We start from the raw sequence: 1,079,557 nt of genomic DNA on the forward strand, positions 1-1,079,557 counted from the left end.
AGATGCCTCTTGGTCTCTCACACATACATAAACCTACCCATACTCTTGAGCTATACACTGATTAGAGAGAATCAGAGTCGACAACCTCTGACCAATGGTCTATCCCTAAGAGAAAGCACACACGGCAAAAGCAAGGCAGTTTCTCAAGAAGTAGTGTTTTGGGGGCCCAGGGAAGGCTACGCATCACACTAACCCGTAGAACCTAGGAATGAAGTCTGAAAGGAGCCATGGAAACGAAGCTCAGCCCCACATCTCTGGAGGACTGCTTTCTTCTCTACTAAGAAACACGACCATTTGCACTTTAACTTTTGAACTGACATTCAAAGTAAAAATATGCCTGACTGTCCCCAGTTTTTCCGTTGAGGAAAGAGGATGAAACTCATGAAGAGTAATTTCTGTATTACTTTCATTTTAAAACTACTTTTTCCCTGCTTTTTCTTCTGGAGTCCCTAACAATGAAAAGATTGAGGGTCAAAAGACTGCAAATAAAGACAGAGGAGTCAAGTGAAAGCTTCATTTTCAGGGGCAAACAGTAGTGGGGAAAGTATGAACAGCAGGCCCTGAGAACAGTACAGTGACCCATGGTCTCAGGGGTGGTGACACCAGCCAGAGGTGCTTGTAGAAAGAACAGGAACGGCAAGACAGAGAAATAGCTTTGGCAAGAATGCCTTGTCCGCCTTTGGAGGTGGCAAAGGTCCTATTTGGTTCCCACTCCTGTGCACCTATATTCATGTAACTAACTCACATGAGAAATCAATACACTGACTTCTGACCGGTCACAGGTAGCCACATACAGTGACTAGATGTGATACTTTCTGTGAAGTCTCTCTGACACACTCCTTTTTACTATACACAGAAACCTCTCTGTATCTTTTTTACATTCATTATAAACATAAATCACTATGAAAAGCTGGGCACGGCAAGACTCTCAGCATGTTGAAAACTCATCTAACAGTACTCTAGGATTCCTCAGTCCCTTGTTCTTGAAGTGCCAGGCCAGTTTAGAAACTTGATGGCTTACTACTCAAAAAAGGGAGAACCAGACAGGAAAAGCAACCAACACTCTACTGCTGAGATCTCAGCCTCATGAATGGTACCTGCTGTGGCTCATGCTATTTAGGGTAGCAGATGGAGCAGGGGTTGCTATGTTTTTTGTTTTTTTTTTTAATTCTAACAGCAAAGTGCCCTCTTAAATTAACACTTTAAAGGGCAACTGCTGCTATTGAGAAGGTTGTGGATGATACAAGGGTAATACACGCAAATTCTTTTTTTCATTTCTGGGGCCTATGGCCTAGCAAAAGTATATTTGTCTTAGGTCAAGAATAGTAGCAGTTGACGTGAAGTACCTTGGAAAATGTTGGTCTCTTTAAAGATAAATATCCAAAAGAAAAATTAAATTACTACTATAGGGGTGAATCCATAATTATTCTTTAAAAGACACATATGCACACATGCACGCGCACGCACACACATATCAAACAAGACAACATCTGTTTATATGAAAACCCAAGAATGTTTTTAGAACTTTAAAGAAAATGAAAACCAAGACCGCCTGGGTATGGGAAATACTTGGCTGCCCTGATCAGACAAGCACAAGCAGCTGAGACAGTTGGATCTCTCATCTATGCAAAAGAGGGAGTACTGCTCTATTCCCAGGAGACTTGGTAAGCTGTGAAACTATTAAAAATTAGATGGCTACGGTTCTATCTTTTTCTGTGTCAGACCCTACTGATGTGGTACTTGGAGAGCTTCTTGAAGAAAAAACTGGAAGGGTTATGCATCATCAGCTCTAAAGTGTTACTTGGCTATAAAATGAAGAACCAATCATCTGCCTTCTGAGAGCTGCCAACAGTTTACAATGACATATAGTTCTTACAACCCCAAATGTAAAGGCAGGTAACTCTGAAAAGGTCACTGATACTGGTTCCTGATACAGAAGGAAGGGAAATACTGATGGCTGTTTGACCTACCAAGCTAAGCATACCAGAAAAATCTGGATTTGAGAAGTGTAACATAATAGGGCTTCAAATTAAGTCTCTTACAAACTGGCTTACTGTGGGGTAGATACATGCTTCTAGAAGAAAAGAAAGACTAGTCTATGTTTTACAACTTTTCAAGTTAAGTATCACAAGCACACAAAGGTTGCGATTCTTCAGTTATTATGGAATATAATTTTATTAAAAAATAAAAAGTCAAAACAAGACAAAAAAACCCTATCATATGGCAACTTTGAGATGACAGTGAGTATGGCAAAAACAAAAGTCCACCAGTTTCAGAAAGTCTGAGATTTAGTTTGGGGACAGAAGGAACAGCCAAAGAGCAAGACAAACTTCAACGAAGACCCCCTTCTGTTTTTTAACCCCTCGTAGTTTAGAGAATGCATTTCAAATTAAGCTACAGGCAAACAGAGACCTTCACTGATCTGGGTACCATTTTCTTTCCTGTACCTGATAAAGTGACTGGAACATAAGAAATGTAACTCTATTAAGGAGCTGAAGAAAAATGGAGGGAATAGTTGTTCTTTCTCAAGTTTCCCTTCCTCCCCCATCAACTCTTGTTCTATATTCATTTCTACGTAGTTTAGAAAATATAGATGACTTTGCGGTCACTCTCTCATATGACAATCACAACTACTTCATTAAAGTCATATAAATGTAAGAGTTATCATAATATGCTTAGTTAAACACTCATCACAGCTGGATAGCAGAGCATGGCTATGATAACTGAGAAGCTTTAAGTAATGGTAAAGAGAATGGTCTACTTTTGGCTTAAGAGGGACAGTTTCAAATTTTCATTTTAAACTATAAAGTATCCTTGGCAAGTTTCCCCAAACTTCTAAAACTTACACAGTACCAAAAGTGTAGATCCTGGGATTCTGCATCTATGTCATTATATGTCTCACTTCTCTTTTTCTGTGATATGAATCTAAGGACTTTCATAGCAGGCATTTAATTTTAAACAATGCATGACATTTATCTTCCTTGGGGAAGGTGCTGGGACAGCTATATGCAGTTCCTTCCTATCAATCTCATCTTTTGTAAACTTGAATGTCCAATATGCCTGAAACATGACAGCAGAGAGGCACCATGAAAATTATTTATGAAACTCTTTCAGGGGGAACTTATCTCTTAAGGAAGGTTATGAATGAGAGCCAGAGGAGAAAGAGCTCAGGCCTACTCTACTCCTTCCTCTTTTTTTTTTTTTGGCCTCACTACGCAGGATATGAGAGCTTAGTTTCCTGACCAGGGACTGAACCCATGCCTCCTGCACAGAGTCTTAACTGCTGGACCACCAGGGCAGTTCCAGTCCACACTACTCCTGTGTTACCACTCCATCTGCAGAAAGAACTCAAGCCAGATTAGGATGACGCCGAAGAACCAGCTCACGTGCCTGCCTTCCTTGTATCTCTAATAACATATCTGTCACGTAACTATGGCAGGCCAGTTTCTTCTTAATCAAATGGAAAGCATTTAGTCTACAAACAAAACTATTTTACAATTGGTATAACAACTTCCAGAAGAAGACAAAACCTATTTGTTCGAAGTACCTTTCTAGCAACTGTTGCCCAATTTTTCAAGAGGTGTACAGGAACAAAAATGTCCTTTATAGGAAGAAAGGCTGTAGACCCAGAGACTGTTTTAAATTGCACTTATTATGCAAAAAGTAGGAGGAAAAAGAGCCAGTTCCACCAAAACAAGTTTTGCTTCAAGTCAAGGTGAAAGTCTCTTTGGGGTTCTGATTTGACATTCTAGCCATTTTATATCAATCCCTTCCAACCTCCCATTAACCCAAGGAACTGTCTAGTGAGTGAGAAGATATTTCAAAGAGGCTTTCTGAAATATAAAATGGTATTCTGCAACAAAATGGTATTTAAAACATTTAACAGTACTCTGACAACTTTCAGTATTGAAGAATACTATAAAGAACCCATGGAAAGCCAGACCATTTCCAGTGTTTTCACTATTAAGTAAACAAGGTCTTGGATTAATTATTTTAAATAAACAAAACTTTTAATAAGTTATACTTTCTAAACAAACATCACTCATTTAAAAAATTCATGGCTAGGTTTCAAAAGCATTTTTGATCAGCAACACAGATTTTAGTGAGTCAGAGAAGAAACATGATGAATAAAAGCTGACGTGAAGAAATTGTTTTAACGTTTTTAAAAGCAGGCAACATTAAGAAGGTGAGACAAATTAGGAACATAAAACAATCAAACTTGTAACAAGAATTTCAATAAAAATAGAAAACATGGCTATTTTCCTGTATTACCATGTGCCTCTCAAACTGACAATGCACCACACTGTTACAACCAAAGGGGAAAAGAAGCTAATGAAAATTTTATAAAGTCACTGATGTCCAGTCACCTGTAACAATGGGTCAATCCAGATTATGTGTTTTTGCTCCAACACACACCAAACCTTCATCCAAGCTAAAGTTATTTCCAAATAAGCCAGACAAACTAATAATAAGTTTGGTATACTAATTATGATATAAAAGGCTAGCTTAGCCAGTCTCTCCCCATCATAAAAAACTGAAGTATAAAGAACTGAGAAGTAAACAGCGTCCAACAAAAGGTTTGAGTCCTCAGAGTTTTCTATGATTTCACATCAGATTACCATTACTATTACCATGCTAGACAGGGATCCCCCACACCAAGAAATTTTAGCTAAATACTCCTTTTGTACTTTTAGAAAACTTTCCATCTCTCAGAATTTCTTTTGTAAACACTCAATAATAAGGAAGTTAAAGCATCCTCACCTAGTCAGCATAAATTGTTACTGGATGGAATTAGACATGCTAATAAACTCATTCAAATTTTAAAAGTCATTTGAAAAGAATGTAACAAGTTATCAGACATTATTTTCAAAGAACCATAATTAATTTATGCTGAATTTTTCTTAAGTCAGCAGTAAGTCAAAACAATCAATAATTCTTTAAAAAAGCAACTTCTCAATCTTTCCATCTTTTCTATTCTGAGCAAATTGGTACACTTCTTACCCTATTTTTCAAAGTGATGATAACAGCTCAGATAGATAGCTCGATGAAAATTTCAGACAGAATAATCCTTGTGGTTGCAAAGAAATGAGCTTTCAAAAGAGCAGATGCTCACAACTCTAGCTACCTTGTTCTTTTCAAGGATGTACCTTCTCTAGCATGCTGGAAATAACTGGAAGATTAATTAGAGCAGAAATAAAACGATGGAGTAGAGCTATACTTGTGGAGACAATACCACAACCAACACATGCCTAGCTCCTGGTATCAAAAGAATATTGAATTGTGTTTAAATGTCAAGACCGAAATTCTTCCTAATCTACGGAATATTTTATTGGTGTTTGGGTCATCATACCAGTACAAGAAAATGCTACATCATGTATAAGGAAAAAAAGAGTTACACAATCACGTAATTTAAGCTAAAACATTTCCTTGTTTCTTTTAACTGCTAAGAAAAGAAAACTGGGCAAGGGAAGATTGCTCTTTATACATTTACCAGAATTTTGGATCCGCCACGTTTTTATAAACTGAGTATCAGGAGGTATCGACTCCCCTTCTCCTATGGTGACATCTTCAACAAAGGACATGGAGGGTACACTGATGTTTGGGCTCTCAAAGTCATAATATGCGCCAATTGCTGCTTGTAGGTTCCTACAAATAAAAAGAAAAGGCAAACGACTTCAGTCCTCTCCAGAGCATATAATCTAATTGTCAAACAAAAGAAAACTAGGCCTGTTTTCTTAGGCCATGTTATAGAACCTGTATAAAGAAGGTATACAGATGGCTCCTAGTATGTTAATCTTCAGAGTCGTTGATTCTGGCTTAGGAACAACAGGAAAAAACACAAGGACCAACAAACTTGTGCAATACTTTCTTCACAAGGTACCCACATAGAAAGTAAGCATTATTAGCACCATCAGCAACAATGTGAGGAAGTTCCCCTTTTACCCATAAGGACAGCAAGTATGGCTAAGAAAGTCAATTAAAAGAGTCCTCCATAGATGTGACTAAACTTCAAGGAAGCTCCATTAAAGAAAATTCTCATTTTTTAAAAAGGCAATACTTGGTTCACAAAGTTTAATACAATGGGGATTTCCACGGTGGTCCAGTGGTTAAGAATCTGCCTGTCAATGCAAGGGACGTGGGTTACATCCAGGAAGATCCCACATGCCGCAGGGCGCCTGTGTTGCACAAGTTTTGATCCCACACTCTAGGGCCTGTGCTCTGCAACAACATAGGCCACTGAAATGAGAAGCCCACACACCACAGCTCAAGAGTGGCCCCCATTCTCTGCAACTGGAGAAAAGCTGGAACAGCAACAAAGACCTGGCACAACCAAAAATAACAAACTTTTAAAAAAGCTTCATACGATGAAAAATACCTATCTCATCTCTTCTTTTCCATACACACACACACACACAGGTATTATTTGTGGCTTTAATAGATATATCTAAACTTCCTTCAATAAAAAGTTATACACTTAGTGAATGCTCTCACCATGAACGTATGGAATGTCTATTTCCCCATTCATTCATTAACAATACTTCTCTAACATTTTGTATTTCTGTCAATCTGATGGGTGAAAAACAAGATCTTGGTGAGGTCTGAAAATGGTTTTCTCTTTTCATGAGAGGTTAAATATCTTTTGGGGCTTTCCAGGTGGCGCAGTGATGTGCAAGAGATGCAGGTTCAATTCCTGGGTCAGGAAGATCCCCTGGGGCAGGAAACAGCAACTCGCTCTAGTATTCTTGTCTGGAAAATTTCATGGACAGAGAAGCCTGGCTACAGTCCATGGGGTTGCAAAGAGTCAGACACAACTGAGTAACTGAGCACATAAGTATCTTTTACACTTTCACGAGCCATGTGCAGCTTCTTTTTAGAAGCACAATTTTGTAAATGTTGGTGTTTTTTTTAATTACTTATAAACTTCCTAATGAGAAGGAACTACCAAGCATACAAACCAGTCCCTAACTGAACAGAATCATACAGCTGACAGCTTGGCTCATCAGTGGCAGAAACCAAAGGCCACTAAGTTAAGTAAGCTGTGTTCATTAAAGAAATTGTTGGTAATTACATTAACTGCTTCTCTTATGGTCCTCCTCAAACTAGTGACATCATCCCCAGTCCCCAAGGAAAAACACAAAGAGCATTTTTCCAAATATAACCCGAGCATAAGCCAACGGACCCAGTGGGTTGTTTTTAATTATGCATAAACATAGCATGATGTAAGGCCTGACGGTACACAACTGCCCAACACACATGCTGTTAACAGCAAATGCTTTCTGCTGAGGGCCTGCCTACTCTTCCAGGTGTTTGCAGCTGCCAGAAAGGAGGGCTATATTTAGAGCAGCTACCTCAGGTCAAGCCCCATGCAACGGTGGCCTGCAGTATTAGTGAGTAATGACCGGAATTACATTACCACCAAATGCTGGCCTGTCACGTGTGTGCCAGATAAAATTTACATGGAGCAGAGCTGGGTGAGGGTCCAAACTGTGCCTGTTTATTTGACCATTCAATAGGAAAGCTTGGGCTTCAGTCTTTCCAGCAACTTCCTTATCTAGTTGGTACTTATCTAAAGTGAAGAATATGTGACTGGTCGAACTTAGGGAGTCCCAGATCCTACCACTCACCAACAGACTCAGGAGTCTGTCTGGAATCAGCCTTACGTTTAGAGATCAGACATAAAATGAGGGAAAGAAAAAGAGGCCGAATTTGTATTTTGTTCTTCTGAAAACTTTTTAACTGTCCACCTTTTCATAAAGATAATTTTTTTTTGCCAAAGGTCTCAGGCAGACAGCCTGAATTGTTTTCTGTTCACTTCGCTGTAAAATATGCTTGGGAGCGAAGAAACTATTTGTGCACTCAGGACAACTGCCAATTCTCATATTCAGCCTGTGTCATATTTCACCACTTGGCTGTGCCTGCTATCAGACAGGACTTTGAGACCAGCATAGCAGAAACACGAACAAGTGGAAAAGTCCAGTTACTCTACTTAGGCGGATCCACCCCACTCCTCAAACCTTTTTTCATACATTCCTACTTAACCCACAGCCAAGCCAACAAAACTGCTTACTTGTACCTATATTATCCAGAGAACTCAGCCAGAGAAAGATTAAGAAACATTTTTAAACCCCAAAGTGAAACTGAAAGTAGAGAACTAGTCTCCTGGCAGGAAAGAGTGAAGGATGACAAAGCATAATCATTTCCCAAGTACAAGGCAGAAAGAGAGGACATTAGCCTGGCAGTTCCCTAACCCACAGGGCAGGTACACAGCCCCCATCAGCGCTTAGACCATTTAGATCACTGCCTCCCTGGGCCAAGGAACAGGAGGAACAGACTTAAACAGCTCCAATTCAGTGTGAGAATAAGCAAACATGATAGCATGCACTCCTGCTTAAAACAACATGCTCAACTACTATTAGGCAACAAGAAACTCCACGTGCAACACAGATGGTTGAAGACATGGGAAAGAAACCCGGACACCATGCAGTGTTCAGCCCAGCCTGAAAGTTTAAATCTCCGGGCTCCTTCAGTGTCTTCGCTCAAGAAAAGTTTTTACTCTGATCTCAAAGTTAAAGGTGCCTAAAGAACGAAGGGGAGCAGTGTAACAAGCGGAAAAAAGGCACAGGCGAAGAAGATGGGTGATGGTGATGATTACATAACATCGTGAATATACTTTATGCCACAGAACTATGCACTTTAAAATGGTTAAAATGCTCAATTTTTATTTTACTTTATTTTTATTGATATGTCCAACTAGACAGCATATTAAAAAGCAGAAACATTACTTGGCTGACAAAGGTCCATCTAGTCAAAGTTACGGTTTTTCCAGGAGTCATGTATGGATATGAGAGTTGGACCATAAAGAAAGCAGAGTGCTGAAGAATTGATGCTTTTGAACTGTGGTGTTGGAGAAGACTCTTCAGAGTCCCTTGGACTGCAAGGAGATCAAACCAGTCAATCCTAAAGGAAATCAATCCTGAATATTCATTGGAAGGACTGATGCGAAGCTCCAATACTTTGGCCACCTGATGTGAAGAACTGACTCATCAGAAAAGACCCTGATGCTGGGAAAGATTAAAGGCAGAAGAAGGGGAGGACAGAGGATGAGATGGCTGAATGGCATCACTGACTCTATGGACATGAGTTTGAGTGAACTCTGGGAGCTGGTGGCAAGAAGCCTGGCGTGCTGCAGTCCATGGGGTTGCAAAGAGTCAGACACAACTGAGCTGAAGTTGATTTACAATGTTGTGTTGGTTTCTGATGTGCGGCAAAGTGATCCAAATATATTCTTTATTATATTCTTTTCTATTATGGTTTATCACAGGATATTGAATATAGCTCCCTGTGCTCTACAGTGGGGCCTTGCTGTTCATCTGGTAGTGTGTATCTGCTAATCCCAAACTCCTAAATTTATATCCTCTGCACCCCCTTTTCTCCTTTGGTAACAATAAGTTTGCTTTCTATGTCTGTGAGCCTGTTTTGTAAATAAATTCATTTGGATCATGTTTCAGGTGTTTCAGGTTCCACATGTAGGTAATATCACTTGTTATTTGCCTTTCTGACTTACTTTGATCAGTATGATAATCTCCAGGTGCATCCATGTTGCTGAACGTGGCATTATTACATTCTTTTTATGGTTGAGTGATATTCCATTATATATATTCACCACATCTTTGTTATCCATTCATCTGTTGATGGATAATTAGGCTGCTTCCATATTTTGGCTATTGTGAACAGTGCTGCGATGAACATGGGGGTGCACGTATCTTACTAGTTTTCTCCCGATACAGGCATGGAAATGGAATTGTTGGATCATGTGGCAACTCTATTTTTAGTTTTTTAAGGAATCTCCAATTGTCTCTATGGAAGAGCTTACACTAATTTATATTCACAGCAGCAGTGCAGAAGGATTCGCTTTTTTCCACACCCTCAACAGCACTTGTTATTTGTAGACTTTTTAATGATGGCCTTTCTGACTGGTGTGAGGTGATTCCTCACTGTGGTTTTGATTTGCATTTCTCTAATAATTAGCAATACTGAGCATCTTTTCATGTGCTTACTGGCCATCCGTTTGTCTTCTTTGAAGAAATGTCTATTTAGATAGTCTGCTCATTTTTCCATTGGGTTTGGTTTTTTTTATTATTGAGTTGTATGCACTCTGTGTGTATTTTGGAAATTAAGCCTTTGTCAGTACATTGTTTGCAAATATTTTCTCCCAGTCCATCAGCTGTTTTTTCAATTTATTTATGGCTTCCTTCCTGTGGAAAAGTTTTAAGTTTTTTATTAGATCCCATTTCATTATAAAAAGGTAAAATTTTAAATGGCTTTATTTAGAGGAAGCTCCTAATCCCTGGTTGTGGGGCTTTGAACAAGTGGCTAATCATCTGTGTCAGTTTACTCATGTACAAAACTGAGTTTTTTATGGTAAGTTTGGCTTATATTTTATATTACAAAGTTGGGCTGTGAAGACTGCATGAGGCAATGTGTGTAAATGCCAATGCCTTAGGTTGGCAGACATTTAATTAACGAACATTTATCCATGTGCAAGGCACTCAGCCTTGGACAGAAAAGAAACCCATTACAGGCAAGGGTCCTCTCCATTATAAAGCCCAGCAGTCTGCAGCAAACCAGGGACTCAAACAAGGGTAACTGCAACTATCTCTCACACTGATGCTTATCAGCCCAAGGCAGCTTTTCCATCTGGGGATAACAAAAAATGGGCTTGGTGCACAACACAGTTTCAACCACACTGATAATCAAGTTAACCTGATTGGAGTAGATGAATCTGGTAGTGCTGATATGTGTTTTCTGATGAAACACAATTCTGTAACTCAGAAGTGATACTGTCCAACCTTCATTTTATAGATGAGGCCACAGACACACCGACAGGTAAATAACTTGCACACGTCTATCTATATCTTTTAACTTATCCAGAATGTTCCAATTATCTACCAATGCTCTGAACATCTTATTTTCTTAAGAACATACTAAGTACCATCATGAATTCTATAAATCAGCTAATTATAACATCTCATTAAGCCAAATTTTTGAAAGTGGTCAAATGTCTAATTGTGTATATATTCACAAACACAGAAGATTTATTTTTGTACTATTTATACAAACATAAGTCAGATTAACAGTCTTATGAAGAAAAATCATCAATATACTGAATATACATCAGGAACATCATCCCAAAAATACAGGAGTAAAAGAAAACAGTTAAAAAAACTAGGAAATCAGAATTTAAGAAGGAATGCCAGAAGTCCAAGTATTAGCTCAGATTTTCAGCAAAATAAAATTAGATATCTTTCCTTTTCCTCTCTGAACAAGAAACTGAAAAGGATTCAAATTACTTGTAAGAAAAAAAAAAAAGAAAACTATCCATACAATCTGGACATAAATTGGGAAATCAGAATAATGAATCAATCCAGTTAAACATGAACAGCAGCATCTTCAGGCTTCAGGCAATACTTACTCAGAACTTCAAGAAGTCTCTCTCACCTATAGAGTGTCAACGACCCTGCTCTCAAGGCACAGGCCTAGCAGGAACCAGAAGACCTCACTATCCTGAATGACTGAGAAAACCTGACTAGAAAAAGGGTCAGCAAAACAGGTGGCAGTTCTTACCAGGGCTTTCCAACATCAACTCAACAAGCCTCTTGTGTGGAAGACCAAAATGAGGGGCAAAAAATGTGACTCTCAATAATGTTAAGGCCTCGAAGAAACTGAGAATTTTATTAAAACAAAGATGAATGCAGGTAGGGAACAGAAGCTGAACTAAAGAAGGCTCAAATATTTTCAAACCTAAAAGTTAACTAACAGATGACACTATTTAATATGTGAAGACAGGAAGAAAGAACTAGGGAAAGATTTTATTAAGAGGAGCAGCAAAGGTCACACCACTGTTTACCCACTTCTTAGAGCCCTCGCCAAGTCCAAGATTGTTTCTTCATCCTTCTTTTCCTGGCTATTTACTGGCCCATTAATTCTTAAACTTTTTAGAACTGGTCCTTCTAACAGCAGCAGCTATACCGCTTCCAAAGAGAAAGTAAAAAACTAGCATTCTGCATGAAAACCCAAGGCAGTGGCACTGTTTCAGATTATAAGTATGCAGTTTCAGGCTACGTACTTTAAAGGATAAGATATAATTCAATGGTATTTATTTTATTCACAGGGATTTGCAACTACCTCTACTTTCAAACTTTTAAATCATTTGAGATAAACACCACATACCCATTAAGTAATCATTTCTCATTATTCCTTCCTCTCCATCCCCTGACAACTACAAATCTGTTTTGTCTCTATGAATTTGTCTATTTTGGATAATTTATATAAATAAAAGGAATGACACAATATGTGCAACCTTCTATGTCTGGCTTCTTCCACTTAGCATAATATTTTTGAGATTTATCCCAAATGGTAGCATGTTGATCAGTATTTATTCCTTTTTATGGCCTAACAATATTCCATTATATGTATATACTACATTTTGACTATCCATTCATTTGTTGATGGGCATTTGGATTGTGTCTACCTTTTGATTATTACTGCTATAAACATTCATACACAAATGTCTGGGTGGGCATATGTGTTCATTTCTTCAGATATATACCCAAGAGTAGAACTTCTGGGTCACGTGTAATTCTTCTGTTTAACTTTTTTGAAAAACCACCATACTGTTTTTCACATCAGCTGAACCGTTTTGCATTTTTATCAACAATGTATAAGTGTTTCTATTTTTCTACATCCTCACAATACTTCTTTTTTCTATTATTAGAGCCATTCTAGGGTGACTCCCTGGTGACTCAGACGGTAAAGAATCTGCCTACAATGTAGGAGACTCGGGTTCAGTCCCTGGGTTAGGAAGATTTCCCTGGAGAAGGGAATGGCTACTCACTCCAGAATTCATGACTGGAGAATCCCATGGACAGAGGGGCCCGGTGGGCTACAGTCCATAGGGTCACAGTCGGAGATGACTAAGCGACTACCACTAGTGGGTGTGAAGTGGTGTCTGACTGTGGTTCTGATTTTCATTTTCTTAATGAGCAATAAACAACTTTTCGTGTACTTGTTGGCTATTTGTATATCCTCTTTGGAAATAACATCTATTCAAATCCTTTGTTCATTTTTGTGACTGGGCTGCTTGTCTTTCTATTGTGCAGTTGAAAGAGTTCTTTACATATTCTGGATACTAGAACCTTATTAGATATAAGATTTACAAATATTTTCTCCCATTATGCTGACTGTCTTCACTTTCTTGATAAAGTCTTCTGATGCAACACGAAGTTTGTTTTTGTTATTGCAGTCTAATTTATCCAGTTTTTCTTTTATTGCACGTGACTCTGATGTCAAATCTAAGAATCAGTAGCCAAATTCAAGGTCATGAAGACTTATCCCTATGTTTCTTCTAATAGTTTTATTATTTTACTTTTATTTAGGTCACTGATTCATTTTTTATTTAATTTTTGTATAAAGAGTGAGGCAGAGGGTCTAACTTCATTCTTTTGTCTGTGGTTATCCAGTTGCACCAGCCCCATGTGTTAAAGAAGATCAAATATTTTTAATAGAACAAAAAGCTGGACAGCCTCTTGGGTGTGAGTGGGATTCCGCCCTCTGTGTGATCCTAGCTAGCCAGTGGTGACACTTCGGTTGCAAGGGCAATAAACGGAAAAGCTCAGCCCTCGGAAACCGAGCGGGGACAAGCTGCGACGCACGATGCACCTCGCCGTGACTCGAGCGCAGTGCGCTTCTGCTCTGAGCAACTGAGAGACACATCCCACTCCCAAACACAGTTTCCAGGGCTGAAAGAACCAACAACAGTTATGTTCAGAATCAAACTAAATTAGCAGCATAAAAACCCTTCCCTAACTGCCAATCAATAACTATAGATAGTATTTACTTCTCCTGTATTTCTTTTCGTTAAATTTTCACTCATTCATGACTCTAGGTACTAGAACAGTAGATAAATAAGACAAAGTCTTTGCTACCAAGGAACACAAAGTCTGTTAAGAAAGATTTGGGGGACTTCCCTGGAGGTCCAGTGGTTGAGAATCCATTTTCCAAAGCAGGGGACACAGGTTCAATTCCTGGCTGGGGAACTAAGATACCAAGCACCACAACTAGAGAGCCAGCATGCCACAACTGAGTGCATGCACCCTAGAGCCCGTGCATCACAAGAGAAGTCTGCGAGCTGCACGCAGAGAAGCCTGAGCGTGCCGCAGCTAGAGAAGACCCCGCACCAAAGAACCTGCGTGCCACAAGAAGACAGCGCCAAGTTTAAAGAAAAAAAAGGTTAATATCAAAAAAGAAAAAGATGTGGAAACATGATCACTATTCAATGAAGTAAATTTCAGAGAGGAAACCTAACCAAGAACTACAAAAGTACAGAGAATACCCTTCTCCAACTTAGGACGTTAGGGAAAGCATCATCAGCTAGGTAACATCAAAACAGTACCCCCAATGAACTGTTTAACCATCTAAAGAAAGGGGGTGAAGGGGCATTTCAGATACAGGGAGAGAATCTCCAAAGGCACACAGAACACCACACACTCACAAACAGCCAGAAAAAGAGGTCTAATAACATTCAAGTCTCTGGTTCTGGTTGTTTCTGAAGCCTAAAAGAATTGCTAAGTTAGGTTCTAAGATACTTTTGTATCGTTATTAATTCTCATTTTTATTCAGACTAGTTTAAGACAGAGTTCCATTCTCTCCAATAAAGTCCTAACTGAGACAAGACTAAAGTATTACAAAAGTTAGAAATCCACAATATATAACAAAGTCATGGTGAGGTAGGAAGAAATGGGCTCCCTCTGTCTTGGCTTAGCAAGACGGCAGTCCTGTTATGTCGCAAAGTGACTGGTTACACTCCATACATACTCCAAAGCTAGATGAAGTCTTAGGAGCTTGGACAATAAAAGGAAACTGCCCACAGAACACTGGGCAAACTTGAGTAAAGTTCTTCAAGACAATCCAGTCTGGCTTTCCAAAGGCAAGTATGACATACAAGATAAGAATATAACTTTCTGCCTAAAGTCAGAGACCTGAAACTACTAATGGTCAGGTAAAAGGTAATTAAGAGATTTATGCTGAATTTCAGGGCAAGAATTCTCTGTATCAAGAAAACTGTGAGACCCTAATGAATACAATATAGACAGCCCCTTTCGAAACTTCTCCCAGGGTCCCCCAACCTGCCATCTCCTCCCTTCATTATGAAACATATCTGAAAGAAACATAGCTGGGGAGAGGGGAAATTTTAAAGGGAGTGACATTCCACAGATTTGAGAAAGCTCAAAATCCAGAATTATGCATCCATGCCCTGAATAGAAACCTTTAACCTGAAGTGGTAAGGAGAGCTAAGGGACTTAACCCAATGCTAGCAATTCTCTTTAGCAATCTCAGGAGACTCAAATCTGATTATATTATTACTGGAGTTGGTCATTTATCAAAGGGGATGTTTGAATATGAAATGGATAAGCAATGAATTTAAGTTTTTAAAAGAGCTCTATAATTATAGAGGTGCCTATAATTACTATACTCCTCATCAAGCCCTAGGCCCCCAAAGTAGCAGCTCACTGGAAGGGGAAAGCTAAGCAGCATGGCCTCATAAAGGACCTCTCTCCCACCCTGTCCCTGTATCTCCTGTGCTCCTCTCAAGGATGCAAGAAAAATATCAGACATGTGGAGTCTTTCTGGGAGAAGGCAGGCCAAGGCTTTTAGTTCTCTGCCAATGAAATGAGTCAACAGGTGACCGCAAGACTTACTGACTGTATTTTACTGCTCCTGCCCTACAGAAGATGGTACACACTTCTTCCTGCTCCTGCCCTACAGAAGATGGTGCACACTTCTTCCTGCTCCTGCCCTACAGAAGATGGTGCACACTTCTTCCTGCTTGTATCCCCCAGATTGAGAACACTGCCTGGCATATAGAAGGTGCTCAATAAATCTTTGTTTGAACAGAATACACTAGTGACCAAATATAGTACTGTTGACCCTTGAACAACATGAGGTAAATTGAGTATGTTCACTATAATTAGATTTTTTTTCAATAGTAAATAGTACATGATCTGAGACTGGTAGAATCCACAGCTTGGGAAAAGCAGATATGGAGAGTCAAATTATATAAGTTATACATAGATTTTCCACTGCAAGACAGGTCTGCACCCCAACCCCTGCATTATTAAAAAGTCAACTGTATTTTTCCTTTCCTTTTACTACATTTTCCTCACAACTGTATACTCGAAGTATTGGCATATCTTCATTTATTGTGCTTTACAGATATAATTGCTTTTTCTTTTTGAAGACTGTGACTTAATTTATATATTTATGGCTGCGCTGGGTCTTTGTCCCTGCTTTCTCTAGCTGCCGTGCCCAGGCTCCTCTTGTGGTACCTGGGCTCTACAATGTGCGGGTTTCAGGAGTTGTGGCTTGCAGGCTTTAGAGCACAGGCTCAGCAGTTGTGGCACATGGACTTGGTTAACCCAAAGCCTGTGGAATCTGCCTGGACCAGGGACCAAACCCATGTCTCCTGCATTGGCAGGCATACTCTTAACCACTGGACCACCAGGCAAGTCCCTAGAGTTGCCTTTTTACAAACTGCAAGTTTGTGGCGGCTATTCTCACCTTCTGAGATGGCCTACCCTCTTTCTGTGGAGTGTGTTTCTCTCTAAATAAATCCACTTCTTACCTATCACTTTGCCTCTCACTGAATTCTTTCTGCCACCAGACATCAAGAACCTAAGCTTCATTAAGTCCTACAGCAGGACTAAAACCACAGACGAATGGATGATGTCAGCGATGTCAGTATTCTTCACACCAGAGAAGACCACCTGAGGCCAGGAACAGAGAAGCTCTTGAAAAAGACTATCTGAGGCCAGCTTAGGAACCACAGAAACCCATCAGACTACCTGAGGCCAGACTGGAGTGCAGGCCCTGTGCACACCTGATCTTTGATCTTATCAGCAACCCCACCCCTGAACAGTGGCTATAAAACTGCTCATCAAATTCTCTACCACTGGGACCCACAGTTTTCAAGGCAGGATCCCTTTGCCTGGCAAAGCAATAAAGCTATTCTTTTCTATTTCATACCCCTCAAAAAATGTCTGTGGCAAGCAAGTCTATCAGTACATGTTTCCAGCAGCATTTGCTCACTTGGTCTCTGTATCCCATTTGTAAGTCTTACAAATATTTCGAACTCTTCCATTGCTATACTTGGTATGGTCATCTGAGATCAGTGATCTATGATATCTCTATTGTAACATGAACTGTGCCCACATAAGACTGTAAAGTTAATCGGTAAGTGTGTGTGTTCTGACCACTCCACCAACCAGTCATTCTCCCTTCTCCTTGGATCTCCTTATTCTGAGATAACACTGTTGAAATTAGATTGTGGCCTCTAAGTGTTCAAGTGAAAGGAAGAGTCACAAATCTCTCACTTTAAAAGCTAGAAATGATTAAGCTCAGTAAGGAAAGCATGTCAAAATACAAGAGCGCCAGAAGCCAGGCTTCTTGCACCAAACAGCCATGCTGTGAAAGCAAAGGGAAAGTTCTTCAACAAAATGAAAAAGAGCACACCAGTGAACGCACAAATCATAAGAAAGTGACACAGCCTTATTGCTGATGTGGAGAAAGTTAGAGTGGTGTAGACAGAAGATGAAATCAGCCACAGCATTTTCTAAAGCCAAAACATAACCCAGAGCAAGACCCTAACTCTCTTCAGCTCCATGAAGACTGACAGAGGTAAGGAAGCTGCAGAAAAGTGCTAAAGCTAGCAGAGGTTGGTTTTGAAGTTTAAGAAAAGATGTGATCTCCATTTAATATAAAAGTGCAAGGTCCTGGAGGGAGCAAGTGCTAATGCAGAAGCTGCAGCAAGTTATCCACAAGATCTAGATAAGAAAATTCATGAAAGTGGCTAGATTTTCAATGCAAATGAAACAGCCTTATAATGGAAGCAGATGCCACCTAGGACTTTAGTGGCTAGAGAGAAGTCAATGCCTGGCTTCAAAGCTTCAAAATGAGAAGCTGACTCTCGCAGGGGCCAATGCAGCTGGTGGCTTTAAGTGGAGGTTGATGTTTCTGTACCACTCCAAATACCCTAGGGCCCTTAAGAACTTTGCTAAACCTACTCTGCCTGTGTTCTGTAAAGCAACAACAAAGCCTGGATGGCTGAACATCTGTTTACAATATGGTTTACTGTTGAGATCTGCTCAAAAAAGATTCCTTTCAAAACATTACTGCTCATTGACAATGCTCCTGGTCACCCAAGAGCTCTGATGGAGACGTGCAATGAGATTAACGTCGTTTTCATGCCTTCTAACACAACATCCCTCTGTAGCCATAGATCAAGGAGTCATTTCCATTTTCAAGTCTTATTCTCTAAGAAATACATTTTTGAGGCTACAGCTGCTACAGATAGTGATTCCTCTGGTGAATATAGTCAAAGGCAATTGAAAACATTTTGGAAAGGCTTCACCGTTCTAGATGCCATTAAGAACATTTGTGATTCATGGGAGGAAGTCAAACTACCATCATTTACAAGAGTTTGGAAGAAGCTGATTGCAACCCTCATGGATGACTGTGGAGGGGTTCAGTGAAGGAAGTAACTGCAGGTGTGGTGGATGTACCAAGAGAACGAGAAACGGAGCCTTAAGATGTGACTCAACTGCTGCAATTTCAGGATAAAACTTGGACCAATGAGGTTCTTAGGGATGAGCAAAGAAAGTGGCTCCTGAAATGGAATCTACTCCAAGTGAAGATGCTGCAGAGATTGCTGAAATGACAACAAAGGACTTAGATTATTACATAAACTTCCTTGATAAAGCAATGGCAGGGTTGAGAGGACTCACTCCCAATTGTGAAAGAAGTTCTACTGTGGGTACAATACTGTCAAACAGCACTGCATGCTACAGACAAATCATTCATGAAAGGAAGACGCATTCAATTTGGCAAACTTCATTGTTCTCTTACTTTAAGCTGCCCCAGCCTGAAAGCAGAGAAGGCAATGGCACCCCATTCCAGTACTCTTGCCTGGAAAATCCCATGGACGGAGGAGCCTGGTAGGCTGCAGTCCATGGGGCTGCAAAGAGTCGGACACAACTGAGCGACTTCACTTTCACTTTTCACTTTCATGCATTGTAGAAGGCAATGGCAACCCACTCCAGTGTTCTTGCCTGGAGAATCCCAGGGACGGGGGAGCCTGGTGGGCTGCCGTCTATGGGGTTGCACAGAGTCGGACGCGACTGAAGCGACTTAGCAGCAGCAGCAGCCTGAAAGCAGTCACAAAAAGAAATGTGCACATCCATGTTCACAGCAGCATTATTTACAATAGCCAAAAGGCGGAAACACATGTCTATCAACATGTGGTATATACATACAGTGGAATATTACTCGACCTTCAAAAGGAAAAACTGTACCATGCTGAAACATGGGTAAACATTGAGGATATTATGCTTAGAGATAAGCTGTCACCAAAAAAGACAAATACAATATTAATGGTAGTCATAAGTATCTAGAGTAGTCATTAACAGAAACGGGAAGTAGAATGCTGACTGACAGGGGCAAAAGGAAGGGGGAAATGAGGAGTTATTGTTTAATGGGTACAGAGTTTCCATTTTGCAAGATAAAAAGGTTCTGGAGATTAACTGTACAACATGCTTAACACTACTGAACTATACACTTAAAAACCATTAAGATAATAAATTCTATGTTACATGTATTTTACCACAATTTTTTAAATTATTAGGATGAAACCAATGTGTTTCATTAAGAAATTTGGACTTATTCCTATAAGGAACGGAGAGCACAGAAAGGTTATAAAAACAACTCTTTTGAAGTACAACTTAGGCAGCATAAAATACTCATTTCAGCGGCACAATTGAATGATTTTCAGTAAAGTTACTGAACTATAAAACAATCGTCATGTTTCAGAACATTTTCATCACCCCAATAAAGTCCGAATGCCTGCAATGTATACATATGTTAATGGCACAGCAGAATTAAGAATGCTAATCAGGTGACCTGGACATAGGAACATTATCCTGGATTATCCAGGTGAACTCAATGTAATCACTTCCTTAAGCACAGAAGAGGGAACTGACAGAGAGAAGCAGAGAGAAAGCAGTGTGAGAAGGAGCCACCTGACATGCTGGCTTTGAAAATGGAGAAATGAGGCCATAGGCCATGGGGCAGTATGTGGCCCCTGAAGTGGTAAAAGGCAAAGACATGAATTTGAATTCTCCAGCAAGGTTAGCAGCAGCAGCAGCAGCAGCAAGAACACAGCCCTGATACACCTTAATTGTAACCCAGTGAGACTCATTTTGCATTTCTGAACTCCATAACTGTGAAATTATAAATTGGTGTTTTTTAAAACCACTAAATTTGTGGTAATTCATTAACAAAAAACAGGAAAAAATACAATGGTTATTTGCTGTATTAGTTTTGCTAATTTACTGTTAACATGTGTTTGAAAATGTATATCATACAAGGAAACTATGAATGTAAAAAAAAATAAAGAAATGTTACAAATAAAAAGCTGCTATTTTCTGCTGAGTCATTTCCTTCATCATAGCTGTGCTCTCAAGAACTCAATTACCCATTAAAGATGCACATTTAGAAATAACTCCCATCTTTCTTGCTTCTGTCCCCCACCCTCTGCTATGTAACTGTCGTGGATACTTCCTAAAAAGGTCAACAATCGCTAGGTTCAGTGCTAACTGCAATTCTGAAGATACTGGAGTCAAGCCCAAAGTAGACGTGAAAGTGTATGACACCCAAAAAGTCCCAGAATGACGAACACAAAACACGATTCAGACAAAACTATTTTCATAAACAAAGCATTTGTGGCTTATTGTTGTTCATGAAACTTTCTTTGGCACATAATTTAAGGCAGCAGTTACAGAATGATCAGGTAAATCTGTAATTAAGTATGGTTTTCAGAAGTGTTTACCTCACAAGGAACTTAGAATAGGCCAGTAATGGTTAAAATGTGTCTTACCCTACAACCTAGTCAGAAATGTGTCTAAAAGGTACTACTTTTATTATTTTTTTAAAAGTGCCACAAAGCCAAATTTTAAACCAACATTCCACTCTCAAATCTAGCTGTTGTTGCTGCATATAGAGCAAAGGAATGAAGGGCCTTCAAAAAGAAATCACACATCTTTTACGTGTGTGTGTGTGTGTGTGTGTGTATACGCACACTTAGTTGCTCAGCTGTGCCCAACTCTTTGAGACCCCATGGGCTGTAACCCCCCAGGCTCCACTGTCCATGGCATTCTCCAAGTGAGAATACAGGAGTGGGTTGCCATTACCTTCTCCAGTCCTGACCCAGGGATTGAACCCAGGTAGGTCTCCTGATTGCAGGCAGGTTCTTTACCGTATGAGCTACAGGGAAGTCTTCTATCTATACTTTTGACTAAAAGGCTCCACACCAATCTTATATGTCCTGCCTAGAGATTTCCTGATGGTGTGCTACAAGAACTACATTGACCAAACCATCTTTGGAGAACACAACAGTAAGCCTCAGCCTATTCACCTCCAAAAATGACCGTACCTTATGAATCTTAATAAAACTTGACCAAGTCCTATGTAATATGATGAACAATGCCAATGCAACGTTATCACTACCAAATAACGTCTCGTGGTCTTAATGTCTACTCTGCTCATTCTGCAGCCAACACATCTCCAAATACTCTGGCTATATTTGGCTGTTCTCTGGTACATGTGGGATAGGTACCTTAAAAAGCTACATACTTAGAGCTGGAAGACTAAATTAAATTGGACAGAACTTGGGAAAAGGCAGATTTTGTCACAACTCACAAACCTGACAGGACCAGGCCCCTTTTTCTTTTATGAACAAATAAAACAAAACTATAAAGTGTCACAAATTGGTGCCATCTTTAGTAACAACCCACTGAGAACAAACAAGGAAGACAACATGGAGAGAATATTTCCTGTAAAAGTCCTTACAACAGTCTCAAGTATTCTTAATGTTCTCACGTCTGGGCAACCATCTGCACAGGAGAACAGTCAGGTTTGGGCGGCTCATCCAACTATGGCATTTCTTCTACGTTACAGAAGAAAAGGATTTTTAAAAATAGCTACTTTGCATGATACTACATAATTACCACCAGTTAAATTACTACCAAAAAAAAAAACAAAACAAACAAAAAAAAAATCACAAAACTATTCAAAGAAACATGGGGTGGGGAGGGGGAACTAATTTGGTTCACAAAGAAAAACTAACAAAAACTCAGGAAAAAACTTTCTGTAACTTGTTCTGATTTTTCCCTAAAAAGAGTGGTCTCTCAAAGACAGAAAAGCAAACATCTCCAATCAATGCAAACACAATGAAAAAGTATATGTTTCTCAAGCTTCACAAAGGTCAAGCAGATCTCTCTCTCCGGTACTGCTTCTTTGGATCCTCTATAGCTGAGGTCAAGGTAAATATGTTCAGCTCCACACTATTAAGACAAGTAACCAAAATCTGCTTCATTCATCATAAAATCCTTTATAACTCTGGTTAAGTCCCATTTAAAAATTAGCAGTATCCATATTCCTGGGGAGAAAGAATCAATACTGTGAAAATGACTATACTACCAAATGCAATCTACAGATTCAATGTGATCCTATCAAATTACCAATGGCATTTTTTCACATAAGTAGAACAAAAAATTTCACAATTCATATGGAAACACAAAAGACCCCAAATAGCCAAAGCAATCTTGAGAAAGAAGAATGGAGCTGGAAAGAAGAATCAACCTCCCTGGCTTCAGATTATACTACAAAGCTATAGTCATCAAGACAGTATGGTACTGACATAAAAACAGAGATATAAACCAATGGAACAAGAAAGAAAGCCCAGAAATAAACCCATGCAAAAAAAAAAAAAAAAAAGAAATAAACCCATGCACCTATGGGTGCCTTATTTTTGACAAAGGAGGCAAAAATATACACTGGGACAAAGACAGTCTCTTCAATAAACGGTGCTGGGAAAACTGGAGAGCTACATGTAAAAGAATGAGATGAGAACACTTCCTAACACCACACACAAAGATAAACCCAAAATGGATTAAAGACCGAAATGTAAGACCAGAAACTATAAAACTCTTGGAGGAAAACACAGGCAGAACACTCAATGACATAAATCAAAGCAAGGTTCTCTATGATTCACCTCCTAAAGTAATGGAAATAAAAACAAAGGTAAACAAGTGGGACCTGATTAAACTGAAAACCTTTTGCACAGCAAAGGAAACTATAAGCAAGGTGAAAAGACAACCCTCAGCATGGGAGAAAATAATAACAAATGAAACAACTGACAAAGGATTAATTTCCAAAATATATAAGCAGCTCATACAACTCAATGCCAGAAAAACAAACAATCCAATCAAAAGGTGGGAAAAAGACCTAAACAGACACTTCTCCAAAGAAGACATATACATGGCTAACAAACACAAGAAAAGATGCTCAACATCACTCATTATTAGAGAAACGCAAATCAAAACTACAGTGAGATGTCACCTCACACCGGCCAGAATGCCCATTCATCAAAAAGTCTAAAAGCAATAAATGCTGGAGAGGGTGTAGAGAAAAAAGGAAATGCTATTGCACTGTTGGTGGGAATGTAAATTGATATAGCCACTATGGAAAACAGTATGGAGATTCCTTAAAAAACTAGGAATAAAACCACCATATGACCCAGCAATCCCACTCCTAGGCATATACCCTGAGGAAACTAAAATTGAAAAAGACACATGTATCCCATTGTTCTTCGCAGCACTATTTACAATAGCTGGAACATTGGAAGCAACCTAGATGCCCATCGACAGATGAGTGGATAAAAAAGCTGTGGTATATACACACAATGGAATATTACTCAGCCATAAAAAGGGACGCATCTGAGTCAGTTCTAATGAGGTGGATGAACCTAGAACCTATTATACAGAGTGAAGTGAGTCAGAAAGAGAAAGATAAATATCATATTCTAACGCACATTTAACGGAATCTAGAAAAATGGTACTGAAGAATTTATTTACAGGGCAACAATGGAGGAAACAGACATGGAGAATAGACTTACGGACATGGGGAGAGGGGAGGAGAGGGTGAGATGTATGGAAAGAGTAACATGGAAACTTACATTACCATATGTAAAATAGATAGTCAACAGGAATTTGCTGCATGGCTCAGGAAACTCAAACCAGGGCTCTGTATCAACCTAGAGGGGTGGGACTGGGAGGGAGGTTCAAAAGGGAGGGGAAATATGTATACCTATGGCTGATTCATGTTGAGGTTTCACAGAAAAAAACAAAATTCTGTAAAGCAATTGTCCTTCAATAAAAATAAGTTAGTTTTTTTAAAAAAGCAATCTTTTCCTTCAAACCTCTGAAACAAGGTTTAGACTGCATTTCCCACTAAATTTCTGAAAGGCCTCATTGACCACGTTAAAAAAAAAAAAAAAAAAGCTGTATCTTCAGAAAAGACTGCCAACCAATATACACAGAAGGAACAACAGAATTGAAAATGCAGAAAATTTATCTTATTGCAATCACCTGGCAGTAAACAACCCAAGCAAGGATCATCAATGGATACTAAAACATCAATGGATACTAAAGATTGCTGGGAAAAGGGATATTCTTACAGTCTCTCACAGATTACTTATTAATTACAAAGGACAGTTAACAGATACACACTGTCTTAAACAACTAAATACTCAAATTTAGCCCAATAATGGAACAAACAGTAGATGTAACAGAAGACACAGAATCATCTGTTATTATTTCTAACAACAGAATGCTTATTAACCTTAATCTGGCCATGAGGAAACACATTAGTCAACAATATGGGACACTCAAGAGGACAACTGACCCGAACTCTTAAAAAATGTCAATGTTGGACTTCCTTGGTGGTGCAGTAGATATGAAACTGCCTGTCGATGAAGAGGACATGGGTTTGATCCCTGGTCCGGGAAGACTCCACTTGCTGGGGAGTAACTAAGCCCCTGCATCATAACTACTGAGCCGCACTCTAGAGCCTGCGCTCTGCAACAGAAGTGGCTAACGCTAGAAGCCTGAGCACCACAACAGAGAGTAGCCCCTGCTCAGCGCAACGAGAGAAAGCCCAGACAAGCAACACAGACCCAGCGCAGCACGCCCCGAGAAAACACCACCAAAAACCCAAGGTCATAAAACATGCAAATGGTAAAGGTGAGGGGCTGTTCCAGATTAAAGACATGACAACCTAACATAACACGAGGTGCTTGAGAAGATTCTGGATTGTTTCAAAGGGCATTTGGGGAAAAAATAGGAAAATCTAGATATGAACTGTATTTGAAAAACACTAGTATTTCCAGGCTAAATTCTTTGGCAGTGACAATGACATTGCAGATATGCAGCATGATGCCCTCGTTCTTAGAAAATACCTACTGAAGGACTAAGGGGTGAAATGTGGCGATGACTGCAATTTATCGCAGATGGTTCAAGGGGGCAAAGTAGTATGAAATCCAGAGAAAGAACTCCCATACATTGCGGGCGGGAATGTAAAATGATAGTTGCTTTGGAAAAAGATACTTGGGAATTTCTTAAAAAGTTAAACATAGCTTTACAATAAAAAATGGCAGTTAATTCCTAGGTATCTACCCAGAAGAAATTAAAACACACATAAAAAGGTCTTGCAAATCAATGTTCATAGCAGTTTTATTCATAATAGCCAAGAAGCAAGAAAAGATCCAAAGGTCCATCAACTGGTAAATGGATAATCAAAATGTGGTATGTATCAATACAATGGAAAATTACAACATAATAAAATGGAAAATAAATAAAAATACTGATACGCGCTAAAACATGGATAAACACCACACAACACTAAGTGAAAGAAGCCACATACAAAAGAGCACTTATTATATGCTTCCGTTCATATGAAAAGTAAAGAAAAAGCAACAATTCAGAGACAGAAAAAAAAGTAGTGTTTGCCTGAGGCTAGGAGTAGGAATGGGGATGAATTATAAACATGTAGACGAATGTTACGGAAATGATGAAAATATCACACAAGTGGACTGCAGTGATGGTGGCTCAGTTCTGTAGACTTACCAAAAACCATTCAGTTATTATTTTAAGTGGGTTAACTTATGATATGTAAGTTATATTCAATAAAGATACTGTAAAAATAAAGCAGACATGGTAAAATGGCCATTACACAGGTATTCATTGTGCTAGTTTTTCTGTAGTTCTGAAAGTCTTCAAAATAAAAAGCTGGGGGATAGACCAGAATGAACTCTGCAAAGCACACAGTTACCCAAAATCAGTTTTTAACTGCAGATTTCCCAAAGGAAGTAAAAGGACAGAGCACAACTCTGAAAAGATTAGGATTAAATAAAAGAAGAACACAGTAGAGGGATTCCCAGTGGTTAAGAATCCGCCTGCCAGGGCAGGAGTTCAATCCCCAGTCCGGAAAATCCTATATCCCACGGGGCAACTAAGCCTGGGGCCCACAGCTACTAAGCCCACTCACCCTGCGGCCCACAATCCACAGCAAGAGAAGACCTCGCGCGCGACGAGGGAAAGCCCTCATGCAGTGACGAAGCCCCAGCCCAGCCAAAAATAAAAACTAATATGGAAACCACTGTTTATAAATAAATTCAAAATAGTGGTTAGCTTAAAAGAAAAAACAGTGGACCAAGGTCCAGTTTTTATCTGAGACTGTGATTAAAAATTTTTCTCTACTTTTAGGTATTATTTTTCCTAATTACACAATACATTTTCTTTACAGAAAATCTGTAAATTAATGTGAGAAAGAATTAAAGTATAAAAAAGAAAATAAACAACTATATAATCTCACAGTCAGTGATAACCATTTGTAGTTTGTTCTTTATCCTTCAGGTAAAAGCAGACCCATTTTAGTGAATGAACGCTATCTAAATACACATCATTACCTGATCGGTTATTCAACTTGTATACTGAAACTTTATATCATATCCAATCACATGAATCATAAGAATAAAAAAACAAAATAAAAAATTTTTAGATGCAAATCCAATACTTCTTTTCAACTTCCAATTAAAAATTTCATACTTTAGCCTCTGCTCTCTCCTGAAAGCCTCCTAAAATTTAAGTACTGTGCTATAGACTGAATGAATGCTTGTGCCCTTGCCCCCGCCCCAATTCACTGTGAAACCCTAACTCCCAATGCGATGGTAATAGGAGGTGGAGCCTTTGCGAGGTGATTCAGTCATGAGGGTAAAGCCCTCTCAGAGGATGGAATCAGTGTCCTTATAAAAGACATCCTAGAGAGTCTGCCCCTTCCATCACATGAGGTTACAATGAAAAGCCATCTGTAAGCCAGGACCCTCACCAGACATGCAATCTTCTGGCACCCTGATCTTGGACTTCCCAGCTCACAGTCTATATTTTTGTTATAGCAGCCTGAATGAAGAAAAATTGGAGGGAAAAGTCAGAAAAATCACAAGGACAAAATAAACAAGTGCGGAGGCAACACATGGGTCGCTAGAAAGCAGGGAGCAAAGTGGTCAATGACTTAGCTGACCTGCAACAGATGACTCCTCCTGGGTCAGCAGTGACAACAAGCAGAAAAGCAATCCAACTTAAGATCAGGATTCCCAAAAGGTTGAGAAACTAAGAGCACCAAGTACCCTACACATGAAGGTGAAGACATGGATAAAAACAGAAGTAATGCATTTATTTGCCCAAACTATGCATTAGAACGCAGATCCCCAATACAGTCTAAGCACTGTAGAGCTGGTGAGTGCTCCACCCTGGAGGAAATGGGTGGAGCTGTTAAGCCCTCAGTTAACAAACCCTACAGTCTGGCCCACAACTTCCAATTTACTTTTGTGTCCTACTCTTAAATAAAAGTAGATAGCTAAGAAACAAGTACTTAAGGTAAAACGTAATATAAAAAACTAAAACAAGTCAACACAAAAGGCAACTTGAAGAAAACAACTCTCAGAAGATCTCAGAAAGCAGAGCAAAAATTTTGTCAAAAGTTCATTAAAAGAGAAAAGAAAAAAAAAAAAAAAAGACAGAAGACCAGACCAAAAAATCCAGTATCTGAAAAATAGGCATTCTAAAGAAAGAGAACAGAGAAAATAAAGAGGAGGAAATCAAAGAATTAATTCAAGAAAATTTCTAAGATCTAAGAAAAACAAATGGACAAACAGAACAAAATACAGAAATACAGAGAGAACAAACAGGTGGTTGCAAGAGAGAAGCAGCTAAGCGGAGGGAAGAAATACGTGAGGGAGATTAAGAGGAACTTTCAGGTGCAAAAAAAATGAGTCACAGTTATGGAAATGTACAGCGTGAGGAGCATCGAGAGTAGCCATCTTTGTACAGTGACATACCATAACTACACTTACCAGACTTACTGTGCTGATCATTTTAAAATATTCTGAAATATCAAATCACTATGTTGCATGACAGGAACTAACATAGTGTTGCTGTAGGTCAATCATACTTCAAAAACATAACTCCTTAAAAAGATCAGATTTTTGGTTACCAGAGGCAGAGGCGGGAATTGCAGGAAGGCAGTCAAAAGCTACATACTTCCAGATACATGATAAATAAGTACCAGGGATGTAATGTACAACATGATAAATATAATCAACACTGCCACATGTTATACATGAGAGCAAATTCTAAGAGCTATCTCACATGAAAAAATGTTTTTTTCTATTTCAATTTTGTATCTATATGAGATGATGGATGTTTATTAAACTTACTGTGATAATCATTTTATGATGTATGTAGTGAAGTCATTATGCTGTAAACCTTAAATTTATACAGTGCTGTATGTCAGCCAGGGGCTTTCCAGGTGGCTCAGTGGTAAAAGAATCTGCCTGCCAATGCAGGAGACACGAGTTTAATCCACTGGGTCAGGAAGAGCCCCTGGAGAAGGAAATGGCAACCCACTCCAGTACTCTTCCATGAGAAATCCCATGGATGGAGGAGCCTGGTAGGCTCCAGTCCATGGGATCCAACAGAGTCAGATACGACTGATCGACTAAACAACAACATGTTAACCGAATCTCAATAAAACTGGAAGAAGAAAAAATAAGAGATATTCCAAGAGAGAATAGTTTCCACACTAAAAGGGCTCCCCAAAACTAAGCCCGGTGTACAAGAACACAGGCTGAAATGCATCACTGTCAAGTTTCGGGACACTGGGGACACAGCTAAGTTACCAAAAGCTTCCAAAGAGGGAAAACGCAGAATTCGAAGAACAAAGCACCAGGTCAGCATCACATTTCAACATTTTCACTGAAAAACACAAGATAAAGGCACAATGCTTTCAAAAGTCTGAGAAAAATATTTCTAATCTTCAAGTTGCTACCTAAACAATCCTGGGGTATAAACTAAACATCAGGGTAAAATAGTTTTCAGAATATGAAAGTCAAATTTTATCTCCTCTACATTCTCTATTGGAAAAGGAAATGGCAACCCACTCCAGTATTCTTGCCTAGAGAATCCCGTGGACAGAGGAGCCTGGTGGGCTGCTGTCCATAGGGGCGCATAGAGTTGGACACGACTGAAGTGACTTAGCATGCATGCATGCATTGGAGAAGGAAATGGCAACCCACTCCAGTGCTCTTGCCTGGAGACTCCCAGGGACAGAGGAGCCTGGTGGGCTTCCGTCTGTGGGGTCGCAGAGAGTCGGACACGACTGAAGCGACTTAGCAGCAGCAGCAGCACTCTCTATAGGAAGTTTACAAATAGGGTCCGGGAAACTGAGGTTCTGACAAAGTAGGGGAGAATACGCAGCAGATCAAGAGTTCTGCAGTGCAGTAGGCCAACACTCTGCAAGAGACTTCTTCACAAAGATAAAACTGAGAGCGGACACCTGAAGCGTCTCAACCTACTGAGAAGATGTTTGTAATTGGTAGACTTTGAGTGACTGAACGGAAAGAGTTTGAGGATAACTCAGTTTTAAAATCTGACTCCTATACAGAAAAAAATATAATTTTCTGTATATCCTGTATATAGACGTTGTATAGATGTTGAACTGAGCTGTACACCTGAACTTAATAAATAAAGCATATTAAAACTAAGACGGAGCAAACCAAAAAATTAAGACAATTATCCCCCTTATGGCAGCAAAGGATTGTGCAGGAGAGGAAAAGGAATCCCAACACACTAATGGCTCAAGTGTCAATGAGGATTTTAAATAGTTAAAAAAACAAACAAACACTGAAAACTGACTTAGATAATTAAAATGGGAGCATCAGAGAGGATTAATGTAACTAAAAATAACCATGTGCTGCGTACAGCTCTAAATCTTTACACATATTTATCCAATCCTCAGATATAAACTGATATTATCCTTTACATATAAGGAACCAAGGCACAGAGAGAATAAAATAACTTGCCAAAGGTCACACAGATAGTAAACAGTAGAAGCTTTGAACTTTGCTCTTCACCACATTGGCTCTCACAAAGTAACATTCTCATCTCCCTATAAAAGTCAACAGATAATGGTCAAAACAAAAAAATCAATAGAGTGGTAAAAACCCAAAATTCGGTTTAAAGAATTTAAAAAGATTGCCTTTGGGGAATGAGACATACACACCAATACAACAGAAGCAGCAGCTCAAAACCAAGCCCAAATATACATATAAGCACAGCACTTCAAATCATTCAGGCAAGATGTGAATTTCACAATGAATGAGAAAACTGACTAATCATCTGAAAAACATGTTAGATACCAACCCCAGCACACTGTCCAATAAATTTCAGCTGTATAGAAGATTTATAAGTAAATTATGCAATCATAAAGAAAACAGATGTGAATAATTATATAACAATTAGGTAAGGGGTTGGATTTTTAAGCAGAAATCTTAGGAAAAGACTGCTGGATTCAACATCATAAAAATTCACCAAAAAAACCTGTACATGGTTTTTAAAAATTATAAACAATGTTAAAAGACAAACTGGAGGAAAGGCAAGCATTTAATAAGCTATTTTCCTGAATATGCAAATGGCTCACACAAATTAATAAAAAAAAACACAAACAGTAACAACTGTTTGAGGTGGAAAACACACACGAGCCACAGAACAATATAAATGGCTCCAGTCAAGCTGGGGGGAATACAAATGGCCAATAAGGATAAAGGAAGATGTCCCACCTCACTCAGAATTACAGCAATACAAGTTAACCAGAATACATATTTATCCTATCAGACCAGCAACAGTAAAACACTACTCTTCCATTGCTAAGAGGGTGGCAAAACAGGCACTCCTTGTACGTAGTAAAAATAAATATTGATACAATACTCTTGAAGTGAATTTGATACTACCCATCAAAATTTAAACTGCCCACACACCTAGCCCCAGCAATCCCACTTCAAGGACTGCATCCGCAAGTTTGTATTAAGACACCTAATACCAAAGTAACTTTACAAAACCAAGTACCTGTCCATCAATAAGAAAGTAGCTAAACAAAATGTGGTCAGCCACAACTGAATACCATGCATCCATTAAAAAAAAAAAAGATGGTACACATTGTGAAGTTAAGCTAACTTAAGAACAGTTATGCACAGTGTGATTCCCTGTGTGTGTGTGTATTTTAAAGCGTGACAGGGATAAGACCTCTATATATGAAATGGTACACCAATACATCCTGCTCTCCCAGTAGAGTCTTGACAACCAAGGTGAATGATGGACCTAAAACGGCTTGGCCTAAAGTCCACACTAATAACATGTCAACGTTTCTTTTAAAGCATTGAGCAGGGGCAAGTTTCTATATACAGGTAAAGGAATATTGTGAAGCCTTTAAAAATAAAAGTATAAGGGCTTCTCTGGCAGTTCAATGGCTAAGACTTTGTCTTCCAAAGCAGGGGTGTGGGTTCAATCCCCGGTGGAGAGCTAAGATTCCACATGCCTCGGGGCCAAAAGCCCAAAACAGAAGCAATATCGAGACAAATTCAATAAAGACGTTGAAAATGATCCCATAAAAAAAACTATTTAAAAAAATGTAGAATCTTATTAAGAATGAAGAAATGGTCACAAGACGTTGTTGTTGTTGCTGTTGTCTGACTGTTTTGTTTATTTATTTGGCTGTGCTGTGTCTTAGTTGCAGTATGCAGGCTCAGTAGCTGGGCAAATGGGCTTAGCTGCCCTGTGGCACGGGGGATCTTAGTTCCCTGACCACAGATTGAACCCCCATATCCTGTATTGCAAGGCAGATTCTTAGCCACTGGACCACGAGGGAAGTCCCATAATAAGAGAGTTTTTAAGTGAAAACAGATTACAAATAGTGTGTATATGGGTTGAAGGGTATCCCCCTGAATTCATGTCCTCCCAGACTCTCAGAACCATAATCTTTGTAGATGTAGTCATAATAGATTTTCTTGTTTAGTTGCCAAGTTGTGTCTGACTCTTCTGTGACCCCATGGACTGTACCCCACCAGGCTCTTCTGTCCATGGGATTTCCCAGGTAAGAATACCGGTGTGGGTTACCATGTACAGAAAAAGGTCATAAGACTACTGAGAAAGAAACGGGACTGAGGCAACTACCAGCCAAGGAATACCAAGAAATGCCAGGAGCTATCAGAAGCTAAGAAGAGGTAAGGAAGAATTCTTCCCTAAGAACCTTTCAAGGGGGCATGACCCTGGGGATGCCCTAAATTCAGACTTCCAGCCTCCAGAGTAAGAGAATAAATTTGTTTTAAGCCACCTAGTTTCCGGTAATTTGTTATGGCAGTCCCAGAAACCTGTATAGTGTGTAAAACACAACAATCAGGAGCACAGAAGTCTGGTCCCAGCTGCTTATATTTTAATCCCACTATTTATTACCCACACAACTTTAGGTAACCTCTTTAACCTTACTCAGTCTCTTATTTTCTGTAAAATAAGGGTAATAGTATTTACCTCTTAGAATTTTTATGAACATTAAATTATATATTAAGCTTAATCACTTAAAACGATACCCAGAATATAGCAAATACTCCACTTCTGTAATGCAAACACAGGCACAAACACAGTAGTATTAGAAGGATATATATCAAAAGGTTAAAACTGTTTATTTCTGAGTCCTATGAGTATGGCTTATTTTTTTCTTTTTGGTACTTCCTAGCTTATATGTAACAAGATTTATGCCACAATAAAATTATTATTATTAAATTTTAAAATAAAAAGGCAGCAGTTCCCAGTTACAGTTGTATGCAAACTGCATCCATCAGCTAATGATCTCCACTACTCAAAGCCAGTTGTCAAAGTATTTTTTTTTTAATTAAAAAGCAAAATTTACTTTAGAAGATAAAACACTGAAAAGCATTTAGAAGCACATGATTGTACCATTCAATCAATCATTAGTAAGCTGTTGCTGCACAATAGGCTATGAATCACTGACCTCAAGCACAGTAAGTCAAGTTCCAACTCCTGGAAACACACTGAAGACTCCAGGCTCACACATTTTAAGAAAACACAACTGTTCATTTTTAAAGTGAGTCTTTTCAAACCCAGTACACAGTAAATTCAATGGGGTTGAGTTTCATATTTAGAATAAACTGCTACTCCTCTCACACATTAACAAATCATTAGAAAATCACTTACAAAATCAGTTACCCTTCCACCAAGCAAAAAATGTATTAGTGTCATTTGCACAAGGTGGCTTAATAACAAGTTAAGTCTCAGACTTCCCTGGTGGTCCAGTGGTTGAGAATCCACCCGCCAGGCGCCAGGCGGTTTGATCCTGCTCTGGGAAGATTACACGTGCTGCAGAACAACAAAGCCCACGCGCCCCAGCTGCTGAGTTTGTGCCCTAGAGCCTGCGAGTTAAAACTCCTGAGGCCCTCACGCCCTGGAGCCCAGGCTCCGCAACAAGAGAAGCCACCCCAAGAAGCCCGCACACCCAGACTAGAGAAAGCCCGGGCGCAGCCAAAGGTAAAACAAATAATACAAATTTTAAAAAAGAGCTAAACCTCTTCGGTGAGTTTTGGGTCCCTAAAAAGTTCAAATTATGAAGTGTGTTCTCTGACAATACCTCATGAGTAAATTCAGTCAAGCACACTACTAGATGTTTGACTTACATATTTTGCTCTTAATACACCAAAACAAAGGTTTAACATGGAATCACTAGATGAGAATCTGTTAATACAGTGAAGGAATTCTACTATATTTGAAGAGACCAAATCCACCAATGCATGGGGTTTTTTTGTTGCTGCTGCTTTCTGTTGGTTTTTACTGTGTGTTTTTTCTTACTGAAGTATAGTTGATTTACAATGTATTAATTTCACTATTGCCCTGTCAATTTAAAAAGAGTATCTATTTGATCAGCCTATCCAAGTACTTTGACAGCTAATTCAGTACCCACTGAAGCTAAAGAGGTGCAAGAGATATGGTACTCACTACTCTGGATAGGAAGAATTATTATTCAAATAGCAATACCACTACGAAAAATTTTTATACACATTTAACTTTTTATATGTATATACAAATATATGAACTTCCCTGGTGGACCAGTGGTAAAGAATCCACCTGCCAATGCAGGAGACACAGTTTGATCCCTGGGTGAAGAAGATCCCCTGGAGAAGGAAATGGCGACCCACTCCAGTATTCTTGCCTGGGAAATCCATGGACAGAGAAGCCTGGCGGGCTACAGTCCATGGGGTCGCAAGAGTCAGACACGACTGAGCGACTAAACCATCACCAGCACCACCCTGCTTGCTACCTGCTTATAATGCTTTTTAAGTTTTTCCTCAATAAAACATAATGGAAGGGCTTCCCTGATGGCTCAGTGGTGAACTGCCTGTGAATGCAGGAGCCATGGGTTCGATCCCTGGTCCAGGAAGATCCCACATGCGTGAAGCAACTAGACCCGTGTGCCTCTAAGTACTGAGCCTGTGCTCTAGAACCCAGGAACTGCAACTCCTGAAACCCACGCTCTAGAGCCCTCAGGCTGCAACGAGAAGCCACTACAACGAGACGCTCTGTGCACACTGCAACGAAGAGCACAGCTAAAAATAAAAGCTTTGAAAATATACATATAATGGCACAGATCCAAGAGAACTTTAGAAAGTTTACAGAATACTTTCCCCATTCATATCTACATAACTACAAATGTTACCTAGTTTTGAATAACACATTCTCTCATAAACTGATTACAAAGGATATTTAGTACAAGCAGACAGGCCTGGAAAGGCAGATATATAATATGGTGGAACCAACCTGTAGAGGGTTCAAATTTCTTCCAGAAATGATATTTTTGTTGGCTACTTAAATTTTAATTTGCTTTCATGTCATGTACACCCAAATTAAACCTACAAACAAAAAAGCCTGAAAGGAAGCTTAGTTTATAGAACTTGTTTCTTCTAACAGCACTAGACTTCAAGACTTCCATACAAATGAAATATTTACTCTCATCTACCTTCAGGCAGGTATTTATTAGTACTTTAACAAGTATTTATTGAGCACCTACACATACACAGCATTGCATTGGCTGCTTAGGGAGAAACAAAGGCTGTTAGGGGACATGTTTATCTCCAGGGTGTGTACTATATATGATATCTGTGTGTTGCAAAGAATCGTACATGATGTTAGTAAAAAGGCAAGAGTGGAGTTCAGAGAAGACAGCACTACCAAGAATTAATGTCCCAATTAAAAAAAAAAAAGGATTTCATGAGGTATAAAGAGGAAATAATAGCATTCTAGGTAGAAGAAAAAAGTCAAAAGTTGGAAAAGCCAAAGCATGTGTGGCAAATCAGCAGGCGGCCAGCTTGAAAGGGGCAGCTGCTGTTGCTGCTGCTAAGTCGCTCCAGTCGTGTCCGAGTCTATGCGAACCCAAAGACAGCAGCCCACCAGGAGAGGAGCACAATATCCATCACAAAAGACATGCCCGCTGGATCACTCTAAGGAGAGTCCTAAAAGTCAAGCTAAAAGCTCTCTTCTCTCTACCTGGCCGGCAACCAAGCCCAAAGGTTTCTGAAAAAGGAAGGGCCCTGATCAAAGCTGTGATTCAGAAAGACTGACCTAGTACTGGGATATCCACAAAACGGACTGGAGGAGGAGAGCCTGGTGCAAAACACCAGTTTGGAGACTATTCCAATGTTACCCTGTTAAAGTGGTAATATAATCTATCAACTAAAGTGATGCCAAGGAGAATGGAAAAAAGACAGTTGGGACGTGCACTGCAGAGTGGAAATGAACTGGATTTGGCAAATGATCTGGGGTGTTCAGGAAGGAGAGGGCACAGGAAATAAGTCAGTTTGAGGCTTCTGTCTGCAAGACCACTGGGGCTGTTAACAGAACAGAGAAAAGTCAGAAAAAGTGGAAAGACTGGGGTGGGCTAGAAGGGACTGATCTTTTCAACACACATTTAGTTTGGGTGCCGATAGAACATGCATACATTTTTTCCCCAAACAGAAAACCGTGCACACTTTTCTTGACCAATTTTCAGGGGCGGGCAAAGATAGTAAATGAATGAATGTGCATGAATGTGAAGTCACTCAGTCGTGTCCGACTCTCTGCGACTCCATGGACTGTAGCCTACCAGGGTCCTCTGTCCATGGGATTTTCCAGGCAATGGTACTGGAGTGGATTGCCATTTCCTTCTCCAAGGGATCTTCCCAACCCAGGGATCGAACCCCGGTCTCCCGCATTGTAGACAGACGCTTTACCGTCTGAGCCACCAGGGAAGTCTAAAGATAGTAAAGTACATACTAAATAAAAGTAAAGGGTATATTTAGTGCAGAGTCAATGAGAAGCCAGTTCCAGAGCATATGATATGACAAAATTAAACTACAGAATAAAGATGGACTCCTACCTCAACAAAATGCAAAAATTAACTAAAAATAGATCAGTGACCTAAATATAAGAACTGAAACCGTAAGATTCTTAGGAAAAAAACAGAGGTAAATCTTCAAGATCTTGGATAAGCAATGAATTATTAGCTGTAACACCAAAAGCGCAAGCAGCAACAAAAAATTAAACTTGACCTCATTAAAATTAAAAACATTTATGCACCAAAGGACATTAACAAGAAAATTTAAAAGACAATCCACAGAACTGGAGAAAATATTTGTAAATCATATCTGATAAGGGTCTATAAGAACTCTTACAACCGAACAATAAAACGACAGTCCAGTTAGAAAACCAGCAAAGGACCTGAACAGATGTTTCACCAATAAAGATATAAATGGCCAACAAACATATAAAAAGACATTCAATATGATGAGTAATCAGAGAAATGCAAATCAATCTCACAATGAGGCACCTCTTTAGACTCACTTTAATATAAAAATGGCATACAAGTGTTAGCAAGTTTGTACAAAAATTGGAACAGACCCTCAACCTTGCTAGGGGAATGTATCAGATTGCTGCAAAAGTAACTGCGGTTTTGCTCTGTTGAATTTTGATGTTTGATATTGGAATACATTCTTAAATAAATGTGGTTATGTTTAATGCACATTTCTCGCTTCACTTTTCTTGCTAATGACTTGCTGTTTATTTTACATTTATTTTAGACTACGGAAATGATGTTAGACAAAAAGCAAAGTCAAGTGATTTTCTTATTCAAGTTCAATATGGGTCATAAAACAGTGGAGACAACTCTCAACATCAACAGTGCACGTGGCCCAGGAACTGCGAACAAACACACAGTGCAGTGGCGGTTCAAGAAGTAGCGCAAAGGCAGCAGGAGAGCCTTGAAGACGAGGGGCACAGCAGCCAGCCATCAGAAGATGACAGTGACAACTCAGAGACCAAAGCTGATTCTCTTACAACTACAGGAGAAGTTGCTGTCGAACACTCCATGGTCGTTTGACATTTGAAGCAAACTGAAAAGGTGAAAAAGCTGGGTAAATGAGTGCCCCTTGAGCTGCCCCAAGATTGCCGGGAGAAATCTCAATAACCTCAGATATGCAGATGACACCACCCTTATGGCAGAAAGTGAAGAGGAACTCAAAAGCCTCTTGATGAAAGTGAAAGTGGAGAGTGAAAAAGTTGGCTTAAAGCTCAACATTCAGAAAACAAAGATCATGGCATCTGGTCCCATCACTTCGTGGGGAAAAGATGGGGAAACAGTGGAAACAGTGTCAGACTTTAGTTTTTTGGGCTCCAAAATCACTGCAGATGGTGACTGCAGCCATGAAATTAAAAGATGCTTTACTCCTTGGAAGGAAAGTTATGACCAACCTAGAGAGCATATTCAAAAGCAGAGACATTACTTGGCCAACAAAGGTCCGTCTAGTCAAGGCTATGGTTTTTCCAGTGGTCATGTATGGATGTGAGAGTTGGACTGTGAAGAAGAAGGCTGAGCGCCGAAGCACTGATGCTTTTGAACTGTGGTGTTGGAGAAGACTCTTGAGAGTCCCTTGGACTGCAAGGAGATCCAACCAGGCCATTCTGAAGGAGATCAGCCCTGGGATTTCTTTGGAGGGAATGATGCTGAAGCTGAAACTCCAGTACTTTGGCCACCTCATGCAAAGAGTTGACTCATTGGAAAAGACTCTGATGCTGGGAGGGATTGGGGGCAGGAGGAGAAGGGGACGACAGAGGATGAGATGGCTGGATGGCAACACTGACTCGATGGACGTGAGTCTGAGTGAACTCTGGGAGTTGGTGATGGACAAGGAGGCCTGGCCTGCTGCGATTCACAGGGTCGCGAGGAGTCAGACACAACTGAGCGACTGAACTGAAACTGAACTGAGCTGCCCCAAATAAAAAATTCAGTGTTTTGAAGTGTCTTCTCTTATTCTATGCAACAATGAACCATTTCTCAGATTGTGACATGCGATGAAAAGTGAATTCTAGGGCTTCCCTGGTGGCTCAGTGGTAAAGAATCCATCTGCAAAAGCAGGAAACACAGGTTCGATCCCTGGTCCAGGAAGATCCCACACATGTTGGGGAGCAACTAAGCCTATGCACCACAACCATTGAGCCCGTGCTCTAGAGCCTGGGAGCCCCAACTACTGAACCCACGTGCTGCAACCACTGAAGCCCGTGCACACTAGAGTCCATGCTCCCCAACTAAAGAAGCCACTGCAATGAGAAGCCCTTGCACCACAAGTAGAGAGAAGCCCCCGCTTGCCACAACGAAAGAAGAGCCAACACAGCAATGAAGACCCAGCACAGGCAAAAAAATACATAAATAAAAATTTTTTTAAAGTGGATTGTATACAACTGTTGATGATCGGCTCATGCTTGGGAGACAGAAGCAGCTCCAACGCCAAACTTGCACCAAAAAAAGGTCATGGTCACTGCTTGGTGGTCTGCTGCCAGTCTGATCCACTACAGCTTTCTGAATCCTGGCAAAACCATTACATTTGAGAAGTAGAGACGTATGCTCAGCAAATGGATGAGATGTACTGAAAACTGCAACACCTACAGCCAGTCTTAGGTCAACAGAAAGGGCCCAATTCTTCATGACAACGCCTGACCACAGGTCACACAACCAACACTTCAAAAGTTGAATGAACTGGGCCACGAAGTTCTGCCTCATCCGTCATCTGACCTCTCACCAACCTCTCACCAAGGGACTACCACTTCAAGCATCTCAACAACTTGTTACAGGGAAAATGTAACAACCAGCAGGAGGCAGAAAATGCTTTCCAAGAGTTCATTGAATCCTGAAGCTCAGATGGTTACAAACTTAAAAACAAACTTGTTTCTCATTGGCAACAATGTGTTGATTGTAGTGGTTCCTATTTTGATTAATAAAGATGTGTTTGAGTCTAGACAGTCTGAAACTCCAATTACTTTTTCACCAACCTAATAAATGACTCAGCCACTGTGGAAAATAATTTGGTGGCTCCTCAGAAAGTTAAACATAGAATTACCATATCACCCAGCAATTCAACTATGTATATACCCAAAGAACTGAAAACAAGTACTCAAACAAATACATCAAAACTCATACTCATAGCACATATTCACATATTCACAATAGCCAAAAGGTGGAAATGGCTCAAAATGTCCACCAACAGATGAACAGACAAACTGCATTTATATACATACAATGGAATATTACACAGCCATTTAGTGGTTTGGTTACTAAGTTGTGTCTGACTCTTGCAACCCCATGGACTGTAGCCTGCCAGGCTCCTCTGTCCATGGGATTCTCCAGACAAGAGTACTGGAGTGGGTTGCCATTTCCTTCTCCAGGGGATCTTCCCAACCCAGGAATCAAACCCAAGTCTCTTGTATTCAGGCAGATTCTTTACCAACTGAGCTACAAGGGAAGCCACATAGCCATTAGAAGGAATGAAGTACTGATGGATATTAGACACAACACAGATGAAGTCTGAAAGAAGTCACACACAAAAAGGAAAAATATTTTGATTCCATTTATATGAAATATCCAGAATAGGTACATCCATAGAGAAAGAATTCAGACTGCCAGAGGCTGGGTGGAGAAAGGAATAGGAAGCAACTTCTTAGTGGGTGTGGGGTTTCCTTCTGGAGTGATGGAAATGTTTCAGCTAGATAAAGGTATGGTTGCACATTATGAAGACACTAATTGCCACTCAAATTGTTCACTTTACCATGGTTCGATTTTAAGTCAATTTCACCGCAATTTTTAAAAAATCAACAATATTCCAAAGCAAAAATAAAAACAAGCTCCAGCTCTTGTTCACTTCTGATCCCATTAACCACATTCTTGCCAAGCCAATCATCCAGACAGCTCCGTTCCACTTGCTCCTTCCTGGTTTCATTCAGGAAACCTAACATGACACAACTTTTCCATCAGTTCAAATCCCCCAGCCATGTCAAACCTTCTAAGAAATCTGCCCATAGTGAGCAGTCAATATTTGTGAATCGCTGGTTCTGTCTGATTCAGTCCATCCCTACCAGTTCTGAAGCTTTCCTCTGTTAATTCAGCATCAATATATAAATGTTTCTTCCTTACTGTCCCCAAGCTTTTTCTCTCTTAGTTTCAGGCATGTTCTTTCTCTACTAGAGAGCAAATGATAATAGAGGCTGTCTCCTGCTTTGTATTACACCATCTACCAGGGGTCCATCCAAAATACATTTGTTTAAATACTGTCTGGTTGAGGGAATTCTTTGGTAGTCCAGTGGTCAGGACTCGGCGCCCAGATTCAGTCCCTGGTCAGGGCACTAAGATCCCACAAGTCATGTGGCCAATAAATAAATAAATACTGTCAGGTTGAGTTTTTGCTGTTATATGCTAAACAAATTGGAGTGGGGAATCGGAAGATAAGAGGTGGTAAAGAAACACCTCTACCCACCCTAGCTATAATGGAGACTAGTTCTGACTTGATATATAATCAGAAATGCAAGTCTCACAGCAACTGAACAGTACAGGACAACAAGGTAGCTTTTACCATCCTCCTTTTAAAACTAAAAGGAGCCTGGATGTACCATTTGCAAACTATTTTATACTATACCCAGAGTCCCAACCTTTTAGTGGGGAAGAAAGCCCAAAGCAAGAACTCCCAATCTTCTTAAAAATGCAAGAGCGTGGACAACACTCTATCACGTTATGCAACCTTTCCTACTGATCCTAAAGCTGCTGCTTGGCACACATTTTTAAAGGAAACCATCATTAACAAGTTTTAATCCGTCATAAAGGGACGTCTAGATTCATACGTATACACCAGCAAGTGCATCAGAAACTCATTTAGCATACATGTGACTGAGAAACGGATCTCGATCAGGCAGGGGAGGCATGGTGAGACCAGAGTACACCTGATTTTCACCTCTAGCTTCTGATTCCACTTCATTGCACAGCGGTTATACCTTCCTGTTACCCAGAACGGTACCTCTGACAAAGCTGAAAGTCTACAGGACATTATTTAACAAAAATGTTTTTCCCTGAGTTATTTTTCTTAAAAAACATCTGTTCCATCCATAATGGGTGCATGCAGTCTTCCAAAAAATAAACACTGCTTCCTGAAGATACCTGTAGGTAACCTAGGATGTTGCAACACCCAAACTGCAAAGCACTAGCCTAATGAATGCTGTTATTTAGTTGCTAGGTCATGTCCTGATCTTGTGAGACCCTACAGACTGTAGTCTGCCAGGCTTCTCTAGGTCCATGGGATTTTCCAGGCAAGAATACTGGAGCAGGTTGCCATTTCCTTCTCCAGGGGATCCTCCTGACCCAGGCATGAAACCCACGTCTCCTGCATTGGCAGGTGGAGTCTACCACTGGCCACCAGGGAAGGCTAGCCAAATGAACAGGAGGGACAGAACAACCAACACTGTGTACATGCTCGTCAAAGATAATTAACTTATCTCTATAATGAGAAATAGGGCTTTCTCAGGTGGCCCTAATGGTAAAGAACCTACCTCCTAACGCAGGAGACACGAGAGACGCATGTTTGATCTCAGCGTCCGGAAGATACCCTGGAGTAGAAATGGCAACCCACTCCAGGATTCTTGCCTGGAGAATCCTATGGACGGAGGAGCCCAGTGGTCTACCCATGGGGTCGCAAAAAGTTGAAAACAACTGAAGCGACTTAGCATGCACACATAATGAGAAATAACTTTCACGTTAATGTCCTCTTTTAACCTAGAAGTGTTATTCGCCTCTTGTCACAAATGCTAAAGAATAACTCACCTTGAAAACACAACAGAGACAAATGACTTAGAGGGAACACAACTGAATTTAAAATCTTACGCTGCACTAAACTGTACATTTAAAACTGATTAAAAATGGTAAATTTTATATTATGTATATCACACCACAATTAAACTCCGCTCTCAATCCTGTTGGTTTTTGTTGGGGAAAAAATAAATCTATCAGATTACATTAAAGGATGAGAAACCATTAAATTGAATATTTTTAAATTATGTATGGTTGAAAACTTCTAGTGATTTGTATTAATAGAGGCTTTCTGATCTTTTAAGGAAGGTGTTTATTAGATATTCATCTCCAAGGAGGACACAAACAAATGAAAAAAGCTTAAATTACAGTAAGAAAGATTTAGTTTTGACATAATTCTAACTAGCAAGGTAATTAAACACTATAATAAGGTACCATGCAAATCTCTGCCCTTGAGGATTCAAGAATAAGCTACCTGGAAGAGTTAAATGCAATCTTACAGGAAAAACTGGAATGAACCAGAGAATCTTAAGCCAGCTTCCAGTTTCAGAATTCCAAGTTCTATACTCACAGCCTAATACTGTCTTTAGAAGACATTCACCTATACAATGTTATTCTAATATACAAATCATCTCAGTTTTGCTGCAGATACTGGGTTCCTTCACAATACCATTTATGTACTTTAGATACTCAGGAACTGAAAATTGACTACTTTTGTTAAGAGGCAGTTCCACCAATCTCTGGCAACATGGCTGCCAGCTCAGGTATAAACAGTACAAAACTGAAATAATACTGGGTTCTAAATTAAGAAGAAATACCTACATAGTACACATCCAACCTAAGACTAAAAAAAATCTGTGTGCAGGGTAGGTAATTTATAAGGCCAAAACATTCAATTTTGTCAGTTTTCAACAGTTTCTTAAAAAGTTGCTGGTTAACAACAGAAAATAAATTCTTACTTTTGAAAACAAATACATTGTCTTTCCAAATAGGGTTTCATTTTAGAAGACTCATTTTAAGCCTTCATTTTAAAACTTTTATTTTTATTTTACCACATTTTTTTAAACCATCACTAGACAACTGAATGGCGGTTATTTATTACAACCCAAAACAGGCACTTAGGAAGTCAGAGGTTATTCATCTCAAACTCAACAGGTTAACCACAGCAATTTGAGAGAAGTTTTGGCAACCTGTATCAGGACTATCTCAGAAGTTTTCAAAGTCAGACACTAAATGACGCTTAAAAACAATACATTTCTAGACTTTAGATATTTAACACACAAATATTTTGACTAAGTATGCATTCATGTATTTTATTTTAGCTAGAATTTATTAATTATAATTAGTATTTGTTTAAAATAAAAATCTAACAAGGCAAATTTAGCCAGGTCAACACTGGAATCAAAACACAATACTGGATTATGACGCTAACTGCTTTCATTGGAAAAAGAATAACAACCCTTACTTCCTTTCGTTCACAGATTTTTCACTTTATAATCAAAGAAAATAAATAACATATGACTTCCACAGTCAAAAAAATAGGTAATGTACTTACAGCTGAGTTATCACTTCACAGTCTGGATTCTTAAGAAGCTACTGACTTCTAACTGCTTTAGAACCAGAATACATTTTTAATGGCTCACTCCTTCGCTCAGAAATGTATCACACCTTGTTTTACACAGAGATAACATCTTCTCAGAACACATGCTACTCTGTCACTAAGCTTAATAATTTTTAGATAAAATTCAAATAAAATTTTTATAATGCAACCATAATTTTTTTTTCTTATCCGCACTGAGCCTCACCTTTCACACCACTTAAAAACAATCTTAGACGTTAAACACATATACCTCAAGCATATAAAATTCATTACACTGTCTTTGTAGCCATAATAATTGGACTAATAAATACTGACTCTAAAAAACTAAAAACTTATTAGGGCAGGATTTAAATGGTACAACTCACAAGAGGGTAGGGAGAAATAATGATTTCTACCAAACTGGCAGCAACAATATGCCAAGTTTCCTATGCTGAACTAGTGTAAACAGGAAGAAAAGGACCTGGGGGTGGGAAGCAGGCAGGCAAGGGCACAACCCTCCTCAAGACATAGCTTTACTTCCAAATTTCACCAGGGTAATACCTCTGCTCAATGTTTCCAATAACCCATGCCACTCTCTATTAAACACACAGGCTGGTGCTCAGAAAACGACTGGAAGCTGTAGTCCCTGTTGGACATAAAAGTGGGGATCAGAAATACTTCTAAAAAAAAAAAAAAAAGAAATACTTCTAAACATCTAGGAAGTCAACCCCACTCTTACTATATCAACTTTAATGATAAAACAACAGGAACCACCAATGATGTTACACACAAAAATATTCACACATCACCTTTGGAGCCACCACAGCTACAAAACTCTCATTTATACGATGAGCACCACTCAGGATAGGGTTGCATGAGAAAGGCGATAAAGACAAAGCTTACAAACTCTTTTTCTGGCATTGCTTGAGGCATCAAGTAGACACGGAATAAAGGGGAGCCTGGCTCTGTAAGTCATGCCAAAAGAAACAAGATTCCACATGCCAGGGGACTGAGTGCCCAACACAGAGAGCAAAGGGCAATCATCTTATGGCTTTCTGACCAAAGAAAGATGAGCTACTTCACCTGAAATCCTTTCAAAGGAAGTCTACTGGTCTCCACTTCATCACTCACCTAGAGTGAACTCGACAAGCCCTCCTCAGAGAACAAGGGGGAAACCTTGCTTACCAGAAACAGCAAGTGCTCCACCCAAAACCAAGAAACACCTCTGCAGTCGAAGTTATCACGGCCCTCTGTCCCAAATCAGTCTTCTACAAGAAGACTCCAGGCCAAAAAGTCAAGTTCTCCATTTTCCCAAACGGCTAACAACCCAGCATTTTTTTTCCCGTAAGTGCCTCTGAGAGAAGCCCCTCTCCCTTCCCGCACTCTGGAGCCCAGAGCTCCAGTCCCGTCAGAAAAGTTCCCTCCCGCAGGATAACCTCCTCTCCTCCACTTTTCCCCCCAGACCCTGCCCCCCGGGTCTAGCACGCCCGGTCCTCCATTAGTAGATTCCACCCCTTCCCTGGCACAGCTCTTCGGAAAGTCCTCTTTCTTACCCTACTCACTTGTCCTTCCCTGTAAAGTTTTCCCCTTTTTCCTGTCTGTTCTCGAATGGAAACATACACTTTAAGAGAGACGCACACAAATGTTCTTAACTCCCAAGTCTCACCCGTGCGCCAGGTTCTGCCCATAGCACCCAATTCTCTCCCAGAGTTTCCCCTCAACCCCCGTCATCTTCAGCCTCTAACTCCATACCCCAAGCTTTTTTTCCACTCCGCAAGTTCGGATTTTCCGCTTTACTTTTAGCCAACACCACGGCCCCCTTCTTCCCAGGTGGACCCCGTTCCTCGATGCTAAAGCCCTTTTCCTCCTCTTCCCACGGTCCTCGGCGGCTAAGAACACTCCTCGGAACCTCAGCCCCAGCTCCCCCCCCGCCACCTCCCTTCCGCCTCTCCAGCCCTCCGTGGCCCCCCAACTCTCCTCCTATGTCCCCCTCTAGCCCTGCTCGGGCCCCTAATTCCTCCCAGGCCCCGAGGGCTCCCCACACGCCCTCCCCGCCCCTGGAGAGAGGGGTGTCCCTCAGAGCCCGCCCGGCCCGCCCTGCCGCCGAGCTCGGGTGTCCCTTCCCTTCCCCTCGGGGCCCCGAGGCCGCTGCCAGGGGCTGGCGCGGCGGCGGAGCCGGCTCACCAGTTGGTCATGTCCAGGAAGAAGGCGCAGCCGGCCGGGTTGAGCTGGAAGCCGAGCAACCGCTGAAACTCGGAGATGAGCACGTCCTTGTCCGTGGTGCCCAGGCAGCTGAACTTCTGCATCAGCTCGGGGTCCAGGTCCACGTCCATACCCTCCATGGCTGGGGCCGGACACTCGCTTCCCCGCCTCCTCACAACCAAGCAGCCGCCGCGCCGCCGGGCCCGGGGACCGGGAGGGGGCCCGCTGCTAGCTGGCGCCGCGAGCCCGCTCCGCTGAGGTAGGCCCCGGGCCTCTCACCGCCTCATCGGGGTAAACTCTCTCAGCCGCTCACTCGCTCTCGCGCTCCCCCCCCTCCCACCCCCCCGGCGCCGCCGCCTCCGCCGCCGCCGCCTCTAGCTGCGCCGCCGCCTCCGCCTCCTCCCGCGCCGCGCCCACTGCGCAAGCGTCGCCTGCCTAGACCCCGCCCCTTCCTCTCTCAGAGGCCCGCCCTCAGTGGCGTCACAACCCCGTGACGTCCCCCGCGTGACCTCACCACGGTGGGGCGAGGGGGCGGGCGGAAGGAAGGAGGAAGGGGAAGGCCAGGAGGCGCGGGGAGGTGACTCCCTGACTGACCTTTTTCTCGGCCCGCCCCTACCCTGAGGAGGAGGAGTTAAGCCCTCGGGCTGGAGCAGGGGGAAAGCTGGGGGGTCTTGGTCTACGACCGTGTGAGCATTTTGGAGGTGAGGAAACTGAAGTCGGGAAAGAAACTAGAGACCAGGACGAGATCCAAGTACCAGATTGCACGCAGGACCCATTCTTCTTCGCAGCCAGGGCTTTGCCCCTCCCGCTGGAAGCGCTTGTTTGCTTAAGTTTCTAGAGCTGCTTTCGCAGAGGGATAATGCCCTGAATAGTTGGTTGCCGGCCACACACTTGGTGGCACCGGTGCTGTTTTGTTATGCAACGGTAGTCTCCAGTCTCCGGAAAGTAAAGGAGGCCTCGGTGCAAACGGCAATCACGGGTCCGTGCCAACACCGCATGTAATCTTCCACCCACTCGTCAACACCAAGCCTCTCAAAATAAAGTTTAAGTCATGAGAATGTGACCTGCCTTGTTTCGTTTTTAGAAAGCAAAGTGTTACTGTGCATATAGTACATATAGTACCTGATCAAGGCCCCATTTCAAAACTAAAGAATAAGAAAGGAAGCATAGGGACTACCTTCTTTCACCTTCTTCACCGTCTTCATTCCTTCTTTCACCACGTTTGCCCGACACTCCTACATCCCCATGGGGGAAGGATGAATAAGAAATGGTCTCCTGCCTTTAAGTGGCTCTCTGTCTTAAGGAAAGTAAGAACCAGAAAGTTTGTATGCCTTGTCCAAAAATACAGAGCCGCAAAACTAGAAACTATCTTTCATTCCTATGTTTTCCATAACAATTTCAACAAGTAGACAGCTAGAATAAGAGACCAGTAGCATCTGGGGTGATGCTTTTGAACTGTGGTGTTGGAGAAGACTCTTGAGAGTCCCTTGGACTGCAAGGAGATCCAACCAGTCCATTCTGAAGGAGATCAGCCCTGGGTGTTCTTTAGAAGGACTGATGCTAAAGCTGAAACTCCAGTACTTTGGCCACCTCATGAGAAGAGTTGACTCATTGGAAAAGTCTCTGATGCTGGGAGGGATTAGGGGCAGGAGGAGAAGGGGACGACAGAGGATGAGATGGCTGGATGGCATCACTGACTCAATGGACGTGAGTCTGAGTGAACTCCGGGAGTTGGTGATGGACTGGGAAGCCTGGCGTGCTGCAATTCATGGGGTCGCAAAGAATCGGACACAACTGAGCAACTGAACTGAACTGAGCATCTAGGGTGCCATGAGATTTTGGAACAGCAGAAAGATTCTACTTCCTTCTGTCCTACTACCAAATGAGACTAAAAGGTTTTAAAAGTTTCTGAGGTCCCACACCTTTGGGAAAAATTCTCATTCTGCCAGTTATCGGTAATCATGGTGCTTGTCCAGAGTGGTTTATTGTAAGGATTAAAGAGTTAACAATATATAAACTTAGTACCCTGCCTGCTCCCTAAGAAGCACTCAAGAAATGGTAACTAATATTGTGACCATAATCTTGAGGAGATGAAGAGATAGGGATTACTCCTTCACCTGGTCCCTCTTCTACTTCACTTCTCTTACTTGTCCTCTGTTACAATATGAAGTATGTGTCCTTTCTCTTTTCTTAATAAGGGACCACCCTTTCTCCAATGATTTTTTTTCTCCTACTGTCTGAATCTTATGGATGATGGAATGAGAACGCAGAAAGATTATAAAAATCCCAACTTTAGAGCTGAAAGGAAGTGAGACTGTCTACAAACAAAGGAAATGAAACTGAGAGAAGAGAATTGATTAATCTGAAATGACACAGCTAGTAATTACACAAATTCTCAGTCTAGCACTCTATCCACTATATCCTGCTTCAGTTCCCTTTTGACTTCAATGTGGCCTTAAATTACAAAATAATTCTTTTCCAGGAGCCTGGCCGGTTACAGTCCACGGAGTCACAAAGAGTCAGACATGACAGGGGCTATGCTTAAATATGTCACTGCCTGGAATATGCCCAAGACCTGCCACTTTCTAAATCTCTTCGGCTGGTGATCTTATGTAAAAAATTTAGACTAATCCCAGATCCCACACCAGATAAATTTCAGGGTTTCTTTTTTTTTTTTTCCAATATTTATTTATTTTTGGCTGCGTTGGGTCTTTGTTGCTGTCCATGCGCTTTCTATAGCTGTGGCGAGTGGGAGCTACTCTTCGTTGTGGTGCGCAGGCTTTTCATTGTGATGGTTTCTGCTGTTGCAGAGCATAGGTTCTAGGCTTACAGGCTCAGTAATTGTGGCACATGGGCTTAGTTGCCCTTCGGCATGCGGGACTAGGGATCGAACCCGTGTCCCCTGCGTTGGCAGGCAGACTCTTAACCACTGGACCACCAGGGAACTCCTAGTTTCAGGATTTCTTGTCTAATACTTGAAAATAAATTGTTCAAAGAGACATGTGCTGTGCTGTGCTTAGTCACTTGGTCATGTCTGACTCTTTGTGACCACGTGGACTGTAACCGGCCAGGCTCCTCAGTCCATGGAGAATCCCCAGGCAAGAATACTGGAGTGAATTGCCATGCCCTCCTCCAGGGGATCTTCCCAACCCAAGGATCAAACCCAGGTTTCCCACATTGCAGGTGGATTCTTTACCAACTGAGCCACCAGGGAAGGAGACATAGATACTGACAAAGCAAAAGACTTTATTGGGAAGGGGCTATTGGGCGGACAATAGGAGGGTTAGAAAACTCAGGAGAACTGCTCTGTAGCAGTCTCAGGCTTTTGGTAATAGAGTTTGTTTTTGAGTTGTCTCTAGCCAATCATTCTGACTCAGGATCCTACCTGGTGACTTGAGCATCTTTCAGCCAAGATGGATTCCAACAAGAAGAATTATTGGATGTTGGTAGAAATATGGACTGGTATATTTTTCACCTTTTGACTTTTCCTGAATTCATTCAGTTGGTGGTAGCTTGTAAGTTCTGCATTCCTTACCAGGACCTCCTATTGTATCAGTCAGTGATTCCCCTAACAATTTCACCAGAGCATCTTAGATTGCCTCCAGGTATCCAAGTTCTTGAGATTCAGAATTGCCAGGGCCAGCAAGTGACAAGATTATGCCACAACATAAGAAACCAAGCAGGGTCCCCCCCCAGGACCCTCCACTCTGTCCTCCACTCCTTGTAGTCAAGACTTTAGCCTCCATGACCTTCCCTGAATTCCAAAGAGTAGATTCAAGGGAGGAGCTGGTCAAGGGAGGGGCAGCCAAGAAACCACCTGAGGCAAGATTAAAGTGATTAGAGAGGCTCATCAAGATTAGGAGCCCCCCCCCCCCCCCCCCCCCCCCCCCCGCCGAGACAAGATTAGTGAATCGAAGTGACTTAGTCCTGTCTGACTCTTTTCGACCCCATGGACTATAGCCTGCCAGGCTCCTCCATCCATGGGATTTTCCAGGCAAGAATACTGGAGTGGGTTGCCATTTCCTTCTCCAGGGTGCAAACCCTGCTCACACCTTAATCTTGTCAGAAAACCCTTCAACAGATTCTCCCAGGTTGGTATACATAGTTTTTCAAGGCAGAATCCTGGGGTGTCTCCTTTTGCCAGACCCAATAATAAAGCTATCCTTTTCTACTTCACCCAAAACTATCTCCAAGATTCAGCCCTGGTGTACAGAGAGGCTGAGCTTTTGGTAACATAACCAATTCAGAGAATAAACAAGAGTCCAAATTGATATTCAGTTCAGTTCAGTCGCTCAGTCGTGTCCCACTCTTTGCGACCCCATGAATCACAGCACGCCAGGCCTCCCTGTCCATCACCAACTCCCGGAGTTCACCCAGACTCACGTCCATCGAGTCAGTGATGCCATCCAGCCATCTCATCCTCTGTCGTCCCCTTCCCCTCCTGCCCCCAATCCCTCCCAGCATCAGAGTCTTTTCCAATGAGTCAACTCTTCGCATGAGGTGGCCAAAGTACTGGAGTTTCAGCTTCAGCATCATTCCTTCCAAAGACATCCCAGGGCTGATCTCCTTCAGAATGGACTGGTTGGATCTCCTTGCAGTCCAAGGGACTCTCAAGAGTCTTCTCCAACACCACAGTTCAAAAGCATCAACTCTTCGGTGCTCAGCTTTCTTCACAGCCCAACTTTCACATCCATACATGACCACTGGAAAAACCATAGCCTTGACTAGACGGACCTTTGTTGGCAAAGTAAAGTCTCTGCTTTTGAATATGCTATCTAGGTTGGTCATAACTTTCCTTCCAAGGAGTAAGCGTCTTTTAATTTCATGGCTGCAGTCACCATCTGCAGTGATTTTGGAGCCCAAAAAACTAAAGTCTGACACTGTTTCCCCATCTATTTCCCACGAAGTGATGGGACAAGATGCCATGATCTTTGTTTTCTGAATGTTGAGCTTTAAGCCAACATTTTCACTCTCCACTTTCACTTTCATCAAGAGGCCCTTTAGTTCCTCTTCACTTTCTGCCATAAGGGTGGTGTCATCTGCATATCTGAGGTTATTGATATTTCACCCAGCAATCTTGATTGCAGCTTGTGCTTCTTCCAGCCCAGTGTTTCTCATGGTGTACTCTGCGTATAAGTTAAATAAGCAGGGTGACAATATACAGCCTTGACATACTCCTTTTCCTATTTGGAACCAGTCTGTTGTTCCATGTCCTGTTCTAACTGTTGCTTCCTGACCTGCATACAGATTTCTCAAGAGGTCAGGTGGTCTGGTATTCCCATCTCTTTCAGAGTTTTCCACAGTTTATTGTGATCCACACAGTCAAAGACTTTGGCGTAGTCAATAAAGCAGAAATAGATGTTTTTCTGGAACTCTGTTGCTTTTTTGATGATCCAGCGGATGTTGGCAATTTGATCTCTGGCTCCTCTGCCTTTTCTAAAACCAGCTTGAACATCTGGAAGTTCACGGTTCACATAATGCTGAAGCCTGGCTTGGAGAATTTTGAGCGTTACTTCACTAGCGTGTGAGATGAGTGCAATTGTGTGGTAGTTTGAGCATTCTTTGGCATTGCCTTTCTTTGGGATCAGAATGAAAACTGACCTTTTCCAGTCCTGTGGCCACTGCTGAGTTTTCTAAATTGACATTAGATTCTAAATTGCTATTAGAATACATTATATGACAGTAGCAACTTGTAGTAGAAAGCTATTGGGTGTGCATGCAAACTGTGATGACCTCCTTTCTCTGCAAACCTTTAGCAACATTCTAGCTGGCCCCCAGCAGCCGTTTCTTCCCCAGATAACCATGTCCCTTAGCCCTCACATCTCATTGATGGGACAAGAGGGAGACACTGGACCAGGATCAGCCAATCAGATTCTCTCTATCAGGAATTTGAAATTGGAACTCGGCGAGTTGGTGAAAAGGGCTCACCAGGTGGCTCAGTGGTAAAAAAAAAAATTCCACCTGCCAATGCAGGGAATGCAGGAGACTTGGGTTTGATTCCTAGGTCAGGAAGATTCCCCTGGAGGAGGCAATGGCAACCCACTCCAGTATTCTTGCCTGGGAAATCCCATGAACAGAGGAGTCTGGTGGACTACAGTTCATAGGGTCACAAAGAGTAGGACACAACTGAGCTGACACAGTTGAGCAGGCACAACTGATGCATGAGCTGGTGGAATAGGCTGCCAACTGCAAAGTGGCACTTGCCATCTACCTCTATAAGGGTTAGATCAGCAGCTGCTGAGCATCAACACCTGCTGATAGTTCAGTGGGGAGATCAGGAATGAGGCACCCTGTCCTCTGGGGAAAACTGGCGGAACTGATCTTTAGATTGTTAGACCTTCTCAAGAGAAGATTTATGAGCCCAAGTCTTGCATTCCCTCATGTCTAGGAAAGCACTAAAATCATTACGGTGACATCTGCTCCTCATGACTAGCAGCAAGCCTCTGCCAAAAATGTGTGCTTAACTTTATGCACCCCCCTTCACTAAAATCATATGTAACACTCGCCTTCCCTCTACCTCTTTGGAGCAGTTTCTCAGAGCTATCTGAAATGCTGTCTCCTGGGCCAAATAAAACTTAACTCACAACTCTCACCTTGTGCTTTTTTTTTCACTTGACAAGACCTAAGCTGTGTGCTTGAAAGTGAATAATAGAAATACACAAAAAGAGACGACCTTTGTGGGGCACTCATGAAAAAGAGATGATGCCCATCTGTAATAAGTGGACCATAAGGCAGAGAGAGGCAAAGATAAGAGGCCTGAAGGCATGGGAGAAAGTGGTTTCTGTCCTCCTGAGTCATCCTAGTTGTTCAGCTTTCCTTAGATTCCTGGAATTCTCCAAGCTCCATTCAAAATACATTATCTCAGGACTTACCTGGAGGTTGAGTGGTTGAGACTTTGCCTTCCAGTGCAGGGCATGCTGGTTTGATCCCTGGTCAGGGAGCTAAGATTCCACATGCCTCAGGGCCAGGAAACCCAAAACATAAAACAGAAGCGATTGTGTGACAAATTCAATAAAGACTTTAAAAAATATATGCTCCCCTTTAAAAGACAAAAATACATTATCTCCAGGATGAAGTCAAAGAAACGATCAAGTCATTTCAAAAAGACGGAGGAGAAAAAGTAGGATAAAGTGAATATTTGATTTATAGATAGAAATGGACATCCTACTCTTAAATATAATGGAAACACCACAGGGGGAAAAAAAAAGAAAAATGAGGACACAAACGGATAGTTCACAAAAGAAGGAATATTGAGTTAGCCAACAAGCACTCAAAGATGTATACCACTCATAGATAAGGAAATGGGCTAAAACAACAATAAGGCATCACATTTGCCTAATCAGAGTGGCAAAGCTTTGAAAAATATGTAATAGCTTTTGTTGGCAAGATTGTAGGGAAATGGGTACTTTCAAATATCACTGCTTCTGGGAATGGAAATTGATATATTTTTCCCTAAAGGTGAGTAGATGTGAATTTAGATAAACTGGTATGAAGAACCTTTGAAATATTCGTACATTCCGACCCCCAAATCCTAGGTTTATAAATGAACTTTTCATAGAGGCATTATAATACATATAATAATGAAAAGTTAAAAGGCTGAAAATAGCCCCAGTGTCCACCAGTAAGAAAACTGTTCCAAAAGAAACATGTGGGCAGGGATGGACAGAGTCCTTACTCTGTTTTTTCACGACTATATTTCAACTAAGCTTGTGGGCCACAACTACTGGGCACCAGGCCTAAATCTCCTGCTCAGCAAGAGAAGCTGCTGCAGTGAAAGGCCGCAGCACTGCAGCTAGAGAGTAGCCTCCACTCCCTGCTACTAGAGAAAACCTGTGTGCTGCAACGAAGACCCAGCGCAGCCAAAAATGAATTTAACTAAGATAAATGACGGAGAAGGCGATGGCACCCCACTCCAGTCCTCTTGCCTGGAAAATCCCACGGACGGAGGAGCCTGGTGGGCTGCCGTCTATGGGGTTGCTAGGAGTCGGACGTGACTGAGTGACTTCACTTTCACTTTTCACTTTCATGCACTGGAGAAATAAATGGCAACCCACTCCAGTGCTCTTGCCTGGAGAATCCCAGGGACGGGGGAGCCTGGTGGGCTGCCGTCTATGGGGTCGCACAGAGTCGGACACGACTGAAGCGACTTAGCAGCAGTAGCAGCACGACTGAAGCGACTTAGCAGCAGCAGCAGCAGCAACAAGATAAATGAATAAAAGATAGTTTGCAGCAAAAAATTAAAAAAAATAATTTCACCAACAGTGCACAGGTGTTCCAGTTTCTCCATATCCTTGCTAACACTGGTTATTTTCTGTTTTTTGATAGTAGCCATCTTATGGGTGTGAGGCGATACCTGATTTCTGTTTTGATTTGCACTTCTGTGTGTCCTGGAGGGAGCATTCTTTCTGGGAAGTGAAGAGGTGAGGTTGAAGAGCAGCCTACTGTGGTGAGCAGTAACTCTGCTTTCAACATCCATCCAGAGCATGATGGGAAAGGACCAGATCCCCCACATTTGGAGGTTTTCCAGTTCCTCTACCCTATTATGCTCCTACTCAAGAGCTACAAAAACAGAAGGAACCAACCCGTTATGCTATTTTTTTTCCTGGACAAAGCATCTGATGCCCTGGGTCTTTTTTTTTTTTTCCCTAATGTAGTGAATGGGACAATGGAAAAGAAAACCTGTCTTTATTTCATGTCCCTTGGTCCTTTGACCTAGATACATCCAGAAATAGTACATTCTTTTCTTCTTTCTTCTTCTTCTTTTCTTGGCCCCTCTAGTTTATCAGAGCCAAAGCATCTTCCAAGAACATACCAATTTCTTACCTCTCCCCCTTGTTAAAAAAAAACCCTCACAACTCCTCTTGTTCATTATTATCATTCTTTTCACTCTTCTCCAACTGGGTCACAATATGTAAAGGATCTTGCTATCTGCCCCTATGCAGAGGTAAGACAGAAAAGGAGGAAAAGGGGAACAAATACATAATGAACCCCTACAAGGTGCCAAATGTCCATCACTTTAAATGCTTTGACATTTAGTTCTCAGGACAAAATGAGATCTGTACTATTGTTATTACCATTTTGCAGATAAGGAAATGGAGAGAGAGGGTTTAAATAACTTGTTCAAGGAGACATGGATATTGAGAAAGCCAGAATTTAAGCCCAAAGCTCAGAATAAAACTGGCTCTTTAGTCATTCCAGATTTCTTTCATTTCTACGGAGTTTAACCTCTTCCTCATGTTCAAATTTGACAGTTTCTATGGAGCTGTCATTCCTTTTTCTTATTTCTCTTACTTTGATAATTTGATTAAGAAAGAAAGCTGAGCACCCAAGAATTGATGCTTTTGAACTGTGGTGTTGGAGAAGACTCTTGAGAGTCCCTTGGACTGCAAGGAGATCCAACCAGTCATCCTAAAGGAAATCAGTCCTGAATATTCATTGGAAGGACTGATGCTGAAACTCTAATACTTTGGCCACCTGATGTGAAAAACCAACTCATTGGAAAAGACCCTGATGCTAGGAAAGATTGAAGGTGGGAGAAGCAGATAACAGAGGATGAGATGGTTGCATGGCATCACCGACACAATGGACATGAGTTTGAGTAAGCTCCAGGAGTTGGTGATGGACAGGGAAGCCTGGCGTGCTGCAGTCCATGGGGTCGCAAAGAGTCGGACATGACAGCAACTGAACTAAACTGATCAATATTAATACAATATCTTACATTTATATAATAAAACCTTATAGCTTTTCAACACATTCCCTCATTTCATTCTCAGAAATAGCACAGGCATTAGGTTATATGGTTAATATTGATGTATTTAGCTGCACCAGTTCCCAGTTGCAGCATGTGGACTCTAGTCCCCTGTCCAGGAATCAATCCCGGGTTCCGTGCATTGGGAGCTTAGAGTCTTGAACACAGGTTAAATCCCTGATCCAGGAAGATTCCGCACACCACAGGGCAACTAAGCCTGTGTGCCACTAATACTGAGCCCACGTGCTGCAACTACTGAAGCCTGTGTGCCTAGAGCCTGTGCTCGGAAACGAGAGAAACCACTACACTGAGAATTCCACACACTGCAACAAAGACTAGTCCCTGCTCACCGCAACTAGAGAAAACCTGTACACAGCAGTGAAGACCCAGCACAACCATAAATATATATATATATATATACACCAGTTTGCATCTGCTCATCCCAAACTCCCCCACCCCGCTGGCTATATAGTATTCTGTTAGGTAGGTAGAATAGGGAAAAGGAGTCCAAAATGGCGGTGGCTAAAAGACAAGGAAGGTCAAAAGAAGATCCGAGGACCAGAGTGAAGACTTCAGGCAGAACAAACAGCACTCCTGGCTAAGCCCAATTTGCATAGGGCAGGCCGAGGTGGAGGAAAAAACATATAAAAGGAGGAGCCAAAGCGCTTTCTCAGGGACTCTCTCTCCCGCTTGCGTGCACTCTTTTCTTTCTTTCTCTCTCTCTCTCACTCTCTCTCTCTCCTGCTATCTTCTAAATAAAATAGAGCTGTAACACTGATTTGCCTAAGAGCTGTAGCACGGTTTGTCTAATTTAGGAATTTATTTTACTTGACCCGTTTCCTGTTGATGGATTCTGAAACTACTTCCAATTTTTTCATTGTTATAGAAATTATTGGGAATTTCCTGGTGGTCCAGTGATTAGGACTCTGTGGTCTCATTGTGGAAGGCCCAGGGTTTAATCCCTAGTCAGGGAACTAAAATCCCATAAGCCTCACAATGCAGTAAAAAAAAAAAAAAGGGAAAAATTAACTCCAATTTAAAGATTAGGGAACTGAAGCTCCAAGAAGCTAAAAGATCCCTTTTTTCACAATCCAAGTCTAGAACTAAGCTGCTCAGGCCAAACCCCAGACTTCTGACTCTTAAAACAATATTCTTTCCAACTAGATAGACCACAGGAACAAGAAGCTGGAATTACTAACATAGGATATGCACTTGACAACTAAAAGTGAGAATTTCTTTTTTAACTGCCCCATTTCTTAAAAAGTTAAGCATGAGGGCTTCCCTGGCTATCTAGTGGTTAAGACTCTATGCTTCCACTGCAGGGGACATGGGTTCGATCCCTGGTCAGGGAACTAAGATCCCGCAAGCCATGAAGTGTGGCCAAAGGGAAAAAAAGAGAAATTAAGCATATACTTGCCACAAAACCCAGCCATCCCACTCCGATGTACTTACTCCAAAGCAATGAAAGTTTACTTCCATACAAATACTTGTACATGAATGTTCATAGCAGGTTGTTTTTTTTTTAAGATTTATTTATTTTATTTTATTGGCTGTGGTGTGTCTTAGTTGCTGTAAGCAAGCTTTCTCTAGATGCAGTGAGTGAGGGCTGCTCTGCATTGCGGTGTTCAGGCTTCTCATTGCAGGGGCTTCTCGTGTTGTGGAGTACAGGCTGTAGTGAGCAGGCTTCCGTAGTTGTGGCACGAGGACCCAGTAGTTGTGGTCTGCAAGTGCTAGAGCCCTGGCTCAGCTCTGGTGCACGGGCTTAGTTGCTCAACAGCATGTGGGATCTTCCCAGACCAGGGATCAAACCGGTATCCCTTGCATTGCAAGGAGGATTCTTAGCCTCTGGACCACCAGGGAGGCCCTCATTGTAGCTTTATTTGTAGTATTCAAATAATGGAAACAAGCTAGATGTTCATCAACAGGAAGAAGGATAAAGTGTGATATAGCCATTCAGTGGACTACTACTCAGCAACCAAAAGGAATGAACCACTGATACACACACTGAGAAGGCAATGGCACCCCACTCCAGCACTCTTGCCTGGAAAAATCCCATGCACAGGGGGAGCCTGGTGGGCTGCCGTCTATGGAGTCGCTGGGAGTCGGACATGACTGAGTGACTTCCCTTTCACTTTTCATTTTCATGCATTGGAGAAGGAAATGGCAACCCACTCCAGTGTTCTTGCTTGGAGAATCCCAGGGACGGGGGAGCCTGGTGGGCTGCCGTCTATGGGGTCGCACAGAGTCAGACACGACTGAAGTGACTGAGCAGCAGCAGCAGCGTTGATACGTACAACAACACGGATGAGTCTTGAAAATATATTGAGCAAAACCAGCCACATCCAAAGGAATATGTACTGCACAATGACACTCATATGAAGTTTAACAGGCACACTAAAGGTACTGTTGGAAAGAGACCAGTGAGGCCCTGCTCTCCTCACACGTTTCTCACAAGCAGATCAGTCTGCGCGGGCCGCGTGTCTGAAGGCCTCGCCCAGCCACCACATGTGTGAAAGCTGAACGGTTCCATGAGAAAGGAGACTTTGTGGCAAAGTCAGACTTTCAAGGAGAAAAATAAAGGCTGTTTCCTGAATGAGGCAGTGGGGAGCCATTCTTGGAACGGTAGATACTGGAAAACCTAGTTTGGATTTAAAAAGGCCGAGAAGGACTCCAGAGCTCCCTGCCTCAGAGGTGCAATGGAATTTGACTGCCTCTTCACCTTCAGTCTGTCTTCCTACCACAGAGCCTCTGAGACCACTTTAAAAACCATCTCAGCTTCTTCAGAAAAGTGACTCAGATGCTCAGCTTATTAGGAATGTCAGAGGCGGCTGCTTGCAAAACAGGACAACGTGAAACAAAACTGAAAGCCCTGTAGAGGAGCCTGAACACATCAAATACTTGTCTGTAACCACTTATGGCAGCCTATAATAAAGGCATCTCCAAAAATCCAAAATATTTGTTTTTTTTCCTACAGAAATGTGCCTGCGTGTGACAGAGGAAGAGATAGAGGCTGAGTGAATGATACGGATGAGGCCAAGAGAAGAAAGAGCAAGTGAATATTTCATTTCTTACCAGACTTGACATCCCCAAAAGGTAGTAGGGCCCATAAGCAGCAAACCCTCAATCTACACCTGTGTATATTCTTAAACCAGTGTTTCTCTAATTCCCTAGACCTACATGAGGGGCACCTGAGGGACGGGAGTTCATGTTAAAAACGTCGGTTGCTACGTTCTGTTGTTCAGTCGCTAAGTTGTGTCCGACTCTTGGCAACCCTATTGACTGCAGCACACCAGGCTTCCCTGTCCTTCACAATCTCCCAGAGTTTGCTCATATTCATGCCCATTGAGTCAGTGATGCTATCTAACCATCTCCTCTCCTGCCCTCTTCTTCTTTTGCCTTCAATCTTTCCAGACCTCTGGAATTTAAGTCATTATGTGGGATGGAGCCCAGGCATTACCAGGTGATTCTTATGTACTAAAGCTTGACGATTATTTAAACAAACACAGTGAGTTGTTTATTAATGGTTTGCTCAATAGTTTAACTTGATTATAGGTTAACAAATTAGCCTCTACATTTTCACTGGTATATCTGAATTACATCTATGTCAAGAAAAACAATTATAAATTAATGAAGAAGCAAACAAACAAAAACGCTGGATGACTGAGAATGTAAATCCATACAACCTTTCTGAAATTGTCAGGCACGTACGTAAAAATCTTTCTAAATGCTTTGATGCCTATTTTCCAATTCTAGTCATGTATCTAAAGGAAATAGTTTAAAGAGTAAGCCGAGAACTATGTAAAGAATGTTTATTTTGCCATTGTTCATAACAACAGAAAATTGAAACCATTTAAATGTCCCACAACAGGAGATTGTTAAATAAGTTACCATAGTGCCATGTGATAAATGCAGATCAATACTTACTGAGAAACATGTTTATAGCATATCATTGTTTGAGAAAGATTATGAAACATTTTATCATTTTTGCAAACAAAAAATTTGGAAGGATAAAATTTTTAAAATGTTAAGAGAAATGTTCTTTGGTAATGGTTACAGGTCACATACTTTTTTCTTCTTTGTAATGTTTCTACATTGTTTTAAAATAATACACATTATTTTTATAATCAGAAAAAAGCAATAAGTATGTATTTCTTTTGTTATTTATTTATAATATTGTATTAGTATAATATAGTGATTCAATAATTTTCTAGATTATGCTACATTTAAAGTTATATAAAATAATGGTTATATTTCCATGTGCTATACAATGTATCTTTGTTGCTTATTTATTTTATACATAATGTTTTGTATCCCTTAGTCCCCTACCCCTAAGGCTGTATTCATTTTGAATAAAAGTGGGGAGGCCACTGAATTCCATGTCTGAGGAATGGGGTGAAGTCCCAGATCTACTGTTTTCTCTATTATAGGGATGGTTAGGGGAATTTCCTGGAAGTCCAGCGGTTAGGACTCCATGCTGAGGGCCTGGGTCTGGTCTCTGGTCAAAGAATTAACATTCTTCAAAATCCTTGAGGTCAAAAAATAAATAAATAAAGTAAAATGGAGATGGCAATACCTTCTCTGTCTACCTCAGAGGGTAGTTGTGAGATAAAATGTGGAGGTGTTTTGTAAACTATACAATGTTTTATAAAGTAGTTTATTACTAAATCTTGAGTTGCACATAAGAGACACAAATTCAGGTATGCAAAGATTGGTTATTAAAGCAGAAAGGTAGACTTTTTTTAACTGCTTTTTACTTTTTATTATGGAAGTTATGAAACATATAACAAAAGAAGGCAGAATAATATAATGACCTACCATGTATACATCACCCAGCTTCAGTATTATCAACTTAAGAGGCAATTTGTTTTAGCTATACCTGCCTACCCACTCTTAATATTAACATAGTACTGGACATTGAACTGGCATTGGGCCTCTATAATTTTCATAGACATAAAAGAATATTTCAGTTCTTAAGCCCTCATCTGAAAAGAAAGAACTGTAGACTTTAAAAGACATTTAATTTTATGGTGTTTGAAATGCATTTCCATTTTTTAAAAAGACAGGAATTAACTTATACACGACACTTAGCATAAATGGCATTTATTATTTTTTTATTTTTTATTTTTTTTTATTTTATTTTTTAAAAAAAAAAATCACATGCTCCCCATCCTGAACCCTCCTCCCTCCCAACCTCCCCATACCATCCCCCTGGGCCTTCCCAGCGCACCAGCCCCAAGCATCCAGCATCGTGCACTGAACCAGGACTGGCATCTCGTTTCATACATGACATTTCACATGTTTCAATGACATTCTCCCAAATCTTCCCACCCTCTCCCACAGAGTCCATAAGACTGTTCTATACATCAGTGTCTCTTTTGCTGTCTCGTACACAGGGTTATCGTTACCATCTTTCTAAATTCCATATACATGCGTTAGTATACTGTATTTATGTTTTTCCTTCTGGCTTACTTCACTCTGTATAATAGTCTCCAGTTTCATCCACCTCATTAGAACTGATTCAAATGTATTCTTTTTAATGGCTGAGTAATACTCCATTGTGTATATGTACCACAGCTTTCTTATCCATTCATCTGCTGATGGACATCTAGGTTGCTTCCATGTCCTGGCTATTATAAACAGTGCTGCGATGAACATTGGGGTACACGTGTCTCTTTCCCTTCTGGTTTCCTCAGTGTGTATGCCCAGCAGTGGGATTGCTGGATCATAAGGCAGTTCTATTTCCAGTTTTTTAAGGAATCTCCACACTGTTCTCCATAGTGGCTGTACTAATTTGCATTCCCACCAACAGTGTAAGAGGGTTCCCTTTTCTCCACACCCTCTCCAGCATTTATTATTTGTAGACTTTTGGATCGCAGCCATTCTGACTGGTGTGAAATGGTACCTCATAGTGGTTTTGATTTGCATTTCTCTGATAAAGAGTGATGTTGAACATCTTTTCAAGTGTTTGTTAGCCATCTGTATGTCTTCTTTGGAGAAATGTCTATTTAGATCTTTGGCCCATTTTTTGATTGGGTCATTTATTTTTCTGGAGTTGAGCTGTAGGAGTTGCTTGTATATTTTTGAGATTAGTTGTTTGTCGGTTGCTTCATTTGCTATTATTTTCTCCCATTCTGAAGGCTGTCTTTTCACCTTGCTAATAGTTTCCTTTGATGTGCAGAAGCTTTTAAGTTTAATTAGGTCCCATTTGTTTATTTTTGCTTTTATTTCCAATATTCTGGGAGGTGGGTCATAGAGGATCCTGCTGTGATGTATGTCAGAGAGTGTTTTGCCTATGTTCTCCTCTAGGAGTTTTATAGTTTCTGGTCTTATGTTGAGATCTTTAATCCATTTTGAGTTTATTTTTGTATATGGTGTTAGAAAGTGTTCTAGTTTCATTCTTTTACAAGTGGTTGACCAGATTTCCCAGCACCACTTGTTAAAGAGATTGTCTTTAATCCACTGTATATTCTTGCCTCCTTTGTCAAAGATAAGGTGTCCATATGTGCGTGGATTTATCTCTGGGCTTTCTATTTTGTTCCATTGATCTATATTTCTGTCTTTGTGCCAGTACCATACTGTCTTGATAACTGTGGCTTTGTAGTAGAGCCTGAAGTCAGGTAGGTTGATTCCTCCAGTTCCATTTTTCTTTCTCAAGATCGCTTTGGCTATTCGAGGTTTTTTGTATTTCCATACAAATTGTGAAATTATTTGTTCTAGCTCTGTGAAGAATACTGTTGGTAGCTTGATAGGGATTGCATTGAATCTATAAATTGCTTTGGGTAGTATACTCATTTTCACTATATTGATTCTTCCAATCCATGAACATGGTATATTTCTCCATCTATTAGTGTCCTCTTTGATTTCTTTCACCAGTGTTTTATAGTTTTCTATATATAGGTCTTTAGTTTCTTTAGGTAGATATATTCCTAAGTATTTTATTCTCTTCGTTGCAATGGTGAATGGAATTGTTTCCTTAATTTCTCTTTCTGTTTTCTCATTATTAGTGTATAGGAATGCAAGGGATTTCTGTGTGTTGATTTTATATCCTGCAACTTTACTATAATCATTGATTAGTTCTAGTAATTTTCTGGTGGAGTCTTTAGGGTTTTCTATGTAGAGGATCATGTCATCTGCAAATAGTGAGATAGATCACATCCTGGGCCATAAAGCTAGCCTTGGTAAATTCAAAAAAATAGAAAATCATTCCAAGCATCTTTTCTGACCACAATGCAGTAAGATTAGATCTCAATTACAGGAGAAAAACTATTAAAAATTCCAACATATGGAGGCTGAACAACACGCTGCTGAATAACAAACAAATCACAGAAGAAATAAAAAAAGAAATCAAAATTTGCATAGAAACGAATGAAAATGAAAACACAACAACCCAAAACCTGTGGGACACAGTAAAAGCAGTCCTAAGGGGAAAGTTCATAGCAATACAGGCACACCTCAAGAAACAAGAAAAAAGTCAAATAAATAACCTAACTCTACACCTCAAACAACTAGAAAAGGAAGAAATGAAGAACCCCAGGGTTAGTAGAAGGAAAGAAATCTTAAAAATTAGAGCAGAAATAAATGCAAAAGAAACAAAAGAGACCATAGCAAAAATCAACAAAGCCAAAAGCTGGTTCTTTGAAAGGATAAATAAAATTGACAAACCATTAGCCAGACTCATCAAGAAACAAAGGGAGAAAAATCAAATCAATAAAATTAGAAATGACAGTGGAGAGATCACAACAGACAACATAGAAATACAAAGGATCATAAGAGACTATTATCAACAATTATATGCCAATAAAATGGACAACGAGGAAGAAATGGACAAATTCTTAGAAAAGTACAACTTTCCAAAACTCGACCAGGAAGAAATAGAAAACCTTAACAGACCCATCACAAGCATGGAAATTGAAACTGTAATCAAAAATCTTCCAGCAAACAAAAGCCCAGGTCCAGACGGCTTCACAGCTGAATTCTACCAAAAATTTAGAGAAGAGCTAACACCTATCCTGCTCAAACTCTTCCAGAAAATTGCAGAGGAAGGTAAACTTCCAAACTCATTCTATGAGGCCACCATCACCCTAATACCAAAACCTGACAAAGATGCCACAAAAAAAGAAAACTATAGGCCAATATCACTGATGAACATAGATGCAAAAATCCTAAACAAAATTCTAGCAATCAGAATCCAACAACACATTAAAAAGATCATACACCATGACCAAGTGGGCTTTATCCCAGGGATGCAAGGATTCTTCAATATCCGCAAATCAATCAATGTAATACACCACATTAACAAATTGAAAAACAAAAACCATATGATTATCTCAATAGATGCAGAGAAAGCCTTTGACAAAATTCAACACCCATTTATGATAAAAACTCTCCAGAAAGCAGGAATAGAAGGAACATACCTCAACATAATAAAAGCTATATATGACAAACCCACAGCAAACATTATCCTCAATGGTGAAAAATTGAAAGCATTTCCTCTAAAGTCAGGAACAAAACAAGGGTGCCCACTTTCACCATTACTATTCAACATAGTTTTGGAAGTTTTGGCTACAGCAATCAGAGCAGAAAAAGAAATAAAAGGAATCCAAATTGGAAAAGAAGAAGTAAATGGCATTTAGAAATTGCACTACGGGTAAGTTCTCATCCATGTTGTTGCCATGACTCCAAGCTCTAAAGTGGCTACAAACTCTCCTTAAAACAATACAAAGCACTCATGGGGAAAAAACTGGACGGTTAACAGTGACAGTAGTGTGTGTAGTCATTGGAACGTGGGTGACATTTTCCCCCTCAATTTACATGAAAACCTTACATCATTCTTTACATTAAAAATTCACATGAAAATCTTCTATGATTCATAATATATACCACTAATTTTAGAAAAAACAAAACAAAACAAAACAGTGTTCAGACACATTATTTCTCCAGACTGTTCACGCCTAGAATGCAGTCCATGGGGTCGCCAAGGGTCGGACACGACTGAGAGACTTCACTTTCACTTTTCACTTTCATGCATTGGAGAAGGAAATGGCAACCCACTCCAGTGTTCTTACCTGGAGAATCCCAGGGACGGGGGAGCCTGGTGGGCTGTCGTCTATGGGGTCGCACAGGGTCGGACATGACTGACACGACTTAGCAGCAGCAGCAGAAGGCATTCTACCAGAAATTCAACACCACAACCAAGAGTTGATTTCATGCTGTTCCTAAATAAATGCACCTTGTACTCTAAGCACCTCCTCCATAGTCAGTAACAGACCTAAACAAGACAAGGTAAATGAGGCGCTTGGCATGATGTCCAGCACATAGTGGGCTATCAGTAACATCTCACAAGGTGTCTCTGGACTTACAGAAGACCTTGTGGATGCATTACCATAGGCATGGTTTTCCCCCTGATGGATGAAGAAACTGACAGGCTTAATGAGTACTGCTGAGGGCGTAGAACCAGAGGACTGCGCATTCTGTCCTGGAAAAGTGAAACTGGGACAACCACTTGGCACCACCAAGAGCTGTGTCTAGGAAAGTTGAAGAGGTGATTTCCCCTATGTTCCAGCAGGTCCATTTCGAGGTATGTGCCCTAGAAAATTCTTGCATGTGTGGTACAAAGACACAATAATACTCTTGGCAACAGCGCTTGTGACAGCAAAAATCCGGAAGCAATCTCAGGAAAATGGATTGATCAGTCATGATACAGTCATAAAATCAAACACCTACAGCAATTAAGTTGACTGAACTAGCCATATGTAGCAACACAGGTAAGTCTCAAAACCATGAAGCCGAATGGAAAAAGTAGTGGCAGAATGATTCATACAGTATAATATCATTTTTATAAGGTTTACAAACATGTGAAACAATAGTGTATACTTTTTTTCGGATTCATATATATCAACTTTAAAAAGTAACAAGTAGTAAATTTAGGATAATAGTTATCTCAAGAAAGAAATATAAATAGGGGAGGGATACCCAGGTGTCTCTGTGTGTAATTGTTTCTGTAATATTTTACTTCTTTAAAAATATCTAAAGCAAGTATGGTATATTGTTAGGATTTTGGGGTAAGGACTTGGATGTTCATTATATTTTTCTTTATACTTGTATGTACATATGTATACAAGCAGAAAACATTGGTATAATGCTTTACTATGTCACAGGCAGTGATCCTGTTAGGTTCTTTAACTGTAGTAGCTAACTTAAGCATTTCAATACCCCTACGAGGTAATTATTGGGTTGACCAAAAAGAAAAACCCAAACGAACTTTTTTGGCCAATCTATAGTATGATTACCCCCATTTTATAGAGGAGAAAACTAAGGCACAGAGATCAGAAACTTGCCAGATGCTACATATTTGGTGACAATATGGTGATCCTGGGATTTGAAGGGAGTCTGGTTTCAGAGTCTCATCTCTTAGCAACCAAACCCTACTGCCTCTTGAAACACTTTTTTTTTTTAATAAAAGGGAGGTGGGACCAAGCATAGAGGTAAATCCATGTCACAGAGGTCAGTGAAAAAGCAGTTCAACACTCTTTCCTGACCTTCTTTTGCTACTGAGAGGAAATGCTTAGATTTCCCACCAGGTCACATGGCAAAAGCCAGAGAGTCCTGCCCAGACCTAGAAGCCACACACCATCACTACACAGTGGTAACACTACAGTACAGGCCACGTTATCTGGGTGGGATGAAGAAGATAAATCAGACAGCAAATTCTTAGATGATTCCTTTTTTTTAAGGTCATTGACATTTAAAACATTATTTATTGTATTTGGGGGTGTGCTGTGTGTGCTGCGTCTTTTGCTGTGCCTTTGCACAGGCTCTGCACACACTGTGCACACACTTTTCTCTAGTTGCAGCAAGCAGGCCTACTCTCTAGGTGCGTGTGGGCTTCTCATTGCGGCGGCTTCTCTTGCTGAGGAGCACAGGCTCTAGGGCGCATGGGATTCAGAAGTTGGAGCTGAGTAGCTGCAGTCGCCCGGCCTTCGCTGCCCCTGCGGCATGTGGGATCTTAGCTCATGGACCAGGGACTGAACCTGTGTTCCCTGCGTTGCGAGGCAGATTCTTAACCAGTGGACCACCAGGGAAGTCCCTGAGAAGATTCTTCTGAGGCCTCAAGTCTCCAAGAAATTCTCCAGAAGCCAACACAAAACAGAATAATTAGTTCTATGAGTGAAGAGGGCTTTTCATTAGAGTCTAGCTAATAATCCCATGAATTCTGATTGTTGATAAATTATTATTTGCATTTGAGCAGGCCCATTTGAATGGGGAAATTCCCAAATGAGTCATCATCTCACATAATTGAAATAAAAAATTACTCCCAATTCTCTTGTGTTACACAAGATCAATGTTAAGAGTAGATAGAAATCAGGCATATTGTTTGCCTCCAGACCTGTTGACAGCCCCCAACACCTCTCTGGGGTTGGTCAAAGGCTATGGTTCAGAGCTGGGTTTGTGAGTGATCGCTGATGCCGCCTCCTGAGGTCCTCTGCAGCCCTGCCTACATGTTCTGCATTCAGGCAGAGCATGGCTCGAAGGGTTGGGGAAACTGACAAGCTGAATGAGTGGTAGCAAGCTTTGCTTAACTGAGAAAGCAAAAAAACTTTAGGAGAAAAGCCCACTGAACATTTTTCAAGTGGGTAATGTATTTTTGAATAATAGAGGATGTTTTCAGTCCTATCACGTTTCTGAATTCTACAATTTTGTTTCCTTCTAGCAAGTTCTTGTGGGTAGCTCACCGTCCCCATGAAAGAGTGGACACCTCAAGGCATAAAACCATTTTTGCATTTCCAGAGCAATTTCTTCTTCACAAAGAGGTTCCATGTCCAATATGTCATTCATTCTCCTGCTATTTGAGTCATCAGAGATAGGAACAATGGTAATAACAATAACATATTTTATATTGTTGAATGAAAGAACCCAGTCACAAAAGACCACATAGTGTAGATTACATTTATATGAAATATCCAGCATAGGCAAATCTGTGGCAGGGGGACTGTGCTGTGAAAATCCATAGGAATATAAAGTAGGTTAGGGAGTCCCTGCTGGTCCAGTGGTTAGGACTCCACAGGGCCACTGCAGGGCGTACCGGTTTGATTCCTGGTCAGGGAACTAAGATCCCATGGTTTGGCCAAAAAATATGAATAAATAAAATGAAAATAAAGTAGATTAGAGGTTGCCAGAGGTTGGGAGGAAGAGGTAATGGAGAGTGAGGGCTAATGTGTACAGGGTTCCTTTTGGGGTGATGGAAAAGTTCTAGTTGCACAGTCTTGTGAATACATGAAAAAGCCACTGAATTGTACACTTTAAAATGGTAAACTTTATGGAATGTGATTTTTCTCTTGATTTTTCTAAATCACAAAAGTGCTTACCACAGCTAAGTCAGGCCAAGAGCTTTGCCTAATCATCTCTCCTAATCATCTCCACAGGCTTACAAGATTCTCATTTTATAGATGAGGGCAGAGGCTTGGAGAGAGCATTAGTTTACAATAATGTGGCAAACACATAAAAACCGACCAAAATTCAGATTTCTGACCCTCACTTTCCAAATCAGACCTTTAACTGTCACTCAGAAATTCATGAAGATATCTCTGAATGTAACTCAACTGATAGTATTTCCTCTGTGCCACTCTCTCAGTGACAGAGCTTTGCAGTGCTTTTTGCGTTTACCTCTTAGGGTGCTTTTTTAAAATTTGCAGTTCGTTCTCCCAAGTTTTCGAGAATTAAACACAGCATTGATTTCCCCCTGAAAGTCCTTAACTCTCTAAACCACCTTCCTTCTGATAAAAAGCAGTTTCATTTCTTAGCTCCTCTCCAGGGAAGTCCCTTAGGGTCACACAACCACAGTCGATTTTAAGCAAAGCTGTGATGTCTCTCCCCTCTACACTCATTCTGCTTCAAGGACATGGTTACCCTTCCATGGGACAGCTCCCCAAGGGTTTTTGTTTACTCTGACCTAAGAGGTCAGTTGGATGACAAGTGAGTCAGTCAAAACTGACCGACTCACTTTCCTTCCTTTTGAGAAGGAAAAGACACATAGCAACAGTCTCTCTTATCCTCAGACATTCAAAATTCAAGAGCAGAAAGAGTTGAAGTGACTTTCCTATGGCCATGGAGCTCGGAGCAGACTGGAGCCTAAAATCCTAAAACTATGGCAGATTTCTCAAAAGAGTCTCAATCAAAAGAAACTGATATTTATATAAAATATAAATTTAAGGCTTCCCTGGTGGCTCAGTGATAAAGAATCTGTCTGCTAATGCAGGACACAGGTTTCATCCCTGATCCAGGAAGGTCCCACATGCCACCCAGCAGCTAAGCCCAGGTGCCATAAGTGCAGAAGCCCACTTGCCCTAGAGCCTGTGCTCTGCAACAAGAGTCCGCCAAGCTCCTCTGTTCATGGGATTCTTCAGGCAAGAATACCAGAGTGAGTTGCCATGCCTTCCTCTAGAAGATCTTCCCAACCCAGGGATCAAACCCACATCTCCTGTGACTCCTGAGTTGCAGGAGGATTCTTTACAACTGAGCCAGCTCCTGCAATGCAGGAGACACAGGTTTGATTTCTGGGTTGGGAAGATCCCCTAGAGAAGAAATGGTAGTCCAGTATTCTTGCTTGGGAAGTCCCATGGACAGAGGACCCTGGTGGGCTACAGTCCCTGGGGTCGCAAAAGAGTCAAACATGACTTAACAACTAAACGACAACAACATATGTATATATATGACACTTTATACATATATACATGCATATATATGTATGTATAAAGTGTCATGGGACTTCCCTGGCGGTGCAGTGGTTAGGACTCCATGCTTTCACTGCAGGGGCATGGGTTCAGTCTCTGGTCAGGGAACTGAGGTTTGGTGAGTGGCATGATGGAGCCATGAATAAATGCCTTCAAACTGTGGTGCTGGAGAACACTCTTGAGACTCCCTTGGACAGCAAGGAGATCAAACCAATTGATCCTAAAGGAAATCAACCCTGAATATTCAGTGGAAGGACTGATGCTGAAGCCGAAGCTCTAATATTTTGGTCACCTAACGCAAAGAACCGACTCACTGGAAAAGATCCTGATGCTGGGAAAGATTGAAGGCAGGAGGAGAAGGGGACGGATGACAGAAGACAAGATGGTTGGATGGCATCACTGACTCAATGGACATGAGCTTGAGCAAATTCCGGGAGATGGTGAAGGACAGGGAAGCCTGGCGTGCTGCAGTCCATGGGGGGGTCGCAAAGAGTCAGACACGACTGAGCGACTGAACAACAACTTGCACAGCCAAAAAAACCCCGCCAAATTATCAGAGCAACAAGAAGAAAGCGATCCATCCAGTGTTTAGATGGCAAATATTAAGAACTGGAAAAATCAGTCCATAAAAGATGACTAGGGGCTTCCCTGGTGGTCCAGCAGTTAAGACTCTATCCTTCCACTGCACGGGGGCACAGATTCCATCTCTTGTCAGAGAACTAAGATTCTGCATGTTGCAAGTGAAAGTGAAAGTGAAGTCGCTCAGTCGTGTCCGACTCTTTGCGACCCCATGGACTGTAGCCTACCAAGCTCCTCTGTCCATGGGATTCTCCAGGCCAGAATACTGGAGTGGGTTGCCATTTCCTTCTCCATGTTGCAAGAGGCGTGTTGCAAAAGGCGTGGCCAAAAAAAAAGCCAGACTTACTCTCCAGCAGAGAAGGACAATGAAGGAGAATTCTGAACTTTTCTCTTGAAAACATTCAGTATTTTCCTTGTCCTTTCATATTTTATTTCTCATAACTGAACTAGGGGCTAACATAGCACTAACCGCCACTCCCCTCCTTGGCAAACCTCAGATTCCAACTCCAATCTAGCCATCTGTGGTTTGTCCTTTAAGGGACTGGACTAAATATAATTTATACATGTACATTTACAAATAGAGACATATTACAGAGAGAAAAATAAATGATTTCAACCCTTTCGATAGGAATCAGCACATTTAACAAAATTGTTGAAGGATGGCCAGCCCTGCACCTCATCTGCTGTCAGATCTCTGAACCTCTAAGTGGTCCTGCCTTCCTTCTAGGGAAACATACCACATCTCAATCCTGCGCTGAGCTGAAGCATTTATGGACAATTGGGCTTCCCTGATGGCTCAGACGGTAAAGAATCTGCCTGCCATGCAGGAGACCCAAATTTGATCCCTGGGTTAGGAAGATCCCTGGGAGAACGGAATGGCTACCCACTCCAGTATTCTTGCCTAGAGAATCCCATGACAGAGGAGCCTGGCGGAGTACCGCCTGTGGGGTTGCAAAGAGTCAGACATGACTGAGCGACTAATAACTTTGTTTTCTCTTCAAAGTGCTACCTGGAAATACCCACCAAGGGTTATTTGCATTATAAAGGGGGACTTAAAGGTCATTCTGGACACAGCTATATCTGGGAAGAAGGGGGAGTTTACAAAAACAATTTGTATTTGAAATGATTGTCAGGTTCCCTAAACTTTCTAAAGGAAATTCCGAGAAGCTTAGAAGTTTTTAGGTAAACTGAAACTTACAATATGAAGCAAACCAAACCCTTCACTATACTCTCACACCGCTATCTTACCTGAGCTTTAAGCTTCACAACAACCTGTGAGGTGGGCTGGTCACTGATCCTCTTCTCCAGACCAGGAGACCCCTGGGAAAGGGAAGTAGTTCCCACAGGGTTCAGTAACTGGAAGTTGGAGGATTTAGAAGTTCGAGTCACCTGACTCATGGTCCCATGACGCCTTCTTCTTCCAGAAAAACCTTTTAACTGACAGACATTCAGGAGCCATCCTCCTAATCAACAGCAAGGATTAAGAGTCTTTACAGGTAGGTTTGCTTCTGGCAAATTCTTTCCCTCTTTTTTCTTCTTCTTTTTTTTTCCCCCAAGCTGCACAACTCATGGGATTTTAGTTCCCCAACCAGGGACTGAACCCCTGGCCCTCGGCGTGAAACGAGTTCTAACTGCTGGACCACCACCAGGGAACTCCCTTCTTACCATTTCTGTTTTCACTTAAGTCTCACTTCTGCAAGGGTCACTTTATGACCCTTCTGAAAGTGTTGGTGGTAATGCAAACTTCTACCACAACCTTTGATTTCAAATTTTCTTCCCACATTTATTTTCCTATCTGGTCATGGGTGGTAGTGGCAGCACAAAGAGGTGACTTGGAGAGAATTTTAGCCTCCCCACCCATCAACCTCTCCAGATAAACACACAGTTTAGGCTACCCCAGTGGCTCAGCGGTAAAGAATCCGCCTGCAGTGCAGGAGCTGCAGGAGACGTGGGGTTCAATCCCTGGATCAGGAAGATCCCTTGGAAGGGGGCAACCCACCTCAGTATTCTTGCCTGGAGAATCCCATAGACAGAGGAGCCTGATGGGCTACAGTCCGTAAGGTGGTAAAGAGTTGGGTGCAATTGAAGCAACTTAGCACACACACATAAGAAGAAAGAGTTCTAGGGAAATGCAACTTCACAGCAATTTCCTGAGTCCTCGAGTTTCATCTCTCTGAAGAAATATCATTTATGTGAAATATAGAGTAAGGGATGCCCCTAGAATTGTACAAGAACGGAGACATGCCTAACCACCTTTGAAAGAGACTGCTACTTCTAAGAACTCCTATTACAGAAATTCTGGGGCCACTGAAGGATGATAAGTGGTAAGAAAATAGGACATCCCAAGATCTAACAGTTATCAGCAGGAAGGAGCCAAGTCATAGAGATGACTAACGTAATGGGGAAATGGACCCGGACTGTAGATTGAGACAGGTAAAGTTCAGAGTTCGGGAGTTAGTCAGCAAACAGCACAATTATGCAGGGCCTAATGCTGATCCTAGGAGCAGGCTGATTGGACTTTGGTCTGACATGGAGAAGAGAGGAGCTCTGAATCCCCTCACCACGAGCTGAGCCACAGAGAAGTCCAGGGCTTTTGCATCACCACCAGAAATATTGGGATGACTTCTCACAAGAAGGAACAAAAGTTGCAAGGTGAACTGAAGGCTTCAGTAAAAGTTGCCATCTGTTTCAAGTGGGTTCAAATTTTGATCTGGAGTCTCCAGTTTTTACTGTGTTTCAAATCTACTAGTTTGTAAAAACCAAGAGAATTTAGACATCTACTAACCCAAAACAAGATCAATTTCCCTACACCATCATGAGTTACATTGTTAACTAAACTTGCTAAATTTCCTGACTCTGGTCACAGACTGGAAGATGAAACCACCCTCTTGCTGTTGGGACAAAGGATGATTTGGTTGCGTGTAGGAAATGGAGTAAGGTCTATGCAAGCAGCAGGTCCAAAATTTGGGGGCCAGATGTCCACTTCCAGACTGTTTGTTTTGAGCAGAAAAGAAATGGTCATGTGTGATTCTGTGGAGGAGTCCATCCTACAGCTGTTCATAGTCCCAGTGTTCTGTTTTCCAGTTCACCAGGAGGCCCAGAGCGTCCCCTAGCTGGCCTTTTTGACAGGCTTTAGTTGGACCACCTTAAAGTACCGTGGCCTTGAGTGTGGCAACAGTTGTGAGCTCTGGACAGCTGTTATATCTGACCTTCCCTGGACACCACTTCTTCTCCCTCTAAATTCCTGAGTAGAGAATAGACTTCTTAGCTTTGTTGGAAATGTACCAGCACCTGTTGTTAGGAGAGGGCCATCTCTGGGGGGCTCAGGGCAACCCCGGGGGCTCAGGGTGCCAGCACTGCCCCAGATCTCTGCCTTGAGGTATATTTTGCAAAACACTTTGTAACCCATTGCTCTTCATGTTACATCCTGCCTTCTGGGCCCAGCTCCAAGGCCTTGATCTTCCTGACAAAACAAATCTGCATTACACTTAGGGCAGAGAGCAAAGGGCAAATGGGCAGCACGTGGAAAGGTTTGGCATGAATAATCCCCACCACTAGCCAGGGAATTAATAGAACTAGCACGATAAGAGACATGGGAAGTTAACTGCTATGAAGAATAAGCATTTATGGTTTACTACGAACTGGGCACTATGCTGCACATGTCATGTACATTGTGGGCTTCGTTTACTACAAGAGCCCTGGGTGGTATGGCTGTCTCTTTTTGATGAATGAGGAAACCTAGGATTTTAAATAAACTGCTCAAGTTTACATAGTCAGTATGGCAGAGCCAGAGCTGGGTGCACTTGTGGCTCGAGGGTTTAATTGCTCCATGGCGTGTGAGATCTTTGCTCCCTGATCAGGGATCAAACCACCATCCCCTGCATTGGGAGGTGGATTCTTAACCACTGGTGGTGGTTTAGTCGCTAAGTCATGTCCGACTCTTGTGACCCCATGGACTGTAGCTTGCCAGGCTCCTCTATCCATGGGATTTTCCAGGCAAGAATACTGGAATGGGTTCCCATTCTCTTCTCCAGAGGATCTTCCTGACCCAGGGACCGAACCACACCAGGGAAGTCCCTTAAAGTAATAATAATAAATGAGAGAGTTCTGATGCTCAGATTGTTCTCAATTTGGCCAGTGGGAGGTCTTGAAGGTTGGCTTCTGTGTTCTTTCGATAAATTTGATAAAATCAGATAGATTTGATAAGTTTTTGGTAAATTTGATAGATTTGATACAATCTTTTGATAAATTCCCAATGTTCTTTGAACGCTTTCTCACTTTCTGGCACAAGAAGATATTTTAGGCTTATCTTATACATTCTTTGCAGAAGTCTGTTAGCCAAGAAATCCTGGTGCCCCTTGTTGGAGAATGGTATTTGGAACCAAAGGTCTGGTTGCTATGTGTGCTTGTAACAACTGGTATGTCATTCCTTCTCTAGGCTTTCTCAGTGGACAAAGTCAGGATGTTTATTTGAAACTGTGAGTTCATACTGATATCTCCAAATCGAATCGACCTTCACACGGAATGTTCTCCCTCTCCATTTTTGTAACTCCCTTTGGCCAACCGTGATATAAATGGCTCCCACTACCTTCATATAGTATGTATAGCATATTATACGTATATATAGTGCTGTGTTGTGCTTAGTCACTCAGTCATGTCTGACTCTTTGTGACCCCATGGACTGTAGCCCGTCAGGCTCCCCCATCGTGTGTTTTTTTCCAGGCAAGAATACTGGAGTGGGTAGCCATTCCCTTCTCTAGGGTATCTTCCCAACCCAGGGATCGAACCCAGGTCTCCTGCATTGCAGGCAGATTCTTTACCATCTAAGCCACCAGGGAAGCCCATATATTTATGTTACTGGAGCCTAATCTACCAAGTATAGGTCAATATTTATTTATAAGGTTTTTTTGGAGGGGGGAGGGCGGGACAATGAGACAGAAATCTGAAGTGCAAAATTTGATGAAATTTGACAAATACGTACATTTATGTAACTTTCACTCCTATCAAAATATAGAACATTTCCGCTGCCTTAGCAATCTGACATCTCGAGACACAACCACACTTCTCATTTTAACCACCATTAATTAGTTTTGCCTGTTCTAGATCTTCCTATAATTGAAACAAACTGCACACACTCTGTTGGGTCTGGTTTCTTTTGTTCAACATAAAGTTTGTATCCGTGAAGTTCGTTTACATTATTGTGCATTTCAGTAGTTAGTTTCTTATTATTATTGACTAACTTTCCACTGTATGAATTTAACTACTCTACTGGGACGGATATTTGGGTTGTTTTCAACTCGAGGTTATTATGAATTAAAATGTCTTTGAATACTCTTGGTCAAGTCTTTGTATGGACATAGGTTTCATTTCTCTTGAGTGATTGCTTAGGATTGGAATTCTTGGGTCATAGAGTAGATGTACGTTTATAAGAAACCACTGAATATTTTTCCAGAGTGGTTGTACCATTTCTCACTCCTGCCATCAGTATATAAGAGTTCTAGTCACTCCATCCTAGCCAACACTTGATATTCTCAGTTTTTTAAATTTTAACCATTATAGTGGGGTTTTGATGGTATCTCATAGTTTTAAATTGCATTTCTCTAATGGGTAAAATTTTGAGCACTTTTTAATGAGATTATCAGCATTTTGTATATTTTCTTTTGTGAGTGTCCAAGTTTTTCGCTCATTAAAATTTTTTTGGTCTTTTTCTTATTGATTTGTAAGAGTTTTTTTTTATTTCTTAAGTAAAGGATAATTGCTTTACAGAATTTTGTTTTCTGTCAAACCTCCACATGAATCAGCCATAGGTATACATATATTCCCTCCTTCTGGAACTTCCCTCCCATCTCCCTCCTCATCCCAGCCCTCTAGGTTGATACAGAGCCCCTGTTTGAGTTCCCTGAGACATACAGCAAATTCCCATTGGCTATCTATTCTACAAATGGTAATGTAAAGTTTCCATGTTACTCTCTCCATTCATGTAAGAGTTTTAAAATACGTTCTTGATACTAGCCATTTGTGAAATAAACATTTTATGAATATATCCTCCTAGTCTATGGATTTCCTATTCATTTTCTTAACTATGTCTTATCAAGAGCAGAAGTTTCAAATTCTGATGAAGTCTATTCATTTTGTGGCCACACCCCAAGGCGTGTGGGAGTTTAGTTTTCCAGTCGGGGATTGAACCCAGGCCCTTGGCAGGGAGAGCAAAGTCTCCACTGGACCTCCAGGGAATTTCCTATCCAGTTTTTAAATGGATATTTGTTTTCTTCTCTTTAATTAATTAATTAATTTGCTTTTAGTTGCACTGGATCTTCACTACTGTGCGAGGGCTTTCTCTAGCTGCGGCAAGCAGGGGCTGTTCTTCACCGAGGTGCCCAGGCTTCTCATTGCAGTGGCTTCTCTTGTTGCAGAGCGCTGGCTCTTGGCGAAAGGGCTTCAGTCATTGGAGCGCTCAGGCGCAGTAGCTGGGTGTGCAGGCTGTAGAACGTGGGCTCAGAAGTTGTGGCACAGGGGGCTGGTTGCCCCATGGGATGTGGAATCTTCCTAGACCACAGCTCAAATCCGTGCCCCCTGCATTGGTAGGCTGATTCTTACCCACTGTGCCACCAAGGAAGTCCCGGGCTATTTGATTTTTGTGCCTGAAGAAATCTCTGCCTATTTCCAGGTTGTGAATCTCAGGTACTTTAAATTAGTGCTGGAATCAAATGAATACATTTTTTTTCCCTTCTTTAAACTCACAAGGTCAGTTGCCAAACCGATTTCTTTGGTGAGCAAATGAAGGATTTTAAAGGACTTCCAAGGGGTAAGGAAGAAGAGGATTTCTTAGAACTAAAATCTCAGGACTAAAAGTTCTTTTCTCAAGTTGAATGAGCTTCACGTGTAGGTTACGGAGTTTAGGTTAGAGGATGGAGCCTAGGTTAGAGTCAACCAGACTGAATCACTTTGCGATCTCAGCAGATCCACCCCTTCTTACAACTGCAAGTCTTTAGGGGAGTGAGTTCATTGGTGAGCCAGTTCTGGAGGCTTCGTGTTATGAGTCACTTCTTCAGGTGAAGAGTGCTGAAGGGAGCAGTTCCAAGGGTGTGGTTCTGGAGGCGGTCCCACAGGCAGCCTGTACATGCGGCGCAGTTCTCCCACTACATTGGTTTCTTTTCTTTTTAAAAATCGTATTTAATTTTAAAAATTCATTAAGTTTCAAACTTCAAAATTTTGAAAAAGTATAGTGAAATTATCTTTCCCACCTTTACCTTTTACAACAGATAACCACTCTTACTAGCTTCTTGCGCCTCCCTTAAGAGATTTTTTAAACGCATTTACAAGATAATATAAATACATAGGATCTCTCTCCTTTTTTATAGAAATGCTACCTACTATAAACACGGTTCAGTATCTTGCTTTTTTTTCAAATAATATGTCTTGGAGATTTTTCCATATCACTTCTTTTCATATCACACACAGATACTTCATATTCTTTTCTATAGCTGCATAGTATTCCACTATGATGCCCAACGATTTATCTAACCAGAGCCTGGTTGATGGACATTTAACTTTTCAGATTTTTGCTCTTTCTTTCAAATACTGCTTCAGTGAAAAACCTTGTATATACATCTTTTTCACACCTGTAGCTATAACTGTTGGATAAATTCCTATGCTGTATGTAAGAGTATATACATATGGGATTATGGTAGACACTGCCAAATTGCCCTCAGTAGCTATTGTTCCAATTTATATATATTGGTTGGGAAGATCCCCTTCAGGAGGGCATGGGAACCCAGTCCAGTATTCTTATCTGATCCCAAGGGACAGAGGAGCCTGGCGGGCTACAGTCCTTTGAGTCACAAATAGTCTGATACAACTGTGTGACTAAGCACAGCATAAGGTATGATGGTTCCTATTTATCCATATTTATGCCTAAGCTAAGAGTTTTCCATCACTTGGGTTTTTACAAGTCAACAAGTAATAAAAGGTATCAGAGTGACACTTGATTTGAATTAATTAAAAAAATTTTTATATAATTTTGTTGTTGGTGTTCAGTTGCTCAGTCATGTCCGACTCTGCAACCCCATGGATTGCAGGACTCCAGGCTTCACTGTCCTTCACCATCTCCCGAAGTTTGCCCAAGTTCATGTCCATTGCTTTGGTGACACCTTCTCATCTTCTGACGCCCTCTTCTTCTTCTGCCCTCGATCTTTCCCAGCATCAGGGACTTTACCAGTGAGTCAGCTATTCGCATCAGATTACCAAAATACTGGAGTTTCAACTTCAGCATCAATCCTTCCAATGAGTATTCAGGCTTGATTTCCCTTAAAATTGACTGGTTTGATCTCCTTGCTGTCCAAGGGACTCTCAGGAGTCTTCTCCAGCACCGTAGTTCGAAGGCATCAATTCTTCAAGACCGCCTTCTTTATGGACCATCTCTCACAACCGTTTATGTGACCACTGGGAAAATCATAGCCTTTATTATATGGACACTTGTTAGCAGAGTAATATCTCAGCTTTTCATCACACTGTCTAGGTTTGTTAAAGCTTTCCTGCCCAGAAGCAAATGTCTTCTGATTTCATGGCTGCAGTCACCATCCACAGTGATTTCAAAGCCCAAGAACAGGAAATCTGTCACTACTTCCACCTTTTCCCCCTCTATTTGCCATGAAGTAATGGGACGGGATGCCATGATCTTAGTTTTTTTAATATTCAATTTTAAGCTGGCTCTTTCACTCTCTTTCTTCACCCTTGTCAAGAGGCTCTTTAGTTTCTCTTTGCTTTCTGCCATTAGAGTGGTATCATCTGCATATCTAAGGTTGTTGATGTTTCTCCCACTTATCTTGATTCCAACTTGTAACTCATCCAGCCCAGCATTTCGCATGATGTGCTCAGCGTGCAGATTAAACAAACAGGGTGACAGCAGACAGCCCTGCTGTACTCCTCTCTCAATCTTGAACCAGTCAGCTGTTCATGCAGGGTTCTCACTGTTGCTTCTTGACCCACATACAGATTCCTCAGATAAGATGGTCTTGTATCCCCATCTCTTTAAGCTCTTTCCACAGTTTATGATGTTCCACAAAGTCAAAGGCTTTGGTGTAGTCAATGAAACAGAGGTAGACGCTTTTCCGTAGGTTTCTCTATGATCCAGTGAACATTGGCAGTTTGATCTCCAATTCCTCTTCCTTTTCTAATTCCAGCTTGGACATTTGGAAGTTCTTGGTTCGCATAATGCTGAAGCCTAGCATGCAAGTTTTTAAGCACGACCTTAACTAGCACGGGACATGAGTCCAATTGTCTGACGGTTAGCACATTCTTTAGTACTACCCTTCTGGGAAATTAGGATGAAGATTGACCTTTTCCAGTCCTGTGGCCACTGCTGGGTCTTGTAGATTTGCTGACATATTGAATGTAACACCTTGATGGCATCATCCTTTAGGGTTTTGAATAGTTCTACTGGAATTCCATCACATCCACTAACTTTATTAACAGCAGTGCTTCCTAAGGCCCATTTGACTTTGTTCTCCCCAAAATCTGGTTCTGGGTGGCTGACCACACCACTGGAGTCATACAGTTCATCTGGATCTGTTTTGTACAGTTCTTCCATGTATTCTTTCCATCTCTTCCTGATCGCTCCAGTATCTCCTAAGTCTCTACCATTTATGTCCTTTATTGTGCCCATCTTTAGGCAAAATGTTCCCTTGATATCTCCCATTTTCCTGAAGAGATCTTCTGTTGTTTTCTTCTACTATCATCCACTGTGAATTGAAGACCTTTTTGTCTCTCCATGCTGTTTTTTGGAAATCTGCTTTTAGTTAGATACACTTTTCCCTTTCTCCTTTGCTTTTCACTTCTTTCTTTAATTTGTAAGGTCTCCTCAGATAACCACTTGGCCTTCTTGCTTTTCTTTTTCTTTGGGATGGTTTTGTTCGCTGCTTCCTTTACAATATTATGGACCTCCATCCATAGTTCTTCAGGCACACTGTTTACAAGTTTTGGTCCCTTGAATGTATTCATTACCTGCACTGAATATTCATAGAGGATTTGATTTAAGTCATACCTGACTGGCCTAGTCGTTTTCCCTGCTTTCTTTAGCTTAATTATGAATTTTGTTATGAGAAACTGATGATCTGAGTCACAGTTAGCTCCAGGTCTTGTTTTTCCTGACTGTATAGAGCTTCTCCATCTTCGGCTACAAAGAATGTAATCAATTTGGTTTCAGTATTCGCCATTTAGTAATGTCCATGTATAAAGTCGTCTTGCGTTGTTGAAAAAGTGTATTTGCTATGACCAGTGCATTCTCTTGGCAGAATTCAGTTAGCCTTTTCCCTGCTTCATTTTGTTTGCCAAACTTAGCCTGTTCCTCCAGGTATCTCTTGACTTCCTACTTTTGCATTTCAATCCCCAACGATGAATAGAACATCCTTTTTTGGTGTTAGTTCTAGGAGGTCTTCTAGGTCTTCATAGAACTGATCAACTTGACTTTCTTCAGCATCAGTGGTAGGGGATAGACTTGGATTACTGTGATGTTGAATGGCTTGCTTTGGAAACGAACCAAGATCATTGTGTCATTTCTGAGGCTGCACCCAAGTATTGCATTTCAGACTCTTGTTGATTATCAGGGTTACTCCATTTCTTCTATGGGATTCTTGCCCACAGTCATAGATACTAAATATATTTAATAGTAGAATTAAATTCGCCCATTCCCATCCATTTTAATTCACTGATTCCTAAGATGTCAATGTTTATTCTTACCATCTCCTGTTTGACCATGTCCAGTTTACCTTGATTCACGGACCTAGCATTCCAGGTTCCTATGCAATACTGCTCTTTGCAGAATCGGATTTTACTTTCATCACTCGACACATCCACAACTGAGAGTCATTTCCACTTTGACCAGCCGCTTCATTCTTTCTGGGACTATTGGTAGTTCTCTGCTCTTCCCTAGTAGCTTATTGGACACCTTCAGACCCGAGGGGCTCATTTTTTGGTGTCGTATCTTTTTATCCTTTTAAACAGTTCATGAGGTTCTCATGGCAAGTGTACTGGGGCGGTTTGCCATTCCTTCCTCCGGTGGATTATGTTTCTATAACTTTGTCTTTCTTTCTTTATTTTGGGCTGTGCTCGGTCTTCATTGCTGCTCGGTCTTCATGGGCTTTTCTCTACCTGCAGTGAGCAGGGGCTACTCTCTAGTTGCGGTGCACTGGCTTCTCACTGCCGTGGCTTCTCTTGTTGTGGAGCACAGGCTCTAGGGCGCCCGGGCTTCAGCAGCTGTGGCTCCCAGGCTCTACAGCACTGGCTCAGAAGTGACGGCACATGGGCTTAGTTGCTCCGCAGCATGTGGGATCTTCCCAGAGATATTGAACCCATGGCTCCTGCACTGGCAGGCGAATACTTTACCACTGAGCCACCAGGGAAGCTCTGAATTCATTTTATTATGAATGAGGATGAGTATTTTTTCTTATGTTTAAAGGATATTTATATTTAGTTTCTATTTGTACTTTCCTATTGAGTTGATGGTCATTTAATTATTGTTCTGTAGGAGCTTTTTATATATTATACTCAACACCTTTTTAAAAATCAGGCTTACTGAAGTATAAATTACACCTTTTAGTGGAGCTGTCCCTTTTATGTGGAAGGCCTTCTAGCTGGGGGTTTGACATACTTGGTGCTTTGAAGCACTTATTTGAATAAATCAGCACACACAAGCAGTGTGCTCAATGGAAAGAGAGGAAGCAGTGGACTCTGACTATCAGGGTACAAACCCTGTCTTTGCCATGTATTAAGTAGGTGTTTTGTTTGGAAAACATCACCTCTTTGGGTATCAGTTTCCTTAATACCCCATATCTTCAAAATCAGATCCCATCTGATAATATAATGGAAGCACATTGCTTAGTGGTGACACAGTCTAAGTGCTTAGTAAATATTAGCTTCCCCTTTCTCCAGTAAAAGCCAAGTCTCTAAAAACAACATGCCTGGGGTGGCAGAATGGAATGTGTGTGTGTCTATGTGTGAGACTCTGAACCATGACCTTAGGTTCTGCTGGGGTATTAAGCCACAAAGAGGCCACTTATGTTTCTGTTTCCAGTTTTCCAGTTTGGGACCCTGAGAGTCACAGTGAAGGCTTCCTGTGCTAATAAAATGGGCTCGCAGGGGAAACATCGTATTTGTCTGAGGGAGGACATTCCATGAGTGAGTAATAACCCCATTTTAATGAGGAGCTACTCAGAACGACCCAGCCAAACCCGTTCTTCTGCCTTCGTGGTTAGAGCTTGACCCAGCTTCCTCCTGATACCACGGCTCGTTGATCCGACAGCCTTCAATTAATGAAGAGGTTCAAAAAAATAATATGTCTCTTGGGCCCTAGGACTTTGGGCTTTTCTAGTCCCAGAAATGACCGCCTTGTTTACCGTGAGGGAAACAAGACAATCACGGAAGAATTAGTAAGTAATTATTTCTATCTCACTCCCAGATGACGATGGGTGGGTGGGGTCTGCTGCCATCCCGTGGCTGGCGGGTGGGCACCCTCACTGTCCTAGTGTTGGTCTCACTTGCCCAGGAGAGGTGGCAAAGACCTTGTCTCCACTAACCAGCCTTGGAAAGCAGGATTGCTTTCCAAGGCTTTGCTCACCTCCAGTTGATTTTGTTAGGGGGAACACATGGACTAAAAGTGCCCACCGTGCCCAGGTACCATAGTAACCATTTGTGTTAGTTATTTTATGATAGAAGGTCCTGGTAAGGAACATGGAACTAACAAGCCACCACCAACCAAAATAATTTGGGAAAGGTCAAAAGGAGATGCCACGTGTCCTACCACCTCCCAGAATCCTTCTTGTTGGCATCCACCCTGGCTAAGCAATGTGTGCACCACCCGGAAGGACCCTGAGTCAGAGTGACTGGCCAGAAAAGACCTGGAAACTAATCCAATCACCATAAAACCCAGGACTGCGAGCCACGTGGCAGGGCAGTCCTCTGGGTTCCCATACCCTCCTGCTCTCCGCTTGGGCACCCCTTTCCAATAAAGTCTCTTGCTTTGTCAGTATGTATGTCCCCTTGGACAATTCATTTCTGAGTGTTAGACAAGAGCTCCCTTTTGGGCCCTGGAAAGGGTCTCCCTTCCTGCAACAATTTCATTTTCAGAGCAGAGTGGGCTAAAGATAGGGTGAGAGCCTCAGAAACTGCCCCTCCCAACCCTTGTATTTACACCTGTCTAGGGAGCCTGCTGTGAACTCCTGTAACTGGGGCCCTATGTTCTGCTGTTGTTTCCAAATAAAAGATCAAGTTTTATTGCAGCCAATGAAGCTGACTGTGCTCCTTTCTCCATGGGGTCCTGGTGTGCAATGGCTGCAAACAGCAGCCTCTTTGGTAGTGTTTGTGGTCTGTTGCCTGTATGGGTTGCCATTCATGATTAGCTACTGTCTGTAATCAGGCTCCAGGCAGGTAAGTGTGGTGCCTTTGGAAAGCTTAGGGCACAGTAGCCAGGGTCCACATTGGCCAAATCATAATGTCCATCCCCACCAAGCTGCAGAACAAACAGCATGTGACTGACGCCGTCCACAGTCAGTTCAGTTGCTCAGTCATGTCTCTTTGCTACCCCATGGACTGCAGCATGCCAGGCTTCCCTGTCCATCACCAACTCCCAGAGCTTGCTCAGACTCACGTCCATCGAGTCAGTGATGCCATCCAACCATCTCGTCCTCTGTCGTCCCCTTCTCCTCCTGCCTTCAATCTTTCCCAGCATCAGGGTCTTTTCCAAAGAGTCAGTTCTTTGCAGCAGGTATTGGAGTTTCAGCTTCAGCATCAGTCCTTCCAATGAATATTCAGGACTGATTTCCTTTAGGATTGACTGGTTTGATCTCCACAGGCCACATTCAAATTCCCTGACTGCCAGAAGACCCGAATCTCTAAGTGGGGACTCAGTAAATTCAATGGGGATGAATTTGAAAACACGGCAGAAAAGTGGCTCATCCCAGAGGCTGTGGGGCCAAATACACCCCCAATCATGGCCCCCTGGAAGGATGGGGGCCCCGCACTCCTGATAACCTTGGTGCTATCCCCTCCTTACTCGTGCCCACCAATAAATCCTACTTTCCTGTCCAAAAAAAGAAATCAAATTGTAGCTTTCTGAGTCCACTTAACCGTAATGACGTTTCAGTTCAAAGAGAAGTTAAGGGGCAAGGCCACAAGGGTAGACCTTCCCCAGCGAGGCATCTATGAATGCACAGCGCAAAGTGCACAGGCAAGTCCACCTCCCGGGTTCAGTCTTTCCCCTGCACTTTGGGGCCCTGAGGTCTGGCGGTGGAACAAAGAATTGCAGGTTGTAAAGAGCGCCTAGTAGGAGACTCAGCATCCAGTGAGGGTTGCAAGATAAGGTTGAGATCTCTTACTGGAGGGAGAGGGAAAATGCCTATGAGCTCCACAGGTCATCTCTTATGTGGCTCAGAAGTGGCCTGGAAGGATTTCTGGATGTGGAATTCATGAGCTCTGGAGTTTTAGTACCTTTCTTATTACTGACAGCGCCAACACTATCCATCAATTGCTGTAGGCTTACCATGTATTCAATGCTTTACAAAAATGATCTCATTCACTCCTCACAGCCACAACCCTATGAAGTAGGTACTATTACTGTCCCCATTTTACAGATGAGGAAGTGGAGACAAAGAAATGTCAAGCAACTTCCCCAAAGTCAAAGCAATAAGCAATTTGGATTTAGAAGCTGTGTTCATTACCACTACACCACACTACTTCTTCATGAATATTCATATACCATATAATGCTTTAATTATCTGTTGGAAGTCTTATCTCCTACTTTAAACTTGATGGTGGTACAGTGTGTTATTTATTTTCTTATTGATAGTGGACAATACAGACCTGAACACCAAGTGAATGCTCACTAAATGTTTCTTGAATAAATACTGAATAACTGAATATTACCTTCTGTGCCTTAGCATGGGGAGTGGGAGAGTGGGGAGGGGAGGAATAGGTTGCTAAGGTACATGGCTCTAGTCCTCTGGTAGTGAAAGTGGAAATTACCACCTTAAACTGGCATTTTCTTTGATACGGCTTTGCAAACTGGCCTAGATATGACTAACAGTGGCAGCTGTACATACCATTCTTGGCCCAGAATGCTTCCTCGTACTTCTTTGAAAACAGTATTTCCCCAACTCTTGAATCTTTCTCACTCCTTGAAGTTTGAGTGGCACTGTTACTCATTTATTCATGGCTGTGCTGGGTCTTGGATGCTGCATAAGGGCTTTCTCTAGTTGTGGCGAGTGGGGGCTACCCTTTGTTATGGTCTGTAGGCATCTCATCATGGTGGCTACTCTTGTTGCAGAGCACAGACTCTAGAGCATGTGGGCTTTAGTAGTTCAAACTTATAAAAGCAAAGCTCCTTAACTCAGTAATTCCAGTTAGAGAAATTTATCCTACAAATATATTTGGATATGTGGCATTTAACCATGTATGGCAGCATCCGGTAATAGCCAGACAGGAAACAATTTATGTTCATCAATTTATTGTCGTTGTTCAGTCACGAAGTTATATCTGGCTCTTTGTGACCTCATGGACTGCAGTATGCCAGGTTCCTCTGTCCTTCACCATCTCCTGGAGTTTGCTCAAATTCATGTCCATTGAGTCAGTGACGCTATTTAACCATCTCATCCTCTGCCACCCCCCTTCACCCATTGCCTACAATCTCTCCCAGCATCAGGGTTGTTTCCAGTGAGACAGCTCTTTGCATCAGGTGGCCAAAGTATTGGAGCTTCAGCTTCAGCATCAATCTTTCCAATGCATATTCAGGGTTGATTTCCTTTAGGATTGACTGGTTTGATCTCCCTGCAGTCCAAGGGACTCTCAAGAGTCTTCTCCTGCACTGCAATTTGGAAGCATCCATTCTTCAGGGCTCAGCCTTCTTTATGGTCCAGCTCTCACATCCGTACATAACCACTGGAGAAACTATAGCTTTGACGATATGGATTTTGTTGGCAAAGTGATGTCTGCTTTTTAATATGCTGTCTAGGTTTGTCACACCTTTCCTTCCAAGGAGGAAGCGTCTTTTAATTTCATGGCTGCAGTCACTGTCTGCAGTGATTTTGGAGCCCAAGAAAATAAAATGTTCATCAATAGAGGATTTAATAAATTGAGGTACATTCACGCAATGAAATACTACGTCTGTGCTCAGTCAGTTCATTAGTGTTCAATGAACTCTTTGCAGCGCCATGGGCTGTATAGCCCACCAGGCTCCTCTGTCCATGTGATTCTCCAGGTAAGAATACCGGAGTGGATGCCATGTCCTCTTCACAGTGAAATATTGTGCATTTAAAAAATAGGAACAGGAAACATCCTTTATGTTTGCACATGCATAGTCTATCTCTGGAAGGACACGCAAGAAACTGGTAAGAGGGGTGTGCCTGGGGCGGATACTCTTCTGTGGTTTTCTAATTTTGCACCATATGGTGGCTCAAATGGTAAAGAATTTGCCTGCCATGCAGGAGACCCAGGTTCAATCCCTGGGTTGGGAAGATCCCTTGGAGAAGGAAATGAGAACCCACTCCAGGACTCTTGCTTGGAGAATTCCATGGACAGAGGAGCGTGGCAGGCTACAGTCCATGGCATTGCAAAGAGTCAAACACAAATGAGTGACTAACTTTAACTTTCATATTATTACCCATTCAAAATTAAATAAGTAAAATTCATTTTAAGTGTGAAATAACCTTAAGAAAAATTAAAAAACATGGATGCATTATAAAGTAGATTGCAAACATTGTAAGTTTTTAGAATATCCCACAAAGTGTTGTAAGGCATTTCAACCTCACTTGGGATTTTCACCAAAGATCTAGGGGAAAGAGGGTAACAAACAAGCTCTCTTAGTTGCCTGTGACACACAGAGGAAAAGTGAGAAAAGCAATCCTTTACAAGATGACAGGGCCATAGGCAAGCTGTGAGGAGATAACCCCTTGGAACTAAGAGTTGCTAGTTGGAAAAGAATTTCCAGACACAGAGTATTTCAGAAAGGAGCGAGCTTATTGAGAGCAAAGAGTGGAGATTAACATGGGTACTTTGAGCACAGCGGGCTGACCTCCTGACAGACCAGGGAGAGTCGAAGGGACACTGTTAGAACAGTGGGCCGGCTCAAGGGAGAGTCGACGCTTTTCTTGGGTTGGTAGCCCATTTTTCTAGTCTCAAGACAAAGAAAATTCCGACTGCAAGGGTGGCATTAGGTTAGGGTGCCATAGGGTGAGTACTGGGATAGGCATTTTTGCCTAATATGGGGTCAAGGAGCTGGCCATTAAGGATCGGGGCACTTTTGGCAATGGTTACAGTGGGGTTCAGTCAGTTCCGTAAATGACCTTGGAGATGGGGTCCAGATCTGTGGCCTTGGTACAAGGCCTTGACCTGTGATCTTGGGATAGGACTCCACAGTAAGGTCATCCTCTGGGTTCTGGAAGAGATCACTCTTAAGTATTTATCTTTTGGATATTGATTTGTTTGCTGTGTCGGGTCTTAGTTTCGGTGTGTGAGTTCTAGAGCACAGGGGCTCAGTAGCTGTGGCACTTGAGCTCTCTAGTTGTGGCATGCAGGCTTCACTGCAAGTGGAATCTTAGTTCCCCAACCAGGGATAGAACCCATGCCTTCTGCATTGGAAGGTGGATTATTAACCACTGGAACATCAGGGAAGTTAAAACTGAGAATTAGTTTATGTAGGTGTTGGCAGGGATAAAAAGTGAAACACAGAACAGTGAAGTAACTCAAAGATGAGCAATAGCAAGAAGTTACTGCCTCCCTTAAACTGAGAGGCAGAAGAAGGTCATGGTGTCACCATGGGGCTGGGATCATCTGCTTAAAGTTGGAGCCAGAGAGAGAGGAGGAGAGAGCTTGAGGTTTGGGGGTGGGGATGGATCCTTTGTTTGGGGACAGGATGAGGGTGGGGATACTCTGGCTTCTTCCTTGATCCGTCTAATCTCCAGAAGTGTCTACCATTAATGGGGCCCAGCAACTCAGAGTGGTGCCCAGTCAGCCCAGGAGTCCAGGACATGTAGCCTTTCCTTATGTGGACGGCTCCCTGCTGCCATACTGAAAAGAGCTGAGGAAGATGAGGAATGGCTTTGAGGTTAAAACAGGCTCACGATCAGGACAAAGAGGGAGGAGGAAAAAAATCCAAACATAACTCACGAACCTTCCCCTTCAAGAAGAGTCAACTCAGGCTGTCTGGACGAAGGTGGGTTAGCAGCACTGTAACATTAACGCCCAGTTTCCCCAAAATGTTCTTCATAGCTGGTTTGTCCAAACTAAGATCTAACCCTGGACCACACACTACATCTGGTTGCTATGTCTCTCAAAAATATTTTAATGTAGAAAGACACATTTTTTTTAATTTAAAAAGGCCAGTTGTTTTATACAATGTACCACCTTCTCAATTTGTTCACTGCCTTTTGCTTTCCTTTAGATCCTCTTGCCTATCCTACTACATGCTTTGTTAGATCCAGGTTAAGTATTTTTGGTAACAATATATCATAGCTGATGGTGTCTATTAATGTTAGCCTCCGATCAGGAAACACATAATAGTTGATTGTTCCACACCAATGACGGTAAAATGAAGCACTGTACTAGGGGCGGTGAAAGCCTGACAACTTCATTGAGCAGTTAACTTCTAAGACCAGAAAATAAATTTTGTGGTGTATTTAACCTTGTTAAAGCTCAGTTTCCTCGTCTGAAATATGAATAACAGTGTTGTTGAATAGATTAAATAAGTAGTGCATTTAAACTGTGAATGGAAAATGTTGCTTGCCATATCAACAAACAAAAGATGTTGTGCCATCAAGCCAGCAGCCACTGTAGGCACTCTCAGTGTGCACACTGAGTGGATTCAGGGTGGAGAAAGGCAGGCTACTGGCCCTAGATAGTGAAGATGCATGTCAGAGGAATAATTTCAATATGTCCAGACTCTTGCCTCTTCCCATACATAGAAAAGTGATGAATTCATTAACTTGAGATGTCTGGTTTTCTTTAATTACTTTTTTTTTTTCTTTGCAAAACTCCTATATATTCTGGATTCTCTCTTACCTCTTTCAAGCAGTCCCTCAGAGGCTGTCTTCTGGGTTTAAGCTCTCAGTTTTATCCAATAAATAAAACATAACTCTCAACTTTAAGGCTGTGCTTTTTTTTTTTTTTTTTCCAGTCAACACAAGCACCTAGGACATAGTCAACTGTCAAATAAAGCACCAATTATTATTATTTTGGTTGCAACTGCACCATTGATAAATATGGAACAAAAGAAGCAAGAGCTCCTTCCAGTTCCTAACACTATTTCCTTTTTCTGAAAGAAGGGTCGGGCCATTTCGGAGTCTGATACACCAGGCAGAAAGTTTTGCCTTGTTACTAGAACAGGTTATACCTATGGACAAGCTTTTTTTTTTTTTTCTTGCCAGATACTTGGCTCAGTTCTCCTACCAGGAATTGAACCTGGGCCATGGCAATGAAAGCCCAGAATCCTAACCACTAGGCCACCAGGGAATTCCCTGGACAAGGCACTTTTTTTTGTTTTGTTTTCCAGTGCGTACCAGAAAAACCTGCTAGACAATTTCTAAAAGAGTTGCAACACTGGACAAATGACGTCTAATAGTTTCCTCCTATGTAAAGATAACTTTCATTTGTGGAGGGCTTAGTATGCGCATTGTAGTGAATTCTGTACAAACATTTCCACATCTAATTCATCCTGACTCCACAAGTAAGAACTATTATCCATATTTTGCAGACGAGGAAACTGAGGTTCAGAAAGTATAATAAGTATACTTATATGCTACTCCATTATAAGTAGCCTATGTAGCATAGCTAAGAAGCAGCGACCGGATTTGAAACTGGGGATTCTGCCTCCTCCAGGGGTTAAAGAGCTCACAAAGAGACGGTACGTAAACCGGCTTCCGCCTGGGTTTCTTGTTTTAAGAAACCTGTCATTTCTCAGTTGTCACTTTGTCAGGAAGCTTTCTCTGTCTTATTCCAAATTGGACTCTTTCATGCTTCATTCCCTCCCTCCCTTACTGTATTGCAACTTGGCCCCATCTAACCCACTACCTACTAACTTTATGGTCCTCCCCAACTCGAATATCAACTCCACGAGGGCAAGGATGTTTGCCTGTTTTGTTCACTGTTGTCTTCTCAGCATTTATACCAGGGTGAACATACTTCCGGGAGGATAGAGAATGTCGGCTTCGAGACCGACTACTGAACCTCGCCGCGACTCTCGGTACCCCCTCTTCCCGCCTTCATCTAGGTGAAGAGACGAGCAGGACAAGCCCCACCCCCTCGCCCCGCCCACGACGCGGTTACCGCCTGCGCAACGCAGCTGGAGGATTGGATGACTGGGATTGGATTTCTGAAGTCGCGTTGGGCTCGTCACTTCCGCTGCGTCGGCGCTGACTGAGCGCGTCACTTCCAGGCGGCGCGGAACGGAGTTGCTAACGGCCTGTGGAGCAACATGCCTAAGTGAGTGGGGGCCTGTATTTGCGTGTTCGCGGCCACGGTTACTAATTGTCTCCCTGCGGGAGAACGCAGAGCGGGTTCTGGCTCCGGTAGCCTCTGGGGGAGCGAGCGGGTCAGGGGAAGGAAGGATGACCCGGATTTCTCGTTACTCCTTTTCGAGTGCGGAGGTGGAATCCGCAGAGGTAGCCAAAAAGCTTGACTTGTGTCAGGACGTTTTGTTTGATATCTTCATATCGTAAATACGTCTTTTATTTTATATTTCAGCTTCAGTGACTAGCAGCTCTGATGGGCATCTATTAACTGGTTGTCATCTCTTTTTTTCTCTATCCCCCTCCTTTTTCCAGATTTTATTGTGACTACTGCGACACATACCTCACCCATGATTCTGTAAGTAGTGGTTCTTTTCAGTTTCAAAAAACCGTGTGCCTGCCATTTGCAACAACGTGGATGGACTTAGAGAGTCTTATGCTTAGTGAAATAAGGTTGTCAAAGAAACATATTCTCTGTTCTCATTTATACGTGGAACCAAAAAAATAAAGCAAAACGGATGTATATAACAAAACAAACAGACTCACTGATACAGAGAAAAACTAGTGGTTACCAGTAAGGAGAGAGAAGTGGGGAGAGGCAAGATAAGGATAAGGGATTAAGAGTTTTAAACTACTACGTATAAAATAGATAATTGTACAACTTAAGGGAAATATCAAAGCCATTATTTTGTAACTTTAAATTTATTTGTAAATTGTATGGCCTGTGAATTATAGCTCAATAAAACTGTTACTTTTTTTTTTTTTTAATAAAAGAAAACCTAAGCAAAGCCTTGTATGTAATAAATAAGATTTTTTAAGAATTTTGTAATTTCTGCTTTTCATCTCGCTTTGGTTTGAGGGCTACTGCTTGAAGAAACTACTTGGGGTGTTTATTTTTCCACCCTTCCTGTAACTGTATTTATAATTCAAAGTTAATCTTCCATCAGTCAGTGTTTTCAGTGGAGACCCAAAATAATAAAAGCTTTAGCAAGTTTAAAGATGAAGAAAAAAGTTTGTGACAAGTAAAAACTCTAGGAAAATGTCCTGAGGTTCTAATATTTGTTTGTGTCAAGGGTCTCAATGTTTGACTAAATTGGAAAGAAATGCGTACATTTTGAGGAGAATTTTTTGATTAAAAAATAATTAATAGATAACAACAACAACTACTAAGATTGAATATTGTGTGTCAGGCAGTGTTCCAAATGCTTTACAGTATCATTTTGTTTAATGCTCATGATAATCCTATGAAGTTAGTATTATCTCCCATTTTACAGAGAGGGAAACTGAGGTAGCATGGATAAATAACTGGATGTTACAAAACCATTAAGTTGTGTAGAGGTGGAAGATGAGCCAAGCAGTCTAACTCCAAAGCTTCTATGCCAGCAGCTCTCAAATTTTTTGTTTCACGGTCCCTTTACATGCTTAGAAATTACTGGATGGTAGGTTAAATGATTTTTCTCCATTAAAATTTTCTGTATTTGAAGTTACTTAAAAATATTAATTCATTTAAGGTAAAGATAACAGAAATAACACTTTAAAAGTGAAAAATAGCTATTTTCCAAAACAAAAAATTTAGTGTGAAAAATGGCATGAACTTTTTGGACTCTTCTGTAACATCTGACTTAATTGTCTTCTACTTTAAATCTAAATCTGTCACACCTTGTTTTGGTTGAAGTATATGAAGAATCCAACCTCATGTATGTAGGAGCTAGAAGTACTTTAATATCGTTTTGAAACATTTGTGGATATTCTTTAATATTCTTGTATTACTGCACCAAAACTCAATGCATAGTTGCAGTGTAGAATCTAAACCGTGTCAAGTGGTCTTAACATTAAAACTCACTGGTCTGTCTTGCACTTTGAATGGTGTCTGTGAGCCACACCTTGAGAACTGCAGCTCTCAACTTTTTTAATCAGAGACCTGATTAAACCAGAATTCAGTCATGATGTCATCATGAATAGTAGCTGCAAGAAGTTAACTGATTATTTCTCTGTTGTCACTTCGTTTGGAATTCTAACATATGGTCAGCTATAATTCAGCGTTAGTAGATTTCTGGAATATGTATTTCTTCCTCCTAAAGAAATAATAGTTGTAAATATTATATTATTACACCTTGGAGGAGACCTCTCAGTCATTTGGTATTAGTAGTAGCTTGCCTACAGAGCTCTGCCTTTTTTGTTTTGTCTTTGTGTCCCTAACCCCCTCTCTAGGTCAAACCCTTCATCATAATTTTCTGAAGTTTGTTTGGGAGGCTATGCCTTTCTACCCTTTTCCAGTGCTATTTTGTCGTATACTCACTCTGCTTGCTAATGCTAGAATTCAGAGAGTGGAAAAGTCTCTCTTTATAATAAATATCTCTTTATAAGACATGTCAGGAATCCCTATAATACTGTTTTTCTAACAAGATACCTTGTGAAAGTAAGTTTCCATGGTGACTGAAGCAGTCTCTGTGGTGGACTTTGAAATGTATAGAAGATTCAGTGCTCTAACTTTTTGCTGGTTCTTAGGCATGATTTTGTTATTAAGCTTAAGGCATCATTGTGGTATTAGTGTAAGCAGTGACTGGGAGACAGGGAATGGTATTAATATTTTGAGATGTACACCAGTTTCTGAGATACACAGCTTCTGCTCCTGTGATAGTGGTCATATCTGCTATGGCTGAAGCAGTCATGTGGAGAGAGGTAAGAGGGAGGAAGGCAGTCATGAGGTGCATCTGAATGCGATCTGGATTCCAGGCCTTGGTTTGCTACTTAACATGTGTTTTGAGACACATCTTTAGGCATAAATAAAAGATGATAACCTTGTGATTTTTAAAATCAATTTTATTGAATTACATATATTTAGTTAAATGCATGTATTTTGAGTGTACAGTTTGATGATACGTCAGATGATTACAGCTTGCTCTATGCGTCAAGACTTAGAACATTTCTGTCACTCCAGAAGGTTCTCCTGTGCTCTTTTGTAGTGAGTCCCTGTGCACCCCGACCCTGACTGATCTGGCTTTTATGACTAAAGATCATTATTACTGATTTTAAACTTTATATGAATGGAGGCTTATATACTCTGTATGTTTGATTTCTTTTGCTCAGCATGGTTTGAGATTTGTCTGTATTGCATATATCAGCAATTCATTCTTTCTGATTAGTATTTCGCTGTATTGTGCACATGTGGTCTTAGGGAGATTGAGGCACTACTTGTAAAGTACGTAGCATGGTGTCTGGCATGTAGTAAAAGTTAAATAAATGTTAACTTAAGACAAAAGGTTAAGTGTGTGAAGTTTATCTTATGTCAGTTTTATCTCAATAAAACTGTTAGATGAGCTACAGTTCTGAGGGATTCACATAGAATCTATGTTCTAGACCTATGGTCCTTTAAAAGACCATATTTCCGTAAACTGTTATTTAAATGTATGTAAGCTATATTGTTTTTCCATAGAGTAACCTAAGAAAGTAACCTAAAACACATAATATTGTGTTTTAGATCAGTGGATTGCAAACTTTTTCTTCACATGCCAGATTGTAATTATTTTAGGTTTGTGGGCCATACAGTCTTTGTTGCAGTTACTCAACTCTGCTGTTGTGGAGAGAAGACGTAGACGATCCATAAAGAAACGAATACCGCTGTGTTTCAGTATTTCTTTTCCACAAAATCAGGTGGCTGGCCCATGGGCCATAGTTTTCTGACCCCAGGTTTAGATAATAAATACAGAAGGTAAATTACCACAGTACATTGCTGGAAAATGTTTTTAGTGATGCTTTGGCACCCAGCTAAAGCTGCTAAATTTAGCAAGGCTACCTACAAAAAGGTAAGGCTTCAGAAAATTTCTGGTTTGGGATTGTTTGTTTCTTTGACTGATCACTACCTTTTTGTTTTCCAGCCATCTGTGAGGAAGACACACTGCAGTGGTAGGAAGCACAAGGAGAATGTGAAAGACTACTATCAGAAGTGGATGGAAGAGCAGGCTCAGAGCCTGATTGACAAAACAAGTGCGTTGCGGCCTCCTGCTCTGGTGGGGTAGATGGCCCCATTCTTCCTCGTCTCTGTGTCTCTCGTTTTTTCAGAGAAGCAGCTCATTCTGAATGATAAATAGGATCATGCTGATGTGCTGAATGAAAGAAGTGGAAAGTCATTGGTTTCTTGGGGATATAGGAAAACACTAATTTTTGAGGGTAGAGCAATCAAATACTGGTTAGACTAGGAAGTTCGGTAGAGAAGAATGAGTTGTCTAATGTTTCTGTTGATGTGGACCAGATTTTGTAGCAAATTTATAACCTCCTTTATTGTGATTCGTAATTTTTAGATTGGTTTTCCTGTTACAGTAGGAAAAGGTAGAGGTGAGTTTGTAGATCTCTTTGAAGAGTTTGAGAGACTTATTCTTCCCGTCCTGACAAAGATAACTGGTCACAAAGGGCGTAACTGATATGACAGAATAGTCTGGATATGTTTTGGACTCTTGCCATACATGCTATACTTGTTTAATTAGGAACATTTTTGTTGTTTGGGGTGGTAAGGTACAAAGCACTGCCAGAAAGAGATACTGTATTTTTATGCTTGATCGTCCTAACGTATCTGAAACATGGCCTTTTCCAGTTGTTCATTGTACCCACTGCTGGCAGCCAAATGTGGACTTTGATCATGGTGTTTGCTTTTTTTTTTTAAGCAAGACTGTCATGAAAAATTTTAAGCTCAGAAGAAGGAGAACTTGAAAGAAAGAACCTCCTGTGGCTGCCACGCGTGTATCTTTCAGCTGCAGCATTGTCTTGTTTATACCAAAGTTCTCTAACTTAGCGCTGTTGATATTTGGGGCCTGATAATTCTTTGTCGGGGGCTGTTCATGCGCTACAGGCTGTTGAGCAGCAACTCTGACCTATACCCACTAGATGCCTGTAGCTCCTAGTATCTCCATGCACTGCCTGATGTCCCTACAGGGGCAAAATTGCCTCTTGTTGAGAGCCACCAGATACCTTCATCTACTTCCTTCCCCTTCCTAGATTATTAAGGGGCAAATCTCAGAAATTATCTCATCTGGGAAAAAAAATGTAAGGAGTAAATGTTTTTTTGAAAAACTTTGAGAGGAGAAGAAGTGAGCCCTTGGGGACGGACTTGATGATGTTCATGGCTGTGTTGAGTCCGCTACTGAGCCAGTGGCATTGCCACTCCCTCTTCAGTCTTTGCAAGCTGTCCTGCGCAGGATGTGGGAGGTCTCCTGACTGGAAAAGCCTTTGTTGGGAGATATGAACCCTTCGAGAGAATAGGCTCTTAGGGGGCTTGTGAATAGCTATTCATAAATCTCTACTCTGGGTCATTTTTTGCATCTGATCTTCATGAATTATCAGTGATCTCCTTGAGTGATTTGACTTCCTTTGCACTGTGAGGGTAGAGTGGAATGGGGGAGTGTCTGGGGTGCAGACTGCACTGACTTGAGAAAGGCATATTCAGGAATTGACTTTATGCATGTGTATTTTAGTGTTTATTTATGACTGTTTTCCCAAGACAAATACAAACAGTCTTCAGTTTCTTTTGTTTGCATTTGTGCCTCATGTTATCTGAAAGAAAAACTGTAATTGTATTGGACATTTTTTAAAAATCATAATCTCCTTCAGAGCAGGCTCTTGGCTTTGAATTTGAAATCTTTTTTCTTTAACATCTCTTAGCTCAGTGCATTAATTTCAAAACTGGTAAACCAAAATGGTGTATTGTTTTGATGCAGGAAAGCATATATAGGAAGGACTGAAATTTTACAAAGCCTGGCCTCTGGGCACTTAGCACACATTTTTCAAATAAAACTGAGCAGCTTAAGTTGAGTATAAACTACATCTGCAGATTAAAGATGACTGCTTCTCTTTGGTAAAACATTTATAGGTGGGAGGTCACTTACAGTTAACTAGTCTCTCATAGTTATTTAGCCATAGGAATGGTGATGAAATAAAACTTGGTTAAAAAACCCAGATCAGTAAACCAGTTAATTGCAGTTTTAGCTGGTGAGTACTTAAAGTTGATTTTGACCATGGTGTTGTAATGTTGGATGAAAGATTTTTAGAGTGAAATAATGGGATCATTAAAGATTGAAAAGAAAGTGGTTATTTTAGTAATTAAATGGGTTGTTGAATTCTTATTCACTGTTGTTTTTGCTTACTCTCTCCAAAGCTGCTGCATTTCAACAAGGAAAGATACCTCCTACTCCATTCTCTGCTCCTCCTCCTGCAGGGGCAATGATCCCACCTCCCCCCAGTCTCCGTAAGTATAAAGTTTTTACCTTAGTAGGTGTAACTGGGAAGATTATCCTTGATTTTGTTAGATTATCTCACAGTAGGCTTTCAAATGCTCATTAGATGAATGTTGTTGTTCAGTCATCCAGTCGTGTCCGACCCTTTGTGACCCTGTGGACTGCAGCAAGCCAGGCTTCCCTGTCCCTCACCATCTTCCGGAGTTTGCCCAAGTTCATGTCCGTTGCATTGGTGGATATATAGACAGTAATAGATGACAGCTTCAGTGGTATAATTTGTGAATTATCTTTAGAGTTACATTCTTATTGCACTATTACTAGGTCTCAAGTGGGTCTGTGACAGATACAATGGATAGCTCTGAATGTACCTGTGATAATGAGCTGATGTATAAAGAGGTGTTGCTAAGGTATTAAATTGTTTACTGCTATGAATGCCAACACTGGAGGACCGAAACAGCTGATAAACTCCTCAGTCTCTCTCCCAAATTTGTAACCCATCTAACACCAATATACATATACCTTGAGAAAGACAAAAATTGCATAGTTAGGAGTGGGTCAAAGGACTCTTCTGTTTGGGGAGGTTTGTTGTTTCTGCAGAACAGACAGGTGGAGATAGAATAATTAGGCCTAAGTTCTTTGTCCCTCCTATAAGGGTTCAGATAGAAATTGAACTCAGAGACCTAAATTCAGTCCTGTAAGTAATCATGGATATAAACACAGAGAAGTAGGCTAGACCACTAGTGACCCACCAGTCCCTTCTTGGAATCTTGCCATCCTGGGATCTGATCAGGCTCACAGCAGCTTGAGGTCATCTCTCTCCCCTAGTCTGTCCCGACTGGCTGGCACTCAACTCCATTATTTTTAATAGTAGAATAGGCAGTGGTATGAATGTACATGATTAACCTCACCATTTTCTTACTGTTGGATATGTAAGTTGTTTCAGATTGTTGCTGTTGTAAAAGATACTGTCAGGAATATCTCTGCATGTACATTATCATATTTCCAAAGACTCTCTTAAACCTAGGTTTTGATTAAAAAAAAAAAAGACCTGAAATTGAAATTAGATACTTGTAGCTTAAGATCATCAGTTTTTTGTTGTTTTGTTTTTTTTTTAACAGAGGATAGAGTTTGAAATTTAAAACTTGGAATTTAACTTGGGGAACTTATCTTCACTTTACACTTCTGTCTGGGCAGGCTTGTTTTTAGTCATAAAGTAATTAAAGTTCTGTAGCCAGCTGATTTTTGTCGATCTACTGTTATAAAACAAATCATAAAAAGTTACAGAATTATTGCAGAATTTGGGCCAGGTCATGAAGCCCTGTTTCATTAAAAAGAAATTGTTAATATACAAGAATATCTCAGTCTGAGGCCCATTTCTTATTTCAGCGGGTCCTCCTCGCCCTGGGATGATGCCTGCACCTCACATGGGGGGCCCTCCCATGATGCCGATGATGGGTCCCCCTCCTCCTGGGATGATGCCAGTGGGACCTGGTAAGTTTGGGTCTCTTTCCTTCTTGGATGCTCCATTGTGTTCTAGCTTTTGATTTAAATAGAATTCTTAATTAGCTGTCTAAATGTACTGCAACAAATTACATTTGGTGAATCTATAATAGTAAAAAGAAGTACTTGGTTTATCAGTGTAATTGGATGGTATCCAAAGACCCTGTGCAACTGAAAGGAAGATAAGACTACCTCTTTTTTTCTTCTCCTCTGACCCTCCTGTTTCCTTGCCCCTCCTGACTTTTGGCTGTTTGTAATGAGGAGAAGGGTAGATACATCCTTAGGCTGCTGCTTTCCTCAGTTTTGGTTTGGAGCAGAACTGCCCCCCTACTGCTAATTTAATCTTTCAGGTTAACTTGGTTAATTAGTATTTATGAAAAAGATCTTAGGCCTAGTAGTTTTTTATTCAGAAGGGGAAAAAACTTGTACCTCAAACATTTGATTTTAACATAAACATAAATATACATTGGTTTGTAGTTTTCTGATACGCAGTCAGGGCCTTTGCTTTGAGAATGAATATACTGACTGGAACACCATATGTTTCTTGCATAAACCAGTAAGCCACACTCATAATGCATCCTTTACCAACTTTAGTTTCATTTTTCTTTGAAGTGGTTAGAGACCTTGTGAGGCAGTTTAGTTCCTATTTTTTATGATCTTCTCGCCTACCAAATTTGTGAGTACACTGGGGGGATGATTTGGTTGAGTCTTTCTTAGTAATCAGCGTAGTTTTTATAGAAACAGTTCTTGTTCTGTATTCATATTTCATTGGTTTGCAGAATAAATAATTAGAGTACATACAAGTGACATAAGAAGCCTACACCCCAACTGATAAGACAGTATAGTAGCCTCCTGGTCAGAAGCGATCAGTATGCTTGATGTGGGTGTCATTTAGAGGGGGAAAGTTTAGATAAGGAAAAGTCCTGCCTTACTGGTTTGTAAATCCAGAACACAGTCTAAGTGATTCAGATGTCTTTTACATTCTTAAATTGGGGTCACAAGTTCAGATGCCTAGAGGGGTTAGGGATGTGAATTGGGAAGTGCTTTGACTCATGTAAAGAAAGCTTCTAGAACTCAGTGTCAGTGTGTGCTTGACATTTGAGAATACAGGCTTGGTGATGCCAGTTTGCCTGAGTATTTTGTTGTTATTTTTAGCCAGGTTAAAATAATAAAGTTATGGGATTTCATTAAAAATAATTGAGTAGTTGGGGAGTGGGCAGGGGTAAGAATGGGTGGGGATAAGATAAAACAAAGTTGACCACGGGTGGATAATTGTTGAAGCTGGTTGATGGGTACATGGATGTTCATTATATTCTTTTTACTCTGCTTGTGTATGGTTGCACATTTCCATAATAAAAAGATGTAAAAAGGAATACTTATTAGTTATTAGACATATTAGTTGTCAGTGCTGACAACCAATTAAAGTTTAATGCACTATGGAGACCAAAGAAAACAAGTTTTCAGGGGCCTAATTTTTAGTCTTTGGTCTGGATCAGTTTCTTGTAAGAAAATGCTGAATACAGGTTATGTTATGGAGGGAGTTTTAATAAGATATTTAGAATTTTAATATTTTCTGTTTCTGCTGAAATTTATCTTAAATTTTGTACCTGTTGGATCTTGTGTTTTTGCATATATTTGTGTTTTGCTTTTTGTGGTAAGGCTATATTCAACTTTAAATATAGTTTTCTCTTGAATCATTATAATCAAAATGATTTATTGAAAAATGATTAGGTAAAATCTGATATTTAAAAAGAAGCTATATAACATGAAAATTATGAGGCATAGTAATATAATTAATATCATGAACCCAACACCCAGCTGAGAAAGTGGAACATTACCAGTCCCATGAAGCTGCCTGTATTCCTCCCCAACCCTCACCTGTCTGCTTGCCCTCCCTTCCCTGGCTCATTTATTTGGCTGGTATTATATTGATGGGACACATTAAAAAAAAATTCATTTTTAGTTTTTGAAATGCATTAGAAAAATCAGATTTGTGTGTGTGTGCTAATTGTTATAAATCACATTATTGCCTATTATTTTTCTTGACTTGAGCTAAGTATGGTTACTAACAGGTTCTCAGCATGGGCCTCCTGCTCACCTTTCCTACAACTCCGAACAAACGCTTAGTGGTAAGATTGTCCTCTGTGCCTGTGTACATTCATGAACTAGCTCCTGGTTATATGGTGCATAGAAGTGATTAAAAGAGCTGACTGAGTAACATGTGACTTAGCTGTGAATTTCCCTGAGTGAGAAAAAAGGTCAATTTAGGGAACTGGTCCCTGGTGATTTCTGGAAAACAATCTATTAATAGTTTCCCCCTTACTATCATTAAATGATCATGATTCCCATATGGTTCTTGTGTTGACCTTTTTGTTTTTTGTTTGAGAATGTCTAAGTAATTTACAGATGTGATGGATTTGTTGCATTTCTTCTGTCAAGTATGTCTTTTTTCCAGCATTTTGCAGGGGGGGCTCTTTTTTTGTCTTTAAATGAAGTCCCATCAAGCTCTCCTAAGTAGTATTTTTGACTCTCTTTTTTTCTTTTTTGTTTTGCCTGCAGCTCCTGGAATGAGGCCGCCTATGGGAGGCCACATGCCAATGATGCCCGGGCCCCCAATGATGAGACCTCCTGCCCGTCCCATGATGGTGCCCACCCGGCCAGGAATGACCCGACCAGACAGATAAGGAGATTGGGGAGCCTCTTTGTATCAGTTTTGTATTACTTGTACTTAACCAGGAGATCATGGTGCTGTGACTCGGGGTGTTTTCTAAGAGCATGATAAGGAAAACTTGTTCCCCCTTCCTATCAGAGAGAGTAGTTTTGGAAGGAAGTAGTGGGACAGAAAAAACAGTTTTCATTTGTATTGTGAAATGTGAAAATAAAATTGTCAATTCTTTTAGTTAAAAATGTGTTCCCTTTTTTCCTCCCTTCTGTGTTCTTTTTGTATTATAACAGAGATTCCTGTTGTCTTTCTGTAGCTCATTCTCCCTTCAGCATGCCCTCTGCCTGACGTTGTTTTCCCTTAGCTGTAGAGTGGGTCCCTGTGGGTGCCTTGTCTTTATTTAGTAAAGTTTACTTGTGCAAAAACTGGTAAATCCAACACTTCTAGAGCTTTTGTCAATTAAAATAATAAAGAGCACCTGGTTAATTTTTCACATTAATAATACTTTGTGTAGTAAGTGGACAATTTTAATTTAAAAGAAGCATAAACTTCTTTTATGCTGAAGTAGGGAAAATAGCTTCACAGAGAGTGCGTGTCAGCTTGGCAAGAATTGCCTTAACCTCAACTTCTCCTTTCACTCAGCTCTTTTTCTTGAGCTTCATATAGAAAATTCTGTACTAGTAATAGAAGAATTAGGCAGATTTTCATGGTGAAGAAGGTATCTTGAGAACATCATTTGTTATGTCACCAGGCTATAAAAGGATAATGTTTTCAGGGAGGCATCTAGAAGCAAGCCATTGCCACTGTTCAGCTTAGTGTAAAATCTAAACTCCTGTTTCATATTACAAGTGGCAGTAAACATTGCTATAACCTCTGGGGAGGGCAGTTTGGCAGTATCACTCAGAATTAGAGTGCTTGTGTCCTTTGACTTAGCATTTCCAAGTCCAGGGAACAGATTTAGCCTATAGACAGACGTGTATGATATGACATATGTACAAGATTATAGCAAAAAACTGGAAATCACATAGGTGTCTGATGAAAGGGGACTGAGCAAAGACATTACACCCACACTGTGGCACATCCCATGCATGCTGAAACAGAATAAGGAAGTTCTGAACTGACGGGGAGATTTCCAAGATACACATTGTCCCGAATCTTGGTTTGTTCACATAACAATGTCTTGTTTGCTGCTGTCCTTTTGTAAAGGAAATACCTATATATGCCTGTGTGTGCTTAAAGGATCCCTCAAAGGACAGTTGAGCAACTGGAAATACTGGTTGACCGTAAAAAGTAAAAGAATGGCTAGGGGACAGGGAGGAATGAGAGAGGTTTGCCGCTTTTTTGTATCTGTTGGATTTTGAATCATTCTCTATTGAAAAAACAAAACAATCCACCTTTGCCATCTGAGGTTATTGTTAAATGTGATGCTATGGCAGAGGGCGCCCTAAACCAACAGTTCACAAACTGGCTGGTGATCAGAGTTATGGAAGACCTTTCCCAAAGTAAAGAGTCCAGACTTGGGGACTTCCCTGGTGGCCCAGTGGACTTCCCCTTCCAGTGCAGGGGCGCAGGTTGAATCCCTGGTCAGGGAGCTAAGATCCACATGCCTTGCGGACAAAAAGTCAAAACATAAGACAAATATTGTAACAAATTCAATAGGGATTAAAATAAAGACCCCAGATTTTGATTCTACATATCTGGTTTGGGCTTTGGAAATTTGTGTTTTGAGAAAGCTCCCTAAGAAATTTTGATTATTCAGTGGGTTTGGCAAGCTCTGTCTTAGGATCTATTATACTCAAGAATACAACTATATATATGCATGTGTGTTTATAATTTTTAAAAGATTTGTAGCTAGAAATTTAAATGACGATAGGTTGTTTGTTTTTTTTCCTAGAAACTTGTGACTATTTTGAAGAAAAGCTAATTTAGGCAAATAAACCATATCTAGGTAAACAAGAGATTAGAAAGAGATTAGATTCTTACAGCGAGATGATCTTTATGCTCAGCCTCCATAGAAGCTAAGTCAGCTTCTTAGTCTGAGCCTTTGCCAGGACTACTTGTTGCTTTTTAGTTTTTTTATTGTCACATCTTTTTAAGGAGGACTTAAGTCTTAGAAATTGATAATTTGTGTGTCTTTTATAGCTTACATTTGTTTTTAAAATCTTCTGTAGACTTTAGGATTTGTTAGGGAAAACCATGCCAGTGGAGCTTATATGTGACTCAGCAAGTTTCTGGTTTGGATGGCTCTGTTAGGTGCAGGGTAAAGAGCCTGTGGATACACAGGAAGCCCACAGGTGTCTATTTAGGTTTTAAAAATAGCCTCAGATACTAGGAACAACCTAGGTTTTCCTAAAATAAAGATTTTTCCACAGTATGTTTTTAGGGTTGAATATCTACTCTAGAAACATTTCTGTGGTCTTTGAAAAAAAGTGTTTTACAAAGTTTCAGGAAAATAATATGTTGACTTAGAAGTTTTAACAGTGAACAAAAGTGGGAATAAATAATTCTAAAGAAGGTTTTTTTAAATTTTATTAACTCCTAGGGCAAACTATTATTATAATGAATGATTATCAGATGTTTCCTTTGTAAGAGGCTTAAACTTGGTGCTATTGCTTTATGCCTTTAGACATCTGGTTTTAATTCTAAAATATGAGTCAGCTGTAATATGAGCATCTGTATAAGTACAAACCAGAATCTACTAGATATCAAGAACTGAAGAAATTAGGGTCAGTGTGGGATAACATACTTGCTTCCTTCTCTGTGGGCAGATCCAAAGCTATGAGGGCAGTTAAAGTCCAAGCTGTCATCATGTCTGCTGTCTGGCGTTAATGGTTTGTCAAAATGCCAGGCCCCTTAATTTCAGGCTGCATGAGAAATGGGATCCTTGCATAGAGCTGCAGGCTAACTTGGTCATCCTGTATGGAAAAAGTCCAGTGGTGATTAAGTGTGTGTCCCATTTACATAACTTCAGTCACATGGTTTCTTTCATCAGGTGAACAGAAGGAAAAAGCCTGGCTGACCTTAGGTTGCCATGAGAGAAGTGTCCCAGAGACTTGCCCAGTGTATTGTTTACATGAAGACCTTAATAAACATTAACTAATTGAAGACGTTTCTTTCTCTCCTAATTAAAAGCATAAAGGTTAGTCTTTCTGGCCCAGGATCAAATACAGCATCTAGAATAGTTCATCAGACAAGTGCAGGAATAAAATAAACTGTATGTTGTTTATTGTTCTTGCCCTTTAAGGGTCAGGGTGTGTGCTCAGTTATCAGTCATGTCCCACTCTTCGCGACCCCATAGACTGTAACCCACTAGGCTCCTCTGTGCATGGGATTCTCCAGGCAAGAACAGTGGAGTGGGTTGCCATTTCTTCCTCCAGGGGATCCTCCAGACCCAGGGATCGAATCCTTGTCTCCTGCAGATTCTTTACCGCTGATTCACTTGGGAAATCCTTAAGGGTCAGGGTGGTAGATTTCACACTTAAAGAAAAGTTGAACTACACAAGCAACATTAATATACCCTTTGACAGCATCACCCATCACCTTTTGTTAGCTGTTAGCATTTCACCTCATTCACTTTATTATTTGCCCTCTGCTCTCTCTCTCTCTCTTTTATTTGGAACCATTGGAGAGTAAATTGTTTATCTCATGCCCTTTACCATAAATACTTAAGTGTGTATTTCCTAAGAATAAATATATTCTCTTACACACTGTGGTTTTAATTATCGACCTCGATTCAATAATTTAATCTACCAACCATGTTTCATATTTGTCCTTGTATTTTTTTCCCCTTTCCTGTACAGAATCCTTTCTGGAATCATGTACTTTTTTGGGGCCACATCTCTTTAGTCTCCTTTTAATGTAGAACAGTTCCTCAGCCTCTCTTTGTCTTTTATGACCATCTTTTGTTTATCTCACCATCTTTTGTTGAATATTCCTCACGCCTCACTTTGGGTTTGCCTGATGTTTCCTTATGATTGCATTTGGGTACACGTCCTCAGTTGCATCCCTGGGATATCATATCTGTAGGCAGGCACACAGGCATCCCCCCTTGTTGATGATAGTAATTTTGATCACCTAGCAGGTGATTGTCCAGCTTCTCCATACTCGTTCCTTTTGAGTAAGTATCTTTCCCTGGCTGTCAATTAAGAAAAGCCCATAAGATGACTTACATCCTTATCTAATGATGAGACTTTGAAATCAGCACAGAACGCCAAGATCTCAAAGCCCTTTATAAGTACTTAGCTTTCACAGTGACCCTAAGAAACAAGTCTCTTAATCCTGCCCTCCTCCTCTTTGCCTATACATCACATCCACTTTTAGGGGATGGTTGTTGAACGAATATAGAAGTAAAAGGTGGGACAAAGAATTTAAGTCTCAGGCCTCTGCTGGAGAGAGAAGCATGTAAAGAGGTCAAAAAGAAGAAAAACAGTAGAGCCTAGGGTGGCAGTTAGACATTACTGATTGCTCACCCTGGTACCTCCTACTTTCCTTAACAAGAGAACATCGAGTTTTTACCTGGATGCATGGCCATCTGCAATGAGTAGCACATTCCCCATAGCTTGTAACTAGGTGAGGCCATGTGGCAAGAGAGAACGTGCCTTTTTTTCTGTCCTTTTCTGCTGACAGGAATGTGGATATGATGTTTGCTTGAAATGCAGGCAATGTCTTGGACCATGAATTGGCTACTAAAGATGGTATTAGCAAGGTAAAAGGAGCTGCTGCTGCTGCTGCTGCTGCTGCTAGGTCACTTCAGTTGTGTCTGACTCATAGACGGCAGCCCATCAGGCTCCCCCGTCCATGGGATTCTCCAGGCAAGAACACTGGAGTAGGTTGCCATTTCCTTCTCCAATGCATGAAAGTGAAAAGTGAAAGTGAAGTCGCTCAGTTTTGTACGACCTTCAGCGACCCCATGGACTGCAGCCTACCAGGCTCCTCTGTCCATGGGATTTTCCAGGCAAGATTACTGGAGTGGGGTGCCATTGCCTTCTCTGGGTAAAAGGAGCATAGGTCCCTAAATGATTGAAGAGCTGCCATGTTCTGCCTACCTTTGACTTCTTTTATGTCAAAGAGAAGTAAATATTGAAGTCACACATTATCTTGAGTTTTCTGTCACATGCAGCTGAACCTACCTGGCTGATAAAAAGAGACTCTCAGAGGAAAGTAGTATCGATGGGCTTAGGCGACTTCCTAGCAGTCCAGTGGTTAAGACTCTGTGCTTTGAGTACAAGGGGTGCAGGTTTGATCCCTGGTCAGGAAGCTAAGATCCCACACGTCACACTTTGCCGCACAGTCTCCCTCCCCGCCCCCTACAAAAATTGCACTCCTGCTAGAGAAGCCTGCCTAGGGTGTGCCACTCTATTGCTCTGAGTTTGGACACTGTTCTCAGTGGTGGGAACACGATGGTAAAAGAAAGTTCTTCCTCTTTTGGAGCTTATGTTCTAAAGGGGGAGTCAGACAATAAACAAAAATACCAATGTTAGGTGGTATGTGCCATGAAGAAAAAGGGGCGTCGGTAAGGGGCATAGGGAATGGCAGGCAAGGGATAGGTCTGTGGGAAAGACCTTCTACTAACTAGAAGTGGTTAGTAGAAGGCTGTGCAGATGTTTAGGGCACAGGCTTTCCGATAAATACCAAGACCCTGAAGCAGAGTCTGCTTATTCTTTTGGAGGAACAGCAGCAAACAGCTAAAACTGTTGACAGTGATGGACATTGTGGTAATGACTTTACAGGTGTATAGTGAAAGTCACTCAGTCGTGTCCGACTCTTGGTGACCCCATGGACTTCTCCAGTCCAGAATACTGGAGTGGGTAGCCTTTTCCTTCTCCAGGGGATCTTCCCAACCCAGGGATCCAACCCAGGACTCCTGCATTGCAGGTGGATTCTTTACCAGCTGAGTCACAAGGGAAGCCCAATAATGTATTAAGTATGCTATTTATGGCCATTAAATTTTAATAAAGTAGAATTAACCCACTGAAATCATGTTCTAATGTCACAGTAAGTTGGGAATTGCTGAGGCAAGCCACAAATATCAGGAAGCAAACTAAAGACAGGTGGGCATGAAAGAATTCTGATGGTCATAAGGCAACCAAGTATTTTAAGTAAGTCTATGTAGATGCTGACCATAAAAGTTAATATTTGGGAACTCTGGGGTTTTCATGTTGTTTATTAGTCACTAAGTCATGTCTGACTCACGTGAATCCTTGGACTGTAGTCGGAGAGGCTCCTCCGTCCATGGGATTTCCCAGGCAAGCCTACTGGAGTGGGTTGCTATTTCCTTCTCCAGTTACAGGTGTATATGCATGTCAAAACTTTTAAAAATTATATAATTTGAATAATATGTGTTCTATGTCAGTCACACCTCAACTTGTTTTTAAAAGATATAACTACCACAAACTAGAAACTACTCTCAAGAATCTTTATAGACAATAATATCTGCTCTTTGCTATTCAACCCTTTTGTTCTTGAGTTTTCCATAAAACTACTTTTCCTTGTCTGTATAGTGTTATTTTTGGCCACTGTGTATGTCCTTTTTTGTCCCATACAAAGCACACTATGTACAAATGCATGATTTTTTTTTTTTTTTACTGCGCTGCATGGCTTATGAGATCTCAGTTTCCTGAACAAGGAATGAACCCAAGCCACAGCAGTGAAAGAGCTAATCCTACTACTAGACCACCAGGGAACTCGCTAATCATGAATTAATTTTTTAAAAATATTTTAATTTATTTGTTTATTTGGCTGCATGAGGTCTTGGCTGCAGCATGTGGGATCTTTCATGTGGTGCACATACTCAAGCGCACAGGCTTGGTAGTTGTGCTGCACAGGCTCCAGACCACATAGGCTTAGGCATGTGGGATGTTAGTTCCCTGACCAGGGATCGACCCTGTGTTCTTTCCATTGCAAGACAGATTCTTAGCCACTGGACCACCACCAGGGAAGATCCCCAATCATGAATTTAGAGATGTGGCTATCCTGCCAGGCAGGTGAGGAAAGCTACTGTCTCTGAAATACAGTGATTACCTAGGTGGTTTTAAAATGTATGGGTTGTAGAATATGGCTCAGCAATAAAAATGAAGGAACTTTGATAGAACAGTTTGGATGTATCTCAAGGACAGTATGCTGAGTGAAAAAAGCCAGTCTCAAAGGGGCATCTGCTGCATGATTCCATCTGTATAAATAACAAAAATTATTGAAATGAAGAACAAATCGGTAGTTGCAAAGGGTTAGGGACGGTGTTGGGAGTGGAGATGGGGCAGCCGGGAATGACTGTAAAGGGTATCACGAGGGAGAGCTTTGTGGTGAAATAATCCTGTATCTTTATTGTGGTAGTGGTTACACAGGCTGCACATCATGAGTGACAGTTATACACATGCATCCCCAGGATCAGTTTCCTGGGGTTTATATTGAACTGTAGTTGTGTAAGATATAACCATTGTAGGAAAGTGGGTGAAGGGTACATGGGGCTTCTCTGTATTAATGACTTCCTGTAAATCTATAATTATTTCAAAATAAAAAGTTAAAAAAATATATGGACTTCTGCTTCCAGAAATATAGAATAGGTGTATATTTCTCTATTCCCAGTGAGTACAACTAAAACCCTGCACATTATATACATAAAAAGCAAGCATAAGAGGGACTTCCCTGGTGGTCCAGTGGTTAAGAATCTGCCTTCCAATGTAGGGGATGTGGGTTCGATGGCTGTTTAGCAAACTAAAATCCCACATGCTGCAGAACATCTAGCCCACGCACCCTAACTAGTGAGCCGTTGTGCTACAGCTACTCAGCCTGCATACTCTAGAGCCTGTACTCAGAACTGGAGAAGCCCCCACACACCATAGCTAGGAAAAGCCTGTTTGCTGCAGTGAAGAGCCCGTGTGCTACAACAAAGACCCAGTGCAGCCAAAAAATTAAAACAACAACAACAGACAAGCATAGGAAACTCTGAAAGGCGGAGAGAAGAAGGCTGACCTGCTAGGGCATTGTGACCCAAAGAACAACATAATGAGCTCTCCGGATTTTCTGTTTGCCTCAAAGGTGCCAGACTTGGAGCTGAAGAAGTTGGAACCAGGAATCTCCAATGGGCAACAGACAAAAATACACTCCATGAAAAGTCTGCTTCCTGTATCCAAACAAACAGAAAAGAGGTAGCTTAGTAAGTCAGAAAACTTTTAGACAATAACCACTCTATTCCAGCCAAACCCCACAGAAACTCACCCTACCCCAATCCATGCCACAAAGACCAAGTGGGGAGTTAGATTTCCACCCTTGTGAGGTTACAATGAAGTGCCCCAAACCCCTGCCAGGATGGTGAGAAAAGAGCTTGGATTATCATTCCCATCTGGCAGTAACAGGGCATTGCCCCCTCTTGAGATGTCAGAAGACGCTGAGTCAGAACTTTTAAGGACTTTTATCAATGTCCAATGGTGATGAGGCTGTGGGGAGCAATAACAAGGCACTCTGCCACTTCCCAGCTAGAGAAGTATTAGCTGAAGCTTGCTGAAGAGCCAGAACTTTCACATTAGCCCAGCAGTAATGAGGAACTCTTTCCTTGAGTATCCAAGGAGGCTAATTGGGCAACCTGGACTTCTGTTTCTACCTGATAGTAACAAGAAAGTACCTCCCCATTTCTGCATTGCAAGGATAAGTTAGCAGAACAGAGCATTTAAATAAGATCCAGAATCTCGGAACATAATATGAAACTATCCAGATTTCTATCTAAGATCACTCATTGGACCAAGATCAAGGAAGATCTCAAACTACATTTCAAATGCAATTGATACCTGTCAACAGTAAGCTGATAGTGCTCCTGGAGTAATTAGACAAAAGATTTTAGAGCAGGCATCATGAAAAGGCTCTAGTGAGCAAAAAGATATAAAGAACCAAATGGAAATTCTGGAACCGCCAAATAAGTAAAAAAAATTCATGAATAGTCTCAACAAGAAACAGTAATCAGAAATAATCAGAACTTGAAGATAGAACAATAAAAAATACCCAATCTGAACAACAGGAAATAGACTTAAAAAAATGAACTGAATTTTAAGGACCTGTGGGTCCCTGAAAATCTAATATTCATGTTATCAGACTTCCAGGAGGGGAAAAAAGGAGAGAGCCAAAAAAGGTACTGCAACAAATAATGGTTGAAAACTTCCCAAGGGCTTGCAAGAGACATAAACACACATTTTCAAGAAGCTGAATAACAATCAGGATAACTCAAAGAAATCTACATAGTTATGAAAACTGAAAACAAAAAGTTTGAAAACAGCCAGAGAAAATGACACCCTACTTTTGAGGGGAAACAATTTGAAGGACAGCAGATTTATCATCAAAAACCATGGATGCCAGAAGGAAGTGGCAAACAGATTTCAAGTGCTGAAAGAAAAGAATTATCAGTCCAGAATTCTATACCCTGTGAAAATAATGTTTCAGGGGCAAATGGGAAATAAAGATGTTCTCCAGTGAGAGAAAATGAAGAGAATTTGTTGCCAGCAGATATACTGTAAAAGAATGACTAGAAGTTCTCCAAACAGAAAAACAATAAATGAATGAATAAATGAATGAATCTCATCAGGATTGATGAGAATATGGTAAGCAAAAATACAGGTAAGTAAGTACAAGAGATTTTCCTTTTCCTGAATTTTCTAAATTATGTTTGATGGTTGATGCAAAAATCATAATACTGATTAATGCAGCTATAAATGTACATAGAGGAAATATTTAAGACAACTAGATCTCCCAGAGAAAAAAAGAATATAAAAGGTAAGCTTTTTATACTTCACTAGACTGGTAAATGGCAATACCAGTAGATTGTGATAAGGTATGCATAAGTAATATAATAACTAGAGGAACAATTAAAAAACATACAACTAAAATTTATAAAAGCTATATACTCAAAACCACTATAGATGTCTTACTTCAAAACTTACTACAGAACTACACTAATCAAGACACTGTTACTGGCTTAAGATTAGATATATAGATGAATGAAATAGAATTAAGATTTCAAAAATAGATCTATACTTTCATTGGCAACTAATTTTCTTTTATTATTTTACTTCCAGTTTTGTGATATAATTGACATACAGCACTGTGTAAGTTTACAGTATGAAGTATAATGATTTGACTTACATTTTGAAATCATGACCGTAGTAAGTTTAGTGAACATCCATCATCTCATACAGATACAAAATTGAAGAAACAGAAAAAATTTGGGGGGGAATTCCCTGGTTAAAAATCCACCTTCCAATGCAGGGGGCATAGATTCGATCCCTGGTTGGGGAACTAAGATCCCACATGCCGCAGGGCAACTAAGCCTGTGTTCCGCAACTAGAGAAAGCCCGAGCGCTGCAGTGATGACCACCCCAGCCCAAAAAAAAAGAAAAAAAATTTTTTCTTGTGATGAGAACACAGGATTTACTGTTACCTTTTATATAAAACTTACAGTAATGTTAATGATTTTAATCATATTGTACATTTCACCCCAGTACTTATCTTGTAACTGGAAGTTTGTACCTTTGACTGCCTTCATGCAATTCCCCACACCCTCTCCTCCCTACCTCTGGTAACCACAAATCAGATTTCTTTTTCTTTTAGTTTGTTTTTGAAGTATAACTGACATACAACCGATATTAGTTCCTGGTGCATGGCAGTTTATTTTCACCAAGATAACTCAATGGGGAAAGAATATTCATTTCAATAATGAAATTTATTGAAAAATTTCTTTTCAATAAATGATGCTAAGACAACTAGATGTTCACATGCAAAATAATGCAGTTGGTCCCCATATACAAAAATTATCTTGAAATGGGTCATTTCAAGTAAATGTAAGAGCTAAAACTATACACATTTTATATGAAAACAAACATGTAAATCTTCATGACCTTGGATTATGCAGTGATTTCTTAGATACAACACCAAAAACACAGCAATAAGTGAATAAAAAAGATAAATGATAACCAAAATTAAAAATTTTGTTTCAAAGATTGTAATCAGGAAAATGAAAAGACAGTAGGAAAAAGTTTTGCAAATAATATATCTGATAATGACTTGTAATCTAGAATATAAAAATGATTGCATTTGATAATAAAAAGACAAATAACCCAATTAAAAAATGGACAAGGTATCTGGATAGACATTTCTCGAAAAAGTTACACAAATGACCTGTAAGCACATAAGAAGATGCTCAATCATTAGCCATCAAGAAAATATACACAAATTCTTAAGCAAATAAACACAGATTCTTAAGCAAATATTAGCAAAGAGAGTGCAGCAATATATAAAAGTACTTATACACCATGTCCAAATGAAGTTTACTCTAGGGATGCAGGCTGGTTCAGTATTTGAAAAATCAGTCAGGGTAACGCATCATGTTAACAGCCTAAAAAAAAAAAAATCACATAGCATTTAAGCAGAAAAAGCCTTTGAAAAAAGCATTTATTCTTGGTAAAGACTCTCAGTAAAAATAGAAATAGAGGAGAACTTCATTAAATTGGGAAGAGCACCTACAAAAAATCTACAGTTAATATTATACTTACTGGTAAAAGACTTAATCAGAGAAGGTGATGGCATCCCACTCCAGTACTCTTGCCTGGCAAATCCCATGGACGGAGGAGCCTGGTAGGCTGCAGTCCATGGGGTCGTGAAGAGTCAGACACGACTGAGCGACTTCCCTTTCAGTTTTCACTTTCATGCATTGGAGAAGGAAATGGCAACCCACTCCAGTGTTCTTGCCTGGAGAATCCCAGGGACGGGGGAGCCTGGTGGGCTGCCATCCATGGGGTCACACAGAGTGGGACACGACTGATGTGACTTAGTCACTTAGCCAAAAGACTTAATGAATGCTTTAGGAACAAAGAAAGGATGCTTGCCCTCACCAGTCTTATTAAACAAAGTGCCAGGATTGGTAGCCCACACTATAAGGCAAGAAAAGGAAATAAAAGGCATTCATATCAGGAAGAAATGTTTTGTTCATTGAACATATCAATGTCAACATCATGGTTGTGATATGGTACTAAAGTTTTACAAGATGTTGCCACTGGGGCAAGGAACAAGAAGACTGGTTCAAAATTGGGAAAGAAGTACGTCAAGGCTGTATGCTGTCACCCTGCTTATTTAACTTATATGCAGAGTACACCATGAGAAATGCTGGGCTGGATGAAGCACAAGCTGGAATCAAGATTGCCAGGAGAAATATCAATAACCTCAGATAAGCAGATGACACCACCCTTATGGCAGAAAGTGAAGAACTAAAGAGCCTCTTGATGAAGTTAAAAGAGAGTGAAAAGCTGGTTTAAAACTCAGCAGTGAAAAAACTAAGATCATGGTATCCAGTCCCATCACTTCATGGCAAATAGACAGGGAAATAATGGAAACAGTGGCAGACTTTATTTGCTTGGGCTCCAAAATCACTGTAGATGGTGACTGCAGCCATGAAATTAAAAGACACTTGCTCCTTGGAAGGGAAGCTATGACCAAACTATACAGAGTATTAAAAAGCAGAGACATTACTTTGCCAGCAAAGGTCCATCTAGTCAAAGCTATGGTTTTTCCAGTAGTCATGTATGGTTATGAGAGTTGGAGCATAAAGAAGGCTGAGCACGGAAGAACTGATGCTTTTGAACTGTGGTGTTGGAGAAGACTCTTGAGAGTCCCATGGACTGGAAGGAGATCAAACCAGTCAATCCTAAAGGAGATCAGTCCTGAATATTCATTGGAAGGACTGATGCTGAAGCTCCAGTGATTTGGCCACCTGATGCAAAGAGCTGACTCATTGGAAAAGACCCTGATGTTGGGAAAGATTGAAGGCAAGGGGACAAGAGAGGATGAGCTGGTTGGATGGCATCACTGACTCGATGGACATGAATTTTAGCAAGCTCCAGAAGATGGTGAAGGACAAGGAAGCCTGGAGTGCTGCAGTGTATGGGGTTGCAAAGAGTGGGACACGGCTGAGCGACTGAACAACAACAAAAAGCCATTGGGGGGAACTGTGAAATGTATACAGGGATCGCTATAATTTCTTACAACTGAATGTTAATCTACAATAATCTTGAAAGGATTAACCTTAAAGAAAAAATATGAATTGGCCCCAAATCTCTTTTGCCTTTATATGCTTTGCATTCTTAGCATTGCAGGGAAAGTGTGCTATTGGTGAGAGTAGGAATGCTTCTGTTCCATGTGTTTCTTTTAGAGCATAAGTTTTTGCTTTCAGTGAAAAAATAACTCATTCATCAGGCATGGTGAATCATCCAGCAAGGATGATGAGTCTTTGACCTTGAGGAGAGTTTTATTTTATATCGCTGATGTCAGATATCCAGTCAGCTGCTAGATTCTCTAGGAAAAGGAACATGAAATGCAAAAAATGACCCAGAGGCCCCTGCATCTGACAGCCAAATTAGAAGGAGGGATTATGATCAATATCCCTGGCAAGAAATCTCTTCTGTGGGATCTATTGGTCCCTAGGATGTATTCTGGTGAGAGGAGGGCAGATGGAGAAATTATAGATTATGCAGTTCTGATGGAAAGAAATGCATAGTAGAGAACCCAGTGGCGGGGGCGGTGGGGGGGAGCTTCTGGGAAATATGAATTTACTATGACTAAGAGGCATAGGAATCCATTTGTCTATATTAAAACCCTAACATTTATATGTTTCACCATATACTCAGACTATCTCTGGAATCAGGTAACAGTTGTTAGGGGAAGAGAATTGAATGGCTGAGGAACAAGGGAGGAGACATCTTGACTTTTGCTATGTTCATCTACTGTGTGTCTACAAGAACGAATAAACTTAACTGGTGGCCAGATTTCCTATAAGCCTGTCTCGGAGAGTAGTTTGTTCAGAGTTTTGCTTGAAGGTGTGAGTCCTGAAGACTGCCACCTTCTCACCTTTGCCAGAATCTAGGTGTATGGGTGGACTAGGGTGGAGGTGGCACTGGACTGAGAACACTTGGGCTCCAGCCTCTTGTCTCTCACTAGGTAGCTGTGACCTTAAATAAGCTCTTTCAGCTATTTCCCTGGGCTTCAGTTTCCTTCTTTGTAAAAAAGGCGACCTCTGAAGTCCTTGGTCATTTAAAGTTACCGCCTCCTTTTCTGCTGCCCCCAGCATTTGGGAATGGGGGCCTCTGCAGTGCACCTCGTACGGGCTGAGTCAACATTTATCCGCTGGTTAACTGGATGGAGGCTAAGAGGGGCACAAAGACGATGACGAGGTGTCCCCCTGTCACTCTTCACAAAGCAGCAGAGTGTCGTGGTACTATGGGCCTGCGAGGTCCTTGAACCTACTCTTCACTCCCCGGCTCGATTCCTGGAGTACAGTTAGCTGGTGCTCAACTAATGAGTGAATGTGTGAGCGAAATGAATGAGAGAGGTGGACCGCGAAATGTGCAATTATCTAGTGAGTTCCTGCAAAAAAAAAAAAAAATTAGAGAACGCCGCCTTTCCCCGATTCTTCAAGGCGACAGCCGAGGTGTGAAACTCCGGCAGCTGACAGGCGAAGGCTTTCAGATCTCGCTTGGCTGAGAGGCGGCAGGCGGGGCTTAGCGAGAGAGCGAGCCTGGAGCCCGCCCGCCCCGCCTCCCGCCGCGCGCGCCCCCGCAGCCGCGCGCGTCCCTCCTCCCGCCGCGCGCGCCCCCGCCGCCGAGCGCACCCCGGACCGCGGCGGAGCCGGGCTGGCGGCGCGCGATCTCCGCCTCGCCGCGCGGGTGGGTGGGATCGCGGCGGAGCTCCGGGTGCCGGGGCAGGGGCTGGAGAGCGCCATGGCGGCGGCAGCGGCGGCATCCGGTCCCCGCGCCGCGGCGAGGTGAGGGGTCGCGCGTCTCCCTCGCCGCTGAGGAGGCCACAGCCGCCCGCCCACCTTCCGCGCGGGCCGCGGCTCCGGCATGGCCGGGCTCATTAAGAAGCAGATCCTGAAGCACCTGTCCCGGTGAGAGCGCCAGCGCCGGCCCCGGCCGTCCCGGGCCCGTCCTCGTCCCCTTCGACCCTCCTCCCTAAAAGCCGTATTCCGGGCCGGCCTCCCTCTCTTCAGCCCCGGGGCCGGGACTCGGCGGCGATCCCCGCCTCAGCTCGAGCCGGACAGCCCGCTCCGGGGGCCGCGACCGTTGTCACCGCGCTGCTCTGCCCTGGCCCTGGGCCCTGGGGGCCCGGCGCCCCTGCCCCGGCGCGGGTGCCCAGGCCCTCCCGACCGCAAGGATCTCCTGAGCGGCCGCGCGCACCTCAGTTCCCACACCGCCGGGCAGGTCACCCCGCTCCCCCTTGCATGGCCCCCGCCCCGGGCCCTCTGCCCGGCCCCCGGTGGCCCCCGTGGTTCCCACTCTTTCCTTCTCCGCGCTGCTGCCCCTCCCTCGGGGCCGTCTGCCCGCCTTTTTACCCGCCTACCTGCCCGCTCCTCGGTCTTCGTCTTCCTCCTTCTGCTCCGGACTAGATCCCTCAACCTGGGCCACTCACTTAAAAATGACCCCGTTCCCCAGTCCTTCAAAACCCATCCCCCGCTCAGATTCCCACCCGCGATACTGATTTTTCTCCCTCCCAGAAGCTCCCAGCTCCTTGTCTTCGTCGTCAGGCTGACCCTGTTGCATCACTCGAAAAAGATCTAATCCTTGCACCCAGGCCTTTGCTCGAGTCTCCTTTTCCCCTCTCGGGGCTTCTCTTCTCATTTAACACAGACTAAATGGAGAAAGGGCGTGAGAGTTGGGCATAAAGTTTCAACAGCCTTCTCTTTAAGATATGGAGGATATTTGGACAGCTTGTGAAAAGAACTAACGACTCCCACTTCTGCTTTGCAACCATCAAAGCAATGTTATGTCCAAGTCATTTGGACCCGAGCTGGGTGGCACGCAAAACTGTTCGCTTGTAATTGGGTGACTGCTGACCCCTGAGTTAGGATTGCAGCTTGTCAGAACTGGTATCCAGAAAAATCAGAAGCTGACCTTTCACTTCGTTTTCACTCCTTATTCTGGGCAGGGCTTAGCGATACCTTTAGACAGCCGTTGTCTCTCACGTGGAGCGTGATCCAGTCCTTGGCTCCACAGTGGTCAGTGGTTTTGAGGAGGAGGGAGCAGGGGGAGGAGCCAGTCTCCACGGACCCCAGGCCTTGCTCTCCTTTCTTTTCTGGTCTTCTCATTGCCTTGGTGAGTGCTGTGTGAGACACTGTCGCTGGCACTGCATCCTCTCTTCTGGCAGACACTTTGGCCAATTTACTGTTATTTTGATTTTAGACTTTAATTAGTAATTAGATTCAGATTCATCTCTTGGCTAATCACCACACCATGTTTTAAAGTAAAAGCGGATTAGAGGCTGGAGTTGGAAAGTGCCTTTGGATCCTCTCCTTGGGTTAATTCCCTACTATATTCTTTCTCAGGTGACATTCATTTAGGTGTGCCATGAATTTGCTTGCTCTGTGTAAAGACATGTGTATGACTAATGATTGTGAATGAGGCGGAAAATTTAACTGAAGGGAAACCATTAATTTGAATGAACACAGAAACAGACAATTTTTGGGTTTAGAGATGATCTTACCTAACATAGCATTGTGTTTAAGAGGTCAGGGTGATTTTGGTTTACTTTCTTTAACTATAAAATGAGGATAATAGTAGTATCTAACTCAAAGGGCTGTTGTGAGGATTACATGAGTTAATACACAAGGGCTTAGTGCAGTGCCTAGTGCATAGTAAGTGTTCAATAAAGCATGCGATGTGGTTATTTGGGAGGCCACAACTTGTGTGATGGTTTGATATAAGCCATAGACTTTTCCAGAAAAATCCACATGTGCAAACAGATAATTTTTTATGTAAGTTCCCATGGTGGGGAAGGTTAAGAATCGCTTAAACACATGCCTTAACCTCTTAAGGCATCTTGAACGAATGCCCTGAATAACCCCTGACTAGTTCAGCCTCTCATTTTATGACGGAGGAAGCTAAAGCCTAGACGGATAAGTGACTTGCTTAAGTTACAGTGGAAGGTACAGTAGAGAAATAGAGGGAGTTCCCTGGCGATCCAGTGGTTAGGACTCTGCTTTCACTGCCAAGGGCGTGGGTTCAACCCCCAGTCAGGGAATTAGGACCCTGCAAGCCCCATGGAGTGGCCCAAAAATGGGTAGAGAAATAGAACCTGGCTTCCTAATTCTGGTACAGTTCTGGTACAATTCTGCTTCCTGATTCTGGTACACTTCTGCTGTAATGTGATACACTCATATTCTGTGCTGTCTCTAAGAAGATAGAATTTTTAAAGAAAAATTTTAATAGTATATGCTGACATATTCAGTGACTCCTTAGTGAACAAAGTTCTCTTTTAGATGAAGTAGGAATAGGTGTTAGACGTTGGTAGAAGTTTCTTGTTTCCTCAGGGTTGTGTGGTTGACTGAGGAGTAGGGTGGAAGGTTATTCAGGGCTGCCTTTTTTGCTAGCATGTAGGTCTGACTTGGGGAAAGGTCAAACTCCTGAGGCCTTCCTGTTGATTTAACTTGGAAAAGCTTCCTTAATCACATGTGATATTTGTGTCTCTGTATGGTCTCTACTACACATCCAGAGGCTGGCATGCTTGGAGGGGAACTATAATTTCTGTGGCTTGCCAAACTTGATGAGGAAAGAGCGGAGAGTTGGGATACTGGGGTACTAAATTAAATAAATATTTGCAGGTGTTTAACAATTACTTGTTGCTGATGCTGACAGTGCTGCTTGACCTGGAGGAGTATCCTGCAGCAGGAAGGATATCCCAGTGACTCCTACATTATGTTTCATTTTGCGCAGGAAGTTTTGCATATTAAAGTGTCTTGTTGGAATGCATCCTACTTATCAGTAGACTATTGGTAAACAAGATTTGAAGGAGATGATTTTCCAGATCCTACTCTAGGCCAGGCACTGAGCTGGGTGCTGGGGATTCAGCAGGGAAGAAGTACAATTCTCTTTTAAGGGCTTTAACCTATGATTTGGATGACCGCTGTATAATACAAATAGCTTTTATGTTCATTGTTTATTTAAATAAACCCAGGAGGAGATTTTTACTTGGAACAAAAACATTAATTTAAAAAATACCCCAAATTGATTTTTCACTGAATTAGATTATTCTTATTTTAGATCCCCTTAGCTAATGACCTTTTGTTGTACAAATAGGAAGAAATATGATGGATTGTAAAGTAAGTGGAAGGACTGTTGGTCATGGAAAGGGAGTTTTCTCTGGGGCCAGACAAGCTTGATTCACCTTTCTTCTCTGTCACTTAATAATACAGGGAAGCGTTTCTGAGCCTTAGTTTTCTTATCTGTAAAAGATGAGAATAAGAGAGAATACTACATGCTTAGCAGAATTTTTTGAGAAATTGGGGATAAAGTATTTATTATAGTACCTGGCATGAAGGTAGAGTTTAATGAAGAGTAGCTGTCATAACATGGCCAGAGAAGTTAGGGACACGTCCATGGTATAGGTGACTGCAACTCACTCAACTGGCTCTTTTAGAAATTCAGCAGAAATCTTAATTATTTACTCTAAATGGCTGCAGGAAATGTGACTCCAAGAGACAGAGACAAGGCTGATAACATGATAGGTAGTTTAAAAAACATAAGCGTTAGGTGAAATCAGAGACTTACTGAGTTCAGAGTCCTTTTGGAGAATAAGAGAACCTGACCGTGAGCTCAGCTTTCTTAGATCCTGATCAGTGCCCCCTCATCCTGGAGAGACCCCATGGCCCGGTGGACTGCTGGAGTTGCCCACTCAGAGGCTGACTGCCTGCCCAGGGTCTATTTAGGTAAAGGTTTGTGTGGGTAGGGCTTGTCTCGGCTTCCAAGTCACACTCCTTTGGATTAGGCCTTACTTATTATCATCTTCATTTCCTGAATAATTATTTTGTACATTTTCTGGTAATAGTGCAATCATATACATCTTTTGTTTTCTTCCTCATCTTGTCTTGCTTTTGAAGAAGCACTTTTATTGACTTAGCAAATATTTAATAGTAATAGCCAGTTGTAAGAATAAGCACTTTATATGTCTTATGATGATTTAATCCTCAGCCTAACCTTGTGAAGGAAACATTAGGCCCATTTTATAGATGAAGAAATAAATGAGACACAGAAGTTAAATAACTTGCCCTATATCAGTAAGTCGTGAGACTGAGATCCTAACACAGTCACTGCCATTCCAGAGCCAGGCTCCTTCATCTCTCTGCTGCTCTAATGCATCTCATCTACTAAGTATTTCAGATTGAACAACCAGCACCATGTGAAGGAGAATATTAACCAGCACCGGGGAGCTCCCTGAGTGTCCCCCATCATTGCCTCTACCAAGGGCTAGCCACTGTCCTGACTTCTAACAGCAAAGATTAGTTTTCTCTTTATTTGTACTTTATATCAATGGAATCACAGAATGTATACTTTCATGACTGGCTTCTTTAGCTCAACATTGTTTATGTGAGGTTAATCTCTGTTGTATCAATTTGTAGATTTTCTGTTTTCATTGCTATTATTCTATTCTATTGATATACTTAAATTTATTTGTACATTTTTCTGTTGATGGACATTTGTGTAGTTTCTCAGTTCAGAGCTGCGCTGAGTAGTGCTATTAGGAAGAGTCTGGTACATATCCTTTGGTGAATAAGTGTGTCTGTTGTGGATATACCTAAGAGTGGAATTTCTGGGTGACGGGATATGTGTATGTTAAATTTTAATAGATATTGCTAAACAGTTTTCCTAACTGGGTGTAGCAGTTTGCATTTCCCCTGAAAGTTTATAAGAATTCTGGTTGTTTTCCATCCATGCTAACACTTGGTATTTTTCATCTTTTTCATTTTAGCCATTCTGGTGGGTATATTTTGAAATATTTTTACTTCATCTGTGATAAACCAGATGGCCCCTTTATTTTTGCCTTTGTTTAATTTTCAAATTCTGATTTGTTTGTGGATTTTAGTCACAAGCAAATGTCAGAACCTTGGAAACATAAGAAATTTTTGAAGAAATGTTCCAATTGGGCAGGTTCAGTGGAAATAATTAGGGTAATGTGTAACCATTAACCCATAACATTTCTTACTTGGAATGGATGTGATGCTTTGTTCCCTGTCAGAGTAATAGTCATTTACCTTAAGAGAAAGGAGGGATTGTTCTTTAGGTGTTTGAGTTTTTGTTAAATATTTGGCGTTCAGACTACCCCGGATATTAAATAATTTCTTTCTGTTTTATAAGTTTAGTACCCTTTTGGCATGGCTTTTGTTTTTTTAAAGATGTGCCACATGGCTTGTGGGATCTCGGGTCCCTGACCAGCTGTTAAACTCAGGCCCCAGCAGTGAAAGCCCTGGCATAGATTTTTATCTTTACTAAAGAAACTAAAAGTAAATAAATTAATAAAATTTTTTTAAAAAGAAACTAAAAGTAAATTAAAAAAAAAAAAAAAAGAACCAAGGGTGATTCTCTTTTACCCTAAAGTGGTTGTCTTGTGTCTTAAAAAAAAGCAGCGTTTATAAGCAATACAAATTTCAAAGCACTGTGGTCATATGTATCTGACATAAAAAGCTTAAGGTATGGTTCACAAATAATGAAATCAGCTGCTTTGAAAAGCTGACTGAGCAGCATGTTATTGTAGTAGAAAGAACCAGGACTTAACTCTAAAAGGTGGCTGTGCATTCTGACTCTGCTACTTGTAAGCTGGTGTTCAGCAAGTCTTTTAGTTTCTTGAAGCTTCGGTTTCCTTATCTGTTAAATAGGGGATAGTAATCCACACTTGTCTTGAGGATTAGAAATCATGTATAAAAGTGCCTGGTACTGAAAAAGTATTCAGTGAACAGTGACGATTACTACTTATTAAAGTTGTTCGAGAGAGATCATCCAAATGAATAATTCTTTTGACATGTAAGAATGATGTTTCTTAACATTTTAATGCAGAGAAGTAGAGATGAATGCTCTGTATCATTGCTTAAGGAGAGAAGAAAACTAGGGCTGGTCCTGTTTGACTTTTTTCTCGCCGAGGCATGCTGCAAGGTAAACTTGGGCCTCAGAATAGGTGAAGTACCTGATATGTATTGACTGGGTTGGATCCTTAGAGGGTTTACTTATCTGGAGTTTAAGAATATAGCACAATTATATACTTTATTTTCAGAGTGAAAAAAAAACAGAGGCCATTTAGTTTTCTGCACCTAATATAAAACCTGGTTGGAAAATAATCTGTAAGTATGACATGAATCACTGGGGGGGAAAAAACAGCTTAATTCTCTATGATTATTTGGGTGTGACATTCATGTGGCAGGGCTTATGACCGTTGACTGCTTTGAAAACCAGAGGGTCTGAGGATGTTTTGAGTGTGTGAAGTGGGTGCAGGAGAAGGTATGTGGAGTGAGAACACATGGTTGTAACTCAGGGAACCTCAGACTGGGGCAGGGTGAGGGTAGGGGAGCAGGAGACAAGGGAATCCGATTCACCCAGTATCACTAAGGGACCTTCATCTTTGTGTGATGAAGAAAGTGCTACTGGTGCTGATTATGGATGCTAAGGAACATTTCCCGATATGTATAAGCAGTGGAATCAACCAATCAGTATCTATAGTAAAGGGAAAAACTAAAGTGCAAAAATAATACACGTTAGCAGTCTAGGTAAAGGATAGGTAGTTTGTACCTTCTTGCCACAAAATAAAGACTAGATGTATCATAAATGATGTGTTGGATTGATGTTGTTTTATTTGCCAACAGCATTGATCATTTTACATGGATACTGAGTCTTTTTAGTGCCTTGGAGATATATAGCTTAGATGTCAACCCATCATTTAAAGAATGAGAACTTTGATGGTGAGAGGTCAGTGTATTTAAGTCTCTGACTTATGGAAGTGTTATATTCTCAAAATTGATTTCTAAGTTTGAAATTTGGAGTTTGTGGTTCAGTAGTAGAAATAGTGTTAGAACTGTTGAATAGGTTCTTATCCCACAAAAGCCACAGTATGTTAATTGTATATAATATAAGCTCACTAGATGGAGATCTGGGTCTTGGTTGGTTGGCAACCACGTGAAGCGGGAGGAGAGAAGAAGGAGAAGAAAAAGTTTGGATTAAGATCTTTTAGATCATTGAGATCATTGTTTCTCAGCAAGGCCTAAGGCCATTTTTTCCAGTTCTGATTGAGGGATATGACCAGCATTCAATGAGTGGGCTGGAGATGCTGATGTCATGCAGTATGTGGAATCATTTCACACAAAGAAGGATTATCCTTTGTCTTTTTATTTATTTACTCGATCTCAGTTCCCTGACCAGGGATTGAACCCCGGCCACAGCAATGAAAGCCCAGAATTCTAACCACTAGGCCACCAGGGCACTCCTTGTCTTTTGTCCTTTTTGGCTTCTGAATGTTTGGTAGATGCTTACAGAGGTGAATTGCTTGTTTAGATTATATGAGCCTACTTACACGTAAACACAAAGTACTGCATAATTTTTTTTTTTTGGCTGCTCCATGCAGTTTGTGGGAACTTAGTTCCTCCATCATCAAAAGTCAAATCCATGATCTCTGCAGTGGAAGGAAGCATGGAGTCCTGACCTAACCAGTGGAAGGAAGGGACCACCAGGGAATTCCCTGCACAGCTTTAAACTACAGTGAGTTCCAGGACTGCAACTACGCTTGGGAAAGATTGTTTTGAACATTATTTTAGAGAAGGTTGTCACTCTTGGCAAGACCGCTCGTAGAGTTGAGTCTATCAGGGCTGAGAACCACCAACTTAGGCCAAAATCTGAAACAGCCGGTTTGCTCTTGACCCACCCTCTCTTCTCTCCTTTATGTCTCTTTCCACCTCCTGAGGCCCCTCTGTCATGCACCCATTGCCCCGATTCTTCCCTCAGGCCTCTGCTGCCTCACCCTGCTACCCCCAGGCCTGTATTCTCAGCTCCCCTTACTCTCCCACCAAAATTCCCTGTTCTTTAGGGTATATGATTTCAGCTAAGTCAGGGGGAGGAATAGAGAACATATTTGGGAGCAGGAATGCTATTCTAGCTAGCTCAGCGCCAATTCACGGTACGTCCTGCAGGGTCAGCTCCCCTAAGCCACTCTTTCTTTCATAGCTCCTCAGTCCGCAGACACTCCGGAAACTCCAAGTGTGTTTTTTATTTTCTGAAACCGGTTTCTGTTGCCATGGCAGTGAGGATGGGGCAGGGGTCAGGGCAGCGGTTTATGAGTCATTTGAAAGTCAAGATGTTCTAAAATGTGGACATTCCAGCTAGGGATGGCTCAGTTCATTCTAGCTGAACTTCCTCCTGCCATCTGGTGGAGTGCTTTCCCAGGCAGAGCTGAAAATACACGTTTCCCTTTTCCAAGAGAAATCCGATTTTCTTTCTTTCTCTTTCTTTCTTCTCATTCTCTCTCTCTCTTTTTTTTTTGTTTTTTGAAATCTGTTTTTTTTTTTTTCAAACCTGTGTGAAAGAAGGGGCTGCAGTGTTCAGGAGCTCATTTCATTTGAGGAAATGTTTCGACAGAGGTTGATATGACAGGAGAGGCTTGGCAGTGTATTGAAGGATATCCCTTGCTTGCAGGTGGAGCTGGCTGTGGCTCCTAAGTCCTCAGAACCCTCAAGAGAGGTTCCTCTGCCTCTGTGAGGAAGGTTTCTTGCAGGAGAGTTGGCTATTCAGATGCAGGTGGAGCCTCAGCTACTCTCAGATATAGAGCCTGGTCTCCCCTTCCGCTAGCCCCAGACCCTGGGCTGTCTTTGAGGACTCTGATTCTGAAACCATTTATTCATTAATTCTTTCCAGAAGCACTCAGAGACAAATGAGACAAGATTCCTGCTCAGAGTCTTACCTGCCTATAGAAACAAATAGGCCTGTAAACCCTGGGCCCAGTAAAGCCTTCAGAAGTATCCGTGGAGCCAGCAGGGCACAGACAGGGGCAGAAGGGTGATGCCAGGCAGAGGCTGAGAAGCAACAGGTGGTTTTAGGAGACTATATGTCATTCTGCATCGTGCAGTGTGGGTTAAAGGAATACAGCTAGAAGGATATTGGCTAAGTCATAGAGGCCTGAATACTATGCCAAAGCATCTGGACGGGGCTCATCGTCTTCTCTGTTGCCGTTGACCTGGGTTTGAGGGACCTAGAGTTTCTCTTCTCCACACTTCTCTAACTCTTGACTTTGTTTAAAGTCACAGAGATGGTTTAGTGTAGGCAAGACTGCACGTATTTGAGCCAGACTGCTCTGTGACCGTGGACAAATTATTTAACCTTTCCACACTTAGGTTTCCTTATGTATAAATTGGAGACAGTGGCTGTCTTTTATGTCATGAAGTCATTGAGAGAAATTAATTAAAAATGTATAAGATAGTGCTTAGGACAGTGCCTGGAATAGAGTAAGAAATTAAATGTTAGCTATTACTTTAAAAATAATTTTTGTTCTCAGAGAAATATCTTTTTTATTTTCTCATACCATATTTTATTATAACAGCTTTTAGACAGAGCTTTCAGAATATACTTAATCTCTTTCGTTCCCTCTCTCCTTTTAAAAAACCTGGCACTTACTAATTATTGCAGATGGGAAGTGTGTACCTTCTAACCTCAGCTTCACAGCTTACATTTATTTTTGTGTTTACAGATGACACTCTTAAACCTGGTTTAACATGTTTGGATAATCAGACACATAACTGATTTGCAATGTGTGAAAGAATATGGATAGATTGTTGGATATACCCCTTAGTTCATGTCACTTATTTGGCAATTGTCATTTATTTGCTTCTTGTTAATATCAGTAGACATTAATTGAACATTCTTATCCTGGGTTTTGAGTTAGACAGAGATCTAAATGATACAGTTCCAGCTCTTGAGGAGCTCATAGTCCTCCCTAGAGACCTTTGTTTGTATTTTAAGCTCTTCATTGTGTCTTCCACAGTTACTTTATTTGGTTTGAACCTACTAACCCATAGTTGAATGTACTGCTTATCTTAGGTGTGGTGATGTGTTGTGCGTGTGCGTGCGTGCACTCAGTTGTGTCCGACTCTTTGTGACTCCTGGATTGTAGCCCAACAGGCTCCTCCATCCATGGGATTTTCCAAGCAAGAATACTACAGTGAGCTTCCATTTCCTACTCCAGGGGATCTTCCCGACCCAGGGATCGAACCCACGTCTCTTGCATCTCCTGCATTGGCAGGCGGATTCTTTACCACTCGCGCCGCCTGGGAAGCTATCTTAGGGTGTTTATTAAATGATCTCTGTAGGGGAAACTACTCAAAGGTTTTGACAGGGCTTTTCTTCCACCATCAGATGTGAAAGAAATCACTTTGAACAGTCTATGCCTGTTAAAATAAGCATATATTTTGGTCAAAATTAGGGCCAGTTGTGCTTAAAAAGTAAGGACACCCTCAGTGTATGGTGTGGTTTTCCTTTTTCCTTAGTTTCTCCTTGGGCAGTTTTAAAAACTTAGATAATCTGCCTGCTATACTTCTCTAAATAGCTGTTTAAGGCTTTACCACAAAGAAATAACTGTTCTCATTCAATAGTGAATAATCAACAATGCCCGTTAGTGGAATAGGCCTTCCTTTTCTGATCGTTAGCAAGTACACTTTCACTTTGGTTAAACCAAGAGCCTGTGTAGGTTTTGAAATTAGAAATACAATATTCATTAATTCCTACTCTTGATTTAAGTTTGAAAATTGTCATGACATGGAAGTAAAGGAAATTAAGGGGAGTATGTTAGGATGACAAAGGTTTCTAACAAAGTGAGACACGCCAAGACTTAAGTCACGAGGTGTATTATCTTCAAGACCAGTGTAGGGGAAAGAACCTGGGACCCAGTCTCTATGGGGACTAAGTGGTTGAAGAACTAATTGAGAGGGCAGAGGGCACTATCTCTGAGTTACAGTTGGTGAAGATCCCCCCATCTCAGTCCTAATTCTAGAATGATCAGTTAGAGTATGTTGGGACTTCCATGATGGTCCAGTGGTTAAGACTGCATGCTTTCAATGCAGGGGGTGTGAGTTTGATCCCTCATCAGGGAACTGTGATCCTGCATGCACATAACATGGCCTAAAAAAAAGCATTTTTTAAAAAAAGGTATGTAGAAAAGATGATGAATAAGAAATTGCAGCTGTATTCTAGGTGGTGGTCAATCTGTTAACAGGCAGTTAGATGAGGAATCGACAGGTAGCATGTCTTACTTTGCTAGTGGGCCCGTTTGCTGTTGTGTTAGTCACTCAGTCGTATCTGACTCTTGCGACCCCGTGGACTGAAGCCCACTAGACACGTCTCTCCATGGGATTCTCCAGGCAAGAATACTGAAGGGGGTTACCACTCCCTTCTGCAGGGGATCTTCCCAACCCAGAAGCCGAACCCAGGTTTTCTGCATTGCCGGCGGATTCTTTACCGGCTGAGACTCTAGGGAAGCCCCAGTAGGCCAATTTACAAATATTCAATTCTAGAAGAAAAGTGGATCAAACCAGATCCAGTTATTAGTGTTTCAGCTAAACAAGACTAGCAAGGCTTCAGGCTTAGAGTAGGGAATTAGAATGTTCATCAGGACTGTTGTTAGGAATTAAGGAAGGAGAGCCTCTCCAGAATGTCCAGAATTCTGGGATGGGAATTAGGGTACATAGGAGTGCTTCAAATGACCAAGCTACCCTTGGTATGGGGAGATTTGGACTATTGGTTATAACTGTTGAGAGTATGAATCAGTATCATGTCTGTGATAGGAAATTTGGCAATATCTGTCAAAATGTAGACTCTGCAGTTTCACGTCTATGAATTCATCCTACAGAAGGAATCAAACAAGTGAAAAAGGCTATTTAATGAAATGAATATAAATCAGTAGGAATTTTATTAAATAAATTATAGTGTATCTATACAGAGGCATCGTTTATAGATTAACTCTAATTATTAAAAAATTTTTTAAAAATCTGACATTATAAAATGCCCAAGGCATTCACTGAAGAAAGAAGCAATTTTAGTAGAATATATATATATATAGTAATTGTCTATCTGCATATATAACTACTATCTATTGTTTAGTCTCTAAGAAAGCCCAGCTGCCATTCTATAGTGGAAACTGTTATTTTTTCTTATAGTTTTTTTATATTGCTTTACAATTTTATGACAAGCATTTCACCAGCAGACCAAGAAGATAACTTATCTATTACTCTTTGCTGCCCTGCTCTGAGAGGGTGTGTTTGTGCACATCCAGTCATATGTGTTTTTGGTGACTCACATCATGGTTGCCTCTTGGGGAGAACATAATGAGAGCTAGCAGAAGAGCTACTTCTAACAATATAGGAGTATCTTATATCGACCAAAGCCTCCCTCTTGTAACAATTATGAACTCAAGGTAGTATATAAAAAGCAACTACTCGAAGACCTTGGAGACTGACAAAATGAGGCAGAAACTGACAGGAAACTTGAAAGATATGGATTGTACTAGGTAAGATTCTCATTTCTATAGCTTTTTTGCCTGAGGACACTCTGGTGGGTGATGGTTAGCACCCACTCAAGCAAAAGTCTGCAGTCATACAGTCTTACTTGGGGAGTCAGAGGATGAAATTCAGGGCTATAAGAGAGACTGGAAAATGAAAGGATACATCTTAGAAAGAAGTGAACAAGGAAGGAGAAGCCCTAAAATCTGCTTTAATCCTTGACATGCATGGGGGAAGAGACTCCATGGAGCTTGGAAAAGGCGATGGTTGAAAGCTGAAAAAATTGAGCTGAAATTCAGCTTCATCCACTACAGAAAGGACAGAGTTTGGAGTATGAATCTAGCCCAAATTGATTGACCAACAAAACAAAATTCTTCGGAGGGAAATTGGCAGAATCCAGAATCTCCATAATGTCTAGTATACAATAATAACTGAATGGCTCTGTGACTCATTGTCCAGAGAAGGCAGTCAGTAGAAATTACCCCAAGATGACTCAGATGTTGAAATTACCACATAGGACTTTAAAGGAAACTTGGTAGTAATAAATGAACAAATGGAGACTCTCCCCAGAGAAATGGATTATATATATATATACACACAAATATAAAATCTAGGACTTAAAAGTACAATATCTGAAATAAAAAGCTTATTCTCAGCAGCAGGTTGGAGGTGGCTAAAGAAATGGTCAGTGAACTTGAAAACAGAGGAATAGAAATTATCTACTCTGAAGAACAGAAAAGATTGAAAAACAAAAACAGAGCGTCGGTGACTATGGAACAATATTAAAATATATGTACTTGGAGTCCAGGGGCTCCCCAGTTGTTCTGATACGTGAATCAGAGAAAAGCAATCCCAGTTATTTCATGAATAGATTTCTAGTGTGCAGAATATGTGAACTTAATAAAATGCTTTCTGTTTTATAACACTAAGAGTGATTTATTATGCTGCAGTAGATAACTAAAACAAGACAAGTTTTCTTTGAAGAAATAATGACTGACAACTAAATAAAAGAACAAGTAACCAAGTTAAAAATGGGCAAAGTGTCTGAATAGATATTTCTTTAAGATACGCAAATGGCCACAAACACACGAAAAGATATTCAACATCATGAGACCATCAAGGAAATGGAAATCAGAACTGCAATGGCTTCTAGGATGGCTATAATAAAAAAAAGATAATAACAAGTGATGATGAGGATATGGGGAAGTTAGAACTCTCAAATACTGCTGATAGGATTGCAAAATTGTGAAGCCACTTTGAAAAACAATGTAGCAGTTACTTAAAAAGTAAAGCAGTTACCATTTGAACCAGCATTTCTCCTAAGTGTATATATAAAAGAAATAAAGTTGTTAAGTCCACACAAAAACTTGTACTTGCATTTTCATAGTAGCATTATTCATAGTACTCCATAAGTGGAAATAACCCACATGTCTGTCAACTGATAATGGAGAAACAAAATGTGATATATTCAAAAATGGAATATTCTTGGCTATATTAAAAAATAAAGGACAAAGTGCTGATTCATGTTACAACATGGATGAACTTTGATAACAATACACTAAGTGAAAGAAGCTAGTCACAAGAGACCACATATTTTACGATTCCATTAATATTAAGTGTCCAGAATAAGCAAATTTATAGAGACAGAAAGTAGAATGACAGTTGTCTAGCTTTGGGAGGCAAGGGGAGATTAGGAATGATAGCTGCAGTCTATGTTTTTGTTTTCATTTTTCTTTGGGGGGTAGTGAAAATGTTCTAAAATTGATTAAGCTTATGGTTTTGCATCTATGTGAATATACTTAAAAACAGTACATTTTAAATAGATACTGCAGGTTTTTGTTTTTTTTTTCCACTTGCAAATTATAGGCTTGGACTAAGAGAGTATTTAAGATGCCTTTCTAGTTCTGAAATTCTGTGACTCTCCAAATCTAAGAATTGTCACTTCCCAACATTGTGGTCCATTTTCATAAAGATGTCTGGGAGCCTTTGTCTGCTGTCTCTTCAGCAAATTGCAGTGCTCTGGGAGAAATGAAACTTGATCCAAGTCTGTTTTTCCATCTTGATTTCATCTTAGCCTCTATGCTTTGTAACAGTAACAGATGGCCAGAAAATGTTTTCCCACATTCTTGAAGTACAATAAATAGCAGGCTTCCATTAGCCTTTTCAGCCACCCTTGGACTCAGTGATATCATTGTGGATAAGGAGCACAATACTGAATGAAATTTGTGCCAGGGATTGTTGGATACTTTGAGATTAGATCTCAGGTCAGTGGTTTCCTTGGTTGAGCAGACCTCCACAAACCTCCCTGACAATGACTGGACCCATGGATCATCTTTTTACCTATTCTTTGTTATTATGATAAAATACAGGCAAAATCAGTTGAGAAATTCTTACTGCATTTTTAAGAAGCAGTTAGGTAATATCTGTTTTTTTGTTGTTTCCTTAAAGTTAATTGATAAAAAACAAAACAAATGTGTGTCATTATCACTATTACGGGAGAACAGCCCATGCTGGTCCAGCAAACCTGCCTGCACTGTCAGCAGTCCTTAGAGCATAATTAAAGAACTCGTGGTCGTTTTGTTTGTTCAGTTTTTGATGATTACTGACTGACTTGCATATTTGATCACAGAGCTGATAGCACAGGAACCTCTGTGGTCCCTTGTCTGTGTCTTGGTAGAGACAGGGCGTTACTGCTAGAATGCTGGTGACTTAGCTCTGGGCATACCTAAGGAAGAATTTATTAATCTGACTGAGTTGGTGAAGTGCAGAAACGTCTTTGATGGAGGTACACTGTAACTTTATCCCCTTCTCCCCCCACAAAAAATTTTTTTTTCTTCTTATACAGGTTAAGCAGCTAAACAGCCGTGGTAGTTTGTAAAAAGGGAAAGGATGTCCTCTTACCATTTCTGAGATACCTTATAAATTTATTTTGTGCCAGATGTGTTTTGAAGGAATATATTACTAAGCCAAGATGTTAGTAGAAGAAAGTCCAGTGAGCAGAGCTGGGTTCATGCTCTGCCTCTTCCTGCCCTGTTTACCTTGGGCAAATGACTTTATATCTGAACCTCATGTTCTTTTTCTTTAAAATGGGGATAATGATGCATATTTCATATGGGGTATTGGGAAGACTAATTGAGATAATGTTCCTTTTCAGAGTGCTTGGTACAAAGTAAACTGTACTTAAGAAAATGTTTTAAGGCTTGAAAAAAAATGAAAAATGACATTTATTTTTTATAGAGCTGTAGATAAGGTTGAACTTCCCAGGTGCTTTGGTGGTAAAGAATCTGCTTACCAGTGCAGAAACACTAGAGACATGGGTTCTATCCCTGGGTCGGGAAGAGCCTCGACAGTAGGAAATGGCAACCCAGTCCAGTATTCTTGCCTGGGAAATTCCGTGGACACAGGAGCCTGGCAGGCTACAGTCAGGGAGTTACAAAGAGTCAAACATGACTGAGCAGCTGAGCACACAAATAAGATTAGGTTTTGCATAGATACATGGTACCTGTTTAGTATAGGCACCCTGAGAATGTCAGTGCTAACAAGCAGTGTAACTTATTCTTGTCTGTGTTTGTTTCATTTTATTTGAAGTATGTTCCTCTTTTCAGAGAGAAACATACTTGAAAAAGTTTCTGTCACTTTTCTTGAAAATAGCTTTTTATCAGATGCAAAATTAGCTTATCGTAGTGATTCTCAGCCTTTCCTCCCTGCTCCTGTGTATTAAAGGGATCCTTACCCTGTCTCGCTCCTGCCATGATTCTTAGCTGAGGTGGGGAGGTGGGGGTCTTATCAGAGTCTGTGCAGACGAGAGAGGAGACATACAGCCCTCAAAATTAATTTTATATCTTCAAAAATTATCTTGAGGATTAATTCTTCTGAAGGGTGCCCGCCCCCATTTAAGCTGAGGTGGCTTCCCTGAATACTTGGAGTAGAGGAAGGGTGCTGGAAGGAAATGACTGTAATACCTTATTTAACACAAAAGGGGCTTGAAAAAGAAAGCCACCTGGTACTTCGGGGTTCTAGGTAAATAACGTTGAGTTCTGTTTTCTGCTTTTCCTCCCGTCTTTCTGGGTTGTGGGTTTGTGCTGTGTCTTTACTTTTAGTTGTTTTACGTCGTGAAAGTACTTTGAGTTGTTCTCTTTTTCTCTTTCACAGCCAGTCCTGTTTCCTCGTAGGTGGCCATGCTTTATAGGAAAAGAGGAATTCTCTTTCCCTCTGTGGCAAGTTAGTGTTCAGAGAACAGGAGTCATTATAGAAAACTTATTTTTTTAGTTCAGAGAATAATATAGATTCATACTCAGTAACTGTTGATTAATTTTTTTTTTTTTTTACGAATTAAAATCAGTAAAAGTATGTGTAAAGGTCTAGGATTTTATTTCACCCTGTTTAGATGCTAATAGCCCACTGCAGTTCGTGGTTGCTGGCAGAGCACAAGACTCCTGGGTCAGAGAGAAAGGACTTTATTAGTCATGGCCCTGCAAGCAGTGTAAAGATAGGTTTGCGCTGGTTCCCCTTGTGCCCCGCAGGTCCCACGGGAGGGGTATGAGCGGGCCCAGACGGAGGCCTGTGCATGTGCTATGGCAGTGGGACCCTGAGTTTGGGGAATCCATTGCTTTCGTAGTACATAGTAAGCAAGCCCGTTCTTCGTACTGGAGAGGAACACTGCATCATCCCTCAAAGCTGCTCTTTCTAACACAGCCCTGAGAAGTGGCTTGGGTAAGGAGTGGTCAGGGTCATGTGTTTTGTGTTTTTCTTACCCAGCAAGACGTAGGAATGTGAGAGACCCATGGAGGAGTAGCTCTCCCAACAGTACGTATGTACAGTATATCACTGATAGAAATCTTAGGTAGATTTATTGTCAAATATTTGCCATACAGAAAGGTATAGAGAGTAATATAATGAAGCGCCATGCAGTTACCTCCCAACTGGAGAAATAAGCGTTGACCATACAGGTGGCACTTCCTGTGGACCCCTCCCCATGTCCCACAGGCAAGCACTTTCCAGAATTTGCTGTTGTCATGCCAGTGCATTTCTCTATGTCTCTTAATATCATACAGTACTGTGTGTTTTTAAACTTCTAATTTTTTTTACTATCATTTAAAAAACTGTTACGGAGCCCTTTTACATAGTACCATGTTAGTCACCGTAGAAGAAAAGTGTAGAGATAAAACTCTTGCCAGTCATGATTTTAGGGTTCAAGGGAAACCAGAAACACTGAAACACAGCTTAGTAAAACGGAAAGAATATGTGTGGGAAAAAAGTTGGTAAATAACATATAACTCAATAAATTCAACTATTAGCATCTGATATGTGCAAGGGCTAAGTATAGTTACAGATGGAGGGAGAAGTGAAATTCATTATTGGTGAGAAAAGAGTGACTGTGAGAGGCAACAGCAGTGAGAACTTACACCGGTGAGATTCATCAGGCAGGTTGTCGTACAGGAGCCGGGGTTGTGCTGTGAGGAACCGGCCTGAAGCCGATCCAGCCAACAGATGAGAGAAGGGAGCTAGGAGTAGTCAGTCAGCGGGGCAGTTGGCTACAAGGTAGCCGGCATTCTGTCAGGTGACCATGTTATCAGGAGGGGCGGCTAACACTCCGCCCCTGGCCTCACTGGGCTTAACACGGAATTGCACAGCAGTGGTTACATACGGGAAAATTAGAGAATGCCCAAGACCCTCTCTGATGGTGACCTAAATGCGTGTTACAGATTCTAGGGACGTAGAAGGTAGGACTTTAACATGAGGTTTAAACATTGAAGTAGTTAAGGAAAGAAGGTCTCAGTGAGAAGTCAGGGTTGAGTCTTTGAATTTAACATGAAGTTTAACATTGAAGCAGTTAAGGAAAGAAGGTCTCAGTGAGAAGTCAGAGTTGAGTCTTCAATGACAAATCATGATGAAGGTGCTCCAGGAAGAGGGGTGAGTGGCAAGAGCATAGGCGCAAGGGCTGGAGACAGCGTGTGTGGGGAAATTAACAGGATGGCACTGGTCAGGCTCTTGGCCTAGGCTCTCACCCTCTCTCACCCCACGCTCTCACCCCAGGCTCTCACCCCCCTCACCCCTCTCACCCCAGGCTCTCACCCCCCTCACCCCTCTCACCCCAGGCTCTCACCCCCCTCACTCCTCTCACCCCAGGCTCTCACCCCCCTCACCCCTCTCACCCCAGGCTCTCACCCCCCTCACCCCTCTCACCCCAGGCTCTCACCCCCCTCACCCCTCTCACCCCAGGCTCTCACCCCCCTCACCCCTCTCACCCCAGGCTCTCACCCCCCTCACTCCTCTCACCCCAGGCTCTCACCCCCCTCACCCCTCTCACCCCAGGCTCTCGCCCCCTCACCGCACGCTCTCACCCCTCTCACCCCATGTGCTGTCAACAGTGACTCCGCAGGGCTGTGTAACAGCTGAGGTCACTTACGGTGCTGCGCATGCATGTCTCGAGGTGCTCGCTTGGTCACGGGCTACTTGATGCAGTAGCCTGTATGAGCCTCACCGTGAAAGCCCTGACTGCCGCTGCATTGGTTCTACATTGGAGTGGCATCATAGTTACGTTATATGAAGTTATGGCTACGTTACGGTTATGTTATGGCTGCTGCTGCGTCAGCCAGGAGAGAGGCTGCATTATGGCTGCCATGCCAGTCAGGAGAGGATAAACGTGTCTGCAGTTCCTACAGCTCCTTGAGTCTTCTTCCAGCCTCTTAGCTTGTGCCTTGCCTGCCCTGGGTTCAGCGAACAGTGTGAACAGCAAGACAGTTGGCATCCGGAATAGGATTGGCAATACAGTTGGTGTCGTTGGCAGGATGTTGAAGGGATTCAATGTGTGACAGTGAGAGGACAGGCCTGTGTGAATTGTTTATGTCCAGCCCCTTGACGTGTAGTTTCCCATGGCCTGGATTCTGCTGATTGCACACTTAGGGTACAGTTCAGCAGTTTTCCTTTGTATTTCCTGCAAATGAGCAACAGGACCCAGTGGTGCGATGACATTCAGGTTCAGTCCCTTCGGCAAGGCCCTAAGTGGTAGTGTTCTTTTTCCACATCAGTAAAGGTATATGGGGTAAGGATTGGGGTTTTGCTTTACCCTACTTAACAAGCCAGTAATTAATCTGTTACTGTTTTATATCCTAACCTCATAGAATTCCCTCTTCTGTTGTTTCAAATAGAGTTTAAAAATATAATGGCTTGCTTTCTGATACCTCCTGGTCTGTTACCCCCCCTAACTCACCGCCCCCCTGCCCAACTTTTATTTGGACTATCTGTTTTTTTCATTTCTGTCTTGCTCAGTTTGGATTCCTCTCCCAAAAGTTTTTCTCAGTGTGGGGACCCATCTTAGAAAGGAGCCTTGGTGAATTCCATGAGTTTATAGGGTTAGATTGCTTCGTCTCATTTGGACCTTTGGCCCAAAACCCCTTCAGCTTCCACTGCTTTTCTCAAATTGGCCCACGTTGCTCTTCACGGAGTACTTGGTCATCTTGGGGTGCTTCTGTTCTCTGATTTCTCTGATGTCCTGTTGTTTTCCTCTTTGATGATCTGCACAACTGCTTATAGCACTCATGTCTTGTGGCTGTTAATGTTTTTTCCCCTCCTGCTTGTATATGGGGTTTATGAGGATGCTTTATCTTATAGTTTTGTTTTTAATGTTATTCAAGGGCTTCCTTGGTGGCTCAGTTGGTAAAGAATGCTTGCAATCCTGGAGGCCCAGGTTTGATCCCTGGGTTAGGAAGATCCCCTGGAGAAGGAAATGGCAACCCACTCCAGTATTCTAGCCTGGGAAGTTCTATGGACAGAGGAGCCTGGCAGGCGGCAGTCCATGGGGTTGCAAGAAGAGTCAGATACAACTTACCAACTAAACCATGAGCTGTTAAGTTGCTATCTGGATGTTCTGGTTTTATATGGGAATTATGCTGCTGCTGCTGCTAAGTCGCTTCAGTCGTGTCCGACTCTGCGACCCCATAGACGGCAGCCCACCAGGCTCCCCTGTCCCTGGGATTCTCCAGGCAAGAACGCTGGAGTGGGTTGCCATTTCCTTCTCCAATGCATGAAAGTGAAAAGTCAAAGTGAAGTCGCTCAGTCATGTCCAACTCTTAGCAACCCCATGAACTGCAGCCTACCAGGCTCCTCCGTCCATGGGATTTTCCAGGCAAGAGTACTGGAGTGGGGTGCAATTGCCTTCTCCAATGGGAATTATATCAAAGTCTATATTGCTGATGCTATAACAGTTTCTCCAGAATTGTTATCGTAGGTTCTTGAGTAGAAAGACGATGCGATTGTGACAGAATATGTCTCACCTAACACCTTACGCTGTCTGGAGTTAGTGTGGTTGTTAGTCCACATTTGTTCTTTAACTTTCTCATTTCTCCATATCGAGACGTGTTATTTGGTTATATTGCTCATTTGCAGGTTTCCATGGAAATAATAGCTGCTTACCATCACTCTTTTCAGGTTCACTAAAAATCTTTCCCCGGACAAAATCAATTTGAGCACCCTGAAAGGGGAGGGTCAGCTGACCAACCTGGAGCTGGATGAAGAGGTTCTACAGAATGTGCTGGAGCTCCCCACCTGGCTAGCCATCACTCGGGTCTACTGCAACAGGGCCTCGATCCGGGTGAGAATGTGGTCAGAGGGCTGCTGCTCTCTTTGGCCAGCAGGCCTGCCCCCGTGAGGGCTGCCTCCCATAGCCCTGAGTCTTTGCTTTCCTCTTTCAGATCCAGTGGACAAAGCTGAAGACACACCCAATTTGCTTGGTAATGGCCTTTCTTGATTGCAAGTAATCAAATGGGGGAGGTAGGGGGTAAGGTTTTAAAGGAGCTGAGAGAAGATGGGGAGGAGTTTGATAGGCTGTCCTTTCTGGGAGTGTGGGTGCTTCCATCTGGCTTGTGAGCTCCTCCGTGAGATGGGGTGACTGTTGTCTGGGTTTTTTCTAGAACTGCTGTGCAGTAGAGCAAGTAGCTCTGAGACACAAGTCCTGAGTTGGTTTTGCTTTGAATTTTGTTTTTTTATAACAAGTTTTGCTGTCCAGCTTCTATCTTTACATTTCCTTTGGATTCCTGTTGGAGGAATTATTAGAAATTTATTCACATTGACTGTTGGGTGATTCTCAGCTAAAAGCCCTTCAGGAACTGATATCTATCTATCTATCTATCTATCTATATCTATATCTATATATATCTCAAGGACTGGAATCCCCAGGAATAGTAATATCTCTGTAACTTGGACTTATGTTTTCATTTTCTGCTGTGAGCTAATCCCATGCTTGTCATGGAGTTCTGCTGTTAATAGAAATGGAAGGGGGAAGATGAGGCCTCTCTTTGTATTTTAGTTTGTTTGTTCATTCGTTTGACTAACATTTATTGTTGGTCCACCGTGGACACGGCACTCAACTGGGTGCTGAAGCCCAGAGATGGATAAGACAGTCTGTGCTGTGTGCGGCTTTGTGCAGATGCTTAGGTCTCCATGGCTTTTATTTCAGTGTCTGGATAAGGTAGAGGTGGAGATGAAGACCTGTGAGGAGCCTCGGCCGCCCAATGGACAGTCTCCTATTGCCCTCGCTTCAGGACAGAGGTTAGTTGCTTTGGGTCCTATTATTTCCAATGTATCAATGGGTCCAGATCACCTTTTAATTAAAAATTAGAAACTTTTCATGATGGAAATTTTCAGACATACACTAAATAGTGTAATGAGAGAATAGTGTAATGAGCCCCCATCCACCCAAGATCTAACTTTCACAATTATCAACAATTCACTGTTCTTTTTCTACCTTTCTTCTGCCACTTTGTGAGTGTGTGTGTGTATGCACACGCTGTAATACTTGAAAGCAAATCGCAGATACCATATGATTCCATCTGTAAATACTTCTGTATTATGTGTCATTAATGAAGATTGAGAAGAAAGGAAAAGACTCCACAGTACTATTATCACAATTAATGGAATTCATAGGGATTCCTTAATATCATCTAACACTTATTTCATAGTTAATTTTCCCGAGTTGTCTCTAAAATATTTTTTTTGACAGTTCAGTTTGGCTGCAAAGAGCTCCACACTTTATATTTGGGGATATTGCCTTTTAAAACTCTTTAAGGGTTTCCCTGGTGGTCTGGTGGTTAAGAATCTACCTGCCAATGCAGTGGACACAGGTTTGATCCCTGGTCCAGGAAGATTCCACACGACACGGGGCAGCTTAGCCTGTGCACCATCACTACTGAAGCCCATGAGCCTAGAGCCCTTGCTGTGCAGTAATAGAAGCCACAGCATGAGAAGCCTGTGCACTGCAACTGGAGAGTGCTCCTGCTCACTGCAGCTAGAGCAAGTCCACACACAGCAGCAGAGGCCCAGCATAGCCAAAAAAACCCCCAATAAATAGCGTTTTGTTTTTTTTTTTTAAAGAAAAACTTTAAAAAATAAGGCTCTCTAATTTTAAACAATCCCCAATCCCACACTCTTTTATAGGTAATTTATTCTTTGTAGAAACTGGATTATTTCTTCTAAAGAATTTCCCATATTTTGTATTTTGGCTGATTGGATCCTCGAGGTATTATTTAAGATGTTTCATTTAATTTGGTAGTTAAAGACTTGATTTGATTCATTTGTTCGTTTTCTTGGTAAGAATACTTCATGAATAGTAATAATAGGAGGCGCATAAGATTCCTTTGGTTGAGATTACCCAGTGGATTCAGATGATGTTGGCCTGACTTGTTAGTTGTGATAAGTTCCTCATCTACCTCTCACCTCGTGGTTTAGGAACCGTTGATGATAGTTGTCTGTAGATCTATTATTTCAGTGTAAGATGGAAAATAGAGATTTTATAGCTCTTTTTTCCTGTTGCATTTATTAGTTGTGATTTTCTATAGAGAAAACTTTACAGAGAACTTTCTTTCACTAACTATTAATATTTGATTACTTTGAAAAACAGTGTGTACAGGAATGTCAGGATATACTGAATTCTTTACCTTTATTTAGCAAATTTAAGATTTATAAATTGACACCCTAATAATCTCTGAAGAGATTTCTTTTGGGTGGGGAAAAGTGAAGGCAGTTTATCGTTTCAAATCCATGTACTTTTTACATCATTATTAAGGTGTAATTGAGGGAGAATAGACTGTACATATATAAAATCTACAGTTTGGTAAGTTTGGGTATATGTGTATGTCCATGCAACCATCAGCACAGTCAAGATAATAACCTATCCATTCCCTCAAACCTATTGTTGATCTCCCTGCCCTTTCCCCTTCCATCCCCAGGAAGTGATGTTCTGTCAGTATAGATCGGTTTGCATTTTCTATGTTTTCTAAGTGAAATCGTGAAGTATGTACTAGTTTTTAGTGGCTTCTTTTGTTCAGCATAATTATTTTGAGATTCATCCATGCTGTTGAGTTTGTCGATAGTTCATTCCTTTTATTTATTCTATTTAGTTTATTTATTTAGTATTTATAGCCGTGCTGGGTCTTTATTGCTGTGCTCTGTGGCATGTGGGATCTTCCCAGATCAGGGATCAAACCCTTGTCTCCTTCACTGATAGGCAGATTCCTTACCACTGAGCCACCAGGGAAGCCCAGTTCATTCTTTTGATTATTGAGTAACATTCCATGTGTAAGTAGATCACAACTTGTTATCTACTCACTTGTTAATGTTCATTTTATTTCCAGTTTTTGGCTATTGCAAGTAATGCTGCTATAAAAATTCATATACAAGTTACTGTGAGGTCATGTGCTTTTATCTCTCTTGGCTAGGAACGGAATAGTTGGATGGAATGGTAGGTGAGGATTTAACTTTTTAACAAACCATTGAACATTTCCTGGTTGATTTACTATTTTACATTCATTGTTCATTTTTCATGTGCTTTTACGTTCTTTACGTCCAATGTTGATGTGTTCTTATAAGATGTATTTGTTGTGTAGTGTCAAGTACACGACACCATTGCAGTCATTATTCTTTCTGACGTTCAGTTGTCCCCATCTTTGGCCAGTGAGAGCCTTTCAATATCACCTGTGTCCTTTAGACAAGATCCCAGTAATCTTTCTGTTTTTGTACAGAACAAATCAGGCTTCTCTTACTCTCTTCTTTTTTATCCTTACCTCATACCTGGAATCAGACATTCCTCCAAGGAACCTGATTCTTTTTAGTGAGAAATGTTATGAATATTTAGTTAGAGACAATAGTCTGGGAAGAATTGTATTCATTGGGTCGTCACTGCTTTAAAGCCTTTTCAGTTCTAGGGAAAAAGTATTTTTTAAGAAAGATAAAAATAATTCATGATAACATCTTGAATTTCTCAAATTGAAAAAAAGGATTTTGAGTAACTTTTTAGATTTACAATTTGCATTTTTAAAATTAATTTATTTTTAAGTGAAACAAAGATGAATATTTTTAATGACAAAGAAGATAGACATCATAAACCATTAGACACCTAACAACAAAGAAACAAAGCAAAAATCAGAAGAAATATAAGGGAAAGAAAAAATACATAATCATAGTGAGACGTGTTAACATTTTTCTGAGAATATTTTATCAAGTGCATAAAAAATAAGAATAGGAGCATCTTGAATGATGTCATTAATAATTTAAATATAATAGATTTCTATTTCTATTAATTTCTATTATTTTTATATCACATACAAATATATTTAAAATTTTATATCTCATATTTCATTATTAGATGTCCATAGGACATTTAGAAAAGCTGGCAAAAAGATAAACGTTGCTAAATTTCAAAAAGTAGTAGATAGCTCATTACACACGAATGTCAGTCTAGCTATTCATGAGCAGGCTAAAATCTCTCTTTGCTTTCAGTTATCTCTATAACTTTACCATTATAATTAAAAAAATGTAAAACACCATTACAAAAGATATGACAAAACAAAAGAAAATCATCAAAAGTGCATACCAAAGGTGTTCAATAAAGTATATGCACAAATTTTTCTAACAATAAATTAAATTCTTAAAAATTTCTAGCTTACTTAGAAACTATAATGGCTGCCATGTAATAACCTCAGATTTAACAAATACTTAGAATTTTCCACATTACACTAAAAGTGTATATATATATATATATATACACACACACACATACACACACACACACATATAAAAGCCATGAACTTAAAAATAAGTTATGAATGCTAAGGGTGAAATACAAATTTGTTCTTGTCACTCCAATCAGTGTTATTTCATACATTCAATAATCTATAATAAAGCATTCTTGTTATAGTCAAAAAAAAAAAAAAAAGTAGAATTCCTTTTTTGGTGTGTGATTCGGTTACACATATACACGTATGTTATTTTGGAAATTATTTTCCATTATAGATTATCACAAGATACTGACGGTAGTTCCCTGTGCTACCTTTGTTGCTTGTTGCATATCTATTTTTTTAGATGAGAAAAATAACATTCTATTCATACTAAGTCAAACAAGTGGAATCAAAATGTCTTAAATTTTTTAGTTAGGCAAAAATTTACAAGTTTTCTAAAATATATATGTTATACGTATTATATATATAAAGGTATACAAGAACTTTTCTACTATGCTTGATAAAGGCTTGAGAAAGAATATAAAAAAAAATAAAAGAGATGAAGAAACTGGAAAACAAGCTAAATGAAATGGGAGCACTGAGTATGAAGTAGAGAAGTGAAGCAAACTAGGTAAAAGTAAAAGCCCCGCATATAGTCCAGTTGTTTAAACGTGGCTGCTCATTAGAGACATATCTGGAACTCTGGTGAAAAAAAGCAACACCTGGACATTGGTATTTTTCAAAAAATTCCAAGATAATTCTGGTATGCGTATGAATTTTAAAAAGTATTCCAGGATCTTCTATTAAATGATAGTTTTGGTGATATAGAATTCTATTATTTTTCTGTTGACCGATCACGATACAATGGTATTGTGAGTAATCACAGTAGTGAAAGATGTTTATCAATATTCATAATCAATAGCCAGACAAAAAATAAAAGACAATTACAATTGCAAGCCATAATGGCAACATTGTTAACCTAACAATATAAAATAACTACATACAATTTGGGGGGTCAAGCAGAGTGATGTGGTAAGTGAAAATGCATACACCCACCTGTTTTCATCTGCTCAGCTGGTCTATGTCTTTTGATTAGGGCATTTAATCCATTTACATTTAAGGTAATTATCCATATATATGATCCTTTTACCATTTCCTTAATTGTTTTGGGTTTATTTTCTCTTGTTTCCTGCCTAGAGAAGTTCCTTTAGCATTTGTTGTAAAGCTGGTTTGATGGTGCTAAATTCTCTTAACTTTTGCTTGTCTGGAAGGCTTTTGATTTCTCCATCAAATCTAAAGGGGATTCTTGCTTCATAAAGTATTCTTGGTTTAGGTTCTTCCCTTTCATCATTTTTAATGTATCATGCCATTCTCTTGCTTGTAGAGTTTCTGTTCAGAATATAGCCTGATGGGAGTTCCCTTCTTTTTCCCTTGTTGCTTTTAATATTTTTTAGGGCTTCCCTGGTGGCTCAGATGTAAAGAATCCGCCTGCAATGTGGGATACCAGGGTTCTATCCCTGGGTTGGGAAGATTCCCTTGGAGGAGGGTGTGGCAACCCACTCCAGTATTCTTGCCTGGAGAATCCCCTTGGTCAGAGGAGCCTCATGGGGTAGCAAAGAGTTGCACACGACTGAGCGACTAAGCACAGCTCTGTCTTTAATTTTTCTAAGTTTGATTATTATGTGTCTCAGTGTGTTCCTTCTTGGGTTTACCCTGCCTGAGACTGTCTGTGCTTCCTGGACTTGCTTGACTGTTTCCTTTATCATGTTAGGGAAGTTTGCAGCTATTATCTCTTCAAATATTTTCTCAGGTCCTTTCTCTTTTCTCCTTCTGGGACCCCTACAATGCAGATGTTAGTGTGTTTATTGTTGTCGCAGAGGTCTCTTAGGCTGTCTTCATTTCTTTTCATTCTTTTTTCTTTTTTTTTTTTATTTATTTATTTTTTTTCTTTTTTCTATATTCTGTTCTGTAGCAGTGATTTTCACCATTCTATCCCCCAGGTCATTTATCCGTTCTTGAAAGGGAAAGTTAAAATCATCCAGTCTGTGTCTAACTCTTTGCGACCCAATGGACTTTACAGTCAATAGAATTCTCCAGGCCAGAATACTGGAGTGGGTAGCATTTCCCATCTCCAGGGGATCTTCCTAACCTAGGGATTGAACCCAGGTCTCCCGCATTGCAGGCAGATTCTTTACCAGCTGAGCCATAAGGGAAGCCCAAGAATACTGGAGTGGGTAGCCTATCCCTTCTCCAGCAGATCTTCCCGACCGAGGAATCGAACTGGGATCTCCTGCATTGAAGGCGGATTCTTTATCAGCTGAGCTATCAGGGAAGCCCTATCCATTCTTCTGTCCCAGTTATTCTGCTATGGATTCCTTCTAGTATCTTATTCATCTCTGTTTGTTTGTTCTTTAGTTCTGAGTCTTTGGTAAACATTTCTTGCATCTTCTCAATCTTTGCCTCCATTCTTTTTCTGAGATCTTGAGTGATCTTCACTATCATTTTTCTGAATTCTTTTTCTGGAAGGTTGCCTGTCTTCACTTCATTCAGTTGTTTTTCTAGGGTTTTATCTTGTCCCTTCATTTGGGACATAACTTTCTGCTTTTTCATGGTGGTTAAGTTTCTGTAATGTGGTTTTTTGTTTTAGTCTCTGTGGGACTGTGGTTCTTCTTGCTTCTATCTGGCTTCTGATGGAGGAGGCTAAGAGGCTTGTGTAAGCTTCCTCGGGGGAGGGATTGGTGGTGGAGAAACTGGGTCTTGCTATGGTGTGCAGGGCCTTGCTCAGTAAAGCTTTAATCCAGTTATCTGCTGGTGGGTGGGATTTTGCTCCCTCCTTAGTATTTTTTTGGCCTAAGGTGACCCAACCCTCTAGGTCTATGGTTGGGTGCTGGCAACCTCCAAGAGGGTATACCCCAAGGAGGACCTTCCAGGCTGGGTGCCCCCATGCCTGTGGTGAGCCCCTCCTGACCCACACCTCCTCCACAGGAGACCCTCCAACACTAGCTCCTTTCCTCTAAGTCTTGGTATGTGGAAAATTTTGTTTGTGCCCTCCAAGACTGGAGTCTCATGTTTCCCCCAGTCTTGGGAAGTCTTGTAATCCAATCCTGCTGGCCTTCAAGATCAGATTCCCTGGGGAATCTGGGAATTGGCAGTCCCTTTAGGAATTGGCTGGGAAGCCCAACGGGTTCACAGCAGTGGGAGAGCTTCTTTGGTGTTATTGTTCTCTAGTTTGTGGGTCATCCACCCAGAGGGTATGGGATATGATTTCATCATGATTGTGCCCCTCCTACCATCTCGCTGTGGCTTCTTATCTTTGAATGTAGGGTATCTTTTTTGATAGTTTCCAGTGTCCTGTTGATAGTTACTCAACAGCTGGTTGTGATTTGGGTGCCCTCACAAGAGGAGATGAGCACATATCCTTCTACTCTGCCATCTTGAACCAGAAATATTTGCATTTTTGTTCATATGCTAAATTTTGGTTCCTAACAACATTTTATAATAAATAATTCACTTTTTAATAGTTTCAAAAATAACAAAAACTAATATAACTACCAATAAGACTACTGAATGCAGTAGCTTTTTGTGTGTGTGTATATATGTTTTTTATTTTTGGCCACACTGCATGGCTTACGGGATCTCAGTTCCCCAACCAAGGATTGAACTCAGGCCTTTGGCATTAAGAGTGCAGAATCCTAACCACTGGATCACCAGGGAATTCCCATGTATTTGCTTTAACCTTATGATATATTCCATTAGATATATATAGTCAAAATACTGTGTTTTAAAATTACTTGAGGGTCTTCCCTGGTGGTGCTTCCAGTGCAGGGGGCGTGGGTGTGACCCCTGGTGGGGGAGCTAAGATCCCTCATGCCTCACAGCCAAAAAAACAATATAAAACAGAAGCAATATTGTAACAAATTCAATAAAGACTTAAAAAATGATCCACATTAAAAAAATCTTAAAAAAATAAATAAAATTACTTGAAATCATTCTTTGTATGGTTGGGTACCAACTTGACATACATAGGAATTCATTTTTTAGGACAGATTTTTTAGAGCAGTTTTAGGTATAAATAGTAGTACTAAGAGGAAGGAGCAGAGATTTCCCAAATACCCCCTGCTCTCAACACACGCGGAGCCTCCCCCATTATGGACCTCCACCAACCAGAGTGGCATATTTATTATGACAGATGAACTTACACTGACACCTCATAATCAGACAAAGTTCATACTTCACCTTGAGGTTCACCCTTGGTGGGACATTCTATAGGCTTGGACACGTGTATAGTGACATGCATGCACTATTACAGTATCGTACAGTGTATTTTCACTGCCCTAAAAATCCTCTGTGCTCCACTTAGTCATCCTTCTCCCTGCTCCAACCCCTGGCAACCACTGGTCTTTTCACTATTCCATAGTTTTTCCTTTTCCATGATGATTCCATCTCTTTAGATTGCCTTCTTTCACTTAATAATATGCATTTAAGTTTCCTCCATGTCTTTTTATGACTCTGTGGCTCATTTCTTTTTAGTGCTGAAAAATATTTCATTGTCTGGATGTACCACAGTTTATCCATTTAATAGTTACAGCATCTTGGTTGTTTGTTTCCAAATTTTGGCAATTATGAATAAAACTGCTATAAATGTCCATGTGTGGACTTTAACTTTTAAATTCCTTTGAGTGTATATAAAGGAGCATGATTGCTGGATCATATGGTAAGAGTATGGTTCAGTTTTGGAAGAAACCACAGAACTGTCTTCCCAAAGTGACTTACCATTTTACATTATTACTAGCAGCGAATGAGAGTTCCTGCTGTTCCATGTCCTTGTCAGCATTTGGATTAGTAATTAATGAAAGTCGCTCAGTCGTGTCTGACTCTTTGCGACCCCATGGACGCATGGGGTAGCTTGCTAGGCTTCTCTGTCCATGGAATTCTCCGCATTTAGTGTTGTCAGCAGTTTGGGTTTTGGTCATTCTAATAGGTGTGTAGTGGAATCTCACTGTTGTTCTCATTTCCGTTTCCCTAATAACATATGATGTAGAGCTTATAAGACATATGCTTCTTTGCCATCTGTACGTCTTTCATAAGGTATCTATGAAGGTCTTTGGCCCATGTTTTAATTGGGTTGTCTTTTTATTGTTGACTTTTAACAGTTCTTTGTGTATTTCAGATAACAGTCTTTTATCAGATGTGTCTTTTTGCAGATATATTCCAGTCTATGAGTGGTCTTATTCTCTTGACATTGTCTTTCACAGAGCAGATTTTGAAACTTTAATGAAGTCCAGTGTAGCTGTTATTTCTTTCATGAATTGTGCCTTTGGTGTTGTATCTAAAATGTAATTGCTATACCCAGTATCATCTAGGTTTTCTCTTATGCTATCTTCTAAGAGTTTTATATCAGTTTGTTTTAAATTTGTAAAATGTTTTTAATTTACTTTTTAAACTATGTAAAATTACACAGTTTCAAAGTTAAAACTATAAAAAAGGTATGTTATATGTACGTATGTTGTCCCTACTCCATTTTTTACACAAAATGTAACATACCATAAACACTTGACACATTGCCTTTTTCTTTTAAAAGTATATCCTGGAGATCACTTCATAGATGTATATAAGGAGATGCTTCTTATTCCTTTTTGTACCTGCAAAATACTCAGTATATTTTATAGAGGCATCATAGTTTATGTAGCAAGTTCTCTATTAATTAGTTCAGTTCAGTCACTCGGTCGTGTCTGACTCTTTGCGATCCCATGGACTGAAGCACGCCAGGCCTCCCTGTCCATCACCAACTCCTAGAGTTTACTCAAATTCATGTCCATTGAGTTGGTGATGCCATCCAACCATCTCATTCTCTGTCATCCTCTTCTCCTGTCTTCAGTCTTTCCCAAAATCAGGGTCTTTCCCAGTGAGTCAGTTCTTTGTATCAGGTGGCCAAAGTATTGGAGTTTTAGCTTCAACATCAGTCCTTCCAATGAACACTCAGGACTGATCTCCTTTAGGATGGACTGGTTGGTCTCCTTGCAGTCCAAGGGACTCTCAAGAGTCTTCTCCAACACCACAGTTCAAAAGAATCAATTCTTTGACACTCAGCTTTCTTTATAGTCCAACTCTCACATTCATACATGATTATTGGAAAAACCATAGCCTTGACTAGACAGACCTTTGTTGGCAAAGTAATGTCTCTGCTTTTTAATATGGTGTCTAGGTTGGTCATAACTTTCCTTCCAAGGAGTAAGCATCTTTTAATTTCATGGCTGCAATCACCATCTGCAGTGATTTTGGAGCCCCCAAAACTAAAATCAGCCACTGTTTCCACTGTTTCCCCATCTATTTGCCATGTGGTGATGGACTGGATGCCATGATCTTAGTTTTCTGAATGTTGAGCTTTAAGCCAACTTTTTCACTCTCCTCTTTCACTTTCATCAAGAGGCTCTTTAGTTCTTCTTCACTTTCTGCCATAAGGGTGGTGTCATCTGCATATCTGAGGTTATTGATACTTCTCCCAGCAATCTTGATTCCAGCTTGTGCTTCATCCAGTCGAGTGTTTCTCATGATGTACTCTGCATATAAGTTAAATAAGCAGGGTGACAATATACAGCCTTGACGTTCTCCTTTTCCTATTTGGAACCAGTCTGTTGTTCCATGTCCAGTTCTAACTGTTGCTTCCTTACTTGCATACAGGTTTCTCAAGAGGCAGGTCAGGTGGTCTGGTATTCCCATCTCTTTCAGAATTTTGAACAGTTTGTGGTGATCCACACAGTCAAAGGCTTTGGCATAGTCAATAAAGCAGAAATAGATGTTTTTCTGGAACTCTCTTGCTTTTTCAATGATCCAGTGGATGTTGGCAATTTGATCTCTGGTTCCTCTGCCTTTTTTATAACCAGCTTGAACATCTGGAAGCTCACGGTTCATGTATTGCTGAAGCCTGGCTTGGAGAATTTTGAGCATGACTTTACTAGCGTGTGAGATGAGTGCAATTATGCAGTAGTTTGAGCACTCTTTGGCATTGCCTTTCTTTGGGATTGGAATGAAAACTGCCCTTTTCCAGTCCTGTGGCCACTGCTGAGTTTTCCAAATTTGCTGGCATATTGAGTGCAGCACTTTCACAGCATCACCTTTTAGGATTTGAAATAGCTCAGCTGAAATTCCATCACCTCCACTAGCTTTGTTTGTAGTGATACTTCCTAAGGACCACTTGACTTCACAATCCAGGATGTCTGGCTGTAGGGGAATGATCATACCATCATGATTATCTGTGCCATTAAGATCTTTTTTATACAGTTCTTCTGTGTATTCTTGCCACCTCTTCTTAATATCTTCTGCTTCTGTTAGGTCCATACTGTTTCTGTCTTTTATTGAGCCCATCTTTGCATGAAATGTTCCTTGGTATCTCTAATTTTCTTGAAGAGATCTCTGGTATTTCCAATTCTCTTGTTTTCCTCTATTTCTTTGCATTGATCACTGAAGAAGGCTTTCTTATCTCTCCTTGCTATTCTTTGGAATTCTGCATTCAAGTGGATATATCTTTCCTTTTCTCCTTTGCTTTTTGCTTCTCTCCTTTTCACAGTTATTTGAAAGGCCTCCTGAGACAGCCATTTTGCTTTTTTGCATTTCTTTTTTTTGGGGGATTGTCTTGATCCCTGTCTCCTGTACAGTGTCACGAACCTCCATCCATAGTTCATCAGGCACTCTGTCTATCAGATCTAGCTCCTTAAATCTATTTCTCACTTCCACTGTATAATCATAAGGGATTTGATTTAGGTCATACCTGAATGGTCTAGTGGTTTTCCCTACTTTCTTCAATTTCAGTCTGAATTTGGCAATAAGGAGTTCGTGATCTGAGCCACAGTCAGCTTCCGGTCTTGTTTTTGCTAACTGTATAGAGCTTCTCCGTCTTTGGCTGCAAAGAATATAATCAGTCTGATTTCAGTGTTGGCCATCTGGTGATGTCCATGTATAGATTCTTCTCTCGTGTTGTTGGAAGAAGGAGTTTGCTATGACCAGTGCATTCTCTTGGCAAAACTCTATTAGCCTTTGCCCTGCTTCATTCTGTACTCCAAGGCCAAATTTGCGTGTTACTCCAGGTGTTTCTTGACTTCCTACTTTTGCATTCCAGTCCCCTATAATGAAAGGGACATCTTTTTTGGGTGTTAGTTCTAGAAGGTCTTGTGGGTCTTCATAGAACCATTTAACTTCAGCTTCTTCAGTGTTCCTGATTGGGGCATAGACTTGGATTACTGCGATATTGAACGGTTTGCCTTGAAAACAAACAGAGATCATTCTGTTGTTTTTGAGATTGCATCCAAGTACTGCATTTCAAACTCTTGTTGACTATAATGACTACTCCATTTCGTCTAAGGGGTTCTTGCCCAGAGTAGTAGATATAATGGTCATGTGAATTAAATTCACCCATTCCCATCCATTTTAGTTCACTGATTCCTAAAATGTCAATGTTTACTCTTGCCGTCTCCTGTTTGACCACTTCCAATTTGCCTTGATTCATAGACCTAACATTCCAGGTTCCTATGCAGTATTGCTCTTTACAGCATCAGACCTTCCTTCTATCACCAGTCACGTCCACAGCTGAGTGTTGTTTTTGCTTTGGCTCTGTCTCTTCATTCTTTCTGGAGTTATTTCTCCACTGATCTCCAGTAGCATACTGGACACCCACCAACCTGGGGAGTTCATCTTTCAGTGTTCTATCTTTTTGCCTTTTCATACTGTTTTAAGCCTTAGGCAACCATAAATGTACTTTCTGTATTTATTCTGATCATTTTGTATAGATGGAATAGTACATTATGTGGTCATTTGAAATTGGTGTCTTTCTCTTAACATAATGTTTTCAAGGTTCAGCTATGTTGTAGCATATATGAGTACTTTATTCCTTTTATGGCTGAACAACATTCTATTGTATGGATATACCACATTTTACTTATCCATTCATCAGTTGGTAGACATTTGATTTGTTTCCACTCTTTCTGCTAGCATATTTTAGAATATACTCCTGGGAGAGGGACTGCTAGGTCAAAGGGAAAATGCATTTGATAGACATTGCTAAATTTCCCTTTGTAAGGATTTTATAGTTTTGTGTTACCGCCAGCAATGTTTTGAGTTCTTGTTTTCTGGAAAACTTTGTTGTTATTGTTCAGTCACTCAGTCATGTCCGACTCTTTTTGACCCCGTGGACCGCAGCACGCCAGGCTTTCCTGTCCTTCACTATCTCCTGGAGTTTGCTCAAACTCATGTCCATTGAGTTGGTGATGCCATCCAACCATCTCATCCTCTGTCGTCCCCTTCTCCTCCTGTCCTCAATCTTTCCCAGCATCAGGGTCTTTTCCAATGAGTTGGCTCTTCCCATCATGTGGCCAAAGTTTTGGAGCTTCAGCTTCAGCATCATTCCTTTCAATGAATATTCAAGGTTGATTTCCTTTAGGATTGATTGGTTTGATCTCCTTGAAAGGTCCAGGAACCTTGCCAACGGACAGTAATGTCAAACTTTAGGATTTTTGCCTAATCTAAAGATGACACATGGTATTTCTGTGTGGTTTCTTGGTCAAGTATATTGAGGTACATGGACAGGGAGGCCTGGCATGCTGCAGACCAAGAATTGGACACGACTGAGTGACTGAACTGAAGTGATTGAGGTACATAAATCATAAATGTGCAGCTTAGTGATTCTTTACAGTTAACACATCAAAAGTAGACCACTTCCAGAATCCCAAAAGCCTCCTGGGCCCTTCCTAGTCATACCCACCTCAAGGATAACTTTATCCTCATTTTTAATACCATACGTTCAGTTCAGTTCAGTTGCTCAGTCGTGTCCGACTCCTTGCGACCCCATGAATTGCAGCACGCCAGGCCTCCCTGTCTATCACCAACTCCTGGAGTTCACCCAAACTCATGTGCATCGAGTCAGTGATGCCATCCAGCCATCTCATCCTCTGTCGTCCCCTTTTCCTCCTGCCCCCAATCCCTCCCAGCATCAGTCTTTTCCAATGAGTCAACTCTTTGCATGAGGTGGCCAAAGTACTGGAGTTTCAGCTTTAGCATCATTCCTTCCAAAGAACACCCAGGGCTGATCTCCTTTAGAATGGACTGGTTGGATCTCCTTGCAGTCCAAGGGACTCTCAAGAGTCTTCTCCAACACCACAGTTCAAAAGCATCAATTCTTCGGCACTCAGCTTTCTTCACAGTCCAACTCTCACATCTGTACATGACCACTGGAAAAGCCATAGCCTTGACTAGATGGACCTTGTTGGCAAATTAATGTCTCTGCTTTTGAGTATGCTATCTAGGTTGGTCATAACTTTCCTTCCAAGGAGTAAGCATCTTTTAATTTCATGGCTGCAATCACTATCTGCAGTGATTTTGGATCCCAGAAAAATAAAGTCTGACAGTGTTTCCACTGTTTCCCCATCTATTTCCCATGAAGTGATGGGACCAGATGCCATGATCTTAGTTTTCTGAATGTTGAGCTTTAAGCCAACTTTTTCGCCATCCTCTTTCACTTTCTTCAAGAGGCTTTTTAGTTCCTCTTCACTTTCTGCCATAAGGGTGGTGTCATCTGCATATCTGACGTTATTAATATTTCTCCTAGAAATCTTGATTCCAGCTTGTGCATCTTCCAGCCCGGCGTTTCTCATGATGTGAACTGCATATAAGTTAAATAAGCAGGGTGACAATATACAGCCTTGACGTACTCCTTTTCCTATTTGGAACCAGTCTGTTGTTCCATGTCCAGTTCTAACTGTTGCTTCCTGACCTGCATACAGGTTTCTCAAGAGGCACGTCAGGTGGTCTGGTATTCCCATCTCTTTCAGAATTTTGAGCAGTTTGTGGTGATCCACACAGTCAAAGCCTTTGGCATAGTCAGTAAAGCAGAAATAGATGTTTTTCTGGAACTCTCTTGCTTTTTCAATGATCCAGTGGATGTTGGCAATTTGATCTCTGGTTCCTCTGCCTTTTCTAAAACCAGCTTGAAATCTGGAAGTTCACTCATTAGTTTCCCTATTTTTAAATTTATATAAATGTAATAATATAATACGTTGTCATTTGTATCTACATACTTTTAGCTCAGCATGATGTTTTTAAAAATCATCCATGTGGTTACATGTAGTTATTTTTCATTAATCCTCATTACTATATGATATTCCATTACATGCCACAATTATCTATTATGTTGTAGATGGACATTTCATTTGTTTCTACTTTGTGGCTATTTAGCATACTGTTGCTACATAGGACTGTCCTTTTTCATGAGTGTGGTAGTTAATACATGACTTTATGCATTTGTCACAACCTTGTATGTGTATCCTGCAAAGAATGATCTTTTCTATATGTAAGTTAAAAATTTAACTTTTAACTAAAGAAAAAAGAATAGTAATGCTATCAACATTCTTATGCATGCTTCTTAGTGAACATATGTACACATTTCTAATTTGTATGTATCTACAGTAAGTTGACTCATTGGAAAAGACTCTGATGCTGGGAGGGATTGGGGGCAGGAGGAGAAGGGGACGACAGAAGATGAGATGGCTGGATGGCATCACTGACTCGATGGACGTGAGTCTGAGTGAACTCTGGGAGTTGGTGATGGACAGGGAGGCCTGACATGCTGCGATTCATGGGGTCGCAAAGAGTCGGACACCACTGAGCGACTGAACTGACCTGAACTGAACTGACAGTAGAGTTGCAGGGTCGTAGGCTATGCATATGTTCTGTTTTAGTTCATACTGCTGAACAGTTTTCCAAAGCACTTACACCAGTTTCGCCCCAGCAGTACATAAGCGTTCCATCTGTTAGCACTTAGTCTTGTCTCTCTTTTTATTCTAACCACCTAATAGTTGTGTCAAATTTTATTTTTAGTTTACATATTTTGATGAGTTATTAGACTTTCAAATATCCTCTTTCATAAAGCATTGATGTTTTCTCCCATTTATTTTGGGGGTTATTTATATTTTTCTCTTTAATTTGTAGAAGTTCTTTTTATATTCTGGAAACAAGTCCTTGGTTACGTACATGTATTACACATATCTTCTCTTACTGTGTAGGTGTCTTATCACTCCTAATGTTATTTTTTTATTGATCAGACATTATTCTACTGTGGTCCTATATACCTTATTTCCCTTTATGGTTGGTGCTTTTTGTGTTTTATTTAAGGAATCTTTTCCTATCTCAAGGCGTGAAGATATTCTCCTATGTTTTCTTCTAGCTTTATTATTTGACCTTTCACATTTAGATCTACAGTCAATCTTGAAACTGGTTTTTTGTTCATTTGATGCAAGATGAAGGTCAACATTATTTTTTCTTTTTACGTTTAGCCTCAAACTGACCACGCACCGTTATTGAATTTTCCCTACTTCACTGTCATTTTTGTCCTGAATCAAATGACTCTCAGTGTAGTTTTGATACATGAGTGAGGTGGAACATCTTTTTATCTTTAATATCTATTTGCATTTATTTTTCTGTGAACTGTCCCTACTTTGTCCCATTTGTATTGGGCTATTGGTCTTTTTCTTTTCAGTTTTGTGAAACTCTTTCTATATTAGAGATATTAGCGCTTTGTGATATAAATTGCAGAGAGATATGTGTGTGTGTGTGTGTGTGTGTGTGTATTCAGTTTATAATTCCCAGACCTTTTTATCTGTTATAATGAAAACTGTGTCACTGGCATGTCAAGAATGTCTGTGTTTTCCATGTCTAGAAGGACTTTAAGGATGGCCTTCATTTCTCTACCTGCTGTTTTGGCCTCTGTGACGTACAGCTGTGCTCTCTGGGGTGGGTTTGACAGGCAGAGGTGGGTCTGTTCTTGACTTGATTTCACAGGGTTAAACCTCACGCTCATCTGGCTGTACCTCTTTCCTCTTTCACCGCTTTCACAGAGCATGTTCTGTCTTTGAAGACATTATTGAAACCGACTGTTTCCTTTCTGTAGTAATAATATCTCTCCTCACAGACAATAGTCAAATATTTATTCAGGTAGTTTGTGGACTTGGAAAATATTTTTTTCAACTTATTCTAACCAGAAGGAGATTGTTTCCAGGTCAACTCTTTCTTTTATTCCATTCTTAAAAAAGAAAAAGCTCATCAGAAAGAGTACTGCATCATCATAAAAATTTTAGAAATTTAAAAAATATAAAGCAGAAGTGGGAGGAGAGAACTTTGAAAAAACCGTCCACAGTTCTAGCATCTAAAGACAGGCATTATTAAAAGTCTTAAGTCTTCCATTATAAAGAGTATGTAGAGGGAATTCTCTGTTGTCCAGTGGTTAGGACTCAGCATTTTAACTGCCTGGGCCTGGGTTCAAACCCCCTGTTAGGAAACTAGGATCCTGCAAGGCATGGGACAACCAGAAAAGGAAAAAGGTGTGCTAATGCCAAAGTCTCACATGGTCCTGAATATTGATCCTGCCTTGTTTGTCCTAGTGAGTATGGCTTTGCTGAGAAGGTGGTGGAGGGGATGTTCATCATGGTCAACTCCATCACCATCAAGATTCACTCCAAGGCCTTCCACGCTTCTTTTGAATTGTGGCAGCTCCAGGGCTATAGTGTCAACCCCAATTGGCAGCAGAGTGACCTCCGCTTCACCCGCATCACTGACCCACACCGAGGAGAGGTGACAGCCCTGCCATTGCAAGGGGGGAGAACGGGAGGGTTCAAAGGATTCATTAAAAAAAATTTTTATTTTAATTGGGGAATAATTGTTCTACAGTATTGTGTTGGTTTCTGCCATGCATCAATGTGAATCAGTCTTAGGTATACACATGTCCCCTCCTTTGACCTCCCTCCCACCTTCCACTCCATCCCAGCCTTCTAGCTCCCTGTGTCATATAGCAAATTCCCAATGACTGTACTCCTGTCTTGGGTCAAAGGCTTCCCCATTCTTGGGAGCCCAAGAAGCCCTTTTCCTCATCTAAGAATTTGTGATGCACTGCCTTCTGTGAGCAGGGTCCCAGCTAAGAATGGTGGGGTCTCTGCCTCGATAGTCTTGTCCCCTTGGACTTCCTGCCTCTTGATTAATTTCATCCACAACGTTAAGGGATTTTACTTTTTTTCCTTCTAGGTTTTAACATTTAAGGAAATAACTTGGCAAACACTTCGAATTGAGGCAGATGCTACAGACAATGGTGATCAGGACCCAGTCAGCACTCCGTTGAGGCTGATTACCAACCAAGGAAGGATCCAGATAGCCCTCAAGAGAAGAGTGAGTGTGTTCTCTGTCCTCACGAAAACGTCCATCTTTTGTTCTCCCAGACAGTGCTGGAGTTGGTGTTTCCTCCTCTTTGTGTGTTATTGGCCCCTGAAATGACATTTGAAAGGGGAGGACCTGCAGTTCAGTGTTGCACAAAATCTACTATTGAGGGAACGTGTCTATTTCCATCATTTTAATTTTGGAAATAGCAATTTTTACCTGTATATGGGGACATAGGCAGTTGATTATTACTGCTTTTTGTTAATCACAGAAAACTTTTGTAGTTTGGTAAGAAATTAACTCTCCAAAGTACTTGATATTTTCTTGTATTGAGGATTGAAAAACCATCTCTGAAATTTGTTGGGCAGTACTCACTTTAAGGAGTTGGGATGGTACCAGATGTGGAAGCCTGTGTTCTCTGTGACCCCTCCAGACCAAAGATTGCAATGTGATAGCCTCCAAGCTGATGTTCCTGTTGGATGACCTGCTCTGGGTGCTAACGGACTCGCAGCTCAAGGCTATGATGAAATATGCAGAGTCACTGAGTGAGGCCATGGAGAAGGCTGCCCAGCAGAGAAAGACCCTGGCCCCTGAACCTATACAGGTTAGAGGTGAAACAGAGACCCTTGGTGGTGGTGGGGAGATGGCAGGCCAGACCTAATTCACACCAGCATAGGTGGAGCCTGGATTTTGTTCCGCTTATTTGGGAGAATGTGTCATTCACTTCTATGTGTGCATAGGCTCTGCCTGTGCCTTTATCCAGTATTCTCTTCATTTGGTGCCTCTAGTGTGTTAGGTGTACAGTGCTGGCCACTGGAAAGCCTCTTGTTCCTGACCCTGGAGCTCTTGCTGTCTTAAAATATGGACCATAAACAAGTAATTACAATATGATGTGACAAGTGCTATAATAGAGGTAAATAGTGTGCCAAACACAAAGCAGAGGGATCCTGGGCTGAGAGAGGGTACTTAGGGAAGACTTTTTGGAGGAGGTGTTTTAGCATCAGTCAGGTAAGTTCTGGGTGGGAGGGAAGTTTAGAAAGCAGTTCAAATGTCAAAACAGGACTCTGACAGTTACTAGATTAATTATAATTTGGCTTCTTTGGATTCTTTGGGTTGTTTAGATGGGACAGACCTATGTGAGCTACCAGGCGTACCGTTATGAGGGGCATCACTGTACCTTAGGAAAGACTTAATGGGCTAGAAGTAAAAAGATGTGTGTTTATTTATATGAATGTAATACCATATATAATTGTTATCATTATCACATAGAAAAGCAAATGAAGTTCCACCATATAAAGAAACAAGTGTAAAATTCTTCAAGGCTATAAAAGTGAAAACTTAGGAGATATTACTATTCAGTGTATAATAAAGTATATGTGATTAAAAAGAATGATTATGAGAGGGAAGGGACATCTTATCAAATTGTGATTTTCTTCAGGCTGAACTAAAGCTTAAAGAAGGCCAGCAAGGACGCTGTCCGGGTCTGGACGTCTTGCTTTTCTCTGTCACACATAGATCACCCCACCTGCCCCCAGCGCCCAACAGTCCTGGGCCCAGGCGTTTGGTGGCAGCCAGGGCAGCAGCAGCAGCAGCCGCCTCGGCCAGTACTTTGAGAAATTTGACGTGAAAGAGTCCTCCTACCATCTGCTCATCTCGCGCCTGGACCTGCACGTCGTGTGTGATGACAGCCAGTCCCGAGAGCCAGGTATCCTGCGAGGCCGACCTGGGTGGGCGGCCCATCACTGCCTGCAGCTCTGGGGGATGGAAGGCTCTTTCCAGACTCTGTTGGGGTATTTTGTTGGCTTCCCATATCACAGCCCTCCTCAGGTCTCAGCGCTCCTGGGGCAGCTCTCTGTTACTGCTTGTCAGCCTTTAGGGTCCAACAGAACCGCCTGAGAGGCAGTAAAATACAGGGGCTGGGCCTCTCCCAGACCTCACCAAATCGGAATCCTCTGGGATAGAGCCCAAGCAGTGTATCCTTTTTTTTTCCCTCCCTAGTGGGCATTGCTGACCACTGTTATAAGCTTTCCAGAGGGTAAATTCAACTATTGGAAACCTCAGAATTTTCAGATCTTTGAGTCAGTTTATATATAAATGTGTTCTTCCCAAGCAGAGAGGTTACAGTGTGTTCTTGTCATACTTTTTCATCCATTAGAGCAATTGTTATTAAACACACATACACGTTTATTCAGAATGAAAAGTAATTGACTCATTGCTTTCCTTTATAAGTCTTAGGAAAATCCCTTCACCTCTCTGAGTTTCTTCATTTGTGAACTTGAATTAAATCATTTCTTACTCACAGGTTGTATCAGGCTCAAATGAGTTAATATACTGAACTTGGAGGGCCTTAATCATAGGCCAGTGTTTGGATTATTAGTTCTCTGCTGCTGGTTCCGTCAGTTCTCCTTGCTCCCCCTTGGCTCCCCTTTGCTGCCAGCTCTGGGTTTAGATGCTGTCGTGTGGTAGCTGGTTCTCTGGCTGCCTTATCGTCTCTGGAGGTTGTGTTTGCCTCTTCATTGCCTCTTCATGAGACTTAGACTCACCTTCCTTGGAGGAACCTACCTTTTATTCCTGGGTCACCAAGCTGCATTGCCGCTTGCTCTGCTCTGCCTTGGTGTTGAAAGGACTTAGCCTCTCTGCACTCCCACGATGAAAGAGCTGAAGGAGCAGTGACAGGGTAAAGATGGCTTCTGCCACTCACTGGTTTGCTACCCACTCATTTTGAAGGTTCTTTGCTAAACCAATTATTATTTTGTTTGGTTATTTCTTCCAAGTATTACTATGAAGACTTTGGAGTTTTGTTTTGTTATGATTCCTTTCAGAAATCTTTATTAAAAATACATTTGGAGAGTTTCATCCTCTTGCTAGATGAGGGTGTAGAGCCCTGTCTTCTTCCTGTAGCAGGGTTCTGTAATCCACACTAAGATGTGAATGGCTAGCCCTCCCTGAAGCCCCCATTTATTTATGAAGCTGAATTAATCTACTCGGTGGATTTTAGGGACATTTTCCATGAGACAGAGGGAGAACGCCCAGCCAACCATACCCAGGCGTGGCATATGACTGTGTGAAAGGCCAAGGAACATGAGGAGTTCTTGTGACTTTGATTCTTCCCCTTGGATTTGGGAAGAAAGGAGAAGGAAGAACCGTGTTATAGGAAGGGCTCCAAGGTTGTCTGGAGTTGTCCTGGTCAGTATGGCAGCCACTAGCCACTAATGGACACTTGAAATATGGGCTGATCCAAATTGAGTGAAGTTTTGTTTTGCCGTGCCATACAGCGTGTGGCATCTTAGTTCTCCAACCAGGGATCAAACCCATGCCCCCTGCGCTGGAAACATGGAGTCTTAACCACTGGACCACCAGGCAAGTCCTGTTGATCCAAACCCCACAAGTGTAACATACATGTGGGATTTCAAAGGTATAGTACAAAAAAAGACGCAGAATACCTTGATAATTATTTTCATATTGATTGCATGTTAAGTTATAATATTTGGAGTATGTTGGTTTAAAGTGTAATAATAAAATTATTTTTACTTTTTGAAAGAAAACCTTTTTAATGTAGCTACTAGAAAATTTTTAATTATGTGGCTTATGTTACATTTCTATTGGATAACATTGCTGTAAGAGCTCCAGGAGTTGGTGATGGACAGGGGGGCCTGGCGTGCTGTGATTCATGGGGTCGCAAAGAGTCGGACGTGACTGAGCGACTGAACTAAACTGAATTGAGAACTCTCTGTCCAATATGGTAGCAAATAGAGAGAGACGTGTGGCTATTTAAATTAAAATCAAAATTAAATAAAGTTAAAAATTCAGTTCCTCATTTGCGGCAGTCACATTACAAGTAATCTGTGGACCCTAGGTGGCGTGACAAAGAGTCGGACACGACTGAGTGCCTGAACTGACTGATGAACCCTAGAAGATGTCCATCATCACAGAAAGTTCTTTTGGACAGTGCTGCTCTAGGGATCGGCTATATCTGTCAGCTTTTTCTTTAAGGACACTATAGCCTGGATGTTGGGGCCTCTGACTAACACACTTATCTATCCCTTGGTACTGGAGGTGATGTTGTTGGAAACTTTGTAGGTCATTGAGGACAGGGTGGCTTGGGGTGGGGCAGCACTGTCTCTTAAAATCAAACTGGAGCAGCTTCCAGGAGGAGGTGAGTTGTTGATGAGGAAAAGAGTGTCATTTGCCTCTTTAATTATTTCCCTCAGGTTAGGGGCTGTGAGCCAAAGCTTTCTTTATCTCTCTTCAGGGTAGGCTATCCTCTTCCCACCATCTCACTAGAGAATTTTAGTCATTTATATACACTATTTACTATTTGTCACCTATGATTATGTGTTTATAATTATATATGTTGATAGTTGGTAATTTGATTTCAATTCTTTGATTCTAGATCATATTTTAATATGTTCAGTGTGTGTAGTCGATTGTTCTTTTAGTTCCAAATAAATCCAATAGGAGCATGGCTGTGGAATGCTCTCCCTCCAGCAGCCGAGGTCATACATTTTCAACTGGGATGCTGTCACCCTCAGTAGTAAAAATTCACTCTTTTCTTTTAAACAGATATTTATTTATTGATGGGCTTCCCCAGTGGCTCAATAGCAAAAAATCTGCGTGCAGTGCAGGAGATGCAGGAGACACACATGGGAAGATACCTTGGAGAAGGAAGTGGCAACTCACTGCAATATTCTTGCTGGGAACATTCAATGGACAGAAGGGCCTGCAGTACTATAGTCCATAGGGTTGCAAAGAGTCAAAAATGACTGAGCATGCACATAATATTTATGGATGTAGAATTCACATAGCATACCATTCACCCATTTAGAATATACAACTCAGTGTTTTAAAGTGTAGTCATAGGGTTGTGTGATCATCACTGCAATCTAATTTGAGAACATTTTTGTCATCCCTAAGAGAAACTCTGTACCCACTAGCTGCCAGTCCCCATTTTGCAGCTCTGAACAACCACTGAGCTTTCTGTCTTGATGCATGCCTGTTCTGGACATTGAAAATTGGTTTTTTGGTGAGGATCAGGGATGAAAAAAATCTTAGCTATAACAGTGCTTAACTCTATTTCACAAAATTTTATTCCTTAGTATTTAATTTCTCTTATTGAGTTTTCTTGGGTATCATATGAGCAACGTTGATATTGAGTTCATGGAAGATTAGGGCTATAAACTATGGCAAATAGGTGGCTGTGATTAGCGGACTTTGAGTCTTGAAAGTCCTTGATCTCAAAGTCAGATGGTGAGAGGTGGCTTGTATATACTTCTTGGCTGCCACTGGTTGCCTCATCAGTGTTGTTTATATTTAATCCTTTGGGTATTTTTTTTTTTTTTTTGGCCATGCCATGTGGTATGCAAGATCTTAGTTCCCTGTCTAGGAATTGAACATGTACCCCCTGCAATGGAAATGCAGAGTCTTAACCATTGGACTGCCAGGGAATTCCCATTAATGCTTAGTACTTTTGTAATTTGAACTTTGAGAATTAAATAAAAATAGTTTATATTTTATTATTTAATTCCACAAATTGTTCAACAAGTCAGTAATTTAATTGTGTTGAGAAAATATTGACACCATCTGAATGAATATCTAGCACCTAGTTAAGCGAAGAGTCGGACACAACTTAGTGACTCAATAACAGCAAAGTTAAGCCAAAAGTTATTTTCTCATATTAAGTGAAAGTTAAAGGTTAATGAAAAATAATTGTAAGAAATTAATTAAAATTTTTTGTTTATTTCAAAAATAATTTTGAATAACTAATAATCTGATTATATCACTTATGTATTTATATAAATTGCTAAAATGCATACATGGTTCTACACATTATAATTTATATCAGAAATAAATTACATTAAAAGTTACTCAGTAAATACAAAATTAAATTCAATATTAATAGCTTTAAATCTTTAATTTTACTTTAAAAAATTATTTATTTATTTATTTGTCCACATGGCATGCAGGATCTTCCCCAACCAGGGACTGAGCCCATGCCCCCTGCACTGGTAGTGTGGAGCCTTAACCACTGGACCACCAGGGAAGTCCCAAATCTTTTAACTTAAAAAAATTATTCAGTCTTTCTTAACCTTGCATTGAATAAAAGGAATAAGCTTTAGTACGTATGATATACAGTGTATCTGTAGTATTAAATTTCATAGGGAAGGGGCAGTTAGGTAAAAAACATCTAAACAGGCTCCTGCTGCTGCTAAGTCACTTCAGTTGTGTCCGACTCTGTGTGACCCCAGAGACGAAAGCCCACCAGGCTCCCCCATCCCTGGGATTCTCCAGGCAAGAACACTGGAGTGGCTTGCCATTTCCTTCTCCAATGCATGAAAGTGAAAAGTGAAAATGAAGTCGCTCAGTCGTGTCCGACTCTTAGCGACCCCACGGACTACAGCCTACCAGGCTCCTCCGCAACAGGCTCCTAAGAGGTACTAATTATGACAAAAAGGTTGAGCAGCAGTAACATTGGTGTAGGTTTACCTCTTGGTAGGATGGTAAATAGTCCAGAACTTGGGGTAGTAGTACCTAGATTGGGTGGAAATGACTCCCTGATTGTAGGTGCACCAGCTGACAGCTAGATGGTCCCACAGTATTTCCCTTTCCTGGAAATCGGGAGGAAGGGATAGGATGGAAGTGCAGAACAGGACAAGTGTTCTTCATCACACATATGGAGAAGAAATAGTCCCTGTTCTTACTGTGCTTAGAGTCCAGTTGGAGAGATAAGATAGAAACACAGAAAGTTCATTCATTTAGTCAGAATTGAATTCAGGATCTACAATAGAATATTTGACCAATTGCAGACAAACTTCAATTTGTGTACACTCTTCTGTCTGTTTATAATGTCCTTGTTAGTGCAGTGGTTTTGTGTTCCATCATTCTTTGTATGTACAGTGTGTAATAATGACTGTCCGATATCACAGTTTTAGCTAAGATATGGAAGGAAATAACATTGGTCCCTGTTTGTTGGAGAGTTTGGCTTATGCCTCTCCAGGAGTTGTATTGAGAGGCAGCGGTACTGGTATTGCCGGGTTTGGGGGAACCAGTCAGTCAATGTTGTCAGGTGTGCCTGTGGGAGACCTAAGATTGGAATTCTGGAATCCTGAGCTTTGCTGCTGCTTTTGCCTCTCTGGATATCGGGCAGCCATTTACAGAGACAATGGAATATGCTTTTCTAAAACAAACAAATTTTAGAGTATATACTTTGCAGTTCAAAAGAGGATAGCTCAGCCTTGCAAATCACCTACCATCATAGCCTGTTGGCTGCACTTATGAATCAGCCAGGCCTGGGAGCTGACCCTCAGGAGGACTTTTCAGTGCTTCAAGTGGTGTTTAGGCCTCTTTGTTTCTTATGCTACTTTTCACCATTATTTGTCTTTGTAGGTGTCTCTGCAAACAGACTCATGGGTGGTGCAATGCAGCTAACCTTTCGCAAGATGGCATTCGACTATTACCCCTTCCACTGGGCAGGTAGGAGAAGGCTGAATGCGTGCAGTTTTAGTGTGGCTGAGGTGTTGAAGACTGATGCCTGAGTTCACCCCTGATTGTCCAGCAGAAGGTTGCCTGGGATTGCAGCACAGGCTCAGAGAGGTGTTGGCTGTAGTCTTTTTTCAAGAGGACATCTCTGGAAACTTGTGGGGTCTGCTGTTGATGACTCTTTATCATTGATGAGAAGCAGGAGGGGAGGCAGTGCCTGAGATGTGGCATTTGATTCTGTGCTCTGCCCCTCACTTCCACTAATTTTAGAGCCTTTCCAGTGGTCCACGGTCAAAGATGCAGCAGTCAGCAGCTGGCCTTTAGGGAGCCTTAGGAAAAATCACATACAGAATCCAGAAGAACTTGAGTGCTCTCACTGGATAATTTTTTCTTATCTTAGAGAATTTTGGATTGGTGGTAAGGGATCAGATTCTGAACTATGGAAAGCTATACCAATGGAAAAGAATAATTAAGACATTGGATCATGATCTTAGGCTGAAATCTTTTTGCCTTGTTGCACAGGTGATAGCTGCAAACACTGGGTGCGTCACTGTGAGGCCATGGAGACCCGAGGCCAGTGGGCCCAGAGGCTGGTGACAGAATTTCAGAGTAAGATGGAGAAGTGGCACCAGGAGACAGATCTGAAACCACCCTGGCACCTGGGGGCAGACTCTTCCTTCCGGAGGAAAGCAGGTGGGTTATGAGGAGCTGGAGGAATCCCGTAACTTTGTCACTTGACATTTGCCTTTTGAGTATCCAGTGGCAATAAAGCACTGGCCTGGCTAATTATGCTAACTTTATTGCACCAAGAGACATTCATGACTTTTTTTCTTTATGGGTCCTGTTTGTCTCCAGGCAGAGCTGCAATGTGGAAGAGCAGCTGTTAACATATCTATTCCGTGTTCATCTCTGTTGCCTTGGTCTGAAGGAGAAGATGATTTTTGAGTTCCCTCCAGAAGCTTGCCAGTGTTGACAAGCTCTTTTCTACACGTACCATTAATGATCTTAAGAGTTTTTACTTTCTGAGTTCTGTTAATGAGAACTGAGTGTATCTGAATCTCTTTCCCACCTTCTTATTTTTACTTAGATTCTTTCTCCAGTCCTCGAAAGAGCCCCCTAGAAAGAAGCCCTTCTCAGGGCCGGCAGACAGTCTTTCGGCCTCCAGCATGGAACCGCCTGCGCTCTAGCTGTTTGGTCATAAGGGTGGATGACTTGGACATCCACCAGGTAAGGAGCCCATGATATGGGGAAACAGGGCTGCAAAGGCGGGGAAGCAGTTCATTCATTCATGTCTCTGCTTTTTAATATGCTGTGTAGGTTTGTCATAGCTTTTCTTCCAAGGAGCAAGCATCTTTTAATTTCATGGCTGCAGTCACCATCTGCAGTGACTTTGGAGCCCAAGAAAATAGTCTGTCACTGTTTCCTTTTTTTCCCCATCTCTTTGTCATGAAGTGAGAAGTGATGGGACCAGATGCCATGATCTTTTTTTTTTTTTTTTGATTTTTCTTTTTGTTTTTTAATTTTTTTTTCTTTTTGTTTTTTTCATTTTTTTCTTTTTGTTTTGATCTTAGTTTTTCAAATGTTGAGTTTTAAGCCAGCTTTTTCACTCTCTTCTTTCACTTTCATCAAGAGGCTCTTTAGTTTCTCTTTGCTTTCTGCCTTAAGGCTGGTATCATCTATGTATCTGAGGTATTGATATTTCTCATGGCAATCTTGATTCCAGCTTGTGCTTCATCTAGTCCAGTATTTTGCATGATGTACTCTACATATAAGTTAAATAAGCCAAGTGACAATATACAACCTTGACGTACTCCTTTCCCAATTAGGAACCAGTCCATTGTTCATATCTGCTTTTAACTATTGCTTCTTGACCCGCATACAGATTTCTCAGGAGGCAGGTAAGGTGGTCTGGTATTCCCATCTCTTTCAGAATTTTCCACAGTTTGTTGTGATCCACACGGTCAAAAGCTTTAGCACAGTCAATAAAGCAGAGGTAGATGTTTTTCTGGAATTCTCTTGCTTTTTCTATGATCCAACGGATGTTAGCAATTTGATCTCTGGTTCCTCTGCATTATCTAAATCCAGCTTGAATGTCTGAAAGTTCTCGGTTCACATACTGTTGAAGCCCAGCTTGGAGAATTTTGAGCATTACTTTGCTAGCATGTGAGATGAGTACAGTTGTGTGGTAGTTTGAACACTCTTTGGCATTGCCTTTCTTTGGGATTGGAATGAAAACTGACTTTTTCCAGTCCCGTAGCCACTGCTGAGTTTTCCAAATTTGCTGGCATATTGAGTGGAGCACTTTCACAGTATCATCTTTTTAGGATTTGAAATAGATCAGTTGGAATTCTATCACCTCCACTAGCTTTGTTCATCGTGATGCTTCCTAAGGCCCACTTGACTTCACATTCCAGGATGTCTGGCTCTACGTGAGTGATCACACCATCATGGTTATCTGGGTCATTGAGATATTTTTTTGTATAGTTTTTCTGTGTATTCTTGCCACCTCTTCTTAGTATCTTCTGCTTCTGTTAGGTCCATACCATTTCTGTCCTTTATTGAGCCCATCTTTGCAGGAAATGTTCCCTTGGTATCTCTGATTTTCTTGAAGAGATCTGTAGTCTTTCCCATTCTATTGTTTTGCTCTATTTCTTTGCAGTGATCACTGAGGAAGGTTTTCTTATCTCTCCTTGCTATTCTTTGGAACTCTGCATTCAGATGGATGTATCTTTCCTTTTCTTATTTGCCTTTCACTTCTCTTCTTTTCTCAGCTATTTGTAAGGCCTCCTCAGACAACTGTTTTGCCTTTTTGAATTTCTTCTTCTTGGGGATGGTTTTGATCACTGCCTCCTGTACAGTTTTATGAACCTCCGTCCATAGTTCTTCAGGCATTCTATCTATCAGATCTAATCCCTTGAATCTATTTGTCACTTCCTCTGTATAATTGTAGAGGATTTGATTTAAGTCATACCTGAATGGTCTAGTGGTTTTCCCTACTTTCTTCAATTTAAGTCTGAATTTGGCAATAAGGAGTTCATGATCTGAGCCACAGTTAGCTCCTGGTCTTGTTTCTGCTGACTGTGTATAGAGCTTCTTCATCTTTGGCTGCAAAGACTATAATCAATCTGATTTTGGTATTGACCATCTGGTGATGTCCATGTGTAGAGTCTTCTCTTGTGTTGTTGGAAGAGGGTGTTTGCTATGACCAGTGTATGCTCTTGGAAAAACTCTCTTAGCCTTTGCACTGCTTCATTCTGTACTCCAGGCTCAAACTTGCCTGTTATGATGAAAAGGCTCAAACTTGCCTGTTATTCCAAGTATTGACTTCCTACTTTTGTATTCTAGTCCTCTTATGATGAAAAGGACATCTATTTTTGGTGTTAGTTCTAGAATGTCTTGTAGGTCTTCATAGAACCATTCAACTTCAGCTTCTTTGGCATAGACTTAAATTACTGTGATATTGAATGGTTTGCCTTGGAAATGAACAGAGATCATTCTGTTGTTTTTGAGATTGTACCTACTTACTGCATTTCGGACTCTTGTTAACTATGAAGGCTACTCCATTTCTTTTAAGGGATTCTTGCCCACAGTAGATACAATGGTCTGATATAATTCCTTTGAATACCCCACTACAAACCTTTCATGAGAAAGATGAACTCACAGATCGTGTTTGTCAGGTGTGAGAATGCCTGGCATCCATGTGAAAATCACTCTATTCCCCGTGACAGACACTGGAAGAATTAATTATAGAAGCTTTATCCTACCTCAGAGGAAGCTGGAAATTCTGTTTGGGGTGTGGTACGGATGCTAACAGCCACTTGTGGTTGCCTAGGTTTCAACAGCTGGACAGCCAAGTAAGAAGCCTTCGACACTCCTGTCCTGCAGTCGGAATCTTCACAACCTCCCTACTCAGGTCTCTGCCATTCATATTGAGTTCACAGAGTATTACTTCCCTGATAATCAGGAGCTGCCAGGTAAGCATCTGCCGTGGTCATTTCCTCCCGTCTAACTCATCGTGTTCACAGTAGTCAGCCTTGGAGTCTCCGTTCCTATTCTGTTAGGAGTTTTAGGTGTTTGAGTTAGTGTGGCACACTTTTGTTGAAAACTCTGCCCAGAAGATTCCTTGGCTCTCTCTTTTTTTAAATGTATGTATTTTTGGCTGTGCTGGGCTCTGTGGCGGTGTGTGGGCTTCCTCTAGGCGAGCAGAGGCTGCTGTCTGCTTCAGTGCAGGGACTTCTCGTCGTTGCTTCTCTCGTTGCGGAGCACAGGTTCTGGGTGCGCGGCTCAGTAGTTGTGGCACATGGGCTTAGTTGCCCTCTGGCGTGTGGGACCTTCTGGCACTGGGGATCAAACCTGAGTCCCCTACATTGGCAGGTGGACTCTTAACCACTGGACCACCAGCGAAGTCCGATACCTTTGCTCTCTTGATAATAAAATGAATATTAGCTGGTAAGTAAGAGTCAAGCAGTTACTTCATTTGCGGCAATTCTTTTTCTCTGCTTTCCAGTTCCCTGTCCCAATCTTTACATTCAGGTGAATGGTCTGACATTTACTATGGATCCTGCCAGCTTACTCTGGGGAAACCTCTTCTGCCTGGATTTGTACCGCAGCTTGGAGCAGTTCAAAGCTATCTACAAGCTGGAAGGTTCCAGCCAGAAAGATGAACATCTGGACATCCGCCTGGATGCCTTCTGGTTGAAGGTAAGGTAGAGAGTGGGATTTCTGTTCCCTTTTGGCAGCCACAGTTGCATTTTTACCATGACTGTAATTCAAGGTTCTGCTTTGCCCATTGGATAGAAAGAAGAAAAGCAGTTTTACAACCCAAATGGTCCGACATGCGTGTGTTAATGGTGGGTTGCAGAGATGCTCAGCTGGCCGTTCTGAACTGGGTTTCATTTTCTCTCTGAAGGTGAGCTTCCCGCTGGAGAAGAGAGAGCGGGCTGTGTTGCATCGTCCCCAGTCCCTTGTCCTCTGTGCATCAGGCATGACTGCCACCAATACACGTCACGCTCCATACTGTAGCTGTCCAGACCTCCAGAGTCTCTTCCGGGGTTTTGCTGCTACTGAGTTCTTTCATTCCAGTTATGTTCAGTTTCCCAAGGTACCAGGCGGCTTCAGCTTTCTGCACATGTTTTTTATGGATCACGCCTTCCAGATGGATTCCTGCCTCCCTCAGTCTAGTGTTCTCCCTCCTCAGAGGCTTAAAGCTTCCCAGGACCTCTGGTCCATCCACTTCACCCAGATCTCCTTGGACTTTGAGGGAACAGAGAACTTCAAAGGCCACACCTTGAATTTTGTGGCTGCCTTCCCCTTGTCCATTTGGGCCTGCCTGCCCCTCCGCTGGCAACAAGCACAGGCACGAAAGCTGCGTATGGCCACAGAAGGGAGAATGAAACCGTCCGCCAGCTTTGGCAGTCCTGTCCATTCTGAGGCCCTGGCCCCTGACACTGTGTCCCATCAGAGGTCAAAGACTGAGCATGATTTGAAAAGCCTGTCAGGCCTTCCGGAAGTCATGGAGATCCCAAAAGAAGGCAGCGGCGCTGTGGACAGCAATGGGCCTCTGATGGAGCTGGAGGACACAGCGGGCGTGCACATGCTCGTGCACTCCCCTGCGCACATCTGCCTGCGGCTCGACCACTACCAGTACCTGGCCCTCCTTCGCCTGAAGGAGGTGCTTCAGGGTCTTCAGGAGCAGCTGACTAAGGATACAGAGGCCATGACTGGGGCTCCCCTGCAGGACCAGACAGCCTGCATTGGTGTCCTCTTTCCTAGCGCGGAGGTGGTTCTGCTCATGCATCCTCCCCCTGGGGCTGATGAGGCTGACTCTGAGGGTTCAGATACTACCAGCCTGATAGATTCAGAGCTGTCTCCTTCAGAGGACCGGGAGCTGAAGTCTGACGCCTCCTCAGAACAGGGCCCAGCAAGCCCCGAGAAGGTTCCGGAAGACAGTGGCATTGAACATCTGGATGCATCCCAGGACAGGCCATTGCCTCTCCACAGCAACGGAGAAGTACAGGGTGCAGGTTCTCTTGCCCAGCAGGAGGCAGGGAAGGGCCACAAGGCAGTTGATTCCTTACAGGCCAAGAGACCGAGCAGAGCCCAAGCATCTGACTCACCAGCTGCGTTGAAGCCCCCAGGGAGCAGGGATTCTGGTCTGAATGGACAGGGTGAGCTCATCCCCTTGAAGAACAAAGAAGGAGAATTATCAAGTGCTATTCACATGACCAAGGATGCCACCAAGGAGGCACTGCATGCCACCATGGACTTCACCAAGGAAGCTATGTCACTGACCAAGGATGCCTTCAGTCTGGGCAGAGACCGAATGACCTCCACCATGCACAAGATGCTGTCTCTGCCCCCAGCCAAGTGAGTGGTTCTCTGCCTCCCTCAGTCACTTCATCTTTTCCTTCTAGCTTTGGCTACGGGGCTCAGGCCTCCTGCCATGCACACTTGTAGACTGGGAAGCGCCTGTAGTCCAGGAGTGTGTGTAAAATGGGCTAGTTAATGTGGCAAAGGCTTTAGTTTTCAGAGTTGCCTGGAGAGCAGCAGAGGAACTTTCAGGTATTTAGAGGATAATAGGTATTTCAGTAAGAGAGATTTTATTTTCAGGACTACATCTAATCCTGTGATGGGGAAGAACCCAGAATTATAATAAAATAACATAATCCCATGAATTTTCACATGCCTCCATGTATCTTAGTCTGGTCTTGGGCAATTTTCAAGTCAACATTTATTGTTTCATAGCATCAAGTTATCTCTTTCACTGATTCCCTGTTGTTGATACAGATATACTGTATCAGAATAATAATGCCAGTATGATATTTTATTCTTTTCTGTGGGCCCTTGGGTAATATTTTGTTTGATGTAATCCCACAATAGTCTGTGGAGTTCGCTGCAGATGTTTATAGCCCAATTTATAGCTGAGGAAATGGAGGCTTCAGAGACCAGAGCCCTGTCTTTTATACATTGAAAAGCTGGATCCTGTCTTTTATACATTGAAAAGCTGGAGCTTTGGATTTGCTCTTTCTGGTACACCTATCAATATCTGCCAGGGTAATAAAGAGGGGAGAATTTCATCCATTCATGTCACAAATATTTTCTGAGCCCTTACTGTGCACGAGGCCCTGCATTAGGCATTGGGGCTACAGTAGGGAGTGAGCAGAAAACACAGAAATGTGCAGTCGGAAGGGAGGGAAGGCATAGATTTTTTCCACGAGTGTCTGTGCTTTCAGAAAGGATGATGAGAACTATGGAAAATCTTTGCCGAGAAGATCAATGGCTTTAGAGCTTTTGTTTAAGAGGATTTTCTTAAACTGGTCTCAAAGCAAAGCCTGCAAGTGGGCTTCTTCCTGCTTGACCAAGATAGCCTAGGAGGAAAGAGAAGGAAAGCTTAAAAGATAAATTATATAATAATACTAGGCAAGATTTATTGACTGCTTTCTATGTGTCAGAAACTGTCCTAAATATTACAATATTAACCCAATGAATTATAAGAACCCTATAAGCAAGGAACTAATATCACTCCCCATTTTACAGATGAGGAAACTGAGGCTCAGAGAGGTAACAAACTTACTCAAGATCACACAGCTTGTGAGTGTTGGGGTGAGGATTGAGAGCCTGAACTCCCAGTCACCAAAGGTGCTGCCTTTACCAAATGCAGATGGGCGAGGGCTGGGGACAGAGGGAGGTGAAAGGAGAAAAGAAAGGTGTGTGTGACACGGGCTCGTTCAAACACCAGCACCGACTTCCCCACTGCCCAGGCTGGCGGCCTTTTCTCAGTCCTCTTTCTCCAGGACTCCAGCCCTTCCAGTCAGTCCATCCTGAGTGTTTGTAACCCTGCGCAGTTACTCACACTTCTCTGAAGTAGTCATCTTTTTCCTTGGCTGCTCTCTTCTTCCTTTTATCCTATAAATGTAACTGTTCCAAGGCACTAGGCTATCCATATTCTGATCACTTTTATCATCGTTTTATTTTTTAAATTATAAAAATGGGGTCTTCTTTGGTGGTCCAGTGATTAAGACTCCATGTTTCCACCATAAAGAGCCCGGGTTCAGTCTGTGGTTGGGGAACTAAGATCCTACATGCCACATGGCATGGCGCCCACCCCACTGAAAAATTATCAAAATAATTTGTGTTCATTTTGTCGATATGTAGAAAATAAAAGAATGAAGAAGCAAACATAAAAGTCACTGTAATGACACTATCCAGTGCGTGCGTGACGTGCTCAGTTGCTGCAGTCGTGTCGACTCTGCGACCTGCAAAGGCTCCTCTGTCCGTGGGATTCTCCGGGCAACAATACTGGAGTGGGTTGCCATGCCCTCCTTCAGGGGATCTTCCCGACCCAGGGATTGAACCTGTGTCTCTTATGTCTTCTGCACTGGCGGGCAGGTTCTTCACCACTAGCTGGACCTGGAAAGCCCGACACTATCCAGAGCTAGCCCTCATTGACTTTCGAATCTTCCAGATTTTATACATGTATTTATGTGTCCATGTGAATGCTTGTACATGTTTGCACAATTTTTTTAATAGGATTATGTTATTTCTATAGAATATAGAAAATTCCCACTTTTATTCACTTTGTTTAAGATTCCCATTCATGAAGTACTTGAATATATAATTTTTAATTGCCCTATTTTTGTTGTTGCTCAGTTGTGTCTGACTCCTTGTGACCCCATGGACTGTAGCACGCCAGGCTTTCCTGTCTTTCACCAACTCCTGGAGCTTGCTCAAACTCATGTCCATCAAGTCGGTGATGCCATCCAACCATCTCATCCTCTGTCGTCCCCTTCTCCTCCTGCCTTCAGTCTTTCCCGGCATCAGGTTCTTTTCCAATGAGTCAGTTCTTCTCATCAGGTGACCAAAGTATTGGAACTTCAGCTTCAACATTAGTACTTCCAATGTATTTTCAGGACTGATCTCCTTTAGGATTGACTGGTTTGATCTCCTTGCAGTCCAAGGGACTCTCAAGAGTCTTCTCCAACACCACAGTTCAAAAGCATCAATTCTTTGGTGAATTGGTTTATTATATTCTTGCAAATAGATACATCATAATTTATTCATCCAGTTCACAATCTAGGCTTGCGGGGTTATTTAGTCTGGTTCTACTTTTTTCTCTGGTGAAACCAATGCTGTGTTAAGTGTTCTTATTTTTGTGAACATGACTCTTTATTCATATCTCAATCTTTTATTTTAGAACACAATAAAATCTTTAGAATAAAGATTTTATTAGAATAAAACCTAGGAAGTGGAATTATCGGGTCACACACTACGAACGTTTTAAGGTTCTTTTAAGTTGTTTAAAGGTTCTTTTAAACCTTAAACAATTTAAGGTTCTTCATTCATTTAAGATGAATTTGCCAAACGTTCAGATTTAGATCACTTTGCATTTTTGAATACATTTTGTTAACTCTTGAACAATATGGGAGTTAGGGGCACTGAATCTCTGTGCAGTTGAAAATCTGCATGTAACTTGTAGTTGGCCTTACCTGTAGAATGGTTCCTGCATATCTGTGGTTTCAGCGCATCCATAGATTCAGGTAACTGTAGACCATGTAGTCCTGTGTGTGCATGCTCAGTCACTGAGGCATGCCCAGCTCTTTGCGACCCCATGGACTGTAGCCCACCAGGCGCCTCTGTCCATGGGATTTCCCAGGCAAGAATGCTGGAGTGGGTTGCGATTTCCTTCTCCAGGGGATCTTCCTGACTCAGGGACTGAACCTGCATCTCTTACATTGCAGGTGGATTCTTTACCACTGAGCCACCTGGGAAGCCCTGTAGTACTAAAATCTGTACTGTTGAGAAAAGAATACATATAAGTGGACCTGTGCAGTTCAAACCTGTGATGTTCAAGGGTCAGCTGTACTTTCTCTCTTGGTTATTTTGTCCATTGACTCACTTCTGCAAGAGTCCTTATTTTCAGTCCTGATTTCCTTCCCTCCCCTGCTGTTCCTTTAAAACTATCTACTGCACATAGTTCCACATGGCTCTCCAGGGGTGCCTTGAACCTCACATGTGTAAAACTAAATTCCTTATCCCAGACCAGCTCTTTTTTTCTTTATTTTTTGGGTGGCCTCATTCTCCTGCTCATTCAAGCTCTGCCTTTTCCAGGCATTTGTCAGGTTCTGACCATACTTTTAAATTTAGTCATACTTCAGAATCATCTGGAGGCTTGTTAAAACACAGAGTGCTGAGCCCTACCCTCAGAGTTCCTCTTCCAGGAGGTCTGAGATGAAGCCTGAGAAGTTACTTTTTAATAAATTCTCCTTTAGATACTAATGCTCCTAGGAGGGTGACTCTGAGTATAGGGCTCTAGGGAGTCTCACATCAGTTTTTCCTGTCTGCTCCCACAGGTGGAGTATTTTAGTAAACTGTTGGTTGATTTTCTTGTTGGATGTCTTTCCATCTCTAGCTTATTTGAAAAAGGCAGGTCAGACTTCCTAAAACACAGGTGTAATCCTATTATTTCCCTATTCTAAACCCTTCTGGCCTTTTCTTTTTTCTGAGTTGAGTTTGAACTTCTTAGTGTGGTATTATCAATTATTGTGATATATCCATATGGCACATTATATTTTTTTAAAAATAGACTATTTTCTAGAGCAGTTTTAGCGACATAGCAATATTGAGTGGACAGTACAGAGATTTCTCATCTCTCTCCTACACGTCATAGTTTTCAGAGCACTTTCATGCATTGTCTTCTATCCAGGGTTTCCTATGATCTGGCTGCAACTCATGTGGTTAAGTGAAAAGAGCACTTAGCAAGAAGTTAGGAGACTTGGGTTCTTCTTAATTCTACCTTTAGCTGAAACTGAGTCAGTTTCTTCACCTGTATCATAGGAGGGTGGACTCAAAAGGTCTTTACAAGTTTCTTTAAAGAAACCTTCTAACTTTGACTTCTGTTGCTCTTCCCCAGCAAAGCCTGTGCTCTAGCTGAGCTACGCTGCTTGCTAGTCTGCAAGGTACCTTTTGTTTTCTGGTGCAACAACTTTGTTCAGGCTGATTCTTCCCCACGGAAGGCCCTCTGTGCTGTCTCCTTCACAGTCTTTCAAGGACCACCTCACACATCATCTCTTTCCTCAGAGCCATTCCTGATCCCCTTCTTTTCATCGTTTCCCTTTTTTTGGCATTGGCTAGCCTTTGGCTTGTATCCCTGTCCCTCTTACAGTGTGTGACTTATTACCGTGTAATGTTATTTGTGTATAGTCCCCTGTCTCCTGATAGAATACACATTTTTTGAGGACAGGGAGGGTGTCTTATTTGTCACTGGCCACCACTGCCCTGTGTCTTGTGTGGTGCTTTGTATGCAGAAGTTACTCAGTAAATGCTTGAGGAATGGCTTTGGGTACAACTCATAAGCACCAGGGCTGTAGGTAGTAGGTCTCTGCTATAGATAGGATAATCCTGAATAACCTTGACATTTGACATGGGAGAACTGCCTGTGCAGTTTGAAATGCTGGAATAGGAGGGTTCAGAAAGGCCCAGCAGTTGAAAAATGGTGTGACCCCCTTCTACAGAAGGTAATAGTTGACCTCAAAGTTTATGCTTACAGTAGTTGTCTGGGCTGAAAAGGGTGGGTTTTGCAAGGGAATGAAACAACGTGCCTCCTAAGCCACATTCGTGGTTTCTGTTTTTGTTTTTCAAACAGGGAGCCTGTGGCCAAGGTAGACGAAGGGGCGGCAGCCCCCGTAAGTGGAGGTGCTGCCCGACTCCGATTTTTCTCCATGAAGAGGACAGTATCCCAGCAGTCATTTGATGGCATCTCGTTGGATAACAGTGGCCCTGAAGACCGGATTTCAGTGGACAGTGACGGCAGTGAGAGCTTCGTGATGCTCTTGGAGTCTGGTAAGTGGACGCAGAGCCAGGCAGAGTCGTAGAGCCTCAAGAGGGCTCTTCTGGTGCCTGTATTCAGACCAGCAGGACGCAGAAGGGGCTGAGCTATGAGGAAGCAGACATTTTCTTAATCAAAGCCAAAGAAGAGTGAAGTTTTCGTGGATTTGTGAGTCTGAATTTATCCTCACATCTTCTAGGTTATTGATAGGTATTTGACCCTTATCACAGAACAACACTCAAAGAAGAGAGCGCTAGTCTTAGAGCCGTGGAGCGATGGCAGTAGGTTAACTTTGTGGCTGTGTCAATGCTGTGTGTGTGTGTTTCCTCTTTTGCTTAACTATGTGTTTCATTGTTGGAAAATAACCAGGAGCTTTTTGTCTATAGTACAATGAGTAACTTTCAGGAGTTAGATTAAACCCCACTAGGAGTTAGACTAATTCTTTCAGCTTATCGAAATGAAAACTTTTAAAATCGGCCCTTGTGTGCATGCTAAGTCGCTTCAGTTGTGCCCAGCTCTTTGCAACCCTATGGACTGTAGCCCACCAGGCTCTCTGTCCATGGGATTCTCTAGGCAAGAATACTGGAGTGGGTTGCCATGCCCTCCTCCAGGGGATCTTCCCTACTCAAGGATCGAACTCGCGTCTCTTGTGGCTCCTGCATTGCAGATGGATTCTTTACCGCTGAGCAACCAGGGAAGCGTAAAATCGTCACTTAAGAGTATCTAAATGAAAATAAAAAGAGAATATACTGTTTCTTAAACTGGATGGCATATCCATGTTTGTTTTATTATTAATTTCTTGTGGAAAAATCCAAATATTTAAAAATAGAATCAAATAATGAACCTCATATACCCATTACCTAGCTTGGGATATTAAGAACTCATGGCAGTTTTTTTAAAAATTATTTTTATTTGGAAAGGTTTCCATTTCCAAATATGATCACAACTGCCATATGACAGATTTTCGACAAAATCTTTATTATTACTGTCCCAGTTCATTTCAGTTTAGTCGCCCAGTCATGTCTGACTCTTTGCAACCCCATGGACTGCAGCACACCAGGCCTCCTTGTCCATCACCAATTCCCAGAGTTTACTCAAACCCATGTCCATTGAGTCAGTGATGCCATCCAACCAGCTCATCCTTTGTCGTCCCCTTCTCCTCCTGCCTTCAATCTTTCCCAGTATCAGGGTCTTTTCCAGTGAGTCAGTTCTTTGCATTGGGTGGCCACAGTATTGGAGTTTCAGCTTCAGCATCAGTCCTTCCAGTGAATATTCAGGACTGATCTCCTTTAGGATGGACTGGTTGGATCTCCTTGCAGTCCAAGGGACTCTCGAGTCTTCTCTAACACCACAGTTCAAAAGCATCAATTCTTCGGCATTCAGCTTTCTTTGTAGTCCAACTCTCACATCTATACATGACTACTGGAAAAACCATGGCTTTGACTAGACGGACCTTTGTTGGCAGAGTAATGTCTCTGCTTTTTAATATGCTGTCCAGGTTGATCATAACTTTCCTTCCAAGGAGCCAGCGTCTTTTAATTTCATGGCTGCAATCACCATCTGCAGTGATTTTGGAGCCCAAAAAAGTAAAGTCTCTCACAGTTTCCACTGTTTCCCCATCTATTTGCCATAAAGCGATGGGACCAGATGTCATGGCAATTCTTATTTCATTTATTCTTCTGCCCTCTTCCCTTCTTTCCATATTACTTTGAAGCAAATCCCAACCATATCATTTTATCCATAAATATATAAATATGTTCATTACACATCTCTAGAAAATACAGATTTTTAACCAAATTAAAAGTTTTTAAAATTATGGTAAAATGTACATAACATAAAATTTACCATCGTAATTATTTTTAACTATAATTTAGTAGCATCAAGTACCTTCAGATCATTGTACAACCATCACCCACTATCTATCTCTAGAGCCTTTTCATCTTGCAAAACTGAAAGTCTATACACATTAAAAAATAACTGCTCATTCCCTCTTCCACCAGCCGCTAGCAACCACCATTCTACTTTCTGTCTCCATGAATTTGACCACTTTAGGTACCTCACGTAAATGGAATTGTACATGACTGGCTTATTTCATTTAACATGATGTCTCTGTGGTTCATTTATGTTGTATGTAGCATGTGTCAGAATTTCCTTCCTTTTTAAAGCTAGTATTTATTTTCCATTTGTACCACATTTTGTTTAACCGTTTTTCGGTCCATAGACACTTGGGTTGCTTCCATTTACAGGCTTTTTTCAACATGAACAAATACCATTGTCACACTTTAAAAAATTAACAATAATTCCCTAAATTCATTAAATATCCAGTTAGTCTTGAAATTTCCAGTTTTCTCATGAATGTCATAAGTTTTTTGTTTTTACAGTTGTCACTAGAGATTGGATTTGAGTAAAATTTTTTGACTCTCCAACTCTTGTTATCTTTCTTTTGCAGAGTCTGGTCCAGAATCTCTTCCACCGGGATCTCTTCCCAATGCTGTGGACAGTGCTGGTGTTCAAGAGAACCCTGTTGTGGATAGTTATGGCCAGGGGTCGCCAGAGGCCAACAGTTCGGTCTCACCCAGTGGGGAAGACCTCAGTCTTCACCTGGTCAGCTGTTCTACTTTCTTCTCTGCAGAGGGTGGGCTCTCAGCTGGCAGCTTGGGACTCAGCTAAGCGTGTCTCCCGTTACAGGTCTCAGTTCTGGTCCTGAAGGTGCATGAGGTGTCTCTGGGGATTGAGGTACGTGGTGAGGACCTGACTGTGGCCCTGCAAGCAGAGAAGCTGACCCTCCAGCAGCCGGGCACCGTGGGACTCTGGCAGTTCCTGCACGGACAGTGCCCAGGTAAGGATGGTGGGATTCCAGGAGAGCTAGTGGGATTTGAGCTGGGGTAGGGAGGAGGACAGTCAGAGCTTAAGCTGCTCCTGTCCTGTGCTCCAGGGGCAGCCAGCTGAGTGCCAAGTCCTTGGCGCTTCTCTCCAGCAGCCGTTAGGGGGAGGAAGAAGTCTAACGAAGCCTCCTCCTCACAAGGAGCTGCCCAGAGCTCTCGCTGAGGCTTTGTGCCCGGCAGGCTGGTCTCCATCCTCACCTCCCCAGTGCCCCTTACCCTCATATGTGAGCACAGTGTCCTCTTGTTTGTTTGTGGGGCTGCTAACATCAAGCTGTATCTGATCAGGGAGCTTCTGATTCAGTCCTTTGATGTAAATTATCATTTATACTTTAAAAGATGGCAGGGAAAATCTGGACTTAAACTACATGCTTCGTTTTTTAAATATTTTATTTTTAAATATTGAGTAGATATGCTTGTAAAGTAGAATGCTTATAAAAAATATAGATAAGGTATAAAATAATCACAAAACAATGAATGCATGTACCTACTACCTAGTTTAATAAATAGAACAGTACCATTAAGTTTGAGCCCCGGGAGCCCCTCTCCAGAACCTTCCTCTTGCCTCTCACCTATCATAGGGGATCACTATCCTGAATTTGTATTTTTCATTTTCTTGCTTTACAATTCTTCCACATGTTTTTTTTTTATCAGTGTATTTAGCTGTGTAGGCTTTTGAGTTTTTCTAAGTGGAATTATTGTTTATATTCTTTTGTGATTTTCTCCTTTCAAGTACTATGATTTCACATCCTTCTAGGTTGTTGAGTTAGCTGTAATTCATTCATTTTCACTACTTTATAATATTCTATTGGAGAAATGTATGACTTTTTAAACAACTGCTTTAATGAGGTATAATATGCGTACTATGAAATTCACTCTTTGTGTGTACTTTGATAAATATTAGTAAGCTTCCAGAGTTCTGCAACCATCACCATCACCCCCAAAATCTCTCTTGTACTCATTACTCTGTTCACGTCTTCATTCTATTCTGAACAGACATGTGGTTTGTTTCCACTTTTTTTTGCTGTTTCAAATAGGGTTCTTTTGACATGCCCATCCTTGTATATGTCTCCTGTTACGTATGTTGGAGAGTTTCTCCAGGTTTATGTTCCTGAGGAAATAGTTGCTAGGTCATTAGGGTAGGTATAGCTTTCATTTTGCTAGATAATGCCCATTTTTTCCCCAGAACGGTTGTACCAATTACAGGTATATAGGTATGTAAGTTGCTTCATAGCCTTGGCTGCACCTGAGCTTATTCTTCATGCAGTTTTGAGTAAATTAACATAGATCCTGCTTGGCTTCCTGAGAGAAAGATGAGAAGATCAAGACTTGGAGAAAGGAAGAGATGATCAAATTTAGCAGAGTTGAGGGTCCACTGTTTGTTTATTCATTTTTGGCTGTGCTGTATGGCTTGTAAGATCTCAGTTCCTCAGCCAGGGGATGAACCTGGGTCCTAGCAGTGAAAGAGTTGAGATCTAACTACTAGACCATCAGGGAACTCCCGAGGGTCCTCTGTTTCAGCTTCACCTTGGCTATTAGCCCACTGCCTCTGATTCTAAGCAAGACCAGCTTTTTAATTGGTCCTTAATGTCCCTCCTACCATGAGAGGCATTAAAGCAGACTGGCCAAGCCCATGGTCTTTGCAGTCAGGCAGCTTGCATGCAGCTCCTACCTTGCTACTTGCAAACTGTGTTACTTTGTTGGTTTTAAAAAAAGTGTTTATTTATTTTTGGCTACACTGGGTCTTTGTTGCTGTGTGTGGGCTTTCTCTAGTTGCAGTGAGTGGGGAGTACTCTGGAGTTGCAGCATGTGGGCTTCTTACTGCAGTGGGTTCTGTTGTTGCAGAGCACAGGCTCTAGAACATGGGCTGCAATAGTTGTGGTGCAAGGGCTTTGTTGCCCTGTGGTATGTGGGATCTGCCCAGAACAGGGACCAGACCCTGTCCCCTTCCTTGGCAGGCAGGCTGAACCACTGGACCACCAGGGAAGTCCACAACCTTTGCTGCTTTGGCAGGTTACTCTCTGTGCCTCAGTTCTCTCATCTGTAAAATGGGAAGATAATAACACTTCTGGTACAGGGCTCTTATGAATATTCAGTTCAGTTCAGTCACTCAGTCGTGTCCGACTCTTTGCGACCCATGGACTGCAGCACGCCAGGCCTCCCTGTCCATCACCAACTCCCGGAGTTTACTCAAACTCATGTCCATTGAGTCAGTGATGCCATCCAACCATCGCATCCTCTGTCGTCCCCTTCTCCTCCTGCCCTCAATCTTTCCCAGCATCAGGGTCTTTTCAAATGAGTCCACTCTTTGCATCAGGTGGCCAAAGAATTGGAGTTTCAGCTTCAACATCAGTCCTTCCAATGAATATTCAGGACTGATCTCCTTTAGGATGGACTGGTTGGATCTGCTTGCAGTCCAAGGGACTCTCAAGAGTCTTCTCCAACACCACAGTTCAAAAGCATCAATTCTTTGACGCTCAGCTTTCTTTATAATCCAACTCTCACATCTATACATGCTACTGGAAAAACCATAGCCTTGACTAGATGGACCTTTGTTGGCAAAGTAATGTTTCTGCTTTTTAATATGCTGTCTAGGTTGGTAATAACTTTTCTTCCAAGGAGTAAGTGTCTTTTAATTTTATGGCTGTAGTCACCATCTGCGGTGATTTTGAAGCCCCCCCAAATAAAGTCTGACACTGTTTCCACTGTTTCCCCATCTATTTGTCATGAAGTGATGGGACTGGATGCCATGATCTTAGTTTTCTGAATGTTGAGCTTTAAGCCAACTTTTTCACTCTCCTCTTTCACTTTCATCAAGAGGCTCTTTAGTTCTTCTTCACTTTCTGCCATAAGGGTCATCTGCATATCTGAGGTTATTGATATTTCTCCTGGCAATCTTGATTCCAGCTTGTGCTTCCTCCAGCCCAGGGTCTCTCATGATGTACTCTGCATATAAGTTAAATAAGCAGGGTGACAATATACAGCCTTGACGTACTCCTTTCACTATTTGGAACCAGTCTGTTGTTCCATGTCCAGTTCTAACTGTTGCTTCCTGACTTGCATACAGGTTTCTCAAGAGGCAGGTTTGGTGGTCTGGTATTCCCATCTCTTTCAAAATTTTCCACAGTTTATTGTGATCCACACAGTCAAAGGCTTTGGCATAGTCAATAAAGCAGAAATAGATGTTTTTCTGGAACTCCCTTGCTTTTTCAGTGATCCAGTGGATGTTGGCAATTTGATCTCTGGTTCCTCTGCCTTTTCTAAAACCAGCCAACATCAGGAAGTTCATGGTTCATGTATTACTGAAGCCTGGCTTGGAGAATTTTGAGCATTACTTTACTAGTGTGTGAGATGAGTGCGATTGTGCAGTAGTTTGAGCCTTCTTTGGCATTGCCTTTCTTAGGGATTGGAATGAAAACTGACTTTTTCCAGTCCTGTGGCCACTGCTGAGTTTTCCAAATTTGCTGGCATATTGAGTGCAGCACTTTCACAGCATCATGTTTTAGGGTTTGAAATAGCTCAACTGGAATTCCATCACCTCCACTAGCTTTGTTCGTAGTGATGCTTCCTAAGGCCCACCTGACTTCACATTCCAGGATGCCTGGCTCTAGGTCAGTGATCACACCATCATGAAAAAAGATGTCCTTTTCATTATAGGGGACTGGAATGCAAAAATAGGAAGTCAAGAAACACCTGGAGTAACAGGCAAAGTTGGCTATGGAGTACAGAATGAAGCAGGCCAAAGGCTAATAGTTTCGCCAAGAGAATGCACTGGTCATAGCAAACACCCTCTTCCAGCAACACAAGAGAAGACTCTACACATGGACATCACCAGATGGCCAACACCAAAATTAGATTGATTACATTATTTGCAGCCGAAGATGGAAAAGCTCTATACAGTCAGCAAAAACAAGACCAGGAGCTGACTGTGGCTCAGATCATGACCTCCTTATTGCCAAATTCAGACTTAAATTGAAGAAAATAGGGAAAACCACTAGACCATTCAAGTATGACCTAAATCACATCCTGAACGATTATACCGTGGAAGTGAGAAATAGATTGAAGGGACTAGATCTGATAGACAGAGTGCTTGCAGAACTATGGACGGAGGTTAGTTACTTGTACAGGAGACAGAGATCAAGACCATCCCCAAGAAAAAGGAATGCAAAAAGGCAAAATGGCTGTCTGAGGAGGCCTTACAAAGAGCTGTGAAAAGAAGAGAAGCAAAAAGCAAAGGCAAAAAGGAAAGATATACCCATTTGAATGCAGAGTTCCAAAGAATAGCGAGGAGAGATAAGAAAGTCTTCCTCAGTGAACAGTGCAAAGAAATAGAGGAAAACAATAGAATGGGAAAGACTAGAGATCTCTTCAAGAAAATTAGAGATACCAAGGGAACTTTTCATGCAAAGATGAGCTCAATAAAGGACAGAAATGGTATGGACCTAACAGTAGCAGAAGATACTAAGGAGAGGTGGCAAGAATACACAGAAGAACTGTACAAGAAAGATCTTTACGACTGAGATAATCACAATGGTTGTGAATATTAACTATATATTAAAGTGCTTTGAGCAATCACTGGCTGGTAATTAATTAATGTATTTTCCTTCTGTCTTGCTTCACAAAGGCACAAGCTTTCAGGACTCCTCCACTTCGAAGACTGGCCACATCAGGCCAGCTGTGGGCCTTCGCTTTGAGGTGGGGCCTGGTGCAGCTGTTCATTCCCCTCTGGCTACACAGAACGGCTTCCTGCATTTGTTGCTTCAGGGCTGTGACCTTGAGCTGCTCACTTCGGTGCTCAGTGGCCTGGGGCCCTTCTTGGAGGATGAGGAGATACCAGTGGTGGTTCCCATGCAGATTGAGCTCCTGAACTCCAGGGTCACTCTAAAGGTGAGAGGAACTTTGGGGTTTACCCTAGACTTGGTCAAGCAACGGATTCTTGACCCTTGACCCTGTTAACAGTGACAGCTGTTAACTTCTTCTCATGTCCCTGTGAAATGTGGGGAGGACCAAGTGAGGAAAGGCATGTTAGTATTCACTACTACAGTAGTACCTAAGTATGTAGTAGCAGCAAAAAGTTCTAGGTTCAAGTGAGGGGGGCCTTGTCTCTAGCCCTGCCCTTTGGCATGCAGCATGACTGTGCAAGCCCACAGGTTAGCAGATCCTCAGGCTCACTGTGTCTAGAATGGGAGAGACTCATTATGCGTCTCATGCCTCGCTAGAGTGTATGGATACACAGTGCTTCCAGCTCCACAGTTGGAAGCATGGCTTGTTACCTAAGCTGCACTGAGTTGGTTGGGGGCCTCATGTGGCTTCTCTCTTTCCTGCAGGATGATGTCCCCCCCATCTACCCCACCTCACCAGGCCCCATACCCATCACTCTGTCCGTGGAGCACACTGTCCTGAGTCGGAGTGACGACGGTGTGTTCCACATAGGCGGTGAGTAGGGCTTGTCAGCCTCCCGGCTTCTCTACCTTTCTGCTCCTGTAAGGAAATAGACGACAAGTAGGAACAGTCCGCTTGTTGCTGGCAGTTGTCATTCAGAGCCTTTACTTTTTTCCAGCTGCTGCTCAAGACAGACCATCAGCCAAAGCACCTAAGAGTGAGAAGAGGCAGCCCCCCAAAGAACAGGTGTTTTTGGTGTCCACCGGGGAGGCTTTTGGTCCACAGGTGAGGCCCTAACTGAACAGTACCTTTCCTGTAAACCCTTTGGGGTTGTAATCATAGAAGTGGGTAAAATCCAGAGGGCTGACAAGGTTGCTTGTGCTGGTACAGCTGGGCGGTCTGGGCTTTTGTCACCTAGCAGTAGCTTCTGGAAGTGCTGAACAGAGGCTGGAGGTCAGGAGCTAGAGATGAATGCCTGCTGATGACATCTTCCACCTGCTGTTGTCCCTGCAGCTGATGAGCTCTGAAGAGGGGATTAGCCTCTGAGAAGAGACCTTGCTGGTTCTCTTGATCTTTGACCAAACTTGCGGATTGTGCTGCTTGAATTCTCCCTCCGTGTTCCCTTACTGGATGTCTTTGCAAGGTGTGTTACCTTATTGATTGATCATGACTTCTTTGTTGTTCCTCAGGTGAATGAACTGCCTACCCTACGAAAGGAACTTATAGAAACTAAACAAGCATTGGCTCAAGCCAACCAGGATAAAGAAAAACTTCTTGAAGAGATTAGGAAATATAACCCCCTCTTTGAGCTCTGACAGCAGTGGCTCAGCGATCTTTGCCAAGGAGAGAGGAGGAGATCACCAGCAGTCACACCACCTGTGACAGACTCCGTCCAGTGCTGGACAAGCCGGCGGAGGACGCACAGCTCACTCCTGGTGGTGTCCTTTGTACTAGCGGTTCTGACTTGGATGGAAGACAGGGCAAAGCATGACCACGTTCCAGAAAGTTGGGGCCCACTTTGTGTGTGGCTCAGGCATCACGTCTCGCCTGTCCTTTTGGCCCTCAGCACACTAGGTGGAATCTTCTCAACACTGTAGGGTCATTTCACCACCTGGTTTCATGGCAGAGACCTTTGCTTGCTCCACAACCTGTGTGAACAGCGCAGAGTTCCCATCTCCTTGTTCGGTCACCCACAGAGTCACCAAAGGTTCTGTGTCTCAGAGCTTGCTTTCTGTAGTGGACCTGGGAAGTGCTGCGGCGGTAGAATGGAACAGGAAGTAGCCAGCAAGGCGGGAGCCAGGGGAGGCACAGGAGTAAGTGAGACATGGATTCTGCCTTGTTTGGAAAGGAAACTAAGCCCCTGTCATCTTGGCTGATGTTACAATCAGATCGTTCAGGGTTAAGCTTCCTCTGTGTGACGCCTGTCATCGCTGTGATGCTGTGGTAGGAAGTAAACAGCAGTAGCGGCTCCCTTGTATCACCTCTCCCTTCTGTAACACAGTGTGTTTGAAATTTAAATCAAGAAACGATTCACTCTGGGCTAGGTTGAGGTCAAGGCTTGGTGGGGATCGTAGGAGAGCTTGGTTCCTACTGAACCCACTATTGCCAGCCGTGTCCTGTCTGTCTTCCACAGCTGCCCCTCACAGGTTTTTTCCTGTCTCCCGGGGGTCCCTGGCACATCAGCTTTCCCAGCGCTGTGACTTCCTACCAGCAATCTCCTTAGTCCTTGGTGGTGTCGGAACTGAAATTGTGTTTTATACGGTAACATAAACATCTCAGCAGTTGCCTCTCACCTGCCTCTATCACTGTGGCTTTTTAAAATCATGTTATTTTGACTTGAGTTAAAAAAAATCTTCAGCATAGCTAGGTTTTGCCCTAACTGCTGAAAGAGCTATTTCCCCCTCTTTCTTCCCTAATTCCTCTCCAACATTCTATCTTGATCCATACTGCTCTGTGCTGTACTTCAAGCTCTGTTGATTGGACAGAACTGTTCATCAGCGAACTCACCTTGAATTGGCGAGATGGTAAAATAATGATTTAGTAGTGTCACTAAAGTCTTAATCACACATGACCTACTAGGGGAAAGATAAATGGTTTCCTTTATGGGGAATCATGCCTGACTTGTATATTCTAGTATTTTGACGATAAAAAGAAATATACATTCAAGAAGGAACAAGATCTAATTTGCTCAGACTTTTAAAGGCTTTTTGTTGTGATTTAAAACTAAGACAGTTTTAAAAACAGCAATTGCTATGAGTTTATGGGGATATCCTCTCATGCTTAGGAAACAGCTGAGAGACTTAAGAATAAACATCTTTCTGAGAGAATGTCAACAGTGGAAGTTCCCTATCGGTTGATGCTTGGTTTAACCTTATTTAAGAATTTTATAAATAACCTGAAAGTAGGATATTATAATGCAATCAAATGTCACTACTTCCAGGCAGTGAAGATAAACCAGAGGCGATTAAAAAAAAATTATTTGGCAAAACTAATACAATTATGAAAAGTTTAAAAATAAAATAAAATTTAAAAAAAAGTTTGCAGAAGATTCAAAGACTGGGCTGTGAATACTCAGGAAAGTGTCAGGTGAGATTCTCTATAGGTTAGTGTGAAGCAGTGCCCTTAGGGGAGAATAAGCAACCACTGAGACAGTGAGCCCTGGAAAGAGCTCAGGAAAGAAACCTAAGCGTTGCCATAAGGGAAGAGGGGTCAGAGTGCTGCTGTAGGGCGTGTGGAGCCAACACAGAAAACAGCATCTCAGAAAAGACCATGGTAACGCCTTAAATGATCTGTGCACTTCTAGGGGCCTTACTTACAGAGTATGTGGTGAAAGGTGAAAAGGTCTAGAGAACAGCAAAAATCATCAGGGGTGGAGGTACACGTCTTTAAAATGTGAGCTCCAGTTCTGAAAAGGATGAAAGCTGAGGGTAGTGTTAGGTCAGATATTCAGTCAAGATCCAGGGCATGTGCTTCGGGTCCCACAATACTAGGGCTGGCCCTTGTAGCCTTAGCACCTACAAGCACTTCTTGTAGCAAATCAGAAACTCCTAGGGCTCTCTGTTTAAGAAGTGGTGCTGTAAGAAACTATATTGGTGCAGAAGGTTTACGAGGAATCCTTGCATGATGACTTTCCAAAAGGAATTATAGGAAACTGGGGTTATTTGGTGATATACAATGGAGTTACCCACTGCATCCCTCCACAGACTCCCCTTTAAGTGCTTCTGTCAAAGGCAGAATGATCAACAAAAAGGATCACTGGTCCTCTCCAGCGTGGCATGTCTAATGTTCTTAGAGGGGACAGAGGAAGAGCCAGTAGCCAGAAGACAGAATTATCCAACCTCAGGCTCACCTGCATTGGTCTCAAATCACATTCTGGTTCTCTTCCCTTCCCCTGCTTTCCTGCCCTCCCTGTCCCTCCATGCGAAGAGTTGCCTGGTACACTTTCTCTTTAAGTGTCCGCTTGGTAGGAGGCAATAGAAACAAATCTGGCCAGCGCCGAGGCTCACCCCTTTAATGACCAGAGCTCGCTCAGGTTTCTGGGCTCTGTGGCGCTCTTGTCCATGTGACAAATGTAGCCCTAGAATTTGAATTTGCTTATGTGATAGCTTTGGCCATTGTCTTGAAGTTCCTCACTCAGGAAATGCGGTAGAGGGTCAGCATCCCATGGAATTTTAGTAAAAGTCATCTTGTATAACTTCATACTCCTATTCACTGGGGGGAGAAAAACTTTCATAGTGAAGAAATGTGACCTTGTTGGTAGTCCTCAGAATAAATGAAAAGGATGGAAGGAAAAAAATAGTAGTATCAGCTCCTTCGGCCTGCTGACGATTTCTGCCTTGGAGCTTTAAGACTGTGAACACGAAATAATAATACCTCAAGAAAATGTCTGGAGTGAAACACCCCTATCCAAGAGACTTCTGCCACTGCAGTCACCGTGTCAGCTGTGAAGCGTTTACACCTGGTATTACCTGTGACTGTCTAGATTTCCTGTTTATATGGAGGTACTGGAGATATGCTTTAGTGCAAATGGACTGGTTTAAATCTCTCTTAGCTAAGCTGCAGGGGTGCTTAGCAATCTCAAATCCTGTTTTTAACTCACTGGAATCATTAAGCTAGTTTATTAGACCTAAGACAGAAGGAATGGGTTCTAGTCTAACCATGGCTGCTTTTTGCTGTGTATTTAATCTGACCCTCATTTTGCCATGGGCCTCAACCTTTATGTACACTTTTTCATGGTTCTGAAAGGAATGGTTCCTGTATTTGGAATATACAAGGCTTAAGGCAGCCCTCACATACCGCATAACTGAAATTCTTCCATTTCATCCACTTACGTCAGTTTTCCCATAGGCTAGTTTAGGGGGTGGTGGAAAGGTGGTGTAGTTTGAACATACCGATACAGGAACTTTGCATTCCAAACCTTTAAACTAAGGTTGGTTCATTTTTTCCCTCCCTTATATGTTTACCTTAACTTCAAAAACAGTTAATAGTAATATCACAAAATGATGGAAACAGCATTGCTGCGCAAGCTAGTGGGATGACATCTGGCTATTTGAGAACTCCAAGAGCTGTCATTGCTCTGTGATTGACCATAGTCATTATTGTGCTTCAAGAGATTCTGCTGTGATTGAGGTCCTCTCCTTTCAGGGACTATAACCTTCCCTGGAATCTTCCCCTACCTCCTGCTGGAGGAGGAATATTCCCATTCACCTCTGGGTAGGTACATATAGTTGCTGTTGTTGAATGGGGATTATTTTTTCCATCTCTTACAACAGATACAAGGGGGAATACTCTTAGATAACCTTAAACTGTGAGGCTTTGCTAAGTGGCTGTACTTGGGATGTGAACTTTCTTCCTTATTATCTGTAAATTTCAGCCTTATCCAGTATCTCATATTGCAATAGGTATAGCTCCTATGACCACTTAAAAAGCTTCCCCTGGAGCTGAGATATGTATTTTTGTTTATTTGGTTTTCCCTGCAGTTTTTGGTCAAGATTTAGCCTGAGTCTTACAGCGTTTCTTTGTGAAATGCACCACTGAAGTGTCTTCTCCACTAGCTAAGTACATGTTTAAAGCCACAAGTTTTAATGCTAGACACTAAAAGCCAGATTTGCCCAACTTTGTGTCTAAGCTATTTCCCCTGCTCAGGGTGCTAACCAGAATTGGAATCTTTACTGACATGCTCAGGAAAGCTTCAAAAGCAAAAAGCTTCAGAACCCCTCTCCTTATGGTACTGAATGATAGAGAAGAAAGAACTCTTGGAGATTGCCCATTGCCAATTATACTACAGTAGCCTTATTACTGCTAATCACTGTCAATAAAAAGTCCCTCCATTCCCCTCTTCTTGAGGAAAACAATGAGAATGTATCCAATGAACTGGAATATTGGTCAGTATTGAGAAATTTTAATGTTGCAATATCTAATCAAACCTTGAGTGTACTGGTTCTGTGAACCACCTGAAAAAAGCAAATTAAACTTATTAAACAGTATTGGTTCTGGTATATCTGTTTATAGGAATTGAAACACATAGGCATTTACATTGTTTTTAAGTGCTTTAAGTATTCTTTATGAGATACAATCTTAATGGTTCTAGTAGGGATGGGGAGGGCTCCAGCTTTCACAAAAAATCCCAGACAAGTTTTATTTGGACACCAGCAAACTTCTCCCCATCCCAACCAGCTAGACAGAAAAAATACACACACGGCAGGTTGGAAAACAGCTTTATTAATCATTCACCATAGAAGAATCTCAAATGTTTACAGGGACAAACTGTTCCACTGCTTCTGCTGTCACCATGTCCTTCATGGTGGAGTATCACAGGTCAAGTTTCTGATTGTTTCATTTACTTAAAACCAGATGTAAAGAAACAACCTAATTCACAGCAACTTCAGGCTTCAACGTGAAACCATCAAACTGTCTTGAACAGGTTTTCTTTCTGAAAGCAGCATTCCTGTCCAGAAGATGCTTAAGGCACACCAACCTTTCTTCTTCCAACTAGCCAGTAATAGTTAAATGCCTCAGATGCCCTCAGAGGTCCCAATATTTAGTCAATATTTAGTCAAGGCAAGTATGAAACAGGGTGCATGCCTTCTTTTAGGTGCAATGAATTATCAGTTTTGAGAAAGACATTAAAATCATCATGGAATCCTTGGAGGACTGAGATACCAAAGCACCAGTGCAGAGAATCTCATGCAATAGGAAGTCCGGAAGCAGGGCTTCGTTCTTCTAGACTTTGGTCTAGAAGAAGATGATTTTTTTGTGCTTTGAGTTGGGAATTTGCCCCTTCGACTTTAACCTCCGAACAGCCTCCCTCATGTGTTTGGGTTGCAGTGGTGGCATTTCTCCCCACTTCTCACACACATCCAGTGCTAAACAGAGGACAAGGAGAAGAGTTTCATTATCACACAAGAGCTTATCACAATCCTTTCGAGTCCTATAATGCTCATTAATTCCTCTTAAAGGTGCTAAAGAAATAAACCAAGATATTTTCCCTTCTTCAGAGAATGCTATAAAATGTATCATTTAGCTTTAGCATGATATCCCACATCAGGCTTTATCACAGGCAACAGTTTAAAACACAGCTTCTCCTTGAAAGAATAAATATTTCACCAGCTAGAAATTAGCAGAGAGTAGCAGCCAGGTTCTTTACTTGATGGACAGGAGCTCCCAGGGGATCATAACATCAGGGACAACTACTCACCATACCACACTGGTCAGCCCCAGGGATGACTTTCTTTGTATCTCTACTTTGGGGAGCAGAAATGAACAAAGTCCATTGGAGAAAAATACCGTCTACTTCTGTCACCCTGGGCTGAGGACAAGAATCAGGAAGGGAGACTTCCAAGGTGTTTCCAGACCTCCTAGTATTGAAACTTTCAAGGAATAATGCATTCAATACATGCTCTCCTGAATATAAGGCTCTTGCCTTGGTCAACTTCTAGTGTAAATGGAAACTACCACTGGGACCTCATAAGTCCCTCAGTATATATATCCTTGGAAATAAGACCACCACAGGCTCAATCCAGTATTTAGACCAATACCACTTACCTTCTTCTACCACCTCCCCGACGAAAACTTTGGAAATACCAGACATAGCAATAACAACATTCTGAGACACAGAGGTGCCTGTGATGGACTGGATCAGCTTGAAAGAAGGACAAAAGACTGTGATTAAGGTAGTCAAGGACTGGCTTTGGAACATAACACCCACAAGAGCTCTGAACTAAGAGTTCACTAAAGGCTTGATGCTGAAACTGACACCAGTAATACAAGCTTTCAGGTGTATAATGGCCTATTTGTCAAGAATATAAAACTACAACTGGTCAGACTATTGAGGGGCATGTATTTTTATTTTCCTGCCTAAATGTTCCACCAACTTGCCTAACACTTCACTGCAAAATGTCAGTGGATACAGCCCTTGAGCCCTGTTCAATTCTCATGGCTCATGGAAATGAGTGTGACAGTCCGTCCTTACCCTTTTAATGGCTGCCTTAGGGAAAGCTGACCGGCGGTACATTTCATAACGGTTCAGCTGCTCCTCAGAAAAAGAAGAAACCAGGATTCTAGACAAAGATTCAGGTAATTAAGTTCACTTATAACAACAAATACTTAAGATATACACATTATTATGTCAATAAAACCAAGTCTCAGACATTAAAAAAATTAATTTTTCAAGGGACCAATAGTATTCGGCTTAGTATTTATGAGGAATGAAGAGAAAGTATTTCTATTACTCGACAACAGGTGAAACATAAGTTCCTTTCTTACTTCACTAAGAACAAAAACAATGTTGGGTTACTGAATCACAGTAGATAGATTATGTTTTCAGCAGTAGGCTCTCTCTTCCCATAATGCTATCTCACTACATTTCACATGATAAACATTTTTCAAAAAACAGATAAAGAAGTATTAAAAAGCATGGTGCTAGTGAGGGTGGGAAGACACAAATTCATACATGCTGGTAGAGTGTGGGTGGAACACCTTTTTGGGGATTCTGAAAATACAAATGAAAATCCTTTGAAAATGTTCATATTGTTTAAACTACCAATTACACTTCCAGGGGTTTATTTTAGGAAGTATATGGACAGGTATGCAAAGACATGCTCAAAGATGTTGATCATAATGTCAAAAGAAAAAACAACTGCAGAGGTAGATTACATTATATTATAGTTCATCCACATAATAGAATACAATGCGGCTGTTAAAAATGACAATTTACGGGCATATTTACTGACATGAAAATATGTATATATATCAAACATTAAACTATATCTGAAAAGGTATATACACAAATATATGCCCTGGGTAAACTCTGGGTTGTGGGGTTATAAGTAATTGTTTTTTCTATTTTTCTGTATTTTCTGAATTATTTGCAACAAATTCATACTATTTTTACAATCAGAAAACATAATGAAAACAGGTTATCAACAGTATTTAACATCTTTGAAATTAATTTTATTTACAGATAAATATAGGTAAAGAAAATATCTTGGTGAATATATGTCAAAATGTTAACTGTGATACTTTCAAATCCTAAAAGATGATGCTGTGAAAGTGCTGCACTCAATATGCCAGCAAATTTGGAAAACTCAGCAGTGGCCACAGGACTGGAAAAGGTCAGTTTTCATTCCAATCCCAAAGAAAGGCAATGCCAAAGAATGCTCAAACTACTGCACAATTGCACTCATCTCACATGCTAGTAAAGTAATGCTCAAAATTCTCCAAGCCAGGCTTCAACAGTACTGTGAACTTCCAGATGTTCAAGCTGGTTTTAGAAAAGGCAGAAAAACCAGAGATCAAATTGCCAACATCCGCTGGATTATTGAAAAAGCAAGAGAGTTCCAGGAAAACATCTATTTCTGCTTTATTGACTATGCCAAAGCCTTTGACTGTGTGGATCACCACAAACTGCAAAATTCGTAATGAGATGGGAATACCAGACCACCTGACCTGCCTCTTGAGATATCTCTATGCAGGTCAGGAAGCAACAGTTAGAACTTGACATGGAACAACAGACTCGTTCCAAATAGGGAAAGGAGTACGTCAAGGCTGTTTATTGTAACCCTGCTTATTTAACTTATATGCAGAGTACATCATGAGAAATGCTGGGCTGGATGAAGCACAAGCTGAAATCAAGATTGACGGGAGAAACATCAATAACCTCAGATATGCAGATATCATCACCCTTATGGCAAAAAGCAAAGAAGAACTAAAGAGCCTCTTGATGAAAGTGGAAGAGAGTGAAAAAGTTGGCTTAAAGCTCAACATTCAGAAAACTAACATCATGGCATCTGGTCCCATCACTTCATGGCAAATAGATGGGGAAACAGTGGAAATAGTGACAGACTTTTATTTTTGGGGGCTCCAAAATCACTGCAGATGGTGATTGCAGCCATGAAATTAAAAGACACTTACTCCTTAGAAGAAAAGTTATGACCAACCTAGACAGCATATTAAAAAGCAGAGACATTACTTTGCCAAGAAAGGTCTGTCTAATCAAGGCTACGGTTTTTCCAGTAGTCATGTATGGATGTGAGAGTTGGACTATAGGGAAAGCTGAGTGCCGAAGAATTGATGCTTTTGAACTATGGTGTTGGAGAAGACTCGAGAGTACCTTGGACTGCAAGGAGAACCAACCAGTCCATCCTAAAGGAGATCAGTCCTGAATATTCATTGGAAGGACTGATGCTGAAGCTGAAACTCCAATACTTTGGCCACCTGATGTGAAGAACTGTCTCATTTGAAAAGACCCTGATTCTGGGAAAGATTGAAGGCAGGAGGAGAAGGGAATGACAGAGGCTGAGATGGTTGGATAGCATCACTGACTCAATGGACATGAGTTTGAGTAAACTCCAGGAGTTAGTGATGGACAGGAAGGCCTGGCATGCTGCAGTCCTTGGGGTCGCAAAGAATCGGACATGACTGAGCGACTGAACTGAACTGAAAGTGATATTTTTCTTTTAACTTAACCATAATATTGATGTATTAATTATCTTAGTTTGAGTTTAAAAAAGTAAATTTTAAGGCCAAGAAAAATGTATTAACTATGTGGTCAGTTTAGAGACTTGAAAAGGGAGTGATCAGAAAACTGACTTACTGCATCTTTTGAATCTCATCTTCATCCACTTTCTGCTTCTTCTCTTTCTTCTCTTTGGTATCTATTTTCAGTTTTTTGGCTGCAGGAGTAAGTAATGAGTCTTCCCTTTCAACTGCTGTTAAATCTGCAATATCCTGACTCTTGAGCTAAGAAGACAAAAGATACCCTTTATATATACGGCCTACTTTACAGACTTGAGTAAGGCAAAAAGACATTGTTCTCATACAACACAACGAATTCTCTTATTTCTGTAGTTTTTTGGTTCCAGGCATTGGCTGTACATCAAAGATAAGATATCCTATCTCTACTAAAGGAGTTTACAGCCCAACCGGGGAAAGAAAAGCTGCTACATAATCCAGTTGTCCAGGTAACCTATGATCCTAGTTTCAGTATCTGTTTACACAGGCATGGTAATGCCAAGGATCATGAAAGCCACACTCCCCTTGAGCCCACCCTTCTGACCTCATTCTTTATTTATTTGGCTGCCTTGGGTCGTAGTTGTGGCTTGTGGCATCTTTCACATGCTGCGGACTCCCTAGTTGTGGCGCAAGGGCTCCAGGGCACACGGGCTTCAGGAGTTGTGGCACGCGGGCTTGGTTGCTCCCACACATGTGGGATCTTAATTCCCCAACCAGGATGGAACCCACATTCCCTGGGTTAGCAAGGCAGATTTTCAACCACCGGACTACCAGAGAAGTCAGTGACTTCAATCTTTAGAGGGGATATAAGAAAACTTCTCTCCATACAGCCAGCTCTTCTTCGTCTAAACCTATGGATTTCTTTACCAATGATGAGTCCATGTGGAAAGAATATTTTAAAAAGGGCACCTTCTTATCAAAGCAGTGTTTCTTTGAATTTGGAACTTTTAAGTGAGCTTCTCACACATGTAGTGCTCTTTTCTTCTTTCCAATTCTACTGTATCAAGCAAATATTTATTTCCCATTGCTGGACTGAGAACTTGAACTTTTTTTTTTGGCCTTGCTGTGTGGCTTGTGGGATCTTAGTTCCCTGACCTGGGATTGAACCTGGGACCCTTGCAGTGAGTGTAGAGTCTTAACCATTGGAATTCCCTAGACTGAACATTTTTTGAAGGTTTGTCTCTTATTATTTATCCCTCTTTGCATAAACATTTAACATTGTTTTATTCACAATATGTTTAATAAAGACAGCAAAAACCCCTCAAAATCCAAACTTCATCCCCTCCAACTTAACATAGAATCTAAGGATACGACAAACCTCATTAATGAGATTTAACTTCTGTTTTCCTTACAGAGGAACTCACATTTAAATTCATATGGGAATATGAGAGGTAGGTGAGAGTGAAGGCAGTAAATCTTTTAACAACTTTTTCAACTTCTTCTCTGGTTACTGATACATATGAATTTTCTAACCTTTTTGTGCTTCAATTTTGATGATTTACATTATCCTTAAAAATGAGCCATTTGTCTTGAATTTTCAAAATTAGTCTAAACTTGAACATTAGATTTTCTTAAAGCTTAAAGATCTCCAAATCAGTGCCTATAAACACTGCAAATAAGCAGGTCTTAATTTTATTGTTTCTTACAGTTTTTAAAGCACTAACTCATTAATGTCTATTTTTAATCCCTATTAACTCCTTGCTTTTACATTCTTCTGGTTTATCTTGTTCTTTTTTTGGTTTCTTGAGGTGGGTGCTTATTTTCAGTATCTCTGTAAAAATATGTAAGACAATGACTTTTTCTTTAAATAAAAATTTGGTCAAATCCAATAGGATTTGATGTTAATTTCTTTAATCCAAAGCTATTTAGAAATTGGTTTAAAATGTCCAGGTGTTAGTTTTTTTGAGGGAGTGGGAGAAACTCTGTGTTGTTAATTTCAGGTTCTATTGCACTGTACTGACAGAATATGATGTTATGATTTTTACTTTTAAGAATTTATGCTTTTCTTTGTGGTCTGGTATATGATCCATTTAAAAAAGTGTTTCAGAAGCATCAAAAGTTTTTTATCTTCTAGGTGCACAGCTCTTTACTGAACTAAGATAATTATTACTCAAATCCTTTCTGTCCTTGAGATCTGTTTTTTAAGTTCCTTCTTAAAGTAGTTTTGTCACATTTTTCTTAAAGTTCTTAATTTTATATATTTTGATGCAACTTTATGTTCTGAAAGGCAGCTTCCATTTAATCCAATGTCTTCTCCCATGAGCTCACACTTAAATTCAAACAGGAATTACAGTTCCAAGACCTCAAGACTCTATTTTTAGAAATGGAACCTACCTAAGGCTCTAAGATTCTGGTCTTCTGACTGATACTCAGAAGCAACACTGCTGAACACTTGGGATAGCAGTTTGGTGCTATAGAAACTCTTGGACATTAGCACCTAGGTCACTGGTAGCAGTTAAATGTCCCAAGAGGAGGAGAACATGACTAAATTACTACCTCAAAGTCTCCCATTAACGACTCAGCCTACAGTGACGAAGTTATGCTTAAGCAATATCTCAGAAATCATATTGAGGTGAAAGGGGTACCAGGAATCCTGGGTTCTAGCTTTTACCCTCCGTTTCAATGTCGATTGGCATCGACCCCAATTTCCTCACCAGGAAAACCAAGAAGCTATTTGAAATTCCCTTGGCAGTGGCTTTTTAAAGTCTTCATTGAATTTGTTACATTATTGTTTCTGTTTAATGTTTTGGTTTTTTGGCTGCGAGGCATATGGGATCTTCGCTCCCCAAACAGGGATGAAACCCGCACAGGCTGCATTGGAAGGTGAAGTCTTGACCACTGGACCGCTAGGGAAGTCCCCTCTTTGAAGCACCTTTAACGCCCAAGGGCAGTGATTAAAAATACTGACCTAATGGTTGAGTTACTGGAACTCAGACGGCTCTAAGGTTTCCTCCCCTTTTATACCCCAACTCTGCGACTGCAGATCTAAAGGGTTATGGTGACCTCGACTGTTTTAGCTTGGGAGGGACCAAACAGGAGGCCTGTCGGGCGAGAAGTGACACAAGCTACGCCGGCCTCATGGACACATCTCTCCCTACCTCGCCTTCTTCAGCGGCGGCCTCTTTCAATTCCCCGTCTCCGTCACCGTCTGTTTCCTCCGGGATTCCGTCCGTATCTGTAACCCTGGGGCCCCCAGGAGCCGCCGTCGTCTCGTCTGATTCCCCGGTCTCTCCACCTTTTTCCTTGGGCGATTCGCAGGCATTATCCATCGCGGCTAGAACCCGGGAGAGGAGAACGCGCCGCTGTCAGACTCCGGAGCTTAGGACGCAGCTTACTTCCGGTCGTCGCGCTCCGATGACATCACCAAGACCGCTGCTCCAAGGGGTCATTTAGAGACGCGCCCAGAGGGTTGCAGGGCTTCGGTTTACTCATTTGGTGGCGGTGCGGAGAGGGAAAGTTGAGGGTACGGAAATCAGTTTGTGGATTTTCCACCTTGAGAAGCCAGCATTTGTAAAGGAGGGTTTTGTTGTTTACTGAAGGGCTCCTTTTTCCTTTCCGTCCTTCTCAAATCACAACCTGTTAACGCCTTCCTAATCTGCTTTCCTCAGAGGAAAGTTTGCGGACAGGAGAAAACTCCATCCGTTGTTCGCCCTTGTGGAAAGCAGCTCCCGGGCAAACGCAGACAGGAACTCAACCTTTTACGCGTTCAGTTGGACCTCAGAGGCTTGTGTTAACATGGAATTGTCAGCATCTCTCTTTTGTTCCTCAAGCACCTAAAAAAATAGTCGTACAGCTTGAACTGAATTTATCCAAATTGATTAGTAACTCCACAACTACTGAGCGCCTTCTTCGAGCCAGAAATAGCCCTAGTACCAGAAGCAAAACAGGTAGTTTCTACCGAATTGCATATTTCCCAATTCACCAGTACTCAAGATCAGAGTCGGTTTTACAAATCTGACCTTTAATGTCAGTTTGGTTAATATCCGTCAAAAGTAAGAGGAAACGGGGCTCCCTGGCAGTTCAATTGTTAGAACTCTGCGTTTCCATTGCAAGGGGCGGTGGTTCGATTGGGGAGCTAAGGTCCTCCATGGTGGGGCGAGAGGGAGGGCGGTAAAAAAAAAAAAAAGAAACTAAGAGGAAACAAATCCTAAAGGGAGGGAAGTCTTTCCTTTGAATGTTTCGCTTTAACGAGGCATTTCAAGGATTGGGAGCATAAAGTGGGGTTATTTCCCTTTTAAGAATCTCCTCTCTTTCCTCATGAGGTGAGGAGGAGGTCACATTATTCACATATTTTATCACTAGGTTCCCAAACCCATGACATATTTATGGTGCAGAGGGAATGGGCTTGCAAATGTTGGTGCGCGTTACCACACTTCTCTCTTTGTTTCTACACTGCCTGGATGAATTACCGTATTTCCTGTCTTGCGAGTTCCCAAAACCTCTGGAGAAGGAGGGCACTTCAGGGGGCGCGGACAGGTGGACCGCGCTCGTCACCTTCCACTTGTACAGCGGGTGACCCCACGACGCAGCCTTCTTGGCAGGGAAGGCTTATCAGGGCGCGGCCGGGTCCACTCGACTCAGACGGCAGCCACCTGCGCCGGCCCGCGCGGCCCCGCCCAGCTAGGTGGGCATGGGGGCGGGGCGCGGGGGCGCGGTGACGCGTGACGCCGGATCCCGGAAGTGACGCGCCCCTGAGGGACAAGGCGTGGGGAGGGGGGGGTGGTGTCCCCGGCCGGCTCCGGGGGTGCGTTGCCCGGAGACAGAAAGTTTGGGAGCCAGAACGGGTTCGGCGGCGGCCCAGGGAACGGGGTCCAGGGCGCGGCGGCCCTGGGGATGGGGAAGGAGCAGGAGCTGCTGGAGGCGGCCCGCACCGGACACCTCCCGGCCGTGGAGAAGCTGCTGTCCGGGAAGCGGCTCTCCTCAGGCTTCGGGGGCGGCGGCGGCGGCGGCGGCTCTGGAGGCGGTAGCGGCGGCGGCAGCGGCTCTGGAGGTGGCGGCGGCGGTCTTGGCTCCTCGAGCCATGCCCTGTCCAGTCTGCTCAGGTAGGTAACGCTCCGGGTCCGGGTAGCTCTTGGAGACCCCCCTTCCTCCGTCCGTCGCCTGGGTCCCCGGAGAGATGGGGGCTCCGGAGACCCTGGCGGGCTGGGTTTGCTAGGTTTCCTGGGGCGAGGGGCGCAGGTGCGGGTCCGCGCGGCGTCGGGCTGTCTTCGTCTCCTGTCCTGACCGGGCTGCGAAGAATGGTGGGAGTGCCCAGGTGGCAGCCTCCGCCGCATGGCATAGCCCGGGCTTCACCGTCGGGTGCCAGCTGCTGTATCTCACAAGCCACTTTATGGGGGAAAATATGTGTATTTTAAATCTCCCTCATCTCCTGCAGAAACTCCCACGCCTTGCAGAATCTCGCGGTTCCCCTGAAGAAATGCTCTCGATTCCATTCTTTGGGGAACTTGGAACCTTCCACCAGGCTCTGCAGGACATGGCTTTTGTTGTTTATATTAAAATCGTCTCTAGGTTTATTACGTTCAAAGTGTTCTTCTTTGAGCCCCTCTTGTGCTTGAAGCTTAAATTCCAGTTTATTGTAGTGAACCTCACTGGATTAGTTTGGTAAGTGGCAGATGCAGGGTTCATCAATCAGGGGGTTTATTCATCAAAAAATGAAGCGTTAGACTTGTCTAGGACACTGAGGAGTGCTTTAAACTTTTCCAAGGTCTGTTAAAACAAACACTTGAATCTGGAGCTGTAAGGATTGAGAGGAAAAAGGTCGTGTTTTGTGTGGCTTGGAGGGGCGATTGGAGGTGCTTTGTCAGTGTGAGTAAAATGTGATGTTTCAGCAGCACTTTCATAGCCGGTTTTCTTTTCCTTCCTTGTTCTTTTGAGGTTTTTAAGAAGTGGAAGTTCACTTAGAAATGGCTTCGTTTGCTTTTGTTCCCCATTAGTTTATGTAACTTCAGTTTGAGTGAGCTTGGACCAAAGAAGCCTAAGGCTCTATTAAATTATTAGGTATTAAGCACTGAGTACAAAGCCAGGCCTATACAGGAAGATACTAAAAAGCAGTCTAAGAGAAGAATGCTCCCAGGGAGTTCTTTAGGGGAGGCAAAAATCAGTACCATTTGCAGCAATTTCTACAGCTCCCTAGGACAGTGCTGTCACATGATTAGTACTCAAGATTTGTTGAATAAACACAGGTATTAATTAGGGAATGACACATTTCTACATAAACTGATGGTGGTACTCACTGTTAGTAGTTCAAAAAAATGAGAGGTTACTTTGGGATGGGATGAGGTGGAGATGAGGAGGGGGACGTCAGCTGATGTGAGGATTTGGGTAGGTGACGCACTATGAGAGCATTCCAGGTGGGCCACCATTGTCAGGGGCACAGAGGTCTCCTTTGTGCTAGTGGGCCACTAGAAGAGCTTTCTATCCAGAGCTTTAAGTGGTTGGGTATGATAAAAGGAAATAATGGACAGCTGTACTTCCATCTTTCAGAGTGATTTAGTCTTTCTTTATTTTTCTGATTCTTGTATCAGTGCCTGACACAGGTGTTCAATAAATGTACTTTGAATGCATAATTTGGGTTTGAAATTTTACCTGGATTACTTAGATATTTCTGCACTTCTGATGTCTGTGAGATGAGAGAAAGGCCATACCGGTTTGGAGGTGCCTGTCTCTTATGCATTGAAGGCTACAGCATTTGTGTGCCAGAGATACCTTATTCCCCAGTATCCTGCTGAATATCCTGCTGAGGTGAGAAACTTTCACATATCTCCTGCCTTCAAGTACAGGTCGGGTTACTCTTAGTTCTCTCACTCAGGGACTGTTGACATTTTGCTGAAAATTTAGCGCCCTGTAGTTAAGCAAGACTAGAAAATCTTTGTTGATTTTTTTTTTTTACTTTGGGCTTCATGCTCATATGTCCAGTTTCTATAGTAAAGGGTGGATGGCTTGTGTAAGAGAGCTTGCTCCTTCTGACCTACTCCTGTATCTGTTATCCAGGTGATAGATAGCCTCAGAGCTGCCCTGGCGTCTCATCCCTGTGACTCCCACGGGCAGGGAGGACCTGCAGGCACTGGTTACACTAGGTGTGTCATTAATTAGATGGGACTCTGGTTCAGCCTAGTGAAGGATTTCTGAGAAATTGAAACCGTGCATTTAGATAATCCCTAGGTCAGCACGTCCTCCCTTTTTAGGTTTTGAAATAGTAGAGGGCAGATCTCCTGTGCCTACACACCCACCTCAAGGACCCTGGGTTATTAATGAGAGCCGTGGTGCCGTGGCTGCAGATCTGGCCCTTGTGTTAGCTGCCGTATCCTGCCCCACCAGTGCTGTCAGTTGCAGCCTGCCCTTGTCCAGCTGTTTTGAGTGACCAAGGGAAGCTCGCGGGAGCGGGAGCATACAGCTGCAGTGCATAGAAAGGTTCCAGATCACATGTAAGTTTGTCTCATCTGTTTGTGATGCAGTCCTATCCCCAGCCCCTTCCACAAAGGCTCTGTGCTTGTTCTTAAGCTACAGAATGCCTCTTCTCTTACCCCATCCCTATTCTGTTACACTGCTTTGGCTTAGGTCTTAACTTCTCAAAGCCCTCCCTAATGACCCTAAGACACACGGATCTCTCAGACTTCCACTTTGGAACCCCTTATCTGCAGTGACTCGTAGTGCATGCACTCATACTTTGCTTGTCTGGATTTCACAGTTTATTGCTTTATGTATTGTAACCCTCGGGCTTCCCTGGTGGCTCAGCAGTTAAGAATCTGCCTGCCAAGCAGGAGAGGCAGGTTCGATCCCTGGGTCAGGAAGATCCCCCGGAGAAGGAAATGGCAACCCACTCCAGTATTCTTGCCTGGGATTTGGTTCTCCCCAAATGTCAGAAGATATGACAGAGTTATTGCTTTTAAGAAAGGATTCTTGATATTTATTTAAGGAATTCATACTGCAAAAAAAGAGTGGCTACCCTAACTGTTCTATTGAAATGGCCCTTTCAACCAGAAAATGGATCTGTAGCTTGGAAATTGCAGTGACATGACAATTTTCTTCATGCTGACCCTTTTACTTTTGCCCTCCTCTGTGCCAGATTGCTTTTGAATATGCCTATTTTGAGCTAGATGATTTTAACATCCTGAGGAGGAGAGCAATGCTGACCATGTAAGGATGTCAAAAGGGCGGGCTTAGAAGCAGGAACTCATGGATGTGTGTGATCTAAGTTCCTGCTCTTCTAAGAGAATGCAAAAACAAAATAACAGAAACCCCACAACTGTTTACTGCTATAGCAGTTTTCTGGATATTCTACTAAACCTCTTAATTAAAAAATGGTTTTTACACAGTGGGGACTTTCCAGGTGCCTCAGCCAGTAAAGAATCCACCTGTCAATGGAGGAGACACAGGAAACATAGGTTCCATCCCTGGGTCAGGAATATCCCCTGGAGAAGGAAATGGCAACCTGCTCCAGTATTCTTGCCTGGGAAATCCTGTGGACAGAGGAGCCTGGTGGGCTGCAGTCCATGGGGTTGCAGAGTCAGACATGACTTAGCAACTGAGCATGTACTTTTTACACAGGGAGCTCAATCCAGTACTCTGTGACCACCTTGAGGGGCAGGATGGGAGTAGGTAGGAGCAGGGTTCAAGAGGGAGGGGACATGTGTATACTTACGGCGGATTCACATTGTCATGCGGCAGAGACCGATACAACAGTGTAAAGCAGTTATCCTCCGATTAAACAAATGGGAAAAAAATGGTTTTGAAGGAACTTCTTAAAATACTTATTTAAGTATAATTTTATTCACATGGCAGCCCTTTTTCCTTTCCTTTGAAGTTGCTGTACATTTTTGCTTTCTCTAAAGCAGAATGTGGTTCCCCTGTTAAAAAACAAAACAAAAAAGGTGGCATGCCTGGGAGTGACTGTAGTGTGGTTGCAAACATCTGAGCATGCCTAATTCTTAAACCGGGTAAGGCGTCTCCTGGTAGTAAAAAAGGATTTAACACAAGTTTAGTAAGTCGGAGATCTCCCTTTTCTTACTTCTCTGGTTGAAATTCAGTTTTGAGTGTCTTAGTTATAAAAATTAGAGACTGGAAACAGGTCAAACAGTCTTGTGAAGAATTTGGTTTGTATTCAGTCAGCTTCAGCATATTCACTTGTCCTGGGAGGTTATGGTCCTGGTGAAAGTTGTGTCTGGCCAGAAAAATCCCTTCAGAAGATTCTTTCCTGGACCCCACCCTCCTTGGTTTGTCCACTCAAACAGCTGTGACTTTTGGTTTTTCAAAAGGAAGTTAAGCTACTTCTACCCTAGTCTTCAGTAGGGAGAGTAAATTACTAGGTTTTATAGCCCAGAGACACCAAGGAAACCCCAAAAGTAGATGGTGGAGAGTTTGTTCTTGGAAATGTCAGGCTCTCCTGTGGGCAGGAACTGGGTCTGTGTTGGAGAGCCCTCAGAAAATGTTCCCCACACTGATTTCCAAAGGATTACTGGGAGATTTTTTGTGGTATAGAAAATTATATTGTTGTATTCATAGAACATCTTCACATAACTTTGGTGAGGTTAGAGTTAGTGGTAGTAATACTAGAAATTATATGGTATGGCTTCATATTTATCCTTTCTCAGTAATTTGTAGATCAGGTTTGTTTAGTTTACAAATCAAAAAAGTTTTTAAAACAGTTGTCTCTGCTTTACTTGTGATGTTATTACCACTATTAAAAACAGTGAAGATGTTCCAAGAAGTAGAGCTGCCTTCTGACTTACTTAACTGGTGAGAGTTTCAGCATGGTAGCTATGGGGTCAGGCTCAGACCCAGCTCTGCCTTGTGAGGTAGGCAAATTACTTCACCTCTCTGAGCATCTGTGTCTCCATGTTTATTGAGTTGGCCAAAAGATTCCTTTGGGTTTTTCTGTAAGATGTTACTGAAACACTTAAATGAGCCTTTTGGCCAACCTAATACAATGTGCCCAGGATAGTACCTACTTTCTGAAGCAGCATCTCATGAGCTAAGATATTAAGACACATAATGCCTGGCTCTTGCCAAGGGCTTGGTAAACCTGGGCTGCTACAGTCATTTGATGGGAGCCCAATGCTTGCCACCTTTGAGAGATCTGGAATGATAATCCTGTTTTTTTTTTTTTTTTAATGTTTCCATGTAAAGATTTATAGTAATTTATAGCTGGAGAAGGCAATGGCACCCCACTCCAGTACTCTTGCCTGGAAAATCCCATGGACGGAGGAGCCTGGTAGGCTGCAGACCATGGGGTCACGAAGAGTTGGACACGACTGAGCGACTTCACTTTCACTTTTCCCTTTCATGCATTGGAGAAGGAAATGGCAACCCACTCCAGTGTTCTTGCCTGGAGAATCCCAGAGACGGGGGAGCCTGGTGGGCCGCCATCTGTGGGGTCACACAGAGTCGGACATGACTGAAGCGACTTAGCAGTAATTGATAGCAGAGGCTCCCAGCATTTTCAAATATGAGATAATGGTGGCAAAGTTACAAACTGATATAGACTCACAATCACTTGTCTGAAATCTTGGGGCTTAGAATCCAGAATTTGGGGGTTGTGGAAGATACTGACCCCCTACTGGAATCTGGGGCAGCACTCTGAAACATTATATTTTTGCAGTGAAACTTGTTAATATTCACACTAAATGGGATAACTGTGAAGCTGCTCCATGTCAGTTTTGTATCTAAACAAATTTGCCACTAACTTTTGAAAGTGCGTTTTCAGAACTTTTTGGTTTTCTGAACTGTAGATGAGGAATTATGGATCTCTGCCTTTATTGCAGAAAAATTGCTAGCCACAGTAAAAGCACAAAGAAGAAAATCCTCTATAGTTCTACTACCTAGAGAAATTAGCTTTTATAATTTTGATGAACATACTTTGGTCTTTTTTCTATACACCCTTTTTTTTTTCCCCCTGAAACAGACCATTGTGCTGTATGTACCTTGTCTCAGATTTCTCCTTAATATATTGTGAGCATTTTACCATCATTTTCTAGTCCCCTCAACCTCATTTGAAATGGGTAAGTCGTATTCCATAGTGTGTATGAACTGTAATTTATTTAATCCCTTCCCCGCCATTAGGTATGAGTTTGCTATTAGTTTTCTGCTGTTGGAATAACACTGTGATGTACATCCTTGCAGATAAGTTTTTGTGCATGCTCGTGATTACGACATTTTATATTCTCAGTAGGATAGTAGATGTAATTTGAGTATTTAACCACTGCAAAAATCACATATGTGCAGTTGAATTTGAGGATTCATAATAATTCTTAGGCTCCTTACATCTCCTGGGTCCTTCTGATTGGAAAGTAATGTCCTGATCTATGGCTCCTAAATGCTGCTTATGTTTAGAAAGTTACCTTTGTGAAGACAGAGAATTTTTAATAGTCAGGTTGGGGCCTCTTGGGTCCTTTCTCAGAGGCAAAATGTTTAGAAGAGGGCCAGTAGTACGCTCCAAGCAGAATGAGACAAAATCCATTTTGTTTCTGCCATTTGTTGTTCTAGCCTTTATTGTGGGACATTTCAGACATACAGAAGTCCAGAGACTTACTTATTTATTTTGACTTGAAGCTTATGGCATCTTAGTTCCCCAACCATGGAGTGAACCTAGGCCCTTGGCAGTGAGTGCAAAGTGCTAACTAGTGGACTGCCAGGGAATTCCTGAAAATATTTTATTTTATATTGTTGGTTTGTTGAAATCTGCGTTCAAACAAGATCTATGCATGGCATTTGGTTGGAATGTCTCATTACTGTCTTTAAACCTTTGGGTTTCATCTCTGTCACTTTTTTCATTCCAGTTTACTTGTTGAAGAAAAAAATTGTTTTTGTCAGTTTTTGACAAAAAATTCATTTGTCTGTTTACCAGAGCCTGGGTTTTGCCGATTGCATCTCTGAGGTATCGTTCAGTGTGTTCATCTGTTCCCTGTGTTTGCTATGAGCTGGAAACCAGATCCTGGTTTAGTCTGATTCAGGTTCAGATTTTCTGGCAGGATTTCTTCCTAGTGGGTTTCATGTATGTCCCCCTGTTTAGGCTTCTTTTTTTGTGACGTTGGCAGCCATTGGCACTCATGATCTATAGCCCTGATTTAGAATTTGCAAAGTGGTGGTGTTTTCATTTTTATGTTACCATCTTCATTTATTGACTGAAATACTTTCTGGAGAGAAACTTTATAGAGAAACCTCATGTTATTAACTGCTTTGTTACCCTGAGGTACAGTTTGTGCAGGAAAGAGGGATTAAATGCTTGATTCTTCCCCCTTATTTACCTGTTTTCAAATCAGGTTGCATTCCAAGTGGTCTTCAGAGGTGTCCAATGAGTTTCTTGTGAATAATCATTATGAATGCACAGACTTAAGCATATTCGTGCTTCAGTAATAACCTTTCTAAAATGTGCTCTGAGACATTTAGATTTTGACAATTTTACCAAGTAAAGCCCTTGAATTGGTTTGTAATGAAGTGGTGTGTTTGTTGTGTGTGTTGGTATATTTTAGTTGAATGCTGTGTCTACTCAGAGTCCCCCAGTTGTGCTGGTTCTTCTGGTCACTTGCAAATCAAGCATTAAGATCTTTGAATCTGGAGTAGTTCATCTGACTTTTAATTTTTTTTAAGTTTTCCACTGGCCATACTTGGCCCTATAAGTTAGAAAGCCTTAAAAAGATACTCTAGGGACTTGAATAACCAAATTTCTTTACATTGTAATTATGGAAGACCCACTAAGAGTGGTGTTTTCCCACCAGCTTTATGGTGTGACTCTAGATAAGAGTCTGTGTCAAGGTGAGTTGTTACTTATTCAGTCTCATGTTACTCTGAATATATTTCATGGTGTCACACTTTTTTAGTATAAGCATTGAATAATCAGGTCTTGTCATTGATTTCTTAATTGTTGCATTTAGAGCTCCCACTCAGGTCTGATTTCGAGTTCCTGTACTGCTATCTGTATATATTCTTTTTCTTTTTGATTTGGAGCTCAGCTGTATATGCAAGCCTTTCTTTGTTTTATTTTATCCCTTGGTTTTGTGTTTGGAGTGGGGGTGGGAGGTCTGGGTCAGGATCTTTCTGCTTTGGCGCAGATTCCCCCTTTGACCAGCCATGCAAATGTTACATGTGTAGCCTCAATTTAAAAGTGATAAAAGCAGCACATAGAACGACTTATTTGTTTCTCTTTTTGACAGTTGTTGGGACAATCAGGGTTCTACTTCAAAGAGGTCGTGGCCTCTATTAGGCAGTGACAGCATCCAGCTCCTTCGTACTGGCTTCACAGCACTTTCATGTTGGGCTCTCAGATTCTTTAAAGAGCATTGTCATGAGTTAAGATGAAAAATGAAAACAGAAGTAAGAGAAGAAATATATTGGACTTCATTTACTGAGAAAGGAAAATCTATCTTAAGTCACCTGAGCTTCACAGCGCCAAGGAGTTTAACACTTGAGTCGGGCAGTGTGTAATTCTCCCAGGACTGAAGCTGTGGCTCTGCCTCCATGGATGGGGTCCGTCCTCTGTTGGGGCTGAGGGAGGACTTGATGTGGTGTCTGCAGAACAGTCTTTTCCTTTACTATGCCTGGAAAAGCAGCTCCAAGGGTATGTCCCGTGAATAATAATACCAGTATCAGCACTGATTGAACATTCACTGATACTGGATTAGTAACAGTAATTTGGAGGACATTAGTAAGTGCTTGTCCTTACTAAGGTTAAGAAAGCAAAATTTTTTATTATTGTCCCTCCTTCTGTTCATCTTGTACCTTTCAGCTTTGCATGTGTGAAGTCAGATCTTCTAATTGGGATTCTTTTCAGCCACAGAAAAAGCTTAAAAATCTCAGAAGTTTAAATATTATTAATTAAAAAAAAATTGAAAACTCGCTCTTCTCAGCTGTGAAAAAATAGAAACAGTGGTGCTTTTACTTAAGATATCAGATCTTTAGAAAACAGAAGTGAGTTTATTTGGAGATGGTGCTTTATGTAACCTTGGGAGGATGCTGCTTTTTTGGCCGCTCCTCACAGCTTACATAGACTCTTAATTCCTTGCCCGGGGATTGAACCCAGGCCCCAGCAGTGAAACTGCCAAGTCCTAACCGTTGACCATCAGGGAGTTTCCAGAAAGACCCACCTTAAAGGGAGTTTCTGTCTGTATCCCAGCTCTTCTTGTCTGAGTGAACCAACTTGTTGACTTTGTTTTCCTTTCACCTGAAATAAGCCTTCATTCTGATTTCTTTTCAGTCTCCTTTAAACAGTCCATTTCTCAAGTTATTTTTCCTTTTGAGTTATAGACCTGCTTCTGAGGAGTCCGATGGCCAATGGCCAGAAGAGGTTTCAAAACAGATCATTTTAGGACTGTTGGCCTGGAAGATTCCTAGACTTGGTGGGTTTGTCTTTAGCTCTTTGCTGGAGCCCCGCCCTGGCTTTGTTGATTCCTCTTAGTATCATGTTCCCTACTTGTCTTCTGATCCAGCTTGATTTTGGACCCTGGTTCCATCCAGTGGTCTGATTCTTGCTTCTTCAGGTTGCCCCACAGCCCTGATAAAACTCCAGTGAAAGCCCAGTCCAGATTGTAGAATTTGAGGTAGTTCACTCACAGGTTAATTCAGAGCTGTAGCTCAGAACTGTAGCTGTAGACTCTGGGCTGGGGGGTTGTACATGATGTGGGGAGAGAGTTTCGTTTCTTGAGCCCTTAATACTTTGCTTGGCCTGTGCCTGGAACTTCACACCCTATTTTCTCAGTCTATCTTCACAATGTATCTGCTGGATAATTGTCATTACCCACCTGTTACAGATGAAGTAGCGGAGATTCAGGGAGAAGTTAAAGTGACCCGCTCAGGGCCACACGGAGGAGGGCAGAGCCAGGAGTCTGACTCCCCAGACTGTTGCTGATAAAGCACTGAGTTTGACCCCTTGGAGAATTTGAGTGTCTTTGGATATGATTCACACCACCCATTACTCTCTTTAGGTAAAGTTTTACTAAAGAAGATTAATTAAGGATTTATTTATTTTAATTTAGTAGTTGCTTTGATAACCCTTTTTATCATCTGCAGTTCTTAAGCACTTTACAAATATTAGCTCATTTTGTCCTCATAACAACACTTTGGGGAAGGCACTAGAAATATTGCCAGCTTACTGATGAGGAAACCGAAGTACGGAGCCGTCAAGTACCTTGCCCACGATAGTGACTGGGAGGTGCTGAGGCTTGGTTCCCAGCCCGGGCAGACTGGCTGCGGAGTCCTTAGTTTTAGCCTTCATGCAACTGGGGCAATTTCTTCCTTTTAGTAAGCATGTAACACAAAATCCTTTAAACACTGACTACATAAAGTGAGATGGTTATTATAAAGTCATTGGCAGTTTCCTTGGATGTAAGAAAGTTAGATGAAGGGAATGTCTTCAGACTTACACCAAATAATATATTAGTACAGAATACAGAGGGGAAGCCCTGCAACTCATGAAGAAGACAAAACCTCCTATATTGCTTTCCTCAGACTTTCCTTCTAGAAAATTCTCATCTTCCTCTCAAGCAGGTTAATGCATTCCTGAATTTCACCTCTGAGAAAATTCACGCCCCTCCCTTTCCCCACCAAATTTTAAAGTGATAAAGAATTGTTTTGGACACATCAGTACCGCTGAGTGTCTGATGTACCACTGAGTCCACGGTGTATGCAAGAGAAGTAAATCTAAACAATTGGCAAGAAACTAGAGGCCTGTGTGTTTGAAATTATTTTTAACTATGCTTACCTGTTCTGCTTTTTTATTTTTTTAAACAATTCTTTACCTTTCCCCTCCCTCATTAGTGGTTGATGACCAGATTTTACATTCCCAAACAATAATTAGTTTGTCCATAAAATGATTTTCAGAGACTGTTATCTGGCTGGGTCAAATGATTTTTGATAGTAGCTTGAAGCCTGGGGTTATGGAATAGGTAATATTACTTCCATAATCCTTGGTGCTTTAATCTTCACAATCCTGTGATATTGGTATCAGTGGTGATTTTTCTGATAAGAAAGTTTTAAGTGACTTGCCTAAGGCCAAGACTTTCCATTTTCAAGGCCTGTAGAGTCTATTTTACGTGGAGATGATGGCTGCCAAGTGCAGGTCTGCGCCTCCAGGTTGTGGAGGTAGAAGGAAAAGGTAGTGCTTCTAGCTAGTGGTCCTGAAAGCACCTATGGTCCCTGCGGCTTAGCAGTCAATGAAATACTCCATAGCTTTTTATCTGTTACAAGTGAAAATGCCTCAGGTGTTGAAATTGGCAGAGACTCCAGATTTGTTACTTTTTAATCTCTTGCTCTCTCCATAATTATGTTTAAGACCTGGCTGGAGAATAGTTTTCTTGCTAGTCACTTTTTTTTTTTGTCTTGCTAGTCACTCTTAGCAGCAGCCCTTACATCATCTTTAGCAGACCCATAGCAGACTTTCAGAAAGGTTTTAAAGTGAATGATCAAGGGTTTAGTGTTTCCTTTTCAAATTTAACAGTTTTTTCTTTCTTGAAGAAACAGTGTATACAAAATCAGGACCCAGTACTTTTAGTTAAGTTTTTTCAGACAGCGCTTTTTTCAGATGTCTTTTCTTTAACCATCATGATCTGTTAGACTCATTGTCTTTAGTGACCATGATTTCTGTTTACCTCTCTTTAATATTTATTCTTTAGTCAACTATATACCCGAAAAAATGTGAATATTGTATAATAATGTAATAACCACCATTATTGACATATATATGTGTGTGTGTATTTTTTTTAAAACACTTCCTATGCCCAGAGTATTATCTCATTTCTTTCTGGTGATAAAATAATGAACTCAGTGTCTTGACTTCGCATGCATCTGGCTGGCATCAGGTTTCCTTATTATCAGGTACTGGAACTTGTAAGATTTTGACACCCATGGGCTTAACCTACTGCTTTTTAATGTTATTTTGATTGCAATTCATATTAGTTTTAATGTGTTTAATTTGTTTTTCATTGCTCACTTTGTATTTATACTAATAAACTAGGATTGGTCTTTGGGTTCAGTGTGGCCATCTGGGTTTGAGTGGAACAAAATCTAAGCCTTGTCTTTCCCTCCTGCGCTGATTTTGATGTTAGCCTTGTATTTGATCTGTAGATAACCAGACAAAATCTTTACATTAAGCCTTATGTTCTTGTCTAGGTCTTTCTAGCATCCCGGGGTCTGGAAAGCACAGAACTCTCTTAGTTTTATCCTTTAGTCAGTCTCTCCGTGCTTGAACTCTGAAGGGAAGGGGACGACACAGTTTAGACAGAGAAATCAGCCTTCAGGGAATGTCGGCGCCGGGAGCCCTCCTCCTTCAGAGTGCACTCTGCCTCTGGGGAGGGGCACAGGAGAGCAGGCCCCTTGGGGCCTTCTGCCTGGAGTCGCCTCAGCCTCAGCCGTTCTCTTGCTGTGCGCTCTTGGGAACGTTTTTTACTCCTCTTACACCTCAGTTTCCTATCCATGGGGTGGGGGGAGAAGGCAGTGTTTGTGGTGCTTCCTGGCAGAGGTCCCAAGGAAGGTGCATCAGCACATCTTACAGCAGCTGCAGAGACAGACTGTGCGCGAGGAACTGGGCAGCCTTTTTTTTGTTTTCAATTTTTAAACTTTTTATTTTGCATTGAAGTATAGCTGATTAACAAACAATGTTTTGATAGTTTCAGGTGAACAGCAAAGGGACTTAGCCATACATATATACACGTGTCCGTCGTCCTCCAAACTCCCCTCCCGTCCAGAGTTCCGTGTGCTATATGGCAGGTCCTTGTTGGTTGTCCATTGCAAAATGGCAACGTGCGCATGTCCTTAGCAAGCTCCCCAGCTACCCCTTCCCCCATCCTTCCCCCTTGGCAGCCATAAACTTGTTCTCTCAGGCTGTGAGTCTGTTTCTGTTGTGTAGATAAAGTTCGTTTGTATAATTTCTTTTTTAGATTTGGCAGCCTTTTCTGTACCACGCCCCACGGGGGAGTCAGGAGAGGAGGAAGCCCGTCGCCTATCTGTGTGAATGTGCCAGTGGGCCACTGCTCTTTCTGTCCTTGAAGCTTTCATAAACAGATTCATTCCTGTATGTCAGGCATGCTGCTGTAGGAGATATTTAGAAATACAAAATTTGTCAAATTCTCCTAAGAAATTGACTTGATTAGAGTGATGACAAAATGGTCCTGTGATCTCCTTGGAGAAATGGTTGATTCCAGGACTGGGGCGGGGAAAATAAAAAAGATTGGTATGTCAAGAGAACACAGAGGCCAACCTGAAAGAGCTCTCAATGACCAAAGCTGGAACAATTTGAACAAAGTCAAAAGCCGTAGTAATAGATTATGAGCCGAAGAATAAAATAGACATCCATGAGTTATGATACAAATGATTGAATAAATAAATAAAGGGGACAGAGAGTTCTTCTTTTCAGAAGAATTCCAGTTAATAAATGTAGAAGTAGTGAAAGGAGTAGAAGATCACCATTAGCACACCACAGTAGTAATTGCTGTAGGCAAGATCCACCAGTGAAGTTAACATGAATGGGTGAAAGTTTAGGGAGAAACAGAATATTTGCATGACCCTAAAGCATCTTCCAAAATATTTATTAATTACTGTGATGATTTCAATCCACGTCCACATATTCTTTGAAAGTCTTGTTTCCTGAGGAGGGAGTTTAATTCCGCTCCTCTTGGATTTGGGCTGGACTTAGAGACTGGTTTCCAAATAATAGAGTGTGGAGAGAGGAAACAGTGATTTCACAGTGGAAGAACTTGGGATATACCACCTTAACCAAGAGGCCAGTGTTAAAATTATCAGTCACGTTGATATCATTTGCCCCCTGATAGGATGGGATGAGAAGGGCACTTCACCTCTTGTGTTCTTGCCCCCAAATCCATCACTCCGCGTAATCATGGGAAAACAAGACAAATTTAAACCGAAGAACAGTCAGAAGATACCTGACTAGTATTTTTTAAGAATGACAGGGTTGTGAAAGATAAGGAAAGACCGAGGAACCGTCATAGACCGGAGACTAAGGAATTATGTCCACTAAATGTAAAGTGGGCCAGGAAATGGCCACAAGTGTAAAAACATTGTAAATCAACTATATTTCAACTAAAAAGAAAAAAATCTGGGGAGATCTGAGTAAAGTCTGTAGTTTAGTTTCATTTATTTATTGGCTGTGCTGGGTCTTTGCTGTTGGGCTTTGTCTGGTTTGGGGGCTTCTCTGTAGCTGTGGTGTGGGGGCTTCTCACTGCAGCAGCTCTCTTGTTGTGGAGCACCGCGTCTAGGTGCCCAGGCTTCAGTAGTTGTGGCTTATGGACTTCCCGGACCAGGGGTCGAACCTGTGTCCCCTGGATTGGCAGGTGGATTCTTATCCACTGTGCCACCAGGGAAGTCTTGTAGTTTAGTTAATAGTATTATACCAGTGTTACTTAAGTTTGGATCAATGTACCAGGGTTATATAAGATGATAACGTAAAGGGAAGCGGGGTGAAAGATACACATGAGCTCTGTACTATCTTTGAAGCCCTTCTGTGAGCCTGAAATTATTTCAAAATAAAAAGGAAACACACAAGCACTATATTAGATAGTGGCTCTGGAGTCAAGTTCTCTGGGTTCAAGTCTTGCCTTTGCCACCTACCTATTGAGAGATAATAGACAACTTTAACTTCTTTGCCTCAGTTTCCTCATCTGTAATAATAGTATCTTCCATATAGTAAGACTGAAGATTAAACGAAGTCATGCATGTAAAGTACTTAGAACAGTGGCTGGAACATAGTAATGGCAGCTGCCAATAGTAATATTTGTACAAAGGAAGTCCAGCCACCTTTTAGGTGCTTGGACCTTTAGCCATGGATGTGGACAGTCTGAGCTAAAGGAGGTTGCGAGAAGATGGTAATGGACTAGGGTGTTCTGAAGACCCTTCTCCCAACCGTGTATACCTCTAGGGAGTGGGGCACGAGCTCTGCCCTTGAAGAAAGCCGCTAGGAGACGGGTGTAGGGAGGAGAGGGATCAGCCAGGGGCAAAGGTGGAGAAGCTGCAGTGGGAAGACCTGCTTGCTGAGCTGTCCAGGTGGAGTGGGGGCTGCATGTGGAGTCAGTGAAGAGGCTCATCAGGTGGGTGGGCAGCAGCCTGGATGCTGGCTTGATGAACTTTAGACTTGAGACCTGAAAGGACGAGAGACCGAGGAAGTGCGAGTGAGAGAGAATACTTCAAAAAATTGTTTTAGCTCCAGCTGGATTGTGGCTGTACTTTGAGTATTTGTTGATTGAGAAACTGTTATAACAGAGTGACTCTGAAGTTCGTATCATTCTGAAATAAATGTTTTTATAAAGTAGGATAGCTTCTCTGTACCTTTGGGACATCATGATGCGTGCGCGTGAGACGTGTATCCTGCCTGCTGCCCATGCCTGGTGTACAGATGCATTTGCTGACCGTTTATGATAATGTTGCAGCCTGGGGCTAAGAATAAGCTGTGGTTGACCAGGAGCTTTCAGTGTACAAAATGCTTTGACGTCAAACCTCACCGCTAGGGCTGCGTTCCTTCATAGGGGAGAGTGTTCTTCCTTTATTAGCTTCCAAAATCTTTTGAAGTATGATTTACATCCAGTGAATACACGAATATTAAGTGTAAAGAGCAAAGTGTTTTCTTCATGTACACATCTATGTAGTCATCACCAAGATCAAGACATAGACCATTTCCAGCACTCCAGAAGGTTCTCGTGTTCCCGCCCAGCCAAAAATGCCCCTCCTTGAGATAACCACTGTTTTGACCTTTATCACCATAGGTTTTTGCTGGGAATGTGTTTCTTTTTCTCCACCATACACACCCGGGCCCATGAAGTACAGTGAGTTGGGAGCAGGGATACGTCTTCATGTGCCAAACACTGCACTCGACGCATTCCCAGACTTCCCTAAATTCTCCTGTGAAACCGCAGACCTGGGCTTCTGGTGCCTCTGGTATAAGTTCAGCCTCGTGCCTCACTGGCTGCCCGGTGTTTTTCCCATCGCACCACACTCTGTGCCTTCAGCTGGCATTTACTGTAATAACTGCTGTTGTTGTTTAGTCACCAGCTTGTGCCCGACTCTTTGCAACCCCATGGACTGTAGCCTGCCAGGCCCCTCTGTCATTGGAATTTTCCAGACAAGAATATTGGGGTGGGTTGCCATTACTTTCTCCAGGGGATCTTCCTGACCCAGGGATCAAACCCACGTCTCCTGCATTGGCAGGCAGATTTTTTACCCCCAGGGAAGCCCACCATAATAATTATCTCCATCATTAACGAAAAGTCACCTTAGTAGATTTTTCCCAGTAGATTACATGCATAACTCTCTAGTAGAGGAAGTTGTATTGATTTGAAATCAAAGGACGAGGGAGTTTCTTCATTTGATGAGTACTAGGCCTCGTGTAAGCCAGTGGAGTTAGAGAGAAAGGCAGTCTCCATCCCAGCCTCCTAATCTTCTAAAGAGCGAGACAGGGTGTGATGAGTGCTCTGAAGCAGGGGTGCTGGAGGGTCATGAAGAACCAAGGGACGGGTAGGGGGAGGGGTGCTCCTCCTTGACGTGATGTCTGAGTGGGTGTATTAGAGGGTAGGAGTTGTGCAGGTGAAGAATGGGAAAGTGAGGGCTCATCTAAGCTGGAGAAGTAGAGAGCACCGTGTGTGCAAAGGCTGGAGAAAACTACCAACAGTCACCCGGTGGAAAGGAGGTGTTGGTAGTGGGAGAGAGGGGCTGGAGTGGCAGGCAGAGGCCAGGCCGTCAGGCCCACAGTCAGGACTTGGATTTCACACAGAAAGTAAAGATGGGTTTACATTTTTGAAAGATCACTTCAGATTTTGGGGAAGTGGCTCAGAGGGTTAGAAATTTACTAGGCGTTTAAAGCTATGCCCTGATGGCTCAGACGGGAAAGAATCCATTTGTAATGTAGGAGACCCGGGTTGGATCCCTAGGTTGGGAAGATCCCCTGGAGGAGGGCATGGCAACCCACCCCAGTATTCTGGCCTGGAGAATTCCATGGACAGAGGAGCCTGACGGGCTACAGCCCATGGGGTCACAAAGAGAACAACATGACTGAAAGACTGCTACTACTCACTATAAAGCTTATTAGAACTTGTATGGAAAGGGGCCAGATTGGAAAGACATTCAGGAGGTGCGATGGCTTGGTTGATTTATAAGCAAGAGGTTGAAATTTCTTGTGACTGAATAGGATTTTCACAATGGAAAGTGAGAGTGAGATTTTTGAGAAGAACTGGATGTCCTGAGTCATAACCGAAGTGGAATACTTTTTTCCTTTCAGCAGAAGGGGAATGTTAGCTTTAGAACGGCCCCGTTACTTGTTTCTGTGTGCACAGGCATTTGTAGATGAAGGCTTTGTATTAAAAGTTTTTAAAACTCCGCAGATAAATCAGCCCTTTGGTTTGTTTTAATCACCCTTTGTTGTGGTAGAAGCTAAAGCTCCACGGAGAAGGCCCAAGAACCTTGAACTGAGGGGAAGCTAGTGATACGAAAGGCAGAAAAAGACTTCTTACTCCTTTCAGGCGTGTATTTACCGAGGTGTGTACAGAAAGCCCCACCATGTGTGCTGCGGAGTGCTGTGTTGATTTGACTTCTTACTCCTTTCACGGCGTGTATTTACCGAGATGTGTACAGAAAGCCCCACCCATGTATGCTGCAGAATGCTGTGTTGGTTTGATTCTGGGGTTTTTTTAAAGGTGCAAGTTAACCACTATCTTTGCTTTGACCTGCGAGGTTCTGAAATAAGCTCCTTCAGTGTGCACAGGATACCAACGAGGATGCTTAGCCCTCAGGGCTATTATCTAGGGCCCAGCCCTTCCTCACTCACAGTCCTGGTCCTTAGCTGTGAGAGTGCATCTTGTGAAGTTCGAGGACCTATGCACAGACCTGGAAACTTCCAGAAGTGGCCAAACACGCTCCTTGGGCTTTGTGATTGGCGGTGTCTGGAGTCCTAACCCTGGGTGGTCACTAAGAAACCCACACCCTTCACACGCAGAGGAAGCTTTTCTCCCCAGTCAGCCAAAATTCAGTCAGCTGTCAGGCCCCAGCTCCACATTTCCTGTTACTGCTGTAATGACCCTTGACAGTTTGGAATGAAGGATGGTGGTATGTGGAATGAAGACCTTCATTCAAGTGAGTAGAAGAGAAGTGGCAGTTTGGCTGCAGAGTCATATATAATAAAAAACGCAGGATCTGTTTCTCGCCCCTGGAATCTTTGTGTAGTGCTCTGAGTCACCACAGAGTCTCTGCTCTTCCAGTTTCCAGGTTGTGCCCAGGGCCTGGTAATGCTTTTATAGCAATGCAAGTTCTTGTTCACCCAAGGATGTTCAATTCAGCTTTGATTTGTGAGTAAAAAAGCACGCCGCCTGAGGAACAGTTTCTGAAAGTCAGCCAGGTGTGACCTCACTTCAGTGTCCTGATGAAGTCACACATTCGGGCTAATCTGACACCTTTATTGATGTGCGTGATCAGTATTGTGCTGCATGGTAATTAGGTAAGCTGTTCATGTTAAGTGACTATAATTAGCATTAATTTTTACATGGCCAAATCAGATTTTCAGTTTCTTGCTTATTAATTTGTGGTTCCCCAGCATCTGTAATCAGCATCAGTGTCAGTTTTTTCCGGTGGTGCTCGTGTAGTCTGGCGTGCTCTGGTTCCCTGTGTGTAAACACAGAGCCCCTTGGAGGAAGACGGTGGGCCTCAGCCTTATTTTCTCCCGCCAGCCAATCTCAACCTCAGAGCGGCTCCTGTGGTTTCTCCCTGATCGCAGGTGTTCTGGGAGTCTGGGGTCTTCAGGGAGGTGGGGCTCCAGACCCTGAAACTGGGTATTTGCCCAGGGCTAGGGGAGCCCCCTTCACCTCTGAGAGAAGTTGGCAACACATTTTATTAAAGAGTAGGAATTGAAATAACTGAGAATCTCTGACCTGACACATGGTAAGGATTTAATAGACATTTGAACAATTAATACCTAATTCTACTACAAAGTTGATTAGGTTAGAAAGAGGTATACTAGTAAGAATACTTTGATATCTTGGTTAGAGGATCATTGAAAAGAATACATTTTTGGATGGATTGAGAAAGAGATTCGCTCTGAGTAACTTGTTTGACCTGCTTTTGTCACGTAGGGGTAGCTGGTTCCGTTTTTGACGATGAGATGCAGAACCTTATTGTGGTCCTGCTGGCTGGGACTGTATTGCCTATTTTTGTTGTGGTTAACCTGGCCCACTGTTTGTTCCCTAAGGTTAGGTTTCCTTTCCTGTACTCGATGAATGCTGTCAGCTTCTGCAGAAGTGAACTTTGTTCTTTCCTCAATTTCCTGAGTTTCTGCTCTGGGTAGGCCCGGCACTAGGAGCCAGGTACAGAAAGACAATCAGGTGTCTCAACTTTAAATAGTACCTTTTGCATTTACCTGTTTCATTTCATTTGGCCTCAACACCCCTGTAAAATGAGAAGGACTGTTCATATACTAACAGTACAGTAAGTAGCCATAGAAAGAGGAGCTGTCGAAATAGAGGCTGAACTGAGCCTTGGTCTCTGAGCCTCTAGCTATTCACTAGTTAGTTAGGAAAGGCTACATAAAATAGTCTTTGAATCTAAAACTCATCAATCAGGAAGGATGGCATCTTCTCAAAGAAATTTAAATGGACACTTACAAAGTTCGTACAACTGTCTCTGAGACTGTGCTACTTTATGAAAATCTGGTAATTAAAAACATCAGAGTTTAAACAGGATTAATTAAGGACTCATAGTTTGCTCACCAAAAGTATTCTGTCACTTAGTAAATCGCTGTAGTGGGTCCAGAATGATTTAGTCATCACCATTTGATTTATACAGTGTTTTCAGGAAAACACTGTTCAAGATGTATTTAAGTCAGTATGGGAGGTAGTAAGATTTTTCTAAGATTGGGGAGGAAATGGTTATGACAGTTCTGTGACAAAATATTGAGTTGGCCAGGACGGGAAGCAGAGTCCAGGTTATGTGCTGGCCCACTTTCTTGGGCAGCCAGAAGTCTTCCGGGGCCCGTAGTCATTTTAGGTTTATTCTGTGAAAAAGGCCTTTGGGCTTCCTGTGTTATTGACTCTTCCATTTCTGAAGAAAGAAGATTTCCCCATGAGTGAAGTCAGGAGAGCACTGAAATACTGCACCACGGGCCCCAAACAGTGTTGTTGAACACAGGACTTTCCAAGGGCTCTGAGTGTGGGAGCAGGACGGCTTGTAGAGTTGTTTCTCCCTGGGGGTCTTACTGGGGGCTTCTGGAAGCGGCAGGAAGAGGGCAGAGGTGACCTGGTGTGATAGGCCGTGGACCCGAGGCCTCACCAAACTGAGGTTGTAGGTTGTATGATCTTGGGCACGTGGTTTCCTCATTTTTATCAGCTGTTAAATGGAGTGATGTTTTACTCTAGAAGGGAATTTGGGGCTCTCGTGTTGTGTAGTGGGAGACATTCACGAGCTCTTTAGGTGGTGGTGGTTGTTCAGTCGTCCAGTCGTGTCCAACTCTTTGCGACCCCATGGGCTGCAGCATGCCAGGCCTCTCTGTCCCTCAGCATCTCCTGAGGTTTGCCCAAGTTCATGTCCATTGCATCGGTGATGCCGTCTTTAGGTACATTTGTGTAGAAATGACTTCTGGGATCATCAAGGTCTGTCTCACCTACCGTGAAGCCAAGGCCATGTCTGTCTTTCTGCTCACATGTGTCCCCTGCCCTTATGGCAGTGCTGAAGCTTACTAGATACTCAGACACCTGATGACTGACGGGGTCTCCATAGTTAGTGCTGTAGGCAGCGGGGAAAATGCAGACACCCTTCCTATAAGCATAGATCTGGTATTGGTTAGCATCTTGGAACTTCAGGCCTGGGCATGTTTTTTTTGGTTGTTGTTAATAAAGTGCAGTTTGGGTTTTTATATTCCCAAGATTTCCTTCCAGAGGGTTTCCTTTTTATTTCAGCTTGATTGATGAGAATGTAATAATGAAGTGAAAGGAAAGGCTGGCTGGTTTTTGCTCTGTGGTGGGCTGACACGTTCCTGAAGCCCTGAGGCTCCAAGCCACTGTTCTGTTCTGGGGTCTGCTCCTTGCTTATGGCAGAGCTAGTTTTTTTTATTCCCATCTTCTCAGAGAAGGTATTGGGTTCCAGGTCAACGCTGTTTTCCTTGCAGCCAGTATACAGCCTTTGAGAGCATCGTGTCTGCTTCTTACCAGTTAACACATTGAGGAAAATCTGCATGTGGAGCTTCACGAAAGGATGAGACCAGCATCTCCGCCACAGTTCACTTTTCAACAGATATTACCGAATGGAGTAAAATGTTAATTAATATGAAAATGCAGTTCCTGTGGATTGAGGTTGCTGCTTCCTCTGTGTGCTCAGTGGAGCCTGCTATGGAAGAAAAATCAGACAAAATGCTCTCTATTAAAGCCTCTATTTTAAGAAGAATGATTCAGAGAGGAACACAGGTCCAAGAAATTTTCATCAACAAATAAAAACTGAATTGCCAGGTTTGCCAGATGTCTCATTTTAAAGAAAATTTTCCTCATTTGGTCTCTTGTAAAAGTCTCCCTTCTGACTCTGAAAATATGGTCTGCCCTCAAGTAACTTAAAAATAAAAAAGTTTCAGTGTGTTCCACACATTTCCTCTGTGTAGGGCTTGTAATTCTGCATGGTTCAGCTGGGAATTCACTGCATAAAAATAAAGGCAGTAACCCCCTGATATTATTGGACTGCAGCTTTTGGGAAAACATTTGTAAGTTATCTAGTATACTCCATCTTGGTCTTTGACTCAGCATTTATTAAGCACTTGCTGTAAACAAGCGCTGCTCCCTGTCAGGCAGGGGCACCCTCCCTGGTGCCTGCAACATGCCCGTCCCTCATTAGAGGTGTGCCCCCTGCCCTCCTTCGCCATCGCAGTAACAGGTCAGATGGCTGATAATTACAGTCAGACACGCAGGTCCCTCTCGTGGGTGTCTTTTGGTGGGGGCAGGGCAGCATAAAGCCCTCCTTTATTTGGCCCCAGCGGGCCCTCCAGGGTCCTGTGTGCCCTGGCAGAGGGGGAGCAGGGGGAGATGTGGCGGGGGCGGCACGTACGGGGCCGTGGGCACCTGCTGCCCTGCCAGCCGCCTTCCCGCTGCCCGGCTGCTGGCCAGAGCCGCTGGGGACGGAGGACTGGGAGCTGGCAGGGCTGAAAGGCGCTTCCTGTCTGGTTTGTGGAGAGGAGGGTTTCCTTTGAGGCACACTGAGATGTCAGTGATGGTCTTTTTTTGCACCTTTTCAGTTTCGTGACTTCTCTTCACATCCAACCAAGCTCCCTGTCTTCCCCTCCCACCCCCGCACCCCCCGTTTTCCATAGTGTCTACCAGAAATCCCGTAACCACTGTGTAGCTAGTTTCAGCCTGGTGTTAGAAAGTCGGTTTTTGTAAGAAATGCAAATGAAGTGGCCTTCTGTCTTGGCTCACTCCTATCTCTTCAACCACCAAATACGATGGTATCTTCTTGTAGGTAAAGATCTTTTTCTGAGTCGAGGGTCTGTCTCCTCCCAGCTTGCTAGAGCCTGGGCCCTTGTGTCCCTGCAGAAGCCACCGCTGACTGCTCTATCCTCCCCCTTCTCCACACCTCAGGAGGCCCCAGGCCCAGATGGGCCCCACCTCCCCACTCCATGGCCGCCCTGCTTAGGGAATTCCAGGTGTTTCTGCTCTGGCCAGGCTCACAGCAGCTCATGAGGGGGCAGCTGTGGGTGGGCGCTGATAAGCAGCTTCCAGAACTCCCAGACGGGACAGTCCCAGGGGAGAGGAAGAGGCTGTCTTCTTGCTGTCAACTCCCTCCCCCAGCATAGTTCCCCGACCCCCCCCCCCCCCCGCCCCACAACCTGCCTTGGTTTTGCTGCCTCAGGCTCACACCAGAAAGGTTTTTCCTGTTTTTCATTCCACCCTCTGCCCTGTCCCTAGAACCTGCCCCACTTGTTCCTTCCAGAGCCTGAGTTTAGCCATCCTTGAAATCAGAGCCTTGAGTTTGTGGGTGTGGGAACACCTTCTGGTTGAGAGTCAAAGGGTATTGAATTCTGTGCCTGTGTGGGCCAGGTTTGGTGATACCATTTGAAGGCAGGAGGGACTTGGGGGAAGCAGGGTGCACGGTGCTTAGGAACATAGATTTTGGAGCCAGTTGGGCCAAGTCCAAATGCCAGCTTTCACCTTAGCAGTGTGTGCTTAGTCGCTGAATCATGTCTGACTCTTTGCGAGTCTTTGGACTCTAGCCCACCAGGCTCCTCTGTCCATGGGATTCTCCAGGCAGAATACTGGAGTGGGTTGCCATGCCCTCCTCCAGGGGACCTTCCCGACCCAGGGATTGAACTCACATCTCCTGTGTCTACTGCACTGCGGGCGGATTCTTTACTTGCTGGGCCATAATTTATTTAAACTCTCTGTGCCTCCATGTTCTTAATTCCAAAATGGGAATAATAACAATAGTACCTCATAGCTCAGGGACCTTTGTGAGGATAACTTGTTTCGCACAGCACCCGGCACATGGTACTGCTTATGAAACAAGAGCTTTGTGTCTGTCGTACCAGACGGAGCTGCGGGGCTGATAACAAGTTCCTCCTTAGTGCACCTCTGTGCTTCTGTGTGGGAACCACAGTGAGGAGAAGAGCGACAAAGGTAGCTCTGGGTCAGTTTTACAAAAAGCCGTCACATTATTAGCTCATCGTCTCAAGGTCTCCTTAAAGTGGGCCACTAAATCTGTTGACTGAATTTTATAGTGTCATTAAAAGTATTCTGTTGCCTTCGAATTTGTTGAAGGAAAAAGTTGACTGCAAGCATGAAAAAGCACCTTTTTTTTTTTTTTTTTTAATAGAACAGAGTATAACATTGAATGTGAACTGGACAAGTTACTATTACATTTTGAACTTTATATGCTCCTTAAAAACCTTAATCATGAATGAGTATCAGTTATGATTAGTGAACTAAAATGTTCCCGGTTCTTTATGGGAAAAGTTGGAACCCTCTTGGGAGGGTTCCCCCAGGAAACTGCTCTTTCTAAGAGAAAACTGAATATGGCTTGGAGCACCTTGGTAGGATCATGGTTTGTCCTTGGGCCCAGACTCACTGATGTGTGTTTGAAGCTTTGCAGGCTGGCTTATTCCTCTTTCCTCATTGCTCACCACTGTTCGCTTTGCACGGGAAGCTTCAGAAGTACTTAATTTAACAAGTATGAAGTGCCCATTCGCAACTCCCTGGAGCCTGGGCCCTGCTCTAACTTGCATCTGGAGCTACACCACACACCTCCGCACCTACAGAACTTGCCAGGCTCTGACATTGGACAGCCCCTGGCCTCATCTTAGAAGAGGCAGGCTGTGGTGGGAAAGCGCCTGGGCTCTGGGTGCAGGCGCAGGGGGTCCAGATCCCAGCTCTTCCACGTGCCAGTGGTATGTCTTTGGGGAAGTTTCTCAGCCTCTCTGTTTCACCTTTAAAATGACAATAATAATAGTAGCTGTCTTGCAGTTTTGTTCTGAGAATTATGGGAGATAATCCCCTAGTGCACTTAGCATGTTCTCGTAGGCTTCTCGTTGGTGCTCGGGGGCTCCAGGGCGCACGGGCTTCAGTAGTTGTGGCGCATGGCTTAACTGGCCTGAGACATGCGGGCTCTTAGTTCCTGGACCAGGCAATCAAACCCATGCCCCCTGCATTGGCAGGTGAATTCTTAACCACTGGACCACGAGCAAAGTCCCTGCTGTTGATTTTTTTGATAAATGGGTCTACTTGCCTGTTTTGTCATGAGCCAAGAGTTTCAAATGTTTCCCTTTCCCCTGACTAGGACAGTTTTTATAAATGCACTATCATTTAGAGATGAAAAAAGACATTCTTTAAGTCTCCTTGTGCCAGGCACTGCAGTTGGCTCTTTAGATATGTTCTGGCTGAATTCACCCTCAGCTCTGAGTTGGGTGGCAAACAGACCCATTTAAGAATTGTGTAAGGTGTTCAGAGTCATTCAGCGTAGTAGATGTCAGCGCGGGGCTCTCAGCCTGGCCTGCCTGGCTTCGTGGCACCTACTGTTTTTGTCCTGTGTTCACGGCCTTGCTGGGGACTTGTTGGCTGGTTTCCTGCCCACGTCTACCGTCCCAGGGCCATACTGCATTGTTTTCTGGGGAGTAGTACAATTAGGCCTCAAAAGTGGTCATTAAAGGGGTTGATTCTTTCTGTTGGGAAGATGCTGCATTGGATGTGATCTCATATTGTGCAACTATATGTAATATTTTAATGGCACAAAACAATAAGACTGTCATGCAGGCAGATAAGGATTAGGGACAAAAACAAGCTTGGAAACACTGGGGAGGAGAGAGCAGGGAAACATCTGTTTTTATAGTTTTATTTCTGAGTTTGTCCTGAAGTTAAAAATAGAACTAGTCATGACCTCTAGGCCACCTGGATCTGTGATTGATACAAAAAACTTAACACAGCATATCTAAAGGATACTCTATGTAGAGACTATCAAAACTGTTTGTCAAAGAATAGGTTCCACCTCTCTTATAAATATGGCTTTTTAAACAATAAGACACAGGTGGGCTTAGAAACTAAGTTTTATTGGGACTAGAACTAGCCTTGAAGTAGTAAGAAAAGCTAGTGAATCAAAATAATAAAACATCTGCTTTTCACTCTGAGAATCATTAGAGTGTACAACCTTTTGTAACGTCATCACATTTAACTGTTCTTTTTGTGTATTTTAAAAAAACAGCCAGCCAAGGATTGGCATGTTCTCATATGATTAATTATCACCCACCCGCTGAGCTGCTTCCAGTGCAACTGGCCTGGCGCACTTGCATGGCCCCAGAGGAGCCTCCTCTTCTGGTTTGTCATCAGCACCTCACCCAAGCTGAGGATTCAGAGGAGTTTCCAAACCTAGCTGCCGATGAAAGCCTTGGCTTCAAAAATATCACAGGCTCCTTCCAGCTCTGAAATTCTATAAAAACTGTGAAGAAACAGAAGAAGGGAGAGAGACTCTTTCAGAAATGCTAACATTAAAAAAAAAATGTTACTAAAAATTTTTTTCTAATGTAGGCACCAGTTTGATGACTTATATTCAAAGAAAGTATAACTTGAAGCTTTCTGATCAGAAGATGGTGTAGGTAATGACTTCTTTATTGAAACAGCGGATGTTTGGAGTTCACAGTAACCTGAGCCACAAAGAACTGAAGTTCTTTTTGGCAGTGGGTCTGTCCGGTCAAACTTGCGGACTCAGTGTTGTTAACAGCTGGTGGCTAGCGGAGACTTTATTTTGTTAAACAAATGTTAAGAACATTAGAGCTTTTGGGGGAGACTCTAAATAAATTGATACCCCCTTGGGTTATTATATGCAGATAATCCAGAGCATGTTCCGCACTCTGTTTCCTGTGTGGATTGTTCCCCCTTGTCAGTGATGGAACAGCCATCTTTTTTTGGCAAGTGGGAACGTTGTTCCCTGTCCTTGGATTGAACCTGTGCCCCCCTGCACTGAAAGTGTGGATTCCTAACCGCTGGGCTGCCAGGAAAGTCCCAGGACATCCTGACTGACATTTTTTTAGACTGAGATGGAACAGAGAAAGTAGAGGGCAATATCAGCTAAAATTTCGCATGAACTTACTATATTCTAAATGCTGTGCTAATGCTTTACATTGAATCCTCACAAAGCCATGTGAACAGATATTGTTATCCCCATTTTACAGATGAGAAAACTGACATACAGAGAGACTATAACATGACCAAGGTTAGAGAGCTGGTTGGTGGACGAGTCAGGATTTGGTGTGCTTCCAGAGCCCGCATTCCTAACCACCGCACTATACCTGTCAGGGCTGAAGGTGTCATGAGACATGTAGACATTTGGTCAGCCTGTGAATTCAAGCTGTTTTTTTCACACATTATTTTGGCCACAAACATTGCCTTCCCACCTTGATCAGCACTCCTAGCTTTGTGTTTCAGCATATCGCGTGGATCAAATCTGTCCTGGCAAGATTTCCTTCACATCCTTGCAAGACTCTGCCTAGGCTCCCTGGGAACCCTGGGCTTCTTCCTGATAGAAGGTGATGAGGCCAAGCACGTGCAGAGATGGGGAGCACAGAGCCCTGAGCCTCCAGGGTTTCCACACCCAGGACCAAGGGGAGGAGCCAGAGAAGCCAGCAAGAGCTGAAGGAAAGTTTGGAAAGCCTGATATGATGATCAAGGGAACAGAAAATGTAAGGGAGAGTTTGATCAACTGTCGAGTGTTTCAGAGATCACAGAAAATGAAAACAGAAATTGGATTTGGGGACTGTGGGCGTTGCTGCTCCATTAAGGAGGTGAAAAGCTGATGGCTGCCTTGAGCAGCTGTGCAGTGAATGAGTCGGGAATCTGTAGTGAGGCAGGTGGGTGTAGATCACTGACTTTTCAGAGTTTGGCAAGGCCAGGAAGAGCTGAAATCGGATGGCTTTGGGAGAAATGGGACCCACTGAAGCCTTTTTCTTGTGTTCTGACTGTATCTGAAGGCCGTGGAAGAACCTGATAGAAAGGAAGCAACCAAAGATACTGGCGTGTTGTTAACAGCACAGGTTGAATGCTGCCTGTGTCCAGGTACTGGGGGAAGCACAGTTCTTGTTACGTCTTATTCACACAGCAACCCTGAGAGATAGAGTCAGTTCCTCTTCTGTAGATGAGGAAATAAGAGTTTAAGCCACTTGGCCAAGCTCAGACAGCTGCTAAGTTACATACTTTTAAACTGTCAAGCTACATCGTGGGTACAATGGAGTGAACAGATTATAGGGGAGACAAAGTCTGAGGAGAGGTGCCTTTCTTCCTCTGAGACCTTAGGAAAGGATTCTTGAATTCACATGGGGAGGAAGATGGATCAGCTCTTTGACCCTATTTAAGTGCCTGTGTTGTGCCCAGTGTCGGACTCCATACCGCTCCTTACGACTCCGTCAGGCTCTTTGAAGGATGCTGTTTGTTTGTCTTTGAATTTGTGTGTGTTTAAACTTTTTTTTTTTTTTAACTCCTAAGTTCCTTTGCAGAGGCAGGGGCTTCTTCTGGAGGAAATTTTTTAAAAAGGCAACTCAGTGGACAGTGAATGCACTGGGAATGTTGGCCCAGCCCCACAGCCTCCAAGGATCTGTTTGTACTTGGCATTGAACGGAGGGGGTTTTGGTGTGTATATTTTTCTTTTCTCCTATATTTATGGTTGTTAATATGAACCATTCAGCCAGGTCTATAAAGTCTGATAGAAGCTGGTCGGGTTTAGTTTTTAGATACGCTTTTCTCCCACTTTCCTTTCCTCAAGCTTCAGGTTCCTGTTCTTGTTTATGGTCCCGGAGACCTGTGCTCCCAGTCCTCTCTGCAGTCCTCAAAGAAGCGTTTTAAGGTTTGTACACATTTTGTACTCCAAAAAGCTTCTACAATGGTGAGCAGAGTTACCTTCCAAAAAAACTTCAAGTGCAGTTTCCTATTTTTCTCAGCCTTTAGCCCTTTCTAAAAGGAGATAACCTTTGGGGATAATTTGTTAAGTTTCATGTTTCTCTGCAGCACTGCTGTTTCTGTATGTGGTTTGGCAGCCATTGGCACTGTCTGTGACTTTTGAATTTCCAAATGGGTGGTTCCTGCCATTTCAAGAAAATCTGTCTAAAATGATGAAGGAGGTGGAGGAGGCAAAATGTTTAGAGAGACAAAAGCATATGAATCTGTTAGTACATTTATTAATATTATTTGATCTTAGAAGTCTTAATTGCCTCTACTATCATTTTTATTTTTTCTACCCAATTATATATTTTGCCTTTTTGTTGCTGAAGACATTTTTTAAATTGGCAACTCAATAGTTCCTATATTACGTTTATTTCTTTTGGACTTTCAGGTGTCCTCATGTTTTTCTCTTAGATGTATTTGCAAGGAAACTTAACTCTTTGGCTCTTTCTGGTGTATATATTTGTCTCTCTTTTTTTTTTTTGGGAAGGTGGAGTCTGTATTAGCAATAGTTTCACCTTATCCTTTTCTTTTTCTCAGAAGCCTTGACTATCTTAGCAGATTCTTGATTTCTTTCCTGTCTTCTGTAAATGATTATTTTTTAATAGAACCCATTTGTTTGAGGCCTTTCACAAACCCTCTTTTAGTACATTTTTCTCCGTCTAGTTTCTGCTCACAGAATGGCTTCCCTGAAGTCCTGTATGACAAATGACTTTGAGGGTGCCAAGAAAGAGGCTTGTTTGCCTCTGGCTGCGACCGGATAATGAGCGTGTAATTGGGCCTTGGGGCAAAAGCCTTCACACGCTCCGTGACAGAAGGGTAAGCTGGTGGGCCCATGGGTGACTGAGTAGGAACCTTACAGCCTTTCAAGAGAAACACTAATAGCTGAGAAACCAGGAAGGAGGCTTAAGTGACAGACAGGGAGAAAGATCCTTCTTGCAAAGAGTTGAAGAATCTTATTCAGGGTTACTTTCATCAGTAGAATTCCGGGGAGCAGTATCTGGGGTTTGGGCAACTGGGGGAAAAGTAATTTCAACTTGAAACTGGGTGGGTAGGAGTGCTGTCTGAGATTCAGACCAAATTGGGTTTCTTTAGAGCAGTGATTACCAGCCACGGGCCATCCTCCTGGCTCCCTCGTGTCGGCAAGTCTTGTCACAGCCTGACGGGGGTCGTGCTGCCAGCCTCAGCCCAGAGAGGCTGTAAACCTCATCCAGGGCATGAGACGGCCACCCCAAGCCTGGGATCGTCTGGCCCCAGATGTCAGTAGTGCTGTGAGAGGCCCTGCTTTAGGGAGAACCTTGTGGGATTTTCACCAGGAGTGGATTAGAATTAGAAAGTGAAACTAGAGGAGGCTGTGAGAAGGTACAGATCTGCAGGTTCCGCATCTGTTGATTCAACCAACCGCAATATTGAAATATTTGAACTGGAAATATTTGGGAGAAGAAATTCCAGAATGGTCTTAAAAAGCAAAACAGGAATTTGCTGCACTCCAGCAACTATTCACATAGTATTTACATTGTATTTACCATTATTTTCATAGCATTTACATTGTATTAGGTATTATAAGTGGAGAAGGCAATGACACCCCACTCCAGTACTTTTGCCTGGAAAATTCCATGGACAGAGGAGCCTGGTAGGCTGCAGTCCATGGGGTCACTCACTTTCACTTTTCACTTTCATGCGTTGGAGAAGAAAATGGCAACCCACTCCAGTGTTCTTGCCTGGAGAATACCAGGGATGGAGAAGCCTGGTGGGCTGCCGTCTGTGGGGTCGCACAGAGTCGGACACGACTGAAGTGACTTAGCAGTAGCAGCAGCAGCAGGTATTATAAGTAATCTAGAGATGATTTAAGTCTATAGGAGGATTTCCTTAGGCTGTGTAAGCACATCACCATTTTATAAAGGACTTGAGCATCCATGGATTTTGCTATCCAGGGGTCCTGGAACCAGTCCCTTGTGGATACTGGCAGATAATTTTATTAACATGCCCTCCCACTCCAGTACTCTTGCCTGGAAAATCCCATGGACGGAGGAGCCTGGTAGGCTGCGGTCCATGGGGTCGCGAAAAGTTGGACATGACTGAGCGACTTCACTTTCACTTTTCACTTTCATGCATTGGAGAAAGAAATGGCAACCCACTCCAGTGTTCTTGCCTGGAGAATCCCAGGGACGGGGGAGCCTGGTGGGCTGCCGTCTATGGGGTCGCACAGAGTCGGACACGACTGAAGTGACTTAGTAGCAGCAGCAGCCCTAGACTAACGTGAAGAAGTAAGCTAAGGTTGTGTTTATGTAGTTTATATAGTGTATATGTGTGTGTGTGTGTATATATACTGATGATCACGCACGTCAGTAAAGAAGCTTTGACATTCCCAGTCACTGGTGTGCTACCCTGCAGGGGACACAGGTGAGGGAGTCTCTGGCTTTCTGGGGCAAATCCTTCTTCCTTAGGTGCTGGCAGCATCGGAAACTTACCTGTGGTACTTGGGAAATTTCTTTGAGCACTACCCATGGCCTCCCTTGACCAGCCATGCCTTTCAGTAAAAAGAATCTGCCTACAATGCAAGAGACCTAGGTTCGATGCCTGGATTGGGAAGATCCCCTGGAGAAGGGAATGGCTACCCACTCCAGTATTCTTGCTTGGAGAGTTCCACAGACAGATGAGCTTGGTGGGCTGCGGTGCATGGGGTCGCAAAGAATTGGACACAACTGAGCAACTAACAATCTGGGAGAAAGACAATGAGAACCTTCTAGAGCCCTCTGAAAACATGATATTCCCAGCCTCTTGGAGTCATTTCTCTGGGAGCCAATAATACTTGAGAGAAATGATCTCTGTCTCTGGATGTGCTGAGTAGGGGGATGGAGGGGTGTTGATGAATTCGAAGACCCTTTCGCTAAGGAAACATCATCATTTTGTTCATAGTTTCCAAAATGGAACCTTCTGAATTGTTCTGTGACCCCTTCTAATTTGCGTCATGTCACTTAACTTGAATTCCTTAAAGTAGATGTTGCTCACTGTGGAGTCCTGGACCCCAGAGATGGAGACGTTGAGGTGCAGTGTGCAGAGGCAGGCAGAGCGCGTCCCATCTCGGCACTCAGGGTGAACTCTGTGCTGAAGCGCTGCTCTGGTGAATATCGGGTGGTGGTTTAAAGACACTCAGGCTCCCTCGCCACCTCCTTACCCAGGTGCCCCCAGCCTCGCAGGACAATACGTCCCTCTTAAGGTCCTGCGAGGCACCAGAACTGGTCCCTGCTCAGGGCTCAGCCTTGTTGCCTGTCCTCAGTCACGTGGCGTGAGCTCAAGTGCAGCTCTGAGGGCGCGCTGGGGGCAGAGGTGTGGCTCCGCGCTGCTGAGTGACCATCGCCACGGCGCTCTGCGAGGCACTCTCTGATGATTATATGTGGTGAGGGGGTCGGGATTTAGCTCCAGGTTGAATCCTCACTGTAGGACTTGTGCTGTCGGCCCTGGGCCCACATTATGTGCCTCAGTTTGTCCATTTGTAAAATGAGATTGACTCCATCGAGGAGTTGTGAAGATGAAGTGAACGTAGAACGTTTGGAAGGGTGCCTGGCACACACTAAGTGTCCAGCGTTGGTGTGCATGTGATGATGTGGTGCAGAACATCTGGGCTGGAGACATTCAGGGAAGGAGGGGGCGAGTCAGGGGAGGTGTGGTCGGGAGAGGCGTCCTTGGTGGGGCTTGAAACGGGCTGACAGCTTGAGTCAGGGAAAAAAGATGTGTGTGACAGTACAGAAGTAGGAAGGGACTTGATGTGTTCTGGAAGCTGTAAGGAAACTAGTTAGGGTGAGGGGAAGTCAGCTGGGCTGTGTGATTTGGGGCATGGGACGTGGGAGTGATCACTAAGTTTGACATAGATCTAAGGGCTGGTTTTTGTAGAGGGGCACCAGGGTCATTTTGTAGAGGGGCACCATCCCACAGAACTGTGGGATGACCTGACTGGGAACTCAGGCCAGTGAGTCAGCGGGGGCTGGACAGCATGGGTTGCGGTCAGGAGAGTGACAGGAGGCGGAGGGCCTGCTGGGAAGCTGCTCTGATGGGCCCCGCTTTAGGTGGGGGCTGAGTGCTGGCCGTGGGAATGGAGGAGGGGGTGGCGCTCAGTGAGTGAGCGCTCACTGCGACACTCAGGATTCGACGGCTGCTGGAGACACAGCAGAGGCAGCGCAAGGTGGCCTGTCCGTTCAGTCCTGTTTGAACAGCTCTGCAAAAAGTGGTGGGAGAGGGGAGAGTGGAGAGGAGGAGCAGGTTAGAGGGCGGTTTGGTGACAAGCAAGAAAGTAATGACCCCTTCCACCCAAGAGGAGCTTCAAGAGCAGCCTGTCCCCAGGCTGAGATGGCTTCCCTTGGGCTGCAGTTTGAATGCAGGAGCCAGAGGGGAGGCTGCCGTGTTCCCCATTCACTGTCTGAGCATCCAGCTCCACTCTGGCAGTGTGCAGGCAGGGCCCGGACTGCACGCTTCTTAGAGACTCCTGCTCAACTGTACTGCCAGTTTCCCTGGACCCTCTTGAGTCACAGGCTTCTCAGAGCATCAGGTGGTGTTTTCCTTTAACAACCCTCTGAACTTGGAAGAAGGTTGGGGATATTGTCTTCCCATTCACAAACCACATATTTCTGATATTTCGAATCCCTGTAAAGTTTTCAGCTACCACGGTTAGGCACTGCCAGTGATGTGATTGCTTTCGAGACTGCAAAGGAAGCGGCACCATGGAAGAAGAGAGTAGCGTTTTAGGGCCCCAGGTGTCCCGGAATCATCTGAAAGGTCTCAGGTTTTCATGCTTGGAATCACTGTCAGAAGTGCTGCGTCGCAGGCAGCTGCAGTGTTAACGGTAAGGAGGAGCCCTGGCTTCCCCTTGGCCACGTGTTAATCCAAAAGCTCAAGTGGAAGCATTATCACAGCAGGCGGGTTGGGCTGGGGCTCTTACCCACGTCTGCTTTCTTTCTGTTGTTCTGAGCAGGTTTTTTTTTTCCTCCTTCTTTCCTTCTCCCCTGCCACCCTTCCCGACCTCCCCCCACTGCTTTGTGTCAGACACTGTTGAATATTTTACAGGTTTCCAAATACTGGCTCATTTAATCTTCACAACAACCCCTCTGAGGAGATGCAGTTGTTAACCTTATGTTGTAGGTGAGGAAGCCAAGGGACAGCAGGGTGAGGCTGCTTGCCCAGAGTTGCGCACCGAGCTTTGCAGCTGGAGCTTGAGTCCCGGCAGGCTAGCTCTAGGCCCCTGGTCCTAATCACCTTGTTTCACTGTCTCCCTTTGTTTGGCTGGAGCCACCATTTTGAAGACGGCATTTTCTGTTCTCTTTTTTTAGTTCAAGAATTTGTTTTAGGAATGTCACATGGTACCATCAGAGTGAACAGATGCTTTTTTGAATCTTACAGACCTGGTCTGAACACTGGCTATACCCACTTATTAGCTATGTAACCTGGGGCGAGTCACTTAACCTCTTTGAGCCTCAGTTTCTGAATGTGTGTAATGAAGATTAGACTCATCATGAAGAAGTGAGACAGATTTTGTAAAGTGCCCAGAATTTAGTAGCTGTTGGGTCTGGGACTAGTTATTAAGCCTCCTCTGTAAAATGAAGATAATAATTCCCTTCTCTGTAAAGATTCTACAGTTAATCACTTAAAATAATACCTGGAGTATAGTACTCAATACCATTAGTGCTATCCAGCTTTCGATATTTTTTATGCCTCAGTGCATTTTGTAACACCCGTGCATAGCCAGCACTCTTTCTGTTGTTCCGGTGGTGGTGTGAGTCTCATTAGGCCTCTTTGGCCTAGTTTCGTGTACTTCTGACTCTCCCAAGCAAAAGAACCTTGTATGGTGGGGATTTGATAGTATTATAATAGATGAATAAATGTATTCTGCACGTGTTTGATTTTCTTGTGTAACAGCTGTCTGGGAAAAGGTCCCGTTTTTCTCCGGTTTTTGTTCATACATGTATATATTTGTGAGTGACTTGCCTTGCCATGTTGTTCAGTCACTCAGTCGTGTCTGACTCTTTGCAGCCCCATGGACTGCAGCACGCCAGGCTTCCCTGTCCTTCACCATCTCCTGGAGTTTGCTCAAACTCATGTCCATTGAGTTGGTGATGCTATCCAACCATCTCATCCTCTGTGGTCCCCTTCTCCTCCTGCCTTCAATCTTTCCTAGCACTAGGATCTTTTAAAATGAGTTGGCTCTTCACATCAGGTGGCCAAAGTATTGGAGCTTCAGCTTCAGCATCAGTCCTTCCAATGAATATTCAAGGTTGATTTCCTTTAGGATTGATTGGTTTGATCTCCTTGCAGTCCAAGGGGCTCTCAAGAGTCTTCTCCAACACCACAGTTGGAAAGTGTCAATTCTTCAGCACTCAGCCTTCGGCATACACATCCATACAAGACTGCTGAAACAACCATAGCTCTGATTATATGGACCTTTGTTGGCGAAGTAATGTCTTTGCTTTTTAATACTCTGTCTGGGTTTGTCACAGCTTTTCTTCCAAGGAACAAGCGTCTTTTATTTTCACGGCTGCAGTCACTGTCCACAGTGGTTGTGGATTGCCTTACCATGCAGATGATCTGTCCTGGTGGGGCAGTTCTGCTTTCAGCCTGGTCATTAGGCAGTCTTTCATCGTTGTGTTTGCCATCTGCTTTGCTTTAGGGCATCCCTAGTGGCTCAGCGATAAAGAATTTGCCTGTAATGGAGGATTCGATCCCTGGGTGGGAAACATTCCCTGGAGGAGGACATGGCAACCCACTCCAGTGTTCTTGCCTGGAGAATCCCTTGGACAGAGGAGCCTGGCAGGCTACAGTCCATGGGGTCACAAAGAGTCAGTCACGATTGAGTGACTGAGCATGCACGCTTTGATTTAAATTTTTTGTCTTATTTCTTTATCTTTTTGGAATATTTAATCTTTTTATTGTAAAGATCATGGTGGTTAGCCATTCCTTTTAGTTATGAGACCTAAACCCTAAATCTGCTTTGTCTTTTTTATTCTGTTACTTCCCCTGCAGTTCTGGCTTAATCTCCATGTTCCTGCTGTATGACTTCTTGAAGTTCATGAATGAGATGTTTCTTTTTAGTTATCTTTCATCGATAGCTGTCTCCCCAACCCTCCTTCCCCACTTTGGATTTCAGAGGACTAATTTTAACTAAATAAAAGGTTTTGGTCTTCTTATCATGCCTATCAGTGGGTAGTTTCCAGCACAGGAAGTTGGTTTGCACATCTGAAAGGATCGTTTCCCAAGGATCTTGAACTCTCCCAGTCTGTTGGAATATTCATAATATTGATCTTTGCACAGACTGCTGCATTCTTCTAAATCCCAGACTCCTTTTGTAAAATAGGGATGCTGACTTTTACGTACCTAATTGCCTAGGGATTGTTAGAGATGATGGGGATTGGGTGAGAGCTGTAACTTGTTTCTCCCACTTCCTTTGGTTTTCTTCCCTGCTCTGCTAGTCTCTGAGGAAGGCAGTTTCTCTACCTTTGCGCCGTTTCCTCTTTTGGAAATTAGCCACAAATTTGCAAATTAAGAACTGTTGTATCTCCTGCAAAGTATCATTTTGCCTCATTCCCCTGATCATGGTCCCAGATGTAGCTGAGTCCCCTTCCTAGTTCATCAGTTGCCGATCAGTAGTGACCCTTTTTCCTTATTACTTTGATTGAGGGAAGGGTTTTATGATAATCTCAAAGACTATTTTCAGTCTCAGACCATCACGCCTAGTTTTGAGGGCTCTCAGAAGGAAGTTTTATCTTGGTATAGAAGGGCTCCCCTTCTACTTTTTAAGCTCCCCACAAGTGGCATCATTTCAAGGAGCCACCAAGTCTTAAAGGACATTTAAATCTTATAAAAACCTGAGTGACTCAGAATGGTTAGAGGAGGAAAGTGCTGTACCTTTTCTTTCTTTCTTTCTTTTTTTGCCACAGGGCATGTGGGATCTTAGTTCCCCGATCAGGGAGCAGAACTGTGCCCCCTACAGTGGAAGCATGGAGCCCTAACACTGAGCCACCAAGAGTCCTGGCTGTGCCTTTTCTTGTAGGGCAAAGGATGAAGCCAGCTTGCTAAATCCCCTTTCTTTCTTCCAAGACCATCCCCTGTAATCTGTGCTGAAGCCTGGGAAAAGTCCACACTCAGGTGGCTTAATAAATAACATCTCTTTCTGTTATGAACACTTCCAGAGAGATACAGAACAGGAAAATAAGTAAGAAGCACAAAATAGTAAAAGATTGTTAAGTATGTATCTGGCCTTTTCCATATACAAAGTTTAATGAAAATATTTTGCAGATACAAAGGAGGGTTACCTTAAAACAAAGCAGTTACTAGACTCTGCAAAAAGGCTGGGCTACTGTAGAGGCGGGGCCTCCAGAAGCCAGCTGGGTGGCCTTGGGGGTTGTTCTGACAAACTTTACAATACAGAGACTGGAGGGTCTGGCACCCGTAAGGCCTTGCCTTCAGTTCTAACCTCAAGTCTGCCTTAAAGAGAGTCATTTCCACCCTTTTGACCTTAGTTTTTTTTCCACAGATAAGATGAGGCTGTCTCAGATCTCTTCTAGCTCCAGAGATTCTGACTCCTGATTCCTGGCATTCTGCTGATTTATCAGACAAGTCAGAGATTCATAAGCCGTGATGTGTGTGTGTTTTCTTCTTGTCTTTAACCTGATCAAAATTACCAGTTAAATAATAGGTTCTTTTTTTTCTTTTTAAATTTTTTGAGATATATTTCAAATGCTATAAAATTCACCTATTTAGAGTGTATAGTTTAGTAGTTCGTACAAACATCACTGCAGTCTAATTTCAGAACATTTTCATCACTGCAAAAAGAAACCCCATATACATGAGAATTCATTTCTCACTTTCCTTTGATCTCCCCAGGTAAGCTAAACTAATCTCCTTTCTGTCTCTATGGATTTGCCTAGTACGGACATTTCACCTAAGTGGAATGATGCATTATGTGGCCGTTTGTGACTGGGTTCTTTTACTTAGTGTAATGTTTTCAAGGTTCACCTATTGTAGCAACCGTCAGTACTTCCTTCTTTTTTATTGCTAAATAATATTCCACTGCATGGTATGACACATTTTATTCATTCATTCCTCAGTTGGTGAAAAGTTAGATTGTTATCATGTTTTGGCTATTATGAATAGTGATACATTGAACATTTGCATACGAGTTTTTTTGTGTGGAGATATACCTTCATTTCTCTTGGAGTGAATTGCTAAGTTATGTGCTAACTCAATTTAACTTTTTGAGGGCCTGCCAAATTATTTAACATGGCTGAACCATTGTGCAATCCCACCAGCAATGGATGAGGGTGCCCATTTTTCCACATCCTTGCTAACACTCGTTCTTGTCTGTTTTATTTTAGCCATCGTACTGAGTATAAAGTGATTTTTTTATTTGCGTTTTCCTCATGACTAATGTTTGGAGAAGGCAGTGGCACCCAACTCCAGTACTCTTGCCTGGAAAATCCCATGGACAGAGGAGCCTGGTGGACTGCAGTCCATGGGGTCGCTGAGGGTTGGACACGACTGAGTGACTTCACTTTCACTTTTCACTTTCATGCATTGGAGAAGGAAATGGCAACCCACTCCAGTGTTCTTGCCTGGAGAATCCCAGGGACGGGGGAGCTTGGTTGGCTGCCATCTATGGGGTCGCACAGAGTCGGACATGAATGAAGCGACTTAGCAGCAGCAGCAGCATGACTAATGTTATTGACTAAATTTTCATGTTACTTGTTAGCCATTTGTATATCTTTTTGGAGAGCTATCTTCCCAGGTCCTTTGGCCATATTTCAGTTGCATTGTTTATCTTTTTTATTATTGAGTTAAAAGAGTGGCTCCTGTTTGAAAATTTTGTTTGACTGTCTGGAATTTAAATTTATGTCACTGATCATTCCATCACTGCTTTTGCAGGCTAAAGGTCATTGGTTAAATGGATTTTTTTGAAGTCAGCTATTGAAAATGGAGGCTTAAAAAGATTTTAGATGCAAAAGTTGGCAGAGGGGTCATGCATAGAGTGATGGGAAGAAAGCTATTTTACATTCATACACGGGAAACAGTATAAGTGTTCTGGAAACAGCTGCCCCTCCTTCACACACTTGACTTCCTTTGGTGTCATACCAATGTCTTGTTTCTTCCTTCTCATTTGTGGCTTTGACTGACATCTTCCAAAAGAGCTTTCATGGCTAATGCTTTTTAAAAACACTAACACATTATTAATAGATGGAAATTAATGCAATTAAACGTCAGTTTCACTTGAGGAGATTGTTTTTTTAAGGCACCCAATAGCTGATGTTTTATCACTGTTATTCCAGAAATTGTGGTCTTAGACTAGATACCATGGTGCTCAGGGAACTGACTTGAAGAAAGGGAAAAGAGTGGAAGAACCTCCCTAACTAATTATGTTAGAGGTTGAAAACTTTGGTTTTTCTTTTACTCTCCTTACAAATTGAAGCATTTTTCAGAGTTGATGAGGAAAGAAGCCCTCATTTTAGCTCCCAGGATACTTATAACACTGAGTGAAATTGTCCCCCCCCCCTTTTTTTTTTTTAAGTTCACTGAAGTCTTTGGAGCTTGCCTAGAGCTGGGCTAGCTGTACATTATTTTGGCCTTACTCAAGGGCTCTGTCTAGTTATTGTTCGTTTTCTCATTTGCATTTACATGTAGCTTAAGGGGCTTCCCTACATCCCTTCCCCTGGAACCTCATGCAAGAAAAAACATCCTTGTGATTTAGCCTCTTAATAAGTGTTGGAAACTGGGCTTCATGACAAGTTGGCTCTGAACCAAGCTTCCCTTGCTGTTACACATGTGAAACCTGTTTCTCTTGGCTAAGTCATTTAAAGAAAATACTGTTCACTTCTCGGCTAAAACAGTCTTCTTCCCCTCTCTTCTCCCAGCCTCATCACCTCTTCTTTCTCCCCATCTTATTTGATAAGACTTCTGTGAATCAGTATTTTTCTAGATATTTCAAACATCAGGCTGCTCATATTTCTTCTTTTATCTATTTTCCTTCTTAGAAGATTGGCCATGTGAGGCTGTTCCCATTTGCTCTAATGTAAAAAAAGCTTTGGGGTTCTGTCCTTTGGTCATGACTCCAGTTTTATGCTTCTCTGCATAGGGATCGGCTGGTTTACATTTTTTAATGCCCCATCTTCTGAATCAGAAGCAAGACTACCTTCGTGTTACTTTGTATTAAAAACTGTGAATATTAGAGGTAGAACCAGCACCTGCTGACATTGTTGGGCCTTGTCATTTGTACCAGAATGTGAGAAAGAGAACTCTTTATTATTTGGGCTCCTCTTTCCTGTGGCTTTAGTCGTCAGCTATCTTTAAAGTAAATCCTGAAAACATTTAAATTAATGTATGTTGTTAAAAGCCCTGCTGGGTTAAATACACACCAGCATTTCAATATTAACAGCATCATTGATACTTCTTAAATGTCTCTGGCCACCAGGGGCATATGGGGAAACTTGAAAGAAAGAAGGTGCAAGGTGTTTATTTAAAATGCACCCTGGTGAAGTGGTGATGGGATTAGCATGTCCCTAAGCAACTGGTGAGGGGGCTTCAGGAGCTTACTTTAGAGTGCTCAGCACCCGTGACCTGTAGGGTGCATTGAAAGAGCACACGTCATGCTGGTGAGCCCTTATCTCCAGGGGGAGAATTCAGGCCAGGGCGTCTGCAGGCTGCCATCGAGGCAGAGATCCTGAAGAGTATGACACTGGCTGTGCCTTTCCTCTGAAGAGCCCCTGTTGCTTCTGCAGCAGATGGGAGCACACAGGTCTGTGATTGTCGGTGGAGGCTGGTGAAGGGCCTCCAGCTGTTGATGGTTTGGTATATAGTAATTGAGGTCATTACCTTGACACCCAGTTCTCTATAGTCTTTCCAGGCCAAGGAGAACAAAAATTCAAATCCGCCTTAAACTCTTCATTTGCTTCCATTGTCAGACTGTCCCAGTGCCAAGAATATGTTTCCTTCCTGATCAAAGCACTATCGTAATTTCAAACCAACTTAGGTTTTCTAATTCCTATGAGAGGTCTCTAATATATTTTAATAGAGGTGATAGCTCTTAAGGAGATTTAGTTTCTTCCTTATTCATTCACCCCATCCCCAACTTGTATAGGACTAATGGGCTCGTTGCTATCAATTGATGTGAAATATATCCCTCCCTCCTCCACGGGATCCTGGAGAAGGGAATGCCAACCCACTCCAGTATTCTTGCTTGGAGAATCCCACAGACAGAGGAGCCTGGTGGGCTACAGTCCATGGGGTCGCACAGTCAGACACAACTGAACACAGCACAGCACACATATCCCTCCCAACAGCTAGATGAATAAATTCCTTGGAAGCCAAACTTTTAAGAAACTACTCATTTGGAAAACAAAGCATAGGACTGATGATGTAGCTTCATTTATTCATCATTGTATCCAGTACCTACCAGTATGAACAGGGCACTCTTCTGGATGCCAGGCAGATACGAAAATGGATCTCACACAGATGGACCTTGATCTCATGTGCCTTAAAGTCTCGAAAGATATGTATATACTACATGTTATGCACATATGTGTGCAAAGTGCATATGATATAATATCACATCACTTTTTTACTCTCTTGTCATTAACTCATATAAACAGATAAAGTACGATGGAAGTTGAGAGGAGAAAAGAGAGTCCTTCCGGATATGTAGTGCTGAAAGGCACAGTGGTTATGGCTTTGGGCTCTGGAGTCAGAGTGCCTGATTTCAGCTCCTGGTTTAGTGCTTATTATTATAGGAGCCCTGGACAAGTTATGTGGTCCCCCTTAATCTGCGGATGAGCTGTCTATGATTTTAGTTACCCACGGTTATCTGCTGTCCAAAAATGTTAAATAGAAAATTCTAGAAGTAAATAATTCCCAAGTTTTAAGTAGCAAACTATTCTGGGTAGTGTGAGGAGATCTTGCCCCGTCCTGCTCCGTCCTGCCTGGAATGTGAACTGCCTCTTTGTCAGCGTGTCCACGCTGTGTACGCTTCCTGCCTGTTAGTCACTTAGAAGCCGTCTGGTTTATCAGATCGAGTGTTGCAGCATCACACTGCTTGCGCAGTAAACCCTTATTTACTTAATGATGGCCCCAAAGTGCAGTAGTGATGCTATCAGTTCGGCTGTTCTCTTACCGTGCCTGATTTGTAAATGAATCCCTACCATAGGTATGTGCATATAGGAACTAACACAGTACTCGTGAGGTTCGGTACTGTCTGAGGTTTCAGGAAGCGTTCACTGGGGGTCTTCGAAAGAATCCCTCATAACTAAGGGGAGACTGCAATGCTTCGTTTCACTAAGACTCAGTTTCTTCTTCTGCTATTTAGGGGTAGTAAGTACCTACAGTTCTTCACAGGGTATTTGTGAAGATTGAACAGTATAGTTTGTGGGTGAAGGATGAGAGAAGCTAGAGTTGGGGCTGTAGGCTTCGTAGGAGAACTGAGGCACAGGGCAGGCTGGGAGAGAGGTGGAGAGGGAAGCATTGAAGTGGAAGAGACTGTGCGTATTTGGAGAAAAGCTAAGTTTTGCTGAAGTAATGGGGTATAATGTAGTGAAGAAGAAAATAAGATTGGAAAAGTATTAATAAGTAGTGGCTGGATCACACAAGCCATCAATCCTTCACTCAATCATTTTGACCTCAGTTTGAAGGATGAGGGTTCCTATTGAAGGTTCTGGAGTGGACTAGGCATGATCAGACTCCAGCTTTAGGGAAATTAATCTGGTGACAGTCTTTATGATGTCCATTGTGGGGAAACAGGACAAAGTCCTAGGGCTTAGACTAAATCAGTTACCTTAGAGCCTTTCCTGTTCTATGACTTGATCCAGTATATGTCACGGACACTTGCCTCTCTTGTTGAATTTTCTAACACATTATTGTTTTAAATAATGGTTCTATGTCCTTCTTTCCCACCAACCTGCACCTCCCTCTGCAGTGACCTCTCTCTCATTAAAGGCGCCTGTTGACCTTGTGTTCTCTTCTCCTTCCCTCCATCTAAGTCAGGAAGGCTCTGATGTCATTTATTCATAATTAGACAAAATATAGTCATAGCAAATGCATTACTTGTCAACCATTTTAAAGCACATTTTAAGCCATTTATTTCTAATTGCAGTTTAAAAAGCTTTTCTTTTTCTTGGAAGGATTTTAGGCATCAAGCAGTTTGGGAACAATGCTTTTAGGCCTGTTCAACTGAGCCTTGGGAAAAAAAAATCAGTGGTGTTCGGCTTTTTTAGAGTTGGGGGCAGGGGAGGTCTCTAGGATCTTCCCCAAAGAGAGCTGTCCTCTCCCTTGAGGAATGGTGTGATATAGTTCTGTGGTGAAGGCCTGCTCTGACACCAATTGTCTTGTTCCACCTGTGCACAGACACCTGTCCTTCAGTGGACAGATGTTTATCATATTTGAATTTTAATTTTTACTCAGTTTTATTTGTTTTCTGACTTATTCCTGTATTGCTTTTTTTTTTTTCCCTCTGAATTTTTAAGAGCCTGACAAACCAGTGTGTCTTTGAAACTCATCTCATAACTGGTTCTCCTAAGAGTTATTGTTCTGTAAACATTTGATCGTGGACTACATAAGGGCTAGGAGCGCTGATTTTAGTTTCTTTTGGAGGTAGGTCTTATGAGGTATGCGTGTGTGCTCAGTCGTGTCTGACTCTGTGTGACCCTGTGGACTGTATGTAGCCAGGGTCCTCTGTCCATGGGATTCTCCAGGCAAGAGTACTGGAGACGGTTGCCATTTCTTCCTTCAGGGGATCTTCCTAACCCAGGGATTGAACCTATGTCTCCTGCATTGCAGGCGAATTCTTTACCACTGAGCCATCGGGGAAGCCCAATGAGGTATAATGGAGCCAATTAAAAAATACCTCTCCACAACATTGTAAATCAACTATACTTCAATAAAATTTGAAAAAATTCTAATGTCTGTGAAGCATAATACAGCAAAGTACAATGTAGTTGTTTCTGAAACAACTGAAAAAAGAGTGACATTCACAGTCAGATAGGTGGATAGGAATATCACTTTTATTGGTGCTTGAGGATTGTGGCCTTGATCTGCAGCCAAGTTAGCCCCCAAACTTTGGCATCTGGAGCAGACAGGTTCAGAGGCTGCTCAGGAGGAGTGGTCACAGGAGCCTCTTCCTGCAGGGCAGGCCCTTTGCTTCTTGGGGTGGATCAGAGCAGAATGCATGATGCCTTCTGCAGGCAAGGGAACAGATGTCTCTTCATCAGCTTTGTGGAGTGATTTCACACATCTGCTCCACAAACTTAATTTAATCCTGGTATCTATTTCATTATGTTTGTGGAATTTGCTTGCCAGTCTTGTTGGTTCAATGGACCTGTAGGTTGCATTTGATAAATATTTTCATCAAGGATTAGTCCAGCAACCTAGAGGGGTGGGATGGAGTGGGAGGGAGGTTCAAGAGGGAGGGGACATGTGTATACGTATGGCTTATTCATGTTGATATATGGAAGAACAATATTGTAAAGCAATTATTCTCTAATTAAAATTAAAATTAAATGATTAAAAAAAAAGAATTAGTCCAGTTTGCAGAGGAAAAAAATCAATGAATTTCCCAGAGCCATTTAGTAAATCATTTGAGCTAAACTTAAGATACCCTTGTTTCCACTACATACTTTTTAGAAGGCAGAGTAGTTTTGTTATTAAATTTGGGGGGAAATCTAAAGTTTTAATTTAAACTTAAATTTCTCCTCTGACTTTTGTTTCACTAATAAAGGTAAAGACAATTTAAAAAAAGAATTAGTCCATTTTGTCTCAACAGTATTATACACTATGGTGAAATATTTAGTTGCCTGCTTCTATTTGCTTTCAAGTAATCAGAAATAAAAGATTGGGGAGTATGCTAAGAATACTGAACGCTTTTCATTTCGTGTGCTTATTACTGGTTTCCCGGGTCTGCTTAGAAGTCTTTGCAAAGTAGATGATAGTGCAGCAAGCTTGAAGAGTCAGGAGGCGCAGCAAGCTTGAAGAGTCCAGGAGCATTTTCTGTTTCTGTGGTCTTGTCACATCTTGCTCGTCTAAGATACATGACTGCTACTCCCAGCTCTTGTGGGCAGTGGCTGAGGCCACTTGAACAGGCTGTGGAGGAAATTCAGTGGTGCAGCTTCATGAGTTTTAGTCATCTGGGTCCTGGTTAGATGGCCACTGATGCTCTCATTTCCAGATTTGACTTCTCAGGCACTTTCCACCGGTCTTTTGAGCCAGGAATAGTCGTAAGATAAGCAGTTATGTGGTTTTTAAGGACAGGGTGTGTTTTACACAGTCTGATGAGTACGTTGTGTCTCTCAAGTTGCAATTCTACATAGCGAGTTCTGGAAAACAATGCCCATAAATTTGGAAGATAATGGAAAGATTAATTACATATTCCTAACCTCACTGAGCGCTCTGAGTTGTCCAGTATAGTTCACAGATCTGAACACAGATCCAAGAAGTCTGGAATGTGCTGTTTCACTTGAAACATGTATTGAATCAGTCTGCACAGTGTTCAGGGCAATGTACTTGGTATGGTTGACTTTTGTCCTTGAGTCACCTGAGGGGTCTGCATGTGACACACATGACGAGGATTTGGAGGAAAAATGGAAATGAGAGAGAATTTAATTTACACTGATCCGTATAACGGAGAAATACTTTTTTTCCTGATGAGTCTTAATAGATGACCTTTTTTGTATGTGTGATATAAAGTTAAATGGGCCACGATTAGGAGTGCTGTTGATTCTAACTTTTCTAAAATAAAAATACCATTTTAAATTTGTTAGACTAATACATCCTTATGACAGAAAAAGTCAAACAATATAACAATCCATTGTTTCTCTTCCTTCAATCCTTCCAGCAGTTTTATGTATATTTTTTCAGATTTTTTTAACATGCTTAGATAAATTGATTCCATTTTGTTTTAATGGTGATACGTAATCTGCAACTTCTTTTTTTCCATTTAATATATTACTGACATTAGTTAATTTGAAGTTTTTTTCTTATCATTAATGAGGGTTGAATTGTAAAATATTTTTAATCTAGTGAGAGGAACGAATGTATGATTTTTCTTCTTTAATCTGTTAAGGCTACATCAGATTCTCTGATGTTCAATACTCCTGACATTCCTAGTACAACTTTAGTCAGTCTTTAAAATTGGCAGCTCCTCATTCTTTAAAGACATTTCAGAGATGTCATGGAGCTGCAGAGAGTGTCGCCTGCGCTGGGACAGCTCAGGGGGCTGAGGCCAGCTTGTGCTGAGAGTGGACTGACAGCGCACTGTCCAGAGTCGGCCCCAGGAGCTGGCTCTGCCAGGAGCTGTGCTCCGTGTGGCTGCTGTGGCTGTTAAAAAAGATACAGCACCTCAGAGCTTCCTAATGTCCTTAGCCTACAAAGTATTATATTAGATTCTAAGTAACATTGTCCTAGTTGTAACCTTGAGGAATTTGCATTCAGAGGGCTTTTAAGCACTTTGGTTGCCTTCAGTTTTTGGAACTTGTTATGTTTCATTTCCCTTCATAGTCCTTTGGCAGTAGCTTAGTAGTCAGGTGGAATTCTTCACCTCATCCTCCAGTGGAAATATTTTGGTGTCTTCTGAGCACTAGGCCACACTTGGCCATCTTTCATTACTTTGAGGAACTAAATTCCAAAGGAGATTTTTTTTTTTCTCTACCAGCTTTGTCTAGAACCACTTGTGACTTAGCAGCACGTGACACAATAATTGGAGATTTGCTGTGAACAGTCGTTGGAAGTGGCCAGAGTTCACATACTCTTCCTGGGTTTATGGTCTAGATTTGTGGTTAGACACTTAACAGAGATGAGATCTGATGGCTTCTGGGGGCTAAGACAGGAACTTAAACATTTAGGTTTCATGCTCTCAAATCTAAAAATGAGTGAGTCGGGTAGGTGAGGTCTATGGTTTCTCTGTAATATTTTGATTTTGTGTAATTTCATCTATGTTTTTTAGACTGATCCCTCAGTTAACTGAAACCTGCAGGCAGCTGAAGGAAAGTTAGGACCCTGATTTGCTTTTGAATTGTGCCACCCTTGTTGATTCAGCCTGATACTGATTCTTTTCTTCCCGTGTTTTGGATTATACATTGTACATCATTACTTCTGACATGAGTGTTCATTTTTAGAGAGTGGGGGATATTTTAATAAACTTCATTTTTTTAGAGCAGGTTTAGGTTTATAGGAAAAAAAATGCTCAGAAGATACAGACAGTTCTATGCTCCTTCTCTGTCTCACCCCACCCGCCCAGTTTCCCCAGTTACTGTGTGTGTGCGTGTGGTATTAACATCTTTACTGTGTGGTACATTTGTTGTAATGGAACCAATGCGTGTGTGTGTGCTAAGTCGCTTCAGTCGTGTCTGACTCTTTGTGAACCTGCGGACCGTAGCCCACTAGGCTCCTCTGTCCATGGGAGTCTCTAGGCAAGATTATTGGAATGGGTTGTTGTGCCCTCCTCCAGGAGGTCTTCCCAACCCAGGGATCAAACCGTGTCCCTTACGTCTACCTGCACTGGCAGGTGGGGTCTTTACCATTAGAGCCACCTGGGAAGCCCCAGTGGAACCAATATTGATATGTTATTGTTAACTAAAATCTGTTAAAACTAAGATCGTGGCATCTGGTCCCATCACTTCATGGCTAATAGATGGGGAAACAGTGACAGACTTTATTTTCCTGGGCTCCAAAATCACTGCAGATGGTGACTGCAGCCATGAAATTAAAAGACACTTGCTCCTTGGAACAAAAGTTATGACCAACCTAGACAGCATATTAAAAAACAGAGATATTACTTTGCCAGCAAAGGTACATCTAGTCAAAGCTTTGTTCTTTCCAGTAGTCTTGTAAGGATGTGAGAGTTGGACTATAAAGAAAGCTGAGCGCCGACAAATTGATGCTTTTGAACTGTGGTGTTGGAGAAGGCTCTTGAGAGTCCCTTGGGCAGCAAGGAGATCTAACCAGTCCATCCTAAAGGAAATCAGTCTTGAATATTCACTGGAAGGACTGATGCTGAAGCTGAAACTCCAATACTGTGGCCACCTGTTGCGAAGAACTGACTCATTTGAAAAGACACTGATGCTGGGAACGATTGAAGGCAAGAGGAAAAGGGGACGACAGAGGATGAGATGGTTGGGTGGCATCACTAACTCAATGGACCTGAGTTTGAGTAAGCTCTGGGAGTTGGTGATGGACAGGGAGGCCTGGCGTGCTGCGGTTCATGGGGTCGCAAAGAGTTGGACACGACTGAGTGACTGAACTGAACTGAACTGAAAATCTGTTAAGGTTCACTCTTTGTATTGTACAATTCTGTGAGTTTTGACAAATACATAGTGTTATGCATCCACCATTACAGTATCATAGTTTCACTGACCTAAAAATGGTCTATATTTCCTCCATTCATCCTTTCTGGAAACCTCCTAAACCCCTGGCAACTGCTCTTTCTACTGTCTCTAGTTTAATGGAACATCATATAGTTGGAGTCATACAGTATGTAGACTTTTCAGATAGTTTTCTTTCATTTGGTAATACATGTTTAAGGTTCCTCCATGTCTTTTTTTGTCTTGTTAGCTCATTTCCTCTTGTTGCAGAATAATATTTTATCTGGATATACCACAGTTCATTCATTCACCTACTAAAGGTTATCTTGATTGGTTCCAAGTTTTGGCAGTTATGAGTAAAGCTGCTATAGACATTCACATGCAGGTGTTGTGTGGACATCAGTTTTCAGCTCATGAGTAAATTCCTAGGACTGTTTACTGGATCATGTGGTAAATTACCTATAGTCAGCTTCGAAGGAAGCTGCCAAGTGAGATTTCAAACTGGCTGTTTTCACTTTGTGTGTCCACCAACAGTGAGTCTCATTGCTCCATGTGCTTGCCAGCACTTGGTGTTGTGTTTTGGATTTTAGCCATTCTAATATGTCCATACTTGTGTTTCATTGTTGTTTATTTTATTATTTTATTTTATTTACTTAGAACAGAGAAAGGTTTATTCCACGGGCCTCTCGAGGAAAATGGGCCGATCGTGCATGAAACACATGAACTCCTCGTTGTAGTTTTAATATGCACTTCCCTAATGACATATGATGTCGAGCAACTTTTCATATGCTTCTTTGTTGTCTGTAAATCTTTGGTAAGGTGTCTGTTCAGATCTTTTGCTGGTTTGTAAATTGTTGACTTTTTGTTTTGTTTCGTTTTTAATGTTACTTATTTGGCCGCACCGATCTTAGTTGCAGCACTCAGTCTCTTCCCTGGTCTTTAGTTGCAACATGTGGGATCCAGTTCCCTGACTAGGGATTGAACTCTAGCCCCCTGCATTGGGAGTGTGGAATCTTAGCCAATATTCCAGCAGAAAAGTCCATCTTTCTTTGTTTTTAAATTGAGATATAATTGATATTCAATACTGTATTCGTTTTATATGTACACACGATAATTCAATGTTTGTATACATTGTGAAATGATCACTGCAGTGAGTTTTGAGGAACCTCTGTGCTGTTTTCCATGTGGCTGCATCAGTCTCCATTCTCACCAGCAGTACACAAGGGTTCCCTTTTCACTACATCCTTGCCAGCGTTTGATTTTTTGTCTTGTTGGTAATAACCATTCTGACAGATATGAGGTGGTATCTCATTGTGGTTTTGATTTGCATTTCCCTCATGATTCGTAATTTGAGCATCTTTCCATTTGTCTGTTGGCGTGTATGTCTTCTTTGGAAAAAATGTCTGTTCAGAGCAAATGTCTCTTTTTTTGGTCTACGGCACCCCTCGGCACCCCCTACACCCCCCCACCCCAGCCCCCCAGTGAAAGTGCATCGTCTTAGCCCCTGGACCACCAGGAAAGTCTGTTTATTTTTAAATTGGATTGCTTGGGGTTTTTTGCTATTGAGTTTTAGAATAGCTTTCAGTGTACGGGATCTTTCACTTCCTTGGTTAAATTTATTCCTAGATATTTTATTCTTTTTGATGGAATTATAAATGGGATTGTTTTCTTAATTTCTCTTTCTGATAGTTTGTTATTAGTGTATAGTATTAATTTTGGCCTCATGGGATGAATTAGGAAGTGTTCCTACTGGTTCTGTTTTCTGAAGTAGATTGCAGAGAATTGGTTTCTTTTCTTCAGTGTGTGCTAGAGTTCACCATTGTGACCATTTGGGCTGGGTGCTTTGTGTTTTGTACGGTTATTAATTATTGATTCAGTTTCTTTAATAAACATGGGCCCATTCAGATGCACTATTTCTTCCTGTGTGAATTTTGGTAGAAATTAGTTCATGTAATTTTCCAAATTTGTGGGCATAAAGTTGTTCATAATATTGTTTTATCCTTTTAAAGTCCATGGGATTTGTAGTGATGGCCCCTCTTTCATTTTTAGTAGTAGTAATTTGTATCTTCTCTTTCTCTTTTTCTTGGTTAGCTCAGCTAGACATTTATTAATTGTGTTGATGTTTCCAAAGAACCAGCTTAGAGTGTGGTATTTTTAGTTCGTATTACAGTTTAGAGCCATATTAGTCTTGGCTTTGAGTCAGTAATTGCTAAGCATGTGTGTGCACAAAGGCATACGTATTAGGACTGTCAACACAGAGATAGTGTCAGAAATTTTTGGAGTCCATAGACTTTCTAAGGCTTTCATTATTAACAGAGTGGTTATATGAAATGTTTAAATCTATCAAACTGTTGATTTTGGTAGGTAGTAAATAGCCTTCTTTCATTTCACTTTCTTTGGTATGGTTTTGGTCACTACCTCTGGTACACTGTTATGAGCCTCCGTCTATAGTTCTTCAGGTACTCTGTCTACCAGATTTAGCCCTTGAATCTATTCGTTACCTCCACTATATAATCATAAAGGATTTGAATGACCTAGTGGTTTTCCCTACTTTCTTCTCTTTAAACCTAAAGTTTGCAATACGAAGCTAATGATCAGAGCCACAGTCTTCTCTGGTCTTGTTGTTGCTGACTGTGTTGAACTTCTCCATCTTCAGCTGCAAAGAATATAATCAGTCTGATTTCATTATTGACCATATGGTGATGTCCATGTGTAGAGTCATCTCTTGTGTTGTTGGAAGAGGGTGTTTGCCATGACCAGTGTGTTCTCTTGACAAAACTCTGTTAGCCTTTGCTTCATTTTGTGCACCAAGGTCAAACTTGACTATTACTCCAGGTATCTCTTGACTTTTTACTTTTGCATTCCAGTCCCCTATGATGAAAAGGACATCTTTTTTGGGTGTCAGTTCTAGAAAGTTCTTGTAGATCTTCATAGAATTGGTCAACTTCAGCTTCAAGGAAATTTGAGAGATCAAGGGAACATTTCATGCAAGAATGGGCACAATAAAGGACAGAAATGGTAAGGACCTTACAGAGGCAGAAGAGGTTAAGAGGTGGCAAGAACACACAGAAGAACTATACAAAAAAGGTCTTAATGACCCGAATAACCACGATAGTGTGGCCACTCACCTAGAGCCAGACATCCTGGAGTATGAAGTCAGGTGGGCCTTAGGAAGAAGCATTGCTATGAACAAAGCTACTGAAGGTGATGGAGTTCCAGCTGAACTATTTAAAATCCTAAAAGATGATGCTGTAAAGGTGCTACACTCAGTGTATTAGCAAATTTGGAAAGCTCAGCAGTGCTTTCAACAGGACTGAAAAAGGTCTGTTTTCATTCCAATTTCAAAGAAGGGCAATGCCAAAGAATGTTCAAACTAGCATACAGTTGCCCTCATCTCACATACTAGTTAGGTTATGTTCATCCTTTAAGCTAGGCTTTAGCAGTACATGAACAGAGAACTTCCAGATGTAAAAGCTGGGTTTAGACAAAGCAGAGGAACCAGAGATCAAATTGCCAACATCTGCTAGATCATAGAGAAAGCAAGAGAAGTCCAGAAAAACATCTTTCTGCTTCATTGACTACACTAAAGTCTTTGTGTGGATCACAGCAAATTGTGGAAAATTCTTAAAGAAATGGAAATATCAGACCACCTTACATATCTCCTGAAAAATCTGTGTATAAGTCAAGAAGCAACAGAACTGGACATGAAACAACAGACTGGTTCAAAATTGGAAATGCGGTACGTCAAGGCTGTATATTGTCACCCTGCTTGTTTAACTTATATGCAGAGTACATCATGAGAAATGCCAAGCTGGATGAATCACAAACTGAAATCCATTTTGCTGGGAGAAATATCAGCAACCTCAGATATGCAGATGACACCACTCTAATGGCAGAAAGTGAAGAGGAACTAAAGAACTTCTTGATGAAGGTGAAAGAGGAGACTGAAAAAACCGGATTAAAACTCAGCATTCAAAAAATGAAGATCATGGTATCCAGTCCCATCACATCATGACAAATAGATGGGGGAAAAGTGGGAGCAGTGACACTTTATTTCTTGGGCTCCAAAATCACCATCAATGGTGACTGCAGCCATAAAATTAAAAGACACTCCTTGGAAGGAAAGCTATGACAGCATATTAAACCTAGACATATAAAACCTAGACAGCATATTAATAAGTAGAGACATCACTTTGCTGACAAAGGTCGGTGTAGTCAAAGCCATGGTTTTTCCAGTAGTCATGTATGGATGTGACAGTTGGAGCATAAGGAAGGCCAAGCACCCAAGAATTAATGCTTTTGAACTGTGGTTTTGGAGAAGACTGTTGAGAGTCCCTTGAACAGCAAGATCAAACCAGTCAATACTAAAGGAAATCAGTCCTGAATATTCATTGAAAGGACTGATGTTGAAGCTGAAGCTCCAATACTTTGGCCACCTGATGCGAAGAGCGGGGTAGAAAAGACCCAGATGCAGGGAACGATTGAAGGCAAAAGGACAAGAGGGTGGCAGAGGATGAGATGGCTGGATGGCATCACTGACTCAATGGTCATGAGTTTGAGCAAGCTCCGGGAGATGGTGAAGGACAGGGAAGCCTGGTGTGTTGCAGTCCATGGGGTCACAAGGAGTTGGACACAACAACTCAACAACAACAGCAAAATAGAGTGACATGGATTTAAGGGTCAGGCAGAACGAGGCCACATGCTGGCTGCTCGTGCTCCCTGAGTGTCCTTGGGCAAGTGGCTTCACCTCTCTCTTCAGCTTCATCTCTCTGAGCATGTGAAAGTTCTTATTTTACTATTTAGTATGAAAAGTAGAGCGGATACATTTTAGGTGTCTAGCACAATAGTTCGTTCATAGCAGACTCTCTGTGTAGCTGCTGTACTAAAAGACAACACCTGTTAGACTCAGTGAAGACTTCTTGGACTTCTTCACTTTCTTGGCCATCAGCAGATGATATGACTTTCCTCTTGTTCTTTGATATATGAAGCTGCATTTCTTCCCATATGGAGGTTTGGTTGTTGTAATTGGCTGCCTCTTGACTTAGGTACATTTAAAATTCGAGAAGCAAAAAGCTATTCGTGGGAAAGCCTTCCAGTCTCAGAAAATGTTTTCTTTGTAACCTTCATGCTCAAGTCTCATATTCCTCAGTTGGTAAATGCTACACGTAGCATGGCTTTGCTTTTTTAGCCAGGTGTTTGCCAACATTTTTAGTCATCCAAAATGAGTGCTTATTTTTGGATTGACTCCAAGGACAGGATACTGAGTGCCTTTTGGGAATGCTAGAAAAGGAATTTGGCAAATAGAGCAGATTTGGGAGGCTGATTAAAATACAGACCTCAGTAGAGTCCCTGGGACAGGCTCTGGAATTAAACATTACAAATAGGGACAAAGAAAGGGAGAAAACCTGGACTTAGTAAACCAACTTCCTGTTGTTGTGTGTGTTTTTAATTTTCCAAAGTAATATGCCTTGTTCATCTATTTTCACTAACGGAAGTGGTTATAATGCTACTAAATTATGGAAAAATAACTTTAAAATTTAGTTTAAGCAAAAAAGCTTAAGGCAGCAAACTGTATTATTTTCAGAAATAAATGCCATATCTCTTTCAAAAACAGGATGTAATTGTTATAAAGGAAATAATCAGCTTACAGAAGTCACCTTGGCTACACAGAACTAAAGCAAAGAAGAGATTCTTAATACAGTGATTCTGAGAGGGGGGTGGTAGATTGTATCATAGCTCTCTTGGTTCAGAGTAAATGATGATATTTGACTCAGAAGTCTGTTGCTGTAGACTCACTCCTGAACAGGTTGGGATGCTGCATTTTGGAAAGAGTATGTTTGATTTTGTCAATAGAGAGACGTAAGGCAGTGAAGATCTTTTGGGAGGTTATTTCGGGCATAAGGCAGTGACTTTGGAAATGAAGAAAGTGAAAGTGTTAGTCTCAGTTGTGTCCTACCCTTTGCGACCCGCTGGCCCTCCTCCAGGCTCCTCTGTCCGTGGAATTCTCCAGGGAACCATTCCCTTTTCCAGGGCATCTTCCTGATCCAGGATCAAATCTGGGTCTCCTGCATTGTAGGTGGATTCTTTACCATCTGAGCCGTCAGGGAATTCCTTGGAAATGGGGAGATGGGGATGAATTGGTAAGCTGGTTTAGAAGGTAGGCTCTCTGGGATTTGGTAACCCTCTGTTGGCTCTTTCATCTCCCTCATCTCAGCATCACCTAAACCAGCAGCACGTTACCGTTTTGTACATTTCCAATAATGTCTTCTAAAGTCCCCCAGCCTTTGAAATCACTGACCTATTTGGTACCCTCCCCTGGGGACTGGTACTGCAGTTGTTTGGCAAGCTTATTCATAGCCTCTGTGATTGAAGAGCTCCATTCAGAAGCAAATGGGAATAATTGATTTTCATCCTCCAGAGACTGGAAAAATCAAAGACCACAGGAGGTTTTTTAAAAAGGAGGCCAAACCCAGAAATAAATTTACTCCAGAACCCCGTCTTAAAAGAACTCTCTTAAGTAAGAATCTTATAACTGGAAGCCCATCTCTCCGGAATAGATCTGGCTTCACTTAAAAAAGAAAAAGTGGTGTATGTGTGTGTGTGTGTTTTTTTTTTGGTATGTGTGTTGTTAAAGAAAAAGTTGTTCTTACACTTGTAAAGCAGTAAGGAAAACTTTGAGACTACTGTAGTAGGAGTATTGCCTTAGGGGAGAGAGGCTCGTCTTCAGATACAGCAAGGAGCATTTTTGGCAAAAAGGATGAATGAGTCAGTGGATGGAAAATTATTCAGAGGAGACATCAAGGGTAGGGGGATTCTTGCTAAACTGACCCAACAGGATTCTTGCTAAAGGCAGGTGAAGGACTTCTTAGACATCAAAGAGGAGGGATGGGGAACTTCATCAGGTATCAAAGGTGGGAGAACTCTTGATAAACTTACTTAACAGAATTCTTGCTAAAACTGGGCTGGGTAAGTCAAAGATAGGATGGGAACCAAAATCAAGGCCTAGTTGAAAAGAATGTTCAGAGGAACCATAATAAAGTTTGGTCAAGGAGAGAGTCTGTGTGTGTGTGTGTGTGTGTGTGTGTGTGTGTGATTACAAAAGTAGTTCAGGCCTCACCCCTAGAACCAATCAGTCTTAACACTTTGGTAGATAGCCTTCCATATGGTAGTGCAGGTGTAGAAAAATGCACTGTTCTTACTGCAGTGACATCATACGCCGCATACTGTTATGCAGGTGCGTTTCCCACTTCATATATCTTACAGATTTTTTCACGTCAGCACATATACACTGGTCTCATTCTTTAGAATGTTTTGCTTCACTTTAGATATTGATGCCAAACTATATTTTAGATTCCGGTGTACAATTTTTTTTTCACATGCATTATCCTGTGTATTCCATAAGATAGTTCTCTCAGGGTAGGGGTGGGACAAGTGACATCTCTGTTTTACATAAAGTTTAGATGATCTTCAGCTGATCCAACATGTCAGGTCCAGGATTCACTCATATGGGTAAGTTGCTTGTGTGAAAAAGAATTTAGACCTTTGACATTCAGCCTACAAATTAGGAACATTCAGAACACTGTTTCGGTTGTGGTGCTTGGTACATTTAGGAAATATTTGTGGTGTATGTAGGACCTAGAATCTGCTAATAAATTTCATTTGAGGTATACATTAGATGTACACTTTTGCATTATTTCTATATTGAAATTTTTTGGTCATTTTAATTTCCTCGAAACAACAAAATAATCATCTTGAATATTTTAATATTAAATGAATTCAGTCAGCTTGTAGCTGACGATGCTTTTAATAGTTACCTCTAAGTAACAAGGTTTGTCAGCTAATTGGATTTCTGGAAATGTTAATGGGAGTCTTTTGGTTAACTACCTCTAATCATTTCCCTCTGGGATCTGGTTCCTATCTAGGATATAGTGCCTCTCTCAAGACTCTTTATTGGTTTCCTATACCCCCAGAGAGAAAAAAACGAGTAAGGCAGAATGAATGAGGATCAGGCAACGTAAAGCTGGGCGGAAATGAAAGTGTATGAACTGTGGGGAGTTTGTCTTACTCAGGAATGAGAAAAACAGCCAAGAGAGTGGTTTTCAAGAGGTTGTATATAGCACAGTGTTACAATTTTAGGGGAAAACCCAGTGTCACCCCTTCCAGGTCTGGGGCAGTGGGTAAATGACTCACCCCATACTGCCAGTTTCCTCGGGTTCGTTTATATGGTTCTGATAGGGAGTAAATAGTGAGTTATTTAATTCACTGAAAGTATACTTGGCTCATAGTGAACATTTAATACTGCCTGTTACTTTCAGGCCTTTTATACTCAAAATTTCAAGAGAAGGGTCTCAAAATCTGAATGGAGTAAAGCGACCGTATAATTTATTGTCCAGGCCAGGATGCTGTTAATTATTATGCTGGGACAACAGATATAAGCCAGAATTTATGACTTGCCTGAGTTGGAGAAATCTTTGCTCCCAAAAGTGACGGACAAAGGCATCTTGCCTTCCTACCCAGCTCAGTTCAGCCTGTGGACTTTGACAAGCCAAGGAACAAACCGTTTTTAAAAGTTTTTCTGTGTACACACGCACACATTCTCCTCCCCTCACCCCCCATACTCACACTAAACAATAGAAGGAACATTGCTTTTTCTTCCTGAGTAGCATGTTACCTTACAGTAATATGAACTGCACATATTTAGAGGTATTTGTGTAGTATTTTTTACTCAAGAAATAACTAGGTAGAGGATATGAGTTCTTGGAAATAGTTTCCTTGATCTAAAGTAATTTACCATCTCTGTCTTGGAAGAGGTGGGCCCCTCCTGCCTTTATGTGTAGATTTCTCTTACGCCTGGAGCTCCCCATGTGCCTGGTTCGGGGCTTTCTTGGCAGTGAGGATACGGTGGTAAACATAACATACTCCGATCTGCCCAGAAGTTGCTTGGGGTCTAGTAAGAAAGGCAGTCAGATAGGGACAAGCATAGAGCTCTGAACTGAGCTCACTGTCATCAAGGCAGAGTACAAGGAGCTCTCTAAGTAGCTCATGAAGAATCCTGCCTGGCTGAGGGAAAAAAGGAGGAGTTCCTGAGAGCTTTGCTCGGTGCTGCAGAGGTGCTGAAGAGGCAGGATGGACTGGGGGCTTGGGGAGGAAGGAGGTGGGGGCATGGCCTTCTGAGAAGCGTTTGCCCTTAAGGGGTCACCTTGGCTGCAGTGTGATCACGTACCTGTCTCCCTGGTTGCAAAGCCTTTTCATCCTTTTTTCTTGAGAACTGATGCCATTCATCCTGGTGGTCCCTGTGTTCCCTTAGCATCTGCACAGTTCTTTTATAGCATGAACTACATTGCATTATGGGCTTCCGTCATAGCTCAGTTGGTAAAGAATCCGCCTGCAATGCAGGAGACCCTGGTTCAATTCCTGGGTCAGGAAGATCTGCTGGAGAAGGGCTAGGCTACCCACTCCAGTATTCTTAGGCTTCCCTCGTGGCTCAGCTGGTAAAGAATCTTCCTGCAATGCGGGAGACCTGGATTTGATCCCTGGGTTGTGAAGATCCCCTGGAGAAGGGAAAGGCTTACCCACTTCAGTATTCTGGCCTGGAGAATTCCATGGACTGTATAGTCCATGGAGTTGCAAAGAGTTGGAGACGACTGAGTGACTTTCACTTTCGCTTTAACATTGCATTATAATTTTTTGTTTCTGTGCCTTTGAGGCTCTTTAGGGCAGTGGCTTGGTCTTGTTTATTATAAGGAACCTAGAATAGCACAGCAGCTTTCCCCTTCTTTCCCCCTCCCCACAAATATTTGCATATTTCCTGTGTGCTTGTTGCTTGGGAATGGGGCACAGTCTCTACTGTCATAGAGGATGCAGTGTGGCAGGAATCAGGATTTTGAACTCCGGAGACCATTCTCATGCAGTTCAGCGCTTCTGTGCCTTTCTTGCAATTGTGAAACAGAAATGGAATGCTTAAGTGTTAAGAAGCCAGGCTAAAGTAAACTGAATCAAATAAAAATTAAGGGCCCCCAAAGTAATTACATAAACGGTAAGGGAAATATGGCTTGTAAAAAAGTGATTATACTTGCATTATTCCTCATGACTTCCTCGTGGTCAGAGCGGAACGCTCCCACAGTGATGCTCACGTCCACAGCCATGCAGAGACTCTGTGCTTCCTCCTGCCTCCATTCCCATTCCCTCTTCTGGGTACAGTGACTGAACCTCGCAGTTACTGGAGTGAATGTATAAGGTTTCTCACAGCCCTTGCTCTCCGGAAACTTGCCCGTGTGTGTGTGGTGGGGTGTGGCTTATGCGCAGTTAACTCACTAGAAACAGATTGTTGTCCTTGGCAGGAGAGGGGAGAGCTCCTTGCTGGCGTTGTGGAACAAGAAGAACATCCTTCTTGTGATGTTTGTGAGTTGTATCACCTGGAAGTTTAAAATGGGGCATTGCCTTTCCTCTGTGTTTGTCTCTCGAAAGGGAATAAACCCTTCAAAGTCACTGCCTTTCATCACACATTTGAAACACCAAACCCATGGCCACAAAAGCCAAGGTGACCAGAAATACACATTTCACAGCTGACAAGGACTTGTTCACCCTGGCATGTGGTGTCAGAATCGTTTCTGTACCAACCTCAACAGGGGGCCATTTCTGCCCACTTGAGTTCTTTTTTGGGAAAGCAGCCACTTCCAGCTCTTGGCTCTGAATTTCAGGTGTTTCCTCTGTATTTTTGATTACTATGCTTTTGCTGCTTTCTTGATTTTAAAATTTTAGAATTTTTATCTGTTCTCTGTTAAGGAAGAGCAGGGTTTAGCTTTCTTTCACTTGCTAGGTCCGCTGCCTCCCCCTTCATCCTTCAGATATACAACAATTTTTAGTTAATCAGTATCTAATGTTTATATTATTACGGCTATTAGTATTATTCACCTGCCAAACCAATTAGTATACTACAATCCTCTCTCTCTCTCCTTTTTCTTGTATTACCTGTCTTGGTGGTTTTCTGAGTTTCCTATATCTAGCTCAGTTTTTTTTGTTTTTTTTTAGTAAGATCTAGTAGGCATTTATAAAACATTCCATATAACTCTGGCAGAATACATATTATTTTTTACAGTTGCCTGTAGAACATATACCAAGATAGACCATATGCTAAGCTACATAAGACAAAAGTTGGTATCTGTTTTCTGATCACAGTGGAATCAAACTAGAAATCAGTAACATTAGACAACAGGAAAATCTCCAAATGCTTAGAATCTAAACAACACACTTCTAAATAATCCATGAGTTAAGAAGTCTCAGGGAAATTAAAAAAATAACTGAACTAAATGAAAATGCTATCAAACTGTGTGGGATGCAGCCAAGGCAGGGCTGAGAGGGAATTTTTTTAAAACTTCTTATTTTTATATTGGGGTATAGCCGCTTAACACTGTTTTGATGATTTCCGGTGAATAGCGAAGGCATTCAGCCATACTTATCCAGCTCACTCTTTTTTTTTTTTTGGCCGGGAGAAATATCAACAACTTTATTTATTTATTTATTTATCTTTTTTTTTTTAATTTAATTTTATTTAACTTTACAATATTGTATTGGTTTTGCCATATATCAAAATGAATCTGCTACAGGTATACATGTGTTCCCCATCCTGAACCCTCCTTCCTCCTCCCTCCCCAGCTCACTCTTAACTCCTAAACTAGAGCCGTAGATTTTGAATCCCTGAATACTCTTTTCCAAGTCCCAGGCAGACACGTCAGTTGATCTCGTCAGTTTCGTGTTCTCCTGCATCCCCAAAGCCCCGCGTCCGCCAGGGCGGCTGGGTGTTCTCGAGGCTCACTCCACTCCGTGCTTTATTCCCTTTGCCTTTTTTTTGTTGTTGTTCGGTTTCCTGGATGCCTGTCTTCCTCTTTTTTGACTTGCTCATTTATTTGGTAGAGCACATCCTCCAGTCACTTCCTGATAAAAGGGTGTGTGGGACGTAAAATTTAAGACTCTGCATGTCTAAAAATATCTTTATTCTCTTTTTATACTTGACTGATTTTTGGTCTGCTATAGAATTCTAGGTTGGAAATCATTTCACTTTTGAATTTTGAAAGTACTGCTTTTTTGTCTTATAGCTTCCAGAAATGAAAGCCGTAAGACTTTGTGAAAATCTTGAAATAATTGAAAATTTGATGCACTCAATCCTTTGTATGCAAACTATTTTTTCTCTCTGGAAAATATATTGTCTTTATCCCATGTGTTTAGAAATTTCATTGTGCCATGAGGGGAATGGGTCTTTCTAAAAATTATTCTTTGTACTGAATTTAGGATGGACTATTTAAACTGGAAGTTCACATTCTTCAGTTCTAGGAAAATTTCTTAAGTTATTTCTTTGATAATTTTCTCCTCTTTCTTTTCTCTGGAACTTTTGGTTCTCTAATTTTCTTATCTTTTCTCTGGAATTTCCCCATCTCTTCTTTTGGTTCCACGTTCTGCAAGGTTTACACAGCTTTATCATCAAGCTCTTTGTTTATATTTATATTTCTACCATCATATGTTTAATTTCCAAAAGCTTTACACTGATGTAGTTTTTTCTAATCCTGTTCTTGTGTGATAATAGGTTTCTTCGGTTGAGGTTTTATTTGGTTTCTTATTTGTGCTCCTTTGAGTCACTTTATTTTGTTCTGTATTCTCTCTTTTCGTGTTTGCTTTCCTCAGATGTATCAGGATCCTTGGTTGTCATTTTTGTTTAAGCTTCCTCGCGGCTCAGATGGTAAAGAATCTGCCTGCGATGAAGGAGACTTGGGTTTGATCCCTGGGTTGGGAAGGTCCCCTGGAGAAGGGCACGGCAACCCACTCCAGTGTTCTTGCCTGGAGAATCCCATGGACAGAGGAGCCTGGTGGGCTACAGTCCATGCATCACAAAGAGTTGGACACGACTGAGCATCCGAGCACTCCTGCCTGGGTGCAGGAATGAGAGTCTTCTGGCTGCCCTGGATGTGACTGGGGACTTGGTGGCCTGTCGCTGCCTTGTATAGAATTCGTATTGGGTCCTCGTTTCCAGCTCCTCCTCATGCCTGGGCTCCTGTGCCACCAGGGGCCTCTAATCCCCGAGCCTTCCCTGATCAGTTGGCCTCTTCTTCTCTGGCTGCAGGGATTCTTTCTTTCAGCTTTGCTAATTTCTCTACTTTTCATCGTCTAAAAACACCGCCATTTTATGTTCACTGTTATTTTTCTCCTATTCTTTTTGTTTTTACCCTCATTTTAATGAGGATTGAGCAGAAATAAAAATACACATTCAGTGTTTCCCAGTTAACTAAAATTGTTTTGGGATTTTTTGTATGATTGTTTCATGTCTGCGAGTTTTGTCTTTCTCCAGAGATCACCGGCTTCTCTTACAATGAAAGTGGCTTCCCTTTTCTCTCTCCTTTCAACAGTTCAGTATGTGAAAAGCATTTTAGTAAGGATGTGTCAAATTCATTTGAGTGAGATGAAGTTTTTGTAAAATTAGATGGACTTTGGACAGTGTTTCCTTGTGTTGGAAAACTACCAGTCCTTTCTGAGGTTTAGAGATAAGTTTGCCTCTGTAAGGATGACCAAAAGAGGGAAACATCGAACGCCTTTGGCAGAAAAAGGCTGATGAGACAAACTCCTGTTTAGACCATGATTTAATGAGGACCTGATGGAGAGCTGCCGAGAGCCTCTCTTCCCCCCTCAAGTTCATTGCCATTGCTTCCTCTTCAAAGAACCGGTGATGGAGCAGGCCCTGTCCTGCCTTTGTGCTCAGAGTCTGACTTCCTGAGAACTAATGCAGGAGGAGACGCATCATGGTCCAAGTTGTTTTGTCTCAACAGTCAAGGTCGAGAGCCTGAATAAACTGGAAGGAACACGCATTTGAAGTCAGACATGGGATTTTCTTTCCATTCCACATTAATTAGCTGTATGACAATCAGTAAGGCATTTGGATTTCAGTTTTCTTACCTATAAGATGGAAATAATGTGCTGATACTTTGCTACACCATAATGTGGTTGTAAGGGTTGAACAAGGGCATGTCAGCATTTGAGTGTTGTCATTTAAACTAGTCATGTAACCACAGCATTTCACACCATCATGTGCTGTGCTGTGCCTGGTCTCTCAGTCGTGTCTGGCTCTTTGCGATCCCATGAACTGTAGCCCACCAGGCTGCTCTGTCCATGGGGATTCTCCAGGCAAGAACACTGGAGTAGGTTGCTGTGCCCTCCTGCAGAGGATCTTCCCAACCCAGGGATCGAACCCAGGTCTCCCACACTGCGCACAGATTCTTTTCATCTGAGCCACTAGGTAAGCCCAAGAATAGTGGAGTGGGTAGCCTAGACCATCATGTCTACCTACTGACTGACTAGACATCTACACGTGGGAGTCAAATTCATTTCAGCCTCAACTAAACCCAAAACAAAACTCCCTGTGCCTGCCCCCCAGCACACACTGTCACAGTCACAAAGCAAATCAACACTACTTTTCCTCCTTAATTTACTGTCTCATTAGCCACCCCTCTCCCCATTTAGTCACCAGATCCTGTCTTTTCTACTGAATCTTCTTTTTTCTCCATCTGCCCTGCCACACCCTTTGTTCAGGTCCTCACTTCATGCCCAAATCACTAACTTGGAAGTTAGTCTGGTCTCCATCATTTCTGTAAATGCTTAGCATAATGATTTTTCCCCAATTGAGATGTATTTCAGACCATCACAACAGTATGGTAAATAACAGATTTATTAGGTTCCCATCTAGGTTACTTCCCAGCTGTCAACAGAAAGATTTTTCTAAAATACACATCTAATCATTCCCTGCTTGAAACTTTGCAGTGGCACATAGGAGCCTTCATGGCTTGGCTCTGCCTACCTGTCCATCCATGCATTCACTATCATGCTCCAGCCACTCAAAATAATTGGTAATTACATTTGCCCCAGTTTGCTGGGACTACTAAGGAGACCTTGAATTTGAGTTTCCTCTTTTTTTTTTTTTTACTATAGTTGCTTTAAAATTCTGTGTTAGTTTCTACTGTACAGCAAAGTGAATCAGGTGTGTGTGTGTGTGTGTGTCCCCTCTTTTGGACTTCCTTTCCATTTAGATCACCACAGAGCATTGAATAGAGTACCTGATGGCTGTTTCCTCTTTGCTGCTCTGCCTGGCTGATTGTCTAAGCTTTAAAGGCTCAGCTCAAATGTCTTCCTTTTCTGCAGGGCCTCCCTTATTCCCATTTCCCCATCAGCTACACTTTGCATACTTTCCAGAATGTCACGCACTGTGTTGTCATTTGTTTACTTGTGTGACTTCCTCACTCTCCTCTAGGGTGGAGACTGTGTAGCACTCTGGCCTGTGCCAGATGGGGCCTGAACATATATGCAGTTGAACTGGATTGGACCCTGCCTGCCCATTGAGATACCATTACTTGTCTCTGTAAAGTAAGCAGTTAGGTGACTGGACCACATGAAGCAGGCTTGCTGCCAGCTAAGAGCCACTGAACGGGGGACCATTTGATCCTGATCCCACAGAGCAGTCACAGGTGAAGGTGGTCTGGCCACTTTGGTTTCAACTTACAGTTTTTCTATCTCTGTTTTATGTAAAAACGTCTCAAATGCAGTATTTTTACATGTCCCATCAAGAGATTGTGGCCATTTTTAATGGATATGAGGTAGCAGGTTTGTCATGTTGCATGGAGATCATGTCACACTGGGGTCGCAGGTTCCGTTCAGTTCAGTCGCTCAGTCGTGTCCGACTCTTTGCGACCCCATGAATCGCAGCACGCCAGGCCTCCCTGTCCATCACCAACTCCCGGAGTTCACTCAGATTCACGTCCATCGAGTCAGTGATGCCATCCAGCCATCTCATCCTCTGTCGTCCCCTTCTCCTCCTGCCCCCAATCCCTCCCAGCATCAGAGTCTTTTCCAATGAGTCAACTCTTCGCATGAGGTGGCCAAAGTACTGGAGTTTCAGCTTTAGCATCAGTCCTTCCAAAGAAATCCCAGGGCTGATCTCCTTCAGAATGGACTGATTGGATCTCCTTGCAGTCCAAGGGACTCTCAAGAGTCTTCTCCGACACCACAGTTCAAAAGCATCAATTCTTCGGCGCTCAGCTTTCTTCATAGTCCAACTCTCACATCCATACATGACTACTGGAAAAACCATAGCCTTGACTAGACGAACCTTTGTTGGCAAAGTAATGTCTCTGCTTTTGAATATGCTATCTAGGTTGGTCATAACTTTTCTTCCAAGGAGTAAGCGTCTTAATTTCATGGCTGCAGTCACCATCTGCAGTGATTTTTGAGCCCAAAAAAATAAAGTCTGACACTGTTTCCACTGTTTCCCCATCTATTTCCCATGAAGTGATGGGACCAGATGCCATGATCTTCGTTTTCTGAATGTTGAGCTTTAAGCCAACTTTTTCACTCTCCACTTTCACTTTCATCAAGAGGCTTTTTAGTTCCTCTTCACTTTCTGCCGTAATGGTCGCAGGTTAGGAAAAACCAAATGTTAGAAGTTGCAAACTGGTGGCCCTTGGGCAGTTCTTGTACACTGCTGTGCTCTCAGAAACATGAAGGATTCACTTAAAGGGCTTAAAATATGTAGCATGGAAGCACAGCATAAAGGGTTTTCCCTGTGGTTTAAGGTCAAGTCTGATGAATGCTGTGGTGAGAGTGCACTGGGTGTTTAGGACTCTCCTGCACCGTTTTTAGGTTTTGTTCTTGTTTTTCCCTTGGTTCTCATAGTGCACTGTGTCCTGCTCTTGTCTGTTAGTGAGTGGCCCTTTGGTACTGCTTTAGAAAAACCTCATAGAACAGCTGCGGTAGAGAGGAAGACCTAGATTGTAAATAGCTCTTTTCTTGGGCTTCCAAAAAGGAAGAAACTTGGGTGGAGGGGGATGTTACTACCATCCTGTCTGAAGCTAAGACTCCAAACAGAGAGCTGACAGTTCTCCATTTTCATTTAGGTTTTATTTAATATATTCCCCATTCCTTCAAATTTCTAGATAGGCATTTAGAGGAAATGCTTAGAGAAAAAGGAGGGGTAAAGGTCTTACCAAGTTGGGAAAGCTGCAGCTTCTTGCAGGAAATTCCTTATCTCTCTGCCTTGTCTTTTCTCATTGTTTTGAGATAGTTTTACTGCTGGAATGGGCTATCCAGACTTAACCACCTCTAAACCAGAGACGTGGAGGGAAAAGTTAGAAAATGACAGAGGAATTGCTCAGTTCTGCCTTGTCATTAAAAGCAAGGGCCATTTAAGTGTCAGGGGTTTTTGTTTTGTTTTTCGGGTTTTTTTGGCTGCACTGGGTCTTTGTTTCAGGGTGTGGACGGTGCATGGGCTTAGTTGCCCCCGTGGCATGTGGAATCTTAGTTCCCTGACCAGGGATTGAACCCACATCCCCTGTGTTGGAAGGCGGATTCTTAACCATTGGACCACCAGGGAGGTCCCTAAACATTAGTGTTAAGGTTACTTTGGGACCTGAATTGAGAAAGTTGAAAAGGTAGCAGCTTGCTAATCTGATACTAGGAGCCAACAGATCTGATGTCCCAGCTGCTCTAACCTGTGTGAGGATTTCCTCTTTCCCAGCTCCTCTTATTTATTCCAGTCGCCTTGCTATTGTGTGCAGCGTTGTGTGACTACATCTTCACTTCATCTTGCCGTCCGCTTAGAACACAAGTCCCTGTTGGCCAAAGACCAAGAATGCCTTAAAGGAGAGTTTTGGATCAGCCACTGATTTGGCTTATAATTTGGGGCAAATAATTTGTTTCTGGATTTCAGTGTCACCTATTTTGTAATAGAAAAATGATGATGTTTTGTTTTGTGGGGCAAATTGACTCTAAATATGAAAAGTCTACCTCCTAAATTTTCTAGATCTGTTTCACTTTCCAACATTCTATTCATTGTCAGGCATCGGTTTATAATTTTTGGTTTAGGAAATGAGTTGTAAATGTGACATAGATAATTGCTTTTAGCTCTGTTTGAAAGATGCTACAGGAATCCAAGCTTAATGGAGGATGAGGACCCCAGGAAGTCCCTCAAGTTCCTGACCTTGTCACGAGTTTCCTTAACTGACAATGAACAAATAACTTAGCTATCAGAGTACACATGTCCTCTCTTTTCACTTAAAAGTTATCTTGAGCTTTTAAGCCAAATACCTATATACTTATAAAAGTGACTCATTTACATATACAACCATTTATTGTTACTATTTTGATTTTTTGCTCTTCTTTTCTCTGTACGTGGCTTCCTTCCCATCATTTAAAAAATATTATAAAAACACCACTACGTGAATGCCTTCTCATCACTGTGTTCTGAATAGTGTGGCAGAATGTAGGGAAGAACCTGGAAGTCCTCCTCACACGCTACAGTGCCTCCCCACCCTGCCTCCTCTCCCAGAGGCAGACGGCCGCGCTTGGCGAGCGCTCTCTGCATTGCCATCCGTGGCGGGGGGGGTGGGGGGGGGGTGGGGCGGGGGCGCGGGGGTGTGTGTGTGTGTCTCTCTCTCTGTCTGTGTAAAATGAGGCCTCGTCTTTTATATATTATACAATGACTTGGCAAGCGCTCTCTGCATTGCCATCCGTGGAGGGGTGTGTGTGCGTGTCTCTCTCTGTCTGTGTAAAATGAGGCCTCGTCTTTTATATATTATACAATGACTTGGTGAGCACTCTCTGCATTGCCATCTGTGGGTGTGTGTGTGTGTGTCTCTCTCTCTGTCTGTGTAAAATGAGGCCTTGTCTTTTATATATTATATAATGATTTGGTGAGCACTCTCTGCATTGCCATCCGTGGGTGGGTGGGTGGGTGTGTGTCTGTGTCTGTGTAAAATGAGGCCTTGTCTTTTATATATTATGCAATGACTTGGCGAGCACTCTCTGCATTGCCATCCATGGTGGGGTGTGTGTGTGTCTGTGTCTGTATAAAATGAGGCCTCGTCTTTTATATATTATACAGTGACTTGGTGAGCACTCTCTGCATTGCCATCCGTGGGTGTGTGTGCGTGTGTGTCTGTGTCTGTGTAAAATGAGGCCTCCTCTTTTATATATTATACAGTGACTTTTTTTTCCACTTCACAGTAACACAGTGCATCTTACAAAATCTTTCCTTGTCAGGACACATAGTCCAACTTGTTTTCTTGTCTTTCCTTTGTTGTTGTTAACTGTTAAGTAATAATTTATTTTGTGGGTGTACCTGGTGTTTAACTGCCCATCCATAGGTGGTCATTAAGTGTGTAGTTCTTACTCTGCAGTGAAGCATCCTGTACAAGGATGTGTGTCTGTGCACGTGTACGAGTGTTTCTGTTGGATAGCTGCCTGGAAGTGGAGATGCGGGCCCAGAGTGAATGCCTATTTTTGGTTTTGGTGGATGCTGCCAAATTGTATTCCCGGAGGAATTCACCAGTTTAAACTCATACCAGTTGAATTTAAGACTTTGTTTCCCTGATCTTCACAAGCATTTTATAATGTCATTATTTTTGTCAGGCTGATAGGCAAAAAGAAGTATGTGATTATTTTAGTTTGCATTCTTCTACATTGCGTTTCTGTAGATCTAGGCTTTCTGATTTCTGCCTTTTAGGAATCCCTCAGTGTTGCCAGTTGCTTGATAACATTTTTTTTTTCCCCCTTGGGTTGAATCTATCAGTTATCTGTGGTATAGGGTAGAAATTGTTTCACTTCACACAACTTTAGATAGGAGATGGAGTGAGCTTGTGTACCCAATCCACTATCCTGATAAATCTCTCATATATATTTTTCCTCTATAGTATTTACAGTGTTGTTTCTTCTTTTCTCCTTAGCATTATATTGTATTCTCTGTTCTTACTAGATAGCAGTATAAATGGTACTTAATTCTATATGTCTACACCTTAATTATTATTTCTCTATTGATGGACTTTTGGACTGTTTCTAATATTTTATTGTTATAAATAATGCTGCTTCCAACATCTGCGTGTCAAGTCTCTGTGCCCAGATGGTTTTACTGGTGATTCTTTATCATTTTAGTGCTCTATGTCAGTGATTCCTGGATATAGAAATAGGTAGATAGCTGCCCAGGTGATCTGTGACTTAAATCTAACACTGATGTACCCAATAATGAGAGCACAAAAATCAAAAACTTTAGACCAGCCTCACTTAGGAATGCAGATGTGAAAATCCTAATCCTGAGTAAAATGCTCTCAAGTAAAATTCATTGACATGACCCTAATGGATAAGTGGCAAATAAGGTTTATTTCAGGAATGAAAGAATGACTCAGTATTAAGGAAGCTATTGATAATATTTTAGTTGGTTCATTGTGAAAAACTATGATTTTATCCATAGAGGTAAAAGCATTTAAACAGTATTTCTAATACATTTTTAAAAGGAAGAAAAAAAATAAGATACTTCCTTTACATGTTATGGAGTGTCTACCTCAGGTCAACTGTCAACAGCATTAGAGGCGTTCTCATCAAAAGCAAGGACAAAACAAGGCTGCCCTCTGCTACTTAATGTTAGAAGTTCTGGCCAGTGTAGCAAGGTATGAAACGGGTCATAATTAAGACTTCAGGGATTAAATGAGGTGACATTTCAACCTTCTTAGTGTGGTATTTTTGATTCAAATAAGGTGCTCATTCCAGTACTCTTGCCTGGAAAATCCCATGGACGGAGGAGCCTGGTAGGCTGCAGTCCATGGGGGTCGCCAAGAGTCAGACACAACTGAGCGACGTCAATTTCACTTTTCACTTTCATGCATTGGAAAAGGAATTGGCAACCCACTCCAGTGTTCTTGCCTGGAGAATCTCAGGGTCGGGGGAGCCTGGTGGGCTGCCGTCTATGGGGTCGCACAGAGTCAGACACGACTGAAGCGACTTAGCAGTAGCAGCAAGGTGCTCATTGTAGATTCTGTTTTTATTCTTTTTATTACCAATAAGACATATTCACAAAGGAAAGGCAAAATTGTCCCTTGCATCTTAACACATGTATCTGGGTGCTTTTATGAACATGGGTTCTTTGATTTTGGTCCTTGTGGTCGAATGATCCTGATAATCTGTCTGGTCTATGCTGAGGTCTCTCCAGCCTTCAGTCACCAGCCTTAGAGGTGAGTGCCCATACCTATAACTGACAAGTGGTTTCATTCAGTGTTATTTTTGATGACCTTTCAAAGAGCATTTCTTACAAGCCTGACAGTTTTCAGAGGCACAAGTCCCAGACTGAGTGAATAAAGAAGTTACCAGTGAGGAGAAGGACACAGGAAAACAAGCTCTGAAATGATGACAGTGCTGTCCTGGCACTTGACCCCTTACAGGAAGCTGCTGGTGTGCCCTCAGCGCCGTTTGCTCCTGCAGTGGGGCACATGCCACGTGCTCCTGCAGCGGGGCACACGCCGTGTGTTTCTGCAGCAGGGCATGCACCACGTGCTCCTGCAGTGGGGAACACGCCGTGTGTTTCTGCAGTGGGGCATACGCTGTGTGTTTCTGTGGGCATGGCTGCCGTCCTGTATCAGGAGTCATATGAAAGTGACCTGTTGGGTTAAACACCACACTGGATTTTTCCCAAAGATTTGGTTTGTGACTTCAGTCTTTCTTTTTCCTTGTAGCATTTGGAGAGGGCCAAATGTGAACTGTGTTGACAGCACTGGGTACACACCTCTGCACCATGCTGCTTTGAATGGCCATAAGTAAGTATTAATGTGCTATGTTCCTGCCCCACTCTTCACAACTCAGGCCTCAGGTTGTCTTTTTTTCTTTTTTTCCTTCCTTTAAAGATGTACTAAGCAGGGATGCTGAAAAACAGAGAAAAACTAAATTTAGTCTGTCCAGAATTCTTGAGTTTCTGTTTAGTGTATACTTTAAACCTCGTTTCCTAACCCTTGCTCCAAAATAACGTTAAAAGCTTCTTTTCCCCTCTGAAATGGATCAGCGCCACACAGTGATCTGAATATGACGCTCACATTCGGGGATGCTAGATCGTAATGCGGCTGGATAATCTACCAGGTGACCAGCCTCTTTATAAGCTGAAAAGAAATCAAGTGGTCGGGAGAATCTTTCTGTTTACTTTATCTTTCTGCTTGCCACTCTTTCCTCATAAAAGTAGCCTTGTACACAACAAGAACCATTCTTGAGGGGAAAATACACCAATAATATGGCCTATTTAATTCTCTTAAGTACAGAGAAGTTCTTCGGATTTGTTATGTGGGATTTGTGTGGAAGCTTTTCTGGAGGTGTGCTCTGGCGGCCTGAGGCAGGCCCTGCCCTTCAGTGAAGGGGACCGGGCAGGCCCAGGGCAGGGGCAGGCCCCGCAGGGGAGTGCAGGCGCAGTGGGTAGATTTGCTGGAAGATGGAAACCGAAAACCGGAGTGTAGCAAAAGAGAGGGCGCCGGCGAGAGTTTGAGGCCTAATATGAGAGAAGATAAGCTGTAGCAGTTTAGTTTTTAGAAAAAACAGTTTATTGGGACCGTTTAGACTTTTCTGAGCAGGGAGCCGAGCCTTGCCACCTTGTGGTATTCTCTATCACTTTGGCAGTACTTGGCCCAGCCTAAGTGTCCACTGGGCTTCCCTGGTGGCTCAGTAGTAAAGATTCCTCCTGCCAATGCAGGAGACTTGGATTCGATCCCGGAATCGGAAACATCCCCTAGAGGAGGAAATGGCAACCCACTCCACTATTCTTGCCTGGGAAATCCCCTGGACAGAGAAGCCTCAGTGGCTACAGTCCATAGAGTCACAAAAGAGTCAGACATTACTTAGTGACTAAACAATGACAACAACAAAATGACTCCAGTATGCTTTTCTAAAGTGAAGTAAAAGTCGCTCAGTTCTGACCAGCTCTTTGCGACCCCATGGACTATACAGTATATGAAATTCTCCAGGTCAGAATACTGGAGTGGGTAGCCATGCCCTTCTCCAGGGGATCTTCCCAACCCAGGAATCAAACCGGGGTCTCCTGCATTGCAGGTGGATCTTTATCAGCTGAGCTATCAGGGAAGGCCCTAAGATATGTTGAATGTGATTATTTTCTGTAGTGCGGTCTTTTCTGTAACCATCTTAAACAAAGCTAACAGATAATCTGTAGAGACTTCCTCCCCCTTAAATAGTGGGGTGAAAGTGAAAGTGAAGTCGCTCACTCGTGTCCAACTCTTTGGGACCCCATGGACTGTAGCCTATCAGGCTCCTCCATCCATGGGATTTTCCAGGCAAGAGTGCTGGAGTGGATTGCCATTCCCTTCTCAAGGGGACCTTCCCGACCCAGGAATCGAACCCGGGTCTCCCGCATTGTAGACAGACGCTTTACCGTCTGAGCCACCAGGGAAGCCAAATAGTGGGGTAGCCAGAGTTAAAGTGGATCTTGGACTTAAATGACTGTAGCTTGTTAGCCAAGTTCACCTCCATATTCTGTGTTTATTTACAGTGGGGATTTTCTTGGACCTCATGTGCATGGGGATAATTATACATTTTTATCTGCTTAATTAGTGGTGTCACCAAGAAGGAAGCCAAGTCCTCCTTCCTGGATGTACCAAGTGACGCCATGCGTGTCTTCTGCTTGCAGAAGTGTCTGTTTACGTTTGCAACCACTCTGAGTCGCTCTGCCCGTCTTATTTCCAGCTCCCACTTCACCAAATGCTTTGAATAATGTGGTGAATCATGATATTTGTTTTGTGTACTACTTTTATGTAAGTTCTGTCCCTGAATGCTGTTTCAACATCACAAACAAGGAAACCAGACTTTTTCAAGATAATGGAAAATAAATGGATTATCTAGAAAATAGCTAAACCAGGAGGTGAAGAGACAGTTGGGGTGTGGTTCAAGATGACTCAGCCGCTTGTCAACAGCTGTTCAAGTAGTCAGGGAATTAAAAGGAAGAATCAGGTGATAAGCTCAGGTAGAGATGGGAGCCAGGTGAGCTCCTCTCTGTGAATGGGCTTCCTGCTACACAGACATGCAGAGCTGCTGGTAGGAAAGACTTGTGGGTTCTGCAACTCACAGTCGATTTTTGCCTTTTAGGGATGTGGTCGAGGTTCTTCTGAGGAACGACGCGCTGACCAACGTGGCTGACTCTAAAGGCTGTTATCCGCTGCACTTGGCAGCCTGGAAAGGAGACGCCCAGATAGTGCGATTGCTCATCCATCAAGGGCCCTCACACACCAAAGTCAATGAACAGGTTGGAAGGAAGGGACGCTTTCTCCACACAGCTCCACCCAGACCTTGGCAGCCACCTCAGGCCCACAGCTCAGATCTAAGGGAACCAGCTCTTCCCTGGCCTAAGAGTAATTCCCCTCTTCCCAATGCCACTCTTTTTAGTGAATCAGAGAGACCTTGTACCATGAAGGGTGTATTTCGTATGCAGATTTGGAATAGTACTGTAACAGCACAAGGCTGGAAATAATGCACATCCTGCACACTTGCCCAGGGCTCATTTTAAACTGGGTTCCTGCCATCAACATGGCAGTGCAGCTTGAGCTGCTAAACAAAACACTCCAGCACGTGTCAGGACTGTGGAGACCATGTTGTTTTGTGTGTATCAGAACTCTCAGAAGTGGAGGCATGCATGCTGTTAGCTGAAAAACGAAGACATTTAAGTGGAGGCCAGAGGTGACACAGCGGAATGAAGATCATTTCAGTGATGTCCTGTAATGTTCACTTAAGACTGACCATTCTTAAATTAACATGTGATGCAGTATTATTAACCAAAGTACAGATTTTGTTCATTTTCACAAAGTTTTATGCTAGTGTCCATTATTTGTCTTCATACCTTATTCAAGAGTCCATAGTGTATTTCGTTACATGAAGTAGCTTCGGCTGCTGGCAACAAATGCTGGTAGATTTTCTTTTCATTCTTATTCTGTTAAAAATATTTTCTAATTTTCCTTGTTATGGCATCTTAGATAAACCCATCATTTAAAAGTGGACATTTAATTTCCAAATACATGGGGGTTTTTAAGTAAAAAAAAACAACAACAAAAAAAACACATTCTTTGACAAAGCAGAGTATTCTTAAAAAATAAAAAAGGCAGCTTTTGAGCAGAAATCCCATACACTGGCCATGGATTCAGGTGCCCTTAGACTGTACCTCCTCTTCTTTATATGTAGTCCTTTGGGAAAGTTATATTTGAATTATGAAGTTCTAGACCAGCCTTTCATGAAGTGTAACTCCCTACAGTTTGGGTCTGAGATGGTGTCGATTTGCGAGGAGATGGGCCCTCTCTCTATGACGAGCCATTCTCCTCTTTCTCTCTCTGCTCTGAGCTGAAGTAGGTGCTTGAATGAGAGAGATCCTGCCCGTTCTCAATAAATTTAGGATTCTTTTCCTAATGACATTGATGAGAGGAGGTTGTTCAGTGGCCTCTGGGATTAGATCAGGCTTATTCCTCAAAAAAACCAGGAAACCATTCTTGAAGTCCCTCCGGCAGCAGGACCATGTGCATTCTCAGTGAGCTGTTCAGAGCAGAGCGGGCTCTGGAGTCACCGAGAGGTTCGAGAAGACTGCTGTGGTGCTCCCAGCCCTCTCCATTTGGAGAAAGAGAGTGTGTGTAGCTGTTCATCAGCTTCCCTTCCCCCTGCAGGCTGTATTTTCTGGATAGGTGAGCAACAGACATTCCAGATTGTGGATGAGGATGTTTGCTTTATAACATTAGGAAGGAAAATCATCTCTTTAAGCCTGCCTCTTACCTAAATGCAGTTTTACTCCTCCTAGCTAACATGGTGGTGATTGCTCTTACCTGGGGGAAATATTTTAAAGAGGTTTGCTATTAACCAATATCCCTCAAAGTTGAAAAATCACACACTAAAGTCCTCTTAAATGAAGAAATTTTCAGCCACCATTCCTAATCCTGTCTCTGCTCACTTTTGCCTTGGAGCACAGCTGCTTGGGTTTTTGAGCCTCTGGAGTGTGCTAGCTTGTCCTGCTCACAGCCACCTCCCGCCTGGAGTGTCTGTTGATAGGTGGCACCCCGGCCCCATGCTTTGCATATCTGGCAGGCAGGTGGGTGGGGCAGGGGCTGGGCACAACCTCTGCAAGAGCTGGAAGAAACTAATGTACCTAGGCAGTGGTTACAAGTACTTCACTGGTTTATTAAAAACCATTAATGTTGCTCCAGTTGGAAGCTTGGTCAAGAGGGGTGATGACAGATGACCTGGAGGTTGTCTTCTTCCGTTAACTTCCTTTTGAGGCGCCCAGAGGACAGATCCGAGTTGGTGTAGTGTTGGGGCCCCTCAGGGCTGTGCATTGCATTGATATATTTCATCCATTTTATCATCACATTTTCTTTTCCTCTCCTTTTTATAGAATGCTCTTGAGATCAAAGAACTCAAAAAGTACGGCCCCTTTGACCCTTATATCAATGCCAAGGTGTGTACTTTGCTGCCAGGATTTCTCTGCATCATTTCTCCAAGCTGCACTTTCTGTTTTGTCCTCTCTAGCTTCCACTCTTGTCCGCTCAGACTCTTCTTCATCATCCTGACGTTTGTCCGCTTCTGTCCATCTGCTTCTGGCTTGCCTGGGAATGGGAAAACACAGCTTCAGTGGGTTTTGGTTTTGTTTTGAAAACCCATACCAGTTCTGGAAAGGTTGGGTGTTTTTTCTGGAATGTCTGAAAAGCTTCAAAGTGGCAGAAATGGGGAAAGAGAAGGGACCATGTACAGCCATAATTTACTACCATGATTTCTAAAATCATTTAAATTCAAAAAAGAAAAATGCAATTAAAAGATGTCAGAAAATGATTTAATTGTACTTTCTAGATTAATTTTTTTAAGTTTGCTTTTTATATTTCTTTTGAGATGGAACCTGATTTTCTGTAGCTCGTGGTGAAGATGTGGCCGAGGGGCATGGGTGACTCTGTTTCACCCGTAAAAGCTGCTGGTGTGGTTTCCCTCTCTTTCTTTGAGTTTGCACCTGAATCTTTATTTAAAGCCTGAGTCTCTTCTCCCTAGCCATAGCTTCTCTCTCTGCTTGGACACTCTTGGCTCTTAGAACAGCTCAGAAGTAGGAAATGAAGTTGCAAGGCCAAGCAGGGCACTGGCCTTGAGTCTCCCTCCCTGAGGCTGGGATAGATAACGGGCTGGTGTAGTGATGAACATCCAGCCGCGGGCCTCTACTGCCTCTGGAGGCAGAGCTTGTGGGTTGGGTGATGATGTTAGCCTCTCTTCTCTGCACTCTCACCTGCTGTTTTTGACTCAAGTTTTTGTTCAGATGAGGTTTTTCATTTTGGCAACAATCTGGAGTCTGGTTGAGTCACTGCATTGTTCATATCAGCTCCCTTTCACTTGCTCTGAGTTCAGCAGCTGCTGGGAAGGGATGCGTGAGGTCCTTCTGTGTGTTTCCAAATGCAAGACAGATATTTCATGGTTTTCACTAAGAGACACTGATTTAGCAAATGAGCTCCCTATGGGCTGGACCTCAGCAGGCTCTATGGGAGATTGCCCTCAGCTCTTGGGCCCTAATGGTGGAGAAGCAGTTTGATCTGGGGTGGTGAAACATGGTAGCTTTTGTTCTTGCCCACTCTTTCAATTCTGTTTCTAATCTTCCAGAGGGGAGGGTACTCTGTCTTCTTTTTATTGGAAGTAGTGTGGCATAGTGGAAAACCCTCATTGATCAAGGTCTTTCAAGTCAGATCCAAGTTTGAATTCTGTGGTGCCACTTACTGGTGTTGACTTGAACAAGTTACTTTATTTCTCTGAGCTTTAGTTTCTTCTTCTGTAAAATGGGGTTTACCATCTAATTGGCTGTGTTATTGGAGTTCAAATAAGATCATGTACATGAAGTAAAAATATCTGATCAGTAGTAGTATTTGAGATTCTGATTTTAAGAGGTAGACATCATGTGGCATTTCTGAAAGGCCATTTTGGAATTTGTTCTTTGTTACTAGTTGGGGGGCACTTATTGCAACATTGCTCCATTGGTCCGGTCAAGGTTTTGTTTTGCGGGGAGGCACCTTGAAGTGATTGTTTCCCACTTGGTGGTTGGTTAGTTAGCTTATAAAGCTCTGATTAAAGGGTAAGACTTTGGTTCTTAAAAGCAGATTTTCCTATCCCTTGATTTTACACACGTAAAAGAAACTTAGTCTAAATGGAATAAGAACTTCTCTCTTTGGAAATAGTCTTCCCTCAGTATTCATGAGGATATTGGTTCTAGGACCCGTGAGGATACTGTACTCAAGTTCTTATAATAAAATGGTGTAGTGTTTGCATGTAACCTACTTCTGTCCTGTACACCGTAAATCCTCTCTAGATTACTTATAATACCTAACAGTACAACGTAATACAATAATAATGCTGTATAAATAGTTGCCGCATGGGGACTTTGCTAGCAATCCAGTGGCTAAGACTCTGCCTTTCCAATGCAAGGGGTGTGGGACAGTCCCTAGTTGGGGAGCAAGGATCCCATGTGCTGTGGGGTGTAGCTGAAAAAAGACTAGTTGCTATGTGGAAAATTAAAGTTTCGCTTTTTGGAACTTTCTGGACTCCCTCCCTGCCCTGAATATTTTTGACCCATGGTTGGTTGACTCCTCCGATGAAGAACTCGTGGATGGGAGGGCCAACTGTGTTACCCTTTGCCTCTGCCCCACCCACCAACCCCTCAAAGGCCAAACGATGTAAACTCCATTAAAGGATAAAGCTGTTTGGGTTGTGCTAGAATGCAGACTCTTCTCGGGCTGATAAGATTCTAACCTCCCTAGGTTTTATTCCTGACTCAGTGGGTTTTTATTGACCTGGTGTGTCTAAGAATTGTTTTTGCTAAAGTACATTTGTATGCTGAGTCCTGTCAGGCACCGGTAGACACAGGAAGTTGTAGATGCCCTTCCTGGGAGCAGAGGGAGTTTTCATGAGCTTTTATTTTCCTCTTCACTCTACAGAGCCTTTCCTGTTTTGGCAAGTCAACATAAACCAGTCCAAATGTATGTCATCCTTAGCGAAGGTGAAACTATTACAATTGTTTACTTACTCCCTTTTAAGACAATTTTGACTTAGTCTAAATAGCATAAGATGAGCAGTAGTCAAATTAATTTTATGGAAGATCTGTTTTTTTCCAGACACTTAAAAGTAATCCACAGTTTTAGAGCTGGAAGAGATCTGGACGTTCTCTAGACCAATTGTCTCCAGCAGTTCATCAGCTTGTCTGGGTGCATCAGAATCACCAGCAAGCTCTTATAACATTTTTTTATTTTGAAAAAATTTCTAGTGTACAAAAAGTCACAAGAATAATGCAGTGAGCTGCGTTACACTCTTCTGCTAGATTCACCAGTTGTTGACACTCTGTGGCATTGTGCGTGCTTACACCGTCTTTCATCTCGTGTGCACACTCTTGTGCTCTCATGTGTATGTGTGTGTACATATATATATATATATGTAATATATGTGATTGTTGTAGTTGATGATGAATTATTTGAGATTCCCTGGATTGGGAAGATCTCCTGGAGAAGGAAGTGGCAACCCGCTCCAGTATTCTTGCCTGGAAAATCCCATGGATGGAGGAGCCTGGTAGGCTACAATCTGTGGGGTCACAAAGAGTCGGACACGACTGAGCGACTTCACTTCCAGCTTCCATTTGAGATTAAGTCATAAATTTCATGACCCTTTAATCCCAAATTCTTCAGCATATATCTCCTCTAAGAATAAGGACAAGTGTTCTTGCCTGGAGAATCCCAGGGATGGGGGAGCCTGGTGGGCTGCCGTCTATGGGGTCGCACAGAGCCGGACATGACTGAAGTGATTTAGCAGCAGCAGCAGCAGCACTTGGTATAACCAGAATACAAATATCAAATTCAGAAAATTTAGCATTGATACAATACCATTATCTAATATGAAATCAATGCTTAGATTTCACCAAGTGTCTCAATAATGTCCTTTAGAGCGATTTCTTTTTCTGGTCCAAGATACAGTCCAGGATCATACATAATCTGGAACAGTTATCCTCAGCCTTTCTAGTCCTTCATGAGATTGACATTTTTGAAGAGCATAGGCCAGTAGTTTTGTAGACTGTCCCTCACTTGGCGTTTGGCTGTAGTTCCTTGTGCTTGGGTTCAGGGTGTACATTCTTGGCAGTAACACCACAAGACTGGTGTTCTGTCCTTCCTTTTCAGTGCATCACATCACAGGGTACATGATGGCAGTTTGTTTTGTTCTTGATCGTGATGAATGATTGCCTGGTTAATTTGGTGTCTGCTAGGTTGGTAACCTGTTTAATAATAGTTTTCCTGGGCTTCACCTTCAGGGTGCTACCTTGTCAGTCCTGGGATGGGGCTCAGTATTAGTTCCCTTTAAGCTTTCATGTAATTCTAAAACAAAGCTTATTTAAGAACCACTGATATAGGCTGACTTCCCACCAGAGCAGGATTTCTCTTTTCTCATCTAAAAAGTGGGCCTTATTTGTTTCTCTTCATAGTAAACAGAATCACTCTCGGCAGCCCCCTTTTGGATTCCATTGATTTGGGGTTTTTGTGCTTGTTGATGTATGTTTTCCTAAACCTTCCATCTGTTGGACAGAGTAGTGCCTTAAGAGCTTTGCAGAATAAGTCTGACTCCTCTTCCACATGGTCCACATGGTGGACTTTGTCCTCATACTTTCCCCCTGTCTTCTAAACCTCTGTAGACTCACTTCATCCTTTTGTTACAACGTGGCTATGTTTCCAGGGCCTGTACCATCGTGAGACCTGGGAGCTGTAGCCCCAGTGTCTCTAACTTAGATCTGTCATCAGTGGGCAAGAGTGCGGTTGGACTGTGATCCAAGCACTGAGAGGTGATGGTTTTGAATAGTTCCCAGAGAGAAAAGGCCATGGAAATGTTTCTAGATGGTTTTCTGCTGGTTGTATTGTGTGTGTGTGTGTGTGTGTGTGTGTATAAAACACATAAGTAATGGATTTATGCATTGAGTGGGGTCTCCAAGTGTAAAGGGTACTGGGATTTTTTAAAGTAATGACCTAGCAAAAAAAATGAAAGTGGACCTCAAGATAAACAGGAATGGAGAGTTTGTGCCAAGTCTTTGAGGAGAATTTGGGTATTTCATCTCAGTCCCCTTGCTTAGTCCAGATTTCCTGGGGTGCCCCCCCAAGGTGTGGCTTGAAAGGTGTGAAAAAGAAAGATTCCAGGTGGTTGGGAGTCTGTACCCTCCTTGGAGTCCCCCCCGCCCCTTTTTGTGGTCCATGAATCCAAAACTTAGTGACTTCTTGCCCTGAAAATTGTCAGGCTCCAAGGGGAAGTGGTATGGCCTGTGTTCAATAGTCAAGATATGTGGTCACCACAGACATAAACTCAAGAGTACTGTTGTTACCAGACCATTTCTGGTAAGACTGAAACATAAACAAGATGCTTCCTACACTCAAAATAAACTGCAGAGTGGTGGTTAGGCCATTTTTAACGTAGACAGGCAAGACAGTTTGCCTGGTGGGGATCGAGACTGTACCTTTAGTGAGACAGCTGTGTGGTAGCTGCTTTAGTTCTGCAGAAACCCAGAGAAGGCTTTTTTCCCCCTCTGCTAGGTAGTTCAGAGTTTTATGGTTCTTCAGGCCCTAATGACATGCTTTTTACATATTATTCTGGTTGTTGAGAGACAACTTGGATATAAAAGAGACAGCAGTGTCTATTTAGAGTAAATGAGTTTTTCTGGACTGGAGTTTTAATAAAAATAAGCTGAGTTTCTTGGCCCTTGCTGTCATGCTAATCTTGAGATATAAAATGCAGAGAGTCTTCTTAAACTTCCTGGGGTTGCAGCTCTGCCCCAGGATCCCTGTACAGGAAGCTCCTGTGAGTTTTCATTGCTGTAGTGGTCCTTGCTTCTTCTTAGCAAGTGAAGTGACAGCTCTAAGTTTTATTCATGCCATAGCCTAATAGGAAATAGGCGCCTGGGTGGCCTGAATGGTGTGTTTGACACAGGAGCCCCAAGGATTTACCTCTGGCCCAGCATTTCTCCTGCTCTCTAGACTTCCGGGTTGACATGGAATTGGCCCCTTGGACGCAATTGTATCACAGGAGACCATTGCTAACTGGCTATGTTCTGTGGCCAGGGAAGTCTTGTTTGTACCTTCTCAGCAGCCGCTCTCCTAGAGCTGTGTTGGAGCTCAGTGCTGCTCCCTGTGTTTATCTGTGTGCATTTATCTTTGCATGTGGCTCCTGCTACCACCCTTTCTGTCCTTGTTTCATTTTTAAAAAATTCTTTGCTGTCATTCTGGCCTTTGGGGGCCCTGCTCCTAGTAGCTCTGGATCTTTCTGATACACTTGGAGTAGCTGGAAAAAATGATGCAGTCAAATGCCAGATCAAAAACAGATGGATTTGCATGCATGTTTGGGTAACTCCTAGTTTATTACTTTGAATATATTAATAGATTTAAATCTTTTGTGGAAACATTTAATTTTTACCTTTTGACCACTGAAAGGTGCATAATATTGATCTGAAGGACACACACCCCTGGAAGCTTTGTTTCCCCCAAATGGCAGAAGTCTCCTGGATAAATTCAGGAATCTCAAAATCCTGTGAGAGAATTATCATTTTTGTTCATGCCTCTAAAAAAGGAGAGGTCATGGAAATTTCTCTCTGTCTACTCTAGTTATACATTGTTAATAGTAGTAAAAGAAAGAGCAATGATTAACATTTTGCTTCTGGTGATTGATAAAGCACAAACTTGTCCTGTTTTATCTCAGGTTCTGCCTTTAGTCTGAAACAAAATTGGCATGTGGCTGTGAATTTGAATTAATGGCAGTGTTCCAATCTTGAATATTTTGCACCTCTCACACAAAATATTCCAGTGTCTGATTGTGTCTTTCTTACCTAAGAAATCCTTCCCTGCACAGCTGCAGATCCTGCATGCAGTGGTTGGGGCAGAATTCTGGAGCAGGCTCAGGGCAGCCTTTGGGTCCTATATTTCTCTGAGACTGCGCTCAGGCACCTCCATCCCTTGGCAGTGGCTGTTGGCTGATATGTTGAAAGTGATTTGGGTGCTCTGCTCTGCTACTTTCATTGTTGGCCGATTGATTTGCATGTAAGAAGCTACGCAGATGACAAGCTCATTCCAAAAAGCTTGTGTGCGAGGCAATGGATGGTCAGTAGATCCAAAATCAGGACCACGGGTTGGCGCAATAGCAATTGTAAAACCAGTCGAAGTTTAAAATGAGTCAATGGCAGTGATATCACGGGCGTTCATCTGTGCCAGGGCTGCTCCCCACTGCGTGCCGTGTTCCCAAGGTGGCTCTCTGTGCCGTCTGGAGACATGTTCACATGGCATAGAGGAGACTGCCAAGGCTAAGGAGCCGACTGCTCCCCTCTGGCGGTAACTGAGGCTGATCAGAGCAGTTGGCCTTGCTGGCAGCAGAGTCTGTCTGGATTCTGACGTAGTTCTACTAGTCCCCGAGTATTGCTGCTGTTTTTCTCATTTAAATTTCAGTGGTTTTGCATGTGATTATCCCAGTGTGTGCCCGTCTGCCTGCTGGCCACCTTTCTGATGGTCATCTGCCTGTTAACTCTTTAGAACAATGACAACGAGACGGCCCTGCACTGCGCAGCGCAGTACGGCCACACCGAGGTGGTGAAGGTCCTCTTAGAGGAGCTGACTGACCCCACCATGCGCAACAACAAGTTCGAGACGCCTCTGGACCTGGCCGCACTCTACGGGAGGCTGGAGGTGGTGAAGATGCTCCTCAACGCCCACCCTAACCTCCTGAGCTGCAACACTAAGAAGCACACCCCTCTGCACCTGGCAGCGAGGAATGGCCACAAAGCCGTGGTACAGGTCCTCCTGGACGCCGGCATGGATAGCAGCTACCAGGTAGCACGGCGGGTGGCCCTCCCAGGCCCGGGGACCTAGTCCTGTTGGAGAAGGCACGAGCTCCGTGCTGCTGGGCTGTGTTCCTGTTTAGCACGGTTCACATCACCTTGTCAGATGCTTCCAGCTGCTGACTCATTGTAACACGAAACTTTAGAGACAAACTCCTCCAGTGAGTCTGTTATTTTTCGTTTCTTTTCAGGGGTAATGCTACTGCTGAGTCACTTCAGTCGTGTCCGACTCTGTGCGACCCCATAGACGGCAGCCCACCAGGCTCCCCCGTCCCTAATACATGGTGTTATACCCTGAAAAGATGTGCTTACAGACGCCCTCTTGAAATTAGAAAGCTTTCATTATCTTCCTCTACCTGTCCTCCCGCTGCCACCATTCGCACCTCCACAGTCCCATCATCTTGGTGTTGCCGGCAGGACACAGCCTCCCCTTTGCTGGTAGCTTTCTCCCTCAGGACGGCCATACCTTAGGCTTGGCAGCCACCAGAACACAATGGAAGTTACCGCGCTTCCACCCCCTTGTCCTTTTCTTCTCATCATTCGTTCCTCCCAGGAAGGTGGGGTTTTGGGGAGTGTCACTGGTGGGTGGCTCCGAGGGTGACTCTGCAGTTATTCGTGTGTGGCCTCCTGGTGGCGCATCAAACACCCTCTACCAAGTGTGGGCCACGATTGTGGTTTTGGAATCCAGACCCGAAAAGTGGGAAAGATAATGACAGAGAACTTCGTGTGGTTTATTTTATTTTCCGTCCCTTCTCGTCTGTGTCCCGTTTGTCATGTGAAGCCATGCCAAACCTGAGTCACTGTCTGATGACATCCTGCTCTGCGCTCTCGTTTGCTTTCCAGACGGAGAAGGGCAGTGCTTTGCATGAGGCTGCTTTGTTTGGCAAGACCGATGTGGTGCAAATCCTGCTGGCTGCAGGTGAGAGGTCGGCAGTGCTCTTGTCTGTACAGCATGCCGGGGTGGAGATCGCTCCCCTCTAGGATCTCGAGGGGGATTTTTGCCAGCTGCCTTTGAACTCAATGTGTATATCTCCACTAGTTGATTGCAAATGTATGAATTGTTTTTGAATAGCTGGATAAAATGGCTTTGGATGAAAATGTTGGTTGTGCCTCTTGGGAGCATTAGGTGTCCTGGAGTTTGACCCTCGCTTGAAAATCCTCACTCCCCGGGTCCACCTGGTGTGCCTTTCTAGGAATTGATGTCAACATAAAGGATAACCGAGGATTGACCGCACTGGACACCGTCCGGGAGCTGCCGTCTCAGAAGAGCCAGCAGATAGCAGCACTTATTGAAGGTATGGGTCCATCTTCGGCCAGAGGACCAGCTGGATGAACCAAGACATTGGTATTTGGTACAGCTTTATTTTTGTTTCTGTTTTTCGATGTAGATCACATGACTGGAAAAAGAAGTGCAAAAGAGGTAGACAAAACCCTTACACCCCAGCCACCTCTCATCTCCAACCTGGACTCTATATCCCAGAAGTCTCAAGGTGAGTCAGCCCTTCTTTGCCTATAGAGGGGTCTCAGCTTGAAAAAGGTTGAATATTGAATGTTCTGTAGCAGAATGGAAAAACTTTGATCTTTGATTTAAATTATAATTTGGAGGATTGGGAGTACTTAATAAGTTCATATTCAAATTCATTTTTTCCCAGCTACTGTATGAAGCTTTCTTGGACAAAGCTTAGGCCATAACTGTGGGATGTCTTCTTTCATACTTTATTCTCTGCTTTTAGAGTTGGCTCCGTGAGAGCTGTCCTGGGATGTGTGATGGATAGGATGATCTCAGGATGAACTCAAATCTCAGTGAAACCTTTTTTTTCCCCCAACATACACTGTAGTGCCTGGCCCACAGTAAATATATAATGAGTGTCATCTGGTTGGTAGCTATATATATGGCAGGTTTTAGTAATGTATCATTTGTCCAACAAATGCCGTCTGGGTGCTAGCGTGGGCAGTCCAGTGTCTCAGTCATTAGCTAGGATCCACCTCTTCAGGTTGATTGAGCAGCCCTTTTGGATCCTAGATCCGATGGATGAGAAAGACAGAACACGGGCTGACACCTCCCCCAGATGCGGATCACAGCCACATACTAAAAAAGGAAAGAGATTTTTCAGAGGACTGCAGAGATACAAGGGTCCAGGGCTCCCCAGCCTGTCTTTACTGTGGAGTCCCTGTTCCCCTCCCCAGTCACATTTCTTTTCTTGACCTCATAATCTGCTGGTAATGGGATTAGTAGTTCACTAAGCTCTTAGCTTTCAAGGATTTTACAGTTACAGTTTTGACTCTGCAAGTGACCCAGAGATCCCCAGTCTATAACCAGATCCCTGGTTACTTTGCAGACAGAGTCACACATTTGGATCCCAGGCACCCTGAGGTTTGTAGTTACCTAGCAAGTGAGTCTCAACAGCCACACAGCATCCCCATCTCAGAGAGACTTCACCATCCTCTGTTTTGCTTGAGCACATGTTCTTGTTACTGAAGTTTTTTCAGTTGTCTTTTGCTATATTTTCTGGTTTACGTTCATGCTGTCATGATATTGAGGTATTTTGGAATTTGTAACAGTCTTAGGAGATGTCCTTCATTGATGTCAAATGTTCCATCTTGAACTAGAGAAAATTTTGTTCAGTTCTCAGAGTATATAGTGCAGATGAAACTCTGTATTTAGTCTTGTCCATGGAGAGAGCCGTGATTTATTTTCCTGCTCTGGGTTAACACTGGTCAAGTTCAGGTGACCGGAGGGACTTTGGCTTGTTGCCGTGGTGGGAAGTCCGAGACTGTGTCCTCCTCTCACCGATTCTTGCCTTCCCACCCCTCTTTAGGTGACCTGGAGAAAGCAGTGACTGAACTGATCATCGATTTTAACACCAGCACAGAAGAGGAGGGTCCCTATGAGGCGCTGTACAATGCTGTCTCCTGCCAGTCCCTGGACAGCACGGCCAGTGGACGCTCGTCCGACCGGGACTCTGTGAGCAGGGAGGCTGAGGCGGCCGGAGGGAAAGCTGCTGGAGGGAGGCCTGTATGTGGCCGGGGTTCCGCTGTCACCTCTGCTCTGCTGGGGAACGGGGGAGGGGAAGCGTGGCCCCCTGTGCCAGCTGCGTCTCGGAGGCCTAGGCTGCCTCCACCTGCTCTCCTGGGGGCTCCCCCTCTGCCTTTCTCCCTCTTGCTTAGTGTGGTCTAACTATGCAGGTCATGTTGAGGTATAATTTTAGTTTCTCAGTTTCAGTATAACCCGTTGGCATCTTTCTGTTACTCGGTTGTCCTTAGAGCAAATTGAAGCATTTTATTTGGGTTAGGCTCAGCACTGCTTCTGTGTTTGGTGTCTTTGCTATGTATTGTTGGTTTCTTTCCAGAGAGCAGGTCCATTGATGGAAGAGCTCACCAAGTAACTTCCTGTCTGCCCTGAGTACGTGTTGATCTTCCATCTGCCCTTGAAAAGTTACCCCCTGGATTTGGACAGAGTCTGTATTCAGCAGGGTTGTAGCAAGGCTTAAGCAGATGCGGATATGTTAGCATATACCTTCCCGTTTTTCCCATAGTCATAACCCTTCAGGCTTTGAAATGGTGGAAGGAGGACAACTCTGAATTTTTCCCTCAAAAGGTCAACCTTCCCATCTGACTGGTTCTTTCTATAGTACTTGCTTCTTCTAGCCTTGAACACTGTTCTCCAGACTCCTTACCCCCACTGTCTCCTCTGGGGCTTTGCTGTGAGCCTAGCCCCGAGTCAGTGGTCCCATGGCCCTTCCTCCCTGCTCTGGCAGCGCCGCAGTTTGAGGCTTTGAGCACTGTGCTCCTCATAAACAGGTGCTGCTCTAATGGGATTCCAGTGATAGTCCCACCTCGGGGCATATTTTCAGGTGTATATTACATCTTCCTGTTGGAGAGACTGGCCCTTCCCTTTGGTGGGAATCTGGCTTATGACCATTTTAATGATCCTTTGGCTGCCTGGTGATCCTTGGACTTTTCATTGGTGCTCTGGGCATGGCCAGATGGTTTTGGTGTTCTCTTTTGTTAGACTTCTGGCCCTGCCCTGTCCCAGCATTTCCGTATGGATTTTGGAAAGGCCTGCTGACCTTGTGGCAGCACCCCTAGAGTGGGTGTTATCAGGGAGTGTGATGAACTCCTTGTCGGTGGTGAAAGCAAGCTTGTGTGCCAGGCACCACTCACAGAGCGCTTCTGCAGACAGAGCTAGTTTGTTTTTGTCTGTTTTCTCACTTCTTTCACTGTTAGGTACAAATAGGCCAATCCAACCTGTGGAGGAAGACACTGCCGTCTGTGGCGCTTACCAGTGATGCCCATTAGAGGGAGCTGGAGGCTTTGCAAGAAGAACACAGGGTTGCTGAAGTCAGCTTTGAATGACCAAGTTCCTGTGGGCCTAGCCACTGACTTACATGGGCTCTTTGTTCATCCCACTCTAGGAATCTAGCCTCCTGTGGTCCTGCTAAGTAGAAACTGATGCATCTTGGGATGCCTCTTTGCCAGTTTTTACTTGAGGATGTTGTGGCTGTGCTGCCTTCCTGGCCCTTGATAATTACCTGTGGCCAAGGGACTGTTCCCTATCTTGTAAACACAGCGAATAGTTATGTACGAGTCAGCTTTGTAGCCCTTGGCCAAAGTTTTCATGGTAGGAAAGAGAGACTCATGCTTTTCTTTCCTTCCAGGGTCCCTGGTGATCACCACTTCCATAGAAACCTTTCATACTGTTCTTTCTAGGCGTCTCTCGCCTTGAAAGGGCATCTAGGCTGAGTCATTTTTATTATGCTTCATTCTGGTTTTCCTCAGTTATTGTGTCCTTTGGTTGGATAACTAGTGAGATTATGGGCCTGCTCCATTTGCCGTTCGCCTCCTTACAAGGTGTCACTGGGACCAGGTTTGTCCCTGTGCTTCTGGAGCAAGGAGGGTGGGGAAAGTGGACTTTGTGGGAAATTCGACCTAAATAGCTTTACTTGGCTTGACCTCATTGGAGTTGTTGCACCCATCTGGTGGCAGGGACTATGGGAATGACCAGATTATCAAGATATAATACCAGCCAGTAAAGTGTGTTTAACAGAGGGATCACGGATGCCGAGTGCTAACGCACGCGGCGGCTCCTAAAATGGGAGAAGTGTCTTTCCTTACAGGTTTCTTGGAGGCTGTCACTTAATTCAACATTCACCTCCACCCAGATATTTAGAAATACTCTTGTTCTAGCAACACAGTGAGCTAACCTACAAGCCAAGGAAGGGGCCTGCAGGCCAGCTCCCTTCCCTGTAGGAACATGAGCTCTCAGGCATGAATAGGACTTTGGGATATGAAGACGCTGAGAGTCCAGCAGGGACAATGGCAGAACTCTCTTCGACTTTGTTTCGCCAAAGATCATTCTGTGTGTTCCTGAAACTGTCTACTGTGATCTTGATAATCCCTTCTTCAGTGAGTTTCTTGCTTAAGGGTAGAAACTGGTGAACTGAGGCCCACAAACAGCTGCCTGTTTTTGTGAATAAAGTTGTATTTGGAACATAACCACACCCACTCATTTACATATCCTCTATGGCTGCTTAGATGTCCCCCTGGCAGAGCTGACCGAAAAGCCTAAAATATTTACTGTGTAGCCCTTTAAGAAAAAGCTGGCCAACCCCTGTGAGGGCAGATAACTGACAACTCTTCCTTTTTTGAAATGGGCTGAGATGAAATAGGATTTTCATATGCTAATGATACATAATAGTACTCACTGAAGAAAGTGACCAAGGATAAGAGACCAGTTCTGAGCTCTGCTAATAAATAAGAATAGCATTAAGTTTGGTGGCTCAGATGGTGAAGAATCTGCCTATAATGCAGGAGACCTGGGTTTGAACCTGGAGTAGGAAGATCCCCTGGAGAAAGGAATGGCGACCCTCTCCAGTGTTCTTGCCTGGAGAATTCCATGGACAGAGGAGCCTGGCGGGCTGCCGTCCACGTGGCTGCAGAAAGTCAGACACAACCGAACGACTGGCACTTTCACTTTGAGCAGGAATTGATGTTTTGTCCTAGATTCCTCTCATTATTTCCTTAATAACTCTGGTTTGTTAGAGCTCTTACAAGTTGGTTTTTTTGATTTACTGTTTCCTCTTCTCCGGTAGATTGGAAGTTGAGCCACCGGTTTTCCTACACTGGAGTTTGTGTATTGCTATCATGAAGGACATTTTCTGATGAGGCAGTTGTGTTTTTAGTGCTGATATTTCTCAGTGTGGCCAAGGATATGACAGACATGTTTGTAATCTCTGCTATAAAGATCAAAAAACAAAGCAACGGTATTTGAATTGTGTGTGTGTATAGAGTTTTCCATCTATTCAGATACTAAACCTTGAGTTTAGTCTGTCAGGGGAATTCTGTACATTATTCTTTTTTATTCCCAAAGGCAAAGATAAGAGTAAACCAAAAAAGTTAGGTTCTCGAAAGAAGAGATAGTAAAATACTTATTTTTCTTTTCTACAGAGGGAACGTCCTCCGCCTCCAGCAAAACCACCACCTGACGAAGAGGAAGAAGACCACATAGATAAGAAGTATTTTCCCTTGACAGCTTCTGAGGTAGAGAGTTGAGGATTTATTCCCATCACTGAAATATAATTTTTTGCTAAGTGCATCTGGTGTGTGCTTAAAGAAGACTTTGCTATCTCATTTTCTTTTCACCTCTTTGGATTAGTAAATTTCTGTTGTGTGTATCAGTAATCCAGAACAAGACCTTTCAAACTCACCCAAAAGTACTAAGCAAGGAATTTTACCAGGGCTGTCTAGCAGGCAGGCCAATTATTGATCTACCCTGCCACATGGAAAGCCAAACATCCACATTTTTTCCTGGCTCCATTAGGCTAAAGGGTCTCTCTTTTGGCTTTTGTAACTGTGTTGTCTTTTCATACAAAGTGTAGCATACCCCCCCACCCCCACCCCCGCCCAATCACTGTTCTCTACACTGGATCAGATTAGCAACCTTTAAAAAAAAAAAATGATTTATTTGTGACTGCACTGGGTCTTCATTGCTGTGCACAGGCCTGCTGCAGCTGCAGCAAGCAGGGACTGCTCTGTAGTTGCAGTGGGCATGCTTCTCTTTGTAGTGATTCTCTTGTTTCAGAGCATGGACTCTAGGCGCCTGGGCTTCAGTAGTAGTGGCTCATGGCTCTAGAGCGCAGGCTTAGTTCCCCTGTGGCGTGTGGGATCGTCCCAGACCAGGGATTGAACCCATGTCCCATGCTTTGGCAGGCGGATTCTTTACCACTGAGCCACCAAGGAAGGCCCAGATTAGCAAGCTTTGCTTCTGAGTCAAAGGTCTTGTTTCCATTTTTTGCATTTTCCCTTTTCATTTCCCATGAAGAATCTTGCACCAGGGCAAACATGGAAAATGTCATGAAAATTCAACTAGAGGAGAAATAGGAGTCAGGGAAGAGGTAGGGGACATCAAAGGAGGCTATTTGAAAAGAATAGTTCACTTTTTAAACCAAGAAATGTTGTCATGGGCAAATAGTTCAATCTTCTAACTTAGGTATATGAAGAAAATCATATTTTCCTTAATCTTGCATCTTCCTAATGCTCCTTTAACACTTCCCACCATTCAGAGAATACATTTATTGTTTATTCAAAATATTTTATAATTTCAATAGTCTTTTGTAGCTCATTCAGTGCCCTATTATTCTTTAACTTAAAAATCAGCTAACACACATTAATCAATTAAATCTCATTACTTAGTCGCCAGAAGTCACAGTTAACTTTTTTTTTTTTTACTGCTGTGGACCATCCAGTGAGACAGGTTCTTTTATTTAATATAAACAGCTGCAGCCATAAGGATGACTTCAGTTTAACAATGTGTATAAATACAAGGAAATCCTTTTAAGAATGTAAAAGTCAGTGTTGAAGGTAGGGGCTGATTTTCATGCTAGGTACAAATTCTGTCCTTATTTTTTTCTATCCCTTAATTACAAAATACTTATTATTATGTCTTGATTAAGGTGTCTCTAGAATTACAGGCTCTAGGATAATAATACATTGCCAGCAGATACACGTGCATGTAGTAAATCCCTACATGTTTTTATGTAGAGGTTCACTCTATTACTCCCTTTTTACAAGGAGAAGCCTAGCAATAACAGAGCATCTTCAGTCAGGGCTGGGTCTCTGTAAATGCCTCATGCCGCCTCTTTAACAAGGACTTGGAGTAAAATTGCTGAAGTCCAGGGGTAAGGGGAAGACTCATAAAGAAATACTGGATGACCAGCACTTTCTCTTCTCCCAGAACTCTCTAGGGCATACAGTTTGGCAGTAATACTGTATCAAGAAGTAGTAGGAGGAGAAATCTCCCTACAACTTTTCTGGATTGGAGACTGTCTGAGATACATATTCCAATAGCCTGGAATTCTGGATCAGTTGGACCACCATAGTCAACATTTGGAAGACCCTGAGAACCCTGGCTTTGCTTCCGAAGCAATGATTATACGTACATGAATACAGAGATGATGTGGTCTGGGTCATTATCCTTTTAATGATCCAGACAGATTCTGTTCACTGTAGTTTGACTGGATAGATCTTCTCCAAAAGTGGACTTAAAAAAAAAGAATTTGGACTCTAGCCTTCACCATTTTCATTTCTTATACACTCAAAGCTTTAATACACCAAACCTCATATCGTAGGAGGCACACACTCTGCCCTCTTGTTTGTTTCCCATTCCTGAGGCGTCAGATCATCCACAGAAGCCTTTAAGAGAAACTGAGTGTGCCCGGGTCCAGGAAAGCTAATCAGCGCAACGGCCAGATCATGAAACTGCCTTTAAAAAAATCAAACATACACACACATATATTCAGCTATTCAGATGTTTTCACCACACCAAATGGGCTGCCAACTGCATCGGACTTACGAGTGTTTTCTCTCTGCTTAGATGTGCTGAATGTTCATGGGAAGCTGCAGCTGTTGTGATATCTCTTCCCAGAAAGCTGTCCACAGCCGGGTGGGCCATCCCATGGTCACAGTTAGGTGGCAACTGGTAGTTGCTTTTCTCTGCAGCTAAAATGTCACTCTCCATAGAGCAGAGAATACATTTTTGTTTCTTGTGGGGTTTTTTTGGTTGTTTTTGATTTATTGCAAGCCCTGGAAGAAAGGGGAAAAAAATATTAAAGAGTAATTTAGTAAAAAGCAGAATCCTTTCTGTTGAAAATCAGTTACTGCCTTATTCTCTGTGACACAAGCCTTCTTGAGTGGGAACTGGAAAGACTTGCAGAAAAGCAGTTTATTGCTTTTTCATGAGATTTTAATCCATAGCTGGCCTAGGCCAGGACCAAGAGGAAAAGATCACCCTACAATTGTGTGGGTCTGAGCAGGGGACCCTCATTAGACATCTGAGGTGGGGAAAGGGTTCCGAGTTGAGTGGAGAAACCATACTTCCCAGAAAAAAATAGAGGCCAACTCAGTCTAGAATCTGGAGGAGAGGTGAATTTTTTGGCCCTGGTTCTGCTGGAAGCTTTCTGTGTAACCTTGAGCAAGTCCTGGGACCTCTCTGGGAACTGGGTTTTGTCATTCACTGAAGGAATGAGCTGGAACCAGGTGCTCCCGAGCTGTGGCCGTAATGGTTCGGGCCCCTCCAGCTCTGTCATTGCTGGTTCTCTGCTTCCGGTTGTCTTGCACAGGAGCCAGGCAGGGAGTGAATGCAGGTCCAGTGGCCTGATTTTCCAGATGGAAGTCATCAGCCCTGTCCTGCTTGGGAAGAAAGGATATTATAGGCTGGGCACCCAGGCTGTCAAGTACCTCGCAGAGAAGACTGCCTGGGGCTATGTGAGAGCTTTGACTGCATGCAGAACACTCACAGAATCAGATTTCCAGGGCTCTGCCTAAGTGATGGCCCTGGGTGTGTAAAGTTGCAGAACACACATTCCTGTCTGTGAAGCCTGTGGTGTTAAGTTGATGCTGTCTGAACTGCTTCATGGCCCCTCTTTGTTCCCTTAATTGTGTTCCTATGATGAGGCGAAAGGAATAAAGTAATACAGGCAAATGGCTCCCTGTGATGAAATAGTTTTTAGCTGTCAGGTGGCCCTCAGTAAGTGGAGGTGCCTGCTGCGCTCAGCAGGATTTTGGAGAGACTGTCACTGTCTTTGGAGTGGCAGACTTGTTAGCAGACAGGAGCTACAGTCTCTCGTTGGATCTGAGGCTGCTAGAATCTGTTATCTCATTAGGCTGTAACGCTGTGAGCTATGCCTCCAAGAAGCCAAATCCTGATGAATCACAAACCTGATTTGTTTCCAGTGAGCCATGGGACATGTCAATAAAAGAGGAGGTTTCTAGGTGCACCAGAAAGCCTGACGTGTAGGGTCCCCTTGTTTGTGAGATGGACTCGTGAATCCCTCTCACCCTGTCTTTCGTAATATATCCCTTGTTCCAGCCAAACTCCTCAATCAGAGATTTTGTGCTTTGGTTTGCTTTCATAATAGCCAGTATTATATTTAATTTGCCTGTGAAACACATTGGATTCTTAGCACCGATGAGCCAGAATTGTCCTCTGTAGCAAGTATCTCCATTCTCTCTCTCAGTGTGCCTGTAGCATGAACCGTCGTGTTTCTGGCTTGTGTTGAGACACTTGGCTTCTCTGGTACCGTGACTGGCTGTGGCTACAGGCCTCCAGCTGACTCAAGCCAATTGGCAGATGTCGGGGCCAGCTCCGGCCAGTCATTTCATCAGAGACACTTGGCTGCCTGGATTAGGGGTTTCTCAGGAGACAGAGCTGCTTTTTCTCCACTGAAATTCATCCTTGCCTCTCTTCAGAACAGAGATTGGTAGAATTGATTTAAGATTGTGTTCTCCTAAGTGTGGTAGGAAGCCAGCTTTGGGAAAATCCTCATCTGTAACCCTGGGGCCTATGAAGAAGGGCTCACAGAAATAGAGGATTTGCAGAAAGCTTTGTTCCTAGTAAGTGTATGTCAGTCAGGGTTAGTTAGACATCATTCTGATCCCCTCTTAAGAAGAGGGGAGGGATTCCAGCCTTTGGGGTACTGTGTGAATGTATGAAATATTAGAAAAGAAACATGGAAAGAGAAGGTCTTATGATGCCTGGTGACTAAAAACCACTCGGGAGGTGTTATCCACAGAAAAGAGATCACACAGAGAGGGGCGAGGCAGGGGAGGGGAGGATCTTGGATTTTATTTATGGCATTTTGAAGGATGAAATGAGGGAAGGAAAGGGAAGTGTTTTAATCAAAGGCCATTGAGATTTGAGGCCCAGATGTGTAGCCAGGAGAGTGGTTGTAATTCCCTGTGACACTTATTTACCTTCTCTTCCCCTCCTCTCTTCCTCTCTGAAGAAAAAGGAGCTGATAATCTCAAATTTGTTTGACATAACCTGTCTGGGTGTTAGCCTCCTGCCTGAGAAGTACGTGCTTTCTCTCTCAGGTCTTGGCCATGAGACCCTGGGTTCAGGGGAGCCCAGCCAAGGAGGAGGATGAGCACCCTTATGAGCTGCTGCTGACAGCAGAGACGAAGAAGCTGGTGTCTGTGGATGGAAAGACAAAAGGTAGAGCCCCCCACCCCCGCCTCTTGGCAGAAACAGCTCCAGAAGAGCTGAAGGAGATGATGGTGTTTCTTGGGCTGGGCGAGTTGGGTTTCAGGGCATTCTGGGTGGTGGGTGTATTATGGCCTTTCATTTTCAATACCCTGAGCTGGAGTGGGACTTGTCACCTTTGAGCATGTGAAGCAAGGAAAAGGTCAGGTCAGACTAGGTGAGTGCCGAGGGAGGGGAGGCTGGCAGTCTTGTGGCCGAGATTTGGGGCCTCAAATCACAAATCCTCAAGTTCCTGAGGTGGAAAAACAAGCCCAACAAGTCATTCCCCTTGGGTTCAGGCTGCCGGCACAGACTCCGCTTTGAGGCCTGACCTCAGAGCGAGCCACTCCTGGGGAGGGGCCCCTGATTGGCTGCCACCCGGTAACTGGAGTGCTCAGTTGCCTTGGCCTACTTTCATCGCCTCTGCGAAATCCAGCTTCCTCTGTGAGGGGTGAGGGCTGCAGGACTGAGAAGCAGCCAGGCGGTGCGCTTGTGGTCCCCACCAGAGTGAGTGGGCCCCACTGGAGCGTTTGTGACGACCTCTGTCTCCTAAGGAAGGACAAGAAGGGTGGTGCGATTCCCACTGCTGTGAAGGAGCCCCCACGGCCTCTCGCAGCTCCCTGTAGCCTGCCGGCCTGGGGCCCTTCGCAGGCGCTGTTAGCGCCTCCTTCCACCCTCTGACAGCCTGGGGCGCAGGTAAGAGCGGGGGATGCAGTGCGTCTTTGACGGTACCCTCTACGAGGGTTGTCAGGGTAGCGGTGGCTAAGAGAACGTGTGTGGATGTGTCTGATACTGCAGACCTTATTTTTAACAGTCCTGTGTAAAAGGTTTCTCCTTAAGTGCATAAAGTTTGTAGTTATTTTCATAGTAGTTTTGATTTGTTTTTATGGTTTCCATTTGGAGCTTTTTTTTTTAAAAAAAGTTATTCAGAAACAGTAAAATTCAGCCTTTTTGTAGACAGTTTTGTGAGTTTTGGCAAATACAGTTGTTTGCCTGCTGCCACCACAATTAAGATAAAGCATGGTTTCCTCACCAGAAGGTTCTTCTGCGTCCCTTTGTTGTCAGTCCTGCCCCTCCCTTACAGTCTCGGCTCCAATGTCTATTCCTATGATTTTTGCCTTTTCCAGAACATTGTATAAATGGAGTCTTGTAGTACATACCTACAAAAGGTTCCCAGACCCAGTTCCTGTGTGTGTGTATGTGTGTGTGTGTGTGTGTGTGTGTGTGTGTAGGTGTGTGTGTGTAGGTGTGTAGGCTTCCCCACACCAAGAAGCAATTCTCTGATGTCATTGGGGTCTCTGAGACTATAACCTCAGAGGCTCAGTCCCATGAGACCGCCCTCCACTTCAGATGCCACTCATAAGCCCAGGTCTGTGCATCTGACCAACCGGCTACACACTGGAGGCTCCAGTGACCCCCTCCAGCTCAGGATGCCAGTTCAAGTCCAGGTTGTTACCTGGACTTCTGACTGACTGGCTATAAATCAAAGATTAAATGCCGCATGCCTCATAGAACTGAGGGAAACCCATATACTCACCAGATTACCAATTTATCATAAAAGGATATTAAAGGATACAAAGCAACAGCCACATGAAGGGATACATAGGGCAAGGTCCCGGTGAACAGAGCTTCTGTCCTCCTCGAGCTTGGGGCCTGGCCTCCTGGCATGCAGAAGAGTTCTGGTTTCCCTAGCATGGAAGCTGTTGGAAAAAGTGGAAACGACAGAAAAGCTGTCTTTTTTGGTTTTAATGGAGGCTTCATTGCCCAGTCATGATTAACTGAATCATCCTCCAATGGCATTGATTGAACCTCAGACTCCTTCTCCCTTCCTCAGGAAATCAGGGGATGGGACCAAACATTCAGCCCTCTAATCACATGACTGGTTCCCCTGGCAACCATCCCCCACCCTGGGGTAGGATCCAGAAGTCACCTTCATTAATATCTTAATCAGAAAATTTCTTTTGTTTTGGGAGTTATGAGCCAGGAACTGTGAATAAAGGCCCAATATAGCTGAGAAATATATTTTGGTCATCTGAAGGACCAAGTATATATTTCCTATAAATCACAATATTCCAGTACCCTTTTGAGTCTGGCCCTTTCACTTACCATAATTCACTGGGACTCAACCTTGTTGCATGTATTAGTAATCTGTTCCTTTTCATTTTTGAATAGTATTCCATTGAATGGATGTACCACAGTTTATCCATTCTCTAGTTGCGGGCCATTTGGGCCATTTTCAGTTTTTGGCAGTTGCAAATAAAGTTACTGTAAACATTTGCATACAGGCACTTCTGTGAACATACTTTTCATTTCTCTGAGGTAAAGACTAGAAATGAAACTGCTGGGTGCTTCATAAATATATGCTTAGGTTTATAAGGAAATGCCAAACCATTTTCCAGAATGGTTCTATCATTTTACATCCCATCAGAGTTACAATTGCTATGTATGTTCCCTGGCATTTAATATTGTCAGTTTTTTTTTAATTTTAGCCATTCAAATAGGTATGTAGTGATATGTCACTCTGGTTTTTATTTACATTTCCCTAATGACTAATGGTATTGAACATCTATTAATGAGATTATTTGGCATCCTTGTGTCTAATGAATGGTCTGTTTGGATCTTCTGCTCATTAAAAAAAGTTAGATTGTTTCTTCTTATTGAGTTGTAAGGATTTTTTTATATATTTTGGATTTAAGTTCTTTATCAGATATCTTATTTTCTCCCAGTCTGTAATTTGTCTTTTTATCCCCTTAACAGTGTCTTTTGAAGAACAAAAGTTTCTTGATTTTGATAAAATTCAGTGTACCCTTTTTTTTTTAATGGATAAGGTCACTAATGTTTTTTTCCCTGTATTTTCTTCTAGAAATGTTACAGCTTTTGTATATATTTAGACCTAGGATTTATATTTTTTCTTCACATTTTTTGATTGAAGTATAGTTGATTTACAATGTTGTGTCAATCTTTGCTGTAAGCAAAGTGACTCAGTTATACATATATATGCATTCTTTTTTAATGTAAGACTATTATAATTTATCACAGGATGTTGAGTATAGTTCCCTGAGGTGTGCATTAGGACCTTGTTGTTTATCCATTCTAATAGTAATAGTTTGCATCTATCTAAGCAGAGACATTACTTTGCCAACAAAGGTCCAACTAGTCAAGGCTATGGTTTTTCCAGTGGTCATGTATGGATGTGAGAGTTGGACTGTGAAGAAAGCTGAGTGCTGAAGAATTGATGCTTTTGAACTGTGGTGTTGGAGAAGACTCTTGAGAGTCCCTTGGACTGCAAGGAGATCCAACCAGTCCATTCTAAAGGAGATCAGTCCTGGGTGTTCATTGGAAGGACTGATGCTAAAGCTGAAACTCCAATACTTTGGCCACCTCATGCGAAGAGTTGACACATTGGAAAAAACTCTGATGCTGGGAGGGATTGGGGGCAGGAGGAGAAGGGGACGACAGAGGATGAGATGGCTGGATGGCATCACTGACTCGATGGACGTGAGTCTGAGTGAACTCCGGGAGTTGGTGATGGACAGGGAGGCCTGGCGTGCTGCGATTCATGGGGTCGAAAAGAGTCAGACACGACTGAGTGACTGAACCGAACTGAACCCCAAACTCCCAGTTGATCCCTTGCCTCCCCTGCTCCCTCTTGGCAACTACAAGTCTGTTCTGTATGTCCATGAGTCTCTTTCTGTTTCATAGGTTTGTTTGTGCCATATTTTAGATTCCATGTGTAAGTAATGTGGGCTTCTCTTGATGGCTCAGTGATTGAATCCTCCTGCCAGTGCAGAGACTAAGGTTCAATCCAGGGTCGGGAAGATTCCCTAGAGAAGGAAATGGCAACCCGCTCCAGGATTCTTGCCTAGAAAGTCCCATGGACAGGGGAGACTGGCAGGCTATAGCCCGTGGGGTCACAAAAGAGTTGGACACGACTTAGTGACTAAACAACAACCACCTAAGTGATGTATGGTATTTGTCTTTCTCTTTCTGACTTATTTCACTTAGTATGAGCATCTTTAGTTGTACCCATGTTGCTGCAGATGATATTATTTTCTTCTTTTTCATGGCTGATTAGTATTCCATTGTATATACGTACCACATCTTCTTTATCCATTCATCTGGCAATAGACATTTAGGTTATTTCCATGTCTTGGCTCTTGTGAATAGTGCTGCAGAGTGGGTGGAGCTCTGATACCTGCTCCAGGTGTTTAGTAATAAATCATACTGAAATTTAACCCTTAAAGAGTTTAATGTTCTGTTTGAAAAGGGTGTTTTTTTTTTTAATTTTTCAAATTTATTTTTTAAGTTTTTGGCTGCAAGGCATGTAGAATCTTAGTTCCCTGATCAGGGATTAAACTGGAACCCTCTGCATTGGAAACAGAAAATCTTAACCACTGGGGACCACCAGAAAATTCCCTTGAAAGGAGTTCTTAGTGAGGAAAGAATCTTTAGCATCATGGAGGAATGAGATTCTAATTCTTTCTTTCAAAGATCTGCTCTGGAACCACTATAAGGTCAGCTGACTCAGCCTTTGAAAGGAAGGAAAGGGGAAAGTCAGATGAACTTCGTAAATGGGGCCAAGTGACCTTGGTAGGAAATTTCTGCCCTCGGGTTAAGAAATCTCTAGGTCTAGGGGAGAGCTGCCCAGGAGGACTTCTGACCTCACGTCTCATGATCCTTTGCTTTGGTTTCTTCCAGCTCTGCAGTATTGGGCTAACTGTTGAGAGTGGGTGGTGCTGGACGCAGATTTAATTGAACCACAGCATGAGAAGTGTGCCTGCCTCCAGGCAAGCTGCTTAGATCACTCAAAGGGCTTTCAAACAAAGGAGTGGCGACATTAAGTAAGAAAATAGGCTCTGCCAATTTCTTAGTAACCTGGAAGAAACGCCTGCTAGGATTGGTCAGAGTGAGGCAAGTCAGCAGATGATGTCGTGCGTTGGTACATATTAAATTTTGCCTGCTTTTCCATTTGTGTCATCATCTTAGGCAGCTTTTATGAATTAATTCATCAGTTTTCAAAAAGGCCGTGTTAATGAGACTACCAGAGCTTTCAGCTCCTCCTTTATAATACTAGAAACTACAATGTGAGGGGTGGGGTAGGAGTTATTTTTAATTACATTTTAAAATTACATTCATTTTAGCTCACTGGAAGGAAAAATTTCAAACAATACAAAAGTGAATACAAATAAAATGCTCAGATTTTTCTCACCTCTCTGCTACTCAGTTACCAGAGATGACGGTAGTTTGAAAGTATGTTATGTTTTACTTCGGGCCATGTGCTATCTTTATATAAAAGTGATCATATGAAATTGTTTTGTTTGTTTTTAACTTAAAATAGGATCATATTTTACAAACTATTTTGTAAACTTTTTTTTAAGTTGTTCATAGATCATAAATAAATTTTGTCACAGTTCTAAAAGTCTACCTTATTATTTTAAAATTGTTGTTAAACAGCCCATAACTCATTTTAAAAAATGTTTTGTTTTATTTAGAAGTTCATCATATGTATATATTTGGCTGTACCGAGTCTTAGTTGCAACATGGGACTAATTGCAGTGTGTGGGATCCAGTTCGCCAACCAGGGACTCAGCCTGGGCCCCCCACGTTAGGAGCACAGAGTCCCAGACACTGGACCACCGGAGAAGTCCTTCCATAACTCATTTTTCTATTCACTAACTGATGGATGTTTAAGTTCTCTTCAGTATGACTTCTCTGTTATAAATTATGCTGCTGTGAACATTCCATGCAGACATTCTTACATGCTTAAGAGTGTTTCTCTAAAAGACATTGACAGAAGGTAGAATTATCAGGTCAGAATGTAGATGCATGTCTAGATCTGTTGGTGGAGCCACTGGGCCCCACTTGACGGGGAATGAGTGTGTTCTTTGCCCTATACCTTTACTAACACAGAATATTATCACTTTTTAATGTTTTTCCCCGTAGTAAGCAAAGAAAGTGACTTTTGAATTTGGCATTTCCCTGATCCAGTGAAACTGAGCATCTTATCTTATTGATTAGTATTATATATTTAGTCTATGAGTTGCCTATCTTTTTTCTTTTCTATCATTTTCCAACTTAGAAATTAATGGTAGTAGAAATATTTTGTTTAAGCACTGATAATATTTGGCCAAAGTGGTGCTCAGCATAAAGTTTTTCTTCTTAAATTCATTTTTTAAAAACAAGAAAGACTAAAACTTAAGCAGGAGAAAGTTTCAGAGAGCAATTAATAAAGATAAAGGCAGATACAACAGGTCACCTACTTTATGGTATGCATTTACACTTCAGTTAAACACAGAAAGAAAAAAAGAAAGCAGAAATGAAAATTTAAAAACAAAGCAAAAAGCAATAGGTTTGATAACTAGAATGAAAACTTGTCTGTTTTTTAAAATATCTCAACATTTCTGATCAAGAAAAGGGGAGCACAGCATTTAGGAATAATATAAGAAATATATGTAACCACAAATTCAGAGATTTTAAAAATTAATAGAGAATTAATAAGAATAAATTTTATTTGGCTAGAGTTGCTCCCGTCCTCTTGGAAGGAGTTGTCTGGGTGAGTTACTGAATTAATCACGATGACTAGTTGAGGAGGGGATCATACTGGCATTTGGTGCCCAGTGACCAGGAATGCTAAGCATGCAGGACAGACCTTCACAGTGAAGACATCCAGAAATGCCGGTAGTGTCTGTGGAAAAGACAAAAACCGACCGGAGAAAACTTTAATAGATCCATGAAGTGGAAAGCCCGCCCTCCCTCCCCAGTAAAGGCACTAGACTCAGATGGTTTTATGAACAGTGTTATCCAACTAGATATTCCTCTATTATTTCAGTTGTTTCAAATATAGAAAAAGTCTTCTGAAATCTTTATCTGGACTGGCATAGCAGAACAATGCTTCCTGTTTCGTGTAGCACAGTCACTTACTTCTCTCAAGTGTTTAGCTCTTTGCCCCCTGAACACTGGGGGCATGCTCCTGCTCAGAGAAACGGTGGACAAGTTTGTTAGCAAATGGGAAGGTAGCCAGGACCTCTGAAAGTCACTGTTCTCTGTGGCGCTTTTCTGCAGCATCCACTAATAGTGTTTCGGGCCAGGTGGAGGGGTTGCTTAGCTTAGGACAGTGATGCACGATTATCGGAAGACAGCGCTACGTGGGGAGTCTTTGGCACATGCTACACCTCTGAGGTCTTAAGAAGCAATTAAGTCGTCACTCCTGAGAGCTGTGCATTTTGGTCTGTGTGAAGTTCGTGAAGACCTTAATCTTTTTGAAGGGGAGGAAAAATGTTATTTTAGCTTCTCTCTCTACTCCCACATCCAAAGTGCTGCCAGTTTCCGAGCCTTTGGGGAATTCCATAGTGTGAAGTCTGGCTTTTCCTTTCGGCAGCTTGGGATCGAGTTTTGTCAGGTCTGCTTTCATTGCACACCTTTTAGCAGAAGGCCCACTTGTAGTTTAGTGAGACTGTGGGGAGAAGATTTAAGTAAGCACCTGTATTCAGTCAGCCGTCTTAACATGGAAGTCCAGGCCAGCTTTTCTTGGTAGATTACAAGGAGTAAATTTGGGTGCTTTTCCCAAAGGCAAAAACTGTAAATGAGAGAATGTAATAGTTCAGCCTCACCTTCAGAAGCTTCCTCTTCTCTCACCCCTTATATCAGAGGAGCCCTATTGTATCTTTTCAATTTGTATTTCTGAGTTGGAGCAGTTTACTTTTCTTTCCATTATGGAATAAGTTCGAGCTTTGTAAGCTATGCATCCAGGAGCTAAGCTATTTTCTTCCACCGAATGTATCGACAGCCATTTATATACATGTGTATACATGAGACATATGTAAAATAATCATAAAAGGTCAAAATATGTTAAAGTGGTATAAAAGTAGTTTTAGAGTTCAAAAAGGGATAAATTATGTCAGTGTAAGAGATCAGAGATGGCTTTATGAAGGAAGTGCGTTTGAGCTGAAACCCAAAATAGAGAATTCTACTTGATGAGCAGAAGTGAGGAAGAAGAGGGCCTTTCCAAGCAGAGGATGTGGCATCAGCAACAGTAAGATGGTGGGAGACGATAGCATATTTGGAGACCGGTAAATAATCCAGTGTGGTTGGATCAAAGGACTGGTCGTAGAATATTGGATCTCAGATGGCGGTCTGTATTCCTCAGACAGTGGAGTGTTGTTGAAGCTTTTTGAATGAGGTAACAGGATAGAAGCCACACTTCAAGAACAGTCATCACTCGGTGTCCTCAGAGGATTTGTTCCTGGACACCCTCCCCCTCCTCCCCCACTCATAGCAAAATCCCTGGACGCTCAAGTCCCTTATATAAAATGGCATAGTTTTTTGTATATAAGCTCCATGTAGCTTCCCAGATACTTTAAATCATCTGAATTACTTCTGATTCCTGATACAATGTAAATACTGACAAGTAGTTGCTGGCCCATAGTAAATTGAAATTTTGCTTGTTGGAACTTTCTGGGATTTTTTTTTTTTTTTTCTTTCTGAGTATTTTAGATCTGTGACTGGTTGAATCCACCAATGCAGAACCCATGGATATGGAGGGCTGAGTGTATGTGTAATTGTAGAATCTTAGATTGCGGTTGGGAGAGACTGGAGTTAGGAATACCTTGAAGTTGAGAGATCTCAAGGAATCTCTTAAAGGAAATTAGAGCTCAGACTAGAGGGATGATAGGAAGTGACTGGAAGGAGAACATGGATAGCAGAGGTTTTAAATAGGTAGCATTAACAGGATCTTACATTCATCCAAATATGGGTGAATGAGGAGGAGAAGGCATTAAGGATGAGTCTGAGGTTTTGATCCTGGTTAATTGGGGAAGTATTGTGCAACTAATAGAAACAGGGGATTGAAGGAGGGGCACATTTGAGGAAATAAGTCCAATTCTGGATTATGTTAAGTTTGAGGTGTTTCAGTTACCAAAATATCCAGCTAGAAGTATTCCATAGACTCTTAGAAATGTGGGTCTGATGTTCAAGAAAGATGTAATGATTAAAATACAGATTCATGAATCATCCACGTTGAAGTGATGGATAACGTGGATGAGAAAATCAGTTGCTGAGGGAAAGATTAGAGAGATTGAAGATGTCAAGAATAGAACTTAAATTTAGTGGCAGAGAGGAAAAACATGGGAAGATAGCCAGGATCATGCAGTGTCTTAGAAGCCAGGCTGAACTTCCAAAACCCCCCAAATAACTGTCTGTCTTAAATCAGATAGTCCAGAAGTAAGAAGTCTAGAGTGAGGATGGCAGTTCACGGTGGCCAAGGACCCGGTTTCCTTCTGCCATCTTACAGTTCAAGACAACTGTTGAAGTTTAAGCTATCAGCACAGGCCAGAAGGAAGAGAAGAAGAGCACTTTGAAGACAGTTCTCAGAAGTTGCACAAACCACTCTCACTAATAGCCCATGGGCCAGAGCTTGGCCATGTGGCTACACCTAGCCACCAAGACATGTAGGCTTTATTCTAGGTGGCTGTGAGCCAGTCTAACAAAGCTCCATGACCAAGGGAGGAGGAGAGAATGGGGACAACTAGTAAACAGTGTCAATACAGTAAGAGCTAGAAGGATAAAGACTAGAAAAAGCACTGGGCAATGAGACGGCCTTTGGTAAATCCTGGATGAGAAATACTTCTCAAGTGGGAAGAGATGAAATTATCCCCAGATTTTGACATGATGTTGAAGATAGTTAAGGAGGTTTGGTCTAAATCATCTAAGTAAATTGGTGCAATTATCTTCCCAAGAGTACACCAAGGGAAGAGGTAAGGAATTGATCTTACGGCGAAATCATAGTTTTCACGAGGTGAATAAAAGCGTGACTGAGCCTGGTAGTGAGGCTTGCATTTGGATTCCTTCTCTCCCACTTCTTGGTTGGCAGCTTTGAGAAAGCCGTGTAACCTCTTTAAGCCTCAGTTTCTACGGGTAAAGTAGGGATACAGATTCTTCCCTCATGGTTGTTGTGAATATTAAAAGAGAACATGCTTAGCACAATGTCTGGCACAGAGGAGCCAGTACCTAACGCTTGGTAGCTGTTGGAAGACAGCTGAGTTAAATTGGTAGAGGACTCAGTCAGTTGTTTCTTGAGTATTCATCAGGGCTCAACATTCCAGCAACTGGAGAAGAGAAAGCAAATGGTTGTGAATAACCAGTACTGGAACTGGCAGAAGATCAAGGGAAACAGAGATGGCAAGTGTTCTATTAAATCAGGCCTGGTTAAATATCATGGCCGAGTGGAAGCTGATCCAGGCAGAGCTGGTGATGCTGAACAGGGAAGTGTGAGGGGCCAGAGGTCCAACAACAGCCCGTGAACACTTAGGGAAGAGCTTAGGGAAACGGGGAGGTGTCGGTAATCAGGACCAAGCCTGGTAGAACGGTCCTGAGTCTCATAGCCGCGCTGTGCCCGTGGGCGCTGTCTTGGGAGGACGTGGTTCCTGACCTGAGTGTTCTCCACTGTGCTGTCACACACAGCTCTGCACTAAACTTGCAAGACAGCTAGACCTGCCCTGGCATTTGAATTTTATTCTGCCTGGTTCACAGGGCCACTTAGAAGAAACCAGTCTTCTCTGTTGAGCTGGGGTAAAGGAAACCAGACTCGGCGCCGTGTTAGCATGAAGAACAGTTTGGAAACTGTTATAAATGAAAAATGCTAATGATGGCAGCTTCCATTAACTGAAGGCCTCTAACGGGCCAGCCGTGCGCTGGGTTCATTTACACTGATTAGGTCATTGCATATCTCCAGACAAATCTTCCGAGTAGAGGCTATTTTTATCCCTGTTTAATAGATGAGGAAGAAAAAGTTAGGTGTTAGAGCTGGCCCTTAAGCCCTAACGTGGCCATATCCAAAGCCTGTTTAACTATGAGGTTAAATCATTTCCCCTGAAGCCCTGCTACTATTCATGTTTTAATGTCATAGAGCTGGAAGGGAACTTAGGTCATCTAATCACAGATTCAAACCATACTAAATCTCAAAGCCTTGGAGAATGCATCCCAGCCATTAATTTTTGAGAGAGACCCAGAGAGGGAAAGTCACGGGGCTGCAGCTCCAGCTTGGGCCTCCTGAATCCCAGTCCAGCTCTTGTTCTGTTTCTCGGGTTGTCATGGAACAGTGTGGACTCTGTCTATTTGTCTTGTCAGATCATGGTCTCCAGCAAGTGTCTGGATAACCTACTCAGTACCTTCTTTCTGAGGGAAGCACAGTGACCCTCCAATAGCATCGCCGTACTTGGGAGTTCCCTGGACACACACAGTTTCTGGCGCTCACCACTGTGACTAAGTGTTTGGAAGGTTCTAATCCTAAGGGCACAAAGAAAGTAGAACAGCCCAGGAAACCGGAGTACCCCAGCCGTCTCCTCTGAGCCTGAGGATTGTTTTAACGTAGCAAGTCCTCTCACACGCTGCGTTTTTCAGCCCTCATTTAAACTGGCAGGAAATGTGTAAATGTTAAAATGTTATTATTCAAAAACCCTTGAGAATCCCCATGGATCATCATAGTAATTAAAATGCAGCAGAGAAGACCCCTTGCTTCAGCAGCTCACAGGGCAAAAGGAAAGTGCACACCCAGAATGAATAAAAATGGAAAGTTGAAGGGACTGGGAATTAGCATGCTGGTGTGCCCTGCTGTTCAGTGGAGCAGCGGGCCTCGGTGTATGGGGAAAGTGAGGACACAGCCCTCCCCGTGTCGTGTCCCCCTGTTCCTCTCCTGGAAGGGCAGGTGGGAGGAGTGCCGTGGGCAGTGGAGGACGAGCGTTTGAGGAGCTATGGAGCTCCCAGGGCGGGAGCACAGTGATTCTCAGTCGAAGGAAGGCCTTGGACCGAGGGTCCTCTTATGGAGTCCATGAGCCCTGGGCACAAGGGTCCTGTCTCTGCTTTTTCTAATGTATTTCCACTTTTTCTGAGGCCTGTCAAGGCCTTTCTTCTCCTTCAGTGTCCAACTCAAAATCTACCTCCTCTGAGAAGCCTCTTGTTTCAAAGTTATCACACGCTCATTGCTACTCACTGTACTGTGCATTTGGTTTATACTTTTCTTTAATCTTTGCTTTGAATTCTAGTTATTTCTTTATATGCTGGTCTCTTCCAATAGCTGGTAGGCTGCTGGAGCAGAGGTCGTGTCTCCGTCTTTGTATCTTCGGGTGCTCCCTGAAGATGGATATTTCGCACACGTGTATTGATGGAAGGAGGGCTCACAGTGATGGTGCTGGGCCCTGCTTCTCACTTCAGCCTTCTCACTGTCTTACCTTTGGTCACCTCCTCCTGTGTCGAGACTTATAAGGACGATGTTAGTACTTGGCATGTGCAGTGTTGTTGACAATCCTTGTGACAACCTGTGAGGAACAGAGAAGTAGTAGGTCTCATCTGTGAACAAAATATGAATAAGAGCAGGTGTTAACATCTGTTCGGAGCTGGCATGTGCCAGGCATGGTCTAAATGCTTCGCACATAAAATTCCCATAACAATCCTATGAAATAAGTACTGTTAAGATCCCAGAATTATAGATGAGATTGCCAGGCACAAAGAAGTTCAGTAATTTGCTTAAGAGCTGGCTTTGGTGTTGGGGCTTGGGGGAGATCTGGCTTTTGATCGGTGTATTATATTGTTAACACCTTGTCCCTAAGAGACCTAATATTATCCTGACTTTACTGAAGGAAAGGACCGTTGAGTAGGTCTTTTCCCACTCATTGATTTGCCAGGAAATCTAGCTTAGTCTTGGATATAGTATTTTATGGGAAGGAGTGCCAGCTTGTTGAGATCCTCAGGTTCTTAGATCTTGACCAGCTTTTCAAATGCCAAGGTGTCTTTTCTTGGAAATTGCTGGGTGAGCCATGTCAAATAAGAATCCCTTCCCATGATTTCCTCTACTCTGGTGGACTGTGGTTTCTCTACTGGGATTATGACCCTCAGAAATTCTTACTCTTCGCATATTTCCTCCTGCCATAAGGTTCCATTCCTTTTTCCACCCACTTCCTTCCTCCAGCATCTGTCTGTTAGGGAGCTCTTGGCATCTGTCTCTCTTTCTGCATTGATAGCCGACATGAGTGCATGGCTGTTGGACAGGGCCTTCATTGTTGGCGATGCCAGCAGCAGTCAGAACATGCTCTGTGGCCTGGGTTCCAAGGTCCACCCAGGCAGTGTGAGCCTGGCTGGCTCCCAGTTCTGGACTGGTGTTTTTCTTTTGTTGTTGGACTCCCATCTCCTCAAAAAAGTTGTTAAGTAAGGAGGTAGAAGCTGGTGCCAAGGAAGAGAAGCCTGTTACCAGCACCCTCTTTCACATTCAGATGTGGTCAGAGAGATACTGCCCCCTGGGTCAGAACCTAGAGGAAGCTGGCCATTAGGGTATGGTCCTGGAGATGGCCGGTTTTCCACTCCGGTTGACTCCCACTTCCCTAGGAAGTCCCATTGGCCCGAGTCACCATTAGATGCTTATGCGGCCCCACCGTCAGCCTCATGGGCAGCTTCAGGCACACTGGCAGCTGACTTACGTGGTGTTCATACCCCAAAAGTCAGGGCTTCCTGAGGCCTGAGTGAAGCCATGCAGAACTCCATGTACGCAGCACTTTTTCCCTGGAGATACGATCCAGGCTGTCAGGGCTTATTCAGTGCTCTGGACTTGACCTTTGGGGTTTGGGGTGTGAAAGTCCCAAAGCAGTCAAGAATAGAGGAAGGAGAGGCCAGAGTTCATGCTTCTGGGCTCCTGTGGGTGAGTCATCAGATCCACGAGGTGGAGCTCCTTGGCCACCCCTCCACGGCCTCTGCAGACCTGCCAAAAGCCAAGCCAGCTGTAGAGACCAAACTGTCCTTTGGGTGGGGTGGGGTGCATGGAGCCATATCCCTGCTCAGACCTCAGGGTGACAGGCTCAACGTTTGGAGAGCTGGTTACCGGGGTCCTTCCTGAAATGCGGACCTAGCACTGTGGGACCCTGGCGTCGGGCTTGGGTGGTGCAGGGTTGTGTGTGTGAAGTGTGGCCCTCCTCACCTGACAGCCTTGGGACTGCGGGCCTGCTGATGGGGGTGGCGTGCTGTGCAGGCAGGCCCAGGAGAGGCCTCCTCATGGGGCTCTGCCAACCTCGAGGGGAAGTGTGCTGTCGCAGTGTGGTGAAGACGTGCCTTCTCATCACTATCAGAACATAAAAGGGATTTTTAAGGACCACGCAGGCAACCTGCTTATTTTAGATCTTGAAGCCCAGCAAGATGAGATCACTGCCAAGGCCACCCAGCGAGAGAGCAGATAGCAGGACCAGAGCCAGGTGTGCCGACGCCTGGGTCTCCCCCACCTCTCCAGACCAACCACTGGAGGCCTGAGGGCCTTAGATTTCTCATCTGTAAAAATAGTTGAGCTTGACCCTTTGGGTTCCAAGATCCTCTGATCTCATGAACAGTTTGGAGAGCTTTGTGCAGACTAGAGAATCGTTTGGTGCCGGTACCGTACATTTCCACTTACAGAGAAAGTCAGGTTGGACATTAGCCATGGAGTGTGAACTAGTGCTCAGCACAGGGTTGTCATCTGCCCTGCTGATGTGGGTTAAAATCGCTAATAGGTCTGAGTTCGTGCAGGGAGAGCCTGTTCGGTGTCCTGGCATGATACTGATGTTGGACTCTGATTTGGTCGATTATTTATGCTACCTCAGGGCAGAGGTATTTGGTCCCTCGGGGAAGCATACAGTAGTGGCTGGCCTCACGAGCTGGCAGTGTCGGGTTTCCGGGATGTTGGGGCCGTCTCAGGAGCACGGCACACGTCTCGGCACTGACAAATCAGACCCTTTTAATTTCAGTGGACCAGCTAAGGTTAAACTTAAACAAATAGGAGCAGCTGGGAGGCTTTGCAAAGAGTGAGATGTGCACATTCTCAAAAAAAAAAACCTGTGTTCCCTGAGGAAGGAAGGAAGGAAGAGGGGTGGAACTCTGAATCGCCACCCGCCCCCCCTCCAAACCTGAGGAAGGAAGCGGTTATTTCTCTCCTGGTTTGTTTTGCACTTTCAGTTAAGGAATTCCAGAAGTCGCAGGTTGTGGATCATGACTTCCATCACCCCCCCACCCCCCCACTGTTGCTGCTTGCCAGAGGAAGGGAGGGCGGGTGGCTCTAAATAACACTTTGGCCTTTATGGAAATGTATCAGATGTTCCAGGAGTGAGTCTCGCTTGCTCGTGCTTGCTTGTTGGCGGCTCGCTCTCTCCCTCCCTCTCACTTTTACTCCGCATTCACTCTCCTCACTTGTGTCCTTTCTGTGGGATATAGTTAGCACCTCCTGTCGCCTTATATAGCCAGGTCTGGTCGTTAATGTTAACAGAAATCTAACAACAAGGAAGGCTGCCAGATAGCATTAATCAGGCCAGTGTTTGGAATTTCATAAATGCTCTGACTTTGGGTACAAATTGGACATTAAGAACAATACGAAACTGTTTGCTGACTTCCTCTCTCCTCTTCTCTCCCTCTGCCTGCTCCCCAGCCATCCAGCTTCTCTTCCTTTTCCCCTGCTTCTGAATTCCTCTGCTCGGCCGTGCGCTCGCTGCATTGGAACTTTGTTGGTTTTTGCCGTGTTTAATTTTGTTATTTCTCTGTCTCTCCGTCCACTCCAAGACCACAGGCAGAGCAGCGGTGGCCGGAGCCAGGACTCTGCGGAGGGGCAGGACGGGCAGGTCCCGGAGCAGTTCTCAGGTCTCCTCCACGGCTCCTCCCCGGTGTGTGAGGCGGGGCAGGACCCTCTCCAGCTGCTCCCTGCCCCTGGCCAGAACCATCGAGAAGGGTCCCCCGCGCAGGGCGCCTGCCCCGAGGAGATGCAGCTGGAGCAGACAGGCAGGCGTGCGTCCGGAGCCTCCCCGCCCCGTGTGCTGGACCAGAGTAGGAGAGTGGGCCACCCGGCAAGCCTGCCCCCCGCCCACAGCCAGACGCACCCCAAAACTTCAATGCGCACAGCCTTTCCACGCCCTGGGGGCACCGAGGAGGAAGGTGACCTGAGCGGGGCCAGGAGCCGAGCCCCTCCCACCAGCAGACCCAAGGCTGAGCTCAAACTCAGCCGCAGCTTGTCCAAGTCTGACTCTGATCTCCTGACCTGCTCCCCAACGGAGGACGCCACGATGGGGAGCCGGAGTGAGTCCCTCTCCAACTGCAGCATTGGGAAGAAGAGGCTGGAGAAGTCGCCCTCCTTCGCCTCTGAGTGGGATGAGGTAAGGCTGCGTGTTGTCTCAGGGAGGAGAGCCAGGCTGGCCGAGCCCCTGCGCTCACCCGGGTGCCGATGCCCAGGACCAGCACAGGGGCCGCGGCTGCCGGCTTCCTTCACACTTCCACCAGAGTGTTTCCGACAGCTGGGAGGGGGCAGGTGCCCTGGAGCCAGGACAGGGGTCTTCGTGCCTGCGTGGCAGAGGACAGGTCCACTTACGGTTCATCTGCAGGGCGGAGGCCCAGCAGAGCAGGACTGAGGAAGAAGCAGTTCCTAGAAGTGACATGCTGTTTGGAAATATTTGGATCCCATCGGCCTAACTGAGGGAGCCAGACTCGCCCTGAAGATGCTGCGGAAGAAGTAGAGGACTTCCTGTGAGCCTTCAGGAGGAAGAGGGGAGATGCAGGGCTGGGGGATGGGGCTTTGGGAGAAGCTGCTGAAAGGGAACCAGAGGGGGATTTTCTGTTTCCCGCTGCGTGTGATTCTCCTGTTTTTCCCAGGAAGACCACATGCTCTCCCGGCAGAAGCTTCTGCCCATCCCACATTCCTGGGTTGGTGGGGCAGAGGGCTAGGTGGTTCAGGAAACAGAGTGATTAGTGAGGAGAACACATTTGGAATCTGAGGCCCAGGTTCCTTTCAGAGCCATTGTTAAAGAATAGAAATATGTGCCCAAGTATTTTGCAGTGACCTGTGACATGTCTTCCTGGGCAGAAGAATGTGTTTCTCAAAGCTTGGTAAACATGCAGGGAATGTTCAAGTACTACCCTCGCAGGCTTCTAGCTGAAAGGAAGCTGACTTTGAAGCGGACTGGATCTGTCTCCCCGGAACATTTTCACAAGATGAATTTAGCTCTCAAAGAGGAGGGGACCACTGCAGCTGGCACGTCCATTTGAACATTCTGTAGACTAAATGCCCTACCCAGCCCATCCGGGTTGCAGCTGTAAAAGTTATGTAAACCAAAGCTAATCCCATTCCCAGTATGGGAACAGGGCGGGGCCAATTCCTCCAGCACTCATCTCCAGATAAGATGAGGTTTAGGACTCTGTTTAGTCAGGGACAGGAAGATCCTGTGCCAGAGGAAATCTTCGCTGTTTGGCAAACCAGGATTTGGTGGTGAGCCTGTGGCTGATGCCAGGCCACTTAAGGAAATGTAGCTAGTGTTCGAGAGCGTCTGTGCCTGAGAAATGGCACACGGGAGAGCAGGGGTCTGTAGGGACGTGTGCTCTACCTTTGTTTTCAAAACAGAGTTTTTCTAACTTACAGTCCAGTATAGGATAAGGCAGTTTAAGAGTAAGAGGCAATATTCTCTGAAGTGGCAGGAGAAATCAACAGAGAAAAACATCAGTGGGAGTGGAGTGGGCAGAGATGAGGCGTATGAGAGGGCAGAAAGGGGGCTTCAGGAAAGATCACAGAGAAGTAGAGTTGGATATGGAATTCAAGAGCCAGGTGTTCTGGTTAGAACCAGATTGGAGCCATGGGATGGCGAAAGGACATCGAGGCAGAGATAGCAGGTGAGCGAGCGAGAGGGTCTGGGGGAGCTTTGGTCACGTGGCTCCTGTCATGTGCAGAGAGTGTACAGGGAGAGGAAGAAGTAAGGGCGGAAGGTGAGACTGGGAGAAGAGAGTGTGAGGACTTGGCCATGAGGCTGAGAAGTGAGGGGGTGCTTTGCTATCACGGCAATGGCTCAGAGCTCTTCACACAGGCTGCTGGACCAGCCTGATGAATCACCCCTTCTTTATGTCTCACCCTGAGTACATCCTCCACCCCAAGCGGTCAGCCGTGCTGGACGATTCTTCACAGACTGTCCAGGCCCTGTTGCAGCACTGCCAGGCAGTGTTATGGGTTCCACCATTTCCTCTTGGAAAAGAAACATAAAATCACCGAGGCACGCCAGGCTTAATTGAAGTTGCCTGTTGAGTCTCCTTATATCCTAATGAAAGGAGGTGCATACGCTGGTACTGTCTTGGTGGGTAGAGATTGCTGGTGGATACAGGGAACCCAGGGACTCCTGGGCCAGGCTGTGGTGAGGCTAACCACCAGAAGGACTGTTACATTTTAAGTTTGAAAAAACTAAAGGCAATTGAGGTCTTGTTGGAAAGCATTCAGAAGATGAAGCTGTGCTTGCATAGTAAACATTAACAGAGTGCTTTACGTTTAACCCTTCAGTATTGTTTTGAGCCGTATTATACTTGGTTTGGGGGGATAGCTCTATCTAAAGAGAAACTTGAGGAGTGTTTCCCACCCTGTTTGGCCCTAAACGCAGGACTTGGCAGACTTCCCTAGAGCAGGGCATTAAGTAATGGCTGCTCGCCACCCACCCTGACCCCTGCCTGAAGGCTGCTTTGCCTGTATCCTGTGCTTGACAGTTTTATTTTCTTTGTCGTCATTAGCTCTAAGGGGTCGGTAAGGCTGCCCTAAAGGAGCTTGGGCCCAGCTCAGCTCTTCCCCAGGGGTCCAGGAGGAAGAGGGAGGCTCTGGGGCAGGGCGGCTGCGACCCCAGTGCAGACGGGGTTGCCCGTGGGTTGGCCGGGCTGATCCTAGAAGGCAGCGCAGGGCGGCCCAGGGGCCCTGCTCCGGAGTCAGTAGACCTGGCTCCATCAACTTCACCTCCGTGTGGGAGGCTCCAGGAAGCCTCGGAGTGGTTACCCTCATTTGTGAAACAGGCGTCAAATCTGTGTTTCAGAGGTGTTTTTACCAATTAGATACGTTTCAGCACTCAGTACAGTTCCAGTAGGCATAAAGTGTTGCGCGAATGGTAGATATTAATACTATTATTGTGTCTGCAGCTTTGGAGGGAGAGAACTGGGCCCTGGAGCATCTTCAAAACTTGAGAAAGGCAGAGCTCTGGGGGAAGGTTTGGTGGAGACTAGGAAGTTCAAGTGCTTCAGCCTCCTGCCTGACTCTGCCTTACCCAAGACGGAAGAGCCCGCCCCGCCTGGGAGAGGAGGGCAGGTGCCGCACATTGTTCTTCGAGAAATTAATGAGCTTTTCTGCCTGATTCCCTGGGAGGGAAGAGGTTAGAGAGCAGTCCGCAGCCTCTCCCCTTTATTGTTCCAGTGTAGGCCCGCCTGATGGGCCGGGTGTGGGGTGATGCATGTTGGGCACATGCGCAGTGGACCATCCCTGTTCTCACACGCAGCCTGTTCCTCACAAGTGTTACTGTGGGCCCTACTGATTGCCCTGGACCGAGGATTCTGGAAGTTAGCCTGGTTAAGGGCAACCTCTGAGACAGTGGGCACTAGGGATGCTTGTATTCTCCCTATTTTCTGTTGTGTTTCTGGTAACAAAGAACTAATGAGAGTTTGCTTTGAAGAGTGCTCAGGCTAAGAGGTGCTCTAAATCCCAGCTTCAATAGACACTTTCTGTGTTCTCCAGTCAAATCAGCACCTTCTTTGTCTTAATGATCCCTTGCGGCATCATAGAAGGTAAACTGAGAGCCTGAAGATAAATAAAACTGTAAAATATATAGATAAGGAGTGGGAAAATCACCTTCAGCTCTCTACATAGTTAGTCTCTGTTAATGTTTGATATATATCCAAATTTGAGATCTTAGTACATTTGCTAGTTTATAATTTGCTTTTCTTACCTAATTGCTGCATATCGGGGATGGCTTGCTGTGGCCGTGCCAGTAAGATCTGGACTCAGGTCCTCATTCTGAAAAGCACAGTATCCTGTCTCTGCTTATATCATCGGGTTAGTTAGCTTGTTCTTCTAGCTGTTCTCTGGTTGTTAGACGCGGTGCATGGCACCTTCCATCTGCCCTTCGGTGTGTTCCCCACCCTCCCTACCTGCCTGTGCGCCCCCAGAGGCCCACCCTTGTGAACTGCATCACTCGGCCAAGGAAATCTTGGATTGGCTGGGTTGCTCTACTGAAGCCCCCAGCCCTGTGAGAGACCCTGGCTCCGTAGCTGTTCTCTGTGCATTTTGGTAACATTCCTCCCCCAGACCCTCTAGGTCTGGGGCTCCACCCTTGTTCCTCTCTCTGTCCCCAACACAAACCTGTGCCAGTAATCCCTTTATTTAGCTCCTTCAGTTCCCCAGTTTGAGTGTGCCTTCTTTTTCCTGCAGGGACCATCAGTGATACAGACGTTTCTAGCACGGTTTCTGTCAAGTCTAAACAACCACAGATGGCTGTGTGCTGGGGCAGTCAACACGGCTCTTGCATGTAAACTGTACATTAATCTTCATTTGCAGATGATCCAGAAGGCCTGGGTATTCAGGGTGCTGGGAAGCAGGAAAAATTCATCATTTAACTGGAAGCCTTTCCCGCTTCCAACTCTAGGGAAGAAACCTGTTCTCCTTCCACGCGGTTGGCAGTGTCGACAGCATCTCAGCTCCCTACATGTATTTTAATCCTCTGTCACTGCGCTGCACGCTGCACCCATAGGCACGCGCGCACACACACACGCACATACATACACGGCAGTAGCAGTTGGTGTCTGGTCAGATAGTAGTTTGAATGTATAAAAAGTCCTAAGGGATCAGATAGGTCTCTCTCACACCTGCCTTTGAATGGGATTGAAGCTCTGGAAAGGAAAAGCCACAGAAGGCCACTTGGCTACTTAGCATAAACATTTGAGTCATTTAGAACTTAGCTAAAGGCTTAAGTGATGAATCTGTGTTTTATAATCAGCTTTCATCAATATTAAACTAGTGAGAGATGGGTGAAGAACAGGGACATGCTTTGCATACATTTTGTGCAAACAGAGTAATCTCTGGCCAGGGGTTTGGGGAGTGTCCTGGTTTTGACTGAAATGGTAGCTGCAGGGATCTTGAGTCCCTCCACGTGGAGTGAAGGGGCAGCAGCCAGGAAAACAAAAACACCCTCCCAGGCCAGGTCCCAGAAGCTTTTCCAGCAGGCTGTCCAGTTGGAGGCATGATGTCATCGAGAGAAATGCTGATTGGTTCAACTCCACAGAGGCTGTGCTTGCTTTTAACCCTTGAGGGTCAGGTGTGCAAGAAAATACCTTAGATCTTAAACCCAGAGATTTGGGCTTGAGTTCCCACTGATCATGGCTGAACTTCCCATAACATTGTTCTGCAGTGTGTATTGTTCTTTATTATGTAAACAAGTCCTTTCTGCTGAGCACAGCCCTCCCACTCGAAAGAAGAATGTGACCCTCCTACCTCTTGGGACAGATTGGAGCCTGGAGTGACTATTTACGTTGCTTCTAGGTTTATTCAGGAGTCACTTTTATCCTAGAACCTCTACATCCCCTTTTGGTTTTAAGTGGTCTCATAGGATGGAGGGTGTTTTTGTTTTCCTATTTTAAAAATAAGCTCATTTATTGAATAGTAGTATTAGTGTTAGTCGCTCAGTCTGACTCTTTGTGATCCCATGGACTGTGGCCCACCAAGCTCCTTTTTCCATGGGAATTCTCCAGGCAAGAATACTGGAGTGGATTGCCATTCCCTTCTCCAGAGGATCTTTCCGACCCAGGAATCGAACCTGGGTCTCCTGCATTGCAGGCAGATTCTTTACCATCTGAGCTACAGGGTATAGAGTCCTATGTAAACAGTTTTGGCCTTTTTGTCTGACAAATCCACATGATTTTCTCAGTCTAGATTAAATATATATGTAAATATGGGCATCTCCATGGCCTGGTGCATTGTAAATAAGCCAGAGCTGGTCCTGGCTCTGCAGTAGGCCAGGGATGAGAAGATCAGTGTGGCCACCCCTGCCTGCATCTCCGGATTTCCTCATTGCTATTTTTCCTATCTTTTTACTTATTCTGCCTCTTTCTTTTCTTTTATTTATTTACGTACTTACTTTGGCTTCCCTGGGTCTTAGTTGCTGTGAGAGGGCGTTCTTAAGTTACAGTGAGCAGGGGCTGCTCCCTACCTGCAGTGCATGGGCTTCTTACTCTTGTGGCTCCTCTTTCTCATTGCCGAGCACGTACTCTGGTGTGAGGGCTCAGGAGTTGTGGCTCAAGGGCTTAGTTACCCCGCAACACGTGGGATCTTAGTTTCCCAGCGAGGGATCAAACCCGTGTCCCCTGCACTGGCAGGTAGATTCTTAGCCACTGGACCACCAGGGAAGTTCCGCTTCTTTATTTTTCTCTCTTTTTTTTTTTCACCCCTTTGCTCTTTCTCTCATTTTCATCTATGCTCTTTCCTGTCTTTTTTACTTTCTTCCTCTTTTTTTTTTTTTCCTCTTCATTCTTATTTTTACTGGTAGAATCAAGGAGAGGCTTTGCAAACAGCCTTTCATTCTCAGCCTTCTCCTCCAGCGGTTTTCTATTTTTTGTTAAATACTTTTATATTCTACAGAACATCTTACTACTTGTGGTATAGGCTTTTTATTTATATAGACGCTGGGAAAACAGTGTGGACTGCACGTGGACCTCCTTTGAAATCTGTGACCCTCAGCAATGACACAGAGCTCTTTTCTGGATGCCAGTGTTGTGCTCTCGCCCTCAAAGATGTGATCCTGTCTCTGCTCTGTGTTTTCATGGAACACTGCCCAACCCGCCTGGGGCTCCTTTACTTTCCTTTGTCCTGCTTTCTTCCCCAGGGTTCCCCCAGGGGAGTAGCCAGTGGCCTGTGCTTGTGGCCTGAAGATCCTGGGCAGGGCCACGATGCTAAGGACTCTACCCCAGCATGCTGTTCTGTCCTGCTCAGGAGCTCGAATGAGCCAGTCTTCGCGCCATGGGGCCCCCCTGTCCATAACTCAGAGCGGCCTGTTTCTCTCTCTGGACAGGTGGAAAACTGCCGGAGCTCGCTAGGAGCCTACAAATGACAATTTGTCTGACAGTCTGTTCTTGCCTGCCCTGATTTAAACAACCAGGAAGCCATTGTAAACTCAGTGGAAGTAGTGTGGTTTGTATAAATGTTCCAGTTCCTTTCTGCTTTGGAGCTATTTTCAGCAGACCCTCCAGAGAAAACCAGGGCGGTGCCTTGTATCTGCTGTGCGTTTGGGCATGCCGTCCTGGGGTCTGCTGTTGGGCGAATAGCTCTGTGCTGGCTTGTAGGACTGGAGAGACCAGCCGTTCTGACAGGTGTGAGGTGACAGTGCATTATGGTTTTGATTTGCATTTCCAAGTTGCTTAATGATGTTGAGCATCTTTTCATGTACCTGTTGGCCACTTGTTTATCTTTATTTATTTTTGCCCTTGCTGGGTCTTTGTTGCTGCACACGGGCTTTTTCTAGTTGCAGTGAGCAGGGGCTACCCTCTCGTTGCAGTGTGTGGTTTCTCATGGCAGTAGCTTCTCTTGTCGTGCAGCCGGACTCTAGGCACGCAGGCTGCAGTAGTTGCAGCACTTAGTTCAGTGGTTGTGGCGCTCGGGCTTAGTTGTCCCATGGCATGTGGAATCTTGGACCAGGGGTGGAACTGGTGTTCCCTGCATTGCGAGGTGGATTCTAAACCACTGGACCACCAGGGAAGCCCTGATTGTCTAATTTAGAAAAATGTCTATTTAGGTCCTTTGCCCATTTTAAAATTATTTTATATATATATATATATTTTTTTTTTTTACTACTGAGTTGAATTCCTTGTATGTTTCGGATATTAACTCCTTGTTTGGATACGTGGTTCACCAGTGTTTTCCCCCATTCCCTTGGTCGCCTTTTAGTTTGTCACTGATTCACTCTGCTTGTGCAGATGCTTTTTAGTTTGATGCAGTCCTACTTGTTTATTTTTGCTTCTGTTGCCTTTTGCTTTTAGTGTCAAATCCAAAAAATGGCTGCCAAGACCAAGCATCCTGGTGATTTTTTAGAGCAACTGTTTGATCCTGTCCACTATTTGATTCAGTTTTCCAAATGAGGAAACTAAAGTTTGCAAGCTGAAATGACTTGCCTGAGATGTTGGTGCTGTTAAATGAGGGAGACCAGTTGGAGCTTCTAAGTCTTAATGAGATTGTAGTTATTAATAGCATATAGGTGAGTTGAATTTTCATTTTGGTATTAATTAGCAGTTACTTTTCAGTTCTTATTTAACCCCAATTTATTGCAGCCCTATTTTACTTTTCTCCCCAACTCCAGAAAAAGAAATTTTTTTTTGTTCTAGATATATAAAGGAAAGTAATTTGAAAGAGGGAATCCTGGGAAATGCATGAGTTTTTCTTTTCACTATTAAAGCTCAAAGCGCCTCCTCCCTCTACTGACGTCGCAAACAGAAGACTGTTAGGTGTTTTCTTCTGTGACTCACAGACTGATAAGATGATTTTTAAGCAAATTTTTAAATCAAGAGATCAGAGGAATCTGAACAAAGTCACTTGCACGTTTCCTGAGGTGGTGATCGAGCTTTTGCTTGGAAACCCGAAGTGGCCCCCCTCTACCGTCCGCCGTTACCTGTGTGAGATTGCGAATGCTCCTTCATTTCTGGTTAGGGTCTGTGACTTCCACCCCATCACTTCTGGATCCGCACACTGTCCTGCCTAGCAGTTGTGCAGGTATTTGACACTGTGATTCTGTCCTCCCACCCTCAGACCTTCTCATTTCCTTACCAGGAAATCCAGCTCCTTCTCCCTCAGCTTGGGTGGTGGTTCTCTCACCGCTTCCGCCCCAGCTTATCTCTGGCTGTCTTCAGGTCTTCAGGTCCTCTCAGAGTCATAGGACGTCACCACAGATTGCATTATATATTCTGATGGAGTTTTACTTGTCACATACCACCCGGTAACACCTCATCAAGGAGTTTGATGAACCTCCTACTCTGCTGAAAAATCACAGGAACCCATTGTCAGTGAACCCAAATCCAGGGCCGTGTATGAGAGCCCCTTTTTCCGCCTTAGGGAGCCGTACAGATTGCTGCTCTGTGAAGTGACTGACGGCTCCAGGTTGCCTTATGAAGCTTCTGCCTGCGCTCCCCGCCTGAGGCAGGGTTCAGCCTCTCTCCTGTTGTGCTTTTTGACAAAATCAGTGTAGGTCTTCCCTCTGGCTCGGAGGTGTGACTGTACCTGCTCTCCTCCTGACAGGCCGAGGGGCTGCCTGGCCCCCGAGTCCTTCTCAGGCAGTGTGTAGCATCTGTAGGACTCTCACTGTGGCCTTATTTAGAGGCAGAGATGATTTTGTAGCAGTTTTTTTTTTTTTTTTTTTAAAGCAATAGGATGGATGAGATTTGGGGAAGCCTGTGTGGTATAAATGACCCCATGCCTGGCTCTGTAAAGGGTGTCTCAAGCCCTCATGTGCCGTTGACTCCGAGTGCTTCCTCTCCTCCCCACCCTGTGTCAGTCACCAGGGTTTTCTCTCAGAATCTCCCCCTTCCTCTCCATCCCCACCTGCCTTCCTGGTGTCGGCTCGACAGCCACCACCTCGGTGTTCTGCTTTGCCCTGGGCTTCTCCTCTAGTTCATGTTACTTGTCACTGCCTTGACATAGTCCTAAATATTTTGTATCATCTCCCCTGACTGAGAACCTCCCCCGTGCCTTATTGCTATAGCACAAACTTGAAATTTCTCGGCCTGGATTCATGGTTCTGCAGAAAATAACCCAATTCCAGCTTCTGCACATGGCTTTCTGTCTCATCTTGCACTCCATTTTTCTGGTTCCCGTCAATTCCTTTACCCACTGTTTTCCTCAACACTTTGGTTTATACCTTTGTCCCTGTTGGAATGCCTTTCTCCGTTTCTTCCTGTTGAAATGCCAAAAGCTTGCTCATTCATTCACAGTTATTGAGAACCTGATGTGTGCTCATTGTTCTAGGCGCTGGGCATAGTAGAGAAGTGAAATAGTAAACAAAATAGATACACCCAGCTTTTGAGAGATTACAGTCAAAAGGGAGAGATTATATTAAACAAGTACAAACAAAAAATCGTCACAAACAAAGATAAGTGCTCTTGAAGAAAGTACTGTGAGAGGTGGAAGGTGGGGAGTGGGGCTCAGTTTAGATCAGTGAGGAAAGGAGCCCAGTCAAGAAGAGGAGGGCAAACCTCTGTCGGTTCCAGAACCTGCCTCCTCGCAGCCTGGGAGTGCAGAGGCCTCTCACTGGACACTCTCTCCTCAGGCACTAATTTGGCACGCTGGTCATTGCTGATCTTGTCTTTTTTGTGCATGGCCTGTTTCCCTAACCAGATTAGAGACATTTCAAGGATAGTAATCACAGTTCATTTTACAAAAGGGACACTTCGAAATGTGTCAGTGGTTAAGGACCTTGGAAGGAGGTCGGAGGTCCTGAGTCTAAGGACTCAAGGTTTGGATGGCTGAGGACCTTGCCAGGCTTGAGCGGAGAGAGCTTTCTTTTTGTTCCTGAGGGAGATAGAATAATTAAGTCCTTCTCCAGCTCACCCTTCAATCTTGAATTTTATTTTCTTACTCATTCTCTAGTAATAAGTAATAGCTCTTTTATATCACAACAAAGAATTCTAGAGAATACGCAGAATAATTTGCTTCACAGATGGGAGCATAGAAATTTATGGATTTCAGAAGAGGTTTATTGCCAGTGTTTTATGGATTTCTCACTTAATTTGATAGATTAGCTCCCCTCCCTCCATTTTCTTTTAAAGCCAAAAATGCTTTATGAAAACATTCTAATTTGGAGAGGGAGCATTAAATTTTACATTTAAATGCCAATATCAGTTTTAAGCTAACTCCATTTACTGCTTGCCCTTCCCCCTTACATAAAATAGTTAACAGTTATAAAGGATTTGAAAATAAAAGTCCCCCCTTGCAAATGTCACAGTAGGCGTTATAACTCTTTCTGCTTTAATGGCAGCCCACTCCAGTATTCTTGCCTGGAGAATCCCACGGACAGAGGAATCTGGCAGGTTATCGTCCATAGGGTTTCAGAGTCGGACATGATTGAATCAAATTAGCACATCATATATTGAAGTAAAGACTAGAAATAGCTTTGGCCAGTTCTTGGCCCCTACTCTTTTCAATTAGATTGAGAGGAGAAAAGAACCAAACCAGATATGGTATGTTTCAGGTCCATTTCAGTTAAAATATCAGCTCCTGCCCAGGTAGCTCCATCCATCCCTGTAGGTGTCCAGAAGGACTTGCAGTGGAGTGAACGCAGAACCAAAGAAATCCTCAGCTGCGTCCATGTGTTTAAGGGCTTCACAGGTACTTACTTGATAGAGTGGAAGCGTTAGCATCTCTGACATCTGTGGTGCAGGTAGAATTGATTTGTCAGAAAAGGGAATTTTCCAAAGCCCATTTTAAAAAAATCAACAATATTGCCACTGATCCAGAATGAAGGTCCTGGATGAGTTTCCCCTGTTGGGTTAACACAGAGGCCTGGCCATGCTGTAGCTCAGATAATGCTCTTTCTCTAGTCTGAACTTCTTCTGAAGGTTCAATTAGGTTTGGCCTGTTTTCACCCTGGGCAGCCACTTGAGAACTGCCAGCTTCTAAGGCCAGAGCCCAGTGATGGGTGCGTTTGTTTCACTGCTGGCAGGGACTGCAGTGCCACATCTCCTGGACCCTTGAGGAGGGCACCAGAGACTGATCTCAGTGAAGAGCTCGTCTGTTGGTCCTCACGTGGAGATGCAGGCATGCCTCAGAAGGGTTTCAGCTGCCCAGATGGACCCGAGCAGGCTGGATGATGCAGCCTCTTCGGGCCCCGTTCCTGGACAAGAGCTCCATCCTGTGTCACTAAGAACTTTGTGTGACATCATCACTGGTGGTCACACCCAAGTCATTCCACAGAGCAGCATTTGTTGGGTTTCAGCCTGGCTTGTGGAAAATGAGGTGCACCTGCCCCGTAACATTTCCAACAACGGGAAGAGGGAATTTCATTTGAGAGTCCCTGAATATCTTCTGTAGGTGTACCACTCAAGAGCTGCTTTGGGGAGCGTTTGTGTACCTCTCCCACGTTTGCCACTGTGCCCTTTCCTTGATTTAGTTTAGACAAATGCTTCCTACTGGTATTAAAATACATTTCCAAGCCTTTGTATGCTTAGCATTATTCAGGCCGGTATCATTGCATTGTTTGCTCAATTCTATGTAATGTGGTCATTATGTCTATGTTTTCTCAGTTTTGAGCTACAAAAGGAAATACAGCATCATAAATCCAAAGCCACCTTGGTTAGAGGCAGTCAGCTGTCCAAGGGTGAGGGTTCCGTGTCCAAAGAAACAAAGCTGGAGCCAAGAATATGATTGACACCTGGGAAATCTGCAGGACTAAATAGGCTGAGCACAGCCTTGCCCTGAAATCCCAGCGTAACAAGATGAAACGAAGATACAGACACTTAAGGGTGGTGTACTAGAACAGATCAAGGAAGCAGCTCAGTTCACACGGTGATTGTACGCCCGTGGGGCTCTTTGTCCTGTGAGTCGGTGGCAGACATTGGCTCAGGAACCGTCTCGCATGAGTAGCGGGTGCAGAGGCGCTGGCTGGCCTCCCTGGAGCCTGCTCTCAGCCCACTGTCAGTGGCTGTCCGGGCGGCTGACACCGTCCACCGGACCAGCAGGTACTTACTCAGCGCCAGCTCTGAGTGCAGGGCGCACAGCTAAAGGACCTCGCTCCTTGTCTTAGGGAGCTTTTCTGAAGGGAGTCTGGCTCCTGGATTTTGTGTGAGGAAGAGTTTCAGGGCAGTGGTCTCGCTGAAAGTAGGGGCTAGGGGCTGGTCTTAATGATGCACTTTAGTATTTTTACTTGTTTATGTGTTCAACAAAAACAGCTTCCTAAATATGCTCTGGTTTATACCTTACGTGAGACTAAGAAAACGTTAATTGTTTGTCTGTAAACGAACTGTGTGTTTTCTGGGTTGGCTTGGCGGGAGTAAGTGTGCCCCAGCCCGTGGTGCCCCTCCTTGATCCTGCCGTGGCTGGATTCTTTTTCCACTTCTTTAACCTTAACGCCACTTTGTCATATGGGTCTTAGGGCTGGTGTTTAACTGAGTTCCTTTCACCCTCGTGCCTCACCTCGTGCTGATTGGATGTTGCCAGCCTGTGTTGGGCAGAAATCGGACAGCCTCACTCCTCTCCTCAGTTCCACGGTTGGTTCCTTGGTGATTTCTAGCAAATTGTGGTCATCTCTGGGTATGAGTTTCTCTATCTGTAAAGGAGCATAAAACAAGAATGTTTCCTACAGGTTCCTTGTGGAATCTGGAAGGTCAGTCCCTCGCCTGGGACACATCAGGAGATGATCTGGAAGCCAGGCCTCTCAGAAGCACAGAGCGGTGTCACCAGCGGCTGCCCTTCACAGGTGGCCACCCCGCCTCTCTGCGCGGTGTCCTGCTTTGCATTCAGAGCAGGAAAGCTGTTAGCACGAGGCTCATTTAAAATCCCAGTTGAGGAGGTTAGCATAGCATCCTTAATTCTAGCGAATGGCTCCAGCTTTCTCTTGAGCAGTTGGAGTGATTAAATGTCATAATATATCAGGGGAGTGCCAGTTATGAACATGCATTTCATGCTGGGTGCGTTTACATTCTTTGATTGGTATTGGGCGTAGCACTGACCTACCTTGGCAGCACCTTTAACTGGGGGCCTTCGTTGACTCAGATTGGACTGAGCAGGGCCAGGACTGCTGCCAGGGCGTCAGCTGCTCTTTCACAGTCACCCTGTTGGAACAGCTAGGATCTTACCCACGTTTCTCATCACGCTGCCCACACAGCCAGGCAGGATATTTTTGCTCTGAGCCGCAATACTACTTAGATTCATCGTAAAATGTCAGAGCTGGAAGGTTCCGTAAATTTGAGTTATCTTCTTTACAGGTTAGTAGACTTCGGCCCATAGAGAATGTGACCTACCCAGTGTCTCACGAGACCTTTGACAGTACCCAAGCCTCTGTTGCTTAGCAACATCTTTGGCACAGAGGGGGCACTCCCACTGGTTGAACAAAGGAGCAAACCCAGATCTCCTGGGACTTGTTTGAGCAAGAGAGTTAATTTTACCCTTTTTGGTAATGGTACCAGCATACCAAATCTGATTTTGGTTGAGTGACTGATTCCATTTGTTTTCTTGAAAGAGACTACCAGTCTTTCGTGTTGCAGATGCCACCTGAAAAGTTTGACCTTCTAGTTCGCTGTTTCCCTTATTGCACTTTAAGGCAGTGAGTCTCAAAGTATGATTACAGAGCAGCAGCAGCAGCAGCTTCACCTGGGAACCTGCTAGAATGCAAATTCTTAGCTCCTTCCCAGACCTGGTTAATTAGCTGCTCTGCGGGAAGCCCAGCAACCAAGGTTGTCACAGGCTCTGCTCTCCCGGTGATCCACGCAGGCCGAAGTCTGACAGCCTCTGTTGTAGGAGGTAAGTCTCGGGTGTGTTTCCTCCGGTGAACAGACAGTGAAAGGAGCACGCAGTTATGAACATAAGGAACTAAATGTAGGGATGCATAACACCAGAAAGCAAGTAAAACTTAATGCCAGTTTTATCGGGCACATTTAATATATCCGTGATAATTATCGTGCTAGTGGTAATTAGGCAAATGAAAAGCGGTTTATATAAATGGCTGTAATGAGTATTACCGAGGCAAATCAAGTTTTTATCGTTTTTTCCCCCTTATTAGCTTTCTCATATCTGATAGTGGCCACGCTGTTGGCAGTTTCCCTCCTTACGCCAATTACATGCTTCAGACACCCACAGAGATACGCTCATTCATGGCGGGAATTCGGCTCTCATCTCTCCACTGTTGGTCTTCCCTGTGATTATCTGTCTTAGGTAGATTTCCCCCACAGCAGTATCTAGATGCAAATAATTTATCTGGGAGGGGATCCTAGGAAGCCCTCCTTGGGGAGCAAGAGTGTGAGAAAGATAGGGAACTACTAAGGGGCTTGTTGCCTGGGCCTGGGCTCAGACCCGCCAGGGAACCTGGGTGGAAGGAGCCCCTCAGTCTGAGTGCATGCTGCTCTCTGAGCGGGAGCAGGGACAGGACATTGACTTCCAGCCCACTTCCAGTCCAGCCAGGGTCCAGGCCAAGGGCCCTGGCAGCCAGAAAGAACCCGCAGAGAGCTGCAGGTGTCTGTAGTTGGAAATTGTAGGCTTGTCGGGCACAGATGTGATAAATGCTGATGCCACCCTGTCAGTAGCCCAGGGCTAAGGTTTCCCAAGCTCTCTTGGCTACACCCCTCCCCCAGCCTGGAAGTCTGTGGGGACCCCCACCATGGTGCTCGGACAGACCCGATCCTGGGGTCTGGGGAATGTGGCAGACAAGTCCTCAGGGCTCTGAGAGCAGCTGCCAAGGGTGGCGGCAGGAGGACAGGAGCATGTGCTGTGAGAATGGACCCTGGATCTCAGAGTCTGAGCCAGTGAGGAGCAGGTGGTGCAAATGATGAAATCCCGGATTGTAAATGGCAGACGGTGAGTCTGCTCTGGTAGAGGAGAAGAGGGAAGGCAGAAGGTTCTGGGTGCTGGTCAGAAGAGCAGAAGGCAGAAGAGAAGCTTCAGTTTGTTGCCAGAACCCCACCTGCCCCCTGGTGCCCTTTGCTCTCAGCCTCAGCCCACACCCTATCCTGTCCTGCTTCTGTGTTCCCGTCTCTCGTGGCTGCAGAGAACGGTCTGGAGCCGACCGGGCTGGGAACGCCAGGCCTCCCTTCAAGTGGGTCTGTTGGCACAGTGAGTTTGCTTGCTGGGCTGGCGAGGATGGAGGACTGGAATCTTGCCTTCTTCCTAAGATAGTCCTCAGCACAATTTTGACTGGTCCATGATAAAGGAAATGGGGACAGTGAGGAGTGTTGTGGTGGTGCTGATGGCAGTTTTTCTGCCAACTGCCTTTATTTTAAATATGTTCATCCTTTGTACTTCACGTGTCCTTTTATAAGACAAGGAAATTTTCATGTTAAGATTTTTTTCCTTTATTCATATTTTTTGTTTTGAAATAATTATAGATTCACAGTTGCAAAAATAGTACAGAGAGGTCCTTTATTTGGGACTCGTCACCCAGTTTCTGCCAATAGTATAATACATTACATAACTCTTGCACAATGTCAGAGTCAGGAAATTGACTTTGATACAATCCACAGACCCCGTTCTCATTTCACCGGTTTGGGGTGGGGGGTTGTGATTCTATGCAGTTTTTTTATGGGTAGGTTCGTATAGCCATCACTACAGTCAAGATGCAGAATTGTTCTGTCATCACTAAGATCTCCTTCATACTTTCATCCTGCTCGTTTCTAAAGTCCTTATATGTCATGATGAAAAGGCAACCTTGTAATATTCCCATTATCCCAGTTTAGGGGAAAATGGCCCACACATTTGCTGAGTTGAAGCACCACTGCCCCGTGTCTCCCTGTTGAAGCAAGACAACACCGTGCTCTGCACAGAAGCCATTTTCTAAAAAGAGGCAAGTGTCCCAGGATGTAGAGAAGCTTATTTTTGCATCAGATCTTTTTCTTTCAGGACTTAGCCCTCTGGAGGCTAAAGTGTATTCACCAAGGGTTACTCCATATTCTGCCACCTGCTCAATTGCCAGGTCAGTGGGGCATCTCAACAGAGGCAGAAAGCAAGGGTCAGCCTTGTGTGGCCTCTCTCATGGCCTTGGTGAAGTCAGTGGATGACTCTGAGCCTCAGTTTCCTTACCTGCAAAGTGGCTCATCTGGATCCTCTCTGAGGCCCCCGCTGGCCAAATCTGTGGCTTCCCGCCTCACTTGGTCCAGCCTTCCTCCACTGCCATCGACACAGTGGTGAGGCCCCAAGGGCTGAGTTTGTTAATCTGTAAACCAGCTGTACTTACTTATTCTCACTTCTGGAAGCAAAGTATAAAAAGAAAAAAGGGAAGTTAGAGGTTTTGCACTTCACAGTTTTGACTAAAGCTGTCCTGTTTATTTTCAGCAGAGTAAGAGCATGTTTGAGATTCTGGTGTGTGTGTGTACAACCACACACACACACACGGCCTGAGCTCAAAGATACTTGAGAAAAACAAATCTTGTTGATCTCGGTTGCTGTGAGTACTAAACTCCTGCAGTCTGAACTTGCACTGTCTCTCTTTCTGAGTCCCTCTGTCACTCAAGCACTGGATTCTGTAAGAGGCAGAATCTTAGACAAGGTTCTGTAACTCATTAACAGTGGAGCTGGGAAGCCCAGCTCGGGACCCCTGAGCTTGGATCCGGGACCCTTGGGGGCATCGGCGAGCCTTCCCTCCGCCCTTTCTCCTCTCCGAGGACCCCTGGGGCCAGCACACCTGCTCGGAATGCTTCCCCACTGTCTTCTCCCTCTTTCCTCTTATTCCAGACTCTGCGAAGGGACGAAGCTGGAAGTTGTCTCCCCAGTTTTGCTGCCTCTGAAATAAGCACATAGCCCCCTTTTAAATTGTTATTGCTTATCGAACAAGACAAGAATGGGAAACAGACTGGCAGAAAGAACCAACAGTAGAGATGGTAGAGTAATATTTTTAAGTAATGGCTGCCCTGGGTCTCACACTAGCAGGAATACACTTGGTGTTTCTTTGGCTCCTCTGATAACCTCTCCCTCGTGGTGTTGTCTTGAGGCTGTAGCTCCCACTGCTTTTCCAAAGGCCCTCCCTCCTAGACGCACACCCCAGCCCCTGGGGAACAGTCTTGGCCTTGATAAATACTTGCGGAACAGTTGGGACTGGTGGGTTGTGTTCGCTCTGGAATCTTGGTGCAAGCCAAGGTGAGAGATGGCCTCTGCAGGGTGGGGGTCCAGGGTCTTGCAGCGCCTCACAGGGTGGAGAAGGCAGCGTGACTGTCTCTTCTGCCTTTCCTCTCCCAAGTGCAGCCTTTCATGTTCTTCCTGAGAAAGTCCAGTACTCTGTCATCGCAACGCACCAGACTCCCTTGCCAACAGGCCCAAGAGTACAGGTCCCCAGGGCTTTCCCAGGGCGGGCGGTCTCCACTGAGACTGCTTGGGAAAGGCTGTGTTCTTTCTGGTTGGCCCATGTGATTGTGTACTTGAACATGGCATTTAATCCACAGTCGTTTCATGCTGCTGCCCATGTAGGGAGTGGGTTTTCCCAGGAGTCCCAGAAGGTACGTGACCTCACCCTGCCAGCCTGATGAGAAGCAGGGGCGTGTTGGTGTGTCTTCACATGCTGGGCCTTTCCATGGCCCCCCATTTCCTCACCAGCCAGAGGAAGCCCTGTGCCTGAGCTCTGGTCCCAGAACCTGAAGTGTTCCTTTGGGGACATCAAGTTGTGCTCCTGTCCACGTGGTCAGGAAAGAGCGACAGGAACCCATGTTCCTTAGGAGCACAGACATGGACGCCCAACAGAAAGGAAAAGCAGGAAGATGACCGCACTCACTGCAGGAGGCTAGTGGCCTCAGGGGCAGGGAAGGGCGGCCAGGACCCGGGAAGGGCGGTGTTGTATTGGCTGTATTCTGTTTCCTGAACCAGGTGGGGAGGTTGTGGATGGGTCATTTATTATTAGTGTTGAAATTACAGTGTTATAAAATATACTGTCTGGAATTTAAGAAGTATTTCAGTTTTGGGGTTTTTTTTAAGAGGATCAGTCACATTTCCTTGTGGTTGAGGTCAGCACGGGGCTGAGATGCAAGAGGAAGTCGGCAGGAACCTGCAGTGAGGATGCAGTGGAGGGATCAGGAGGCAAGATGCCGCATAGCTGTGAGGAAAGTCGTCACTTTCCCCTTTCATTTCCTCTTCAGGAAAAGTCTCAGATGGAATAAAGATGTATGTCCTGAACAAATTCCTAAGAACCTGTTAAGGTGCAACCACTTTAAAACTCCTTGTGTGTTTTCCACGGGGTATTGACTCAGCCCGGCCAGCGCTCAGTACTTGCTAGGAGCACCCATGGGAAATACAAGAGAAGCGGAAGAGGTGTGGTAGGCTTATGTCAAAGGACCAGGAACCTCCCTGGACCATATTTACATGGACACGTTTGCGTTAGGATGGCCAGGCTACCTCTGCCGCGAGGATCTGAAGACAGAAACCTCGGATGCGTTCAGTCCCCAAAGGGTGCTGGCAGAGCACCAAAGCTCTCAGATGCCCACTGTGTGCTGGGCACCCACCCTCTGTTATCACGTCCGGTCCCCATCTAGAACCTCGAAGCAGGTGTTTCTCCATTTACAGACAAGACTAAGGTAGGTTCGTGTGTTTTGCCAAAGTCACAGACTAAGGATAAAGCCTTGTTCTGATTCGGAATGCTTTGCTCTATTAGCCCGTACGGCAGGAAGAGCCCAGGCGACTCGAGCTGGACCTGAAGGGAGTAGTAGGGTGAAGATTCAGGGGCAGCAGCGGGGGCAGAGGCCGGGCCCCGCAGTGGGGATCTTGAGCAGGACGCGGGTTGGTGAGAACAGTGGGCTGAGAGGTGGGCCCCACGTCAGCCCCAGCCAGGGTCAGGCACCTCAGGCTCACCGTTGTCTGCACCGCTGAGCGCTGCTTCCCACCCGTACGAGAGTTATCCTCCATGTACCTGTCACTCCCACGGAGGGTTTCCATGTGTCTTATCTTCCCTGATTATATTTAGGAGATATAAGGATGATATTTTCCTGATTTTTTTTGCACTGCCTTTTGGGATTGGGGTTGGGGCAGAGCACAGACTAGTTCCTAGCTCAGTTTTTTTGCTTAGGATGACCTTGGATGCCCTTGAAGTTTAGAACACGTCTCTGAGACTTAGAGGACTCTAGTTGCTTTGCCTCCATGTCCTGTGGTCTGCCGGGGGAAGGGAAGGGGAGCAGGTGGACATAAGGGGACCCATCTCAGTTAAAGTGCCCTGCTGTCCCTGTGCTCCTGGCTGGAGATCCAGGTGGGCCTAGGGCTGTTCCCATTCATCACGTGCCTGATGCCATGAGTAGAAGCTGGAAGCTTGACTTGTGTGAGGTGGGCTCTGAGTTGGTAGTATGTAAGAAGCCAGGACTTTGCTTTGTAACCAGAAGCAGTCATACAGCCCAGGCTGCTTGGCCCTGGACCACGGCGGTGGGTAAGGCGCTGCTCAAACAGGAACCTCAGTGCGGAAAAAGGAAGGGCTGGAAGTATGCTGCAGTCACCTGGAACTGTTTCCTAGCCTTTTGGAGGAGGCAGCCAGAGAAGGGTTCTGTGTGGGAGTCTAGGCTTACTTGATGACAGTGGTCTGAGAATTCCTATGTGCAGAGCTCAGGGTATTGATAGCAGAGGCTAGAGTCTATCAGACAGTGCTGCCAGCTCCACCCAGGAGGGTGGCTGTGTGGCCAGTCAGGACGAGGGTTGTTTGGTTAATCACAGAACTCTGTTAAAGAAGGAAGTCATCTTAAAAAGAGTACAAACGCTGTAATTTAACCCCAACGCATAGATATGTAGGCTAGTCTTTGTGAAGCTGGGGCTTTTTCTTTCTGTGTGGACCTGCTAATTTGGAATTCTCTGTCCTCTTTATTACATGGATCACATCTACAATAGAGGATTGATTCAGACTTTTAGACTGAGTTTCTCAAAAGTGAGGCAAGCATTTAGCCACTTGTGAAGCCCTCTGAGTACACAGAATCCTTTTAGAAATTTTTACAGTTTATTTCTCCAACAACACAATTCAAGAACACATTTAAAAAAATGAGTCTCTTGGAAACATCTACCTGGTCATCACTGAAACAGCTTTTTGCACTTGTTTCATTTCTGTAGCATTTAATTTAATTGCATATTTCTGTCCACACATATAACCATTTTAAACATTTTTGGAAATGATCCCAGCTGGTTCTTAGTGAGCAGAACCCTCAGCCAGTGGAAGCAGAAGACTCCGGGTGTGCCTGAGAGGCTCCTGCCCCTGTGGGTGTGGGCAGCATTGGTCGATTAACGAGAGGCTAATTTGTTGCTCAGTTGTGTGTGTGTTCAGTCGCTAAGTCGTGTCTGAGTCTTGGCGACCCCATGGACTGCAGCAAACCAGGCTCCTCTGTCCTCCACTGTCTCCCAGAGTTTGCTCAAATTCATGTCCGTTTTGTTGGTGATGTTATCCAACCCTCTCATCCTCAGTTGCCCCCTTCTCCTCCTGCTCTCAATCTTTCCCAGCATCAGGGTCTTATCCAGTGAGTCGGCTCTTCACGTCAGGTGGCCAGAGTATTGGAGCTTCCGCTTCAGTATCAGTCCTTCCAGTTCGTATTCAACGTTGATTTCCTTTAGGATTGACTGGTTTGATCTCCTTGCAGTCCAGGGGACTCTCAAGAGTCTTGTCTAGCACCACAGTTTGAAAGTATGAATTCTTTAGCACTCAGTCTTCTTTATGATCCAGCTCTCATATCCATACATGACTACTGGAAAAACCATAGTTAAGCAAAATCATTAACAGACTTGCAGGGTAGGTGTCACCTCATCACAGGTGACCATGTGATTTTCCCTCGTCCACCTATTTCCCCAGATTTCTCTGAGGTGAGGGGTTGGTGCCTCTAGGCCTTCTCCCTCTTCTCCCTCTCCTCGCTCTCCTCTGCTGAGTACTGTCCCTGGTCCTCTGTCTCTTGCCTGGTAGAAAGGCGTCACCTCCCTCACATGAAACATTTTGTCCTGAATGGAGAAGCAGCCTCCAGCTGAGTGTCCAGGATGTGAGCTATTGTTCACACAGCATGTTCCAACAGTTTCTGCCAGAAGAAAGAACCCCTTTCCCGCTGGTCAGTCGTTTTTTTTTTTTAAACAAAGGAATCTGGGTTTTGATTAACTTGTTTTTAGGTGGAATTCTGTTTCCTCTGGAACCAGATGACTGTGACTCACATGTGCACACACCATCTAAGCTCTGTAAGCTGAAGCGGGTGAGGAAGGGCCCGCATGGACACTCCACCAGCCTCTGTGGTTTCACAAGGACTGCAGATGTTTCTCTGCGTGAGGGAGGCTGACATCTGCTCAAGTGGGTTACAGAGCGAAAGCTAAATGGCTCTTAGGCTCAACCCTATTTTTCCAAGGACTTAATTTAAGAAGGCACTTTAGTACCTCCTGCCGGGGCCCCAGGACATGGCAGGCCCCGAGTCTCCCCGGAGCCGGGGTAGACAAACACTGCCTCTGGAGAAGGAGCAGGTCTCTCCCCCTGTGCTTGCAGCCGAGAGAACCTTGTCTTTCCTCCCAGGGTGATGTCATCCAGGGAAGCCCACGTCTTTCAGGCGGTGCAGAGCTTGCTCAGACTCGTGTCTCAGTAAGTTAACTCCGCATTGCAGCTCTGTTTGGGAACCAAACACTTCTCTAAGACTCCTCATGTGCTGTCTCAGATCTTGACAGCAGCCTTATGTTGAGGTCTCCATCTTGCCTTTGTGAAAACTGAGGCTTAAGAATGAGAAAGTGAAAGAAAGTGAAAGTGAAAGGCGCTCAGTCGTGTCTGACTCTTTGCAGCCCCATGGACTGAACAGTCCACAGAATTCTCCAGGCCAGAATACTGGAGTGGGTAGCCGTTCCCTTTTCCAGGGGATCTTTCCAACACAGAGATCGAACCCAGGTCTCCCGCCTTACAGGCGGATTCTTTGCCAGCTGAGCCACAAGGGTAAGGATGAGAAGTCAAGTAATTTGCCTGTAACGGTGATTGCCTGAATGATGAATTTTTTTGTTCACATTTTATAGAAAGAGAAATTGAAAGAAATGTTAAATGACTTATCCAAGATTCCACAACTAAATAAGTGGATTTTTTGGGGGGCTTCACTGCGCAGCATAGGGGATCCTAGATCCCTGACCAGGGATTGAACCCATACTGTTTGCAGCGGGGGCACAGAATCTTAACCACTGGACCAGGGAAATCCCTTAAGTGGATTTTGAACTCAGGTTTCTTGTTCCAGTGTCCTCAGTCCCACGTATTTAAAATTGTACTCTTGAGTTTTCCTAGAGTAGAAGTTAGGCCCTAAATAAGTTGAATTAGAAAGATAATCAGGCACTGGCCACATATTTCTAGCTCTGTGATCATGTTCTTTAAGCTAAAAGTTATTTAACTTTTCTGATGTTTGGTTTCCTCATCATTAAATTGGGAGGGGACTTCCCTGGTGGGCCAGTGGTGAAGACTGTGCCTTACAAGACAGGGGACGCTCTTGGCATGGTCCACACTTCTTGCCTGTGCAGTATTCTGAGGATGGCTTTGATCCCATTTGATTGATTTCGGGCAGTAGAGGATACTAGCCAAGTATCCTAACGTGCTGCTTATCGTGCTAAAGCAGCCCACCAAAGGAGGGATCAGTGTCTTTTGAGTCTGATTAATAAGAACCAGTTTCCCAGGGCCTGTTCATCCCTGGGAACACTGATAATTGAGTTTTCAGTCCGGCAAGTCTGGGGTTAGCCTGAGTTCCAGAAGAGAGAACGCCACCCTGAAGCTTTGTGACTCAGAATAATGGTGAAGTCAGTCGGAGTTCCCACATTCCTTTCTCTTTGTTTCCTTTGCCTGTTGGGCATGTTTCTGCTCATTAGCATGTTGAGCAGAGCTCATTACAAATGAGGAAACTCAGACCAGCGTTGGTCTTACCATTTTTTATTCTCTAAAAGATTTGATCCTGAAAGAGATCTTTATCCCAGTATTTTATTCTGAAAAACTTCTAACATACAAAAAACTTGAAAGAGACTTTTGAACAGTGAGTGAATGCCTGTATATTCACCACCTACAGCCTAGATTGCAATTAGATTTTGCTGTTCTTGCTTTATCTCATATCTGTTAAGCCCTCAGACCACTGAAAAATAGATGTTACATTGTGATGCATTTCAAAATAACTTGCAGACATCAGTACATGTCATCACTAAACATTTTAACAGGTATGTCATTATGTAGAGTTTGGTACTTGTTTATCAATTTGAGGGGAGGTTACTGCAAATGAAAGACTTAAACCATGAGTCCACCTTTCCCTGAATTTTGATAAATACATACATTTGTATGACCCAAATTCTATCAAGATATGGGATATTACCATCACCCCAGGAAGTTCCCCATGTCCCTGCCCAGTCAATCTTTACCCTTTCCTACCCCACCAGCAACTATTCTTCCTAATGTTGGATGTTCGTCTGCCTTTTCTGGAACATTATATAAATGGAATCAGTGCAATGTGTGTTCTTTTGTATAAGGCTTATCTGAAAGATTTTACCTAGTGATTTAAAATGAATTTGGGGGACTCTATCAGCTTCATCCAACTTCTGTTTCACAGAGATGACTGGGAGTGGCAGACTGTAGGAAGCCTCAGGGCATCTGATGGATGTTGGTAGTGTATTTGTGTTAAGTATATGTAATTTTTTCTTTTTTTAACTTCTTCAGTGTATATAATTTGGTGCTCAAAATTCCACATTCGTCTCCTTTGATATTACACGGCAAGTGTTCCCCTGCAGAGTCTGAGGAGCTGATGGATATAGAAGAACCCCTTTCTCTCCCTGGCCACAGTGCTGAGGAAATCAATCCTGAGTGGGCGCCTGGGGTGTTTGCTTTGGGCCACTTTAGTCCGTAGCCAGACACACAGTGCAGCGCACTGCAGTGGAATTCAAGCTCTGGAAGAGCAGGACCAACAAGGGAAGGTTGCTGGTGGTAAAAGAAAAACCAAAGAAGGACCAAGAGACAGATTTCCCAGTGTTTGAGAGAACTGCACCTCTCTGAGCGGCTTCCTCCTCCCCCAAACCAGCCTACTCCTGATAGAAAGTAGATTGCATAAATTGGACAGGAACCCAAATACATAATCCTCATTAATCTTTTAGAGTCTTGTCCCACTTATTAAAGCCCGTACTTGGCACATAACCCAGAGTTCTGTGGTAGCAATAATAAAGTTAATTGGAGTCTAGGTCTCCCACCTTTTTTCTTCTTTCAGCAGTTTCTTGGGGCTTTTAGGTAAAAGAGTCCTTGTAGAGGAGGCTGTCCTAGCACGAGAAGGTCACTTGGCAAGTCTCCTTTACTTTCCGCCAAGTGGCCAGTCTGGGGCATGGGCGTTGGTCAAGGAAAGGGCCAGCTGGTAGTTGTGGGGTGCACGATACTTTGGGGAGCACGGTGGGTATCAGCCTCCCAAGAGGTGTGTAAAGGATAAAAATGAGGAGGGGAAAGGGAATTGGAGACTTAGACGGGGGTCAGGAAGTGTAGCCTGGGGCAGACACACACAGGCTTTCATCTGAGCCTGTGTCCCAGACCAAAGGACAGGGACTTCAGAGACGTAACAGCTCTGTGGTCTCTCAGCCTCATAGGAAAAGTGAGATTGAGAAGGAAGGTGACAATGTAAAAGGGATTCAGATGGGAATACTATAAATATGGCAAAGGTCTAAAGCCCCCCACCATGAGCTGGAGACTGGCTGTGCTCCGTGGAGAAGAAGTGACTCATTGTTCGTGGAGCTGCCTGGGGAGGGACAACCCCCCCACCCACCCACCCACCGCTGCAGATACGTATTCATCCCCTGCTGGCCACTGCTCCCCTCCCCCTCCAGTCCTGTCTCCCTCCACTAAACACAGTTGGCAAGGTTAGAAAATCAGGACAAATAATTTACTTCAATCCATCCTTGTCTTTCCAAGGCCTGGTGTGATTCAGTCTGGGGGGAGAGGGGAAAAAATAACTCAGACCCTGGCCGGTGACCTTTTATCAAATGAGGGGAATCAAAGCCTGCTCTAGGCGGAGGAGCCCTATCTGCTGCTGAGGGCGGAAAACAAAGAGATGGCGATGAATTCTTATGTGCTCTCTGGGCTGGGAGGCGGTGGCGGCGGCATCAGGGAACCTCGCACCGTGGAACAGCCAGTCTGGCATCGTCGGTCACTTGGTGGCAGGGGCTTGGGCCTCCAGGGAGGCGAGGACTCCGCCTGTGCGCCTGGGAATGGGGGGCGCTGTCTGAGCAGGGCCGTCTGGCCTGAGGAGGGCGTCTGGCCCTGGTTCCTCACACACAGAGCAGCATCGGCCCCTCAGAGTGGTGCCATCAGTGGGGGATGGGGTAGGCGCCGGCAGAGCTGCAGCGTTCTCACCTGAGAAATGGGGTGGCAAGTCCGCTTGGCAGTGAGCTAGGCTGGGCAGGACTGTTGAGGGAAGGGGCCGGCTGGTAGTCGTGGGGTGTGAGGTCCCTGTGCCAGAGACCCAGGGAGGTGGGAGAAAGATAAAAATGCGGAGGGGAGTTAGAGAATCCAGACTGAGGTCCAGAAGTGTCACGTGCCCTTCCCCTCCTACCGTGTTGGTGAGGCGACGAGGCTGGCCCGGGCGTTTAACAAGTGGTAACTCGTTTGTCACCTTCATGTACCAGCTCTGGGCAGGCGCCGTGCGGCCTCTAGAAGAAACAGCTTGAGCCAGGGTCCTCACCTTTACTGGGTCTCTCGGGTCCCCGGGACACACCGTAAAACAGCTAGTGGGGAAGTTACAGTGCAAGCGTGGGGTGTCTCCAGGCCAATAAAGGAGTCGGTCTCCGGGGCAGCAAAAGGGAGACAGCGTCCCCAGTCCTGGTGGTACAGGCCCAGCGGGACTGTGTTTTCCATCTCATGGGAGGGCCCTGAGGAGCTGTCACTCGTGAGAGGGTCCTCAGGAGCTGACAGCTCACTGGGCAACAGACGGGGGTGGGGGTTGGGGGGACATGTCTGACATGAGGAGCCAAATTCAGTTCCAGAAACACCTCCCTTTATGTTCCTGTTTGCCGCAAAAGGTAGAAGCAAGGTGATCCCTTTGCCTTCCTGCTCTCAGTGAGGCTCATCTTATGACCGGACTGATTCCTGGTCCCCCGACGTTTTTGCACTTGGAGCCCAGGCACATCGCCCTTGGTTCTCACCTGTGCCACCTCCTAGGAGGGAGCCTCGCTGTCCCAAGGCTGTGGTCCTCCTTGGACTGCCTGTACCCAACTCACCTCTGGGGCACAGAAGACCCAGCAAAGCCCAGGAAGTACTTTTCCCCAAGGCTTTGTCTTCTCCCTCCCCTCACTCCCAGTGTCCATGGAAAAGCCTGATGTGATCTGAGTTGCTCCCGGCAGCCAGGTGATGGTGACGGGAGAGTGAACCTGTCTGTATATAGAGTGTCTCTTCCTGTTGCCAGCCTTTGGGCACCAGGGTCCTGTGTTCTGAACCAGCAGATGAGAGAGGGCCTTGGCAGCAGGGTCCCTAGTGTGTGGTTTTGGTTGTTTTCAGCCATACAGAGAACATATTTTTATACAGCCCAGGTAGGAGGAAAAAAAAGAAAGCCTGAATACTTGCTGAAAATGGAGTATTTGCAAGCATTTTATAAAATAGATGAGTCCATTATGGTGATAACTTTCAGGCTTTACTAAACACAAATACAAGCTCTTTATAGAGTTGACATGAAGTGCACTATTAAAGTGTGGCCATTTCCCACCTCTCTCCAAAAACGTCACGGATCCTAAGCAATAAAAAAAACCAGAGAATGTTGAACTGTTCCGTTCTGTTCTGCCAGCCTCTTCCCCCGACATTCCCCCGAGGTGCAGAATGTTTCTGGGAAAACAGCCTAATCAGATTGTTTAACTCAAGCCTAAATAGTTAAACTACCCCCAGGTGTGAGGATCAGAGCAGTGTCTGTCTTCTGTGGCTGCTCCTCTTTGTCCAGAAATGACCACATTCCCCCTTCGCTGGTCCTGGGGCCCTGGGGCTGTGGCAGGGGGAGGTGATGAGATCCGGCTCCTCCAGCCTCCACAGCCCGGGATGAGGGCCTGGGCAGAGCTGTGCCAGTCTCTGCCCGCACGGACGTCATGGCCACTTCCCTCCTCGCCCTGCGCTCCCACCAAGGCTGGAAGGGCTCCTGGGCTGCAAGTTGTTGGGAGAACTCTCAGATCCTCTGTAAACTAGAATCTTCGCAGCTGGCCTCAGCCGCCACAGTTCACAGAAAACAAAGCGCACTTTCTAGGTTGGATGGCATGGCCCTGAGAGCGCCCTGTGCACCTGCTGCGGACCGAAGCACCCAGCAGCTGGGAAGGCCGGACTCTTCCTGGCCACTTACAGGTTGCCTGAGGGCAACCCCTGGGGCCTGCAGGAGGAAGCCGAGCAGAGAGGTGTCCAGCTCTGCTCTTCCTGACTTCAAAAGGGACTTTGGCAGAATGTCATGAACTGGGCAACCAGGAGACACTGACTCTACAGGCCAGTCGGGGCTTTGGTGTTAGGTGATTGATTATATGATAATCATGAAATATATAATGTAGGTGACTTGACTTTATTTCAAAAGACACTTTGGAATCACCTTCCACTTGAGCTTTTCCCACCCTGACTGTGTGGCCTTGGGAAAATAGCTTTTCATTGTTGGCATTAACTAAGTGGACACTGGGCTTTTTTCATCAGTCAGTTGCCCCTCTCACCATGAGCCGGGCCTGGTGGGTAGAAGGGCAGATAGAACACTCTGGATTCCATCCCTCCTGGTGTTTGCTGTGGTGGTCCTCCCACACTCACCCCCTCAGGGATCCCGGCTGGTAGGCCCATTCCAGAGATAAGGACCCAACACCCAACAAGTAAATGCACTTACTTGTAAGGAAGTTTCCTCACTTTAGCAGCCTACTTTTCTCCTATAAATGCAGAAAAGGAAACAGAAGCCACCTCAGCGGATCTATGTTGAGTGCCTGCTCTTTGCTCAGGTGTGAGGCTTCTGCCCTGTAATGACCGGTGTGTCATTAAACGCCAGGTCAGGCCTTGTGGCCTGGGAATTGGAGAGCGGTTTATCTGGAAGGCAAGAGCTGTCTCCACATATCCCAAAGCGTTTTCTATGGAAGAGCAGGTGACATCAGGGAAAAAGTTTAAATATGTAGAAAGACAAATGTTCTATAACTTGGTGCTTTCTGTAAATGGGGCAAACTGACTGGGAGAGTTAGCCAGGGCCCCCTCCCTGGGACGTCTTCAGTCCCGTTAGACTAAAGTGGTGTGGGAGCCGGGATTGTATGACCTGTGAGCTCCCTGCTGCTAACTCCAGATTCTGTGTCTGGAAGAAGTCTCAGGAAATACCTAGGAACTACTTTACGGACGTACTTGGGTTCAAAGGTGTATGTGGAGCAGTATTCATTGTAGTACTGTTTAGAAAGAGAGACAATCGAGAATGCCACACGCATGCCCCCTCTTCAAAGACAGGTGAACACTGGCTGACTATATCGCCTCCGTTTAAAAAACAAAAAAAGTGTTCTTTGTGAGCTGTGGCAAGAATTCCAAAATGTGGAATTATTATTATTAAGTGGAAAAACCGAGATCCAGAGAAGCGCACTTGGAACAGCTCTGTCAGAGTTGGGGGGTGGTGTGGAGTACATCCACATAATTGCTTACTTGCGAATAGACCTAAGAGATGCTTGAGAAGCAGGTTATCTGGTTGCCTCCAGGGAGAAGAACTATAGGCAGCTCGGAGACAGCGGTCAGAAAGAGGCCTTTCTCTGAATAACCTTTTGCATCTTTTGAATTTTGAATCATGCAAAGTATTACCTGTACAAAAATAAGTAAAAATATGTTTTAAAACTTTACTAGATCAGAGCGCTGTGGACAACAGAAGGGGAATGGGGAGCAAGCTAACTTTTTATTGAGCATCTACCGAGAGCCAGGTCTTAAGCCAAATGCACTTGAAATGGGCAGGGCCAGAGAAGGGGGTGCTCTGGGGAGGGCTGAGTGGGAGAGGCCTTCTCTTGGAGGGGCACAGCAGACCTGCTTCCCATGCCAGCCTCTGGGCTGCCCAGTCGATGAGGTTTGCCGCCCCAGCGAGAAGTGTTTCCTCTGCTTTTGCAGAGCTGGGGGCTGGAGTTAATGTGTACATTAACAAACAGTCAGGGGACTGCATGCCTGCCTGAGCCAGCAGGCATTTCTGTGGTGGAGGAGAAGACCTTCCTGTGCCCTGGCTGCCGGGTAGAGGAGGTGTTTATCCCATGTTGTTCAGCCAGGCTCAAATGTACTGCCTTTGTGTGCCAGCTGGAGGCTGGCTGGAGAGTTGTTATTTTTCTGACTGTCAGACCTAAGGCTCCTTACTTGCACTTAGAGGAAAAAGCATCCACGTCCTGGTACAGGAGGTCTTTTTTTCCTTTCTTTAGAAAAAGAGCAGTGAATGAGCTCATTATCACACTACGCTGGGGGCGGGGGCGGGGGGATGGGGGTGGGGGGGGCTCCTCCTCCTGCCCCCGCCTGGTCCTGCCCCTGGCCAGGTTTCCCGGAGCAGGGGGCTTGGCTCTAGCTCCGGGTGACCAAAGCCAGATGGCTGGGACAGGTGGTCCACATGGCGGGGAGGGGCGATGCTGGAGACATCTGGCTACTCAGAGACCAGCTCTGTGTGCTGTGGTCCAGGGGAAGGACAAGCGTCTGCCCTCTTCTCCCCCAGTGTGGAGCTGTGTGCAGGACTGCCCACCTCCAGGGAGCAAAAGCTCCTCCGTTTAGGGTTACATGCCCCTTCCAGGGCTCTGCTGGTCTGAGCTCTAGAAAATGTCCCCACACCTCAGAGCTGGTGGTCACGCAGTACCAATTATCTATGAGGTGCTTACGAATTGCCAGGCCCTGCTCCAGGTGCGGTGGGTACAGCCCGGAACAGAGCTGGCGCAGCCTCTGTCCTCATGAAATTTAGATTCTAGCAGGAGCAGTGGAGGGCGCCTGCCCTGGCCCTCTCTCACACCCTCCACGCGGTCTCCACTGGGTCTGGAAAGGCTGGAGGGTGGGGGAAGTGATGTATAAATTGCCTCAGAAGGGAGGCATTTGGGCGTTTCCAGCAGCTGAGCCCCGATTGTTACCCACTCACTCCCTTCAGAGCACGTCTTTAGACCCTCGGGGGCAGGGGCCAGAGAAGAGCCTTTCTTGACCTGTGTGAGCTCTGAAACCTCGCAGGTCAGTGCTGGACCTTGGCGTCATCTGGAAAAGTCCTGGAGGCCTGTCCCTGCACGCGCTGCTGGTGAGCTGGCAGTGTCTGACTTGAGCCTCACAGCCTGTCTTGTTCCTTTCTCTTCTGTCTCAGATTGAGAAGATCATGAGCTCTATTGGAGAAGGGATCGACTTTTCTCAGGAACAGCAGAGGATCTCAGGTACCGTACCACACAGCCATTTCCCCCTCTGGACGCAGCCCTCTTGCTCCCTTCTGGCTCAGACATTTCTCTGACCCAGAGGACAGACGTTTAGGGGTGAGAGAGGTCAGCCCAGACCACGTCACGCTCGCGTCTACACCGCCCACCCAGCTGTGATTTTAGGAGCCATGACTCCTTTGGCATAGAGGAGAGGAAAGTGGACAGAGGCATCTTAGGCTGTCTGTGAGGAAGCTCCGTTTTAAAAAGGGAACGACTGTCACTGTTATTTTCCTGAACGTGGGCTTTCTCTGGTTGGCTCACGGGGGCTGCTCCTTGAGTTGGCCCCAGCCTCCCGGGCGGCTCTGCGTCTCCCCGGGAACGTGGCTTGGGCCCTCCTGACCCATGACGGTGGCAGTGCCCTGGCGTGGGCTCTTCACCTGATCGCCTGGAAGGGCTAGATTTGCTGTTCCCTCCTCGTGTCCGTTTCTCCATTTTTCCATTTATTCACCATGTTCACTTCAGAGCACTGTTACTTGGGTTATTCTTTTCATTTCAAAGCCCTGCAGGTGAGCTCTGCCTGCCTTTGTTTGAAACAAAGGCACTAGGGAGGCCCTACCTGAGCTGTTTTCCTTGGTGATAGAACTATGGTTACGCAGCTTGCTCATGAGGTGACATTCTTACGGTGCCTCTCAGAGCACCTCTCACACCCTCCCCTTAAGCCTCTGAAGGCACTCTTGCCACCAGGGCACCTGGGCGGACAGAAGCTGAGGAGCTGGCCTCTTCCCGTCATCAGGGAAGGCTCCCTCTGCACTTAAGGGGCGGCTTCCTTGTTCAGTCGGGAGGCTGTTTCCAAGACTGCCCTGTGAGCCCAGAGTGGAATGGGCCGTTCCCGCATGAGCCCCTGGCCTTGGCAGGAAGTCCGGTGGACGACGGGGCAAGCATGAACCTCAGCGAGGAAGCTGCTGCTGAGGCCACGGGCCTTGTGGGGAGCCTCGGCCCTGTCTCAAAGCCTGATTCTACATGTGCGTGTGTCCAGGGCAAGGTGCTCACTCCCTGTGAGCCCACGGTTTCCTATCGACGACATTTGGATAATCATACTTACCTCTTTTCACTTGTTAAAGTTAAGTAATACATACAAATACTTGAGGTGAAGCGGTGCTTGTTTCTGTCCATGAAACAATTACTTCCTCATACTGAGAAACCCACTGGGTTCCTCGAGCCACCTTCTGTTCAGCAGCCCTGTTTCCCTGGACTCTAGCAGAGAAGGCCCGATTGGGTTGGGTCCATCTTTACCAGTCATGGATTATGCGAGAGGTCTGCACATGTGGCTCTTCTGGCTAAGAGTTTGTGGCTCTGTTTCATGGCACTTTAATAGATACAGTCCAGGGAGCTTAATTGTGGTTTGCAGGCTTTGCCAGGAGCAAGTGTTTATTGGGGATAATGTTTAGGACCGAGACAGACTGTGGCCATTTTCAAAACTGTTCTCTAGGGGCAGCGGGGATGGGTTGGCTGCAGTCAGTTCAGTTGAGGCTGGTCTCCGCTTCCCTGTGCCTCTCTGCGTCTGAGGAGCTTACATCAGTTGTGTATGCTCGAGAGGTTGGCGCAGAAGCAGGCCGTTACCTCTTGGCTTTGGTTAATCGGGAGACGCGACAGCCCTTCTGGAAAACACTCGTTTGGAAGAGTCCTTCTTCTTAGACTTGGTGACAGTGAGCCCTTTCCTTGCCCTGTGTGCCCCACCCTCCAAATCTCACGCCCCATGAACCCACGTGAATGGCGAGAGATGGTCCGGCTACCCACCTAGGTTTCTGGCTCCCAGCACACAGTGTTTTTAGTAGCACTGAGTAGCATCCTCCAGACCCCAGCTTAGGAAAGTTGAGGGTGAGTACACAAAGGTGGCTACCTGAGCAGAGGGTGCGTCCACCCGCACTGCAGAGTCCCAGCCTGCAGTGTCTGTGGGGTGGCCGGACTGTGAAGGGTGGAGTGGGGCTCTGGTCTGCCCGTAACCTCTGTCTGATGTGTCAGAGGGGACTTTCCCCAGGACCTCAGAGAGCACCAGCCTTCAGCTAAGCCCTAACCAGATTTATTCTTCATTTTGAATGATCAGTGTCAGATTCCAAACCATCCTTGGTTTCTGGATCTAGGAGAGGAGACCAGGGCTCAGGGGTCGCCGTCCCAGGAGGAAGAGCAGACTCGCAGGCAGGCAGCCCTTAGCTAAGCAGGGCGTTGCCCGCTGTGACTGGTTTTGCAGGGGATCGTGTCCTGAAAGCCGAGACCCCAAGATGGTGCTTGAATCTAACTCTTATTTTGGGCTGTGGGCCCCTGAGTGTCTGGCACTAGAGCTGGTGACCTGTATCCCGACGGGCCTGTTTGCCAGCTTGTCCCGCTGTCAGGAATCCAGGGAGGGCAGGCCTTCCCCGGCCCAGGCCACTCTGGCAGCTTTCACCAAGGGCCTGTGCTGTTCAGCCAGTGAAAGAAAACGCTTGACTTTGTTTTGCTGCCATCAGCTGTTTCAGTGGTTGAGTAGGTGTTGAACGTGGGCTGCTCCAGGAGCCCTGTGTCCCGGGAGAGCAGCGGGCCAGCCTGCTGGGGGCAGGTATCTCGCAGCACGTTTAGAGGGTGGCGTGTGGTCCCCGGGTTTGGTCTCCGCAGCTGGACTGGAGGTTTGGTCCCAGTTTCCACTTGTCCTTGGAGTCCCTGGCCGTGTCCTCCTCCCCTGATTTTCACCAGCCTGCTGGGGGCCTGGCACTTCCCTGCTGGGTTCTCACAGCCTGGAGAGAAGTCACTTCCTAAGTTGATTGGTGCACTCACCCGAGAACTCTGTTGTCCTGTCCTTATTGTGTCACCTGTTTTTGTGATACCTCGTGGCTTATCTTCTTGGCAGAGAGGCACAGTCATTCCTGAAATGATGGGGTCGGGGGGTGACTTCACCTATAGGCTGTGCCCTCAGGAGAGTGTCACTCCTCTGTCCCCTGTCTGGCTGTCCTAGAAACTATCGGCCAAAACTGTAGGACGTTCCTTCTCTGTTCTCCCTGATCACCTGTCTGCAGCCCCTGGAGCTGGAGGTAAAGTTCGGCCGTCTCTGGCTTTCGTACATGTACACATTGGCCAACAGCTGATCCTGGAGGATCTGTTGGGAGAATCCGTCCTTTTGCTCCCGTGCTGGTTGCTGCTGTCTCCTTCTCCCTTGGTGGCAGCAGCAGCAGCAGCTTCTGCTGAGATGTCCGATCCCTGATGTATTTTCCTGAGCGTGGAAGGGTGGGGGAGGGGAGGGGAGGAGGGGGAGGGCCAGACGTAACGAGAGTGAGCAAGGACTGTAGAGCTGACAGCAGGCAGTGTGGAGCCCAGGAGCCTTTAGACAAAGCATTCTGCTGCGGTTCTGGACACGCGCACAGCCACCAGCAGCAGGCGGGACTACGGCTGCCTGGCCAGGGGATTACGAGCAGGAATGAATCAGCGGCCGGGGGACACTTGATTTCACAGGCACTCAGAGGCCCTCTGCCGAGGTTCCTGGAGCAGATGGCCCCGCTCCGGGGCAGGGGGGCCCAGGCCGCCCCCAGACTCAGCATCTCGCAGAGCTGCTACCGTGCATCGGGAGGCCGGCTGCCAGGGCCCTGACCACCATCTGTTCTGCAGAGGACAGAGGAGGGGGAGCCTGGGACGGTGGGTCACCAGGGTCTCCTACCTAAACCAAGCCACTTGGCCTGCCCACAGGGCAGAAGGTGCTGGGAACACCAGAATGACTTTCACCGCGTCAAGACTTCTCCGGAGGTGATGTTTTTGTAGTTGGTTCTCCTTTTTCCTTCTTTCATCTCTTCTTGCCCACGAGAACCGGAGAAGTAGATGGGGTTAAGGTGATCAGCTCAGAGCATCCAAGGTCTTCCAGGAAGGGCTGAACTTTTTTCCCCCTGCACTGGCAGGCTCCCAGTCCTACCGAGGAGCAGAGCAAATGAGGTCCTCCCTTTCATATTCATCCTCAGAGGAGGGAGGCAAGCCCCGGAGACGCTGGGAAGACAGCTGCTGCCTTTATCACTCGGCCAGAGACAGAGCAGCGCCGACCGGGAAATAGGCTCGCGCCACTCAGATGACAGAGGACCGCTGCGTTTCTCTGTTCTGTTGAGCTGGGTTTTGTCTTCTTTAGCTGAGAACTGGATCTGCCCGCCTGCTTTCCACCCGAGCAGGCTAGTCACGGGAACAGCCACCGTCGGAAGAGGAAGATGAACGCCCAACCCCCGCCGCCCAGCCCCGCCCGGGAAGGCAGCCCCGCGGACAGCGACCTGCCCCGGGAGACGGCCCGCTTCCCGGCGGCCGGAGTGTAGTGGGGTCCCGGCCCCCAGCCCTCGCCCATGTGCCCGCCCGGCCCGCGCCGCCCTGAGCCTCTGCGCACGAAAGCCTGGTGGCCATGGTTTGCTTGTTCCGGGACTGCTGGGGGAAGACAAGTAAAAGTCTCCTTTCTCCGCGGGCCGGGGTCCTGCTGCTTGGGCTGCATGCGCTGGCTGCCCGGGGCCGGGCGCGGAGCCCTCGCTGTGCCTGTGTCCCTCCGCTGCATGAAGAGGCGCGCTCGCCCCTGACTGGCCTGGGCTGCAAGGTCGTGGGACTGGTCCCTCGTCCCCCGCCCCTTCTGGGGCCCGTGGGGACGGACTTTGTGAAATTCCTGCGTGCAGGCGGACGAGCGCCGACCCGGAGAGCCTAGGGGGTCAGCTCCCCCGGCCCCCCGGGCCGCCAGACCCCGGGGGGCGTGGGAGTGGGCGGCGGCCACCCGGTGCCCTTGCGCCACCCGCGGAGGAGGGCCCGGCGCTCGCCTGCCTCCGGTCCCGAGTGTGGCTGCTCCGTGGTAATGACGATGGTGTGGCAGTGCCATCTGTCTTCCTCCGAGTGCCGCTGCTACCGCCTCAATGGTTTCTCCCTTTTCAAGCGTCTGCCGATTCCTCTCTCGTCAGGTGCGCGGCCGCTGGAACAGAGCGTCGGGGAGTGGCTGGAGGCCGTGGGGCTGCAGCAGTATGAGAGCAGGCTGCTTCTCAACGGCTTTGACGATGTCCGCTTCCTGGTGAGTGCCCAGCCCTGGGGGAGGCCGCTCCCGCACCCCAGGCCCCGCTGGAGGTGGAAACTGTACGTAGACCTGTGTCCCAGGAAGAGGGGCCGCGCGGCTGGACGCGGCGGTGGCGCTGCTTTGTCAGCACTGCTCTGGGCACACCCTGTCGGGAGGACTCTTTGCAAGTTCACATCGGAGAAGCAGTGTCCCTGACACATCCCTTGGTCCACTCCTGTCTCCCTCTCAGATCCCGGGTCTCAGATCCCAGCCAGATGCCAGAAGCTCCCTTTGTTCCCCAAAACTTTACTGTCAAGCCTGTGGTCACTGAAGTCAGAAGGTCTCTGGCACGAAGGCCTGGTAGTGGGCTGGTGGCCTCATGGGTGGCGCAGATGGGAGGCTGAGTGGGGGTGGGAAGGATCGGCTGCTTTACTGAGGTGTAACTTTGCATTCTCTTCTTGCAAAGCACAACAGCTCAGAAAGAAAGAAAAACCCAAGTATCCTCTCTGTGGAGCAGGGGCCCACCCGGACCCTGGGTCCAGACCCAGTGCTCCCTGTATAGGTCCAAGAAGCAGCTGTGGGCGGGGTGCCCATGCCTGAATCTCCTCGGGAAGCCCTCCCCTAGGTTGAGCGCAGTGGTGGGGACAGAGCTGACGCGTCCTGTTAGCACTCTGGGTGCGGGGAGGTGCTCACTGACTCTCCCAGCAGCCCTGAGATGTGCACTCACATCTCCATCTTCATTTTCCAGACCTAGAGCAGTGGACTGTCTTACTCACGCTCACGTCTCTGGGAACTGGGGAGGGTAGGACACGAGCCTGGCACTCCGGGTCTGAGGGTCCTGCTTCGCTGCCACGCACACGGCCTGTTTCTCACTGGTGGCTAAGGGGAGTGGGAGTGGTGCCTTTTAGATGCTTGAAGTCGCCTTCTTGCCCGTGCTGTGTTGGGAGCTGGTTTGAGGTTCCTTCCTTCCTGGTGGGCCTGTCCCGCCTCTCACGATTTCCAGGGTGCAGTCCCGAGTGGACACTGAGGTGCCTCCGCTCCCTGAAGCAGATCCCTGACCACGCAGCCCCCCTCGGCCGCTGTGATTGAGGGTGGTGGTCAGTGGACCCAGGGCTCCCCCTGCCCTTTACTGTCCAGAGTGGGTCTCTGTGGGGCTCTCACTGACGGGGTGGCATTGGGCACCTCCCAAGTAGTGGGCCACCCAGGGAGCTGGCCCAAGGCACCGCGGGGGACCCTGACTGGGACAGCTCACCCCACCAGGTTGTCTGTGTCCCAGGGCAGACAGCGAAGGCTGCTGCAAGCCACCCTTCCCAAGCCAACTTGAGGCCAGTTATTTTTCAGCTTTTAAAAATACTAGGTTTTAAATAGCTTTTTTTTTTTTTTAACTTGAACTGAGTATATTTATGGTTCTTATAACCTAATCCCTGACTTACCAGGTTCCTTGGGGAAGGCCAGCAAACCCAAAACGGAGGTGAGTGTTCAGCCAGTGAGTGAGTGCACCGCGCCCTTGGTGCCGGCCGGTGAGGGGCCTTGTGCCTCTGAGCACAGCCCTTCCTCAGACTGGCCATCAGGTGGGCGAGGAAGGGTGGCTGTGGGTGTCCCCTGCCTGTGCTGGGGGATCTGAGAGGCTGAGCTCCTGACTTCTCACCCCTCCTCCTACTGGTCTGGAAAGGCTAAGGTGCCCATTTCTTGAGTATAAAAACCCCTTTAAAACTGCTTCTCTGCCCCTCCTTGTACTCTGACCAGAAAGGAGCTGGGCAGGCACCTGGGGAAGAAGTCTGGCCCTGGCCCAGGCATCCACGCACGATGCGGGGCCTCTGTCGGAACACACCTGTTCCCTTTGGGGAGGGGCTCATTGAGGGAGGCCCGCAGCTCAGTTCTTCCAGGGCCTTCCAGGCTCCTCCTGCTGCCCTGGGTGCGAGCCGTTCCCCTCTGTCCTCTCAGTTCCGGAGGGGCGGCTGGCAGGCAGGAAGGCTGATTGCGCCTCAGTCTAGCGCATGGCTTCTCAGGCCTTCAGTGGCCTGAGTGGCCATGCACAGCATCCTGGGTAATTGCATGTAAGTTGCCAGATGGGCTGCAAGGCTAATTAAGTTTTCGTAACCAGAAAAGGGAGGAAGAGAACACGTAAGAAGGGAGTGTTTTGTTTAGAAACATTCCCTCGTTGCATATGGTATAACTTACACTGCGTTAGCTGGTGGCGTTATCCCTGTGTGATTTGGTTTTCAGTAGGTTGTAAATGTTTCTCTTCATTGTGAAATGCTCTGGAGACTCTTCTGCAAGATTCACAAGTGGCTCCCAGGAAGCCAGCCAGGCTCTAGATGTAGTAGGAACGTCTGAGACCAAGGGCTGCTATGGAATCTCCCTGTGACGGGGTCCTCTGAGTTGTGGGAGGAGTCTAGGGCATTTGTGAGAGTCACCTGGCTCCCTCTCAGGGTAGAGGGGACCTTAACACCACGTGGTCTTATCGTCCCCTCTGTGCCCGAGGTCCTTCCAGATGACCTCTGCCCTGTTCCCAGTGACGGGCCCTCCCCCTTGCAAAGGCACAGCCCCTTCATGCTCTACGTCGCTCAGGCTGGTTTAGACCCTTCTTCATATTGAGCCAAACCTGTCTCCTTGTGGCTTCTGTCCCTGGGCCCAAGCTTACTTTTGGGGGCCATGCAGAGCACACTTAGGCCGTGAGCAAATGGAAGACCTCCGTCACGGCCTCCTGGGTCCTGTCTTGTCCAAGCTTCTCTTGGCTTCTCCTCCTGTGATGTGAGACCTGAGCCGGACAAGTGAGTGCTGCAGTTTGAACTTGATTCACACTTTCTTGCCCGCAGGGGGCAGGGGCAGGGGCTGCCAGGCACCCCCAGGGTGACAGGGCTGACCCCGACCCGGGAGCCAGGGCGGGAAGTCCGGCTCACACGTCTGCCAGCCCGCCCACCGCGCTGGCTCGTGCATCGTAGCCAGTTCCATTTGTCTCACCACAAATCTTGTCCACAGGAAATGGGCTTTTTTAGAGAAGGGAGGAAATGTGTTTAATCAGCACGGAAAGAAGGTAATCGGTGGTTGGCGAGTGTGCAGCTCAAGCGGGCTGGTGCAGGTCCGGTATCTGGAACTCGGCCTCACGTCCCCTCACTGGAGTGTCATGGAGTCAGTGGTGGCGCTCCTCCTGCGGGGTCGGGTGGACATTTAGAAAGGTTCTCAGGACTCTGACGTGCAGGAACATTCACCTTGGAGTGCTGAGTGAAGAAGCTGAGACACAAAAATCCGTGTGCAACATGATCTTAATTTTCAAAATAGAAAGCATATCGAAGTGCAGCGAGTAAGCCAAAAATGTATTCTACTGTTCGTTATCTCAGGGGGATTATGGCTTTGTTTCCTTTTTGAGAGTGAAATAGATTTTCTGTGTTTCCTACAAGGAACGGCTTTGAAATCAGCTAAGCAGATGCTGTAGGCATCGTAACAAATTTGAGTCTAGCTGGGAGAACGCGCGCACACAGCACTGGTAACAGCGACGAGTGCTAAGTACCGGGCACGGAGGAGATGCCTCGCTCACCCAGGGTTCACTGCCTGCCGGGCACCGAGCTGGCGCCCAGCCCTGAGGCGGGTGTGCATCAAATCGCAAACAGGGCCCTGGGCCCAGAGGGTGGAGACACTGCCAGGAAGTGGCAGAGCCGGGACACTCGCCCAGAGCTATCTGACTTTGAACCCCTACATTCCCCGTGCCATCCTGGGGGTTTTGTAGAGGCTGCAAGAGCTGGAAAGACTCTAGGGAGAGGCCCCCACTGTCTGTGGTGAGGCTGGCTTGAGGGCAGAAACGGGCAGGACCCAGAGAGGGCAGCAAGGGGGGCTGGGCCTGATGTTGAGGGGCCTCAAAAGCCACTCTCTGGGGGGCCCCCACGATCTCTGAGTTCTGGGTATAGGGGGCAGGATCCTGTGGTTATGGCTTTGCCAGGCAGGGCACCGGGGAGTCAAGATGCCCACTGGACAGCATGGTGGAGTGCTGATCCACCATGGCACGTGGCAACTGATCGAGGCTGGGAGTTTAGACAAGGGGAAAACGGGAAGGAGTCAGCAGCAGCTCAGGCTGGGCTGGAAACAGAGGCTGAGAGGCAGGCCTGTGCCTCTCCGGGGCAGTGCTGGGGCAGCCTCGTGCGCCTCCCGTCGGTTTATTTCTCCCCTCTGCCCATGTTTTCCTGAGGTGCCAGCTGGTGCCACATGTAGGGGAGAGATGGCAGGTGAGCAGGACCAGCCCCTGTGAGTGCTCAAGGCACGAACTTGGCCAGGGGCTCCTTCTGTACTGGCTTCTGTGAAGCTTCCCAGCCAGGTTCCCAGACCCTTGAGCCCCCCTTCTTGCTGTACCCCTGGATCAGCCTCACTGTTCACCCCGGAAGCCAGGCTGTGCCCTTGGGTTTCCGCCCAGGCTCCTGCCGTGGCTCCTCATCCCCTCTGACATCCCTGCCTTTGCCTCTCCCTGCCCTGCTGTCAGGCTGCCTCCCCGCCTCGCCATCTCTCCAGCCAGCGCTTGGGGAGCTGACGGCTCTGGGGCGGGGCCGTTGCTGTGCCCCCGTGTGTAGCAGGGCCCGAGAGGGAGAGTTTCCTCACCTGGGTCATTGGAGGGGTGTGGAGCTAAGGCTTTGGAAGGAATGCGTTCAGTTCAGTTCAGTTGCTCAGTCCTGTCCGACTCTGCGACGCCATGGACTGCAGCACGCCAGGCCTCCCTGTCCATCACCAACTCCCGGAGCTTACTCCTTTGGAAGGAATATTCTTAGACAAGTGTGGATCCTGCCTCCTGTGCTAACTCAGTTCTGTGGTCACTTAAGAACTTAGCTCCTCGTTATCCCAGGGGCTGTTGCTTCCTTGTCTTGGCAGAGCCCTTGAGTCTTGAGACCAGAGCCAGGTTCCCTTTGGGCCCCTTCCCAGCGCTTGCGCTCTCTTGCTCCCCCAGAATTACCCAGAGGGCCAGCAGTTGGAGTCACTTAGCGTCCAGCTCCGCGTGCCCCCGTGTGGCACTGGCCTCTCCCATCCCCTTCATAGTGGCGTTTGAGAGCTGTCTTCACGTCTGTTAATTTAACCAAGTGCCCTGAGGATGGAGTTGGAGTGGTGAACACATTCTGTCCTGTAGCTTCCGGGTCTGGGGTCTCGGGGTGAGCAGCTGCTGGGGGCTGTGTCTGGTATCTCAGCACGTCTCTGTGTTCGGTTAGTCGACCCCCAGGGTGCATGTGCAGGAGTGCAGCGGGCAGAGCAGTAGGGCCCGTGTGTCCCTGGCAGACATCAGCTATGACTCAGGTGTCCCTGAGGCCCGTCTCGACTCCCAGCCTCCGTGGACAGCACACCCAGGACCCCAGGAGTGTCACTTGCTCAAGGCTGCTCCTCAAGCAGAAGCCAGGTCTCCTGGGCCCAGAGCAATACCCTCGCCTCGCACTCTGGTGCCCTGTAGCCCCCTCTCCCAGGTAGATGCCATGGCTGGAGACCATTCTGTCCGCACTCTGTCAGGGCCAGTCTACAAGAGGCTGGGGTAGGAGCTGGTGGGGCTCAGGCCCTGGGGACTTCCACCCTCAGGGAAGCTCCAGGGCCTCGGGCAGCTGGCTGAGGCCACAGTTGAGGAAACTGGACAGGGAAAAGCTTAGGAGAAAACATGGGCAGGGCCTAATCACCTGCCCTGAGAAGCAGCTGGGAGTCAGGAGATCTGGGTTTCGTCCAGGTCCCTTGCATGATTTCAGGCAGGTTACTCTGTACCCCCGCCCCATCCCTGTCCCACAGGATCTCACTTGACTGCTTCCTTCTTCTTTCTGCACGTAAGCTCTGAAGACAGCACAGCATTAGCTGTGGTCACCCAGAGCAGCCACTGAGACTTTCCATGGCCGAGTGTGAGAACTTGAGGTGGGAAGGTGGCAGAAGCAGAGATCAGCTTTATCCTCAGACATGCGAGGTGAAGCCTGCTTTGGGTGGTCTTGGATCCAGGCCCCTTGACTCACTGACCTGGGTCTGCACTGGTGACTTGAAGTGCTTATGGCATCTTGACGTCAGATAAGGCCTTGGCAAGGCAGACATTCAGGGGCGATAGGCAGCAGATGGGCAGGAGGAGACTGCGCCTGGATCAGAGAGAAGGGGGGCCCCGGGGCCTTCCTGGGAGAACAGGGCCATCAGGGGTGTGGCTTCCCTCCACCAGGGAGGAGAGCCATCCCTGACAGCCCTCCGCCGAGACTGACCGGGGAGACGGCCTCTGGCCTGCGGATGTAGGAGCCGGTAGCTTCTGCGCTTCATCCTCATCTGAGAACTAGTTGCTTCTGGTCACCCTTGGTGTTCTGTGCCTCCAGCTGAGGACAGGGCTGGGCAGGGTGGGATGGAGGTCAAGGCTGAGCTGCTCCTGCTGCCGAGGATGGCGAGCTTTTTGTAGGGCACCCATGAGCTGGGGACGGCGTCAGTCTGGGAAGTCTTGTGACCACGCCCCAGGAAGGCAGGGGTCGGCGAGGCCAGGCAGCGGCGAACAGGTGCACACAGGAAGTGCTGCGGAGTGCTGGTTCCTGCCAGCAGGTCAGCGCTCAGCGCCAGGAATTCGTTACTTAACCTGCATGGACTGGTGGCTTTGTTCCTGTTTATAAAGTTCTGACTTTGTAAGGGACTTGAACCCAGTTCTTCTTTGGCTGCACTGGGTCTTGTTGCTCCGTGCGGGCTTCTTCTAGTAGCAGTGAGAGGGGGCTCCTCTCGAGTTGCGGTGTGTGGGCCTCTCGTTGCAGTGGCTTCTCTTGTGGAGCTTGGCCTCTAGGGCGTGGGCTTCAGGAGTTGTGGCGCACAGGTTTAGTTTGTCTGCGGCACGTGAGATCTTCATTCCTGGACCAGGGATCGCGCTGCACGGTAGATTCCCAACTACTTGGACCACCAGGGAAGCCCAGAACCCAGGTCTTACTCTTTTACACCACAGCTGCCTTGCCCAGTGGGTAGAGCACAGGAAGCCCTCGACCCCTGGATGAGTGGACACATGATGCTTCAGGGAGCATGGCTTCTATTTTCCATCATTATTCATACCCATAGGCCACAGAGGTGAGCAGCAGAGCCCTGCCATCTTCGCTTCCTCTTCCTTCTCCCAGTGGTCCTCCCCACTCTCCCTGGGCCAGCCCCCTGCTCCCCGAGCTCCCTGGGTCTGGGGCTGTGGTTTGGGGAAGACGTGTGCTCTCCTCGCTCTCCCTCGTAGCCCACCCACCACCACGTGTCTGTGGCCACTCAGCCTGGGAAGGTGGTCCTGGCTCAGACCAGGGTCCTGTCCTGTTCCGTGCTCAGCGACCCGCGCCCAGATGACTGTGCCCCCAACAGCCCTGCTGCTGTAGCCAGTAACGCCGTGGGTGACGTTACAGGACGCACGCGCCCTGGAGAGCGTGCGGTCGTTGGGGGTCCATGGCAGACGGTTCAGTGCGCAAGCGTGTCAGCATGTGAAAAGGCAGGTTAAGTAAATAACATATAGACCACAGTCCCAATTCTGCCAAAATATTGTCACTGAAAAGACTTCTCCCAAATGGTAAGCTCGGTCCCCCACCCCCACCAGAGGCAATGGATTTGTAAGTGGCTTTACATTTTTCTTTATACTTTTTTATTTTCAGAATTTTCAAAAATAAACTTACAACTTTTCTACTTAGAAAAAAATTTTTTCTCTTTTAATATGAGGGAGAGATTGAAGCAGGGCCCAGTGGAAATCTGCAAAGTCCTGGAAGGCAGACAAAGCATAAGTATCACATTGAACCAGCCAGGGCCCAAGGAAGCACTTAGCTACCCCCTTGGTGCCCAGCAGCTCTGGAGGCGGCCAGGGGCCCCGATGATGTGGTCACTGACCTAGCTGCTCAGGTGTTAAGGAGCCTTCTTAGGGGCTCAGGCAGGCCCCACAGATCAGTACAGCCAGGGGTGTGGTGACTGTCAGCCGCTCAGCACACTCAGCTGGCTCTTCCCTCATCCTCCCATCTTCCCCTCCCCTAATTTGAGAAATCTGCTCCTGAGGTCTTCATCTGCATTCTGTGTGCATCAAGGCAAGCCCCTGACCCCTCACCCCAGCACACTTATCCTTCTGGAACAGCTCTTCCTACCATCCCTGTTCCTCGAGGCCCAAGAAAGACTTGGGTGGGGCGGGGAGGGGGAGGAGCATCATTGCGGGGCTTTTCCCCGGAGGCCCAGTCAGGCTGGGGACAGTAGCTCGGTCTCATTCTTTCTCCCCCAAGAGAGGAGGTTTCAGCCTTTGTTTTTTTTTTAATGACTCCTGGCAGGAGAAATGGCTGAATGGTTGTCTGAGAAGAGAGAGAGGCCATACAGAATATGGAAATTAGGCTGGGGGGGGCGGGCCAAGTGGCGGGTCTGGAACTACTGCTGAGGGACAAAACCCCTCCCGAGGAATCCAGTCTCTGCCCAGCGGGCCCTCTTCGTCAGAGCTCATGGGCCTTTGTTGGAGCAGAGGTCAAGTCCTGCCAGGGCTGACACTGGCCGTGGTGGGGCAGGGGGACAGAGCCCAGGTGTGCCGTCTCCCAGCCTGCCTTTCCACAGGCTGGCACGCTGCACGCACACGCCTCTCCAGGAGGATGCGCCAGGACGCTGCTCACGCCTGTCCCCTCCCCCTTAGGGATGGAACCTAACCAAGCCAAGCGTCAGCAGTTCTGCTTCAGATTTCACTTAGACTTGGAAACTAATAAAATCTCAGGAAATCTCTGTTCACTGAAATGCTTATTAGGCCAGTGAGCCGTTCTGCTCGGTTAGCTCCCTAACTGTTCGCTCACTGGGAACTTGGAACGCGGACTGGCATATAGTCAGCTCTTGGTCAGCATTAGTGTGGCAGGAGGTGAACAAAGTAGGAGGTCCCCTTTCCCCATAAACCTCCTTGTGAAAAGGTTTCTTCCTCAGCCAGGAGAGTGGAGTAACTTCCAGAATGTTTCCTGTCTTTGAGGATTTGGGGGCCTGATAGCCACCACACAAACTAATCCCACAGAATGTAGACATGGCAGGTTTAGGAACTCAGGACCCTGCGCTGTGCCCAGGGCATACTCCGGCAGCTGTTTGCTCTGATTTTCCGTCACATCCTTTGTTTGGGACATCTGCCTCTTTCTCCTCAAAGCTGCATACGCCCCCATTCTCTTGCCTGGAGGTCTGGTTCATGATGGCCTTGTCTCCACTTGGATCTAGTTTCCTGGTGGTCAGGCTTCAGTTCAGTATTAGCGGTACCCTAAATGTTTGTGAAGGCTTCTGAGGGAACGTCAGGGTTGCAGTGGGTTTTCAGAGCGTCGCTGCAGTGCCGCCCTCTCAGAGGCTCACTCTCGGGTCCTCGCTGAGGGGTCCTCATCGTCACCAGAAAGCCTGCCCCCTCTTCCCCCACCGCTTTTCCCCACCAGCATACCCTAGACCTGGGCCCAGAGTAACGACAGGAACTCGGCGTGGCGACTCTTGGATTCAGGGGTGACTTGGAAGCTGGTCAGACTTGAGAGTGGTGCCAGGGCCCAGAGGACACTCTGCAGGCCCAGGGATCTCTAGGGTCCCAGCAGAGGGGTGTGCCCTGCAGCCTGAGCAGAGTAGTCCGGCTTTAGAGCTGTCTTGCTTACGGCCTGTCCTCTGTGAGGCCAGATTTCTGTCACCAGGCACAGGCTTTCGGGAGGCTCCCACACCAGCAGTCACTGCAGCTTGGGCACAGAGGTGAAGCCACCAGGTAATGGTCTGCATGAGCTGGCCCCACTTACTAACCTTCTCTGTAAAGCGGGCATAAATAATATCCACCTCAACAGAATACAAAGTCCGGAAAAAATCCTGGAAACAGGAATTTAGGACACATCAGAAGTCATTTCAGATTGGTGGAGAAAAGATAGCTCATTCAAGAAATAGACCATCTGCTGCCTGGAAAAAAATATTAAGTGGACCCTTAAACCTTATGTCAAAATAAATTTGAGGTAGATTAAAGATTGGATTGTAAAAAATGAAACTGAAGTTACGGGGGAAAAACTGTGGAAGAATTGTTTTAAAAATCCCAGAAAGGATTTTCTAAGCCTGATGAAACTTTAGAGAAGCTCCATGAGAAAAGTGGGAGTTCCAGTGCAAGCAGACAGCTGCCTGAACAAAGCCAGCGTAACAGTTCAGGGACAAAGACAAACAGCAAAGACACACGCCCAGCTCTTCATAGTAAAGCGTTGATTTCCTCACTGTGTAAAGAGTTCCTGCAGATCAAGTGCAGGATAAAGTAATTCCTGAAGCAGCAGCTGTGGCTGCTCACAGCACCCACCCCAGAGCTGCATGGACACGAATGTTGGGCTGAACTCGGCCCCACAGGTCACTGGTTCTCTCCGGGCCTCAGCTCCCTGAGCTGTAAAATGGGGTAACAGTAGTCCCCATTATTCAGTAGTTCAGCAAGTGCAAAGCATGTCGCACATGGAGGGGGGCAGTAAGTGCTGTGTATGTACTTGACAGATAAAACATGAAAGGATGCTTGAGCTCACCTACGAGTGGGCTGATCTTGTGTTAAGACATGCAGTGAGAAGCCATTTCTAAACAGCTGCACTGACAAGAGTAAGACGTCTGTCAGCCTTCTGAACACACATACCCTTGCCCAAGCAACTTCTTTTATACCCTTTTTTGAAAATTTAAAATCGAAATATAGTTGACATGTGATATTAGTTTCAGGTGTACTACATAATGATTTGACATCTGGCACGTTATGAAATGATCACAGTGAGTCTAGTAACCGTCTGTCACCATGTGAAGTTATTACGACATTACTGACCATATTCCTTAGGCTGTACGTTATATCCCCATGGCTTATTTATTTTGTAACTGAAGTCTGTACCTCTTAATCCCCTTTACCCGTTCCCCTCCATCTCACCTGATTCCCCTCTGGCAACCACCTGTTCGTCCGCTTTATGAGTCTCTCTCCATTTTGGTTTGCTCGTTCATTTTTTAGATTCCACGTATAAGTGAGATCATACCGTATTTGTCTGTTTCAGCATAATGCACTCTGGACCCCATCCACGCTGTCCCAAGTGCCAAGATGTCGTTCTTTTTTTAAAGCATGGTTTCATTTATTTGGCTGTGCTGGTTGGTGGTTGTGGTGCACAGGCTTTCTCCAGCTATGGAAAGGGGGCTACCCTCTCCACGTGGGGTACGGCCTGTGGGGCACCCCGGCTGCAGTAGTCACGGTTCAAGGCCCCCAGAGCACAGGCTCGGCAGTTGTGGCGCACAGGCTTGCTTGCCCTGCGGCGTGTGGCATCTTCCCAGACCAGGAATCAACCCTGCATGCATTTGCAGGCAAATTCTTTTAACCGCTGAACCACCAGGGAAGTCCCCTTCCTGTTTTTTTGGCTGAGTAGTATTCCTGTGTGTGTACACCACACTACTCATCTGTCAGTGCTCCGATTTACAGTCTCACCAGCAGTGCATGAGATTCCCCTTTTGTCCACATCCTTGCCAGTACTTCTTTGTTGTCTTTTTGATAATAGCCATTCTGACAGGTGTAAAGTGATATGTCTCCTTGTGGTTTTAATTTGCATTTTCCTAACAATTAGTGATGTTGAGCATCTTTTCATGTGTCTCTTGGTCATCTGTATGTCGTTAAAAAATGAGTAGAGAGCTATGGTACATATACACAATGGAGTATTACTCAGCCATTAAAAAGAAAACATTTGAATCAGTTCTAATGAGGTGGATGAAACTGGAGCCTATTATACAGAGTGAAGTAAGCCAGAAGGAAAAACACCAATACAGTATAGTAACGCATATATATGGAATTTAGAAAGATGGTAACAATAACCCTGTGTACGAGACAGCAAAAGAGACACTGATGTATAGAACAGTCTTATGGACTCTATGGGAGAGGGAGAGGGTGGGAAGATTTGGGAGAATGGCATTGAAACATGTAAAATATCATGTATGAAACAAGATGCCAGTCCAGGTTCGATGCACGATACTGGATGCTTGGGGCTAGTGCACTGGGATGACCCAGAGGGATGGTATGGGGAGGGAGGAGGGAGGAGGGTTCAGGATGGGGAACACATGTATACCTGTGGCGGATTCATTTTGATATTTGGCAAAACTAATACAATTATGTAAAGTTTAAAAATAAAATAAAAAAAAATGAGTAGAGGATCTGAATAGAAAAATTTCCAATCAGGTTATTTGGTTTTTTAAATATTGATTATGAGTTCTTTGTATATTTTGGATATTGACAACCTATCTGATACGTTGTTTGCAAATATCTTCTCCCATTCAGTAGATTGCCCTTTCATTTTGTTGATAGTTTCTTTCTGTCTGAAAGTTTTTTAGTTTGATATAGTACAATTTGTTTATTTTTGCTTTTGTTTCCTTTGAGAAGACAGATCTAAAAAATAGGGCTAAGTCTGATGTCAGAGTGTACTCCCTATGTTTTCCTCTGGGAGTTTTATGGTTTCAGGTCTTATATTTGAATCGTTAATCCATTCACATTTCATTTTTGTATATGGTAGGAGAAAGTGGAACAACAGTTTTGATTATTTTGCAGGTAGCTGTCCAGTTTTCTGGACCATTTATTGAAGAGGCTGTCTTTTCCCACTGTATATTTTTTGCCTCCTTTGCCTAAGATTACATGACCATGTAAGTGTGGCTTTATTTCTGGGTGCTGTGTTCTGTCCCGTCGATCTATGCGTCTGTTTTTGTGCCACTGCCATACTGTTTTGATTACTGCAGTTTTGTCGTGTGGTCTGAAGACAGGGAGTGATACCTCCAGCTTTGTTCTTCTTTCTCGAGAATGGTTTGGCAGCAGTCTCTCTTCTTGATAACCACCACAGAACGATGCACATAGAGGGGGTTTGTGCAGCGCCAGCTGTAAAAGCAGAAATTGGAAGCAGTCATCCTTCAACACAGAACTGGTGTAAAAATGTATAATATTCAGTTTCATACATTTATAATCATCCATGACCCTGGATGATTATGCAGCTTTAAAAGAAAGGACAGGTCTCCATACACTGATGCAAAGTGATCTCCTATATATACTAAGTGGTTGTGAACAGTGTGTCAAAAATCGTATTTATGCAGGAATAAAGTGTGCATGTGTGTAGGTGCCCAGCTGGGGTCTGGAGGGATATCCAGGAAAGTGGGAACCATTGCTCTTGGGGGCTGGGGCTCTGTAGCTGAGAGACAGGCAGAACGCATGACTTTTCGTGTATCATAATCTGAAAAAAACCCTATCTTGTGACACCACTGTGAGTAACTAAAGACAGCACGATAGGGGTTAGGAGTGGTGAGTGCAGTCAGACCCTCTCAGATCCTAGCTCCACCACGAGATGTGTGACTTCGGATGTGTTTCTGACCTCTGTGTGCCTCAGTTTCCTTCTCTGTAAAATGAGGATGCAAACAGAACCTAACACAAGGTTGTGAGCCTGAAGTGGGCGAGTGCACGTGAAAGCTCCTCGTCCCTGTCACGCAGCAGGGACGCGACAAACGCCAGCCACCCTCCGTTTCGCCCTCCACTGCCCCTCCCTCCTCTCCCAGGCAGGTCTCCGCTTTGAGACTCCTGTCCTCCTTGAGACTCCTCTCCTCCTTGGGTGCCTGCCCCTGCCACCGACCCAGGGTGGCTGTTTTAACCTAAAATCACAAAATCGTATCTGTAAGGAACCTGGAAATTAATCCTGTTCTTCACCTTGGGGGGAGGGCCTCCCTTGGGGCCCAGCTGGTAAAGAATCCGCCTGCAGTGTGGGAGACCTGGGTCGATGGGGTTGCAAAGAGTCGGATACGATCACCTTGGGGAGTTGTCAGATCTGCCCCCCAGGTAAATGCACATGGGCTCAGGTGGGCGAGGGCCTGTGCGCTGCCTGCTGTGGCCCAGGTCCGCGCCCTGGAGCCGCTCAGGACAGGTGGGCAGCCGGGCAGGTTTGTCTCCCTGCTATATGAGGCCCTGTGTAGCCCATCCTGGCCTCGCAGGGTGCCCCAGGGCTCACACCCTCATGGTGCTGGTGGCGAAGAAGAACTTGGCAAGGGGCCATAACAGGCTGGCCTCACGGCCTCATGCAGGAGGCCCTCACGTTCTCCTTTCTCCTCTCAGGGGCCTAACGTGATGGAAGATCAGGACCTGCGGGAAATCGGCATCAGTGATGCGCAGCACAGGCGGAAGCTGCTCCAGGCCGCAAGGTCCCTGCCCAAGGTGCTACCCGCAGCGCCTCAGCCTCAGCAAGGGGCAGGGCAGGCTTTGGGGCTTGGGGGCCACCAAGGGGGGTCTGCCCCGTCCTGGGAGCCCCACAGGAAGCACAGTGTCCTGTTCACCTCTTTGCCACGTTCCAAGGGCAGCAGAGCCCCAGGCACAGTGCACATGTAGTCCAGCCTCAGGAACATGTCATCTGGCGTGGAGCCTGGTGCCCGCAGGTGTAGCCCATCACCTGGAGGCCAGGCCTTCCCCGAGGCCTGAGGCCCGGGGTGTGGGGCAGCACAGGAAGCGGTCTTTGCCTGGGGGGCTGTGGGCGGTAGGCCTGAGCCTCTCTTCAGCTCTGCTGGCACAGAGTCCCCTGGTCCCTTCTACTGCCAAGGTCTGAGGGCGCACAGACGAGTCCCCACGGATGCGCACCATCTCCTTGTCCCGCCAGGTCCATGACCATGTCGGGCATAGAAGGGGCCTCACAGACCCTCCTCCCCATCTAGCCTCACCTGACAGGGCACCTGCCTTTCTCACTGATTTCCCGCCTCAGCTGGGCCCTGATTCGGCAGACCTGGGGTGCCCGGGTGGTCCCAGGTGAGGCAGAGACAGCTGTGTGAGCCGAGGGACTCGGGTGCTGAGCTCATAGGCCCCTGTGGGTCCTCAGGCACTGTCCCACTCCTACCCCAGCCTCCAGTTTGGTCTCCCGCATCCCTGGGGTCCTTGTCAGCCCTGCCTCCTGTCCTCGCTGCACAGGTGAAGGCGCTGGGCTACGACGGCAACAGCCCCCCGTCAGTGCCCTCCTGGCTGGACTCACTGGGGCTTCAGGACTATGTCCATTCCTTCCTGTCGAGTGGCTACAGCTCCATTGACACTGTGAAGAACCTCTGGGAGCTGGAGCTTGTCAACGTGAGTACAGCTCTGCGCAGGCCTGGCTGGTCAGTCCTGAGCATGAGTGTCCCTGGATGCCCAGTCGTCCCCTGACTGCTCCCCACCACCCCCCAGGTCCTGAAGGTGCACCTGCTCGGCCATCGCAAGCGCATCATCGCCTCCCTGGCGGACAGGCCCTACGAGGAGCCGCCCCAGAAGCCCCCGCGGTTCTCCCAGCTGAGAGTGAGTGGGGCGGGCAGAGAGGGAGGCGCGTGTGCTTTGTGCTGTCAGGAACTGAAAAGAATCCTTTAGGAGCTTCTCAGAGACAGTGTCACCTCTATAGGAAAGGAGCAGCTGAGCCGATCCCTCTCCTCCTAGTGTTGGGGTCAAGTGTTGGGGAAGTTAGGAAAACAAATACCCGAATCCCAAACGGCTAGGGCCATGTCTGAATGTCCCGTTCAGCTGTCTGGGGATTGGAGTCCCCTCGGGCGGTCTGACATGAGCCAGAGACAAAGCCTAGAACACGGCAGGGCTGGGCCTTCCTGAGCTTCTGAAGGAAATCCCTGTGATTTTTAAAATCTCACAGATGTTTTGTTGCTCAATGCTCCTCATTTCTGACTGAAAAGTAGGTTAGACTGTGAGCCTGTGGTTCAGGATGACTCTCCCCAGACCTGCAAGGCTGCTGGTGGGCAGTGGGTGGGCCGGAGCTAGAGTCTCAGCCTCAAAGTGGGCACGGTTTCACCCTTTCACACGTGAGGAAGCCCGGGCCCAGGCTGGTTCCGAGACCATACACTCCGCTGACATTCAGACATGGAAGCCAAGGAGACAGGGTGTCATCGGGAGCACAATGTCTCCTCAGGAGGGACCCTGAGATTGAGTCACGCATCCCCAGGGCCCGATCAGCTGTGGCAGACAGTTTTCTCTTTGAGAAGGTGGAGCGCGCTTCCCCGCCCTACAACCACCCCTCCTCCCTGCACGCTCCGGGCTGCCCACCTGCAGGGCCCAGTTGTCAGGGCTTTCTGGCTGGAGGAGTCTGGCCCGACGCCCAGCTCCTGCCCTTTCTCACCGACTCTCCCCTGGAGCTGGGCCCCGATACCAGTTTCTCACTGATCCCCACCCCGGGGCTGGGCCCTGATACCGGCAGCCTGAGGCCCAGCCAGGCGGCCCCCAGACTCACAGCTCTCCCCGCCGCAGTGCCAGGACCTGTTCTCGCAGACGTCGTCCCCGCTGAGCCAGAACGACTCCTGTGCCGGGCGGTCAGCTGACCTGCTGCTGCCTCCTGGGGACGCGGGCAGGAGGCCGCACGACAGCCTGCACGAGCCTGCGGCGCCCTCTCGGGCAGAGCGCTTCAGAACCCAGGTGGGCGGGCGGGGGGCCCAGACGGGGTCCCTGCACCCCTCCCGGCAGGACAGGGCTCCCCCTGCCTGGCACAGGCCGCAGGCTTCATCCCGCCCCCCAGGTGTGGCCTGGCCCGCATCCCCCACAGGGCGAGCCTTCGCTCCATGTCTTTCACCCGCTTCTTCTCTTACGACTCACTCATCTCAGTTCCGGCCTCTGAGGAGTCCCCGCACCTTTGCACCAGCACAACTGTGAATTTTACAGGATTCAGAAAGCACGCTGTCTGGCAGTCTTGGTGACTCTCTATCAAGACTTTCCACCTTGCTGGGAGTCCTGAATTTCCCTTCGTCCCCATGCCTTCCACCCATACCCTAGTTGAGGACCCCGTCACCCCCACACCCCGACTCCTGTCACGAGGACCCCTATAAAGCACATCCGTGACCACGGAGACATCCTCGCCGCTCCACTACCCCAGGATCAGATCGTCTCCGACACCACGGAGCCTTCCACGTGGAGCTGCTCACGGATGGGCGGCTGAGTTCCCGGCTTCCCTACCTGTTCTCAGCCTGGACAGGCCTCACCTCTGCCCCAGCCCATCTGAACAGCTGGTCTGCCTCTGCCCTGGAGCTCCTGGAGGTGGCTGGCAGGCCAGAGCCAGGCGGGGCGCTCAGGAGCCCCTTGAGCAGCAGGCTGACCTGGGGCCCCATATGTTCTGCAGGAGGAGCACCGAGAGGCCAAGCTGACCCTCCGGCCCCCCAGCCTGGCTGCCCCCTACGCCCCTGTGCAGAGCTGGCAACACCAGCCGGAGAAACTCATCTTCGAGTCCTGCGGTTACGAAGCCAACGTGAGTAACCCCTACCTCCAGCCCAGGGCCCCCATGCTATTCTCAGCTCTTCAGCCGTCCCGGCATTGCGGGGAGGGGAGTCACGGGAGAGGGTCCAGATCGGCTGGGCAGTCCCCGCATGGTGACACAGGACACCTGAACGCACCTACTGCTCGCTCCCACAGTATCTGGGCTCCATGTTGATCAAAGATCTGCGAGGGACAGAATCCACACAAGACGCCTGTGCCAAGATGCGGGTAGGCTGTCACGGGCAGTGGTGTATTGGGCACGGCTAGGATGGCAGGCAGCAAACGGTGGCACCAGCTGCAGCTGCGGGGTCCTGCCCTGAGGAGCGGCGTTGACGGGCCTCCCGTTTGCTGTAGAAATCCACAGAGCACATGAGGAAGATCCCCACCATCATCCTGTCCATCACGTACAAAGGGGTCAAGTTCATCGATGCCTCCAACAAGGTGTGTCCCCTCCCCGCCCTCACCCCTGCCAGCGGGGCGCCTTCCTCAGAGTCCCCGCCTGGTCCCACCTCCACCTCAGCCCGGTGTCAGTCTCTCGTGCACCCCCTCACCTGGGTCCCAGGGGACAGCTTATCTTCCTCAGCGTCCCCGTCTGGTCCCACCTCCACCCTGGCCCGGTGTCGGTCTCTCGTGCACCCCCTTACCTGGGTCCCAGGTGACAGCTTGTCTTCCTCAGCGTGGGCTCCACTGGCCACTTCACTGCTCACAGGCCTTTAATGCTGTGATGCACTTACTGAGCCCGGACACCCCCAGGCCCCACGTTCGGGCCCTGAAGGGCAGAGGGGGCTGGATGTGAACATTTACTCCCTCGGCTGCTGTGGTCAGGGGTGGAGACCCCAAACCTAAATCAGAGGAGATTAGGCGCCACCCTCAACCCCCACCCCGCCAGAGAGCAGATGAGGAAGTGGCGTTTGGCCGACGCCCTGGGCTGGTGACGGGCACTGCAGAGCTGCTTTTCCCGCAGAATGTCATCGCAGAGCACGAGATCCGGAACATTTCCTGCGCGGCCCAGGACCCAGAGGACCTGTGCGCCTTTGCCTACGTCACCAAGGACCTGCAGACTGGCCACCATTACTGCCACGTCTTCAGCACGGTGGATGTGGTAGGTGGAGGCCACGCGGCCCGCGCACTGGGTGCTGGCACCTGGCGGGCACCGAGCCGCGCCTGTCAGGAGCGAACGCCCGGCGCACAGAGCAGCAGTGGCTCGACCAGGGTTCTAGCGACAGCAGTTGCCCTGCTTCTGGCCGCGTGTGTGTTCCCGGGCCAGGGCTGCACCTCCCCAGGCTGTGGCTTGACCCTCCCATGGGGCCGTCTCCCTGAAGAGCCCTCCACCTCCCTGTTGGGGACAGGGAGTCTCCTTCCCCCAGAGCCCAGCTTGGGCTGCACCCTGGCGCCGCTGGGCTGACGGGAGGTGTTCATGTGGCGGCCCTGAGACGGGGCCTGTGCCAGGGCTGCTGCCCCCAGGTCTTCAGGGCCCCACTGGGGACCTCCGTCGGTGCTCTGGGCCCGGCCACGGCCTCTGGGCTTTGACATGCGCTGGCTTGTGAACTAGGAACTCCCCTCCCTGCTCCTCACCTGCACAGCGGGACAGAATAACTATTTCAGGGCTTGTTCTAAAGAGGAAATCCCCCAGAAGGTGCCCGTCCCAGTTCCTACAGCTCACCTTCTCTGTCATTTCTGGGCACTAGGACCTGAAGCCACAGGGACCCCCAGGGCTCGTCTCTCCAGTAGAATCACCCACAAGGAAACAAAATGTGCGCTTTGTTCAGACTGTCCTCGGGACACACTTCGTTTTCAGGGCAGCCCTTGCCTGCATTGCTGCTGCCCAGCCTGTGTGGGGTCCTGGGGGGTGGGGGGGCGCCAGGGCGGTGCTTCCTGCTCCCTCCTCTCACCCTGTGCCCTGCCTCCTCCCAGAACCTGACCTATGAGATCATCCTGACGCTGGGCCAGGCGTTCGAGGTGGCCTACCAGCTGGCCCTGCAGGCCCAGAAGTCCAGGCCGGTGGGGGCCTCTGCCGCTGAGGTGATCGAGACCAGATCTTCCAAGCCCGTGCCGAAGCCCCGGGTGGGCGTGCGGAAGTCAGCGGTAGGTGGGGCGCCGGGGCCCGGGGCGCCGGGGCCCAGGGCTCGGGGAGGAGCGGGCGTGGAAGGTCTCGTGCGGCCGTGACCCCGGCCTGTCTGTCTGCTTTGCTCGCGCCCCAGGTGCCGCCGCCCCCCGGTAGTCGCTGTTGTCACTGTCACACCCGCCCCGCCCACCGTCCTTCCTACCTCCCGCTGCCGTCTGTTAGTCCTGGAGCCAAGGTCTCTGTACCCGCTGTGTGTCAGTCTCCCCGCGTGCCCGTGAGCTCCTGGAGACGCTGGCGCCCCCGACCCCGCGTGCCCGTCTTCCCTGAGCTGCCCCCGCACCGTCCCCCCTGTGCTGTGGCCTGTCTCTCTGCTGTGTGTCCTCCTCTCCAGAGGTCAGGGTGCCTGCCGTGGTCTTGCCCGGGGGAGCTCTCTGGCCCCACGGTTTGGGTTTTCCAAACCCCTTCCCTGCTTCCTGCGCCATGGAACCGCCCAGGGACCCCAGCCGTTCCACGCGCCCGGGAGACAGCCTTCCGGGACGCTCCCGCGAGGTGCCCCTCCTGCTCCCCACCCCGGGAGCTGGCTCTCTGGCGGAGAATAGGGCACCCCCGGGGACACGGATGCCAGTGCGGCCCCTCTGACCTTGCCCCCTCCTCCTTGGCAGCTGGAACCACCTGACACGGACCCCGACGCCCAGTCCCACGCCAGCGTCTCCTGGGTCGTGGACCCCAAGCCAGACTCTAAGCGGAGCCTCAGCACCAAGTACGAGACCACTATCTTCTAAGCCCCGCCTCCGCTAGTCTCTCGTGCCTTCCGGTGCCTCTCTGCTCTTCTCAGCGCTCCTTCCTCCCGCTGAGGCCAAGGCCCACCCCCGCCCCGGGCCTCCCCTCCCGCGCCAGCTCTCCCAGCCACCGGACACTGTGAATCCCGCCTTGGTCGAGGACGGCTTGGCGGGGGGGCGAGTTGCCTTTGAGGTGGGGCAGCGGGAGGGCGTCGGCCGGCAGGCTCGCTGGACCCGGAGGGAGGCCGGCTCCAAGCAGCGGCCCCCCCCCCCCCCAATGGGGCGGGGCTCCCTGCCGCTCCTCCCGCAGCTTGAGTCCCGCGCTGCCGAGAGCTCGCCACGCCTCTCCCGACACAACCAACCACTGTGACCGCCTGGGGCCAGATCCCCTGCACGCAGCTCACGCTGGCCCGTGGCCTGTCTTCCTGCCATGAGACCTCAGCTGGGCCGGGGTCAGCCCGCTGTGAGGCCCCTGGGGCACATGCCTGGCTCCAAAGCCTGCGGCTCTGAGCGCCTAGACACCCACAGGCTGGCTCCACGCGCCTGGAGTCTCTGTCTCGGGGGTCTTGAGCTGCATGGAGTGGGATTGGCTCCTCACGCCCTGGCCAGGGAGTGACAGGCGGGCGGAAGAGGAAGGCCGCCCTGTGGGACCCGCAGGAGGGGGGTCGGTGCCCTGCACCTCCTCCCCTCGGGATGCCGCCGCCTGAGGGCGGGGACCTGGGCTGGGCAGTGCTTGCTGGCCCTTCTCCGTGGTGTGGGGTCAGGGCTCAGCAGCGGGGAAGGCGGCGCAGAGGCTGTGGAGGCCCCGCGCCCTTGGGTGGGGAGCCGCGGTTCTGTGGGGGGAAGCATAGCACGGAGCGCGACTCGGGGGGCACCGCCGCTCAGTGGCGGCGGTTCCTTTAGAGCCGAAACCCGGTGGACAAGCCGAGGTGGGTCTCCTGCCTCCTGCCCTCGTGCCTTCCGAGCAGATGCCTGAGCCACGGAGGGTGCTCGGGGAGGCCGCGAGGGACCTTCTGCTCTGCCTCCCTGTTTCCTCTCCGTCTCCTCCACTGTGCAGCCCCTTTGGTTAACCTTTTCCTCCCCCCGTTGTGTTTGCTTCTGCCAAGCTGAGCCACCGAGGAACCGACTGTGCTGCAGAAACAGCCGTGCGGAGCGCAGGCTCCCGCCACCGCCGCTGCCACCGCCGCCTCACCTGCATTGGAGACCCAGGCCCACCTCTGCCCGCAGGACTCCTCCCGGCTGTGGGCCCGGGCCCGCCGCCAGGCCTCGTGGAGGGAGCCCTGCCCCGGTGCCGAGCAGCCCTCCAGCCTCTAGCAGATGAGACTAGGGACTCCAGAGGCCCTAGAAGTGACTTGTCCAGAAAACGTTTTTTAATAGAAAAAAAATTTTTTTTATAAAATTAACACTTGGCTCAAACCTCTAGGTTAAACTGCCAATCTTTAGACCAGTGGCCATACGGTCCGAGGGTCTGTCCTCAGGCCAGGGCATGGACGCGCTTGGGCAGCTCCGAGAGGAGGCGCTGGGTGAACCGAGTGGCCCGACAGGCGCCCCCTTCAGCCGCTGCTCCTTTCTGAGCCGCACACGGTTTCTCGTCCCTGCCCGGAGCCGAGCGCGGCTGTGGCGGCTTCCACTCCGTCCCCGGCGGGCAGAGCGTAGAGGTCGAGCCAGGCAGAGGACGAGCAGGTCCCGGGCCGCCGTGGTCCGAACACCGCCCTGGGCTGCAGGCCACGGGCCCTCCAGTGACCTCAGGCCGGCCGAGTCGGATCAGAAAGGAGAGGAAGCAGCTGTTTGTCTTGGGCATTAACGGGTAGGTCAGCTGAGGTGGCTGCCTGCAGGTGTGTGATTTATCTAATCAGGTGTGTATGATTAGGACTCACTTTGGTCTGACTGTTGTCCTTTCAGCTCTGGGCTCACCCCAGGCTCTGAGGGCGGAGAAGGCTGGGCGCAGAGGCCGTTTGCTCCCCCAGCGTGGCCTCCAGGGCCTGCAGTGCCGCTGCCCGAGCCATCCTGCTGGCTGGCTTTGCTTTGCGCCTTTGGTTGCGTCGCTCCTCCTGGAGGCAGTAGAATGGGAGGATCTTGTTCACTGGGGCTGGACCAGGTCAGCTGTGTGTCTAGCAGCTCGCAGAGCAGAGCCTTTCCTCCCCAAGCAGGCCCTTTGCTGGCGCGGTGCAGTCGGTCCTGGGGTCAGTAGGTCCAAGGCCTTGGCAGCACCCCACCCCCCGGCCAGGAGCTCCGGGGGCAGGCCCCCTGCACCGTCCGCACCAGGGGTGTGGGGTCGCAGGCCCAGGGGGTCGCCCTTACTCTGGGATGGGGACAGGTGGTCCTGCCCTTTCGGTACTAAACAAGGACTTCAACACCGAAAGTCTGACTTCATGTCCTGCCGCTCCCAGGGCCTGACGGTTCTACTGTGCAGTATTCAGCCCATCCTTCTTCCAGGGATGGACAAGGAGCCCAAGCTAGGTGGGGAGGCTGCTGGTCCGGCCACAGCACACGTGCTGTGCCCTCTTCCTCCTGAGGAAGGCCGGTCTCCTCTAAGTAGGCCCCTCGTGGTGGGTGGTGGATCCATAAAGAAAACTGTAGACACTACGATGAGTTCTTCAAGCTGTTTTTTGTTTTTATGTCCTAGGTAGGTGTCTCCTCCTCTTGAAGCTGCTATATCTTATTTATTCAGGGTGTTTTCATATTGGAAAGCCTTGGCTAATCTGCTCTGGATTTTGAGATTGGTTTATTTCTCAGTAGTCAAAAAGGGAGGGGCTAGATCTTTTTTTACTCCTCCTCTGGGACAGGTACTCTCCCTTCCCTAGAAAGAAATATTATAACATTGAGGACAGGCTTCACATGGAGAAGCCTCGCTTCTGCACACGAGCGCAGCCCCGTTCTGAAGTGTGCAGGCCCTTCAGGCAGGACTCGAGATGGAGGCGCTCTCTGGTCCACCCTCTTCCTCGCAGCTGCTCCGAGTGAGCGGGGCTTCCTTCCAGACAGGCTCTGCCTCTGCGATGCTCACACCCCTCCAGGGCCTCCAGTGCTCTGGGGAGTCCCTCGAGAAGCCTGGGGCTGAGCAGGCCGGTCTGCCCTCAGCCTGTGTAGGGGGGCCCAGGCCTGCAGGACGACTGTCAGACGCAGTTCACAAAGTGTTGTTGCTAACGGTGTGGCAATGGGACTGAATTGTAATAAAATGTTATTTAATCTTTGTCTGTATTTTGATACTTGAATGACTTCCCCTTCTATTTTACTGTACATATAATTGTTAATCTGTCCGATTTTGTCTAAATTACGAACATCTTGTGGTACCAAGCGTAACCGACCCTGTGCGACAGCATAGACTGACCTCACTACATGAGAGAGTGTAAATATTCCTGGGCTTTTGGCTTTGGTTTTGTTATTTTCGTAACTGTACAACTTAGAACAGACTGAATTAATAAATGAGAAGTGACATGAAACCAGCCTTACGTTGTGGAGTCTGAGTTGGAACATTTCCTGACGGTTTTCCAGCAGAAGCGTGGGCACAGGCCAGCTGCTGGCTCTGGGTGCTAATGAGGATCCACTCTGCTTGGCTGGCACCAGTCTGGGGAACTGGCTCCACCCGGCACTCTCCAACAGGAAGGGCTGCTGGTCAGCGTTGACCCTGCTCTGGTGTGAGGGCCCTGCGGTCACCTTCCCCTCCCCAGGTTTGGCTGGTCTGAATGCCGAGCAGGGCCTGGGCTGGTCAGCCACAGACTTGACTGAATGCCGGGGTTATCAGGCCGATGGAAGTCGAGAGCTCTGGAAGGAGAGTCTCCTTCAGGAATGCATTCAATTGTGGAGGCAAAGTTTTATACAGACAACTAGCTACCAGCCCAAGGCCACATAGCGAGGCTCTCCAGACATCCTGAGCTGTGGGGATGGGAGGGATGTTGTGCTCACCAAGCCGGCTGGCTCCTAGGCTGCTGGTCAACAGAGCGTTGGAAAGACAGGCAACACTGACGACCCCAACAACCGCCCCATCAGCCCTCACCCCTGCCTGGGTAATGCCTTCTCTGCAGAGGAGAAACTGAGGCTCAGAGAGGTTAAAATGCCCACCCAGGGCTAGCCAGAGAGGCGCCTGCTCCTGCTGCTAAATCACTTCAGTCGTGTCCGACTCTGTGCGACCCCATAGACAACAGCCCACCAGGCTCCTCTGTCCCTGGGATTCTCCAGGCAAGAACACTGGAGTGGGTTGCCATTTCCTTCTCCAATGCATGAAAGTGAAAAGTGAAAGTGAAGTTGCTCATTCGTGCCTGACTTAGTGACCCCATGGACTGCAGCCTACCAGGCTCCTCCGTCCATGGGATTTTCCAGGCAAGAGTACTGGAGTGGGGTGCCATTGTCTTCTCCAGAGAGGCACCTAGAAACCCTCTAGTCCAGTGATGTCCAGCTGTCCTAGTTCGTGTTGGGCACCCCGGCCTGCCAGGCCATAGACCACACTGCACTTGACCGAGGAGGAGCCAGAGCTGGACTGCAGGGAGAGGCACGAGGGTGGTGGGGCGGCCTCACAGCGGGGGTGGAGGGACACATCCCACAATGAGTCGGTCCACGCTCCTATCTCTACCCCCTGCTCCTCAAGACCTGGAAGCAGAAGCAGGGGCCAGGAATTGGGCACTGCCTCCAATGCCCATGCTTGCACTGTGGACCCCAAACCAGGCCTCCACATGCCCCGCTCCCCATTCTCACTGGTCCCCCTCTCACAGATGTGGCGTGGACCGTCACCCAGGCTGCAGGGCTGTCAGGACGGAAGGTGCAGTGACCAGGGGGCTGGTCTAGACACCCTCTTGTTGGCCTCGGTGCCTCTGGCCTCCAACCTCGCAAGGGTCCAGGTCCCCCAAAACCCAGTGGGCGGGCCAGCAGGCCTTCTCAGCTCACAGCACTGGCCGTCACCAGCAGCAGCCGAGGGGGTCTCAGCTCCACCGCCCGGCACAGCCCCTGCAGCTCTGTGACTGCTCTCCTCAGGACTGGCTATTACAGTTACAAACAAGCATGTACCAAATTAAAGAATTTCCTCAACACCATAAAATATTTATTATTTAGTAAATAGAGCTGGGAAAAGCGGGTAGCCGTGGGGGTGGTGGGAATGGTGCAGGGAGATTTATATTGCTACTTATACCAAAATTAATTCCAGATGGTTCACAAAACAAGACCAGAAAAAAACCAACAAAGCCAGAAGAGAGAGTTTTTCATGAGAAAGGTCTTTCCAAACATGTTACATAACTGAGTTCACTTTCTTAAGGATTTATATATTCAACTATATAAAAATCAAACATTTCTGCAAAGCAAAATGCATCATTATAAAAACAACTGAGAACAGTCTTTGCACCACATGTATGTAACTAAGGACAACTTGACAACAGCTATCAAAAGTAAATCAACTTCCACTTCCAGGAAGATTGAGTAGACAGACTTTCCCCTATTCTTCTTGCAAGTATAATTAAAACCCTGGCAGACATACCAGTGGGTACAAAGCCCAAACAAAAGCCTGCTCTCAGAGGACAAGGAAGAAGGCAGCCTGGCAAGACAGCTTTTAGACACGAACTGCTCTAATTCATCCAAGCATCACGGAAGAAAAACTGGCCCCTCCTTCCACAGGCCAGCAAAGGCCAAGTGGTAAGCCTAGACGTCCCTCCTCACCAGACATCAAGGTGCCCTAACACCCTCTGGGGTGGCATTAGAGGAGGCCTAACTGGGAACTTGCAATCACCCAGCAATTAGGTGGCTGCTCTTAACAACAGGAACCAAAATAAAGATCTCAGTGGATGGGCTCAAGAGCAGAATAAACAAGAGAAGAATCCACAAACTAGAGAATAGAACAATAGAAATTACGCAGTTAGAAGAACAGAGAAACTAGACTTAAAAAAAACAAGGAGTCTCAGGGACCTAACAAAAGATCAAACACATATGTCAGCAGAGTCCCAGGAGAGAAAGTGGGTGGGGCTGAAAGAGACCTCCATGCAATAATGGCTCAAGACTTCTCATTGACCTACAGAATCAAGAAGCTGAGCACACCCCAAACCAGATAAAAAGAAATCCATGCCATCACAATTAATTTTCTGAATATAAAAGACAAAAGAAAAATTCTTGAAAGCAGCAAAAGAAAAATGACATCTTACCTGTCGGGGAAAAATAATTTGAATGACAGACAGTTGACTTGTCAGCAGGACCGTGGAGCCCAGGAGGAAGTGGTATATTTTTCCAGTGCTGAAAGGAACTGTGAACCCAGACTTCTATACCCTGCAGAAATATCCTTCAGGAGTGAAGAAAAAATCAAGACATTCTCAGATGAAGGAAAACTGAGGAACTTATTCACCAGCAGACCTACCCTAAAAGAATGGTGACACTTGTCTAAATAGAAAGGAAATGAAAAAGGAAAAGAAAAAAATGAACCTTGAAACATCAGGAAGGATAAACATTAAGCAAAAATATGGGTAAATACAACGGACTTTCCCTCTCCCACTGAGTTTTCTAAATTATGTTTGATGGTTGAAGCAAAATCCTAGCACTGTTTAATGTTCTAAATGCAAGTAGAGGAAGTGTTTAAAACAATTTTATAAATGAGGAAGGTGAGGAGATATAAAACAAGATTTCTACACTTTAGTTGAACTGGTGAACAATGACACCAGTAGACTATGGACAGGTCAGGTCAGGTCAGGTCAGGTCAGGTCAGTCGCTCAGTCCTGTTCGACTCTCTGCGACCCCGTGAACTGTAGCCTATCATGCTCTTCCATCCGTGGGATTCTCCAGGCAAGACTACTGGAGTGGGGTGCCACTGCCTTCTGCACGGGATCTTCCTGATGCAGGGATCGAACCCGGGTCTCCCACGTTGTAGGCAGACACTTTACCATCTGAGCCACCAGGGAAGTCCCCTGGATTGAATTCCTCTCCCCCGGAGGCCAAGGATCCCAGCATTTTTCACAGCTCAGCAACAAACTTTCAAGAGCAAAGACAATCATAAGAGAGAAGAGGGTACTATATAATCATAAAAGGTCAGTGCACCAAGAAGACATATCAATCCTAAATGTACGTGTACCAAACAACACAGCAGTAAAACATGTGAAGCAAAAACTGAGTTGAAAAGGGAAACAAATTCATGAATGCTCTGGGCTGAACTGTGTCCCTCCAAACTTTGTATGTTGAAGCCTTAACTCCCAGTTTACTGTATTTGGAGACAGGGCTTTTAGGAGGTAATTAAAGTTAAGTTAGGTCATAAAGGTGGGATCTTAATTCAGTAGGGTTACTGGCCTTACAAGAAGAGGAAGACAGAGAAAGAAAGAGAAACAGAGATGGAATTTTTAAATGTTTTCAAGAAACTCACAGGGAGATAGGAAAAAGAACAGAAAAATGAAAACAGAATAACTAGAAAATAAAAAATTAATTGGCAGACGTAAGCCCTAACATAGCGTGAAGATACACACAGGCACCAAAGAAAGGCCATGTGAAAACAGGCAAGAAGGTGACTGTCTACAAATCAGGAAGAGAGTCCTCACCAGAAAATGACCCTGCCCGACCTTGATCTGGGACTTTGTAGCCTTCAGAACTGTGAGAAATAAATTTCTATGGTTCATTGTTACAGCAGCTTGAGCAGACTGATACAACAAATACAGAGCTGAAGAGTCAGCTCAGCTGGAAACTGTCAACCATGGTAGAACAACTAGAGAAACCAGCAACGACACAGAGCACAGGGCCGCCAGCCAGCAGGGTCCCGCTGACCGCGCTGTTACCAGCCCAGCAACAGCAGGATGGGCTTTTTTCAAGTGCTCTTGGAACATATTCCAAGACAGACCATTTCCTGGGCCATAAAATAAAGCTCAACATATTTTAAAAAACTAAAATAATAAAGAGTGTGTTCCTGAAACACAACAGAATCAAAATAGAAAATCAGTAACAGAAAGATTACAGAAAATTCTCTAAAACACTTGGAAATAACACAATTTAAGTAATCTAAGAGTCAAAGAGAAATCTCCAGGGAAATCAAAATAAACATTTAAATTGAATGAATATGAACATACAACATATCCAAATTTGTGGGGAAGGGTAATGAAGTGCTGAAAAGGACATTCACAGCAGTAAATGCATACACTGGGAAAAAGGAAAAGGCTTAAATTCATAATCTATGCTTCTACCCTCAAGAACCTCAAAAACAAAAAGAGCAACATAAACCCAAAGCAAGAAGGAAATAATAAATGAAAACAGAAAATAGGGAAGTTTCAATGAAACATAGAATTTGTTTTATGAAATGATCAATAAAATGGACAAATCTGTAGTTTTGTAGCAGAAACTAACAGAGGAGAAAAAGAAAAAAAAAAAAAAAAAAGGCCACCAACATCAGGGACGAAACAATGGCTGTTGCTACAGACCCTGCAGGCATCAGAGGAAACAGCAACCGAAACTACCACAAGTCTAAGCAACATGTTTAACCACCCAGAGCTGCAGGCCAATTTCTCAAAAAATCCACAACTCACCATGTGAAACAAATCATTTTAATCCAACATTAAAAACTGAATCCATAATTTAAAAAAAAACCTAAGCCCAGATGATTTTACTGAAGAATTCTACCAAATGTTTAAAGAATTAATACCAATTCTACACAATTTGTTTCAGAAAACAGAAGAGGAGGAATGGCTCCTAATTAATTCATTCCAAGAGCTAACATTATCCTGATGCCAAAACCAACAAAAGAGATACAAAAAAAGAGAACTATACACTAATACCACTCTCATGAATAAAGGCATAAAAAATCGGTAACAAATTATTAGCCAATAGAATTCAGATACATATAAAAAGAATTTTACATAACCAAATGATGTTCATTCCAGGGGTGCAAGGCTGATCAACATTTGAAGATCAAGCAATGTAATAAGGCATATTAATGAGCTAAAGAAGAAAAATCACATCAATTGTTGCAGAAAAATACTTAACAAAATTCAATACTCATTCATGAATTTTAAAAGGTTATAAAAATGGAAATAGAGGGTGAACAAGAGATCCCTAAAGATGTCCCCAGGCTTCTCTGGTTGTTCAGTGGAAGAATCCTCCTGCCAGTGCAGGAGACTCTGGTTCAATCTCTCAGTCAGGAATATCTCCTGGAGAAGGAAATGGCAACTCACTCCAGTATTCTTATCTAGGAAACTCCATGGACAGAGAAGACTGGTAGACTACAGTCCATGGAGTCACAAGAGAGCTGGATAAGACTGAGTGGCTCAGCAACAACAAAGATGCCCACATCCTAATTAATCAATAGAACTTGTGAATACGTTACCTTATGTGGCAGAAGACACTTCGCTAATGTGATCAAGATCAAGGGTCTTGAGATGGGGAGGTTATCCTGGATTATCTAGAACAGGCCAGTGTAATCACCAGGACTATTAAAAAAGAGGGGAGGAGGGTCAAAGTGAGAGAGGAAGTGACAGTTTAGCAACTGCTTAGAAGCTGGAGGAAGTGGCTACCAGCCAAGGAATGTGCAGTGTCTCTAGAACCAGAAAAAGCCAAGGAAATAAGTTCTTCCTTGGTGAGAGACCAAATAATGGCCACCCAAAGATAGCAGGTCCTGATTATTAATACTGGAACCTATCACTGTTCCTGTATCAGTTTCCCAGGGCTGCCAGAACAGAGCCCCACACACTGGGGCCTAAATAGACAGGACATTTGTTTTACCTGAAGTCTCTAAGTCTGGAATCAAGGGGCAGCCAAGTTGGTTTCCTCTAAGGGCTGGGAGAAATATCAATAACCTCAGATATGCAGTTGACACCACCCTTATGGCAGAAAGTGAAGAGGAACTAAAAAGCCTCTTGATGAAAGTGAAAGTGGAGAGTGAAAAAGTTGGCTTAAAGCTCAACATTCAGAAAACGAAGATCATGGCATCTGGTCCCATCACTTCATGGGAAACAGATGGGGAAACAGTGTCAGACTTTATTTTTCTGGGCTCCAAAATCACTGCAGATGGTGACTGCAGCCATGAAATTAAAATACACTTACTCCTTGGAAGGAAAGTTATGACCAACCTAGATAGCATATTCAAAAGCAGAGACATTACTTTGCCAACAAAGGTCCGTCTAGTCAAGGCTATGGTTTTTCCAGTGGTCATGTATGGATGTGAGAGTTGGGCTGTGAAGAAGGCTGAGCGCCGAAGAATTGATGCTTTTGAACTGTGGTGTCGGAGAAGACTCTTGAGAGTCCCTTGGACTGCAAGGAGATCCAACCAGTCCATTCTGAAGGAGATCAGCCCTGGGATTTCTTTGGAGGGAATGATGCTAAAGCTGAAACTCCAGTACTTTGGCCACCTCATGTGAAGAGTTGACTCACTGGAAAAAGACTCTGATGCTGGGAGGGATTGGGGGCAGGAGGAGAAGGGGACGACAGAGGATGAGATGGCTGGATGGCATCACTGACTCGATGGACGTGAGTCTGAGTGAACTCCGGGAGTTGGTGATGGACAGGGAGGCCTGGCGTGCTGCGATTCATGGGGTCGCAAAGAGTTGGACACGACTGAGCGACTGAACTAAACTGAACTGACTGAAGGGCTGTGAAGGAGAATCTGTCCCAGGCCTCTTTTCCAGCTTCTGGTAGCCTGAAGCAGATGACATTCTCCCTGATTCTTTACACTGCTGTACTTCTGTATGTGTCTCTTCATGTGACACGTCTTTTCATAAGGTCACCAGACAGATTGGATCAAAGGTCCACACAACTCCAGTCTAACCTCATATTAAATAAGTACACCCGCAGTGACCCTGTTTACAAATGAGGTATGGGGGCGATTAGGACTCAACGTAGGGACTTAGGGGTGGTGTGAGGGAGACGCGATCCATAACAATTACCTATGTGATTAAGTTAATGATCTTAAAATGGGAGATTATCCTGGATTATGTTAGTGGGCCCTAAATCTAGTGACAAATACCCTTATAAGAGAGAGGCAGAGGGAGATTAGATACACACAGAAGATGACCACGTGACCCTGAGGTGACCATGGAGCCACAGGCTAAGGAATCTAGCAGCCGCTAGGGGCTGAAAGGGACAAGGCACGCATCCTCCCCTAGAGCCTCCAAGGGAACGCAGCCCTGCCAGCATGCTTCTTTCAGCAAGACAGACTGATCTCTGGTTTTTGGCCTCCAGAACTGTGAGAGTCTTTGTTTCTGCTTTTGTTAAGCCACTCCGTTTGCAGTCATCTGCTGTGGCAGCCATAGGAGATTAATACATCCCTAAGCCTCCTGCAGCTCTGCCCGCACCTTCATTTTAGTCCATAACACCCACTATGAACCTCTCACAGTCAGAACTGTAGGATAATAGATGTGCATTGTCTCAAGGCACTAAACTTGTAGTACTTTGTTACAGTAGCAACAGAAAACTAATACAGAGGAGAACTTTTTCAACCTGATAAAGAGCATCCACAAAAATCTACAACACTGGGGATTTCCCTTGTGCTCCAGAGGCTAAGACTCAATATGTCCAATGCAGGGGACCTGGGTTCAACCCCTGGTCATGGAACCAGATCCCACATGCCACAACTAAAGAGCCTGCATGCCTCAACCAAGACCCAGCAGAGCCAAATAAATAAAATTTTTTTAAACCTACAACATTGTGTTTAACAGTGAAATACAATGTTTTCCCCCTAAGACTGGGAACAAGGAAAGGACTCCACTATTACCAGTCTTAAAATAAGAGTTTGAACCAGTGCAATAAGATAATAAGAAAATAAAAAGCATTCATAACAGAAAGGAAGAAATAAAACTGTGCCTATTTCCAGATCACATGATTATCTATGAAGAAAATTCCAAGGAACCTACCCAAAAAAATGTTGGAATAAGTGAGTTAAGGGAACACTCTGGCAGTCCAGTGATTAGGACTTCACACTGAGAGCCTGGGTTCAAAATTCAGTCCTTGGTCAGGGAACTAAGATCCCACAAGCCATAGATGGTGCAGCCAAAACAAACAAAAAAATCAGTTGTATTTCTGTATACTAGAAATGAACATGGGGATACCACAGTTAAAAATAAGATACCACTTATAATAACTCAACAAAATAAAATGATTAGGCATAAATCTAGTAACACACGTTCAGGACTTGTGTGATCAAACTACACAATGCTAATGAAAGAACTCAAGATTAAGGAGCTAGAGAGACAGATACTATTCCTGAATTGGAGTATTCAACAGAGCAAAGATGTCAATTCTTTGGAAACTGATACATAGGTTAACATAATACCTATCAAAATCCCAGCATGGTTTTTTTATAGACATAGGCAAGATTAGTCCATAGAAGGCAAAGGAATTAGAAGAGCCAAAATAACTTTGAAAAATAATAAAGTCTGAGGAATCAGGCTACCCAATTTTCAAGACTCACTATACAGCTATAGCAATCAACATTGTGTGGTATGGCAGAAAGAAAAATAACACAGATTAGTGGAACAGGAGACAGACCCATGCAAAAATGCCTAATTCTTTTTTAACAAAGGTACAAAAGAAACTCAATGTAGGAAAAGATTGCCTTGTCAACAAATGACGCTGGAGCAACTGGATATCCACAGTTAAAAGAAAACAATAGCATCCTAACCTAAGTCTCACGTCTAACATAAAAATTAACTTCAAACATAAAACTATAACGCTTTTAGCAGAAAAACACAGGAGAAAATCTTTGGGACCTAGGCCTGAACAAACAGTTCTTAGACTTGACACCCAAAGCACAATTCATAAAAAGAAAACCTGGCAAACCAGACTTCATCAAAATTGAAACTGGTGGCCCAGTGGCTAAGACTCTATACTCCCAATGCGGGGGGCCCAAGGTTCAATCCCTGGGCAGGGACAGAGGTCCCACATGCTGCACCTAAAACCTGCAAAGGACATGATGAAGGAAGAGAAAAGACTACGTGCAGAATCAAAGAAAATATTTTCAAATTACGTATCTGACAAGGGTCTAGTATCCGAAATATATAAAGAATTCTTACAACTCAACAATAACAAAACAACCCAATTCAAACATGGGCAAATGACTAAAATGGGTATTTCTCCAAGGCTATACAAACCCCAATTATCATATGAAAAAATGATCGACATCACTAGCTGTTAGGGAAGTGCAAGTCAAAGCCACAGTGAGGTTCTACTTCACACCCACTAAGACACCTATAAGTTAAAAAAAGAAAGAAAAAAGAAAACAAGTGTTGGTGAAAATGTGGAGAAAGCAGAACCCTCACACATTGCTCACGGGAATATAAAGTGGCACAGCCGCTGTGGGAGACAGTTCAGTAGTTTCTAAATAATTGCCTATAGAATTACCATGTGACCCACCAGCGCTACTCTTGGATATATGGGTATATCCTCAGAGCACGGAAGACAAGTGTCCAAACAAAAACGTGCACACAAGCACTCACAGCAGCACTGCTCACAGAAGTCAGAAGGTGAAACAATCCAAATGTCCATCGAACAGATAAACATTTGAAATATCTATACAGTGTTAGTCGCTCAGTCATGTCCAACTCTTTGCGACCCCACAGACCGTAGCCCACCAGGCTCCTCTGTCCATGGAATTCTCCAGGCAAGAGTACTGGAGTGGGTTGCATTTCCTTCTCCAGGGGACCTACCCAACCCAGGGGTTGAACCCAGCTCTCCTGCATTGCAGGCAGATTCTATACCATCTGAGCCACCAGGGAAGCCCCCATTGTATCTGTATAATGGGATATTATTTAGCCATTAAAAGAATTAAGTTCTGAAATGCACTACAATATGATGAATCTTAAAAACACACCAAGTGAAAGAAGTCAGTCACAAAAGACTTCATATTATGATTTACATTTATCTGGAGTCAGAAAAGCCACTGAAATAGAAAGCAGATTAGTGGCCACCAGGGACTGGGGCAGGGGAAATGAGAAATTGAAGTCTGTGTCCTTCAAACTGTGGGCAGGACTGAATGGAGCTATCTTTCCTTGAGGTCAGGATCCCTGTCTCCTCCACATGGAAACACAGGGAAATAAACGCAACATTTCTAAGAAATCGCTCACTCTAGACCTTAATAATGAAGCACAAAGCAGTTCCACGTCAGCCCAGCCTCCGCACCCACCAACTGGGCAGTCCTCCTCTCAGAAGCCCCTTCAGAGCACTTCAGCCTCTAAGATGATGAGGCTTCCAAAATACGGATTTTTAACAAATTCAGACAGTTGCAAATCAGAGAAGCTGTCTAGGCAAGCCTGGCTGTTTATTTAAACACACCCCCAAGCCTGGGCGTCCCCATCCTGAGGCTGTCTAGCTATAAGACTGGAAACTGAACGACCCAGGACCTCCAGCTTTTCTGGTCACAGCAAAGGTCCGCTGGTGGCCTGGCTCTGTCCCTAACTAGGCTCTACTCTAAAACGGCAATCAGGGACTTCTGGGTGGTCCAGGGGCCAACGTTCCCAACACAGGGGTCCCAGTTCGAGCCGTGATCAGGAAATTAGATCCTCCATGCCCAAACTAAGAGATCACACACTACAACTAAAGATCCTGAGTGCCACAACTAAGACCCGGCTCAGTCAAATAAGTAAATTTTTTTAAGAAGTCAATCAGGAGAAACCCTGGGCTAATGGAACTCAAATCCCCCTTTGGATGTTCTTCTAAGAGCAAGTGTGCTATACTTAGCTCCCTCTGTCTCCTGAAACGGTGAGAATGTTGGCTGTCGTCACAGTACCTTGAGAGCACATAGGTGAATCCCCATTTTCTCTCTTGTCCTCTGCCAAAAAAAGGGCCAGATATGAAGGGAACACTTCCTATTTCAGCATCCTAGGTCAGAGCTGACCAGCCACAGTCAGCCCGGGAATGAGGGGCTGGATCTCAGCAAGCCCAAGTCCTTCCTAGAACAGCCCTCGCTTGTGATGCCAACAGCAGAGCTGCCAGGGAAGAGTCCCAGCCTGGAAGTGGGGAGAAGGGAGGAGGTTCATCCACCCAGGATGCCCATGTGGCCTCTGCAGGGAAGATCAGGGGGCTTCTAAGCTTAGAGAGGAGGGGACAGGAGACTCACTCTGCCCCTCAGCTAGAGAACAGGACCAAGAATAAACCTGACCAAACCAGTGATCACCCCAACTGGCCAAGCTGGACTCTGGACACCGGGCAGGGAGATCCCATGATCAGACGTGTGCTCAGCAGGAAGCCGCAAGCAGTCAACACCCACTCTCACATGGCCCCAGCTGGCACCCTGCTTCAGAAGCTGGCACCCTGCTTCAGGACCTGCCCCAGCAGAGGGAGCTGAGCCGCTTACTCCTCCGGACCCCTTATTGCGTCATTTGAAACCTTCAGCAGGGGAACGTTCCTGGTGCTCTGGCGGCTAAGACTCCCAGCTCCCAAAGCAGGGGGCCTAGGTTTGATCTCTGGTCAGGGAACTAGATCCCACATGCCGCAGCTGGGAGTCAGTCTGCCACAACTAAAGATCCCACAGCTAAGACCCAGCATAGCCAAATAAAACTTTAAAAAAAAAAAAAAAAAGAATGAAACCTTTAGGGGAATTTGGTCCTGGAAATGAGGTTTCCAATAATTTTTTTCAATCATGCCCAAATCTGAACTCAATTAGACAAAACAAACTCCTAAATTCCAGAAATACACTCACACTTTAAGTAATTCCACAGAGTTTTCAGAGCCCTTAGAGAAATACCTTTACCCTCAGAGAACAGTGTTAGTACCGGGTGTCTTAGCTTCTCTGCTCCGTGTGCTGAAGGCGGCACCTGGAGGAAAAACCGGGGCCTGCTGGCTGCTCGGCTAGTGGGCGGCTGAGCATGCAGGGCCTGGCCACGGCTGCGGCACACGAAGCGGGGGCTTGCTTGCAGTTCAGAAGTTTATTGGTGGACGCATTTGGGCCAGCTGGAGCTCACACACGAGGTCACTACAGCGTGGCGCGCTGGCTGCAGGCGGGGAGAGGGTGTGCTGCTTGGTGACGTCACCCCAGGAAGATAGCGGGCTTCGCTGCTGGGTCCAAGGAGCCAGAGCCCGAGCCAGCGCCATCAGAGAGATGCCACTTCTGTCTCCAGCACCTGAGCTGGGGGGAGGAGGCTCTTTAAGATCTCCGTGTAGTAGGGGCCGAACACCTGCTGATTGTGGTGTGTGAGGCTGACGAACTTCTGGCCCAGTTCTGCCAGCTCTGCCTCGATGAGGGTGAGGCCTCCAGGGAGGTCCAGCAGAGACCGCTGCACACCAAGAACCAAACAGCATTTGAGGAACAAGTGGATCCGCTGATCTGTGAGTAGGGAAAGATAGTGAGAAGGCAAATAATCTTCAGGGGGAAACACTGCCCACCACACTCCTAACTTCAAAGTTAAATGAGATACACACTGACCCACCCACTCACCTAGAGAGAAGGACATCTGTTTTGTTTGGAAAGGGACCCAGCTCCTAAGGACAGAGCAAAGATCCAAAACTACTAGGCTAGTACATTTCTATTCAAAAGATTCCTGAAGTATCCGTCAGATAGATCCTATTGTCTGATGCAACAGGAGGATCTTCGACTGACCCTTCAGATGGCTGAGGTTAAGAGCTAAGTCAAGTTCACAGCTGCCAATTCAACGTGGGAGAGGGGAAATCCCTGCTTTGGGGACATGTCCCCCAACCTAATTCAGCATCAATTTCTTGTTGGCAGGGGGTGGGTGTCACATGTCTTGGACTGTAGCCAGAAATGACCCAGAAAGTCAAGGATGACTTAGCCAAGTTGGACAGTATGCCAAATCTTTGTGACCCCATGAACTGTAGCCTGGCAGGCTCCTCTGTCCATGGGATTATCCTGGCAAGAATACTAGAGTGGATTGCCATTCCTCCTCCAGGGGATTTTCCTGACCCAGGGATCGAACCCACAGCTCCTGTGGCTCTTGCTTTGGTGGGCAGATTCTTTACCACTGAGCTACCTGGGAAGCCATCAGAAATGACCCAGAAAGCCAAGGATGACTTAACCAAGTTGGACAGTATGCCACACCGAGAAGCCATGAATTGCTGGTGCAAATCTCCCTTAGAACCAACAGAGTCAGTCTTTTTTATCTTCTTAAAAAATTTTTGGTTGCACCTCACAGCATGCAGAACTTCCCTGACCAAGGATCAAACCCGAGCCCCCCTGCAGTGGAAGCGTGGGGTCTTAACCACTGGACAACCAGGGAAACCTCATAGAGGCAGTCTTTAAACTAAAAGGCATGTATTTTCAACCCAGCATTTTGCAAAAACTAAAGCCTACCCAGTGACCTGTCCAGTTATCACACTTTTTATTGTTAAATGGCTCGGTGAGCAATGTCCAGGGGTCGGGATCGGCCTCTCCCTTCACCATTCTCGCCCCGACGGGCACACTCACCAATGACGCTGCGGACACAGTTCTCCTTCCTGGCGACGTCCTGGAGCTGCCCTATCAGAGAGGCCGTGTTGTCGCTGCTCAGAGCAGCCAGGCCCATGTTCTTGAGGCTCTGGTGGATCTCCTGAGCCACCTGTTCGCTCACAGTCAGCATAGCCTCCTCCTCAGGCCTAGACCATGGAGGAGAGCGAGCTGGGACCCAGGGGTGGCCACGAGCCCCGATGCTCCACACCGTAAGTCAGGCCCACACCAGGGAGACGCCCGGCCACCCTGCCGCCCTCACCCCAGACCCTGGGAGCTTGAGCCCGGTGGGCAGGGCAGGGTTTCCACCGTTACCCTCCAGACAGTATTCTCTGTGTGATACCACGTTCTTCTTAGAAAACGAGATAAACTATAAAATCAGCTCTGGACAGGGGTTGCATATCCACTCAGAACGTTCCAACTCCATGTAATATATATATGTGCACTTTTAAGACTTTCTTGGACATTTTCCACGGTCATCTGTCCTGCTCTCACAATTACAATAACAAACCTGGCCTTCGGATTCCACTGTTTCCTCTCCCAGGGTGTGTCACCCTGCACGCAGTAGGCGCTCAGCCAACACTGCTGACTGGCTCCTGGAGTTAGGTAAGACCAGCCCACACAACTAGAGAAAGGCTCCTCTGTAGCAACAACATGGAATCATTTTACAGTAAACAATCCTCCTTACTGCCCTGTTGGAAGAAAGTTTTATTTTTCTTTGTCAGAAGTCTCAAGGGAGATAAATTGGAAGATTGAGATTGATGCATATATTCACTACTACATATAAAACATATCACTAATAAGGACCTGCTATGTAGCACAGGGAGCTCTACTCAATACTCTGTAACGCCCGTGCGGGAAAAGAATCTTAAAAAGAGCGGATAAATGTGTGACCGATTTACGTTGCTGTGCACCTGAAACTAACAGGACACTGTAAATCAATTACACCTCGATAAAAATTTTAAAAAAGCAGCCTCAAGAGCACTTAAGGAAAGACACCCCGCATCTCTGTGGCTGAGTCCACAGGGCCTTTCTGCGGTTCATGGGAACGCGAGGCATCCTGCCTCAGCGGCCGTGTCCTCACCCCACTTTGGTCTAAAACAGACCTCTGCAGCTCACCTGGACTTGAACTCCTCCAACAGGGCTCTGGTTACGCGTTTCAGCTTATCCACAAACTGAGGTGAGCCAAACAGGACGCTGCCAGAGAAGCTGCTGGAAACCAGCAAGACGGAGGCCAGGATGGTTAGCTGGCGCAGCTGTGCCTCCAGCTCCTGCAGCCGCGCTCGGTCCGTCAGCAGGGTCTGGGGGTCAGGCGGGGCGGGCCGTTAGGGGGCGGCCCCGGGCAGGCCCTGCGCCCGCACCACAGGGCCGGGCGCCCCGTCCTACCTCAGGGAACTCGTCGTCTTCAGGGTCCCAGAGGAGGAGGTTCAGGAAGCCCTGGGACAGCACCATGGTGGGGCTGAGGGGCTCCGGGCTGCTGGCCGCCTCGCCGGGGGAGGAGCAGGGCGAGCTGGCAGCGTCGGCGGCGTCGGGGCCGCTGGGCGGTGGCGCGGACAGCTGTGCGGCCGCGCGGGTCAGCCAGCGTGCGGTGTGATCCAGGAGGCCTGCGCAGAGCGGAGGCCCCCTCAGCACCGCCCTGCGGCCTGGGGACCGCGGGTGAGGTCTCCTCCCCTCAGCAGGGAAACGCTTTGGTCGGGCCAGCAGCCTTCTGCCGCCCCTAGTCTGAGCGAGAAACTCTGTTCTTAAACAGAGGCAGAGTTCCCTCCCACATCATAAAGCCAGAACCCAAGGTCATACTCCCCACCCCCACCCCCGCTCTCCCTCAAGTTTATATACATACTGGGCTGCTTGTTGAGAAGGTCCTGAAATTTCGCTCGTTCGTACTGGATGGAATGTTCCTGCAGCTGGGGCTGAAGGCTCTGGATAGTGTAGTTCACCATGTCCATTTTCATCAGGCCCAGAACCTGGAAGATCCCTCTGACACAGGAGAAAATGGAATATTTATACTATGAAAGGATGTTTCCCTACTTTCTCCAGTGGGGGCGGGGCGGGGAACCTACACAAGGTATCATTAAATCACTGTATTCTAGAGGTGGGAGGGGCTTTAGGTCTCGCCTCTGAAATTTACAAAAGATGGCACTGTGGCCCAGGACCCAAGGCCCAGAGTGAATGACTGGCAGCACTAGCAGCAAGTAAGTCTCTGGATGTTGCAGCCTTTGGACTTTTTCACACCAGCCATTCTATGTCTCTTTAAAAAAAAAAAGTAGTCAGTAGAAGGAAATACATCAGCATGACAACAAATCTCTCTGAACAGTAAGATTACATCTGATGTTATTTCTGATGCTATTTCTGGACAATTCACTTTTTTTTTAAACTTTCTGGGTCTTGGTTTCTATAACTCTGAAAAAGGGATCGTCTCCAATCTCTATCTTCACATTGTGTGAACTGCAATAAGAAAGCCTGGCATAGGGGTGTCTGAGTTCCTTGGAAGAAAGGATTACATACTCCAGTGACCTACGGTAGGATGGTACACAGGGAGCCAAATCAATCTAAGGCCATCTTCAGAAAAGAAAAGCGAATGGACCACGGAAAAGAGGAGTCCAGTCAGGTCTTCAGTGGGGAAGAGACAGCAGCTGTGAGTCAGTGTCCCGCCCAGCTGTGCCCGGCCCAGTGGTCAAGCTTCACACCTCAGTAACCAAACAGGGTCTGAGATGTTCTCCAGTTTCTGCACTGCCTCATCACGAACCGGTGCACACAGCAGAGTCATCATGTTGAGAATGTACTTGGAGAGATGAGGGACATTCAGGGCCCCGTGTTCTGCTTCCTGCGTAAGGAGGTCCATGTCCAGGGCTTCTTCAATCTCACTTCTTAGGCGGTTCTGGCGTGGTAATAGCAGCGACAGCAGGATCTGCCCAGGAAAGAAAGTCAGAGGATGAGATGCTTTCTGTTCAGAGCCCCCAACTCTCTCTAATGGACAATCCCCCTTCAGCCAGAGACATCCCAGCCTATGTCTTTTAAGGATCAAGAAGTTAGGTCCCTTACAAAAAGCACATGAAAAGATGCTCAACATCACTCATTATTAGAGAAATACAAATCAGAACTATAGTGAGGTATCACCTCACACTGGTCAGAATGGCCATCAAACATCTATAAACAATAAAAGCTGGAGAAGGTGTGGAGAAAAGTAAACCCTCTATATACGGTTGGTGGGCATATAAACTGGTACATTCAATGTGGAGAACAGTGTGGAAGTTCCTTAAAAAACTAAAAATAGGGCTATGATACGTCCCTGCACTCCCATTCCTGGGCATATATCCAGAGAATACCATAATTTGAAATAATACATGCACTCCAATGTTCACGGCAACACTACTTACAATAGCAGGACTACTGGAAACAGCCTGAAGTTCATCATCAGGGATGGATAAAGATGACGTCATACATATATACAATGGAACATTAGTCATAAAAAAGAAAGAAAGAATGCCATTTGCATAGACGGACCTAGAGACTGTCATACTGAGTGAAATCAGACAGAGAAAGACAAATATATGATATCACTTACATATGGAAACTCCAGAAAGAATGAAGAGATGGAGCCAAAGCAAAAACAGTACCCAGTTGTGGATGTGACTGGTGATGGAAGTAAAGTCCAATGCTGTAAAGAAAATATTGCATAGGAACCTGGAATGTTAGGTCCATGAATCAAGGCAAATTGGAAGTGGTCAAACAGGAGATGGCAAGAGTGAATGTTGACATTCTAGGAATCAGCGAACTAAAATGGACTGGAATGGGTGAATTTAACTCAGATGACCATCATATCCACTACTGCGGGCAGGAATCCCTTAGAAGAAATGGAGTAGCCATCATAGTCAACAAAAGAGTTTGAAATGCAGTACTTGGATGCAATCTCAAAAATGATAGAATGATCTCTGTTCATTTCCAAGGCAAAACATTCAACATCACAGTAATCTAAGTCTATGCCCTAACCAGTAATGCTGAAGAAGCTGAAGATGAACGGTTCTATGAAGACCTACGAGGCCTTCTAGAACTAACACCCAAAAAAGATGTCCTTTTCATTATAGGGGACTGGAATGCAAAACTAGGAAGTCAAGAAACACCTGGAGTAACAGGCAAATTTGGCCTTGGAGTACAGAATGAAGCACGGCAAAGGCTAATAGAGTTCTGCCAAGAGAACGCACTGGTCATAGCAAACACCTTCTTCCAACAACACAAGAGAAGACTCTACACATGGACATCACCAGATGGTCAACACCAAAATCAGACTGATTATATTCTTTGCAGCCAAAGATGGACAAGCTCTATACAGTCAGCAAAAACCAGACCAGGAGCTGACTATGGCTCAGATCATGAACTCCATATTGCAAAGTTCAGACTTAAATTGAAGGAAGTGGGGAAAACTACCAGACCATTCAGGTATGACCTAAGTAAATCCCTTACAATTATACAGTGGAAGTGACATATAGATTCAAGGGATTAGATCTGATCAGAGTGCCTGAAGAACTATGGACGGAGGTCTGTGACATTGTACAGTGATCAAAACCACCCTCAAGAAAAAGAAATGCAAAAAGGCAAAGTGGTTGTCTGAGGAGGGCTTACAAATAGCTGTGAAAATAAGAGAAGTGAAAGGCAAAGGAGAAAAGGAAAGATATACCCATTTGGAATGCAGAGATCCAAAGAATAGCAAGGAGAGATAAGAAAGCCTGCCTTAGCGATGAATGCAAAGAAATAGAGGAAAACAATAGAATGGGAAAGACTAGAGATCTCTTCAAGAAAATTAGAGATACCAAGGGAACTTTTCATGCAAAGATGGGCACAATAAAGGACAGAAATGGTATGGACCTAACAGAAGCAGAAGATATTAAGAAGAGATGTCAAGAATACACAGAAGAACTGTACAAAAAAGATCTTCATGACCCAGATAACCATGATGGTGTGATCACTCACCTAGAGGCAGACATCCTGGAATGCAAAGTCAAGAGGGCCTTAGAAAGCATCACTACAAACAAAGCTAGTGGAGATGATGAAATTCCAGTTGAGCTATTTCAAATCCTAAAAGATGATGCTGTGAAAGTGCTACACTCAATATGCCTGCAAATTTGGAAAAATCACCAGTGGCCACAGGACTGGAAAAGGTCAGTTTTCATTCCGATCCCAAAGAAAAGCAATGCCAAAGAAGGTTCAAGCTACTGCACATTTGCATTCATCTCACAAGCTAGTAAAGTAATGCTCAAAATTCTCCACGCCAGGCTTCAACAGTACATGAACCGTGAACTTCCAGATGTTCAAGCTGGATTTAGAAAAAGGCAGAGGAACCAGAGATCAAATTGCCAACATCTGCCAGATCATCGAAAAAGCAAGAGAGTTCCAAAAAAAATCTACTTCTGCTTTACTGACTTCTGCTAAAGCCTTTGACTGTATGGATCACAACAAACTGTGGAAAATTCTTCAAGAGATGGGAATATCAGACACCTTACCTGCCTCCTGAGAAATCTGTATGCAGGTCAAGAAGCAATAGTTAGAACCGGATATGGAACAACAGACTGGTTCCAAATTGGGAAAGAAGTACATCAAGGCTGTAGATTGTCACCCTGCTTATTTAACTTATATGCAGAGTACTTAATGAGAAATGCTGGGCTGGATGAAGTACAAGCTGGAATCAAGATTGCCAGGAGAAATATCAATAACCTCAGATATGCAGATGACACCACCCTTATGGCAGAAAGCGAAGAGGAACTAAAGAGCCTCTTGATGAAAGTGAAAGAGAAGAGTGAAAAAGTTGGCTTAAAATTCAACATTCAGAAAACTAAGATCATGGCATCTGGTCCCATCACTTCATGGCAAATAGATGAGGAAACAGTGGAAACAGTGACAGACTTTATTTTCTTGGGCTCCAAAATCACTGCAGATGGTGACTGCAGCCATGAATTAAAAGACTCTTGCCCCTTGAAAGAAAAGTTATGACCAACCTAGACAGCATATTTAAAAGCGAAGACATTACTTTGCCAATAAAGGTCCATCTAGTCAAGGCTATGGTTTTTCCAGTAGTCATGTATGGTTGTGAGAGTTGGACTATAAAGAAAGCTGAGCGCCGAAGAATGATGCTTTTGAACTGTGGTGTTGGAGGTGACTCTTGAGAGTCCCTTGGACTGCAAGGAGATCCAACCAGTCCATCCTAAAGGAAATCAGTCCTGAATATTCACTGGAAGGACTGATGCTGAAGCTTAAACTCCAATATTTTGGCCACCTGTTGCAAAGAACTGACTCATTAAAAAAGATCCTGATGCTGGGAAAGACTGAAGGTGGGAGGAGAAGGGGACGACAGAGGATGAGATGGTTGGATGGCATCACTGACTCCATGAACACAAGTTTGAGTAAACTCTGGGAGTTGGTGATGGACAGGGAGGCCTGGTGTGCTGCAGTCTATGGGGTCGCAGAGAGTCGGACATGACTGAGTGACTGAACTGAAATGACATATGGAATCTAAAACAATGGTACAAATGAATTTATTTACAAAACAGAAATAGAGCCACAGACGTAGAAAACAAACTCATGGTTACCAGGGTGGAAAGCAGTGGGGGAGAGGAAAGGTATAAATTGGGAGACTGGAAAAGACAATATGCACTATTATATATAAAATAGTAACTAATAAGGACCTACTTTATAGCACAGGGAACTCTTCTCAATACTCTATGACCTATATGGAAAAATAATCTAAAAAAGAGTGGTTATATGTATAACTGAATATTTTGTTGTACAGCAGAAATTAACACAATATTATAAATCAACTATAATCCAAAAAAATTTTTTTTAAAAAAAGAAGTGAGGCCCGTCAATTTCTTAAAGAATATTATTTATCTTTGTTTAGGGACCAGTGAAAGTTCAAGGGTTTAGGGGATCAATGATAGCAGCAGTAAGTATATCATTTTCTACACAGATTGAGATAAAGAGATAAGTAAAATCAAGGGGTATCGTAAAAAAGAAATGCAAGGTACACAGATATAAAACATACAGCATCACATGGTGCTAAAGTACTCTTTAAAAATCTTCTTAAATTTTTATTTTATTTACTTATTTTTGGCTGCACCGAGTCTTTGTTGCTTTTGCATAGGCTTTCTCTGGTTGCATGAAGCGGCAGCTACTCCCCGCTGCGGTGGCTTCTGCTGCAGAGCACAGGCGCTAGGTGCACAGGCTCCAGTAGTTGCAGCACACGGGCTGCAGAGCGTGGGCTCTGTTGCCGCACACGGGCTTAGCTGCTCTGCACCATGTGGGATCTTTCTGGACCAGGGATTGAACCTGTGTCCCCTGCACTGGCGGGCGGACTCCTATCCACTGCGCCACCAGGGAAATCTGAGGAGGTACTCTTAATTTACCAAAGCAAGCATTTTTGAGGTTTAAATTTTACTTCAAAGAATGAAATAGGCAAAGGAACTGTTAAAAGTCCCTTGAAAATAACTTATTAACAGAAAAATATATAAGTTCCCTGTGGACAGAGACTGTCTTATTCGCATCTGTGCCTCGGTAATATACAGATATTGGTGATGGTGAGGAATAGTGTTAGTTATTAATAATTGAATGGAATACTGTATCGTCACAGCAAGGTCCCAACTATTTAGCTTCATCTTGAACAAGTAAAACCTGCTCCGCACTGTCCATTTAAATGATAAACTATGCCAATTATGCATCCAGAGCCTCAGTTCCGAATCGGCCCGTCAGTGCCTACTCTGGGAAAATGCGCTGGGCCCTTTCGTTTTCCTCTGCGGGCTGGCACAGTGTTATGTTCTGCCGGCAGAGGGTGCTAAAGAGACACAGCAAGAGGAAGAGGCTCTTTCCAGGCTCCAGGGTGCTCTTGCCAGCAAGTTCCCACAGCACAGCAGCGTTTCCTTGTTCAAATCACCCTGTAGTTTCTTCTGCCTGACTGGACCCTGACTGATACAAAATCTGCACAGTGAGTGAGGTTTGAACTCAAATGGCCACACGTCCAGTGGACCTGATGAGCAGAAAGTAGCAAGTACTTAAAATGTCTCAAAAAAACATGCAAACTAGAGCCTGGCAGATAATCCCTGTAAGAATGGGCAGCCCATGACCTCAGGGAAGTGATTTAAGAGTTTCAGTGATCTGAGCCTGTCAAGCCATCCACTCCAAGATGAAAGATAAGCTGCTGCACATCAAACAACCCATCATGAAAAAAGGCAAAACACTTGTCCATCTTTGTAGATTTTCAAGGTAACATACACCACATTTGAGACTGCTACTGTGACATTCATTTAGAGTCACTCACAAGGCTGCCAGTTTCAAGAGGAACCAAGCAAAACTTAGGCTCTGCAGCAAGCCCAGCCCGAGCCAGGAGACTTGATGATACCTGAAGTGTCCCTGGCGAGTTGTGGATGCTGTACACACCCTCTGAGCAAGTACCGACAGGAGCAGCACAGCACAGACTTCTAGGATTTGGGAGCAAACCTATGCCCTCTTCTGGGGATAACTATTTGCCTTTGGAGAAATCATTCTGGCTTGCTCTTGACCCTTGGGAGAAAGCAAACACCTTAACACGGACAATGGGTAAGATGTGGCCTGAGCGTCCCGTCAGGCGTTGTCTGACCGACCTAGGCACCAGACTGGACATGCACACAGCCACCTATCATCAGATGAAAGTGGCCCATAAGACACCTATATACTGGCGTAAGGAGACACACAAAGCACGCTAGAATACAGAGCCCAGAAATAAAACCTGGACGTATGGTCACATGGTTTTTGAAAACAATGCCGAGGCCATTCAATGGGGAAAGGACAGTCTTTTCAACAAATGGTATTGGGGAAAACTGGATATCCACATGCAGAAAAGTTAAGTTGAACCATACCTACACCAAATAAAATATAACTCAAATTGGGTAGAAGACCTAAACATAAGAGCTTAAGTTCTGAAATTCTCAGAAGAAAACAGGAGCAAATCTTCACAATTTTGGATTTCACAAGATATGACACCAAAAACAGAAGTTATCACAGACTAGATGAATTGGGCTTCGTTAAAATTAAAACATTTGTGCATCAAGGGACACATCAAGCAAAGTAGGGGGGGAGCTACCCACAGAACTGAAGAAGATATCTGCAAATCATTTATCTAACAAGGGTCAAGGATGCAGAATGTTTAAGGAACTTTTACAACTCAACAACAAAAAGACAACTCAATTTTAAAATGGGCAAAGGACTTGAGTAAACATTTCTCCAAAGACAATGCAGAAGACAGCGCCAAGCACAGGGAGATACTCATCACCACGGGCCACAAGGGAAATGCAAGTCAAAACCACAACAAGACTCCGCGTCAGACGTGGCTGCACCAGGGGAAGATGTCTAATGTTTTTAAAAAAGGAAAAATACATGCTGAAAAGTCAGTGAAAATGTTGAGAAATAGGCACATTTCTGGTGGGAATGTAAATGCTAAGACACCGTGGAAAACGCTCCAGTGGTTTCTCAGTAAATTAAATATCATCACATGATGCTGCAGTTCCACTCCTGGGCGTATATCCCAAAGACGGGAAAAGAGATGCCCAAACAAAGCCTTGGACACAAATGTCCCCCCAGCAGCACTATTCACAACAGCAAAAATGGGAAAACAACACCAACGCCCAACAGCAGATGCATGGATTAACAAGATGTAGGATTATCCATACAATGGAGTATTTTCAGCCACAGAAAGAGATGACGCTCTGATCCATGCTACAATGAGGACCAACCTTGAAAACATTATGCTAAGTAAAATTTGCCATATGCATAAGGACAAATGTTGTATGATCCACTTATGTGAGGTACTTACAGCAGTCAAATTCACAGAGACCGAAGATAAAACAGAAGCTACCAGGCACTGAGGAAGAGGTATATGAGGAGTTACTGTTTAATTTTGTTTGCGAAGATGAAAACATTTTGGAAATGGATAATGGTGATGGGTGCATAACACTGTAAATGCCACTGAATTGTAACCCTTAACATTATTGTAACCATTAACATTATTAAAATGGCAAAAAGTTTATGCTTACCATAATAAAAAAAAATCCCCCAAAACACAAACAACTAAGTCTGTAATGTGGCACTGCTCCCCCAGGGAGGATCAGCCAGCCATCTGGTAGCAGACGATTTGTTTAGGACCTTTCTGGACCTCTTCCTTCACTGAGGGGGCAAAGACTCACCTTCAATGGAACAAACACATTCTGAATATAAAGCTGTCTTCTCTACCTCTGTTAGGCACCAAAACCCATGTACTCACAGAATCTCACAGAAGGCCTTATCCACTGTCTGGGTTCTGGCATGCCCCACAGCATTGCATCTGATCAAGGAACTCATTTTACAGCCAAGAAAGTACAGCAATGGGTTCATACCCACATGCCCCCTCACAGAAAGTTGACTGATCTTAACTGAAAAGTGGAATGGCTTATTGAAGACTCAGTTATAGCATTAGCTGAGAGATAATATCCTGAACTGAAGAAGTTCTGTCTTGCAAGATGCAATATATGCTTTGAATCAAAACTATTATGCAGTGCTGTTCCCTAAAGAGAGAAGACTTGGTCCCAGAATCAGGGGTGGAAGTAGGGCTGGCTGCTCTCTCTATTAAATCTAAAAACCCACTTGCAGAACTTTTGTTTCCCATCCTGCCAACTTCGGGCCCTGCTGATTTGGGAGGAATGCTTGCACTGGTTCCACAGAATTAGAAGGTAAGACAGCCCCCTAGACAGTGTATTAGAAAGCAGAGACATCACTTTGCTGACAAAGGTCCATCTAGTCAAGGCTATGGTTTTTCCTGTGGTCATGTATGGATGTGAGAGTTGGACTATAAAGAAGGCTGAGCACTGAAGAATTGATGCTTTCCAACTGTGGTGTTAGAGAAGACTCTTGAGAGTCCCTTGGACTGCAAGGAGATCAAACCAGTCAATCCTAAAGGAAATCAACCCTGAATATTCATTGGAAGGACTGATGCGGAAGCTCCAATGCTTTGGCCACCTGATGCAAAGAGCTGACTCATTGGAAAAGACTCTGATGCTGGCAAAGACTGAAGACAAAAGGAGAAAGGGCGGCAGAGGATGAGATGGCTAGATAGCATCACCAACTCAATGGACATGAATTTGAACAAATTCCAGGAGACAGTGAAGGACAGAGGAGCCTGGTGTGCTACAGTCCATGGGGTCGCAAAGAGTTGGACACAACTTAGCAACTGAACAACAACATCACTGAGCCAACAAGGCAAAAAAGGAGTTCCTCTCTGGACTAGAATACCTGACCCTGAGCACCAAGAGAAAGCTGGGCTGCTGCTGCACACTGGGGGCAAGAAGGACTGTGTCTGGAATCTGGAAGATTCTGAGGTACTTCTTGGTATTTCCATACCCAATAATAAAGGTCAAGGGGAAACCACAGCATACAAACAGCAAAAGAAAAATGCCTGAGCACTCAGACTCTTTGGCAATGAAGGTTTGGGTCACTCTGTCAGATAAAAAACCCCAACACCGGAAGACAAGGAAAATATGGCATGAATCATAAAATGAAACCACAGATACCAAACACAGCCCTGTGACCATTACAGAAACAAAGACCATACATTTTCTCTCTGCTTCTTATAAGCATGGGTTTATTTGTATATGCTAACCATTTTCTTCTCTCTCCCATGACTGTTTTTAATTTTTATTTCATATTGGAGTATAATTGATTTACAATGTCATGCTAGTTTCAGGGGTACAGCAAAGTGATTTCAGTTATCTTTTTCAGACTCTTTTCCCATATAGGTTATTACAGAATATCAAGGAGTCTATTGTGCTTTACAGTAAGTCCTTACTAGATTATCTACTTTTTCACATTTATTAATTTATTTATTTTTCTGTGCCAGGTCTTAGTTGCATGCTGAGGCTCGATCCTGCCTTTGCATATGCCAAGCCTCCTTTCTCAGAGGAGCTCCGCCTGCATGCAGCATGTGGGACCTAGTTCCCTGATCAGGAATCGAACCCAGGTCTCCTGCATTGGGAGCATGGTGTCAGCCTCTGGACCACCAGGGAACGCCCAGATTATACACACCGTAGTGTGTATATATTGCTGCAAATGGCATCACTTCATTCTTTTTATGGCTGAGTAATATCCCATTGTGCATATGTACCATATCTTCTCTATCCATTCATCTGTCTAAGGACATTTAGGGTGCTTCCATGTCTTAGCTACAGTAAGCAGTGCTGCAATGAATACTGGGGCACATGTATCTTTTGAATTATGGTTTTCTCTGGATTTGGAGAAGGAAATGGCAACCCACTCCAGTGTTCTTGCTTGGAGAATCCCAGGGATGGGGGAGCCTGGTGGGCTGCTGTCTATGGGGTTGCACAGAGTCGGACACGACTGAGCGACTTCATTTTCACTTTTCTCTGGATACATGCCCAGGAGTGGGATTGCTGGATCATACGGTAGCTCTGTTTTAGTTTTTTAAGGAACCTCATTATTATTTTATACATAGGTTGTTGGAAGTTAAATTTTACAGTTTAGCCTACAGGTAACAATATTCTCAATATGCCAGCATAACAATATGCCAAAATAACTCAATATGTCAGCAAATTTGGAAAACTCAGCAGTGGCCACAGGACTGGAAAAGGTCAGCCTTCACTACAATCCCAAAGAAAGGCAATGCCAAAAAATGTTCCAACTACTGCACAATTGCACTCATCTCACTCGCTAGCAAAGTAATGCTCAAAATTCTCCAAGCGAGGCTTCAACAGTACATGAACCGAGAACTTCCAGATGTTTAAGCTGGATTTAGAAAAGGCAGAGGAACCAGAGATCAAACTGCCAACAGCCACTGGATCATCGAAAAAGCAAGAGAGTTCCAGAAAAACATCTACTTCTGCTTTATTGACTAAAGTAAAGCCTTTGAGTGTGTGGATCACAACAAACTGCACAAAATTCTTAGAGATGGGAATACCAGACACCTGACCTGCCTCCTGAGAAATCTGTATGCAGGTCAAGAAGCAACAGTTAGAACCAGACATGGAACAACGGACTGGTTCCAAATTGGGAAAGGAGTACGTCAAGGCTGTATATCGTCATCCTGCTTATTTCACTGTATATGCAGAGTACGTTATGAGAAATGCCAGGCTGGATGAAGCACAAGCTGGAATCAAGATTGCTGGGAGAAATATCAACCTCAGATATGCAGATGACACCACCCTTATGGCAGAAAGCAAAGAGGAACTGAAGAGCCTCTTGATGCAAGTGACAGAGGAGAGTGAAAAGCTGGCTTAAAACTCAACATTTAAAAAACGAAGATCACAGCATCCGGTCCCGTCACTTTATCCCATCACTTCATGGCAAAGAGATGGGGAAACAATGGAAACAGTGACAGACTTTATTTTCTTGGGCTCCAAAATCACTGCAGATGGTGACTGCAGCCATGAAATTAAAAGGCGCTTGCTCCTTGGAAGATAAACTATGACCAACCTAGACATATTAAAAAGCAGGGACACTACTCTGCCAACAAAGGTCCATCTAGTCAAAGCTATGGTTTTTCCAGTGGTCATGTATGGATGTGAGAGCTGGACCATAAAGAAGGCTGAGTGCTAAAGAATTGATGCTTTTGAACTGTGGTGTTGGAGAAGACTCTTGAGAGTCCCTTGGACTGCAAGGAGATCCAACCAGTCCATCCTAAAGGAAATCAGTCCTGAACATTCATTGGAAGAACTGATGCTGAAGCTCCAATACTGTGGCCACCTGATGTGAAGAACTGACTCATTTGAAAAGACCCTGATGTTGGGAAAGATTGAAAGCAGGAGGAGAAGGGGACAACAGAGGATGAGATGGTTGGATGGCATCACCTACTCGATAGACATGAGTTTGAGCAAGCTCCGGGAGTTGGTGTTGGACAGGGAGGCCTGGCGTACTTCAGTCCATGGGATCACAAACAGCTGGACATGACTGAGCGACTGAACTGAACAGAATATTCAGTGGGACAGTGACTGAAGATATCTACAGCAATAGATATAACAACCATTGGGACTGTAAGTTTCTTCACTTGGGGAAAAAGATAAGAACTTGTAAGAGACACAGCTATGTCTTTTGTCTCTTTTTTTGGCCGTGCCTCGCAACTTGTGGAATCTTAGTTACCCAATCAGAAATTGAACCTGGGCCCTTGGCAGTGAAAATGAGAAGTCCTAACCACTGGACCACCAGGGAACTCCCTGGATAGCTATGTCTTATTAGGTAAAAACAGAATTGTTTTCAGGAATTTGAATGTGAGTAGAAGGGTATGGAGAAGGCAATGGCACCCCACTCCAGCACTCTTGTCTGGAAAATCCCATGGATGGAGGAGCCTGGTAGGCTGCAGTCCATGGGGTCACTAAGAGTCGGACACAACTGAGTGACTTCACTTTCACTTTTCACTTTCATGCATTGAAGGAGGAAATGGCAACCCACTCCAGTGTTCTTGCCTGGAGAATCCCAGGGATGCGGGAGCCTGGTGGGCTGCTGTCTGTGGGGTTGCGCAGAGTCGGACACAACTGAAGCAACTTAGCAGAAGGGTATATATGGAAGCTGAGTAACCAAAGGAATGGAATGTGACATTTATCAATTTATTGCCACTCAAATCCTCTCCAAATCCACCCTTCCCTTCTCTGCTCTGAGAAAATGAAGTCCTTTAAATATTTTTCCTTTACCAGATGGAACAATTGTGTTTCATCTGTAAACTGCACTTTTTTTTTCTGGATTTACAATGTTGTGTTACAATATTGTGTTAATTCTCATTGTACAGCAAAGTGATTCAGACTACAGATACACATATAATAAAATTCTTTTTCATATTCTTCTCCATTATTTGGGCTTCCCAGATGGTGCTAGTGGTAAAGAACCTGCCTGCCAATGCAAGAAGAGATGTAAGACACATGGGTTCGATCCCTGGGTCAGGAAGATCCCCTGGAGGAAGGCACGGCATCCCACTCCAGTACTCTTGCCTGGGAAATCCCATGGCCAGAGGAGCCTGGCGGGCTACAGTCCATGGGGTTGCAAAGAGTTGGACACGACTGAAGTGACTTAGCACACAAGCATACACATGATTTATAACAGGATATTGAATATAGTTCATGTGCAATACAATAGGACCTTGTTATCTGTTTTATACAGAGCAGTTTGTATCTGCTAATCCCAAACTCCTAATTTATCCCCTTCCCCTTTCCCCTTGGAGAAGGCAATGGCACCCCACTCCAGTACTCTTGCCTGGAAAATCCCATGGACGGAGGAGCCTGGTAGGCTGCAGTCCATGGGGTCGCTAAGAGTCGGACATGACTGAGCGACTTCACTTTCACTTTTCACTTTCCTGCACTGGAGAAGGAAATGGCAACACACTCCACTGTTCTTGCCTGGAGAATCGCAGGGACGGTGGGGCCTGGTGGGCTGCCGTTTATGGGGTCGCACAGAGTCAGACACGACTGAAGTGACTTAGCAGCAGCAGCCTTTCCCCTTTAGTAATTGTAAGTTTGTCTGTTGAATAAATTCATTGGTAGCATATTTTAGATTCCACATATACGTGATATCATATTTGTCTTTCTGACTTACTTCGCTTAGTATGATAACCTCTAGGTCCCCCTATGTTGTGGCAAATAGCATTATTTCATTCTTTTTATGGCTGAATAATATTTCACTATGTATATGTACTCCCTATCTCCTTTACCCATTCCTCTGCTGATGGACATGTAGGTTGTTTGCATGTTTTGGCTCCTGTAAACAGTGCTGCTGTGAACACTGGGTAAGTGTCAGAAGGTACTATTAATTAGTTTTCCTGGTTCTGGAAGCTCTCACAGCAGGCTCCTGTAGTCCATGTGGCTCTACAGGCAGCTGGCTCCCACAGCTGAGAGGTTTCTCGAGTACTGGACTCCTGCAGAGCAAGCGGCTGCTTCTCCAGGGCTAGGCTCCTGGGGCACAGGCGACTACTCTGGCAACCAGCTCCTGCCATGCATGGTGGTCAACAGCACACACAGGCCAGAGAGCTCCCCTGGCACAGCCGTGCCCTCAAATGAGTAACTGAGTCCTTGGGTGTTCCCCCTACCCTAGGGCTGAAACAGGACTCTCCTTTATCTTATATTCCAGCAGAGTTTTCTCTGCTTCTTACTAGCCCAAAGCCTTCATTTCTCCAATTCCCTGTTATAATAATTTTTATATTAAAACTTCTTTGTTGAAATTACTGAGTGATTTCTGTCTATTGATCATAGACTCTGACTGATTCATGGACCATGTTCAGTTGGGATTTGCTGGCCACTGACATTCCAGTGAGCAGGAGCTGTCCAGAAACTTTATATCTGCAAAGGTAAGGTTTGTCACTCACCTCTTTAATTTCCTTTAGAAGTTCAAGAGCACAGCTGAAGTCTGGCGGAGTAGCTGATAGTCGCTCTTTCAGATGATCCCAAAAGGCATCGTGCATGGTCTCTCTGATCCTGCCTTCCAGACTGTAAGAGGGTTAAATGAAGAAAATTATTTTCTCCACTCAAAAACTGCCATAAGGTCACTATCTACTAAGACCCAAACGATATTTGATTTAAAAAAAGAGTATACAGACAAGGGAAGGTAAGTATGGAGGGCAGCAGAGCTGAACTAGCTGGGGTTTTAGACTTGGATACTAAGGGCACCGGCACAACCTCTCAGAAGGGCTCCTCACGGTCTGGTGCAGCCACTCTCTGCAGTAAGAAGAACCCTGAACAGAGGTCAGGCTGAACGTTAACACTGATTCTGCATTTAGTGCAGAAAAGATGTGACTTAGTTTCCCTTTACGTACACATACAGCAAAGAACTAAGTGATCTTTCATTTTCTTATAGACTTAAATCTAGAAAAGGATTTTCCTTCTTTGACAACATCTATCTATTGCCGGGAGAAATATCAATAACCTCAGATATGCAGATGACACCACCCTTATGGCAGAAAGTGAAGAGGAACTAAAAAGCCTCTTGATGAGAGTGAAAGAGGAGAGTGAAAAAGTTGGCTTAAAGCTCAACATTCAGAAGACTAAGATCATGGCATCTAGTCCCATCACTTCATGGGAAATAGATGGGGAAGCAGTGGAAACAGTGTCAGACTTTATTTTGGGGGGTTCCAAAATCACTGCAGATTGTGATTGCAGCCATGAAATTAAAAGACGCTTACTCCTTGGAAGGAAAGTTATGACCAACCTAGACAGCATTTTAAAAAGCAGAGACATTACTCTTGCCAACAAAGGTCCGTGTAGTCAAGGCTATGGTTTTTCCAGTGGTCATGTATGGATGTGAGAGTTGGACTGTGAAGAAAGCTGAGCACCGAAGAATTGATGGTTTTGAACTGTGGTGTTGGAGAACTCTTGAGAGTCCCTTGGACTGCAAGGAGATCCAACCCTGGGCGTTCATTGGAAGGACTGATGCTGAAGCTGAAACTCCAGTACTTTGGCCACCTCATGCGAAGAGTTGACTCATTGGAAAGGGCTCTGATGCTGGGAGGGATTGGGGGCAGGAGGAGAAGGGAACGGCAGAGGATGAGATGGCTGGATGGCATCACCGACTCGATGGACATGAGTTTGGGTAAACTCCGGGAGTTGGTGACGGACAGGGAGGCCTGGCATGCTGTGGTTCATGGGGTCGAAGAGAGTTGGACACGACTGAGCGACTGAACTGAACTGAACTATCTACAGATACTTCCAAATCAGCACATCTAAAACTGAATTCACTATCTTTCCCATACAAACCTGTTCCTCCTGTATTCCTAATCTCAATGGCACTACCATGTAACCAGTCATGGAAGCCAGAATATTGGTCTTTTTTCCCCTTCCAGAAAAGAGCAGCAGCAAAGGCAATTCAGTTAAAAAGGATAATCTTTTCAACAAACAGTGCTAGAACAACTGGACATCCACATGGGAGAAAATGAACCTAGACACAGACTTTTAATCACTACCTTCCACAAATAAGAGCGTAGACCTCAATGCAAAAAACAAACTCTAAAACTTCTAGAACAGAAGAAATCTATGTGACCTTGGGTTTGGCAATGACCTTTTAGATATACCAAAAACAAGATCCATGGAAGAAAAAAACTGGTAAATTGGACTTCTTTAAAATTAAAAACTGCTCTGTGAAAGTCACTGTTAAGAGAAGGAAAAGACAAGCTCCAATCTTTGCAAAGCACATATCTGATAAAGAACTAGTATCCAAAACATACAAAGAACTCTTAAAATTCAAGAATAAGAAAATAACCCAATTTTATTTTTTTCAAGTTAATCTACTGGAGTATAGGCGGTTTATAACATTGTGTTAGTTTCTTTTTTACAGCAGTGAGTCAGTTATACATTTACATATATCCACTCTTTTTAAAAATTCTTTTCCCATGTAGGTCATTACAGAACAACCCAATTTTAAAACGGGAAAAGGTCTGAACAGACACCTCGCCAAAGTATATATAGAGATGGCAAACAAGCACATGCTGCACCTCGTGTCTCATTGCTGTTGTTCGGTCCCCAAGTTGTGTCTGATTGAGACCCCATGGACTGCAGCACGCCAGGCCTCCCTGTCCCTCACCATCTCTCAGAGTTTGCCCAAGTTCATGTCCATTGAATCAGTGATACCATTCGATCATCTCATCTTCTGTCACCTTCTTCTCATTCTGCCTTTGGTTTTTCCCAGCATCAGGGTCTCTTCTAGTGAGTCGGCTCTTCACATCAGGTGGCCAAAGTATTGGAGCTTCAGCATCAAGTCCTTCCAATGAGTATTCAGGGCTGATTTCCTTTAGGATTGACTGGTTTGATCTCCTTACTGTCCAAGGGACTCTCAAGAGTCTTCTCCAGTCCCTCACTTCAAATGAGTCAATTCTTCAATGCTCTGCCTTCTTTATGGTCCAACTCTCACATCCATACATGACTACTGGAAGGACCAAAACCTTGACTATACAAACCTTTGTAGGCAAATGATGTCTTTGCTTTTTAATACACTGTCTAGGTTTGTCATAGCTTTCCTGCCAAGAAGTAATCATCTTCTAATTTCATGGCTGAAGTCACCATTAGGGAATTGTATATTAAAGTAACAATGAGATACCACTGCACACCTATTAGAATGGCCAAAATCCAGAACACCGACAACACCAAATGCTGACCAGGGCAGGGAGCAACAGGAACCCTCACTCACTGCTCGTAGGAGTGCAGAGTGGAAGACCATCACTCTGGAGGATGGTTCCACAGTTTCTTACAAAACGAAACATTCTCTTTCATACAGTCCAACCACTGTGCTCCCTGGGACCTACTCAAAGGAGTTGAAAGCTTATATCCACACAAAAACCTAAACGTGGACATTTATAGTAGCTTTATTTTTTTGCCAAAGCTTGGAAGCAACCAAGATGTCATTCTGTACGTGATGGATAAATAAACTGTGGCATATCCAGACAATGGAGTATTTGTTTTTATTTAGTTGCTAAGTAGAGTCTGACTCTCTTGTGGCCCCATGGACTGTAGCCTGCCATGCTCCTCTGTCTATGGGCTTTCCCAGGCAAGAATACTGGAGTGGGTTGCCATTTCCTTCTCCAGGGGATTTTCCTGACCCAGGGATCAAACCCGCATCTCCTGCATAGGCAGGAGGATTCTTCCACCAGGGAAGCCAATAGAATATTATTCAACACTAAAAAGAAATGCACTATCAAGCCCTCAAAAGACATGGAGGAAACTTAAATTTTTTTTTTTTGGCCATACCATGTAGGATCTTAGTTCCCCAATCAAGGATCAAACCCATGCCCCCTGCACTGGAAGCACAGAGCCTTAACAGCTGGGCCACCAGGGAAGTTCTTTAAATGTATATTGCTAGTTGAAACAATACAATCTGTCTTTTTTTTTTTTTTTTGAAAGAATACAATCTGAAAAGGCTACATACTGTATGACTCCAACTGTATGAAATTCAGAAAACCTACAGAGATTGTGAAAAGATCAGTGTTTGCAAAAGTTTCAGGGGGAGGGAGGGAAGGATGAATAGATAGAACATAGGGAATTTTAGGGCAGTGAAATTACTCTGTATGATATGGAAATGATGAATACAGAAATGGTGAATAAATGTCATTATACATTTTCCAAAACCCATAGAATATACGTCACAGAAAGTGAATACCCCTGTAAACTTGAGTTAATAATAATGTATTAATACTGGATCATAAATTATAACAAATAAACCACACTAATACAAGATGTAAACAGAGGAAACTGTATGTAGGAGAAAGGAGGGAATGTGAGAGCTATTTTCAATAAAATTAAACTATGCTAAAAATTGTCTATTACTTTTTTAAAGGAATTCACTTTCCTATGAATGCTTATTTAAATGACTTCTCTGACCAATACACTTAGGCTAATAAGAAGAAAAAGAACCACTTGAAAATTCTGAGGCTGCACCTAGTTATTGCCAATAGTGATTGGTTTTCTGGAATCGAACATCCCCTCTTAGTAATGGATGCTCCTTGTAAAACAAAAAAGAAACAATACAAAGATGAGTTAAACAAAAATCAAAATTCCTCTCCCAACACTGCAATCTCAATCAGCAACGGTAACCAACTATAATCTAACAGTCGATTGCGCACTAGAATTGGTTGTAAAGCTTTTCTCCTCATCCCATTCATCCACTCCATCTTCCAAGTTTCATAAATTGTTTTTGAAATGTCTCTAAAATCATCTGCTCCTACCATTATCTCTTACCTAGACTACTACAAAGGGCCATTAACTGGTCCCTCTCCCTTCAGTCTTGCCCCTTTTAATCTGTTCCCCACAAATTCATTCTAAATTCAATGACTTTTCTAAGATGCAATCCTGATTATGAAGTCATGCTCAGAGTCCATTAGGGGCTTCTTGGCATCAGCAGCACAAACAGCTCATATGACCCTCCTGATACTGCTCTGCCTCCCTGTCTAACTTCTCTCCTCCTACTTCATAACACTTCATGCTCAACCACACCAAGACACTTATTCAGTTCACACCACTGTGCCTCCAACCCGTGTCCTCTGCCAGGAGCACCCCTTCCCACCCAGACCACCTCTAAGACTCAAGTCATCATAGGCAAACCTGTTTCTTAGGCAGCCGAGAACTTTAATTAAACTCTATACACAGCTCTAAGTTAACTTAGCAGTCACTAATTCAACTATCTCTCCTACAAGTGTCTTGACAGCAAAGACAGTGCCTTATTTGTCATAGCTATAGTTACCTCTAAGTCAGCAATTTTCCCTGTCACATAATGACTCAACAAATGCCTGATGAATGAATGGCCCAAATAAGGGATTTCCCAGTTAATACAACTGTAGGTAACATTCTACTTTTGCTTTATTGACTATGCCAAAGCCTTTGACTGTGTGGATCACAACAAACTGTGGAAAATTCTTAGAGATGGGAATACCATACCACCTGACCTGCTTCCTGAGAAATCTGTGTGCAGGTCAAGAAGCAACAGTTAGAACTGGACATGGAACAAAAGACTGGTTCCAAATAGGAAAAGGAGTACATCAAAGCTGTATATTGTCACCCTGCTCATTTAACTTATATGCAGAGTACATCATGACAAATGCTGGACTGGATAAAGCACAAGCTGGAATCAAGATTGCTGGGAGAAATATCAATAACCTCAGATATGCAGATGACAAAAGTGAAGAGGAACTAAAGAGCCTCTTGATGAGAGTGAAAGAGGAGAGTGAAAAAGTTGGCTTAAAACTCAACATTTAGAAAACTAAGATCATGGCAACTGGTCCCATCACTTCATGCAAATAGATGGGGAAACAGTGGAAACAGTGACAGACTTTATTTTGGGGGGCCCCAAAATCACTGCAGATGGTGACTGCAGCCATGAAATTAAAAGACGCTTGCTCCTTGGAAGAAAAGTTATGACCAACCTAGACAGAATATTAAAAAGCAGAGACATTACTTGGCCAACAAAGGTCCATCTAGTCAAAGCTATGGTTTTTCCAGTAGTCATGTATGAACATGAGAATTGGACTATAAAGAAAGCTGAGTGCCGAAGAATTGAAACTCTTCAGAGTCCCTTGGACTGTAAGGAGATCCAACCAGTCCATCCTAAAGGAAATCAGTCCTAAATATTCACTGGAAGGACTGATGCTGAAGCTGAAACTCCAATACTGTGGCCACCTGATGCAAAGAACTGACTCATCAGAAAAGACCCTGATGCTGGGAAAGACTGAAGATGGGAGGAGAAGGGGATGACAGATGAGATGGTTGGATGGTATCACCAACTCAATGGACATGAGTTTGAGTATATCCCAGGAGTTGGTGATAGACAGGGAAACCTGGCATGCTGCAGTACATGGGGTCTCAAAGAGTAGGACACGACTGAGCAATGAACTGAACTGAGGTAACATCATCCTATTAGACCAAAGTAAAGTCAACTGCGAATAAGGAGTGACTTCAAACTTCACTTATTCAGGTTTATGCATTATATCTATTGCCACTGGCCACTTCAAAGTGATTTTGTGTTTCCTCTAATAGTTTGCCAGAGCCTTTATTTTGAATATGCTTTTTCTTTTTTTCGGGTGCTGTTGGTTGTGGAGACCTCTTTCTAGAGGCCTAATAAAAATGCATTTGTATGAAGCCTGTGCACTTAGGTAGGTTTGAAGCTAGGAAGATTTTGTTTAGAATACTCTTTTGCATGTAAAGCACACTTCTTCCCTGAAATTTTTATTGGAGAGATAAAGTGAGCCAAACACATTCTGTTGAAGGGAAATCTAGTCAGTTGCTTGAAAGAACACAGCCCAAATAAAATAAGGACTGACTAGGTTGAAAAGAAATGAACTTGTGATTTAAGAGTTGCTGCTTTTACAGTGCTTAAAGATAAGTACTGCAGGGAGAGTTTCAGTTTCTGCTATGTTCACCATCTCTCCTGAGATCTGACATATGCTTTTATGTTGTATGTTGTATGTTATAGATGTATGCTATATGACATCTGATCGTATGTTTGCATTTGACACACGGCATGTTCAATGACGGGTGCTCACCTAGCACAAGACACGATGGAGAAACCTTCGGACACAGAGCAGACGACCTCTTTCTGTTCTGCAGTGTATCCCCGTGTCATTTTTTATGAATGTGGTCAGGTAGAGTTGGTTTTGCTGTTGAGTTCTGAGTTTTTTTTTCTGGTCTCTTTTGGTGGGGTAGGGATGGGCTAAAGCCACAGGAAGAAAAATGTGATATATGTCTCCAGTATTTTGCTTTCATTTTGTAAGAAGAGTTGAACTAGTTTTGATACCAAGAATAAATGGTGGAAAATGAAGAAAAAAAACCATCTGTACTGCCTTACTTGAGAACCCAGCTCTGAACAGTACTATTTCCCTGTTTCGTTTCTCCCTCTTTCATCTCCTCTACTCATTTTTTCCTCCTCTCCTGACAGCAACAAACACATCTAAGCAGTGAGAGAGATGCGAGAAGATCTGGGCTTTGGTGAAAACCTGTTCCCAGAGAAGCTGTGCTTGGCGAGGCCATTTGTTGGTGAGAGCAGATCAGAGCATGAAAACCAGGGCAGCAACTTGGGGTGTAGAACATCTCCTGAAGCTGACAAATAACAAACGCATTTAAGGAAACTGAAGAATCACAAGCTGCCACTGTGTATCTGTCCACTGGTGGGAAATCAGAACTGTTTTAAAATGTAAAAATCTGACACTGAATTTACCCACTGAACTGCCAATAAACCAGCAAGTCATATTAATACTTACAATGGTTCTTATTTATTTATTGCAATGTCAATATAACTAAGGAGAATGAAAAATAAGGCTTGATGGGGATGCGGGAGCATTGTTTATCAACAGCATTCTGATCCTGATTCACAAATTAAGCTGATTTATGAAGCAGGGTGGGAGTGAGGGGACAGTTGAAAACACCACCATTATAAAAATTAATCTTTTCATCTTTGCCTGTTAAAATCTGCGACCACATAAGAGTAGTAGGAGTCATGTGGTGGCAACCAATATCCAAAAAAGACTCCAGAGATCTAGATCCCCAGTGTTCACACTCTGGTGTGACCCTGTACCCTCAAGTGTTGCCTGGATTTGAGGGTTCCTCTTTAGCAAACAAAATGTAGCAGAGGCCATGGACATCTCTGCTGAGATTAGGTAGCAGAAAGACTGGTTTCTGTCGTGGGTGCCGTCTCTCACCCACCTACCCACTTTCTCGTGCTGGGTGAGGGAAGGCAGCTGCCATGTTGGGAGCTGCTCCATGGACGAGCCCAGGAGGCAAGGAGCTGAGGGTGGTTCAGGCCAACCTCAACAGCCTGACAGAGGTTGTGTCAGTGAAGCCACGCCCAGATTCCCACCCACAGAAACTGGGAGAGAACACTGTTTTAGCTGCTAAGCTTTGGGGTAATTTATCATGCAGCAATAGACAGCTACTATAGGCTAATTCCTCCACATCTGTCAGAGAAGATCTGAAATGCACCTCAACTCTTAGTATTAACTGAGGTCCTAAAAGGAGATCAGTCCTGAGTGTTCTTTGGAAGGAAAAACGCTAAAAGCTGAAACTCCAGTACTTTGGCCACCCCATGCGAAGAGTTGACTCATTGGAAAAGACTCTGATGCTAGGAGAGATTGGGGGCAGGAGGAAAAGGGGACAACAGAGGATGAGATGGCTGGATGGCATCACAGACTCGATGGACTTGAGTTTGAGTGAACTCCGGGAGTTGGTGATGGACAGGGAGGCCCGGCGTGCTGTGATTCATGGGGTAGCAAAGAGTCGGACACGACTGAGCGACTGAACTGAACTAAACTGAAAGTCCCCTGGTGGCACAGAGGGTAAGTGTCTGCCTGCAATGTGGGAGACCTGAGTTAGATCTCTGGGTCGGGAAGATCCCCTGGAGAAGGAAATGACAACCCACTCTTGGAATTTTCCAGTACTCTTGTTGGAAAATTCCACGGATGGAGGAGCCTGGTAGGCTATAGTCCATGGGATCACAAAGAGTCACACACAACTAAGCAACTTCACTTCAAAAGTCCCCTCCAGTATTCTTGCCTGGAGAATCCCATGGACAGAGGAGGCTGGTGGAGTACAGTCCACAGGGTCACAAGGAGTCAGATATGACTGAAGCTCGACTTAGCATGCACGCAAAGTGAACATCCCAATAACTGCTTGGGTTTAGTCCCTGGTTAAATAACATTTGCTTCATGACCCTCTGGTACTAGTAATTATAATTTATTACTCTTCTGTTCAAGTTGTTGAGACCTCTTATGGCTTAGATTCAAACACTGATTGTATTCTTAAACAAAAATGCTTCAAGTCTAGTCAGAAGGCATTTGCGCTAAATACCCATAGGAGGATGAATAAAATGAGAAAATCAGAAGAACCTGTACCTGCCAGGAGGCAAAACCTTCTCTTCCATGCGGAAATCACGATTCATCCCAATCTCGCTGCTTAGCTTGGAAGCGTCATTAACTGTATTTCTCAGGCCTGTGACAGAAAGAAGGTATGATGTACACCCGAAACTAATGTTCTATGTTAATTATATCTCAACTGAAAAAAAAGAATGTAAAGTGGACACCAGTGAACTCACACAAGTCTGAACTGTGATTTTCTTCAGAGACTCACTGTGAGCGGCTCCAAACTGAGGCTCGTCCTAGTGACCTCACACACACTCCTCCAACCATTCCAACCAATTGTGTTTTCTGAACTCAAGGCCGCATGACAGATTCTCTTAGTAGCCCAGTGTGGGGATAAGGGAGGACAAAGAAACTATTTTATTATAAAAATAAAAAACAGAAAATGAAACTGATTAAAAACCTTTCTCCTGGGATTTCCCTGGTGGTCCAAGTGGCTAAGACTTCATGCTGCCAAAGTAGGCAGCCCAGGTTCCATCCCTGGTCAGGGACAGATGCCACACGCCGCAACTAAGAGCCCACACGTGGCAATGAAGATGCCTTTTGCACAGCATAGCCAAAAAAATTTAAAAATTAAATTAAAAAGAAACTCTTACAAAGTAAAATAATAAAGCAGCAAAAAAGTAATTTGCAAAAATAAACATTTATCTAAGGGTATTATGACTACACTCTCCTCTTCCTGTCTTTGATGGACATTAAATTCTCCACACAGAGGTACTGAATTGTGTCAATTTCACTTGGTCTTCTTAAAGTAGTTTCTAGAATTTAGGATTTCACAGACTAGTAAATTTCCAAAATGATTTTGAGCAAGGGACAATAACTTGCCAACTTTTTGTTTTGTCAAGTATGGACAGTATGAAAATAGCAAATAAACCACTCTACCACCACCAAAACCATCATTTCATAAAAGAAAAATAGTTTAACCTCCAAAAAAGCAGGAAGGGTCAGAATAAAGATTAGTCCTTAAAATGAATCAACTTTAGGTTTAGGAAAAACTCATTGCAGTATCTTTAATTCATTCCACTAAATCTTGCTAGGAATTTTGTCACAAAAGGAAGCATTACTACAAACAAAGCCAGTGGAGGTGATGGAATTCCAGTTGAGCTATTTCAAATCCTGAAAGATGATGCTGTGAAAGTGCTGCACTCAATATGCCAGCAAATTTGGAACACTCAGCAGTGGCCAGAGGACTAGAAAAGGTCAGTTTTTATTCCAATCCCAAAGAAAGGCAATGCCAAAGAATGCTCAAACTACTGCACAATTGCACTCATCTCACACACTAGCAAAGTAATGCTCAAAATTCTCCAAGCCAGGCTTTAGCAATATATGAACCGTGAACTTCCAGATGTTCCAGCTGGTTCTAGAAAAGGCAGAGGAACCAGAGATCAAATTGCCAACATCCGCTGGATCATCGAAAAACCAAGAAAGTTCCAGAAAAACATCTATTTCTGCTTTATTGACTATGCCAAAGCCTTTGACTGTGTGGATCACAATAAACTGTGGAAAATTATTCGAGAGATGGAAATTCCAGACCACCTGACCTGCCTCTTGAGAAATCTGTATGCAGGTCAGGAAGCAACAGTTAGAACTGGACATGGAACAACATACTGGTTCCAAATAGGGAGAAGGAGTACATCAAGGCTGTATATTGTCACCCTGCTTATTTAACTTATATGCAGAGTACATGATGAGAAACGCTGGGCTGGAGGAAGCACAAGCTGGAATCAAGATTGCCGGGAGAAATATCAATAACCTCAGATATGCAGATGACACCACCCTTATGGCAGAAAGTGAACAAGAAATAAAGAGCCTCTTGATGAAAGTGAAAGAGGAGAGTGAAAAAGTTGGCTTAAAGCTCAATATTCAGAAAACTAAGATCATGGCATTCAGCCCCATCTCTTCATGGCAAATAGATGGGGAAACAGTGGAAACGGTGACTGACTTTATTTTTAGGGGCTCCGAAATCACTGCAGATGATGCCTGCAGCCATGAAATTAAAAGACACTTACTCCTTGGAAGAAAAGTCATGACCAACCTGCTGCTGCTACTGCTGCTGCTAAGCCGCTTCAGTCGTGTCTGACTCTGTGTGACCCCAAAGATGGCAGCCCACCAGGCTCCACTGTCCCTGGGATTCTCCAGGCAAGAACACTGGAGTGGGTTGCCATTTCCTTCTCCAATGCTAGACAGCACATTATTTTGCCAACAAAGGTCCATCTAGTCAAGGCTATGGTTTTTCCAGTAGTCATGTATGAATGTGAGAGTTGGACTATAAAGAAAGCTGAGCGCTAAAGAATTGATGCTTTTGAACTGTGGTGTTGGAGAAGACTCTTGAGAGTCCCTCGGACTGCAAGGAGATCCAACCAGTCCATCCTAAAGGAAATCAGTCCTGGGTGTTCCTTGGAAGGACTGATGTTGAAGCTGAAACTCCAATACTTTGGTCACCTGATGCGAAGAGCTGACTCATTTGAAAAGACTCTGATGCTGGGAAAGATTGAAAGCAGGAGGAGAAGGGGATGACAGAGGATGAGATGGTTGGACGGCGTCACCAACTCAGTGGACGTGAGTTTGGGTAAACTCCAGCAGTTGGTGATGGACAGGGAGGCCTGGCGTGCTGAAGTCCATGGGGTCATAAAGAGTTGGGACACGACTAAGCAATTCAACTGAACTGAGCACTAGAATTTGGGAACCACTGTTCTTAGTACAGACCTAGTTGACAGCATTCTCATATAACAGGCATACATGGTAGTTATGATTACTTGGTATCAAGAGTGTCATATACAGTAAATCATCTCCTCACGATCTTTCAATAAAGCTTCATAATTTGTTCACAAAAAAGTATTTGGCTCCAAGATGTAGAGGGGATATAAAAGCACTAAGATTAACATTAGTTGATAATTGTTGAAATTGGGCAGTGACTAAACGGGGGTTCATCATTCCAGTCTCTGTATTTCTGTGTATGTTTGATTTCTATATGTAAAAAAGTTTAAAAATATAAAAAGGAAAAATAAAATTATCTCAGAAAAAAGGTTTCATAGGAGAATGCCTTTGTTCTTAGAAGATACATGAAGTATTTAAAGTCATGACCCTATAACTTCAAGAAAAAATGCCTATGTATAATAAGAGAAAAAAACAATGAGGCAGAATATTAACAATGTGGGCATTCATTATTTTTTCAACAGAGTTGAAATATTTCAAAATAAAAAGGATAAAAGATGACTGTAAAATTTATCAAAAAGCCACAGATGGCATTTCTGTTTAGGCAAACACAAAGGTTGAATGTAACCTTGGGTGACAGGAAGCTCGCTATTTCATCAGCCTCTTTAAAGTCTTTAGTTTCAGGCAAGATGGCAAAATACAGTCAAATATGCAAACAGACTTGCCGCTAATTCACCAAACACAAAATCAGAACTAAGAAAATCTTCAGAGGGAGATTGAGCTGCTTCTAGCAGTTTATTGAAGGACTGAGGAATTCATACACAGAAACACTTCCCAACTTTTAACAGATCAGAGCTCAGAACCTGCTTTGACAACACTGGTCTGTTGTCCAAAGTACCACAGTGCTATGCAACTGCCACAGCTGCAAAATTCAGGAACGGGGAGGGCTCGAAGAGAAATCAGACATAAAAAGTAACTAAACAGATTTTTTAAAATCCAGATCCCAAGGACAAAGACATTTTCAAAATAACTTGTAAGTAACTTAACCAAGTCACCCTGGTATAAAAAATTTTGAAATTTTTTAAAAAGAGGAATTTGGTTATTCAGGTTAGAGCTGTCTTGTCTATGGATTCATTTAAATAACATCCTCAAGAACTTAAACTGTTTCTACCAAAAAAGTGATTTGCCACCCCACATCATGTTTGACATCTACTGAAAAGTACCTATGCCAAGGGAGGATTCCAAAACACCCAATTTGCTACTTTTCCTTAACCAGCAGCGACCCCGTGTGGCTACAAGAGAAAGAAATGGGACTGAATTTGAAGAATTTAACTCAGGTGGTTAAGGCTCGTGGGGCAGGCCTTCCGATTGAGGACTACTTAAATTATCTGGTGATTATTATAAAAGAAATGCTGGATGAACCCCAGTGAGATCAGACCTAAAGAGTGGAAGAGACTTTGTGTCCCAACAGGAACAAAAAAGAACACTGTACTACTGTTGCTGTTCAGTGTGGAGTCAGACTCTTTGCGACCCCAAGGACACCAGGCTTCCCCGTCCTTCACTATCTCCTGGAGTTTGCTCAGACTCATGTTCATTGAGTCGGTGATGCTATCCAACCGTCTCGTCCTCATGCCCTCTACAAGAGTGAGGCCTGAGCAGCATTGCTAATGCAGTCCACCAAGCACAGAGAGAACACTGGGCCCCTCTGGGATCATTTCGGGTCTTTAAACTCTACCCCAGGTGTCTGCCATGTTCCACCTACGAATTAAAAACAACAGAACACAAACAGGGCTCTGAACTGAGCCTCAATCTTGTCAGATTCAAGAAATCGCTCCTGGGTCTCGTCTTTTCTCCAGGACCCCAAACTCTCTGCAGATCTTCGGTTGAATAGGGTGCCTCTGGCCTGAAAGGAAGAGGCTGGGGTTGGAGGAGGTAAGGAAGGAGGGGGCGAGAGGAGGGTGGCGCTTCCCACCCGACCCTCACTGAGCACACCCCGAGGGCCGAGGCCGGGGTGGGGGGGCGGCTGGACCTACGGGAAGGGTGGTCCCTGAGGCTGCTTTTGTCTTCCCGGGTCGGTCCTGAGCTTTCGGGCTTACAGGGTCTGCTCTCTGCGTCGCCAGGGTCCTTCACGGGCACGTTTTCCTCCACGTCAGTCATCCTGCTGATGGAATCTGGGTGGGGGAGGTAAACGGGGGCGCTGTGGGTGGCGGGGAAGAGGGCGCTTCAACTACCGCAGGGGTGGCGGGTGTGGGGCCCGGCCCGTCGCGCCCGACGTGGACCCCACTAAGGCAGCTGGGCAGGCAGCTTCAGGAAGGGAAGCGGGCAGAAGGGCCCGGAGGAAGGGGAACCCGAGAAGTGAGCGCTGCCTCCACAAGCGGGACACTGCGGCCAGAGCAGAGCGGCCTTCCCCGCCCGAAGCGCCGGCCCCGGGGCCCCGCCAGGTCTCGGGCAGCTCCCCGGCCCTCACCTCTCCCTCGAGGCCCGCAGCTACTCGTGCGTCGGCGGGGCGGAGGCCCTCCGCTAAGCGTGGGCCGTACCACCGCGGAGGGGCGGCGGGGGCGGCGGCCGGCAGGGCCCGAGAGGTGGCGTGCAGGCAGGAGGGCCAAGCCCGGGCTCACCCCCCGCGCCCGCGTCAGGGTGGCACAGGCCGGGCTTTGAGCACAAACCCCCGCCCGTCTCCGGGGCAACGGGGCGAGGCACGTGCCGCCGCCGGCGGGTGGAAGCCGCGGGCCGAGGGCCTCTGTCCTCGAGGGCTCGAGGCCTCCGGTGACCTGAGGGCTCGAGGCCTCCGGTGACCTGAGGGCTCGAGGCCTCCGGTGACCTGAGGGCTCGAGGCCTCCGGTGACCTGAGGGCTCGAGGCCTCCGGTGACCTGAGGGCTCGAGGCCTCCGGTGACCTGAGGGCTCGAGGCCTCCGGTGACCTGAGGGCTCGAGGCCTCCGGTGACCTGAGGGCTCGAGGCCTCCGGTGACCTGAGGGCTCGAGGCCTCCGGTGACCTGAGGGCTCGAGGCCTCCGGTGACCTGAGGGCTCGAGGCCTCCGGTGACCTGAGGGCTCGAGGCCTCCGGTGACCTGAGGGCTCGAGGCCTCCGGTGACCTGGCCCGTCCCTGCCGGGCATTTCCCGCCCTCCGCGAAAAAGATCACCTGAAACGAGCGAGGAAGGGAAGGCGCACTGTTGTGTTTCTTCAGCCTGTTCAGAAAGCTTGAGAAACACAGGTCCACAGCCAGGCAGGTGGTTTCCTTAGCCCTGGGCTCATTGCAGGAGGAGCGCCCTTCTCCCATTCTCCAGGTGTGGAAGCCGAGAACCCTGCCGGGTGCTGGTCGGAGCAGGCGTGGGGACTGGGAGGGCGGTGTCCTGGGGCTCATGTGGGTGTTGAGGTCGGATCCCTGAGCTCCAGGGAGCACATCGCCGGCCTTTCTGGGTTCCTGCTGCCCCTGAAGTTATGTGAGGACCCGAGGTGACCCCTCCCCCTCTTCTCCAGTTCCGTGTACTTTGGGGAGGGGGGGGGGCGGTGGCGAAAAGGAAATTTTCCACTCCACATGCTCCCATCGTTCTTTATTACTCTGACTTGATTTCTTACCACAAAAGCTTACTTTGAAAATAAATAAATAAAACAAAAGATGAAAGTATTGCCTCGTAAGAAACCAAGTTCTCATTATAACCCTTGCCTTGTTAGTGTGGAATGTGGATTTTTCTTGCACAACTCCTACATTTTGAAGGGGAAAATTATGAAGAGATCCAAGAACATTTCTGCTTAAGAAAAACCACTTCACTCTGAGGCCCAGGTAGAAAGGAGGGGAATGGCCTGGCAAAGTTACTGTTTAGCCAGAGTATCTCAAACCAGTACATACTAAACCTGCCCTTTCCTCCTCATCACCTTTTCCTGGTATTTCCCTCAGGGATGTCAACTGTGAAGCAGGCTGGCCTACTCCCCAAAGCCTGGAGAAGTGGGAGGAAGTTGCATGATTTGAGCCAAGTTCAATGAAAATATTTTTCATTATTACAGGGAGATATGTAGGTTAGGTTATTGATTTCTCTTTAAAAATTTTTTTTTCCCAGAATTCTGTTTGTGCATTTTTATTTCTGGGAGAAAGTTTTCAGAATGACACCAGTTTGTTTTCCCACAACAATGGTATTGCTGTGACTCTCCCTAGTGATGCCTGAAATTACTGTACTTGAGCAGTTCATCTATATATATCACACAGCCCCTTTAGGTATCCTCCTCTTATCCAAGCTATGGGGAAGGGGCAGCAGGAGGAAATAGCAGTGCTTGAGCGCATGGATGGGGGGCGGGGGGGAGACCGGCCAGAAGAGAAGGGAAGGAAGGAGGCAGGAGAGAATGCCAGAATTGGAGTTCCTCAGGGTCAGCGTGGGGACAGCATTTCATGATCTTATCTCGAATAGTTATCAGAACCAACTAGGCAAAAGTTAGAAGTTGAGGAGAACAGAAAGATGATGTAAGAGATAAACTCTCCTTCCCTTTGGGATCTTAGTTAATAATAACTGATTTTTGTTTAATGATCTACAAAACGCTTTTACATTGCAAATCCATACGCTCTGCACACAATTCTATCTTTTCAGTAGGCAAGGCAGGTGTTATATTGGACCATTTAATAGATGAGCAAACTGCGGGTCAGAGAGATTTCAGGGCGTTTCCCAAAGTCACATGGCAAGCAAAGTCTTGACTCTTGATCATATATTTTTTAATAATTCACGCCACCTGACTGGCTGAAGAGCTGTATAAACAAGAAAATACAACTAACATGTATGTATGGTAAGTCCCAGAATGGAGTACATGGAAGATTTGTTACTGGAGGTCAGAAAAAGGGTGAGAGAGCTTCCAGATGTTGGGATCAGTTCAAACCCAGCCGTGAGCCAGAATCCTAAGCAAGATTGTGTAACCAATTTGGTCTTTAGAAATGGGTTTCTTGTTCAGCCTGGCTCCCCCTCAACCTCAGGACCCCTCTTTAAACTCTCATAATGGGTGAAAATGGATTTTCCATATATGTCCGTCCTTTGGTGGGAGTGCCCCTCCCGAGTAACTCAGCACCTTTACCCTATTAAAGTGCACATATTTCAAAAGACCCATAAGGCAAGTATTTCTCACACAGCCCAAGGACAGAGCAGAAGCCCTGTTTCCTCTCACACTGCAGTGTGCCCAGAGCTGTCCACCCCAGGGGGGCCGTTTTAAACTAAGATGTCATATGTTTAACACTATTTGCTCTATTTGCTTCTGGCAAATCTTTGAGTAGCATTCTTGTTCAAAGAGGAAGGGCTTCCTATACTTACTGGCACACCTTTGTACCCCTATGGGTGCAGATACCCCAGTTTGAAAAGTAGCCTAAGGGAATTTCAGGCCAGCAGCTAGAATCTTCCTACTTCTCAACCACTTCCCCACATATGTGTGCTTTAACACAAGCCCAAGAGTATGACCTATCCTCATTCATTAAATACGATCCTGGGTACACTTTCCCACAAGAGCAATCTATACAGAAAGTTGATCCTACCACAAAGACATTCTGAAAGAGGGGTGGTATAGAGAAGGATGTCCGTAAGAGGACCACAGAATTTAAGAGGAATCCTGAGTATTGGATCTGCTAGCTAAAACAAAATAACAAAAACAAAACACCCCTCATTTTACAAAGAAGCGTCTTAGGTTCAGTGAGGTTAAATGACTCGTCTAAGGTCACCACCAGTTTACAGAAAATTTAGGACTAGAACCCATATCACAGTCTGTTTATTCCATAATATATAGAGCTAAGTAAGAGTAAAAGCTAATATGGTAAATAAATATTTACATTTCCTAAAGAAAAATGTAAATGATAGGCCATGGAATGGAAATAGTAAGGGATGATGTTAACTAAAGGCCCAGACTGCAAGTAGCGTGGAGTACAGTGGAAGATAAACAGCCAACTGAAGTGGTAGGGACACGTAAATACAGGGTGGGACGTTTAAATGGAACCATTTGGAGTCATGTAAACTGGGATCGACTTCATTATAGCCTCCCTTATGGTACAGAACCGCACGTCAAAAACTATTTGCTTTAGTCTCTTGACAAATGTGTTTTCTTCACAGAACCCAGGAGGAGTGTGAGAAGGGTCGAGGTGATCTGGGGCGAGTCTGGACGAGGCCCTTCGAAGCTCACCTGGACGTGTGATGGATGGGAACTCATCACAGATCTTTTCAGGGAAGGGGTTCCAAGAGAAGACAAAGCAGCCATGCTGGGGACCTCCTTCTCCAGTCCTGCTCCTCCCTGCACCAGGGTCTTTGCACACACCGCCCCTTCCTCTGACCCCTGTTCACCCTGCCCGCTCCCTCTCATTCTTCAGGTCTAGCTCACAAGGCATAACTCCCTCAGAGAACCTCCCATGGCCCTCCGTTAGTTTCTTCTTTTTTTAATGTGGTAAAAGTCACATAATAGAAAACACATGTAACCATATTTATGTGTATAGTACAGAGGTACTAAGCACATTCGCACTGTCGTGCAGCCCTCACCATCATCCATCTCCCGTATTTTTCACCTTCCTAACTCTGTCACCATTAAATACTAAGTCCCCGTTCCCCCTCCCCACCCCCTAGCCCCTGGCATCTATGTATGGACCTTCTGCCTCTGTGAATTTGACTATTCTAAGTATCTCGTATAAGTGGAATCAAACAGCATTTGTCTGCATCTACTGTATGCTGGGATGCATTTTTAAGGTTAACTTAATAATTCTCTTGCAAAGAGACATTTGTATATATGTCAATATATATGTGTATATATGTCTCCAAACTGGAGAAGGCAATGGCAACCCGCTCTTGCCTGGAAAATCCCATGGGCAGAGGAGCCTGGTAGGCTGAAATCCATAGGGTTAGGAAAAGTAGGACACAACTGAGCGACTTCACTTTCACACATTGGAGAAGGCAATTGCAACCCACTCCAGTGTTCTTGCCTGGAGAATCCCAGGGACGGGGGAGCCTGGTGGGCTGCCGTCTATGGGGTTGCACAGAGTCGGACACGACTGAAGCGACTTAGCAGCAGCAGCAGCATGTCTCCAGACAGACATGTGTATATATGTCAAACTCTGTTAGCTTCTGTCAACACCTATTCCTTTTTCTGCACAGCAGTCACTGCAGTTTGTCCTTACTCGGTTGTGTGTGATGAACCCCGATGGACTGTCTAACTCCACCGGGAGACTTTGAGTTCTCTGAGAGCAGGAACTGTATGCACTTCACTCACATAGTCGGCATCCCGCCAGTAATTGTCAAATGAACACACAGGCACAAGCAGGGGAGGCAGCGGTGCTGGGGGGTCAGGCAGAGTGTCTCTCTGGGCCCAGTGGGTTCGTTAACGGGGCCCATCTTTCTCTTTTTGTCTCGCAGACATGTTTCCTCTTTTTCTGTGTCTCCTCTGTCTTTAGGGCCCTGTGAATCTTTTAAACCAGCAAAGGCAACATCAGAGAGAAGAGGGAGGACATTTAGGGTCCTGTGACAGGGGGTGGGGGTGTCCCCCTGAACTGGGAGGTGGCAGCAGGGGGCAGTGGTACCTTGGGAGTAACTTCCAGGGGCAGGCTGCTTCTCTCTCTCTCTAGAGTAAGCCAGGGTCAGCAGCAGCCCAAAGCCACAAACACTGACTTTGAAAGCCCTCCTAAGAGCTGCATCTCTCGACTCCCCCAACAATCGCGCCTTGTGCCCGGGACACGGCGCGAGTCACACACTTAGAGCAGTTTCCACTGAACCGCATTCAGTGGGTTTTAAACTCTGGGGAAAGCTGGCAGCCTTTTTGTGGGTTTTTTTTAAAAACTAGTTAGAGGGACAATTAAACCTTTATGGGCCCCAGAATGTACCTATGCAGACATAAATAAGGATCATTCTTCGTCACCGGAGAGAATCCACTTTCTGGCAACAGATATATTTTTCTGCCATCGCAGGACAGAGTTGAGCTCACGTCTGAGGGCCTTTGTGATTGGGGCAGGTGATGGGGGTCAGCTTGAGCAGAGTTAGAACGTGGACCCTAAGTTCTTAAAATGGACACATCGTGGGCCTCGGGCTTAGCTGGTCTGAAATAAATCACAAACTCCCAAAGCCTTCCCAGAAAGCTGCCAGGATTTTAGGCCAAGAACACTCATCTTGCTTCCTCCTTGTGTTACTTTGGGCCAAAAAACGGTCCATTTGTCAAAGAGTCCTGACTTCTTTATTTCCACTCTTACAACACAACACAATGCATTCACATGTTTACAGTGCAATGTCCTTGAACGGTCGGGATGATTTTTTTTTTTTAATCTAATAATATCATTAAATGCACCAGGGGGCTCTCTCCTTAAAGGAACCTTTGAGGAAAACTCTTTTGTTAAGTGAATCAGTCTTTTGTAAAGCAAATCATCAGCCACCAATTTGTTCTCCAAATCTGAGATTTCACATAAGAGATTTTCTTAAACCAGGCCGTCTTTAAATGGTGGCCTGTGCATTTTCTTTTATTTTTCTGACTTTGCTAAAGACAAGCTCTTCCTGAATAGACATTATTGGACCAGGATGAAGGAATCTCAAACACTTGAGAAATAAATCAGTTTCAATCATTCCCGTCATCCATAATTCTTTAGAACCGCCAGCCTAAAGCAAAGTATAATGATCTCCTGACAAAGAATCCAGCAGCAGATTTGAAGGCCAGTCTATTTGAAGTCAGTTTCAAAAGAAATGTAGAAAACAAGGTTTTGCTTTTTTTTTTAAGTTATTGTCGTGGGGGTTTGTGTGTGTGTGTGTGTGTGGTAGAGTTCATAGCATAATATTTATTATTTTAAACATTTGTTTATGTGTACAATTCAGTGGCATCAAATAAATTAGATCCACAATGTTGTATAACCTTCACCATTACCTCCCCAAACTTTCATCATCCCCAACACAAACTACGCACTAAACAGTCCCTTCTCCTCTCCTCCAAAACCCCCTCCCTCAGGTCATGGTCGTCTATATCGTATTTTTTGCCTCTAGGAACAGGGAACAGTTTAAACTTCAGTTTACTTCAGGACGTGTGTTCTTCGCATGGCCGGCGGGGAGGATGGGGCGACCGTGGCCATCCTCTTTCTCACCCTGGGGACTCTTCCCAGCACCGCCTCCCCCCGCCCTGGTCCTCCACCGACGGTGTCTACTAGATGAAGCCGGAGCGCATCTGAACGGTTTAAACTTGCAAAGGGGCTGCAGCCCCCTGTGGGAACAAAAAGAGGTCACTGGGTCTGAGTCTCTGTTACAAGCTCAGGAATGGCAAGAATTTTCTGACTTCAATAGTCTGAGGAAGTAGACGGCTGTTGTGGTGTCTGAAGCCTGCTTGGAGCCTGCATGCGGCCCACTTTCAGTGCCTGTCAGCTACAGAGTGAGTACCTGAGACCCCTCAGAGCTCAGGCTCAGAGAGATGGAAGTGCAAGAAGGACCACGGAGGGCTCCTCGGACACCCTCAAATTCTATGCCATGAAATTTCTCAAATTGAAAAACACTGGTTAAACCACTCATAACCCTTGCAGACCCTGCATCTCTTGTACCCATCTGTGACTGACAGAGGCACACTCAGAATGACTCACATCTGTCAGTTTGGGTGCTCCCTTGCTCACGAGGCTTGGAAACTCTCAAAGGAGTGAGCCTCCTTACTTCTGCGCTCCGGCCCCCACCTCCCGCCCTTTCCCAGCGCACAGCTCAGGATAACAGGAGACTTGGTTTATGAAATCTGATTTTAATTGTTTCAAGAACTACACAGAGCCTTGCCTCACCAAGCCTGGGACTGTGAGCCTGCCAGAGGTCCTTGGGACAACTGGGGAGAAGTGGTTCCATGGCCACAGAGAACAGTGAGCCACCGGGAGGTGGAAGGGGAATCCCCACAAAAGCAGGCAGACTTCGGCCGCCCACATGCTGGTGACCCTGGGCAGGTCACTTCACAGCTCTGGCCTCATTTCTTGGAAGCTGGGTGGAAGTGCCCCCCAGTTATGAGAATCTGTGGCAAGTGGAGGAGAAGCAAGGCTTTCTGATAGCTTGGATTCTTGAAACAGGAAATAAGACTCTTTGTTTCCCATAGGTGCTGATATTAATGAAAAGAAGGGCTGCAGAGAGGCAGAGGAGGAAATCTGGGGAAAGGAGGAGGAAGTCGATGGTATATTTTAGATTTAGGGACAGATTGAGAATGAAGTTTTGGTTGGATCTTGGTAAGAAAATATTCAGCAGGCAGGTGGAAATAAGCAGGCAGAACTAAGGAGAGAGATTGAGACTAACTGATAACAAGAATGGTGTCAGAGGGCTTCCCCTGGTGGCTCAGTGGTGGAGAATCTGCCTGCCAATGCAGGAGGCAAGGGTTCAATCCCTGATCTGGGAAGATCCCACCTGCCGAGGAACACCTAAGCCCTCGGGGCTTTACTATTGAGCCCAGGCTCTAGACCCTGTGCTCTGCAACAAGAGCCCATACACCACAACGAGAAAGTAGCCATCATTCACTGCAACTAGAAAAAAGCTCACGCAGCAACAAATATCCTGCACAGCCATAAAAAAAATTTTTTTTTAAAAATGGTGTCAGGACTCATCGTTGCTAGATGAAACAGTAATAATAATGAGGCAACACATATCAAGTTCTTACGATGCGTCAGGCCCTCAGGGAGCCCTTCACACAGATGCACAGCCATCACTCTCACAACAGCCTCATGACAAAGATGCTGCTTTTACACCCACTTAATAGATGAGAATTTAAGTATCTTGCACAGGGTCACACAGTGAGTAGTAAGGCAGGGACTTGAACCCAGGGAGTCGGACCTCAGAACCCTTGATCAGTCTTTTTATCACCTCCGGAAAAGTGGAGGTATTGGAGCACACAAGAAAAGCCGTGCAGATGGAGGATAGAACCTTGACAAATGCCTGTAAGTGGTACTCCAATTCTTCAGCTGGGACCTAAAGTCAGATTCTGAGAAGATGAAGGTGTGGGTCAAAAACAACCCAAGTGGGACTTCCCTGGTGGTCCAGTGGTTAAGACTCTGCTCCAATGCAGGGAGCCCCAGTTCAAGGCCTGGTCAAGGAACTAGACCCGCATGCCTTGACTAAGAGTTCTCAGGCTGCAACTAAAGATCCCACATGCAGCAACAAAGACCTGGTGCAGCAAAAAACAAACCCAGGTGTACCTAGTAATGTGGTGGATTAGACTGTCTCTGCACATGTAAATAATAACACTAATAATAAATAATAATAAATAAAAACTATGTGCCAGGCACTGTTCTAATGGGCATCACATACATTCTCACTTAGTCCTCTCACAAATCCTACAAAGAAGGTGCCCATTCTACAGGAATGGAAACTGAGGCTCCAACAGCTTAAGGGACTTATCCAGCTAGTAAATACCAGAGACAGAAACTCAAAGCCAAGCTGTGTGCACAGGCAGCTGGCTCTAGAGTTGCCTCCCCAAAGCAGTCTTTCCCAACTGCCCTTCAACAGTCACGCAGTGAAAGTATAAGGTGACTCCCTTGAAACAGTTCATAGTTGAAACCAGTATTTGAAGTCAATGCTTCTAGAAGTCACCAAAGGGCTATCAGCTGCCTTGAACCAATGTTGAGATTTACTAAGTGAATATTCTAGTTAATACAACCCAACTAGAATGAAGCATTGCCTCTTATTTCTGGTCTCTGAAACACACCCAGCTCATTCCTAGGCTTCTCTGGTGGCCCTGACAGTAAAGAATCTGCCTGCAATGCAGGAAACCCCAGTTAGATCCCTGGGTAAGGAAGATCTCCTGGAGACAGGAATGGCAATCCACTCCAGTATTCTTGCCTGGAGAATTTCATGGACAGAGGAGCCTGGTATGCTACAGTGGATGGGGTCGCAAAGAGTCAAACAGGACTGAGTGACTAACACTTTCATTTTCATTCCCATCGCATCCAATTCCATGGAGAAGCCTGATTGGTCTAGTGGGAAATCCACCTCCATTAAAGTGATTGGTTCAGAGGGAGCACGTGACACGAATCAGATTAACTAAGGCGCAAGGAGACATTGGCTAGAGGTTTCTCGCCGAGTTTCCCACCAGTCTGTTTCATCACACTCCCTTTGGGAAGAGAGCATGTCTCTCCTGGGTTTTGACTTTGTCTTCCCAGGGTAGGAGAGTGGGAACTGTCCCTGATGGCCATCTTAATGACAGCCTCACTGCACAGACAGTCTCGAGGTACCCCTGTAACCCAGTCTGCTGCCTGATTCCCAAGCATCAGGTCAGTACATTCCTTACCCTTTATGCCCGTTCAACTTGAGTGCTTGCAGCCCTGAACTCCCACTGGAATACAAGCAGCGTGAAGGCACAACCCATGTCTGTCTGCTTCTCTGCTGTGTCCCAAGCCCTGACTATATAGAATTAAGCACGGAGAGAGAACTCATTATAGTTGAGTGAGAGAAACATGGACCTAATAAAGACTCAGAGGATAATATAGCTGGCAAGCACTTCTAAAAGCATCTAATCCAGTTCTTCTCTCTTTTCTTCTCTATAGTGAGGAAGGCAAGAGTTGCTGTGTTAGGAAGGTTAATAGTTGTCCCTCTAATTAAGACAGGCACACTCTAGCACCCATAGCGAGGATCTTCAGTCTCTGTGAGGCAAGCACACTGGAGGGGCTTTGATGTTTCACTCAGTCCAATTTGGAGAACAAGACCAGGAAGAGATAGGCCCCCAGGCTAAGCAAAACCTCATCATCAGTTGAGGATAGAAATGGGGACTTGGTAGGGAAAAAACAAAACAAAAAAGCCCCAAACAAATGAAAACAAAAGCTCACAAATTTTTATATTAAGAATTTTTCAAGTACAAATACCTTTGAGTGTAATAGTTGGTTGATGTTTAATGCTGGCTGTTTTTCATGAATAAATTAAAGGAAATGTCTGGTTATAACTCTACAGGACTTCAACATGGAGCACTCTGTCTGCATCCCTCTTTGTATGTAGGGCTGAATCTACCCACAGCTTCCTTTGCTGGGGGGACAACTCTAAAAATCCAAAATAACAAAATGAAAGCCATGAAGCATTAGTGGACTTCATAACTCCCTTCCATTGCATTCCAGAATTCTTGTCTATACTTTTTACATAATATTTTGTTTCTTTTAAAATCAACTTTACTGAGGTATCATTTCCGTGAATGAAATTCACCAAATTTAAGCATGCATTTTGATAAGCTTTGATATATATGCCAGGGAACCACCACCACAGTTAAATAGAATATTTCCCTCACATCCAAAAGTTTATTTGTTCAACTCTGTAGTCAATACCCATCTCCTTATCCCAGGACAGGCCCCAGGCAACCATGGATCTGCTTTCTGTCACTATAGCTTAATTTTACTTGTTCTAAAACTTCATATAAATGGAGTTATACAATATACAGTTGTATTAGTTGTCCAAGGCTGCCATAAAATACTGCATACTGGGAGGCTATTAAAACAACAGAAATTTATTTTCTCATAGTTCTACAGGCTGGAAGACCAAGATCAAGGTGTTGACAGGCTTGGTTTCTCCTAAACCCTCTCTGACATTCAGATAACCTCCTTCTCTCTGTGTCTGGACGTGGCCTTTCTCTCTGTGGATGCATCTCTTGTGTCTCCTCTTCTTTTTCCAAGGACACCAGTCCTATTGGATTAGGGCCCCACCACCATTATGACCTCATTTAACCTTACTTGCCTCTTTAAAGGCCCAGTCTCCAAATAAAGTCACATTGGTTAGGGCTTCAACACATGAATTTGGGGACACAATTCAGTCTGTAATAGTGGTCTTTTGTATTTAACTTCTATGACTCAGCACGATGCCAGTGTGAGTCATCTACTTCTGTGGCATTTATCAGTAGTTTTTTTCCTTTTTATTGCAGAGTATTAGTCCATTCTATGAATATACTACAGTTTGTTTATCCATGTATCTGTTGGTGGATATTTGGGTTATTTCTAGCTTTTGACTTTATGAACAAAACTCCTGTAAATAGTCTAGTGTGTCTTTTTGTGGACATATGTTTTAACTTCTCTTGGGTAAATACCTAGGAATGAATTGCTGGACAATATGGTATGTTTAATTTTATAAAAAGCTGTCAAATATTTCTCTAAAGTGGTTGTCTGATTTTACGTTTTCACCAACAGTTTATGAGTTTCAGTTGTTCCACATACTCACCAACACTTGGTATTGTCAGTCTTTTTCCTCTTTCTATAAGCCATTCCAGTAACGGTGTAGTGGTTTCTCACTGTGGTTTTAATTTGCATCTCCTTGATGACTAATCACACTAACCATCTTTTCTTGTGCTATTTGTCGTTCAGATGCCTCCTCTGGTGAAGTGTCAATTCAAATCTCTTGCTAATTTTAAAAACGGGGTTGTTTTCTTACTGCTGAGTTGTAAGAGTTCTTTACATACTCTGAATACAACCCCTTTATCAGTTATATGCTTTGCAAATATTTTTCTCCCACTCTGTGACTTTCATTCTCCTAAGAGTGTCTTTCATACAGTGGAAATTTTTCCTTTTCCTCAAGTCTAGTCTCGGATTATTTCTTCCTGGGTCATGCTTTTGCTATTGTGTTACCTTTTTCAATACGTTCTCTATTTTTGGTTGCACTGGGTCTTTGCTGTTGCACACAGGCTTTCTCTAGTTGCAGCAAGCAGGGGCTGCTCTTCACTGAGTGCACCAGCTTCTCATTGCAGGGGCTTCTCTTGTTGCAGAGCACAGGCTCTGGGCAGACAGGCTCAGGGGCTGTGGCACATGAGCTTAGTTGCTCCACAGAATGTGGACTCTTCCCAGACCAAGGATCAAACCTGTATCCCCTGCATTGGCAGGAGGATTCTTAACCACTGTACCACCAAGAAGTCCCTCTCATGTTGTCTTGAATAAAGAGTCCTACTTCTTCCTTTCCAACATGGATGCCTATTTTTTTTCTTGCCTTATTGCATTGGCTAAAACCTTTAGTACAGTGTTGACTAGAAGTGGTGAGCAGAAGTATCCCTGGTTTTGCTCATCTAAGAGTGAACGCAGAAATACTTCTGCTTTATTGACTATACCAAAGTCTTTGACTGTGTGGATCACAACAAACTGTGGAAAATTCTTAAAGAGATGGAAATACCAGAACACCTTACCTGCCTCCTGAGAAATCTGTATGCAGGTCAAGAAGCAACAGTTAGAACCTGACATGGAACAACGGACTGGTTCCAAATTAGGAAAGAAGTACATCAAGGCTGTATGTTGTCATCCTGCTTATTTAACTTATATGCAGAGTACATCATGCAAAATGCCAGGCTAGATGAAGCGTAAGCTGGAATCAAGATTTCTGGGAGAAATATCAATAACCTCAGATATGCAGATGACACCATCCTTATGGCAGAAAGCAAAGAAGAACTAAAGAGCCTCTTGATGCAAGTAAAAGAGGAGAGTGAAAAAATTGGCTTAAAACTCAACATTCAGAAAATGAAGATCATGGCATCCAGTCCCATCTCTTCATGGCAAAGAGATGGAAAACAGTGACAGAATTTATTTTCTTGGACTCCCAAATCACTGCAGATGGTGACTGCAGCCATGAAATTAAAAGACACTTGCTCCTTGGAAGAAAAGCTAGGACCAACTTAGACAACATATTCAAAAGCAGAGACAATCCTTTGCCAACAAAGGTCTGTCTTGTCAGAGGTATGGTTTTTCCAGGAGTTATGTATGGATGTGAGAGTTGGACTATAAAGAAAGCTGAGCACTGAAGAATTGATGCTTTTGAACTGTGGTGTTGGAGAAGACTCTCGAGAGTCCCTTGGACTGCAAGGAGATCAAACCAGTCAATCCTAAAGGAAATTGGTCCTGCATATTCATTGGAAGGACTGATGCTGAAGCTGAAGTTCCAATACTTTGGCCACCTGATGGGAAGAACTGACTCTTTGGAAAAGACTCTTATGCTGGGAAAGATTGAAAGCAGGAGGAGAAGGGGACGACAGAGGATGAGATGGTTAGATGGCATCACCGACTCCATGAACATGAGTTTGAGCAAGCTCCGGGAGATGGACAAGGAAGCCTGGCCGTCCATGGGGTCCATGGGGTTGCAAAGAGTCGGACACTACTGAGCAACTGAACTGAGAGGGAAAGCATTCAGTTTCACCATTAAGTATGATGTTAGCTGTAGGTTTTTCACAGATGTTCTTTATCTGGTTGAGGAATCTCCTTTCTACTACTAGTTTGCTTAGAGTTTTTAACGAGGAATAGATGTATTTTTGTCAAAATTGTTCACTGCATCCATTAAGATGATCCTATGGCTTTTCTTTCTTTCTTAATAACATGAATTATATTGATTTTCTAATATTAAGTCAATCTTGTCTTCCTGGAGTAAATCTCACTTGGTCATGATGCGTTTTCTCTACATGTTGGTTTTATTTACTAAAATTTTGTTTGGAAGTTTTGCATCTACATTCATAAGGAATATTAGTCTGTAGTTTTATTTTCTTATAAATTTTTGTCTGGTTTTAGTATCAGGATAATACTGGCCTCAGAATGAGTTGTAAAATTTTTCTCCTCTTCAGTTTTATGAGTTTGTATATAATTGGTATTTATTTTCTCCTTTAAATATTTGCAGAATTGTCCAGTGAAGCTAGTTAGGCTTGGAGATTTCTTTGGGGGGAGGTTTTAAGCTACAAACCCAATTTCTTTAATAGATACTGGGTTTTTCAGGTTACTTATTCTTACTGAGTTTTGATAGTTCGTCTGATGATTTCTTTCTGTTACATATAAGTTGTCTAGTTTATATTGTTGCCATTGGCAAAATTGTTCGTAATATTCTCTTATTGTCTTTTTTTACCTGTAGTAAAAATCTGTAGTGAGATCACCACTGTCATTACTGATAGCAATAATTTGTATCCCCTCTCTTTTTTCCAGATCGACATTGTTAAAGGTCTATCAAGATTATTGATCTTCCTTTTGCCTTTATTGATTTTCTTCATTATTTTGCTGTGTTGTTTCATTTATTTCTGCTCTGATCTTCATTACTTCCTTTCTTCTGCTTATTATGAGTTTCAATTGCTCTTCTTTTTCTAGGTCCTCAAGGTGGAAGCTGAGACTTTTGATTTGAGACCTTTCAAGTACTGAATTAGTAGCAGCCAACAAATTTTGATATGTTGAGTTTCTTTCATTCCATTCAAAATACATTCTAGTTTCTCTTTTGTATTTTTTATTTGACCCATGGTGATTTAGTAGTGTGTTATCTAGTTTCCAAATATCTGGAGATTTTCCAAGAGTCTTTCTGTTATTTACTTCTAATTGCATTGTGATGAGAGGACATATTTTATTATGACTTGAATCTTTTCAGATATATTGAGACTTACATAGTCCAGAATATGGCCTATTTTGGTAAATGTTCTGTGTACATTTGGAAAGAATGTAAACATTCTGCTGTTGTTGGATGAAATATTCTATAAATGTCAATTAGATCAAGTTGATTGATGGTGTTAGTCTTCTGTACCCTTGATTATTTTCTACTTACTTGTATATCAATTAATGAGAGAACATTGAAGTCTCCTTTTGTAATTATGACTTGTCTATTTCTCCTTGCAGTCCTATTGTTTTTTGAGTCATATATTTTGAAGCTCTGTTCTTAGGTACATAAACTTGACTTCATTTATTTATTCTTCCATTTATTTATGTATTTGGCTGCTTCAGGTCTTAGTTGTGGCATGCAGAATCTAGTTCCCCGACCAAGAATCGAACGTGGTCCCCCTGCACTGGGAGTGTGGAGTCTTAGCCACTGGACCACCAGGGAAGCCCCTAGGTGAATAGCCTTTTAGAATTAAGTCATCTTGATGAATTGGCCACTTTATGATTATAAAATGATTTTCTTTATTCCTGACAACGTTCTTTGCCCTGAAATTTACTTTGACATTAATACAGCTACTACATGTTTCTTTGTTTGTTTCATAACTATTTTTAATCTAATAATATATACATCTTTCCAAAACATAGACATTTTAAAGATGTAATTGACATATAACATTATATTAGTTTCAGGCATACAACATTTTAATTTAATATATGGCAGTAGTAGCAAAGAATGTACCTGCCAGTGTAGGAGACGTAAGAGATGCCAGTTCAACCCCTGGATCGGGAAGATTCCCTGGAGGAGGGCACGGCAATCCACTTCAGTATTCTTGCCTGGAAAATCCCATGGACAGAGGAACCTGGTGGGCTATGGTCTATAGCATCACAAATAGTTGGACATGACTGAAGTGACTTAGCATGCACATGCATTTATGGCAGAATTATCACCACAATAAGTCTAGTTAACATCCATTACCACACATAGTTATAAATTTTCTTTCTTGTGATGATAACTTTTAAGATCTACTCTCTTATCAACTTTCAAATATACAATGCAGTATTATTATTTTTTAATTAAATTTATTTATTTTAATTAGAGGCTAATTACTTTACAATATTGTATTGGTTTTGCCATACATCAACATGAATCCACCATGGGTGTACACATGTTCCCAATCCTGAACCCCCCTCCCACCTCCCTCCCCATACCATCCCTCTGGGTCATCCCAGTGCACCAGCCCCAAGTTTCCTGTATCCTGCATCAAACCTGGACTGGCGATTCGTTTCTTATATGATATTATACATGTTTCAATGCCATTCTCCCAAATCATGCCCCCCGTCCCTCTCCCACAGAGTCCAAAAGACTGTTCTATACATCAGTGTCTCTTTTGCTGTCTCCTATACAGGGTTATTGTTACCATCTTTCTAAATTCCATATATATGCGTTAGTATACTGTATTGGCGTTTTTCTTTCTGGCTTACTTCACTCTGTATAATGGGCTCCAGTTTCATCCACCTCATTAGAACTGATTCAAATGTATTATTTTTAATGGCTGAGTAATATTCCATTGTATATATGTACCACAGCTTTCTTATCCATTCATCTGCTGATGGACATCTAGGTTGCTTCCATGTCCTGGCTATTATAAACAGTGCTGCGATGAACACTGGGGTACACGTGTCTCTTTCAATTCTGGTTTCCTCAGTGTGTATGCCCAGCAGTGGGATTGCTGGGTTGTATGGCAGTTCTATTTCTAGTTTTTTAAGGAATCTCCACACTGTTCTCCATAGTGGCTGTACTAGTTTGTATTCCCACCAACAGTGTAAGAGGGTTCCCTTTCTCCACATCCTCTCCAGCATTTATTGCTTGTAGACTTTTGGATCTCAGCCATTCTGACTGGCGTGAAATGGTACCTCATTGTGGTTTTGATTTGCATTTCTCTGATAATGAGTGATGTTGAGCATCTTTTCACGTGTTTGTTAGCCATTTGTATGTCTTCTTTGGAGAAATGTCTCTTTAGTTCTTTGGCCCATTTTTTGATTGGTTCGTTTATTTTTCTGGAATTGAGCTGCAGGAGTTGCTTGTATATTTTTGAGATTAGTTGTTTGTCAGTTGCTTCATTTGCTATTATTTCCTCCCATTCTGAAGGCTGTATTTTCACCTTGCTTATAGTTTCTTTTGTTGTGCAGAAGCTTTTAATTTTAATTAGATCCCATTTGTTTATTTTTGGTTTTATTTCCAATATTCTGGGAGGTGGGTCATAGAGGATCCTACAATGCAGTATTATTGATTATGCACATCACATCCCCACATTCATCTTTCTTTTGACTAGTGTTAACATGATATAGGAGAAGGCAATGGCACCCCACTCCATTACTCTTGCCAGGAAAATCCCATGGACGGAGGAGCCTGGTAGGCTGCAGTCCATGGGGTCGCTAGGAGTCGGACACGACTGAGCGACTTCACTTTCACTTTTCACTTTCATGCATTGGAGAAGGAAATGGCAACCCACTCCAGTGTTCTTGCCTGGAGAATCCCAGGGACAGGGGAGCCTGGTGGGCTGCCGTCTCTGGGGTCGCACAGAGTCGGACACGACTGAAGCGACTTAGCAGCAGCAGCAGCAGCAACATGATATATCTTTTTGAACTTTTTTTATTGTGACATATCTGTGTTTTTATATTTAAAATGCATTTCTTATGATGTGGAGGATAGGGAACACTTCTACACTGTTGGTGAGAATGTAAGTTGGTACAGCCACTGTGGGAAACAGTGTGGAGGTTCCTCAAAAAACTAAAAATTGAATTACCATCCAATCGAGCAATCCCACTCCTGGGTGTATATCCAGACAAAACTATTATTCAAAAAGATACAGGTACCTCTATGTTCATAGCAGCATTTATTCATAATAGCCAAGACATGAAAGCAACCTAAATGTCCACTGACAGATGAGTGGATAAAGAAGATGTAGTACACATATGCAATGGAATACTATTCAGCCATAAAAAGAATGAAACAGTGCCATTTGCAGCAACATGAATGCAACTAGAGATGATAATACTAAGTGAAGTAAGTCAGAAAGAGAAAGACAAATACCATATGCTGTCACTTATATGTGGAATCTAAAATATGATGCAAACAAACCTCTCTATGAAACAGAAACAGAGTCATGGATACAGAGAACAGACTGGTGGTAGGGTGTTGAGGGAAGGATGGAGTGGGAGTCTGGGGTTAGCAGATGTAAGCTTTTATATAGAGAGTGGATAACAAGGTGCTACTGTACAGCACAGAGAACTATATTCAATATCCTATGATAAACCATAATAGAAAAGAATATAAAAAATAAAAAATGTATATATGTATAACTGAAAAAATAACTGGTGTATTTCTTATGCGCACCATATAATTTGGTCTTGCTTTTTTATCCAGCCTAACAATCTCTGCCTTCTAACTAGAGCATTTAGACCGTTTACTTTTTTTCATTTTTAACCTCAAAGAAATATGTGAATATTTTTGTTTGGTTTGGTTTTAATTGTGATAAAATATACACAACATAAAAATCACCATCTTAACCATTTTAAGTATACAGTTTAGTAGTGCTAAGCATATTCACATTGTTGTACAAACAGTCTTTGGGATTTTTTTCATCTTGCAAAACTGAAGCCCTATTCCTATAAACAGTAACTCCTTGTCTCCCTCCCCAGTCCCTGGTAACAATCATTCTACTTTCTGTTTCGAGGAGTTTGGCTATTCTAGTTACCTCGTGTAAATGAAATTATGCAGCACAGACCATTCACTTTTAATGGGACTGTTGATATTGTTAAGTGTGCGCCCACCATTTTGCTATGTGTTTTACAGTTGTTCCATTTCTTTTTTGTTCCTTTTTTCTCTTTTTGAAAAAAATTTTTAAAGTTTTTATTGAATTTGTTACAATAAATTGCTTCTGTTGGTTCTGAGACATGTGGGATCTCAGCTCCCTGATCAGGGATCAAACCTGCACCCCTTATATTGGAAAGCGAAGTCATAACCACTGGACCACCAGGGAAATCCCATGGATTAAGTATTCTTTATGACTCCATTTTATTTCCTTTGTTGGCTTAGTAGCTGTGCATATTGTTTTATTTTAGTGGTTGCTTTGAGGTTTATGGTGTATATATCTTAACACAATCTACCTTTAATTGATATTATACCACTTCACATGTAGTACAAGAAACCTACTATTGAATATGTCCATTTCTCCCTTCTTGGCCTTCGGGCTTTTGCTGTCTCACTTTTTACTTATACATGTGAAATAAACCACACAATACATAATTGTTGTTGCTGTCGTTTAAGCAGTTATCTTTGAAAGATATATACTTGCTTAAAAAACAAACAAACATGTATTTAGGACTTCCCTAGTGGTGCAGTGGTAAAGAGTCCACTTGTCAATACTGGGGACATGGGTTCAACTCTTTTTCCAGGAAGATTCTCTATACTCCGAGGCAACTAAGCCCATGCAGCACAAGTACTGAGGCCATGTGCCACAACTACCGAAACCCGCACATCCTGGAGCCCGTGTTCATCAACAAAAGGAGCCACTGCAGTGAGAAGCCTGCACGCAGCATCTAGAGAGCGGCCCCCACTCGCCACAATTAGAGAAACCCCGCGGGTAGCGACAAAGACCCAGTGCAGCCAAAAATAGTGACTGAATAAAAAAACTGTTTTTAAAGGCTGGGCTTCTCCAAGGGCTTCAAGTGCTGTGTGACCTCCCCACCCTCCCACCCCCCCAAGAAAAAAACATGTATTCACCCCTATGGTTACCTTTTCCAGTGCTCTTCATTCCTTTGGGTAGATCTGTATTTCCACCTGGTATCATTTCCTTCAGCCTGAAGGACTTCCTTTAACATTTCTGAGTTCTTTTCTGCTGGGGATAAATTCTTTCAGTTTTTATATGTCTGAAAAGATCTGTATAGTATCTTCATTTCTGAAGATATTTTCCCTGGGTATAGGATTTAGATTGACAGTTTTGTTTTCTTTCAGGACTTAAAATATTTTGCTCCACTGTCTTCTCACTTGCAGTGTATCCAGTGAGAAATCTGCAGCTATCCTTATATTTGTTTTTCTCTATATAATGTGTGGTTTTTTTTTTCCCTCCAGCTGCTTCAAAGATGTCCTCTTTAACACAGGTTTTGAGCATTTGGGTCGTACACTCATTGGTGTAGTTCTCTTTCAGGTTTCTTATACGTGGGGCTCATTGAGCTTCTTGGATCTGTAAGTTTACAGTTTTCATCAAATTTAGAAAAATTTTGGCCATCACTTTTTCAAGTAAATTTTCTGTCCTCCTAACTCTTTTTCAAGGACTCCAATTGTGTATAATAGGCTGCTTGATGTTGTCTAATAGTTCATGGACACTCTTTGCAGTTTATAAACTTTTTTTCTTTATGCTTAACTTTGAATAGTTTCTATTGTTATGTCTTCCTGTTCCTAAAATTTTCTTCTGCAATGTCTAATTTGCTATTAATCTTAGCCAGGGTGGTTTTCATCTCACTCACTTGGTTTTCACCTCTAAGAGTTTGGTTTAAATCTTTTTTATAACATACATATTTTGAACAAATGAAATACAGTCATAATAGCTGGTTTAACATCCTTGGCTGCTAGTTACAGTATCTTTTAGTTCTGGGTCAATTTTGATAGATTTATTTTCCTTCTCATTATGGGTCACATTTTACATGTCTGATAATCTTTGTTTGCATGCCAGACATTGTGAATTTTACCTCACTGGGTGCTGGATATTTTGGTATTTCTACAAATATTCTTGAGATTTGTATGGGAGCTAGATTACTTGGACACAGTTCAATCCTTTTGGTCTTGCTGTTAAGAATTGTTAGGTAGGAACAGAACCATGTTTAATATAGGGTTAATTATCCCCCATTACTGAGACAATACCCTTTTGAGTATTCTACCCAAAGCCCCAAGACTTACAAAGTTTTCCAGTCTGGTTGGTGGTGATAGACATTGTTCCCAGCTCTGAGTGAACACCTATTATCTCCTCTAATCTTTCCAGATGTTTATTTCCCTGGCCTTGGTTAGTTTCCTCACACTCGGGGGTCAGTTATGCTGCATACTTGAGGGAGACCTTCTGCAGAGCTCTAGATCCGGTGTGTAGCCTCTCTCCCCTTTGGGACTCTCTCCTGCAAATTCTGGCCACCTTGGTCTCCCCAAATTTCTAACTCTGTCCTCAGGCAGAGAATTCTCCACTCAGAGAATTGGCTGAGCTCTGCCTGGGTTTTCTCTTCCTGTGTTACAGCCTGGAAACCCTTGTGTGGCAGAAAGTTAGGGAAATGGAAGAATTTGTGTGTTTTCCTTGCTCTCAGTAACTGTCTTTCATTGCCTGAAATGGTTTGAAAACCACTGTTTCATATATTTTGTCTGTCTGTCTGTCATTTTGGTTGTTTCATGGAAGAAAGTATAACCAGTTCCTATTGCTCCTTAGCTCGAAGTGAAAATCCTTCTTTCCCTTCAAATCCTTTCTTATCCTTTGTTGCAGGTAGAACGATGTTAGGCACATGGTTGGTTCATTCACTAAATTCTTCTTAAATTAATTCATCTTTGTAAGTAGTGACATCCAAGCAAAAGTTTTTCAGAAATTCAACTGTCAATGATTGGGTTAATTTTTTAAATGTTCAATAATAAATTATTATAATTCTTACTCAAATGAAGACCAAATTCATTTAAGTAACTGCATGGAGGCAGATCAGAAATTTTTTAGAAACACACTATATAGAAATGTTTTTTAGATGCTTGTTTTCTGTGTACCTGCTTTTACTTATTTATTTGAAAGTATTCTATAACTTATAGAAAATGACAAATATGAGATCAATACATATGGATCTCAGAAATCATATTTATTTTCACTACCAGAGTTTCCCTGAATGTGTGGCACATAGTAAACACTCAATATTGAAAGAATGATTGAGTGAATAGAACATTGTTTTGTGTAGAATACTTTCTACTTCACCAAACAATATTATTTTACTTCAATAACAACTCTATCAATATGTCTATCCCCTCATTTAAAAAATTTAGGCTCTATTTATCCATGCCTCTTCTGGTCTCTTCACAACACACTCTGTTGCCCAACTTCATAACATTGTTTTGTCCGATGAAGTTAACACAAATCAATATATCTTTCTCTACAGGAGAGGCTTTGGATCTGGATTCCAAATTTGGATTTGGAAATCTTAATTGAATAGGTTTGGCTTAAACTCCTAGAAGCATCAAACTTGCATAACACTCTGACTACTAGTTTAATTCTTGTGGATTCTTGGGGCTCCGTCACCCCACTGTGCTTTGAGCTCTCCCCACATCTGTCATGCACTTCTGTGGCTCGGCCAAATCTTGCCCAGTTTTAGGCTTCCTTCTTCCATGAAGCCTTCTCCTGTCACAGCGATCTTATCCTTCAGCCTGCTCCCTAGAACTTAATTGTCTTTTCCATCCACTTGGTACCTAATCAACCATACTGCCTTGTCATACCCTTTGTGTTTATGTGGGAATTCTGTCTCAACCAGCTTGTAACCACTTTCAGAAAAGAGGCCCACATGTGCTTAGCAGAGTCATAATAATAATAATACTAGCAATAACCAACAGACTATGTGCCAGACCTTGTTCTAAGATGTCTTTATGAATGACTTAGTTAATCCTCACCTGATTCTTAGGGTGTGGTGCTATCATTATGTCATTTTCTAGATAAAGAAGCTGAGGCCAGAAGGGTTAGGTCACTTGCCCAGGATGGCTGGCAAAGCCAGGATTCAAATCTAGCATTGTGACTCCGAGCCAGAGCCCCTCACCACTGCACAGTGCATGGGCCTGGGGGTGCAGTAGGTGCTGAATGAATGAAAACACAGAGGTCTGCCTGTGCAGGAGGGAAATCTCCAGCAGGAGCCCTGTTGCATTACTGTCATCGCTTTAATGTTTCCCATCGCTACTCCTGCATCACTGCTGTTGTTTCAGGAATGAGATCCTGTGTGGTCCAGGAGGAAACAGAGAGGAGAGAAGTGAGATGCCTACACCCCTCTCCTGCCTTCCTCCCTTGCAGGTTGGGCAAAAGAGCAAGTCGGGACAGTTCTTTCTGCCACCCTCTAGCTCTCAGAGCCAGTCAGCAAAGTTGAGCAGGGAGAAGCAGAAAAGGGAGGTTTGGGGGACGAGGTTGGGGGGAGTGACATCCTCAGGATCACTGATTTCTGGGGCCTCTGCCTCCCAAGGTTCAGTCAACCGGATGTGCCTGTATCTTGCCGGAATTTGGCCGGATTTAGAGAGATAAGATCAATCTGACCCTTAATTCCCCAAATGTAATTTATGGGCTTGTCTTCTGTGTGCTGCAACACGTCTGGCTATCCGAAATCTGGTAATTATTTATGTAAACACAGCATCCTGCCTTTGTGGATTATAATTGGACTTGAATGGCAAGAAGCGGGGACTTACACAGTTGGGATGGTGCTGAAACCTCCTTTTGAAAACACTTACCTGAGCCTTTGAAATCTTCCCTGTGGTTCATGGATAGCTTTAGCCAGTCACCACCACCACCACTACTCCCTCCCCAAGATTTTTTTTTTTTTTTTTTTTGGCTTCTTCCTTCAGCAGGCCTGGGCAAATGTATTCCCAAATATTAACAGGTTTTGTAGTTCTTCTCAGAGAATGGGGTAAAGACACCTCAACCATCTTGGCTGGACCCAAGCTGAGAGGACATGAGCCCTGGGGTGGAGGCCTCCACAGATCTCCTCATTGTCTGTTGGAACATGAATTTTATACCCCCACTAAGAATAAACAGGATTAGGAATTTAATGCTGTTTGGAAAAGAGGAGAGGTGGCTGGTGAAAGAGAAAGGTCTTTGCTTTTTATTCATGCTGCGAGTTCCCCAGGAACCTTCGCTGTACATACACACAGGAGAGCCAGGAGGATTAGGGGGAAAGAAAATGAGCTGATTGAACAGATGGTTCAGCAAGCACTCCCAGGAGGCCCCTGGGGTGGATGAATCTGCATCTTTAAATAACATTAATTTCTGAAAGGCCCAAATTGTTTCCTAAATTGCTGCACTGAACTCTTAGCTTTCATCTATTTTTATGGCACCTCTCCTGGTGGAAGGCAGGGGCTGCTGCTTTCTGACAAGCCAGCTTTGGAGAAATTCCTCATCATCAGTCCAGCCAGTGAGGAATCAGTTTCATGAAAGAGAAAGAAATCTTTAAGAATCAAGGTGCTTTGAAAAACAGATTTTGGCAGAAGCAACGCCCCCTGAGTAATCCAAACAAACCACCCAGTTCTAAAGCCAGCTGAGACCCTCATTTCCTCAGTAGCCCGAGGCAAACCAATTAACCTCAGTTTCCCCATCTGTAAAATGGGGTTAATAATGCTTACCTGCTGCAGGAGGGCTGTGAGGTTTTAATAGGGTAATGGTTGTAGAGCCCTTTGATGTAGTAAGTTTTATTAACTTCCAAGGGATTCCCTGAAGTCAGAAAAAGCAGTTAAAACCCAAGAGAGAAGAAAAGCATTGAAAGGCAAAGCTCAGCAAAGCATTTCACTTTCAGCTCTAATTTCAGAAGCCCAGAGTCCACCGCTCCAGCGTGAGTGGGAAGCAGTGTCCTGGGCTGGGGGCGTGTGACTGGCATTTGGGAAGGGAGAGCCTTAATACTGTCTCAGAAGGCACTCGGCTTTCAGTGGAGGTAAAGGTAAACAAATAGCCTTGCTTGATCAAACCAAGACCGTTCTTTGGCCCCCATTAAGGTTCTTTTCTAATAGCAAGTCTCCAGTAAGGGAATTATTTTGGTGTTAATCCAAGGTCCTTGGAATTGAATTTAGAAACCTCTAGTTTCTGGCTTCCTGCTTCCCAACAATTAAATAAAGAGAGAACTCAAGATCTGGCCTCCAGCCAGGGTTCCAGACCAGAGAGGGGGCGGTGAGGAACATCGGCCAAGGGTCAGAGAACGGGGGCTTTTTGAGTTCCATCACTCACAGCTAGGTGTGCTGGCCTAGGTTGCTGGGCCAGCTTAGTCTCCTACTTCATAAAAATGATTTTAATCAGACAGCCTTGCCTGAAGGGCCCAAATAATTAAGATTTGGAATGTGAAAGTGCATTAAAGTTATAAAGCATGCTCAAAGTGTTAGCTACTATAATTCAGGACAAACCTCCACATTTCCTTCAGTAACTTTAAAAAAATCTCAGTGATTTGGATAATTGTACCCCAAGTCAACTCATTCAGTGTAAGAAACCCCATCCTCCTCTCTAAGTTTTGATTTGCCCCCACGGCTGAGTGCCCACTGGCTAGTCAAGGTGATTGGGCGTCGGTGACATGGACACAGCCTGGGTGTCCAGCTGGCCCGGTGTGCCTGGGACTGTCCCGGGTTCAGCACTGGGACTCTTGCCCCCAACCCTGGGCAAACCAGGATGGTCAGTCATCCGACTGGGAACTCGGGCTGGTTAGAAAGTGCTGGTTACCAGTTCCTGGCAATTGATTCACTATGGCGTGCTAACCAGGCTATTGACTCACCAGGGAGGCCTGGCATGCTGCAGTCCATGGGGTCGCAAAGAGCTGGACACGACTGGGCGACTGAACAACACCACCACCGTGGCGTATCATGGAAAACGAGGCACAGCCACGCGGGGCAGAAGCGCCCTGGGATCTTACCACCCGGCCCTACTACCATCGACCTCAGATCAGAACTATGGCCTCAGTTTCCTCATCTGTAAAGGGAGGGGACATGATGCAATTCCTTCTCACCTTTTCCTCCAGGAGAAGAGGACACAGACACCTGCCCACGAACTAGCCCAGCCCCACAGGGGATGCTGTGTGGTTTTCAACAAGAGAGGCGGGCGGTGGGGATGTGCCAGGGGCCCATGTCCACTTCTGCTGTGGCTTTCAGCTCCTGATGTTCACTAGGAGTCCTTTAATACCCTTTCTCTGAGCAGCAAGCACATGGCTGGGAATGTGGCGGCCCTAAACTAACAGCTGAGAGCTCTACATAGCTCTTTAGGTCACTTTAGCACATTATACCCCTGAGATTCAAACTTTCTCCAAGGTCACGTTAAGATTCAAGTTTGGCGAAATGGAGCGCTGAGTCCAAAAACGAAAACAATCTAAAAGACCAGGGCTGTTTCCTTTACCCCGGTTTACTGAGCGACACCTTTTCTTGCTGTGGTTTCTATAATGGTATTTTATTTTACAATATAAAGGTAAAGAAAAATACTCTCTGCTAACAGAGTAAAGCCACATTAATTACACATAGGTTTTATCTTTGTTGCATAGATTTTCCAGCCAAACCACTGCTTGGATTCCCCCTTTGTCTGACCCAGGTAGACAGGCGAGAGGATCAGAGCTGGGATTTTTCTGGTTGGGGGCACCTTGCAGGGGTCAGCTGATTCTTTTAAAGTGCCCTTAACAGGAGCCTATGTTAATGCAGTTTTCTCATGACAGATCAGAACCTGGCCTTTATAGCATTAAAAAAATTTTTTTTTTACATCGAGAAGAAACGGTGAACAATGATTGAATCAAAGCCGCCCTCAGCAGCCTCCCCCAACTCCACCCCATCTGAGAACAGCCCTGTTTCAATTTCACCACTGAGTTCAGCCTGCCTGCTCCAGACGTCCAGACCTCGCACTCTATAAATCGTCTCTGCCCTTGCCCTGGAGTTGCTGACTATATGTATTTTTGGGCCCAGCATTAATTCCCTCATCCTTGGCTGGTGACACTAAGATTTGTAACTGATAGAATGTGTTTTTAATGTATTTCCTGCAGGTTACTATTAAAGAAATCTAATTCTTCTGAACTTGCAAAAGGTTCTGCTTCCATTTAAAAAAAAAAAAAAAAAGGCATTACGGGAAGAATTTCCCTGCAGCCTTCAGAAGGACCGGGCAGCCAGCAGGGTCTGGGGCTCCGGAATTCTCTGCTTAGCTCTGCCACTCATTCTTCCTCCTCCCGCCCAGTCTGTACTCCTCTCCGGGCCTTCATTTTCCTGGGTATGAAGTGAGGATAAATATTTGTCCATGAGATGAGGGTGTTGTAAGGATTAATTGGTTGGTGCTTCGGGAAACCTTTGAAGATGAAAGACGCTCTCTGCAGATGCTAAGTAAACTCGTAACGTGTCTGGTTTTAATGAGCCAGGTGAAGCCAGAGGGGATGGCTGGAGATTAACTGTGCCTAGTCCAGAGCTGGCCTGCTCAGGCTGGGCTGAAAACAGGGTGGAGCTCCCTGCTGGCTTCCTGGCTCCTGGCACAGGGCCTGGCACGTTGGTGTCTATAAATGTATGCAAAAGCAACTGAACTGGGATTTAACCCAGATTCTCACGTCGCAGAGAGCAGGGCCCCAGACTTCGCAAAGCATGCTTACTGCCTGTCTTTCTAGCACATGGCTTGGGCAGTTACTTAACCTTTCCAAATCTCAGTTCCTCGTTTGCCCATGGGGATAATGAGAGTCCCCCTTCTCACAGGACGGTGGTGAGGGTTTATCATAAACATAGCCAGCAGCAATGGATCACTGGCTACATGTCAGCCAGGCTCTGAGCACTTTATACTCTTGAGCTTCCTGAATTTGCACACCAACCCATGAGGGAGGAGCTACTGTTATCATCCCCATTCTAAAGGTGACAAAACTGGGGCACAATTCCAAACACGGGCTAAAGCACTGATCACGAAGTGAAATACTGCATGTTACCCTTAGCAGAGTGCTGGACACATGTTAAGTCCACAACCAACAGGTTGAGGAGCTCTCAGACTCTGCCTAATTTGCCAAACCAGCAGAGAGCTCCATGGGGTTGTGACTCAGCCATGTCCTGGGAATGTAGGAGCCAGGAAGGAGGGGATCAGAGTAGATGACCCTGATGGGGGCCCAGGGCTATGGGGAGATGCTAGATGTGTGTGCACCCATCAATCTGCAGGTTTGGTAAGGTGTGTGTCTGAGCCTGCTCAAGGTGGTCACATCTGGGACCCATGAATCTCTGTCAAAAGCATTTCACACCAAATCCTGGTACGTCAAAGGCAGCCTGAGCTATGAGCTTCGAATGCTAAAATGTTGGGAACCCCTGGGATTGTGCCGGTGCTTAAGGAGGAGGTTCCTTGGAAGGTGTGGGCTGGATTGCGGCTAGTCCAGGCAATAATAAAGCAAAGAATCAGAAGGAAGCAAAATAAGATTCTGGCCCAAGCAGTCCGAGTCCACGTGAAGAGTCAGAAGAGAAAACCGAGGCCCAAGTAAGAAATGATTTCGCAGCCCCAGCAAGTGACATCATAGCCTGGGCTCTGACATAGTCAGAGAAGCAGCTAAGACGTGGGCTGGGGAAGCCTCTGGGTGGAACAGAAATATCTTCAGCAACTGCTCCTGGTGATGGAAAGATGGAAATGGAATTTTATTTAAACATTATGTTGTTTTGAAAAGTCTGACTAATGTGAAAGTCCCTATTTAAAAAGGAGTTGACTCTGCTTTGCAATTGGTTGGTGTTTCCACACCCACATGTTGACTAAGGCCTTGGAAAACAAACTTCCTGGTAGATCCTGATTCAAATCACTTGGGAGCGAACGCTTCAAGGTACAATCCCTGAGCTGTGAGCAGAGGGGCCTGGCCAAGAAAAACCCTGTGTCTGTGTTTATGAAAAGGCAAACAGATCCCAAAGGGAGGCCCACGTTCTAGCTGGCGTTGGGCACAGGCCCTCCAGGAAAGCACACACAGATTCGAAGGAGGCCCTGGCACAGCTTCTCCGGGACCCCAGTGAGCCCCGTTTCAGAGCCCTCTTTAGACACACAGAATGCGAGGAGAGGGAAAGGGCAGCGTGGAGCCTTCTCTTCCTGAGTGCCCAGTAAACGCTGTGTCTGCTCACCGCCGCTTCAGTCCAGCCACGTGAAGCACGTGCACGTAAGTAGCATGTGGCCATGTTCTCAGTGTGGAAATGGGCCTGGGCAAGTCAGGAAGGGTGTCCTGGTTTTGCTCCAAACAGTCTCGGTTTATGCAGTTGAACCAGCACAATTAATAACAGCTTTCCCCTCCATTCTCAAAGATGCCTCCATTTGGATAACAAGTCATACATGGACACCCTAGGTTAAATGAATTGCTTCCAAATCACCCAGCTAGTGAGCGGCAGAGTTGGGATTTGAACCTAGGTTTTTCTAAGTTCAAAAAGCAGACACTGGGGGAGTTCCCCCTCAATTCACAATAACAAAGACGGTCGGGGCGTCGACTGCAGAGCACAGACAGCCTTTTGGGGCTGCCTGCCTGCACCCGCTCCTCTCGCTCACTCAGGGCCTCCCCGAGCCTGTCTGATGGGCCTCTGGGCAGGAAAGTGCCCAGCAGACAAAACATACACCTTCACCAACAACCCCCCTCGCTGTGTTTGTTTTGTCTGCTGAGTGCGTTTCTCCCACCTCCTCCATGATAAAAATGCAAGGGCTGACTTCAAGTTTGGGCCACCAGCCCAGCTCCCGCGTCCTGACCTCCACGGGAGGACTGCCTAGCCCAGCCCACGGGGCCATCCTCGGCCTGCCTCCCACTGCTGTTTCTCCAGCCCTTACCTCTCAGACGCAGAGGGTTTGTGTCATTCCAGGTTCACAGGTAATATCTGTTTATGTTTCAGGACCTCAGAACTGATCCAATCCAAGCTCCTTTGTACCAGTGGGGAAACCAAGGGCCAGAGAAGTCAAGTGACTTGCCCGAAGGCACAGAGCTAAAAACTGAAGTCAGGAGACCGGGTCTCCTCACCCTGAGGTCAGGGTTCTTTCAAGCCAGATTCTTTCTCAGTTTAGCCTGAGGCTGCCTGCTGCAAGGTACTTCCGTAATACCTGGATAAATCCTTCACATGATAAGACTTGTTGGACTCCAGAGACCAAGGTGTATCTGCTTGACCCGGCCCCTCCACTCCTGAACCTGCCAAAACTCAAGGTTAGTAGCAGGGTCTTCATTCAACCACCTACTGAATCCACTTGCTCGCCTTCCTGCCCGGTGGTTATAAACATCCCCAATATCAAAGAAATCACCACTCCTGACATTGCCTGCTGTCTCCAGACAGCTGGCTGCTGAAAACATCTTCTTTGCACCGAGTGGGAGATGGTTTCTGTTCACCCTTCAGTCTTAGTTCCTCCCAACGACCCACTGCAGGGCACGTTTGACGCCCCCTTCTCCCACACATTCTCAAAATAGTTGAAGACTCAACAACTGCTGCTCTTTGGATTGTTTACTCTCACGATGTTGTTTTGGTGGAAAAATAGGTGGAGAGTCCTACCACTGAAGCCCACCTCTGCCTTTTATCTGCTGTTGACCACGGGCAAGTCACTTAACCGCTCTGAACTTCAGTTTGCTTACTGGAAACACAGAGAGATCATGGTAGTATTTACTTCTTTGGGAGCTGTGAGGATCAGGTGAGATAATCCGTGTAACTGACGAGGGCCAGTGTCCAGCACAGCCAGCCCTTATAAACGATAACAATATTCTTGTTTTTCTCCAACTTCTTACTGTATTTCTCTAAACGCAAGCAGCAAGGCTTTAGTTCCTTTGGAAGCTACATCGCACGACCTTCATCATCAATTAACACCCATGTGCCCTTTTCACACACAAAACTGCTAACACGTTTTGACCATGAACTGTCACTCACAAATTTGCTTTGTTCCCTTCCTCCAAGCATGAGGCTTGCGGTTCCTCAGATTATATTTCATCCTATTAGAGGCCGCCTATCTTTCTGGCCATCAGGACTCTCTCTGGATCTGAGATTTGGAGACTGGGGAAGACGATAACCATGTGAAAACCACAAAGGCTCAACCACGTGAGGCTCCAGCCCACCCCGTTTTTCTTTCTCCCATCAAGGGTCCATAAAAGCCTGCCCAGCTGCCCAGCGAGGTGACCCCTTCAAGCCTGACCGACCGTGTTGACGTTCTGCCGGCAATTGTCTGCAGAGGAGCCCTTGTGCCCCTTTTGAAGTTCAGTGGAGTGAAGTGTAATCTAAGTGAGCTGGAACACGTTTTGATAAAGCAGCTTCCATGGCCAGGGGCCTCCTTTTGGCAAAGCCATTAACATGGGAAGCTGAGCCGGGGCTGAGCTTTTCGTCTGGGCCTGCCAGCCCGTCCCCTGGCCTTTGATCACAGGACATTAAGATACTTGCGCACAGAGCAGTAGTTCAGTTCTGACCTCCTTGTTTTCCAGATGGGGAAACTGAGGCCCAGAGAGGAGGAGCAACTTGCCTGAGGTCACACAGCTGGTGAGGGGCAGGGTCAGTGCTGGGACCCTTGTCCACACCAGCCAGGCCTTCCTCGGGCTGTACAAAATGGTGGGTGGTCAGTGACAAAAAAGAGAATGCAGAGGACGACGCAATAGGGAAGAATCAGGCTCCCTCCCTGGGGAAGGCTGGCAGACCCTGGCATCTGCACGCCAGCCAGGTGGGCCGAGATAGGAAGGAATCACAGCTAAGCCTGGTTAACACCCACAGCCTCATCAAAGCACGGCTGCATTGTTGGTCTCATACGCTCGTCTCGTCAGGGTTGGCGTCTTGCTGACGGGTGAAATGGACCTGCTCAAGGCCGCACAGGGCAGGCACTGCTGAGGGGACATATTGCCCTGGAAAAGGGCTTTAAAGGTCACTTGGATGATGAACAGGGGCAGAGCTAGGAGACTCAGATCTCATGAGGCGGTTATGAGGATGAAATGGGTGCTTAGAAGAGCACCCGGCCGGTACGCGCTCACCGAGCTCACCACCACCATCAGGACATCTGTCACTCCCATCCACCCTCAGGGCTGATTCTCCCAGTGGGGTCGGGTCCCTCTTCCCTCACCCGGAGAGAAAAGGAGGGCTCCTGTGGCGAAGGCTGGACTCGTAGCTGGGCTTCTGGCCCACGCTTCCAAACCCACTGACTGGAGGCCACTGGAACGTCCCATGGGAGCTCTGAGCGGGTGAGTGGCCCCCACGATGGCGGAAGCCTGGCCACATGCTCTGAGGGGTCCAGCCTGTCCTCCGGCTCTCCAGCTGCCTCAAATCCCCCAGCTTTCAGAGCATCTGAGGAAGGGATCCGGTCCTACGAATCCCCACTTCCTGGTCTCTGGGGAGGCTTCTCAGGAGCCGAGGGCTGGAGAAGGGCTCCCCCAGCCCTCACTGCCAGCCATGCTCCCAGAACAGGACAACAGGGTATGATTCCCACGAGCTGGGTGAGTCAGGACAGGAGGCAGGGAGACGTGGTCTTTCTTCTCAGCCTCAGACTCTCAGTGTGCAGCTCTCGGGTGGCAGATGGTTCCTCCCCATGATGTCTAACTGCTGTTAGAAGGAGCTGGCGTTCCTAGAGACTGATGGGGTGGAGAGAGCCCAAGATCCTTCTGGGGGCCTCGAGGGACCCGCCCCATAGATGACACACGAGTGCGGTGTCCATAGTTTACCTTTTTGTATGTTTTCTGTCCGATTTCTTCGACGCGGTGGTAGAGGATCTACCTCCCAATGAAGGAGATGCAAGAAACACAGGTTCAGTCCCTGTGTTGGGAAGATTCCCCTAGAATAGGAAATGGCAACCTGCTCCAGTATTCATGCCTGGAAAATTCCATGAGCTGAGGATGCTGGTGGGCTACCATCCAGGGGGCCACGAAGAGTCAGACACGACTGAGCGCACACATACACACAGCTTCTTCTCAGAGTCTGAGCTCTCAGCACACACGTTCTCTGAAACTCCTCACAGTAACTAGCAACTGGTTTTTACTGTGGACACACACAGGGATGAAATTGTGAGCTGGATTCCTCATTTTGCACCATTCCAGCACACCTCCCTCCCTCCCCATTCTTGAACAAGTACTAAGTTTCACAGATATCACATCAATCTGTGAAGAGACAGAGGAAACAGAGTTCGGCCCCGGAGAAGTCTATACCTCGCACAACGGTATGTGCCATCATAGGGGGTACAGTGTGAGGGGAGCTCACAAGAGAGGGACTTCGTCTGACTGAGAAGGGTGTAGTCAAGGAAGGCTTCTTGTAGGAGGCAATGTCTGAGCCGAGTCCTGCCAAAGGGCTCTGAGTCAGCAGATTTGGGGGGTAGGGATTTGGAAGGGTGTTAACAGCATCCTAGACCAAGGGGGCTGGAGAAGGCAATGGCACCCCACTCCAGTACTCTTGCCTGGAAAATCCCATGGATGGAGGAGCCGGGCGAGCTGCAGTCCATGGGGTCACTAAGAGTCGGACACGACTGAGCGACTTCACTTTCACTTTTCACTTGCGTGCATTGGAGAAGGAAATGGCAACCCACTCCAGTGTTCTTGCCGGAGAAGCCCAGGGACGGGGGAGCCTGGTGGGCTGCCGTCTATGGGGTCGCGCAGAGTCGGACATGACTGAAGCAACTTAGCAGACCAAGGGGGCTAAGTAAGCTTGGCCTGAGTAAAGGTAGAGAAGCAGAAAAGGGCAGGCAAGCCTGAAGACTTCTTGGAGATGAGCAACGTTGAACAGGGGTGTGAGACGAGCAGACAGAGTACTGGGGTGGAGACAGGAACAAGGTTTGTGTGACAAGGTTATTCTGAAGGCAGAGGCGTCCTTACTGGAGCCTCCTGTCTGCAGAGTTTCTCAATCAAAGGAGCAGCATGTGGCCGGGGTGGGCGTTGGGGGGCCTTTCAGGCACAGAGCTGAATCCTGTTGTCCCTGGCTGATTGTGTAATGTGGACGAGTCATTCAACCTCTCTGAGCCTTGGCCTCCTCTGTGAGAAATACAGGGATAACAGTGCCTCTCCTGTAGAATCTGCGGAGAACTAACTAAGAGTAGCGTTCACAAAAACCCCTGGCACAGCGCCTGGAACTTAGGGGGGTTCCATAGAGGCAGGTTTAGTCATTCACTCCTTTATTCCTGCGTTCATGTTCTCACTTCCTCTCTCACCCTCTGCAGTCAGGAAAGGAGGTGACAAATCCCTTATGTCAATTGGGATGTAGTTTCAGGAGCTGTTACAAAGGTCAAAATCACAGTGGCTCCAATGGCCAACAAGACAGAAGGTTATTTTTCTCTCTCACACACAGCTGTTTAAGCATAGGCAGCTGGGTGGATATGGCAGCTCCCAGGCTGGGCATCCCGATTCCTTCTCTGTAGCTGCTCTGCACCCCTTGACCTTCAGCTTTCATCTCCCAGCTTCTAACACTGTGTTCTCACTCTAGCATGCTGCCCTTTAAGGAAAACTGGCAGTTGCTCACATGGCTACAGCACCTACATCAAGTCATGCGTCATTGGCCAGAATGGTGTCACATAGCCACACCTAGCTGCAAGGGAGGCTGGGAAATGTAGTCTATGACTCAGGCGTTCTCAACAGGGGAAAGTTTGTCCCCATTCCCAGGGGGACACTTGTCAGTGTCTAGAGAGGGGGTCATTGGTAGAGGCCATGGATGCTGTTAAATGTCTTACAAAGCACAGAATACCCCGCCCCCCACCCAACAAGAATCATCCAGCCCAAAATATTGAAAATCACCACAGCTGAGAAACCCTGCTGTGACCAGACGGCCAGAATGTGGGGGTTCTGTTACAAAATGAAGATGGAGGGTAATGAGACAGGAGGACAACCTGCAATTTCTGCTGGAGTCACATACATTGAGGATCACATGATTGAAGAGGATTAAATGATGTCTTTTCCCAGGTGGATCTCTCTCCAGCAGGGATCAAAGCTTTAAGTCCATGGGCTTAGAGGACTATCAAGAATTAGCCCACAAGACAGGGAGGATTTGCGTCTGGACAGCCCTGAAATCTCACCCCCTGGGTGGTCCACCCAGAGCTAGGCCACCAGGGAGGCTGGAACCCATGAGCCTCCCAGGGAGCTAGGACCCCACAGGTGGAATTTGGTTCACAGCCTTGCCCTGCAGTATCTCCCCCTCCGGAAGGTTTTCCTTGAGATAACTTGGGACCTTCTGCCACCCGTTTCTGTTTGCTTCTGTTTTCCAAGCAGGTGAAAACTGGGCTAAACAAAAAGGATGGGAGATAAGGGGCCTTAATTTCCGGGAAGATACCCCAGTATTTGTCCAACAACACTAACTTAGCTGCCTTAAAACTCAGCATGAGAAACTGGCCAACAGAGAGGATTAAGGATTTGGATGTATCTTAAGGAACTACCGCACTGCTACCGATTTGACTGTACTTTCTCAATATCAATGGTTTATTGGGCTTCTGCAACATACTAGAAACTGTCCTTAGCACTTTTCAGATGTCACCACCCTTAATATCTCCATCAACTCCGGGAAAAGCTACTATTATCCCTATGATACAAAGGGTCACAGATATTAACTTGCTCGAGGCCACACAGCTAGTAGGATACTGAGAGATGAGTTTTGGCCTTGGGAATATCTGTCCCTAAAGCTCATGGTCTTTCTACAACCACCTCTTTATCTACCAGGATGGCCAAATGGGGATCTGACCTATTGTTAAACATCTGCATCTCCAAGGAAGGAGGTTCACCCCATCCTGGTTGCTTGCTCCATGGTCTCAACCATAAACAAACCTGTCTGTGCTTACATGCTGCAAAGAATGGCATCATCCATTCTCTCATTTCCAACTGGGAAAACTGGAGCACAGAGTGGCCAAGTGGCTTGTTCAAAGCCACACAGCGAGTCAGGAGGTGATTCAGAAGTCCTGCCTCATTCTGCTCTTAAAGAGAAAAACAAACAGCTATGGAGCACCAGTCCTAGCTAGCCTGTGGATTTTGCCAGGAACGCTGAGCTGTTAATCTGGGGAAGAGGTCCAGGAGGGAAGAGACTCCAGATTTTCATAGCTGTGGGACTGCTGGGGCTGCACAGAGGAAACCAGCGGGGGAAGAAAGGTCATTTTTGCCTGAGTGAAGGAAACAGCAATGACTCAAAGACACACGTGCTCTGAGTCCATTGAGCAGAAAGGGCCCATTTTTAGATAGACGCTCTTTTGAGCCTTAACCACACCCGATGCCACAAGCCGGCGTTTGTCAACAGGAAGCCCATCCCAGTGATGTGTATTCTGCTCCCTCGCACTGGTTGCCAGGGGGTGACTGCTGGGGGTCAGTGGGAACCAGAAGCAAGGGGCTGGACCACCAGACCAAAGAAGCCAAGCCCAGGGAATGACCTTCACGCTTCTGAGGAAGGCAGTTGTGTCCAGCCGCCAGGACCTCAGATTTTCCCAGGCCAGGTCTACCACGAAAGGGCCTGAAATAACTCTGAGGTTCTGTGCCCACAGGGCAGGGAGGGCAGTGGCAGGGACTGTGGGCAGTGGGCATGAGCACAGCACCGCTTTGTTGGGGAAGCGAGGAACTCTGCCTCTAACAGGCTGTTCCACCTGCCAGCAACATGGCTGGGCAGAGATGAAGGCCCCGGCCGAGCTCAGCAGAGAGAGAAAGTCATTTGTTAGGTTATGAAAACAGATAGAGTGAATCTGAAACTAATCAGAGAATCCAAATGGAGGAACATTCTGAACAATAACAGCCTGGACCCCAAAAAAATTCATAACAGCCAATGAGAAGAAACAACACAAGTGTCCATCAACAAATAAATGGATTAACAAAATATGGTATATCCATACAAGGGAATATTATTCAGCCTTTAAAAGGAAGTTCTGATCCACGCTATCACATGAATGAACCTTGAAAACATGCTGAGAAACAAGACACAAAAGGCTACAGATTATATGATTCCATGTGTATGAAATGTCCAGAAGAGATAAATTCATAGAGACAGAAAATAGATCAGTGGTTGCTACGGGGGAATGCGGAGTGACTGCCAGTGGGTACAGAGTTTCTTTGGGGAATGATGAAATTTTTTTGGAATTAGAAAATAGTAGCAGTTTCACAACTTTGTGAATATACTTAAAAAAACAACAACAACAACCTCTGAATTATACACTTTAAAAGGGTGAATTTGGGGGCTTACCCGGTGGCTCAGCGGTAAAGAATCCGCCTGCCAATCCAGGAGACACAGGTTCAATCCCTGGTCCAGGAAGATTCCACATGCCAAGGAGCAACTAAGCCGTGAGCCACGACTACTGAGCCTGTGCCCTAGAGCCCGGGAGCTGCACCTACTGGGCCCACGCACTGTAACTACGGAAGCGTGTGCACCCAGAGCCCCTGCTCTGGAGCAAGAGAAACCACTGCCGTGAGAAACCCGTCCCCCATAACTAGAGTACAGCCCCTGCTCACCACAACTACAGAAGGCCCGTGCAGCAACAAAGACCCAGCACAGCCAAACAAATGAAATTACTTTTAAAAAGGGTGAGTTTTATGGCATACGAATTATATCTCAATTAAAAAAAAGTTTTTAAAAAATTATAACTAAATACAACGTGTAGTCTTTGGATTTGTTTTGTTTTGGCTGTGCCATGTGACTTGTGAGATCTTAGTTCCCCGGCCAGGGATTGAACCCATGCTCTCGGCAGTAAAAGTACAATGTCCTAACCCCTGGACAGCCAGGGAATTCCCCCAGTGTGTGGTCCTGACTGGACTCTATATTGAAAAAGTGAAAAGCTACAAAGGACATTATTGGGGACAGGGACATTTGAAGATAAACATTACATTAGATGATAGCTTTGTATCAGCGTTAAATTTCCAAAATTGATGAGGTGCTGAGGTTATACTGAAAAATGCCAGGTAGAGACACACTGAATATTTAGGGTGAAGTGACGTGATGTCTGTAATATACTCTCAAATGGCTCCACATTTACAAAAACGACAAGGTTAAATAACTAGCCCCAAATCACAGGAGACAAAGAAATCAGATACTGTCTAACACAGTGGTTAAGAGCATGGGCTGTAGACCCAGAGTGCCTGGGAAAACACGCAGCTGTGCCTGTTGCCAGCTGTGCCTGTTGCCAGCTGTGTGACCTTGGGCAAGGTGCTTAACCTCTCTGTGCCACATTCTTCTCGTTTTAAAAGTGGGATTGATGATGATGATGGTGATAAGAGTAGCCACCTCTGAGCATTATGTGTGTTAAAACGTATAAAGACCTTAGGACATGACCTTGCACACCGAAAGTGCTCTGAATCTAGGGCAGAAAATAACTCAAAACCAGGTCTCATCTCTAGCAGAGACCAGACCTTCCTGCTGCCTTCTCCCTAGAGGGACTTGGAATCTTATAGGACGCTGGGATAGAGAGCACTTTCAAAAGGGCAGAATTACCAGAGGCCAGGGAAAGGGAGGGCAAGCCACAAGAGGCAGGACTCGGGGCTTTGGGACTGGAGTGGGAGTGGGGAGAGACCAGGCAGAGAGACGCCACAGGAGCCAGAACTGACCAAGGGGATGCCCTAAACTGAAGAAGAAGGGACAGGCGTGACACCTTCTAGCCCAATCTTCCCAGGCTGCAGCTGAGGCCAAGAGAGCAGAATCATGAAACCAGGGGCTTGCAGCAGGGAGTGGCAATGCTAGGAAAATATTGGCAGGACTCTGGTCCTGTGTCCTGGTAGGTAGGAATCCTCAGAATGTGGCTCAAAAGCTTTAGAAATGAAAAACACCTGGATACTTAAATGATGGGCATAATCAAAATGTTCTTTGAGGACTCACTGTTGCTTTCAATAGTTTCAAAATTTTAACTCTCCCCATCACCATCCCTTGCCCGTAAATGGAAAGCTGATGTCGAAGGAAGACATCTTACTATTCTAATATTGTTTTCTTCAAAGGTACCCGGCACTGTTACAAAACCCTATCAGATGGGTCCCATTACTATCGCCACCTTACAAATGAGTAAAGTGAGGCTTGACAAGATTAAGGAATTTGCCAAGGTGGCAGTTAATAAGTAGCAGAGCCAAGATTTAACTCAGGTCTTTTTGGCTACAGAGACGGTTTCCAAAGCGGGTGCTTGTGCCCCAGGAATTGTGTGGGAATTAATGTTAGAATTTCTATTTTTTAAATCTCATGCTTCTTCTTCTTTTTTTTTTTTTTTTTAATGTTTTTGGCTGAGCTTCATAGCTTGTGGGATCTTCGTTCCCCAAACAGGGATTGAACCCATTTACCCTGCAGTGGAAGTCAGAGTCCTAACCACTGGAAAACCAGGGAAGCCCCTATCTCATGATTTTAAAATCCCTATTTTTAATGTGGATCTTATCATATACCTAATACATTAGCCCAGTAGTATATATGTATTGCAGACTCTATGGGGTGACCACCCAACAGCCATTCCATTCCCACCTCCCTTTTCCCTTGTTACCTGATAACTTCCCGGACTCCTCTGTGACCCACGAAGCCATGCGACCCAGTGCTGGACAAGGAGGCATAAGGACACCCTCACCAGAGGTTTCTGGAAAAGACACTTTGTTTCTTAGAGAGGGGAAGGTGCCAGAGTGTCGCAGGCTGGCACTGCCCCTGACCCCCTTGTCCTACTGAGAAGGCAGACACCATGTTAACACATGACATTGAAGAGGCAGGATGGAGGATGGAGGATAAGTTAAGGATGGAGGAACTTCAGGAAGCCAGAGAGAGCCCAGCTCTTAATGACATCCGTGATCTGATGCATCACGCTGAGCCCACCCTCCCCAGCCAGTCAAGGTGCTCGAGTCAGCCATCACTGCCTGGGCTTTCAGTTACATGCAGCTCCACATGTGCACACTAATAGGCGTGAGTCTGTAATTCTTGAGTCAACAAACACGCATCTCCTAGGAGTGGATGCTCAAAAGGTTTTACTGGTAGAGAGTCACATGGCCATGAATGCATGCACTCTATGGTTCTCGGGGAGCAGGGGTGCAGATGAGGCATAGGGGCCAAATGATGAACTCTCTGTTCTACCCTTTGGAAGCCTGGAGGGATGAAGGGGAGCTGGAAGCATGTTTGTCAACCGGCCCTCAGAAGAATCCAGTCCAGGCAATTTGCCAGGCGCTTGGAATTTTCATGTGTTCTCCTCCTTCAGTGGTTTCACTTGGCCATAGGAACTAACAGAAGAAACTCTGCAATGCGTTTGTTCTCTAGAATTCTCAGGGGGTTCAAGGGACCCAGAGAGGTGCCTGCCTGGGGTAGCTCTCATGACCCAGGCCCAGCATATACAAACTATGAGAGCTGAGAACCGTGAGGAGAGAGCCCTCTAGATTCCAAGTGAGTAAGCAGGAAAGGGTGCAGGAGAGACTGTGTATCACCAGAAATGGGGTCCCTGGATCTGGAGTGATTCAACTTGGCTGCACAACCCCATGGACGGCAGCCCACCAGCAGTGGCTTAAACAAAAGAGAAGCTAATTTCTCTCGTGTAAAAGAAATCTGAAAGTAGGAAGTCTGGGTTGGCATAGGAGTTCTCTGGTGATCTAAGACGCAGGACCCATCTATTTCTGCTTTACTGTCTTAGTACATAGCTTTTACCCTCAAGGTCACCTCACTGTCCAGAATGGCCACTGAGCTCCAGCCATTATCACTGAATTCCAGGCAGTGAGATAAGGTAAAAAGGGTTTATGCCCCCCTTTTAAGGAGCTTTCCTGAAGTTCCTGCCTACAAACCACAGCTGCAAGTGAGTGCTAGGAATGTTTCTTTTGCCTGAGCACGATGTTACCTTGAATAAAATGGAGGTTCTGTTGCTAAGGAAGAAGGGGAAATGGATTTATGGTGGCAGCTAGCAGCCTCTGCCCCAGTCTCCAAAGGCAAGGGGGCCACTTGGATCAAGGAAGAGAAGATGGGACCAGAAATCAAAAGATATGCTCTGACCTTTATGAGTATATGAATGAAAGTTGCTCAGTTGTGTCTGACTGTTTGCGACCCCATGGGCTAGGCAGTCCATGGAATTCTCCAGGCCAAGATACTGGAGTGGGTAGCCTTTCCCTTCTCCAGGGGATATTCCCAACCCAGGACTCAAACCCAGGTCTCCCACATTGCAAGTGGATTCTTTACCAGCTGAGCCACAAGGGAAGCCCAAGAATACTAGAGTGGATACCTATCCCTTCTCCAGCAGATCTTCCTGACCCAGGAATCGAACCAGGGTCTCCTGCATTGCAGGCGGATTCTTTACCAACTGAGCTATCAGGATAGCCCAAAAGATCACAGGGGCAGTCTCCCTCGGTGGGCTCAAACCTCCAACCTTTCGGTTAACAGCCAAACAAGCTGATTGCGCCACGTGGACTCTTATGAGTACATGACCTTAGGTAGACCCCCAAACCTCCCTGAGCCTCAGCCCCAAACCGAGGACTATGGGAGGGTCAAATGATATGATGCTGTGAAAGGGTTTCATAAACCATAAACACTATTCCCACGTGAGGACTTATGTTGCTGCTGCTGCTGCTGCTGAGTCGCTTCAGTCGTGTCCGACTCTGCACAACCCCATGGACGGCAGCCCACCAGGCACCCCCGTCCCTGTCGTTAATACCAAGAGCAGCCGACTGTTTTCTGTGGGGAGAAAGGCAGATGGGGCCGGAAGGACCGGGAGGACAGCATTTACTGGGACAAAGAGAAAGAGATGCAGCTGTTTTGTTCACCATATACACATGAGATATACCCGTGCAAGCAGGAGTCTGCTTCCCCAGGGCCACGTGCCCCAGGCCATGTAAAAACCTGGAGTCTGGCAGAGGCCCAGGCTGCCTTCAACCCTCAGGGCCCCAGACAGGCAGACAAACAAACACAAACAAACACAAACCTGGGGGAAGCCCAAATACATGGGAGAAAGGGGAAGGCCTCCCGGAGCAGAAACCAAGCTCTGGGTCCCCACAGGGCCAAAATAGCTTGCTGATTGAGTCAACAGGCCAACACATTGGTTAAGCTGCTGGGGAAGAAACCGAAACCCCAGCCAGATCTATTATTTAGCAATTTGTCACCAGGCATAAATATAAATTATCCCCTCCCCCAGACCCCAACTGCCAGGTTGTTTGGCGTCGGGAGTCACCTTGGGTCAGCCAGGGCCAAGTCAGGCGTTTGTATCTGCTCTCCTCACAGCGTCCGGGAGGATAGCTGGGCAGTGGGCTTCCGATGCCAGAGGAAGGGGCAACCTTTTCTCTAGACCCCCAAGGCCCCAAGTCCTTGCAGGCAACTCCCCAAGGGGCTGCCAACAGCCCTTCCCTGATATTGGGGGCAGTCAGATCTGAGGGGTGCACTTGAAGAATTCTGATTACACACAGCCCATCCACAAGTATTTGCTGGGTGCCTACTGTATACCTGCAAGTCCGGGAGGGGGCCAGGCTGGTGGGTTCAGCTCCACAGGCTGTGAGCTTGAGGATCAGGGCCTCTCCTTGTTGCTGGGGTGTACCTCCTTCCCCTCCAGGTCCCCGGCAGTGTGAGCTGTGGAAAGCCGGCTATTTAGATTTCAAAACTAATTGGTTATAGCTCATGGGGCCTGGGGGTGGGGAGGGGGAGGTGGGAGCAGTACAAATTGCAAGCAGTGTAGAGAATTACAAATCTGGCTTCATAGTCTCCCTGGCTTGGCACAGATTAAGCGTATAAATCAGGCTTGACTTTCTGGTTCACCATTCCCATTCACCATTCAGGACATGAACAAGGATTTTTTTTTTTAATGTTTTGTTGAAGTAAACATACATATAGAAAAGAACACACAGGATAAGTGTAAAATAGCCTGGAGAATTTTCCCAAAGTGACCACAATCAGGTAACAGCATCTAGATCAGTTACCAAGTACACTGCCAGCCCCTAGAAACCCTCTTGTGCTCTCTCCAATCATCACTCCCCAAGGGGAACCCTATCCGGACCCCTAGCACCACAGATCCGTTTTGCTTGTTTTTGAACTTTGCATAAATGGAATCATACAGGACGTTCTCTTTCATGTCTGGCTTCTTTCACTCAACATCACGTCTGTCAGATCCACCCAGATTGTTGTGTGTAGTTGTCATTTATTTTCAAGACTGCCTAGCATCCCCGTACATGAACAGACAATACTTCACCCATTCTACTGTAGACAGACATTTGAGCTGTGTCCAGTTGGGAACTATCACAAAAGTGCTGCCAAAAACAGAATTTTCACAAACAGGTTCCCCTCATCCCCACCTTTTTAAAAAAGATCTTTACTGTGGTAAAAGACATATAATATTTGCCATTTAAACTATTTTTAAGTGCATAACTCATTGGCATGAAGTATCATCACACTGCTGTGCAACCATCACCACTATCTGTTTCCAAAAGGTTTTCATCATCTCAAACAGAAAATCTGTACCCAGAGCAATAACTGGGCTTCCCTTGTGGCTCAGCTGGTAAAGAACCTGCCTGCAATGCAGGAGACCTGGGTTTGATTCCTGGGTTAGGAAGATTCCCTGGAGAAGGGAAAAGCTACCCACTCCTGTATTCTGGCCTGGAGAATTCCATGGACTGTATAGTCCATGGGGTCACAAAGAGTTGGACACGATTGAGTGTCTTTCACTTTCACTTTTCCCAAGTGGCGATAGTGGTAAAGAATCCACCTGCCAATGTAGGAGACGCAAGAGACATGGGTTTGATCTCTGAGTTGGGAAGATCCCCTGGAGGAGGAAATGGCAACTCACTCCAGTATTCTTGTCTCAAAAATTCCATGGACAGAGGAGCCTGAGGGCTACAGTCCATAGGGAGTCAGACACAACTGAACATGAGCAGAACTCTCCATTTCTCCTACCCTCAGCCCTTGGTAACTTCTGTTCTAGTAATACTTTTTGTCTCTATGAATTTGCTTGGTGCCTCGTACAAGTGGAATCATACAGGATTTATCCTTTTGTGCCTGACTTCTTTTACTTGGCATAATCTTTTCAAGGTTCATCCGTGTTGTAGCACGGATCAGAATTCTGTTCCTTTTGATGACTGAATAATATTCCATCGTATGGCTATATCACGTTTTGTTTAAACATTCGTCTATTGATAGACATTTGGGTTGTTTCCACCTTTGACTGCTGTAAATAATGCTGCAATGAACATTGCGATGCAAATATCTTTTTGACCTGAAGCCTTTAGCTGAGGACCTGCTGCATACAGAGAACTGAGATGCATACTCATCCATCCCATAGTAGATTGTCACATGACTCAAATGGGCTATTATTTTTAGGCCAGAGACAAGGAAACTGAGGTTCAGAGAAGTCAAGGACCTTTCCCAAGGCTGAGGGGCTAATCTAAGTGGCTGAATGTGTGTGTGTACGTGTGTGCTCAGTTGCTCAGTAGTGTCCAACTCTTTGCGACCCCATGGACTGCAGTCTGCCAGGCTCCTCTGTCCATAGAATTCTCCAGGCAAGAATACTGGAGTGGGTTGCCATTTCCTCCTCCAGGAGATCTTCCAGACCTGTCTCTTGCATCCCCTGCATTGCCAGGTGGATTCTTTACCACTGCGCCACCAATAGCTGAGACCAGGGCTCAGTCCAGACCGTGACCCCAAGTCCAGTGTTATTTCCATCCCTACCCCCACCCCACCCTCCCACACACCTCCCTGTTGCTTCTCTCTTGCAATTCTCTAGTCACAGTGGAAGTTAGAAGACTTTGGGTTGCAACCTAGTTCTTGCTTTAGTTCCAGGTAGAAAATTTTTCCCTTGGAGCTGCTAAACCCCAAGTTGGGCTTTCTGGAAGCATTTTCCTTTCTCCTGGCAAACAGCCCAGGGCAAGGAAATGGGAGAGGCTTCTTGGCCCCCTTGACTCTACCTTTAAACTTTGTGCTCTAGTTTTTTTTTTTTTTTTTAAGCTATAAGTTTTGTCACATCACATCCTGCCCCCAGGCCCAGAGCTCAGGCTATATTTCTCCTTCCTGTCTTGGTAAGGACAGCAGAATATCTAAGACCTAATCGGATTTTCCATTCAAAGGACATGGAGAGAACCAAATGTCACTCAAATGTCCTCTTCCTCTGCCCTGCTGTAGTAAATTTCGGTGATAGATAACCTACTATGCGTTGGACAGCAAGTAGTCAAACTTGTCCCTTACACCCCTGTGCTCAGGGCAGCCCTGGGGTGGGGTGGGGGAGCCGAGCAGGACACAGGCTCAGAGAAGCAGAATGATCAAGCCCGTTACATAGGATGCCACCAGAACAGGAAAGCCCCCAGGGTTCTGGAGGAAGTACATGGCTGTTGGAGTCGGGCGGCAGGGAGTGGGGCGGGGGGGGGGGGAGCGCTTCCTAACAGTGCCTGCTGAAGGCACTGTAGTTCACCATACAAATGGTGCTTTTTAAACGCCATGTAAAGTGCCAGGCACAGGGTTAGGCCCCAGGGAAGGGGCGTCACGAACACGGACAACTCCCAGGGCGGGTCCAAGCCACTCTTGGTCTCTACAATAACGCACAATTCTGTGCACAAATTCTGCGGAGAGCTGGGCGTGAGCTCCCAGCCCCCTTGCAGGTACCGCTCGCCCCTGCGCTCAGCTTCCGGCCTCCTGCCAACCTTCAGGGCTGATGAGCGGCCAAGGGGTCCGAGGTGCGGCCCTGGAGGGGAGCAGCCGGGGTCCTCCTCCCCCGGGCCTCGCTGTCCGCACCGTCTCTGCCCCTCGTGGGCCGACAAGGCGCCTTTCAGGAGCCTCCGCCCCCACTGGAAAATCCCCGCGCGGTCTCCGGGGCTGGCGGTGTCTGCCGCCCTCCAGGTGAGGGATTCCGCGTCCCCGACGCGGTGCCGGGGCAGCGCGCCCGCAGGCGCCGGGACCCGCCGGGCCGCCAGCCGCTCGCCGCCCGGGCGCGCGCAGCCTCCGCTGCCAGCCCGCGGGGAGCCCAGCCAAGAGCTCCGCGGCGGGAAGTCCAGTGCCTCCTCCGCGGCTCAGCCCGCTGGAGAATTAAACATTTTTAAGTTTTGAGAGTCCCTTCGACTGCAAGGAGATCCAACCAGTCCATTCTGAAGGAGATCAGTCCTGGGTGTTCATTGGAAGGACTGATGCTAAAGCTGAAACTCCAATACTTTGGCCACCTCATGCGAAGAGTTGACTCATTGGAAAAGACTGATGCTGGGAGGGATTGGGGGCAGGAGGAGAAGGGGATGACAGAGGATGAGATGGCTGGATGGCATCACCGACTCGATGGATGTGAGTTTGAGTGAACTCCGGGAGTTGGTGATGGACAGGGAGGCCTGGTGTGCTGCGATTCATGGGGTTGCAAAGAGTCGGACACGACTGAGCGACTGAACTGAACTGAAACATATGCGTACCTCTACATTTACGAATGTTGCAATTAACTGCATATACTGTTTGGTCTTATCACATCAAGTCTGCTCTTTTTTTCTTTTCCTTTTTTTTCTTGACTCTTCATTGGTCCCCACCCTAGAAGCATCTTCATCCCCAGGAAACCCGTATTAAGAACCTAAAACGGACCTTTCTATATTCTTCTCCCTCTTCATATAAGCATGGGGCTTTCCGGGTGGCTCAGTGGTAAAGAATCTGCCTGCCAGTGCCGCAGACTTGGGTTCCATCCTTGGTTGGGGAAGATCCCCTGGAGTAGGAGAGGGCAACCCACTCCAGTATTCTTACCTGGAAAATTCCATGGACAGAGGAGCCTGGCAGGCTACAATTCATGGGATTGCAAAGTGGTAGACACAACTGGACCTCAGCGAGAGAGCCTATGCAGATCTCTCTCTCTCTCTCTATATATATATATATATATTTAGGTATACACAAATGCATGTAAATAGCATCTTGTTGAATATATTTTTTTATATCACAGGAACTGTAGTGGTTGTAGCAGTTTAAAAAAATTATTATTGTTATTTACCTACAATAAAACTCACCTTTATTAATGTATCAAACCACCCCCTTCTGACAGTCATCCCCTGTGTTTTCTGCTTTCTGCTGCTGTGAGCGGTGATGTGTTAAAACTAATGTTATATATCTGCATGTGCCCAGAAGTGGGATTGCTATGATGATGTGCCCCTGGTTTTAATTTTAGAAGATACAGAAGGCTGCTTTTGCAAAATGCCTAACACCTAGCATCCCCATCAACAATGAATGAGGATGCCCTTTTCCCCACACCCAGCACTAATAGGTGGATAGCTCTTGGTGCTTTCCATCAGTTGCCTGGGACCATCCTGAAGTATCTGCCTGTTACTTTCATTTCTACTTGCCTTACTCCTTAATGAGCTCCTTAGTGAGCTGAAAATGAGCATATTTTCAGCTGCTTGGCGACCACTTGCTTTGTTTTTCCAAGAACTGCATCTGCTTGGTACATCTTGATATGCTTTAAGCACAGAAAATCCCGTTTGCCTGGAAAGGCTGGAGAAGGATGTGCTAGGATTAATGGAATGGTCTAGTTAGTAGAGGGGCTTCCCAGGTGGCACAGGGGTAAAGAATCCGCCTGCCAATGCAAGAGATGTGGGTTCCATTGCTGGGTGGGGACGATCCCCAGTGGCAACCTGCTCTGGTGTTCTTGCCTGAGAAATTCCATGGACAGAGGAGCTTGGTTGGCTACAGTCCACCAGGTCGCAAAGAGTCAGACACAGCTGAGCGACTGAGCATGCATGCACTAGTTAGTAGATAGTTCCCTTGTTTGTCACATCCAATTATGAGCTTTCATAAGATGTGACCATAAGCAGATATATGTAGTAATAGGACTGTAACAAATATAAGAGGCATGTGGGGAATGGAAAGTGAGTGGGCTTTGGGGTCACTTGCTAGCTGTGTGCTATTGAACAACTAACCCCCCTGAGCCTCAGTTAGCTCATCTGTGAAACAGAGATAATGATGATTCTTTTGTAATTGTTGAAAAGCTTGACAGTAATTTATGTAAAGAACCTGGGACATAGTAGATGGTCAGTAAATGGTAGTCAATTATGATAAGCATAACTTTAATTTTTCCTCCAGTGGTTAAGTACGACTTTCAGAGGCCTGGGTTTAGCTTCAATGTCAATCAACATTGTGTGGGTCTGGGTGAAACTGGGATTATTTAAATTTCCTGTGGGCCCAGTAATCAGACACATATAAACGAAGGTTTTGCAGCCTCATCACTATTCACAAAGAATAGGATAATTCTTTGTTGTGGGGGGATGTCCTGTGCTTTGCAGAATGTTTCACAGTATCTGTGGCCTCTACCCACTAAATGTCAATAGCACATCCTACCCCCCTAGTCATAACAATCAAAAATGTTCTCAGGCCTGGTCACATGTCCCCTGCAGGGCGAAAATTGCCCATGTGGTTGAGAACCACGGATCTAAATCCTCTGGGAGAAACTTCTTGAGGATTTACATAGCATGAGGAGAGGCCCCTCCCGTTCCCCTGCTCCCTGGCCACAGGGCAGACCCCACTCTTCAGTTGCAGAATTCCCCAAATGGGGTCTAAATGTCAGCCAGGTCTGAGCAGGGTGCATCTGGGGGAAGAGGAGCAGATGGAGCTGTCTTCCCTGTGGGTGTCCGTGAAATGCTCAACCTGGGCGCAGGACAGAACCAGGCTGTATTTGTTTTAACAGGTACCTGAAGCTGCCCCAAGGTCAGAACTGCAGTCTGTGCCCTCAAAGACCCTCCAGACTGACTGGGACGCTGGGGGAGCCTAGATGACGTCATGCAGTGAGAATGGACAAATGATGGTCTGTGTTTTTTTTTCTTTTGCAAGCTGCTCTTTCTTCTCTGTCCCTCATGCTATATTCTTGACCCAGGATCAGCTGTGGGCTTTCACCTGAGCCACGGTTTTCTGTTCTCTTTGTGGCTGACTGGAGAACCTACGTATTCAGTCCTCCCTTCGTGTATGCTCCAGTCCTCTGTTTGGAATAGGATGTTTCATCCTCACTGTAGACTCTTCATGCCCCTAAATACAACTCCTTATCTTTCCTCCTAACTCAATTTCAAATCAACACATATTTGTTGAGTGCCATTGCTTAAACTGCTGGGTGCTTCCCAATGTCAGTCCTTCCCTCCTTCACTGGTAACAGAGCCCTGAGCAACACGCCCTGCTAAAACATTACATTTCTCCATCTCCCTTGATGCTTGGTGTAGCCAAGTGACTACGTTTTGGTTAATGAGAGGCAAGCAGAGGGTGACAGAGGATTTCTAGGTAGGTTCCTTAAAAGGGTGAAGGGCATACACCTTGTTTGTCTTTCTCTCCTCCTTCCTTCTCTCTTTCTGGAATTCAGGGGTAATGAGTGGAACTCCAGTAGCTTGTTTTGGGCCATGAGGAGAACGTGAGGATGACAGAGCAGAAAGATAGAAGGATCCCAGTGACTGGAGCTGCTGCACCAGCCCCAGAGCTGTGGACTTTTACTTGAGAGAAGAAGCTCCTTGTGCTTAGGCCACTGTGAATGGACTTTAATCAGCAAATTCAATTCCTAACTGAGGCCAATGGCCCTTCCCAAGGCCAAGCATCTGTCCTTGCCTCTTACCAAGTCTCCCCTGTCCTTAGGCTGAATACTTTAGAATTGCCATCAATTCCTACAGCTGCAGCCAGTCGGCCACCATGACCCGTCAGTTTTCTACACCGAGTACCTGCTGTCTCTGTCTGTCTTTTCCTTTTCATCTTTCTCAGCATGCGTTCTAAGCTAGAGGTTTGCTGATGCTGAGCAGGATTCAGAGAATTCAGGGACACATAGAAGTCATGACTGGGATGCCTAACCAGGCAGGAATCACCCCTGGCAACATGCGTGGAGGTGGTAACAGCCGTTTTATCAGGGAGGACTCTGGTTTACCCTATGTATCCAGAACTAGCCCAGTGCCTGACACATAGTAGGCTCTCAAACAAATAGCTGGGAGATTAATATGTTGGTTGAAGGATTAAATGATTGATTAATTAACTTGACATACACATGCGTACCTGCGTTGATAGAGCCTCTGCTTTCCCCTTTCACGTATATACACATTACCTTTCATGATGGAGACAGCAGGTTACAAAGAAAACCCTGAAGAGTTTGCTGTTGACTTGAGCCGCGTCACTTGTAAGGACAAAATATGTATGTGGTCAGCTTGAAACCCAGGCCCGCTACTAGAAATAAACTAACCCCTTGTTGAATTCACGCAGGAGAACTGAAGGGAGGTGGGGGAGACGGGTGGCAGGAAAAATGCCTGAGATCTTACACAACTTGTGCAAACAGAATGACGGGGCCGGGCAGCCCTGGGAGTCCAGGAATTAATAGCCCCGCTGAGGCTCCGGGGCTCCGGAGATGGAGCTATTTAAAGCCAAGAAATGTCATTTCCACCCACAGAGGCTGCCCCAGTTGCGTTATCTGGACCTTCTTCAGCCCTGGTGTTCTGGCAGCCTCCCTGGCCTGACCTCCCAGCGGCGGGACCACAGGGCTCAGGGCCAACCTGTCGTCACCGCTCTGTGGGCGGGGGGCTGACCTGAGCCTGTCCAGGATCCTCCTCCTCTGTGCTCAGACCACAGGACAGGCTGAGTGGGGACCCTGGGCCCAGCTCACCCCTCTGCAAGGGCAGCTGGCGAGCACGGAGGCCACCGCCCACACAGAGAGATCAGCCGCCCAGCAGGACGGGCCTGGGACCAGCGTCAGGGTTTTGAGGTCTGAAGACGACACCCTCGCCCACCAGAATCACATCCTTGTCCTGCTCTGTGACTGCAGGCCGTTTACTTCCTCTCTCTACCCCCCACGCCCCCATTTCCCCACCTGAACTGGGAAATCTTCCTCTTCTTGCCCTGTTGCTGGGGGAGGTCACGGGAGATCAGAGAAGGGGAAGTCTTTTGAAGCTTCAGGAAGAAAAGCACCATAGAAATCCGGGTATTACCTGCAGCTCCTCCTCTCCCTCTAGTGAAGGTAATCCAGGAACACTTCCTCCGGAGGCGGAGGCCAGAAGACAGGAGGCTCCGTTTGAAGTGTCAGTGGGCTCCAGACTGTGTGACGGAGCCGTCGGCCCCACAAGCCTGGGAACCCAGGCTCCCACTCTTGCCAGGCACCCAAGGCGAGAACTTCCTCACATCCTGTCTGCTCTGATCTCAGGTATCTGCTCTGGCTGATGTTCCCGCAGCTTCGGGGAGGGGAGGGTGCTCGGAAGCCTGGAGAACGTGCCAAGCCAAGTCTGCCCTGCAGGTGTCTGATGCCCAGCTACGGCTGGGCTTGTTTCCTGACGCTGAGGCCTGGCCAAGGGAAAGCACAGTGGCAGCTAAATGGGTTTCTAAGGAAGGTGTAGTGAGGTGCCAGGGGCGCTCCAGCCTGAAGCCTCCCTGCTGCATTGCTGAGCTTGTCCATTCCTACCACTCAAGGGGCAAAAGGGTATGAGGAGATGACTTTTTTTTTAAGGAAACAAATGGAAATGAAATCTTGCAGGCCTTCTTCTCTCCTCTGCTCCCTTTCCTTGTCAAATTTTGGGGCTGGCCCAAAAGGCATGGATGTTTGCCCTCCTTTCATTTTTTAATTGAAATATGCAAGCACCCTAAAAGGTATGTATCAGTCAGAATAGTACAGAGTATGTTACAGTAACAAACAACCCCCATATCTCACGGGCTTAACACACTTCTGCTTCTGCTACTTGCTGCTTCCTGCTTCTGCTCCACATCCTTCAAGGGTGAGCAGAGGGCTCTGCTCACTGAAATCACTCAGGAATTCAGGCGGATAGAACAGCCAACATCTCAGACATTGTCAGGAGCAAAAGAGAGAGCTGGAGGATCTTGAAAAGGCAATTTAATGGTCTAGCTCACCACCCCTTGGCCAGAATGGGTCACGGGGTCACTCTCAACCACAGAGCACCAGAAAGTGCAAGCTACTATGTGCTCAGAAGAGAAGGAGCCAACAACAATATGACCACAAAAGACAGAATTACATCACAAACACCATATGCCCACCACCAGCCAACCTGGAAAATATCACTTTGCCAGTACTGGTGAAACCCTCTGTGTACTGGACACAAGTACATCTCTCTGCTGCCTGCCACCACAGTAACGAGTCTCCTGAATTCGATGTTTATCAAATATCTCTGTATCTTACTATGTTCATATTATATATACCCTCTGCAGAGGGGTGAACTGGGCCCTGAGTCTGCACTCAGCCTTTCCTGAGACCTTCTGGATATAATTAACAACATATAGTGTTGTTTTACATGTATTTAAAGGCCATATAAATGGTATCATACTGTACACATCTATTTGCAGTTTTCTTTTCTGACCTACTTTATGTTTCTGAGAGTAACCCACGACATTGTGTGAAGCTGTGTTTGATTCCATGCTGTACACAGTCCATTGTGTGACTACCACAGCGTCCACTGTGGATGAACATATAGGTCACCTCTAGCTTTTTGTGATTCTGTACAGCACTGCCACGAACATTCTTAGGCACAAGCAACAGACAGTAGCTCCAGAGTAAAGACTTTGGAGGGCTTTCTCCACTTGGTGGGATATTGCTAAATAGCCCTCCAAAAAGGCTGGATCAGGTCACACTCCACAGAAGCCTCCTGGCCTCTCCGCAGCTTCATCAACACCCGATACTGTTTGATGAGTGAAGAACACTTCCCCCACAGTTTTCATGAAACTGAAGTCATTAGTCAGCCCATAAGTATTTCTTGAACACCAGATATATTCCAGGCACACAGCTAAGAGTGAAGGATAATGAAGAGGGATGCAGACCCTGCCCTCATGGAGCTTGCAGTCTGGTAGGCAAGACAGACACACGTGGGAATCATTGAACAGACTGGAAAACATGAAGAGGCAAATAAAAATCACCGCCTCTTGCTCCCCACAGGTGACTGCTATCTTCCTTTCTAAGGAAACACTCATGAGCTCCAGACAACACAAAGAAACCAAGCACTTGGTTGAAACAGGGCCCAGCATCCAAGGTGCCTGGACACCTTAAGCCCTGACTCGGGCAAGATAACTAGAACCGTGGCCCAGATGCAATAACCCATTAGGCAGGACCACTGCCACCTGACTTCCAGAACAGGATGGCTGGGAGGCTCTGAGCAACAGCCATGGTCTGGTGAATCGACCTTGAGTGACTGTGATCCCACATTCAAGGGTTCGGGGAGGAACCTTAAACTCTCAAAGTGAGTGAGTGGCAAGACTGGTGAGGGGCCTGTAATATAGCCATACCCGTGATGGTAACAGTCGTATTGAAGCAATCCTGCAAGATAGGCTGGGTGAGCAATCAGGTGTGTCTCCTTAATTTGGGCCTGAGTCACTGGGTAGAAGGACCAGTTGGAAGCAAGGCCGGAGAATGCAGAGTGTTATTTCAGCCACGATGTTTGAGGATACACATAAAGCTCGTGGCTGGGTAGGCAAGCTAAGACGGCCCTCGGCTATGGCTCTAGGTACAGCTTAACTTAGCGAATCACTACACAAATGCACATGAATAGAGGTATGAACAGGATGTGACTCTAGACTCTGTAAGGGACATGAACACTTTCGGGGACTTCCCTGGTGGCGCAGTTGTTAAGAATCCACATTCCAATAGGACGTGGGTTCGATCCCTGGCCAGGGAACTAAGATTCCCCATGCCTTGGGGCAATTAAGCCTGAGTGCCGCAACTAGAGAGCCCATGTTCCACAAGAGAAGCCCACACACCGCCACTAGAGAAAGCCCATGGCCCACCATGGAGATCCAGCACTGCCAAAATAGAAACATAAAAACCACCTTTGTCCAAGTATAACTCACAAACAACAAGATGCAACCATTTTAAGTATACAGTTTGGTGAGTTTCAATAAATGCATATATTTGTGTGTGCATCGCTACGATCAAGATACGGAACACTGATAAAAATATGTTAAGATCCCTGTTGTTTTCCTCAAGGAGTCCTTCATTTGCTACCAGACACAGATACTTAAGAAAGATGTGAACCATACAGGCAGCAAAGCATAAGTTCTAATAATTGATACAGGGTAAGGGAGCTGGAGGGTGGAGGGGGCAACCCCTTGGGAAGTGCTTGGTCCTGATGCAAATGTCCTTGGGCCCTGGAGATTCTCCATCACCCGCAGAGGATCAGGGAGAGGCAGGCCAGGCACCACAGGGCTCGCTTGTCCCAAAATATCTCAACGGCCTGAAATGCCACAGTGAGTCACCTCTCTGGTTTAGAACATTTGGTATTCCCTCTGAAATGCCTATATTAAAATGCATATAAATGACCTAAGAGACAGCCTTTGAGGTGTGTGGAAAACCAGTCCTTCACTAAGAAACAGTTGTCAGGCTTTCCAGTTACCTCCTCAGGAGTGGGTAGGGCCGCGCCAAGACAAATGGGGAAACGCACAAAGAAACTGGTCAGCGTTCTCTAATCACCGTTCTAACTTGGTGAGAAAGTGGACTCCTTCCTTTCAGACGTCTCAAATTACCACATGGAGTCAAGCCCCATCCGAAAGGTTAGGACATCCATTTTGATCTAGGAAGAGGGGAAATTCTGTCAGGAGAATGACAATTCAGCGAGGGTCTGGGGAGAGGCTCAGCCTGAGGCTGAAGTCCATGGTCATCGAAGCATAGGGGCCCCAGGGGTTAGGACGAAAGGTGTTTCCCCATGGAAAAGACTGCAGAGGTAGGGGATTTCTGCCTTCAAATGTCTGAAGGGGAACTATGAGTCAAGGGGATTGGAATGGTTTTTGTAGTCTAGCTTGGAATAGGGTGGGGAAAGCCAGAAGTGGCAGGTATCAATTCAATATGAGAAAGAACTTTCTTATGGTCAGAGCTATCGGGAGAGGAAATGAGTGACCCCAGGAAATAGTGAGATCTCTGTCACTACAGGCATGTAAGCTAAAGCCAGACACCTTTTGGCAGGAACTCGAGTTCTGAGTGGGTCATTGGATTCGGTCTCTTCCATCACTGAGATTCTCTGATTTAGTCCATGGCCAACTTTTGAGAAGCCACAAACACATATTAACTGAGCAATCACTTGATACAAGGCATGATGGGGACAAACCAAAGCATGAGAGACATGGCCTCAGCCTTCCCTGTGGCTGAGCAGATGGGATCGAGGTTGGGGTGGGGAGGTGGTGTTTGCATCACCAGAGGGATGGAAAACATACTGCTGGGGTTCAGAAGGAGGGGAACCTGCCAAAGGGGAAGGTAGTCCAGGTGGGCATCAAGGAGGAGGAGAGATGGCAACTTCAGAATTCAGACAGGCAGGAAAAAACGGGGAGGAAAGGTATGTACAGCTGCCAGAAGGCAGGAAATCGCGAGGGTCAGGCTGGCTGGTGGGAGGGGACGTGATGGGATAAAAAGGGATGCTGGGGCTGGAACTGAGGAGGCTAAAAAAGATAGAGAGGACGCATCCGGGGACAGACCAGGGGAGGCACACGTCCACAGGGAAGAGGCGCGTGGCCTGGGCCCAGAGTGCCCACTTGGGGCGCAGGGAATGTTGTGGGGGGCCCCCACACTGCTCCCCCACCTCCAACTGTGCCGCAGACCACCAGACAGAGCCCCCAGGTCGCCTTCCCTCAGCCCCACCACGGCCTCCATCCCCTTCAGGGCAGTGAGTGCTGGAGAAAGACGGGAAAACCCACAAAAATCTTCCAAACAAGACAAATATGTGGTGCAGACAAAAGCCGTGCTGGGTGGGATGAGGTTTCAGTTGCTCCCCGATGGGGTGGATCCGTCAGAAGAGGCTTGTGGCCTCAGAAAAATGCGTCATCTCCTGCTCTCAGCGGGGCTCATTGCCTCAGCCACCCCCAAAAGAGCCCACGCTGGGGGGTGCCTGCAGTGAGGAGCCGGGGTCAGGCTGGTCACTGGCCTCCAGGTCACCCATGCAGCCCTGCCCACTCCCCAGCAGGGGCTTGCAGGGCTTCGCAGGGAACAGGGGCATGCCCAGTTTGGGGTGTTTGAGGGGCACTTAAGCCATCCCCTGGGTGTGGTTCCCAGTTTCCTGGTGTGTGGTGAGCACCCCGGGCACTGCCGGAGTAGGCAGGAGGATCGTCTGGGCAACCCTTTGGCCCCACCAGAGCGTGGGGGTGGGTGGGGGGTTCGATCAATGTTCCAAGTGGGAAAGTCAGGTGCCACCAGGAGTGACTCAGAAGGACTGGAGTGCGGGTGGGTGGCGGGAGGAGGGGGTGGGGAGAGGCTGGGTCCAGCCTTCGGTCCCCTCATCCGCACCCCTGCAACCCTCCAGGCTCCCAGGCCCCTGGGGTTCACGTTCCATTTCTGCTCCAGTTCCATGGTTATTAATGGCTATTGTTCATGAGAAAGACAGAGATGTTTTCAGTTTAGTGGCATTGTTTCGGACTTTCTCTCTGCCGGCAAGGCAGGGATGGGAGGCCTCCCCTTCGCAGATTGGCCCCGGGCAAGGAGGGGTGGCCGGAGTCAGGGCTGAGTGGACTGGTTTCTCTGTGCTGTGTGGGCACAGGGAAGGCCAGGAGGGGCCAGCACCGCCAGGAGGGCAGAGTCCCCAAAACAGCTTTGCTTCCTATGCCTCTTGACCCATCCTGGCCATCCCTCTCCTTGCCCGAGAAACTAGCCCTTGCTTACTTTTCTACTTCAGTTCAGTTCAGTTCAGTCGCTCAGTCGCGTCCAACTCTTTGCGACCCCATGAATCGCAGCACGCCAGGCCTCCCTGTCCATCACCAACTCTTGGAGTTCACTCAGACTCACGTCCATCGAGTTGGTGATGCCATCCAGCCATCTCATCCTCTCTCGTCCCCTTCTCCTCCTGCCCTCAATCCCTCCCAGCATCAGAGTCTTTTCCAATGAGTCAACTCTTCGCATGAGGTGGCCAAAGTACTGGAGTTTCAGCTTTAGCATCATTCCTTCCAAAGAAATCCCAGGGCTGATATCCTTCAGAATGGACTGGTTGGATCTCCTTGCAGTCCAAGGGATTCTCAAGAGTCTTCTCCAACACCACAGTTCAAAAGCATCAGTTCTTTGGTGCTCAGCTTTCTTCACAGTCCAACTCTCACATCCATACATGACCACTGGAAAAACCATAGCCTTGACTAGACAGGCCTTTGTTGGCAAAGTAATGTCTCTGCTTTTCAACATGCTATCTAGGTTGGTCATAACTTTTTCTACTTAGGCTTTCCCAATTTAGATGAGAGAGCAGCTTTCTCTCTCTCCGGGCCTCGACTTCCTTACCTGCAATGTTAAGTGACTTCTAAGATTCTTCCTGGTTCTCAGCTTCAGCATCAACAGCTCAGTCACACCAACAGTACTTTCTCTAGTCCAAGACTCCAGGGGTGGGAGCTGGCCCCTTGGCTGAGTTGATGTTCACGTGGGCAACGGGCTTAGGGAGGGAAAGGACATTCCCCTGGCATCTTCACTATGTTTTTTAAAACATTTATTTATTTGGCCACGCCGGGTCTTGATTGCAGCCCTCAGAATCTCTGATTTGAGCTATGGCAGGCGGGATCTTTAGTTGCGCATGCAAAATCTTTAGTCGCAGGGTGTGTGAGGCAGGTGAACTCTTAACTGTGGCAACCGGGATCTAGGTCCCCAACTAGGAATCGAACCCAGGCCTCTGCATTGGGAGTCTTAGCCACTGGACCCCCAGGGAAGTCCCCACCTTAAATATTTTAAAACTTATTTTGTAGTTTGTAATTCTACCCTTAGAGATTCACTCCTCTGGGCTTATTGCAACACCCATTTCAGTAAAATAGAGAGGATAGCTAGCTGCTAACCCTTTTTAACATTAAAAGTGATCCTTTGCTTATATATTTCTCTTCACAAAGTTGAAATCATTTTCAGATACAGGATCCCACTTGGGACTGTAACAGTTCAGGAATTAGTTGACCATTGATAAGTTAAGACCTCAGAGGCGGTGACTCAAGATAAGAACCTGGACACAGGTGATCTCCTCCCAGGAATTACCTACATTTTAACAGAGGAACGTCCTGAGGGTAAGAATAATCACAAAGGAATGCCTCTCTGGTGGCAGGAATGTCAAACCCTGTGATGCCAGGCATGTGATGCTGTCTAGTATGGCTGGGAATGAAGGGGCCACCCACGGGTCAGTGTGTGCCCGCTCAAAACCCAGAGCTGTTGTCAAATCACCCAACGGGCCCTCAGTGGTTCATTGGACCCCTTGTGGGGGCAGATCTATTTGGGCAGGTGTCTGGGTTCACAAGAAACACCCAGAGAACAATAATGACTTGAAAAACAGGAAGGGAGAGTGTAAGTGCAGAGGGTGGGATGGGATGGGGCAAGGGTTGGGACAGGATGAGAGCTAGCGTGGAACTTGGAAGGCCACAGAAGGTAACTGCAGGAAGAAGGGGGTGGGGGCAGTGGTGGCCTTCTCCACAAAGGGCTACCTGAGCACAAAATCTCATTTGAAATTGACCACTAATAATTGGAGACCAACCCTGAATCAAATTGCCAACATCCATTGGATCATCGAAAAAGCAAAAGAGTTCCAGAAAAACATTTACTTCTGCTTTGTTGACTATGCCAAAGCCTTATGACTGTGTGGATCACAACAAACTGTGGAAAATTCTGAAAGAGATGGGAATACCAGACCATCTGACTTGCCTCCTGAGAAATCTGTAAGCAGGTCAGGAAGCAACAGATAGAACTGGACATGGAGCAACAGATTGGTTCCAAATTGGAGAAGGAGTACGTTAAGGCTGTATATTGTCACTGTGCTTTTTTAACTTATATGCAAAGTACATCATGCGAAACACTGGGCTGGAAGAAGCATAAGCTGAAATCAAGATTGCTGGGAGAAATATCAATAACCTCAGATATGCAGGTGACACCACCCTTATGGCAGAAAGTGAAGAAGAACTAAAGAGCCTCTTGATGAAAGTGAAAGAGGAGAGTGAAAAAGTTGTCTTAAAATGCAACATTCAGAAAATGAAGATCATGGCATCTGGTCCCATCACTTCATGGCAAATAGTTGGGGAAACAATAGAAACAGTGACAGACTTTATTTTGGGGGGCTCCAAAATCACTGCAGATAGTGACTGCAACCATGAAATTAAAAGACGCTTGCTCCTTGGAAGAAAAGTTATGACCAGCCTAGACAGCATATTAAAAAGCAGAGACATTACTTTGCCAACAAAGGTCTGTCTAGTCAAAGCTATGGTTTTTCCAGTAGTCATGTATGGATGTGAGAGCTGGACTATAAAGAAAGCTGAGCACCGAAGAATTGATGCTTTTGAACTGTGGTGATGGAGAAGACTCTTGAGAGTCTCTTGGCCTGCAAGGGGGTCCAACCAGTCCATCCTAAGGAAATCAACCCTGATTTGGAAGGTCTAATGCTGAAGCTGAAACTCCAATAATTTACCCACCTGATGCAAAGAACTGACTCATTTGAAAAGACCCTGATGCTGGGAAAGATTGAAGGCGGCAGGAGAAGGGGAAGACAGAGGATGAGGTGGTTGGATGGCATCACCAACTCAATGGACGTGAGTTTGAATAAGCTCTAGGAGTTGGCGATGGACAGGGAGGCCTGGTGTGCTGAAGCCCATGGGGTTGCAAAGAGTCGGACACAACTGAGAGACTGAACTGAACTGAACCCTGAATCACATTTGGTATCCATATTGAAACAGAATGACCATTTGCCAGGGCTCCTAGATCCTAGATAGTTTCTATGCAATATCTTGTTTGAGCCTTGACCTACCCTAGAGGCAGATCTTATCATCCAGTTTACAGAGAAGCCAATTGAAGTTTAGAAAGAACATGGAACCTGTCTAAAGTCACACAGCTAGTAAGCGGCAGAGCTAGGAATCAAACCCAAGTCAACCCAGGCTCCAAAGCCTGCCTTTCAACCACTTCTGCAAGGGTAACAGTCATCTGCTAACACCGCTTCCTCTTCCCCATAAGGGCATTTTTTTGGCTCGAAGAGCATCCTGGCGATTTCCTGCACAGACCATTCTTGACCATTTTCCATGCAACAAGTAGTGATAGGGTTTCCTCTCTAGCACTTGAAGTTGCCTCGATGATGACAACTTCCAGGAAGAAAGTGTCTTTACACTCTCAGTTAAGTTCAGTTCAGTCGCTCAGTCGTGTCTGACTCTTTGCGACCCCATGAATCGCAGCACACCAGGCCTCCCTGTCCGTCACCAACTCCCGGAGTTCACTCAGACTCACGTCCATCGAGTCGGTGATGCCATCCAGCCATCTCATCCTCTCTCGTCCCCTTCTCCTGCCCCCAATCCCTCCCAGCATCAGAGTCTTTTCCAATGAGTCAACTCTTTGCATGAGGTGGCCAAAGTACTGGAGTTTCAGCTTTAGCATCATTCATTCCAATGAACACCCAGGACTGATCTCCTTCAGAATGGACTGGTTGGATCTCCTTGCAGTCCAAGGGACTCTCAAGAGTCTTCTCCAACACCACAGTTCAAAAGCATCAGTTCTTCAGCACTTAGCTTTCTTCACAGTCCAACTCTCACATCCATAGATGACCACTGGAAAAACCATAGCCTTGACTAGACAGACCTTTGGGGATCCAGCAAATTTGTTCTGTGAAGTGCCATATAGTGAATGCCTCAGGTTTTGCAGATCACTCGACTTCTGGGGAGCCACAAACATGTAAATAAATGTGTGTGGCTGTGTTTCAATAAAACTTCAATTACAAACATATCTAATCCAACCATTTATCCATCCATTCATCTATTCAGTCCATTCATCTGACCATTTATTTGTTCTTTTTTGTTGAGCACTTTCTTGAATCAGACACTATTCCAGGTGATGGTGTAACAGGATGGAAAGGGATAGGGCACAACTTTTGAAAGAATGACATAGCCCAAGGACACGACACAAGCTGATTAGAATCAAATGGGACCAAGATGGCAGAGAAGACTAGACCTTGATCCTCAGTTAGCAAGTGAATGACTCACCCAGAGGTGCCATGACAGTTCCAAGGCAGTGTCAAAAGACCAAGGAGTGGGCAGTGGCCCAAATCCTGGAAATTTCCACCCCTTCCCCAAAATACTTGGAATAATCCTCCCACTTGTTAGCATATGAAATTACCCAGCCTATAAAAACTAACCATGCCACATTTCACCACACTCGCCCTTTGTGATGGCCCACACACTGTCTGTGGCGTGTGCTTCTCACTGAATCTGAATAAATCCACTTCTTACCTATCAGTTTGTCTCTCACTGAGTTTTTTCTGTGATGAGACATCAAGAACCTGAGCTTCATTAGGTCCTAAAACCAGGTACTATAGGTTTTGGCGAGGTTCAAGTCCCAGCCACATGTGTTTGAATCCCAGCCATGTGGGTTCAAGTCCCAAGGAGCGTTTGGGCTGGGTTTGAATTCCTGCCACATGGGTTCAAGTGCCAAATTGGGTTTTGGCTGGGTTTGAGTCCCAATCTGAGGTAAATGGTTTCAATGGGAATGCTTCACATTCTCTATTTGTAGCCTGCTTGGTGACTGATCCGATGTTAAATAGAGTAGAATCTCTGTAGATCACAGAGTGCACATATTAGGCATTATTTGACGGGTTTTTGACTTAGAGGAAAAAGGCAAGTCACATCTAAAGATGAAAGGCAGTATAAGACAGTGGTGAAGTAGAGACTCCAGAGCCACATACTAAGAATGTGTCCTCAGACAAGTTACTTCGCCTCTCTGTATCTCAGTTCCCTCACCTATACAATTGGATAACAACAGCAGAATCTAACTCCTAAGACTGGGCTGAGACTCAGCTGAGTGAAAAGTTTATGAAAGATTGCCTGACTCGTGGGAAGCACATTAGAAACTTCTGTTATATAAAGGAGACATCCAAGAGAAAGAAAAAACAGCAACAATTAGGAGATACATCATGAGATAGTGCTGACTAATTCCAATTTTGCAAGTGTACTACACTGGACAAACTTTTTAATCTTCCTTTGCTCCTATTTCCACATTTTAAAGACAAACGTAGGAACTTCCCTGGTGGTCCTATGGCTACGACCCCACACTGCCAATGTAGGGGGCCCGGGTTTGATCCCTGGTTGGGGAACTAGATCCCACAAGCTGTAACTAAAAGATCCTGCATCCCACCGCTAAGACGCATCATACCCAAATAAACACAATATTTTTTAAAAACAAGACAAATATAATTTTCACTCCCTCCTTCACTTAGGGGCTTCTCTGGTGGCTCAGAGGGTAAAGCATCTGCCTGCAACGTGGGAGACCCAGGTTTGATCCCTGGGTCAGGAAGATCCCCTGGAGAAGGAAATGGCAACCCTCTCCAGTACTCTTGCCTGGAAAATCCCATGGACGGAGGAGCCTGGTAGGCTACAGTTCATGGGGTTGCAAAGAGTCGGACACAACTGAGCGACTTCACTTTCACTTTCCTTCACTTGGGTAGAGTGAGTCCGCATTACTTGCTGATCCTAAAAAAACAAAAAAACTCTATTTACTAAATGATGGCCTGAGCTACAGTGTGCTAAAGTGCACAATCAGGTTGAAGAAGTAAGATTTAAACAGGTGGAACAATTAAGTCACAGGACTTGAGCAACAGGATGAGTGTAGAGGACTAAGGAGCTTTCATTAGGTGGTGAATATTCTGATTTGTGGCATTTGCATGTTGGGGAAGAGTGCAGGATGAGAGAGGAAAGGCGGACTAAGGTTAGATTCTGGAAGTCTTTGAATACCAGCCTGATCTGACTTCATTTAAACTTTACTTTCAGGACCAGAGGTTCACAATAGTATTCCCCGCTTTGGGATCGCATGATAGGTGACTTTCATATGTGAGACTTACACCTATAAGTATTCACCAGAATGGGCTGTAGCAGAGATAAAGGAGACTTTGAGTTCCAAAGAATTCCCTGTGAATGAGTATACATTTCCAAGTAGATATAAAGTCCCACCTCATCCCACCCTACCATTTTAATGTTAATTGCTTATTTTCATGTATTAAAGACATCCTGGAATGTGAAGTCAAGTGGGCCTTAGAAAGAAAGCATCACTACGAACAAAGCTAGTGGAGGTGATGGAATTCCAGTTGAGCTATTTCAAATCCTGAAAGATGATGCTGTGAAAGTGCTGCACTCAATATGCCAGCAAATTTGGAAAACTCAGTAGTGGCCACAGGACTGGAAAAGGTCAGTTTTCATTCCAATCCCAAAGAAAGGCAATGCCAAAGAATGCTCAAACTACTGCACAATTGCACTCATCTCACACGCCAGTAAAGTAATGCTCAAAATTCTTCAAGCCAGGCTTCAGCAATATGTGAACAGTGAACTTCCAGATGTTCAAGCTGGTTTTAGAAAAGGCAGAGCAACCAGAGACCAAATTGCCAACATCCGCTGGATCATCAAAAAAGCAAGAGAATTCCAGAAGAACATCTATTTCTGCTTTATTGACTAGCCAAAGCCTTTGACTGTGTGGATCACAAGAAACTGTGGAAAATTCTGAAAGAGATGGGAATACCAGACCACCTGACCTGCCTCTTGAGAAATCTGTATGCAGGTCAGGAAGCAATAGTTAGAACTGGACATGGAACAACAGACTGGTTCCAAATAGGAAAAGGAGTACATCAAGGCTGCATATTGTCACCCTGCTTATTTAACTTATATGCAGAGTACATCATGAGAAATGCTGGGCTGGAAGAAGCACAAGCTGAAATCAAGATTGCTGGGAGAAATATCAATAACCTCAGATATGCAGATGATACCACCCTTATGGCAGAAAGTGAAGAAGAACTAAAGAGCCTCTTGATGAAAGTGAAAGAGGAGAGTGAAAATGTTGGCTTAACACTCAACATTCAGAAAACTAAGATCTTAGCATCTGGTCCCATCACTTCATGGGAAATAGATGGGAAAACAGTGGAAATAGTGTCAGACTTTACTTTTTTGGGCTCCAAAATCACTGCAGATGGTGATTGCAGCCATGAAATTAAAAGATGCTTACTCCTTGGAAGGAAAGTTATGACCAATCTAGAGAGCATATTCAAAAGCAGAGACATTATTTTGCCAACAAAGGTCTGTCTAGTCAAGGCTATGGTTTTTCCAGTGGTCATGTATGGATGTGAGAGTTGGACTGTGAAGAAAGCTGAGCGCCGAAGAATTGATGCTTTTGAACTGTGGTGTTGGAGAAGACTCTTGAGAGTCCCTTGGACTGCAAGGAGATCCAACCAGTCCATCCTAAAGGAAATCAGTCCTGGGTGTTCATTGGAAGGACTGATGCTAAAGCTGAAACTCCAAGACTCTGGCCACCTCATGTGAAGAGTTGACTCATTTGAAAAGACCCTGATGCTGGGAGGGATTGGGGGCAGGAGGAGAAGGGGATGACAGAGGATGAGATGGCTGGATGGCATCACCAACTCGATGGACATGAGTTTGGGTAAACTCCGGGAGTTGGTGATGGACAGGGGGCTTGGCATGCTGTGATTCATGGGGTCGCAAAGAGTTGGACACGACTGAGTGACTGAACTGAACTGAACTGATGTGCAGAGAAAATGGCTGGTATAATGGAGGGTGGTTTATAATTTGGGGGGAGTTTATCGTATGTGAATTCTAAACATGTATTTGAAAAAAAAAAAGTGTTCTCAGTTTGTAGGGTACAACATATATTAGTTAAAGCTTGTTAACTTTGTCACTCAAATCCTCTATTGTTTTCATTATGACTTTTTTCTACTTCACTTGCAGCTTTTGGGGCCTTCATCCATGGCAATAGATTTGTTCATTTATCCTTGATTTCCACTAACATTTGCTTTATATATTTTTAAACTTGACTGTTAAAAATCATAGATGTTAAAAATTTTTGTTAAGACTTTTTTTTCAGTGAATCTTGTTTTTTTTAGAGCCTTTTGCCTTGAATTCCAAATTATCTAATGTTAATATATTATTTTTTCTACTTTTGTTATCCTTTGCTTGGTATATTTTCCCCATCTGTTCATATTCAAAATGTTCTGCCACTTGGTTTCAAACGCATCTGTGTAAACAGTATATAGCCGGATTTTGCCCTTTAATAGAAGAACCCCATGGACGGAGGAGCCTGGTAGGCTGCAGTCCATGGGGTCTCTAGGAGTCGGACACGACTCAGCGACTTCACTTTCATTTTTCACTTTCATGCATTGGAGAAGGAAATGGCAACCCACTCCAGTACTCTTGCCTGGAGAATCCCAAGGACGGGGGAGCCTGGTGGGCTGCCGTCTATGGGGTCACACAGAGTCGGATACGACTGAAGTGACTTAGCAGCAGCAGCAGAAGAACTGTCTCTTTTTTCAGGTAATATTAATGATATTCAGGTAAATTAATTCAGGTAAAATTAATGCAGACTTACCCTGTCCTTCTATGCTTCCCCTTTACCATGCTTTCTTTTTATTTTTTAAAAGATCTTTTCTTCATGCTTTTTCTTAGATTAAGTTTTTTGCCCTTTCATTCACTCTTGTGATTTGGAAGTTGATTTTCCAATATCCCATTTTCTGTTCTTGAATTTGAATCCTATATTCTTAAAAAAAAAAATTATTTTTGGTGTTAGTTGTGGCGCACGGCATCTTTGCTGTGGCCTGGGGGCCTTTTAGTTGAGGCGTGCAGGCTTAGTAATCGCCGCGTGAGGGCTCCCCAGCCAGAGATTGAACCTGGGTCCTCTGCATTGGAAGGTAGATTCTTAACCACTGGACCACCAGGGAAGTCCCAAATCCTGTGTTCTTTAACTCACAATTTTCTATCAGTGTCTAGAGATAATTAGAAGCTTCTTTCTCCATTAATACACGTCAACATTCTTTTTCCTCCACTGTGTTTAGATCTTCTGGGTAGATTATGGATCCAAATTGTTATTTTTGAAGTGTTTACAGTATGCCTCCATAATTCAGACTTCACTAAAAGTTTTACTAATTTCTTTGCTCACCACAGTTTCAGCATTCCACGTCTTCCTCTTTCTTACGTCCGCTTATCATAATTGAAGCATCTCCCCTAGGAATTCTTTAAAGAAAATGAGAGTGGCAAACTTTCTCCTTATAAAACAAAAAATGCCTTAAACTTCCCTCCCACTTGAATATTTCATTTCCCTTTGGAACTTGGAGATTGTGCTCCATTGTCTTTTAACATCCAGTTTCATGCCAATATAATATTATTGTGTTAATGACCTGCTTTTTCCTCTCTGGAAGCTTCCAGTTTTTTTTCCTTTATCTTTGGTGATCTGAAATTTCACCAAAATGTGTCTAGGTATGAGTCTTCCCACCCCTCACCCCGCCCCCTTGGGAACATTCAATCTAGTAATTAATTCCTTTCTTCAACAATGGAAAATTTTATTTTATTACTTCTTCAATTACTTTCTCTCTTCTATTCTCTTAAGTTATATCCTTTTGTAACGCCTATTAGACAAATGGCTCTTAACTTTTCTCTCGGACTTTCCATCTCTTTACGGTTTTCATTGTGTTTAAGGAGACTTCTTCAGCTCAGTCTTTCTAATAATCAGATCATTAAATTTATCTCAGACCATCTACTGAGATTCAAATTCTGACGATCAGTTTTAAAATTTCTAAAAAATACCTGGTTGGTTTTTTTAAATGGACTTTATTATTATTTTTCATCTCTTGAAAATAACTATTCTTCAATTCAAGTGATCTTACCAAAGACAGTTAAAGAAACAAAACCAACAGTTTTTTGTTCTGTTATCTCTGTTTCTTTGGGTGTTAATTCTTCTACGTGTTAAGTTCAGGGCTTTGCTATTCAATACAGTATCTGCTTTCTATTTAAATTTAAATTAGGATACAGTTTAATAAAGAATTCAGTTCCTCAGTTGAAGCAGCCATATTTCAGATGATCACTAGCCACAGGTGGTGTGCAGCTACATGTTGGACAACTCACATGCAGAACACTTCCATCGTCACAGCAGGTTCTGTTGGACAGTGCTGGCCGTGCAGTGCAGTTTCTCTGTACCATGGTTTTATTTTTCCTTTCCCCTTAGTGATTCCTGGTGTTTTGCTCATTTTTGTGTTTGAGAATATCTGTTTGCCAGTTTTGTGTTCACTATAGCCTTGTCACCGGTTATTGAGGGTGGGAGAGAGAGGTGTGGCCTGCCAGCAGCTTTTCTTCTGAATGAGGACTCCCTACTTCCCTTTCAGAGTGTCAGTAGCTGCTTGGAACTTTGCTCTGCCTCTCTAACCCCAGCAACCTGGGGCAAATCCTCTACTGTGAACTACTAAACACACGTTAGGAAGCAGCAAGGAACACTTCTGGGACCTCCTCTGGTTGTTTTGAGTCTGTCATCTCAGGCTTAGAGCTCCCCTCTGACCCTTGTCTCCCAGACCACTTTTCCCTCCTCCGTGGCCTTCTCCTTCATATCTATTATCCAGTTTTATTCTTTCATAGCTTTGATGCTATTTGTTCTTTATCTTTCTGGTACCCAACACGTCTGATAGGCTGAGGGTTCTCTTTTCGTTTTCTCACACTATAATATAGTTTGTTTGTTTTCTTGTAGCTTCCTGTCATTCTGTGGATTGGGGCAGGAGAAAGGGTCTTCTGCCAGGTTGACCCAAACTTTAACAATGCCTTTGTATCAGCATGATTTTGCTCTTTGTAGACCCATTTCATAACTAATACTTCCCTAAACCTGGGGTTCCCAAATTCAGACAGGTGCTGGTTGCATTAGAATCGCCTGAGAATCAATGGGCTCCATTCTTTGGGGATTTGAATGCATAGCTCACTGTGGGAAGCTTCAGCCTACTTAGTGGGATGGGTGGAAATGAGGCTTAAATCCTGGAGACAGGCCACCTACTTTGCAGGCTAGTTTGTGTCCAATGCCCAAATGGCCAGGATCTCTCATAGTCAAATGACTGTTTCTGGAAGTGAATGGGGCACTGAGTGTGTGCAGAGATGGGGAACATAAGGAACCTCTTCCTCCTTGAACTGAAGGAGGGTGAGAAGTTACAAAACCCTCTGAGGATAACTCAAGGACAAGAGAGATCCAATGCGTGCAACTGAATGGAACTGACGTGAAGGACGGCTGCAGGCCCCTCTCCCTCCCACAACGACATCAATTCTGCAAACACCCAAAATCAAAATGGGCCAGAAAATTCCCCCATCTAGAGATGTTTTTTAAAGCTTTAATTGCTATCCTACTGAGAGCTCCAACTCCAGCTTTGAGGAGATATATTTACTGGTTAGATTTACAGTAATGATTATTATTGTTACTGTTAAGAAGAATCCACTCATTGTCTCCAGTGAGCTCATAACATTGCACAAACATGACCTCATTTCTCCTCTGAACGGGGCAGGTATTGTTAACTCTGTTTTCCTAAAGGAGGATGCGGAGGTCCATTGCAGTCTAACGCCTTGAGCAAGGCCACACATCAGGAGAGGGAGGGAAAAAGGAAGCAGGCCCCAGGCCTCTTGCATTGGGGTCCCAGGGTTCTCTGCACTGGTCTAGGCTCCCTTGTCTGGTCAGTTCCCGCGACTTCCTTTGGGGACACAGATCTGGTTCCAGGGTCGAAGGGGATCAGAGCCGTTTGGAGTCATGGACATCAGATACCACAAGAGGAATAATCATTACTTTTCATAGGCTCAGCCAAGTCTAGACTCCAGGCTCAGCAATCAAAATCCTCCCTGTTTGTCTCCAGTTTCACTAGGCTCCTACTCTGCTGACTTTTCTCCCGACTTTTCCATCAAGGGACACAAACACTTCACCCCTGGATCCATTCAGACCGGACGTTGTATTCACACTGCATTTGTTCTTCTGCCCCTCGTGGAATGTCTGCGGCCTGCGTGTTCTTTGGGTCAGCTGCAGTGCCTGTTGCCCACTGTGCTTTCTTTGGGCTTTTGCTTCCGCCATCCTCTAAGCCCAGTCCTAGAAGTCATTTCCCCCTTCCTGCCCTCTAGTCTTCCTACCCAAGAAGATTTCCTTTGATTTTCCAGAGGGGTCCGTCTCCCTCTCTGAGCTCCTGCCATCCGCATTTATTCACTCTACAGATAATTATTCAGAGCCTGCTATGTGGTGGGCACCAGGGGCGGTAATGCAGATACAACGGTGAACAAGCCACACATTGTCCCTGCTCTCAATTGTCATAAGGGTGTATGAAAAGGCTTCCAAAACATAGCCAATACTTGCCAGTGTCTCTCCATCTTCTGTTTTGTCCAAGAAAAAGCTCAGTTTATCTAGGTATATCAGAAAATTCCATGTGTCAAAGACAACATAAAAGCAAAGTCTCAGTTTTGCACAATAATAGCATTTTAGTGGAAACCAAAAAAAGTACAAAATTAAAATATATGATAAATATGGCATGATTCTTAAGATTGGTTCATGCGGTTTGAATTGAGTTTCTTTTTACAACTTATAAATTAAGAATAATTGGTTTTTCTTTCACTCTACTATACACACACACATGTGTGTGTATATATATTTAAATAAAAGTAAATCTTTTAAAAAAGCTTCCCTTGACTGGAGGGTGACTGATGGTGGACAAGAGCAGAGAGGCATGCCTGAGGCAAGACAAGCTCACGGAGGCCTTGAGGGCCACGCTGAGTAGCTGGATTTCATCCTCAGAGCAGTGGGAAGGCACTGCAGGATTATGCAGGGAGTGACATGATCTGATTTATACTTAATGACAGAAATCCTCAGTGGGATGGAGGTGGGGAGGGGCAATCTCGCCCCCCTTTCCTGAGTGACCCTTGACAGTACCTGGAGACGCTTTTGGTCATCACAGCTTGGGTGGGGGTGCTCCAGTGGGTAGAGGCCAGGATACTGCTGAACGTCCACCAATGCACAGGACGGCCCCCCCAACACATGTCAAGAGTGCTGAGGTTGTGAAACTCTGTTTTTAAGATGACTGTGGCTGCCATGTGAAGAACGGGCTCTCAGACCCCAAGAGTGAAATTAGAGAGACTACTTGAAAGGCCACTTAACTTCATACAGCCATTGCACTGATCTGCTGGAAACTTCTCTCCATGTATGCCAAACCTTATTCTCTGGGGTCTGGGGACTCTGCTTTCTGTTGGGTGACGGCCAGCCAAACAGCCCTACTCATCTTCCCAAGAAGCCCCTTTGCATTTTAATAGGGGCTTTCTGAGGGCAATGCCGTACCCTGTGAGAACAGTCAGCCTTAGCTGAGCAGGAGAGGAGCTGCTCTGAGGCATCACTGTGCAGGGGCCATCTGCTCTGTCTGGGAGTATGCGGGGTCTCAGAGACTAGCTTCCATGCCCTCTTCCCCGGTAGTCACAGCTGTGACCTTGTCATGACAGCTGCAGCCAGCTCAGCGTTCCCCTCCTCCCTGACCTCCTGAATGCCAGGCAGGCCTATATGGGGTTTGCAGAGGATCTGGGCGCCCAAGACATGTGATGCCCGGCACTTACAGTGAAGTTTATGAGTATTTACACCAGGCATGAGAACCTATCATTTACAGCCTTGCCATGTAAATCAGTAGAGTTAAAGGGCTCTGCTCTTGCCCCTGCCCCCAGCTTGAGGTTGGTTTTAAGATTTCGGGGAGGCATGACTGAGCAGTGGTGACTGTGGGAGGTCTGTGGAAGAAGTCTCTCCAGAGAGCGGGGCGGCGGGTTTGGGAGCAGCTCCTCCTCAGGGGTGGGACTGGCCAAGCAGTAGGAGAGTTTGTCTTCTGGGCCCCAGTTATGAACCACTCCTCCCACTTCCAGAGAGGTTTTCTGTCTTGTGCGAGGGGGCGGGAGTGTCATGAAAACTTTGAAGAAAGCTATAGAAAACCCCTCTCTGGAAAAATGACCACTGGGGATAAAAACCCGTATACAGTACAGGAGATTCCCAGATCCCTTTGCAGCCAATCCATGACCTTACAAACTGATTCACACCAAAATGCAAATGACTAACAAGGTTCAGTATATTTCCATTTTAATGGGGAGTAAAGCCCTTAAGCCACACTGGATTTCACTCCAACGGTGGGTTGAGACACATCCTAAAGCAGATGGGAAGCATTTCCTAGCTTCTGAGTTCTTCCCAAATCCCTGCTGTACCAACACAGAAAACTGGGTTTGGAGGAGGAGAAGTAACAGAGGGAAGAAGGGAAACAGGGACCATTCTTAGGCTAATTTGGAATCAAAAGGCCACCTGAGACTGGACCCAATGGGGCTTGTTGGGAACCCACACCAGATATTCCTGGTCAGCCCAGGGCATCTGATCTTGTTAATGGGCCAATAAAAATTAGGGGGACAAAGGCTAAGCCCTGGCAGCTCAAATGAATCTCCTCTGCAAGAGGGAGCAATCTCGTAAAGAGTCATAACTGAGCAAACGGAGAACTCCTTGTGTTTCATTAACTTTAATAGTGCTTGTTAGGTTGGCTTCCAAGGGCTGCGGGACAGGAGAGAGAAGGCCAGACTCATCATCAGGGCTTGAGAGCAGGCAGGCTCGCGTAGACTCCCCCTTTGGCCCCCAGTGCTGAGCTGAAAGTGGCTGCTGTTTGTACCCCTACAGGCTCCCCAGCCCAGCATGACATCCTGGCCACACAGGCAAGGAGCCCAGGCCTCAAGGACTTTTAATTCTTTCCTGTTGGGGTAGAGAAAGACAAGGACAAAGAGCTGGATGCAAACCATCTCTGTGCCTGGGCCAGCCACCACCTGGCTCTGGGTGCCCACATAGAGGCCTCTCCCAGGAACATCCAAAGTCCAGCTCCAATGCCCACAAGCCCCCACTTGAAGAGTCCCAGCGGCCCAGAGCCTGACTTGGGGACCGCTGTCACTGTGAGCCACAGTGCTGATCTCCTCCTTCTTCTCTACCCCAGATGTGTCCACTGCCAGGAAAAAAAATAATAATAATAATGGAAAACAAACAAACAGGGCCAGCAGCAAACACATCACCAAATAAGCCCGCCTCACATTGTCCTCTGTGGTTGCCGGGGCTGGGAGCCAGAGGCCGCTGGCCTGGAAACGCCCAGACAGCTCCCTGAGCATAGCACCGGGCTGAGCCTCCTCCCAGCACAGGCGCTGCCTTCCTGCTCTTCTGCGGCTTCCCGTCCTTCTCCATCTTTTCTTCCTTCTCCATCATTTCCCTCCCTGTCACTTCTTTCTGTGCCTTTCTGCCTTTCTGCTCTCTGTTCTCTTCCCGCATCCTTGATGAAATAAAGTCGCTAAACGTTGAAGAAGTCCCGTAGAGCACATCACATCCAGGGTATGGAAAAGCAGTTCATGACAGGAGCCAGCCCTGCTGCCGTCTTGCTTAAAGTCCTTCGGGTTCTGGAGCCACGGCAACAAGATCGACCCCTTAGCCCCGGCGGGGAACAGGCTCTTCCCCACCCCACCTTTCAGATCTTCCTCTCCAGCCCCTTAAACCCTTGTCAAACCACATTATTAATTCCTGGTAGACATTCCCCCTCAAATCCTTGCTCACCTTGTTTCCGCCACCTGGAAAGCCCTCACCATCTTCACCCAACTCCGTGTATAGGAAGTCTACCTATTCTTTGAGGTCGTTTTTAAACCCTCTCCTCCTCTGAGTCGTTCCCCAAGCTTCCAGCTGGAATTAATCTGTCTCTTTTAATGCTTTCATTAGAATTTTATGTTGGCACCTCCGTATTTGGGTATTTACCATGTTCTGCCTTTTTTAAAAAAAATTTATTTCGTGTTGGCTGCCCTGGTCTTCGTTGCTGTGCAAGGGCTTTCTCTAGTTGCGGGGAGTGGGGGCTACTTTGCGGCTGCAGTGCGCGGGCTTCTTACTGGGGTGGCTTCTCCTGTTGCAGAGCACAGGCTCCAGGGTGCATGCTCAGTGGTTGGAGCACATGAGCTTGGCAGTTGCGGCTCATGGGCTCAGCTGCCAGCAAGTGGAATCTTCCCAGAGCAGGGATAGAACCCACGTCCCCTCCATTGACAGATATTCTTAACCAATGGACCACCAGGGAAGTCCCATGTTCTACCTTATATTCTAATTATTTAGATGCAAATTTCTCTCTCCTGCCTAATTATGAACTTTAAAAGAGAAACCATGCCATCTTTGAACGCCCATATCCTTTAAGTTCCTCGCATGCAGCAAGTGCACAATCAATGTCAAACTGATTAAAAATTGAACTCTGTGGTTATTCAGAAACACACAATTAATTCCACATTTTAACTTCATCGATGTGGGAGTATCTCATTTATAATAATTTCATTTGCAGATTGTTTGAAGCGCTGGATGCCTTGGGTAGGCTCCCCAAGGTTTGGCTTCGGGACTTCACCAAAGACTGGAGGATGGTATGTTAGACGGCGGCACCTACTGGTGAAGGGTAACATTACAGCTTGGGTCTGGCAAAGAGAAGCAAGGGAGTTCCTCGGTCAATCCCAGCAGGACCCTACCCAGGCCGGGCTGGGCGGAAGGGCAGAAGACTACTAGAAGGAGTTCCCCTCGCTCCTCAAGAGCCCCGAGGCCCAGGTCAAGGTCAAGACTTCTTCTTCAGGCTCCTGCAGGCTGACTGTTGCAGGACCAGAGTGAGACACCAAGGAATGCCCATTAGCTTTGCCGAGCAAGCTCACCAAATGCCCCAGGACAGAGGAGAAGTGGCGGCATGAAGAAAGAAGAGCCTGTCACCAGACAAGGGAGGCGCCCTTTGTGAGGGCCTCAACATTCAGCTTGAGCACACAGGCGGCAGAGATCCCAACCCCTTCCTCGCTCCGGGTTTTCGGCTTCTTCTAAATGGATTCTCAGTCCGATAAGGGCCCTTCTTGGAAAACAGAATAGAAGTTACTGGGGGAACCGAGTTTTGCTTTACAGCAATTCACTTTATACGTTGGTTGGCGAGTACCATGAACTTTGTCCCGATACCTCCACCTGCACTCATCCCTGCTTTAACCTAGGATGCCCGTGGAAAGTCCTCCTCCATCTCTCCAGCTTCTCCTCTGGGGAGACCTGGGGGAGCAGCACTGTGAGGAAACAGAGCAGGCGGAGCAAAAGCCGAGCCAGTGCTCAGCCAAGTCCAGAGGTCCAGCCAGTGTCCCTGTAGCCCATCCTTTGCCACGGTATTGTTAGAGCTTCAGCTGATAACTAACATTTTAACTCACAAGGAGTAATCTCTCACAGGGATATTTGTATTTGCTGCTGCTGCTAAGTCGCTTCAGTCGTGTCCGACTCTGTGCGACCCCATAGACGGCAACCCAGCAGGCTCCCCTGTCCCTGGGATTCTCCAGGCAAGAACACTGGAGTGGGTTGCCATTTTATTTGTATTTGGGACCCAAGAAATACAATTTTAGCTCAAAGGAGTTATCTTCTAATGATGACATTTGAGGCATCAGTATGAAAGATCTCTGATGAAGGGGTAGAGACGATGAGGGTTCTCCTTCCTGAGTCTGCTTCCCTGGGGTTCAGCTGGGGAACCTGCCTGTAGACACCACCCACCTCATCCATCTTGGTCCCAGACCTCGGATCACTGCTTCTCGCCCCAGTTTCTTGCCTCCAGCTGCTTTACCCAGATTGCCATCATCCAGTTCTCCAAACCTCTGGGGAGACCTTGAGTTCTGGCTTGGAAGGTTCCAGCTCGGATTCTGTGCCTCCAGAAGCTCAGAGTCTCTGGCCAGAAGAGCCCCTCCCAGGGTCCCCTGCTCCTCTGTGATCTGTCCTCAGCCTGGCCTCTCCACGCCACCCCTGGCTTCCATGCTGCGCCTCCCTTTAACACCCTCTGCTGCCACCAGTCCTTTAGGTAACACAACTCGGGGCTGGTGGGAGGCAGGGAGACAGGTCAGGGGTGCGCTGCCCACCTCCTTGGGATTCCCAAGAGCTCACCATTCCTTCATTCACTCGGCATACACTCACTGAGCACGACTATGTGCCAGGCATATGCTCGGGGCTGGGGATGCGATGGTCCTGCCCTCAAACATCTGACAGACTACTGAAGAGAAACCATTACAGCGCAGCACACCCAGGGCCATCAGGGTAGGCTTCAAGGACCACTGAGCACCACGCCTGCAGGGGCGGTAAGAAGATCTCATAAACAAGGTACATCTAAACCGGATCTTGAAGGGCAATAGCGGTTTCCCAGCTGTCAAGGCCATGGTATGTGGCAGGCATGGTGTGGCTTGGGTGTACCGACGGTGAGATCAGAGGAGAGACATGAAGTGTCTTTGGGGAAGAGGGCTCAGGACTGGCACAGAGGCCCGTGTGTGTCCACGGGAGACATGCTGAGTGCCTGGAGGCTGAGGCAGCAGCAATGGAGGTGGAGAGGAGGCGTAGAATTGAGGGAGGTTTCAGACGTTTCGCCCTCAGGATGCAGTGACCTCTCAGATGGGAGAGGAAGAGAGAGTCTTTTCAGACTCTGAGAAAGCCAGCTGGGGCCACTGAGTGGTCATGGGGCCATTACATGGAGGTCAAGAAGAGGACAGGTCAGGGGTGAGTGTGGAGAGGGACAACGTTCAGCTGGGGTTGGTTCAGCTTGAGATCTTGAAAAATACCAATGGAAATATCTCTCAGTAGGCAAAAATATAGGGCAAGTTAGAAAAGAGAGAAGAGAGCTAGACATACAGGCCTGAAAACTGGACACACAGAATTAGAGTTACAAGAAAAGTGGGGGCTAGAGATATAGATTTGGGAGTCATCACATTGGTGATAGTTGGCGCCGTAATGTCCCACAGTGGGGCACAGTGCCCCGCTTTGTGCTGGACCTTCCACGCGATCTATCTGTTCCCTCCAACAACCAGCAAGGTCAGAATTTCATCCTCCCATTTTCTAGATGAGAAAGTTTATGCTCCAAGAGGTAAAAAAACTTGTTCAAACTCATCCTTTGTTGGGACTGGGATTGAAACCTAGAACCATCCGACTTCAAAGCCGGTATTCTTCCCTCCACCCGCTGTCCCTGAGGGAGGTCACTTAGGGTGAGAAGTGAAAAGAGCCAAGCTAGAAGCATTTAAGAGGCCAGTGAAGGGGGAGTGACTGGCAGGATATGGGGGGAAAGAAAGGACCCAGGAAGGGAAAGGAAACCATTCAGAGGCTTCCGATGATGCAGAGAGGTCAGGATAGGTAAGGACCAGCAGGCAGCCTCAGATATGGAAGTGGGGAGGTTGGTGGAGGCCTGGCAGAGGGGTTAGAGAGGGCCTGGGCCGGATTGCACAAGGGCAAGGGGTGAAGGAAGCAGGGCAGATGGAGAGCAGGAGTCCTCCTCCTAGAAGTTCAGGAGACTGGAAGGACTGGGGCATCGAGGTCGAGGGGAGCTTGCGGTTGCTCCTGTGGGATGCTGCAAGTTACACTGTGTTCACAGGAGAAGGAGCCCAGGTGAGGGATTTGGGAAAGGGAAGGGGTAACTGACAGCACCAGCTCCCTGTCGAGGCAAGAGGGGGTGGGATCCTTGTGCATGCATATGGGGGCTGGCCTTGGTCAAAAGGAGGAACCCCTCTCCTAGCAGTGGTGGGAGAGGGAGATAGGAACTACATGCCAGATGGCTTCTGGCTTCTCAAGGAAACAGGAGTTGAGAGCACTGATTGGGGAAGTAAGGGGGCTGAGCCTGGTGGAGGGGCATCCGAAGTGTGGAGGAGCAGCTGTGTCGGAGGTGACAGGGCGAAGGCTCGGGGCAGTTTGGAGACTTGCCTTGTGATGTGGAGAAGTCTGGAACCACACATCAGTGTTCATGCCAATTGGCAGGTTGGAGATTTTTGCTTCCTTCATGAAAGCAGCCAGGGAGCAGGTGGGGAGGAAGCAGGTGGCAAAGTGACTCAGGTGTGGGGGTGGGCAGGGAGGAAGGGCTGGGGGAGGCACCCTGGCATGAGAGGCTAAGGAGGCTGCCCAAGTGGGGAGGTGTGGGCAGCTCAGACCAGGCTCTCCCCGCCCCCAGTAGGTCCTGGCAGGACTGCCAGCAGACCTCTGCACAGAGACAAGACCAGGGGCCTTGGGGAACAAGTTACTCCTAGAATCCCAGGGCCAGGACACATTTTGAGAGACCATTACCTCCAGTCTTTCACTTATCTGCCCAAACGGCTGCTCAGCCATCCTGGACAGGTGGGAAACAAGGACTGGCCAGGGTCGACCTGTCCACTGACCTAGCGTGCGCCCCACTCCTTTCGTCTATTTCTTTTACCGTTATTGTTGTTCTGACTGTTCTTTATCTCTGTCCCTGATTTTTGTTTATATTCCTCTCTTGTCCCTCTCTTTCTAAGTGTCATTAAGATTTACCTCAAGTCCCTCCTAATGTCCACGGAACCTACTTGGATGATCGACTCCTGTTTCCTCTGACTTTCTCTGGCACTCTCTGTCTGGATTGCTTGACGTTGCATTCAGATATTATTTTGCATATACAAACCTTGCCTTCCTGGTGAGATTCAGGGCATTTGGGGGATTTGCTTTATGGTGCAAAGGGGTCTGAAAGCATACCCTGGTGATGAATTGATTTTTGGTGGTGCTGGGTCTTCACTGCTGCAGTGTGGGCTTTCTCTAGTTGCAGCGAGTGGGGGTCTACTCTTCCCCGGGGTGTGCAGGCTCTAGGGCATGTGGGCTTCAGGAGTTGGGGCTCGGGCTCAGTTGCTCCGTGGCACATGGGATCTTCCCAGACCAGGGATTGAAACTGTGTCCCCCGCATTGGCAGGTGGAATCTCATCCACTAGATCACCGGGATTCCCCTGATACACCTCTTTGATTGGGGATCACATTTTCTGTTTCTTTTGTACATTCTAGAGGGCCTCGGACAGTGTGTACTGGGAAGGCCCTCAGTACTTATTGCAATAAGTACCATATGCCACTTGACAGAAGGATTTGTGACCGATCAGATCATGAGGAAAAAGAAAACTGAGAACTGGAAGAGGGGAGATTGGCAGCTCTCAGGGTACAGACTAAGGAGCACTGATCCAGGAGTCAGAAGTCAGAGGAGGGACTTCCTTGGTGGTTCAGTGACTAAGACTCCATGCTCCCAAAGCAGGGGGCCCTAGTCCAATCCCTGGTCAGGGAACCAGATCCCGAGTGCCACTAAGAGTTCACGTGCCCCAGCTAAAGATCCCCCATGCCACAGTTAAGACCTGGCACAGCCAAATAGACAATAAAAATAAAATTAAAAAAAAAAAAGACGTCAGGGGAGACATGGATCATGCTTCTAGCTTTGCCTCTATAATATGTCGTGTGACCTAGGGCAGTCATGTGACCTCTCAGTCTTCTGAAATCCTACCTCTGTGTGATCCTCCGGGACAAGGGTACTGCCCTGCTACCTCTTGTATGTAAAGGGGCTGATCTACCCCAAATAATTAAATTGTAACAGTGGCAAGAAGATGTTGAGTCGCTGTGTTTTCAGAGGAGGCAGAAAAGAGAATGGGGAGGCCATACCCATTTCGGAGTCAAGCCTGCATCCCAGATCCTGGCTTCCTCCGTTCTTAGTCAGTCATCTGGGCAGGCTGATGTTTCTTCGCTTCAGTTTTCCCACCAGCAGAATGAGGCTAGCAGTTCTTGCCTGATGAGTTTGTGGTGGAGCGCTTGGCACACAGGAAAGCTCCAAATTGATGTAACCATGAGTTCTCATTAAAGTGTCTGTGCCTTCTGAAGACCGGGTAGGAGGTACAAGGTGGTGGGGAAAGAGCTACTCTACCTGGTAGGTAAGTTTCCTTCCAACCTTCCAATTTGGAAGTGCTGCTGACAAGGGCAGTGTGCTGGAATGCATGGCATTTTTGGAACCTTCTCGGAAGGAATGTGTGACAGACGGGAATCTATGGAGGGTGGTGAGGTTGACCCCGGTTGGCTGCACTTGTGCTCAGCTGCATCAGAGTCTGGCTGCACCAAGACTGCTCCTTCCTAGGCACTACTATACCTTTACCATCAAACACCTGTGGTCCTTGTTCCTTCTGAAAAGTAGTCGAAATAACAGCAATAGCCACCACCTATTGGATGCCTACTGTGTGCCAGGGTTTTCCCATTCATTAGCTCATTCAGTTAACACCATAACCCGATGAGGTTTCTATTCCCTTTGTCATAAAACTGAAGCTTGCTGAAATTAACTTATCTGAGTCACATAGCTGAGATTTGAACCGCAGTTTTATTTCACTCTAGGGCCGGTGTAATATATGCCTCAGCTATGCGGTTGTAGGTGCATATCCATTTTATAGATGAGGAAGCTGAGGCTCAGCGAAATGAAATAAATTACCCAAAATAGATGGCTGGGAAATGGTAGGGCCTGACATTGACCTTGGGGTACCGTTGTTTCAGTACATGCATGTTCTCCATTAAGACTATATCTTCTGTTAAGATAGAGGCATCGGATTCATATAACAGACGGGGTAGCTCAGGAGCAGAGAGAGAAAAAGCAAAAGCTCGTGGAAAGAGACTTGGCAGCGGGGGTGAAGCCCCTGGAGGTGGCAGAGACCTGGCAGAAGTATTCCTGGAAGCAGAATGAGAACTGAGAGGTATTAGCTGTGGGTCCCCCAGCCCCACCCTTCTCCCTCAACATCTGCAAGAGAAATTAGAATGAAGTGAATGTCAGAGGTATCCCTGAAGGAGAGAGGCACCCAAAAGCAAACTGCCACCTGAGGCGAGTGTGGGAGGCCCCGGAGAATGCAGGGACATTTTACCCACCCTACGCCACCCACACCCCGCACCCCCTGCCCGCTGCCCCTTGAGGGCGTGGCATGTGCTGCTGCTGTGTAGAAGCACTTGCCTTATTCCTTCCTTGTCACCATCCTGAGTAACTCTCCAGTCATGAGTCCCTGCAGAAGTGGACAGGACAGAGGGCAATGTGAGCCACACCCCGCTCCTACAGACTCCTCTGAAGGGCTGAGGGTAGGCGCGGACTAGAATGGAAGGTGGGGAGCAGGGCAGGGAACTGCCTCTTCTGCCCAGAGGTGGAGAAAGCTCACCTTCCTAGAGGAACAGAGGAACAAATAGAGGAAAGTAAGGAGGGGGGAAAGGAAATGAGTAAAAGACACTGAGCCTCCCAGAGATATAGCAGCTAAGGTGGGGCCACCCACCGTTCCCTCCCTGCGAAGCCAGGGCAATGTCCACACTCAGAGGATCAGGAAATCACGCTGCCCTGGAGAGAAGGTCTGAGTTAACCTATTAATCTGCTCATACAGAACGCTCCATGCCCATCTCACCTGTGCTTTAGAGGGTAGGCGGGAGCCCTCCTCCCTAGGGACCCAGAGGAACTTACTGATGCTGCTGCTAAGTCACTTCAGTCGTGTCCGACTCTGTGCGACCCCACAGACGGCAGCCCACCAGGCTCCACCGTCCCTGGGATTCTCCAGGCAAGAACACACCAGTGTCCAAATCAAGGCAGAGACAAAGCGAGCACAGTGCAATCTCCCCTCCCTGACTGGGGGGCGCTAATCAACCCTCTGTGCCCCAGTGTGGATAGGCACCCTCTGATTCCTTTTTTTTTTTTTAAACCACTCTCCTGTTTAGGGCAGAGAGGATGGCAGGTTTGCACTTGTCCTCTAGTCCTACACATAATTGGTGGCAGCAGGCAAAGCTGTTTCAAGGGGAGGGGTTTGCCAGTGGAATGAAGGAGGGAGAGAGCCCTAGAGTGACGGGTCTGAAAGGGACCTCGGAGATCGTCTGACCCAAACGTTTGTGGCCTTCACTCCATTCCCATGTTCTGTGCGCTCCCATCCCAACTGCCATCTCTCATGCCATGCAGGGAGTTCTCAAGGCCTCCTCCCCTAGGCTTCCTAAGGGCATTGTCTCCTTCCAACCACTGCGCTAACCCAGCCTCTTCTTTTCGGTGACGACACTGAGGTATGATTTGCCCAAAGGTAATCTTCGTCCCAGGATAGAGCCAGGACAGGAAACCCAGATGCCTGAGTCCGCATCCTCCCACTTTTCCACTCAGTCCCTAGGGGAGGAACCCCTTCACTCTTCTCCCTGTGATAACCCTCTGACAAAGCATAACTGTCACCCAAGCTGATACGGGCTGCCGGTGTGAAGGGTCTAAGAACTGAGTTATTTTCAGGGGGATGCTGATCATTATCCCTTCATCCAGGGAACCCTGAAGACAGACCCTTTGAGGTTAGTCTGGGTCCCGAAGGTCTCTTTCCTCCAGAAGTTTGGCTCTGAAGCATAAGTGACTGCCTAGGGCCTGGCAGTCTTATTCCGACCGAACAAAGCTCCATACTCCAGAAAAGCTCTCACCACTATCAAGAAGTCCTTCATCTTTCCCCTGGGATGGAAGGAGAGAAGAGGCAGAGCTGGGACATGCATCAGGTGGCGTTGTCCATGCTTCAGGGACACTGCTCCATTGACACACTTTGCCCCTATTTTTTAAGATATCGTTTATCTTCCCTTTTCTGCCCCTGCAAGTTGGAAGGATGAGGGCTTAAGAATGTTCTGGTGAGGACCACATCTTGAAGGTGGGAGGGCAGGTTTGGAGGAGAGAGTTACGCATATTTGGGGGGGGTCTCTGTGTTTATACACATAGTCAGGTTTCTGCGGGTTAGCTTTTGCCCTGTGCTGAGCGCGAGAGTGTTTTTTACACATGAGTCCAGGTCTCTACGGGGAGAAGGCTGAGCGGGCTACCTCCGAGACAGTAACTGCAGGACAGTCTGCCCTAGAGCTAGCACTTTCAGCTGGGGAAAGGCTAATTTCTTTTTGGTCCTCGATTAAACAGGACTAGGCACTAGGAATGGGAACTGAGTCCCGAGGGCGTGGGGGGTGTGGTGGAGGTGAGTTAGGAGGGCATTAACTCGGCCGCTGTCGATGCCGCTCTCAGCTTTCCGAGGTCCTATGTGGCTGTGCCCCGCGTATCGGGCTGTGTCAGCGGGCGTCCCGGAGTGCCGGAGCGATTCGGTCTGCCCCGGCCTCCCCGACACCCTTCCCTCTCTTTGTCTGCTCTGTAGGTGTGCGTGCAAACCTGCGTCGCACAGCCCTCGTCGCGTGCGAACGCGGGGGCGCACCCTGGCTCCCCCGCGCTTTCCGCCGGTAGACAGGACTAGCCGGAGCCCGGTGCTGTTTGGTCTGGAGCCGAGCGGGGCTTGCATTGATCCATTGATTGTGCGCGGTCTGCGCCTGACCTCCCTGCTCCCGGGGAAGCCGTCTCCATGGAGACCGGGCCCGCTCCCCCAGCGCCGGATTGTAAATTCCTGCAGGCAGCGGCCCGGCAGCCTGGGGAGGGGGCCGCCGCGCCCGGGCGCGCAGGGGGAGCGGCCGCCGCGCCGAGGCCCCATTTGAAAGAAAAAAGGGCACGGAAAAGGAGGTGGAGGAGGAGGCGGGTGGGGGGAGGAGGAAGAAAACGAAAAGGAGCGAGGAGAGGAGGAGAAAGAGGAGGAGGAGGAGAGAGGCGAAGAAAAAGAGACGGAGCCCGAGAGACGGAGAAAGAGCGAGAGAGGAAGAAAGAGAGGCAGAAAGGGCGTGTTTCTGGCGCTGCGTTTCTCCTCCCCTTTCCCAGGTCCCTCGCCCGGGCTCAGCGCGCTCTCCGCGGCAGCTCTCTCCCGGCGGAGCTGGGAATTGGGTGGGATTGTACGGAGCAGCCCCGCCGCCGCCGCTAGCGGAGCCGGCCTTGGAGAGAGCGGGGGCTCCCCTCCGTCAGCGGCGCCGGGCGCCCCCATCCCCGTCGCGCCCTCCTCCGCCTCGCTCTCCCGGGCGTCGCGCCGGGAGAAGCCGGCAGCATTGGGAGCCTCCCGCCGAGGGCGCCGCTGTCCGCGCCCCGCGCCCACAGACCCCGGCCCGGCCCCGGCCGGGCGCCCTCGCCCCTCTCCCCTTCGGCTCGCGGGGGCCCGGCCCGCTTCCGCCCTCCCTAGGCTCCGAGACCGGCCCCGGCCGCCCGTAGCTCCAGCCATGGGCTCGGGGCGCGTGCCCGGGCTCTGCCTGCTTGTCCTGCTGGTCCACGCCCGCGCCGCCCAACACAGCAAAGCCGTGCAAGGTAAGGAAGGAGGGGCGCGCGGCCGCCGGGGCTTCAGGGTCCGAGGGCGGGGGCGCGATTTCCGAGGGGCAGGGCAGGTGCTGGGAAGCGTGCTCCTGTCAGGACCGGGCACCGTACACCCACCCTCCTCGGCGGGGGACCTGACCTCTGGGCACTACGCCCCGGGCGAAAGGCTACAGGAGACAGGGGCAGCACGGATGAGTGAGAAGTTTGGGGAGCCCCGGGCAGAAGTGACCACGCGCCTCCGAATGCTGCCCGACTTCACTGCCACCCCAGCATCTTCCAAAGACTTCTTGCCCTCCAAAAAGTATGAGAGAATCTTCTCTTCTCCCAAACATTGCCAGAAACTTAAGTTTTGGCCTGGAGAGACTGAAAGAATGAAAACTTTTTTAGCCATGCCATACATTTCTTCTGCTTGCCCCCAATTCTCCTCAAAGTTAGAAATTTCATAGTTGTCTTATCAGAAAAAAAAAATGTTAAGGAAAAATAGGATCTTTTATGGAAAACTAAAAAAAAAAAAAAAAAATCAACTTGTCTCCCTCTGGATGGAAGAGGGCTGAAGAAGTGAAGAAAATTTCTGTGATTCTGGCTCCCAGCAAGAATGTCACATTTCTGCCTCTTTGGGGGAAATCTTTTTCGTCTTGCATGGCTTTCATTTCTTATCATAATATTTATTTATTAGGGCCTCGGGTTTCCAATTCCATTTAAATCCAGGTCAGAATTGCATTAAAATAACAAAGTAAAATTCCAGGCTGGGAAGCTCTGACAGATCCCTCTAGGAATTAGGGAGAGAGAGAGAGGGAGGCCCTCCCGCCCCCATCTCTGACCCCAAGCTCCTTGCCTGATCAGTCCCAAGGCTGTGCTGGGAGAAACCAGGCTGGTGGGCTCCAGTTCTCTTGGGGACAGCCTCCCCTCCCCCTTGACCTCCTGCTGTACCCTTTCCCCCTCGAGTCCTCACCCAGGAAGAGATTTATATGGACAAAAAGAAAATTCCTCCTAGCAGAGCTTCACCCAGGAGGATATGATTCTGCCTATTGTCCTAGGGGCTCCTTGAAGCCGGGCTGGGGTGTGGAGGTGGCTGGGCCAGAAGGGAAAGTTGAACTTGGGAGTTGGGGAAGCCTGAGTCTCTGGCAGTCAGGTTGCTGCGTCCTGGAGCCTGAGCACTTGGCTCTTAGGCTGCTCTGTGTCCTGGATGGACTCCTGCTCCGTTAAAAGGAAGGTGCTGTATCAGTGCACCCTCTTCCCCCTGGCACTGCCTCTTCAACTACCCTCTTCCTCCTCCAACCTGTTCTTTAACAGAAACAAAACACGAGAGACCCTCTGCTGTCAAATACTAGACCCCCATCCCTACCCCTTCCAAGCCCAACCTACCTCTCTTCCCTAGTCCTGGTTCCAGACAGCCCACTACCACTGCCACCCCCAGCCTGGGAGCAGCCCTTCTTCCACTGTGGATTTGCTTGTGTTTTCATAAACAAAGCTGGCTTTTGTAGTGCATGCTGACTTACTCATAACATGGAATTAGCTAGGGAGTTTAGTCTGAAGGAAGGAACAGATTTCATGCAGTAATCTAGAGACAAGATAAGGGCCTCTTTCAAGTTGGAGCCAGTGTCTGTAGTGGCCTCGTGAGACTGGAGCCAAAACGGGGAGCAGGCAGTATCCTCAAGGGGGTTCCTGGGGCAGATGGAGAGTCTGAGAAGGGACAGGTGCCCTCAAGCCAAGGCTTTCAAGCCTGGGAGATCAACTATCCTTCAGGGACAGAGGGACTCAGAATCTTTCCGAGGTACTTTAGGGCTCTTTCATTTTATCCTGCTGCTGTTGCTGCTGTGGGAAACGCAGCCAGAGTGGAGACCCCTGCCCTCAAGGGACTTACAGACTCTAGTGTTGCCCAGTGCTGAGCTCACGTTTAGCCATGCTTGCTCTGTCTGCACTGCAGTTAGCTTGGCATCTTCCTTCCTTCTGACCCCAGAGTCTAGCTGGGCATAGATTCCAAGCCAGTCACCTTTAACCCTACTATTCAGGGCATTTGTCAACCTGGTCTGCTAGAGTTGCCTAATGACAGGTTTGCTGGGTTCGTGGGACATCTTTGGTCCCAGATCTGCACACCAGTGTTGCAGGAAGGACAGTTACTGAGCGGGCAGGGCAGCCTTACCCATAGGCAGAGCTGTGGCCATCCCTGGCTCTCAAATCTACCTCCAAGATCTCACCAGTGCCAGAAGGTGTGCCTTGACTGCCACATGCTTTCAAACGAAGCTCTAGTGGGTCTTTAAAATACAAATAACCTTGGCAAGTATCTTGTCAAGAGTTACTATAGCACTGGGGATATCTGGGCCTCTGTCCCTATTCTTGAGAGATTCACCAGGGGGGGAGCCAAAGTGGTGTGGACTGGAAAGGAGGGGAGAGACACAGAAGGGAGCCCTGAGTGTACAGGTGAATGTGTGTGCGTGCGTGTGTGTGAGGTTTACCACGATTACCCACAGGTGACATAGTTGGGTGTATGTGTCTGTTGTGACTTTGTTGTTAAGCATGTATACAGATGTTTTAGTGTCTTTGAGAGCTGGTATGGATGAATGGGTGGGTAAGCTTCTGTGACTAGGAATGAGTGAGCATGAGGGTACATGGTTTTGAGTGTTTTTCAAATGCCTGTCTGTGTATTTTAAAGTAGACAGACTGGATAACCAAGATAATTGTTAACTTAAAAGCATTAATTTGCTTTGCCTTTTTTTTTTTTTTTAAGGGGGGTGGTGTGCAGCAGTGGTTAAAAAAGACCTAATCCTTGCATGGGGCTCAGGTTACAGCTGAATGAAAAGGTCTCCTGGGGAAGACTTGTCCCCAGGGCGGCAGGGCGCGCCAGCCTGGACATTTAGTTTACCTGGTTGTTTTCTCTCCTCATTAGGGACAGAATTTTGATAAAGTCGTATATTTAGAGTTTCCAAGTAACACCGTCCCTGGGACTGGGAGCGTTCATCTGGCAGCAAACAGTGTCTCTCTGTCTCGGTGCGTCTCTCCAAGTCTCTGTCTGGGTGTAAGTGTGTCTCTCTCTTTCTTCCCCCCACCCCTCTCTTCCTCTTTAATGTGGCTGTTTCCTCTCCTCCCTGCTTCCCTGGGCTCCTGTGGCTGGCTCTCACAGTGAGGGGACTGTTCCTCCTAGCCCCTCCCTCCAAAATACAAAATGAAAACTATAACCGTGTCAGCGGGTGAGGGTGGCCCCGTGGGCCGCTGGCTGTTGCCCGCGCCCCAGCCAGGCCACGCAGGAGAGAAAAAGGGAGAGTCAGCCCCGACCCTTGGAGCCTGATCGTCCCTGACCCCCACCCCTCATTTTTCCAGAGGGTGGAGAAGGGGGGTGGACTGCTTAGAAATTCCTCAGGAATCCCTTTGACCTCTCTTCTCTCAGTGACATGTCCCCTAGGGGGATGGGGAAAGCCCACAGCCAAGGGAGAACTTTTCCCCTTCCTACCTCTCATCTCCCAAGTCTCTGCTGGGTGGAGGGAGAGAGAGGGGACAAGAAGACACAGAAGCCACAATGACTACAGGCGGAGAAAGAAAGTTATCAGCAACCCCTCAGTGAGATTGTTTCCTGAAACCTTCAGGAATCTGAGAGCATGAGAACCGGTTTGAGATGTGAATGGCTGGGACCTGTTGTAAAAGGAGCCAGCCCTGGGTGTGAGTTTGAGAATGCGTGGTGTGCACTCACTAGGGTGTGTGAGCGTGCGTGTGTATGACTCAGGGTGTGTGTGTGTGTGTGTGTGTGTGTGTGTGTGTGTGTGTGTGCGCGCGCGCGCGTTCAGTGCTCCGGTGAGAGGAAAAAGGAAGCAGGCAGTGTGCATTTTGTTTTCATTGGAGAAGTGAAGAAGTGGAATGGCTTGGTCCTGTGCCTTGAACTGGGTGTGGGGGAAGGGAGCAGATGGCTTCAGACCCTCCTGTGAAGATGGAGGTGAAGAGCTGCTGCCTGAACTCACCCCAGGCCCTGCCCCCGGCGCCGGTCCCCTAGTGTCCGGGTGTGGGCCTCCGTTGACAGCCCATACCCCTAGCACATGACCGCTAATAAGAAAGAGTCCCTGTCAGGGCTGGAAACTGCGGAGCTGCTCTGAGGCTGGCAGTGCCCGCAAGAGGCCCAGACCTGGGGACAGCTTCTTCGGGCTTGGCTATTAGACAGGAGTCTGGAAACAGAGGGACTGCCGATCCTTGTGGGGGGAAGTGATACAGCTGCCAACCCAGAGCTGTTTGAGGGGTGGGGGAGCTGGGTGCTTGTGCCAGGAGGGAACGTGGACCCTCCCCTTGCCCCCTTTGCCCCCTCTGTCACCAGACTGCCCATTCTATTCATTTCATGCCCACGTACTGCCAACCCCACAAGGCATGGGGTGGGGACTACGGCAGGTACCAGTGGGTTTAGGTAAATGCAGAGCCCAGGAATTGGGCCCTTTGAGGAGATAACTGAAATTCTCCTCCTCACATATAAAGTGGACGAGAGTATCAGTAGGGTCCTTTTCATCTCTGAGATTATGCATCTCTTCAAAATGCTTCCTGCTGGGTGTGGGGGTAGAAATCCTTCCTGCTGATGGTAGAAGACACTGTAGCAAGCCTCTGTCCTGCAGCCAGGCCTCCCCAGGCTCCTTTCCTGAATCTTGTACCGTTTTCTCCCCGATTCCCGCTTCATGGTTCCCTGCCAAGTCTAAGTCCTCCACCCCAGTTTCCTGGGGCCCCATGTGCCTGGTAGTTCTTACTGTGTCCTTAAGTGGGGTATTTCCCCTTGGAAACAGTCCCTGCAGCATAAGTGTGTGCTTCTATGTGTGTAAATGTGTGTGTCTCCCATAGCATTGGGAAGTAGAGCTGAAATGTTTCTCTTCTGGGAACTGAAGACCAGCTGGGCAAGGCCCCACGGCCCCAGTCCTTGGCCCCACCCTGTATTCTCAGTTCCAAGACTAGCCCTCTCTGTGCTTCTCCAGCCTAGATGTCTCCCCTCTTCAGGCCACGGCACTGCTCTGTAGCTGCCATTGGGTTTGCACTTTGGCTCTACAGGTGGACGGACGCCCCTGACCTAGGGTACCGTGGCCCTCACTCTTCCCTGTGCTTTCCCTGTGGCTGGAACCAGGGCCCTGGAGAGCTGTGGGGTTGGGGTTTCAGAGCCCTGGGCCAGGGGCTGTCTGCATCTGGGGACAGACCTGGACAGGAGCCGCTGGGCTGGGGAGGAGATCCAAAACAAGGAAACAGATCTGAGGGGTCCCTGGAAGAAGGTGGGGTGTCAGGATATGTGGGCTTGGGGGGGAGCGGGAAGGAGCGGGGTGCTTAAAGCACAGACCCTGGGGAGCAGGTTTACAGAGAGGACGCTTTTACAAGTTTCTAATTATATTTATTTGGAGTTTTCCTCTGGCGGTCTGAAGCTGTTAACAGCAGGAACCTGTATCCCTGGTGTTTGTTTTTGTTTCTAACCAGCTGCTTGGCCCAGTCTAGTGACTCCGAGGGCAGGAGACACCTGCCCACAGCCACGTCGCCCACCCCTCCTCACGGCAACGCCGTCTGCACCCACCACGGTGCAGCCAGTGCCCTCCCTGCCCACACTCAGCCCTGCCCTCCTCCCGGCTGCCCCCATGCCCAAAGCCCGGAAGGACCTGCACACCTACTGCCGACTCCCCCCAGGAGCATCCTAGAAAGTTCCAGGCCATTCCATGATTCTGGAGTGGATGCTTGCTTCATGCTGAACCAAGTGCTGAGCTGGAGTGCGCGGTGGGGGAGGCCACAGTGACAGCTAAGGCATGCGTCTCTCCCTCATGTGTTTATAAAAGGCAGTGTGCAGTGAGAGAACACCAGACTGGGGGTCAGAAAACCTGGGTTTTCAGACACTGGCTGTTTTCTCTTCCCCAAGATATCATCTCTGGGCTTGTTTCTCATCTAGTCAGTGGCAGACAGGACTGTTTAAGGATCACATGAAATGACCTAAGTGAAAGGCCTTTACTGGAATTAAACATCATCTGACATCATCGTTTATCTTGTTATTTTCCACATCAATGTGAAGAGATAAGACTGGTCATCATGAAGCAGGGACTCTGCACGCTGCCTGACTCCCTCTCCAGTGTTCTGTCCTTTCCTCTCCACTCCCACTCCCTCTACTCTACCCATTCTCTAAAGACCTCTGACTCAGGGTGGTGGGTTTAGTCCACACTGAAAGGGAGAAAATTATTGTCCATTTGGGGGCATATTCAAATAAGCAAGGATCTGGATTGGGGATCAGGTAGGACACTATGAGGCTCAGCCCTGCACCTCTCCAGTTGCCAAGCACCAACTGCTTTTCCTGGCTCTTCAGTTGAGCAGGCTAAGCTTGGATAAGAGGGAAGTGCACTTTTTAAAAACAAGAAAGTGCTCTGTCCTCTCTGCCCGTGGGGTCATCTGTGTGGTTTCTGGGCTCTTTCCAGGCCTCCTCACCCCTGCCTGGGCTTTGTCCAGGCTGAGGATGGGCCCAGGCTCTGGCTGGGGTCACATCCCAGTTCCAAATTGGGAAGACGGCCTGATAAGCCAGAGCTGGGGAGCCAGGCTCGCCCAGTTCCTCTAGCTGACCTAGAGGTGGAGCAGATGTGCACATGTCGCAGGTCAAGGTATCACAGGCGACAGCTGGGCTCGCTCTACTTCGAATGTTACTTGGACATGGGAGGCAACATGGAGGAGAGGGTAAGAGAACTGACAAGGAGTAGCAGTGGAACCATGGCCCCTGGTACCCTGTCATCGGGTGTTAGCACGGAGGCTAGGGAACATCTATCTAACAAGGATGCACTGAAGAGATGTTTGAGAAGCCCCAGGTAATATCTGAAAACCCTGAGGTCCTGTGAATTCTGTAGGATTCCCTAGAAATCCTATCTTAAATTTGTCGGTCCCGATCTCTTCTTACCTCAGCACAACCAAATAGATGCCTTTAAGTGGGTATCTTCCCTTCTCTGAGTTTCCTGTCTGCCTACCCTTAACTTAGGACTAAATTCCTTGGGATTGTCTTCTACCCAGAACAGTGGTAGGGTTACAGAGGAGAAAAGAAATGAATTTTTTCTCTATAGAAACATAGAAAAGATGCCAAAATATAGACCTCATCCACTCACCCACAACCCATTCATCTATCCATCCATCTACACATCTGTTTAGCAAATATTTACTAAGTGCTTTCAATATATTAGTTTGTCTTGTTCACTGCTGAATCCCCAGCACCTAGCACCAGTGCCTGGCATGTTGCGAATGCTGTTTGTTGAATTGTTGCATAAATATGCTCAGCTCTGTTCTAGCTGCAGTACAGGTTTCAGAGATTCAGAAGCCATGGTCTCAGGGAGCTCACAGCTTCCTTTGGAAGATAATACACAGAAACCAAAAGTTAAATAATGGTATCAGTTCAGTTCAGTCACTCAGTCGTGTCTGACTCTTTGCGACCCCATGAATCGCAGCACACCAGGCCTCCCTGTCCATCACCAACTCCTGGAGTTCACCCAGACTCACATCCATCAAGTCAGTGATGCCATCCAGCCATCTCATCCTCTGTCGTCCCCTTCTCCTCCTGCCCCCAATCCCTCCCAGCATCAGAGTCTTTTCCAATGAGTCAGCTCTTCGCATGAGGTGGCCAAAGTACTGGAGTTTCAACTTTAGCATCATTCCTTCCAAAGAAATCCCAGGGCTGATCTCCTTCAGAATGGACTGGTTGGATCTCCTTGCAGTGGTAGCATATAAGACGGAGAAGGCAATGGCAACCCACTCTGTCTTGCCTAGAGAATCCCAAAGATGGGGGAGCCTGGTGGGCTGCCGTCTATGGGGTCGCACAGAGTCGGACACAACTGAAGTGACTTAGCAGCAGCAGCAGCTGCATATAGGACGTATCTGTACAAGACAGCAATTGGTCAGAGGATGCAAGGACCTGACAGTAAAATCTCCAGAGTTAAGAGAAAGGATAAATTAGAGAAGGCTACCACAGTCAAAGGCAGCTTCCCAGCAGGGGCACCTGCACTGGGTCCAAAGTGACGGGTGAGGTTCGAAGGCATCTCCGGAGAGGAAAATAGAGGGACGAGGCAGACCCCACACACATCTGGGGCTATCCTGGCTGGGCAGGAAGAATGCCACAGCCATGTGAGCACGTGAGGGCGTCAAGCAAGCTGCTCTGGACCTTCTCACTGGGCCCAGTAAATTTGTCCACAACTACCCCCAGCCCCTCTGAGTTCAGTAAGGTGACCATGGTAGTAACCTAAAGGTGGAGTGGACTCTTCCTACAGGCATCTGCTTACCTGCAGCCTGCATTCCTGCTCATTTCAGTGGTGGTTATTCCAAAGCTGGACCTGGGCAAAATTTTTAAGCAGACAAAGTGTTTCCTTGGGTGTCCTCCTGCTTGTCTTTTAGGGTACACTTCTCCATCCTCAGAAGGGAATCTTAGGGCTCCCCGTGTCATATTACTTCACCTTTTCTAGTCTGCTCTAACCCTCGTATTCTCTGCCTCATCCCATCCCTCTTTCCTACATTTATCAGAATTTATGGAGTGCTCTAGTACTCTTGCCTGGAAAATCCCATGGATGGAGGAGACTGGGAGGCTGCAGTCCATGGGGTCCCATGGATGGAGGAGACTGGGAGGCTGCAGTCCATGGGGTCTCGAAGAGTCTGACATGACTGAGCAACTTCACTTTCACTTTTCACTTTCATGCATTGGAGAAGGGAATGGCAGCCCACTCCAGTGTTCTTGCCTGGAGAATCCTGGGGATGGGGGAGCCTGGTGGGCTGCCGTCTATGGGGTCGCACAGAGTTGGACACGACTGAAGCGACTTAGCAGCAGCAGCAACATGGACTGCTCTGCTAGGTGCTGAAGCAAATCCAGAAGAGACATCAGATGGTGCTAGGAAAAGCTGCTGCCATTACAGACCTGTGCATTCATGCCAGGAAGAGTGAGACAGGGAGGTCTTGGCTCGTCTATGGTGTCTCTGCAGCCACCACTCTCCCCTAATTCAGCTTATGAGCCAGCCCGGTGCCTGAAGTTGGGGTAAGGACACAAAATAATTGCCTTCACAAAGGACTGTGGAGGGCAGCTTTGTGCTTCCCAACTGGCCTCTCACCCGCTTTGCCCTGCTCCCAAACCAGCACAGGCAGAGCAGGCAGTGACGCAGATGCCCCCGAGGATATGTCTCTCCAGATTCCCTGTTGCATCACATGTTCTCCTGGGGCTGCATCTCCCCACACCAGGCCTCCAATGGGGCTTTGATAAGGGGACTGGGGGAGAGGACAGGGGTTCAGAAAGGATACTGTGGGGAAGGTTGGAGAGAAGGAATAAAAATAACAAGCCTTTACTGAGCACTTACTGTATGCCTGCACTGCAGTACTAAGTACGTGCCAGGTATTAACTCATTTGATGTTCCTGGTGGCCCCATAACCAGATGCTATATCATTATTCCCATCTACAGAGGAAGGAGCAGCTAAGTTCAGAGGCTGGCCAAGGACCACACAGACATGCATGCAGCTGGCATCTGAACAGACACAGCCTCACTCCAGAACCCCTTTTCTCAAATACTCTGTCATGCTGTTGCCTCTGGTCTCTTGCTGGCTTGGGCAAATAGTCTATCACATTATCTGAGATGGGAAAGGAAGACAGACAGCGGTCCAGCCTCATTCTGGAGATCCCGATGCAGCTGGTCCAAGAGAGTGACCACACTTTTAAAAGGGGAACCCCAGGGTGCAGCCACTGGTCTAAACCAATCCACACCCGACAGCATCCCCTGGTTTGTCAGGCCAGCTCATAAACACCTGCACCCTGAGAGAATGAACTAAGATGAGACTGTGCCCACAGGTGCTGAAGGGATCCCTGCAGGACAGGTTGTGAGTGGGCAAGATGTCGGGGGAGGGAGCCTTGAAAGAATGGGCTGGCAAATGGAAGACACTGGATATGATTTGGGGCCCTACTTCAGAAGTCTGTTTTAGGATTGTTCTGCTGCAAAAGATTCCATCCAAACAGTTGAAGGGTCCCTTCCTCAGTCAGTAACCAGTCAAGTGAGGAGAGCTGAACATGCCACACAAGATGAGTGAGCTGAGGCAAACCAGGTCTCCTCAGACCTGGGACTCACTGGGAATAGGGCTTACTAGGAAGAGCTTTTGGGAAGACAATTTTTGAGCTAGGTTTGGAAAGTTGGGAACAGTGCGTCTACAAGAAAAAAGAAAGGACTGCATCTCAAATGCAAAAAAATGAGAAGTGCAAATGTGTGGAAAGGAATTGAAGGGTTTGGTGTTGGAGAGGGCAAGTATCGTGGGCCGAGAATGGGTGGGGGTAGTCGAGACGGCAGGAAAAGCTCAACTGCCCAAAGGGTCTAAAGGCTCTTCCAGGAGGCCCAGGTTTGCTGCAGTCAGCATCGGGAGCCACTCTAGTACTTGCGAGCACTGGATCAGCAGCCGAGGAGAGAACAAGGAGCTGATACGGACCTGTTGTAAAGCCCCAGATGATTCAGAGACAGGTGGGTACCTCTAAGATGGCCCCAGAGGAGGAGCTTCCCAATGAGTTTCCAAGGTGCCCTGCTGGCTGCTGGGGAAGTGGTGAAGAAGCACACGACGGGAAGAGGGCTCAAAGCAGGATAACAGGATGGTTATTAGTCACTGGGATTGCCCTGTGCTCTGCACCTGCCTCTGAGACTCACAAGTTACCACAGTAGAGACAGGACCTGACGAGAACATCTCAAACTTTGGATTCCATTTCAAGACTGGAATTAGTTGTTAAAAGATATTTTCCCCACCATGGGGGCGCGTGCAAATAAATGTGGGGAAAGAGAATAAGGACTTGGATCTCAGAGTGCCTTGTCTTTCTTCATGCATCTAACTACACTTGAAATTTCCTTTCCCCTTCTAACACATACCCAGCTTCCAAAACTCAAACTTGAGTCCCACTCCAAAGAGTTTTTTTAGCCTACTTCAGTTCAGTTCAGTTCAGTCGCTCAGTCGTGTCCGACTCTTTGAGACTCCATGAATTGCAGCACACCAGGCCTCCCTGTCCATCAGCAACTTCCGGATTTCACTCAAACTCACTAGGCCCAGGGTATTTCTCATTCAGAACTCCTAGAGCTGAATAAGGTTCCAATAGAACCTCCTGTGCTGTTGGAAACGTTCCATACCTGTGCTGTCGTCCACTAGGGTAGCCTTTAGCCACATATAGCTATTGAACATTTGGCCTGGGGCCAAACTTTACATTAATTTAAATTTAAAATATCCCCATGTACCTAGTGACTACTATCTAAGACAGCATAGTCTTAGAGCACCTATTGTCTGAACCAATGATTTTATACTTATCATCTCAAGCTTCCATGCATTAGGAACATATTTACTAAATACTTTATTAGGTACTTTATACAAATTATCTTTACACAAATTATCTCATCAACTGTTCACAGCCTCTCATGAGAAGGCTACATTAAAGATTATGAGAAGGCTACATTAAAGATTATGAGAAGGCTACATTAAAGATGAAGAAATAAAGAGAATTGGAAAACCCTATTAAGTGGCAGAGCTGAATTTGTATTTTAGACTGAACTAATTCGGGAGTTTAGGCTCTATGATAGGGTGTTTCTTAGTACCACTTTGTCTTCATCAGTTGGACAGACTGATTCTCCATGTAGCCTCTTACTGTCTACAGAGGTCCCTCTTGCCCTCTCCCATGAACTAGAATCCTGTGCCGCCCTCCTCTCTATCCATTCACTTTGGGGTAACTTCCTAGGGTGGACCAGCAGGCAGACACCATCACTGCACAGCCTGAGGGAGGTGAAGAATAAATGTGAATTACAACAATTAAATCACTGGGCATGGTGGGCTGTACAGAGGGGTCAAAGAGAGTTGGAGGATAGAGTGCAGAGCTGAACAGAAGCCCAGAAGACTTGAGGCAGGTGTTTGAGAGCACTCTTCAAAATTTCACTTCTCTTCTTAGCCCTAGGAAGCCTCAGTCCTGCCCCTGAAGTACTTGAAATAAAAGAACAGATAACTGTTTCAAGCTAGGACTCATGGGTGTCTATACATTGGAGCAATTACTGGTCCATTCATTCATTCAGTAAAAAATATATCAAGTACCTTAAGGATTTAGATTCAGTAGGTCAGCAATCGAGCCTGAGAATCTGCATTTTAACAAAAGCTAAGCAATTCTGTGGCCCACAGATCACACTCGGAAGTTATGATCATTTTCTGAAAGTAAAAGAAAAAACAATTTCTTTTTCTTGCAGGTTGCTACACTTTCCTGGGTTTTCCCAGTTCACAGCTGGAAGTGGTCTCTTCCTCTTCTGATCTTCTCTGTAGTGGAGATTCTCAAGCCTGGCTGCATATTAGACTCACCTGGGTAGCTTTAGAAGCCTACTGATGACCACGTTTCAGCCCAGACCAGCTGACCGGCATTTCTGGGGGTGGCACTTGGGCATCTCCTAGGTGGTTGACTCTGACATGAGCCACGGCTGAGGACCCCCTTTCCTTATTCTAACGCTCTCGCGGCACTCAAACATATCCTGCTTCATGTTACTCGTGTGTTTCTCCTCTTGGCTGGGCTGAGTCATCTCTGAACCGCCACAGCCTTTAGTTATAAAGCATTTCAGCTGAAACAAACATTTCCCCCTATTTCAGTTCAGCTTTATGGGCATCATAACATTGCCCCAGAAGCTGCAGTCTTTTGCCCAAAGGTGACAAATTATTCTTTCCTGTGTCCTTTCTGAACGTCGTCTTTTTCTGCCAGGTCTTGGGTGGCCCTTCTTCAGCGCAGCTCTGTGAGTGGCAGCTTGTGTCAGAGCGAGGTGCACCTGGGATTGGATGACAGCACTCAGGGTGGTGGGATGGAGGGGCTTGGATGAGTCAGCCGGAGAGCTGCAAAGACTGCACTTATCAGGCTTTGGGTTGCTGGTGCCAGCCCCTGCCAGCTCCTAGTCCCTCCGCTGTTGACAGCACAGGGGCCTCGGCAAATCTTCCGGGATGGAGCTTCTTTCCTTTAAAGATTCTTGGCGCCATGGTGGGCAAGTGGGAGCAGGCCTGGTCTCAAACAGAACTGTGAGGCAGAGGAAGATTCCTCAGATGCCCTGTCTCCCTTTCTTCCTCCTTTAATTACCAGCAGTCACTGGACACTGCCACTTGCCCAGAGGCCACTGTCCTCATGCCGTTCTCTTCCCATCCCTCTAAGCCTGCTCCTCAGAAAGGTAAACTAATTCACCCTAGGTTGAAAGTTTCTAATCAAGTTAAGTGTGCTACCTACCCAGTCCAAGGGTTTTTTGTTTGTTTTTAAATCAAAGAGGAGTGTTTCAAATGATGGAATTTCAGCTGTCATTGTGGATTAAGTATTTTTGAGGGGAGTGGGGGTGCTTTCTGAATTCCTGAAATTACAGGGTCAGCCCACTCTGAAATCAGAGAGGTGTGGGAGGCCACCTGCTTCTGGAGGGATTGCTGTCTGTTGTAGAGGAGAGGGGATTTTGCCCCGAGGAACCACCTTCAAGACACCCCTTGGGAGGCACCAAGAGAGGGTCTCACACGTCCCTTCTGCCCCTGCCAGATGTGGACGAGTGTGTGGAAGGGACCGACAACTGCCACATCGACGCCATCTGCCAGAACACCCCACGGTCGTACAAGTGCATCTGCAAGTCTGGCTACACGGGGGACGGTAAACACTGCAAAGGTGAGGCTGGGAGGGCACCTGGAGAAGGGAGAGCTGCCAGAGGGGGAGACCGTGCCCCCGCTCTCAGCTGGCCATGCTGTGCAAGAAGCCCTGCACTCCCTGCTGGCGTGGGGATGGGGCTAGAGGAAAGCAGCTCCTTCCCAGAGAGGGTATCGTTTTCTAATTTGCACAAAGACACCATATATACATGCTCAGGCCCGGGTGGGAACAGTTCACAGCCATACAACCTGACTGGGTGAGGGGATCAGGATCACGGGACTAAGGCCTCAGGTTCCCTGCTATTGGAACTTCTGTCTTTAGACCCTTACACCATGCCCCAAAAGAATGAGAACAGACAATTTACCCTAGGGCAAATTCATACTATAAACAAACACATCTCCTCATAATTAAAGCAATGCAAATTAAAGCAGTCTTGAGATGTTATTTTAAATTTATGACCTTCTGTGTTGGTTAAGACTTCAATAGACAAGGTATACTCATTAATTCCCGGTGACATTATAAATTGAAAAGTGATTTTGTCATACCTAGAAGGAATCTTGAAGTCATTTATACCCTCCAACTCAGGAATTTCATATTTAGGAACTTATTTAAAGGAAATTCAAAGAAACAATATATGAGAGAAGATGTTTTTGATGCATTATGAGAGAAAAATAAATGAAAGGAATCTAACAATAGAAAAAAGGGATTAATAAATTATGATGTAACAACATAATGGAATATTTTGCAACCATGTACAGTGATAATTGGAAAGATCTGATGAAGTATAAAAATGTTTATGACTGAAGTTTAGATGAAAATAGCTAAATGCAAAATGGTTTGTAGGCAATGAGAGTAACTATGGAAACAGAAATACACACAAGCACACACACATACACAGAGGTTTTGTATTTTTTTAAAAACCACCATAAAGCTGAGCCCAGGGATGGACGGTCAGGGGGATGCAGGTGGGTCCAGCTGCCTCAACTATTTGCCCACAGATGTGGATGAGTGCGAACGGGAGGATAATGCAGGTTGTGTGCATGACTGTGTCAACATCCCTGGCAATTACCGATGCACCTGCTATGATGGATTCCACCTGGCACATGATGGACACAACTGTCTGGGTGAGCGAGGGGTGAAGGTATGGGGGCAGGGGATGTCTTGTGGAGAAGGAGATGTTTTCAGCATTTCCCATTCTCAGGCACGGAGAGGAAAAGTAAACAAAAAGCTGCATTCCCACAAAACAGAAAACAAGGTCAGCCTCCCCTTTGAGACAAGATGCTGAGGATGAAAAAATCCTTCTGAATGAAAAACATTAAAGAGATGCTGCTAGAAAGTGTTCTCAGGGGAAGGGCCAGCAGATGACAATAGTGGCTGAGTCACAGCGGGTGGAGCATGGTGGGAAGGTGGTTTGGCTCCAAGCAGATCCTGGCTCTGCTGCTTACTGGCCGTGCAGACTTGGGCAACAGGGAAGGTAATAACCACCCAAAGGGCTGCAGTGTGATGACACAATGTGCGTAAAGAGCCCTGTACCATCCTTAGGACATTGGGAAGTGCTCAGAAAACAGGAGGAATGTCATCCATGATGATGCTTCCCTACCTTAGGGTTAGGGTTCCGAGTCTTATTAGCCTTTAGCTTTTAGGGGAACCCTGTATAAGTCATCCATCCCCTGGGCCTCAGTTTCTCCACCACAAATTGTAGGAAAGAACTTGGCTAGAGTCACAAAATGACCAGGTTGGACTAGAAGGGAGCAAACAGAAGGATGGAATGTAGGACAGGGTAAGAGTAGGAGGACAGGGATAGGGAGAAGTCAGGGGCATAGGAGATGGGACGGGAACAAGGCAAAACCGAGGACACCTCCCTGGCTTTTCCTCCAGGTGCACTCCTCAGCCAGGAGCCTGCTAGGCCTGGGCCCCTCTGCCCTTGGCCAAAGAGTGAAGGACGGGGTCTCAGGGCTCAGCAGAGAGGAGGGGAAGAGAAGGCCCTAAGGAGTCGGATCCCTTTGGAGCTAGAATGGCCCATTTGGGTCCCTCTCCGATGCCTCCTGCACCAAGGAAAACGGAGAAGGACTGTGAACTTGGGAGGGTAGTAAGGCGCATGAGATGGAGTCAGGGCACTGAAGTGGGAGCCCCGGGATGAGCCTGGGGATGGTGATTTGGGGTTGGTAATTAGGGTGTGGCCTGGCAGCTCTTTCCCCATCCCTCTCCGCCAAGCTACCAGACTTTGTTTTGTTAAACCAAAATAGGAGAAAGGCTAGGGAATGTGGCAGCAAGCCCAGGCATGGGAGAAGGGGAGGAAGGACAGGGCCATGGTCCCTCCACAGAAATGGCCCCTGCCCCACAGTGAGTTGAAGCTCACTACCTTTCCCCACCCGCCCCCTCCAACCTCAGCACCATTGCCAGAGCTCTCCCCGCACACAGAGCCCTGAGTCCCTGGCTGCTCGTCACAACCGCTGCTCACAGGTCTTGCCCCTGACCAACCTCCATCCTTGTCTTCATCTCTGCTCCTCTCGCTCTGCCTCCTTTCCTGATCTCCTCTGCCTTCAGACCCAGTTTCAACAGGTGAGGGAAAGAGAGGCACGTCTTCCCCTGAGTGAGCCATTCTCGCATGTCCCCTCCTCACTCGCCGCCCCCTGAGGGTGGCAGTGGGATGTGAGAACCGCCTGGCTTCCAGCTGGGTGCTGGGTTTCATGGAAGGCCTGGCTGCGCCCGCCTCACCACCCGCCTGTCCTGCGCAGATGTGGACGAGTGTGCCGAGGGCAACGGCGGCTGTCAGCAAAGCTGTGTCAACATGATGGGCAGCTACGAGTGCCACTGCCGGGAGGGCTTCTTCCTCAGCGACAACCAGCACACCTGCATCCAGCGGCCGGAAGGTCAGCCTCTGGCCGGGGGGGCCCTGGCCCCGAATGCCCGTGCTTCTCTCTGTCTGCTCAGGAGCCCTCCCTCAGTCCCCCCAGGTCTACCCTCCACTGCTCCTTTTGTCCCTGAACCCAGTCATATCCTGAGGGTTCCGTGGACAGATACTCTGGGTTAGAGTGAAGTCTGGGAGAATTCATCCGGGGCTGGGGGTCATGGTGGGATAGAGGCTACCCTGGGACATCCTCTGTGTCCAGATCTAAGGTGGGTTTGTGCCTCACTGTAGAGCACTGACTAGAAAGTTCACTTGGGCTTTTCCATAAGATGGTACAGAAAGACCCAAATGAACTTTTTTGCCAAGCCCGACAGATGGCCAAACCCTAAACCAAGGTCACCTGTCCTTGCCCGTGCCTCAAGTCTTGGGCTGGACTGGAGCGTCAGGTGGGAATATGGGGGCACATGTTGTCTGTTTCTGTGACTCCACCCTCACCCTCACACCCCTGCCCACCCCCAAGGGCAAAGACTAAGCCTAATTCATCTTTGTATCCCCAAAACCTAATATACTGCCCTGCTTGTAGTAGGAGCTTAATAAATATTTGTTGAATAAAATGTATAATAATGACCCTTGCCAATTACTCCTCACTCACATGATAAATGTTATTTATCTTCTTCCCAGTTTGACTGTAAACTCTTTGAGAAAAGAGATCATGTCTTATATATTTCTGGGTTCCTCCTATATCTACCCAGTATAAGTACAGTGCTGGGCAACTATTAGACACTATTTTTTAGTTGCTTGAAGGAGAGGGTGATCATGTAGACTTTAGGGGGCCTGGATGTATCATTCAGAATAGCTATGAGCTCTGCTCATTAGCACCGGCTCTGTGGCCAGGACAGGGGACCTGTGAGGGGGAGAGTCAGTCTCTGTGCTGCAGCCTCCAAGAAACTGTTCCAGTTCCTGAGGCTCAAGGCTTCCCTTCTAGTCTCTCCTCCTCTAGGTGCCCAAGAGCACAGCACATTCACCCCGCCCTCCTCTTCCCTTTTAGAAGGAATGAACTGCATGAACAAGAACCATGGCTGTGCTCACATCTGCCGGGAGACACCCAAAGGGGGTATTGCCTGTGAATGCCGCCCTGGCTTCGAGCTCACCAAGAACCAACGGGACTGTAAATGTGAGATGACTGGGATGGCCGTGGGGGAGGAGGGGCATGGGGCCTCGGCAGCAGCAGTAGGAAGAGACTGGCGTGCGGGAGAGGCAGCTAGCTTCGAAGGCCAGTTTCTGCGTTACGGAGAGCCGGAGTGCCCGGGGGAGGCGAGCTGACAGGCATGCCCTCTCTGCACAGTGACCTGCAACTATGGCAACGGTGGCTGCCAGCACACGTGCGACGACACGGAGCAGGGGCCCCGGTGCGGCTGCCACGTCAAGTTTGTGCTCCACACCGACGGGAAGACGTGCATCGGTGGGTGAGGCCAGTGGAGAACTCAGTCCACTTGCAATGGGGGTAGGGGTGAGGGCCCTGGGGAACCAGGGGAGGGGGGAGCACCGAGGTGGGGCTCAGCTGCTGAGCACAGGTGCACTGGGGAGTGGGCTGAAGCCCCCAGACAGTGGCAGGTCTAGTGAGAGTGAAGGGCTCACCCAACCTTCCTCCTCTCCCCACCCCTTGGTTCTGCACTGCCCCCCCACCCCCGCCCCCGGGGAGCCTCACCGTCCTCTTAATGCAGGATGAAGTGTTGACAGGTTGGGAACTATCAGCTGAGGTGCTTGCTGACCCCAGGCTGTGCTTGAGAAGGGGGAGAAAAGGTGGGGCAGTCGGTGAATTAAGCCTGACCAGAGGCCCTAGTTGTGTAGTGTGGTGAGATGCGAGCTGTCACAGCCCACCATCCACACTCAAGGGTGGGACAGAGTGCCCTTTCCTGGGACAAGATGAGTGGGGTTGCCTGGCTCCAGTATCTTCCTCTTTCTTCTGTCTCTCCTTGCTCTCCTCCTACAAATCTCCTTTCCAGTCCTCCCCGCTAGGCCCCCATGTTCTCCTCTCTCCTCCATATTCCAGTGGAGCTCGGCCTGGGGTCCTCCCATTTCTTCCCCAACTCTAGAATCCCACCCTCTCACCCTGACTTGGTCTTCTTAATACCTGGACCCCTTTTCCTGAATTCCTAGGCCTTACCTCACATATCTTTAGGTCCACAGATGAGTTCAGTTCTTTGATTCCTAATTCCCTAAATCTTCAGGGGTTTGTGTGTGTGTGTGTGTGAAGGCCAATTACTGTGTGCTTACAGAATGCTGAGAAAGATGATGGGACAAGGTGTCCCCTTGGCAAAGTGGAAATTAAAGTAGAGAGTCTGGGCAGGGGAAAGGCTGTGTCTTGGGCCGGGCAGAGGCAAGCTTGTCCTGTGGGCATGGGTGTTTATGAATGGCCATTCATCTCATGGGCTGCAACATGCTAGGGATGGGAAGGTGTGAACACAGTCATTTGGTGTGTTTATCAGAGACAAGACATTCTGTTTCAGAACCAGACTGTCTTCCAACTCACTCTAGAAACCCCTCTGTCTCTGCAGAGAGCACTCCTTTCCCCCAGACACAAGGACTGAGCAGGTGGGGCTCTTCAAGGCCTCCCTCAGGTACCTGCTCCAGAGACTTGCACACACAGTTCCAAAGTTCCTTAAACTCTCTCTTGCTACATGTTTCCCTCTAAACTAACTCTCTTAAATCTTGGAACATTTTCGGGTCCTCATGTTGCCTTCTTGAGGCTGGTTTGTTCCAGCTCCATTCATTTTTTCCCTCCTAAGTCTAATTCTTCTGCTTTCAAACCTCCTGCGATGCTCTGGACGCGCTTACACACCCTTAGAGACTCCCAGAAGAAACTGCATGCAGCCCCCCAAAAAAGCTGCATGTGTCACGACGGGGCCGTGGATGGGAGGCCGGTCCCTCTCTGATGTTCTCTCTGTTTAGATAGTCCCGGGCATGGCTGCTTTGAACATACTCCCATTAAGCTTGAGCTCTGCTATAATGCAAAACCCATCCACCCTCTGGGCCATGGCCAAGTGAGGCAGAAGAGAGCAAATAAGGCTGTTCTAAGGTTCTATGTCTTTTTCAAGTTCCTCTCCCTCTTCTCCAGAAGAACTTATTTTACCTTGACCTGTATCTTATTTTTCTCCCCAGCCCTGGTAGGAGGAAATGCCATCATTTGAGGCCATCAGGACGTTCAGATTTAGTGGGGAGACTGAGAGGGCAGTAGTTTAGCAGTAAGGGTGGGCGCCCTCTGGGATTTGGGATTCGGCAGCTTGTAAGACTTGAGGTTGCATCCCAGCTCTGCTTCTGGCATGCTGTGTAGTACCGGGACCATGACTGCCCCTCCCTGAGACTCCGTTTCCCACCAGTTGCTTGGTGGGAGCCTGGCTTCTTTGAGGGTACCAGGCAGGGCGAGGCTGGGGAATGAAGTGTAGGAGTCTCAGAGCTCATCATTCGGGGCCAGTGGTTTGGGCCTGCAGGGCGGAGGAGGAGGGTGGGAGGGGGTTGGGGCGCAGAGGGCCACAGTAGCTCTGCCCAGCATCTAAACAGCTTTTTTACAATGTCAAACAGGGGAAAGGCGGCTAGAGCAGCACGTCCCCCCTCAGGCCGTTTCTAATGGTAAATATGTCTGCTCTCTCCGCTTGCTCTCACTGGCTTGCTAGGGGAAGGGCTAACCCGCTGGGGCTCCCACTAACCGCATGCCCATTGGGCCCAGCCTGACTGGGCTCCCCGGCAGCCTGAGCGCTGGGCCCATCGAGTGACAGCAACCTGGGTCCCCAAGAGCTGGCCCAGAAGCCTTCGTGTTGGTTTCCTTTCTGTGATACGGCCATTCTCCTCTCCTTCCTCTCACGTTCCTTTGTCCCACCTTCTTCCTCACCCAGCTTCTAACACCTCCCCACTTCCCAACTCTCTGCCCCCACCCTCCTTCTACACAAGAAGACTGCGCCAGCTCCATGTAGCCAGCATGCCCACAGTGCCACCCGAGATCAGGGTGGGGTAGCGTTAGGCGCCATCCCCTCCTTAGGATCTCTTTCTTGGGTTCTTACCCGTGTTAGCTCACAGGCCCAGCACCTCTCATCCTTCTCTCCCACCATAACGGTTCAGTGCACGACATTTGAGTTCAGACAGAGCTTGAGTCCTGGCTCTGCCACCTTCTAAGTGTGCCTCCTTAAGCAAGCTCCTTTCCTCTCTGGTCCTCAGCTTACTCGTCTACAAAAGAGGGAGAATGAGAGTCCTCTCTTAGTGTTCCTGCGATGATGGAGATAGCGCACTGGAGCGTCTGCTAAGTGCCTGACACAAAACAAGCACAGATTAAACCATGATTTTAATGCACAACCTGAGGAACAAAGGTTTGAGGCAGCCAGAGAGGCCACTCTGGAGAGCTCTACCCTGGGGTGGCGGGCAGGTTTGCCCAGCTTCCTGTCCAGCCTGGGATGATCTGCTCCCCACCGGGGACCCCCCAGAATTGACTCGACTTGGTACAGGATCTCTGTTCCCCTCTCCCTGCTCCAGGGCTTAGAGGGCTTTAATGCTAAGAACACTCTTGTAGGGGTGGCTGGGCTTGGAACCTGAAGTCAGGGTTCCCTCCCAGGTTCCTCCCATGGTCTTGGAAACCTAAGGAGACTGAGGTGGGAGTGGCACACAGGAGATCCCACTGGGACCAGGGCATCTACCACCGGGGATAGAGGTGGGCTTTTTCTGAGCCCTTGCTTTGCTCTTCTCAGTGACGTGGGTTGGGCCTGAGTTTCAGGAGTCAGAGATTCGAAATGACAACGCTCTCCAGTGCTTTTCTCACTCAGTTCTCTTGATTCTGAGATCCTCTCTTCTCTCTTCCACAGCAGAAGCCTCTTATCTCTCTAATGGGAGAATTCTAAGCCCGCGCCACCCCCCACCCCCAAGGATGGCCCACACCTCCCTCACAGCCCCTGTGTCAGGGCCTTGCACTTTTTGAGCTGATGTTTTGTTTTGTTTTTTTCCTGGGCTCATCTCACTCTCCTGAGCTGTAGTTTAAACCTATTTTTCTCCTGCTCTGAATTCAGAAAATAGGAAGTGTGGCCCATCTATATTCCCCCCAACTCTAACCTCTCAGCAAAGGGAAAGCTTCAGTCAAGAGGGGAGCAACAGAAGAGAGGCTCTGAGCTTCTCTAACTCTCTCACTTACTTTCTTATGTCCTTCCTTCCCCTCTGGCTTCTTCTCCTTTTGCCCCTTCCCCTTGCCTAGACAGTATCTCCCCATTAGGAAAGTAAAATAACAACAGCCAGCTTATCTCTATCTGGAACTAAGAGGACTCAGGAGGAGTTGGAGGTAGCCAGGAAGGGGCTGGGGAATGATGGAGTAGGAGCTGTCTCCTCTGGGATCTTTCTTAAGCTAGCTGAGCAGAGAGGAAGGGGAAGATGAATTGATGGTCATCTCTCAGCTGTCTTAGGAATCACCAGGCTCACTCTCCTCAAGACTGTCCCACCGTGACCCCACCCGCCAACGAGACAGTGGGGGGAAAGAGGAGGAAACTCCTGTAGCCCCTTCCTGTTCCCTGGCAGTGAGCACCACCCTTACGTAGCTTTCCCTCCCTGCACCCTCCCCTCTCCGCCTCCTCCGCCCTCAGCACATTCCTGCCTGACAGCTCTGGCTTGTACCTGCCTCACCGCTGTCCACCTTGTTTCAATCAAGTAGGGGGCAGGGAAGTGGACTGCTTGGCTGCTCTTGTGAGGGGCTGGGGGCTGGGAGCGAAGGGAGGAAGGGGGCTGGGAGCCTCCACTTGATGCTCCTTCCGCAGCACAGGGAGGCAGCCGGGGCCTCCTCTTGGGCCTCTGCGCCCCTCCTCTGCCCTCTGCTCTGGGACTCCTCCATGCCGATAGCCAGGTGACCATCCCCCACCTCCCTCCTAAACAGAGACCTGTGCTGTCAACAACGGGGGCTGCGACAGCAAGTGCCACGATGCAGCGACGGGCGTCCACTGCAGCTGCCCTGTGGGCTTCATGCTGCAGCCAGACAGGAAGACCTGCAAAGGTAAGGGTTTTCAGAGGACAGGAGTGTAAAGATAAGGAGCTAAGACTGCGACCAGAGACAGGGTACCTCATTGTGGGACCTCCTCAACCCCCGCAAGTTATCCTGACTCTAAAGAACTGAGGCTGTGACGAAGGCTTGTCTCCTGTCCGCCTTCCCCATCTCAGTCCAAGGGGCACCAAAGTCCAGCCAGTTCCTTAGTGCCCCTGCCCCGCTTTGTTTTCCTTCCTCTTGTTCCTCTTCTCCCTGCAGGTCCCTAACCCTCTTGGTTAATGAACATGCTGTTCACGTTTGTTCCTGAGTCTAGAAGGGTGTTTGCGCCCTGATTATGTATGCACAAGGTGACAAGTGTGTTCCTTCTTAGCCCACAGTCCCCAGACCTTCCCCGTGGAAAGGCTCTCCTGATCAGAGGGAGATTAGGGGAACAGGTAGGAGCACTGACACTAGAGCCTGGCTCCCTGGCTCCAGATTCCAGCTCGGCCTCTTATTAGCTCTGTGATCCTGGGCTAGCTCTTTAGTATCTCTGTGCCTCAGTTTCACCACAGTAAAGGTTCAGTGCCTCACAGAAATGCTACAAGGATTAAACGAGTTACATTTCAACCATCAACTATATGTAAAGTCTTAGGACAGTGCCTGGCAAACGGTAACAATGTGTTAGCTACTATTATGATAGAATTTCCCACACTGTCCATTCTGTTTCCCTTTCCTTTTGATGAGCCCGCTTTAGGGGAAAGGCACAACAGGGGAGGAAAACGGGAGGGTGGCCCTACTGAAAATACGATTCATCAGGTCTGTGTCCCTCGGTCACAAGGTGGAGGGACTGGAGCAAGGCCGGGTGTGCTCTTTGTGCCTCTCGGCCCAGCAGCTGGCAAACAGACCAGGGAGGAGGCTGGGGCCGGGCTGGGGCGGGGGTGTTTGTGGCTGGGGCAGCAGGTCAGACAGCCAGAGTTGAGAAGTTTGCTGCTAGGAAGGACTGCTGACAGGTATGCTGAGAGTAAAGTGCAAGACTGCCCTCTCTGCCCCTTCCCCCAAGTCAGGGTGAGTAGCCTGGGTCCTGTCTGCCACCAGCTTGGGGAACTTGACCTCAGGAAGGAAGCCACTCACGCGCCCCCTCCTTCCCTTCCCTTCCCAGTGCTGAAAGCTGCCTTGGGCCTGAGTCTCTCCAGACCTCCCCAGTCCAGCCCCCTGCCTGGCCCCCACCCTCCCCCAGCAGCTCCCCTGCCTCACTGGCTTTCCTGGAGGTCCTCCCGCCTGGCCTCTCTTCCAGCTCCTCCTCTCTGATGCGCTACCCCTTTGGGTCTCCACTTCTTTGCCGCCCCCACCCCCGAAGGCTCTTACGACAGACAGGAAAGGGATAAATCCTGTCTACCAGCGTTTTTGGAGAGGGGCCATCAGTGGCAGAATGAGGGGCAGAGACTAGCCCTGTAGGTCAGATGCCCACCTACTTCTAGGCCACTCCCTGAGGGTCTGACACTGGTTCCCATCTCTCCTGTTTTAAGAGGACTCAGACCCAAGAAACAAGGTGTTAACTAATGGCCACAGATATCCTGAAGAGGGAAGAAACAGAGATGGGAGAGAAAAAAAAGAGTCAGCAGAGGCAGACCCAGGGCTCTCCTTGATGTTCCCATCTCTGTGAGGGAGGGAGGGTCTTGTCTCCTCATTTGTCGCTAGTCTTCAGTATTACCTTTGGTTCTGTTTTGTCCTGCTTCCCCAGACATAGATGAGTGCCGCTTGAACAACGGGGGCTGTGACCACATTTGCCGCAACACAGTGGGCAGCTTCGAATGCAGCTGCAAGAAGGGCTATAAGCTTCTCATCAACGAGAGGAACTGCCAGGGTGAGCAGACCTGGGCCAAGGGAGAAGCCTCTGGAGAGTTTCTAGAGTAGGAGAGCTTCAAAGAGGCCAGAGGGCCAGAGTCTGAGAGGGGAGACTCCACAGGCAGTGTCATGCTGTGACCTAGCAAACATGCTCCTTCCTCTTGGCAAACCAGCCCTTCTGGGGCACATGGCTCGACAAGGAGGGAGAGTGGATTTCACCCCAGTTCACATCCTTGGCAGGATCCGACCAGCCTAACCACACATGGTGGCCCTAATCCACAGGCACAGATCTCAAAGTTCCTGACTTCAAAGGCTCCAAGTGGAGGGGCCTAGGGGAGTGGGTAGGCATTGCTGAGTCACTGATCTTAGGGCTGGGCCAGAGGTAGGAACTCTTCAGTTTGAGGAAGAGAGCCAAGGCCCCTCCCTGGGGCCCTTCACCTGAGTAGGAATCACAGGGTCAAGTGGCCCCAAGACAGATGCAGTGGCTTGAAACCTTGCTCTTCCAGATATAGATGAGTGTTCCTTTGATCGGACCTGTGACCACATCTGTGTGAACACGCCAGGGAGCTTCCAGTGCCTCTGCCGTCATGGCTACCTCCTGTATGGCGTCACCCACTGTGGGGGTAAGCTGGCACCTTTGACCCTCAGCCCCTCACCTCCTCGCCTTTCAGCTGAACACACCCGAGGTGGCTTGCGTCTGTGGCGGTCCCCAGGTGCATGTGCCATGCCTACATCCATCATGAGGAAATGGGAGAAGTGAAGACAGTGGAGACACTGGGGTATCAGGGAACAGCATCCTGTTTCCAAAATTTCTATCTCCCATCCCCATCACTGTCCCTTGACTCCCATCCTCAGCCCCCAGATTACAACTCCTCTGCTAGGTAGGCATGGAAAGCTTTAAAAACTTTGTTAGCTTGGCCCCTTCTTAATCCTTCTTTGGACTGAGAACAGAGACCAGGGAAGAAGGTCTTAGGTTTGAACTCTTCTCAGACTGGGAATCATCTTAGGGTACCTGGAACTCTAACGAAAGGCCCCCCACTCACTGCGCACGTCCTGGCTCCTGCTCCCCCCATTGTTTGTCTGTGTCTCCCGCCTCCTTCCCCCAGATGTGGATGAGTGCAGCATCAACCGGGGAGGCTGCCGCTTTGGCTGCGTCAACACTCCTGGCAGCTACCAGTGTACCTGCCCCGCAGGCCAGGGCCGGCTGCACTGGAACGGGAAAGACTGCACAGGTGGGCGGCGCCCTCTGCTGGCGGAAGCTTGCACTGCAATTTCAGGGAAGGGGGTCGCTGGGGTCCTGGAAATCGTGGAGTTAGGGTATGAAGGATTAGGGGATAGAGAATGTAGCCGTTTGAGACATGGAGTTCCTGGTAAATAACTCCTTCGTCCATTTCCATGTACAACTGCAATTCTGCATGTAGCTCATTCTCTTCCTCCAATTACACACCTGACTGACAGGCTAGAGCGGGTAAGAGAGGAAGAGCCTCTCTTCCTCAGGCTTCTCTCCCCTTCCTAGAGCCAGTGAAGTGTCAGAGTAGTCCTGGTGCCTCAAAAGCCATGCTCAGCTGCAACCGGTCTGGGAAGAAGGACACCTGTGCCCTGACCTGCCCATCCCGGGCCCGGTTTTTGCCAGGTACATAGAGGAGGTTGCTGGAGGGCTGGCTGGCAGGGAGGAAGACTGGCTGTTTAGGCAGCTCCTCTGCTCCCCTTGGGTTCCGTCAGCCAGTGAGGGGCAGGGGGCAGGTCAGAGTGGTGACAGCCCCCTTCTCTCAGAGTCTGAGAATGGCTTCACCGTGAGCTGTGGCATCCCCAGCCCCAGGGCTGCTCCAGCCCGAGCTAGCCATGCCGGGAACAGCACGAACTCCAACCACTGCCATGGTGAGCACCAGCCCAGATGCCTTGTCTCAAGCTATTCTCTGGCTTATTAACCCCAGTTTCCCTTCCTTATTAATCCTCCTGGCCTCACTTTTTCCTGGATCCCCTTCTGTACTCTGTATTTGTCTAGCCCTGCTGCCTTGCTCCCTCTGCCCTTGACATCTGATGCTCTTGGCTTTAGTAACCCCTCTCCTCCAGCCAAGACCCCGGCCCCAGCTTCCCAATACCCTCTATAGCCTCCCCCACCCTCACGGGGCCCCCAGGCTATGCTGAGCTTCTGCCATCCCTCTAGAGGCTGCAGTGCTGACGGTTAAACAGCGGGCTTCCTTCAAGATCAAAGACGCCAAGTGCCATTTGCACCTGCGAAACAAAGGCAAAACGGAAGAGACCAGTAGAATCACGGGGCCAGGTCTGGACTGGGGACCCTACTCCAGTGGGTTATCTGGCCACCAAACCCTTCCCACCCCTCAACTCCTCAGCTTAGTGAGAGCTCCAAAAACCCGCTGACACTCTGAATTCTGGACAGAGCAGGGGAAGAAGTGGTTGCAGGCGTAGGGTCCAAGGAAGTCCTAGGATGTTCCCCACAAACTAATAACTATCCTAGACTAAAAGGACAGTCAAAGATCTGGTCAGATCTGTCTGGGTTGGGATGGAAAAATGAAAGCCAGGAGTGAGAACACTGTCTCCAGGGGGTACCCCTGAGGTTGACTAGGCCTCTTCCCTAGGTGGCGCCCCCTGCTCTGACTGCCAGGTCACCTTCATCCACCTCAAATGTGACTCCTCTCGGAAGGGCAAGGGCCGGCGGGCCCGGACCCCTCCAGGCAAGGAAGTCACTCGGCTCACTCTGGAACTGGAGGCAGAAGTCAGGGCCGAAGAGACCACAGGTGGGACTGGGGACACCGTTGGGAGGAGGATGGAAAGGGGAGGGCAAAGGTGGGCAAACAGCAGGTCTCGGCAGCAAAGGGAAAGGGCAGAGCCTGTCAAAGGGCAGAGCCTGCCTAAAGCTAAGTCAAGGACCGGTCCCTCTCCCCAAGCCCCTCCTAGCTCCTCGCTTTGCTGTCTCGCCCTCCTGCTCACAACCACTCTTTCTCTTTCTTCTCCAACTCATAACACCATCCATCACCAGCTGGCTGTGGGCTGCCCTGCCTCCGACAGCGGATGGAACGGCGGCTAAAAGGATCCCTGAAGATGCTTAGAAAGTCCATCAACCAGGACCGCTTCCTACTGCGCCTGGCAGGCCTCGATTATGAGTTGGCCCACAAGCCAGGCCCAGTAGCTGGGGAGCGAGTTGAACCAGTGGAGGCCTGTAGGCCTGGGCAGCACCGCTCTGGGGCCAAGTGTGGTAAGGGAGCTTGCTGGGGAGCAGGGGAGTAGGGAAGGCTCAGCTTGGGTCTGGTTCAGAGCAGGACACTTTACATCTCTCAAGGTGTGAGGCAGCCAAGACCCTTCTGCCCATCATCTTCCCCTCCTTGGTCCCAGACTGAGATCTAGAGGGCCATCATGTGGAGCTACCAACCCTCCTGCACATGGCTTTGGCCCCTGAGCCTCCCCAGCAGGATTCTGTCTGATCCCAGACCAAGAGGTTCTCCTTGAATCTGGGGGAGAGGGAAGGGGAGCCCCAGACCCGGGTGGTGGGAAATAGGTGGGGGTGGGTGGCTAGCGCGGCCGACTCTCCCTCAGTCAGCTGCCCGCAGGGAACGTATTACCACGGCCAGACGGAGCAGTGTGTGCCATGCCCAGCGGGCACCTTCCAGGAGAGAGAAGGGCAGCTTTCCTGCGACCTTTGCCCTGGGAGTGATGCCCACGGGCCTCTTGGAGCCACCAACGTCACCACATGTGCAGGTGCCAGGGGAACAAACAATACAGAGTGGGGTAGGGTGGGCACTGGGACGCCCATGGGCATGGGACTTCCCAAGGGCAGGCCCAGGCTCCAGGCCACTCTCCTCGTCAACATCCTATTTGTGTGTGCCTCTGTCCTCTGAGACTGGGTGACCCTGTGGGGATAACCAGGACCACCCCCATCAGAGTTGGGCCCTTGGCTCATTGCAGGTCAGTGCTCACCTGGCCAACACTCTGCAGATGGGTTCAAGCCCTGCCAGCCGTGCCCACGTGGCACCTACCAACCTGAAGCAGGACGGACCCTGTGCTTCCCATGCGGTGGGGGCCTCACCACTAAGCATGAGGGAGCCATCTCCTTCCAAGACTGTGACACCAAAGGTGAGTGGGCTGCTCATCCTGGTAGGATCCCCAGCCCCAACTACCTCCCACACTCTCTCCAGGTCCCCAGAGTAGACCCAAGTATGCTGCCCTACCATCTTCCCCAAACCACTAAAGGCCCAGCTGCATGACCAACCCCACCATCCTACTCACAGGACGCATCCTGGCCCTCCAGCAGTCCTAAGCCTAGGAACTGGGGAAAGAGTAACAGCTCCACTTAGCCCTCTGCTTTGGGAGTGGCGCCACCTCTCCTCAAAGCTGCAAACGAGTTTCTCTGCAGGTGCTCAGTGCCCGAGAGAACAGGCTGACACTGACCAACCGCGCTGGCTAGTTTGTGTCCTCCTGGGCCTAAATTCTGGAGTGACTAGGAAAGGCTGGGACTCCAGAAGGAACTCTGGTGTCTTTTGTTTACTCTCTGTGATGAACGTGTCCCTGCCCCAGAATTCCTTCTGGCCTGCCATCTTAACCCCTGCTCCTCCCCCCTGCCTGCAGTCCAGTGCTCCCCTGGGCACTACTACAACACCAGCATCCACCGCTGTATCCGCTGTGCCATGGGCTCCTATCAGCCTGACTTCCGTCAGAACTTCTGCACCCGCTGTCCAGGAAACACAAGCACTGACTTTGATGGCTCTACCAGTGTGACCCAGTGCAAGAGTATGTGGCAGGCCAGGCTATGGAAAATGGGGCGGAGAGGCCTGGGAGCAGTGGGCATGGGAAGAGGTGGGAGGTGGGCAAGGTAGTGAACCACAGGGAGCAGGGCTGGGGGTTGGCTAGGCAGGCAAGTCCCACCCTCCCTCTCTTCCCAGCCCACCTACACTCAAGGCCTGTTGTTGGGCTGGGCCCTGAAGTGCCCTCTCCCTGCAGGGGAAGGGGAGGGAGGTACGGACAGGTAAAGTGAGGCAAGAAGGTATTAAAAGGGCAGGAAGGAAAGGGGAACCCAGAACTTGGAGGAGATGACGAACTCCATGTGTCTGAATTCCACTTCAGAACTCTTCAATTTCCCCAACCTGTTTACCCACTGACTTCCCTTTTCTTTCTTGCTTTGTCCACTGGGCTTGGCTACAGATCGCCAGTGTGGTGGGGAGCTGGGTGAGTTCACTGGCTATATCGAGTCCCCCAACTACCCAGGCAACTACCCAGCTGGTGTGGAGTGCGTGTGGAACATCAACCCCCCACCCAAGCGCAAGATTCTTATCGTGGTACCCGAGATCTTCCTGCCATCTGAGGATGAGTGTGGGGACGTCCTCGTCATGAGAAAGAACTGTGGGTGGCTGAAGAGCTGGGCCAGGGAAGGGGGGAGAGAGAGAGAGAAAATTGGTGGTGGAAGAATTGGGGCCATGATGAGTAAGGCCTTGGAAGCAAAGGAAAATAGCAATGAATGCTACATGTCCAATGGAGGGCAGAGTTAAGAAAGCCAGCTTTGAAGTAGAATTTCAATAGTGTTACATGTGTTACTTTCCTATTCTAGAATTTTTACAGCTCCATTCATTTAAATGTTAAACTTTTCACACTGTGTGAGTGCCTGGGTGTCAAAGAACATGCCGAGGGCCGTGAGAAAGGCTATGTGTATGGGTGTAAGGAGGGGGCTGGGGGAGCTACGCATATGAGGGAGGGCCTCTGTCAGCCTGAGTCCTCGCTCTAGGAGGACTTGGGGAGCTTGCCTGGCTCTCTCCTGACCTGCTGCTTACCTTCCCAGCCTCCCCATCCTCCATTACCACCTATGAGACCTGCCAGACCTACGAGCGCCCCATCGCCTTCACAGCCCGCTCCAGGAAGCTCTGGATCAACTTCAAGACAAGTGAAGCCAACAGTGCCCGTGGCTTCCAGATCCCCTATGTTACCTACGATGGTGAGCAAAGGCAGGAAGAGCCAGGGAGGTGGGTGAGGAAGGGGAGGTTCCGGAATCTCAAAGGGAGGAGCAAGAGTTCTCACGCATGGGCTCCTCCCCTTCATGGACTTTGCAGAGGACTACGAGCAGCTGGTAGAAGACATTGTTCGAGATGGCCGGCTCTATGCATCTGAAAACCACCAGGAAATTTTAAAGGCAAGTGAATATTAACAATAATGACAGCCAGTGTTTAATGAGCATGTAACAATGGGCAGGCAATATGCTAAGTGCTTACTTGAATATTCTCTTTGATATACACAACAGGCCTATGGAGTAGGTACTTTCATCATTCCTAACAAAAAGCCTTTCATCTTTACCGATGAGAAAGCTCAGGCACAGAGAATTATAGACCGCGCCCCAGGGGTAAAGCTGGAATTTGAGCCCAGACCCATCTGACTGCAGCGTCAGCCATACTATCTTACACTCTGGGGGAAGAGAACAGGAAGATGAGATGAAATGTCCTCTGCCTCTTCCACCAAGAAATATATGGAAAATAAGGTTTAGAAAGATGCTTTTGGGGGGATTTCCCTGGCAGGGAGCTCCCTCCTCAGTTCCCAGAGAAAAACAGTGCTCCTGTACAGCGTTTCTCAGGGTTAATTCAGTAGAGACCTCTTTTAAAGGAAAAGAAATGTTTCCAACATTGAAGGGTGGTCTGGATACTCAGGTCCATGGATCCCAGTTTGAGAATGTCTTACTGAAGAAACTATAGTCCTAGTCACAGTATTATCCTTCATAAACTATCAATGCAAAAAATGTTATTTTATGATAAATAAAATAATTTTTTATTATTAAAATGAGACACAATGACAAAAATCTCCTAGAACTGGTTGACTGCAAAGAATATCGCAGCAATGCTTCTCAAAAAACTTCAGAGCATCTGAATCCTTATTTCAAATGTGCTGTGAACTCCAATGCATAAAGTTGAGGTACCATTTTGATTAAAGTGGAGATGAGAGGCTGGAAGCTCCACCTCCTGTTTTAAAAAATCTCCTGATGCAATGTGAAGAACACTAGCCCAAAAGCCGGAAGAGCTGAGTCCTAATGCACAGTGCTTGGCACCCAGTAGGCTCTCCACACATCATACTGCTGTTTCAGACAGGTGGTCAGGAAAGGCCTCTGAGAAGAGACCTGAATGAGGTAAAAGGCTACCTATTAGAAGATCAAGAGAGGATCATTCCAAACTCAGGAGCATGGGAGTCATACAGCATGTTCAAGAACCTTGAGGCCAGTGTGGCTCAGCAAAGCAAGGAAGAATCAAGGGGGGATACGGGAAAGACAACGGGGCACAGATCACATCCCATCGATGGGGCATGCCAGGGATTCAGCTTTGCTGAGTCATAAAGAACCCAGAGAAGTTTTTAGAATAGAAAAAGGACATGATCTAATTAAAAAACAAAAGTCATTCTGCTGCTCCTGGGGATAGGGAGGGAGAACAGTCTATAGAAGGACAAAAGTAGGTGGCAGTATGGCAAACAGGTAGGAGGCCATTGCCAAATGAAATGATGGTCTTGGACAGGGTGGTAGCTGTGGAGATAGTGAGAAGTGGTCGGACCCCGGATATATATTTTAAAGGTAGAATCAACAGGTTTTGCTGTGGTTGTGAGTGAGAAAGAGGAGTCAAGGATGGCTCCAAAGACTGAGACTAAGCAATGGAAAGATGGAGCTGCCACTGACTTGAGTTGTAGAATTCTAAGGAGCAACAGATGGTGGGAGGGGATCCATAGTTCACTTTTGGATGTGCCTATTAGGCATCAAGAGGGACTGCTGCTGGGTGGAGGCCAGTGGTCCTCTTTCCCACCACTGACATTGATGCTGATATTGCCACTTGCCATCCTCTGCAGGACAAGAAGCTCATTAAGGCCTTCTTCGAGGTGTTGGCCCACCCCCAGAACTACTTCAAGTACACAGAAAAGCACAAGGAGATGCTGCCAAAATCCTTCATCAAGCTGCTCCGCTCCAAAGTTTCCAGCTTCCTAAGGCCCTACAAATAGTGCCCCTAGGCCCAAGACCCAGGTTTTGAAGCCCCCAGACTCTTTAGCCTTCAGAGCCAGCAGCCCCCTCCCTCAGATGAGGGACTCCTTCTGATCTCTCTTTTTGGAGAGGAAAAAAAATCTCCATATAGACTAAGCGCTCTCCCTTTCTGTTCCTCTAGCTTCCTTTCCTTGTCTCCTTTGGCCTCGCTGTTTCTCTGTCCTTTCTCACTTCCTACATGCTCCTGGAAAAGCCATCCAGTGCTGGCTCTGTTCTCCCGAGGGGTGGAGGGATGGTATCCCGCTCCCCTCCCTAGCCACACTGCCCAGTTCACCAGCCCATATCCTCGGCCCTGTCATCTTGGAAGGGTGCTCGAGGCCCACAGAGGAAGTGGGTCTACTGGGGGAAGGGGAGGAGGGGCTTCTGCTGTTAGAGGTTGTGCCTAGCGAATCAGGAGCCAAAATGTCCCCTGACTGTGCCCCCCCAGGGATATTCTAACAGCCCAGGGTTCTGCCGAAGAAGCCTTTGACTTAGAGGCTTAATGTCAGCACTCATCCTCTGGGACGCCTGGTTTGAGCCCTGGACCGCCCACATAGCCAACCTCCCTGTCTATGTGCAGCTCCTCTCCTTCTTGGCCCATGTCTGCCTGGGGTCCAATCCCTGAGGGCTTACAAAAGGCCCACACTACTGGCTAGTGGACACCAACTGAATGAAGAAGAGCAGCAGGAATTACCATGTTGAATATGCGGCTGTTGCTCCCCAGACAAAGACTCTCTCTGCAGGACAGAAACCAAGTTTTCAAGCATCGCCCAAAAAAGAAAACAAAAAGAAAATGTGTCCTTTAAAGGACTAGACTACAGACCAATTGGAAGCCAGCCTCAAACACTAATCCCTTTTCTTACTTGTCTTCCCTGGCCCAGCCATTCCCTTACTCCCACCTGAGTGCTCCCTGGGGGAGCCCCACTCCCCATGCTGAGTGTTGCCCTTAAAGAAACATGACTGCTGACCAAAAGCCAGTCTGGGCCTTGCCCCCAGAGTTGTCTTTCCCTTGCAGTCCTGGATGGCTTGTGGGCTCCACCAAAGAGGACCCCGCTCTGTAGCCAGCCCAGAGCCACCTACCTCTGGCCCCAGGCCATAGGCAGCAAGAGGAATGTGTGCACTTGGCGAGCCTTCTGCCCACCTTGTCCACATCTAATAAGTGCAATCATTTTGAGTTTCTATGTTGACTAGAGGGAGGGGTTTTTGTTTTCTGGTCTTGTTTTTTGTTTTTGTTTCTTTCTCTTCAATTAGAACAACCCTATTTATAGCTGCCCAAGAGAGAAGAGTGTATGTTTGGAGTGGAAGAAAAAAGGTTTTGAATCTCATGAGCCTTGAGTGCTGGAGCATCTGATCTGTCTCTGCTCCACCAGCAGAGACCTGATGTGTAGGACAGTAACTATGGGGACTTGGTGGAGCAGTAAGGAGAGGGACCTGTGTTTGCTAAACCAACCCCACCATCCCTATGCCTCCATGGATTCAGCATGGACCTCAAGACTGTAGAGGCCGATGGAACTGGTTAGCGATCCTCCACCCCGAGTAGGGAAAGCCTCCATCTTTTCCCTGCTCTCATCCAGTTTTCCCCTGATGTGCACGAGGAAGAGGACCAGGACAAACCCCCTGGGGACAGGCTGACTCAGGGCCCTGAGGCCAGAGACGAGGCTGTGGGAGCCAAGAATAGGACAGTTATCCAGGCATGGAGTTGTTTGCCTGACCTTGGCCATTCTGCCTACCCCTGTTTGCCAATTCCTCTTGGAGCTGACTTCAAGCCTAGCTTCCTCAACTACTGCTTTTCAAAAGGAAGAAGAATCACGTCCATGTCCAAGTCCAGATCCTTCACACACTCCACCTTCAGTCAGTGCTGCCTGTAAAATTATTTTCCATTTGCTCCTTCTAGTTCCCCCAAAGCTGTACCCCTATTCAATCAAAAGCTAACAGTTGACTCCTATGGCTCACTTCTAATGACTATCTCAAGCTATTGTTCCTCAAAGAGGCTCAACAGTGAATAAAGGAACCGGCAAGCGCTCCCCTTTGCCCCACCCCGACTCCCGCCCCAAGTCAGTACCATTCACCAACCTTAGGCAGTAGGTAACCAATGTCATAGCTAGATCCACTGACATCCATTAGCCAACACCATGGCCTGGGGGTGGAGGATCTGGCTGCCTTTGTCTCTCTGGGCCAAAGAAGGCTCTGCTATAGAGATACAAAGTGGTTGCTTCCAAGCAGGTAAATGGTCATTTAGTAGAAGGATACACACTTTGCAGGAAATACCATGAAAATTGCTTTAACCAACTCTGACCATCCTCATTCTCCACTAGAAGCTAGGATAACTTTCTGATTCCTCTCTCCCTACCATTTTGCATCTCTCTCAAAGCCAGAGTGCTTCCCAATGCATGCCTTCAGGGCCTGGCTTCTTGCTCTTCTTTCCTTTCCTGTCACCCCATACACAGAAACACACTTCCTCTAACCATTTATTCCATGGTTTCTGGGGCTTACAAATGATTTCCACAGTATGGAAAGTACAGACCACCAAGATTCTTAAATAATGTCAAGACAGATCCTGGAGACCGATGAAGACCTACTAATGTCCACCAAATTTGATTTTTAATTTAGGTTGTCCAAGTTGGGAGTTAAGAATCCAGGCAAAGTTGCTTCTGTAGGCCCAGGGGCATTAAACTAAGAGTTAGTAGACTGAGGGGTCCACATTCAAAGACTCTCTAGGCCTTTACAGGTCAGAAAAAGAGGTTTTTTTTAATCAGTGTAGGGAAGTAGGAAGATGGTGTAAATGGGAACCCTTCATGAACAAGCCAAGAGGTATTTGTAGGGTCACAGTATTGACCCTACATAACTGAGGCCTCATTTATCTTAGTACAAAACCTGTCCTGATTTGAGTCTCAGAATGGGAAGCCATTCCTGCAAGGGCTCCAAGCACCAAGTGATGCATATCTGAAAGGCACTTATGACTTCAGCAACATGGCAATCTCTTTACTTCTCTTCCTCCATCTTTTTGTATTCTTGGGCCAGGCCCATTCCCAAAACCTAGAGGAACAAAGTCAGGAGAAAACTGACCAGAGCCTGGACTTGAACTGCCCTCCCAGGCCTGCAAATTCCCAGAGGCTGACATCAAGCTGTGACTGCTTTGACTCCCTCAGGACTGGATTAGTGTGAGGTGCTGGAGGTTCAAATTCATTGTTGAAAGTTCAGTAGTATAGCCCTGGTCTTTAGCCCTAATGAAAGTTTTCATATCTAAGAAGTTCTCTCCATACGCATGTTTGAGGTGACTGGAGATTACGGGGCCGTATCTCAAAATGTTAGAAAACATAAGAGTGCTGAAACTTCTGTATTTGCTGCTTAACCTCAATATAACAGGCTCGAACTAGAGAAAAAGAGACAAAGTATAACTGACCATAAGCAGAAAATAATGTTAACCTGCTTGGCTTCTTTCTTAAGCATTGTAAAAGAAAAGTGGAAGCAAACAACACAAGGATATCCTTAAATTTTACTTGTCTCAGAGGTAGCATACTCTGTCCTTGGGCCATTATTTGGACTAGGAACCCTCTACAAAAATGTGTGATAACAGGGACTATAACCCCCAGTTCTGTTATCAGCTTAGCTAGACAACACAAATTATAACTGTTTAGACAAACCGAAAACATTCTTCTGTGTGAGCTGAACTTAAGTTTCAGAAAATAATCATTACCATGTGGGAGGCTTTTTTTTTTAATGCATAATGCAGAAGAAATCTCAAAATATTTGTATTTATATCTACCTTCCACTGCTGCCGATATAGTAAGCATCTCCTACACAACAATAAATGATGCAGTTCATAGAGTATTTTGCACTTGGGGAAAAAAAATGTATCTGAACTTGTAAAAAGAAATGTTTGGATTTTGTATTGTCCTTTTTATAATTATTATTAAAATACTAAATGAAACGCCTCAGCCTGACATCTTTTCCTGTCTCAACAGTTTACCCTAGAACTGAAAAAAGCTTTGAAGAAAAAAATGTGTCTTCTGGCTTTCAGACAGGACTTACCCCAATTTTTCATTTATCCTTCTTATTCATAATGATTTTAGAATCTGAAAAGGCTTGTCTATTTTAAAAAGCAATATCGAGAATTATCCTGAGTGCAAGAAATTTGGAGTATCATTGCTCATCATAGTACAGGGCCCAAAATCTAACCATAAGACTTCCCTAGCTATCTAGTGCTTACGGCTTCACCTCTCAATGCAGGTGGTGCAGGTTCCATCCCTGGTTAGGGAGCTAAGGGCCAAAAACCCAAAATGTAAAACAAAGCAATACTGTAACAAATTCAATAAAGACTTTAAAAATGATCCACATTAAAAACAACAACAAAAATCTAACCATGGTTCACCTTCCTAGTTTAGATGTCCCATTTCTAGCAAAGCACCAACACAGAGTCACCAGGGTTTTCTTTTTATGCAGTACACTCTTGGTTACAAACAATATTCTGAAGTACAGATCATTCAGGGTCAATGATTAGTACATAGGTCATGGGAAAGTAATCTCTGTTGCTGCTAAATCGATTCAGTCGTGTCCGACTCTGTGACCCCATAGACGGCAGCCCACCAGGCTCCCCTGTTCCTGGGATTCTCCAGGCAAGAACACTGAAGTGGGTTGCCATTTCCTTCTCCAATGCATGAAGGTGAAAAGTGAAAGTGAAGTCGCTCAGTCCTGTCCGACTGAGTGACCCCATGGACTACAGCCTACCAGGCTCCTCCGTCCATGGGATTTTCCAGGCAAGAGTACTGGAGTGGGGTGCCATCACCTTCTCCGAAAGTAATCTCTAATCTCTTAAAAATGAACAGTCTCAATTTCTAGGCTCAGAGATGATTGTTGCAATTATATAATTCCATGACATGAAAGTTTATTGGATTTAACAGTTCTGTGATATAGCCATTTAAGAGGAATAAGGAAAAATCAACCTGATCAAAAACTACGCATCTAAAAAAAAACACATCTATAAAGCACATCGGTGCATTCTATTGCAGTTACTGAGCTCATCATTATTAGGCTATCATAGCTTGATAATAATAGCCATGCTCAAGATCTGCATTCTTCATGTAAGACTAATTACAACTGACCTTTCCACATGGATCTGCCACCAGGCGAGAGAATCCAGTCTACTTGGTAATTATGAGTATAAATTAATTCAATGGCATTCTACTTCATACATTAACTTCCTGTAAGTTTGATTCACACCTTTGTGTGAACTGACAAAATCACATTTTTAGAACTGCAAAGCTGAGGACCATATCTAGGATCATAGTGAATGACTTCACCAACTTGGGGTCATCTTCTCTGACTTCTTTCCTAACCCTCTTCTATTCCAAACACACCAAGCCTACTCCTCCTCGCTAGGACACTTGCAATTATGTCCTAGAATAATGTATAGTCAGGACCAGTGGAGTATGGGTCTGTCTATATCAAGCAATCTTTAAAGTGAAGCACATGAAGACTTTCCAAGGAAATCTTCCTAAAGTATGTGAAGACTTTCCAAGGGATACCTGGACAAGGAAATCAATCTGAGGAGAGTTTTAAGCAAAAACACTCCAGTTTCTCAACTTCTGTAAGAGATCTTCCCTAAAACTAATCTGTTTGAGATCCAGCCAGTATATATATATATTCGTGTTATCTCCATTCCACCTCCTCTTTCACCATAGTCCTTGTCTTACTTTACAAAAGAAAGGTGTTTCCCTCACCTACACTGAATCTTGACGCATGGCCCAGAGTGTAAAAACCTGGGGAGTAGAAGGAAGGAGTTGTTTTTTCCCTTCATAACAAAATATTCCCATTATAATCAGTACTCTTGTTTCATCTTAGAAAATGTTTCCTATTTTCTACCACCAGCTAACAAAAAAATGAAATTGTTAGCTGCTCAAATGATTTCCTACTAAAATGCTTTTTTTATTAAATACTTAAGTTTGATCATGAAGTATAACAAAATTATTGGAGTTCTTTCTTTCTTCCGTTACATGATTCTTTAATTGTTCCCAAAAGCCAAACATGAGAGTTCAACACAAGTAGATACCTGTATTTGCCAAGGAACTAAATAACACACCTTCTATCCTACTTTTAATTTAATAAATTAACTAATAGATTTAGCTATACATTTTATAGCATTATTACAAATTATACAATGAGAAAAAGTACCATCTTGGTTTTACAGTTTTTATATTAATATTAGATCTATATAATTTTAATCATGACTGACTTTTAATAACCTATTTTATAAGCTACAATTAATAATTTATTTCCCAGTGATTTTATAATATTCTTTAAAATGAGTATTAGTTAATTATTTAAACTGAAGAATAAAGTCAGATCTTTCCCTAACAGAAAGTAAGTCTGATTTGAAATGAAGACTGGCTTTGCTGATTCTACAAATGGTAGGTATTTTCCATATGGATATGAATCTGCGCTTCAATATTTTAATAAAATGATACTGAAAGCATGTAACGATAAAAGAATTTTACCGGTGAATTCTTCTCTCACCACAGCGTGTCAGCCTGGATTTTTATTCCTCTTTCTCAGCTCTATAGTTCTTCTGGAAAAGGTCAGTTGTCATTCCAATCCCTAAGAAAGGCAATGCCAAAGAATGCTCAAGCTATCAGACAATTGCACTCATCTCACACACTAGCAAAGTAATGCTCAAAATTCTCCAAGCCAGGCTTCAAGAATATGTGAACCGTGAACTTCCAGATGTTCAAGCTGGTTTTAGAAAGAGGAACCAGAGATCAAATTGCCAACATCCGCTGGATCATCGAGAAAGCACAAGAGTTCCAGAAAACATCTATTTCTGCTTTATTGACTCTGCCAAAGCCTTTGAATGTGTAGATCATTCTACACATTCAATAAACTGTGGAAAATTCTTCAAGATGTGGGAATACCAGACCACCTGACCTGCCTCTTGAGAAATCTGTATGCAGGTCAGGAAGCAACAGTTAGAACTGGACATGGAACAACGGACTGGTTCCAAATAGGAAAAGGAGTACGTCAAGGCTGTATATTGTCACCCAGCTTATTTAACTTATATGTAGAGTACATCATGAGAAACTCTGGGCTGAAGGAAGCACAAGCTGGAATCAAGATTGCCGGGAGAAATATCAATAACCTCAGATATGCAGATGACACCACCCTTATGGCAGAAAGTGAAGAAGAAATAAAGAGCCTCTTGATGAAAGTGAAAGAGGAGAGTGAAAAAGCTGGCTTAAAGCTCAACATTCAGAAAACAAAGATCATGGCATCTGATCCCATCACTTCATGGCAAATAGATGGAGAAACAGTGGAAACAGTGGCTGACTTTATTTTTTTGGGCTCCAAAATCACTGCAGATGGTGACTGCAGCCATGAAATTAAGACGCTTACTCCTTGGAAGAAAAGTTATGACCAACCTAGACAGCATATTAAAAAGCAGAGACATTACTTTGCCAACAAAGGTCCGTCTAGTCAAGGCTATGGTTTTTCCAGTAGTCATGTATGGATATGAGAGTTGGACTATAAAGAAAGCTGAGCACCGAAGAATTGATGCTTTTGAACTGTGGTGTTGGAGAAGACTCTTGAGAGTCCCTTGGACTGCAAGGAGATCCAACCAGTTCATCCTAAAGGAGATCAGTCTTGGGTGTTCATTGGAAGGACTGATGTTGAAGCTGAAACTCCAATACTTTGGCTACGTGATGCGAAGAGCTGACTCTTTTGAAAAGACCCTGATGCTGGGAAAGATTGAGGGCAGGAGGAGAAGGGGACGACAGAGGATGAGATGGTTGGATGGCATCACCGACTCAATGGACATGAGTTTGAGTAAACTCTGAGAGTTGGTGATGGACAGGGATGCCAGGCATGCTGCGGTCCATGGGGTTGCAAAGAGTCGGAGACGACTGAGCAACTGAACTGAACTGATAGTTCTTTTAGGTTACTTGGTAGCAGTCTGAGCCCAAAGCATCGCCTTCCTCTGGAACCCAAAGACCTAGGAGGATCTTCAAACTGTGACTAGACTCCCAATGGATTCATCTGAGGATAACCCAACCTGGACCCTGGAGTATCTTAAAATGTTGATGGATGAAGCTTCCTAAGCAATGCCAGTTGCCTCTTAACTCTGAAATGTTAACAAAGAACCTCAGTAACTTGACTCTCAATCCTAGTACCAAACTGGCATATCTACCAGAAGATCCACCTCAGCTGATTGGGAAGTTTCCTGGTGAGAAAAAAACCCAATAAGAGGAGAGGCATGAGGACACTGTTGAGTGAGGAGAGATACAGGATCCAAAGGTTGACTGAATCTCTCAGACTTTGCTATGGCAAAGGAGTTCCTCGGTGTGACTCCCAAAGAGAACTACAGCAGGAGGAGGACATTGAGACTAGATCAAGAGTGCGAAGATTTCAATGCACCTGTAGTTACTGCAGGTTTAACAGAGATCCTTCTGAGGAAAATTATGAGAATTATCACAATACAACATACAGTAATTATGCCATGGAGTTGAATGAGTCATAAACCTTATTCCTGTATTATTTTTTCTTGTTGGTAATTTTAGGATCATTATGAAGCAGCTTGGGAAAGACTGTGTACCAGTATTTTGATAACCTATAACTTGGTCTTTTTTTCTTGCAGTTTTTTTCTACCTTAATCTGGTTATGAAGAATCTATGTAGCTTGTATTTGAAATGATTTGAATATACTTTAGTTCCACTTTGATTTGACAAAAAGAAATACTAATAAGTCTCATTAACTCCAGAAAGAATGAAGGGATGGAGCCAAAGCAAAAACAATACCCAGTTGTGAATGGGACTGGTGATAGAAACAAGGTTCAATGCTGTAAAGAGCAATATTGCACAGGAACCTGGAATGCTAGGTCCATGAATCAAGGCAAACTGGAAGTGGTCAAACAGGAGGTGACAACAGTGAACATTGACATTCTCGGAATCAGCGAACTAAGATGGACTGGAATGGGTGAATTTAACTCAGATGACCATCATATCTACTACTGTGGGCAGGAATCCCTCAGAAGAAATGGAGTAGCCATCATAGTCAACAGAAGAGTCTGAAATGCAGTACTTGGATGCAATCTCAAAAATGACAGAATGATCTCTGTTCGTTTCCAAGGCAAACCATTCAATATCACAGTAATCCAAGTTTATGCCCCAACCAGTAATGCTGAGGAAGCTGAAGTTGAACAGTTCTATGAAGACCTACAAGACCTTCTAGAACTAACACCCCAAAAATATGTCCTTTTCATTATAGGGGACTGGAATGCAAAAGTTGGAAGTCAAGAAACACCTGGAGTAACAGGCAAATTTGGCCTTGGAGTACAGAATGAAGCAAGGCAAAGGCTAATAGAGTTCTGCCAAGAGAATGCACTGGTCATAGCAAACACCTTCTACCAACAACACAAGAGAAGACTCTATACATGGACATCACCAGATGGTCAACACTGAAATCAGACTGATTATATTCTTTGCAGCCAAAGATGGAGAAGCTCTATACAGTCAGCAAAACCAAGACCAGGGGCTGACTGTGGCTCAGATCATGAACTCCTTACTGCCAAATTCAGACTTAAATTGAAGAAAGTGGAGAAAACCACTAGACCATTCAGGTATGACCTAAATCAAATCCCTTGTGATTATACAGTGGAAGTGAGAAATAGATTTAAGGGACTAGATCTGATAGACAGATTGCCTGATGAACTATGGACAGAGGTTCGTGACATTGTACAGGAGACAGGAATCAAGACCATCCCTAAGAAAAAGAAATGCAAAAATGCAAAATGGCTGTCTGAGGAGGCCTTACAAATAGCAATGAAAAGAAGGGAAGTGAAAAGCAAAGGAGGAAAGGAAAGATATACCCATTTGAATGCAGACTTCCAAAGAATAGCAAGGAGAGATAAGAAAGCTTGCCTCAGCGATTAATGCAAAGAAATAGAGGAAAACAGTAGAATGGGAAAGACTAGAGATCTCTTCAAGAAAATTAGAGATACCAAGGGAACTTTTCATGCAAAGATGGGCACAATAAAGGACAGAAATGGTATGGACCTAACTGAAGCAGAAGATATTAAGAAGAGATGGCAAGAATACACAGAAGAACTGTACAAAAATGATCTTCACAACCCAGATAATCACAATGGTGTGATCACTCACCTAGAGCCAGACATCCTGGAATATGAAGTCAAGTGGGCCTTAGGAAGCATCACTATGAACAAAGCTAGTGGAGATGATGAAATTCCAGTTGAGCTATTTCAAATCCTGAAAGATGATGCTGTGAAAGTGCTGCACTCAATATGACAGCAAATTTGGAAAACTGAGCAGTGGCCACAGGACTAGAAAAGGTCAGTTTTCATTCCAATCCCTATGAAAGGCAATGCCAAAGGATGCTCAAACTACCACACAATTGCACTCATCTCACATGCTAGTAAAGTAATGCTCAAAATTCTCCAAGCCAGGCTTCAGCAATATGTGAACAGTGAACTTCTAGTTGTTCAAGCTGGTTTTAGAAAAGGCAAAGGAACCAGAGATCAAATTACCAACATCTGCTGGATCATCGAAAAAGTGCAAGAGTTCCAGAAAAACATCTACTTCTGTTTATTGACTATGCCAAAGCCTTTGAATGTGTAGATCACAATAAACTGTGGAAAATTCTTCAAGATGTGGGAATACGAGACCACCTGACCTGCCTCTTGAGAAACCTGTATGCAGGTCAGGAAGCAACAGTTAGAACTGGACGTGGAACAACGGACTGGTTCCAAATAGGAAAGGGAGTACATCAAGGCTGTATATTGTCACCCAGCTTATTTAACTTATATGTAGAGTACATCATGAGAAACTCTGGGCTGAAGGAAGCACAAGCTGGAATCAAGATTGCTGGGAGAAATATCAATAACCTCAGATATGCAGATGATACCACCCTTATGGCAGAAAGTGAAGAAGAAATAAAGAGCCTCTTGATGAAGTGAAAGAGGAGAGTAAAAAAGCTGGCTTAAAGCTCAATATTCAGAAAACAAAGATCATGGCATCTGATCCCATCACTTCATGGCAAATAGATGGAGAAACAGTGGAAACAGTGGCTGACTTTTTTTGGGGCTCCAAAATCACTGCAGATGGTGACTGCAGCCATGAAATTAAAAGACGCTTACTCCTTGGAAGAAAAGTTATGACCAACCTAGACAGCATATTAAAAAGCAGAGACATTACTTTGCCAACAAAGGTCCGTCTAGTCAAGGCTAAGGTTTTTCCAGTAGTCATGTATGGATGTGAGAGTTGGACTATAAAGAAAGCTGAGCACCGAAGAAATTATGCTTTTGAACTGTGGTGTTGGAGAAGACTCTTGAGAGTCCCTTGGACTGCAAGGAGATCGAACCAGTCCATCCTAAAGGAGATCAGTCCTGGGTGCTCATTGGAAGGACTGATGTGAAGCTGAAACTCCAATACTTTGGCCACCTGATGCAAAGAGCTGACTCTTTTGAAAAGACCCTGATGCTGGGAAAGACTGAGGGCAGGAGGAGAAGGGGATGGCAGAGGATGAGATGATTGGATGGCATCACCGACTCAATGGACATGGGTGGGTGAACTCCAGGAGTGGGTGATGGACAGGGAGGCCTGGCATGCTGCGGTTCATGGGGTTGCAAAGAGTCAGACACAGCTGAGCAACTGAACTGAACTGAGTAAGTCTCAGGTAATGTCTGTTTCATAAGCCTGAAGTTCTGTAAGATGAAACTCAGTATCAAGAATTTGAAACAAATTAACTTGTGGAAGGAAAGTAAAGAAAACATTGGTTGGCTTGGCCAGAGCATTGTTAGCATGTTGAAATGTAATAAAAATTTTTGATGTGCTATTTCAATTTTCAGTAGTGAATAAATATGTTTATAGAGGATCTTAATAAAACGTGAGACTTATTTGAACACCTTTTAAAAAAAGGAATTTTATCCAAAAAATTGTATTGACAAAGAAATATGAAAACCAGTCTGATTAGCTGCCTCTGAGTGAAAAGATGACATAATTATTTTGATAAGACTGAAATCGATACTCAAACGACTAACAAATCCTTTTGCAAGATCTGTGGTTTCCAATTCTTTTAATTAAATAAAATTTTTAATACAATTAAAGGAGGAGTCTATTTGGTAATGTGACACTTATGAGGAATTGTTGTGATTGTTGGCATGTAATTTAGAAGTAGTTCAAAGGCTTTAGGGATATCATTTTAACAGTCTCTTCCTTTCCCAATGTGAACATTCCTCAACATTTATGTCTATAAAAATAAAAAACAGGTAGAAAATTGTTGGGCTTCCCTGGTGGCACAGCACTAAGGAATCCACTTGCCAATGCAGGGGACACAAGAGATATGAGTTCAATCTCTGGGTCAGGATAATTCCCTGGAGTAGAAAATGGCAATCTACTACAGTATTCTTGCCTGGAAAATTCCATGGGCAGAGGAGCCTAGCAGGCTTCTCCGAAATGGATGCTGGTGGGCATCAAATATTTAGGGTATTTGGAGCCCACTAGGAGAAGGCCATGGCACCCCACTCCAGTACTCTTGTCTAGAAAATCCCATGGATGGAGGAGCCTGGTAGGCTGCAGTCTATGGGGTTGCTAATAGTCGGACACGACTGAGCGACTTCACTTTCACTTTTCACTTTCATGCATTGGAGAAGGAAATGGCAAACCACTCCAGTGTTCTTGCCTGGAGAATCCCAGGGACGGGGGAGCCTGGTGGGCTGCCGGCTATGGGGTTGCACAGAGTCGGACACGACTGAAGTGACTTAGCAGCAGCAGCAGATACATTTAAGAATGATATAATGGTTATATTTTAAAACATCAAAATTTGCGGTAAGTCAGAAATTATATCCTCTACAAGAATTTATATGATGGAAAATTTAGGTGTCAACTTAGGAATGAACAAGGAGATACATAGTTCTTTAAAATTCTTTTATAGAGTCCATTTCAAAAAATGTCTGAAGACCACCAGCCTATACAGTATATTGTGGAGATGGGGTTCAAAGGTAGAACAGAAGCTGCTAGAAATGATCTTCGATCCTGCATTCCAAATTATATTCCTCCCCAGTTCTCCTGAGTACCTGAAATTACCCATCATCAGAATCCTAATACTTCAAATTCAGACACTGGTTTCCCACAGTTTTTGTTGTGTAAGAGGAGAGGTGATTACCAAATAGATTAGGATCTGCAAGGAATATGAGAAAGGATAGATGTATTTTTTATTATGGAAAAAGGTGGTGGGGGTACAAATTAGGACACCTGAGTATTAGTCTCTGCTCTATGTCTATCCAGAAGTTTAAGCTACAGGACAAGCTACTATATTCTCTATCTAGGTATTAATAACTTGTTAAACTTCCACCAAAAAGGAACAGGGAGGGGGCACCTTAAAGGTCAGGCTGCTTATCTCTGTATCAGGAGGTATAGAAAGGATTGGGACTTCCCAGGTGGTGCTAGTGGTAAAGAGTCTGCATGCCAGTGCAGGAGTTAAGAGATGGGTGTTCGATCCCTGGAAGAGGGCACAGCCACCAAATCCAGTACTCTTGCCTGGAGAATCTCATGGACAGAGGAGCCTGGCTGGCTCCTCTGACCCCCATAGGGTCGCAGAGAGTCCGATACGAGTGAAGCAACTTAACACACAGCACATAGAAATGATTAACCACAAGAAGAGGCCATCAAGTGTCACTCACTGCCCCCCTAAGCTGAGAGCTTGATGAGAACTATAGCCCCAGTTCCACCTCTGGAACTGTGGTGCCCAAACTAGGAAGATGCGGAACAGAGAATGTCTAAAGCTTTGTGGTTAAGCTTTGTATAGACAAGGGAGGAAAGCAATCACCCATGCCTCCTATGGCATCTTTAGCTACCACAGACCCCAAACACAGTACTTTGTAAACGTTTCTAGTTTATTGGAACACTCCCTTCAAAAAAATTTTTTTAAGTTAAATTTTTTTTTGGGGGGGGAGGGGAGAGAGGAGACAAAAGAAAGGAGTTAAAGTCTAAAAGGACAGAGAAGGTAAAGCTTCTCACCTCATTCCTCCTGTCACCCAGTTCCTCTTCTAAGAGGCAACCTTTACCAGTTCCTCATCTAACTTCTCTTTTATTTATTTTTACCAAAAGCTCACTCTCTTTTACTTTGTTTGAAAATTCTCCAATCATAGTTCCTCCTGGTGACAGGGGTAAACCATAAAGGGCCTGGCTTTGTTCACCCGAAACGAACCTACGAGGGTCAGTGGTAGCTGGTTTCGAGGCTGGGGGTGGGACTGACGGGGGAATGAGCGTGAGAGAACCCGAGAGGACCGTCAGGGCGCACTCCCTAAACAGGCGAGTCCCTCACGGCTCCTCGACGTCGTCCTTTTCAATAAGGTGCTAGTAATACCTGCAGTTGCTTCCTTCAGGGGGTGGGTCGAAGATCGCAGGCCGTGCGTGCGGACTGCGCACAGCAAAGCGCCTCAGGACCCTAAAGGCGCAGGAGGCCGCCTGGCGGCTCTGAGCCGAGGAGAGGCACGGCTTCCCTCACAATCAGCCCCTCCGGCCCTCCCCAGCACCAGGAGCGCACCTTCTCGCCCGCAGGCGGCCGACGAGACGGCGCAGAGCCCGCGGGGCCTCGGACTCCTCCCCGCGCCCGCCTCAGGCCTCAGGTGACCGAGTCCCCTCTTCAGGAACAGGTGGCGGCTCTTTATTGCTATAGAGACGACCCGGCTCGTGAGCCGCGCCCAGGCCCTGACCGGGGCGTCGTGACGTCATCACGCCCTCCCCGGGCGCCCAGCCTGGCGGGCGGCGCGTCACCCGGGTCGGGGGGCGGGGCGGGGCTCTGAGGGGCACCGTTCGAGACCCCGGCCGCCCGGGCTCCGGCGGCCCGGGAACCGGGATAAGTGAAACGGCGGCCGCCGCCACTCGGGGTGCGGGGTGGAGCCTGCCCTGTATTTTCTATACGGGTTCCGGGGCCCGGTGGAGGCCCGCCGAGAGGAGAGGAAAAGTGCGGCGGCCCTGGAACCTGGATATCGCGCGAGGCAAGCGGCTCGCGGGCGGGCGGGCTATGGCGCAGGCGGGTTGCGGGGCCGGCGCTGGTGGCGGGGCCCGGTGCATGGCGGTCTGTCGGCGGAGTCGCCCTCGGGGGCTGTCAGGTTGGTGGCTACGGGAAGAGTGGGTCCACCGTGCCCAGGTGGGAGGCCGGGCAGGCGCAGGGTCCCGGGAAGGTCCCGAGCCTGGCGTGCCCACCCTCCTCTGGCCCTGTAGCTCGGTGGCCGGACTGCTGGTCGGCGGCCTGGCCCTCCCGCACCTCGGGTCCCGGCTCCCATCCCTGCCTCCCAATTCCGCCCTGTGACTCCTGCCCCGTGATTCCCACACCCCACCGTGTGACTGCGCCCGCCCCCACCTCTGACCCCCCACCCACTGACCCTAAGACCTCACCAGGTAATCCTCACTTCTTACTCTTTGACTCTGCCAATCCAGGAACTTCCCCAGCACTGCCCAGGGGCCCACCAACACAGTGACTGACCACCGGACATCCCCACATCCCTTCAAACCTTACTGACTCCACTAGTCTGGTAACCCGTCCAGTTCTACCCTGTATTCCCCCCCACACACAAACTTGGTGACTCCCCTCAAACCTTTTCTGGTAACTCCTAAACTCAGCCGTCTAAAATAGTTTCTCAGCCAGTCATCTTCTATGTAACCCTCAATGTCTGATAATCCATTCTTTTTCCTATAACTTCATGACCTCATTCCATGTTCCCCCTCCATCCTGAAGTCACCTCCGCTGACGTCCCTGTCTGCACTTCAGCCCCCCAGTGTCAACCAGCACATGACTAAACAAGTGCCCTTGCACGGAGCTGGTGCCCAGGAAATTATAGAGATGAATATGAAGTAGATGCAGTTGGAGGCATCAGAGAATCTGGATTGAGTATGTGGTCTCAGATCGAAGTCCTAGCTCTGCCACTAGAACGCCTTTCCTCTCTCTGGACCTCAGTCTTTCATCTATGATAAGATTGGGTTAAATGACCTCAGTTTTCTTCCAGCTGTGAAGTTGTACAATTCTCAATCAAGATAATATTTGTTTGCAATCGTTTTTGTATTCCTAGCTAGAAGTTTACTTTTGTAACCTCACCCCAGGGTCAGTAATGTATTCAAACACTTGGCACGAAGCCTAGCCTAAGGGAGCCCTTAAGTATATGCTGAGAAGCTCTTATGGGTCTTAACTCCATCCTGGGTGCTAGGGAGTCAGCAGATAATGAATGCAGGGCCCACACTTTGCATTATCTTTGTACCCCTGAGCTCTTGGAATCCCTGTCCTCTTAGGTCTCCTATGGCCTCCTCACTTCTTTGGCTCTTGACTCTGGTTATCTCCTTAATGAAGATTAGCACTTAGTGCTAAGCACCTACTGTGTACCACAGTTTGTATGTGTAAATTAAGTTTTCCCTTCACAAACCAAAGACATGATTCTTCCTATGTCTACCACTGTTTCCCTTATTTTGTTTGTTTTGGTTTAGTTTTAAACAAATGACGAACCTGGATTCACACAGATGAGTAGCAGAGCTGGCAATCTGAACCTACGATCTTCAAAACTCTCTTGATCCATAGCTTCTCTTGCTCCTAAACCTACCTGGGTTTCCAGGTTACCCTCAGCCCCTTGTTCCTTATTTTCTAATAATTCCTAAGCCCAACATCAACACTTGCCACGACCTCCAAGGTTTCTATTAATATTAACCTTTCCCACATGGCTTGGTGTCTTCCTCAACCCATTATTCATAACTTCTGACCCCAAGTGTCCTGAGACCCCTGCACCTTAGTACCTCTCTTTATCCTTTGTCCAAATATCCTCTCACCCTATGAGTCCTTGGAGCTCCCGCTTATCCTAAGGTGTCTCCCGTCTCACTGGCACTTTACCCCAAATCCTCTCATCCTAAGTCTGCTTACCCCCAGGAATTCATATAAATAAGAGATTTCCAATCTCTTATGAGTGTTCCAGCTGCCTCCTTTCTGCCATCCATAGCTACATCCTATTACCCAAAACCTTTATCTAGTGACCACTTCACCCAGCTTCAGTGAAGTGACCCCTTTCCATTCCAGTGGGAACCCATCCTTCATAATCTGTACACCCTCCCATTCAAAGGTCCCTCTTTTTCACACCCTGTTAGTATCTTGTGAGATCCTCCCTCTCAAGATCTTGGGTCACGTGGCATCTTTTTCACTTCCATCAGTGATCTCCTTTTCAAACCAGAATCGTCTCTTTACTAATCCCTATTCCTGTGCCCCATCCATTGTCACAGTGCCTTTTTCCTACCTTACTCCTTCTCTCTCATGCATCCTTACCTCACCAATCTTGGTAACATTGATTATGATGTAAACCTTTCTTCCATCTTAATTCTGCCCTTCTTCCACTCTCTTGTGCACCTAATTCCAGGGGCATATGAATGAGCATGCACTTTCTCCTTCCTACACAACCTGGCTAACCAAACCTCATTGGTTTGTCCAAAGAGCTGCACTCTTCTGGTAATAGACCACTAAGGTCACAGTCCTTTAGGTAGCCAGGAGAGAGTTCTTGGAAGTCCTTCTGAATCCATCTAGCCATGTCTCCTTGACACAGTCTCTTCTGTTTATAAAGCTGCTTGCTGTATATGCTCTCAAAGAGTAGAACACTTTGAGTGTGGGCCCTGAGGTAGCCCCATTGTTTTCCAAACCCTGGGATGACTTTCCAGTTCTCTGCCACCAGAAGACTGGATGGTAAGTAGCAACATGTGACGTGAAAGATCCACTTCCGAAAGTCTATTCTGTGGATCACTGAATTCTCTGACCCCATATAATATATGTATTGGCTGTATAGCAATAAATTCAGCAGAGGGCAAAATTAGAGTTAAGGAAGAGGTAAATCTCGGGGTCTGCAAATTCTGTGGATTGATTTTTTTTTAAGGAACTTTTGCCTTGGGTTTGTTTAATCTCTCAGGCTAGAATGTATTCTGCCTTGGATGTTAGCTATTCCCACTACACTCTTCTCACACAACACCCATCCTCCACCCCACACTGATTTCCTTAGGAACAGAGGCTGGGTTTTCTTATTTTCTGTTTTCTTAATCCTGTCCCTCATATGTAGCAGGTAGTCATTAAATACTTACTGGATTGAACAAGTTCATTCAGAAATTCTGCCTCAGATACAAACAAGTGAAAACAGCTCATGTCTACATCTATTTTGTAGCTACAAAACCCTTCTCCCCAAATCCCTCCAAACATGATAAGTGACAAGTCCCTTGATTTAAACAGTTTGGAATTTAGATACTTCCTTTTTTAGTCATTGCTTTGGTGAGAGAATGGGTGTAAGTGCTTTTTTTTTTTAACTGTATTTCTAGTAAAACTAGAGAAATTGGTTGACATAGTTGCTAGAATACAGTGTTAACAAGACCAGAGTGTGTCATATGTAGATCAGTTCTCAAGAAACAGCTTCATGAAATATTCAGTGGGGGTTGCAGAGACAGAGAACAGAAGAAACCAAATTGACATAATGTTGGTAATTGTTGAATTTGGGTAATGGGTTCATGGAGTTCATTATACTATTCTTTCTACTATTCTGCATGTTTGAAATCCATAATAAAGAGTTTGAGAAAGAAGAAGAGGACAGATAGGTGAACACATGCAAGTTTAGCACTGGTCCTTGAAAGATATCTCAAAGCAGATTAGTTGCTGTTAAACTGAGTCAGTACTACTATCTAGTCCTAACCTATTTTTGACCTCTTCTGTTTATGAGGTATCAGGATGCCAAAGCCAAAAATTAGCACTATGCAGAATTGTACCATCCTGGCAACAAGCACCTGTTGCCCTGGTCCTGCCTTGCTTCCCAGCCCAGACCTGGTTTCTTGTAGTAAGGGACTGGGCTGGACCTAAGAAGAAGGAGAAGCTGTGCGGGGAGTGAGGGTGAGGTCAGAGCTCAACCAGGGTCTTTCCCTTCTGGCCTGAACCCTTTAGATTACTGGGAGATTCTAAAGGTAAGGATGTTCATTCATTCATTCATTTACTCATTCATTCATTCCACTAATGTTTGCTGAATATCTGCTAGAAGCCAGGTACTTTTCTAGTACCTGGGGATAGAGTAGTAAATAAAACAAAGCTCCAGGATTTAAGTAGCTCACCTGTTTGGATGAAGCAGAAGCATATGATAAACAAGTGAAATATATATGGAGAAAATTAACCAGAGAAGGAAGATAAAGAGTACCAGAAGTCAGGGTATTAAATTTTATTAGGGTGGTCAAGGAAGGTCTCACTGAAAGGGTAACATCTAAGCAAAGACCCAAAGGAAGTTAAGGGGTGAGCCAGGCATTTATCTGAGGGAAGTATATTCCCTCTGCTGTCAGAGAGCAAGTGCAAAGGCCCTGAGGCAAGAGTACACCTCGTATGTTCAAGAAACGTGAGGACACCAGTCATTATGGCTGCAGTAGTGTGAGAGAGGAGAAACAGCAAGAGATGTGGGTGGGAGTAGATTTGTGGTAAATCGTATTAGGCCTTATAGGCCCCTGGATTTTCTGTGAATTGTGAGTGAGATGGGAGCCATTGGAGGGTTCGAGGCACATAAGTGACATGATCTGACATAAAGGATCATTCTGGCTGCTATGTTGAGAATAGGTTGTAGTGGGCAAGAGGGGAAGGAAGGAAACTGATTAGGGAACTGCTACTGTGGTCCAGGCAAGGAAAGTGGGTAGCTCGGACCCGAAGTAAAAAGCCAAAGAGTGAGAAGTGCTTGAATTCTGGATATATTTTGAAAAAGGAGCCAGTAGGATTTGCTGAAGGATTGAAAGTGGCATGTGAAAGAAATAGAGAAGTTGAGGATTGCTCCATCACTTTTGGCCTGAGCAGTTTAACAATGGGGTTCCCATTTACTGAAAAGGGGGAGCCTGGAAGAAGGGCACATGGTGAGGAAGGGAGCTAAGGTATTCACTTTTGAATATGTCAAGTTTGAGATGTTTGGGGACATGGAAATATTGAGTAAGCAGCTACATATACAAGTCTTTCCGACTTGTTAGTGAATGTCTGCCCTTCTGGGAACTGAAAGAACACTGTTACCGGGCCAGAGACAAAGGAGCAGAGTGGAAGAGCACTGACGGCTCTGGCGTGGGACTCGGCTCTGCCCCCAGGTAGCCATGTGATCCTTTGGGACTCCTCTGGCAGCTCTGGCCTCTGTCTCTTCATCTGCAGAATGACTGCTTTAGACTAGAAATGAGCTGTCTTCTCAGCTCCTCCTGCTGTGAGAGCTGATGAAGCAAGCTTAGAGCAAGTGAGATAATGTATCTGTATATCTGAGAGCATGTTGTAAACTGCTGAGCTCTACACAGGGTAGTATTATTGGTGCTGAGTCCTCCCTTCCTTCACTAAAGCAATACCCAGTGAATGCCTGCCATGTTCTGGGCTCTGGACACAGAGGATCCAATAACAGGGAGATATATCCGTGCCCTCATGGAACACTGCAGACGAGCCACCTGGTGTAGTAACTTCATTGCTGAGTGCAGAAGAAATGGCTGGGGTCTCACGGTCTGCTGTGGTGTTGGCCAGGGAAATCTTGTTCTTGAACTGGGTCTGGGAGAAAACTTTGTGGATGTCATAGATGAGGCAAAGTGGTAATTCAAGTGAGGAAAAAGTTGGCATCCTCTTTGGGGCTGGAGAAAGAGCTGGGATGGTGGGATTCAGTCCCTTCCCTCTTTCATTCCTTCACTCAGCATTTACTCTTCTGCCAGGAACTTCTTTTAGGGAGCTTATGTCTCTACGGTAGATGAAGGATTTCAAAGCCAATCTCAGAAGTTTCAATCAGATCTGATTCACAATAAGTGGAGCTGATTTAGGATTCAAATTTGAGCTAAAGAGCTCAGTTAGCTATGTGACCTAGTAGTGTTATTCATTTAGTATCTGTGGGCACATTCTTTGTAAGGTGCTAATTAAGCCGAAATGCTTGCTCTCTAAGAACTTGAATTATAAGCAGTTTAACTGTAAGTAGGAGTGTGTTATTTTCATCCCAAAAGAGTTAAGTTTGAGGGAAAAATAACATAACTGGCAGAGTAATCCCTTCACTGCATCTGGAAGCACAAACATCTTACCCTGTGTCATTTAGATGTTTATGTTTCTATTTAAGGAGAGTCTCTGACCAACTAAACAAGAATATAAGATATAAGGACTTCTTTGGCAGTCCAGTGGTTAGGACAGATTAGGACTCTGTGCTTCCGTTGCAGGGGGCACAGGTTCAATTCCTGGTCAGGGAACTAAGATCCTGCATTCTGTATGCCTTGTGGTGCAACAAATAATAATATTTTTTTTAATACAAGGTATAGCCCATCTTAATGAACAGGATCCCTGGAGAAGGGAATGGCAACCTACTCCAGTATTCTTGCCTGGAGAATCCCATGGATAGAGGAGCATGGTGGGCTGTAGTCCATGGGGTCTCAAAGAATCAGACACGACTGAGCGACTAACACTTTCAGCTTTCAATGAACAGGTCACTCACAAAATGAGAGTGGGTATGTAACCAGCATCTTGTGCAAGTAGCTCTTGTTTTCTGTCCTGTCTTTTTCTGGGATGAATGTTAGACCTCAGCACCTGAACCTTTTCTGGTGGGGTTAAGCATTGACAGATTGTTCTCTGGAGAACCTGGAGCCACTATAGTGCCATCAGCAATGCACACTTGCACCCGCCTCTCCTGGCCTTGCCAACATTGATGGTTGGATATTTCTTTTTTTTTTTTTTTAATTAATAGACTATTTCTTAGAGCAGTTTTAGGTTTACAGAAAAACTAAACAGAAATTACAGAGAGTCCCTGTGTACTCCCTTTTTACGCACCCCCTACCCTAAGCCTCCCAGTTTCCCCCAGTTAGCATCTTACACTGGTGGGGTATATCTGCTACAATTGATGACCCAATGTGGAGGCATTATTATTAACTAAGTCTATAGTTTACATTGCTGAAACTCCAGTACTTTGGCCACCTCATGGGAAGAGTTGACTCATTGGAAAAGACTCTGATGCTGGGAGGGATTGGGGGCAGGAGGAGAAGGGGACGACAGAGGATGAGATGGCTGGATGGCATCACTGACTCGATGGACGTGAGTCTGAGTGAACTCCGGGAGTTGGTGATGGACAGGGAGGCCTGGCGTGCTGCGATTCATGGGGTCGCAAAGAGTCGGACACGACTGAGCGGCTGATCTGATCTGATCTGATAGTTTACATTATGGCTCACTCTTTGTGTTGTACACTCTGGATTTTCAAGTATCCACCATTATAGACTTGTGCAGAATAGTTTCACTGCTCTAAAAATGTGTTATGCTCTGCCTATTCATCCCTCCCCTCCTTCCCCTGCACCCTTGACAACCACTGATCACTTCACTGTCTCTTAAGTTTTTTCGTTTCCAGAATATCATATCATTAGAATGATACTGTATGTAACCTTTTCAGATTGGCTTCTTTGACTTAGCAAAGTACATTTTAAGGTTCCTCTGTGTCTTTTCGTGACTTAATAACTTTTCTTTTTATTGCTGAATAATATTCTGTAGTATGAATGTACCACAGTTTGTTTATTGAAGGATGTATTGATTGCTTCCGGTTTAGGGCAATTATGAATAAAGCTGCTAAATAAATAAAGATCCATGTGCAGGTTTTTCTGTAGACATAAGTTTTCAACTCATTTGGGTAAATACCTAGGAATAGGATTTCTGGATCTTATTGTAAGAACATGTTTAGCTTTGTAAGAAACTGCCAAACTGTCTTCCAGAGTGCCATTTTGCTCTGCCATTCTGCATTCGCACCAGCGTTTGGAGTTTGCAGTGTTCTGGGTTTTCAGCTCCTGTAGTAGGTGTGTGGTGATATGTCATTGTTTATTGGCTGTGAATACTTTCACTTTGATTTTTGGTAATTCCATAAGTATAATATCATCATGATTATTCTTTCTTGTTCTTTAATTACTAATGAGAATGAACCTTTTTTGTGTGTTGTTTACTTAATATTAGTGTTTTTTTGCTTGTGTGAATTCATATCATCCAGGGGAAATTTGGTATTATTCTTGGAGGTTTGTAAGTGTCTGCACGTGGCTTTTTCTCTGCCTGGGTTTTTTTTTATTGTGGTAAAATACACAGAACATAAAATGTACCATCTTAACCATTTTTAAGTGTACAGTTCAGTTACATGTTTGTTTGTTTTTTTTGGAGTGTAGTTGATTTACAGTGTTGTGTTAGTTTCTGCCAAACAACAAAGTGAATCAGTTACACATGTGCATATATCTGCACTTTTTTATATTGTTTTCCCACATAGGTCATTACAGATTATTTAGTTCCCTGTGCTATACAGTAGGTCCTTATTAGTTATTTATAAGTTACATGTGTTTTTAATATCATGCCTTATATTTTATTTCTTTAATATTTCCCCGTAATGCTGAGGGTTTTTTTAAAGCCAACTCTTCTGCCTTAGATTTCTTTGCTTCAGAGGGCCAAAACTACCTTCTCTTCCTGTTTGAGATCTGGGTATTATTCCATTTTGATTAACTGATAATATAAATTTAACCTTTTTGTCCCAGAGTGATGTTTTAAATAACATGATGTTTCTAAATAACTGTGATGATTCAGTCCCTTCTGAAACTGTCAAATAGCCTGTCTCAAGCACGCAGTGACCCCAAGCTGAATTCCAGTAACAATTCAAATGTAACCTCCTCATATCTGTATTAATTTGTTTGTTGATATAATGTGATATCCTTAGGATAACCCTTCCAGATTGCCTTTTTTTCTGGACTTTTCTTTTCATGGACTAAAGGTGAGTTTGAAACTAAGCCATGATTGCTCTGTAGAGTGTTTACAAACTAAGGTGCTAAATTCACTTAAACATTTGTCTGAAAATTAGATTTTTAAGTTATCTGTTTTAGTTTAAAATGAATGCCATTTTGCAGTAAAGGAGACTGTATTTTCATTGACTTTTTTGGAATTAAAAATAATCCATTTTGCCCAATTACTCCCTTTTCTGTGACTACTTCAAACCTGTAAAATTGCAGTAGCCAAATAGGAACCATACTAAAAAGCACTTTGGGCTTTTAACATCAGTGTGCCTTTTGGAAAGAGATGTTTAGCTGGTGTTTTAAATGTGTTTCTGTTATTAATTTCCTGTTTTCTCTTTAGTTTTTGGAAACCCACAGAACCAAGCCTGTTTCACTACGGGTTTTGTGTGTGCACTGAAGTCTTTTTCTATAATAACAAACACTGAATCATTTTACTACAGCCCTTCCAAATCTGCTTCTCATTTGTTTGCCACTTGACTCCCTCAGGCTTTGTCCCTCCCAACCTAATGTCGCTTTGTCCTTTCTGAGAAGTTTTCTATATTTCCACATTAGTAATTATCTGAGTGAAAATTGTCATTTTTCCCCCCAAAGTTGAACATTTCTCTGTTTCCAAGCAAACGTTTTCTTTTTTTCTTTTTTTGGCTCCTCAGTACCCTCTGGGCTGACAGAGTCCAGAAACCCTATTTCAAATGTTCCCAGAATTCGGGTTAGCAGAAAATGATAGACTAGCAAACAGGTGCCTGTAGTCCAGGCGAAGCCCTGCTTAGGTGTGGGTCAGATTAGATCTGAACCATGACATAGTGGAGAAGCACGTGGCTACTCTTTCATTTCCCATCTGTCATACCTCTTATTTTTCTGCTTTAAGGACACAATTTAAGCCCATCTTTTTTCACAGGGAAAGATTCAATGTATCTAAAAAGTTTTCATAAATGTTCTCTCTCTGGTAACTATAATTTATGTTTACAAGAGGAAACACATTTATATATTATGAAGTCATGGAGCTGTTTCCTGCACCAGAACCAACAATACGTTAAGTTCATTTAAAAATGCAACATACAGGAACTGGACTTGCTGCTAATTCTGGGTGTGTCAGTCTCCCTTTTCATCCCTACCTTTTGTCTTGGCTCTTATTCCTCACCACACCTCCCCCTAGACTAGCTCTCCATTCGGCTCAGGTCATTAGGGAGCTGGTAAAAATTACACCCTCCAAAAAGAAAAGGTAGCAGCTACTCCTGCTCCCCCCGCCCAGCTCCCCCCTGCCCTTTGTCAGAGGGCCAGGGGAGTTACAAATCTGAAGTGTCCAGTACAGGCAGGAACTGCTCAGACCCAGCCATCCTCAGGCAGTGACAAGCCTTCTTTGGCTCTGCCAATGTCCCTGCGGTAGTACTGGCACAGGAGGCTTCGGAGTTGACCATTATTTAACAAAAGAAAGGAAGAAAAATGGCAATCAGACGCTTGTATGTGCCTGGCAGCCAAGAAGCAACTTCTCACCATCCGCAGTCAGGCACTGTTGGAAGGAGGATTCAGCGATCTGGAAGGGCTAGAGAGCAAGAGGGGACTGTTTTATTAAAGGTTTATGTTATGAAGCTTAAGGAGGAAAACTGAATATTTAGCCTGGACATGAGAACATGTAAAAGAGTAGGGATTTGTTTTCTTTGAGTATAAAAAGCGTTATTTTGGGAAATGTGGCTGCTAGCTGTTCCCTCCTTCTATGTGGTCAGGTTGAGAAGAACCAGGATTAAGTTGCAGTGGGTGAGATGAAAGTTAAACAACCAGTATTCAAGTGTTCTAAGAGCTGATGTTGTGTTACAGTGGATTAGCAAAAGGAGGAAATAAACCAGATATTAAGAGGTATGGACTCTGGGGCCAGCCAGCCTGGCTTAGATCCTGGCTTCAGCACTAACTTGTTCTAGAACCTTGAGCAAATTATTCCACCTCTAAGCTTCAGTCACCTCAGCTGTAAAATGGGGATAGTGTACTCATTTCCTCATAGGATTGTTTTTAAGATTAAAAAAGATAGTATAGATAGAGTACTTTAAACAGCAGCTGACATGTATTAAGGGGTGTATATTTAATAAATGTAATTACATGAATGGTGGCAAGGATTTTAGGGTCATTTGGGCCAACAGTTCATTTTACAGATGAAGAGGCAATAACAGGAGGTGAAATTGAGGTTACGAGCCTTTCTACAGATCCCAGGCTGTTGTCAGTACTCCTAGCTGTTACAGGAATACTCATTGCTTCAGAAGCATATCCCTTTAGGTTCCCCTTTCACCCGCTTCCCTAGAGCCAGCATTTCTCGGGTAATCCCTGTGTGCCTTCACTGCGCTAAATGCTGACGTTTGTGACCTCATTTCATCCTGACAGTAACGTGACAAAGACGCCACTGTTATCCTCATTTTGTTTTTAAGATGTATCATCTAAATTTCAGAGAGGTCCAGTTACTTTCCAAGGACACACAGCTTGAAAGAGGCAAAGTCTGAGTTAGAACCAAGACTGACAGCAGAGCCTGTGTTGTTAACCATGGCACAGATTTTCCTCAGAAAATCTCAGTAGAATACAGATGAGCTAAGTTAAACCAGCCATTGCCTCAGCAGCCACAGGGCCCAGCCATAAAGATCTGAGGCTGGTTTGTAATCCCGACATAGGTCTCTCAGGTGTATTATTTCTGATACAGTGCTGTTAATATGAAAACAGTTCCCCAAAAGAACTTATCTCCCTGGTTAAGAGAATGAAAGTCGAAGGTCCTGGAGCAGTCCAGTAGTGGCCAGGCCCAGGGCTTTCATGAGGTAGGGACCATGTTGGGGGTCATCAGGACTCTGGGCAACACTGAGGTCACTGCCAGGATCCGAGCAGACCAGAAAAGATGAATCATGTATCGGAATTCCTACCTAGACCAATGGTTCCTTACCTCCTTCAATCCCTGTAAGACTCCAATGACGGTCATGACTCTCCCCTCTTCAGAAAAATGTGCAAGCTCACACACCAAAAACGTGTTATCAGGTGGCTTCAGGGTTCATAAACTCTAGCTAAAAACCTCTGTATTAGGCAGCAGAATAGACTCCTTAGGAGTACTGCTCTGGTGCCAGGTGGGCTGGATTCAAATCCTTTTCTTTCATTTACTAGCTGTGCAACCTTGAGTAGAGCTTCAACTCCCTTAACTGTAAAATGAGGATAATAGTATTTAATTAAAGGGTCAGTGTGAGGATTAAACAGGTTACCAAATTTAAATGCCTAGTACACGGTTAGCTTCCTGGCCGTGTTCACTATCAGCGATAGTAGCATTGCTGTCCCCAGAGCTTAGCCCATTCAGTAAATGTTATGGACAGAAGGTATGAATCATTCTGGTGGAGATGCCGAGTCTAGCAGAGACCGTCCCCACCAGTGTGTCACAGACGGGCTGTAGTTATGTCAGGGTGCTTACCCACTCAGCCCTTGGAACTGCCAAAGCTCTAGCTGGTTGCTCATGACTTCAAGCACCAGCACCCAAAGTGTGACATACAAATATCCTCTCTGGGTGCCCTGATGTGATAACAGGTCGGGCAGCACTGATTGAGAAGATGAGCTGGCAGCTAGTAAGAGTCCAGTAGGCCGTGCAGACTTCGAGCCTGGGAGAATCCTATGGATGGGTGGCAAAGAGAACCTTGCCCTGGAGCAGGGCTCCGGTACTCCGTCCCACAGCAGACGCACGTGTCAGTGCTTCCCTACTGGGACAAGGACTGGCACGTCACAGCTCGAGGATTTGTGGAGAGCCCGCAGTGAGCCAGGAACTGGGTTTGGAGCCCGAAGTCTTGTGTAGGCAACGTGTATTAAAGAAGAAGAGGTAGGCATGTGACCCTAGGACTGTGAGTGCCAGGAAAACGTGGTGGCCAGGGCTGCAGGGACTTCTGAGGGGACCAGCCTTGCCTGCAAGGTGAATGAATTCTTAGGGTGATAGGAAGCCACTGAAGAGTTTTAATCAAGGAAGTAGTAGGTTTAGATTTGTACTTTAAAAACAAAAAAGGCATTCTGACACAAAATTTGAGTGAGAAACAGGCAAGAATTTATTGACACATATTAGGAGGTTCTTACATTAGTCAACAGGTGAGGTGATACTCACCTGGAATTAGGTACCTTGACCTTCTTGTCTGTCTTTTAATTATTTAAATTGAGGTATAATTGACATGCAACATTATATTTGTTTCAGGTGTACAACATGCAGCAGTATCTGTATATTGTGAAAGGATCACCACAGTCAGTCAGTTAACATCCAGCACCATATGCAGTTACAGAATTTTTTTCTTGTGATAAAACTTTTAAATTTTATTCTCTTAGCAACTTTCAAGTATGCAATACAGTTTTATTAACTGTAGTCATCATGCTGTACCTTACATCCCCCGGGACTTATTTTGTAACTGGAAGTTTGTGCCTTTTCACTCCCTTTACTCATTTTACCTACCGCCAACCCCTGCCTTTGGCAGTCACCAATCGGCTCTCTGTATCTATGAATCTAATTTTTTTAAGGATTCCACATATAAATGAGATCATACGGTGCTTATTTTTTCTCCGCCTGACTTATTTCACTTAGTGTAATGTCCTCAAGGTGCATCCATGTTGTTGAAATGGCAAGATACTATTCTTTTTGTGGCTGAATAATATTCCAGTCTGTGTGTGTGTGTGTGTGTGTGTGTGTGTGTGTGTGTGTGGTGTAGCTCTTTCTTTATCCATTCCCCCATCAGTGGACACTTAGATTGTTTCCATGTCTTGGCCATTGTAGATAATGCTGTAATGAATATGGAAATGCATATATCTTTTCAAGTTAAGGTTTTTGTTTTCTTTGCATAAATGCACAGAAGTGGGATTGCTCAATCAAATGGTAATTCTACTTTAAATTTTTTGAGGAATCTCCATACTGTTTTCTATAGTAGCTACACCAATTTACATTCCCACCAATAGCACACAGCGTTCCCTTTTCTCCACATCCTTGCCAAAACTTATTTTTTCTTGTCTTTTTGGTAATAAAACATTCTGATAGATATGAGGTGATATCTCATTATGGTTTTGATTTGCATTCCACTGGTGATTAGGGATGTTGAGCATCTTTTCATATACCTACTGGGCATAGAAAGCTGTCTATTCATATCATCTGCCTGTTTTTTCAGTTGGAGTGTTTGGCTTTTTGCTACTGAGTCATTTGAGTTCTTTGTGTATTTTGCATATTAGCCCCTTATCAGATACAGGATTTGCAAATATTTTTACCATTTAATAGGTTGCTTTTTCATTTTATTGATGGTTTCCTTTGCTGTGCAGAAACTTTTTAGTTTTTTTAGTCCCAATTGTTTATTTTTGTTTCCTCTGCTTTTGGTGACAAATTCCAAAAAGAAATCATTGGCAACTTACCACCTATGTTTTCTTCTAGGAGCTTTATGGTTTCAGGTTTTAAATTCAAGTCTTTAATCCATTTGAATTAATTTTGTGTATGGTGTAAGATGGTGGTATTCCTAGACTTCTGAGGATAAAGGGGGAATCAAGAATGACCCCACTGGGAATCCCTTGGTGGTCCAGTGGTTAGGACTCTGTGCTTTTACTGCAAAGGGGCTAGGATCAATCCCTGGTCAGCAACTAAGATCCTGCAAGCTGCATGGCCCCCCAAAAAAGAATGACCTCACTGATTCTTGGTGAATGGATGAATCTGAGCACAGGAGAGATGTCAGAATGGTCACAGAGAACCAGCAACCCCGGAGTTGGCCTCCTGCCTTCAGTGAGTCTCCCTTCTAGGGGAGTGAATTTAAACGGGGGTTTTATAAACAATTGACTTGTTTATTTACTGATCTGTTTGGCTGCACTGGGTCTTGGTTGCGGTATGCAGGATCTTCAGTTGTGGCATGTGGTTTCTAGTTCCCTGACCAGGGTTCAAACCCCTGCCCTGTGCTTTGGGAGCACAGAGTCTTAGCCTCTGGCCTAGCAGGGAAGTCCCTAAAAGTGGGTTTTGATTAATGAAATCTTAATTTACAACCAGTTTGGCTGGCATGTTTCTCTTGAATGCTCAGTTTTTAGAATTCTTAAATGTGTATATTTCGAACTCTTAATAAAAGCCAACATAGTTCTCTACTTTGAAGAATTCATCTCTTTTTCTTCTTCTTCTTGGCTGGCCTCATTCACTGTCCCTGTGTGTCCTTGTGGCAGGAGGAAGCCATGCAGCTCATAATATGACACTGTCCATTTTCTCAGATCTGTGACGCAAAAGGAAATCTCTAACCTCAGCTGTGGCTCCGGTGCTGGAAAGAAGCCAACTTCATGTCTGACTGCACAGGCAGGAGTTTGCCATGGAGAGCTTGGGGCTGCAGACGGTGACCCTCAGTGATGGGACGACGGCCTATGTCCAGCAAGCTGTCAAAGGTATTTCCGCGGACTGCAGAATCCTGCCCTGTCCTGGTCCAAGAGTCTCATGACCACCCTGCCCTCTTGCCTGCTTGCTACAACTTTCTCTGCATGAGAATATCTCAAGGTGATTGATGAAAAAGTAACTCTAAAATATAATGCCACCTAGGGAGGCTAGAAAATCAGATTAGCCTAGCTACAGGAGTCAAGATTCCCTTATGTGTGGTAAGAGGTTCATAAATATTTCTGGCATGGATGAACACAGTGCTGCTTGTGACTTCCTGCTTTTCAAATATTCCCTTTCCAGTTTTCTCAGTTCTTTCTAGAAGCAGTTCATTTTAATTTAAGCAAGTTTAAGCAATCAAACTATCTTCTGAGCATGTGCAACATACTCTTTAGGTTCAGGGTAGGGGGCCCCACTAGGGTGACCAGAAAAAGTCTACAGGGCACATAGTTAAATTTTAATTACAGATAAACAATGAATAATTTTGTAGTGTAAGTATGTTCCAAATACTGCATGAGAAAGCTATGTATAAACATAAGATTAAATACTAAAAGCAATAACATAGTAATACCAAGTACTAAAAAAAAAAAAAAATCCTTCACTGTTTATCTGCAATTCAGATTTACCTGAAATTCAAATTCTCAAGGAACTTAAATTCAAGGGGGCATGGAGTCAGAACAGAGCATTATTGAAGAGCAGGGCCTTTTGGCCAGGACACTCAGTGTCCTGACAAGCTCCTTCTTTTCGCCAGCATTTACAGGCACGCCAGATGGCATGTGGGTCTTTCTTGGACAGCACTGGCCAAACACTGCCTCGTTCCTTCTCTTTATTTTGCCTTTTCTGCACTCTGTGAGCACCGCCATCCTCATTTCTCCACTGTCATTGCAACAGTGCCCTCCTTCATTTCAACACATTGTCAAAATGTATTTCAAGTCCCAAGCTTATAAATTGTTGATTTCATTTTAAATCGGCTGCTTCCTGATGACAACAAAGAGGCTCCTTAATAGCATCGATAGGCTTTTTCCATATGATGACGTGTGGAGCTGGCTGGCTTTATTTTCTTGAGAATGGACTTCTCTAGAATACTTGTGAAGCCTGCAGCCTTCCCATTGGAGGTCTTTGCCCTCTCACAGCAGTCTCAGCGGGATGGAAGAATTCAGGACCTGCATTTACTCTATGGACCCGGCTATTCCCCTTGCCTCAGTCTTCTGTTACGAATTAATGGTTGAATGAATGAAAAAACAAACAAGTGGCTGTGCTTGGCCTTGGAAAGCCACTCTCTTTTCTTATGTCTTTCCTTCTTATGTCTGGATGATCTCTTTACCTCCCCCACCTCCCCATTTATATCTTTCTCTTGTCACTCTTCCTGGCTCTGTTCTCTTCTTCCTCCATGGTGCTATAGTGTGTCCTTACATGCATGCACACACACACTCACACCCAACAGATTTCATACTGCTTAGAGTAGAGCTGGCCTTGAGGAACCAGAACTTCACTGTCCTGAAAGGCAGCTCTCTTGCAGGTGAGCTCCTTTGATGCTCTCAACCAGTGCACTTTCATCTCTGTCAGCAGGCAGCTCTGTCTGGGCCCAGCTTAGCCAGCCGGAAGCCCTAAAATGTTATGAGACTTACCTATAAACAGGGTAAGCATGAAATGTGTTATTCAAAGCTGACACTTTGGAGAGTGGAAGAACATGCTCTGAATAAAGGCACCGGGACCACTCTGGGCAAAACGGAACCTACAGTCACCTCTGCAGTGGGGTGTAAGGGTCCTGACAGCTCTTCTCCCCACCACCAGCACCCCACTCCTCTCCGCATTGTCATCTCTGCTTGTTAGAAGAAGTTCTAGGTTGAGAGTTTTCCCTTAATAACTCTTCTCGGCATCTTGTTTCTTGTCTTGCAACAGTACCCACTCTCCTAGCAGAAGCTCTGCTGATACTTTCAGATCCCCAAGTACTAGTGCCCTTGGCAGGGCAGCCTGCTGCTTGCTGGGCAGGAGGGAAGAGGGGGTTGCCCTCCCCTCGTCTCAGCTGTGTTTCTCTCCTACTTCCTACCTTTGTCACCACCTTACCTACTCTGGCTGGGTTGTGGAACTATTAGTTACAGACCCAAGAAAACTCAGTTTGGGGACAAGTTTGAGAATTCTTCTGAGGGGTAGACATCAGCAGAGGTGAGCCAGAAGTAACTGTCTGGTCTTGAAACGTGTAAGTAAATGAACAAGGAAACCACTTGTCATTGAGTCTTCAGTCTCCCTTCTTTGCTTTCTCACTTCCTTTATCCCTTCTCCCTCTCAAACTCCCTGGACATAAGGAGAGGCCTATATAATTCTAATTCTAAATCTAAGAGCCTTTTGCTCTCAGGAGAGGAAATGGAGGCACTGCTGCTGCTACTGCTAAGTCGCTTCAGTCGTGTCCGACTCTGTGCGACCCTATAGACGGCAGCCCACCAGGCTCCCCCATCCCCAGGATTCTCCAGGCAAGAACACTGGAGTGGGTTGCCATTCCCTTCTCCAGTGCGTGAAAGTGAAAAGTTAAAGTGAAATCGCTCAGTCGTGTCCGACTCTTAGTGACCCCATGGACTGCAGCCTACCAGGGTCCTCCATCAATGGGATTTTCCAGGCAAGAGTACTGAAGTGGGGTGCCATTGCCTTCTCTGAATGGAGGCACAGAGAAGTTAAATAAGTTGTCTAAGATCACACAGCTAGTAAGAGGTAGAGCTGAAATTCAAACCCAGGAGGTCTGGACTGGTTGTAGAGCCCTGTGCTTTTTTGTGTGGGCGGGGGTGCTGTGCTGGGCACTTGTTGCTGCACAGGCTTTTCTCTGGTTGCAGCGAGTGGGGACTACTCTCTAGTTGCAGTGGCTTCTCTTGTTGCAGGGCTCTACGGCACTCAGGCTTCAGTAGTTGCTGCATGTGGGCTCATTTGTGGCTCCTGGCTCTACACCACAGGCTCATTAGTTGTGACACATGAGCTCAGTTGCTCCATGGCATGTGGGATCTTCCTGGACCAGGGATCAAACCTGTTTCTCCTGCATTGGCAGAGGGATTCTTTCCCATTGAGCCACCAGGGAAGCCCCAGAGCCCATTGCTTTTAACCTGTAAGTTATACTGCCTTATCAGAGGGTCTTGGTCTTGGCATACTGCCGCAGTGGGAGACAAGGGAACATATTTTGATTTAGTTAATTTGAGTCAGATCTGAATTTGGATCCATTTGGGGCCTTTCCAGATTTCAGGGAAAACTTTGCTGTTTAGCTCAATCTCAGCAGCTTACTGCCAGGTTGGAAGTCCCTGCTTTGTGTGGCATGGGTAGAATAATAAATGAAGTTGCTCCTCCTGTGAGTGACTGAAGGGGAATCTTCTGGGAGCTTAGGATTCTTCATGGCAGGATGTCTCTGCCTTGGTACCTCTGAGGCCCAGACCTGGGAGGCAGGGAGTGAGGTAACATGGAGAATATCTAAGCTGTGCTTAGACATGCAGACTGTGCCTCCAACAGGCCTGTACTAAAGCAGGCAAGTGTTCCTCAGCCCTCTTCTGGGCCTGGCCCACTTCTCTCCATTTCTGCCCCCGCAGGAGACAAGCTTCTTGAAGGGCAAGTGATCCAGCTTGAGGATGGGACCACTGCATACATTCACCAAGTGACAGTGCAGAAAGGTGAGGGCATCCCAGGACGCCCCTGCCACATGAGCGAGGCCAGGCAGCCTCCACTGAAGGAGCCCTGCTCCCTGACCCCAAGCTCCAGAGAAAGGCAGGCATTGCTCTCATTACAGAGCCTCTTTCCTTTGAGGATGGACAACCCGTGCAGCTGGAAGATGGCAGCATGGCCTACATACACCGCACACCCAAAGGTGGGGTCACAGTCCTCATGACTGGTGAGAAGGAAGGGAGGCAGAACTGGCCGTGGTTGGGGGATAGCATTGTGCACCCTGGGAGCTGGGGCGGAGACATGGAGCCGTGGGCCCCACGCTCACCTGGATTAGCAGGCACCCCTGCCTTTCCTGGCGTGGACCGCAGGAGCAGCTGCTTCTGCCCCTAGGAGCCTGAGCATGGGAGTCCATGGCCTGGGCCTGGCGGCTCTAGCTACAGCACAGCCACAAAGTGTTAAGGCTTTAAATGGGATCCAATAATATCCAAAACCAGGACCACATACTTAAGTCACATTTTTTAAGAATGAAGCTTTTAAGGTACTGAAGAATAATGGTTTATTTCTTCTACAAGTAGTTTTTTGAGCAGTTGCATGCCAGGCACTAGGTGTGGAGTATACAAAAGAGAACAGGGTCAGACATAGTCCCTGCTCTCCTAGAATCTAGTGGGGGAAAGGGCTTGAAATGAACCATCATGAACTGATCACTACAAATGGGGTTCAGACTCAGGGAGGGCTTTTCTGAGAAAGTGACGCTTGGGCTGGGAGCTGGAGGATGGAGTGGGCCTAGCTGGGAAAGAGCAATGGCAAGAAGGGTTCAGTACTCCAGACGGAAGGAACAGCATGTGTGACCCGGAAACAGGGGTGGAGGTGGGCAGGGAGAAAGAAGGGCACATTCATGGAACTGCCAGGAGCTTGAGTCTTGGAGGGGAGGGCAGAGTGGGTGAAGTGAAGCCAAACAGAGAGGATGGGCCAGAGCACTGGGGCTGCAGAATAAGGGTTTGGGTTTTTATCCTGAGGCCAATGGACATGGTTGAACTGTTTAGGCTGTTGGGTAACAAGACCACACGTGTGTCCTGCAAAGCTCCCTCTGGATGCTATGCTGCCTGGAGGGAACTAGATGGGGTGAGGGGCCACCAGTCAGGAGGTTCTCATGGTCATCTCAGCCAAGATGATGGTCCTTTCAGGTCCTCACCAAGCTTGTGTGTTCCCAGTGAGTACTCCATAGGAGACCTCATCCTTAGGAGAGGTGGCCCCAGAGGGAGGGCCAGCCAGAGTGGACCACCAAGGTGAGGGAGCAGGAGAAACCAGAGGCTAAACCCTCCTCGGTATATGTACCTCTCCTTACCTCAACGCCCAGGTCCCAGCCGCATCTCTTGCCCTTGTGCAGCTTCTGGGCTAACCGCATGTTCCCTGCAGAGGGCTATGACCCCAGTGCCCTGGAAGCCGTCCAGCTGGAAGATGGCTCCACCGCCTACATTCACCACCCCGTGGCTGTGCCGTCAGATGGCGCCATCCTGGCTGTGCAGACAGAGGTGGGCCTGGAGGGCCTGGCCGCAGAGGATGACGAGGGCTTCAGTGCGGACACAGTGGTGGCCCTGGAGCAGTATACCAGCAAGGTGAGCTCTCTAGATGACAGGGTTAGTCCTGTGCCTGCACATGACCAGGGCTACTCCCTGTGACCCGCAGCCTGGCTCCCCCGACTCATCTCTCACGGGTCATCTTCTTGGGCAAGAGTCACAGCCCAGCTGGGGCCCGCCAACAGCTGTGTACACTCCCACTTGTTTATGCGTCTCTGCAGAGGGAAGGCAGCTGTAAGAAACAGTGATACCCATACGGTGGGAACTTAGGCCCAGCTTCACTTTGGCTGCACTGTCTGAGAAAACCTTTGCCAGCGACTTTTATTAGTTTTCCAGTTCTCTGAGGTCAGATGTTCTTGTGTTTATTTCTTTTCTGCGACTCATTAAGTCATTTGGGAAAATAACCTCTGTAGGCAGTGACGAGAGCAGATGTAGCAGAGCAGCTGGGATTCTTGGAACCCAGGGCTTGCACAGTAGCTCAGCTGCAAAAGAAAAGGATCTTGGCTTTCCAAACATTAGTCAGTCTAGGCTCTCTTTGCCTGGGCCGTGGTCCTGCCTGTAGGGGAAGCCAGTTCAGAGATCTGAGAGCCTTCCAGACCAGGGTCCTCCCTGCCCGGCCGAACTCCAGCGCCTCAGGGTGGATGTAGCAGGGCTTCCTGGAGCGTGCATTTTACCCAGGGGACTGGGGGAGTTGTTTTTATAATTAAACTAGAATGGCTATATCATAGAGGAGAAGAGGAAGTTGAAAAGACACTACAAAACTTCGCAGTAGGCCCCTCTGGGCTATGCCCACTCCCACCCCCATTCTGTAAGGTGTATTTTAGAAGCTTACTGCTGTTGGGAAGACAACCAAGCTTTAACTGTAAGCCCTGAAATCTGTGTGGGCTCTGCCTCTGCCATGTGCTGCCTCAGTCACTCCCCTCCGAGGCCTCAACTTGTTCCCATCTCATATGATGAGTTGGGGCCAGATGATCTCAGAGGGTCACTTCTAGCCCTGAAGTTTTTTGATTCCCTCAAGAACCAGTGGGACATGGGAGTGAAATCTAAACGCTTGACTGGGTTCGCCTGCCGAGCAGGCCCAGCCACCTGTGGCCCTCTCCTGCCACCCACCAGCTACTCGAGTGTCCAGGAAACTTTGTCAGCTGCCTGACCCCTTGACCTGGAGCTGACTATACAGACCTGCTGTGGATTTGGCCTCCCTCCTTTGACTCCTGCTCACCATGCCTTCCAGAGTTCAGTTTCAAGAGCTCCTGGGAAGGCCACAGTGTCCCAAAAACAAAGGCTAAGGGACAGTTCCAGCAGGACTCTGCCCAAGAAAGCACAACATTAAGGCTCCCTGAAGCCAGAGGCTGGTGTGGAATGGTTTTTGGCAGGAGAGAGGGAAAGGAAGGGCTTGTCAGTAGCCAGGTGCTACAGGTAGAACTGGGCTTCTGGTAGGACTTGCAGGTCCCTGCCCTGGGCACCTGTGCACTTTGTTGGTTGTGGCCACCTCGCTTCTGGTGAGCCAAGGTGAGCTTGTCCCCATAGCCAGCCCCTTGGCAGTGCCCCTTCCAAACATGGGTTTCCCCAGGGAGGAAGGAATCTCTTCCTATCAGAGGATAAACGTGTCCAGAGCAGCAGCCTCCACGGTCAGAAGGGGGGCAGCTGGCCCTCAGCCCAGCTCGAGTGTGGCCATTGCGGCCACTCCTCCCCCCGCCCTATCTGCCCATCTAAGAGACGCCCTTTCTCCCCAAGATGTCAGAGCCCCAGTGACATTTAATCGTCTCTCTGTCCATCAGAGCTGGTGGTGACTCCACTGGCCAGCCCTGTTCCTTCTGCAGCAGGCTCAGCGTCTGTTCCATCTGTCTAGATCGATCACCCAGGTTGCGCATCTCCCCCTTGGTAGGTTTAACCCTGTTTATTGGGTCTTAAGCTGCCAGCTGGGCCCTGTGTCCCACCTCGTCCCTTCCTTCTTTGAGGAGAATACATATAGGGACCCCAAGATTTTTTCCCCTCAGGTTCTGCATGAGAGCCAGGCTCCTCATAATGGCAAAGGACAACAGGTTGGGGACAGAGCATTCCGCTGCGGCTACAAGGGCTGTGGGCGTCTCTATACCACCGCGCATCACTTAAAGGTAAGGTGGCTGCAAAGAGCTCTCAGCCTTGCTGTCTTCCCAGCAGGCTGCAATCCTGCCTTCCTGCTTTGACTGGAACTGGTCCCTGACCTCAGGTTGCTCATTGCCTCCTGGAAGGAAGAGATGAGCGTACAGGAATGTCAGCACGGGGGGCTGTGACACGCGTGAAGAGTGCATGAGGGAAGAGAATCAGGGAAGGCTCCCTGGAGGGGGCATCTCCACTGAAGAGGAAGCAAAATAAAGGAGGTGGCCAATGCTAATATTCTGGGCCGTAAAGAAACCGAAGAGCCCATTCACGCCCTCTCGCCTCTGAATGACATGGTTGCTTGTCCTCACAGGTGCACGAGAGAGCTCATACCGGTGACCGTCCATACAGGTGTGATTTCCCCAGCTGCGGAAAGGCCTTTGCCACAGGTAACCTACCTGGATGGAGACCAAGGTGGACTGCTTCCAGCTGAGGGTAAAGGACCCTAGATTAGCTCTGAATGTTCCCTCAAGGGAGCCAAGCACCAGGCTGCCTTCCGGAAGAAACTGCTGTCTCAGTGCTCCAGCTGCAGGGCACTATCACTGCAGGAAACCTGTCATGGAGGCAAGAAGCAACCCTGACACAGACCAGTGGGGGGTGCCAGTGGTTGGAGGGCTTGCCTCCCTCTGGACTTCATTTTCCCTCAGTTGAGGCCCTGAGGTCATAGGTTCTCTGGGTCTCCTCTTCCACGGGTTCTGGAATGGCGCCAGCTGGCCCTGGACAGGGCAGGGAGCAGGAACCGCTGCCGCAGCCCCACTTCTGTGCCCAGACAGTGGCAGGACAGAGGCAGACAGAGGCGCTTTGTGCCAAAGGAGGCCCGGAGCCTCACGGGGCACACCTTAAGGGAGAGCGCCTCTGCCTTAGGAAGGCAGATGCTAAAGATGAGGCCCCACCCAGTGCTTTTCTCACCCCTCCCCTCCCCCCGGGACAGGATATGGGCTGAAGAGCCACATGCGCACCCACACTGGTGAGAAGCCATACAAGTGCCCAGAGGAGCTGTGCAGCAAGGCCTTCAAGACCTCAGGAGACTTGCAGAAGCACGTCCGGACCCACACTGGTAGGCCGGGCCCTGCCCGCCCAGCCCAGTTAGGGCCTGGCCCCAAGCCCGGGGCTCACCCCGCTCTGCGGGACCCCTTGCTGAGCCGCCCTCACACGTGGGTCTCCACAGGTGAACGCCCCTTCCGGTGCCCCTTCGAGGGCTGTGGCCGCTCCTTCACTACATCTAACATCCGCAAGGTACATGTGCGCACCCACACAGGCGAGCGGCCCTACACCTGCCCCGAGCCCCACTGTGGCCGTGGCTTCACCAGCGCCACCAACTACAAGAATCACGTGCGCATCCACACAGGTGGGCCAGCTGGCATGCGCGGGCCTCCCCCTCTGAGGCCCCAGCCCCTCTTCCAAAGGCTTCTGACCTGAGACACCTTCTCAACAGAGGGTTGTTGCAGGCTGGTCCGCGGGCGGGGCACAGGGTCCCGAGGTTCCAGCTGTGCCCCCAGAACTGCTCTTTCACTTGCAGTGAGCGAGCAGTTCCTCCATTACCAGTTGGGGCTGATCTGATGGGCACTGCTGGCCTTGTCAGCCCCCTGCCCCCATCTGCACCCACCTGAAATCCGCCCCCTCCAGCGGAGCTCCCAGATAAAGGCCAGGGTCAGGCACAATGGGGAGAGAGCAGAGTGGAATGTCTTCAGCTCCTCACGTCGTCCACTGTCCATGTGACTCCCGTGTATCCTCACCCACCCCAGTGTTACGTCCCTGTCTAGCTTCTGTCATCTTTCGGACGCACGCGTCCCCTCCCTCTGCCGTCATACCTGGCACGTCCCCGTCAGTCATCCCTCTCTGTCTCCTGCTGCTTCTGTTCACAAGGCCCTGGTGCCCCTCACCAGCCCCTTCACTAGCCTCAGCCTTGCCCACCCCCCTGTCTTCTCTCCCCCTTGTCTGCAGGCCCCGTGGTCCCACACTCACTTCCTCTGTCTCTGCCGCTGGCCATCTTCCCCAGCTCTGTCCCTTCAGAGTCCCAGATCCCAGTCCCTCTTCCTCCCTCTGGCTCTCTCTTCACCAACCCTGTCCCTCACTCCTGCTCCCTTAGTTTCCCCCTTGCCAGCCCCAGGTCCCACCCCCCTCACAGCCCAGTGTCCCCAGGGGAGAAGCCATACGTTTGCACGGTGCCAGGCTGCGGGAAGCGCTTCACCGAGTACTCAAGCCTGTATAAGCACCACGTGGTGCACACACACTGCAAGCCCTACACCTGCAGCACCTGCGGCAAGACCTACCGGCAGACCTCCACCCTGGCCATGCACAAGCGCAGCGCCCACGGCGAGCTGGAGGCCACAGAGGAGAGCGAGCAGGCCCTTTACGAGCAGCAGCAGCTCGAGGGTGAGGGGCGTGGGCAGGAGGTGAGAGTGGGGACAAGCCAGGTCTCCCCATGACCACCTGGGGGCAGGTGTCAGCCTTGGCTCTCCTTTCCCAGCTGCATCTGCAGCCGAGGAGAGCCCGCCACCCAAGCGTCCCCACATTGCTTACGTGTCAGAGGTGAAGGAAGAGGGCGATGACCTCCCTACCCAAGTGGCTATGGTGACCGAGGAGGACGGGGCCCCCCAGGTGGCTCTGATCACTCAGGATGGTGCCCAGCAGGTACAGGCCGGGGGCGAGGGGTAGGGTGGGCCCCTCTGGCTGGTAGCCCCTCCCTCTCTCTCTGGGGAGCACCAGGTTCTAACAGCCCCATCTTCACCCAGGTTCTCTTTTTCACCCTTCTGGATCTCAAGAGCTGAGGCCGAGGCTCCCAACTCCCTGTAACACAGGCCGCCTGCTCGTGCGTCCAACTCAGTCTCTGGGGCTTCTGGAGCATAGCTAGTAGTTTCCCTTTTTACTTGAAGGCTGACAGGTCCTGTTTGCCTGAGTGAAACACTTGGATGTCCTCCTCCAGAGAGGCATGTTGGTGTACGGGCCAGAGCACGGTGTGGCCTCTGCAAGCCTGGGCTTTCGCGCCAGCAGCATAACCCGGCCTCTGTCTGCACGCTCAGTGTCAAGCGCACCTGTAACTTTCAGAGTTGATGACGAGGGTGAAATTGGGTAGAGACCCTGAATTGCATGGAACAGAGCCCTGAGGCAAAGTGGTGGTGAATAGACGTGGTCAGCAGATTTCTTCCAGTGTAGCCTCTCTTTGCAGCCAGGGCCTGTTTCACTTGCTTGTCCTGATCCCTCCACCCTGTGACAAGAAGCTGATCCTCTAGTCTACCGATAAGCAAACCTGAGAGAGCAGGCTCATCTGCCTGGGGGCTTTCAGACAACCCTCCCCTCCACTCCTGGCTCATCTTCCTCCTTCCCATTGGCAGGTCAGCCTGTCCCCAGAAGACCTGCAGGCCCTGGGGAGCGCCATCAGTATGGTGACCCAGCATGGCAGCACCACCCTCGCCATCCCCAGTCACGACGACACCCTCGCCACCTCTGGCGCCCACACAGTCGCCATGGTCAGCGCCGACGGCACCCAGACGCAGCCCGTACGACCAGGCCGCTTGCTTGGGGTTCTTCCTCTCTTGTCCTTCCTTTCTGTGCGACAGGCCTTAAAAAGTGCGGGCTAAATTAGTCCAGCCTTCTTAGGAGGACCAAGGTTCCCACAGATAAAGCGTCTTCCCTACAACTCTGGGTCATCAGCAACTCTCCTTTGTTGACAAGCATTGATCTGAGAGTCAAGAGACAGTTTGCTTGCTGCCGTAGGCATGTTGCATGTTACTTTTCCATGAGCTTTAGTCCATTTTCAAATGAGGGTATTAAATTACCTGTGGGGCCTTTTACATCTCTGTCCTTCTGTGGCTCAAAATTCATCAATTAAGTTGGCTGTAAGTTAAAGAAACATACAGCCCCCACTTAGAGCTTCCCTGGTAGCTCAGTCAGTAGAAGAATCCGCCTGCAATGCAGGAGACCCAGGTTCAATTCCTGGGTTGGGAAGATCCCCTGGAGAAGGAAATAGCAACCCACTCCAGTCTTCTTGCCTGGAAAATTCCATGGAAGGAGAAGCCTGGTGGGTTATAGCGCATGGGGTCTCAAGTTGGACACAACTTAGCGACTAAACCACCACCGCCACAATCCCCACTTAGCTCTGAGCCCCAAGCTAGCTCATTAATCTGACTCATAATGATTTTATTCATTTCCTTCTGAGTTGTTCCCAGCCACCTTGCTTGAAGGGATTTTTTTGGATTGGGGGTTGAGAGAATAAGTAGGTTGGAAAACCTCGTTCTTAATATGTGTTTCAGGTCACGATCATCACCTCTGGGACTGTGGTGGCTGAGGACTCAAGTGTAGCATCCCTTCATCATCAACAGGTGGCACTGCTGGCCACAGCCAACGGAACCCACATTGCGGTGCAGGTGAGGAGACTGGTGGCTGCAGAAAGAAGCACGAAGGGCAGGGGAACTCAGTGGAGGGAAGAGGACAGCATTCGGGTCTGAAGGTGCCCATTTCAGAGGACAAATCCCTTTCTGCCTGCAGCCACACACCTGTCTCAGGCCCAGGCTCTTCCTTCACTGAGGCAGGGTGGGGAGCCCCTTCTGACCTTCACGGTAACTTTCATGGCATTCTGCCTTGCAGTCTCAACTCTTCATTTCTTCGTGTCCCTGTTCCTTCATCTGGAAAATAAGGGGGCTGAGTCAGTTCAGTTCAGTCGCTCAGTCGTGTCCGACTCTTTGTGACCCCATGAATCGCAGCACGCCAGGCCTCCCTGTCCATCACCAACTCCCGGAGTTCACTCAGACTCACGTCCATCGAGTCAGTGATGCCATCCAGCCATCTCATCCTCTGTCGTCCCCTTCTCCTCCTGCCCCCAATCCCTCCCAGCATCAGAGTCTTTTCCAATGAGTCAACTCTTCACATGAGGTGGCCAAAGTACTGGAGTTTCAGCCTTAGCATCATTCCTTCCAAAGAAATCCCAGGGCTGATCTCCTTCAGAATGGACTGGTTGGATCTCCTTGCAGTCCAAGGGACTCTCAAGAGTCTTCTCCAGCACCACAGTTCAAAAGCATCAATTCTTCGGCACTCAGCCTTCTTCACAGCCCAACTCTCACATCCATACATGACCACAGGAAAAACCATAGCCTTGACTAGACGGACCTTTGTTGGCAAAGTAATGTCTCTGCTTTTGAATATGCTCTCTAGGTTGGTCATAACTTTCCTTCCAAGGAGTAAGCGTCTTTTAATTTCATGGCTGCAGTCACCATCTGCAGTGATTTTGGAGCCCAAAAAAATAAAGTCTGACACTTTCCACTGTTTCCCCATCTGTTTCCCATGAAGTGATGGGACTGGATGCCATGATCTTAGTTTTCTGAATGTTGAGCTTTAAGCCAGCTTTTTCACTCTCCTCTTTCACTTTCATCAAGAGGCTTTTTTAGTTCCTCTTCACTTTCTGCCATAAAGGTGGTGTCATCTGCATATCTGAGGTTGATATTTCTCCCAGCAGTCTTTTTTTTTTTTTTTTTCTTTTTTGTGTCCTCGGATAGAGGACGTATCAGATATTAAACTGATAAGAACAGATACTACACTTGATCTTAGCCAAAAGGCCGAGAAGCGATCCTCCCAGCAGTCTTGATTCCAGCTTGTGCTTCTTCCAGCCCAGCATTTCTCATGATGTACTCTGCATATAAGTTAAATAAGCAGAGTGACAATATACAGACTTGATGTACTCCTTTTCCTATTTGGAACCAGTCTGTTGTTCCATGTCCAGTTCTAACTGTTGCTTCCTGACCTGCATACAAATTTCTCAAGAGGCAGATCAGGTGGTCTGGTATTCCCATCTCTTGAAGAATTTTCCACTGTTCATTGTGATCCACACAGTCAAAGGCTTTGGCATAGTCAATAAAGCAGAAGTAGATGTTTTTTCTGGAATTCTCTTGCTTTTTCGATGATCCAGCGCATGTTGGCAATTTGGTCTCTGGTTGCTCTGCCTTTTCTAAAACCAGCTTGAACATCTGGAAGTTCACGGTTCACGTATTGCTGGAGCCTGCTTGGAGAATTTTGAGCATTACTTTACTAGCATGTGAGATGAGTGCAATTGTGCGGTAGTTTGAGCATTCTTTGGCATTGCCTTTCTTTGGAATTGGAATGAAAACGGACCTTTTCCAGTCCTGTGGCCACTGCTGAGTGTTCCAAATTTGCTGGCATATTGAGTGTGGCACTTTCCGAGCATCATCTTTCAGGATTTGGAATAGCTCAACTGGAATTCCATCACCTCCACTAGCTTTGTTCGTAGTGATGCTTTCTAAGGCCCACTTGACTTCGCATTCCAGGATGTCTGGCTGGCACTAGGTGAGTGATCACACCATCGTGATTATCTGGGTCGTGAAGGTCTTTTTCGTACAGTTCTTCTGTGTATTCTTGCCACTTCTTCTTAATATATTCTGCTTCTGTTAGGTCCGATGATTATTCCAGCCCGCCATTCCCCTTCTATGAGCAAGCTGCTCTGTCTGACCCTGAATCGTTCCATGGCTCCTCACCATACCTAGCCTAATAGGGTTCTATCAGTGAACTTGCTGTTTCCTGGGGCCCTACTGAGTGCTCAGGTGTGTGTAACACTGGGTGGGCGGAGGACATTCAAAATAGTAGACCACATACCTTACCACTGGGACCTGGGAGGGAGGGTCTCACTCTCTCCTTCCTTCTCCACAGCTGGAGGCGCAACAGACCTTGGAGGAGGCCATCAGCGTGGCCACTGCTGCCATGCAGCGGGGGGCGGCGACCCTGGAGACTGCAGAGTCGGAGAGCAGCTGCTGAGCCCAAGGGCTGCGTCCCACACCATGTTGGAGGATGTGCCAGGCTGCACAGGCATCCTTGCCTCCAAGGGCCCAGGCTGTGGCTGACGTGCAGGTGGCCACAAAGGTCTCTGGGGCAAGAAGGCAGCAGGAAAATGGCCTGAAGGGCACAGGAGCCCTGCCCCCAAGGAGGGCCAGGCAGCTGGAGTCGGGGGAGTGCGTCATCCTCAGGAGCTAAGGAGGACAAGTTTGATCAGCAGGCTGCACTGGGGTGTCCTCCCCCCAGAATCAGCTCAGCACCCTCTCTCTCTGGAAAACACCTGTCCTGGCCTCGGTCCATCCCCTTTCTCAGGTGGCGATTGGGGCTGCTCTGGGACTGGTCCTCTACTCCCAACTGGTCATTGCCCACTCTGGGAGCAGTCAGACAGCTCTTCCGCCCAGTAGGGGCAGAGTGGGCCCAGCCCTGCCCCTCCCAGCAATAAACACCTCCCCAGAGGCCAGTCGAGGTGTCTGGCCCCTTGGCAGTAGGGACTTTCTGCCACCACAGTCAGAGTTGCTCAGGGGCCCGTGGCTGGAGAAAGGTGCCCAGCCCCACGCCCACCCCAGCTGCTCCCCAGCCTCTCCACAGCTGTGGCAGAGAGGCCAGGAACAACCTTGTACATACTGGGGATTGGGTGTAATTTGTTTTATTTTTTTTAATTCCATTTTGATAATTTTTTTTCCTGCTCTGGATGGTGGTGGCAAATGGGTGAATGAGTATTTAATAAAAGTTCCAAGTTTCCACCTGGGTCTTTCCTCCCTCCTTTCAGCTTTGGGCCCTGGTGCCAGGGCTGGTCAAATCAGGCTCTTGGTCCTGTATCCCAGGCATACCTCACTCAGCCTTAGTGTCGGACTGGAGGGCCTGCCCTGCCAGGAGTCCTGGGGAAGGAAGCCCTAATGTGAGAAGCCCCGAGGAGTTGCCAGTGGCTTCCTGCCCGCAGCTGAGCAGGTGGGCTCCGGGCAGCCAAACAAGGCCAGTGTGACCACTGCTTCCAGGCTCTGGTTGGATCTCAAGCCTCAAGATGACTAGACTGGAGGAAGTCTGTTTTCTTCTACCTTGCCTTGTGATACATCATCACAGCCCCTCCAGACCCAACCGCTTCTCTACACATAGCACACAGTCCACTGCTCCAAGTGAGCAAAGCCCCAGGGACTGGGGGTACCCTTGCCAAGGCACCAAAATCTCTGATGGCTCTGCTGCCCTGGTGCTAAAGTGCCAGCTTCGATACCCAGCTCTGGGGGTACCCACCTAGGTGTCTGGGACTATGCTGTGGAAGTCTGAAGACACAGTTGGAGTCTTCTGAAAAGTATGTGGTAGGACCAAACCAGCCCTGGCGGGAAGGGCGGAATGCAGGAGAGGGAGGTGGTGGGGAGAACTCGTGGCTTTGACCCCTCCTGCTTGGGAGCATTGCAGACGTAGGTGGAGGTGTTTCTTTTCCTCTCTTGTCCACTGTCACAGATGTGCCCCCTCTCCCCCAACACAGGCATCCTCTCCTAGGATGCCTAGCAAACTCTCTTTTGCACCTGCTCCTTGGAAGGACAGGTGCTGGGGCATGCCCCCAAGTAGGGGTGCTTCAGTTACCTTCAACATCCAAGGCGACTGTTAGTGGCAGGAGTATGCGCCAGCCCTCACAGGTACTGAGTCTAAAGAAACAGAAGCACTGATGTGGAGGGCGCTGGGTCCCCACCCTCCTGCTCCCAGCGCCCTGGAAGCTGGGCCCCACCACGGGGCTCACCCTATGAGCCTCAGAGTCTCTGGGTCAGAGCGACTGGGCCCCAGAGGGGGCAGTCCTCTGGGTGCCTTGTTAGAGCCAAGGCCAGGGGATAAGGAAGCAGCCAATCACGTGCCAAGTCCTCCGGACCTAGAGAGGTGCTCTGGCCCAGTTCCTCCTTCAAGTTCATATTGGTGGTGGTGGGAGGGGCCCCGCCACCACAGTAGTGTTAGATGGCCTTAAAAGAAATGCTTTACCCAGAGCCTAACCCAGCTTTACACCCATCCTCAGACCTCTTTACAATCTATGAGGTGAGCATTTCTCCTGCTTTACCAATGAGAAGCTGCTTGAAGAGGTTACGTTGTTCATCCAAAGCCTCCCACCTGGTAAGTGTGGGATTGGTACACCACCTGGTAAGTGTGGGATTGGTACAGGACCTGCCCCTTGCTGTCTGACTCCAAAGTCAGGACGGGCTCACTTTTCCTTCAGCAAGCTGCCTCTGGGGGCCCAGGAGGCTCCCAAAGGGCCTCACGCCCAGGGAACCAGGTTGAATAGAGCTAGGGCCATAGCTCCCCAGGGCTTGGTCCCCAGTCCCAAGCAGGGAGCAGGGCCACTGAGCAACAGGCTGGGTCCTGCCAGCGAGGGAGCCTGCGAGAGCAGGCAGGTGGAGCTCTTGGTCCGCGCCGTGGCCCTGCTGCGGTCTCTGCTGCCGTTTGCATTTCCTGAAACCGGATCTTGGTGTCAGAGCCGCCCCTGGGCCGGGCGGGCGCCTCAGCCATGGCCCTGCGCAAGGAGCTGCTTAAGTCCATCTGGTACGCATTCACCGCACTGGACGTGGAGAAGAGCGGCAAGGTCTCCAAGTCCCAGCTCAAGGTGAGGGGCACCCGGGGCGCAGGGGAGGCCGGCAGCTGCGCCTCAGCAGCCCCTGCTTCCTGGGAGCTAGGCGCGAACCCTGCGCTCCTCCAGGGGCACCCCAGCTAGCCAGGGGCCTCGGGAGGGTGAGGGGCCGGTGCTGGGTAACTGGGGTGACATGGCCTGGTGGATGCTGCCGCCCACCATCCAGAGGCCCCAGTGAGGTGTGTGCAGGGCCCCGACCCAAACTCTCAGGAGAGCAGAGGCGGCATCATGGGGTTCTGAGGTTTCTGAGGGCCATGAGCCAAGCTACATCCCAGATTCCATGTGATGAGCACATGTCTCCCCAGAGTCAAGCTTGGGCATGCACCTTACTCCCTCCTGCTGCTTCCTCCTGGCTTTGAAGAGAGACAGTTAGCTAGTACTTGTCAGTCACTTCCTCCCGGAGCTGAGAGAAAGGGTTCAAGAGCCTCTCACGGCCCCAAGGGCTCAGTCGTCCTTGGCAGGAGAGCATCTACTCTGCACCCTGCCTCCTAGGTGGGACAGAACTGGGAAGGGGCAAGGACTGAAGACCCCATCATACTGCCGTTCACCAACCCCCTCACGCCCACCAGGTTGGAAAACTTATCTTAGGCCTTGAGACCTCTAGCAGGGAAGGGGTAGAATCTGAGTCCAGGAAGAGCCCCATCAGTGATGGCCCTGAAGTTCATTGCTTGGTCCTAGATAATTCCTGGGAGACCAAAAAGTTTCTGTCCTGCACTCCTGGGTTAGTGCTGCCTTCACGCTCATTAGCGGGCAAGAAGCAAGGCCCTAGGTCACTGGAGCCGGGGGCACAGGGGGACAGGATGAGGGAGGCCTCAGCCCCCTGGGATCCGCCTTCGGGGTTCATTCATTCACTCTACAAACATTGAGCACCAGGTATGCGCCTGGCATGAGGCTAGGCCACACACTCCTGTATCTCTCCTGTCGCCCTCCCCTCCCCCAACAAAGGAGGAGTATAGTCTCAAGGAAACCTCCATTCTAAATGACTGAGCAGGTACCTGGAAACCCTAGAGACGAATGGGACAGGATAGGCATTGTTTCCCCTCCCTCTACTTTGCTGAACTTGGACATGATGAACTTGGATCTCCCAACCTGGTGCTATCCCATAATCGACCCCTTAGCCAGACTTGTGAGCATCTAGTAAATGATTCTTGGCTCTCCCAGGAAGGAGAGTCCACAACCACCTTTGATCATCTGAGAGAATCTCCCAAGAGGCAGGTTCTTCCTCACATTCTACTTAAATCCTCTTATTGCAGGTTATGTAGTCTAGTGAGCTCTGCAGGGCAGACAGAGGAAAAGCAGATCATCCAAAACCCATCCTTGCAGAAACTCCATGTCCTATATCCACTTCCCATGCCGCCCCTTTAATATCTTCCAGGAACAATCCCAACCTCCATAGTTTGTTGTCTCCGTTTTCCACCACTCCATTAGCTGTGGCCCCTGTGACACCTCCAGGCTCTCTATTTCCCTCATAAATGGAAGGTACTGCATTTAGATTTCCTGAGCCCACCAGGCAGTAAGCCTCTTAGTTGGAGCTTCTGTCTTGGCCTCTAACTGGGCAGATGCCTGTGCCACCACCCCCACCCGTTGAGTATTTACAAGGGAGATTGCAAGGGGAGGATGCATAATCGAAGCATCCATCCACTGTCTTTGTACTACATCACAGCTCACAATGAGCCCACTGCCAGCAGCTTCTGCGGTCATACAGGATTAGTGGTAGATTTCAATCCATCAACAGAAAACGTGTCTATTCTGGGAACTCGAGTAGCAGTGGGAGTCTCAGGCCCGGCGGCAGGTGGACCAGAAACTGCAGGGCCCGTGTCATAGGAGAGAGAGATGAGGAAGGCAGTCCTCCCACCAGCCCATGATACTAGAGCCTGGGATGGGAGGAAGTAGTGATAGTGCTGGGGGTGGGGATGCCGGAAAGGCAAAAGAGCAATAGAGAAGTGGTCAGAAGGCAGAGGAAGAAGCAGATGAGAGATAGAGACCAGCAGGGCACACTCCCTCCCCGGAAAGACTGGGTGAGGAGGGAAAAGACCTTGGGGTCAGCCTGTCCTCACCAAAACTGTCCCTGGCCTTGGCGTCCTCTCTTGGGAAGAGGCCGGGGGACCTGCACCAGCCCAGAGCAAGCTGGGACAGTCACCCACTTCTCTCCAACATGTTGGCAGAAAGGCTGCCACCAGCCATCCTAGGCAGAGCCCAGAGGGGGCCAGAAGGAGGAGGAAGAACAGCAAATCCTCTGAGAAGTACCCCCAAGGAGTCAGGATTGTCTTCTCTGAGGGGCCTGAGACTGGGTGTATGGTTAGAGCAGTGTGTGTCGATGAGGATCCTAGGAGGCCTACCACTTCCCCTTGACCAGCAGGATCAGAGGCAAGGCAGGGAGGGTGAACTGGGGCCTTTCCTGCTTGACTCTGTGGGGTCCCAGAATCCTGAGCCTCTAGTTGGCACTCAGGGCAGTCCTGGGACCCAGGGAGGGAGTCGTGCCCACTGAGAGCCTCTGAGTTTCGGGCTCTGCCTCCTCTGGAGAGGGACAACAGGCTTCCCCTAGGTGCTGCTGCTGCTTTAGACGTGTCCAACTCGGTGCAAACCTATGAACTGCAGCCTGCCAGGCTTCTCTGTCCACGGGATTCTCCAGGCAATATTACTGGAGTGGGTTGCCATTGCCTTCTCCAGGGGAACTTCCTGACCCAGGGATCAAACCCAGGTCTCCTGCATCGCAGGCAAGATTCTCTACTGCTGAGCCCACCAGGGAAGCCCTCCTCTAGGTGAAGGGAAGTTAATAACAACTCCAGTTCAGGAATCTGATGACAGGTCCTCAGCTTTGCCCTGACATCTGCCTGCTGTCGTCTTCTCAGTCTAGAGTGTGAAGGAGGGAAGGATGATTCAGTGATACAGAGCCCTTGACTCAGAGCCATACAGGCCAATACCTATATTGTTGCTCCCCAGCAGGGTGACCTTAGGCAAGTCACTGCCCAGCTCTGAGCTATAAAGCCCAAGGGCTGAACTGGGGATCACCAAGCTCTCCAGCTAGCCTAGGAAAGTAAATTTTAACAAAGTTTATCAAGTAGGTGAAACTGATCCGACACAGCCTCTCCTCTCTGCTTCCTTCTCTGAGCCTCCATCTTTCCTGTGATGCCTACACCCAATCCCTCCAGCCCTTTCTTGCTCTCAACAGGCAACCAGCCAATCCAGAGATTGGCTTTTAAAATTCCTGGTGCTCCTCCCTCATGTTAGTAGTTTTGCTTTAGTACCCACTAGTTGAGGAAAATATATTCAGTGACTCTTAAAAAGAATCTATAAATTTTAAAAGAATCACTTAGCACCTGGATACATTTAAAGACTACGGGCCATGTAAAAGAGAGAAATTAGTCATTCTCTTTGCAGTTAGTGATTGGTACTTTTAAGGATGCCCAAATGCTCTGTATCTTCATCTACTCCTGAAGTCTAAGAACTACAGGATCATGGGCCTGGCACCCACTGCACTTGAGTTTTTAGGGAACTTTCCAGGTAGCGCCAGTGGTAAAGAACCCGCCTGCCAATGCAGGAGACTCAAGAGACGCAAGTTCGATCCCTAAGTTGGGATCGAAGGAAATGGCAACCCACTCTAGTATTCTTGCCTGGAAAATCCTATAGACAGAGAAGCCTGGTGGGCTACAGTCCATGGGGTCACAAAGAGTCAGACATGACTGAGCTGCACACAACACACACATACGCCCCCAGGGGAGAACCACCCCCCCCACCGCCCTCCACACACACACCACATGCCCCCAGGGGAGAACCACTCCCCCACACGCCTACAGAGGAAACAGTGAATAAATGATGCCTCTCAAAGGTCAATGGCTGCCAACCCAGAGGTCAGGGGCTGCCTGGGTGGGTGGGGGAGACAGAGCCCTCCCTGGGGAAGCCCGAATGCCAACTTGTGAAAACTGCAGACACCTGGACCCCACCCCTGGAAACTCTGAGTCAGTAGGTCTGGGCGGGCCCTGGCAGATTTCAGTTTCAACCAGCTCCCCAGGTGATTCTGATGCTTAATCTGAGCCCACGTAGTTTGAAGGTCTAGTGTAGGGCTTTAGGGTCAGACTTGGACTCTAAGGAAGACACTTCACTTCTCTGAGCATTGGTTTCCTCCTCTGTAAAAGCAGGATAAGGAGCGTCCCCGCCTCCGGGGCTAAGGAGTGATTGAAATCGGCAGGTGACTGCTGCGCACGCTCCCGCCGCCGTTTCCTTTCCTGCAGGACCCTCCTCTGGTCACGCCCTCTGCCCGCCCCCAGCCCCTTCCCTCCCCTCCCCGCCCCTCCGCGCCCAGCCACAGGAAGCCTGGCAATCTGAGGTCAGCTGATTTCTCCAGGGAGAGGCCCTGAACCCTCAGTGTCTGGAGCCTTTGATTCCTTTGTCCTGATAGCTCACAGGAGTCAGAGCCTTTGCCGGGGCTCCTCAAATTCCACTGGCATAAGGTACAAGTGACAGAGGTCTTAGAGGACAGCGTGGGCCAGCGAACCCAGGAGAGGAACGGTTCAGACAGCTGTGTGCTGCTGGGTGGCAGCTCTTGTCCTGGCGGGGAGAGGAGGTCTGCAAAGTCTCCTTGAACTCCATTTTTAGAGGTGTGAAAAGTAAAGCCCAGCGAGGTTAGTGTAGAGAGATTCAATCCACATCCATCTGACTTTTGTGTTTCTCCCATTTCTTCTCTTGAAGCACGTAAGTTCATTCAATAGATATTTATTGAGTATCCATTATGCCAGACCCAGTGGTACAGCCGTGAATAAAATAAAACAGACAAAAAACCCTGCACCCTTGGGTGGACCATTCTAGTCAGAGAACGCAGATGAATAAACACAATAAGTCAGAACTCATGATACATGACATGGAGGAAAAATAAAGCAGAAGTGAGGATAGGGAGTGTGGGGAGTAGAGGGATGAGATTACAGATTTAAATAAGGTGGTCAGAGAAGCTCCCCCCCCCCCCCCAAAGAAGGTGGAGAGGGTGTGAGCCGTGCAGTGGCCGGGACGAAAAATGTTTCAGGCTGAAGAAATAGAAAGTGCCAGGGCCCTGAGACAAGGGCATGCCTGGCATGTCCGGGGAACGTCTAAGGGGTCAGAGTGGCTAGACAGAAGGGAGCAAGAGGGATGAGGTCAGAGAAGGTATAGAGTGAAATCTCTGGAAGGACTCCAAGATTTCACCCTGAGAACCTTGGAAAACCACTGCAGCACTTACGTTAGACTTAAGGGGAGTTTAATCAAAAACCTTGAGCGTGTAGGGGACACGCTGCTGAGCTCTGGAGTCAAGGTTAAGATGAGAGTCCTTGCGGCCCTCAAGGAATGTAGAACAGCCAGAAATGCTCACACAAACAAGAAATAGCAAAAGAACATTATTACAAAGCAACTTAATAGCTGGGTATATTAATAACAGGGGTTAATGGCACCCTGTGTTTTCTGTCACTAGAGTTTAAATTTTTTGTCATAAAAACAATAAAAAGCACAGAAAATTGTGCTTTTTAAAGAAGTTGAAATTTGTTATAAAAGTAAAATATATTTTACTGGTTAAAAAAAAATTCAAAGACAAAAATAGTGTTAAAGAAGGTGAAAGTCCCTCCCTTCCCTGGGGAGGGTGGTAGGGTGATAGTTGTTAACAGTTGCTGAGTCTTCTAGATTTTTTTCTATGTACAAATAAACACATTAGATAGAACCATATGAAATTGCTGACATTTGATTGTTTTGGCCTACTCAAATAGCAGTTTAAAATGGTTCAACCTAATATTTGCACACATTATTTTAGAGATAATTCATTCTAGAGCGTACTTTTTTCCACCTGCCAGTATAGTATACATATCTTTCCATGTCTGTTCACACAAATATAATAATAAAAATAGCTCACAACCTTTATTAAGCAATACCTTTTATTGCACTGTGTGCAAGGTGCTACGCTTTGTTCTAAAACAGCCCGTGGAGCAGGCCCCCTTATTTTCCTCAAAGAGGAGACTAAAATCTTGGGGAAGTTAAAAATCACTTGCCCGAAAGCACACATGTAGCAGAAGTAAAATTTTTCAACCACACACGGGTCCATGGTGTGGTATACCTGTCCCCTCTTGAAGGAGACTCAAGCTGTCTCCAATGCTTTATATATTCTCTTTTTTTTTGGGGGGGGGGGTGGCAGATTGTGCCAGGGCATGTAAGATCTTAGTTCTCTGATGAGGAATCAAACCTGCGCCCCACTCACTGGAAGCTCAGAGCCCCAGTCACTGAACTGCCAGGCATTTCCCAATGCCTTGTATTCTAAACAGCGTTTCAGTGGGCATTCTTGTACAGTTAGCTCTGTTCCCTTGAGCATCTGTAGGTTGGATGATTAAAAATGCTGGGGTCATGCCCAATTTTACATCTGATAGAGTCTTGCCCTCTAGAAAGACTACCGATTCACACCTTGGCAGTAAGGCATTTGAATCCCCATTTCTCCACAATCTCCTCAATACTGGATAGGATCAGTCTTTTGCATCTTTGTTAATTTGTTAGGTTAAAAAAAAAATCACACTTACTATACAAGGAGGGAACTTATATTTGCTCTGGCACTCTATCTATATATCATCTTACTCTGCCCTCACGGGCCCTCTGCGTGGTGGGTATTATCCCATTTTACTGACAATGAAACTGAGGCTTAGGGAGTGAAGAAGTTTCTTCAAGGCCTCACAACTAGAAAGTGAAGGTCCCTGGCCTTCCATGTTCCCCCGTCACTGGAGTGTAGCATTTGGCTGGGCTATGCAGGAAGCTTCCTCAAAGAGGTGCTCTGGGAAACTCGAAGAAACATAAGGACATGGTTAATTTGAAGAGGCCAGGAGACAGCAGGTAGAAGTGTGTGAAACTTAGAATAACACCTGTCTCTTCAGAAGTGGGTATTTCTCTTGTGTTGGTCACTCTGGATTTTAAGTGCAAGCATTTAGCAGTGGCACCTCTTGGAGTATGGATTAGTATCCTATGACCATAGATGTGTTAATCATGTCTTCTCTGATTACAGGTGGTAGAAACCAAACTCAAAATAGCTTAAGGGAGATGTTATATCTTGGCTCACATAAACGAAACTCCAAGCATAGTATTGGCTTCAGGCTTGGCTGGATCTAGGTCCTCAGATGACGACTCTCTTTATTCCTTGACCTGATAGCTTGATAGTATTCTCTGTCCTTGTTGTTGTCGTCCAGTTGCTCAGTGGTGTCTGATTCTTTGCGACCCCATGGACTGCAGCACGCCAGGCTTCCCTGTCCTTCACCATCTCCGGGAGTTTGCTCAAACTCATGTCCATTGAGTCAGTGATGCCATCCAACCACCTCATCCTCTGCCGCCCCCTTCTCTTCATGCCTTCAATCTTTATCAGCATCAGGGTGTTTTGCAATGAGTCAGTTCTACGTATCAGATGTCCAGAGTTTTGGAGCTTCGGCTTCAGCATCAGTCCTCCCAGTGAATATTCAGGGTGGACAAAGATGTTGGCTGCATCTGTCTTCCAGCACCTTAACTCTTTCCAGGTTTACCCATGGAAAGAATATACCTCTTCTCCCCTAGAGGAAGCAAAAATCCCAGGACTGCTTCTCAGTGGTCTAGAATTGGTCATGTGTGTTCTCAGACCAAACACCGTGACTCAAAAGTGCCCATCCCTGCAGCCAGATGGGGTAGGGGTGCAAACGGCTAATACCACAGATACTGAAAATGGAGGAGAGGTATTTCTCAAAGGAAAATCAAGGCTATGTTACCAAAATAAGAAAAGAAGGCGGAGTTCATCAGGAAGAAACTCCAGATGTCCTTTAGAATAAGAGAAAAGCAAAACTATAGATGGCACATGAGATAATTTGAAGATGATGGGAATGAGGGTTGGGGTGGGGGCCACAGATAACTGCCCAGGCAGGGAAAGTGAGGGAAAAGAGAAATACTGACCCCCTCACTGGGCCCCCCAACTTCCCACTTTGCTGAGTTGAACCTGAGGCTCAGGAAAATATTGGGGAGAAGTCTCAAACCCTTGTCCCTCTCCTCTCACAAAAGAGAATAAGGAAATCAAGACAGTAGGCACACCAGCTGGGAGGCATTGCCAGCTCCTGCCTCAGAGGAGCTGCCTCCAAGCTGAACTGCTGGTGGTGAAGCAGCCCTTGAATACAGCATTTATTGACTACCTTGGGTGTGCAGATGAAGACATGGTGTTGTCTCCAGAGTTTACTATATAATTGGGGGATGAAGGTGAGGTCAATATTTTAATAGGGAAGCTGCCTTCAGAGTCAGGAACACCTGTTTCCAACCTCAGCTCTGCCACTTACTTTTTTAAAATATTTGTTTATTTGGCCATGCCAAGTCCTAGTTGCGGCATGGGGTTGGGGAGATCTTGGATCTTAGTTGTGGCATGTGGGATCTAGTTCCCTGACCAGGGATCGAACCTAGGCCCCCTGTGCCGGAACTGTGGAGGCTTAGACTTAGCCACTGGACCCCCAGGGAAATCCCTCTGCCACTTATTCTTAACTTCTCCAAGCCTGAGCATCTTCATCTGGAAGACAGGGACACTAATGTCTGGATATCACGGTCGCCGAGATTAGATCTGGGGTATAGAAAGCACCTCATACAGTGGCTGGCACAGAATAGGTGACAGTTTTTCCTCATTCACACTTTCTGTGATAAGTGCTATCACAGAATTACACCAAGACAGTTTTATTTTTTTCCTGATCTCCTTGTTCAAGCTTCAACCTCTTTGTGCTAATGTGATGGGTTTGTTAACCTACCCGTTTCCCCCGTCGTCATCCCTTTTAGCCTTGTCATCCACACCCCATGGACCATTTCTTGTGCCCCTTCTTGGCACCCTCTCCAGCTTCCTTCCATCTTTAGAAGGGCAGTTGCTGGAACTGAACACGCCTCTCCTGGAGCAGGCTCACTGGACTCCAGGCACAATTCAGCCTGACCCCGAGTCTCTGACGGTAGATGTTAGGTTTCTGCCCCTGAACCTTGGGATCTGCTGAGCTGAACTGGAATCTTAGGCTTTTGTTCACTGAGTCCTTATGCAAGTAACTGAGTCCCTTGAACCTCTGTGTCCCCATCTGCAGAAAGAGGACACGCCTGCCTAATGAGTGCCAAAGAGCATGGTTACCTGGGCTTGAATCCCAGCCCTGCCAGCTCTGTGCCTTTGGGTGAATTACTTAACATCTCAGAGTCCAGGGGTCTTTTTCATCTGTCAAATGAGGATGTTAACAGTTGTTCCGGGCGTTAAGGGAAATATATGCAAAGTACTGAGCACAGTTCTTATTGCATAGCAAGTGCGTGTGTTTTTACTTTTTTGGTTTTTATTGAGGTATAATTGACACTTTAATTTCAGGTGTACAATGTAATGATTCTTTATTTGCATATATTGTGAAATGATCACGAGACGCCTAGTTAACATTCATTGCCATGCATGGTTTAAAAAAATTGTTTTTCTTGCAATGAAAATTTTTAAGACCTACTCTCTTAGCTACTTTCAGATGGCATACAGTATTACTCATTATGGTTACCATGCCGTGTATTATGTTCCCATGACGTATTTAAAAACTGGAAGTTTGTACCTTTTGAGGACCTTCACCCATTTCTCTCACCACCGATACCTCTTGCAACCACCAATCTGGTCTCTGTATCTGTGGATCCCTTCTTTTCCCTTTTTATAAAATTCCACATATAAATGAGATCATACTGTATTTGTCTTTCTCTGTCAGATTATTTCACTTGGCATAATGCCCTCAGGGTCCATCCATGTTGTTGCAAATGGCAAGATTTCATTCAGTTTTTCATGACTGAATTACATTCCATTGTGAGTGTTCAGTTCAGTTCAGTCACTGACGTGTCTGATTCTTTGCGACCCCATGGACTGCAGCACACCAGGCTTCCCTGTCCATCACCAACTCCTGCAGCTTACTCAAACTCATGTCCATTGAGTCAGTGATGCCATCCAACCATCTCATCCTCTGTCGTCCCCTTCTCCACCTGCCTTCAATCTTTCCCAGCATCTGGGTCTTTTCCAATGAGTCAGTTCTTCACATCAGGTGGCCAAAGTATTGGAGTTTCAGCTTTAGCATCAGTCCTTCCAATGAATATTCAGGACTGATTTCCTTTAGGATGGACTAGTTGGATCTCCTTGCAGTCCAAGGGACTCTCAAGAGTCTTCTCCAGCACTGCAGGTCAAAGGCATCAATTCTCCAGTGCTCAGCTTTCTTTATAGTCCAACTCTCACGTCCATATGTGACTACTGGAAAAACCATAGCCTTGACTAGACGGACTTTTTATTTATTGTATGTGTATATGTGTATATATGCATATGTGTGTGTATATATATATAAAGAGAGAGAGAGGGAGAGAGAAGTTTTAGTTATGATTGAGCTAAATAATGCGTGTAGAAGGCTTAGCCGGATGGGGGTGAGGATGACAGGGGAAGGGGAGCAGCCCTGTGGCCCAGCTCTGCCGGGGCTCAGGAAGGCAAGCCCCGCTCTGTCTCAGGTGCTGTCCCACAACCTGTACACCGTTTTGCACATCCCTCATGACCCCGTGGCCCTGGAGGAGCACTTCCGAGACGATGACGATGGTCCCGTGTCCAGCCAGGGATACATGCCCTACCTCAACAAGTACATCCTGGACAAGGTGAGGGCCCCTTTCACCTCTCTCCACTTCCCACCCTGGCCAGCACCCTAATTCCTTGCCACCCCAACTCCTCCCTCCATGAACCCCATCTCTGTCCCCTCTGTCCACCCATGCCCCCATCTCCACCCTTCACATCCCCGTCACTTGCCCCTTCTTTGCCCCCCTTAAAACTCACTCCAGCTCCCTCCTCTCTATCCTCGCCTCCACCTTCCCCACAATCTTCACCCCCCCGCCCCCCGCCTAGCTTTCAGCTGTCATTTTACAAGCGCTTTCCAGCTCCGCTAAGTCTGTCCCCTCCACTCCTCCTAGCTGTCACTGTCTTCTCAAGTTCTTCTTGACGTTCATTTCCTCCTGGGCTTCCCCTTCTTTCTCCCCGGCCTGAGGGACTGAGCTCCTCTATGGATCGGGAACTTGGGTGGATGTGGATGTGGGGAAGTGATGCATGTGGCAGGGCTGGGGGTTTGGGGGTCAGCCTGGTTGGCCAGACAGCTCCCTGATCATCAGCTCAGGGATTACTCAGGTGAGAGTCCCAGCATGGCAGGGTGGGGAGCAGGGAAACAGATGACCCTGAGAAGCCAGCTGGAGCCTAGTTGGGTGGTGGAGCTGGGCCAAGGCAGCCTTCGCAGCTGACTTGCAGGCCTGGGGGCAGGTGGAAGAGGGGGCTTTTGTTAAGGAGCACTTTGACGAGCTGTGCTGGACCCTGACGGCGAAGAAGAACTACCAGGTGGATAGCAACGGGAACAGCATGCTCTCCAATCAGGATGCCTTCCGACTCTGGTGCCTCTTCAACTTCCTGTCTGAGGACAAGTACCCTCTGATCATGGTTCCTGATGAGGTGAGCCCCAGGGACTTTATCACTTAGGGACAGGCCTCAACAAAACCATGAAGGAGGCCAAATTGTCTCTTGACTTCCCTACATCCTCTGTCTTCTTTATCTCTCCACTGGCTACCTGTTACACCCACTCATCTCCAGACACTTAGACCTGCCCATGTCAGAGCAATGATACCTTCTCCCAGGAGGTTCAAAACTATACTTCCTTCAAGGCCCTGCTCGCTCTCACAGTAGGAAAATGATTCTGCAAACTGTTTACACAGAGGTGTGAATGCCTGATACATTACTGAGCGTTTTGAAACGAAAACATTTAAAATCAAATGGCAGGATTTCAGGCACTGTGGCAAACTGAGAAGGGTGCTATTTTAGGGGAATAGAGACCTTCCAGGGACATCTCTCCAGTCACTCCCAAGTGGGCGACCGAGTCTGGCCCTGGTTCCAGATTTTCTCTTCCTGTCTCCTACAATACAGGGGGGAGCCAGGACGGAATCAGCTCAGACCCCAGAGAGAGGGCATCCTGGGAACATCACCCTAGAACCCAGCTTCAACCTTCTCAGTTCATGGGTGAAGCCGGGGCAGGTGACCCCTTCGGCAGCCAGCCTGCCCCCTCCCTCCACTCCCCCACTCCCCTGTCCACTCAGCCTTCTCCTGACCCTTTCTGCCCTCTGGTGGTGGTAAAGATCCCAGGGCGAATCTAGATCTTTCGAGTAGGGCACGATGGTAGGGGAGGCGGTCTGCTGTATTTACGAGAGGTCTTGGCCTGTCTAACTGCACTCAGGTTCATGCCCTCACTTCTGTCTGTGGGAAGAGTGGGGGTGCCCCCACCCCACTCCCAGCCAAGACCCAGTAGTCCCCAGAGTGAAAGTCCTGCAGAGAGTTTTCCAAGAAGCTGCTGGGACAGCAGAAGGACATGTGTCTGTCTTCACAGACACAGACACCTGGCCGGGTACCTTTGTCAGACCCTTGCCAGCAAGGCGAGGTGGCCTCTCTGAGGCCAGAAATCTGCTCACTTTTGTGATCAACACGCAGTGTGAACAAACTGCAGCAGGATGTACCCCAACCACCACTTCCTGTTCCTCTGCAACAGGTTTCCTGTCCCTGCCCTGCTCGCTCCCACCCATCCCCTTGCCCTCTGACAAGGGAAGGATCTCCAGGGCTGGGGCTGGGGGCGTGGAATAAAGACTCATGGGGTGTTGATCTGAATTGAGCTCTGGCTGCTACCAACTTGCTGTGCGATTCAAAACAAGTCACTTCCCCCTCCCTTGAACGTCAGTTTTGTCTTCTGCAGAGTGAGGAGATTGAACGAGAGGGCCCTTGTCCCCCGCTGACGTTTTCTATGACTCGCTGTCTCTGCCTGGCCCCCAGTCCTCAGCTCCCACCTCACCGTGCCCTTGATTCAAGGCAGGAAGGACTGGAGCTTGGGGAGGGGATATCTGAATTGAAGCTGGGGCCCCAGGATCCCCTCCCAAATCTCTACTCAGGAGTCCACCTGCGTTTAGTCATTTAGTCCTCTGACACTCACCCACCCCCCAACCTGCCATCTCCTGTCCGTGGTCACTTCTGCCCTAGCTCTGGGAGCCTGATGGTAGCGACCCCTGGTGTCGACACCAGAAACACCACCTACTGCGGCCACCAAGCCTTCCCTCCTTCCCTCCAGGTGGAATACCTACTGAAGAAGGTGCTCAGCAGCATGAGCTTGGAGGTGGGCTTGGGGGAGCTGGAGGAGCTGCTGGCTCAGGAGGCCCAGGCAGCCCAGAGCAGTGGGGGGCTCAGCGTCTGGCAGTTCCTGGAGCTCTTCAACTCAGGCCGCTGTCTGCGAGGCGTCGGGCGGGACACACTCAGCATGGCCATCCACGAGGTCTACCAGGAGCTCATCCAAGACGTCCTGAAGCAGGTCAGGCCTGGCTGGGGACCAGGGGCGGACCCCGAGGAGGGTGGGGGCGGGGCCGAGGATGCCTCTGACTTTGCTCTGGCTCTGGCAGGGCTACCTGTGGAAGCGAGGGCACCTGCGGAGGAACTGGGCAGAACGCTGGTTCCAGCTGCAGCCCAGCTGCCTCTGCTATTTTGGGAGTGAAGAGTGCAAGGAGAAGAGGGGTATGATCCCGCTGGATGCGCAGTGCTGTGTGGAGGTGAGGGCGACAGGTGAAGGGGTGGAGCGCATACTGGAGCAAGGCCCAGAAGGGCTCTGGTGTAGCCTGAGGGCAAGGGGTCAGGAGGAGGGCAAGGCGGGAAGCCCCAGTGACTTCCCCACCTAAGATTCCTGCTTAGGTGAGTGCAACCCAAATACAACTAACCCCTGAACAACGTGGGTTGGAACTTGGTGGGTCTACTTACACGTGGATTTTTTTTCAATAGATACATACAGTACTGCACCATCCACAGTTGGTTGAATCCGCAAATGATATAACTGGATACTGAAAGTGAAAGTCACTCAGTTCTGTCTGACTCTTTGCGACTCTGTGGACTGTAGCCCATCAGGCTCCTCTGTCCCTGGAATTCTCCAGGCAAGAGTACTGGAGTGGGTAACCATTCCCTTCTCCAGGGAATCTTCCCAACCCCAGGATCAAACCCAGGTCTCTTGCACTGCAGGCGGATTCTTTACAGTCTGAGCCACCAGGCTGACTTTAAAGTTATAAGTGGATTTTTGACCCGGCAGAGGTTTGGTACCCCTAAACCCTGAGCTGTTCAAGGGTCAACTGTATACCTGAATGCCTCAGGGCCATTCTCAGCCATGTCAGCACTTTTTTTTTCTTTTAGAAAAGTAACACACTTTAGTTTTTCCTTCCAGTTTCATTCAGATATTATGGACATAGAGCACTGTGTACATTTAAGGTGTATAGCATAGTGATTTGACTTATACATATCATAAACTGATTAGCACAATAAGTTTAGTGAACATCTGTCACCTCATATAGGTACAAAATTAAATTAAAAAAATTTTTTTTCTGTGATGAGTAATCTTAGGATTTACTCTCTCAACAACTTTTATATATAACATTTGTTGTTGTTTAAGCTTCCCCGGTGACTTATCCATAAAGAATTCACCCCCCAATGCAGGAGCCACGGGAGACGCAGGTTCAATCTCTGGGTTGGGAAGATCCTTTGGAGGAGGGCATGGCAACCCACTCCAGTATTCTTGCCTTGAGAATCCCCATGGACAGAAGAAACTGGCAGGCTACAGTCCATAGCGTCGCACAGAGTGGGACAGGACTGAAGCGACTTAGCATACACGCAGTTGCTAAGTTGCGTCTGACTCTTTTGTGGCCCCGTGGACTGTAGCCCACCACGCTCCTCTGTCCATGGGATTTCCCAGGCAAGAATACTGGAGTGGGTTGCCACTTCCTTCTCCAGGGGATCTTCCCAACCCAGGGACAGAACCTGAGACTCTTGCATTAGCAGGTAGATTCTTTACCACTGAGCCACCAGGGAAGCTTCATATTTTAATATAATCTACAGCAGTGTTTATTATATTTTTCATGTTGCATGTTACATCCCTAGTAAACTTTCTTATTTTATATCTGGAAGTTTGTACCTTTTGACTGCCTTCATCTAATTCCCCCTCCCCTATCCCCTCAACAACCCCCCTTCCCACCTCTCGGTAACCACAAATCTGATCTCTCCTTATATGGATATTTTTGTTTGTTTTTGAAGTATAATTGACCTGCAACACTATGTTAATTCCTGTTACACAGCATAATGATTCAATATTTCTATGTATTTCAAACTGATGTCCACGATAGTTCTACTTACGATAGGTCACCATACAAAGATAACTATGTAATCGTAATTGTTGACTATATTCCCCACACTATTCATTTTATACCAATGACTCACATTTTGCAACTGGAAGTTTGCACCACTTAATCTCCCTCAACTTTTTCTTCCTTCTTTCTACACCCTTACCCTCTGGCAAACAAATCTGTTTTTTTTTCTCTGAAACTGTAACTCTATTTAGGTTTCATTATGTCTGTTCATTTGTTGTTGTTGTTGTTTTAGATTGCTTATGTCAGCACTTTTTTTAAAAAACAAAACTGCAAATCAAATCCAATACTAAAGTCAATGGTGAATGATGTGGACTTTGCTAAAGATTTCAGAGGCGATAACTTATGACTCACTCTATCCAGCAAAATTTTCTAAAAGTCCTCTCTAAAGGTCTCTCTCCATCACTCAAATTCCATTCCCTTTGGCAACAGACCAGATAAGGACTTCCCTGGTGGCTCAGATGGTAAAGAAGCTGCCTGCAATGCAGGAGACCCAAGTTTGATCCCTGGTTGGGAAGATCCCCTGGAGAAGGAAATGGCAACCCACTCCAGTATTCTTTCCCAGAGAATCCCATGGACAGAAGACCCTGTTGGCGACAGTCCGTGGGTTGCAAAGAAGCAGACATGACTGAGTGACTAACGCTTTTACTTTGGCCACTCTGTATTCCCCTATTCTTTCTCCTTTCCTATCCCTTTTTCCTCCTTTGACTCTGTCCATTATTTTAGAGGCTTAAAGCAACAATTTAAAAAACTATAGTAAAAAAAAAATATATAACATGATATTTGCTATTTTAACCATTTTAAGTGTTACAATTCAGTAGTATTAAGTACATTCACATGTAACCGTCCCAATTATCTATTTCCAAAGCTTTTTATTTTTATCATCCTCAATAGCAGCTCTGTACCCATTAATCAATAACTCATTCTCCCCTCCCTCCAGTCCCTGGTAACCTCTATTCTGCTTTCCATCTCTAGGAATTTGCCTATTCTAGGAGCCTCATATAAGTGGAATCATACACCATTTGTCCTTTTGTACCTGGCTTCTTTCACTTAGTATAACATTTTCAAGCATGTTTTGGCATGAATCAGGACTTCATTCCTTTTAATGGGTGAATAATATTTCACTGCACGGATGGACCATATTTTGTTTATCTATTCATTCATTGGTGGATATTGGGTGGTTTCCATCATTTTGCTATTATGCATAATGCTGTTATGAATATCCATGTACAAGTTTCTGGGTGGATATATATTTTCTTTTCTCAAGGCACATACCTAGGAGTAGAATTGCTGAATCACATAGTAATTCTATGTTTAATTTTTGAGGAGCAGCCAAACTCTTTTCCATGGTGGCTGCACCATCTTACCTTCTCACCAGTAGTAAATGAAAGCTCCAATTTCTCGCTAACACTTGTTTTTTTACATGAAAAACATTATTATAGCCATTCTAGGCTGTATCCATCTTTGTCATGTAAGGAAACAGCTATCATTGTGCAAAGAGCACAGATCTAGGCAGAAATCCACCTCCACCACTAACATGCAGTGTGAATCAGGCAGGTTCCTGGACCTCTTAGAGCCTCAGTTTCTTTCTGTGTAAGATGGAGCTAATAATCTATGCCTGGTACAGACTCTAGAACACATGAAGCTCAGTGGGTAGCTATTATTTTCCACTAGAATGTAAGCTTAGGCAAGGCAGGGATTTGGTCTGTTAGGCACATCTTAGTAGTATCCCATATGAGCAATGAGTAGCCTGTAGACACTACAGAATATCTGTGGAACGAATGAATGGAGAACTTTCTCAGCAGGCAGGCTTCTGTGGAAATGAATGGTCTCATTAATGAGGACCCTATCATGAGAGATGTTGAGCCCTGATCTAGATAAACACTCAGTGGTCACTGTGTGTAGGCCCCACAGAGAGATAGTAATAGAGCTGTCCCATCTTCAAAGAGCAAAGGCTGTAAGAGTTGTGGGCACACTAACGTCCAAACCAGGCCACGCAGGCTCCTGGCAGAGTGGGTGGAAGGGGTGTCAGGAGGAGATGATGGTCAGCCAAAGGGGTAGGGGCTGGAGCTGGAGCCCCCCTGGGGCGGGTGTGGCCCTTGACTCCAGTGAAGCCAGCCTGTCTGGGCCTTCTCCCAGGTGCTGCCCGACCGAGAGGGGAAGCGCTGCATGTTCTGTGTGAAGACTGCCTCTCGCACCTATGAGATGAGCGCCTCCGACACGCGTCAGCGCCAGGAGTGGACAGCTGGTGAGTGCTAGCGGGGTGGCCTGGACCCGGCTGGACCCCAGGCGCCTCATCGGTGAAAAGGGAATGAGAGCCCTTTGCCCAGCAGGAGGCCGGAAGCTGAATAGGAGCCACTCCAAAGGCCCCTTTCTGGCGGTGGGCTCCCTGGAGGCCCCCCTGTCCCCGGCTAGCCTCTCCCGCTCCCTCCGCAGCCATCCAGACGGCGATCCGGCTGCAGGCCGAGGGGAAGACGTCGCTGCACAAGGACCTGAAGCAGAAGCGGCGCGAGCAGCGGGAGCAGCGAGAGAGGCGCCGGGCTGCCAAGGAGGAGGAGATGCTGCGGCTGCAGCAGCTGCAGGAGGAGAAGGAGAGGAAGCTTCAGGAGCTGGAGCTGCTGCAGGAGGCGCAGCGGCAGGCGGAGCGCCTAATGCAGGAGGAGGAGGAGCGGCGCCGTAGCCAGCACCGGGAGCTCCAGCAGGCGCTCGAGGTCCAGCTGCGCGAGGCGGAGCAGGTGTGGCTGCACCCGGGGGGAGGCGGTGGGCCGAGGGGTGAGGGCCCGCCAGGTGCTGAGCGCCGGGGGGCGGGGCCTGGGCTGGGGGCGGAGCCACGCACTGTGGGATATGCGTAGAGGTGGGGCTTGTCTTGAGGGATTTTGGCGGGGAACAGAGATAGGTACCGGATGGGGACAGGGCCTATGGGGTAAGGGACCAGGCAGAAGGGTGGCTTGAGAGGAGAGACGGTGTGGGGCGGGGCCCGAGCCTTCGAATTGGGAAGGATGGAGCAGAGTGATAGGTGTAGAGTGAAGCCAGGTTGGGAGACCTTGACTGGCTAGGGGGCGGGACCTTGACAGAGGAGCTGCTAAAGACCTTGTGTCTGGGGATGAATTTGGACCGAGGTTGGACTATGTGGGACCTGACTTGATCTGAATTTATAATAAGGCCAGTCTGGAGAAGGTAGGATGGGAAGAAGACAGGATGAACTTGGAGACGGACTAGAGGTGTAGAGGCAACTAGATTTAAGATTTAAGAGATCTAGATCTGGAGTCGAAACACTGTGGGTTCCATACCAGCTCTGCCTCTTAGGAACCCTGTGATCTCAGGTAAGTTACTTGGCCTTTCTGTGCCTCAGTTACCTGTGACATGTTGATGCCAATAGAACTTGGTTTATAGAGGTGTGGAAAGGAGGATCAACTAAGGAAATACTTCTGAGTTATAATTGCTCTAACAATTATAATTATGGTCGTTTCCTTGCTAGCACTAGCCTAATTATAATTATAAAACATTATATTACAATGTATAATAATAACTATTAAGGCTGGTGCTAATAAGGGGATGACTTGAGCCCCTTTCCCCCATGTGGTTCACTGATCCTTATCTGACCTAGTCAGGTTTTCAGAAGGGGATCAGATCAGGAAAACCTGACATGAAGGAACTCCCCAGACCCTCATCCAGAGATAACTAGCTGGGCTGGCCTCACAAAGCCCTGGGGAAAGGGCAGCATACCGGCAGCCTTCCTCCGCCGGGCCCCCGCTGACCTGGCTCCCTGTCCCCCATGCAGGCCCGGGCCTCCATGCAGGCTGAGATGGAGCTGAAGAAGGAGGAGGCTGCCCGGCAGCGGCAGCGCATCAAGGAGCTGGAGGAGATGCAACAGAGGCTCCAGGAGGCCCTGCAGCTGGAGGTGAAAGCTCGGCAGGACGAGGAGGCCGTGCGCCTCGCCCAGACCAGGTAGGACCAGGCGGCCCCTTCTGCTTCCCCTCCCTGACGCCCCCACCCTCCTACCTGTTGAGCACCTGTGAGGTGCCTCGGCCTCAGAGGTGACACAGTGGACACCCCGCAGACTGCTAGAGGAGGAGGAGGAGAAGCTGAAGCAGCTGTTGCAGCTGAAGGAGGAACAGGAGCGCTACATCGAACGGGCGCAGCAGGAGAAGCAGGAGCTGCAGCAGGAGATGGCCCTGCAGAGCCGCTCCCTGCAGCAGGCCCAGCAGCAGCTGGAAGAGGTGCGGCAGAACCGGCAGAGGGCCGACGAGGATGTGGAGGTGAGGCCTGGGGTGGAACAGGTCGCAGGCGGCAGGGTGAGCCATGGCACAGGCTCTGGAACCTTCCCTGGTGCTCTGTCCCTCAGGCTGTACCATTGCCTGACTGTGTGGCCTCTGACAAATGGCCTAACCTCTCTGAGCTCCAGGTCCCTCATCTGGGAAAGGGGACTGGTAATTGCATTGCTATAAAGGTTAAACAAGATAGCACGTGATACTTAATATTCAGTAAGCACTGAAGAAACATTAACTGCTCTTTTTATCATTGTTACTCATCTGGGCAAAATTTTTTTCCTCCTACTCTTCCAGCCCCTACTTTTCTAACCCTGCACTTTGGTTCCACTCTTTGGAGCCCAAATCTCCATAGAAGATTTTTTTTAAAGGACAAATGTTTGATGTTTTATTTTTATTAGTATTCATTATTTTATTTTGCTTTGTTGGCATACATGGTCATTGTAAAAAAATTCAAACACAGAAATAAGTATCATAAAAAGAGAAAATTCCTCTATGATTCCCCACCCCACAGCCGCTGCTAATGGCTAGATAAACACTGGAGCAGAGGTTTCTGCATCAGGTCCTGGACAGGTGATGTGACACAGTGGTTCAGAGCTCCATGTTTGTCCCTGGGCAAGTCACTTAACCTCTTTTGAATTTGTTTCTTAGCTTCTTCTCTGGAAGTTAAGTAAGATATTAGTACATTTTAGTTGCTTGATAAGTAGAAACTATACTTATGATTATTTTTGACTATTTGAGGGTCTTTGAGTCCCCTGAAATTGGATGCCAACTTTGTTCATACACATAGCTCTTTATGAACATACATGAGTTTTTCTGGGGAGATGATCAATAGCCTTTGTCAGATCCTAAGGGGCCTGTGAACCTGAAAAGGTTGAGACTTGCTGTCTTGGATGGTGGCTCTGACCACTCTCCACTGGTCCTGTCCCCACAGGCTGCTCAACAGAAGTTGCGCCAGGCTAGTACCAACGTGAAACACTGGAATGTCCAGATGAACCGGCTCATGCATCCAATTAAACCTGGAGGTGAGAAGGGTTAGACCCTGGAGCTTTCCATGGAATGGAGAGGGACAAGGGAGGGAGGAGGGGAGACCCCCACATCTGCAGAGCCAGCAGAGCACTGCAGGTCAGGGGGTGCTCCTCTCCCCTGAGGGCTGAGGTGAAGCCCCTCAACTTCTCCCCTTTGTGCACGCCTTGCTGCTTCCTCATACCTGCCTTTTCTCTGCCAGACAAACGTCCCACCACCAGCAGCTCCTTCACAGGCTTTCAGGCCCCTCTACTTGCCCGCCGAGACTCCTCCCTAAAGCGCCTGACTCGCTGGGGATCCCGCGACAACAAGACCCCCTCACCCAGCAGCAGTGACCAACAGAAGTCCCTCAATGGTGGGGAAGACGCTTCCAGCTCAGCTTCTGCCTCTCAGGAAGATAAACTGGACCTGGCACCAGAAAACTAATCTCTTGCCCCCAATCTCACGCCTATCAGGACCTGGCCACAGCTGGCCTGTGGGTGACACCAGCCTCTGCAGAAGAAGAAGCTGCAGCCCTGGTGCCCAGGGCCCAGGCCCTCGGACCATGAAACAGCCTGGATTGGAACCTGGTTCTTTTTTTTTTGCACCAGCCCCAGGCCTCAGACCACTGAGGCTGTCAGGGATGTTGATCCTTGAGAACTTGACCCTGTGCCTTAACTCCAAGGGCCCTATGCCCTGGGCTGGGAAAGAGTCAACAAGCAAGCCAGGGACCACCTGTCCCCAGACTGCCACCAAGTTTGGAGGCACACTTCCGAATAAAAACTGCTGTTAGAATAAATTATGCAGCAGGTTTGTTGTCTATCTCTCCTACCATTTTCTCTCTTAAGTCCAGTTATAGATCCCAGGAAGAATACAGTATAATACAGTGGCTAGGAAAGTCCACTCTGCCACTTACCAACTGGGCGACTTTGGTCAAGTTATTCATTTCCCTGTGCTTCAGTTCCCATGTTGATAAAATAGGGAAAATAATAGGGCTTCCCTTATAGGGTTGTTCTGAGGATTAAGTGTTTGGCACATGAGAAAGCACCACTGTTGATATTGCCCAGAAGTGTTTATTGAACATATATTCTGTGTCTGGAAATTTCTCAGGTTATTTGTCATGGCAACCCTGAGAGATGGATATTATTATTCTCTTTTTTATGTATGGGGAAATTGAGGCTCAGAGAGGTCAGGTAACTTGCCTAAACCTTTCAGACTTGCTTCCTTCCCATATTGCCTGATTACCTACCTTACTACCTAAGACAGAGATCCGGGAGTCTAGGATAACTTGCTTCCTCCCTGACACCCCCTTATGAAAAATCCGTCATCAAATCCAGTCAATTCTCTCTCCTTCATGGTTTCATATTTATCTCTCCATCTCTAACCCCATGGTTATTGCCATGGCTAAGGCCTTCATATCCTCCACCTGGGATTGAATCTGGGCCCTTGGCAGTAAGCGTGCAGAGTCCTAACCACTGCACTACTAGGGAATTCCCTAAGGTTAGATTTTTAATGGGAAAGTGGAATGGAAATACAAGTATAAGGAGAAAAGGAGACAATGTAAAATTTTTGATTGCTGAAGAAGAGCTTGTTCATGTACATTTTTTTTTACTGTCTTGACCATTTAAAGAAATTGAAGTACTGTTAATTTACAGTGTTGTGTTAATTTCAGGTGTACAGCAAAGTGGCTCAGATATATTTTATATATATATATTTTTTCAGATTCTTTTACATTATAGGTTAAGATATTGAATGCAGTTCCCTGTGTTGTACCGTAGGTCCTTGTTGTTTATCTGTTTATTCACTATGGGATTTGAGTCTTATTCAACACATTTAAAAGGGTAATATAGTAGTTTTATGGGCACACCAGGTGGCACAGTGGTAAAGAACCCGCCTGCCAATGCAGGAGACACAAGAGACACTTGTTTGATCCTTGGGTTGGGAAGATCCCCTGGAGTAGGAAATGGAAACCCACTCCAATATTCTTGAAAATTCCATGGATAGAAGAAGCTGGTAGACTGCAGTCCATGGGGCGACAGAGTCAGACACAACTAAGTACATACGCCCGCCATAGTAGTTTTATAATAAGATGTTAATGTTTATAAACTAGTAGAAATTACATCCAGAGAAGGCAATGGCACCCCACTCCAGTACTCTTGTCTAGAAAATCCCATGGACGGAGATGCCTAGTAGGCTGCAGTCCATGGGGTCGCTAAGAGTCAGACATGACTGAGCGACTTCACTTTCACTTTTCACTTTCATGCATTGGAGAAGGAAATGGCAAGCCACTCCAGTATTCTTGCCTGGAGAATCCCAGGGACAGGGGAGCCTGGTGGGCTGCCGTCCATGGGGTCACACAGAGTCAGACACGACTGAAGTGACTTAGCAGCAGCAGCAGCAGAAATTACATCCATACTCTGCAACTGTTTGAAACCAATATGAAAAACATTAGATGTCACCTTAAGAATGTGCAAGGAGCTGCATTAGTTCTTATATATTCTTTTAGGGGTAGAGGGGCAAAAATTTTGAAGACTACTAACTACGAAGGACTGTGACTAGAAAGATAGAACGGGAACTGATTAAACGTTCTTGGAAGCCAGGTAGTGTTTAGACTTGAGGTGGCAGGACAATCTCTAAACCTCGGTCTCCTCACCTGTAAACGGAGTCCATTCCCAGCTTTTGACCATTCTATGACGGGACACGGGAGGTGTTGCTGGTTGTGGCGAGGCAGGGAAAAGAAAACCACCCTGAACTGGGACTGGCATGAGAAGCTGACAGTTCTGAGGGACATTTTTTGGAGCAGGAGAAGATATTTTGCTGTCTTTTGATTGCAGGGTTAGAAAAGAATGCCCTTGACCTTACCAATATCCTGGACGAAGGAGAATGTATCCAATCTCTGATGCCTTCAAAGATACCTATAAACTCGAGGCCATGTGCAAAGTGCTCATTGCTGCCCCAGGTCACCACTCTGAGGGTTGGGGAGGTCGGGCAATGGACTGGAAGGGCTGGAATGTAACAGGCTTTTTGAAAACTGTTGTCAGGATATGTAAAGTGCCTATTTCTCAAGCCCAGTGTCACTCCGGGCCAAAGAGGCACCAGCTCAGTGATGCCTCCCTGGCCCCTGCTGTAGCTGAGGACAGAGAAGGGCTGAGGAGGCCGATTTCAGGAGGCCAAGGAGGACTCCATCTGCTGGCTGGATCTTGAAATGGCTGTGGAGGCAACCGGATCCAATAATTCAAAGCAGGTCTAGCCTTATTCCACACCGTAAGTTACCATTCCGTTACACTGTAATTGGGCATCACAGCAGGTTTTGGTAGCTGAGCTCTCTGGCTGGTCTGAAAAGGCTTGGCAGGAACCAAATTTTCCCATTGTGAGCTATGCCTGTGGGCAAATCTAGTCAAAATGAAGATCTGGGGAAGCTGTATTGGTCTGTTTTGGACTCAAGCAACAGAAGCTAACTGATTTAGGTGAATATATATATATACACACACACATACTTTTAGTATAAAAATGAAGTGAGGTTTAAAATGTACTATCAAAAAAAAAAAAAAAGTACTATCTTTGGGACTTCCCTGGTGGTCCAGTGGTTGGGACTCCATGTTTTCAATGTCGGGGATACTGGTTCGATCCCTGATAGGGGAACCAGGATCCCACATGACTTGTGGCAAGGTTAAAAAAAAAAAAAGGGGAATAAAAAATGTACTATCTTAACAGTGTTCCCAGAATTTCTTTTAGAGAAGGAGCTGTCTTTAGGGGAAATGAGTCTTTTAAAGGAAGGAAGTGAGATCTTCAGGGCATGAATGTTGGCAAGAACCCTAGCAATGAAGAGATGCGCCTAGAAAGCCAGAGGGATTTGTTTTTTTCTCTGGACACAGTTGGGCAGAAGGGAGAATGGTGGGGCAGGGAGGAGAGGTAGTAATTTGGGAAAAAGCCAGGTCCTAAGGGGAAAAACGCCAATCAGAAAACATCAACTTTACGAAGAATGTCAGCTGTGTGAGTTTAAACTATTTGCAATGCATCATATGATCCTGCCCCAGGGCCCGGAGCATCATACCATCTATACCCATGAATGTTTTGTGTGGGAAGAGGTTTGGGCAGTCCTCAGGAGGGGCTGAGTTTCGTCTCTACATTTCTGAACTGTGACTGCAACAGCCTCGCAGAAGCTGAAGCCTGGAGGCAGAGAGATTTATGAGAATATAAATCCCCCAGAAATTTGCAGAAATCTTAGGGAAGGCTTTGACTTCCACAACCCATTCTTCCTTCCATCTCAAAGGCAAGGAGGTTGACGTCTGAATTACAAAAGTATTGCACATTCATTTCACAAAGTGGGGGGTGAGGTCAGGAAAGAGAGAAGCAGAGAGAAAAAAATTACTCAGTTCTATTAACCAGATATCTGAGGGTGTATCCTGGGGAGTATATGAGAGAGCGGAGTGTAATCTTTAAAGATGATGGAGAGGAGATAATATACCTACAGAGTTTGTTCAACTCCAGATGACAAATCCAATCTCTTTCATAAGATTGCCTTCCAGGGACTTCCCAGGTGGTCCAGTGGTCAAGAATCCATCTGCCTGGAGAATGGATACATGTATATGTATGGCTGAGTCCCTTCATTGTTCACCTGAAACTATCACAATATTGTTAATCGGCTATACCCCAACACAAAATGTTTTTGGTGTTAAAATACAAATAAAATTAAAAAAAAAAAAAAGAATCTCCCTGCTAATGCAGGGGACATGGGTTCCATCCCTGATCTGGAAAGATTTCACCTGCTTCAGGGCAACCGAGCCCATGCACCACAACTACTGAGACCATAGGCCACAGTTACTGAAGCCTGTGCCCCTGGAGTCCCTGCTGCACAAGAAAAGACATTGCAATGAGAAGCCTGGCTACCACAACTAAAAGGAACTAGAGAAAGCCCGCATGCAGCAATGAAGACTCAGAGAAGCCGATAAATATTTATTTATTTTTTAAAGACTGCATCCCAGCTGCTAGGTACTTTACAAAAAAACAACAAACTAACAACAATCATTTATGGCTGCACTGGATCTTTAGTTGCTGCATGCAGGATATAGTTCCCAGAGCAGGAATCAAATCCAGCCCATCTACATTGGGAGAGCAGAGTCTTAGCCACTGGACCACCAGGGACGTCCCTGCTAAGTACCTTTTTATGGTATATCTGAAGGTTGGGATGACAAGTCCCTTCCAGGTCCTAAAGACCTGGATTAAAAAGGGACAACAGAATTTTCTACAACAGAAGGAAGGATGTTCCCCATTTACAGGGCAAGTGTATTAGATGAATAGGAAGATAAGTAAGAAATCCAGAACCACAAATTTCTAGTTGTGGTGGTTTAGTCGCTCAGTTGTGTCCGACTCTTTGCAACACCACGGACTGTAGTTCGGTAGGCTCCTATGTCCATGGGATTTCCCAGGCAAGAATACTAGAGTGGGTTGCCATTTCCTTCTCTAGGGGAATCTTCCCCACCCAGGCATCAAATCCGGGTCTCCGCATTGCACCCGGATTCTTTACCGACTGAATCACCAGGGAAGTCCAAATTTCTAGTTACAGAAGCCTCTTGAAGGCCGAAGAATTGATTCTTTTGAACTGTGGTGTTGGAGACGACTCTTGAGAGTCCCTTGGACTGCAAGGAGATCCAACCAGTCCATCCTAAGGGAAATCAGTCCTGAATATTCATTGGAAGGACTGATGCTGAAGCTGAAACTCCAATACTTTGGCCACCTGATGGAAATAACTGACTCATTGGAAAAGATCCTGATGCTGGGAAAGATTGAAGGAGGGAGGAGAAAGGGACGACAGAGGATGAGATGGTTGGATGGCATCACCGATTCGATGGACATGAGTTTCAGTACGCTCCGGGTATTGGCGATGAACAGGGAAGCCTGGCTTGCTGCAGTCCATGGGGTCGCAAAGAGTCGGACACGACTGAGCGACCGAACTGAACTTGAAGGACAAAGCCCTTTTGTGAAAATCAGAGGGAGCATAGTCTTCTTCAGCGGAATATCCAGGTTCCAGCCTCCGTATTGCCTCTCACTGCAAGTCACACACCTTCTCTGGGGCTGTTTCTTCCCTGGAAGGATAAGGAGACTGACTGTGCTAAAATAATCGCTACGTTCCCTTCCAAGTTCCAATCCTCTTCTGTGATACCTGCCAGACGTGTCTTACTGGTCCTGGAGCTTCCGCCCCGGCTCCTCCCCTGGGCACCAGAGGGCGCTGCAGGTGGGCCCGGCGCAGCGTGCGGTGGGCGGAGCGGCAGGGTCAGGGGGCGGATCCCAGGTGTGCGGTGATTGGCCGCGGTCGAAGCGGAAGGGGGCGTGGACGAGCGGCCCGGTGACGTCACTCTGGCGGGGGCGGAGCCGGGCCGCGCAGCGTGTGACGCCGCGGCAGCCGCGCGGAGCCGGGGATTAATGGGAAAAGTTTTGGCAGGAGCCGGAGGCGCCTGCGGAGCCTGCGGGACGGCGGCGGCGGCGGCGCTGGGGCAGCCGAGACAGGTCAGTCCGGGTCCTGGGAAGTGGGTCGGCGGAGCGGCGGAGGCGGGAGAGCCGCGGGCCCGGGCTGAGGCGAGCAGCGAGGCTGGTGCGCGAGGCCCTGCGGGGAGTGGAGTGAGGGGCGAGAGGCGCAGGGGGTCCGCCGACCCGGCGGCCGTCGCTTCCCGTCACTCGGGCCCGGGCGGGCCGCGGCTGTCCGTGGCTCTCCGGGCACGCCGCCCCGCTGCCGTTGCGCCCCTGGCCTTTGGACGCCCGTCGCTTTTCGAGCCCTAACCGTGGGCCTCCTCCCCTCGACCCCCAGACTTCTGCGGCCCCTTCTGGGCCTCGTGTCTTCGCCTCTTCCCACTTCTGTGTTCTGAGAGCCGGCGTCTCAGGCTCTGGGTCCCCTCCCACCCTTGCCTCTCATCTCTTCCTCCATCCCTTCTTTGGTGTCCCCAAAGCCTTGACCCTCTCTGCCCAGGGTCTCCTTGGAGAGCTTCTGCGCCCACCCCCGCCTCATCATCCTTGTCTTCGTCCTCCTATCCTTGCCCTCCCAGTCTTTGCTCTCTTTCCCCATCCCCGTCTTCTCTTTCCTCCAATTGCCTGCCCCCCACCCCCACCCCCGTCACTATTACTCCTCCCCCACAGCTTTCTCACCTTGTTACTTGGCTTTTTCAGCCCATGCCTTCAATCCCTGTCTACCTAAGCCTCTCCTACCCTGGTTCCCCGCAGAAGCCCTGTTTTTTTTGCCCCACTCTCAGGATTTCTTTCTAGTCAGCCCTGTCTCTTGCATTCCTGTCATCCACCTCCCTTTCCCTCCCAGTTCCTTGCCTCTGCTTCTGGGAGAAGCATTAAGCTCCAGACACTACTTTGTTTTCCCATGACCCACAGATGAGATCCACGTGGGGTAGGCTGTGCAGCCCCTTGATTGAAGTAAGGCTCTGAATGTCTGAGGTGAATATAACGTGTGTCTGTGTGGGAGAATTTACTAGGGTGTTGCGTCAGGGATAATGTCCAGTTTATAGACCATTCTCCCAGTCTCAGCTGAGTACTTCCCCTTTATGGGTTTGTTGACTTCCAGGAACCCTTGAGGAGAGACCAGCCGCTGAATTGGGTGTGTGCCAGGGGCAGTTGGAGGCCTTGTCCAACTCTTTTCCCCTTCCAGGAAACAGGGCTTTGTGGCTTTACACTCTGGACATATTATACACATTTAAACCATGATACCCCAGCCTGTCTCTGCCCTTCCTCCCGCCCTCCACCCTATGCCCATCCCAGAGAGCTAAGAGAAGTCTCCAGAGAATGCCTGTGGACCTCAACCTGTTTCCTCTGTACTGGCTCCAGAACATTTTTTTCCTGTTCAAGTTTTGAAACAGATTGCCAGCCTGATAGCCCTGGGGCTGGCAGCTATCTATCCCTTTTGTTATTGGTGGCTCAAACCACCTGCTGCTTTTTCCCTCATGCATCTCTTAACCCACTGAGTGTGTTCTGGGCTTTTGATGTCAAATCACTGAGCAGGTTCTCCTGAAGGTTTTTCTCCCTCTGTTTCCCTTGGGAGCTTCGTTTCCTGTGGCTCTAAGAGGGAGGCTGACACTGAGGCTCTGTTCCCCTTGCCCAGGCGTAGCTGAGGCTATCAGGTCGTATCTGCCGGAGCAGTCTGTGGGTCTGCATTAGGAAGACAGTGCCAGGAGCTTGCCTTGCTTCCAGTCACAGGCATCGTCTTCTCTGGGGCTGGAGAACCCACCATGTTCGTGGTGCATCTGGATGTTTAACCTTCTTGCCAAGGTGAAAGTTCGTCACAAATGTGTTAGTTCAGTTTGAGCTCCTTTCTTTGGTGTTAGTCCTCTCAGGGACTCAGGAGATGTTGAGGAAATAACATATCCTCTGTCTCTGTCCAGTCTGATCTTGAAGGATTCTGAAAGCGTGACCCACTCGCAGGTTCAAAAATGAAAGCCTGTTGTTTCACCTGGCTCTGGGTTTCTGGGTCTCCTCTTTTGAGGATCGTGCTCTCTGCCTTTGAGCCAGAATTGAACACAGAATTGGCAGCCTTCAGGAGCTGTGGTGGAGAGCCAACTGAATCGGCCAGACCAAACTTTAAAGTTTTGGAGCCCTCCTGTGCACAGACCCTTTTCTGTGAGAGTGAATAGGGCTGTGGAAGGCTGAGCCAGTCCCCTTTCCCAAGCAACACTAGGGGAAGGATTTGGGCAGACAGGACCAAAAGGGATCCCTTGTTCCTATAGGAAACGTCCCTCTGGTGAATCCTTCTGATGAAGCTGGGGTTGTGTGTTTGGTGGTCCTTTTGTCCAGCATCTGGCTCCCCAGGAGTTTATCCAACTCTTTTGAGCTGTTTGCTGCTGCTCTGTCTGCTTACCCACTGGTAGCACTCTCCACTGAGGTGGCCAGTAAGAAGGGCCCAAGAGGAAGTCAGGCCCAGTCCTTGGGGAGCAGCTTGGGCACCAGCAGCTCCGGCCAGATAGCTTCTTGCAGTTTGTTCACCCCGTCGTCTTCTGCGTAGGTAGTCGTCATCATCCACGACCAAGTGCCCATTCGGTGATTTTTGCAGAGCTCGGCAGACAGGCCCCTGACATTATCCCACAGATGGGGTAGCCCAGCAGCTCCTTAGTTCAGTGACCCGCTCTTTTGTTCGGCTGCCTTTCTCCTCACCTCTCCACTTCTGCTTTCCTCCTCCAAGTACTCAGGAAGAGTTGCCCCCACTCAGCCTTCCAGTCCTACCTGTGGTCCCTCAGAGCCCGCTCCCCAGGGACCGGTGAGAGGACAGCTAGTGTTGGGCCCTGGCCTGGGAAGCTCGTAGGCCTCTTTTTTGGACAGAATGCCACTGTCCTGGCTGTTGTGCAAGCTGTCCCCAGGGCCTGCAGCTCCCGGCGTGTCCTGGGATGGTGCAGCTTCTCTCAGGAGGGCCTGGCCCTTTGGCTGCTAAAGGCTTCAGCTGTCTTCTGTCACTGAGGCCCACCTCCTAGGGTGCTGCCTGCAGGCTGGGAAGCCAAACTACAGGGCCTTCCTCTGTGCCTTTGGATCCAGAGGGAGGAGCCACTCGCAGCAGCTGAGTTCGGTGATGTCAGGAGAGCTGGGCACACGCTTGAGCCTGGCAGGGAGAAGACGGCCTCTCGCATCAGGTTTCAGATACCGGGTCTTCTTCCGTGGCACATGGCCCTTGGCCTTCATGGCTCAGAGGCTGGTGATGAGGGTGTGACTCCAGTGCTGTCTCCACTGGGCTCTGGTCAAGGAATCAAGTATGACTCAGGCCATCTCCGTTTATGAGCTGCCACCCATGGGGAGTGTTGGACTCCGGCTTCTCCCTCACCTCACCAGCTCCTCCCACCCACCTGGTAGAAGCAGCAAAGCCGGTGTCTGCTGACTTGGAAATGAGCAGATGACTTCCAGGATTGGGAAATATTTGCTGACTCAGGCTCAGAATCACAACATCTCAGGGTATGTGTCAGTGACAGAGAAGGAGCCATCCTGGGAGCACCCTCTGAGCCCTCGTGTTTCATTATAATGTATCAGAGCTGTTTTTCTGACCCCCGGTGCCTCTCAGCTAAAGATGTGCGGTTTCTTTCTCTCCTGCAGCCTTGTGTGGTGTTTTGGGGTATGCACATGGTACTCACGCAGTGGCTTCTGTTCACCGACAGATGAGGACAGATGCACCAAAGAGGTAATCCTGTCTTTCTTACCTCGGGGCCTCTGACAACTGATGGATGTGATTTCTCTAGCGCGGGGTCCCAGATCCCAGGCGCCTGTCACTGCATCTGGTAGTGACAGTAATTAATTAAATAATTATTGAATCTGTGGCTTAAACATGGTTTTTTTGAGGAGCATTAAGCTTTTCACCTTTACACTCACTGAAACATAAACTCCACAAGGGCGGGGTCTTATTTTATTTCCTGTTGTGTCTAGGACAGTGTCTGGTACAGAGGAAATGCTAAGTAAATATTGAATGAATAAAGGTACAGACTTTCTTCTCTGTCCATACGGGTGCCAGGCCACAATGATGGTGTGCACCTTTCTCTTCCATTTATGCAACAAACATTTTTGAGTGCCTGCTGTGCGCCACGTGAATTACTAGGCACTTGGAAAATGATGATGGTAAGAAATTAGATTCTGTCCCTGTTCGTGGGTCTGTAGTTTGCTGGCATGTATGTGGTAGCTGGGCGTGATACGTAGAATTGTTTCTAGCATCTCTGCTGGGATATCAGGTCCTCAGGAGAGTCAGAACAATGCTCCACACTTCCCATTGCTGTTTCCCTATTTGGCTCTCAGGATGCCTGGCAGGTTTTGTAAACTCTCAGAAGGGGAGCGCCATGGAATTCGACGTTCATTGTCCCACCTATCTGGGAAGCCTGGCCGTGGTGGGGTCTCTGCTGGGGGCCAGGGGAAATGTGGGGCTCCTGTTTGATTTGTTTTAATCTCTGAAGCTCAGTAGTTTTAATAGCTGTTTATGGGTTTCACTTCCCTTTCTCTGCCTCTAACACCCCGTGGGTTTTCCTGTTGCCAAACAGGGTGCTGAGCTCATGAGTCTGACAGTCTGTGGGGGTCAGGCTGTTTGTGGATCTTGCAGGAAGGTCTCAGGCAAGGGCCCCTCCTATTAATCCCATACCAAGTCTTTTTCTTTGAAGGAAATGTGAGTGTGGAAGGAGGAAGATTTGGGAGGACTTCTGAGGTTCTCTAAGAGAAGGCAGAGAGGGAAGTTCCCCAGAGTCAGGGAGAACTGCTGCGTTGACTTGATTTGCTTGGTCATTTGTGTGGGCAGGAGCTCGCCACAGTGGCAGCTGTTGTCCATGTCCAGGGTCAGTTGTCCTGTTCATCTCTTAACTTTGAGCTCCCGCCCCCAGCCGGAAGTTTTCTTTCTTTAGTTTCCACTGGCAAAGATGAGGCTGTAGCTTTATTGGATTTTTCAGTGTTAATCTCAAAAAACTGGTGTTGTCATCTTAGTCTTTCCCACCTAAGGCACTTTTTTGGGGCCAGATGCTGTGACAGATGATTTCAGACCTGGTCCATGGCTGTCCTCACGGCCTGGACATATGCATAAAAACGTTTTTTGAACACTGAGAGCCAGTGAGTACTAAAAACATGTGCCGTACAAGGACACTCATTGATAGGAGCGAGTCATTCGTGAGGGTTGGCTTTGTCCTTAAAGAAACCGGGTGTCAGATTGGCCACCTTGAAAGGAAGCTGGTTTATTCTGAAGTCAACTTCATGCTCTTAAAAATTGTTAAGGATGTCATGAACTTTTGTTTACTGTATTGGAAATTAAAACCAAGGCAGTTTTTAAAATTACTAATTTATGAATTCATTTAATATAATAATACAACCATTACATTTATCACAAATGACATTTTAAATGAAAAATAACTATTTTCCAAAACAAAAATGTTGAGAGGAGGACATTGTTTTACATTTTTGCTAATGTCTGGTTTAATAGAAAAGAGCTGGATTCTCACAGCTATTTCTGTGTTCAGTCTCTTGAAGTACAGTCTCAGTTGAAGAATATGAAGAAAATCTGACCTCATACAGATAGGTAATTGAGAAGGAGAAGGGTATTTTAATAGCTCTTGCGGATAATTATGGATATTATTCTTTAATACTGTACCAACACCGGACAAATGGTAGTTTCTTAAAGGTTAGTTGGAATGTGGAGTCTGAAACCTTAACAAACTTCTCATATTTTGTGACATTTATAATCCATTGACCCATCTTGCACTTCGAATGGATCTTTTATTTTGGTCTTTGGAAAATATTGGTTCACTGAGTTATATATATTTTCTAAGTGTTGACATATTTCATTTTACGACATCAGTAAATCGTATTCAGACCACTGTTTTTATCCTTCAAGTATTAGGAAGCTGTGAAGCTCACAATGGTGGATACAAGCTTTCTATAATTTGGATTTTTTCTTGAAAGCTAGATTTGTTATTGTTGGTAACATACTGTCAGTTTCTTTTCTTGAAGTGATAGCTCACTTCATTTTCAAGAAAAAGTTTGTTAAACACCCAGTCTAAATAATCATAATTTATTTGGCTGTTATTCTTTTGTTTCAAGTAAAAATGGTACTTTATGAAGGAAAAAAAAAAGTGGCTAGTTTAGCTTGCAACTCAAACAATTGCACAATTGCTTTTCTTTGGAACAGTCTTGGAACTCCTGATTTATTACAAAGGACATTTAAAAGACATGTACTTGGGACGTTCCTGTTCCTCATGGTCCAGTGGTTAAGACTCCTCCCTTCCACTGCAGGGGGCACAGGTTCAATCCCTGGTTGGGTAACTAAGGCCGTGCATGCCTCGTGGCACAGCCTAAAAAAAGACATGCACTCAAGGGGCATGATTTAATAAAGTTAGTTTTTTATTGGTTCATCTAGGACATTCTTAAGTGAAATTGGCATGTTATTATTTTTCATGATTCTGTGGGTTGACTGGGCTCAGCTGGGTAATTCTAACTTGGGGTCTCTCATGTTGCTGGAGTCAAGTGACTCCAAGGCAGGAGTCATCTGAACACCCAGCGGGTTGGATGTCCACACTGGCTCACTCACTGGCTCACTCACATGGCACTTGATGCTCGGTTTTGACTAGGGTACCTGCACGGGGCCTCTCCATGTGCCCTGTGCCTCTCACAGTATGGGAGCTGTTCTGAGCAGAAATATACAAAGACTGAGTGTACTGAGAGATACAGGCAAGGTTTCTTAGGGCCTCACCTTGGAAGTCATACAGTGTCACTTTGTGTCTTCTTGGTCATGGGACCGGTTCAGATTCAGGAGAGGGCTGCACAGGGGTATGAGCAGCAGGACTCGTGGTTCATTGGGAGGGAGAGAGGCCTCCATGCAGGCCAGGCAGTGCTTTTTATTAGCATTCCTTCTGTGAGGTAACCTGGCCTGTAAATGAATACTCAGAAGGGAAAAGTGTGTTTTCTCACAATTTACATTTCTGGAAACCACTGTTAGGAAACTTCTAGTAGCTTTATAGATGCCATTGAATACCAGGTGAGGAAATCTGCACTCTGTGTTCTTTGGGCAATGGGTGACTGCTGATGGTTTTAGAGCAAGGAGTCATTATGTTAATATTGCACAAAGGTTGACTAAATGGAGATAGAATGAAGGTAGAGAGATCAGGTAGGAGATTACTACAGTTGTCTTAAGTATGAGGAAATTCTTCCTCATGTATAATCTGAGTTCCTCTGGTTGCTGTTGAAATTAATTGATGCTGAGCTGCCAGCCACACAGATTAAGTACACAGAGCCTGGGTGGAGTAACGCACACACACAGATACACAGGTGTTGTTTAGGGGTGCTGATACACCAGAGAGGTTAAAGGGCTCACGAAAGTTAGAAGGCAACTGAATTTAGGTTTTATTGGCAAGACACATTAAAAAATCCATAATTTATCAAATAAGAAGCAGGAAAGATAAAGCTTCATGTGACACCATTGACAGTTTCAGTATCACCAACCAAGAGGAAGTGAGGAAAAGAGTGAGAAGAAGGGGACAGATGAAAGGATGGGAGGGAGAGGGATGAAGACGGGGAAGGAAGAGGGTTGAGGGGGGAAACAGCAAACAGAGGGACGGAGGACGAGGCTGGAGGAACGGCTTGAGACCCAGCTAAGACTGCTCTCACGGGTCTCCAGCCTTAGGGCAGGGGCTGGCAGCTCCCGCAGTTCCCGGGGCCCTGGCTGCCGTTCGGCACCTCATGCCCTTGACCTGTCTCTGTGGCTCTTTGCTGTCTGAGAAGACGCCCGGGGAAGTGCTGGAGCGGCATTAGTGTTGGGCAGAGCTGGATGTGACTCTTAGCGCTCAGGGTGTGGGGTTGTGACTTGGAGACTGAGGAGCCTCCGTAAGTGCTGGTTTCTCCAAGCCAGGCTCCAGGGCCCTGAGCTCAGGAGGAAGTGGTTTCTTGCACCAGGCCCCTCCCCCATTGACAGGAGTCTTCATCTGCTCCTCAGGAGTTCCTGGAGTTCCGGGCAGTATGTTGCTCTTCTTTTCCTTTCACGTGTCATCTGCAAAGCCTGACTTCTCCCAGGCCTTGGTGTCGTCTCAGCAGCTCTGAGACGGGAAGGAAGCTCCCCTTCCCCAATTATCTACAGCTCACAGCAATACAGCTTTGAAAGATTTCCCGCATGGGACGGATCCTGAAGGGAGAGTCTCCCAGGTATTATGGGAAAATGACCTCATGTTTAAGTTCATTTCTTTATTATTGTATTGTTAGGGACCTAAAAACAGATTTTTGTTGCTTTTCTTTGTAACCTGCTATAACTCTTTGGTCCTTATCTTATGACTGCTTTTGGCATTTCCTTCATCCAAGAATTGTGACCTCAGTGGCCCAGAGTTTCTTGGCTACCTCTCTGCTGGAAGCACAAGCCAGCTCTGCCTGCAGCGGGGGCCAGGCAAGCTGCTCTGCGTACATAGCTGTCTGCGGCCCACTCGCCTCCCAGACAGGCCGTCCTTGAACTTGCCAGAACCCAGAGCTCACTGATCATCCCTTTTTCCAAACAAGCAGGCCAGGTGTGCCTTTACTGTTTCCCTTAATCCCATAAAGCATTCCGTGCTTGTGACCGTCACTCTTCTTTCTTCACCTCCACTTCTGTTTTCTCTGGCTTAGGATTTCTCAGCCCCAGCACTGTAGACATTTTGGGCTGGTACCTCTTTGCTGTATGGGCTGTCTGCATATTGTAGGATGTCAGGCATCATCCCTGGCTTCTACCCACCAGAGGCCAGTTTTACCCCCCCAACCTTGGTGAAAACCTAAAATGTCTCCAGACATTGCCACATGTCCCCTTGGGACAAAGTCACCCCTGGTTAAGAACCACTCCTCTGTCATTTCCCTATTAAATATTTTTAGCCAGCTGGATCCACTGGTGACCCAGTGGATCAATAAAACCCATGAGATAAGCATATCGTTCTTACAGTGGAAATTTATCATCCTCAGTCACCTCCCTGAGCCCTTGAAGGCTTTGAGGGGAATGAGCAGCACATTCCAACCAAGAGCCGTGTGGTGCTGCACAGCAGAGGGACCGTGTCCCAGGTATAAAGCCGTATCCTGAAGCGGCTGTGTTTATCTTGCTTTGCCTTTCTGTGTCTTTTGATGTCTGGGCAGAAGCCACCTTGCTGTAACTCCCAGAGGTGCCGTGTGGAGCAGAGTGGGTAACATGCAGCATTTGGACTGTCGTTAACCTGGCCCTTCCTGGCATCAGATAGCACCAGCTGATCTGGAACTTCTCTCTAGACTCAGATGGGTTCTCACAGCCCTCCTCCCAAGTCAGGTCTCATGGGAGAAAACTTACCTGCCATCCCAATCTCGAGCTTGTTCATCTGTCCAGATCATTTCTTTGCAGCTTCCCCTCCTGACTTTCCTGGTGGCTCAGACAGTAAAGCCTCTGCCTACAGTGTAGAAGACCAGGGTTCAATCCCTGAGTAGGGAAGATTTCCTGGAGAAGGAAATGGCAACCCACTCCAGTATTCTTGCCTGGAGAATCCCATGGACAGAGGAACCTGGTAGGCTACAGTCCATGGGGTCACAAAGAGACCGACATGACTGAGCGACTTCACTTCTTCTTCTTCCCCTCCTGTAAAGGCTTTCGGGATAGTCCAGAGACCCTGCTGGGTTCCCTTGACCCTCAGCATATGCATCCTGAGATGGACTTCTGCATGGTCCTCCGGGGACTTCAGGTTGGAGAAGAGAAAACTACCCTTCCCTTCTAAGAAGGCCCTTCAAAGGCCAAAGTGCTCAGTTGCCTGAAAATAACTCCCCACCCCCCTAATTAATAGTATCCAGTTAGAGCAAAAGAAAGACCCTGATCTAGGACCTTGCCAAGACTCCAGACCTGACTCTTCTTTGCTAGAGACCATTGGTCTGCTGCTGCTGCTAATTTGCGTCAGTCGTGTCCGACTCTGTGCGACCCCATAGACGGCAGCTCACCAGGCTCCCCCGTCTCTAGGATTCTCCAGGCAAGAACACTGGAGTGGGTTGCCATTTCCTTCTCCAATGCATGAAAGTGAAAAGTGAAAGTGAAGTCGCTCAGTCGTGTCCTACTCTTAGCGACCCCATGGACTGCAGCCCACCAGGCTCCTCCGTCCATGGGATTTTCCAGGCAAGAGTATTGGAGTGGGGTGCCATTGCCTTCTCCGGACCTTTGGTCTAAATTTCTTCCAAATTCTTGGCACCTGCCTTCCGTGGTGGTGGACTGAGTAATGGCCCCCAGAGATATTCAGGCCATAAGCCCTGGGCCCTGTGGGCATTGCCTTATATAGCAAAATGGATTTTTCAGGTAAGGATTTTGAGATGGGGCAATTAACCTGGCTTACCTCCATTCCAGGTGATAAAGAACCCTCCTGCCAATGCAGCAGATGTAAGAGATGCTGGTTCAATCCCTGGGTCAGGAAGACCCCCTGGAGAAGGAAATGGCAACCCACTCCAGTATTCCTGCCTGGAGAATCCCATGGACAGAGGAGTGTGGTGGCCTACCATCCATAGGGGCGCAGAGAGTCGGACACGACTGAGCAACTGCGTGCACAGCACACACACCCTGGCTTACCCTGGTGGGCCTGAGTGCAACCACAGTGTCCTTCGAAGAGGGAGGCAAAGGGAAAAGGCGTGTGACTGCCGCAGCAGGATGCTCTGCTGCTGGCTCAAGGATGGGGGAGAGGCCAAGGAATGCTCGGAATGCAGCTGTGTAAGCTAGAAAAGGCCAGGAAACAAATGCTCCCCTAGAACCTCTGGAGGAAGTGCGGCCCGCCAGTACCTTGATTTTGCTCCAGTGAAACTAATTTTGGTTTTTTGACCTTCAGAATCCTAAGAGAATAAATGTTTTGTTTTAAGCCACTGAGTTTGTGGTGATTTGTTACAGTGGCAGCAGGAAACTGCTACAGGGCTTATCCATCTCCAAGCACAGGTAGTGACTTGGCTGACCCTTGTTCTTAGTCTGAGGCAGTTGTAGAGCATCCGTTTTATGGCACTTGGAGATTCTAGGTCCAGCCTTTTTGCAAACTAATATTTAAAGCAATATGCTGTCTGTAGCTCAGTCGGTAAAGAATCTCCTGCAGTACAGGAGACCCAGATTCAATCCCTGGGTTGGGAAGATCCCTTGAAGAAGGAAATGGCAACCCAGTCCAGTATCCTTGCCTGGAAAATCTCATGGACAGAGGAGCCTGGTGGGCTGCAGTCTATGGGGTCGCAAAGAGTTGGGCACAACTGAATGACTAACACTTACTTACTTACTATCTGGGGTAACCTTTTGGGGAGTTCTTGGGGGCAAAAGAGAAGGCCTCAGATAGTATGTGCTCCTTGCTTTTGGAACTCACCCCACACCTTCATTCAGTGTTGAGGATCCAGGATTAGTTTAAATCTGACCCTGGTTCCCTCTTCCCCTCCGCTCTTCCTCCCATTCATTCAGTCGGTATTTACTGGCTCCCTCCTAGGTGCCAAGCTCTGTTCCAGGCACTGGGAATGAAGGAGTGAACAAAGCAGATAAACAGATCTCCTGCTCGCCTGGTGGTTGTGGTGGGGAAGGAGGAAGAGCCAGAATTAAGTAAATAGCATGTCAGATGGTGAGAAATGCTATATCAAAAAATAAAGTAGGAAAGAGGTCATGGCAGTTTGAGATAGAGGGCTTGAGGAAGGCCTCGCCGAGAAGGTAATATTTGAGCCCAAAGAGGAGAGTGAGTCATATGGGGGAAGAGTCTTAGAGGCAGAGGGAAAGGAAGTGCAAAGGCCTTGAGGCAGGAGCCTGGCTGGTGTGCTGGAGGAGGAGCCAGGAGGTCTGGTGGCTAGAGCAGTGCAGGAGGAAGAGAGCAGGAGAGGAGATCAGAGGCACGCCTAGGGCCAGGGCCACGACCCTGAAATGCCATAAGAATTTCTCCACATGGGCCCTTCCTCCGTTCCTCCCTCGCCTCCCCCCCCACCTCTCTGCCTCTGTGTCTGTGTCCTCAGCTCCTTTCTGTAGAACACTTGTCACATCACACCAGTGGAGTTCCATTCAGCCGCTCAGTCGTGTCCGACTCTTTGCGACCCCATGAACCGCAGCACGCCAGGCCTCCCTGTCCATTACCAACTCCTGGAGTTCACTCAGACTCACATCCATCGAGTCAGTGATGCCATCCAGCCATCTCTCCTCTGTCGTCCCCTTCTCCTCCTGCCCCCAATCCCTCCCAGCATCAGAGTCTTTTCCAATGAGTCAACTCTTTGCATGAGGTGGCCAAAGTACTGGAGTTTCAGCTTTAGCATCATTCCTTCCAAAGAAATCCCAGGGCTGATCTCCTTCACAATGGACTGGTTGGATCTCCTTGCAGTCCAAGGGACTCTCAAGAGTCTTCTCCAACACCACAGTTCAAAAGCATCAGTTGTTTGGTGCTCAGCTTTCTTCACAGTCCAACTCTCATATCCATACATGACCACTGGAAAAACCATAGCCTTGACTAGACGGACCTTTGTTGGCAAAGTAATGTCTCTGCTTTTCAATATGCTCTCTAGGTTGGTCATAACTCTCTTTCCAAGGAGTAAGCGTCTTTCAGTTTCATGGCTGCAGTCACCATCTGCAGTGATTTTGGAGCCCCAAAAAATAAAGTCTGACACTGTTTCCCCATCTATTTTCCATGAAGTGGAGTAGCAGCAAACAGCTTAAAATACTAGAAGAGGGAGAAAGGCGCCTTCCTTTTTCTGAATAATAAAAGCAACTCCTGAGGAAGGCGGTCCTCTGCTCTCAGCGGGCAGGTCTGGGTGGCCCCTGAGGGTCCTCCCTCCCCTCATCCAGGCCCCGAGGCTGCTGCCCACCCCGCTCTGCCACCTTCCTGGTGTGGAGCCTGCCACCTTGCATGCTTTCTTAACAGCCCCGCACCTCCTGGCTCTCCCCCGCCCAGAGCAGCACGGTGGGTGCCTGGGGGCTCCCGGGGCGGGGGGCATGCGAGCTGGGCCCCTGCCTGTTCACGGCTGTCCCCTGGGCCCCCAGCCTCACAGCCCCAGGTCCCTGTGCCACAGAGTCTCCCTCTCCTGCGAGTGGCCGTGCCAGACCTCAGGACTCTGCCTCCGCTCAGTCCTCCCGGCGCAGCTGGGATTTCGAAGAATCAGATTCCAGAACGTCTAGTATGCCCAGCCTGAAGAGTCACTCTCCCTGGATAGTGACCCAGGACAGTTCTGGTGCTCCGGCAGCTTTCCAAAGTGACATTTTGACAGCTTTGATGTCACTGGGAGGTTGGGTACAGACTGTCTTCACGGATTAAATCCTTCATGCCTACGTCCCTGATTTTAGAGTTAGTCCTAGGTGACTCTGTAGAACCTGTTCTGAGTAATGGCACCATGGGACTTCGCTGGCAGTCCAGTGGTTGAGACTCCACGCTTCCACTGCTGGGAGCGTGGGTTCGATCCTTGGTCAGGGAACTAAGATCCTGCATGTCATGTGGTGCAGCCAAAAAGGATAAAAAAATACATAAATAAATAATGGCACCAAATCAATTGCCATTGAGAAATGAGAAGTCAAATTGACCAATGATAACTTTGCTTTCCCAAGAGAAAATCACTAGGTAAATAAATTCCCAAACTGCAGGCTGCATCCAGTCAAAATTGTATTAATCCAGTCCTGTTTACATGCTGTTACAACGTGTGATTCCTGTAACTTCTTTTCTGGCTCTTTAACACTCCAGTGTATTTACATCACCTACGTATAGTTTGCCTCCTATAATCCTCGCAGTGGGTCACCTTTTAGAAAAACATTTTGTCTGTTTTTTAGCCCATTCCCTGACCCAGTGGACATACATGCCCCAGGCCTGCCTCTTCCCCGCCCGCCCACCGTGGCTTTGTCCTCTGCACCATAGGACCGTGTGCTGTGGACTCGCGTGTGTGCCCCCGCCCTGGGCACCTCGTGGATAACCAGGGGGTACCTCTCGCGAGCTGCCTTCAGTACTCCTAGGGCTTCTGCCCGCGTGTTGCTTCCTGTCTGCGGACTGCAGCCTGAACTTTGCCTTCCTTTCTGCTTTCTGCTTCCATTGTGAGAAAGAACCAGTCCATCCATCCTATGGATGGATGAGTCAGACACCTTGCTGAGTCACAGGGGAGCAGCCTGCCTTGCATGGTCATGTCAGTCCTGATGGGTGTTCCCAGCCCCATCAAAGGTCTTCCCAGAAGCTGGCTGCTTGCAGGGCCAGTGCCGTGTGCAGAAAGGCTCACCGGGCACTTGCTGGATGGACGGGAGACTGGATGGCTGGCCTAAGTGGCCCTCTCCCCACAGAGCGACGCTGGAGCCAGCCCACCACAGAGCCGTCTGGCAAGGCACCTCGGGGAGCAGTCAGAAAGCTGCCGTGTTCTCTCTAGGACCCTTTCCCAGTTGTTGCCCCTCCCTCTGGTTGAGGCTCAGTGGAAACATCCGAGATTTCTGGCTTTGGCGGTTTCTCTCAATTGCCTCCTTCTCCCTGCTCCCTCCACGGGGCGTCTAGTAAGGCTCCCTTCTCGCACCCCTGGCTTTGCACCTGCTGGGGTATATGATGGTGGGGTGACTGCCTGCAGGCTAGGCTCTGACCCTGACTGTGGCCTCGTCAAGAGCTGGGCTCACCTGTGTCTAAGCCCCTTTCCATCCCCAGCAAACGTCAGTAGATATCTGAGTGGTAGCTGAGTCGAATATGTGTTGAATGCACTGTACTCATCACATCCTGTCACGGTACCTTGTTTCACCCACACCTCCCTGAGAGGTAGAAATCATTGTACCGTTTTACAGATAAGAATGCTAAGGCTCAGACTGGTTAGGAAAGCTGCCCGAAGCGGCACAGCTAATAAGTGGCAGAGCTGAGATTTGAACCCAGGGGATTGAAGCCTGCTTATTTGATCGCCACGCAGCAGGGCCTCCGCTCAGAGGGGTGACTGGCCAAATCCAATTCTTCCACTTCGGAAAGTACCTGCCTGACCAGCCAGACTAATGTTGCCTTAGAGAACACTCCCTGCTTTCGAGCACAGCAGAGCCTCTTGTTGGTCACTGAGCAGAAGCAGAGCATTGGCAGGCTTTGGGTCCCCCGCAGAGCCTCATTTCAGGTCAGCGGGCAGAGGAGGCCCTGAGAATGACTGTACTTAGTGACTCCCTGGATCTGCCCCAAGGCAGTGAGCAAGCCCCCTAGAATCATAAGAATAACCAGCCAACTGTTGGGCCAGGCACGGAGGGTGGGACGGGCTTGTAGGAGCCGGAAGCAGTCCCTGCTGCAGTGACAAACCCGCCCGCTTTCAGCCGAGTGAAAGAGGAAAAAGAAGAGGGCCCACGTGTGCACACATGGAGAGAACGGAGGAAGGGAAGTTGTCCCTGTTCAGATTCTCCCTCGGGCCAGGCGTTACCCTGCGGAAGAGCTCGCTACTCTCACACTGTGGACATGGTGTGTTGGATGAGGAGGTATAGGTATAGGATCAGAGAAGCTGAGCAACTCGCTCAGGTCACACAGCTGACAAATGATAGAGCTGGGGTTGAGCCCTTTGGAGCCCGTGTTCTTCTCAGCTCAGTGACTCTGCCCTCCCTGCTCATGTCCCCTTAGCCTGAGCTTTCTAGGTGTGTACAAATGAGTGCCAGTTTGCATCAGCAGGCTGGGAGCAGAGGCAGAAGGGGACTCGGGGCTCCTGGCACCTGTCTTGCTCAGCAGCACTGGCCCTGCCTGCATCAGGAGAACGTCTCGGGCTCAAAGCAGCAGTGGCATTCCATTTTCCTCCTTTCTTGTACCTTGCCGTCCCTGGTTTATTTTGGGAGAGCTATATTTATTTCTGCTCCCACTTCCTTGCTGGAGGCAGGGGTTGGTGTGCAGGGAAGGTGTTGGGAATCAGAGAGACGGACCTGAGGGACATCTTTTCAGGGGCCCTCTGAGGGGGCCTTGGCTGGACCCTGGGGGCTGGGCCTTGATGGCCGTTCCTCCACCCAGCTGTAGGAGCGGAGGTTCTGGAGAGGGGACTGCTACACTCCTTATTTCTTTGGCTTCTCAGAAGGGAATGGGCTTTCACCTAGAGCAGAGCAGGAAGGAAGTAGCATGTGGCACTCCCTGGCAGCGTCTAAGGATAAGAACTTTGAGGGAATGTGAGGTGCTGGTTAAGAGCCAGACTGCTTGGAACTATATTCTGGCTCAAGTCACCTTATCCCTGGATGGCTTTCCCATCTGTAGCAGGGGGAGGTAACTATAGACCTTACCCCTCAGGGAGGACTTAAGGATTAAAATTGCTTTTAAAATTACATGTTGAGGCACAAAAGAGACATTCATTGAGTGTTTTGTTTCATTGGCCCTACCACATGGCTTACCAGATCTTAGTTTCCTGATCAGGGATTGAACCCAGTCCCTGGCAGTTAAAGCATGGAGTCCTAACCACTGGATCGCCAGGAACGTCCCACTTGCTGACAGCTGAGTGTTTTATTGTTAGCATATCTCTGCACTGTCAGCGTCCAGCACCCTAGGGGATGCCAGTAAACACTGGTTGGACTGAACAGAACTTCAAGACTCTTGGTCTTCCTCTCTGCATCTGAGTGTTGGCTGGTGCAGGTATTGACTCCTGTGGGACCTTGCTGGGTGATGCCTATGGCAGCTGGCTGAGGGTCACCCCCACCCTCCCCGGCCTGGGCCCTGGAGGAGGCAGCCAAGTCAGGTGAGGCATTGTCCAGCCTGAGGATGTCAGGGCCCTGTTTTTCCTTTCATAGTTTTCTGAGGTTCTGGCTTTGGGGTGTGAGCTCTGGCAGGGTTGGGACCTATGTCCCATGGATGCAGTCACTGCTGGCTGGTTCTGTGTGGTTGGGCCTGAAGTTTTAGAGGAGGGGCTTGCCACTAGCAAGCTGTTGAACTCTCTAATAACAGTGAAAGACACCTTTGGAAACTTGTATCTGGGGACTTAGGACTTAATCAGATGTAACCAATGTATGTGGGCTTCTCTTGTGGCTCAGTTGGTAAAGAATCTGCCTGCAGTGTGGCTGATCTGGGTTCGATCCCTGGGTTGGGAAGATCCCCTGGAGAAGGGAAAGGCTACCCACTCCAGTATTCTGGTCTGGAGAATTCCATGGACTGTATAGTCAGTGGGGTTGCAAAGAGTTGGACACCACTGAGCAGCTTTCACTTTTGTGCATGTATGTATATGTATGTGCTTAGTCGCTCAGTTGTGTCTGACTCTTTGCGACCCCATGGACTGTAGCCCACCAGGCTCCTCTGTCCATGGGCATTCTCTAGGCAAGAATACTAGAGTGGGTTACCATGCTCTCTTCCAGGGGATCTCCCCAACCCAGAGATTGAATCCAGGTCTCCTGCATTGCAGGAGGATTCTTTACCATCTGAGCCACCAGGGAAGCCCATATATATATACATGTTAGTCACTCAGTCGTGTCCAACTCTTTGTGACCCCATGGACTGTAGCCCACCAGGCTCCTCTGTCCATGGGATTCTTCTGGCTGTCCCCACAAACCAAAAGCCAGGATTGTGGGAATTTGGGGAACTTTTTTGGATGTGGGGCTGGCATTCAAGCACAAGAATTTCTCTATATGTGGTTTTTAATTTATTTTAAAATGTTTTAACTATGTAAATAATGATTATTCATTGTAGACAATAGGAAGATACAGATTATTACTGAGGAAAAAAAGTCATACATGCACACACCTGTGGTCAATTAATCTACGACAGAGGAAGCAACACTGTACTGTACGATGGAGAAAAGACAGTTTCTTCAATAAGTGGCGCTGGGAGAACTGGAAGCCACGTGTAAAAAGAGTGAGATTAGAACATTCACTCACATCATATACAAAAATAAACTCAAAATGGTTTAAAGACCTAAATGTAAGACCTGAAACCACAAAACTAGAAGAGACCATAGGCAGGATACTCTTTGACATCAATCATACCAGTATTTTTCTGGATCAGTCTCCTAAAATAAAAAGCAAATGATAATAAAAACAAGAATAAACAAATGGGGCCTAATTAAATAGCAAAGGAAATCATCAACAAAACAAAAAGATAACCTACAGAATGGGAGGAAATATTTGCAAATGATGTGACCAACAAGGGTTAATACCCAGACTATATAAAACATACAACTCAATATTAGAAAACAAACAACCCAATCAAAAAATGGGTAGAAGACCTGAATAGACATTTTTCTAAAGAAGACATGCAGATGGCTTACAGGCACAAGAAGATGCTCAGCATCACTGATTATTAGAGAAATGCAAATCAAAATAACAATGAGCTATCATGTCAGGCCTATCAGAATGGCTATCCTTAAAAAGTCTACAAATAATAGATGTTGGAGAGGATGTGGAGAAAAGGGAACCTTCCTACACTGTAGGTGGGAGTATCAATTGGCACAGCCACTATTTAAAACAGTATAGAGGTTCCTCAAAAAACTAAAAATAGAACTACCATATGATCCAACAGTTCCACTTTTGGGTATGCTGCTGCTAAGTCACTTCAGTCATGTCCGACTCTGTGCAACCCCATAGACGGCAGTCCACCAGGCTCCGCTGTCCGTGGGATTCTCCAGGCAAGAATACTGGAGTGGGTTGCCATTTCCTTTTCCAATGCATGAAAGTGAAAAGTGAAAATGAAGTCGCTTAGTCGTGTCCGACCCTCAGCGACCCCATGGACTGCAGCCTTCCAGGCTCCTCCGTCCATGGGATTTTCCAGGCAGGAGTAATGGAGTATAGATCCAGAAAAAACAAAAACGCAAACTCAAGAAGATACCTACACCTCAATATTCGTAGCAGTACTCTTTATAATAGCCAAGGTATAGAAGCATCCTGAGTGCCCATCAGTGGACACATAGATTAAGAAGGAGGGTATACATTTACAGTGGAACATTACTCAACCCTAGAAGAATGAAACTCTGCCATTTGCTGTAGCATGGATGGGCATAGAGAATATTATGCCTCATAAAATAAGTCAGACAAAGACAAATACTCTGTGACATGATTTATATGTGGAATCTAAAAAGTAATACAAATAAATGTATACCCAAAACAGAACAGATTTGCCGATACAGATAACAAATTTGTGGTCACCAGAGAGGAGAGGGGAGGGAGGAGAGGGCAAATTAGGGGCCTGGGATTAAAAGGTACAGACTACTGTATATAAACTATTAGAGCAACGAGGGTATATTGTGTAGCACGGGGAATTATAGCCATTATCTTCTAATAAATTATAATGGGGTATAATCTGCAAAAATACTGAATCACTATGCTGTACACGTGAAACTAATATAATATTGCATATCAACTGTACTGCAAAGAAAAATTTTAAAAGTCATACCTAGGGAATTCCCTGGAAGTCCAGTGGATAGGACTCAGCACTTTCACTGTCGGGGCCCCAGGTTCAATCCATCTTCCGGGAACTAAGATCCCATAAGCCAAGAGGTAGGACCAAAAAAATCAAACATAATTATGCCATCTGTAAGTGACTGCTATAAATTTTTATCTTTGTTCATTCATTCGTCTATTAATGAATATTATCTTTTGGTGAAGAATGTGGGTAACAATCTCTCACAAGCCAAGGACTGTGTTCTTTGAGGTTTTAGTATGATTGTATATACCTAATCTTTTTTTCTTTCAAAAATGGTGTGTTGTTTCTCAGTTTTATGAATTGCCTTTCCCGTTTCTCAGGTGGTTTCATTATGTCTCTGCTCTCTGACCTTCCTTGCCTTTTATGAGTGAGCAAAGAAAGGTATTTTGCCCAAAGAGAGGCATTTGGGAAGAGCCACCTGTTGGTGTAGTTGCTTGAAGGGTGGATGGCAGGGAGGTGTGTGAGCTGTGTCTCTGCCTCTCCGCATCCGTCCCTGTCTGCTGTCCCTCCCCACTCCTCTGCCTTTCTTTTTCCTCCTATGCAAACCCAGGAAAGGATACTGCCCCCAGTCTGAAGGTTTCTTTTCATGGCTTTCAGAGGAAAACCTCTCAAGAGCTCAGAAAAAAAAGTACACAGAATGAAGATGGGAAGGGTCGTGCCCAGCAAGGGGTGGGCTGGGGAAGAGTGGCAGACCGGAGGGCCTGGGTCCCTGCCATCTTGCAGCAGAGAGAAGACACTGAGTGCTGGGCGGAGCGGAGGGGGCGGGGCAGCTGGCGGGCAGCCCCCAAGGTGGCCGGGAAGAGCCTGACGTTCAATGTAAGCGGCCCGGATATGGGCGGAAGTAAGGGGGAAGGAATTACATCTTGAGGGGACACACTCCTCCACCCAGGCCCTGCTCTTTCCATGAACCTCTGCCTGTCTACTTTCCCCACCTGGCAGCGCCTAGGCTGGGTAGTTTGACGGGGCTGACATACCCAGCCACAGAGCTCCACCGACCCTGTTCCCTGGCCCCTCCCTGGGCAGTGGGTGGGGATCTGAGCACGTAGTCAGGCTTGGAAAAGATGTCCCCAGCATCCTCAGAGTTGGGGGAGATGTCCCCGGCATCCTCAGTTGGGGGAGATGTCCCAGGCATCCTTAGAGTCGGGGGAGATGTCCCCGGCATCCTCAGAATCGGCCGCTCAGATTCCATTCTAAAACGACAGCTCAGAGCTGGGGGGAAATTGAAGGTGGGGTGTTCTAGGAGGAACAACGATCCCTCCACTTCACTTCCTCTCGAATAAAGTGGGGTCTCTGGCATTAGGTGAGGAGGAGGCCTCTGAGCCCTGAGGGTAGGTAACACTTGGCATCTCAGTCTTTTTCTGAACTACTCTGGTCAGTACACAGACTGGTGTTTCATGGAGGGGGTGGCCAGGACTTCACGCTTGTGAACAGGATGATTTCTGTAAGCCGTGTGTCCCTGTGGGCCTCTCTGGGTCATGCGTGTTCTCCAGTGGAGCCCAGTCCTGGCGAGACCTGGTGGCCGGCCCCTGGGCTACAGAGCAGAGCAGCTTCCTGTGCAGCCCCTCAGAGCCTGTGGTGCTCCTCGCCCCTCCTCCACCCCTGAACTATAATTAAGTCCCTACATGAAACTGTATCCCTCAGCTGACACACGCTCAGAACCGCAATCCTGGCCCCGGGCAGCTCCTCTGGGGTGACCCCGGGGGCTGCGGTCTCAACCTGCAGACCCACTTGGGTGGGTCTGAGTGATGGTGGGCACCTGCCAGGAGAGACTTGGGTTCCGTGGGGCAGGGGCAGGCCTTGCCCACGAGGCGGAAAGTGGGGAGTCAAGGGGGAGGTGAAGGTCTGGCGAGCAGCCCAAGTACAGGGCACCTGGGGTGGAGGGGAAGGGCAGGCGGCCCTGCAGGACAGGAGGGCGCGGACCAGCCGAGATTCTGAATCACCGGGCCACGAGGCAGAGTGGGAGCAGTTCCTTTTATCTTATCATCTGTACGTTTCTGAAATTTGAAAATTGAGGTACACCTCACATAACATAAAATTCACCTCTTTAATGTATGCACTGTAGTGGTTTGGGTAGATTTACTGTGTTGTACAGTCATTGCCACTATCTAATTTCATAACATTTCTGTCAGCCCTAGAGCAAACTCTGTACGAATTAGTGCTGATTCCTGATGCCACCGTCCCCTCATCAGTTCCCTGTCAGCCACTAGCCTGCTGTCCTTCTCTGTGGGTTTCCCTGTTTTGGACATTTCATATTTATGGGATCATACAATATGTGGCCTTCTGTGTCTAGCTTCTTCAATTGGCATAATGTATTCAAGGTTCATTCATGCTCTAACGTGTAATGGTATTTCATTCCTTTTTATGGCTGAATAATATTCCATTGTATGAATATCATTTTTTGTTTATCCATTCTTCGGGTGATGGACATTTGGGTTATTTCCATTTTCTTGACTTCTGTGGACACTCATTTACTGGCTTTGTGTGAGGATATGTTGTAAGTTCTTTGGGGATTATTTATAGGAGTAGAATTGCTGGATCATATGGTAACTTTCTGTTTAATATTTTGAGGAACTACCAAACTGTTTTCCAAAGTGCCTTCATCATGCCCTCACTCACTTATTTTCATTTGTTTCTTGTATTTATTGGCTTTGTATTTGTTTGCTTACGGCTCTGCTGGGTTGTTGTTGCAAACAGGGGCTGCTCTTCGTTACAGTTCGTGCTTCTCATTGCGCTGGCTTCTCTTACGCAGCGTAGGCTCTAGGGCGCGCAGGTTTCAGCAGTTGCGGCTCCTGGGCTCTAGAGCACAGGTTTAGTGGTTGTGCTGCACAGGGTTAGTTGCTCCACAGCTTGTGGGATCTTCCTGGACCAGGGATCGAACTCGTTTCCCCAGCATTGGCAGGCAGATTCTTTACCCCTGAGCCACCAGGGGAACCCTATGTATTTATTTTTAATTGTGAAACATCCATAACAAAAATTTTGTCGTTTTAGCCATTTTTTCAAATGTAAGTTCAGTGGCATTAAGTACGTTCACATTGTTGACAACTCTCACCACCATCCATCTCCAGAACTTTTTTCATCTTGCAGAAATGGGAATTCCCTGGTGATCCAGTGGTTAGGACTCTCAGCTTTCACTGCTATGGTCCTGGGCTCAATCCCTGATTGGGGAACTAAGATCCCACAAGCCGCACAGCATGGCAAAAGAAAAACCTGGAAACCATCTTGCAAGAATGAAACTCTGTACCCTAAATAAACTCTCCATTCCCCCCTCCCCCAGGCCTCTGGCAGCCACCATTCTACCTTCTATTTCTATGAACGTGACTACTCTAAATCCATCATATGAGTGGAGTCATACAGTGTTTGTCCTTTTGTGACTAGCTGGTGTCACTTACTGGAGAAGGGCGTGGCAGCCCACTCCAGTATTCTTGCCTGGAGAATTTCATGGACAGAGGAGCCTGGGGTGCTGCAGTCCGTGGGATCACAAAGAGTCAGACGCGACTGAGCGACTGCCTAATGCTGGTGTCACTTACAGCGTCCCAGAGTTCACCCTGTTGTAGCACGGGTCAGAACTCCATTCGTTTGTAAGGCTGCGTAATATTCCATTTAGGAGTGTACCACATTTTGTTTATCCATCTGTGTATCATCCATTTGTGTATCGTCTGTTGATGATCCTTTCATCTGGGTACATACCCAGAAGTAGAATTGTTGGGTTACATGATAAGTCTATTTTTAATTTCTGAAGGAACCACCATGCTGTTTACCGTAGTGGCTGCACCATCTTACATACCCAGCCGCGCTGTCCAAAGCTACCCACGCCCGCCCTCTTGATTGATAGCACTGTTGCATATAGAATCAGAATTTGCGGGTTACTGCTCCATGTTTCAGTACGAATAGTGGATAAGAAGACTCCAGTATGAAGTTGGATTCTAAGTCCTCTGTAAGTAATCTGTTTTTTTCCTTCTCTGAAAGGTGTAAGAATTTTCGTTTTTCTTGAAGTTCAAGATATATCACCAGGATGTGTGCTAAGTCGATTTAATCGTGTCCAACTCTTTGTGACCCCGTGGACTATGGCCCACTAGACTCCTCTGTCCATTGGATTCTCCAAACAAGAATACTGGAATGGGTTGCCGTGCCCTCCTCCAGGGGGTCTTCCCAACCCAGGGATGGAGCCTGCCCCTCTTAGTCTCCTGTGCTGGCAGGCAGGGTCTTTATCACTCGCGCCGCCTGGCAAGCCCCTGTGTCACCAGAATACATCTACGTATTTGTCTTCTTTCCTGAACTCCTGTAGAGCCCTTAGTTGCTAAAGACAAATGTTTTGGAGTCTCCAGGAAGTCTTCTATTTATTTTCTTCTATTGTCTCCTATCCTCTGCTTCTAAAAGAATATTTATTTTATTTATTATTTATTTATTTGGCTGTTCCAAGTCTTCGTTGTAGCATGCAGGATGTTGAGTCACGGCATGCAACCTGTCAGTTGCGGCCTGTGGGATCTAGTTCCCTGCCCAGGGATCAAACCCTGACCCCTGTGTTGGGAGCACAGTCTTAACGACTGCACCACCAGTCCCTGCTTCTAGTGTTTATTAGACACTGTGGACTTGTGGACTTACTGCTTCATTGCTAGTGTATAGAAATACAGTTAAATTTTATATATTCATTTTGTATACTTCAACCTTACTGAACTTATTTATTAGTTCTGTTTTTTAAGTGGATTTCTTAGGATTTTCTATGTATCAGACCATGTCTTCTGCTCACAGAGATCGTTTTACTTTTTACTTTCCAATCCGGATAACTTTTCTTTTTCTCACTTAAGTGCGCTGCCTAGAATCTCCAGTATAATATAGAATGAAGTGGTGAAAGTGGAGATCCTTGTCTTGTTCCTGGTCTTAGCAGGAAAGCTCTTTCTTAGGAGTTGCTTATTTTTGAATTGAGAATTCTTTTTTAATATTTATTTATTTGAATGCACCAGGTCTTAGTTGTGGCATGCAAACTCTTATTGCAGAGTGTGGGATCCAGTCCCCTGGTCAGGGGTCACACCTGAGCCCCTGCCTTGGGAGCAAGGAATCTGAGCTGCCGGACCACCAGGAGGTCCCTTGAATTGAAAATTCTTGACATGCTACAAAATTCAGAAAGTATTCCCTCTTTCCCTCCCCGTCTCTCAGCTGCCCAGCACCCCTGGCGGAGGCAGCTGTCTTAGCCACTTTGGTTTATGGGTGCGTACTTACTTCTTTTCTGCTATGACATTATTACTTTCCAGGCAGATGACTGTCTGCTGTGCGCACTGGTCTGCTCCTCGCTTCACGTCTTATGTCTTGTCCACCCTTGCATGTCAGTACACCTGGAGCTTCCTCATTCTTTTTCACTGCTCCCTCGTCTCTCGCATGAGTGTGCCATCCTCTCGTTTATTGATGGGCGTGCAGGTGATTTCCAGTCTTTTGCTGCCGTGAATAACCCTGACAGATATTTTTGCACATGAATATAACAAACAGATTGATTTGGATACAGTGCGACAGTTGCCATGGTGAGGTGTGGAAGAGGAAGCTGGTTTGACAGTTGCTGGTTTGACAAAAGCCTTAAGACAGGGAAGCCTGGAGTGCTGCAGTCCATGGGGTAGCAAAGAGTCAGACACGATTGAGCAACTGAATTGAACTAAGAACAGCTCAGGTGAGCATTTAGCATCTGGGGTGGGCCTTGTAGGCTGGGCAGGATTGTGGTAGGCAGAGATGTTGTAGGAAAGGCAGCTGTGAGTAAAAGAGCAACAGCTGTGATGTGATTGGGGAAATCAGGAGGATTATCCATTGCTTCATAACAGATTACTCCAGAACTTTGCTGCTGTTGTTTAATCGCTCAGTCACGTCTGACTCTGCAGCCTCATGGACTGCAGCACGCCAGGCTACCCCATCACCCTGTCCTTCACCATCTCCCAGAGTTTGCTCAAACTAATGTCCATTGAGTCCGTGATGCCATCGAGTACCATCTCATCCTCTTGTCCTCCTGCCTTCAATCTTTCCCAGCATCAGCTTTAAACAACATTTAGGATCCGGCAGTGTCTGAGTCAGCAGGCTATTACACGAGGGCCTGAATGCTAGGAGGCGGGTGTGTTTGCGGGTCCTTTTCGAAGGCTGCCTCCTATAGCAAGTTGCCCTGAGGGTGGGATTGGCTTGGAGGGCGCCAAGGGGTGGGGCAGGGCCTTGAAGGCAGACATTCTTCCAGGCCTGGCTGGGAAGCTGAGACTGATGCGAGAACATGCGAGACGTGGGAGGCCTTTGGGCAGGAAAGTAAGCTGGTGGCTCTTATCTAGGACGATTAACTTGCTCAGATCATATAAGAGGGGTCAAAATGGAGAGTGACACCCAGTCAGAGACTTAGGTTAGGAGAGGTCTGTATTAATAACTGAGGGGAAAGTTTCTGGCCTATAGTAACCGTTGCTTCGTATGGAGCGCCTTCTCTGTATTATGTACTTTGGCTGTGTTTTCTTGACTCATATCTGGGAAACCACCTCAAAAAGAAGGTGTTACTGATGTATATTGTTTGCAGCTGAGGAGACTAAGCCCCAGAGAGGTCAAAAAACTCATGTATGGCACACAGCTAGCAACTTGAAGAGCAGCACTCTCAGGTCTGCCTGCCGTGAGGACCGTGCCTCTGGGCGGTGGGGTGGAGTGGAGAGGTGTGGAGGCCAAGTCTTGTTCCCTGGATGCTGAAGGGAGACAGCGGCTCCTGCGAGGTTGATGTTTTGCCCCGAGGTGGCCAGGACAAAGATGACACTGTAACGGGAAGAAGGGAGGCCAGGGGGGACGCGGCTGTGGCGAGGGACGGTGAGTCATCCTGGAACGCTGGGTGCCTGCTGGCAGGGTCCTTCCCCGTTACAGGGGATTGTAAATAGTTCCCAGACCTGAGGTATGGAGACGTGCCCCTGGCCAAGAAGGGCACTAAAAGTGGGAGCTCCTGGTCAGAGGGTTCTGTAACAAGGTTATTTGTTAGAACACTGGGTTTTCGTTCCCTCAGCCGTCTGAGTGGGGGCCCCTGCCACATGTCAGAGCAGATCCTGGACCAGCCAGATTCAAGGAGGGAGTCGCAGCAAGGATGCCGTCTTTAACCACTGACGACGATGGTGCAGAGCAGGGATTAGAACCCACAGCCAACTCAGGCCCAGGGCTCGCTCTGCCACACCGCACTGCATCCCTTTCTGCTTCCTACTCCTTGGCGCCTGCAGAGCTGTTGGCTCGAGTGTGGCGTTGGAAGGAACTAATTTCTCTTGACCTCCCAGAGCAGAAGCGGCACGGTTGTTGTTGTTGTTTAGTGACTCAGTCGTGTCTGACTCTGGTGACCCCATGGACTGTAGCTGCAAGGCTCTTCTGTCCTTGGGATTTTCCAGGCAAGGATACTGGAGTGGGTTGCCATTTCCTCCTCCAGGGGATCGTCCCAACCCAGGGATCGAATCCACGTCTCTATCATTAGAGGCAGATTCTTTGCCACTGAGCCACCAGGGAAGCCCAGAAGTTGGACTTCTTACTTCTTTTTCACAGGTTAGCATCTCAGATCATTGTGCCCAAGAGAACCTTCCAGCATTGGCTTTGTCTTGGGGATCTGCTGGCTGTCCCCCAGGCTCTTCGGCACTGACTGCGGAACACGCCCGGAATTTCCCCGCTGAGCCTCCCCTCCTGCGCTTAGCTCTCGTCCGTGGGATCCCGGCACGGCCGCCAGATGTGCAGACGGGCCCTGTTGCGCGTCGTCCCAGGGGGTGTCTCGTCCGGTGATTCCCAGACAAGACTCAGCTGGCAGATTCACTAGGGAGTTTTGGAAGAAATGTAGTTTCCTGGGCCTTGTCTCAGGCCTCTGATTTCTCCTGGAAATTAGAATTTCCAGGAATGAAGTCCAAGGATCTGCGTTTTAAAGCTCCCCATTGACCAGAGCGGGCAGCCTGGTGGGAGGACCACTGACTTTTCAGAAAGGCGTCTTTGAAGTCACTGATCAGAGCAGTTCAAGTGGGACCTGAGAGATTATCCTGAGGGCCTCACACATCGCATCCAGGAGTGTGGTTGTGACTTCTGATGGCCTCCAGGTTTCAGACTGCATCTGCTCAGCTCACCCTCTTCTGCATTCTTTGGTAGTATCTGAGCTCTCTGGTGACTGCTGGTTTCATTTTAAAGTGTTTACAGAAGGGAGCTAGCTCTGCCAGTGCTCAGGAGATCCTTAACCAGGGCCTACTGGGTCTCATTTATCTGGAATATAAAATCCCTTTGCTGAGCTGCCTGGTTATCTTTGGTGCAAAGAACATGACTCCACTAGATATATCCAAGCTAGCACAGCAGTTGGATCCTTCTGGTTTTGTGCCTTCTATCTACTTTAAGGTCCCCTTGAAGATTTGAAAACCCAGGCTGATTGCTTTTGTCAGTTAAAATAATGCCTACATTTTAGAATATTTGGAAAATATAGAGGGAAACAGAAATTACCCAGAACCTTCCTCTCAGAGAATTGCTCAGTTAATGTTTTGATGGTTGGAGCATTTCCATGCTTTCTCTCTCTCTCCTGTACATAAACGCCTTCATATACCCTCTTCTTGTTTTTATTTTTTGCCCAGCCACACAACATGTAGGATCTTGGTTCTCCCACCAGGGATCAAACCCAGGCAGAAGTGCAGAGTCTTAACCACTGGACAGCCAAGGAATTCCCACAAAATCCTCTTTTTGAAAAACCAAATTGAAGTCATATCGTGATACTGTTATTCAGCAGCTTTATTGGGGTATAATCCATATACCATGAAGTCCATCCATTTAAAATGTACAATTTGATAGTTTTCAGTATATTTTCAGAGTTGTGTAACCATTACCATAATTAATTTTAGAACCTTTTCTCATCTCAGAAGGAAATCTTGCGTCCATTAATGTTCACTGTCTCCATGCACCACCCCTCTGCCCCAGACAATCTCCAGTCTACTTTGTTTCCACAGATTCGCCTGCTCTGGACATTTTGTATAAATGGGATCATATGGTACGTGGTCTTGTGTGGTTGGGTTTTTGCACTGAACGTAATTGTGATGCTGTTTTGAAATCTGCTTTAAATATTCATATCACTAGCAATTTGAATATAGTTTTCAAAAATGCATTTTTAAGCAGAGCAGTGTCCCTTCTTAGGAGTTTACCTGAGCTTACTTAACCAGTTCTGCTGATGCACATTTGGGTCGGTTCTCATTGTTTGCTATTATATATATTACTTCCTATACTCAAAATTGATCTTATCTGATTGGTTAATAAGATAACCTGGTATCTTTTCTGGTTGATACCTTATCCGGTTGTCTGAATCCCTGACTGGAACAGAAGTTCTTTGAGGGCAGTCACGTTGTCTGCCCTGGTAAGAACTAACCCACTACCTGGCGTAATTCCTGGCACTTGGTAGATACTTGGTTTTAAAGGAGAGAGAGGCACTTCCCTGGCAGGCCAGTGGTTAAATCGCCCTGCTTCCAGTGCAGGGGTCACGGATTCCATCCCTGTCGTGGAATTAACGTCCCAGATTGTGCTGTGCAGTGCAGCCAAAGAGTTAAAAAGAGAGAGAGTGTGTGTATCATTCTGAATGAGTCAAAAGTAAGGATATTGGGACCTCCCTGGTGGCCCAGTGGCTAAGAACCCACCTTGCAGTGCAGGGGATGCCGCTTTGGTCCCTGGTCAGGGAACTGAGGTCCCACTTGCTGCAGAGTGACTGCTGAGCCACAGCTAGAGAGCTCACTCACCACAAAATGCAACCAAGACCCGCCGCCGCCAAATGTATAAACATTTTTTAAAAGTTAGGAGATTGATAAATTTTGCCTAACTCTAGAGAGTTACACTAATTTACCCTGTCTCAGCAGTCTCGGAGAGTTTCTGACTCCCTGTTCCCTTGAATCTGAGTTAACTTAAGAGAGGAAGTCCTGTGGTCTTCTGAACTCTGACACTCTCTGACCCAGGAACCCCTTAGTTTAGTCACATGCCCCTTTCCTTGGGCCACCGAAGTCCCACCTGTTGGGGAACCGGTGGTGGCTGAGCGGAGCTCGGACCTCCTGGGCCCTCACTGTGGCCACGGGCAGTGCCACATCATTTCCTGTCTCCCTCAGGCCCTGGGGCACCCTCTGGCCACTTCCCCTGTCGAGTGTGGAGGTGTTGGGGAGTGAGTAAAGTTGGGTTGGTCAGGGGTGTGTAAGAAGACGTGGGTTCCAGTGGCTGCTTGACATGCCCTCTTTAGTCATCAGGAGAGATGTCACTCTGGAAGTTGTGGGTCTGCAAAAGGAGAAATGAAGAAATGCTTCCAGGAAGCCAGACGCAAATGGCGCGGGCTGCCCCCTCTGGAGGCGGCGGGCACCCACGCTGCCTGAGTCACCACTGGCCGCAGTCCCTGCTGCCGTCCACACAGTTCCTGTCCAGGAGGGCCTGCCCAGGACAGGGGCCAGGAACGTGGAGGCAGGTCTCCCCGGGTCACAGCGGCAGCCTCTTGCCTGTGGTCTCACAGCAGTTCTTTTTTCCAAAGATGAGTCGTGTTGTTTGCTTGTTTCTTGGCTAAGTCTGCAGATAGTACACTGGGATTTGAAGGAAGAGCTGGATGGCCAAGGCAGCGCTTGTTGGGGGCAGAGCTGTGCCCTGCGTGGAGTCAGTTATGGCTCTCTAGCAGTAGTTACCCTTTGTTCGTCACTCACGGGTGTCGTGTCCCATTCCCCGGGAGCTTGCTCCAGTCCTCCCCCTCACCCCCGTCCCTGTAAGAAGATGCTGCCCCTGGTCACTGTGGAGATCACAGGCCTTACAGATGGCACAGCTTCTTTCCTTGCAGCTCTGAGACCTCTCTTGTTTGGTCCTCACCTACTCGTGTATTGTTTTCTTATCGCTCATGCAGTTACCAGCACCTGCTTTGTGCCTCGTACCTTATTAGACTCTGGAAAGATGCAGCAGAAAGAGATGGGCCCTGCCCTCTGGGAGATGAAGCTTTCGTCTCCCCTCTTGCTCTCGGTGCTGCCCGGATTCCTCTCCCTTTCCCCTGCCTGTGTGCGCGCATCCGGGGGCTTCTACCCCTTCTCTGCCAGACCTGCTCTCCCCACTGCCCCGCCTTACCGGGAGCATCTCCATGCCCTCGGTCACCTTATGGTTGCCCTCCATGTCCCTTTAAATCAGTCACCAAATCTTATCGTTCCTGCTTTTTGCCTTAAAGTCTGATGACACTAGTGCTAGCCCAGCTGGTGGTGGTTGTTTTCCTTGTATTTTCAACCTTTGCGTGTCATTGTGTTTTAGGAGTTTCTTTCATAAACAGAATGTGGCTGGATTTAAAATTTTAAGTCAGATCTGAAACTGTCTTAAATGAGTTTATTTACATTTGGGGGTTTCACTTAAATATATTATCATGTTTTTGAGTACTTTTAATGTGCCTTCCTTTTCTGCTTGTTTTTCTCCTTTCCTGCCTTCTGTTTGAGATTTTCTTCCCCTGCCGTGGCATGTGGATCTTCCTGGACCAGGGATCGAACCCATGTCTTTTGCATTGGCAGGTGACTTCTTTACCACTGAACCACCAAGGGAGCCCCGATTGGGTTTTTTTTAATTCTCTTTACTAGTCTGAAAATTATACATCTATTTCTGTTCTTACTCCTACATTTTCTCTTCTTTCCCGCTATCTTTTTACTTTCAAAAAAACATGAAAATAGTATAGTGAATATTTGTATTCTTTTTACTTAAACTTAGTTAATGCATTTCTGTATCTCGGTACTTTTGTTTAGAACCATTTTTAAACACCATTTTTATTTATTTGGCTCTACCAGGTCTTAGTTGTAGTATGTGGAATCTAGTTCCCTGACCAGGGATTGAACCTGGACCCCCTCCACTGGGGCTTGGAGTCTTAGCCACTAGATCACCAGGGAGATCCCTAGAACCATTTGAAAGTAAGCGTGGATTTGTTTTTCTTTTTAAAAATAATTTTATTTATTTATTTATGGCTGTGCTGGGTCTTCATTGCTGGGCAGGCTTTTCTTTAATGGTGGCGAGTGGGGGCTACTCTCCACTGCAATGCATGGGCTTCTGATTGTGGTGGCTGCTTTTATTGCAGGACACGGGCTCTAGGGCACGCAGGCTTCAGCCATTGTGGCCCGTGGGCTCGATAGTTGCAGCTCCCAGGCTCCAGAGCGCAGGCCCTGTAGTTGTAGCGCCTGGGCTTCGTTACTCTGAGGCATGTGGGGTCTTCCTGGACCAGGGATCGAACCTCCTGCATTGGCAGGTGAACTCTTCACTGCTGAGCCACGAGGGAAGCCGTGTTTCTCTTTTTCTTGCTCAGAATTTGGTGTGCTACTTCTACCCAAAGACTCGCTTAAAATTTTTTTTTTTGTTTTTGTATTTTGGAATAACTTTAGATAAATTTAGACTTGGAGAGTCCCATTTTTTGTACTGTAGTCTCCTGGAATTCCTTAGATATCTGTTGACCATTCTACCATCCAAGTCTCTTTTTTTTTTTTTTTTTTGAGAGTTCTAATTCCTTTAATAATGTTCAAAAAATATTGGTACATGTATATAAAACTTAAATTGAAGCTTCTTAATGATACAAATTAAGTTGGAAGAACAAATGTTTAATTGCAAATAAGTATACAGCATTTTCTAATTAGCCCCTTGGGTTAAAGAAAAAGTCATATATACCTTTTTATAATACAAGCCACTATTTCTGAAATTAATCTTCACAGATACTTTTATACTGTAACTACTGCTGGAAAGCTGGTGATAGAGGACTCTGCCCTCTAAGACTCCTGAGGCAGGGAAAAAAAGGGAAATTAGGAGTAGTACACAGACTCAGAATTTTTCTCTAAGCTCTTACGGTGCTATTATAGCCAGTTTAACACTGCTGCTGCTGCTGCTAAGTCGCTTCAGTCATGTCCGACTCTGTGCGACCCCAGAGATGGCAGCCCACCAGGCTCCCCTGTCCCTGGGATTCTCCAGGCAAGAACACTGGAGTGGGTTGCCATTTCCTTCTCCACCATCCAAATCTCTTATCTGTTTTTTCTGTGCTGCTCTATCTCTTTCATCATCTGAATCTTCTCATTTTGTCATCTCTTTCAAATTAGTTTATTATTCCTGATTCTTGAGATGCTTTCTCCCTTTTTATGTCCGATGCTGACCCTCTTGGTGGTCTATTTCCCTGTGTGGTTTGTAACTTTGGGTTATGAGCTCAGAGTCCCTCAGAAAGGATTCTTATGGGCAACTTTTGTGTCCTGGGAGGTGAAAGTTTCCCTTAGAAGAGTTGGCATTTGGTGGGCCCATGGGGTTAAAGGTCCTGGCTCAGTTGTTATGTTCATTTCTCAGTTTTGACACCCCTTTCACCCTTCCACAGAGCCTCGGAGCAATGACCAACTCCTTGTTGTTGTCCTGCTCTGGGCAGCCCTTTGAGGCTCTCATCTTGATATCCGGACTCAAAGTCACAGCCAGACATTAAAGCCACTTCATATGTGGGTTCAAAAGTCCACAGGTCATTCTGGTGTCAGTCCCACTCAGTGTTCATGTTTCACTTTTTCTTGTCATTTCCGGCACATGGGGTATTTTTCTTTCAAATTTGGCTGTATGTTTAGGGATATCATTTATCTTATCTAGTATTTCTATTAATATGACTGTGACTGTAGCAGGAAGGCGAAGCTCTTTCACTGTGTTGCTGCAAGTTCAGGTCCAAGTCCTTAGTATAGTGTATGCAGCCCTTTGTGATCTAGCCCCCATTTACCTTTCCTGTGTAAGCTTAGCTTTAAATTTTACACTTAAGCAAATTGAACTATTGCATACCACAAACTAATGTTTAAAAGCTCAAGTTTTAGAGTTCAGCTATTTGGTTTGGAACCTGTCTTCATCCTTTCAACTTGTGATCTTGGACAAGATTCTGTGCCTCAGTTTTCTCATCTGTAGAATGGCAGCCTCTGGCATATAGTAAATGGCTTCTGGCTCCAGGAGGCCACACCCCGGGCTTCTGCACCTTTGCACATTTTTGTTCCTCCCAGGAAGTGTCCGTCTCCCCTGACTGCCTTCCTTTATCCCTCTTGACAGAGTGGCTTTTGCTCTTTCTGTGCTTGAAGTCTCTTTCTATAGTAATTATCACTCTGTAGGTCATTGTTGGTTTACCTATTTCCCGTCTTTTCCAGGTGCTAAGACCCTTGAGAACAGGGCCCTGCTTTTCTTGGTGCTTAAAGCTCCTGGCATTCTCCCCATCGCTTGATGACTGCTCAGTGTGACCTGTTGAGTTGAATTTCTCTGGTTGAGTAGAAGCAAGAGCCTGAGAGTTGTTTGAGACCCAGATGCAGGGAAAGACAGAAGGAAAGATGATTTTTTGGCAGGTTTTGTGCCAAGTTGATGGAAGTGTGGCTGGGACCCAAGGTAGCAGTTCTCAGTCTAGCAGAGGGTGCCAGAGACTAAAAGCAAGCCAGTGGCCAGAAAAAGCCACTAAATCCTGCAAATTAGTTTCCAGCCTTAAGAATGCATGCCCCACTTTCCATCCCCAAACTTGGCTTCTCTGAGTACCAGGCAAAGGAATACAAACTAATTACGATCCCTAGTGAACCCTGAGAACCTGTAATTTTAGAATAAGGTCACACTTCTGAAAGGGACAGTTGCTCTAGGAGTGGGTGATTCTATACCCACTCGGGTACCTCGAAGGAGACAGGATGTGAAGGTGCAGTAGCCAGCTGCTCAGAGCTGAGTGTCGCCCATGCCTGCCTATTGCATCCAGCCCAGTTAAAAGCTCTGCCTCTCTGAGATTTCAGCAGCTAAAAGGGGCAGATTGGATAGGCCTGGGCAGAACTAAACAGGGCCTGTGCCATCCCTCCTCCGTTCTGCCTGAGTTCTCTGAACTCTTGGGATTCTGTCACAAGAGTAATCTCAGAAGAGAAGGGAGTTGATCTTTGACGATCACGAGAGGATGTCCATCAGACTGTAGTCTGGTGGGAGTGGTGAACAATGACAGCTCTGATTCTCAGTCCTCTTGGCTGAGATTTCAGGATTCAGTTCAACTCGGAGGTAGGCACAGGGCTGGGGGTGGCAGATAGCCTGGGCCAATACACACGATTCCTAAGAGAGAGCTCCTTCCTGGACAAGAAGAGCTTGCTGTCTAGTTGGAGAGAATTCCTAGTACACAGGAAGCTGCAGCCTATCTTGTAAGAAAGTAATTCTGCATGATGGTGTTGTGTGCACATCTGCCCCTTGGACAGGCTGGTGCTTTTGCTCAAAAGGAGCTCTTCTCTTTCTGAAGCTTAACCATCAGTTTATTTTTTTTCTTGGGTGGTTGTGAGCACCATTACAGACTGGCCTGAGATTATAGAACCACTGTTTTGTTTCTGAAAATGGGCCCAAGTGTGTCTTTAAGAACTCTTCCCCTCTTCCCTGTCTTTAAATAATGACAGGTTTACAGTGTCACATGCTTATCTTCAGGGAATCCTAGGGGCAGATCACCAGCAGTTGCTGGTTTGAGGCATCAAGATTTTTTCTGTGGACTCTTAGATCATTTCTTTGCCTTTTCTAGTCTGATGCCATTTTTCTAGGAGAGTGACTACTGAATCAGTCTCTCTAGGAGTGAGTCTTGGAATCTGTTACTGAAGATTGGAAGAAAATTGAGCAAAGTGAGATCTGAAACATTTATAGTTAGATTTATGGGTGGACTCCAAGTGGCATAGGTGGAGTCCCAGGCAGTTATAGAAGCTCCACTAGGTTGTAAAGAACGCAGGTTCCTTCCAGTTCCCTGCTTTGTCATTCTTGAAAGTGAAAGTGAAGTTGCTCAGTCGTGTCCGACTCTTTGCGACCCCATGGACTGTAGCCTACCAGGCTCCTCAGTCCGTGGAATTTCCCAGGCAAGAGTACTGGAGTGGGCTGCCATTTCCTTTTCCATTGTCATTCTTAGGGTGTGGCTATTGTTTGCATTGTCCAAAATGGCTGCCTTGGACCAGCTATCACACCCACATTCTAGGCAGCAGAACAGAGAAAAGAGAGAGGGAAGGATGATGGCCCCCCATTCCCCTGCATTAAGGCTACTTTAAGAATGTCTTCTGCCTCTACTTTTTTCTGTGACTCAGGGGAAGTTATTTAGTATGTCAGAGCCACAATTATAATGGGCATGATAATACTTACCTCAGAAGGATGAGGATTAAAGAGAATGGTACAGAGTGTCTGGCACTGTGCCCAGCCCACAGTGAGTACTCTTTAAGTGGTGACTGTTGCCACGGGACACATTGACTCTTCTTTTTGCCTTCTTTCCTCCTCATCTCTCCATGGTCTCCACCTGCCCTTATCTTCCCCTTTCCTTTGCTCTGTCACCCTTTACACTTTCTTCTTAGCCCGCCACCCCACACTTCCCCTCTCTTGTCTGCCCCTCATTTTCCTGCTTCTCCTCCTGCCATCATCCCTGATCATCTTCATCCTCTCAACCTGTACTATCTCATCTTTGTATTGCTTTTGTCCTTCCATCTTCCTGATGTCCATAATTAATGGAAAATTATCATTGTATTACACAGACCAGAGATTAAAGATGGTGACTGGCCTTTGAACTGAAAGTCAGCAATGAGTAATTTAAGAAAACCAGGTTTAATTGGTTTATTCATGGATTTGTTGAATTATATTTCGCAGCTAGTAAGCAGAGACCAGTGGCTTAAACCACTAGAAATTCATTCTTTGTTAGGTATTTAAAAGAAATCTAGAGGAGACAGTATAGGCGTGCTCCCTGCTTTGCCACTCTGAGTGCATGGCTTCCAGCCCCAGGGTTGCATGTGGTCTGTGATGGCTGCTGGAGCTCCAGCTGTCATGTCGTCCACAAGGTGATATGGGGGGAGGATAAAAAGGACATACGCTAACTGTGTTCCCCTTACAGAGCTTTGCTGACTCCTGTGTCTTTGGCCTCCCATAGCGGTAAGGTAGGCTGAGAAGTCTTTTAGATGGACCCATTGCCAAATGAAATAAAATGTGGCTTCTGTCACTAAGGGAGAAGAAGAGAGGTGATATTTGCAAGGTCTGCCACCATTCATTCAGCATCAATTTAGAGCCTTCTGTCCGCTAGCTACTAGGACCAGTCAAGGAGTCCCCGTTCCAGAGGGGAGAATAGATGAGTCAACAAATGCAGGTCAGAATGGGGGTAAGAAGGCCGGAGTTGAGGAAGGTGTGAGGAATCACCCCTTACCCACCAGCTTAGTCGGCACCCAGACAGGCCCCAGGGTTTATACCAGCGTTCTCTGTTGCTCAGTTCTCCTGTGCCCTTTCCTCTGCTCTTTGCCTTTTATCTTCATCATCATTGTTACTGTTGGGGTGGTTTTTGCCCCTTCATTCTAACCCCAGCAGTGGTCCCCCAGAACCTGAGGAAGTGGGAACAGCTGGCAGCTTTGTGGGAGTTTCTGGGCTGGGAGCCATGTATTCGAAGAGCCAGGTTCCAGGCCCATAGACAGTTGGAGGCTGGCGGCAGGAGTGCAGCCTGTTCCTGGACACACTGCGGCCCTGCCAGGAGACACTGCTCCAGGAACGGGGTCGCCATTGGGAGCGGTGTTTCTGGCCAGGCACCTGGCAGGGCTGCACTGCGCTGTCCCTGGCAGCTTGTCACAGCGTAAACCTTTGGAAGTAGTAAATCCTTCTCCTGGAAAATAGGTCCCGTAAAATAGGCATAAATATTTTATGCACACTGGTTAATTAGGAATCCCAGGATGCTGCAGTTAATTGCATGTAAAGAAAATACAGCTTTTATTTACTATAAAATTTCTAAACCGTTAAACGTGGATATTCCTTCTTAGGACTAAAATGAAATTGTAGGAATAATTTCTAGGACCCACAGCATCTTCGATGTCCATCTCAGAAACACCTATTGTGCGCTCTCCTCTTCCACCACTCTCTCAGTTCCCTTTGGGAAGTCAGGGAGGCAGCGCGAAGCTTGCCGCAAAGGTTTTTTTAAAAGGCACATCCCAGCCCTTAAAGATCCAATCTTTCAGGGAAGACTGAAGAATTAAAAAGTTAGTTCTGACCTAGGACACTGCTCATGAGCCTCGACTGTGACCCTGGGCAAGTTACTTAGCCCTCCTGTCCTCGGTTTCCTCTGTAAAATTGTAGTCCTGATTCTTAAAGGGGTTAAGAGACGCGTGGGAAGCACTTGGTGCACGTCACTTGTTTTGCTGCTCTACCCACTGTGGCTGGGCTGACAGGTTGGGGCCAGCGGGTGGGAGGCCTTGGCACAAGAGGGCTGCGGAGATTTGTAGGCAGGGTTGTGACAGATCACATCTGGGTTTAGGAATGTCATGAGCAGGAGAAGGGAGACTGGAGTGGATCAAGGGAGGGTCTAGAGGAAGGGCCAGGTGCAGGGTGGGCAGGGCCTGAGCCGGAACAGCAGGAGAGTCTGCGGAAGGGAATAGTGGATGGTTGAAAAGTCAATGGTGAGGAGGGACCCAGTGGTGCTGTGTTTCAGCCTGTGTGACTTGGGGTGGTGTCCCATTGATGGCGCAAGGAGCCTTGGAGGAGTCGCAGGTAGAAGGTGGCAGGAGAGGAAAGAAGCATGTGGCGATCAGTTCTGCAGACTCAAGCTGAGCATGTGCCACCTGCCAGGCGCTCTGCTGGGCGCAAGGGTCAGGGCTGCCAGGGTCCCAGCGCAACGATCACTGGTTACATTCTGGATGCATGAGGAGGCCCTGCCAGGCCTCCATCCGCAAGACAGCAGCCCAGGAAGAGGCGGAATATGCAGCCACAATGCAGAAAACCCCAGTAGGTGGTTTGTGTGGTGAGCAGGGAGGCCAACCAAAGACAGGCGCGGGGAGAAGCATGTGTCAGGGAGGTTCAGGCAGGGGTAAAGTAAAGCACGCAGCAGAGGGCGGAGCCCCCGGAAGAGAGGGCTTCAGGGTGGTGGTCAGTGGGCCTTGGTACCATGTGACGGAGGCAAAGGGCAAGGAGAGGTCGTGGGGAAGCTGGGAACCGAAGGCTGTGGAAGCGAACTCACTGTGGTGGTTCTGATACTCCAAGTTCTGTAGTACGGAGCAGTTTGATCTGAGCGTTCACTGTTCACATGCCCTCTCACCAGCCTGTCAGGGAGGGGTGTGGCCTCACTTGATGGCCAGGAAGCTGAAACGAAGCCCAGTGGGCTCACCTGACCCTCAGTGGGCTGGGGGTGGAGGGGCTTCCTCCCAGACACCAGGACCTCAGCGAGGTGAGGGGGCGGGGCTGGCAGGAAGGGTGTGGCTAAGGCCTGGGGCCATGTGTGGGGAGCACAGCACACTCAGACCCCCGGGCAGAGGGGAAAGAAGGCAGAGGCTGAATCGGGAAGGGTTTTGGGGGGTTTCTCTGGTGGTCCAGTGGTTAAGACTCAGCGCTTCCACTGCAGAGAGCATGGGTTGAATTTCTGGTCTGGGAATGCATGCCCCGCATGCCTCGAGGTATGACCAGTTGTAAAAAAAAAAAAAGTTAAGAAAGGCCTTGGACAGCACGACCAAGAGTCTGGGGTGTTTCTTATGGTGGCGAGGAGTTTTGGAAGAGTCTTAAGCAGGGAAGATGTGACATGCTTTGTGATCTAGAAAGACATCCTGGCTGCAGCCTCGGGAGAGGGCAAAAGAGTGGAAGCTGGGGCCCCCTGACAGACTTTGGAGGAATTCAGATGACAGAGGAAGGGGGTGGGGTGGGGAGATATTTGGCACTTGGATGACAGTACTTAGTTCATTTGGTGCTTGGGTTATTTGGATCTTGGGAAAGATTGGGGGATGAGGGGATAGCTTCAAGGAGTATGACTTGAAGATTGAGACCCCAGCCCAGAATCCACCCAAACATAAAGCAAAAAGGCAATGGCGGAATCCACCTCCCTGTCGACCTTTCTGCTGGAGTGTTTTGGTTGACCCTGAAGGTCCTGTGACTCCTCAAGATCAAGGGTGAGGCTTTGGCATGGGTGGCGCTGGAGATGAGACAGGCAGACAGTCGGGCCTCAGGGCAGACAGGTTGCTGCCATCTGTCTCCCCACGTCTAGCTCGTGGTTGTTTCTGGCCCCAGGAAGCCCTGCCCTGTGCTGCGTGGAGTCTTAGAGCTGGGAAAACGAGCAGCCTCCCGGAGGCCCTTGTCCTGCCTTCTCCCTCCAGTTGCTTCTCCCGGCCTTTGTCTGGAGGTAGGGAAGCCAGGCCCACACTCATCTGGGCCACTTGACCGGGTAGGTGACACTGATCCCCAGACCCCCTGCTCCCCGTGGCCCTAGGCTCTCAGCTCCCAGCTTTTGGCCAAATAAAAGCTGGAATTGTATCAGCTGTTGCTCCTTGTGAGGCTCCTGGTCACTCTGGGTGTGCTCACATATGTTTCCATCTCTCCAGATTTGATGGGGGCTGAAGTTCTGCCTCCAGGCCTGTTGCAGTGTCTGTCTGGCTTCTGGGGCCTGAGCCCACGTATCAGTAGGCTGCCCTCCATTTACCCTCAGGATGAGCTTTAGGCAGCTTAGCTTATTTTTATGGTAAAACGTTAATTATATAAAAGTAACACATAGACAAAGTTATATGACAAAAAGAGACTGACGGACAAGACGTAGGACCCCCAGCCCCATGCCCAAAGGACAAAGGTGAGGACGACCAGTATCCTGTGTATTCTTCCAATATTTTCCCATGCATATACTCCTGTGTACATGTATATTTCCTGTTCCTACCTCTGTCCCCATGGTAGTGGGGAACATGCTGAATTGTTTGTTTGTTTGTTTTGATACCTAGCTTCTTTTTCACTTAACTGTATATTGGGAATGTTTCTTTTGAACCATTTTTTTGGTAGAGATAATGTATATATAGTTTGACCAATAATTTTCCAATAAGCATTCATGTAACTAGAGCAGTAAAATGCTTTAGATTTGTTGAGTGAACTGTGGGTTATAAAACATGTTCATAGCCGCTTTCTGGTATGATCCTCAGAGCCCTGTGGGGAAGACAGAAAAGAAGAATCTTTTGCAGGTTAGACCAGTGAGGAGGTGAGAGTGGTGGTGCTCCATTTAATGAAGAGCAAAACAGGGTCTCTTCTTTGAAAGGAGAAAAATGAAGATCATGGCATCCAGTCCATCACTTCATGGCAAATAGATGGGGAAACAATGGAAACAGTGACAGATTTTATTTTCTTGGACTCAAAATCACTGCAGATGGTGATTGCAGCCATGAAATTAACAGATGCTTGCTTCTTGGAAGAAAAGCTGTGACAAAGCTAGACAGCATATTAAAAAGCAGAGACATTACTTGGCTGCCAAAGGTCTGTCTAGTCAAAGCTGTGGTTTTTCCAGTAGTCATGTATGGATGTGAGAGTTGGACCATAAAGAAATCTGAGCACCGAAGAATTGATGTTTTTGAGCTGTGGTGTTGGAGAAGACTCTTGAGAGTCCCTTGGACTGCAAGGAGATCCATCCACTCAATCCTAAAGGAAATCAGTCCTAAATATTCATTGAATGACTGATGCTGAAGCTGAAGCTCCAATACTTTGGCCACCTGATGCAAAGAGTTGACTCATTGGAAAAGACCCTGATGCTGGGAAAGATTGAAGGCAGGAGGAGGAGGGGACGACAGAGGATGAGATGGTTGGATGGCATCACTGACTCGATGGACGTGAGATTGGGCAAGCTCCAGGAGATGGTGAAGGACAGGGAAACCTGGTGTACTGTAGTCAGTGGCATCACAAAGAGTCAGACAGGACTGAGTAACTGAACAACAGCCTTTGAAAGACTTAGATTGTTTGAGGAATAGAATCTAAACGTACATACCCAGAAAGCACGGGAAGCAGCATGTGTGGGGTGAACATGGTGGGTGGCAGATACTTGGGGGCAAGCTTCCTGAAAGGGGAGCAAACATGAACCAAATCTTTGAAAGAGAAGGACTGTCAGAGTGAGACCAGTGACAAAGGGAGGACACTCTGGTAGGATAGCTCGGGCAGAGGTGCAGAGATGCAACGTGCCTCCTGGACACCATTCCCAGCCTGGTCTGCTCGTTCAGTAAGCAGGTAGTTAAATCCCTGCCCTGTGCCCAGCACTTCCTGGGTCCAGAGAGCAGCAGGAACGACTCAGTGCCTGTCCCCTGTGGGTTCTCACTCAGGAGATGCTGGATGCGCACCAGGCAAAACTAACAGACGTTGATAGACATCAGAATAGTAGTTAGCTCTCCGTGGGGCCATTGACTGGGAAGAGGCATGAAGAATCTTCTGGGGTGCTGGAAATGTTTGCTGTCTTGAACTGAGTGATGATTTTGTGAAGGATAAAAATGTAAGACTTTGTGGATCTGCATACTTAAGACTGACACAGACAGCACACTCTTAACAGTGGATATGTTATACCCCTGTTATAAAGCAAGCAAGAAAATAAATAACACATCTCTAGATTAAATAACTAAGTAAAATGCAATAGCAAGAAAGTGTGGGAAGGGACGTGCTTGGAGATAGAGATCTCAGGAGCACACTGCAGGAGGCTTATCTGAGGAGGTGATATAAGCTGAGATTGAAGGACAAAGAAAGTTAAGGGGATGAGATGGCTCAGGTGGGAGGAACAGTCTATGCCAAGGCCCAGAGGCAGGGAGCTCCTGGTGTGCTAGAAAGTTCTGGATGAACAGAGTGTAGAGTTTTGAAGGGATGAGAGAGATTTCAGACCCTCGCTGTTGTTTCAGAAGCCCCCCAGCGAGTCTCTGCCTCTCTCTGCTCGGGTTCTGCCCACCCCCGGCCTCAAGAGTTAAGTCCACCCTTAGTAACGCTATTCCCGGACGCGCTCTGTGCCCTCGGCCACCTGGCCTGGCTCACCTGGGCCTTCACCGGGAGGGCCTTTCCCAACCTTGCCGTTGGGCTGAAAGAAGGACCGTAACGCCTACTCCGCAGGCATCCCTGCCTCTCCCGAATTGGAAAATCTCTTCCTCCCAAGTGCCTTCCTCTTTGCGGCCTCCATCACACAGTTGTTTGTGCCCTCACCCTCTTCAAGGGCAGTCTCTGTCTTCCTGCTCTTGGCATCTCCTGTGTAGGACTGTTGTATACAGTCAGTTCCCAAGCCAGTCCCATAAACGATTTTTTAACTGGATGGGGCTCTGGCTGGAAGTAGATAGAAGGGTGCCAGAGGGGAATCATAGTAAAGGCTGCCTGGGAAAGTGTCAGGAGCGGTGCTTCCAAACTCCTGGCAGTTACTAACTTTCAGGATTCGGAAACGAGGAATAGAATTTCCTGGGAGTTCCCCAGATCATAAATTACTTGATATCTTTAACACTTAATTTATGAGTGTTAAGAAGGAATGAGACTCTAGTAGACTGAATTATTTTTCTGTGGTGAAAGTTTCAGAGGTTTTACTATAAAAGAAAGTAAAGATGTATAACAGTAAATGCGTGGTTTGTTAGTACTAGGAACAATATATTGTAACAAGATTATGTATTAACATGTGAAAATGATCCCTACCCAACATAGATATTTGGTAATGGAAAATGTTAAAGGAAGAAAACATTAACACAAAATACAAAATAAAAATCATTTAATAATTTAAGGATAGTACTACAAATACTGAATATTTAAAAGTTATTTTTAAAGTGAAATTAAGATTTTTTTATTTTTAAATTTCCAGACACTAAAATTTGCCCATTCTGGTATGTAGTTCTGTGAGTTTTGGCAAATTTATACTAACCACTGCCATAATCCAGATAAAAAACTGTACCATCACCCCCTAAAGATAATGACATTCCTTGGTGCCATCCTTTGTAAATCAGAGCTGCCCATATCATTAACTTCTGGTCTGTTCTCTCTTCCTATAGTTTTCCCTTTTCCAGAATGTCATTCACATGGAATCATAAAGTGTGTAGCCTTTTGCGTCTTTCACTTAGCGTTATGTATTGAAATTTATCCGTGGTTAGTGCATATATCCATAGTTTGTTCCTCTCACTGTTGAGTAGTATTCCACTGTAAGGAAGTGCCTGAATTTGTTTGTCCATTCTTCAGTTCAGGGACATAGAGGTTGTTTTTAGTATTTGATGATTTTGAATGAAGATTCATGCTATTTTGAATCATATGCTAATTTGAACATAGGTTTTCATTTCACTTAGGTAAATACCTAGGAGTGAGACTGTTGGGACTATGCTAAGAATATGTTTAACAGCCAAACTGTTTTCCAAGATAGTTGACCATTTCACATTCCGCCAGCAACGTATGAGAGTCCAGTTCTCTGCAGCCTTGATGGCTCTTAGTCTTCTCAGTCTTTGTTTCGACCGTTCTACTAGGTACGTAGTGATATCTCATTGTGGTTTTAATTTGCATTTCCCTAGTAACTAAGGATGCTGAGCATCTTTTTCATGTGTTTATTTGTCATTTATGTAGCTTCTTTGGTGAAGTATCTGCTCAAATCTTTAGCTCATTTCCTAATTGGGATGTATATTTTCTTATTGCTGAGTTTTGGGAATTCTTTATTTGTTTTGGATACATATTCTTTGTCAGATATGTGATTTACAGAAATTTCCCTCACTGAATGGCTTGATTTTCCATTCTCTTAATGGTGCCTTTTAAAGCACAGAAGTCTTTAATTTTAATGAAGTCCAGTTTATCAAAAAATGTTCTAATATGAGTTGTGTTTTTGATGTCATATCTCAGAACTTAACCAAAGGACTTTCCTGGTGGCACAGTGGATAAGAATCCGCCTGCCAGTGCAGGGGACGTGGGTTTGATCCCTGGTACGGGAAAATTCCACGTGCCGTGGTGCAACTAAGGCCATGTGCCACCACCACGGAGCCCCCACTTTCTGGGGCCTGTGTGCCACAGCCGCTGAGGCCCACGCGTCCTAGAGCTGCGACAGAAGAAGGCGACACAGTGAGAGGCCCTCACACCGCCACAGAGCAGCCCCTGCTTGCCGCACCAGAGATGGCCCACATACCGCAGCGAAGACCCACCACAAGCAAAAATACAGAAATGAATACATACATTAAAAGAAAACAAACTTAACCCAAGGTCACAAAGTTTACAGTCTCTTCTAAAAGCTTGTGGCCTTTTAACTTTTATTTAGATTTATGATCCAGTTTTAGTTTTTATAAAAGATACAAAACACAAGTCAAGGTTTTTCTATTTACTTTTTGTATTTGAGTTGCTTTAGTTGTTTCATCACCATTTACTGAGTTCTCACTATTGAATCGGTTTCCTTTTGTCAAAATCAGTTGGTCATATTTATGTGAGTCTAAAATGAAATCTTAAAATACGCAAAGCATTTATTACTCTTTCTAATAATCTTGATCTTTGTTTCCTGACAGATGTTATCATGTAGAAGATTCTTCATGATGTAGACTTATTCCGAATGTAGAAAAATGTTTTCATTTTATGTTGATGGTGGCTGACTTGTTAAGGATGCATCCAAAATTATCTTTAAATTGGACATGAGGAGACATGTATAAATAATTCCTTCTTTAATGATAAAAATACTTTGCTTGCCCCAGTTTTAACTATTGCTTTATCTAATCAATACTGCTTTTACTAATTCACATTCTAGATCAGCCTCTGATTTAGTGTTGTAGAATTCCACTCCATTCAGTCACTCAGTCATGTCCAACTCTTTGCGACCCCGAGGACTGCAGGACACCAGGCCTCTTGTCCATCAGCCTCTCCCAGAGTTTACTCAGACTCATGTCCATTGAGTTGGTGAAGCCATCCAACCATATCATCCTCCATCATCCCCTCCTCCTCCTGCCTTCAGTCTTCCCCAGCATCAGGGCCTTTTCCAATGAGTCAGTTCTTCACATCAGGTGGCCAAAGTATTGGAGTTTCAGCTTCAGCATCAGTCCTTCCAATGAATATTCAGGACCGATTTGCTTCAGGATTGACAGGTTGGATCTCCTTGCAGTCCAAGGGACTCTCAAGAGTCTTCTCCAACACTACAGTTCAAAAGCATCAATTCTTTGGTGCTCAGATTTCTTTATAGTCCAACTCTCACATCCATACATGACCACTGGAAAAACCATAGCTTTGACTTGACAGACCTTTGTTGGCAAAGTAATGTCTCTGCTTTATAATATGCTGTCTAGGTTGGTCATAACTTTTCTTCCAAGGAGTAAGCGTCTTTTAATTTCATGGCTGCAATCACCATCTCCAGTGATTTTGGAGCCGCAAAAAATAATCTCTCACTGTTTTGTTTCCCCATCTATTTGCCATGAAATGATGGGACCAGATGCCATGATCTTAGTTTTCTAAATGTAGAGTTTTAAGCCAACTTTTTCACTCTCCTGTTTCACTTTCATCAAGAGGCTCTTTAGTTCTTTGCTTTCTGCCATAAGTGTGGTGTCATCTGCATATCTGAGGCTGTTAATAATTCTCCCAGCAATCTATTTTTTTTTTCTCCCAGCAATCTTGATTCTAGCTTGTGCTTAATCCAGCCCAGCATTTCTCATGATATACTCTGCATATAAGTTAAATAAGCAAGGTGACAGTAAACAGCCTTGACATACTCCTTTCCTGATTTGGAACCAGTTTGTTGTCCTGTGTCCAGTTCTAACTGTTGCTTCTTTGATCTGCATACAGATTTCTCAGGAGGCAGGTCAGGTGGTCTGGTATTCCCACTTCTTTAAGAATTTTCTACAGTTTGTTGTGATCCACACAGTCAAAGACTTTAGCTTAGTCAGTAAAGCAGTAGATGTTCTTCTGGAACTTGCTTTTTCTATGATCCGACAGATGTTGGCAACATGATCTCTGGCTCCTCTGACTTTTCTAAATTCAGCTTGAACATCTGGAAGTTCATGTTTCATGTACTGTTGAAGCCTGGCTTGGAGAATTTTGAGCATCACTTTGCTAGCATATGAGATGAGTGCAATTGTACGGTAGTTTGAATTCCACTACTCACATATTTTCTTCGTATTTCTCATATAGCCAATAGTCAAATACTATAAAATGCCAGTACACGTTATTTTAATAATCTAACATGTGAATCTCCTAACAACTTTAACAGCAGTACTAGAATCACATGTCACAATCGCCAGCTTAAAACTAATTTTGCCTCCAAACTTATTTCTTAGGAAATCACTGGGTGGATTTGTGTATACTATGTAGGTGCTCAATCGCTTCAGTTGTGTCTGACTCTCTGGGACCCCATGAGCCTGCCGGTCCATGGGATTTCCCAGGCAAGAGTACTGTAGTGGCTTGTCATGCCCTCCTCCAGATCTTCCCCACCGAGGGACTGAATCCAAGTCTCCTGTCTCTCCTGCATTGCAGGCAGATTCATTAGTCACTGAGCCACCTGGGAAGCTGTATATAAATATATTAATACATGTTTGCAAGAATGACTGTTAGCAACAGAAGGGACCATGAATACACACTTACAATATTGGCAGTGGCTTCAAGGAAGACATGGTTAGATTGTTGCCACTTCTTTCCTATGCACTCCTGTCCTGGTTCCCAAAGACATCAGCCTCAACCTTGAACTCTGCATGTTAGTTTCTTGCTCTTGATTTGATTTACAGCAGTGGATTCCTTGGATTGGTTGTTAAGCTTTAATTCTCATGAGAGGATTATAATACCTTTTCCCAGTTTCCCAATTAATATCTCTCAGACTTCAGGATTCAGTAAAAACAAATCTCCCAAGAAATGTTAAGAAGAAAGTCTTGCATAGAAATACTAACTGAGGGCTTCCCTGGTGGTCCAGTGGTTGAGAATCCACCTGCCTGTGCAGGGGACACAAGTTCCATCCCTGGTCTGGGAAGATCCCGCATGCCGCCAGGCAGCTAAGCCCTCAAGCTTTAACTCCCAAAGCCCGCACTCTGGAGTCTGTGATACAAAACTTTGCAGCGAGAAGCCCGTGTACCACAACTCGAGAAAAGCCCTTGAACAGCAACGAAGACCCAGCACAGTCAAAAAATAATTTACAAAATAAATAATTTTTAGAGGGAAAATACTAATCGAGATGTCTCAAGGCAGGACTTGATGAAAGCCAAGCTTCATAGGTTCCTGGCTGGTAAGCCCCCCAGGGCAGCTGCTGTGTCTCGTATAGCACAGAGCCTCTGGGACCCTGCCTGGCACCAGATCCAAGGTGGGTGGGTGCCTGATCTGTAGAGAATGCTTCTTGAAAGTTGCTGGCTGAACATAAAGCGTCTCCAACCAGTGGCAGGAAACAGCGTGTAAACAGCTTTGGCTGACAAACATGATTCACATTGTAGAGGTTCGTGGAAGATGAACTTAGAAAACTCAGATCTCTTTTGTGCCAAGCCTTCAACAACATTCGAAGAAGCTTGGATTTTTATATTCTGGATCCTCGCTGGGGAGAGGATCGAACATGACACAGCTGAGTCTTCATTGGCTTAGAGCGGTGTGATAAGCTGAAAGCAGAACCGCCTTTTTTCTGTTTTTTATTTTCTTTAAAAAAAAAAAAGGCCAAAGCTACAGAAAAGTTGAAAGGGTAGGGCAGTAAACTGATTTCTTTCACTGAAGTTCACCAGTTGCAACAATGTTGCGTTTGCTTAACATCCTTCCATATGTGGTGGTCCACATTCCTTGTTTGTTGCATTGTTTCCTTGTGATCAGGTCCCGGGAACATTTCTTCCGGAACCAGAGAGGAGAGGAGTGCTTCCTGGTACTTCACATCAGGAGGCAAGACACAGAGATGACGACAGGTGCCCCAGCAAAGGTGATGCTGACTTTAGTCACCTGAAAAGTTGGTATCTGTGAAGGCTACTTTTAGGAACTTTTGACCGACTTTTAGGAATAATTGACAGCCATTTTGGAAATGAGGTATTTCTCTGTCAATTACTCCTGCTATTGAAAAACATCCCTGGTGGTCCAGTGGCTAAGACTTTGCATTCCCAACGCAGGGGACTTGGGTTTGATCCCTGGTCAGGGAACTAGATCCCACATGTTGCAACTAAGAGTTCAGTGCCACAACTAAAGATCCTGCATGCCACAACTTAAGGCATGGTGCAGCAGCCAACTGAGTAAATGTTAAAATATATATATATCCTGGTGTAGTCAGAAAAGCCCTGAGAGCCAGGAAACCGGGATTTGGGACCCAGCTCCCTAACTGTGTCTCCCCATGACTGTAGACCTGTAGACAAGCCATGTCATCTCTCTGGGCTAAGCGACTGAATCATGCATATAAGGAAATTGTTGCTCAGAGAAATGAAGCAACTTGCCCAAGGCCACCCAACCAGTAAGTGGCAGGTTGTTGTTGGGCTGAAGCCCTGCCCTTGCCTTCACACCAGTCTGCCTCCTCTGAGGTGGCTGGTCATCGTCGAGGTGGCGCCAGGTGCTAGGGCCCGGAAGCAGGCGAGCCCCAGTGCCTGGAGAATGTGGGGAGAGCGGGCAGAGGGGGCACCTGTCCTGCCCAGGTCCCCTCTGCACCTGGCAGGTGGCTCCGGGCACCTCGGGCAGGCCAGTCAGGGGGCTGCCGGCTGCTGCTTGAGCACCCTTGGAATTAAGGCTCTTGCGGGTTTGACAGGTGAGCTGCCAACGCCGCACCAGCCCCTCCTGCCCAGACGAGGGTGTGGGCCTCACATCACTGGTCTGGGCCCAGGTTCAGGTCTGTGCCCAGGATCCCCAAATTGGCCTGTGAACCCCCACAGTGGCCCCGAGGGACAGGGGAAGGCCCTGCCTAGGGGCCCGGGGCGGGGAGGAGGCCAACAGGAAGTGTTGATGAGGGAAAGGTGAGCAGAGCCTTGCCAGGCAAGTCGCCCTGGGTGGGGAGACACTGCCTACCTGCTCCGGTCGCCCCAGGATTGGGGCAGAGGTTCTGGAGCTGGCAGCCCGGGAGGAGGGCTGGGCAGGTTCCGGAGTCCCCCGGGCAGCCCCTGGCCAACCCGGCCTGTGCCCTTCCTTCCCTGTTAGCAGCCCTCCCCAGGCAAGTGGGACCCACACGCCCGGGGAGTAGTGTCTCTTAGGCTTCTGTGGTGTCCTTCCCTGGAGCGGTTGTTTAGAGGAAAACAGTGGCTCCGGATCAATCCGGATATGGTTTGTCGAGGCCATGTTTTCCTGTTGGTGCCGAGCTGCGAATCCAGGAGAACCGGCCTTCCTGAGCTGCAGCTGCCTCTCCCTCATTGTCGATCCCCACAGGCCTCGGGGAGGGGGCTGAGTTCAGGACCAGGGCCCAGGCAGCCCCGTGCAGAGCACACCATCCAGGTCCTGCAGGGAGCTCTGGGAAGGTCCTCTGCCCCTGGTTCGTGGCCTCCCAGGGCCCTGCCCCTGGAGGGACCTGCAGGGCTCAGGCAGCCAGTCAGGCAGAGGCCAGGGAGCCTTGGAGAGAGAAGCCTGGAGGGAAACAGTGTGAGCAGACCCCCGCCCCCTCTGCTGGTGATAACACTCGGGGACCTGGGCAGTGCTGTACCTGATGCTTCTGAGGAGCACCTTCTGTCCTCCTGCCAGAAACGGCTGGAATCCTTACTGGGAGCCGGACATGACCCAACAGGAGGCCTTCCACTCCCTGAACAAATTCCCCAAGAGTCATCACTAAGTCACTCAGTCTTGGTGTTTCTGGGTCTCCCTGGGGTTTCTGCACACCCCTCCTCCTGGCTCCGGAGTCCTGAGACATGAGATGGCAGGGTTTTGACCAGTTTTCTCCCTGAGAACTTTTTCAGGCTATCAATGCAAGTGTAAAATCCAGAAGCTGCTGTCAGAATGTTCTGAGAATTGGAAGGAGAGGGCACAGGCCAATCTTCTGACTCTCCGAGGTGCTTCAAGGTTTAAAAAAGTCTGTTCTGGGCTCCCTGAGATTTGAATGCTCTTGCTTTTTGTCCTTTCCTTCCCTGACCTTTGGTTCTCCCTTTGGGAGACTGCACGCTTTCCAAATATTTGTGAACTAGGTGCTTATCTGGGACCTTAGAAAGCAAGTAGACAGGTGTGCACTCGAAAAGGAAAGAGAGTACAGAAAGCAACTGAAAATGCCTTTGAGAGCTTCCACCGGGCCAGCTTTACTTCACTTCTGCTGTCGGTGCTTGTTCTCAGTTCCTGAGCTGATTTCTCAGTGAGACCCTCAGCTTGTGAGGGAGAAAGGAAGAAATTTCTCAAGGCTCCTCTACTCAGACTCGTTACAAAAGTTACAATTAGAGCTGCAACCGTGTAAAAGCAGTTGTCTCCCCACCGTCACCCTTTGCTCTCTCTCCTTCCAGACTGTGTTCCCTTCACAGTCGTTCATGCTGTTGGGCGAGCATGTGTCAGCTCTGTGATGCGGGCAGATAAAACGGGCGTGGGGCAGGTGTGCAGTTCAGTCACTTGCTGTTTCTGCCCAGCCATGTGTCTCCGCCATCCTGCTGTGGCACCACGTCTCTGCCACCTGCAGGGTTGGCAGAGAAGTCCATGAGGTGCCCTTGCAGGATGTTGCATCTTGAGGTAGACTTGCTCAGCTTTCCTCAGCTACTCTCTAAAATAATGGAAGTCTCATGTTTATATCTTGCTTTTAAAAGTTCTTTTTTTTTTTTTTTAATTTTGCTTATTAAACACAGCACATATTCATCATAGAAAATTCAGGATTTCCTTGACAGTCCAGTGGTTTAAGACTCTGAGCTTCCAATGCAGGGGGCTCAGAGTTCAATTCCTGGTTGGGGAACTAAGATTCCACCTGCCACGAGGCATGGCCAAAAAGTCTAACAAAGAAAATTTAGGAAAATCAGATAAGCAATAAGAGAGTAAATAAAAATTACACCAGGACGTCCCTGGTGGTCCAGTGGCTGAGACTCTATGCTCTCAATACAGGGGGCCCGGGTTCACTCCTTGGTCAGGCAGCTGGGTCCCACATGGCACAGCTAAGACCTAGTTGTTCAGTTGCTCAGTTGTGTCCGACTCTCTGCAACCCCATGGACTGCAGCACTCCAGGCATCCCTGTCCTTCACTATGTCCCGGAGCTTGCTCAAACTTGTGTCCATTGAAATGGTGATGCCATCCAACTATCTCATCCTCTGTCGTCCCCTTCTCCTCCTGTCCTCAATCTTTCCCAGGATCAGTGTCTTTTCCAGTGAGTTGGCTCTTCGCATCAGGTGGCCAGAGCATTGGAGCTTCAGCTTCAGTATCAGTCCTTCAAATGAATATTCAGTGTTAATCTCCTTTAGGATGGACTGGTTTGATCTCCTTGCAGTCCAGGGACTCTCAAGAGTCTTCTCCAGCACCGCAGTTCGAAAGCATCACTTCTTTGGCACTCAGCCTTGTTTGCTGTTCAACTCTCACATCCATACATGACTGCTGGAAAAACCACAGCTTGGACTAGATGAACCCTTGTCGGCAAAGTGATATCTCTGCTTTTTAATATGCTGTCTAGGTTTGTCATAGATTTTCTTCCAGGGAGCAAGGATCTTTTAATTTCATGACTGTAGTCACTGTCTGCAGTGATTTTGGAGCCCAAGAAAATAAAATCTGTCACTGTTTCCGTTGTTTCCCCATCTATTTGCCATAAAGTGATGGGACCGGATGCCATGATCTTAGTTTTTTAAATGTTGAGTTTTAAGCCAGGCTTTTCACTCTCCTCTTTTACCTTCATCAAGAGGCTCTTTAGTTCCTCTTCGCTTTGTGCCATTAGGATGGTGCCATCTGCAAATCTGAGGCTATTGATACTTCTCTTGATTCCAGTTTAAGCTTCATCCAGCCCGGCATTTCATATGATGTACTCTCAGGTACTCCTTTCCCAGTTTGGAACCAGTCCATTGTTCTGTGTCAGGTTCTAACTGTTGCTTCCTGACCTGCATACAGGTTTCTCAGGAGATAGGTAAGATGGTCTGGTATTCCCATCTCTTTAAGAATTTTTCACAGTTTGCTGTGATTCACAGAGTCAAAGGCTTTAGCATAGTCAAAGAAGCAGAAATAGATGTTTTTCTGAATTTCCTGGCTTTTTCTATGATCCAGCAGATGTTGGCAATTTGATCTCTGGTTCCTCTGCCTTTTCTAAACCCAGCTTGTACATCTGGAATTTCTCAGTTCACGTACTGTTGAAGCCTAGCTTGAAGGATTTTGAGTGTTACCTTGCTAGCATGTGAAATAAGTGCAGTTGTGGGTAGTTTGAGCATTCTTTGGCTTTGCCCTTCTTTAGGATTGGAATGAAAACTTTTCAGTCCTGTGGCCACTGCTGAGTTTTCCAAATATGCTGGCATATTAAATGCAGCACTTTAACAGCATCATCTTTTAGAATTTGAAATTCCATCACCCCCACTAGCTTTGTTTGTAGTAATGCTTCCTAAGTCACACTTGACTTCATACTCCAGGATGTTCTGTGTTTTCTTGACACCTCTTCTTGATATCTTCTGCTTCTGTTAAGTCCATACCATTTCTGTCCTTTATTGTGCCCATCTTTGCATGAAATGTTCCCTGCTAAGACTCAGAGCTACCAAATAAATAGATAAAAGTAAATATTAAAAAAAAATTATCCCAAAGGGTAACGGTCATTAACATTTTGGCATATACATTGTATAATATAAATGTTTTTCATATTTAATGTCTCAGTTAAGCTTGAAACCATTTATCTCAGAGTGAACCCATGTGCTGGGGCTCAAATCCAGCCAAAACCCCGTTTCGGACTGTAACCCATGTGACCGGGACTCAAACGCAGTCAAAACGCTGCTTTGGACTTGAAGCTGTGTGACCGGGATTTGAACCTGGCCAGAAGCCCCAGTCTTCCAGCTGAGATCACACACCTCGTTTCAAGACCTAATGAAGGTCAGGTTTTTGATGTCTCATCATAGAAAGAATTCAGTGAGAGATAAAGTAGAATGTAAGAAGTGGATTTATTTAGAGAGAAACACACTCCACAGAATGTGGGCCATGTCAGAAGGCAAGAATAGGCCTAAGAGAAACACATTCCACAGACAAGAGTGTGGGCTGTCATGGAGGGTGAGTATGGCCTCGAAATGTGATGTGGTTAGCTTTTATGGGCTGAGTAGTTTCATAAGCTAATGAGTGGGAGGTTTATTGCACTTTTTAGGGGAAAGGGTGGAGATTTCCAGGATTTGGGCCACCGCCCACTTTTTGGTCTCTATGGTCAGCCTTGGAACTTTCATGGTGCCCCTCTGTGTCATTTATACCGAGGATTAGATCTAGTCAAAGTTGACTTGTCTGCCATCTTGGACCCACTTAGTTGTAATCACTTTACGTTGTATCCTCCAGATACATCATTCTTTCAAAGGTTGTGCCCTGCTCCCTTGCCCCTTTTTTCAGTTCCATCTTACAGATGGATAACTGAGCCAAGGAGCTTCCCTGGTGGCTCAGTGGTAAAGAATCTGTCTGCCAATGCAGGAGACGCGGGTTCGACCTCTGGATCAAGAAGATCCCCTGGAGTGGGAAATGACAACCCACTCCCAGTATTCTTGTCTAGAAAAGTCCATGGACAGAGGGTATAGTCACTAGGGTATCAAAGAGTCGGACACAACTGAGCGACTAAGCCACACACACACACAACTGAGCCACAGAGAGGTTAGAAGGTTGCCCAGAGGTGCACAGCATAGTAAAGAACTGGGAGTGTACTTGTCACGTGTCCAGCACCTCTCTCTCCACTGTTCTCTTCTACCATCTAACCTCCAGATAGAAGCTGTGCTGGGGTCTGGATCTCGGTAGGACCTGGGCAGTTGCTGTCATTTGTTGAATTGCCTCATCTAAAGGTTAATAAACACCTAGAGGAAAGAGCGTCTCACTTAGACCCTCATTGACTTAGGAGAAAAGAAAGAAGGAGAATGTACTCCTGAGATCTAATGTGTTGCCCTTCTGCACTTGGCTTCATCCCCTTGATTATTGGGGGTTTCAGGAGCCAGAGCATGACAACCCAGAGAGGAGGAGGGGCCGGGAAGCCATCTAAGGACAAAGTGATGAGAGGCTTTGTCTGGAAAAGATGGCTCTGGGGATGAAGACAGTGCGGGCAGAGCCTTGGTGATCGGATGTCAGACAGAACAGCACCAGGAATGGAAGGCAGCTGAACGTGGGCTCTACCTACCAGGATGGTGGAGACTATGGCATTAGGGGGCTTCCAGGAATGGAAGTGAGAAGCAGGACCCTGGAGTGGCTGAGAGCTCCCAGCCTGAAGGCAGACCAGCTGCTGGTTCCCCGCCTTTTCTGGCCCCTGTCGCCCTGCTCTGCTGCGTGTCTCTCTCCACCCAGCTGCCAGGAGCCTGCGTTGCCCCCCACCGAGAACACCATGTCCCTCAGTCCCTGTGAACAAGTCATCTGCCCACTCCTGGACTTTATTTTCTTCTCGGAACCCTTCAGTGTTCCCTCTAATGAGCATATTTTACCTTTAAGGTCATTTCTGGATGACCTAGCTCTCCTTGGCCTTGACCCTTCCCCGAGGCCTCCGACAAGAGGCCATTTCTTCCCGCTGAGGACTCAGCCCCCTCCTCCCCTTCCCTGTGTGCGTGCAGCCTTCCCCAGGGTGGGTGCAGGTACGGGTCTTACCTTCCTCCTGGACTGGAGTGGAAACGCTCAGAAAGATCCTGAGGGTTTGTCACTACCTCCCTGCCCCCACCCTGAGAGGAGCTGAAGTCTGTGAATGGCCTGGGGCCTCCTTCCATTGGGTTCTGCTCTCAGGGCCTGCTCTGTGCAAGGATTTTGGAATTAAAGGGGTTGACAGGCCCAGCACTCCTTCCCTGTGGGCACAATGGAGCCGAGAAGAATGAGCCACCTCCCCCAAGGTCCCCTGGCAGCTTAGTAAAAAGAGCTGGGCAGCCTACAGCGAGGCCCTCACCAGCCGCTTCTAGACTCCATGTTTTCCCTTCCACCAATGTCTACCAATTGATCGTAACCCTGATAAGCTGTTCTTTTGGAAGGATCTGGAGAGCAGGTTCCAGTGCCCTTGGGAAACTGAAACCAAAGGCAGTGATATCCATCGGGCTGCTTCAGGCTGAGTTGGCTTTTTTTCAGTTGTAAAAGTGTTGCGGGAAGGGGGACCCCAGGGCCCAAGCGTGGGCCCTTGTCTAACACTCGGAAATGAATCGTCCAAAGAGACACACGAGCTGACAGAGCAGGAGGCTTTACTGGGAAGGCCGCCCTGGCGGAGAGCAGTGGGGTGAGGAGGCCCAGGAGGGCCGCTGGGCCACTGGCCCAGTCTCGGGTTTTCTGGTGATGGGATTCATTTCCAGTTGTCTCTGGCCCAGCACTAAGACTCAGGGTCCTTCCAGGTGGTGCCCACATCGCTCAGCCGAGATGGATGCCAGCGAGGATTCTGGGAGGTGGTCGGACATGTGGTGTCTCCTTTTGACCTTCCCAAACTCTTCTGGTTGGTGGTGGCTTGTTAGTTCTGTGTTCCTTACCAGGACCTCCTGTCGTAAAATAATTCACGCCAAAGGTTGCTATGGTGCCTGGCCAGGGTGGGCAATTTCGGTCAGTGTGCTTCCCCCAATAGAAACTTAGCTATTACTGTGTGCCAGTCACTCCTCTCTAAGACTTGAGGGTCAGCATGATTTTAACAGACAAGAATCTCTGGCTTGTGGAATTTCTATTCCTCTGAGGAGAGACGAGCAGTAGACAGATGAGTAAAAAGTACACACACGTAGAGGCGTGCTCAGCCGGTAAGTCCTCTCCGACTCTTTGCGACCCCATGGACTGTAGCCCACCAGGTTCTCTGTCCATGAAATTGTCCAGGCAAGAATCCTGGAGTGTGTTGCCATTTCCTTCTCCAGGGATCTTCCTGACCCAGGGGCCAAACCTGTATCTCCTGCATCTCCTGTATTGGCAGGCACCACTCTTTACCACTGAACCACCTGGGAAGCCCTATAGGCACCTTCACGTTATATCTGTACGTGTGGGTATATGCATAAATGTGTACATGCATGTGTGCGTACACACACATCCCAGATGGTAGTAAGAACTACCGAGGAAATTGAAGCAGGGAAGAGAAAAGGAAGTACCCGAGGCTGGGCTGGAGTGGTTTTAAATAGGGTGATCAGGTTGACTGTCACTTTTGAGCAAAGCCCTGAGGAGGTGAGGCAGCAAGCCTTGGGGCAAGGGCATATTCAGCTGGAGGGGACAGCTGCAAGCTCCATGAGGCGAGCTATGCCTGTTGAGTTCAGCACCAGCAAGGAGGCAGTGATGCCTAGTATCCTGGCGGGGAGGTCTCAGGCAGGGGCCCAGTTCCAGAAGGCCTCCTCCGGGCCAGTGTGAAGGTGGGAGGATATGATCACAGGAGGGGCAAAATCCGACTTAAGGGGATCACTGTGACTGCTGAGTGGAGAATCGTGGGGTGAAGCCAGAAGCAGAGAAGCCAGTTAGGAGGCCATCACAATAATCCAGGCAAGAGATGGTATTGGCTTGGACTGGGATCCTAGCAGTGGAGGTGGTGAGACGTGATTAGATTCAAGGTGTTGATTAGAGGCAGAGACAACATTTGCTGACTCTGACATTTTGGCCTTACCATCTAGAAAGCTGGAGTTGCCGCTTACTGAGCTGAGAAAGACTTTGGGGGAAGTACCAAGAGCTTAGTTTTGGGTGTGTTAGGGTCGTGATGCCCTTGGGCATCCAGTACAAAGATCACAGAGAAGCTGGGAGTGGAGGAGTAATAGGGGAGTGCGGAGTGCATGGAGGGCCATGAGCTCCGACGAGACCATGCAGGCGGGGACTGAGGGGAGAGGAAAGGAGCCCTTTGGAGACTGGGCCTGACTGGGAGCAGCCACTGAGGTCGGAGGAGAACCTGGGAGCCAGGTTGAGAACAGACACAAAGGGGGAATGGTCCAGCCACGTCCCCCGTGCTCTGCTGAGTCAAATAAGATGAAGGTAATACGTGTTCAGTACGGGAAGTTTTAAAAGTAGAGCACCGTAAAAATAATAAATCACCTGCCACGCTGTTTATGTAAGGAAACTTCCTTCCATTCTTTCGCTCGTCATTTCTATGGAATCATGCTGTCTCTATAGTTTTGTATTCTGCTACTTCCCACTTAGCAAGCTTTTAAATAGTCTATGGAAGCATGAGTATAATGGCTGGATAATACTCCATTTTCTGGGAGTGCCCTAATTTAATTATCCATTCCTTTATTATTGGGCACTGAGTCATTTCTGTTATTTTTCATTATTATAAAAATTGATTTTGTTATTATGAATAATATTGCATTGAACAGCCTGGTACAGTTTCCTTTGAGAGGAATTACCAGGTTAAAGGACATGATTACTTTCAGGTGAAGCTGACATGCGGGAGTCACAGTTTCTCCTGGACAGAACTTAGCTGTAGGGCTCTTCTGCGTCTCCTCTCCCCTCGGGGAGGTTCAGAAGCCACTCCCCCATGCCGACCCCCATTTCTGCCTTTGTCCGCTCCAGCTGGAGTCACTGCGTCTCCTGGGCTGATCCGAGTTCCCTTCCCTCTCCCGCGGCCTGGCTATGCCCCCTGCGCACTGCCCCTCTCCTTGCCACCGTCCCCCACCCGGTTGGTTCGCGTGGCAGCAGGGGTCAGAGCTGCCCTGAGGCTCACTGAGCGTTAGGATGAGACAGCCCAGCACAGGTGCTCAGCGCGCTTCAGTGCTGTGCCCTGCTCTGCCTGCGTCAAGTAAATGGGATCGTGTACGTGGAGGTGCCTTATGAGCTTTAAAGGCCTGGCCGATGTCCAGATCTTAGTTATTGTTTAAAAAGAAAAGGTTTTGAGTAGCAGTGTCCCATCCACGCCCTGTAAACACGTACCCCCGCAGCAGGGCTGCGGATACACAGGCTGGTTGGACTTGCTGGTGGAGACGAGGTGTCAGGAGTTGGGGGAGCTGCGGTGGAGCCGTCAGGCCCCGGAATGCGGTGGCTGTTTGTGGTCACTGGCCCCCTGCCCAGCAGTGCCAAGTGCCACATGTGCTCCCGGGCGGGTGGGTGTGGCAGCCGAGGAGCAGTGAGACCAGAACCACGCTGGGAGGCTGGAGCCGGGCCCGTCAGAGCAGCAGTGGGTCTTGGAGTGTCCCGTCCTGCCCTGACCTTCAGCCCCAAGCGGGGCATGGGCGAGGACGCAGGTGAAGTGCCGGAGCCGCGCTCAGCTTTCTGTAAGGCCCCCGTCCCTCGGCTTCTCAACCCGGACCCTCCCAGGAGTGGGACGGGGCAGCTCCCCACAGCCAGCCCGCCTGGGCTCTGGGAGGTGGCCCCTGTCTCACGCTGACGCCCCTCCTGGGGGTGCCAGCACCTGCAGCCCGCCCTCCACGGCAGCAGAGGAGTCCGTGTCTGAACACTGCTCTGGTCCTGCGCGTCCCCCTCAGAGCCCTCCTAGGCACTCTGCTGCTCTTCACATAAACAGCCGAGCCCTCAATCTGCCCCTCAAGGCCCCAGGTGGTCTCCAGGCTCAGCCAGATCAGCTGCCCCAAGCTCCCAGCAGGCCCGGCTCAGAGGGTCTCTGCCACCCTCCTCCCTCTGAGGGGTCTCTGTCACCCCCTTGCCCGGTCACCTCACTGCCTGCCTCTCAGTCAGAGGCCACGTCCTCCTGGGGACCCTCCCCAAGCACCCATGCCAGGCCCGCGTGGCAGTGTTGGTCCTTCAGGGCCCTCCTCATCCTTCAGAGTCTGGCGTTTGCCTTGGGCACATGGTGGTGGGTGCTTCACCAAGTACATTAAAGCAGCTGGCAGCAGAGGAGGGCAGAGAGGTGCTGGCAGCATCATAGCTCCCGTGGTCCTTGAATGAGAACGTTCTGGAAGCCCCTCGCTGTGGCCCTGTGCCTGCTTGCACCCCCTGCGCTCACCTCTGCAGCTCCTCTGAGCAAGGAGGGTCCTCAGCTCTCAGGCTCCCAGGGAGCCGTCTCGCTCGCTTCTCAGCACACCCTTCTTTTACCTTCTAAGAACCTTAAAGCATTTATTCAGTTTTCTTTGTTCAAAGCATATCTTCCCTTTGTCCCCCCCCATATTGAAAGTGTCCCATGCTCATTGTAAAAACTTTGAGGAACACAAAAAGTATAGTTAGGAAAATAAAGATCACCCATAACTGCACCCCTCAGAGGAAAGCACCATTAATGATTTGGCCATGTCTTTCCGGTTTTATTTCTATGCATTTTGCACGTTTGTTTGTTTCTCCCCTCCGCTCCAGCTTGGTGTGAGATTATTTTTCATATTTTTTTAAAATTTATTAATTGAAGGATGATTGCTTTACAGAGTTGTGGTTTCTTTGGTTTGGTTTCTCCAAACATCAATGTGAATCAGCCGTCGGTACACGTGTCCCCTCCCTCCTGAACCTCCTTCCCACTGTGTCTTGCGGTTCTGTTGTCTGTGAAGCCAGTACTTGCAGCATCTCCTCGGTCCTCCGCGGTGATGCACGGGGCGGCTCAGCACCCTGACCCACGCCGGGCTCGGAGGCCCGGAGCTGGCTGCCCCCAGGCCTCTCCCTGGTCCTGCCTGGGGAGCTATCCTGCCCACTCTGACCTCTTATCTGAGCACCTCCTCTGTGGCTCCCTGAGGTCTTGTTTTATTATAGCTTAGCTCCATTCCACAGGGCTGATGGGTTAACTCTTGATGGAATTGGAAAAATTCTAGAATGGTGGGGGAGGGGTGGCTGGCTGGCCTCCTCTAGTTCCCACAGGCTCTGAACAGGATCAACCCCTCATTCCTTGGGCTTCTCCTCCGGGGATTCCAAGGCCACAGTGCCCGGAGGGGAGTGGGGTGACCTGGGCTGACGAATGAGAGCAGAGAGCACCGTGGAGCTGCTGGTCTGGAAAACCAGGGCACTGGGTCAGCACCAGGTTAATGATTGAGAGGGAAGCTTGGAGCCAAGCGGCCAGGCCCTGCTCCCATGGGCTTTCTCACCGCTGACCCAGAGGTCCGCTGCCCACCCCTACAGTGAGGGAAGGACGAAACGCAGCGACTGGGTCTTCCCAAGGGCCGGGCGGGGGACAAAGGCTCCGAAAGAAGCCCAGACCCAGAGCAAGGCGGGCCCTGTCAGCACTCCCTTCTCACGGTTGATTGCAAGGCAGGGAATTGTGAAATTCAGGGTGTAGGTCCCTGGAACTCCAGAGGCCAGCACTTGTCCACACTGGAATACCGCTCGCTCTGTGCCAGCCCCTGAGGCGGCGGCAGCCGCAGCCCATTTGCTGCCTGTTACGCATTTGCTGTGTGGTTGTCTTCTCCGCATGATGGCCACTCAGATTAAGTGGGCATACCCCAGCTTTAGGGCTGAGAAACTGAGGGGTTGGTGTCTCCCCCAAGTCATGGAGAGGGAGGAGCAGAACCAGGGTTTGACCCCAGGCCTGATACGCAAGGCTGCAGGGCACTGCATCTCAAGGGCAGCAATGGGTGAGAACAGATACAGTGGCAGCTCTTACAGCTGGACATGGTGTGGCTGAGGTTAATGTTTTTGGTCTGTTTATTCATTCAATGAGTGTATGCTGAGCACCCATTAAGTGCCAGGCACTGTGTCAAGTGCTGGGGACCTAACTCTGCAAGGTAGATGGAAGGCATTATCTGGGAGACTGATTACATAGTGAGAACAAACCAGCTAACAGATGTGGCAGTTCAGTGCGGTAATCGCAGATCTGGAGGGCCTGGCTCAGGGTTGCAGTAGAAAGGACCACTGTGGGGCTAGTGAAGGTGAGCTCCTTTAAGAATGAAGTGCAAGCGGCTCTGGAAAGAAAGTAGCCCTTAGCTAGAGGCGGGGATGGCATTCCAGACTGAGGCTCATGGATCTAACAGGGCAGGAGCATGCCAGCTGCTGGTCCAAGGCTAACCCAGCACCACATGCACGGCACACAGTATAATGATTAAGACTGGAGCCAACCTGCCTGGCCTCAAGTCCTGCTTTTCCAGTTACTGTGTGACTTTGACTCGATTACTTTCCCTCTCTGTGCCACAGTTTCCTCATCAGTTAAATGGAGATAATAACAGCACCTGTTGGTTATCCTCTATGATTATACAGTGGAAGTGACAAATAGATTCAAGGGATTAGATCTGATAGAGTGCCTGAAGAACTATGGACGAAGGTTCATGACATTGTACAGGAGGCAGGGATCAAGACTATCCCCAAGAAAAAGAAATGCAAAAAGGCAAAATGGCTGTCTGAGGAGGCCTTACAAATAGCTAAGGAGAGAAGCCAAAGGCGAAGGAGAAAAGGAAAGATATACCCATTTGAATGCAGAGTTCCAAAGAATAGCAAGGAGGGAGAAGAAAGCCTTCCTCAGTGATCAATGCAAAGAAATAGAGGAAAACAATAGAATGAGAAAGACTAGAGATCTGTTCAAGAAAATTAGAGATTCCAAGGGAACATTTCATGCAAAGATGGGCTCAATAAAAGACAGAAATGGTACGGACCTAACAGAAGCAGAAGATATTAAGAAGAAGCGGCAAGACTACACAGAAGAACTATACAAAAAAGATCTTCATGATCCAGATAATCATGATGGTGTGATCACTCACCTACAGCCAGACATCCTGAAGTTCGAAGTCAAGTGAGCCTTACAAGGCATCACTATGAACAAAGCTAGAGGAGGTGATGGAATTCCAGTTGAACTATTTCAAATCCTAAAAGATGATGCTGTGAAAGTGCTGCACTCAATATGCCAGCAAATTTGGAAAACTCAGCAGTGGCCACAGGACTGGAAAAGGTCAGTTTACATTCCAATCCCAAAGAAGGGCAGTGCCAAAGAATGTTCAAACTACTGCACAATTGCACTCATCTCACATGCTAGCAGAGTGAGTAATGCTTAAAATTCTCCAAGCCAGTCTTCAACGTGAACCATGAACTTCCAAATGTTCCAGCTGGATTTAGAAAAGGCAGAGGAATCAGAGATCAAACTGCCAACATCTGTTGGATCATCGAAAAAGCAAGAGAGTTCGAAAAACATTTACTTCTGCTTTATTGACTACGCCAAAGCCTTTGACTGTGTGGATCACAACAAACTGGAAAATTCTTCAAGAGATGGGAATACCAGACCACTTTACCTGCCTCCTGAGAAATCTGTATGCAGATCAAGAAGCAATAGTTAGAACCAGACATGGAACAACAGACTGGCTCCAAATCGGGAAAGGAGTACGTCAAGGCTGTATATTGTCACCCTGCTTATTTGACTTATATGCAGAGTACATCATGCAAAATGCTGGGCTGGATGAAGCACAAGCTGGAATCAAGATTGCCAGGAGAAATATCAATAACCTCAGATATGCAGATGACACCACCCTTATGGCAGAAAACAAAGAAGAACTAAAGAGTCTCTTGATGAAAGTGAAAGAAGAAAGTGAAAAAGTTGGCTTAAAGCTCAACATTCAGAAAACTAAGATTATGGCATCCAGTCCCATCACTTCATGGCAAATAGATGGGGAAACAATGGAAACAGTGAGACTTTATTTTGGGGGGCTCCAAAATCACTGCAGATGGTGACTGCAGCCATGAAATTGAAAGACACTTACTCCTTGGAAGAAAAACCATGACCAACCTAGACAGCATATTAAAAAGCAGAGACATTACTTTGCCAACAAAGGTCTGTCAAGTCAAAGCTATGGTTTTTCCAGTAGTCATGTATGGATGTGAGAGTTGGACTAGAAGGAAAGCTGAGTGCTGAAGAATTGATGCTTTTGAACTGTGGTGTTGGAGAAGACTCTTGAGAGTCCCTTGGACCGCAGGGAGATCCAACCACTCAATCCTAAAGGAAATCAGTCCTGAATATTCATTGGAAGGACTGATGCTGAAGCTCCAATACTTTGGCCACCTGATGTGAAGAACTGACTTATTGGAAAAGACCCTGATGCTGGGAAAGATTGAAGGCAGGAGGAGAAGGGAACCACAGAGGATGAGATGGTTGGATGGCATCACTGACTCAATGGACATGAGTTTGAGTAAACTCCAGGAGTTGGTGATGGACAGGGAGGCCTGCCATGCTGCAATCCATGGGGTCACAAAAAATTGGACACAACTGAGCAACTGAACTGAACTGAAGCGGACATCACCTGACTCTCAGAGCTGTTGTGAGGGTGAGATGTGTCAGTATACCCACAGCCTGGTGTGTACTGAGCCCTTGGTGAATTGGATGCACCACAGCTGAGTGGGTCAAGCACGTGGGCTGACCCTCCTCAAAGCATTCAGCCTGCTGCTGGCATCAGGGAGCGCCGTTTCCTGGGGATGACTTGGTAGGAGGATTAGGGTCCCAGGTGGCTTGGTTGGTCAGGCTCCAGATCAGGCCTCTCTGGAGCTCTGGGCCATTTGGGTTAAATTGCTCACTCCTTCTGCCTAGGAAGTCTGCCTGCCACGTGCAGAATGGATGGAGTGGTGCTGCCTGCCCAGCTTCAGCTCCCAGAAGGGCAAGAGGGCAGGGTACTTGCTTAGCAGACTTGCCTGAGTGTGTGTGCAGGCTAGGATGCGTAGCCCAGGCGTGTGTTTCGTGAGAGCTTCTGATGGAGACTTCATTTGCTGTCCAGAGGCCGCAGAGCAGCACCCCTCTCATTCTGGCTGCAGGACCCGTGTCCTGTTGGAGGGCAGCACCAGCTTCTCACGTGGGGCCAAGCTGTGTCCCAGGGAGACGGTGTCTGGCCCTGGCACAGTGCTGGGGATGCAACAGCAAAGACCAAGGTTTCTCAGCCACATAAATGTTAAACCTAGTGCCTGGTGCTGTTTTTAGTCCCAGAGCCAAAGAAAGGAAGAAGGGAACCCGGTTTATTGCAGGGAGAGTGGTGGGTGGGTGGCGGCTACCTGCGAAAACCCAGCCTCTGGGCCTGGGCTCAGGGGGAAGGGCAGACTTGGCTGTTGGATAGAGGGCAGACCTCAGCTGCAGACAGGCTGTGTGACAGTGGACGGCTTCTGGCAGATTGCAGGGATAGGCCACAGCTTAGGGTTACATCTGGGTGAGCAGCAGCCCCAAGGGCTGTGTTTGTGGGTTTTAGAACAACCATACTGCAGCTCCCCCTCAGCAGTCACAGGCGAGGGACAGCTCCAGGCTGGACAGGGACATCCGCCTGGAATCCAGAGACCCCGGCCCCAAGCCCCGAACTCTAGCCAGAGCCCAGAGTCGCATCTGATTTTAGGAGGCCACCTCTTGTCCCCCAAGAACCTGAGAAGAGCTCCTCTGGTTGTGGTGAAAGAACATTCTGCCAGCGGGTCTACGGACAGGACGCCGGGGCTCAGGGCTGTTGGGTGCATAAGGCGGCCTCGCACTCGCAGCTCCTAGGAGGCTGGCCAGACTCGAGCCCTGTGGGTCTGCAGCCTGCGGTCCTCTGCTGCATCCTCCAGCGTGTCCTCTGAGAGATGCTTGTCAGGGCGGGCGGGCCTGCGCTTTTGGTCTCTTTGTTCATCTGCCTAGGGGAGCCCCTGGGGCTGGCCTTGGCCAGGGGTTGGGGGATAGTGTGCTTGTGAGGACTGGGCCAAGCCTGCCCCGCGGAGGGACCTTGGTCAGCTCCTGCCCCCCTCCAGTATCGGTCCTGACAGTGAAGTCTGTACTGTGCCCCAGGGTCACTCAGAGGGTGCCAGGGAATGTGTGAGAAAATACTGTGTCAAATATCTCTACGGGGAAGTGTGGTTTTTCCTCCTGTTTTCCTCCTCCAAGGGGGCCCCAGTCCTCGTGGCCCTGTGGGATTTCCCTGTCTCCAGCGACAACCCGTCTACACAGATCCCAAAGCAGTCTGTTCCGATCGGCCTCTTGCACTCATTTGTGTGGTCAGGGCCCCAAGCACGCCTGGGGCTCACGGAGGTCCCGTTGCCCGCCCCCGGCACCACGTGGCACAGCCCCCGACACCGCTCGTCAGAAGTCTCCTGGATGCCTCAGCCACGAGCCCGGCCGGAGGTCTCGCCCCTCACCTGGCCTGCCCCCCCCCACCTCCAGGCTTTTTCGTTCTGTGAAGCGAGAGGAATCCGTGTTTCCGGTCTTCGTTGTTTGGATACTCGCTAGTTTCTGTCGAGGGTTTCCTACGTGCCAGGAGAGGCGCACACTGCTCTCGGTGGTCACCGAGGTCCTTTCCAGCGCTGCCACCACCCTCCCCACGCTCCCACTCTCCCCTTCTGTCCTGCTGCTGTGTCAGCTCGGGCGGTGTTCAACTGCACGAAACTGAAATCTGGCAAACAGAGCCTTGGGATATTAGCATTTAATTTTTCCACCTAATAAGTGGTCTGGAGACCGATGTTCCAGGGCTAGTTCCACAGTTCTGCGATGCTGTGGCGATCCGCAGCTCCTTCCTATTTTGAGCCTCACCCTCTGGAGCTGTCTTCTCAGGTTTGTGTTTCCAGCAGACCCTTCTAGCAGATTTCTGTTTGCATACAGTTGGTGAGAATCGTCACCTGAGCACTGTAACTGCTAGACAGCATGGGAAATTCAGTGTGTAGCTAGGCACATAGCTGATACAAGAAGGTGAGAGGGCTCAGTGAGAAATAAGGGGAGTTGGAATCGGTAGCACCTGGGGGTGACTGCCCCAGGTGGCCGCTCGCTCATCAGCCAGGGTCACACGGCAGCACCTGAGCCTCTGAGCACTTCCCTCACTCTAGGTCCAGTGATTCCCAAATTGAGTGCTCAGGGATGATCAGAGAGTGATCCTTGAGGAACCAGTTTACACTAACTAGACTCCCATCCCTGCAAGTGAACACAGCAGTTCATGCTTCGTGAATGAGGGAAGCAGCCCAAGAGTGCGTGCATTGGCCAGGTCTGCTTAATTTCTAAGAGAAACAAGAAAGCCAGATTTTTTTAAGGTTTTTTTTTTTTAATCTGTATTTTGAAAAAGTCTAGGGTTATAGAAATGCTGATAAGATTGTACAGAGTTCCCATATACCAGACACACTTACCAAAATTGAGAAATGAAGGCTGGTGCAGTACTGTTCATACTAGCTGAATCAAGCAGACTGCAGACTTGACTTGAAACTTCCCACTTTTCCCACCACCACGGCCTTTCTGTCACAGGGCCAGTCCACCGTCCTCCACTGCATGCAGTTGTTAAGGCTCCCGTCCGTGAGACTTTCGTCAGGCAGAAAGCCAGAGTTTCACATGACTTCTCCCAAGTTCTCCCATTCTGCTGTAATAATATGGAAAATGTACATTCTGTTTACAGTGTCTTAGTGCTTACCTTTGGAACTTTTCTGTGTACATTTGACTGAACCGTAATGCTCATCAGCATCTCCATGTCTCCTGAGAAAGGGCTTGAGCAGTTTATTGCTTATCACGTCCTCTCATCTTCCACATTATTGTTTGTAAGTTTTGCCTTTTCATTTTATTCCAATTTATTTTCAGGAATTTAAAGTTCAGAATTTAAAAGGTATCATAGTAACACAACATTGTAAATCAACTATACCCCAACAAAATTTAAAAAAATGAATGGTATAGTGAAAAATCTCTGACCCAGACACTCAGTCCCCCCCCACCCCCCCAGAGGCAACCAGTGTTCCTAGTTCTTATGTAGCTTTCCAGCACTATCTTATCAGACCAAATCCAGCTTCAGTATACCTTTTTTGCACAAAGTATAGCTCTTCCCTGGTGGCTCAGACGGTAAAGTGTCTGTCTACAATGCGGGAGACCCTGGTTTGATCCCTGGGTTGGGAAGATCCCCTGGAGAAGGAACTGGCAATCCACTCCAGTACTATTGCTTGGAAAATCCCATGGACAAAGGAGCCTGGTAGGCTGCAGTCCATGGGATCGCAAAGAGTTGGACACGACTGAGCAACTTCACGACTTCACTTCATAGCTCTTCACTTCATTTTGCAAATTGCTTTCTTCTCTAATTAGTATATCTTAGAGATACTCCCATATCAGTCCATAAACATCATCATCCTTGTTTATGGCTGTCCCTTGTTAATGGATGTCTAACTTGCTCCCCACCCATGCCAGGCAAATAATTCTGTAATGAGTAGCCTTGTGCTAACACTGTGTCACTATGCTTCAGTGGAAGGGTGACTGTAAGAGACAACCTACAAGTGGTGTCTCTGGGTCAGAGGGAACGTGTCCAGTAATGTAAGAGATGTAGCCAAATTATCCTCTTTAGAGGTCATGCTAATTTACCTTCCCACAAGGGACATGTGAGATGGTATTTCCCCAAGTGCATAGCCAGGGTGTTAGCGTTTGTTTTAATCTGATTGTAAAAAGCATATTTCCGGGAATTCCCTGACAGTCCAGTGGTTAGGCCTTTGCACTGTTACTGCCAGGGGCCCAGGTTCAGTCCCTGGTCAGGGAACTAAGCTCTCACAAGCTGCCATGGTGTGGCAAAAAAAAAAAAAAAAATGTGTATTTTAGTGATGTTTTAATTTGTATTTCTCTTTTTATAAATGATGTTGAGTGTGTTTTCATATGTTTAAGGAGTAAATGTATACCTTTTTTCTATGTTTTTTGTATCTTGGGCCCAGTTTTTTGTTGGATTGCTGGTCTTTTACTTAATTTTTAGAAACGATTTTAGAGCAGTTAGCCCTTTGTCTGATGAATTGCAAATATATTTCCCAGTCTGTTACCTGTTTTTGTTTTTTCTCTTCTGGGTTTTGTGTGTGTGTTTGGCTGTGCTGGATCTTAGTTGCAACACAGGAACTGTAGTTTACAGCATGTGGGCACTAGTTCCCTGACCAGGGGTCAAACCCAGGCCCCCAGCGTTGGGAGTGCGGACCTTAGCCCCTGGACCAGGGAAGTCCCTGAGGGGTTTTTTTTGGTTTGTTTTTTGGTTGTTTTTTGTTTGTTTACTTTGTAGTAAGTTTGTATTTTTATGGAATAGCATTTGTTAATTTTTTTACCCATAAGTTTTTACCCATTAAATTTTGTGGATTTTAGTATCAATCTTCACTTTTCCTCCACTTAGCTTTTCATCACTTTTTATATAGTTCAAGTATTTTTGTTTTAACTTTAAAACCTTTGATTTATTTGGACCTTGTCTTGGTATAAGATATAAGGTAGGGATCCAGATGGCTACTCATTTGTCTCCATATTATTTCCTGAAGAATCTGTCTTTTTCTTTTTGGTTTGGAGTGCCATCTTTTTAAAAAAATAAGTGTATTTATTTTTAATTGGAGGATAATTGTTTTACAATATTGTGTTGCTGCTGCTGCTGCTGCTAAGTCGCTTCAGTCGTGTCCGACTCTGTGCGACCCCATAGACTGCAGCCCACAAGGCTCCCCCGTCCCTGGGATTCTCCAGGCAAGAACACTGGAGTGGGTTGCCATTTCCTTCTCCAGTGCATGAAAGTGAAAAGTGAAAGTGAAGTCGCTCAGTTGTGCCTGACTCAGCGACCCCATGGACTGCAGCCTACCAGGCTCCTCCGTCCATGGGATTTTCCAGGCAAGAGTACTGGAGTGGGGTGCCATTGCCTTCTATTGTGTTAGTTTCTGTCAAACAGCAACATGAATCAGGTATACACATGTCCCCTCCCTCCTGACCCTCCCTCCCGCCCCCTAGGTTGTCACAGTTTGAGCTCCCCGTGTTATACAGCAAACCCCCACTGGCTGTCTGTGTCACACATGGTAATGTATTGTTTCAGAGTTACTCTCTCCATCTGTCTCTCCCTGTAGTGCCATCTTTATAACATTAAAGTCCTGTCCGGTATGCATTTGTATCTGTTTATGGACTTTGTATATTCTCTTTCAGTGATTATCTGTTCTTGTGCCAGTGCCTCGGTGGTTTATTTACCATAGCCTTTCTATGTAATTCTTTTTATTTCTCTCCAGTTAATTCCCTACCTCCACCCAGGGACAGGGGAGCCTGATGGGCTGCCATCTCTGGGGTCACACAGAGTCGGACACGACTGAAGTGACTTAGCAGTAGCATCCAGCCTCTTTGCTTTCTTCAAGTCCTATCTTTTACTCTCAGTAGACAACTATGCCTTATACTCAGGTTAACTAAAAAGTGTGGCCGCTCCCTGTGAGCTTTAGCACCCCTCCACACAGACAGTGCTGCAGCTTTTCGTGTTTTCCTCATCCTGTGCCTTTGAGTTATTCCCCTCCCATCAGTCGTTCTGCCCCGGCTTCCCCCTTAACTCTTCAGACTGTCTTTCTCAGAAGACCTCTCCTTCAGCCACAGCTTACTCGAGTCTCCTCTATTCCAAAAAACCTTCTCTTGGCTTTGCTAGTTTTCCAAGCTACATCCTCTTATCATTTTTTCCCCTGGTATAATCATTTAACAGTAAGTCTCCTTCACTGTCCCAGCTTACTTGCTGCCACTTACTCTTCGGAGCCCTGCTTTCTGTCCCACCCACTTGGTTGAAATTTGTATAACAAGGTCAGAGATAACCTCACAGTCACCAAATTCAGTGGCCGTGTATCTCTTTATCACCCTTAAACTCTGCAGCATTTGACATGGTTGACTACCCTCCCCCTTGTCCCTGCCACTCGTCCATCCCGAGCATCTCCGTGTCTGGCCGCCGCCTCGTCCCCACTCTGGCACCCGTTCTCCTGTGGCACGTCAGTCTTCAGTGAGCTGAACTCCGTCCTGCAGCTATCCTGTCAGTGACTGCACCCACACACGCAACTCCAGATTCCTAGCTCCCGGGCGCTTAGAGTCTGGCACTGAATTTCCAAGCTGCCTTTGGGAGACCAATTTAAGAGGTCATTGTGTCAGTCCACACAAGGGAAGATGAAGGCCTGGTGGGAAGCAGTGATTAAGAGGAAACGATTTACCGCCAACTGGAAGTTGCTTTACTGTAGCACAGGGTTTCTCAAGCTTGGCTGTGCATTACGATCCCCAGGGGAATTAAAAGTCCTGATGCCAAGCCGCTCCCAAACCAGTCGAATGAGAATCTATGAGGATAGCTCCCCAGTGATTCCAGTATAGCCAAGTTTGCAAGTCTAGAACAGGGTGAGAGAGGTGAGTCTCGAGTGGCTCCCACTTTCCGGCTTTGATAGGTGGGCGGTGGGCGTCTGGGTCACAGAGGTAGGGATTACCAGAGGAGGGAAGGGCCAGCTCGGGGCCAGAATGTGGCTTCTGTTTGGATTGGTTGAGTTTGAGCTGCCTGGGACATCTAGGGTGCGGTCCCAAAGGTCCTTGAATTTCTCTGAGCCAGGTCTCTCCTGCCGTTAGTTTCCCGGGTCTGCACCGCCACGGGAGGGTCTAGTCCCGCGCCCTGTGGCGTGAAGCGCGCATGCCGGGATTCAGCCCGCCCTCCCAGCCATCCCTTCAAGCCCTCTCTCCTATGGCGCCCCTCGCCCTGCCAGCAGGGTTCCCTCAGTGTGCCGCCTCCGTGTCTCTTCTCAGGCTGTATCCCCGAGAGGCGTTCCCTGCCAGACTCTTCCCACATCTCGTGGCCTCACTCCCCCTCGCTTATATGTGATTTGTGGACAAGACTGGTTGAGGGTTGGAACTGCCTCCTCCAGGCTGACATATGGGGGTCACCAGATTCCGGGACAGTGTGCATCGCCCCTTGCCCGGTGGCTCTGTGCTGACGGTCTGGTTGCAGACCTGTCAGCTGCCAGCCTAGTGGGCAGGGAGCATGTCTTTTTCCTTCTCCCAGAGTCAGGAAGGGTGGGATCCACTGCCTTCAAGCCGGGTGCTTAGGAGAGAGATAATTCTCGGGCCTGGTGGGGACAGGATGGGGGTTGGGGGGCCGGATGCATATGAGGACCTCCAGCAGGGGGTGGAGAATTTGACAAAGGCCCTCGGGCCGTTCCCATGTGGCTCCTGCAGGCTCAGGAGGCTCAAAGAGCAGGGCTCCGGGAAGGATTCACGGGGGCATGTTGCCCGCCACACCTGGCTCACAGAGACTGCTCTGAAGCCCACAAACCTGCTGTAAGAGCCAAGTGGGCAAAGGGTGGAGGCGCAGTGACCCGTGATGCCAGGAGTGGAGACTGGCTCACTGCAGGCCTGAGGCCCTCCGGCCCCAGCAGGGGCAGCAGGACGTGCCCCTCCCGGGTGGGGGCTCCTCTCCCCACCCATTCCCACTCTGTCACCCTCTCATCCTCCCCAACCTCTTCCTGTCTTCCCTTTCGTCCAGGCTGACGGGAGCTGCCCTGTAGAGATCCATCTGCGTTCAGACCCAGATGATGCCAGAGCTATGACCGGGCCTGCAGGCGTGGCGCCCAGGGGAAGTCAGCCATGGAGCAGCCCCCGGAGGAAGCCCCTGAGGCCCGGCCAGAGGAGGAGAAAGAGGAAGCGGCAAAGGCAGAAGGAGCCCCAGAGCTCAACGGGGGACCAGAGCACTCACTTCCTTCCAGCAGCTACACAGGTGAGGAGGGGCCGGGGACGCAGACAGAGTCAGGACGGGGAGCCTGGCCCGCCGCAAACAGTGTCATCGTGGGGGGCAGGGGAGCAGGGTGGCTAAGGGCCGGAGCCAGGCAGCCCGGGGCCACACCCTGGCTCTGCTGCTCATCAGCTGCAGGATCTTGGGCGAGTTGTCTCCCTTCTTCCTGTAGAACATGAGTTATAGCAGGTGTACAAGCAGGCTTTTGTGGGAATTGAACGAGTTAGCGTTTGTAATACGTGTGCTGTTGATATTCCACCTCTCATACTACAAGGGGCCCAGCACAAACGTGTATCAGCATCATCCAGAAAGATCACCTGTATGTGTGATGATCAGGATTAGACAGAATACACAACTCAGTTCATCTGGTGCTAGTGACACGTCGTCAGGGTGCTTTGTAATTTGGCAGATGCTAAGCAGTTAGTGAGAATGACTGGAATTAATAGTACTTTTGTGCAGCCAGGCAGATTTTAGCTTCTCTTGCCTCACTTGTTGGTTCCCCGGTGTCTACTGCCAGCATCAGTGCAGACGCCTTCCTCTGGTACCTTGTGCCGCTCCGTCATCCTCCTCCTCTCATCGTTGTGATGTTGGGTCCACCGCTAAGGTCTCCCGGATGCCCCCTCTCAGCCCCTGGCTCTCCCTGCTGCTGATGCCGCCCCTTCCCTCGCCACCTCACCCCAGCTCTCTCCCGCCTCCTCCACCCGAGTGCTGCTACATTCACTGATCCTTGCTCCCTTCCCGCAGAGGGAGCTCTGGGTCAGTAGAGGATGTGCTGCCCGGAGGGGCATCCCGACCTTGCTCCTGGTTTCAGCTGAAGGGGATCCCGACTGCAAGTGGTGACGTGGGCAGAGGAGCAGGCTGGCCCCACAGAGATGGCTCTGGCCCCCTGGGTCTGCATGGGGAGAAGGAGGCGGATGGGGTCTGGAGTTGAGGCAGGGCAGATGGGGGCTGTTGAGGTCGGACTGGCCCCCCTGAGACTCAGCTACAAGAGGCCTGGATCCCTGGGTCACACTGCTCTGAACCTGCACAGCAGGAGCCCGGCTTTTGCAGAGGTTCCTCCTCCTCGGGGCACAGGGTGGGGCAGGGCAACTGGAGAGCCATCATCCAGTCCCTCCGGTCCCACCAGACACCCAGGCATGAGGGAAGTACGCTGCTGTGACTTCAGGCTCCGAGAGAGGGTGTCCCCCCACCCCCAGGGTCACCTGCTCCCTGCTGGGTGACTGGTACCTGGGATGGCTTTGCAGAACAACCTTCCTCAGAAGAGAGGACTGGCTAAACCTGCAGCTGTCCGTCCTGCAGAGCTAACGGCCCACGCTGTCTGAACTGGAGACAGGCCCGGAGGGTTAGGAGGCAGAGGGGAGCCACTGGGGGCGAAGAAGGAGTGAGAGCTGTCACCAAGGACACCAGGGGGGAGAGAGGGGAAGAGAGGGCCTCGGGTCGGTGGCCTCACGGCCTACCTGGCCCACACCCTCCCTGGGCACGGAGAAGTTACCAGCGTGGTGTCCGGTCCCGTGGTTCCTGCACACCTTGGGGGACTGTATCCCCAAGTGGTAGCCTGTCCACATGCAGAGCAGCGTGCAGTAGCCGGTGCAGAAGCAGGCGAGGCAAGTGAGGTGATGGAGTCTTAGGGAGCTGGTGGGCTTCCGGGCACACAGGGAGGTGTCTGAGGCAGAATTTGCCCAGCCGGTCTCACAGTGCTCTGTACGATGTGGCGTTTAGTAGATTCCGTGTATCAATAAATGGATGACTTGGTAGTAGAAAGACCTACTTGTTCAGTAATTGAAACAGGAGGGGATTGTTTAACCTAATCACTCAAGTGAAAGCCATAGTATATAAAATTCTACAAGGCAAGCCCCCCACCAGAAAAGCGGGAGCAGGCAGTTGACAGTAGGACAGACAGACAAATGGCCAGAAAAGAAGAAACATTTCTCAGTCTACTAGACAGCCAAGACGGACTCTTCAGATGAGATGTCATTCAGCGTGTGAGTTTGGTGGCGTGTGAGTTTGGTGGCGAGGACCGGGCTGGCCTTGCAGCCCCCGAGGCAGGGAGGGTGTCTTGGTGGTGCAGGCCAGCACTTCTGAGCGTGTGCTGCTTCGCTCCTGCGGCTTCTCTTTGATCCAGTGTATCCAGTGTAAATACTTGCTCAGGGTGCACAGATATTTCCACACTCATCCACAGCCACGGCGTTCATGATAGCAGAAAATTGGAAAGCGCCCATGTGTGGGGAGCTGGTTATGTAAACTGTGGGAGAGCCATGCAGTGGGGTGCCGTGCGGTCAGTAGGAAGACTGAGGTGGTTCTGTATACACTGACAGGGAAGTAAGCTCCCAACTGCTTGAGGATCCCACTGTTTAAAAATCCTCATGTACCTCGGAAGGCACTGGAAGAGAACAACCAGAGGACTGGGGGCTGCTCGGAGGGGTAGGATTGTGGCGGCGGGGTGGGGTGGGGGGGGTCTGTCACGCGCCACATGTGTGCCCTTATATGTTTTTCCCAGCAAGCCTGCAGCAGTCTCATAAAACTTAAAAAGCAAATGAATCGCTTTCTTTAAAAGGGTGAAATAAACTAGTTGTTGTTTTCTTAAAAAAAAACAAAGCAGCCAGCAGGTGAGGGGCCCAGGGAACAGAGCTTCTTGTGTCAGGGCAGGAGCCCCAGATCTACCAGTCTGGACCGTGGGCCTCTGGAGAGGACCTCACCTCTCCAGTCTCAGTCTCTTCACCCTTTAAGGCTGCGTCCTGGAACTTCCCTGGTGGCCTCGTGGTCAGAATTTCCGGCTTTCACCATAGTGGCCCAGGTTCAATCCCTGGTCGGGGACGCTGCGTGGTGCGGCCAGAAATCCTGCCCATCTCAAGGGCTGGCGGGTGAGGAGTCACGGTGGCATGTGACCAGCCTCGGGTGTGCCAGCACCTGCCGGTTCCCTGTTCCTCCCATGAGTCTGTGACTTTGGCCTCTGGAGTCCCCTCAGGGACCCAAGAAGATGAGGCGCCGTCTCAAGCCCTGAAACAGCAGGCAGGCCGCATAGTTTGGCTCCCTCTGACCCCCCCAGAGATTCTGCGCTGATGCTGTGCACCTCTGTACTGAGCTCAGCATCTGCCAAGCACCCCCGCTTCCAGGAGGTGGGCAGGATGGGCCTCACGTGAGCACTCAGCAGCGAGGACGCTTGCGTGCCCGAGTCCTCGGCCGGCGGGGGCGCTGAGCCAGCCCTCACCCACCTCTCCTGCCCCCTCCCCTCTGGCGGCAGTGACGAACCTCCCAGTCACGCCCAAGGGGGAGGTCAGGGCTCTCCTCGCGGGACTGGGGGAGACAAGAGTGTCCTTCCTCCTGGCCTCGGCACTTCCTCTCACTCAGCAGTGCCTGACGGGGGTCCGCAGGGGCTGGCCATCCAGGGGAGGGCACGGCTGGGTACCTGCTCTGAGGAGCCCACAGGCCATGCGAACAGGAGACTGCCGGGTCACCCAGCCCCAGAGTTCCACAGAACTGGCCCTGTCTTCAGAAGCTGTTTGCTGTGGGGGCTCTGCCAGCAAAGTAAATAGACAGGGCTGTTCTCTCTGGGCCGCCCTTCCAGCTCTAACAACAGCATGCCTCCAGCGATGGAGACTAGATAGGCAGGCAGGGGGAGCGATGACGTGAGTAAGGTCAGTCGTGTCTGTTTGCTGAACTTGTAATCAGAGATGGTGCAACTGATACTTCACTCTCTGCGCGATGGGGCTACTGCTTATGCTGAGTCCAAACACTCCAGTAATACACTCGGCAGTGACTCATCTCCTCACTGATCCTAGTCACAAACTATTGATTAGTAGTTATGAACACAAGTACACACACGCACGCACACGTAGGTTTGGGTGGTCATCCAGTGCAGGGGGTCAGAGCTCAGCCCTGGGGATTCTGAGCTATAATTCTTAGTCTGCCACAGTGTTAGGGTTCTGTGGAGAAAGAACCAAGAGCAAGTGTGTGTGTATGTGTGTGTGTGTGTGTGTGTAGAGAGAGAGATTTATTTTAAGGAATTGGATCATGTAATTATGACGACTGGCAACTTGAAATTCTGCAGGCAGGCCAGCAGGCTGGAGGCCTGGGGGCAGTGATGATGGCACTCGAGTCGGAAGCAGCCTGCAGGCAGCATTCCTTCTGCCTTGCGGAGGCCTTGATCTCGTTTTCCTAAGGCCCTCAGCTGACCGGCAGGGGCCTCTCACATGTGGGGAGTCCTGATTTAAATATCAGTCATATCAAAAAATACCTTCACAGTAACATGTTAGACTGGATTTGACCAAAAACTTGATTTCATGGGTACCTAGCCTGGCTGAGCTGACACAGAATTAGCCACTGTCAGCACGTCACCTAGCCTTCTGAGCGTTTCCTCATCTATGAAAGAGTCTTGAAGAAGACCTGCTTGAAGGGTTGATGCATGGGTCACGTGAGGCTGATGTGTGAAGCGTCCAGTGGCTGTCCTGACACACTGGGCGTGCACTGACAGAGGGTGTTGTTGCCTCAAACACGCAGGCCTTGCAGGGGTTCTCGGATTCAGGGTCCAATCCCAGTCCTGCCATGTACTGCACAGGTGACCTTGGACAAAACCTGTAACTTCCTGGGCCTCGGTCCCCTCATCTTTAAATGGTGGCAGTTACTGCCTCCCAGGGTGGTTTGAAATGATGTTCATGCTCAATTGCTCAGTCCTGCCAGCTCTTTTGTGACCCCATGGACTGTGGTTCGTGAGGCTCCTCTCTCCCTGGGATTCTCCCACTGGGAGATCACGGGTGGGCAAGGAGCCTTCAGAAGTGGGTCCCTTGAGTGGGGAACACTCTGCCATTATCACTTTTGGGTAGGATATGGTGACGATTGGAGAATAAACTTTTAAGCCAGGTGGTGAATAGGGAAGAAACAGAACCTTTGTCTTTGGAAAGCTCACCATGAGGTGCCAGGAATACCCCAACACACCGGTTCCCCACAGCAAGACCACCCCTGCAGGATACGTGCACTCCGTGCATCCCCGCCCCTCAGCTCCCCGGCCCCTTCTGCCGTGTGTCAGCTCCTCGTGTTCTCTTACCCCCTCAAACAGGCAGGGTCTGGGGGCTGGCGCTGTCCCATCACTCCTGCCCCAGGCCTCCGTGCCTCCCCGTGGCCTCCCACCACCTGGCGGGGAGCAGACGTACCGGGGCACTGGCGCTACCCTGTGCCTGTCTCTCCCCAGTCCAGTTTGCAGCTCTCCTGAGTGCTCCCTGCCACCCCCGGGATACTCACTAGGGCCTCTCCCTGCCGTCCAGAGATTGCCTGCATCGCTGGTACAAGGGCTTGGCACCTTGGCTTCTTCCAGGCTGAGCAGGGCAGGCGGAGTAGGGGTGCCCAGTCTCGTTCAGAGCTCTCCCAGCCTCACAAGCAGAAGACCCTCCACCTCTGTCTTGGTTTCTGTGAAGCCGTGGAGAAGAGGAGCCAGCAGCCAGAGGAAGGAGAAGGCCTGGCCCCTGCCATGTGGGCACAGGCTTGAGAACTGCAGAACCTTAAGTCCCATCCTCACGGAAGCGGATTTACACAGCACCGCCAAGGTCCAGGAGCTTCTCTGTTAACTCCTATGCTCCTCACCATGACTCTAGACAGACGCTGCTGTCTACTCCATTTGCAGAGGGGACAGGCCCAGGGCACAGAGCTTAGGTCTGAGCCTTGGACCCTGACCTGAGCTGCCCATAGGGCTCTTGAGTCCATTCTCACCCCCGACACCAGGCCTGCTGCTTCTGAGAACCTGGAACCAAGTTGGGGGTCGTCCGAAGCCCTGACCTTTGAGCCCAGAGAGGGGAGCGGTCACGTTCCCTGACCCCCTCGCCCAGCAGCAGCTCCCCTGCAGGCCTGCACCTCGCTGCCTGCCCCGCCGCCAGCCAGCCTTGCCGCTCGCTGCCTTGGGTCCTGGTTTCCTCACCTCCGCTGATTGAGGGCAGGGTCCAACTCCAGCTCTGTGCTCAGCAGGTGCACAGCAAATGTCTATTGAGTGAAGAGAGAGGATGACATTGCCACAAGCAGTGCCAGCAGCAACCAAGTGACCAGACGCCTGCCAGCCCTCCAGGGCCACAGCGGGGACAAGGAAGCCCCCCTCTTCATGGGGAGGTGGGAACAGCCTGGGGTGATAGGTCACTGTGAACCCAGGTTCGGTGCAGGAGGTGGCCTTCAAGATCCAAAGAGAATGTGAGTAGAGACGTGCCGAGGCTAGCAGGGGAGGCAGACGTGCAAACCACAAAAGCAACACCGTTTACGAGAAGTGCCAGAAAGCGAACACGCACACAGACCACACAGATCGGGAGGAAGTGCCGGAAACCCTCCCTGCCGCATCTGCGCAGGTCTCCACAGAGCCTTGTCACGTGTTGTCTCGTTTTTCTCCCAGCAGCTGGTGACGTGAATCCCATGCCCTCCAGGAGTGGCGGGTCCTGCCCAGCCCCTCCAGCCAGAGGGCACTGAGGCCCGGGCACCCAGGCGGCTGGAGGACCCTCAGTCCAGAGTCGCGGGGCACCTGCCCTACGTCCAGCAGCAGCGCCCCGGCAGACGGAGGCCCTGCCCTGTGGCCCTTATGTCCTGACGGGGGCGCCCAACTCTGAGTGCACTCAAGGGTCCCTGAGACCGGAAGGGCTCCCTCCCCCAGGCCACCCACCCCCCAAAGTGAGCACCCCTGTCCTCAGGCTGAGCGGCACAGCTGCAGCCTGTGGAGCACCTGGCCTCTGTAACCGGCCCAGCTTTTCAGGAAGCAGGGGCTGTGTCACCCCTACCCTCACAGCTGGGAGGCAAGCAGCTGCTGCAGGCTGCCGTTTCCTTCTCCCAGGATCTTCCCGACCCAGGAATTGAACCTGTGTCTCCTGCGTCTGCTGCACTGGCAGGCAGATTTCTTTACCACTGGCCCACCTGGGGAGCCCTGTTTGTTTGGCGCATCAAGTCCAGTGGCGGCATGCAGGGTCCTCATGGCCGCCCTCGGGCTGTCTCTCTAATTGTGGCTCTCGGGCTCAGTGGTTGCAGCACCCCGCTTTAGTTGCCCCACGGCATGTGGGGTCTTAGTTCCCCGGCCGGGGATTGAACTCATATCCTCTGCACTGAAAGGCAGATTCTTAACCACCAGGAAAGTCGCAGGAGTCAAGATCTTGTGCAGAGTGACCGTACTGTAGAGAGGGCAGAAGGCAGCCCGGAACACGTTACGTCTGGGCTGACCACCATGGCTGGGGTCTCCCTGCAGCACCGTCTGCTCCCAGCTCCTCTGCTCTGGGAATTTGGCCCCTGCCTCTGAGGAGGGTGCGCATTCATCAGGGAAGAAGGCAGAGGACGGCAGGCTGTCAGGCTAGCCTGGCAGAGGAGACGGGCTACCCGTGGCATCACGAAGTAGCGTTGTGCTGGGGCTCAGTCAGGCCCCCTTGCCGGGGAGGGCTCTTTTCTGAGCATCCAAGGAGGCGTTCAGGAGAAGGGCCCCAGCCCTCCTTAGTGAGTCAGCCGGCAGCACTAATACCCCAAAGCCCCCCGTGGCCAACTGCTTTCCTCACTGAAACTCTCAATCCGGGGCTCAGACGTCTTTGCCTTTATTAGTAATAGGAAAACACTCAAGGAAGTTCAGCCTGCTGCCCGGTCAGCGTGACTGAGACTTCTGCTTTTTCTGCTCAGTCAAGCAAGAAATTTTGTGGGAATGAGCTTGAGCTTCTTGAGAGACTCTTCACAGCATCTCTGGAGTCCATGCAGCAATCAGACTTCTGGGGTGGGGGCACTTCTGAAGCCCCCACAAACCATGCTGCACACTGTCCCCCATGGGCCCACCCCGTGGAGCCTTGTAAACCAGGGAGCCACTTCCTAAGGACAGTCTAAGAGAATCTGTCTGCTTTTTCCCTCTTGCTGCCCTCCTCCCAAAACACAGCCATCCCCCATGCCCTCTCTCCACCAGTGGTGAGTCTGCCCAGGCAGGCTCAGACTCGGCCAGATAGTGAGCAGAATTTCTGGAATACCTTCAGGGTGTCAGGTCTGGGGGAAAGGCTTTGGACACATTCACCCTCCTCCCAGAGAAGCTGTCATTAACCCCACATTCTAGGTGAAGAGACTGAACCTCGGAAAGGTTGACTCCCAGAGGTCACATAGCCCTTAAGTGGCTGAGCCAAGATTGTGATTCATAGGTGTCTTCTCACCACGTATGCTCCCCCAAGGGCTCTGGTCACCTCCCCAGGTCCCTAGGCCTGGCAGGAGGTGGAGCCACTGTGTGTGTATCTGCAGACCTCGCCCCGTGCTGTGTGTCCGCAGACCTCACCTTGTGTTGTGTGTCCACAGACCTCACCTTGTGTTGTGTCTGCAGACCTCACCCCATGTTGTGTGTCTGCAGACCTCGCCCCGTGTTGTGTGTCTGCAGACCTCGCCCCGTGTTGTGTGTCTGCAGACCTCTCCCAGAGCTGCTCTCCACTCTCACTGCTGGACCAACTGCAGATGGGCTGTGACGGGGCCTCGTGTGGCAGCCTCAATATGGAGTGTCGGGTGTGCGGGGACAAGGCGTCGGGCTTCCACTACGGCGTTCACGCTTGTGAGGGATGCAAGGTACGGGCTGAGGGTGGGCTGTGCTCACATGGTGAGTTTACCTGACAGAGCTTTCCCACCGCCAGGCAAGGCCCTGACCAGATCCACTGCGAAATTCCTGCCTGGGAGGCAGCCAGGCCTTTGGGCCAGTTCCAGGCTGAGTTCTGGGTCCTGCAGCAGAGGAGGGGTTCCCTCACCTGGCCTGGACTGGGCACCGGCAGTGCTGACCCAGCCTCTCACCTGGGCCGCTGGCGCCCCCTGGGGACCGGACAGGAGAGGGCATGCAGGGCCAAATGCGGGCCTTGGGCTTGCATCTCCTCCTGGAGGTCAGGGCTTCCTGCGCCTCAAGGCCCCAGGAGGGGCTCTTTTATAATAAAGGAAACATTTTAATTATTTTTCCAGGGGTGCTTTTGGGTTCTTTCTCCTAACTGCACACCCATCAAACTTTCACAGATTTTACTAAACAACTGCGTAGAAAACTGCAGAACCAGATGCTTTACAAGTAAATTAAGTTAGCCATAGTATGTTTGGTGTCATCAAATGAACAAAGAAGCACTTAAATATGGTATTTTATTTTTAATTATTTCAAAAGTTTTAGAATTGTTTTACTTTCCTTCTGCCTCTCCTCTCCAATGATATTCCCCCATTACCTCCAAATTCAGGAATTGTTTCATCTTAATGTATAATCAAGCCCCTGAGTGCAACCCAGCAGGCAGGGCTGGAGCCTCAGCCTTTCTCCCTTCCTCGTGGTTTTTCTCTTCCTGATGCATCTGCACTCCCTCAGGGCTTCTTCCGTCGGACGATCCGCATGAAGCTGGAATATGAGAAATGTGAGCGGATCTGCAAAATCCAGAAGAAGAACCGCAACAAGTGCCAGTACTGCCGCTTCCAGAAATGCCTGGCACTGGGCATGTCGCACAATGGTGAGCTGACCTGAAACCAGGTTTCCAGGAGCCCAGAAACAGAAGGGGGTGCCCTCAGAGCAGTGCCCAGCATGCAGGTCAGCTGTTGACCTTGCCCATCTGGACCTTGAGTCTCAAAGTCAGCACAGGCTGGCCTGAGGTCTGCCTTCCCAGACTGCCTGGGACCTGCCACGCTCCCAGGCCGGGGAGTCGCCTGTCTGCACCCAGGTCTTACCCTCTTCTGGCCCAGAAGGGACCTGGGAACTGACCCCAGCTCCAGTAGTGTTGGAACCACCACTCTCCTGGAGCCTGTCCTGGATGACCCGACAAGGTGTGAAAAGCCACTGCCAAGGCCCAGGACCCTCAGGCCTTGGTTGTTGAGGGCAGGCAGGAGCCAGTAGCTGACCACGTGTATCAGCTGCCAGGACCCAGGTTGGAGTTTCCTGGAGGCCAGTGCTCCAGGAGACAGAGCCTGCCCTGCCCTGTGCACTAGGTGCCCAACAAAGTCTTGTCGTGAGACTTGGAGGATTTTGCATAGCCCGCCTGCCCCGTTTGCCCCTCTGGGCCAGACCTCCAGAGGACGGGGAGGCCCTCTTGTATACTTGTCTCCACCCACAGATACCTATCTGTCTTGTGTCTTGGAGGGGGGCAGGTCTGGAGTTTGATTCCTCCCCTTAGTCTGTATCAGCCGAGACCCCTATCCCTTGGGTGGGAAGAGGCAGCTTTTCTAGGAGATCTCAGGGGTAACTGAACACTTCTCAGGTTTTCTCTGAGAGAAGCCAGATTCACATCCTGGTCTGTTATTTTTGAATGCTTCCTATGTGAATACTCTTACTTAATTCTGGTCATCTGTTTATTAGCTGCACTTCTCTCATGAGAGAGGGTGAGGGGGCCTGCCTGAAGCCAGCCACACTGTGGGCCACCTGCCAAGCTGGCCCTCAAGCACAGGCCTCTGATACCAGCGATTGTCCCCCCGCCACCACGCAGCACGGCCTCCCGGCCTCCCAGCCACAGTGGCTCAGTCACCCTGTGAGTTAGGGCCCGTGTGTGCTAGACTCTATGAACAAGATAGCCAGCAGACCTGCCCCGCTCCAGAGCTTGTATTCTGGAGGGGTACCCCAGCATTCCAGCTTGCTGGCTCTCGAGCTTCTGAAAGCATGTCTCTGTCTCTGGCCCGCGTGCCTTAGAGGTGCCAGGCCCCTCCATGACGGTCCCCCTCCCTGCACAGCCATCCGTTTCGGCCGGATGCCAGAGGCAGAGAAGAGGAAGCTGGTGGCGGGGCTGACAGCCAACGAGGGGAGTCAGCACAACCCCCAGGTGGCCGACCTGAGGGCCTTCTCCAAGCACATCTACAGCGCCTACCTGAAGAACTTCAACATGACCAAAAAGAAGGCCCGCGGCATCCTCACCGGCAAGGCCAGCCACACGGCGGTGAGTGTCACAACTCAGCTGGCAGCACCCCAGGCTCTGGGCCCTGCTGCTGCCCGCCTGCCTGCGGGAAGAAGTGGGCCTCCTCCCTGCTTACTCCTTGGTAGAGGCAGAGGGTGTGGGAGCACACACGGGCGGGGGTCCCCCGAGGCTGGGCCTCTGACGGGGCCTGGTTTGCAGCCCTTTGTGATCCACGACATCGAGACGCTGTGGCAGGCGGAGAAGGGCCTGGTCTGGAAGCAGCTGGTGAACAGTCTTCCCCCCTACAAGGAGATCAGCGTGCACGTCTTCTACCGCTGCCAGTGCACCACGGTGGAGACCGTGCGTGAGCTCACCGAGTTCGCCAAGAGCATCCCCAGCTTTGGCGACCTCTTCCTCAACGACCAGGTGACCCTGCTCAAGTACGGCGTGCACGAGGCCATCTTTGCCATGCTGGCCTCCATCGTCAACAAGGACGGGCTGCTGGTGGCCAACGGCACCGGCTTCGTCACCCGGGAGTTCCTGCGCAGCCTCCGAAAGCCCTTCAGTGACATCATTGAGCCCAAGTTCGAGTTTGCCGTCAAGTTCAATGCCCTGGAACTTGATGACAGTGACCTGGCTCTCTTCATCGCGGCCATCATTCTGTGCGGAGGTAAGTGGGGCGGGGAGGGGGCGGGGGGCTGGCCTGTGCAGAGCCAGCCTGGCAATGGCAGTGGGACACGCACGCACTAACTTGTGTGTGCAGGACCTGCTCTGTCTAGTACATGCGGATGAGACAGAAGGAAAAGGAGACGTATCAATGTGTTGATGGGGGTTATTTCTGGTGGCAGAGAAAGTTTCTGTTTTACCTGAATTTTTCAAATTCCAGCACACCAAATATAATCAGACTCATGCTGACAGTGGCATAGCACTTGCTTCATGCCAGGCGCTATTTCAGTTTCTTTTTATTTATTTATTTTTGGCTACACTGGGTCTTTGTTGCTTTGCACGGGCTTTCTCTAGTTGTATCAACCAGGGCTATTTTTTGTTCTCATCATGGTGGCTGCTCTTGCTGCAGAGCACAGGCTCTAGGCATGTGGGCTCAGCAGTTGCAGCTCTAAAGAGCAAGGGCTCAGTGGTTGTGGCACACAGGTTGAATTGCTCCACGGCATGTGGAATCTTCCTGGACCAGGGATCTGACCCATGTCCCCTGCATTGACAGGCAGATTCCTATCCCCTGTGCCATCAGGGAAGTCACCAGATTTCCCTAGATTATAACTCTTTAATCTTCATAATGACTCTATGCCAGAGGCACTTCTGTTATTCCCATTTTACAGATGAGGAAACTGAGGTCCAGAGAGGCTGAGTGATCTGCCCATAGCCTTGTTAGTAGTCTGTGGTAGAGAAGGTTTGGATCAAGGCGGGAGGCCCACTGTCCCCAAGGCCAGGTTGCCCACACCAGTGTGGGGTAGGGGACTGCTCCGCCCTCCGAGCCTCCAGGTGGGCCTCCTCCCCCCTACGACCCTGCCCTGTGTGCCCACAGACCGGCCAGGCCTCATGAACGTGTCTCAGGTGGAGGCCATCCAGGACACCATCCTGCGCGCCCTCGAGTTCCACCTGCAGGCCAACCACCCCGACGCGCAGTACCTCTTCCCCAAGCTGCTGCAGAAGATGGCCGACCTGCGGCAGCTGGTCACGGAGCACGCCCAGATGATGCAGCGGATCAAGAAGACCGAGACCGAGACCTCGCTGCACCCCCTGCTCCAGGAGATCTACAAGGACATGTACTGAAGGCGGCAGTCGGCCCCCCCCCACCCCGCCCCCTGCGGGGCTTCTCCCATGACCAGCCCCTGAGCGCTGGGCGTCCGAGCAGCCTCCCTTCCCTCCTCAGCGCCTCCGTCTGCTCTCGTTCCTCTGCTCCTCTCCTTCCTCACTGTAGGTCTCATGCTTCCTGCCTCGCCCCCTCCCTCTCTCTCCCCCCATCCCCGTGTCTGTCCCTCTTTGTCTTCCTCTGAGACAGTTTGTGTCACTTCACCAGCAGCTTGAACAGGGCCCGAGCAGGGGGGTGCGGCCTGCCCTTTGTTCCACGGTCACCTTCTCCCGTCTTCACAGCCGAGGACCCCAAAAAAACACTAAGCGCTCTGGGCCTGGCTTCCTGGGGAAGCCAAGCAGCCCTGAGTTGACTGCAGAGCAACCCCTCGTACCCGGGTCCCTGGCAGGGGCCGCCTCCCCAAGATGGTCACTGCCCTGCTGAGGCCGCGGCTGCCCCCCGATACCTGCCATCCTCCTGGTCTTTTCACTGAGCTTCCAGGCCAGCGTCACTGACGGCCCCCTGTGCTGGCCGCTGGGGTACACTCCTCCAGCCTGGATAGAGGTGGCGTTCCCTCCGGGTGGGGGTCCCCACACCTCCACTGAAGAGAAGCGAGATCCACGGGAGGCGGATGTTGATGGGGTGGGTCCCCCACCAGCACCCCAGCTCTCCCCCCCACCCCACCCCCCGCCGGGGCCTGGCTGCACACCCGCCTGTGCCCGCAGGAGGCGGCCCTGCTCCAGCCCAGCTGCAGCTCCTGCCCACACACTCCCCCCAGCATACACCCCAAGAGCACTGAACTCACTTTACCTGGGGCCTCCTCGCCCCTCTCCCTCACCTGGAGGCAAGTGAGGGCCCAGAGGGGCCAGGGATGGCCGCAGAGCTTCGCCCCAGTTCCCTGGGCTGGGCCAGATCTCTGGGTGGGCGGGCGGTGTGGTCCTGCGAACCCAGCCCAGCACCTGTTCACAGATCCTGCACATCTGTGACCCCCATTTGTTGCAACAGCTCTGCTGAGCTCCCCTTTCTTTGTATTTGGCCCAGCCGGCCGCCTGGAACTCTCCCTGCACCGCCTTGGGTGACCAGGACCTCCAGGCCCAGCCCCGCTCCTTGCCCTGTCTGTCCCCCCAGTGACGAGCACTTGCCACCTCCACCTCGGGATGGGGCCCAGCTTGGAGGCTGGCCCAGTGGAGAGCAGAGCCTGCCCAGGCTGCCTTTCCAGAGGGAAGTGGACCTGGAGAGGTGAGGAGCTGGCTGGGGTCTCTGAGAAAGGTGGCAGGAGATGCGGGGTGAGAGCCCAGGCTTCCTGGGTCCTGTCTGGTCTTCCCCAGGGGCCCTTCCACACCCCCGATCACTCTCTATGGCAAAATTCTTCCCTCTGGTCCCTATTCTCCTCTCCCCGCCCTCTCTCCCCCCACACACACACCATCCTCATCCCCCACCTGGTCTGATACTGAAGAATGCAGCTCTTCTCAGTGTCTGAACAGTCTCCAAAATTGAAATGTATATTTTTGCTAGGAGCTCCAGCTTCCTGTGTTTTTAATATAAATAGTGTATACAGACTGATGGAACTTTAAATAAATGGGAATTAAATATTTAAGAATTGATTTAGACTAACTCAGTTCTTGATAGTCTTTTTCCTGGGGGCTGAGGAGACTTCCCCACAGCCCGTGCATGCAGGGGGAGACACTGGGCAAGTGAGCCTGGGGTTCTGGTGGGGGTGGTTGATTCTAGCTGGTGGGGCTGCCCATCATTCCCCCCACCTCTGGGCTCAGCTCACCGCTCATCAGCCAGCAGGGTTTGTGGAGGACTGAGAAGGTGCCGTCCCACCCTGAGGAAGCATTTGGGGCGGGAGCGTAAGAAGAGGGGTGTGGAAGCACAGCACAAACCAGACTTGGGGCCGCGGGGGTCGGGAGGGGCTCAGGAGGGCCCAGGAGGAGACAGTCCCTCTGGGCCACTAGTGGGATGGGACTCACAAAGCCAAAGCCTGGCGTTCACTGCGGGACACTTCTCTCCTTAGCTGACACCCCGGCTTTCTCCTTTACTTCCAGCGGCACCATCTTCACAAAGGTTCAGGATAAATGAGTCCAAAGTTTAGACTAAAAAAGAAGAAAGCAACCATGAGAGAATTAGAAGATACTGTCTTCTGAAACCTGTAAAGGTTTATTTTTAAATAAAGGAAGAAATGGGGCCCCAGGCTGGTAATATCCCTGGGGAGCCTGGAAGACGCAGACACAAAACTTTTCTGAAGGACAAACACAGGCAGTATAGAACTTCCACAAAATGATAAACGGGAAGAAGCAACCTGCATGAAAATGAACAGGACAACCAGTGAAATTAGAGCCCCAGGACATCAAGAAATACAGCTGTTGGTTACAGTATAGGAAACAGGGTTTTTTTTGTTTTTTGTTTGTTTTACTTTGCCTGCGGTGGGTCTTAGTTGTGGCTTGTGGGATCTTGTTCCCTGACCAGGGATTGAACCTGTGTTCCCTGCATTGGGAGGGCTGAGTCTTACCCACTGGACCACCAGGGGAGCCCCCAAATAAGTTTTATATCATTTAAAAATATATAAAGATTTGAAAATTATACACAAGATACAGTTTGCCTTTTAAGGGAAAAAAATGATAAACATTTTTAAAGAAATACTTGGAACTTCCAGAGAAAGAAACTCAGTTAAAAACATCAGACACAGCCAAAGAGATCATTTTTTGCACCTCAAAAAAAGATCTATAGAAATCATTAAAAAATAAAAAAAGCACAGGAAAACCAAAAATACGGAAAGGAAGAATAACAATACAAATTCTCAAATACTGCAGAAGGGAGTAGAAGTTGATAAAATCAACTTGAAAAACAATTTGGCAAAACGTCATAACGTTAACATACACCCATGGAAGCTGTGAGGTGTCACCCAGGCTCCACCCTCAGAATCTCTGAGGTCCTTGACTGCCTGGCTCATAGCTGAGTTCCATCCCTGAGGTCCTTGACTGCCTGGCTCATAGCTGAGTTCCATCCCTGAGGTCCATGACTGCCTGGCTCATAGCTGAGTCCCTCAGGAAGTGGCCTGTAGTGAAGGGAGCCTCCTTGCCCAGGATGAGAACATCTCCTCAGGAGCAGCCCGTAGCCCACGTGTAGGCCAGTGCAAGCCCCACTGCCTCAATTTGAGACGACGCAAAGAATCGTCCCAGCTCCTAAGTGGAAGCTTCTGTCATAACTACATCATGGTTTAACTTCTCTCTCTACCCAGTCCTGCCTCTTCCAGTTTCTTATAGGGGTTGTTCTCAGACGCACTCCCCAGTGAGAGTCCTGTAAGTAAAACTCCAAATCTATCCTGGGGAAACCAGCCTGACACACCACCACCAAATTATACCAAGACTCACATACGTGTTCATTACACCAAGAGCAAAAACATAGAAAACAACAAAAATGTTCATCAACAGGAAAATGGATAAATTTATACAATGTTAAAAATAGAGTAAGGAGGGGAGAAAACTAGAAGAAACACATGGAGAAAATTGTATATAATCTTGAAGTGAACAGACGTTTCAGATATTTTTTGAAACACATGAAATATATTGTACACCTGAAAATGTCTTAAGTTCCAGGGGGTATACACAAAACTTAGAATCTATAAAATAAAAAGATAAGATCTTAGTATATACACATTAAAATTTTTTATTCTATTGAGAAACATAAAGGAAAACATTTAAATCAACCATATTTAAAAATGTGTGACGTACAATGCGGTAAGATTAGATGTCAACTACAGGAAAAAAACTATTAAAAATAACAAACATATGGAGGCTAAACAACATGCTTCTGAATAACCAACAAATCACAGAAGAAATCAAAATATGCATAAAAACTAATAAAAATGAAAACACAACAACCCAAAACCTATGGAATTCAGTAAAAACAGTGCTAAGGGGAAGGTTCATAGCAATACAAGCTTACCTCAAGAAACAAGAGAAAAATAAATAACCTAACTCTACACCTAAAGCAACTAGAAAAAGAAGAAATGAAGAACTCCAGGGTTAATAGAAGGAAATAAATCTTAAAAATTAGGGCAGAAATAAATGAAAAACAAAGGAGACTATAGCAAAAATCAACAAAGCTAAAAGCTGGTTCTTTCAAAAGATAAATAAAATAGACAAACCATTAGCCAGACTCATCAAGAAACAAAGGGAAGAGAACCAAATTAACACAATTAGAAATGAAACTGGAGAAATCACAACAGACAACACAGAAATACAAAGGATCGTAAGAGACTACTATCAGCAGCTATATGCCAATAAAATGGACAACTTGGAAAAAATGGACAAATTCTTAGAAAAGTATACTTTCCAAAACTGAACCAGGAAGAAATATAAGAAAATCTTAACAGACTCATCACAAGCACGGAAATCGAAACTGTAACCAGAAATCTTCCAACAAACAAAAAGCCAGGACCAGATGGCTTCACAGCTGAATTCTACCAAAAATTTAGAGAAGAGCTGACACCTATCCTACTCAAACTCTTCCAGAAAATTGCAGAGGAAGGTAAACTTCCAAACTCATTCTATGAGGCCACTATCACCCTAATACCAAAACCAGACAAAGATGCCATGCAAAAAGAAAACTACAGGCCAATATCACTGATGAACATAGATGCAAAAATCCTTAACAAAATTCTAGCCAACAGAATCCAACAACATATTAAAAAGATCATACATCATGACCAAGTGGGCTTTATCCCAGGGATGCAAGGATTCTTCAATATCCGCAAATCAGTCAACGTAATACACCACATTAACAAATTGAAAGATAAAACCATATGATTATCTCAATAGATGCAGAGAAAGCCTTTGACAAAATTGAACATCCATTTATGATAAAAACCCTCCAGAAAGCAGGCATAGAAGAAACATACCTCAACATAATAAAAGCCATATATGATAAACCCACAGCAAACATTATCCTCAATGGTGAAAAATTGAAAGCATTTCCCCTAAAGTCAGGAACAAGACAAGGGCACCCACTCTCACCACTACTATTCAACATAGTTTTGGAAGTTTTGGCCACAGCAATCAGAGCAGAAAAAGAAATAAAAGGAATCCAAATTGGAAAAGAAGTAAAACTCTCACTGTTTGCAGAAGACATGATCCTCTACATAGAAAACCCTAAAGACTCCACCAGAAAATTACTAGAGCTAATCAATGAATATAGTAAAGTTGCAGGATATAAAATTAACACGCAGAAATCCCTTGCATTCCTATACACTAACAATGAGAGAACAGAAAGAGAAATTAAGGAAACAAATTCCATTCACCATTGCAACTAAAAGAATAAAATACTTAGGAATAAATCTACCTAAAGAAACAAAAGACCTATATATAGAAAACTATAAAAGTGATGAAAGAAATCAAAGATGACACAAATAGATGGAGAGATATACCATGTTCATGGATTGGAAGAATCAATATAGTGAAAATGAGTATACTATCCAAAGCAATCTGTAGACTCAATGCAATCCCTATCAAGCCACCAACGGTATTTTTCAGAGAACTAGAATAAATAATTTCACAATTTGTATGGAAATACAAAAAACCTTGAATAGCCAAAGCAATCTTGAGAAAGAAGAATGGAACTGGAGGAATCAACCTGCCTGACTTCAGACTATACTACAAAGCTACAGTCATCAAGACAGTATGGTACTGTCTTGAAAATAGATCAGTGGAACAAAATAGAAAGCCCAGGGATAAATCCACACACCTATGGATATCTTATCTTTGACAAAGGAGGCAAGAATATACAATGGAGAAAAGACAATCTCTTTAACAAGTGGTGCTGGGGAAACTGGTCAACCACTTGTAAAAGAATGAAACTAGAACACTTTCTAACATCGTACACAAAAATAAACTCAAAATGGGTTAAAGATCTAAATGTAAGACCAGAAACTATAAAACTCCTAGAGGAAAACATACGCAAAACACTCTGACATAAATCACAGCAGGATCCTCTATGACCCACCTCCCAGAGTAAAGGAAATAAAAGCAAAATTAAACAAATGGGACCTAATTAAACTTAAAAGCTTTTGCACAACGAAGTAAACTACAAGCAAGATGAAAAGACAGCCTTCAGAATAGGAGAAAATAATAGCAATTGACAAAGAATTAATCTCAAAAATATACAAGCAGCTCCCACAGCTCAATTCCAGAAAAAATTAATGACCCAATCAAAAAATGGGCCAAAGAACTAAATATTCATTTCTCCAAAGAAGACATACAGATGGCTAACAAACACATGAAAAGATGTTCAACATCACTCATTATCAGAAAAATGCAAATCAAACCCACAATGAGGTACTATCTCACACCAGTCAAAATGGCTACTATCAAAAAGTCAAACAATAAATGCTTGAGAGGGTGCGGAGAAAAAGGAACCCACTTACGCTGTTGGTAGGAATGCAAACTAGTACAGCCACTATGGAGAGCAGTGTGGAGATTCCTTAAAAAACTAGAAATAGAACTCCCATACGACCCAGAAATCCCACTGCTGGGCATAAACACCAAGGAAACCAGAATTGAAAGAGACGCATGTACCCCAATGTTCATCACAGCACTGTTTGTAATAGCCAGGACATGGAAGCAACCTAGATGTCCACTGGCAGAAAAATGGATAAGAAAGCTGTGGTACATATACACAATGGACTATTACTCAGCTATAAAAAAGAATGCATTTGAATCAGTTCTAATGAGGTGGATGAAACTGGAGCCTATTACACAGAGTGAAGTAAGTCAGGAAGAAAAACACCAATACAATATATTAACACATATATATGGAATTTAGAAAAATGTAATGATGAGCCTATATGCAAGAGAGCAAAAGAGACACAGATGTAAAGAATGAGACTTTTGGACTCTGTGGGAGAAGGTGAGGGTGGGATGCTTTGAGAGAATAGCATTGAATCATGCATATTATCACATGTGAAATAGATCGCCAGTCCAGGTTCAATGCATGAGACAGGGTGCTCAGGGCTGGTGCACTGGGATGACCCTGAGGGATAGGATGGGGAGGGAGGGAGGAGAGGGGTTCAGGATGGGGAACACATGTACACCCATGGCTGATTCATGTCAGTGTATGGCAAAAACCACTACAATATTGTAATTAGCCTCCAGTTAAATAAATTTTAAAAAGTGGGGAAAAAAGTACCCCTTGGAACAGAATTGTCAATCAATAAACATTTGCTGATTGAATAAATAAATAAATAAAATATGTGACATAGTAAGACAAAAGCTACCTACAAATTGGTAAGTAAAAGTGCAGCAACCCAATCGAAAAATGGGCAAAGGATTTGAGCAGGAAGAACAATGCCTCTAAAACATAGGGAGAGGTGCTTAATCTCATAGTAAAAGAAATAAAAGTTCAAACTGCAATGAGGGCTTCCCTGGTGGCTCAGTGATAAAGAATCCACCTGCCAATGCAGGAGACACGAGTTCGATCCCTGATCCAGGAGGATCCCATCCCATGTGCCGTGGACCGACTAAACCCTGTGTCACACCAAGCCTGTGTTCTAGAGCCTGGGAGCCACAGCTGCTGAGCCACGTCCCTCAGCTGCTGCTCACCCTAGGGCCTGTGCTCTGCAAAAAGAGAAGCCACCACAACGAGAAGCCCATGCACCGCAACTCGAGAGTAGTCCCCGCTCTCCCAAACTAGAGAAAAGTCCACCCAGTACAGCCAAAAATAAAAAATTTTTAAAAACACAATGAGATACTGTTGTTTTACATAACAAATTAACAAATACCAACAAGTTTGATTATATTATGTGCAAAATCTCACACTGTTGGTGGAAGTAAAATCTGGCACAGCCTGTATAGAGGGCAGATTGGCAGCACCTGTAAGAATTATTTTAAGTAATTTTGATCCAGCAAAAGTTAAAGAAATAACAATGATGTCCTATTGATCTCCCAAACTAGTTAGACAACAGAGGAAGTTGTTTAAATTCAATTTAAAAACCTCTCCTTTGGGACTTCTAAATCTGCCTTCCAGTGCAGAGGTCGTGGGTTTGATCCCTGGACAGGGAATGAAGATCCCACGTGCCACGGAGCAATTAAGCCTGCACACGGCAACTAGTGAGCCCACAAGAGAAGTCCACGTGCCACACACAAGACAAGATCCTGCATGCCACAACTAAGACCCTAACCAGACAAATAAATAAAAATCTAAAACCAAAAATCTCTCCTTTAACTTTTAAGTGAACGCTTCTTGTTTGGTCCTTTTAACTTTGCCAACTTGTCTCCCACGTCGGGCATTGCAGTCCCATGAAGAGAACTTGGGCTTTGGAGGACTAAGACAGGGAACTGGGGGGTTCTTAGAGCTCATGGTCCCCTACCTCTCCAGAATGCAAGCCAGGAATCCACCAGCCAGTTAACCTACCTAGAAGAGGTCTGATGGGCTGATTTGCTATCATCCAATCTGGAGCTTCCTCATTAGAGCTTCAGGCAAGCCCCTCCTGGCCACCGCTCATTGTGGCCCTTGCTGAAACCCTCAAAGTCCTTAACCCATCCCCCAGTTTCCTCCAGAAATCCTCAAGGGATCCCCCAAGGCCCTCCTGCCCTGCTCTACCTGTGTCCTGCAGCCTAAACAGGGCAGCTAGAGCCCCCAGCCCCCTAGCCTTCCAGCCATCTTGCTCTACACCCCATCCCACCTCAGGCAGACCTGGGGCCATGAGGAGGGGTGGGCCGCGTTTCCCAGCCCCTCCTCCCATTGGTCCTGCCCAGAGAGGGAGGGATAAAGGAGCACCAGCCCTGCCTGATTCTCATGAGGGGCCACAGCTGGGATGGACTCTGCCGGGCCCAGTGGTGGTGGCCGAGGTAGGGGGAGCAGCCCCTACTCCCAGCGGTCACGCAGGTAGGGGTCTGGGTTTTGGGAGAACACAGGGGAAGTGGGGGAAATTTCTTTCGGGTTCCCTCTGGCCACTGAAAGCTCAGTCTTAAAGAAGTGGGGTGCATCAGATGAGAGAAGGGGCTTCCTAGCCCCCACCCCAATGCAGGAAGGGTCTAGAGATGACCTCTCACCTCCTCATAGTCCAGAGAAGGAGACAGACCAGAGAGGGGATAAGACATACCAAGGCTGTACAGCTCAATCAGAGCCAGCTCCGGGTCTGACCATTCAGGGCAGAGATTCCCACTTGTCTTTTTTCTCTCTATACAGCAAAGGTTTTTCTGCCCAGCAGCACCATGCAGCTGTCTGTGGTGGGACCTGTTCTCCCGGTCACCTTTGTAGGCCCTGCATGCAGCCTAGTGCCAGGTGTTCCCAAGCATTTGAATGGAAATACTTCAGGTTGAACATTACACCATTAGAGAGTCATTCCTTTGGGTATGCTAGCTCACTAGTCCTCCCATCAAACATTCAGACCTTAAAACACATTCATTTTCCCAACAGCTGGAAGAGCTCAGTTCCCCGAAGAGAACTGAAGTTTGGGTAAAGGAGGGATCATTCTCCCTAAAGAGGGATCACTGTAGATCTTAGGGTCTCGGTGTGAAGTGCTTTCCCCAGGTTGGGAAGAAAGGTGATCTGATAGCAAGGGGAAGGCAAAAAAAAGGAAGACAGACTTTTACTAAAGGAGATTTTCAGTTGTTTCTAGCCCTGCCTAAAACTCAGGAAGGAAGGTGGCATGCTAGACTAAGTCTGAGTTCTGAAGTTTTTGTTTGCTTGTTTTTTGGCTGCACTGGGTCTTTGTTGGGGGCACGGGCTTCTCGTTGCGGTGGCTTCTCTTGATCCAGAGCACAGGCTCTAGGGCAAGGGTTCAGAAGCTGTGATGCGTGGGCTTCATTGCCCTGTGGTTTGTGGAATCCTCCCAGAGCAGAGACGGAACCCATGTCCCCTGAATTGGCAGGCGGATTCTTAACCACTGGACCACCAGGGAAGTCCCAAGGGCTCTCCAGTTTTAAGAATCCTGGTCAGGATGTGGCCGGCTGCGCCTCCCACCTTACCACACCAGCCCTGATCTCCTGGTCCCTGCTCTCCTCCGCACCCTCTGCTCCCGCTCAGCAGGCCAGTCCCAATTCCCTGGGCCACTGCTCAGGGGTCCACTGCTCCGGCCTCCCGGCCATGCAGAGGTTCCTGCTGCCTCCCCAGGCCTGGATTACCTGTGACCTCTGGCTGCTCTGCCCCCAGAAGTTGGCTTCAGAAACTTCCCCAAATCCAGCAGCCCTCACCCCTGGCAATTCAATCTTGGTTAACTAAATACTGTGCTAAGTGGCCACACCTGCGTTATAGCCTTAACTCTTGTTCTGAGTCACAGACCAGTTACTTGACCTCTCTCAGCTTCAGATTTTGTAAACAAAAGAGGATTCCTGGCTTTTAAGGTTTGTTTTGAGGATTAAATGAACTAATCTGCCACTTCCTCCAAACCAAATGTATTTTATTGATATATCAAGGCTCTGTGGGTAGAAGACCTAAACAAACAGCAACAGAAACAAGTTTAAGCAATGCTAGGTAAAATCAAACAGATTCCTTTGCAGGACTTATCAGAGCCTTTAAGATGTTCATAGACAATAAGCAATATACAACATGACTCTAAGGACATACAGAAGGAGGAGTTTCTCAAATTGATTTGATCACAAAACCCCTAGCCTCTTTTGTTGTAGCTCATCTGATGGTCTAAGAGCCCCTCTGGACCTGCTGGGAGAATTCTGTCACTGGACCTCTTCGCTTGTGAAGGACCTAGTGTTGTGGCTTCTCCAGGCAGCCCTGGAGGTCAGCGTCACTGTGGTCTTTAGGGAAAGCACAGCTTTGGGGACCTGGGACAGGAGGCTTGCAAGACCTTCCTTTGAGGGCCACTGGCTCCTCCCCGAGGAGATGAGAGGCTGCTCCTCTCGGGTTCTTCACCCTTTCCCCAGGGACTGTCATTTGCACCTCACCACTTCACCCAACCTCCGTCCAGCCTCGCTAATTTGGTGATCACCACTGACCTAGTCCGTCCCCTACTCCAGCCTCTTCCTATTTGTTCCCCAACTTGTAATTGGGAGCAGCAACATAGCAGGCCTGGCATCTTCTATAAACCTAAAAGAAATTTGAAAAAGCATGTTTCCCCTTCATTCTCCAAGTTATCTAATGGTTTTCATCATAATGTAAATTGTTGCAAAGTTTAAATTTCTAATGTATTCTTAATAGTCCCATTTAAAAAAAATATTTATTTACTTGGCTGCACTTCGTCATAGTTACAACACACAGGATCTTGGTTGTGGCGCTCGGGCTCAGTTGCTCTGCAGCGTGTGGGATCTTAGTTCCCCAACCAGGGATCAATCCCGTGTCCCCTGCAATGCAGGGCAGATTCCTAATCACTGGACCACTAGAGATGTCCATGAAATAGTCCCATTTTAAAAGAAAACAATTATTCTTTTTTCATTCCAAAAGAGTTTTAAGAGTTGTTTTTAGAGAAGCTGCATCACTAACTCAAATGCTTTTTCACCATTTCTGAATCTTCTTTCTCCAAGGCTGCTGCCTCAGGTAAGATTTTGAGGGATGTGTTCAAAGCTCTCAGCCCACAAGAACTTGCCTTTAATCTTCCTAGGGGAACTTGTCCATTTTTCCAAGCCAGGTAGTGATAACAATGAAAAGGCACCATGGGGTACTGGGCTGGGACTGGCTGGGGCTCTGCATAGAATTTCAACCTGAGCTATTTCAGGCTGCTTGCTTTAGGTCCTACTAATGAGCAGCTGACGAGCAATGGCAGGTGAGCAGTGTGGATCTGAATAAGTATATTATTCTTTTCCTGTATCCAGTGGCATCTAAATCCCAGAGAGTTAACATATAATGTCATCCATTTAAACAATACATAAGCAGGCTCTTTACAGTTTTACATAATTCCTTTTTCTCCTTGAATGCCTATTGTACTCCCCCACAGAATTTTATATACTATTTTTATTTATTCGGCCTTGTTGGGGTTTGGTTGTGGTGCACAAGCTCTTCACTGTGACACGCAGGCTTCTCTAGTTGCAGAGAACTGAGGTGTGTAGAATCTTAGTTCCCCAAGCAGGGATCGAACCCTCGTCCCCTGCACTGCAAAGTGGATTCCTAACCACTGGATGACCAGGGAAGTCCCTAATAAAATATTTTTTTTTCTCAGAAGTCTTTTACTGATCACAATGTTATTTGCTCCTGCAACAAAGATATTTGTGAAACAGAAATATAATTTTTTTTTCTAGATTTAGTTACTGGAAGTATGCAATACACCCCCCGCCCCTTTTTTTTGGTTGTGCCTCATGGCTTGCAGGATCTTAGTTCTATCACCAGGGATTGAACCCCAGATTGAACCCCAGCCATGAAAGCACCAAGTCCTAAACACTGGACTGCCAGGGAATTCCCTACAGACTTTAACAGTCAATTACTAAATAAGAAAATTTTCTTTAGAAAATTTAGTTGAAGTTGTTGCTTCCCCCTGTCAAAAAAGCTCATGCATCCATGGATAAACATTACTTACTGCTAGAATAAGACAGGATTCAACATCACTTGTTTTTTGTCATTCAATTTTTTAAAATTTTTATTAGGGCATAGTTGGAGAAGGCAATGGCACCCTACTCCAGTACTCTAGCCTGGAAAATCCCATGGACGGAGGAGCCTGGAAGGCTGCAGTCCATGGGGTCGCTGAGGGTCAGACACGACTGAGCGACTTCACTTCCACTTTTCACTTTCCTGCATTGGAGAAGGAAATGGCAAGCCACTCCAGTGTTCTTGCCTGGAGAATCCCAGGGACAGGGGAGCCTGGTGGGCTGCCGTCTATGAGGTCGCACAGAGTCGGACACAACTGAAGTGACTTAGCAGCAGCAGCAGTTGATCTACAATGTTGTGCTATTAACATCAATGTCTATTTCTAATATTGATGAATGGAAACACTGAGAAGTCTTGTTCACATAAATAAGCAAATGGAAATGAAAAGTGATTTGTTACTGTAGGGACATCCGATTCTTTGAATTTCTTCTGAATTACATACCAAAAATGATGTAGTGGTCTGAATTAAAATCAAAAGTTACTGTTTAAATGATCTTACATGACCCTCCCTACCCTCACAACAGCTTTTGCAAAAATAACAACAATAATAACTGCAGCTATTATATTGTATGACAATAATCATTGTAGTAATGTTTATTACTCCTAGCACCTTCTCAAAGACCCTCCCTGACCATCCTGTCTAAAGTGGGTCCCCACCCTGCCAGCCTTTTATTTCTGCCTGAATCCTTTCTACCGTCTGCACTTGTCTTGGTTATCTCTGCCCTTGTTGCAAGGCCAGGACTAGGGGAGACAGGGATGGTAAATTATGCGGGGTTGAATCCTGTCTTTATTTCAAGCTTTGCTGTTTTGTTCATTCTGGATTTTTTATTTTATCTTTGGCGGTTCTGGGTCTTTGTTGCCGCCCTGGCTTTTCTCTGGTTGTGGTGGGTGGGCTTCTCACTGCAGCGACTTCTCTTGTTGCAGAGCACAGTTTCTAGGATGTACAGGCTTCAGTGTTTGTGGCTTTCCTGGGCTCTAGAGCACAGGCTCAATAGTTGTGGCACACGGGCTTAGCCGTCCCACGGCATGTAGAATCTTCCTTGACCAGAGATCGGACCCATGCCTCCTGCATTGCAGGAGGATTCTTTACCACTGAGCCACCAGGGAAGCCCCATTGTGGATTTTTTTTCTGCACTAATTTATATCTCTTAAAAAATCGTACTAAAATATCATTTCCTTTTATGACTGAGCGTTTGGGGCGTCTGTTGAATTTTGTGTCCAAGGTGAGTGCCTCACTTGCCTCCCCCTGTTCGTGGCAGTGGTTTGTTGATCCTCGGCTGCGTCGATTCAGGGAGCTCCACAGGCAAGTTCCACGTCCAGGGGCTCCACATAGTGTCATAAACAAAGGACCACCACGTGCCGGACAACGTGGTACCTTCACCAACAAGACTGGGTCACCCATCCTTTCCTCCCTCCACCTGTTCCTCTGCCAGGGCCCCTCTTGGACATTCTCCGGGGAATGGTGGGGGCCACTCCGTGGCAGAGCCCTGGCATTGGCTGGCAGTCTGTTTTCTCGCAGGACGAGAGTCCGGCCTCTGTCCCAACCCTTGCTGCCCTGCCCATTTCACATGTGGGCTCGTTCCCACTCCCCGAAAAGCAGCACACAAGAGCAGAGGCCCCCGGAGCCCTGGCGCAGGCCTGAACACGCAGTAGATTCTCAATAGATGCTGGCCCAACTCAGCCTTCTCCTGCCCTTCCCACCTCACACCCTGACCCTCAAGTGTCCCTGTAGTAACGGTGATGATGATGTTTATGACAGAAGAGTGATAAAAACAGTTAACATTTATTGAGGGCTTGCTGTGTGCTAGGTATAGTTGGCCATGTGAGTTCTGACCCCATGGATTAAAACAACCACAGACTGAAAATATTTGGGAAAAAAAAACCAGGAAGTTCAAAAAAACAAAACTTGAATTTGCAGCCAATATGTATATAGTATTTACATTGTAATAGGTTTATAAGTGATCTAGGGATGACTTAAAAGTATATATGCAAATACTATTCCTTTTCATATAAAGAACTTGAGCATCCGTGGATTTTGATGAGTGTGGGTTCTGGAACCCACCTTCCACGGATACCAAGGGATGGATAGCTATATTTTACATACAATATCTCACTTGCATTTTGCATCATCCTCTGAAGTTGCTGCTGCTAAGTCACTTCTATTGTGCCCGACTCTGTGCAACCCCAGAGACGGCAGCCTACCAGTCTTCCCCATCCCTGGGATTCTCCAGGCAAGAACACTGGAGTGGGTTGCCATTTCCTTCTCCAATGCATGAAAGTGAAAAGTGAAAGTGAAGTTGCTCAGTCGTGTCCAACTCCTAGTGACCCCATAGACTGCAGCCTACCAGGCTCCTCCGCCCATGGGATTTTCCAGGCAAGAGTACTGGAGTGGGGTGCCTTCTCCGCATCCTGTGAAGTACGACGTACTAGTAATTTATAAATGAAGAAAATGAGGCATGGACAAGCTCACACAACCAAGAAGTAGTGGTACCAGGCAGAACTGGCTATGCCACTTGTGGGACCCAGCACACAAAGAAAAGCAAGGCCTCTTGTCCAAAAATTTAATAATTTCAAGGCGGTAACAGCAGAGCTTTGCAGCAGGTATGGGGTCCCTGCATGACTACATGGGTTCATGCCCATAGAGCTAGCCCTGGTTCCAGAAGCTGAACCCAGAATTCTGACTCCAGAGCCCACAAGACTCTGGGCCTGGACAAAGTAACAGTGATCACTGTGATTTACTAAGCACCTGCTGTGTACATTGTATGAAATCTTAAAAAACCCTCACAATGACCCTGAGGTAACAGGAGGCATTGTTACTCTCGTTAAAAAATATATATCTATTTATTTACTCATTTTTGGTTGTGCTGGGTCTTAGTTGCAGCATGTGGGATCTAGTTCCCTGGCCAGGGATCAAACCCAGGCCCCCTGCACTGGGAACATGGAGTCTCACTCACGGGACCACCGGGGAAGTGCCTGCTACTCTTGTTTTTAAGGGTGAGGAAATCAAACTTTAGGGAAGTTGAGTTACCACCCAGAGATCATTATCCAGCAGAGGCAGGACCAAGCCTGGAGCCTGAGCCCTCATGTCACACAGCCTCTTTCGAGAAGGATTGCAAAGGCCGGGGCTAAAATGGGGCTGGGCATGATCTCTTAGGAAAGCTGACCAAGGGCCCTGTGGCTGGAGGTCCAGCCGCTGCTTCCCTCGGGACCAGAAGGCATCCCAGGTCTGCAGATATTTCCAGAGAGGCTTCTGCTTCCATGGAGAGGGATGCAGGTAAGCACCTCTTCTTATTTTTATTTAGTTAGTTAGTTGGCTGTGCTAGGTCTTAACTGTGGCACGCAGGATATCTGATCTTCCTTGGGTCATGCAGGCTCTTTACTTACAGCACGTAGGATCTAGTTCCCCAACCAGGGATCGAACCTGGGGCCCCCTGCCTTGGGAGCATGAAGTCTTAGCCACTGGACCACCAGGGAAGTTGCCTGCACCTCTTCTCCTCCAGTGGGGAGTGGGCTGGGGGACTCGGGAGGAACAGTCCCTTATGGTCCATGCATCTTCCTAGAGCCTGCTGTACCCTCTAAGCTCCAGGTTCTGGGCGGAGCTGGCTCTGAGCCCAGGCAGGGCTAGCCCTGTCTTCTCACGCCTCTCTTCCCCCACCCTTTAACAGCTACCAGCACCTGCCATCTCCCCGTCACCTCCAGTGGGGCCGCCACCATTCGGAGCCCCACGTCACCCTGCCAGGGCCCCGGCTGGGGCTGACTCGCAGGGGCTCTGAGCCCTCCTACCTGCCCTCTGCGGCCGTCAGCTGGGGCTGCGTAGGGGCCAACCCGGACATGGAGCTTGGCCCGGAGGGGCTGTTCGGCAAGGTTGAGGACGCTGGTGGCAGCTCCCGGGAGTCCCTGTTACTACCATGTGAGTCATCGGGGCACTGCAGGTGGGCACAGTAGGATCTGAGGCCAGCGTCCCTGCTCTGTGTCCAAGCAAGGCTGCCATTTCCTTCCATCAGTCTCCATCCTCAAGAGTCCCAGCCAGAGGGAAAATGTCCTTCAGCTTGGTTGCTCTCTGTGTTCTAAACAGAATACCATGGTGCCTGTGGAGTGAAACCACCTAATTTCAGATGCTGGCTCCACCACTTTGGAACTGTGTGACCTTGCACAAGCCACTTAACCTCCCTGGGCCTCGACTGCCTCATCTGCAGAAAGACACTGATGGTATTCCCTTCCTCACAGGCTGTGACAAATCCGTGTATGTGGTGTGCTGAGCCCAGTAACAGCACAGAGTAAACACTAAATGTTAGGGGCTACTTTTAAAATTATTGCTCTAATTCAGTGCTGTTCAATAGAAATATACAATTTTTTTGAATCAGCTTTATTGAGATATAATTCACAAACCAAAAATTTCACCAATTTAAAGTGTACGATTCAATGCAGTACAGTATGTTCAGAGCTGTGTAAATAGCACTGTTTTTCAAATTAACTTTTATTGGAGTCTATTGATTTGCAGTACTGTGTTAGTTTCTTTTGTATAACAAAGTGGATCAGTTACATATGTACATATCTCCATGATTTTTTAGATTCTTCTCCCATAGAGGTCATTTCAGAGGATTCAGTAGAGTTTTGTATGACATACAGTAGGTTCTTATTAGTGGCACTATTTAATTTTAGAAGATTTTCATTATCTCAAAAGAAATCCATTAGCCGTCACTCTCCATCCACAACCCTTCCCAGCCACTGGCAACCACTACTCTATTTTCGGTCTCTAAGGATTCACCTATTCTGGACATTTCATATAAATAGAACCATGCACATTTTATGCCAGTTTTGTGTCTGGTTTCTTTTATTTAGTATGTAATATTTTCTAGGTTCATCCAGGTTGTAGCATATATAAGTATTTCATTTCCCCCTTTTTTTTCACGCAACAGTACATTTAATCCTTACTATACCCTGTGTAATAAGAACTATTATTATTTAGTCGTGTCTGACTCTTTTGCAACCCTATGGACTGCAGCCTGGCAGGCTCCTCTGTCCATGGGATTTCCCGGGCAAGGATACTGGATTGGGTTGACACTTCATTCCCTTTTATGGCCAAATAATATCCCATTGTATGGATATACACCACATTTTGTTTTATTCATTCACCAATTGATGGATACTTGGGTGGTTTTTGCTTTTTGGCTATTATAAATAATGTTGCTATGAACACTTATGTACAAGTTTTTATGCAGATGTATCTTTTCATTTCTCTTGGGTGTATACTGGATCATATATTAACCCTATGTTTAATATTTTGAGGAACCACCAAACTGTTTTCCAAAGTGGTTGCACCATTTTACAATTCACATATGTAATTAAAATTTTTCTAGTAGCCTCATTTTAAAAAAACTAAAAAGCAATGGGTGAAATTAATGTTAATATTTTAACCCAATATATCAAAAATTACATATCCAATGTCGTTGCTATCTGTAACCAATATAAAAGTATTAATAAAACATTTTAGACTCTTTGGGGTATTAAGCTGCAGCATCTCATGTGTATTTTACCCTTGCAACACATCTGAGTTCAGACTGGCTCAATTCCAAGTATCTGATAGCCACACATGGTAGGTGGCTGTCGTACTCTATCGTGTTGCACTCCTTGAGACCCCATGGACTATAGCTGGCCAGGCTTCTCTGTCCACTGAATTCTCTGTCCACCCAAATACTGGAGTGGGTTGTCATTTCCTCCTTTAGAGGATCTTCTCCACCCAGGGATGCAACCAGGGTCTCTTGTGTTGCAGGCAGATTCTTTACCCTCTGAGCCACCAGGAAAGCCCAATGAATGGCATGGGTCCAAACAGTTTTATTAGAGACGGACTCAGAACTACTAGGCAAAAGGACTTCATGCACCCACAGGGCCTTGCGTGCAGCAGACCCTCAGTAGATGCCACATGAATGAGGAAATGAATGAATGGATCCAGTTTTTCCCCAAAAGCTGCTGATGGTGATCACCACTACTTCCTGAAGCCTCCACCTCAGTCAGATCCTATCCGGGAGTTTCTGGCCCCATTTCAGAGCTTTGACCTTGAGGTGCAGCAGGTAGTGGAGGGGGATGGGGGAAGGATGCCATGCTGGACCTCTGGGATGCCGAGACCTGCTGGAGGAGGGCCCTGTGGTCCCAGGGCTGTATTTGGGGTAGCAATGTGTGTGTGTGTGTGTGTGTCTGTCTGTGTGTATGTGTCTGTGTGTATGTGTCTATGTGTTGGCAAAGCGGGGTTGGGAGATGTGCTCTGACCCCTGCCTGTGGCTGCAGAGGGTGCAGGACAGCAGTCAGGACGTCGTGTGTGGCATCTGCATGGACAAGGTGTGGGACAAGCCGGAGGAGGCCGAGCGGCTCTTCGGCATCCTGCCCAACTGCAGCCACGCCCACTGCCTGGGCTGCCTGCGTGCCTGGCGGAAGAGCCGAGGGGACTTCCCGCCCGGTGTCATCAAGTAAGGGTCTTGGAGAAGCCAGCCGGGAGCAAGGCAAAGGCCCCCAGGAGAGGTGGGCTTGTTACTAGTCCTCTTTCACCTTCCACTCTCCCACCCCAACCCCCTCACCTCACAGGGCCTGTCCCCAGTGCCGGGTCCATTCCAGCTACATTATCCCCTGCAGATTCTGGGTGAGCCAGGGGCCTGAGAAGGAGCAACTCATCAGGAACTTCAAGGCTCAGACCAGGTGAAACTGGCAAGGGGGAATGTGACACAGGTTAGGAAGGAAGGAAAGCAACCCTTGATCCATTCCCAGTCCCTGGGGTTTCCCAGCATGGAGTCCCCACTCCCAGTCCTGGGAACACAGAGTGTCGGAGATGGCAGGCAAGCGTGTGAGCTCTTTCCATTATTTCAGAAAGCCCCATGGGTGATAAGACTGACCGAGACAGTCAAGGCCAAGTTCCTTCTCTAGCCTGGCTCAGGATCCATGCAGGATCTCTCAGCACGATGAGAAACCAGGCTTGGCTTTTATTTCTAGTTTTCTTTTCTTCTTTTTTTTTTTTTTAAGCAGTAAAGAATGGGATTTCGCTGGCAGCCCAGTGGTTAGGACTCAGTTTTCACTGCTTGGGCCTGGGATTCTTTCCCCAGTAGGGGAACTAAGATCCCCCAAGCCGTGCATATGGCCAAACAAAAAGACATTTAAATCAGGAAAGTAAATTGATATGAATGCCTATTGTTTCTTACATAATTTTTGAAAACATGGGGTTTCTGAAGACACTGAAATGCAGCCCTTGGAGACGGGGTAAAGTTGAGTAGGTTTGCATCTCTTGGGGAGGGTAGGCTTTTATCTAAAAGCTAGAATTAGTTACAATTCCAGGTTCTTAATTTTACCTTCCCAAAGGGTTTATTACACTTGATGTATGCAAAGTATATCTGGATAGGGAGTGGGATAAAAAGACCTAGTCTCTACCTCAGTTTTGTCTGTGAACTCTAACAACTGCCTCAGCAAAGTTACTGAGAACAAACCTGGGCAGAGTCTCAAGGGGGAGGTGTTTGAGCTGGGGATGGAGGAGGAATAAGGAGGAAGAGAAAATGGGAGCACTCAGGCAGAGGGAGGTCGAAGTGGGGAAATCCTGGCGGCTGGATACCAGCTGGGAGGGCCAGAAGGGAGCACCCAGGCCCGGGTGCGATAGGAGACAGCATCATGGAGGGTCCATCGCGTGCGAGACATTGCAGGTCACAGACACTGTGAGGCGGGGCTCTAGCCCTCCGCATGTTGCAGACGAAACTGAGGAAAGGCCTGTCGGGCTGAAGTGAGGAAGCGGGGCTTGAACCCAGGCTTTCTGGCTCCTAGCGCGGACTGGAAGGAATATGGGGGAGGACACTGATGTGAGAGAAGAAGGGAAACGGTAAGATGATGAGCGCTTCCAGCACCGGTAGCCACAGGACTGGTGTCACGTGAGACCCAGTGAGAGACGCTCATGGAGAATTTGGTCAGGTTGGGTGGGGGGCTTTTTATCTTTTGGTCATGCAGCAAGGCTTTTGGGATCTTATTTCCCTGACCAGGGGTTGAACCCACCCCCCTCCATTGGAAGCTCAAAGTCTTACCCACTGGACCACCAGGGAAGTCCCATGGCTGAGTGGGGGGCTTTTGACCACTGTCTGGATGGACGGGTCCCTAATGCTAGCTTTGGTCAAATGGTAAGAAGAGGAAGCGAGGCAGTGATTTAGAGGGACTCCCTAGCTCCAAGCTTGGTGGTCAAAGGGACCCTGCATTCTTGCTGGGACTGTAGGAAGTGGGAAAGACTCAACTGTGCTGGTGTCAAGCAGAGAGTTGGTGATGCAGGAAAAAGGGTACAAATAAAGCACTTTATCTTTTTCTCCCTCTCATCCGTCTTTCTGTGCAAGAAAACGCTGTTCCTACTTAAGCAGACTGTAAGTTGCCTGCAAACATTTCCTGTATCTGACCTTTCACAGAGTGAAATTTGAAATCTCAGAAGTGGGAAACTTCTTAATCAAATTTCATTAGCTAGCAATTACCAAATCATAAGGAAATGGCAACTCATTCCAGTATTCTTGCCTGGAAAACCCCATGGACAGAGGAGCCTGGCAGGCTATAGTCCATGGGGTCGCTAAGAGTAGGACTGAGTGACTTCACTTTACTTTACTTAAGACCACCCCTCAGAAGACAGCATTGTTCTAAACTAGTTACAGAGACACATTGTAGGATTATCTGTTCTCCTTCCTTAGATGGTTTTATTGAAACTTAGTTCAAAGAAGGAAAGGAGATTCCCAGAGTCACTCCTGTCCCAAATAGACTCTGGGAATTAAGAGAAAGGTACCACTTAAGACTTAGAGAATTTTGAGCATTACTTTACTAGCGTGTGAGATGAGTGCAACTGTGCAGTAGTTTGAGCATTCTTTGGCATTGCCTTTCTTTGGGATTGGAATGAAAACTGACCTTTTCTAGTCCTGTGACCACTGCTGAGTTTTCCAAATTTACTGGCACATTGAGTGCAGCACTTTCACAGCATCACCTTTCAGGATTTGAAATAGCTCAACTGGAATTCCATCACCTCCACTAGCTTTGTTTGTAGTGATGCTTTCTAAGGCCCACTTGACTTCACATTCCAGGATGTCTGGCTCTAGATGAGTGATCACACCATCGTGATTATCTGGGTTGTGAAGATCTTTTTAGTACCGTTCTTCTGTGTATCTTTGCCACCTCTTCTTAATATCTTGTGCTTCTGTTAGGTCCATACCATTTCTGTCCTTTATCGAGCCCATCTTTGCATGAAATATTCCCTTGGTATCTCTAATTTTTCTTGAAGAGATCTCTAGTCTTTCCCATTATGTTGTTTTCCTCTATTTCTTTGCATTGATCACTGAGGAAGGCTTTCTTATCTCTCCTTGCTATTATTTGGAACTCTCTTTTCAAATGGGAATATCTTTCCTTTTTTCCTTTGCTTTTCACTTCTCTTCTTTTCACAGCTATTTGTAAGGCTTTCTCAGACAGCCATTTTGCTTTTTTTCATTTCTTTTCCATGGGAATGGTCTTGATCCCTGTCTCCCGTACAATGTCACAAACCTCTGTCCACAGTTCATCAGGCACTCTGTCTATCAGATCTAGTCCCTAAAATCTATTTCTCACTTCTACTGTATAATCATAAGGGATTTGATTTAGGTCATACCTGAATGGTCTAGTGGTTTTCCCTACTTTCTTCAATTTAAGTCTGAATTTGCAATAAGGAGTTCATGACCTGAGCCACATTCAGCTCCCCATCTTGTTTTTGCTGACTATCTAGAGCTTCTCCATCTTTGGCTGCAAAGAATACAATCAATCTGATTTCGGTGTTGACCATCTGGTGATGTCCATGTGTAGAGTCTTCTCTTGTGTTGTTGGAAGAGGGTGTTTGCTATGACCAGTGCATTCTCTTGGCAAAACTCTATTAGCCTTTGCCCTGCTTCATTCCATATTCCAAGGCCAAATTTGCCTGTTACTCCAGGTGTTTCTTGACTTCCTACTTTTGCATTCCAGTCCCCTATAATGAAAAGGACATCTCACATGCTAGTAAAGTAATGCTCAACATTCTCCAAGCCAGACTTCAGCAATACGTGAACGGTGAACTTCCAGATGTTCAAGCTGGTTTTAGAAAAGGTAGAGGAACCAGAGATCAAATTGCCAACATCTGCTGGATCATCGAAAAAGCAAGAGAGTTCCAGAAAAACATCTATTTCTGCTTCATTGACTATGCCAAAGCCTTTGACTGCGTGGATCACAATAAACTGTGGAAAATTCTGAAAGAGATGGGAATACCAGACCACCTGATCTGCCTCTTGAGAAATGTGTATGCAGGTCAGGAAACAACAGTTAGAACTGGACATGGAACAACAGACTGGTTCCAAATAGGAAAAGGAGTACATCAAGGCTGTATGTTGTCACCCTGCTTATTTAACTTATATGCAGAGTACATCATGAGAAATACTGGGCTGGAGGAAGCACAGGCTGGAATCAAGATTGCTGGGAGAAATATCAATAACCTCAGATATGCAGATGACACCACTCTTATGGCAGAAAGTGAAGAGGAACTAAAAAGTCTCTTGATGAAAGTGAAAGAGGAGAGTGAAAAAGTTGCCTTAAAAGTCAACATTCAGAAAACTAAGATCATGGGATCTGGTCCCATCACTTCATGGGAAATAGATGGGGAAACAGTGGCAACAGTGTCAGACTTTACTTTTTTGGGCTCCAAAATCACTGCAGATGGCGACTGCAGCCATGAAATTAAAAGACGCTTACTCCTTGGAAGGAAAGTTTTGACCAATCTAGATGGCATATTAAAAAGCAGAGACATTACTTTGCCAACAAAGGTCCATCTAGTCAAGGCTATGTTTTTTCCAGTGGTCATGTATGGATGTGAGAGTTGGACTGTGAAGAAAGCTGAGTGCTGAAGAATTGATGCTTTTGAACTGTGGTGTTGGAGAAGACTCTTGAGAGTCCCTTGGACTGCAGGGACATCCAACCAGTCCATCCTAAAGGAAATCAGTCCTGGGTGTTCATTGGAAGGACTGATGCTGAAGCTGAAACTCCAATACTTTGGCCACCTGATGCAAAGAGTTGACTCACTGGAAAAAACCCTGATGCTGGGAGGGACTGGGGGCAGGAGAAGAAGGGGATGACAGGATGAGGTAGCTGGATGGCCTCATTGACTCGATGGACGTGAGTCTGAGTGAAGTCCAGGAGTTGGTGATGGACAAGGAGGCCTGGCGTGCTGCGATTCATGGTGTCGCAAAGAGTCAGACACGACTGAGCCACTGAACTGAACTGACCACTTAAGACACTTTACTGCCATCTGCTGGGAAATAACTGTCATTAACATCTACACTTCACTATGATGCTAGTTGTTCAGTCGCTCACTCCAGTCACTAAGTCGTGTCTGATTCTTTGCGACCCCATGGACTGCAGCACGCCAGCCTTCCCTGTCCTTCACAATCTCCTGTGCTTTGTTCAAGCTCATGTCCATTGAGTTGAGGATGCAATCCAACCATCTCATCCTCTGTTGCCTGCTTCTCCTGCCCTCAATCTTTCTCAGCATCAGGGTCTTTTCCAAGGAGTCGGCTCTTCGCATCAGGTGGCCAGAGTATTGGAGCTTCAGCTTCAGCATGAGTCCTTCCAATGAATATTCAGGGTTGATTTCCTTTAGGATGATGCCAGAGGTGCCAGCATGGATGTGGCATCTTTGTGCTGTGTACAACTTACCCAGCTTAAAAGTTGGCCCTTGTTCCTGGGTCAACTGGGCTTGAAGGTGATGGTCTTCTCTCTTTCTGCTCTCTCATAGCCAGATTCAATGCCGGTTCTTCATGCGGGAGAATGGCCGCTGCCCTTTCAAATCAGACTGCATTTACCTGCACCAGCTTCCAGATGAGGCCCCGAGTTTTGATCCTCTCTGGCCTGAGAGTATGCAGCTGGCCTCTGTGAGTGAGGTGGTAATAGCAGGGGTATGGAGGTTGGGAAGGCTGCTAGTTAAGCTTTATAATAAATGTCTGATAGATGTTAAACCTACATATGATATCTATGACATTGATGGTGCCTGTGTGGATGTGGTACTTTTGTGCTATGTACAACCTGCCCAACCTATGTGTCAGCCTTGACTCTGGTACCAGGCACGACTAGAGCTGAAGCTGATGGGTTTTCACTTATTTCTTTTTCTACTCCCAGGTGGTGGGCACACCAGTGTTCCTAGGGGGCACCGAGCCAGACGAGGGAGTGTTCTTCATGGACCGTGCCCTGGGCGTGGCTTTCTGGGGTTCAGAACTCCTCCTGGACCCCAATAGTTCTTACAAGTGCCTGCTATAACCAGGATCAATGTGTGGGGGATGGGGCCGAGGGGCAGGGGTTGCCAGGTAGTAGGTATTTCCCCTTTTGGGGCTTGGTAAGGGACGAAAGTAGCAAGCCTTCTACCCTCATGAACTGCAGGAGTGACACAGCTGGGGAACGAAGCGAGGGGGTAGGGTTCTCAATGTCTTGGCAGGGACTTGGTTTTTAACTTTGCTCTTTTGTAAAAGGATTCTGAAGGAAACCAATAAAATGTACCTAAACCATCACTCCTGGTGTCTGAAGAGTCTGCTTATAACTCAGGCGTGCCTGCATCCCAACCAAGGGGTTGCTTCTGCACTTAATCTGTTGCAGTATCACTTGTGATTGGCTTTTGGAAAACTTCACTTTATGCCCATAAGAGAATGAGATAAGAAAGGGCAAATAACAACATAAGTACTACAAAGAAGAGTGGTGTCAGGGATCCCATGAAAGGATCTCGAGTATTCCTTCAGGGATCTTGAACCACACTTTTAGAGAACACTTTTTAAGAACTTTTCTCTCTCATCTCCTTCCCATCAGCTAGAATGCAGACCTTGAAGGGCACGAGCTAGAGCCACTACAAAGTAAAGCTTTCTTTGTTTGTTGAGGGTGGGGAAAGCATTGAAGGTGGTTTAGCATTCTTGGCCCTGCCCACTACTTATCAGGGCCTCCCCAACTCCTTGCCCCCAACGTCATTAGAAGATCAAAAACATCTCCTATGAAGTTAGAACTGATAGCCTGAGAGAGAGGTTCCTGGAAGAAATTTCTTTCCTACTATTTTGGCCTTTGCAAAGCAGGCACTATCTAAGAAATCCTCCTTATTCCTTTCCAGTATTGTTCAGTCGCTTCAGTCGTGTCCAGCTCTTTGTGATCCCATGCATTGTAGCTCTCCAGGCTCCTCTGTCTATGGGATTTCCCAGGCACGAATACTGGAGTAGGTTGCCATTTCCTCCTCCAGTGGATGTGCCCAGACACTTGGCAGGTGAATTCTTTACCACTGAGTCACCTGGGAAGTCCAGTCCTATCCAATAGCTCCCTTGAAATCATTTTGGAAAAAATTATAAAACTGACTCTAATGGAAATCAGATACAGCTCAAAATATGCCTATGGCTTCCCATACTATTCAGAGTAAAAGACAAGTTTCCCTCTGGGACCTCACGGCCTCACAAAATCTGGTCTGGTTATCTTTTCAATCTCATCTATTTTTCTCCAGCAGGTGCACTCAGCTCCAGCCAGGCTTCTGCTCAAAGCCTAACCATAACCTTCTTCCCAGAATGGTCTCCTCATAGACTGGCTTCCTCCCTTACCTCCTTTAGATTCAGCTTGCCTGACCACCTATTTAAAACTATCTCACTCTATCTCTGTTCCCTCCTATCACAAACAGACATTCTATTGTTTACATATTCAGTTGTCTGTTTCCTCACTTGAGTGTCAGCAACAAAAAGGGCAAGGGTCTTTATTTTGTTCCCTGTATCCTTAGCCCTAGGTGATCAGTAAAAGGCTTATTGATCGAATGGATGTATGCATGGCAGCAGAAGCTGGGAAGACAGAAATACAAGCTGGCACCCAAAGGAGGCTTTATGGGGGTCCTGTGGGGCTCTTCTCCCCTCTGCCTTTATTTCCATCCTCTGCTATGATCCCTCCCTTCGCGGGAAGACTTGCCTCCTCCAGCAGATTTCCCTAAGCTGAAACACTGGGAAATGGAGGCTCTCTTGGTCCTTTATAAACAACCACAGCAAGGACACTTCTTGATCTCTGAGAGGAAGATTACAGTAGCTAGACTTTTTGCTATATAGATAACATTGGATTTTACTGCAACTCCCATTCTGTGGTGTACTTATACATCAAATATTTCTGGAGATGGCTGAAACTCAAATGATAGCAGCTGATGGCCTGTGGAAGAGGTGACGTTACGGTGTTTTATGATCAAATCCTATGCCAAAGCCCAAGATCTACAAGCAACATGGGCGTCAGTTTAAATTAAATAGGTCTGGATTCAGAAGTATTGAATACAACTAACCCTGATATCTGTTCTGTACCTCCGCCCTCATCGCTTACCTGAAGGAAGGTAAGGACCCGCTCCTCCATCAAGCCCTGTCCCACCCAATCTCTTGCATGACCCCGCCTACAAGCCTGTTTCTCTGTAGCCCCGCCCCAACTCTGGCCCCGCCCCATCAGCAGACCGGCAGTCGGCCTTTGCCCCCTCCCCTGCTCGGTTCCTGCTTCCGGCCCGGCGCATCCCGGCCCCGCCCCTTCCGGCTTTCCCCCGCGCCCCGCCCCTAGCCGCACCTCCCGCTTCTTTGCTGACCGCTCGAGTTCCGCGCGCTGGTCGGGCGTCCCCGTGAGCTGAGGAGGGAACTTGGCTGGAGCGGCGCTGTCCTCAGCCTCCCTTTTCCCAGGCCCCGGAGCTGAGGCCCGAAGCCGGACCGCGGGGCGGCGCGACTCCCCGATCCTGGGCATGGAGGCCTTGGAGGCTGAGACCGCTCGGGCTGAGGACGCAGAGCCGGCGGCGCCCTGGGCTCGGCTGGAGGCCCCTGGCCGCCTCCTGCTGCAGGCGCTGCAGGCCGGGCCCGACGGGGCGCGGCGTGGTCTAGGCGTGCTGCGGACACTGAGCGGCCGCGGTGGGGAGCCCTTTGCCTGGGGCGGCGTCCTCGAGGCGCTGTGCCGGGAGGAGCCCGTCGTGGAGGGCCCGGACTGTCGCCTGGAGCTGTAAGTCGTCCGCCCGCGTTCCTCCGGCCCTGTCGGTGCCCTCATCCTCTAGGGTCGTGTGAAGCAGGAGCTGGCGCTACCCGCTGCTCTAGATGTGTTTTTAATCCCCACACACAAATAAAAGGTTTCTTTCCTGCCTCACATAGCCCAAGTGTCTTTGTGTGTGATGACAAATAGCAGAGTCACGTACTGAGAGGTTCAGAAGCGTGAAGGGTGGTGACCCCTGTGAGTTACAGGGACTGCCGAGGGGAGCACAGGGCTGCAGACTAAGCATTACTCAGCGTTCTGGAGTATCATTTTTACATAAAATTTCAGAAAGGTCTTTTTTTTTTCTTGTTTACATAAAACAGGTATGGATCTGTTACAGGGTTCAGTTCAGTCACAGTTGGTCCAACTTTTTGCGACCCCATGAACTGCATCATGCCAGGCCTCCCTGTCCATCACCAACTCCTGGAGTGTACTCAAACTCATGTCCATTGAGTTGGTGATGCCATCCAACCATTTCATTCTATGTCGTCCCCTTCTCCCACCTTCAATCTTTCCCAACATCAGGGTCTTTTCAAATGAATCAGCTCTTCGCATCAGGTGGCCCAAAGTATTGGAGTTTCAGCTTCAGCATCAGTCCTTCCAATGAATGTTCAGAACTGATTTCCTTTAGGATTGCCTGGTTGGATCTATCTGTAGTCCAAGGAACTCTCAAGAGTCTTCTCCAACACCACAGTTCAAAAGCATCAATTCTTCAGCGCTCAGCTTTCTTTATAGTCCAGCTCTCACATCCATACATGACTACTGGAAAAACCATAGCTTTGACTAGACGGACTTTTGTTGGCAAAGTAATATTTCTGCTTTTTAATATGCTGTCTAGGTTGGTCATAGCTTTTCTTCCAAGGAGTAAGCATCTTAATTTCATGGCTGCAATCACCATCTGCAGTGATTTGGAGCCCAAGAAAATAAAGTCTGTCACTATTTCCATTGTTTCCCCATCTATTTGCCATGAAGTGATGGATTACAGGGTAGGTTCCAATTTTTGAGCTGAAATAGGAGATGTCAAAGAGCAGGGTCTAGTGTAGTGTAGAATAGATGCTCGCTTGTTGAGTGATTTCCATGTTGTCTCCACTTCCATCCACACTGACCCTCAGGTGCTGCCTTCCAGCACTCCCCACCCACTTCTGTCCGGCGCAATGTAGCCTCTAACTCTAGCCAGCCTGCCCTGTGTTCCTTTCAGCGAGATGCTCCTAACGGTGCCCTCCCTCTGCCACCCAGGAAACCACTGCTGCTGCGATTGCCCCCGTTATGCCGGAGAAACCTGATGTCCCTGCTCATGGCTGTTTGGCCATCGCTGCCCGAAAGCAGGCTCCTCCCTGTGCTGCAGGTTGCGAGGCAGGATCCAAGTCCTGACCCTGATCCCTGGCTCCAGGCCCTTGGAGAATTTCTGCAAAGGGATCTGAGTGCTGGCGTCTCCACTGATGGAGCGTCCCCATTGTCTGAAAGGTGCCAGAGACAGCTCCAAGGCCTGTGTAGGCGGCTGGGCCAAGGGGGCAGGAAGTTGAAGTTGCCCCCGACTCAAGATTCTGAAGGAGAAGGAGGGCAGGAGGAGGACAAGGACTCCCAGCAGCCTGGGAAACGCAGGAAGGAGCCAGAGGAAAAGCCTGTCAGTCCTGAGGGGGAGAGGGCCCCCAAAAGGCTCCGGTGTTTGGAAAAGGAAGGTCATGAGGAGAAGAGACCTGAACACGAATCTTTGGAATCCCTGGCTGATGGAGGAGGTGCATCATCCATTACAAACCAGGCTGTCATGGGACCTGAGCCCAGTGAGGCTGGTCAGAGTCTAAAGGATGCTAAGGGCCTACCTGAGAGTTTGGAGTTGCCCAAAGTTATCCAGGTACTAGGGTGAGGTGGCTGCTTTAGAGTGATCTTTTGGAGTGGAGGGTTCATACAGGGCAAAAGCTGGCTGGGACACTGTCCCCTTTGGAATGACTGTAGTCTGCAGAGCAAGGGGAAGGAGGTGGGGTTGAGGGAATGTCGTTTCTGCTCCACAAGCTTCTGAGAAGAGGGTAGGGAAGGGAGGGACTGGAGGTGGGAACCCTTGACCTAATAATCAGTCTTGTGAGATCAGGGGTACCGGGAATAGGAAAGGCTCTGGAGCTACCCCTGCCGCCCCACCTTATGGGAAATGGGGGAGTTGTCCCAGCATCCAGCTTGACCTCCCAGCCCAGGGCCTGGTCTAGCCCCATCAGGATGGATGAAAAGAAGACAAGTCTGTTCAGGTGGATTTACATGGGCCCTTGTCTAGTTTGAGTTCTGAAGCACTTTGTAAAGTTTAGGCTTCATGTTCTGGCTCTCTTGAGTCATCTTTGCCTGCCAGCTCCCACTGACCCAGGGCCTTCTCTCAAAGGGGGCTGGGACCCGGCTGGGGCCATGGCCATGACCGGAGGCCGTGCTGCATGGGTTGGGGCTTGGCAGTGACTGGGCTCTCCTCTGCAGGACCAGGTTCCCAGGCTGCAGCAGCTGCTCAAGACCCTCGGGAAGGTGACTTGCCCTACCTTGCTCCCTACAGCCCTTCTTCCACCCTTTCCTGGACCCCAGTGGTGCCCAGGGAAGCCCCAGTGCAGCGAGGCACAGCTGTTCAGTGGGGGTGGGGGGTGGGAAATGAAGGTCTCACCATCCGTGTGAAGGCTTTTCTTGGCCCACATATGTTGTTCTAACCCCTGGCAAGTAGCTCTCCAGTAGCACCTTCTGAGGTCCTCACCCCTCCACTCTGCCAATTGACTTGTCACTGAGGGCTCTGCCAGCCCTAACATGGCATTCGCCCTCTCAGGGGTTGGAAGGACTGGAGGGCACCCCACCGGTTGAGCTGCAGCTTCTCCAGGAGTGCAGTCCTGGCCAGGTGAGTCCAGAAAGCCTGGCTGGCCCCGAGGACATGGTCCCTGTCTCCGTTTAAATTTCTGTTCCCCTGCCTCATGTGGGAATTTGGAGAGGGGATTTGGTTGGGTTTTTGTTCTCTCAGGGGCAGGGGTCACCCACAGTGGTTTCTTTTAGCCCTTGGTTCCCATAGGGCAGCTTTCCCATCTTACCTTACCCTGGGGTGTCCTGGTCCCGCCTGTTCTGCCTGCTTGGCTTGAGACAGTTCAGCCAAGACAGGCTGAGTGTCCCGGGACCCTCCCCCGTCCTTGGCAGGTGGACCTGCTGTGTGCCCAGCTGCAGCTCCCGCAGCTCCTGGACACAGGTCTCCTCCAGCTCTGCACCTGGCTGCTGGCCCTGTCACCAGACCTCAGTCTGGGCAATGCCACTGTGCTGACCAGGAGCCTCTTCCTTGGACGGGTAGGTGCTCTGGGACGCACATGAAGGGTCTGGGACTGGTGGGGCGCAGGGAGAGAGTCTGAGCCCTCAGCAGGATGCCAGACGGGGTTCCCAGCCTGGCTCACATCTGGCCTGTCCTGGGTCCTGGGGGCAAGGGAAGGGCATAGACCCCTAGGCCATCTACCTACGGGGCATCTAACTCATCCCTCTTGGGCCCCAGATCCTTACAGAAGCTGAAGGGATATGGGAGCTGGGGAAGGGAGCTATGTGTGCTTTCCAACGGGTGGATCCATGTGGGTCCTGGATAAAAGGACTTTTCTGTCACTGTAATGTATGCGTTTGCATTTAGTTGCTCAGTCTTGTCTGACTCTTTGTGATCCCATGGACTGTACCCGCCAGGCTCTTCTGTCCATGGGATTTTCCAGGCAAGAATACTGGAGTGGGTTGCCATTTCCTTCCCCGGGGGATCTTCCTGATCCAGGGATAGAATCTGCAGCTCCTCCTGCCGCATCTCCTGCATTGCAGGCAGATTCTTTAACCGCTGAGCCACTGGGGAAGCCTGGTGTATAAGCTTCTGAAATGAGTCTGATAAACATTTGTTGGAGGGAAGAAGCAATTAATTAATTGTTTCCTCCCCGTTGGCTGTAGATTGTCTCCCTGACTTCCTCAGCCTCCCGCCTGCTCACGACTGCCCTGACCTCCTTCTGTACCAAGTATCCCTATGCCGTCTGCAGAGCCCTCCTTGGCCCCGTGCTCCAAGCCCCAGGAATAGGTAATTTTAGAACAGGCCGCAGGCCCGGTAGCTCTGCCCTCTCTCTTCCCAGCACCCTTCACCTCCCCTGGGTGGTCCTGGCAGGAGTTGGGTATTCAAGGAGTAAAGATACCAGTTGCTTCCCTGACACTGCCGCCTGTAATGAGCTGGGCATTTTGTTCCCTGCCAGCCCCCTCCTCTCCTGCTGTCTTCTCCCAGACTTCTCTCATCTGCTGTCGCCCACTCAGGTCCAGCTCAAACAGAGTTACTGTGTTGCCTTACAAAGGACAAGGCCCTGGAGCCAGATGTGCAGGTTCTAATGCTGGGGTAAGTGACAGGCACCTCTGCTGGCCCCACCCACACCTCCTCCCCCTGGCCAGGCTGCTCTTGGCATTCTGGAATTGGAGCTGACTGGGCACCAGGCCCTGTGCCCAAAAGTGTCTGAAATACAGGCAGTGGCACAGCCGATGCCCGCTCTCACTGACCTGAGCCTGGCTTTGTGCCTTACCACTGTGGGTCCTTGTAAGTTGCCACACCATGTCCGTTCCCCAGCCCAGGGGGCCAGACTTCTGTGCCAGGCGCCCCAGGGAATGTGGAGAAGAGGCTGGTGCTGCTGTGCTTGAGTTCTCAGCATAGTTGGAACATGACATCGTGGTTCAGAGCACTGGCTCAGGAGTCAGACGGACATGGGTGAAAACCTCAACCTTGCCTTTTATTTTTTTTATCTTTCAACTTTGCCTTTAAATGTGCAAGTTTAATCAGGTGGTTCTCTCTCTCTGAGCCTCTGCTTCCACACATTAACTCTGTAGGGTTTTTCTAGATATTAAGTGTGATAATGCACATGAAGACCTCAGCACAATATTTGGCACCTAGGAAGTGCTCAAATACTGTCATAAAATTGGTGTTAAGTTTGGGCATCAAATTGGGGAGTTAAGATACAGACATGTAGAAATAATGAGTAGGTGAGACCCCATTGGACATCAACATGAAATGTAAAATGCTAAGTATCAAATGAGAAGGGGACAATCTCCAAAAAACCACTAGCCACCTGTTTCCGAGGACTTTCTCTGTGCTTTCAATTCATTACTTCAGTCTGCGTGCAGTCCTGCGCTGCTGCCACCTTAGAGATGGAAAAGCTGAAGCTCAGAGAGGCTGAGGGAGGTGGCCAAAGGCCACAGAGCTACAGCGAGCGCAAAAGCCTGGCCTCAGACCCAAGTCTGTGCACCCGGGAAGGGACACTGTTTCCACATGACATCCTGCCTTTCCCAACAAGCTGAGGACAGGAGGTGCAGCTGGAGTGGACCTTACCGAGGGCTGGGCTCTGCTGGGACAGCTTGCCTTCTCTCAGAAGCCTCACATGTGTCACCTCACCCATCATTGTCATCATCCTCTTCCCTGGGTCACCCTCCCCTTTTTGCTCAGGATGCACTCTCGACTCTTGGTCATTTTTCAGGGAACCATTGTACCTCTCGGCCAAAGCCTCCACTGTCAGCTCCCAGGGGTCTGGGGCCATGGCTTTCCCGGCACTGCAGCAGCGGCTCCTACCTGGCCGCCAGCATCAGGGGCCCTGACTACTTCCTCTGCGGCTGGGGATCTTAGCTGTCCCCGGGGCCTTGCCTTGGGGTAGGAGCAGTAGATCCCCGGGCTTGGTGGGAGGCTGAGCTTTCCTCAATGGGGCCTGTGCTTGCAGACAGATCTTGGAGCTGCCCTGGAAGGAGGAGACTTTCTTGGTGCTGCAGTCACTCCTGGAGCGGCAGGTGAGCAGGCTGCCTTGGGATGGACAAAGAAGCGCTGCTGTGCTGTGGGCGGGCGTGGGGCTCCTGGGCTTCTGACCACTTCAGTGACAGAATGGGCAAGCAGGATGGCAGCCCTCCAGGAGGGTGCCTGTGACACTGGGAGGAGGCTCCTGGGGCTTGAAAGGCCAGGAGCAGAGAGCTGACTGCACGGTGAATCCCAGCTGTGCCTCTTGCTGGCTGTGTGGCCTGGAGGAGGGACTTATTGATGTGTATGTGTAAATTTAATTTATTTTTGAATAGGTAATAGAGTCATATGTTTCCACTTTTGAACTGTATCCTTACAAGGACATAGTGAAAAAATTCCTCCCAGCCACCCAGATTCCCCTCCCCAGGGCTAATCGGTGTTACTAGTCACAGTGGAACCCTCCCAGAGACGCTGTATAAATACAAGGACACATGTTGAAATTTACTCTTCCCCTGCTTTTTACATAGGTTGTAACACACCGAGCTCTAAGCTGTAACACAGAGTGCCCTGTGCTTTGCTTTTTCCATCTAACAGGAATTTTGGCAGTTTTTCCATATACCAGTACATGAATCTGTCTCATTGGTTTATAATGCAAGTAGTTAGCCTCTTTATGCCTCATTTTCCTCATCGGCAAAAGGGGGGTGATGATGGTACCTACCATGTAAAACTGGGGTGAGATTTAAGTGGTATAATTGGGGTAGCATGTCCGGAACGGTACCTAGTGCCTAATAAGTGTTTATTAAGTTATGATTATGAAGAGCTGTTGTTATTATGCAGGCAGGACTCCCTTGGGACCACTCTCTCCTTTTATCTTCAACCACTATGCCAGGCTAAAGATCCTCAGCCTCCCCTTGCTCCTAATCTGAGCCTGTGCAGCAGTGACTACCGCTTTTCTGAGCCCTGTGTGCCAGGCTTTATCTGCATAATAACATTAAATCACTTTCAAAGTCCTCAGAGTTCAGTATTATGAGCCCCGTTTTACAGATGTGGAAGCTGAGGCTCAGTCTAGTTGAGTGACCTAAAGCTCAGTTTGGTTGAGGGTCACTTGCTTAGGAAGTGGTAGAGTTGGGGAATTGAATCCAGGGCCCTTTCTTGTGCTATTGCCCCATCTCCTAATGTGTGCAGGTGGAGATGCCCCCTGAGAAGTTCAGTGTGTTGATGGAGAAACTCTGTAAAGAGGGGCCAGTGGCCACCACATCCATGGCCTATGCCAAGCTCCTGCTGACAGTGATGACCAAGTATCAGGCCAACGTGAGTACCGGTAGGGCCACAAGTATGGGGCTTCCCTGGTGGCTCAGTTGGTAAAGAATCTGCCTGCAATGAAGGAGACCTGGGTTTGATCCCTGAGTTGGGAAGATCCCCTGGAGCAGGGCATGGCAACCCACTCCAGTATTCCTGCTTGGAGAATCCCATGGACAGAGGAGCCTGGCAGGCTGCAGCCCATGGGGTCGCAGAGTCAGACACAGCTGAGCAACTAAACACACACAAGGGCAGTTTCTGCTGCTTGATCCTGCCACGAGGGTGTTTGTTGTTCGCCAGGGAGAAAACCCTGAGTGTAACAGGGAAACCACAAGTTCAAGTCCAAGAATAGGGGAGTGAGGCTGCTTAGGAGTTCGTTCATCCAGCCAACACTGCTGTAGGCCAGGTGCTTTCTGAGGCATTAGGAATCAACAATCACAATATCACAGTTTCTGTCCTGGACATGACCTCTGCACCAGCACCTACTGGGCTGGTGAGAGGGGAGAGAAATGATAAACAGATCATTGTAATAACTGTTAGCAGCCAGGTGAAGGTAAGCACAGGGCATCTGATGGCAGAGGAAAAGGGGGCAACTAAACCTTGTTTGTCGTGGAATTTGGTACAGGCTTCCTGACTCTTAAAGGATGGGTGGTAGTTAAAGGCCAAGGTGGAGGAAAGGGCATTCCAGCCAAATAAACTGTGTAAGCACTGAATGTCCGAGGGGATCTGCAGGTAGGTCATTGTAGCTGAGGCCTAAAAAACTGAGAGTGGATGGTCGTGGGAGAGAAGGTTAGAGAGCTAAAAGACTAAGCTGATACTTGTAGCCCCTGCTATGTTCCAGGCATCCTTCTAAGCCCTTTATATATGTGAACTTGGTACTAGTCGTGTGAGAACTAGTCCTATGAGAAGATACTATTATTGGCTCCACTTTATAGATGAGCATCTCCTGGTCATGGTAGCATCTAATGGAAGTTAGATTTCTCAGGGAGTCATCTCCAGTCATCCTTGGGTCCTGGATTTCTCTCTTCTAACTAACAGAGCCCAGGGGCAGGATAGGGGAGAGGAGGGATCAGCTGCTGGAGTCCTGATACGATTCATCCTTCTCTCCAGATCACTGAGCCCCAGAGGCTGGGCCTGGCTGCAGCTGTGGAACTCAACACCACTTTCCTGAGGAAGTCCCTGCAGGCTGCTCTGAGACATCTGACCCCCTGACTGTCCACCAGAGGACCACCCTCCCGAAGCTCCCTCACCGACTTCCTGAGGGACACTTCTGCCCTCAGCTCCTCACCCTGCCTCTTGCCTGGGGGTCAGGGCTGAACCTGGCCATCCCAGGGATCAACTGCCTCCCTGCTCCAGGCTGCAGAGGGGCTGGCAGGAAGGGACTGGGGCTACATGATCTGCATTACCGAGGGCTCCTGACCCTGGGCTCCCTCCTTGTCACTTCTGGGGACAGACACCGTTAAGATAGGCCTCAGCAGGGTCATAGCAGACCCAGAGTGGACAACGATGACACTCCGGGAGCCCCAGGGACATGTGCTCAGCACAGATCTCCTGTGCTCAAGTGTATATGTGATGATCCTCTGTGTTCTTGTTTCTGACTTGAATAATTTATCAATGGTATTTCATTTAAAAAAAAAGAGAGAGGTTCAATAATGTCTTATTAGAAGCAGTGCCTGTCTTCCTACTAACTCTTGTTATTTGTGAAACCAGCCCACACCACCCCCCACCCCCTGCCCCACCCTGCTTAGTGACAGGGGGCATCTTTCTCCTTGTGGGCCGGGTGGTAGAGTTCTGAGGTTCATTCACATTCTGTGGGCCAGATCACGTGTGATACCACGCACCTGAGCCCTGTCAGAGCGGTCTGTGGAGAGGGTGAGACTGGGCATGCCACACTGCGGGAGAGGGCTTGAGGGCGGGAGTGACTCAGCCTGGAGTTGGGGAAGGCTTTGGGGCAGATGATGGCCTTTGGGGAGGGATCTGAAGAGCTCCTGGGGTTAAGGTGAGCAGTCTGCTGGACAGAAGAGGCAGAGAGTGTGCAGTATGTGGGCGCGTCTGTCCTACATCTCTATATTCCCACAGCACTTAGCGAGGCGCCTTGCTCACAGTAAACAACCTATAGATGTTCCTGAATCAACTGTCAGGTGTAAGTTCATCACAAAACCTTCCTTGAGGCCTCCCCGCTGCAGGCTCTGAGCGGCCAAGAAAGAAACTTTTAGTAAAGTCTGCTTTTGAGACGTGAAACAGGTTCGCAAGGCAGGAGGAAGTGCGCGCCGGAGGTCTAAGAGACAAAAATGGTGGGGGGTCTGTCTGCATCCTCTCAGCGGCTGTCAAGGGTGCGATGCCCAGCAGTGTGACTACTGCGGTTCGATCCCTGGCCCTAGCCTCTTCCCTAAGGGCCTGGCAGAGTCTGGTGCCACGGGGCGCGCGGCTGGGGTCTTCCCAAGCGAGTCTAGCGGTACAAGGCACGTCGGTGGCGCCCCTCAGTGGCCGCAGGTGGCGGCGCTCCCCGGGATTGAGTCACCAGACTGACTACACTCAGGAGAAAAGCCGCGGGAACAGACATCTCTCGCGAGAACAAGGATCCTATTTGGGCGCATGCGCGAGCGGCATTTCTCTCTTTTCCGGTTATCGCGGCGTAGGGAACTATGAGGTTGGTGTTGCTTAGTCGTGCTATCCACGTTCATCCGCGCCTCTGGACGCCCTCGTGGGGAAGGAAACATTGCGGGCAGAAGCCCCGGGAGTTCTTGCCCCTGCTTCGTTGAGGGGCATTTCTTGTCAGGCTTCGGCCTGCGGGCCTGGCGTTCGAGTTGGCGCGCCAAGGCCGGTCTCCAGTAGGGTCTCTCTTGCCCGGGGTTGGTCCTTGGGCCCGAGTCGCTCCACTTGGGTGTCCAGAAACCCCCGGGGAGTAATCTCTAGGCAGCCCCCGCGCTCGAGGCTTCTGACACCCCCGGGGGTTGGTGCCCGGCTCCCGGGCTCTGACCGCTTGTCTTGCTTGTTTCTTGCAGCAGCAAAGTCTCCCGCGACACCCTCTACGAGGCGGTGCGGGAAGTCCTGCACGGGAATCAGCGCAAGCGCAGAAAGTAAGCGCCGGCCTCGGGGAGAGCCGCTTTGGGGAAAGCCGCTGGAGGCTTGTTATAACTTCGTTAACTTTTTTTTTAAGGTTTTTGGAGACGGTGGAGCTTCAGATCAGCCTGAAGAACTATGACCCTCAGAAGGACAAACGCTTCTCGGGCACCGTCAGGTTGGCACCGTTCCGATCCCACCCAGCCCTCAGTGCCCCCGCGCTGCCCTGTCTCCTCCCTTGTGGCTCCAGTGGAGCTCGAGGCGGCCGGGCGCGTGCGGCACTGAAGTGCCCGGGTAGTTCAGACCCCCTGCTCCGGGCAGACGTGGCTGGACGGACCCCCACCCTGGGTCTTAAAAGAAAAGGGGAGGCGTGGGGAGGCTTTGGCCGAGCCCGCCGGCTAGTTTGAGAAGCCAGACTAGCTGTTGGTGAATGTGGACGGCTCTGGGTAAGGCTCAGTGGTCCCAGACCCTTTCACCTTCAGCCTCGGTAGCTTAGGGCTGGATGTGACCTATCCTGTCCCCCCCAAAATGCAGGCTTAAGTCCACTCCCCGCCCCAAGTTCTCCGTGTGTGTCTTGGGGGACCAGCAGCATTGTGATGAGGCCAAGGCTGTGGATATCCCCCACATGGACATCGAGGCGCTGAAAAAACTCAACAAGAATAAGAAACTGGTCAAGAAGCTGGGTGAGTGCCTGGTGTGGTAAATAGGTGGGGTACAGTGATTGCAGATCTCTTGGGAGTGGTAGAACATAGGGGTATTGCTGCTATTCGGATTTTAAAATGAAGGGGTAGAGTCATGACCAAGCATCTGCTGTGCTTGGCCAACTGGAAATTGAAACTTAGCCATGTGAAAAATTAATTTTTTTGCTTTGAGGGTTATTTTTAAGGGAACAAGGCCAGGTAGTGGTTCTTTGCTAAGCAGGTGAGCTCTGTCAAATTGACAGGTTAGGTGCTAGTGCCTTCTGCGTTGGAATTTCTATTTAGAGCTCCTATTGTTTCATTTTAATCTTTATGCTCTATGATTGGAGTGTTTTACAGATGAACAGGTTCTTCAGTTGGGTGACTAGAAAGTAGGAAGGTGGGATTTGAAACCAAGCAGTCTTAATTAGAGTGAGCCTTTTTCATTGCAACATGGATTGTGAGTCAGTGTGGACTTCTGCCACCTGGTTTCATGTGGATATTTGGCCAGTAAAAGTCCAGAGGATGGAGCTCCTACTGCCCTGAGGAGAGGATGCAGAAGACTTGGTAGCTGTGGAAAGGGTAGAGTGCTGATGGAGGCCACTTCTGTGGTTGGGTCACAGAGCTCTGTTGAGAGTTGTCTTGAGGGGCCAGGTCCTAATGGCTTTTTCTCTCTACCAGCCAAGAAATATGATGCCTTTTTGGCTTCAGAGTCTCTGATCAAGCAGATCCCCCGAATCCTGGGCCCAGGCCTGAACAAGGCTGGCAAGTTCCCTTCCTTGCTGACCCACAATGAGAACATGGTGGCCAAAGTTGATGAAGTGAAGTCCACGATCAAGTTCCAGATGAAGAAGGTGAGGTGGTCTGGCTGGTTGCACAGATTAAACAGTGGTGATGGTGGCAGGGCCTTGCAGTTTACCCACATTCTCTGTGTGGAAGCCCTGGTTTGCATTTCTGTGGATTCTTGGGACTTGTGACAGTCACTTACAGGATTGAAGGTTTTCAAATAGCTCTGGTCTTCTAGGTCTGAGGGCAAAGCACTGCTTATTAGGGAACTGGAAGGGGGTAGAATGGGCCATCTGGCTTGTAGATGAGCCCACTCTCCACAGTTGGTTTCTTTGAATCAGGCCACCAACCTGATTTGACCTTCTCCTCACAGGTGCTGTGTCTGGCAGTGGCTGTTGGCCACGTGAAGATGACAGATGATGAGCTTGTGTACAACATCCACTTAGCTGTCAACTTCCTGGTGTCATTGCTCAAGAAAAATTGGCAGAACGTCAGGGCCTTGTACATTAAGAGCACCATGGGCAAGCCCCAGCGTCTGTACTAAGGCACAGCTTAATAAACCATACTAAACCATCAGCCGTGTCTTCTGTGGCTTTGGGGAGGGAGGGAGGCGCTTTGCTACCCTGCACTGATGAGCCAGTGATGGGTAGCCATTTAGTACAAACAAGAGAAGGCCTTTCTGCCCTCAAAATCATGGAGTAATGCTGAAACTTCTTAAAACAACCTTTATCTACTTGTGTACAAGGTGTTAAGTGGCTAAGTCATGTCTAAACCCTTTGAGACCCCATGGACTGCAGCATGCCAGGCTTCCCTGTCCTTCACCATCTCCTGGAGCTTGCTCAAACTAATGGCCATTGATTCGGTGATGCCATCCAACCATCTCTTCCTCTCACCCACTTCTGCTCTCAGTCTTTCCTAGCATCAGGGTATTAACCAAAGGGATTTGTCATTTTGGCTTAGGTTGTAACTATTACACCTAATCATCTGGTGAGCATTTAATTTTGGTTCTCAATGTGATAGTCCTGACTTGCTCCTCTGGTAATACAGTTAGTGATAAAACACCTAGGCCTGTTAGCAGTGTTGCCAGTAGGTGTGGAGGGGGGAAACCTGGCTACAACCGACGAGTTCAATTTCACTGAAAGGAAAAAGTTTTATTCCTAGTATAGGTTTGGCCAAAAGGTTCACTTTGGGTCTTGTAAGCTGGCACAGAAAAAAAGGAGTTCCCTGTAACTCAGATGGTAAAGAATCTTACTGCAATGCCTGGATCAGGAAGATCCCCTGGAGAAGGAAATGGCAACCCACTCCAGCATTCTTGCCTGGAAAATCCCATGGACGGAAGAGCCTGGGAGGCTACAGTCTATGGGGTCTCAGAGTTGGACAGTGACTAACAGAACAAACTTTGGCCAACTCAAGGAAAATGGGAGCAAACTAAAGCTTGTAAAGTTAACTCCCACTGAAAGCTGGGAGTTAAGTGATTTAGGGGATTTTCTGAAGCTGTGTGGTTTTTGTTATCCAAAGAAAAAAGGCAACACGGGGAAAATTTATGATTTGGTAACTAGAGGAATAGAGTATGAAAGATAGTTCACAAGTGACTACATTTTCTGTCCTGTCTCTTATAAAGGTAAGTATAGCAAAAGGAAAACGTTTCAGAAAACGAAGATCGTGGCATCTGGTCCCATCACTTCATGGGAAATAGAAGGGGAAACAGTGTCAGACTTTATTTTTTGGGGCTCCAAAATTACTGCAGATGGTGATTGCAGCCATGAAATTAAAAGACGCTTACTCCTTGGAAGAAAAGTTATGACCAACATAGATAGCATGTAGAAAAGCAGAGACATTACATTGCCAACTAAGGTCCGTCTAGTCAAGGCTATGGTTTTTCCTGTGGTCATGTATGGATGTGAGGACTGTGAAGAAGGCTGAGCACCAAAGAATTGATGCTTTTGAACTGTGGTGTTGGAGAAGACTCTTGAGAGTCCCTTGGACTGCAAGGAGCTCTGACCAGTCCATTCTGAAGGAGATCAGCCCTGGGATTTCTTTGGAAGGAATGATGCTAAAGCTGAAACTCCAGTACTTTGGCCACCTCATGCGAAGAGTTGACTCATTGGAAAAGACTCTGACGCTGGGAGGGATTGGGGGCAGGAGGAGAAGGGGACGACAGAGGATGAGATGGCTGGATGGCATCACTGACTCGATGGACGTGAGTCTGAGTGAACTCCAGTAGTTGGTGATGGACAGGGAGGCCTGGTGTGCTGCAATTCATGGGGTCGCAAAGAGTCGGACACGACTGAGCGACTGAACTGAACTGATAGCAAAAGGTATGAGAGGGATTAGGTGAAGGCCAGCAAGCCTCCCGTACTGGAGAAGGAAATGGCAACCCACTCCAGTGTTCTCTCCTGGAGAATCCCAGGGACAGAGGAGCCTGGTAGGAGGCTGTCTATGGGATCGCACAGAGTCGGACATGACTGAAGCGACTTGGCGGCAGCAGCAGCAGCAAGCCTCCATAAGGCGGGCCCCAAGTGCACCTTCGGTGGCCAATTCTGAGAGAAGGATCACAGCCTGTGAGATGAAAGCAAATCACTTCTGGGAGACCAACTGTGCCAGCAGCTGTGCTGTCATGAGCAGCATCACAGCAAAGCTAGGGTTTCCCAGAGGAGGTTCCTGTGACCAGCTGCATATAATTTGTGGGGTGCGAGACCAGACTGGGCTGAGGCCCCCACTGCCTGAGTGAATCCCAGCTCTACCACTCAGAAACGATGGGTACCTACTGAGCCAGCCTCGTCCAGAAAGCTCATCTGAAAGTGGAGCTGAAGAAGGTACCTACTAAAAGCATGATGTGCTTTGCACAGTGCCAGGCACTTGGTACTCAAACAGCGGTTATAAAATGGTAATTAGGCATAACTACGTACATGTGTGTTCTAGACCTGGCGCATAAATACCTGCTTGTCTGGCTCAGCTGGCTGTAGGACAGATGGAAGGGAGGTCGTCCTGAGGACAGCTGTTTCATCAATGGTGATACATGGGGAGAACAAGGTGCCTTGAGAATCAGTTGCACCCTCGCGCCCCTCCCCACCAGCCACTCTGTCTTGCTGTGCCGCGTGTGGGATTTTAGCTCCCCACAGGGGATCCCCACCAGGGATCTAACCCAAGCCCCCTGTGGTAGAAGCGCCAAGTCTTAAAATAGTTATGGAAACTCTATGGGTAGGTTTTGGAAATTCTTGGAAATTTGAGTCTTACTGGATTACTGATTTGCATCACCTGGATTTAAAAATTAAGCCCTCCAGAGGCCCATAGCACCACACTAGAGAGCAAAGAGTGGGAGGCAGGAAGGGAAAGCAGACTGATTTGATTATAAGCGACAGCCCAGCTATCTTAGCCAAGCCCAGCCTCTAGGATGACTCTAGACTAAAGCCTAGTGTGCACCTGACTTAGAAATCTGGGGGCCCCAGTTCTCCAGCATTTGCTGTTATTGTTTAGTCACTAAGTTGTGTCCAACTCTTTTGCGACCCCATGGACTGTAGCCGTCCAGGTTCCTCTGTCCATGGGATTCTCCAGGTAAGAATACTGGAATGGGTTGCCATTTCCTTCTCCAGGGGATCTTCCCAAACCAGAGACTGAAGCCGTGTCTCTTGCATTGGCAGGTGGATTCTTTACCACTGAGCCACCTGAGAAGCTAGTGTTGGTTCTAGAGGGAAATAGAGAGCCCCCCAGAAACCTCATGACAGCGCTCAGGCTTTGTGGACCTGGCAAAATGATGGCCCACCTGCATCTTCCCTAAGGACATGGGAACGGGAACAGGGGGCAGGACTACTGGCCTCTCTGGGTCCCTGCTCTCCTGGCCTTTCCTTACAGCTTCCCACAGAACCCCAGGCAGGGAGCTACCTCTAGGAGAGAGTCCTAGGTTTTGGGTTCATAAAACCCACCTTCTTATCAAGTTCCTTCAATATTTTGAGACCTCAGAACTATGTAATTTTCACCCACCCTGAATCGGTTGCATTTGTATGTGGGAGTGGGGGTGGCAAGTGAGGAGGGCAGTCGAATTTCACTTCTTGAGTTTTCATGAGACTTACATTATTCTAATAGAAATTACCTGGAGGCTGTTTACTCCAGGAGCCTGAAGGCAATAACCCAGTGAGGATGATTCAAGCACCCAAGAGATATATTCACCTATTAGTAGAGATTGGATTTTGTATCCAGCCCTAGGCCTAGCACAAGGCAGGTTTCTCATAAACCAATTTCTGTCTGCAGGACACTCTTCCATCTGGCTGGGGCTCCAGGCACCCTCCCCATCTTGTGAGCAACAGTCTCGGGTCCCACCGATGCCGTGGACCAAGACAAAAGGCCACCTGATTATTTAATAGTATACTAGGTGGCTAGGCTTGAAGTCAGAAGACCAGGTTCAAATCCTGGTGTTGCCACTGACAGCTGAGTGAGAACATTTAAACTCTTCTGTTTCCCCATCGCAAAATTGGAAGTTGGGCCAGAATGATCTAGAAACTAGATTTCAGTGTAGGGTTGCCAGATTTAGCAAATGAAAATACAGGATACCCAGTTAAATTTGAGTCTTTTTTTTTTTTTTTTTTTGGCCACACCATGCGGCACACGGGATCTTACTTTCCTGACCAGGGATTGAACCCCTGCCCCCTGCACTGGGAACACAGGACCTCAAGAGAAGTCCCTAAATTTGAATTTTGGATAAACAGCTGTCCACTGAGTTCCCCATCTCCTCACCCCCTCTCCCCCCACACTGTGGTCCCAGCTGTGTGAGCACAGGAGAGCTCAAAGGGGAGAGGTTTTCCAGGCACAGAACAGGTTGGAATCCGGCTGCCCCCAGCGAGCAGCCACCCACTTGGGGAGCACTCACTTCCCTGAGGTTCTTTCCTCACGTGTGGGGTGCGGATGGGATGTTAAAACCCGTAGTGGCCCCTATGGACTGTGGGGATTTGACAGGGGCCCCATCTCAGTACTGAAGTCACCTGTGGCAAGTCACCGCATTAAAGAGACGCTGCAACACAGGGCTCAGGCCAGCGCTGGTCACACTTCCGTGCTCAACTCATGGGGTGGGGGCGGTGGCAAGAGTAAGGTTGGAGTCGGCAAAGCTTTCACAAGACCCTTGAATCATGTCTATTCTTTTAATGATACTTTTTTTTTTAATCTTTTGGCCACACCCCGTGGTACGTGGGATCTAGCTCCCAGACCAGGGATTGAATCACACCCCCTGTATTGGCAGCGCAGAATCTCAACCACTGGACCACCCAGGAAGTTCCAGTACATACCTATTTTAAGTGTGGATAGAATTGGCCCCCCCCCCCCACCCAGCGGAGACAGGGCACACACCACACAACCACCCGGGCACACAACTAGCCCACAAACAAATAACTTTAATTTTTTTTTTTTCAAGCAGGAGCCGGGCCTTCAGGCCTTCTGCCCCAGCCTTGTGCCACATGTATGATATAACCCATCACAGCTGGATTTTAAAAAATACACAAAAAATATATAATATACATTATAAAACCTAGGTTGGGTTTGGAGGTGGCCTGAGCAATATGCAAACTGTGAGGACCTTCAGGAAGCTCAGGGGCGGCGGAAGGAAGGGGCACAGTACTTCATATGAAACTCATAAATACCCACGGGCGGCGGCTGGAGGTGGAGGGGCCTGGGTGATGGGGAGGCATAACCAGCAGTCCCAGGTCTGGGTACGGGGAGCCGCCGCTCCAGGCCAGAGAGACCGAGGCGGGGAGAACAGAAGAGAACGGCGTCCCCCGAGGGTTCACCACCAGATGCAAGTCTCAGGCAAGAGAAACTGTCAAACCTTTCTACTGCCCGTTCTCCCTGGGCCACGGGTCTTCCCCGGGGGCTGGGACTCCATCTTCGGACCTGACCCTCAAGCCCGTTTTGGAGCCCGGGCCTGCCCCTGGGAACCTTTGCCCACAGGGAGGCTTCTCAGGGCGGGGCTGGGACCAGGCCAGGCAGGGAAGCTTGGATCTGACCAGGAAGCCCCCAGGGCCTGGATTTGCAGGCTGGTAGGGCCCTGGGGTCTGTTTAGACACCCACCCCAGCCACCCTGGCCCTTCAGTGCAGACTCCCTCTGACCCCTGTGGCTGGGCCCCACCCTATGGAGGTAGTGTAAACCTGGGCTTTTAGGGACAGGCTGCCCTGGGGGAGGACTCCCAACTTGCCCACCTCTCCCCCGGGTCCCTCAAGGGAGACACTGAGCCCCACTCTTGCCCTTCAGGGTCTGACGATGGCATGCGGGGGCCTGCCCCAGGCCTGGCACACCACAGGCACACAGAAAGCACGGGCCCTCTCTCTGCCCAACACGACCCCAGCTCGACACTCCCCCATCCGGGGCCTCTGCACTCCGGCTCCTCGCCCACCACAGTCCCCTGAAAGGTCAGCAGCCACGCACCCCTGAGCTGGAAGGTGTCCTCCCAGTCTTTCGAGGCTGGGCAGAGCTGGTGACGGTGGTCGGCGTCCAGCTGAGCTGGGCCCGGCGCTGAGCCCCGCCTCTCTCCTCCTTCAATGAAAGCGCAGAACAGTGGCAGGGAGTGGACGTGCAGGGGTGGCTGGGGAGGCCTCCCGGGTCCTGGGCCTGAGGCCTGGCAGGTGGATGAGTCCTCCATCCTGGACCCCTGGGGTGGGGGGACCAGGCAGGCGTGTGGGAAAGATACTCGTCCTGGATCCTGGTGGTGGTGGCGGTGGTGGTGGGGGCCAAGGGCACCCTAGTCTTTGACGAGTTTGTAGACGTGGTGCTGGGCTCCGTGCTCGCTGGTGGAGACTTCAAAGACGAAAGCAATGACGAGCAGGGTCTCCTGGGAGTCCCGGCTGGTGACCACCTGGGGGTCGGGTAGGAAGAGATGGGAGGTCAGGCAGCCCAGGGCTGGGGTGTGGGGAGGGGTCCTCCTTTCTGGGGCTCAGGCCCCTCCTCTGAGGAATGGGCTTGGGTACCCCTGCTTCAAGGCCCCTGTGCCCTGGTGCCCCCTAACCCTCGTGCCCCCTGTGCCCAGGTGCCCCCTGACCCACCCCATTCTCCCTGTGCCTGGGTGCCCCCCGCCGCCTCCACACCTGCAGGACGGTGAAGTTCTCCAGGACGCTGTTCATCATGTATTTCTCTGGCAGGTGCTTGAGCTTGTGGATAAAGTTGATCATGTACTCACACATGGGCGAGCGGTGGATGCGGTACACAAAGCGCCCGTTTTCCAGCCTGGCATACTCAGTCTGCGGGAGCCGGAGGGGGTGGGCGGGGGGCAGGAGTCACTCGGCCGGCCCACTCCCAGTAGCCGACCCCCCGGCCCCCTCCCTCGCTGTGGCCCCCCACTCACCTCTACCTTCTCCACTACCTGCTTGCCAAAGGAGCACACCTTGGTGGAGACGCTGATGGTCATGCTATCGGCCGAGCTGTACTGGGAGCTGACCCCATAGAAGGCGCCTGGGCCCTCCTGGATGGTGCTGTTGAGGTCGGCCTGGAGGAGAGAGCCGGGTGGCATGAGGTGCTGACCGAGGCCAAGGGAAGCATCCTGCCTGGGGACCCATCACCCGCATGGTACCCACAGGCCCAGGCAGAGAGGGCAGGGGCGGGCCCAGGAGGCACTGTGCCCCTGGCGGGGGCCGTCGGAAACAGAAGAGCAAGGGCAGCTCACCCAGAACTTGACGAGGAAGAAGGCGTTGGGGGGCCCCTTCTCATAGAGCTCCTTCAGGCCACCCTTCTTCTCAGGGAACTTGTCGTATATCTGACGCACATCCACTGCCTCCAGGGGCGGGTCTGAGAAGGCGGGGTTCGTCTGGCCGATGTGCACAAACAGGTGTTTGCTGTACTGTGGGGAGGGCCCAGTACAGGGTCAGGAGAGCACACAAGTGTGCAAGCCCCGGGGCGGGGGGGCAACAGGCTGCACGGAGACAGACCGCCCCCCCCACCATGGTGTCCCAGCCCCACGACCCTGAGCGGCGGCCCCAGACCGCACGGACCCTGCCCCCAACCCCACGGTACCGTGTCAGGGTCTCGCTGCACCTCCATGAAGGCGGAATATTCGAGGAGCCGCAGCCGGGAGGAGGCGATGGTGCGGTCCTGCCACACGGGCACAGAGGCAGCAGCTGAGGGGAGCGGGGCCAGGGGCTCGTAATCTGGGAGGACGAGATGGACCCTCGTCGGCACGGGGTGCTGTGCGGTTACACGCAGAGCCGCCCCCGCCTGCACCCGGCCTGTGTGCAGCGCGGACCCTGCACCCCTGTGTGTTGTGGCCTCAGTAATGTACACCCGTGGATTTTCCCTTGTGTCACTGTTAATGTGTGTCCAAACAGAAAATACAAGGCAAGTGAAAAGGCAGACTTAGAAAACGAACTTACGGTTGCTGCGAGGAAGGGATAATTAGGGATGGGTATGTACACACTGCTATATTTAAAATGGATAAACAAGGACCTATTGTATATAGCACAGGGAACTCTGCTCAACGTTATGTGTCAAACTGGATTGGTGCGGGGTGGTTGGGGGGAGGATGGATACATGTATATGTATGGCAGAGTCCCTTGCTGTTGACCTAAAACTATCACAAGTGTTAGTCGCTCAGTTGTGTCTGACTCTTTGTGACCCCATGGACTGTAGCCCGCTAGGCTCCTCTGTCCATGGAATTCTCCAGGCAATAATTCTGGGGTGGGTAGCCATTCTACCCCAATACAAATTAAAAAGTTCAAAAATTTAAAATAAAGTGAAAATGGAAAAAGAAAAACTACCCAGAACCCCAATACCTAGAAGAAGTGAAACTCCGTGAAGATTTTGGTGTATTTTCCTAGAAGGAATTATATATATACACACCTATCAGTGTAACACTTTTGGTGGTGTCTACTTGTAACAGAGTTCTGGAAGCAACACTGTAAAAGGTAAGGGGCTTATTCCTGGCCTGTTCCGATCCCCTACAGATGTTACCCACCCCTCCCTCCCAGTATCCATACATGCGCGTGCGCACGCGTGTGTACACACACACACACACACACTCACTCACTCACTCATTCACTCAGGCCCAGGCTCTCCTGAGCACACGTGCAGGTGCTGAAGGAGGAACGGAGTGGCTGCCTCGAGCGGGGAACTTACTGCTGAGCGTTGGTGGCAGGGGCGGCTGGACAGGGTAGGTTGGCTGTGCAAAGGGCTTGATGCTGCAGACAGGAGCACGGGCTGGTTAGAGAGTCGCCCCCTTCCCCACCTTCCGCCTGACCCAGTCGCATGGGCCTCATTGGGACCCCCGTAGGGAGGAACCCGGGTTCCTGTGCACTTCCCCGAAACGCATGCTGACCAGCTAACTCCCAAGTGTTTTGTTTGCTTCATGTGTTAACTTTTATGAAGTCTGGCTGCATCTCACAACTGATGTGCACATTTAATGTAGCATTTCAAACCCCACCCTGCAGACCTGCTCATTAAACCGAGGGCGTGTCTTAGGAAGAAATTCATCCTGGAGTTGAAGGAGCTGAGAGTACTTGGCTACCCGACTTGTTGACTGAAAGACTGACTCAGAGATTAACTGAGTGAAAAATAATTGTAAGATGGATGACAAGTGGTTGATGAATAAACAAACACATGAATGAACAGACAGAAGCATCAGCTCTCTGAACTGGTGCTCTCCAACCCTCTATTTTTAATTTAAGATTTTGCTCAGCTGTTGCTGGAACCCAGATGGGAAGGGAAGTCCAGCGCGGCTGACAGGGGAAGGAAGATGGTGGGGGAAGGCCATCTCCCAATACTCACTCCTGAGAGGGTCCAGGCTGCTGTCCCAGGAGAGGGGGGCTGCTCCAAAACTGCAGAGATGGGACAAAGGCCAGGGTCCCTCAGTATCCAGGACTCCCAGCTCACCCACACTAAAGGCACTCCCTCACCCCAGTCCCACCTGCCAGGACCCCCGTACCCGTGAGGAAGCCGAGAAGACGGCCTGGGGCAGAGGGGAGGGTGGGCTGAACTTGTTCTGTAGGACGCTGGCAGAGACGATCTGGGCAGAGGACATAGACGCCATGCTCTGGAGGGCTTTGTCCTTGGAGACCTGGTCCTGGGGAGGAGAGAAGCCCTGTGAGGCCTTGGCCAGGCCAGAGACAGGATGGCGGCCTGCCTCAGGGGCCCTGTTCCAGGCCCTCGCTCCTACGTGTACATCATCCCTCTGATTACAATCCACAGTAAGAGATACTTTTATTTTATTCCCTAACCCAGTATACGTGAAAAATATTTCCTTTTATTTTGCTTGTGTGTCAAACACTCATAGTTTCTATTTCATCAGCAGTTCTCAAAGTCTGGTCTGCGGACCAACGAAACACCAGCATCCCCTGGAAGCTTATTAGAAATCAAATTCTCAGGCCCCACTTCAGACCTAATGACTGAAACTCTGAGGGTGAGGCCGAGAAGTCTGGCTCCCTAAGCCTTCCAGGTGATTCTGATACAAGCTAAAGTTTAAGAGCCACTATCATCCATTAAGAAAAAAAAAAAAAAAAAACGCTGTTTGCACAGTCTATTACACTGATTTCGCAATCCATACTCTGAAAATTCTGCATAGGTGCTTTCCCACCCACTGCCCTTCCCCCACCCTCAGGGCAGGGGCAGTGCTACTTACCAGGTTCATGGCCTGTGGAAGAGAAGGAGGATGGATTAGATGAGACACAGAGGAGCCCGGATGGGGTGGGGGGTGGAGGGCACGTCATTTCACCGCCCTCCTCTCAGTGCCCGCCTGGCTCTTGGGGTCCTGAGGGGCCCAGGGGAGCTCAGAGGCAGTTGTGGACCTTCCCCCAGCCCCCTGCCACCGGGAGGGAGTCCGTGTCGGCTGAGGGTGCCCCGGAAAGGGCAGGATGAGGGTGGAGGGGCTGGAGATCTAGTTAGGGGACCAAGCTGGGGCCCTTTGGGTCTGTCCACACCCACTGGGGCTGTGCTTCAGGCAGAGGAGCAGGGGCAGGAGGCGTGGTCTGCTGGGCAGCCGTGGGCAGAAAAGAGGTGCAGCTTACCCAGGCTGGGGCCATAAGCCCAGGCTCTGAGATCCTCAGCCACAGGGCCACCAGGATTGAGTGCCCAAGACAAGGAACAGCCATGCCTGCCAGTCCTCCCCACCCCGTGTCTCCTCCCTGCCCACCCGAAGTCCCCATGCAATTAGCAAGCAGCAATTAGGAGGAAGGAGAAAAGGAAAATGGAGGAGAAGAGAGCTGAGCCTCAGTGGCCCTCAGATGGTCTTCCTCTCCCTCGCTGTCGGGTGGGCTGTCCTCCTGGGCTCCTCCTGTCTCTAGGGACCATGGCCCTGTGCAGCATGAGGCGGCCACTGGGCTTCTTCTGCTTCTCATATTTCTGAGACCCCCATGCTGCCCACCTATAGCTCCACAACCGGTTCCCTCTCCCCGGTTGGGGTCAGAGAGCAGCACCAGGCCCCGGCAAGGCCAGGCCAAGTGGCAGGGGACCCCCTACCTTCAGCTTGGACTGAATCTCCCGAGACTTCCGCCTGGCTAGAACCTGCAAGTGGCTAGAGACCTGTAGAGAGAGAAAGGAAAGAGAAAAAGAGCAGAAAAAACAGGAGAGGCAAGAATAGAGCTTCAGCCAGAAAACAGCCATAGAGGGGCTGGAGAGCCAGCCGAGGCAGAGGCCTGAGCCACGCAGACAGTGGAGGAGGCACCGTGAGTGAGAAGGGGGCTGGAGGCCCTGGTCAGGTGCCTGACATACCTTGATGCCAACCTGGTACTCCCGCACCTTCTTCCGAGCTAGAACCTGTATGTGGCTGGACACCTAGGGGCCGCCCCGTGCCCGGCCAGAGAGGAAAACACAGACAGTGAGGAGGCATAGCTGGGGTGGCCACGGGCAAGGAGCATCCCAGCCCGTATTTCTGGGACCAACTGTAAGTGGGGGGGGACTGTGGGGCCCCTGTGGGCAGACACCCCTTTGCACTGCCAATTCTGCTCTCTTTTGGCCTGTCTTGATCATGAGCCTACTGTGGCTTCCAGGACTACCATGTACAGTTGTACAAGTTGTTCACTGTGTAAGAGCACCTGACCAGTGAGGGCTAAAATCTAGCTCAAGCTCTGTTGGCCAAGCCGTGTGCCCTGATGCAGGGCTGCATCTAAAGCAAAGGAAGGGAGACCCCTGGAATCCAAGATGGCATCAGTCATACCACCAGCTGGAGAAGCTCCTGGATAGCCAAACAGGGGAGCTGCTAAGCTGGATACTGACGCAGGATTTCGCCCCTAAAGGCACTGCTGGAGCATTTCAAGAGTATGACAACAAGTATGTCAACGTGAAGAAAGGAAGCCTTGCCGGACTTTCCACGGTGCTGGCAGCTTACAAGCTTTTCAACTACTGCCATTCTTACAAGGAGTTCAAACACAAGTGGCCACGCAAGTACCACTGAAGAGGGCCCGATGTGAAGGGACACTCTGCATTCCTGACCATGACCTTTGCCTGGCAGCCCTGAATCCTTTCACATCCTAATGGAGAATTAACACCCATTAAAAGATGACTGGTAAAAAACAGAGGAAGAGCATCTTTGTATTCTTCCAAGAACGCCTGACTTCTTCCTCATTGGACCCCTTTTTTTCCCAATTGGCATCTCAGAGGCTAGCCATGGCCATAATGCCTCTGCTGGCCACCAGATTACCCATCAAGGCCAAATCCCTTACAGAAGGTCTCCCCTGAACCTCTGCCTAAGTCCTCCCAAGAAGACCCCAGCTTGCCAGCCTATGGAACTAGGCCTGGTCTCGCTCCTGCTTTGTTCACGCAGCTCCCTTCCCCAGCACGCCTTTCTTCCCCTCGGACTAACACATAGCAGTGTGTACTCTCTCTGTGTACACAGTATATCCTCTTAATTGCATTTCTTCTCCAGCTCCTCCTTCCTGAAGCCTCCCTCAACTGGCAAAACTGAGCTAGCCACCATCTGGATGTGTGCGCCTTGGGCTTGCACAACACCCCCTTGACATTGTCAAGGATCTGACCCTGAGCCTCAGAGAACTAAACGTCTCTGTTTTTTTTCCCCCATGAAACAAGCGGGGAGGAACTCGAGAATCTTCTAAACTGCTTCACTTTCAGTATCAGCAATTGCTGTTGGCTTGCCTTGCAAATTGTTTTTATCGCCACAAAGAAACAGTTTTTCTTTTTAATCAAGGATTAAAAGTTACTATGTAAGGGCTGCTGGAAGGCCCCCTGCTATCTGGTGAGGACCCAAATGAGTGCTTCTCATCTCACTGCGCCCACGATTCAGACCTACAGCCAGCAAGATTCTTGATCACTTCACATCATGACAATAACCAGCATTTACCGAGCACAGCTAGTATTTTTTTTGTTATTAAATGTATTATTTATTTATTTATTTGGTTGCACTTGGTCTTATTTGCAACATGCAGGATCTTTAGTTGTGGCATGTGGGATCTAGTTCCCTGACCAGGGATGGAACCCAGATCAACTGCACTGAGAGCTTGAAGTCTTAGCCACTGGATTACCAGGGAAGTTCCACACAGTTACTATTGTTCCCGGCACTTTACATGTACCAACTCATCTGAGCTTTACAGCAATGCTAAGAAGTTGGCACTAATATTATTCCCAATTTAATATGATTGGGATGATGTGCCAAAGCACAGAGAGGTTAAGCAACTTATCCAAGGTCACACCGCTGGACCCAAGTGGCCTGACAGCAGAGCCCACTTGGCCACCACCAATAGGCCCTTAGCCCAGGACTTATCTCCAGATGGCCAACTCTGTGACAGCTGAAAGTCACATGGGACTTAACCCTAATGTAATATTAGCTGCGCTTTCAACATGCAGGCATTGTTGTTGTCAGTTAGTCGCTAAGTCGTGTCTGACGTTTTGTGACCCCAGCACTGTAGCCCTCCAGGCTCCTCTGTCCATGGGATTTCCCAGGCAAGAACACTGAAGTGGGTTGCCCCTTCCTTCTCTAGGGGATGTTCCTGACCCAGGGATCAAACCCACGTCTCCTACTTGACAGACAGATTCTTTACCACCGAGCCACCTGGGAAGCCCACGAAGGCACTGCACTTGCTATTAACTGCTGGGGGCGGGGGGGGTGGTGGTTTAGTCGCTAAGTCATGTCCAACTCTCGTGATCCTGTGGACTGTAGCCTGTCAGGCTCCTCTGTCCATGGGATTCTCTAGGCAAGAATATTGGAATGGGTTGCCATTTCCTTCTCCAAGGGATCTTCCCAACCCAGGAATTGAACCCAGGTCTCCTGCCCTGCAGGCAGATGATTTACCAACTGAGCTATGAGGGAAGCCCATTAATTGGTCTAAGTAGCTATAAAAAATAAATTTAAAAACTGCATTTTTTTTTTTCAGCTAAAAGTAAAATGAAAACCACCAAAAAACCTTGCATTGCTCTTTGTGACACATAAAGACACACCTTATTCTCACAACCATAGGTTGGGTCCCTCTTTGAGGAGATATCAGACATCAGAGCTCTAATAATAAAGTAAGAGGAGTGTCACCCTTGCAAAATGACAAAAGCCAGAGGTTTTTAAAATCCTGAGCTTACCAACAGCTAGTATGTAAAATGTCATTGTACAGCCAGCCTTCTTGGGATATCTGGCCAGGAGCAGGTGTGATGCTGGACCCAGAATTCAGGGGATCTGCCACCCTCCCTGGGTCTCATTTAAAGATGCCTGGGCCCCTTCCCATTCTGACCAACAGGTTCCTATAAACACGTCTTTTGGGTGAAGCAGGACACACCTGCCCAAGACAGTCCCCTCTTCCTGTGCCTGGGATGGTGGTCTGTAATGACTATAATGGGATTTCCCTGGTGGCTCAGATGGTTAAGCATCTGTCTACAATGTGGGAGACCCGGGTTCAATTCCTGGGTCGGGAAGTTCCCTGGAGAAGGAAATGGCAATCCACTCCAGTACTATTGCCTGGAAAATCCCACGGACAGAGGAGCCTGGTAGGCTACAGTCCATGGGGTCGCAAAGAGTTGGACACAACTGAGCAATCTTCACCGTAATCCTTCACCGTAATGACTATAATACTCATAGCAATAGAAGTGGCAAATTCTTACACAAATACACTCTGTTTTACATTTAAGCTAACTGAACAGCTGAGGACAGAGGCTGGGAGGTGAGGCATCCCCTGCCCGCAGGTAGAGGAGCAAGTATTTGAAGCCGGGGGCTGAACAGCTAGTATTCCTCCCATGGCCCCAGGCTTCAGGGAACTGGGCCCTGTCTGTCCGGTTCTTGGCGGGATCCCTAGTGCCGGGAGAACACAGTAGTAGCTTCAACGATTTGCTAAATGAATAAATGCTGTACGGTCTGAGCTGGCCCAGGGACTTCCGTGGTGGTCCAGCGGCTAAGACAGCGAGCTCCCAATGCAGGGAGCCCCGGGTTCAAACCCTGTTCAGGGAACTAGATCCTGTGTGCCACAAGGAAGACCTGGTGCAGCCAAGTAAAATGAAATAAATAAGAAACTAACAACAACGACGACCATGCGCGGGCCCAGGCAGAGTGACTAATAAAGGCCTGAACAATGAGGGAGCAATTTCCACACTGGGTGAGTGGACCCAGAACCTTCCTTGGAGACAGGGGGGATCTCGGGGGTGGGTGGCAAGGCCCAAATCCCACCCAGAGAAGGAGGTTCGGGCGGTGCTGACCTCGGTTCTCCAGGTCCCTGACTCCAGCCTGCCTCTCTCACCCCACATGCAACCCACCCTAAAGGGCTCCGTTCAGGTTTCCTCCCTGGACTGGAAGCCTAGATGACTAGCTCCCAGATCGCCAGTTTCTTCCGTGTCCACCATCGCTACCCACGGTCACTGCCCAGGCCGCGGCTGACCTAGGTCCCTGCCTCCGCCTGGCCCTCCCTATGCACTGCCTCGGGTGTTCGGGGCAGACAGGCCTTAACAGCTGCCACTCCCTGATCTAGTCCCTTCCAGGCCCCCAGCTGCCCCCAGGGAAACCTGGCCCTCAGGCGCCAGCTCAATCTCTCCACCCCTCCCTCCACACACCACACCAACTGAAATCTCTTTTCCTGTCCAGTGGATCCAACCTGCCAAGCAACCTTAGGAAGTTACTTAACTTTCCTGCACCTTGGTCTCCTCACCTGTAAGAGGGAGATAATTACTGTACCCACTTCACAAGGCTGCTATGAGGACTAAATACATGAACACAAAGTCAACTCTGGAGGCGTTAACAATTATTTTTTGTACAGCCAACTTCCTCGGCCTGGAAGAATCATCTCCCTTTCCTCCTGCCTGCCTAAATCTGTTCCTTCCTAAAAAAAAGTCATCTTGAGCATCGTCTCCTCCAGGAAGCCTTCCCAGCCCTTCCTCCTCCCTTCCCCTGGCTGGTCAGGGTTAGATGCTTGTCCGATAGCGCACACTCCAATCTCAGCCATGCCGCCCTCCTCTGCACTCATCTGTCCAACCGTCCATCTCCCTGCCTGGTCAGTGAGCCACTCGGGGCAGGGACACACAGCTGCCACAGTTGCCCAGCGATCTGTGGTCACTGAACCAAAGATCCGGGGGAGGGGGGCAGTCACAAAGGACAGCGGCGACTTCCCTGGAGGTCCAGTGGAGGAGGAGACTCCTCGCTCCCAATGCGGGTGGCTAAGGTTTGATCCCAGGTAGGGGAACCAGGGCTGAGTAATGGGGCGAATCCAAGGAAGTGGGCAGGGAAGTGGGCTAGCTCGGCTGGGAAGGGGCTGAAGGAGGCAGGGAAGAGGGTGTCTTTTGGGGTGGGGGGTGTGCACAGTATAAATCATCTCTTACCTGTTTTCTCGTCCTAGTCTTTCCCGTCCTCAATTTAATATAGCGTGCGATCAACTCATTTCGACCTAGATTGGGATAAGAGGAAAATGGGAAGTGGGCAAAGAGGAGAGCCCCTCCCCAGCTGGAAACCACACCACGCCTGTTCCCCCATCTCTGTCTCAATTCCAAACCACCCCCCTCTCTGCCCCCCAAGGGGCACAAGCAGGGCAGCTGAAGGGGAAGTCCCAGGGCTCCCCTATGGCCTCCAGGACCTGGGGGGGCTGCTCATTGGGGGAGGGGTTGCAGAGCAGGAGGTGGAACAATGTCAGGCGGCCTGACGGGCTTTCCCTGCGAGACAGACAGGGGCAGGTGCGGCCGAAGGGCGGCAGGACAGCTGGGCCCCCCACTCCCAGCCCCGGGCAGGGCTTCCTTCCCCCTTGTGTTGTCAATGAGGGTGTGTGTGTGACGTCTCTTCCTGGGCACACATCCCTGTGTGTCTGTGAGAATTCTGGGCCCTGGGTCCCTGTCCTTCTCTGGTGAAACAGGCAGGAAGGACCGGACGATCCCCAGCACGCCTCCTACACCAACAGCCTGGGTCAAGAGGTGTCACTGAGCGCATCACCATGTCCTTGAGCCTGTCACCCCCAAGTCACTGGTTCCCAGTGTCTGTTCCACCCTGTGAGAGCGGGCTCAGCCCGGCAGCCTTGGATGGGGGGGCTCTGCTCTGCACCCCAGACCCTCGGGGGACCCAGAGGCTGGCCAGTGTCCGAGGGCTTGGCCCTGTGAAGCGAGGGGTGGTGCTTGGGACACACGGTGCAGTGTATGTCAGCATCCTGGGGGCACACCCCTTACCCCCAACTCCAGGCCCCTGCCCCCCAACTCCACAGCCTCCGCAGAAGGGCCACATTCTCCAAATTCCTCTTCCATGACAGAACCAGGCCCACTGCCCCTCCCTTCCTGCCTGCCCCCTCCACCCCACTCCCTCCACCCTGTCTAAAAATACCCTGCGGGGCTGCCCCGGCCATCTGGGAGGTGGTGGTGGGGGCAGGTGGCCCCCATCCCGGGGAAGGCACCCGGGAACACCTGCCTGCCCCACGAGTGGGCCCGGGCTGGCGGTGGGCGTGTGCCCATGGGAGGAGAAGGGGACCCAGGCAGCCCAGCTGTCTCCCTTCTGCTCCCCCCACGGCGCTGCACACCGGGCGCGGACGGGCTGATGGCCTGCCCCACTCCAGAGAGCTGGAGGATGCTGGCAAGGAGCCAGGAGCAGAAGGGTTGAGTTATCCCAAAAATGCAGCCCTGGGAGAGCCCTCTGAGGAAGGAACGGGGTGGGGGGGACACTCCCTTCTGGAGGCAGGAGGTGGGCCAGGTGGCAGAGGGAGGCAAGCAGGAGGCCTGGGAGGAGGTGAGACCCTCTTCCCCACATGGGCCCTTCCCAGAGCAGGCCTCTCACCACCCTGCAGTCCCCCTCCCCGACCCCTCCATGATGGGGGGAACCCCTGCTCTGCACTGGGATCCCACCCCAGGCCTCAGCCCTCGGGGGGCTCCCCGACGTCCTCCTAGGAGAGGGACCTGTGTTCAGGTCCAGACCAGAACACACCGAACTGACCCAGTTTCTGGGGCCCACTGAGTCACCCCGAAACCTCCAGGCCAGCAGGGGCGAGGAGAGGAGGGGCAGCCAGGGGGTGTCGCGTGTGGGTTGCACTCTGGTGGAGGGGGCAAGCCTGGCCTGTTTGTGAGGAGGATCCAGACACACAGGCTTGCACGCCCAGACTCGCCCGCCCGCCCGCCCGCCCTAGGAGGGCTGGAGGCCCCGCAAGGACTTCGCCAAACCGGTTGGGTGAGGGGGCAGAGAGCAGGGGGAGGGGCGGGGAGGGCCAGGCGCCTCCCCAAGTCCGGCCCAGGGTCCCCTGCCTCCCCGCACGCACCATACATCTTCCCCTCGTCCGACAGGATGATCTTGCGGCGGCCACAGGGCGGGTAGATGGCCAGGGCCTCCTGGAAGCTCTGCTCAATGTCCGGGCTCCACACGCCCTCTGCATCGTTGTCCAGCCCCTTGTCCAGGCCCTCGGGCCCATCCTCCCGGGCCTCCCCGGGGCTGCTGCTGGCATTCCAGCTGTTGGACGCTATTGTGCTGGTTGCTCTGGGCTCTGGGCCTGAGCCCACTGGGCAGCCTGAACCTGGGGGGCAGAAGCAGAGGGGTTAGGTAGCACAGGGCCCTTCCAGACAACAGCAATCTCCCACCCCGGGGCCGGGCCAGTGCTCCAGGGTGGGGTAGTTTAGTCAGTGTGACCTTGGGTGAGTGACTCCACCTCTCTGAGCCTTATTAAAAGGAAGGAAGGGTCTCCCTGAGATTGTGAGGGTTAAAATGAAATGAGATTCTTTCACTAACACTCAAGACATGGTACTAGTGGAGATCAAGAGCAACACAAAATGCCTTATACCTGCACAGCGCTTTTGTGAGGAAAAATTACTTTCAGAGAAGGAAATGGCAACCCACTCCAGTACTCTTGCTTGGAAAATCCTATAGACACAGGAGCCTGGTGGACTTACGGTCTATGGGGTCGCAAGAGTCGGACACAACTTAGCGACTAAACCACCGCCACCTGCACTTTCATATTCATTCAACCCTCAAAACTAAGGTGGCGTTGGGGGGGTTGGCAGGGGGGTGGCAAGGAGTGATGCCCATTATGCAGATGAGGAAAACAGGCTCACAAGACCATGCAGCTGCCAAAGGCACCATGACGAGGAAGAGAGGAGGACCACACGGGCAGGGCCAAGGATTTCTGCGGCTCTCAAAAGGGCTCCTTGCCTCTAGCCTTGACTCTCCTCCTTGTCATCAGGAGTCCTGATCAGGGACCCCCACCTGTGGGCTTCCCTGGTAGCTCAGACGGTAAAGAAGCTGCCTGCAATGTCGGAGACCCAGGTTCGATCCCTGGGTTGGCAAGATCCCCTGGAGAAGGGCATGGCAACCCACTCCAGTATTCTTGCCTAGAGAATTCCACGGACAGAGGAGCCTGGCAGGCTATACAGTCCATGGGGTCGCAAGAGTCGGACACGACCGAGCAACTAACACTTCACCCCTTATTCTCCCCCAGCATCAACCCAACCCTGCCAAGGACCTGCCATAAGATGAGGGTTCCTGATCCAGGGAGGGTATGGTTTTGCTTTCCTCAAAAGCTAACTCATGAGAACCCTGCCAAGGAACCTAATCTCAGGGCAGGAACTGCCCTAGGAATCCTGGAGAATGGAGCGACGCTGGGGGGTAAGGGAGCAGCTGAGAAGGTACTGGGCTGACAGCCTTGCTCAACCCCACCCGTTCCTCCATCCCACTTCCTGTTCCCGCACCTCCCAGCCCCACAGCAGCCCATAAACCACCCACACACCCGCCCCTGCCCTGGCCCACATGGTGGAAGGGCCAGGGCTCTATAAACTCTGAGTTCCCTGCACACGCCGAGCTGGGTTATTAAAGCAGACCACACCCAGACAGTCCCCCAACACACACAGCCCTTCGGCTCACCCCCGGCCCACTTCAGCCTTAGAACTGCACGTCCAGGGCTTTCTCAGGGTCCAGGGAGCTGCAGAGCCCCAGATGGCTAGACTCTGGTATGTGCTCTGGGCTGAACAGAGAGAAGGGAGCCAGGTGGGAGACCCCCACAGAAGCCAGGGAAGAGAATTCTTTCCCTTCAAACAAGAATTCCAGGTCCTGCCAAATGGGTGGGGTTCTCCCTTTGGGGACCACTATTTACTCTGGAAGGCGTGAAGGTGGCTGCTGGCAGCCTGGGAGGGCCTGGCGGGGGCTGCTGCCTGAATGTCAGGTGGACACAGAGTTTACACTTCACGTCACTACAAACAACAGCACCTGCATATGGCAGGCACTAGTCTAGGACTTGACACACACTGACTCACTTCATCCTCACCGTCACCCATGAGGTGGCTACTATTATTATTTCCACTTTTCCGATGAGACAACCAAGGAACAGAGAGGTTAGGCAATCTGCCCAAGGACACGCAGCTAGTGCGTACTAAAGCTGGGTTCTGAACACAGGCAATCTAACTTCGGTCTCTTAACCAAGATGAGAAGTCCCACCATCTGCAGACAGAAAGGAGACCCAGCTGTCACGGCAACCATCCTCAGTCTACCTAGTGGGGTCTGGGCCACGGGATCTCCTCAACCCAGGTGGCTGGAGCAACTTCAAGCACCCCCAGGTTACTGCCATAACGCTCCCTTGGAAGGCCTTCAGGACACACCAGAGGGCAGCCATGGAGAGAGGAAGCCGTGCTCCTGACGGGTCGCAAGGGCCACACTTCTCTATTCAGCCCAGGAACTGCATCCCCACCTCCATCCCCTCCTCAACCCCTTGAGACCAAGTCTATGTAATAAAGCGGGGAGGGCAATGCAGGGTGAGGGGATCACAGCGGCTCCTGTACTGGGGTAGTTGGGATGCAAAGCCTCCCCCAGGTCTGACAGTGCCACAGATGAGTGGGCTCTAGAGGGGAGGCAGATGAGGGATTACGATGAGCTAAGACCCCTCCCAACAGATTCCTCAGCCCATTTCCCCCCAAATCCTTCCCTGAGGCCTCCCTCAGAGCAGCAGGGGCCCGGCGCATGGGGGGCCCTGCCAGCCCCAGACTTTCCAAAGCCACTTTCCTGCCTCCCCCAAGTCTCTGCCCGCCTCCCCTCACCCAGGCGGCGGGGGGCCCCCCCTTCTCAGGGTGATGTCAGCCCCGCCCCGCCCCCCGCAGGAGCACTGTGGCCAAATATGGCGAACACAGCAGTGCTTGGGAGCTGGGACAGACTGGGGGGGGTGGGGCGGCGGCCCCTGGCTGGGACTGCTGGCAGCTGGCGAGGGGGAGGGGAGCCCCGGGGGGGCGGCCGCAAGGACAAATCAAGGAGAGAAGCGGGACCACCGTCCCTTCCACTGGCTCACAGGCTACATGCAAGACCCACTTTCCAGGCACACTCCTGGGGGCCCGCAGGTAACTCCCCACCCCACACAGCCATGCCCAGGAGCACCATGTGTGCAGGTTATGCTGCTGTGTGGGTGCCCAGATTGACACCCAGTGAGAATATCTGCACCGCCCCACCAGAACGAGGAACACCCGGGGCACTGGCAGGTGGGCAGTGGCGCCTGGCTGGGGGCTGAACTAGGGTCTCTGTCCTACCATGTCACTCAGGAGGGGGTCAGTGTGGAGAGCCTGGATAGCCGCTCTGGCCTTCCCAGAGTTACTGCCCTGGGGCGAGGACAGAGAGTGGGCCCCCCTCCTTCTCTTAGACTCCAAACCACTGGGACTCAGCCTGCGGGGAGGGAGGAGGCTACGGGCTCCCCTCAGCCAGCTGCAGGACTGGACTGAGGCCAATCCTGAGGCCAATGGTGAAGGGGGCTGACCCCAGGGATGCTAGCCCCCACTCAGCTTAGGGTTTGATCTGCCCTTTCCATGGCGGGGTTCACAGGGGTGGCAGCCCCCAGCCGCTCACTGTCGCTGGCCCAGGTGTGCAGAGCCTCTGCGTTGCTCTCAAGACAGGTGGGAGAAGGGGGAGAAAGACCCAGGTGAGGGGCAAAGAGGTGGAGGGATGGGGGGTGCAGGATGGGGGAGAGTCTGGGAGTGGGTGAAGAGAAGACAGCCAAGAAAACTGACAAAAGAGAGGAGACGGTCAGAGAGTGAGAGACCCAGAGAGGGAAAGTTGGAGTGAGAACAGGAGGGAGAGAGTGAGATCCGGAGAGAGACTGACAGACGGAGCAGGTAGACTGCTGGAGAGAGTGGGCTCCACGGACACTGCGGGGAGGGGGCGAGGGACCCTGACCAACAGAGACACAGAAAGACAGAGGCCAAGATGGAGAAGACAGGAGGCCCAGCTGAAAGGGGCCAATCAATAAACCAAGACATGGTCAGGCTGTGCGGGAACGGAAAACCAGAAGGTGGGGGGAGAGAGAAAGAGACGGATGGAGTCAAGGACAGAAAGACCCCGAGCCCCGAGCAGACCAAAGGTAAGGGAGGAGTGACGGGGAGCCATCGCTGGGGCTGGGGCCGCATCCAGGGCGACGGCCCCTCCTGGCCCACCGCTCCCCACCCCTCCTCTCAGAGGACCTCCCTCTCCGCGTTCCTGCAGGGCCTGCGGGCCTCTGTGCTCTCATATGGCCTTTACCTTCGATCTGACCAGTCACACCTGCTTCCCCTTCTCCCAGGGCCTTGGGAGGTCAGAAGATGCCTCTGGGTGGTGGCCAGGTGGGAGATAGGAGGCTAGGCGAGCAGGCTTCGGGGCCCTGAGGGAGATAAGGGGTACTCTGCAGCCCACTCCCCTCCCTGGGGCCAGACCTGCTGGAATAACTGGCTGGACAGCTCCAGAGGTGGAAGCCAGGGAGGCCGGGGCGGCCACAGAGGACCTAAACACCCACCCCAGCCCCTCCCACCCCACCAACTCCAAACCACCCGCCCTCTACTGCCTTTCAAGTGGGGGCAGGGACAGACTTGAAGCTTGGGCCTCCCCAGAGCCTGGGCCTCGTGGGAGATGCAAGCCAGGCCAGTCCAGGCAGGTGTCAGCAATCCCCCCCACTCTCCCCAGGTAGCGGCCCCACCAAGGAGGCGACTGAACCGCTGTCTGCACTGGGGGTAGAGGCAGCAGCTGTCCGCTCCTGCAGAAACTCAGCCCCCAAAATGCTCTCATGCTGAGTGAGAACCTCACTCAAAGGGTGGGAAGATCAGGAAATCAGCAGTTTCATCCCGAATGCGCTGCCTCCAGACCAGGGCAGGGCAGGGCAGGGCAAGGCTGACCGGCCGGCGGGTTGAGGATGGGGCCGGCAGTGGAGGAAGGCTCGGGGAGCCTCCCTGCCCCCATCCGTCTTTCCCTCCTTCCTCCCCACCCACCCCCACCGCGGGGCCAGCTGTTCTCCAGCTGCCAGAGGCTCCCACCCTAGAAGTAGCTGTGCGGTGCTGGGACAGGGAGCGTAGGGCGGGTGGGATGCGGATGGTGTCCGCCGCCCCCACCTCCAGCCCAAGGACCCCACACCCCCCCTCAGGGATCCTGCCAAGTGACCACGCCCTGCCAGGCTAGGGAGGGAGTACCCGCCTCCCTAGAGCTGGGCTGAGATTTTTACAGGAGGAAGCAATTTGCAGAGCCCACTAGGAGGGAGGTGAAGGGGGCTCCCCCGCTGCCCAGCTTATTAATGTGCTTCCAATTTGGGAATCCAGCCTCTGCACCCACCCACCCCCTCTCCTAGGGCACAGGCTTCTCAGGGAGTCGAGGGGGCAGGGAAGCCCCTGTAGGCTTCTCTCTCCAAGGCTCCCCCTCACTGTCTCCCCCCTCCAGCAGTGTAGGAGGGAGGGAAGGGGCTCGGAGCCCTCAAACCTCCTGCAGAGAGAAGGGGCCCACTTCCCAGACTTCACCCCCCACTCCGAGCCGCTGTCCAGCCTCTTCATCCCGACTCAGTCCAGGAAGGCCGGGGATCCAGGCTGGAGAAGGCGGGGGTGCAGTAAAGGGGTGACTCTGGGTTTCGCAGTTCTCACCGTGTCAGAGGGCCCCTTGGACTCTGGGTCACCCACCGAGATGTGACCCATCCCTCAGTTGGTTGTTGCCTCCTCGGGAAAGTCACACTGTCAATGTTATGTATAAACACAGAAGCTTGCCCTGGGCCCCTCCTCTCTCTCAAACATACACACTCCTGTTCACAGCCACTGTCCCGCACAGCCACTGTCACCTGCATCTCTCATTTCTTTCCTTTTAAAAAAACATTTTTTTGGGGGGCTGCATGCAGCCCTACCAGGGATCAAACTTGCACCCCCTGCAGTGGAAGCACCAAAGTCTTAACTCCTGGACCACCAGGGCAGTCCCTTAATTTTTTTTTAAATGGTGATAAAATATACACGATAAAAAAAAATACCTTTTTAAAGTGCACAATTCAGCAGCATTAATTACATCCTTTGTTTCTAACAGGTTTTTTTTGTGATCTGCCACGATCACAGGGTCACGGGCCCTCAAATTCAACACACACGGCATCCCACGCCATATATGCCACAGCCCTGAAGGGTGTCACCCCCACGGCCCCACTATCTCAAACCACCACAGATGTGACCGCCCACAGGGTCAGTCTCACCCCGCAAGCGGCACCGACCCTCGGCATGTGGGCTTTCTTTCTCCGTCTCACCCACACACCTGATTTCACGCTCAGCCATGGCCACGGCTTCTCAGCACTCGCATGCTGCACTAGGTAGAGTCCATCACGTCACAATGGCGTCTCAGCGTGTTATACGTGAGCACACCCGGCCCAGTGTGCCTCATTCTGCCTTGGACACACACAGCATCACACGGTCGCACTGGCCCTCACAGGCGGCGCATCGGCATCCCAGCCAGTCAGTGCAGGACAGGGATGTGAGCTCACACCACTGGTCAAGCAGACGGGTTCTTTCATAAACCCACCCCGTGTGATGGCCCCTCACACACACAGAGGTGCCCTACACACACACACGCACGCATGCAGCATCAGTCACACACTGAGAACGTCACAGCGTCTCTCACATGCATGTTACAAAGTCACAATGTCGCATACAGTTCCGTCCTGTGAAGTCACACACATGAACTGGTTTCACCCCAGTTCCCCTCACATGCACCACCCCTACGGTGTCACCCACAGAGGGTCCCTCTCGGCCTCACACACACACACACAGGTCCAGCAGCACACACAGTTGCACTCCCGCTTCCCTCTATCACTTCCGGTCCTGTGGGCCTGGCAGGGAGCACAGGAAGCAATCAGCACTCTAGGAAACCTCAGGGGCTGAGGCTTTGCGGATTCACAGAGGGACAGGGTTCTCTGGGCCCCTGCGCCTGTGGGTCCCAGCCTCCTGCGGGACCCTGAGCAGACAGGCAGAGCCCTGAGGGGCAGTGCCTCTCCGGCAGACCACCCTAGGCTGGCACAACACTGGGGGAAGGGGAGGATGGGGCTAGGCCACAGGGACAGGGCCAAGTGTGATCAGCTGGTCTCCACCCCAGCTCTGAGCAGAGAAGCTCCCGCCATGACCCCAGGGGTCCACGGAGACCTGGATCCTCAACACTACCCCTTGAACCCCACATGGGAAGCAGAGGCTGGGACCTCCCGGCCACCTCCATGGAGAGCTGCAGCCTTGGGAGCCCTCTTTCTTGGCTCCTTGGGGCCTGGCACCACCAGCTCCCCCCACCACCCCGAACGGTCCTCTCTGTGAGCTGTACCCCTTGGCTCCTCTCCCTTCCTGAGCGAAGAGGTGGATAGGACTGGGAGTTTTTGCTCCCTTCCAGCTTCCACCCTGAGCCCTCAGAGGGGTCTGGGAGAGGGCTGGCCATCCAGGTGGCCTCTGAACACCATTCATTGCCAGACCCCACAGCCAGTTCCCAGGGCTGTTCTCTGACTCCACCTGGCCCCCCTGGCCCTCCTGATGGCTGCTGCCTTAACCTTCTCAGCCCCTCTCACTGGCTTCACTGGCTTCAGTCAACCCCCAATCAGCCCTGTTTCTTCCTTAGACCCACTTTGATCACCCACTCACCTCTCCAGATCCCACCAGGTTCAGTTTCCATGATGGGAAGGCCAACTGACCAGGAACCAAAAAGAGACTTGGAGAAGCTCAGAGAAAAGGGACCAGAGAAGTCCTGGATTCCAAGCAGGGAAACTGAGGCCCACCGCCGAGCTGGGGCCAGATCTCTTAAGTTCTTGGCCTCCTCTGTTTGAGATGTCTCCTTTTCATTTTAATATTTCCCCAGCTGTTCAGAATGTGCCAAGATCTGCAAACCTGAGGGTGAATGTGGGAGCAGAGCCCAGGACACACACATACACACAGCTCTGACCTGGGCATCACTGACCATCCTACTCAGCCAAATGCACTAATTAGCATTAATTACTGTTCCCTCCCTGGGGGGCGGGGAGTGATGGTAGAGGAAGGCCCATGAGGTTGAGACTCCCATTGGATCCCAGCCTCTCTCTGAGGAGGGGGCATTTGGGGTCCCATGAGTCCCCCCTCATCATATACCCTAGTCCTAGAAAAGACATCCGTCCATCGCCTGCTCACAGGGTGAGCAGGGATCCAGGAAGACCCCAGAACCATGGTCTGTGGTGGCAACTCTATGGGGAAAAAGAGCTGCCAGAATCTGGGTGGGAGGAAGACCTCATTTCTCACCAAAACTAACTTTTGGCAACTTCAGATTTCCCTCCTTGCCCCAGGCTGCCCCCAGCATTCTGGCCAACGAGGTGTCCTGGCCCCCCTGCTCTGGGGCTGCAGGAGGTGGGATACACAGAGCCGCCCTGGGCACCAGCCCCTCTGAGCTGTGTCCAGCCCCCACCCCCACCCCCTGCTCTACTCGGCTACAAGTTCAGGCCTGACCTGGTTCTGCCTCTACCTGGAGAGAGAAAAGACACAGAGGGAGCTGTGAGGGACGGCTTCCCTCCCCTGAGAAGCTCTACCCCAAGGCCTCAATCCCCCTTGTTCACAGAAAAAAAAAAAATCTCGCAGCCCTGGATGAGGGCCCCTCTCCCGGAAAGGTGACACGGTGGGGTCTGGTCTCAATGACACTGCCCCAGGGCCCCGCTAGGCTGGAAAACAGAGGCAGACAGGCGCTCCCAGCTCTCCTTCCCCAGGCAGGAGTAGAGGGCATGACAGACAATGGTGGGGGTGGTGAGTATGTGGTGGGGCTTAGGGTTAGAGGAGACAAGCCGCCTTCAAGTCCTCTAAAGTCTAAACACGGGCTCTGACGAAGTGTGTGGCCAAGACAAGGCCCCAAATCCAGTCCCCTTCGGAACCAGGCTCACAGAGCTCAGGGCTGGAACTCTGAAACTTCCACCCCGACGCCGGCGGCAGAAATGAAGGCAACTTAAGCCCGTGCCCCATCAGGGGGCACACGCCCGGGGTCGTGAAGCTTGGCTGCCAGAGACCGTCCACAGTCCGGCGCGGCTGCGGGCACCGCGCGCGGGAGCCAGCCTGGGCGCCCGGAGGCCCGGCCCGAGGCCTGCGTGGAGCTGGGGCCGGGCGGGCTCCGAGAGAGCGCCAGCCGGGAGTCCAAAGGGCGGCGGGGCCCGGGGCTGGGCGCTGCGGGGACGAGCTCCCCGGTGGCAGGCCCCCCCAACCCCAGACTGTGCGGGCCCCCGAACCCCGACCTCGACACCCCCAAATGCGGACGTCTGGACAGGCGCTGGCACCGGGGCCAGGCTCGCGGCTCCCCGACCTCCCCCCGAACAACTCGTCCGGGTCGCGGGGGGTTGGTGGGAGGGTGGGCGGGGCTTCCCGGAGAGCTTCTCCCCCTTTCCTCTAAACTTCCCGGCACCCAGATCCGGGGCTCAGGCTCAGGCTGGACAATGGCTCTGGGAACCAGCCCCCCCTTGACTGCTCCCCACCCCCCAAAGCACCGACCAACCACACCACCTCTCCCAGCGGGGCCTCCTCCCGGCGTCCGCCCGGCTTACCTGGTCCGATCTCGCGGGGGCGCTCCGGCCGGGCGGCTCCGCCGGGCCCGAGGGAGCGAAGAGGGGGGCCGGGGGAGGGGGGTCGTGGGGAGGGGGCTGACCGGAATGTGCGGAATGAGCCGGGCCGGAGCGGGAGGCGCCGGGCGCGGAGGAGGGAGCGAGCCGCACGGAAAGTTTGTGTTGAGGAGCCGGGGCTGGGGGTGGGGGCTGCGGGGAAGGAGGGGGCGGGGCGCGGAGCGGGGCGGGCACCGGCCGCGAGGGGCGGGGCCGCGCGGGGCCGCCCCCCGCCGGCGACCGGGCCGCCCACCCCCGGGCTCCGGGACCCCCGCGGCAGCCCGCCCGGCCTCTCCGCGCCCGGGCGCCTCGCTCCTCGCCCGCCTGGAGCGGCGCTCCTAACCTGCCTGGAACGCCGGGCGCTACTCCCCCACCTCCCCGGTTCCCCGCCGGAATCTGGGGCTCCGGCCTGGGCGGGGCCGGGGGCGGAGCTCCCGCCTCGAGGGCAGGACTCCCGTCGGGGCCCTGGCGCGGGTGCCGCGTCACTAGGAGCCCGGCGGAGCCTCGGGGCGCACGGGCCTCGGGGCTCCTCACTCTCCACCCCCCCAGTCCCGAGCGGCCGAGGCGGAGCGTCCTCTCCGGCCCGGGGGCCCGCACCCCCGACTCCCGGGGCCCCAGAACCGGTCCCGCCCTAGAGGCTGCGCCCGCCCTGCCCGAACCCGGTTTGTCTGGTTCTCCCCGAGAGGCTTGTTTCTCGAATTTCTCCCTTTCCCCCTCTTCCTGGACCTCCGGGGCCCTCCCTCTCGTCCCGGCTCCCCGGGGGCCCCCGCAGGGGGCGTCTCGACACCGCGAGCCCGCCGAGTTTCGGTAGGACCCGCGATGGGCGCGTGGGAGGGGACGCGGGAGCGCCTCGGGGCCCGAGCGGGACGGGGGTGGGGGAACGGAGGCCTCCAGCCCGCCCCCCCGGACCCCTCCCGCCGCCTCGTTCTCCGCACGCGCTGAAGAACCGCTGCCCGTCCTGGCCTAGGAAGCGGCTTTATTGGGGGTGTGGGTACCGGCTCTCCGTCCCCCATCACCTGCCCCCTCCTCTGAGCCCCCGCCGGCTCCTCCGAGCCCTAGTACAGTCCCAGAGGGGGTTAAAACAACACTGACTACTGCTCCTGGACAGGAAGTGACTGGGGCGCGGGGCGGGGGTGGTGTTGGTGAAGCGGCGCAGCCTAGCTCCGCGACCAGATGTGCAGCTCCAACTCCAGATGTTCTTCATCTCCGTCCGAACCGCCGTCTGAGCTCCTCCCCCCACCCCACCGTGCCAGGCTGGGCAGTGAATGAAGGTCACCCGGAGACGGTGAGGGGTCAGCCCCCCAAGGAAGAAGTCTTCATCGAGAGGCTCTGGTGAAGGGACCGTGTAAGCCTCCAACGTGAATCCTTTTCCCAGCCCTGGCGGGCGGGCGCTGGGGATATCACTAGGATCACTCGCAGGCCAGCTTCCCGTCGAAACTGGAGAGGGCGATGGCGAACGCCTGCAGGGCGCACAGCGGGTACCGGTAGTCTAGGGTGAAGGCGTCCTCGGCCACGCGGCCAAACTGCAGCACGATGTAGTCGGCTATGGACACAGACACGGGTGGGGGCGGCCTGAGACCTCGCGGGCTCTGTCCTGGCAGATGAAGCCCTCATCATTGAGGGAAGGGCCCCCATCCTTGCACTGGGATCCCAGTCCTTAGCCATCATGTCAGTCATCCTCCATCCATGCACCCTCTTATCTCACCCAGTAAGCCTGCCTGCCGCCGTACCCGCCACTGTAAGCCCCCGAGGGCAAGGACCCTGCCTTACCTTCTACTGCCCAGGGCTAGGCAGATGACCTGCCCGCATTGTAGTAACCAGTCAAACTTGCTTATGCCTAGAATCCTTCCTTTCCAACTAAAGCGATTTTACCCCATTCTTCTCATCCCAGACCCCAAGTCCTGAGACCACCAGCCTCATGGCCTCAACCAGTGCCCTCACTCAGCCCCTACCTCATATCTGGCCCAGGTTCCCAGCCCCCATCCCAACACTTCCCCCGGCATCCATGGGACAGGATGTTGCTAAAAATACCCCCAACCCAGGCAGACCAGGCTCCACCCGAAATGTGATCTGGAGATGGGTTTTTAAGACTTCAGGACAGATGACACTGGGGGCACATCCCTAGGATGGAGTGGGGGTGGGGAGCTCGTTCAATGTTAACCAATCCTGGGAACCTGGAAAATCCCTAGGAGATACTGCTCCGTATCCAAATCCCTTCAACCTAGTGGGGACCTCTTCTCCAGGCTTGTAACGGGATGTTTTTGTGTTCTGAGTATATCTTTTTTTCCCTAATTCTACGATGGCAGGCCTTTGACCTCACTGGAAAGAGAATAGAAATGCTTGACTTATACTTCCTACTCCTGAAAGACAATCATCTTGATGGGGTTAGGAGTGGGGCACTGGAGACAGACTACCTGGGTTCTAACCCCAGCTCTGCCTTCACAAGCTGTAAGTTACTCAACCTCTCTGCACCTCGGTTTTCTCATCTGCCAAATGCTGTTCCGTTGCTAAGTCATGTCTGATACTTTGTGACTCCATAGACTGCAGCACGCCAGCCTCCTCTGTCCTTCCAATAGGGATAATAATAATATCTTCCTCACAGGGTTGTTGAAAAGACTTAATGAATCAGTATCTGTGAAGTCCTGAGAACACTGTCTGGTCCACAGAAAGCACTGTGTGTTTCTGAAATAAAATTTGAGGGCCAGGGTAAGTAATGCCTGCAGTTGCTGAGAGACTTGGGTAAGGGACTGCCCTCTCTGAGCCTCAGCATCCTCTCTGGCCACATAGGGGTTGGGCTATAAGTTTTGGGGTTTTTTTCATATTTATTTTTATTGATTTGGCTGTGCTGAGTCTTAGTGGCTGCATGTGGGACCGAGTACCCTGACCAGGGGCTGAACCTGGGCCCCCCGCACTGGGAGCATGGAGTCTTAGCCACAGGACCACCAGGGAAGTGCCCATAAGTTTGTTTTTTTTAACTTTTACTTTTGGCAGAGCCTCGTGGCTTTTAGGCTCCACTTTCAGTACATGATGCAGAGTACATCATGAGAAACGCTGGGCTGGAAGAAGCACAAGCTGGAATCAAGATTGCTGGGAGAAATATCAATAACCTCAGATATGCAGATGACACCACCCTTATGGCAGAAAGTGAAGGAACTAAAAAGCCTCTTGATGAAAGTGAAAGAGGAGAGTGAAAAAGTTGGCTTAAAGTTCTATATTCAGAAAACTAAGATCATGGCATCTGGTCCCATCACTTCACGGGAAATAGATGGGGAAACAGTGTCAGATTTTATTTTGGGGGGCTCCAAAATCACTGCAGATGGTGATTGCAGCCATGAAATTAAAAGACGCTCACTCCTTGGAAGGAAAGTTATGACCAACCTAGATAGCATATTAAAAAGCAGAGATATTACTTTGCCAACAAAGGTCCATCTAGTCAAGGCTATGCTTTTTTCAGTGGTCATGTATGGATGTGAGAGTTGGACTGTGAAGAAAGCTGAGCACCAAAGAATTGATGCTTTTGAACTATGGTGTTGGAGAAGACTCTTGAGAGTCCCTTGGACCGCAAGGAGATCCAACCAGTCCATTCTGAAGGAGATCAGCCCTGGGTGTTCATTGGAAGGACTGATGCTGAGGCTGAAACTCCAATACTTTAGCCACCTCATGCGAAGAGTTGACTCATTGGAAAAGACTCTGATGCTGGGAGGGATTGGGGGCAGGAGGAGAAGGGGACGGCAGAGGATGAGATGGCTAGATGGCATCACCGACTCGATGCACATGAGTCTGGGTGAACTCCGGGCGTTGGTGATGGACAGGGAGGCCTGGTGTGCTGCGATTCATGGGGTCGCAAAGAGTTGGACACAACTGAGCAACTGAACTGAACTGCAGTATCTTATTTCCCTGACAAGGCCATGGCAGTGAAAGTACCAAGTCCTAACCACTGGACCGCCTGGGAACTCCCTTTCAGTGTTTTTTAAACTCTAGCAGCGTAACTGTCCCTTCAACACAGTCTTACCCAAAACAGCCCAGCATCTGCCCAGGCTCTGGTCAGTGCTAGGATGAGGCCCTGAAAACAATGCACCTGAAGACAGCTGCTTGGAATATCTGAGGCTCTTTGGGGGGTACAATGTGAGTGCCCCCACAGGAGAGAGTGACCTTCCTGAATGTTCTGGCTCCAGGGATAAAGGCCAGCTCCACTCCAGCACGCGCATGCGTGTGTGTGTGTGTGAGAGAGAGAGAGGGAGATGGCAGGGGGAGAGGGGAGGGAAAGACCTGAGTGAGGTTTGGGGTCTTGGAGGTGGTGGGGAACAGCCTGGCTTGTGTCCTCAGATACTCACGGTCATCAGCGTGGACAATCTGGAAATTCTTGACTGAGGCCTGGGTGACTCGGCCTTGGAAGTTGAGGGTGTAGGAGCCACTGTCTTCGTTCCAGATGGGGGGCTTGTTGTGCAGCTCGATGAGGCTCTCCAGTGTCTTGTTCTGCCAGCGCACCAGCAGCCCGTCGCTGGCCTGGGGTGTGAAGGGTGGGCAGTATTAGGGGCAGGATAGTGAGAGCTGGCTGAGATATCTTGGGACTAACGGGGTGGGGCAGTGGCTGGGGACCTGTGGTGCTTTTATATATGTGTGCAGCCTGGGTGTCAATGGCCATGGTGGCCAGGGTTTCTTTGAGTACACCCACAGTATCTGTGGCATCCACCTGGCCAGGATGTACGTCTGGGAGAATGGGCTCGGCTGTAGGACGCCAAAGTGGAGAGTTGGAAAGTGAAAAGTAGCATCTGCCGCACAGGAGGGGCTCTGCCATCGGTCCCAAGGGGTCTTAGGCCACACGCTAGCATCTATCACAAGGATGAACCAGATATTCTAGGATTTACAAGGAGCTCACAGTTGAGCTTCAAGAGATGTATAGGTACAGAGTAGTTAAAATGTCCTGGAAGAGTTTCTGGAAGGAAGGAGCAGGGTCTATATGAGACATGTATTTCTTTTCTTGGTTTCTTTGTCACCTGTTCACGTTCATGGCTTAGAATGAGTCCACTCAAGATTGTGTCCTCCAAGAAGCCTTGTGACCCCAAGTCTGACTTAAATGTCTTAGCTCTGAATTTCCATAACACCTCGCTCTTATGATTTCTCCCACTGCACTAACAGTGCAGACAGGACAGAATTAGATACCCTAACAGCAGGCGCAGTATTTGACTAATGGCTCTGTGCCTTACAGATGACAGGGGATGAGATGATTGGGTGACATCACTGACTCAATGGACATGAGTTTGAGCAGGTTCTGGGAGCTGGTGATGGACAGGGAGGCCTGGCATGCTGCAGTCCATGGGGTCACAAAGAGTCGGACACGCCTGAGTGACTGAAGTGAACTGAACTGAACTCTGTGCCTTAGTTTCCCTCATAACAGGGTGTTGTGAAGATTAAATGATTAATAGTGCATGAAGTGTTGTTTTGAGCAGTTCCTCACACAGAGTAAATGTTCAATAAATATCAGATATTGTTTTGATGGTACCTCTTGTATTGATTTTACATCCTCAACACCTGGCATTAATAAATGATTGTAGAATGAATGAACTGATGATGAAGAAATTCAGAGCAGCTCTGGGTGTCAGTTCCTACTAAGCCCAAGGGAGGCACCGCCTTTGGAGGATCTGTGTGTCTAATCCAGGATGGGAGGAGCAGTTGTGGAACACACAGGCTCCTAAAGACAGAAGCCACCCAGGGCTTGTGCCCCATGGGTTGGCCAGGTCTCTGATTATTCCATTGTGGCTTTCCAGCAGGGAAAGATGTGTGATCAGCTGATGGGAGTATTCTTTTTCATTGTAAATGAGTAAAGTGACATCACTGTGAGTATGAGACATGCCAGTCAACCGTCTCTGAAATCCCGGGCTCACTCAGCTTGCAGTGCTGAGGGGCAAAGCATGGGTCTGACACACTGAAGGAGGCCCCCTCTCTCTGGGCCAGCTCTCCATCTTGCCCTACATCTCACTCACACACACACACACACACACACACACAAAACAGCCTTTGCTTTTTAAAATATGTCAAATCATATCACTCCTTTGCCCAAAGCCCTGCTGTTCCTGTTTCTCTGAGTAAAAACCAGCTACACAGGCTCACCTGCCCCTCACTCTCACCTCTCTGACCTCATCTTCCTCCAGCCACCGTGGCCAGCTTGCTGCTCCTCAAACTCAGCAGGCACTCTCCTGCCTCAGGGCCTTTGCACTGGCTCTTCTCCCTGCCTGCATGATCTTTTCCCAGATATCTGCAGGGTTGCTCCTCACCTCCTTCAAATTTCATCTGCTCAGTGAGGCCCACTCTGACCACTGAATTTAAATCACACCTACACACACACATCTCATCTCCTTTCCCTGTTCAACTTTTTCTCCACCCCCCCACCCCCCGCTACAGTAAAAACCACTTTCTAACACACTACACAATTTACTTACTTATCACAGACTTTGTCTACCGTCTGTCTCCCTCCACTAGAATGCCAGGTTCATGAGGGTAGATCTTCGTTTTGTTGACTGATGTCTGCAGTTGCCTAGACTAATACTTGGTACTCAATGTATGTGTGTTAAATGAATATATGAATGAATGATTTTGATGTACACTAAAAAAAAAAACAAAACACACGAACACAACTAACCAACCCTATTGTGCTCGTTTCAGTGAGTTCAATGAAAACCCTCCAAACTGAATCTATTGTGCAAGTTGCCAGAATGAATTTGTGACGGGGCAATGGGTGTGCTCCGGGTTGGGTATGGGGTAGGCTGAACACCCCTTCCCCACCCCACACGGCTTCCTGGAAGTGGGTTACAAGCCGGTAACTAGGGAGCAAGACCCACAGGGAAAGGCGTGTCAGGGAGGTGCGGGGCTCACATTGCGAGGCCGAATGGGCACCCTTTCGTTGTCGGAATTCATGCCAGGAATGATGACCGTCATGCGCCGGGGACCTCGGAAGCCCAGCACATTGGTTTCCTGGGAGGGAGATGCGCATTAGACTACTCGGCGAGGGAAGGGGCCTGCCCTAGGGCATAGGGGGACAGAGGGCGCTCTCACGTAGATCACGGCCGCCAGCTCCTGCCGAAGGCTCCCCACGTCCGTGCTGCCACCGCGGTGCGGGTTCTGCCCGTTGTCAAAGACAGTAAAGCGGTTCCCCAGGAGGTTGGACCTGCGAGCAGGGTGGAGCTGGGGGCGGGGCTGAGGGGGTTCCACACCCCTTCTTCCGGACCCCTCCTCACAGCCAAGCTTAAGAGCTTTCTGCCTCAAGCATGGGTGTGTCTTAGGACCCTGCCCCTGGCTTTCTGCATGATGTCTTTTTAAAACCTGGGAGACTGGGCAGCTTTCAAACCTCAGCTCTTACTAGCTGTATGACCCCAGGCAAGTGACTTAAACTCTTAGCCTCAACTTCCCCATCTGTAAAATGGGCGTGGTAATAGTATTTTCTATCAATTTGGTTGATAAAATTATTGAATGGATTAATATTTGCAAGTTACCTAGAAACACCTCTGACACAGAAGTAGGCCTTACATATGTGCTTGGTAAAGACATAAATAAAGCCTGACTTGGGGACTCACTTTCTCCTCATCTCTCAGATTTGTGGTGAGGACTGGATGAGCTACATGGGGAGACATAACACAGGGTGGGTGCTGACTCTTTCGTTCGGTCAGTTAGTAACTGTTTGTTGAATAGCTACTATGTGCCAGGTGCTAGGAATTCAACCATGAACAAGACAGGAATAATCCCTGCTTCATGGACTTTATGCCCTACTCCGAGTGAGGTCCCAGAACCAGCAGCATGGGCATCACCCCAGTGCGTCTTAGAAATGCAGAAGCTCACTCCCAGCCCAGACCCTCTGAACCCAATTTTTTTTTTTTTGCCTCACCCTGGGGCTTGCAAGATCTCAGTTTCCCAGACCAGGGATTGAATCCAGGCCACCACAGTGAAAGTCCAGAATCTTAACCTCTAGACCACCAGAGGACTCGCCTCACTGAACCATTTGAAGAAGATCCCCAAGTGATCTACATGCATCAAAGCAGACAAGTGTCCATGTATATAGAGAAGCCCGGGGCCGGGGGACAATTCCAGAGTGTCTGAGATGGGGCACTCTGCACAGCGGGCCAGAGGTGACTGGCCCCCGAGCTCCGCAGCCCCACCTCAGCTTCCCAATGAAATTCTCCCCTCCTCGGGACAGATTGGTGGGATCGCTAGAGATGAGGTAGTTGGCGGTCTTGCTGCGTTTCCGCTTCCTGCCAGCCAAGAGAAACACCTGGGGAGAGGGGCAGCGGAGATGCGCTGGAAGACAGAGGCGAGCAGGAGGGGAGTGCGGGGAGGGGAAGGCCCGTTTGCCCCCCAGCTCCCACCCCCATTCTGGCTCTCGACTGGGGTCCGGGCCCCTCCCCTCTCCCTTCTCCCTCCCTCCTCCAACCCACCTTCTTCTCAGTGTCCAGGTGCAGGAAGTAGGAGGGATACAGGCCCCGATCCATGCCCTTCTTGTCCCGGGTCAGCCGGCAGCGGACCGTCCGGCCCTGGGGTGCAGGCCGAAGCACGAACTCCTGGGGTTCGTCCACTTCCACGGGTGGGGATGGGGCCCTGTCCTCCTTCTGAGTCGGGGCAGAGGGTGCGTCAGCCCCAGAGCACCATCTCCCCCAGCCCTCGGCAGAAGGTCCGGAGCCCGGAGGCAGGCAGGGCAACTCACCGCTTTCTGTTTGGGGGAGAAAACAGAGGCTGCTCCAGGGGTCGCCCTGGGCCCCTCAGCCTCCCCCGAAGCTCGCCAGGCTGTGGGGAGCTTTGTGCTTTATTAAGATTCTGTTTAGCTTGTGGTTAAGAGCCAAGGCTCTGGGGCCAGACAGCTTGGGTTCAAATCCTGGTTCCACCACTGTCTATGATGTTTGTTAATTTTTAACGTCGCCGTGACTCAGTTCGGTTCACCTGAGAAGTATGCAGGATGGGGGTGGATACCTGGGACAGACCTTAGTTTATGTATTTAACAGACACTCATAGTAAGTCTACCGATGTGCCAGGAATTATTCTATGCACTTTCCAAGTGTTCCTCTTTGGAATATTATCATTCTTCTTATCTATAGCTACTGAGGTGGTTGGTCTCTTTATACAGGTGAAGAAGCTGAGGCTCAGAAAGGCTTAATAACTTGCCCAAATTCACATAGTTAGTAAGAGCTGTAGCTGGATGTTGACTGCTGCCCAGTCTTCTGTTAGATGCACAGCCTGTCAAAAGACCTTCCATCACATGGATGCTCTTAGGAAGTGAACTGAGCTGAGGCTGAAGATTTGGGTTACTGTGTTCTAGGCACATGGTGTTAGAAGTGTTAGCTACTACTGTTACTATGTGCGTGCAGGTGTGCTAAGTCACTTCAGTTGTGTCTGACTTTTTGTGACAAGGAAATGGCACCCCACTCCAGTACTCTTGCCTGGAGAATCCCATGGACGGAGAAGCCTGGTGGGCTACAGTCCATGGGGTTGCAAAGAGTCGGACACAACTGAGCGACTTCACTTTCACTTTCATGGACCACAGCCCACCAGGCTTCTGTCCATGGAATTCTCCAGGCAAGAATACTAGAGTGGGTTGCTGTTCCCACCTCCAGGGGGTTTTCCTGACCCAGGGGTTGAACCTGTGTCTCCAGCATCTCCTGCATTGGCAGGTGGGTTCTTTACCACTAGCGCCACCTGTTAGTTTAACAGAAAGTAAATACCCAATGAATGTAGCAGCCAATCTCCAAGATAGTATTTATACTCTAGTGTAGATCCCTCCCACATTGGTCTCTGTGATCAATGGAATAAGGCTGAAGTGATGGGCGGCCACTTTGAAAGCTAGGTCATAAAAGGTATTACAGCTTCTGCCTTGCTCTGTCTCTAGGGCCATTCTTGAACTCTTAAGGCAAGTTGGCTACCACATCATAAGGATACTCAAGGGGCCTCTGGAGAGGCCTCCAGCCAACAATCATGATAGTAAACCAATTTAGAAGTAGATCCTCCATTTCCAGTCAAGGTTTGAGAATGGGTGCAGCCCCAGTTGACATCTCAACTGCAAATTCATGGGACACCCTGAGCCAGAACTACTCTTGCTAAACTACTCCTAGATTTCTTTTCTTTTTGAACTTTTTGTTTTGTATTGGGGTATAGCTGATTAACAATATTATGATAGTTTCAGGCGAACAGTGAAGGGACGCAGCTATACCTATACCTGAATCCATTTTCCCCCAGACTCCTCCCGCATCCAGGCTGCCACATGACATTGAACAGAGTTCCCTGTGCTAGACAGCAGATCCTTGTTGCTTATCCATTTAAAATATAGCAGTGTGTACATATCCGTTCCAAACCCCCTAACTATCCCTTCTGCCTATCCATCCCCCTGGCCACCGTAAATTCGTTCTCTAAGTCTGTGAGTCTGTTCCTAGATTTCTGACTCACAGAAATTAAGAGGATGAAGTGTTGTTTTAAGTTTTGGGGTGGTTTGTTACATGGCAATACAACAAATGAATAAATGAGCTCATTGAAAACTTTTAATAACTCTTTGGTTGCATTAGGCCCTAGGGTGGCCTGATTATTGCCCCTCTGTTCTTACAAGGCTAGTACCCTTTGCTCGTATGTTCTGTCCCTCACATGAAGGGCAACCAAGATTCTAACCCCAACTTTCTCAGCAGGGGAGAGAAGGGACTGCCACCTGGGTATGTGCATTTGAGGAGTAAATGCTCTCTGGGAGCCACCAAGAAGCCCTGGTGGGCTGAGGTTGTCCATTTTGCTGAAGACAGGTTTGCACTGGGTGTGAAGTGAGGCTGGTGTTGGGAAGTGGGCCCTTAACCTCTGGGTGAGTGGGCATCTCTTCTCCACTCTAGGCTGCTGCAGAAGAATCTTGGGAAACTCAGGACTATGTTTGGAATGCGGTATGGAGAAAGCTGGAACTCATTTAAACATTTCTACATGGTGAATTTCAAGAGCCTACTATATTAAAGGCTCTGCATGCCTGCATGTTCTTTCTGGAAGATAATAAACTGGGCTTTCAGTTTATTCATCAGTATCTGGTGATCTCGGCCCATGTGAATCAGTCCCTCGGTATACAAAGGAATAAACCCACAAAGCTAAGACCCCACCCTCACCCCCCAGGCCCTGCCCTCGGGGTGATCTCTCCAATCCTGGAAGCCTGTTTCTCAAAGGCTTTCATCACCTTCTCCAGCTGGACCCCTCTCTCTTGCTTACTCCAGCCTGTGCATGTTGGTACCTGAGTCCTGTTTGTGAGGAGGGGCAGCATTCAATATATTTAACAACATGCTCTGCCCCTGGAGACTGCCCAATCAGAATGGACATGGTAGAGGAAGGTCCTGGAGGCCCTTGAGAGCCAGTGTTAACCCTCTGGTTGCTGGATAGTTAGGTTGCTGGAAGGTTGGGAGGTCCTGGGTGGGAGAGGAAGAAGCATTCTGAGCAGTCTCAGAGCAGCAGGGTAGAACTATTTTAATAACTCACAGTCACCTGGCTGTCAGTCAGTCCCTATGCCCAGGGGTGTGTACGCCTGTGCCTGTCTGACTGTGCTCCACCTCCTGGTACAGAAAATGTGTGTGCTTTCAGGCGGGGCCATGCAAGCACCTCCGGCTGTGTATGATGGTTAGGCTGCAGTGGGGAGGGCTCAGGGCAGACAGCATAAGGCCCCCGGGTGGCCAGTCCCAGCCTGGTGACCCCGCAACTGCCTCTTCTGTTCCTACAAACCTGGTTCCCTTTGTCCTCATACCCTGTCACCAAAGAGGGAGCTAAGAATTCTAACCCCAAGGGACTCCATTGCCCCAGCCCACGAGGCCCCACACCCAGGTCCCCCAAACCCTGCCACTGCTCCCAGCAGGGACCTCGCCCTCTCCCTTCCAGGCTCCCACCTTTTTGCCTTTTCCCTTGGCTTTGCCCTTCTGATTGCTGTTCTTGGTCATCGCAGCGGCCGCCTCATCGTCCTCCTCCCCTTCCTCCTTCTTCTCCTCTTCGGAGCCTTTGGGAGTTCCTGGGGGTGGAGGGGGAAGCCTGTTTGCACCCTTACCCTGGCAGGGGCACATCACAGTTTACAAGGGACACCCACGCCTCACCTGGACCCCAGTTCACTATTATCGGAAAGCAATAACCTCAGAAAGGCGAAGACCCTGTCCTGAGGCCACACGGCTTATTAAAGTGGGCGTCAAGGTGCCCCCAAGTCTTCCAACTTGAGAACCTCCGCCTTACCCCCTCTGCCTTACCTGCCCCTCCACACTGACAGCTGACTGCCCCTGGACATCCCGGAACCAGAGCTCACCAGAGCTCACCAAAGCTCACCACCCACCCTTCTTCTTCAGAGCTTTCTCCGCTGGGCACTCCCCGGGAACCAGAAACATGGCTGCTGGTGTCTTCTTCACTGTGCCTGGGCTCACGGAGCAGTCCTTGTCAGCCTCCCCGGACCCTGCTGGTGTGGAAGTGAAGAGGTCACACCCCCACCCCCACCAGCCCCACACCCAGAGACCCTTGCTCCTCCGGAGACTAGGCTCACCTTTCTTCTTCATCTTTCTTATCTTGGTCCCTTCCCCCGCTGGAGCCTCCTTTTTCTTAACTCGAAGAGGTTTCAGTGGGGGGCCAGGGCTTCCCAGATCTCCTGGAAATAGAGGGTGGGGGTTAGACAAAGACGAGTCACACCCTCCACCTCACTCATTGTCCCTTCAGTCCCCTGGGAGGCTCAGAGCTCCTCTGCTTGTCTTGTTTTTAACCCTGAGTCCAGAAAGAACTGAATGAACACCAGGAGTATAATAAGTAGTGAATGAATGAATGCCAGGCCTTCTAAGGAAACTCTGAATCCCACCTCCCACCCCATCTCCATCAGAAATCCTCCAAACCTTCTCTGGTCAGAGCTACAGATAGTCCTCCCACTTCGAGAGGCCCAAGGTCCTAGCTATATGTCTACATTTACACCAGACCCCAGCACCCACCCGTAGGGCAAGGTGCCCAGCCAGGAAGCCATCACAGTATTTACTCACTAACTGATTTTTATCATAATCACTTTGATACTTTTGTAAAAATTATAAATATAATTCATATTGAGTTAAAAAAAAATTAAAAACTCACCAAGAACATGAAAATCCTCTGCCCTCCCTGGCTCAGCACACCCTGACCAGGGGGCTGGGAGGATGGTGGTGATGGTGGCGGGGCGGGGGGCACATATTAATTTAAGGATCATTAGAGGGAAGAAGTTTCCCAGGTGGTGCTAGTGGTAAAGAACCCGCCTGCCAATGCAGAGACACAAGAGACGTGAGTTGGATCCCTGGGTTGGGAAGATCCCCTGAAGGAGGACACAGCAACCCACTCCAGTACTCTTGGCTGGAGAATCCCATGGACAGAGGAGCCTGGCGCGCTACAGTCCATGGGGTTGTAAAGCGTAGGACACGACTGAAGTGACTTAGCATACAGCATGCTGCTGCTGCTAAGTCACTTCAATCATGTCTGACTGTGCAACCCCATAGATGGCAGCCCACTAGGCTCCCCCGTCCCTGGGATTCTCCAGGCAAGAACACTGGAGTGGGTTGCCATTTCCTTCTCCAATGCATGAAAGTGAAAATGAAGTTGCTCGGTGGTATCCAACCCTCAGCGACCCCATGGACTGCAGCCTACCAGGCTCCTCCGTCCATGGGATTTTCCAGGCAAGAGTACTGGAGTGGGGTGCCATCGCCTTCTCCGATAGAGCATGCAGAGGGAAGAAATCACCAAAGGATGGAACACTTGGGTCCAGGCACCTGGTAGCTTTCTGATGTCTCAACCCCTGCACATCCATGAACCCCCAGGCCCCTCTGGGGCCAGTTTTGTGTGTCTTTCTGCCCCCTCTGGACCCTCAACACCCACCCTTTGGACCCTGGGCCTTGGTCTTCCTCTCCTTGATGTCTGTAGAAGCCTTCTCTTTGGGGGGTTTCTTGGGAGGCAGGCGGACTCTCTCTTTCTTTTCCTCCTCTTCGTCTTCATCTTCCAGGTCATCCTCTTCCTCCTCCTCATCCCCTGTAGGTAGAAATTCATCAATATGGGGGTTGGGGTGGGTCCTCTAATCTCTGCGGGTCTCTCCAGATTTCTGGGAGGCAGTGAAGGAGCCAAGGGTAGGAGGCTCCCTTCTGGAACAGAAACAGGAGGAAGATTCTCAAAGAATGCGGTGACCCCAAAGTCTTCCACAGCGTGCAAGTCACACGAGAGCTGGAGTCGGGGTTACGCCGGGGGCTTGGCAATCCTATTCTGGGAAAATGCGTTTCTTTGCAGGCCCTTCTCTCTCTGGCTGTCACACACCCTCCTGGCATCTTTCAGTTTCCCCTTTTCCATCCCTTCTAATGAGACACGTGCCTGCTTCTCCCACTCTGCTTCTCCCTACCCTGGTCTGTCTCTCTTTCTAACTCCCAGCCAGACCCATCTGAGCTCTCCCTTGCCCCTAGTCCTGGTCTAAGGCAGAGCTCTTAACCACTCCTTTGTGCCTCGGTTTCCCCATCCGGAAAATGGGGAAAAGAACACGAGCATAAAGGGTTTCCTAGTTCAGAGCCAAGGCCGAGGATGCAGACGCTGTTTTCCCCAGCTGTCTGCCTCTCTCCCTCTGTTGTTCCTGTCCAACCTCTCCTCTCCAGTCGCCCGCTCCCCTGCTGGTCTCCAGACGCCCCCTTCCCTCGGGGTTCGCTCACCGTCCTCCGTGTCCGGGGCGTCTGGGGCGCGGGCTACCAAGAAGGTCTCCCGGGGGTCGCGCTTCTTGGCCTCGGGGTCCCTGAGGAACTTGGTGTAGACTGTTTGCGCTGCCCGGGCCTCAGCCGGTCCCTGCGCGGGCTCCTCCCGCGGCTTCCCCTTCCGCCCGGCTGAGCCGAGATGCGCGGGTCAGGAGCGACCCCCACCTCTTCCTGAGAAGGTGCCCGCGCCCCCTCAGGCTCCTCACTCTGGGGGCTCCCCGGGGCTCTGTTTCACTTTGGACACCACTCTCCCGGCTTTCATTCATCCTTTCGCTCTTCCTATCCCCCAGCTCACCCCCCTCCCCTTCGTTCTTCGCCTGCGGGCCTTCCCTCACGGGACCCTCATCCTGGGGGTGCCCCGGGACTCGCCCTCCCACCCCCAGCCCACCTCCAGGTCTCCGGGGCTTGGATCCTGTGGGGCAGGGAGCCTCTGGGGCTTCTGGCTTTTTCTTCCTCAACTTCTGTCGCTGCGGAGTGGGGGGTCAAGAGGAGGGAGAGGAAGGAAAGGGGCGGGGGGACTCTGAGGGCTGCCCATCACCCTTCTAATCCCTTGAGCCGCCAGAAATAACCGCGGATTATCGGGAGGGGAACTGTGCCCCTTCCTGGGGCACGATGGATGACTCCCTCCCATGTCTCATGGACACCTCCAATGTCCCAAAGTCCAGGTTCCTCCTCACGACACCCCATGCCCCCCCAAACACCCCTTTCCTGCAAGAACAAAATAAAGCCCAAACTTCCAGGGAAGTAAGGACCCCCAGAGGCTGCCCCGCTCGCTCCCAGATCCCCTGTGCTGCGTGGGGGGGCCCTCTGTCTCCTCCCCAAGCCAGGTGACCTACCTGCTTGGTGCGCTGCTGGACCTCAGGGCTCCGGCCTTCCTCCTCGTGTCCGCTGAGGGTAGCAAAGGAATCAGCCTGTCTCCCTCCCCAAACCCTCCATCTGAGCCCCCCACCAGGCTTCAGGTAGGGTGAAGTGGGGGCTTTCCAGACCTGTCTGAGGCCCACACCTCTCGGAGGGTGTCGTCCTGCAGCGGCATGGTGCCCGCGCCTGGCTGCACCCACTTCTCTGGCCACCCTGCAGCTCTAGAAGCTTCCCTGCCCCCCGGCCCCAGCTAATCCAGGCTCAGCCTCACCCCCACCTCCTGCAGGCTCCCGAGGGTGGCAGGACTGTGGGAGGGGCTTCTGCCCAGAGTACCCTCCCCCTCCCCGCGTCCTGGCCTAAGAGAAGAGGCTGAACTCACAAGATCTCAGATCCCCAGCAGCCTGAAGGTTGGTGTCCCTGTACGAGGTCCCCCCACGCCCTGAGCTTTGACTTAGAGATGCTGATTTGTAATTTGGTGGTGGTAAATGGGGCATGGGAAGAAAACATGAGATCAGATCCTGTATGTATCTTCATTTTTCATAAAAAAAGAATCAAGATTTACTAATATTTAATATATATGGATTGACACATGCATGTGTGTATACTTTATAAAGAAATATGCCTATATTCTGGGTGTAAACGTAAATGTTTCTTAATGATAAGGAACATGCTTTTTAAAATATATTTTAGTTAATTTTTATGAATTTTTTTTTAAGTTTTGTTGATTCAGCTAGTTTTTTTTTTTTTTTTTTGCCATGCAGCACACAGGATCTTAGTGAGGGATCTTAGTTTCCTCACCAGGGATTGAACTCATGTTCTCTGCATTGGGAGTGCAGAGTCTTAACCACTGGACCACCAGGGAAGTCCTGGAACGTGCTTTTTAAAAAGCTTAGAGACAAGGGAATATAGTGTTGGTATGATTAATATCATGGGAGAGGTTTGGCTAAGTGCAGAGGAAGCTCAGAAGAGGGGCCCAACTGGGGGTCCTAGAGGCTTCCTGAAACCTGATCTAAAACTTGAAAGGGGAGGGGAGTTCTGCAGTCAAAAAAAAAGAAAAGAAAAAAGAAAAGGTGGGATGGTTTATTGCTGGAAAAGGAACAGCAAGGTAGAGACCTAAGGGTTGGAAACACATGTATTCAAAGATCTAGCACTGGGAGGGAGGCAGCCGTCTCTGGCATGGGTCAGCCAGCCCTGAGCACAAGCCTTAAACTCTGCTGCTTAAGAGCTGAACATCCTTGGGTGACTGACTTAACCTCTCTGAGCCTCCGTTTCCTCATTTTATGAAATGGGTTTAACAACAGCACTGACCTGGTAGGGATGGTGTGCAGATGAAATGAGATGACAGGTGGAAAGCCACATACACTAAACGCTCAAAAATCAGTAATTAGAACGAAAAAAAAAAGACAAAAAATTGGTAATTATGTGCCCCTTTTCAGGGCACTTTGGATTCATCTCTGTTTCCTCAGCATTTACAGCACAACTTGGTACATGGTTGGGGTTCATTTTTTGCATCAGTAAATTAGCACTTTTTTTTCTTTTATGCCCACAAGGTTTGTGAGATCTTAGTTCTCTGACCAGAGATTGAACCCAGGCCACAGAAGTGAAGGTGCTGAGTCCTAACCACTGGACTGTCAGGGAATTCCCTATTTCATTTGATTTTCACTGGACAATAGTCCAGTGATATAGGTAAGGTAGAGATTATTATTTCTATTTTTTAGGTGGAGAAACTGAGGCCCAGAGAAATGAAGTGACCTGCTTAGTATCGGCCAGATGGTAACCAGAACTGTCTCCTGTCAGAGCTTTTGCTTTTAGCCCTTTTATGTTTTATATGGTCATAATGATTAGATGGATTTTGAATGAAACAGTCTTTTTGTTTTTCTCCACGTCCTTGGTCCACCTGGTCCCAATTTGCCATACATAAATTTCCTAAAATGCTGCTTCTTCAGTTCACACCTTCGCTCCGAAATCATCACTGTGTCCCTACGATCAGGTTTAAATGCGCTGGGCTGGTGTTCCGGGCTCTCCCTGACCTGGCCCCAGTCTGCCTTTCTCACTACAGGGCTGTCTCAAACCCTACTCTCCATCCAGCCCCGTAGGTTTACTTATTGCCTTTGTGCTTCCTCTCCTCCATACTTTTGCTGCAGCCGTTTCATGAAATCCATCCAACCCTCACTCAGTCACTCAGTCGTGTCCGAATCTTTGCAACCACATGGACTGTAGCCTACCAGGCTCCGCCGTCCCTGGGATTCTCCAGGCAAGAACACTGGAGTGGGTTGCCATTTCCTTCTCCAATGCATGAAAGTGAAAAGTGAAAGTGAAGTCGCTCAGTTGTAAATAGCCCTTAAGTCCCCACTGCTAAGATTCCTCAGTCCTCATCTGCCTCTGAATGTGTGATAACCGGAGCAGCATTTATTGACCAGCTACTGTGCATCAGGTCATTGTTCCCATTCTCTCTCCACTGAGGCAGATAGTAACACCTTGATATTAAAGGTGAGGAAACTCACAGCTGAGAGTCATCAGCAAGCATTTCCTGGGTACCAACTCTGTGCCAAACAGCACTGGTTATACAATGATGGACAAAAGGATGTGGTCCCTGCCCTCATGGAGCTTCCATTCTTGTGAGAAATGGAAGAGAGCAAAGCCATGAATATGCAAATCGCCAGGGAAGCCCAGTTATAATGATATCATTATTATTAATTCTAATAACTGCCAGGAAAGGAAAGAACTGGGTTCCATGAGACTAGCAGGGGGGACCAGTCTGGATTTAGAGGATAGATGAGGCTGAGAAGGGAATTAAAAAAAAATTATTTATTTAAAATATTCAGTCATGCCAGGTCTTAGTTGCAGCTTGTGAAATCTAATTCCCAGACCCGGGATGGAACCCAGGCCCCCTCCATTGGGAGTACAGAGCTTTAGCCACTGGGGCACCAGGGAAGTCCTTGAGAAGGGGATTTTAAACTGAGACCTGAAGGATTTCAAAGACTGGGAAAGAGAATGTTCCAGGTAAAGGGCACAACTTAAGAACATGTTTCCAAGCAACAAAGAACTTGGCATAATGTAGCAGTGGGAGCCACAGCCGCCTCAACCAGGACTTAAGCCTAAGAACCACCCTTCAGAGGGAATCTCTAACCTCAAACATGTCCGAGCCGAGAACCATGGGGAGCCTGGGGCTCAGCGGGCTGTAACCCTAAACATCCAGGTTCCAACCCTGCTGGGGTCCTAGAGACACTTCTCTCTTGCCCACTCTTCTCAAAAGCAAAGATTCCTGAACCCGCCTGTAGGAGGTGTGTGGGCTGAGCTTTGGCCGACACCAGAGATGGACTCTGCTTCTGAGTTGGGGGGCAAATCTGTGCAGCAGAAACTTTAACTTGAAAGAAAAGGTAAATTCACTTCTCAGATCTCTCCTCTTGGGTTGCATGCCTGTGATCAACACTTACATAACAAAGTGTCCATTTAGTTGCTTTTATTTCCTGTTCCGAAGGGTCTCTTGAATCAGCATTGTCTCTGTGCCTTTTGCACGTGGCAGCTGAGGAACACTACAGAGTATTAATTCACAGTAATGTGTACCTACATAAGTCTGGACATGACTTGTGAAGCATGGTAGCAATTCTTCATGTTGGATGAAGAATTGGATGATATTTTAAGAACAGTCCGGTTTTCCTAAAAGTGTTAAATAAGATGAAATTAAAACTTCTAAAAACCATTTAAATTTGATTAATTGAGGGATATTTATTAAGTGTAAACTATATTTGCCTTCAACTTTTAATATATCATTTTGAATATATTCGAGGAAAAGTCACTTTTCGAAACATACATGAAAAATAATTTTAATTAAAAAGTTTAACATTTACTTAGTTACTTTAAGGAGAATGTATTCACATTTTGTACACTTTGAATGCAGTGACATGTTTTTAATCCTTGGAGAGTTAGTCTGGGTCCAGATCATGATAGAAGCAGAAAATAGCCAAATGAAACACAGAAAAGAATAAAAAGAATCTTCAGAGTTTTGTTGGGGACCTTCCCTAGTGGTTCAGCTGGTAAAGAATCTGCCTGCAATGCGGGAGACTTGGGTTTGATCCCTGGGTTGGGAAGAGCCTCTGGAGAAGGGAAAGGCTACCCACTCCAGTATTCTGGCCTGGAGAATTCCATAGTCCATGGGGTTGCAAAGAGTTGGACATGACTGAGTGAGTTTCACTTTCACTTTTCACAGTGGGAAACTTAGAGATGTGTGTGAAACTTAGAGATGGGTCAGTGTTTAGATTTGGGCCAAGGATGGGTAGGTTTAGGATTGGCCATTAAGACTTTGCTGAAAATGAGAGTTTAGTGATAAGATTCATGTCAAGAACACACATAGGGTCTTGCTTGGTGGTCCAGGGGCTAAGAGTTTGCACTCCAAATACAGGGGGCCTGGCTTTGATCCCTGGTCGGGAAACTAGATCCCACATGCCGCAACTAAGAGTTCTTATGCTGCAATTAAAAGAAAACAAAACAAAACAAAAAAAGATCCTGAATGCTGCAACTAAGGCCTGGAACATTCAAATAAATACCAAAAAAATTTTTTTAAAAAGAACACATATCTTCTGGTACCTTCTGCTCTGACACCAGAACACCAAGCCTCTCCACAAAGAAAAACAAGCTTGAGACTTTGTAACTACACTTTGTTCTGGTCTAAAAATGACATTTCTCTTTGACCATTGGCATTAGTCACCAGACTCAATTCCACTGGAATTTTAGCTATTTCCTAAAATTAAATCTACTTTCAGAAGACAAAGATTTGCTACCACCAATGACTTGGATGCTGATCAATAACGACTCCTACCACGTGCTGGGCGTTGTTCCCAGTGCTTTCAGCTGATTCTTATAGCACACTTGTGTGTCTGTGGCTCAGAGAAGCTAAGTAATTTGTCTAAGGTCACACCGCTGGTGCTTGGTGGAGCCATTCCATGGACAAGCGCCTGCTAGGTGTGCGGTATTCACTTGTGTTATCTCTAGTCCCTGTGGAAACTTTGAAAGGCAGGTGAGCACATGAGTTCACCTCTCCATTTTCTAGACAGTAAAGTGGTGACAATAACTGTATCTGACTTTATGGAAGTTGTGAAAAGCAAATGGATTGATCCACGTTCGGTGCTTAGTGCAGTGCCTGGCATAGAACCGATGTCTTATCAAGGTCAGCTGTGTGGTGCTTTATGTATAAGGAAAGTAGGGCCCAGTCCTAGAGACTCGAACCCAGCCCTCCCTGGCTCAGCCTGTGTGGTGCAAAGGAGAAAAGAGGGGATTTTGGAGAAAGTCTGAAGCAGTGGTTAAGAGCTGGAGATTTTACCCAGAAACAGACCCATGCGTCCTGCTTTTCCATGTCCCAGCGGGGTGACCTTGGGGAAGTTATCCCCCTTGCTTAGAGCCTATTGCCCTGAGCTTCAGTTTCTCAATCTGGCAAAATACATTTGTATCGTGAAAGAATCCATTCAGGTGGGCTTTTCAGAAACCGGGAAACTCCAGCTGCCTCCGGTGTTCAGGCTCTTGTAAAATAGAAAATAGGTCTTAGCTTTGAAATGACCGATTTTTGTCAGCTTTATTTTGTTGAAGAATGGGGCTTCTTTTATCCGTCAGGGTGCTATTGATGTCACATAGCCCCTGGCAGACTGTTCTAGAAGGGAGTTTCTCTCAGTGAGCTCTAGCCTTGCAGTGCCAGGGTCTTAGTCTTTTTTTTTTGGCTGCATCGGTTCTCAGCTGTGGCATGTGAACTCTTAGTTGCGGCGTGTGGGGTCTAGTTCCCTGACCAGGCATCAAACCCAGGCCCATGCATTGGGAGCTTGGCGTCTTAGCCACTGGACCACCAGGGAAGTCCCCAGGGTCCTAGTCTTAGCCTTGCTTCTTGGATAAGGAAACAGAGGCTAAGGAAGGTTAAGCCACTGTCCAGGGTCTCACAGGAGGACAGGCGGGAGTGAGCAGGATTCAGGTCAGCTGTTTGAGCTCAGAGCCTGGGCTGAAGGAAGCCCTAGTGACTGTTGGGCGCTGGCCGAAGGAGCTGAAAATGGTGTTCCAGCTTGGTTTTTTCCTCATGGAATGCACAGGCTGTGAGATGAGGTTATTGGGAGGCACAGAGAATAAAACTGGGGCACTGATGTCTCCTCTAGAAAAGGAGAACATGACAAATAATATTACTGGGGTTTCTGAAATGCTTGAAATTACTCCTTGCAGTAAAGCAGTGATTCTCAAAGCAGGTTCCCTGGACCAGCAGCATTACTGGGGAACACGTTAGAAGCATGGATGCACAGACCTCACCTCTGACTATCAGCAGCTCTGGGCTGGGGCCCAGCCTTCAGCATTCTAGCATAGCCTCTGGGAATTCACATGCCCACCTGACTCTGAGAACCACTCAGCCCAGCACCGTCTCCAAGAGGCCTTCGAGAAATGAGGATACTATCTCCCCACTGGGTAGTTCCCCACACGTCTCTGAATGATGTCACAGGAGCGATGAAGAAAAGCTCTCTGAGGCCAGGGACTTTGTCCATTCTGTTCACAGCTGTCTCTCCAGGGCCCACGGTGTGTGATGAGTAACTAAATGGGGAGAGAGAGACAAAGAACTGTCTTGGATGCTGTGAATGGGGAGGGGAGACCCCGCCTGTTTCTTATTCTGTCTTGATCCTGCAACATGTGACTCTAGTGTTTCTAGTGTTTAAATATCCAGATTTCTGGCACAAGTGGGCCCTTAAACACCTGTCTCTCCACCTAGTGCTCAGGGAGGAGATGTGGCCTTCTGCTACCCCTGGTGGAGCAGCCGCCTGGCTGTTGTTCTAAGTCCGTTTGTCTCCAATGTGGTGTATGCCTGTGGCAGGTACACTATTTGACAGGCAATTTATGAGACTTTTTCTTCAAAAACGTTTCCTTTTTTTCCCATCCAATGTTCATTTTTTTTCCTCCAGTGGTGTTTTTTTTTTTTTTCTTTATTTTTGAAACAATTTCAAATTGACACATAAGTTTCAAGAATAGTGTGATAAACTCTGGAATACCCTTGGCCAGAGACCGAGAGGTTTTTCCTACTGTCCCAGTATTGGCCGTTATAGGTTCAGGGGAACACTTTGCATTGGTCGTGATGTCTCTCTAGTCCTCCTCAATCTCTGAGGAATTGTCAAGGGCAATTCTGCTCTGTGCGATTTTCACTTATGGGTGTGTGTGTGTGTGTGTGCATTAGTCACTTAGTCGTGTCCGACTCTTTGTGACCCCGTAGACTGTAGCCCACCAGGCTCCTTTGTCCATGGAATTCTCCAGGCAAGAATACTGGAGTGAGTTGCCATTTCCTTCTCCATCACTTATGCGTAATTACCCTGATTTAATAGTTACCTTCAGGCCCAACCTCCGAATAAGAAGCCACTTCCTGGACATTGTCTCAACTGAATCCTTAAGGGTGACCAGGGACTATGAACCCAACCTAAAGCCGTGTAAGTGACAGGTAACAGAAGCCCAGTGTAAAGTAGCATAAGCACAAAAGATTGCACCCTCAACTAGGTCAGCTAGAGGCAGTCTCACCTCTGGCATGGCTGTACCCAGGGGCTCAAAAGGCGTCCCCAAGTCCCTCTCTCTCACACTCTCTGCTCTCCTCTGCGTTCCTGGGAAAGGTGACTTCAGACGACTCCCTGAGCTCATTAGCTCCCCCAAGCGGACGCCTGACTGGCTGCACTTTGGTCCCTTGCTTACCCCTGGATCTAAGTCCTAGGATGGGTGTACTCTGATTGGCCAGCTCAGACCTGTGCCCGCCTCTGGGCGGGGCTCTCTGTGATTTGCGAGAACAGTAGTTCTGAAAAAGGAAAGAGGATTTCTTCCTCTTCTGACCGCTCGGTGAGCAGTCCGCACCCGGAGCTGCTGTTGGAGTGAGGAATAATAATAGCAGCAGCTGTAGCCGTAACATTTATTGAGAGCTTGCTGGGTTCTGGGCATCGTTCTAAGTGGGTTTCCTATCAATTAGCTCATTTAATACTTAGCCATATTGTGCCGTCGATTTTTACTTTCATACATGCTTTCCATACCAGCAGCTTCACAGACAGGTGCAGTCACTTGCCCAAGGCCAACACAACTAGTACGCAGCAGAACCTGGTGCCCCACACCCTCGGGCGTCACTCTAGAGTGCGTCCTGGTGCACACAGAAGTTCGCCCTCCAGTTACCTCTCAGTGGTAGAACCAGGTCTCCTGCTCCAGGCTGGGGCTGTCACGTGGCACGGTCATCCCCCGGTGCACCTATGAACCTGGGGCAAGTGGAACGCCTGGGCCCAGATCGTTTATGGGAAGTTTGCTGTTACCCACAGAGCAGAGAGCAGGGCCCCGAGCCCCAAGAAACAGAAAACAGACGGAGTGAGTTTAGAGCAGTGGTTGACACGGGCTGCCCACAAGAATACTCGGGGGAGCTGAAGCCATATCCCAGGCCAATTAACCAGAATCTCTGGGGTGGAGCCCAGGCATGAATATTCTTTAAGCTTCCCCAGGTGAATTCAGTGTCCAGCCCAGGCAGATAATCACTAGTTTGTAGGCTTTCTAGCTTAATAGAAATAACCATAGTTTAAGATCTGCCTGGGTTTGACTGTTCTTTAGTAAGAAAGCATGAAGGTTCTGGCTGAATCAGTTTCACAAGGTTTTTGTGTAACCTGAGTGTCCAGAGCTGAAAAGCCTGTGGCTGTTTTGAAGAATCAAACATTATATTAAATTTTGGTGAAAATTTCTAACTCTGTAGCCTTCCTTTCTGGAAAAAGAAAATAAAATCCTTTAAAAAATATCCACCTGGGCTTGAGATTTGGCTTCACTGTCACAAGCTGTGTGATTTTGTGCCAGTCACTTACCTTCTCTAAGTCTCAATTTCCTCGTCTGTGGGAAAGTTCTAAGTCCCTCTTCTTTATGTGAAAATCAAATGAGATGATACCTATAAGACCTCCAGCATAGAACTGGCACTCAGCTCCATTCTTACTATCAAGGAGGAGTCAGGACAGAAGTGGCTTCTGCAGGACCGTCCAGGGAGTCAGTGCCAACGACTCACCATCCCTAGGCTGAGGCTGTGGAATGGACTCTGGGAGCCTCAGACCCCAGCCCCTCCCGCCTTGATCTTCCACCCTCGCAGAGGGGCCTAAGGCTTTTGAATAGGGTGAGCTTGGGATGGAATGGGCCGGGTGGGAGTTGGGGCAGAGTTGGATGGGGAAACGGGGAAGTCAGGGTGTGTGCACTGACTTAGTCTTACCACCAGGAGGCGACAGGAACCCACCCACTGCGAGAAGAACAGTCAGGCTGAAGGAGCGGACGACTGGGGATAACACAAAGATATTAGAGGACTTTTTTGAGTACTAGGTAAATGCTAAAGCCTTATTTTCTTTCATTTCCATTTACTTCATGCAGGAGTCCTGGGGTAGGTGCCATTACCCTCCTTTACGGGATGAAACTGAGGTGGTGCTGGTGACTGGCAACCAGGAATTTAACTGAAATCAGTCAGACTCCAGGTTAGTCTCTTAATCACTGAAGTCATATGTCGCAGCTGCAAGGGTCTTTAGAAATTCTCCCGCCATGTGATTCCCAAACCTGTTTGATGATAAAAATCACCTGAGGCTCTTCAAAAAATTCCAAATTCCTGGGTCCCAGGACAGGCATTGAATTAGAATTTCCCAGGAAAATGGGCTTGGGCATGTGTCTGGTTAACAGAAGTCCCTGTTTGGAAATGTGATCTGCTGTCAGAGAGGGAAAGTGTCCTGCCCAAGGTCACACAGCCAATCCCCTCCAACCTCCTCATACCCTCTGATTCAGAAACCAGGCCACACCCACCCCCTCCAAAGATGAGACAGTATATAGCACATGCCCTGGGTATATGCCCAAAAGAGTTAGAAGCAGGATCCTGAAGAGGTATTTGAACACCCATATTCACAGCAGCATTATTCTTAACTGCTGAAAGGTGGACACCACCCAGGTGTCCGTCAACAGGTGAATGAATAAGCAAATGTGGTGCATGCACGTGTGCACGCTCAGTTGTGTCCGACTCTTTGTGACTCCGTCGACTGTATGTAGCTCTCCAGTCTCCTCTGTCCATGGACCTTTCCAGGAAAGAATCCTGGAGTGGGTTGCCGTTTCCTTTTCCAGAAGCAAATGTGGTATAAACATACAATTAAGTATTATTCAATCTTAAAAAGAAAGGAAATTTTGACATATGCTACAGCATGGATGGGAGAAGGCAATGGCAACCCACTCCATTACTCTTGCCTGGCAAATCCCATGGACGGAGGAGCCTGGCAGGCTGCAGTCCCTGGGGTCGCTAGGAGTTGGACACTACTGAGCAACTTCCCTTTCACTTTTCACTTTCATGCATTGGAGAAGGAAATGGCAACCCACTCCAGTGTTCTTGCCTGGAGAATCCCAGGGCTGCCGTCTCTGGGGTCGCACAGAGTCGGACACGACTGAAGTGACTTAGCACAGCATGGATAAACTTTGAGTACATTAGGCTCAGTGAGATAAGGCCATCCATAAAAAGACAAATACTGTGTGATTCTGCTTATATGATATACCTAAAATAGTCAGATTATTTTCATAGAGGCAGGAAGTATAATGGGCCTGAGGGGAGGGAGCAATGGGGAGTGACTGTTTAATGGTAACAGAGTTTCAGATTTGCCAAATAAAAATAGTTCCAGAGATGGCTGGTTGCACAATAATATGAAGGCTACTGACATTGAGCATCACCAACTCAATGGACATGAATTTGAGTCAACTCGGGGAGATAGTGAAGGACAGGGAAGCCTGGCATGCTGCAGGCCATGGGGTTGCAAAGAGTCAGACACGACCTAACTACTGAACAACACCAGCAACTGACATTGAACTGTATATTTTAAAATGTTTAAGACGGTAAATTTTATGTGTATTTTACTACAATACAACAATTAGAAAAAATGATAAGATGATCTGTGCCCAGCCCTGGAGGGTTGATAGAGGTGAAGAGTGAGAAGGTAAGTGTGATTTTCTTCTTTTGAATGAATTTATGAATAAATATATGTGGAATTTGATGAGTGTTGATTGTCAATCATCTCTTTTCCTCAAAGAGGATTACACTAATAATGTATGGATACACTTTTTTCCTAGTAACTTCACCAACTTTTGGTTCTATTATTTTGCCTTTTTTTCTATTTAATGGGTGAGAGAGAGTACTTCATTATTATTTAAATTTGCATTAACATTTGTTAGATTTAGAGTGGAAGGTCCAGAATTGACCAACGCCGTTGACAGCATCAGAATGGTTTTCCTCAAAATGTTAATGCTTGATTTATTATACTAAATGAAACAAGTCCATGTTTATTGTTAAAGTAAATTTAAAAACCTACTAGGTCTGTTAACAGAGAAGAGAAAGTGGCTTCTGCTTGAGCTCTGGCCTTAGGGTTTCTGCTTATTTAGCATGAATTCCAGGTTCTGAGATGGAGGCTCTTGAAGCAGAAGGCTCATGAAGTCGAGGACCACGAATGTAAAAACTCGTGTTCATTTTGCTTCATCACCTGCCAGTCCTCCCAGTGGCTGTTATTGTTATTATTTTTAAATATTTATTTGTTTATTTTGGCTGCACCGGGTCTCAGCATGCAGGATCTTCGATCTTTCTTGCAGCTCGTGGGATCCCTAGCTGCTCCATGTGTGATCTGCTTTAGTTGCGGCATGTGGGATCTACTTCCCTGACCAGGGATTAAACCTGGGTCGCCTGCATTGGGAGTGCAGACTCTTAGCCATTGGACCGCCAGGGAAGTCCCCTAGTAGCTGTTGTTATGTTCCTCCTAGGTCATTCTCCTTAGTTTTTTTTTTTTTTAAATTGGAATATAGTTGATTTATAATGTGTTAGTTTCAGGTGTACAGCAAAGCGAACCAGTTATACACACAGCGGGCGTTTCTCTTGTTGCGGAGCGTGGCTCTCTGTGCCCAGGCTTTCGTAGCTGTGGCTTGAAAGCTCTAGAGCGTGGGCTTCAGTAGTTGCGGTGCGTGGACTTAGTCGCTCCCCAGCAAGTGGAATCTTCCCAGAGCAGGGATTGAACCCACGTTCCCTGCCTTGGCAGGCAGATTCTTAACCACTAGACTACCAGGGAAGCCCCATAGCCATTGCTTTTTAGATTCTGTTCCCATATAGGCCATTTTAGACTATCGAGGAGAGTTCCCTGTGCCGTACAGTAGGTCCCTATTAGTTCTCTATTTCATACGTAGCAGGTCACTCTCCTTGTGATGGGGTAAAAATGATCAGGGAGAGGCTGGGCACAGAGATGTGTTCTCACTCCCTTCCCCACCCCCATCCCCAAAAGAGTCCTGTAATTACGGGTCCACTTTCTCCTCCCTGCCTTCCCTTCCTGAAGAAGGAGTGATTCTTCCCCATGGGAAAGTAGCTGCTGAGTTGAGCTAGATGTGGAAGAGGAGCGTTTTTTCTTTTCTTTTCTTTTTTTTGGTGGCAGATGGAGATTGAGTAGCTTCGGGGCATGAAGAAAGAGAAGAGAGGAAAAGGGGGTTTAACGAGTGTGGCTTTGAACTATGTACCTGACTCCCTTTAAATCCTCCGAGAGGTGTGACCAAAGAATGAAATTGCTTGTTAATTACATTGGCTGTTGGGCTGTGTTTCTGGTGCCGTTCTGGGACTGGATCATGTGTGGCCACATTTTATTAGGGTTCCACCCTTGCTAATGAAGACCTTGGGCACGAGTACTTCAGCCTCCAACACCCTGGGGACTTGGCTCCTTGACAGCCCTGCCACCCACCCCCAAGACCACACCCCAGTCCCTGTCATCACCTGAAACTGCTCTACCTCTGAAATTGCACTTCAGACGCCCCAGTCTCTAGTGACAGTCTCCTCCCCGACCCCTGCCCACTCTCCTCCCCCACACCTCTCCTCTGACCCTGTTGGGGCTTCTAGCCCATTGATCCCTGTTGGTCTTCTTTTTTTCTGTTGGTAACAACACTCACTTACTCCTTGGAAGAAACTTGGTTTTTTTCTCCCATATGGATATGATGCGAATGAGGCTGACTATACCCTCAATTTTATTTCAGACCCTTGGCCACAGCATTGGGTCAGGGGTGAGCCTGGGAGAGCCAACCTCAGGGGACACTTTTTTTCTGCTCCTGTGGCTCACCTGGTAGGACTTAGCCAGGGCTGTCCTGGGGTCAAGAGCCTGCAGGATAATGAGAAAAGCTGAGCAGAGACGGGAGGTTCCTAATAGTCTTGTTGGAGTATCTGGAACTAGCCATTCCTGAAACTACCCTGGGCTTTTCGGCTATGTGAGTCAATGTCTGAGATCCATGAGTCAGGATTGGACTGTATCACCTGAAACAGACCTGGCCATTACAGGGCTGCTCCACTGAGGCTCTAGACGAGGGATACCGAGATGTGGTTGCTCATCAGAATCACATGGGTAAGGGGGTACTTTCCTGGCAGTCCAGTGATCAAGACTCTGCTTCCACCACAGGGGTCGTGGGTTTCACCCCTAGTCAGGGAACTAAGACCTTGCATGTCAGCATGGTGCAGCCAAAGAACAAAACAAAAGAATCACATGGGAAGATTTTTTTTTTTCCTTAAAACCTTTATAGATACAGAAAAAAGACTAAAACATAAATATACAAGTGAATGTATTATTACAAGACCGACTCCCATGTAACCTCGTTAAGGTCTAGAAAGATAACAGCAGGGACTTCCCTGACGGTCCAGTGGTTAAGATGCTGTGCTTCCAGTGCAGGGGCCGCAGGTTCAATCCCTGATCAGGGAACTCGGACAGCGAGGCCCAAAAACAAAGCAGAACACTGTCAGACTCAAAGCCTCAGCCCCTCCTGCCCCTCATGGAACCACTGCCCTGATCGGGTCCTCGCATCCTTCCATCTTTTTCAGCCTGAGGATGCCTTCCTAAACACCATGGGGGCAGTTCTGCCTGTTTTAGAGTGTTGTACAAATGGAATTACTTATTAATCTTAATGAAACCAAATTTGTCAGGCTTTTCATGTAAGGTTGGTGCTTTTGTGACAGGAAATGTAATCTGTCACTACCCTGAGGCTTTCATCCTCAACCTTTTCTTTCACCTTCTATCATCTCGTGTAATCTTTAGTGTTCTGCCCTCCATGTGATGACAGCCCATCCGAGATTATTTGTTTATGGTGTGTGGCAAGGATCAAGTTTCACTTTCTCCCCATGTGAACACTCAATCCGTTTATTGAAAAAGCTCGTCTTTGCCTGCGCTCTTATTGCCACATAGACCGTAACTCCTGTCCTCCTCTGTGTCCCTCTCCAGTCTTCTTCAGTCTGTCTATACTGACCCAAGTATCACCCTCTCCTAATCACTGTACTTTATCAAGTTTTGCTATCCAGTTGAGTGATATTCCCATGTTGGGCTGTTTTGTTTTTTCATTTACATACATATTTTAGAATCAACCTGTCACATTCTACCAAAAAAATCACCCATGAAGATTTTGATTTGATTGCATTGCATTCATATCTCCTAATCCTTTTTAAAAAGAAAATGTACACATATTAAAAAGAGATTTAAGATGGGGAAGACCTAACAAAATTTGTGTTTTTTTCCAGCTTATTGAGATATAATTGACATACAACACTGTGTATGTTAAAAGTATACAATGTGATGATTTGATACATTTATAAATTGCAAAATGATTGCTACCATAGCGTTAGCTAACATTCCATCCTGTCTCATAATTACCATTTCTTTTGTGTGGTAAGGACAGTTAAGATCTTCTCTCTTAGCAATTTCAAGTATGTAATAGAGTATTATTAGCTATAATCACCATGCTGTATTTTATACCCCCAGAACTTATTAATCTTATGACTGGAAGTTTGTATCCTGGAAGTTTGCCTTCCAATCTTTGAATGTGGTATATATGTGTGTGTGTGTGTACATGTGTACTCATATGTATATGTATGCATACACTTATTCAGTTAATTAAAATTTTTTCTCTTTGAATTTATTTCTTGATAATTGTTGGGGGCTTCCTTGATGGCTCAGTGGTAAAGAAGCCCCCTGCTGATGCAGGAAATGGGGTTCAGTCCCTGGGTTTGGAAGATCCCCCGGAGAAGGAAACGGCAACCCACTCCAGTGTTCTTGCCTGGGAAATCCCATGGACAGAAAAGCCTGGCAGGCTGCAGTCCATGCGGTTGCAAAAGAGTCAGACACAACTTAGTGACTAAAACAGCAATAACAACAGATAATGGCTATATTTTCTAGTGCTTTAAGAAATTATCTATTTTTGGCTGCGCTGGGGTCTTAGTTGCTGCACATGGACTTTCTCCAGCTGCAGGGAGCAGGGCCGTCTCATTGCGGCGGCTCCCCTTGCTGTGGAGCACAGGCACTTGGGCTTAGTTGCCCCAAGGCATGTAGAGTCTTCCCGGAGCAGGGGTTGAGCACGTGTTCCCTGCATTGGCAGGCAGATTCTTTACCACAGGATTACCAGGGAAGTCCTTAGTGCTGTTTTTTAAAAACATCTGTTTACTTGGCTGCGTTGGGTCTTAGTTGCAGCACGTGGGGTCTTTGTTGCATCATCTTTCACTGCAACACATGGAGCGTCTAGTCATGGCACACAGGCTTAGCTGTCTTGTGGCATGTGGGATCTTAATTCCCTGACCAGGGGTCAAACTCACGTCCCCTGCATTGCAAGGCAGATTCTTAACCATTGGACCACAAACGAAGTCCCTTTTGGAAGTCCCTTTCAGCTGCTTGCTGCTGCTACTGCTGCTAAGTCACTTCAGTCGTGTCCGACTCTGTGCGACCCCATAGACGGCAGCCCACCAGGCTCCTCTGTCCATGGGATTCTCCAGGCAAGAACACAGTGTCTTATTTAAAATCCAGATCCTGTGGCTCAGCCTCTGAAGAGTCTGAGTGAGTAGTTTTGGGTGAGCGAGCCCATGTACACTGTTAAACCATCTGAATTTCTTTTTTTTTCTTTTAATTTGGCTATGGTGAGAGGTGGTGGTTCTAACTCATTGTCTCCCTGGTGGGATCCCAGTGAGTCAGCAACACTTATTAAGTACATTCTTCCCTCACCAAATTGAAATCCTGCATTGTCACATTTTAAATCAAATCTATTTTGGTATCTGTTCGTGTGCTCTTGTGTTACGCTGGATTTTTCATCATTGTCTTGACCAGTCTTGGAAAAGTCTTAATAGGAATCAGAGTTCTGGAAAAGCCCATCTTCCCCATGTCCTTAGCCAGACTTGAAGATAGTGAGCATCCCATATTACTGGATACACCTGGCAAGACATGTACAATCCCAGCATACACAGGATTGCTTCTGCACGGTGTGGTTATATATGCGTCTCTGCATGAGTTTTCTCCCTGACAGCCTTGCCAGCCACCCAGCCCCACTACGGCTCTGCTGCAGACTAATCTCATTACACCCTTCATCCCTGTTTATGGTCTCTGCTCAGCCTCCTCCCTGTATCTAATCCTCGTCTGGCCGGTCTTTCCCTTCTCTTGTCCCATCTCCTGCTCCTTTACTAAAAACCCTTCACGAGCCCGTCCAAATTCAGACATGGGAAGCACCCTGGGATTTGTCTTCTGTGGACAATTCCTTCGTCTCCTAGCTCTTCTGGAATACCGAGTCTCCCTGGGGACACGGCTTTCCCCGCCACTAGCTCAAATGGTGACTGTCTTCTCTCTCTCGCTCCTCTTGCCATGGGGCCAAGAAGAGGTGGGGTCGGCGATCGACTCATTCCACTTCCAGAACGTGACCCTTCCTTCTTCCCTCCGCCCCACAGCTTTAAATCTCATGCTATTTAACCGAACTGGTATTACAGAGCTACTGGCCCTTGGTCACTCCTGATTCCTTGAAGGGAACCTAATTTAGTGAACCTAATTCACTGCACCTTCTCTTAAATACCACTCCAGTCATAATTTTTTTGAAGTCTAATTGACCTACAATACTGTATTAGCTCCTGGTGCACAACTTGGTGACTCAGTATTTCTGTGCATGACACAGGGCTCACCACAATAAGTTCCCATCTGTCACCTGTACAAAGATATTACGTAATTATTGACTCTGTTCCCCACGTGGTACATTTCATCCCTGTGACTCATTTATTTTGAAACTGGAAGTTTCTATGTATTAATTTCCTTCTCCTGTTTCACTCATTCCTCTCCCCTCACCCCTTTGGCAACCATCTGTTCTCTGTATCTCTGACTCTGTTTCTATTTTGTTGTTTGTTCATTTATTTTTTAGGTTCCACATGTAAGTAAAATAATACAGTGTCTTTTTCTGTCTGACTTAGTTCACTTATCATGATACCCTGTAGGTCTATCCATGTTGTTTCAAAAGGCAAGATTTCATGATTTTTTTTTTTTATGGTTGAGTAATACTCTAGTCAAGGCTATGGTTTTTCCAGTGGTCATGTATGGATGTGAGAGTTGGACTGTGAAGAAGGCTGAGCACCAAAGAATTGATGGTTTTGAACTGTGGTGTTGGAGAAGACTCTTGAGAGTCCCTTGGACTGCAAGGAGATCCAACCAGTCCATTCTGAAGGAGATCAGTCCTGGGTGTTCTTTGGAAGGACTGATGCTAAAGCTGAAACTCCAGTACTTTGGCCACCTCATGCGAAGAGTTGACTCATTGGAAAAGACTCTGATGCTGGGAGGGATTGGGGGCAGGAGGAGAAGGGGACGACAGAGGATGAAATGGCTGGATGGCATCACCGACTCGATGGACGTGAGTCTGAGTGAACTCCGGGAGTTAGTGATGGACAGGGAGGCCTGGAGTGCTGTGATTCATGGGGTCGAAAAGAGTTGGACACGACTGAGGACTGATCTGAACTGAAGTAATATTCTGTTGTATAGTAGGAGTAGTGTTAGTCACTCAGTTGTGTCTGAGTCTGTGTGACCCCATGGACTGCAGCTCACCAGGATTCTCTGTCCATGGGATTCTCTAGGCAAGAATACTGGAGTTGGTGGCCATTCCCTTCTCCAGGAGATCCTCCCCACCCAGGGATAGAACCTGGGTCTCCTGCATTGCAGACAGATTCTTTACCTTCTGAGCCACCAGGGAAGCCCATATACACAGATATGTATATACTGCATCTTGTTTATCCACTCATCTATCGATGGGCTTCCCAGGTGGCACAGTTGCTAAAGAATCCACCTATAATGCAGGAGACACAAGAGGTGCGGGTTTGATCCCTGGGTCTTGAAGATCTCCTGGAGAATGGCATGGCAATGCAGTCCAGTATTCTTGCCTGGATAAGCCCATGGACAGAGGAGTCTGGCAGGTGATGGTCCATGACGGGCACTTAGGTTTCTTTCATATCTTGGCTTTTGTAAATAATGCTGTAACAAACATGGGGTGCATGTATCTTATCCAATAGGTGGTTCTGTTTTCCTAGAGAAAACACCTAGAAGTGGAATTGCTGGATTGTACGATTGTTCTTTTGTTAATTGTTTTGAGGACCCTTCATACCATTTTCCATAGTGGTTACACCAATTTACATTCTCACCAACAGTACAGGAGGGTTCCCTTTTCTCCACATCCCCACTAACACTTGTTATGTTTTGTCTTTTTGATGATATCCGTTCCAACAGGTGATGTCTCCTTGTGGTTTTGATTTGTATTTCCCCAACAATTAGTGAAGTTCAATGTCTTTTCATGTGCCTGTTGGCCATCTGTACATCTTCCTTGGGAAAAATGTCTATTCAGCCCCTGCCCATTTATTTATTTGGCTGCACCAGGTTTTCGATCTTCTTGCAGCATATGGGGTCTTTAGTTACAGCATGGGAACTCTTAGTTGCAGCACATGGGATCTATTTCCTGACCAGAGATAGAATCTGGGCCTCCTGCTTTGGAAGCGCAGTTGTCTTAGCCACTGGACTACCAGGGAAGTCCCACCCCTGGCCATTTTTCAATGGACTGTTTGTTCCAGCCATAATTCTTTACATGTTCAGTGTTCACATAGATGGTCCTTCTCCTCCCCTGGTCCCTCTGTCCCCTGACTCCTCTCTACCTGTGCCCTTGCCTTCATCTGGCCTCAGCTCTCTGTCGCGGGGTCACACCTGAGGCTCTACTATTACCAAGGACAGGCCCCTCATTTGGGCTTGCTCTTTGCTGGCCCTGCCTGAGATCCAAGCTGTAGGCACCCTCTCTCCATTTAACTCCCCACCCTCCCTGATTCTTCATCTCAGTTGCTTTGGGCACTGCCTTTGCCCATTTTGTAGTTTGCAGTTTTCGTTATTTTCTGGTTTCCTCAGAGATGGTCTTTCTGTTCCTCGGTTCATCAATATGAGATCACACTGGGTTTGTGTGCCCTGGTTATCTGTTGCTGCATAACTTAGTGGTGTAAAACAATAGCTGGTTTATTTGGTCGGGATTTTGTGGGTCGGCAGTTTAGTTGAGCTCAGCTGGGCGATTCTTCTGCTGGTCTCTCCTGGCGGCAGTCATCTGGTGGCTCGGCTGGGGCTGGGTGAACGCCCCAAGACAGTTGGCCTGTAGGTGCTGGCTGTCTGCAGGGCTGTGTGGTCTCTCATTCTCCAGGAGGACCATCCTGGCTCCTTTCCCTGGAAGTCTCAGGGCAGTGAGAGAGTGGACAGTCAGGGCCAGTGCAAGCTGCAAAACTTCTGAGGACTGGTCTCAGAACACCCACAAAATCACCTTTGCCATATTCTGTTGGTCACAGCACATTACAAGCCCAGGTGGCATTTAAGGGGGTGGAGACGTAGGTGTCCACTTGACAGGAGTTGCTGTCAAGTCACACTTTGAAGGGATTTACACACAGAGAGGGGAGGGACTGTCACTATCTTATTTTGCCATCTCTCCCAGTGTGTCAGCTGGTACAGCTGGGAGAGTTACTGAGCAGTTTTCTTGGTTGATTTTTTTTTTTTTAATGTGGACCATTTTTTAAAAGTCTTTATTGAAGTTGTTGTAATATTGCTTCCATTTTTAGCTGCAAGGCATATGAGATCTTAGCCCCCTGACCAGGGATTGAACCTGCACCCCCTAATTTGGAAGATGAAGTCTAAACCACTGGACCACCAGAAAAGTCTCTGCTTGGTTGATTAACTAAAGCCTGGACTCAGTGACTGACTCTGTTCAGTGAAGTTGAGGTGCTAGCACGTCCCTGAAATTATGTAGAAAGAATCCCAACGTGCAGGAGGGAAGAAATGTGTATTTGTCATGTGTGATGGGCACATCCCCGCCTCACTGCATCCCCTGTGAAGTCCCAGAGGACACATCCCTCCGAGGGCACTAGGGATTCTGTACCAGTGTCGCCAGCTCTGTGCTGGCTGCTTCCCATAGGCCAGGAATACCAGGGGGCCCACCCCTGAGATGGGCTCCCATATTTCAATGGGAAAGCCGGAGTCCTGGAGCAGGAGGGGCTACAGGGCAGCGTTTAGTCACCAGAAACATCATGGACATTGGAGAATGGCAATCAGAATGTTTTGATCTGTATGGATTTTGAGGGTGCCCAATTGATCATGGTATCCCTAGGAATAAAATAGATGAACAACCTATAAAATATTTCTTAATCTACAAAGCCAGAACCCTTAGTTCGCACAGTAATGGTCACAGTCCCCACCCAGTCTATGGACCTAAAGCAGTTCATAACCTCAGAGCCCTTTGACTGACTTAAGGCTGGGGTCCCTCTGAGATGGGATCTTGCAAGCTCCTGTAAGCATGCAATATATATCTTCCAAGCTTTCCTCCAAGGACCCTGCAGCCATTTACTAGGGTAGCTGTGTCTTGGGTAAAGGGACATTCTCAGCCTCTTTGGAGATCACTAGATACCGGTTTTGAATTGTCATTAATTCCTGGCAACCAAAAAGGCCAGTAAGGCCTTACGGTGGTCAGATGATAAATTGAATTTTGGCTAAAGTCTAAATCACAAAGAGCCAAGCAGAATCACAGACCCATCCTGTGATTGTTTTCCTAGTTCTTGAATGAATACTTGGCCAGTGGTAGAATCCTCATATTAGATCTCAGAACCATGGTAAAAAGGCTATTTTGGCAGGAAGTACCACAAAGAAGAATCTCAGAATTAACCGTCCCTAACCAGGTAGTAGGAGAAGGCAATGGCACCCCACTCCAGTACTCTTGCCTGGAAAATCCCATGGACGGAGGAGCCTGGTAGGCTGCAGTCCATGGGGTCGCTAAGAGTCGAACACGACTGAGCGACTTCACTTTGACTTTTCACTTTCATGTATTAGAGAAGGAAATGGCAACCCACTCCAGTATTCTTGCCTGGAGGATCTCAGGGATGGGGGAGCCTGGTGGGCTGCCATCTATGGAGTCACACAGAGTCGGACACGACTGAAGCGACTTAGCAGCAGCAACCAGGTAGTAAAGTAAAAGCAATTTTGCAACATGGGGAAGCAACATGGATGATGCTACCTTGCACACGCCCATTTATTATCTTACCTGCTTGGCTTGTACAAAAAAAGATGGCTTTAAGAGAACATTTCTGTAATTCATTGTAAACATAATCAGATGGTGATTCCAATTGCACCTGCTGTTCCAGATGCATCATCTTTATTGGAACAAATTATGGCTGCATGTCCCCCTGGTTAGCACTACTGACCTGGCAAATGATATTTTCTTTGTAACAGCTTGCAAGTGGTACCAAAGGCGGTTTAAATCACTTACCAGGCCCAACAGTATTTGTTTACAGTCTTCTTCAGGGCCAAGTCAACCCTCTAGTTCTCTCATAACCTAGTGTGCAGAGGTTTTCATCATCCCAGTATCTGACAGAACATCAAGGCCTTTACGATGCTCATTTGATAGGACCTGAGAAACAAGGACTTTAGACACCTAAGTAAGGCCCAACCAAGCCAGAGGGTGGGAGACAAAGCCCGTGAAAATGCAGGGACTTGCCATCTCAACAACCTTCCTGGGGATACACAGGGGTTTGGTGCAAGTTGGGTTATTTCCTTAAAGGTGAGTGTGGTGCCTTCTACTGCCTCTGACCGAAGATGAGGCCCAGTGCTTCATGGGTCTCTTTGGATTTCGAAGGTGTTATGGTTTGAATTGCATTTCCCAAGAAGATATGTTGACATTCTAACCCCCTATGTCTCAGAAGGTGACCTCATTTAGAAATAGAGTTTTGGTAGATGTAATCAAGTTAGCATGAGGTCATTAGGGTGGACCCTAATCTAACATGACTGGTGTTCTTGTAAGAAGAGGCCAAGGTCACATGAAGACATGGACACACAGGGAGAAGGCCAGGTTTGGGTGGAGGCAGAGATTATAGTGATGTGTCTACAACCCAAGGAACAGTGAGAACTGCTTGGAACAACCGGAAGCTGAGAGGTGGAACGTCATGTGATAAGTTCTCACCTAGACCCTTTGAGAGAGTATGGCCCCGTGACACCTTGATACCAGACTTCCAGCCTCTAGAACTATGAGAAAATTAATTTCTGTCTTTTTAAAATTTATTTGATTATTTATTTGGCTGCTCCAGGTCTCAGTTGTAGCACACGAGGTCTTCAACCTTTGTTGCAGCGTGTGGGATCAAGATTGCTGACCAGGGAGTGAACTTAGGTCCCTTGCATTGGGAGCGCAGAGTCATAGCCCACTGGACCACCAGGAAGTCCCCTTTCTGCAGTTTTAAGCCAACCTGTTACAGCAGTCCTGGGAAATGAATACAGGGGCGATGCACATCACAGGGAGTGTACAACTCAGATCCATTTACTGAGTTTTGAGCGGGGTCCAGGGAGAGGCAGGCTCTGTAGCAGGCTCAGGCTGTAGTGCAGATGGCTCCATCACTTGGGCCTTTTATGATCCAACCGAGGAAGCCCTGATGGGGAATCATAGCACACACATTTAAGTTTGCTGAGCAATTCCATGCTGTGGTGTGCAGAGAACTGCTTTCCTTCTGATTTAGCTGCATGCTTGCTGGGACCTGGTGGAGACTGAATGTCTGGGGATGGAACATCAAGTGGCTGTTTGTTCTGAGATGCCTATTAGGTACTGGGAGTCATCTGACCCATCAAGTCACAAGAGAGACAACATCTTGAAGTATGGGGTTCGTCTTATAGGATGAACTTTTGGAGAAGCACCCAGAATATACAGACCTGGAAATCAAACGGTGAAAATGTACATGGTTCCTTTCATAAGTACATCTGTCTATAGATGGCTCCTGTTCCTGCAATTCTGAGCTCTGCTGGTTTAAAGGTCATGATACCCAGTAGAGAAATTTCTTCCGCCATGGGATATGACATTGATATCATTGACCTGGAAGCTGAGACCGCTTCCTGGTCAGTTGGGGCTCCTCATGTCACTGAGCCCACAGGTAAAGGAAAGGGTTACTCTACCTGCTGGAATGGCTGAACCTGGTGACTAAGGGCAAAGGGGGCTGCTACTACACAGTGAGGTCAGACATCTAGAATCGGGGATGTGTCCCGGGTGCCTCTTAGTGCTTCACATTCCCAAGTAAAAGTGAATGGAAAACAATAGCAACCAGCAAAAGGCAGGACCACTGAGAACTCATACCCTTCATATTAAATAAAGGGCTACCCCACCACATAAATAATTCAACCAGCTACGGTGCTAGCTGAAGGAAGAAAGAACACAGAATGGGGAATGGAAGAAAGAAGTTACTGTCATCAAGTACAGTCTTGTAGTGAATTACCGAAATGAGAATAGGCTAGCTAGGTACACTTTCTTACTTATTCTACACACACACACACACACACACACACACAGAGCTAGTTTCCTAGTGCTACCGTAACAAAGGCACAGGGTGAGTGTCTTAAAAACAACAGAAATCTATTCTCTGACAGTTCAGGAGGTGGAGTCTGACATCTGGTGGTTTCTTGGCTTGTAGACACATCACCCTAAGCTCTGCCTCTGAGAACATGCTGTTCTTTCTGGGTCCATATCTTCACATGTCATTTGCCACTTCCTGTAGGAACACCAGTCAGATTGGATTAGGGTCCACCCTAGCGACCTCATCTAGACTTTATTACATCTGCAAAGACTCTATCTCTAAATGAGGTCACATTCTGAGGTACCGTTAGGACATTAACCCATCCTTTTGGGAGACCCAACTCTACCCATAAGACACATACACACATGCGTGTGTGTGAAGTTGCTTCAGTCGTGTCTGACTTTGCCACCCTATGGACCATAGCCCGCCAGGCTCCTCTGTCCATGGGATTCTCTAGGCAAGAATACTGGAGAGGATTGCCATGCCCTCCTCCAGGGGGTCTTCCCGATCCAGGGATGGAACCCACTTCTCTTTCATCTCCTGCGTTGGAGGTGGGTTCTTCATCACTAGGGCCATCTGGGAAGCTCCTGCCCCCCCACCCCACAAACACATATACATATAAAGAAATATATATGTAGCTTTATATTATCAGCATCAATGCAGTCATTAACATCACTTAGCGATGGCTGTACAGACTTAGTGTGTCCCCTTTTGGGGCAAGGCTGAGAATATCTTCATTTATTTGAAGGATAGTGGGATCTAGCTTGTTAGGCAGAAGCGTCCATTTGTTTTGCTGGAATATGAAAGTTCAAATATAGGTGGCAGGGTGGAATTGGATGCTGAGGAGCCAGGGGGTGGCTTGGGTGGATTGTTACTGTCTTTCCGCTCCTAATCGACCCTTCTGTGTTCTGCTCTGATGTGCTGAAGCTGGAACTCGGCGGCATTTCCATGGCTAGATAGCGTCCTGCGAGCTTCTGCCAGCAGAGGGCGATAGAGGGAAGACCGGGCGGCCGGAGCTGAGACGTGCCCGGCTGCTTCTGGGCTTGAGCAGTATTTCACCAGCAGTGGGCGCAAATCACCCCGGGGCAGCAAAGGTTGGCTTCCGCCTCCAGCTTGATTCGGGGGTCCAGGCTTCAGCCTCCCCGCAGTCTCTTGATACACTCACATGATGACACAGCATCTCTCCTTGGGGGTGGAGCCCAGTACCATCCCTTCCTCGGAGCAGTTGGGATGGTAGCAGCCACTGGATCCCACCTCTTTTCCAAGGTCCAGAACTCACCTCCAAGCTGCTGCTGCTGCTAAGTCACTTCAGTCGTGTCCGACTCTGTGCGACCCCATAGAGAGCAGCCCACCAGGCTCCGCCGTCCCTGGAAGCCTCCCTTTTAGCGTCTTTTCATCATTCCCCCAGCGCTTCAGGTGGGAGTTGCTTCTTGGCTTAGCGTATATCTTGGTCCGAACTCAGCGTCCTACTTTTGTTTTTTGAGTCCTCCAGCCCCTGTTTAATCAATGTCCTATCTCACATTCTGTTAAAATAACTACTATGAAACCTGTTTTCTTTTATTTATTTATTTGGCGGTTTTAGTCCTTTGTTGCAGCATGCAGGATTTAGTTCCCTGACCAGGGATTGAACCCAAGGCCTCTGCATTGGGAGCGTGGAGTCTTAGCCATTGGATCACCAGAGAAATCTCCGGAACCTCTTTTGTGACTGGACCCTGACTGATACAGATGATTTCCAGATAAGCAGGAACACATCAACTTTATTAAAATCAGAAGTCAAAGACCCTGTTTTATAAATTTTTGCATATCCATAAGGTCTGTCTAGTCAAGGCTATGGTTTTTCCAGTGGTCATGTATGGATGTGAGAGTTGGACTGTGAAGAAGGCTGAGCGCCAAAGAATTGGTACTTTTGAACTGTGGTGTTGGAGAAGGCTCTTGAGAGTCCCTTGGACTGCAAGGAGATCCAACCAGTCCATTCTGAAGGAGATCAGCCCTGGGATTTCTTAGGAGGGAATGATGCTGAAGCTGAAACTCCAGTACTCTGGCCGCCTCATGTGAAGAGTTGACTCACTGGAAAAGACTCTGATGCTGGGAGGGATTGGGGCAGGAGGAGAAGGGGACGACAGAGGATGAGATGGCTGGATGGCATCACTGACTCGATGGACCTGAGTCTGAGTGAACTCTGGGAGTTGGTGATGGACAGGGAGGTCTGGCGTGCTGTGATTCATGGGATTGCAAAGAGTCAGACACGACTGAGCGACTGAACTGAACTGAAGACTGAATGCTGGTTGGATGGTATCACCGATTCAATGGACATGGGTTTGAATGGACTCCAGGAGCTGGTGATGGACAGGGAGGCCTGGCATGCTGCGGTTCATGGGGTCGAAAAGAGTCAGATGCAACTGAGCGACTGAACTGAACTGAACTAAAGACTGAATGCTGACTTATATAAATATTCAGTAAAGGGTTGAGTCATGTGTATTGAATGAATCAATGTGCCCATGAAAGATATCCATATCCTAATCCATGGAGCCTGGGGGTGGGGGTGGGGGTGAGGGTGGGAGGATCTTTGCAGATGTGATTAAGAGTGTTGAGATGAGGTAACTATCCTACATTATCCAAGTGGTCCCTGAAAGCACACACATGTAATATTCTTACAAGAGGTATGCAGAGGAAGTTTCATAGAGAAAACGGTTATGTGAAGATGGAGCAAAGGGAGATTTTAAGATGCTGGCCTGAAAGACGAGGGTGATGTGGCTATAAGCCCAAGGGCTGCTGGCAGCCAGCCACTGGACGCAGCATGGAGTAGATTCTCCTCTAGGGCTTCTGGAAGTGTGAGGGAGTAAATTTCTATTGTTTTAAGCCATCAAGTTTGTGTAACTTGTTACAGCAGCCACAGGATAGTAATACATAAATACTGGATTCGATTAACTTGACATGGGAGGGACCTCCCTGGTGGTCCAGAGACGAAGACTATGAGCTCCCAATACCAGGGGCCCAGGTTCAATCCCTGGTCAGGGAACTAGATCCCACATGCTGCAATGGAAAGATTCTGCATGCTGCAACAGAAAGATCCTGCATGCTGCAACAGAGATGGAAGATTTCATGTGCTGCAACTAAGACCTGGTGCAGCCAGATAAAAAAAATAAGTATTAAAAAATTGACTTGGGAGATGGCTTTCCTAAGGAAATTAGTTCTTCTGGTGTCACTTCCACATGGCTTAACCGGCTGGGTCAGTGTCTTGACTGCTTGGGTCCACCGTTGTTGGGGGGGGGGGTCCCTTATTTTCAACTCTCTGATTTATTTCACCTACCCACTACCAGGAGATCCAACCAGTCCATTCTGAAGGAGATCAGCCCTGGGATTTCTTTGAAAGGAATGATGCTAAAGCTGAAACTCCAGTACTTTGGCCACCTCATGTGAAGAGTTGACTCACTGGAAAAGACTCTGATGCTGGGAGGGATTGGGGGCAGGAGGAGAAGGGGATGACAGAGGATGAGATGGCTGGATGGCATCACTGACTCGATGGACATGAGTCTCAGTGAACTCCGGGAGTTGGTGATGGACAGGGAGGCCTGGCATGCTGCAATTCATGGGGTCGCAAACAGTCGGACACGACTGAGTGACTGAACTGAACTGAACTGATACTCCTCATTTTCTGGGGATAGAGTGCCCTGCCGATTTCAGTGGAGGGCGAAAGAAGTTTGACTTATAAGAATACGTATTTGGTCTTCTTCCTGCTTCTGGCACAGAGCCCCTAAAATCCTTGGAATTTCCTAAGCGATAAGAGCAATGGGAGCTTTTTTTTTTTTGGTCATAACATTTGGTCTTTTGTCTTTGGTTCGTGAAACAGCTTCAGAGCCATAAAGGCAAAAAGAGTGTTTTGGTATTTATTCATGACAAACTTCTTTCAATCACAGCTGCTTTGTGTTAATGAGGTGGCTTTTGGAAAGCCCCAAAGGATGGGGGCTGGTTGCCAGGGGAACCAACCACTGATTAGAGGGCTGGAGCTTTCAGCCCCACCTCCTTGACTTCTGGGGAGGGGAGAGGAGATTGAGTTCAGTCATCAACGGCCAATGACCCAATCAGTCATGCCTACATAATGTAGCTTCCTTAAAACCCCCAGAAGGACAGGGTTCAGAGACTTTCCGAGTTGCTGCTGGAAGAGTGGCCTGCTCTGAGTGGGCATGGAAACTCCACCCTCCTTCCCACATTCCTTACCCTCTGCATCTCTCCCATCTGGCTGTTCCTGACTTATATCTTTTGTATAACACACTGATAATCTAGTAAGTAAATGTTTTCCCAAGTTCTGTGAGCCACTCTAGGAAATTAATTGAAACTGAGGAGGCAAATTTGTAGTTCATTGGTCAGAAATGCAAGTACCGGGGACTTCCCTGATGATCCAATGGTTTAAGAATCTGCCCTGCAATGCAGGGGACTCAGGTTTGATCCCTGGTGGGGGAATTAAGCTCCCACATGCTCTGGAGCAGCTATGCCTGTGCACTGCAACCAGGGAATCCGTGTGCTACAACTGGAGAGTCTGTGCATCACAACGAAAGATCCTGCATGATGCAGCGAAGGTCTCTTATGCTACAACTGCGACCTCTCATGCTACAACTAAGACGCGATGCAGCCAAATAAGGAGGTAAATAAATACTTTTTTAAAAAAGAAATGCAAGTAACAACCTGGACTTTTTTTTTTTAATTTTTGGCCACACCCTGTGACATGCTCCCCCAACCAGGAATCAGACCTGCTCCCCCACATCGAAAGGCGGAGTCTTAAGTCTTAACCACTGGACCACCAGGGAAGTCCCCAGTCTGGACTTTTGATTGGCATCTGAACTGGGAGTAGGGGTGTCTTGTGGACTGAGTCCTTAACCTGTGGGATCAGACGTGATCTCCAGGTAGTGTCAAGATTGAGTTAAACTGTGGGACACCTAGCTGATAGCACAGAGCTGCTTGAACGTGTGAAAAACAACCAAGCACACACAGACCTGGTGTCAGAAGCAATTTTGTAGTAGTGTGAGGACAAGAATCCCTTGTACTATTTTTTAGATCCTTGTATTCTTTTAAAGAAATGGAGTAGCCATAATAGTCAACAAAAGACTCCAAAATGCAGTACTTGGATGCAATTTCAAAAATGACAGAATGATCTCTGTCATTTCCAAGGCAAACCATTCAATATTACAGTGATCCAAGTCTATGCCCTGACCAGTAACGCTGAAGAAGCTGAAGTTAAACAGTTCTATGAAGACCTACAAGACCTTCTAGAACTAACACCCAAAAAAGATGTCCTCTTCATTATAGGGGACTGGAATGCAAAAGTAGGAAGTCAAGAGGTGCCTGGAGTAACAGGCAAATTTGGCTTTGGAGTACAAAACAAAGAAGGTCAAAGGCTAACAGTTTTGCCAAGAGAACACGCTGGTCATAGCAAACACCCTCTTCCAACAACACAAGAGAAGACTCTACACATGGAGTAGATAGTCAACACCGAAATCAGATTGATTATATTCTTTGCAGCCAAAGATGGAGAAGCTCTATATAGTCATCAAAAACAAGACTGGGAGCTGACTGTGGCTCAGATCATGAACTCCTTATTGCCAGAGTGAAGTTGCTCAGTCGTGTCCGACTTTTTGCGACCTTGTGGACGGTAGCCCACCAGGCTCCTCCATCCATGGGATTCTCCAGGCAAGAGTACTGGAGTGGGTTGCCATTTCCTTTTCCAGGGGATCTTCCCAACCCAGAGATCGAACCCAGGTCTCCCGCATTGTAGGCAGATGCTTTTAACCTCTGAGCCACCAGGCCAAATTCAGACTTAAATTGAAGAAAGTAGGGAAAACCACCAGACCATTCAGGTATGACCTAAACAAATCCCTTACAGTGGAAGTGACAAATAGATTCAGGGGATTAGATCTGATAGACAGAGTGCCTAAAGAACTATGGATGGAGGTTCATGACATTGTGCAGGAGGCAGTGATCAAGACCGTTCCCAAGAAAAAGAAACGCAAAAAGGCAAAATGGTTGTTTGGGAGGACTTACAAATAGCTGAGAAAAGAAGAGAAGCTAAACACAAAGGCAAAAAGGAAAGATATACCCATTTGAATGCAGAGTTCCAAAGAATAGCAAGGAGAGATAAGAAAGCCTGCCTCAGTGATTAATGCAAAGAAATAGAGGAAAACAATAGAATGGGAAAGACTAGAGACCTCTTCAAGAAAATTAGAGATACGAAGGAAACATTCCATGCAAAGATGAGCATAATAAAGGACAGAAATGGTCAGGACCTAACAGAAGCAGAAGATAGTAAGAAAAGGTAGCAACAATACACAGAAGAACTATACAGAAAAGATCTTCATGACCCAGATGACCACAATGGTGTGATCATTCACCTAGAGCCAGATATCCTAGAATGAGAAGTCAAGTGGGCCTTAGGAAGCATCACTACGAACAAAGCTAGTGGAGGTGATAGAATTCTAGCTGGGCTATTTCAAATCCTAAAAGATGATGTTTGTTTCTGGGTTTTCAGTTTTGTTTTTCTCTCTATGTCTATCTTTATGTTAGTAACACACAGTCTTGGTTACTGTTGCTTTGATTAATAGTAAGTTTTGAAACCAGAAATATGTCCTCCAACTTTGTTCTTTTTCATAATTATTATGGCTAGGCAGAATCCTTTGCAATTCCTTATGAACTTTAGGATCAGCTCATCCATTTTCATAAAAAAGGCAGTTGGAATTTTGACAGGAATTGCATTGAATTTTATAGACAAATTTGGGGAGTTTGACCTCTTAACAATAGTAAGTCTTCCACTGAACACAGGATGTCTTTCCATTTATTTAGGTCTTTAATTTTTTTTTCAGTGATGTTTTGTAGGTTTTAGCATACGAGTCTGGCACTTCTTTTGTTAAATTTACTCCTAAGTATTTTATCCTTTTTGATGCTTTTGTGAACAGAATTGTTTTCTTAATTTCCGTTTCATTTTTGGACTGTTGATTGTTAAGTGTAAGAGATACAGATGATTTTTGCATATTGACTGCGACTTTGCTGAACTTGCTTATTAGGTCTACTAGATTTTTGGTGGCAGATGCCTGATCCTTGATAGATATGGCTGCTCACGGAGTAGACCACACTTCCAGCATTCCCTGCAGCTTGGTATGACCCAAGGATTAAGTTCTGGCCACTGACTGTGAATGCAAGTGATGTGTGCAACTCCAAGTTGTGCGGGCAGCTTCTCCTTTCCTACTCCCTTTTGACTGGAATGAACTCAGCCATCATGGCCTGTCTTCAATGATCTGACAGCTGTTTTTATATTGGGTTGGCCAGAAAGTTCATTCGGGCTTTTCATAACACCTTGCAGAAAAACCTGAATGGACTTTTTGGCCAACCCAATAGATAGTTTTATGGAACATAGGCACCCCCATTCACTTGTGTCTTTCTATGGCTGCTTTCATGCTATAATGGCAGTGTTTATTGCATAAAGACCCTAAGGCCTGCATGGCCTAAAATACTAACTGGCCTGTTACTGAGAAAAGTCTGCTGATGCTTGGCTTAGAGGACCTCTCTATGGTAGGATTTTATGGTCCCATCTTTCTGGAATTGGACTTGAAGTTACTGGTATTTGAAGCATTGCTGTTTGATTTTTGTTGTTGTTTAGTCGTTAAGTCGTGTCTGATTTTATTACGACCCTGTGAACTGTAGCCTGCCAGGCTCCTCTGTCCATGGAATTTTCCAGGCAAGAATACTGGAGTGGGTTGCCATTTCCTTCTCCAAGGGATCTTTCCAAGCCAGGGATCAAATCCACATCTTCTGCTTGGCTGGCAGATTCTTTACCACTGAGCCACCAGGGAATCCTGTCTTTGATTTTACTTATGTGAATTTCTGTCACAGGCTGGCAGCTTGGTTCTTCTCTCCATCACGAGCTCTCCTAGTAGCAAGAGGAGCTCATGAATTGTCATTATTTTTCTGATCCCGAAGAGGAATTTGGGTTTTATTAGACTGATCACTCCTCTCTCCTCCTCTCTCCTTCCTAAAATTTGCCTTCCTGTTCTTGAATTCTGTGCTTAGAAGTGTTTTTGCTTCCTCTTCAGCTAAGAGCTTCGGCTCTCCTCCCATTTATTCTCTTTCTTTTTGACAATAGTAAGGGTTTTTTGGGTGGGGGTGGGGGTGGGGGTGGTGACCAGGAATTGAACCTGGGCTCAGGGCAGGGAAAGTACCAAGTCCTAATCACTCGGAAGTGAAAGTCGCTGTCGTGTCCGACTCTTTGTGACCCCGTGGACTATTCAGTCCATGGAATTCTCCAGGCCAGAATACTGGAGTGGGTAGTCTTTCCCTTCTCCAGGGGATCTTCCCGACCCAGAAACTGAACCAGAGTTTCCTGAATTGCAGGCGGATTCTTTGCCAACTGAGCTATCAGGGAAGCCCTCCTAATCACTGAACCGCCAGAGAATTCCCCCATTCATCCTTTTTCAAGCCAGCTTCTCCTCTGAGCTCCTTTCTCTGCTGATGCAGTACTTAAAGGTTTGCTCTCTGCCTCAAGGTTCTGCATTTCTCCCCCACCATCTCTGTGACAGGATGTAGCTATTATCAGGCTTATATCTCATTACCCATTTGATTAGAAATGGTCTCTTTTTCAAAAGTGCAGGATATTTTTTTTAATTGAGTATACTTTACATGCAAAAAAATATTAAGTGTCCAGTTTGATGAATTTTGACAACATGTGCACCTGTATAGCCACTACTCAAAGTAAGGTAGAGAACATTCCATCTTGTGGCTTTTCTCAGTCAATTCCCACATCTACTTCCCAGGGGCAACCACTTGTTCTGATTTCATCACAGACTAATTTTGCCTGTTCTTGGACATCACATAATCAAAACCGTATATTAGAAAGTGCTCTTTTGTGTCTGATTTTTTTTTCCTCTCAGCATAGCATCATGTTTTTGAGATGTATCTTTGGTGCCTGTTTGAAAATAAGATTGTTCCTTTTTTTTTTTAATCACTGAGTGGTATCCTAGCATATGGATAGAGCACAGATTGGTTATAATGAACCTTTGAGTTTTTCCATCTCAAGCACAGTATTTTTTAACTACAATTTTATTCATGGCCTTTTCCAGCTTTAAGGCATTATCATCTTGACATTGTCAACGGAAAGACTGAAGGTAGGAGGAGAAGGGGACGACAGAGGATGAGATGGTTGGATGGTATCACCGACTCGATGGACATGAGTTTGAGCAAGCTTCCGGAGTTGGTGATTGACAGGGAAGCCTGGCGTGCTGCAGTCCATGGGGTCGCAAGGAGTCGGACACGACTGAGCGACTAAACTGAACGATTGTCAACGGTATAAGGCAATGTTCCAAAAACTTCAATTTCTTTCTTTTTCAGAAGTCAGAGATTCTGGTTGTCAATCCTGGCTGCCCACTAGAGTCACCCGGGAAGCCTGTAAAGCCCAACAGTCAAGCCACACCTGACACCAATGCAGTGAAACTCTTTGGAGGCAGATGGGGCCCAGGGTCCCGAGGCTTTAAAGCCCCCCTGTGATTGCGCTGTGTGGCCAGCTGGGGGAGCTCTTGCAGGGAGTCGGCGGAAGGCTTGGAATGCTCGCTCATCCCAAACGCTTCCTGCAAATAAGAGCTCCGAGCTCTTCTGAAATCCTGTGTTTTTTCTCCTTTAGAATTTGAAGGCATTCAGACTTCATCTTCTTTCTAATCGGTCTTGTTTCCTTACGGGCTTTTCTTTTCCTTCCTAAAGTTTCACCAAATTCCTCGTTACAGGCTTCCCGCATCTCCTTTACATTGTCTTTTTTCTCCACCGCCCCCATCCCCACACCTCCACCCCCAATCTCACCTCTCTTTCCTTCCCTCCATCCTCCATCCCTTACGCCAAACATTTTCCCCCTTGAATTTGGTCTGGATCCTCAAGCCTTCTAGAAGAGTGCATCGTAAAGCCTAAGCACCTCTTCAGGTGAGTTCTCCTTTTTGTACGTTTTTCCCTTCAGAAGAGATCATAGCTGCTTTGCTCTTTTGCTTATAAATTTAAGTTTTGAAATAGCTTATTTTATTAATAAGAAAAGAATTTCTGCAAAGCCTTTGATATGTTCTCCTCTTGATGGAAAAGAAAGTTCCCTGCAAGAAAATGGAAAATGCACCAATTCCCAGTAAAGTGTAATAATAATTATAGGCTTCCAGGTGCTAGGTGAAAACCACAGATTCTAGATCAAAAACAATTGCCCTCTCCTTGGCGGCCAGGACAATTTGGCCACATTCTGAAGCACTAATGTCCTTCAGCTTGTGGGCTGTTAAACTGCCCGCCTCTTCTCACAGGTGGGACTCCTGGCTTATCCTTTCCAGGTCTTGTTTGGTCTTCTCCGGCAGCGTCTTGTTGCTGCTCCGCTGGCCATGACCTCACGTCCGCATGCACTGGTGTCTGCTGGACTCTGTTGCCTGCCCCTGCATGCAACTCCGGAGCAGCCACTGGGACGCCCTTCTCCCCGGCAGGTGTGTCTGTACCGGAGGGGGCAACACCTCCAAGCGTGAGTACCCTCCTGGCTGGGGATCTGGAGCAGTGAGTTTCCAGGGGCAGGAGGACTGGGGAGAGCCTGGTGCTGGACTTGGGCGGGCAGTAGGCATGGCAGCCCCAGGTGCTGGCACTGAGGGAGTGCGCAGTCTGTGGAGATTTGTTGCTGAAATGTTACCTTGTGTTCTTTAGGTGGTCCAGCTTCAGTATGTAAGTGGGGCTATTTTCTGTCTTTAATGACTGCCCACGTTTACTCTTTTATCTGTGACTTCTTAGATTGTAGCAAGGCTGCAGAAAGTAAAATGGACGAGACAGATGTAGGAGAGTTTTGAAAACAATTATAAAACTGAGCATCTTGCTGGCTTTTTATTGTAAAACCTTGCACTGGCGATCCTCAACAGTATTAGTGGTAAAATGCCCCCTTCCCCAAATCTTTTGTTCCAGTTACCTTGGTTATTACTGAATTTCAAAGCACAGAATTTCATTGTGTGCTTCAAATTAGCATATTTTTATTATTTATCCTTTTTAGTCTACCTGGAAGCTCATTTGGAGAAATCTCAATTTGTATAATAGAAAACCTTTCCCTGACGCATTGCACTCACACACTTAATCTACAGTAGCTTTCATTAGGAAAGTAGGAACCTCGAGGTATGAAATACTCCAAGCTCACTTTGGCTGTATTGTATCTCCAGCTGTACCGCATATTCCTGCATTTAATTAGTGAATATGAAATAATGATGGCACAGTCAGTGGTTGTAAAAATTATCACACAGAACTGATATAATTTCAATTCTGTCTTTATATGATCACTTAAAAGTTTTTACTTTGTGTTTAAAATTTTAAATGGCAAAATTGAGTGTAAACTTCAAGGTGTGTGTGTGTGTGTGTGTATTCTTTGGTCAGTGCAAATTTTCATACGTAAAATACTTGAATATTTTTAAATTTTGAAGTTACTCTTTTTAATAGTTATTTTAAAACTGAAGAATGAGTCAAGAAAAGTGATTATTACTGAAAAAACAATTTTGTGTATAAAGAAGAGGGTGTTAAAACAATCCACCTGGGATATGAAATGTGAGCTTCCCAGGTGGCTCAGTGGTAAAGAATCTGCCTGTAATGAGTAAATGTGGCGTTCGATCCCTGGGTCAGGAATATCCCTTGGGGAAGGAAATGGCTTCTCAATCCAGTATTCTTGCCTGGAAAATTTCATGGACAGAGGAGTCTGATGGGCTACAGTCCACAGGGTGGGAAAGAGCTGGACTTGACTGAGTGGCTGAGCACGCACAGGGTGTGACATGGAGCAGGGACCTCAGAGGTAGGAGTCATCCCAGGAGACCTGTGGCTCCAGGTCTTCTGTTCTGACTTTCCCTCTTGCATGGCTGAGTTTCACCTTTGAGTCTTTTCTGAGGAAGCCTTCTGAGAACAATATTCCTCATTTTGCTTGTTCAGAACTGTTTGGACTGAGTATAAATGTCTTGGCAGTGTTTGCTTTTTCCTGCCTTTTGAAGCCTTGCTGGCTCAGGATATGGACAAGGGTTCTAGGTCTTCCCCAATCAATAGCATTTGACTAGAGGCTGGACAAGAAGCTCAGGCAAAGCTTTACTGGGGCCCCTGCTGAAGCAGGGGTGCTGGGCAAGCGAGAACAAACAGGTTCCCTTGCTTGCTTGCTTCTTGGGCAGGGACGAGCTTGTTCTTCATATGGAATGAGGGTAGGGTGTGTCCAGGGGTTGGGCTGGAGGGGTGGTTTAGGTGATTTGCTCACCCCTTTGGTGGTGCAGGGGGCATGTGCAGTACCCTGCTTTTGCTCCCAAAACCCTGTTTTTGCTCCAGGCTCTTCACAAGTGGCAGTTGGGTATTTTGATCTCTTTTGTCCAGAATTTGCCCCAACTTTGCATACCCATAGTTATTTTTAGCCCCATACAGTTTCTTTGTATTTTGTTCCTGGAGAAGAGGTGTGTCCAGGTGCAAGCATTGCAGCAAGAGAGTCCCAGGTCCCAGCTTGTCTCAATGCCCTCTGAGAGACGTCCTTATTCTTAAGGGGTAAGGGGCTGAAGGTCTCATCTTCTGAAACTGCTTCTTGCTGGACAGAGGCAACAGACTCTAGCCTACCCAAGAGGTGTAGAAGTCCCTTGCTGACTGTTCCAAGGACCCGTAGGGACCTGGGCCACTCTCTGCTGGAGTGGGTTGAACTCCTTGAGCCATCATGAGCCTTACTTCCAACTGTTGGAGCCTAAAAGACCCAAACTTCAACAAAAGGTTAATCAAACAAGGACCAGAAAGGAGAACAAAGGAGTAGCCTTTAAAGGGCCTCGGAAGGGAAGGAACCAGGTTAACTTTGGGAGGGCTTCCTTACCTGTTGACCAGACAGGGGAGGAGCTGTCACCCCTGCTCAGAAGCTGTTCTGCTTGGGTATATATGTTTTGTTACTCTCAGGGTTAAAGTTGAACATGTTTCTCTATTTTTAGAATAGAGGCTCTGGACCTGTTGGTTCCAGGTCTCCTCCTTGGCCCAAAAGTCTTAGTCACAGGTTTACAACACTAGGGAAGACATCGGAGTACTGTTGTAAACCTGTGACCAAGTCTGTGACTGAAAAGAAAAGGGTTATAAGAAAATGAAAACCTCCTGCCAAAAAGTTTTTTTATATCTTGTAGGATGCGAGAGAACAAACTAGAGAACCAACTTTCAGTTTCCCTGTCCATACTGAATAGCAAGCACTGGTGGTTAATTGTCTGCTGAAGCCAGGGGACTTGTTGAATTTTCTCAAAAGTGGTTTCTACCTGGAACGAGGTATTGACATATGGGCGACAAGCAGTACTAGCAATGGCCACACCCCTCCTTGTTCCGTCAGTAGATACTCAGAGGTCAATTTCCTTTTGGTGCCCACGGCAGTGAATGACTGTTCCTTGTTTTGGATTTTGAGTCACTTCTTTGAGATGTCAAATCTTAGCCCCATATATTTAACTAATTTCTTTATGACTATGGTGGGCCTTGGCTACCCACTACGGTATTCTTGGGCTACGCTGGTGGCTCAGATGGTAAAGAATCTGCCTGCATTGTGGGAGACCTGGGTTTGATCCCTGAGTTTGGAAGATCCCCTGGAGGAGGGCGTGGCAACCCACTCCGGTATCCTTGCCTGGAGAATCCCATGGGCAGAGGAGCCATGGGGTCACAATGAGTCGGACTCGACTGAGCACAGCACAGGGTCTTTGTTGCCGTGCTCAGGCTTTCTCTAGTTGCCGTGAGCAGGCACTTCTCTCCAGTTGCAGGGTGTGGGCTTCTCCTGTTGCGGAGCACTGGCTGTAGGCTAGCAGGCTCAGTAGCTGTGGCACGTAAGCTTAGTTGCCCCACGGCAATGTAGAATCTTCCTGAACCAGGGATTGATCCATTGTCTCCTACATTGGTAGGTGGCTTCTTAGCCACTGGATCACCAGGGAGGTCCCTTAGCCCCATACTTTACAGGGGATTTTTTTTTTTGCATTTAAAAGTCCTTTTTCTTTCCAGATAGCTGCATGGGCATGTAAAACAAGGCATATTTTGAGTCTGTACATATATTCATGTATCAGGCTTCCCTGGTGGCTCAGACGGTAAAGGATCTGCCAGCAGTTTAGGAGACTGGGGTTCAATCCCTGGGTCGAGAAGAGTCCCTGGAAAAGGGAATGACTGCCCACTCCGGTTTTCTTGCCTGGAGAATCCCACGGACAGAGGAGCCTGGTGGGCTACAGTCCACAGGGTCACAAAGAGTCCGACACGACTTAGCAACCAAGCACACGCGTGTATTTATAGTTTTTCCTTTTTCTAAGGTTAAAGCTCGAGTTAGGACCGTTAGCTCACCTCTGGGCTGAAGTGTTAGGTGGCAGAGGTTTTGCTTCTGTAGCAGTATAGGCTCTCACAATGGCATACCCTGCCCTGCTGCCTCCATCTGTAACGAAACCACTGCCGTCAGTAAACCATTCTTCTCAGGGTTGTCTATTACCTGGTCTGTTAGGTCAGGGCTGCAGGCATAAGCCTGGCCACAGGTTTCAAGGCAGGACTGTGTTAGTTCTGGGCTTTCAGCAGGCATGGGTGTCGCAGGGCTGAGGGTGTGGCAGGTGTTTGAGGGTTAGTTCTGGGGCGTCAAGGAGTAAAGCCTGGCGCTTAGTAAGACGGCCTCCAGTAAGCCATGGTGGTCTTTAATCTCCAGAATCCCTTGTACTTGATGAGTGGTCTAGACTTCCAGCTAAGCTCGTTAGCTTCTTCCTGTAATAAAGAGATGGCAGCTACCACCTGGAAGCAGCCATGGACCACAGAATCTAGTTGTTTGGAAAAATAGCCTATAGGCTGAGGAACTTCTCCTAGCTTTTGTACAGGGACCCCCCCCCAGAGTTGTCCCCTAGCTTCTCAGCTACGTACAAAATAAATGGCTTTTTGAAACTGGGAGACCCAGAGCAGGAGCTTTGGGTGAGGATCTGTTTAATGTTATTAAGAACCAGTCTAGAGTAATGGTTCTATATCTGGGTCTTAAGTGGCTTCATACAGAGGCTTGGCCATTAGTCTGAATCCTGGAATCCAAATTCTGCAAAATCCCACCACACCTAAGAAAGGATGATTTTTTTTTTTGTTTTGGGGGCACTTAGGCCTAATATAGCTTCTTTTCTATAAGGAGATAACTGTCTGCTTCCAGGGTTTATAATATATCCCAGGTATTTAACTTGTTGCTTTGAGGTTTGGGCTTTTTTTTCTGGGAGATCCTGTAGCCCCAGTGTTAGTTGCTCAGTCGTGTCCGACTCTTTGTGACCCTGTGGACTGTAGCCCTCCAGGCTCCTCTGTCCATGGGATTCTCCAGGCAAGAATACTGGAGTGGGTTGCCATTTCTGACCCAGGGATCAAAGCTGAGTCTTCTTGCGTCTCTTGCATTGGCAAGTGTATTCTTTACCACTAGCACCACCGAACAAGTGTGGGCTGCCTTGAGACCCCTGAGGCAATACTGCCCAGGTACTGTTGCATTTGGCCCGAGTAGGGGTTCGTCCACTTGAGGGCAGACATACTGAGATGAGGAATGAGTTGGGATGCGAGAGAAGGCATCCTTGAGGTCAAGCACAGTAAACCATTTGGCATCTCCAGGAATCTGAACTAATATAAGGATCGGCCATAAGAGATATATAGGGACCACTGCCTTGTTTACTGCGCTGAGGGCTTGCACCATCCCACATTCCCAACTGGCTTAACAACTGGCAAAGTAGGGGTATTGCATGGAGACTGATCAGGCACTAAGAGGCTGTGTTTTAAGAATTTATTTATGAGAGTTTGCAAACCGTTTTTTGCTTCCAACTTTATAGGGTACTGTCTCTTATTAGGATAACTGACTTCTGGCTTATGGCTAATTCTTACTGCTTGGGCATAGAAAGCCTTCCCAGGGATTCTTTTGTCCCAAACTGTAGGGTTTGCTATGTGTAGAATATGGCTGGGAACAGGCCCTTGTTCTTCCAGCTGATTTGTCTTCGAATCAAGAGAAGGTTGCTTGGGGCCTGTTAATCGTGAGATGGCCCCATGGAGCCGAGCAGGTCTCTCTCCAATTGTGGAGCAGGACACTCAGGAACCACTGGAAAGCCATGTGAGATTAAATGCTGCTCAGATTGGCAAGTGAGACACCTAGTGAAGTAATGGGCTTTCCGTCCATACCAATCACTGTACAGGTTTTGGAGGGAAGAGGCCCAGTGTGAGAGCTCAGGCAGAGTAAGTGGCTCCCATATCGATTAATAATTGATTTTCTTGCCTACCATGTCAAGGACCACCCAGGACTCCTCAGTGGAGATAGATGTCTCATTGAGGGGAGCTGCCAGAACCCCAGGCCACCTCAATCATCCAGCGTGGCCGTCTCAGGAGCGGGAGCCCCCATTCCCTTTCAGGACTGGGGACAATCCCACTTGCAGTCTCCCTGTTTGTTGCAGACTGGACGTGGACCAGGGGGCTCTTTTGGGCACTTTTGGGCCCAGTGGCTGGTCGACTTACATTCGAAGCACCCCTCTTGTTGGTTTACTGTCCTCCAGGTGGATGGTTAAGCTTCCTTGTCCCCTCGGGTTGTCCTGTGGTCGCAGGGCGTGGCTGACGGCTATGGCTGTAAGCTTGGCCTGAGCCCTGGTCTTCTGTTTTCCTGCCAGTTTCTCTCTTCCTCCTCAGCTTGATCTCGATTATTAAACACCCCAAAGGCCACCTCTAGGAATTGGGGCATTGCGGTTTGTAGGCCTAATTGTAACTGTTGGAGTTTCTGCCTAATATTAGAGGTGAACTGGCTGGTAAAATGTTGTCCCAGCAGGGATTGACCCTCAGGATGGATCCGTGTTAGGAAATTTTCTAAAAGCCTCCACAAACCATCCCTGAAAGAGGGCTGGATTTTCTTTTTTTCTTGGGTCAGTCCTTTAACTATCCATAGTTAACTGGCTTTTTGATGCGCTTTCTCATCCCTTCTGATACACACTGGATTGTGGGCTTCTTGGCTTCTGTTCCCTCCAGGAGTTATAATTCCAGTGGGGCTCCTGATTTGGGACTGCATCTCCACCCACAACAAAATGCTCGGGTTGGTCCCTGGCAAGGTGGTCCCCAGGCCCCTGGGCTGCTGTCCATACTTCTCTGATGTTCTTCAGGGGCACAGCAACTAGATAGGACTATTTGGACATCCTTCCAAGTTAAATCAAGGGCCAGAGTTTGGGCCTAAAACTGTTCAACAAACATACTAGAGTCTTCAGAAAATTGGCCCAGGCTCTGTCTGCATTGGGCTAAATGGGTTAAAGAGAAGGACACATGTACTCTGGTTGTCTCATCACCATTTGCCACTTTCCTCAGAGGGCACACTTTTCCCGATCCTGGGTGATAGGAAGTTCCACTACGAGTTATCCCAGAGGGACTAGTCTCTCTCCTGGGGTAGCAGAGACCATAAAGGGACATAGGGAGGTGGTGTGTGGGATTGGGCAGAGGGATCTGAAGGAATAGGTGCCTCTAGGGAAATAGGTGGCTCTGGAAAAGCAGGGGAGACTTGGGTTCCTCCCTGAAAGTTGGGAAAGGTTAAAAGAGGATCATCAGAAATGTTGGGAATGTTTTTTAATTCCTCAGACTTGAATACAGGAGCAGAGGGCAGGGTTTTGGTAAAGAACCGTGAAGGCTCGAACATAGGGAACCTCAGTCCATTTTCCCATCTTGAGACAGTAAAGAGCCAATTGCAAGATAGTATCGTAATTTAAGACCCATTTTAGGCCTTTATTCCTCTATCTCCCTCAACTTATATAAAGGCCATGCATTGTTACCATAGGATTTAAGTTCTTGCCTTTTCAGCCCTCTGTTTTTAAAAATTTCCATTTTGGGGGGATACATTCCAGAGGTGTTTCTTCTCGCTCAGAAGAGGGTCCTCCCGTGTTGAGTCTCCTGCAGTTGAGAGTGCTCCTGGAAATGAAATCCAGCATCCCAGAGACATTGACTAGGAGGCTTTTGTCAGAAGGGGGTTGGAGTGTCCTCCAAATTCCCTTCTTACCTAATGGGATTTGGGGCTTCCTCTATTCCCCTATCACTCATCCAGATGTCTCTGGTACTCAGTCCCTCCTGCCGGTGGGGTGGGGCCGGCGGTGTCCCCTGGTAGCGGATGTTTGCACCAGTCATGGTTCAAACCATGACTCTTCCGAAGGGGGGATCTATTGCCTAGAATGCTTATGTCCTGTAACAATTTTCCTGGTGTTGGGTTGTATTCTTCAAGACTGAGCAGCTATAAAGCCTCGGATACGGGCCTCTTGGAGGTGGCCAGCCCCATAGGTAGTCTGTAGCAAGATATGGGCTGCCGAGGCCTGGAGCGAGGGGCGCAAAAAGGAACTCCTGGAGGAATTAAAGTTGGGCAGAAAGTGCCACAGGGGTCAGGACCTGCGGGCCTACAGGTGGGAGTATTCCCACAGGGGATATTTTTGGACATAGAGTAGGGTGAGAGACTTGGCAGCAGAAGAACCCGGAGTTCCTTCCCCTGTCTGGTGGCTGCAGTCAAGGCGGGGAGAGCCTGATGTTTCCATCTGACACAGGCAACCGCCAGTTCGGACAGTTTCCCGTATGATTTAACATACCAAGCCAATTCGTTTAGGATCTCGCTTTGGGATGGTCCAGGGGCCCTTTGAAGCACCCCAAAGCTAGCTGGAGGTCAAAAGAACTTTAATTAGAATTTGACATTTGAAAAGTCTGTCAAAAATTTCATAAAGCTTTAAAATAACCCAGTCAGATAGAATCATAGGTCACTGTGAAACAATTATTCCTTGAGCTAAGGTGAAAAAAAAAGATTTCAAAAGTAAATGCAGGTCACTTAGAGGCACAGAAATTCACGCAATCTGTTATCAAAAGCAGCATTCCAGGGAAAGTTTGTTCTCTTATGAGAAAGAGGCCAAATCCAGTCTTGCATCAGCCTATCTTAAAAAAAATCCATTTACCTAATTAAGTTTAATCCAACCTTAGAAAATCCTATGACCCAGCAATCCCACTGCTGGGCATACACACTGAGGAAACCAGAATTGAAAGAGACACATATGCCTCAATGTTCATCGCAGCACTGTTTATAATAGCCAGGACATGGTAGCAACCTAGATGTCCATCAGCAGTTGACTGGATAAGAAAGCTGTGGTACATATACACAATGGAGTATTACTCAGCCATTAAAAAGAATACATTTGAATCAGTTCTAATGAGGTGGGTGAAACTGGAGCCTAGTATACAGAGTGAAGTAAGCCAGAAAGAAAAACACCAATACAGTATACTAACGCATGTATATGGAATTTAGAAAGATGGTAACGATAACTGAAAGATGGTAACGATAACCTTGTATTTGAGACAGCAGAAGAGACACAGATGTATAGAACAGTCTTTTGGACCCTGTGGGAGAGGGAGAGGGTGGGACGATTTGGGGGAATGGCGTGGAAACATGTATAATATCGTATAAAAAAAGAATCGCCAGTCCAGGTTCGATACAGGATGCTTGGGGCTGGTGTACTGGGATGACCTGGAGGGATGGTATGGGGAGGGAGGTGGGAGGGGGGGTTCAGGATGGGGAACACGTGTATGCCCGTGGCAGATTCATGTTGATGGTTGGCAGAACCAGTACAATATTGTAAAGTAAAAAAAAAAAAAAAAAGCAGTGAAGTGATAAAAAAAAAAAAAAAAAAGAAAATCCTGACCACATACAAAATTCTTTTCTCAGTGTTCCTCTTCCACAAACCTTCTGCACTTTTCTGTAGCCAGACTTTGTTTCTTATTCTTTTCATTTAGAAATAATCAGTTTCAGGACAAACCCACCCTTTTTCCTTGAACAAAATATATTCCCATTCCTTATATCTTCTTTTCTAAAAACACACATCGTTTCTTTAAGCAACCAGGAGCTGTCTTTTACATTAGCATTGTATAGATTGGTAGAGGACATCTCAAGGTGGCACCAAACTTCTTGCAAGAAGTCAAAAGAGGTACATTTAGGCCTGTTCAGCCATTAATGTTCCCAATATTTTATTTGAAATGGCCTCTGTATTCAACGAATTCCTATCATGTAACTTAATTTAGTTTTACGTTACCAAAGTTTGGAGGTCCTGTTTTACTTTCTTTTTGGCCATGCTGGGTCTTCGTCGCTGTGGTTGCCTTTCTGTGGTTGTGTTAGTGGGAGCTATCTATCGGTGGTGCCCGGGCTTCTCACTGCCGTGGTCTGTCTTGTTGCAGAGTGCAGGCTCTAGGGCGCCCAGGCTTCGGCACTTACCGCTCGTGGGCCCAGGAGTTGCGGCTCTCAGGCTCTAGCACAGGCTCAATAGTTGTGGCACATGGACTTAGTCGCTCTGCGGCATGTGGGGTCTTCTCAGATCAGGGATCGAACCCATGTCTCCTGCATTGGCAGGTGGATTCTTTACCACTGAGCCACTGGGGAAGCCCCAGAGGGACTATTTTAGACGGATATTTTCAAAACATAATTATTCCTAAAGAGTTTACCAAAAAGTTCTTATCACAGTTACATTGACTTAAAAATTTGATCATAAAAGTTTATTTTCCCTGTTGACAAATTTCATAACAAAACCAATATGTACTTATTGACTTTCAGTGATCCTAGGTACAATGAAAGTGTTATACTTAATTTAAAAAAATTATTTACTTATTTAATTTTGGCTGTGCTGGGCCTTCACTGCTGTGTGCAGGCTTTCTCTAGTTGCAGTGGGTGAAGCTACACCCCAGTTGCGGTGTGGGCTTCTCACTGTGGTGGCTTCTCTTGCTGTGGATCACGGGCTCTACGGCTCACAGGCTTCAGTAGTTGTGGTTCACAGGCTCAATAGCTGTGGCCCACGGGCTTAGTTGCTATGTGTCATGTGGGATCTTCCCCGACCAGGGATCGAACCTGTGTCTCCTGCATTGGCAGGGGGATTCTTAACCACTGGACCGCCAGAAAAGTCCTATACTGAATTCTGATGAATCTAAAGTCAGGTCTGTGTTAATTAAACCCACAAGCTTAAGTCAAGCTAACTTCTGTAGAACCAGAGATCTAGTTTTCTCACTTGAATTTGTTTATTTAAGCTGCAACATGCAGCATGTGGGATCTTAGTTCCCCAACCTGAGATCGAACCCACACCCCCTGCGTTGGAAGCACAGAGTAAGCCACTGGACCTCCAGGGAAGTCCTGGAATTTGCACTTTTAAAATAAAATACTTATTTGTGTATTTGGCTGCACCGCATCTTAGTTGCGGCATGGGATCTTTGATCTTCACTGTGGCATGTGGCGGAGAAGGCAATGGCACCCCACTCCAGTACTCTTGCCTGGAAAATCCCATGGATGGAGGAGCCTTGTAGGCTGCAGTCCATGGGGTCCCTAAGAGTCGGACATGACTGAGCGACTTCACTTTGACTTTTCACTTTCATGCATTAGAGAAGGAAATGGCAACCCACTCCAGTGTTCTTGCCTGGAGAATCCCAGGGATGGGGGAGCCTGGTGGGCTGCCGTCTATGGGGTTGTACAGAGTCGAACACGACTGAAGCGACTTAGCAGCAGCGGTAGCAGCAGTGGCATGTGGAATCCAGTTCCCTGACCAGGGATTGAACCTGGGCCCCCTGCAGTGGAGTGTGGAGTCTTAGCCTCTGGACCGCTAGGGAAGTCTGCCCTCTTGTTTGAATTTAAAATGCCCCCCACCTTTTTTCTCTTTAGTCTGGAGGACTACACATGAATTAGGCAGTTACTGAGAGCCCAGGCAGAATAGTTACATTGCAAAAGCAGAGGAGGGAAAAATGTAAGCTCCTTCTCTTCTTTGTGTTCTCTAAAATCCCACCAAGCAACCCAAGGTTGGACTCTCTGGCAAAGTGGGTTGTATTTATATTTCAAGATTTAAATGTTCCGCCATGCCCACGATTTTGCTGGAGACTGGCAGGAGCAGTTGGACAGATAAGACTATGTGAAACAAAGATGCCAATGCCAAAATCTTAAAGACACAAACAAGCAGTTTTCATGATAAAGGGGATGGCAGTGAAGGTATTAGGATCAAGGGAGAGGTTCAGAGAGGAGGGACAGAAAAGACTGAAAAAGGGAAAGAGACAGCAGGAAAATAAAGGGGAGACTCCTGGGATGATAGGACTTCCAGCCGCTACATGATGTGAGGTTTAAACCTCTATCACTCTCATAAGCCTTGCATCAGGGAGAGCCTGCTCCCACCTCTGTTCATCACCTGTCCAGGTGAGCTTGCCAGCCAGAGGGATCAGGTGACAGGTTGAGAGGAGTGATGCTGTAGGTGCCTGACGTCCACTGTCAAAGATGGAGAAGACAGAGAAGTAGAGCGATCTCAGGAAAGGGAAAAGGACAGGGGGGAAGGGAATGCATTGTCTGAATGAGGGTGCTGAAGCCCCTGGGGGGCAGGAAGGCAGACTTAGCAAAGGGGATGACTCTGGACCAAGAGGCTCAGGTGGCCACTTGTCACCCATGGGAAAACTGCATCCAGAAGTGGACAACTGTCCCACTTTGGGCGCCATAAATCTGATGCCAACCAGAGTTCTTAGCCTTCCCCAGTCAATAGAAATTGACTAGAGGCCGGACAGGAAATTCAGGCAAGGCTTTGCTGGGGACCCTGCCGCAACACTGGGCAGGGGGAGTGAGAACAACAGGTTCCCTTGCTTGCTTGCTCTCGCTGGAGCGGGGCGAGCTTGTTCTTTATACAGACTGAAGGTGTGTCCAGGGGTCAGGCTGCAGGGGTGGCTTAGGCGGTTTGCCCACCCCTTAGGCGGTGGTATGTGCAGGGGGCCGTGTGCAAGTACCCTGCTTTTGCTCCCAACAGCTTGTTTTTGCTCCAGGCTCTTCAGAAGTGGCAGTTGGATTCTTTGGTCTCTTTGTATTTTTTTTTTTGGTCCAGAATTTGCCCCAACTGCTCATGCATACAGTTATTTTTAGTCCCGTCTCATTTCTTTGCATTTTGTTGCTGGAGGAGAGGTGTTGTCCAGGTGCAAGCGCTGCAGCAAAGGGTCCCAGCCTGTCTTAGCTCCGCTGTGCTCCAACACCAAATACAGCTGTAGGGTTGTGTGAGCCCAGATGTGATCTGTTTGCCTGTCGGTTCAAAGGATTCTTATCTTTGAAGTCCAGTAACAGCCAGCATTGGACATCTTCACTGTTTGTAATCCCCTTTCCCGGGGACCCGGCCTTTCCAGGTGTCACGCCGTGTGTTTTCTCATTGCCGAAAGCAGTCAAGATTCTGTTTTCAAGTCTCTTTGGGTTTTCTTTCTTAGGGATCTCTCTCTGTCTCTCTCTCGCTCACTCTTTCTCTGTCTTGCCCATTTGCCATGCATGTTATTTCCTTTTAAGCCTGTGTAAGTATTTCCATTTATCTTGCTCACTCTTCAAAAGTCCAGTTTTCCAAACCCTCTTCTGTGTTTCTCAGTCTGTTTTTCCTGAGACCCTTTCATCTTCTCTTCTGTGCTACTTTAATTTTCTTTCTTTCACTCGTCTCCTGGGCTTTGCCAGCTCATGTTTTGCTTGTTATTTATGCAATGCTCGTGCATCTTCTTAGTTTCATTCTTGGGCTCTGGTTTCATGGAAGAGTTGTTTTTTTTTAAACTGAAGATGAAATATCTGGTCGAATTTTTTTTCACCTGCTTTGTGGTAACAGTTTCCTAACAAGTGTTTTCCAGTGTTCACATTTGTCCTGCCTTTTTTTCCCTTTCTTTCCTTCTAGTATCTTTGCATAGGTTCCTCTTTGATTATTCGTCTTTGCCTGAGGTGAGCTTTTCAGGTAGAGCTGGGACCCTTTTGCAGGCCAGCAGGAATTTTCCTAATGGCCTGGGCTTATTATAATCTTTACTTTTCCCCAGGTGGTAAAGCAGGCAGCCACAGAGATATTCACAATGTGAAACCATGGCTATTGGAAAAAAACACCAAAGTAAGAATCTCTAAAATTTCTTCCATAAAAGCAATGAGAAAACTGGCTAAAATGGTCAGAATTAACTTTCCCAAACTCTGGAAATTTACCAAAGACTTGCAGTGATTCAGGGAGTGTTTATGCAAGAAAAATGGCTGACTCTTAGAACAGTGAACTTTTTAGTAAATTTTTGTTATATTGTGTGAAATACATGTAACATAAAATTTAACACCTTAAACTTTACAGTCCAGTAATATCACATACATTCACACTGTTGTGCAACCATGTCACAATTCATCACCGTATTTCTTTTCATCTTGTAAAACTGAAGCTCTACACTTTATTTTTATTTATTTATTTTTTGCTCTATACTTTTTAAATAACAGCTCCCTATTCTTCACTCTTCCCACTCCAGAACCACCATTTTAGTTTCTGTCTTTATGAATTTGACTACTCTGAGTACCTCACACAAGTGAAATCATACACTATTTGTCTTTTGTAAGACAAAAGACAAATTTCACTGGCTCATTTCACTTATCAAAATGCTGTCAAGGTTTACCTGTGTTGTGACATTTTGGAGAATTTTCTTTTTAAGGCTCTATAATATTTCGTTGTATGTGTCCACAGCATTTTGCTCATCCATTCATCAGTTGTGGACGCTTTGTTGCTTCTGTGTGTTAGCAGTTGTGAATAATGCTGCTGTAAACATGGGTGTACAAAGATCTCTTTGAGCCTTGCTTTAAGTTCTCCAAGATATATACCATGAGGGCAGGGAGGGAGCTATTCCATCAGGCTGGGAGGACTACATGGCCCTCTTGCAAATGGAATTCTGCCTCTTCAAGGATGCAGTGTGAAGTTCCCAGCATCTATTGGCAATACAAGGATTTCGTGGTTTTTTAGTAATATAGTAAGCTTATGTATATTGTCACCCTGCTTATTTAACTTCTATGCAGAGTACATCATGAGAAATCCTGGGCTGGAAGAAGCTCAAGCTGGGATCAAGATTGCTGGGAGAAATATCAATAACCTCAGATATGCAGATGACACCACCCTTATGGCAGAAAGTGAAGAGGAACTAAAAAGCCTCTTAATGAAGGTGAAAGAGAAGAGTGAAAATGTTGGCTTAAAACTCAACATTCAGAAAACGATCATGGCATCTGGTCCCATCACTTTGTTAGGTAGGTAGAATAGGGAAAAGGAGTCCAAAATGGTGGTGGCTAAAAGACGAGGAAGGTCAAAGGGAGGTCCAAGGACCAGAGTGAAGACTTCAGGCAGAACAAACAGCACTCCTGACTAAGCCCAATTTGCATAGGGCAGGCCCAGGTGGAGGAAAAAAACATATAAAAGGAGGAGCCAAAGTGCTCTCTCATGGACTGTCTCTCCCGTGTGCGAGCGCTCTTTTCTTTCTCTCTCTTTCTCTCACTTTCCTGCTATCTTCTAAATAAAATAGAGCTGTAACACTGATTTGCCTAAGAGCTGTAGCACAGTTTGTCCAAGACCCAAGAGCTGTGACGCGCCGAGGGCTTTAATGTCCGTCGCTCCAAATCTTTGTTGTGACGAGACAAAGAACCGAGGAACATACACTCGCGTGACATCTATGGTGCCGTGACTCAGATTTAACCTGGCTGAAACAACCTCTGCGTGGAAGAGGCCAAGCACAGCAGGAGCCCAACTCAGCGAAGCTCCTACGCTAGAAGCGGAAGGCTAAGAAACCCAGTGCAGGGGAAGGCCCATCGTGCTGGAAACTGGGACAGCGAAAAACGAACTCAGCAGAAAGCTCACGCGGCCCAGTCTCAGATTCCAGAAGACCTCCAGTTAAGGTAAGAGGTCCTCGCTCCTATGGCTGGAGGGACCCTTATAATCTCTCGTTTCTTGTTTCCTCGAACCTCCCGCTAACAGGCGGGCGGCAGGGGCACAACTGAGGGACTCTGGAGAGGTGCTCCTCAGCGTGTCCCAAGGGCGCTATCTGCTGAGCCCCAGTAGCTGTTACACAAGCCGGTGGGGGTTCTTCTGTCCTTTCTCTTTTTTTTTTTCCTTTTTTTTTTTAGGTATACCTGTGGCGGATTCATTTCGATGTCCTTTCTCTTCTCTGTGCCAAGGATCAGACCAATGAAACTGTGAGCACCAGTCAGATATTTAGCAAATCTTCCAGTGGGCTATGAAGGGGATTCCTTGGCACGTTTTTCCCACTGCTTTTTCCTCCTGTCCTTCAGCTCTCTCCTGGGACTCAAGCCCGACCAAAACTAATGAAACTCAGGCTCTGATGTCTCATTGCAAAAATTCATTGAGAGACAAAGCGATAAGAGGTGGATTTGTTAGGATCCGGAGAGAAGCCACCCCTCAGGGTGTGAACCATTGCCAGGGCAAGAGCTGCAGCCATGGTATTAGGCCTGGCTAGGTTTTGTGAGGGGATGGAATTCATATGCTAATGAGTAAAAGGATCATCCCAGCCATTGGGGAACCACCCACTCCTCCCTCTTTTGACCTTGTGCCTTGGAGCTGTCCTGCCACCTCTGGGTGTGTCGGTTGGCTTATAGATTGGGGATTAAGGTTTACTTGAATTTGATTTGTCATCTTGGACCCAATTGATTTTAATTGGTTTACATTATACCCTTGTGCTATGTCATTCTTTCAAAGGTTGTGCTCTGCCCCCTTCCCTCCTGTTTCATGCTCTTTTCCTAAGCCCTATCCAGACCCACAAGGTTGCCTCTACAATCTTCTGAAGAGACAACCAGAAAATAGCTGGCCTTGGGAGGGAAATACTCTATAATATCCAACCCCCTAATCCTACCCAATACTGGTCACACTGGAGATCTTGGAGACGCCCAAACTCCAGTCCGGGGGGTCCCAGGGGGTCATCACGCCTTGACCTGCCTAGGGATCGGTCTTCGAAAGGTTGTCACGCCTGAACCTGCTCGGGGATCCTCTAGTCCCAGGGGTCCCAGGAGGTCGTCACGCCTCGACTTGCCCAGGGATCCAATCCTCGGGAGGCCGTCACGCCTCGACCTGCCTGGGGATTCGATCTCTAGGAGGCTGTCACGCTTCAGCCTGCCTGGGGATCTGCACCCTGACCCGGGGACGCCTGGCTCTCAGGTTGCAACAATTCTGGGTAGGATGAACTTACATCATATCTATTCCCGTCCACAGTGGGCAAAACAAACCTCTTAATTCTACCCAGCACTGGTCACACTGGAGATCTTGGGGACGCCCAAACTCCAGTCCAGGGGGTCCCAGGAGGTCATCACGCCTTGACCTGCCTAGGGATCGGTCTTCGAAAGGTTGTCACACCTCAACCTGTTCGGGGATCCTTTAGTCCCAGGGGTCCCAGGAGGTCGTCACGCCTCGACTTGCCCAGGGACCCAATCCTCGGGAGGCTGTCATGCCTCGACCTGCCCGGGGATTCGATCTCTAGGAGGCTGTCACACTTCAGCCTGCCTGGGGATCTGCACCCTGACCCGGGGATGCCTGGCTCTCAGGTTGCAACAGTTCTAGGTGGGATAAGCTTCAGAAAGACTCACCCCTAAGGAAGTCCACCCATGGAAACATAAAGAAGCCTATTACTTGTGGGACTGTGCCCAGTCTCAGCAATAACTCAGGAGCCCAATAAGAACCCCATTGCCTTTCTGGAGAGGCTAAAAGAGGCACTCCAAAAGTTTACCAACCTGGACTTAGACTCTTACGAGGGATGGGTGATTTTAAAGGACAAATTCCTGTCCCAATATGCATCAGATATCAGAATTAAGTTACAGCAGCTACAACAGCAGGACCCTGCTGCCTCTTTAGATGAGATGGTCCAGACAGCCACCAATACCTTTTATAACAGGGAACAGGAGAAGGAGGCCAAGGCCCAGGAGAAGGAGAGAAAGAAAGAGACAAGGCATGCCCAGATGCTGGCCACCCTCCAGAGAAAGCCCTATGGCAAACCCCGAGTCCTTGAGGGACAAGGCACGAGACAGATGCCTGATCTGTAGACAGGTGAGGCATTGGGCCAAAGAGTGTCCAAACCATGACAAGTCTCCTAGAACGGCTTGCCACAAATGCCATCAACTGGGACATTGGGTGGCACTCTGCCCTCGGGACCCAAGAGCCTCAAGGTCAAGCACCAAGCCTACCCTCACGATGGTTCAAGAGGACTGAAGCGGCCTGCTCCAGCCAGCCCACCTGTCACAGATAACCATCACAGGGCTGGAGCCAAGGGTGCAACTGGATGTGGCAGGTAGGTCCGAGAATTTCTTGGTTGACACAGGGGCTACCTACTCTTGTCTTGATCTCCTACTCCGGAGCCTTCTCCTCCCAAACCTGTACCATTTTGGGTGCTACAGGAAAAGCAACTAAAAGATTCACCTGAGCACTTCTTTGTTGCTGGGATGGAAAAATACTTTCCCACCAGTTTCTGGTGGTCCCTGAGTGTCCTACCCCCTTATTGGGAAGAGATATACTCACTAAACTGGGGACCACCCTTGTGATGGGAAGTTTTTCAGCCCCTAGAGCTCTGCAGCTCCTGGTTACTACTGAAGAACCCATTACACCTTCAATAGAGAGGGACCAAAAACTATGGGAAGACAAAATTAACCCCCAGGTGTGGGACCAGGGATTCCTGGGCGAGCCCACCAAGCTGAACCAGTCATCATTGTCCTCCAAGATCCCACTCGGTTTCCTAACCGGAAACAACATCCTCTCAAAAGAGAGGCTCGGGGGGGACTACAGCCTTTAATAAATAAATTCCTTGCTTGTGGGCTATTGGTCCCCACCAGTTCGCCATGTAACACCCCAGTCCTCTCAGTAAAGAAAAAAGACGGAACCTGGAGAATGGTTCAAGATCTCTGGATTATAAATGAAGCTGTAGTCCCCCTCCATCCCACAGTACCCAATCCCTATGTAATCTTGGGAGAAATCCCACCCAGTGCCAAGTGGTTTACAGTCTTGGATCTCAAAGATGCATTTTTTTTGCATACCACTGGCTAAAGAATCCCAATATCTTTTTGCTTTTGAGTGGGAGGCCCCAGGAGAAAAACACCAACAGATGACTTGGACAGTATTACCTCAGGGGTTCGGAGATAGCCCCCACCTGTTTGGACAGGCCCATAGCCAGGATCTCCTAGATCTGGACCTGGAACCTAATGGGAAAATATTACAATACGTAGATGACCTACTAATCTGCTCTCCAGATGAAAAAAGCGCCCAACAACATGCAATTCAGGTTCTAAACTTCTTGGCAGAAAGGGGATATAAAGTCTCCCGTGCTGAGGCACAGATGGTCGAGACAAAGGTCACTTACCTGGGAGTTCAGATTACACACGGGTCCAGGAGGCTGTCCTCTGATCAGGTACAAGGAATCCTCCAGTTGCTCTCCCCCACGACTCGAAAACATTTGCGAGCTTTCCTGGGGCTAACTGGTTATTGTAGAATCTGGATACCCAATTATGGTCTAATTGCCCAGCCTTTATATGAAAGCTTAAAGGGACGAGATGATTCAATCCCACTGATGTGGGGAACTCCTCAAAAGAAGGCAGAGGCTACACTAAAACAGGCCTTAACTCAGGCACCTGCCTTGAGGTTGCCAGACCCAGAAAAAGCATTCCAACTTTATGTCCATGAAAGAGAGGGAATAGCCTTGGGAGTGTTAACTCAAAGGTTGGGATCTGAGCCCCAGCCTGTAGCTTACTTATCCAAGAGGCTCGATCCAACTTCCTGAGGTTGGCCCCCCTGCTTTCGAAATCTTGCAGCTATTGCAATCATGATAGAAAATGCTTTAAAACTCTCCTTTGGGGGCAAACTAACTATTTTTACCAGCCACCAAGTAAAACAACTCCTAAATGGGAGAGGCCATTTATGGATGTCTGATCAAAGAATCCTCAGATATCAAGTAATGCTGATGGAAAGTCCAGGCCTCACTATATCCCCTTGTGAGGTTCTTAACCCAGCCACCCTCCTCCCTACCCCCAAGGGCTCTCTCCCGTTTCACTCTTGTCTAGAAACCTTGGACCACTGGACAAAACCCCGAGAGGGCTTGTCAGAAGATCCTCTGACCAATCCTGAGGAAATCTGGCACACTGATGGAAGCAGCTTTGTGTTGGATGGAAAAAGAAGAGCCGGGTATGCAGTAGTCTCCAATTTTGAGACCATAGAGGCTAAGCCTCTGCCACCAGGTACTTCAGCCCAATTAGCTGAGCTCATAGCCCTGACTCGAGCTTTAGAGCTGGGAAAAGGATAAAGAATAGCCATTTACACTGACTCCAAGTATGCCTTTCTGGTGCTACATGCACATGCGGCTGTTTGGAAAGAAAGGGGCCACTTGACCACCCGAGGGTCCCCAATCAAATATGGTGATCAGATTCTTCGACTCTTGGAGGCAGTCCATCTGCCCACTGAGGTTTCAGTCTCCCACTGTAAAGGACACCAAAAAGGGAACACGAAAGTGGCACGAGGGAACCAAGCAGCTGATCAGGCAGCTAGGAGAGCAGCATTACAGAACCATAACCTAATAGGGATTGCCACCTTAGTTCCACAGACTAATTTGCCAGAAACTCCTTCATATACTGAAGGTGAGACTCTTAAAGCTAAGAGCGAGGGCTTTCAAGAAGATCATATGCGGTGGTTCCAAAAGGAGGGACTCCTTTTTCTGCCTGGGAACCTCCAATGGAAGCTGGTTAACTCCTTACCAACTTGGTTATTTGGGAGAAAAGGCCCTCCAAAGATGACTAGAAAGGTCCTTCAGAGGAACAGGCCTCCAAACAACTATAAGACAGGTGGTCTCCTCTTGTCCCACTTGCCAATTAAACAACCCCCAAGGAGCTCGAAGACCCCAGCTGGCCCAGCCCATCCAACGACGTGGGGCCTACCCAGGAGAGGACTGGCAGATGGACTTCACCCAGATGCCAGTTTCTCAAGGATATAAATACCTATTAGTCAAGATAGATACATTCACAGGATGGATTGAAGGCTTTCCCACCCAGACTGAGAAGGCTGAGGAGGTGGTAAAAAAACTGCTCCATGAAATCATTCCAAGATTTGGTCTGCCCAGGTCATTATAAAGTGACAATGGGACATCATTTACTTCTAAGGTCACCCAAGGGGTCTCGAAAGCATTGGGCATTACTTAGTATCTCCATTGTCCCTGGAGGCCTCAATCTTCAGGAAAAGTAGAAAGAGCCAATCATTTCTTAAAATCAGCGATAAAAAAGATAACCCAGAAGACCTCCCTGGGATGGAAGGAGGCTTTACCAATAGCTCTCCTCCACACCTGCATTGCCCCTAAGGAACAGGTTGGTCTTAGTCCTTATGAGATGCTGTATGGGAGACCTTTTGTTTATGTCAATGACCTCTTCCTAGATCCAGAGGTTCAGACCCTCCAGTCTTATACCATGGCCATTGGGCAATTCCAACAGGATATATGCTTGTGGGGTATGAACCAGGACCCAAAAGATTCCAAAGAGTCACCACTATATGCTCCAGGAACACAAGTCCTAATTGAAGTCTGGAAAGATGGGTCCCCAAAGGCTCAACTCCAGCCCACATGGAAGGGCCCCTACCCTGTAATACTTTCTACCCCCACAGCAGTCAAGGTACCAGGACATGACTCCTGGATTCACTACTCATGAGTCAAGCTGTGGAAGAAAACAGAAGAGGACACTCAATACACCTGTGAGCCCCTGGGAGATCTCAGATACCTATTCAGAACTACCAATGAGTGTCATTCTAATGAACACCCCCAAAATCTGGTTTCTGGGGATAAGATTTCTCAGGATAACTCTAAGGAGCCAACACAGCTTGACAGAGACTGTTCTCCAAAACAGACAGGAGATAGATCTTCTGATCCCCGAACAAGGAGGGACTTGAGCCATCGTGGCCATGTGAATTTAAAATTGACTAATATCCCTACTAGTCCTTGTTATGCTATATTGATGATGCCTATGCTTATTCCATGTCCTGTCAATTGTCTAACCTGTTTTGTCTCTGCCCAGGTCAACCAGCTACAACATGCAGTGCCAGTTCAACAAAGATATAAAACTACAGGCAACTATGGAAAATATCACACACCCTTGGACACTGCTATAAGGACTCTGAGGCTTGAGACTAGCAAGAGGGGGAGGTCCAATACCCCTCGCCGTCCCAGTTCAGCAGGAAGTAGCCAGAAAGACCTTGATGCCCCTATTCCCAAAGAATTAGGCCTCCCATCTCTTGAGGGGGGAATGTTAGGTAGGTAGAATAGGGAAAAGGAGTCCAAAATGGTGGTGGCTAAAAGACAAGGAAGGTCAAAGGGAGGTCCAAGGACCAGAGTGAAGACTTCAGGCAGAACAAACAGCACTCCTGACTAGCCCAATTTGCATAGGGCAGGCCCAGGTGGAGGAAAAAAACATATAAAAGGAGGAGCCAAAGCGCTCTCTCATGGACTCTCTCTCCCGCGTGCGAGCGCTCTTTCTCTCTCTCTCTCTCACTTCCCTGCTATCTTCTAAATAAAATGGAGCTGTAACACTGATTTGCCTAAGAGCTGTAGCACGGTTTGTCCAAGACCCGAGAGCCGTGACGCGCTGAGGGCTTTAATGTCTGTCGCCCCTATTCCCAAAGAATTGGGCCTCCCATCTCTTGAGGGAGGAATGTTAGGTAGGTAGAATAGGGAAAAGGAGTCCAAAATGGCGGTGGCTAAAAGACAAGGAAGATCTGAGGACCAGAGTGAAGACTTCAGGCAGAACAAACAGAACAAACAGCACTCCTGGCTAAGCCCAATTTGCATAGGGCAGGCCCAGGTGGAGGAAAAAAACATATAAAAGGAGCCAAAGCGTTTTCTCTCGGATTCTCTCTCCCTCCCTCCCTCCCTCCCACCCCCCTCCCTACGCACTCCTCCACTCTCTTCTCTTTGAGTCTTGGATTCTCCTGCTATCTTCTAAATAAAATGGAGCTGTAACACTGATTTGCCTAAGAGCTGTAGCACGGTTTGTCCAAGACCTGAGAACTGTGACGCGCCGAGGGCTTTAATGTCCGTCGCTCCAAATCTTTGTTGTGACAAGACAAAGAACCGAGGAACATACATTCGCATGACAACTTTATGGGAAATAGATGGGGAAACAGTGGAAACAGTGTCAGACTATTTTTTTGGGCTCCAAAATCACTGCAAATGATTATTGCAGCCATGAAATTAAAAGATGCTTACTCCTTGGAAGAAAAGTTACGGCCAACCTAGATAGCATATTGAAAAGCAGAGACATTACTTTGCCAACAAAGGTCCGTCTAGTTAAGGCTATGGTTTTTCCAGCAGTTATGTATGGATGTGAGAGTTGGACTGTGAAGAAAGCTGAGCACTGAAGAATTGATGCTTTTGAACTGTGGTGTTGGAGAAGACTCTTGAGAGTCCCTTGGACTGCAAGGAGATCCAACCAGTCCATTCTGGGGGAGATCAGCCCTGGGATTTCTTTGGAAGGAATGATGCTGAAGCTGAAACTCCAGTACTTTAGCCACCTCATGCAAAGAGTTGACTCATTGGAAAAGACCCTGATGCTGGGAGGGATTGGGGGCAGGAGGAGAAGGGGATGACAGAGGATGAGATGGCTGGATGGCATCACTGACTCGATGGACGTGAGTCTGAATGAACTCCGGGAGTTGGTGATGGACAGGGAGGCCTGGCGTGCTGCAATTCATGGGGTCACAAAGAGTCGGACACGACTGAGCGACTGAACTAAAGCATATGTATGTAAGTTTTTAGAATTGGTACTAGAATTGAGGGGCTGCCCACGTGGCACAGAATCTGCCTGCCAATGCAGGAGACACAGATTTGATCCCTGGGTTGGGAATATCCCCTGGAGTAGAAAATAGCAACTCGACTCTGGTATTCTTGCCTGAAGAATCCCATGAACAGAGGAGCCTGGCAGGCTACAATCTATGGGGTCACAAAGAAGAGTCAGATACAAATGAGTGACTAACACTTTCACTTCACTTTTTTATTTATATTAACTATGTTTCTGATTTTTTTGAGAAACTGCCCATACAGGGCTCAAGATTTCCAGTTTATCCACCTCTTCATCAACATTTGCTGTATTTTGGATAGTGGCCATCCTAATGGGTATAAGATACTATCTCACTTTGGTTTTGATTTGTATTTCCTTACTGATTGAGTGATATTAAGCATCTTTTCCTGTGCTCATTGGCCATTTGTTTATTTTCATTGGAGGAATGTCCAAATCCTTTGCCCATTTTTGAAGTGGGTTGTTTTTTGGTTGAGTTTTAGAAATTCTGTATTTGTTTTGCATATTAAGCCCTTAGATACATGACTTACAAATATTTTCTCCCAGCCTTTTAACTCTGTGGATAATGTCTTTTGATGTACAAAATTTTAAAAATCTTCATTAAGTCTAATTTTCTTTATTATCTGTTCTTTTGGTGTCATATCCAGGAAATCATTGCCAAATTTAGTGTTGTGAAGCTCTTGTCCAATTTTTTTTCTAAGAGCTTTAATTCAGGTCTTATATTTAAGTTTTTGATCCATTTTGAGTTAAAAGTTTTGTATATGGTGTGAGATAAGGGCCCAATTTCATTCTTTTGCATGAGGATACTCAGTTTCTTGAGCATCATTTGTTGAAAAGACACATTCTCATTGAATGGTCTTGGCACTGTTATCAAAATTCATTTGACCATATAGGTGAGGGTTTATTCCTGGGCTATTTCTATTTTATACCATTGGTCTATATGTCTGTCTTTATGTTAAAACCACACTGTTTTGATTATGGTGGCTTTGTAGTAAGTTTTGAAATCAGCTATCTGGTTTTTCCTTTTCCAGACTGTTTTGACTATTCAGTGCCCTTCAGTTTCTATACGAATTTTAAAATGAGTTTTTCTATTTCTGAAAAAAAAAAAAAAATCATTGGAATTTTGATTGAGATTGCGTTGAATCTGTAGGTTGTTTGGGTAGCACTGACATTTTAAATAATGATGTCTTCCAGTTCACAAACATGCGGTATATTACTGTTTATTTCTGTTGTCTTTTATTTCTTTCAGAGGTGTTTTGTACTTTTCATTGTATGAGTCTTTACCACCTTGGTTAAATTAACTGCTGAATATTTTGTTCTTTTCGATGCCATTGTAAATGGACTTGTTTTTTTTTTTTCAATTTTTCAGATAGTTTATTGTTCATGTGAACCTTTTCAGATAGTTCATTCATTTAGATCACCACAGAGCACTGAGTAGAGTTCCCTATACTACACGGTAGGTTCTCATTAGTTACCTGTTTTATATATAGTATCAACAGTGTGTACATGTCAATCCCAATCTCCCAGTTCATCCTACCCTTCCTTCCTCCCTTGGTATCCCTATGTTTGATCTCTACCTCTGTGTCTCTCTTTCTGCTTTACAAATAAGATCATCTGTACCATTTTTCTAGATTCCACACATATGCATTAATATGTGACATATTTTTTTCTTTCTGACTTACCTCACTCTGTATGACAGTCTCTAGATCCATCCACGTCTCTCCAAATGGCACTATTTTCATTCCTTTTTATGGCTGAGTAATATCCCATTGTATGTATGCACCACATCTTCTTTATCCATTCCTCTGTTGATGGACATTTAGGTTGCTTCCATGTCCTGGCTACTGTGAATAGTGAACACTGAGGTGCGTGTATCTTTTTGAATCATGGTTTTCTCTGGGTACGTGCCCAGGAGTGGAGTTGCTGGGTCATGTGGCATTCCTATTTTTTCACTTCTTGAGGAACCTCCATACTGGTCTCCTTGGTGGCTATATCAATTTACATTTCCACTAATAGTGCAGGAGGGTTCCCTTTCCTCCACAACCTCCCCAGCATTTATTGTTTGTAGATTTTTTGTTATGACCATTCTGACCGGTATTATTATAGTTTTGATTTGCATTTCTCTAATAATTAGTGATGTTGAGCATGTTTTCATGTGTTTGTTGGCCGTCTGTATGTCTTCTTTGGCGAAATGTCTGTTTTGGTCTTCTGCCCGGTTTTTGATTGAGTTACTTGGTTTTTTTTAATACTGAGCTGCATGAGCTGTTTATATATTAATATTTTGGTGATTAATCCGTTGTCAGTTGCTTCGTTTGCAAATATTTTCTCCCGCTCCTGATTTCTGTTTGCTAGTAACGTGTCAAGGATTTTGTATCAATGTTCATAAAGGATTTGCTCTGTAGTTTCCTTGTAGTGCTTTGTCTGGCTTCGGTATTAGGGTTATGCTGGCCTCAGAAAATGAATTAGGAAGTATTGCCTCCTCTTTAGTTGTTGGGGAAAGTTTGAGAAAGTTTGGTGTTCGCTCCTATTTAAAGGTTTGGTAGAATTTCCCAGTGAAGCTGTCACATCAAGGACTTTTCTTTCTTTTTTTTGGCCATGGTGCACAGCTCAGAGGATCTTATTTCCCCAACCAGGCATCAAACCTGGGCTCCCTGCAAGTGGAAGCACAGAGTCCTAACCACTGAACTTCCAGGGAATTCCCTAGGATTTTTCTTGGGAGATATTTAAAAGATTGAGATACAAGTGACATATAGCATTATATTAGTTTTAGGTGTAGGACATAGTGATTTGATATATGTATGTATTTTGAAACAATGACCATATACGTTAACATCTACCACCACACAAATAGTAGTTGCAATGATTTTTTCTCCTGTTGAGAACTTAAGATTTACTCTCCTAGTGACTTTCAAATATATGATGCAGTATAGTCACCATGCTGTGCATTAATCCTCAGGAGTTATTTATCTTATGACTGGAAGTTTATACCTACTGATGACCTGCCTGTACCTGTTTCACCTGGTCTCTGCAACTGCTGTCTCTGTTATCTGTATCTGTGAGAGTTTTTTTTTTATTCTATGTATAAATGAGGTCATACAGTATTTGTGTTTCTTTGTATGAATTTAATTTTATTTAGCACAATGCCTTCAAGGTCCATCCATATTGTCACAAATTGCCAGCTGTCCTTTTTGTAACTGAATAATATGCGATTATCCATTATAATGGAATTAATATATGTATAATATTTATATGTATTATATTATGGAATTATATATATATAACTCACTACTTATATAATATTATGGAATTATATATATAAATCTCTCTCTATATATAATTTCACTACTTCTTCATTCATTCATCCATCAATGGATATTTAACTTGTTTCCATGTCTTACTGTTGTAAATAATGCTGCAGTGAACATTGGGCTGCAGCCGTCTTTTTGAGATAGTGCTTTTGTCTTCTTTGGATAAATACTCAGAATGGAATCACTGAATTGCATGGTAGTTCTGTTTTTCAGTTTTTGAGGAACAGTATGATTTTCCATAGGGGCTGTTGCAATAGCAATTCAGAGACCCACTAACAGTGCACAAGGGTTCCCTCTTCTCCACATCCTCCCAACATTTAACTATCACATATCTTTTTGATACTAGCCATTCTAACAGATATGAATTGATGTCTCATTGTGGTTTTGATTTGTGTTTTTCTGATAATTAGTGAGGTTGAGTACATTTTCACGTTATCTGTTGGCCATTTGCCTATCTTCTTTGGAAAAATGTCTATTCATTTCTTCTTCCCACCTTTTAACTGGATTATTCTTTTCTTTGGAAGTATATGAGTTCTTTATATATTCTGTTTTTTTAAAAAAATATTTTTTAATGCCTAAGTAATAGACATGTGGTTTTTATTACTTTTTAGTATTAAAGGACTCTAAATTCTCTTTTCAATGTCCATTTTTCCCTCTGACTTAAGAACATAAAACATACTCACTATAAAAGAGATAGAAACACAGGAAAGGACAACTATGAAAAATAAAACTTTCATTCTAATGGTTGTTAGGATTTTATTGTATATATTTTTAATATTCTTCTTAGAGTATTGACATACCCTTTTAAAATTAATTTTTGTTGGAGTACAGTTGTGTCACAATGTTGTTAGGTTGTACTGCACAGCAGTCAGTCAGCTATACACTTATGTTGTAGTTTGTCCTTTAGTCACTCCGTCGTGCCTGACATTTTACGACCCCACAGACTGCAGCCCGCCGGGCTCCTCTGTCCGTGGGATTCTCTAGGCAGGAATACTGGAGTGGGTAGCCATTCCCTTCTCCAGGGGATCTTCCCAGCTTACAGATCAAACCTGGGTCTCCTGCATTGCAGATGGATTCTAGACTGTCTGAGTACCAGGAAAGCCCACATACACTTGTATCTCCTATTTTTTTAGATTTCCTTCCCATTTAGGTCACCACAGAGCACTGAGTAGAGTTCCCTGAGCTATGTAGGTTCTCATTAGTTACCCTATTTTATCCTCTGTATAAAACAGTGTGTATATGTCAGTCCAAACTCCCAATTCATCCCACCCCCTCCATGTTCTTTATTTTCAATATTAACTCTTTATCCATCATGTGCTTTGCAAAAATGTTTTCTCTAATTTGATAGGTTGCCTTTTCACTTTGTTGATGGTTTTCTTTGCTGTATAGAAGCTTTTTGGTTTAACGAAGTCCCATTTATTTGTCCTTCTTCTCTTATTGCCTTTACTTTTGGTGTCAAATCCGAGAAATCATTGCCAAGACCAATGTCAAGGAGGTTTCACTCCATTTTTTTTCTCCTAAGAATTTAATTTTAATTTCAGTCTTACATTCAACTCTCTTTTAAACTTGTATTATTTTTGGCTGCTCTGGGTCTTCGTTGCTGTGCATGGCCTTTTTTTCTAGTTGCGGTGAGTGAAGGCTACTGTCCAGTTACAGTCTGGGGGCTTCTCATTTCAGTGGCTTCTCTTGTGGAGCAAGGGCTTAAGTGTGCACGAGCCTCAGTAGTCGCAGCTCGTGGGCTTGGTGGTCGCACTGCATGGACTGAGTCGCCCCACCGCATATGGAATCTTCCTGGGCCAGGGATCGAGCCTGTGTCCCCTGCATTGGCAGGTGGATTCTTGACCACTGGACCACCAGGGTGGTCCTACATTCAACTCTTTAATCCATTTCAGTTGATCTTTGTGTATGATGTACGATAGTGATCCAGTTTCTTCCTTTTGCCTGCGGCTCTCCAGTTTTCCCCATGTGGCTGTTCATTTCCCACCATTTATTGAAGAGACTGTCCTTTCCGCATCGTATATTCCGGCACTGTTGTCATAAATTAGTTGACCGTATTTGTGTGGGTTTATGTCTGGGATTTCTATCCTGTTCCATTGATCTCTGTGTCCGTTTTTATACCAGTACCATTACTGTTTTGACAATGTAGCACTGTAGTCTAATTTGAAGTCAGGAAGCATGGTGCCTCCAGCCTTGTTCTTCTTAACCAAGATTGTTCTGGCTCTTCGAGGTATTATGTAGTCCATACAAATTTTAGACTTGTTTATTCTAAATATGTCGAAAGATGCTGTTGGAATTTTGATAGAGGTTGCATCGAATCTGTAGATTTCTTTGGGTAGTATGGACATTTAAAAATATTCTTCCATTCCATGAGCGTAGAATATCTTTCCATTTATTTGTGTCTTCAGTTTATTTTATCAGTGTCTGTAGTTCTCAGTGTACAGGTCTTTCAATTCCTTATTCCAGGATATTTTATTCTTTTTGATGGGATTGCTTAAATTTCTCTGATAGTTCAATGTTAGCAGCATATTTTTGTATGTTGATTTTGTATCCTGCAACTTTACTGAATTCATTTCTTAGCTCTAACAGTTTTTTGGTGGAGTCTTTAGGGTTATGTGTGTGTATGTGTGTGTGTATGTGTGTATATATAAATAAATCTTTTTATTGGCAAACAGTGACAGTTTTACTTCTTCCTGTCTGAGTTGGATGACTTTTATTTTTCTTCCTAATTGCTCTGTCTAGGACTTCCAGTACCATGTTTAGTAAGTGGTGAGGGCTTCTCTGGTGGCTCAGTGGTAAAGAATCCACCTGCCAATGCAGGAAACACGGGTGTGATCTCTGGTCTGGGAAGATCCCACGTGCCATGGAGCAACTAAGCCTGTGAGCCACAACTATCGAGCCCATACACCACCACCACTGAAGCCCGCATGCCCTGGAACCTGGGCTCCACGGCAAGAGAAGCCACTGCAGTGAGAAGTCCATGCCCCACCACTAGAGAGTAGCCCCCACTAGCTACAATTAGAGAAAAGTCCACGGAGCAACAAAGACCTAGCACAACCCAAATAAATAAATTAAAAAAATAACTGGTGGGAGTGGGCATCTTTGTCTTGTTCCTGATCTTAGAGGGAAAGCTTTCAGCTTTTCATCATTGAGAATAATGTTTTCATGATGTTTGTTTCTTGATGTAGGTTTTTTATCACTTATGAACTTCCCTCTTAGAATTGATTTTGCTATATCTCATAAGTTTGAGTATATCATATTTCTGTTTTAATTTTTCTCAAGGTATTTTTAAAATCTCTTTTGATTTTTCTTTGATCCATTGGTTGTTCAGTAGCATGTTGTTTAATCTCCACATGTTTGTGAATTTTCCAGTTTTCTTCCTGTAATTTATTTCTAGTTTCATACCATTGTAGTCAGAAGATTTTTGATATGATTTCAATCTTCTTAAGTTTACTGGGACTTGTTTTGTGGCTTAACATGATCTATCCTGGAAAATGTTCCTTGTATACTTGAAGATTGTGTTCTATATATTTTTGAGTAGAGTATTCTGTATATATCTGTTAATCTGATCTAAAGTGTTAAGGCTTTTTCCTTAGTGATTGTCTGGATGATCTATCCATTGATGAAAGTGGACCATTGACATCCTCTGCTGTTATTCTATTGGATTATTGTATTATTGGAATGAAAACTGACTTTTTCTAGTCAGTTTTCTAACTATGTTTTTCTAGCTGGTTTTATCAATACCAAAGAAGGACAATGTCAAAGAATGTTCAAACTACTGCACAATTGCACTCATTTCACATGCTAGCAAGTTCATGCTCAAAATCCTCTGAGCTAGACTTCATACAGTATGTGAACCAAGAACTTCCAGGTGTACAACTTGGATTTAGAAAAGTCAGAGGAACCATAGATCAAATTGTAAACATTCATTGGATCATAGAAAAAGCAAGAGAATTCCAGAAAAACTACTTCTGCTTCATTGATTAAGCTAAAGCCTTTGACTGTGTGGATCACAATGAACTGTGGAAAAGTCTTCAAGAGATGGGACTATCAGACCACCTTACCTGCCTCCTGCAAAACCTGTATGCAGGTCAAGAAGCAACAGTTAGAACCAAACATGGAACAATGGATTGGTTCAAAATTGGGAAAGGAGTACATCAAGGCTGTATACTGTCACCTTGTTTATTTAAATTATATGCAGAGTTCAGATCAGTTGCTCAGTTGTGTCCAACTCTTTGTGACCCCATGGACTGCAGCATACCAGGCTTCCCTGTCAATCACTAACTACTGGAGCTTGCTGAAACTCATGTCCATCGAGTTGATGATGCCAACTCAATGAGTTGGATGGATTCCATTATCATTATGTAATTCCCTTCTTTTTCTTTGTCTTAAAGTCAGTTTTGTAAGATATGAGTACAGCTACCCAACTTTATTTTGATTTTCATTTGTATGGAATATCTTTTCCATGAGTTCACTTTTTGTATATGCAGAGTACATCATGTGAAATGCCAGGCTGGATGAAGCACAAGCTGAAATCAAGACTGCCGGGAGAAATACCAATAACCGCAAATATGCAGATGATACCACCCTTAAGGTGGAAAGCGAAGAGGAACTAAAGAGCCTCTTGATGAAGGTGAAAGAAGAGAGTGAAAAAGCTGACTTAAAACTCGGTGTTCAAAAAACAAAGATCATGGCATCCGGTCCCATCACTTCATGGCAAATAGATGGGGAAACAACAGACACAGTGACAGACTTTGTTTTCTTGGGCTCCAAAATCACTGCAGATGGTGACTGCAGCCATGAAATTAAAAGACACTTGCTCTTTGGAAGAAAAGCTATGACCAGCCTCAGTTCATTTCAGTCTCTCAGTCGTGTCCGACTCTTTGTGACCCCATGAATCACAGCACGCCAGGCCTCCCTGTCCATCACCAACTCCCGGAGTTCACTCAAACTCATGTCCATCGAGTCAGTGATGCCATCCAGCCATCTCATCCTCTGTCATCCCCTTCTCCCCCTACCCTCAATCCCTCCCAGGATCAGGGTCTTTTCCAATGAGACAACTCTTCGCGTGAGGTGGCCAAAGTACTGGAGGTTCAGCTTTCGCATCAGTCCCTCCAATGAATACCCAGGACTGATCTCCTGGGTGGAGATGGACTGTTTGGATCTCCTTGCAGTCCAAGGGACTCTCAAGAGTCTTCACCAACACCAAAGTTCAAAAACATCAATTCTTCAATGCTCAGCTTTCTTCACAGTCCAATTCTCACATCCATACATGACTACTGGAAAAACCATAGCCTTGACTAGACAGACCTTTGTTGGCAAAGTAATGTCTCTGCTTTTTAATATGCTATCTAGGTTGGTCATAACTTTCCTTCCAAGGAGTAAGCATCTTTTAATTTCATGGCTGCAATCACCATCCACAGTGATTTTGGAAAAGTCAAAAAATAAAGTCTGACGCTGTTTTCCCCATCTATTTCCCATGAAGTGATGGGACCAGATGCCATGATCTTAGTTTTCTGAATGTTGAGCTTTAAGCCAACTTTTTCACTCTCCTCTTCCACTTTCATCAAGAGGCTCTTTAGTTCCTCTTCACTTTCTGCCATAAAGGTGTTGTCATCTGCATATCTGAGGTTATTGATATTTCTCCTGGCATTCTTGATTCCAGCTTGTGCTTCTTCTAGCCCAGCGTTTCTCATGATGTACTCTGCATATAAGTTAAATAAGCAGGGTGACAATATACAGCCTTGACATACTCCTTTTCCTATTTGGAACCAGTCTGTTGTTCCATGTCCAGTTCTAACTGTTGCTTCCTGACCTGCATATAGGATTCTCAAGAGGCACGTCAGGTGGTCTGGTATTCCCATCTCTTTGAGAATTTTCCACAGTTTATTGTGATCCACACAGTCAACGGCTTTGGCACAGTCAATAAAGCAGAAATAGACGTTTTTCTGGAACTCTCTTGCTTTTTTGATGATCCAGCAGATGTTGGCAATTTGATCTCTGGTTCCTCTGCCTTTTCTAAAACCAGCTTGAACAACTGGAAGTTCGTGGTTCACGTATTGCTGAAGCCTGGCTTGGAGAATTTTGAGCATGACTTTACTAGCGTGTAAGATGAGTGCAATTGTGCGGTAGTTTGAGCATTCTTTGGCATTGCCTTTCTTTGGGATTGGAATGAAAACTGACCTTTTCCAGTCCTGTGGCCACTGCTGAGTTTTCCAAATTTGCTGGCATATTGAATTCATCACTTTCACAGCATCATCTTTCAGGATTTGAAAGAGCTCAACTGGAATTCCATCACCTCCACTAGCTTTGTTCGTAGTGATGCTTTCTAAGGCCCACTTAACTTCACATTCCAGGATGTCTGGCTCTAGGTGAGTGATCACACCATTGTGATTATCTGGGTCATGAAGATCTTTTTTGTACAGTTCTTCTGTGTATTCTTGCCACCTCTTCTTAATATCTTCTGTTTCTGTTAGGTCTGTATCATTTCTGTCCTTTATAGAGCCCATCTTTGCATGAAATGTTCCCTTGGTATCTCTAATTTTCTTGAAGAGATCTCTAGTCTTTCCTGTTCTGTTGTTTTCCTCTATTTCTTTGCATTGAAGCTGAGGAAGGCTTTCTTATCTCTTCTTGCTATTCTTTGGAACTCTGCATTCAGATGCTTATATCTTTCCTTTTCTCCTTTGCTTTTTGCTTCTCTTCTTTTCACAGCTATTTGTAAGGCCTCCCCAGACAGCCATTTTGCTTTTTTGCATTTCTTTTCCATGGGGATGGTCTTGATCCCTATCTCCTGTACAATGTCATGAACCTCCATCCATGGTTCATCAGGAACTCTATCTATCAGATCTAGGCCCCTAAATCTATTTCTCACTTCCACTGTATAATCATAAGGGATTTGATTTAGGTCATACCTGAATGTTCTAGTGGTTTTCCCCACTTTCTTCCATTTCAGTCTGAATTTGGCAATAAGGAGTTCATGATCTGAGCCACAGTCAGCTCCCAGTCTTGTTTTTGCTGACTGTATAGAGCTTCTCCATCTTTGGCTGCAAAGAATATAATCAGTCTGATTTCAGTGTTGACCATCTGGTGATGTCCATGTGTAGAGTCTTCTCTTGTGTTGTTGGAAGAGGGTGTTTGCTATGACCAGTGCATTTTCTTGGCAAAACTCTATTAGTCTTTGCCCTGCTTCATTCCGTACTCCCAGGCCAAATTTGCCTGTTACTCCAGGTGTTTCTTGACTTCCTACTTTTGCATTCCAGTCCCCTATAATGAAAAGGACATCTGTTTTGGGTGTTAGTTCTAAAATGTCTTGTAGGTCTTCACAGAACCGTTCAGCTTCAGTCTTTGCAGCATTACTGGTTGAGGCCTAGGCTTGGATTACTGTGATATTGAATGGTTTGCCTTGGAAATGAACAGAGATCATTCTGTTATTTTCTAGATTGCATCCAAGTACTGCATTTCAGACTCTTGTTGACCATGATGGCTATTCCATTTCTTCTAAAGGATTCCTGTCCACAGTAGTAGATATAACGGTCATCTGAGTTAAATTCACCCATTCCAGTCCATTTTAGTTCGCTGATTCCTAGAATGTCGACGTTCACTCATGCCACCTCCTGTTTGACCACTTCCAATTTGCCTTGATCCATGGGCCCTGACATTCCAGGTTCCTATGCAATATTGCTCTTTACAGCATTGGACCTTGCTTCTATCTCCAGTCACATCCAAAACTGGGTATTGTTTTTGCTTTGGCTCCATCCCTTCATTCTTTCTGGAGTTATTTCTCCACTAATCTCCAGTAGCATATTGGGCACCTACTGACCTGGGGAGTTCCTCTTTCAGTATCCTATCATTTTGCCTTTTCATACTGTTCATGGGGTTCTCAAGGCAAGAAAACTGAAGTGGTTTGCCATTCCCTTCTCTGGTGGACCACATTCTGTCAGACCCCTCCACCATGACCTGCCCATCTTTGGTGGCCCCACACACCATGGCTTAGTTTCATTGAGTTAGACAAGGCTGTGGTCCGTGTGATCAGATTGGCTAGTTTTCTGTGATTACGGTTTCAGTGTGTCTGCCCTCTGATGCCCTCTTGCAACACCTACCTTCTTACTTGGGTTTCTCTTACCTTGGACATGGGGTATCTCTTCACGGCTGCTCCAGCAAAGCACAGGCTCTGCTCCTTACCTTGAACGAGGGGTATCTCCTCACGGCCACCCCTCCTGATCTTGAACGTGGAGTAGCTCCTCTCGGCCCTCCTGCGCCTGCACAGCCGCCACTCCTTGGACGTGGGGTAGCTCCTCCTGGCCGCCACCCCTGACCTCAGATGTGGAGTAGTTCCTCTTTGTTGCCGCCCTTGACCTTGGATGTGGGGTAGCTCCTCTTGGCCGCTCCTGTGCTGACGCAGCCTGGCACTCTCGGTCGCCGCCCCTGACCTTGGGCAAGGGGTAGCTCCTCTTGGCCACGCTTCTGACCAGTCTAGAGAGCATATTAAAAAGCAGAGACATTACTTTGCTGACAAAGGTCTGTCTAGTCAAGGCTATGGTCTTACCAGTAGTCATGTATGGATGTGAGAGTTGGATCATAAAGAAGGCTGACCACTGAAGAATTGATGCTTTTGAACTGTGGTGTTGGAGAAGACTCTTGAGAGTCCCTTGAGAGACTGCAAGGAGATCAAACCAGTCAATCCTAAAGGAAATCAGTCCTGAATATTCATTAGAAGGACTGAAGCTCCAATGCTTTGACCACCTGATGTGAAGAGCTGACTTACTGGAAAAGACCATGATGCTGAGAAAGATTGAGGGAAGGAGGAAAAGGGGACGACAGAGAATGAGATGATTGAATGGCACGACTGATTCCATGGACATGAGTTTGAGCAAGCTCCGGGAGATAGTGAAGGACAAGGAAGCCTGGTGTGCTGCAGTCCGTGGGGTTGCAAAGAGTCAGACATGACTGAGTGACTGAACAACAACAAATTATTGTATTGCTGTGTATTTCTTTCTTTAGGTCTGATAATATTTTTTTTGTATATTTGGGTGCTCCTGTGTTGGAAGCATTAACATTTATAAATGTTGTCTTGTTGGATTGATTCCTTTATCCTTATGTAATTGCCTTCTTTTTCTCTTTATCCTAAAGTCAATTTTGTAAGATATGAGTATAGCTGCCCTAGCTTTCTTTTGATTTTCATTTGTATGGAATATCTTTTCCATGAGTTCACTTTCAGTCTGTGTGTGCTCTTAAACCTGAAGTGAGTCTCCTGTAGGCAGTACACCGATGAGTCTTGTTTTTTTTTCCCCCCATATTTATTTGTTTTATTCTTGGCTGCGCTGGGTCTTCTTGCTGTGTGCAGTCTTTCTCTAGTTGTGGCGAGCAGGGGCTACTGTTTGCTATGATGCATGGGCTTCTCTTATTGCAGAGCACAGGCTTAGCAGATGTGGTGCATGGGCTTAGTTGCTCTGTGGCATGACTGGGGATTCAACCTGTGTCCCCTTCATTGGCAGGTGGATTCTTAACCAGTGGACCATCAGGGAAGTCCTGGGTCTTGTTGTTGTTTTTTTAATCCATTCAGGCACTCTCTTTTTTTCCTAAAAATGTCTTTAATTTTCTGTCACTCTTTTTTTTATTGTGGAAAAATATATAATGTAACATTTACCATTTTTTGGATAATCAACAAGGACTTACTGTACAGCACATGGAGCTCTTCTCAGTGTTATGTGGCAGCCTGAATGGGAAGAGTTTGGATACATGTATATATATGGCTATTCACCTGAGACTATCACAATGTTATTTGCCTTCAGCTATACCCCAATACCGGAGAAGGCAATGGCACCCCACTCCAGTACTCTTGCCTGGAAAATCCCATGGATGGAGGAGCCTGGTGGGCTGCAGTCCATGGGGTCGCTAGGAGTCGGACACAACTAAGTGACTTCACTTTCACTTTCACGCATTGGAGAAGGAAATGGCAACCCACTCCAGTGTTCTTGCCTGGAGAATCCCAGGGACGGGGGAGCCTGATGGGCTGCCGTCTATGGGGTTGCACAGAGTCAGACACGACTGAAGCAATTTAGCAGCAGCAGCATACACCAATACAAAATAAAAAGTTTTTTTTTTTTTAAATTACCATTTCTAAGTGTAAAATGCCATTAAGGCACACTCACAACAACATTCATGTTGTTGTACAACTGTTACCAATTCACCTCCAGAACTTTATCATCATCACCAACTGAAGCTCTGTACCCATTAAATGAATAATTCCCTATTTCAGACAGTCTGTAGTATGAAGTCAAGTGGGCTTTAGAAAGCGTTACTACAAACAAAGCTAATGGAGGTGATGGAATTCCAGCCAAGCTATTTAAAAATCCTAAAAGATAATACTGTTTAAGTGCTGCACTCAATATGTCAGCTGCTGCTGCTGCTGGTAAGTTGCTTCAGTCGTGTCCGACTGTGCGACCCCATGGACTGCAGCCTACCAGGCTCCTCTGTCCGTGGGATTTTCCAGGCAAGATACTGGAGTGGGTTGCCATTGCCTTCTCCACAATATGTCAGCAAATTTGAAAAACTCAGCAGTGGCCACAGGACTGGTAAAGGTCAGTTTTCATTCCAGTCCCAAAGAAGAAATGCCAAAGAATGTTCAAACTACTGCACAATTGCACTCATTTCAATGCTAGCAAGGTTATACTCAAAATCCTACAAGCTAGGCTTCAGCAGCATCTGAACCAAGGATTTTCAGATGTACAATCTGGGTTTCAAAGAGACAGAGGAACCAGAGATCAAATTGCCAGTGTTCATTGGATTGTGGAGAAAGCAAGGGGGGTTCTAGAAAAACATCTACTTCTGCTTTATTGACTACACTGAAGTCTTTGACTGTGTTGATAACAACAAACTGTGGAAAATTCTTAAAGAGATAGAAATACCAGACCACCTTACTTTTCTCCTGAGAAGCCTGTATGCAGGTCAAGAAGCAACTGTTAGAACTGGACATTGAACAATGGACTTGTTCAAAATTGGGAAAGGAGTACATCAAGCCTGTATATTGTCACCCTGCTGATTTAACTCATATACAGAGTACGTCTTGTAAAATGGCAGGCTGGATGAATCACAAGTTGGAATCAAGATTGACAGGAGAAATACCAACAACTTCATATATACAGATGACACCATTCTAATGGCAGAAAGTGAAGAGGAACCAGAGATCCTCTTGAAGGTGAAAGAGGAGGGTGAAAAAGCTGGCTTGAAACTCAACATTCAGAAAACTAAGATCATGACATTTGGTTCCATAACTTCGTGGCAAATGGGGAAAAAGTGGAAACAGTGACTTTCTGGGGCTCCACAATCACTGTGGATGGTGTCTGCAGCCATGAAATTAAAAGATGCTTGCTCCTTGGAAGGAAAGGTATGTCAAACCTAGACAGGGTGTTAAAAAGCAGAAGCATCACTTTGCCGATAAATGTTCGTATAGTCAAAGCTATGGTTTTTCTAGTAGTCATATACAGATGTGAGAGTTGGACCATAAAGAAATCTGAGTACCAAAGAACTGAAACTTTCAAATTGTGGTGCTGGAGAAGACCCTTGAGAATCCCTTGGACTGCAAGAAGATCAAACCAGTCAATCCTAAAGGAAATCAACCCTGAATATTCATTGGAAGGACTATCGTTGAGGCTGAAGCTCCAGTATTTTGACCACCTGATGCAAAGAACCAATTCATTGGAAAAGACCCTGATGCTGGGAAAGATTGAAGGCAAAAGGAGAAGTGGGCAGCAGAAGATGAGAAGGCTAGATAGCATCCCTGACTGAATGGACATGAATTTGAGCAAACTCCACGAGATAGTGGAGGACAGAGGAGCCTGATATGCTACAATCCATGGGGTTGAAAAGAGTTGGACATGACTTAGCAACTGAACAGCAACAATATTTCATTGTATGATTATACTGTATTGTATTCATCCATCACCTGATGACAGATGCTTAGGTTGCTTTTACCTTAAAAATTTTTTTGAAGTATAGTAGATTTGCTTCTCTGTTTTGACAATTGTGAATAATGCTATAGTGAACATGGGTGTGCAGGTATCTGTGCGAGTCCCTGCTTTCATTTCTTTGGGATATACTCCAGTTGTTGAATTGCTGGGTCATGTGATAATTCTATGGTTAAGTTTTTAGAAATTGCCATATGTTTTCCACAAGCAGCTAAACAGTTTTATATTCCCACTCGCAACACATAGGGTTCCAAATTTCTCCATGCCCTCAATGTTTGTTTTTTTCCTGCATTTGTTGTTGTTAGCCATTGTCTTTAAAAAATTAATGAAGTATAGTTGATTTGCAATGTTGTGTTTGTTTGCAAGTTTGTGTTTATTTGTGTGTATAGCAAAGTGCCTCAGTTATACATATATATGTATATTCTTCCCCACTGTGGTTTATCACAGGATACTGAATGCACTTCCCTGCGCTGTAACAGCAGGACCTTGTTGTTTCTCCACCCTATGTATAATAGTTTGCCTCTGCTAATCTCAAACTCCCAATCCTTCCCTTCCCCCTTGGCAACCATAAGTCTGTTCTCTGTATCTGTGAGTCTGTTTTCACTTTGTAGATGTGTTCATTAGTGGCACATTTTAGATTCTACGTATGAGTGATATCGTATGATATTGGTCTTATTTTTTTGGCTGTGCTTGGTCTTTGCTGGGGCTCGTGGTCTTCTCTAAGTTGTGATACATGGGCTTAGTTTCCCTGTGGCATGTGGGATCTTAGTTTCCTGACCCCCTGGGATCAAATCCACATCCCCTGTATTGGAAGATTGTTAACCACTGGACTCCCAGGGAAGCCCTTGTCTTTCTGTTTCTGATTTACTTTGCTTAGTGTGATAATTTCTAGGTCCATTCATACTGCTGAGGTATGGCATTACTTCATTTCTTTTGGTGACTGAGTGCTATTCAGTGTGTGTGTGTATCTCACATCTTTATCCATTCATTCGTCAGTGGGCATTTAGCTTGTTTCCATGGCAATGGCACCCCACTCCAGTACTCTTGCCTGGAAAATCCCATGGATGGAGGAGCCTGGTAGGCTGCAGTCCATGGGGTCACTAGGAGTCGGACACGACTGAGCGACTTCACTTTCACTTTTCACTTTCATGCATTGGAGAAGGAAATGGCAACCCACTCCAGTGTTCTTGCCTGGAGAATCCCAGGGACAGGGGAGCCTGGTGGGCTGCCGTCTATGGGGTCGCACAGAGTCGGACATGACTGAAGCAACTTAGCAGCAGCAGCAGCAGCAGCATGTCTTGGCTGTTGTAAATAGTGTTGTTGTGAATGTAGGGACACCTGTACCTTTTTGCGTTATAGTTTTGCTCAGTTATGTGCCCAGGAGTGGGATTGCTGGATCATATGGCAGTGCTAGTTTTATGTTTTTTGAGGAACCGCCATCCTTTCTTCCATAGTAGCTGTATCAATTTACATTCCCCCCAGCAGTGGGGGAGGGTTCCCTTTATCCCCCACACTATCTCCTGCATTAATTATTTGTAGGCTTTTTAAATGATGACCATTCTGATCTGTGAGGTCGTACCTCATTGTTGTTTTGACTTGCTTTTCTCTGATAATGATGATGAGCATCTTTTCATCTGCTTTTGGCCATCCATATGTCTTCTTTGGAGAAATGTCTATTTAGGTCTTCTGCCCACTTTTTGACTGGGTTGTTTGTTTTTTGTTATTGAATTGCATGAGCTGTTTGCGTATTTTGGAAATTAAGCCCTTTGCTGGGTGCATCATTTGCAAATACTTTCTCCCAGTCCATAGGTTGTCTTTTTATTTGGTTTATGGTTTCCTTTGCTGTGCAAAAGCTTATAAATTTGACTAGGTCCCATTTGTTTATTTTTGCTTTTATTTCTATTGCCTTGAGAGGCTGGCCTAAGAAAACATTAGTATGATTTATGTCAGAATGTTTTGCCTATGTTCTCTTCTACTTTTATGGTGTTGTGTCTTATATTTACAACTTTAAGCCATTTTGAGTTTATTTCTGTGTGCGGTGTGAGGGCCTGTTGTAGCTTCACTGATTCACATGCATCTGTCCAACTTTCCCAGCACACTTGCTGAAGGGACTGTCTTTTCCCCATTGTATATTCTTGCCTCCTTTGTCAAAGACTAAGTGTCCATAGGTGTGTGGGTTTATTTCTGGGCTCTCTGTTCTGCTCAGCTGATCTGCATCTCTCTCTCTTTGTGCCAATACCAGGCTGTTTTGGTTAGTTTTGTAGTGTTGTCTGAAGTACAGGAGGGTTATGCCTCCTGCTTTGTTCTTTTTCATCAGGACTGCTTTGGCAATTCTGGGTCTTTTATGGTTCCATATAAATTTCAGGATTATTTGTTCTAGTTCTGTGAAAAATGTTATGAGTATTTTTATAAGTATTGCATTGAACCTGTAAATTACTTTGATTTTTAACAATAGTCTTCTAATCCAAGAGCATGGGATATCTTTCCATTTCTTTGAATCATCTTCAGTTTCCTTCATTAATGTTTTATAATTCTCAGCATATAAGTCTTTCACCACTTTGGAGAGATTTATGCCTAAGTATTTTATTTACTTATTTAAAATATTTTTCAAGTGAGGCTGCTGTCACTGGTTCAATATTTATTTATTTAATTTTGGCTGTGCCTTGTGACTTGTGGGATCTTAGTTCTCAGATCAGGGATTGATCCTGGGGCCACAGCAGATGAAAGTGTGAGTTCTGGACTGCCAGGGAACTTTTCCTGGTGAGCATCTTTATAATCATTACTTTAAAATCTTTTGGGGGTAAATTATCTGTTTTATTGAAGTCTTTTTTCCTTGTTCTTTTACTTGGAACATATTCCTCTCTTTCTTCATTTTGCTTGACTCTCTGTGTCAGTTTTTTATTTAGTAAATTAAATAATCACCTCGACAGAGCCTGCAGATGCAGGTGATCAAGAGGCATCTTCTGGGCAGCAGCAGCAAAAGCTGGGCCACCAAATGTGTGTAAAAGCTCTTGCTGGAAAAAAAAAAAAGGCCTGGAGCTGTAAGAAACAGTGCCCACCCACTGGAGCCAGACAGAGAACGCCAACATGGCATCTGTCAGCCTCCCCCGACAGAGAGTACCGGATGCTTGCCTGTCAGGCTGGTGCTCCAAGACCAACCAATGAGCCTTTTTCACTTAAAGTGTGGGCGGCTCTAATTTGGCTGATCCCTGGGGTAGGTGAGTCCAAGTGCATGAGGTCTTTTTTTTTTTTTGACTGCATGGACTGTTCATCGCGGTGTGTGGGTTTCTCTGGTCCTGGCGCTCTGGAGCACGTGGACTCCAGTTGCGGCACTCAGGCTTAGTTGCCGTGCAGCTTGTAGGGTCTTAGTTCCCTGACCAGGGACCATACTTGTGTCCCCTGCATTGGAAGGTGGACTCTTAACCACTGAACCACCAGGGAAATCCCTGCATGAGGTCTTGAAGAGCCATTTCCCAGTTCCTTATAGCCTTGTGTTTCTTGTGGATGCAAGCCCTCAAAGCTCAATGTTTTGGGGGCTCAGTTCTCAGATTTTATTTAAAAATTTTTTGTGTATTTTTTGGTCCTGCCACATGGCTTGCAGGATCTTTATTCTCTGCCCAGGGATCCAACCTGGGCTCTCGGCAGTGAAAGCATGGAGTCCTAACCACTGGACAGCCAGGGAATTCCCTCAATTCTCAGGTTTTAATAGTGGGGGTGCTCCATGTGGGGCTCAAACCCTTTACCTCTCAGGTAGGAGCTCCAGGTCTTGTGTCCCCACTTGATTGTGGGTTGCCAGACCAGGGGTGGGCAAGGCTGTTTCTCAGCCTCTCACCCATGTTGGTGTGATCTCTTTCTTGTTTGCCTCATGTATAAGTCACTCAACCAGTTCTTAGGTTGCCTTTTTTAGAGGACATTGCTCCACATGTAACTGTAGACACAGTGTGTATGTACGAGGAGGTGTATTTAGGCTCTTCCTATGCTGCCGTCTTGAGCAGGACTCTTAGAGTTTTCTATATATAATATCCTGTCAGCGGTAAATAGTGACAATTTTAATTCTTCCTTTCTAATTGCTTGCCTTTCATTTTTTTCCTCGCTTAATTGTTGTGGTTAGGACTTCCAATGCTGTGTTGAATAAAGGCAATGAGAGTGGGCATCCTTTCTTGCTCTTGGAGCAAGAACTTTCAGCTTTTCACCATTGAGTATGATGTTAGCTGTGGGTTTGTCGTATCAGGCCTTTATTTATGTTGAGGTACATTTCCTCTAGACTCACTTTGATGTGAATTTTTTCATGAATGGATGTTGAATTTTGTCAGACACTTTTTCTGTATTTATTGAGATGATTATGTAGTTTTTATCCTTCATGTGTTAATGTGGTGTATCACATTGATTTGGAGGTGTTGAACTATCCTTGCATCCCAGGGATAAATCCTCCTTGATCATGGTATATAACCCTTTAAATATATTGTTGAATTTGGGTTGCTAATATTATGTTGAGGTTTTTTGCATCTATGTTCATCAAGGATATTAGCCTGTAATTTTCTTTTCTTGCAGTGTCCTAGTCTGGTTGTGGTATCAAGATAATATTGGCCTCATAAAATGAGTTTGGTAGTGTTCCCGCCTCTTCAGTTTTCTGGAAAAGTTTGAGAAGGATTGGTATTAATTTTTCTTCAAATGTTTGGTAGAATTCACCAGTGAAACCATCTGGTCTTAGACTTTTGTTTTTTGGGAGGATTTTGATTACTCGCTCAGATTTTTCTCTTTTTTGATACAAAAATAAGTACATAGATAAACGTAAGAAATATACACACAAACAAATATCCTTAACTTACCCCTCAAAATCCCGTTCTGCCTTGCAGGGTAACACAGTCACAGGTATAGGGATCAGGACATGGACATCTTTGGCGGGGGGCGGGGGGGGAGGCATTATTCTGCCTCCCACAATAAGAAGACAACAAACTGTAAGATCTGAGGGCAGGACTTCATCTGGTTTATTCAACATCATCCTCAGCACACTATTGGTTTATTGTCAGTACCCAGTCAACACCTGTTTAAAAACTGAGTAAATGAATAAAAAATATAAATTATGTGCTTTCTGTGATAACTCCACATGTAAATAAGGTATGGGTTGTCCCAGAATCTGCAGTTTGCTGTTTCTTACAAATGAAAGATTAAATGGGCACCAAGTTTCAGTTTGAGAAAATGAAAAAGTTCTAGAGATCAATGGTGATAATAATGGTGCAACACTATGACTGTACTTAATACCAATGAATTTAATTTAAAGATTGTAAATGTTACTATATATAAAACCACAATACAAGAATACAAAAGACTAAAATGTACTTGCAGAAGTTTAGGATAAGCATAACAATAAATTATTATACAGTATGTGGGGGAAATCTGGTTATTCCATCTTCTTCATTTAATTTTATAGAAATAGAAATTTTTTAAAAGGACTATTTTTGATATAAAATGTAGTCTGATCCAAAAACATTTAGGAGAAACCTGAGATTTTAGAAGGGGATGTGTACAATCAAAAAAGTGTTCTTTAAATCAACTGCATTAAAATAATAGAAATAGCAATGATTATAAAATATCATTTTGCCACTCTTCCTTATTTTAACCAAAATATTAGAGAAATAAAAACATTAGAGAAATTAAAAAATTAGAGAATACTTTCAGATCAGAATGGAAAAAAAAACTGAATAAAATTTAAAGTTAACATTGCTAATTAAAATACAGTTGGGTCTGTTAAAATTAAAATGGAGTATGTAACAGGTAACAGAGTATTTTATCTGCAGACCATCCACTCTGTATTTAAAGAAAACAGAACAGTCACTTTTAGGGAGTCCTTGATTTCTCATTTCTCTGGGGCCTTTCCATCTGCATTTGCTTCCTTTATCTTAAGAAAGATGAAGTGAAAGCTGACTCTGGTGTGCTATGGCCATTGTGTTGTAAAAAGTAGAAGAATCTGTGGAAAGCCAGGGTCCAGGGTAAGTGCTTCTCCAGGGAACAGGAACAAACTGAAGGTGGTCAGGTACACCATAGACTAGTACATCATGCGGATGTCAGGTATACCTGATGTCAGGTACACCATAGACTAGTACATCAGACCACTCATGCGGATTCTAGAATTTTTTTTCAGGTCCAAAATGATATCATCCTTTCCCTGGAAAATATAGGAGACTCCATCCACTCATATAGGTCTAGTAGGCGAGACAGCCATGGGCACGTGTGCCACCTGGACACACAGCACCTTGCCAGGCAGCACATGCACCCCAGCAGGCGCGGCCACAGGTGGCTGAAGTTGGTGTGGAAGGCTGGGGTGGCCGCGTACCCATCTGCTGCCAGGCTGCCCTGCAGGCCCTGCTGCAGCATCACTGAGAAGAGTTTGGTGGAGAGCTGCCTCCCCCTGCCTCATTTCTGGGCTGCGCAAGACCACCAGCAACTGATGCTCTGGCTTCCTCAGATTGTCTCTTAATGATTTAGTCTTTTTTTTTTTTTTTTAAGATACTTATTTTTATTTATTTATTGGGCCACACCAGATCTTAATTGCGGCATGCAAACTATTGAGCCTGCCCCCCCCCCCCCCCGTATTGACAGCACAGAGTCTCAGCCACCGGACAGCAGGGAAGTCCCTTGGTTTACTTTTGCTAGGTTTTGTGTTCTTTGTAGGAATTTGTCTCTTTCATTGGGTGTCTATTGTGTGTGTGTGTGTGTGTGTGTGCAGTTGTGCATAGAATAGCACTGTCTTACAATATCCTTTTTATTTCTTTAGCATTGTTAGAAATGTCCGTACTTCCATTTCTGATTTAGTAATTTGCGTCTTCCTTCTGTTTGTCTTAGTCCACCTAGCTAAAGGTTTGTCAATTTGGTCGATCTTTTTGAAGAACAATTTTGGTTTTGCTGACTTTGTTTTCTCTTCTCTATTCTGTTTATCTATGCTCTTGTTTTTATTATTCCCTTCCTTCTGCTGCCTTTAGTTTTAGTTGTTCTTTTCTTTTTCTAGGTTCTTAAGTTGCAAAATTAGATTGTTGACTGGAAACATTCCTGTTTTTTTTTTTTTAACATGTTTATAGCTAAAAATTTCCGTTAGCACCATTTTTGCCATGTACCATAAGTTTTGGTATGTTGTATTTTTCGTTTTCATTCATCTCTAAGTACTTTCTAATTTCCCTTCTGATTTTCTTTTTTTTTGCTCCATAGATTGTTTCAAAGTATGTTGTTTCATTTCCATGATCTTGTAAATACATTTCCAGTTTTCTCTATATTATTGATTTCTTACTTCATCTCATTATATTCAGAGAGTATTCTTTGGATTGTATCTATCTTTTAAAAATCTATTGACATAATTTGTGGCATAAAGTATGATATACCTTGGAAAACATCCCATGTGCGTTTGAGAAGAATGTGTATGCTGTTACTGGGTAGAGTGTTCTGCGTGTGTATCTTAGATCTAGGTCGTCTGTTACATTGCTTGAGTCCTGTTTCCTTAATTAGCTTATGCCTGATTATTCTCTCCATTTTTGTAAGTTGAGTATTGATGTCTCCAACTACTATTTTAGACCTACGTCTCTCTTCAGTTCCGTTAAGTTTTGCTTCATTTGTTTTGATGGTCTGTCATTCAGTTCAGTTCAGTTGCTCAGTTGTATCCAACTCTTTGCCACCCCATGGACTGCAGCACGCCTGGCTTCCCTGTCCATCACCAGCTCCCAGAGCTTGCTCAAACTTGTGTCTGTCGAGTCTGTCTTTAGGTGTATACATGTTTATATTGTTTCTCTTCTTGACGTATTGAGCCTTTCATTAATATAAACTGTCCTTTTCAAAACATTAGTTTTGGTTGCACTGGGTCTTCATTGTCGCTCATGAGCTTTCCTAGTTGTGGTGAGCGAGGGCTCCTCTTCATTGTGGTGGCTTCTCTTGTTGCAGAGCACAGGCTCTAGGCGCGTTAGCTCGTCGTTTTAGACATGGGCACACTAGTTGCACACTAGCTGCAGCACTCAGGCTTCCATAGTTGCAGGATGTGGGGTCTAGAGCACAGGCTCAGTAGTTGTGGCACTTGGGGCTGCTTTCCTCTGTGGCATGTGCACTCTTCCCGGACCAGGGATCAAACCTGGGTCCCCCTGCACGGCAGGAGGATTCTTATCCACTGTACCACCGGGAAGCCCTATACTGTCCTTCTTTGTCTCTCGTAACCTGTTTTGATTTAAGGTCTGTTTTTTGATATTAATATAGCCATTCATGCTGTCTTTTGTTTTGTATTTACATAGAATATGTTTTTCCATCCTTTCAACTTTTTAAGTCTTTGGATCTCACGCGAGTCTCTAGCAAATAGCATGTAGCTGGATCTGTGTTTTCAGCTATTCTGCCAATCTTGATTGAAGAGTTTGATCCATTTGCATTTAAAGTGATTACGGATACACAGAGGGCTTCTGTCACTGTGTTGTTTTCTGTATGCTCTAAAGCATTTTGTTCCTTATTTCTTGTGTTCCTATCTTTTGTGTTGATTTTTTTTAAGTGAAATGTTCTTGTTTCCTTTTGTGTATATATTCTGTAGATATTTTCTTTATGGTTACCATGGGGATTACATTAAAAAAAAACCTCTTTTACAGCTCTGTGCCCACCTCTTTCAGTTTTGGTGTCACTGAATTACATCTTTTTATATCGTATGGACCAAAAACATAAACTAATCATTCTTTTAATTACATTAGCTTCTTGAATTATGTAGAAAACAAGATTTGGAGTGACAAGCCAAAGTTACAATAATACTTTTACAGTAACAATTGTTTTCTTTTTTTGTAGAATTTCTTTCTGTTTTTGGCTGCGCTGGGTCTTGCTGCTGAGCGCGGGCTTTCTCCAGTTGCGGTGTGCAGGTCTCTCATTGCGATGGCTGCTCTTGTTGCAGGGCTCTAGGTGTGTGGGCTTCAATAGTTGCGGCACACGAGCTTAGCTGCCCCTTGTCATGTGGAATCTTCCTGGACCAAGGATTGAACCTGGGTCCTTGGCTTTGGAAGGTGAATTCTTAACTACTGGACCACCAGGGAAGTTGTTATAATTTTTTCTTTAAATGTATTATTATCGCGCAGAGTGTAAAAAACCAAGTGCAGTTAAAAATCATTGTTATATTAGTATTAGCTTTTCCAATTGCTGATATACTTTTATTGAGATCTTTAGGCCTCTGTATTGCTTCAAGGTACTCTCCAGTGTCCTTATGTTTTACTTTGGAGGATTTCTTACAGTGCAGGTCCAGTGGTCATGAAGTCCATCAAATTTTGTTTACCTGGGAATGTCTTGATTTCTCCCTCATATTTGAAGGACAGTTTGACTGGATATGAGATTCTTGGTTGAGTTTTTTCCATTTAGCACTAAATATACTAACCTACTGTCTTCTGGCCTCTAATATTCTAGTGAGAAATCCACTCAGCATCCTATTGAGAATCCTTTGTATGTGGTGGTTCACTTCTTTCTTGCTCTCTGTCTTAGGCTTTTGAGAGTGTACATTATTTATAATCTGTCTTGGGTTGGATTTCTGAGTCAATCTACCTTGGAGTTCATTTACCTTTTAGGATGTTCATATTTATGTCTTGGGCTTCCCCGATAGCTCAGTTAGTAAAGAATCCACAGGAGACCCTGGTTTGATTCCTGGGTCAGGAAGATTTGCTGGAGAAGGGACAGGCTACCCACTCCAATATTCTTGGGCTTCCCTTGTGGCTCAGCTGATAATCTGCCTGCAATGTGGGAGACCTAGGTTCGATCCCTGGGTTGGGAAGATCCCCTGGAGAAGGGAAAGGGTACCCACTCCAGTACTCTGGCCTGGAGAATTCCATGGAGTGTGTAGGTCCATGACGTCACAGAGTCAGACACAACTGAGCGGCTTTCGCTTTCATTTATGTCTTATATCAAATTTGACAAGTTTTTAACCTTTATTCTAATATTCTCACTACTTCATTTTCTTCTTCTGGACTCTCACAATGTCCATATGGTAGTGTCCCACAGGTTCCTTAGACTCTGTTCACTTTTATTTAAAATTTATTTATTTTAATTGGAGGCTAATCACTTTACAATATTGTAGTGGTTTTTGTCATACCTTGACATGAATCAGCCATGGGTTTACATGTGTTCCCCATCCTGAACCTCCCTCCCACCTCCCTCCCCATCCCATTTGTTCACTTAAAAAAATTTTTTTTAGGGACTTCCCTGGTGGTCTGGAAGTTAAGACTTCACCTTCCAATGCAGAGGGTGCAGGAAAAAATTTTTTTAATTTACCCTTGACTATGCTGGGTCCTCATTGCTGCATGTGGGCTCTCTCTCGTTGCAGCGAGCAAGGGCTGCTCTTGTTGTGGGGCAAGGGCGTCTCCTTGCTGTGGCTTCCCTTGCGGACACAGTCTCTAGGTGTGTGGGCTTTGGTAGTTACGGCTCTTGGGCTTACTTGCTCCGTAGCCCGTGCAATCTTCCCAGACCAGGGATTGAACCCTGTGTCCCCTGCATTGGCAGGTGAATTCTTAACCACTGGACCACTAGGGAAGCCCTGTGCTCACTTTCCTTCCATCTTTTTTTCTTTCGTTTTCAGTCTCAGTAATTTCTGTTGTCCTGTGTTAAGGTTCCGGGAGTTGGTGATGGACAGGGAGGCCTGGCGTGCTGCGATTCATGGGGTCGCAAAGAGTCGGACACGGCTGAGTATCTGATCTGATCTGATGTTAAGGTTCTCTGATTCTTCTGTCTTCTCAGTCTGCCTTTCAGTCTGTCTAGTGAATTTTTCATTTCAGTTATGGTACTTTTCAGTCCTAGAATTTCCTTTTGGTTTCTCTTTAGGTTTTTAAAATCTCTATTGAGAGTTCCATTTTGTTCACACGTCACTTCCCTTACTTTCTCCATATAATATCTTTCTTTAGTTCTTTGAACATCTTTAAGATCGTTGTTTTAAAATTTTGGTAGTATATCTGCCATGAGGCCTTTTTCAAGGAAAGATTCTGTTGAATCATTTTTTCCACCAGTTGGTCCATACTTTCCTGCTGCTTTGTGTGCTTTGTGATTGTTGTTGTTGTTTAACTCTGACCATTTGAATCTAATAATGTGGAATTCATTCTGGAAATCAGATTTTCCTCCTCCAGGTTTTGCTGTATTTTTAATTTTTATTTAATTTTTTTACTTTACAATATTGTATTGGTTTTGCCATACATCAACATGAATCCGCCACGGGTGTACACGTGCTCCCCATCCTGAACCCCCCTCCCACCTCCCTCCCCATGTATTTTTTAATTTGTTCATTTGGTTTCTTGATTGCTGTAGGCTGTCTCTGTGCTGAGAGTCGGTCTGAAGTGCAAACGTAGCGTCTTCTCAGGTCTTTTCTGAGCCTTTCCCTGGACACATGTGGTCTTTCTCATTTTTCCCATATAGGCAGTTGTTTTTGAATGTGCTAGTTTTTAATGTTTGGCTCTTAAAAGGGAGGGGAAGATGCAAAACGCTGCTGGACTTTTGAGCCAGAGCCTTACATTGATGGGGCGAGATGAGCCAACAGCTGCCTACCTCTTTGCATCTCAGTAATCAAGCAGAAATCCCACTCAGGGCACAGATCCTCAATATCCAGGGAACAGAGTCCTTTTTGCCCACCCTAGCTCCCACAAGCTGTGTCAGAAAACTTGCAGAGCTGCCTGCCATGTTGCTGGTTGTAGTGGATGGGTAGCTTCTGTTGTGCTAGCTGAAATGAACAAAAACTGCCTACAGTTTACCATCCATGCCTGGAAGTTGTAAGGCTTTCATAAACTCCCAAATTCCAAAATAGTTATATCAGACAGATTCTGCCACTGTAGCTGTTGTCTCGGTGGGAGATTCCTGGTGCTTCCTATTCTTCAATCTTCCCAGAATCCTCATTCACCTCACATTTGATCTACCCTTGAGTGGAAATAGATTTAAGATCACTGTGGCCCCAAGACCATAGATGCATTTTGCAGATCCACCCTGAGTCAAGTTGTTGGCTGGTTCCCAGCACCTCAAGGACCAAGATTAGGTTGCAGGGATTGCTAGGAAACCATGTCGTTCTGGCCTCCACATTTCAAGGTGGGTGACAGGAATGAAGGGCCACAGAAGTAAGAGATATGAAGGGGAGGAAGCCAATTTGCTGGGTATCTACTGAGTACTAGTTTGGGTATAGTGTGCTAGATGCTGAGATGGGGATGAATAAAGGAACGTATAAGTTCCTTGATGTCTGAGCAGACAGTCATGAGTTTACTGTGTTTAGGCTGGTGTCATCTTTAGGAAGACTTTGGTATCTGTTTTAGGGCAAGGTCATATAGGCGGGTTCATGTTTCTACACTGAAAAGAGCAGAAGTTCTCACTGTGGAAACGTGGTTGTAAGCAGATATCAAATCAGTAGAGTAACTAGAGTTAGTCATTGCATTGCCAAGTACTAATCATTAGCCACTTGTTCTTCCCGCTTTATCTCCTTGGTCAAACTTTTAAGTAGCTAACTTCTTGCTATAGGCATTATGATTTTTGGCTTTAAAGTTATTTAAGAAAGCACATCATCCAAGTAGACCCAGGACAGAAATATTTAATGCCTCAGGAAAGGCTTAGACACTTGGGAAATATTTATAATGTGTCAACTAAGCCAGGTTTGAAATACATATCCCAGAATGCCTTTCTTATAGTTTCAGTAAGGACCACATGATCTTCTGTGCGATTCAGAAGATGGCAACAGTGCAGCAGCTACATCCTTTTTACATGTGGAAGCGTAAAGGGGGTTTAAATGTCTGACGCATGGGATGCACCCAGTAGTTATGACCCATTTAAGCCTGTGGCTGCAGGGCAGCTTTTCCTATGCACTGTTCTTAGCAACTCGTACCAACCTTACCCATGTCAATGCCTGGCAGAACACTGAAGTTTCCACTACTTGCCCTTGATTATGTTAAAAAGGTGAGGGTCCCTCCAAACAAAGATACTGAAGTGTTTGCTCAAAAGGAGCAGGGTTCAGAGGAAAACCTTTTGCCTTTTCTTGCTGCAGCCAGATTCTAGTGAGGATCTAATATCTGGTTTGTTTTGCACTGTGAATAAGGGTTCACAATGTATGTGACATCAGCTCTTTAGGCCTTCACAGTGTGAATATCCAAGAAAAATGCTACTTAGGAAATACTTGTTTAACACACAACAGGGCCTGACACATGCTTACTTATATTTTACATATTTATTAAAGGGCACAATTAAACCTCTTCACTTCCCAAACTGAACCTACCTTACAATGAAAATGGTGGAATGTCTACTGGTTAATGCAAACACAGAATTCTCTTCTGATTATTTGGTTCATTTGAACAAAGATGCATAATTCCATTGCCTGTACCCCAAAGCTAATCTCAAGTTGTGTCTTAGAGCAAAGAGCAGGACAGTGTTGTCTCTTGTCAGTTTCCTGAGGTTTCATTTTTTCAGCTGGGCCCCCAAAGTAGTTTCCCAACCAAAACAACCTTTTTATTGAAGACTATTTGAGCAAAACCAAGAATAATGGTGGGGGTGGGGTGCTTCCCAGGTAGTTCAGTGGTAAAGAGTCCGCCCACCAATGTAGGAGAAGCGGGTTTGATCCTTGGGTCAGGAAGATCCCTTAGAGAAGAAAATGGCAGCCTACTCCAGTATTCTTGCCTGGAGAATCCTATGGACAGAGGAGTCTGGTGGATTACAGCCCATGGGGTCACAAAAGAGTCAGACACGACTTAGCGATTAAAACAACACAACAACAAGAATAATGGGAAATCACATTTGTTTTTCTGAATTTATTTAAGGAACACCAAAAAAGTACATCTGAATAGTTTTAAAAACCAATCTGCTATTAATTCATCTGTCTCACCACTCCAAATGCAGTCTAAGAGACAGTTGATTTCTAGACAAATTGTTTAAAATTACTGAATCTGATACAAGAATACATGAAGTTTCTTTGTCTTGAGCGGTGATGGGCACCTTGTAATAGTCTCCTCTGAACCACCTGCCCACCCTTCCCCTCTCCCCCCTCCACACACTTTCTGTTCCCGTGACCCATAACATACACTAGGGAGACAGTGGGCTAAGAGAATCTAGTTTTGGGAATACTATTTTGCTTGTTACCTGCAAAAATCTAACTGGCCTTTTTAGGATCTAATTTCAATCTTGGCCTCATTGGAGTCATGCTCTAGTCAACAGAGCTACAAATACTAGGCAGTTAAGCAGATAAGCAAAATCAACTTTTGCTTTATATTCTCTAGGTGAGATTGGGGCTTTTTAAAGAAATACCTCATGAAAAAAGACAAGTGTGTACATGAGAAATTAAAAGGAATTCTAGTTATCATTAAAGGAGAAACTCGATTCCATTTGTTCCATAGAGACGAAAACTGGTATAAAAAGGAAATGACTTTATTTTTATGTTTTAACATGGGTCCTAACCCAAGAATAAAAGTGTTTTGTTAAAACCACCATAAAAATAAAAATGAATCTAAAACATAATTGCCAGTGTTTTTTAGGATTTAAAAAGGTGAGATGTTCTAGGTTGAAACAAATGTTTTTTGGGTTGCCAAATGCATTCCTATGAGTGTTTCTTATTTCTTAGGCTGTGGGACTAGAAAGCCATGCTTAATCTTGCTTACCCGTAAGGACTAAAATTCAACTACATGTTCGTATTTAAGACTTGCCCTAATTCAATGCCCAAGTACTGGAGATTTTAGGCTAGATGTACCTGCATGGGAAGCTGTTTTCAACTCTTTTCCACAACTCATACCAGAACAAAGCAGCTATCAGTGCAGGAAAAGAAAGCTACAGCATGTCAAACCTGCAAGGAAAATGGTTAATGTAGAAGAGCAATGATTTTTCAACCTCACAGATTTTGTTTTTAAAAATTAAGCTACTTAGTAGTAAAAAGTCAAAAAAAAAAAAAATAGGAGTGTAAATAAACTTCCATATATCAGTATACACGTGTTTATGAGACAGGAATTTTAAAAAGACAACAAAAAATGCTTCAAGGATCCTAGACAGATAGGTTAAATAAAAACTCACTCCAAGTCAAAGATATAAGAACAAGTCTGAAATTCTTGATAGGAGAGATCAGAATGGAAGTGAGAAACTGAACGGTAGCAATGAGCAGGCATTACTGGATGCAACATTCTTTCCTGACAGACAGAGGAGGGAAGAAAAAGCACAATTCTGACTGCTTTCTTCACATTTCAGTGTCTCAGAACTTCATCCAAAGTGGGGAAGGCTAATCCAGAACCTCCTTCTCACCATCATGGAAGAGTGTTTTAGGAATGACAGGGTCCCCCTTGGGGGACAGGCTGCGGGGCAGAAACCGCTCTCACAGAGGGGTTGCTTGACTAAGGCGGCAAAGTCAGCAAGCAAGACGCCTCTGAGGTTCTGGCTTTCAAGTGTGTGATGCTGCTGTGGACCTGAGCGGGACCTGGCCCCTCTACAGTGGGTTCTGTTCATTAAAAATGCAACAGCTTGCATTCAGAGCACTTCAGTCATTTGGAAAACAAAACCTCCCCCACCCTCAACTCTCCCCTGCCCAACTATAGGAAAGAAGAAACTCATCAAGCATTGAATTCTAGGTTTCTGCAGTGCTATTAAAGTTCAATCAAATGTAAAACCTAACAGACAGCCCCCAATTGTTAGAATGATCTTAAGGGACCCGGAATTGGATATTGCAAGTTGACATCAACTGAAATGAGCAGGACTTAAGGTGCTGGCTCACTCTCCACACTGACAGACGCTGCTCTGTTCCACCTGGAGTGGTCCCACACCGCCCCCGCGATGAGACCTCTGGGCAGCAGCAGGGTGGTGGTTTTTGGGAAGCTACTAGTTTTGCTGTTTGCTTCCAGAATCACATACACTATAACAAACTTTACATTAAACACTGTTTAGTCCTGAGTTGGGTGAAAGCCCATGGAGGAGGGGCCGAGTGTGTTAGGACTCTTCCCTCCGTGGCGTGGTGTCATACGTGCCCTTCGGCTTTCTGCTCGTCCATCGATGGACTTCCTATTTCTTTTTCGTTGGTGACCCCTTCTAAAGTCTTCTTGCTCATTGTTTTACTGGCCTCTTCCTAAGGAACAAACAGGAATCAAGAGGGTTAGAGGAAAAAAGAAATGTCCAGTTGCTTCCTGGCTCCTCTAGATGGTCACGTCTAACACAAGAGGGCGTGAACACGACTGTATTGGGATTCACAGCTGGTCAGTCCCAGCGCTGCTGCCACAGTTAACCTGGGAGCTTTCCCTTTTCTTTGGTTAAAGTGACCAGCCCACCCCACGGACAGCTTTGACTGTCAAGTCCACGTGACTGAGGGTCTGAGTGGACGGTCAGTGAGGACCAGAATACACCTGAGCGGTCCGGGGGGCTGACTGCTCCTCTTGGGTTGCTAGGTTGGCTCTCAAGCCTCAAAGTAAAGGGCATGGGGTGGGGCTTCCCCCTCAGAGTTTATTTCCTAGGAAGCTCAGAAGTTTCTACAAGCCAAGTGTTGTGTTTGGCTTTTAAAATAATAATAAAAGCCTTAGTGCACTTCTAGGGAATTAATTCCCCTCTTCTCTTGCATGGACGTGCCAGGGCCTCACAACTGTGCCTCTGGTGAACTGAACCGCGTACCCTCCCGGCTCGTCCTCTAGATCCAAGCAGCCTTGATCAGCTCTGAAGTCCTCTTCCCTCCTCGTGGCCTCTCGGGTTGTCTTCCTGGGCCTGTGTCCTATGGGAACCTCCTTAGGATGGAAGTCAGAGGTGCGGTCGGTCCGTCCTCCCGCAACCTGAAGGTGGGTGGGTTCTGCACGTACCTTTGCGTCCTGCTCTGCAAACTTCTTGAACATGTTGGCATAGATTCTGCGGTCCCGCTCGTTGTGCTCCTTAGCCTTTTTCTGGCACATGGAGATCTGCAGTCTTGCAGCCTTATTCTGGGGGTTTACTTCCAACACTTTCTCAAAGTCGCCCTTGGCTGACTCGAACTCGTTCATGAGCAGCTGGGCTTCACCCCTCCTGTACAAGCCCTTCTCATTAGCACTGTCCAGTCCAAGGGCCTGCGGACAGATGGGCTATATTTTAGAAAGAATGCCATGTACCTTGTGGGAATTTGGAGAGAAAAGTCTCTGGCCAAAAGACTTAGAAAAGACCAGGCTCAAGGCAATTATATACTACTGGTCAAAATAATCAAATTCATTTCTTTTTTTAATGCAGTTTCTATAAATATCCCAAGGGGGGTTGGGAGGAGGGCTTTTGAGAAGTTCATTTTAAATGCCAATGGAAGAAGTAAATGCCTAAGACTGGCTGAGAAAATTTCTGTAAACTCAAAAATAATGAGGGGACTTGACCTACCAGAAAAAAAGATATACTATTAAACACTAAAATTAAAACAGTACTCCATGAAAAAACAGGTTAGTGGAACAAAGCATTTGGAAACAGATTCATGTGTATGTATATAAAAAAGATTTAATAATCACAAAGATAGTAACATATATCATGTATAAAAAGGATTTTAACTTCAATAAATGGGGCTAAAACAGTGACTATCCATGTAGAAAATAAGAGATTCTATGTAGAAAATAAGATTTAGATTCTAACCTCATAAACACAAAAATAAATTCTAATCCAAATATATTTACATGCAAACCTCCATAAAAATATAATAGGGTTATTTTTTTAAAAAGCAAACCTAGTTGGAGTAGGTGTAAGTACCAAATGGTTATTTTTTTTTTTAATAATCTTAGGATGTAAACAAGCAATTCAGAGAAGAAATACTAGTTATTTCAATACAAGTAATGAAAAGATGTACAACTTAATTAATAACCAAGAACTAAAAATGAAAATAAGAATTTTCTATTGTCAATAATACTGAGGAATCACTGATAATATTCAATAATATATAAAGTATTAAAATTTAAACATATTTAAATATATTGACAGAATGTCTTTTGACCCAGTATTTCGACTTCTAGGGATTTTATCCTAGAGAAATAATCCCATACATATGCAGAGAGACACTATATAATTTGTAATATCAAAACCCTGGAAATCTACCAAAACGGGTTGGTTAAATAAACTGATAGATACATACACTGGATACTAAGCAGACTTTAAAAAGAATATGATGAACTGATAAGATGTGGAAAGATGGCCTTATTTTATAGAACTATAAATCTATACATTCTCATTAAAAAGTACACATACATGTTACTCTACTTATGGAAATGGAAAAACAAGAGGAATGTGCGTGTGACGTGAATGACCATGGCCTTGGGAGAGGGTCAGTGGGAATTTTATGAGTGGACTCAGATTCTTAGATGTTTCTGTAATGTCTGAATATTGAATGACTTTATACTACTTTTATAAGAAAGAACAACAAAGGTTTAAAAATGTAACAGTAACATTATTCTCTCAGGCAAAATGCCATTTAATATATTTAATATATCATGTTATATATTTCATATAACATACTGATCCACAAAACTCAAAATTTTAAAACTCAATCTTACAAAGAAGGCCTGAAATAGTTGCTTGCTTTTCTTGTTCCCTTTGTCTGTCTTTAAGATACATCCAGTTACTAGCTTGTACCCATAGTAAAATGTACAGTGTTCACTCTGGGACCTCATACCTGACACAGTAGCATCATTAGTATAGAAAAGAACAGAGTCATACATATGGTACTTCTACCAGTCGTTAGTGCTTAGGCACTGCTTACCATGTTAACAACACAGATGGAATGAGGGTGCTGATGCTTTGTGGGTCTTGCAAATTATTTATGTGTAATCCTAGGCAGTGAATAAATATGATAATAAAAATATGTAAATATCTCTGGATGAACCATCACAGCCTCTTCTTAAAGACCTAAAAGGCTTAATAAGTTAAATCTGTTTTTATAAAATTGTGTAACCTGGTACCAAATGCCACAGACTTAAGGTCATGGATAAATATTGCTTAATTTTATCAAAACTTTTAACTCATAATGTATTATAAACAGTCTAGGCATAAGGAAAGTATGACTGTAGTAAAAAAAAACTTTCTGAATTTCCCAGTTCTTACTGAGAAATAAATAATCTCAAACAAAACAAAATGAAAAAACCCAAACCCTGGCTGAGAGGAAGTGTAGGATGACTAAGCATGAAGACAGGGAAAAAGATCCGGGCTATGTAACGTTCATCCCACACGCAGACACTCTACCTTGTCGCAGCACTCCACGGCTTTGGTGTACTCTCTGAGCTTCAGGTAGCACATGGCCAGGTTCAGGAAGGCAGCAAGCAGAAAAGACTCGGAAGCTTTCGATTCCTTTTCTGATAAGCCATATTCCATCTCTAACCAGGACACTATCTTCCCATACTGAATCACCGCCTGCATGTACTTGCCTCCCTGAGAGAGAGAAGCTAGTAATTACTTGCTGTCCTGGCTCTGGAGCGAGTTCAAACGGAGCGAAGCAGATCCTCAGAAGGGAACCACCCCCTCATCCCAAGCAGGGAGCGCGAGTGTCCTGCTCTCCAGACACCTCTCCCTGTTCCTTCTCAACCCCAGTGACCTCTGAGCTGCTGCAGGGTGGGCACTGTGATGCTCTTCGCCAGCATTTACCATTTCACTCTCTTCAGCACACGGGCATCAAGGCTTCTGAGTTACATTCTTTGGTGCCAGTATTTACCAAACTTTTCATAAGGCCTGTGAGTGGCTATAGACTATGTCAGTAGTTTACTCGAAGGGAAGTTACTTTCCCCTTCTCCTGATAATCAGCCCTGGACAGCGGATACTATATTCTGGTAAGTGCTAGTCCCAAACCCAGCAGATCTTCGTTAGCTAAACCAAGGGTTGACAAACTTTTCCTATAAGGGGGCAGATAATATTTTAGGCTTTGCAGACCAAACAGTCTCTGCTGTAACTCTGTCCTGGCTACTAAAGCAGCGACAGACAATATATAAACAAAGGGGGTGGCTGAGTCCCAGGAGAGCCCTGCCTACAGAAACAGGCTGTGGTCTGAGTCCCAGGAGAGCCCTGCCTACAGAGACAGGCTGCGGTCTGCTGACCACTGATCTACAGACCGGGGGAATATACACAATCAACAGCTGTCCGGCATACATAACTATAAAACAAAAGTAACACAGGTGTTAGTCACCTGACTACATGAGAAAGACTTTTCTCTTAATTATATTTTCACTCAGTAACAACTGTGAATAAAAACTGTATAATTCACATGAATGATACATATGCTCTATTACTGTAGAAAGGAAGCCCTGATGTCAGTTTCCGGTGATGAGGATGGGGTAGACACAGTTCCAAGTGGAGGGCCTGGATATGAAGGTACAGTCTTCCTCAGCTTACATGGGGATCACCCCCCAGTATGCCCAGGGAAACTGAAGTGCATTTCATATGCCTCACCTACTGAATAGCATAGCTTAGCCTGACCTACCTTCACTGTGATCTAGCCTACCGTTGGGCAAAATCATCTAACACAAAGCCTATAATAGAGTGCTGAATATCTCATGTAATTTATTGAATACTGTCCTGAAAGTGAAAACCAGAAAGGTGTGTGGGTCCAGAGCCGCTGTGTCGGTTATTCAGCCCCGTGATCCCATGGCTGGGAGCTGTGCTCACTGCTGATGACATCACCAGTCTGGGTAGAGGCAAACCCAAATTCAAAGTATGGTTTCTACCGGATGCATGTTGCTTTCACACAGGTATAAGCTGGGGGCTGGCTGTCCTTGTAGTTTGTCATAGCCTTAGGCCCCACTACTCAAGAGTGAAGTCCTTACCAGTTTCAGGGGCTGGCATTTTCTGTCATTGTCTTTTCTCTTGCTGGATTATAAGCTTTTTGGGACAGGAATCATGCCCTATCCCTTTTGGAATATTCAGGGTTTAACACAAGGTGGTTCTTGATGATGGTTTGCTAAGTAAATATTAAGGTCAAAGGAATATAACTATGGAATCAAGTTTTTCAATCACTGGGAGCAAAATGGAGATATGGGTGAAAATGAAAGCTGTCCTTTTGTTTAGATTCAGTGAGAAGGGCAGGCATTTTCCCTGTTATGTCTAGTTTCTTCTTCCTCTCTCTCATCCTCCTCTAATTACCTTTCTATCTAATATATTGTCATAGAGGAAGGAAAGAGCCAGGGAGGACAAAGACCAGATCCGATCACTTCGGTAGGTGCTGACTATCAGAATGGTAGAGAGGCTATAGTTTCTGAAAGAAAATAAAAACCCCCAAGTATTAGACTTTATGTACATGTTCTTTACACTTAAAGAGCATTTTACTTTCTCGATAGTCCTTTCATATATAGTATATATAATTTTTATATCTCAACTTAAAATGAGCAAAGATCTTTGTGTTATTTCTGCTTCTGATGGACTAAAACTGGAGTTCTCAACTAGGGTGATTCTGCCCCCAGGTGACCATCTGGTAATGTTTAGAGATGTTCTTTAGTTGTCACGACTGGAGAATGTGTGTGTACCACTGGCATCTAGTGGGTAGGGGCCAGGGCTACTGCTAAATGCACAGAACCTCCCACCAAACAGAATTAATTTTACAGCCTCAAATGTCAACTGTGCCAAGGTTGAGAAGTCTTCTCTTTCCTTCACTCTTCTGGAGCAAAAGAGGGTTTTGAGTTTTTAACCTAAACTCCTAAAATCCAAGAGTCATGGACAACTTGTTTCTGAATCAGAGCACTGGCTTCCTGGTTCAGTAATGGTGGTCAAAACATAGCAAAACCTGGTGAGTCTACAAAGGGTCCTGTGGCTGAAAGATGACCCTTCACTCAGCTGCTTTAAGAATGCTTTATCCCCAAGGAGCACAAGGGGGCGCGAGAACCTCTTGGTAAGAAGTATCCTCAGCCTTCTTCCCACTCTGCCTCCAAGTCAGAGGAGAGAGACACTGACCAGGTGCCAGCTATGAGGGCACAAATCCTGTCTGTTTAGCTGACCTGCACAGTGCCGGGTGCAACATCATGTTACATGTGCTTAATAATTATTTTCAGAGCCAAATGAAGACATCCTCTCCTACCTTTCTTTAGTGTTCAGAGGTTCATATGAGGAGTTTACACTCTGAACACCAAAATCACTTTCATTTAAAAGCTTTCTACAATTCTACCCTACTAAGAGCAGAGACTTACCCACTTAGGTGTAAACCAAGCCGACAGGTCACTGAGAATAGGGCTCACTGTGTGGGTGGCATGACCGTGCCCCATCTCTGCTCTGGCCGCCACACCAGGCCCCTGCGCTTGTGCCCAAGTCACACACCCTGAAAAGTCGAGGCCCAGGAAGGCTGCTAGGCAGACTGGAACTTGCCCTGACATCTGAAAAGGGAATGTGTATAGGAACCCACCTACCATTTCTAAAGTCGTATAGCTAAAACTAGGATCGCCGCTGGGATCTGTTACCTATAAATGTGAAGGTGCCTCCAGGGAAGTTTTTTTTAGTGCAAAACGTTCAGAGACATTCTGGGAGAAAAAGTCTTAGGTCAGTGGTTCTGAACCTTTTCAGTAATTTTTCCCCAATAGACTAATGTTTTGAAAGATTTTGTCTATCAAATTGCATGTTAAAAATAACATGTATGATCCAGGTTTTATCCAAACATCAGTAATTTTGAGAGGGTTCATAACATTATGAAATACACAAATCACTATTGTAGTTATGATGCTAAGACGCAATGAAGTTAAATAACTGTATAGCTACTTTAGCACTGATTTCTGCTGCTGGTTACAAATTCTGGCCATCTCTCTGTATATATTCAGGACACAGCTATATGATACCTGGCTTTGCAACACTGAGTCATCAGCAACCAATTAGTTTCTGAACAGCTAAGCTGTTTTATTACACTGAGTTGATATTGTCATTTAGTCACTAAGTTGTGTCTGACTCTTTGCGACTGGGCTCCTCTGTCCATGGGGATTTCCCAGGCAAGAATACTGGAGTGGGTTGCCATTTCCTTCTCCAGAAAATCTTCCCAACTGAGGGATAGAATCCATGTCTCCTGCATTGCAGACAAATTCTTTACCTCTGAGCCACCAGGGAATCCAGTATATATGAGTTATAAATAAATATATATTATCTACACCCACAGTAAGAAATGCTTTAAGTTATGATTTGTACCCACTCAACTCATTTAAGCGGGTAAAGTGACAGATGGTGTTATATTCATGGTGTCACTGTTAAAGTGAATAATGAGAGTTACTAGCCTTTCTGGCAACCCTATGTTGATTCCTAACAATTTATTATTTAAAAATCTAGTAACAAATTCTCTTTGCACTTTTTATATTGGGTTCAGTTCCTTTTGAAATCTGTGCATGAACTTTTATCATGTACCTAAGTGACTTCCCCAAAACAGTGGAAAGGGAAAATGATATGAAATTTATCCCTTTGAATGCTACTATCTGCTCACAATTATTCTATTCATTCTTTGTTTTGTTGCACAAACACTTGGTGATGGCCCACTATGTTCCAAGCACAGGGCTTGAGGCCTTAACTGATACACGGTGAGTGGGCAAGCCAGACCTGGTCTGATGCTATGGATGGTTACAGTCTAGATCAGAATGTGTAAAAGAGGCATTTGTATTCTGTGTCACACTAATTCATTCTGCCTTATCATTTCTTATACTGAAAATGACAGACTTGTAAAAATTCAGGCTTATTCTTATCCTGAAGGGTACTGACAGAATTCAGGATAGGGGATATCAGCACAATTCACTGATAGTTGAGTAAATTCTTTGAGATGGAAAGTATTGTACAAAGACTCAACGTACCTTGAAGTACACAGTCCCCTTCTCTTTGACAATGGCAGCCTGCTCCAGTTTTTCTTTGGTATCCATCTCCCAGGATTCTTTGGCCTGTTGTATAAATGCGTGACGGTGGTTAGATGAACTAAGAAGGAAAAAGCATCAGCTGAAAAAACTAAGAAAAAACTATAGCTACTTCTACACCTTGAAACACAGTGGCTTTTAAAACTGTGTGCCCTTGCTGATGCTGGTAGGTTAGAACTCACCCTCCATGAGAACAAAGGTGTAGCTTGACCCACGCTGCTCAAGAGGGAGGCTTGGGCGGTAACGCTGTAAGAAACATGGACTGTTGAGCACTCTTTAAGAGTGCATCTTTAGAATTACAAGGTGAGGCCACACAATGAAAGCTGGGGCCTCTTTTCTCATTCTGCTGCTATACTGTTATTACAATTTTGGCAAGCTGTTTCTCTCAAGATTCAGTTTTTAACTCTAAAATGGGAACACTACTGCAGGCAAGTCACAGTTATATACTCAAACACAGTTTTAAAAATTCCAGGTCATGTAATTGTCTATATTCACTGTGAAACAATCAGACCTGAAGCCTCCAAACTAGCACAAGTTTACTTGGGGAATTTCAAGGAAAACATAAGTGGGAGGACGGAGGTGATGCAAAGACATAAACAAGCACTTTCATGATCACCTGCTAATTTGTGTGTATCATTACTTTCCCACATTACAGATATGAGTCCAGGGACAATTGCACTTTTATTAAGAACAGCTGGATCATAGAGAGTCAACATCACAATCTGAGAGGTCCTTTAGGGGAAAAGCACTGACACAGCCATTGTCAATTTACTGATAAGAATTATGAAGCTTCAGTGGATTATAAGTCTGTTCTTAATATTACAAAACAGAAAATTAAATCATGTTGCTACCAACAACATCACACACTGTCACATGGTTTCAAGTATATAATCTCATAGCACTGTGGTCAGAAAAGATGCTTGATACAATTTCGGTTTTCTTAAATTTACCAAGGCTTGCCCTGTGGCCCAGCATGTGACCTGTCCTAGAGAATGTTCCATGTGCACTTGAATGTGTCTTCTGGTGCTTCTGGAGGGACTGCTCTATAACTATCAATTAAGTCCATCTTGTCTTAACTGTCATATGTCATTTAAGGCCTGTGTTTTCTTATTGATTTCTGTCTGGATGATCTGTTCACTGATGTAAGTGGGGTGTTAAAGTCCCCACTATGAGTGTGTTACTGTCAATTTCTCCTTTTATGTCTATTAACAGCTGCCTTATATACTGAGGTGCTCCTATGTTGGACTGCTGTATCTTCATGGATTGATCACGTGGTTTCAAATGTGCCCTTGGGGCCGTGACTGAGCACAGGCTTGCTGTGGTGTACCACAGTACTACTCAGGAGTGAGAGGGCGCCTGAGTGGGCCAGGGCCACAGGGCCACGATGGGAAGGGGTGGGGGTTACTTTACTGACATGGAAACAAGAACGCCAAAGGCCTAAATAACCATGTGCAAAAGATCCCTTTTTCCCTATTTAAAACAACTTTGTGCCATGAAGACAACTTTGGAGGATCAGGACTTCAGAAGACATTATCTGACAACAAGCAATAGCTGTGAAAAGAGCATGTGTCTGTCTGTGTTATGATCCAGAGCATCACCATTAGGAGAGGATCCCAAAGCTGTCCTCCCCTTTCTCAGCCCAACATTAAGAGGCCCTCAGGACAATGATTTCCTTTCTGTGTCTAATAACAAAAAAATGTTCATTTTCTAGTCCAAAGCTTAAAGTAAGGAACATGGAGGTAGCACTGGGAGGGGATGAAAAATGTCTAAAAAATGCACTCACAAGGCTCTCAGGGAAGGGAGACTTTGGTGGGCAGGGACATAGCTGGATGTGACAGTGTACCCAGCTCAGGCAAATGTTTTGTTTGTCCAGGGAAGCTGCTGCTGGGAGCCTCCAGAGGTGGATCTGAGATGGAAGTATGCTCAAGGAGGCATGCCATTTCTGGATCCTGAGGCCAACACTTTTTTCTACTTGGACAGGTATGAAAAGAAAAGGTCTAAGGTTAACAGATTTGTTCCTTGTGTCCCTTGTCATGGAGCCTGGTGGTGCACGAAGCCTTGTATTTTGGATAATAACTTGGAGCCACAATGACGGCCTCTTTGCAACTCTTGTGAAGGGTACAACCCGTTCAGCCCTGGAAAACTGCACCCCACTCCCCCAAGGAGCTGCTTGGCAAGAACATGAACCTTTTTGTCTTCAACCCAGGAAAAAAAGTACAAAAAGAACAAGTCTAGGAACAAATAAGGGAACAAGTCTTGGCTTCTACCCAAAAAAGTTAATAATAATAAAAAAAAAAAAGGCTGACACACAGGAACAAAATAAGAACCCTGGGCTCCTTGGTTGTGTATCAGCTGTGCTGTGCTTTAGGAGCAGCATCAGAGACAGGGGACAAACTCGGTCATGGAAAGCACGACATACAAATACCTTCTATCTATACCATCTGGTAATGTAAGATACTAATTTACAAGAGGTGGATGGAGAAGAAAATCTGTCATGATTTCAGAGAAGTTGGTATTTTCTCACCTTTTCGAAGCTCTTAAGTGTAACTTCATATATAAGCTCAGCATTAGGTTCAATGCCAAATTTAGGCTTCCCTGCCTCTCCAAAACCATATCTGAAATGGAGAGGGAAAAAAAAAAAAAAAAAACTTTAAAGAACTGGTTTATTTCCAGGCACCTCCTTCGGTATCTTGACGCATCACATTAGCATAGAGCTCTCATTTGCAAACTACACACATCAGAGACCCTGAAGATAAACCAGATGTTGGTCAGAACATACAGTGCCAAGTACCACTGCTGTGGTTTTTTAAGAAGCCAGGCTCCATTTAGTCTTCTTCCTTACATTCCTGTGTGATGCAACACCTGGACTCCTTGGGACAGCTTGCTTAATATAATTGTAAATGTCACTGTCTTTTTCTCTGTTTGATTTTATATCTAGTTCTTTTTAAAAAAAACAGACACTATTTGACTATCAGGGCTGAAGCTTCATCAGGACCTAGAGAAGACAGACACTATAATTGTTAAAGTGCTATGTGGGAGAGGTATGTTTTAATGAGCTTTTAACTTTAAAATACTGTCCCCTTCCAGAAGTGCCATTTCCAGTCAGATAAATGGGGGGAAAGGATCACACACCAGAAAGGATATATATCCTCACAGTATTTCTTCAAGACTTTTAGAAAGCATACTAGAAAACACAAAATATAATGTAAAAAAGCAGCCCCAGCAAGCTCTAACGCCTCATCAAGAGAAACACGCTGCACTGCATTCCCATAGCTCCCTGGCTGTAACACTACAAAACACTGCGTTTTTTAGCCAAACTTACTGAATACAATTACTGAGGATACAGAAATCTGTTTTTTTCAGACCATTTAAGATTTTAACAAATGCAAGGCATTCGAGGGAGCACACGTCTACGAGAACGGAAATTCTGATGGAGCTTTGTCTGTCTGGTTCAGCGGTTTCCCAGCGTGTAGAACAATGCCCAGCATAATAGGAAAATGTTCCCTGGAATAATTCTACTCCCATGTGTTTCAAGCCAACTTCTCTTTAATATATGGAATGGCACTGCAAAAAACTTAGTAACTCAAACACTCAGGCTATGGGATGAAAGATGCCAAAACTGGATTGATGTGTTAATAGCTTCAGTTTTCTCTGGGCTAAGAGGATTGGAGTGGGAACACTCATCTCTTGCTGTCTGCACTACTTCTCTCCTCCCTGCCTCAATTTTTCAGGAAGAAAATGTTTACTCACATACCTCCACTGTCACACAAGACAGTGGAAGCTAGAGCCAGAGAAGGCACAGAGACGGACTGAAAGCTGGTAGGAACGGGGTGTGGCGGTTTTAATAGCAGGGCAAAGGGTATCTTCAGCGAAGAAATAAAAGCGGACATAATTACCAGTGGCCAACTGTAGGAAGTGGTGACTAGTTTTCTACTTTGAGCTCTCAGACTGCTGTATCTCCTATTTTGTTCCTGCCATCTGGTAAATAAAGGACATTCTTTAACTGCTGGGAAGCAGGTAGGCAGGTGAGTCCTTGCTGAGCGCTGTGTTTACTGACAGCGTAGTTGTACAGTCCATTCTGTGAAGAGGTATATGGAACACAATCCCAGGGAACTGTTTTGGGAGCATCTAAACTGACTTCCAATTATACAGAAGCTTGTCTGATTTACTCTGGATTAGGCTGGGTGAGGAAGGACCCACAAATTCATCTGATTGAAAGACATGCATTCTCAGTCATGTCCGACTCTTTGCAACCCCACAGACTGTAGCCTGCCAGGCTCCTCTGTCCATGAGATTCTCCAGGCAAGAATATTGGAGTGGGTTGCCATTTCCTTCTCCAGAGGATCTTCCCAACACAGGGATCGACCCCACTATCTCTTGCACTGGCAGGTGGATTCCTTACTGCTGCGCTACCTGGGGAGCCCAAGTGAAAGACCACCACAAATGGAATTTCAGGCTTAACCAAAAGACAGGCTGGGTTACAGTAAAGGAAGGAATCCAGTATCAATGTTCGTAAACTGACAGGCGCCTGCGGAGAGCAGAGAAACACTGATTGCTCATGACCATTATACCCTTTTGTGCACACAACCACCACCTGTACCTTACATGCGATTATTCCCTTTTTACAGATGAAGGAACTAAGACTCAGAAGTGCTTCCTGAGAGTCACACAGAGGCAGTGGTGGAGCCAGGATTTAAATTCAGACTGTGTGGGTCCCAGATAATTGTTTAGTTTTTGAACCACACTGCCTCATAATGAGATACTCTGGATCTTGACAGCCTGTTTTTGTTTGGGGTCGGTGCCGTACAGAAGACAAGGAAGAAAAAAGTTAAAACTAGCCATACTTTACCTAAAACAAGAAAGATTAACCAGTCACCATATTTAAAACAATATTAAAGACATTGTCCTGATGAGAGGTGAGAAAATGGGATTCTCTGGATGTGTTTTATGAGTTCTTTATTATGAAAACATCCTGTCAAGGAGTCTTGTCAGAATCAAAGAGAAGGTATATGCCCTGGAAATCTTTTGGAGAATGAAATACAGGTGACCCTAAGAGTAACACCAAACACATATTTGCAATAGCCATATTTATAGCCACACTCAGCTGCAGTGTGTCTGTTAAGTGGGAACCTGGTAAGACAAGCGAATTCACTGCACACACTCCCCGCACGCCCGGATTCTCTACATATACAGATCTTACTTACATGGTGCACGTGTGGGCAGTCTCCTGTTACAGGCATTGCACTTCGTGACTCCTTAACATACTAAGGAACATCTTAAAGAGAAAATAATGTGTTCCTTTCTAACCATGCTATTTCCACAAAATATATGAAAAACCTCTTAGACCTAGAAATTCATGAAAACTTGTTGCCTACTTTTATGCCTGAAAAATCTACCACATGTTAAAACAGGGTTTCCTTTTCCCTGTGGTCTGAGAGTCAAATGGGAGAGTCATCAGGACAGCAATATCAGCCAATATGCTGAGGGTCCGGGTGTGTCAGGCACTTTGCTACACTCCTTACATGCCTTCTCTTACTTAGTCCTCCACAACTCTGTGAGGCAGATACTGCTATCCCCATTTTATAGAAAGGGAAACAGACTTAGAGTCAAGTATACACGGCTGGTAAGCTGCATGTTTTTTGTTTCTTTTTTTTAAAACCACAATTTAAACCTGCAAGGAACCATCTGCATTAATAAATGTAAGGGTAACTCCGGCTTCTCTCTGCCCATTACAATTGAGACATCTGTTCCCACAACTGGCTTGTCAGCTAGGTCAAAATGTAATAAACTGATTCATATAATATGTTTACAATACAAGCAGAACTCCTCTGCAAGGAACTTAAATTTGAAAATATATGTGCATAAATACCACTCTCTTTATATGAGCTTAGAACTAATGTAACTTTGGGATGCTGGATTAAAAATAATTAGATATTACTTAGATATGGAAGTGATGGCCTGTCTATGCCCCACCTGAGTTAAAAAATAGGTTCTTATAGAAGAGAGAACTAGATTCATCTGAGTGAAGTACATACTACTATTTACACAGTAAATGCAAATAAAACACAAAGGTGGGAATATACTAGTTCAGAAAGGAATAAGCAGAGAAAAAGAAGGTATTAAATAAAAGGTGCCTCAGTGAAGGCTCTAAAGGGTTCGAGATGTAGAGCATTTTGCAAGGCTTTTCAAGTGGATTAGTGGCATGACTGGAACATCACTTGAGAAATACAATTATGACTCAAGCGTCAGGGCAAAGGTAAATATGCCATTGGATTAGGACTAAGGCTACACAAGGCAAGCAATTGTACAAAAGGCACAAGAATACCTATTGGCAAGTGCAGGTCATCAGGATTCCCAGTAACTCAAAATCCTACTGACTGAAACCCAAGGATCCAGGGAGAGAGGAGACACGAGATAAGCAGATGCACTTTCACACAAACAGAATCAAAACACCCTGGTTTCTCTCAAGGGTCCATTTCTCAAGATAGAAGGGTTAGATCCATGGTATAATTTTAGGTCTAAAAATAATACCAAACATGTTTTCACAAGAGAGACTGTTAGTGTCTGATAGTTCTAAGCTTGGAAGTGCTAATGGATATCCTTATGATGGGAAAAATTTAGGCAAAAATGAGTCATCTCCTCTGCCTTTAGATCCAGGAAGAGCACTCTTTTTTCAGAGAGTCTGTATAAGAACAGGTGGCACAGATTCAAGTGGTAATAAATCATCCAAATGTTGCTTCTACTTCCAGCCCCCACGTTTTACCGCCTCCAGCCTAATTCAGAGAAAAAGGGAGAAGGGGCAAGAGCTTCCTGTCTTGGCGACATGGCTGGCAAAACAAACAGAGAAGCAAAACTCGCCTGTCAGTCCTACCCTGAACACACATCAATCAAGTGAACAGGCTTACAAACCTCTGTAATATTATAAGGCCCATTAACTCACTCTAACTGTAGCCTGATTTAATTAATTGTTTCCACTCTTGGCATTAACTTCACTGAAAATAGCAAAATGCTGATTGAAAAAACAAGTGTATCCCTGTTCTTTAGATAACCTCAGTCACCGTGTACTGAACCAGTACACTGCTTACCGTGGTCCAAGATATAAAATACATTGTTCCTCACGCTGCATTTTCTCCAGGGCTTTGTCGATTCCGATTGGAATGTCGTGGTCTTCTCCTTCACCAACGATGAACCCCACATCTCTGCAGTCAAACGTCCTTCCACCACAGCGGCCTTCCAGGTGGACTGAGAGAGGGGAGACAGGACAGTCAGCAGAGCTGCTCCTTGTGACTGGCTAATGTAGGGCCGTGATAAAAGAGTATTTCCCCTTCTTCTTTGCATCTGGAGACATATGGATTATGTCCTGTTGAAGCTTAGTCCACCCAGTTGGGAAATTTAAGCTCAATCATATTTATTTCTGTTTTAGGTTTAAACTTAAAAATTACTGTAACTATATGAATAAGATAGTTTAGCAGATAATAAAGTGGAAACAGTTCTAACTTAACCTGACAGAGATATCCTCTACTGTAACACAAGAAAAACTAATTATTTAGTAGGTAATTATCAAAATGCCACAAATTTAATACCAAGTAGATAAAGGCTTAAACATTTTCTTGGCTTCAGATGTCTGGGTTGAAAAACAACTGAATGGCTATTTCTCCAGTGATATACGAGGGTTAACTGAATACAGAAGCCCTTTTTTAAGAGCTTTAACCTCATTCACAAACATGTTTAAATAAAATGGAAAAGCCAAAGGCAACATCATCAATAACACAGCTGTAATCCCTTAGTGGAATAATAAATGTAAAATGTGAAGGAATCAAGTCTACTATAACTTGAAAAATCAAATTTCTCAGCCACCTCCTCAGAAATGTTAAGAGGTCAATTTCTCAGGGCCTACTTAGCCACTGCACTCAAACTCAGCTCATTTTCTGGGTAATTTCATATTAGATAAGTGGCTTTATGTTAGTATAATATAGGAAAAATGCATATAGATATGTATTTTCCTCTTGATTGGTTAGACTTTTCCTTCGGGGATAAACAATTCTCTGAAACTTTCCAACTATGTTTAGTATTAAGGATATTCATTCCTTTCCATTTAGGTCTTTGACTCAGTAAGAAAAATGGATGGTTTGCACGACAGCACAGCAGCCAAAAAGCAATATAATAATTTATCTTTCATAAAAAATTCTTTATTCCTGCTTCTGTAATATAATGGCCTCGATTCAAATGTAATGAATTCCTAAAATGCTTCTTTTCTACGACTGGTTGGGCTACTTTACTTTAGATCAATAACTTGCTTTAGAGACTAAACATAACTTGTTCTGTTACACCCGTTCGATGAGACAGTTATGTTCCAAATACAAATTCAATTCCAACGTATACTTTTCAACTTCTGAATCTCAAAGCTCCTTTGAAACTCTAAAACTCTATAGTTCTATGACCCAGTAATGTTAACTCTAGACACAGACCAGAAACTAGTTTCAAAGCTAATTCCTGTAATTTGATCAGGTTACCTTTAGCCCAGGCCTAGGAAATGAGAGAAACCCTGAAAAGTAAACAGCAGTGGCACAGATACTAGGGGCCAAAATGTCACATGGACATTTATGCTTTCAAGTTCTCTACCCTTTTCTAATCACTAGGATTAATACCATCCTGATTTGTTCCCATCACAGATACAGGATGGAGCCAGACACTTGGGCCAAACTAGAGAAGGCCTGATTCGAGTCAGACCCTCTAAACAGGGGCAACAGCTAGACTGGCTCTCAGAGTGGAGCTGGAATAGAGGAATTTTGTTCTGTTCGATACAGATGACTCTCAATTAACTCACCTTTGGAACATTCTATATAAAATACAACTTAGCTTGCAGCACGGTGAAAGTTCTCTCAGAAACAGTCCCAAATAAATTCAACTTTATTATTTTCAAATACGTACACACCTGAGAGATTCTGCAGGAAATTCTAAGCTTAAGATATTTTTACTAGAGGGACTTCCCTGGTGGTCCAGTGGCTAAGACCGTGCGCCCAGTACAGGCAGCCTGGGTTCCATCCCTGGTCAGGGAACTAAATGTCTGTCTGCATGCTGCAACTAAGCCCTGGCACAGCCAAGTAATTTTTTTTTTTTAAGATTTTTTTTTTACTAGAGTAAAAGCTCGTATTTCTAAAGGATTTGAGAATTCTAAAAAAATTTATGTTCTTATATATTTTAAAATTTGCCTAAGAAATTTAGAAAAGTGATGACACTTTTCATGTAAAAAAGATTTGCTGAGCAAAGTGAATTTCAGCCCACGTACTGTAGCACATCTCAAGCATTGAGATTTATGATCCTAGTAGCTCACAACTTTTTCTGTGTGAGGTTTATTGTTAGAAGTGTTTTCCTCCCTGAAGGAGAGAACATTTAGTGGGGGAGGAAGCTATCAGTACATTCGTTGTGGTTTTAGGTTGATCAACTTTGAATGTGTTTTCAAAACAGGAAATCCAGAGACTCTGCGAAAGATTCCTGCCTGTGTGTCAGTTTCCTAGGCTGGTTTTCAGCTTGATGCATATACTTGATCTGAAGATTATAGAAATGATTTCAGAAATTCTCCTTACATGTGATAACCCCTTTATGTTAAGGAAAGAGAAGACTGGCTACTAATAAACATGTTGGGAAAGATAAGTGAAGCAAGCAAAAAAAAAAAAAAGTTCAAGTCAAATTATAATTAAAGTATAATTAAGAAAGGGAAAAAAAAAAAAAAAAAGTTCACCGCAGCTGGTCTGAGAGAGATAATGCTGGGAGAACCAGTGTTTTAGCCCCCCAATAGGGAAACATTTGCAATAATGCTTACAAACACTTACTACCTTATAGAGAAACTAATCTTTTTTTTTCTATTAAATCTCTTTTAGGTTGAACCTGAATAAGCACTATAGTACCACAAAATCTTAAACTGATAAACTGATATGCACGTGCGCACACACACAGCAGTCTGTGTGTGTATATAAAACCTTTTAATATTGACATTAATTATCTGGAATGTCAGTGCAAGAGGAGGTGTTACAGCCTTAGCTAGTAGAGAGCCCACTGATTCTTTACATCTACTAGCAAACCCTATCGCTAGGTTAACTGGTTTCTAAAATTGGAACACTGGTGTGACATGTTTCATGTGACAGCTGACGAGAACTCACACCCCATCCTGGAGCTACAGAAATGCCTGCGGATCGCCACAGCAGGGTCCCGGTCCCCCATCATGGGGACAGATGCAGACACGTCTGGCTCCCACATAACTGCTTTTAAAAAAATTGTCTCAACAATTGCTACCAAAGAAAACCACGGCAGCTCTGGCTGTGGAAGACCTGTGGTTGCTTTTGACCTTGTATCACTTAGTGCAAATACTCATTTAATAAATATTTAATAATAACCATCATGACTCACTGGGAGCTCGGCCTCTAGGGCTCAGGAGGTCTGTTGCTAATTCCAACCAGCCTGATTTACGGGAAGTAAATGATCTATGACGTGCCCAAAGAGAATAAAAGTACATACAGGATGCTTCTACTTAGGGCTTTTTTTGGGGAGAGAAAGAAATACACAAGTTAGAAAGGGACATTTTCTCTTAACTTCAAGTCTACGTAACTTAAAGGGGGGAGATCCTCCAAACCCCACGAAATCAAACCAAACTGAATTACCCGAGCCTCCCCTCGAAATCCGAGTGTAACCACATCAAGTGAGCCTGGTCTGCTGCAAAACATCACTTAAACTGGAGCTCTGACTTATTGTTCTCTTACTGCCCTAGAGCAATTTTGTTTTGAAGAGCACAGAACACCCTGTTCTGAATGTGGCTGGCACATGAACTCGATGTGCTGACAGCAATTTGTACTCCGATTAAAATAGGGGGGGAAAGGAAAGAGTGCACTGCAGTAAGGAAAGAAAAAAAAAACTGGAATGCAAGAATCGAAAAACTTGCATTTTGGGTATAATTTGTATTTTAGGAAGCAAAACTGAGAAAGAGGCTCCATAACCTTAAAAAAAATTAAAAAGTGCTGTAATCCCTCCAGCCTAAAGACGTTAGCTCTGGTGAGTGTTTTTCTCTTTTCTAATTATAGTAGTTGGTGTCTGATAGCTTCGCACTCATTCCCAAAACAATTACTGGGTCATGGGGATCTGAATGGGAATGTTGTAATGGCATTACTACTAGACAAGACTGGCCATTTAGCCAGAGAAAACCAGGTTGCGACAGGTTACTCCCACTCAGCAAGGGTTTTCTCTGCTGCCTACTTCATGCCAAGGGAGTTTCTCTCTGCTTGCGTTTCCTGCCTAACAGAGCAGAGCACCCAAGAGACAGTGGGATCTTAATGACCCCCTGAAGAGGCAGATCCAGAGATAGGTTTCTCAAATCAGGAGAGGCATATTAATCACTGAGCAGAAGAGAAACTGCTCCCCTCAGGCACGGCAGTCAACTCCCCCCACTGGAAGGCTGCTCAAGGCACTGAGGGACAGAAGCTAGCTGAGAGCGGGCATGCAGCCTGGCTGCTTGAACTGAATAATGGTTATACGTCTTAGTCTAAACAGGAAGCATACACATAGCAATACATTCTACACCAACAAAACTCCTCACCAGTCTCTCCTCTTCACGCTAGTATAGCACTTGAGTCACTGCTGGATTCCTGTCCCATTCAGTCACTTAATTGTGGCTTTAGGCAAGGTCATTTAAATTATCCGAAGATCAATTTCCTCATCTATACATTAGGGAAATAATGTTAGCTAACTGTTGACAGGATTAAATTAGGTACTGAATTAAAACTTTTAGCCCAATACTTGACATCATTCATTTTTATGTCAGGGCAGCTACTATGTGAAAACACTATTATGTGCGGCTACACAGAGATGAACTCAATGAACGTTAGCTATGATTATTTTCCTGCAATGAGTGGTAAATTATACCAGATTAAACAAAAATTAGAACTTGGTATGAGAAACCAGTTAATGGCTCCACAGAGAGTGCTGTCAAAATGTGAATAAAATTCAAAGCAGGCAAAGGCAATCTCTTACACTTCTGTACCTCGCAGTATGTCTAACTGTGTGTACAACACACAGTTCAGGGCCAGAAAGCAAATATTTACTTAATGATTAATCTGAAAACAGGGCATTAAGGAAAATAGTAATTTTCACTCATTTATAGGAATTTTCCCTTTTGAATATATTAGAACTCCTATTTTTAATAAACTTAAGAGCTATTTAAATTCTTCACTGATATGCAGCTTTTGTTTTTAATACTATTCTAAAATAAATGGTCCATTGGCTGAATTTTTAAATAACAAAAAGATTATTTTCTACTAAGATTTTACTCTACCTGAGGATTTGAAGATAACTTTTAGAGCTATATGGGCTTCCCTTGTGGCTTAGACGGTAAAGAATTTGCCTGCAATGTGGGAGACCTAGGTTCGATCACTGGGTTGGGAAGATCCCCTGGAGGAAGGCATGGCAACCCACTCTAGTATTCTTGCCTGGAGAATCCCCATGGATAGAGGAACCTGGCAGGCTACAGTCCATGAGATCACAAAGAGTCAGACACGACTGAGTGACTAAGCAGCCTTTCAGTTCAGTTCAGTTCAGTCTCTCAGTCGTGTCCGACTCTTTGCAACCCCATGAATTGCAGCATGCCAGGCCTCCCTGTCCATCACCAACTCCTGGAGTTCACTCAAACTCACGTCCATAGAGTCGGTGATGCCATCCAGCCATCTCATCCTCTGTCGTCCCCTTCTCCTCCTGCCCCCAATCCCTCCCAGCATCAGAGTCTTTTCCAATGAGTCAACTCTTCGCATGAGGTGGCCTTTAGAGCTATGTAAAATGGAAATATCTGAAAGAATAAACACTATCCATTTTAGACCCAGGTGCTGTGCTTGGTCGCTCAGTTGTGTCAGACTCTTTGTGACCCCATGGACTGTAGCCTACCAGGCTCCTCTGTCCATGTGATTCTCCAGTCAAGAATACTGGAGTGGGTTGCCATGCCCTCCAGCGGATCTTCCCAACCCAGGTCTCCTGCATTGCAGGATTCTTTACCATCTAAGCCACCAGGGAAGCCCAAGAATACTGCAGTGGGTAGCCTATCCCTTCTCCAGGGGATCTTCCCAACCCAGGAATTGAACCGAGGTCTCCTACATTGAAGGCGGATTCTTTACCAGCTGAGCTACCAGGGAAGCTCTAGACCCAGGTACCATATAACATTATTTTGTGAAAATACCTAATAAAATGGTTTCAAGAACTGCTCTCTCTTACTGGACAAAATTTGCTAGGGCATTGAAGCATGTGAAAAACAAGACCAGAAAAACCCTCATAGTTCTATCAGATTTTTTTTTTTAAAGAATTTTTAGAAAATAAACAGTAGTGAGTCTTGGGGTTGGCAACTTGGGTGAGGGGAAGGAGAAGTTAGAGCAAGACCTTGTCTTTGTTGAGAAATAAAATGATGAGAAGTAATGTTTGTGACAATATGCATTTAAGTTTAAATAAAGTTTAAAAAAAATTTTTTTAATTGGGGGATAATTACAGTATTGTGCTGGTTTGTGCCATATTATCAACATAAATCAGCCACAGGTATACACATGTCCCCTCCCTCTTGAAACTCCCTCCCAGCTCCCACCCCACCCCACCCCACCAGGTTGTCACAGAGCACTGGGTTGAGCTCCCTGTGTCACACAGATTCCCACTGGCTAGTTTACATATGGTAATACACAGGTTTCCACGCTTCCCTCTCCGTTCGTCCCACCCTCTTCTTAGCCCGCTGCATCTGCAAGTCTGTTCTGTCTGCGTCTCCACTGCTGCCCTGCAAATAGGTTCATCAGCACCATCTTTCTAGATTCCACACACACGTGTTAATATACAACATGTCTTTCTCTTTCAGACTTACCTCTCTGTACAACAGGCTCTAGGTGGATGAACAATAAGCTCTAGGTTCATCTACCTCATTAGGACTGATTCAAATGTGTTTTTTTATGGCTGAGGAATATTCCATTGTATATATGTACCACATTTCTGTATCCATTCGTCTGTCGATGGACATCTAAGTTGCTTCCATGTCCTAGCTATCGTGAAAAGCTCTGCAGTGAACACTGGGGTCCGTGTGGCTCTTTCAGTTATGGTTTTCTCAGGGTATATGCCCAGCAATGGGACTGTTGAGTCATATGGTAGTAGTTCCATTCCTAGCTTTTTAAGGAACCTCTATACTGTTCTCCATAGTGGCTGTATTAGTTTATATTCCCACCAACATGCAAGAGGGTCCCCTTTTCTCTACATCCTCTCCAGCACTTATTGTCTATAGATTTTAATAACTGACATTCTGACTGGTGTGAGGTGATACTTTGTTGTAATTTTGATCTGCATTTCTTTAATAATGATAGCTCTATCAGATTTCAACATGGGCATACATTAAATCCTTCCTCTATTTTCAATTTTTGGACCATTTTGGTTTTTGGCTTCCCTGGTGGCTCAGAGGTTAAAGCGTCTGCCTCCAATGCGGGAGACCCGGATTCAATCCCTGGGTCGGGAAGATTCGCTGGAGAAGGAAATGGCAACCCACTCCAGTATTCTTGCCTGGGGAACACGGGGTCACAAAAGAGTTGGACATGACTGCATGACTTCACTTTCTTTCACTTTGGTTTTTGGTGCTATTTATAAAGAACATATGTATTATTTATAAGGAACACATACCTATATTTTGTTGTCATCTTTGTGTTAACCTCGTGAGAATTTCTGCCTTTAATAGGTGACTTTACCTCATTCATGTTTTTTGTAATAGGTGACTTTGATTGATTTTATTCCTACCATCTTATTTTTTATTTCCTATATAATGTTTTCTTGTTATTTTTCCTTTATTACCTTTACTAGTTCAGTCAAATTTTCCTTGTTCCTTTACTTCCCCACTTCATGCTGGTGGTTTGGAAGTTCTACATACTATTCTTATTGGCACCTAAGATTAAATTTTGAACAAATCATTTAACACACACACACACACATATTTATCAATGTGAACTAATTTCAACCTCCTCCTGAGAAACTTGTATGCAGGTCAAGAGTTAGCACCAGACATGGAACAACGGACTGGTTCCAAATTGGGAAGGCTGTATATTGTCACCCTGCTCATTTAACTTATATGCAGAGTACATCATGTGAAATGCCAGGCTGGATGAAGCACAAGCTGGAATCAAGATTGCCGGGAGAAATATCAATAACCTCAGATATGCAGATGATACCACCCTTACGGCAGAAAGTGAAGAGGAACTTAAGAGCCTCTTGATGAAAGTGAAAGAAGAGAGTAGAAAAGATGGCTTAAAACTCAGCATTCAAAAAACTAACATTATGGCATCCAGTCCCATTACTTCATGGCAAATAGATGGGGAAACAGTGGAAACAGTGAGAGACTTTATTTTTGGGGGCTTCAAAATCACTGCAGATGATGACTGCAGCCATGAAATTGAGAGAGGCTTGCTCCCTGGAAGAAAAGCTCTGACCAACCCAGACAGCATATTAAAAAGATATTACACTGCTGACAAAGGCCCATCTAGTCAAAGCTGTGGTGTGAGAGCTGGACTGTAAAGAAAGTTGAGCACCGAAGAATTGATGCTTTTGAACTGTGGTGTTGGAGAAGACTCTTGAAAGTCCCTGGACTGCAAGGAGATCAAACCCGTCAATCCTAAAGGAATCAGTCCTGGGTGTTCATTGGAAGGACTGATGCTGAAGCTGAAACTCCAATACTCTGGCCACCTGATGTGAAGAACTGACTCATTTGAAAAGACCCTGATGCTGGGAAAGATTGAAGGCAGGAGGAGAAGAGGACAAAAGAGGATGAGATGGTTGGGTGGCATCAGTGACTTGATGGACATGAGTTTGAGCAAGCTCCGGGAGTTGGTGATGGACAGGGGCATGCTGCAGTCCATGGGGTCGCGAAGAGTTGGATACGATTGAAATGAACTGAACTAATCGGCAGAATCTGAGTAAGAAAATCATTTTAGCCAATTTCCTTCCTCTCATTTTCCTTCATTTCCCATCTGCATCTCATTTTGTTAAAATGACCCAGACTGTTAAACAATTACTATTTTTAACATTAGTCCTACCATTTCAGGGATCCCAACTTCAGTTGTCCTGGTATGGAAATTACTTTTATGCTCACTGATGTTTCTTATGGCTGAGTCTTCACTTCTTGGCTTTATCTTTTGTGACGTTTTAGTATATCCTATTTCCCCCCCACCCCCCAAAAGGGCACAAGTCTGCATACTCCCAATAGTTAATTTTGTTCTTATAGTTAAGTGGGAATTTGGCTGGGGATAGAATTTTAGGTTCAAAATACTCATAGACAATGCTTAAAACGTCTTTTCGTATGTAGTTTCACAAGGTCATTCTGATTCTTAGTCCTTTGCACAGTTTTGGAAGCATGCAAAATTTTAAGTAATGGAATTAAGAAATTTCAGCAGATACACTCAGCCGTAAAAAGAATGAAATCTTGCCACTTATGACAACATGGATGGACGTCGTATTTATGCTAAGTAAAGTAAGTCAGAAAAAGACAAATACCATCTCATTTCATGTACATGTGAAACTAAAAAACAAAGCAAATAAACAAGTGTAACAAAACAGAAGCAGAGTCACAGATACAGAAATCAACAGGGATGCCAGAGGGAGTGGGGATAAGTGAAATAGATGAGGAAGATAAAGAGGTACAAACTTTGTTAGAAAATAAATGTCAGGGATATAATGCACAGCATAGGGAATACAGTCAGTAATACTGTAATAACCCTATATGATGACAGAGGGTAACTACACTTGCCATAGTGATCATTTTGTTAATGTATTGGGTTGGCCAAAAAGTTCATTCAGTATCAGCTTGCTGAATGAACTTTTTGGCCAACCCAATCTGAAACCAGTATTTTAAGTCTATTATACTTCAACTGAAAGAAAAGAAAAGAAAAAAGAAAGAGGGAGGGAGGAATTTCATCAGGATGTATGTAGGTGAAAATGCACTCCTGTGCCACTATCAACTGGTCCTTTCAATCTTAAGATTCTTCTCTCTTCCTCTAGGAAGATACATATTACCTATCCTTGATTAATTTTTCATCTCTTTGGGTTTTTTTCTCTGTGTTCTGAGATATTCTTTACCATCTTTTGTATCACTAATTCAGGATTCTGAGACTGTCCATTTTGCTTTTCAATCCTTCCTTGGTATTCCAGTTTTGATAATCACATTCTTAATTTACAGATACTTTCTTATCTTCTTCATTTTCAGAGAAGCTGATCTTGAGTCATGAATTCAATATCCTGTTTTAAATATCTCTGAAGATAGTAATTAGTATTTTGAAAGTTCTCTTCTATTTCTTAGTATTTTGTATTAGTATTTTGAATACTTAGACAAGTCTATCTGAGTGTTTCTGTTTCAGAATCTGCTGAGGATTCTGTATTATTTGGCCATATTATAAAGGAAGGATTCAGAAAGATCAAGTGAGTTTAGTTAGCTGGCACAGCTTTTCTAAGCTCTTGGATTAGGTAAGCCTTTTCCCAAGAAGGGTGGGCTGATCATGGGGATCTCTGGGTGAAGAGTCCACAGATATTTATTGAGCATTTACTATGTGCTGAGATGATGTGCACAGGAAGGCTGGGGACACCTTTTTCCACTGGTGACGTAGGAGAAAGTTTTACTTCAGGAACAAGACACTTCAGCTTATTTACTGTTGGGCAGAGTTGCTCTTTCACTTTTTCCCCCTTCAAATCTGTTTTCAAAGTTCAAAGGTACTTTATGTTCTTATTCTGCAGTCCAAGTCCTAACACATGGAGTCTTCCAAGGCAGATCCCTATTTTATTTCAGAAATCTAGCCTTACTGACTTTAGTCTGGGAGCAAAAGTCACAGCCAAGCCCTACAGTAGTAATTCTGAATCCCTGGCTGCAAAGTAGAATCCCTTGGAGAGTTTTTTTTTTTTAATTTGCAGATTTCTAGACCCCATCCCAGTCCTCTTAAATTACAATCTGTTTTGGTCTAGAAATCTGATTTTTTTTTCTCATAAACAGCAGTTAATTCTAAGAAACTCAGCTTGTAACCTCTTTTTTGCCACACCACACACCAAGTGTGGAATCTTAGTTCCTGACTGGGGATCGAACCCATGCTTCCTGCATTGGAACCATGGAGTCATAACCACAGGACTGCTGGGGAAGTCGCTGCTCATAACCTCCTTAGAGAATTTGTCTAGCTGCTTAACATCTGTCTGATTCCTGGGTGTTTGATTAATATTTATGTATCATGAAATAAAATTACATGTTAAGTCACTGACCCAATTATATAACTTGTATTATATGAAAAAAAAAAAAATCCTTATGCCTGGAGTTCCATCCTTTGAGATCTAATATTCTTATTTAACTGGTCTGGACTGAGACCTGGGCATCAGGATTTTAAAAGCTCCTCAGGTAATTCTAAATTCAGCCAAAGTTGAGAACTTGCTACATAAGCAGCTTGCTGGCCCAGCTGTTCCATACTGTTTTATAACAACCCTTATGATTGCCCCATAGCCTGCTTTGGCTCCCTTGTACCAGCTAACCAAGCTTGGAGTTCTGCCCAAGTCTATGGAAAAGAACAGTATGTAGCTCTGCAGAGGTCTTTACACCTGTTGTGGGTTGGGTTTCCTGAGTCTAGTTTCCATCAGTCCAATTTTATCTACATATTCCAGAAATTTTTCATAATTTTTGACATACTTCTTGAAGTTTTCCTGTTTTCTACCACTACCATAGATTTCTTCCTCTTTTTTGAAATCATTCTCCATCTATCCCCTTCCCTTCCCCAACTCTCATTTCAGTGGGATTCGTGGAGGGAAAGGTGAGGGGGAAGGGTACTCCCAACAACTCAACTCCCTGTAGATCACTCTGTTGAAATTTCCACATTTGAAAATACTGCCGACTGTCTGTACTCTTTGCATTCAGATGTGGTTGAAAGTACTGTGAGGTAAGAGTTAGTTTAACTCAGAGAGCATTTTAATGTACCTACTCCAAGCACAAAGTTAACAAATCAGAAGAGGTGAGAGATGGGAGGTGGGGCAAGAGGAGCTGGTAGCTCTTCAGAGGTGCATGTCAGTCAATTGGTTTTTCTAAGAAAACAAAGCTTAAAAGTAACAATGTAGCCACTACTGGCAATGAAACTAAAGTATGATGACTAAAGTATCAGTCATCATGATAATGTCAATTAGAGGACCTTAGAACACAGTAACTTTTCTTTAATGGAAAAAGGACAACATTGCATAAAAATTACAAGATGGTCATCTTAATTGACATAAAAACACACACTGGAACAGGATCTATTGATTTGCAACCATTAGGATCCTGACAGAGGGAGTAAAATATCACAATTTCTTTGAGAAAGATTAAGTTCTGTCAAATTAATGTGCAATTCTGTCTTCCACAAAGAAACCATTAAAAGGAAGCAAAAGATCACAATTCAATATAAGCCTTTTGATTCCATCCATAACTTTGTTCTTCAAAAAACCAACCAACAAAAATCCTGGAGAAATATGATTTAGGTAAGATTACTAAGAAGGTATATAATTATTTTAAAGACTGTTACCAAAGACAAACTGATTATGGGTTCCAGATCAAACCTGGTAGAGGAAAACGATTTACTAATGGATTGGCTGGAGAGTTTAAGGGAAAGAGAAGTCTAGGGTTTATTTCCTTAAATCTATTTAAAGACAGCAAAACATATGATATAAACATAATATAGAAGATAAAGAAATTAAGTGTCTGCCACATTCTAGGCACCTTTCTTAACTGTCACAACAATCTGTGGGGGTAAAAAAATTATTCTTCTCATTTTACAGATGAGAAAGATGGATGCTCAAGGTGATTAAGTAACTTGTCTAAAGTCATAAAAATATCAAATAGTGATTCTGAGATTCAAAATTCGTGTCTATCACTTCTGAAGCCTGTGGGCCCCTTCCCCTGACTATTCATTGTACCTTTATACAGAAATGACAGGAAACTCAGTCCCTCTTGTATATCTATAATGACACATTATAATGGATGATCACTGTCTGTAGTTTTTCTTTCACAACTGGCCTTAGTTTTAGGATTTCTACTTGGTTTTGAATAGTCTATAGTGATGCTGCAAAAAAGGCACATCAGTCAAGACAAGACTGAGAAGACTTTAAAAGGAACAAGGTGATCTTGGTTTCTGACAGGGACCACTTCTGAGTCAACCTTCTGTCCTCCTCCCACACAGAGTTGCAAAGAGCTTCATATAGGTTTCACAGAGGGAGAGCGGAACACCTTAACCTTGACAACTGACAATACAACAAATTTTTATAAAATTGATTTGTTCCAGAAAACCCAAAAGGGCTTCTGGGATAAAAAAGAATAAACCATTTACTCTAAAATTCCCCAGGAAAATACAAACTAACAAGAGAGACAAAAAAATTAGTCATTGCCTTTTCTTAATATATTTAGAGACAGAAAAGAATAAAATTATATAAAAGATTATTCCAATATATCAAAAATTCTATTCACAGAATATATTAGAATAGAAAGAATTCTATATGGAATATTATATATCAATATAGCATGTTGATAGAATATTAGATATATGTAGATATATATTATAGATAATATAGATAATAATACACATCTAATATATAGATATCTATCTATCTCTCTCTATATATAGATATATATCATGGCAAATAGATGGGGAAACAGTGGCAGACTTTATTTTTCTGGATTCCAAAATCACTGCAGATGGTGACTACAGCCATGAAATTAAAAGACGCTTACTCCTTGGAAAGAAAGTTATGACCAATCTAGATAGCATATTGAAAAGCAGAGATATTACTTTGCCAACAAAGGTCCGTCTAGTCAAGGCTATGGTTTTTCCAGTGGTCATGTATGGATGTGAGAGTTGGGCTGTGAAGAAAGCTGAGCGCCGAAGAATTGATACTTTTGAACTGTGGTGTTGGAGAAGACTCTTGAGAGTCCCTTGGACTGCAAGGAGATCCAACCAGTCCATTCTAAAGGAGATAAGTCTTGAGTGTTCTTTGGAAGGAATGATGCTAAAGCTCAAACTCCAGTACTTTGGCCACCTCATGCGAAGAGTTGACTCATTGGAAAAGACTCTGATGCTGGGAGGGATTGGGGGCAGGAGGAAAAGGGTACGACAGAGGATGAGATGGCTGGATGGCATCACCGACTCGATGTACGTGAGTTTGAGTGAACTCCGGGAGTTGGTGATAGACAGGGAGGCCTAGCGTGCTGTGATTCATGGGGTTGCAAAGAGTCGGACACGACTGAGCAACTGAACTGAACTGATTGATCTCTACTATTCTATCAATATATTATACAATATATAATATATATCAATATAGAATATTGATAGAATATTAGATAGAATAAGATAGAATATTATCCTTCATGCAAAAAGGGATTATAAGAAAAAATTAATATATCTGCTCATTTCTGCCAAAAAATACAAGAATAAACCAAGAATTAATGAGACTGGCTACCTATAAGAGGGAGAAATTTAGGAACAGAATGGAAATAATGAGGTAATGGGGACAGGTTAGTAGGATGAGGGGGATAACACTTCTGAGTGTATCTTTTTATATCATCTAGAATCATGGTAATGTTTCATATACCCCAAAAACAAATAATTAAAACCAACCAGAGTGTGAGGGGAACTCCAATGGAAGGCAAACATTACAGATGAACTTAACTGTATTACAAGTGAGTAACATAACCACAACGAAGGGAATGAAAATGAGAGAACTAACCTAAGTTGGAGAGTAGTATTTTCAGTGTATGACAGGCTCAGGACAAAAGGAACTACTTTCAAGACACATCCTACTTAGGAAATCTGCTTTTCACGGGGGCGGGGTGGGGGGGGTGGTGTGCGTGTGTGTGTGTGTGCATTCAGTCACTCATTCATGTCCGACTCTTTGCGACCCGATGGACTGTAGCCCTCCAGGCTCTTCTGTCCGTTGGATTTCCCAGGCAAGAATATTGGAGGGGTATGGGTTAGCAATTCTGAAACTGCTTTCTGTGTATACTATGATTAAGCAAATAAATAAATATACTGTGGATAATGAGAGCCAGGTTTCTCACTGTAGGAGAAAGCAGTTTCAAAGAAGCAGAGAGAAGGCTAAAACAAATCTGTGATGGGGTGAAACTGAAAGTGTCAGTACGTACCCATAGTTTTTAACGTATTATTGACCAGGGAATTTCAGCAGAAACTAACACCTGTGGCCAGCAATTTATAAATAAATCTTGAAAAGTCTCTGGTCAATAAAGTTCAGGTGACAGAAAATGTATTAATATGTTTCTAGTCAATAATGAGTTAATACATATTCACATACTAATACAGAAGTATACATAGATATGTACAGATGCACATTGAAGTACATGTGTTTCCTGGACCCCTTAGAAGCAATAACATTCCATAGCTTGAGTATACCTAGCACCCAGATCTTCATTTCTAAATACCATTCTCCAGGAAAAGGAATCAGAGCTCCTTGGAGAAATGGCTGATTCTACACCTGGGGCAGGAAAATTAACCAAATAAACCCTGAGCATCCAGTGGTGTCCAAAGCAAGCATGTGCTCAAGAAACAGTGTTGAAAGGACAAAGGAGCCAAGCTGAAGGAATTTTCAATCTCCAAATCTAGGACAATCTGAGCAACAAGAATACTAATGAACAATAACCTACAGAATAAAACAATATCCATGGGTCAATACTGGTGTAAATAAACAAGTGAATAAACAAACAGGGGAGAAGAGGCAGTTCTTCCTTACAGCAGAATTCTAATTAAATGTAGAAGAAACAGTGGAAATAGAAAAGTCACCATTAGGCAGATTATATACCACAGTAATAACTGTTGCATACAAAAACCGTTCATTCAAGGGTGCTAAAGTTAGTGTGTGAAGGTGTGATGTAAAAGAGGTTATTTTCATAGTTTCCTAATATTTCCCTCCCAATGAGATACTTCATAATTATGGACAGAAAAACAGTAACTTTATAGTGGAAAAACATAGACCCCACCTTAACCAAGTGATCCAAGTTAATATCCCCAGCAGTGAGACACCAATGTCATGCACCTCCTGGTAACTGAGAAGGGCACAACATCACTTATGTGGTATTTTTCCAAATATGTGTATCCTCAATCTGATCAGGGGAAAACATCAGACAAACCCAAATTAAGGGATATTCTACAATAATTGGCCAGTTATCTTCAAAAGTGTTAAAGTCGTGAAAAACAAGAAAGATGATAAACTGTCACAGATTGAAGGAGACAACTAAATTACAATGTTGGATGCTGAATTTGATGGTGTGCTGGAAAAGGACATCGACATGGCAACTGGTGACATTAAAGTTAAGATGTGCAGAATGGTTAATAGCACTGAATCCATGTTAATTTCCTGATTTTGCTAATGTATTGTGGTTAAGTAAAGGGGAAGCTAAGAGGAAATTCTCTGTACTAGTTTTGCAACTTTTCTGAAAGTTAAAAATTATTTCAGTGAAACATTAAAAAAAATGACTCCCGTTGAAAATATTACCAAAAGCAAGATTTGATTTAATTTAGCAGTGGTAGCTTTGTGGTATTGCCTATAACTGGGAAAAGTTTTTCCTTTTAATTTAGTTGACAAAAACCTCCAGTTTTAAAACATAAATTGCTGAGTTAGGGAAGTCACTGTAGCATAGGTGAAAAATCCTTTACTTTGTATGTTTGAAAATTTTCATAATAAAAATTTTAAAAATGTTATAGACAAGATTTCTAAATGCTTATTAATATACTGAAGAGAATTTCCTATTATTTCTATAACTTTCATAAACATTTAGAATTTGGTCATAGAATTTTTAGGGCTAGTAGGACCTTAGCAATCAAGACAGCTTCCCTTGTGTCACTGTACACGAAAGAAGCTAAAGCTAGAGAGGCAACATTCAGTTAGAGCTGGCCACAGTCTGAACCCTCTCTCTCAGCTCCTAGTCTAGATGCTTCTCCAACGTTATACATCTGAGCTCTTCTTCATCTATTCTAAACTTATCAAGAATGATAACTATCTAAACACTTTAACTACAATAGGACAACAATACTATTTATAACTGTTTCCAACTTAAACAAAAGCGAAATTTGAACTAATTTACCAGACCTGTGAAAATGAAAAATGGGTTCAAAACAGAAGGTAAAATAATGTTGTGGTTCAATATGCAACATTAAAGATGAGGGAATCAACTATTCTAGTTTACATTTTAAAAACGAACTCTCATTCCTGTTGCCATCCTTGTTTAGTGACTTGATTTTTTTAATGTGTGTATTTCTTTTTTGGGGCACACAATCCATTTAGTTTAGTCTTTCAATAGTTTATAATTTCCCTGTAAGGGACCTCCTACGTATTTTTTGTCACATATATTCCTAGATATTCTAGTTCATTATGCTATTTCAAATGAAACCTTTATTTTTCAAATTTTAAACTTTTTATTTGGTATTGGGGTATAGCCAATTAACAAGTTGTGGTAGTTTCAGATGAACAGCAAAGGGACTCGGCCCGTACATATACATGTAACCATTCTCCCCCAAACCCCACTCCCATCTGGGCTGGCACATAACACTGAAGAGAGTTCTATGTGCTATACAACAGGTCCTTATTGTTTATCCGTTTTGAATATAGTAGTGTGTACACGACCTTCCCAAAGTCCCTAACTATCCCTTCCTCCTGGAACCGTAAGTTGGTCTTGTTTCTGTTTTGCAAGTAAGTTAGCTGTATCATTTCTTTTTAGATCCCACATGTAAGGGATGCCATACTTCACTCAGTAGGACACTCTCCAGGTCTGCACACGTTGCTGCAAATGGCACTGTTTCACTCTTTTTGATGGCTGAGTAATATTCCATGCTCTATATGCACCACAGCTTCTGTATCCATTCCTCTGTCGACACACATTTAGGTTGTTTCCATGTCCTGGCTATTGCAAACAGTGCTGCAATCAATACTGGGGTGCACGGATCCTTTCAGATCATGCTTTCCTCTGGGTATATGCCCAGGAGTGGGACTGCAGGGTCATATGGTAGCTCTATTTTTAGTTTTTTAAGGATCTCCATACTGTTCTCCATAGTGGTTATACCAATTTACATTCCCAGCAACGGTGTAGGAAGGTTCCCTTCTCTCCACACCCTCTCCAGCATCTGTTGTTTGTGAATTTTTTATGATGGCCATTCTGACCAGTGTAAGGTGCTATCTCATTGAGGCTTGGATTTGTACTGCTCTAATAACTAGCAACGTTGGACATCTCTTCATGTGCCTGTGGACCATCTGTATCTCCTTGTTGGAGAAATGTCTATTTAGGTTTTCTGCCCATTTTTTGAGAGGGCCGTGTGTTTTAATGCTGTTAAGGATCAAAGTGTTTATAAATTTTGAAGACTAATCCCTTACTGATTTAAAAAAACAACTTTTTTTGGCTGCACCACACAGCTTGTAGGATCTTTAGTTCCCTGACCAGGGATTGAACCCAAGGCCATGGCAGTGAAAGTGCTAAGTCCCAACCACTGGACCGCCAGAGAATTCCCTTGATTTTTTTTTTTTTTATTTTAATGGGTGTATTTCTTTATGCTTTCTCACAACTGTCTTTTTTGAAGTACTTTGGCTTAGTAAATGGCATCTTACAAACATTTATCCATGCAGAAAGCATTTGCTGAACACCAAATGTGTGTAAGGCTCTGTAAGTGACGCTGGAAACAAAAAGATGAAGAAAGGTTCTTGTCCTCCAGCATGCACTGTGCACTGAAGAGAGGAGCAGGTGCCGACTGGAGGGCACAGTGACAAGTGGTGTACACAGTGGCGCCTGATATGTGCACACCTCCCTCTGGGAGGGGGAAGGGTGCTCCGCTACCCTGGTCCTCATCCTATTCTTATACCCTATTTAGCAAATAAAACAAAAAAATGTAACAGCTTCAGGTCATTCTATAAATGACGAAGCAGAACTTGAACCCAGGTCTCCTGACACCAAAGAGAATAAATTAATCCCCAGTTTTGATCTGTCTAATATGATGAACCATTTTTTATCCTGACAACAGCCTGTGAGATGAGTTTGAGAGCCCTGAAGGGCATTACCATCTACTGCTCTATTTAGTAAATGTAATCTTGGGTAAATTATGTAACTTCTCTGAACTCACTTTTCTTGCCTAGGGATAATTAATCATACCTCAAAAGGTTACTGTGAGAAATAAATGAATACATATGTAAGGTAACTAATATGGCTATTGGCACACCAAGGAGTCCACAGACTAAGAATTCCTTATTGGATGGGCTTACCTTTTACTCACTTTTTTAAAGAGTTTGAAGAACCTAGTACAGTTCTTGGCGCATGTAGGTTGAGTGAATATTTACTAAATGAAGTCCTTATTAAATAAATGTTGAATTTAAAACTATTCTACAGATAAATATTCAGTACATTTATTCTTTTAAAGATTTTAAAAAGGAAAGCTCCACTTCGTCCACATAACTGGGACCTCTCACAGCAGTACTTACTCTCTACTGTCGCTCCCTCATTTGGGTTTGAATACCCTTCTCCTTTCCGTTTGATTCTTCGAATAATGCCTCCATCTTCAAATAAATCCTCTCCTTTGAAATCAAGGAGCTCAATCTAGAAAGGAAAAAGGGATATGGCTGAGAATGGCCCAAACAAACTCAATTTAACATACTTAAACGCTAGCGCAACTATTCTCCTTCATTTTACAAAACAAAACTGTGTTTTATATTTATCTGTGCTTCTCAGTTATTGGAAAAGTAGGGAAAAAAGAACACTGCACTTTTCAATACCTGGAAAGAACCTTCACGTAATGATAATGTCTAGGACCACATCCTGTGGGGCTACACTGCAAAGACAGACAGGAAATACTAGGAAAACTGCCTTGTGGGCAAAACGCCAGAGTGACACAGTTCTGGCCCAAAACAATTTTGTTTAACTCTAGAGGCCACCACTTTTTCACCCCAGATTCATGGAATTCCCTTCTTAAAATGTAAGACTAAACCCTATGAATCAGGCCTACAACCAACTAAAGGTGTATTTTACCTGGGTACAATGTTTCAGGCATTTTCCCTCTTAATTTTTTAATTAAGTGTGGCCAAATATGTGTGACTCAACACAGGATGAATAACATTTTATCACCACCTATTGCTTCTAATGAGGAAGTGAGATCTGGGAGTCATAAACCTCTGTCATAAAAATAGCTTTACAACTTGGTTTAGGTGTATTTCAACATTTATCTCCCACATTTCCCATCCTGTCCTCTGGTCAGGTCTGAGTATGTCACAACTCACACCACTGACCAGAACCTTTATTTCTAAGCCTGGTTTCTTTTGTTTATTTGGATATGACCGTTTTGTGCCAGAGACACGTTTCTAAGAAAGCACTGGCACACACCCCTTGGGTTTGTGGGAAACAATTCAAGAAGCCAAGCTCCAAAATAAATAAGTTGGATCCGATTCTCAATAGCAAGCTTAGCTCCTCGTTGCACTGCCTGTCGCTTTGGAGCCAGCACTGTAGTAGAGCAGATGCTAACAAGGCAACATCACACACATACTTGCCTCAAAAAAGAGAGTTGCATTCGAGGGAATTTTGGGGAGACTGCCAGCCGAGCCATATGCATATTCTGGTTTGCACAGTAAATGACAGATCTCCCCTTTCTTCATGGTAGCCACCCCAATGTCCCATGCCTTGATAACTTGGCCTAGGAGAAAGGAAAAAGTGGTTGAAAGCTATAGGCTATATTTTAAGACTTTCACAAAACAAAAATTCAAACACATTTCCCATTCCTTAAACTATATACTACTCAGCTAGGAAGCAGGGGCTACAAAAAAACTCAGTAAAAGTTACACACTAAGAAACAAATCGTGATTTTTTTTTTTCCTGAGAGCGAACAGAGAAGATTCTCTGCTGAGAAGCATGCAAGTGGTATCAGATTCTAAACTGCTCAAAGACGAAGTCTTTGAAAAGTGGCGGTAACATAATCTCTGAAATGTGGCTGGGCTGCAGTTGTTGCTTAATTTATAATTTCAACTGTAAGAATAAGTGCGTGTTTTCTAGGCAGAGATGGAATAAAAATAGTATAGAAAATGGAATTTGTCCTAAGAAAGCTTATAATTTAGTTGGGTAGACAAAAACAACAAACAAGAAGCATTTGGAAAAGTATAAATTGCATAAAACGGCCCATGAAACAGATTTCTCCTCAAAATTTAGAGTAAAAAAAAAAGTGGTTTTTGTTTTTCTAAAAAACCAGAATGATGTGTGTCTTCTTCTGCCAAATCACAAGAACTACAGAACTCAGAATTTTTTTTTTTGCTTACTTCCAGGAAACTAAAAGTTTACTGCTTAACTGTAAAACTGTATTTTTTTTTTTTTGGATATGGACCATTTCTAAAGTCTTTATTGAATTTGTTACACTACTGCTTCTGTTTTATTGTTCTGGCTTTTTTGGCCACAGGCATGTGGGATCTTAGCTCCCGATTAGGGATCAAACCCGCACGCCCTGCACTGGAAGGTGAAGTCTTAACCACTGGACCACCAGGGAAGAAACTTAACCCAAATCCTCTGGAAAACAACAGAAAATGTACAAAACTTCAAGCGATGATATACAAATTTGAGGTGCTCTGTCAAACACTTGAGTATTCAAAGTGAGACCACGTGAGCAATGAGTACCAGAAAGAGCAAAATTTTGAAGACAGCTGTTATCTTGAACTGAGAGCTGATGGTAGGATTACAGTAAGGATGATTAGAATAAGGGGAACTCTACGCTAAGGTATGTAAGTAGAGATGGACAAGGCATTTGTGACTTATGACTTCAGCTTAGTCTTAGGCATTACAACTTTTCAAAATATCAGATATACTTATTTTAAAGTATATGTAAGGTATACATGCCTATTTTTACAAACACCTAAGACAGAAAGATATAAGTGAAAGTCATTCATTCCCTCCTTATAAGAAGCCACTGTTGTATTCTCTTTTTTGTATCTTTCCAGTGTGCACTATTGCTTTTTAAAAAATTTAAAACAAAAGGACAGCATACTATACATTCAGGTCGGAACTGCTTTTTCATTATATAGATTCTTATATACATATATTTTAATTATATATAAATATATGACATTATAAAATGCTATAAATATATATGTTTATAATTTCTATATGTGTGTATATATGCATATACACACACACACACATCTTTATTCATCAGCTGATAGGAGGATATGAATTTTAGGAGTTAGCAATACAGCCTGCTTTAACTCCAGACTGCATAAATTAGAATACCAGGTCTAGCCCATATTAGCTGTGTGACCTTGTACAAGTTTCCTTGTCTGCAAAGCGTAGATACTAATAGTACTTGCCATACAGTTGTTGTAAGAATTCAAGCGCCTGGCTATAATACACACTGAATAAAGAACAGTCGTCGCCATCATCATAAATACATAGCGACGTACTTCACTGTCAGTGGCTTCAGAATATTCCAGTCACTCTACTCTTGAGAAACATTATCGTCAACAGTACTCTAATAAGGATTTTTGTCCCTTATGTTTGCCTATTTTGTGCAAGTATATTTGGAGAGCGAATTCCTAGAAGTGCAAAAGTGATGTGCACTTTCTATTTGATAGATATTGCCCAACTGCCCTTCCAAAAGGGCTACATCAATATATATGCCCACACACAGTTCCAAAGTGAACAGTCTAGAATCTTCAGAAGAAATGTAAAGTCTGCTGTGGACAGGCTGCTTCACAGTCATTGATGCTCCTCAAAGACTATGACTGGTTTTAGTGTGGTCCATATAGAACTTTTTTTACTCTCAACTCTGCTATTTTAAGACCAATAATACCTTACACCCTCTTTTATTGGAAAGAGGAAATCATATTGTGGGGGTACTACTGTATACCTGTTCAAGACATTTAGCCAATTACTGAGGAGCAAAGGTCTGCCTAGGTTCTAAAAATTTGAAAGTGGCTGTTCCCTTCTTCCATCTAAGAAGCATGCAACTGTCTGGCTACTGCAGCAGAAAGACACACGCCCTGTTTGTTTTTTTAAGGATATGGTGAACACCAACACAGAACACAAAGAGTGGCTTTTGCCTTGGGCTGGGGATTGGCGCAATCAGCAAAAGCTTAATTCACAGATGATGTCTATGGTAGGCCTGAGAAGCTGGAAACAGCAGTCTGGCTATTAAATCCACAGGAGCCCCAAGCTATATAAATCATGTCTGTGCCTTTGGCTTTTCTTCTCATTCAGGAACATTTAAGTTTCTCTTACACAGAACTTCAGATATGGAATGAAACACGTTGAGCAAAGAGCCAGCCTGATATGAACATGGATATGGTTCTAAAGCTGTCCATCTTGGGCCTCTTCATAAAAAGCACTTCCCCGATTTAAAAAAACAAAAACTCATTATAGAACACTTGGAATGTATACAAAAACATAGAGAATACAATAAGAAAAAAAAATCTAGGCAATTTCAGCATCTGGGATAAAATGTCAATTTCTTGGTTCATTTTCTTCCAATTGTGTACGTCTACTTTGTACACATATTAAATTTTTGTATATACATTCTTAAAATTCTGGTCATAGTTTACTTCATTTTGTAGCCTACTCTTTACACTTATATGGGCATTTTTTTCTGTTAAAAGACAGTATCTGAAAATATGACTTTTAATAGCTATATGCTATTTCATCTTTTGAATATGCCATACTTTCATTACTCCCCTAATAAACATTTAGATTTCTTTATAAAAGCCTCTCACCTGACTCATTAGGACTAAGGTGGTAGGTTAGTTTAAAATGTTGCTTTGAGTGAAGAATCATAAAAAGAACATATATATGATGTTGAACTTTTTTTAAACTTTCAGTTCAGTTCGTCGCTCAGTCGTGTCCGACTCTTTGCGACCCCATGAATCGCAGCATGCCCAGCCTCCCTGTCCATCACCAACTCCCAGAGTTCACTCAGACTCAAGTCCATCGAGTCAGTGATGCCATCCAGCCATCTCATCCTCTGTCGTCCCCTTCTCCTCCTGCCCCCAATCCCTCCCAGCATCAGAGTCTTTTCCAATGAGTCAACTCTTCGCATGAGGTGGCCAAACTACTGGAGTTTCAGCTTTAGCATCATTCCTTCCAAAGAAATCCCAGGGCTGATCTCCTTCAGAATGGCCTGGTTGGATCTCCTTGCAGTCCAGGGGACTCTCAAGAGTCTTCTCCAACACCACAGTTCAAAAGCATCAGTTCTTTGGCGCTCAGCCTTCTTCACAGTCCAACTCTCACATCCATACATGACCACAGGAAAAACCATAGCCTTGACTAGATGGACCTTTGTTGGCTAAGTAATGTCTCTGCTTTTGAATATGCTATCTAGGTTGGACATAACTTTCCTTCCAAGGAGTAAGCGTCTTTTAATTTCATGGCTGCAGTCACCATCTGCAGTGATTTTGGAGCCCCCCAAAATAAAGTCTGACACTGTTTCCCCATCTATTTCCCATGAAGTGATGGGACCGGATGCCATGATCTTTATTTTCTGAATGTTGAGCTTTAAGCCAACTTTTTCACTCTCCTCTTTCACTTTCATCAAGAGGCTCTTTAGTTCCTCTTCACTTTCTGCCATACGGGTGGTGTCATCTGCATATCTGAGGTTATTGATATTTCTCCCAGCAATCTTGATTCCAGCTTGTGTTTCTGGCAGTCCAGCGTTTCTCATGATGTACTCTGCATATAAGTTAAACAAACAGGGTGACAATATACAGCCTTGACGAACTCCTTTCCCTATTTGGAACCAGTCTGTTGTTCCACGTCCAGTTCTAACTGTTGCTTCCTGACCCGCATACAGATTTCTCAAGAGGCAGGTCAGGTGGTCTGGTATTCCCATCTCTTTCAGAATTTCCCACAGTTTATTGTGATTCACACAGTCAAAAGTTTTGGTATAGTCAATAAAGCAGAAATAGATGTTTTTCTGGAACTCTCTTGCTTTTTCCATGATCCAGTGGATGTTGGCAATTCGATCTCTGGTTTCTCTGCGTTTTCTAAAACCAGCTTGAACATCAGGAAGTTCCCGGTTCACATATTGCTGAAGCCTGGCTTGGAGAATTTTGAGCATTACTTTACTAGCATGTGAGGTGAGTGCAATTGTGCAGTAGTTTGAGTATTCTTTGGCATTGCCTTTCTTTGGGATTGGAATGAAAATGGACCTTTTCCAGTCCTGTGGCCACTGCTGAGTTTTCCAAATTTGCTGGCATATTGAGTGCAGCACTTTCACAGCATCATCTTTCAGGATTTGAAATAGCTCAACTGGAATTCCATCACCTCCACTAGCTTTGTTCGTAGTGATGCTTTCTAAGGCCCACTTGACTTCACATTTCAGGATGTCTGGTTCTAGGTGAGCGATCACACCATCATGATTATCTGGGACGTGAAGATCTTTTTTGTACAGTTCTGTGTATTCTTGCCACCTCTTCTTAATATCTTCTGCTTCTGTTAGGTCCATACCATTTCTGTCCTTTATTGAGCCCATCTTTGCATGAAATGTTCCCTTGGTATCTCTAATTTTCTTGAAGAGATCTCTAGTCTTTCCCTTTCTGTTGTTTTCCTCTATTTCTTTGCACTGATCGCTGAAGAAGGCTTTCTTATCTCTTCTTGCTATTCTTTGGAACTCTGCATTCAGATGCTTATATCTTTCCTTTTCTCCTTTGCTTTTCGCTTCTCTTCTTTTCACAGCTATTTGTAAGGCTTCCCCAGACAGCCATTTTGCTTTTTTGCATTTCTTTTCCATGGGGATGGTCTTGATCCCTGTCTCCTGTACAATGTCACGAACCTCAGTCCATAGTTCATCAGGCACTCTATCTATCAGATCTAGGCCCTTAAATCTATTTCTCACTTCCACTAAATCTATTTCTCACTTCCACCTAAATCAAATCATCAGGGATTTGATTTAGGTCATACCTGAATGGTCTAGTGGTTTTCCATACTTTCTTCCATTTCAGTCTGAATTTGGTAATAAGGAGTTCATGATCTGAGCCAAAGTCAGCTCCTGGTCTTGTTTTTGTTGACTGTATAGAGCTTCTCCATCTTTGGCTGCAAAGAATATAATTAGTCTGATTTCGGTGTTGATCATCTGGTGATGTCCATGTGTAGAGTCTTCTCTTGTGTTGTTGGAAGAGGGTGTTTGCTATGACCAGTGCATTTTCTTGGCACAACTCTATTAGCCTTTGCCCTGCTTCATTCTGTACTCCAAGGCCAAATTTGCCTGTTACTCCGGGTGTTTCTTGACTTCCTACTTTTGCATTCTAGTCCCCTATAATGAAAAGGACATCTTTTTTGGGTGTTAGTTCTAAAAGGTCTTGTAGGTCTTCACAGAACTGTTCAACTTCAGCTTCTTCAGTGTTACTGGTTGGGGCATAGACTTGGATTACTGTGATATTGAATGGTTTGCCTTGGAAACAAACAGAGATCATTCTGTCTTTTTTTTTTTTTTTTTTTTCAGTTTTATTAAAGTATAAAGGAGACAGAGAAAGCTTCTGACATAGGCATCAGAAGGGGGCAGAAAGAGTACCCCCATTCTGTCATTTTTGAGACTGCATCCAAGTACTGCATTTCAGACTCTTTTGTTGACCATGATGGCTACTCCATTTCTTCTGAGGGATTCCTGCCCGCAGTAGTAGATATAATGGTCATCTGAGTTAAATTCACCCATTCCAGTCCATTTGAGTTTGCTGATTCCTAGAATGTCGACATTCACTCTTGCCATCTCGTTTGACCACTTCCAATCTGCCTTGATTCATGGACCTGACATTCCAGGTTCTGAAGTTTTTAAACTTAAAACCTATCATAGTGTATTAATTCACTAATTCTGTGTTAGAAAGCCAAAGCCTTGTCTCTGAGTATAATAAGAGTCCTATTTCATCTTCACTATATAAATCACACTTACAGTATAGCACTTGCAATTTACAATGTGGATATCTTTAAAATGGAGTAAGAACTAGAAGAACTTGTAATAGTATGTAGAATCCGTCTGGTAAAAATTTGTTCTGAATGGCCTACTTATTTCACCTGGCATTTACCCACCCCTAATTCAATAGCCATTTTAAAAAGACTTTTAGCAATTCACTTTAACAAATCTTTCCAAAGATGTTCAACTTAGTTTTCATAGAAATGATTCCCCTTTCTCATTATATCTATAAGTTATATAATCTCAGTGTTTTATATACTATCTAATGAAACTGCATGATTACAAAAAGGATACTGGATATAAGCAAGTTTAAACGGATACTTAAAAAGAATCTGAGAAAGAAAAAAGTGGGCCCTAATGTCTAGAAACTGCCCGACACAGCTCGGCCTTGGTGATTCTGAAATGGGCCCAGGGCACCCAGCTAGGCCATGCTATCCTCCTGTTGGACATAACAATCTCACAAAACATCAGCATCGGACAGGGTTACTCTGAAACCATGAAAAAGTGAGACAAAAGAAGAACACTTCAAAATTTTGTCTGAGCATGGACAAAAAACAAGGTCCCTGTGCAACCTACAAAATACCAAACATCCCCCTCTCCTGGTGACAGGAGTGACTGCCACTTCTCTACAGGTACAGCTCAAGCCTCACTCCAGTCAGCCCTCCTCCTAGCTGAGATCTGCTAAGATAGGCAAAGAATCATCTGCATTCCCACAATATCAATCCAGAGCAAATCCCTTCCTTAAACTCTTCCCAAATCACCTAATACGAGCCCCGATCCTATAGGCCTTTCAAACACTCTTACTGGGACGCCCCGGCTTCCCATGGTGTGCAGGCTATATGAGTAATAAATGCAACCTGTTCACTACAGTTGTGTTCCTAGTGGTCTGTGGCTGAAGGACACTGATGACTCTCTCAGCTGGCTGAGGCAGAGTGCAGGGCCACACCTAAGAACAGGAAACAAGGGGTATCACTCAGCATCTTTACAAGCAGAATGGAGAGTACCAGTTACACTGGAGTTGGTTAAGCAAGCTCCTACCTATTTCCTTAGAACTGATTCCTAAAAGCAGATTTACTGGGTCAAAGCAAAAACATTTTTAAGATTCTTGATTTTGGGGATCTTTTGGTCTCTTTAGGGTTTAAGTATAAGTATAATACACCGAGAATATACAAACACAATTTATTCTCCCACTTGTTCTGGACTTCAATTTTACTACCTCAAGTACAATTTATCAGTGTCAGCAGTCCTATTCTATTAGTAACAAAATATGAAATGAGAATATATACTTAAAGCTCAGTATAAAAACAATGCACTGTACTTTTTTCTTCTTTCTGCAGAGTATTATATAATTTTTTCTGATTAAAAAAAAAAAACAAAACCAAATTTTATAGGTTCAATGTAGGTTCCAGTTGTAATAAGCATACCACCCTGGAGGGGGGGTGTTGAAAAAAGGGAAAGACTAAATTGTGGTAACGTACATAAAAATGACCATTTCAACCACTAAGTGTACAGTTCAATTAGGTATAGTCAAATTGTTGTGCGACCAATGTCCAGAATTTTTCATCTTGCAACACTAGGACTCCACTCACTAAAACTCATTTCCTCCTGCCCCAAGTCTCTGGCAAGATTTCATTCTACTTTCTGTTTTATGAATTTGATTACTCTCGATTTCTCTAGATGTAAGTGGGATCATGCAATATTTGGCTATTTGTGACTATATTATTTCAGTTAGTATGATGTCCTCAAGTTTTATCAGTGTTGTCTCAGTTGAATAATACTCCACTGCACGCATATACCATTGTAAGTACATTAAGGCATTTTGTTTACCCACCCACAAACATTTGGGTGGCTTCCGCCTTTCGGCTATAATGAATAATGTTACAAACGTGGGTGTACAAATATCTCTTTAGGAGTCTCTTTTCAGTTCTTTTGGTATATACCAAGGAGTGGAACTGCTGGATCATAGGTTAACTTTTTCTTTGAGAAACTCCCATGCTGTTTTCCACAGTGGCTACACTATTTTACATTCCCACCAACAATGCACAATTTCTCCAAAACCATGCCAACACTTGTAATATTTTTTATAGTACCTGATGGATATGAGGTGATATCTTTTTGTGGTTCTGATTTGTATTTCTCTAATGATTCAGTGATGCAGAGCATCTTTCCATATGCTTCTAGTCCATTTGTATACCTTCTTTAGGGAAATGTCTATTTAAGTCCATTTTTTAAAAAATTTTTATTGAAGGATAATTGCTTTACAGAATTTTGTTGTTTTCTGTCAAACCTCAACATGAATCAGCCACAGGTATACATATATCCCCTCCTTTCTGAACCTCCCTCCCATCTCCACTGTCCATTTTATAATCAGATTATTTGAGGGTTTTAGCTGCTGGATTATAGGAGTTCTTTTACGTATTTAAGATATTAACCCCTTGTCAGATACATGATTCACAAATATTTCTTTCCATTCTTTAAGCTGCCTTTTAAAATAGGTTTTTAATTTTTTTCACTTTTATTTTTTATTTTTGGTTGTGCTGGGTTTTCATGGCTATGCGAGCTTTTCTCCAGCTGCAGTGAGAGGGGGTACTCTCTAGTTGCAGTGGGCAGACTCCTCATCACAGTGGCTTCTCTTGTTGTGGAGCACGGACTCTAGGGTGTGTGGGCTTCAGTAGTTACAGCATGTGGACTCCGCAGTTGTGGCTTCCAGGCTCTGGAACACAGCCTCAATAGCTGTAGCACACAGACTCAGTTGCTCCTGGCCTGTGGGATCCTCCCATACCAGGGATCAAACCTCCATCTCCTGTGTTGGCAGGCAGACACCGTACCACTGAGCCACCAGGGAACCCCTAGGCTGCCTTTCCATTCCATTACTGTATCCTTTGATGCACAGAAGTTTTTAATTCTGAGGTAGCCAATTTATGTACTTTTTACTTTTGCTGCCTTGCTTCTAGTGTCTTATTCAAGAAATCATTGCCAAATCTAAAGTCATAAAGCTTTCTTCTCAAGTTCTCTCCTAAAAAAAACTATTTTATGTCTCATATTTAGGGCTTTGATTCATTTAAATTTTACATATCAAGGGTCTAGCTTCATATTTTGCATGTAAATATCTAGCTTTCCCAGCATCAACGATTTCCTTTCCTTAATAAATGGTCTTGGCATCCTTGACAAAATTAATGACTAACTTTTAAATGTATGTTTGCATGTGAAATCATTGATAATATTGACATTGTCTTTCTTCTTTTCATACTAGATAAAGTTTTTCCTATATATTTTTTCCTCATATTAATTTTATCTTTTATTTTTTAAATGTCTTATAAAAAAGGACTCTTGATAAATCATACCCACTCCCTACCAAAAGGATATGATTATGAATTCAACAAACTAATTTATATGTTAAAATTCTTTAAAAGTGTTCATATGTCTTATGTTACATTCTGTTTTTGCCATTGCTCTAATTACTAAGAAAACTGATCACTGGATGATCTTTCCCCATCCTCATGACTTATCATTTCAAAGACAGGGAGAAAAAATAATGTTTTGGGACAGCCATCATAGTCAACGCTACCAGAGTAAACTGCTAGATACCTGAAGTCAGCAGTCATGTATTAATTATTTTTTATTTCCCAAAGAACTTACCACCAAATATTACACTTAATGAAGGAACATAGTCCATGCTGCAATATCTACATGGAATTAAAAATTTGTTAGCTTCCCCTAGTCTACTCTCACCCATGCCTAAATCAGCTTCTCCTTAATATCTGCTCAGTGATGAAACTGGAAGCATTCTTCCTTCATTGGAAAGTACCAGGTAAATCCAAAGAAAGTACTGAAAGTTTGTTGTCTTTCTGGCTCTCATTTTTGGGAAGGACAGAAAAATTGAATATTTTGGCCCATAAGCCTTCCCTCCAAATCCTGAATGCTCCTAAACTGCATGTTTAAAAAAAAAAAGTAAACAGATGTTAAGACTATATTTACAGAGGAGCAAGAGTATCAATAGAAATTTAAAGGGAACATATGGCTAAACTACAAACAACCCACAGGACACTGGCTGTATGGTTACCTGTTACTAGTAAGTGTATTTTACTCGCTGTAAAATGTTGTCAAGGCCTAAAATATGTTTAAAAAAAAAAAAAACAGGGCAGGAATAAAGACGCAAACGTAGAGAACAGACTTGTATACACAGAGGGAGAAGGTAGGACGGACTGAGAAAGCAGAACTGACACATACAGCACCAAGTATAGAACAGCTACCTAGTGGGAAACTGCTGCACAGCACAGGGAGCTCCCCTGGGTGCCCTGTAATGACCTGGAGGGGTGGGGTGGGAGGGAGGCTCAAGAGAAAGGGGATATATGTAGGTATTAATTAACTTGATTGTGGTAATTATTTCACAATATATATGTATATCCAAAAATGAATAAACATTAAAAAAAAAAAAACCATTTCAAATAAAACTAAAACTAGGAACTAGGCACCAATACCAAGCATGTAATAGCAATAATTTTGCTTTTGATAAACCTCATTAACTACATCATTCCTTTAAGAAAAATGTCTGGTATACAGCAGGCACTCAGTAAATTCTGCTGGACCAGGACCTACTTTGTTTCTGTACCTAGTTTTGGGGCTAGTTTTAAACCTTAACATCTAACATAACTTGAAAGAGTTATGGCTCTGCCTTAACTGTATAACTGGCGCTGCCACTTACTGTATAACTTTGGGCTAATTATTAGACCTATAAATAATAGTAATAATTATAACTTTGTGCTCTCACTTTACCTGTTGCCTCCTCATATGTAAACAAAAACCAACTAAAAGAAAACTAAAATAGCTAATTATAGTAGGTACCTAAGACATTGTGGGAGAAGGCAATGGCACCCCACTCCAGTACTGTTGCCCAGAAAATCCCATGGATGGAGGAGCCTGGTAGGCTGCAGTCCATGGGGTTGCTAAGAGTCAGACACTACTGAGTGACTTCACTTTCACTTTCCACTTTCATGCATTGGAGAAGGAAATGGCAACCCACTCCAGTGTTCTTGCCTGGAGAATCCCATGGACGGAGAAGCCTGGTAGGCTGCAGTCCATGGGTTCGCACAGAGTCGGACATGACTGAAGTGACTTGGCAGCAGCAAGACATTTTAGGACTTCCCTGGTGGCTCAGATGGTAAAGCGTCTGTCTACAATGTGAGAGACCTGGGTTCAATCCCTGGGTTGGGAAGATTCCCTGCAGAAGGAAATGGCAACCCACTCTAGTACTCTTGCCTTGAAAATCCCATGGACGGAGGAGCTTGGTGCAGACTATCCATGGGGTCGCAAAGAGTCGGGCACGACTGAGCGACTTCATTTTCACTTTCAAGACATTTTAAAAAATTGGTAAAGTGGATTTCATTAAAATTGAAAATTTGTGTTCTTTCAAAGACTGATTAAGAAAATGAAAAGGCAAAAAGAAAAGAAAATGAAAAGGCAAGTTAGAGACTGGGAGAACACATTTGCAAAATACATATCTGATTAAGTGCTTGTCTTACAGGGTACAACTCAGTGGGCACAAGATTTGAACAGATACTTCACAAAAGAAAATATACAAATGTACACTAAGCACAAGAAAAGACACCCTCAATGTAACTAATTACCAGGAAAATGCAACTGAAAACCAAAGTCAAACACCATTCCATGTGCATTAAAATGGTTAAAATTAAAAAGACTGACAACACTAACAAATGACAAGGATATGAAAAACAAACTCTCAAACCTTGCTGGTGAAATGCAAAATGGTACAGACACTTTAAAAAAAAAACAGTAGGGTAGCATCTTTTAAAGTTAAACATATGTTTACCATGTGATCAACAAGTCCACTCCTGGGTATTTACCCCAAAATAAATTTACCCAATATATCCACACAAAGACAGGTATGTGAATGTTCAGTACACTATTCACAATAGCCCCAAACTGGAAACTCCAATGTCCAGTTTTTGAATGGATAAACAAATTGTAGTATTTCCATACTTGTAAAATGCTACTTGAAATTCAACATGTATGAATCTCAAAATCATTATGGTAAGTGAAAGAAGTCAAACGCCAAAGATGACATATGATTCCATTTATATGAATTTTTGGAAAACGCAAAACTGTAGTAACAGAAACCAGAGTAGTGACTGCATGGCCCAGGAACTATAAGCAAATTTTTAGGGTGAGAAAACGGTTCTATATTTTGATTGTGGTGGTGGTCATATAGCTATTACCCATCAAGCTATACCTTTAAAAGGGTGAGTTTTAATATATGTAAATAGTACCTCAGTTTAAAAAAAATCAGACACAGATGTTATTATGACTAACTGCCACCTAAACTATACTAAATAGATTGTGCCAAAAATCTAAAATATACTCAGGAGTGACTGAGTTACTTGAAGATGGCAAGATTGGGAATTTCCCACTATTGGAAAAAAAAGGGCATTCCAGAGCAAAATTGAATGCAATTATAAAAAAGTAAAGTTACATTTATGAATTCTTGAATTGTCTGTATAAATTTTAAATACCTCACATTTAAAATTATGTATTTGTTTTAGTATCCATATCCTCTATTGACAAATAAGCTTTTAGACAACCGGGATCGTAACTGTACTGCCCACTGTTATATTTTCAGCTCCTAGCACAAAACCAATCACATAATAGCAGCTCAATAAATATTTGTTAAATGAAAAAAAAAAATCTAAAACATAACAGTAGGGGCTTTCCTGATGGCTCAGTGGCAAAGAATCTGCCCGCCAATGCAGGAGACCTGGGTTTGATCCCTGGTCCCAAGTGCCACGGAGCAACTAAGCCCCGTGCACCGCAACTACTGAGCCTGTGCTCTACAGCTTGGAAGCCTCAACTGCCAAGTCCACGTGCTACAACTACGGAAGCCTGCGCACCTTAGAGCGGTGCTCTGCAACAAGGGAAGCCACCGCAATGAGAAGCCTGCACAACACAACTGGAGAGCAGCCCTCACTCAGCTCAACCAGAGAAAAGTCCATGCAGCAACAAAGACCTAGCACAGCCAAAAATAAATTTTTAAAAAAATCTTTAAAAAAAGAATAGGGTTGATGTGAGGATTAAATGAGATAATGCATGTAAGCCCTTTGCCTTGCACTGCAAGTCCTAGAAAGTATTCGCTATTAGTCTTTCAACATATACTTTCTCCCTTTTACCCCAGTATGCTAATGACTGACAATAATCATGGATCATGATGCATCTAATAAGGTTAGATTAAAGGCAGATCACTCACATTTACTTCATTACGCTTTACTCTCAATAGTAAGAAGAATAGTAATGTCAAAAATCCAAAATGACTGGTTTCTCAAATTGAGGGAAGAATATAAGAGATAAGATTTTTATCTTCATAATTCCCAACTGTGTTTAGTCATATACCAAGAACACCAAAGACAACTTCACTGAAATAGCCTTTTATCAAAAATCAGCAGATCTTCATAGGGGTAGGTGGGTGAAGCGTTAGTGTCCTTAGATTTACTTATAAGAACAGACCAGATATAATTATTGCAGCCCCCAAACCCATCCCTTCCCAATTTTAGTGACAGCGTATTTGCTGGAGGGAGAGGGAAAGAACAAAAGCCCTATTACAGAAGCATACTTGAAAATCCTGAGTCATTCTTATTTTAGCTTCTTTTAAGATGGGCTATGGAACAGTTCTAGGGATTCAGAATATGTAATAAAGGTTTAGTTTAAAAAATTCAGTGAGGGAAACCATCACTGTTTCATTCTAATCTCTGTAACACACTCTGTAGTGGTAATAACCAGCTGTCTTAGATTGATCCAGTTACTTTCTGAGGCTAAAAAAGATGCTTAAGCATTGTTTTAAAAGGTCTGTATGCAAGCACAGTAAACAGGAGGACCCAAACTGCTGTAACGCAGTTCTTTCCCCTCCACTGTAAAGCCAGCCAGTAAGTCCAGTACATAAGGAATCAAGAGAGTTCAGTGTACAATACTTATGCTCGAGTCCATTTGTATTATTTTTCATTACGATGAAGCAGTTACTGCCATAACATACAGGTATAAAACTAAGCTGCCTAGCCAATGTTTGTTTTATAGGCAACTAAACACATTATGTTATAGAAGTTTTACCACAGTGATACTGCTCTAGCCTCATATTCCTAATTATCATCTTCAGGGGTCCTCTAAAGGTTTTTGTTTTTGTGTTGGGTTTAATCCTTTACAGTTTTTGTCCCTGTACTCTTCACAGAATATACAAGAATGGAATCTCAGACTCAGGACTAATCTTAAAGCTCTTCTACAGACGCTTCTTTTTGTAAGAGTAGGGAAGGTTAGGTGACCTGTTCATGTTAACATACCATAGGGAAGAACAAAGACAGGAACGCTGGCTTCCTAACACCCAGCCGGATGCACTCCCCATGAGACCACGCGACCTCTAGATAGGTGTGTTGAAGGTACCACGTCAACTGAAAGCTGCCTCTTCTCTGCTCAAAATCCCAGGAAACGTTAAAAATTGTGTCCAAAGTCTATTCTTTATATCTCCACTGCTGTCCTGTAGATAGGTTCATCAGTACCATCTTTCTAGATCCCATATATATGAGTTAATTAACACATGGTATTTGTCTCTCTCTTTCTGACTTACTTCACTCTGTATAAGAGGCCCTAGGTTCACCCACCTCATCAGAACCGACTCAAATGCATTGCTTTTTATAGCTGAGTAATACTCCAATGTGTATATGTGCCACAACTTCTTTATCCATTCATCTACTGAGGAACATTTATGTTGCTTTCATGTCCTAGGTGTTGTAAAGTGCTGCAATGAACACTGGGGTTCTATTTTATGGAAATAGAGTCTTTTCAATTATGGTTTCCTCAGGGTATATGCCCAGTAGTGGGACTGCTGGGTCGTATGGTAGTTTTATTCCTAGTTTTTAAAGGAATCTTCATACTGTTCTCCATAGTAGCTGCATCAATTTGCATTCCCACCACAGTGCAAGAGGGTTCCCTTTTCTCCACACCCTCTCCAGCATTTACTGTTTGTGGACTTTTTGATGATGGCCATTCTGACCGGTGTGAGGTGATACCTCATTGTAGTTTTGATTTGCATTTCTCTAATAATAAGCCATGTTGAGCATGTTTTCATGTATTTATTAGCCATCTGTATGTCTTCAGAGAAATGTCTGTTTAAGTCTTCTGCCTATTTTTTGATTGGGTTGTTTTTCTGTTATTGAGCTTTATTAGCTACTTGCATATTTTGGAGATTAGTTCTTTGTCCACTGTTTCATCTGCTATTAATTTCTCCCGTTCTGAAGGTTGTCTTTTTACCTTGCTGATAGAAGTTTTTACACAATGAAGGGAGCTAAGTTTAATTAGGTCCCATTTGTTTATTTTTATTTTAATTTCCATTACTTTCACCATAGTGCACTTTACTGAGAAAATCTGGGTACAGAAGGTGGTTGTATAGATTCTCAGCAATTTTTCAGTCTTCTTGCAAAGATAATTGGTGACAGAAGACCTATTATCTTAAATCTACCAACTCCAAGACAGAAATTCAAAGGGGGAGCAGCGGGAACAAAGAGGTCTGATGAGGCCATTTACTCTGGGGTCCTCTCAATTAAATAATGATGCCACAGCCATGCTGGTGGCCCTGGAGGTTCACATCCCTACCTCAGCAAGAATGAAAAAATGTTTCACCGTTGTCACTTTCTGCTATGTTAAGGAAAAAAATCTGTACTTGATTTTGATTGCTATCTTACTAAACACAAGATTAATCTCCCATGAGCCATCAACTCAAAGGACCCAAAGGAGAAGGGGGCAGTGACCCAGCCAGCATTAGAGCTTGAAGAGAGGACTGTTGGACAGGAAGCAGAAGTCGCCATGACATACAAATGCCTATGGGTACAAGGAAAGCAGAAACTCAGAAAGAGTTTAACTCCTTAGCTTCTTGCTTTTTCCTTTCCCAGATCTTTGCTTAGCTAGCAACTCAACTAACATGTAGAGTCGGAAAAAAGAATGAAATTATTCAACACTGAGGCATGGTGGTGAATGGGGTGGGGGGGTTGCCTCCTTTCTCCTACACTTGGCCTGGGAACAAACTAAAATCTGCTCTATCTGTGACTGACAAACTAAAAGGACTTTGTAATTCAGCCATTCACTTCCAACAAGTCACACGGTCCACGAAGTTCAATTTGTATGGGGTATGCTTTTTCCAAGAGTGAAAAAAAAAAAGAATACTAAACTAACTGAAGACATTTAAAAGTATTTATAAAGAAATTAGTAAAAATATCACATTTAAGATTTTCAAACAGTGGTTCTCAACTTTTTTTCTTAGGACCTTAATACATTTTTACCAGTTCCTTTAAAGTAACAATAGCTTCATATGTTAGCATAAATTATTTTTATGGAAAATAATTATATTTCCCCAAAACAAAACAAAAAAAAATAGAAGAGTGGTGTTGTTTTATAATTGTTACAAATGTAAAATGTGTCTGAAAATAAAAGACAATCTGATTCTCATATCTACTTTTAGATTCATCTGTTGCAACTACAAGTTTTGGTTGAAGTATATGGAAAAAATCCAAACCCACAAAGATAATAGAAAAGATAGGAGTTTTTTAACAGCCTTTTCGGATAATCATGAATACAATCATCTGATACTACATCAAAATTGGACAGGTATTAGTTTCATAAGGGTCAGTTGCAATGTAGAATCTGAGATCATATCAATGAATTTTTCATATGATGTTACATTAAAATCCATCCAATGGACCTTTTACTCATGAGTGATTTCGTAACATCCTGCATTGGTCCCTGGGAAAATACTGTTCACTGAGTCACACAATCTTCCAAATGTTAACACATTTCATTGTATACTATCTTAAAACACATTCATTTATACTCAATGATCTCATCAGAAATCTTTTACATTCTGGGAAGCTGTCCAGCTCTGAGTAGCAGATACAAATTTCCCCATACTGCACTTTCCACCTGAAAACTCAATGGTAGAAACACTGTCACTTGTTGTCCTGGAAGTGACAGGCTCATTGCATTAATCTGCAAGAAATTATCTTCCAAATACAGAATAGCCAAGTCTGAATAATCACAGCTTGCCCTTTCAAATAAAAATGATGCTTCACAGAAACAATCCAGCCAGTTCAGTTCTCAACCAAAGTGCACAAGTGCTTCCCCTTGAGATAACCTCTGTGTGTGGGGGGGCGGGGGGGGGCTGGCGTAGTGTTTTACATGTGCTTTCCCATCTGTCTCAAAATACCAAAACAATGTGAAACTCAACGATTAGGATTTAACAAAATGAGTATTTTTTTACACTGCATCAAGGACATTCTTAAGTGAAACCTGCTTTCCTTTGTCTTTCTTATTTAAGCAGTAAGTGAGGACAGGAAGAACACACTGCTACTGGTATGATCTGATGTCACTGCCTAGATCTGCGCTAAGGCTCCAGCAGTTTTTCACCACTGCAGCTTAGTACCATCAGTGCAAATGTTAACACAGTAAAAAATAGTAAGTAACATCTTAGTATTATAATGAAAACAATTTTGACACTATGGACCCCCAAAAGAATCTCAGGGACACCACAGGGATCCATGGACCACACTTTGATAACTACTGCTCCAAAATATTTTCACTTTTGGCAAGGATAAGATCCACTAGCTTCCACATAATATAAATAGCAATAAATCTAAGCAAAACACAACTCAAACAAACAAACAAACAACCCTCTTACCTTTGCCAAGACTAAAGACAAATGGTTCATTTCTATCATGACTGGAATCAAACTTCTTTCCAGTTGACAATTTCCCTTTGTAATGGACATAAACTTTGTCTCCAATCATTGGTGTTTCCTCACTATTTCCCACTCTCTTGACAATCTAGGAAAGACAAATGTCAAGAAAAAAGGAGGTTAAACATTTTTCTCTTAATCGGAGAATAAAAATGTCACTCAGTCCATGCCACATCACTCAGGCAGATTTGTAAACAACTGTCTGTCCTTTCTAAAGGCCTACCTCCCAGTTCTTGCAATAACCTTCACTGTTAGAAAACTGTCCTATACCACTAAATATTTAATACTACTGTTAACCACACTATTCTCTCAAAATAATAAACCAATAGAGCTTGTTTTATTGCTTTAATGCCCCATGTTTTGACACTAAAATCTCTGAAAACACAGAGTTAGTTCATGTACAAACTGAATTAGACCAAAAACATTAGTGGACTTTCAAAAACATTCAAAAGTAAGTCTGAAGCAAAGTTTCAAAGGTAAGATTTTTACTTCTCTCCTTTGCTAAAAACATTAGCTTCTGACTAGATTCCATTAGTTTGGTTTTATTTCAAAAAGCCCAATTTTCTGATATAACAGGTTATACTTCTTACTATCTGAAGAATATGCAATGTGTAAAAAAAAAAAAGTTTGATATGATACTGAATAACTTGTGTTCTAGTAAAGGAAATGTCAGAAAGTTCCAAGTTGAAAAATATTTAACTATCATAAAATCCAGTATATTTATTTTGTTCTTGGCAGAGCAAGACACTAATAGAGTTGGTCAAGTTCTGGGAAAAGAAAATCAAATCCAGGCATGTGGTGTACAATTTATTCTGTCAATCACTTATGCCAAATTAATCATTTTTGCTAGATAACAGAGGATGGTAACTAAACATCTTTTGTGGGGAAGGGTCTGAATTTTTATCGAAAGAATGATCTATTCCTGAATTCTTTCTTGAGATATAACCTCCTTGCTCCACCCTCATATCCTCACATAAACACTGTGAACTAAGATTCTACAACTTTCTTGGTTCAAAAGCCCAGACATTCTAAATGGAAAAAAAAAAATTGCAACTTCATAAAAAGCTGAACTTAATCAATTCAGTAAAGCTGCAGGATTACAAATTCAATATACAGAAATATGTTGTGTTTCTACACACAACAAAATATCTGAAAAGGAAATACTGTAGAGAAAATAATCCCAGAAATGCAAATGAATCAGAATGGCAATTATCAAAAAGACAGAAATAACAAGTATTGGTAAGGATGTGGAGAAAAGGGAACCTTGTGCATTGTTGGTGGGAATATACACTGGTACTGCTGTCATGAAAAGCAATATGGAGGTTCCTCAAAATACTAAAAGTAGAACTACCACGTGATCCAACAATTCCACTTGTGGGTATTTATCCAAAAGAAATGAAAATATGAACTGAAAAAAGATATATGCAACCCCATGTTCACTGCATGTTCATTACATTAGCCAAGATATGAAAACGGCCTATGTTCACTGATAAATGAATGCATAAAGAAAAAAATATATATACATATATATGGTGACTTCCCTGGTGGTCCAGTGGCTAAGACTACATGCTCCCAAAGCAGGGAAAAGGGGTTCAATCCCTGGTCAGAGAACAAGATCTCGCATGCCACAACTAAGTCTCAGCACAGCCAAATAAATAAATATTAAATATATATATATATATATATGTTTGTATACACACACAATGGATTATTATTCTGTCATAAAAAATAATTAAATCTTGCCGTTTGTAATATGGATGGACCTTGAGGACATTATGCTAAGTGAGATAGGTCAGACACAGAAAAACAAATACCGTATGACCTCACTTACATATGGAATCCAAAAAGAAAAAAAAAACAACAACCAAATTTACACATATACAGAGCAGAAACAGACTGGTGGTTGCCAGAGGTCAGAGTTTGAGGGGAGGGTGGGAGAAATGGGTAAAGGGAGTCAAAAGATACAAAATAAGTAAGCCATGTATGTAACGTACAGCAGGGTGTGACAGTTAATAATATTGTAATGCCTACTTGAAAGCTGCTAAGAAAATAGATCTAAAAAGTTCTCATCACAAAAAAATTTTTTAAACTATGTGTGGTGACAAATATTAACTAGAGTTACTGTGGTGACCATTTCATAATATATACCAATGTCAAATCATCATGTTGCACACCTGAAACTAATAAACTGTTAAATTCTACCTCAATAAAACTCTCATTCAAATAGCATCAAAAACTATCAAACAGTTAGGAATAAAGTTAATCAAGAAGGTAGAAGATTTGTACACTGAAAACTGCATGATTCTAATGGAAGGAACTGAAGAAGACACACATAAATGGAAAAGGCAGCCTATGTTCATGAGTGAGGAGAATTAAAAACGCTAAAATGTCCATACCACTGAAAGACAACTACAGACTCAATGCAAGCCATATCAACTTTCCCATGGTATTTTTCACAGAAATAGAAGAACAGGCCCATGAAAGACCCAAAATAGCCAAAGCAATCCCAAGAAAAAAGCTGGAGGCATCATATTTCCTGATTTCAAACTATATTACAAAGCTACAGTAATAAAAACAGACACATGGACCAATGGAACAGAATCAAGAACCCAAAAATAAACCTCAGCATACACAGTTAACTCCTATTTGACAAGGGAGCCAAGAATACTCAATGAGGAACAGATCATCTCTTCAATAAAAAGTGCCAAGGAAAACTGGATAACCCCATGAAGAATAAAACTGGACCCCTATCTTACACCACTCACAAAACCTAACTCAAAATCAACAACAGACTTAAAACATAAGATTTGAAACTATATAAAACATGTGAAGGAAAACAAGGGGAAAACCTCCTTGACATTAATCCTGGCAGCAATTTTTTTGGATATGACACCAAAAGCACAAGCAACAAAAATAAATAGGTAGAATATCAAACTAAAAAGGTTCTGCACAGCAAAAGAAACAATCACCAAAATGAAAAGGCAACCTATGGGGTGGTAGAAAATATCCACAAACCATATATTTGATATCCAAAATATATACGGAACTCATGGTTATTACAAAAAAAAATCAACAAATAACAACTGTTAATAAGGATTTGGAGAAAAGGAAACCCTTGTGCACTACTGATAGGGATGTAAACTGGGACAGCCACTACGGAGAATGGTATGAACTTTCCTCAAAAAATTAAAACTAGAACTACCATATGATCCAACAATTCCACTTCTGGGTATAAATCCAAAGGAAATGAAATTATTATCTCAAAGAAATACTGAATAGGGATGTGGTATATATATGTACTGTGTAGTGTTAGTCGCTCAGTTGTGTCTGACCCCACAGACTGTAGCCCTCCAGGCTCCTCTGTCCATGGGTTTCCCAGGCCAAAATTCTGAGGCAGGTTAGCTGGTTAGCTTCTCCAGGGGATCTTCCCAACACAGGGATCAAACCTGGATCTCCTGCATTGCAGGCAGATGCTTTACCTTCTGAGCCACCAGGGAAACCCATAGATATGTATAACAGAATATTGTTCACTCACAAGAAAGAAGGAAACCATACCATTTGTGACAACATGGATGTACTTTGAGGACATTATGCTAAGTGAAGTAAGTCAGAGAAACACATAAATGGTGTGATACCACATGTATGTGAAATCTAAAAAAGCTAAATTCACAGAAACAAAGAGCAGAATGATGGTTGCCAGAGGAAAAGGCTGCCATGAGGAGATGGTGGTCAAAGGGTACAAACTTCCAAGTCATAACAGGAATTAAATTCTCAAGATCTAATGTACAGAATGGTGACTGTAATTAACAACAGTGTATTATATACTTGAGAACTGCTAAGAGAATAGATCTTAAATGTTCTCACCACAAAAAAGAAATGATAATTATCTGAGGTGATGAAGGGGTGAACTAAACCTTTTGTGGTAGTCATTTCGAAACATTTAAATGTATCAAATCATCACATTATACACCTTAAACTTACATAATGTTATATTTCATCTCAATACAGCTGGGAAAAAATAGTTATAATTTAAAAACTAAAAAGCTAATTAAAAAAAAAAAAAACAGGAGAACCATTACTGCCCTTCTAGGGCTCAAGAGGAAAAAATGTTTCCAAAAATGTTAATCTAAGAGAAACCTCACAATATTCTGAAAGAGCTCATGTTCATGAACTGCATGTGGTACTGGGGAGCCTCGGCTGCCCCTGGAGGGCATCTGCATTTCTAGGACTATAACCAAGTAACTGGGCTGATGGAGTGAAGGGCACCCAGGGAGTCAACACTGTTCACATGCACAGTAATACTGTGGTATTACTTCAGGTTTCCCCAACAAGCTGAGTTTAGTGCCTAAATCTGGAGTTGTCTTAAGAAAACAACCTAATCTCAATTCAGTTTAAAAATGTAAGCTCCATAAAGAAATTTTATATTATTGGGCTAGTTTCTGACTGACTTCCAAGATCTGCATTGGTCTTAAAAAAAAAAAATATATATATATATATATATATATATGAGTTAATAAGAGACAATTACAAACATGGCACTGTATTAAATGCTTTATATAATCTTAATTCTATGAGATAGGCAGTATTATTATTCAAATTTTACAAATGAGGAAACTTCTCACAGATATGTTACTAAATTGCCCTAGGTCATGGCAGTTAATAGACCTATTTAATCTTCTTGGGAAAAGCAAGAGAGTTCCAGAAAAACATCTATTTCTGCTTTATTGCCTATGCTAAAGCCTTTGACTGTGTGGATCACAATAAACTGTGGAAAATTCTGAAAGAGATGGGAATACCAGAACACCTGATCTGTCTCTTGAGAAATCTGTATGCAGGTCAGGAAGCAAGAGTTAGAACTGGACATGGAACAATACACTGGTTCCAAATAGGAAAAGGGATTACGTCAAGGCTGTATATTGTCACCCTGCTTATTTAACTTATATGCAGGGTACATCATGAGAAACACTGGGCTGGAAGAAACACAAGCCGGAATCAAGATTGCCGGGAGAAATCTCAATAACCTCAGATATGCAGATGACACCACCCTTATGGCAGAAAGTGAAGAGGAACTCAAAAGCCTCTTGATGAAAGTGAAAGTGGAGAGTGAAAAAGTTGGCTTAAAGTTCAACATTCAGAAAACAAAGATCATGGCATCCGGTCCCATCACTTCATGGGAAATAGATGGGGAAGCAGTGGAAACAGTGTCAGACTTTATTTTTGGGGGCTCCAAAATCACTGCAGATGGTGACTGCAGCCATGAAATTAAAAGACGCTTACTCCTTGGAAGGGAAGTTATGACCAACCTAGATAGCATATTCAAAAGCAGAGACATTACTTAGCCAACAAAGGTCCGTCTAGTCAAGGCTATGGTTTTTCCAGCGGTCATGTATGGATGTGAGAGTTGGACTGTGAAGAAAGCTGAGTGCCGAAGAACTGATGCTTTTGAACTGTGGTGTTGGAGAAGACTCTTGAGAGTCCCTTGGACTGCAAGGAGATCCAACCAGGCCATTCTGAAGAAGATCAGCCCTGGGTGTTCTTTGGAAGGAATGATGCTAAAGCTGAAACTCCAGTCTTTTGGCCACCTCATGCGAAGAGTTGACTCATTGGAAAAGACTCTGATGCTGGGAGGGATTGGGGGCAGGAGGAGAAGGGGACGACAGAGGATGAGATGGCTGGATGGCATCAGTGACTCGATGGCTGTGAGTCTGAGTGAACTCCGGGAGTTGGTGATGGACAGGGAGGCCTGGCGTGCTGCGATTCATGGGGTCGCAAAGAGTCGGACACGACTGAGCGACTGATCTGATCTGAATCTTCTTTTTTTCTTCTCTGTTTTTTGGCCACTGTATAATCGTAAGGGATTTGATTTAGGTCATACCTGAATGGTCTAGTGGTTTTCCCCACTTTCTTCAATTTAAGTCTGAATTTGGCAATAAGGAGTTCATGATCTGAGCCACAGTCAGCTCCCAATTTTGTTTTTGCTGACTGTACAGAGCTTCTCCATCTTTGGTTGCAAAGAATATAATCAATCTGATTTCGGTACTGACCATCTGGTGATGTCCATGTGTAGAGTCTTCTCTTGTGTTGTTGGAAGAGGGTGTTTGCTATGACCAGTGCATTCTCCTGGCAAAACTCTGTTAGCCTTTGACGTGCTTTGTTTTGTACTCCAAGGCCAAATTTGCCTGTTACTCCAGGTGTTTCTTGACTTTCTACTTTTGCATTCCAGTCCCCTATAATGAAAAGGACATCTTTTTGGGGTATTAGTTCTAGAAGGTCTTGTAGGTCTTCATAGAACCGTTCAACTTCAGCTTCTTCAGCATTACTGGTCAGGGCACAGACTTGGATTACTGTGATATTGAATGGTTTGCCTTGGAAATGGACAGAGATCATGCTGTTGTTTTTGAGATTGCATCCAAGTACTGCATTTTGGACTCTTTTGTTGACTATGAGGGCTATTCCATTTCTTTAAGGGATTCTTGCCCACAGTAGTAGATATAATGGTCATCTGAGTTAAATTCACCCATTCTAGTTCATTGTAGTTCGCCAATCGCTAAAATGTCCAATGTTCACTCTTGCCATCTCCTGTTTGACCACTTCCAATTTGCCTTGATTCAGGGACCTAACATTCCAGGTTCCTAAGCATATTGCTCTTTACAGCATTGGACTTTACTTCCATCACAGGTCACATCCACAACTGGGTACTGTTTTCGCTTTAGCTCCGTCTCTTCATTCTTTCTGGAGTTATTTCTCCACTGATCTGCAGTAGCATATTGGGCACCTACTGACCTGGGGAGTTCATCTTTCAGTGTCCTTTCTTTTTGCCTTTTCATACTGTTCATATGGTTCTCAAGGCAAGAATACTGAAGTGGTTTGCCATTCTCTTCTCCAGTGGACCATCTTTTGTCAGAACTCTCCACCAAGACCCATCCGTCCTGGGTTGCCCTCCATGGCGTGGCTCATGGCTTCACTGAGTTAGACAAGGGTGTGGTCCATGGGATCAGATTGGTTAGTTTTCTGTGATTGTGGTTTTCAGTCTGTCAGCCCTCTGATGGAGAAGGAAAAGCAGCTTATGGAAGCTTCCTGACGGGAGAGACAGGCTGAGGGTGAAACTGGGTCTTCTTCTGATGGACAGGGCCATGCTCAGTAAATCTTCAATCCAATTTTCTGTTGATGAGGGCTGTGTTCCTTCCCTGTTGTTTGATTTGAGGCCAAACTATGGAGGAGGTAATGAAGATAATGGTGACCTCCTTCGAAAGGTCCATGCACTGCTGCAGTCAGTGCCCTAAACCCTGCAGCAGGCTACCACCGACCCACGCCTCCATCAGAGACTCCTGGACACTCATAGGCAACTCTGGGTCACTCTCTTGTGGGGTCACTGCTCCTTTCTCCTGGGTCCTGGTGTGCACAAGGTCTTGTTTGTGCCCCCCAGGAGTCTGTTTCCCCAGTCCTGTGTAAGTTCTGGCAGCTCTACGGTGGGATTAATGGTGACCTCCTCCAAGAGGGCTTATGCCATTCCCAAGTCTACTGCACTTAGAGCCCCTGCCCCAGTCCACTGCTGACCCATACCTCCACAGGAGACACTCAAACACAGTTCTGGCTCAGTCTCTGTGGGGTCTCTGGGTCCTGGTGCATACAAGGCTTGTCTGAGACCTCCGAGTGTCTCTGACAGGTATGGGGTTTAAGTTTAAACACAATTTCACCCCTCCTACCATCTTGCCCTCTGCCCTTGCACATGGAGTATCTTTTTTTGGTGGGATTCAATACTCTCCTGTTGACAGTTGTTCAGTAGCGAGTTGTAATTTTGGAGTTCTAGCAGAAGATGATGAGTTCACGTCTTTCTACTCCACCATCTTAGTTTGTAGAATCCCTTATGATTATACCGTGGAAGTGACAAATAGATTAAAGGGATCAGATCTGATAGAGTGCCTGAAGAACTATGGATGGAGGTTCATGACATTGATAACAGGCAGTGATCAAGACCAACCCCAAGAAAAAGAAACGCAAAAAGGCAAAATGGATGTCTGAGGAGGCCGTACAAATAGTTGAGAAAAGAAGCTAAAGGTAAAGGAGAAGAGGAAAGATATACTAATTTGAATGCAGTGTTCCAAAGAATAGCAAGGAGAGATAAGAAAGTCTTCCTCAGTGATCAATGCAAAGAAACAGGAAAACAACAGAATGAGAAAGACTAGCGAGCTCCTCAAAAAAATTAGAGATACCAAGGGAGCATTTCATGCAAAGATGGGCACAATAAAGGACAGAAATCGTATGGACCTAATAGAAGCAGCAGATATTAAGAAGAGGTAGCAAGAATACACAGAAGAACTATACAAAAAAGATCTTCATGACCCAGATAACCACGATGGTGTCATCACTTACCTAGAGCCAGACATCCTGGAATGCAAAGTCAAGCGGCCCTTAGGAAGCTTCACTACGAACAAAGCTAGTGGGGGTAATGGAATTCCAGCTGAGCTCTTTCAAATCCTGAAAGATGACGCTGTGAAAGTGCTGCACTCAATATGCCAGCAAATTTGGAAAACTCAGCAGTGGCCACAGGACTGGAAAAGGTCAGTTTTCATTTCAATCCCAAAGAAAGGCAATGCCAAAGAATGCTCAAACTACCGCACAATTTGCACTCATCTCACATGCTAGCAAGGTACTGCTCAAAACTCTCCAAGCTAGGCTTCAGCAGTACGCGAACTGTGAACTTCCATATGTTCAAGCTGGATTTAGAAAATGCAGAGAACCAGAGGTCAAATTGCCAACATCTGCTGGATCAGTCAAAAAAGCAAGAGAGTTCCAGAAAAACATCTACTTCTGCTTTACTGACTACGCCAAAGCCTTTGACTGTGTGAATCACAACAAACTGTGGAAAATCCTTAAAAGAGATGGGAATACCAGACCACTTGACCTGCCTCCTGAGAAATCTATATGCAGGTCAAGAAGCAACACTTAGAACTGGACATGGAAAAACAGACTGGTTCAAAATTGGGAAAGGAGTACATCAAGGTTGTACATTGTCACCCTGCTTATTTAACATATGCAGAGTACATCATGCAAAATGCTGAGCTGGATGAAGCACAAGCTGGAATCAAGATTGCTGGGAGAAATACCAATAACCTCAGATATGCAGATGACACCACCCTTATGGCAGAAAGCGAAGAAGAACTAAAGAGTCTCTTGATGAAAATAAAAGAGGAGAGTGAAAAAGTTGGCTTAAAACTCAACATTCAGAAAACTAAGATCACGGTTTCCGATCCCATCACTTCATGACAAATAGTTGGGGAAACAGTGCAGACTTTTTTGGGGGGCTCCAAAATCACTGCACGTGGTGACTGTAGACATGAAATTAAGAGACACTTACTCCTTTAATATGCTGTCTATACACAGACAGCATATTAAAAAAGCAGAGAAATTACTTTGCCGACAAAGGTGAGAATGGTCAATGCTATAATTTTTCCAGTAGTCATGTATGGATGTGAGAGTTGGACTATAAAGAAAGCTGAGCACTGAAGAACTGATGCTTTTGAACTGTGGTGCTGAATACTCTGTTGAGTCGATCAGACTGCAAGGAGATCTAACCAGTCAATCCTAAAGGAAATCAGTCCAGAATATTCATTGGAAGGACTGATGCTGAAGCTGAAACTCCAACTCTTTGGCCACCTGACACGAAGAACTGACTCACTGAAAAGAAAGCCTGATGCTGGGAAAGATCAAAGGCGGGCAGAGAAGGTGACGAAAGAGGATGAGACAGCCGCATGGCATCACTGACTAGATGGACATGAGTTTGAGTAAGCTCCGGATGCTGGTGATGGACAGGGAAGCCTGGCATGCTGCAGTCCATGGGGTCACAAAGAGTCAGACACGACTGAGCAACTGAACTGAACTGATTTTTTGGCCATGCTGCACAGCATGCAAGACCTGAGTTCCCTGACCAGGGATCGAACCTGTGCTCCTGTAGTAGTCTGGTGTCTTAACCACTGGACTATTAGGGAAGTCCACAGACCTATTTAATCTTAACCAAAAGCCCTATGGTGAAACCTGAGGCTTTAGACAGTGATAGATGGTAAGATTTAAAGGGTTTACAATCTCAAAATGTTTCTTACAGGCCTAAAAATCTTACTGGATTTACTCCCTAGAACAAAGCAGGGCCTGAGGCAAGTTGTCCTCTGCACCAGTGCTCTGAAAAGATAAAAGAGCAGAAGATAACAACCTGCAGAATTTCCATGGTCTTGAGAGGCATTCTGGAGTTTGGGATGAGTAATTCACACATCATGGTCAACAAAAGACTCCGAAATGCAGTACTTGGATGTAATTTCAAAAATGACAGAATGATCTCTCTTCGTTTCCAAGGCAAACCATTCAATACCACAGTAATCCAAGTCTATGCCCCAACAAGTAACACTGAAGAAGCTGAAGTTGAACAGTTCTATGAAGACCTACAAGACCTTTTAGAACTAACACCCAAAAAAGATGTCCTTTTCATTATAGGGGACTGGAATGCAAAAGTAGGAAGTCAAGAAACACCCGGAGTAACAGGCAAATTTGGCCTTGGAGTACAGAATGAAGCAGGGCAAAGGCTAATAGAGTTGTGCCAAGAAAATGCACTGGTCATAGCAAACACCCTCTTCCAACAACACAAGAAAAGACTCTACACATGAACATCACCAGATGGTCAACACCGAAATCAGACTAATTATATTCTTTTCAGCCAAAGATGGAGAAGCTCTATACAGTCAACAAAAACAAGACCAGGAGTTGACTGTGGCTCAGATCATGAAGTTCTTACAGGCAAATTCAGATTGAAATGGAAGAAAGTAGGGAAAACCACTAGACCATTCAGGTATGACCTAAATCAAATCCCTTATGATTATACAGTGGAAGTGAGAAATAGATTTAAGGGCCTAGATCTGATAGAGTGCCTGATGAACTATGAACAGAGGTTCGTGACATTGTACAGGAGACAGGGATCAAGACCATCCCCATGGAAAAGAAATGCAAAAAAGCAAAATGGCTGTCTGGGGAGGCCTTACAAATACCTGTGAAAAGAAGAGAACCAAAAAGCAAAGGAGAAAAGCAAAGATATAAGCATCTGAATGCAGAGTTCCAAAGAATAGCAAGAAGAGATAAGAAAGCCTTCCTCAGTGATCAATGCAAAGAAATAGAGGAAAACAACAGAATAGTAAAGACTAGAGATCTCTTTAAGAAAATTAGAGGGAACCAAATGTACCAAGGGAACACTTCATGCAAAGATGGCCACAATAAACGACAGAAACGCTATGGACCTAACAGAAGCAAAAGATATTAAGAAGAGGTGGCAAGAATACACAGAAGAACTGTACAAAAAAGATCTTTATGACCAAGATAATCACGATGGTGTGATCACTGACCTAGAGCCAGACATCCTGGAATGTGAAGTCAGGTGGGCCTCAGAAAGCATCATTACGAACAAAGCTAGTGGAGGTGATAGAATTTCAGTGGCGCTATTCCAAATCCTGAAAGATGATGCTGTGAAAGTGCTGCACTCAATATGCCAGCAAATTTGGAAAACTCAGCAGTGGCCACAGGACTGGAAAAGGTCAGTTTTCATTGCAATCCCAAAGAAAGGCAATGCCAAAGAATGCTCAAACTACTGCACAATTGCACTCATCTCACACGCTGGTAAAGTAATGCTCAAAATTCTCCAAGCCAGGCTTCAGCAATATGTGAACCGTGAACTTCCAGATGTTCAAGCCAGTTTTAGAAAAGGCAGAGGAACCAGAGATCAAATTGCCAACATCTGCTAGATCATCGAAAAAGCAAGAGAGCTCCAGAAAAACATCTATTTCTGCTTTATTGACTATGCCAAAGCCTTTGACTCTACGGATCACAATAAACTGTGGAAAATTCTCAAAGAGATGGGAATACCAGACCACATGACCTGCCTCTTGAGAAACCTGTATGCAGGTCAGGAAGCAAGAGTTAGAACTGGACATGGAACAACACACTGGTTCCAAATAGGAAAAGGAGTACATCAAGGCTGTATATTGTCACCCTGCTTATTTAACTTCTATGCAGAGTACACCATGAGAAACACTGGGCTGGAAGAAGCACAAGCTGGAATCAAGATTGCCGGGAGAAATATTAATAACCTCAGATATGCAGATGACACCACCCTTATGGCAGAAAGTGAAGAAGAACTAAAAAGCCTCTCGTGAAAGTGAAAGTGGAGAGTGAAAAAGTTGGCTTCAAGCTCAACATTCAGAAAACAAAGATCATGGCATCTGGTCCCATCATTTCATGGGAAATAGATGGGGAAACAGTGGAAACAGTGTCAGACTTTATTTTGGGGGGGCTCAAAAATCACAGCAGGTGGTGACTGCAGCCATGAAATTAAAAGACACTTCTTCCTTGGAAGGAAAGTTATGACCAACCTAGATAGCATATTGAAAAGCAGAGACATTACTGTGCCAACAAAGGTCCATCTAGTCAAGGCTATGGTTTTTCTAGTGGTCACGTATGGATGTGAGAGTTGGACTGTGAAGAAAGCTGAGCGCCGAAGAATTGATGCTTTTGAACTGTGGTGTTGGAGAAGACTCTTGAGAGTCCCTTGGACTGCAAGGAGATCCAACCAGTCCATTCTGAAGGAGATCAGCCCTGGGATTTCTTCGGAAGGAATGATGCTGAAGCCGAAACTCCAGTCCTTTGGCCACCTCATGCGAAGAGTTGACTCATTGGAAAAGACTCTGATGCTGGGAGGGATTGGGTGCAGGAGGAGAAGCGGGCGACAGAGGATGAGATGGGCGGATGGCATCACTGACTCGATGGACGTGAGTCTGAATGAACTCTGGGAGTTGGTGTTGGACAGGGAGGCCTGGCGTGCTGCAATTCATGGGGCAGCAAAGAGTCGGACACGACTGAGCAACTGAACTGAACTGAACTGAATTCACAGAGCTACAAGGTTGAAAGCCCTCTGAATGAAGATAGCATGGTACACATCTATAATGCTAAAGTCTTTATTTTACAGGTCTTCAAACTTTGGCTTAGCATATAGCAAGCAAATAGTAAAACATGTATATTCAGAAGAGATTGATGTTTGTGAATATGTGAAGAAAGCTTTCACGTAAGCAAGATTAGCCAAAACAAACTAAAAGAAAAAATCTCATTTGCTACTGATAACATAGGTTATATTAAAACTCAGCTTACTGATAATATTTAAATAGTTCAATCTTTTCAGCAAAAAAATTAACCTTACAAAACCTGAATACATCACAACAGTGTAGGAGAAAAAAGAACTTACTATGACTAAAGCCATTTAACCTCTCTATTATATGGAATAACAACACATATATCTTCCATATATAAATGGAAGAATCAAATGTGCTCTGTGTCAAAAGACCTCTGTGAGGTTTAAAAAAAACCACTTGTAAACATAATTACAGAGTGAAAAAAGTGTTTTTAAGGAGGAACACTAATTCAAAAGTGAGATACATTCTCTGATTAAACCTCAAAAAAATGTTTTCATTACACACAGGAACTCTATGTAAAAAACAAATCCTTTTGAACTTTTCAAGTCAACTTTTTTTTCCTTTAAGAAAGTTTTTTTTTAAATTGTCATTAACTAGTTTTAATATTGGAGAAGGCAATGGCACCCCACTCCAGTACTCTTGCCTGGAAAATCCCACAGAGAGAGGAGCCTGGTAGGCTGCAGTCCATGGGGTCGCTAAGAGTCGGACACGACTGATCGACTTTACTTTCACTTTTCACTTTCATGCATTGGAGAGGGAAATGGCAACCCACTCCAGTGTTCTTGCCTGGAGAATCCCAGGGACGGGGCAGCCTGCTGGGCTGCCGTCTATGGGGTCACACAGAGTTGGACACGACTGAGGTGACTTAGCAGCAGCAGCTTTAATATACTTAAATATTAAAATAATCGCCCATTTATACTCTGGTGAGAATAGAGAGAGACAGTCTTTTTGGAGTCAGACATAACATAAATCCTCAGACCTGCATTTACTGAGATATATGATTTGGGGCAAGTTAATTTACATAGCTGGCCCTCAGCTTTACTATCTGTAATCTGGGATTAAAAATAAACCTGCAGTTATAAAGACCAAATGAGAATTTAGCTGTAGCATTTGGTACTTGGTAAGCCTCAATAAACATAATCCATCTCAATGCTCAGTTGCTCAGTCATGTTTGACTCTTTGCGATCCCATGGACTGTAGTCCACCAGACTCCTCTGTCCATGGGATTCTCTAGGCAAGAATACTGGAGTGGGTTGCCATTTCCCCCTCCAGGGGATCTTCCGAACCCAGAGATGGAACCCACGTCTCTTCCGTCTCCTGCATGGTCAGGCAAATTCTTTACAACTGCACCACTTGGGAAGCCCCAATCCATCTACACCTCCAGCCAAAAACAAAAAAAGATTTTTATTAACAATCTTTCCAGATAGCAAATTTCCTTACATGTCATGGCCTCACCTTTAATACTCCTCTATCTTTTTTGGAGGTAATATCCTCTCCCTGTTCAGCAACAGCTGCTGCAGGGCTTTCTCCATTGTTCTTGGCAGCTTCATCAGTAGTCATTGTCTTTTAAAAGTAGAAAACCTGCTGAGAAGAAACAAATTTTAGCTAGGAGATGTATCACTTCATTATGTATCTTAAAATGCCCCTAGAAACAGAGCTTTACCTGACCCAAGATTTACATAGGGCCAATAAGGTTAAACACCAAAAAGGAAAATAAAAACGTTTGCTATGAGCATGTACTGACGTCATGAGGCATGTAAATAAAACATCATCCAAATCTTCAATTTCCCATCTAGCTCTGGTCCCAAATTAGAGAGCAGCACAAGTCAGGCTTGGCAGTGATTATATTCCTTAGTATGATTACACATTGAGAAGTAGTCCTTTCAGAACTTGAAAATGTCCTTTTCCTACAACCATATTCTTGACAGAGAATTAAGAACTTATCAGGTGATCTGATAAAAGAAACAGCAATCTATCACAGTGGAAAATAGGACAAGACTTTAGAAAATGATAGACCCCAGTCTGAGCCTCAGTTCCATGTCCATAGTTCATAGTTACTATGAGGCATTAAGGAGATAACAAATGTTAAGGGATGAGCGCAAAGTCATAACCGAAAAATGTAAACATTTATCATGACGATTATTGGTTCTTTTGTAGAGCCACATTTTTCATTTCCTGCTCAAATTTTCCTACAGAATGATGTTCTTCTCTACCATGGCACTCAACGCCTTCCACAACATGACCCTAACCTATGTTTCAGGTCGAGCCTCCAGTACTTTCTTTACTTTCTCACATGTGGCTCACGCTCTAGCCAAACCAGACCAGGCTTCTCCTGCAACAAGTCCTGTGCTTTCCCATCTCCATACTTTGGGCATTCTTTTTCTTTCCCATTCTTCCCTTCATTGTACCTTCCCTCAAATGCTACCTTCATTGTCCCAACTTTAACCTTCTATTTTGCAGTTGTCTGCCCTTTACTTTCTTAGCTCTTCCATTGATTTGCATTCTATAATATATTCATAAGAAGACACACAGTGTTTCAGGTACACAAGGTGATTCAGTTATACACATATATTATTTTTGAAATTATTTTCCATTATAGGTTATTACTAGACACTGACTGTTATGACCAACCTAGATAGCATATTAAAAAGCAGAGACATTACTTTGCCAACAAAGGTCCGTCTAGCCAAGGCTATGGTCATGTTTTTCTACTGGTGAGAGTTGGACTGTGAAGAGTTGGACTGTGAGAGTTGGACTGTGATGTGAGAGTTGGACTGTGAAGAAAGCTGAGCACCGGAGAATTGATGCTTTTGAACTGTGGTGTTGGGAAGACTCTTGAGAGTCCCTTGGATTGCAAGGAGATCCAACCAGTCCATTCTAAAGGAGATCAGTCCTGGGTGTTCATTGGAAGGACTGATGCTGAAGCTGAAACTCCAGTATTTTGGCCACCTGATGTGAAGAGTTGACTCATTGGAAAAGACTCTGATGCTGGAAGGCACTGGGGGCAGGAGGAAAAGGGGACAACAGAGGATGAGAAGGGCGGATGGCATCATGGACTCGATGGACATGAGTTTGAGTGAACTCCGGGAGTTGGTGATGGACAGGGAGGCCTGGAGTGCTGCAATTCATGGGGTGGCAAAGAGCTGGACACGACTGAGCGACTGAACTGACTATATAGTTCCCTGTGCTATACAGTAAACCTTTGTTGTTGTTGCATATCTATTTTTTTAATTAGAAATCTAGCATTCTATTCATACTAAGTCAAACAAGTAGAATCAAAATGTCATAAAATTTATAGTTAGGCAAAAATTCTAAGTTTTCTGAAATATATATACTATACATATTGTTTTTACATATATGTATACAAACTTTTCTACTAGTTGATAAAGGCTTAAGAAAGAACATCAAAAAACAAAAAAGAAGAGATGGAAAAACTGGAAAACAAACTAAATGAAATGGGAGCACTGAATATGAAACAGAAAAAGTGGAACAAACGAGATAAAAGTAAAAGATCATCATGTAGTTCAGTTGTTTCCAAACATGGCTGCTCATTAGAAACATATCTGGAGCTCTGAAGAAAAAAAGCAATACCTGGGCATTTTTATTTTTCAAAAATTCCAATAATTCTGATATACATCTGGATTTTAAAAAGTGATTACAGGTTTTTCTATTAAACGGTAGTTTTGGTGATATAGAGTTCTGTTGTTTTTCTGTTGACCAGTCATAATACAATGGTATTAAGAGTTGCACAATCACAATAGTAAAAGATGTTTATCAGTTTTCACAATCAAAACAAACAAAAAGAACAGTTTTCACACTCAATAGCCAGACCAAAAATAGAAGATTATTACAACTGCAAGCCATAATGGAAACATGACTAACCTGGCACTATAAAATAATTATACAATCTGGGGGGTGGTCAAGCAGAGTAAAGTGGTAAGTAGAACTGCTTACATGCACATGTTCTCACCTGCCCAGCCAATCTATGTCTGGTGCATTTAATCCATTTACATTTAAGGTAATTATCAATATGTAAGATCCATTACCATTTTCTTAACTGTTTTGGGTTTATTTTCTGCAGGTCTCTTCCTTCTGTTTCCCGCCTAGAAAAATTCCTTTAGCATTTGTTGTAAAGCTGGTTTGGTGGTGCTAAATTCTCTTAACTTTTGATTGTCTGGAAAGCTTTTGATTTCTCCATCAAATCTGAAGGAGAGTCTTATTGGGTAGAGTATTCTTGGTTGTCGGTTCTTCCTCTTTCATCACTTTAAAGTGCCATTCCCTTCTGGTTTGCAGAGTTTCTGGTGAAAAATCAGCTGATAGCCTGATGGGAGTTCCCCTATATGTCATTTTTCCCTTGTTGCTTTTAATATTTTATGTCTTTAATTTTTGTCAGTTTGATTACTATGTCTTCGTGTGTTCCTCCTTGGATTTATATCCTGCCCGGGACTCTCCACTTCCTGGACTGCTATTTCCTTCCCCATGTTAAGGAGTTTTCAGCTATCATCTCTTCACATATTTTCTCAGGTCTTCTCTTTCTCTTCTCTTTCTGGGACCCCTATAAAGTGAATGTTGGTGCATTTAATGTCCCAGAGATCTTTTAGGCTGTCTTCAATTCTTTTCATTCTTTTTTCTATATTCTGTTCTGCGGCAGTGATTCCACCATTCTGTCTTCCAGGCCATTTATCCTTTCTTCTGCCTTAGGTATTCTGCTATTGATTCCTTCTAGTGTATTTATTTTTTTGTCTGTTCTTTAGCTCTTCTCAGTTCAGTTGCTCTTTTGTGTTCACCTCTTTGTGACCCTATGGACTGTAGCACGTCAGGCTTTCCTGTCCATCACCAACTCCTGGAGCTTATTCAAACTCATGTTCATGGAGTCAGTGATGCCATTCAACCATCTCATCCTCTGTCATCCCTTCTCCTCCTGCCTTCAATCTTTCCCAGCATCAGGGTCTTTTCCAGTGAGTCAGTTCTTCATATCATGTGGCCAAACTATTGGAGCTTCAGCATCAGTCCTTCCAATGAATATTCAGGACTGATTTCCTTTAGGATTGACTGGTTCGATTTCCCTGCAGTCCAAGAGACTCTCAAGACTCTTCTCCAACACCACAGTTCAAAAATATGAAGTCTTCAGCACTCAGCTTTCTTTATGGTCCAATTCTCACATCCATACATGACTACCGGAAAAACCATAGCTTTGACTAGACGGGCCTTTGTCAGTGAAGTAATGTCTGTATTTTTTAATATGTTGTCTAGGTTGGTCATAGTTTTTCTAACTTGGGGCAAGCATCTTTTAATTTCATGACTGCAATTACCATCTGCAGTGATTTTGGAGCCCCCCAAAATAAGTCTGTCACTGTTTCCATTGTTTTCCCACCTATTTGCCACAAAGTGATGGGACTCGATGCCATGATCTTCATTTTTTGGATGCTGAGTTTTAAGCCAGTTTTTCTCTCTCCTCTTTCACCTTTACGAAGAGGCTCTTTAGTTCTTCTTCACTTTCTGCCATAAGAGTGGTATCATCTGCATATCTGAGGTTACTGATATTTCTCCCAGCAATCTTGATTCCAGCTTATGCTTCACCCAGACCAGCATTTTCCATGACATACTGCCATGATCTTCATTTTCTGAATGCTGAGCTTTAAGCCAACTTTTTCACTCTCCACTTTCACTTTCATCAAGAGGCTTTTTAGTTCCTCTTCACTTTCTGCCATAAGGGTGGTGTCATCTGCATATCTGAGGTTATTGAGATTTCTCCCGGCAATCTTGATTCTAGCTTGTGCTTCTTCCAGTCCAGCGTTTCTCATGATGTACTCTGCACAGAAGTTAAATAAGCAGGGTGACAACATACAGCCTTGACGTACTCCTTTTCCTATTTGGAACCAGTCTGTTGTTCCAAGTCCAGTTCTAACTGTTGCTTCCTGACCTGCATACAGATTTCTCAAGAGGCAGATCAGGTAGTCTGGAATTCCCATCTTTTTCAGAATTTTCCACAGTTTATTGTGATCCACACAGTCAAAGGCTTTGGCATAGTCAATAAAGCAGAAATAGATGTTTTTCTGGAACTCTCTTGCTTTTACCATGATCCAGCGGATGTTGGCAATTTCATCTCTGGTTCCTCTGCCTTTTTTAAAACCAGCTTGAACATCAGGGAAGTTCACGGTTCACATATTGCTGAAACCTGACTTGGAGAATTTTGAGCATTACTTTACTGGCATGTGAGATGAGTGCAATTGTGTGGTAGTTTGAGCATTCTTTGGCATTGCCTTTCTTTGGGATTGGGATGAAAACTGACCTTTTCCAGTCCTGTGGCCACTGCTGAGTTTTCCAAATTTGCTGGCATATTGAGTGCAGCACTTTCACAGCATCATCTTTCAGGATTTGAAATAGCTCAACTGGAATTCCATCACCTCCACTAGCTTTGTTCGTAGTGATGCTTTTTAAGGCCCACTTGACTTCACATTCCAGGATGTCTGGCTCTAGGTGAGTGATCACACCATTGTGATTATCTGGGTTGTGAAGATCTTTTTTGTACAGTTCTTCTGTGTATTCTTGCCATCTCTTCTTAATATCTTCTGCTTCTCTTAGGTCCATACCATTTCTGTCCTTTATCAAGTCCCATCATTTCATGGGAAATAGATGGGGAAACAGTAGAAACAGTGTCAGACTTTATTTTGGGGGGCTCCAAAATCACTGCAGATGGTGACTGCAGCCATGAAATTAAAAGACGCTTACTCCTTGGAAGGAAAGTTATGACCAACCTAGATAGCATATTCAAAAGCAGAGACATTACTTTGCCAACAAAGGTCCATCTAGTCAAGGCTACGGTTTTTCCTGTGGTCATGTATGGATGTGAGAATTGGACTGTGAAGAAGGCTGAGCGCCGAAGAATTGATGCTTTTCAACTGTGGTGTTGGAGAAGACTCTTGAGAGTCCCTTGGACTGCAAGGAGATCCAACCAGTCTGTTCTGAAGGAGATCAGCCCTGGGATTTCTTTGGAAGGAATGATGCTAAAGCTGAAACTCCAGTACTTTGGCCACGTCATGCAAAGAGTTGACTCATTGGACAAGACTGATGCTGGGAGGGATTGGGGGCAGGAGGAGAAGGGGATGACAGAGGATGAGATGGCTGGATGGCATCACTGACTTGATGGACATGAGTCTGGGTGAACTCTGGGAGTTGGTGATGGACAGGGAGGCCTGGCATGCTGCGATTCATGGGGTCGCAGAGTCGGACATGACTGAGCAACTGGACTGAAATGACTGCAAATAAGCAGGGTGACAATATACAGCCTTGACGTACTCCTTTCCCAATTTGGAACCAGCCTGTTGTTCCATGCCCAGTTCTAAGTATTGCTTCTTGACCTGCATACAGATTTCTCAGGAGGCAGGTCAGGTGGTCTGGTATTCCTATCTCTTTTAAGGATTTTCCACAGTTTGTTGTGATCCACACAGTCAAAGGCTTTGGCATAGTCAATAAAGCAGAAATAGATGTTTTTCTGGAACTCTCTTGCTTTTTCCATGATCCAATGGATGTTGGCAATTTGATCTCTGGTTCCTCTGCCTTTTCTAAATCCAGCTTGAACATCTGGAAGTTCTCGGTTCACATACTGTTGAAGCCTGGCTTGGAGAATTTTGAGCATTACTTTGCTAGTGTGTGAGCTAAGTACAATTGTGCAGCAGTTTGAAAATTCTTTGGCATTGTCTTTCTTTGGGATTGGAATAAAAACTGACCCTTTCCAGTCCTGTGGCCACTGCTGATTTTTCCAAATTTGCTGGCATATTGAGTACAGCACTTTCACAGCATCATCTTTTAGGATTTCAAATAGCTCAGCTGGAATTCTATCACCTTCACTAGCTTAGTTCTTCTAGGTCTTTGATAAAACATTTCTTCATCTTCTCCATTTTTTCCCCAAGATTCTGGATTATCTTCACTATCACTACTCTGAATTCTTTTCTGGAAGGTTGCCATCTCCACTTCATTTAGTTGTTTTTCTGGGGTTTTATCTAGTCCCTTCATCTGGGACATAACTTTCTGCTTTTTCATTCTAATGAACTTTCTGTAATGTGCTTTTTGTTTTAGCTGCTGTGGGACTGTGGTTCTTCTTGCTTCTTCTGTCTGACCTCTGATGGAGGAGGCTAAGAGGCTTGTGTAAGCTTCCTGATGGGAGGGACTGGTGGTGGGAAAAACTGAGTCTTGCTCTGATGAGCATGGCCTTACTCAGTAAAGCTTTAGTCCAACTATCTGCTGATAAGTGGGGTTGCACTCCCTCCCTGGCAGTTGTTTGGCCTGAGACAAATCAGCCCTGGGCTCTATAGTACAGTTAACAGGGACCTTCAAAAGGGCTTACACCAAGGGGGACATTGCCCCCGTCCCTGTGGCAAGGCCCTGCCAACCCACGCCTGCACAGGACACCCTCCAACACCAGCAGGTAGTTTTGGTTCAGCCTCCTGTGGAGCCACTTGCTCCTTTCTTCTAGACCTTGGTGTGCACAAGATTTTGTTTGTGCCCTCCAAGACTGGAGTCTCTGTTTCCCCCAGTCCTGTGGAGGTCTTGTAATCCAATACTGCTGGCCTTCAGGGTCAGATTTCCTGGGGATCCCCAGTCCCTTTGTTGGATCCCCAGCTCACCCACCTGGCAGGTATGGGATTTGATTTTATCATGATTGCACCCATCCTACCATCACGCTACAGCTTCTTCTTTGTCTTTGGACATGGGATATCTTTTTTTGGTCAGTTGCATCGTCCTCCTATAAATGGTTGTTGAACAGCTAGTTGGGATTTTGGTGTTCTTGCAGATGAGCACACATCCTTCTAGTCTGCCATCTTGAACCAGAAGGCCCAGATTTAAGAGATCCCTAAGAGCAGGGCCATGGTTTGTCCTTATTTAGATTCTCCAGAACACCTCTACCTTTTAGACTGATAAGACAGAAAGGGCAAAGAATTTGGAGCTCCTTACAAGCTGTGTGATGTTGTTTACTTTTAATTTCTGCAAGCCTTTTATCTCTACCTGTGTAATCAGAATAACAGTAACATCTCCTTTCACAGAGTGACTTTCTGGATTAAATGATATGATGTTTATGTTAAAAGTATACTAGCTCTTATTATCATCAATCATCTAAAATGACAGACACCTTTTCATGCAAGGCAAATACTGAAAAGCTAATCAACAGACAAAACAAAAAACATCTCACTGCCTGCTGTCATGATGAATTTCCTAACAGCTCTAGTGGCTGAGCAGGAAAAGTCAAGACTTAGTAACTTCCACAGTTATTCGTTATTAGGCTAATAATGGACGTTAAGGTTCCCTAAGTCACTGTGCGATCCTCTTGCCTACACAGTCAAAAAGAACTATTTTATACTTGTGACAAATGTCTTATTGATAAAACTGATGATTAAACAACTAAATGTATCTTAACTCACTTCCAGTTGACCTAAACTTACTTCAATGTCAACAAAGACACAAATCAAACTTTGCTGTACTCAAAAATCTTCAAAGAGAACACCAAAAACCAGGGGCTAAGCCCCTTTGCTTTATTTACTAGTACAGTTTATACCAGACACCAAAGATCCAAATGCTTGGCTCAGGGTAAGGGAAAGGTCAGAACAAAGTGTTCTCAAACAAACAACAACAAAAACTAAGTACCTAGTTGTTGTATGTGATGCTGGGCAAGACAGGAAAATTAGATGAACAAGATTTGTACCCAAATTCCAGTAACCTACCACTCACAAAACACTTCTCTCATGCGTAGAAATTTGCAGAAAGCACTTCAAAAACAGGGAGAAAAGATCTTTTAAACATTTTGGAGGTCGGGCTTTACAGATACATTGACATCCATCAGTAAACCCCTAGGAAAACCACATCAATAAACAAGTTAAAACCATCAAGTGAGAGGTTATTAGGGAACAGGACAGTCAGAGGGTCTTGAAGCATGACCCTACAGACTACTTATACTTAAAAAAAGGAAAAGGGCTTTCCAGTGGAGTGGTCTGATCACACAAGTAACCTACATCGTGACCAAACTCTGCATCTTCTTTAACACAGGCTGGTGTATCACTGTGCCTCCTGCTGTGATGTAATAGGAAGTATACAAGTGGTATTCCTACCAAAAATGTTTAACCTGAAACTAAGCAAGAAGAAAAGACAAAAGTAGGGTGTGGAACATTCTACAAGACAACTGGCTTAGACTCCTCAAAATGTTAATGTTATAAAAGAAAAAACATTTAAAGAAAGGAAAGGGGCCTGCTCTGGGTTTAAAAAGACTAAAGAGACACAACTACCAAATGCAATGTGTGATCCTTGGCTAGATATCGGATTAGGAGGAACAAAAATTTACAGAAGCAAATTTTGAGGAAAATTTGGAAAAACAGACTATACATTACCTTACCATTGTTGTATAATGTTAGCTTTCTAGAGTGTGATATAGTATTGTGGTTCTGTATAGAATAATCTCCTCATTCTTAGTGGAGACATACTGAAGCATTTAGGGATGAGGTGCCATGACGTGTGCCTCGTACTTTCAAATTATTGACGGCCTGTGTGAGCACAAACAGCTAAAAACAAAGCATTCAGAAAGCATGAACGCAACACATCCAAAGGCAAGGCCTTTCTTCTGAATGTTCGTCATTTGGTGTTCAGCTAAACTTTCAGATGAAAACTCTGTGATTCAAAAAAACATTTCCTTTTGGTTCTAACCCTCCCCTTTAGAAACAGTGGCTTGCTCAAATTCAAATAAATAGGGAACTTGTATACATTGATTTGCAAGCTTTACAAATCTCAGCTGATAAAAGAATTTGCTCTTCAGTTTTGGTTCTAACACTTGAAGGGATACAAATAACCTTCATGATCTGAAAATGATTTTGACCAGTATGGAGTCCACGTGAAAAGAAGTAGCACAAATAATTAAAACACAAAGATAAAAACCAAACTAAAGCTTTGTTGAACTTTCAAAGGCAGATGAATCTGGAAGAATAAATAAATAAACTGAACTTTCTAAGTATTTACCCTTAATTCCAGTTATGCCATCTGATACAGATTTTTGAATCAGACAAAACAAATAAAAACTTCTCTGATCCAGTGTTACATGAAAAAAAGGCTGTAAGAACAGATAATTCCTAAAAACCAATTGGACACACTGAGAAAGTTTCACTTTTTTTAATAAGAGAGCTGTGTCTTTGTTCCCTACCCTATATTTATTCTGGATTTAAAATCACTCTGTAGCTATGGATATTAATCTATGATAAAGCTTACTGTTCTGAACTGTCTAAAGGGGGAAACTGCTGCCCAGTGCCTCAGAAAGAGAACACACAGTTCGTTCTGTTATGGATAAGCATGCATTCTCCAAAGTGCTGGTCAGCAAACACCTGAGACAGCACAGAAAAATGAGACTATGTTGAGCATTTCATCAACAGTGCACTGAAAACTTCAATTTACCTAACTATATTGTCATATTCCCCCAAGTGAGAAATCATTCTAAAGGTTTATCCACTAAATTAACCTTGCATATTACATACTCTACTCATTGTTCTCTTTGTTAAAATATATGTATCTTGTATCAAAGATTATCCTACTGTCTAGCAAGAGTTTTCACAAAGAAGGCAGAAAAGAATAGAGAAACTGGCTACTTTGGTAGGAGCACAGAAAATTACATTTTTTAGTACCACATATGTCTGAGCCATAAAGGTTTTTAGTCTCCTAAAACTAAAGCACAAAAGGAAGAAAACACAAGGAAGGGCTTAAGACTGAATGCAGTGTAAGTGCATCCTAATTTTGAGAATATTCATGAAAGGATGAACTGGAAAGCCCTCATTTACTTTCAATCCCAGGCCAGTAACACTCAAGTCCAGTCACAGAGGAGCGTCAGGAGGAGTTATCTATCTATAGACAATACATACATATAAAAGACAGGATATACGTGCACACACAGGAAGCAACACCAAATGTATAGACTATACGTCTATATGAAATCGCACACTGTATCTATTCACCTATGTCCCTCCAGTTATTCGGTTCTTTACACTGGGGTGGGGAATGGAGAGATGACAAAAAACACTCTAAGACATGTTCATACATTTACTTTTCCTCCTTTAAAAAAGAAACCTCCAAGAACATATGCAAACAACCAATAAGTACATGAAAAGATGTTCAGCATCATTATTCATAAAGGAAATGCAAATCAAAATCACAATAAGATAGCACTTCACACCCATCAGGATGGTTATTATCAAAAAAGGCAAAGTGTTGGTGAAGATGTAGAGAAATCGGAACCCTCATGCACTGCTGGTAGTAATGTAAAATGGTGCAGCTTCTGTGGAAAGGTTTGGTGGTTCCTCAAAATATTAAACGTAAAATTACCATAGGATTCAGCCATTCCACTCCTGGGTATGTACCCAAAAGAAGTAAAACCAGAGACTCAAACAGGTATAGCAGCATGATGCACAAAAGCCAAAAGCTTAGAAAAAAATCCAAGTGTCCATAAACAAAATATGGCTATGTGTGCAGTATGAATTATATATGTTAAAATGAATATTATCTGGCTATAAAAAGGAATGAAGTGCTGATACATACTACAATGTGGAGGAACCTGAAAATGTTATGCTAAGTAAAATAAGACACAAAAGGACAAATATTGTATAATTTTACATATATGAAGTATATAGAATAGGCAAGTTTACAGAGACAGAAAATAGAATAAAGATTACCAGGGGCTGGGAGAGCAGAGAATAGAGAGTAGTGGTTTAATGGATACAGAGTGTCTTTTGGGGGAGATATAAAGGTTCTGAAAAAGAGTGGTGATAACTGCTCAGCAACGTGAAGTACGTAATGCCACTGCACTCTCCTTAGTCCTCTGACCTTCCCCTTAATTGAGGACACCTTCTGCACTTCCAGTGCAATCCCACAGTTCTGAGTTGAGCCTCCAGAAGCGTTCTGCATCAATTCTGGAGGGAGAGACCAAAGATTCCGGGATGTCGAATCATAAAGATGGGAGAGGAAAAAGAATCCTAAATTGAACTACCACTTGATAGCTACAAATTGCTTCCTCCTTTATTGTCTCTCTCAGATGCATACAATGCTTTGGTAAATTCACTTTTCCCAGTAATTATTGAAGAAAGCAAAGTTAATAGACCAAATTTATAGTTACTCCTGTCACTAACCATTTACTTGGGTAAATTACTGTTCTTAAATGAGTAGGAGGCAGAGTTAAATTAGTATTAAAACAAAACAAAACAAAAAATCTAGAAAACACGAGAACATCCAAATGGCAAATGTTGAAAGACAGGACCAAGGTCAACTTTCTCCCTCTGAAATGGCACTGGAGAGACAGAAAAACTTATAAAGCTCTGAGCTTGAAAACAAGAAAAAATGTATCCCTGAACTAGAACGCAGAAGAGATCAGTCCCAAGGAGAGAACAAAGAGCAAACTGCCTTCTAAACACCAGCTATAACAGCTCTTCCCAAGGGAACCTGGACACCCTCCCAAAGAGCAGAGAAATTAAGCAGAGCCCCGCCTGCGGACAGCAGATGCAGTGTTCCATCAATTAGGACAGGCAGGCTTCCCTCCTTCCCAAATGCACAAGGTGGCTCCCATTTTCTTCTATAAAGAGGTAAAAATTTTCTTTATTCCAGAGGTTCAGCTATACCACTAGGATATATATAGTATTTGTCTTCTTTCCTTCATCTGTGCAAGGGCCTTAACATCCTGGTCCTTAAATACTGAAAACAAGTCTCTGGAGATCTCAGGGAAGTTCCTACTATTTCTTTTCCTTCAATGTCTGTCCTCTGCTTCCAGAAGTATAATTTAGACAGACTTGGGTATATCCTTGGTTATATCCTGGTTATATCCTTCAGGTCGCCTAAACATGTTTCTGGGATAAATATCAGAAGTACTCAAGAAGCTTTAAAAAGTCACTGATGCCTGTGGACCCACTTTCAGAGAGTCTGGATGAAACTGGCCTGTGATCAGGATATCCGTGTTTTTAGAAAGCATCTCAGATGATTCTAGTGTGCACACAGGGTTGAGAAACATTGGTCTTTTCTCTCAGATTCCATCTTTGTCCTTTTGCTCTATATCCTAAAAGATACCTTTTGATGAAATTTCTAGATCACCTTTTGTTTGTCAGCCATGTCCACTGTTGTCACTTAATCTGTACAATGGATTTTTAAAACTAATGTTTATTTCTGTATACTCTTACTATCTGATTGCTCATTTTTTCTTAGCATGTCCTTACTTCATGGATGCAATTACCTCCCAAATGTTTCTGAAGATTCTTAGAATAAAATGGGACATCTCCCATGAATACATATGTGGCTAAAAAGTTTTTAAGGAAAAAAAATGCGGATTTTATGTATTCCCTAGTATCTCCCGATTTTGCTGGTGGTGCAGATGGTAAAGCATCTGCCTACAATGGGGGAGACCCGGGTTCAATCCCTGGGTCAGGGAAGATCCCCTGGAGAAGGAAATAGCAACCTACTCCAGTACTCTGGAAAATTCCACGGACGGAGGAGCCTGGTAGGCTACAGTCCATGGGGTCGCTAAGAGTCGGACACGACTGAGTGGCTTCACTTTCTAATATCTCCCAAAGGCACTAGGCAGTGGTGAAGATTGAGCAGTTAAACGGAAAGGAGAGAACGGCAGCATACGTGAATATAAAGTAGAAGGGTATGTATAAGATGCAAGAGTGACAGGTGAGAATTTTGATACTCATATTATGCTTACAAAGGGAAACAATAAAATGCTTTGGTTGAAAGGGAACTGAAGAGTGAAGCCTTAAGAATAAGAAATAACTAGACAAGCTTAAATACACAGGGGAAAAAGTCACAGGGAAACAAAAAAGTAATGATTTGAGAGTAAGAACACAAGCATAGATTTTCCCTGGTGGCTCAGAAGGTAGTGTCTGCCTACAATGCGGGAGACCTGGGTTCAACCCCTAGGTTGGGAAGATCTCCTGGAGAAGGAAATGGCAACCCACTCCAGTATTCTTGCCTGCAAAATCCCATGGACGGAGGAGCCTGGTAGGCTACAGACCATGGGGTTACAAAGAGTTGGACACGACTGAGTGACTTCACTTTCTTTCTTTAACTTACAGCTAAATTAATATGGCTAAATAAAAGTAAGGTTTTCCTCAAGAGGAATGTTTAAATGAAAATTCACAAATTCATACCATAAGAATATTATTCAGTCTTTAAAAAGGATGAGATAAATCTAAAGAGAATATTGAGCTAAGAGTCTAAACATCAAAAACATCAAAACAAATGAACTGAGAAAGGATTTTGTAGATGTCCATCCATTAAAAAAGAACACCACTGTAATAAATGAAATGTGTTGTTAGAATGCACAGTGCCCAATGATTTGGTTCTCTGGGCTGTAAACAAAACCAAAGTCACTCGATGATGTCAAAAAGGGACAATATATGTGGTACAGACAATGTGGTATATCACAATTATTTGCAGTAACCAACTATGGTTCCCAGTATAGATTTGGTGTATACAATCATTTAGAGCACTGGATTACAATTATGCAAATATTACATGCCAAAATGTCTTTTTCATCATTGTTCTTTCCTAGAGTTAAGACAATTAAACTCTAAAAATATTCATAGGAAACAGGTGAGGCCTTAGCTATTCTAGATAAAGTGTAAGTCACTCAGTCATGTCCGACTCTTTGCAACCACATGGATGATACAGTCCATGGAATTCTCCAGGCCAGAATACTGGCGTGGGTAGCCTTTCCCTTCTCCAGGGGATCTTCCCAACCCAGGGACTGAACCCAGGTCTCCTGCACTGCAGGCAGATTCTTTACCAGCTGAGCCACAAGGAAGCCCTTATTCTAGATACGCAATCTTCTAACAATGACATGCAAGTTGGAACACTGTCCAACATGTACTATGAAGTGAATGGGAAGCTGCAGAAGAATTAGTATGATCCTATTTTTAGGAAGAAAATGGTGTACATTTACTAATATATACAAGAAATGTATATTTAACCACTGTTAAGATAGTGTTACCTCTGGAAAATGAGATTTAGGAGGGTAAAAAGGAATTTTCATTTGTAAAATTTATCATTTAAATATTAATGATAAGTATATATTTCTTTCATGATTTTTAAGACAAGTTTTTTTAAAAAAAAGATGAAATGATGAAAATACTTCATTGCACTCATCAGGATTTTTTATTCTTTCTGTTCAATTTAATTCAAACATGGTGGAGTGCCTCCTATGTAGAGGAAGCAAACTCTGGTTGAATGAGGGGTGCTTGTAAGAGATCCAGAAGGCAGTCGGGAGATGAAGTCTGCACTCAGGAGAGCTCTGGGTGACAGTATACATTTGGGAGTTATCAGATTCTACAAGGTAATTAAGATACAAGTATAGGGGCGCCCTAATTCATAGTCCAGTGGCTAAGACTCAGTGCTCCCAATGCAGGGGGGCCTGGGATTGATCTCATCAGGGAACTAGATCCTGCAAGTCGCAGCTGAAGATCTTGCATGTCTCAGTAAAGATCAGAGACGCAACTAAGACCCTGGTCACAGCCAAACAAATAAAAATAAATATTAAAAAAAATAAATAAAAGTACAGTTGCAATTGCTTCTAGGAAAGTGAAATTGGCTTTCAAACTTTTAATGTCCCAACCTCACTTCTGATTACTATGCCCTGTGGCAGTACAGATGAAATAATTTCCATAGAACTTACACGCTGCTAAGGGTAAACACAGGAGTGAGCCTCTATTCATGTTTTGATAGAAAAATTATATTTCCACCTGTGCCACAGAGGTATATTAACTTGAGTTGACTCATTTGGATCAGTTTGATTCCAAGTCTGCTGATGATTTCTAAGAACAGGACAACAAGGTAACATATGGCAGAAGGGCTGTAAACATCACACAGGCAGAGTGTGTCCTATTCATTTTTGAACCCCCACCACCTAGTGTAAATGGACATACAAGAGGCACTTGATAAACACAAATGAACTGTGATATTCAAAAGCAATCAATGTAAAGATAATAAAATAGTAGACAGTGTAAGGCATCAGCACTGAAATTTAATTATCAGTTGACTATATTCCTTTTCTAGGTCTACTCTGAAAAATCTAACCTGGAGAATGACACCATACCTAAGAGAGGACCTTCCAAGCTGACAAGTTAACCTCCTAAGTGAATCCTGCCAGCTAGATAAAGATTTGTCCATCTTCCCAAGTAAACACCCTCTTTGGAATGACTCACATATTCCACGCTTCCAGAACAAATTTCTAATTATAGGGCATGTATACAATAGAGTACTGCCCTGTGCCTGAATTTAACCTCAAACCTGTTGTAACTAAGCTACAGGATCTTTGGTTCTTGCTCAGTTTTCCATTTCTCCATCTGTAAATTTTGGGGGCGGGGGTAGAGGGGGTGGGGTTAGACTAGAGTGATAAATCTAAGATTTATTCCAACTCCTAATTTTTTAAAAAAAATTTATTTTTGGTTGCACTGAGCATTCAATTCTGCACACAGGCGTTCTCTAGTTGGAGCAAGGGGTGGCTGTGGTGGCTTCTCTGGTTGCAGAGCACAGGCTCTAGGGCACCTGGGCTCAGGAGTTGCAGCACACGGGCTGAGCTGCTCCAGGGTGTGTGGGATCATCCCGGACCAGGGACAAACAAATGTCCCCTGCCTTGGCAGGCAGATTCCTATCCAGTAAGCCACCAAGGAAGTTCCAACTCTAATGTTTTATATCTAGGATTACTTTTTAATGAATAAGTGCGTGTTTTACCTTATAGGAAAATGTCGTTTGATATGTGGAATGGAAAACAATTCCCAAGGAATGGAAAAAGTTATTCTGGTATCACAGAGTTCACTTTCTACTGCAATCTTCTGGTAAAACTTTATTAATTCTGAGGGTTATCCTCTTAGATATTTTCTACAGCTGCCGCAACAGTTCACCAATGTAATGGCTTAAACAATATGCACTTCTTATCTCACAGTTACGGAGCGCAGAAGATAGAAATGGGTCTCATTGGGCTAAAATCAAGGTGCTAGCATGGCTGCACTCCTCCTGGATGCTCTAGGAAAGAGTCTTCTGCTTTTTCTAGACTCTAGAGGCTGCCCATCAGCTCAATTCAGTCGCTCATTCGTGTTTGAGTCTTTGCGACCCCCATGGACTGCAGCACGCCAGGCTTCCCTGTCCATCATCAACTCCCAGAGCTTCCTCAATCTCATGTCCATCGAGTCAGTGATGCCATCCAACCATCTCATCCTCTGTCATCCCCTTCTCCTCCTGCCTTCAATCTTTCCCAGCATCAGGATCTTTTCCAGTGAGTCAGTTCTTCATATCATGAGGCCAAAGAATTGGAGCTTCAGCATCAGTCCTTCCAATGGATATTCAGGACTGATTTCCTTTAGGACTGACTGGTTTGATCTCCCTGCAGTCCAAGGGACTTTCAGTAGTCTTCTCCAACACAACAGTTCAAAAGCATCAAATCTTCATCGTTCAGTTTTCTTCACAGTCCAACTCTCACATCCATACATGACCACTGGAAAAACCATAGCTTTGACTGGATGGACCTTTGTTGGCAAAGTAATGTCTCTGTTTTTCAATATGCTATCTAGGTTGATCATAGCTTTTCTTCCAAGGAGCAAGCATCTCTTAACTTCATGGCTGCAGTCACCATTTGCAGTGATTCTGGAGCCCAAGAAAAGAAAGTCTGTCACTGCTTCCATAGTTTCTCCATCTATCTGACATGGAGTGATGGGAACAGATGCCATGATCTTAGTTTTTTGAATGTTGAGTTTTAAGCCAGCTTTTTCACTCTCCTCTTTCACTTTCATCAAGAGGCTCTTTAGCTCTTCTTCACTTTCTGCCATAAGAGTAGTGTCATCTGCATATCTGAGGTTATTGATATTTCTCCTGGCAATCTTGATTGCAGCTATGCTTCATCCAGCCTGGCATTTATGATATACTCTGCATATAAGTTATATAAGCAGCCTTATGGCCCACTTCCTCCATTTCCAAAGCCAGCAATATCATCTTCTCTCTGGTCATCCTTGCTATCCCCAAATGTAGATGGTGCTATGGTCACCTTCTCCCTCTGGCCACAGATGGGAAAGTTTCTCTGCTTTCTTAAGAATCCCTGTGATTATGTTGGGCTCACCTAGATAATCCAGGAAAATTTCCCCACCTCAAACCTTTAACCTTGATCATATCTGCAAATTCCCTTCTTCTCTGTTAGGTAACACTAATAAATTCCAGGAGTTAGGATGTGGGCATCTTTGGAGGGATCTTTATTCTTCTATCTACCTTAGATGCCTAGTCATCCAAACAAGATCGTAAGAATGTCTCCCAAGCCTAGAATTCTGTTGACTTCCACCATCTTACACTCAGTATTCTTTCAACATTCCTTCCTCTCTCTCCATTTATTTACCATCCAGTTGGTTTACAATGTTCTAATCTGACAACAGAATTAAATCTAACATTTGATACATTATTATAAAAAATTCTTCAGACTTTCAGAAAGCCCAAATTAGAACATTTATTCAGTTTCTCAATTTTGTAATAAGTTAAAAATTATAAGTAAACTTGATAAATACAGTGCATGTTTTCTCACCTCAAACTTAATCACTTAAAAATTAGTTTAAAAACTGAGTCCCTTATCTGATTCTGAAATGCAAGCAGCTTGCTATCCCCAAATGTAGAACACACAAAATTTTTTTTAAGAGTTGACAATAAACTGCATATATTTAAAGAATATACAATTTGTAAGTTTTGACATACATATATGTATTCATAAAGCCATCACTGCAATCAACATAATGAATATATTTGTCAGCCACAAATTTTCTTTGTATCTCTTTATGATTCACTTCTCTCTGGCTTACATCAGAGCAATCTCTGATTTGCTTTCTGAATAGTTTGTATTTTATAGAATTTCATATAAACGGAATGTCTTTTTTTCCTCCTGAATTCTCTTACTTTGAGAATAAAATACATTGTTGCATGCATCAACAGTTCGTTCCTTTTTGTCGCTGTGTAGTATTCCATTGCATGAGGCAGGGCACAATGTCTGCTGCTGATGCACACTTGGACTGTTTGCAATTTTTGCCTGTTACAAATAAAGCTGCTATGAATATTTGGGTACAAATCTTTATGTGGTCATATGCATTCATTTCTCTTAAATAAACGCCTAGGCGTGGAAAAGGCTAAATCACAGAGCAGGTGTATATTTTAGGTCTTTAAGAAAGTGGCAAACTGCTTTCCAAAGTAGATGTACCATTTTGTATAGAAGTGTGTAAACGTTTCAGCTGCTCCATGTCCTCACTAACAGTACTGTAGGCCTTTTTAACTGAAGACATTCTAACATCTACATAGTGGTGTCTTATTGTGATTTTAATCTGCATTTTCCTAATGAGTAACAGTGTTGATCATCTTTTCATGGGCTGACTTGCCATCTGTGTATCTTCTTTGGTGAACTGTCCAAATCTTTTGCTTATTTTTGACTTAATTTTCTTAAGTTTTGAGAGTTCCTTGTTTAATCTGAATATCTTTAATCAGATGTGATCTGTTAATATTTTCTCCCAGTCTGTGACTTGTCCTTTTATTCTCTTAAAGGTGGCTTTCAAAGAGATGTTCTTAATTGATATACTCCAATTTATCTTTTTCTTCTATTATAAATCATGCTTTTGGTGTTGTATCTTAAAAATCTTTACCAAACCCAAAATCAAAAATATTTTCTTCTAAAAATTTTATTGATTTGGGCCTTACATTTAGGTCTACGGTCAATTTTGAATTAACTTTTATATATAAGGTAATGGCACCCCACTCCAGTACTCTTGCCTGGAAAATCCCATGGATGGAGGGGCCTGGTGGGCTGCCGTCCACGGGGTCGCACAGAGTCGGAAACGACTGAAGCGACTTAGCAGCAGCAGCAGCATATAAGGTATGGAATAAGGTATGGATTTAGTGTTTTGCATATGAATATCAAGTTGTTCCCCTACCATTTGTTGTAAACACTAACCATTTTTCTATTTAATTGATTTGGCACTGTACTCAGAAACTGACCATATTTTCTGTTCCATGGGTCTACTTACTTTACATCAATATCACTGTCTTCATTATTGTAGCTATAGTAAGTTTTAGAAATCAGATGGTTTTAAGTCCTCTCTATTCTTCTATTCTAAGTGAAGTGAAAGCCACTCAGTCATGTCTGACTCTTTGCAACCCCGTGGACTGTACAGTCCATGGAATTCTCCAGGCCAGAATACTGGAGTGGGTAGCCTTTCCCTACTCCAGGGAATCTTCCCAACCCAGGGATCAAACCGAGGTCTCCTGCATTGCAGGCAGATTCTTTACCAGCTGAGCCACAAGGGAAGCTCTCTTCTATCCTAGGACCTTTGCATTACCATATAAACTTTAAAACCAACTTGACACTCTCTACACATTGCCAGCTGAATTTCTGATTGAGGTTGCACTGAATCTATACCTTTAGAGAAAACAGACATTATTGAGCTTCCAATCCTTGAGTACAGTATATCTTCATTTATCTTAGTTTTCCTTAATCCCTCTCAGTAATATCTAATAGATTCCAGTGGAGAGATCTTACATATCTTTTAGGAAATTTATCCTTAGGTACTTAGTATTTCAAATTTTACTACAAATGGTATTCTTTTAAAATTTCAACTTCTGGCTGTTTGTTTTCTAGTATATAGAAATATAGTTGACTTTTCTGTATTGATCTTATATCCTGCAATTTTGCTTGTTGGTGTTCGGTTGCTAAGTCATGTCCAACTCTGCAACCCCAAGGATTGTAGCACACCAGGCTCCTCTGCCCTCTACTATCTCCAGGAATTTGCTCAAATTCATATCCACTGAATCAGTGATGCTACCTAACCATCTTATCCTCTGCCTCCTCTTCTCATCCTGCCTTCAACCTTTCCCAGCATCAGGGTCTTTTCCAATGAGTCAGCTCATCGCATCTGGTGGCCAAAGTATTGGAGCTTCAGCAAGTCTTTCCAACGAATGTTCGGAGTTGATTCACAACTCTTCGCTATTACTCATCTGTCTTGGATGCCCCTGTACGGCATGGCTCATAACTTCACTGAACTATGCGAGTCTCTTTGCCACAAGGGTGTGATCCATGAAGGGGGCCACTTTGCTAAGTGCACTTAATCCTAATAGCTTTTTTTCTTTTTAAAGAAATCATGGGCAATCATGTTATCTGTGATAATAAGTTTTACTTCTTCTATTCCAATCTGAATGCCTTTTATTTCTTTTCTTATTTGACTGCACTGGCTATAAGTTCAAGTACAGTCCTGAATTCAAGCTGTGACTCACAGTGGACATCATGCTTTGTTCCTAATGTTGGAAGGGAAGGATTCAGTCTTTCAGTGCTAAGTATGATTTCAGCTATTAGTTTTTCATGGATGTCCTTTATCAGACTGAGGAAGTTTCTTTCTTTCCCTAATTTGTTGGCAGTTTTTAATGATGGATTTTGTTAAATGCTTTTTCTGCATCTATTGAATTGATCACATGGTTTTCCATTTTTACTTTACTATATGATATTGATTTTGAAATGTCAAACCAACCTTGAATTCCTGGGACAAATCTCACTTGGTCACTGTATTTTTTTATCGTTTTATATGTTGTCGGAGTGTATTTGCTAAAATTTTGTTAAGAGTTGTGCAACTGTGTTCATGAAGGATACGAGTCTGTAACTTTTTCTTGTAGTGTATTTGGTTTTAGTATCAGGACAATACAATTGCTATAGAATGAGTTAAGAAGGATTCTCTCCAACTTAATGGAAGAATATGTTTAAATTTCGTATCATGACCTCCAAAAATATTTGCTAGAATTCATCAGGGAAGTCATCCGGGCCCAGAGTTTTCTTTGGGGGAATTCAATTTCTTTAACAGACATAAGATTATTCAGGCTATTCATATTTTCCTGAGTGAGCACTAGTATTTTGTGTCTTTCAAAAATTTACCCACTTCATTTAAGTGTCTAATGTACTGACATCAAGTAATTCATACCCTTCTCTTACACAGCCTTTTAAAGACCACAGTACCTGCAGCTTTGCTGGCTCTTTCATTACTGATGCTGCTAACTTGTGTCTTCTTTTGCTCCTGATCCAACAGGATAGAGGTTTATCAGTTTTATTGGTCTTCTCAAAGAACCAGCTTTTGATTTCATTAACTTTCTGTTTTTCTATTTCATGGTTTTGGATTTGATCTTTAGCTCATTTCTTATGCTTACTATGGGTCTGATATTCTCTTCTAGTTTCTCAAGGTAGAAGCTGAGGACAATGATTTGCTCAACTTGACTTTCTCTAATGTAGGTATTTAGTGAATTTCCCCCTGAGCATTACATTAGCTACATCCCACAAATTTTGATATGTTGTGTTTTCATTCTCTACAAAATGCTTTCTAAATTCATCTTTTTTTCCTCTGACTCATGAGCTTCTTAAAAATCAGTTAGTTTCTAAATGTTTAAAAGTTTTCCACATATCCTTCTATTGTTGACTATAAATTTAATTCCCTTTCAGTTAGATAACATACTTTTTATGATTTAAGTAATTTTATTGATACTATTTTATGGACTAAAATGTGTTGGTAAATGTTCTTCTGTGCAACTGGACAAAATATGTATTCTGCTTGTATTGGGTAGAATGTCATATAAATGTCAGTTTGGTCAGTTGGTTGATAATAGTTTAACTCTTCTAAATCATTACTAATTTTTTTGTCTACTTGTCCAGTTATATGAGATGATGGCTGTTCACTAAACTTATTGTGATCATTTTAAGATGTAAGTCAAACCATATGCTGTACACCTTCAAATAATACAGTGCTAGATATTAGTGAACAAAAATAACGTTTTCATCCACTAATTCTATCACCTGTGTCATTTCTGGATCTGTTTCTATTTTTTAATTTTCCTCCTCAAGGACTGCTTCCTTGCAAGTCTGATGCTTTTGATTGGAGACCAGATGTGAATTTTACCTTGGTGCTATTTTTTTTTTCCCCTCTAGTTTTTTGAGATATAATTGACATCTAGCACTGTATAAGTTGAGGGCTTTCCTGGTGGCTCAGACAGTAAAGAGTCTGCCTGCGGTGCAGGAGACCAGGGTTCGATCCTTGGGTCGGGAAGATCCCCTGGAGAAGGAAATGGCGACCCACTCCAGTATTCTTGCCTGGAAAATCCCATGGGTGGAGGAGTTTGGCAGGCTACAGTCCATGGGGTCACAAAGAGTCGGACACGACTGAGTGACTTCACTTTCACTGTATATAAGTTGAAGCTGTACAGCATATGGTTTGACTTACACATATCATGAAATGATCACAATAATTTTAGTGCACAACCATCATCTCATACAGATACAAAATTAAGTAGAAATTTCCTTGCAATGAGAACTCAGGATTTACTCTCTTAACAACCTTCCTATATAACACAGAGCAGTGTTAATTATTGGAGAAGGAAATGGCAACCCACTCCAGTGTTCTTGCCTGAAGAATCCCAGGGACAGAGGAGCCTAGTGGGCTGCCGTCTATGGGGTCGCACAGAGTCAGACACAACTGAAGTGACTTAGCAGCAGAAGCAGTGTTAATTATATTTATCATGTTATGCATTATATCCTAGTACTTATTTACCTTATAACTGGGAGTTTGTATCTTTTGACTGCCTTCACCCAATTTCCCCTTCTCCTGCCCCCACCTCTGGTAACCACAAATCTGGTCTCCGTTTCTATGAATTTGTTTTTGAATTATAATTGACCTACAACACTATGTTAGTTCCTGTTAAACAACATAGTGATTCAGTATTTCTGTACATTTCAAAATGATAATTACAGTAAGTCTAATGATCACCACAGAAAGTCTAGTCACAACAGGTCACCAAAGATATGCATAGTTACTGACTATATTCCACACACTGTACATTTCAGACCCTTGACTCTTTTTTTTGCAGCCAGAAGTTTGTACTTCTTAATTTCTCTGACCTATTTCTTTCTTTCTCTTAGTCCCCTCCCCTCTGGCAATCACCTGTTTGTTCTCTGTTTCTGTAATGCTGTTTCTGTTATGTTTGTTCATTGGTTTTGTGTTTTGGATTCCACATGTAAGTGAAATCACACACTATTAATCTTTCTGTCTGACTTAACAACTGTATAAAGATATCACATCTGCGATATCCTTTCCTCTGCTGATGGGTAATTAAGTTGCTTTCATATCTTGGCTATTGTAAATAATGCTGCAATGAGCACATATGGTTACATATATTTTTTCTAATTAGTATTCTGTTTTCTTTGGATAAATATCCAGGAGTGGAACTGCTAGATCACACAGTATTTCTATTTTAATTTTTAGAAGTATCTCCACACCGTGGCTGTACCAATCTACATTCCCACCAACAGTTGCACAAGGGTTCCCTTTTCTCCACATCCTCACCAACATTTGTTATTTGTTATCTTTTGGACAACAGAGTGCTACTTTTTGTATAACTATACATTTTGAGCTTTGTTCTGGGGTGCAGTTAAATTACTTGGAAATAGTTTGATCCTTTTTTTTTTTAATGGTGTCAACAATGACTGATTTTTTTATTGGAAGATAATTGCTTTACAATCTTGTGTTGGTTTCTGAGAACTATTTGAGTCAGTCCTAATGAGGGGGATGAACCTAGAGCCTATTACACAGAGTGAAGCAAGTCAGAACAGTTTGATCATTTTGAGGCCTATTTTTAAGCTTTGTTAGAAGGGATGAGAGCAGTCTGTAGTTTAGCACCACTGCTGGGGCAACACCTTTCTGAATACACTACCTGATGTCCTGTGACTTAGGAGGTTTAATCCCTTTGGCTGGTGGGAATACATACTACTTTAACCTTGAAAAGGAATCAGGTATTATTCCCTCTACTCTCTTCAGATGGTTCCTGGCTTAAGGTAGCTTCCATACAACATGTGCACTGATTATTACTCACCTGAAAGCTTAAGGGGGAACACTCTGCAGACCTTTGAAGTTTCCTTTTTGTGCCCTCTTCTCCAAACTATAGCCTCCTTTACCTCCAGCTCTGTCTCCTCTACTAGAGAGAGTGCTGGGATGAGGCTGGGTCCCATGCTGCAGCCTGGAAACTCTCTCCAGGCAGTAAGCTACGATAATTGTAGACTTCATCTGTTTCTGCTTTCTTGGGAATTATCATCCTTTGCTGCCAGTTGTTCAGTGTTTGAAACTTCATATATTTTTTTATGGAGGTTTTGTTTGTTCGTTTGTTATGTGATTACAGCTGAGAGAGTAAATCCAATCTGTTATCCTATGTTGGACAGAAGCACAAGCTTGCAAGTGTATTTTTAACCAAGTATTTTAAGATAAAGGGAGACACAAAAATTATGAATGGAACTTCAAATGGGAAGAAAGTATTTTATAAAATAAGAATTATTTAGAACTAATTTTTACAGTCTGAAATCTAAAGGATGTAGTTTTTCCATAACATTACAAAAGCCAAAACCTATAACTGGCAGTAAGACATCTCTCTCCTAAAATGGCAGGTATTTGATTTTAAAACAACTGTCAAAAAAAAAAAAACTGTCAAAACTAGGGCTTTGCAAATATTTGTGAAAACCTGCACAACTTCAGCATCTCGTTTTTCTTTAACATATGTAAGAAGTTTAAGCCTTATGAGAATAAAAAAGTATGATTTTACATTTCTAAATGCAATTAATAAATATAACACAGCTTTTACAAAAATCCGGGTTAAAAATCCCCTTTTATTAATTCAGCTAAAAAATACAGTGCAAATCATCTTAATACTACAAAAAAGTTGGCTTGTGGTTGACACTGGTATTAATAGTTTTTGCAGGTCTATAAAACTTGCTTTTGTTTTGAAACAAACTTCAAATGGACACTTATAATACACAAACCTATCAAGTATTTCAATATACTGAGATTTTAACACTGCTTCCACTGGAAAGAAAGTCCGCAGACTATTTAAAACACACGCACGCTCTGTAGTGGTGCTGACAAACACCGCAGGAAAAGCAGTCTGTCACTGAGTCGGTCACAGGCTTGCTTCTCTGTGCACCTATTTAAACTTTTAACTAGCACCACCTACAGATCTCTACCCTCACTCACCATGATTTCCTAAGAAAACAACATACACAGATGCAAAGAGTTGAAGGAACAAAAGGGCAGAGAAGTCAGTAAAGAGCTCTGCTTGGATGACTTCCCCCTGTCCACTTCTCAAAATCAACCTCCATCAAAGTGACTTATGCAGCTCAGACTGCACTATCTGGATCCTTGCCCTAATGCTACTCAATCATCATTCATTCCATTTATGGATGGCAATTATACAGACTAGCCAGATTCCAAAAATTCACCTAAATATTTGGAGGAAAGTCTTAGTTAAGGTGAGAGGGAAGGCTTTTAATGGACAGTGAGATGGCAAAGAAGAAACTGACGGAAACTGAGAGGAGACAGAAAGGCGCATCCATAGAGCCAAGTGTTAAATCTGAGTCTGGCTCATTCTAACCGTCACCTTATGCCCCAGCTCTTCACCTTCATACATTCTCCCTGGAAAGTTGGGTTACTCTAGTTTTTAGCTACAAAGCTAAGAGTTGCCTGTTGAGTTAAAAAAAAAAAGTATTCCATTAGCCAAACCGTGTAAACCAAAATTTTTTAAATTATAAATATAATATAGTTACATGTTACAGCAACTTTAGGAAATGAAGGAGGAAAGAAATCACCATAATCCCAACACCACAATTTAGGAGTCCTTTTTTAAAAACAGATTTTTTACAGCAGTTATAGGTTCACAGCAAAACTGAACAAAACAGTCAAAACAACCTTGAAAAGAACAAAGTTGGGAGGACTCACACTTCATAGTGCTAAAACTTACTACAACGTGACAGGAATCAACATAGTGTGGTACTAAGATGAAGACAGACACACAGATCAGAACAGAACTGACAGCTGGTAAATAAACTCTTACATTTATGGTCCATTGATATCTGAAAAAAGTGCCAAGACAATTCAATAGGAGAAAGATCAGCCTTTTTTCAACAACTGGTGCTGGATCTTAATATGCAAACGGTTATGAAGTTGGACACTACTTCACACTACATACAAAAAATCAACTCAAAATGGACCAAAGACCTCCTCATAAGAGCTAAAACTATCAAACTCTGAAGAAAGCACAGGAGTAAATCTTCACTGACCTTGGATTAGGCACTGTTTTCTTATGTGAAACTGAAAGCAAAAAAAAAAAATACATCAGCCTTCATGAAAATTAAAAACTCTGTGCTACAAAGGACACCATCAGGAAAGTGAAAACACAACAGGATAAGAGAAAAATTTTGCAAATCAAATATCTGATAATGAGATTGTATCTAGAATATACTAAGAACTCCTTTAACTCGATAATAAAAAAATAACTCAGTTAAAAGGGGGCAAAGGATTCAGACATTTCTCCAGACAAGATTTACAAACAGCAAATAAGCACACAAAAAGATGCTCAACATCATTAGGCATCAAGGAAATGCAAATCAAAACCACAATGAGATAGCACTCCAAAACCACGAGGATGGCTATTAGCAAAGAGACCGATAACAGCCAGTATCGTCAAAGATGTAGAGAAGGTGGAACACTCATACATACACTGCTAGGAGAAAAGTACAAGGATGCAGCTGCTGTGGAAAATAGTCTGGGAGTTCCTCTAAAAGTTAGTTATCATCTGATCAACAATTCCAAGAAAAATGAAAATATGTCCACACAAAAACCTGGACATGAATATTCATAATAGCTAAGGAGCAGAAACACTCCAAATGTCCATTAGTCGGATATGTCCATTAGACATTAGTCAGAAATGTCCATGAGATAGATAAAAGTCATATACCCATACATTAGAATATTATTCAGTGATGAAAAGCAACGCAGTACTATAACCTGCTGCAACATGAACCTTGAAATATTATGCTAAATGAAGGCCAAGCACAAAATGCCATATCTTATACAATTCCATTTATACAAAATGTCCAGAACAGGCAAAGCTATAGAGACAGAAAATAGACTGGTGATGTTATTGGGTAATCAGGAAAAGGGGGTGACTGCTAATGGGTATGAGATTTCTTCGAGGGTGATAGAGTGTTCTGAAGTGGGGTAATGGTAATAGTTGTGTAACTGTGAATATACCGGAAACCACTGACTTGTAGATTTTAAAGAGATAAATATTATGTGAATTTTATTTCAATAAAGCTATTAAAAGATTAATCTATTGAATGGATGAACCATAATTAATTATATACATTGCTTCCAATTTATCTACTCTATGTAACACAGCTGTGAATAGTTTTGTGCCTAGGCTTTATCACATTATAAAATTAGGGGTATGAATTCGGTTTGTAGGACTCTTGGCTTGACAACATGGCAGCAAGTCAGTCAACTTCTTTGTGCCTCAATTTCCCCATACATGACATGAGATTACTAGCATCGATACGTCTTTGGATTCTGAGAAATAAAGTAATGTGCGTAAAGGGCTTTACACGGTGCCTGTCACGTAGTAAACTTTCAGCATTAGTTGTAGAGGCAGCTATTCTAATTGTTATTCTAGTCTGCATTATTTTCTGAAGATGATTTCCAGAAGGGGTATCACAAACTCAAAAAAAAAAAAAACCATGGACATTTATGTCTGAATACATCCTGCCAAACTACACATATCAAACTGTAAGTCACTTCAGTCGTGTCCGACTCTGTGCGACCCCATAGACGGCAGCCCACCAGGCTCCCCCATCCCTGGGATTCTCAAGGCAAGAACACTGGAGTGGGTTGCCATTTCCTTCTCCAATGCATGAAAGTGAAAAGTGAAAGTGAAGTCACTCTGTCGTGTCCGACTCTTAGCGACCTCATGGACTGCAGCCTACCAGGCTCCTCCGTCCATGGGATTTTCCAGGCAAGAGTACTGGAGTGGGGTGCCATTGCCTTCTCCGACACATATCAAAAGGGGTGCACTAATTTTTGGCAGTAGTAACTATATGAGAATCAGAGTAACCATGCCATCAACACTATGTTATAATAAATTTGTTTTCTTAATAGGCATCTCATTTTAACTGTTCATTTGTGCTGCTTTTGAAACCCAATAGCTTATCAGCTTGAAACCCAACAGTTTTTCTAATTATCATATAAATCCTACATACCCTGATCATCTACTTAATGTGAAATCTGTGCAAGACACTATACTGGGGGCTACAACAGAAACTTAAAAATGAGTCAAGCAGAGGATTCTATGTGAAGTAAGGCAGAGAAGCATTTTAACTCAGGATAATTATGATTAAGTATAACAAAGCTACAAAGTATTTATGAGGGCAGGTTTATAAAGATTCATAAAGGGGAGAAAAGATTGCAGTGTTTCAGCTGATTCTTGAAGGATGGGCAAAATTTCAACTGGCAAGGGTGTGGCAAGAGTGAAATCAAATCAAGGCTGGTAAAAGAACACAGCACATTACAAGACTCTGCGACTAGAGTACAAAGTGGCCGGGGAGGGGATGGTGAGAGAACAAGGCACAGGGTGCTCTGGGAGCACAAAGAGGTCCCTCTGAAACAGAGCCACGACCATGTGAGCTGAGGGCGAGCGTGTCTCCCAGGACAATCAGCGTGCAGAAAAACACGAAGACACAAATCACTGTGACCCATGCAGGGAACTGCACGTAACCCAATTTGGCTAAAGTGGAGGGTACATGTGGGAAGGAAGCAGATAATGCTAAATGAGCAGAGGCCTGACTATGAAGGACCTTGTGTGCCAGAAGAAAGCATTTGAACTTTTATTCCAAAGCAAGTAGAGAACTGAAGCGTTTTTAAGAAAAGAAGTGACAATCAGACTGACTTAAAAAATGAACTCTGGTAATACTCCCAACGGCTTCCCATTTCACACAGAATAAAGCCAAATCCTTCTTATGCTTAAAACTCTACATGTACACTATTGATGCTATCTATAAAACAGGTAATTAATGAGAACCTACTGTATAGCACAGGGAACTCTACTCAGTACTCTGTGGTGACCTAAATGGGAAGGAGATTTGAAAAAGAGGAGGTACATGTATATGCACAGCTGATTAACTTTGCTGTACAGCATGGTCAAGCAGCTAAACGCCAATAAAGATTTTTAAAAATAATAAGAATAAAGGGGAGAAAACCCACGTGCTGGTCGGTGGCTATCTCTGAAATTATTTCCTGTTGCTCCTCCTCTCACTCTGCCCATGTGACTCTGGCCTTCTCGCTGTACCTTCAATACGCCGCTCCTCAGGGTTTCTGCCCTTGCTGTCCCCTCCACCTGAAACTCTTGCCCCAAATCAGCTTCCTCACTGGTCTCTGGTTTGCTTCCTCACTTCTAGCAGGCTCTGTTTAAACACTTTATCAGACAGACCCTCCCTATTACCCAGTATAAAAGAGCAAGGAACAGCAACAATCAGTCCTACTGTTATTTTCCCCCACCTACCACCTGGCACATGTATTTATCTGCAAATTTCCAGTCTCTCTTTAATTTTCTTCCAGGATGGATCCTCTTAATGACCCTGATATACAAACTATTATTAGCATGTCCAGATGGTGAAATTCAGGGGCATAATACTGCTCGTGTGCAGTGGAACCAGGCTGAATGACTCCTGAGCCTGCATTTGAACCATTTCACCTACTAACTCTGGTGAAGTCACAGGGCCCTGGCTTTGACTCTAGATTATTTCCTGTGACTAGGCTCCATCCTGACAAGCACCATGACAGTACACTCTAAATTCACACTGTTCTTCTTAAAAAAAAAAAAAAAAAAGATACTCATTCTTATCATTTGTTATTAGCTGAGTTTCCAAAGCCAAGAAACATTTTTTAAATGATCAGTTAAAATGCACAAGGTATCTGGACTTGTATCTAGTCAATAATAAGCTGGCTTTTTTTTTTCTTGTGTTGGACCCACAGATATTAAAACAAAATGAAAAGATTTTATGAAACCACACAAAGAAGGAGCACAGAGCGAGCACAGAGCTTGACACCAAAACTACTTTTCCAAGACTTTTTTTCAAGTGTAATAGTCAACTTCAGGAATAAAACTAACTCCAACTTTAAAATACACACAACAAAATTTTCTGAGATATTACACCAAAGGAAGAACATGGCAGCTGCCTGGAAAACATCCAATAAACACAATATCGTATGTAGAGAAAAATAATGAAGGTGAGGGACTCCCCACGTAGCCCAGTGGTAAGACTATGTTTCCAATGCAGGGACTGGGGTTTGATCCCTGCTCTGGGAACTAAGATCCCACATGGCTCGTAGTGCAGCCAAAAAATTAATTAATTAAAATTTAAAAATAAGGCCATTAAAAAAAAAAAAAAAAAGGTGAGTTCCCAATTAGATTTCTCCCGATTCTTTTCCTGTTTCTCAGATTACTGACTTCTTCTCTTAATTGCTCTTTACATCCCATCTCCTATTACTCAAGTTGTTTAGTCACTAAGTCGTGTGCAACTCTTTTGCAACCCCTGGACTGTAGACCAGCAGGCTCCTCTGTCCATGGGATCTCCCAGGCAAGAATGTAAGAGTAGGTTGCCATTTCCTTCTTCAGGGGACCTTCCCCATCCAGGGATCGAACCCACGTCTCCTGCATTGTCAGGCGGATGCCCACCACTGAGCCATCTGGGAAGCCCATTACTGCAAGTACCTCTTTTCAAAATGTAGTTTTCAATCAACAGCTTTTCCCCTGTCAACCACTTCATCCCAGAACTCATCCACTCTTAATTTCAACTTCACCTGCAGATAACTTCCAGATCTAGTTAATTTCTTCCGATTCCCTTCTCCAGTTTTTTAATCTCTCTTGAATTGCCTGGTTAGAGATACTTAAGAACCCTTTTATAGCCCTACTTTTTTTTTTTTTTTTTTAAATCAACTTTTCCAAACTTGGCCCCTTCTCTGTTGACTTCATCATCTGCACTGTCTGGCTGTTCTTCCGCAACTTCAAACACTTCACTTTCCCCACTTCATCGACAGGGCCCGCCAACTGCGCGTTGCTTCCTACCGCCTGAGCTTTTCAATCCCACAGCCATCACCACATTCTGCGTTTTCTTCCTTTCCTTCCTGAGTCACCACAGCCCTCCAGCCTACTCACTCCCTTCTATTCATTCAGTACATATCACCAGTAAACATGCCCCAGTTCAAGGACTTAAAATAGTTCCTGAGAACAATGAAACCCAACTTCTCAAACCAATACTCAGGGCCTTCCATCCTTTCAGACGGTCACTTGTAAATGTTGAGCTTAAACATCCCAAGGAGACAAAACCTTTGAAAACCAACATTTTGATCTTTCATATCTGGATCAGTGTAATGTATACTCTAAGTCTGTAGAAAGTATAGGCTACCATCTTCCACTTGACTTCAACTACTTATGTCAGGCAATGGGGATATTTGATTTAATCCATCTTCTGAACCACTCAAATTACCAGGAGGAGGATTCATTTTCAAAAGTTGAACTCTTCTAACCCACAAAATGAATGCATGTAGTTATTAGAAAACAACAACTCATGTCCTTAATGAGTGCAAAGCAGTATGCTATCTTTAAGGGGGAATTTTCCAACATCTATAAAAAGTGCTAAGAACACACAGAACTACACAAAAAAGATTTTCATGACCCAGATAACCACGATGGTGTGATCACTCACCTAGAGCTAGACATCCTGGAATGCGAAGTCAAGTGGGCCTTAGGAAGCATTGCTATGAACAAAACTCGTGGAGGTGATAGAATTCCAGATGAGCTATTTCAAATCCTAAAAGATGATGCTGTAAAAGTGTTGCACTCAAAATGCCAGCAAATTGGGAAAACTCAGCAGTGGCCACAGGACTGGAAAAGGTCAGTTTTCATTCCAATCCCAAAGAAAGGCAATGCCAAAGAATGTTCAAACTACCACACAATTGCACTCATCTCACGTGCTACTAAGGTAATGCTCAAAATTCTCCAAGCCAGGCTTCAGCAGTACGTGAACTGTGAACTTCCAGATGTTCAAGCTGGATTTAGAAAAGGCAGAGGAATCAGAGATCAAATTGCCAACACCTGCTGGATCAATCACAAAAGCAAGAGAGTTCTAGAAAAACATCTACTTCTGCTTTATTGACTACACCAAAGCCTCTGACTGTGTGGATCACAACAAACTGTGGAAAATCCTTTAAGAGATGGGAATACCAGACAACCTGACCTGCCTCTTGAGAAATCTGTATGCAGGTCAAGAAACACTTAGAACTGGACATGGAACAACAGACTGGTTCCAAATTGGGAAAGGAGTACATCAAGGCTGTATATTGTCACCCTGCTTATTTAACATATGCAGAGTACATTATGCAAAATGCTGGGCTGGATGAAGCACAAGGTGGAATCAAGACTGCCGGGAAAAACATCAATAACCTCAGATATGCAGATGACATCACCCTTATGGCAGAAAGTGAAGAAGAACTAAAGAGCCTCTTGATGAAAGTGAAAGAAGCAAGTGAAAAAGTAGTCTTAAAACTCAACATTCAGAAAACTAAGATCATGGCATCTGGTCCCATCACTTCATGGCAAACAGATGCAGAAACAATGGAAACAGTAACAGACTTTATTTCTTGGGCTCCAGAATCACTACAAATGGTGACTGCAGCCATGAAATTAAAAGACGCTTACTCCTTGGAAGGAAAGCAGAGACATTACTCTGCCAACAAAGGTCCCTCAAGTCAAAGCTACGGTTTTTCCACTAGTCATGTATGGTTGTGAGAGTTGGACTATATAGACAGCTGAGCGCAGAAGAATTGATGCTTCTGAACTGTGGTGTTGGAGAAGACTCTTGAGAGTCCCTTGGACTGCAAGGAGATCCAACCAGTCAATCCTAAAGGAAACCAGTCCTGAATATTCGTTAGAAGGACTAATGATGAAGTTGAAACTCCAATACTTTGGCCACCTAATGCAAAGAACTGACTCATTGGAAAAGACCCTGATGCTGGGAAAGATTGAAGGTGGGAGGAAAAAGGGACGACTGAGAATAAGATGGTTGGATGGCATCACTGATTCAATGGACATGAGTTTGAGCAAGTTCTGGGAGTTGGTGATGGACAGGGAAGCCTAGTGTGCTCAAGTCCATGGGGTCGCAAAGAGTTGGACATGACTGAGTGACTGAACTGATAAAAAGTGTAAGTGCAAATATCCTTTAGCCCTCCAATAGCACTTCCAGGAAATATCCTGTAGATAGTCTCACTGCTGCTGCTAAGTCATTTCAGTCATGTCCGACTCTGTGCGACCCCAGAGATTGCAGCCCACCAGGCTCCCCCGTCCCTGGGATTCTCCAGGCAAGAACATTGGAGTGGGTTGCCATTTCCTTCTCCAATGCATGAAAGTGAAAAGTGAAAGTGAAGTCGGTCAGTCGTGTCTGACTCTTAGCGACCCCATGGACTGCAGCCCACCAGGCTCCTCCATCCATGGGATTTTCCAGGTAAGAGTACTAGAGTGGGGTGCCATTGCCTTCTCCAATAGTCTCACAGAAGAAAACAAAATTACATGTGGAAGGTTATTAAACACAATATTGGTGAAATGGTTTAAAAAAAAAAAAAAAGTGGCCACACTACTAAAACTTCCTTGACTATTATTATGCATCTCCACAGTGGAATATTATGCAGCAATTAAAAATAAAGAAGCAGTTACAAGGACTTCCCCAGTGGTCCAGTGGTTAGGATTTTGCACTCCCTGTGTAGGGGGCCCAGATCCAATCTCTGGTCAGGGAATTGGATCCCACATGCTGCAACTAAAGACATCACAACACCCACTGCAGTCAAATAAATAAATAATTTTTCAAAAATTCTTTAAAAATGGAGCTGTTACATATGAGTTGATATGGAAAGACCTTTAAGAAGGGGAAAACCAAGTTATACAACAATGTAGACTACTATTTTATTTGTATAAAGAAAATGCACATATATTTGTAAATGCAAGAAAATATCTAGGAAAAAAATACCAGTCATTAACAGTAGCAAATTCTGGAGAATGGGATTCAGAGAAAGAAACAAGGGAGTTTTACTTTTTGTATGGAATGTGTGTGTGTGTGTGCACATACATTATCTTTTTAAAAAAATCATCTTAACTTTCATTTTTAAAACAGGACTGAGCACAGCAAAGACTCTTTAACTTTGGATGAATGCAATTGAACTTGATTATCTACAGTGCAGGAATTATGAGCTACTCAAAGTGCTTAATGAGAAACTCATCCATTCATTCAACAATTATTTATGGAACACTAACTACATGTCAGGCACTGTACCTGATGATACTGACATAATGGTGAACAAGAAGGACCTCATCCCTGCTCCATTTTTCCTGTTTGCCTTGTAAGAACCACTCTGACTTTCAGGTTTGTGTTCTCATTGTATGCCTATAGTTTCCCATAAAATAGATAGAAATTAATAGAATAATTACATCAAACAAAAACAAGGGCTTTAAAGGTTAACTCCTATCTCCTTCATAATTAATTGAAAAAGTTATCAGAGACACACTTTGTGAAAGAACAATTCAACAAGCACCATTTCAAATAAATTTTAAGAAGTAACTTAGATGGTAAATGAAATTTAAGGGAAATTAGCTAAGAAAATTCAAAAGGGAAGAAACATTATAGAAAATTTTTCTTTTCTGTATGGATTTATATATACTCACTAAATTCTTCTACAATAAACATGTACCATACAATAAGGAGAAAGTAAGAGCTGTTCTTGAAAAGAACCCTTTGTTACAAAAACAGATCAGCTACTGCCTAAAGTCCACCCCCCTAACTCATTATACCAGGCCCCGTATGGTCTGGCCTGGTCGAGACTCTTTGTTTTGTCAGCCTAGAGCCCATTCCACCCTCTACTGCAAACAGCATTCTGGGACTTTCCACCAGGGAATCACTGCTCCTCACCCCTGGGGGTAGGCCCATCCCCAGTCCCGCCAGTCAGCTCCTTCAAGCCCCCTGGCCATCCCAATAGTTCAGAGGCAAAAACATGACAGATCCAAATCCAATCAATTCTGAAAAAGGCTAATTTTAATGAGGCTATTAAAATGGTAATTGCTGACATATAATACAGCTAAATTTCCTAGAAGAACTTTGTAATAAATAGAATTCTCATTTAATGTGGTCCCTGAATATTCTGAGTGACTGTAACTTCAAATCACAAAACTGGAGTGAAAGAATCATAACTGACCTCTTTTGTTGAAATACAACAACAACAACAAAAAACACAGTATTAGAAAATTCCCATTTCTAAGAAGTTACTAAAACTTCATGTTGTTTCAAACAATAAGAATGTTGAAACCATATAGATCACATCCTGTTAAAACAGGTAAGTATAGAAACAGTAAGAAAATAGGTTACCCAGCATACACGTTAATCATATGTCCTGTGACAGAAATCTTCTAAACCACTTCAAAAATAAAGACCTCAACCTTTAGTATTTCCTGAGGCACCTAAAATGCCACAATACCTAAAACAAACAAACAAAACCCAAACACTTGAAATGTATAATAAACATTTTAGTATTTTTTTTTATCAGTTAACTATTTTCTTTTCAAAACTAGGAAAACTATAGAGTACATTAATAAATTACAAGGGAACAAACTTCAACCCAATATGAGAAAATAAAACTTAACCATTAGAATTTCCTAAGAGTGAAATGGACTATCTTGTAAAACAGGGACCTCTCCTTCCCTGGAACTAAAACTAAAACCAACACTCTGTAATTCTCTGAAAATAAGACATCCTTGAAGAATTTGACTGCTGTGCCAGCTGTTTTATTTCTTGAGAGTATAGCTGAACACATATAATAATCCGTTGCATTTTTTTCTAGCATTGCACAATTTTCCTGGCACACAATGTGCATACTGTATTTATTATCATATTTAAGCATCTGACAGCATTGTAAGAATCCATATTATTATTCTCTAACTAAATGCACACATAATTTTTTAGTCTTCAAATGGCCATGGATTTCAGTAAAGTATCCTATACATTCTTTCCACAAAGTTTAAATACATTTCCTGAACTTTTAGCTTTCAGTTTCCTGTTCGTCAATGGCTACAATTCTAGAGGCAATATATAAACACACCCTAGCCATGGTATTTCCACTTTTGACAACAGTGGATGTAAACTTAATATGACCAAATAGAACTACAGTGCATATGAATGGTATATGACAGCTAACACAGCAACAGCAGTAGTTAAGGCATAAAAATGGAAATATAAATATATTCCTTTTTAAGAATTCACATAACAACCTCTTTTTTAACTTAGAACTCAGAAAAGGTTTCTCTCTCATTAAAAACTGATAAGCTTTCTTTATTAGACAATAACGATGAAACCAATCCTATTCCCTTTTTTCTCTTGCTTGCCAGGAAGCTCAGAGCTAAATTCAGTGTTTAAATACAGAAAATATCTTGCCTCAGATTACTGGTTTAGAGATTTCTTTCCACTCTCATCCTGCTCATTATTTCTCAAGTATTTTATGCTTGAATTCTGGTTTTTAATAGTGTTTGCCTTTTAATTTTAATTACAAGATATCAAATCTTTTCAATGAATATAGAAGAAACTTAATTTAAAAGTCATATATTTATATCACTGAATAATCTGTTAATCCAATTCACAAAAAATGTAGGTCCTAAAATGTATCTTTACTTTCCCCTTTTAAAGTTGTTTCACACATTTCATGATTCATTTTTTAAAAAGTCATTGCTGAGTTCTCAAAATAAAAGACTAGGATCAAAACAAATTACTAAATTAGGGACACTAGATTAGGAGAATTATTAATTTTTAAACGTTTTCAATTTTCTAACAAAATTGGTCTGGCAAAGCTAGATAACTGTCATAAAAAATTAATTCACATAAACTGTACTAAAATTTTGTTTACTGTTACCAGCATTTCAGATGCAAAACAGACAACAGGTATAAAAATATTTACTTAGGAATCTTAAAGAGGAAAACTCAGTCACACTTGTTTAGCAGCTATAGATACACAAACACGAAAATATTCAGCACATGGTAATACCAAATAGTTTATTAAAGGAGATATGAATAAAATGAACAAAAACAATAGGAAGATGAACTACAACCAAACTGACAAATCTAACCAAAAACTAAACAAAAATATACCATGAGTTGAACAGAAAATCTAAATAGTCATATTAAAAATGGAAAAAGAAATAAATTTATTTTATAACAAAGACTACAGTCTATAAGAATGTATAATATTAAAGCTCTCCACTTATAGAAGCCACAAATAAAAAATGGAAAATAGTAAATGGAGTAAGCAAGACAGCCAAATAATTTATATAAAGGTTACAAAAACCAATTGTTCCTTTCTCTCTCATCATACGAGAACTGGAAGGCTTACACCCAAAGCTAAATTATATTAACATATACAATATTTATGCTATATATTACATATATAATATAGTATTATACACAGTGCACATATTATAATTATACACAATGATTTATATATATAAAGAATATATTCTATAAATATACATATATAGAAGCCTTTGCTTCTATATATATATATTTGTATGTATATAGAAACAAAGGCTAAAAACCACTCAAAATATAATTTAACAAATTTCTTTAAAACAATAAAACAGTTTACAAGAAAAAAATTTTAAAACAGAAAACAAACTCCTATAATTTGAAGAAAGAGGCTAAGAGATCCTTACACACACACAGCTATCAAAAAAATCCAAAATTTAATTTTGAAGTATTTATCTTTCCTATTAGCATAAATAGAAGTTATAATTTCCTATAAAGAATAATCATCTATACAAAACAAGTTGCAGATCATAAGAGAAAAAAATCCTCAGAAAAATGAAGACAGGAAAAAGAAACTAAAGCCTAGACAATACAACTAAGGGATCTGATACAAAGCACTGAGGACACGGACACAGTTCTTCTTTGTGTATATACACTTCAGCTTCACGGCGTTTGAAAATGATAAAGAAAAATAAGTATTTCAGTAAAAATGAATCTGGTTAGAAGCCTTTTTTTTTTTTAAGAGATAGGGCAGGATGAACAGAGAGGTCTGGGGCATCTTTATGTAACCCATGACACTTATTCTTTCTTTCATCTTGCGGAAGAATACAAAACATGGAAATATTACCAGCTGTGAAATAATTTTATGATAAAATTATGCTTAAAGTGACTAAAAAAGTATTTGCACATCACACAAGTTTTCAAAACACAAGAGGAGCATCTTGCCAAAGTTAAAACAAGACACTGCAAGAGCAGAAAAGTGGTGTGACAGTGATTTAGAGATTAGGAACTGACACTACTGAGAAAAAATTACGTGCTCTGTAAAAAGTGAAGGAAGCATTTATTGAGCAACTAGAGTATCCAGACACTAAATAAAGATTAGGGCTTTATAAAATATAGTCTGTCAGATTACATCTAGGTAGGAAAACGATCTAGAAGAGTACAGTGCTTAAGTAAGCTTCTCACCTTTACGTGTGGCATATGGTAAAATGTAAGACACTGAAGAAGATGTAAGCTTAGAGACAACTGTCCGAGCAGAAGTACTGGTTTGGGGGCTGTGAGGTGAAAGTACAATAGTTCCCAACATTTCATGCTAACCTTACGGGCCCATCAATCACTCTGTAAGAGAACCTGTGTTCCACCATGATAGGAACAAAATGTCCACTTTTTTTGAGAATGTTATTTATAATACTATTTATAACTTAAAACTTTAAAAATAAAAGAAATCCTTTTATTTCTAAAGCACACTTTGGAGTTTGGTTTTAAACATTACAGCAAAAGAGACACAGATGTATAGAACAGTCTTTTGGACTCTGTGGAAGAGGGAGAGGGTGGGATGATTAGGCAGAATGGCACTGAAACATGTAATACCATATATGAAACGAATCGCCAGTCCAGGTTCGAAGCAGGATACAGGATGCTCAGGGCTGGTGCACTGGAACAAACCAGAGGGATGGTACGGGGAGGCAGGGGGGTTCAGGATGGGGAGCACGTGTATACCTTTGGCGGATTCATGTTGATGTATGGCAAAACCAATATTGTAATTAGCCTCCAATTAAAATAAATAAATTTATATTAAAAAAAAGAATAGTAATGCTAGTTTAATAAGTGTAATCATGGGCTTCTCATTAAGAACAGAGTGAATTATTATCACATTATTCCTAGCAGTAAAATTATTCTTACCTTGGGGTCTGATAGTTGTTAGTAGAAATATTAGTGATACTACTCTAACTCCTACCCAGATTGTTAAGAATCATACTAGGATAACAGTGTAAAAAAAAAAACAAAAAACAAAAAAAAAACCAGCCCTTGTTTAGCTCTGAAAGGTATAGGTTGCTAATTATTAGCTGTGGATCTTCACATAACTTCCTCTGGACCTCAATGTCCTCATCTGTAAAATAAGACTGCTGGACTAGAGAATATTTCCCCACTTTCCTCACTTTTTTTGCCCTATCCCTTTCTACTTTGTGACTTTGACGATTTAGGATCTCTACTGGGATTTTTGAGGGCAGAGTGGAAAACAGCAGAAACCCACTAAACTTTGAAGAAACGGAATAAGCATTATGTAAACAAATAGAATAAGGAGAGAAATAGGGAAAGTTAGCCAAAATACATGTTTACAAAAAGAAATGGATAGATTAAAGAGCCATAATGGTTCAAAGTAGAGGATCATGAACTTCACTGTCAAAATTAGTATGAACAGCAGTTTCAGTTACACTGAAATCAGGAAAGACAGTGAGAAATGCAAGAGACACGACTTAGAAATGTTATTCACAGCACACAAGGATGCTTTACAATAACCCAAAAAATCTTCCCAAGTTCCCCAGAAATATATGGAGAAGATGTCATAGTCCCTGGCTTAATCACTCATAATTCTGCCCCAACACAATCCCACACTATTTTCCACAGGTTATTCCCTTGAATCCATTTGGCTTCATCATTTCAAACAAACTTACCATACCTCCCCATCGTTATCATTCAATGTTCTACCTGAAATGCATTCTCCCTTCTCTCAATTTATAGCAACAGTTTATCATGCGCTAATTACATGGCTTGTTTCTGGGTTTTGGGGGGTTGTGCTGGGTCTTCTAACCACATTTGAGGCATTGTTCTAAGCACTTGGCATGTACTAACTCATTTAATTCTCTCAACAATCCTAGGAAGGAGGTCAAGTAACTTACTGAAGATTACACAGTAGCAGAGTCACGACTCTAACACAGGCAGTCTGGCTCCAAGGAGCCTATCCCCTTAACCTGCTAACTAGTCCTACAAAGCTCAGGTGGAGTTCTGTCACCTTCCTGAAATTCTCATCCGCTTAGCAATTACTCCTGCCTCACGAGTTCTCAAGTACACCACTCATTTGTCACTTACCACAGGACTTGGGTTGTTACTTATCTTTTGTGTACATGTTCTATCTTGTCTAAGGACAGGATCTTATTTATTCTGTAACAACGCTTAGAACCTAACAGAACTTATTATCCAAACACAAAACTGCTTATTAATGAAAGTATAATTGTATTTAATATTTACTGAAGACATATGCCAGGTTCTGGGCTAAGTACTTTGTATGTATTATCTCATTTAAACCTCACAGCTCTTAGGTAGGTATTAATACTGCATGCACCTCCCAATATTATAGATGAGGAAACTGAGGCTCAGAGAAAAGCTATGTATCTTGTCCCATATCACAAAGCGGTGGTGACAGTCTTACCTAAGGGTCTAACCAGACTCTTAGTCTCCACCCAACCACAAAACACCCTGAAGACAAAATCAGTCCTAACAACTCAACTCAACTCTCACTTACTCTGCAGCACTATTCTGAACACCAAGCATTCAGGATAATAGGCACAGCTTCTCACAGTGCACGAGGGCCTCAGGACCACATTCTGATGCCACAGGCAGAGGGGCCATCCCCAAAACTTCAGGAAGATTTTAACTTATATTTTAAACCAAAATAATCCTTGGAAACTCTTCCATCCCATTCCTTCTCCCTTCAGGCTCCCCTACTCCCTATACCCTAGGACTTATCTCTAGTTTCTATACTATAGAGAAGGATTCCACTAATCCTAACAACTGTAACTTGCCCAAGATCATGTAGCAATACTCCTTATCAAAGGTCTAGCCCCCACCATACTAGCCTTCCTATAAATGGTGTAATTTTCTTCTCCATTTTCCACTCTTAATAACCATTAATTTCTGCATAAGCATCTCAGAATCCCTGTATTATTCCTACTTCCCACAGAAGAAAATAATCAGATATACTGGATTATCTAAAACAGTATCAAATTTTATTCTCTTATCCCCGAGTCAGTAATGTAAAATTGCATCTTGATTTCCACCAGGAGGAAATTCAAACAATTCCCAGAAGAGCAGAAAGAAGAAAGATCTCCATAAGCTGACCAAAGGCAAGCCAAGTTCATAAGCTATAATCCATCTGGAAAGGACTCAGGCCCAAGACCACTGGAGGCTGGCTACTGCTCATGTGAAGTGCAACAGACAACCCTTACTTTCCCCTTTTTTATTTTACATCCTCTCAACTAACCTCAGTTGCTATCTTTCTGACAAACCTCAATTCTAGGAGCCTGTAAAGAGAAGGGAAAGTAATGAGATAAGAGTGTCAAGTCACTTTTGGCATAATGGCTTTTTGATGAGAACTATCTTGGACAGGAAATTTGCCACAAGGAATAGGAGAAGAGTTTTCAGGTAAACCAACAGATCCCTTATTTTTACCACAGAAGCACAAGACGTCCTGAAAATGTGTTACATACACATAGTATCTGCCCCACTGCAAAGCACCTGCAGATATTCTGGGCTAGAAGGAACTCACTTGGGCCATTTCTGTGGTAAGGAAGTCTGCCACCTATACCCCTGCCGGCCATCATTCACCAGGTTGAGTGGTCTGGAGATCATCTACATCACCTTGGTTCAAATATAATGATTTCCTAGGCCTTAAAAATTATGTGTTTGCTTATAAGACTGAAGCCTTCTCTGAAAGGGAAGAAAATGCCCTATTTTACTTTAGTAATATATCTTAATTTTGATATATATCAAGTTCATTATAGATTAAGGACAACTTCCTGCTAACATGTTACCCAAATTAGGACAATTAGAGTGGAAATGAAAAGGACAAAAAAGCATAAATTTAGAAACAAAGTGATTTAGTGACTCATTGAGCTTAAGTAAAGGAAGAGTAAGGGGAAAAAAAAAATGACCAGTAAGAATAACAGAGTCAGGAGCAGCTAAAGAGGAAAGTCAAGAAAGTGTTTCGACTGGGGGCGGAGGGAGGGGGTGTTGGTGTGCAGTTGCTACAGAGATGGTATTTAAACATATTTAGTTTCAAGACACAGGTGAAAATTTGGGCCTCAGTTTTGGAAGGCCTCAAGAAGATACAGATTTGGAGCCTAAAAAAGCACAGCAATAACTTAGTTTTTAGAGAAAGAGAAAATAACAGCAAAACATTTAAACAACAGCATTCCTCAGACACTACATTTTGAAGATAATCTAACTTTTCAGATGAACAGTACTTTATTCTATAGTGTATTTGAACTAATTTACTATAAAGAAAAAGCTAAAAAATGTATCTTTCTTTTCCAGGCTATGAACTGACAGAAAGAAACTAAGAATAAGAATGGCTTCAGAATTACTGATCGTCCAAAGCTAAGTGTGAGCTAAAACACACCGCTTTTCAGGTTTCTCTATGTACAACAAAATTTGGGGGGAAAAAAAAAATCTGGTATACTACTGCTTTACAATATTTGTGAGAATGTAACAGTTTTAAAAGCACATTAACTGAACTGTTGATAATTAATAAACCTGGAGAATAGGTATATAGATGTTCATTATACTAGTGTCTCCAGTTCCGTGTATGTTTGAAACTTTCATAATAAAAAGTCTAAAAGAAAAACTACCTATAAGTATTTTTAAAATTCTATCTGCAGTTAAGGCTTGACAACTCAAAACAAAATTCTTAAAATTTTTCAAATAATGCTTTATTCATGCTCAACAGATCAGTGAAATTTAGTGTCTATAAAAGGGAGAACAGGACATGAGGAACAGGAGCGTGTTCACTAAATGAAGAAAGTCAGTCCTATTACCCATGTTGGCCAAGTTCGACGTTTGTCATTTTTCTCATCAAAGAACTTACATTTGTTAAGGAAAAAACTTACAGACAATATATATGTACAGTTTTGGTTAGTACAGGCAACATAAGTGTTTATCGCCAGTCATCAATGATTAATTTGTTAAGCCTGTTGGTTAGTTCTCCTGTTACTTCAAATCATCTTCCACTCTAGCATAACCAAATAAACAAATTTCTTACGGAGATGCAAAAAAAAAAAAAAAAAGGACGAAAAGTGAATATCCATAAATAATGCCCAATCCTAAATTGTGAAGGACATATTTAAGCTTACATAAAATAGTAAGTTAAGAAAAAAAGTTGAATGTCTTAACAACTGACATATTTTTAAGATATGACTTAAATAGGTTTAACTCAAATCACTCTATGGCAGCACTAAAACTAATAGAGAGCACCAAATTCACCATTTAGATTTACCACTTACCTATGATCAAGACTAGTTTATATGGTTAGTATGCACCACTCTTTCCTCCCTATTATAAATACCACCCAAAAAGAACAACCAAATTTGTTTCCCTCTTCTTTGGTGAATTTTAGGACAGTAAAGATTGTACATGTTTGAGAAAAACCTAGCACACTGAAGATGTGCCACTCTCTTAACGGGAATTACCAGTACCTTCCCAGGATGCTATCACTGGGTAGCAGTCTTGTTCCCTAGGTGACTTACACAGCATAACAAAATAAACCAGTTTCCTTGCTGGCAATTGTGCCTTGAATCATTTTCAGGATTCTGTTTCTTCTAACAGAAATATGATGTCATGAGACTTCAGAGAGAAGGAACACAGATACATATAGAGACAAAAGACATGTCAGTAATTCTTCTTCTACGTTATTAAAGTACTGCTTTCATATTTCAAATTGAGGTATTTCACTTTTTTCAGATAACAAAGTCATTCTCATCTTCAACAAACATTTATAGCTTTTTTCCTTATGAAAGTAAAAGTTACATACCATAAAATGCACAGATCTTTAGTATTCGGCTTGGTAAATTTGAACAAATGTATACAACACCAATTGATGAATCTGGAAGTTCTGTGTACTGGTCTTGAAACTGTTCTGTAAGTTAAAAATATATGAAAATTAAAAATTACCCTGAAAGCGTATATGTGAATTTAATCACTTGAATCCCAAACCAAGCTATAGAATATTTCTATCACCCTCAAAAGTTCCCTTTTGGGACTTCCCTGGTGGTCCAAAGGCTAAGACTCCACTCTCCCAATGCAGGGGGCCAGGGTTTGATCCCTAGTCAAGAAACTAGATCCTACGTGCTGCCAACAAAGACCCAGCAAAGTCAAATTAATTAATTTTTTGAAAACTGAAGAGTTTCTTTACAGAAAATGTTCCCCTTTGTCCCTTTCCAGTTATCCACAGCCTTTACCCAGAAACTGCTTTCCTGATTTCTATCACCATACCTAAGTTTTGTCTGTTCTTATATTTTTTATAAATGGCATCGAACAATACATACATGTGTTTGGTTTCTCTTGCTCTGAAAAATATTTCTGAGATTCTTCTATGTCATTGTATGAGTCATTGAAAGTGAAGTGAAAGTGAAGTCGTTCAGTCGTGTCTGACTCTTTGCGACCCTGTGGACTGTAGCCCACCAGGCTCCTCCGTCCATGGGATTCTCCAGGTAAGAATACTAGAGTGGGTTGCCATTTCCTTCTCCAGGGGATCTTCCCAACCCAAGGATCGAACCCAGGTCTCCCGCACTGCAGGCAGATGCTTTAACCTCTGAGCCACCATGAGTCATTATTATTATGAGTCATTTATTATTATTGTGAAGAAAGATTCTACGAACATTTTTATCAGTTTCTGTGTGGACATGTACTTTGTTCCTCTTGATGAAGCAAGATTTCACTTGAAAAAAAAGAATTCACATATAAATAAGCCTGGGAAGTCATATAGATGATTTATATGTATACATACAATAAACATACACAGTTTCATATATAATACAAATACATATAGTATAGATATTTATCTTCCTACCTGTGTGTACGTATTTATGTGTGTGTGTACACAAATGGACTCTGAGAGATCTACCCAGGAATAACCCCAAAGGTATATTAAACAAACTTATAAAGTTCACAATGAAAATAAATTTAGATGACATTTCAATTCTTAATAAGTATATTATATTTTAACCTAAGTATAATTCAAAAGAGAAACAAATTTCTCTCCATGTAAGCTACTGTATTTCGCATCAATGAAATACCATCTTTTCACAACAGATCCCCTTTCCAAACTAGAATTTCAGAACATTAAATATGACTATCCATGATGAAGTAATTTTTTAATGCTAGGGGGTAAAACCCAAAATATGTTAAGGTTACAAGATTTTACTTTATTGTCTTGCTTTTTTAAAAAAGTTAAACATGGAAATAATTCCATTGGCTAATATTTAACATGAGTAAAGACCATTTCATCCTTATTCAGAAAAAGACCTCCATTCCAAAAAGCAACCTACTGCAGCACTGTCTGTGACAGAGACATCCTGACCTTCAAATTCCATGTGTAACTTTCAGCAGCTAGAAGGATCTTTAATTTCCAGAGACAGGAACATTGAGAAACATACACACAAATCGGATTTTTGATGCAACCAATTTGAAATCCCCAACCCTGTTTTTGATCATCAGATGATCATTTGCAGGGGACTAGGAGTGGTTCTTCATTTAACATCACAGACAAACTGCCAAGACTACAAACTGAACATCACAAATGGTTCCAAAAATTTACCATCGCCTGCTTTAGCAAAGATTTGCAGACTACAAAAGGGGAAAAAACCCCTCTTCTATCTTTGATCTTTCTCCATCTTTTATTCCTCCTTCCAAAAAATGAGCAATTTCAAGACCATACAACTCAAATGGACTGTATTTTTAATCTTAAAAAACATTCTTAGCATTCGGATGTTCCATAACTTTCACAGATGTGGAAATGTTTACTTAAAAACCCATTACTGCACTCTGAAAATACATAATTTTTATTTTTCTAGTAACTGTACCTTTTTCTAAAAAGAAAAAAACAAACTTGATTAAGTGTTACAAAAATGACAGCAGTTCCAAAGAGCTACAATTTCCAACTTTCAATATCTTTTTGCCTGTTTTAGAGAGCTAAAATTTTATTCCTATTTTTTAAAATGTTTCTTTTCCAGACCAAGAGTAGAAAATAGATCAAATCAAATGTGTAGACCCCACACTCCCTCTGGTGGTCCTTCACTCTTATTAACTAGCTGTTTTCCAAAAGGCTAGAACACTAAAATACGTGCCACATTTAAGGATTATAGTCTTACATGTTTGAGTTTCAGCTGAATGCAGGTCAAGCCTCATCATGACAAAAATGAAGTACAAATAATTTGAGAGCTTGAATTTTAGTGTTTTAAATACTACTGAAATATCCTTAGGAACTTAGTTACGTCCACAAGGTCCTGCTATAAATTACTTTAACCTGTTTCATTTGGCAGAACTATCTTTTACACAATAAATAAGCATCTTTTTGCAAAAAAAACCCCACTTAAGTGGCTACTGTTTTTAAATCAACAGTTATATGATTTACCTACCAACTTCCACTTAGTCTCAAATGACTGTAAATTTAATTTTCCTTAAACTTTTAATTTTCCTGGCATAATGTCAGAAGTTAAAAATGCACTGTAAAAAAAATTCAGAATGTAAAATAATGAAAAAATCTGATTACTTAATTAGCTAGGTTAGAAAGTTCAAATAGTTTCAGAATTATAAAAAGTATAAAATATTTAACTGTTCAGCATAAAATAAGTACAGAATTCAGTGTGCCAAAATATGTACAATATAGATTGTTAGGAATTGTGAAAAATCATATTAAAGGCCTACAGAAAATATTCTTAATAACAGATACAGCATGCATTTTACTGTTAAATAAACAAGTATTACTATCTAACAGTATCATGTGATTTACCCTCAAACGTAGCTTGTTTCACATGTGTCCCTGTTTTTCTGTAGCTTTGTTTAATCAAAAATATTTGCCCACCCCCAAATTCAAAAGGAGCCAAACCTGAGGGTAAGTGACTTAAAAATACTCCCAACATTTATTATGTAGATGTAAGAATTCAACTTATATTTAATTTTGAAACTATAACGTGGTTGACCATTTTATGATACGGTCTACCACAAGTTAAAAGTGGACAGAAATCAGTAATTAAAACATGTAAAAATTGAATTTGAAAACAGTATTTTAATTAAAAGGCACTTTTAAAGTTCCCAAAACATGCTTCTGTAAATTAAACTATGAAATACAGCTTTAATTTATGGTATGTGGTACATTTAAGCATCACAAGATAAAAACTATAAAACTTCTAATTATACACAATAGTTAAACTAATATATTCCTATACACTTTAAACAACAATTATATAGATCACCTATAACCCTAGTCTCATGAGATTCCTCAGAACTACTTATACAGAATAAAACCCACTCTGAACAAGTCACTGCTCAATCTACCTTCGCTAAGCATCGAAAAGCCAACTCAGCTTTCAACAGTAATAATTTCTTCTACAGCTATAGAAAGAGGATGTTCTTCCTTCTCTAGACTGCTTGTTCTAAGCTAAGACTTTAGGAAACAAAACAACCGAAATAAGTTCTTTTTCCAATGCAAGAATAAACAGAAAATTGAAGACTTCACTAGTTGCCTAATCCAATATTTTAAAATGTTCACGTTTGAAAGACAAAGAACTCACAGCAGATAAGCCTGTTTTAGAGAAACAAAAAAAAATTTTATAAAATCTTTGATTAAAAAAAAAAAAATCCCGAACAGTCACAACTAGCCTATTGGTTAGAGTGCACCTTTCAAAGGTGTTACTAATTAACATGTGACTAAAATTACCATTCAATGAAGCACTAATAAAGTAACATAATTAAATCAAAAGTGTAACTGTCCTTAAGAAGTTCCTTACATCTCTTATTCAAATCATATCCAGCACAGACATTTTAAAAAAGACATAAGAAAAATCTGAGTTATCTAAACCTTCATAATATATTTTAAAATAATTACATATTATTTTAAAACTTTTTCTATAAATGCCCTAAATTGGTCAAGGCCGTAACTGTAGATTTTAAGTGAGGTCAGCTGTGAGAGAGAGAAACAGAAAATAAGTGAAAGTATAACATAAAAACTTCCACAAGAATAAAAAGTTGTTCAACTCTACCCTCGAATTTTAAAATAAATACTCTTATGCGGGGCGGGGGAGGGGGAGAATGGGTGAAGGAGAATTCCCATAGGCTATTAAAAATACTGAACCAAAATATGCCTTAACTTTTCCCTTGTCTACAATCTAACAAAACGAGAAGACAATGAAAATAAACACTCCTGTGTGCCTTCAGAGAGGCAAAGAAAGCTCCCATTCAAAGCTAAGCCTTATTCCACTCTTGTAAAGTAAATCCAAAACCACGAGCTCAAACTGCTTCATGCAGAATTTACTGAATGGCGGCCAAACGTTGTACACTCTGTCCTGAACCACAGCGAAGGATATCTCGAGCTCTGCATTCTCCATTTACAACTTGTACCTTACTATGCATGCTTTCACCACCACTGCAGAAACCGATTTTTAAACTAAGATGTTCCTCCCGGCCAAGTCAATGGAAAGAAGGCAATCCACACGCTGGCGACACTCCCCACTTTCCCCACCCACCCCGCACCCCAATCAATACTGGTTTTTGACTCCTATACTACGGTCAGCACACCTTTAAAAAAAAAAAAAAAATTCATTACGGGAGAAGGCTTGAACAAAGCCCAGGGAGTGAATTGAATTATCGAACACTGAAACAACTTTTCAGTGGCTCTCACCTGGCACTTGGGATAATCACCTGTTGGAACGGCGCTGCCCCAGTCCCCTCTACAGGCAGTCGAGGACGGGGAGGCCGTGTTCCCAGTCACTGGTCCTCCTCCCGGGGCGGCAGGTGAAAGGCGGCGAACGCGCATATCCACACCCACCGCCCCGGGAGCGCAGACCGAAAGCCGGGGACCGCGGCTGCGGCGGGACGCTCCGTTATCCCTCCCTCGGCGGGCCCGCCAGGTGAGCGAGGCTCCATCGCGCCTGCGATGCGTGCCGGCGCACGGCTCACCGCGGGCCCACTTCTCCCGCCGCCCGGGCCCGGGAGACCGAAGTTTCTCTCCCGCTCGCGGCGGCGGCGGCTCACGGGCCGCCTGGCTCTCAGGCGTCGGGCGGCGGGCGAGTCGAGGGCCGCCGAGACGGGACCTGTTACCCAGGGCGGGAAACCAAAAAAAAAAAAAAAAAAAAGAGCCGAGTGAGGACAAGCGGGGCGCGACCGGCCTCGTCTCCCTGAGGGAGAGCGCGGCAGGGGCGGGGAGCCGTTCCCGCGGCCGCCCGGCTCCGCGCCTCTAGTAGGGGAAGGGAGCCCCGGCCCAGCTCGCCCGGCAGGACGCAGAGGATTCCCGCGGGGGAGTCTGGGCGCCTCCAGCGCGCCCGCTCCTAGGAGTCCCGGCCCCGCCGGCCCCGCAGCGCGGTTCCCGGGCTGGGGCCCCGTGTGAGGAAGCAGCGCAGCGGCTGCAGGACCGCGAAGGAGGGAACGCGGTTCCCGGGGCCGGGCGGCCACCCCGCCTCATCCCCCCATGGCCATGGCGCCGGTACCTGTCGCCGTGGCGGCTCGCCCGCTCTGTCGCTCTGCCTCAGCCGCGCGCCGCCGGCCCCTCAGCCCGCCCAGCAGGCCGCCCGCGCGCCGGACGCCGCCGCCGGAGACTGGCAGCGCCCGCGAAGCGGCCTGAGTTCCCCGGGGCAGCGCCCGGCGCAGTCCCGCCCCCGCGGGCCGCAGGACCCGCCTCCCATAGGGCCCCGGGGCTGTCAGTCCGCCCCCAAAAGACGCGCGGGCTGTCGCTTCTCCCATCCCGATTGGCGGCCGAACGCCGTCCATGCAAATAAGGCCCCGCCCCGGGTCATTTGCACCTCCGCCTCGGTGTAACCTCCGCCTCCCCCACGCCAGCCCACGTGTCTAGCCCTTGCCCCTTTGTGGGCGCTGTAGGGAAGAGATGGAGGAAACTGACCGACGCCCCCTCACTCCATCCCTTACCTCCGAGGACACTAATGCTCAAACAAGCTAGTGGACTTCACATTGGGACCTCTCTCTGATAGTTCTGCCCTCCTGTCCGCCCACCCGACCTGATCCGGGGATGGAGAGGGGCAGGCCAGGCTTGTTTGCGTCAGGTAAGCAAGCCAGGTTAGCCCCAGGAAATAATACCAGTGGAACTGGTATTGTCCATTTGGAACGGGAGGAAAAAAATCCCATCTGGAGAAGCATAGCACGTAGCACTTGCCTCTAGACACTCAGGGACTGTTAAGATTAGGGTTTCCCACGGTCTTCTACCTTTCAAACATGAGATCCCAGGTAACTGAGACAGCAGAGGATTCCTGTGTTCTCTTAAAAGATGTCTGTGTTCTCTTCCACCTGCCAACGGGTAGGTCTGCTGAGCAGCTGGACTTCAGGAGGGGGCTCAGGCCCCTGGAGTGAAATGACCAAACCAAGATTCAGATGGAGGGGACTGAGCTAGCAGCTCCTGGGCCTTAGGGAGTGGCTCGCTCAATCTCCTCATTTTTGAGGAAACAGAAACCTGAAGTCCCACAGCTGTGGAGCTTAATAATTACCTATGGAAACCTAACGTCTCCCAACTCCACATCTGGCCTCAACACTATATCACCTAGGGTCATTTAGGTATTTATGAAGAGCTTCTTCTACAAATAACCATCCCTGCCTTCAAGAGGTGCCACCTGCAGAAACAACCACTAGAGCTGACACTGAAACCTCCTCAATGAGGGCAAAGGCCCTGCTTCAGTGCCTAGAAGCTTACCTTTTTACCAGGTGCCAAGAAGTATCACTGAAACAGTTTATTTGTGCATTAATTCTGCATACTAACACCAATCGTTTAAGCATCTACTGTGATTTTAATGGGGCTTCTCAGGTGGCATGCTAGTGGTAAAGAACCCACCTGCCAAGGCCTGAACTTCAAGAGTCACGGGTTCAGTCCCTGGGTTGGGAAGATCCCCTGGAGGAGGGCATGGCAACCCATTCCAGTATTCTTCCCTGGAGAATCCCCATGGACAGAGGAGCCTGGCAGGCCACAGTCCATAGGGTCTCAAAGAGTCAGACACAACTGAAGCGACTTAGCATACACCCACATGCTTTTTAACAGCATGGAATTAAGCACTGTGCTACGCGCACGGTATACTGAGGTGAGAGGACATTGTCCCAGACCTAAGAGACAGTGCCATCCACATTGCATGTCCATGGCCTCATGTTTCATAGATTGTGACAAGATACCTACATAGGGAGTGGCTATGCATAGACCAGTGGCGGACTCCCAGGAGCAAGGCAATCGGCTCTTCCTGGGGAAGGGAGTCAGGGAAGGCCTCATTGAAGAGGTGACGCTAGATCTGAGTCGTAAAAGACTATTAAGAGATGGTGTTTGCCAGACTGATGAATGTGGAAGAGGAAGAAAAGAAACTCTGGGGAGGGGGAGGGGGGGGAAGAGGGGGAGCATAGCGTGAGCAAGAAGAATGCAGACCTGGAAGAGCCTAGTAACTGAGGGAACAGCAGGAACCGTGTGGTCAAATCTGCTGTGCCGTGTGGCCATGTCACATGGCCTGGGACCAGGCGGAGGAAGAGAGAAAGACGCGGGAGGCTGCCAGGCTGTGTTGTAACACACCGCAGCAAACAACAACAGGCCCTGTAGATACAGCTGCAGGCTTTTTTTTTTTTTTTTCTAGTCCAGAGTCTGTGGGGGAACAGTCAGTTCCGACGGCAGCCGAGCTGGCCCCACCCTCTCTCAGAAAACCACTCTGGTCACTGCACTTGCCCTCCTCAGCACTTGGAAACACCCGTGCTTTGCAATTTCCCTGAGCTTTGCTGCCCTTCAGAATTCGAAGATAACATGGGCCCCAGCTACAAACACCCGGGTGTGGGGTGAGCAACCCTCTCCTTAGGCACAGAGCAGTTTGCAAAACCTGTCACCACAGCAGGCCTCACCGGCCTGTGACCCGTGTTCTGATTAACGCTTTGTTGTCACTGTCTTGAAATTCTTAATAAGTTTTTAACAAGGGACCCACATTTTTATTTTGCAGTTGGACAAATTGTCAGTCCCACCTGTCCCTGTCAATGCCCCTGGCCATGCTTGTGCTACTGCTCAAGCCATGTCTTACTTAAGGCACTTGGCACAGGGAACTCCCTGGTGGCCCAGTGGTTAGAACTCCACAGTTTCACTGCTCAGGGTGTGGGTTCATTCTCTGATCAGAGAACTAAGATCCCAGAAGCTTCATAGTGCAGCCAAAATAAGAAAAAACATTTGGCATTCACTTGGTTTGTTCACATACACTGTATCCCTCATTTTCACAATGATAATGTGGAGAAGGCTTGTGTTACTGGCCCTGTCAGTTGAGAAAATGAAGTGTGGCAACTTTCTCCAGGTGGCATAGCTAAGAGGTGGCAGAGTTTGTACCTGAACTCAGCCCTCCTGGGCACTATTCCATTCGCTACAGTGCCACCTCCATATTGGTTTCGGAATCCTCTCAAAGGCAGATTTGTAAATGAAGGATTTTGAGTCACAATATCATGGGATGAGTATCTGTCATTTCATGGATATCACCTTTTATATACTTTTTCATCAGTTTTGAAAAACTCTCAGCCATTATATGTTCAAATACTGTTTCTATACCTTTTCCTCTTTCCTTCTGGGCTCCTAGTTGAAATATATATTATACCTTCTCACTACATCCCTTTCTTCTGTTTTTTTCTGTCTTTTGTCCTTAAATGCTTTATTCTAAAAATTTTTCTTCTCTTTCAATTCACTAATTCTCTCTTCAGCTTTTTAAAAAATTCTCCTCCATTGGGCTCTCAAATTTGGTTATTCTATTTCTTTTTTTTTTTAGAATTTCTAGAATTTTCTAGAATTTCTTTTTGGTTCTTTTTCAGATCTGCTATGTCATTTTCTCTTAGTGCCCTACTTAATTTTCAAGTTTGGCTTTTCTCTCCTTAAACATAGTAAGTATAGTAGTTTCAGGGTCTGTGCCCATGGTGGGCGGCAGGGCACAATCTGGAGTCCTCCTGGGTCCACTCTCATTGTCAGTTTTCCCTACTGATTCTCCTTCATGCTGTTTTATCTCCACATGTATCTAGTTATGCTTTGGACATTGTATTTAAAAAATCGTTTGAGGCACCAATGATATCTTCCTCCAGAAAGGATTTCTAGGGACTTCCCTGGTGGTCCAGTGGCTGTGACTCTGAGGTCCTGGGGCAAGGGACCGCAGTTCGATCCCCCAGTCAGGAAACTAGAGCCCACGTGCCACAACTAAAGACCCTGCATGCATGCCTCAACCAAGACGCAGTGCAGCTAAATAAATAAAATGATTTCTAAAAGAAAGAAGGAAAAAGAGAGGATTTCCGTTTGTGTCCCCATCCTGGGGAAACACTAGCAAGTTAGGATCCTGAACCCACTTTTGGCTTCCCAGGCGGTGCTGGTGGTTAAGGGCCTGCTTGCCGATGCAGGAGACGTAAGAGACACGTGTTCAACCCCTAGCTCAGGAAGATTCCCTTCAGGAATGACATGGCTACCCACTCCAGTATTCCTTCCTGGAGAATCCCACGGACAGAGGAGCCCAGAGGGCTATGATCCATAGGGTAACAAAGAGTCAGACACGACTGAAGCAACTTAGCATGCTTGCAACCCAATTTCAGGGCTTTTGATTTTGAGCCTCTCTGATAACTTGAAGAGTCTGCAGGAGGGTTTGTTCATTTATGGGTTCCCCTTAGTCAGTGCTACAATTCTCTGAGGTCCCATTCAAAAATGGGAGGGTTTTTTTTTTTTTTTTTTTTAGGTTATATACTGTTTCATAGCAAACTGTCCCCAGATTTAGCAGTTTGAAACAGATGTCAGCAGACTTCTTTTTCTTAAAGGTCCAGATGGTAAATATTTTAGGCTTGCAGGCCATATGGCCTCTGTCATAACTACTCAACTCTGTCATTGTACTACGAAACACCCATAGACAGCACATAAATGAATGGCCTGACTACATAATGATAAAGCTTTATTTGTAAAGATAGGCAGCCGTCCTCAACCTGGTAGAATATCTGCAAAAAAGCTCACAACTTGGAAATATTGTACCTAATACTGAAAAACTGGACAATGAGTCCAGAAAACAAGACAAGGAACAAAACAGGATGTTCACTCTTGCCACTTCTATTTACCATTGCTTTGGAGGTTCTAGCCAGAGCAGTTAGTCAAGAAATAGAAATTAAAAGGCACCCACGGTTTGGCCACTATGAAAAACAGTATGGAGGTTCCTCAAAAAAAACAAAACAAAACAACGAAGTACCATATGATCCAGCAGTTCTACTCCTGGGTATATAGCTTGAGAAAATGAAAACACTAATTCGAAAAGATAAATGCACCCCCATGATCATAGTAGCATTATTTACAATATCCAACATATGGAAGTAGCCTGTGTCCATCAACAGGTCACTGGATAAAGAAAATCTCACACACACACACACACACACACACACACACATATATAATGGAATATTCCCTTGTGGCTCAGCTGGTAAAGAAGCCGCCCGCAATGCGGGAGACCTGAGTTTGATCCTTGGGTTGGGAAGATCCCCTGGAGAAGGAAAAGGCTACCCACTCCAGTATTCTAGCCTGGAGAATTTCATGGACTGTATAGTCCAGGGCGTCGCAAAGGGTTGGACACGGCGGAGCGACTTTCACTTCTTCTACTTCTACATGGGATATTACTCAACCATAAAAAAAAAAAGGAAATTCTGCCATTTGTAACAATGTGGATGGACCTAGAATTTATCATGCTTAGTGGAGTAAGTCAGATGGAGAAAGACAAAATTTCTATGTTATCATTTATATGTAGAATCTAAAAAAATAAAACAGGCAAATGTATATCACAAAACAGAAACAGACTTACAGATAACACAAACTAGGGGTCACCCTTGAGGAGAGGGAAGGGGAAGTGGCAAAATAGGGGTATGGGATTAAGATGCAAACTATTATGTATAAAATACAGAAGTGGGGCTTCCGTGGTGGCTCAGTGGTAAAGAATCCACCTGCCAATGCAGGAAACAGGGGTTTGACCCCTGGTCCAGAAAGATCCCACATGTTGTGAGTCAGCTAAGCCCATGTGCCACAGCCACTGAATCCCGCACACCCTAGCGCCTATGCTCTGCGCCAAGAGAAACCACCGCAATGAGAAGCCCACGTACCACAGCTAGGCCGCAACTAAAGAAAAAGCCCACTCGACAACGAAGACCCAGCACCGCCAAAAATAAACATTAAAAAAGAAATACATAAGCAACAAAGATATATCATATGGCACAGGGAAATATAGCCATTATTTTGTAAAACTTTAAATGGAATATAATCTATAAAAATATTGAATCACTACATCATATACCTGGGATTCCCAGATGGCTGAGTGGTAAAGAATCCACCAGCCCATGCAGGAGGTGCAGGAGACTTGGGTTTGATCCCTGGGTTGGGAAGATCCCCTGGAGAAGGAAGTGACAACCCCCTCCAATATTCTTGCCTGGGAAATCCCATGGACAGAGGAACCTGGTGGGCTACAGTCCGTGGGGCTGCAAAGAGTTGGACATGATTGAGCACACACACACACATGTTGTTGTACACCTAAAACTAATATAATACTGTAAATCAACTATACTTGAATAAAAAACACATTCACACACATACAAAGGAAAGGAAATGGAAAGGAAAAAGTAAAACTATCACTATTCACAGATGGCACGGTATTGTGTACAGAATATCCTAAGGAATCCACCAAAAACCTGTTGGAACTAATAAATTCAAAAAGGTTGCAGGATACAAGATCAATAATAAATAGCAATTGTGAGACTTCCTGGTGGTCCAGTAACTAAGCCTCCATGCTCCCAGTGCAGGGGACTCGGGTTCAAGGCCTAGTCAGGGAACTAGATCTCACACGCCACCACTAAGAGCTCGCCTGCCACAACTAAAGATCCCACACGCCGTAGTTAAGACCCAGCACAGTCAAATAAACAAATTTAAAATAATAAAATATAAAGGATACATTTTAAAATAGCAATTATATTTCTATCCACTTTCAATGAACAATCCAAAATAAAATTAAGAAAAATTTCACTTATAATGGCATCAAAAAGAATAAAATACTTAGGAATGAATTTAACCAAAACAGTGCCAAATTTATACACTGAAAACTATAAAACGTTGTAAGAAATTAAGGACCTAAATTACTGGAAAAACATCCTATGGATCAAAAAACTTAACATTGTGAAGATGACAATACTCCTAAAATTGATCTACAAATTTAGTATCATTCCATTAGACTCCCATCTGACTTTCTTACAGAAATTGGCAAGCTGATTCTAAAATTCTAATGAAATTGCAAGGAATTTAGAATAGCCAAAACAATCTTTAAAAAGACAGTCTAAGTAGGAAGACTTACATTTCCTGATTTTAAAACTTACTGAAGACAACAGTAATCAACTCTTGGTAACAGCACATCGGTATACATATCCTTGACAATGAAATATATTAGGTCAAAGAAAGGATTGAGAATCCAGAAGTAAACCTATACATCTATGGTGAGCTGATTTTCCACAAGGCGACTAGTGTTGATAAGTACGGGAAGAAATCGAAACCCTTGTGTTTTGCTAGTGGGAATGTGAAATAGTTTGGCATTTCCTAAAATGTTAAACAAAGAATTACCATATGACCCAGCAATTCTGCTCCTAAGTATATACCCCCAAGGATTTGAAAACAAAGATTCAGACAGATACTTGTACACCAACTTAAGTATCAGCATAAATTCATAATAGCCAAAAAGTGAAACAACCCAAATGTCTATCAACGGATAAACAAAATGTGGTATATCCATACAGCGAATCATTGCTGCTTCTGCTAAGTCACTTCAGTCGTGTCCGACTCTGTGCGACCCCATTGACGCAGCCTACCAGGCTCCCCCATCCCTAGGATTCTCCAGGCAAGAACACTGGAGTGGGTTGCCATTTCCTTCTCCAATGCATGGAAGTGAAAAATGAAAGTGAAGTCGCTCAGTCGTGTCCGACTCTTAGCGACCCCATGGACTGCAGCCCACCAGGCTCCTCCATCCATGGGATTTTCCAGGCAAGAGTACTGGAGTGGGGTGCCATTGCCTTCTCCGAGTGAATCATTATTTGGCCATAAAAAAGAATGAAGTACTGATAGATGCTACAACATGGATGAATCTTTTATTTGTTTACTTTTTACGGCTGCACTGGGTCTCCATTGCTGCACATACGCTTTCTCTAGTTGCAGCAAATGGGGCTACTCTTTGTTCCGGTGCACAGGCTTCTTCTCCTTGCTGTGGCTTCTTTTGTTGCAGAGCATGGGCTCTAGGGCTTGCAGGCTTCGGTAATCGCAGCACACAAGCTCAGTAGTTGTAGCTGGTGGACTCCGTAGTTGTGGTACACACGCTTAGTTGATCTGCAGCATTTGGAATCGTCCCAGACCAGGGATTGAACCCACGTCCCCTGCCTTCTTAACATGGATGAATCTCAAAAACATTATGCTAGGTAAAAGCAGCCAGTCTCAAAAGACTGCATATTGTTTGACTCCATTTATATGAAATATCCATAAGAGAGGAGACAGCAGAGAGGAAGTAGATTAGAGATTGCTTAGAACTGGGAGTGTAGGGGAAGAAAGGATAGGAGGATAACAGGTAAATGGCACAGGGTTTCTTTTTGAGGTGATGAAAATGTTCTAAAGTTAACTGCGGTGATGGTGACATGTATCTGTGAGAACATTAAAACCACTGAGTTGCATAACCGGGCTTCTAAACATGGCGGTTGGCTTCCTCCAAAGGGCAAGTGTGGAAGCTGCCAGGCCTTCTTAAGGTTTAGGCCTGGAACTGACCGTGTCATTCCACTATGTTCTGTTCATTAAAGCAGAGCACGGGCCAGCCCAGATTCAAGGGGAGGGAACTTATAATAATGTCATTTCAGAGATACGTGGTTCACTGGGGCCCATTGAAGTAATAATCTATCACAATCTGTCCTCTGTCCCCTAATGATATACTTCCTCCCATATGCAAAATACACCTCTCAAGACCTCTCTCCCCAGGGACTTCCCTGGTGGTTCAATGGCTAAGTTCCATGCTCCCAACGCAGAGGGCCTGGGTTTAATCCCTATCCAGGGAACTAGATCCCACATGCCACAACTAAGGATCCTAGATGCCACAATGAAGACTGAATATCCCGTATGCCACAACTAAGACCCAGAGCAGCCAAATACAAATAAATATTTAAAAAGACCCCTTCCCATCTTACCCCATTACTGTACCCAGATTGAACTTGAAGTCCGTAATTTCATCATCTAATTCAGGTCCACGTATGATTGAGGTTTCTCAAGGAATTCTCTGAATCTGACAACTTTGAATTAGAGACAAATTATCTACTCCCTTCAGGTAATGGTTAGGCAGAAGAAGGAAAATTCCAATAGATACTCCTGTTCAGAAAGGAGAAAGTGGCAGACACATAGCAGACACAAAGAAAGAAAGAAAGTGAAGTCGTTCAGTTGTGTCCGACTCTCTGTGACCCCATGGACTGTAGCCTACCAGGCTCCTCCATCCATGGAATTTTCCAGGCAAGACTACCTGAGTGGGTTGCCATTTCCTTCTCCAGGAGATCTTCCCGATCCAGGGATTGAACCCGGGTCTCCCATGTTGCAGGCAGATGCTTTGCCATCTGAGCCACCAGAGAAACCCTATAGCAGCCACAGGTCCATGACAATTCTGAAGTCTAGTTGGGCACCTGTCACCCATTCCTCGGTTAGGTCCCAGTTCTTTAGGGTAGTAGGACTTTTTACATGGCAGCTGGCATCCCCTAGAGCCAAAATATGGAAGCCATCTTAAGGCTTGAACCAGGCCCAGCGCAACATCACTGGCCCTACATTCTATCAGGGAAAGTGTATCACAGGGCCAGCCCAGAGTCAGGAGAATACCCATAGTTATGGTTCCCTGGGGGTCACTGAAGGAATAGCCTACCACAGGAGTGGTCTATCAGAATCTCCAACCTTGGGAGGCCCTGAATTACAATTCTATACAAAAGCACAGCTCAGCCTCTCTGATGACTCAGACTGGCAAATGCCCTTGGGTACAAGCAGCCCCGAGTGCTGGACTCACTCCTCTGTTAGGGTTGCCAGATTTAATAAACAAAAACACAGGACATCAAGTTTATTTTAATTTCAAATAAACAGCAAATTATTTTCTAGTATCACTATGTCCCAAATATTGCATGGGCATACTTAAGCTAAAAAATATTTTGTTGTTTATCTGAAATTAAGTGGGAGTCCTGTATTTTATCTAGCAACTCTAATCTCTCTGGATTCTTTTCATGTATCTTGGTCCAGTAATTCCTCACTACCTTGCTAGATTTTTGATGCTTTTAAGATTCAAAAGTATTTGTCTAATGTATATAGCTGTCTTTGATAAGAGGAATGGTCCGAATTCTAAATGGCGTTTCTATATTTGGGGAAATTCTTCTATCACAAATTTCACCTCTCAACCTGGAAATCAGAACTCAAATTCCCAACCTCCCTTGCAGCTGGATCATAGCTCTACCAATCACACGCCTCAGGGAGAATTTGGAAATGTAGGACAACAGGTTTGGTGACTGGCTCCCACTTTCCACTGGACAGTTGGATATAAAAAAAATTCCAGTTTTGAAAATGAGGCAAATCTAGGTATACTCTAGCAGAGATTGTTAGTCACCCCCAATATCCATTCTCCTTTTCTCCTCTGCTTTTTTTTTTTTTTTTTGGACCGTGCTATGCAGCCTGTAAGATCCTAGGGGGATTGGACCCTCACCCTCAGCAGTGAGAGTGCAGAATCCTAACCACTGGACCACCAGGGGATTCCCCCATCTGCCTTTTGAACTGGTATACGTATCTACCTAGAACACAGCCTCCTTTGTAACTAGATGTGTCCCTGTGCTCTGACTAATGGGAGCTAAGCAGAAATGTCATAGGAAATGTCTTAATGGGAGAAAGGATGTCTCTCTCTTTTTTTCCCCTCTTTCTGCTGGCTAGACGCAGATGTAATGCCTGGAGCTCAGACAGCCACATTGGACCATGAGGTAGAAGCCCCATGTTGAGTATGGCATAGCAAAAGACAGAAGGAATCTGGGTCCTTGATAATTGTGTAGTCCTAGTATTGCCTGGCTACTTTCCTCTGGAGTTCATTGAGTGAATTCGCTCAGTCGTGTCCGACTCTTTGCGACCCCATGGACTGTAGCCTGCCAGGCTCCTCCATCCATGGGATTCTCCAGGCAAGAATACTGGAGTGGGTTGCCATTTCCTTCTCCAGGAGATCTTCCTGACCCAGGGATTTAACCCGGGTCTCCCACATTGTAGGCAGATGTTTTACCATCTGAACCACCAGGCAAGTCATTAGTGGAAGAGAAACCAATGTCTAAGTTTTCAGGACACTGATATTTTGAATTTTCCATCACTTGTAGCTGAACCTAATCTTAACCAATAAACATATTGATGTAGAATGATTTCTATGATAAATTGTTAAATGAAAAACTAAGGTGCAAAGCAATGTACACAGAATGGTACTATTTTGGGAAGAAATTCAGATAGCTATAGCTATGTTTGAATATGAGTAGCTTTTCCAGAAGGATACACTGTTTTTTTTCCATGTTGAAATATTATTTAATTAAGTTAATATTAACTTCAAAAAAATCAAATTTTAAACCTAGTTAATAATGTTAAGTGATTTACATTTTAAAACCACAATGTTTGGTGGAACTATAGTTGATATTCCTCCTCTTTCTACTTTTCTGTATTTTTAGATTTCTAAACATATTTACATGCAAAATCAAATTTCCCCAGGCAATAAAAGTAATTTATGCTTTAAATATTTTTTCTCTGTTGATATGCATACCCTTTAATTCCTAGAACCTCAAATATCAATATATCAAACATCCGTTTTGGACTGCAAATCTGTTCAACAATACACATTGAACATTTACTCTATTAAGCTCTAAACAAAAAATACAAAATGCGTTTGGTCCTGGAACTGATGTTATTATTGGGCAGACAATTAACAAGTAGACAAACAAATAAGATTCTTTCACATAGGACTCACTGCTACAAAGGAAGAAAAAAGAGTAATATGATCAAAAATGTTGAGGACACCAATAGAGAGGGTGGTGAGGAAAGGCCTCTGAGGAGGTGACACTTGTGCTGAGAACTGAATCATGAAAAGGAACTAGTTATGGAAATTTTGAGAGGGAAAGAATTCCAGGAAAAAAGCCCAGAACATGGGAGAAACAGAAAGATGGTCAGGGAGACTGGGGAAAAATGTGGGGGTGGGGGCAGCAGTCCTAGAAGAGGTTAGAGAGGTGGGCATATGTGTGCTTCAGTGAGAGACCACTGCACACCTAACCAGCACTGCTAAAATGAAAAAGACCAACAATACCAAGAGTTGGCAAGGCTGCGGAAAAATTGGAACTCTTGTCCTTTCCCGGTGGGAACATACGGCCACTTGGGGATACAGTTTGGTAACTTCTTTTAACATTAATCATACAGTTACCCTATAACTCGGCAATTCTGCTCCCACGAGAAACAAAAATGTATGTTCACAGAAAGAGTTGTACAAGAGTGTCCATAGCAACTTTCTCATAACAGCCTCAAACAATGATCAGGGACTTTCCTGGTGGTCCAGTGGTTAAGACTCTGTGTTCCCAAAGCAGGGGACCTGGCTTCGATCCCTGGTCAGAGAACTAGATCCCTCATGTGGCAACTAAGAGTTCACAGATCCCGCATGCCTCCTCTAAGAACTGGAGCAACCAAATAAACAAATATTTTAAAAAGGACAACCTCCAACTATAAGAGAAGGGATAGCAAATAATGGTACAGTCATATGATGGAATAATATGCAGCGATCAAAGGGGAAAAAACTATTAATACATGCCAAAACAGGAACAAATCTCAAAATCACTATGGTGAGCAAAAGAAGCCAGTTGCAAAAGAGTGTGATTACATGTACTTGAAATTCTAGGAAATACCAACCTAATGCAAAGTGACAGAAAGCAGATTAGGGGCTGCTAGGCCAGGTGGGGATTGACTGCGAAAAGGAACAAAGAAAATTTTTTAAGAAAATAATCTATGTTGTGATAGAGGTTTCCCAGGCAAACACATTTGTCAAAACTCATCAAACTGTACGATGGGTGTGCTGTATTATTATGTAAATTTTTGCCTCAGTAAAGTTGATGGATAACAACCATGTGCCTGCTTATTTACTTGTCTGGTACATTATTTGCTTCCCACTGTATTTTCTAGGAAGTAGCTTGCAAATAATCATTTCTAACCTCCTTACTTGTTCTTCTTCTTCTACTCCTAACTCCAAAGAGAATTAAACCTGTCACCCAGAATTTCTAACTATTGAGTCTGACTCATTCATCTCAAGCCTCCATACAGAAATGCTTATCTGCATTTTACAGAGAACAGGGGTCCCTTGTTTTTTTTTTTTTAATATTTATTTATTCATTTATTTTTGGCTGTGTGGGCGTTTGTTGCTGTGCAGGCTTTTCTCTAGTTGCAGCAAGCAGATGTTACTCTCTAGTTGCAGTACACAAGCTTCTCACTGTGGTTGTTTCTTGTTGCAGTTTCCAGGCTCTAGAGCACAGGCTTAGTGGTGGTGCACTGGCTTAGTTGCCCCACAGTATGATCTTCCCAGACCAGGGATGGAACTCGTGTCTCCTACACTGACAGGCGGATTCTTTACCACTGCGCCACCAAGGAAGTTCCTCCCATGCCCAGTCATATGGTTATGTCAGCAGGCGTGCTTTCCCCAGAAGCATCCTTGGTGGGTTTGGGGGAGCCTCTTAAAGCGCCCACGGAGTCTCTTTCCTCTGCTACCTGGTGCCTGAAATTCATGAGTCCAAGGGTCATCTGTTCAGCATTGGGCTTTAGTAGCATGGGAAGGCAGATGGCACCAATCTTGCTGACTCAATGAATGAAGAGAAACCCTTGCAGCTGAGTGTTCCATTCAACAGTGAGGCCCTTCAGGGACACGGAGAGGAGTGACATCTAGGCCCTTCATTTGGAGCACTCACAGTCTCCTTGAAGTGGTCTCCCTTCAGTACACCGAAGACTCAGCCAGGAACTTGTTCAAAACAGACTCCCAGGGGATTCTTATTTGGGTGGGGCGTCATTAACAAGCTCCCAGGTGATTCCCTGCAAACCATCTTTGAGACACAATAGTTGGGATAGGATAAGTAATGACAGAAACTGTTCCAAAGTTGATGAATGAGCCCCAAGTAGTATAAACACAAGGGAAATCTCACCAAGGCACATCATTATCAAACTATTAAAAAAAAAAGTGATAGAAACTCTGACTTAGAATATTTAAGAGAAAGTTTTTGCAGGATGGAAGGTGTTAGGAGAAAGCCGTAGGGCAGGATGGTGGGAAGGTGAACTTGATCATTCAAAGAGAATCGTCAAAGCCCTGGGGGTTTGCTAAGGAGCAGCCACTGGGCTGGCCCCAGGAAAGGGCCCGGGTTCTATTTCGGAAGCTAATCACCTTGCCACCTGAACCTAGGCCAGGATGAGCCACATTTGTAGCCCATCCCAGCCTGGTTCTCAGGATCTTCAGCCTGTAATTGCATAGCTGGATTCTGCTCTCACCCTGCCATGCAAAGAACCAACAGGTATTTCCCAGGCCTGGCTCCCTGCAGGGCTGTGAGGTGGCCAGCACCCCGCACCCACTCGGGGAGACGCTGAGGCACCAGTGCCGACTCCCAGGGACTTAACTCTCATGTGTGAACCTGGCTGACTCTCGAACTGAAATTGGCCCCATGCCCTGTGCACTCCCAGGAAGTATTTACTCAGGTTTCTTCGCAGCTTTGCTTTCTCGTCCCAGCCCTACCGGCACAAAGCAAAATTAACCTCATCGCAAGAAGCCAGTGTATCAGGACAGTGGGTACAGGGTGTTGTTCAGCCGCTCAGCCATGTCTGACTCTTTGTGACCTCATGGACTGCAGCACGCCAGGCTTCCCTGTCCTTCACCATCTCCCAGAGTTCTCTCAAATTCATGTCCATTGAGTCGATGATGCCATCCAACCATCTCATCCTCTGTCACTCCCTTCTCAAACCATTTCAGTATTCTTGCCTTAAGAACTCCATGAACAGTATGAAAAGGGCATTAAGTGGGCAGGGGCAAAAATTGGGGGCACTGACTTGGGGCATTTGGTGAGTGAGGAGAGCAACAGGAACCACACAGCAAAGGCTCAATCCTGTGGCCCAGACAAGGGATAACTCAATGAAATTTAGCACCATTGTGAAGACCTCTGGCTGCAGTGACCATACTAGCTAGAGTCTACTGGCAGCTGTGAGAAGCTGGATGCTTCCAATGATCTAGATAATTAAACGCTTTAACTAATTTAATCTTCAATGACAACCTAAGGAAACTGTGTCACAGACAGGTTGAATGACCTGCCAAGACAGCAAATGGCAGAATCATGGCTTACCCCCTAAGCTATACCACCTTCCAGAGATGAGTGTAGGACTGAGCTGTTGGCATTGGAGGATCAGCAATCTCTCCTGTCCTGGGGATGCTCATTTGAGCTTTTCTCCAGGCTTAAATGATCAATTTGCCCACAGGAGAGCAGAAAATTAAGAATAATTTTTTTTGACCATGTGTTGTGGTTTGCAGGATCTTAGTTCCCCAACCAGGCATTGAACTTGGGACCCAGCAGTAAAAGCGCTAACCTCTGGACCACCCAAGAATTCCTGCAGAAACTTTTAAAATCAGCCACTTGTTCAAAACTGTACAGCTGCCTGGGGTGGAAGTGAAGGTGATTTCACACCTGCCACACCACCAGACACTGTTACCTGGCTGGTCTCACCTTCCATCACATCCTTTTTCCCTCTCCTGTCTTCCTGCCCTGCCCTTCCTACCACCCAACTCTGGAGTCCAGACATTCACTGGCCTTCCCCACCCTTCTTCCTTCTTGCCAGTTATCAAAATTCTTTAAGACTCAACCCAAATCTCACCTTTTGTAGAAAGCCTTCATTGACATTCCTGGGTGGGATGACTCTGTCCCAGGCCTGTGTGATGAGAAGGGATGCGCTTCCAGCATCTGCCACAATTCACCTTGCCTTGGTCACTTCTCAGTGGGTCTGTCTCCTTGGGGGCAGCAGCACATGGTAAGCAGGTCATTAGAAGCAGGACATTTGTCTGAGGACATTTGTCTCCATTGACTTGAAAAAAACGTAGGCTCAGAGATCCATGGAAATTTTACATAAAAAGCAAGACGATAAGATGAAAACACGATGTATGGGATTTTTCTTCAAAATCTATGTTCTTTAAACTGTTCTATGTTCTATGAAACAGCTTTAGCATGGCAGAATCTTATAAATGAGGAGGAGCCCTACTTCTTCATTCCATTCAATTTTAATGAGTCACTCATTTATTTATTCATCAGACATTAACTGACTCTGATTGCTCAAAAGCTATATAAATTAGCAAACACAATAGTGAGTGAGGCGGTGTAGTGTAGGGATTAACTGCATAGACTCTTCAGCTAGCTTCCGCCACTTACGAGGCATATCACCTTAGGTGGCATATCACCTTAGGTGAATAAGTCTCTTAAATTCTCGGTATCAAATTTCCCAATCTATAAATAAAGATGATAATCTCTATCAGGGTTGTTATGAGGATTAAACAAGCTTATATGTATATATAATATATATCAAGTGATGGGTCAGAAGAGTGCCTAGTATGTGGCTTTTAAGTTGCTTTTGTTAGCACTCTGATAAAATGTGTTTTCATAGAGACCAAGAAGGACCCCACCTCAGTCTGGAAAGATGAGGAGGTCCTTGCTAGGTCAATGAGGGAAAGGCATTCCAGGCAAAAGGAACAGCACATACGAAGGCTTAGAGGTGTCCGCCAGCAGTGCCAGTTGGGGGAACTGGGAGCTGGGGGCAGACTGCGTGGTACAGGGCTGCTGCGCGTGCTGTACACAGATGGATGCCTGTGCTGTGTCAGGCATTTAGGACTTTATTCTAATGGTAGTAGGGAGCCAGTGAAGGCCTCTAAGTGACAGCCACTGTCTGAGGCAGGTGCTCATGGCAACAGTGTAGGGGATGATATACACCTGGATGTGAGACTTCCCCCATCCCTTCAAAGTCCAGGAGGGAGGTGGTGAGAGATGCCCAGACCATGAACCCTGAAAGGAGACAGCAGATGGAAGAGATGGGACGAGAAAACCCACAGGATGGGGGCTGACGGCTAGGGTAGGAGAGGGCAGGGCTGGGGCAGCCCCCCAGGTGTCGCCCTGGGACGACATGGCCTTATATTAACAGTAAACCCACACAGGAAGCACAGCAGGAGGGTCAGGCAGAGGGCGCGTTTGTGATGCTCTGGGCAGGGACGGGCAGAGGTGATGGCTTCCGTGCGGAGCACATTGTGTTTAAATTCTCCTCCCAGGGGTTGTTCTGCCTGTGTGGGGTTTCATGAGCCACCACCCAACACACACACACACACACTCACTCACTCACTCACTCTAAGAAAATAGTTACTGTGTCTTAGTCATTTCTGAATCTACCCCTCCTTCTCCCCACCCACCCCCACACCACATCAGGCACACATTGACTGCAGCTAAACTGGGTTTAATAGAATCCAAGCTTGCTCCCTGCCCGACCCTCTAGATGGGGTAACTACGTCACAAACACAACCATTCCACCTCCTGTTCTCTGGACTACTGCTGTGCTGCCCTGGAGGAATCCAAGCGAAGCCCCCCACTTCCACTTGAGGGGGGGCCAACCTGCCTGGCACCCTGCTGTTAGCCTCAGAGATGCCATATCAACCTTGGGACTGGGCCCTCTCAAAGACTTCCACCCACCCCCCTCCACACACACACATAGGAAGAGAACACGGGCCTGAGGCCCATGAATGGATGGAATGGAGTGAAGAGCATGACACTGAAAGCGGAGAGGTCAGCCTCGCAAAACGAGCCTCCTTGGAGACATCGTCCCCAAGAGCGACAGAGTCCTCCCCCCCACCCTCCTGCCCCCATTCCTGTCTGTCACCCACCCCAGCTGCTGCCCTGGATTGAGCTCACAGCTCTTAGGGCTTTCCCTGCTTCCCATAGGGCCATCCCTATGGAAAGTTGGGGAACAAAATACTCAGTTTGATATAAATCCAGAGACATCAGACCCCAACGATGGAGCACTCTCCTCATTCCGAGTACAAGCTGGGCCCCTTCATCTGAGAGCTGAGGGTGGAGAGGAGAGTGTGTGTATGTGTGTACCCTGGTGTGCAAACATGCATGCCTGTGTGCACATGCATGTGAGTGTTCCCTGCCGCAAGGTCCTTGTGGGCATGACTGTTGCCCGTGATGCACCCACATGTGTGCCCTGTGTCTGTGTGTGCCCACGTGTCTATGTGTGATGATCATGTATCTGTGCGCAATGCGTGTCTGGGGCAGGGGCAGAGGGAGCGATGGGGTGCATGTTTACAAAGTTGCCGGTCTGTTTGTGAGCAAGTGGGTAGGCGTAGGTTTGGGTGTGGCGATGGGAACAGGAGCCATATGTTTGTCGTAGGAAAGATTTCTGCCCAGGTGTCTGTGAATGAGAATGGGTCGGGTGAGGCAGAGCATCCATCCTTCTGCCTGAGACCCTGCCCGTCCTTCCCATCCATCCTTCCTAGGCTCGCCTCCCAGGGCAGCCACCTTTGCCAAAAGGGCCCCAGTTTGATGCCCTGGGCAGGGCTGGCTGCCCAGCAGGAAGGCACAACCTCTTGCTGGCCCTGAGGAAGGATGAGCTCATTCTTAGCAAGTTGAAAGGAGCACATGGAAATGTGGGGTGGGAGCAAAAATTCACTTTGCCTCCGGTGTGGCTGACAGAACAAACACCTCCTCACCCCACGGGAGGCCCCGTCCCAAGGTGGGAGGTAGGTGGCGCAAAGGGAGGGAGGCTCTGCCTGTCCTGGTAGTGGAGACCTGGGGGATACCCCCTCAAAAAAAGGCCTTGGACTGCAAGGGCCTCAGGGGGTAGCCCTGGGATTAGATGGCAAAAGATTGGGAGGCTGTCAGAGGAAGGAAGCTGGAGGGAAAAGGGACTTCCAGTAGGAGAAAAACCTGAGCAAAGGCCCTGAGGCAGGAAGATGCCCTGTTCGCCTGAAAGACTTAGAGCTAAAGGAAGCTTAAAGCTCCTCTTGAGGCTGCCTCCTCAACGGACTTGGGAGAAAACCGAGGCCCATAGAGAGGACATGCTTCTGAGCCCTAGACGCAACTAGGCTCCTGCCCTCCAGGTCAGCGTTCACTCTGCTGCTCCCGAGAGCCTGCGAGGAAGGAAGCCGAGGAGCCAGGCTGCTGGTTTCGCTTCCTTTGCTTTCTCATCTTCAGCTAGGCTGAGTCGGGGACCCCCTCCCTCCGCCAGCAGCCAGCTGTGTGGCACTGACCAAGTCACTTTACCTCTCTGAGCCCCTCCTCTCCATTAGGAAGTGGGCATAAGGCCTCGGCCCACCTGGGAATGCTATCTTTGACTCCCTAGGGAGCTGAAGTTTGTCATGGTCATTCTCCAGTCCCCAGCAGGAGCAGAAGATACAGCAACGTGGGTGCTGTAACTTGTGCTCAAAGAAGTGTTTTTCTCTTAAGGCTTGTTTTGATGTGGACTATTTTTAAAGTCTTTATGGAATTTGTTACAATATTGTTTCTGTTTTTTATGTTTTGGTTTTTTGGCTGTGAGGCATGTGAGATCGAACCAGCACCTTCTGCATTGGAAGGCAAAGTCTCAACCACCGGACCACCAGGGAAGTCCCAAATAAGTGTTTTAAAATAAAGGAAAGAAGGAATGATGGGCTCCTTGACTCTTCCTCTCCTACCCTCCTTTGAGAGCCTCAGCCTCTCCCCTCCCCTTCATGTAGGGTGAAGGAGGCCCAGAATCACAAAGATCTTGAAAGGGAAGGCAGAAAAGACTAACAACTTTGACTGCACAGAGGCTCTGACTTCTCCCTGTCTCTAGGTGAATCCCTTTGAGGGTGCCATTTCCTTGCAGCCTTGGCCTTGCTGAACCCTGCTGTGGTGAGGGGGCTGGAGGAAGGGCCTGGATCTCTAGCAGAAAACGGGGGCAGCTGGACCCAGGAGGAGCCCTGGCAGGACTGAGCCCAGGAGTGAGCCCCACTCACTGCCTCTCTGCTCAGGGGAATGTCCCAAACCCTCCAGTCCCAAAGCTGAGGGGTTGAGCTAGTTTGGAACCTCCCATTTCCATGCCAATTTTTCCTTAGTTTTTTCAAATTCCAATTACCCTCCTTTTTTGAGGCTCCCTTTCATGTTAAATTTTTTATTACCCATTTCTTTCTTTTATGACAGCAGCTATATTTCTTCTAACCTGTAAAACACACACACATACACGAAACCAGTCTTCAGTTCAGTTCACTCATTCAGTTGTATCCAACTCTTTGTGACCCCATGGACTGCAGCACGCCAGGCCTCCCTGTCCATCACTAACTCCTGAAGCTTACTCAAACTCATGCCCATTGAGTCGGTGATGCCATCCAATCATCTCATCCTCTGTTGTCCCCTTCTCCTCCCACCTTCTATCTTTCCCAGCATCAGGGTCTTTTCTAATGAGTTACTTCTTCGCATCAGATGGCCAAAGTATTAGAGTTTAAGCTTCAGCATCAGTCATCAGTCCTTCCAATGAATATGGGGATAGAAACCAGATCTTGGTCATCTCAGGGGTGGGGCCTGACTAGGAGCAGGCACGAGGGAACTTCAGTGCAGTTCAGTCGCTCAGTCGTGTCCGACTCTTTGCGACCCCATGAATCACAACACATCAGGCCTCCCTGTCCATCACCAACTCCCAGAGTTCACCCAAACTCATGTCCATCGAGTCAGTGATGCCATTCAGCCATCTCATCCTCTGTTGCCCCCTTTTCCTCTTGCCCTCAATCCCTCCCAGCATCAGGGTCTTTTCAAATGAGTCAGCTCTTCGCATGAGGTGGCCAAAGTATTGGAGTTTCAGCTTCAGCATCAGTCCTTCCAATGAACACCCAGGACTGATCTCCTTTAGGATGGACTGGTTGGATCTCCTTGCAGTCCAAGGGACTCTCAAGAGTCTTCTCCAACACCACAGTTCAAATGTATCAATTCTTTGGTGCTCAGCTTTCTTCACAGTCCAACTTTCACATCCATACATGACCACTGGTAAAACCATAGCCTTGACTAGACGGACCTTTGTTGGCAAAGTAATATCTCTGCTTTTCAATATGCTATCTAGGTTGGTCATAACTTTCCTTCCAAATAGCTGTGAAAAGAAGAGAAGCGAAAAGCAAAGGAGAAAAGGAAAGATATAAACATCTGAATGCAGAGTTCCAAAGAATAGCAAGAAGAGATAAGAAAGCCTTCCTCAGCGATCAATGCAAAGAAATAGAGGAAAACAATAGAATGGGAAAGACTAGAGATCTCTTCAAGAAAATTAGAGATACCAAGGGAACATTTCATGCAAAGATGGGCTCGATAAAGGACAGTAATGGTATGGACCTAACAGAAGCAGAAGATATTAAGAAGAGGTGGCAAGAATACACAGAAGAACTGTACAAAAAAGACCCATATAATCATGATGGTGTGATCACTCACCTAGAGCCAGACATCCTGGAATGTGAAGTCAACTGGGCCTTAGGAAGTATCACTACGAACAAAGCTAGTGGAAGTGATGGAATTCCAGTGGAGCTATTTCAAATCCTGAAAGATGATGCTGTGAAAGTGCTGCACTCAATATGCCAGCAAATTTGGAAAACTCAGCAGTGGCCACAGGACTGGCAAAGGTCCGTTTTCATTCCAATCCCAAAGAAAGGCAATGCCAAAGAATGCTCAAACTACCGCACAATTGCACTCATCTCACATGCTAGTAAAGTAATGCTCAAAATTCTCCAAGCCAGGCTTCAGCAATACGTGAACCATGAACTTCCAGATGTTCAAGCTGGTTTTAGAAAAGGTAGAGGAACCAGAGATCAAATTGCCAACATCCGCTGGATCATGGAAAAAGCAAAAGAGTTCCAGAAAAACATCTATTTCTGCTTTATTGATTATGCCATGATCTTAGTTTTCTGAATGTTGAGCTTTAAGCCAACTTTTTCACTCTCCTCTTTCACTTTCATCAACAGGCTTTTTAGTTCCTCTTCGCTTTCTGCCATAAGGGTGGTGTCATCTGCATATCTGAGGTTATTGATATTTCTCCTGGCAATCTTGATTCCAGCTTGTGCTTCTTCCAGCCCAGCATTTCCCATGATGTACTCTGCATAGATTGTTAAATAAGCAGGGTGATAATATACAGCCTTGACGTACTCCTTTTCCTATTTGGAAAGTCTGTTGTTCCATGTCCAGTTCTAACTGTTGCTTCCTGACCTGCATATAGGTTTCTTAGTCAAGAAAGGGAACTTAGGATTACTCAAAACGTTCAAAGTCTTGATCTAGGTGATGGTTACACAGGTATACATATTTGTCAAAATTCACTGAGCTGTGCAGTTAAGATTTGTGCATTTTACTGGATATCGGTTATACCTCAATAAACTACTGCTAAAAGAAAAGACACCCAGACAGAGAAATACACAGACCAGGCAAGATCAGTTTAATGAATCATAAAGCAAGTATCCACATAAACACCACCCAGAATAACTGGTGCCCCCATGGAGTCCATAGTGCTGGCTCTCCTTGGACCCCAACTCCCACACACTGGGCATCAGGCCCCCCAGATTTAAGGGAACACAGAGACCAGGGATGAAGGCTTTGGAACCTAGAATTTCCCACCAGGGTAGCCCCAGGCTTGACCGCAACTCCTGTTCTGGTGAGTTGGAGGAACAGAAAGCACACCCGTTTCCCCTTTCTGGGAGGGAGGGTTTCCGAAACAGCCTCCCCAGGGGGAGTCTTGGCTGGAGGGGTCGGGGTGTCCCCAGTGAAAGTCCGGGAGAAATGTGCGTTCCCGCATCCCTGCTAAAAATAACCCCAGGCAGCAGTGCCAGCACCACCGAGCAGCAGAAAGGATGGAATCAGGTTTTGCTTTAAACCAGCAGTTGGGTCGAGGGAGGGGTAGGGGGAGACAGGCTAGGGGTCTGAGACCCCTGGCAGGACTCTGCCTGCTCCCAGCCCCCAGTTCCAGCTGGTCCTCTCAAGGATGCCTGGGGGGGTGTTGTGGGGGGCGGGGTGACAGGGCCTCCCCGCAGGGCAGAAAGCCCGGGAAGGCTGGGGATGCGTGGGGAGGGGTCTCTGTCCTGCTAACTGGAGCGTGCAGGCTGAAGGGTCAGAAGTCACGTACTTCACGGGGTCCCCACCTCCTTCAAAAAGGACTCTGTCCCAGCTGCCCACGCCAGGCTCCCTCTGCCGCCCCTGCCCTCCTGCAGCGGGGCCACCCGCCCCCCACCCCCCGGGAGGGGGGCTCCTGGCACACACAGGGCTGAGGATGGCCACTTCACTGTCCCCAGCTCTGTCTGGCTTGCGCTCTGCCCAAAGAGACCGGGAGGTGTTCAAGGGCGGGTGCGGTCCAGAGGCGAGGAATTTCCCTGGAAACGGGAAGTACAAGATGTGTCAGTATGGGATCCCGGCACGAGAAGCCAGCGGCTGGGCAAAGGGAAGAGGCCCTCCCGGCTGTCCTCTGCCCCCGCAGCGCCCAGGCCCTGCACGTGCGTCAGAGGCCTGCACATGGTGACAGGACCATTCTCCTGCGACCCCAGTTTTAAGAACAACCACAAGTGGAATGTGTACCCTGCTCCAGGCACTGTACTGACCGTACATAGATGACCTCATTCAATCCTCAGTTGGCAAGCCTATGCCATTGGGATTCTTACTCTCCCTGTTTGCTGATGATGAAACTGAGGCTTAGGGGGATGATACGCCCATTCTCGGCTGTTGCTGGTAGAACGTGGCAGAGACAGGGCTTGAAGTCATGATCTGGGACACAGAGAAGGTCCAGGGTGAATGTCCAGAGAACAGTGAGGCAGAATTTTGGAAACTGGATGGTTCTAAATAATTTAGGACACTGGTTGTACACCAACATGATACTTTGGTAGAAAAAAAGAGCAGTGGATTTAGAGCCCAAATTTGGACTACCAGTTAGGATATTGGCCAAGGAACTTAACCATTCTGATACCCAGTTTCCATCTCTACAAAATGAGTACAATGATCCTTGCATAGAATTGCCGGAGAGTAATGAACCCAGCATTTTTCTAAACCTGAAAGACACCAAGCTCCGTCATGTTTCAGGCCCTTTGCAAGTGATTTTTCCTAGGCCTAGAACCCTAAGTCCCCGCACGTTCACATACTCGTTTGTTCTTGCCATCTCGGTCTCAGCTCAAAGGTAACTGTCCTTACAGCAGCCTCCACTGACCACCCAACTCAGCCCATCATTTGCAGTTGCACCACTGTGCTTTGTTCTCTGCACTCAGCACGATCTGAGATTATCTTTTTCATTTACTTCTTTTGTTTTGTTTGTTTGTGGCCTATCCTCCCTCCCCAGCTGCCAAAGAGGTAAAATTTCTTGCAAGCTGGGACCTCAGTGGAGGGGGTCAATGATCCCTTCCCAGTGCTCAGAGCCACAGGTGGCAAACAGGAGAACTTGTGAAACATTTATGAATGAATGAATGATTATGCTTTGGAAACAGCATTATATTGAAGTGTCTGCCTCTCTCTCAGGTCTTATGGAGCCAAAGGGCAGTAAATATGGGTTAATGGCGACTTGAGAGTATTTCAGGCCTGGCCCCAGCCCAACCCTGGGGCTCCTAGGCTGTAGGGAGCCGTCAGGCTGCTTTGGTTTCTGGCTGCTCCAGGATAAAGGTCAACTCTGGCTGAACAGGAGGTTCTGTACCATCTGGGGCTGCCTGCCTCTGGCCACATCTGCTCAGGTTCCCTAACCTGCACTCCAGGTTCAGGCCAGACCAAACAACTCAAAGTGTCCGCCAGAGAACCCAGGGCAGCTTCACGCCATGTGCCTTTATACACACTGTTCCTTCTACTTGGCACTCCCTGCACCCTTTCTCTGCCTGGCCAGCTCCTCTCAGGCTTGAAGACTGGCCTCCTCAGAAAAGCCCTTCCTGAGGCTTCTGGTCACACCCAGTCTCTGACTTCCCAGGGCATTATAGTAACTTGTTCATATGCATCTTCCCAAGTAGCCTGGAGATCTTTGGGGGCAGCACACTGTACCACTTGGGGGATCTTAGTTCCCTGACCAGAGACTGAACCCAGACTCTCAGCAGTAAAAGCCTGGAGTCCTAACCACTATACCACAAAGGAATTCTCTTACCTGGAGATTCCTTGAAGACAATGACCAGCTTACGTGTCCCTAGGTTGAAGCATAAGCACACAGTAGGTGCTTAATAGATGCTCCAGCACAGCTTTTGGACTTTAGATCCTAGGCACTAACACAATTCCTGGGCCACAGAGTAGGCATTCATTAAGTGCACACTGACGGCATGAACCAGAGTAATCTGACCCCTCTTCTCAAGTTGGAAGAAAAGCGAGGAGTGGGGGGTGGGGGTAGAAATGGAAGATGCTTCCTTAAAAACAAGATGGTGTCAAGGGCAGAGGGCACGGAGGACCTTAGGAAACTTCCCAGGAGAAGGGACATACAGAACGCAAAGGTAAAAAACAAACACAGATGGATGGAGGCATTTAAACAGGACTCTCAGTGAGCAAAGAGCGACAAAGAAGGAAGGATAAAAGAGGAAGAAAGAACCGGCCTCAGAGGGGACAAAATGTGCCTGTGAGAGCCGCAGAGGACAGGAAGCCAGAGCCCAGGCCAGGCCAGCTGACTACAGGATGTCTGGGGCCCTTGCTTCAGCCCTGGGGTAGATAAGGGTGGCATGGGCAGCATCCTAGGGTGAAAGGGCTGGATGAAAGGTCACATGTCACCAGGCTTGGGGACATCTTGGGAAACTCTTTGTGTCTTAGGACAGGCTCAGTGTTATGAAACAATGCACCCCAGATATCAGAGTCACAAATCTAATTTCTTGCCCTTGAGTAAGCAACTGAGCTGTTCATGCCTCAGTTTTCCCATTAGGAAAATGGGCACTATTCTCCTTCCTTTAGAGGATCATGAAGATCATAGTGAGCATAGCGAGTTGGGAAATATAAATGAAATGGACACACCCCGAGATGGCCAGGGATCTGACATAATGGTGGTGATTTCTGCCAAAGCCCTGCTGTAAATGTAAATGGGTCCTTGGAGAGGCCATGCCACCATGTCACCAAGTACCACATAAGTTCTGAGTTCAGAGTCCTGGATCCAAGGTCTGGTTCTTAGTTTCCAGAGTGGTACAGTGAGAAAAAGTTTACTCCTAGGTGAGGGGCTGAGTGGGAGCTGGCATGCCAGCCGAGAAATGACTGAGGCTGCCCATAGCCAGCAGGTCTGACCACTTACCTCCACCACTGAGTGTCCCCTGGGGCCTCTGCATTTCAGCCTTTCCAATGGGCTGAAAATGTTTTTCCCGCTGTCATACTATACCTCCAGGCATATATAGGCTCTTAGGATGCAGAGTTCCTGGAATCATTTGAAGTGTGGGCGGAATCGGACTCTGAGGCTTGAGAAATGGAGGGTTTGTGATTTAGATACAGACCTAAGTCATCTAGCAGGACACTCAGAAGTGCTGGCTTTGCTGTGAGACAGACCTAAATGTGGATCCCAGCTCTCTTACTTCTCTGAGCCTCAGTTTCCTTAACTGTCAAAGGCGGGTACAGAAGCACCCACCTCCTAGAGTCACTGTGAAGAGTAAATGAGCTTGTGTATATAAACCCCTAAACCCAATGCTTGGTCCCTAGGAGGCAATGGACATTAGTTCTTATTGTGAATAATAACATCATGTGCTCTTGGGGGAGGAAGGCTAGATCATAAATGTATCGATCTCTGAATGTCAAACCCACTTTGAGGAGATTAAAGTGGTCACAACTCAAAAATCATTTTGTCACCAAGTGTCAAATTCCATTTTGCAGCTTCTGTTAGGTAAGCTTGACTCCTAGGGTAGGGGGAGTGGGGGTAGAATCCCCCTCCCCCACTCCCACCTCTGCCTTGTTCTGTAACGGATGCCTGGAGGATCAAGGATTAACAAGTCTGCCAAGGTTTTGGGGTGGGGGGTGGCAACTTAAATAGAGCCTTCAGTTCACCTCTCTAGCTGGGCTCAAGCACACTGTTTAAGTGCTCAGAAAAATAAGGGTGGCAAGGAGTGGTGGAGAGGGGTCAACCTCAAAGGCCCAGAGAAAATTCAGACCCAGCTTGGAGTGTCCATGGCCTTGGAGGCTGTTTTGGGCTGGCTGATGGAGGGAGAAGGGGACTGACAGCTTCAACCTCCCAGAGTCCAACTTTCCTCCAGGGCTTGCTCAGCCCCCCACCCTTACCACCCAGAAGAGTGCAGAACCCCTGGTGAATGGGGGAGCCCAGGTGGGAGGTGGGCAGATGAGAGCAGGGGTGACAGGCAGCAGGATGCCACGGCTGAAGAAGGAAGTATAAATATAAAGCAGCCAGTGTAGGACTGGACAGAGGCCATATGAAACACACGGTACATTCCGGCCCCAGCGTAACAAACTGTACCAGCCTTTTTCAGAGCTGGGAGCACTGAGGGGAGGGAAGAGAGCAGAGGTTCCTTCGAGGTTGGCCCTGCCTCCTCCTCCCCCACTTCTCCCACAGCAGGGAAAGTCCCGATGTTCCTTTTGCAACCACAGGAAACCTCCTATCCCTGCTCACACTCTGTACCCAGTGTTCCTCTCAGCAGCTCCAGACTGGGAGGAAGCAACAAGGGGGGTAGGGGCTAGGGGAGGGGAGAGCCACAGCAGCCCAGGTCACATCAGGGGAGGTGGCAAGCATCCCTGGGACACTGACTCACAGAGTCACAGCCTGGAAATGCTGCAATGGAGGCACAGACGACAACGACGGAGAGCTGTAGGGAAGGAAGTGCCTGGCCCAAGGTCACACAGCCAGTTGTGCACCAGGGAGGGACCAGAGGGCATCCAGAGCTGGGCAGTGCTGGGCAGCTCTCTTGGGTGTAGTATGTAGGAGCGGCAGGCCAGGGAACAGGCAGTGCCTGGGGAGTGAGAGTGGGAAGCCCAGATCCAAGGCTGCCTCTGAGCTCTGGTTGGCTCTGGGCACGTCTGGCTTGGGTCCCCTCCACTCTTCCCAAACCCAGCCCGCTCTCTTAAATATTAGAGATAATGCATGGTGAAGTGCCTAGTGTGTAGGCGGGTCTGCGGTGATGTAAACCAGACTGAGTCACCTCCACACCTTCTCTCTCCTCCTCCACACACACAGCTCAAAGCCTAGAGCCTCCGGGGATCTTTCTCCCATATCACCGTCTCCTTCCCACTGATTCCCTATAGCTCTCACACATTTGGTACTCACCACCTGCTGGCTTGGGTTATTATTTAACCTCACATGCCATGTGTTTGTCTCTTCAACTGGCCTGCAAACTGCCCAAGGGCAGGAAATCATTTCAATACACCTAACATTTATTGAACATCAACTCCAGTGCCAAGCTTGGCCTGTGGGGGATGAGCTCAAGCCATGGGAGAAGGCTCAGAGAAGCAGACTTTGTTTCTGCCTCAAGGACTTTCTAATCTGGTTAGAAGAACAGGATTAGTAAACAGATCACTAGAATATGAGACAGGCCACACGCTGTGCCCTGAGAAAGGTACAGACTGAGTGTGCTGGGCTTTCAGAGGAGAGAGGAATCAGATTTGGCCGGCACTGTTCCAAACAGGCTTTATGAGCTGGAGCTTGAGAGGTGGGTAGACCTTGGAAGATGGGTCCTCCCAGCATGGGGGAAATGGCACAGCAGACTGTGGAGGTTGGAAGAAGGGAGAAGAAAGGACTTTCCGAATTGCGTTGGAAACTTTTTTAATGATCTCCTTAGCAGGGGCGAACTCATCCTTACAGATGGTAGGTGCTCGGTATCTAAGTCCTTTGTCCCCTCCTTGGTCCAGGAACCTTTAGGCCAAGCGCTCAGGGACCTCTTTCTGCAGAAGGATGGGTAAGAAGACGTGGCCCTGAATACACCCAGGTTTGGGCTGGACGAAGGGAGGGGTCGGGCTCGGGTTTGGGGTCGTGGTCTTCCACCCCGCCGCCCACTCCCACCCGCTGGTGTCCAGGCTCTTCCTACTTACTCCTGGCGTCCAGCCAGGGGGTTCCCAAGCTAGCCGAAAGTTGGGCTTGGTTTGCCAGCCCCTGGGAATCACTGGAGTCTCCAGGCTTGTGTGAAAAAAGGATCAATCAGGGAAGGGGTCGGAGGAACCGGGAGGCTCCGGGGAGATGGCTTGAACTGGCCCCCTCTAGCGGGCTTCCGTTGTCACGTGACCGCATCTCAGGTCTCTCAAGTATGGGGCTGGCGCGTTCCTTGCTCTCGTCCTCCAGACTCCTGGACTGAGCACCCGTGGGGCTGGGGTGGCAGCCTGGGTGGCTCCTCTCGCGTTTAGCTACCAATATCTGCCCCCCGCCCCTTCCCAACTGTGCTGCCCCAGGCCCCCCACTCGCCCAGGGATCCGAACCGGGACTCATGTGGGGGATGGAGTGATCTGGGTTTGCTAAGGCCGCTGATCGGGCAGAGCCTCAGGGACCCCTGGGCCGGCGGAGAGGGGAGGGGATAGGGGGATGGGTGCTAGAGTTGCGCACCAGCCCCCGACCGTCCCCGGTGTCTGCGGCGGGCCCGGCCCCAGCGTGCACTCGCGGGACCGCGGCGGCGGCGGCGGGGAGGCTGCGCGCCGAGCGCAAGCCGCGAGCACAAACAGGGCGAGGAGGCTGGTGTGAGCGCCTGGGCCGGGTGCCAGCGCGCCGGGGCTGGAACACAATGTCCCGAGCGGGCGGGCGGGCGAACGGGGAGCGAGAACAGCCTGACTCAGCAGCTGGGTAAGTGGGTGTGCTCGCTCACCAGATCAACCGCTCTTGCAGCCTGCGGTCAGCGACGACTCAACTCTCTCGGAGGCTCCCTCGAGCGGGAGGAGCGAGCTTACGGCCTACTCGCGGCTCCCTCCCCTGCCTGTCGCTCTGGACCTCCACGTGGCCGGTTCGCGCAGCCCTCTGCCTTCTCGCCCCTCCATTCTAGCGTTTCGCGCCGCCCCCCACGCCCCGGCCGGACCTGAATGGGCTCTGACCACTCGGGAGAGGCATTCACCTCACCCAGCCCGGCAGGTGTGGCCCGCCAGACAAGTTGATCGTCCCCTTCTCCCACCACTCTGGGAGGCCTCTGGAGGTCTTGGCATGGTGGGGGGTCGTAACTGTTAGTTGCAGATGGAAGTAGAAATTTGGTCTAGAGTGGAGGGGAGCAGAAGACGACGCTGGGAGAGATGGGATGGATGCAGGGCAAGGAAGTCTTCTCCATCTCTGTCCTCTGTTGACCCAGAGTTCAGAGTCTCTTCCTGTCCCCTCCCCTCAAAACCACTAGGCCCCTGAAGATTACCCCGCAGGGAAGAAGCAGGTGGGGAGGTGCTTTGAAGCCTGAGACCCCGCTTTTCTGCCTTACCCACCCTCCCACCCAAAGCCACAACAAAGACTCACGAATCCTGCCACCCAGCCACAAGGCTTCTCCTTCCTCCTCTGGGCCTCTGTCCCCTGGGGTCTGGTGGGGCCATTGTGAGGATGACAGCCACAGGGCGGGAGCTCAGATGTCTGCCCAAACCAGGACTCTTCCTGGGGGGTGGGGACCTTTCCTACACCCCAGTCTCCTGGGGTGTCTGCAAGATTTCCACCCCCCACCCCCACCCCACATCCCGGGACACAGTGTACCTGGAGTGTGCCAGGGCAGGCAGGGAGGGGCTCCATCCTCTGCCAAGTTCCAGGAAATGCCCTGGCAGTCAGCACAGTCCTGGGCTCCAGGGCCTTCCAAGGTGGGGCGGGGGGTGGGTGGGGCAGGATCCTAGGCTGCTGACATGCCTCACCTGGGCCTCAACCCCCACTTCCCAGGCATCTCGGGCACCTTTTGTAGCCAAAGTTGAGACGATGGGTGCCAACCATCTTCCCACACATACAGGCGTCCTTCCCACACATGTGCTTACCCAGCCAACGCTCACCAAATCCCTCAGTCAGGAGCCACTTTCACTGTGTCGACTCCAGCCTTCTACCTGATGGATAAAATCTTTCCACAGTATCCCAGGCCAATGTTCTGAAGCTGTTTGCATACCCACAGTGACGAGGACACTCTTTTACGAGGCAGCCACAACTCTTTAGGATGTCCCTGTGTCCAAGTCCAATCGCCTAGAGGATACCTGCTCTCACATGGCCCAGGAGGGACGGAACTCACCCTCAGGTCCCTCACACCAGCTCCTCCTCCTTGCCTGCAGTAACCTTCCTACTGCCCAAACTCACCATGAAGGAGGATTAATTCTTAACTCTTGGGCCTTCCCTGATGGACCTGGTTACGAATCTGTCTTGCAATCCAAGGGATGCCAGTTCGATCCCTGGTCTGGAAAGATCCCACATGCAATGGAGCAACAAAGTCTGTGTACCACAACTGCTGACCCCACACTTAAGAGCCCTTGAGCCACAACTACTAAAGCCCGTGCACCCAGAGCCCATGTGCTCTATAGCAAGAGAAGCCACTGCAATGAGAAACCCGTGCACTGCAACTAGAGAGCAGCCCCCACTGGCTGCATCTCGAGAAAGCCTGTGTTCAGCAATGAAGACCCAGTGCAGGCAAAAATAAAAATCTAAAAAAAAATTAACTTAAAAATTTCTTAACTGTTTTCTCTCCTTCACCATCTATTACCAAATTCTTCCCACTCCTGCTTTTATTACAAGGTGTATTGTTACTTTCCTCACGCCTTCCTTTCCAATACCATAGATTCCACCTTTGGCCCAAATTCCCACAGTCACTGCCACACTGTCCTTTCTGACCCAGGTTTTTCCTTCCTCCTACACACCCTGCTGGAATAATCTTTCTCAAACACTGTTTATTGTGTATGTTATCAACTTCAGATTCTTCAAGCACACTGGGTACACCAGCTACTAATCTGTGTGTTCCATACGAAGGGGCCCACATTCATTCATGGTGCGCCCAAACCACAGAATCCAGCACAAGGCCTGGTGCGTGGTAGGAAGGAATCCAGTGTTCCCCGAGTGTCCAGTCCATTGGGTTGTGCCTCTTTTCTCCTCACAGTTCTCTTTCCTGGCTTGGTCTCCTTGTCAGCATCAAGCCTTTTGCTTTCCTGATGCTCATGCAGGCCCTTTTGTTTTGAGCAGCCCTGGTTTTTAAATTTCCCAGAATCTTTGGGGTAGGGGTGGGGAATGAGAAGAGAGAAGCTGACATCCAAATTAACATTAGAGTGAGTGAAGTCGCTCAGTCCTGTCTGACTCTTTGCGACCCCATGAACTACCAGGCTCCTCCATCCATGGAATTTTCCAGGCAAGAACACTGGAGTGGGTTGCTATTTCCTTCTTCAGGGTATCTTCCCCACCCAAGGATCCAACCCGGGTCTCCCACACTGTAGGCAGATGCTTTACCGTCTGAGCTACCAAGGTTGTGCCAAATACCAACTCTAAAGTACTGGAGTGCTGAATGGAATGATTCTAGCTGCCTGCCTGGAGCCTGTGCTCCAGCAAGGAACAGAAAAACCACTGAGGAGGGTGGAGGGCAGAAAAGAGTGCAAGCAGTGGCTTTGGGGTTTACAGAGGGATCTTGCCATTGGAGAGTCCAGCCTGCTTAGCTCTGGGTCGCTGGTCTGATGCCCTTAAGTTGTTCTCTTTCTTGGCACCACATCACACACAAACACACAAACACACAGACCCAGTGAGCTTGATCCCATCACCACCTCATAACCCAGCTCAAAGGCACTGATAATCTCTACCCTTGGATCATTTTGTCATCAACTTCCCTCTAAGCCTTATGGGTGGCCTTTAATCTTTCCTAGATTTTATTGCTTCATTATGTCCTGTAATATTTTCAGCCTCAAATATTATAAGCTCCTTCGCGGCAGGGACAGGGTTATTTATTTACTTATTTAATATCATCTGTCTTGAAAAGAAAGACTAAGATTGGGCTCTTGGATTTTGAAGGCCACAATGACGTAGGTCCAACACTTAGCTGTATGGCCTTGGGCAAGCCTCTTCACCTTTCTGAGCCTGCTTCATCTGTAAAAGGTGAGAGAGATGCTTACCTTGCAGAATGAAAGGCAAAGATTACAGAGAACTCAAAGTGCTGGCTGCAAAGTGAGCAGACAGCAGCCTGCTCTGCGGGAGCTTTTCTTGAATTGGGGGATGCGGTACCTTAACTACTGTCCTCCAACCCCCCACTGAGACATTTCTAAGCGAGTAAAAGGACACTGTTAACAATTAACACCAGTTCCACGGAGGTAACCCAGGATGCATAGCCACTCTACCCTGACTCAAAATAATCAGCGAGGGCAGGGTTCGGATCCAGCGCCGCCAGAACGCAGTGCCTAAGCCTGATGCCAAGCACGGTCCAAGCTCAACGAACGTCTGTCGAATGAACGGAACCTGTCCGGCCCTCAGCTTTTTGAGCACCAGAGAGCGAAAAGCAAAGATTGAAAAGGCCGCCCACGCCGCCTCCCAACCCCAACGCACCCCGCACTCCCGGGTCCCAGTGTCTCTAGCAACCTTGTTTCGCTAAGCTCTCTCCTTCCCCAGCCCGCGTCTCCGCCCCTGGTTGCCTTGGAAACAGTGACGTGTACGCGAAGGGCGTGACCTCTGTCCATCCTCTCCCGGAGACCCGGGGGCCCCCTTCTCATCCCAACCAGGGAGAGGATGAGGTTGGGGTCCTCGACCTTGCTGACCCTACGCCTGGCCTGGCGCTAACTCCGCCCAGCTGGCTGCCCTCCTCGGTCGCGGGACTCGCTGGATTTGCGGGCACCCCCACCCCTAGCCCACCCGGCACCGGTGGTGAGCTGGCCTGGGGGATCCGAAGAAGGCCGGCTTCAGGCCCTAGGATCTCTCTTCATCCCTTCCCCTCCCACCCCCGACGGGCCAGTGGATCCGGAGAACCGAGGCCCAGCGCTCGGCTGGGGCCCTTCTTCCCGTGCCGCCCTGGACCGAGCTCCCGGTCCTGGGGGTGGGCGGGAAGGGTGGGAACCCCCCCATCCTCCGCCAGGGCGCGCTGGGCGCCGCGAAGCGCGGGAGGGAAAGAGTTAAACAAGGTGCCGGCGGCGGGAGTGGGGGATGGGAGCGGAGGGAAAGTGAGAGCGGGGGCGGGGGTGGGGGGGCCCGAGCGAAAGAACATCCTGTGCCCGCCGCCGGATGCGCGCGGGGCGGGGGAGGAGCGGGGAGCAATCGGAGGAGGGGGGGCAAGACGGGGGAGGCCGGGGGCGGGAGGAGCTTCGGCCTCCGCCCCACGCCCAGTCCTCCTTCTGCGGGGGGCACCGACCCTTTCGCTTCCCTGGGTTTTCGCCGCCTTTTTCCCGCGTCCCCACGCCTTCGCCGGCGTCACGAGCTACTCATAGAGGCCCGCCAGCCTGGTCCCTGGCCCGGGGTATGCGCGAGCTTGGACGGCACGGTCTCGGAGCGCGTGGGGTCCACGTCAGGGCGCGGGCTGTCCCCAGACGTGCACCTCTCCTCTCTCTGCGGGGGCAGCTCGCACGTGCAGAGCTTCCCCAGTTCACCTGGAGTCACGGGCGTACAGCGTCGCATTCAGTTCTGACGGCGCACTTCCGTATAGTAGGCGGGTATTGATAGACCCGTTTTCCGGAGGAGGAAACTGAGACTCAGATTATGGAACTTGCCCAAACCGAAGCTCGAAGGACTCCAACGCGCTTTTCATTATAAAGTAAGCTGATTTCCCCTTAGCGTCTCCTGGGCATGCAAGTGCGGGACCCCTCCTGGGTCACACTTCTTAATGGCCTACTTGCACAGCAGGTCCCTAATAGCGTGTCAGTCTCCTCTAATTAACTAGGCTGAAATACCCATGCCTAGAGTCCTGATAGAGTAAGCAGGTAGTCTTGGGGTTTTACACGCGGAAGGATGGTTTTTAGGAACTGAGTAGCCCAGGAATGGGCCGGGTGCCCCTAGCTCTCCAGGGTTAGGTATTTGGTGGGGTTGAAGGGTTCAAGGAGGACTCCAAAACTGGCAAAGAAAGTAAATGCGCTACAGGAGTTGAGATTGATTAGCCTAAAGACGACCAGAGTGGGAGGGATAGAGGATAAGGGAAGAGGCTGAATAATGTACCTTTTAGGCCTCATAGAGGCCAACCCTCTGAGTGCTCACTTCCTTCCCACCCCTGACATTTCTGTCCAGGGGGAAGCCTGCTTATAATCGAAATGATCATAGTCACATTTGGTGAGCTCTGTGTGCTGAGCACTGTTCTGATAAACCCAAGAAGTGGATGTTACTATTTTACCCATTTTATAGGTGTGGAAAATGAGGCACAAAAAGATTACAAAGCTAACTCAGTAACTGAGCAGCAAGTCTGAGTTGAACCCACGCTCACTAAATAAATTGCACCTAACATGTTGGGAAATCAACCCTGAATATTCGTTGGAAGGACTGATGCTGAAGCTCCAATAACTTTGGTCACCTGATAGGAAGAAAAGACCCTGATGCTGGAAAAGATAGAAGGCAGGAGGAGAAGGGGACGACAGAGGATGAGATGGTTGGATGGTATCACTGACTTAATGGACATGGGTTTGAGCAAGCTTCCAGAGATGGTCAAGGACAGGGGTGCTGCAGGCCATGGGGTTTTGCAAAGAGTCAGACATGACTGAGCGACCGAACAGCAGTGTGATGGGAACTTCAGCAGCATGATGGGAACATCAGCAGCCTTCAAGGTGGAAAGCTGGTGCTGATGGCCGAGAGCTGTGCTAGGGCAGCCCGTGCCCTTTTGCCTTGGGGAGGGCAGGTAAGAAACCTGGGGTTGGCTTTGTGTGTGTATGGCGTCTCAGACTTCTCTCTAGTCGATATTCCAAAGTTGGGGATTTGACAGGGGAAAAGAACCAAAACCCAAGTTCTCACCGGGAGCTGCAGCCTTCGTTTATGCTCCCCAAGAACATTCACTGTCGTGTGTTGTCACCATCATTTCACAAAAGCAAATATATTTTAATTCTCAAAAGAAGACAGACTTCATCTGAATCAAAAGCAGTTACTCCCAAGAAAGAACAGTCCTTGACTTTCCACCAACAAATACACATTTTTTTTTCTTCTATATTGTGCTGTGGATTAGCAAAAACGTATAATGGGGCGGCTGCCTCTGATCCCTCTGAATCATTTGAGAGCAGAACCAAAAAAAAAAATAGGCTTAGATATAGCAGGAAGGAATTAGCTTAGAGCCAGGAAAGAACTCCACATCTTTGGAGAGCTTTAAAGAGCAGATGAGCACTGCATTTGTTTAGGATGTGAGGGTCTTGGGGTCAGCTCCATAGACTGAGGAGGCCAGTAGCCCTGGGTTCCCCTCAGAAGAGGGCTGGAACTCTGTTCTGAAGGACCTCTCCTCGGAGCCATCAGGGGAGTCTGAACCTAGAACAGTTCCATCAGGCAGCCATTTCCTGCCCAGAGTTCATGGAGCCTGATAGGTGGTCCCACGGCAGTGGAGGAAGGGGGCCTCCAGCGGCCTCTGTCACCTTTCACTGCGGGGAGTCTGTGTAGTCACCCACTGGTGGGCTGGGCCCCGCAGACCTGTAAGTCTCAGAGTTGCCCAACCTTGAGACCAAATAAAGAGCCTAGGACAGCAACAAAGACATTCATAGTGCTGAAGGCTGGTGGTAGTATAACCTCAGCCTACAGGGTATAGAGGCACTTTTTCTCCAGTCAGTCAGTCAGTCAGTTCAGTCGCTCAGTCGTGTCCGACTCTTTGCTGCCCCATGAATCGCAGCACGCCAGGCCTCCCTGTCCATCACCAACTCCTGGAGTTCACCCAGACCCACGTCCATCGAGTCAGTGATGCCATCCAGCCATCTCATCCTCTGTTGTCCCCTTCTCCTCCTGCCCCCAATCCCTCCCAGCATCAGAGTCTTTTCCAATGAGTCAACTCTTCCCATGAGGTGGCCAAAGTACTGGAGTTTCAGCTTTAGCATCATTCCCTCCAAAGAAATCCCAGGGCTGATCTCCTTCAGAATGGCCTGGTTGGATCTCCTTGCAGTCCAAGGGACTCTCAAGAGTCTTCTCCAACACCACAGTTCAAAAGCATCAATTCTTCGGCACTCAGCTTTCTTCACAGTCCAACTCTCACATCCATACATAACCATTGGAAAAACCATAGCCTTGACTAGATGGACCTTTGTTAGCAAAGTAATGTCTCTGCTTTTGAATATGCTATCTAGGTTGGTCATAACTTTCCTTCCAAGGAGTAAGCGTCTTTTAATTTCATGGCTGCAGTCACCATCTGCAGTGATTTAGGAGCCCCCAAAAATAAAGTGTGACACTGTTTCCCCATCTATCTCCCATGAAGTGATGGGACCAGATGCGATGATCTTAGTTTTCTGAATGTTGAGCTTTAAGCCAACTTTCTCACTCTCCTCTTTCACTCTCATCAAGAGGCTTTTCAGTTCCTCTTCACTTTCTGCCATAAGGGTGGTGTCATCTGCATATCTGAGGTTATTGAGATTTCTCCTGGCAATCTTGATTCCAGCTTGTGCTTCTTCCAGCCCAGCGTTTCTCATGATGTACTCTGCATAGAAGTTAAATAAGCAGGGTGACAATATACAGCCTTGACGCACTCCTTTTCCTATTTGGAACCAGTGTGTTGTTCCATGTCCAGTTCTAACTGTTGCTTCCTGACCTGCATACAGGTTTCTCCATTAGGAGCTGGATTAACTTTAGTAGTCTTAGGTGGGTCTAGTATAAATCCAGGTGAAATCTGTAATTCCCTTGCCAATCCTACTCCCCACGAGGCAGCAAACCCAAAGCACCAGGGACTACCTGCCAGTCCCTGGATCACTTGGTAATGTGTTCCTCTGGGGGTGAGATGCTGGGGTGAGAGCAAAAGTAAGTTGTTGTCCTGATAGTAGGCATTCGTCTTTAGGCGGTTAACTGTTAAGCTCAGACTGTATTGACTAGTCACTTCTGGGTTAACATAGCCCTGGGCTCATTGCCCCTGGGATGCTCAGTTTGAATTCTTAGAGCTTAAGTTAGCCTCTGGTCCACCCGTGGAAAGAACAGGTTTCCATTTCAGTTGTTAAGTTGTTCTTTCATCCTTTCCATTAGCCTGGTGGAAGTCGGGGGAGGGATGTCCGTAAGGCAAGTGGAAAGGCCAATGTGTGTCATTTTTATCAGCCCGTTCCTGAACTTCATGCCTGGTTAAGTGGAGTCTTTGGTCATTATCAATGTCCATGGGGGTCCTGTATTTCACACACAGCTATCCTAGACCCCAAATAGTGAATTTTTGCATTGCTAGACCCAGGTAAGCCTTTTGTAGTGTAAGCTGCACATGGCTGTTGTCCCTTCGCGGTCTGTATCATTGCTCTGCCCCCTTCTACAGCTGGGACCAGAAGCCCAGGAGTACTCTTTGTTGTTGTCACAGGCCCCAACCAGACTTTTCAGCCACGTCCAATTCACCAGCCTGTCCCTGAATTAAGATCCCCTAAAGCCTTTGTCTGTAATTGTTTAGTGGTGAGAGGTTGGAGGTGTGTATGCTTGTCCTTTGCAGATCATCCACTTCCTTGCATTTTGTCTGTATTCACCAGCCATCCTCGTGCAGTCAGATGAGCCACAAGCATAGGGCTGCTGCTTTTAAACTGAAAACAGAGACTCCGAGGTTACCAGAGTGGAAGAGAATCAATTTAATGCAAGAGAAAGACCTCTCTCATGGCAGTCGGCTGCCACAGGGCCCCACCTGCTGGTGAACAGCCACCTCGAGATCATGCCTGCGATCTTCCGTTCCCCATCCTTGACTTCTCGACATCTTGGGTGTTCCTTTGGCCTCTCGCCTGGCTGACCAATCGTTGGGCTGCACCCCGCAGTCCTGAAAGCCTTGTGGTTGCCCCACCTCAAGACCAAAGAAAGAGTCTGGAGACAATGATGGCGACCTCAGTGGTTTTTTGGACAGGAGTTTTGGGGACGGGGTTGGTGCTGGTCTTAAGCAAAAGGTCCTGGAGCAACAACCTGTGGATTACAGCGGGCAGGCCATAACAGCAATCCTTCCCACTCAGGCTAGAAGGAGACTACTATTTATAGGGGGAATTGAGGTCAGGTTGGCTGGTCAGTTACCAAGGAAACCAGCTGGGGCACGTCCCTCACAGCCCCTCAGTTAAGAACCATCACGAGGGCAGATGTTTGCTTTAATAAATTAGCAGGTGAGATCAGCCATTAGCTGGGGCAGGGGGCAAACCTGGTCACATGCGTAGGGTGCAGGCAAAATCGGGACTGGTCAAGGGACTTCCCCAGTTGTCCAGTGGCTGAGACTCTGAGCGCCTAACGCAGGGGGCCCGGGGTTCAATTCCTGGTCAGGGAACTAGATCCCACAAGCCACAACTAAGAGTTCTCATGCTGCAATGAAGATGGAAGATCCCACGGGCCACAACAAAAGTGGCACGGCCAAGATCCCACGGGCCACAACAAAAGTGGCACGGCCAAGATCCCTCGGGCCACAACAAAAGTGGCACGGCCAAGATCCCTCGGGCCACAACAAAAGTGGCACGGCCAAGATCCCTCGGGCCACAACAAAAGTGGCACGGCCAAGTTTTTAAGAGAAGGGACAGGTAGAGCAAGGGAAGAACAAAGAGCAAGAGAACAGCCATCTTGAATGGCCTGCCCTACACCCACCTTGGGGCCGTGTCCGACTCTTCGCGACCCCATGGACTGCAGCCTACCAGGCTCCTCCATCCATGGGATTTTCCAGGCAAGAGTACTGGAGTGGGGTGCCATCGCCTTCTTTGCTGTGTAGAGGACCAGAAATGACCCTTGAGGAGGGCCGAGGATGGAAGAGAATGACCCCCCGGGAGTGTTGCTTGCAGCCTGGGGTGATGTGGATGAAGGCTCTGAGTGGATAGACTTGGCTGGCTGCTGTAGCATCCTTGGTGATGTGTTTCCACACCTCCTGCAGGCCCAGATGCAGCAGCCCAGAGCCCCAAGGCTTCCAACAGGAGCTCAAGGCCAGGCAGGAGAAGCCCTGTTCTGGGGCAGCCATGCTCAGGGCTGACTCTGGGCCTGAGCCTGGCTTGGGCTCCTCCCTGTTCTGCACCAGAAGGTGAGGCCAGAGGCTATGGGGACACTGCGGGTAAGGGGAGGAGGAGAAGGGAAGGGTCTGGTCTCACCTGCCCCATCCTAGTGGTGGAGGTGGTGGAGACTGAGGCCTCCAAAGTTGGGTTCTCCTCCTCCAGGGTGGTGGCATTTTCCAGAGGCCTCCAACCCCATCCCACCCTGTGTGTATATGTTGTGTGTGGAGGGTGGGATGGGGTGCGATACTCCCAGATTCAGGCCTCCAAGGTTTAATGGCACAGACCCACCCAGATTTTAACCCTGGAGTTTTAGAATGCTAAATCTGGGTCCTCTCAGGTTACAAATGATCAAGGCAAGGGCCCCTTCTCCTCCAGAGACACACTGGTTAAATGGGCCTGGCATCCCCGTATTCAGATTCTCTGACGTTTTTCTGTCCTCCCATCCTCAAGGAATAACAGAAGTCATAACTTGAGCATCTCCTAAGTGCAGGACTGCTGGATGTTGGAGATGCAGAGACAACTGCCCTTATGAGCTTTTGGTCAACACTAGGGAACACGTGGATGCTGGAAGATAATAGATTTGCCTTGAGACTCTGGAAAACTTTGTAAGGTGCTCGTCATCTTTTCATCCTCCGATGGAAAGAGGGGCCCTTGCCTACAGAAACACTCCGAGGCCCAGAAGTGGATCCATGGCAAAAAGATCAAAGATGGGAGGGCCAGGCAAGTGAGGGAACAGGGCTGCCGGGGGCCAAATCCCAAACCCCCGACACCCCCAACCCCGTTGGACCCCCGCAGCAAACTTCCAAACTTCCAGAAATTGGGCCTCTGCTGCCCTCTAATGGTGAAGCCCCCTTGTGGCTCAGACGGTAAAGAGTCTGCCTGCAATGCAGGAGACCCGGGTTTGATCCCTGGGTTGGGAAGATCCCCTGGAGAAGGAAATGGCAACCCACTCCAGTAATCTTGCCTGGAAAATCCCATGGATGGAGGAGCCTGGCAGGTACAGTCCATGGGGCCACCAAGAGTTGGACACGACTGATCGACTTCACTTTGACTTTTCACTTTGCCCTCTAATGGAGGAAAGGAAGCCTCTGGAGCTGACTCCTGGGGCCCCACCAACCTGGGTCCCCTAGAAATGGGGGCTGTGAAGGACCTTCCTGCCCCAGACCTTCTGTCTTCCTGGCGTCTTGACTTTGATTTCCCACAGCCTCCAAGGCTCCCTGGATGCCCTGTTCCCAGACCGCCGCCCTCCGTCCTGCTGTCTCCCCAGTTCCCTTTGTTGCCCATGTTCTGATTCTGGTGCCCTGGTTCCTGGCCCTGCTGGAGTTCTGGTTCCGGAAGGCCTTCGCTGGCTGCCTCGGGCATGTCCTGCATCTGCCAGCGCCCGAGGCAAATGGACATCCGCAAAGGTGTGGTGAGCCTGGCCACAGGCGCCGGGGCTGTCTACCTCCTCTACAAGGCCATCAAGGCCGGCATAAAATGTCAGCCGCCCTTCTGCTCTGCCTCACCCATCTGCATCGCCCGTGAGTGTCCCTGCCCTGGGGAGAGGGCTCGGCCCCAGGAGGTACCTATTCCCCAGGTCTCTGAGGGGCCCAAGGGGACTCCTCCACATTCCTCTCTCGTGCCTCTTTCTCAACTCCATCTTCCCCAGACCCACTCTAGAGATGCTGGAGCAGGGTCCCCAGGTAGTGGATGGCGCTCAGGTGCATCCTCAGGAGTCATCTGGCAGGTTTCTAAATTCTACATTCACTATGGCATCTAGGATGGATAGAAACTTGCTATCAGCAGTTCTCCCCAAGGGAAAACTGGGGGACCTATGTGCCCAGAACTTCCACTAATCTCTGTGACCACTCAGTGCAAAGTTGAGAAAGAAACCCTTTCTGCAAGACTTTGTGTTGCCACCTGCTGGAATATCATTGCCACATACCAGTTATGATGAAACACCGTGTGTGACTGCCATATGCCAGAAAGTTGTTATGGTAAATGTACAGAACGTTTTTGTTTATGATCTGAATGACGCAGCATTAGATGTAGTGCCCTTGTGCAGCGCACACCCTGATCAGCTGCACATGGTGGTCCTGCATACGGCAGGAAGTCTTCTCTTCAGAAAAGGCAAGGCAGCCTTGTCTCCCAGGCCCCTCTGCCCCACTTCCCAATCCCCTTCTTTCATCACCTCTGAGTCCACAGCCTGAACCGGTCTGGGGTGGCTGTCTAGGCCTGGCAATCGAGCGAGAGCGACACGGGCGGGACTCAGGTGAGCTCCGGAGGCTCCTCAACTCTTTGGAGTGCAAGCAGGATCCGTACACCAGGAGCATGATCCTACACAGCATCACACGCTGTGTGTACTTGCTGGAGTCCGAGGTGAGGGAAGGGAGGCAGGAGACCCCTCCCCATCAGCCTGGCCCCTGGGGGCTACCAGCGTGTGTCCTGGTACCCCCCCCAACCCCCCTGACTAGGCAGATGGTGTCCTGGGACCTGTCTCTCTCAGGGTGGGAGAGGTTGTGTTGAGGGGTCTTGGTGACAGGGTGTGTGTGGGGGGGAACCAGGACCCCCGCTTCTCCCGCCTCTTCCGTCTCTCCTGGTACACTCTAGGCCTCTGCTTGTACTAATGATGACATCACGTTGGTGGGCTCCATGCTGGATGACAAGGACAACAGTGTCAAAATCCAAGCCCTGAACACACTTAAAGCTTTCTCTGGCATCAGAAAATTCAGGCTCAAAATCCAGGTGAGCCTAGCAATAAGGGTGGGGCAGAGCGCACGGGGTGTCCACAGGCCGTGGGCCCTTTAGTGGGCCTAGGATGAATGGTCATGTTCCAGAAGTCTGTTTGGGTCTGAATTTGTAACCCAGGAATATGTTTTTCCTTGGAATTGGTGGGAAAATGGTGATCACTTTCCCAATAGGGGCAGAAGTCTTTGAATCCCAGGATAAAACTGAACTCAGTCCCTTGGAGAATCTCTGAACCCCAAACAGAAACCCCCGAGGTTCTTTCTGACGCTAGCTAACTCTCTTGACACCAGCTGGGTATCCTATAGTTCAGTTCTGACATGTCTCCCTGGGGTTAGTACAGACCCCACCGCTGAGGGCTGAGTCCCATAAGACCGTCTTCCACTTCTGACCGCCCAGCTGTAAAGTTGGAGGTTCCCATGACCTCTCTCCTCAGACTTGATAATTCACTATAAAGAGTCACAGCATGCAGGAAAATGTTTTACTTACATTTTATTATAAAAGATACAACTGAGGAGGGACTTCCCTGGTGGTTCAGTGGTTAAGACTCCGTGCTCCCAATGCAGGAAGTACAGGTTCGATCCCTGGTTGGTGAACTAAGATCCCACATGCCACACTCTTCGGAGCTAACAGGGGAAAAAGATACAACTGAGGAGCAGCCAAATGGAAGAGGTGCAAGGGCAGAATGTGGGGGAAGGAATTCCATGTCTTCTTCAGGCCTGCCATCCTCCTAGCACCTCGATATATTCACCAACCCAAACGCGATATATTCACCAACCCAGGGTTCTCCAAACCCTGTCATGTAGGTGTATTTATGGAGGCTTTATTATGTAGGCATAATTGATTAATCATTGGCCGTTGGTGACTGAACTCAGTCTCTAGCCCCACCCTTCTCCCCAGAGGTCAGGTATGGGGTAAACGTTCCAGCCCCCTAATCCTAGCTGGGTCTTTCTGGCCTCATCCAGCAGGAATCTAGGGGTCTGCCTAGAGTTGCCCTATTAGCATAAATTCAGGGGTGATGGAAAGAGGCTCATTATAAAAACCAAAAACACTCCTGGCAGGCAATTGCAAGGATTTTAGGAACCTTGTGCCTGCAGTCGGGGACAAAAACCAGATATATTGTCAGACCACACCCCATGCTGTGTTGGTCTAAGGCTGGTGGCTGGATCACTAATGTTTTCAGTACTACGATGCAGAGAAAACAGAAGCCACCAAATGTCAGTTCCCCCAGCTTCCTGCTGCTAGGCCTTCAGGCTTACCTGTTACTCATCCTTTCCTGCTTTCCTGCTGGTGCCATGGAAGAAAGGCTTTTTTCCTGCCTGTATTTAATGATCGTGTCAGTCCTGCATCCGCCCCCTCCCCTGAGGGCCCCTCTCCTTGATTAAACTCTGTCTTGTATAGCCTCCCCTGGCTCCTTCCCATTAGATTCAACAAGCTCTATTCTTTCCATCTTAAAAGACAAAACTAGAAAACATCTTCCTTGACCTCTAATCTCTCTGTAGCAAACGATCTCTCCCAGAATATTTTACTTAAAAATAGCTAAAATATTCAAAACGTGAACATTTTACGCGTGTTTGGTAACAATAAAACACTGGAACTTCCCTTGTGGCCCAGTGGCTGAGACTCCACATTCCCAATGCAGGGAGCCTAGGTTCGATCCCCAATCAGGGAACCAGATCCCACATGCTGCAACTAAAGATCCCTGTGCCGGCCACAGCCAAATAAATCAATAATAAATATTTAAAACAAGAACAGAACACACATAATCAGAACTCAGGCTAAGAAATAGAACATGACCAATTGGCTAGATGCCCCTGGACGCCTCTCCTTAATGCCAGCCTCCTCCCCGACCAGAGGCAATTGTTCCTCTGCACTTTGTTCATCAATTTCTTGATTTTCTTTGTAGTTTTATCATGTATACATGTGTTTTCATTTTCTAGCAGGCCGCAGCAGCAGGCCAAAATAGGTAAAATGTAATTGGAATGTTTTTATGCTTCATGGATCTGAAAGTCTGCAGTTTGCATTCTGTGGTTTGTGTTTTCCCTCCAGCATTGAAAGATTCATCCTTATTGATAGGGGCTGCTCTGTTTCTTTTCCACTGTTGTGCAGTATTCTAGTTCATGACTATCCTGAAGTTTTATTTATCCAGCTGCTCATGGTAGGTATTTGAGTCATTTGCATATGGCACCTTGAGCTTTCGCGCATGCATCGCCCTTGGGACACGGGAGACTTTCTCTAGGGCATGTATGCAGTTGTGGGATGGTCAGGTGAAAGGCATGCCCAGCTTTCTGAGAAGGGCTGAATCAGTTTACACCTTCCACCAGCCCCACATGAGTGTTTCTGTTGCATCATTTCTTCCCCAACACTTGGTCTTTTCACACTTTAAATTTTTTGTATCAGACTCTCTTTGGAGGAAAAAAAGTCTCTACTTACTGGCTGCTTCTACTTCATCTCTCAGCTAACCCTAAGGCTGTGATTCTCATGCATATCAGAATTGCCAAGAAAGCTGGTTAAAAATGAAGATTTCAGGGCATTACACCCAGAGAACCAGTTCAACAGGGAAGCTTTGTTTTTCTCAGCCCCTCAGGAGATTCCGATGCACGTGGCATGGGCACCGCTGTCCCTTTCTCCCCCAGGGTCTGTATCCTGAGGACCTGACTCTCTGGGTGAAAACGGCCACTCCCTAGCCTCAGTTTCCAGCTAGATGTGCTCTCCTGTGTCTCTGTCTAAAGCCTGAAGGCTCCCTTGACCTCCAGACCCATGGCCAGCTGTTCCACTTAGTCTGGAGACCCTCTGACCCAACATCCAAATGGAGCTCGCCCCTGTTCCCTGAACCAGACCACCCTCTTGAGAGAGATCTGATTGCATCAGTTCCCTGCTGGGTCTTCCTCAAGGCTCTCATCAGAAAATATATGACCAGGGACTTCCCTGGTGGTCCAGTGGCTAAGACTCAGTGCTCCCAATCATGGGGACCAGATTTGACCCCTGGTCAGGGAACTAGATCCTACATGCTGCACTTACAGATCCTGCATGCCACAACAAGACCCAGCACAGCCAAATAAAAACACACACAAAAATTTTTAACGTGTACAACCAGCTCCACCTCCCTGCCCACACCCCCGCTGTTTACACTGTGTGTTTCAAGCTGTCTCCCCTCCCAGGTCTTGTGCCTGGTGCTCTGCTGCCTGAAAGCCCACCCCAGATTTGCTAACTCCTACCTGCCCTTCAGATCTCAGCGGTCAGCGAGGGATGAGGGCAGGAAGGAGCAGGGTACTAATGGGAAGTCTGTGCTTCTCACTCCAGGCTTCTGGCGTCCTTCTTAAGTGACTTGCAAAGGCATAGCTTGTAAGGTACCTGCCTTTGGTAATAAGCCCCAAGCATCTGCAGCTCAGAAGCCAAGATCCCTTTTTTCATTCAACAGACGTATACTGAACACTTCTGTCGTGCCTGGGCACTGTGCTAGGCATATGAGATACAACGGGGAATGGAGCAAGAAGGAACCTTACCCCAAGTGAACTTAAATTCTAGCAGAAAGCAAGGCAGGCAATACACAAATAAATGAGGGCTTCCCTCGTGGTCCAGTGGTTAAGAGTCTGCTTTGCAGTGCCTGGGACACAGGTTCGATCCCTGGTACGGGAAGATCCCGCATCCCGTGGAGCAACTAAGTCTGAGGGCAACAACAAAGACCCAGTGCAGCCAAATCTAATTAAATATCAACAAAATCTTAAACAAACAAAAAAAGTGAAACATGTATTGTTTCATGGGGGCAAATGCTATTGAGAAAAATCAAGAAGAGTGGTAAAGAAGGCTGACATCAGGGTAATGCTGCAATTTCAGAAGAGAAAATTTTGGGGATCTAGGGCTTGATAAAGAGGTCATAGAAATGACACTAAAACCACAATCTATAAAAGAAAAGTGATAAATTGAACTTCATCAAAATTAAAAACATTTTTTTAGTGAAAGACCCTGTTAAGAGGATGAAAAGATAAGCTTCAGATTGAAAGAAAATAGTTGCAAACCACATATCTGACATAAGACATATCTAGTTTATATAAAGAGCTCTGAAAACTCAATATTTTAAAAAATCCAGTTAGAAAAGGGGTACAAGATATGGCAAAATATCACTGAAGCAGATATACAACTTCATGTGCAAATAAGCACATGAAGAAACGTTTACCATTTAACTAGACACTAGGGAAATGCAATATTTCACAATGAAATATTACTATATACCTATTAGATGATCTAAACTAAAAAAATGAGTGACCGTACCAAATGCTGGTGAAGATGGAGAGAAACTGAATCTCTCATATGTTGCTGGTGGGAATGTAAAATGGTAAAGCAGCCACTCTGGAAAATAGTTTGGTAGTTTAAAAACAAAAAAACTACATTTACCATGCAAACCAGCAATTGCACTCTTGAGCGTTTATCCTGGAGAAATAAAACCTTATATCTGTACAAAAACCTGTTCACAGCAGCTCTATTTGTAACACTCAAAAGGAGAAACAACCAAAATGGCTCTTAGTAGATACATGACTAAGCAAACTGGTAATCTCGTACTGTGGAACATCACTCGGTGATGAAAAGGAATGAGCCATTGATACACACGACATCTTGGATGGGTCCCAAGGGCATTATACCAAGTGGGAAACACCAGGTTTGGAAGATTACAAAGTATGCTTCCATTGATATAACCTCGAAATTGACAAAATCAGAGAGGTGGAAAACAGATTGGTGGCCTGCCCTGGTGAGGGCTGGTTTTGATGGGCAGGGTAAGTGTGACAGTAAGATCACCCACAAGGGTGATCTGTGGCGATGCTGATGGAATAATTTGTTGACTGCGGTGGTGGTTACACGAATCTACATACCTGATAAAATGACACAGAACTATACGTACACATTGTACTAATACCAGTTCCCTGGTTTTGATACTGTAATTAAGATGTAACAATGGAGGGAAACGGAGAAGGCAATGGTGCCCCACTCCAGCACTCTTGCCTGGAAAATCCCATGGATGGAGGAACCTGGTGGGCTGAAGTCCATGGGGTCGCTAAGAGTCGGACACGACTGAGCGACTTCCCTTTCACTTTTCACTTTCATGCATTGGAGAAGGAAATGGCAACCCACTACAGTGTTCTTGCCTTGAGAATCTCAGGGCCAGGGGAGCCTGGTGGGCTGACGTCTATGGGGTCACACAGAGTCGGGTGATTTAGCAGTAGCAGCAGCATGGAGGGAAACTGGGTGGAAGGCACATTGGGACCTCTCTGTTTTGGCAACTTCTAGTGAACTTATAATCATTTGAAAATAAAAATTTAAAAACAAAAAGTGTGTTCCATGTGACAGTGGTATAGGGAAAAATAAAAGGGGGGTGGATAAGGAAGGTGGGGATGGGAGTGGTGGTCTCATCTTAGAGGAGAGAGTGGTCAGGGAAGCCCCCCCTCTGGAAAAGGTGACATTAAATAGCAAAGTCTTGAAGGAGGTAAGAGTCAGAGTGAGCTACGAATATTGGAGGTAGAGCACTCTAAGCAGAGGGACCAGCCTGTGCAAAGACCCTAAGATAGGTGTGTACCTGGCCTTTTCAGGGAATCCGTGAGAGCAGAGGAGAGAATAGGCGATGAGGCAAAGAAATAATGAGGGGAACGGGAAGATCTTGTAAGCCACTGTAAGGATTTTAGCCTTTATCCTGAATGAACCAGCGACTCTGGAGCAGGGGCGTGAATGTCCAGCCTGTCTGCTGCCCAAGGCTGGAAGTAGAGAGGAGGAGGCTATTGCAGAAGCCTGGGGGAGAGGTGCTGGTGGCCTGGAACAGGGTGGCGGAAGGGGCATGGTGAGCAGTGGCTTGACTGTTGGCAGGTTTTGAAGGCAGAGCCCTCAAGATGTTCTGAAGGGTTAGAAAGGGGTGTGAGAGAAAGAAAGGAGTCAAGGAAGACCAGGGAGTTTTGGTTTGAGTAAGGGAGGCAGGTGTAAACAACAGCAGAGACAGGAAGGGTGGTGGAGAGAGCAGGTGTGGGGTTGGGAATGTGTCAACTCAGAGGTTTAGTAAGATTCTGGGAAAGAAGTGGAATTGGCACTTGCATCTGTGAGTCTGGAGTTCAGGGAGAGGTCTGGGCGGGAAACAGGAACTTGAAAGGCATCAGCATATGGATAGTCTTTAACACTGAGTCTGTGAGTCTTTAACACCGTGTCACTAACGCAGGGAGGAAGACAGAAGAGGAGGTTGGCAGAAGAACCGGGGAAAGATGCTTGTGGACAGAGAAGCCCAGTGAAGACAGATTTTCAAGGCGGTGGGAGGGGTGGTCAAACCACGGGGAGAGTTTAAGTGGGGAACTGTCTGTGGGGTTGGCTCAGTTGTCCTGAGTGAAGGCAGAGGGCGGGCTAATGTTGAGGGCCATCCGGTGAAAGCAGGAAACCCTTCTCTTCTCCCCCGGCCCTCCCTAGGAACACTCCATCAAGGTGCTGGAACTGATCTCCACCATCTGGGACTCAGAGCTGCACATTGCAGGCCTCAGACTCCTCAACAACTTCCCGCTGCCTGACTTTGTGCATCCGCAGCTGCGACGGGTGATGCCTGCCTTGATGGAGATCCTGCAGTCGGACTATATCCTGGCACAGGTGCCTGAGGATGGGGGCCCAGGCCCCGACCCCCTGCCCGGCCCTGGCACAACGCCTAGAGGGAGGAGCAGAGATTCGTGTCATCCCTGCTCAGGCCCATCTGCCTTCTCACACGTGGCCCTTTGCTCTGTTCAGGTGCAAGCCATACGACTGCTGAGCAGCCTGGCACAGAAGAACGACCTTCTCTACGATATTCTCAACTGCCAGGTGAGAGAGGATCTGAGGGGCGGGCCGACGGGTGCTAACAGATATTGGGAAAGGCGGAATCGTGGGTTCTTCAGACACACTCAGCCCTGACAGGATCATCTTGTTCCTCCTTCTGCCCCCGCACTAGATACATACTGCAAACCGCCCCCCTCCTGTCCTCTCAACAGAATCAGATTTTCCTTTGAGGGACTTTCTGAACTCTGAGAGTCAGGAACACAGGTGACACAAATTAGTCTAGGTATCTTAGCAATAGGGAAAAATTACTTACAACATTGTGAAACGATTCCTACCATCTAATTAATTAACACAACTATCCCCTTACCTCACATATTTGTTTTTGGTGAGAACATTTAAGTTCTATTCTCTTGCTGCTGCTGCCGCTAAGTCGCTTCAGTCGTGTCCGACTCTGTGCGACCCCATAGACGGCAGCCCACCAGGCTCCACCGTCCCTGGGATTTTCCAGGCAAGAACACTGGAGTGGGTTGCCATTTCCTTCTCCAATGCATGAAAGTGAAAAGTGAAAGTGAAGTCGCTCAGTCATGTCTGACTCTTAGCGACCCCATGGACTGCAGCCCACCAGGCTCCTCCGTCCATGGGATTTTCCAGGCAAGAGTACTGGAGTGGGTTGCCATTGCCTTCTCTGTCCATTCTCTTAGCTAATTTCAATTATATAATACAGTATTATTAATATCAACTATAGTCACCATGTTTTGTATTAGATCATCAGATCTTTTTCATCTTTTAGCTAAAAGTATGTACCCTTTTGGGCTTCCCTGGTGGCTCAGACGGTAAAGAATCCACCTGCAATGCAGGAGACCCGGGTTCAGTCCCTGGGTTGGGAAGATCTCCTGGAGGCGGGCATGGCAACCCACTCCACTGTTTTTACCTGGAGAATCCCCATGGACAGAGGAGCCTGGGGTCGCAAAGAGTCGGACACGACTAAGCACAGCATATGTACCCTTTTACTAACCTTTCCCTATTTTCCCACACCCCACCCCAGCCCCCAGCAAGTACTTTTCTACTGTTTATATGAGTTTGATTTTTTTGTGTGTGTTTAATATTCCACATGTAAGTGATACCATGCAGTATTTGTCTTTCTCTGTCTGGCTTATCTCACTTAGCATAATGTTCCCTGAGCCCATCCATATTGTCACAAATAGCAGGATTTCTTTCTTACAGCTGAATAATTATAAAGAAAAAAGGACATGTTTACCACCACAGTGGAAGATTTGGAAGGTTTTAACTATTGTTTCAGCAATTAATAGATAAATATCTAAAACTAGGTTACAAAAAAATAAGTAAATAAAATAAAACTAGGTTACACTTGCTGCAAATAAATAAGCTTAAGCCATTAGATATATCCAGAACACTCGACAATTAGTACATGCACATTCCTCTCAAGTTCACAAGATATTTACAAACATTAGCCACACGCTAAGCTTTAAAAAGAAGCTCAACAAACTTCCCTGAATCAATATTATATCACTCATGTTTTATGACCACAATGGAATTATGTCAGAGAACGATATTGAAAACCAAAAGATTGCTACACAGTCGCATCTGAAACTCAGGTGTATTGGGGAGCTGAGGCAGTAGGAGGATGGAGGAACTTTAGAACTTGCCATGGACTTGATTCCTTACTGAATCCTGCTCGCAGGTGCACTGCAACTTCCTGAACCTGTTCCAGTCCACACAGCCTGGGAGTCTGCTGTTTGAGGTCCTGGTGTTTGCAGAGCGGTTGAGTGAAGGCCGGAGTTCACCCCACTACCGCGCCGTGAAGTGGCATTACAACGAACAGTCTTTACACGAAGCTCTCTTTGGGGACGACTCACGACTGGCAGACCGGCTGCTCGCCTTGGTCATCCACCCCGAGGAGGATGTTCAGATCCAGGCCTGCAAAGTCATAGTCAGCCTGCAGTGCCCCCAGGATGTGGGAATCCGGCCTTCCTGCCCACCCAGTCATTCCTGCTTTAATAACGGGGAATAAAATTATGGAGAGCCAATAAATGAGTATGGGAGAGGAGGCTGGGGACTGTGTCTGTCCTGGGCCTTCGGGGTGGGTGGAGACTTTAGCCAGCATAACTGCCTGTCAAAGAGTGGGCTTGTCTCCTCAAACGCATTCCCACTTCCCTGTTGAGTTGGACGGACTCCCTTCTCTCGCTGCTTTTTAAAATTTATTTATTGTGACCAGACCATGCAACATGTGGGATCTAAGCCTGCACCCCCTTCAGTGGAAGTGTGGGCTCTTAACAACTGGACAGCCAGAGAAGTCCCTTATTAATTTTTTTTTGAGTGATAATTTTTTATTGGTGTATAGTTGATTTATAGTGTTGTATTTGTTTCTGCGATACAGCAAAATGAGTCAGTTACACATATACCTACTCTTTAAAAAATTTTTTATTTTGTATTGGGGTACAGCCGATTAACAAACAATGTTGTGATAGTTTCAGGTGAACAACGAAGGGGCTCGGCCACACATATACGTGTATCCATTCTCCCCCAAACTTCCCTCCCATCCAGGCTGCCGTGTGACACTGAGCAGAGTTCCATGTACTATACGGTAGATCCCTGTTGGTCATCCATTTCCAACCCAGCAGTGTGTACACGTGCATCCATAACTATCCCTTCCTCTCATCCTTCCCCTGGAAACCATAAGCTTGTTCTTGAAGTCTGTGAATCTGTTTCTGCTTTGTAAGTTCATTTGTATCATTTCTTTTTAGACTCCACATATAAGTGACGTCATATGATATTTCTCCTTCTCTGACTTACTCCACTCAGTATGACACTCTCTGGGTCTGTCCATGTTGCTGCAAATGGCATTATTTCATTCTTTTTAATGACCGAGTAATATTCCATTGTATATATGTACCACATCTGTATCCATTCCTCTGTTGATGGACATTTAGGTTGCTTCCATGTCTTGGCTATTGGAAACAGTGCTGCAATGAATACTGGGGTGCATGGATCCTTTCAGATTGTGTTTTTCTCCCAATATATGCTCAGGAGTGGAATTGCAGGATTGCTTATTTAACTTCTATGCAGAGTACATCATGAGAAACGCTGGGCTGGAAGAAGCACAAGCTAGAATCAAGATGGCCAGGAAAAATATCAATAACCTCAGATATGCAGATGACACCACCCTTATGGCAGAAAGTGAAGAGGAACTCAAAAGCCTCTTGATGAAAGTGAAAGAGGAGAGTAAAAAAGTTGGCTTAAAGCTCAACATTCAGAAAACGAAGATCATGGCATCTGGCCCCATCACTTCAGGGGAAATAGATGGGGAAACAGTGGAAACAGTGCCAGACTTTATTTTTCTGGGCTCCAAAATCACTGCAGATGGTGACTGCAGCCATGAAATTAAAAGACGCTTACTCCTTGGCAGGAAAGTTATGACCAATCTAGATAACATATTCAAAAGCAGAGACATTACTTTGCCAACAAAGGTCCGTCTAGTCAAGGCTATGGTTTTTCCTGTGGTCATGTACGGATGTGAGAGTTGAACTGTGAAGAAAGCTGAGCGCCGAAGAATTGATGACTTTGAACTGTGGTGTTGGAGAAGACTCTTGAGAGTCCCTTGGACTGCAAGGAGATCCAACCAGTCCATTCTGAAGGAGATCAGCCCTGGGATTTCTTTGGAGGGAATGATGCTAAAGCTGAAACTCCAGTACTTTGGCCACCTCATGTGAAGAGTTGACTCATTGGAAAAGACTCTGATGCTGGGAGGGATTGGGGGCAGGAGGAGAAGGGGACGACAGAGGATGATATGGCTGGATGGCATCACCGACTCGATGGACGTGAGTTTGGGTGAACTCCGGGAGTTGGTGATGGACAGGGAGGCCTGGCGTGCTGCGATTCATGGGGTCGCAAAGAGTCGGACACGACTGAGCGACCGAACTGAAAGCAGCGCTGTTTTTGGTTTTTTAAGGAACCTCCATATAGCATAGCATAGCGTTCCCCGTGGTGGCTATACCGATTTACATTCCCACCAGTGGTGCAGGAGCGCCTCCGCATCTCCACAGCCTCTCCAGCATTTACTGTTTGTGGACTTTCTGATGATAGCCATTCTGACTGGTGTGAGGTGATATCTCGTGGTTTTGATTTGTACTTCTCTAATAATTAGCAATGTTGAACATCTTTTCAAGTACCTATTGGCCATCTGTATGTCTTCTTTGGAGAAATGTCTATTTAGGTCTTCTGCCCATTTTTTGAGTGCTATACCCACTCTCTTTTAGATTCTATCCCCAGGTAGGTCATTACAGAGTACCGAGTAGAGATCTCTGCTATACAATAGGTTCTTATTAGTTATCTATTGCATATATAGTAGTGTGTGTATATGTTCCAATCCCAGTCTCCCAATGTATTCCTCCCTGTCTCTTGCTGCTTTTAAATTTGAATGTGGAGCCAGTGCTTTCAGGGAGTTTCAGGGAGAAGGTGGGTTTGGGGACTGGGGCCAAAGATAATCAGTGAGAGAGACTATGGCACTGCAGACAGTATAGCACTGGGTTACTCGGAACGGGCTGGGCTACATAACAGTAACAGCAACTGCCAAGTCTCAGTGCTTAAAAACGGCCACGGTTCTTTCTTTTCCTTAACACATGCTCCTGAGAAGTCAGCTGAGGGGGTGGAGGGGCAGAAAAGTGACTTGCTCAAGGTCACATGACTGGTCTGGGACAGAAATAGGAATAGAACCTCCTAATTTTTACTGGACTTTTTCTTTCATTTTCCTTGGCTTGAGCCCCGTGAGAGGAGACCATGGATTGATTCTAAGCCAGAGTCTGTGGCAGTTGAGAAAGACCTCAATGCTTCCGGATTTTAGAGGCCAGTTTAGGACTGAACTACGAGCAAATCTGTCCCCACTGTTTCCCTGACCCAAGACCCCATCACTTGAGTGGATGGATGGTGGGTGGAAGGGTATAGGTTAGGATATGCTGATCAGAGAGTCGGGGTTTTTTTTTAATGTTATATTATGAAAACTTGCAAAACATGTGGGAAAGTAGAAACCTTTGTGGACACTCATCCAGGCTCAGCAACCACTGATCCAAGATTGATTTCATTTAATCCACCTACTTTTTCACCAAGAGAGCCAGTTCTTACTCAGGGACCATCCTTATCACCATCTCCCCAAGTTTGATCACCATCTGTGGGTGAACAGTCACTACCAGCTCTGAATCACCAGCTCTCGCTTTCTCCTGAGCTCAGGACTTAGGCTGCTCCTCCCTGCTACTTGGCTACAGTGCAGTCAGCCCAGTGGGACGTGTCAAATGCCAGCATCATCCTACCCACCTCTCTGCCAGCTCCCCCATGTTCCCATGTCACCAGCAAGGTATGGGGAGTCACTTTAAATTCTCTTCCCCATCACATGCTCCATTTCCCACTGCTTTACTCTCCCCCACATCAGGACTTCTGGAAAGTCATTCTCCTATTTCTGTCCTCCATCCTCCAGCCCTACACACTGCAAGCTAATCTTTGAATCCCACATTGGGACTTACCTGGCAGTGCAGTGGTTAAGACTCTGTGCTTCCACTGCAGGGGGCATGGGTTTGATCCCTTGTCAGGGAACTAAGATCCCACATGTGATGTGACATGGCCAAAAAATTAAAAAAAAAAAAAAAGATCAAAACCCCACATTGCACCATCCTCAAAAACCTTCAGAGGTTCCCCACCACCAAAGTGAAATTTTCTCAGCCCCGAGGCTAAGTCACTTGATCTGACACGTGCAAGTGTACCTACATGAAAAGCAGACGGGATTTTGTCCTGGAAGGTACAGTCACTGGAGCCCTTTGCCACATAATAGCACCAAATGAATTTGGTTTGCATTTAAGGCCCTTCAGCATCTGTTCATCCTGCCTGCCACTAGCCAAGCGTGTTGACATGTCAACGTGTCAACACTCTTCACTAGTCAAATTGGAGCAAACAAGTCACAGCTGACCTAATCCATCATGTTTAGTCTTGCCCTTGAGGTTTTGATGCAGACTTCTCCCTGCCTACAGGGCTTGTCTTCCTGCTTTCCCATGGGCTGTGTTCCCCATGACCTGTGGTAGTCTAGAGTTTTCTTCAACTATACCCGCTTTTGCGGCTTCCAGCAGCACCTCTCATCTGAGTCTCTCATGTGGCATTTGGCAAATTAAAGCTTGGGTCTTATACATTTTGTTCTTTTTGCAGTAGGTCCTATCTGACTGCTTATAAAAGCCTTGAAGGCAAAGCCTGCTCTGGGCAGGCACACAGTTGGCCGATGGTAATGAACGGAGAGCTGGCAGTGGGCAGTGACGTGGGGTGCACTGTGTTGGTTATTGGTTGCTGTATAACAGATTATGGGTATCAGTCTGGGTTCAATCGAGAGAGAGAAACCACACCATAATTTGAACAGGGAGATTTAAAAATAATTGTAAGTCCAATCCTCTGTAATAAGAAGTAAAGAATTGGTTGCTGCTGCTACTGCTGCTAAGTCGCTTCAGTCGTGTCCGACTCTGTGCGACCCCATAGACGGCAGCCCACCAGGCTCCCCCATCCCTGGGATTCTCCAGGCAAGAACACTGTAGTGGGTTGCCATTTCCTTCTCCAATGCATGAAAGTGAAAAGTGAAAGTGAAGTCACTCAGTTGTGTCCGACTCTTAGCGACCCCATGGACTTTAGCCCACCAGGCTCCTCCATCCATGGGATTTTCCAGGCAAGAGTACTGGAGTGGGGTGCCATTGCCTTCTCCGAAAGAATTGGTTAGTGAGGAGTAAACAGGCTTCCCTTGTAGCTCAGTCGGTAAAGAATCTGCCTGCAGCGCAGGAGACCCAGGTTTGATCCCTGGGTTGGGAAGATCCCCTGGAGAAGGAAATGGCAACCCACTCCAGTACCCTTGCCTGGAAAATCTCATGGACAGAGGAGTCTGGTGGGCTGCAGTCCATGGGGTCGGGCATGACTGAGTGACTAACACTTAGGAGTAAAGTGAAAGCATTGGTCGCTCAGTTGTGTCTGACTCTTTGTGACCCCATGGACTATAGCCCCCCAGATTCCTCTGTCCATGGAATTCTCCAAGCAAGAATACTGGAGTGGGTAGCCATGCCCTTCTCCAGGAGACCTTCCCAACCCAGGGATCAAACCCCCATCTCCTGCATCCCAGGTGGATTCTTTACCATCTGAGCCACCAGGGAAGCCCAGTAAGGAGTAAAGAGAACTCTAAATACATGAACAGCAGACACAGCAGCAGCCCTTGTGCCCAAGACTAAGGCTGAAACACAGCATTCCAGAAAGTGATATCTGCCTCCTACCTCAAGGTTGTAATCTATATCCTGTTGAAGAGAACAGTCTGTGGCTTGCCAGAGAGTAGAAAGGTCATGTTGGTGTCATGCCAGGGGCACTTGCAGAAGTCTGCCTCCTTAGATGCCAGGGAGAGCTCTTCTCAGGGATGTGTCGAGCCAAAGGTGTTCAACCCACGACAAAACCACCTGGGCAGGGTACAGGAACCCCCGCATACCGCAGGAGCCTGGTGCTGGAGAACCTGTCAGTGCCGCAGGAACCTCTGGCTGGAGAAGCCACGTGCACAGCAGGTACCGGATGCTGGAGAAGCTGCAGGAGATGGAGGCACTCTGCTGACACTGCTGCCTAAGAGGCAGCGCCAGGAGGACCTGCTGGTTACTGGGTTTTGCTGGCCGCTCCAGGACCTGGGCACTGGTGAAGCTGTTTGCACTAAAGGAATCTGCCAATCAAATATGCTACAACAGGGAAGCAGAAATCTTTTCTTCCTGCCCTGTCTCTCCATTTCTTTTCCTCTTAACAATTTAAAACATCGATAAGAGCCTCTTATCTCTTGGAGGAATTTGGGAGCCATCTTGACTTGGTGCTTCTGATTCAGTCAAGTTGTTCTTGAGGTCAAGTTACATTGGCCAGGATTGCAGTCATCTGAAGAGTTGACTGGGGCTGGAGGGTGACTTCCAAGAGGCCCACTCATGTGGCTGGCAAGTTGGTGCTGGCAGCTAGCATGAGGCCTCAGTTTGTCTACACATGGGCATCTTCACAAGGACACTTGAGCATCTTCGTGACATAGAAGCTGGCTTCTTCTAGAGTGAATCATCCAAGAGAGAACAGGGCAAAAGCTGCTGTGCCTTTTCTGGCCTAACTTCAGAAGTCATACATTATCACTTTCACTATCTTCTATTTGTTAGAAGTGAGTCTCTAGGTCCGGTTCACATTCAAGACAAGGGGAGTTAGGTGCTACCTTTTGAAGGATGTCAAACACTTTGTGAGTATTTAAAAGCCATCACAGGGTGACCTAACAGAAGGAAATCCAAAAAGAGTGGATATATGTATATGTATAGCCGATTCACTTTGCTGTACAGCAGAAACTAATACATTATTAAGCAACTATATGCCAATTAAAAAAAAGAAAAAACCTGCCACAGGTGGCATCCATCAACAAGGACCAGGGAATCCCCTGGAAGTCCAATGGTTAGTTTGTAGTGCTTTCATTGCTGTGAAAGTGAATATGTTAGTCGTTCAGTCATGTCTGACTCTTTGCGACCCCATGGACTACAGCCTGCCAGGCTCCTCTGTCCATGGGATTCTCCAGGCAAGAATACTGGAGTGGGTTGCCATTCTCTTCTCCAGGGGATCTTCCAGACCCAGGAATCAAACCCAGATCTCCTCCATTGCAGGCAGATTCTTTATCATCTGAGCCATCTGAGTTCACTGCCATGGCCTGGGTGCAATCCCTGAGATCTTAGAAGTTAGGTCCCACAAGCTGCGAGGTGCCACAACAAAAGACAAAACAAAAATCAAAAGGACTAATCTGCACTCAGCAGCTAGATGCGCCTGTTTTCCCTCTGGGAGGTTCTCTGCCAAAGAGAAGAGAAAGTTCACGCCAATGGTTGCCAGCCTATCTATCCCATCCCTCAGTCTGACTTCCAGCTGGTTAGCTTGTTTCCTTACCTGCAGAGTTATTTTATCTTTGGGCAATTATTTCTCCAAAGAAGCATCTCTTTCCATCTTTTCAATTGATTCTAAGAAGACTTCAGAGAAGAGATGGGCTTGAATGAGATCTGGAGAGAGGGAAGAGCTTTCCAGGGTGGGAAACAATTATACTTCAAATTTTACCAAAAGGGAAATCAGAGTTTCCTCTGATGGGATTACAAGATGGGCTGGGGTGCTGGTAGATGGTATTTGGCCAGGCAGACTGCCAATTACTCCTGTAACTGATTTCCTGAAGGAGGCGTGTGACAGAGATGAGGTAACGCCAAACCCCACTGGATTGCTTCCAGCAGGATCCCAACACAGGGTCTCAAGCAAACAGGGCTGGAGCCCTCGGCTTTATCTTAAGACTTAAAACAGAGCCTCTCTTCTCTAAACTCATGTGTTACCACTGCTCTTGTATAATTTTCTCCCCTTGAATGTGAACTGAACCTGGTGACTTGCTTCTTACCGATAGGATATGGCTGTCAGGCTACACCTTGCAGGCCTGCAAGTCTTGTGATTGCCTAGCTTCACGGGTGAAGAAAGAGCTTGGAGACAGTATCAGAGAGATAGGGTGTCTTACATGTGTGAAACGAAAGGTCCTGGAGCAACATCCCACCAATACAGCAGAGACCAGGCAGAACACGACAGCCATCTTCACTACTTGGGGAAGAATGAGGCAACTGGTTATAGGGGGATTGACATCAGGTTGACTCATCAGTTAGTTACCAGGGAAACCATCAACTGGGGCATGACCCTCACAGCCGCTCAGATTAACGACCATCACAAGGAAGTATTTCCCTTAATAAACTAGCAGGTGGAGCCCCTCTGGCTGAGGGGTTAGATCAGCCAATAGCTGGGGTAGGGGGCAAGCACATTCATGCAAGTAGGGTGCAGGTGAAACAGGGTCTGGCTGAGCAAGAGATGTACAAAGAGAAAGAGAACAGCTATCTTGAGTGGCCTGATCATGCAATGGCCAAGTGAGGAACTGTTACTTTAAAGATCAGATTACAGGGACTTCCCTGGTGGTACAGTGACTGAAACTCCGTGCTCCCAATGTCGGGGGCCTGGGTTCAATCCCTAATCAGGGAACTAGATCCCACATGCCAAAACTAAGAGTTTGCATGCCGCACTGAAGATCCTGTGTGTCACAACAAAGGTTGAAGATCCCACATGCCACAGCCAAAAAAAAATATTCGATTACAAATCACTGTGACTTCCATCTTGCTTCCATTCTCCTTTTTCTTTCCCTGGTTTGTGCTGATGAAGCCAATGGCTGTGTTGTGAGCTATCCTATGGAAAGGACAGCCAACAGCCTGTGAAGAACTGAAGCTGTTGGTCCAGCAACCTGCAAGGAACTGAAATCTGCCAACCACCACCTGTGTAAACTTGGAAGTAGCTCCACTCCCAGTGGAGTCTGAAGGTGACTGCATCCCCCGCCGACACCTTGATGGCAACCTGTGAAGAGACCCAGAGCCAGGGGACCCTGCCAAGCTGTGACTGCATTCCTGACACACGGGAATCTGTGAAGCAACAAATGATGTGTTAAGCCACCAACTTTTGGGGTGATTCATCATGCAACAGTAAGTAACGAATGCAACAAGCAACTCTTCCAAGAGCCTTGCCACTTGTTCATTCCTTCCACTCAAGGATGAGAACAAAAATCACCAATACCACACTCACGTGTGAGACTTTTAATGCCCGTGACCCCTGCCCACAAGTAACTATGGCCGTTCAAATGTCCTGGAACACAACACAGTTTCCTTTGAGAGAAAAAAGAAGTCAGTAGAGAGAGCTTTTACCCTCCATGATACCTACTTCCATGGAGCCAAAGGGTGAACCCAAATGCCACCCTGGAAGGTCCCTTTTTTCTTCTCAGCTGTCCTCCCTTCCTCCTAACCCTTTCCTAACCCCAGAGATTCTCAGTCACTGGCATCTTACAACACCTCGTTTCCTTGAGCTGGGCCGAGGACTCCCATAGCTGAAACTAAGCAGTGGCTGTCTTTCTTTAAAGTACGAGGGAAAAGTGAAAAGGTATTTTTTCACCTAAATGTTTGGTACCTGCTATAGCTTATCTGCCTAGGAGTAACAGACTTCAAAATGAATGAGCAAGGAGCAAACAGATAGTAATAGAAAAACAGAAATGTGATTTCTTAAAATAGTTTACAAGTCATTGTTCAAGATACAGTGACCTAGATACATACAATAGAGTAAAAGGAGGGAAGGAAGGCAGAGAAAGAGAGCCGAGTTCATGAACTTAGGTCCCATCTCTGGCATTTCCTGGTGTTCTATCAGAGCACTGAAGCCACCAGGGTATCGAGGCTGCCAGAGCGAGTGTGGGAACCTCAGCTACTTCCAAGGCAGTGATCTGGTTCCCAAGATCTGACCTCTGGATGGAACCTCAGGGAAAATTCCCCAAGGTTGGGGGCACCATCATTGGAAAGGGGGGAGGAGGTGCTATGTAACAGATCCTGTCTCCTAAGACTAGAAACCATCAAGGTTAACTGCCCAGCTCCAGTGTCATACTCTGGGCACATGGCTGGCAAACTTTTTTTATTTCCAAGGCTTGTATGTAAATTGAGAGCCACTGTGGCCCAACCCTGTTGGTCTAGATTGACAAAGAATGACAAAGAGAAATGAATCCTTATTGGAGGGCCTCTCCACTCTCATATCACTCTGGGTACTTGTATTCTGGAAGGGGGAGGGTGCTGGAGTCCAGGAGACAGGACATAGAATGGAGATTGCATGGTTAAGAAGATTAGACAGGGCTCTGTGAGTATAACATATGGAATTAGAAAGCATACCACCTGGCCAATGCACACACACACACACACACATACTTTAGACTGTGGCCCGTGTCTGATTTTTACCTGGACACATGGCTTCCTAGAGTAGACACTGCATTTCTCAGTTTTTCTTGCAAACATGACTGACTGATGGAGTGGAGAGTGTTAAAGCAGTCAGGCCCTCCCACACCCACCCTCATCCTTCACTTCATACCTGAAATATGAACAGGTAATAAGGCAATCTTTGACCAGGCTGATGAAGAGAACGACTATAGATGCCAGAGCAGTGAGACTAAAGCAGCCTGGACCCCTGAGACCATGAGACCCCATTTTCACCTTGGACTGCATATCCTTGGGATGTTATGGGAGAAATAAACTTCTGTCTTCTAGTAAGCCATTGGTTCCGTGGTTTCTTTTGCTGCAGCCAAACCTATTTGTATATCCTACAGCTCTGTCTTGGTAAATGAAATTCTGCTATTAGTAATTCACTTGTTTCATAATTTTCTTATTAAACAAATTTTGTTCAAGCTTTGAGTGCTCTTTCTGTATCCTCTTAAGTAGGAGCTGGCAGGTGAGCACAGAGCTGGGTAACCGGGACAGGAGCGAGTTGGATCCATCAAAGAGTAAACTCATCTATCCGCCCATCTTTCCTAGGACTATCTTTTAAAAAAAAAAAAAATTTTTTTTTGGCCAAAACATGTGGCATATGGGATCTTAGTTCCCTGACCAGAGACTGAACCACTGAGGTACCAGGAAATTCTCTCCCAGGACCAATTTTTGCCTTGGTTTCCACAAATGGCGGTTACCATCATCTGTCTGTGAAGCAACTGTTTTTAGAGGGGAGAACTATGATTGCCGTGGCAACTGAGAAGGGGGTGAGCAAGTTCAAGTGGCCAATGACTGAAAGAGGACAGAACTCCTCATCAGCAGCTCCTGGACCCTGGGCATTAGTTCAGTAAAGACTGACAATGGCACAGAGCAGAGGGAGCATTGTCTCTGGACTGCGGCTGGAAGGAAATGACAAGGGAGCAGGAAGTGGAAACTCACCTTTCTGAGAGTGCACCAGGGTGGGTGTGCAAGTTGGTAAGGGAGAAGGTTGTGAGGCATGGGATTTCCCTAACAAATTCCCGGGGTGGGGGTGGGGGGGGGGCGGTGGGCAAAACCCCTGATCAATGACGATGTGATTTTTTAAAAAAAAAAAGACATGTTAAATATGTATGAAAGACAAGCAGGGAGTTCCCTGGTGGTCCAGTGGTTAGAACTCTGTGCTTTCACTGCCAAGGGCATGGGTTCAATCCCTGGTCAGGGAACTAATGTAATCTAAGCTGCATGACATGGCCAGAAAAAGAGAGAGACAGAGAAGCACAGGAATAAAAAGCATAGGTTGACATTCAAAGTGATCTGTAGCTGTAAACATTGAATAGTTGTCCTATAGAGAGAAATCGACCTCCACCCCATTCAGGTAACCCATGCCACATCCAGACCTTTCGTCCCAGTGGTGGCTGCTGTAGATTGACTTGTTTCGGCCTTTGTTCCACCTCCTCCCTGGACCTTAGGGCTGGAAATGTGGGAGACTTTTTTCTTCTTTTAGGCCCCAGACAGAGCAAATACAGGCAATACTTTTTGATGGCAGCTTCCTGATTCTGAGAGCACAGCTAAGGTGTGTGTTTCCTGGGGCCCACAGTCACAGCAGTGGCCTCCTGACTCCCACCCTGCTAATGGTGGCAGAGTAGGTAGCTTCCTTGGCAGCTCAGTTTTTAAATAAATTTTATTCCAGGAAGTTCAGCCTAGATTCTACCCCTCAAACCCTTTTGAAGACTTTATAAGCCCTCAGTTACTATATTATATCCCTTTCTGCTTAAAATAGGCACAGTGGTGTCTGTTATCTGCAAATGGACTCTGATGATGAAGTGCCTAACATAGAGTAAGTGTCGCTAAAATGTTTGTTGAATGAGTGAATGAATGGGCAATGGAGGCTGCCAAGGTATCTACAGTGGGTTGGGCAGTCAAACTAGTCGGACTCAATATGGACATAAGTGAGCAGTGAAATCAATTTGGAATTCTGATCGATATTTTTAATTTTTTTTTATTTTTTAAACTTCTTATTTTGTATTGGGGTACAGCCAATTAACAAACAATATTTTTATATTTTCAGTTTCAGATGAACAGTTAAGGGACTCAGCCATACATATGCATGTACCCATTCTCCCCCAAACTCCCCTTCCATCCAGGCTCCCACATAACTGAGCAGTTCCATGTGCTATGGTCCTTGTTGGTTATCCATTTTAAATATAGCAGTGTGTACTTGTCCATCTCAAACTCCCTAACTGTCACTTCTCCCATCCTTCCCCCCAGCAACGATAAGTTTCTAATCGACATTCTGAAAAGATGAAGTAGAATAGAAAATCTCAGAGCAGATCACATATAGTAAATGTTAGTATGCTTTTGTGAAACTTGTTTCATACACATATACACATTACACATGTGTATACACACACACACACACACGTTTGCAGTGATAGTAATCCAAATATTCAACAACCAACATGACAGAGTCAGTCAGTTGGAATGGATGCCAACAATATCTACTAGTTCTCTGAATACCAGTATAAAAAATATCTTTGTAGTTAAAAAAAAAAAGATTGAAACCCAGTGGTCTATGGAACATACCTTACAGCTTTTGCAGGGCTAGGAGGCAGTGGGCACATGTTTCTGAGGACCCTTCCATAGGCACTGCCCCAGGCTAGAGAAACTTAACCATGATGGATTTCTGCATCTGGAGGCACAGCAATCCTCCTGCCCACCGGCATCCATTCCCATCCCAACCCCCCATGTCCCTGCCTCTGGGAACCTGCTCTGACCAGGCTTCACAAAGTCCCACCAGTAACAGTCCCTGGCCCCCTGGCCACACTGCTTGACCCAACTGGGGCCAGTCGAGTCTTCTAGGGTTTTGTATAATGGGTGCTGAGGGGAGGGGCTTGGGGCTTTACACAGCTTTGCCCACCCCCCTGCCACTGTCCAGAGAGGCAGCCACCCTCCCAAGAGACAGTCAGACTGAGGCCCCCACAAAGGCTAAAGCCAAGGAGGAGACACCTAATATCAGGGAGTGTGCCCCTAGGCCCCTGAGGCCAGCCTCACACAGCTGCTGGCCCAAAGCTGTTCCTTTGGCTTTTATTTTTAAAACAAGTTAGTCTTGCATTTCTTTGACGTGTATCTAAAGGGGTTGTGATTACATCACGGCTCCTTGAGGAGGCCAGAAACACTCTTTGTCCAAGCGACTAAGTACGGTTGTGGCTCAGAGGCTCCACTGAGTCAGAGAAGGACGAAGCTCCCATCCACATGGGCAGTGTGGGCCGGGCACCAGGTCGGGCCACCCCTCTGTCACCTGAAGCTGCACAGAGATCTCTGAGGAACTTCGTCATGAACATTTCCCCCGAACACAGAGGCTGTGGGGAGCCCTCTATGGCCCCTCTGAGGAAGCCTCCATCATAGGCTAACCTGTCGAGATGCTCTCGTGGGTGGAGAGCAATGGTGTGACCAGGTGTGACTACCCACTTCTGTCCTCCAGGTAGACGCCTCGGGGTCCAACAGCTGGCTACCTCTGGAGGAGGTGAGGCTGTGGCCAGCTCTGTCCTCTCCCTCCAAGCCTGTCTTCCTCCCCTGCTGAGCTGACAGCCCCTCCCCAGGACCAGTCTGTCCTGGGAAGAAATAAGATGGGAGCTGTGTGTGTGTGTGTGTGTGTGTGAGAGAGAGAGAGAGAGAGAGAGAGATGACCTGAGGATGGATATGAGGTAACCTCCCTTAGGACTGGGCCTCTTCCTCTCTCAGGAGACCCCTCCTATCTTCACAGAGCAGCAGAGAAGCCCCACCCCATGAAAACCCTGGACCCCAGGCTCGGTCCGACTCCAGCACGGCCACCATCAGCCCAGCTTTCCACTGAGGAGTCACCACAACTGGGGTTACTCCCAAGGTCCCCCAAGTTCCCTGGAGCACTGACCACCCCGACTCCACCCTGCATCCTCTGTAAGCAGAGAGCCAGCCTGTCCCCTACTCATTCTCACCTCCAAACCTCTGTCCCTCTGGACTCCTGCTTGTATGTTTAGTTTGGCCAAGTCTTGCAGCTTGTGGGATCTTAGTTCCCCAACCAGGGATTGAACCCAGGGTCCCAGCCGTGAAAGCACCAAGTCCTAGCCACTGGACCGCCAGGGAATCGGACCCCTGCTTGCAAGCCTTTACTCTCAGCCTGCTCAAATCGTAGTCCCCTTTCAAGCCCTCATGGAAGAGCACTGTCCCTGGCTGCAGGCTTCCCTGCCTGTCCTGGGCACCAGAAGGACCCCGCGCCTCCACCCCTGCACCCACGGACACCGCCTGTCCTCTTCCCCAGGAAGCCTTGGCTGTGCTCTCTCTACTTCCCACGCTCTTTCCAGCCTCTGCTCGTCGTTCTCCTCAGACTCCCTTGAGCATTCCTTCAGGAATGAGTAGGGAAATGGGTGATTTTTTTACCTAGGGCAGTTTCCACCAGATTTCTATTTTGGATTTCCCAGATTGATTAAAAGCTCCAAAAATTTTAAGAAACTGACAGAATGTGTGTGTGTGTGTGTATAATATATTGGCCAAGAAACAACATGGAAAACCAAATAAAACTACTGGTATTGTCTTATTTTCCATTGTTTCATAAAAACGCATTGGAAGGCCAAGAAAGTAGGAAGGATGCAATTTCAGAATAAAGAATGGTTCTTTAAATATGTTTAACGACAAGAACAAAAACCACACTGCCCTAATTTTTTCCATTTTGCTGTAGATCAGTGAGAATATTGTTATGGAAACCAACAGAAAGAGGCAGGGAAGGAGAAGACGCTGGAGGGCGTCTGAGGATGGGAGAATGGATGGGGAGGGGGAGGGGGGCTGGTTGCGGGGGTGGGAGAACAGAGGACCACCAGCCAGGCCCTTCCTGCCCCCTTCTCCTCATATGAGACTGGGCTGCCCAGGTTTGGGTCCTGGCCAAAGGGCAGAGCTGGAGCCGCTCTCACACGTCAGGTGTCTCAGGGACCTAGTAATCTGGTGCCTACCCCCTCACACTGCACATGTCTTGGATTTGTGCTTGTGACCAGTGCCGGCTGGATGTGGGAAACAAGCCATTGGTGCAAAAGAAAGAGCACAGGACTTGGAGTCAGGAGCCTGGGTCCAGCCCTGGCTCTGCTGAATCACCTGGGGAAGTCCCTGCTGTCTCTGGGCCTCAGTTTCTTCACCTTAAAATGGAGGCACTAGTGGGACTTCCCTAGTGGCTCAGGTTCCACTGCAGGGGGTGCAGGTTCGATCCCTGGTCGGGGAACTAAGATCCCACATGCTGTGAGGCACGGCCAAACAAAATAATAATTTTTAAAAATGAAGGCTCTATCAACTAGACTTCGAAATAATTAAAAAAGCAAAAAACCCCGAAGTTTCTGAACCAGTCTCTGAGGCTAATGCAGTCCTGTGCCTTAAAAAAAAATTTTTTTTGGGGGGTAGAGAATTTAGAATTTCAGGGGCTTACCTCCCCCTCGGGGCCTTCATTAAGCCTCTCTGAGGTTCCTGGGCCTCGGATCAAGAATTCCAACCTGCCAATCCTGACATATCACTGGTCTCTTGCCCCCAGCATCAGTCCCTTTCCTGAGAAGAGACACTATTTACCCATTATCAAACACTCACAAGGAAGGGCCAAATACCTCAGGGAAGTAGGTGACTCCACACGAAGAATTATTATACCCTGGGGCTCCTCTTGGGTTCACAATGCGCTTTACCGACAGGAAACAAAGGATGGCAGAGATTCCTTTAGGGGACAAAGACTTCTGGCTGCCCACAGCAGTGGGGCATGGGGAGAGCTTGACCTCAGGAGCTAAAAGGCCCTGGGTTGATATCTCGTCCTGTGACTTAACTGTTATTTGGGCAAATTATTTTACCTTGAGCCAGCTTTTGGGTTCTTCACCTGTAAAACCGGCAGCAGAAACGATAGTAGACGCCAATGCTTCCAAGACTTGGATTTCCCAGCCTCCCTTGCAAAAGGTCGGGGTCACGTGACTTGTTGTGGCCAATGGTGTGCCTGGAAGAGGCAGCTGTCAGGCCTGGCCGAGGCATTGAGGTGTCCACGTACGTCCTCCTCCTTTCTGTCGCTTCCTCCATAAGGACCTTGGGGGCCAGTCTTCCAGATGATGCGGCTATGAGATGGAAGAGAGTCTTCCTGCCCCATATCAAAACTTACATGCCTGACAAGTAATGCATGATTGTGCCAAGCCACTGAAATTTCAAGAGTTCTCTGTTATGACAGACTGTGGCAATTACCATGACTGATACAGGGAGGGCTGACAGAGATCTTGAACACAAACCCCTCTGAGGATAGTGGGGGGCCATTCTTCTTAAAGAAAAGACCTAAACCCTCTATAATTGTCAGCTCACATTGCCACAGCAAAACACCGTAGTCTGGCCTAGACAACAGACGTTTATCTCTCACCCTCTGGAGGCTAAAAATCCAGGTTAAGGATGGTTTGGTCTGGTAAGAATTCTCTTTCTGGCTGGCAGACAGCTGCCTTCTCACGGGGTCCTCACATGGCAGAGAGAAAGAGACAGTAAGCTCTCTGGGGTCCCTTCTCATGAGGGTGCTAATCCCATCCTGAGGGGACCCTCATGGCTTCATCTAACCGTGATTATGTGGCAAAGGCCCCACCCCCAAATCTCATCACACTGGGGGATAGGGTGTCAACTTATGAACTTGGGGGAGGGGGGAACAACTCAGTCTATGGCACCCCATCAAGTCAGGGCTCCTCAGATCTTAAGGGCCAAATTTTACATATATTTTTAAAATTGTATTATCTTTATTTACTTTTGTCTGTGCTGAGTCTTCCTTGCTGCTCGCGGGCGTTCTCTGGTTGCAGAGTGGGGGCTGCTCTCTAGAGGTGGTGCGTGCGCTTCTCACTGTGGTGACTTCTCTTGTTGCAGAGCACAGGCTCTAGGGAGCCGGCTCAGTGGTTGTGGTGCCCGGGCTTAGTAGTTGCCCTGCGGCATGTGGGATCTTCTCCAAGTGGGGATCGAACCTATGACCGTGCACTGGTAGGTGGATTCTTAACCACTGGACCACTGGGGAAATCCAGGAGCCAAATTTAAAAGCAGAGAAGCAGCCCAGGGTGACATGAGGTGGGAGTTTCATCCAGAGGGAAGAGATGAAGCAAGTTTGCCTCCCCCAGGGCCCATGATTGCTGCCTGCAGCTCTCCCCAAAGAACCCTCCTTTTCCTTCCCAGTCTACCGGTCCTCCATCCTGCCCTCATACCAAGATGGCTGAGTCACATACGATTCACAGATTCTTAGACACTTCATCGACTTCTTAGAACTGGGAGACCTCTAGGTCTTAGAGGTCATCTTCTCTTGGCTCCTGATTCTTAGAGACCACGTGTCTGGGCCTGGAGAGGGTATGGGAAACACCAGAGGTCCGGGCTGGCTTGTTCAAATAGGGTAGGCCAGGAGGTAGGTAGTTGCGGCAAAGGCAGAGAGAGAGTCTGAATATTAAGAAGCCAGCTGTTTTCATTTCAGCATATACATTTGCATAATTTTGCAAGATAAAGTCTTAGTTTACAGTTTTAAGTTTTTACTTGTAAGTATTACGCACGGAAGGCCCCAGGGCCCCCAAAATCCGATCATCTGGCCTGTCAAAGCCTGAATCAGGGTCTCATTCTTTTTCCCGGGCCAGGAGCTTTCTGGGAGCTAGAAAGGGTTTCCGCGGGGTTTGGCCTCGGCTCCCGAGCGGCCTGTGACCATTAACTCCCTCACCCTCCGCCTCCAGCCCAGGGCGGCTGCGGGGGCACCGGTCACGAGGCCGCCAAGGGGTTTCTCCCCACCGCCCCTCGGGCTTCGCGGAGCCGCCGCATCTCTGCCTCCCAAGCCTATGGCCTTGGCCATCGCGCTTCTCCTCTCGGGGGTCCTGCTCCCCTGCTGGGGAGAGTTCGCGCTCTTTAAAAAGGGGTCTACAAAGGTGAGCCAAGAAACATTTTGAACCTTCCGTTCTAGGCGAGGGTGGTGGCCGGGGCATCGCTCTCCATCTAGAAGGGGCCAGTTGGGTTTGGAGAGAGAAGTGGGGGATGGGGCCGAGGTAGGGGGGAGGGGCGGGAGGGGACCACCCCCTACTGGGGATTTCTTCTCAGGCTGGAAGCTTGGTGTGCTCCCAAAGGACTCCAAAGCCCTTGCTTCACCTCCCTAGTGGCTCTGGAGGTAAAAGAAAGTGGCCTTATAACCAGCAGCCTCCTCCCCCTCCCCTCCCCTGCCTAACCCCCTCCCCTCCCCTCTCTGGGACACTCAGTCCTGCCCCAAGAAACGCCTTGCACACTGCCCTAGAGTCTGCCCCTCTCCGTGCCCTTGTAGGCACGCAGCTCTTTCCTCCTTTTCCTTCCTCGTCTTTCTCTCCACCGCATTCTCTGTCCCTTCCACATCCCCCACTAAAGTGTGATGGGGAGTATTTGGTCCTTCAACACAGGTGACCCTTTGGGACCCACAGAGGTGAGGGGTCCCCCAGGAAAGAAGCAGAGGGAAAAGTCCTAACTTCCCCCTTCCTCTCCCCTGCTCCTCTGAGTGCAGTGGGGGTTGGGACGTGGGGGTGAACTTCTTTAGGACTTCTCTTTCTGGATCCATGGGGCTTTGGCAGTGTCAGGGGACCCCCCCCACACACACACATGGCCAGAGAGCTGGTGACTTAGGGGTTGTCCCCACAGGCAAACGGGGCTAGGTGCTCCCACCACTCTGAGTGTTTCAGTGACTGCTGTCTCATCAACTTGGACTCTGGTGGCGCCTTCTGTGCCCCTCGGGCCAGAATAACCATGACGTGCTTGCCCCAGGTGAGACCCTGCCCCCGTGGGGCAGCCCCTGCTGGTACGTAGGGTGGGGATGGTTCAAAAACCCCGCATGGCCGCCCCTTTTTTTTTCACCCTTTGCTTGAAGCATCCTTTCCCCCCTCTCCACCTGGCAAACTCCTGATCGTCCTGCAATGCAACTCCAGGTGCCTCCTCCAAGAATCCTTCCCTCCTTGGAACTCGCATACCCTCAGGACCCACACCCTCAGCAGAGCATGTATCTCCCTGATTTGCCTGCCTTCTGTCTGCCTCCACCACTGGTCAGAGCTCTGAGAGAGCAGGATTAAAGCATATTCACTTTGGAACCCCCTACCCCCCAGCTTAGTGCCTGCACATAGTAGGTGCTCAACAAACGTTTATTGCATGAATGAGTATCTCTACTCTAACATCACTGCAGCAGAGCAGGTGGGAAAAGACCTCCCAATCCATCCCTACCACGCTGCTGCAATGACTGAATTTCTCGAGAGGAGCTGCCCAGGCAGGTTGACGGTTTTGGGACTGGATTTGAATTTAAACCCTGGCTTTACCAACCCCTGTCTTTGTGACCTTAGACAGATCATTTCTGCTCTCTGAGCCTTAGTTTCCTCATCTGTAAAATGGGACTAAGGTACCCCCCCGACCAGCTTGTTGGGAAAAGTATGTGATCCTGGCAATGACGGTGCTCAGTGAACATGGTTGTTATCAGCTGGTGGAAATGCAGGGAGCAGAACGTACAGTGCATCTTGTTCTTGCCTTTTTTCTGGCCCTGGGCCCAAAACTTTCTAGGGAGGCTGGGCTCAGTCTCCATCTCTCTGTCTGGAGAACTGCCAGTGCTCAGGAAGACAGCCAGGTCCCTCCTGTGGCCTAACTACAACTGAAGTAGCCAGAGGGTCTTTTCATTATGGGCACTTAATCTACTTCGTTTTAATTCCCTCAATGACAAATGGGGTTACTATTATTTCCTTAAAAAAATTGTTTGACTGCACTAGGTCTAAAGATCCCGGCATGGGGGAATCTTTAGTTCTGGCATGTGAACTGTTCGCTGCAGCATTTGGGATCTAGTTCCCTGACCAGGGATCTGGGCCCCGGCATTGGGAGCTCAGAGTCTTAGCCACTGGACCACCAGGGAAGTCCCTTAGTATTCCCATTTGACAGATGAGGGAACTAAGACAAAGAAGCTTGCCTGAGGCCACAATGTTATGAGCTGTAGAGCTGTCAGACCTCAAGTCTGTCTCATTCCATCACTTGGGCTCTTGCTTCTGCTCCCCAAGAAGTTTAAGCCTCCTTCTTCCCTGCTCCTTGGTGGCTTTCAACTCTCTCACCCATTTTCTGCAGACCAGGAGCGCCATCAACATCGTTTGTCCCTGCCGAGTAGGCCTGAAATGCATACAAAAGGACCCAGACTGTAGCCGTAGGTGCCGTTTGATTTAGAGGAGGACGCAGTCTGGTCACTAACACCCTCCTCCCACCCCTCCCTGAGGGGCCTCATCTTGCTCAAAGACATTAAAGTCATTTCCTGGCTCTGGTCTCTGTCTGTGCTTCCTGAGAGAGGGAACCGGATAGGGATTGTTCTGAAAGAAGAGACACGATAGAGCTTCCCATGGTTTGGCCCTGCCTGGAAGCCTGGTGGTCTCAGGGGGAAACTGTGGGAAGGGCGTGGGCTTGTGGGGGTGTAGTTGCTAGGGGAGGGCAAAGGGATGGATTGGAATTTGGGGATTAGTAGATGAAAACTCGGAGAAGGCAATGGCACCCCACCCCAGTACTCTTGCCTGGAAAATCTCATGGACGGAGGAGCCTGGTAGGCTGCAGTCCATGGGGTCGCAAAGAGTTGGACACGACTGAGCGACTTCACTTTCACTTTTCACTTTCATGCATTGGAGAATGAAATGGCAACCCACTCCAGTGTTCTTGCCTGGAGAATCCCAGGGATGGGGGAGCCTGGTTGGCTGCCGTCTATGGGGTCGCACAGAGTCGGACACGACTGAAGTGACTTAGCAGCAGTAGCAGCAGCAGATGCAAACTATTATGTATAGAATGAATAAGCAACAAGGTCCTACTATATAGCTCAGGGAACTCTATCCTATGATAAACCATAATGGAAAAGAATATGAAAAAAGAATATATATGATGTATAGCTGCATCACTTTGCTGTGTGGCAGAAATTAACACAGCATTGTACATCAACTATACTTCAATCAAATAAATGTTTAAAAATAAAGAAACTGAGGCTCACAGAGCTACATGACTTACCCAAGTCTCACCATGGTGTATTTTCTGCTGCGAGTATCCAAAAAAATAAAACAATTGCAAACAGTCTGGATGCTGAGGGAATTCACTGGTGGTCAGAACTGGAAGTGCAGTAGCAGGTTGGCCTCAGGTCGGGTTGAGTCCAATAACTCCATGGCCCTCTGGCTGGATTCCTTCCCAGTAGCTGTAAAAGTTCCAGGCGTCAGGTAATAATAACAGTTAAGATTTATCAAGCACTTACTATGTTCCAGACACTGTGCAGTGTGTTTTCTTATCTGTATCAACTCATCTTATTGTCACAACAAAGTTGTAGTAGGTACTATAATTATCCCTAGTTTAAGAATAGGCTGTTGAGGCTCAAAGTGTCCGAGTAGGGGTGGGGCTGGGGTTGGACCCCAGGCTGTCTTGCTCCACAGGGCAGGGTCTTAACCACAAATCCACCTCACATATGGAGAAATCAGGCTCCCCAGAGAAAGGAAACATCTGTGTCACAATTCTCAGCAAACATCCTAAGACTGATTCTAGTTGGATTAGTCTGCTTAGTCTGCATACTCAACCCTGACCCACTCTCCTGGGTCAGACTGGAATGCTGAGTCTCTACCTCAACCCCAGTTCAGTCTGCCTCGGGGTCACCTTGCCCTGGACCCACTCACCACTCCCCATTTGACATAAACACAGTGTAATACAGAGATCTTTTGGATCACCCTGAGATCATAAATTTCTTTTTCTCCTATCTCATTATATCTCAATCATTTCCCTCATGTCACCAAAATATTTTTAAAAACAGCAATGACTTGCTACTATGTATAAAATAGATAACCAAGGAGGACCTACTGTATAACACAAGGAACTCTACTCAAGGCTCTGTGGTGACCTCAATAGGAAGGAAATCCAAAAAAGAGGGGATATATATTATATATATATACACACACATACATATAGCTGATTCACTTTGCTGCATAGTAGAAACTAACACAAATTGTAAAGCAATTATTCTCCAATAAAAATTTAAAAACAAAAAAAGCAGTAGTGACTGCCTAATTTTATTTTATATGTGGACCATATCTGCCTAACTGTTTCCCTATGAGTAGATAATAAGATCATTTCCAAGTCCAAACCATCTGTGGTCTGTAGGACACAACTTCATGGCTGCAAAAGCAAAACCCTGTTCTAATGATGGCTTCAGCAAGCTGGATGCTTTGTCTCTCACCTGGTGGTTGTGGGGAGGCTGGCTGAGGCTCTGCTGGGAGAGGTCATGCATGCCCCCACTTCCTTCCACCTTCTTGCTCAGTCATCTGCTGCTCTGTTTCCTTCCATTTTTCCCCTTAATTTTTTACAACACAGCACACATAGCAACATCATATTGATATAGCACCTTGGCATAAGAGTAGAAGGGTCTCGGGGCCCTAAAGAGGCTCTCCTGAGGGCAGAAGGCATCCATATCTCCAGACACACTAGTTGGGAAGCTCTGCCTCAGATTGTTTCTTTCCTTCTATAGTCAGAGATAGTGCACCACCTTACCTGCTGGGTCCACCTTCCAGTTAGATGAAAGGGGGTAGAGGGGCAGCAGGCAGCTCACCCTTCCTAAAAGGGCAGCAGGAATTACTTTCACTTATACCCCACTAGGCAAAAGTTGGTGAGCCACTAGTCAGATGGTAAAGAATCTGCCTGCAGTGTGGCAGACCTGGGTTCAATCTCTGGGTGAGGAAGATGCCCTGGAGAAGGAAATGGCAATCCACTCCAGTATTCTTGCCTGGAAAATTCCATGGCCAGAGGAGCCTGGCTGACTACCGTCCATGGAGTCACAAAGAGTCAGACAAGACTGAGAGACTAACATGTTCACTTTCAGGCAAAAGTTAGTCACGTGGCTGCAGCTAGCTGCAAGGGAGGCTGGGAAATGTAGTTTTCATCTGGACATCCATGTGCCCAGCTAAAGCTTGGGGAGTTCTGTTATTAAAGGACAAAAGGACAAAATGTGGGAGCAATCTGCTGTCACAAAACCCTTTATTATTTTTTTAATAAGCCAGGAGAGCTTGGCTCCCAGGACCCAGAGCTAATGACTGTTGCTGCTGCTACTGCTGCTGCCAAGTCGCTTCAGTCGTGTCCGACTCTGTGCAACCCCATAGATGGCAGCCCACCAGGCTCCCCCGTCCCTGGGATTCTCCAGGCAAGAACACTGGAGTGGGTTGCCATTTTCTTCTCCAATGCATGAAAGTGAAAAGTGAAAGTGAAGTCACTCAGTCGTGTCCGACTCTAGTGACCTCATGGACTGCAGCCTACCAGACTCCTCTGTCCATGGGATTTTCCAGGCAAAAGTACTGGAGTGGGGTGCCATTTCCTTCTCCAATGCATGAAAGTGAAAAGTGAAAGGGAAGTTGCTCAGTTGTGTCCGCCTCCTAGCGACCCCATGGACTGCAGCCCACCAGGCTCCTCCGTCCATGGGATTTGCCAGGCAAGAGTACTAGAGTGGGGTGCCATTGCCTTAGGCAGCTCTAATCAGGTTGTTTTGTTCTTGATTTGTAGTTCTTCATATATTTTGGATAGTCACTCCTTATTGGACATATCATTTGCAAATATCTTCTCCCATTTTCAGTATGTTGTCTTTTCATTTTTTTCCTGAAGATTTCCTTTGCTGTACATAAGTAAGTTTTTATCTGCTATAGTCCCATTTGTTTATTTTTGCTTTTGTTTCCCTTGCCTGAAGAGTCACAACTATTAATAGAAAGATACTGCAAAGACCAGTGCAAACACTTGTCTATGTTTTCTTCTAGAATTTTATGATTTCAGGTAGGGAGACTTCTTTGGGGGAGGGGCATGCTGCATGGCTTGCAGGATCTTAGTTCCCTGACCAGGAAAGGAACTCACGCCCCTTACAGGCGAGACATGGAGTCCTAACTGATAGATGGCTAGGGAAGTCCCAAGGAAGACTCCATTTTTGATTGGGCAATGATATCTTTTGAGCCTTCACACCCCTTTTGCCCCACATCTAGGCCAGCCGATAATAGCCCCCCTCCCTCCCTTGGTGCTGGTGGGAGAAGCAAACTACACAAACCCCAGCCTGCTTGGGGGAACCCTCACCCTGGCCCCATCTCCTAGCTGCAGTAAAAGTCAAAGCCGCCCACCCCTTCATCCTTACCACTCAGACCCCCTTGCGCCTGCCCTGCTGTCTCCGGAAAGGTCCATTATTTGAGTAGTAAACCTTTTCATACTGTTTTCATATATGTGACATCATCCATTCCAACATCCAAACCAGTTCTGGGTGGGGGTTGATTTCATCCTCCAAGAGGCACCCAGAAAACATGGATTGCTCAATTGATTTTCAGAAACTATGACTTCAGTTTCTCCAGTTCTCGTTCCCTGCCATGGCTGGGTGACCAAGGGAAGCTCTGTGGCTGGGAGAGGCCTGAATGGCTCAGTCACCACATGGAGGATGGTGGCCCTGGAGAATGTCCTGATTCACAGCCGACTTTGCACAAGCGAGACACCCACTTGTGCCGTGTTAAGCCTCTGTGCCTCCTGGGTGGTCTGTTTCCGCAGCGTTTCCTTTCCCGCCATGATTACTGTATGTTAGAATGTCTTGCCCCTCCACCCCCAGCATTACCGCCTGTTTCCATTCTCAAGACTCAGGCACTTTGTTCTGATTATCCGCCGCCAGACCCACTCCCAGTTTGTGTGTTCTGAGCTTGTAATCCTCGTGCTCACCGAGAAGGCCCACAGAAATGTGTTCAGGTGACCGCACTTTCACAGGAGGGGGAGTTACTGAAATTCTCATTGAAGGTCTCCGGAGGTAGGGAGTGGAAAGGTAAAAACTAGAGTCTAATCTTCTGTTGTTTGATAGCTTGGTGACTTTGGGAGGTTTGGCGACTTCTCTGGGCCTTAGTCACCTCATCTGTGAAACAAAGATTCACAATGCTATTTGTTAACAGTAATATACAATCAGATAGGATGAGAGAGTCTTTTGAGATCGTTCTGAGAGCTTCTAACTGTATAGATAATGACAACAGCCTCTATTGATTGGGTGCCTACTCATAGTAAAATACCTGTTATTTAAGCATTGCGTCACTCCTGTGATATACTGTTATTATGTCCTATTTTGCAGATGGGGAAACTAGGTTCAAAGAGGTTTAGAAGTCCGCCAAAAGCACACAGCCAGTAGATAGCAGAGCTATCTGAATCCAGATCTATCTTGCTGGTGCCAGAGCCCAAGCACATGGACTGGCTACTCTGCCAGCAGCAAGACAAGCACAGTGGACGGTCCAGGAAGCAGCTTGGGGAACATCTGCTTCATCCCCATTGCTTGGTCCTCTGTCCCTTTGGTCTGGGAGCTGGCACTGTTGGCCTCTCCCTCTCAAGCCCAGGACTGGGCATTCATACCTCATTACCTACCCACCAGGCCTTAGTCACGTGGAAGATGCAGGGTTTTTAGCTGGAACATAGAGGCGGCTGCTCCTGGTCCTCCACTTCCTCCTCTCCTTTTTCTTCCTCCTCACTGGGGAGGAAATCAAAAGTTTGGGAGGGAACCTAGAGGGTACACTATCTACCACTATCCTAAGACTCTGTTTGGGAAGGGTGGGTGGACCCAGAGGCTTCTGTGGGTGAAAGCCGGAAGTTGGGGGGCAGCAGGGAGTGCTGGGTGTTTGGGGGGACAAAGAAAGCTCATCTGGATCATGGGAGCCCTGCTGGGGCACCGCTGATGGTCTTGCAGAGGTGAACACAACAGAGCACTCCTTTCCAAGCTCGCTCACGTCTGGTAAGAGTCATAGACGTTCGTCTCCCCTCACGTTTTATTGAGCACTTAGTACATATAAAGGATTTTGCTAGGTGCTAGCGATAGGTCTGTGAACAAGACACAAAAATCCTTGCCCTGGGAGAGCTGACATTCTATTGTAGGGGGTAAATAAGTAAAATATTAATATATGCCACGTGATCAACATCTGAGGACAAAAAAAAAAAATAAGAAAGGGGCTTCAGGAGTTGTGGTGTGAGGAGAGGGTATTCAGGGAAGACATTACTAACAATGCGAAATTTAAGCAAAGATCTAAAGGGAGTGAATGAGGATTAGTCACTCAGTCGTGTCCTACTCTCTATGACTCCATCAACTGCAGCCTGCCAGGCTCCTTTCTCCGTGGGATTCTCCAGGCGAGAATACTGAAGTGGGTCGCCATTTCCTTCTCCAGGGGAATCTTCCCAACCCAGGGATCAAACCCACACTGCAGGCAAATTCTTTACCATCTGAACCACCAGGCCTTTCCTAAAGGGAGCCAGGCAGGCAGGAGAAGGAGTTGCCCAGGTGGAGGAACAGCCAGGGCAAAAGTCTAGAGGAGGGACCTTGCCTGGCATATTCAGAAACAGCAAAGAGGAGTGAGAGAGAATGGAAATGTTAGAAGAGGTTAGAGAGGTCAAAGGAACATTACAGTATTCTTTATTCAGCAGTTCTGCTCTCAGCACCTACTGTGTGTGAGAAATAGAACTGTGATCATGAGTGCAAAAATCACTGCCTTCCTGGAGTTGAGGGGGATAGAAAAATTTAAAAACAGGATAAAGAAGATAAATTCAGAGTCATATACGATGTGAACACGGCAAACCCAGGTGATGGGCCTGCTCCAGCTGGGTGTCCGAGAGGGCTGCAGCCTGGGGCAGGAGAGGGAGGCAGCCAGACAGGGCTCCCGGGGCGGGACACGCGGAGCAGGGCAGGCAGTTGTTGGTTTTGTTTCAGCTGGAGCCCCAGGGCCTGCACACAGTAGGCGCTCAGTATTTGCTCCTTGAAAGACTACTGACATTGTTGGACAGAGGGCTGATGGATGGCAGTGATAATGTCATAAGCCCCAGCCCTGGGGACCATTGACGTGTGAGCGTGTGCACGTCTGGGGGGTGCAGATGACAATTCTGTGCGGCAGGCAGGTGGGTCTGGCCCACTCTCCTGTGCACCAGGGGAGAAGCTACCTATTTGGGGGACACTGTGGGCAAATCTTCCAAAACTGCTTAGTTCCCTCTAGGCACAAGTCAGGTCCCACGGACACCTTGTGTCCCCTGATCCCCAGCCACACAGACACCCCTGGGGCCTGAGAGACTGCCCAGCCTGGCAGGTGGAGGGGGCGGTGTGGGAGAAGGAGGCAGGCCAGGCCGTCTCCCCGCAGGACACGGGGGAGATTTGCTTCCAGAAGAAGGGGTGCAAGAGTGGGTGCTGCCACCGGTCTGCTGAGAACTGCGAGTTGTACTGCACCGTAAGGGGGTCCAAGGGCAGGACGTGTACCCAGGGCTGGGTGTCGGGGCCTCGGGGGAGCTGAGGGGGAGAGACCCACAGAAGGCGGAACTGGAGCGCACCCAGGGGCCAGGGGAAGGAGGGAGGGGTAGGTGGGTGGAAATGACTGGGGAATTCTCTGCTGGGGGAGACTTCGGACAGACCCAAGGTGGGTTCCTCCCCCCAGGGGCGTGGAATCCTGGATGGTGGGGCAGGGATGGGGTCCGGCGATGCTTCTTTTTCTAACATGGGTTCCCGTTCTCCGGGGATCTTCTCAGCAGACCCTGAAGAAGCACGGTCAATGGCACAGTTTAGGTCTGGCCCTAATCCTGGGTCTTCCTCTGCCTTAACCACCCTCATCCCAAGCCCAGGAGTTCTGCTGTGGCTTCCTGGGAGGAAGTGGACTGAGAGAGGAACTGAGTGTGCTGGAGAGGGGAACTGATTGACCCATGAGAGGATTTAAGGAGAGGAGATGGGGCCCCCTCTCAGTGTTCATCCACTTAGGACTGGCAGGTGGGATAACAGGGGAAAGCCAATGCCAGGGGCGGAGTGAGGAGGGCACTGTGCAACCCTAGAGGTCAGCCTGGAGGAGGTGACCAGAGGCACAGACTCAGAGCAGCTGGGCGAGAAGGTCCTTTATGCCCAGGCTCCTCTGCTGTGCACAAGTCGAGGGCCCCCGAGCTGGATTGTGCTGAAGGTGGGGGCTGCCCCCAGAGCAGCCCTCAAGGTTGAGGTCAAAGTGCCGCCTTTCCCTGGCATTCCTCGGCCTGGATAACAGGTATCCCTGCCAGCTGGACCTGACTTGTATATTTCCAAAGAATCAGAAATAGTTTAAAATCATCTATAGCCATTGTAAGAAAATTGAAAAAAAGAAGCCAGCTAAGAAAGCTTTCTTTTAATGATCGCTCTTCGTTGCCTCCTCCCACTTCTCCACCTACTCCTGTGCCACCCAGACTGTGTGTTCCTTTGCCCAGTTCCCAGAGCCTCCCCCAAGGGGGAGGGGCTAGGAGGGAGAGATGATGCACTATCACTGAGATAAAAAGCTTGCAATGTTGCTGGCAGCCATTGCCCCCCTTCCTTGCAAAACCCCAGTATTGTTTGGGCAGGCCACATTCCCAGCCCTGGAGCAGGATTGTAATTAGCCTAAGCCAGTTGTGGCAATCCCATTCTCTTTGCCCAATACTTGCTTTTCCAGCCTCCCTTGCAGCTAGCGGTGGTCAGGTGACCCAGCTGTAGCTGTGTAGATATGGAGACGTCAGCCTGGAAATATTAGGGGAAGATAAGGAGGTACCCCAGGAGAGGCACTCTGTCCTTACCCCCATCCCCAACCCAGCCTCTGTCCCCAGGCTTTCTAACTTAGCAGATGGTGAGAGGATCTGATGTTAGGAGCCCCTGTGAAGGCATTGGCTGAGAGGAGCTGGCACCCAAACACATGCCAACACTTTCATCTCCAGACTTCTTCATGCCTGAGAAATATATGCCCCTTTTGTTTGTGCCATAATTACTTGGGTTTTCGTTATTCACAGCTGAATCCAGACTTATCTCATAAACCTAATGGTTACTCTTGAGGATTCATTATCCCAGAACTACAGAATCCCGGGGCGGGCAGAGCACCTGTTTCATTCAGCTCACCCTCCCCCATTTATGTCAATCTCCTCTCCAGCATCGCCACCGAGGGTCACTGAACTTCCACTTGCACATCTGAGTGCCCAGCATCCCAAGACTCTCTAAGGAAGCCCAGGTTTGATGGCTCCAGTGGGTATAAGGTTTTTATATTAAGTCAAAACTAAATTCCTTTTGAAAGTGAAAGTGATAGTCGCTCAGTTGTGCTTTGCGACCCCATAGACTGTGGCCCACCAGGCTCCTCTGTCCATGGGATTCTCCAGGCAAGAACACTGGAGTAGGTTGCCATTCCCTTCTTCAGGGGATCTTCCTGACCAAGGGATTGAACCCCGGTCTCCTGCATTTGCAGGCAGATTCTTTGCTGTCTGAGCCACCAGGGAAGCCCTTTCCTTTTAATTCCACCCATTTGTCTTAGTGTGAGTAACTGGGAAAGAACAGGAAATTGTATAAAGGGTTGGGGGTGGAGTTGGGTGGATTTAGTGCCAACTTTTTCTAATTACATAACATTGAGCAAGTTACTTAACAACTCTGAACCTTAGTTTCTTTTATCTATAAAGGGGAGACAATGAGTTCTCCTTCCCAAGGCTGTTGTGAGAATTTGCTGGCCACAGAGTAAGGCTGCAGCAATTGTTCGTGATCTCTTTAACATAGACTGTGTCAGCTAGCTGTCATCTCTGAGTTTGGCCCAGGAAAGGGGTGAGAGACCAGGAGAAGGGACTGGTAAGTTTTGATGCAGGGCAAAGAATATGGGCCATTATAACTCCCCACCAGAGATGTGTGTGTGTGCATGTGTGTGTGTGTGTGTGTGTGCATGCGTGTCTGCCTGCCTGCCTGAGAACTTGGGGAGCAAGGAGGGCCTCCCAGGGAGCTGCAATGCTCCTTAGAAACGGAGAGGTTCCTAGCCTGACTGGTCTTGTTTCACAACCTTGTCTCCAGCCTGTCAGCCTTGTTCTGTCTGGCCCCCTGGACCTGTTCCTCCTTTTCAGATGACACCTGCCTAATGTGCAAGAAGCTTGATGTAACAGCAAGGAAGACGCTGACTCAGCAAGAGTATCCAGGTGACTGGGGAAGGTTTGCAAGAGGGGCTTTAATTGCCAAGAACCCAGTTAGAAGGCAGAGATGCTGGTCGAGGCGGTGGCCAGCCAGGAGCGGGTCCTGGTGGAGGAGTGTCCTGGGGTGTGCCGGCCCTGGGTGAGCTTGCTTACTCTGTGGCACGTCCGAGATCAAGGCAGACGCCAAAGTTGGTGTTGGTGATGGAGCCCACGATGGTTTTGTCGACGTTGCAGGTCAGGCCCCGCTCACAGGGACACTTGTAGTAAATCCCATAGAGCGTCTGCAGAGACAGGGTGGTCACAGACTGTGCGGGCCAGCTGCCCCAGATGGCGCTTCTCCTTCGTGCCTCCTCGGGCGGGTGCGGGGGGTGCTGTGGGCCTGGAGGACCTGGGTTCTGCTGTCCACTGTGTGGCTCTTACTAACTTGGTCTCTCTGAGGAGCCTCTGTTTACCCACCCATGAAATAGGATGGGTAACACCTCGCTGCCCCGCCCACATCACCGGTCGGTTGTGAGGCTCGAGAGCGGATGGGATGGGAAAGGGCTTTGAAGTGTGCTGCCCTCCCTTCACCTCCAGCATTCGGTATCCAGACTGACCCTCTTCCCTGAGCCCACCCCCAAGCCTCGAGGGCCCTCCCCACGCTGAGCTGTACCTCCCCAGCTGTCTCCGCCACCCCCCAACACCCTGCCCGCCGGCACTCACAAAGGCGGAGCACTCGCTGTTCTCGCTGGCCTTGGGTGCGCAGCGGGCCAGGCTCAGGCCGTCTTCCCGGTGGCAGCACTTGCTGGTGCACTGGGCACTGTTCAGGCAGAGCTCACCCTCATCCTGCCAGGGGGCAGCCAGTCAGCCCGGCCGCCTCCCTTTGGTCCCCTGTCCATGCAGACCCCCAACTCACCACCTGCTACTGACGACAGGGCCTCACACCATGGTGGGCTGGTATGAAGAAATCCAACCCCCGGGGCTGGAGGCCTCTGCCCACCCCGACCCCTTGACCCACCCGCATGAGACACAAGCAGTGTGGCATTGTGAAAGTAGCCCTGGGTGGGGACAGGACGCCAACTCCTCGGACTGGCTGTGCTACCAGCTCCCTGGGTGACCCTGGGCCAGTCTCTGTCCCCTTCTATGCCTCAGTGTTCCCATCTGGAATGGTCACCTGTGGCCCCCAAAGGGGGTCTCCAAACCTCCCTGGGTCCCCCAGTCCTTCAAGGAGCCTGTGAAAGTTGAGGACCATCTCCTGGGAAACTCCTCCCTCCACAGACTCTTACAGGTAATCGCAGGGCCATCCCGGCCCCTCTGAACCCATGCCTGGCCCTGAGTTAAGAACCTGCAAACTGGGTTCCTAATCCAAAGGGCTCTTGCAGTGCCCTCTTGTGGAAAGGCCATGTGGACAGTGGGGAGAGCCTGGCTCTGGAGCGGGCCAGCTGGTCGCCAGTCCCTGATCAAGGCTTTCCAGCTGTGTGACCTCAGGCAGGAGACTTAACCTTCCTCTAAGTCAGCTTTCCATGTGAAGACGGGATTGATTATGATAGTACCTATCTCACATGGCTCGTGTGTGTGTGTGTGTGTCCACGCGCATGTGTGCATATGCACACGCGGTGTCACTTCCGTCGTGTTTGACTCTTGGCAACCCCTCTGGACTGTAGCCCACCAGGCTCCTGTGTCCCTGGGATTCTCCAGGCAAGGATACTGGAGTGGGTTGCCATGCCCTCCTCCAGGGGATCTTCCCGACCCAGGGATCGAACCTGCGTCTCATACATCTGCACTGGCAGGTGGGTTCTTAACCACCAGCACCACCTCGGAAGCCCCATGTGGTTCTTACAAGGACTAAATAAGTAAGCAATCCTGAGGCATTTAGAGATGGACTGGTCAGTGTAGGTCAGAAGCCAGAATCACTGGGGAAGCTTTTTAAACTACTGGATCTTCTGAGTCAGGGTTTCCGGGATGAGAGCCCAACACTCTGGATTTTTCTTTTTTCTTGCCTTGTTTCACGGCTTGTGGGATCTTAGGTCCCCAACCAGAGATTGAACCTGTGCCCCCGGGAGTGGAAGTGTGGAGTCCTAACCACTGGACCTCCAGGGAGCTCCGCTCTGGATTTTATCAAGTTCCCTCAACCGGGTTGAACCATGCTCTGAGCATGCTCCACGCTGATCGGCCTTCTCTGGGGCCCTGGGGAAGGGGCAAGGGAGACAGGAGGTGGGCAGTCAAGGAAGAGATGTTTTACCTCCCAGCTCTTGGGCAGCTGATCCACCAGGGTTCAAAAAGCCAAGCTTAAAAAATATCCCACATGGGGGCCCAGATGCCTCCTGCCTGGAAGACCCTCTTACCAGGTTGATTATGATTCCCCGGGGGTCGGGAACCGCATAGGCTACCGCGAGGGCGACGAGCAGAAGGACAAGGACCTTCTCCATAATGAGTGGGCACAGCTGGTGTAGGTCGCAGCCGGCAGGTCAGGTCAGGTGGCAAAAGACGGAGCCAGAGAGGGTGGTGGGGCTATAAAAGAGGCCTTGTGCACATGTGACCCACCTTCCCAGTCCCACAGGGCCTGCCATGGGCAGAGGCCCAGCTGTGGCCAGCCTGCTGGGGTGGGGTCCTGATAAGCTACTGGGTGCCACCTGGCACCCGTACCTTTTGTGTGTGTGTGTGTGTGTGTGTGTGTGTGTGTTGGGGGTTGTGTGACATGGTGGCCTGGCTAAGAGAGGGGACTCAGGAGCACCTTTGCCTGTAGGAGGTATTAGCTGGGCAAGTTACCAGTTCTGTTTCAGTCTCCTTACCTGTCAACTGATAAGAGTTGTGAGCATTAACACGAAATTATGTTATGTTATGTTATACACAAAATACCTATAGCCTGGAACAGGGCTTCGCATATGAGCAGTACATGTTAGCTGCAGTACCTGCTCACTGCTGTTATTCACCTCTGGTGCCTTGAGCTCCCTGGCAGGGCTGGGACTTGGGTGAGGCAACAGACACCTAGAGTGTGAGCACCTCCTTTAACTTTCCCTCCTAGACCCCTCTCTTGCCTCACCCGAGTCTGGGTCCTGCTTTTGACCCCACCCAAACCCAGGTATGTGGCAGTATCAGGCTCAGGGGAGGAGGGGTCCCAGGCCCCCTTGGGCTTTTCCGGCAGGCCCAGGCGCCTGGGGCTGACCGGCTCTGTGGTCACTGGCAGGGGGGGTACCGCCTTGCTCTGGGCGTCCTGCTCTGGGTGTCCCGCCCTCCCAACCTCCCCCCGGGGGACGCCTGTAGGAGTGATTCTGGGACTCTCAGGAGGTCCTTCTCCAACAACTCTCTCCCGCTTCCTTTCCACTTCACTTAATATCTGCAGCCAGCATCAAAGACTCGCCCCTTTCGATAAAGCTTCCACTCGTCTCCTCACCCTGTCCTCTACCCAAGGCCACATGTGTGCCTGAGCAGTTGTTAGTCCTGGCTGAGGATGAAAAGGTCCCTTTGGCCTCTGCTGGCCCAGGGTGAAGGCTGGGAAGGGCACAGCTGCCTGAGTGTGCTCAGGTGTGGGATGGAGTGGCTTTCCCTGGAGGGCTGGCCATTGTAGCAGAGCACCCCTTCCCCACCCCAGGAAGTGGAAGACGGCCAACTTGGGGAGGTTCCCAGACTGGGTTGCCTTTATACAGACAGACCTGACTTCAAAACTCACCATAATTAGCTGCACGCACTTGGACGGGTTATTTAAATTTGTAATCTCCATGAACCTGTTTTCTTATCGAGGCAAAGAGGTCAGTGGCTCTTAGGAAGGTCAGGATTGAATAAGACAGTGTATGTGAAACCCCACGGAAGTGCCTGACACATGGGGGGTGTTCAGGCAACATAGCGACCCTTCACCCTTATAGCACTGAGGGTGGCCTAGAGAAAAGCAGCTGAAGAAACCAACCAGGACGTCCTCAAAATGAGAGAAGCCCACCCAATTCCAGACACCTGGAAATGCCATTGATGAAAGAAACAGTCTTCTCTTATTTTTTTTTATGGGGCTCAGTGTTTTCAACCACTTTTCCCCATGAGCTTGTCCTGGCCCTTCCACCACACTGTTCCTTCTCCCAAGTCAAGATGAGGAGGCTGGGGAAGGAACTGGAACCCAAGAGCTCTTTCTATCAAAATGCATCAGTCCTAGTATAGCCAGCAGGTCATGGCCACCTTTCCAGAGGTGAAAGAATGCAGATTTTTCCATTCCAAACAAAGAATATAGCAAAAAGAACTTTGATAATGTTTGTGCTTCCAAAATACAAGCAAGAAGTAGTTAAGGACTTTTTCGTATCCAAACCTCATATGGTCTAACCACCCCTTCCCCAATCTAAAGAGTGTTTTGCTTTGGCTTTTTCCCCCTCAAAAAAGAATCGATTTCTGATTCCCACGTGCGATCACAGGCATTTCTCTCACATACATAATGCTGAATGAGGGACTTCCCTGGTGGTCCAGTGGGTAAGACTCTGCACTCCCAATGCAGGGGGCCCGTGTTCGATCCCTGCTCAGGGAACTAGATCCCACATCCCACAGCTAAAAGATTCCACATGCTGCAACTAAGACCCAGCACAGCCAAATAAATAAAACAGTTTAAAAAAAGAAATCCCCCATAATATTGAATGAGAAAACCCGTGGACTAAAGAACACAGATGGTTTGATTCCATCTACATGAGATGGCTGTCTCATAGGAACCTCAGAAAGCAGGAGAGCCTTCTCTGAAAGGCAGGGGAAGTTCTGCTGATCAGGCTAAACAAAAGGTGTCTGCTAGTCCCGAAGAGCCTGGCCCCAGGCCTTTTCTGAAGGGGGGAACATACAGCCCCCACTCTGGAGAAGCTCCCAGCCCGATGGTGGAGATACAGGTCATGCCTTGTTGAACTTTCAATCTGATGGCGAGGACTGATCACAAAACTGAAGAAATTTAAGAGGAAACACAGGTTAACAGCACAATATGCTTAAGGCAGGGTTCTTTTTAATAGTGAAAAATGGGAAACTGTTGAAATACCCCCAAGAAGGGGGATAATTAAACAATTACATAAAGATTAAAGATCACGTTTTTGAAAAACTAGTAATGTGAGAAAACACTGATGGTGAAATGCTAAGTGAAAATAATTGGATACTAAATGTAAACTGGAGAAGGAAATGGCAACCCACTCCAGTATTCTTGTCTGGAAAATCCCATGAACAGAGGAACCTCACAGGCTATATAGTTCATGGGGTCGCAAAAAGTTGAACACGACTGAGCACAAATGTATATACATTATTATACAACTGTATAAAGCAATATGTCCAGAAGGAGGGGAATACACCAAAATGTCAACAGAGATAATAATAATAATAAACATTTTTGAGCATTTTTATATGTGAGGCCCTGGGTTAAACATTTTCCATATGTTATTTTACCTAACCCATATGTAATAGATACTATTATCATACTCATCTTATAGATGAATAAACTGAGGCTCAGGAAGCTAAACCCTCAGTTAACAAGTTCAAGTTCTGTTCAGTCACTCAGTTGTGTCTCTTTGCGACCCCATGGACTGCAGAATGCCAGGCTTCCTTGTCCATCACCAACTCCTGGAGTTCACTCAAACTCATGTCCATTGAGTTGGTGATGCCATCTAGCCATCTCATCCTCTGTTGTCCCCTTCTCCTCCCGCCTTCAATCTTTCCCAGCATCAGGGTCTTTGCCAATGAGTCAGCTCTTTGCATCATGTGGCTAAAGTATTGGAGTTTCAGCTTCAGCATCACTCCTTCCAATGAATATTCAGGCCTGATATCCTTTAGGATTGACTGGTTTGATTTCCTTACAGTCCAAGGGACTGTCAAGAATCTTTTCCAGTACCACAGTTCAAAAGCATCAATTCTTCACCACTCAGCTTTCTTTGTAGTCAAACTCTCATATCCATACATGACTACTGGAAAAACCATAGCATTGACTAGACGGACCTTTGTCAGCAAAGTAATGTCTCTGCTTTCTAATATGCTGTCTAGGTTGGTCATTGCTTTTCTTCCAAGGAGCAAGTGTCTTTTAATTTCATGGCTGCAATTACTATGTGCAGTGATCTTGGAGCCCCAAAAAATAAAGTCTGTCACTGTTTCCATTGTTTCCCCATCTATTTGCATTGAAGTGATGGGTCTGATACCATGATCTTCATTTTCTGAATGTTGAGTTTTAAGCCTGATGTTTCGCTCTCCTCTTTCACCTGCATCAAAGAGCCTCTTCAGTTCTTCTTTGATTTCTGCCATAAGGGTGGTATCATCTGCATATCTGAGGTTATTGCTATTTCTCCCAGCAATCTTGATTCCAGCTTGTGCTTCATGCAGCCTGGCATTTCACTTGATGTACTCTGCATATAAGTTAAATAAGCAGGGTGACAATATACAGCCTTGATGTACTCCTTTCCCAATTTGGAACCAGTCTGTTTTTCCATGTCCAGTTCTAACTGTTGCTTCCTGACCTGCATATAGGTTTCTCAGGAGGCAGGTAAGGTGGTCTGGTATTCCCATCTCTTGAAGAATTTCCCACAGTTTGTTGTGATCCACATAGTCAAAGGCTTTGGTGTAGTTAATAAAGCAGAAATAGATGTTTTTCTGGAACTTTCTTGCTTTTTTGACGACCAGTGGATGTTGGCAATTTGATCTCTGGTTCCTCTGCCTTTTCTAAATCCAGCTTGTACATCTGAAAGTTCACATACTGTTGAAGCCTGGCTTGGAGAATTTTGAGAATTACTTTACTGGCATATGAGATGAGTACAATTGTGTGGTAGTTTGAACATTCTTTGGCATTGCCTTTCTTTGGGATTAGAATGAAATTAGAATTAGAAATTAGAACAATTAGAATGGAATTAGAACAATTAGAATGAAAATTGACCTTTTCCAGTCCTCTGGTCATTGCTGAGTTTTCCAAATTTGCTGGCATATTGAGTGCAACACTTTCACAGCATCATCTTTCAGGATTTGAAATAGCTCAACTGGAATTCCATCACCTCCAAAGCTGATGGAATTCCATCAGCTTTGTTCATAGTGATGCTTCCTAAGGCCCACTTGACTTTGCATTCCAGGATGTCTGTCTCTAGGTGAGTGATCACATCATGGTGGTTATCTGGGTCATGAAGAAGTATAGTTCTTTTGTGTATGCTTGTCATCTCTTCTTAATATCTTCTGCTTTTGTTAGGTCCATACCATTTCTGTCCTTTATTGTGCCCATCTTTGCATGAAATGCTCCCTTGGTATCTCTGATTTTCTTGAAGAGATCTCTAGTTCTTTCCCATTCTATTGTTTTCCTCTATTTCTTTGCATTGATCACTGAGGAAGGCTTTCCTATCTCTACTTGCTACTCTTTGGAACTTTGCATTCAAACAGGTATATCTTTTGGAGAAGGAAATGGCAACCCACTCCAGCGTTCTTGCCTGGAGAATCCCAGGGACAGGGGAGCCTGGTGGGCTGCTGTCTATGGGGTTGCACAGAGTCGGACACACTGAAGTGACTTAGCAGCAGCAGGTATATCTTTCCTTTTCTCCTTTGCCTTTAGCTTCTTTTCTTTTCTCAGCTATTTGTAAGGCCTCCTTAGACAACCATTTTGTCTTTTTGCATTTCTTTTTCATGGGTATGGTCTTGATCACTGCCTCCTGTTCAATGTCACGAACTTCTGTCCATAGTTCTTCGGGCACTCTATCAGGTCTAATCCCTTGAATCTATTTGTCACTTCCATTTGAATCTATTTGTATAATTGTAAGGGATTTGATGTAGGTCATACCTGAATGGTCTAGTGGTTTTCCCTACTCTCTTCAATTTAAGTCTGAATTTTGAAATAAGGAGTTCATGATCTGAGCCATAGTCAGCTCCTGGTTTTGTTTTTGCTGACTATATAGAGCTTCTCCATTTTGGCTGCAAAGAATATAATCAATCTGATTTCAAAATTGACCATCTAACTTGAGTCAGCTAACAAGTGCTGACTCAAATTCAGATCTATCTAAAGCTGAAGTGAATGTTTGTGAAATGATTTTGTTTTTCCTTAGCTCCCATTTTTGGGTTATGAGTGATTTTTATTCTTTTATGTAACTTTCTTGAATTTTCCTATGTATGTATATTAATCATGAATTTGCCTATACATTTAGGAAAAATACAGGTATTTTGAAAAAGAGGGGGGGAAAGGAATAAGCAAGGGTGTGGAGGAGGAGGGATGGACTGGGAATTTGGAGTTACTAGAGGCAAACTATTTCTACAGAATGGATAAACAAGAAGGTCCTACCGTACAGAACAGGAAACTACATTCAATATCCTGGAATAGGGACTTCCCTGCTGGTCCAGTGGCTAAGACTCCATTCTCTGAACGCAGGGGCCTGGGTTGGATCCCCGCTCCCGCGTGCCAAAACAAAGAGTTTGAATGGTGCAACTAAAGATTCTGTGTGCCACACCGAAAAGATCCCACGTGTCTCAACTAAGACCCAGTACAGCCAAATAAGTAAATTAAAAAAAAAAAAAAAAATATATATATATATACAGACATATATACCGATATAAACCATAATGGAAAAGACTATAAAAAAGAATGAACATATGTACCTTGAGTGACAGCAGAAATTAACACAACATTGTAAATCAACTATACTTATAAAAGTAAATAAAAAAAGAAATATGCAACAAAAACATACACAAGAAGTGAAAGACATTGTGTTGAACAAAAAGCATATGTTAAAGTCTGAGAAGGCTCGTAAGGACCGTTCTTTGTGTAGTGGGTTCTATTATCACACTATCAGTCTGCATTTCAAATATATATTTACATATATGTAAATACCTCACTGTCCTTGAGAGCAGGGGCCCCGTCCTTTTTAGTATATGGTTCTTGCCTCCAACACAGGGCTCAGTACGCAGAAGGCTCTTAGTAATTGTGCCCTGAATGATATAGGGAGGAGAAACCAGTGACCCGGAAGACTTTGCCGGCCTCCGAGGGATTGGAGGTTCCAGGAGGACATATAGGGAACCAGGGAAGTATGGGCTGGGCTGGGGACTGCGCTCCAGAAGTGGTTTGGCGGCAGGACACTGAGCGAGAGGAAGGTGACAACCACAGCCCCGCCCTTTCGGTCCTTGTCAGCCCGGCTCCGGAGGGTGAACAGAGTTCCCAGGCGCCGGCTTGTGGAGTGGGTGGGGCGGCCGCTCGGCACGCGCCTCTGCCGCGGGGCCCGAGGCGCTGGCCACGGTGCTGAAGCTGCGCGCGCGGTGGAGGGAGCGGGGCGGAGCCGGGACGAGCGAAGGGGGCGGAGTTCCCTGGGGCTCTCCGCTGGAAGGGGGCGGGGCAGGGCGACGCCCGCAGGCCCGGGACCCCGGCGGGTTTAAAGGGAGGCAGGAGACCCGAGGCAGGCCGGCTCGAGCAGAGCGGACACAGCCCCTGGACAAGCTTCCCCAGGAGAAGCCAAGGTCATCCTCCCTGACCTCAGCCTCCTCCCCACACCCGGCTGAGGGGGTGACCCACTTCTGGGCTTCCATCCATTTGCAAAGCCACTTCCAGCCCCCAAGTCCCCACCCCAGGACCCAGCGCCCTCACGATGGTGAAGTTGCTGCCTGCCCAGGAGGCAGCCAAGATCTACCACACCAACTACGTGCGTAACTCGAGGGCCGTGGGCGTGATGTGGGGCACGCTCACCATCTGCTTCTCTGTGCTGGTCATGGCGCTCTTCATCCAGCCCTACTGGATCGGTGACAGCGTCAACACGCCCCAGGCGGGCTACTTTGGCCTTTTCTCCTACTGCGTGGGCAACGTGCTGTCTTCTGAGCTTATCTGCAAGGGTGGCCCGCTGGACTTCTCCTCTATCCCTTCTAGAGCTTTCAAGACTGCTATGTTCTTTGTGGCCTTGGCCATGTTCCTCATCATTGGCTCCATCATCTGCTTCAGCCTGTTCTTCGTCTGTAACACGGCCACCGTCTACAAGATCTGTGCGTGGATGCAGCTGGCTGCGGGTGAGCAGGGATAGTGGGAGGGCAGGGAGCCCCTCGCCCCGCCCCAAGGCCACAGGAGCAGGTGCAGCATCCCACCTTCCCTGGAGTTGCTGAGTCTCCAACTCAGCTGTTGTCCTGTATAGCCCAGCCATGCTGTGTGCTCTTCAGATGCTTCTGAAGAGTAACAAGTCTCAGGATGGCTGAGATCAAAACAACTTTAAATATCAAATGGTTCAACTCTCTCATCTTATAGATCAGGAACTGAGGTCCAGAGTGGGGAAGTGACTTGCCCAGGAGCAAATCACTCATGGTAGAGTGAAGGTCTTTGTACCCTAATTCTAGGATTCCATCCTTGATACAGCAAGTGTAAGCACTTGAGGCAGTGAATGGAGGTGATATTTTGTGGTGGGGGAGGGAAGTAGGGTCTTTTAGAACTATGTGAGATGGGCGGCTACTTGTGGTGCTCAGACGCAAGGCCTTATCTGCCCCTCTTTTCCTGCTTCTGGCTACAGACAGGCATCTGGGTCCTGGGGGTCAGCTGGTCCTGCTATCCTCTAGAGCCTAGGAAGGGATGCCTACCGAAGACTTTGTCCTGCAGCCCTTGGTCCCTCCTCAATCCAAGCACCACACACAGACTGTCCATGTGAGGGAGATGTCCAGGAGCCTTGTTGGGGACTGCAGACTAGAGTGAAATCATCTTGACATCATTGATTAGAATGAGAAGCAGCGTTATCCTTACCAGGGGGAATGGAACAGGGAACTGAATCCCAGACAACCAAACCATAAACTCAGGACAGTCAGAGCTGGAGGGGGCTCTAGAGAGCTAGAGCATCCTCCCCCCAACTATAAATGAGGGATCTGGGGCTGAGAGAAGACAAGACTTAGCCAAGACTGTAATAGATCACCTGGAAACCAAGGAAATAGAATTATGGCAGTGAGTCCCAAGAACTAGATGAGGAGCCTTATCATGACCCCGTGAGGTGGGTTTTCCTCCCATCTGATAGATGAGGCTCCTAGCGGGTAACTTGTATTTTAGCACACAGGTCGTGAGAGACAGAACCTTCAAACTCTGAATCTTGTACTCAGGCTACTGACCTGGTTCCACAGCTGCCTTCCCAATCCCCCTGCCACCTCCCTTTCTCTGTAGTCTCTCTAAACGGTGAGGGAGAGGCTGGGGCACAGATGAGGCAAGTCTTGATGGGCTTGAGTGGGCAGTGGGGAGAGAGAAGGGAGGATTTAGCAGTTTTGTGACAAAGAGAAGCAGAATGGACCCTGGCATGCTTGCCAGCTGGTCCTCCAGAACAATGGGATGCTGGAAACACCACCCTCCCTCCCTCATTCTCTGCACTGTCCCATTCCCCCAACCTCCTGCAACAGGTGCCATTTGCTGAACTGGCAGTGCTGGGAGAGCCTGGGTGGGAGAGGAATCACCAGGCCATTTGAGTCAGATCCTTTTCTGGGTCATGGAGCTGAAGACACTGATAGCAGAGGTGGCCGGGTGCCATCTCATGAAACATTTATGTTGGGGGAGAACAAAGATGGTGCTGTGTTCCATTCTTTGGTGCTGGGGAAAGGAGGGGGGCGGCAAAGGGAGAGATGAGGAGGAGGTGTGTCCCACAGCCAGTCATTGACAGCTTCCTCCATTAGAGGAGCCCTAAACCAGTTAGCTTAATTTGGACAAGATTAAGGACCAGAGAAGGGCACAGGAGAAGGGAAAGAGGACTGATGAGTGGGGCAGTGAGGAGCTGCCGCTTAAAGTTAAATGAGCTTCTGGATGCCAGGTGCAGGCCGAGGGTGATCCCAGCTCCTAAAAACATAAGTAGAGCACGTTACACATCTCTCTGAGTTCTGGTAACTTCATCTGTTGAAGACGGCAGAAATACAGGGCTCTTGCAGGAATGGGATGTTATAATGCATCTTGCACAAGGCCTGACATGTGGTAGGTGCTCGGTAAACGTGAAAAACCCAAAACAGCTTTTTCAGTCAGGGATGGATGGGATGATGCCACAGGAACAATTCCCAAATCTTCGTGGGTTAGGACAAAGGTTTATTTCTTGATCACGGTACACACTTGTTGAGGATCAGTGAAGGGTTTTGCTCTCACCGTTCTCTTCCAGAGCCCAGTCTGATGGAGCATCAGCTGTCATCTGGCTGTGATCATTGCAAAGAGAAAGAGAGCTCTGGAAAGTCTCCAACAGCAGTTGAATGCTCTGGCCTGGAAAAGCACACAGCATCTCTGCTCACTTATTGGCTGAAGGAACCTTTATGACCCAGCCTAACTTCAAGGGGGACTTCCTAGGTTGCTCAGTAGTTAAGAATCTGCTTACCAATGCAGGAGATGCAGGAGACACGAGTGTGATTCCTGGGTCAGGAATATCCTCTGGAGCAGGAAAAATGGCAACTTGCACCAGTATTCTTGCCTGGAAAATTCCTTGGATGGAGGAGCCTGGTAGGCTATACTCCATGGGGTCACCAAGAGTTGGATTGAGCAACTGAGAATGCACGCGTGCATGCACACAACTTCAAGGGAGGGAGGCAAGGAAGTATAATCCTGTTATGTACCTTGAATATTCGTGAACAGCTCTGATGACAGAGACATCCATTGAGGGTGCTTCCATCTGACTTTAGTGCCAATAATAGTAGCAACAACTAACATTAACTGGCCATTTAGCATATACCAGACACTGCTGCTGCTGCTGCTGCTGCTAAGTCGCTTCAGTCATGTCCGACTCTGTGCAACCCCATAGACGGCAGCCCACCAGGCTCCCCCGTCCCTGGGATTCTCCAAGAACACTGGAGTGGGTTGCCATTTCCTTCTCCAATGAGTGAAAGTGAAACGTGAAAATGAAGTCACTCGGTCATGACCAGACACTGCAGTAAACACTTAATCACATTTAATCCTCATAACCCTGCTCTGAGTCAGGTATTATTATTCTTATTTTTCCAGCAAGAGACTGAAAGTCAGAAATGGTAAGTAAACTTGCTTGAGCATACCACGCTGGCCTCTGCTTAGAGCCCTGAGACACCGCAGTGGGGTGGATCTCCCTACTAGGTGGGTGGGTGGGGCGCTCATACAGAACTGTGGCGCCAATAGAAACAACCTGTTTCCAAGCCAGAGACCCTGGGCTCTTTTCTGAGACCACTATAGGGAGGTGCTATAGGAGAAGAGGGCCACGCCAGGTACCAGAGAACTCATCACACACCAAGTGGGGGAGGCCACAGGTTTTACCAAAGGATTCAGGGAGGGTAGCCCCTAGGGTAACCACCCTAAGTATCTTCCTGTTTGTCACTGAGTCTGAAATGTCACTGCTAAATACATTCAGCTCTTTGGAGAGATGTTTGTCTGGGAGTCTGGGGCAATTAACTTTGAAGCCAAGAAAGTCAGGAGTTGTGGGTGCAGGTCTTGGCTTTGCCATAGCTGAAGGACTAGGTAACTCACTTGGTTTCTCTGGGACCTCAGTTTTCTAGTCTGTAAAATGGGATATTAACACATGGCCTACTTCATAGAACTGTTGTAAGGATTGACAGAAAAATGGTATATGAAGTATTTTGTGATCTGTAAAAGAAGTCTGTATTAATAAATCAGGTCCTCCTAGAAAAAAAACAAAGGAGGCGTTCATCTAGGTGGGAAGGTGGGATTTGGTACATTGATCTTTATACTTTGTTGTGCTTTTGTTTGATCTGCTGACCTTCCTTGCAAGAACAAGCTGAGCCCCAAGCGGTGACTTTGGGTCCTGTGAGGTGCTTCTCCATGGGGCTCCCGGGTAGGGCACAGCTTTGGGGCTAAAGAGCCTCGGGTCCTCTGAAAGGAGGGCCAGGGTTGGGACTGCGGCACAGATAAGGGGAGGTGCCCCGTGTCTGCCTGATGGTGGTCCCGGAGGTTGCCCCAGTCACCTCCCAGGAATACGTACCTTCCTGGGTGGCTAAGGTGGGGTGGAAGTTTGGTGGGGAAAATGGAGGGAAGGTGGGGAAGAAGAAACGTTTGGCTGTCAATACTGAATCAATGAAAGCAGTGTGGCATACGAGCTGCCACTCGGGAAATGCCAACTGTGTGTCAGGCGCTCTTCTGAGCACTTCTCCAGTATTAGCTGATTTGAGCCTCACTGCAATCCAGACAGGCAGATACTATTATCCTCATTTCACAGATGAAAAAACCGAGGCACAAAAGCTTATGTACCTAGCTCGAAGTCACACAGCCAGTTAGCAAAGAGCTGGGCTTGAGATCCAGGCAGTTTACCCTAGTGTTCCCCAGCTTTTCCTGTTGAGAGAGTCACCCAGAAGAGTGCTTTTAAAGAAGGGATTCCTGAGCCCAACCCTGACCTAGGAATCAACATTTTAAACACATTCAGGGAGGTGTGGACAACTGTCCTGTGCTGTAGTGGGTAAAGGTGTGGAGATCCTATTTGCTTAGATGGAAGGTTCATGAAGGAAGCAGCCAGAGATGGGGCTGGAAAACTTCCTGTACTCAATCTAAAATATCTGAGTTGTAGGAGACATAATTATTTGATGTGGTGTAAAAGGAAAAAAAGCTTCTAATCAAGTTATAGCCTAAAGTTTTGTTATTACACTTATTCCAGAGATGCTGAGGTCTGAACAAAAGTACATCTTAGGAGTGATGAGTTCTCTGGGCTGGAATTGGATTTTGGGAAGACTTTGAAGCCGGTTCCTCATCAAGTTCAAAGTGAGGGGCACAGCTGAGGGCCTGGCAGGGCTACCTGGTGCCCTGGCAGAACCTCCCGGGCTGAGAAGTCCTGCTCTGAGCCTTCACCCCTGACCAGTGGCTCCCAGGGCACATGGCTTTAGCTCTTGGAGCCTCAGTTTTCTCCTCCTTGTTCTGCAAGAAGAGTGGCAGCAGCTTGCTTCTTGTGCCTCTCAAGGCTGTTAACACAGGAAGGGAGGTGGCACGGTGACAGCAGTGCACAGTGGGAGGGAGCAGACTGAGCTTCCCCAGCCTGATGCCATCTGCACCTCCCCTGCCCCTTCAGCCACAGGCCTGATGATCGGCTGCCTGGTCTACCCAGACGGCTGGGACTCAAGTGAGGTACGGCGCATGTGTGGGGAGCAGACAGGCAAATACACGCTGGGTCACTGCACCATCCGCTGGGCCTTCATGCTTGCCATCCTCAGCATTGGAGACGCTCTCATCCTCTCCTTCTTGGCCTTTGTGCTGGGCTACCGCCAGGACAAGCTGCTCCCTGATGACTATAAGGCTGATGGAAAAGGTAATTCTCTCCAGCCCAGGGAGCTGAGGCTTCCTCTCTGCCAGTTGCCTGAGGTGTGTCCCCTGGCCAAGGGTGGGGACACCAAGACCAATCAAACACAGCTTTTGTTCCAGAACCCAAGGGTCAGTGGAGGGTTGCAGGCTGGCACGTAGTGAGGCAGGGACAGACCTACGTGGCAGAGACTGCCTGTGATAGAAGGGTGTCCTTGTCCCCCTGCACTCTCAGGGTCTCCGGGGGAGAGAGCCCTGGTCCAGCCTGGGGAGCTAGGTGTGGCCTTCCCGTGGAAGGCAGCACTGAGGCTGGGTCTTGCAATAACAGGGGAGTCTGCTGGTGGAGAGAGGAGCAATGGGGAGCAGAGGGATGAGTTGCTCTGGAAGGAGGAGAAGCAGGTGAGGGCACAGATGTGATGGCTCCTGGACTCCAGGTGATGGGAGCCTAGCTCCCTCAGATTAGAGTCACCTTGGGATTCTCCATATATCCATTTTCTGATCTGAGCTTCATTTCCCCTCATTAGGGGGTAGGAGGCAGATTTTTCTTCATTTGTAAAAAATACCTACAAGATAGAACTCAGGAACAAGATAAGGCTGTCTGCTCTTCTACTGAAGATTGTACCAGAGATTATAGCCAGGGAAACTGGACAAGAAAAAGAAATGAAATCTAGTTTGGAGAGGAAGTAAAACCATCTCTGTTAGCAGATGACATGATTTTGTATATGGAAAATCCTAAATAATCCACTAAAAAACTATTAAAGCTAATAATACACAACTTCAGCAAGGTTGCAGAATATAAGAACAATATACAAAAATATACTGTGTTTGTATACACTAACAATGAACAATGTGAAAATGACATTAAAAAACAATTTCATTTATGATAGCAACAAAAAGAACACTTAGGAATAAATTTAATAAAAAAGTAAAACTTGTATGTGAAAATCAAAAAAACATGTTTAAAGGCCTAAATAAATGGGAATATCCATGTTCATGGATCAGAGGACTTAATGTTGTTGAGATGGCAATACTCCACAAACTGGTCTACAGACTTACTGCAGTTTTTATCAGAATCCCAGCTGGCTTGATTTTAGGATCAGCTTGTCATTTGGAAATGTGAGAGACCCAGAACAGCCAAAATAATCTTGAAGAAAAACAGAGTTGGAGGGCACACATGCCCTGATTTCAAAACTTACTGGAAAGTTACAATGGCCATGTCAGTGTGGCACTGGCATAGGGTAGACAGTGGAATGAAACAGAGAGTCCAGAAATAAAATCAAGCATCTACGACTGATCGATTTTCAATGCGGGTGCCAAGAACATTTAATGGGGAAAAGAATACTCTTCTCAATAAATGGTGCTGGGATAACCAGATATTTATATGCAAAAGAATAAAGTTGGGCCACCTACCACACATCATATATAGAAATTAACTCAAAATGGATCAAAGACCTAAATGTAAGATATAAAATTATAAAACTCCTAGAGAAGACCTTGGATTAGGATTATATTTGACATCTAATGCACAAGTACCAAAAGGAAAAATAAATAAGTAAACTGGATTTCCTCAAAATTGAAAACTCTGTGCTTCAAATGATACCATAATGAAAGTGACAAGGCAACCCATGGATAGGGAGAAAATATTTGTAAGTCATAATCATAATTCTAGTATCCAGAATATATTAAGAACCCTTGTAACTCAACAATAACAATAAAAATAATCCAATTTTTTAAATAGGCAAAGGATTTGAATAGACTTTTCATTGAATAAGATATACAAATGGCTAAAAAGCATATGAAAAAATAGTTAACATCATTAACCATTAGGAAAATGCAAGTCAAAACAACAATGAGATATCACTTTATACCCATTAGGATGTCTGCCACAGAAAAGGTGAAAATATCGAGTACTAATGAGCATGTGAGGAAGTTGGAATCCTCACACACTGCTAGAGAAAATGTAGAATGGTGTGGTTGCTGTGGAGAGCAGAATGACAGCTCTTCAAATGATTAAGCAGAGTTGCCATGTGACACAGCAATTCCACTCCTAGGCAAATAGTCAAGGAAATTGAAAACATATGTGCCCCCCAAACCTTGTGTGCAAATGTTCATAGTAGTTTTCAGAGTCATGTATCTACTGAGGACTGAATGACAAAATGTGTGTATCCATACACGGAGTTATTCTTCAGCCATAAAAGGAAATGAAGCACTGGTGACTGCTGCAATGTGGAAGAAAACACTGCTAAGTGAAAGAAGCCAGATGAAAAAAGACTAGATATTGTATGATCCGATTTATATAAAATGTTCGGAATAGGCAAATCAAAAGAGACAGAAAGCAAATTTTAGTAATTCCCTGGGGCTGGGAAGAGAGGGGAATTGGGAGTTATCATTAAAAGTCACAGGATTTTTTTGGGGGGTGATGAAAATTTCTAGAATCAGAGGTGATAGTTGCATCATGTGGTGAATACACCAAAACCCACCGTTTTGTACACTTTAAATGAGTAAGTTTTATGTTAGTAAATCATATCTCAATAAAAAAAATAAAAGGGCTTCCCTGGTGGCCTAGTGGTTAAGAAGCCACCTGCCAATGGAGAAGACACGGGTTCGATCCCTGATCCAGGAAGATCCCACATGCTGTGGAGCAACTAACTCAGCCCCTGCGCCACAGTTACTGAGCCCACACTGTAAGGCCCGAGAGCCGCCACTACTGAAGCCCGTGCACCTACAGCCCATGCTCTGAAACCACTCTGTGAGAGGCCCGCATCCTGTAGGGAAGAGTAGCCCCCACTCACCACAACCAGAGAAAGCCCATGTGCAGTCAGGAAGACACAACACAGCCAAAAATAAAATAGATCTTAAAAAAAAATTGTGCTGAGGATAGTGTGTATAAAGCACCAGCAGTGCCTGCATATTGTAGGTGAAGGCTAAATGTTAGTTCTCCCCACATTCTGTCTTTCTAGTACCTCCACTCGTTATCTCATCCATCTGCCCCGCCATCTCCCCCGACACCTTCTGGCCCAGAGGTCCAGCGAGGGAGGAAGTCTACATTTGGACCTCAAGTCCATCACGCAGGATGGAAGCACAAGCTGATAAACATTATGAACAAAAAGGGCAAGCTTTCCTGATAGTGAATAAAAGAGGCAATAGTGTGCAGGCAATGAGCCTGGAAACAAGGCTGGATTGTAAACACATCCTGTTTGTTCTCTTTCCTTGCAGAGGAAGTCTGAAGCAGCTGGAGCATTGGTGAGTAATTGCACTGGAGGGTGGTCTGTGTGTCTTTGCAAGTGCTATAGCCTCGCAGAATGACTCATGAGGCTGGGCTGTAGGACCTAGGGAAAGAGGGGCAGGGGGATGAGTGTGGAGTGTTGGGTGGGAGGGGGCATGGGCTAGCTGGCAAAGGAGACCGTCACTAAGGGGCAAACAAGAATCCTCTAGTTTTACTTGTGTCTTGAGAAGCAGGAAAAACAAAGGGAGAGAAGAAATAATTTAAAACAGGCAGGTGATTTCATAAACTCTTCTTTTTGTGGAGCCTGGCCAATAAGAACAGACTGTTTTTGGAAGTCATTATTGTAATTTGGACCCTTATTTTCAGAAGATTTATAAGAGACATGGTGGAAAACCTAATGAAACATAAAATAAAAGACATAGAAAGGAAAACAAATATTACAGAAATCTGGGCTAATAGCATTAGTGTACTAGGTATTAAATTTAGTTCCCTGCTTCCTGATAGCTGAAGCAAAAAGCAAAACATGACTTAATCAATTTTAATATCTGGTTGAAAAGGAAACATAACATGTTAATTCCCTTATTGTCTTTTAGGTTTCTAAGATGTGAATTAATGAGAACATGAAGGAACACCTTTTAAAAACAAAGAAAGGGGAGGGGAAGGAAGGAGGGAGAGAGGAAGGAAGGGAAGGAACAGCCCACAGTGGCATCATATTCCTGACAGCTGTCACTTACTGAGGACTCAGAGCTGCTCAGGCACTGTGTGTGGGTAGGACAGATATCTCCAGTTTAACTATTTTAAGTTTTTCCAATAACTTTCCAATCCCCGACCACATAAACATACTTATCTGAAAAACAGTAAATCAGTACTGCCCCCCACCCCCACAAATTTACCAGATGATGTAACCTGCCACGGGGACAGGGGCTCCGGCTGCAGCAGACCTGCGAGGCGTGGTGTGTGGCAGAAGTCCTCTTGGAGGAGGTTGCCGTTAGCCCCACAAGAGAGCCGCCGCAGACGACCCACAAACTGGAGCACAATTATACCAGAGAAGTTCTTGCACCATTGCAGACGTTCTAGGGCCTACTACAGATTTCCAAACCTGGGGATCAAGCAAAGGGAGAACCCCCAGGGAATCTGACTTTGAAGACCAATGGGATTTGATTATAGAACTTCCCCGAACTGCGGAAACAGACTCTTGGAGGACACACCACCACCTTGTGTGCATCAGGACCCAGGAAAAAGGAGCAGTGACCCCAGAAGAGAGTGAGCCAGACTTGCCTGTGAGTGTCCGGGAGTCTCTGGCAGAGGCGTGAGTCTACAGTAGCCTGCTGCAGGGTCAGGGGCACTGAATACAACAGTCCTGGGAGCTGTGGTATGCTGACATAAGTCCTTTTGAAGGAGGTCACCATTACTGCCATTATCCCTACCATAGTTTGACCTCAGGCCAAACTATAGGGAGGGAACACAGCCCCATCCATCAGCAGAAAATTGGATTAAAGACTTACTGAGCATGGCATTGCCCATCAGGGTAAGACCCAGTTTTCCCCACAACCAGTCCCTTGCATCAGAAAGTCTCCATGAGCCTGTAGTCATTCCTCAAGGGTGGAAAGAATGAAAACCACAATCACAGGAAACTAACCAGACTGATCACATGGATCACAGCCTCATCTAACTCAATGAAACCATGAGCCATTACATGTAGGGCCACCCAAGACAGACAGGTCATGGTGGAGAGTTCTGACAAAACGTGGTCACTGAAGAAGGGAATGGCAAACCACTTCAGTCTTCTTGCCTTGAGAACCCCATGAACAGTATAAAAAGGCAAAAAGATATGACACTGAAAGATGAACTCCCCAGGTTGGTAGTGCCCAATATGCTACTGGAGAAGAGCAGAGAAATAGCTCCAGAAGCAATCAAGAGGCTGAGCCAAAAGGGAAACAATGCCCCATTGTGGATGTCTCTGGTGGTGAAAGTAAAGTCTGATGCTGTAAAGAACATTGCATAGGAACCTGGAATGTTAGGTCCCTGAATCAAGGTAAATTGGAAGTGGTCAAACAGGAGATGGCAAGAGTGAACATCAACATTTTAGGAATCAGTGAATAAAATGGACCGGAATGGGCGAATTTAATTCAGATAACCATTATATCTACTCCTGTGGGCAAAAATCCCTTAGAAGAAATGGAGTAGCCCTCATAGTCAACATAGTCAAGACCATCCCCAAGAAAAAGAAATGCAAAAGGGTTATCTGAGGAGGCCTTACAAATAGCTGAGAAAAGAAGATAAGTGACAGGTAAAGGAGAAGAGGAAAGATATGTCCATCTCAACACAGAGCTCCAGAGAACAGCAAGGAGAGACGAGAAAGCCTTCCTCAGTGAACAACGCGAAGAAACAGGAAAACAAGAGAACGGGAAAGACGAGAGACCTCTTCAAGAAAATTAGAGATACAAGGGAACATTTCATGCAAAGATGGACACAATAAAAGAGAAATGGTATGGATCTAGCAGAAGCAGAAGATATTAAAAAGAGGTGGCAAGGATACACAAGATCTATACAAAAATACACAAGAACTATATCAAAAAAGATCTTAATGACCCAGGTAACCACGATGGTGTGATCACTCACCTAGAGACAGGCATCTTGGAGTGTGAAGTCAAGTGGGCCTTAGGAAGCATCACTATGAACAAAGCTAGTGGAGGTGATGGAATTCCAGCTGAGCTATTTCAAATCCTAAAAGATGAAGCTGTGAAAGTGTTGCAGCAGTGGCCACAAGACTGGAAAAGGTCAATTTTCATTCCAATCCCAAGGAAGGGCAATGCCAAAGAATGTTCAAACTACTACACAATTGCACTCATTTCACATGCTAGCAAAGCAATGCTCAAAATTCCCCAAGCTTGGTTTCAACAGTATGTGAACTGTGAACTTCCAGATGTTCAAGCTGGATTTAGAAAAGGCAGAGGAACCAGAGATCAAATTGCCAACATCCGTTGGATCACAGAAAAATGAAGAGAATTCCAGAAAAACATCCACTTCTGCTTCTTTGACTATGCTAAAGCCTTTGACTGTGTGGATCACAACAAACTGTGGAAAAGTCTTAAAGAGATGGGAATACCAGACCACCTTACCTGCCTCCTGAGAAACCTGTATGCAGGTCAAGAAGCAACAGTTAGTACTGTACATGAAACAACAGACTAGTTCAAAATTGGGAAAGGAGCATGTCAAAGTTGTGTATTGTCACCCTACTTTTAAAACTTATACACACAGAGTACCTCATGGGAAGTGCTGGGCTGGATGAAGCACAAGCTGGAATCAAGATTGCCAGGAGAAACATCAATAACCTCAGATATGCAGATGACACCACCCTCATGGCAGAAAGCGAAGAGGAACTAAAGGTGAAAGAGAGGAGTGAAAAGGCTGGCTTAAAACTCAACATTCAAAAAACTGAGATCACAGCATCTGGTCCCATCACTTCAAGGCAAATAGGTGGGGAAACAATGGGAACAGTGAGAGGGTCTATTTTCTTGGGCTCCAGAATCACTGCAGACAGGACTGCAGCCATGAAATTAAAAGACTTGCTCTTTGGAAGAAAAGCTACGACAAACCTAGACAGACTATTAAAAAGCAGACATTACTTTGCTGACAAAGGTCCATGTAGTCAAAGCTATGGTTTTTCCAGTAGTCATATATGGATGTGAGAGTTGGACCATAAAGGAGGCTGAGTGCCAAAGAATTGATGCTTTTGAACTGTGGTGTTGGAGAAGACTCCTGAGAGTCCCTTGGACAGCAAAGAAATAAAATCAGTCCATCCTAAAGGAAATCAACCCTGAATATTCATTGAAAGGACTGATGCTGAACTTGAAGCTCCAATACTTTGGCCACGTGATGTGAAGAGCTGACTCATTGGAAAAGACCCTGGTACTGGGAAAAATCGTGGGCAGGAGGAGAAGGGGACGACAGAGGATGAGATGGTTGGATGGCATCACCGACTCAATGGACATGAGTTTGAGCAAGCTCTAGCAGATTGTGAAGGACAGGGAAGCCTGGCATGCTTGCAGTCCATGGGGTCTCAAAGAGTCAGACACGACTGAACAACTGAACAACAAATTTTAATATGCATAAATTACCTCAGGAACCTTGTTAAAATTCAGACTAATTTAGCTGAAGTTCAGAAATCCAAGCACTGTGTTTCTAAGCAGCCCCCCAGTGATAAGCTGCTGGTTAGGGGTTACACTTTGAGTAGCAAACTGTTAAGAGTATAAATATTTTCTCATGTCTTTGCAATATTCCTTATCAATTTTTTTAAAAGCCCAGAACTCCACAGCACTGTTGTACCATTTCACTGCTAAACCAGACCTTAGTTAGCTATTTAGGACTGCTATCACGGAAAACTTTTTTGCTTCTGTTGATAAATTCTGGGGTGGCATTACTGAAACAAAGCTAAACTAGCTGTCTTTTTTCTTGCCCTATATATTTTTTTACATCTTAAAAGACATTTATGAATTTTAACTTGAGGGACACTGATATTATATACTAATGAGGAAGTTTGCTGTCTGCAGTAGAACTGAATTAAAATGTGAGTATTGCGTTTTTATTTGCTTAACAATGTCAAAGTCTATAATCTTGCTTTTTTTTTTTTAATATGACAGATCATCTATTTCCCTGACAATGGAAAAATGAGCAAATCAAATTCTTCAGAAAACTTGTTCCATGCTTCCCTGTGTCTGCTAGTCTAGGCCTGAAGTCCTGAAGCCTTTCATTATAGGGTTAGAAACTGACAAGATTTTCAAGATAAGACCACCTACTACATTCGGAAAACTCCAGTGAGGCAGAAATGCAGTGACCACATCCAAGACGTTCAGAGTAATGGTTTAACTCTCCTGACTAGGAACCCACCTTCTCTTCCTATCCCTTTACCCCAGCAAGTCGCTTTACCATCTCGAGGCCTCTCTGTAAAATGACAGCAGAATGACTCTGTGTCTAGGGTGAGTCCCCGACAGTCTAATTCACTGAGGATACTTGTTTCAAAGCACCCAGAAATTGCCATCCAGCTCTTAGAGGGCAATTCAAAAGAGGTGGCTGTCACCATGCTGGACCGTTTCAGGTTGAGGTTTAGGGAGTCCTTTGCTTTTTTCCTCATGTTTTTTTTTTTTCAATTGATGCACAGAGGAAATGACTAGAGGGGTTACGGGAACCTGAATCCATCAGGAAGTCTCATAAAGACTGGGTAACTTTAGGATGTAAAAACTTTCAAGACTAAATTGACTTTTTCCCTTTGGGAACCAAAAATCTTATTTTTTCAGTGCCTATACTGACCCAAAGAGAATGGGCTAACAGTTTCAGAAAGTTACTAGTAGCCAAGTAATTTGTTACAGTATAGATGACCCTCTCCTTAAAAAAAAGAAAACAAACTTTAGGTTTGGTAGTTAATTGGTGAATCTTACCAGTCCCCAGAGGGGAACACAATTTAGGTAATACCTCATTGTAGCAGATGCCAAGACAAAGACAGGCTCTTTAGGCTGTTCCCTGTCCTCAGGATGGTATGTTAAAGCAGGGTTTTGCTGATTATCTGCAGCGAGTGATCCAGGAAGAACAAGTGTTTTTTCTGACCTTGGTACATTTCCTCAGTAACGTATGCGTGCTGTTCTCTCACAGGTAGAAAGGGGGTAAATGCTGAACAAAACTGTAATGGATCTTGATCAACCAGCAGTAACAAGGAAAACAGGCTTCTTATTCTGGGCTGCAGGGTGTGCTTTTTAACCAATGTACTCGGACACCTGCCCAGTCAGTACAGTTTCTCCTCTAGCTGATAGGCTAAGTATGAGTATCTCAGCATCGTCCCAGTTGTTGATGATGGGAACCACTGGGATGGGACTTATGAGTGATCACATTCATATTTTCCTGTGCTGATAAAATTATTTCATTGTCAGGCATCTACTTTATGCAAGCTTTTTTTTTTTTTTTTTGGCCACACAGCCTGTGGGATCTTAGTTCCCCAACCAGGGATCAAACCCTGGCCCACAGCAATGAAAGCAATCTTAACCACTGGACCACCCACGAGTGACAGAATTTGGCCAATTCTGCAGTTTAGTGATGTTTTTAGCTAGGTTTGTTACTTCTTGTAACTTTTTATAAAAGGTAAAAGAAAAATTTCTAAGGCTTCCTTGTCTTTAAAAGATTTCTCACTAGAATGGCAACTATGAAGGTCCAGAGAAGCTTCTGGGGGGCTTCAGGTACATCTGCCAAAAGCCTTCACCTTGCCCTCAAAAACAGTTGAGTTTCACCAGAGGAGGACTGGATGTTTACCAACCTGGAGAAGATCTGCAAATCCGAGTCACATGAGTCAGCATTTCACCTTTTGCTTTATCTTCAAGAAAACTCAGAATTCAACCTCTCCAATAAAGTGATGATTTTCGTTGACAGTAACGCATCATCAGCCTTTCTCAAGTGGTCTGATCTTTAAATTCAGATTTCATCTTTGAAAGTATATAGAAAAATCAATAAAACTAGCACTCCTCTAACCAAGCTTACTGTACTCCTTCCTCTGCCTTTGGCTGGGACCCAGGAATGGTTGTGATCACCAAGCTTGAACAGTGACTAGCACTGAGCAGGTCAACAGAGGAAGGCCTTATGATTTATATCTGGAATGTGAACCAGAACGATGTCCTTCCTAGATGCTTTCACTATCTTACATCTATTAGCTACCTGTTGCTGAATAACAAATTAGCCCAGGACTCAGTGGCTTAAAACATTTTAGTTTCTGCAGGTTGAAAGTTGCTGTTGTGTCCAACTCTGCACTCTCCAGGCCAGAATACCGGCGTGGGTAGCCTTTCTCTTCTCCAGGGGATCTTCCCAACCCAGGGGTCGAACCCAGATCTACCCGCATTGCAGGTGGATTCTTTACCAGTTGAGTCACCAGGCAAGCCCAAGAATATTAGAGTGGGTAACCTATCTTTTCTCCAGGGGATCTTCCGGACCCAGCAATCAAACTGGGATCTCCTGCAGTGCAGGTGGATTCTTTTAACTGAGCTATCAGGGAAGCCCTTCGTCAGGTTAAGAATTGGCAAGGATTAGCCAAGTGACTTTGCACCAAGGTTTCTCACAGGGTTGCAACTAAGGTGTTGGATCTGCTTCCAAGCTCAGGGGTGTAGGACTCAGCTTCTACAGGTAGTTGGGCCAAGGGCCCAAGTTCCTTGCTAGCTGAAGGCCTCTTCAAAGGCTTATTCACCTGGCAACTTGCTTCCCCAGAGCAAGGGTTCCTACACAGAGAGCACAGACAGAAGCCACCACCCCTTTGTAACCAAAAAGTGACACCTTGTTACTTTTGAACAGTCACAAAGTCCAGCCCACGTTAAAGGCGAGGGAATTGTGTAAGTGCTTGAATACCAGGTAAGAATCATTGGGGTCCTTTAAAAAGTCCTCTAATTTCCAACACTTTCCTCTGTATTTAATAAATCCAAAGCAACCAGTGAAATGTCTTACGGGCACAGCTCAAATTGCAGGCAGCTGATACTTTCATAACATGGTCCAGTTCTGCCAAATGGAAAGCAAGGCTTGTTATTGTTACAGTATTAAAATGGGCAATAACTAGATGTGAATTAAGGACAAAAGATTATGATAAAAGAGTGAACTTGGTAGGATATAAACCCAGATAATCTATGTATGGAAAACCCTCAAGTCAGTAACAGAAGTAGGTACTAATGTAAACTTGCTTAGTTAAAGCTTCTAAACACACGATCTCAATTTTTCTGGTTTTTTAAACTGAGATGTTTCTGATATCCTAAGGAGGTGGTGTGGGTTAATATCTGTGCAACGACTTAAAGGATAAATACATATCATCTAAGTAGTTTTTGAATTTCACCTCTGGAACAGCTTAATGGTTTCCCTGTGTATACTCAGGGTTGTAACTCAACTCAGTTTGATGGTTCCTTTGAGATAGCTTAACACAAGACCTAGAGGGACTGCCTAGAATTGTCAGTCTGATGAACATGCTGGCTTGAAGAATTCCAATTTAATTTTTGGTTGTTTTTTAAACAGGTTACATTCTGGTCAATACTACAATACGAACACACTGTGTATTATACCTTAAAGCACAGTTCAATTAAAACAAAATAATTAAGCAGTTTACATAGAGTTCAGGGCTAGAGAAGGGCTTTATGAATAAACATTATCACAAAAATGAAAGGCAACTTAAAAAAACTGGAAAATGTGACAGAAACATGGCAAAAATGTTACCAAATCATCAAACAGGGAAGCATGCCAAAAGAAAAGTTGGGTAACGTAGGCAAATGACCAAAAAAAGGCCAATAAAACCTATGAAACAAGATTCTGACCATACTAGTCATTAAATTAAATTAATTAAATTAAATTAAATCAAATTAAAACAAGATACTCCCCTTTTGGGGCAATCAAACTGGCTA

At 45.9% G+C, this 1,079,557-nt stretch overlaps 21 protein-coding genes, 17 long non-coding RNA genes, 2 other non-coding genes and 3 pseudogenes across 168 annotated transcripts in view; 23 read left to right on the forward strand and 20 right to left on the reverse strand.

Annotated features, from left to right (window-relative positions):
- The window catches only part of ILRUN (inflammation and lipid regulator with UBA-like and NBR1-like domains), a 106,109-nt gene extending 59,431 nt beyond the window's left edge, over nt 1-46,678 (reverse strand). For all 9 annotated transcript variants that reach the window (XM_086371240.1, XM_086371236.1, XM_086371238.1 and 6 more), the window contains exons 1-2: nt 46,262-46,678; nt 5,492-5,646 (exon numbers count right to left, since the gene is read on the reverse strand). In XM_086371240.1, the coding sequence (XP_086227366.1) occupies nt 5,492-5,646; nt 46,262-46,419 (313 nt within the window). In that variant the 5' untranslated portion in view covers nt 46,420-46,678. The remainder of the gene's footprint in view (nt 1-5,491; nt 5,647-46,261) is intronic.
- Nucleotides 46,679-83,605: 36,927 nt separating this feature from the next.
- On the forward strand, nt 83,606-83,738 carry LOC147346623 (small nucleolar RNA SNORA70). The gene has a single exon (XR_015153287.1). It is a non-coding gene; the product is annotated as a small nucleolar RNA SNORA70 (small nucleolar RNA).
- A 6,119-nt stretch (nt 83,739-89,857) lies between these two features.
- Nucleotides 89,858-89,920, reverse strand: LOC147346624 (U7 small nuclear RNA). The gene has a single exon (XR_015153284.1). It is a non-coding gene; the product is annotated as a U7 small nuclear RNA (small nuclear RNA).
- An 815-nt stretch (nt 89,921-90,735) lies between these two features.
- Nucleotides 90,736-101,459, forward strand: SNRPC (small nuclear ribonucleoprotein polypeptide C). Of its 4 annotated transcripts, none has more exons than XM_086371321.1 (7): nt 90,736-90,799; nt 91,141-91,183; nt 94,704-94,812; nt 96,974-97,063; nt 98,439-98,543; nt 100,625-100,681; nt 101,112-101,459. In XM_086371321.1, exons 1-7 carry the CDS (start codon nt 90,792-90,794, stop codon nt 101,234-101,236), a joined length of 537 nt encoding a protein of 178 aa, XP_086227447.1. In that variant the 5' UTR covers nt 90,736-90,791; the 3' UTR covers nt 101,237-101,459. The 4 variants fall into 4 exon arrangements, with proteins under 4 accessions (XP_086227447.1, XP_086227450.1, XP_086227448.1 ...); XM_086371323.1 differs by having other exon boundaries at nt 90,745-90,978; XM_086371324.1 differs by lacking the exon at nt 100,625-100,681 and having other exon boundaries at nt 90,736-90,978.
- Nucleotides 101,460-104,417: 2,958 nt separating this feature from the next.
- Nucleotides 104,418-116,850, reverse strand: LOC147346626 (uncharacterized). Its single transcript, XR_015153061.1, has 3 exons — nt 116,581-116,850; nt 109,183-109,333; nt 104,418-104,663 (listed from the first exon to the last, which is right to left on the reverse strand). It is a non-coding gene; the product is annotated as an uncharacterized LOC147346626 (long non-coding RNA).
- BLTP3A (bridge-like lipid transfer protein family member 3A) lies at nt 115,824-188,765 on the forward strand. Of its 4 annotated transcripts, none has more exons than XM_086371242.1 (21): nt 115,824-116,128; nt 136,964-137,126; nt 137,227-137,265; nt 137,991-138,082; nt 154,950-155,139; nt 155,587-155,727; nt 156,149-156,319; nt 157,231-157,420; nt 163,099-163,185; nt 163,714-163,884; nt 164,279-164,418; nt 167,024-167,165; nt 167,699-167,892; nt 168,101-169,557; nt 174,833-175,029; nt 177,465-177,619; nt 177,704-177,854; nt 182,522-182,784; nt 183,225-183,333; nt 183,458-183,564; nt 183,969-188,765. In XM_086371242.1, the coding sequence occupies exons 1-21, from the start codon at nt 116,085-116,087 to the stop codon at nt 184,092-184,094; spliced, it is 4,329 nt and encodes a 1,442-aa protein (XP_086227368.1). In that variant the 5' UTR covers nt 115,824-116,084; the 3' UTR covers nt 184,095-188,765. The 4 variants fall into 4 exon arrangements, with proteins under 4 accessions (XP_086227368.1, XP_086227369.1, XP_086227370.1 ...); XM_086371243.1 differs by having other exon boundaries at nt 115,913-116,128; nt 137,200-137,265; XM_086371244.1 differs by having other exon boundaries at nt 115,914-116,128; nt 137,991-138,081; nt 155,059-155,139.
- Nucleotides 188,766-188,979: 214 nt separating this feature from the next.
- Nucleotides 188,980-196,618, reverse strand: TAF11 (TATA-box binding protein associated factor 11). Its single transcript, XM_086371320.1, has 5 exons — nt 196,389-196,618; nt 193,373-193,518; nt 190,751-190,838; nt 190,324-190,420; nt 188,980-189,644 (listed from the first exon to the last, which is right to left on the reverse strand). Exons 1-5 carry the CDS (start codon nt 196,557-196,559, stop codon nt 189,514-189,516), a joined length of 633 nt encoding a protein of 210 aa, XP_086227446.1. The 5' UTR covers nt 196,560-196,618; the 3' UTR covers nt 188,980-189,513.
- A 680-nt stretch (nt 196,619-197,298) lies between these two features.
- ANKS1A (ankyrin repeat and sterile alpha motif domain containing 1A) lies at nt 197,299-366,379 on the forward strand. Of its 20 annotated transcripts, none has more exons than XM_086371247.1 (26): nt 197,950-198,332; nt 267,502-267,582; nt 269,903-270,059; nt 272,184-272,246; nt 279,355-279,651; nt 280,503-280,578; nt 280,853-280,954; nt 281,048-281,149; nt 282,479-282,675; nt 286,107-286,199; nt 291,030-291,150; nt 306,739-307,325; nt 337,864-337,930; nt 342,847-342,953; nt 356,947-357,045; nt 357,787-357,939; nt 358,036-358,143; nt 359,095-359,259; nt 359,957-360,082; nt 360,247-360,318; nt 360,445-360,531; nt 361,055-361,192; nt 362,005-362,175; nt 362,292-362,390; nt 362,818-362,915; nt 364,041-366,379. In XM_086371247.1, the coding sequence occupies exons 1-26, from the start codon at nt 198,124-198,126 to the stop codon at nt 364,042-364,044; spliced, it is 3,579 nt and encodes a 1,192-aa protein (XP_086227373.1). In that variant the 5' UTR covers nt 197,950-198,123; the 3' UTR covers nt 364,045-366,379. The 20 variants fall into 20 exon arrangements, with proteins under 20 accessions (XP_086227376.1, XP_086227379.1, XP_086227382.1 ...); XM_086371249.1 differs by having other exon boundaries at nt 282,479-282,624; XM_086371250.1 differs by lacking the exon at nt 272,184-272,246 and having other exon boundaries at nt 197,299-198,332.
- Nucleotides 241,660-255,475, reverse strand: LOC147346630 (uncharacterized). The gene is made up of 3 exons (XR_015153063.1): nt 255,195-255,475; nt 251,928-252,082; nt 241,660-241,995 (listed from the first exon to the last, which is right to left on the reverse strand). It is a non-coding gene; the product is annotated as an uncharacterized LOC147346630 (long non-coding RNA).
- On the forward strand, nt 322,621-323,481 carry LOC147346631 (uncharacterized). The gene is made up of 2 exons (XR_015153065.1): nt 322,621-322,750; nt 323,366-323,481. It is a non-coding gene; the product is annotated as an uncharacterized LOC147346631 (long non-coding RNA).
- On the reverse strand, nt 355,391-360,932 carry LOC147346632 (uncharacterized). Its single transcript, XR_015153062.1, has 3 exons — nt 360,735-360,932; nt 360,228-360,438; nt 355,391-355,728 (listed from the first exon to the last, which is right to left on the reverse strand). It is a non-coding gene; the product is annotated as an uncharacterized LOC147346632 (long non-coding RNA).
- Nucleotides 366,380-369,059: 2,680 nt separating the features above from the next.
- Nucleotides 369,060-372,298, reverse strand: LOC147346633 (uncharacterized). The gene is made up of 2 exons (XR_015153069.1): nt 372,200-372,298; nt 369,060-369,187 (listed from the first exon to the last, which is right to left on the reverse strand). It is a non-coding gene; the product is annotated as an uncharacterized LOC147346633 (long non-coding RNA).
- A 6,186-nt stretch (nt 372,299-378,484) lies between these two features.
- On the reverse strand, nt 378,485-410,750 carry TCP11 (t-complex 11). Of its 3 annotated transcripts, none has more exons than XM_086371296.1 (10): nt 410,725-410,750; nt 410,354-410,428; nt 405,579-405,675; nt 396,588-396,708; nt 382,927-383,147; nt 382,080-382,216; nt 381,626-381,843; nt 381,359-381,540; nt 380,222-380,388; nt 378,485-379,126 (listed from the first exon to the last, which is right to left on the reverse strand). In XM_086371296.1, the coding sequence occupies exons 2-10, from the start codon at nt 410,412-410,414 to the stop codon at nt 378,894-378,896; spliced, it is 1,437 nt and encodes a 478-aa protein (XP_086227422.1). In that variant the 5' UTR covers nt 410,415-410,428; nt 410,725-410,750; the 3' UTR covers nt 378,485-378,893. The 3 variants fall into 3 exon arrangements, with proteins under 3 accessions (XP_086227422.1, XP_086227421.1, XP_086227423.1); XM_086371295.1 differs by having other exon boundaries at nt 410,291-410,428; XM_086371297.1 differs by lacking the exons at nt 410,354-410,428; nt 410,725-410,750 and adding an exon at nt 405,779-405,957.
- Nucleotides 410,014-414,928, forward strand: LOC147346635 (uncharacterized). Its single transcript, XR_015153060.1, has 2 exons — nt 410,014-410,189; nt 414,334-414,928. It is a non-coding gene; the product is annotated as an uncharacterized LOC147346635 (long non-coding RNA).
- Nucleotides 414,929-420,221: 5,293 nt separating this feature from the next.
- On the forward strand, nt 420,222-430,246 carry LOC147346636 (uncharacterized). The gene is made up of 2 exons (XR_015153067.1): nt 420,222-420,458; nt 429,996-430,246. It is a non-coding gene; the product is annotated as an uncharacterized LOC147346636 (long non-coding RNA).
- On the reverse strand, nt 420,995-539,734 carry LOC147346637 (uncharacterized). 4 transcript variants are annotated; one of them, XR_015153059.1, is made up of 7 exons: nt 539,335-539,650; nt 531,459-531,558; nt 452,545-452,667; nt 449,633-449,722; nt 430,336-430,435; nt 426,277-426,371; nt 420,995-421,217 (listed from the first exon to the last, which is right to left on the reverse strand). It is a non-coding gene; the product is annotated as an uncharacterized LOC147346637 (long non-coding RNA). The 4 variants fall into 4 exon arrangements; XR_015153055.1 differs by lacking the exons at nt 420,995-421,217; nt 426,277-426,371; nt 430,336-430,435; nt 449,633-449,722; nt 452,545-452,667 and adding exons at nt 481,223-481,465; nt 513,199-513,361 and having other exon boundaries at nt 539,515-539,734; XR_015153058.1 differs by lacking the exons at nt 420,995-421,217; nt 426,277-426,371; nt 430,336-430,435; nt 449,633-449,722; nt 452,545-452,667 and adding an exon at nt 472,102-472,404 and having other exon boundaries at nt 539,515-539,734.
- On the reverse strand, nt 482,562-485,050 carry LOC147346638 (uncharacterized; annotated as a pseudogene). The gene is made up of 3 exons (XR_015152764.1): nt 484,694-485,050; nt 484,557-484,596; nt 482,562-484,494 (listed from the first exon to the last, which is right to left on the reverse strand). The product of XR_015152764.1 is annotated as an uncharacterized LOC147346638 (transcript).
- Nucleotides 492,024-528,895, forward strand: SCUBE3 (signal peptide, CUB domain and EGF like domain containing 3). Of its 5 annotated transcripts, none has more exons than XM_086371269.1 (23): nt 492,024-492,692; nt 506,188-506,310; nt 507,288-507,413; nt 509,028-509,162; nt 510,189-510,314; nt 510,486-510,602; nt 512,723-512,770; nt 515,043-515,159; nt 516,871-516,993; nt 517,481-517,597; nt 518,081-518,206; nt 518,491-518,607; nt 518,748-518,852; nt 519,142-519,258; nt 519,575-519,733; nt 519,976-520,191; nt 520,530-520,691; nt 520,899-521,066; nt 521,559-521,720; nt 522,132-522,329; nt 522,763-522,915; nt 523,031-523,110; nt 524,796-528,895. In XM_086371269.1, exons 1-23 carry the CDS (start codon nt 492,608-492,610, stop codon nt 524,943-524,945), a joined length of 3,030 nt encoding a protein of 1,009 aa, XP_086227395.1. In that variant the 5' UTR covers nt 492,024-492,607; the 3' UTR covers nt 524,946-528,895. The 5 variants fall into 5 exon arrangements, with proteins under 5 accessions (XP_086227395.1, XP_086227397.1, XP_086227392.1 ...); XM_086371266.1 differs by lacking the exon at nt 492,024-492,692 and adding an exon at nt 501,766-503,137; XM_086371270.1 differs by lacking the exon at nt 492,024-492,692 and adding an exon at nt 505,654-505,837.
- Nucleotides 532,983-533,473, forward strand: LOC147346640 (developmental pluripotency-associated protein 3 pseudogene; annotated as a pseudogene).
- ZNF76 (zinc finger protein 76) lies at nt 539,458-569,981 on the forward strand. Of its 32 annotated transcripts, XM_086371293.1 has the most exons (16): nt 539,772-540,082; nt 554,955-555,122; nt 558,672-558,752; nt 558,869-558,946; nt 559,350-559,356; nt 559,908-560,030; nt 560,132-560,360; nt 562,319-562,435; nt 562,774-562,849; nt 563,392-563,517; nt 563,629-563,808; nt 564,603-564,836; nt 564,931-565,094; nt 565,796-565,960; nt 566,714-566,827; nt 569,118-569,981. In XM_086371293.1, exons 2-16 carry the CDS (start codon nt 555,050-555,052, stop codon nt 569,220-569,222), a joined length of 1,872 nt encoding a protein of 623 aa, XP_086227419.1. In that variant the 5' UTR covers nt 539,772-540,082; nt 554,955-555,049; the 3' UTR covers nt 569,223-569,981. The 32 variants fall into 32 exon arrangements, 18 of the variants coding, with proteins under 18 accessions (XP_086227405.1, XP_086227419.1, XP_086227404.1 ...); XR_015153036.1 differs by lacking the exons at nt 559,350-559,356; nt 559,908-560,030 and adding an exon at nt 557,979-558,199 and having other exon boundaries at nt 539,772-539,968; nt 560,161-560,360; nt 564,206-564,836; XM_086371278.1 differs by lacking the exons at nt 559,350-559,356; nt 559,908-560,030 and adding an exon at nt 540,411-540,505 and having other exon boundaries at nt 560,161-560,360.
- On the reverse strand, nt 567,889-568,024 carry LOC147346642 (U2 spliceosomal RNA; annotated as a pseudogene).
- Nucleotides 569,982-571,669: 1,688 nt separating the features above from the next.
- On the forward strand, nt 571,670-593,130 carry DEF6 (DEF6 guanine nucleotide exchange factor). Its single transcript, XM_086371274.1, has 11 exons — nt 571,670-571,824; nt 582,325-582,465; nt 583,115-583,300; nt 584,955-585,191; nt 585,280-585,426; nt 589,198-589,306; nt 589,495-589,793; nt 590,840-591,006; nt 591,119-591,317; nt 592,261-592,351; nt 592,555-593,130. Exons 1-11 carry the CDS (start codon nt 571,729-571,731, stop codon nt 592,776-592,778), a joined length of 1,896 nt encoding a protein of 631 aa, XP_086227400.1. The 5' UTR covers nt 571,670-571,728; the 3' UTR covers nt 592,779-593,130.
- Nucleotides 591,702-596,899, reverse strand: LOC147346644 (uncharacterized). Its single transcript, XR_015153068.1, has 2 exons — nt 596,804-596,899; nt 591,702-591,985 (listed from the first exon to the last, which is right to left on the reverse strand). It is a non-coding gene; the product is annotated as an uncharacterized LOC147346644 (long non-coding RNA).
- A 1,780-nt stretch (nt 596,900-598,679) lies between these two features.
- On the forward strand, nt 598,680-684,119 carry PPARD (peroxisome proliferator activated receptor delta). 6 transcript variants are annotated; one of them, XM_086371303.1, is made up of 9 exons: nt 598,698-598,838; nt 602,400-602,484; nt 646,493-646,595; nt 669,661-669,891; nt 678,284-678,438; nt 679,202-679,340; nt 680,548-680,750; nt 680,928-681,378; nt 682,249-684,119. In XM_086371303.1, exons 4-9 carry the CDS (start codon nt 669,762-669,764, stop codon nt 682,494-682,496), a joined length of 1,326 nt encoding a protein of 441 aa, XP_086227429.1. In that variant the 5' UTR covers nt 598,698-598,838; nt 602,400-602,484; nt 646,493-646,595; nt 669,661-669,761; the 3' UTR covers nt 682,497-684,119. The 6 variants fall into 6 exon arrangements, with proteins under 6 accessions (XP_086227427.1, XP_086227424.1, XP_086227426.1 ...); XM_086371301.1 differs by lacking the exon at nt 646,493-646,595 and having other exon boundaries at nt 598,680-598,838; nt 678,257-678,438; XM_086371298.1 differs by lacking the exon at nt 646,493-646,595 and having other exon boundaries at nt 598,686-598,838; nt 678,203-678,438.
- Nucleotides 684,120-684,210: 91 nt separating this feature from the next.
- Nucleotides 684,211-691,063, reverse strand: LOC147346646 (uncharacterized). The gene is made up of 3 exons (XR_015153064.1): nt 690,925-691,063; nt 684,489-684,611; nt 684,211-684,343 (listed from the first exon to the last, which is right to left on the reverse strand). It is a non-coding gene; the product is annotated as an uncharacterized LOC147346646 (long non-coding RNA).
- A 136-nt stretch (nt 691,064-691,199) lies between these two features.
- LOC147346647 (putative E3 ubiquitin-protein ligase makorin-1) lies at nt 691,200-707,588 on the forward strand. Of its 12 annotated transcripts, none has more exons than XM_086371308.1 (8): nt 691,249-691,398; nt 698,198-698,317; nt 698,709-698,975; nt 700,997-701,114; nt 701,329-701,507; nt 701,623-701,733; nt 706,827-706,958; nt 707,203-707,588. In XM_086371308.1, exons 1-8 carry the CDS (start codon nt 691,328-691,330, stop codon nt 707,225-707,227), a joined length of 1,023 nt encoding a protein of 340 aa, XP_086227434.1. In that variant the 5' UTR covers nt 691,249-691,327; the 3' UTR covers nt 707,228-707,588. The 12 variants fall into 12 exon arrangements, with proteins under 12 accessions (XP_086227435.1, XP_086227436.1, XP_086227434.1 ...); XM_086371304.1 differs by having other exon boundaries at nt 691,250-691,398; nt 706,823-706,958; XM_086371305.1 differs by having other exon boundaries at nt 691,250-691,398; nt 700,997-701,105; nt 706,823-706,958.
- Nucleotides 707,589-709,645: 2,057 nt separating this feature from the next.
- Nucleotides 709,646-718,747, forward strand: FANCE (FA complementation group E). The gene is made up of 10 exons (XM_086371294.1): nt 709,646-710,049; nt 711,313-711,928; nt 712,531-712,575; nt 712,865-712,933; nt 713,224-713,367; nt 713,995-714,118; nt 714,346-714,424; nt 715,788-715,854; nt 716,984-717,109; nt 718,208-718,747. The coding sequence occupies exons 1-10, from the start codon at nt 709,799-709,801 to the stop codon at nt 718,307-718,309; spliced, it is 1,623 nt and encodes a 540-aa protein (XP_086227420.1). The 5' UTR covers nt 709,646-709,798; the 3' UTR covers nt 718,310-718,747.
- Nucleotides 718,748-719,709: 962 nt separating this feature from the next.
- Nucleotides 719,710-722,199, forward strand: RPL10A (ribosomal protein L10a). 2 transcript variants are annotated; one of them, XM_086371318.1, is made up of 6 exons: nt 719,710-719,747; nt 720,103-720,177; nt 720,258-720,606; nt 720,695-720,843; nt 721,519-721,691; nt 721,997-722,199. In XM_086371318.1, the coding sequence occupies exons 4-6, from the start codon at nt 720,786-720,788 to the stop codon at nt 722,165-722,167; spliced, it is 402 nt and encodes a 133-aa protein (XP_086227444.1). In that variant the 5' UTR covers nt 719,710-719,747; nt 720,103-720,177; nt 720,258-720,606; nt 720,695-720,785; the 3' UTR covers nt 722,168-722,199. The 2 variants fall into 2 exon arrangements, with proteins under 2 accessions (XP_086227444.1, XP_086227443.1); XM_086371317.1 differs by having other exon boundaries at nt 720,258-720,338.
- Nucleotides 722,200-726,984: 4,785 nt separating this feature from the next.
- On the reverse strand, nt 726,985-750,785 carry TEAD3 (TEA domain transcription factor 3). The gene is given in 19 exon segments (XM_086371272.1): nt 726,985-728,459; nt 728,689-728,841; nt 728,946-729,086; nt 729,264-729,437; nt 729,611-729,744; nt 730,709-730,770; nt 731,357-731,406; nt 731,514-731,651; nt 732,207-732,218; nt 733,043-733,105; nt 733,295-733,357; nt 738,323-738,387; nt 740,227-740,478; nt 749,719-749,950; nt 749,952-749,993; nt 749,995-750,366; nt 750,369-750,533; nt 750,535-750,627; nt 750,630-750,785. Coding segments are annotated over 19 exon segments (2,481 nt in total). The 3' UTR covers nt 726,985-728,345.
- On the reverse strand, nt 750,732-765,618 carry TULP1 (TUB like protein 1). Of its 2 annotated transcripts, XM_086371316.1 has the most exons (15): nt 765,458-765,618; nt 765,308-765,359; nt 764,860-764,938; nt 764,433-764,600; nt 763,621-763,770; nt 762,281-762,382; nt 762,077-762,193; nt 761,646-761,764; nt 758,465-758,470; nt 758,199-758,369; nt 757,923-758,035; nt 756,826-756,937; nt 756,646-756,744; nt 754,107-754,278; nt 750,732-751,315 (listed from the first exon to the last, which is right to left on the reverse strand). In XM_086371316.1, exons 1-15 carry the CDS (start codon nt 765,502-765,504, stop codon nt 751,182-751,184), a joined length of 1,641 nt encoding a protein of 546 aa, XP_086227442.1. In that variant the 5' UTR covers nt 765,505-765,618; the 3' UTR covers nt 750,732-751,181. The 2 variants fall into 2 exon arrangements, 1 of the variants encoding a protein (XP_086227442.1); XR_015153045.1 differs by having other exon boundaries at nt 758,199-758,470; nt 762,077-762,196.
- On the forward strand, nt 751,290-755,274 carry LOC147346652 (uncharacterized). Its single transcript, XR_015153046.1, has 3 exons — nt 751,290-752,220; nt 752,375-752,478; nt 752,764-755,274. It is a non-coding gene; the product is annotated as an uncharacterized LOC147346652 (long non-coding RNA).
- Nucleotides 765,619-771,707: 6,089 nt separating the features above from the next.
- LOC147346653 (uncharacterized) lies at nt 771,708-774,820 on the reverse strand. Of its 8 annotated transcripts, none has more exons than XR_015153051.1 (5): nt 774,696-774,820; nt 774,550-774,612; nt 774,158-774,208; nt 773,490-773,569; nt 771,708-771,887 (listed from the first exon to the last, which is right to left on the reverse strand). It is a non-coding gene; the product is annotated as an uncharacterized LOC147346653 (long non-coding RNA). The 8 variants fall into 8 exon arrangements; XR_015153049.1 differs by having other exon boundaries at nt 773,490-773,587; XR_015153050.1 differs by having other exon boundaries at nt 773,490-773,587; nt 774,540-774,612.
- LOC147346654 (uncharacterized) lies at nt 774,333-790,050 on the forward strand. Its single transcript, XR_015153066.1, has 3 exons — nt 774,333-774,456; nt 774,705-774,805; nt 789,913-790,050. It is a non-coding gene; the product is annotated as an uncharacterized LOC147346654 (long non-coding RNA).
- Nucleotides 790,051-797,889: 7,839 nt separating this feature from the next.
- On the forward strand, nt 797,890-821,751 carry LOC147346655 (uncharacterized). 9 transcript variants are annotated; one of them, XR_015153072.1, is made up of 8 exons: nt 798,117-798,131; nt 798,355-798,933; nt 799,320-799,501; nt 812,794-812,861; nt 813,794-814,660; nt 816,664-817,056; nt 818,816-818,989; nt 820,805-821,751. It is a non-coding gene; the product is annotated as an uncharacterized LOC147346655 (long non-coding RNA). The 9 variants fall into 9 exon arrangements; XR_015153070.1 differs by having other exon boundaries at nt 797,890-798,933; XR_015153075.1 differs by having other exon boundaries at nt 797,890-798,933; nt 818,816-818,936.
- Nucleotides 821,752-851,575: 29,824 nt separating this feature from the next.
- FKBP5 (FKBP prolyl isomerase 5) lies at nt 851,576-972,161 on the reverse strand. Of its 15 annotated transcripts, none has more exons than XM_086371339.1 (14): nt 972,052-972,161; nt 966,381-966,485; nt 948,473-948,503; nt 921,778-921,903; nt 907,265-907,409; nt 896,400-896,488; nt 889,160-889,302; nt 888,101-888,215; nt 868,684-868,840; nt 864,123-864,213; nt 861,542-861,625; nt 856,989-857,174; nt 854,612-854,851; nt 851,576-853,893 (listed from the first exon to the last, which is right to left on the reverse strand). In XM_086371339.1, exons 7-14 carry the CDS (start codon nt 889,262-889,264, stop codon nt 853,786-853,788), a joined length of 1,086 nt encoding a protein of 361 aa, XP_086227465.1. In that variant the 5' UTR covers nt 889,265-889,302; nt 896,400-896,488; nt 907,265-907,409; nt 921,778-921,903; nt 948,473-948,503; nt 966,381-966,485; nt 972,052-972,161; the 3' UTR covers nt 851,576-853,785. The 15 variants fall into 15 exon arrangements, with proteins under 15 accessions (XP_086227465.1, XP_086227464.1, XP_086227459.1 ...); XM_086371338.1 differs by lacking the exon at nt 896,400-896,488 and adding an exon at nt 967,228-967,286; XM_086371333.1 differs by lacking the exon at nt 896,400-896,488.
- A 27,872-nt stretch (nt 972,162-1,000,033) lies between these two features.
- On the forward strand, nt 1,000,034-1,012,219 carry LOC147346657 (uncharacterized). 4 transcript variants are annotated; one of them, XM_086371354.1, is made up of 4 exons: nt 1,000,034-1,000,218; nt 1,000,418-1,000,464; nt 1,001,362-1,001,618; nt 1,002,572-1,003,202. In XM_086371354.1, exons 2-4 carry the CDS (start codon nt 1,000,461-1,000,463, stop codon nt 1,002,590-1,002,592), a joined length of 282 nt encoding a protein of 93 aa, XP_086227480.1. In that variant the 5' UTR covers nt 1,000,034-1,000,218; nt 1,000,418-1,000,460; the 3' UTR covers nt 1,002,593-1,003,202. The 4 variants fall into 4 exon arrangements, 3 of the variants coding, with proteins under 3 accessions (XP_086227480.1, XP_086227479.1, XP_086227481.1); XM_086371353.1 differs by having other exon boundaries at nt 1,001,379-1,001,618; XM_086371355.1 differs by having other exon boundaries at nt 1,001,379-1,001,493.
- On the reverse strand, nt 1,000,315-1,002,177 carry LOC147346658 (uncharacterized). Of its 2 annotated transcripts, none has more exons than XR_015153083.1 (3): nt 1,001,985-1,002,177; nt 1,000,598-1,000,682; nt 1,000,315-1,000,450 (listed from the first exon to the last, which is right to left on the reverse strand). It is a non-coding gene; the product is annotated as an uncharacterized LOC147346658 (long non-coding RNA). The 2 variants fall into 2 exon arrangements; XR_015153084.1 differs by lacking the exon at nt 1,001,985-1,002,177 and adding an exon at nt 1,001,359-1,001,571.
- Nucleotides 1,012,220-1,012,847: 628 nt separating the features above from the next.
- ARMC12 (armadillo repeat containing 12) lies at nt 1,012,848-1,023,086 on the forward strand. The gene is made up of 6 exons (XM_086371348.1): nt 1,012,848-1,013,040; nt 1,013,733-1,013,878; nt 1,014,110-1,014,244; nt 1,020,683-1,020,856; nt 1,020,992-1,021,063; nt 1,022,721-1,023,086. Exons 1-6 carry the CDS (start codon nt 1,012,881-1,012,883, stop codon nt 1,023,048-1,023,050), a joined length of 1,017 nt encoding a protein of 338 aa, XP_086227474.1. The 5' UTR covers nt 1,012,848-1,012,880; the 3' UTR covers nt 1,023,051-1,023,086.
- Nucleotides 1,016,294-1,017,985, forward strand: LOC147346660 (uncharacterized). The gene is made up of 2 exons (XR_015153089.1): nt 1,016,294-1,016,402; nt 1,017,666-1,017,985. It is a non-coding gene; the product is annotated as an uncharacterized LOC147346660 (long non-coding RNA).
- Nucleotides 1,022,838-1,030,681, reverse strand: LOC147346661 (uncharacterized). Of its 2 annotated transcripts, none has more exons than XR_015153086.1 (3): nt 1,030,584-1,030,681; nt 1,029,980-1,030,059; nt 1,022,838-1,022,956 (listed from the first exon to the last, which is right to left on the reverse strand). It is a non-coding gene; the product is annotated as an uncharacterized LOC147346661 (long non-coding RNA). The 2 variants fall into 2 exon arrangements; XR_015153087.1 differs by lacking the exon at nt 1,022,838-1,022,956 and adding an exon at nt 1,029,187-1,029,323.
- A 10,000-nt stretch (nt 1,030,682-1,040,681) lies between these two features.
- CLPSL2 (colipase like 2) lies at nt 1,040,682-1,043,067 on the forward strand. Its single transcript, XM_086371358.1, has 3 exons — nt 1,040,682-1,040,786; nt 1,041,520-1,041,642; nt 1,042,972-1,043,067. The coding sequence occupies exons 1-3, from the start codon at nt 1,040,700-1,040,702 to the stop codon at nt 1,043,065-1,043,067; spliced, it is 306 nt and encodes a 101-aa protein (XP_086227484.1). The 5' UTR covers nt 1,040,682-1,040,699.
- Nucleotides 1,043,068-1,052,838: 9,771 nt separating this feature from the next.
- Nucleotides 1,052,839-1,062,448, reverse strand: CLPS (colipase). 2 transcript variants are annotated; one of them, XM_086371351.1, is made up of 5 exons: nt 1,062,413-1,062,448; nt 1,055,520-1,055,577; nt 1,055,124-1,055,239; nt 1,053,502-1,053,624; nt 1,052,839-1,053,080 (listed from the first exon to the last, which is right to left on the reverse strand). In XM_086371351.1, the coding sequence occupies exons 1-5, from the start codon at nt 1,062,446-1,062,448 to the stop codon at nt 1,052,949-1,052,951; spliced, it is 465 nt and encodes a 154-aa protein (XP_086227477.1). In that variant the 3' UTR covers nt 1,052,839-1,052,948. The 2 variants fall into 2 exon arrangements, with proteins under 2 accessions (XP_086227477.1, XP_086227478.1); XM_086371352.1 differs by lacking the exons at nt 1,053,502-1,053,624; nt 1,055,520-1,055,577; nt 1,062,413-1,062,448 and having other exon boundaries at nt 1,055,124-1,055,238.
- Nucleotides 1,062,068-1,077,658, forward strand: LHFPL5 (LHFPL tetraspan subfamily member 5). Of its 2 annotated transcripts, XM_086371349.1 has the most exons (4): nt 1,062,068-1,062,726; nt 1,067,691-1,067,927; nt 1,071,134-1,071,160; nt 1,075,787-1,077,658. In XM_086371349.1, the coding sequence occupies exons 1-3, from the start codon at nt 1,062,315-1,062,317 to the stop codon at nt 1,071,142-1,071,144; spliced, it is 660 nt and encodes a 219-aa protein (XP_086227475.1). In that variant the 5' UTR covers nt 1,062,068-1,062,314; the 3' UTR covers nt 1,071,145-1,071,160; nt 1,075,787-1,077,658. The 2 variants fall into 2 exon arrangements, with proteins under 2 accessions (XP_086227475.1, XP_086227476.1); XM_086371350.1 differs by lacking the exon at nt 1,067,691-1,067,927 and having other exon boundaries at nt 1,062,133-1,062,726.
- The last annotated feature ends 1,899 nt before the right edge of the window (nt 1,077,659-1,079,557 follow it).

The sequence above is a fragment of the Bos grunniens genome, chromosome 23, assembly GCF_055505025.1.
Source record: "Bos grunniens cultivar Pamir isolate PY7600 chromosome 23, Bosgru_T2T1.0, whole genome shotgun sequence".
NCBI classification, from domain to species: Eukaryota; Metazoa; Chordata; class Mammalia; order Artiodactyla; family Bovidae; genus Bos; species Bos grunniens.

Excerpts from the sequence above, each read along its gene's own strand:
- CLPS (XM_086371351.1), bottom strand. The coding sequence starts at position 1,062,448 with ATGAAGAGCGCCATGACCAGCACAGAGAAGCAGATG. Across the intron at positions 1,055,578-1,062,412 it reads CCAGCACAGAGAAGCAGATG|TTGACAGGTAAGGAGACTGA; the intron begins GTGAGCGTGCCC and ends AACTCTTATCAG. Across the intron at positions 1,053,625-1,055,123 it reads GGGGAATCATAATCAACCTG|GATGAGGGTGAGCTCTGCCT; the intron begins GTAAGAGGGTCT and ends GCCCCCTGGCAG.
- ZNF76 (XM_086371293.1), top strand. The coding sequence starts at position 555,050 with ATGGAGAGCTTGGGGCTGCAGACGGTGACCCTCAGTGATGGGACGACG. Across the intron at positions 563,518-563,628 it reads GCACGTCCGGACCCACACTG|GTGAACGCCCCTTCCGGTGC; the intron begins GTAGGCCGGGCC and ends GGGTCTCCACAG. Across the intron at positions 564,837-564,930 it reads CGAGCAGCAGCAGCTCGAGG|CTGCATCTGCAGCCGAGGAG; the intron begins GTGAGGGGCGTG and ends CTCCTTTCCCAG.
- CLPSL2 (XM_086371358.1), top strand. The coding sequence starts at position 1,040,700 with ATGGCCTTGGCCATCGCGCTTCTCCTCTCGGGGGTCCTGCTCCCCTGC. Across the intron at positions 1,040,787-1,041,519 it reads TTAAAAAGGGGTCTACAAAG|GCAAACGGGGCTAGGTGCTC; the intron begins GTGAGCCAAGAA and ends TTGTCCCCACAG. Across the intron at positions 1,041,643-1,042,971 it reads CCATGACGTGCTTGCCCCAG|ACCAGGAGCGCCATCAACAT; the intron begins GTGAGACCCTGC and ends CATTTTCTGCAG.
- TAF11 (XM_086371320.1), bottom strand. The coding sequence starts at position 196,559 with ATGGATAATGCCTGCGAATCGCCCAAGGAAAAAGGTGGAGAGACCGGG. Across the intron at positions 193,519-196,388 it reads CCGCCGCTGAAGAAGGCGAG|CTCAAGAGTCAGGATATTGC; the intron begins GTAGGGAGAGAT and ends TTGTCTTCTTAG. Across the intron at positions 189,645-190,323 it reads CGGGGAGGTGGTAGAAGAAG|CACTGGATGTGTGTGAGAAG; the intron begins GTAAGTGGTATT and ends TCCTCTGTTTAG.
- TULP1 (XM_086371316.1), bottom strand. The coding sequence starts at position 765,504 with ATGCCGCTGCAGGACGACACCCTCCGAGAGGTGTGGGCCTCAGACAG. Across the intron at positions 764,939-765,307 it reads TCCAGCAGCGCACCAAGCAG|CGACAGAAGTTGAGGAAGAA; the intron begins GTAGGTCACCTG and ends CCCACTCCGCAG. Across the intron at positions 758,036-758,198 it reads ACCTGGACACTGAGAAGAAG|GTGTTTCTCTTGGCTGGCAG; the intron begins GTGGGTTGGAGG and ends CCCTCTCCCCAG.
- FKBP5 (XM_086371326.1), bottom strand. The coding sequence starts at position 921,882 with ATGACTACTGATGAAGCTGCCAAGAACAATGGAGAAAGCCCTGCAGCA. Across the intron at positions 857,175-861,541 it reads AGGGGACTGTGTACTTCAAG|GGAGGCAAGTACATGCAGGC; the intron begins GTACGTTGAGTC and ends TCTCTCTCTCAG. Across the intron at positions 853,894-854,611 it reads TTGCAGAGCAGGACGCAAAG|GAAGAGGCCAGTAAAACAAT; the intron begins GTACGTGCAGAA and ends TTTGTTCCTTAG.
- LHFPL5 (XM_086371349.1), top strand. The coding sequence starts at position 1,062,315 with ATGGTGAAGTTGCTGCCTGCCCAGGAGGCAGCCAAGATCTACCACACC. Across the intron at positions 1,062,727-1,067,690 it reads GTGGATGCAGCTGGCTGCGG|CCACAGGCCTGATGATCGGC; the intron begins GTGAGCAGGGAT and ends CTGCCCCTTCAG.
- BLTP3A (XM_086371242.1), top strand. The coding sequence starts at position 116,085 with ATGGCCGGGCTCATTAAGAAGCAGATCCTGAAGCACCTGTCCCG. Across the intron at positions 137,127-137,226 it reads GCAACAGGGCCTCGATCCGG|ATCCAGTGGACAAAGCTGAA; the intron begins GTGAGAATGTGG and ends TTCCTCTTTCAG. Across the intron at positions 177,620-177,703 it reads AAGACCTCAGTCTTCACCTG|GTCTCAGTTCTGGTCCTGAA; the intron begins GTCAGCTGTTCT and ends CTCCCGTTACAG.
- TCP11 (XM_086371295.1), bottom strand. The coding sequence starts at position 410,414 with ATGACTGACGTGGAGGAAAACGTGCCCGTGAAGGACCCTGGCGACGCA. Across the intron at positions 382,217-382,926 it reads GACCCTGTTTGGTTACTGAG|AGGGATCTTCCAGGTTCTGG; the intron begins GTGTGAAGCTTG and ends CTCCTGTGTCAG. Across the intron at positions 379,127-380,221 it reads CTGTGTCCGCAGCGTCATTG|ATCAGCGGATCCACTTGTTC; the intron begins GTGAGTGTGCCC and ends CCCTACTCACAG.
- PPARD (XM_086371298.1), top strand. The coding sequence starts at position 669,762 with ATGGAGCAGCCCCCGGAGGAAGCCCCTGAGGCCCGGCCAGAGGAGGAG. Across the intron at positions 669,892-678,202 it reads TCCTTCCAGCAGCTACACAG|ACCTCACCCCATGTTGTGTG; the intron begins GTGAGGAGGGGC and ends TTGTGTCTGCAG. Across the intron at positions 678,439-679,201 it reads ACGCTTGTGAGGGATGCAAG|GGCTTCTTCCGTCGGACGAT; the intron begins GTACGGGCTGAG and ends GCACTCCCTCAG.
- ANKS1A (XM_086371246.1), top strand. The coding sequence starts at position 198,124 with ATGGGGAAGGAGCAGGAGCTGCTGGAGGCGGCCCGCACCGGACACCTC. Across the intron at positions 198,333-267,501 it reads GCCCTGTCCAGTCTGCTCAG|CATTTGGAGAGGGCCAAATG; the intron begins GTAGGTAACGCT and ends TTTTCCTTGTAG. Across the intron at positions 282,676-286,106 it reads AAGCTGCTGGAGGGAGGCCT|AGGGAACGTCCTCCGCCTCC; the intron begins GTATGTGGCCGG and ends TCTTTTCTACAG.
- SNRPC (XM_086371321.1), top strand. Across the intron at positions 97,064-98,438 it reads CCCACCTCCCCCCAGTCTCC|CGGGTCCTCCTCGCCCTGGG; the intron begins GTAAGTATAAAG and ends TTCTTATTTCAG. Across the intron at positions 100,682-101,111 it reads CTCCGAACAAACGCTTAGTG|CTCCTGGAATGAGGCCGCCT; the intron begins GTAAGATTGTCC and ends TTTTGCCTGCAG.
- LOC147346657 (XM_086371353.1), top strand. Across the intron at positions 1,000,465-1,001,378 it reads CTCTTTCTGCAGAAGGATGG|CCTGCGGTCAGCGACGACTC; the intron begins GTAAGAAGACGT and ends CCGCTCTTGCAG. Across the intron at positions 1,001,619-1,002,571 it reads CACCTCACCCAGCCCGGCAG|TATCCCAGGCCAATGTTCTG; the intron begins GTGTGGCCCGCC and ends ATCTTTCCACAG.
- SCUBE3 (XM_086371266.1), top strand. The coding sequence starts at position 502,885 with ATGTGTGGAAAGGAATTGAAGGGTTTGGTGTTGGAGAGGGCAAGTATC. Across the intron at positions 506,311-507,287 it reads GGACGGTAAACACTGCAAAG|ATGTGGATGAGTGCGAACGG; the intron begins GTGAGGCTGGGA and ends ATTTGCCCACAG. Across the intron at positions 523,111-524,795 it reads ACCACCAGGAAATTTTAAAG|GACAAGAAGCTCATTAAGGC; the intron begins GCAAGTGAATAT and ends CATCCTCTGCAG.
- LOC147346647 (XM_086371304.1), top strand. The coding sequence starts at position 691,328 with ATGGACTCTGCCGGGCCCAGTGGTGGTGGCCGAGGTAGGGGGAGCAGC. Across the intron at positions 691,399-698,197 it reads TACTCCCAGCGGTCACGCAG|GAAAGCTGACCAAGGGCCCT; the intron begins GTAGGGGTCTGG and ends ATGATCTCTTAG. Across the intron at positions 701,508-701,622 it reads TTCCCGCCCGGTGTCATCAA|GGCCTGTCCCCAGTGCCGGG; the intron begins GTAAGGGTCTTG and ends CTCACCTCACAG.
- RPL10A (XM_086371317.1), top strand. Across the intron at positions 720,178-720,257 it reads AATCAGCGCAAGCGCAGAAA|GTTTTTGGAGACGGTGGAGC; the intron begins GTAAGCGCCGGC and ends TTTTTTTTTAAG. Across the intron at positions 721,692-721,996 it reads TCAAGTTCCAGATGAAGAAG|GTGCTGTGTCTGGCAGTGGC; the intron begins GTGAGGTGGTCT and ends TTCTCCTCACAG.
- ARMC12 (XM_086371348.1), top strand. The coding sequence starts at position 1,012,881 with ATGTCCTGCATCTGCCAGCGCCCGAGGCAAATGGACATCCGCAAAGGT. Across the intron at positions 1,014,245-1,020,682 it reads AATTCAGGCTCAAAATCCAG|GAACACTCCATCAAGGTGCT; the intron begins GTGAGCCTAGCA and ends GGCCCTCCCTAG. Across the intron at positions 1,020,857-1,020,991 it reads CGGACTATATCCTGGCACAG|GTGCAAGCCATACGACTGCT; the intron begins GTGCCTGAGGAT and ends TGCTCTGTTCAG.
- FANCE (XM_086371294.1), top strand. The coding sequence starts at position 709,799 with ATGGAGGCCTTGGAGGCTGAGACCGCTCGGGCTGAGGACGCAGAGCCG. Across the intron at positions 714,119-714,345 it reads GCTCCAAGCCCCAGGAATAG|GTCCAGCTCAAACAGAGTTA; the intron begins GTAATTTTAGAA and ends TCGCCCACTCAG. Across the intron at positions 714,425-715,787 it reads GTGCAGGTTCTAATGCTGGG|ACAGATCTTGGAGCTGCCCT; the intron begins GTAAGTGACAGG and ends CTGTGCTTGCAG.
- DEF6 (XM_086371274.1), top strand. The coding sequence starts at position 571,729 with ATGGCCCTGCGCAAGGAGCTGCTTAAGTCCATCTGGTACGCATTCACC. Across the intron at positions 589,307-589,494 it reads GCGCCAGGAGTGGACAGCTG|CCATCCAGACGGCGATCCGG; the intron begins GTGAGTGCTAGC and ends CTCCCTCCGCAG. Across the intron at positions 591,007-591,118 it reads GTGCGCCTCGCCCAGACCAG|ACTGCTAGAGGAGGAGGAGG; the intron begins GTAGGACCAGGC and ends GACACCCCGCAG.